Source organism: Ranitomeya imitator, chromosome 7, assembly GCF_032444005.1.
Source record: "Ranitomeya imitator isolate aRanImi1 chromosome 7, aRanImi1.pri, whole genome shotgun sequence".
NCBI lineage: Eukaryota > Metazoa > Chordata > Amphibia > Anura > Dendrobatidae > Ranitomeya > Ranitomeya imitator.
In genome coordinates, this window is record NC_091288.1 from 143969408 (window position 1) to 145122840 (window position 1153433).

The window sequence follows — 1153433 nt, forward strand, 5'->3', positions numbered from 1 at the left end:
CCCCCCGACCCCGTTGTCAGGTAGCAGAGTTCCCCCGACCCCGTGGTCAGGTAGCAGAGTCCCCCGACCCTGTGGTCAGGTAGCAGAGTCCCCCGACCCTGTGGTCAGGTAGCAGAGTCCCCCGACCCTGTGGTCAGGTAGCAGAGTTCCCCCGACCCCGTGGTCAGGTAGCAGAGTCCCCCCGACCCCGTGGTCAGGTAGCAGAGTCCCCCCCAGCAGCTGAGGAGCCTGTGTAATGTACACAGAGGTGGAGCGTGTAATTTACACAGAGGAGGAGCCTGGGTAATGTACACAGAGGAGGAGCCTGAGTAATGTACACAGAAGAGGAGCCTGGATGATGTACACAGAAGAGGAGCCTTGGTAATGTACACAGAGGAGGAGCCTGGGTAATGTACACAGAGGAGGAGCCTGGGTAATGACACAGAGGAGGAGCCAGCTTAGCTGAGGATGATCAGTACTGTTTCCCCCGTATGTTGCCACCGGAGACTCCGCTGTGAGATGGTCCAGCACGTAGTAGTGATGATTCCTGCTGTTGTACTCTGTGCACACTACACTGCGCCTCAGCCAATGACAGCTGCGGAGATGTCGGCCAATGTAGAAGACGATGCCAGCGGCCAATCACATCGCTCCTTACATGGTCCTGCGAGCAGCAGTTGACAGTGCACAGAATCCTGTCACACAGCTCAGGATGCAGCCGCGGGGATCGGGGCAGAGCGGTACCTGAGGGGCCTTGTGTGTGGAGGAGCCGCGGTCCGGGCACATCTGCCGGGGCTGACTATGGCCGTGCAGCGCTAGGTACGTGGCCGCAGCTCTCCCGGTGGTTGCATGCATTATTTATCAGCGCGCTCCTTATTCTCCGGCATCTCCTTCTCATGCGCCGCACACTGCCGTACATCACGGGCTGTGACTGGCCGCGGTCTGGACAGGACAATCTGCACATGTCAGTGGAGACGGCTCAGCCCTGACGGTTTCCATCTTCTCATCCTGCAGAAAGCTAGAAAATGTGCGACAGGGATTCCACCATCTGCTCCCCAGCGCACAGTAATGATGGGGCACCGGGCAGGCAATGGTTAATGGGCATTGTATGGGGAATACCCCAGTGACATGACACACGTGATGGTAAGAGGTGATGCCAGAGCGAGGGTGGGAAGGGCTTCCCCATCACTGTCTCCTGACCAGACATGTGGTCGGCCCAAGCTCATTCACTGCTTATTCTGTCATTGTAGACCGTCCTCAGGTAGCAGAACCCCCCCCCCCCCCCGCCCCATGGTCAGGTAGCAGAACCCCCCCCCCCGCCCCATGGTCAGGTAGCAGAATCCCCCCCCCCTCCCGCCCCATGGTCAGGTAGCAGAATCCCCCCCCCCCCCCGCCCCATGGTCAGGTAGCAGAATCCCCCCCCCTCCCGCCCCATGGTCAGGTAGCAGAATCCCCCCCCCGCCCCATGGTCAGGTAGCAAAATCCCCCCCCCCCGCCCCATGGTCAGGTAGCAGAATCCTCCCCCACCCCATGATTAGGTAGCAGTATCCCCCCCTCCCACCCCATGATCAGGTAGCAGAATCCCCCCCCACCCCATGATCAGGTAGCAGAATCCCCCCCCACCCCATGATCAGGTAGCAGAATCCCCCCCCACCCCATGATCAGGTAGCAGAATCCCCACCCACCCCATGATCAGGTAGCAGAATCCCCCCCCCACCCCATGATCAGGTAGCAGAATCCCCCCCCACCCCATGATCAGGTAGCAGAATCCCCCCCCACCCCATGATCAGGTAGCAGAATCCCCCCCGCCCCATGGTCAGGTAGCAGAATCCCCCCCCCCCGCCCCATGGTCAGGTAGCAGAATCCCCCACCCCGTGGTCAGGTAGCAGAATCCCCCCCCACCCCGTGGTCAGGTAGCAGAATCCCCCCCCCCGCCCCATGGTCAGGTAGCAGAATCCCCCACCCCGTGGTCAGGTAGCAGAATCCCCCCCCACCCCGTGGTTAGGTAGCAGAATCCCCCCCGCCCCATGGTCAGGTAGCAGAATCCCCCCCCCCATGGTCAGGTAGTAGAATCCCCCCCCCCCGCCCCATGGTCAGGTAGCAGAATCAACCCCCCCCCCCCCGCCCCATGGTCAGGTAGCAGAATCAACCCCCCCCCACCACCCCATGGTCAGGTAGCAGAATCCCCCCCCACCCCATGATCAGGTAGCAGAATCCCCCCAGCTCCGTGGTCAGGTAGCAGAATCCCCCCCCATGGTCAGGTAGCAGAATCCCCTCCCCCCCCCCCATGGTCAGGTAGCAGAATCCCCACCCCCACCCCGTGGTTAGGTAGCAGAATCCCCCCGGCCCCATGGTCAGGTAGCAGAATCCCCCCCCATGGTCAGGTAGCAGAATCTCCCCCCCATGGTCAGGTAGTAGAATCCCCCCCCCCCGCCCCATGGTCAGGTAGCAGAATTACCCCCCCACCCCATGGTCAGGTAGCAGAATCCCCCACCCCGTGGTCAGGTAGGCATTTATGATACAGTTGGTCTCATTCTTTCCCCCCCTTTTTTACTTCACATACCTGTCCATGTGTATGGTTATTTTGTGTTTTTATATATATCTAATAAAGGCTTATATTTTATACGTTTTGGGACTTTGACTGTAGTTTCTCTGTGGTGCATTAGGATTCCCGTGGTCAGGTAGCAGAATCCCCCCCACCCCGTGGTCAGTAGAATCCCTCCCCACCCCGTGGTCAGGTAGCAGAATCCCCCCCCCTCCCCATGGTCAGGTAGCAGAATCCCCCCCACCCCATGGTCAGGCAGCAGAATCCCCCCCCCGCCCCATGGTCAGCTAGCAGAATCCCCCCCACCCACCCCGTGGTCAGGTAGCAGAATCCCCCCCCCCCCCCGTGGTCAGGTAGCAAAATCCCCCCCCCCGCCCCATGGTCAGGTAGCAGAATCCCCCCCCACCCCATGATCAGGTAGCAGAATCCCCCCCCCACCCCATGATCAGGTAGCAGAATCCCCCCCCACCCCATGATCAGGTAGCAGAATCCCCCCCCACCCCATGATCAGGTAGCAGAATCCCCCCCCACCCCATGATCAGGTAGCAGAATCCCCACCCACCCCATGATCAGGTAGCAGAATCCCCCCCCCACCCCATGATCAGGTAGCAGAATCCCCCCCCACCCCATGATCAGGTAGCAGAATCCCCCCCCACCCCATGATCAGGTAGCAGAATCCCCCCCGCCCCATGGTCAGGTAGCAGAATCCCCCCCCCCCCGCCCCATGGTCAGGTAGCAGAATCCCCCACCCCGTGGTCAGGTAGCAGAATCCCCCCCCCCCACCCCGTGGTCAGGTAGCAGAATCCCCCCCCCCCGCCCCATGGTCAGGTAGCAGAATCCCCCCCCCCCGCCCCATGGTCAGGTAGCAGAATCCCCCACCCCGTGGTCAGGTAGCAGAATCCCCCCCCACCCCGTGGTTAGGTAGCAGAATCCCCCCCGCCCCATGGTCAGGTAGCAGAATCCCCCCCCATGGTCAGGTAGTAGAATCCCCCCCCCCCCGCCCCATGGTCAGGTAGCAGAATCAACCCCCCCCCCCGCCCCATGGTCAGGTAGCAGAATCAACCCCCCCACCGCCCCATGGTCAGGTAGCAGAATCCCCCCCCACCCCATGATCAGGTAGCAGAATCCCCCCAGCTCCGTGGTCAGGTAGCAGAATCCCCCCCCCATGGTCAGGTAGCAGAATCCCCCCCCCATGGTCAGGTAGCAGAATCCCCCCCCCCCATGGTCAGGTAGCAGAATCCCCCCCCCCACCCCGTGGTTAGGTAGCAGAATCCCCCCCGCCCCATGGTCAGGTAGCAGAATCCCCCCCCCATGGTCAGGTAGCAGAATCCCCCCCCCCCCCCATGGTCAGGTAGTAGAATCCCCCCCCCCCCCGCCCCATGGTCAGGTAGCAGAATCAACACCCCCCCCCCACCCCCCTTGGTCAGGTAGCAGAATCCCCCCCCCCCACCCCATGATCAGGTAGCAGAATTCCCCCAGCTCCGTGGTCAGGTAGCAGAACTCCCCTAGCTCCGTGGTCAGGTAGCAGAACCCCCCCCCACCCCGTGGTCAGGTAGCAGAATCCCCCCCCCCCCATGGTCAAGTAGCAGAATCCCCCCCGCCCGATGGTCAGGTAGAAGAATCCCCCCCCGCACCGTGGTCTGGTAGCAGAGTCTCCCCGCCCCGTGGTCATGTAGCAGAGCCCCCCCCAGCCCCGTGGTCAGGTAGCAGAACCCCCTCTAGCCCCGTAGTCAGGTAGCAGAATCCTCCCCCCTGGTCAGGTAGCAGAGTCCCCCCCAGCCCCGTGGTCAGGTAGCAGAACCCCCTCTAGCCCTGTTGTCAGGTAGCAGAATCCCCCCCTCCCCTCTGGCCCCATGGTAAGGTAGCAGAGTCCCCCCCAGCCCCGTGGTCAGGTAGCAGAGTCCTCCCCCCCACCCCGTGGTCAGATAGCAGAATCCCCCCGGCCCCATGGTCAGGTAGCAGAATCCCCCTCGACCCGTGTTCAGGTAGCAGAGCTCCTCGGCCTTGTTCTCGGGATGGAGACCCCCAGTCTTGTTCTTGGGATGGAGACCCCCAGTCCTATTCTTGGGATGGAGCGCTGCTATACCATCCTACTGATGCAGAGTTACCCATTCCATCATCAGGATTGGATGGAGGCTAAGAAAAGAACTCACAAAAATCCTACATACAGAAGAGACTGGGCAGACTGTTATTGCTTGTCAGCACTGCCCACTGTTGCGCCTGGAGCGCCGCTGCCATGTGCCGACCCCGCGACATCACTTCATGTGCAGAGTGTCATTGCTCACATGTCACCCATCCGGATATAGTCTATAATATTGGCAGAACGATATGTCAGCAGTGTGAATCTAGAGCCGGCGGATTGAGTTTATGTTGCCACCAAGGACAACATTAAAGTTTTTCTGTTCTCCATGTGGCTTCATAGGTGTCGTCTGGGTTCGCTGGTTTCCTTTAACACCCAACTTAATGACTGATTGGTTTTCTAGAAAAGTCCTAACTTAAAAATCAAGAAATTAGAATCTTTGTTCTATGGACTTAGGGGGGCAGAGTCATTAAACGGGTTGTTCAGCCCCGATAAACAATTTACTGGTGGCACTGATGTGTTCAGAATAACACAAGTGGTTTACTGGTCAGCAGAGTGGGCTGCTTGGGAGGCTTCTCTGCTTCAGTAAAATGACTGCAGAGGTCTGTGATTGGCTCACCCGCGGTGATGGGTGTTCTTCTGATGACACACGATCTGACGTCCTTTCTAGACACTTTTTAGAACTGTAAGGCTATGTGCACACGTTCAGGATTTCTTGCAGAAAATTCCTGAGAATTCCGGACATTTTCTGCAAGAAATCCGCAAGAAAACGGCATGCGTTTTTGCCGCGGTTTTGCCGCGATTTTGCCGCGGTTTTGACGTGTTTTTGCCGCGTTTTTTTCCGGACACTTCCCAATGCATTTTGGAGTGGGAAATCCGCAAAAAAAAAAGGGAAAATTAATGAACATGCTGCGTTTTTTGCCGCGATGCGTTTTTTTCGCGGAAAAAAACGCATCGTGCACAAAACATGCGGAATTAATTCTAAATGATGGGATGCTTATTGTATGCGTTTTTTTTTGCGGTTTTATATCGTTTTTATCGGGAAAAACCGCGAAAAAAACCGCAACGTGTGAACACAGCCTTAATGTGTGGAGCTAAAAGAGTATAAACACGTCACTCATCTGATACAAGGCATGCAGGCCATTTTTTTGGCACAAATTGATTTAACATTTTAGGGTATATTCAAGGCGCGTCTTTTCCCACCAGTTTTCCAGCGGGCGTGCTAACAAAAGGGCAGAAAAGTGTCCCCAAAAAGTCAAAAGCATGATCCTATTCATGTGTCTGGGAAAGCAATTTCCTGTTCATATGTTTAAGCTTTCAAAGACGCTGCTAATAGAAATAACGTTTCTGCTAGGAAGATACTTCAAGGGAATCTGTCAGCAGGTTTTTGCCATGTAATCTGAAGACAGCATGCTGCAGGGGTTAAAACGCAATTTCAGTGATTCCTCTTATAAAGCTCAGTGGTTTTCTTTGCTTACAATGATTGTTTTAGCACCAGTAGCTTATTGTTGCTGTATGTACTGTATTGTTGCCTTGTACTGTATGAGCGGTCACGTGGGGCCGCCGATTACAGTCATGAATATGCGGCTCCACCTCCCATAGGGGTGGAGCCGCATATTCATTACTGTAAATGAGCGGCCCCACGTGACCGCTCATACAGTACAAGGTGCAGCCAGGACAGGACTCTGCGAGGGAGCCGGGTGAGTATTTTAATCACAGCGGGGGAGGGAGCCGGGTGAGTATTTTAATCGTGTGTCAGTGGCTCCGGTACTTTAGGAAACTGTCACCTCACGTACCGGAGACACTGACGTGTGAAACCGGCCTTAGACTGAATGACTTGGGTCAAGCGTTTGGGATCTCCTTCCACAAGCTTCTCACAATAGTTGGTCAGAATTTGGGTGCATTCCTCCTGGCAAAACTGGTGTAACTGATCCAGGTTTGTAGGTCGCCTTTTCAGCTTTGCCCATACATTTTCAATAGGATTGAGATCAGGGCTTTGTGATGGCCACTTCAAAACATGGACTTTGTTATCCTTTAGCCACTTTGTTACCATTTTGGCAGTATGCTTCAGATCATTGTCCATTTGTATAACCCATTTCCGCACAAGTTTTAACCTCCTGGCTGATGTCTTGAGATGTTGCTTTAGTGTCAGAGACACAGGCCAGATTGCCCTCATTATTAGCCTCCCTGCAGGAGCCCCCACCACCTCCGGGCCCGGTGCAGCTGCAACAGCAGAATGTTCGCCCCTGCATTAGACATGGCTTGTTCCTTTTGTAGGTGTTGAGGTAGAGCGGCTCACTCTGGTGGACACAGAGGTAGAAACGGAACACTGTCTCTTTAACAGCGTGCTTGGTTTATTAAAGACAGCATAAACCAAGCTGGGAAAAATAAACATGGCCCTCTAGGCAAAACCACAAAACAGTCCTTCTCCTGGGGGGGATCAGCCCTCTCACTGTTAGCAATGTCCACAGTTCAGGTCCTTTAACAAACCACAAGGGCACAAACACTTTCCCGAGTCCTTTCTTTCCAGACACTAAGCACTGCTGCTTTTGGAGGCCAGCTACTTAAGCCCCACAACATGTGACTCCTCCATCATGTGACTGATCAGATGATTGTGACATCACACAGGTCCTGTCAGCACACGGTGGTGCAGGTTCTGCAGGTGGATATATGGTTGACATCCTCCCACCCACTCTATGGATGTCCACATAAAAGCCAACCCGTTATGCAACTTAGCTTAACCCTCACAACACTTAGTGTGCTGGATGAAAATACTCTGGGTTTTATATCACAGATGCCATTAGGCATAGTGAAGCATATCCCCCCTCCAGCACTTTACCAGTGACATTGTCACAGTGTGTATAGATCTCATACACTGGGTAGTTTATACATTAGACATGGCTTGATCCTTTTTGTAGGAGTGTACGAGATCTGACACTGTAGTATCTACATTAGTCATTGCTTGTTACTGGGTAGTAGATACATTAGACACGGTTTGATCGCTTTGTAGGTGTGCAGATGTGATGGACTCATAATTCTGTCAGTTTGGAGATAGGACAATATTTGTGTAGTGCAGACTAATTTAGGACATGGCACAGCTACTAAACTAGGCCATTTAGTCCTCTGTGTGCAGCATGTGATCCTTTATCCTTTTCCATCCCTGCATGTTCAGGGCTTTAATAGACTGTTCAGATGCAATCATGGTAGGGCTGTGTACTAGACATAGGTGGTGCACTGGTGCCAGTCTCACGTGATTAGGGCAGGTTTAACCTTTGTGTGTACAAAATTAAAGCAGCACTCACATAAAAGATGCCATTTTCTTATCAGTAGGTATTGAAGGGATTCCTGCTCATCAGAAGGCAGCAGCGTTCACACAGGCACTAGATTCTTGTGACTTTGTAGAAGTCCTCACACTTAAAACACCAGAACTTGAAATCTTTGATCTATGGACTTAGTGGGGCAGAGTCATTAACCCCTTCCCGACCTTTGACGCATACGCTGCGTCATGAAAGTCGGTGCCATTCCGACCCATGACGCAGCATATGCGTCATGGAAAGATCGCGTCCCTGCAGGCCGGGTGAAAGGGTTAACTCCCATTTCACCCGATCTGCAGGGACAGGGGGAGTGGTAGTTTAGCCCAGGGGGGGTGGCTTCACCCCCTCGTGGCTACGATCGCTCTGATTGGCTGTTGAAAGTGAAACTGCCAATCAGAGCGATTTGTAATATTTCACCTAAAAAACTGGTGAAATATTACAATCCAGCCATGGCCGATGCTGCAATATCATCGGCCATGGCTGGAAACACTTATGTGCACCCACCCCACCCCTCCGATCGCCCCCCCAGCCCCCCGATCTGTGGTCCGCTCCCCTCGGTCCTGTGCTCCGCTCCCCCGTCCTCCTGTCCGCTTCCCCCGTGCACCAATCACACCCCCCGCGCTCCAATCAAACCCCCCCGCACTCCGGTCCCCCCCCCGCACACAGCGACCCCCCCCCCGTGCTCCGATCCACCCCCCCCGCACAGCGATCCCTCACCCCGTGCTCCAATCCTCCCCCGTGCTCCAATCCTCCCTCCCGTGTTCTGATCCACCCCCCCCCCATGCTCCGATCCACCCCCCCCGTGCTCCGACGCCCCCCCCGTGCCCTGATCTCCCCCCCCCTTATACTTACCTGGCCGCCCGAGGTCCGTCCGTCTTCTTTCCTGGGCGCCGCCATCTTCCAAAATGGCGGGCGCATGTGCAGTGCGCCCGCCGAATCTGCCGGCCGGCAGATTCGTTCCAGAGTGAATTTTGATCACTGAGATAGGTTATATCTCAGTGATCAAAATAAAAAAAATAGTAAATGACCCCTTTGTCACCCCCATAGATAGGAACAATAAAAAAATAAATAATTTTTTTTTTTTTCACTAAGGTTGGGGTAAGAACTAGGGTTAGGGTTAGGGGTAGGGTTAGGGTTAGGGGTAGGGTTAGGGCTAGGGTTAGGGTTTCGGTATGTGCACACATATTCTGGTCCTATGCGGATTTTTCCGCAGCGGATTTGAAAAATCCACAGTGCTAAACCGCTGCGGATTTATGGTGGATTTACCGCGGTTTTTCTGCGCATTTCACTGCGGTTTTACAACTGCGATTTTCTATTGGAGCAGTTGTAAAACCGCTGCGGAATCCGCAGAAAGAAGTGACATGCTGCGGAATGTAAACCGCTGCGTTTCCGTGCAGTTTTTCCGCAGCATGTGTACAGCGATTTTTGGTTCCCATAGGTTCACATTGAACTGTAAACTCATGGGAAACTGCTGCGGATCCGCAGCATTTTCTGCAGCGTGTGCACATACCTTTAGAATTAGGCCATGTGCACACGGTGCGGATTTGGCTGCGGATTCGCAGCAGTGTTCCATCAGGTTTACAGTACCATGTAAACATATGGAAAACCAAATCCGCTGTGCCCATGGTGCGGAAAATACCGCGCGGGAACGCTGCGTTGTATTTTCCGCAGCATGCCAATTCTTTGTGCGGATTCCGCGGCGTTTTACACCTGTTCCTCAATAGGAATCCGCAGGTGAAATCCGCACAAAAAACACTGGAAATCCGCGGAAAATCCGCAGGTAAAACGTAGTGCCTTTTACCCGCGGATTTTTAAAAAATGGTGCTGAAAAATCTCATACGAATCCGCAACGTTGGCACATAGCCTTAGGGTTGGGTTGGAATTAGGGTTGTGGTTAGGGTTAGGGGTGTGTTGGGGTTAGGGTTGTGGTTAGGGGTGTGTTGGGGTTAGGGTTGTGATTAGGGTTATGGCTACAGTTGGGATTAGGGTTAGGGGTGTGGGGGGGTTAGTGTTGGAGGTAGAATTGAGGGGTTTCCACTGTTTAGGCACTTCAGGGGGTCTCCAAACGCAACATGGCGCCACCATTGATTCCAGCCAATCTTGTATTCAAAAATTCAAATGGTGCTCCCTCACTTCCGAACCCCGACGTGTGCCCAAACAGTGGTTTACCCCACATATGGGGTACCAGCATACTCAGGACAAACTGCGCAACAATTACTGGGGTCCAATTTCTCCTGTTACCCTTGAGAAAATAAAAAATTGCTTGCTAAAACATCATTTTTGAGGAAAGAAAAATGATTTTTTATTTTCACGGCTCTGCGTTGTAAACGTCTGTGAAGCACTTGGGGGTTCAAAGTGCTCACCACATATCTAGATAAGTTCCTTGGGGGGTCTAGTTTCCAAAATGGGGTCACTTGTGGGGGGTTTCTACTGTTTAGGCACACCAGGGGCTCTGCAAACGCAACGTGACGCCCGCAGACCATTCCATCAAAGTCTGCATTTCAAAAGTCACTACTTCCCTTCTGAGCCCCCACGTGTGCCCAAACAGTGGTTTACCCCCACACATGGGGTATCAGCGTACTCAGGAGAAACTGGACAACAACTTTTGTGGTCCAATTTCTCCTGTAACCCTTGGGAAAATAAAAAATTCTGGGCTAAAAAATTATTTTTGAGGAAAGAAAACGAATTTATTATTTTCACGGCTCTGCGTTATAAACTTCTGTAAAGCACTTGGGGGTTGAAAGTGCTCACCACACATCTAGATAAGTTCCTTTGGGGGTCTAGTTTCCAAAATGGGGTCACTTGTGGGGGGTTTCTACTGTTTAGGCACACCAGGGGCTCTGCAAACGCAACGTGACGCCCGCAGACCATTCCATCAAAGTCTGCATTTCAAAAGTCACTACTTCCCTTCTGAGCCCCCACGTGTGCCCAAACAGTGGTTTACCCCCACACATGGGGTATCAGCGTACTCAGGAGAAACTGGACAACAACTTTTGGGGTCAAATTTCTCCTGTTACCCTTGGGAAAATAAAAAATTGCGGGCTAAAATTCATTTTTGAGAAAATAATTTTTTTATTTTATTTTCATGGCTCTGCGTTATAAACTTCTGTGAAGCACTTGAGGGTTCAAAGTGCTCACTACACATCTAGATTAGTTCCTTTGGGGGTCTAGTTTCCAAAATGGGGTAATTTGTGGGGGATCTCCAATGTTTAGGCACACAGGGGCTCTCCAAACGCGACATGGTGTCCGCTAATGATTGGAGATAATTTTCCATTTAAAAAGCCAAATGGCGTGCCTTCCCTTCTGAGCCCTGCCGTGCGCCCAAACAGTGGTTTACCCCCACATATGGGGTATCTGCATACTCAGGACAAACTGGACAACAACATTTGTGGTCCAATTTCTCCTATTACCATTGGCAAAATAGGAAATTCCAGGCTAAAAAATCATTTTTGAGAAAAGAAAAATTATTTTTTATTTTCATGGCTCTGCATTATAAACTTCTGTGAAGCACCTGGGGGTTTAAAGTGCTCAGTATGCATCTAGGTAAGTTCCTTGGGGGGTCTAGTTTCCAAAATGGGGTCACTTGTGGGGGAGCTCCATTGCATAGGCACACAGGGGCTCTCCAAATGCGACATGGTGTCCGCTAACAATTGGAGCTAATTTTCCATTCAAAAAGTTAAAAGGCGCGCCTTCCCTTCCGAGCCCTGCCGTGTGCCCAAACAGTGGTTTACCCCCACATATGAGGTATCGGCATACTCGGGAGAAATTGCTCAACAAATTTTAGGATCCATTTTATCCTGTTGCCCATGTGAAAATGAAAAAATTGAGGCGAAAATAAATTTTTTGTGAAAAAAAAGTACTTTTTCATTTTTACGGATCAATTTGTGAAGCACCTGAGGGTTTAAAGTGCTCACTAGGCATCTAGATAAGTTCCTTGGGGGGTCCAGTTTCCAAAATGGGGTCACTTGTGGGGGAGCTCCAATGTTTAAGCACTTAGGGTCTCTCCAAGCGCGGCATGGTGTCCGCTAACGATGGAGATAATTTTTCATTCAAAAAGTCAAATAGCGCTCCTTCCCTTCCGAGCCTTACCATGTGCCCAAACAGTGGTTTACCCCCACATGTGAAGTATCGGTGTACTCAGGAGAAATTGCCAAACAAATTTTAGGATCCATTTTATCCTGTTGTCCATGTGAAAATGAAAAAATTGAGGCTAAAAAACTTTTTTTGTGAAAAAAAAGTACTTTTTCATTTTTACGGATCAATTTGTGAAGAATCTGGGGGTTTAAAGGGCTCACTATGCATCTAGATAAGTTCCTTGGGGCGTCTAGTTTCCAAAATGGGGTCACTTGTGGGGGTGCTCCAATTTTTAGGCACACGGGGGCTCTCCAAATGTGACATGGTGTCCGCTAAAGAGTGCAGCCAATTTTTCATTCAAAAAGTCAAATGGCGCTCCTTCCCTTCCGAGCCTTACCATGTGCCCAAACAGTGGTTTACCCCCACATGTGAAGTATCGGTGTACTCAGGAGAAATTGCCAAACAAATTTTAGGATCCATTTTATCCTGTTGTCCATGTGAAAATGAAAAAATTGAGGCTAAAAAACTTTTTTTGTGAAAAAAAAGTACTTTTTCATTTTTACGGATCAATTTGTGAAGAATCTGGGGGTTTAAAGGGCTCACTATGCATCTAGATAAGTTCCTTGGGGCGTCTAGTTTCCAAAATGGGGTCACTTGTGGGGGTGCTCCAATTTTTAGGCACACGGGGGCTCTCCAAATGTGACATGGTGTCCGCTAAAGAGTGCAGCCAATTTTTCATTCAAAAAGTCAAATGGCGCTCCTTCCCTTCCAAGCCCCGCCGTGCGCCCAAACAGTGGTTTACCCCCACATATGAGGTATCAGCGTACTCAGGACAAATTGGACAACAACTTACGTGGTTCAGTTTCTCCTTTTACCATTGGGAAAATAAAAAAATTGTTGCTGAAAAATCATTTTTGTGACTAAAAAGTTAAATGTTCATTTTTTCCTTCCATGTTGCTTCTGCTGCTGTGAAGCACCTGAAGGGTTAATAAACTTCTTGAATGTGGTTTTGTGCACCTTGAGGGGTGCAGTTTTTAGAATGGTGTCACTTTTGGGTATTTTCAGCCATATAGACCCCTCAAACTGACTTCAAATGTGAGGTGGTCCCTAAAAAAAATGGTTTTGTAAATTTCGTTGTAAAAATGAGAAATCGCTGGTCAAATTTTAACCCTTATAACTTCCTAGCAAAAAAAAATTTTGTTTCCAAAATTGTGCTGATGTAAAGTAGACGTGTGGGAAATGTTATTTATTAACTATTTTGTGTCACATAACTCTCTGGTTTAACAGAATAAAAATTCAAAATGTGAAAATTGCGAAATTTTCAAAATTTTCGCCAAATTTCCGTTTTTATTACAAATAAACACAGAATTTATTGACCTAAATTTACTACTAACATGAAGCCCAATATGTCACGAAAAAAACAATCTCAGAACCGCTAGGATCCATTGAAGCGTTCCTGAGTTATTACCTCATGAAGGGACACTGGTCAGAATTGCAAAAAACGGCAAGGTCTTTAAGGTCAAAATAGGCTGGGTCATGAAGGGGTTAAAGGGAAGGTACCGCGTTTGTAGTTCATTAATTAATCAATGTAATGTAGCATAACATGCTGTTATAACCCAGATTTGAATGCATGTAAAACAGATTCCGTGTGTTATATGAGTAGAAAGAATGCACTGGGGGCTGACATCTTGGTTTTGCAGCAGTAGCAGGGCACTATCAGTGTCAGATTACGGCACCCCATGGACATAGGAGATAATAGACCGGCTCGGACCCTATCTGTAACATTGCAGCAGCATTAGCAGTGAGCTGGGCACGCCTCTGTGGGCTGCACAACTCACTGCTGTAGGTGTGACTAGCTACCATTTTATTATAGTCCAGTGCTATTTGTTGAGCTCCACTTAGGCTACATTCAGACTAGCGTTGTGCTAGTGTGCGTCGGGTTAGCGTCGGGCGACGCAGCGGCGACGCACGCGTCATGCGCCCCTATGTTTAACATGGGGGACGCATGCGTTTTTGTTTGTTGCGTTTTGCGACAAATGCGTCTTTTTTGCCGCAAGCGTCGGACCAAGAAAACGCAACAAGTTGCATTTTTCTTGCGTCCGATTTTTGGCAAAAAACGACGCACGCGTCGCAAAACGCAGCGTTTTTGCGTGCGTTTTGCTGCGTTTTTGCGTGCGTTGTGCGTTGCGTCCCCGACGCAGCGGCGCACAACGCTAGTCTGAACGTAGCCTTACTCTCTATCGCAGGACAGAAGCCCTGACTGCTCCTCTGTACTCCAGGCACTGCAGGTTCTGGGCAGACATCCTCTGCTCTCACACGCTGCCCTGTGTGCTTCCCTCTGCTCTGTCTCCGCCTCCCCACTTGCACACAGTCCCAGTGATCTCCGGTAAACTGCACTCTCCCCCTGTGTCGCTCTCTCTCTCTGTGCGGTGTGGGGGGGTCTCTGTGCGGCGTGGGGGGGTCTCTGTGCGGCGTGGAGGGGTCTCTGTGCGGCGTGGGGGGGGTCTCTGTGCGGCGTGGGGGGGGTCTCTGCGGCGTGGGGGGGGTCTCTGTGCGGCGTGGGGGGGTCTCTGTGGCGTGGGGGGGTCTCTGTGCGGCGTGGGGGGGGTCTCTGTGCGGCATGGGGGGGTCTCTGTGCGGCATGGGGGGGTCTCTGCGGCATGGGGGGGGGTCTCTGTGCGGCATGGGGGGGTCTCTGTGCGGCGTGGGGGGGTCTCTGTGCGGCGTGGGGGGGGGGCTCTGTGCGTGTGTGCAAGCATCGTCCGATGGGACTTCAAGTCCCATCGGACGATGCCTGCTACAATGACAGTGATTGACACATTAGCCAATTATGGGACAGTAATAGTCCCATCATCCGGCTAATGTGTTGAATGAAAAAAAAAAAAAAATACTCCATACATACTGCATACATACGTGCTACATACATGCATGCTACATACACACATGCTACATGCATACATGCATAGCTGTCACTCTGATGCAGTAACTGCTGGTGATAGCAGGTCACAGGACAGTCACACACAAAATGGTGCTGCCCTGTGATGCTGCTCTTCATTCTTACTGTTGGGGCAGTAACTTCTGACATCACCATTTCCCTCCCCTTTTGGGTGGTCTAATATCCCTGGGGCAGAGCTGCTAAATCTTACTATAGCTGCTTGAGGTCTAAAACGGAAAATGCTCCCCCTAGTGGTAAATATGTATATTTGTAGAAAAATATATAATATTTTTCATATAGAAATGTTTGCAAACAGTGCAAACATTGCATTAATACATTTTAATTACTATTTTAAGCTTAATTTCACAAAAAAACAAAATACAAGAAAACTGGTGGCACCTTCCCTTTAAAGGGGTTGTCCAGCGCCAATAAACTATTTACTGGTGTTAAAAATAACACTGGAGGTTTACACGTCTGCTGTCTCGCCAGTTTATCCCAGTTTATCCCGAGTGGGACGTTTATTTCTATGAATTGCACAGTGCTGAAAACAAAACCATAAATACAAAATCCCTAGCCTTGTCCAGGCGCTAACTAAACAAAATAGACCCTGGCTACTTGTACACGGCTGAGGTAGGCCCAGTCTGGCCAAACAAAATGCCTACACTCTGTCTGCAGCACAGGTGTCCCTGCTATCTAAGGGTCTCAGGTTTTGTCCAACAAAAAAATTTGACATTTTCAAAACCCTTCTTGTAAAAACAAACTGGCCAGAAACCTGACACTCCAATCCCATTTTGAGAAACCAGAGGACATTCCTGACATAGACATCAGAGGCATCTGCTCCTGAATCCACAATGAATGAACCCAGTCCACATTTTGCCTTTGACCACTTGGTGAATCTAACTGCTGTGAGATCTGGAAGCGGAATAACATTTAACCCCTTAGTGACAGAGCCAATTTGGTGCTTAATGACCGAGACAATTTTTGCAATTCTGACCACTGTCACTTTATGAAGTTATAGCTCTGGAACGCCTCAACGTACCCTACTGATTCTGAGATTGTTTTTCGTGACATATTGTACTTCATGTTTGTGGTAAAGATTCCTATAAATGACTTGTGTTTATTTATAAAAAAAAAAAAAGGAAATTGGCCAAAATTTGGAAAATTTTGCAATTGGCGATTTCTCATTTTTCCAACAAAATTTACAAAACCATTATTTTTTTTTTTTTAGGGACCACCTCACATTTGAAGTGAGTTTGGTGGGGGGGGGGGCAATATAACAGAAAATACCATACTCAAAAGTGACACCATTCTAAAAACTGCACCCCTCAAGGTGTGCAAAACCACATTCAGGAAGTTTATTAACCCTTCAGGTGCTTCACGAGAACTAATGCAATGTGGAAGGAAAAAATGAACATTTTAACTTTTTTCACAAAAAAATTACTTTGGAACCAATTTTTTTTTTATTTTCGCAAGGGTATCAGGAGAAAATGGACCATAGAATTTGTTGTGCAATTTTTCCTGAGTACACCAATACCAAGTATGTGGGGGTAAACCACTGTTTGGGCGCATGGCAGGGCTCAGAAGGGAGGGAGCACCGTTTGACTTTTTGAATGCAAAATTGGCTGGAATCAATGGTGGCGCCATGTCACGTTTGGAGACCCCCTTATGTTCCTAAACAGTGGCACCCCCTAATCCTAACTCCAACCCTAACACAGCCCTATTCTCAACCATAACCCTAACTACAACCCTAACCCCAACACACCCCTAATCCCAACCCTAACCACAAGCCTAACCCTAATCCCAACCCTAAATTTAGGCCAACCATAAACCTAGCCCCAACCCTAACTTTAGCCCAACCCTAACTTTAGCCCAATCCTAACTCTAATGAAAATAAAAAAATGTATTTTATTATTTTTACATAACTAAGGGGGTGATTAAGGAGGGTTTGATTTACTATTCTTTTTATTTTGATCACTGTGATTGACCCTATCACAGTGATCATAATGAACCAATAAGAAAAATTTTCTATTGTTGCCGGGTGCTGGCCAGCAGATCTTGACGGGCGCATTGCACATGCGCCCGCCATTTTCTTCCCGGAAGAAGACGCCGCCTGCTGGGGGGCTTCACAGGGAGATGCAGAGACACCGGAGGAACTGGGGAGGGGATCAGGGGGACTCACGGGGGATGCAGGAAGGTCCAGGGACACCAGAGGTATCAGGGTGGAATCGGGAGACCCCAATTCTCTCTTCTCTGATGTGCAATCACATCGTAGGAGAGAGAAATTTAATGGGAAATCAGCCTTTTTTAAAAAAATAAATAAATAAAATTATCGCAATACTGGGGTCGGAAAAAAACCAAACAACCCGAATCATGTTACCTGGGGTCTCGGCTATCCTTTAGAGTCTCTGCGGCCTTTCATATTTCCTCCACAAATACAGTTCATATAAAATTTAAATTCAAGAATTCATTCTAGATGCGGTTTCCTTCTTATTAACTCATAATTATTTTTCTTTTGATGCAGAATTTTTTCTTCACAAACAGGGAGTCTGTATTGGTGGAAAATGCTCTCGTTCTTTGGCCAGTATTACTGTAGCAGATTGGGAAGAGAAATTTTATTTTCAATGAGTCCAATGCTTTCAAACCTCTTATAACTTGTTATGGCCGCTACATTGACGACAATCATGGTAATCATGGTATGGAGGGGCACGGAAGTAGAAGCTGACAAATCTGCCTCATACATCAACAATAACGATTGTAATCTCACATTCACTTATCTTTTGTCCAATGCTAAAACTAACTACTTGGATGTCACTTTCATTGAACAGGCACAGACACAATCCATTATCATTCTCCCTTACAAAAATACCACCGATACCAGTTCCATTTTAAAGGCACATTCCTGTCATGACGAGCATGTTATCAATAATATACCCACTAGGGAATTAATCTGAACATAAAGAAATTGCTCTTCTTCTATCACATGAGAGGGAGTCCAACATGGTGAATAGACTGAGGTGTAGAGGGTACTCACATTGATCTTTACACAGCGCCAAATCCATTGTCAGACAAACTGATAGAATTACCTTATTAGATCACTCAACAAATAAAATTAATGACACTTTCTCCTCTACCTTTAGTCCCCAATATCATTAAATCATAGATATAATAAAAAACCACATTCATATTTTATATCAAGATGACAAACTTGCAAATATTATAAAGAATCCTGATATATGTTTTGTAGCAAAAAAACGTCCCACACTAGGAGGTATACTGTCACCCAGCTTATTTCTAAATAATATATCAATGGGTAATACATGGCTGACATAAGTCATGTTAGCAAAACCACCACTATTTCCTCTAATGTGACCAGACAAGAATTCCCCATAAAAAGTTTTATTAACGGCAGTACTATCGGTGTGGTATAGCTAGTAGAAAGCACTTTGTGCAAGCTCCAACATGTTGTATGCACGTCAGGACCCCTAAAAACACGCTTCAGAAGACTTGTGCCACAGCAGTCATTCCTTCTGCGGTCTCAAGACACTGTTCACACATGCATAGAGGTGATACCAGCAGTTTAGTTATAGGCATAGAAATGTTTAAGTCGCCTAGAGGAGGGGACATAAGAAGGAAAATGCTACACAGCGAATCCTATTGGATTTTTAAATTACAAACTAGAGCTTGAATGTTGTGATGTTTTTATATATCCACTCTTGCCTTCTTGTACACTTGGTACTAATAGGCAACACAGGTAAACTGCATTCTATCCTTGATTACACAGTGATACAGCTGTTAACCTCTATTGAAAAATATTTAGAATTGAGTCCTCAGTGGTTGATACATTTTTAATGGCCAACTGAAACGATGGTAACACATTGCAAGCTTTCGGGACTACTCAGGTCTCTTCATCAGGCAGAGACTAATACAAAATCTGAAGAGTCACATAACAACAGATTTTGTATTACCTAGTCTATGCCTGATGAAGAGGCCTGAGTAGTCTCGAAAGCTGCCATTTGTTAACATCTTTTCAGTTAGCCATTAAAAGGTATCAGTCACTGAGGACTCTCTATCTAATATATAATTGCCTAGAATACTACTTCCTGATATTTGTGCCAACTTCCTGTCCGGAGCTAATGTCCGGAGCTAATGTCCGGAGATAATGTCCGGAGATAATGTCCGGAGATAAGTGACGTCAACAGTGTCCAGTGTCTGATTGGTTGCCGCCTGCTGCGAGCGACCAATCAGAAACGTGCCGTACTGTGACACACTCCGCCCGCCATTTTGGTGTGATTTTTGAATTTTTACCTCACAGCAAGTTTCTACTGCGTGGAGGCGGGCCCAGTGACGTTGCTCCTCAAGCTCCTGCCAAATTTCATCAAAAAAATGATAATACCATTTACCAAAACTATATATATTTAGTTGTGAAGTGGTTCAGTGACATTTTCACACCAATTTTGAACTTTTGTTTGGTGTTTTCTCCATATACTGCCTATTATTCACTGACTGTTATACTGAGAGACTGCCGTTTATTAACCTCTTCTTTGCCACATTGGGTATATTGCTCTATTATTTGCCACATAAGGACATTGTCCATTATTGCCCAGCAATTTCTTAAATAACAAGAATTGTCAAGAGCTGGTAAGTGCAGCCATTTTTTGTTCTTTCTTACTATTATTTATTAATTGTATTATTCTTACATTTGAATAAATAAAGTATATATGGATTCTAGACTCCCGATTCTTTAGAATCGGGCTGCCATCTAGTCTAATATATAATTGCCTAGAATACTACTTCCTGCAATTTGTGCCAACTTCCGTGGCTTTGTCCGGAGCTAATGTCCGGAGATTAATTGCCTAGAATACTACTTCCTGCAATTTGTGCCAACTTCCGTGGCTTTGTCCGGAGCTAATGTCTGGAGCTAATGTCCGGAGCTAATATCCGGAGCTAATGTCCGGAGCTAATGTCCGGAGCTAATGTCCGGAGCTAATGTCTGGAGCTAATGTCTGGAGCTAATGTCCGGAGCTAATGTCCGGAGCTAATGTCCGGAGCTAATGTCCGGAGCTAATGTCCGGAGATATGTGACGTCAACAGTGTCCAGTGTCTGATTGGTTGCCGCCTGCTGCGAGCGACCAATCAGAAACGTGCCGTACTGTGACACACTCCGCCCGCCATTTTGGTGTGATTTTTGAATTTTTACCTCACAGCAAGTTTCTACTGCGTGGAGGCGGGCCCAGTGACGTTGCTCTTCAAGCTCCTGCCGAATTTCGTCAAAAAAATGATAATACCATTTACCAAAACTATATATATTTAGTTGTGAAGTGGTTCAGTGACATTTTCACACCAATTTTGAACTTTTCTTTGGTGTTTTCTCCATATACTGCCTATTATTTTTGTTCTTTCTTACTATTATTTATTAATTGTATTATTCTTACATTTGAATAAATAAAGTATATATGGATTCTAGACTCCCGATTCTTTAGAATCGGGCTGCCATCTAGTTCTAAATATTTTTCTATCTACTGGCTAACATGATACCAAGATATATATCTTTCTTGTAACCTCTAAAGAAAGCATTTAAGTCTTTATCTCAGAATAATGCGACAGACCATAAGACTACCGGCTAGGGTCACATTGCGTTAGTGCAATCCGTTTAGCGCTAGCGCTAGCGGATTGCGCTAACGCAATGTTTTATATGGGGCTGCGGTCGGGGTCGCGGTAACGTCCCCGCTCTCGCAGATCCCCGAGCAGCGGGGTCCGCGGCGCGCCAGGAATCTCCGGCGCGTCGCTAGCGCGTGCCGATCATGGCATGCGCTACTGTAGCGCATTCCCATTAGCGTGAATGGGCGCGTTAACGGACGCGTTGCACGGCGTTAATTTCGCCGTGCAACGCTGTCCGTTTAACGCGGTCCCATAACGCAATGGGAACCCAGCTAACACTTCGGTCTTGCAGCCCCTGGGACTTCTTTTGTGTTACCAACATGTCTTCTTTTTAAACAAGTACGGAATAGATGTGAAGTTTTACTTATCTACACTGGAGAGCATTCCTTTCTATTTCTGTCTCACCATACGCCCTGCTCCAGGGAGCGAGGTTCTCTTACCAAGTGCCAGACATACAGTGAGCTGTCTATTTACCTCTCTAAAATGACTATTGCACCAGTGTGGTGCCTATGGTCTGTGCAGCCTCCTCTCATATACTGGCTTGTCTCTTCAGCTCCAACACAACCCACTCTGCTCAGCTTCCCCCAGCTGACTGAGGCCAGTTTCACATTTGCGTTGGGCAGAGCTGCGCAGTTCCTCTGTGAAGCCCTGCCCACTGCCGCACCTTTTCCATTCAGCTCTGCCTACGTCGGCATGCATCCTTCGTACCCATCTTTCACATTGGGTACGTGGGCCATTCGAATGTTTTCGGATGCCACCGCATGCATCGTTTTGACGCTGCGACAAACACCCGGTGTTTGGGGAGGGCCGAACCCAAACAGTAACACGAACGTCCTGGTGAAGTGTGTGTTCTGTGTTAGTGCGCGAACAGTAGGTGTTCGGTACGCTGAACTTTACTGTTCGGGTTCTCCCATCTCTGTTTACCAATCAACGTCGTCTTTTTCCCAGCGAAATTCCAATCCTATTCTGATTCAAATGAAACATTGGTACCAGTGTCATTAGTGTTATATGTCAGTGTGTCACCAGCGTGTTACCTATGTGTCCCTGTTTTAGCAGTGTTTTTCCAGTATGGATAAAGAAATAAATTACAAAGCTTTTCCTATACATTGCAGTGTTACACACATACACCACGTGGATGTCATCTGTGTGAGGTACCGTATGTGTTTTTCACAGACCCATAGACTTTTATTGGCCTTTGTCATTCGTGCTGCCGGGGGGAAAAAAAAACAGACATGTCTCCGTCTGCGTTAGGACACACGGTCTGTCAAAAACAGACATGTGACTAGCACCAAAGATTTATAATGGGTACATGAGGTATCCGTGAAAAGAATGGATACTACACATACTGGAAACACGAACATGTGAAGGAGGCCTGAGACAGAATAAAAGTGCACAAGCAGGGCAGTTTTAGACAAAGTGGGGCCCTGGGCAAAAGTTTAAACATATTGCACCATTACACAGAAACATTTCTGTTGTATTTACATGCACTGAGTTCAGGCCGCTAAACGAGCGTGATCAACAATGTTGAAGTCGTTTGATTTTTTACATTGGCTGCGGAACAGTAATGGACACAGAAAGATTACTAATAGATCAGTCGTCTCCCATCCTGCCCCCTGTGTCTCCCATCCTGCCCCCTGTGTCTCCCATCCTGCCCCCTGTGTCTCCCATCCTGCCCCCTGTGTCTCCCATCCTGCCCCCTGTGTCTCCCATCCTGCCCCATGTGTTTTAGTCTTGCTCCCGTGTCTCCCATTCTGCCCCATGTCTCCCATCCTGCCCCATGTCTCCCATCCTGCCCCATGTCTCCCATCCTGCCCCATGTGTCTCCCATCCTGCCCCATGTGTCTCCCATCCTGCCCCATGTGTTTTAATCTTGCCCCCGTGTCTCCCATTCTGCCCCATGTGTTTTAATCCTGCCCCCGTGTCTCCATTCTGCCCCGCTCTTGCCGCTTTATAAAAAAAAAAACAAAAAAAAAACTGTCTCTTAACCTGGCCGTATTCCTTCGGTGATGTTCCCTCCAGGCATTTCAAGCGCAAACTCGCCGGTGATTGACAATGACGTCATACCCCGGCGACGTGCGCGCTGACTTCAGCTGCCAGCCTCCGATTGGCTGGCGGCTTTTACCTGTTAACATGCGGGCCCGCACTGCAGTAGAGTTTAACTGAACCTGCATCATGGACGCAGGTTCATTTTCTGCATCGGCAGAATCCTGCCCCTGGGGCCCAATGAGTAGAAGAGATGGGGCCCGATGCGGGCCCCCTCTGCTCATCGGGCCCCATATGCAAGTCAAGAAATTGGCGTCCCTGTCTGCAGTTTCCATCGGGCGATGTGCCTCTTAGATCAATGACTTCTGTTCCAGCATAAACATTCCAATTAATGAATAGGCAGCATTTTGCTAATTTAGTATAATGTACACCCCATAGTCCTCCACATAGTATAATGTACACCCCATAGTCCTCCATATAGTATAATGCACACTCCATAGTCCTCCATATAGTATAATGTGCCCTATAGTTCTCCACATAGTATAATGTGCCCCATAGACCTCCATATGGTATAATACACTTCTCATAGTCCTCCATATAGTATAGTACACTTCCCATAGGCCTCTGTATAGTATAATGCACCCAATAGTCCTCAATATAATAATAATAATAATCTTTATTTTTATATAGCGCTAACATATTCCGCAGCGCTTTACAGTTTGCACACATTATCATCACTGTCCCCGAGGGGGCTCACAATCTAAATTCCCTATCAGTATGTCTTTGGAATGTGGGAGGAAACCGGAGTGCCCGGAGGAAACCCACGCAAACACGGAGAGAACATACAAACTCTTTGCAGATGTTGTCCTTGGTGGGGTTCGAACCCAGGACTCCAGCGCTGCAAGGCTGCAGTGCTAACCACTGCGCCACCGTGCCGCCTGCAATATAGTATAATGCAGCCTCAAATGGTATAATTCACATGGCACATCACTCCAGTATTATGGCCACCATGTACTCACTGATTTAATAATAAATACTCTCCCGTTCTCTCACTGCTCTGGTCTCTGCACGCGTCTACTCAACAGCTCCACTGCTTGGCACAGTGTGGCACATGATGATGTGACGTCATCGCGCCCGCTGCGTCAGAAGCAGAGGGGGAATGATGGGAGAGTCATCTGATGCTCCTCAATCATTAATATCAACTGTATCGTCATCTACGGCATCTATAATGCTGATACAATTGAATGCGCGATGCAGGAAGGGGGCGTGCGGTGTTGGCACTGGCAGCGGGCGCACCTGACTTATGGGCCCCATAATGGGCACCCTAGGCAAAATCATAGTTTGCCTGCCCCTAACGCCGGCCATGTAGACAAGACGAGCAGAACCAAATGTTTCACAGTGATAAATACTATGTGGTAAATGGGCGCACATCTTGCTAGATGTGTCAGACTCCACCTTTTGGTTGGCTTACCTTGAACCAGAATTTTGAGCCAAAATAATGGTGCACACTATTTAAAAATGGCACATTTACATTTTTTCCTCCATTCCTTCTTTTTTTTACACTTTTCAAAATTGTCTAATGAGGTAAAAAATGTCTGAAGACTCGTTCAGAGCAGCGTATTATATGGACGTGTGCTGTCTGTGCGCACCACAGACCGTCCATAGAGAGCAGATACATCCATTATAGCCAATTAGCCAACGCACATGGCCGATAATAGCATGCACTACTTTGCTCAGATTCATGGACCAAACTGAGCATGGAAGTAGCGGGCAGGTGCTGCACTCGTCCAGTCTGCGGACAAGCGCATGAAGCCGGTCACGTCTCTATTTTGCAGACGTGACTGGCGCGAGTTTTAGTACAGCTGTTTGAACTCAGCATTGCCTATTTTTTTCTGGTACAGAAAAAAAAAATTCACATCGGTGTGCAGCAATCTTCACCTCTTTGTGGTTCAAGTATCTGTTGTGGCTAAATGTTTCATTCATTTTTCTAGTATGAGAAAGGAAAAAAATAGATGAAAGGTTTCCAAGCTTCTCCTATCATTAGTCAGTGAACAGCAGACGTACAGAGGAAAAGTACAATAGAAACATGTCACCACGTCTGCATTTATCACCCACTCCTGGTTTTGGCTTACAAATACGGAGGTAAAATACTGACCAAATACTGAGCGTGTGAATGTGGCCTTATTCTTAGACTCATTCGTTTGAATTTGTGAATTGGACCAAACTCTGGTGAGTCTCATAAATCCGTCCACAAAAAATCCAGACGTGTCAAACAGCCTGTAGTGTAAAATAGTTATGTCCTCTATGTGCAAACCCTGCCCCTAAAACCATGGACCTGACGTCAGACGTGTGAATAGGGCCTTACACACATCTGGTGCATGGCAGTACTTCTGTTTTTTCGCAATATTCTGTGGGATTTCATTTGTGTGTATGTGGAGCAGATATTTTTTCTGCAGCAGTTTGTTTTGTAATTTTGGTAATTTCCCTTACATGTAACATTAAGGCCGGCGTCACACTTGGCGTAAGACATTACGGTACGTTTTCTACGTCCGTAATACGCGCGTGATACGCCAAAATGTCTCCGTAATCTCTCTCCGTAGTTCTTGCGTCGCCTAGGTGTGGTCGCGTATTTTGCGCATGTACTGGTCCGTGTGTAATCCGTATGTGATCCGTATGGCGTTTTTACCACGCACCATTCCAATATGGACATTTAACGGTTTTCTGGCCTGCAAATCATTTAAACCATCATTAACAACACTATTTAAGCCCTCGACAACAGGTGTACCCCTCCCGTATGCCCTATATGTTCTCAAGCATATTTTGGCTGTGGTACTTGGAGCTCCCAAACATGTCTGACCATGTGTATTTAAGCACAACTCAGCGGGTGTTGCTTCACTGGGTGTTGTCTCGTCGCTTTGGCCAGCCATATACGGTCAATGCAGATCCGCGAAGGAGGAGACAAAGATTGTGGGTCCATCCTCTATTGACCCAACGCCCGAGTAAAGGACATTTCCAGAGACTCTATTCATCTTTGAGGGCCCATCCAGACAAATTTTTCCTGTATACTCGCATGTCCATCAGGACTTTTGACATGTTGCTGGAGATCTTACGTCCTGGACTCACCTATCAGGACACCTGGATGAGAAAAGCCATCTCTGCTGAGGAGCGTCTGCTCCTAACCTTACGGTATGTATTTAGACCTTTTAGATTTTGTTGTGTTGGCCAATGTGTTTTGTCCTACTATGTTTCAGTTCCTTAACTTAGACATGAGGCCACAAGCACATTTCTAAAAATGTGTTTAATATTTGATTATAGTAATACTGTGAAATGTCCCTTTTTGCTTACTCAATAATCACAGAGAAAATTTACTAGACACTTGTGTTTCGTCCTGTTTTCATATTCCTCATGTTCCTTTATTTTGTTTTCCTTGTTTTTCAGCTTCCTGGCCACAGGCTTGTCCTATGCGGGTCTACACCTGGAGTTTCTCATTGGGCGTTCTACCATTTCAGTCATTGTTAGGACAACCTGTTCCCAAATATGGCTGAAACTTAACGAAGTTGTGATGCCAGAGCCAAAAATGGATGATTGGCTCAAAATCGCCACTGGATTCCAAAATACTTGTGACTTCCCTAACTGCATTGGAGCTGTGGATGGGAAACATATCAGGGTGCGTAAGCCGCCGAACTCTGGTTCCCAATTCTACAATTATAAGCAGTTTTTCTCTGTAGTTATGTTAGCAGTTGCTGACAGCAACTACAGGTTTATAATTGTAGACATTGGGGCCTATGGCCGAACTGGAGACTCTAGGGTCTTCAATTCGTCCATAATGGGTCGCCGGCTACGTGACAACCAGTTGAACCTCCCACCACCACAACAACTCCCAGGCTCCAATGCGGAAGCAGTGCCTTTTGTTTTGGTTGGAGATGAGGCCTTCCAACTGACGAGGCACGTCATGAGGCCTTACCCCAGGCGCAACCTTGACCACCGGCGGAGGGTTTTTAATTTGAGACTTACCAGGGCACGGAGACTGGTTGAGTGCGCCTTTGGGATTCTTGTAGCCAAATGGCGTGTTCTTCAGTCTGCAATTCAGCTGAGTGAGGCTTCAATCAATGAAGTGATCAAAGCCTGTGTAATTCTACATAATTTCACCAGAATACATGATTGTTTGTCTACTAATTTGCAAAATCACGTCATGACCAATCATAGTAGGCCTCCCCCATATGTCCCTCCTCGGCGACGTCCCCTTTCTGGCCTAAAAGTTCGAGATGTGTTCACCAATTATTTTTTGAGTCCTCAGGGTGCCACTCCCTGGCAAGACTATGCAATTTTGCATGTGTAATTATTTATGTACCTAAATTTTGCCATTATCAAGTTTGAAAATATGTCTGCTGTGTTTAATTTTTTGACATATGGTTCTGATCATATCATGTGTGTGTGAGTTAAGAAGAATGAACAGAGTGCATACATAGTTTTTTGTTAAGTAAAGGCAATTTTACTTCTTAAACTTGTTTTTGGTTTTTTTGTTTGTTTTGGCATAACCAATCTTTGTGCACAAAAAAGAACAGCTTTTTTTTAACAAAAAAAAAACAACAAAGTAAAATAAAAGCATTACAGCTTGCTTTTTAAGCACAAACCAAACCAAATGTCTTAAACAAATTAAAAAAAAGTTGTACCCAACATTACAAGTCCTGGTACGTAGGAAGGGGAGAAGTGGATTGGTCTGGGTCACCATCAGATGGCCTTTGCAGGCCCAATTGTCCAGCAGCCTGTGCGGCTGTTATAGTGGCTTGCGGGAAATTCTGCCTGCTCTGATGCTGGCCACTTTGATGAGTGGGGCCTGGATTTGGGAGATAACCCTGATGTTGCAGCCCATATGTGCGGGAATCATACCCCAACCCAAAATGACCATATTGTCCAAACCCAGGTTGGGACCAGCCTCCAGCACTGGGTGCGGACAAGTGGCCATATTGGGATGGTTGATGATATCCTGCAATATGGTGCTGATGTTGCCATTGTTGGTTAGTTGGTGGTTGGGGTGGAGGTGTTGGCTGACGTGGAGGGGGTGCTTCAGATCCTTGGTGCGCATGCTGGCCTTGTAGTCTCGGAGGCCGCAGAATATTTTCAGGTGACATCTGCCACTGTTCAATCATCTGCATCAGATTGTATGGGTTATTTGGGGGGGTGCATGCGTCAATAAGGATCTGAAAACACCCTCTCAAACGCAGCCTCAACTCCCGCTCTATGGAGCGTAAATACTGGGCAAGGCTCCGTGTGAATCCCTCCTCCCCATCATCCTCTCGAACCCGGGCCAAATAGTTCATGACCCCAGCATCCACGTTTTGCCTGCTTTGGCGAAGCTCTCTCCTGCGTCGTGCACGCTGGGGTCTGACTGCAGCCTGTGGGGATCGGTCCAGGGCAACAGTTGGGCTGCTGCTATTACCAGGGTCATCCTGGCTAGGTGCTGCTGCTGCAGAAGAGAACTGTGGGCCCTCTGGGTTTTCTTCAGAAGCAGCTGGAGCTGGGTGGGCAGATGATGAAGATGCTGTAGGTCTTGCGCAGGAGGGAGCAGCAGATGGACCAGCCACCTCTTCACCTTCTCCAACTGGGTCAATGACCAGTTCTGAGTCCGACCCTGTCTCCCTGTCAGTGAGGTTAGACTGAGTTCTGCAAAGATAAATTTGACCAGTTACTATGTTTTTTGGAATCATCTCTCAACATTCAAAAATTAACCCATTTTGAGATGTTTTTACTTACGGCCTGAGGTCCATGCTGGGGTTAAGGAAGGTTAGGCGGTCAAAGTAGATGTATTTTTTTTTTTTAGGAGGGGCCCCGGCTCCACTTCTCTCCCGCTGCTGCCTCTCCCTCCTATACTGGTCCCGGATACTCCGCCACCTTGTTGTAACATCATCCACTGAAACAACAAAAAATACACACATTGCTTAGACCATTATGCAGAGTGCTCACACAAGGTGTAATGGAGTACACAGATTGCAATGTAGCATAGAAAGAGGCTTTTGTGGCTCACATTAAGCCAGAATTTCCTCAAAAAAATACAAATTAGGAAGAAAGGCCACAAGGACAGAGTCAGCTAACCTCTATCACAGAAAAACAAATTACTGGAAAACCATGTTATTAAGGGAACACCTGTTCTAAACCTTAATCAAATCCATTTATCATATCCAGCACCATGTATATACTGCTTGGATATATATAACTTTAAGGATGAATTAATAAATTAAGGTTTAGCAATTCAAAGTAGTAAGGGCCTGCTGTTTAGCAAGAACATTACATTGCAAACATGGGTGTACTTACTTATTTGTCGCTGGGCCGCACGTGGCTGCTGGTCATACTGGGGGAAGAGGGACCCACACACGCTCCTCCATGCAGCTTGTTTTACTGCCCTGTTGGCATAGTTGGGGTCTCTTTGGTCCCAGATTTCTGGCCTCTCCTGGATCAAAATCATCAGCATGTAAACATTAATTATGCGGGCCATGCTGAATCTCTCACTCCGTGGAGGCGTGCAGCAGACTTCCGGGTTCACTGTCTGGCTTTTTCAGCTAATTAGCATGTCTCACCTGCCTGATTGATGGCTTTCGAAAGTTCAGGACATCTGCCAGTGAGGTGCGTATTTCTCGCAATGCACACGCATGGTCCGTATGCATTCCGTATTATACGCTCTCCCATAGACTTGCATTGGCGTTTTTTTTGCGCAATACGCTGACAAACGCTGCATGCTGCGATTTTGTACGGCCGTAGAGGAACGTATAATACGGATCCGTAATATACGCCTAAAAGGACTAGACCCATTGAGAATCATGGTGCCGTATGTTTAGCGAGTTTTACGTACGTAGATTATGCGCTCTTACGCACGTAAAACTCGCATGTGTGACGGCGGCCTAACTATTGAAATGCAGCTATATCCAAAAAACTATGGGACATGTTTTTTCCCACGCTTTCTTTGTTGTAGGTGTTCTGTCCTTCTTTTAGTAGACAGAACAATCAGTATATACAAATGTGGTTTTTTTTATGGTGGACCAATGGTCCAGAAAAAAGAAAACTGAGACTTGTCCTATTTTGATTTTCTTTTCAGACAAATGTCACCCGATTCAAGTGAAAAGGTCCCTCAAGCCGGCGGGGGGGCACTGCATTGCATATGCTGTCTGTTTTTCATTGAGTCCTTGATATCAGAAGATTCATTTTAATATTTTTTTTTTGTATAAGAAAACTGACAAATAGATCCAGCACAATGAACAAAAAATAACCCAAAACGGTCATATATGAGCAAAAAACTTTGATGTGTGAATTCAGCCCAAGGTGTGTAATCTAGTTCTTTACAGCTTTCACTCTATAGTAAAAATCAAAAGCTCCCGGGCCGCCTGAGACTTATTCAGAGGAGCAAAGCCAGCTTCCCGTATCCAACATCACGGTCCATGTACAAACCATGATGCCCAGACCAGCAGCGGCTCTCCAAACCCAACTACGCAGTTCGGGTAAGGAGGCCCTCGGCCAGTCAGCTCATTAGATTGTCATGTCAGAAACTTTGGCCAGTTTTGGGTGCAGAGGCTCCCACTACTGAGAAGTGGTAATCCCTCCATCTGGGATCTGTGTTATATCTGTCTATTGTAGGGTTTCACTCTCTGGTAGGCATTAGGCCTTGGGTAGCGTTCACACAGGCAATGTAGTTTTGGTCCAAACGTGCAATTTTTATTGCTTTCCACATGTTGCCCACCACCAAAAGCAAAATCATAAACATACATCCCTAGCCCTGTCCAGGCTGTAATTAAACAGAACAGACCCAGCTGCTCATACACGGCTGAGCTAGCCCCAGCTTGGGCAAACAAAGCGGCTATCTTCCACAGCCACTGATGCTTGTGGTTCTCTGCACACAGCCTGTGCATTTAATAATGATCACATATGTCAGTACGGGCTCACCCCAACAGGTTACAGTCTATTCTCCCGACACAGAGGAGGCACAATCCCACCAGTTGTGGTACCCCTTTCAGCTCGAGCTTCCATCGCAAAACAGAAGTGCTCGACTCCCGGCACAGTTCTCACTGAGCAGTCTGCAGCTTCCACAAACAGACTGCTTAGCACAGTCTCCATTTAGAGAGAGACCCGGCATGTGCCACAGCTCACATTTTGGCTCAACACAACTCTTAAAAAGGTCTGCAGGTGTATCTATTCAATACCTGCACAGCCAACATTTAACCCTGTCCTTCCCAGCTTTGCGTATCTATTTTATCTTTCTTATTCCTTATTGGATTCTTAATTTGATATTAATAAAATATGTTCTATTTTTATGAATATTCAATGTATTGCTGTTAGCAAGACTAGCAGCCTATCCCTTTACAGTCTTTTCCCGCATGGTGCCATGGAGGCGACATAGGGCATTGCAGCGCAGTTGAGCTTAGGTGAAGGGGGCTGGCTATAGGTCTCTTAAGAGTTAGGTGCTGTGAAGGAAGAACATAGAAGTTGCCAGGGTCGTAGAGGCCAGACCTCCATCGATCATCAGGTGGTAACATATTGATTTGCTATTATTTTGAGTTCTTTATAGACTTTTAAAGGATTTTATTGTAATGGCTGATTATGTCCTTACATTGCACGCACACAGATTAAAGGGATTCCTGTTTCACGTGAGCACAGCGGGACTTGCATTGTATAGAAGGGAAAAACGCTAGAGGACGCTCATATAACGGGTGCTACACTAAAGACTCATTTTGTTTGTCTTGTGAGGGATAAATCTCCACGATGTTGCTAAAACCAAATGCGTTATTGTGATTGAAGAGTTAGAAGGCGTTCTGCAACTTACATATAGTGTACATCATGGGGGTCTTTTTTCATTAATTATTTCCATCAGGTAAAGGCTCAAAATACCGTGGCCCCTAACAGGTTAATGCTCGGCGGTTTCACAATCCAGTATTTAGTTCCTTGTCCCAGATTATATATCTATACGAAAAGCTGAACAGTATTGATATTACCCTTGGAGCTCTCGCATCGTCTCCTCCGCTGTGCTAATAGGTGCAGTGCAGGCAGAAAATAGCAGGTTGTGTTCTGCTGAGTGTAGTCACGTGTGTTTGACTGTAAATGTGAGGTTATGTCAGGCCGCAGGAATAAAGGGCAAGTCATCATTTTTAGCTATAAATGTGCAGCCTCATTAATAGTGATGGAATTATGAGGATTGTTGTTTTCTCCCTTTTAAAATATTCAAATTGGAAAGCAGAAAATGATGAAATGAGCATAGACTGATGTAAGAGTGCTGGCTGTGATGTGCCTATTGTTGTATGGAGTTTTTCTGGATTTGCTGTTTCTGTTCTAAACATTTTGGAATAAAGTATTGTAGAAATCTTAAAGAGTTTGTGCAGTCTTGAGAATCCTCACATCATGCCCACTGCGCTCTGTGAGGATTCTCTAGTGTCAGCGCCAGGAACGGCAGTCCCGTGACCACAAGTATGCGATATGCGTACGCCGTCAGCCCAGGAGGTCAGTATAGGTGTTTTTATTTTAATGGGTCAAACATTCAGATTGAGATGGGATTTCCCTAATAGTGGATAACCCCTTTAATGTTTGACTTGACCTCTTTACATTTTGCTGGCCATACAGTTTTTACATTTTTTTTTTTTATACATTTTTTTTTAGCTGTACGCCTTCCAACAATCTTGAAGGAGTTCCCAGAGATGCTTTGCACTTGTTGGCCCTTTTGCCTTCACTCTGTGGTCCAGCTCACCCCAAACCATCTTGATTGGGTTCAGGTCTGGTGACTGTGGAGGCCAGATCATCTGGTGTAGCACCCCCATCACTCTCCTTCTTGGTCCAATAGCCCTTACACAGCCTGGAGGTGTGTTTGGGGTCATTGTCCTGTAGAAAAATAAATGATGGTCCAACTAAACGCAAACCAGATGGAATAGCATGCCGCTGCAAGATGCTGTGGTAGCCATGCTGGTACAGTATGCCTTCAATTTTGAATAAATCCCCAACAGTGTCACCAGCAAAGCACCCCCACACCATCACACCTCCTCCTCCATGCTTCACGGTGGGAACCAGGCATGTAGAGTCCATCCGTTCACCTTTTCTGCGTCGCACAAAGACACGGTGGTTGGAACCAAAGATCTCAAATTTGGACTCATCAGAACAAAGCTCAAACAAGTCTCTTCTGCTTGTTGCCTGTCCTTGGCAGCTATTTTACCATGAACGCCTGCTGCACAAAGTCTCCTCTTAACACTTGTTGTAGAGATGTGTCTGCTGCTAGAACTCTGTGTGGCATTGACCTGGTCTCTAATCTGAGCTGCAGTTAACCTGCAATTTCTGAGGCTGGTGACTCGGATAAACTTATCCTCAGAAGCAGAGGTGACTCTTGGTCTCCCTTTCCTGGGGCGGTCCTCATGTGAGCCAGTTTCTTTGTAGCGCTTGATGGTTTTTGCAACTGCACTTGGGGACACTTTCAAAGTTTTCCCAATTTTTCAGCCTGAGTGACCTTCATTTCTTAACCCTCCGTCAGGAACAATGGATCTGACAGGCGCAGCTCTTCTACTTTCATTTCTCCCTTCTCACCAGATTTTCAGGAAACCCCCTCCCTCTAGATAGTCTCCTGGCTCTAGCTGCTGTGTGAAGCCTGATACCACAGTTGGTCTGCAGAGCTTCATATATAGCTGTGCTGTTTTCTCAGGCTCATTGGTCCCGAAAACATCACACTTTATAAGGTTGTTATGTAATTACAAATGAAAGTGTGCTTCTCAGGCACATTGTTCCCTAATGCATATTCTCTCTCTTGCTTCAGATTATCTTCTGAAATGGAGAAGAAAATGTATGATCTTTCAAAACCCCATCATGTTGAGGAAGTGAGAAACATGCTGTTAGATGATGATGATGCAGACCCCACAATGAATGAGGATTTTGAAGAAAGTGAGATTGATTCTCATGATGAGGTGGAAGTCTGTGAACTAAATTCTGAAACAGAGCAAGATGGTGACAGTGATGAGGAGGAAGAAGATATAGAATCTTATTATATGGGAAAAGATAAAAAAACCAAATGGAACAAGAATCCACCCATTAAAAAAACGTATGGAACCTCATAACATTATCACTCACCTTCCTGCAGTTATGGGAACAGCACGTAATGCAAAAACTACAGCTGAATGCTGGAATACTTTTTTCACAGATGACATTCTGGACTCTATTGTCTTATACACTGATCAATATATAGACAATATAAAGCACAAGTTCATCTGTGACAGAATCCTGAAGCCCACGGATGAAATCGAACTGCGTGCATTTTTTGGATTATTATACCTTGCAGGAGCTTATAGGGCAAATTGGCAAAGTTTGGAGGAACTTTGGGGTATAGAAAGTGATGGAATTGAAAAATGTAGCCTTGTTATGTCTCTAAAAAGATTCAAGATTCTAATTCGTTGCCTTCGGTTTGATGACAGAACTACCCGAATCGAACGTAAAACATATGACCGGCTTGCTCCAATTCGCGATGTATTCCAAAAATTTGTGGAAAACTAATCTATCGCCCTGGGGCAAATGTCACAATTGGCGAAATGCTCCCTGGTTTTCGTGGCAGATGCGCATTTTGTCAATACATACCATCAAAACCTAGCAAATACAGAATAATAATGTATGCCCTTGTTGATGCCAGTAAGATCTACACATACAACATTGAAATTTATGCTGGAAAACAGCCAGATGGTCCTTACTGTGTCAGCAACAAACCCACTGATGTTGTGAAAAGAATGTCTGAGCCTTTATTTGGATCAGGTCGCAATATAACTGCTGATAATTGGTTTTCAAATTGTGATCTTATTGATTATCTAAAAACACAGAAGCTTTCATATGTCGGAACTGTAAGAAAAAATAAAAAAGAATTGTCGCCACAGCTTGTTACTGTGACAGGGAGAAAGCAGTACAGCAGTATGTTTGCATTCCATGATGGAAAGGTTTTGGTTTCCTATGTACCACGCGAAAAAAAAAATGTACTTCTTCTCTCAACGCTTCATAATGATGATGCCATCGATCCTAAATCTGAAGCACAACAAAAACCAGAGATTATTACATTTTATAATGAAACCAAAGGGGGTGTTAATACAGCTGATTAGATGTGCTCAACTTTCAGCGTCAGCAGAAACACCAAGCGCTGGCCAATGGTCATATTTTTCGCTATGCTAAATTTTGGTGGTATAAATTCACGAATCATTTACCTTGAAAACCAGCTTGAACCACTCTGTAGACGATTGTACCTGAAAAAATTGGCCCATGAACTAATGCTTGGAGAGCTACGCAGGAGAAGTATGAAAACCATCGGTATCCCCTCTGGCCTTCAAGTTAGGCTCAAAAGGTTCTGCCCAGATATTGATACTGAAAATCCAACACCTGTACCACCTCCCAAAAGGAGATGCACCATGGAAAGCTGGAACAGAAGGCTTTCTAGTTATGAATGTCTCAAATGTCATCATGCAATCTGCCTGACACATGCAAAAATGTATTGCAATTCTTGCTCTTTGCTTTGCAAATGTGTTTTTTTCTGGGGAACCTTCAGGATCTAATTCAGATTAATTCTGTGTGTAATATTATTCTAGGTGCCTAGAAAATGTTTTTGTGCCAAAATTATCTCTTTTTAATAACCGTTACTTGATATCATTGGGGGCTATTTGGTGGGAGTTTTGAAATTTGTGTATATCAAAGTTATTACTTTTATGTTGAGTAAATGGGTTTGTTTTGCACCTGATAATGTGTAGTCTCTTTTATTACATCCCTATGAACGTCTGTGATCACTTTAATTTCACTGAAATTGAGAAAATTAGATATTCTAGGCATTTTTCTAGCCTGCGCTTGACAGGCACATTTGTTATGATCTGGTGGCCTAGGAGCAGCATGAGACGTACTCTGGAGAAGGTGGTACCTGTCCTGACCGCAAACCCTGAACTAGCAGCGTAACTAGAAGTAGCCGTGGGGGGTACCTAACACTCCCTAGACACCTCGACACAGCCGGAGAACTAACTTCCCCTAAAGATAGAAACGGGAAGACTATCTTGCCTCAGAGAAAATCCCCAAAGGATAGACAGCCCCCCACAAATATTGACTGTGAGAGGAGAGGGAAATTACATACGCAGACTGAAATCAGGATTTAGCAAAGGAGGCCTTTCTAGCTAAAAAGAAAGACTAGGACAGAGTACTATGCGGTCAGTGTTAAAACACTAGAAAATATCCACCACAGAAAATACAAATCTCCACATCTGACTAAAGACATGGAGGGTATATCTGCATCTCCAGAGATACAGCTTGGCTGCAAAAAATCCCTACACAGACAAAGCTGGACAAGACAAAACATGTAAAACAAAGCCAGAACTTATCTTTGTTGAAAAGAACAGCAAAACAGGAGAGACCAGGTAGGGATGTGAATCCTCCAAAAACAATGGACAACTGGCACTGACTAAAGGATCAAGCAAGACTAAATAGCCCAGTCCAAATTGCAATAAGTGGACACACCTGATAAATGCTGCGATCCAAAGACAGCAGCACTACCACTCATAACCACCGGAGGGAGCCCAAGAGCAGAATTCACAACACACATTGTTCCATTACGAGTTAGTGCGAATATTGTCCCTGACGGAGGGTGATGGCCACTCGTTTTTCTTTACTTAGCTGCTTTTTTTCTTGCCATAATACAAATTCTTACAGTCTATTCAGTAGGACTATCATTTGTGTATCCACCAGACTTCTGCACAACACAACTGATGGTCCCAACCCCATTTATAAGGCAAGAAATCCCACTTCTTAAACCTGACAGGGCACACCTGTGAAGTGAAAACCATTCCCGGTGACTATCTCTTGAAGCTCATCAAGAGAATGCCAAGAGTGTGCAAAGCAGTCATCAAAGCAAAAGGTAGCTACTTTGAAGAACCTAGAATATAAGACATATTTTCAGTTGTTTCACACTTTTTTTGTTAAGTATATAATTCCACATGTGTTAATTCATAGTTTTGATGCGTTCAGTGTGAATGTACAATTTTCATAGTCAGGAAAATACTGAAATCTTTAAAAGAGAAGGTGTGTCTAAACTTTTGGTCTGTACTGTATATAATCGTCCACAGGGCACCAATGGGATCAGGGATAATATTCCCTTCACAACCTTCGTACAGCAGGTGATGGTTGTGTATTACAGCCTGGACCTGCCTCTAACAATCATGGGTGCAGCAGTGCTCCACCCGCAATTAACTCAAAAAATTCTGCTGTTAATCTCTGACAGCGGCATTTATCATGCTCTGACATGCGTTCGTGTCATTAAGTCCCATCGGCGCGTCCGTGATGTGATTGTGGGTTGCCAATGTGTTGTCATGACAGCCGGTGTTCAGTTGATGACCCCCATGCTTGTCATTATGAAGCTCTTTTGAGACTCTGCCTGTGGCTTCACTGCATATACAGTGGGGCAAAAAAGTATTTAGTCAGTCAGCAATAGTGCAAGTTCCACCACTTAAAAAGATGAGAGGCGTCTGTAATTTACATCATAGGTAGACCTCAACTATGGGAGACAAACTGAGAAAAAAAAATCCAGAAAATCACATTGTCTGTTTTTTTAACATTTTATTTGCATATTATGGTGGAAAATAAGTATTTGGTCAGAAACAAAATTTCATCTCAATACTTTGTAATATATCCTTTGTTGGCAATGACAGAGGTCAAACGTTTTCTGTAAGTCTTCACAAGGTTGCCACACACTGTTGTTGGTATGTTGGCCCATTCCTCCATGCAGATCTCCTCTAGAGCAGTGATGTTTTTGGCTTTTCGCTTGGCAACACGGACTTTCAACTCCCTCCAAAGGTTTTCTATAGGGTTGAGATCTGGAGACTGGCTAGGCCACTCCAGGACCTTGAAATGCTTCTTACGAAGCCACTCCTTCGTTGCCCTGGCGGTGTGCTTTGGATCATTGTCATGTTGAAAGACCCAGCCACGTTTCATCTTCAATGCCCTTGCTGATGGAAGGAGGTTTGCACTCAAAATCTCACGATACATGGCCCCATTCATTCTTTCATGTACCCGGATCAGTCGTCCTGGCCCCTTTGCAGAGAAACAGCCCCAAAGCATGATGTTTCCACCACCATGCTTTACAGTAGGTATGGTGTTTGATGGATGCAACTCAGTATTCTTTTTCCTCCAAACACGACAAGTTGTGTTTCTACCAAACAGTTCCAGTTTGGTTTCATCAGACCATAGGACATTCTCCCAAAACTCCTCTGGATCATCCAAATGCTCTCTAGCAAACTTCAGACGGGCCCGGACATGTACTGGCTTAAGCGGTAGGACACGTCTGGCACTGCAGGATCTGAGTCCATGGTGGCGTAGTGTGTTACTTATGGTAGGCCTTGTTACATTGGTCCCAGCTCTCTGCAGTTCATTCACTAGGTCCCCCCGCGTGGTTCTGTGATCTTTGCTCACCGTTCTTGTGATCATTCTGACCCCACGGGGTGGGATTTTGCGTGGAGCCCCAGATCGAGGGAGATTATCAGTGGTCTTGTATGTCTTCCATTTTCTAATTATTGCTCCCACTGTTGATTTCTTCACTCCAAGCTGGTTGGCTATTGCAGATTCAGTCTTCCCAGCCTGGTGCAGGGCTACAATTTTGTTTCTGGTGTCCTTTGACAGCTCTTTGGTCTTCACCATAGTGGAGTTTGGAGTCAGACTGTTTGAGGGTGTACACAGGTGTCTTTTTATACTGATAACAAGTTTAAACAGGTGCCATTACTACAGGTAATGAGTGGAGGAAAGAGGAGACTCTTAAAGAAGAAGTTACAGGTCTGTGAGAGCCAGAAATCTTGATTGTTTGTTTCTGACCAAATACTTATTTTCCACCATAATATGCAAATAAAATGTTAAAAAAACAGACAATGTGATTTTCTGGATTTTTTTTTTCTTCGTTTGTCTCCCATAGTTGAGGTCTACCTATGATGTAAATTACAGACGCCTCTCATCTTTTTAAGTGGTGGAACTTGCACTATTGCTGACTGACTAAATACTTTTTTGCCCCACTGTAGCACAAGCGATCGAATGATCACATCTTCAAGTCCCGTAAAAGGGTTAAAGGGAACCTGTCACCCCGAAAATCATGGGTGAGGTAAGCCCACCGGCATCAGGGGCTTATCTACACCATTCTGTAATGCTGTAGATAAGCCCCCGATGTTACCTGATAAAGGAGAAAAAGATAAAGATAAAGAGGATAGTACTGCAGTGCGCAGGCGCCGGAAAGGTCAGAGGCCCAGCGCCTGCGCACTGCAGTACTTTGTCTGCCCTCAACAGGGCAGAGCAAAGTACGCCTGCGCCGGAGCTGTGGCTGAAGATCAGAAGAGGACGTCTTGTAATGAAGATGGGAGGCGCCGCAGCGGACCAGAGACACCCATCCGACCTGACCAGCAGCGGGACCGCCCCTGGGTGAGTATAATCTAACGTCTTTTTCGCCTCTTTCAGGTAACATCGGGGGCTTATCTACAGCATTACAGAATGGTGTAGATAAGCCCCTGATGCCGGTGGGCTTACCTCACCCGTGATTTTCGGGGTGACAGGTTCCCTTTAACAAAAATAGTAAAAAGTAAAAAAAAATTATAAAAATAAATTTTAAAAATATGAAAAAACCTAAAAGTTCAAATCACCCCCTTTTCTCCCCATTGAGAATAAAGATATTAAACACATTAAAAAAACATATGATATCCACCTTCAGAAAAGTCAGATATATCAAAATATAAAAACAATTAACCTGATTGATAAACACTGTAAACGGAAAAAATTCAAGCACACCAAAGTTATTTTTTTTTTGGTCACCGAAATGCCACAAAAAATGCTGTAACAAGCAATCAAAAAGTCACATCTTTCCCAAAATAGTACTAATAAAAAGGTCTTCTCTCCTCTCAAAAAATCCATCAGACAGCCGAAAAATAAAATTGTTACGGGTTTTGGAAAATGGTGACACAACCCCAATTTTTTTTTTTTTGTGTAAACTTCTGATTTTTTTTTTTTACCACTTAATAAAAATGGATATATTTGGTATTGCTGTAAACGCATTGATTAGGATAATTAGATTGCATGGTAAATTTTACCACAAAATGTACACTGTAAAAACAATTCCAAAAAACAATGTCAGTGTGCTCAAAACAATTCTATGTGGTAAAATGAATGCACTGGAACAACTCGTCCTGCAGAAAACAAGCCCTTGTGTGTCTGTCGATATAAAAAAAAAGTTATTACTCTGGGAAAAAGGGGATGAAAAAATGGAAACGCAAAAAATGGAAATTGGCGGTGGTGGTGGTGTAAAGGGGTTAAGCAAATTAACAAATGAGACTGTTGTCACCCAGGAGTAACCTGTCTGCTCTGGGCTACTCCTGTGTGAGATGTAAGGACACCCAGCTCTGTCTCACTGCAGACGGATTACAAGTTGAGCACAACAGACATAAATGCCATTACATATCTGAAAATTGTCTATTGATTAAATCATGTTTTTATATTTAACTCTTGAGAGCAGAGATCTCAATCTGCGCATGTCCTACCTCGGTCGGCCTTTTTTTCTGAAGTCCACCGCAGTGAAAACAGTAAGTGTGGGGACTACGCCATCAATTTCTTAAAGGGAACCTGTCACCCCCAAAATCGAAGGTGAGCTAAGCCCACCGGCATCAGGGGCTTATCTTCCGCATTCTGTAATGCTGTAGATAAGCCCCCGATGTATCCTGAAAGATGAGAAAAAGAGGTTAGATTATACTCACCCAGGGGCGGTCCCGCTGCTGTTCTGGTCCGATGGGCGTCGCGGTCCAGGGCCTCCCATCTTCTTACGATGACTTCCTCTTCTTGTATTCACGCTCTGGCGCAGGCGTACTTTGTCTGCCCTGTTGAGAGCAGAGCAAAGTACTGCAGTGCGTAGGTGCCGGGCCTCTCTGACCTTTTTCGGTGCCTGCGCACTGTAGTACTTTACTCTGCCCACAACAGGCAGGCAAAGTACCCCTGTGCCGTAGCCGCAGCGTGAAGACAAGAAGAGGACATCATCGTAAGAAGATGGGAGGCCCCGGACCGTGACACCCGTCGGACTGGACCGCAGCAGGACCGTCCCTGGGTGAGTATAATCTAACCTCTTTTTCTCATCTTTCAGGATACATCGGGGGCTTATCTATAGCATTACAGAATGCTGTAGATAAGCCCCTGATGCCGTTGGGCTTAGCTCATCTTCGATTTTGGGGGTGACAGGTTCCCTTTAACTCCTTAATGACAGCCAATAGGTCTTTTAACTGACCCGAGATATTAGAGACTAGCATCCCCATACAGGTGACAATCCAGCAGCTGTCGGCTGTACACCAGGGGTGTCAAACTGCATTCTTCGAGGGCTGCAAACAGGTCATGTTTTCAGGATTTCCTTGTACTGCACAGGTGATAGTTTAATCACCAACTCATTATTTGTGTAGGTGATTAAATTATCACCTGTGCAGTACAAGGAAATCCTGAAAACATGACCTGTTTGCAGCCCTCGAAGAATGCAGTTTGACACCCCTGCTGTACACTATAGCTGACAACTTGCTGTTTCAGCCACGATCAGTGTTTGCACCGTCCATATCTGTTTAACCTCTTAGATGCTGCTGTCAATAGTGACAACATCATTATAAATGGTTAACAGAGTGTGGGGGCTTCCTCTTTATCTCAATTGGTAACCTCAGATCATGATTTTGTGGTCCTGATGTTGCGATGGCAATTCATGACCAAATAGTGGCCTCAGAGTCTGACGGCTGTTGTAACCTGTTTAGAAGTTACCGACATTTATGTGGTAAAAATACACATTTTCATTTCTGTCATGCCACTTTGCATTAATTCCTGTAAACCACCTGAAGGGTTAATAATCTACCAGAAAGCAGTTTTCAATATGTCAGGGGGTGTTGTTTTTAAAATGGTATGACGTTTGGGGGTTTCCCAATATACGAGACCCCTAAAGTCACTTCAAACATGGATAGTTCCCTAAAAAAATAAATGTTTTAAATTTCCTTGAAAAAATGAAAAATTGCTGCTACATTTTTAAACCTCCTAAAATGCTAACAAAATAAAATAACGTTTTACAAATGGTGCGGATGTAAAGCAGACATGAGGGAAATGTTATTTATTAATGTATTTCTGTGGTATGACCATCTGTATTAAAGGGATAATCATTCAAATTTTGAAAATTGCTAATTTTTTAACATTGTTCTAAAATTTTTGATATTTTTTATAAATAAACACAAAACATATTGACCTAAATTTACCATTATCATAAAGTATGATGTGTCAGAAAAAAACAATCTCAAAATCACTGGGATTTGTTGAAGTGTTGCAGAGTTATTACCACAGAAAATGACACTGGTCAGATTTTAAAAATTTGGCTCCGTCACTAAGGGGTTAAAGCTCAGGGCTTTCAGACTATAAGACGCCACACTATTTTCCTCCCAAAGTTGATGGGGGGAAAAGTATGTATTATAATCTTAAAAATACGGTACATGTAATACTAAAATCAGATTTGAAGTGAAATGTATACCTGTCTGCAATTGTCAGACCCATAGTTCAGGCGCACGAATCACGTGACAGGTTCCTCCTATTCAGTACATTTTGTTGAGTTTTTGGTGTTGCAGACTTTCTGCACCTATTGGGTAAATTTAGATTACGGTACTTAACGTTTTTCATTGCGTTTCTTTTACACGCGTTTTAACACATTATTGACACTGTGGTTTTTGTCTATTTTTCGTGTCATGTTTTAAATAAAGCTGCTTTGTTTCTGATACTTGCTGATATTTGGCTTTGATAAAACTTTATTATACAGTCATGTACAGATTACATGCATTTTAGTGTGTTTACACATGACAAACACATATGCATTTTTTTACTTGTGGATGCAAGTGTATGGGGAAAATCCATTCCTAAAACTCAGCGTAGCTGCAAGAGAAATTGACATGTTGCATATATGTAACCCACACCGCAGGGCAGAGCTGAGTAAACAAAAGCACAGTGGACAGGAGATTTCTATACATCCCATCCCATCCTCTTTTCCTGACCTGCAAGACGTGGTGTTTTTTTGCATAGTGAAAATACACAGCTTCAAAAAATCATGGTGGAAGCTTAACCCAAGAGAAAATGTATAAATCACATTTTCTTTGCAGATTTCTACAGTAGAGATCTTCCTATAGCTGGTAAAATAATTTCATGTATGAAATCAATAAGGTTGTGTCAGGTGAAAATAAATAAATGAATCCGGCCAATAGACTGTTTGCTACCACATCCGCCTATTAGAAATGCAAGTGTTGCCAGTGAACCTCTGGGGGATGTGAAGCAGCAGATCATCCCGTACCTGGCAGAAGAGGATTCATTGACGTGAGCCGAGAGTCATTTCGTAAGTGGTTTCAGCTACATAACATATTTCTGAATGTAAATAAGCTTCTGCTGGACTCAGAAAATGCTCATATTAGTATCAGGTGGAAAAACTTTAAGAAGAGAGAGCCATTCTGACATGGATTTTAAAGTAAGTACCCCAGCCTCATCAAGTCAAAGATTTATTTAATGACATATACAGTTTGTGTTATGAAATCTATTAACAGATCTCCTTTAACTATACAGACATTAGCAGGCATTAGACCTCAGGCACACGGTCTCATTTCAGCTTCAAGAGTTTAGGTTCTTTATCTACCTCCATATGTCTCTGATTCCATTAGCAAGCAATTCTTCATACTAGACCAACAGAATATAATGGTGGCATTCTTCATCTTATCCTCTGTATTCTACATCCACTGAAGGATTGTACACCAGCACATGGAGGCGGTGCACTTGCCTGGGCACGGAGAAATTGGCTCTGTGCACATAGTTCTGCTGTTTGCCTAAGGCAGAGGTGTAGAACCTTTTTTTTGCCATTTGAATATTTTATACCGTCATTCACGGGCCGTATCAACTTGAAAATGATCTTGCTATATTTGGTCAAACAATTAATTCACCCCTAATGTTGATAGATGGTGCTGCTTCTCTTGGGTGAGGTATGTGATGTTAGGTGTTATTGATGCTGCTGCTGCTCTTGACTGCCTTTCCAGGTTTGCGTTGATCGGGAGCGAAGTAGATTCTTCGCAATAGTTTTGTAATTAACTGATTGGAACAATAAGTTGTTCCAAACACCGATGTATATTACACTGCATGTCTGCTCAAATATGTCAATTTGTCACTGCTAACGTTTATAGAACTCAAGCAATGGGAAGTCTGCAGTATACATCACATAGGAGACACTGACCGTTGTATACATCACATAGGAGATGAGACTGTTGTTTACATCACATAGGAAACAACAGTAATAGTGCATATACGTCACATAGGAGACACTGGGACTAGTGCATATACATTGCACAGGAGACATTGGAACTAGTGTATATACATCACATAGGAGACAGAGCGGTTGGTGCATACATAAAATAAGAGACTGAGGCTTATGCATATGCAGCACATATTTAAAAATCTAAAACATAGCAAAACCAAAAAACATCCAGACAGAGAATACCGTATATACTCGAGTATAAGCCGACCCGAGTATAAGCCGTCCCCCTAATTTTGCCACAAAAAACTGGCAAAACTTATTGACTCGAGTATAAGCCTAGGGTGGAAAATGCAGCAGCTACCGGTGAATTTCAAAAATAAAAATAGATGCTCCATACCGTTCATTATTGCCCCATAGATGCTCCATATACAACTGTGCTATGTAGAATGCTCTGCACCGTTCATTATGGCCCCATAGATGCTCCACATAAAGCTGTGCCATATGGAATGCTCTATACTGTTCATTATGGCCCCATAGATGCTCCATATAAAGCTGTGCCATATATATATTGCTCTGCACCGTTGATTATGGCCCCATATATGCTCCTTATAAAGCTGTGCCCCATATATATTGCTCTGCACCATTGATTATGGCCCCAAAGATGCTCCATATAAAGCTGTGCCCCATATATATTGCTCTGCACCGTTGATTATGGCCCCATAGATGCTCCTTATAAAGCTGTGCCCCATATATATTGCTCTGCACCGTTGATTATGGCCCCATAGATGCTCGTTATAAAGCTGTGCCCCAAATATATTGCTCTGCACCGTTGATTATGGCCCCATAGATGCTCCTTATAAAGCTGTGCCCCATATATATATATGCTCTGCACCGTTGATTATGGCCCCATAGATGCTCCTTATAAAGCTGTACCCCATATATATATATATGCTCTGCACCGTGCACCATTGATTATGGCCCCATAGATGCTCTTTATATAGCTGTGCCATATATATATATTGCTCTGCACCGTTGATTATGGCCCCATAGATGCTCCTCATAAAGCTGTGCCATATATAATGCTGCTGGTGCTGCAATTAAAAAAAAAAAAAATCACATACTCACCTCTCTTGCTCAGGATGCCAGCGCTTTCAATATTTACCTGCTCCTCGTGCGGCTCCGTCTCCAGCACTGCCACTGACGCTCAGCAGAGGGCGCGCACTGACTACGTCACAGCACTCTCTAACCTGAGCGTCACTGCTAGAGGACGCTAGAGACGGAGCAGCACCGGAGCGAGGAGCAGGTAAATATAGTGCAGCGCTGCGCTCCCCGTATACTCACCTGCTCCTGGCGCGGTCCCTGCAGTCCCTGGCTTCCCCGGCGCTGCAGCTTCTTCCTGCAATTGAGCAGTCACAGTTACCGATCATTTACAGCAATGAATATGCGGCTCCTCCCCTATGGGAGGTGGAGCCGCCTATTCATTTCTGTAATGAGCGGTGCCATGTGACCACTCAGTACAGGAAGAATCTGCAGCGCCGGGGAAGCCAGGGACGGCAGGGACCGCGCCGCAGCAGGTAAGTATAACTACACAGCCCCCACTCCTCCCCTGCCGACCTCCTGGTATATGACTCGAGTATAAGCCAAGAGGGGGACTTTCAGCCCAAAAAAATGGGCTGAAAATCTCGGCTTATACTCGAGTATATACGGTATATGATAAAAGGATTTATCTTTATTCAATAAAATAAAAAATGACAAGAAAATGGCACAATGTAAACGTGCACGTACCAAGATACATAAGTACAGTACAGACCAAAAGTTTGGACACCTTCCCATTTAAAGATTTTTCTGTATTTTCATGACTAGGAAAATTGTACATTCACACTGACAGCTTTAAAACTATGAATTAACACATGTGGAATTATATACTAAATTTCAGTTGTTTCACACTTTTTTGTTATGTCTTAGCACGTCACAATGCGTCGTTTTGGAGAAAAAACGCATCCTGCAAAGTTGCCCGCAGGATGCGTTTTTTTTCTCCATAGACTTTCATTAGCGACGCATTGCGACGTATCGCGTCGTGTTTTGGCGCACCGTCGGCACAAAAAACGTTACCTGAAACATTTTTTTTGAGCGTCCAGTCCGCCATTTCCGACCGCGCATGCGCGGCCGAAACTCCGCCCCCTCCTCCCCGGACCTAACAATGGGGCAGCGGATGCGTTGAAAAACTGGATCCGCTGCCCCCGTTGTAATTTTATTTCACAGTATGCATCGGTACATCGGCCTGACGCACTGCGACTGGCCTGTACCGACGCTAGTGTGAAAGTAGCCTTATATTCTAGGTTCTTCAAAGTAGCCACCTTTTGCTTTGATGACTGCTTTTCACACTCTTGGCATTCTCTTGATGAGCTTCAAGAGGTAGTCACCGGGAATGGTCTTCCAACAATCTTGAAGGGTTCCTAGAGATGCTTAGCACTTGTTGGCCCTTTTGCCTTCACTCTGCGGTCCAGCTCACCCCAAACCATCTCGATTGGGTTCAGGTCTGGTGGCTGTGGAGGCCAGGTCATCTGGCGTAGCACCCCATCACTCTCCTTCTTGGTCAAATAGCCCTTACACAGCCTGGAGATGTTTGGGGTCATTGTCCTGTTGAAAAATAAATGATGGTTCAACTAATCGCTAATCAGATGGAATAGCATGCCGCTGCAAGATGCTGTGGTAGCCATGCTGGTTCAGTATGCCTTCAATTTTGAATAAATCCCCAACAGTGTCACCAGCAAAGCACCCCCACACCATCACACCACCTCCTCCATGCTTCACGGTGGGAACCAGGCATGTCCATTCCCTGTGTTCTTTAGCCCAAACAAGTCTCTTCTGCTTGTTGCCTGTCCTTAGCAGTGGTTTCCTAGCAGCTGTTTTACCATGAAGGCCTGCTGCACAACGTCTCCTCTTAACAGTTGTTGTAGAGATGTGTCTGCTGCTAGAACTCTGGTCTCTAATCTGAGCTGATGTTAACCTGCGATTTCTGAGGCTGGTGACTCAGATAAACTTATCTTCAGAAGCAGAGATGACTCTTGGTCTTCCTTTCCTGGGGCGGTCCTCATGTAAGCCAGTTTCTTTGTAGCGCTTGATGGTTTTTGCAACTGCACTTGGGGACACTTTCAAAGTTTTCCCAATTTTTCGGACTGACTGACCTTCATTTCTTAAAGTAATGATGGCCACTCGTTTTTCTTTACTTAGCTGCTTTTTTCTTGCCATAATACAAATTCTAGCAGTCTATTCAGTAGTGTATCAACCAGACTTCTGCACACTTCTGATATTTTTTTTTTTTACCTTAAAATCGCCATTTGTAAAATTTTATATAAACGTAAGAATTTTTATATTTTCATTATATGTCAAAACATATATGTATCTTGGTACATGAATGTTAACATTGTGCCATTTCCTTGTTGTTTTTTATTTTATTGAATAAAGATATATCCTTTTATCATATATTCTCTGGATTTTTTTTGGTTTTGCCATGTTTTAGATTTGTAAATAGTTTTCTCCTTTGAGTGGTTTTCACTCTTTTTCCAGTACACCACGGTCATTTAATGGTAATCGATTATATGTATACATGTGAATAATTTATAAATATATAATTTCTTAGGGTGTTACTGTGGTGTTTATCTAATATGCAGCACATAGGAGACACAGTGACTGATGAATGTACATGACATAGGAGACAGTGGGGCTGGTGCATACATTATATAGGAGACACTGGGGCAGGTGTATGTATCTATTTCAAGTGTATATTTCTGTTAATGTTGATGATTGTGGCTTACAGCCAATGAAAACCCAATAGTATCTCAGTAAATAAGAATACTTTATAACACCAGCTTGAAAAATTATTTTAAAATCTAAAATGTTGACCTACTGATATGTATGTTCAGTAAATGCACTCAATACTTGGTCTGGGCTCCTTTTGCATCAATTCCTGCATCAGTGCGGCGTGGCATGGAGGTGATCAGCCTGTGGCACTGCTGAGGTGTTATGGAAGCCCAGGTTGCTTTGATAGCAGCCTTCAGCTCATCTGCATTGTTGGGCCTGGTGTCTCATCTTTCTCTTGACAATACCCCATAGATTCACAATGGGGTTAAGGTCAGGCGAGTTTGCTGGCCAATCAAGCACAGTGGTACTGTTGTTTTTAAACCGGGTATAGATACTTTTGACAGTGTGGACAGGTGCCAAGTCCTGCTGGAGAATGAAATTTCCATCTTCAAAAAGCTTGTCGGCAGAGGGAAGCATGAAGTGCTCTAAAATTTCCTGCTCTGACTTTGGTCTTGAGAAAACACAGTGGACCTACACCAGCAGATGACATGGCTCCCCAAACCATCACTAATTGTGGAATCTTGACACTAGACCACAAGCAGCTTGGATTGCGTGCCTCTCCACTCTTCCTCCAGACTCTGGGACCTTGATTTCCAAATTAAACGCAAAATTTGTTTTCATATGAAAACACCACCTTGGACCTCTGAGCAAGAGTCCAGTTCCTTTTTTCCTTGGCCCAAGTAAGACGCTTCTGGTGTTGTTTATTGGTCATGAGTGGCTTGACACAAGGAATGTGACTTATAGCCCATGTCCTGGATACATCTGTCTGTGGTGGCTCTTGAAGCGATGACTCCAGTAGCAGTCCACTCCTTGTGAATCTCCCCCAAATTTTTGAATGGCCTTTTCTTAACAATCCTTTCAAGGCTGCGGTTATTCCGGTTGCTTATGCAACTTTTTCTACCACACTTGTTCCTTCCACTCCACTTCCCATTAATATTCTTGGTACAGCACTCTGTGAACAGCCAGCTTCTTTAGCAATGACCTTTTGTGGCTTACCCTCCTTGTGGAGTGTGTCAATGATTGCCTTCTGGACATCTGTCAAGTCAGCAGTCTTCCCCATGATTGTGGAGCCTACTGAAACAGACTAAGATACATTTTAAATGCTTAGGAAGCCTTTGCAGGTGTTTTTTAATTATTCTAATTTACTGAGATCATTACTTTTGTGTTTTCATTGGGTGTAAGCCATATTCATCAATATTAACAGGAATAAACACTTGAAATAGATTACTCTGTTTGTAATGACTCTATATGAGTTTCACTTTTTGTATTGAAGAACTGAAATAAATTTACTATTTGATATTCTAATTTTGTGAGAAGCACCTGTAAGGCTAAGTTCACATTAGCTTTGTGCAGGGCTGCGTCGGGCGCAGCCGCGGCGACCCATGCGCCCCTATATTTAACATGGGGGGGGGGGCGCATGGACATGCGTTGTCTTGCGTTTTGTGACGCATGCGTCATTTTGGCACAACAGAAAACGCATGATGCAGTTTTTTCAGCGCCAAAAATAATGCAAAAATGAACGCATGCGTCACAAAAAGCTGTGTTTTGCATGCGTTTTTGCATGCGTTGTGCGTTGCGTCGCCGACGCAGCACCGCACAACGCAAATGTGAACGTAGCCTAAATCATTTTCGGAGTCCTAGTATGTATACAGTTATTGCTGTGTTTGCAGCAATATAGAATTATAAATGTTTTAGGATAAGACATAGCATTCACAACTGAATGATCCCATGTTTTTCACTGTAACTGGCTAATAAAATGCATGAGAGCGTGTTTAATTAAAAGCTTCAATAATATCAACAGATCAGCATAAATTATGTTCAGGTCATATTAAAAAGCACAGAGTTTGTTTAGGCGTTGCAGGAAGTTGTTTTTTTTTTCTGACTTGTTTTGGCAAGAATCCTATCAAAGACATTCAGCAGCCACCCACCTTTTTAATCTACATTTTCATCTAAATATGGAATTCGTTATCCTAAGCAAATAAGGTTCAGTTAGTAAAAACTAATAGAGTTATGACTTAGTTTCTTGTTTCAAAACTTGCTACTAGTTAGCTTGTGTGCTATTATATGAGATACTCTCAGACCATGTTTCCATGCACCGTAAATGTTGCATTTTTTTATTTCCAATGCAGGTTTTTTGTGCAGAACACGTGCTGCATTTAACAGTTCCAGCAATGTGGCTGTGTTGTCAGGAAAACTCCCGCTCACTGTACTTGTAAACGCACCATTGAACTGTTTTTTCCAAATAGGCATATATGGGGTAAAGGGCCTGAAAACATACATGTAAAAAAACTGTTGCATCCATAAGTGCGGAATATCAGTGTTTCTGATCTAAATACCACATAACAAATGCAGCTTCAAATTTACACCAAAAATCGGGATTTTACTTTCCTTTGTCTCTTCCCTTCCCTATGTTTTCCCAAATTAAAACTCGTTTTCTTTCCAGACCCCTTCAACCTCTTTCCCCCTTTCGCCTTCCCCAGTTATTTCTTGTTGTAAGCGTCTGTTCATTTGTTTGAAAAAAAAATGTAAAACCCAATAAAAATTATTCAAAAAAATGCAGAAAAAGGGGAAAATACATGAAAAACTGCAGCAAAAAAAAGATCAAAGCAGATTGATATTGCATTTTTTTTTAGCTGGAACTTGCAGAAAAAAACATTTATTTATGTGGGAATATGGTCCCACAGTATAGAAGTGTATAGGAAAACCTAAAAATACAACTTCTATTTGCATTACACTGTCTCCACACATTTAGTTTTTGCAGCAGATTTTTCTGATGCAAAAAACAGTTGGCAGGAAAAAAACGGGGTATTAAATTTGATGCCTTTTTCCCATTTGTATGGGTGAAAAATGGTGAAAGAACTGACACTCTCCAGATTTAAAAGAAAAAAAAAAAACACTTGGAAAGTTAATATCCGAAATCTCATTCGCTCTCTTGGTACTGTAAAATGCTGTTTTTTTTCTATGACAACAGAAGCCCTAGGCTGGGCACTTGTGTTGTCTGCCTTTACAACTAGTGCAATAATTCATAAATCGGCTCCATAGTACAGCGTGGAATCCGTTCTGGCATCGATTCCTCCACCCTTCTGTTACACCAGAATCCTTACACCGCTGGACATATATGAAGGGGCCTAATAGTGATCGCACTCTGTGAAGTATTTTATTTTGTTCCATAGTACTTGATTATTTTTTTATCATTTTTAATTCCTGGCTGTGCTTTTTTCTGTTCTATGGTCTACTTTCCAGATATCGCAAAATAATAATACCGTAATAATTTTCATATAGCACCAACATATTCCACAGCTCTTTACAATTAAATAAATAGAAATCTGAAAAATAATTGTTATATATAGAACTATTACAAAGCAAATGAGTGATGGCATTTACTAAAGACACCTTGGCACCACACATTGTACGTTTATTGGCTAGAAGATAAAATTACCTAAATTGCATAAATGGTATAAAATAATTACGGTAATACTTTCCTCAATATTCACATGGAAAGAGGTCAAGTCACCTCTGCAGCCAAGTAAACAAAAACCATCGAGAACTGGCACTGGGGCAATAGGGATTTTACTATTTAAAGGCAAGCTATCGTGAGAAAATCACCTATTTTGTTTATATCAGGTTTTTGTTAAATTAATCTTTTAATAAAATTATGTTTTGTTTTTCAGCACTCTATGGGCTCATACCCACCAATGTGGGGAAAAAAAAGCAGTCCGATTTCGGTCCAGAAAAGTCTGACGAGTGTCATGCAAGTGTTACGCGATTTTCATGCGAGTACAATGTGATTTTTAACACCTAGCATCAGATTTACATCAGATTTCCATGGGAATGTGATCCAATTTTAGCATAAGCTATTACATAGAGTAATTCCCTATGTAATTTACACACAGTTTTCCAAGGAAATATTCTTCAAGCTAATATATATAGAGAGAGAGAGAGAGAGAGAGAGATTCTGTATGTGCATGTTTTTTTTTTACATGCAAAATTATTTTCTGAAAAAAATGACATGAGATCCCCTGATATTTTATTAACCAGCAGAGAGAAAACTGACAGCAAATGTTTATAGTGTGGGGAAGGGGTAATACCCATGGAGCTTCCCAGGCTATTAACCCCTTTCTGCCATCAGATGTACTATTCCGTCCATGTGACCTGGGCCTTAATTCCCATAGACGGAATAGTACGTCACATGCGATCAGTCGCTCTCATTTGGGGAGCGCGGCTGATCGCAGCCGGGTGGTGTCAGCTGATTCACACTTACTGTTACTAAGTGCCAGGAGTGGTCACGGACCGCTCCCAGCACTTTAACTCCTGGAACACTGTGATCAAACAAGATCACAGCGTTGCGGTGGCATAGAGAAGCATCGCGTAGCTAGGGGGCTCCCTGCGTGCTTCCCTCAGACCCTTCCGATGGTCTCCTCCTTGCAGGCCCTGGATCCAAGATGGCCGCAGGGTCCTTCCCGGTCCTATAGGGAGGTGGCTTGTCAGTGCCTGCTGAGAGCAGGACCTGAGAAGCCTCCTTCACTGCCTGTCAGATCGCTGATCTGACAGTGCTGTGCAAAGTGTCAGATCAGCCATCTGACTTTATCATTGTCTCAGGGTGGGACATCACTGTATAAAGAGGAAAAAAAAAATTATCCTGTGTAAAAAAAAATATATATTTTTTAAATTCCTAAATAAAGAAAAAAAAAATATTGTTCCAATAAATACATTTCTTTATGTAAATAAAAAAACAATAAGTGCACATATGTCCCACTAGTTAACCCCCTTAGTGAACCCCCTAAAAAACAAACCAAGGCAAAAAAACAACGCTTTATCATCATACCGCCGAACAAAATGTGGAATAACATGCAATCAAAAAGACGGATATAAATAAACATGGTGAAAATGTCATCTTGTCCTGCAAAAAGAGCCGCCATACAGGGTCATCAGCAAAAAAATGAAAAAGTTATAGCTCTCAGAATAAAGCAATGCAAAAATGATTTTTTTAATATAAAAGTTTTTATTGTATAAATGCGCCAAAACCTAAAAAAAATATAAATGAGGTATCGCTGTAATCGTACTAACCCGAAGAATAAAACTGCTTTATCAATTTTGCCACACGCGGAACGGTATTAACGCTCCCATTAAAAGAAATTCGTGAGTTGCTGCTTTTGTTCATTCTGCCTCCCAAAAATCGTAATAAAAAGCGATCAAAAAATGTCATGTCCCTGAAAATGGTACCAATAAAAACGTCAACTTGTCCCGCAAAAAGAAATACCTCACATGACTCTGTGGACCAAAATATGGAAAAATTATATCTCTCAAAATGTGGTGATGCAAAAACTATTTTTTGCAATAAAAAGCATCTTTTAGAGTGTGACAGCTGCCAATCTTAAAAATCCGCTAAAAAACCCGCTACAAATAGTAAAACCCTCCTTCATCACCCCCTTAGTTAGGGAAAAATAAATAAAATAAAATAAATGTATTTATTTTTTTTTTCCCTTTAGGGTTGGGGCTAAAGTTAGGGTTTGGATTACATTTACGGTTGGGATTAGGGTTAGAGGTGTGCTTAGGGTTATGGTTGGGGTTAGGGTTGGGGTTAAGGGCGTGTTAAGCTTAAGGGTGTGGTTAGGGTTATGGTTAGGGTTGTGATTGGGATTAGGGGTGTGTTAGGGTTGGAGTTAGAATTGGGGTGTTTCCACTGTTTAGGCACATCAGAGGATCTCCAAATTCAACATGGCATCAGCCAATTCTAGGTTGAAAAAGTAAAACAGTGCTCCTTCCCTTCTGAGCTCTTCCGTGCACCCAAACAGGGGTTTACCCCCAAATATGGGGTATCAGCGTACCGAGGACAAACTGGACATCAACTTTTGGGGTCCAATTTCTCCTGTTACCGTTGGGAAAATGCAAAACTAGGGGCTAAAAAATCAGTTTTGTGGAAAAAAAAATTATTTTTATTTTCACAGCTCTGCGTATTCAAGCACATGGGCATTCAAAGTTCTCACAACACATCTAGATAAGTTCCATGGGGGGGTCTAGTTTCCAATATGGGGTCGCTTATGGGGGGTTTCTACTGTTTAGGTACATCAGGGGCTCTGCAAACGCAATGTGATGCCCACAGACCATTCCATCTAAGTCTGCATTCCAAAACGGCGCTCCTTCCCTTTCGAGCTCTGCCATGCGCCCAAACAGTAGTTCCCCCCCTACATATGGGGTATTGGCGTACTCAGGACAAATTGGAAAACAACTTTTGGTGTCCTATTTCTCCTGTTACCCTTGGGAAAATAAAAAATTGGGGGTGAAAAGATAATTTTTGTGAAAAAATATGATTTTTTATTTTTACGGCTCTACATTATAAACTTCTGTGACGCACTTGGTGGGTCAAAGTGCTCACCACACATCTTAATAAGTTCCTTAGGGGGTCTACTTTCCAAAATGGTGTCACTTGTAGGGGGTTTCCACTGTTTTGCACATCAGGGGTTCTCCAAATGCGGCATGGCGTCCTATCTCAATTCCAGCCAATTTTGCATTGAAAAGTCAAACGGCGCTCCTTCCCTTCCGAGCTCTGCCATGCGCCAAACAGAGGTTCCCGCCCACATATGGGGTATCAGCGTACTCACGGCAAACTGTACAACAACATTTGTGGTCCAATTTACCCTTGGTAAAATAAAACAAACTGGATCTGAAGTAATTTTTTTGTAAACATTCCAAAAATTCCCGTGAAGCACCTGAAGGGTTAATAAACTTCTTGAATGTGGTTTTGAGCACCTTGAGGGGTGCAGTTTTTAGAATGGTGTCACACTTGGGTATTTTCTATCATAAAGACCCTTTAAAGTGACTTCAAATGTGACGTGGTCCGTAAAAAAAATCATGTTGTAAAAAAAGAGAAATTGCTGGTCAACTTTTAACCTTTTATTACTTCCGAACAAAAAAAATGTTGGTTCCAAAATTGTGCTGATGTAAAGTAGACATGTGGGAAATGTTACTTTATAAGTATTTTGTGTGACATATCTCTGTGATTTAAGGGCATGAAAATTCAAAGTTGGAAAATTGCAAAATTTTCAAAATTTTCGACAAATTTCCATTTTTTTCACAAATAAATGCAAGTATTGTCGAGGAAATTTTACCACTAACATGAAGTACAATATGTCACGAGAAAACAAAGTCAGAATCACCGGGATCCATACAAGCGTTCCAGAGTTATAACCTCATAAAAGGACAGTGGTCAGAATTGTAAAAATTGGCCTGGTCATTAATGTGCAAACCACCCTTGGGGGTTAAGGGGTTAAAATAGGAGGACCCTACGTCATTTTTTTGGGGGGTACCCCATTTTAGTAATCAGTAAATGCTATGTATACAGCTGTGAGCTGTTATTAATATTACCCCCTTCCCAGGCTATAAATTTCTGCCTCCAGCTGTCTGCTTTCCCTCTTCTGGTTAATAAAATGTCAGGGGTCCCACGCTATTTTTTTCAGAAAATAATTTAGTATGTAAAAAAAATTATTATTGTGGGGGAATATGAAATGAAGGTGATCCTGGAGCTGGAGAAGACCTTAATTCAGTGGGTTTAAGGGAGCATCCAGTGTTTTCAAAGCCCTAATAAGTCCTGTGAGGTTATACTGAACCTAAAAAACCCAAAGCTCCCACCCTTAATAGGGCAAGTGCACAGCTGACCCTCAAGGATTTTCCATAGACCTCCCTAGTGGCTCCCGACCTGTTTCCTCCTATTTGGATTCATCAGGGGATAGTGCCTGGGTGATGCTGCCTATTCAGGCTCAAATTCCAGTATAGGGAAAGCAAGTTAGTGAAAACCTTATTAAATGTCTCATGTTCCCGGTTTAAATACGGAGATAGTCACATGTAGATTGTTACTTGCCTTCTGGTGGTCTGTACGTCTCGTCATACGAGCCCACATCAAAGTCAAGGACACGACATATGACCTTAAATGTGTGTCGTGTTGTGAAGGGGTTAATGAAACAGACTCCTCACACTCAACCACTCCCCTTCATCAGAACTGGCGTGAACAACGCTGCTCTCGATGAATCGGGACCTTGGTGTCTGGTCATTAGTGCGACTGATGAAGTGAATGGATGTGCTTGAAGATCTATCTATCTATCTATCTATCTATCTGTCTTCTATTGTAATCTATAAATATTAGCTATTTCTCCTTCCCGTCGGTTTCCTTAGGCTTCCACAGAATAATAGTGCTGTGCATAGTTTAGAAGCTCTTTAATGTTTCTCTTTGGTCTGAATATCTAATCTTGATATTCACTTATAAATGATTCAGTGGCGGCAGTAGAAATACATGCATGATTTAAAAGAGGAAATGGGACAGAGACTCTAACACGGGTCTTAACCTTATTCTTAGAATGAATAATTGCTGTATGTCAGACATATTTTTTCACATTTTTGGATGCGGACTGCGTTGTGGGTGTATAGTAACATGAAGTTTACTTTGATACTCTGCGCTCCCTAGGACAATCCTGTACTTTAAATAGTGTTTTATTAACCTCCTATGTGTCATGTTTAAAAAAAGAAAACAAAATGCAATTCTGCAATTTCCACATTATTGTGTTTATTGAATTTGTGTCTCGTGTAAATATAGTTGGAGAACAATTTGGAGCCTTTTTCCCCTTATGAGTATTGCCGTCTCAGATTTTTAGGTCTTGTCACATTTGTGAGAAGGTAATGCATTTCTGTAATGTTTCACGTACACATAGCTCGCTGTCACCAGATATTTATCCCCTGTACACATGCATGCTCAGCTTGGCAGAAAGTGCAATTACGCTTAGGGTATGTTTCAACATGCAGCGTCCAGATGTTACAGCATAGTGGAGGGGATTTCATGAAATCCCGTCTCCACTATGCGGTAAAACACACAGGCGGCAGACCCGCGTAAACGTACATGCGGCCCGTCTTTTCAGAACGCAGCATGTCTGTTTACAATGCGGTGACGCTCCCTCGCCGCAACGTAAATTACCCATAGATCATCATAAGATGCAGTAAAACCGCATCTAATGATTAGTCACAGTCTTAGTAAGTGCGTAAATGCAGCTTACTATGCATGTCTGCCGGCTCACCTGTCCCGCTGCCGGAAGTCCCTCGTCCACTGCAGTTCTCGCGATAACTTATCTATCGCGAGAACTGCCGTTCACGTGACCGGGACTTATCTCCGATCACTAGTCTGGTTCTCGCAAACAGCTGATCAGCTGATTGTGAGATCGCTGCAGTGTAGGTGATCACTGGAGAGTTATCTCCGGCGATCATCTACAGGCTCTGCTACATCTGGATGTGAGGCACCCAAATGTAGCAGAGCCAGACTTGTCTACACTGTGTGCACATACAACACACAACATACACCATACAACATACACCATGCGACATGTGACACACAACATGCGACACACAACATGCACCGTGCGACATGCACCGTGCGACATGCACCATGCACCATACACCATACAACACATACATACAGTACATACATATATACATACAGTACATTAAACATAGAGTACATACTCACCATCACACCTGTAAAAAATATTAAAATAATAAACAACATACTCCCTGATCCGCAGAAATCCAATTAAAACGAGTGTCCCACGATGATCTCCTGTGGAGTGCAGCAGCATCAGCTGATGTGACCGCTCTCCAGGGGCTCCAGAAAAACAATGACAGAAGGTATCCTTCAGAAATGTATTCCTGCGCCCCTGTGATAAATAGTCCCTAGTCTCACTTGTGGCACTGCTGTGTGGGAAAATTGCCACGCAACTTTTGCCATAAAGTGAGACCCTGAACTAAGGTAACCTCAATGATGCACTGCAGGAGCCATTGTCTCCAGTCAGTGTGTCACTGAAGGACCTATAGAGCAGTGACATCACCCGATGTCACTGTTCTATAGGGGAGATCATCGTGGGACATTCGTTATTAATTGGACTACGGCGGACAGGTAGTGTACGGTTGGTTTATTATTTTAATTTTTTTTGCAGGTGATCGAGTATGGTAAGTATGGTTAAATTAAGAATATTAAATTACTTTTTTCTGGCTTTGTCTTTATTTTTTTTAACCCTTTCACTACTCTAGGATTAATGGATCGGCATCTTATTGACGCCTCTCCATTATTAACCAGGCTCTATGTCACCTTACAATAGCAAGGTGACATTAACCTCTTATTACCCCATATCCCACCGCTACAGGGGAATGGGAAGAGAGGGGCTAAGTGCCGGAATTGGTGCATCTTACAGATGCGCCATTTCTGGGGCAGCTGGGGGCTGGTATTTGTAGCCGGGGGTGGCCAATAACTATGGCCCCTCTCTAGGCTATGAATATCAGCCCGCAGCTGTCTGCGTATCCTTTCTGGCTATAAAATATAGGGGGGCCCCACTTCAATTTTTTGGGGGGTCCCCCTTATCTTTATAGCCAGTAAAGGCTACGCAGACAGCTGCGGGCTGATATTCATAGCCTGGGAGGGGGTCATGGGTATCACCCCCTTCCCAGGATACAAATATTGGCCCCCGGCCGTCGGCATTCCCCCTCTGGCGCAGAAAATTACGCGGGAGCCCACGCCATTTTTTTCCCTTTTTTTTTTTTTTTTTAAATTAAACGTTCATTCATAAACATCGGCCTTGCTATTATAGATCTACCTGATGGTGGCCCGATTCTAACACATCGGGTATTCTAGAATATGTATGTAGTTTATTTTATTTTTTTCAAAATCTGTTTATTGAATTTTCCAAAATAATCATCATACAATTGGTAATGACATGAAAAATTAACAGTCATAAACTCAACCCAAACCCTCCCCCTCCCAAGAACCCCCATCTCTGCATGCGCATAACCAACAAAGCAATTCACGGAACTGGTGTATTGCCGCCTATCCTCTGTAACAAATACCATTGTGTGTTTCCAAACTGTGCTTTCAGCTTCTCCCTAGTCTCCGAAGGTAGAGACGGGATGAGAGAAGACCATGTAGACAAAAATTTGCCTACCATTTTTTCTTTGTTAGACAAAGCGTCCATCCATTCCATTTTAAATATGAACTGGATTTTTGTACGAACAAGAGAAAGCGACGGGGCCACCGGATTTAACCATAAATGAAGTATACTCTTCCTGGTCGCCGATGCCCAAATCATGAGTGTAGCTTTGATATATTTAGATAATTTGTTTTGCGTTTCATCCAGAATATTAAAAATAGCCCATTGAGGGGTGAGCGCGAAATTGACTCCGCACAACTTTTGTAACTCATCATGAACACTACCCCACAACTCCTGGATCTTCGGGCAGCTCCACAGATGGTGATAAATATCTGTGTTGCGGGATTTACATTTGGAACACAAGTAGACTGAGACCGGAGACATCCTAAACTGCAAATAAGGCGTGATGTAGGCTCTATGTAAAATTATTAGAGCCATGTCAGAATAACTACAATATGACAGTACTTTCCTTTGCGCTAATGTTGCGTCAAGAAGATCCTCCACCTTGAGACCTGGGAGGTCCCTCAACCACCTAGCCACTCCTGTAGTTTTACCTTCCCACGTCCATTTTTTCCGTAATACTGAGTAGATGTTGCTTATGGATGCCGGCATCATGTGTTCTTGTATTTCTAATAAATTCATCCAGGTTTGACCTCCCCTCCTCCGCCCCCCCACTCCGCTGACACTTCTGTGCTAGGCTACGCGCCTGAAGAAAAAGAAAAGGGTTATTACTAAATAGTGGGAAGCGTTGTGATGCCGCTTCAAAGGTTAATACCGAAAAGTTAAGATCCAATAGATCGATTGCTTGTCTACAGCCCTGAGAAGCCAGACGTCTATAGAAAGATGGTGCGGAGCCCCTTAAGAACCCCGGATTATCCAAGAATGGCTGATATGGAGACAAACCTGCCCTTAATTTACAAATTTTCCTACTATGTCTCCAGGTCAGCATCGTTTGCCACATAGTTGGATGATCCCGTATCTCCAATGGGAGATCCTCCCCCTTCAGATGTAACAATGCCGACAGTGAGATATGCGGGCAAAGTTGTTGTTCTAGATCAATGTTGGCATAATGAGAGACACCCCTTATCCAGTCAATGGCGTACCTAAAATTGGCTGCCAAGTTATATCTACCCAAATCAGGAAAATTTATACCACCTTCTGCCCTCGTCGCCTGCAATTTAAAAAGACCTATACGCGTTCTGCCTCCCACCCCCCATATAAATTTACGAAAATTTGAATTTAGTATACTAAGGTCTGCCTTAGTTAGGAGCAGTGGCAGCGTCTGAAAGGCGTATAACAATTTAGGGAAAACTATCATCTTAATTAAATGACATCTACCTGAGAATGATAGTGTAAAATGCTTCCACGATTGGAGAAGACCAACTATGGAAGAAATCAAAGGTTTATAGTTTACTCTATATAAGATGGAGGGGTCTGCAGGCAATCTTATCCCCAAATATTTAATAGATTCCTGGCTCCATTGAAATGGAAACGAGGGATCATTCAACTTCCCAGATTTGAATACCGCCAGAGCCTCAGACTTGCTATAATTCACCTTGAAACCAGAACATTTACCAAATTTCTCCAAGTTGATCATGATAGCCGGAATTGCCTGAGTTGGATTGGCAATAAATAAAAGGATGTCGTCTGCGAAAGCCGAAATCTTTAAGGATGTAGTTCCCACTCTCACCCCTTCAAACGCCGCCTCACTCTGTAATGTTCTCAAGAATGGGTCTAGTGCCAAATTAAACAAAAGGGGAGACAAAGGGCAACCCTGGCGTGTTCCACGCTGGATTTCAAAGGGCTTAGATAGTGTGTTATTAACTGACATCCTAGACAGCGGGTTTTTATAAATAGAATTAACTGCCTTGCAGAACCATGAGCCAAACCCTCTAAATAATAACAGATCAAACAAATAACCCCACGCCACCCTATCGAACGCCTTATCGGCGTCCAGGCTAACCACGATAGGCTTCATAAGTCGTTTCGCTCTACAGTAGGATATGGCTCCCAGGGCTGTTCTGATGTTGTATGTAATGGATTTCCCATGTACAAACCCAGTTTGCTGTGGTGAGATCAGACTAGGGATAATTCTTTGTAATCTGTCAGCCAAAATTTTTGTGAATATTTTGAAATCTGAGTTAAGTAACGATATTGGTCTATATCCTTCAACCTGCGCGTGATCTTTGCCTGGTTTTGGAAGAATAATGACAACCGCCTCGTTGAACCGATCAGGAAGGTGGCCAAACTCAACTATGCTATTATATAATTCACACAAGTGTGAGGTCAGGCTGGTTCCCAGGATTTTATAGTGCTCATTGCTGAACCCATCTGGGCCTGGTGCCTTAGATAATTTTAGTTTAGTTATAACTTGTAAAATCTCCGAGGGTGTTATAGGAGAATTGATGGCCTCCCTCTCTTCGTCTGTAAGTGTCGGTGCTAGGTGATCTTTAAGAAATTCTCCACTCGCCTCTTCCCCTCCTGACTCCGAGCTGTATAGCTCACTAAAAAATGTTCTGAATTCGTCTACTATTTCCTCATTGTTTGCCAATATGTGACCATCACGTCGTTTGATTTTGTGTATTTTCTTTGCTTTCCTATATGGACGTGTAAGGGATGCCAGCACCTTCCCTGGTTTATTACCCCATTTAAAATATTTATGTTTCTGGTAGTCTAAGTTGAACAAGGCCCTTTCGTGAGCCAACGCATCCGCCTCCTCCCTAGCCCTTAAGAATTTTTCTTTTGTTGCTGGTGTATTGCTTAGCTTAAAGTCCTTGTATGCCTGAGTTAATGATGTTTGTGTGTCTACTACGCGTTTCATCAATTCTTTTTTTTTGTGACTGACATAAGAGATAATCTGGCCCCTCAATACGGCCTTAGAGGCCATCCAAAACAAATGAGCGTCATTACAATGAGCACGGTTGTCACCCTTATAGACCTCCCAAGACATCTGTAAATATTTTTTAAAATCGTCCGACTGATAAAGGTATGAAGGAAAACGCCACATCCTCTCCTGATGTATTGGGGTTGTTAGGTTAGATTTGAATGTTACTGGGGCATGATCCGATATATGGATATTTTGTATGTTTGAATGTGTAATTAGGGGTATTAATGACGAGTGCACCAACCAACAATCAATCCTAGCGTGGGAATCGTGTACATGCGAGTAGTGGGAGTAGTCTCTATCCAGGGGATGGTGTATTCTCCACACGTCGACCAAATCTAGGTGTTCCAAGAGTGATTGGATGCCATTCCCTCGTCCTTGTCCGTGAGTGACCCCAGAGCCAGATCTATCCATGGTCCCGTCTGCTACGTCATTAAAATCTCCGCCCATAATTATCCGAGACGTCTCCCACCCCGCCAAACTCTCCAACAATCTAGTTTGGAATTGTGATTCAGGTGTATTAGGGGCATAGATGTTAATTAGGCTAAAATGCATTCCCTCAATTACGATTCTAACCAAAAGAAATCTGCCTTGAGGGTCTTCCAGTGTATCAGTTATCTCATATTTAAGGTCATTATGTATTAATATGGCTACACCTCGTTGTTTTTTAGAAAAAGAAGCTTCAGCACAGAGCGTGTACTTTCTGCTGAGTAAAGAAGGATGATTATTTTTAATCCAATGGGTTTCCTGTAGAAAAATGATGTGGAAATTTTGTTTTTGTAAAAAATTTAGAACCTTTTTCCTTTTAATTCGGGTATTCAGCCCGTTCACATTCCATGAGCACCATTGTAAAGCGCGGATTGCAGCAACTTCTTTGCCAGGTTGATCCGCCATTAACCAATACCTTTGCGAGTAGTTCTATGATTTATGTATAAATACTGTGTGTGAGATCCCCACCCATCCCAGCGAGTGAGTGAAAGACCTTCCAGGACCTGATCGTTATGTTTGCGCATGCAGAGATCCCTCCCCCCTCCCATAACCCCACACCATTCGAACTTTTTAACTGTAACCAAGGTGCTCATCCACAGAGTGAGCACTACGTGAAAAAATAACATGCCTATTAAAGACAAAAGGGTATTAACAAAAGCGCGACATCACTTAGAAAATGACAAGTTATAACAGCTCTACTCGTTCAGGTTTTGTCAGGGCTAGCAGGTGCCCGGGACTCCTTTTGCAAAAAATTCAAGGCCTTCTCTGGATCACTGAAAGACCAATTCTTCCCCCCATAGTCAAAGCGTAAAGTTGAAGGGTACTGCAAGCCAAACCGGATATTCTTATCCACCAAGAGTTTACATGCGGGGTTAAAGGCTTTACGTCTGGCAGCCAAGGCGGCCGAGTAGTCTTGGAAAAGGAGTAATTTGTGATTCTCATATAACAGGGAACGTTGTTTTCTGAATGCTGCTAAGATGCGGATTTTGTCCTGAAAATCCAATACTTTGAAGATGACTGGTCTTGGTCTATCACTGTCTCCTCCCCTCGGAGGTCCCAGTCTATGTGCTCTTTCAATGGCTACTGCACCTGATGATGGTAAAACTCCAAGGGATTTTGGCAGCCATATTGATGTTATTTTGACCAATTCCGAGGGGGGGACAGATTCTGGAAGGCCTATGAGCCTCAAGTTATTGCGTCGGGATCTGTTTTCAAGATCATCCACCTTATCCACAAGGTCTGAGATGTCTTTATCTTTACTATCTAGTTTGTCCTTAAGGGCTTTAGCGGAGTCTTCCAGATCTGAAATTCTTTGTTCTGCTTCTGCTATTCGCGCTCCCTGAGAATTAACTTGTGAGACAATTGTGTCCAATGAGTTTTGAAAAGCTGCTAGTCTGTTATCAATCTCAGGCATTAACCGGTCAATAATAACATTTGCAATGGACTGTGGGTTCTGGGCCTCAGCCTCAACGTTTTGTGACGTAGGAGATGTGGCCGCCTGGCTGCGTGCAGAGCCCCTATCAGATTTAACGTTTTTACCTACAAATTTATCCATGGTGAAGTAGGTGCCTGAGAATTAAGTGAAGTTGTCAGTGATATCGCTAAATGTGCTCATTACATTTTATAGTAAATTGAAAAGTCTAGTGAACTGCTGCAGCCCTGCTGCCAAGCTCCTCTCTACGTGGGCCCTTCACCAGCGTTTCACAGTTTCTGTGCCAGTAGAAGTTGCAATGCCCCCCAGCGAACAGAATAGTGGTCCTGCTTAACAAGGAACAAAGTCTGTGGGGTCCAATAGTCCTCCTGTAGAAGACCCACTAAAGCCCAGTGTCTGGCCAATGGCTCCCGCCCTTTCACAGCTCCCACACTTCCTCCTCACAATACCTCTGCTGGCACCGTTGGCTGATGCCAGAGACGCTGCTGATCTCCTTCAGCGATGCCCCTCACAGATCCTCTGTCGCAGCTGCAGGACGGCTTTTCTCCTGCGCTCGTCCGCTGCTGTGGTCCGGTGCGGCCAGCCGCGTGGTGACAGGCCCGCTTTTAGTAAGATGGCGCCGGCGCTCAGCCACCTCCTTCCCCACGCCGGCTCCGTCCGCTTCCCTTCAGCTTCTGCACACCGGGGGCACCGCGACTCTACGTCGCTCCTCTCCTTACCATGGCCGTCTGCTCCAGTTCAGTTGCTCTGTTGAATGGAGAGTTCTGATCGCTCTCCTTCAGCGGCTTCTTCTCCAGCCGCTGGTCTCCAGCCACGAGGGGGGATGTTTCGGTATTATCGGCGCTATCCGCGCCTTGGAAATCCGGGGATCCAGAGAGCCGGGTCTGCTTCCACTGACCCTTGTCTGGTCCTTATCCTGACCTTTGTGGGGGATTTTAATAGAGAATAATCATATATATGTCCCTTTCAGGTCAGGAGCTCAGTAAAGATGCGGCCATCTCTAGGCTCCGCCTCCCGGAAGTCCATGTATGTAGTTTATTTATGGAGTGTTGTTTAAATCCCGCTGCAGTATCGCTAATTGGTCGCGGCCGGCCGGGCGTGAACAATTAGCCAAGCATGGTTTAAATCCCGCGCCAATTTGTGGCCAGACTGCACCTGTCGCTGACTGGTCGCGCCAGCCGCCCGCGACCAATCAGCGACGCGGGATTTCCGTTACAGACAGAGCCTTAGACGATTATATATATACTAGATTGTGGCCCGATTCTAACGCATCGGGTATTTTAGAATATGCATGTCCCTGTAGTATATGGACAATGATGATTCCAGAATTCGCGGCAGACTGTGCCCGTCGCTGATTGGTCGAGGCAACCTTTATGACATCATCGTCGCCATGGCAACCATTATGACATCTACGTCAATACTGTGCCCGTCGCTGAATCAGAAACGTGGGATTTCTACGTCCTTTATGACATCTTCGTCGCTGTGCCCGTCGCTGATTGGTCGAGGCCTGGCGGCCTCGACCAATCAGAGACGTGAGATTTCCAGGACAGACAGACAGACAGACGGAAAAACCCTTAGACAATTATATATATAGACTAGATGGTGGCTCTATTCTAACGCATTGGGTATTCTAGAATATGTATGTATGTACGTCACGCTGTGAGTGAGAGTTAAATTCCGCGCCAATATCGCTGATTGGTTGCGGCCGGCCACATGGTATATAGCACAGCCATGTAGTATATAACAGCCACGTAGTATATAGCACAGCAATGTAGTGTATGACACAGCCATGTAGTATATAGCACAGCCCACGCAGTAGATAGCACAGCCACGTAGTATATAGCAGCCACGTAGTATATAGGTAGTATATAGCACAGCCACGTAGTATATAGCACAGCCACGTAGTATGTAGCGCAGCCCATGCAGTAGATAGCACAGCCATGTAGTATATAGCAGCCACGTAGTATATAACACAGCCCATGTAGTGTATAACACAACCCACGTAGTATATAGCACAGCCCACGTATTACACAGCAGTGTGGGCACCATATCCCTGTGAAAAAAAGAAAATAAAAAATAGTTATATACTCGCCTTCCATCGTCCACCGAAGCTGTCCCGCTCCTCGCGATGCGGCCGGTAGCTTCCGTTCCCAGAGATGCATTGAGAAATTACCCAGATGACTTAGCGGTCTTAGCCAGAGACCGCTAAGTCATCTGGGTAATTTCACAATGCATCTCTGGGAACGGAAGCTGCCGAGAGCATCGGGAGGAGCGGGAAAGCTGCGGAGGTGACGGAAGGTCAGAATTGCATGATTTTTTATTTTTTTTATTTTTAACATATCTTTTTACTATTGATGCTGCATAGTAAATAGTAAAAAAGTTGGTCTGGGATGGCGCGACACACTGGCGCTGACTGGAGGAGAGTAGGGAGGAGCCAATTTGTGGCTGGACTAAGCCTGTCGCTGATTGCTCGCGGCCTGCCGGCTGCAACCAATCAGCGACTCGAGATTTCCATTACAGACAGAAAGACAGACAGAGAAAACAGACGGAAGTACCCCTTAGATGATTATATACAGTAGATAGATGGATAATCTATCCATAGATATATTTATAGATAAATATATCTATAAATACATAGATACTAAACATCGGGCTTGGTATTATCTATCTATCTATTAATCGATATATCTATGTAGATATCTATAGATATATCTATCGATAGATATACAGTCATGGCCAAAAGTATTGACACCCCTGCAATTCTGTCAGATAATACTCATTTTCTTCCTGAAAATGATTGCAAACACAAATTATTATAGTGCTTTGGAACAAAGCACTATATTATTGTTATTTGGTATTATTATTTTCATTTAATTTGTCTTAAATGAAAAAACACAAAAGAGAATGAAGCAAAAAGCAAAACATTGATCATTTCACACAAAACTCCAAAAATGGGCCAGACAAAAGTATTGGCACCCTCAGCCTAGTACTTGGTTGCACAACCTTTAGCCAAAATAACTGCGACCAACCGCTTCCGGTAACCATCAATGAGTTCCTTACAATGCTCTGCTGGAATTTTAGACCATTCTTCTTTGGCAAACTGCTCCAGGTCCCTGATATTTGAAGGGTGCCTTCTCCCAACTGCCATTTTTAGATCTCTCCACAGGTGTTCTATGGGATTCAGGTCTGGACTCATTGCTGGCCACCTTAGAAGTCTCCAGTGCTTTCTCTCAAACCATTTTCTAGTGCTTTTTGAAGTGTGTTTTGGGTCATTGTCCTGCTGGAAGACCCATGACCTCTGAGGGAGGCCCAGCTTTCTCACACTGGGCCCTACATTATGCTGCAAAATTTGTTGGTAGTCTTCAGACTTCATAATGCCATGCACACGGTCAAGCAGTCCAGTGCCAGAGGCAGCAAAGCAACCCCAAAACATCAGGGAACCTCCGCCATGTTTGACTGTAGGGACCGTGTTCTTTTCTTTGAATGCCTCTTTTTTTTCTCCTGTTAACTCTGTTGATGCCTTTGCCCAAAAAGCTCTACTTTTGTCTCATCTGACCAGAGAACATTCTTCCAAAACGTTTTAGGCTTTTTTAGGTAAGTTTTTTGGCAAACTCCAGCCTGGCTTTTTTATGTCTCGGGGTAAGAAGTGGGGTCTTCCTGGGTCTCCTACCATACAGTCCCTTTTCATTCAGATGCCGACGGATAGTACGGGTTGACACTGTTGTACCCTTGGACTGCAGGGCAGCTTGAACTTGTTTGGATGTTAGTCGAGGTTCTTTATCCAACATCCACACAATCTTGCGTTGAAATCTCTTGTCAATTTTTTTTTCCGTCCACATCTAGGGAGGTTAGCCACAGTGCCATGGGCTTTAAACTTCTTGATGACACTGTGCACGGTAGACACAGGAACATTCAGGTCTTTGGAGATGGACTTGTAGCCTTGAGATTGCTCATGCTTCCTCACAACTTGGTTTCTCAAGTCCTCAGACAGTTCTTTGGTCTTCTTTCTTTTCTCCATGCTCAATGTGGTACACACAATGACACAGGACAGCGGATGAGTCAACTTTAATCCATGTCAACTGGCTGCAAGTGTGATTTAGTTATTGCCAAAACCTGTTAGGTGCCACAGGTAAGTTACAGGTGCTGTTAATTGCACAAATGAGAGAAGCATCACATGATTTTTCGAACAGTGCCAATACTTTTGTCCACCCCCTTTTTTATGTTTGGTGTGGAATTATATCCAATTTGGCTTTAGGACAATTCTTTTTGTGTTTTTTCATTTAAGACAAATTAAATGAAGATAATAATACCAAATATTTGTGTTTGCAATCATTTTCAGGAAGAAACTGAGTATTATCTGACAGAATTGCAGGGGTGTCAACACTTTTGGCCATGACTGTATTTATAGATAGATAATAGATACGATAGATAGATAGATAATAGATAGATCTATCGTATCTATCATCTGTCTATCCCATATCTATCATCTATCGATCTATCTGTTATCTATCCTGTATCTGTCTGTGTGTGTAAACATTATTCTTCAGTGGAGCATGTAAATGAAGAGGCTGGACAAGAAATGACGTCACCCTTTTTTTTTTTTTGGTGTATCTTTATTGAGCTTACAAAAACACAGACAAATCCGCATGAAAAACGAGTAAAAAAAGCATGAAAAACGCAGGTGACCTGCCAGTGACCTCTGGTGCAGATTTTACCTGCGTCAAATCCTGATCAAATCCTGATGCATTCCTGACCGTGGACACTTACCCTTAGGCCGCCGTCACACATGCGAGTTTTACGGACGTAAGAGCGCAGAATCTACGTCCGTAAAACTCGCAAAAAATACGGCACAATTATTCTCTATGCCCCTGCTCCTATTTGCCGTATTTTACTGATCAGTATTATACGGCTTTCTACGGCCGTACAAAATCGCAGCATGCTGCGTTTGTCACCGTACTGCGCAAGAAATACGCCAATGAAAGTCTATGGAAGCGTGAAAAATACGGATTACACACGGACAAGCAGTGTGACTTGCGAGAAATACGCAGCGCTGTTAGAGAGAAAAGCCGGTAATTCAGTGCGGTGTACAGTAAAATCACACTGACAGCTTACAGTAGAATAGGTAGAATAAATGTGTACACATAGAATAGGTATATATATATATATATGTCAGTGAGACACATATATGTATATATATTAATATTTATTCCAGCGCTAGACAGCTTGAAAGCCGGTAATTCAATTACCGGCTTTTTCCTTCTCCTTCCTAAAACCCGACATGATTTGAGACATGGTTTACATACAGTAAACCATGTCTTCTCTCCATTTTTTTTGCAGATTCCACACTACTAATGTCAGTAGTGTGTATCTGCAAAATTTGGCCGTTCTAGCTCTTAAAATAAGGGGTTAAATGGCGGAAAAAATTGGCGTGGGCTCCCGCGCAATTTTCTCCGCCAGAGTAGTAAAGCCAGTGACTGAGGGCAGATATTAATAGCCTGGAGAGCCAGGGAGCTTTCTAGGTAATTTCCCACGATCTATGAACAGCCAGCAGAGGGCGCCTCACCGCAAATGAAGCTAAATATAGATCATTGATCTATTTTTAGCCTCATTCCCTGGGGTTTTGCAGCGAGGAGGAGCAGCCTGCATTAGCACAGCTCCTTGCTGCAAAATGTTTTAACCCCTTCAGAAAGATTTACATCGTTGGACGTTACAGATCTGCGGAGGGTAAGTATATTGTTGGTTTATTATGTTTTTTTACTCACAGAACGAGGGTCTTCAGTGACTGGATTGGGCGTTGAATAAAATACTGCAACAACCATTGTTTTTATTTCATTAAAATAATTTTAAAAAATGTTTGTGTTTTATTTAACCCTTTACTAGTATTGGATTAATAATGGATAGGTGTCATAATTGACGCCTCTCCATTATTAATTAGGCTTAATGTCACCTTACAATAGCAAGGTGGCATTAACCCTTCATTACCCCATATCCCACCGCTACACGGGAATGGGAAGAGAGTGGCCAAGTGCCAGAATAGGCGCATCTTCCAGATGTGCCTTTTCTGGGGTGGCTGGGGGCAGATATTTTTAGCCAGGGGGGGGCCAATAACCGTGGACCCTCTCCAGGCTATTAATATCTGCCCTCAGTCACTGACTTTACTACTCTGGCGGAGAAAATTGCACGGGAGCCCACGCCAATTTTTTCCGCCATTTAACCCTTTATTTTAAGAGCTTGAACGGCCAAATTTTGCAGATACACACTACTGACATTAGTAGTGTGGAATCTGCAAAAAAAATGGAGAGAAGACATGGTTTACTGTATGTAAACCATGTCTCAAATCATGTCGGGTTTTAGGAAGGAGAAGGAAAAAGCCGGTAATTGAATTACCGGCTTTCAAGCTGTCTAGCGCTGGAATAAATATTAATATATATACATATATGTGTCTCACTGACATATATATATATATATATATACCTATTCTATGTGTACACATTTATTCTACCTATTCTACTGTAAGCTGTCAGTGTGATTTTACTGTACACCGCACTGAATTACCGGCTTTTCTCTCTAATATATGTGTCTACTGACACATATATATATATATATATATATATATATATATATATATATATATAGACAGTATATATATATTTTCTTTTCTTTTTGGGACACATGGATCACTTCTATAGCGGTATGTTGGTTTTGCTAGCCTGCGAGAAAACCACGCAGTACGGATGCCATACGGATTACATACGGAGGATGCCATGCGCAAAAAACGCTGACACACCCTGCCTACGGAGGAGCTACGGACCACTTTTTTCGGGACTTTTCAGCGTATTACGGCCGTAATATACGGACCGTATTGTTTTACGCTGTGTGTGACGCCGGCCTTAGTGAGGAGAGAGGAGAAAGCCGCTGCCAGACACCACTGGTCAATATCTCCAGACTTTTTTTTTCAAAGTTGAACATTTTGTTAAACTTTTCTTTAGAATTTTCAAGCCCTTCATGCTGGGAGACATTTTTGTGTTGTCATGAAAGGGGGACGGCTCCTTAGTTTTAGCCGCCTACCATGTGATTTAGCAAAAAAGCTTTCTCATTAAAGGGGTATTCTGATTACAAGAAGTTGTCATCTATTCACTGGATAGGTAATGACTTGTGGATAGGTGTAACTTCTAGATTGGTGGGGATCCTACTGCTGAGTCCGATCCTACTGCTGAGTCCCCACCATTTACTAGAACAGGGCACTTCTGTCCCCCTTCTGCATGGAACAGCAATGCCCATTCATTCTCTATGGGACTGCCAGAGAAAATAGTACAAGAGGAGTTATTTTGACCTCTGACTAGCAGGGAACTGCGCCGCTCCAGCCCGTGAGCCGCACCTCACACTTTGATAAGCGCTGAACTAAAGAAAATCAAGGCTGTTCAGTGTGGGGGTTTCTATACCAAGAGAAGAGTTAACACTAAGTAATCGGATTTTAGCTCCCACCTGGCTATGGCCATTTCCTTTTTTCAGGAAGGCTTGCAGTGGCTAACTCCAGGGCTTGTGGAGGGAGGCAGCATAGAGTATTCCAATCTCATACATTTATCACATACACGCAGGATCTAGTGACAATAATCTCGTCAGCGTGTGACTTCAGGTGTGGAGATCACGTGATCGCTCACTCACACTGCAAAGAAGGCCTCCTTCACACGTCCATATAAAACACGTATGCGAAAAACCAGTACTGAGGCCATCAGTGTGTCATCCATATGTTATCTGTGTGTGTATTGGCCTTTGTCATTTGTGCTGCCGGAAAAAAATGGACATGTCTCCATGTGCTTTCCATGGTCAGTGTAAAATTTACATACGATATCCATGGAAAACCGGATACCACACATACTGGAAACACGTCCAGGTGCAGGAGGCCTCAGTCAGAATGGTGGTGGCGTGTGCGTAGCCTACAGCGACTGCAGATCTTAGTAAAGCGTTGCTATAGGTATCGGAAATGTCAGAGAAGAGAAATGATCAGCTCCCCTATCCAGCGGGTGCAAAGGTTCTCAGGCCCCCGACAAAGACAATCTAAAGTTACTAGGAGATCCAGCACTTCCATAATATACAACTATGACTTGTATCCAGATAAAAACTGACAAAAATGGCATAATTAGAGGAAAAAAAGTCCCCCCTCAAAAATAAACATCAAGGTAAGATTTTTTGGGACTTTTTCCTCTTGATTATTATGGCATTTTTTGTCAGCTCTCAGGCACCAGCTCCTTTCCTGTAGCCCTGACGTAACCTGTAACCTTTCAGTTTATTTGTCCATTTTAGTCCTGTGGTTTCATTGTTTCCCTCCTGTGTTTGTCGCTCTGCCTCCTGCAGACTCTTTTCCATCCTGTGGATTATTGTTTCCCATTTTTACGTTGTGCTCATCATTCCTACAGTTCCTGACATTTCCAGTGTTGCTATCAAGGTAAATGTGATGTTAGAGTCATTCTACACTTCTAATATTTGGTTATGACAGGTTATAATTAATATGTTTTGATTTTTGATATTTTCTTTTTACTTAATTGCTTGGAGGGAAAACCACAAAGGTGACTGTTAGGAGTCGAGTTTCCTCTGCTGCACAGGGGGAATCTCGATCCGTCTCCGCTGCGGTCTCCCATTCTCCTCCAGCCGCAGTGGAGTCTGCTCAGCAGGGACGTCGCTCCCAGTGTCTTGCTCGCTCTCACTCTGTACAGAGAGTTACTGCTGCTTCTTCAGCTCCTGCCATTAAAGTCAGTGCTGGTCAGCGGCGAGCGGACTTCCCTGGAACTAAGTCCTTGTTTGCGCACACTGAGCATGCCCAGAGCAAGATCTCCCATGGGAGATCGAGGGTCATGTGCTCTGGCTCTGCAGCGCATTCCATTGGTCCTCTTGGCAGGCCCTGGAAGGGCAAAGTTTCTGTGGCCACTTCCTGTCCTGCAATTATATAAACTGCGCATGACCGCACGGCCATGCGCTAGTGTACAATTGAATACGTGTGTTTGTTGTGAGTGCAAGTCATTCATTAAATACCCCTACCCTTTTGTATGACTGTTTGCATATGGAGTATGGCTGCTATCTAGCGCACGACAAAACACTCAACGTGTCACACACGTATCAGCGTCTATTGCTGTGACCGCCAGTGTAGCGCCACGCGCCAGTAGTGCGCTTCCTGACCCACGTCTGGGTGCTTAGTGGTGCCTGCCAGCACGGCTCAGTTCGCACTTCGGTGCTCTAATTATAAGAGTTGCCTAACACACCCTGTTGCGGTGTTGTGTCAGCAAGTGGTCTAATCGGACTTCAATCCTAGTTGGGGTTAAGTTCGCTGACTGCTTGCTCGCCTTCTATGTGCGGTACCGCGATCCTGTGACGCAACAGGATCGCTTCCTTCACGTTGGGTGAAGTTTAACCCACGCGAGTATACTTATGAGTACCGCCATATAGTCCGTCATTACTCAGCAGCAGGTTCCATCTCTGCACGGTGGACCCCGGGCTACGAACGCACCGTACACTATCAGTCTTATTATTTGGTGCGTTCCGCTAGCCCTAACATTACACTAGCGCCAGGGTCTGGCTAGTGATGACGGACAAACAGCAATCCCTGCGGTATATACAGCAGCTGGAGGGTAGGTTGGCGGCTCTCGAGAGCGCAACCTCAGCTGTGGATGTTACCGCAGTTGCTGTACAGGCTGCCAGCGTGGCTGCAGCAACTTTGTCCATTGCCACCCCTGTTCCGACATTTTCTCGCCTCCCGCTGCCAGAAAAATTTTCTGGTAATAGCAAATTTTGTAGGGGATTCGTGAGTCAGTGCTCTATTCATCTCGAGCTTCTGGCTGCACGTTTCCCCACGGAGCGGGCTAAGGTGGGATTTATTGTGTCTCTATTGTCGGACAGGGCGTTGGAATGGGCTATGCCGCTGTGGGAGCGTGGCGATCATGTGGTGCAGAGTGCTCCTCTGTTTTTGAGCACTTTAAAACAGGTCTTTTTAGGACCTCAAGTCACCCATGACACTGCGCTCCAACTGCTGGCATTAACTCAGGGTGAGTCCTTGGTCAGTCATTTTGCCGTCCAATTCCGCACTTTAGCATCTGAGCTGGAATGGTCGGATAAAGCTCTTATCCCCATATTTTGGAGGGGCTTGGCTGACCATGTAAAGGACGCTCTGGCCACTAGGGAGATTCCTGCCACACTGGAGGAGTTAATAACAGTCTCCACTCGAATTGACCTCCGTTTTAACGAGCGAAGGTTAGAGCGAGCCCAGTGCAGGCAGAGGTTTCGGCTGGCTCCTATTTTCGCCAAACCTCTGGAATCTCCGGTCCTGGTTCCTGAGTCACATGAGGCCAGGGAAGTGTCACAAGCGGGACCTAAGTCCCGGACCGCTTGTGCACTCAGGGTCTGTCATGTTTGCCAGCAGTCTGGACATTTAGCCACCAGATGTCCTCAGCGGTCGAGGAAACGTCAGCGTCTAGTGGTCGTAGGTGGAGGTACACTAGACACGGCGACGTTTGCCTCTAAATTGTCCTTTAAGGGGACAATTACTATAGGCTCATTCTCCCACTCGGTAGAGCTCTGCGTGGATTCTGGGGCGGAGGGCAATTTTATGTCTTCTGCCTTCGCCCAACGCCACGCAATACCTCTGGTTATGCTAGCTCAACCTGTAACGGTACGAGTGGTGAATGGGTCGACTCTGCCCTCACAGATAACTCACCAGACCATCCCTTTTACTCTGTCCATGTCGCCATCTCATCAGGAGATTATTTCTCTGCTCGTCATTCCAGAGGGAATTGATGAAGTCCTGTTGGGAATACCTTGGCTACGGTACCACTCTCCTCATATCGAGTGGTCCTCAGGCAGAATTCTGGGATGGGGTGAATCTTGTGGGGGTAGGTGTCAGAGGGAGTGCGTTCAGGTAGCTACAACTGAGGTACCCGCAGATCTTTCCTCTCTCCCCAAGCAGTATTGGTCGTATGCAGACGTATTCTCCAAAAAGGCGGCGGAGACCCTTCCGCCCCATCGCCCCTATGACTGTCCTATTGACCTCTTGCCTGGTGCTGAGCCTCCCCGGGGTCGAGTCTATCCGCTATCTCTCCCGGAGACGGAGGCAATGTCACAGTACATCCAGGAAAATCTGGCAAGAGGGTTCATCAGGAAGTCAGTGTCACCTGCTGGGGCAGGGTTCTTCTTCGTGCAGAAGAAGAGTGGGGAATTGCGTCCATGTATCGACTACAGGGGTCTTAACGCCATCACCGTTAAGAATAAATACCCTTTGCCTTTGATATCTGAACTGTTCGATAGGCTTCGGAGAGCAAGGGTATTTACTAAATTAGATCTGCGGGGTGCTTACAACCTGATTCGCATCCGTGAGGGGGACGAATGGAAGACGGCTTTTAACACCAGGGATGGGCACTATGAATATCTGGTGATGCCCTTTGGGCTCTGTAATGCCCCAGCTGTTTTCCAAGACTTTGTGAACGATATCTTCCGGGATATGCTTTCCACCTCGGTCGTAGTCTATCTGGATGATATTCTCATCTACTCTCCAGATATTGACTCCCACCGGAGAGATGTTTGCAAAGTCTTCGACCTCCTACGGGCAAACTCCCTCTATGCCAAGTTGGAGAAGTGTATGTTTGAGCAGGAGTCCTTACCTTTCCTAGGCTACATCATCTCAGCCCAGGGATTGGCTATGGATCTTGCCAAACTACAGGCTGTGATGGACTGGCAGGAACCCCATTCTCTTAAAGCGGTGCAGCGCTTTATGGGGTTCATCAATTATTATCGCCAGTTCATCCCACATTTCTCAACTTTGGTAGCTCCCTTGGTTGCCCTCACCAAGAAGGGGGCGAATCCCAAATTGTGGTCTGAGGAGGTCTCCAAGGCTTTTATCTCTATAAAGTCACACTTCGCTAGCGCTCCCATTCTTCATCGCCCCGATGTTGATAAGCCATTTATCATGGAGGTGGATGCCTCTTCTGTTGGTGCTGGAGCAGTCCTCTTCCAAAAGGATGCTCAAGGTCGGAAGCATCCTTGCTTCTTTTTCTCCAAAACCTTCGCACCAGCAGAGAGGAATTATTCCATCGGGGACAGGGAGTTGCTAGCCATGAAGTTGGCTTTCTCGGAGTGGAGACATCTCTTGGAGGGAACACGTTTTCCCTTCCAAGTCTTCACAGATCACAAAAATTTGGTGTATCTGCAGACAGCTCAGCGGTTGAATTCTCGCCAGGCCAGATGGTCCTTGTTCTTCTCCCGGTTTCATTTCACCCTCCATTTCCTTTCTGGGGAGAAGAACATTCGGGCCGACGCTCTCTCTCGCTCCGTTGTGTCATCTGCGGAGGAGGAGGAGGAGCCTCGGCTTATTGTCCCCACCGAGAGTTTGAGAACCGTGGCCCCAGTTTCGCTGGAGTCTGTGCCCCCGGGCAAGACTTTTGTTCCATCTAGTTTGCGACCGGAGGTTCTCTCTTGGGCGCACTCGTCCAGGGTGGGTGGACATTTTGGTACTAAAAGGACATCAGAGTTACTGGCGAGGACATACTGGTGGCCGCATATGGCTCGTGATGTCGCGGAGTACGTTCGGGCGTGTGTGTCTTGCGCCAGGAACAAGACTCCTCGGCAACGGCCAGCTGGGTTGCTTTATCCTCTGCCCGTGGCTGACAGGCCCTGGGAGATGGTTGGGATGGACTTTGTGGTTGGCTTACCCAAGTCTCGTAATTGCACCATTATCTGGGTGATCACCGATCATTTTTCCAAAATGGTGCATTTGGTGCCTCTTCCACGGCTACCATCTGCACGGGCGTTGGCTGTCTTGTTTATCAAGCATATCTTTCGCTTACACGGTATGCCAGACAAAATTGTTAGTGACCGGGGTCCCCAGTTTGCGTCTCGATTCTGGAGGGAGCTATGTCGTCTACTCAGTATTGAGTTAAATCTCTCTTCGGCATATCATCCCGAGACGAATGGGTTGGTAGAAAGGGCCAACCAGACCTTGGTCACATATCTGCGACATTTTGTTTCTGCCAGACAGGATGACTGGGCATCCTTGCTACTGTGGGCAGAGTTTGCACTTAACAATGCCGTAGCCGACTCTACCGGTCAGACTCCATTCCTCTTAAATTACGGCCAGCATCCGCGTGTTCCTGTGCCCATGCCTGTGTCTTCCGCTGATCCCAGGGTGGCAGACTGGGCTGTGAAGGCACGGGACATTTGGGATCGCACGCAGGATGCCATTCGGGCCTCCAAGGAGAGAATGAGGTCCTCCGCCGATGTTCATCGGCGCCCCGCTCCGACTTTTGCCCCTGGCGACTTGGTGTGGCTCTCCGCCCGTAACATCAGGCTGCGAGTTGAGTCCACTAAGTTTGCTCCTCGCTACTTGGGTCCCTTCAAGGTTCTCGAACAGGTTAATCCTGTGGTCTACCGCCTGGCTCTTCCTCCACGCTTGGGTATCACCGAGACCTTTCATGTGTCCCTCTTGAAACCCGTATACATGTCCCGGTTTTCCGAGTCATCTGCCGGGACATCGGGTTCATCTACGGACAATTACGAGGTGAACGCTATTTTGGGGTGCAAGGTGGTACGCGGCAAAAAGTTTTATTTGGTGGATTGGAAGGGTTATGGTCCAGAAGACAGGTCTTGGGAGCCTGCTGAAAACATTCGGGCCCCACAGCTCATTGCTGCCTTCGAGCGTAGCGAGAAGATCGTTGGATACAGCCGGGACCAGCTGCTTCGAAAGCATCACCAAACCAGGGATTCAAGCTTCAGGAGGCTAATTTGCATATTCCAGGTGCCTTCTGGGAGAAGCGAAGTCTCCCTAAGCTAGGAGATCGTTGGATACAGCCGGGACCAGTTGCTTCGAAAGCATCACCAAACCAGGGATTCAAGCTTCAGGAGGCTAATTTGCATATTCCAGGTGCCTTCTGGGAGAAGCGAAGTCTCCCTAAGCTAGAAGATCGTTGGATACAGCCGGGACCAGCTGCTTCGAAAGCATCACCAAACCAGGGATTCAAGCTTCAGGAGGCTAATTTGCATATTCCAGGTGCCTTCTGGGAGAAGCGAAGTCTCCCTAAGCTAGAAGATCGTTGGATACAGCCGGGACCAGCTGCTTCGAAAGCATCACCAAACCGCGCGCCTTACGGCGCGTGAATTTTTGCCTGTAGGACATTATTGCAAGAGAGCTTGGCTGAGTAGATTACACAAGAAGGAAAACACACAGCAAGTCAGCAGGATCTAGGAGCAACATGGCAGATGTGACAACCTACATGGTGAGCTGCAGCATGTGCTACATGTTCACAGATCGACCAGAAGAAGAATCCAATTTCACCTGTCAGAAGTGTAGACTAGTGGCCCTTTTAGAAGAAAAGGTGCGGGGTCTGGAAGAAAGAATAGCAACTTTGAAACTCATCAAAGAGAATGAAGACTTTCTAGACAGAACAGAAGCATCTCTACTGGTCACAGAAGGTGCAAAAAGTGTCAGAGAACCTCCAAAAGCAGATGAGTGGAAGCATGTGACCAAAAGAAGCAAGAAGACCATGGAGAAATCACCAACCACACAACTGAAGAACCGATATCAAATCTTTGTAGAGGATGAAGATGGCACACCTAAGAATGAAGCAATACCAGCAAGCAAAAAAGAAAAGGGCACACAGCAACAAGTGACAGCAAAAAGTACAGCCAAGAAGCAACGAAGAGTGGTGGTGGTGGGAGACTCACTACTGAGAGGCACCGAAGCAGCCATCTGCAGACCGGACATAACTGCAAGAGAAGTATGCTGCCTTCCAGGTGCGATGATCAAGGATGTGACCGATAGGATACCAAAGCTCTTCAGCTCCAAGGACGTCCACCCATTTCTTCTGATACATGTTGGCACCAATGACACGGCAAGGAAGGACCTACCGACAATCTGCAAGGACTTTGAAGAGTTGGGGAAGAAAGTAAAGGAACTGGATGCACAGGTAGTTTTTTCTTCTATCCTTCCAGTAGACGGGCATGGCACCAGGAGATGGAACAGGATCCTTGATGCAAACAACTGGCTAAGACGATGGTGCAGACAACAAGGATTTGGATTCCTGGACCACGGTGTGAATTACTGGTATGATGGACTCCTCGCCAGAGACGGACTACACCTCAACAAACCTGGGAAACACACATTCGCCAGAAGACTCGCTACACTCATCAGGAGGGCGTTAAACTAGAAGAAGAGGGGACGGGAAGAAAAACATTAGACTCGAACAAAGACGACCCAGGAAAACATACTCAGAAGGGAGGTAAGAACATTTCTAAAACAATCCACAGTGAGGAGATTGGAACAAAACAAAATCCTCTAAACTGCATGCTCGCAAACGCCAGAAGCCTGACAAACAAGATGGAAGAACTAGAAGCAGAAATATCTACAGGTAACTTTGACATAGTGGGAATAACCGAGACATGGTTAGATGAAAGCTATGACTGGGCAGTTAACTTACAGGGTTACAGTCTGTTTAGAAAGGATCGTAAAAATCGGAGAGGAGGAGGGGTTTGTCTCTATGTAAAGTCTTGTCTAAAGTCCACTTTAAGGGAGGATATTAGCGAAGGGAATGAGGATGTCGAGTCCATATGGGTTGAAATTCATGGAGGGAAAAATGGTAACAAAATTCTCATTGGGGTCTGTTACAAACCCCCAAATATAACAGAAAGCATGGAAAGTCTACTTCTAAAGCAGATAGATGAAGCTGCAACCCATAATGAGGTCCTGGTTATGGGGGACTTTAACTACCCGGATATTAACTGGGAAACAGAAACCTGTGAAACCCATAAAGGCAACAGGTTTCTGCTAATAACCAAGAAAAATTATATTTCACAATTGGTGCAGAATCCAACCAGAGGAGCAGCACTTTTAGACCTAATACTATCTAATAGACCTGACAGAATAACAAATCTGCAGGTGGTTGGGCATTTAGGAAATAGCGACCACAATATTGTGCAGTTTCACCTGTCTTTCACTAGGGGGACTTGTCAGGGAGTCACAAAAACATTGAACTTTAGGAAGGCAAAGTTTGAACAGCTTAGAGATGCCCTTAATCTGGTAGACTGGGACAATATCCTCAGAAATGAGAATACAGATAATAAATGGGAAATGTTTAAGAACATCCTAAATAGGCAGTGTAAGCGGTTTATACCTTGTGGGAATAAAAGGACTAGAAATAGGAAAAACCCAATGTGGCTAAACAAAGAAGTAAGACAGGCAATTAACAGTAAAAAGAAAGCATTTGCACTACTAAAGCAGGATGGCACCATTGAAGCTCTAAAAAACTATAGGGAGAAAAATACTTTATCTAAAAAACTAATTAAAGCTGCCAAAAAGGAAACAGAGAAGCACATTGCTAAGGAGAGTAAAACTAATCCCAAACTGTTCTTCAACTATATCAATAGTAAAAGAATAAAAACTGAAAATGTAGGCCCCTTAAAAAATAGTGAGGAAAGAATGGTTGTAGATGACGAGGAAAAAGCTAACATATTAAACACCTTCTTCTCCACGGTATTCACGGTGGAAAATGAAATGCTAGGTGAAATCCCAAGAAACAATGAAAACCCTATATTAAGGGTCACCAATCTAACCCAAGAAGAGGTGCGAAACTGGCTAAATAAGATTAAAATAGATAAATCTCCGGGTCCGGATGGCATACACCCACGAGTACTAAGAGAACTAAGTAATGTAATAGATAAACCATTATTTCTTATTTTTAGTGACTCTATAGCGACAGGGTCTGTTCCGCAGGACTGGCGCATAGCAAATGTGGTGCCAATATTCAAAAAGGGCTCTAAAAGTGAACCTGAAAATTATAGGCCAGTAAGTCTAACCTCTATTGTTGGTAAAATATTTGAAGGGTTTCTGAGGGATGTTATTCTGGATTATCTCAATGAGAATAACTGTTTAACTCCATATCAGCATGGGTTTATGAGAAATCGCTCCTGTCAAACCAATCTAATCAGTTTTTATGAAGAGGTAAGCTATAGACTGGACCACGGTGAGTCATTGGACGTGGTATATCTCGATTTTTCCAAATCGTTTGATACCGTGCCGCACAAGAGGTTGGTACACAAAATGAGAATGCTTGGTCTGGGGGAAAATGTGTGTAAATGGGTTAGTAACTGGCTTAGTGATAGAAAGCAGAGGGTGGTTATAAATGGTATAGTCTCTAACTGGGTCGCTGTGACCAGTGGGGTACCGCAGGGGTCAGTATTGGGACCTGTTCTCTTCAACATATTCATTAATGATCTGGTAGAAGGTTTACACAGTAAAATATCGATATTTGCAGATGATACAAAACTATGTAAAGCAGTTAATACAAGAGAAGATAGTATTCTGCTACAGATGGATCTGGATAAGTTGGAAACTTGGGCTGAAAGGTGGCAGATGAGGTTTAACAATGATAAATGTAAGGTTATACACATGGGAAGAGGGAATCAATATCACCATTACACACTGAACGGGAAACCACTGGGTAAATCTGACAGGGAGAAGGACTTGGGGATCCTAGTTAATGATAAACTTACCTGGAGCAGCCAGTGCCAGGCAGCAGCTGCCAAGGCAAACAGGATCATGGGGTGCATTAAAAGAGGTCTGGATACACATGATGAGAGCATTATACTGCCTCTGTACAAATCCCTAGTTAGACCGCACATGGAGTACTGTGTCCAGTTTTGGGCACCGGTGCTCAGGAAGGATATAATGGAACTAGAGAGAGTACAAAGGAGGGCAACAAAATTAATAAAGGGGATGGGAGAACTACAATACCCAGATAGATTAGCGAAATTAGGATTATTTAGTCTAGAAAAAAGACGACTGAGGGGCGATCTAATAACCATGTATAAGTATATAAGGGGACAATACAAATATCTCGCTGAGGATCTGTTTATACCAAGGAAGGTGACGGGCACAAGGGGGCATTCTTTGCGTCTGGAGGAGAGAAGGTTTTTCCACCAACATAGAAGAGGATTCTTTACTGTTAGGGCAGTGAGAATCTGGAATTGCTTGCCTGAGGAGGTGGTGATGGCGAACTCAGTCGAGGGGTTCAAGAGAGGCCTGGATGTCTTCCTGGAGCAGAACAATATTGTATCATACAATTATTAGGTTCTGTAGAAGGACGTAGATCTGGGTACTTATTATGATGGAATATAGGCTGAACTGGATGGACAAATGTCTTTTTTCGACCTTACTAACTATGTTACTATGTTACTATGTATGGGGCCCAAGGAGGGGGGGACCAATGTTAGGAGTCGAGTTTCCTCTGCTGCACAGGGGGAATCTCGATCCGTCTCCGCTGCGGTCTCCCATTCTCCTCCAGCCGCAGTGGAGTCTGCTCAGCAGGGACGTCGCTCCCAGTGTCTTGCTTGCTCTCACTCTGTACAGAGAGTTACTGCTGCTTCTTCAGCTCCTGCCATTAAAGTCAGTGCTGGTCAGCGGCGAGCGGACTTCCCTGGGACTAAGTCCTTGTTTGCGCACACTGAGCATGCCCAGAGCAAGATCTCCCGTTGGAGATCGAGGGTCATGTGCTCTGGCTCTGCAGCGCATTCCATTGGTCCTCTTGGCAGGCCCTGGAAGGGCAAAGTTTCTGTGGCCACTTCCTGTCCTGCAATTATATAAACTGCGCATGACCGCACGGCCATGCGCTAGTGTACAATTGAATACGTGTGTTTGTTGTGAGTGCAAGTCGTTCATTAAATACCCCTACCCTTTTGTATGACTGTTCGCGTATGGAGTATGGCTGCTATCTAGCGCCCGACAAATCACTCAACGTGTCACACACGTATCAGCGTCTATTGCTGTGACCGCCAGTGCGGCGCCACGCGCCAGTAGTGCGCTTCCTGACCCACGTCTGGGTGCTTAGTGGTGCCTGCCAGCACGGCACAGTTCGCACTTCGGTGCTCTAATTATAAGAGTTGCCTAACACACCCTGTTGCGGTGTTGTGTCAGCAAGTGGTCTAATCGGACTTCAATCCTAGTTGGGGTTAAGTTCGCTGACTGCTTGCTCGCCTTCTATGTGCGGTACCGCGATCCTGTGACGCAACAGGATCGCTTCCTTCACGTTGGGTGAAGTTTAACCCACGCGAGTATACTTATGAGTACCGCCATATAGTCCGTCATTACTCAGCAGCAGGTTCCATCTCTGCACGGTGGACCCCGGGCTACGAACGCACCGTACACTATCAGTCTTATTATTTGGTACGTTCCGCTAGCCCTAACAGGTGACCCCCATGAATACAATACTTTTGCAGCAATGGTCTTTCTATTGTAAATCATGTGAATGGCCAGTGCCCCCCACCTCAGCCACACGGAGGATTATGTGAATATTTCCCAGGCTCCATAGGAAATGCGGAAGTCATAATGTTCCCCTCCCATAGGTTTTCCAACACCATTTGTGAGGAGTTAAAGGGCCACTGTCACCCCCCTCCAGCCGTTATCAACTAAAAGAGCCACCTTGTGCAGCAGTAATGCTGCATTCTAACAAGGTGGCTCTTTTAGTTTTGTGTTCATGTATTACTAAAATAAAGCGCTTTGAATCTTTTCAAAAATACCTATCTTTGTCCATGGAGGCGGGTCTGAAGCCTCCTCTGTGAAGCGCCCAACTGCCGTCACTCATCTCTTCTGGGGCGATGGTCGCCGCCCCCTGCGCGCTGTTCTTCTTAAATCCGGCGCCTGCGCTGTGCGTACCTGACTGGGGCAGGCGCATTGTGAATTGGCAGTCATAGCTCAGATGCCGGGTTCCTGACTGCGCCTGTGCGGGCAGTGCGGCCACCCTGTTACTGAATCCCCGCCCTGCACTGTGTTATGCATTATGCACAGTGCGGGGCTGGGATTCCTGGGCATGCGCACTGCGCTTGTCAGACGCTCCCCCAGGTTCCCCGCCTTCCAGCGTCGGTCTGTTCAGGAATCTGCCCAGGAATCCCAGCCCCGCGCTGTGCATAATGCATAACACAGTGCGGGGCGGGTATTCAGTAACAGGGTGGCCGCACTGCCCGCACAGGCGCAGTCAGGAACCCGGTATCTAAGCTATGACTGCCAATTCTCAAAGCGCCTGCCCCAGTCAGGCACGCACAGCGCAGGCGCCGGATTTAAGAAGAACAGCGCGCAGGGGGCGGCGACCATCGCCCCAGAAGAGATGAGTGACGGCAGTTGGGCGCTTCACAGAGGAGGCTTCAGACCCGCCTCCATGGACAAAGATAGGTATTTTTGAAAAGTTTCAAAGCGCTTTATTTTAGTAATACATGAACACAAAACTAAAAGAGCCACCTTGTTAGAATGCAGCATTACTGCTGCACAAGGTGGCTCTTTTAGTTTATAACAGCTGGACGGGGGTGACAGTGGCCCTTTAAAAGAAAATATCCCTTAAAGTCACATTAAAGGGATTGTCCCACAAACAAAGTACATTTTACTCAATAAATCTTGGAATAATAATACTTTCCACAACTGAATGCGTTTAAGTAAAATGTCCGTGTGCTGAGATAATCTTATACATGTGCCCCTGCTGTGTCCTGTGTAATGGCCGTGTCTGACCATACAGAGATACTTTTACTTCCTCCCCTGCCCAGGAGCTGTGGTGTCATCAGTCCATGTTCCTGTACGGTCAGACGCAGCCATTACACAGTACACAGCAGGGACACATAACATTATCTCAGCACAGGAAAACATTTTTAAACATAAACAATTGTGTAAGTTGTTGTTGTTCAAAGATCTATTGATTGAAATAAACTTTGTTTGGAGGAAACCCCCTTTAACCCCTTAGTGACAGAGCCAATTTGGTACTTAATGACCGGGCCAATTTTTGCAATTCTGACCACTGTCACTTTATGAGGTTATAACTCTGGAACGCTTCAACGGATCCCGCTGATTCTGAGATTGTTTTTTCGTGACATATTGTACTTCATGTTAGTGGTAACATTTCTTCGATATTACTTGCGATTATTTATGAAAAAAACGGAAATATGGCGAAAGTTTTTAAAATTTTGCAATTTTCAAACTTTGTATTTTTATGCCCTTAAATCAGAGAGATATGTCACGAAAAATAGTTAATAAATAACATTTCCCACATGTCTACTTTACATCAGCACAATTTTGGAAACAAAATTTTTTTTTGTTAGGGAGTTATAAGGGTTAAAAGTTGATCAGCAATTTCTCATTTTTACAACACCATTTTTTTTTAGGGACCACATCACATTTGAAGTCATTTTGAGGGGTCTATATGAGAGAAAATAACGAAGTGTGACACCATTCTAAAAACTACACCCCTCAAGGTTCTCAAAACCACATTCAAGAAGTTTATTAACCCTTTACGTGCTTCACAGGAACTGAAACAATGTGGAAGGAAAAAATGAACATTTAACTTTTTTTTGCAAGCATCTTAATTCAGAACCATTTTTTTTATTTTCACAAGTGTAAAAACAGAAATGTAACCATAAATTTTGTTATGCAATTTCTCCTGAATACGCCAATACCCCATATGTGGGGGTAAACCACTTTTTGGGCGCACCGCAGAGCTTGGAAGTGAAGGAGTGCCGTTTGACTTTTTCAATGCAGAATTGGCTGGAATTGAGATCGGACGCCATGTCACGTTTAGATAGCCCCTGATGTGCCTAGACAGTGGAAACCCCCCACAAGTGACACCATTTTGGAAACTAGACCCCTTAAGGAACTTATCTAGATGTGTGGTGAGCACTTTGAACCCCCAAGTGCTTCACAGAAGTTTATAACGTAGAGCCGTGAAAATAAAAAATCGCTTTTGTTTACACAAAAATGATCTTTTTGCCCACAAATTTTTATTTTCACAAGGGTAACAGGAGAAATTAGACCACAAAAGTTGTTGTGCAATTTCTCCTGAGTACGCTGATACCCAATATGTGGGGGTAAACCACTGTTAGGGCGCACCGCAGAGCTTGGAAGAGAAGGAGTGCCGTTTTACTTTTTCAATGTAGAATTGGCTGGAATTGAGATTGGACGCCATGTTGCGTTTGGAGAGCCCCTGATGTGCCTAAACAGTGGCAACCCCCCACAAGTGACACCATTTTGGAAACTAGACCCCTTAAGGAACTTATCTAGATGTGTGGCGAGCACTTTGAACCCCCATGTGCTTCACAGAAGTTTATAACGTAGAGCCGTGAAAAAAAAAAATTGCATTTTTTCTACAAAAATGATCTTTTTGCCCACAAATTTTTATTTTCACAAGGGTAACAGGAGAAATTAGACCACAAAAGTTGTTGTGCAATTTCTCCTGAGTACGTCGATACCCAATATGTGGGGGTAAACCACTGTTTGGGCGCACCGCAGAGCTTGGAAGAGAAAGAGTGCCGTTTTACTTTTTCAATGTAGAATTGGCTGGAATTGAGATCGGACGCCATGTCGCGTTTGGAGAGCCCCTGATGTGCCTAAACAGTAGAAATCCCCCACAAGTGACTCCATTTTGGAAACTAGACCCCCCATGGAACTTATCTAGATGTGTGGTGAGAACCTTGAATGCCCAAGTGCTTCACAGAAGTTTATGATGCAGAGCCGTGAAAATAAAAAATATTTTTTTTTTCCACAAAAAAGATTTTTTAGCCCCCAAGTTTTTATTTTCACAAGGGTAACAAGAGAAATTGGACCCCAAAAGTTGTTGTCCAATTTGTCCTGAGTATGCTGGTACCCCATATGTGGGGGTATACCACTGTTTGGGCGCACGGCAGAGCTCGGAAGGAAGGAGCGCCGTTTTGGAATGCAGACTTTGATAGAATGGTCTGCGGGTATTATGTTGCGTTTGCAGAGCCCCTGATGTACCTAACCAGTAGAAACCCTCCACAAGTGACCCCATTTTGGAAACTAGACCCCCCAAGGAACTTATCTAGATGTGTGGTGAGAACTTTGAATGCCCAAGTGCTTCACAGAATTTTAGAATGCAGAGTCGTGAAAATAAAAAATATTTTTTTTTTCCACAAAAAAGATATTGTAGCCCCCAAGTTTTTATTTTCACAAGGGTAACAGGAGAAATTGGACTGCAATAGTTGTTGTCCAATTTATCCCGAGTACGCTGATGCGCCATATGTGGGGGTAAACCACTGTTTGGGCGCACGGCAGAGCTCGGAAGGGAAGGAGCGCCTTTTTGGAATGTGTTGTGAATTCTGTGGCAGAGTTCACTCCTGTGGTCACAAGTGGTACTTCGGCTGATTCTCTCTGGGATCTTCCGTTTGTGAAGGAAAGTGGTCCTGCACTTCTGAGTTTCCTCCCTCAGGTGATCTGGTGAGCTCATTAGCTTCTTCTCTACTTAACTCCACCTGATGCTTTGATCTATGCTTCCTGTCAATGTTTCAGTGTGGGACTTGTTTTTTCCCTGGATCATTCCTGTGGCCTGCTGCTCTGCAAAGCTAAGTTTTGCTTATGTTATTTTGTTGCTATTTTTCTGTCCAGCTTGCTTTATTGTTTTTTCTCGCCTGCTGGAAGCTCTGAGACGCAGAGGGACTACCTCCGTACCGTTAGTCGGTGCGGAGGGTCTTTTTGGTCCCCTCTGCATGGTTTTTTTATAGGTTTTTGTGCTGACCGCAAAGTTATCTTCCCTATCCTCGTTCTGTTCAGCTAGTCGGGCCTCACTTTGCTAAATCTGTTTCATCTCTATGTTTGTGTTTTCATCTTACTCACAGTCATTATATGTGGGGGGCTGCCTTTTCCTTTGGGGAATTTCTCTGAGGCAAGGTAGGCTTATTTTTCTATCTTCAGGATTAGCTAGTTTCTCGGGCTGTGACGAGGTGCCTAGGTTCTGGTCAGGAGCGCTCCACGGCTACCTTTAGTGTGGTTTGATGGGCTTAGGGATTGCGGTCTGCAGAGTTCCCACGTCTCAGAGCTCGTTCTATTATTTTGGGTTATTGTCAGTTCACTGTATGTGCTCTGACCTCCATGTCCATTGTGATTCTGAATTGCCTTTCATAACAGGAATGCAGACTTTGATAGAATGGTCTGTGGGCATTATGTTGCGATTGCAGAGCCCCTGATGTACCTAAACTGTAGTAACCCCCCACAAGTGACCCCATTTTGGAAACTAGACCCCCCAAGGAACTTATCTAGATGTGTGGTGAGAACTTTGAATTCCCAAGTGCTTCACAGAAGTTTAGAATGCAGAGTCGTGAAAATAAAAAATATTTTTTTTTTCGACAAAAAAGATATTGTAGCCCCCACGTTTTTATTTTCACAAGGGTAACAAGAGAAATTGGACCCCAGAAGTTGTTGTCCAATTTATCCCGAGTACGCTGATGCCCCATATGTGGGGGTAACCCACTGTTTGGGCGCACGGCAGAGCTCAGAAGGGAGGGAGCACCATTTGACTTTTTGAGCGCAAAATTGGCTGTCGTGTTTGGAGACCCCCTGATGTACCTAAACAGTGGAAACCCCCCAATTCTAGCTCCAACCCTAACCCCAACACACCCCTAACCCTAATCCCAACCTGATCCATAATCCTAATCACTAACCCTAACCATAATCACAACCCTTACCCCAAAACAACACTAATGTCAACCCTAACCATAACCCTAATCAAAACCCTAAATCCAACACACCCCTAATCCTAATCTCAACCCTAACCTCAAACCTAACCCTAATCCCAATACACCCCTAATCACAACCCTAACCTTAACCCTAATCCCAAACCTAACCCTAATCCCAAGCGTAACCCTAATGCCAACCCTAACCCTAATACCAACCCTAATCCAAACCCTAACCCTAATCCCAGCTCTAACCCTAACTTTAGCCCCAACCCTAGCCCTAACTTTAGCCCCAACCCTAACCCTAGCTCTAAGGCTACTTTCACACTTAAGTTGTTTGGCATTCCGTCGCAATCCGTCGTTTTGGACAAGAAACGGATCCTGCAAATGTGCCCGCAGGATGCGTTTTTTGCCCATAGACTTGTATTGCCGACGGATCGTGACGGATGGCCACACGTCGCGTCCGTCGTGCACTGGATCAGTTGTGTTTTGGCGGAGCGTCGGCACAAAAAAACGTTCAATGAAACGTTTTTTTGTACGTCGCATCCGCCATTTCTGACCGCGCATGCGTGGCCGTAACTCCGCCCCCTCCTCCCCAGGACATAGATTGGGCAGCGGATGCTTTGAAAAACTACAGCTGCTGCCCACGTTGTGCACAATTTTCACAACGTGCGTCGGTATGTCGGGCCGACGCATTGCGACGGCCCCGTACCGACGTAAGTGTGAAAGAAGCCTAACCCTAAATTTAGCCTCAACCCTAACCCTAAATTTAGCCCCAACCCTAGCCCTAACCCTAGCCCTAACCCAACCCCTAACCCAACCCCTAACCCAACCCCTAACCCTACCCCTAACCCTACCCCTAACCCTAACCCTACCCCTAACCCTACCCCTAACCCTAATTTTAGCCCCAACTGCTGTTCTCCTGCCGGCCGGCAGATGGAGACAGATGGCGGGCGCACTGGGCATGCGCCCGCCATTTTCTCCTGCCGGCGGCCAGGAGGAGCAGCAAGAGGATCCAGGGACCTAGGTGAGTATGCTAGGGTCCCCGAATCCCCCTATTTCTCTGTCCTCTGATGTGCGATCACATCAGAGGACAGAGAATTACACTTTACTTTTTTTTTTTTGCGGTCGCTGGTAAACAGTTAATTACCGGCGATCGCAAAACAGGGGTCGGTAATACCGACCCCGATCATGCTCTTTGGGGTCTCGGCTACCCCCGGCAGCCGAGACCCCAAAGATTCTCCCGGTGCCGGCCGGCGGGCGCACTGCGCATGCGCCCGCCATTTTGAAGATGGTGGCGCCCACCGGGAGACACGAGGAGCATCGGGGGAGCTAGGTGAGTATTGGGGGGCCACCTGGGACCCCTTTTCTCTGTCCTCCGATGTGCGATCACATCGGAGGACAGAGAAATTAAAAAGAGATCGCGTTTTTTTTTTTTTTTTTTGCGATCGCCGGTAAACGGTTAATTACCGGCGATCGCAAATGCGGGGAGGGTTAAAACCCCCCCGAATCATGTTCTCTGGGGTCTCGGCTACCCCCGGCAGCCGAGACCCCGGAGAAAATCGGCCTCTGGGGGGGCGCTATGTACTTTTACCACAGCGCCGTTAATTAACGGTGCTGTGGTTTAAGTACCCTTAGCGGCCGCCGTTAAAAGGCGTATCGGCGGTCGCTAAGGGGTTAACCCATTCATGACGTGCTGTACATGTCCGGCGCATGTCCGATCTTCTCCGGCGCTGAGCCCACATCTTTTCCGGCAAATATCAGCTGATTTCAACAGCTGACATGTGCACCTAACAGCCACGGGTGGAATCACGATCCACACACAGCTGTTGGCATTAAACACGATTGCACCTGAAGTTGGTCACTAAACCTGTCCATCAGAGCTGTGACACATGACCGTGGGTCGCCAATGGGTTGGCATGTCAACCCGGGGTCTGCAGCAGACCCGTGTTGTCATTGCCGGATCACTATGAGCGCCTCTCATCAGTCTGCGCTCATAGCAAGTGCAGCCCTGCTCTATGTAGATGTAGCACAAGCGATCGGATGACTGCAGCTTCTAATCTCCCATGGAGACTATTGAAGCAAGTGTAAAGTAGAAAATATATATATATATAAAAAAAAAAAAAAAAAAAAAAAAAAAATATATATATATATATATAGTTTAAATTACCCCCTATTCACCCCATTCCCCCCCAAAAAAAAATTACACGTTGTATCGCTGCATTCAGATGAATTTAATCTGATCAGTAAATGGCGTAGCGAGAAAAAAAAAATAAAAACACCAGAATTACGTTTTTTTGGTCGCCACAACATTACATTAAAATGTAATAATGGGTGATCAAAAGAACGTATCTGCACCAAAATGGTATCATTTTAAAACATCAGCTCAGAGCGCAAAAAATAAGCCCTCACTCAACCCGAGATCACGAAAAATCAAGATGCCACACTGTCTCGGAAATTTACGGATTTTCTTTTAACCCTTTAATGGCCGCCAATACTTCTTTTAACTGACCTGAGATATAAGAGAATAGCCTCCCCATACAGGTGACAATCCAGCAGATGTCGGCTGTACACTATAGGTGATAACTTGCTGCATCAGCCATGATCAGTGATTTCACCGTCCATATCTGTTTAACCCTTTAACAATGCTGTCAACAATGACTACATCCTATACATGGTTAACAGAGTGTGGGGGCTTCCTCTTTATCCCCATCGGCACCCTGAGACTATGATTGTGTGGTCCTGATGTTTGCGATGGCAATTCACGAGCAAATAGCGGTCTTAGAGTCTGCCGTCTACACTGACCTGTTAAAATGTCAGCGGCATTTAGGTGATAAAAATCAACTTTTTCATTCCTATCATGTCACTTTGCATTAATTCCTGAAAAGCACCTGAAGGGTTAATAAACTACCTGACAGCAGTTTTCAATATGACAGTGGGTGCTGTTTTTAAAATGGTATCCGTTTAGGGGTTAATATATAGGACCCCCAAAGTGATTTCAATCCTGGATAGGTCCCTAAAAAGAATAATTTTGTAAATTTCCTTGAAAAAATGAAAAATTTCTGCTACATTTTAAACCTTCTGAAATGCTGCCAAAAATAAAATAACATGTTACACATGGTGCTGATGTAAAGCAGACATGTGGGAAATGTTATTTATTAATGTGTTGCTGTGGTATGACTGGATTAAAGGGATAATCATTCAAAGTTTAAAAATTGCTAATTGTTTTTAATTTTTGTCAAATTTCTTATATTTTTTTATAAATAAACACAAAACATATCAACCTAAATCATAAAGTATAATGTGTCCCGAAAAAAACAATCTCAAAATCACTGGAATTTGTCAGTGTTCCAGAGTTATTACCACATAAAGTGAGACTGGTCAGATTTTTTAAATTTGGCTGTGTCACTAAGGGGTTAAACTAACTTTGTTGATTTGTTTTCACCACTTAAATAAATAAGAACCTAGGCATGTTTGGTATCTATGAACTCGTAATGAGTTCACTCCATTTTTTTTATAGACCGTAGGTGACAAAAGCGGCGTTGCGTTTAGCTATTTCTCTTCGGTCACAGATGTGGAGACCATGAGCCCCAAGTACGTGATGGTTGATTCCCCTATTAAGCTACGTTCACATTTGCGTTGTGCGATGTTGCGTTGGCGACGCAATGCACAACGCAAACAAAAACGCACAAAAACGCACGCTAAAACGCATAGTTTTGCGACGCATGCGTCCTTTTTGGCCGAATTTTGGCCGCAAAAAAAAAAGCATCTTGCTGCGTCCTCTGCGCCCTAACGCTTGCGGCAAAAAAAAACGCATGCATCACAAAACGCATGTCCATGCACCCCCATGTTAAATATAGGGGAGCATGGCGCATGCGTCGCCGCGGCTGCACCCGACGCGGCTGTGCCCGACGCAGCCCGGCAGAACGCAAATGTGAACGTAGCCTTCATGGCTCCTGTGCATTCTTTGCATCTCGCATGCTCTGGGCTTTGGGATGCTATTCCCTGTAGCAATCAGTCAGACAATCTTTCTACAACAAACATGGCTAATATAATGCTTTTTGTATGTATTTTTAGAGTTCATATGAAGACTATTGGGCCAGTGTAATTATCTGTTCTTCAGTCAAAAGAATACAGAAAGGAGAAGGAGAAAAGGCATCCCAATGTCTTTGGAAGGTACTGGAATGCATAATAACATTACAATGAATGTCCGCTTTTGAAAGACATTGTTTTTAAATGGGTAACTACTTATTTGTTTTATTTTATATGTTTTATGTCTAAATTTATAGCAGACAGAGTCTTGCTATAAATATATATAAATTTACTGTAGTTTGTTGATAAAATTCTGTCTGCTTGCAGCCACCACTAGAGGGAGCTTATATCATACTGTTTATACATTGAACACATAGAAAAAAATTATACAGGAAGCTCCTCAGTGCCCTCTAGTGACAGTTGCTGGTAGGTTGAATTTTACTTGTCACATCCTTTTTAGCACCATCAGTCATGTAAAGTAAATAAAATATAGTACTTTCACTTAAATCCTACTGTTTAAGGAGGCTCTATAGCTTAAATAATTGTTTTACATTTTTTGCCGCAATGTATGTATAATGAAGCTCTGTTCTAGGTAGCCTGGCAACGCTTAACACCACTTCCACTGTCAGGCTTGGCACAATTAACTCCATTTAGCAGGTCCCTGGAAAACAACCACCTTCACCCTTTAGCTCCAATACAGACATATATACTTGTACAGGCTCCCTGGCTTGTGTCCACAGAGTGGCCGATGACTGTCAGGGAGAAGGGTTGTAAAGCTGGATTGTTACCAGAAGGTCAAAGTCACAGACAAAATCGAGAAACGGTCGGGTAGTCAAAACACAAGCCAAGGTCAGGAACTAGGTAAATCCTAGGAAACACAGGACAGCAGGTCTAAAAGCATCAGCCCAGGGTAGTTACGAGCTAGAACTGGCAGCTAAGAGTAGCTGATGGGGGTTTAAACGCTGACTCGACCCACCTAAATCTCACAGCAGAGAGCTGATTAGGCTGGTTTCACATCTGCGTTCAGGAGGGCTGGGGATGGCTGCGTACTTCCTCCATTCTTCCTCCCTGAAGCTCCGCCTACTCTCCACCTACTTCTGTATGCGTCCTGCGTTTCCCTGCGTACCTATCCTTAACATTGGGTACACAGGGACATGCGCTGTATGTGGATGCAAAATTCAGCGTTTTCGTGTGGTCGCCGCACATCAAATCGCCACATGCGGACGCATCCGCATACAACGCATGTCCCTGAGCACCCAATTTTAAAGATAGCTATGCAGGGTAACGCAGAACGCATACAGAAGTAGGCGGAGCTTCGGGGAGGAAGAAGGGAGGAAGTACTCATCCATCCGCAGCCCTCCTGAACGCAAATGTGAACCTAGCCTTACAACACATAATCGGGCATACTACAGCAGGATATAGACTCCTTGTCTGGGCAAGACCATAGGTCCCAGCCAGAGAAATTTAAAAAAGAACTACGCCCATTCCCCAACATTATCAACAGTGCAAGCACAACATCTCCTAGATGCAGAGGTTGTAATACAGGGCTCACATGTGCCTGTAACAACAGTATGTGAAGCAACACTAAACAGTCTGTTTGGCATTGTGAGAATGGAAGGAGTCCAATTTAGTCATAATTTCTGCCAGCTTTTCCTGCAACTGGATGACTGACCCCATTTGCAGGATCGGTAGGAGTCCCAGAGGTCAAATTGCCAGTGAATAACTTATCCTCTATTCTATGAATGTGGGATAACTTCAAATCTTGTTACAAACCTTTTAAATGTCATTATCCTGGGAGTAAGTAAAAACCTTCAAAGTTAAGCTGATGACCTTATTGTTGCTTGTTACTTTGATCACCCAGGAGTCACGAGTGTGTCATGTCCTCCTGGAAGATCTGGGGTTTGAAAATCAATACCGTATATACTAGTGTACAAGCCGAGATTTTCAGCACATTTTTTTTTTGTGCTGAAAACGCCCCCGTTGGCTTATACACGAGTCATGGTCCCGAAAGCCAGCTGGGGAGGGGAGTGGGGAGGCGGCGGCTGTAGCACAGTGACAGCTGTAGCTGCCGGCTTCCAGAAGATATAAATACTCACCCTTCGTCCCTGCATCTCTGAGCCGGCGCCAGCAGCTCTTTCCTGTTCCTGTGCTTAGTGGTCAGATGGTACCACTCATTAAGGTCTTGAATACGGAGGTGACGCCACTCCCATAGGGGTGGAGTGCATATTCATGACCTTAATGAGCGGTACCACGTGACCGATCAGCACAGGAAGAACAGCCGAGCTGGGACAATGGAGATGCAGGGACATTCAGCTACGGCGCGAGGAGGGTGAGTATGACTGGGAGGACGGGGTAGCCATGCATACAAGGATGGGAGCGGGGGGAACCGAGCATACAAGGATGGGACTGGGGGAGCCGAGCATACAAGGATGGGACTGGGGGAGCCGAGCATACAAGGATGGGACCAGGGGAGCCGACCCATGCATACAAGGATGGGACTGGGGAAGCCGAGCATACAAGGATGGGACTGGGGGAGCCGAGTCATGCATACGATGGGACCGGGGGAGCCGAGCCATGCATGCAAGGATTTGACGGGGGAGCCATGCATACAACAGGGGGTGCCACACAGAGCAGGACAGGATGGGGGGAACCACGAATACCGGGATAGGGATGAGGTGACAATGCATACCCGGCTTATACTCGAGTCAATAAGCTTACCCAGTTTTCCGTGGCAAAATTAGGTGCCTCGGCTTATACTTTGGTCGGCTTATACTCGAGTATATACGGGACTTGTTGTTAATCACAGGTCTTCCCTTTAACCTGTGTGTTTCATATCCCATATTAATTCAATTTAATTTTAATTTGATGCTGAAGAGGTTAACTACCTTTGCTATGCTGGTTAGAATCATGCATCTCCATCTCACAGCTGTTCTTAACATGGTCATTTCCTCTCTCTATAAAATCTGTCCAGACCTTCTCTTCCTTGCCAGTGAAAGTTTATTTCTTCAGTCACCTTCCACGACAGTCACCTTGGAGGATGTCTCCCCGCCCTAATGGGGGACAGGAAACATAAAGAGGTTAAATAACCCTCCCCTTCCTGCTATCGCCAGTGTTTTTTCCTATCCCCCAGTAGGGCATGAAGAGGTTCGTCCAGGTGCTGCCTCGACCAGAGAGCGGAGCTCTAGAAGCGTTACAGTAGAAGCCGGGCGGTCGGAGGTTTCCCCTCTCCTCCTCCAGATGACTGCTTTCGTCTCCATGCTCTTGTGACTCGGGACCCCCTTCCCGCCCCTCCCGCGTATCTTTGGGAGGTAAAGCGGGGTGGTGATGTGCAGCAGGGGTCCTCCCTGAGCTCCCCGGCCTCCTCCTCCCCTGCTGCCACGCGTGCCGGAAGTGGCGTCGGTGCGCGCCGGAAGTGAGGCCAGCGTTCATTCCGGGTTCGCATCTCGGCGCCATGCTGATTGCGCACACGGTTTGCGACCAGGGCTCTACACCTTCAGCTACTGGGGTTGTTCCTAAGGATCCTCCCTGCGGATCATGGGAGGAGGAGCACACAACTGACGCTGGACCTCGATCCCTTTATATCCTGTCGGGAGCCTCCAGGTGAGACAGTCTCTTCCTTCCAGTGAAAGTTTATTATTCGGATTCCCATGACCGCACCACGAGAGAGGGGATCTGCCCATTAGGAACAGGAAACCTACAGACACAAAAGGACGGCACCTCTCCCACGTATCAGTTGGTTTCCTGTTCCTAAAGGGACTGGATCCTACAGACTTTTTAAGTATCCCGGGCCGGCCAACCGATTCAGGTAGCGGGGGGGGGGGGGGGGGTCTTCTACCTCGGCCGGTGCGGATACCCTGGAGACGTCACGGTGGTCCTGGCAGGGCTGCACGGCGGTGACCTTCGTAGCAGGGAGCAGTCACTGGTGGTGTTCTGTCTCCGGAGACCAGCGCTGGGTAAGTATAAGTCCCCTGTGTCTCCTCCTCCTGGGCAGGTTCTGCGGGCTGTGGTCTGTGCGGCGGCATTATGGTGGCGCCACCCGGTATAGTGCGGGCTAGCCGGCGTCCCACGCCACTCTCAGCCCTGACTGGAAGCGCTGGGGGCTGGGTGACTTCTGGGGGTGGAGCCAGTGTCTACTTCCGGGTTTCGGAGCTCTGCGCATGCGCGGTGTTTCCAAGATGGCGGCGCCCACCGGAATTTTGCACGCCGCTCTCCCACAGATCCTCAGCCAATCTTCTGCACCTGGGGTAGACAGCAAATCAGGGGGAAGCGCTTGGCACATCTGCTGACCAGAGGAGGGATTTATAAATTGACTCCAGACCTGGCTCCCTTGCTTCTGGCCTCAAAACCGTGAGGTATGGAGAGTGATCGTGAACAGCAGCCTCAGCTGCTGGACGAGGTATGTCAGCAGCCCAAAGGGAAGGAGCATGATAGAAGGAGTGATGAATCTGGCCGCAAAAGCTCCTCCAGATAAGGGTCTGGAGCATCAGCCAGGAAGAATCCCCCTCGTACTCCGGTATTTCAATTTCTTTGGGGCAGGCACTGGTAAGTTATCTTCGAGATTGTTCACTCAGTGACGTGATTCACCTCATATTCTTTATTGTAGGGGAAGATATGCATCGGTAAGGCGAAACATAGAGAGTGTGCTATCTGCAGGTCACAGGTCGCCTATTCCAAACGGCAGAGACTAATTTTCAATCTTTGAGTGCTCTTCACATCAAGGGGAAAGAGAACGTAAAAGCAGAGTTTCTCAGCCGCAATATAATAAGACAAGGGGAATGGTCTCTGAATGGAGACGTCTTCAATCAGATTGCCGGTGGGGTCAACCAGTGTTGGACCTATTTGCCACAAGAGTCAACAAAAAAGTAAAAAGATTTGGTTCTTTGAATCTCAGGGAGAATCCTCTGGCGGTGGATGCATTCCTAATAAAATGGGATTTTCCTTTGTCTTGCACCTTCCCACCATTGAACCTGTTACCTGTAGTGGTGAGGAAAATCAGGGAAGATCGTGCGAAGGTCATTCTGATTGCTCCTTTCTGGCCCAGGAGAACCTGGTTCGCATGGCTCAGGACAATATCCGTAGGCGATCCCTGGGTACTACCAGATATCCCGAATTTGCTTTTCCAGGGATCGATATACCATCCACAAGTGAAGGGACTCCATGTAACGGCTTGGAGTTTGAGCGGTCATTATTAAAAGACAAATGCTTCTCCCCAAATTTGGTAGATACCCTTCTAAAAAGTAGAAAACAGATAACAACAAAAATCTACTCTAGAACCTGGAGAAAGTTCTTGGCCTTCTCAGATTTTAACATCAAAGAAGGGGTACCGATATGCCAAATATTAGAATTTCTGCAGAGGGGGTTAGAATTAAATCTTTCTACAAGTACACTGAGAGTGCAGGTATCAGCTCTTGGTGCCCTGTTCTCTTGTAATATTGGCAATAATTATCGGGTGTCGAGGTTCATTAAGGCAGTTGGTAAAGCTAGACCTTTGCATAAAAACAAGACGGTACCGTGGGACCTAAATCTAGTCCTTTCATCTCTAATGAAACACGCATTTGAGCCCTTACATGAAGCCTCTATCAAAATGTTGTCCCTTAAACAGCTTTTCTGGTAGCTATAACATCGGCTCGCAGAATAGGAGACATCCAGGCACTTTCCAGACTTCCCCCTTACACAGAATTCTTACAGGATAGGGTGATCCTCAGGCCAACCCAGCTAACTTGCCAAAAGTAGCATCCCAATTTCACAGGTCACAGGAGATAGTTCTACCATCCTTTATCCCTAATCCTTCTAACCCTAAAGAAAAAGAACTCCATAGATTAGATGTTAGGAGATGCCTTCTACAATATATCTGTCACTAATGACTAGAAGAAAGATAATGCATTATTCTTATCCTTCCAAGGTCCTAGGAAAGGGGTTAGAACATCAAAATACACACTAGCTAAATGCATTAGGGAGGCTATCTCTCTGGCTAACACTGCAGGTGGGGGTCCGGCTCCGCAGAATCTGAGGGCGCATTCCACCCGAGCCATGGCATCATCCTGGGCGGAAAGGTCTGGAGTGTCAATCAACCAGATATGTAAGGCAGCTACGTGGTCATCCCCTTCCACCTTTTTCAAACACTATCGGTTGGACTTGGGGTTCTCCTCAGATCTCACCTTCGGGTTAAGGGTGCTGCAGGCTATAGTCCCTCCCTAAGGTGGCTTACATCTCTGTAAATCTCTTGTGGTGCTGTCATGGGAGTCCGAATAAAGCATTAAGCTACTTACCGGTAGCAGCATTTTTCGAAGGCCCATGACAGCACCCTTAGTTCCCTCCCTATTCATGTGGGGGTTGCACTTCCTTATAAATTTGAAAAAAAAGAAGAGATTTTCTCACGTGTGATATCTGGATCGTTACTTTATTAAAGATATTCTATTTGATTGTATATAATGTTTGTGTATGCTCGTCATTAACCGCGGTAGTCCTCTCGGCTCTGTAATACAACTGATACGTGGGAGAGGTGCCACCCTTTTGTTTCTGTAGGTTTCCTGTTCCTAATGGGCGGATCCCCTCTCTCGTGGTGCTGTCATGGGCCTCCGAAAAATGCTGCTACCGTTAAGTAGCTTAATGCTTTCCTGGTCCCCTGGAGTTGCTGTGCTGAGTTGTAGAATGTTTTTGCTGCTGGAGATTGTTATATGCTATTTTTGGATGTATGCTTTTCTCATTGTGCTACTCCCATTTGGTTTATACCTTCCTACTCTTCCTGATATACCTTTCTACCTTTGGTGATTGTTTTGTATGTTAGTTGCGTTTTGTTATCCTTGTTTGTCTTGCGTGTTTATACACTAGAATTTATGTCCTTGGCCTCCTGGGGAAGTGGAAGGGGAGAACAGTAAGTGAAGCACCTGGCCCATACCTCCTCACCATTAGGCTGGAGTCACACTAGTCTGTAATACGGACGAGTGCTATGCGATTAAAAATCGCATAGCACTCTGACCAGTATTTCTCTATGGGGCAGCTCACATCTTCAGTTTTTTTCTCGTCCGTATTACACTTGCGAGTGAAATCGAAGCATGCTGCGATTGTCTGCGTATCTCAGCTGATGCAAGTCTATGGGTGCGAGAAAAAAATCGCACAGCACACGGACCATCAGTGTGACTTGCGAGAAATACTCAGGAATGGGCAGGTGACCGGAAAGGCTCAGCCATTATTTGCTCATTTTTCAAGTGTGTGAGAAAATCTCACCATACGGATGAGATACTGATGACACGCGGATACTTTTTTGAGAAAAAAAAACGCATCCTGGCATTGCACACGGATGAGATACGGATCACCATACAGAGAACATTTGTGCGATTCTCAGCAGACAAAATCGGACAGATTTTTTTTATACATTGTGTGTGACTCCAGCCTAAGAGGTACCTTTGGGAGCAGGGATCTAGTCCTAGGGACATTGCAGGGCTTTTTTTTACCTAATCACGTACAGTCACAGCGTAACACCAGGTCATTCAGATTTGCTTGTCTGATCTGGAGCCGCACACAGCCACCTTACACTCGAATATTGGAGCCATTTAAACCTAAATAAACAAGTGAAGGGAAGGCTTTAGCTTTTGTGTGAAAAGCTTTAACGTTAGAAAATTTGACAAAATGTTGATCATGTAACATTATGAAAGGTCCTCAGGAAAATAGTTATACCTTGGTATACATCTCTTGGTTTTTATGATGAAGCTTCCCCTTTCCGACATTGGACATAACGATTTGTCCTATTTGGAAAGGTGCAATCCCAAATGGATGGACATGTAGTTAGTGTCAGTGTTTCTAGGTATGCAACTGTAACAAGATGAGCACTGCTGGAACTGAATTCTCCCCGTACTGTATAAAATGTGGATATAGGCCTTGGTGGTAATTTTTGACTATGTAATTGTAAACTTTTATTTTAATGATGTGCGGTGTATTTAATTTTCTGTTTGGGTCACACTATTAGCCACTAATAATAATTTTTATGCTTTTTACTTACAAAACAATTTACTTTCACACCCAATTGCATGAAGCTGCTTGTCTATAGAGTGCTGATTGTCATTTTCAGAAAATACAAGCAGTCCCCTACTTAAGATCATCCGACTTATGTGCAGCCCGTAGTTACGAATGTCAGATATTCAAGAATAAAATAATACTTCACTGCTCACATCGCTGGCTCCCTTCTCGCTGACCACAATCTGTTCCTCTTCTAACCATCGCTGTGGAGTGCAGCTTTTTACTATAAGCCAAGACATCCGGTCCCATCTCCGGCTTCTTGACTGTAGGTCAGAACTACAGTGGAGAAGAGTAGAGGACTAGGCAGTGAGCTGGAGAGGTCAGTGATAAGGTATTATTATTATTTTTTATTTTTGCAATTTTAGATTTTATTTGTACTAGTCAAAAACTGTCCTGGCTATCAGAGACATAAAATGTTGATACCTCCCCCCGGAAGATAAAAAGTTCAGTCATCTCTCCTATGATGGTCAGGATATCACATGTACGATTGATGATCTGGATCTTCTACTCCTTCATTACATAGCAGATTTTTCTAGCGACTTCTCATTAATAAAGCATTGTTTTTATGAGAAATCACTACAGAGAGTGGCACAGTCAAGTGACAATTGTATAAAGATCTACTTTCACCTGTCAGAAGTGTAGACTAGTGGCCCTTTTAGAAGAAAAGGTGCGGGGTCTGGAAGAAAGAATAGCAACTTTGAAACTCATCAAAGAGAATGAAGACTTTCTAGACAGAACAGAAGCATCTCTACTGGTCACAGAAGGTGCAAAAAGTGTCAGAGAACCTCCAAAAGCAGATGAGTGGAAGCATGTGACCAAAAGAAGCAAGAAGAACATGGAGAAATCACCAACCACACAACTGAAGAACCGATATCAAATCTTTGTAGAGGATGAAGATGGCACACCTAAGAATGAAGCAATACCAGCAAGCAAAAAAGAAAAGGGCACACAGCAACAAGTGACAGCAAAAAGTACAGCCAAGAAGCAACGAAGAGTGGTGGTGGTGGGAGACTCACTACTGAGAGGCACCGATGCAGCCATCTGCAGACCGGACATAACTGCAAGAGAAGTATGCTGCCTTCCAGGTGCGATGATCAAGGATGTGACCAATAGGATACCAAAGCTCTTCAGCTCCAAGGACGTCCACCCATTTCTTCTGATACATGTTGGCACCAATGACACGGCAAGGAAGGACCTACCGACAATCTGCAAGGACTTTGAAGAGTTGGGGAAGAAAGTAAAGGAACTGGATGCACAGGTAGTTTTTTCTTCTATCCTTCCAGTAGACGGGCATGGCACCAGGAGATGGAACAGGATCCTTGATGCAAACAACTGGCTAAGACGATGGTGCAGACAACAAGGATTTGGATTCCTGGACCACGGTGTGAATTACTGGTATGATGGACTCCTCGCCAGAGACGGACTACACCTCAACAAACCTGGGAAACACACATTCGCCAGAAGACTCGCTACACTCATCAGGAGGGCGTTAAACTAGAAGAAGAGGGGACGGGAAGAAAAACATTAGACTCGAACAAAGACGACCCAGGAAAACATACTCAGAAGGGAGGTAAGAACATTTCTAAAACAATCCACAGTGAGGAGATTGGAACAAAACAAAATCCTCTAAACTGCATGCTCGCAAACGCCAGAAGCCTGACAAACAAGATGGAAGAACTAGAAGCAGAAATATCTACAGGTAACTTTGACATAGTGGGAATAACCGAGACATGGTTAGATGAAAGCTATGACTGGGCAGTTAACTTACAGGGTTACAGTCTGTTTAGAAAGGATCGTAAAAATCGGAGAGGAGGAGGGGTTTGTCTCTATGTAAAGTCTTGTCTAAAGTCCACTTTAAGGGAGGATATTAGCGAAGGGAATGAGGATGTCGAGTCCATATGGGTTGAAATTCATGGAGGGAAAAATGGTAACAAAATTCTCATTGGGGTCTGTTACAAACCCCCAAATATAACAGAAAGCATGGAAAGTCTACTTCTAAAGCAGATAGATGAAGCTGCAACCCATAATGAGGTCCTGGTTATGGGGGACTTTAACTACCCGGATATTAACTGGGAAACAGAAACCTGTGAAACCCATAAAGGCAACAGGTTTCTGCTAATAACCAAGAAAAATTATCTTTCACAATTGGTGCAGAATCCAACCAGAGGAGCAGCACTTTTAGACCTAATACTATCTAATAGACCTGACAGAATAACAAATCTGCAGGTGGTTGGGCATTTAGGAAATAGCGACCACAATATTGTGCAGTTTCACCTGTCTTTCACTAGGGGGACTTGTCAGGGAGTCACAAAAACATTGAACTTTAGGAAGGCAAAGTTTGACCAGCTTAGAGATGCTCTTAATCTGGTAGACTGGGACAATATCCTCAGAAATAAGAATACAGATAATAAATGGGAAATGTTTAAGAACATCCTAAATAGGCAGTGTAAGCGGTTTATACCTTGTGGGAATAAAAGGACTAGAAATAGGAAAAACCCAATGTGGCTAAACAAAGAAGTAAGACAGGCAATTAACAGTAAAAAGAAAGCATTTGCACTACTAAAGCAGGATGGCACCATTGAAGCTCTAAAAAACTATAGGGAGAAAAATACTTTATCTAAAAAACTAATTAAAGCTGCCAAAAAGGAAACAGAGAAGCACATTGCTAAGGAGAGTAAAACTAATCCCAAACTGTTCTTCAACTATATCAATAGTAAAAGAATAAAAACTGAAAATGTAGGCCCCTTAAAAAATAGTGAGGAAAGAATGGTTGTAGATGACGAGGAAAAAGCTAACATATTAAACACCTTCTTCTCCACGGTATTCACGGTGGAAAATGAAATGCTAGGTGAAATCCCAAGAAACAATGAAAACCCTATATTAAGGGTCACCAATCTAACCCAAGAAGAGGTGCGAAACCGGCTAAATAAGATTAAAATAGATAAATCTCCGGGTCCGGATGGCATACACCCACGAGTACTAAGAGAACTAAGTAATGTAATAGATAAACCATTATTTCTTATTTTTAGTGACTCTATAGCGACAGGGTCTGTTCCGCAGGACTGGCGCATAGCAAATGTGGTGCCAATATTCAAAAAGGGCTCTAAAAGTGAACCTGGAAATTATAGGCCAGTAAGTCTAACCTCTATTGTTGGTAAAATATTTGAAGGGTTTCTGAGGGATGTTATTCTGGATTATCTCAATGAGAATAACTGTTTAACTCCATATCAGCATGGGTTTATGAGAAATCGCTCCTGTCAAACCAATCTAATCAGTTTTTATGAAGAGGTAAGCTATAGACTGGACCACGGTGAGTCATTGGACGTGGTATATCTCGATTTTTCCAAAGCGTTTGATACCGTGCCGCACAAGAGGTTGGTACACAAAATGAGAATGCTTGGTCTGGGGGAAAATGTGTGTAAATGGGTTAGTAACTGGCTTAGTGATAGAAAGCAGAGGGTGGTTATAAATGGTATAGTCTCTAACTGGGTCGCTGTGACCAGTGGGGTACCGCAGGGGTCAGTATTGGGACCTGTTCTCTTCAACATATTCATTAATGATCTAGTAGAAGGTTTACACAGTAAAATATCGATATTTGCAGATGATACAAAACTATGTAAAGCAGTTAATACAAGAGAAGATAGTATTCTGCTACAGATGGATCTGGATAAGTTGGAAACTTGGGCTGAAAGGTGGCAGATGAGGTTTAACAATGATAAATGTAAGGTTATACACATGGGAAGAGGGAATCAATATCACCATTACACACTGAACGGGAAACCACTGGGTAAATCTGACAGGGAGAAGGACTTGGGGATCCTAGTTAATGATAAACTTACCTGGAGCAGCCAGTGCCAGGCAGCAGCTGCCAAGGCAAACAGGATCATGGGGTGCATTAAAAGAGGTCTGGATACACATGATGAGAGCATTATACTGCCTCTGTACAAATCCCTAGTTAGACCGCACATGGAGTACTGTGTCCAGTTTTGGGCACCGGTGCTCAGGAAGGATATAATGGAACTAGAGAGAGTACAAAGGAGGGCAACAAAATTAATAAAGGGGATGGGAGAACTACAATACCCAGATAGATTAGCGAAATTAGGATTATTTAGTCTAGAAAAAAGACGACTGAGGGGCGATCTAATAACCATGTATAAGTATATAAGGGGACAATACAAATATCTCGCTGAGGATCTGTTTATACCAAGGAGGGTGACGGGCACAAGGGGGCATTCTTTGCGTCTGGAGGAGAGAAGGTTTTTCCACCAACATAGAAGAGGATTCTTTACTGTTAGGGCAGTGAGAATCTGGAATTGCTTGCCTGAGGAGGTGGTGATGGCGAACTCAGTCGAGGGGTTCAAGAGAGGCCTGGATGTCTTCCTGGAGCAGAACAATATTGTATCATACAATTATTAGGTTCTGTAGAAGGACGTAGATCTGGGTATTCATTATGATGGAATATAGGCTGAACTGGATGGACAAATGTCTTTTTTCGGCCTTACTAACTATGTTACTATGTTACTATGTTACTTAAGTTATCATCATGGCTTCTGTTACCAATGAGGTTTTAATCGAATGTTTTTCAAGTAGATGACATCAAATTTATATGTTCTCCATTGGTTTACATTGAGTGCATCAGGTGCCCATCGAGGTACCTTTTTTTCATTGCAAAATAAAAAAAAACTGGACAGACAATACAATTTTACAGAAAATAAAGTATAAAAGGAATGGAAATCATACAGATTAAGTCATCCTGAGATTATTGCTTGTTTAAAAAGAAGGTAACCAAGACTGCATGCTGCCATTAAATTTGATTCCACATGCATGCTGAACATATGAGAGAATCGAAGATTTATGGATAGTGGAGAAACAATCATTGATATTCTGATGACATTATATGCATATCTGGTGATAAAGAAAACCAAAGTAATGGAATTGATTTGTAAATATAGAAAGACAAACCAAGGGTTCTGCAGACAGGTGGGGGGTTCTGCAGACAGGTGGGGGTTCCGCAGATAGGTGGAGGTTCTGGTCCTAAGACTCAACAGACCCATCCATGAGTATAGCAGTGTACGGGTTCATAGAAAGTATGAGCAGAGCGCTCCTGATTCCTCAACTGCATAGATGTGACAAGTGTTGTGAGTGACTGGTTGGGGTCTCAAGATCGGGACTGCACTTTTCTGCAAGGCATTTTATGTCCTGTCACATATTAGAAAGGCAAAAGAAAGGGGGATGGTAACTAGTTAAAAGTGCTGGATAAGTACGGTAATAGGATTTATACACCGTTGGCCAAGTTTCTATTTTTTTTTATTTGGACTGACTTTTTTTTTTAATAAATCAAGTTGATTTCAAATTAATCTTTAGTAAAATAACGGTCCCTTTACTATATCTCGTATCACCCCTTGCTAAATATTTCAGCTGCTTTCCGTCAATATGCGCATTTCTTTGTCATATGGGCGATTCATCCAGAAGATATACTGTCCTTTTCCCCTTTGTCACCTTATACTTCCTCTGTCTCACTCATGGGTTTTTGTTTGGTTGTCGTGGCTTCTGGAGGCGTAAATAATACTGCTATATCTACCATACTTGCTCCCATACGAAGCCCTACCAAAGGTAGTACACTGTAATACAGAAGTCTGGAGACTGAAAAATGTACAAACCTAGTGCCAAAAGGAAAAAGAAAATATTAAAAAGTCCCTAAAGCTTTACCCCCGTTAAGGAACAGGAGGTATTTAATTTTTGTTCTTTCTTTATAAGTAGTAATGTTAATTTTACCAAATATTGTACTGAAACACTGGAAAAAATAGCAATTTGGATGAAATGTAGAAAAAAACTAATTCCACCATTGTTTTTTCTATTTCATTTTTATGGCATTCACTGTGTGGTAAAAATGACCTGGCAGTGCGGATTCCCCAGGTCAATAATGTTATGGCAATTTCAAACATGTGTTTTTTAATATTTTAGAGGTTTAAAAACATCAGGGTATGTGCACACGTCCGGATTTTTAGCTTTTTTTTTTTTGCGGAATTTCGCTATAAAAACGCTATAATTCCGCATCAAAAACGCTAAAAATATGCATCCTATCATTTAGAATGCATTCCGGATTTTTTGTTCAGATGGATGCGTTTTTTTCCGCAAAAAAAACGCATTCTGCAAAAAAAATGGACATGCTCATTATTTTTGCGGATTTTTTGCGGATTTCTAAGCCAAAATGACTTTCAGGAAAAAAAAAAAAAAAAAAAACGCAAAAATTCCGCAAAAAATCCGCCAAAAATCCGCGCAAAAACCGCGAAAAATCCGCGTGGGAAAAAAACACGATTTTCTGCCAGAATTCTCCAGATTTTGTCAGGAAAAAAACCTGACGTGTGCACATACCCTTAAAAGGTTTAATAATATAATGTGGTTTATTGCCATGTCTGACATCTGTTATTTCTAAACACAAAGAATAAGCCCTTGCACAGGTCAAAGTTGACGTTTTGCATTTTAGGGTACTGTAGGAAAGCAAGTAGTAAAGTCCTGGAAGTGAGGTATATGTCACCAAGGTGCCTAGCAGCAGTGATGTAGATCCCTGAAATTAAGGGTCCCAGCAATAATAGGTTTCTGAGAAATTTTTAATAAGACCGGATTATGGGATTTCGGAGTGACCAGAAGAGCTTGGTGGGAATGGTCATTCCCATAGCTACAGTCTAGCTTTTCAGGTCCTATTTAAAGGGAATCTGTCACCCCAAGGGATGTATATGACCTGTTAATATGGGCATACAGGTAATAGAAATGTTTCACTAGTGCTACCTGAATGCCTCATATTAGCAGTCTTGTTACTGAGAAATGTTATGTTCTGCCCTTGTTAATGATTTCCTCCAGGCTTCGGGGCGTGCAGTGCCTGGAAGAAAGCCCTGTCTCTTGTTTTCATTGTAATACTATCCCCCTCCCATTAGCATCAGTTTTGGCCCCGGAATCCTACACATGCGCCCTGCACTCCCTCAGAAATACTCCCTTCTGTGGGCGCTGCATTCAGGAATCTTCTGTGCAGGCGCCGGCGTGTCACTGTGACCTCCGGTGTGCGCCACGATAATATGCTCTCCCCACTTTCTCCCTGCACATTCATCGCTAGGAACCATGTGTACTGTACATGGTGATTACTATGCAGGGAGGAAATAAGGAGAGCACCTTATCAGCGCGCACACTGGAGTTCACTGAAGCGGAAGTTGCCTGCGCAGAAGATCCCTGAATGCAGCACCCATAGAAGGGAGGTTGAGGTATGTATTTCTGAGGGAGTGCAGGGCACAGGATTCCAGGGACATTACTGAAGCTGTTGGGAGGAGGTAAGTATTAAAATGAAGACAGGAGGCAACGATTTCTCACAGCACCGCACGCCCTGAAGCCTGGAGGAAATCGTTAACATAAACAATATAAGATTTCTCCACAACAAAACTGCTAATACGAGACATGCAAGGTAGCACTAGTGTAAGATTTCTATCACCTGTATGCCCATATTAATAGGTCATATATGTCCCAGGGGAGGGGGGCGATTCCCTCAGCTGAGCAGGCACAGAGATGCTCTTCTGTGTGAGGGAGGAGGGAAAAGACCTCCTGTGAGTGTTGGGTTATCTCTGTCAGAGATTCAGACGTGAATTGGTGGACAGATTCATATCCCAGTGGAGTAAAATAAGGAGGGGGTTTATTTAGGTTATTTGCACTAATCTGTCCTACAGTTCTTAGAGACTCGGAGTTGGACTCTTGGCTGTTTGTGGAATGAGCCCACACTAACATATTTGTATGTTGCCTGCTACCTGAACTATTTCTTTTCTGTTAGACCTTGGTGCCCAGAAGAAGCTGTTTTTGTTTTGAACCCATGAAGTTTTTATGGAAGCGATAAAACTTCACATGTTTGGACCAGCCCGTATTGCCTGTGTGAACCTAACTGCTGCCAAAGAATGTTGAATCTATACAGTACATATAACCTTTTCATCCTTTTTACTGCATTTTTGGCAGAAGTGCTGCTTCTGAAAAATGTCAGTTCTGATGTTTAGATTTGTTTTTGTTTCATTGTATAGGATAAATACTTTTATTTTATTAGTCTGGGCAATAACACACTCTGCAAAAAATATAATTTACATGCTATTTACATTTGCAAAAAGGGGATGATTTAAAATTTTTTGTACTTAATTTTTTACTAGCTGAAGAGCCCATCGTTGCCCGGGCATAGTAACTAACTGTGGTTAGTTATAACAAATTATAATGATTATCCTCCATCCCATAGTCCCGTGCCCATATCCCCTGATCACACCACAACTCCTGGGCAGGGGAGAAAGCAAAAGAGTGGATACAGACAGGACAGCATGGGATCACAGTGGCTCACAGCAAATCATTTCCAGGTCTGTTTTTAAACAATATTTTACCTCAAAAAAATAATCAGCTGTGATCCCATGCTGTCCTGTCTGTGTAGTCTCTTGTGTCCTCCCCTGCCCAGGAGCTGTGGTATCATCAGACCATGTTCCTGCATGGTCAGACGCAGCCATTACATAGTACACAGCAGGGACACATTTATAAGATTATCTCAGCACAGGAACATTTTATTACACACATCCAAGTGTGAAGCTTATTTTTATTCCAAGATCTATTTTGTTCATGGTACAACCCCTTTAAGCGGTTAAGCTGTTGTGATCTTCTAAACCCCAGAAAATAAATGTAATCAGTTCAGAACGCTTTAAGTAAAAAAATAAATGGGAATAAAAAGCAAAATGAGACTAAATTAGGCTGGTTTCACATTTGCGTTTTTTGCCACTGCATTTGTAACACATATAAACGCATGCGTCGTGTTTTCCTATATTTAAAATTAAAAACGCATGCGTTTTTTTTTGTACGCGTTTTGCCGCATTTGACGACGCATGCGTCGTTTAGAGCTTGCGTCTTGGCGCGGAAATGCAACATGTAGTAATTTCTAGAGGCGTTTTTTTGCCGCAAAAAAACACATGCGTTCGATTGCGTTTTTGAACGCATGCGTTTCCATAGAGAAAAACACTGATAAGCCACCCCCCACCATCAAGGTGATAAAGGGATCTAAACCCTAACCCCAAAGGGATCCAAACCCTAACCCTAACCCCAAAGGGATCCAAACCCTAACCCCAAAGGGATCCAAACCCTAACCCTAGCCTCAAAGGGATCCAAACCCTAACCCCAAAGGGATCCAAACCCTAACCCCAAAGGGATTCTAACCCTAAGCCACCATCAAGATGATAAAGGGATCCAAACCCTAGCCCTAACCCTAGCCCTAACCCTAACCCCAAAGGGATCCAAACCCTAACCCTAGCCAGAACCCTAATGGGAAAATGGAAATAAATACATTTTTTTTAAATTTTTCCCTAACTAAGGAGTTGATGAAGGTGGTTTGATTTCTATTTATAAGGGGTTTTCTATTGGATTTTTATGATTGGCAGCTGTCACACACTGAAAGACGCTTTTTATTCCAAAAAATATTTTTTGCGTTACCACATTTGGAGAGCTACAATTTTTCCATATTTTGGTCCACAGAGTCATGTGAGGTCTTGTTTTTTTGCGGGACGAGTTGACATTTTTATTGGTAACATTTTCGGGCAGGTGACATTTTTGATTGCTTTTTATTCCGATTTTTGTGAAGCAGAATGAACATAAACCAGCTTGTGAAATTTCTCATCATGCGTACCAAAAGCGCAAACGCAGGAAAAAACGCATGTAAATGCGTACAAACGCAGCGTTTTTTTAACCGCATATGACAACACATGCGTCTAAAAAACGCAGCGTTTGTACGCGTTTACATGCGTTTTTTTCACCACTTGCGGATGCGTTTAAAACGCTGCGGATTTAAACGCAAATGTGAAACTAGCCTAAAATACATAAATGCATAAATAAGTAAATTAGAGGGATTTTCCAGTTTAGTCACCCTCCCCAGGTTCAAAGCTGCCTCTACTCCTAGTGTTGGTTATTGGTCATTGTCTGCAGCGCTGACTTCACGTTGACAGTTCTACAAACTTTACAATAAATTGCATCTGAGGGGAGAGGGGGTTTTCCAAAACTAGGAAATAATTGACTATGCTGAAATGTCACACTCCTTTTATTTCCATCTAGCTATAATGTTTTGTAATTCTGGGTGGGACAGTTCCCCAGAGACATGTAGCCATTGTGTCTAGAACTGAATGACTGGTGCCTGCTATTTACAGGACCACTATAATGTCATGCTGGCTCCTGGTTTATTTTTAACTGATGCCTGATATACAGTACAATGTTAACGTGTGTAGAGATTTGTTTAACACAGCGATCACTGGGGCAGAATTTCTTCCAGGCTTTCTGCCAGCATTAAAGAAGACTATGTGCAGCCTCTGCCCATCCCTAAATGGCTGCTTTCTGCTAAAATTAGATGGGCTTTGGGTTTAGTATCCACTTAAACTTGTATTCCATGGTAAGCAGCTGGACCGCTTCATCTTCAAGTGTACAGCAGCAGAACGTAAAACTGCCGGACGAGAACTGAAGAACAGGGCCTGCTCACCCTGGTTCATGTCTTCTATCAAAATCCTCGAAAAATGGGCCGTCTATCTGTTTATAGGGGCATAAGAACATGGAGCACAATTGCACCCCAAAGTTTCATACTTTTGGACTTCATTTGTCTTATTAAATGCAATGGATTTTTCAAATTCAATTGGAATCCCCATACAAAAACATGAATACAGTGCAAAACCAAGTATGAACAAACTATTAGACGTGATAGGCGCATGAATAACTACTCTGTAGCGACTTGCATCAGACCAGCAAAAGCATAGTCACAGGTGCACTTTGGACAAGCCACCACTGCTAGGCAGGCCCTTAAGGGCCGTGATATTCTCCACCCACTCCCAAAGGGAAGAGGAGCTTACAAACCCCTTCCCAGACTGCTGTTTCAGGATATCTGGCGTCTGATGACGCGGACAATGTGGAGTCAGACACAAGAGTAAATCCAAAGCTAGCAGCATAAACCTCAAATGAGAACCAAATGGAAACCCTGGGACAGTAGCTAATAAAAAAAAATAAATAAAAAAAAAACAACCAATAATGATCATTAGCAACTACTGAGAAGCAACCAGAACTCAACCAGGAAGCACTCACCATCCATTACGCAAGGGAACCGAATAAGCGGCACTGAAATAGACCTTAATTAGCCAGCCCAAATCCAACTAGGGGTGATGCATTCCTTCCCGTCATGTCCAGTGAGTCACTCTCTGCTCACCTGTACAGCGGGGTGCACACGTTCTCTCCATTGGCTAATGCCAGGAAAGGCAGTGTCTTGCGTTGCCTGGCAGTCAGGAGACACAGCGTCCCATGTCTCCCAGGCCAGTAAAGTAAATTTAAAAAAAAAAAAAAAAATTAAATGTTAATTTTTTCCTTCCACATTGCTTCAGTTCTCGTGAAGCAATATAAGGGTTAATAAACTTCTTGAATGTGGTTTTGAGCACCTTGAGGGGTGCAGGTTTTATAATGGTGTCACTTCAAAGTGTCTCCCAAGGGCAAAAGCTTAGAACAAGGATGAATTCTCATCGCCACACAATAAAAGAAAAAAGAATAGATCTACTTGTGGCCAAACATTTTTGTATCCTTGATCACAGCATCATGAACATGACATTACTTATATTAAAATGGAACTTCAAGTATCGGACAGACAGAAGGATCTGGGAGTATTAACTTATGACGACCTTTGACACACTCAGTTCAGGAATGAATGTGTTGCATGAATTTATGTCTTTCTACATTAACTATGGAATGTGCTCTTTAGAACATTTGGGGGCATCAGGACCATAGACCACACCTCAATCACAGGACAATAAGACTTTCACACTCCCTATCTATAAACTGTTCCAGTGTTTACAGCCACAACTGTTTATCCCTCTCCCATAATGATAGTTCTGCTTCACGTCACTTGTCTTATCTATTGCATTATTCCTGTGTCCTGTTGTGTATAAATATGTGACTCTTCAGATTTTGTGTTATTCTATGCCTGATGAAGGGACCTGAGAAGCTTGTGTTACCATCTTTTCGGTTAGCCATTAAAAGGTATTGTCACGATAATGTAAAAATGTCATATTGGGAGTTTAGCTTTAGAAGGCTACATGGCTTTCCAGACACGCTCTGGGCCATTCTGACCCCCCCTCTTCTCACTCTGCTTGCTGCCGGTGTGTAATTCAAAAACCCTCAATAGAATCACTGAAGTTTTATGGCTTCTAGCTGCAAATACCAGACTCTGTGAAAACTACACATTCCCTACTCCCAACCGATACCAGCCAAAACTGGTATAGCCACTTCCAAACTGCAGGCATTTCTTTGTTTGATTAACGGGATATATCGGGGCACCTATCCATGCTAGCGATATAAGAATTATATATTCCAGATGTCCATCGATAGATCTATCACTCACTGAAAGCGCTAGCAGCTAAACGCAACGAGTGCAAATTGTGGATTTCTTCGTAAGCGACTCAGGTAATTGCTCCGTGTTTACACTTAAAAGAATCGCCTTGACGTGATGCACCTCATGATCCTGGTGTATTTTGTATACGAGATTAATACAGCGGGCTGGGCATAAAAATAGTTTTCATACTGCTAAGACAGGGGAGTATCCAGCCTCTAAGTGAGGTCACCACAGGGGGAGGGCTTTGGTTTTGGACTAGGAAATAACTTACTGAGACAGCAGATGTGACCTGTATCTTGATGTATCTCCTGAGCACATGAGCAAACAGGAGATGAAATAATCATAATAAGTATGATGTGACAGCCACCACTCCTGCCGCTCCCTTTCCCCCGCGGATCCCCTGGGACAGTGACTCGAGTATCAGCCGAGAGGGGCACTTTTAGCCCCCAAAAAATGGGCTGAAAATCTCGGCTTTTACTCAGTTCTTTTAAGTCTGGGGTCACACTAGCGATGAATACGGACTAGTGCTATGCGATAAAACATCTATGAGGCAGCTCACATCAGCGTTTTTTTCTCAGCCGTTTTCAACATGCGAATGAAGTCGCAACATGCTGCGATTGTCACTGACACTCGGCCGAGTCTCAGCTCACTCGCACCCATATAAGCCTATGGGTGCCAGTGAGACAACGCACATCACTCGAATATCATCTGAGTGATGTGCGATATATGCTGACCCCAGCAATGGAGGAGATGGAGAAATTAATTTCTCCACCTCCTTCGCAGCTGTGCTCCGATCCCCTCTGTGCGAGAGGCTTGGAGCACAGAGGCATGACACTTGGCTGTCGCATCGGATGCTATATGCTAGTCTGACCCCGGCCTCATCATATGAAAATTCTCACGATGGGAGCGGTGAGGTTACCTGGGTTAATCCCATGGAGGCTATTGAATCATGCAAAGAGTAAAAAAATGTTATTAGAAATATATATAAAAAAAAATTATAAAAATTCAAATCACCCCCCCTTTCGCCACATTCAAAATAAAACAATAAAAAAATCAAATATACATATTTGGTATCGCCGCTGTCAGAATCGCACCGATCTATCAATATAAAAAAATTAACCCGATGGATAAACGATGTAACAAGAAAAAAATTCAAAACGTTATAATTGTGTTTTTTTGGTCGCCGCTAGATTGCAATAAAATGCATAACGGTTGATCAAAAGATCCTAGAGTCCTAGGGGATCCGAGTTAATTATAAACTTACCTGGAGCAGCCAGTGCCAGGCAGCAGCTGCCAAGGCAAACAGGATCATGGGGTGCATTAAAAGAGGTCTGGATACACATGATGAGAGCATTATACTGCCTCTGTACAAATCCCTAGTTAGACCACACATGGAGTACTGTGTCCAGTTTTGGGCACCGGTGCTCAGGAAGGATATAATGGAACTAGAGAGAGTACAAAAGAGGGCAACAAAATTAATAAAGGGGATGGGAGAACTACAATACCCAGATAGATTAGCGAAATTAGGTTTATTTAGTCTAGAAAAAAGACAACTGAGGGGCGATCTAATAACCATGTATAAGTATATAAGGGGACAATACAAATATCTCGCTGAGGATCTGTTTATACCAAGGAAGTTGACGGGCACAAGGGGGCATTCTTTGCGTCTGGAGGAGAGAAGGTTTTTCCACCAACATAGAAGAGGATTCTTTACTGTTAGGGCAGTGAGAATCTGGAATTCCTTGCCTGAGGAGGTGGTGATGGCGAACTCAGTCGAGGGGTTCAAGAGAGGCCTGGATGTCTTCCTGGAGCAGAACAATGTTGTATCATACAATTATTAGGTTCTGTAGAAGGACGTAGATCTGGGGATTTATTATGATGGAATATAGGCTGAACTGGATGGACAAATGTCTTTTTTTGGCCTCACTAACTATGTTATGTTACTATGTTATGTTATGTATCTACACCAAAATGGTATCAGAATGCTGCAATTTCTTTTTTTTTCTCAGTCCAATCTGAGTTGAGAAAAAAAAATTGCAGATGAACACAGAATCATTGACTGACATTAGTCAGTGCAATATGATTTTTAATCGGATTGCATTCGTCCGTTTTACACGCAGATGAGTATGAGCCCTTACTAGAAAGTGTGTGGCCTAATTGAGTCTCCACACTTATTTTTACCTGGTTACCATGTATGTGATTTGCATTAGGGATGTGTATTTTTAACCCTTTCATACTATTTGATTAATAATGGATATGCGTCTTATTCACATCTCTCCATTATTAACTAGGCTTAATGTTACCTTACAATAGCAAGGTGACATTAACCCCTCATTACCCCATATGCCAATGCCACAGAGCAGTGGGAAGAGAGAAGCTAAGTGCCGGAATAGGTGCATTTTAGGCCGGGGTCAGACCTAACGTATAAAAATACGGTCCGTTTTTTACGGGCCTAATACTCAGAAATTTTCCCTGAACAGTGATCCGTATGTCAGCAGTTGGCAAGGTGTGGTTGCGTATTTTGCACATTTAATCCTCAGTATTGCATCCGTATAGCGTTTTTTTCTCGCAGCCTTCCAAAATGGACATTAAACGGTTTTGAGGCCTGAAATTAATTTAAATCATCATCAGCAACCCTATTTATTGCCTCTACAACAGGTGGCAGCCTCCAATCTGGCCATTTTGTTGCTGTGCTTGTGTTGGTGGTTTGTTGGCAACATGTCAGACCTACTTCATTTCACCCCAACTGAGCGTGTCCTATACAACCGGGTTTTGTCACGCCGCTGTGGGCAGCCATACCCAGTGATAGTGGATCCGAGGAGGTGTAGAAGAATGTGGGTCCATCCGCTTTTGAGACAACGCCTCACTAAAGGCCATTTCCACCGTCTCTATGCATCTCTGCGGACACATCACTACAAGTTTTATTAATATTGTCGCATGAGCCTTGCCACCTTTGATATTTTGTTGGAGACAGTGCTCCCTGGGATAACCTTTCAAGACACCAGGATGTGTAAATGTATATCTGCAGAGGAGCGTCTTCTCCTTACATTACGGTACGTATTCCTCCTCCTCATATTCTATGTTGATGATGTGTCTCTAATAAATGTCTTATCAAGTAATGCTTACCAGCTGCTGTTAATTTATTATTAATATATATAAAATCTCTACTATTAGTACTAAGAATATGTTATTAATGTTAAATTCACATAGCCAGTGTAAATTTTTAAACTGATAGCCTGTCTTGTTAGTTCCACACAGTACTTGTGCTCTATATGAATGTTTTAAAGCCTTCAAACATTTTTAATGTTTTCATTTTTTTTTTCTTTTAGCTTCCTGAATACCGTTTTTTCCTATTCAGCACTCCATCATGAATGTTTGATTGAGAGGTCTGCAATCTCCGGCATAGTCTACCTCTTCTGTAATCTGGTCCACACTTCGTCAAGTGGTCATGCCTGTGCCCAAGATGGAAGACTTTTTGCGGATTGCCTGTGCATTTGAGGAGCAATGCCAATTTCCAAATTGTATTGGAGCCCTTGATGGAAAACACATCCATGTGCGTAAGCCGCTGAACTCACGGTCCCAATTCTATAATTATAAACAATATTTTTCTGTATTGTTGTTGGCTCTGGTTGACAGTCACTGCAGGTTTATAATTGTAGACATTGGGGCCTATGAGAGAACTGGAGACTCGAGTGTTCAATTCTTCCATTATGGGTCGGCGGCTGCGAAATAATGAGTTGGACCTACCGCCACCGCGTCAGGTTCCAGGCTCCAATCAAGATTCTGTGCCTTTTGTCCTTTTTGCAGATGAGGCCTTTCAGTTAACCAGTCATGTAATGAGGCCATATCCCCGTCGAAACCTGGACCACCCGCGTAGGATCTTTAACTTGTGCCTATCACGCGCACGGCGTCTGGTGGAGTGCGCCTTTGGCATTCTTTGTGCCAAATGGCGGGTCCTCCAGTCAGCCATTCAGCTGAGTGAAGCCAACGTAAATGAGGTCATCAAAGCATGTGTGGTTCTACATAACTTCACCCGTCTTCATGAATGCTCATCATCTGATGGTGCTGAAGGTGTGTTGGGCAATGTGAGTAGGCTTAGACCACATGTGATCCCTCAGCGTCGTCCGGTTTCTGGACTGAAAGTATGTGATATTTTCACAAATTATTTTGTCACACCTCAGGGTGATACTCCCTGGCAAGAGCATGCTGTTTCTGTTATAAGTTTAAAATGTTTGTGTATATAAATATAATTTTTTTATTTAAGTTGTTGTGTGTGTTCATTTGATTTATGTAATAGATGGTTTTGGATTTAATTTTGATTCTTGTAATTATTGTAAGAGACAAAAATTGGCATTTTTAAATTTTTTTATAAAGCCAAAACCCGAATATTTTGTACTCAAAACCATATTGAACTCATGTGGCTTTTGTGGCCATAGAAATTTGGCCATACCCATTTTTTACATGTCCAGAAACATAACAAAGAAACAATATTATTTTTCAATAGCAAAATAAAATATAAAAACAAAATTATAGATTTTGGTAACTTGGTAGAGGTGATGGCGGGAGTCCAGCCTCTTTCTTGCTGTCTTTGTTGGCCAAATTGTCCTTCACCCTGTGTGGGTGCATAATCTTGGCCATGCTGTATGTTTTTGCCAGGGTCAGATTGCTGAGTTGCAAAGTGACCATATGGAAATTGGAGTTGAGACTCTGGGGATTGTGGAACCCACGTGACTCATACCCCCCATTATGGCCTTGTCGTGCAAACCCAGGTTGGGACCAGCCTCCAACACTGGGTCTGTACAAGTGGCCATATTGGGCAGGTTGGTTATAGAATGCAATTTGGGCCTGTTGTTGCCATGGTTGGTTTTGGGGGGATAATGGGTTGAGTTGTAGGCACCCGTGGAGGAGGTGCGTCAGATCCATTTTGACCATGCACTTGTGGGTTTGGTTGAAGTCTCAGCAGGTTACGGGGTGACAGCTGCCACTTCTCCAAGAACTCAAAGACCTCATATGGGGTATTGGGGGTGTGTGCATGCATCAATGAGGATCTGTATGGACCCTCGCACATGTAGCCTCACCTCATTGGATAGGGGACCAAGGTACCGAGACAAACTGCGGGAGTATGCCTCCTCACCCTCATCCTGGGCAGCCCTGGCCAGGTAATTGAGAAACCCCATGTCCACATGCCTTCCTGGTATCAGAGGCAGGGTTCTCTTGCCTTCGTCGCCCACGGCGGGATATGACAGCAGGCTGTGGGGAGGCCTCCAGAGGAACAGTAGGGCTGCTGCTGTTGCCTGGTTCTTCCAAGCTAATGGGTGCTAGTACAGGTGGAGCTACTGGTGCTGGTGCAGGAGTAACTTGGAGGATGCAGCTGGAAGACTGAGAAGATGGGCCAGCCACCTCTTCACCTTCCCCGACCGGATCTATAATGGCCTCAGAATCCGACCCTGTCTCCCTCTCAGTGAGGTTGGACTGAGTTCTGTTAAGAAATTTGATTTAAAAAAAAACATATGACCCTAAAAAACATATGTGTATTGTGTTGTGATGTATGAACTTACGGTCTGAGATCCATACTGGGAGCCAGAAATGCCAGGTGGTCAAAATAAATGTATTTCCTCTTTGTCGATTCGGCATCACCACTCCTGGCCCGCTGCTGACGTTCCCGCATGTATTGATCGCGGATGCTGCGCCAGCGTCTCATAACATCTTCCACTGCAATGACAGACAATAATAATGTATAAGGTCATTGCGCACAGTGGATCAACAAGTTTATTGAGATTTTACATAGTCATGTGGCCCAGTAAGCTGTATTTTTTAAACATAATCTTAATTACTAATAATAGGAAAAAAACCGCATACTAGGATTTAAGGGGATAGTGTGAAAACCTGTTATTTAGTGCAGTTAATAATATTATTTTCAAAACATGAGTGAACTTATTTGTTGCATGAATAATATCCCGTGTGATCGAAACGCGTTGCCTATATTCATGTAACCACCTGCGTCCTTGTTACTTTGTAAGGATGTCCTTTTTAAAGAAGTTGGACTAATAAAGAATTTTGCCATTTTATTGGAGCTGGAGTTTCCACGTTTTCGTATACTGCAATTGCTTGGCGTCTTGGTCTGGACGAATCTCCGTGCGCAATTATCTATGGTCTGGTTGGTGAGCTGGCTGCGGCTTATTGCCGTTTATTTTTTTCTATTGAATAAGCATCTCTACATTGATAAATGTAGACATGCTGCAGGACTCCGTGGAGGCGTTCTTCCGGGATGTCTGGAGCGTTTTTTGAGCTAATTAGCATGTCTAAGCTTCCTGATAATGGCTTGGCCCATTTCCTGTCGCCTGGAAAAGTCTTGGGTATTTCTCGCAAGGCAGACGCGTGGTTCGTGTGTAATCCGTATTTTTCTCGCCCCCATAGATTTTCACTGGCGTAATTTTGTAGGAATACGCTGACAATCGCAGTATGCTGAGATTTTCTCATCCCGTAAAATATGGCTGAGAAATATACAACTGATGGAAGCTGCCCCATAGAGAAACACTGGTCCGTGTGCAATGCCTTGTTTTTGAGCCTCTCGCTCTATTGTGACCCCGGCCTTACAGATTCCCCTTTTCTGGGGTGGCTGGGGGCAGATGTTTTTAGCCGGGGGGCAATAACCATGGTCCCTCTCTAGGCTATTAAGTTCTGCCTAGAAACACACTGGCTACTTGCACATTGAACAAGTCTGTAGGAACCTGTTCACACCATCAAGAAACTTGAAGATACAAACGAGCACAGTGAGGTCAAAAATACTCTGTTGTACAAAAAATCACAGTAATAAGCAAGTGCTAGTCAAAGGATGGGAAAAAACAGGGTATTTAGTTGATACTTTTTTTTTTGCAAAAAAAAATGTATACTAAGCTGCTCCACCAATCGTCAAGGTATACCCTTATAGTGCAGTCCTATCTAATGTATATAATCCCTATCTGATGTATTTAAAAACCTGATCATCTGTATAGTACCTGTATTAGCAGGGTTCAGAGAAGGAACATCCATGTGGACATGCAGGATGGAACAGCTCAAATGCAAATATCCCACAAAGGAGTGATGGACTCCCCAGTTTTCTAGAAACAAGAGAACAATTATAGAACCAGAAACACATGGGCTACTTGCACATTGAACAAGTCTATTTAAAACCTGATCATCTGTATAGTATTTGACTAGCACTTGCTTATTACTGTGATTTTTTTTGAGAAAGGATATTACATCCGAAACGTTGCCACGCCGTTCAGGCATTAAAGTTCAGTTTTTTTCATTTGATTGTGCTTTTTTCATATATATGTATATATATATATATATATATATATATATATATATATATATATATATATATATATATATATATAATATATGTATATATATATATATATATATATATATGTATATGTATATATATGTATATATATATATATATATATTACACACACACACTCATACTATGCTGGGCGGGAGATCCGAATAGTACTTGCTATTTTCCGAGTACCACGAGTACTTAATTACCGGTACTTGCCGAGTACCTAATACCCACGATTATACTCGCTCATCCCTAATTTGCATACTTCCGGTCACATTCTGACTAGACGTGTTCGGCCTCTTAATGCAAGTGAATTGAGACAGGCTGAGAAAGTATAGTTGGCAAATGATAACATGTATGCAAATCACATACTTGCAGTCATGTGGTCACCCACTGTCACCAGCAACACCAGTGAATCCTGACAGCGGGAATAGAGAACACTGTCAGGATTCAGAAGTCTGCAGTCATATAGTGACTGCACACATAAAGCCAAAGACTGGACAACGCCTTTAAGACACTAAAAGTGGATATTTGGTTAGGACCAAAGCACACTTACATGATGTATTTTGCTTTGTGCATGAGAAATCAATTTCAGTAAGTGCTTTGAAAGGCTGCTTTTCTAGAAATGTCTCATCAGATGCTTCCCTCAACTGAAGGTGCTCTAGGCATATAGGTTATACATTCTTTTTCCCCATTCAGGACAATAAAGAAAGGATTATTTTCAGTATAGGTGTGCATCGCTCCCTGGAAAATGCCAGTCAAGCATTTCTGAAAGAAGACTGGCAGCATTGAGTGGTAAAGTATATAGAATAAATGTTTAATAGAAAGTGCCTGGAGAGATGAGGCAGCAAGCATACCATGAGGCTCCACACCAAGCCGTGGTGACATGTGCTGTCTGCTCCGAGGCCTGTTGTCTTTTCCCAGCTTTTCTGATATCACTGTTCAACAACAAAATTGGACAATGAACAAAAGTAGCTAGTTTGTATATATTTGATACTGCTGAAAACTAAAATGACAGATAAAATTGAGAATTGGCTCTAGTTTTTATTTTACAAGTGTCAATCTTGGAGAATTGTAATGCAATAAATGTTTGTAAGCGAAGATATTTTTTCATATTAAGGTGTATTAGGTTTCCAATATCCAGGGAAGAGAGACTCTTCAGCCAGGTACAAAAATGTACAAAGTCCATCATTGGTTGATTCTGAGAAAATTTTACTCCCTCTGTTACACAGCAAACTAGAACTAATGAAAAACGCTGTAAAGAGCAACAAGACAGTGAAGGGTTCAAGTATTTGACATCAACATTTCCTTGATTAAGTCATGGAAAGTTGATAGAGGGTATCTTTGTTGGCCCACAGATTAGGGAGCTTTACAAGGACATTCAGTTCGATGATGTACTTCAGGCTGTCGAGAAGGCAGCGTGGAATAGTTTTAAGTCCTTGTTCACATGTTCGTTTTTTATGTCTGTATGTGGTCTGTTTTTTAAGGGCTGCAAATACAGACATACGTACACCCATTGTATTCAATGGTGGTGGGTACGTCACATTTTTCACACGGACTGTGTGTGCATGTGAAAAACCTGCAGATGTCAAATTTTTTGTGCATAACAGACAAAATGCGTGCCACACATGTGCACACTGACGCACGGATGACATCTGTGTGTCATCTTTACAACACGTACCGTCACCTGGGAACAAGCGGTATAGTTCGTCTATAAGATGCCTATCCATTACTAACTCCATAGTCATATTGTAAAAAAGATACACCCTGAATAAAGTCATTTATCTGAAATAAAAATCCACATGTTTTACAAATTTATTTAAAAATAAAGAAACAAAGTTATACTCGTTTTACACCCATTCTATTGAAGCCCTTGTCCCCTGTAAAAAACAAACAATAAAAACACAGAAAATAAAAAAACATATCCCTCACCTGTTTGAAGTGATGTTTAGCAATACTGTCCCAAGTTGTAATCCATGTCTGAAATATTAGGTTTACAACTTGGACGATGGCATGATGCGACCATCCAGGCTGAAAATCATGGGAGAATGAGATGCTGCAAGTGCAGCTACTGTGCCTAGCGGAAATGTCATAGAGTTCACTGCTGGTCATTGAAGCTGTATTTTCCACACGTCACTGCAGGGAGCGCAAGGAGATCATTGCCAGCACCATGAGAAAATTTAGTCGTTCAGAAAAGGTATGATGGCAAGCAGAGCCTGGCGATTTTGCTGGACAATCAAGAGAGACGCTCAAGAACTACACTACAAACTGCAGGCCAAGAGAAAGCGCCCCACCGGAAATGGCAATAAATGTAGTTACGGTACTTTATTTTGCGGCTTATAAGACGCAACGAACAATAAGAACCCCCACCCTTCCCCCAATTTTGTGGAGGAAAATAGGAAAAAGGAAAAAAAATTCTTAATAAAATGGTGGACTGTCTTATAGTACGCTTTTACGGTAGCTTACCGGCTGTGAGGGGGGGAGGGGGGTTTGCGGTGATGGAGCATTGTCCGAGGAGGCAGGGTCTCTGCTGCAGGAAGCTGGCGGCAGCACGATTGGGACAATGCCGTGGGCTCCAGGCTGGGATGATGGAGTGTCTGGTGGTGCAAGGCTGCCACGGCCTCCGGGCTCTTACAAAATGTCGGTCGAGTTCCCTCACTTTCCATCGTTTTCACTGCTGTGGAAGTTGGGAAAATGAGGCACATGCGCTGATTGAGGTCTCTGACTGAGTGGCATACGGTTATGTTTAAAGTGTGCTAATGATTGAAAGAATGCGGGAAAGTGTACAGGTCCTTCTCAAAAAATTAGCATATAGTGTTAAATTTCATTATTTACCATAATGTAATGATTACAATTAAACTTTCATATATTATAGATTCATTATCCACCAACTGAAATTTGTCAGGTCTTTTATTGTTTTAATACTGATGATTTTGGCATACAACTCCTGATAACCCAAAAAACTTGTCTCAATAAATTAGCATATTTCACCCATCCAATCAAATAAAAGTGTTTTTTAATAACAAACAAAAAAACCAACAAATAATAATGTTCAGTTATGCACTCAATACTTGGTCGGGAATCCTTTGGCAGAAATGACTGCTTCAATGCGGCGTGGCATGGAGGCAATCAGCCTGTGACACTGCTGAGATGTTATGGAGGCCCAGGATGCTTCAATAGCGGCCTTAAGCTCATCCAGAGTGTTGGGTCTTGCGTCTCTCAACTTTCTCTTCACAATATCCCACAGATTCTCTATGGGGTTCAGGTCAGGAGAGTTGGCAGGCCAATTGAGCACAGTAATACCATGGTCAGTAAACCATTTACAAGTGGTTTTGGCACTGTGAGCAGGTGCCAGGTCGTGCTGAAAAATGAAATCTTCATCTCCATAAAGCATTTCAGCCGATGGAAGCATGAAGTGCTCCAAAGTCTCCTGATAGCTAGCTGCATTGACCCTGCCCTTGATGAAACACAGTGGACCAACACCAGCAGCTGACATGGCACCCCACACCATCACTGACTGTGGGTACTTGACACTGGACTTCAGGCATTTTGGCATTTCCTTCTCCCCAGTCTTCCTCCAGACTCTGGCACCTTGATTTCCGAATGACATGCAAAATTTGCTTTCATCAGAAAAAAGTACTTGGGACCACTTAGCAACAGTCCAGTGCTGCTTCTCTGTAGCCCAGGTCAGGCGCCTCTGCCGCTGTTTATGGTTCAAAAGTGGCTTTACCTGGGGAATGCGGCACCTGTAGCCCATTTCCTGCACACGCCTGTGCACGGTGGCTCTGGATGTTTCCACACCAGACTCAGTCCACTGCTTCCTCAGGTTCCCCAAGGTCTGGAATCGGTCCTTCTCCACAATCTTCCTCAGGGTCCGGTCTCCTCTTCTCGTTGTACAGCGTTTTCTGCCACATTGTTTCCTTCCAACAGACTTACCATTGAGGTGCCTTGATACAGCACTCTGGGAACAGCCTATTTGTTGAGAAATTTCTTTCTGGGTCTTACCCTCTTGCTTGAGGGTGTCAATGATGGCCTTCTTGACATCTGTCAGGTCGCTAGTCTTACCCATGATGGGGGTTTTGAGTAATGAACCAGGCAGGGAGTTTATAAAAGCCTCAGGTATCTTTTGCATGTGTTTAGAGTTAATTAGTTGATTCAGAAGATTAGGGTAATAGGTCGTTTAGAGAACCTTTTCTTGATATGCTAATTTATTGAGACAGGTTTTTTGGGTTATCAGGAGTTGTATGCCAAAATCATCAGTATTAAAACAATAAAAGACCTGACAAATTTCAGTTGGTGGATAATGAATCTATAATATATGAAAGTTTAATTGTAATCATTACATTATGGTAAATAATGAAATTTAACACTATATGCTAATTTTTTGAGAAGGACCTGTAGATGATGGCAGACGTGATGAAATAACAATCTCCTACTATGAATATAGCTGGTAATCTGGACCTGACTGTATGAAAAGAGCAGGGCTACAACAAAGTGATGTAAGAGCCACAGAGAACACCCTGGGTTCCGGATCTTGCACAGTTCCTCTCCTGATCACTAAAACTAAACATTACTTATCGCCCATTGTTATCAGATGGACTTGCGAGTAGTAAAGGCTAATGTGTGATGTGCGGCAGGCACTGCTCATGGTGCGGACACCAAATATTCTAATCTGCATTCTCCTTATAGTAAAGATGGAAAATTCTTTTATTTGTGCAGATATTTGGGGCTTTGTCAAGAGACTAGATCAATAGTACTCAGTCATATCTGGAGCCTATGCTCAGTGTATTATGGCTCTGGTCAGGAGTCCTAAGGAGGTAGAGCTCTTCCTCGGAAAAAGATGTAGGCAGGAAGAAAAGAAAACAAGTCGTGCCACTTAGTGGAGATGGCTACTTTGTAAGTCAATGTTTGACCCATTAACAAACTGTGTAATGACTGAGGATTTTCTCCAAAGCAAACTACTCTCTACATTAGCTGTTTCGGAGTCCTCCTTCATGCCTGCAGAGCAGTGTGGCTTGTTGAATGCTGTAGGTATCTTCACTAGGTGGCAGTAGTGAGATGGTTTTCCTTTGTTCCAGGTGTGTGTTTTTACAATGGAGCATAGCCCAAAAGACATCAGGTTCATTTGATCTCCTTAACCCCTGCCGCTAGCGGACACTGCTTTACATCCTGATGAGATGTTAGTTGCCCAGGAGCTGGCTGTAATACGCAACCATATGTGCTGGGACTGGAAAGAACAGATTTTTTTCCCCCCATTAAAAATGGCGAGACATACCATTTTTGTTATACAAATTTCAGATTTTTTTTTTCTACCACTAAAATAATAATAAAAAAAACAAATGGAGGATTTATTTTATTTTTAATTTCACCACATTTAGAATTTTTCTCCCGTTTTTCAGTATAAGGGAAGATGAATGTTGTCATTCACAACTAATAATTAAGCACTTAAAGGGGTCTGAGTACAGAAAAATAAAAAGGTATCAGATAAAACATATAAAAGATAAAATATATAAAAGATAAAATATCAGAATATAGAAACCAAAAATTGTTTTTTTTTTTAATGTTTCGTTAAAAAGTATCAGTACATTTTTAAAAACTATATAAATTTGATATTGGAATCTTGTTAACCCACATAATAAAAACAATAAAGATAAGTAAATTATACAAAATGGTGAATGGTGATTAGAGGAATAAATAATTGAAATCTAGACTTGTTGCTGTTTTTTGTTGTGGGATTTTTTTACATTTACGTTTTTTTAATTTTTCTCCCCAAAGCGTAATGAAAAAAGCCATATGCACCACAAAGTGATACCAAGAGTACAATTCGTCAGCTCCGATGATGGAAAATGACGAAACATATAGGTCTGTAGTCTGGAGATACAAAAACGAATGGTTTATTTCTTCAGAATTTATTTATTGTACAGAAATAACAAAAAATCCTCAATAAAACGATATTGGTTTGGAAAATGCCATATTTCTACCCATAAAATTAAGTTAACGCTTTATTGGTGCAACACAGTGACTAGTGTGAAGTTTAACTTTAACCTCTTTCCAGCATGGCTATTTTCTGTTTTTGCGTTTTTAAGTTTTTTCCTCCCTTTCTTCCCATAACGCTTTTATTTTTCTGCCCATGTAATTGATTTTTTTTATGTGGGACGAGTTGTACTTTTGAATGACACCATTCACTTTAGGGCAGTCCCACACGTCCAGATAATTCCGGTACCGGAAAAATCGGTACCGGAATTATCCGTGCCCGTGCGTTTCTGTGGCACATCAGTGTGGCACACGTGCGGCACACGTGTGCCCACTGGCTACCACACACACCGTGAAAGGAGACAGCGCTAAAGTTTAGCGCTGTCCCCTGCATCTGGTGCTGAAGCCGCGATTCATATCTTCTCTGCAGCAGCGTTTGCTGTAAAGAAGATATGAATAATCCTTTTTTTTGTTTCTCGTGTTTAAAATAAAGGTCCATGTCCTCACCCCCCTTCCACCCCCTGTGCGCCCGCCCGCTGTTCTTAAAATACTCACCCGTCTCCCTCGCAAAATCTGTGCTCAAAAAGCCAAATAGTTCTCCGTCCTTCTCAGTCCTGACGTGTGGCCCGAAAGTAATTTCTGACAACATATGGAGCATCACTGTGTTCAGGAGAAATTGCGCAATAAATTATGGGGTCTATTTTCACCTATTAACCCTTGTGTACCTGACAAATTTGCAACAAATATAAAGATTATATTTTTACAACTAAAATGTCATATTTCTACATCTCAATGTTATAAAATTCTGTGAGGAACCAATGGGTTCAAAATACTCACTACACCCCTAGATGAATTCCTGATGCAGTGAAGTTTCCAATATGGGGTCACCTGGGGGGTTTCTGCTGTTCTGGCACCGCAAGGGCTCAGCTAATGCAGCCCACAGTCTATTCAAATAAAATCTGAGTTCTAAAAGCTAAGTAGTGCTCCTTCCCATCCAATCCCCGCCTTGTGCGCCAACAGTAGTGTTCAACAACATATGAGGTACTACCACTTTTGCATAACAAATTGTGGGGTCTAATTTCTCCCATTACCCCAAGTGGAAATTATAAATTTGGTGCTAAAACAGCATTTTAGTGGAAAATATATATATTTTTTGTTCTCACATATAAATGTTATAAAGTTTTGAGAATCGCCTGCGGGTTAAAATGCTCCATACACCCCAAATTTTTCGACGTGTCTAGTTTTCGAAATTGGGACATTTGTGGGGAGTTTCTGCTGTTTTTGCATGTAAGGGTCTCTCCAAATGCGACATGGCATTCACAATTTATCCCAGACAAATAGCGCTCTTTCCTTTCCTTGCCCTGCCATGTGCCCAAGCAGACATTTTTGACCACATATGGGGTATCATTGTATTTGGGAGAAATTGCATAACAAGTTATGGGGTCCGATTTCACCTGTTATTTATTGTGCGCACTCAGGAGAAATTGCATAATAAATTTTGGGGTCCATTTTTTTTTTCCTGTTACCCTTGTGAAAAAAACCAAATTGGAGTAAAAGTAAAATTTTTGTGAAAAAAAGTAAAATGTAAATTTTTTCCTTCTATATTGCTTTAGTATCCTGTGAAGCACCTGAATGGTTAATAAACTTCTTGAATGTGGTTTTGAGGACTTGAGGGGTGCAGTTTTTAGAATGGTGTCACTTTTGGGTGTTTTATGTCATATAGGCCTCTCAAAGTCACTTCAAATGTGATGTGGTCCCTAAAAAAATAGTTTTGTAAATTTTGTTGGAAAAGTGAGAAATCGCTGGTCTACTTTTAACCCTTCTGACTTCCTAATAAAAAAAAAATATGGTTCAAAAATTATGCTGATGTAAATTAGACATGTAGGAAATATTATTTCTTAACTATTTTTGGTGACAGGACTCTGATTTAAGGGCATATGAATTCAAAGTTTGAAAACTGCAACATTTTTTAAATTTTTGACATTTTCGTTTTTTTCAACGCAAGTCATATCAAAGAAAATTTACTACTATCAGGAAGTACAAAATGTCACGAAAAAACAATCTCTGGATCAAGTGATATGGGTCAGATTTCAAACGTTTGGCCTAGTCTTTAAGGTGTTGAGGCTATGTGCACACGTTGCGGATTCGCAGCAGTTTTCCATGCGGTGTACAGTACCATGTAAACGTATGGAAAACAAAATCCGCAGTGCACATTCTGCGGAGTAAAACCGCAGGTGGAATTTGCACAAAAACCGCAGGTAATCCGCAGTGTGTTTTACCTGCGGATTTTGCAAACACTGTGCGGAAAAATCCGCACACCAATCCGCAACGTGTGCACATAGCCTAAATCCTGTTATTACAAAATTAAAATTAAAAATGTTTTGTTTCTTTCTTTATACAGCCATTGTTAACTATTGCACATTATTTTTTATGTTCGTTAATATTGTGACTGTAATGAATAAAATGCTGATTATTTGGTTGTTTTTTTTTTACATTTCAGACCTTTGAGACTCCGTTTTGTATGATGGCCAGCTCTGCTCGGGATCATCTACTTTTTGTTCGAAGGCGCACCCCTCAGCTACGATATACGCTAAGTCCAGAAAATCTTCAAAGTTTTGCATCACAAAGCACAATGAGTGAAAACTTGAACATTCAGCGGGCCAACAGTGACACTGACCTGGTGACATCTGACAGCCGCTCCAGCCTGACAGCCAGCATGTATGAGTACGTCTTGGGGCACTCGCAGCAACTTATCATCTTCTGGGATATAAAAGAAGAAGTAGATCCCACAGATTGGATTGGCCTTTATCACATTGGTAAGTGTAAAGCTGTATTACATTTTTTTAACAGTGTTGAAAATTACAGTAATTGATTTGATAATCTAGAATAGTAAAGTGCGGCGGAATTTGTTGGCGCTGTATAAATAAAATGATTATTATTAAAATTATTATATAGTTTTTTAATTTAGAATCACCAAGATGATTGAGAACAACATTTGAAAAGTTGCATATTAGATGTGATTTTTTTTAAAATTTTCTAATCATGGCACTGCCCTGTGGATGGAAAGCCACAATATCATGCCACAGTGTTTAATGCGGACAGTACATTAATACCTGAAAGTAGCTTGGAGCTGATGAAACTGTAAAAATGTTTTATATTCCTATATTTTTCCATTCTTATATTCTGATTTGTATGGAATTGAATGAATTGGACTAAAGGGCATCTGTCAGAAGGATCGATCCTCCTAAGCCGTCTATATGGGCATGTAGGTCATAGGAAGCTGAATACAATGACAACTTGATATCTGCGATCTGATGTCTTATTCAGAGAAATCCATTTTTTCTCCAGTCACCTTCCATGACAGCAGTATTGGAGGATGTCTCCCTGCCTTAACCCCTTCCCGACCCATGACGCCACGTAGGCGTCATGAAAGTCGGTGCCAATCCGACCCATGACGCCTATGTGGCGTCATGGAAAGATCGTGTCCCTGCAGATCGGGTGAAAGGGTTAACTCCCATTTCACCCAAACTGCAGGGACAGGGGGAGTGGTAGTTTAGCCCAGGGGGGGTGGCTTCACCCCCCCTTGGCTACGATCGCTCTGATTGGCTGTTGAAAGTGAAACTGCCAATCAGAGCGATTTGTAATATTTCACCTAAAAAACTGGTGAAATATTACAATCCAGCCATGGCCGATGCTGCAATATCATCGACCATGGCTGGAAACACTAATGTGCCCCCACCCCACCCCACCGATCGCCCCCCCAGCCCTCCGATCTGTGGTCCGCTCCCCTCCGTCCTGTGCTCCGCTCCCCCGTCCTCCTGTCCGCTCCCCCCGTGCTCCAATCACACCCCCGTGCTCCAATCAAACCCCCCCGCACTCCGATCCCCCCGCACAGCGATCCCCCCCGTGCTCCGATCCACCCCCAGCACAGCGATCCCCCACCCCGTGCTCCAATCCACCCCCCGTGTTCCGATCCACCCCCCCATGCTCCGATCCACCCCCCCGTGCTCCGACGCCCCCCCGTGCCCTGATCTCCCCCCCCCCCTTATACTTACCTAGCCTCCCGGGGTCCGTCCGTCTTCTTTCCTGGGCACCGCCATCTTCCAAAATGGCGGGCGCATGATCAAAATAAAAAAAATAGTAAATAACCCCCCCCCCCTTTGTCACCCCCATAGGTAGGGACAATAAAAAAAATAAAGAATTTTTTTTTTCCCCCACTAAGGTTGGGGTAAGAACTAGTGGTAGGGTTAGGGGTAGGGGTAGGGTTAGTTAGGGGTGTAGGGTTAGGGGTAGGGTTAGGGTTCGGGATGTGCACACGTATTCTGGTCCTCTGCGGATTTTTCCGCAGAGGATTTGATAAATCCGCAGTGCTAAACCGCTGTGGATTTACCGCGGTTTTTCTGTGCATTTCACTGCGGTTTTACAAATGCGATTTTCTATTGGAGCAGTTGTAAAACCGCTGCGGAATCCGCAGAAAGAAGTGACATGCTGCGGAATGTAAACCCCTGCGTTTCCGTGCAGTTTTTCCAAAGCATGTGTACAGCGATTTTTGTTTCCCATAGGTTTACATTGAACTGTAAACTCATGGGAAACTGCTGCGGATCCGCAGCGTTTTCCGCAGCGTGTGCACATACCTTTAGAATTAGGCTATGTGCACATGGTGTGGATTTGGCTGCGGATCCGCAGCAGAGTTCCATCAGGTTTACAGTACCATGTAAACATATGGAAAACCAAATCCACTGTGCCCATGGTGCGGAAAATACCACGCGGAAACGCTGCGTTGTATTTTCTGCAGCATGTCAATTCTTTGTGCGGATTCCACAGCGTTTTACACCTGTTCCTCAATAGGAATCCACAGGTGAAATCCGCACAAAAAACACTGGCAATCCGCAGTAAATCCGCAGGTAAAACGCAGTGCCTTTTACCCACGGATTTTTCAAAAATGGTGCTGAAAAATCTCATACGAATCCGCAACGTTGGCACATAGCCTTAGGGTTAGGGTTGGGTTGGAATTAGGGTTAGGGGTGTGTTGGGGTTAGGGTTGTGGTTAGGGGTGTGTTGGGGTTAGGGTTGTGATTAGGGTTACGGCTACAGTTGGGATAAGGGTTAGGGGTGTGTTGGAGTTAGTGTTGGAGTTAGAATTGAGGGGTTTCCACTGTTTAGGCACATCAGGGGGTCTCCAAACGCAACATGGCGCCACCATTGATTCCAGCCAATCTTGTATTCAAAAAGTCAAATGGTGCTCCCTCACTTCCGAGCCCCGACGTGTGCCCAAACAGTGGTTTACCCCCACATATGGGGTAACAGCGTACTCAGGACAAACTGCGCAACAATTACTGGGGTCCAATTTCTCCTGTTACCCTTGAGAAAATAAAAAATTGCTTGCTAAAACATCATTTTTGAGGAAAGAAAAATGATTTTTTATTTTCATGGCTCTGCGTTGTAAACGTCTGTGAAGCACTTGGGGGTTCAAAGTGCTCACCACATATCTAGATAAGTTCCTTTGGGGGTCTAGTTTCCAAAATGGGGTCACTTGTGGGGGGTTTCTACTGTTTAGGCACACCAGGGGCTCTGCAAACGCAACGTGACGCCCGCAGACCATTCCATCAAAGTCTGCATTTCAAAAGTCACTACTTCCCTTCTGAGCCTCGACGTGTGCCCAAACAGTGGTTTACCCCCACACATGGGGTATCAGCTTACTCAGGAGAAACTGGACAACAACTTTTGTGGTCCAATTTCTCCTGCAACCCTTGGGAAAATAAAAAATTCTGGGCTAAAAAATTATTTTTGAGGAAAGAAAACGTATTTATTATTTTCACAGCTCTGCGTTACAAACTTCTGTGAAGCACTTGGGGGTTGAAAGTGCTCACCACATATCTAGATAATTTCATTTCGGGGTCTAGTTTCCAAAATGGGGTCACTTGTGGGGGGTTTCTACTGTTTAGTCACATCAGGGGCTCTGCAAACGCAACGTGACGCCCGTAGAGCATTCCATCAAAGTCTGTATTTCAAAACGTCACTACTTCACTTCCGAGCCCCGGCAAGTGCCCAAATAGTAGTTTACCCCCACACATGGGGTATCACCGTACTCAGGAGAAACTGGACAACAAATATTGGGGTCAAATTTCTCCTGTTACCCTTGGGAAAATTAAAAAATTCTGGGCTAAATAATTATTTTTGAGGAAAGAAAACGTATTTATTATTTTCACTGCTCTGTGTTATGAACTTCTGTGAAGCACTTGGGGGTTCAAAGTGCTCACCTCACATCTAGATAAGTTCCTTTCAGGGTCTAGTTTCCAAAATGGGGTCACTTGTGGGGGGTTTCTACTGTTTAGCCACATCAGGGGCTCTGCAAATGCAACGTGACGCCCGCAGAGCATTCCATCAAAGTCTGCATTTCAAAACGTCACTACTTCACTTCCGAGCCCCAGCATGTGCCTAAACAGTGGTTTACCCCCACATATGGGGTATCAGCGTACTCAGGAGAAACTGGACAACAACTTTTGGGGTCAAATTTCTCCTGTTACCCTTGGGAAAATAAAAAATTGCGGGCTAAAAACATTTTTGAGAAAAGAAATTTATATTTTTATTGTCATGGCTCTGCGTTATAAACTTCTGTGAAGCACTTGAGGGTTCAAAGTGCTCACCACACATCTAGATTAGTTCCTTTGGGGGTCTAGTTTCCAAAATGGGGTCATTTGTGGGGGATCTCCAATGTTTAGGCACACAGGGGCTCTCCAAACGCGACATGGTGTCCGCTAATGATTGGAGCTAATTTTCCAGTTAAAAAGCCAAATGGCGTGCCTTCCCTTCTGAGCCCTGCCGTGCGCCCAAACAGTGGTTTACCCCCACATATGGGGTATCTGCGTACTCAGGACAAACTGGACAACAACACTTGTGGTCCAATTCTCCTATTACCATTGGCAAAATAGGAAATTCCAGGCTAAAAAATCATTTTTGAGAAAAGAAAAATTATTTTTTATTTTCATGGCTCTGCATTATAAACTTCTGTGAAGCACCTGGGGGTTTAAAGTGCTCAGTATGCATCTAGAGAAGTTCCTTGGGGGGTCTAGTTTCCAAAATGGGGTCACTTGTGGGGGAGCTCCAATGCATAGGCACACAGGGGCTCTCCAAACGCGACATGGTGTCCGCTAATAATTGGAGCTAATTTTCCATTCAAAAAGTCAAAAGGCGCGCCTTCCCTTCCGAGCCTTACCATGTGCCCAAACAGTGGTTTACCCCCACATGTGAGGTATCGGTGTACTCAGGAGAAAGTGCCCAACAAATTTTAGGATCCATTTTATCCTGTTGTCTATGTGAAAATGAAAAAATTGAAGCTAAAAGAATTTTTTTGTGAAAAAAAAGTACTTTTTCATTTTTACGGATCAATTTGTGAAGCACCTGGGGGTTTAAAGGGCTCACTGTGCATCTAGTTAAGTTTCTTGGGGCGTCTGGTTTCCAAAATGGGGTCACTTGTGGGGGAGCTCCAATTTTTAGGCACACGGGGGCTCTCCAAACGTGACATGGTGTCCGCTAAAGAGTGCAGCCAATTTTTCATTCAAAAAGTCAAATGGCGCTCCTTCCCTTCCAAGCCCTGCCGTGCGCCCAAACAGTGGTTTACCCCCACATATGAGGTATCAGCGTACTCAGGACAAATTGGACAACAACTTTCGTTGTTCAGTTTCTCCTTTTACCATTGGGAAAACAAAAAAATTGTTGCTGAAAAATCATTTTTTTGACTAAAAAGTTAAATGTTCATTTTTTCCTTCCATGTTGCTTCTGCTGCTGTGAAGCACCTGAAGGGTTAATAAACTTCTTGAATATGGTTTTGTGCACCTTGAGGGGTGCAGTTTTTAGAATGGTGTCACTTTTGGGTATTTTCAGCCATATAGACCCCTCAAACTGACTTCAAATGTGAGGTGGTCCCTAAAAAAAAATGGTTTTGTAAATTTCGTTGTAAAAATGAGAAATCGCTGGTCAAATTTTAACCCTTATAACTTCCTAGCAAAAAAACATTTTGTTTCCAAAATTGTGCTGATGTAAAGTAGACGTGTGGGAAATGTTTTTTATTAACTATTTTGTGTCACATAACTCTCTGGTTTAACAGAATAAAAATTCAAAATGTGAAAATTGCGAAATTTTCAAAATTTTCGCCAAATTTCCGTTTTTATCACAAATAAACACAGAATTTATTGACCTAAATTTACCACTAACATGAAGCCCAATATGTCACGAAAAAACTATCTCAGAACCGCTAGGATCCATTGAAGCGTTCCTGAGTTATTACCTCATAAAGGGACACTGGTCAGAATTGCAAAAAACGGCAAGGTCTTTAAGGTCAAAATAGGCTGGGTCATGAAGGGGTTAATAGGGGACAGGAAACAAAGGGGTTAAATACCCCTCCCCTTCCTGCAACCACCAGTGTTTTTCCTGTCCCCTATGGGGCATGAAGAGGTTTTCCAAAGGTTTTCCAATAGTGCTGCCGTGGCCGGCGATCGGGAGCGCTGTTACCTGCATGTGCCGGGCAGTCGAGGTCGCGGGCTCCACTCTCCTCCTCCTGTGACTGCTCCCATCTCTGCGTCTTCCGCGTGACTTGGGACCCCTATCCCGCACTTCCTGCTCCTCCTCGGGGGGTAAAGCAGGGCGGTGAAGTGCATCGGGGTCCTCCTATTGTTTTCGGGTTTCTCCTCCCTCCTCGCTGCTGTCGGAGGCCGCGCGCGCGCACCGGAAGTGGCGCGTCCGAACTTCCGGTTTCATCCCTATGCGCTGGAGCGCACGCATGCGCCGGCCGGCGTCCTGATCCTACGGCAGCCATGACGGGCGTTGCTTGCATCACCCCCTACAGACCCTAGGGGGGAGGAGGAGCACTAAACTCGCTGGTGACCTTGATACGTATATATATTCCTGGTCGGGGGGAAAGCCTCCAGGTAAGGCCCATCTGTCTATGTCCCTCTATGACTGGTGACTGACTGACTGTATGGATGGCGACAAACCCCTGCACTCTGCTTCTGCAGAGCCCAGCGTTCACCCTCCTATTGTAAGTAGTGGATGAGGTCCCTTGCTGTCCAGTTAATTATAAAGTGTCTTAGTCACCTTTCTCTCTCGTTTTAGGGAGACAAGGTCCCTGCCCCTAAAAAGGATAAGATGCCCAGCCGCAAGTGTGGTTCATGTGCGTCCAAGCTACCCTCCACTTATAAGAAAAAGCTCTGCCAACCATGCACTGATGAACTGCTGCGTAATGAACAGCCCTCTCTTCTGGACAGCATCAGAACCCTCATCAGACAGGAGGTCCAGTCCTCTATGGCGGGCCTTTCCCAGGCCCCGATACCACAGCCACCTCCTCCTAAGAAAAGGAGGTTTGCTCCTGTGGATTCTGACTCTGACTTAGGCGAGATCCGTACCTCGGGTTCAGAGGACATTTGGGAGAATGAGGGTTCTACTTCCACCCCCAGATCAGATAATAAAAAATATCTTTTTTCTTCCGAAGATATGGAAGAGCTAATTTCCATGGTGAGGGGCACCATGAGGGTGGAGTAGGAGGTAGCGAGCCACTCCGTTCAGGATGACATGTTTGGGGGGTTAAAGCCCAGAACCCTGAAGGGGTTCCCTATACATGAAAACATTAAAAATCTTCTCCTTCATGAGTGGGGCCTACCTGAGAAAGGTGAGTGTCTCGTCAGAATTAAATAATAATTTCCCTCTTGATGGGGACTGTTCTTTATGGGAAATACCTAAAGTAGATGTACAGGTGTCCAGGGTAACCAAAAAAAAGTCTCTTCCCTTTGAGGATTCATCTCCGCTCAAAGATCCTATGGATCGGAAAATCAAGAGCTTGTTAAGGAAATCCTGGGACACATCTACTAATCTACTGAAAACAAATGTGGTCTCAACATGTGTTGCCAGATCCCTATTTCTCTGGCTACGTACTTTAGAGAATCTCCTTTCTCAGGGGACATCAAGGGAAGAGATACTAAACTCTATACCACTTCTCCAGAAGGCAATAGGGTTCCTTGCGGATGCTTCCACTGAGTCTGTACAGGGAAGCTGCTAGGTCTGCAGTTCTCTCCAATTCAGCTAGGAGAGCTCTATGGCTTAAATCCTGGGGAGGTGACATTACTTCCAAGTCCAAACTGTGTGGTATTCCCTTTCAGGGACATTATATGTTTGGGCCGGTCCTTGATGAGATGTTAGACAAGGCTACAGATAAAAAGAAAGCTCTTCCGGAGCAGAGAAGCTCTAGGAAACGCTTTTTTTCGTCCCCCCCGTGAGCAAGCTCCCCAGAGAGATTACAGGGGTAAAGGTAAAACGGGTCGGTGGAGCTACCCCAAAGGGGCTAAAACCAGGAACATCCCCCAAACCCAGCTGACCCCTGAGAAGCAATCACTTCTCTCTGTTCGGGGGCCGACTCTCGGGCTTTCTCTCCCAGTGGCAGACCATCACCACAAATCATTGGGTCCTGCGTACCATACAGGAAGGACTGAGGTTAGAATTCGAGAGTCCTCCTCCTCACCGTTTAACAATTACCTCCCTACAGTCCCCACACCTTCGAGAATCCCTGATTGCAGATCTTCACGGTCTGCTTCAGGCAGGAGTAATCTCCCGGGTACCATATCAGGAAATGGGAGAGGGTCACTATTCTCACCTATTTTTGGTAAAAAAAAAAAAAAGCCCTCTGGGAAACACCGGATCATCATAAACCTGAAACCTCTAAATCAGGTGATTAAAAATCAAAGATTCAAAATGGAATCAATCAGATCAGCAATCCCGCTTATTGGTCTGGACTGGGTAATGGCTAGGGTAGATCTGAGAAACGCATACTATCATGTGTCGATACATCCTGACCAAAGGAAGTTCCACAGATTTGCATCCCAAGACCATCGAGTCAGCCATTATCAATTCAATGTCCTTCCATTCGGAGTTTCGTCAGCTCCACGGGTCTTTACCAAGATCATGTTAGAAGCAGTGATTTTCATCCGACAACAGGGGATCTGTATCATCCCGTATCTAGACGATTTTCTTTTTGTCGCTCCATCCATTCCTCATCTGAATCTGGATGTGACGAAGGTCCTGGATATCCTGGGATCCCTGGGGTGGATTCCGAACTTGGAGAATCGATTGAATTGAAGATCTCCATCCATCTTCGAGGAAAAAATTCTTAGGAGTTCTTCTGGACTGAGGGGAATGAATGTCCTTCTTTCCCAGGGACCGTCAACTCGATCTCGTCCACAGGATTTCCAGATTCAGGAATCAGAGGACCCCGACCTTAAGAGACTCGATGTCAATCCTGGGTTCATTGACATCATGCATCCAAGCAGTCTCCTGGGCCCAGGCACACACAAAAGTCCTTCAGTCCCACATCTTGATGCATTCAAAAGGATGCCAGAATGCATTAACCAGGATGATTCCTCTCCCCACTCACGTAAAATCCTCCCTTTCATGGTGGCTGAACTCCCAGAACCTTCAACAGTGAGTCAGCTGGGATCGACTTCCTCTGAAGGTGCTCACAACGGATGCAAGCCAGAGAGGCTGGGGCGCCATAGTAGAAGGTTCCCACTTCCAGGGGTTGTGGCCCCCAAACATCAGGTCTAGCTCCTCAAATCTGAGGGAACTAAAAGCGGTGGAAGAGGCGCTAAAAGCCGCATCTATCCTCATCCAAGGTCACCATGTACGTGTAATGCCCGACAACATGACTACAGTGGCCTACCTCTGACACCAGGGAGGCATGAAATACACCAGCCTGAAATTAACCGCTGCAAGGATTTTTTCCTGGGCAGAAAAACACCTCCTGTCCATCACGGCAGTGCACATAAAGGGATCAGACAATACCCAGGCGGACTTCCTCAGCAGGAGATTTCCATCCTGGAGAATGGTCTCTAAACCAAGAGGTATTCCTATCCTTGGTCCGGAGGTGGGGAAGCCCCAACGTGGATCTGTTTGCCAACAGTCAGAACACGAAGTCAAGCACTTTCTTCTCCCTCAACCCCTCAAGCGAACCACAGGGACTGGATGCCTTCTCTGATCCTTGGAAGTTTGCTCTAGCATACTCCTTCCCGCAAATTCCTATGTTACCAAGAACACTACAAAAGATCCGGGCAGACCGAGTCACAACGATTCTGGTAGCACCGATGTGGCTGGTAGGGCGCATTGACAGACATTTCTCTAGAAGGCCCAATACTTTTACCCCAGATAGTCGACCTCCTTCAGCAGGGACCTCTGCTACACCCAGACTTACACAAGTTGAAACTGGCGGCCTGGTTACTGAGGCAGAGATTCTGAGAGCCAGAGGTCTCTCAGATGACGTAATTCAGACCCTACAAAAAAGTAGGAAACCAATAACCAATGCCATCTATGGCAAGATTTTGAAAAAAAAATCATCCTTGGTGTTTCCCAAACGAACCCGATCCATTCCATCCCAATATTGCACAAATCTTAGAATTTCTCCAGAAGGAACTGGATCTAGGGCTCTCACCTAGTACCCTAAAGGTTCAGGTGTCGGCACTTAGTTCTTTCTTTGATCAGGATTTAGCAAGCCACCGTTGGGTTAGACGTTTCATGATATCTGCAACTAGGATTCGCTCAGGCTCCATGTCCAGACCCCTCCTTGGGATTTGAACCTTGTCCTAAATAGTCTGACCGGGGACTCCTTTGAACCCTTATCAGCCTAAAAATCCTGACCCTTAAGGTACCGTCACACATAACGATTTATTTAACCCCTTTACCCCCAAGGGTGGTTTGCACGTTAATGACCGGGCCGATTTTTACAATTCTGACCACTGTACCTTTATGAGGTTATAACTCTGGAATGCTTCAACGGATCCCAGTGATTCTGACATTGTTTTCTCGTGACATATTGTACTTCATGATAGTGGTAAAAATTCTTTGATAGTTCCTGTGTTTATTTGTGAAAAAAATGGAAATATGGCGAAAATTATGAAAATTTTGCAATTTTCCAACTTTGAATTTTTATGCAATTAAATCACAGAGATATGTCACACAAAATACTTAATAAGTAACATTTCCCACATGTCTACTTTACATCAGCACAATTTTGGAACCAAATTTTTTTTTTGTTAGGGAGTTATAAGGGTTAAAAGTTGACCAGCAATTTCTCATTTTTACAACACCATTTTTTTTAGGGACCACATCTCATTTGAAGTAATTTTGAGGGGTCTATATGATAGAAAATACCCAAGTGTGACACCATTCTTAAAACTGCACCCCTCAAGGTGCTCAAAACCATATTCAAGAAGTTTATTAACCCTTCTGGTGCTTCACAGGAATTTTTGGAATGTTTAAAAATGAACATTTAACTTTTTTTCCCAAAAAATTTACTTCAGCTCCAATTTGTTTTATTTTACCAAGGGTAACAGGAGAAAATGGACCCTAAAAGTTGCTGTACAATTTGTCCTGAGTACACCGATACCCCACTGTTTGGGCGCATGACAGAGCTCGGAAACGAAGGAGCGCCATTTGACTTTTCAATGCAAAATTGACTGGAATTGAGATGGGACGCCATGTTGCATTTGGAGAGCCACTGACGTGCCTAAACATTGAAACCCCCCACAAGTGACACCATTTTGGAAACTAGACCCCCTAAGGAACTCATCTAGATGTGTTGTGAGAGCTTTGAACCCCCAAATATTTCACTACAGTTTGTAACGCAGAGCCGTGAAAATAAAAAAAAAACTGTCCCCAAAAAATTATTTTTTAGCCCCCAGATTTGTATTTTCCCGAGGGTAAGAGGTGAAATTCGACCCCAAAAGTTGTTGTCCTATTTGTCCTGAGTACGCTGATACTGCATATGTTGGGGTAAACCCCTGTTTGGGCACACGGGAGATCTCGGAAGGGAAGGAGCACTGTTTTACTTTTTCAACGCAGAATTGGCTGGAATTGAGATCGGACACCATGTCGCGTTTGGAGAGCCCCTGATGTGCCTAAACAGTGGAACCCCCCCAAATTATAACTGAAACCCTAATCCAAACACACCCCTAACCCTAATCCCAACAGTAACCCTAACCACACCTCTAACCCTGACACACCCCTAATCCCAACCCGATTCCCAACCGTAAATGTAATCCCAACCCTAACCTTAACCCCAACCCTAACCCTAACTTTAGCCCCAACCCTAACCCTAACTTTAGCCCCAACCCTAACTGTAGCCTTAACCCTAGCCCCAACCCTAGCCCCAACCCTAGCCCTAACCCTAGCCCTAATGGGAAACTGGAAATAAATACATTTTTTTAATTTTTCCCTAACTAAGGGGGTGATGAAGGGGGGTGTTATTCCACTTTTTGTTCGGTGGTATGATAATAAAGCGTTGTTTTTTGCCTCGTGTTTTTTTTTTTCTTACGGTGTTTACTGAAGGGGTTAACTAGTGGGCCAGTTTTATAGGTCGGACTGTTACGGACGCGGCGATACTAAATATGTGTACTTTTATTGTTTTTTTTTATTTAGATAAAGAAATGTATTTATGGGGATAATATATATATATTTTTTTCATTATTTAGGATTTTTTTTAATTTTTTTCACATTTGGAACATTTTTTAAAATCACCGATCTGACTTACAGCACTGCAGGCTTCACAGTGCCTGCTCTGAGCAGGCTGTGTGAAGCCACCTCACTCCCTGCAGGACCCGGATGCCGCGGCCATCTTGTATCCGGTCCTGGAGCAGGGAGGGAGGTAGAGAGACTCTTGCAGCAACGCGATCACATCGCGTTGCTGCGGGGGGCTCAGGGAAGCCCACAGAGAGCCCCCTCCCTGCGCGATGCTTCCCTGTACCACCGGCACATCACGATCATGTTTGATCGCGGTATGCCGGGGGTTAATGTGCCGGGAGCGGTCCGTGACCGCTCCTGGCACATAGTGCCGGATGTCAGCTGCGATAGGCAGCTGACGATCGGCCGCGCTCCCCCCGTGAGCGCGGCCGATCGCGTATGACATACTATCCCGTCGGTGGTCATAGTGGCCCACCCCACCTCGACGGGATAGTACGTCTAATGTCAGAAAGGGGTTAACAATATCGTTGCTTTTTGTGATGTAGCAACGATATCGTTAACAAAATCGTTTTGTGTGACAGCGACCAACGATCAGGCCCCTGCTGGGAGATTGTTGGTCGCTGGAAATGATCAGGACCTTTTTTTTTGGTCGCTGATCACCCGCTGTCATCGCTGAATCGGCGTGTGTGACGCCGATCCAGCGATGTGTTCACTGGTAACCAGGGTAAATATTGGGTTACTAAGCGCAGGGCCGTGCTTACTAACACGATATTTACCCTGGTTACCATTGTAAAAGTTAAAAAAAGAAAAACAGTACATACTCACATTCCGTTGTCTGTCACGTCCCCCGGCGTCAGCTTCCCGCACTGACTGTGTCAGCGGCGGCCGGCCGTAAAGCAGAGCACAGCGGTGACGTCACCGCTGTTCTGTGCTTTACATCCGGCGCTCAGTCAGTGCGGGAAGCTGACGGCGAGGGACGTGACAGACACCGGAATGTGAGTATGTAGTTTTTTGGGTTTTTTTTACATTTACAATGGTAACCAGGGTACATATCAGGTTACTAAGCGCGGCCCTGCGCTTAGTAACCCGATGTTTACCCTGGTTACCCGGGGACTTCGGCATCGTTGGTCGCTGGAGAGCTGTCTGTGTGACAGCTCTCCAGCGACCACACAACGACTTACCAACGATCACGGCCAGGTCGTATCGCTGGTTGTGATCGTTGGTAAATTGCCAAGTGTAACGGTACCTTTAAGACTGTCTTCCTAGTATCAATCACTAACGCTAGGCGTATACAGTAGGAGAGCTACAGGCTTTGTCAGTACAGGAGTCATACTTAACCATAACCATGGATGGCATAATCCTTAAGCTAGACCCTTCCTTTATGCCTAAGGTGGTCTCAGACTTCCACAGAAGTCAGGATATCGTTCTACCCTCATTCTGCCCAAATCCCTGTAATCCGAAGGAAGAAGCCTTTCACACCCTGGATGTCCGCAGGGTGGTCCTTTTCTGCCTCCAACAGACGGAAGTTTGGAGGATAGACCAAAACCCATTCGTCCAGTTGTCAGGACGGAATAAAGGCAAAAAAGCAGCTAAAAGTATGATCGCTAACTGGATCAAACAGGCCATTTGTCTTGCATATTCATCCCAGAAGCTTGTGCCCCCTGAAAGCCCACTCCACCCGTTCAGTTTCGACTTCCTGGGCAGAGAGGGAACGCATCGTCTGAGCAGATATGCAGAGCCGCCACCTGGTCGTCAGTCCATACATTTACCAGGCATTACAGACTAAATTTCAATAGGGACCTATCATTTGGCCAACGCGTTCTGCAGGCAGTTGTCCCTCTCTAAGAAATTAGCTGCTGGCATTACTCCGATACTGCTGTCGTGGAAGGTGACTGGAGAAAATAAAATTAGACTTACCGGTAATTCAGTTTCTAGGAACCTTCCACGACCGCACTAATTTCTCTCCCTATCTGATATTCTTATTGGATGATTCCTGCACTTAAGTGGCAACTATACATGCTACTGTGTCCAGAAAAAAACACTGGTGGTTGCAGGAAGGGGAGGGGTATTTAACCTCTTTGTTTCCTGTCCCCTATTAGAGCGGGGAGACATCCTCCGATACTGCTGTCGTGGAAGGTTCCTAGAAACCAAATTACCGGTAAGTCTAATTCTATTTTTCTTTTATGTAAATGAGCTGTTCAGGACTATGGGCCGGACACTAATCTGCATGAGAATCTGCCTCCAGAGATCATTTTACCTGAAAGGGGAGGTTACCAGTGTGAGACATGTATTGACTGACAGTCTGCTGTCATAATCACACACCGCTCTGCAGTGAGAACAGGACAGCAGAGCTAACACAGTACAGCAGAAGTGAAGTTTGTGTTATTACAAATATTTGCAGTTGTCCTCACACAGCACTTCAGTTTCCGCCTCACAAGCAGCCAGTGTGGGGGAAGGGCAGTGTAGCAGAGCTGACAGAATTGTTAGGGGACCACTGCAAATGTTTTTATTGTGCTTGTAATGAAGGTACAACTCTGCTGTAGCTGTACTATGTTGTTTATAATTTAGCACAGCTCCGCAGCATGATTTACAGCACTATGAGAGAACAAATGCTGATGCAAATATTTGTAATGAGACGAGGCAGAGCTCTGCTGTACTGTTAGTTTTGATCTCACTGCAGAGCTGTGTGTGATTATGAGAACACAATGTCAGTCATTGCTTGGTTCACACTGGTAATGCCCCTTTTAGGATTCTAGATAGGAACCTGAGAGTGGACCTTCTGGGTCGTAGCTCTAGAGCCCCCCGAGGGCGAGCGCGCCAGATGGAACCACCCCCTATATAGGGAGCATTAGGGGCAGGCCCAAGGGGGATGGAGACACAACAGCTAGAGCCAAAGGGGCGACTACAGGCAGGTCAAGAGAAGATACTGGGGAATGAACAGAGTGGACAGGCGCAGGGAGAACTGGAAATATGTGAGATGAGTGTAATCCGGGGAACCAGACACTAAACGGTACGATGCTACAAAAGATAAAACGAAAAATAGTAGAGACTGGCAGATAAGGGCGGAACTGGCGGACAAGACTATACACCGGGTTCTCACAGCAGAGACGCAGGGAAGTCACGGCTGAGACACAAGGCAGTCACGGCTGAATCACAGGGCAGGCACGGCAGAGACACAGGGCAAGCACGGCAGAGACACAGGGCATGCACGGCAGAGACACAGGGCAGGCAGGCAAATACACAGGGCAGGCACGGCGGAGACACAGGGCAGGCATGGCAAAGACACAGGGAGCCTGAGGATGGAAGAGAGCGCTGGCAAGGATTCTAGCTTACCACCATAGACACACAGGCGTCAGAAGATGCCAGAAAGAAATACTCGGTGGGCTCCTGTTATGACCTGGTGGTTAGGAGCACCCGGAATGACCTGATAGTTAAACCACATACAGGATGAACTCTGGGATGTGGGAACTCTGCTGACCGCAAGCCCTAATCCTATCACACACACTAGAAATAGCCGTGGAGCGCTCCTGACCAGACCTAGGCGCCTCGTCACAGCCTAAGGGCTATCTAGCCCTAGAGAAGGAAAATAAAGCCTACCTTGCCTCAGAGAAATTCCCCAAAGGTAAAGGAAGCCCCCCACATATATTGACTGTGAGTAAAGATGAAAGTCACAAACGCAGAAATGAAACAGGTTTCAGCACAGGGAGGCCAGACTAACTAAATAGACAGAGGATAGGAAAGGTAACTTTGCGATCAGCACAAAAACCTACAAAAGACCACGCAGAGTGTGCAAAAAAGACCTCCGCACCGACTCACGGTGCGGAAGGGGCCACTCTGCATCCCAGATCTTCCAGCTAGCAAGACAAAATCATGATAACCAGCTGGACAAGAAAACAGTGAACAAATAATGACTATCAGGAACTTGGCTTCTGCAGGAGAAGGCAGGTCACCAGAGAGATCCAGGAGCGAACTGAACAAATGCAAAAACATTGACAGCTGGCATGGAGTAACGATCTGAGAGGAGTTAAATAGAACAGCCAACCAAAGGATAAACCACGTCACCTGTGTAAGGAACCTCAGAAGCCGCAGCTTCACTCATAGCCACCAGAGGGAGCCCATAGACGGAACTCGCCGAAGTACCATTCACGACCACAGGAGGGAGCTTGACAACAGAATACACAACAGTACCCCCCCCTTTAGGAGGGGTCACCGAACCCTCACCAGAGCCCCCAGGCCGACCAGGATGAACCAAATGAAAGGCACGAACAAGATCGGCAGCAAGAACATCAGAGGCAAAAACCCAGGAATTATCTTCCTGACCATAACCCTTCCACTTGACCAGGTACTGGAGTTTCCGTCTCGAAACACGAGAATCCAAAATCTTCTCCACCACATACTCCAACTCCCCCTCGACCAACACCGGGGCAGGAGGATCAACGGAGAGAACCATAGGCGCCACGTATCTCCGCAACAACGACCTATGGAACACATTATGGATGGCAAAAGAAGCTGGAAGGTCCAAACGAAATGACACCGGATTAAGAACTTCAGAAATCTTATATGGCCCAATGAAACGAGGCTTAAACTTAGGAGAGGAAACCTTCATAGGAACGTGACGAGATGACAACCAAACCAAATCCCCAACACGAAGTCGGGGACCAACACAACGCCGGCGGTTAGCGAAACGTTGAGCCTTCTCCTGGGACAATGTCAAATTGTCCACCACATGAGTCCAAATCTGCTGCTACCTGTCCACCACCGCATCCACACCAGGACAGTCCGAAGGCTCAACCTGCCCTGAAAAGAAACGAGGATGGAAACCAGAATTACAGAAAAAAGGAGAAACTAAAGTAGCCGAGCTGGCCCGATTATTAAGGGTGAACTCAGCCAAAGGCAAGAAGGACACCCAATCATCCTGATCAGCAGAAACAAAGCATCTCAGATATGTCTCCAAAGTCTGATTAGTTCGTTCGGTTTGGCCATTAGTCTGAGGATGGAAAGCCGAAGAAAAAGACAAATCAATGCCCATCTTAGCGCAAAAGGACCGCCAAAACCTCGAAACAAACTGGGAACCCCTGTCCGAGACGATGTTCTCTGGAATGCCATGCAAACGAACCACATGCTGGAAAAACAATGGCACCAAATCAGAGGAGGAAGGCAATTTAGGTAAGGGTACCAAATGGACCATCTTAGAGAAGCGATCACAAACCACCCAAATGACCGACATCCTTTGAGAAACAGGGAGATCAGAAATACAATCTATGGAAATATGCGTCCAGGGCCTCTTTGGGATCGGCAAGGGCAAAAGCAACCCACTGGCACGAGAACAGCAGGGCTTAGCCTGAGCACAAGTCCCACAGGACTGCACAAAAGAACGCACATCCCATGACAAAGAAGGCCACCAAAAGGATCTAGCCACCAAATCTCTGGTACCAAAGATTCCAGGATGACCAGCCAACACTGAACAATGAATCTCAGAGATAACTCTACTAGTCCATCTATCAGGGACAAACAGTTTCTCCGTAGGACAACGGTCATGTCTATCAGCCTGAAACTTTTGCAGCACACGCCGCAAATCAGGGGAAATGGCAGACAAAATTACCCCTTCTTTAAGAATACCCGCCGGCTCCGGAACACCCGGAGAGTCAGGCACAAAACTCCTTGACAGGGCGTCAGCCTTCACATTCTTAGATCCCGGAAAGTATGAAACCACAAAATCAAAACGGGAGAAAAAGAGCGACCATCGAGCCTGTCCAGGATTCAACCGTTTGGCAGACTCGAGATAAGTCAAATTCTTGTGATCAGTCAAGACCACCACGCGATGTTTAGCTCCTTCAAGCCAATGTCGCCACTCCTCGAATGCCCACCTCATGGCCAACAACTCCTGATTGCCCACATCATAATTGCGCTCAGCAGGCGAGAATTTTCTAGAAAAGAAGGCACAGGGTTTCATCACCGAGCCATCAGAACTTCTTTGCGACAAAACAGCCCCTGCTCCAATTTCAGAAGCATCAACCTCAACCTGAAAAGGGAGCGAAACATCTGGCTGGCACAACACAGGGGCAGAAGCAAAACGTCGCTTCAACTCCTGAAAAGCCTCTACAGCCGCAGAGGACCAATTGACCACATCAGCACCTTTCTTGGTCAAACCAGTCAACGGTTTAGCAATACTGGAAAAATTAGCGATGAAGCGACGATAAAAATTAGCAAAGCCCAGAAATTTCTGCAAGCTCTTCACAGATGTCGGCTGAGTCCAATCGTAAATGGCCTGAACTTTAACAGGGTCCATCTCGATAGTAGAAGGGGAAAAAATGAAACCCAAAAATGAAACCTTCTGAACTCCAAAGAGACACTTAGACCCCTTCACAAACAAGGAATTCGCACGAAGGACCTGGAACACCATTCTGACCTGCTTCACATGAGACTCCCAATCATCCGAAAAGACCAAAATGTCATCCAAATATACAAACATGAATCTATCCAGGTACTCTCGGAAGATGTCATGCATAAAGGACTGAAACACAGATGGAGCATTAGAAAGCCCGAATGGCATAACCAGGTACTCAAAATGGCCCTCGGGCGTATTAAATGCCGTTTTCCATTCATCACCCTGTTTAATTCGCACAAGATTATACGCACCACGCAGATCTATCTTGGTGAACCAAATAGCCCCCTTAATCCGAGCAAACAAATCAGACAGCAGCAGCAAAGGGTACTGAAGTTTGACTGTGATCTTATTAAGAAGGCGGTAATCAATACAAGGTCTCAAAGAACCATCCTTCTTGGCCAAAAAAAGGACCCTGCTCCCAATGGTGACGACGACGGACGAATATGACCCTTCTCCAAGGATCCTTTATATAACTCCGCATAGCGGCGTGCTCTGGCACAGATAAATTAAACAGACGGCCCTTAGGAAACTTACTACCAGGAATCAAATTAATAGCACAGTCGCAATCCCTATGAGGAGGTAGGGCACCGGATTTGGGCTCTTCGAATACATCCCGGTAATCTGATAAAAACTCGGACTTCAGAAGGAGTGGAAGGCGAAATTGACAGCAATGGAACATCACCATGTACCCCCTGACAACCCCAGCTGGACACAGACATAGATTTCCAATCCAACACTGGATTATGGACCTGTAGCCATGGCAACCCCAAAACGACCACATCATGCAGATTATGCAAGACCAAAAAGCGAATATCCTCCTGATGTGCAGGAGCCATGCACATGGTCAATTGAGTCCAGTACTGAGGCTTATTCTTGGCCAAAGGCTTAGCATCAATTACTCTCAATGGAATAGGATACTGCAAGTGCTCCAAGAAAAAACCACAGCGCCTGGCAAACTCCAAGTCCATCAAATTCAGGGCAGCGCCTGAATCCACAAATGCCATTACAGAAAAGGACGACAGAGAGCAAATCAGAGTAACGGACAAAAGAAATTTAGACTGTACCGTACCAATGGTGGCAGACCTAGCGAACCGCTTAGTGCGCTTAGGACAATCGGAGATAGCATGAGTGGATTCACCACAGTAAAAACACAGCCCATTCCGACGTCTGTGTTCCTGCCGTCCAGCTCTGGTCAAAGTCCTATCACACTGCATAGGCTCTGGCCTATGCTCAGAGAACACCGCCAGATGGTGCACAGCTTTGCGCTCACGCATGCGCCGATCGATCTGAATGGCCAAAGACATAGACTCATTCAGACCAGCAGGTGTGGGAAATCCCACCATGACATCCTTAAGGGCTTCAGAAAGACCCTTTCTGAAAATTGCCGCCAGGGCACATTCCTTCCACTGAGTAAGCACAGACCACTTTCTAAACCTCTGACAGTACACCTCCGCTTCATGCTGACCCTGACACAAAGCCAGCAAGATTTTCTCTGCCTGATCCACTGAATTTGGTTCATCATAAAGCAATCCAAGCGCCAGAAAAAACGCATCAACATCACGCAATGCCGGATCTCCTGGCGCAAGGGAAAATGCCCAGTCTTGAGGGTCACCACGTAACAAAGAAATAATGATCTTTACTTGTTGAGCGGGGTCACCAGAGGAGCGGGGTTTCAAAGCTAGAAACAGTTTACAATTATTTTTGAAATTCAAGAACCTAGATCTATTCCCAGAAAATAAGTCAGGAATAGGAATTCTAGGCTCTAACATAGGATTCTGAACCACAAAATTTTGAATGTTTTGTACTCTTTCAGTGAGATGATCCACACAAGAGGACAAACCTTGAATGTCCATAACTACACCTGTGTCCTGAACCACCCAAAGGTCTAGGGGAAAAGAAAGACAAAACACAGTGCAAAGAAAAAAAAATGGTCTCAGAAGTTCTCATATCCCTCTATTGAGATGCATTAATACTTTAGGCCAGCTGTACTGTTATGACCTGGTGGTTAGGAGCACCCGGAATAACCTGATAGGTAAACCACATACAGGACGAACTCTGGGATGTGGGAACTCTGCTGACCGCAAGCCCTAATCCTATCACACACACTAGAAATAGCCGTGGAGCGCTCCTGACTAGACCTAGGCGCCTCGTCACAGCCTAAGGGCTATCTAGCCCTAGAGAAGGAAAATAAAGCCTACCTTGCCTCAGAGAAATTCCCCAAAGGTAAAGGAAGCCCCCCATATATATTGACTGTGAGTAAAGATGAAAGTCACAAACGCAGAAATGAAACAGGTTTCAGCACAGGGAGGCCAGACTAACTAAATAGACAGAGGATAGGAAAGGTAACTTTGCGATCAGCACAAAAACCTACAAAAGACCACGCAGAGTGTGCAAAAAAGACCTCCGCACCGACTCGCGGTGCGGAAGGGGCCACTCTGCATCCCAGAGCTTCCAGCTAGCAAGCCAAAATCATGATAACCAGCTGGACAAGAAAACAGTGAACAAATAATGACTATCAGGAACTTAGCTTCTGCACGAGAAGGCAGGTCACCAGAGAGATCCAGGAGCGAACTGAACAAATGCAAAAACATTGACAGCTGGCATGGAGTAACGATCTGGGAGGAGTTAAATAGAACAGCCAACCAAAGGATAAACCACGTCACCTGTGTAAGGAACCTCAGAAGCCGCAGCTTCACTCATAGCCACCAGAGGGAGCCCATAGACGGAACTCGCCGAAGTACCATTCACGACCACAGTAGGGAGATTGACAACAGAATTCACAACAGGCTCCGCCATGTTTGGGCGGAACTATCGGATCACGACCTCCCAGGGAACCCAGCGGCGGAGGAAGCGCGATCCAGAAGAAGTCGGACGAGGAGCGACGAGGGACCTAGTCGGGAACGTGCCGAGGGATTGAGGAAGGCAGGTAAGTATTCGAGGCCGTGACAGTACCCCCCTTACTCCCCCTCTTTTTAATGCTAGGGAGGAATCTTCTCATGATATGGGAAGCATTGATGTTCTCTCAAGGCTCCCACGATCTCTCCTCAGGACCGAATCCTTCCCAATCAAAAAAAGGTTCTTCCTCTAATACTCTTTTTGGCAAGAATATCTTTTACATTAAAGACACCATCAGAAGTGCTAGGTTGAGGAGAGTGAGAGGGAGAAGACTGAAAACGATTAAACACTGCGGGTTTGAGGAGTTACACATGGAAGGCATTGGGGATTCATAGTGAGGCAGGTAATTTCAATTTGTAGGATATGTCATTGATGCGACTTAAGATCTGAAAGGGACCAATGTAACAAGGACCTAGTTTATAAGAAGGAATCTTAAGTCTGATATAACGTGAAGAAAGCCAAACCTTATCGCCGGGAAGATATGGAGGAGCGTCCAGGCGCTTCTTATCGGCATACCTCTTCATCCTGCAACTAGCCCTTTCAAGAGCCTCTTTAGTCTCCCTCCAGATTTTAGAGAATTCCAAGGACAAGAAGTCTGCTGCCGGTACACCCGAGGTAAGGGAAACGGGAAATGGAACACCAGGATATTGCCCGAAGACCACAAAGAAGGGAGACTTGGAAGAAGATTCACAGGGGTGATTGTTATATGCGAATCCTGCCCATGGGAGAAGAGAGACCCAATCATTCTGGTGAGCGTTGGAGAAATGCCGAAGGTAGGAAGTTAGAGCTTGATTGACTTGTTCCTCTTGACCGTTGGATTGTGGATGATAAGTGGAAGAGAAATACAGGTTGACCTTCATTAATCCGCAAAGAGCTCTCCGAAAACGAGAGGTGAATTGGATCCCTGGTCTGACACAATATGCTGTGGGAAGCCATGAAGTCGGAAGACATAATGCAAAAAAATCTTCACCAACTCAGGAGCGGAAGGCAGTCCTGGCAAAGAAACAAAGTGGGCCTTCTTGGAGAACCGATCTACAATCACTAAGATAACAGTACAATTCGAAGAACGAGACAAATCAGTAACAAAGTCCACAGCAATATGGCTCCAAGGAACTGAAGGTACAGGCAGTGGATGCAGAAGTCCAGAAGGTACTTGTCTAGGGACCTTGTTTCTGGCGCAGGATGAACAAAAAGCAATGAACTCCAAGACGTCTTGGCGAAGCGACTGCCATCGATAATGGCGAGCGATAAGAGAGAGTGTCTTCTTGACTCCAACATGTCCAGCAATCTTGGAGGAATTTCCCCAATGCAAAACTCTCTCTCTGTCATGATCCAGAACCAACGTGTTTCCAGGTGGTGGAGAGATCACCCAGAAGGGCTAGGGAGATGCTAGCTGGATCGATGATATATGCTGGACTCTCCTCTGCGTCCATTGGCTGGAAAGATCTAGAAAGAGCATCTGCTTTGACGTTCTTATTACCGGGTCGAACGTGAAGTTCGAAGTCAAACCGTCCGAAGAACAAGGACCACCTAGCTTGCCGTGGGTTGAGCCTTTGAGCAGACTGAACATAGGCTAAATTCTTGTGGTCCGTGAATATGATGAAAGGATGGACAGCTCCTTCAAGAAGATAACGCCACTCCTCTAAAGCTAGCTTAATAGCCAGTAATTCCTTATCTCCAATGGAATAATTTCGTTCAGGAGAGGAGAAGGCTATGGAGAAAAAGCCACAAGTAACTAAGTGGCCAGAGGTAGATCTTTGCAAAAGGACTGCTCCAGCTCCAACGGATGATGCGTCGTCCTCGAGGATAAATGGCCTATTAGCATCTGGGCGATGAAACACAGGAGCCGTAGCAAACTTTTGCTTCAGAGTCTGGAAAGCGTCTTCAACTTCAGAGGACCAATGATTGGGGTTGAATCTGGGGAACCAGACACTGAACGGTACGATGCTGCAAAAGAGAAAACGATAAATAGTAGAGACTGGCAGATAAGGGTCAGAACTGGCTGACAAAACTATACACAGGACATGTACGGCAGAGACACAGGGCATGCACGGCAGAGACACAGGGCATGCACGGCAGAGACACAGGGCATGCATGGCAGAGACACAGGGCATGCACGGCAGAGACACAGGGAGCCTGAGGATGGAAGAGAGCGCTGGCAAGGATTCCATTGTACCACCATAGAAGCACAGGCGTCTTACCTCAGAAGACGCCGGGAAGAAATACTCGGTGGGCGCCGCCATGTTGAGGCGGAACCATTGGGTCACGACCTCCCAGGGAACCCAGCGGCGGAGGAAGTGCTACACGCCGCGATCCAGAGAAGTCGGACGAGGAGCGGCGAGGGACTAAGTCGAGAATGTACCGAGGAATGGAGGAAGGAAGGTAAGTATCAGAGGCCGTGACAGTCCCCTTTTAGTTAAAATAATCTCTGGAGGCAGATTCCCATGCAAGTCAGTGTCCAGCCCATATATCAGCTCATTTATATATAAGAAAAACGTGAATTTATCTGGAATAATAAATCGGATTACAGATATCAAGGTATCTTTTTAGTCAACTTTCTAGGATCTACATGTCCATATAGAAGGCTTAGGAGGGGTGATTCAACTGATAAATGCCCTTTAATTCACAACTGAAGCTCCTCGCACTCCTGTTGTAAGTCTGAATTTAAATCTGTCAGCAGGTTTTTGCTATTTAATCTGAAAGTAGCAAGGGCAAGAAGTAAGGGCAAAAAGTAAAAAACTCAGCATGTTCATTAATTTTGCTGATTTTTCGCTTTTTTCCCCCGCTATTTAATGCATTGGGAAGCTACAGAAAAAAACGCGTAAAAAATGTGAAACAAACCGCATACGGATTTCTTGCAGAAAATGTCCGGTTTTGCTCAGGAAATTTCTGCAAGAAATCCTGAACGTGTGCACATAGCCTTAAACTCGCTAAAATTTTGTGACTTTTGGCGTTCACATGACATTTTGACCCAGCCCTGGCAGAGAGGACATAGCTGGGGCGTGTTAGAGGTATAGCGACCACTGCTTAACAATTTGTAATGTGTGGCGGCGCTCGCTACCCAGTCTCTTATTCCAGCAGAGACTGGAGTAGCATTAGTCACGAGGTGCACATCACTAGTTACATACGACTCTTCCTGAAACAGGAGTGTCAGACTCCAGCACACGACAACTAGAGGAGCGTGTACAACGCCGGCCTTGATGAATCAGGCCCCATATCTGTATGTATGGTAAGTAATGTAGTAATCTACAAAATGCAAGTCATTTCTCTGACCCTGTTGTTTCACAGCAGAGATGTGAATGCACAGTGGAGAGCCCCTGATGTGCCTAAACAGTGGAAACTCCCCCACAAGTGACCCCATTTTGGAACGTAGACCCCTCAAGGAACGTATGTAGATGTGTGGTGAACACCTTGTACCCCCAGCTGCTTCACAGAAATTTATAATCTTGAGCCATGAAAATTAAAAAAAATCAAATTTTTCTTTTCTCACAAAAATGTTCTTTTAGTCCTAAATTTTGCATTTTTATAAGGGTAACAGGAGAAATTGCACCATACAGTTTGTTGTGCAATTTCTCCTGAGTACGCCGATATCCCATATTTAGGGGAATACTACTTTTGAGGCACAGTGCAAAGCTCAGGAAGAACAAAGTACTGCAGTGCGCAGGCGCTGGAAAGGTCAGAGAGGCCGGCGCCTGCGCACTGCAGTACTTTGCTCTGCCCTCAACAGGGCAGACAAAGTACGCCTGCGCCGGAGCCGTGGCTGAAGATCAGAGGCGGACCAGAGACACCCATCCGACCGGACCAGCAGCGGGACCGCCCCTGGGTGAGTATAATCTAACGCCTTTTTCTCCTCTTGCAGGTTACATCGGGGGCTTATCTACAGCATTACAGAATGCTGTAGATAAGCCCCTGATGCCTGTGGGCTTACCTCACCCGCGATTTTCGGGGTGACAGGTTCCATTTAATGGGCATTTTCTAGAAACAAGCAACAATGGATGTTGCTGAGTGAAAATTGCAAATCTACTATTGTAGTGCCTAGTATGTTGTGGTGCCCAGTATGTTGTGGTGCCCAGCTCGTGTTTCTGTAGACACACACCCATAAATTAGACAGGATCTCATTGCTATTGAAATTCAAATTGCTTGGACGCTAAATGTGGTTTAGTCACATTGTGGGGCTCAGAAGGGAGGGGGGCATTTGGATTTTGGGACGCAGAATTTGCTAGATTTCTATGGGGGGTAGGAGCCATAGCTCTTCACAGATTTCCAGAGCCTTTGTGCTACCAGTAACATGGAAGTATTTTGTAGCATTGTAACCTGTCAGTGCTGCACTGACACAAGTTAGTTAGATCATGCACTGCGCATGATGTAACGAACTTGCTAGAGTCTGATGACCTGGATGTCATGGCACCGATCGGCCCGCGTGATGACATCACAAGAGTCGCTGATCGGAGGACAGAGGGAGTCCCCTCCCTCTGCCTGCCTTCTAAATGCATGCGAGCAATATTGATCACAGTATTTAGAACGATAAACTGCCGAGAGCCGTGCGGGCACCACTCCTGGGAGTGATTGCCTGGACATATTGAAACTTCCAAGGTCATGAATGGGTTAATATACAGGTCCGATTTTTTTCTCTCTCAAGCCCTCCCTCCCCCATACACATTAGGCTACGTTCACATTTGCGCCTTTGGGCGCAGCGTCATTGACGCATACGTCATGCGCCCCTGTCTTTAACATGGGGGGCACATGGACATGTGCCGGTATGCGTTGTACTGCGTTTTACGACGCATGCGTCATATAGACGCACAGACAGGGCGCAGAGGATGCTACTTGTAGCGTTTTTCCTGCGCCGAAATTCCTGCTCTGTGCTTTCTTATGACAACGCATGCGTCGCAAAACGCAGCGTTGTGCACATGCGTTGTTGGTCGCGTCGCCGACACTGCGCCTAACAACGCAAATGTGAACGTAGCCTTAGATTAATGTCGGACACATCTGTTAACATCGATGGGTTCAGGTGACAGTCTGATGGGTATGGGGCCCGTATTGTCGGTGGAAACATCGCTTCTACATGTCCAATTTTGGACTCCTGATCATATTGTTTGTCAGACATGTCTGTCAGCTCTCTCATAGGGAACACAGGAGCACTTTGCTGAGCAAGTGCTGTGTATGGGAGAGGCAGCCAAGATACCTGCTGGTGAACAATCGGCCGACAGCCATCTAATATGTATGGTGTGCATGAACATGTATGTGAAACGCATAACATTTTCTTAAGCTTATTGTCTTCACTATCTGTACCATGACTACCGGAGGGGGAGATATAAAATGTTCTCTGCTATCCTCTCGCCATCTCACCAAGAAGAAACAATATGTGCTTTTTTATTGTTACATTTAGGAGGTAAATCTCCATTTACAGTGGCCAACTTGGGGCCAGGGCCAAGTAGTGACCACCGGTCAGCTGCTTGTTTGCCAATCGGCAGACATGTAAAAACCTATTTCCGGCAGCTGGCCCGCTTCTGATGTGCACTGAGCGATCTATAAGGCCACGTTCACACTATCAGTATTTGATCAGTATTTTACATCAGTATTTGTAAGCCAAAACCAGGAGTCGGTCAAAAATACAGACTTGGTGACATGTTTCTATTATAGCTTTCCCCTCTGTTTGTTCCACTCCTGGTTTTGGCTTACAAATAGTGAGGTAAAATACTGACCACATACTGATAGTGTGACCGTAGCCTTATGGTTCTCTCAGGGCACATAACCTGCAATTGTTCTCATCAGTGTGAGTCCTGATTACACAGGACAATGTGCTGCTGAGAACGATGATCTTTTGTGTTGCATAAAATCTTATGTCACCTTACTTACCAGCATTCTGCTTGTTCACCTTGTGATCGGCAGCCTGTTTAGACGGCAAGATTATCATTCACGGTGATCTTGCAGTGTCAATGGACCAATATATTTTTTCTAATAAATGAGCTAGAAGATCCAGGTACTCTGCGCTAAAGGCATTTTTGACTTTGTTTGCTGATGTCTGGATTGTGGATATTTTAATCCGTGTATTTCTAGTGATTACAGGATGAGTAAACAAGTGCATAATTGGCAACTAGGAAATACGCACACACTTTTGTTTTGCCAGAAAAATATTTCTTGTTACTTATTTTTGCCAGATATATACTGCACCATATATGGCTAGCATCATACAACACCTTTCACCAAATGTTTCATAATAAACTGGCCACAGGATGTAATAGTGGCTGAAGAGTGGAATAAAATGTTTGTGTGTTTTAATAATTCCTCCTATCCGATGTGGAGACAATAGCAAGGAAAGTATTTGGCATTTAATTAGTTAGTTTTCTTGAAGTCAAAGTGAGTGTTAAAAGACAGTTTTTCCAGGAGGGGGGGTGCAGTTTTTCGAGGGGGTGCATTTTTTCCCCCTTATGATGCTGACCAATCATAAGCAGGTTAAAAATCTGAGGGGAATGAAGAACACGCCCCCATTTCTCTGTGTGTGAGATATAGTGATACAGCTCTGGTCTCCTGGTGTAACCTCCTGAATGTGTCATTAGGAGAGGAGCAGTGCCGCTGATGTGATCTGTTTCACATTACAGCTCTCCTCCTTTGATAACATAGACATCTCTGCTATACTGCCCCTCCTCCACAGAATTTTTTCTTTCACATTACCTCATCTATGGGGCAGATTTGGGAGGCCTCCATACACACATAGGCATAGGAGCCTTAATAATGAGTGCCTGCTATGTAGTCCTCCATATTCATGAGCTCTGGCTATCATCGACATGGACTATTGACATGCAGCTTTCTGCCTATGCACACTATACACAGAAAGCTGTCAATCAGTGATGTTGGCAAAGTTATACAGAGCTCTGCGTTTACAGAACTGCCAGATGTGCGGCAGAGAAACCAGTAATTTTATCAAAACTACAGCAAGCAGACAGGAAATGGCACGTTGCTGGAATCGGGGTCTCAGAACTTCCATCATGCTGCTCTCAACCTAGGAAGTATAACTAATTCCAGACTCATATTGTGACCTTGACCAGTTGCTTGGTCACTCTATAAACCTCCATATATATCAATACGTAAAAAGGAGAAAAACATGGAGTTTGTTTAAAAATTATACAAAAAATCTTTAATTACATATACCAAAACACTAATACAAAAAATATATATATACTAACGAACAAACATGAAAGAAGATGATTTGTAGATGCCTAAAAACATGTACAGCGAGCCACATATCCATGAAATAGTATAACACATAATATATAGCAACAGGTGCAGGAGCACCAACCCGCCTAACGACTCCCAGAGTGAATCAAAATAGCAAAATCACCCCCTCTGATAAATTAGTCCATGCTCCATTGCCAAGAACCTAGTCCCCTCAATAAGGGATCTGTCTCCATAGACCGTATTGTGACAGCCAGAGCGGGGGAATGAGTGTAAGTAGGAGAAGGAGGAAGGTATGGATGTCACCTCACCAGTGGCCACGCTGCCCGGGGACGTTCGAAGTGATGAAATGTTTAGCTGCTTCTGCTTCACAAAAGTATTTTGCTGAGTTGTCAATGAATGTCTCAGTTTTAATATTTTATCTTTTCTTACATCTCCAACCAAACAATCATATTTATCTTTATGTTGAGTTTGATAGTGTCGACACAAATTGTATTCTTTAAACACAGCCACTATATTCTGACATATTAAACACACAGCTCTTTTCTTGTACTGCATGAAAAAGTAATCATAAGTCCACTGTTCTTTGAATATCCTACACTCCAAGTCAATTTTTCTCTTTCTTGACGTCATTGTGTCCTAGGGATTCCAAATTGCTATTAGTAAAATACCAATAGATATATATATACAGCCCTACAAAAACAATATACCAACAATCACCCCCATATAGGTCCAGCTCCATGCTCTGTCTTCCCCCATATAGGTCCAGCTCCATGCTCTGTGTTCCCCCATATAGGTCCAGCTCCATGCTCTGTCTTCCCCCATATAGGTCCAGCTCCATGCTCTGTCTTCCCCCACATAGGTCCAGCTCCATGCTCTGTCTTCCCCCATATAGGTCCAGCTCCCATGCTCTCTCCCAACCCCCCCCCCATCCTCGCTTAAAAACAAAGAAAACTATACATTACCTAGCAGTGCACTGTAGCGTAGCCGCTCCCGCGCTCCTCGCTGTTCGTCTGTCAGGCCTAGATGCGCACGTCGCGCGTCACTACGTGCGACGTGCTCATCTAGGTCTGGACTGGAGTCTCAGTCTGGATTCCAGACTCTGAAGATGAGTGCCGAACTCTCGCTTCTGCATAGCACCCACCTTTCTAATACAGCACAGCTTCCCGGAATCGCTGCAGTACTGTGACAGGAGATCGAAAGTGAAAGTTACGGCCGGCTGGGTAATACTTGTGGTGAGAGATTATGCGAGATGTGAACTCGACTTCTCCTTCAGGAAAATGGCCGCCACGATTTCCATCTGCGCACGCGTGACATCCCGCGGCCATTTTCCTGAAGCCCCGGGAAGCTGAGCACTACCATCTGCGCACGCGCAGCCTCCGGAAGATGGCCGCCGCCAGGCTCCAGCGATAATCCGTGGTATATCTTCAGCCAGCGCCGGCCGCGGCCCGGTGACCCACCCCCCGCCTCCGCCGCAATTAGGAACATGTGAATTGCGGTGGGGGCCAGGTAAAATGCCTCCGGGGGCCGGATGCGGCCCACGGGCCGTAGTTTGGGGACCCCTGATATAGAGGTTAGAAGCACTCTTACTATCAAAGTTTTTATCCTCTTAATATATTGCATTTATCAAATTAATGGCACTGTGTACGTACAAATTGCTTACTTTACCCTTCTATTCAGGTAATTCTTCTCTTTTCTTTGCTCTTGGTAGAAACAGGAAATCTGGTGTCCCATGCATGACTTCATTCCCCTCTTCAACCCCTGACCCAGCTGCTCCCTCCTCCCCTGTGCCAGGGACTTTTGCAGTGATGACTCATACAGGGAAAATTGACCTCCTGTTTCTATATAGAGCTTAGAAGGGTTCAGCTAGGAGGTTTTTAACCACATAATGTCATAGACCTAATGGAAAAGAGAAGAACTAGCTGGGTAGAAAAGCAAAATGAGTAATTGTAAGTACACAGTGCTATATAATATGGTGACTGCAAAATATTAAGTGGATATAAATAGTGATGGGAGGAGGAGTGCTTCTTTAAGAATCTCCTTAAAGGGAACCTGTCACCCCCAAAATCGATGGTGAGATAAGCTCACCGTCATCAGGGGCTTATCTACAGCATTCTGTAATGCTGTAGATAAGCAGCCGATGTTACCTGAAAGAGGAGAAAAAGAGGTTAGATTATACTCATTATAATACGGTAGATTATACCGGGGCGGTCCCGCTCCGGTGGATGTCTTAGGTCCGGTACAGCGCCTCCCATCTTCATTCTATGACGTCCTCTTCTTGTATTCAGCCACGGCTCCTGCGCAGGTGTACTTTGTCTGCCCTGTTGAGGGCAGAGCAAAGTACTCCAGTGCGCAGGCGCTGGGCCTCTCTGACCTTTCCCGGCGCCTGTGCACTGCAATACTTTGCTCTGCCCTCAACAGGGCAGAGAAAGTACGCCGGAGCCGCGGCGTGAAGACCAGAAGAGGACGTCATGGAATGAAGATAGGAGGCGCCGGAGCGGACCGGAGACACCCATTTGACTGGACCTCAGCGGGACCGCCCCTGGGTGAGTATAATCTAACCTCTTTTTCTCCTCTTTCAGGTAACATCGGGGGCTTATCCACAGCATTCTAGAATGCTGTAGATGAGCCCCTGATGATGGTGAGGTTACCTCTTCATCGATTTTGGGGGTGACAGGTTCCCTTTAACTGATAAATGGTGTAAACTAGCTTAAAGAACATTAGATATAGGGCTGCTTTCACACTGATCAAATTGATATAGATATACATACAGTATATATAGTTGCTATACCTGGGGCAATGCTATTATTTATTTAGCAGTGATAAAACCCATTAAGAAGGAGGACTACTTATTCTTGAGACACACACATTTTACTGCAACCTTAGAAGAAATGTATTTGACATACAGCATAAAACATCTTTGTAAAAATGTTGCCTAGAGATACACTCAGTTAATGCATAAAACAAAATCTCCTCTGTGCTGCCCGCCATCAGTCTGTTCCTCCAGTAATGCTATAATAAGAGCTGTCCATCCCCACGCTCATGTAAAGTATACAGGTCACTGAGCCCTTATGTATATGTGTCTGTATTTAGTGCTTCTGTCTCCTATCGTACATGCACAGCTGGCATAAGTGTCACTAATATACAGCCAATATAAAGTAATCAGCCTCTATTATATCCGTGAGGCCCTAAGCTTCTAATCCCATTTACACTATTTATGTGCCACTGGCATACAGTATATTACATATAATATGGTTGACAAACGGCTCTGTTATCTTCAAATCAAACCCTCATAAGGCAACCTAAAGGCGTTGTCCTGTGTATGGAAATGATCACCTATACAATGGAGCCACACCAATCAGCACAATGGGAACCTTTATATTTAGTAGGGCATTTTTATCCAATTTTAGTGTACATGCCTGATCGATTCCTCATTTATTCTCTATGTGACTGCCAGAATAACGCAGTTCAGCACTCAGCAGCCCCATGCATAGGGAATGAATGGCACAGCGGTTGAGCAGGCGCACTGGCACTCCATTCTAAGGCTATGTTCACATTTCCTGCAATGATCTGTTAGAACGGATCCAGCAGCAATCCATTGGCAAAAAATTGTGCAGGCACAACTTTTTAGTGCATTTCTTAATAAAATGTCTATCTGCTGGATCCATTTTTTTTTTTTTTTAATTTTATCATTGAAAGCTCTGGTAAACAGATCCGTAATTAAAAAAAAATGAATCCTTTGCAAATGAAAGAAAAACAAATGAATCCATTATCCAGGTGACATCAAGCCAACGGCTTAATAATGGAGAGGCGTCTATAACACACATATCCATTACTAATCCTATTGTTACATGGTAAATAAAGACACAGCCAGCCAATAGTCTTTTATTTGAAATAAAAAATTAAAAACATTGTTTTTTAATAAAATGGAAAACTAACACAGTTATACTGACCTAATGCCCATCCCATTGATTCCCTCACCTCTAGTAATAAAACAAAAAAAACAACAATATCCCTCACTTGTCCGAAGTTCTGTCCCACGCCTTAATCCATGTCTGGGGATTAATTGTTTTCAACCTGGATGGTGCAAAGATGTGACTGTCCAGACTGAGAACCACTGTTGAATGAGCTGCTAAGATCACAGTGTCAGTGACCAGCGATGACATCATCGAGGTTACCTCCGGTCAGTGAGGCTGCGTTCCCAGCCGGGCTGAACTGCAGTGACCTCAGCATTGTGAGAGAAAGTCACTAAGTTCATCGCAGGTCAGCTCAGTGAGTTCACTGCAGTTCAAAGATAGATGCTACTGTGCAGGCGCCACCACCGGTGCCATTACAAAAGAGGAAAGAAAAAGTGTCTCCACCAAGATGGCACCGGCCGCGCCTGCACAGTAACATCTATCGTTTTCCAAAGTATGCTACTGCGCAGTTGCAGCCAGCGCCATTTTGAGCAAGGATTTTTTTTCTGAAGAAATTTATATCACTAAATAAAATGAAGTTCCTTTTGCAGGTTTCCATGGTAGGCAGGAGTCTGATATGTTGGGGTAGAGAGTTCCAGAGTAGGGGGCATGCATGGGAGAAATCTCGTATGCGATTGTGGGAAGAGGAGATAAGAGGGGAGCAGTAATGAGCGAATATACTCGTTACTCGAGATTTCCCGTGCACACTCCGGTGACCTCCAAGTATTTTTTAGTGCTCAGAGATTTTGTTTTCCTCACCTCAGCTGAATGATTTACATTTCTTAGCCAGCTTGATTACATGTGGGGATTCCCTGCAACCAAGCAACAGATGTAAATCATTCAGCTGCAGGGATGAAAACTAAATCTCCGAGCACTAAAAAATACTCGGAGGTCACCCGAGCGTGCTCGGGAAATCTCGAGTAACGAGTACTGTATATTCACTCATCACTAGAGGGGAGTAGAGAAGGAGATCTTGTGAGGATTGGAGGTTGTGTGCACGAAAGTACAGAGAGACTAGGTCACAGATGTATGAAGGAGACAGGTTGTGGATGACTTTGTATGCCATGGTTAGTTTTGAACTGGAGTCTGAGTAATGGGTATCCACTGAAGGGATTGACAGAGGGGAGAGGCCGGGGAATATCGGGGGATAAGTGGATTAGTTGGGAAGCAGAATATAGAGTAGATTAGAGGTGTTCAAGAGTGTTAGGACTAGGGTTTTTTGCATGTTCTTGGTTGAGAAATGTACGGATTCAGGAAATATTTTTGAGTTGGAGTTGGCAGGAAGTGGAAACAGCTTAGCTATGTGGTTTGAAGGAGAGATCAGAGTCCAAGATTTCCCCAAGACAGCTAGCTTGTGAGACTAGGGAGAGTGGGTAGCCATTTACTTTTTTAATGGATAGTTGCATTGGGGGGGGGGGTCCATTGATATTGGGGAAAGAGGATGAATTCTGTTTTGTCCATATTAAGTTTTAGAAGTCTAGCGGAGAAGAAGGATGAAATAGCGGACATACATTGTGGGATTGTGGTGAATAGGGAGGTGATATCGGGTCCAGAGAGGTAGATCTGTGTGTCATCAGCATAGAGGTGATGCTGCAAGCCATGAGAGTCTGTTAGGCTACGTTCACATTTGCGGCTTTGGACGCAGCGTCGTGGACGCAACGAACGACGCACGAAAGACGCAAGTAGAACGCATGCATTTTTGACGCATGCGTTCAACCCCTTTTTACTATATAGGGTCTTTTCATTTTTTTTTTTTTTTAAAGTTAACCCCTTCCCGACCCATGACGCCACGTAGGCGTCATGAAAGTCGGTGCCATTCCGACCCATGACGCCTATGCGGCGTCATGGAAAGATCGCGTCCCTGCAGATCGGGTGAAAGGGTTAACTCCCATTTCACCCGATCTGCAGGGACAGGGGGAGTGGTAGTTTAGCCCGGGGGGGTGGCTTCACCCCCTCGTGGCTACGATCGCTCTGATTGGCTGTTGAAAGTGAAACTGCCAATCAGAGCGATTTGTAATATTTCACCCATTATAACGGGTGAAATATTACAATCCAGCCATGGCCGATGCTGAAATATCATCGGCCATGGCTGGAAATACTAGTGTGCCCCCACCCCACCCCTCCGATCGCCCCCCCACCCCCCCGATCTGGCCGGTACACTGCTCCGGCTCCCCTCCGCCCTGTGCTCCGCTCCCCCCCGTGCTCGTGTCCGCTCCCCCCGTGCTCCAATCACCCCCCCGTGCTCCAATCACCCCCCCTGCACTCCGATCCACCCCCCCGTGCTCCGTTCCACCCCCCCGTGCTCCATTCCAGCCCCCCCGTGCTCCGTTCCACGCTCCCCGCGCTCCGTTCCACCCCTCCCACGCTCCGATTCCCCCCCCGTGCTCCGATCCCCCCCCGTGGTCCTCCCCCACCCTATTATACTTACCGATCCAGCCGTGGTCCCGTCCGTCTTCTCCCGGGCGCCGCCATCTTCCAAAATGGCGGGCGCATGTGCAGTGCGCCCGCCGAATCTGCCGGCCGGCAGATTCGTTCCAAAGTGCATTTTGATCACTGAGATATAATCTCAGTGATCAAAATAAAAAAAAATAATAAATGACCCCCCCCCCCCTTTGTCACCCCCATAGGTAGGGACAATAAAAAAATAAAGAAAATTTTTTTTTTCCACTAATGTTAGAATAGGGTTAGGGTTAGGGGTAGGGTTAGGGGTAGGGCTAGGGGTAGGGCTAGGGTTAGGGGTAGGGTTAGGGTTAGGGTTAGGGCTAGGGTTAGGGTTAGGAATGTGCACACGTATTCTGGTCCTCTGCGGATTTTTCCGCTGCGGATTTGATAAATCCGCAGTGCTAAACCGCTGCGGATTTATGGCGGATTTACCGCGTTTTTTTCTGCGCATTTCACTGCGGTTTTACAATTGCGATTTTCTATTGGAGCAGTTGTAAAACCGCTGCGGAATCCGCACAAAGAAGTGACATGCTGCGGAATGTAAACCGCTGCGTTTCCGTGCAGTTTTTCCGCAGCATGTGTACAGCGATTTTTGTTTCCCATAGGTTTACATTGAACTGTACACTCATGGGAAACTGCTGCGGATCCGCAGCGTTTTCCGCAGCGTGTGCACATACCTTTAGAATTAGGCTATGTGCACACGGTGCGGATTTGGCTGCGGATTCGCAGCAGTGTTCCATCAGGTTTACAGTACCATGTAAACATATGAAAAACCAAATCCGCTGTGCCCATGGTGCGGAAAATACCGCGCGGGAACGCTGCGTTGTATTTTCCGCAGCATGTCAATTCTTTGTGCGGATTCCGCAGCGTTTTACACCTGTTCCTCAATAGGAATCCGCAGGTGAAATCCGCACAAAAAACACTGGAAATCCGCGGAAAATCCGCAGGTAAAACACAGTGCCTTTTACCCGCAGATTTTTCAAAAATGGTGCGGAAATATCTCACACGAATCCGCAACGTGGGCACATAGCCTTAGGGTTAGGGTTGGAATTAGGGTTGTGGTTAGGGTTAGGGGTGTGTTGGGGTTAGGGTTGTGGTTAGGGGTGTGTTGGGGTTAGGGTTGTGATTAGGATTATGGCTACAGTTGGGATTAGGGTTAGGGGTGTGTTGGGGTTAGTGTTGGAGTTAGAATTGAGGGGTTACCACTGTTTAGGCACATCAGGGGTCTCCAAACGCAACATGGCGCCACCATTGATTCCAGCCAATCTCGTATTCAAAAAGTCAAATGGTGCTCCCTCACTTCCGAGCCCTGACGTGTGCCCAAACAGTGGTTTACCCCCACATATGGGGTACCAGCATACTCAGGACAAACTGCGCAACAATTACTGGGGTCCAATTTCTCCTGTTACCCTTGTGAATCTAAAAAAATGCTTGCTAAAACATAATTTTTGAGGAAAGAAAAATGATTTTTTATTTTCACGGCTCTGCGTTGTAAACGTCTGTGAAGCACTTGGGGGTTCAAAGTGCTCACCACATATCTAGATAAGTTCCTTGGGGGGGTCTAGTTTCTAAAATGGGGTCACTTGTGGGGGGTTTCTACTGTTTAGGCACATCAGGGGCTCTGCAAACGCAACGTGACACCCGCAGACCATTCCATCAAAGTCTGCATTTCAAAACGTCACTACTTCAATTCCAAGCCCCGGCATGTGCCCAAACAGTAGTTTACCCCCACATATGGGGTATCACCGTACTCAGGAGAAACTGGACAACAAATATTGGGGTCAAATTTCTCCTGTTACCCTTGGGAAAATTAAAAAATTCTGGGCTAAATAATTATTTTTGAGGAAAGAAAACGTATTTATTATTTTCACGGCTCTGCATTATAAACTTCTATGAAGCACTTGGGGGTTCAAAGTGCTCACCACACATCTAGATAAGTTCCTTTGGGGGTCTAGTTTCCAAAATGGGGTCACTTGTGGGGGGTTTCTACTGTTAAGCCACATCAGGGGCTCTGCAAACGCAACGTGACGCCCACAGAGCATTCCATCAAAGTCTGCATTTCAAAACGTCACTACTTCAATTCCAAGCCCCGGCATGTGCCCAAACAGTAGTTTACCCCCACATATGGGGTATCACCGTACTCAGGAGAAACTGGACAACAAATATTGGGGTCAAATTTCTCCTGTTACCCTTGGGAAAATTAAAAAATTCTGGGCTAAATAATTATTTTTGAGGAAAGAAAACGTATTTATTATTTTCACGGCTCTGCATTATAAACTTCTATGAAGCACTTGGGGGTTCAAAGTGCTCACCACACATCTAGATAAGTTCCTTTGGGGGTCTAGTTTCCAAAATGGGGTCACTTGTGGGGGGTTTCTACTGTTAAGCCACATCAGGGGCTCTGCAAACGCAACGTGACGCCCACAGAGCATTCCATCAAAGTCTGCATTTCAAAACGTCACTACTTCACTTCCGAGCCCCGGCATGTGCCCAAACAGTGATTTACCCCCACATATGGGGTATCAGCGTACTCAGGAGAAACTGGACAACAACTTTTGGGGTCAAATTTCTCCTGTTACCCTTGGGAAAATAAAAAATTGCAGGCTAAAAGATCATTTTTGAGAAAATAATTTTTTTTTTTATTTTCATGGCTCTGCGTTATAAACTTCTGTGAAGCACTTGGGGGTTCAAAGTCCTCACCACACATCTAGATTAGTTCCTTTGGGGGTCTAGTTTCTAAAATGGTGTCATTTCTGGGGGATCTCCAATGTTTAGGCACACAGGGGCTCTCCAAACGTGACATGGTGTCCGCTAATGATTGGAGCTAATTTTCCAGTTAAAAAGCCAAATGGCGTGCCATCCCTTCCGAGCCCTGCCGTGCGCCCAAACAGTGGTTTACCCCCACATATGGGGTATCAGCGTACTCAGGACAAACTGGACAACAATATTTGGGGTCCAATTTCTCCTATTATCCTTGGCAAAATAGGAAATTCCAGGCTAAAAAATCATTTTTGAGGAAAGAAAAATTATTTTTTATTTTCATGGCTCTGCGTTATAAACTTCTGTGAAGCACCTGGGGGTTTAAAGTGCTCAATATGCATCTAGATAAGTTCCTTGGGGGGTCTAGTTTCCAAAATGGGGTCACTTGTGCGGGAGCTCCAATGTTTAGGCACACAGGGGCTCTCCAAACGCGACATGGTGTCCGCTAACAATTGGAGCTAATTTTCCATTCAAAAAGTCAAATGGCGCGCCTTCTCTTCCGAGCCCTGCCGAGTGCCCAAACAGTGGTTTACCCCCACATATGAGGTATCGACGTACTCGGGAGAAATTGCCCAACAAATTTTATGATCCATTTTATCCTACTGCCCATGTGAAAATGAAAAAATTGAGGCGAAAAGAATTTTTTTGTGAAAAAAAATTACTTTTTCATTTTTACAGATCAATTTGTGAAGCACCTGAGGGTTTAAAGTGCTCACTAGGCATCTAAATTAGTTCCTTGGGGGGTCTAGTTTCCAAAATGGGGTCACTTGTGGGGGAGCGCCAATGTTTAGGCACACAGGAGCTATCCAAACGCGACATGGTGTCCGCTAACGATGGAAATAATTTTTCATTCAAAAAGTCAAATGGCGCTCCTTCCCTTCCGAGCCTTACCATGTGCCCAAACAGTGGTTTACCTCCACATGTGAGGTATTGGTGTACTCAGGAGAAATTGCCCAACACATTTTAGGATCCATTTTATCCTGTTGCCCATGTGAAAATGAAAAAATTGAGGCTAAAAGAATTTTTTTGTGAAAAAAAAGTACTTTTTCATTTTTACGGATCAATTTGTGAAGCACCTGGGGGTTCAAAGTGCTCACTATGCATCTAGATAAGTTCCTTGGGGCGTCTAGTTTCCAAAATGGGGTCACTTGTGGGGGAGCTCCAATTTTTAGGCACACGGGGGCTCTCCAAACGTGACATGGTGTCCGCTAAAGAGTGGAGCCAATTTTTGATTCAAAAAGTCAAATGGCGCTCCTTCCCTTCCAAGCCCTGCCGTGCGCCAAAACAGTGGTTTACCCCCACATATGAGGTATCAGCGTACTCAGGACAAATTGGACAACAACTTTCGTGGTTCAGTTTCTCCTTTTACCATTGGGAAAATAAAAAAATTGTTGCTAAAAGATAATTTTTGTGACTAAAAAGTGAAATGTTCATTTTTTCCTTCCATGTTGCTTCTGCTGCTGTGAAGCACCTGAAGGGTTAATAAACTTCTTGAATGTGGTTTTGAGTACCTTGAGGGGTGCAGTTTTTAGAATGGTGTCACTTTTGGGTATTTTCAGCCATATAGACCCCTCAAACTGACTTCAAATGTGAGGTGGTCCCTAAAAAAAATGGTTTTGTAAATTTCGTTGTAAAAATGACAAATCGCTGGTCGAATTTTAACCCTTATAACTTCCTAACAAAAAAAAATTTTGTTTCCAAAATTGTGCTGATGTAAAGTAAACATGTGGGAAATGTTATTTATTAACTATTTTGTGTCACATATCTCTCTAGTTTAACAGAATAAAAATTCAAAATGTGAAAATTGCGAAATTTTCAAAATTTTCGCCAAATTTCCGTGTTTATCACAAATAAATGCAGAATTTATTGACCTAAATTTACCACTAACATGAAGCCCAATATGTCACGAAAAAACAATCTCAGAACCGCTAGGATCCGTTGAAGCGTTCCTGAGTTATTACCTCATAAAGGGACACTGGTCAGAATTGCAAAAAACGGCAAGGTCTTTAAGGTCAAAATAGGCTGGGTCTTGAAGGGGTTAAGAACGCATGCGTCCTACAACGCACAACAACGCAAGTACTTGCGTCTTCTGCGTTGCCAATACACTTCAATTTGCTTCGACGACGCAAATACAACGCTAGTGCGACGCAAGCGTTTTTTAAAAGTTTTGGACGCAGAAAAAATGCAACATGTTGCGTTTGCAACGCACTGCCAGGTGCGTCGAAAGGACGCATGCGTCGCAAAATGCACCGAAACGCATGAAAATGAACGCACATGCGTCCCCAATGTTAAAGATAGGGAAGCATGACGCGTGCGCTGTTTTGCGGCGACGCCGCTGCGTCCAAAGCCGCAAATGTGAACGTAGCCTTAGCTGTCCCAGGCCGAATCTGTAAATGGAGAAGAGCAGGGGCCCTAGGACTGAACCTTACAGGACTCTGACAGATAGGTGGCAAGGTGACGAGGTGGTGTGTGAGTGGGAGATGCTGAATGTTTGGTCTGTTAGGTATGACAAGATCCAATATAGGGCTTGTGATGCCAAGAGATGAGAGGGTCTGTAATAATAGCGAATGGTGCACTGTGTCAAAGGCAGAGGACAGGTTCAGGAGGAGGAGGACAGAGTAGTGTTGCTTTGCTTTGGCGATTAGGTCATTGTTGACTTTAGTCAGGGCAGTTTCAGTGGAATGATGCAGTTGGAAGCCAGATTGTAAGCGGTCGAAGAGGGTGCATGGGGAGAGGTGGGAGGACAGTTCAAATAGATGTGTTGCTCCAGTAGTTTTGAGACATAGGGGAGAAGTGATATGGGGCAATAGCTAGATACAGAGGATGGGTCAAAAATGGCTTTTTGAGGATGGGTGTGATTGAGGCATACTTGAAGCATGAGTGGAGAACATTTGTTAGTGATAGGTTCTAGAGATGGGTTAGGGTTGGGATGAAAACTGTGGTGAGGTTTAGGATGAGATGTGATGGGATCGGGTCAAGTGCACAGGTGGTGAGATGTGATCTTGAGAGTTGAGCAGAAAGTTGATCTTCTGTAATGGTGAAAAACTTGGTTTTGTAGGAGGAGGGCCTGTGGGGGTTGTAGGCCAGAACTTTCTCTGATGTTATCAATCTTCTGTTTGAAGAATTGAGGCAACCATATGAGCTACTAAACAAGAAAATGCTTAGAGAAATTATTACTCACAGAGAGAGGCATGCCCCTAAAACTCAATTGCTGATTATAAAACGAAACAGGGCTGTTGGGTTGGAGTTGTGGAGTTGGTAAAAAATGGACCGACTCCTAACATATGTAATAAATTGAGTACAGCAGTACAATGCAGGATGTGCTGCACATTTTTTTTATAAGAATTTGGAAAAGTTATGAATTGTCCTATACATGTCTGTTCTGTTCTTGATCTAAGGATCTCGGCTTTTAGTTGAGATGAATCCGTGCTGCACTTTGTGTACATGCTCAGTAGTGACCAGTTCTGTGGAGTCAGGGAAATTGAGGTGCCACAGGTTTGACTTGCAATTGCATATATTGTAGCAGGAATAATAAACTATACTGTATTGAAGGGCAAAATGTTCCAAATGTGGATGAAAATGCAGCCAACTATGTGGCAAACTTGTTTTTGTTCCAAAGATGAAAGAACTCCAGCAATTCTAGAATTACAGGTTTATCTTTCAGAGACTGGCCATACAACATCCGTTTAGCTCCATCAATCTCTGTATGAGAGACAAATGTGCCAATAGATGTGGTACACCATAGCAAGCTCCCACACGCCAAGGTAGGAACTGCTATGTGCACAAAACAACTAATCAACTGCAGAATCTTGAAGGTATTGTCTGGTACGGAACAGCGTCATTATTAGAGATCCTACAATAAAATAATCATGCCTTATCACCAATATAAATAACTAGCTGAAGAGCCCGGCGTTGCCTGGGCATAGTAAATATCTGTGGTTAGTTATAGCACCTCACTTCTCTTATTTTCCCATCACACCTCTCACTTTCCCAATCACATCTTTCATTTTCCCCCTCACATCTCTCATTTTCTCCCTCACACCTCTCATTTTCTCCCTCACTCCTCTCATTCCCCCCTAACACTTGTCATTTCGACCTCACAGCTGTCATTTTCTGATCACTCCACTATTTTCCCTTGCTCCTCTCATTTTGCACTCACACCTTTTCATTTTCACCTCACACCCCTCATTTTCACCTCAGTATATACATGTTTGCATCTCCCTTATATATAGTATACACCTGTATGTCATCTCCTGTATATAGTATATACCTGTATGTCATCTCCCCTGTATATAGTATATACCTGCTGTGTGTCATTTCCCCTGTATATAGTATATACCTGTATGTCATCTCCTTCTATATATAGTATATACCTGTATGTCATCTCCTCCTGTATATAGTATATCTGTGTCATCTCCTCCTGTATATAGTATATACCTGTATGTCATCTTCTATATATAGCATATACCTGTATGTCATCTCCTCCTGTATATAGTACATACTTGTAGGTCATCTGCTCCTGTATATAGTATATACCTGTGTGTCATCTCCTCCTGTATATAGTTTATACCTGTATGTCATCTCCTCCTCTATATAGTATATACCTGTGTGTCATCTCCTCCTGTATTAGACCTCGTTCACACGTTATTTGCTCAGTATTTTTACCTCAGTATTTGTAAGCTAAATTGGCAGCCTGATAAATCCCCAGCCAACAGGAAGCCCTCCCCCTGGCAGTATATATTAGCTCACACATACACATAATAGACAGGTCATGTGACTGACAGCTGCCGTATTTCCTATATGATACATTTGTTGCTCTTGTAGTTTGTCTGCTTATTAATCAGATTTTTATTTTTGAAGGATAATACCAGACTTGTGTGTGTTTTAGGGCGAGTTTCATGTGTCAAGTTGTGTGTGTTGAGTTGCGTGTGGCGACATGCATGTAGCCACTTTTGTGAGATGAGTTTTGTGTGGCAACATGCGTGTAGCAACTTTTTGTGTGTTGAGTTGCATGTGACAGGTTAGTGTAGCAAGTTGTGTGCAGCAAGTTTTGTACATGGCGAGTTTTGCGCATGGCGAGTTTTATGTGTGGTGCCTTTTGAGTATGTGCAAGTTTTGTGTGAGGCAACTTTTGCATGTGTTGCAACTTTTGTGCATGTGGCAATTTTTCCGCGTGTGCAAGTTTTGCGTGTGGCGAGTTTTCCATGAGGTGAGTTTTGCACTTGTGGCGAGTTTTGCGTGAGCCTAGTTTTGCATGTGGCGAGTTTTGCGCGTGGCGAGTTTTGAGTGGCGACTTTTGTGTTTCGACTTTTATGTGGCGAGGTTGGTGTATGTGTGGTGAAATGTGTGCTGAGGGTGGTATATGTGTTCAAGCACGTGGTAGTGTGTGGCGCATTTTGTGTGTGTGTTCATATCCCCGTGTGTGGTGAGTATCCCATGTCGGGGCCCCACCTTAGCAACTGTACGGTATATACTCTTTGGCGCCATCGCTCTTGTTCACATCTGGCAGCTGTCAATTTGCCTGCAACACTTTCCCTTTCACGTTTTCCCCATTATGTAGATAGGGGCAAAATTGTTTGGTGAAATGGAACGCGTGGGGTTAAAATTTCACCTCACAACATAGCCTATGACCTCTCAGGGTCCAGTCGTGTGACTGTGCAAAATTTTGTGGCTGTAGCTGCGAAGGTGCAGATGCCAATCCCGGACACACACACACACACACACACACACACACACACACACACACACACACACACACACACACACACACACACACACACATACACACACACATTCAGCTTTATATATTAGATTTGTAAGTAATATAAATGCAAGTAAAAGTTTAGCGTAGCAAGACATACTTGTAAAAACAGCCAAACTAAGATAAATGGTCAAAAATGTTTGTGAGTAATCAAGTCCTGGACTTTTCAAGAACATTCGTGGGGCCCACATTCTGGAGTATACAGACGTGGACGAGAATTTGTCTGAATAATAGTTTGGTATGTGATGATCAAGTCCTGGACTTAATTGTGAAATGGGGTAAAATGTATTGTACTGATAAAAATGTTATTTTTATTACTTATCCAATAAAAATTCCTTTCTACTGGGGAACACTAAACAGAAAATATTACCGTAATTATTTGAAAAACACACACTTTGGTGTTATTCATGTACATTTAGTAATGGGAAGTTGTGTGGGTAGATCTCAGAACAAAGGGTAACCCAAAAGTCTGGTTGAGATGGTCACATGGGGCAATAATATCAGGAATATCTCCTTTTACCGTGCCTCCTATAAACCTGGCATTTTTGGGGGACGCCAATGTGTCGCTCTGATGGTCTCCGTACATCCTCTGACTCAAAGACTGTCTCCTGTGCCATGAAGTGAAATAGGAGACACTCTGCATGTTTCTCCTGCAACTGGAGGAAAGTGAGTGCTCCCCGACATTTCTTGTAGAGGACAGAGCTGTTATAGGTAGCAATCTGGATGAGATAGACTTCTACCTTTTTATACTAAGCCCTGGTCTTCGGCTTCACCAGATACAGTTGAAGCACCTGGTCTGACAGGTCAGTGCCTCCCATAAATGTATTATAGTCTGTTATGTAGACAGGTTTTTTTTCTTGTCCCTGGTGGCACCCCTGTCTCTGACCATCACAGTGGGTGTCCGCATGCAGCTTGGCCAGGATGTAGAGATCTTTCCTGCCATTCCACTTCACTGCAATAATTTGGTCACTTGCCAGTGAGAATGATGCTCCCTTCTCTAAGCGTCTGGACAGCAACTGCGACGGAAAACCTACCGTACTTGTTTTTTTCTGACTGTCCCACAGGCTACTGTATTTGCAGTGTGGAGTGAATTATACGGGAGGATACTATTATAATGAGTATTGTATGCTATTGTAAAACTGTCGTCGTTATCTACCAACCAATTTTGCCTGAAATGCCAATTGTCTTGGGCAGTTTGGTGGGTTTATTTGGCAGTCCCTACCTTCATATATTAGAAAGACGCCCGTGTACCCTGATGTGCTCTCGCACATGTTATATAATTAAATACTGTATTTGGCTCTCGGAAGAGATAAATTGGTGGAATGACAGACGGCCCTTGAAACTCATTAGGGACTTGTCAACTGCAACATTTTCCTGTTAGGAGGGAAATTAGGTGTCTCAATTTTTTAAACACAGTCGTATTTGGGGGTCATTTCTTGGTCGTGGGGGGGCTTGGGAATTATCACTAAAATGAAGGAATCACATTAGGGCTTCTCATAATGAGCTCGGGTAATGACAGCTACAAATACAGGGGTGCTGTGGACAAATTTTGTTGCCCAGTACGAGGGTAGAGAGTTTTTTTTTTGTTGTTTTTTTTTTACTAAACCCATGTTCAGGATAATATCTAAAAATAAACCTTCTTTGTATCATGGAGATTTGGGATGATCCATGATTGGGAATAAAAGGTAGCGGGTTTTTGGGAAATGCATTGCCGGGCATATAAATTTTGAGTGGTAGTCAACTAATTGTAGGACTTCTAGGGTAACAAAACTTTTAAAAAATCAAAGTGTGTAAAATTAGTTAGCAACTTTTGTACCAGGGGTTTCTGAAAAAGAGGGAATTTGTAGGGAAAATAAATTGCCTAAATACCACAGAAGAGGGGAACTTGGCCAGCCTCTGATGTTTCAGCCGAGTCGTCACAGGCTGAAAATAGTGCTACTTCAGAAGCGGATTCCATTTCACTCTCGGAATTGCCGGAACAAAGCAGGGCGCATGCTTGCTCTGCAGTAAACATTCTGCTGACCATTATTCTATTTTATCCCTGCCTACCAAAAAAGCCCTAAATCTAATCTAACACTAATTTATTTATTTTCTTTTTTTTTTATATAATATTCGTAACTTTTGAAAAAAACATCCTAACCGCAAAGACGGAGGCAGAATAAAAGAAATACAATTCATAAAATTAATAAAAAAAAATAATTTGACTAGGACAGACATGTAAAAATTTGGCCCATGGGCCAAAACTGGCCATCAGGGTGAGTATATTTGGCCTGCAAAGCCAGGATGGCCATTATTGAATAACAAATACTCCTAATTATCTATTTTTTCCCTTATAATTACTGTATTTTTCGCATTATAAGATGCACTTTTTCCCCGCCAAATTTGCGAGGAAAATGGGGTAGCTTACCAGGGTTGGGGGGTGGTTGCGGTGGAACGGGGTCACAGGAGGCAGGGTCACTGCTGCAGGAGGCAGGCGGGAAGAGTGATAAGATGCTGAGGGTCCCATGCTGGGAGGAAGGAGTATCTCGGAGGTGCGAGGTTGGGGGGTCCTGGGCTTTCATAAAATGTCAGCGGTGAACGGAGTCCCCTTCTCACTGATTTCCCTGCATTCGGCTTTGGGAAAATGGCCATGAGAGGAAGCACTTAACTATTATCGACTCTTTTTCTAAAATGTTTTTACAAGCTTCCAATAAACTTATTGTCATAAGAATTTCTATTTACCCTCTTAACGACCGCTGATACGCATTATAACGGCTGACACTAAGGGGCCTTATTCCTTCATCACCGTTTGTGACCCGACGCTGATTGGTTGCGGCCAGCGACTTGGGATTTCCGTGACACATATGTATATGTATATATATATATATATATATATATATATATATATATATATACAGGGTGGAGCGCGGTAATTTGCTGATTTGGGAATGAAATAAAAAAATTATGATCATTAGAAAAATTTATTTTATATTTTAATTATACTGAACAGTAATGGAATTTTTAAATTACATGGTTTTAAATAGTGTATCTGGCAAATGTCGACCTTCGCTATCCACACACTGCTGCATACGTTTTCTGAAGTTTTCATGAACTCTAACAAGCATGTCCACTGGTATTCTGCCAATTTCAGCTTCAATATTGTTCCTTAGGTCTTCCAAGGTGTTGGGACGGTTGATATACACCTTAGACTTAGACGCACCACACAGTGACGCGGTCCGAATGCAGAGGTCTCTCGTGAACTTCTCTGGGGTTTGTTTCACTCCAGTAACGCATATTTTGTTTGTTTACACACCCACTGAGGTGAAAATGTGCCTCATCAGAAAAAAACACAATTGCGTCACGGGGTATCGTTGCTAACATGTCTTCACAAGAGGTCCGCCGTGTCAAATAGTCCCATGCTGACAAATGTTGGACCACGCACATTTTATACGGGTGAAAATTCAGTTCATCATGAAGAATCCGGTGGAGAGAACGTCTTGAAATGCCAAGAGCAAATGATTGCTTCCGAGCAGAGCGTTTCGGAGATTGCAGTACTGCTGCTCTAACTCTCTCGATGTTTTGTGGTGTTGTAATCCTTCTCTCAGGTCCCCTTCGTACACATGACACATTCCCTGCTGTTCTGAATGCATTCACCCAATTTACAATTGATTGCCGTCCAGGAACACGTCCGAGTGGAGGAACAGCGAATTGTAAACGAAAAGCACGCTGCACTGCAATGATCGAGTGGGCATTTGAAAAATACGCTTCAACACAAAATGACCTCTCCTCACGTGTCCACTGCATGATGGCAACTGAAAGGCAGAGGAATACAAATCTCCCATCAGCCACTGTAAGCCACACCCACTCTCCCCTCTCTTCGACCGACAGTGCCGCCACAGCATGCAGTGCAAAAAAGCAAATTACCGCGCTCCACCCTGTATATATATATGTCAGAGGAGAGAGAAATGATTTTTAATTCTATTTGCATTTTTTTTTAATGGGAATGTATTTGTTGAATAACGACGATCACATTGTGTTCTACAGGTCTCAGCCACCCCGGTAATGGAAATCCCCAACATTTTCTGACTGTGGGATGCTATACACTTATTCCCGATCAACGTTTTAAAACGGTGATGAGGGAATAAGGCCACTTAGTGTCAGCCGTTATAATGCGTATCAGCAGTCGTTAAGAGGGTAAATAGAAATTCTTATGACAATAAGTTTATTGGAAGCTTGTAAAAACATTTTAGAAAAAGAGTCGATAATAGTTACTGTAACCAGGGGGTAGCTGCGGTGGAGTGGTGTCAGAGGAGGCAGGGTTGCTGCTGCAGGAGGCCGGCAGCGGGCCCCGTGCTGGCAGGAAGGGGTGTCTCAGCCGTGCAAGGCTGTGGTCCCTAGGCTTTCATAAAATGTCGGCTGTGAGCCGAGTCCCTTCCTATTGATTTCCCTGCAGTGGGTTTCGGCAAAATGGCCGCCAGAAGTGACGCATGCTTAGATTGAGATCTTAGGAGCCAAGTGCTTCCTCTCATGGCCATTTTCCCAAAGCCCACTGCAAGGAAATCAATGAGAAGGAGACTCCGTTCACCGCTGACATTTTATGAAAGCCAAGGACCCCCCAACCTCGCACCTCCGAGATACTCCTTCCTCCCAGCATTGGACCCTCAGCATCTTATCACTCTTGCCGCCTGCCTCCTGCAGCAGTGACCCTGCCCCCTGTGACCCTGTTCCACCGCAACCACCACCCAACCCTGGTAAGCTACCCCCATTTTCCTCCCAAATTTGGCAGGGAAAAAGTGCATCTTATAATGCGAAAAATACCGTAATTATAAGGAAAAAAATAGATAATTAGGAGTACTTGTTAGATATAAATTTTAGAAAGGGAAGGAGAATTCAAAAACAAATATGCAAATAATTTACAAATTAATGCATACAATACACATTTGAAAAATTTCAGTATTACATTTAGTAATTATATACAACTGCTGACAATTATTGTAGTGATTTAGGTCATATTGAAAACATGCTATATGCCATCTTTATGAATGTTGAATGTTTCCATTTTCTTTGAATATTAGTATGTATGTATAAAATTGCCTGCTGACAAATAATTAAAAATTAACAAGTAAAAACTGAAAGGGGACAGAATGAATGGAGGAAAGAAAGGAGATAAGTGGTAGATATAATTTTATTTGTATTAGTCAAAAAAGTGTGCATAAAATTGGGATAATTAAAAATAAATATTTTAGAAATTAATTAAAAAATAATTTATCATAAGGGTTTTTACTAGTGATGAGTGAATAGCTTCGGAATAAGTCCATATCCGAATAGCTGCATCAGGAACCCGGATACCTGGAGCGCTCCCGATAAAAAGCTGTTCAGCTTCGCATCTGCATGTGTCGCGGCTGTGTGACAGGCACAACACATGCATGGAGAGCCTGTGTGTTGGGTATCCAGCTATTCGGTAAGCACTATAGCTATTCGGATAAGGAGTTATCCATAGCTATTCGCTCATCCCTAGTTTGTACATAGAATTAAAAGTGCTTGTGTATTAATATAATTAAAAAAAAAATGTTAATGATTTTTCTCTCATATTAAAGGGACTCTGTCACCTGAATTTGGAGGGAACAATCTTTAGCCATAGGAGCAGGGGTTTCGGGTGTTTGATTCACCCTTTCCTTACCCACTGGCTGCATGCTGGCTGCAATATTGGATTGAAGTTCATTCTCTGTCCTCCGTAGTACATGCCTTCCCGACCTTTGACGCCACGTAGGCGTCATGAAAGTCGGTGCCAATCCGACCTGTGACGCCTATGTGGCGTCATGGAAAGATCGCGTCCATGCAGATCGGGTGAAACTCCAATTTCACCCGATCTGCAGTGACAGGGGGAGTGGTACTTCAGCCCAGGGTGGCTACGATCGCTCTGATTGGCTGTTGAAAGTGAAACTGCCAATCAAAGCGATTTGTAATATTTCACCTAAAAAAACTGGTGAAATATTACAATCCAGCCATGGCCGATGCTGCAATATCATCGGCCATGGCTGGAAACACTGATGTACCCACCGCCACCTATCTCCTCCCCGATCCTCCGTCCGGTGCTCCGCTCCCCTCCGTCCTCCTGTCTGCTCCCCCGTCCTCCTGTCTGCTCCCCCCGTGCTCCAATGCCACCCCCCCGTCCTCCAATCCACCCCCATGCTCAGATCTCTCTCCCCCCATACTTACCGGGCCTCCCGGTGTCCGTCCGTCTTCTCCATGGGCGCCGCCATCTTCCAAAATGGCGGGCGCATGCGCAGTGCGCCCGCCGAATCGGCCGGCAGATTCGTTCCAGGTAGGTTATATCACTGTGATCAAAACATATCACAGTGATCAAAATAAAAAAAATAGTAAATGACCCCCCCCCCCCCCTTTATCACCCCCATAGGTAGAGACAATAATAAAATAAAGAAAATATTTTTTTTTTCTTTTTTCCCCACTAGGGTTAGGGTTAGAACTAGGGTTAGGGCTAGGGTTAGGGTATGTGCACACGGTGCGGATTTAGCTGCGGATCTGCAGCGGATTGGCCACGGATCCGCAGCGGATTGGCCGCTGCGAATTCGTAGCAGTTTTCCATCAGGTTTACAGTACCATGTAAACCTATGGAAAACCAAATCCGCTGTGCCCATGGTGTGGAAAATACCGTGCATGAACGCTGCGTTGTATTTTCCGCAGCATGTCAATTTTGTGCGGATTCCGCAGCGTTTTACACCTGTTCCTCAATAGGAATCTGCAGGTGAAATCCGCACAAAAAGACACTGGAAATCCGCTGTAAATCCGCAGGTAACACGCAGTGCCTTTTACCTGGGGATTTTTCAAAAATGGTGCGGAAAAATCTCACACGAATCCGCAACGTGGGCACATAGCCTTAGGGTTAGGGTTGGAATTAGAGTTAGGGTTGGAATTAGGGCTAGGGTTGGAAATAGGGTTAAGATTAGGCTTGTGGTTAGCGTTATGGATAGGGTTAGGGGTGTGTTGGGGTTAAAGTTGTAATGATTTTTTATTTTCACGGCTCTGCATTATAAACTTCTGTGAAGCACTTGGGGGTTGAAAGTGCTCACCACACATCTAGATAAGTTCCTTGGGGGGTCTAGTTTCCAAACTGGGGTCACTTGGGGGTTTCTACTGTTTAGGCACATCAGGGGCTCTGCAAATGCAACGTGACGCCCGCAGACCATTCCATTAAAGTCTGCATTTCAAAAGTCATTACTGACGTGCCCTGACGTGTGCCCAAACAGTGGTTTACCCCCACATATGGGGTATCGGTGTACTCAGGACGCACTGGGCAACAACTATTGGGGTCTAATTTCTTTTGTTACCCTTGTGAAAATAAAAAATTGCAGGCTAAAAAATAATTTTTGAGGAAAGAAAAATGATTTTTTATTTTCACGGCTCTGTATTATAAACTTCTATGAAGCACTTGGGGGTTTAAAGTGGTCACCGCACATCTAGATTAGTTCCATGGGAGGTCTAGTTTTCAAAATGGGGTCATATGTGCAGGGAGCTCCAATGTTTAGGCACATAGGGGCTCTCCAAACGCGACATGGTGTCCGCTAACGATTGGAGCTAATTTTTCATTCAAAAAGTCAAATGGCACTTGTCACGATTCCCCTGACCGCTGTCACCAATGGGTCAGGATTCACACCGTGACCGTCACCCCTACGTCCCGGGTTGGGGTGACTTTAGGCCAACAAACGGCTATCACATGTGCAGGGGGGCTTATCTTAGTTATCCCTCCACTCCACGATGTGATGAAAAACCACACACAAGGCTATTGACCTCTTAGTTTACAGCAGGGGCTTATTCTAGGTATCCCACTGCTTTTCTATATACCACGAACTGCAGGGATTTATGTATATCCCACTTACAGTACCACTTAACACTTGCAGCTCTCTGGCGCCCCCCTTACTCTCAGGTCAGATTAGGTACTGCACCCTGGGTAATTAGTCGACAGAAAGGCTGCCTGCTATGTACTGGCTATTGTGCACGCTGCAGCGACGCGATAACTACTCCCACTCAGGCAGGAACAATAATTATTAATGCTGCAGCCGCTACAACATAACCCAACAGTCTGCACACTTCTCGCTGCCACCAGCTTCGATTAAACGGGTCCGAAGCTAACCCAACACAGTAGCGTAATTCTCTTCAAGAGACAGGGTACGTTTAGAGCATGGATGAACGAACTAATATGAAATATTATATCCCATAAAAATAATTAGGCAGTGCTTTATCAAAAATAGTTTATAAAGATGTTACAAATGAGACAATTGCAAATATGTACAAGGGTAATTATAACATAAAGGGAATAAATGAGAAAAAGCAACACTTACATGTTCAAAGCATGACAGGCAAGCAGGCTAGTGGAGTTTTCCATATGTCGCAGCTCATTAGGACGGGCTGCTGGCTTCAGGAGAAGACAAGAAGTCCAGAAGAAGAAATCAAGCAGAGAGACTGAGCTGGGGAGCCTGCCACAACTTAATACCTTAAGGCTTTGACATCACAGAAGGGCTGGCTTATCCAGACCCTCCTCTCTCTACATTCTGAGTACTTCAATCTTAAATTTATCTACTTGCTATAACTTCGCTACAACACATGACAGAGTCAGACCAAACCTATCATTCATCTCGGATTAACGTGAGCATTCTAATGAGATCAAATATGTCCTATCTGGGATACATATTTACAGAGAAAACCCTACTTTACCAGACGGAGTTAGAAGCCCGAGTTTCAAGGGATGGGTAGATACACCGAGTGAGGATAAGAATATATATTTTCGTATTTCTAGCTTAAATCGTTTGCCTAATATCTAACAAAAACTAAACAAAGAATCTTTCATGAATTTTTGGAGCCACTTTTCCAGTTCTAACCAGAGCAGGTGGGAGGGGTGAGGGACTTTCGTCCGAGCCTGGAATTTACGACCCCAGGGCAATAAAACCCCCTTCTAGCATACAGTCTGTAGCCCAGAGAGAAACAAGGAGAGTCAGCTAGGGAAGGGGGGTTTAGCCCACCTCATGAGCTGAAGAGCAACTAAACTTATATGATATTTCATACCATATCGTGACACCTCCCCCTTTTGGTGTGCGCTAGGGAGGCAGTACCCCACGGTATGCCTCCATGGGCACCTCAGTAGGTTCACCCTGGCGGGAGAGTCCATCTGCATTTCCATGCTCTTTGCCCGTTTTGTGTTCAATGGTGAAGTCAAACTGCTGAAGGGCAAGGCTCCAGTGTAGCAACCTGCCGTTGGTTCCACACATGGCGTTTAGCCAGCGCAGAGGGTTGTGGTCGGTCACCACAGTGAAGGGGCGACCGTACAAGTAGGGCTGCAAGCGCTGCAGGGCCCAGACTATGGCCAGGCACTCCTTCTCGATTGTGGAGTAGGCCACTTCCCTCGGCAAAAGTTTCCGGCTCAGGTATAACACGGGGTGCTCTTGGTCCTCCGAGTCAACCTGGCTGAGCACAGCACCAAGGCCAAACTCGCTGGCGTCGGTCTGCACCAAGAACGGTCGTCTGCTGTCGACTGCTTTCAACACAGGGGCGTTGCACAGTGCGGTTTTCAACGCCTGGAAGGCCCCCTCACAGCCATCTGTCCAGTTGACGATGTGGGGTAGCTTCTTCCTGGTGAGGTCCGTCAAAGGTTTTGCCAGGCTACTATAGTGCTGTACGAAGCGCCTATAGTACCCTGCAGTGCCCAAGAAGGACATCACCTGTTTCTTGGTCACGGGAGTGGGCCAGTTCACGATCACTCCCACTTTGTCAGGCTCTGGCTTCAGGGTGTTCCCGCCTACCCGGTGCCCCAGGTAGTGAACCTCCCTCATGCCCATCTGACACTTTCCCGGCTTGATAGTCAGTCCTGCTTGGTGAATTCGCCTGAGCACCTCCTCGAGATGCTGCAGGTGTTCCTCCCAGGAGAGACTGAAGATGGCAATGTCATCCAAGTACGCCACGGCGTACTTCTCCAGTCCCTGAAGCAGGAGGTTGACCATCCGCTGGAAAGTGGCAGGGGCATTCTTCATGCCGAAGGGCATGACCGTGGACTCGTACAGTCCAAAGGGTGTGATAAAGGCGGACTTCTCCTGCGCCTCGGGGCTCAGGGGAATCTGCCAGTATCCTCGACTCAGATCCATTATTGTTAGGTAATTTGCGCCAGCTAACTTCTCAAGCAGCTCCTCGATGCGCGGCATTGGGTGCGCATCCGAGGCTGTGATGGCGTTGAGCCCCCTGTAGTCCACGCAGAACCGGGTGGTCCGGTCCTTCTTTGGCACGAGAACTACAGGTGAGGCCCACGCACTCTTTGACCGTCGAATCACCCCCAGCTGTAACATCTCATCAATCTCTTGGCGCATAATCTGCTGCACCTGGTCAGAGATTCGATAGGGTGTTCGCCGTAGTGGGGCGTGATTCCCGGTGTCCACCTCGTGGACTGCTAACTCAGTCCTCCCAGGTCGGTTGGAGAACACGACCCGGAAAGGTTCCAGTGTGGTTTGCAACTGCACCCGCTGGGGTTCAGTTAACGAGGCGCTTACCTCCACATCCTCGATGGACCCATTGGCCTTGGCTTGGGCCAGCAAGTCCAGGAGGGTGTCTTCCTCACCGTCTTCGGGCAAGCTGCAGACCGGTAGGACGAAAGGTTCACGTTCGTGATGAGCCTTCATCATGTTGACGTGAAAGGCCTTTCGCCTACCCCGAGCGTGGTCAAGCGTGACCACGTAAGTGACCGGGTTGAGCTGTTGGTGGACGACGTACGGGCCCTCCCAGGCGGCCTGAAGCTTATCCGTTAGTACTGGGACCAGCACCCACACCTTTTGACCCACGTGGTGGGTCCGCTCCCGGGCGTTCTGGTCGTACCAGTGCTTCTGATTAGCCTGAGCCTGCATTTATGTTGTCATGCACCAACTGCGTCAAGGTCTGCATCTTGTCACGGAAGGGCATGACATACTCCACTATGGACACTTCAGAAGGGATCAGCTCCTCTTCCCAGGATTCTCTTACCAACCCAAGGGGTCCCCGGACTCGCCTGTCATACAGGAGCTCGAAGGGGGAGAACCCCGTCGAGGCCTGCGGAACCTCTCGGTAAGCGAACAACAGGTGTGGGAGGTACCGCTCCCAGTCGCGCCCTTGAGTCTCAACCAGCATGCGTAGCATCTGTTTGAGGGTACCATTGAAGCGTTCACACAAGCCATTGGTCTGTGGGTGATACGCACTCGATACCAGGTGCTTCACCTGCATTCTCTTACAGAGAGCCTCCATTAGGCGAGACATAAATTGGGTCCCTTGATCAGTAAGCATTTCCCTGGGAAATCCTACACGTGAAAAGATAGCCAACAGGGCATCCGCCACCTTATCTGCCCTAGTTGACGACAGAGCTACTGCCTCTGGGTACCGGGTAGCATAGTCTACCACAGTAAGGATGTATTGCTTTCCAGAGCTGCTGGGGATGGCCAGCGGGCCCACAATGTCCACCGCGATCCTCTGGAAAGGCTCCTCTATCACTGGTAAAGGGATCAGGGGAGCCTTAATAGCAGGCCCCGCCTTCCCCACTCTTTGACAAGTGATACAGGAGCGGCAGTAGTTTGACACATCTGTCCCCATCTTAGGCCAATAGAAGTGTTGAGACAGCCGGGCCTTAGTTTTGTTGATCCCCAAGTGTCCAGCTAGCGGGATCTCATGGGCAATCCGCAACAACTCACCCCGGAATTGCTGTGGGACGACCAGCTGTCTTTCCCTCAACCACTCCTTTTGTGATTCTCCGGGTACTGTCTCGCGGTACAACCTTCCTCGTTCCCAGAACACCTTCTCCTTATCAGCCTCGGAGAAGTGCGTCCCGGCAAGTTGTCTCAAACTCTCTAGGCTCGCATCTGTGTGCAGAGCGGCCTGAAACTCCTGGCTAGGGGAAGCCAGAAGCGATGTCAGGGTCCCTTCCCCACGGGAACCCTCTTGGACCTGCTCTGGGTCCACCTCTGGTTCAGTCACAGTGATGACTGAGGAGGGTCCGGAAGGCAGACAGTTATCTGCGTTCCGGGCACTCTGACTGCGGGTGACAGCAGCTACGTAGGCTGTCTCCCCGGGGGTTTCTACAGGCCCATCAGCCGGCGCTGCTATGGGCTCTACCTCCCCATCCACCCCCAACACTCCAGGGGCAGTGCTACTTATGGGCCAGTTACCTTCCTCGGTGGCACTGGTCACTTTCATGGCATCACCTTCCTCAGGGTTCCCATGCATCTCCCCATTTCCTGTAGCACCGACACTTGCCCCTGTTAGGGGTTCCTCAGCCGTCTCACTCCGCAGAGCGACGTGGCTGGGCACGCCTGTACCTATGGACACATTAACCTTCACCGAAAAATCATTATCAGGTTCAGCTGGCACAGGTACAACATTTTCACCATCAATCCTAGGAAAAAAATGGTTAATAGATGCATCATTACAAGATAAAGCATGGTCAGGTAACACATGCGATCTCCCATCATCATCATCAGGGTTAACGTTACCCTTATTAGTAGATTGGGGAGGGGTATCAGTGACGTAGTGGGCAACCAACCTCCCCAAATCAGTCCCCAACAAAACATCAGTGGGCAAATTATCAGACAGCCCCACTTCCTTCACCCCGCTCCCGGCACCCCAATCAATAAAAACCCGGGCCATCGGTAAGGGACAGCTGATGCCCCCAATCCCAGTGACAGTTAGGGTTTTCCCCGGAATGATTTCTTCAGGGGCCGCCAGTTCGGGTCGGATGAGGGTTCGTTCAGCCCCGGTGTCCTTGAGGCCTGTAGCAACATGGCCTCCCACAGTGACGTGCTGTACGTTGTCACACACCCTCCCAACCATACCACCCACCAAAAGAACTGCTGCATTAGGCCCTGGGGCCTTGGCTGGGGTGTTCTTCTGCTTGGCTGGGCAGTAGGTACTGATATGACGAGTCTGATTGCAGTGGTAACACTTGCGAGGTTCGGTGGTAGGTCTGGTGCTGTTGGCTACGGGGACAGGACCTATGGTGTGCTGGCTGGCAGGGGTACTGGCGTTGGATGCAGGCTTACCCCCTCTCCAGCTGGTGGCGACTGGTTTCCACGCTTCCGATCTACGGTTGGCCTCATAGGCATCGGCAATCTGCGCTGCTTTCGTCACGTCTTTGGGTTCTCTGTCCATCACGAACTGTCGCACCTCAGCTGGGCAAAGATGAAAGAACTGGTCTTTGATCATCAGGTCTCGCAGCTGTGCAAAGGTGGTCACTGACAGTCCTTGGGTCCACTGGTCAAAGTGGGTCCCCAGTCCATGCACCACATCACTGTAACTGTCGTGTGGGCCACGTTGGAGGGTCCGGAACTTTGTACGGTACACCTCGGGTGTAAGCTGGTACTTGGCTATCAGAGCCTGCTTGATGGCCTCATAGTCACCATCTTGTTCTTGAGGGAGGGCAGCAAATGCCTCCAGAGCTTTGCCTCTCAGCCCTGGTGTCAGGTATCGTGCCCATTCATCTGTAGGCAGCCGGTACTGTCTGCAGGCTTTCTCAAAGGCCCGCAGAAAAGTGTCCAAGTCTCCGTCCTTCTCCATAACAGGAAAGTGATCGGGCCGGGACTTAGGTATCTGAGCGCTGCTGGGCTCATGGCTGGACTGGGACGACCCCTGCATTTGCAGCTGGGCTAACTGCAGCTGGTACTCCCGCTCCGCTTGCCGCTCGGCTCGCTGGGCCTCTCGCTCGGCTCGCTCATGGTATTGCTGAATCAGCTGCCGACGTCCCTCTAGGTCATCTGCGGCGCATTGTTGCAGAGCCAGCTGCAGGAGGAGGTCTGCGCCCCCCTGGTTGCCAGTAGGGCCCGTATTCAGTGGTTGGACCTCTGCTGCAGCACCATGTTCGCTTGTGCTGGCTTCTGCGGCCTCTGGGCTCTGTGGCCTGGCTTGGTCTGCTTCAAATTGCACCAGTTCAGCGACCATTTGAGTCTTGGTCTTACCCTGGGGGTTCAGGCCATGGCACGTGCATATCCCAGCAAGAAAGTCCTTCTTCTGCTGGTTGTACCAGGCTTCCCCTTTCGCAGCCATGGTTGCTAAATAAAAGATAGGATAGAAAAACGAAGAGAAAGGGAGGGGATAATTACCCGTACACAATTGTCTCAAGACTAATAAAACACTGAGTTCGTTCTCCAAACTTATTTGCGCAGAGTCCTCACAAGAACTTTCTGCAAGTTTTTAGTGAGAGGAATGATTACTCAAACCAAATCACTAATGCTCTAAGATATCCCACCGCCTTGCCACCAATTGTCACGATTCCCCTGACCGCTGTCACCAATGGGTCAGGATTCACACCGTGACCGTCACCCCTACGTCACGGGTTGGGGTGACTTTAGGCCAACAGACGGCTATCACATGTGCAGGGGGGCTTATCTTAGTTATCCCTCCACTCCATGATGTGATGAAAAACCACACACAAGGCTATTGACCTCTTAGTTTACAGCAGGGGCTTATTTTAGGTATCCCACTGCTTTTCTATATACCACGAACTGCAGGGATTTATGTATATCCCACTTACAGTACCACTTAACACTTGCAGCTCTCTGGCGCCCCCCTTACTCTCAGGTCAGATTAGGTACTGCACCCTGGGTAATTAGTCGACAGAAAGGCTGCCTGCTATGTACTGGCTATTGGGCACGCTGCAGCGACGCGATAACTACTCCCACTCAGGCAGGAACAATAATTATTAATGCCGCAGCCGCTACAACATAACCCAACAGTCTGCACACTTCTCGCTGCCACCAGCTTCGATTAAACGGGTCCGAAGCTAACCCAACACAGTAGCGTAATTCTCTTCAAGAGACAGGGTACGTTTAGAGCATGGATGAACGAACTAATATGAAATATTATATCCCATAAAAATAATTAGGCAGTGCTTTATCAAAAATAGTTTATAAAGATGTTACAAATGAGACAATTGCAAATATGTACAAGGGTAATTATAACATAAAGGGAATAAATGAGAAAAAGCAACACTTACATGTTCAAAGCATGACAGGCAAGCAGGCTAGTGGAGTTTTCCATATGTCCCAGCTCATTAGGACGGGCTGCTGGCTTCAGGAGAAGACAAGAAGTCCAGAAGAAGAAATCAAGCAGAGAGACTGAGCTGGGGAGCCTGCCACAACTTAATACCTTAAGGCTTTGACATCACAGAAGGGCTGGCTTATCCAGACCCTCCTCTCTCTACATTCTGAGTACTTCAATCTTAAATTTATCTACTTGCTATAACTTCGCTACAACACATGACAGAGTCAGACCAAACCTATCATTCATCTCGGATTAACGTGAGCATTCTAATGAGATCAAATATGTCCTATCTGGGATACATATTTACAGAGAAAACCCTACTTCTTTACCAGACGGAGTTAGAACCCCGAGTTTCAAGGGATGGGTAGATACACCGAGTGAGGATAAGAATATATATTTTCGTATTTCTAGCTTAAATCGTTAAGCTAATGCCTAATATCTAACAAAAACTAAACAAAGAATCTTTCATGAATTTTTGGAGCCACTTTTCCAGTTCTAACCAGAGCAGGTGGGAGGGGTGAGGGACTTTCGTCCGAGCCTGGAATTTACGACCCCAGGGCAATAAAACCCCCTTCTAGCATACAGTCTGTAGCCCAGAGAGAAACAAGGAGAGTCAGCTAGGGAAGGGGGGGTTTAGCCCACCTCATGAGCTGAAGAGCAACTAAACTTATATGATATTTCATACCATATCGTGACAGCACTCCTTCCCTTCCGAGCCCTGCTGCGTGCCCAAACAGTGGTTTACCCCCACATGTGAGGTATCAGTGTACTCAGGAGAAATTGCCCAATAAATTTTATGATCCATTTTATCCTATTGCCCATGTGGAAATGAACAAATTGAGGCTAAATGAAATTTTTTGTGAAAAAAAAAGTACTTTTTCATTTTTTCGGATCAAGTTGTGAAGCACCTAGGGGTTCAAAGTGTTCACTATGCATCTAGATAAGTTCCTTGGGGGGTCTAGTTTCTAAAATGGGGTCACATGTGGGGGAGCTCCAATGTTTAGGCACACAGGGGCTCTCCAAACACGACATGGTGTCCGCTAACGATTGGAGCTAATTTTTCATTCAAAAGTCAAATGGCACTCCTTCCCTTCCGAGCCTTGCCGTGTGCACAAAGAGTGGTTTGTGACCACATATGAGGTATCGGTGTACTCAGGAGAAATTGTCCAACACATTTTAGGATCCATTTTATCCTATTGCCCATGTGAAAATGAAAAAATTGAGGCTAAAATACATTTTTTGTGAAAAAAAAAAAGTACTTTTTCATTTTTACGGATCAATTTGTGAAGCACCTGGGGGTTCAAAGTGCTCACTATGCATCTAGATAAGCTCCTTGGAGGGTCTAGTTTCCAAAATGGGGTCACTTGTGGGGAAGCTCCAATGTTTAGGCACACAGGGGCTCTCCAAACGCGACATGGTGTCCGCTAAAGATTGGAGCCAATTTTTCATTGAAAAAGTCAAATGGCGCTCCTTCCCTTCAGAGCCATGTCGTGCGCCCAGACAGTGGTTCCCCCCCATATGAGGTATTGGCGTACTGAGGACAAATTGTACAATAACGTTTGGGGTCCAGTTTCTTTTTTTACCCTTGGGAAAATAAAAAATTGTTGCTAAAACATCATTTTTGTGACTAAAAAGTTAAATGTTCATTTTTTCCTTCCATGTTGCCTCTGCTCCTGTGAAGTACCTGAAGGGTTAATAAACTTTTTGAATGTGGTTTTGAGTACCTTGAGGGGTGCAGTTTTTAGAATGGTGTCACTTTTGGGTATTTTCAGCCATACAGACCCCTCAAACTGACTTCAAATGTGAGGTGGTCCCTAAAAAAATGGTTTTGTAAATTTCGTTGTAAAAATGAGAAATCGCTGGTCAAATTTTAACCCTTATAACTTCCTAGCAAAAAAAAATGTTGTTTCCAAAATTGTGCTGATGTAAAGTACACATGTGGGTAATGTTATTTATTAACTATTTTGTATCACATAACTCTCTGGTTTAACAGAATAAAAATTCAAAATTTGAAAATTGCGAAATTTTCAAAATTTTAGCCAAATTTTCATTTTTTCACAAATAAACACAAAAATGATTGACCTAAATCTACCACTAACATGAAGCCCAATATGTCATGAAAAAACAATCTCAGAACCGTTACGATCCGTTGAAGCGTTCCCGAGGTATTACCTCATAAAGGGACACTGGTCAGAATTGCAAAAAACGGCCAGGTCATTGAGGTCAAAATAGGCTGGGTCATGAAGGGGTTAATAGTTTCCTTAGGGGACTTGAAGCTGCAATCTTCTGATCGCTTGTGCTATACATAGCAGTGCTTCAGCAGAAATCACGATCTCTTATGAACGTTGGCCATGGGCCGGGATTCAGAAAAAGATAGCAATGACAAGTATTGGCATCATAAGCAGACCCACCAGCTGTCATGGCAACCCATCGGTATCCCGCTCCACCCGCGGTTGTTAGACACACATTATGGCTGATGTAACCTGCCGGGAAAGATGCCGGCTCGATGTGCGAGTCAAAGCAAAGTCAGGGAGCCAACATATGATGTACCAGTATCTTATATGTCGGAAAGGGGTTAATGATTGGTGAATAACCATACAATAAATTTTATAACGGTGTTTGTGACACACAAATTAGTATGTGACAAAGGGGGACAGGGGCATGGTTACTCCAGACTAATCCTCCCTCTCATCATGTTGTCACACCCCTTTGGGTGTGAGTGACATGATTTGCAAGAGGGACATCACCACTGGCTCTTTGTCAATATCACGCATGTGTGCAATATTCTGCTTCCCTGGTAATGTAGTGATGCAGAACTCAGCCAGCCACAGAGGTTTTATAGCCCCCATATACCACTAATGATACACACAATCCATCAGTTGGTTTTTGTCATGGTTTCATCATCGTGGTTTAGGGGATCTGTGAGTGACAATTCAGCCGCCCTATGGGATCTGGAGTGTGCTGGACTGTATTGTGAGAGACATTCCAGTGTGATGCTGGTGTGTGTTGGGCGGTGAGCACCTTGATTGACAACCCTGCTGCCCAGACTAGTCTAGCCTGCAGGCATTTCCCCAGATGCATCCTGTCCTTAGTGATTTGCTGGTTATCTAGCTTTCTGCAGGCCAGTGTCAGCTGTAGCTAAGCTTTGTTTGATGTGTGTGCTTAGCATTGTGTCTGTTTCTCTGATCTTGTTGCCGGAACTAGGATTTTTTATGGCTGTTCCTGTGGATTATCCCGTCTGATCTTGACGCTTTCTGACTTCAGGTACCTTACCCCATACATGGCCTCTGACTACTCCTTTGTCTTGATGTACCCTTCTGGCATTTGACCATGTCTTTGACTTGCCCCTTTGTACTACGTGCCCTACAGATCTCACATTGGACCTCCTGACTACCCAGTCTCACTGCTTGTGTGTTTTATTGGTGGTATATGGGGGCTTAAGACTGACCTTATATTCTTTTGCCAGTGTAGCTCCTCCAAGGCTGGCTAAGTCCTGCTTCACTGCTGCCTTCTTGGGAAGGCAGGGAACGTCTGCCTATCCTCAATATACATTCTTAAGAGGCAGAAAGTTGTGCACATGTGCAATATTTGCAAAAAATGGCGGTAAAGTTGATCATGTAAATCGTCACTCGCGAATTGAAATCTGTGAATAGCTTACAAATACAGATGAGCATTTTGAATTGCTTGGCCCTATACTGGTGTCCATCTCGGTCCTCCGCGACGGCCTTCCTTGTCCAGAATCCTGAGCACCGCTGCTCACTAGGCATGTAACATACTAGTGTCTAGGCCGCAAGCAGTGTATGAGACTTGTGGAACTCCTAAAGTGAACCCGTAGGACCATGACAACGAACCTTCCAAGGGTGAGCTGGCCTAATGGACCATCCCCTATACAGGGAGCGTCAGGGGCAGGCCCAGTAGAGAATATTGCTGCGGAAGCTTATACCTGGGGACAGGAGGTAGGAGACACAAGCGAAAGACAGACTGGGAACAGGAAGCGCAGACTGGGAAGCACAGGGAAGGCTGCTGAATATCCAAAAGAGGACGCCGCAGGAGGGACACTCAGGAGAGACTGGAGACACGGAAAGGCAAGGAGCAGGCTGGAACAGACAACACTAGGAGAGAACACAACGGTTGTTGTATGCAAACTCGGCCCTCGAAAGCAAGCTGGACCAATAATTCTGGTGTACGTTGGAGAAATGATGGAGATAGGTCACCAGAATCTGATTCGTTTGCTCCGCCTGACCATTAGTTTGAGGATTGTAGGCAGAGGAGAAGTCTAGTGTTACATTCATCAGCTTGCATAGGGCTCGCCAGAACCGCGAGGTTTACTGGACTCCTCTGTCAGAAACTATATGTTGAGGAAAGCCGTGAATCCGAAAAACATGGGCGATGAAGATTCTTGCTAATTCGGGAACATAGGGTAATCCAGGCAGAGAGATTCAATTAGCCATCTTGGAAAATCAATTCACGACTACAAAGATTACTGTATGACCAGAAGACCGAGGCAGATCAGTAATAGAGTCCATTGCTATGTGTTGCCAAGGGGCCGAAGGAACAGGAAGCGGGTGCAAGAGACCGGAGGGTAGGTGCCTAGGGACCTTGTTTTGGGCACATGAGGAACAGGAGGCGACAAAACTTCGGACATCTTGAAGAAGAGATGGCCACCAATAGAAGCGAGACATGAGAGTAAGGGTTTTCGTGAAGCCGACATGGCCTGCCAGCTTGGAAGCATTACCTCAATGTAAGACTCGCTTCCTATTGCTTTCTTGAACAAAAGTCTTACCCAGTGGCAAGGAAGTCACGCTAACAGGAGCTACCAGAATGACCTTGCTAGAATCCACGATGTGCGAAAGTTCCTCCTCAACATCGGCTGCTAGAAAGAACCTGTATAAAGCATCTGATTTGAAGTTCTTATCGCCAGGATGGAAATGCAGTTCAAAGTCGAATCGGGCAAAGAATAGCGACCACCTGGCTTGCCGAGGATTAAGTCTTTGTGCAGAACGGATGTATGCCAGATTCTTGTGGTCAATGTAGATCTTGAAAGGATGTACAGCTCCTTCCATTAAATACCACCACTCTTTCAATGCGAACTTGATAGCCAGCAGCTCCTTGTCACCAATGGCGTAGTTTCTCCGAGGCGGAGAACATCTGAGAAAAGAAGCCCCAGGTGGCCAGCCGTCCGGAGGAAGACCTCTGAGAAAATACTGCAGCGGCTCCGGTGGCAGAAGCATCCACCTCAAGAATAAAGGGCTTGTTAGTCTCTGGACGATGGCGTACGGAGGCTGAAGCAAAGGCTTGTTTCAAGGACCGGAAAGCGTTCTCGGCTTCAGGAGACCAGGCGTGAGGGTTGGCCCCCTTGCGAATCAAGGCGGAAATAGAACTGATTAGAGTGGAAAAGTGTGGGATAAACTGCCGGTAAGTTAGCGAAACCAATGATGCGTTGGATCGCCTTAACCCACTGGGGACTTGGCCAGTTGAGCACGGCGGACACTTTTCCCGGATCCATACGCAGACCAGAATCTGAGATTATATAACCTAAGACCGGTAGAGAGGACTGTTCGAAGACACACTTTTTCAGTTTGTCATAAAGATGATTCTCTCTATGACGTAACAGGACTTGGCGGACATCTCTTCTGTGGGTAGAGAGATCCGGGGAAAATACAAGAATATCATCTAAATACACCTCCACACAGGAATAGAGTAGATCTCGGAAGATATCATTCACAAACTCCTGGAACACTGCGGGAGGGTTGCACAAACAAAAGGGCATAACCAAATACTCATATTTGGTGTTAAAGGCGGACTTCCACTCCTCTCCGGGACGGATACGGATAAGATTGTAGGCCCCACGAAGATCCAATTTAGTGAAGATTCATGCTCCCCGGAGACGGTCGAACAACTCAGGAATGAGCGGAAGCAGGTACTTGTTTTTAATCGTGAGATTGTTGAGATCCCGGTAGTCAATGCAGGAACGAAAGGACCCATCCTTCTTCTTGATGAAGAAGAAACCTGTACCTGCGGGAGAGGAGGACTTGCGAATAAAGCCTTTGGCTAAATTCTCCCGGACATATTTGGACATAGCTTGAGTCTCAGTAGGGGACAACGGGTAAATTCGGCCTCTGGGCGGAGTGGAACCTGGAATGAGATCGATCGGGCAATCATATGGACGATGTGGAGGCAGGATCTTCGCCTCTCTCTTATTGAAGATGTCCGCAAAAGCCCAATAGGTCGATGGTAAATCTGGAGACACCAATGTTGGCCGAGAAGAATTCTTCAGCTGGACAGGAAGCAAGCACTTATTCTCGCAGGACTGTCCCCAACGCAGTATGCCACCAGACCGCCAGTCAAGAATAGGTTTGTGAGTTCTCAACCAAGAAAGTCCAAGAAGAATTGTGTGAGACAACGTGGGCAGCACATAGAAGACTATCCTCTCGGTGCAGGACTCCGATCTGTAGTTCCAGCTCTTCGGTGACCTGAGTAACGGACTCCCGCAGGGGTTGGCCGTCGACCGAAGCTATCTGCTGAGGAGTCTCCAGGGATCTGACAGGAATCTGCAGTCTTTTAACCGCCTCGAGTTGAATGAAGTTTCCCGCCGCACCTGAATCTATATTCGCTAATTCAGAAAAGCGCTTAGAGCCCAGATGCGAAAGAGCAGAAAGAGTTAGGGGTTGAGAGGAATCACAGACACCTAGGGAGACCTCTCTTACCTGTCCTAGGTGGAGGCGTATCCCGGCCTCGGGACAGGAACGCAGAAAATGGGATGCAGTCCCACAGTAGAAGCAGAGGCCTTGTATGAGTCTCTCTCACTAGCGGCCTCTCGGGAACGCTCCTGGAAGTGCAAACCAATACGGGTTGCCAGGGAGATCAGATCCTCCAAAGAGGTCGGAGTGTCCCGACCCGCCAGTTCGTCATTGATTCGGGCCGAGAGCCCTGGCCAAAAGGCTCCTACCAAGGCTTCATTGTTCCAACGTAACTCGGATGACAGAGTACGGAACCGGATGGCGTATTGACCCACAGAGAGCGTACCCTGGTGGAGGTTAAAAAGTGACTAGGTAGTAGAAGCCAAGCGACCTGGTTCATCGAATACCTTACGAAAAGTATGAAGAAAGGTAGAGAATTGAGAGACAAGAGGGTCATCATGTTCCCAGAGTGGATTTACCCAGGCTAAAGCCCTCCTCTAAATGGGACACCACAAAGGCCACCTTTGCTCGGTCAGTGGGGTACTGCATTGGCAGCAGCTCAAAGTGTAGTTGGCGTTGGTTTAGAAACCCTCTACACAATTTGAGATCACCACTGTACCGCTGAAGTTTTGCCAAGCGGGGCAGTGGGTGAGGGACTGAGGACTGGGCAGGGACAGAGGTGGCGGACTGAAGAGCACGAAGACGATCATCCACAGATGCCATAAAATTAAGGATGTAAGCCTGAGTATCACGCTGCTGGGCAAGTTTCTGTTGGAGACCAGCCAGCTGGAAAGCACTCCCCGGGTTGGAAGCCTAAAAGGCCGAGAGATGGGACTCCATAGTTTTATGGAAGGACATAATCCTCGTCTGATTTTCCTGTAGGAACAGCAGTTCCTTTTAGGTTGGGGACGGGGTACCAGCGGGGTCCATGGCCTGACTGTAGTATGAGATTTGTGGAACTCCTAAGGTGAACCCGCAGGTCCGTGACAACGAAACTCCCAAGGGTGAGCTGGCCTAGTGGACCACCCCCTATACAGGGAGCGTCAGGGGCAGGTCCAGGGGAGACTATTGCCGCGGAAGCTGATACCCGGGGACAGGAGGTAGGAGACACAAGCGAAAGACAGACTGGGAACAGGAAGCAGAGACTGGGAACCACAGGGAAGGCTGCTGAATGTCCAAAAGAGTACGACTGAGGAGGAACACTAAGGAGGGACTAGAGACACTGGAAAGGCAAGGAGCAGGCTGGGACGGACGGCACTAGGAGAGAATACAGAGAGGTCTCAAGGTAGGGTAGCGCAGGATACAAGGCAGAGCGCAAGGCAGTTCAGACAGGTAGGTAGACAGGAGAGCGCAGGGAAGCGTGGAGCCTGGATCAAGTGTGGAACACAATTCACAGTCAAGCACAGCAGGAGGAGAGGCTACCTGAAATAGGGTGCATGCTGCAGGACTTCCGAGTCAGACTGTTGTGAATTCTGTTGTCGGGCTCCCTCCTGTGGTCATGAATGGTACTTCGGCTGGTTCTGTCCATGGACTTCCTCTGGTGGGTGTTTCTGAGTTTCACAGGTGACGAGGTTAATTCGTTAGCTGCTGCTCTATTTAACTCCACTTAGATCTTTGCTCCATGCCACCTGTCAATGTTCCAGTATTGGTCTGTTCACTCCTGGATCGTTCTTGTGACCTGTCTTCCCATCAGAAGCTAAGTTCCAGCTTGTATTTCTTTGGTTTGCTGTTTTTCTGTCCAGCTTGCTATTTAATTTGTTGTCTTGCTTGCTGGAAGCTCTGGGACGCAGAGGGAGCGCCTCCGCACCGTGAGTCGGTGCGGAGAGTCTTTTTGCGCCCTCTGTGTGGTCTTTTTGTAGGTTTTTGTGCTGACCGCAAAGTAACCTTTCCTATCCTCGGTCTGTTCAGTAAGTCGTTATTCACTTTGCTAAATCTATTTAATCTCTGTGTTTGTATTTTCATCTTCACTCACAGTCATTATATGTGGGGGGCTGCCTTTTCCTTTGGGGAATTTCTCTGAGGCAAGGTAGGCTTTATTTTTCTATCTTCAGGGCTAGCTAGTTTCTTAGGCTGTGCTGAGTTGCATAGGGAGTGTTAGGCGCAATCCACGGCTATTTCTAGTGTGTTTGATAGGTTTAGGGATTGCGGTCAGCCGAGTTCCCACGTCCCAGAGCTCGTCCTTATTATCAGTAACTATCAGGTCATTCCGTGTGCTCTTAACCACCAGGTCCATTATTGTCCTGACCACCAGGTCATAACAGTACAGGTGGCCCAAAGTACTAATGCATCTCAATAGAGGGATAAGAGAAGTTCTGAGAACATTTTTTTTTCTTTGCAGTGTGTTTTGTCTCTATTTTCCCCTTTACCTCTGGGTGGTTCAGGACACTGGTGGAAACATGGACATTCAAGGTCTGTCCTCTTGGATGGATAATCTCACTACAAGGATACAAAACATTCAAGATTTTGTGGTTCAGAATCCGATGTCAGAGCCTAGGATTCCAATTCCTGATTTGTTTTTTGGTGATAGATCTAAGTTCTTGAATTTCAAAAATAATTGTAGATTGTTTCTTGCCTTGAAACCTCGCTCCTCAGGTGACCCTGTTCAACAAGTAAAGATCATTATTTCTTTGTTACGTGGTGACCCTCAAGACTGGGCATTTTCCCTTGCGCCAGGAGATCCGGCATTGCGTGATGTTGATGCGTTTTTCCTGGCGCTTGGATTGCTTTATGACGAACCTAATTCAGTGGATCAGGCAGAGAAAATCTTGCTGGCTCTGTGTCAGGGTCAGGATGAAGCGGAGATATATTGTCAGAAGTTTAGAAAGTGGTCTGTGCTCACTCAGTGGAATGAATGTGCCCTGGCAGCAATCTTCAGAAAGGGTCTCTCTGAAGCCCTTCAGGATGTCATGGTGGGGTTTCCCATGCCTGCTGGTCTGAATGAGTCTATGTCCTTGGCCATTCAGATCGATCGATGCTTGCGTGAGCGTAAAGCTGTGCACCATTTGGCGGTACTATCTTAGCATGGGCCTGAGCCTATGCAATGTGATAGGACTTTGACCAGAGCTGAACGGCAAGAACACAGACGTCGGAATGGGCTGTGTTTTTACTGTGGTGATTCCACTCATGCTATCTCCGATTGTCCTAAGCACACTAAGCGGTTCGCTAGGTTTGCCACCATTGGTACGGTACAGTCTAAATTTCTATTGTCTGTTACTCTGATTTGCTCTTTGTCATCCTATTCTGTTATGGCATTTGTGGATTCAGGCGCTGCCCTGAATTTGATGGACTTGGAGTATGCTAGGCGCTGTGGTTTTTTCTTGGAGCCCTTGCAGTATCCTATTCCATTGAGAGGAATTGATGCTACGCCTTTGGCCAAGAATAAGCCTCAGTATTGGACCCAATAGACCATGTGCATGGCTCCTGCACATCAGGAGGATATCCGCTTTCTGGTGTTGCATAATCTGCATGATGTGGTTGTTTTGGGGTTGCCATGGCTACAGGTTCATAATCCAGTATTGGACTGGAAATCTATGTCTGTGTCCAGCTGGGGTTGCCAGGGGGTACATGGTGATGTTCCATTTTTGTCTATTTCGTCTTCCACTCCTTCTGAAGTTCCAGAGTTTTTGTTGGATTATCGGGATGTATTTGATGAGCCCAAAGCCAGTGCCCTACCTCCTCATAGGGATTGCGATTGTGCAATTAATTTGATTCCTGGTAGTAAGTTTCCTAAGGGCCGATTGTTCAATTTATCTGTGCCAGAACACGCCGCTATGCGGAGTTATATAAAGGAATCCTTGGAGAAAGGCCATATTCGCACGTCGTCATCACCGTTAGGAGCAGGGTTCTTTTTTGTGGCCAAGAAGGATGGTTCTTTGAGACCTTGTATTGATTACCGCCTTCTTAATAAAATTACAGTCAAATTTCAGTATCCTTTGCCGTTGCTGTCTGATTTGTTCGCTCGTATTAAAAGGGCTAGTTGGTTCACCAAGATAGATCTTCGAGGGGCGTATAATCTTGTGCGTATTAAACATGGCGATGAATGGAAAACAGCATTTAATACGCCCGAGGGCCATTTTGAGTACCTGGTTATGCCATTCGGGCTTTCCAATGCTCCATCAGTATTTCAGTCCTTTATGCATGACATCTTCCGAGAGTACCTGGATAAATTCCTGATTGTGTATTTGGATGATATTTTGGTCTTTTCGGATGATTGGGAGTCTCATGTGAAGCAGGTCAGAATGGTGTTCCAGGTCCTTCGTGCAAATTCCTTGTTTGTGAAGGGGTCAAAGTGTCTCTTTGGAGTTCAGAAGGTTTAATTTTTGGGGTTCATTTTTTCCCCTTCTACTATCGAGATGGACCCTGTTAAAGTCCAGGCCATTTACGATTGGACTCAGCCGACATCTGTGATAAGCCTGCAAAAGTTCCTGGGCTTTGCTAATTTTTATCGGCGCTTCATCGCTAATTTTTCTACTGTTGCTAAACCGTTGACTGATTTGACCAAGAAGGGTGCTGATGTGGTCAATTGGTCTTCTGCGGCTGTAGAGGCTTTTCAGGAGTTGAAGCGTCGTTTTTCTTCTGCCCCTGTGTTGTGCCAGCCAGATGTTTCGCTTCCGTTTCAGGTTGAGGTTGATGCTTCTGAGATTGGAGCAGGGGCTGTTTTGTCGCAAAGAAGTTCTGATTGTTCGGTGATGAAGCCATGTGCTTTCTTTTCTAGAAAGTTTTCGCCTGCTGAGCGTAACTATGATGTTGGTAATCGTGAATTGTTGGCCATGAAGTGGGCATTCGAGGATTGGCGTCATTGGCTGGAAGGAGCCAAGCCTCGCGTGGTGGTCTTGACATCACAAGAATTTGACTTATCTTGAGTCTGCCAAACGGTTGAATCCGAGACAGGCTCGATGGTCATTATTTTTCTCCCGTTTTGATTTTGTGGTTTCGTACCTTCCGGGCTCTAAGAATGTGAAGGCTGATGCCCTGTCAAGGAGTTTTGTGCCTGACTCTCCGGGTGTTCCTGAGCCGGCGGGTATTCTCAAAGAGGGGGTAATTTTGTCTGCCATCTCCCCTGATTTGCGCGGGTGCTGCAAAAATTTCAGGCTCATAGACCTGACCGTTGCCCAGCGGAGAAACTGTTTGTCCCTGATAGATGGACTAGTAGAGTTATCTCTGAGATTCATTGTTCAGTGTTGGCTGGGCATCCTGGAATCTTTGGTACCAGAGATTTGGTGGCTAGATCCTTCTGGTGGCCGTCTTTGTCGTGGGATGTGCGTTCTTTTGTGCAGTCCTGTGGGACTTGTGCTCGGGCTAAGCCCTGCTGTTCTCGTGCCAGTGGGTTGCTTTTGCCCTTGCCGGTCCCGAAGAGGCCCTGGACGCATATTTCTATGGATTTTATTTCGGATCTCCCCGTCTCTCAAAAGATGTCGGTCATTTGGGTGGTTTGTGATCGCTTTTCTAAGATGGTCCATTTGGTACCTTTGTCTAAATTGCCTTCCTCCTCTGATTTGGTGCCATTATTTTTCCAGCATGTGGTTCGTTTACATGGTATTCCGGAGAACATCGTTTCTGACAGAGGTTCCCAGTTTGTTTCAAGGTTTTGGCGATCCTTTTGTGCTAGGATGGGCATTGATTTGTCTTTTTCCTCGGCTTTCCATCCTCAGACAAATGGCCAAACCGAACGAACTAATCAAACTTTGGAAACATATCTGAGATGCTTTGTTTCTGCTGATCAGGATGATTGGGTGTCCTTTTTGCCGTTGGCTGAGTTTGCCCTTAATAATCGGGCCAGCTCGGCTACTTTGGTTTCGCCGTTTTTCTGCAATTCTGGTTTCCATCCTCGTTTCTCTTCAGGGCAGGTTAAGTCTTCAGACTGTCCTGGTGTAGATACTGTGGTGGATAGGTTGCAGCAGATTTGGACTCATGTGGTGGACAATTTGACATTGTCCCAGGAGAAGGCTCAACGTTTCGCTAACCGCTGGCGCTGTGTGGGTCCCCGACTTCATGTTGGGGATTTGGTTTGGTTGTCGTCTCGTTATGTTCCTATGAAGGTTTCCTCTCCTAAGTTTAAGCCTCGTTTCATTGGTCCGTATAAGATTTCTGAGGTTATCAATCCTGTCATTTCGTTTGGCCCTTCCTGCTTCTTTTGCCATCCATAATGTGTTCCGTAGGTCGTTATTGCGGAGATACGTGGTGCCTGTGGTTCCATCCGTTGATCCTCCTGCCCCGGTGTTAGTTGAGGGGGAGTTGGAGTATGTGGTGGAGAAGATTTTGGATTCTCGTGTTTCGAGACGGAAACTCCAGTACCTGGTCAAGTGGAAGGGTTATGGTCAGGAAGATAATTCCTGGGTTTTTGCCTCTGATGTTCATGCTGCCGATCTGGTTCGTGCCTTTCATTTGGCTCATCCTGGTCGGCCTGGGGGCTCTGGTGAGGGTTCGGTGACCCCTCCTCAAGGGGGGGGTACTGTTGTGAATTCTGTTGTCGGGCTCCCTCCTGTGGTCATGAATGGTACTTCGGCTGGTTCTGTCCATGGACTTCCTCTGGTGGGTGTTTCTGAGTTTCACAGGTGACGAGGTTAATTCGTTAGCTGCTGCTCTATTTAACTCCACTTAGATCTTTGCTCCATGCCACCTGTCAATGTTCCAGTATTGGTCTGTTCACTCCTGGATCGTTCTTGTGACCTGTCTTCCCATCAGAAGCTAAGTTCCAGCTTGTATTTCTTTGGTTTGCTGTTTTTCTGTCCAGCTTGCTATTTAATTTGTTGTCTTGCTTGCTGGAAGCTCTGGGACGCAGAGGGAGCGCCTCCGCACCGTGAGTCGGTGCGGAGGGTCTTTTTGCACCCTCTGTGTGGTCTTTTTGTAGGTTTTTGTGCTGACCGCAAAGTAACCTTTCCTATCCTCGGTCTGTTCAGTAAGTCGGGCCTCACTTTGCTAAATCTATTTCATCTCTGTGTTTGTATTTTCATCTTTACTCACAGTCATTATATGTGGGGGGCTGCCTTTTCCTTTGGGGAATTTCTCTGAGGCAAGGTAGGCTTTATTTTTCTATCTTCAGGGCTAGCTAGTTTCTTAGGCTGTGTCGAGTGTTTGATAGGTTTAGGGATTGCAGTCAGCAGAGTTCCCACGTCCCAGAGCTCGTCCTTATTATCAGTAACTATCAGGTCATTCCGTGTGCTCTTAACCACCAGGTCCATTATTGTCCTGACCACCAGGTCATAACACAGGGTCCTCCTGGGTCATAGAGTGGAAGAACGGAGCGACCGCAGACAAGCCCGAGGAAGTGCGCGTGTGCGCTGCTGAGGCTGGCATGCGAGGTGCGCACGCGCACCCGATGAGACCCTGGAGCCGGCAGCGAAACGGGAAGTGAGGAGATCGGGTGACGCTCGCTCGCTCACTCCGGGTGCGCGCCAGGACAGGAAAGTATGCCGGGGACCGGGAGAAGGTGCGGCAGACTCAGCGGCAGGAAGTGCAGGCGTGACATTACCCCCCTCCTTACGCCCCCTCTTCTTAAGACTAGAAAGAAACCTAGCCAAAATTTGAGGAGCCTGGATGTTCTCACGAGGCTCCCAAGACCTCTCCTCGGGACCAAATCCTTTCCAATCAACCAAAAAGAAGACCTAGACCTCTTCACAACAAGAATGTCCTTAACTTTAAAGACATCCTGTGCGGAAACAGGCTGAGGCGAGTGACCAGTAGAGGTGTGGAATTGGTTGAGTATGACAGGCTTCAGAAGGGAAACGTGGAAAGAATTGGGAATGCGAAGCGAGGCGGATAACTTTTTAACTTGTAGGTAACATCGTTGATATGAGCTAAGACCTCAAATGGACCGATGTACCGTGGACCCAGTTTATACGAGTGAATCTTAAGACAGATGAATCTTGAAGATAACCACACTTTATCACCAGGATGGTATGACGGAGGATCCAGGCCCCTCTTATCGGCATGTCTTTTTATCCTGTCTCGCGCACGTTCAAGAGCGATTTTAGGTCTCCTGCCAGACCATGGAGAACTCCATGGACAGAAGATCAGCCGCCGACACACCCTAGACAGATAGTAACGGCAGAGGGACATCCCGATGTTGCCCGTAGACGATAAGGAATGGCGATTTGGAAGAGGTGTTGTTGGTATGGTTGTTGTATGCATTTTTGATTGCCCATTCACCTAATCACAGCAATCCCATTACTGATGCATTTTTGTAATGAACATTGGGGGTTGGAACCCCTGAAAGAAAATATAAGATTTATGTTGGATATAGGAGTTTTGTACCAACATAATGTTGTGTGGTATGTCTGTTATGGCTGTACAAGAATGTAACTCATATGCTTATGCATTATTTAGTAGAACCATCTGCGAACGTGCCTTTTTAAATCATTAACACAACACAAAAACAAGTCTGGAAGGCTTTATTTTTTCTACTAGTACTCATGGTTTGTGCTTTTGTTGATGTTTTTTAAACTCTTACGGTAAGTTTATTTGTAACTGAACATAGTGAGCTAATACTTCCCTCCGTCATGATTATTTATATACAGTTTGTGAAATAGCTCTTCTACGATAGGTAAACTCCATCTGGTTAAACCCATGGCTCACTTGAGAATTTTAACATTAGAGAACAACTGGTTATGACTCACTTCCTAATGTCCTAAGTGCTGTGTTCATCTGTAAGATACAGACACTTAAGGAAATGAGCCAAAACATCCTGGAATTTCATATGGGACACTAAAGAAATCTGCAGACACACTTGTACTGTAATTTACCCTTTCAGTTGTGATTTCAGACAAAATGACCCGTCTCAAAGCAACACAATTAACAGTTCCCTTTATGACAAAAGTGCAAAGTGTAAACCTGGTTGCATAAAACATAAATAAGAACTTACGAGTGAAATAAGTATTGAACGCGTCACCAATTTTCTAAGTAAATATATTTCAAAATGTGCTACTGACATGAAATTCTCACCAGATGTTGGTAACAACCCATCCAACCCACACCGGCAAAGAAATCAAACTATAGCTATCCATAAATTAAGTTATGTGTAATAATGAGAAATGACACACGAAAAGGGTATTGTTTGTTTGGAACAGCCTCAAGAACACCTTCCCTAACATGAAGCATGGTGGGGGAAACGTACTTTGGGAATGCTTTTCTTCAAAGGGGACAGGATGACTGCACTGTATTAAAGGGAGGGTGGATGGGATCATGTATCACAAAATTTTGGCCAACAAACTTCTTACCTCAGTAAGAGCATTGAAGGTGGGTCATGGCTGGGTCATCCAGCATGTCAATGACCCGAAACACACAAGTAAGGAGTGGCTCCATAAGAATCATTTCGAGGTGACCTATCCAGTCTCCAAACCTGAGCCCAATGGAAAATCTTTGGAGGGAGCTGAAACTCGGTGTCAGCCATCAACAGCCCCGAAACCTGAAAGATCTGTAGATGATCTGTGTGGAGGAGTGGGCCAAAATCCTTGATGTGTAGTGTGTGCAAACTTGGTTACGAACTACAGGAAACGTCTGACCTCTGTAATTGCAAACAAGTTTCTGCAAAAAAATATTAAGTTATGTTTTTCTATTGTAGCAGACATGTATTTCTTGCAATAAAATGCAATTTAATTGTGTAAAAATCATACAATGTGATTTTCCAGATTTTTATTTTTTTAAAGATTCTGTCTCAGTGTGCCTGCGATAAAAATTACAGCCCCCTCCATTCTTTGTAGGTGGGAAAACTTACAAAATCGGCAGTGTATCAAATACATATTTTCCCTGCTGTATATGTTCTTAATCTGAAAATGTTACTTATATATGTTGAAGATAATAGATAATAATTTTATGTGGCCAGCTTAACCTGCTAAACTGGTGGAAAGTCCTCTGTAAATGCACAGAAATAGCAAACAGTGTCTGTAATTTAACCCCTTAATGACCTACGATATGCCTTTTAACAGGGACTGTTAAGGATACTTATTCCTCCGCTCAGCTTTTTAACATCATTGAGAAATAAGGTTAAGGCGCTCCCCAGCGTTCGAAAATCTCTAGGGTCTCGGCTACTGGAGGTAGCTGAGATCCCAGATAACATGATTTGGGTCAGTTTTTACTCACAGAATAACGGCAACCACAAAAAGAAGTCAGATTGCTTATTTATTTCTCTCTCCTCTGATATGATCTAGCACATCAGAGGAGAGAGAAATGGGGTCCCCTGAGGCCCCCCCAGTACTTCCGACACCTACTGCACCCTCCGCTCCGGCCCTTGGTGTCTTCTTCCTGGAAGAAAACGGCGGGCGCATGCACATTGCGCCCACCGTGATCTGCCAACCGGCACCTGACAACAATAGGAAATTTCTCCTATTGGTTCATTTAGATCACTATGATAGACCCTATCACAGTGATCAAAATAAAAAAAATCACCCCCCCCCCCCACCCTTTATCACCTCCTTAGTTAGGTAAAAATAATAAAATTAAAAAAATGTATTTATTTCCATTTTTCCATTAGGGTTGGCATTAGAGTTGGGGCTAGGGTTAGGGGTGGGCTAGAGTTAGGGTTGGGATTAGAGCTAGGTTTTGGATTGGGCTAGGGTTAGGGTTGGGCTGGGGTTAGGTTGGGGCTAGGCTTGGGGTTATGGTTGTTTTGGGGTTAGGGTTGTAATGTTGGGATTGTGATGTTGGGGTTAAGGTTGTGGTGTTGGGGTTAGGGTAAGGGTTATAGTTAGAGTTGGGATAAGGGCTGTGTTAGAGTTTGAGTTAGAATTGGGGGTTTCCACTGTTTAGGTACATCAGGAGATCTCCAAACGCAACACGGTGCCCACCATTGTTTCCAGCCAATTTTGCAATCAAAAAGTAAAACGGTGCTCCCTTCCTTCTGAGCCCTGCTATGCGCCTAAACAGTGGCTTTATCCCACATACTGGGTATTGGCGTACTCAGGAGAAATTGCACAACAAATGTTGTGGTCCATTTCTTCTGATACCCTTGTGAAAATAAAAAAGTTTGGTTACAAACTGTAAAATGTTAATTTTTTCCTTCCACGTTGCTTTAGTTCTCGTAAAGTACCTGAAGAGTTAATAAACTTCTTAAATGTGGTTTTGTACACCTTGAGGGGTGCAGTTTTTAAAAATGGTGTCACTTTGGGGTATTTTCTTTTATATTGACCCTCCAACCTCACTTCAAATGTGAGTTGGTCACTAAAAAAAATGATTTTGTAGATTTTGTTGGAAAAATTAGAAATTGCTGGTCAACTTTTAACCCTTATAACATCTTAACAAAAAAAAATGTTTCCAAAATTGTGCTGATATAAAGTAGGCATGTGGGAAATGTTATTTATTAACTATTTTGTGTGATATGACTCTCTGATTTAAGGGCACAAAAATTAAAAGTTTGAAAATTGCAAAATTTTCTAAATTTTTGCCAAATTACCATTTTTTTATACATAACACAAGTAATATTGGAGAAATTTTACCACTAAAATGAAGTACAATATGTCATGAAAAAACGTTGAGGCGTTCCAGAGCTATAACCTCATAAGATGAAAGTGGTCAGAATTGTAAAAATTGGCCTGGTCCTTAAATATCAAATTGGCTCCATCACTAAGGGGATAATCATCCTAAATGTAAGTATACAATGTTTACTATGGGGCAGTTTGTCACTGCCACATTGAGTCACATAACAAATAGCCTGCATGTTCCCATGGCAGAGGAAGGAAACATTGAGAGGATGGGCTATTGCATCCTGTACCAGCGAGCTGGGATGAATTGGAGTTCGTGAATGCTTTATCTAAGGAAATGACATAGACTAGGTGATATCAGCATTATGTAGTGTATACAGCTGATAACATACTTATTATAGGGCTTTTTCAAACATGCCCTCTGTGATCCCAAGCCAGCAGGAGAGCCAGGAGCAGAGTCGACTGTGAAGTGGCTAGCCACCTGTTTATATAGTATATACTGCAGGAGAGTGGGTCAGAGGCATAGACTAGCCTGACCATGGGATTCCATGGAGGAAAGCAGAGAAAACTTAAGAAGACCGTTTTGATACTAAAAACTAAACGCTCAGGATGTTAAGGGACCTGTAATGCTTTTAGCAGGTCATATCTATTCATTTGTGGGAATGTTACACACAGAGAGAAACTTTTCTGGAAATATTTGGTAAGTGCAGATAACCTGAAAATCGACTTTCTCTTTCTTTCTCTCCGTAGAGACATAGGTTATTGACACTTAGATCACAGTCAGATCACAGTGAGATGACACTGAGATCACAGTCATATAACAGTGAGATGACACTCAGATCAGTGAGATCACACTCAGATCACAGTGAGATGACACTCAGATCACAGTGAGATGACACTCAGATCACAGTCAGATCACAATGAGATGACACTCAGATCTGTCAGATCACAGTGAGATGACACTCAGATCAGTCAGATGACACTCAGATCACAGTCAGATCACAGTGAGATGACACTCAGATCACAGTCAGATCAGTGAGATGACACTCAGATCAGTGAGATGACACTCAGATCACAGTCGGATCAGTGAGATGACACTCAGATCACAGTGAGATGACACTCATCACAGTGAGATGACACTCAGATCACACTCAGATCACAGTGAGATGACACTCAGATCACAGTCAGATCACAGTGAGATGACACTCAGATCACAGTCAGATCACAGTGAGATGACACTCAGATCACAGTCGGATCAGTGAGATGACACTCAGATCACAGTGAGATGACACTCATCACAGTGAGATGACACTCAGATCACACTCAGATCACAGTGAGATGACACTCAGATCACACTCAGATCACAGTGAGATGACACTCAGATCACAGTGAGATGACACTCAGATCACAGTGAGATGACACTCATCACAGTGAGATGACACTCAGATCACAGTCAGATCAGTGAGATGACACTCGGATCAGTCAGATCACAGTCAGATCACAGTGAGATGACACTCAGATCACAGTCAGATGACACTCAGATCACAGTGAGATGACACTCATCACAGTGAGATGACACTCAGATCACAGTCAGATCAGTGAGATGACACTCAGATCAGTCAGATCACAGTGAGATGACACTCAGATCACAGTCGGATCACAGTGAGATGACACTCAGATCACAGTGAGATGACACTCAGATCACAGTCAGATCACAGTGAGATCACACTCAGCTGATACCCTGACAGTTTGAGCCGAGTGTCGTTAGCATAATCGGCCTTATTCTCCCGTATGAGAGAACATACAACCGCCTGACTGCAGCCGAACAGTGATGAAATTACTGAAAAATGTATACTGACATAATTAATCCACTCCATTCCAGCACCACATCTCTGGTCCTCTCCGCCAGTGTCCCCTGCCTGTCATCTGCAGCAATAACATTCTGTATCCCTCACGTGACCCCTAAATCTAATCACCAGCACAACGGCCTTCTACCATTATGCTACATTCCCACAATGACTATTTGCTGTTTTTCATGTTGCAGATTTTTTGCACCTATTATGTAAATGAGGTGATTTGCATTTTTTTTTCATTGCGTTTTTGACGCTGTGGTTTTTGTCTCTTGTCGGTGTGTGATGTTTTAAATAAATCTGCTTTATTTTTTTTATATTTCCTTGTATTTGACTTCGGCGACTCTTTATTGATACTGTCATATGCGGATTAGTTTTTTACATGCATATTTTCCGCACCTAATACAATTTAATGGGATAAATCTGCACATAAAGCTGAGCGTACCTGACAGAAAAACTGACAAGTTGCGGTTTTCTAACACACAAAGTGGGTCACTTTACGTTGCATAAAAAAGCACATTCCACAGGAGATTTCTTAATCTAACTTGGAAAACCCCTTTGATGCTGGAAATGACAGGCCTTGGGGTACGGGCATAATTATGTAAACTCTTGGCACATGCATGTTTTTAGGGTTCAGTCATAGTTTTCAGCTCATTCTCGATATCAAAATACCGGAACCCAGACAGGACGTTTTATAAAATAGTCCACATGGTCTGCTAGACTACAGATGGGGCATAGTAGTCAGGGCAAGTTGTAAAGCGACAAGAACCGTACCTGGCAATAAGGCCACATTCACACATTCAGTATATGGTAAGTTTTTTACCTCAGTATTTGTAAGCCAGAACCAAGAGTGGGTCATAAATACAGAAGTGGTGAAGTGTTTCTATTATACTTTTCCTCAGATTGCCCCACTTCTGGTTTTGGCTTATAAATACTGAGGTAAAATACTGACCAAATACTGACCGTGTGAACATGGCCTAAGCCTTCGGGATAGACTAGTTACTGCAGTGACCATGTCGACACTTTGTCATACATATTGCCAAATAGGCTATAAAGATGATTTCCGATAGCCAGGTGGCATGGTATCTCGCGTTGTCCTTGTCTGTCAGTCCCTTCTAGAACTGCTCAGAAATAAGAGTTATTATGGCCACTGCTACTATAGAACAAGCTTTTGTAGTGTTATGATATTGGTAGAACAGTTCTAATTATACTAATTATAATATGTCTAAAATAACACTGCAATCTACATTTATTTTGACTTGAAATCTCAGTCATGGCCTTGTGTCATCATTGATATTGGAGTATATCATGATTTCTGGAGTGTCTTTTTTTAGTAGATTGTATGGAGTTCTGTGACCTGACAGGGTTTTATGGATGAGGCTGATCGATCATCTGCTGGTTGTGACTAATGACCGTTGTGTTCAGCCCGACCAGACAAATCTGTGCACAGAACGATCATGAACATGATTAAGAAGCTGCTAGTTGGCACATGCAATATTTTCGCACATTGGTTGTCGGGGGAGCAGGCAATTTCAGGAAAATTAAGCTGGTGAAATGTAAATGTACTTAATGAGATGATGAATACAGAGAGGTATGTGTGTCACTGACACACACACACACATATATATATATATATATATATATATATATATATATATATATATATATGTATGTATATATATATATATATATATATATATATATATATATATATATATATATATATATATATTTGCAAAAAGTGAGAGCAGCATAGAAAAACAAATTCAGAGTGCAAAGCCTCTCAGGCATGTACCAAACCTTATAATAAGAGTCCAAAAAGTCAGAGGCTTGAGAAAGGCTCTCCATGAGCTGAAACGTCGCCATGATGGGCTATTAAAACCTGAACACTTTTTGAGACTTATTTGCAACGGTGTGCTGACTCCGACTTTTTGGACTTATATATATATATATATAAATATGTGTGTTTTATATATGTTTTCGTGAATATTTGAGCCCTTGCATCCATTATATGTCCATTTTGCAAGCCGGCAAGAAAATCTCGCCATACGGATATCACACAGATGCTTACATGCGAGAAAATCGCATCCTCGCACTGCACACGGATGACATACGGATCACTGTTCAGGGAACATTTCTGCGATTCTCGTCAGTGTAAAATGGACTGATTTTTTTTTTTTTTTATACGTTGTGTGTGACTCCAGCCTAAAAGAGATCCCCCAACATTAAACATAATGGTATTTTACTTACTGATCAGAAGGGGTCTAATTGTCAGGACCTTGCAAAAGAACGGGGCAGCAGCATTTTTTCCCCTCCACAGCAGCACTGCCATCTATCGGCAGTGTAGGGAAGAGCAGCACAGCCCTATGTATGTGGATGGAGCAACTCCCTGTACAACAGTGCCACTTTGACAGTAAAAATGATGAAGGAGAATTGACCCCATAACTGAGCGTATTTACACCATTGTATAATAATTGGGAATATCCCTTTAACCCCTTCCCAACCTTTGAAGCCACGTAAGCGTCATGAAAGTCGGTGCCAATCCAACCTGTGACGCCTATGTGGCGTCATGGAGGGATCGCGTTCCTGCAGATCAGGTGAAAGGGTTAACTCCAATTTCACCCGATCTGCAGGGACAGGGGGAGTGCTACTTCAGCCCAGGAAGGGTGGCTTCACCCCCAGTGGCTACGATCGCTCTGATTGGCTGTTTCACTTTCAACAGCCAATCAGAGCGATTTGAAATATTTCACATATGAAAACTGGTGAAATATTATAATCCAGCCATGGCCGATGCTGCAATATCATCGGCAATGGCTGGAAACCCTGATCTGCCCACCGCCACCGATCTCCTCCCCAGTCCTCCGTCCTGTGCTCTTCTCCCCTCCTTCGTCCTGTCTGCTCCCCCGTCCTCCTGTCCGCTCCCCCCGTGCCCCGATCCCACCCCCCGTGCTCCGATCCCCCCATGCTCCGATCTCCCCCCCTCATACTTACCGAGCCTCCCAGTGTCCGTCCGTCTTCTCCATGGGCGCCGCCATCTTCCAAAATGGTGGGCGCATGCGTAGTGCGTCTGCCGAATCTGCCGGCCGGCAGTTTCGTTACAGGTACATTTTGATCACTGTGATGAAACCTATCACAGTGATCAAAATAAAAAAAAATTGTAAATGAACCCCCACCCTTAATCACCCCCATAGGTAGGGACAATAATAAAATAAAGAAAATATATATATTTTTTCCACTAGGGTTAGGGTTAGAACTAGGGTTAGGGTTAGAACTAGGGTTAGGGCTAGGGTTAGGGTTAGAACTAGGGAAAGGGTTAGAATTAGGCTATGTGCACACGGTGCGGATTTAGCTGCAGATCCACTGCGGATTGGCCGCCGATCCGCAGCGGATTGGCCGCTGCGGATTCGTAGCAGTTTTCCATCAGGTTTACAGTACCATGTAAACCTATGGAAAACAAAATCCGCTGTGCCCATGGTGCGGAAAATACCACGCGGAAACGCTGCGTTGTATTTTCCTGCAGCATGTCCATTCTTTGTGCGGATTCCGCAGCGTTTTACACCTGTTCCTCAATAGAAATCCACAGGTGAAATCCGCACAAAAAACACTGGAAATCCGCTGTAAATCCGCAGGTAAAACGCAGTGCCTTTTACCTGCGGATTTTTCAAAAATGGTGCGGAAAAATCTCACACGAATCCGCAATGTGGGCACATAGCCTTAGGGTTAGGGTTGGAAATAGGGTTAAGATTAGGCTTGTGGTTAGGGTTATGGTTAGGGTTAGGGGTGTGTTGGGGTTAGGGTTGTGGTTAGGGTTGGGATTAGGGTTACGGGTGTGTTGGGGTTAGGGTTGTGGTTAGGGGTGTGTTGGGGTTAGGGTTGTGATTAGGGTTATGGCTACAGTTGGGATTAGGGTTAGGGGTATGTTGGGGTTAGTGTTGGAGTTAGAATTGAGGGTCCACTGTTTAGGCACATCAGGGGTCTCCAAACGCAACATGGTGCCACCATTGATTCCAGCCAATCTTGCGTTCAAAAAGTCAAATGGTGCTCCCTCCCTTCCGAGCCCTGACGTGCGCCCAAACAGTGGTTTACCCCCACATATGGGGTTCCAGCATACTCTGGACAAACTGGGCAACAACTATTGCGGTCCAATTTCTCCTGTTACTCTTGCGAGAATAAAAAATTACTTACTAAAACATAATTTTTGAGGAAAGAAAAATGATTTTTTATTTTCACGGCTCTGCGTTGTAAACATCTGTGAAGCACTTGGGGGTTCAAAGTGCTCACCACACATCTAGATAAGTTCCTTGGGGGGGTCTAGTTTCCAAAATTGGGTCACTTGTGGGGGGTTTCTACTGTTTAGTCACATCAGGGGCTCTGCAAACGCAACATAACGCCCGCAGACCATTAAATCAAAGTCTGCATTTCAAAACGTCACTACTTCCCTTCTGAGCGCCGACGTGTGCCCAAACAGTGGTTTACCCCCACATATGGGGTACCAGCATACTCAGGACAAACTGGGCAGCAACTATTGGGGACCAATTTCTCCTGTTACCCTTGTGAAAATAAAAAAATGCTTGCTAAAACATAATTTTTGAGGAAAGAAAAATGATTTTTTATTTTCCCGGCTCTGCGTTATAAACTTCTGTGAAGCACTTGGGAGTTTAAAGTGGTCACCACACATAAATTAGTTTCATGGGAGGTCTAGTTTCCAAAATGGGGTCACGTGTGCTCCAATGTTTAGGCACACAGGAGCTCTCCAAACGCGGCATGGTGTCGGCTAACGATTGGAGCTAATTTTTCATTCAAAAAGTCAAATGGCGCTCCTTCCCTTCCGAGCCCTGCCGTGTGCCCAAACAGTGGTTTGCCCCCACATGTTGAAGTATCAGTGTACTCAGGAGAAATTGCCCAATAAATTTTAGGATCCATTTTATCCTTCTGCCCATGTAGAAATGAACAAATTGTGGCTAAAAGAAATTTTTTGTGAAAAAAAAGTACTTTTTCATTTTTACGGATCAATTTGTGAAGCACCTGGGGGTTCAAAGTGCTCACTATGCATCTAGATAAGCTCCTTGGGGGTCTAGTTTCCAAAATGGGGTCACTTGTGGGGGAGCTCCAATGTTTAGGCTCACAGGGGCTCTCCAAACGCGACATGGTGTCCACTAAAGATTGGAGCCAATTTTTCATTGAAAAATTCAAATGGCGCTCCTTCCCTTCAGAGCCCTGTCGTTCGCCCAAACAGTGGTTCCCCCCCCACATACGGGGTATCGGCGTACTTAGGACAAATTATACAATAACTTTTGGGGTCCAGTTTCTGTTTTCACCCTTGGGAAAATAATAAAAATTGTTGCTAAAAGATCATTTTTTGTGACTAAAAAGTTAAATGTTCATTTTTTCCTTCCATGTTGCTTCTGCTGCTGTGAAGTACCTGAAGGGTTAATAAACTTTTTGAATGTGGTTTTGAGTACCTTGAGGGGTGCAGTTTTTAGAATGGTGTCACTTTTGGGTATTTTCAGCCATATAGAGCCCTCAAACTGACTTCAAATGTGAGGTGGTGTCTAAAAAAAAATGGTTTTGTAAATTTCGTTGTAAAAATGAGAAATCGCTGGTCAAATTTTAACCCTTATATCTTCCTAGCAAAAAAATGTTGTTTCCAAAATTGTGCTGATGTAAAGTAGACATGTGGGTAATGTTATTTATGAACTATTTTGTGTCACATAACTCTCTGGTTTAACAGAATAAAAATTCAAAATTTGAAAATTGCAAAATTTTCAAAATTTTCGCCAAATTTCCACTTTTTTTTCACAAATAAACGCAAAAATTATCGACCTAAATTTACCACTAACATGAAGCCCAGTATGTCACGAAAAAACAGTCTCAGAACCGCGAGGATCCGTTGAAGTGTTCCTGAGTTATTACCTCATAAAGGGACACTGGTCAGAATTGCAAAAAACGGCCAGGTCATTAAGGTCAAAATAGGCTGGGTCATGAAGGGGTTAAAAAAAAGTAATATCTGAAGATTATTTTACTTTTTTTTTTCCCCTACGGTTGGATTTTTTCTTCTTCAATTTTTGCAAGGTTGTTTCCACCAATCTCTCCCATCGGGAAAGTATTTACAGTCTGAGTTATGTCAAACCTGCAGTTTTTTTGCTTGGAACCAGAGGTGACTCCAGGTTAACAGTAAGCTGCAACCTTAGAAGATAGACTTTTGAATGACTGTCCAATAATATGGAAAGTCTGATGGTTCAGAACCTGTTTTAGAGCTGAAGTCTTAAACAGGTAAAGTTTTACTTGTATTCTACTTCCACATATGTATCAAATATTTTATATGTACCTGCCTGAAATCGGCTGAGCAAGGAGTTCAGCAAGCTGGAAAGCCCCCAAGCCAATGTTAGGATTTATTTCAGCTTTGTGGTAGTATGCTTTGGGGTAGTGTGGAGCCACCTGCAGGTCATTTTTCCTTATTGCAGGTTTATGAAAATTAATGTTTAAAGTGTATTTTGTGATCACATTGTAGATATGTGTGGTTTGTTTGGCTGTTTTCTTGCTGAAGGGAGCAAGTTTACCTTTCAAATGGTATATCATTTGTGTGTGTGGGTGCAGTATAAACGGAGATACAAAGTAATCACTGAAAAAGAGTGTTTTGAAATAATATAGAAGGATTGGCAGCATATCTAATGCGTACACAGAACGATGCATTGCCGATAATCAGGGTATATAAAGGGACTGTCTTGTGCCATATTGACACTTGTCTGAGAGGATCTGGTCTGTGTGTGGGTAAACAGGTTATTGGCAGTTATGTGTCTGAAAAAAAGAAGCAATAAAGATATAATATGAAATTACATTTGAGCTGTAGCAGTCACATCGTTCTTTTTTTATTTCGCAATGTAATAATTTGCAGCAGAGATTTAATATCTTAGAAAAGCTGGAAGCAAGTTCTTTTAAGATTTTCCCAAATTATACAGTTGCACTTTCATGTTTTATAGAAGAAGCAAGATGCTAACTGGTATTTCTGCATTACTGATTTGGAGCTTAGAGCTGAAAACAGAGATGCCATTCAAATTAATGAAATGGATTAAGCATCTGATCGGTGTGCCCTAAAATGCTGCCAAATCTAGTAACTACGGACTATTGGTTATCATTACATACAGTGCATGTATAACATAGATGGCAACTAGATAAGTGAACTTTTGCCACAAAACATATTAGGATGTGAGAGCAAACATTGGCGCTAATTGCAGGCATTTCCGTAACTCTGTCAAGATCTTCTCACGACTTGGAATCAGTATATCATCAGTAAAACAGGATGTGGTTCCTAAAGGCTTTGCTTGTAAACACACATTTTATTTTGAATCTGCTTCTAAATGATACAGCCTTACAAAGCGTAGTGAGAGCACTAGATACTTGTGTTAGACATTTAGACTAATTTCCTATGGATTAGTTTTCATTGTTGCTATTTAAAACCTTAAAAGTAATGATCCTTTACACAAAAAACGCGATCACAAATTTCCATTGTGCAGTGAACATCATTAAAATATACTGCTCAAATAAATAAAGGGAACAATAAAATGCCACATCCTAGATATCACTAAATGAAATGTTCGAGTTGCAGATTTTTAGTCATTACATAGTGGAATGCATTGAGAAAATTAAAAAATAAAAATTATCAATATAAATCAAAATTAATATCCCATGGAGGTCTGAATTTGGAATGATGCTCAAAATCAAAGTGGAAAATCAAATTACAGGCTGATCCAACTTCAGTGGAAATGGAAGACAAGAACATGATGCTCAGTAGTGTGCGTGGCCTCCACGTGTCTGTGTCACCTCCCTACAACGCCTGGGCATGCTCCTGATGAGGCAGCGGATGTCATCAGTTAACTCCTGGAATGTCTGTGGTGCAACGTGACGTTGGTGGATGAAACGAGAGAGGATGTCCCAGATGTGCTTGATTGGATTCAGGTCTGGGGAACGGGCAGGCCAGGCAATATCAACAATGCCTTTATGATACAGGAAATGCTGACACACTTTAGTTACTTGAGGTCTAGCATTGGCATGCATCAAAAGGAACCTAGGGCCAACTGCACCTGCATATGGTCTCACAATGGGTCTGGGAATCTCATCCCGGTACCTAGTAGCAGTCAAGGTACATTTGGCTCTCACATGGAGGGTTGTTTTGCCTTCCAAGGAAATGACTCCCCACACCATTACTGACCCACTGCCCAACCGGTCATGCTGGAGGATGTTGCAGACATCAGAACATTCTCCACAGCATTTCCAAACTCTGTTACGTCTGTCACATCTACTCAGTGTGAACCTGCTCTCAACCATGAAGAGCACAGGGTGCCAGGGTCGAATCTGCCAACCTTTGTGCTCTCTGGCAAATGCTAATTGCCCTGTATGGTGTTGGGCTGGGAGCACAACACTCACTTGTAGACGTTGGGCCCTCATACCACCCTCTTGGAGTCTGTTTCTTACAGTTTTGAGCAGACACATGAATGTTAGTGGCCTGCTGAGATTTCATTTTGCAGGGCTCTGGCAGTGCTCCTCCTGTTCCTCGCACAAAGGAGGAGGTAGTGGCACTGCTGTTGGGTTGTTGCCCTCCTATGGCCCCCACCATGTCTCCTTGTGTACTGGCCTGTCTCCTAGTATCTGCTCCATACTCTGGACACTGTGCTTACAGACATATCTACCCTTCTTGCCACAGCTCACATTGATGTGCTATTCAAGATGTGCTGTACTACCTAAGCAACAGTAGACACTGCCTCATTTTACTGTACCTCTAGTGGTGAGAGCAATGACAAAAACCAAAAGTGACCAAAACAGTCAAAAAGGATGAGCACAGAGAAATGGTCTTTGATCACCCCTTGCAGAACCACTCCTTTATAGCAGTTGTCTTGCTAATTGCCTATCATTTCTACCTGTTGTCTGTTCCATTTGCACAACAGCAGGAAAAATTGACTCACAATCAGTGTTGCTTCATAACTGGACAGGTTGATTTCACAGAAGTGTGATTGACTTGGCGTTACATTGTGTTTTTTAAGTGTTGCCTTTATTTTTTTGAGCAGTGTATACAGCTCCTGCAAAAATTAAGAGACCACAACATGAAAACCCTGTCATGGGCAGCCCAATCTCCAGACCTGAACCCCATTGAAAACCTCTGGAATGTAATCAAGAGGATGATGGATAGTCACAAGCCATCAAACAAAGAACTGCTTATATTTTTGTGCCAGAAGCAGTGTGAAAGACTGGTGGAAAGCATGCCAAGACGCATGAAAGCTGTGATTAAAAATCATGGTTATTCCACAAAATATTGATTTCTGAACTCTTCCTGAGTTAAAACATTAGTATTGTTGTTTCTAAATGATTATGGAATTGTTTTCTTTGCATTATTTGAGGTCTGAAAGCACTGATTATTATTTTTTTTTTTTTTACCATTTTTTTTGTCAGAAAAAAATTCAAAATTTATTGCTTGGAAATTCAGAGACATGTTGTCAGAAGTTTAAAGAATAAAAGAACAATTTACATGTTACTAAAAAATATGCCTATAAAGAGAAAAATCAGGCAAACTAAACATTTTGCAGTGGTCTGTTAATTTTTGCCAGAGCTGTATTTATTGTATTTACTTTTTATTATTGTTTGGAAACCCAAAAAGCCTCAAAGTGCTTTTTTCATGACTGTATATTAATTAATGAATGCACTATAAAATATAAAGGATTGTGGAATAATGTCTTATTTTTAATCACCCACCCCACAACTAAAAAGAGTAACATTTTTCAATATATTTTGTACCCCCAAAATAATGTGTTTGAAAAATACAAAGTATCCACACAAAAAAGAGGCCCTTATATTGTTACATTGGCAGGAAACTTAAAGAAGGACTGCTTCTCCCATCAAAATGTTTATCTTAGTATATTGCAGTCATCATATTATATAGCACTGTGTACGTCCAATTGTTCGTTTTGTCCTTCTACCCAACTAACAAGCTGAATCCTTCTAAGCTCTATATAGAAACAGGAGGTCAGTTTTTTCTGCATGAGTCATCACTGCAAAAGTCCCTGGCACAGGGGAGGAGGGAGCAGCTGGGTCAGGGGTTGAAGAGGGGAATGATAAATGCAGGAACAAGAGACTTCCTGTTTCTACATAGAAGAAGATACTGTATGTCAGAGCAATAATCATCACTAATAATTGTAAATGAGGGCCACATGTAGAGGTGTCATGAAACGCCGGAACACTCCTATTTATACACTGAAATACAGAGAGGCATGGAGTCAAAGCAGTCTGTCTATAGTAAATGCAAACATCTTATTATTACATCATACAACAGCATTTAAAAAAAATCAGTCAGAATAAATAGTAATAGATTATGAAAGACTCAGGTAAAGCAAGTCTGGGGTCAACACATAACAACACAGTGTAAGGATCAGGGGAATAGTGTTCCTGAAAAAATCTGTTTAGGTTAATAAAATTGTATGCCTTTAAGATGTCGAAAATAATAATAATCTTTATTTTTATATGGCGCTAACATATTCCGCAGCGCTTTACAGACATAATCATCGCTGTCCCCAATGGGGCTCACAATCTAAATTCCCTATCAGTATGTCTTAGGAATGTGGGAGGAAACCGGAGAACCCAGATTAAACCCACGCAAACATGGAGAGAGAACAAATAAACTCTTTGCAGATGTTGTCCTTGGTGGGATTTGAACCCAGGACTCCAGCGCTGCAAGGCTGCTGTGCTAACCACTAAGCCACTGTGCTGCCATAAAGTGACTGGTTCAGGAAAGTTTTACCCATGTAAATCCCTGTGTAACTCCAGACTACCAGCCCCGACGTACGTTTCGCGTGAGCTTCCTCTGGGGGTGGTAACAATATGGGTGTCTATACTCTCTTATATAGGCACCCATAAGCTGTCGTTGATTAGAATATAAGTTGCAGCGCATACGCACACGAAGCGAGCGCCGGAAGTAGCATAAGCCCCCGGCTTCCCATGCGATGCAAAGAGTCAGGGAGCCAACTCAATAGCAGCTGTGACCCGCACTCGTCACATCTCGGGAGCCAAAGGTGATGCCCCGGACCGCAAACATCACGGCCATGCGCACATGTCCAATAAAGGGGGGCATCACAGGATCAAGTTCAGGCGCAAATAGATGTCAGTCCTATGTATATTGCTTTACAATATGTAGCATATTGGATCAGACAATGAACCAATCAAGGTCAGAAGAAAACGAAGAAAGTGACAAGTTAAAATGAAGTGAACAAGTGTAAGAACCAGTAATAGGGCACATAGCCCCTATACAGATCAAATATAGCCATCAGCGCATCCAGGCTAAATGAATAAAAAAATAACAAAATATTACACAAATATGAGCCAATATGGACTAAGTGTTACAATAATACACTGGATAAGAAAGTGAAATGGCATAAATATAGTGGAAAATCTAAACAGTGAATGAAGTATAAATAACCAATAGTAATAATACCATATTATCTATTAATAGCAACATGTAGAACCAAATGGTGTTACGGACCATCCATCTCATATGTATTCCACATCTAGTCCCCTGCACAATCAGTGTAGCATACATCTCTATCACAGGATTTTCTATGACATAGAGAAGATAATAGATCTTAGACTTCTTCTCGGCAAGAGTGCATGTCCGTATGTTGGTAATAGGATAGTTCGTCTTAAGACCCTGAGATCCAACATCAGTGGCGGGGAGTCAGTCAAAAGTCAATAACAAATATACAACTCTAAATAATGAAAGAAAAATGAAAAATTAAAGCACAAATAAATGACATACAAATAAAAAAAAAACAAATCCAGAGAACTAAAGCTATAAAAATGAGACAAAACGGAGTTGGCATTAAGGCCATCTGGTACCATAGTTCCCAGAATTGTGATCTGTCTACATTCCCTTTAGGCTAGTAGACGCTTACTATCTCCCCCTCTAATCCCAGTACGGATCCTGTCAATGCCACATATCCTTAATTCTTTAGGATTGCAATTGTGCACATCTCTGAAATGCTTCTGGATTGTCTTTAGGTGCCCACATCATTCACTTCACAGGTGGCTAGGATGTCCCTCACGTGTTCTCGCACACAGTTCCTGTGATGCGAGTCCTATGTAAACCAGATTGCAGGTGCATGAAGATGCCTCAGGAGGTCCGTAGTGCCCCTGACTTAGGAGGGTAAAGGTACCGTTACACTAAATGACTTACCAACGATCACGACCAGCGATACGACCTGGCCGTGATCGTTGGTAAGTCGTTGTGTGGTCGCTGGGGAGATGTCACACAGACAGCTCTCTCCAGCGACCAACGATCAGAGGAAAGACTTCGGCATCGTTAAAACTGTCTTCAACGATGCCGAAGTCCCCGGGTAACCAGGGTAAACATCGGGTTACTAAGTGCAGGGCCGCGCTTAGTAACCCGATATTTACCCTGGTTACCATTGTAAAAGTAAAAAAAAAAAACACTACATACTCACATTCCGATGTCTGTCACGTCCCCTGCCGTCAGCTTCCCGCACTGACTGTGTCAGCGCCGGCCGTAAAGCAGAGCACAGCGGTGACGGGTTACTAAGCGCGGCCCTGCGCTTAGTAACCCGATATTTACCCTGGTTACAAGTGAACACATCGCTGGATCAGTGTCACACACGCCGATCTAGCGATGACAGCGGGTGATCAGCGACCAAAAAAAGGTCCTGATCATTCCCCAACGACCAACGATCTCCCAGCAGGGGCCTGATCGTTGGTCGCTGTCAAATAACGAGATCGTTAGTGAGATCGTTGCTACGTCACAAAAAGCGTGACGTTGCAACGATATCGTTAACGAAATCGCTATGTGTGAAGGTACCTTAAGGTCTCATCCTGCGGACGTAGGTTCTAATCAGGCTGCAGAACAACTTCGGATGCTTGAGGGCATTGTGATTAAACCAGCTTACAAGTGACAACGGGGGAGGATGTAGTGATATGGCTGGCGGAGAAGTATGAGAAGGAGGCCTTTAGACAGCAACAAGGCCTGAAGCAATCCTGATGCCAGCAAAGTGAATGAGAAACCTGACGTATCATTCACACTTTGAGTATTTTTGTCTTGCAGATTTGGTGCAGAAAATAATCAGCAGCGGGTCAATGCTCTGTGCGGTTTTGCCCTGTGTTTTTCACCATTGACTTCACTCACATCTGGCAAATTTGCACTTTTTTGCTCAACGTGTGCACATACCCTAAGTGCAACCTCCTGTGATCAAACTATTAGCTATACTTAGTACAGTTAACTAATACTTTATGCCTAAATGTGGAAAAAATGATGACCTGTCAGTCACAAATTACTTTTCACTTGATTGTTGTCAGCATGAACAAATATTGCCTTGTTTCTCAATTAGCAAATTTGCCCATTTTGATTAATCATCTATTTATTGCACTTTCTGAAAAAAACATCTCTGGTATTCTTTGTGTCACTTTTATAGTGTACGTTCTGAACTTTGCACATAAGCATTTTGTAACATGAAGATCAGAATGGATGTCTGCATCTAATCTCCTGTATTGCCTCCTTCCTGACTAGCACTCTCGCACCCCTCCATCTCCGCAGCGCAATGAATCCACCACTTCCCTTGCTACTACTTCACCTCCACTAATCCCCTTTCTGGGTCTAGTTTAAATGACTAAAGTTACTTATTTACTATCCTTAATCTGTTTCCGCCGTACATCTAATTAATCTCCCAATACCGCCCCAAATGTAATCTCTGGTCCTGACAAGATCTGCTTTTCTCCTCCGTCATTCTACGTTCCTCACCCAAGGGGAAGAGACCATGATTCCAGCCATGTGTCACTTAGTTTACTGTGTGCAACCGTTGTGATAAAGTCCCAGTTTTCCGCCACAGATCTAGATCAGAGCTCAGTATAACCCCGCAGCTTGCTGTGTACATTGTATGGTGACAGGGAGGTGTAAACCAGTGTCGGGGCATGGTTGGACTAGGATGCATGAGGCCAGTTGTCCTCTAGTGATAATCTGCTGATAAAACACTGATTGTATTGAAACAATCTCTGCTCCCGCTGCTTTAAGGTTAGGTCTCTTTCACACTTCCGTCTTCTGCTGTGCGTCGTTGTGCAGTAAAATGACGTATCGACGGTTGTCAGGAAAATAGTGAAAAATGTGTGTGACGCATCCAGTGGAATGACGGATGCTTCGTTTGTGTTGTTGCCACAATTTGAATGGAGAATTTTCCAGGATATGAGAGAGATTCCTGTGTTTGACGGTCAGCGACAGATCCTGCGTCCATAGGCTTCCATTATAGCCGACGACGGACAGCGCAGGACCCGTCGCTGACCAATTTTCCAACGTGCAGAAAAAACGTTCCTCTGAACGTTTTCTCTCTACGACAGACAGCTATTTTCCGACAGATCCAGTGCACAACGGATGAAACGGATGGCCATCCATCACAATCCGTCGCTATTACAAGTCTATGGGAAAATGCAGGATCCTGCTTTTTCAAAAATCGACGGATTGCGACGTGACACAAAAGACGGAAGTGTGAAAGTAGCATTACTTAGAAAAAAAACATGGTGATAGATTCTCTTTAGTATATCTGAGTGACAGCTTAATAATTATTACAGTTATTGTTTTGATTTATGTTTTAATATGTTTTAATATTGACAATATTTACATTTATTTTCAGATGAAAGTTGTCCTGCAAATTTTTGGGACTCCAAGAATAGAGGTGTAACTGGAACTCAAAAGGGGCAGATTGTCTGGAGAATTGAATCGGGTCCATATTTTATGGAACGTAAGTTTGAATTAAAGTTGTGAGCAAGGGGAGGGTGCCTACAACCCAGCCCTGAACATGGAGGCAACTGGTTATTTCCAGCTTCTAGACCCTACCAGTGCAAAATGAAACAGCTATTCTGTAAAAAAAAGTTATGCCCCCCATACACATTGGGCCTCATTTAGATGTCCATGATTTTCCTCATGGGTAAAATGAGAACCATTTGCTTTGTATCAGATTTTCATCTATGTTTGATGCCTGTGGCCGTTTCTACCATCAGTTTTTTATCTGTGATTTTCACTTATAAGAAAAAATAAATAAATGAGAAATCTTCCCTCAGGCCAGGTTCACATTGCGTTATGGTGGTCCGTTAAACGGACTATGTTACACCGCGGCATAACGTGGTGTAACGTAGTTCGTTAACGCCGCCATTGAAAGCAATGTCGGACGCATCGCTAGCGCACGTCCACAATGGGCGTGCGCTAGGGATGTGCCGTCATTGAGTGACGGACCCGAAGACGCGGGCTGCAGCGTTTCCGGGTCCGTCACTGCTAGCACAGATAGAGCTAGCAGATGCTCTATCTGCGCTAGCGCGATGTAAACGCCGGCACTTGCGTTACAGCAGCCCGTTAGCGTATGTTCTGAACGGGCTGCTGCTAACGTAATGTGAACCTGGCCTTATCCATTAGAGTGCTAGCCACGGACAGCACACAGATTGTCCACTGCTGCCGTCCATGTGATGTCCATGATATTCTCTGAGCCATAGACTGCTGTGGGTAATTTGGGTCCATGACTTGGTTTAATGACAGATATGTCTCCGTGATTTTTTTTTCCGGATACAAGGTCCACAAAAACACAGATATATGAATAGCTCCCTAGATTATACTATTTTAACGTGTAAACACAAAACACGTGCTTGAAAAATGGATGTCTGAGAGAGGCCTTAGATGAAAGTCAAACCCTCTGCTTTCAGTGGCTCATTGCCTGGGGTGGCCATGATTTCTGTCCTGCAAGATGTGTGAATAGAGAAATCCAGCTGCTGATCAATCCCTATGGCTTGTTCCCTTTTCCTGTAGCTGCTGGGGAGTATCATGGTAGTAACTCCATTGGGGGCATTATTTCATGTTGCTTTGGATGATGCCACCAGAGAAGTATCTCATGTTCCCTGCTGCCTTTTGGGATGTGTTTGACACCATTTTCAACATATTTTGCGCTGCACTGTGGATTTATTTATTATACTCCACTGTAGAATTTGATGCTTTTAGTTAGGTGTTTAGCAGGATGGAGTCTTGTCTTGTCCTAATAATCATACTTTGTTTCTGCAGTATATTGCAGTGTTATATAATGTGAACATTTGTGAGCGTGCATAAAATTGCATGTATACACTGCAGGGATTCACACTTTCAGTTAGGCATTCGGTACAGATCACACAGTCACTGGATTCTTGGGTCAAAACAATATGATGTTTATTTCCACTGTTTGTGTTGTACCAAAACAAAACCATAACCATAAATCCCTAGCCTTGTCCAGGCGTTAACTAAACAAAAAAGACCCCATTACTCATACATGGCTGAGCTAGTCCCAGTTCAGTCAAACAAAACAGCTATCATCCTTAGCAACAAGTGATACTTGCGGTTTGGTGCACACAGCCTGTGCAGTCTCTTCTAGAGAGGGATTCTGGCCTGTCTCTCTCCTGCTCCAATACAATCCACTCTGGTCAGCTTCCCCAGCTGACTCACTAAAGTGAATACCTAGCCTGGATATATGCAGAGCCAGCCAGGTGCACCTGATCAGAGCCCGTAGAGCTAGGATTTATCCCTAACCCTCATGGTTTTGCTGCAACATATTACTCATGATAAAGCTAGTTGTGATCATGGAAGACACCTATCTACCATCTAATGTGTGCGATGATGGTCTTACATAAATCATGGACAATGGTAGGCAGCATAACACAGGGACAAGTCCTCTCTCCTGTTAGAGAAAATTACACAAAAATTATTCTGCTGTTTGACAAATAGGGATGATTAAAAATACATTGGAAACAGAGCTTTTGAGTCCGATGTATAGTACTCCCCATCCCTCACTGCATGATTGACAGATGGTGGCTGTGCTTATGTGTACAAAGCAGTCTGAAAATATTTGTGCTCAGAAATGGACACATGGTGTGGATTTTAGATCTGAAGCAGGCCCATTCTTTGTGAGTTTTCCCAGAGGATTTCACTTGAAGTGCATAAGGAGAAATTTGAAGCAAATCCATGACGAATCTCATCGTGATTTTACCGTGACTCATGGATGACCAAGTGTCCTTGATTGAGGAGTCCTAGTCTTAGTGTTCTGTGTCAGAAAATCCTATAGATGGAGCAAGTGGGTGACTAGAGATCACATGTGTATGCTAGAATTTATATTCCACATTGATGGGGACAATGGATGTGGTGATGGAGTGGTCCCAGGGGGCACTGGTTCATGAACTGTAAGGCTATGTGCACACAGTGTGGTTTTGATTCATCTTCACAGCGTTTTTTCCATGCGGAAATGGGCCAAAATTCTTATGCCAGCTAATTCAATGACAATCCTAAAGCGTTGTGCACATGATCAGTAAATTTCCTTTGAGTATTTGCACTGCATTTTTTTTTCTGCAGCATGTCAATTCTTTGTGCTTATTTTTAGCGTTTTCCACACATTGACTTCAGGTGAGTCAGTCAAATCCGCAGCAAAAACTCAGGTATCAAAATGTTTGTGGATTTCATGAGTTTTTGATTGCGTTGTTACCAGTTTCCTATGGTGTTTCCCACCCTGTCATCTGTGAGGATGGGAAACACCAGCGCGGTGGTTCTTATTGGTGGTAACGCTACCGCCGGTAAGACTGTTGGTCAGAGCGCTGCGGGGTCATGCTGTCTGATATCAGCTGTGACTGTGACATGCAGCGGTCACCCGCGGTAAAACGCTTACCACAGGTCAGCAAGCATGGGCTGATGAGACTACCCCTCCCAACAGCCTACGTCTGCTGTCACTGATAAGTGATGGCAGGAGCTGCTGATAGGAGAAGTAGTCTCTTGTCAGCCGTCACCTATGCTCATACTTAAAATAAAAATAAAATAATGTAAAATTATTACGTACATATTCAACTAAAAATAAAAAGCATATTATACTCACCTAACACAAAATCCCTGATGCCCTAATCTCCTAGAAAAAATGTAGAATAAAAAAACAACATATACTCACCTTAACGCCCAATCCCCGATGCCCATGTCTCCTAGACATGTGATTTTGTACAGTAATGAAAGCTTTTTTGAGCTAAATAAAGACATTTATTTGAAAAAATGACAGACTCCTTTATTGAATCTAAATTACACCATACTCACCGAATTCCTAATTCACTGAAGTCAATGTCTCCTGTAACAAAAATAAAATTAAAAAAATCACAATATTCCTCACCTGTCCGCAGAGAAGATAATCCATATTGTCCCACGACAATCCTAATGACTTTGAGAGCAGTCACTGACGTGACTGCTCTCAAAGGCTACCTTCACATTTGTGTTGTTGGGCGCAGCGTCGGCGACGCATGCGTCATGTGCCCCTATCTTTAACATGGGGGGCGTATGCACATGCGCTGGTATGCGTTGTACTGTGTTTTACGACGCATGCGTCATATAGACGCACAAGACAGGGCGCAGAGGACGCTACTTGTAGCGTTTTCCCTGCGCCGAAATTCCTGATCTGTAGGATCTTATGACAACGCATGCGTTGCAAAACGCATTGTGTACATGCGTTGTTGGTTGCGTCGCCGACGCTGCGCCCAAAAACGCAAATGTGAACGTAGCCAAACACAGCTGGCGATACACTGACATGAGGTACTCGATCCCGCAGTGAATTACTGAGCTGCCGTGAGAGAGTTCACTGGAGTTCATCAGCTGATCAGCTTCGGTGATCTCCCTTACGGAACTACTGCTGCTTGAGAAAGTTCACAGCGTGGGAAACACCATGGGAAGCTGGTAAAAACACAAACAAAAACTCAGCAAACATTTTTATACCTTTGTTTTTGCTATGGATTTGACTGACTCAATTGAAGTCAATGTGTGGAAGAAGCTAAAAATCCACGCAAAGAATTAACATGCTGCAGAAAAAAACGCACTGCAGATACTCAAGGAAAATTACTGTTCATATGCACAACACTTCAGGAATGTCATTGCATTAGCTAGCATAAGGATTCCATAGCGTTTTTGGCTCACTTCCGCTCGGAAAAAACTCTGCAAAAACGCATCAAAGGGTGCAAGACTTTGTACAGGTTGCACTGTGTAATCTTGTAAGCAAAGTATGGATGTATTTATCCGTTATTTCCTAGATGATAGATAGATGGGCGTGAATATGTCAGCTACATTTCTAAGAATCTTGGTTGCATTGCTCATCTACATAGCCAGTGCCAGGATTTTTACATTTTGGCTGCAGTATGTGCGCTGTTGCTTTTTATTTCAAGACTTCATAGTGTAAAGTGAATTACGGTAATTCAAAAACATCTAAGCTAGAAATGCTTAGCAGCGCTGGGGAATACAGGGTACAATATTTACTACATTTCGATCTGGGTCCATGGACTTAGAAATCGCCTGCTAAGCTAACACGTTTTGTACATAAGGTATTCCATGTGTCCTAAAAGGTTGTATGTGTCTCGAGGGAAGGTCTTCTAGAAATTGAGAGGTGGAGGAAGCAGTGTTTTTCAAATCTATATTTTGTAAAGGAATTTTCAAAAAAGAATTTGTCCAAATTTTGGAAAAGTTCTTTAAATTTTTTTTTTTTGTTATGGTTCTGTTGAGCAATCAAAGGAAGCCACACTGATTTTCTGCCAGTGCTTAGCTGCAATGATAAAATTATATGATGTCACCATTTAATAGTAGGAGGAAACTTCGGCACAAGCAATTTTTCAGAGGTGTATCTTGTGATACGTGACGTTTTATTATTCAAGATCCGACAATGAATACTGATGTGCAACCAACGTTTTGAGTACCAAGAGATTTCAGCCCACCTCTTAATGATCACCCTATCAAAAGCTAGATCTCTCTTCTCTCAAAAGACATTAAGAAAACGTTAGAAAACATTGCAAAAGGCAAATTACATATGAACATAATCTTACAAAGGAAGAAAGGAGGGTACGGTACTTACTGACCTTAACGAAAATAAGCAAATAATTATAAAACCAGCAGACAAAGGGGGCTCTGTCATCATAGATAAGACATATTATACTTCAAAATTCAGTCTCAATTTAATGACACTACGACATATACCCCCATCTCTAAAATGTGCTTTGTGGGAGACAAGTCTGGGGACACTGCAGGCTATGGTAGCATGTTACGGCTACACAGGCTCCTCACAATAGCACGAGCAACATGCAGCCTGGCATTGTTTTGAAAACGGCTCCTGGGACATTTTGGAGAAATGGCTGCGCCAATAGTTCCACAACCAAGTCAATATAACGCCGAGATGTTAGTATATCTGGAATGGAGACTGAAGGTGTCTGGCTACCAGACATGATGCCATCCCACACCATAATCCCAGGAGTAGGACCAGTATGATGTTCTCATAAAGCCTTTTCATTGACATTTGGCTCCTGCTCTCAAAGGTTATCATTGTGCAGAGCATTAAGGCAGTGGAGGCTGGAAAGGAAGTCTAAACTCTTCTTCGATTAGTCCCACTTTAGTTTTGGATACAGTGATGGCAAGATAACATTTGTTCTCTTTGTGGGATTATTGTATGGGGGCATAATGTACGGTAGTCAGACGCTTCTAGACTTCATTCCAGCTACAATAGCAGCATGGAAGTAGTGGAGGTGCCATTTCTTCACAGTGTCCCAGGAGCTGTTTTTCAACATGATAATGCCAGGCCGAAAGCTGCTCATGTTACTTTGAGCAGACTTGCTAAGCTGAATGGCAATTAAAGACAGCTGCCAGCAGTGGCTCTTGATGATTTGCTGCCCAAGTACATGGCAGGACATTCCTCAGACAACCACTAATAATGTCACTGGTAGCTTGTCAAGACGTGTAAGTGCATTTGTTTCTGGTGCTCATTTTTTTATAATGAATAAATTGAGAGCTTTTGAACATTTTCTTTCAATTTTTAATTATTTTCATGGTAATAACATGTCTATCAATCCCATGATTTCCACAATTCCACAAGATCTCCTTTGGGTTCTTGCAATTTCAATGTTGAGGATTGCGTCTTACCCACTTTTATAAGTAGACAATCAATGTTATTCACTTGGCCTATGTAACTAATAACACAATGAATCATAGGACCCGCACTGATCCAGTGGATAGGTGATAATGTATGTAGTCTGCAATATCCCATTAAATGTTGCGCTTTCTAGGGTTAGCGGCAAACTATGGAGGCCTGCACGGTTTACACTTAGCCACTTGGCTTCCAACATTTGCTGGGATCAGTGGATTAATATTGTGGCTGGTAGATGTGAATATTATACATTGCCCTGATTATTATTGTTTGTTGTAACTCTACTGACCAAAAACTGTTCTTTCATTTCAGCTGAAATAAAAATTTGTTTTAAGTATTATCATGGTATCAGTGGATCTTTGAGAGCAACGACACCTTGTATCACTGTGAAGAATCCTACGGTAATGGTAAGTGTGACCGGCTTATACTGACCGTGGCACGGCTGACAGCGACTTATACTCAGTAGTCCAGGGACCGATAATGCTTCTGTGCAATAATCTGGATTAGATACTTTTTATATATACTTAGCTCAGAAAAAAAGTTACATCACAATTGCACAAAAATTATCATTTTTTTATGTCGACGTAGTGTGTCCAGTTTTGTGTCCATCTGGATAACAACTTCTTAAAGCCCCAGCAATCAGCTATGGGTCTGGCTGCTTAAATCCCAGGGTAGCAGCTGTTACGGCCCTGTGCAGACACTCATCTTCTGGCTTTGGACACTGCTGGAGAAATGTAGCGTGGCATGCTGTACACGTCAGTGAATATAGTACAGGGTGGCATCGAGCGCCCCATAAAGAGTGTCATAGATTGTGCACTAAGGATTGTTACATTACGTCTATTGCCTACACATATGGCCTCTTTATTAGAAGTGTGACCACTTGCGCCCCAAATTTATATCATATTAATCACTATGAAAATCATGTCACAAAACATTAAAGGGGCTGCTTGGATAAAACAAGTTCTCTTTTATCCTATAGATAGGTGATCTCTTGTTGGTCGGTGGGGACCTGTAGTGATTGGCAGAACTGTGACATCTTATCCCTACTAGTCATGGCACAGTATTGCACGTGCACGACCGCTGCCCTGGCCATTGTCTATGGGGCCTCCAATTGCTGCTCTTTTGCCAGCACCCTACGGAGAATGTACTGTGTGAAGTGGCGGCCATGCTTTCAGCTTGCCACGCCATTATGTAACAGGGATAAAAGTACCCTGATGGGGATAATAAATCCTGATATGCCGATCAATGTGGGTCCTAGTGATGGTCGGGCACCCACCAATCAGAAAATTATTACCTTTCCTGTGGATAAATGATCACTTGTTTTAACCAGACAACCCCTCTAAGTAGTGTGTGCACCAGTGCATCTCGGTGACCATAACCACCCGTCCTGCATCACAGGTCACATAAAGTAACAGACATGCCGATATAACAGCAAAGTAATGTGAAAAGCCTTCTTCTTATATACTGACAGACTAACGTCAAGTTTGCTGACTAGTCAATGAGCTGAATGAATAGATGCATCACTGTAAGACAAGTAACGATGCCCGCCCCAAGCATTGCAGGCATGTCCACAGGAGACCTGCCCGTCAGCTGGATGGAGAATGGTGACCACCGCTGGCGTCTCACCGTGGAGCGATGGCTGCACTTTCACCACATTACTTATGCATGGTATATGTGGATCATTAATGCCTCTCTCTTCACAGATGGGTGCAGATGGTATGGATGGATTTTCCGCTTCTCAGCAATCTCGAAAGCTTGCTAGCTTTACTTTATCAGGTAATGGCTAATTTTACCATAAATAGCTTGTAAGCCTTAAAGGTTGTTTCCTATTAGCACAGTTTTAACCCCATCATTTTGCTCTACATAGACGTAATAAAATCGGTTATGCTAATCCATCCCTGATCCAGGGCCAGCTCTCTGCCACTGCTCCGGTACTTGTTGACAAGCGGAAGAGGTGACGTCCTGACTAAACTGCTTGAGACCGCTGCTGCCAATCACTGAACTCAGTGATGAACCTGATGTACAACTGGGCCCAGTGATTGGCTGTACCAGTCAAATACGCTGTAGTGATGATGTCACCCTGCAGTCTGCCAGCAAAGAGCCTTAGAGTATAGCAAATTTTACGTTGTTTATGAAGGGCAAGTTGATGGAGTTAAAAGCTGTATTCCTAGAAAACCCCTTTAAAATTGTTGCTGTGTTTTAAAACGTTTTCTGTGTAGGCAAAAAAAGTGTAAATTGCAGTAATATAAATTATAAGGTTTACTCCCTGATTAACAAGTTATCCCTTATACTCAGGGTAGGAGATAACTTGTAGACTGTGAGCCCTCGTGGGCAGGGTGCTCTCTCCTCCTGTACCAGTTGGTGACTCGTATTGTTCATGATGATTGTACTTGTTTTTATGTATACCCCTTTCACATGTAAAACGCCATGAAATAATCGGTGCTATAATTAATAATAATAACTTGCTGAGGGTCCACCAATGGGACCTCCATTGATCCTGAGAGAAGGGACCTAGTGCTTAGAGAATGGGAGCTCTGCAGCCCTGTTTGAGTAGAGTTGAGGTGTGCATGATCCTCGTTCTTGGGATTGCTGAAGAGCCACCAGCTAGGAGCCCCATTGAGAGCCAAATGATGCTGTATCATATTCCTTTGGTTTACAATTAACTGGTTTGGATATAACCCTTTAATAAAATTGCTTATACTTAGGTGCAATTTGGCATATAAGAACAAGGACATATCTTCACATGCATATGAAGATTTGGATGATAAAATTGTAAAATTACTAACTTACAAGCACTTGTGTGAGAATGGTTGGTCCCAAAGAGCTCACCGATACCAGCGTGGTCGTGTAATAGGGTGTTACCATTGTAACTAATCAGTTTGTGAAATTTCTTCCATCCTAAATATTCCATGATCACCTGTGAGTGTTTAGCACCCGCAGCAACCTGGCCACAAAGTAGCAGATCATGTGCAGCAGGGCTACCAAGTGACGTGTGTCCCAATGCACACAGCAAGGTCCAGAAGGCATGGTTAGGTGACATTGTTGTGGAAGAACTTGACTGGCTTAGAGCCCTGACCTCAACCCTGTCCTACACCTTTAGGGTGAACTAATATGGAGATTGTGAGTCTGGCCCTCTTGTCCCAAATTGGTGTCTGACCTCACAAAATTCCCACAGTCACACTCCAAAACCTTCTTGTAAGTCTTCCCAGAAGAGTGGATGCTGTTATAGCTGCAAAGGTGGAACCACCTCCGTAGCAAACCCTATGGATTTAGTATTGGGCATCAGCAAAGCTCCTGTAGGTGTAATGTGCAGGTGACCCAGTATGTTTCTTCTGTTTCTTCTCCCTTTTCCTTCTTGTCGTTCATATACTGTACATCCAAGAAAGGTCTACACATCACATTCAGCCAGGGATGAAGAACTATTTTTTTTTTACCCATCTGCATGTATGTTTTGGCAAAAAAGAAACCTGAAAGGAATGCAAACCACCAAAAACATATCGGATACAGGCATGTGTGATGTAATGGAGCTTGATTACTAGTCTGATTAGTGGTCTCTGGGTCTCACTGTCAATGGCAAAATTATTTCTACTAAACATATTGTCACCATTTTCACCTAACGGCTTCTATCAGAATTCTGAGGGATTTTAGATCTACAGTGATGGCTAGTTGGTAATGTCACCTATGACTCCGGCAGACAGATATGGTGCGGGGTGAAGAGTCAGAAACATGAGTGATCCAGAAGCGATGAGCGCACAGAGCCTGATAGAAGGCTCATCTTCATCCGAGGACCGGAGCCTGGCAGAATAATACTTTACTCTGTGCTGCATTTAATCCCTCACATCTGTTTGTCCTCGGAGCAGCTGTCTCCGCTGGCTTCTCTTTGGCCTGACCTTGTTTACAGGATATGTATGGTAGATTCTTGGCAATGCTGGATTACTTAGATTGAAATTATCATATGGATGATGCACCACCTGCAAACCATAGAGAAGATCATCCCCATTGCTTTTCCTGCATTTACAGTAGTATGAATGTAGTCTGAAAATACTGGATTTATTTTGCCTTGTGCCTCAGGGACCAATAAAGTGGATCTCCAATCATTTTCATATCTTCTAATCTATAGAGTTGTTTGTGCGCTTGTTTTTTGCAGGGTGATTCTGTCATTTTGATTTTTTTTCTCTCATCTGGCAATCTGTGTGGGATATATATTTTTGTATTTCTGAACTCAAACAGTTCTGCATGCGGTAGTATATAATATGTTCATTTTATGTGTTTAAATTTCACTATTTGGATTATGAGAAAATCCCATGCTTATAAATGTTTTTTTTTTTTTTATATATTTTCGTTGTTTGTATTCTTTGCATTTTTATGACCCTGAACCTGCGATTGCTTGATTACCTATTGCCTATACAATCAATGTAATGCTGTAGTATGGAAACCAACCACAGGCTAGTCTTTATAGGTATACTAAGATGACAGGCACAGGGGCTTTCAATAGGCCCGTGGCTGTCATAACAACTCACTTGTAACCTACAATCACTTCAGCTGGATGTAATGGGGTCTTTTTCTCTGTTTTCACTGATAATGCCCCCTGCCCACATTTTGGTGATTCCTGTACTGGAAAAAACAGTACTGATGAGATCTGTGGTCTGTGTCCGTGTGTCATCCATATGTATGTACTTGACATCCGTGTATCTGGTTGCTGTCTGTGTGACACGTACTGGCGCCTGTGAAAAGCAGTACAGTTAGCTGTTCCCAGGCGCCGGGCCCTGAAAGCCGCTCTCATCATTGTTGCCTGGTCTCCCTGAGGCGAAAATGATGGCAGTTGTATTCAGCATCCGCTGTGTACATCCAGTGTAAAATGATGAACTAAATTTTAAAAATAGCGGCGTCTCCCACATCATTTTAATAGTCAGCAAAGGAAAATCCCACATTTGGGGCCTGATGTTAAAGGGAACTTGTCACCCCCAAAATTGACGATGAGCTAAGCCCACCAGCATCAGGGGCTTATCTACAGCATTCTGTAAGGCTGTAGATAAGCTCCCGATGTATCCTGAAAGATGAGAAAAAGACGTTATATTATTACTCACCCAGGGGCGGTCCCGCTGCGGTGGGCGTCGCGGTCCGGTCTGGGGCCTCCCATCTTCTTACGATGACGTCCTCTTCTGGTCTTCACGCGGTGGCTCTAGCGCAGGCGCATGCGTACTTTGTCTGCCCTGTTGAGGGCAGAGCAAAGTACTGCAGTGTGCAGGTGTCGGAAAAGTCAGAGAGGCCTGCTGCCTGCGCACTGCAGTACTTTGCTCTACCCTCAACAGGGCAGACAAAGTACGCCTGCACCGGAGCCGCCGCGTGAAGACCAGAAGAGGACGTCATCGTAAGAAGATGGGAGGCCCCGAACCGAATTGCGACACCCACCGCAGCGGGACCGCCCCGGGTGAGTATAAGGTACATAACCTCTTTTTCTTATCTTTCAGGATTCATTGGGGGCTTATCTACAGCATTACAGAATGCTGTAGATAAGCCCCTGCTGCTGGTGGGCTTAGCTCATCGTCGATTTTGGGGGTGACAGGTTCCCTTTAATAATCTAGGAAATGGGGCAATATCCCAAAAGGTTCCCAGGCTATTAATAGCCGCTCACAGCTGTTTTCATAGCATTTACTGGTTAGTTTACAGGGGACTGCAGCAAAAATTGACATAGGTTCCCCTTATAAATTCTAACCAGTAAAGGCTAAGCAGAAAGCTGTGACTTGATATTAATAACCTGGGAGCAGGCCAGGGATTTAGCCCCTCCTCCCAGTCTACCAACATCAGTCCTTAGCCGCCCCAGAAATGGCGCATCCATAAGATGAGCCAAATCTGGCGCTTAGCCTCCGCTCTTCCCACTTTCTCTGGTACGGTGGCAAGTGGGTTATAGTATTGGGGTTGTTGTCAGCTTTGTATTGGCAGCTGATATCAAGCCCAGGGGTTAGTAAAGCAGAGGTGTCTATAAGACGCCCCTATTACTAACCCTGTAGTCACATTGTCCAAAAAAAAAACACAGCCTGAAAAAAGTATTTTATTTTAAATAGTGTGGAGCCTGTATGGGCACCAATCACCATCAAGGGGCGGCCTTTATTAAATCTCCATAAAATCACATAATACGTGCTCATATTCCACACAACATAAGAAATCAATAAATTAGCAACCGATTACGGTTATATCACATAAATACTAACAACAATAAAAAAGAAAAAAACACAGGAGACATGACATCAGATCGCTGTCCCAATCGTAGCTCTAGCTATTCCGTTGCCATGGAGATAATTCCACCAATCACCAGATATTATTCATGTCCGCATGTCACTTATCCAATCGCTGTTTGCTGGAAAATAAAGGCGCACAAACTATCTGTAGCCAATCACCACCTACCCATGTAAAGGTGTCCATCCGCCCTAGAACGCCTGCGCACAGTGTACACCATAGTGGCGATCATGTGACCACCTCCTGGTGTAACACACAGCGCACGCGCCCAGCGTCACAGGCTAAACGTCATCGCCGGAGACACGGCATAGAGCGCAGTCACATGATCGGCACGGAGGTGCTGTAGCGAGTAAACGCCAGCATCTCCAGCACGCCCACATGCCGCACCACGCCTGCGTTCACAGAGAGGACGCGGACCCAGCCAAATCCATGGCAACAACCCTCTATACACATGGGATATATCAATCACAAGCTGATTTGGCAGACAAGGATCAAAGGGAGGAAAATACGTTTAAGCTAGAGAATATGAAGCAAGGCGGTAATCTTTGGACTGATTTGTTTACGAAGGTGACTGACAGAAATAGTCTTTTGTGCTATGATAGTTACCACCCTAGAAGGATGATGGATTTATTACCTTGGAGCCAGTTAGTTCGGGTACATAGGATAGTCACAGCCACTGAGGTCTGTGACAAAAGATTGGATGAAATGTGTCAGAAGTTCATGCTAAAGGCCCCTTCACATTAAGCGACGCTGCAGCGATACCGACAACGATCCGGATCGCTGCAGCGTCGCTGTTTGGTCGCTGGAGAGCTGTCACACAGACCGCTCTCCAGCGACCAACGATGCCGGTAACCAGGGTAAACATCGGGTAACTAAGCGCAGGGCCGCGCTTAGTAACCCGATGTTTACCCTGGTTACCATGCTAAAAGTAAAAAAAAACAAACACTAGATACTTACCTACAGCCGTCTGTCCTCCAGCGCTGCGCTCTGCTTCTCTGCTCTCCTCCTGTACTGGCTGGGAGCCGGAAAGCACAGCGGTGACGTCACCGCTCTGCTTTCCGGCTCACAGCCAGTACAGGAGGAGTGCAGAGCGCAGCGCTGGAGGACAGACAGCGTTAGGAAAGTATCTAGTGTTTGTTTTTTTTTACTTTTAGCATGGTAACCAGGGTAAACATCGGGTTACTAAGCGCGGCCCTGCGCTTAGTTACCCGATGTTTACCCTGGTTACCAGTGAAGACATCGCTGGATCGGTGTCACACACGCCGATCCAGCGATGTCTGCAGGGAGTCCAGCGACGAAATAAAGTTCTGGACTTTATTCAGCGACCAACGATCTCCCAGCAGGGGCCTGATCGTTGGTCGCTGTCACAGATAACGATTTCATTAACGATATCGTTGCTACGTCACAAATAGCAACGATATCGTTAACAATATCGTTATGTGTGAAGGTACCTTAGAGGGTATCCGAAGGTGAAAGTGATGAGCCATAAAGGTACTGTCACACTAGACGATATCGCTAGCGATCCGTGACGTTGCAGCGTCCTCGCTAGCGATATCGTCCAGTGTGACAGGCAGCAGCGATCAGGCCCCTGCTGGGAGATCGCTGGTCGGGGAAGAAAGTCCAGAACTTTATTTCGTCGCTGGACTCCCCGTAGACATCGCTGAATCGGCGTGTGTGACACCGATTCAGCGATGTCTTCACTGGTAACCAGGGTAAACATCGGGTAACTAAGCGCAGGGCCGCGCTTAGTAACCCGCTGTTTACCCTGGTTTCCAGCGTAAAAAAACAAACAGTACATACTTACATTCAGCTGTCTGTCCCTTGCTGTCTGGTTCCTGCCTTGACTGCTGGCCGTAGTGAAAGCAGAGCACAGCCACAGCAGTGAGTCACCGCTGTGTGACTCACCGCTGTGCTGTGCTTTCACTTTCACTTTGCGGCCAGCAGTCAGTGCAGGGACCAGACGGCAAGGGACAGACAGCTGAATGTAAGTATGTACTGTTTGTTTTTTTACGCTGGTAACCAGGGTAAACATCGGGTTACTAAGCGCGGCCCTGCGCTTAGTTACCCGATGTTTACCCTGGTTACTGGGGACCTCGGGATCGTTGGTCGCTGGAGAGCGGTCTGTGTGACAGCTCTCCAGCGACCAAACAGCGACGCTGCAGCGATCCGGATCGTTGTCGGTATCGCTGCAGCGTCGCTAAGTGTGACGGTACCTTAAGGACAAAGTAATTAAATTATCTGATGGTGATCTGCAAACCCATAGAACAAAGGCTAAACAGAAAAGTGTACCATTTGTTTTCACCTATTGTCCAGCCAGTAATGGCATTGCCAATATTTTGAATAGACACTGGGGGTTATTGCATAAGGGTTTGCCTCATATTCAAGACTTTTGTTCACGTCCCATCCTCTCATATAGACGGGGGCGTAATCTTAAAGATCGATTGGTGAAGTCAGATGTTGGGACAGATAGGGTTGCCGTCCAGAGGACATTGTGTCCTCCTCGGATGGGCAACTTTCCCTGTCTCAACTGTGCCTGTTGTGGCAACATGCTTAGGGGTGATAGTTTTCACCATCCTCGAACCGGTAAAAAATTTATGATAAGAGAACGTTACACATGCTCTTCGAAATTTGTCATCTATTTGATAGTATGTCCGTGTGGACTTATGTACGTTGGCGAAACAACGATGGAAGTGAGAGCATGAATAAGTAAACATAAGAGCACAATGAGAACAAATTTACATGATTTACCAATCCCAAAACATTTCAGTAGACACTCTATCAACCAATTGCGTTTTAGGGTTATAGATGGGGTCCCTGCCTTGAGGAGAGGGGGCGATAGGACACTTAAACTTAAACAAAAAGAGTTGAGGTGGATCTCGGTATTAGAGACGCTACAGCCTAAAGAGCTAAATGTAGATTATAATTTACAAATATGTATGTCCTGATTTTGGCATTATAGATGTCACAGCCTGATTGGCTAAATGTGGTTTAATAATCTACGAATATACAATTATATGTCCTGAATCCCCCGATTTACCTCAATGGTGCGTCTACTTCTGTGTATTTTTAACTATGTGCTGTTGTAATTTTTAATGTTTTACATTTTTTTCTATAGTGCACTTGGGATTTGACATCCCTTCTTCATATTCTCTAGCTTAAACGTATTTTCCTCCCTTTGATCCTTGTCTGCCAAATCAGCTTGTGATTGATATATCCCATGTGTATAGAGGGTTGTTGCCATGGATTTGGCTGGGTCCGCGTCCTCTCTGTGAACGCAGGCGTGGTGCGGCATGTGGGCGTGCTGGAGATGCTGGCGTTTACTCGCTACAGCACCTCCGTGCCGATCATGTGACTGCGCTCTATGCCGTGTCTCCGGCGATGACGTTTAGCCTGTGACGCTGGGCGCGTGCGCTGTGTGTTACACCAGGAGGTGGTCACATGATCGCCACTATGGTGTACACTGTGCGCAGGCGTTCTAGGGCGGATGGACACCTTTACATGGGTAGGTGGTGATTGGCTACAGATAGTTTGTGCGCCTTTATTTTCCAGCAAACCGATTGGATAAGTGACATGCGGACATGAATAATATCTGGTGATTGGTGGAATTATCTCCATGGCAATGGAATAGCTAGAGCTACGATTGGGACAGCGATCTGATGTCATGTCTCCTGTGTTTTTTTCTTTTTTATTGTTGTTAGTATTTATGTGATATAACCGTAATCGGTTGCTAATTTATTGATTTCTTATGTTGTGTGGAATATGAGCACGTATTATGTGATTTTATGGAGATTTAATAAAGGCCGCCCCTTGATGGTGATTGGTGCCCATACAGGCTCCACACTATTTAAGATGGCCACTTTTGATACATTGTATACTTGACAAAGGCCAACCCAGCCGAAACGTTGTATTTCTATGATGGCAGAATACAGATCGTTTTGGATACTATTCACCTGGTATGGACGCTGCTCCTTTTTCTTTTTCTGTGATCATTGGTCCGATTGGATCCTTGGACTTCTGAGCGTGCATCCTGTATCCGAGTGCTGGTGGTTGACTTTTTATATATTAGGAAGCCATTATCGTCCAGTGCGGTCATATTCCAGAGCTCTAGCCTCCATGGAGTGCCCTGAAATACAAGGTGTGCTCAGCGACATGGCCGAGGTAGGGAGGCTGAAATGTCACCACTGAACAAGACACAGTGTAACGCCGTTGTTTGTGCCTTGTTTCCCCAGCGTTACTCTGCATGTCTGTGCTCTTACCCTTTACTTCTTTCCCCCTAATCAGCTTGGATACTGTTGTCTGTCACCTCTATGGATTCTGCTCAGTTCCCTGCTCTGCTGCATAGCCGTACATGTGTTTGAGAATCTTTGCTCCGCTTCATGACCATCCGCGTGTGCAGTCCCTGGCTGCAGCCGTGGAAGCTATCCATGGGTTGTGAGGTCCTCTGCAGCTGGTGCATGACTTTCCACATGTGTCCAGGCTTGCAGCCGCTGCCAGGTGCCCTAGGCCTCAGTTCCTGTGCTGGCTATGTTGTACTGGTTTCTGTCTGTGCTTAGGGTGCATGCGGCCACACCTTTCCTGCTTTTATATGGGGCAGTGTGTGCACTTGAATTGCTGTCCCCAGCCTATTGCTGAGGGGCAGCTCCTTTTTAAGGTTCCTCTTTCCTGTTGGGCATTGCCAAAGCTTCTCATTAGGTTTCTTAACATAGCCATGTGTGTTTGGTCCTCCATGTTGCTCCTGGTCTGCCTGTTCTTCAGCTCCTGTTCTGCTGCTATCAGTTCTAGGAAAGCTGATGTCTTTGTCCCTGGACCCATCCTGTCTGTGTTGGCACCAAAGTCCTTGCCTTGAATGTGGATTCTTGCTGTTATATTCCTGAAGTCCTTCTGTGTCTTGAACCATGTGCCCAGTGACTGTGAGTCTCCTGTAACCTGAGTCTTGAAAATAAACCTGTGTTCGTCTTCTGAAGATGGAGTCCGGTGGTCCTGCGGATAGTCTACTAAGCTGTGCTCAGCCTACTATGCGGTTCTAGCTCCGTCCAGCTCCGCTCCGATGCTGCGGTGCCTGCACTATACCGCTTGAGTTCCTTTCTAGGTTGTGTCTGTTCTCCGGAGCCTGACAACCGCTGCCTGGTACCTGCAGCTTGACTACTGGTGCCTGGAGCCTGATGACCGCTGCCTGGTGCCCGTAGCCTGACTACCTCTGCCTGGTGCCTGATGACCGTCTTCTGGTGCCTGGAGTCTTCCCTGATATTCTGTCGGTGTCCCTGATGTCCTGCCGTTCCCTGCCTGGAGCCATGTCTGTTTTCCAGAGTCCAGATGTCCTGCCCTTGTTCCAGATGTCCAGCCTGTGTCCAGATAGCCAGTCAGTAGTCCTGGTGGTCCAGTCGGTGTTTCAGAGTCGGTTCCACTTGTGTTCCTGGATGGGCTCCTCCGCCATTTTTCTAGGGAGTCTCCAGTCTACTCGTGTTCCTCGGCTACGGCTCTGCCTGTGTGTCCTGGATCTGACCAGCCGATGTCTTGAGCTGCCTTGTCGATGTTCCTGGATCCATGCTGTCCGTGTTTTGCTTGTGTCCCAATGTCCTTCCTGATCCCTAGGGTCCATCCTGTGATGATGTCTGTTCGAGGGCGGTGTCTGATGTTCTCCTGCTGTGCCTGTGCCATGCCTGAGGCCTGAGAGAGCAGTTCTCCTGACATGACCCGTGCCAGATAACCCTGGACTGCATCAACCCGTGATGACCTCTTTCCATCGTCTGACGTCTGCTGTCCTGAGATGTTAACCCTTGTTAGATTTGCGGAATCAGGAGCCTAGCATTGTTGTGTCTTGTGTTCTGTACAATGACTTTATGTTTTAAACTTTGTTTCTTCTTACCTGAAGTTGAGTGTCATCTAGTCTTGCATGTCACCACCTTGCCCACATGCTCAGCTGCCACAGACCCCAGTCGCTACCCTTCTATAGTCTGGGTAGGTCCGAGCCCCCCCCTGTGGTCCAGTTGGTCCAGATTCTATTATCACCTGGGATGCACACGCACACCCCACGTCGTCGTTGCCTGGCGACGTGAGAGCGTAAGCTAAGGAAGCTAAGCCGCATCCCTCCGTTCATGACACACAGAAGTTGACACATCAAGACTGTGCCAAGAAATATCTGAAGATAGATTTTTCAAAGGTTTTATAAACTGATGAGATGAAAGAGACTCTTGGCAGACCAGATAGATGGGACCATGGCTTAATCTGTAACAGGCACAGACCTCTACTTCAACTGAGATACCACCAAGATGGAGCAGGCGTACTGCTATGGGCTGGTATTCCTAAACTTGGACTTTTTCAGGTTTAAGATGGACTCAAAACCAACTCCCAAAGCTGCTGACAGTTTTTAGAAAACACTTTGTTCAAGCACTGGTACCAGAGAAAGTCTGCATCTTTTAAAGGAAACCATGATTTTTATGCAGAACATGCATCAAAGTACTTCACTGCTTGGTCGCCAGTGAAGGCCTTAAATATAAAAGAATAACATGACCCCTTCCTCACCTGACCTAAGCCCATTGAGAACTAGTGGACCCTTCCTAAATGGGAGATTTATGGTGAAGGAAAGCCGTAAACCTCTCTGAATAGTGTCTGGGAGGCTGTAGTTGGTGCTGCCTAAAAAGTTGATCTTCACCAGATGAAGAAACTGACAGACTCCATGGATGGAAGGCTTATGACTGTTATTGAAAAGAAGGGAGGCTACATTGGTTACTGTTTTTTTTGTTTTTTTTGTTAACATTTCTGATATTTAAAAAAAAAAATTTTTTGTACATTTTGAGTTGTTCGGTTCTTATTCTTACTTTAACAGATAAAAATAAACAATTACATAGTTACATAGTTGTTAAGGTTGAAGGAAGACTATAAGTCCATCTAGTTCAACCCATAGCCTAACCTAACGTGCCCTAACATGTTGATCCAGAGGAAGGCAAAAAAAATCCATGTGGCAAAGAGTAAGCTCCACATTGGGGAAAAAAATTCCTTCCCGACTCTACATACGGCAATCAGACTAGTTCCCTGGATCAACGCCCTATCAAGGAATCTACTGTATATACCCTGTAACATTATACTTTTCCAGAAAGGTATCCAGTCCCCTCTTAAATTTAAGTAATGAATCACTCATTACAACATCATACGGCAGAGAGTTCCATAGTCTCACTGCTCTTACAGTAAAGAATCCGCGTCTGTTATTATACTTAAACCTTTTTTCCTCCAAACGCAGAGGATGCCCCCTTGTCCCTGTTTCAGGTCTATGATAAAAAGATCATCAGAAAGGTCTTTGTACTGTCCCCTCATATATTTATACATTAAAATAAGATCACCCCTTAGTCTTCGTTTTTCCAAACTAAATAGCCCCAAGTGTAATAACCTATCTTGGTATTGCAGACCCCCCAGTCCTCTAATAACCTTGGTCGCTCTTCTCTGCACCCACTCTAGTTCAGCTATGTCTTTCTTATACACCGGAGACCAGAACTGTGCACAGTATTCTAAGTGTGGTCGAACTAGTGACTTGTACAGAGGTAAAATTATATTCTCCTCATGAGCATCTATGCCTCTTTTAATGCATCCCATTATTTTATTTGCCTTTGTAGCAGCTGCCTGACACTGGCCATTGAATATGAGTTTGTCATCCACCCATACACCCAGGTCTTTTTCATTGACGGTTTTGACCAGAGTTTTAGAATTAAGCACATAATTATACATCTTATTACTTCTACCCAAGTGCATGACCTTACATTTATCCCCATTAAAGCTCATTTGCCATTTATCAGCCCAAGCTTCTAGTTTACATAAATCATCCTGTAATATAAAATTGTCCTCCTCTGTATTGATTACCCTGTAGAGTTTAGTGTCATCTGCAAATATTGAAATTCTACTCTGAATGCCCCCTACAAGGTCATTAATAAATATGTTAAAAAGAGGGCCCAATACTGACCCCTGTGGTACCCCACTGCTAACCGCTACCCAGTCCGAGTGTGCTCCATTAATAACCACCCTTTGTTTCCTATCCCTGAGCCAGCTCTCAACCCACTTGCACATATTTTTTCCTATCCCCATTATTCTCATTTTATGTATCAACCTTTTGTGTGGCACCGTATCAAAAGCTTTTGAAAAGTCCATATACACTACATCCACTGGGTTCCCTTGGTCCAGTCCGGAACTTACCTCTTCATAGAAACTGATCAAATTAGTCTGACATGGACGGTCCCTAGTAAACCCGTGCTGATACTGGGTCATGAGGTTATTCCTCTTCAGATACTCCAGTATAGCATCCCTTAGGATGCCCTCCAGGATTTTACCCACAGTAGAGGTTAAGCTTACTGGCCTATAATTTCCGAGTTCAGTTTTTGTCCCCTTTTTGAATATTGGCACCACATTTGCTATACGCCAGTCCTGTGGTACAGACCCTGTTATTATGGAGTCTTTAAAGATTAAAAATAATGGTCTATCAATGACTGTACTTAATTCCTGCAGTACTCGAGGGTCTATCCCATCTGTGCCCGGAGATTTGTCAATTTTAGTGATTTTTAGACGCCGCCGCATTTCCTGCTGGGTTAAGCAGGTGACATTTAATTGGGAATTTTTATCACTAGTTATTTTGTCTGCTATGGGATTTTCTTGTGTAAATACTGATGAAAAAAAGTCATTTAGCATATTGGCTTTTTCCTCATCCTCATCCACCATTTCACCCAGACTATTTTTAAGGGGGCCAACACTATCATTTTTTAGTTTCTTACTATTTATGTAGTTAAAGAAAATTTTAGGATTATTTTTACTCTCTCTGGCAATGAGTCTCTCTGTCTCAATCTTTGCTTCCTTGATTTGCTTTTTACAGAATTTATTTAATTTTTTGTATTTATTTAATGCCTCCTCACTACCTACTTCCTTTAATTCTCTAAATGCTTTCTTTTTGTCACTTATTGCGCCCCTTACAGCTCTATTTAGCCATATTGGTTTCCTCCTATTTCTAGTATGTTTATTCCCATACGGTATATACTGTGCACAGGTCCTATCCAGGATGCTAATAAACGTCTCCCATTTTCTTTGTGTATTTTTGTGTCTCAGGCTATCGTCCCAGTTAATTGCACCAAGATCATCTCTCATCCGTTGGAAATTTGCCCTCCTGAAGTTTAGTGTCCTTGTAACCCCTCTATTACACATCTTTTTAAAGGATACATGAAAACTTATTATTTTGTGATCGCTATTTCCCAAGTGACCCCCAACCCTTATAATTGATATGCGGTCTGGCCTGTTGGTTAATATTAGGTCTAGCAGTGCCCCCCCTTCTTGTTGGGTCCTGAACCAGTTGTGAAAGGTAATTGTCTCTCATAGTTGTCAAAAACCGATTACCTTTGCTGGAACTGCAGGTTTCTGTTCCCCAATCTATTTTAGGGTAGTTGAAGTCTCCCATAATAATGACTTCTCCTTGAGTCGCAGCTTCATCTATTTGCTTTACGAGGATATTCTCCATTGCTTCCATTATTTTTGGAGATTTATAACAAACCCCTATCAGTAATTTATTATTTTTCCCCCTCCCCTTATCTCCACCCACAGGGATTCTACATTTTCATTAAATTCACCTATATTATCATGCAGGATGGGTTTTAACCCCTTCATGACCTTGGGATTTTTCGTTTTTCCGTGTTCGTTTTTCACTCCCCTCCTTCCCAGAGCCATAACTTTTTTATTTTTCCGTCAATTTGGCCATGTGAGGGCTTATTTTTTGCGGGACGAGTTGTACTTTTGAACAACATCATTGGTTTTAGCATGTCGTGTACTAGAAAACGGGAAAAAAATTCCAAGTGCGGTGAAATTGCAAAAAAAGTGCAATCCCACACTTGTTTTTTGTTTGGCTTTTTTGCTAGGTTCACTAAATGCTAAAACTGACCTGCTATTATGATTCTCCAGGTCAGTACGAGTTCAGAGACACCTAACATGACTAGGTTATTTTTTATCTAAGTGGTGAAAAAAAATTCCAAACTTTGCTAAAAAAGAAAAAAAAAATTGCGCCATTTTCCGATACTCATAGCGTCTCCATTTTTCGTGATCTGGGGACGGTTGAGGGCTTATTTTTTGCGTGCCGAGATGACGTTTTTAATGATAGCATTTTGGTGCAGATACGTTCTTTTGATTGCCCGTTATTGCATTTTAATGCAATGTCGCGGCGACCTAAAAAACGTAATTCTGGCGTTTCGAATTTTTTTCTCGCTACGCCGTTTAGCGATCAGGTTAATGCTTTTTTTAATTGATAGATCGGGCGATTCTGAGCGCGGCGATACCAAATATGTGTAGATTTAATTTTTTTTTTATTGATTTATTTTGATTGGGGCGAAAGGGGGGTGATTTAAACTTTTATATTTTTTTTATTTTTTTAACACTTTTTTTAACTTTTTTTTTTTACTTTTGCCATGCTTCAATAGCCTCCATGGGAGGCTTGAAGCAGGCATAGCACGATCGGCTCTGCTACATAGCAGCGATCATCAGATCGCTGCTATGTAGCAGAATTGCAGGTGTGCTGTGAGCGCCGACCACAGGGTGGCGCTCACAGCTGCCGAGGATGAGTAACCATAGAGGTCTCAAGGACCTCTATGGTTACTATTCTGAAGCATCGCCGACCCCCGATCATGTGACGGGGGTCGGCGATGACGTCATTTCCGGCCGCCCGGCCGGAAATGGTAGTTAAATGCCGCTGTCTGCGATTGACAGCGGCATTTAACTAGTTCATAGGTGCGGGCAGATCGCGATTCTGCCCGCGCCTATTACGGGCACATGTCAGCTGTTCAAAACAGCTGACATGTCCCGGTTTTGATGCGGGCTCACCGCGGAGCCCTGCATCAAAGCAGGGGATCTGACCTCGGACGTACTATCCCGTCTGAGGTCAGATAGGGGTTAAGGACGATTTTACAGATGAGAAAATTTACTTTTTCAATTAGTTGCATAATAATTCTGCACACTAACAGCTGACCAATAATTCTGAACACATAGCTATTCTTAGAAGAACGATAAAATCTCACTTTTGCTTTATTAAATATTTAGTTTTATTAACCCTTTGGGTTAACTGACAGCATTGTACTTGTTCGATAATTAAATTAATCCTGAAAAATACAAATTGCTTAATTGTGCATAGAGTGTACATACCCTATGGGAATAAGCAAGATAGAAATATGAGAAAACCTCTATTGCAAAATAGAGTTAGTTGTGCAACCAATGACAAAAAAGAAAGAATTTAGGGAATTAAAGGAAGAGGGTACTGACAAGGTATTAAATTCTGGGGAGAAAAAAGATTGTGTGAAAAAAACAAATCAAGGCAGCAAAGATTGAGACAGAGGCTGATGGTCAAAAGAAGTAAAAATAATTCAAAAATATTCTTCATCTATATAAATGGTAAGAGACTTTAAAAATAATAGTATCGGCCCCATCCAAAATAATAATAATATTTTATTTTTATATAGCGCTAACATATTCCGCAGCGCTTTACAGTTTGCACACATTATCATCACTGTCTCCGATGGGGCTCACAATCTAAATTCCATATCAGTATGTCTTTTGGAATGTGGGAGGAAACCGGAGTGCCTGGAGGAAACCCATGCAAACACGGAGAGAACATACAAACTCCTTGCAGATGTTGTCCAAGATATCTAGGTGAAATTTTGGAAAAGATGAGTCCAAGCTACTAAACAACTTCTTATTTACAGAATTTACATAGGAAAATCCAATGACACATGACATAAAGTCTCCATTAAATGTTACCTGCCTAACCTAATAATAAATAATAATAACCTAGCAAGAAATACAGTGGTATTTCAAAATTTCAAGATTTTTTCCACGGGATGGCAGTGCTGAATGTTTCCTAAATTCGCTCACGTGTCTTGCTGTGCTCCACCAGCGGATCCTGGCACTCTCCGGATACTAGGATCTCAGCTTTGAATTTCGGCAAGCGTGGTGAGCTTCCATAATTTTCTAGGAGATATAATTGAACGTATCTAAATGTTAGGTCATACATTTCAACCAAGCAAACAAAATGTACAATTATACGCTAAATGGTAAAACACTGGTGAAAAATGGCACTGAAAAAGACTTGGAAACATTGGTGGACAGCAAACTTACCTTTAGTGACCACAGTCAGACAGCTGTTGCCAAAGCAAACACAATCATAGGATGCATAAAAGGAGGTAGAGAAGTTTGTGACAAGAACATAGTTTCACCTCTATCCAATTCAGTAGGAGAAGTGCGGCCACATTTAGAATACTGTGTACAATTTTGGGCTTCCTTCCTTGTATAAGAAAGACATAGCTGAACTAGAGCGGGGCATAGAAGAGCGACCAAGGTTATTAGGGGAATGGATGAACTGCAATCCCAAGACAGGTTATCAAACTAGTGCTTATTCAGTCTGAAAAACAACAGCTTAGGAGCGATCTTCTTACAATGTACAAATATGAGGGCACCGTACAGAGTTCTTTCTAATTATTTTTTTTACTTGTTCGCCTGCGATGATGACAAAACCTAGCATCTATGCCTAAAAGAAAGCTTATGTAACCATTGTCATAGATTCAGATTATTTGTTGTAAGAGCAGTGAGATTATCGAACTCTCGGCCACATGATGTTGTAGTTGTCAATTCACTAAAGTTCAGGGAAGGCATGGATGCCTTTCTTGAAAAATATTACAGGTTTTGTGTACTAAATTTTGCAGATGGGACTTTGATCCAGGGAACTAGTCTGATTGTCGTATGTGGAGTCGGGAATAATTTTGCTCCTAATTTGGGGCAATTAGCACTTGCCTTGTGGGGTTTTTGCCTTCATCTGGATCAAAAATTTAGGTTACAGGTTTAACTCGATGGGCTTTTGTCATCTTTCAAAATCAAAACTTTGAAACTCTGGAACACTGATCTAGCACATCACAAAAATTGTCTGTAGGACATTTTTTTACAAAGCGAGCTCTGGTTTGCACGTTTTTGCGGTATTTTTTTAAATATTGTGAGATATTTCTTTTATCACTTTATTTGATCTTTTAGATATTAGAGCTGTGGGGCTAAAGAAAGGGATGTTTTTTAATCCGGACCCTTATCTAAAGATGTCTATCCGACCTGGGAAAAAGAGTACTTTTCCAACCTTTGCCCACCACGGACAAGAAAGGAGATCATCAATTATTGCAAATACTACAAATCCAATATGGCATGGAGAGGTATTAAAATTATTGTATATTTGGTGTGTGTTGATGATTTACAACATTAGCATTGCAAATGTAAAGTGACTTACAAGATTGATTGACCTCATATCATACCATATCATTTATATTATATTTTCTATAGGACCTAGTATGAAAGCAAAGAAAATGTTAACATAAGATAATAAAACCTTATTCTCATAAAAGCCACAAGAAAAATATTGATTATAATGAATAAGAATAATGACAGCTTATTAGAAATGTTAAAATCAGTTGCACATGTCAATGCAGGGAGCACATTCAACATTTCATCGCCACAATACAAATTCTACAAAATTATAAATATCAACAAAAAAGACGCCAATAGAAAATAGGGATTAGCAAGCTGCATATCTGCTGAAAAGACATACGACTTATTTTTGTGATCTGCATTATAGGGAGCCTGTCACCCCAAAAATTCAAATTAAATCACTTATACATTGATACAGGGGACTTAGCCCCAATAGAAATCATACTTGTGGTACAGATTCCACTATACTGAAAACATTGTATTACATATGTAAAAGAAGGTTCTTCATTGTAAAATTGGGGTGGCCAAGGGCTCAGGGCACTTCTCCACACAATCAATTATCATCCTTCGCACCCTCTTATTTATAGTAATTGATCGTGCTTGATTTGGGGCTCTCACTTTGCCTACATTGAAATCCGAGACCTGCATGCACAGATACTGCAGGAGATGAGAGCACACAGTGTCAGTGTGCAGGTACATTCCCATCTCACCTCTCGATCTGCCGCGGCTGCTCTCTGCAAGCACGATTACTCAGCAGTGGGTGGCAGATGCCGTCAGGGGATGGGTATGAGTGCGCTCTGACATTGTGCGCGTGTGCTCCTGCATTATCCGTGTGAGTGCGCTCTCATCCCCCTCTTCTGTCAGCATCAGCCGCCCACTACTGGGCCATCTTTGTGCAGCTGTACACAGGAGAGTGTGATGACAGCACTCCGGCATTAAGAATGTTTGAGTTTTGGAGGTGACAGACTCCCTTTAAATTAATAGACCTGAAAGATCATTCAGAATTACTGATTATCTGGTCCCATTGAGGCGAGATTACCGTTATTGAATAATATTGTTATAAGCAAATCTACTGATAGTAAACTGTTTGCAACTCTAACTTAGTTTGTTTATATTTAGAAATATTCCTTTGTTGCTCTTCTGACTGATGTTTTGGAAGTTGAACTGAAAGATAAATTTGCGAAAAGTCGTCCTATCATCAAAAGATTTCTTGGAAAATTGACTATACCAGTACAGAGGCTATTGGAAAGACATGCAATTGGGTAAATATTTCTCATTTCTTAAGCTAATATATTGCTAATTTAAATGGGAACTGTACTTTCAACTAACTTTATATAAACTAACAGTGCAGGCAAACATAAGAAACTTTATAATACGTGAACTCTACTTTTTTCTCTACTTATGAGCCACTACTTCCCTCTCCTCCTCTGAAAAAAAAATTGCTCAAATCCATCTTGCTTACTGATGGCACAGTGAGGTGTGTTAGGTTATACCTCCATTTTAAACTCCATTAATAGAGGAGGGTGGAGGAAGAGAGCAAGCAGAGGGATGTAAAAAAGATTGTTCTGATCTGGAGTCACATGTACACTGCTCGATACTCAATAATTTCATCCATGATGCTACTGTTTGTCTTTGTGCTAAGGAATGAAGGGCAAGAATCCTCTCTGTCTCTCTGTGTGCTGTGTATAGGAGACATCATAAAAGCTAGTCTCCTCCATCCCGCTAAAAATCAATTGCAAAGTCATAGCATGGACTGAAGTTGTGTTATTCCTCATGTATATGTGACAGTTTATTCTGAAAAGTTACTTTTTATACCCTTTAAAGCGAACCTATCAGCAGGATTTTGCTAAGTAAACTACAGGTCCCAAAACAGAAACCGTCTGTCTGTCTATCTCAATGATGAGGAACATGTTTGTCTTTTGGGGCGGGCAGGAGGATAAGACTCTGCCTACAGTCCCGCCCGGGATCACGGGCATCTCATTAACTGAAAACTTCTAACACTGATTACACAAGAACCGCAAGAGGGATTTCTCCACCCCAGGTATCATTTTAATCAGTGTAACAGCGCCAACCTGATAATGCCTGTAGTTTACTTAGAAAAATCCCGCTGACAGGTTTGCTTTAACTCTTAACTCTTCCTTTATTTTATATTTATAATATATATAGTGTGTCCGTAAAGTCATGGTGCACTTTTGACCAGTCACAGGATCTATTTATAGTTTACATTTTGGCGCCCTTTCTCTGGACCAATCATATCAGACCTATTCATGAGGAGAGCTAACAAGAACCAATCAAACAACACAAACTCATTTAACCTGTTGCTGAGCTCCCAGTCAGATTAACCCCTGATAAACTGAACTCTGATTACTACACTGCCAGGTCTGTGACATCATGCTACCAAGAGCTTATGCCAGCTGTGTGGTTTTCCATGCCAGTCGAGATGTGGACGGTACAGAGGAAAGTTCAGCGGGTTCTGTGGCTCGCTAGATTTGAATCCGTGACCAAAGTGCTACATGAATATAAAATCTGTGCGTGCGTGTGCTCAACAATTACACCTAAGCAAGACTACAGTTCATAAGGTGTTAAAGAAACGTCTCTGTTTTACGGGGTACAAATTGCGGCTGTTGCACGCTATCAAACCTGCGGATAGACCCAAATGATGCGTGTTTGCTGCAGATATGCTTGATGAGATCGTCAATGATGCAAGATTTTTGCAGAAGATTGTGTTTAGCGATGAGGCGACCTTCAATAAAACAGAGAATCACAGACGTTATTCACTCTGTTACACCAGACGTCCTTACCCGTGTGTGGCAAGAACTTCACTATCATTTGGATGTGTGTAGGGCAACAAATAAAGCCCACATAGAACTGCACTGAAAAGGTATGAAACTGGGAGAGTTTTTCTTTTATTTGGAGCAGATTTCACATTTCTATTGTTTTTTGTTGCTTTCCAGTGACTGGTCAGAAGTGCACCATGACTTTACAGACACACTGTATTTGTATTTAGATTTTTCGTAATATGTTGGAATGTAATTCAAGTAAAGGATTCAAACCATCAAATCAATGGTTACATTTGGTGATGGTGTTATGATGATGAGGTAGGGTTGTTTTGCTGTCTCAGGGCATTGACAATTTGCTATTATTGAAAGGAATGTGACATTTTTATTGTCCCAGAAAATCAGTTTTCTGTAAGGCTATGTTCATATCACATTTTATACTGCAAAAAACATACATATACTGCTAACAAGATACAGCTGGATGCTCTAAATTCCATTTTTGCTTTTTCGCTTTTTCCTCCTCTCCTTCCCAGGGCCATAACCTTTCTATTTTTCCATCAATATGGCCATATGAGGGCTTGTTTTTTGTGGGTCGAATAGTACTTTGAATTACACCATTCGTTATACCATATAGTGTACTGGAAGACAGGAAAAACATTCCATATGTGCCGGAAATGCAAAAAAGAGTGCAATTCAACAATTGTTTTTAGTTTTTTGTGTTTTATATTTACCATGTTCACTATATGGTAAAACTGACCAGGCAATGTGATTCTCCAGGTCAATAAGAGTACGAAGATACCAAACATGTATGTTTTTTTAAGAGGTGAAAAAAAAGTCCTGAAATTTGTAAGAATTTTTTTTTTTGCTTTTGACACCTTTTTCCAAGACCTGTAATGTTTTCACTTTTCGGGATATTGGGCTGTGTGAGTGCTTATTTTTTTGCAGCCTGAGATGATGTTTTTATTGGTACCATTTTAGATTGGATACAATTTTTTGGTTGCCTTATTACAGCGTATTGCAGTGTTGCGGGAGCCAACTAACGTAATTCTCAATTTGATTTTTTCTTTTTCTTTCCGCCGTTTACCAATCAGATTAATTTGTTTTATTTTTATAGATCGTATATTTCTGAATGCAGCAATAGCAAATATGTGTTTTTTTTATTGTTTTATTTTCAGTGGGGCAAAAGGGGGGGTGATTTGAACTTTTGTGGGGGGTCATATTTTTTTAAACTTTTTTTTTTTTCTAACTTTTCACTGTATTTAACCCCTTTACCCCCAAGGGTGGTTTGCACATTAATGACCGAGCCTATTTTTACAATTCTGACCACTGTCCCTTTATGAGGTTATAACTCTGGAACGCTTCAACGGATCCTGATGATTCTAACATTGTTTTCTCGTGACATATTGTACTTCATGATAGTGGTAAAATTTCTTTGATATTACTTGAGTTTATTTGTGAAAAAAATGGAAATTTGGCGAAAATTTTGAAAATTTCGCAATTTTCCAAATTTGAATTTTTATGCCTTTAAATCAGAGATATGTCACACAAAATACTTAATAAGTAACATTTCCCACATATCTACTTTACATCAGCACAATTTTGGAACCCACATTTTTTTTTGTTAGGGAGTTATAAGGGTTAAAAGTTGACCAGCAATTTCTCATTTTTACAATAATAATAATCTTTAATAATAATCTTTATTTATATAATAATCTTTATTTATATAGCGCCAACATATTCCGCAGCGCTTTACAGTTTTTATAAAACCATTTTTATTTAGGGACCACATAGTGTGACACCATTCTAAAAACTGCACATCTCAAGGTGCTCAAAACCACATTCAAGAAGTTTATTAACCCTTCAGGTGTTTCACAGGAATTGTTGGAATGTTTAAAAAAATGAACATTTAACTTTTTTTTCACAAAAAATTTACTTCAGCTCCAATGTGTTTTATTTTACCAAGGGTAACAGGAGAAATTGGACCCCAAAAGTTGTTGAAAATGTGTCCTAAGTATGCTGATACCCCATACGTTGGGAGCGCTATTTGAGTTTTCAATGCAAAATTGACTGGAATTGAGATTGGATGCCATGTTGCGTTTGGAGAGCCCCTGATGTGCCTAAATATTGAAACCCCCCACAAGTGACACTATTTTGGAAAGTAGACCCCCTAAGGAACTTATCTAGATGTGTGGTGAGCACTTTGACCCACCAAGTGCTTCACAGAAGTTTATAATGTAGAGCGGTAAAAATTAAAAATCATATTTTTCACAAAAATTATCTTTTTACCCCCAATTTTTTATTTTCCCGAGGGTAACAGAAGAAATTAGGCCCCAGAAGTTGTTGTAAAATTTGTCCTGAGTACGAGGATACCCCATATGTGGGGGTAAACCACTGTTTGGGCGCATGGCAGAGCTTGGAAGGGAAGGGGCGCCGTTTGACTTTTCAATGCAAAATTGACTGGAATTTAGATAGGATACCATGTCGCGTTTGGAGAGCCCCTGATGTGCCTAAACATTGAAACCCCCCACAAGTGACACCATTTTGGAAATAAGGAACTTATCTAGATGTGTTGTGAAAACTTTGAACCTTCAAGTGTTTCACTACAGTTTATAACGCAGAGCCGTGAAAATAACAATTCTTTTTTTTCCACAAAAATTATTTTTAGCCCCCAGTTTTGTATTTTCCCAAGGGTAACAGGAGAAATTGGACCCAAAAAGTTGTCCAATTTTTTCCTGAGTACGCTGATACCCCATATGTGGGGGGGAACCACCGTTTGGGCGCATGGCAGAGCTTGGAAGGGAAGGAGTTCCGTTTGGAATGCAGACTTAGATGGAATGGTCTGCAGGCGTCATATTGCGTTTGCAGAGCCCCTGATGTACCTAAACAGTAGAAACCCCCCACAAATGACCCCATATTGAAAACTAAACCCCCCAAGGAACTTATCTAGATGTGTTGTGAGAACTTTGAACCTCCAAGTGTTTCACTACAGTTTATAATGCAGAGCTGGTTTTGTATTATCACAAGGGTAACAGGAGAAATTGGACCCCAAAAGTTGTTGTCCAATTTGTCCTGAGTACGCTGATACCCCATATGTTGGGGTAAACCCCTGTTTGGGCGCACGGGAGAGCTCGGAAGGGAAGGAGCACTGTTTTACTTTTTCAACGCAGAATTGGCTGGAATTGAGATCGGACGCCATGTCGTGTTTGGAGAGCCCCTGATGTGCCTAAACAGTGGAAACCCACCAATTCTAACTGAAACCCTAACCCAAACACACCCCTAATCCCAACCCTAACCACACCCTTAATCCCAACTCTAATCCCAACCGTAAATGTAATCCAAACCCTAATTTTACCCCCAACCCTAACCCTAACTTTAGCCCCAACCCTAACTTTAGCCCCAATCCTAACCATAATTTTAACCCCAACCCTAACTGTAGCCCCAACCCTAACTGTAGCCCCAACCCTAACTTTAGTCCCAACCCTTACTTTAGCCCCAAACCTAACTTTAGCCCCAACCCTGGCCCTAATGGGAAAATGGAAATAAATACATTTTTTAAATTTTATTATTTTTCCCTAACTAAGGGGGTGATGATGGGGGTTTGATTTACTTTTATAGGGGTTTTTTTTTTAGCGGATTTTTATGATTGTCAGCTGTCACACACTAAATGACGCTTTTTATTGCAAAAAATAGTGTTTGCGTCTCCACATTTTGAGAGCTATAATTTTTCCATATTTTGGTCCACAGAGTCATATAAGGTCTTATTTTTTACGGGACGAGTTGACTTTCTTGTTGGTACCATTTTTGGACACGTTACATTTTTTGATCGCTTTTTATTCCGATTTTTGTGAGGTAGAATGAACAAAAACCAGCTTTTCAGGAATTTCTTTGGGGGGGGGGGGTGCTTATACCGTTCCACGTTTGGTAAAATTGATAAAGCAGTTTTATTCTTTGGGTCAGTACGATTACAGCGATACCTCATTTATATCATTTTTTATGTTTTGGCTCTTTTATACGATAAAAACTATTTTATATAAAAAATAATTATTTTTGCATTGCTTTATTCTGAGGACTAGAACTTTTTTAATTTTTTCATTGATGACGCTATATTGCAGCTCATTTTTGCGGGACAAGATGACGTTTTCGGCGGTACCATGGTTATTTGTATCCGTCTTTTGATCGCGTGTTATTCCACTTTTTGTTTGGCGATATGATAATAAAGCGTCGTGTTTTGCCTTGTTTTTTTTTTACGGTGTTCACTGAAGGGGTTAACTAGTGGGATATTTTTATAGGTGGGGTCGTTACGGATGCGGCGATAGTAAATATGTGTACTTTTATTGTTTTTTTTATTATTTAGATAAAGAAATGTATTTATTGGAACAATTTTTTTTTTCTTTATTTAGGAATTTTTTTTTTTTTTTACACATGTAAATGTTTTTTTTTTATATTGCCCCAGGGGGGCCATCACTGTATATTATCAGATCAGTGATCTGACAGGCACTGCAGGGAGACTTCCCGGCACCTGCTATGAGCAGGTGCTTGAAAGCCACCTCCCTGCAGGACCTAGAAGGCCCCCCCGCTGCCATTTTGGATCCGGGCCTGCAGGGAGGAGGAGGTAGGAGACCCTTCGAGCAACGCGATCACATCGGAGGTAAGAGACCCTCGGAGCAACGCGATCACATCGGAGGTAGGAGACCCTCGGAGCAATGCTATCACATCGCGTTGCTCCGAGGGTCTCAGGGAAGCACACAAGGAGCCCCCTCCCTGCGCGATGCTTCCCTGTACTGCTGGAACACTGCGATCATCTTTGATCACATCTTTGATTTGTTCCGTGGGTTAATGTGCCAGGAGCGGTCCGTGACCGCTCCTGGCACATAGTGCCGGATGTCAGCTGCTATAGTCAGCTGACACCCGGCCGCGATCGCTGATCGCACTGGACGTACTATTCCATCCATGGGAAGTAGGGCCCACCCCACATGGACGGAATAGTACGTCCAATGGCAGAAAGGGGTTAATAGTCCCATTAGGAGATTTGAAACTGAGATTGTCCGATCGCCTGTGCTATACATAGCAGTACTTTAGCATTGCAATGTATCACAGAAATCACAATGTCTTATTAACACTGGCCACAGAGATTGACAGTGGGATTTAACAGGTTAACAATCAGGAGCTCCTCTCCACTTGCTATTGATTAAATCAGCTGTCATGTGCTGGGAAAGATGCAGGCTCAGCATGCGAGGCAGCATGAAATGCAGGGACACCACATATGACATAAATATACGTCATATGTCTTGAGGGGATTAAAACATTTCTTCAAAGAAAAGTAAATAACAGATTCTCAACAGCTTCTGTGAAATCCCAGCATTTAACTGTAGTTTGCAACTATATACAGTAGAAAGTTGTAACATTAAAGTGACCTCACTACTGAAGCCAATCACAGGCCTCAGTGCTCAGGTGACTGAAGATCAGTATGTCATCACTTTCTGTCCAGCTGAAGACCACCACAATGGCCTGTACTGATGCCGTGGGGGATTGAGCTTGTGAATATCGCTTCATTTTTTATTTGAGAACGGTGCTTGCCTTTGAAAGGAATGGTTGAGGGTCAGTACTGCAGGCATGGTATGCAAGATATGGGCAGCACCTACTTATGCTGCAGTCCATTGGCTCTTTGGTCATGGGGCACCGGGTGTGCATTTCTAACAAATCACGTTACTAGATGGGGTCTTTGGCAGCAACTGCACATCCCTCGGATGTGGCCATAGCTACTTTCTTTTGGGCATCAGCCATGTTTTCGGAACCCCAGTATGGAAATGTTATGATCCATTGCTTGCTGAAGGAACTTCAGGCACACCAGGTCATCGACATTCTGGGGATCTCTCTGGGCAACCCAGAACTGCACTGGACTCGGAAGACCGTGTATGATCCCGTTCAGGATGACCCACTGCACCATCTGCTCAGGGAAGGAAGATTACGGTTGCAATTACTTTTGAACCAGATGTAATAAGTCGAACATTTGGTACCGGGAAGGGTCATCACTGTGATAGGCCCAGTGGTGTACTCTTTGCGCTCTGACAGTCAGAGTCTCTCGTAAGCACAGCAAGATCTCCGTTTTCAATTTGGCATACTCTTTTGCATCCCGCAAGGCCTGGTCATAAAAAGACTTCTACAGTTCCCCCATTAGATATAGTGCCAGCACCTCCGCCTGCTGCTCGCTCCGGAGGCAATTTTTCTCATTCCACCACCCTTTCAAAAACCGCCAATAATGCCTCGACATCATCACCCGGGGTCATCTATTGCAAGACTATCCTGACAGTCTTCTTCACATGTGAATCATCACGTTGACTTGGGGGTGGGGTGGTTGACCTGCCACAGATTGCCCCGGTTAGAAATTTCACCTGCTTTTGTTGCTGCTATAGCTGTTGCTAGAGATTAGCCTGCACCAGTTGCTTTAATACAGCTCCTCCATGTCTGATTTTGCTCCTGCAGTCGCTTTTACCAAAGGCATTCAGTTTCTCCCTGCAGTCACATGTGTCCTCTGGGATTTCTGCCCACATTCGAAGCACCAATTGAAAGGGATCAGCTCTCAGGTAGACGCTGGTTTCATTAGGATAGTTCAGCAAAATGAGATTGGTGGGGGTTCAACACCTGGCACCCCCGCCGATCATCTGTTACTGGTGTCGGCGACAGCCGGATGCCATTAATCACGGTGCAGAACTTCATCGCTCCATCAACTGTATAGTGACGGCAGCATGGTACTGTTGATCCACCCCTGTTTTAATGGATCGGTGTGGATGTGCAGTTCCCCGCCACAGTCACTATACTGTTGACTGAGCTGTGTAATTCTGTTTGGAAACGAAGCACCTTAAAGGGAACCTGTCACCCCCCTCAGGCGTTTGTAACTAAAAGAGCCACCTTTTGCAGCACTAATGCTGCATCCTGACAAGGTGGCTCTTTAGTTACAAATGCCTGCACACGCTGAAATAAACACTTATAAAATTTGCTCCCACATACCCTGAATCCGTCCCGGAGGTGGGACTTTCCTTTCTAATGAGACGCAGCACAGCCGTCACTCCCGCCGCCTCCTCTTCCTGCATTATAGTTCTTGGCGCCTGCGGTGTAAGTACGAAGGGCAGCGCAACTGCGCATGTCCGGAAAAAAAACTTACAGAGCAGGCGCCAGGAACGATAGTGCAGGAAGAGGAGGCGGCACCCGGCGCGCGTAAGCCAGGAGTGACGGCTGTGCTGCGTCTCATTAGAAAGGAAAGTCCCGCCTCCGGGACGGATTCAGGGTATGTGGGGGCAAATTTTATAAGTGTTTTTCAGCGTGTGCAGGCATTTGTAGCTAAAGAGCCATCTTGTCAGGATGCAGCATTAGTGCTGCACAAGGTGGCTCTTTTAGTTAGAAACGCCTGAGGGGGGTGACAGGTTCCCTTTAAGCTGCTGCCTGCTGGCCTTCCAGGTGTCGCACCCCCACTGATCTGATATTGATAACCTATCCGAAGGACTTGTTCACTTGACCGTATTTTTGGTCCAAGTGCTATGCAATAAAAAAAATCGCACTAGGACCAATGTTATTAAATGGGGCAGTGCAGATGAGCCGTAAAGATAGTCAATCTTAAAGTCCCGGACAACCCCTTTAATCTTATATTACAACCCCATGCTATCATCTGTTATTTGTTTATAACTATGGATGGTTTGTATGTTCTTTCACAAAATCATTCTGTCTCTTCTTATGTTTTCTAATATAAAAGTATACGTCTGAAGAAATAATGAGAAAAATAATTATTATATTGGAGAAAAAGCATTGCGAGGTTTGCCCCTGTGTCCAGTTTCTGATATAAGGCATATTCTTTCTAACTACTTTAGTATGTAAATTCCAAATTAAGTGTAGAGTCTTTACTGTAGAACCGCCGGGCTGCAGAGTAGGGAGACAATGCTACGGCCCGGATTCATCATTATTGTTTCTCCTTTAGTATTTGCACCTTATTCTCTGTACTTCTTGCTCCACTTTATAAGTTTTCTTATTAAGTCTTGTTTTATTTTTTTTCCACAGTGTTGCTTATAAAAATGTTGTAAACAGATTCCTGAAATGCAACTTTTACCAAATGTTATAATTTTTTGATGCATCTCACTAAAGTCCTTCCCTAGAGAGAGAATTTTTTACTTTTTGGCAACCTTTTAAAGTCACAAAAACTTGGTCAAGTCAAAAAGGAAGAGCATTTTTTTTTCTCCAAATTCATGAACTGTGTGAGCAAATTTGATGCATTTCGTGGAAAAAACGTCATCGAATATCACAAGACAAAAATGTCATTTATGACAAGTTAGAAGTTTTTCCTCAGAAAGCTGATTTACATCTACACTGTTCATAGTTAAGACTTTAGCACTTTGCAAAGTGTTTCAGATGTAAAATAATCGTTTTTGATGATTTTTCTATAATCAGTGGTAACTAGATAAAGTTTGCTGCGGTTTCTCTTTCTCTAGTGGTAAATGTTTTAGTTTAGTCATTAGTTTGCACATACAGGAGTGTAAATAATGCATAAAAAACATACAGAATTCTACATGAGGAAGAGCAATGTTATCAGAACAAGATGTGACTCAAAGTGGAAAACTGTATTCCTTATCCAGAACGTTCCTAAAAGCAGTTTTCTTGTATGTCATAGTCACGTGAGGACAATTGCTGCCGCCTTGAGGTCTCTCAGTTTCCACTAGTGTGAATAGTGCCACCTTTGTTTATGTGTAGAAGAGATAAGGAAACTTTCCATCCCGGTCAAACATCTTGCAGCAGTCCTTGGAATGCTGCTTTTTTTTTCCTTGCAGATTTGAAATTGTTTAAAATCTGCATTATGTCAGTTCTTTGTGTTTTTGCAGAAAATGCATCAAACATGCATGGAAAATAATAATAAAAAAAAACAAATAACTAAGAACAAATAACATTTTTACCATAATAGAAAGTAAAACTGCAGCAAATGTTATGTTTTTAAATTTGACTTTATAAAAACATCAACAATTCTTATTTGAAACATTGTGCAGAATGTTAAAAAGATGAGCAATTTTTTAAATAGTCTTCATTAACCCTTTTCTACCATTTTGCTGTTGCAGTGTGTCTGACAGCTCTCTCTGCTCTCCCACTCCCTTCCCTCAAAGTTAGAGATGGCAGCAGGAAAAGAAGGGTTGTTATACCAAATATCCACAGTGTGGAGAGAGAAAAAAGCAATTACAGTCTCAGGGAGGGCAGAGAAAAGATTATAGATAAGGAAAGAAGTGAAGTATTAAAGCTGTTCTGACACAGGAAAGCAAGTGTAGACAACAGCACTCTGGACACACACAGATTTCACATCCAGCATTCATTACTGGAACAGATACTTCGACCGCCACAAAAGTAAATCTGAAACTTGGATCAGGTTGCAAACTGCGTATCAGGAAGTCTAAAAATAATAAAAGTAGTATAAATTGCAGGCTGAAACATTACCTTGAACTTGTGTTTTTTAACTGTGTAACGAAATGTAACCACAAACATATAACATTGTTTCCATAACAAAGGTGTCCATAGCCTTTAAGATCCGTAGTGGTTTTTTTCCTTTTCAGAACAAAATGCAGTAGCTTAAGGCTATGTGCAGAAATTTCCTGAACAAAACCGGACTTTTTCTGCAGGAAATCTGCATGCGTGTTTTTTTGCGTATTTCTTGCGTTTTTTGTGCGGATTTTTTGCGTTTTTTTTTTTTTGAGCTTCCCAATGCATTAAATAGCGGGAAATCTCTAAAATTAATGAACATGCTGCATGTTTTACCGCGATGTGTTTTTTTTTTTTTCGTGGAAAAATGCAACATGTGCCCAAAAATTGAGGATTGCATTCTGTTAATAGGATGCTTAAAGGAAGCGGGTTTTTTTCACGGCGTTATTGCGTTTTTATAGCGAAAAAAAAAAAAGTGAAAAATCCGAAACGTGTGCACACAGCCTAATAGTATTGTCTAGTATTAGTTAATTTGTATGGATCTGTTACAGGCCTAGCAAGGCCATCATGTATCTTCAACACAGAACAAAGAATAAAAGAATGTGTAGATTCCATCTGTCCATTTTTATTAGTCTCCAGTCACACCAGCATATGGCATCAGATGTGATATACTAATGACCCTCGGCTCCTGCTCTGCTGCGAACAGGACCAGAGTATCCCAATCCCCACACACAGCGGATCAGAGCACAGCGGAGGAGCAGGAGGCGTAGAAATCAATTCCTCAATCTCCTTTGCTGACGGCGTCTGCGTATATCGCAGCGTACTCGGATGATATCGTTGGGTAACTCACACCCATAGGCTGATATGGGTGCGAGTGAGCTGAGTCTCCATGCCAATCACAGCGTGCTGCCATTGTTCTCGCACACCACCATTGTTCTCGCATGTTGCCATTGTTCTCGCATGCCAATTTGGCATGAGAAAATAATGGCAGATGTGATCTGCCCCGCAGAGTAAAGGTACCATCATACTCAGCGACGCAGCAGCAATATAGACAACGAGCCGATCGCTGCAGCGTCGCTGTTTAGGTCGCTGTAGAGACGTCAAACACAGCAACTCCAGAACGACGCTGCAACGTCACGGATCGTTGTCGTTCTCGTTGTAAAGTTGCTGAGTGTGAAGGTACCTTAACGCTGAGTGCTGTGCAATGTTTTATCGCATAGCACTCGTCCGTATTGTACGGCAGTGTGACTCTGACCTTACTCAGATAGTTGTAAATGGTTGTTAAGATCACAGACAGACAAGACTTGACCTTTTTTCTGCTTTCAGTGACCAGGTCCTAAGTTATAATCTGGGTAGAAGACTCCCAACCGATCATGTAAGCGGATATTTACAGTTTAAAGTAGAAATGACCTCATCAGTTCACGACGGTAAGGAAATGTGACATGGCCTGAATGTTATCTCATCTCATAGTCTTTGATGGATTGCTTATATATTACAAACATGCTTAGTAGTCATTGATTCATACATTTCAATTCCCAGTTGGATTTACAATTTATTAGATTCTGGGGAAATTAATAACTAAAGTATGTTTTCCATAAACTTGTACAAACTACATAAAGATGGTGATGGGATAATTGCTTTTTCATATTTGCTTTGCAAGAAATTATATTCCGTGTAAAGGGGAACTTCGGGGAAATAAAATAATATTGTCATGGAAATACCTTCATAAATGATAAAGCTGGCACCCATTGGTCTGTTTCCAATCATTATAGCATCTGCTAATTAGCTTGAGGCTGGTTTTGCTCCTTACTGCTCCCCCACCCTTTGGGGTCATTACTTGCAGATGAGAGGACTGGACTGCTCTTGGCCTCTATTAGCAGACACCCCCTTGATTACATCTCATTCCATTCAGTCTGAGATCAGAGCCCACCCATGGCAAGCTACAGCTCCTGTGTATTCTGGCTTTGTTTGGTGTGCCTTGGCTTGACCCCCTAAGGGTACCGTCACACAGTGCAATTTTCATCGCTACGACGGCACGATTCGTGACGCTCCAGCATCGTAACAATATCGCTCCAGCGTCGTAGACTGCTGTCACACTTTGCAATGTACGACGCTGGAGCGATAATTTCATGACGTATGTGCGATGTAGAAGCCGTTGGTTACTATGGGCACATCGTATACGATATATGTTACACCATGCGATCATGCCGCCACAGCGGGACACTAGACGACGAAAGAAAGTTTCAAACGATCTGCTACGACGTACGATTCTCAGCGGGGTCCCTGATCGCAGGAGCGTGTCAGACACTGCGATATCGTAACTATATAGCTCGAACGTCACGAATCGTGCCGTCGTAGCGATGAAAATTGCACTGTGTGACGGTACCCTTACACTGGAGATCTATGATTGCTAATTCACACCTTCTCTGTGGCAGTCCTAGTGTTCCTCCATGCTCCTGGACATGTCTCAGAGAAGGTGTGCACTTATGGGCTTGGCTGCTGTACAAGATATGATAGTGTATAAATAGTGTGTGCTGTCATGTTTCAAGCATGGAGCAGAGGCTGCAGAGCATTTCAGTACGCATAGTACCCTGTCATAGTCAATCTCCCCTCCACCAGCACTGTTCCCCCTCCCCCACATTACTTTGGTGGTTTCCTGAGCCTTTTAACTTTCACGCCAGATTTCCATATGTGTCCCCAGCATCCTAGTCACTCCCTGGTCTCTCCTATGTTCCCATCTATTGTCAAAGTCAAGCTGTGAAGTACAGCAGATGGAGACCAGGCAGTGCAGAATAAGCCATGGCAGTGCATTATGTCCTGCCAGTGTACTGTCTCTGCTCCGTACCAGACACACGACAGTGCACATTTTACACAGTCATAGCTCATACATCTGATCTCACCCTGTATTTGCACACCTTTTTTTCTGACGCTATGACTGTCTCAAAGAAGCTGTGAATTGGCAGCCGTAGATCCCATAGTGCAGAGGGGAAGGGTGGGGTGGGCTTAGGAAGGCCACACAAAGCCAGAATACACAGGTCATGTAGGTTTTCAGGGGCTGGCCATGCCCCCTAATCTCAGACTGAGGAGGTGATATCTGGGGGCTACTTTGTACTGGAAGCCAGGAGCGGTCTTGGCCCCCTGATCTGTGACATACCGTCCCAGAAGAGAGGAGCAGCAGCTCCAGCCGTCAGTGTATGGCCGATAGTACGATGATGAGAAACAGCACTATGATGTCACCTTTATCATTTATGGTGTGTCCATGCAAATCCTATTTATCCCCCTTGAGTGCCCCTTTAATAATAATAACAACCACCAAACACTGGTGACAGAATTAAGCTTATTTCATATGTTATATTTGTAGAACATAATTTTCAATATCTATCCATAGATGCTTCTCCTGAGGCAGTCGGCACTCTGTTTGCAGCCAACAATATTAATGGAGATCTTGGTACACCTTCTGATGATGAAGATAGCCCGGCAGGTCATGATTCACCCTCTTATTCCAATGGCCCTCTCCATGCAGATTCTTTACTAGATGGGGTAAGATCAGGCATCACTATTGAGATGAACTGTAATGAGGCAGCTATCTCTTCTTCACGGACATCACCTATTCGAAGTCGTCAGGACTCTCTAAATGATTACCTTGATGCTCTTGAACAGAATAACAATAATGCTAAACCTTGTGCCACTGCCTCTGTCCCGTGTGACCGTCCTCTTGGAGCTTCACCAAAGCTTAGGAGCAGCTTTCCCACTGACACAAGACTCAGTGCAATGCTTCACATTGACTCAGATGAAGAGGATCATGAATTTGTGCAAGACGTCATGTGTGACTCGCCATTACTAGAAGAAGGTGGGCTTGTATTTAACTGTAGTGCTAATGCAAACAATGACGGGTGTGTTAATGTTTCAAGTCAAGAAGAGCATAGCAATTCTGAAAATGCACAAGGGAACTCACAGACATCTACGATCTCAGGAGGTAACGCTCAACCTTCACATGCACAACACGCAATAGTGGGAGCAGTTGGAGAGGAGATGGAGAGCGTCAGTGCTGATGAGAGCACCGACACCGCATTGTGCATTTGTGAGGGAATACAGGAATCATCACATGTAAATGGTGAGGTGCCTGAAACGACTGAAGCCAGGACAAGTGACGCAGATGAGTCTGAACCTATGTTATGTACACCTTCTCAGGTAGAGTCTGAAATGGGAGCACATGGCTCAAATATACAAACTGCCTGTGAGGCTAGTGGTGTGGTTGAAGGAAGGACAAATAATGAGGGGAGAGGTGTTATTTTTGATTTTAATGTTTCTTCTGGAAGTTTTACACAAAGTACATGTTCTTCATCCATAGACAGTTCAGAAAGCCCTGCAGTTTGCACGAATTTTGAGGGATGTGGGGCATCTGTATTCGATTCTGGGCCTTCCAATGATTTTGAGGTGCCGGCTTCCCTATGCAACCCTTGTTCCCTTCCAACTGTGAGCATCAACAGAAACAAAGATGGAGATCAAAATGGAGCAGAAATGTCATGTGAAGGAGATGGAGCAGAGGAAATTTGGCAGAGAAGGAACATACAAACTGCTGCTTCCAGTAGGCCACACACTCAGGATGAGGACTCTGGTGGAGCACAGGCGGCATCAAGGGATATTTTACAGAGTACTTTGCAAAGTGAAGGTGCCACGGCAGGTAAGGCATATGGAAATGACATATTGCTACTAATAATAATGTGAAATAATGTAAACTATCCATCACATTCAATTATAAGTGTGCCCATGCCGTGTGCATCAGGAGCCGGCTGTTATACACAACTAATCTCTCGTTGTATGTTGCATGTACTGTGACCACACCTAACTGTGATCTCAGCACTAGGAACAGCAGCATGTGAGGAGTTTGACAGAGGGAGATCGCTTCCTCTGTCAGACCATCCGCACCCCCACAGAATGATTACAGGGTGCTAATGGGACTCCATGGCAACAACAAGGCCTAAAACTTCCCGCTGTGTCTGACATGAATTTCAATCCATCAGATCCCGAGAGAGGTGGGGTCAGGTAGGCTGTTAGTAAAACCCTGACAGGTTAGATAATGCATAGATTGCACACTATATTATCAATGCGATCAAAGAATCAGAAGTCCCTTTGCAGGACTAGTAAATATTGTAAAAAAAAAGCTATTTTTTAGTGTAAAATATGTAAATATAACAAACGTAAATCCCAATCTAAAAATTAAAAAAAATAACACAAACGTGTTCATAATGACCACAACTATAAAGTATATTATCACTTATTGTACATTGTGAATGCCATAACACAAAATATGAAAACTTGCAGGAATTGCGGTTTCTGTTCATCTCGCTTCATAACCAATAAATTAAAAATTCATCATTTCACAATATTTGGTATCACAATATTCATAGTGACCTACCGAATAAAGTTACAGGGAATCTGTCACCAGCATTTTACTATCACATGTGTATACTGTATTTGGTTATAAAAAAAATGGAACAGCCCTAAAAGGTTACATGGGTGCAAAGTCTCCCAGCAATCAATCCATACTTGCCAGCATATAGTAGTAAAAAACGGAAGGCTGCACTCCAAAAAGTAGTTTCAAAATCAGGTGGACTTTATTAGGTCCACATGGCCATGTGGACCTAATAAAGTCCACCTTATTTTCAAACTACTTTTTGGAGTGCTGCCTTCCATTTTTTACTACTATATACTGTATTTGGAGAGCCTGATTCCAGCGAAGTATCACTTACTGGGCTGCTAGTATTATATTTGTAGCATACTGCTATGTGGTTTTATTGGTATTATTGCTGCAGTCACACCAGCATTAATTGAAGCTTTTCAATACCATGTTATAAAATAAATACAAATTTTCAAAGTCCTTCAAACCCCCAACATGTTTTGCCATGGCATTGTCAAGAGAAAATTAGGGCTTATAGTAGCTGCAGAGAACAGGGCTGTCTATCATTAGATCTCACAGAAGAAAGCATATTCTTCTTTTCCCTGTATGATGCTTCTTGCTTATGATTGGTCAACATCATACAGGGGAAGAAGTACACGCCCCCAGTAACAAACCTCTGGTAACAACCCTTTGGATTTATTAATTATAATCTAAGATTTTAAAAACTATTATCTGCACAAAGAGGAGAAAGCAAGAAATAAAACTGTTTTATTCAGCTGTGCAGCCACTATTTCCATGATGTGGCCTGTTTAACATGCTCAAATTGGTGAAACATCATTTTTAAATTAAATACTAAATATTATGCCTTAGGGTAATTTGTCATAAGTAAAATGAAAATTACAAATGGCGGGAAGGTGTTAAATATTTCACCTCAATTCACCTTTTTCTAGTTTGGGAAAGTTCTAGATTAATTCATTGCAGAAAACATTACTCTCTTCCTGGAAGCACAGACTATTGTTTGCTTGATTGCGGAGTTTCTCTGCATTAACATACAGGATTTAATGCTTGTCTTCAGTTTCTATTTTTCCTCGTTAATTGTTTTGTTCAGTAATTAGGGCGGTATAACTTATAATTTTAACAAGATGATTGTATGGCACATCAAAGCTTTAGGGCACATTCCCAGGTAATATATTTCTGTTCAGACATTAGAAAACCGTGAATTGAGTGTTAGCATTTTTATCCCTATGTAATTAGAGCCTTTTTACTTCCTTTTCAATGTTCTATTATGCCACAGGTTCCCAAGTGAATGGCCATCAACCATTGCGGTCACTCCCTTCAGTCCGACAAGATGTCAGCAGATACCAGAGAATAGACGAAGCTTTACCACCTAGTGAGACATTATTTTCTTACAATTTATTTTTTTAGCTTTGTTACTATTATTAGCACCATAAAGACATTACATTAAGTGACTCCTTCTGTATTTTATTACAAGATTTATTTTTTCCTGTCATTCACTTCTTGTTATTCTAGTTGTTTGAGGAGAATATTTCAAGATCCCTTATCAGCCTGCCAAAAAAACACATTACAGTTTTATCACTGAGTTATCACCAGAAAGCTGTGTGACAACGTGTGCGGGCTCTGATGTTGTCAGTTTTATTAGTATACAATACAGCATCCACGACATGCGAGTCTGACAAAAGTAATCCCTGTGTGAACTGTAATGTCAGCCATGTTGGCAGCCACTCAGCCCTCAGAAACTAAGAACTGACTGACAGAAAAACTGGTACTAGAATGCAGGTTTCAAGGGGTTTCCCACTACTAGGACAACCACCTCTCATTCACTATGCTTGGCCCCGATAAAATAAAAAAAGCTTATCCTCCCCTCCTGTGCCGGCACAGTTTCTGCGGTGTCAGCATTTGCGGTCCCGGGGGTCTCATGAGCTTTATGACGCATGGTGCTCGGCACCCAATCAGCGCTGGCATTACTTCAGACAAACTGAGCATGAAGAGGAAGTCCAGGCTGCAGCTGATCCCTGGCATCCTCTTCACATTCAATTCGACAGAAGACGGAGACAGTGACGCTAGGGCTGATTGGGCGCCGGGCACCATATGTCATACAACTGCACAAGAGCCCCGGGACCATGAATGCTGACACTGCAGGAACAGTGCATGCACAGCAGGTAAGTATAAACTTTTTTTATTTTATCGGGGCCAAGCGTGGAGAATGAGAAGGTGTTGTCCTAATAGTGGACAATACTGAGGTAAGCACCTTGTAAAACACCCCAGTTTCCCTGATCCTGATGCTCTTTTTGCTGTGTTGGTCCATTGCACAGATATTCACATTTGTTGCCTTTGGAGCGCAGTATGTGAAATCTCTTCTGGTAGTGTAACTGAGTGTTTCTTCAGTCTTCTGTGGGGCCGTGCACTTTCACACCTCCCTTCTACATGTTGCCAATCACAGCTTGAGACAGCTAGACTGCCGGATCAGCTGCAGAGCCTTGATTGGCAAATGCCACAGAGAAGAATCTGAAGAAACATCTAGTTGGTCTGCAGGCAGAGACTTCACATACTGCGCTCAAGGAGAAACAAATGTAAATGCAGCGAAGCAGGGCAATGCAGATCATGAAAAAAATGCAAAATCAGGGGGGTTTGAGGAGTTTTTGCTTAGTATTTTTAAAAGGTAATTTTATTTTAAGAGACATGTCTTCTTTAAAAAGCGGACAGATGTCTTACATGTAAAGGTGTTGTCCACGGTTAAAAATATTGCTGCACCTGTCTATAGGACATGTCTGATATTAATGTTCAAATTCATTCACATAAAACGGTATTCTCATGTCCATGAGCTATGACAAATGCAGATCCTACCTAGGATTGAGAGCCATGTGCAACCGGGAATGGAGATGTGGCCGCACATGCACCACTCTCTCTGTCGTTTTGCTGTAGTTGTGAAAACTGCTGAGCACACTGGTGGATATACCAATCATGTCTGACATGAGAAATCCCCTTTAAATGGGAAGGATCTTCAATACCTGAGCAGAGTTCTGGCCAATTAAGAACTTGAGCCCAAGTTCTCCAAGGACAAAGGTCTGATCAGATGTCATTGCTCTATTACTGATTAAAAAAACCAAACCTTTTTCCTGTAACCCTGGACAACCCCTCCATATACTGAGACTGTCCATAATTGGGTTCTTGCTTATTGTTCTATATCTGACATGCAATAAAAATACATTTATGGGTTTTACTGCAAAACCACTTTCACATGTAATAACTGTATGGTTTCCATTTCAGATTGGGAAGCGAGAATCGACAGTCACGGTAGAATCTTTTATGTGGATCATGTAAATCGTACAACCACATGGCAGCGTCCTACAGCTCCTCCAGCCCCACAGATTTTACAGAGATCAAACTCTATCCAACAGATGGAGCAGCTCAATAGACGGTGAGATGGTGCGGTGTATTCAGATAACCATTTGCATATGTTGGGTTTTATGTTTTTACTCTATTTCTACATTTTCCATATGAAGCTAAGGGAACATTACAGAATTTCATACCTCTTCTCCTGGTTTACAAGCGGTCAGACTATGACTAAGTATTGAAGCTAAGACACTCCGAGATTGATGAGACATAGTAACAATCAATATGTGGATATCTCAGAATGCAATTTCCAAACTAATTGCTTACTCAGCTGGCTTTCTTTACCCCAAGTACCTTCCTCTTTGGTCCCTCGAGACTCATATGAAGGGAAGCAAGGTTATGGTTGCCAATGCCTTCATGAAGATGTACAGCAGAAGATAAAGTCAAAAGCTCATATGAGTGACATAAAAGCAGAGCTTAAATATAGTTTTACACTCACAAGGCCAAATTGATCCAATGAAAAACCACCAAGTGATGTCAGCCAAATTGCTATAATGTTAATAACTTCCAGATCCTCTCTGACAATCGGACAGATCTAAGGAACAATATTTTACATGGGGGAATGGCACCGATCAGCTGTTTGCACAATCTGCAGCGCACAAATGTAAACTGTGTATGGAGCTGGAACAGCACAGCTTTGTGGTTCAGTAATCTTAATGAAAGAGCATCATGAAAGACATACTAGAGATATAAACAGTACATAAACCAACATGTCTGGCAGTATGACTAACAATGTACTGGCATTTTATAAAACCAGTATTAATAAAGAAGAAGAAAAAGAAATTGAGTAAGAAGGAAGAACAAAAAAAGGAAAAGAGGTTAGAAAGGAGAGAAGGTGTTGGTCCATACTTGCTGTCTTGAATTGGTTTGGTTATCTAGCCAAGATAGGAAGTCTTCATATTCGTTAAGCAGAAACCAATGACTCCATGTCCTAGTGGATTGTTCCGTTCTGTAGTGGTCCCAGACGATGAATGCCTCCATCCTCGAAATGTCCAGTAAGGTATCTAACCCCTCACTCCACAAGAGAGCGTACCTTTTAGTGTCGTATGATGACCAAACGAGCTGCTTGTATGAAGAAACGCATTAGACCTTTGTTCAAAGAGGAGCGTTGAGCTGGTATAATGGATAACCACCCCATCGATGGGTACAAGTGGACTGTACCTGAACAAGCTCTGACAAAGATCAATAGCTGATCAGAGGGAATGATTTTCTCTCAGCGCCTATAGGGCGGCACTGTGGCTCAGTGGTTAGCACCGCAGCGCTGGGGTCCTGGGTTCGAATCCCACTAAGGACAACATCTGCAAGGAGTTTGTTTGTTCTCCCCATGTTTGCGTGGGTTTCCTCCGGTTTCCTCCCACATTCAAAAAGACATACTGCTAGGGAGTTTAGATTGTGAGTCCCATCGGGGACAGCGATGATAATGTGTGCAAACTGTAAAGCACTGCGGAAAATGTTAGCGCTATATAAATAAAAAGATGATTATTATTATTCTCCTTTCCACCTCATCAACAGAGATCAGAACACTAGGGATTACAGGAGTGGAGCCGTGTTCTGTACCACCTACAGAGAGAATTGTATCATGTTTCTCCTGCAGTTTGCAAGATATCGAGGATCTGTGAGAAAGGGTGAAAGCTTCACAAAAATCTTCTGGGAGAATCACTATCGTAATTCAGTTTCCCAAGCAGTTGTAAAGGGAAAGGACATTTCAGTCCCCTATCTCTTAGGATAGGCCCGTAGAGTAGCAGCACTAAATGAAAAGGAGGAGATAATTGCGTACATATAGTTTGAAATAACGTGAGGTCTCTAGAAGAGATGACCCTCAGATCGTTTAGAGAGAATGTTAGAGACGTGACCGTTTAGGAGCCAAGCCCCAAGGCCTGTCCCCATGGGAAAGTGTCAAGGGGCAACACCTTACCTCCCTGCATGACATTTCTGACTTTGGGAGTCTCTAACTTAAATTTTCATAGAATGTATGACGGTCTCAACCCGTTAGCAAAAGCTAGGTTATTAAAAACTGGAATCAAAGGTCTTGGGTTATAAAATGTACCTAAAGGACCGACTTCCTTTCCCAGCACTTGGGATCCGTGGAGGTAATTTAGGGAGAAGATAGTTTAGGAGGCTGCTGTAAAGGGGTTAACCAACGTAAGGGGTCTGACTACCCAGTAAGGCGTCTTTTTCAAGGCTCACCTTTATCTTAATGAAACCATTATTATTATTATTATTTCTTTTTAGAGCATCATTGATTTCATGGTGCTGTACATAATAATAATAATAATCTCTTTATTTATATAGCGCTAACATATTCCGCAGCACAGTTTTGCACACATTATCATTGCTGTCCCCGATGGGGCTCACAATCTAAATTCCTTATCAGTATGTCTTTGGAATTGTGGGAGGAAACCAACGCAAACACGAGGAGAACATACAGTACAAACTCCTTGCAGATGTTGTCCTTGGTGGGGTTTGAACCCAGGACTCCAGCGCTGCAAGGCTGCTGTGCTAACCACTGAGCCACCGTGCTGCTGTACATGAGGAGGGGTTACATATAATATACAAATATAAAATACTGTTAACAAACTAACAATGAGGACTGGTACAGAGAGAAGAAGGGCTGCCCGTGCGGGCTTACAGTCAGAGCATGTGACAATAGGGACGGCTTGTAGTATATTATCATTTCTGGTAAGCTAATCCCTCATTTGGCTTTAGGATTAATTATTTATAACCAAATCTCGGTTTAGAGCCTGCCCATGTGAAGCTGATAAACATCAATTTTAGCTTTATGAAGAAAAGCCTCGGTATGTGGCGAGGAAGGGCTAGCTTTGTAACCTTGGCACCCATGTATGTAGGAGCTGTGGTCCTCAATGTACAGTGTGCACAATCGTGCAGCTCCAGTAGTCCCCAAACAGCTGGTGAAGGTGGGAGTGGGGGGCATCAGATATCCCCAAATCTGATATTCATGGACTATTGGGAGGATAGGTCATCAACAGCGGAGTAGTGGATGCCCCCTATAGAATCACTTGTATGTGTTGTATTTGATGAGAGATATTTAACCCTTTATGTAAATGTCTTCAGACTATCCGCCTGTAACAGACCTGTGGCACCATGTCCCATAATTATTCAGTTTGGACGGTGAAGTGGCGATTTTTCTTAATAGGAACATTTTCCCCTCCTCTGCTTACTGTAGTGGACGTCCTTTTCTTCTGCAGAGCATTACCTGTCTGGGCAGTGTTATTTTTAATATTTTCATATTTTCCATTATCAGAAAACTTCTGTCCCCAGGCCACTCAACTGTGCTTTACTCACCCTCCCCAGTCCAGTACAGAGTCTCTGCCATTGCTGCTAGTGTCTACTATTGTCTGCAGCGTTGACATCATGTTGACAGCACTGCAGCCAATCGCTGAGAGCAGCAGCTTGTGCCATCAACTTGGGCAATGCCGCTGAGCTCAGTGATTAGCTGCAGCGCTGAGCAGAGACTCAGTGCTGGACCTGGGGAGGGTCAGTAAAGAATTTTTGATTGTTTATTAACTGCGCCTGAAGATAAGGATTTTCTGAAAGTGGAAACCCCTTTAATATATTTTAATCATTATTATTTTATTGTAGCTAACTTATATTTCTGAAATGTAAATGTTGGCAGGCCAAAGGTATGTGCAGCTAAATCATTGGTCCTCTAATTTGTTTTTACAACGCCAGGTATCAAAGCATCCGCCGAACAATGACTAATGATCAACCAGAGGAAGTGCCACATCCAGTTGAGGGGGCAGTAGCAGGGGACGATGTCGATTATCATCATTCAAATGCAGGTCTGTGAAAGAATTGTTAAAAAAATATTATTACATTTTACTCTTCAAGCACAGTGCAATCCCATACAAATGAAGATTAAGTTGTGGAGCTCGTACTGCTGAATGGTGGGCGGACATTCATCTTACTGCCATACCTCCATACACAGCACTCAGAGACATGAGGGGCTCCTGCTCTCTGTAGCGAGCCCCTAAAAGTAGCAGCAGCATGGAGGCCATTATAAAGCAGTATTGAGCAGTGAGCCTGTGAATCCAGCACTGGGCAGAGACAGCGGCCGCATCTGTAAGTATCTCTGGGTTCCTCGCCCTCCCTCTCTTTAGACTTCTATGGGCAGCAGCTGTAACCTGATCTCTCTGTGAGCTAATAATCTGCAATATTTCTGCCTCTGTAAAGGTAGACTTTACCAGTGACTTCAGAAAGCGTAATCCGAGCTGGAGGCACTGAGAAGGATGAGAAGAGAGGAGTCTGAGAAGTGAAAAAACAACCATCGTTCTGTAGAAAATTAGATTAAAGAATTTCTTACCCCTTACTGTATTATTAATTAATGGAAAAACTGAAATGATGATTACACATAAAACATGCTCATAACCTTTAACTGCAAGCGGTCTTATATAAAGCCACAGCGCTTTACATACATTGCTATTACTCACTGTCCCCGATGGGGCTCACAATCTGAATTCCCTATCAGTATGTCTCTGGAATGTGGGAGGAAACTGGAGAACCGAGAGGGAACCCACACAAACACGGGGAGAACATACAAACTCCTTGCAGATGTTGTCCTTGGGCAGATTCAAGCTTGGGATCTCAGTGATGCAAAGCAAGAGTGCTAACCACTGAGCCACCATACACTGCTAACCACTGAGCCACCATACAGTGCTAACCACTGAGCCACCATACACTGCTAACCACTGAGCCACCATACAGTGCTAACCACTGAGCCACCATACACTGCTAACCACTGAGCCACCACACTCATATACGTTGCCAATAGTTTGAAGCTGCAAACTTAAAAATTGTGTTATAAATTGTATTATAAATTTAAAATATGGTTTAAAAAGTGAGTGAACCCATAAACCTTATACATTTCCTGAGAACAGACAACCTGACGAGTGCAGTTATCCGGATGTGCTGTCAGCAGCCAGGGCCACTTTCACATAACGGAGAGACTGTATCTAAAAGATGCATTAAATCAAGTGAGTGTGTAGTGTGGGTGATTTGTGTGACTTATGTGACTCTACAGTCATGACGCTGGGAAATGCCGCAATCCTGTTAAAAACCGCCCAAACGCCTGTTTTACTTTGGTTATTCAGGAGCCTTATTCCTTAAGGTCACTTCTTTTTTTTTTATTCAAATAAATTTTTATTAAGAATAACAAGGCAATTAACATGTTACATTTACATTTTCAATATAGAGTATTCCCCCCCCCCTCCCCCTTCAAACAGCCCCCTTCGATCCCAAAGCCACCCACCCCCACCCCACAAAGCAGCTCATCTTGTTAATTACTACCATCATTAAAACAATAGAGTATCTAATCCCTCAACCATTCCTATAAGCCACACTTCACATTACTATCCCATAGCAATCCATGGAGACCACATTTTATTGAACGTTTCAGTTTTCCCTTTCTTCTTATAAATCCCTTTTTCTAGTGTCAGGCCCTGCTTCACATACTGGAGGAACTCTCCTCTTGACGGCGGCTCTTCCCTAATCCAGTTTCTAGCTATCACCTTCCTAGCCATATACAACAATCTGGCTATAGCTATCTTTAGGTGTTTATCCACCCCAAACTCATCCACGCATCCCAACAAACAGACAACTGGGTCCCTTGGCACCGTGCATCCATACGCACCTTCCATACGACTCAAAACTACCACCCAGAAGGCAGCCAACCTCGGGCATGTCCACATCATATGGAAAATGTCTGCATCCGTAGACTTACACCTCGGACATTCAGAGTCATTATGCAATCCTGCCTTATATAGCACCATCGGAGACCTATAAACTCTGTGTATCACATAGAGCTGTGACAGTCTATACGGTTCACTCAGCGACAGTCTTGGGATCCATTCCAACACCGACTCCCAAGTCTCGTTATCTATTGGGCCCAAATCCCTTTCCCATTTAGCTCTTGCCATTATTGGAAACCCCAATAGAAAAGTGTGCAACAGATCCCTGTACAGAGTGGATATGACTCCTCCAGTCGTCCCATCATTACACACATACTCCAGTACTATATCCCTTTGAATCCTAATACCTCCGTTCCTACTCTGAGCTCCAAAGGCATGCCTCATCCGCAAATATTGATACTCCCCTGCAGACCCAAGACCAAATTCCGCCTGCAATTGGGAAAATGATTTCAGTTCACCTTGTTCAATTATTTGATACACATACTGAATCCCTTTGCCCAACCACTCTATCAGTACTCCCAATGCCTCAAATTCTTTCAGATTGTTATTATGCCATAGCGACGAGTATCTAGTCAAGTCCGTGATCCCACGTATGTGCCTCAATCTACTCCACAGCTTGCGTATCAACAGCAAAGTCAGATATAGCTTCCCCAAACTCTCCAAGGATCCATCCTCCAAACATTGCACCACTGGCCTTCTTTTTGTCACCACCTCCATCAACCGCTGTACTGCCCCAGATGACCCCTCATGCGCCCAGCCCCTTAAATGCTGACTCTGGGCTGCAAGAAAGTACCACCCAGGGTTAGGCAATGCCAGACCCCCATCATCCTTGGGTCGCTGAAGTGTCTCCAGTTTGATACGCGGATGCTGCCTCCCCCAAATCAGATTCCTAAACAGAGAGTTGATCTGTCTAAATTTCCCACGTGGTATCCAGACCGGCGCATTGTGAAGAATATACAGTATTTTCGGCATCAGAATCATTTTGATAAGATTCACCCTGCCTACCACAGACAAATGTAGCTTAAGCCATGCATCCGCTTTTGCCTTGAGGGCACCCAAGATTGGAGTCAGATTCTCATGTATATAGTCAGTGACCGGCATAGATACCCATATTCCCAGGTACTTAAATTTACTCGTCACCTCCAGTCGCCCGTCCTCCAATGGCTCCCCATCCACATCGTCCACCTTAAACAAGATAGACTTACTCCAATTTATCCTAAGTCCCGACACTGATCCGAATCGTTCAACAATCCCAATGGCTCCCTCCAAGGATGCAACCGGGTCAGCCAGAAACAACAAAATATCATCCGCATACAACGCCACCCTTTCTTCAATCACCCCATATTTAAACCCCGTCATCTCATCAGACTGTCGAAGCGTCGCGGCCAGTGGTTCCACCGCCAGAGCAAACAAAAGGGGGGAAAGCGGACACCCCTGTCTCGTCCCTCTAGCCAATTGTATGGTCCGTGACAACTCCCCGTTTACCCTAACCCTGGCCATCGGCATCGAGTACATTAATTGAATCTATGATATGAACTGCGGTCCAAACCCCATTCTTCGCAACACCTGCCAGAGATACCCCCACTCCACACTATCAAACGCCTTGTGAGCGTCTAAAGATGCAATAACTCTCTGGCCACAGTTATCGGCTTTGAGTTGCAAGTTCATATACAGCCTTCGTAGATTAATCGCAGTTGACCTATCAGGCATAAAGCCAGACTGGTCTGAGTGTATCAGGCCAGAAATAACACTTGTCAACCTCATCGCCAACACCTTAGCCAGGAGTTTAACGTCGAAAGTAAGCAAAGAAATTGGCCGATATGAATCCGGCTGTGTCGGGTCTTTCCCCTCCTTTGGAATCACCACTATTGTGGCCTCCCGCATAGATGCCGGTAGCCTTCCACCATTCGTAGCCTCTTCCAAGACCGCCTTCAATTTAGGGATCAACACTTCCCCCAAGCTTTTATAAATTTCGGCAGGAAATCCGTCTACGCCAGGCGCCTTCCCATTAGCCATCGACTGCAATGCCCGTCCCAGTTCCTCCTCCGTAATGGGAGCCTCCAAATCCTCCCTAGCTGTGTCACTCAGCCTCGGGAGCTCCAACTCCTCAAGGAACGCCACCGTGTCCTCTAATGACCCATCTACCCGAGAGGAGTATAAGTCTGCGTAAAAATCTGCAAAAGTCTCCAAAATCTCTGAAGTCTCAGAAACAGCAACACCACTCCCAGTCACCAAAGAGTGAACAAAGGAAGTATTTCTCTGGGCAGATGCCACCAGCGACAGCAAATGACCCACTGATTCACCCTCCTGGTAATAGGCCAAATTCATGAATTCCCTCTTCCTTTCTCAGCAAGACCGCTTCTAGCTGGCTTTGAGCTGCCTTTAACCTCCTCCCAGCCTCCAAAGTACCCATTATTACCATCTCATCTTCAGCCACCCTCAGCCCATCTATCGCCAGCCTCTCTGCCTCTCTCGATTTCCGCTTACACCTGCTAATATCCCTAAACAACAGCCCTCTCAAGTACGCTTTCATGGCTTCCCACACAGTAAGCACATCTACGCTACCCTCATTTATCTCAAAAAATTCCACCAATTCCTTCTTAATCTTCTCCAAGTCTATACTGTGTAGCCAATTAGGGTGAATTTTCCACTCCCTTCTGCTCCCGTTCCATGTCCCCACTGATCGAAATTCCACTTCAACTGGACTATGGTCTGAGAGAGCCCTAGGTAAATATCTCACGTCCCTTACCATCGTATCTAGTAATCGGTTACCCAGTGCCAGATCAATCCTAGACAGCGTACCATGAGCTGGTGAGTAGCATGAATACGCCCTTTCCCCGATATGCCTAACTCTCCATAAATCAACCATGCCCACTTCCCCGACATAAGTCCCAAACGTAGTGGTATGTCCCGCCGTCCTATTCTGGGGGTTTTTGTTCTTATCCCAAAAGTCATCACATATATTATTAAGGTCGCCGATAATTAGTAATGGTAACGGTCCCCAGCGCTCTACCCTCTCCAGCACCTCTCTTATCTTCTTGCTTGAGTATTGGGGCGGAATATACATTGCCACTATACACATCAATACTCCATTCATTTTACATTTCACGACCACATACTGACCATCCACATCTTCCCTTACCACTACCTCCTCATATTGCACCCCAGCAGGAATCAACACAGACACACCCCTAGAATACGTTGAGAAAGTAGAATGATACGCCCTCTGTATCCAGCGCCTATTCAATACGTTCACCCTCTCCCGCACTAAATGTGTCTCCAGCAGACATATCATTGAGACCTTCTGTTCTCGGACATACTGCAGACTTGCCGCCCGCCGTGTTTTATCCGCCAGACCTCTCACATTCCAACTCAATATTTTAATACAATTTCCCATCATGTGGCTCATCATTTCTTAAAGTATCCAATTTCCCAAGTATGAGCTGCCCCAACCCTCGCACCCCCCCTGCCCCCTCCCAACCTGCCCCCCTAACCCCCCCATTGTAACGCATTCTTCCTCTCATCAAGAGTGGGGCTCCACTGCCCACTGCGAACACTCTCCCTTACTTAACCCTCTCCATTCGCGTCCCGCTGCCATAGCAAGCATAATTCCCCCCCCAACTTTCACTTTATTGTATCTTAACATTTCAACTTATATTAACATATAGAAAAAGTACCAAACCAGTTCACAGTACCCAGCATAACCCTCCTCCCCCGTACTTAGTAGTTGGTACTGTCCCCTCCGGCCATTCCTTCAATATGGCCCAGCAAAACCCCCAACAGTTGCTCAACTCTTTAACCCCTTCAAGACCCAGCCTATTTTGACCTTAAAGACCTTGCCGTTTTTTGCAATTCTGACCAGTGTCCCTTTATGAGGTAATAACTCAGGAACGCTTCAACGGATCCTAGCGGTTCTGAGATTGTTTTTTCGTGACATATTGGGCTTCATGTTAGTGGTAAATTTAGGTCAATAAATTCTGCATTTATTTGTGATAAACACGGAAATTTGGCGAAAATTTTGAAAATTTCGCAATTTTCACATTTTGAATTTTTATTCTGTTAAACCAGAGAGATATGTGACACAAAATAGTTAATAAATAACATTTCCCACATGTTTACTTTACATCAGCACAATTTTGGAAACAAAATTTTTTTTTGTTAGGAAGTTATAAGGGTTAAAATTCGACCAGCGATTTGTCATTTTTACAACGAAATTTACAAAACCATTTTTTTTAGGGACCACCTCACATTTGAAGTCAGTTTGAGGGGTCTATATGGCTGAAAATACCCAAAAGTGACACCATTCTAAAAACTGCACCCCTCAAGGTACTCAAAACCACATTCAAGAAGTTTATTAACCCTTCAGGTGCTTCACAGAAGCAGAAGCAACATGGAAGGAAAAAATGAACATTTAACTTTTTAGTCACAAAAATTATCTTTTAGCAACAATTTTTTTATTTTCCCAATGGTAAAAGGAGAAACTGAACCACGAAAGTTGTTGTCCAATTTGTCCTGAGTACGCTGATACCTCATATGTGGGGGTAAACCACTGTTTTGGCGCACGGCAGGGCTTGGAAGGGAAGGAGCGCCATTTGACTTTTTGAATCAAAAATTGGCTCCACTCTTTAGCGGACACCATGTCACGTTTGGAGAGCCCCCGTGTGCCTAAAAATTGGAGCTCCCCCACAAGTGACCCCATTTTGGAAACTAGACGCCCCAAGGAACTTATCTAGATGCATAGTGAGCACTTTGAACGCCCAGGTGCTTCACAAATTGATCCGTAAAAATGAAAAAGTACTTTTTTTTCGCAAAAAAATTCTTTTAGCCTCAATTTTTTCATTTTCACATGGGCAACAGGATAAAATGGATCCTAAAATGTGTTGGGCAATTTCTACTGAGTACACCAATACCTCACATGTGGAGGTAAACCACTGTTTGGGCACATGGTAAGGCTCGGAAGGGAAGGAGCGCCATTTGACTTTTTGAATGAAAAATTATTTCCATCGTTAGCGGACACCATGTCGCGTTTGGATAGCTCCTGTGTGCCTAAACATTGGCGCTCCCCCACAAGTGACCCCATTTTGGAAACTAGACCCCCCAAGGAACTAATTTAGATGCCTAGTGAGCACTTTAAACCCTCAGGTGCTTCACAAATTGATCTGTAAAAATGAAAAAGTAATTTTTTTTCACAAAAAAATTCTTTTCGCCTCAATTTTTTCATTTTCACATGGGCAGTAGGATAAAATGGATCATAAAATTTGTTGGGCAATTTCTCCCGAGTACGCCGATACCTCATATGTGGGGGTAAACCACTGTTTGGGCACTCGGCAGGGCTCGGAAGAGAAGGCGCGCCATTTGACTTTTTGAATGGAAAATTAGCTCCAATTGTTAGCGGACACCATGTCGCGTTTGGAGAGCCCCTGTGTGCCTAAACATTGGAGCTCCCCCACAAGTGACCCCATTTTGAAAACTAGACCCCCCAAGGAACTTATCTAGATGCATATTGAGCACTTTAAACCCCCAGGTGCTTCACAGAAGTTTATAACGCAGAGCCATGAAAATAAAAAATAATTTTTCTTTCCTCAAAAATGATTTTTTAGCCTGGAATTTCCTATTTTGCCAAGGATAATAGGAGAAATTGGACCCCAAATGTTGTTGTCCAGTTTGTCCTGAGTACGCTGATACCCCATATGTGGGGGTAAACCACTGTTTGGGCGCACGGCAGGGCTCGGAAGGGATGGCACGCCATTTGGCTTTTTAAATGGAAAATTAGCTCCAATCATTAGCGGACACCATGTCACGTTTGGAGAGCCCCTGTGTGCCTAAACATTGGAGATCCCCCAGAAATGACACCATTTTAGAAACTAGACCCCCAAAGGAACTAATCTAGATGTGTGGTGAGGACTTTGAACCCCCAAGTGCTTCACAGAAGTTTATAACGCAGAGCCATGAAAAAAAAAAAAAAAATTATTTTCTCAAAAATGATCTTTTAGCCTGCAATTTTTTATTTTCCCAAGAGTAACAGGAGAAATTTGACCCCAAAAGTTGTTGTCCAGTTTCTCCTGAGTACGCTGATACCCCATATGTGGGGGTAAATCACTGTTTGGGCACATGCCGGGGCTCGGAAGTGAAGTAGTGACGTTTTGAAATGCAGACTTTGATGGAATGCTCTGTGGGCGTCACGTTGCATTTGCAGAGCCCCTGATGTGGCTTAACAGTAGAAACCCCCCACAAGTGACCCCATTTTGGAAACTAGACCCCCAAAGGAACTTATCTAGATGTGTGGTGAGCACTTTGAACCCCCAAGTGCTTCATAGAAGTTTATAATGCAGAGCCGTGAAAATAATAAATACGTTTTCTTTCCTCAAAAATAATTATTTAGCCCAGAATTTTTTAATTTTCCCAAGGGTAACAGGAGAAATTTGACCCCAATATTTGTTGTCCAGTTTCTCCTGAGTACGGTGATACCCCATATGTGGGGGTAAACCACTGTTTGGGCACATGCCGGGGCTTGGAATTGAAGTAGTGACGTTTTGAAATGCAGACTTTGATGGAATGCTCTGCGGGCGTCACGTTGCGTTTGCAGAGCCCCTGATGTGCCTAAACAGTAGAAACCCCCCACAAGTGACCCCATTTTGGAAACTAGACCCTGAAAGGAACTTATCTAGATGTGTGGTGAGCACTTTGAACCCCCAAGTGCTTCATAGAAGTTTATAATGCAGAGCCGTGAAAATAATAAATACGTTTTCTTTCCTCAAAAATAATTATTTAGCCCAGAATTTTTTAATTTTCCCAAGGGTAACAGGAGAAATTTGACCCCAATATTTGTTGTCCAGTTTCTCCTGAGTACGGTGATACCCCATATGTGGGGGTAAACTACTGTTTGGGCACATGCCGGGGCTTGGAATTGAAGTAGTGACGTTTTGAAATGCAGACTTTGATGGAATGCTCTGCGGGCGTCACGTTGCGTTTGCAGAGCCCCTGATGTGCCTAAACAGTAGAAACCCCCCACAAGTGACCCCATTTTGGAAACTAGACCCTGAAAGGAACTTATCTAGATGTGTGGTGAGCACTTTGAACCCCCAAGTGCTTCATAGAAGTTTATAATGCAGAGCCGTGAAAATAATAAATACGTTTTCTTTCCTCAAAAATAATTATTTAGCCCAGAATTTTTTATTTTCCCAAGGGGTACAGGAGAAATTGGACCCCAAAAGTTGTTGTCCAGTTTCTCCTGAGTACGCTGATACCCCATATGTGGGGGTAAACCACTGTTTGGGCACACGTCGGGGCTCAGAAGGGAAGTAGTGACTTTTGAAATGCAGACTTTGATGGAATGGTCTGCGGGTGTCACGTTGCGTTTGCAGAGCCCCTGGTGTGCCTAAACAGTAGAAACCCCCCACAAGTGACCCCATTTTAGAAACTAGACCCCCCAAGGAACTTATCTAGATATGTGGTGAGCACTTTGAACCCCCAAGTGCTTCACAGACGTTTACAACGCAGAGCCGTGAAAATAAAAAATCATTTTTCTTTCCTCAAAAATTATGTTTTAGCAAGCATTTTTTTAGATTCACAAGCGTAACAGGAGAAATCGGACCCCAGTAATTGTTGCGCAGTTTGTCCTGAGTATGCTGGTACCCCATATGTGGGGGTAAACCACTGTTTGGGCACACGTCAGGGCTCGGAAGTGAGGGAGCACCATTTGACTTTTTGAATACGAGATTGGCTGGAATCAATGGTGGCGCCATGTTGCGTTTGGAGACCCCTGATGTGCCTAAACAGTGGAAACCCCTCAATTCTAACTCCAACACTAACCCCAACACACCCCTAACCCTAATCCCAACTGTAGCCATAACCCTAATCACAACCCTAACCGCAACACACCCCTAACCCCAACACACCCCTAACCCTAACCACAACCCTAATTCCAACCCTAACCCTAAGGCTATGTGCCCACGTTGCGGATTCGTGTGAGATATTTCCGCACCATTTTTGAAAAATCTGCGGGTAAAAGGCACTGTGTTTTACCTGCGGATTTTCCGCGGATTTCCAGTGTTTTTTGTGCGGATTTCACCTGCGGATTCCTATTGAGGAACAGGTGTAAAACGCTGCGGAATCCGCACAAAGAATTGACATGCTGCGGAAAATACAACGCAGCGTTTCCGCGCGGTATTTTCCGCACCATGGGCACAGCGGATTTGGTTTTTCATATGTTTACATGGTACTGTAAACCTGATGGAACACTGCTGCGAATCCGCAGCCAAATCCGCACCGTGTGCACATGGCCTAATTCTAAAGGTATGTGCACACGCTGCGGAAAACGCTGCGGATCCGCAGCAGTTTCCCATGAGTGTACAGTTCAATGTAAACCTATGGGAAACAAAAATCGCTGTGCACATGCTGCGGAAAAACTGCACGGAAACGCAGCGGTTTACATTCCGCAGCATGTCACTTCTTTGTGCGGATTCCGCAGCGGTTTTACAACTGCTCCAATAGAAAATCGCAATTGTAAAACCGCAGTGAAATGCGCAGAAAAAAACGCGGTAAATCCGCCATAAATCCGCAGCGGTTTAGCACTGCGGATTTATCAAATCCGCAGCGGAAAAATCCGCAGAGGACCAGAATACGTGTGCACATTCCTAACCCTAACCCTAACCCTAGCCCTACCCCTACCCCTAACCCTAACCCTACCCCTAGCCCTACCCCTAACCCTAACCCTAACCCTACCCCTACCCCTAGCCCTAACCTTAACCCTAACCCTACCCCTAACCCTACCCCTAACCCTAACCCTATTCTAACATTAGTGGAAAAAAAAAATTCTTTATTTTTTTATTGTCCCTACCTATGGGGGTGACAAAGGGGGGGGGTCATTTATTATTTTTTTTATTTTGATCACTGAGATATAATCTATCTCAGTGATCAAAATGCACTTTGGAACGAATCTGCCGGCCGGCAGATTCGGCGGGCGCACTGCGCATGCGCCCGCCATTTTGGAAGATGGCGGCGCCCGGGAGAAGACGGACGGGACCACGGCTGGATCGGTAAGTATGATAGGGTGGGGTGGGACCACGGGGGGGGGGGGATCGGAGCACGGGGGGGGGAATCGGAGCGCGGGAGGGGTGGAACGGAGCGCGGGGGGCGTGGAACGGAGCACGGGGGGGCTGGAATGGAGCACGGGGGGGTGGAACGGAGCACGGGGGGGGGGGGTGGATCGGAGCGCAGGGGGGGTGATTGGAGCACGGGGGGGTGATTGGAGCACGGGGGGAGCGGACACGAGCACGGGGGGGAGCGGAGCACAGGGCGGAGGGGAGCCGGAGCAGTGTACCGGCCAGATCGGGGGGGTGGGGGGGGGCGATCGGAGGGGTGGGGTGGGGGCACACTAGTATTTCCAGCCATGGCCGATGATATTGCAGCATCGGCCATGGCTGGATTGTAATATTTCACCCGTTATAATGGGTGAAATATTACAAATCGCTCTGATTGGCAGTTTCACTTTCAACAGCCAATCAGAGCGATCGTAGCCACGAGGGGGTGAAGCCACCCCCCCTGGGCTAAACTACCACTCCCCCTGTCCCTGCAGATCGGGTGAAATGGGAGTTAACCCTTTCACCCGATCTGCAGGGACGCGATCTTTCCATGACGCCGCATAGGCGTCATGGGTCGGAATGGCACCGACTTTCATGACGCCTACGTGGCGTCATGGGTCGGGAAGGGGTTAACCATTGCTAACGAGCGCAGAACTCTCCTCCATCGACAGAGAAAACAAATCCCAACTGGATCTCGCCGAAATGTCAGTCGCCCATTCCCTTAAGTTTTTTCTCATGAGTATCAAGCCACTGGGTAGCGTCCTCCGGTGTCAGGAAAAAGTGGGTCTTATTAAAAGCCACCAGTCTCAGCTTGGCGGGAAACATCACTGAGTACTGCACTCCCAGCTCCCTCAGTCGCCGCTTGACTCCAGTAAACTTCATCCGCTGTTTCTGAACCGCAGCGGAATAATCCGGATAAATGGCGATTTTCTGACCTCCAGCCGTCAGATCCTCCATCTCTCTAGCCTTTCTGAGGATAATGTCTCTGTCCCTGTAGTTCAGTATTTTAGCAAGCATGGTACGGGGATTCGCTCCTGGGGCAGGGGGCTGCGGCGGGACCCTATGAGCCCGTTCAACAGCAAAAACTTTTGTCAACACTGTCTTCCCAATCTTCTCCAACAGCCAGTTCTCCACAAACTCAGTGGGATTTCTCCCCTCAGTCTTTTCAGGCAGCCCCACTATACATATATTATTTCTTCTGGATCTATTTTCCAGATCCTCATTTTTGGCAGCGAGCTCGGCTATTGCTTGGGCGAACTTCTTTTCAGCTTTTTGTAGCTTAACTATGTGATCTTCTGCCGTGCTCACCCTCTCCTCCACCACTCCTATACGTTTGTCCATTTTCTGCAGAGCCGCATTAATCTGTGCCGTGTCCCCTTTAACTTCCTGCATCTGCTGGGCCAAGGAGTTCAGGGATTGCTGACATGAAGAGATCAGTGTGATAACATCTCTAAGAGTCGGCTCCTCTCCCTGTGATATGCCTCCAGGTCCCCCACTAGCCCCAGCCATGCTGCCTCTCTCCTTCCCCCTCTGTACCTCATGCTGCTCGGCTGTGCTTGCTTCCTCCTCCTCCTGGTCAGCTCCAGCTCCAGATCCTGGTTCTGCCTCCTGTTATGGCTGGCAATCAGGCAACACAGCGTGCAGTAATCAGCGCACATACAGAGATCTGGCAATAACCAAAAACAATAGGACGAGCTCTGAGACGTGGAATCTCTGTAGACTGCAGTACCTGATCTATCCTCACACAACTATAAGCACCAGTGGATTGCGCCTATCACTACCTATGCAACTCGGCACTGCCTGAGGAGCTGACTAGCCTGAAGATAGAAATACAAGCCTGACTTACCTCAGAGAAATACCCCAAAGGAATAGGCAGCCCCCCACATATAATGACTGTTAGCAAGATGAAAAGACAAACGTAGGAATGAAATAGATTCAGCAAAGTGAGGCCCGATATTCTAGACAGAGCGAGGATAGCAAAGAGAACTATGCAGTCAACAAAAAACCCTAAAACGAAAACCACGCAAAGGGGCAAAAAGACCCACCGTGCCGAACAACAGCACGGCGGTGACCCCTTTGCTTGCAGCTTGAATGGTAAACAGATCATTCATTCTCTGAGCTGAAATATCCTGCATGTCTATTGCTCCAGTCCCTGACAGCAAGCAGCTTGAATGGTATCTGAGTCATTCCATCTTCGGCATTGAATCCTGCATATATCTATATATGTAAACAGATCATTCATTCTCTGAGCTGAAATATCCTGCATGTCTATTGCTCCAGTCCCTGACAGCAAGCAGCTTGAATGGTATCTGAGTCATTCCATCTTCGGCATTGAATCCTGCATATATCTATATATGTTAGTCATCCTATTATGCATTTTTTGTGTTTATAGATATTTAATCTGACTTTGCATGTCCTTACTCAGCGAGATCACATAACTGTTTCAAAGTGGTCTATGATCCATGTAGACCTGGACATTTGTTTATCTGATCACTACATTTATTGTGTCCTGTTGTCTCAACTGAGTTTGATTGATTGCTAACGAGCTTTAACACAAAAAAAAAAAAAAAAAAATAGGAAGATCTAAGGGCTAGCCTTCTATAAATGTAGACTTAGCTTGGGGAAGCATTCATGCAGGGGTGCATTCGTGCACTTGTATTCGTGTATTTTTATTCAAAGTACTTTTTTTTTCTAAGTACTCGGCAGTTATAACATGGCAGTTAGACAGGGCAGGAGACAGGTAAGACAATCTAAATCTAATCCATATTCACTTGAAACAACACAAATACTCACCATATTTATTTGCATATTCTATATCCTGGCTGCTGCATTCACTCACATTCACCGCCCTTGCATTAACTCTCTACACTCCATCCATATCGGCCCCTCTGTCCTTGCCTCTCCTATGTATAGCACTCATGCTCTGTTCACATTGCTTAGCAGCGCAGATCCATTCAGTCCCACCATCCAACACAAGAGACGCTCTCACAAATCACTTAACCATCTGCTCACTCTTTCGATCCTCCTCCTCCTAGTTGCTGGAGACATCTCTCCAAACCCCGGCCCCCCATGTTATAGCCAGTCAAACCTCCCAATTGCTACACCCAGAAACCCCTCTAACCTTATTAATATTCCCTGCATGCCTTCTGTCTCTTTGAATTGTGCCCTTTGGAATTCTCGCTCTGTGTGTAATAAACTCTCCTTCATCCATGACTTCTTCCTTTCTAATTCTCTTAATCTCCTGGCTCTTACTGAAACCTGGATCCAGCAGTCAGACACCACCGCTGCTGCTGCTCTTTCATATGGTGCACTACACTTTTCTCATACCCCAAGATCGGACAACAGAGCAGGTGGAGGCGTTGGTCTGCTCCTTTCACCAAAATGTACTTTCCAAGTTATCCCCCAAGTACCCTCACTTGTCTTCCCTTCCTTTGAGGTCCATGTGGTCAGACTCTACGTCCCCTTCTCCATGCGAGTGGTGGTGGTGTATCGTCCTCCCGGCCCCTCTCATCAGTTCCTGGATCACTTTGCCACCTGGCTTCCACACTTTCTTTCCTGTGACACCCCCACCCTTATCATGGGTGATTTCAACATCCCTATTGCCTCTCCCCTCTCCCCATCTGCTTCTCACCTTTTGGCTCTAACCTCCTCTTTCGGCCTCTCGCAGCATACTAACTCGCCAACACATGAAGATGGAAACTCCCTTGACTTGGTCTTCTCCCGGCTTTGCTCAGTGGATGATTTCACAAACTCCCCTCTCCCACTCTCTGACCACCACCTTCTTTCATTCTCTATCAAGAACTGCCATCCCGCTCAGGTCACCCCCACTTTCCACACTTATAGAAACATACAGGCCATTAACACCCAGGAACTTATGAAGAACTTGCAGTCCTCATTGGCCCCAATCTCCTCCATCTCATGTCCTAATTCTGCTCTGAAGCATTACAATGAAACCCTGCAAAGTGCCCTGGATGAAGCTGCTCCTCCTATACATAAAACAACTCGGCACAGACGGCAACAACCGTGGCACACGCTGCAAACACGTTTCCTGCAGCGGTGCTCCAGGTGCGCAGAACGTCTGTGGAGAAAATCTAATCTACCCGAAGATTTCATCCATTATAAGTTCATGCTAAAGACATACAATTCTGCCCTTCACCTCTCCAAACAAACCTACTTCAACACCCTCATCACCTCCCTGTCCAATAACCCTAAACGTCTCTTTGACACGTTCCAGTCCCTACTCAACCCAAGAGCGCAGGCCCCAACCACGGATCTCCGTGCTGACAATCTGGCCAATTACTTCAAAGAAAAAATTGACCATATTCGACAGGAAATCATCTCCCAATCTCTTCATACCATGCACTGTCCTCCCTCCCCCACTGCATCTAGTTCACTCTCTGACTTTGAACCAGTTACAGAAGAAGAAGTAAGCAGGCTCCTTGCATCTTCTCGCCCGACCACTTGCACCAGTGACCCCATTCCGTCACATTTCCTCCAGTCCCTTTCCCCGGCTGTCACCTCTCACCTAACAAAAATATTCAACCTTTCCCTCACTTCCGGTATTTTTCCCTCCTCATTTAAGCATGCCATCATACATCCATTACTTAAAAAACCATCCCTCGACCAAAACTGTGCCGCTAATTATAGACCTGTCTCTAATCTTCCCTTCATCTCTAAACTCCTCGAACGCCTGGTCCACTCCCGTCTTACCCGCTATCTCTCAGATAACTCTCTTCTCGACCCTCTTCAATCTGGTTTCCGCTCTTTACACTCTACTGAAACTGCCCTCACTAAAGTCTCTAATGACCTACTAACAGCTAAATCTAATGGTCACTACTCCATGCTAATTCTCTTGGATCTCTCTGCAGCATTTGATACTGTGGATCATCAGCTCCTCCTCACTATGCTCCGCTCCATCGGCCTCAAGGACACCGTTCTCTCCTGGTTCTCCTCCTATCTCTCTGACCGATCCTTCACTGTATGTTTTGCTGGTTCCTCCTCCTCTCACCTTCCCCTTACTGTTGGGGTTCCTCAAGGATCAGTCCTAGGCCCCCTCCTCTTCTCTTTGTATACTGCCCCTATTGGACAAACAATCAGTAGATTTGGCTTCCAGTACCATCTCTATGCTGACGACACCCAACTATACACTTCTTCTCCTGATCTCACGCCTGCCTTATTAGAAAACACCAGTGATTGTCTTACCGCTGTCTCTAGCATCATGTCCTCCCTCTATCTGAAACTAAACCTGTCAAAAACTGAACTCCTCGTGTTTTCTCCCTCTACTAACCTACCTTTGCCTGACATTGCCATCTCCGTTTGCGGTTCCACCATTACTCCAAAGCAACATGCCCGCTGCCTTGGGGTCATCCTTGATTCTGACCTTTCATTCACCCCCCACATCCGATCACTGGCTCGCTCTTCTTACCTGCATCTCAAAAACATTTCTAGAATTCGCCCTTTTCTTACTTTCGACTCTGCAAAAACTCTTACTGTTTCACTTATTCATTCTCGTCTGGACTATTGTAACTCTCTACTAATCGGCCTCCCTCTTACCAAACTCTCCCCGCTCCAATCTGTCCTGAATGCTGCTGCCAGGATCATATTCCTCACCAACCGTTACACCGATGCCTCTACCTTGTGCCAGTCATTACACTGGTTACCCATCCACTCAAGAATCCAGTACAAAACTACTACCCTCATCCACAAAGCACTCCATGGCTCAGCACCACCCTACATCTCCTCTCTGGTCTCAGTCTACCACCCTACCCGTGCCCTCCGCTCCGCTGATGACCTCAGGTTAGCATCCTCAATAATCAGAACCTCCCACTCCCGTCTCCAAGACTTTACACGTGCTGCGCCGATTCTTTGGAATGCACTACCTAGGATAATACGATTAATCCCCAATCCCCACAGTTTTAAGCGTGCCCTAAAAACTCATTTGTTCAGAGTGGCCTACCGCCTCAATGCATTAACCTAACGATCCCTGTGTGGCCTATATTAAAAAAAAAAAAATTAATTAACTGGTTCATGCAGCTTTACATGAACACCCAAGCCTTACACTATGGCTGGTCCGAATAACTATAGCAATTGTTACCATCCACCTCTCGTGTCTCCCCTTTTCCTCATAGTTTGTAAGCTTACGAGCAGGGCCCTCACTCCTCTTGGTATCTGTTTTGAACTGTATTTCTGTTATGCTGTAATGTCTATTGTATGTACAAGTCCCCTCTATAATTTGTAAAGCGCTGCGGAATATGTTGGCGCTATATAAATAAAAATTATTATTATTATTATTATATTATTCTCAGAGCTTCCAGCAAAAGTTAATAGCAAGCTGGACAGAAAAAACAGAAAACAAACTAGAAGCACTTATCTAGCAGAGCAGCAGGCCCAAGGAAAGATGCAGTAGCTCAGATCCAACACTGGAACATTGACAAGGAGCAAGGAAGACAGACTCAGGTGGAGCTAAATAGCAAGGCAGCCAACGAGCTCACCAAAACACCTGAGGGAGGAAGCCCAGAGACTGCAATACCACTTGTGACCACAGAAGTGAACTCAGCCACAGAATTCACAACAGTACCCCCCCCTTGAGGAGGGGTCACCGAACCCTCACCAGAACCCCCAGGCCGACCAGGATGAGCCACATGAAAGGCACGAACAAGATCTGGGGCATGGACATCAGAGGCAAAAACCCAGGAATTATCTTCCTGAGCATAACCCTTCCATTTGACCAGATACTGGAGTTTCCGTCTAGAGACACGAGAATCCAAAATCTTCTCCACAATATACTCCAATTCCCCCTCCACCAAAACAGGGGCAGGAGGCTCCACAGATTGAACCATAGGTGCCACGTATCTCCTCAACAACGACCTATGGAATACATTATGTATGGAAAAGGAGTCTGGGAGGGTCAGACGAAAAGACACAGGATTGAGAATCTCAGAAATCCTATACGGACCAATAAAACGAGGTTTAAATTTAGGAGAGGAAACCTTCATAGGAATATGACGAGAAGATAACCAAACCAGATCCCCAACACGAAGTCGGGGTCCCACACGGCGTCTGCGATTAGCGAAAAGCTGAGCCTTCTCCTGGGACAAGGTCAAATTGTCCACTACCTGAGTCCAGATCTGCTGCAACCTGTCCACCACAGAATCCACACCAGGACAGTCCGAAGACTCAACCTGTCCTGAAGAGAAACGAGGATGGAACCCAGAATTGCAGAAAAATGGAGAGACCAAGGTAGCCGAGCTGGCCCGATTATTAAGGGCGAACTCAGCCAACGGCAAAAATGACACCCAATCATCCTGGTCAGCGGAAACAAAACATCTCAGATATGTTTCCAAGGTCTGATTGGTTCGTTCGGTCTGGCCATTAGTCTGAGGATGGAAGGCCGAGGAGAAAGATAGGTCAATGCCCATCCTACCACAAAAGGCTCGCCAGAACCTCGAGACAAACTGGGAACCTCTGTCAGAAACAATATTCTCAGGAATGCCATGTAAACGAACCACATGCTGGAAGAACAAAGGCACCAAATCAGAGGAGGAAGGCAATTTAACCAAGGGCACCAGATGGACCATTTTAGAAAAGCGATCACAGACCACCCAAATGACCGACATTTTTTGAGAAACGGGAAGGTCAGAAATGAAATCCATCGAAATATGTGTCCAAGGCCTCTTCGGGACCGGCAAGGGCAAAAGCAACCCACTGGCACGTGAACAGCAGGGCTTAGCCCTAGCACAAATTCCACAGGACTGCACAAAAGCACGCACATCCCATGACAGAGACGGCCACCAGAAGGATCTAGCAACCAACTCCCTGGTACCAAAGATTCCTGGATGACCGGCCAGCACCGAACAATGAAGTTCAGAGATAACTTTACTAGTCCACCTATCAGGGACGAACAGTTTCTCGGCCGGACAACGATCAGGTTTATTAGCCTGAAATTTCTGCAACACTCTCCGCAAATCAGGGGAGATGGCAGACACAATGACTCCTTCCTTGAGGATACTCGCCGGCTCAGATAACCCCGGAGAGTCGGGCACAAAACTCCTAGACAGAGCATCCGCCTTCACATTTTTAGAGCCCGGAAGGTATGAAATCACAAAATCAAAACGAGCAAAAAATAACGACCAACGGGCCTGTCTAGGATTCAAGCGCTTGGCAGACTCAAGATAAGTAAGGTTCTTATGATCAGTCAAAACCACCACGCGATGCTTAGCACCCTCAAGCCAATGACGCCACTCCTCGAATGCCCACTTCATGGCCAGCAACTCTCGATTGCCCACATCATAATTACGCTCAGCAGCAGAAAATTTCCTGGAAAAGAAAGCACATGGTTTGAACACTGAGCAACCAGAACCTCTCTGTGACAAAACCGCCCCTGCACCAATCTCAGAAGCATCAACCTCGACCTGGAACGGAAGAGAAACATCAGGTTGACACAACACAGGGGCACAGCAAAAACGACGCTTCAACTCCTGAAAAGCTTCCACGGCAGCAGAAGACCAATTAACCAAATCAGCACCCTTCTTGGTCAAATCGGTCAATGGTCTGGCAATGCTAGAAAAATTACAGATGAAGCGACGATAAAAATTAGCAAAGCCCAGGAATTTCTGCAGACTTTTTAGAGATGTCGGCTGAGTCCAATCCTGGATGGCCTGAACCTTAACCGGATCCATCTCGATAGTAGAAGGGGAAAAGATGAACCCCAAAAATGAAACTTTCTGCACACCGAAGAGACACTTTGATCCCTTCACGAACAAGGAATTAGCACGCAGTACCTGGAAAACCATTCTGACTTGCTTCACATGAGACTCCCAATCATCTGAGAAGATCAAAATGTCATCCAAGTAAACAATCAAGAATTTATCCAGATACTCACGGAAAATGTCATGCATAAAAGACTGAAAAACAGATGGAGCATTGGCAAGTCCGAACGGCATCACCAGATACTCAAAATGACCCTCGGGCGTATTAAATGCCGTTTTCCATTCATCTCCCTGCCTGATTCTCACCAGATTATACGCACCACGAAGATCAATCTTAGTAAACCAACTAGCCCCCTTAATCCGAGCAAACAAGTCAGAAATCAATGGCAAGGGATACTGAAACTTAACAGTGATCTTATTAAGAAGGCGGTAATCAATACACGGTCTTAGCGAACCATCCTTCTTGGCTACAAAAAAGAACCCTGCTCCCAATGGTGACGACGATGGGCGAATATGTCCCTTCTCCAGGGACTCCTTCACATAACTGCGCATAGCGGTGTGTTCAGGTACGGACAAATTAAATAAACGACCCTTAGGGAATTTACTACCAGGAATCAAATCGATAGCACAATCACAATTCCTATGCGGAGGTAGGGCATCAGACTTGGACTCTTCAAATACATCCTGAAAGTCCGACAAGAACTCTGGGATGTCAGAAGGAATGGATGACGAAATAGACAAAAATGGAACATCACCATGTACTCCCTGACAACCCCAGCTGGTTACCGACATAGAGTTCCAATCCAATACTGGATTATGGGTTTGTAGCCATGGCAACCCCAACACGACCACATCATGCAAATTATGCAGTACCAGAAAGCGAATAACTTCCTGATGTGCAGGAGCCATGCACATGGTCAGCTGGGCCCAGTACTGAGGCTTATTCTTGGCCAAAGGTGTAGCATCAATTCCTCTCAACGGAATAGGACACCGCAAAGGCTCCAAGAAAAATCCACAACGTTTAGCATAATCCAAATCCATCAGATTCAGGGCAGCGCCTGAATCCACAAACGCCATGACAGAATACGATGACAAAGAGCACATTAAGGTAATGGACAAAAGGAATTTGGACTGTACAGTACCAATAACGGCAGAGCTATCGAACCGCCTAGTGCGTTTAGGACAATTAGAAATAGCATGAGTAGAATCACCACAATAGAAACACAGTCTGTTCAGACGTCTGTGTTCTTGCCGTTCTACTTTAGTCATAGTCCTGTCGCACTGCATAGGCTCAGGTTTACTCTCAGACAATACCGCCAGATGGTGCACAGATTTACGCTCGCGCAAGCGACGACCGATCTGAATGGCCAAGGACATAGACTCATTCAAACCAGCAGGCATAGGAAATCCCACCATTACATCCTTAAGAGCTTCAGAGAGACCCTTTCTGAACAAAGCCGCTAGTGCAGATTCATTCCACAGAGTGAGTACTGACCACTTCCTAAATTTCTGACAATATACTTCTACATCATCCTGACCCTGGCATAAAGCCAGCAGATTTTTCTCAGCCTGATCCACTGAATTAGGCTCATCGTAAAGCAATCCCAGCGCCTGGAAAAATGCATCAACATTACTCAATGCAGAATCTCCTGGTGCAAGAGAAAACGCCCAGTCCTGTGGGTCGCCGCGCAAAAAAGAAATAATAATCAAAACCTGTTGAATAGGATTACCAGAAGAATGAGGTTTCAAGGCCAAAAATAGCTTACAATTATTTCTGAAGCTCAGGAACTTAGTTCTGTCACCAAAAAACAAATCAGGAATCGGAATTCTTGGTTCTAGCATCGATTTCTGATCAATAGTATCTTGAATCTTTTGTACATTTACAACGAGATTATCCATTGAGGAGCACAGAGCCTGAATATCCATGTCCACAGCTGTGTCCTGAAGCACTCTAATGTCTAGGGGAAAAAAAAGACTGAAGACAGAGCTAAGGAAAAAAAATGATGTCAGGATTTCTTTTTTCCCTCTATTGGGAATCATTGGTGTGGCTCCTTGTACTGTTATGGCTGGCAATCAGGCAACACAGTGTGCAGTAATCAGCGCACATACAGAGATCTGGCAATAACCAAAAACAATAGGACGAGCTCTGAGACGTGGAATCTCTGTAGACTGCAGTACCTGATCTATCCTCACACAACTATAAGCAGCAGTGGATTGCGCCTATCACTACCTATGCAACTCGGCACTGCCTGAGGAGCTGACTAGCCTGAAGATAGAAATACAAGCCTGACTTACCTCAGAGAAATACCCCAAAGGAATAGGCAGCCCCCCACATATAATGACTGTTAGCAAGATGAAAAGACAAACGTAGGAATGAAATAGATTCAGCAAAGTGAGGCCCGATATTCTAGACAGAGCGAGGATAGCAAAGAGAACTATGCAGTCAACAAAAAACCCTAAAACGAAAACCACGCAAAGGGGCAAAAAGACCCACCGTGCCGAACTAACAGCACGGCGGTGACCCCTTTGCTTCTCAGAGCTTCCAGCAAAAGTTAATAGCAAGCTGGACAGAAAAAACAGAAAACAAACTAGAAGCACTTATCTAGCAGAGCAGCAGGCCCAAGGAAAGATGCAGTAGCTCAGATCCAACACTGGAACATTGACAAGGAGCAAGGAAGACAGACTCAGGTGGAGCTAAATAGCAAGGCAGCCAACGAGCTCACCAAAACACCTGAGGGAGGAAGCCCAGAGACTGCAATACCACTTGTGACCACAGAAGTGAACTCAGCCACAGAATTCACAACAGCCTCCTCAGCAGCCTCCACTCTGGCATACTGCTGCAGCTTTGCGGCCACCTCCATGCGCCGCTGACATGCGGCGTTCTCCTTCTGGGCGTCCTCCTTAGCATCGGAGCCATCTTGGCCAGCTCCTGCATCGCTGGTGCCAGCGTCTTTCTGCCGCCTCATGGTCATCGCTGCCGACTCCGGACCTGCTGCTCCGCACCGCTGCACTCTCCGGACCTTCAGCCAGCTGGATTTAGGTGAGTTTACCCGAAAATCGGGGTTAAAGCAGGATTTTTGTCCTTCTGGCAGCGGGAGCACTCTTCCCTGCTTCCACTCACATGGCCAGCTAGGACACGCCCCCTTAAGGTCACTTCTTAGGCCGGCGTCACACACAGCGTAAAACAATACGGTCCGTATATTACGGCCGTAATACGCTGAAAAGTCCCGAAAATAGTGGTCCGTAGCTCCTCCGTAGGCAGGGTGTATCAGCGTTTTTTGCGCATGGCATCCTCCGTATGTAATCCGTATGGCATCCGTACTGCGTGGTTTTCTCGCAGGCTTGCAAAACCAACATACCGCTATAGAAGTGATCCATGTGTCCCAAAAAGAAAAAAATATATATATATACTGTCTATATATATATATATATATGTCAGTAGACACATATATGTATATATATTAATATTTTTTCCAGTGCTATACAGCTTGAAAGCCGGTAATTCAATTACCGGCTTTTTCTTTCTCCTTCCTAAAACCCGACATGATTTGAGACATGGACCATGTCTTCTCTCCTTTTTTTTTGCAGATTCCACACTACTAATGTCAGTAGTGTGTATCTGCAAAATTTGGCCGTTCTAGCTCTTAAAATAAAGGGTTAAATGGCGGAAAAAATTGGCGTGGGCTCCCGCGCAATTTTCTCCGCCAGAGTAGTAAAGCCAGTGACTGAGGGCAGATATTAATAGCCTGGAGAGGGTCCATGGTTATTGCCCCCCCCCCCCCCCGGCTAAAAACACCTGCCCCCAGCCACCCCAGAAAAGGCACATCTGGAAGATGCGCCTATTCTGGCACTTGGCCACTCTCTTCCCATTCCCTTGTAGCGGTGGGATATGGGGTAATGAAGGGTTAATGCCACCTTGCTATTGTAAGGTGACATTAAGCCAAATTAATAATGGAGAGGCGTCAATTATGACACCTATCCATTATTAATCCAATTGTAGTAAAGGGTTAAATAAAACACAAACACATTATTTAAAATTATTTTAATGAAATAAAAACAATGGTTGTTGGAGTATTTTATTCTACGCCCAATCCAGTCACTGAAGACCCTCGTTCTGTAATTAAAAAAACATAATAAACCAACAATATCCTTACCTTCCGCAGATCTGTAACGTCCAACGATGTAAATCCTTCTGAAGGGGTTAAAACATTTTGCAGCAAGGAGTTCTGCTAATGCAACGCTACTCCTCGCTGCAAAACCCCGGGGAATGAGGCTAAATATAGATCAATGATCTATATTTAGCTTCATTTGCGGTGAGGCGCCCTCTGCTGGCTGTACATAGATCGTGGGAACTTACCTAGAAAGCTCCCAGGCTTTCTAGGAAAGTTCCCATGATCTATGAACAGCCAGCAGAGGGCGCCTCACCGCAAATGAAGCTAAATATAGATCATTGATCTATATTTAGCCTCATTCCCCGGGGTTTTGCAGCGAGGAGTAGCCTGCATTAGCAGAACTCCTTGCTGCAAAATGTTTTAACCCCTTCAGAAGGATTTATATCGTTGGACGTTACAGATCTGCGGAGGGTAAGGATATTGTTGGTTTATTATGTTTTTTTACTTACAGAACGAGGGTCTTCAGTGACTGGATTGGGCGTAGAATAAAATACTCCAACAACCATTGTTTTTATTTCATTAAAATAATTTTAAATAATGTGTTTGTGTTTTATTTAACCCTTTACTACAATTGGATTAATAATGGATAGGTGTCATAATTGACGCCTCTCCATTATTAATTTGGCTTAATGTCACCTTACAATAGCAAGGTGGCATTAACCCTTCATTACCCCATATCCCACCGCTACACGGGAATGGGAAGAGAGTGGCCAAGTGCCAGAATAGGCGCATCTTTCAGATGTGCCTTTTCTGGGGTGGCTGGGGGCAGGTGTTTTTAGCCAGGGGGGGGCCAATAACCATGGACCCTCTCCAGGCTATTAATATCTGCCCTCAGTCACTGGCTTTACTACTCTGGCGGAGAAAATTGCGCGGGAGCCCACGCCAATTTTTTCCGCCATTTAACCCTTTATTTTAAGAGCTAGAACGGCCAAATTTTGCAGATACACACTACTGACATTAGTAGTGTGGAATCTGCAAAAAAAAGGAGAAAAGACATGGTTTACTGTATGTAAACCATGTCTCAAATCATGTCGGGTTTTAGGAAGGAGAAAGAAAAAGCCGGTAATTGAATTACCGACTTTTTGCTATATCGCGGCTGTATGAAGTAAGAATATATATACATATATGTGTCTCACTGACATATATATATATATATACCTATTCTATGTGTACATATTTATTCTACCTATTCTAATGTCAGCTGTCAGTGTGATTTTACTGTACACCGCACTGAATTACCGGCTTTTCTCTCTAACACCGCTGCGTATTCCTCGCAAGTCACACTGCTGGTCCGTGTGTAATCCGTATTTTTGGGGCTTCCATAGACTTTCATTGGCGTTTTATTTGCGCAATACGGTGACAAACGCAGCATGCTGCGATTTTCTACGGCCGTAGAAAGCCGTATAATACTGATCAGTTTAATACGGCAGATAGGAGCAGGGGCATAGAGAATAATTGTGCCGTATTTTTTGCGAGTTTTACGGACGTAGTTTCTGCGCTCTTATGTCCGTAAAACTCGCAAGTGTGACGCCGGCCTTACAGCGCCAAGGAATAAGTCTCCAGCGTCGAATGACCGATAAAGTTGCAGTGGGTGATAACTGTATATTATTGCTGACACCCTGCTGCATTGGCCATTTAACCCCCTAGATGCAGCTATCTATATTGACAGCAGAATCTATTGCAGGCAAATTTCTGCTCCAAAAATCAAGCCCCACTGTATGGTCAAACTGTAATTTTCAATCACTAGAGGGTACTGCCACATTTGGGAAAAATTGTTTAACAAATGGTAGTGTCTATTCTCTCTATTAACCCTTGTGAAAATGAAACAAAAATTGGGCTAAACCAATATTTTTCATTTTTTAACTCCACTTTGTGCTTATTTCTGTGTAGAACCTGAAGGGTTAACTAATTTTCTGACCGCAGTTTTGAATAATTTGAGGGATGCAATTTTTTTTAAAATGGTATCATTTTTGTTTGTTTTTTCTAATATATAGGTGTAACAATTCCACCCCTCAGTGCTGAGCTGTCTGTGCAGTGATTGACAGCTCAGTTGCCCAATCTAGTGCAGGGGCCGTGCTGAACTCTCTGTGCAGTGACTGACAGCTCAGTTGCCCAATCTGGTGCAGGGACGTGCTGAGCTGTCTGTGCACTGACTGACAGCTCAGTTGCCCAATCTGGTGCAGGGGCGTGCTGAGCTCTCTGTGCAGTGATTGACAGCTCAGTTGCCCAATCTGGTGTAGGGGCGTGCTGAGCTGTCTGTGCAGTGACTGACAGCTCAGTTGCCCAATCTGGTGCAGGGGCATTCTGAGCTCTCTGTGCAGTGACTGACAGCTCAGTTGCCCAATCTGGTGCAGGGGCGTTCTGAGCTCTCTGTGCAGTGATTGACAGCTCAGTTGCCCAATCTGGTGTAGGGGCGTGCTGAGCTGTCTGTGCAGTGACTGACAGCTCAGTTGCCCAATCTGGTGCAGGGGCGTTCTGAGCTCTCTGTGCAGTGATTGACAGCTCAGTTGCCCAATCTGGTGTAGGGGCGTGCTGAGCTGTCTGTGCAGTGACTGACAGCTCAGTTGCCCAATCTGGTGCAGGGGCGTGCTGAGCTCTCTGTGCAGTGACTGACAGCTCAGTTGTCCAATCTGGTGCAGGGGCGTTCTGAGCTCTCTGTGCAGTGACTGACAACTCAGTTGCCCAATCTGGTGCAGGGGCGTTCTGAGCTCTCTGTGCAGTGACTGACAGCTCAGTTGTCCAATCTGGTGCAGGGGCGTGCTGAGCTATCTGTTTTTTTATTGACAGCTCAGCTGTCCAAACTGAGCCTCGGAAGTGCTGAGCTCTGATCAGGTGCTCTTGGTTCCCTTGATTGTTCATCTATTTAACTGAGCTGGCAGTCCCAGATAGATGTTAGCAGTAGCTTTAGCTGAGTGTGGTTGGTTTACTCCATGTCTTGTATTTTGCTTGTTGATGAATCACTGCTTGACTTGGACCTTGTTCTGACTATCAGATGTTACTTTAACCCCTTTGCTCTGATTTGCTTATCTCCTGGTATTTTGGCATAGACCCTGTGTACCCCAGCACCAAGTTCAGCAATTATCACAGGGGTGTGAACTCTTGTGCAGTTACCAGCTAACTGGTTTCCTTTGTTGGACTTGGGCTGCTTTCAGACATCAGTTTTTTGCCGTCAGGCACAATCCGGCGAATTTTGAAAAAAATGGATCAGAGATCATATTAGGGCACATAGCTGAGAGGCACAGAAATCACCAATAGACAGGCACAGAGCTGCTGGCATGCACAGAGATCGCTCTGGATTCTCTGGCAGCAGCTCCTCTTCCGGGACAGGAGGACGGGAGCGCATTGGGCGCTAACCCCGCCCACTCGGATGCTAACCCCGCCCATCCTGATGATGTCACCATTCATGTGCAGGCAGCATTCTGTAATGATCGCTGCATACCATGCACTTGGGCGTTAAAGGGCTAGCAGCTGACAGGATACGGCTGCCGCCTGAGGATTGCGGACTCCGGAGACATACCGGTGGTCCGCATGAAAAGTCACCGCGGGTAGTTGCCTCTCCGGCAACTCTTTGCCCTCGGAGCAGTTCCCTGACTGACCTGGGGTAAGTGGTGGCGGCAGAGAGCTGTTCCCTGTTGGGTCATTCTCTCCCCTCCAGGGGTGAGTAAAGTCGACACCCCTTCCCCTGTACAATCCGTCACATTAGGCTTAGTCATAAAGAGAACAATTGTCTCCATCATCTCTCAACCTTGTCACTCCTTTTTACTGGAGAGGTGATGCCCTCACATGTGACAGTCGGAAATCAATCATACTCTCTGATGGAAGACTGAGGGGTGATAAAATGAACACAAGTGCATGTTACTGCTCCCCTGGGGTTATAGGAAGCCTGGGGACGGGATGTCATTAGCGGTAGTCTACATTCTGGCTCCTACTTGCTACCAAAGCCATTTTTATAATAAGCATCCTAATTCTGCATTTCTTTTTTAGATCAGTGTCATGCATCATAAAGTGCAATATATACCAGGAATTCATTGATAAATCATGACCGTTTATATTATTTTTTTTAAGACTAGTTATCCTTGGATATTCCAGTACTCAGCAGATCCAGCAGCAGAATATATTATAGGGTCTTAAAGGGGCTGTAAAGAATTACTGTAAATATTTCCCCAAACTGGCAGTAAGTTGCAAAAAATACATTCTTCTAAAGTTCTTATAAAAAATATTTTCTAGTTTCAGGCTTATCGCTGGGAAATCTTAAAGGCATTGTCCCGTGAAAACAAGTTATCACTTATCCATGGGATTGTTGAGGTATCCTCACTGAGTAGCAGAATTGGGAACTTTTATCCCCTTTACAAAATTGAACAACTAGCCAGATGCCCAACTACTGCTCCATTTATTGTGTGGTGGCCGGAAAGAAGTGCAGCGCTCATCAGAAAAGAAGTGCAGCGCTCGTCAGAAAAGAAGTGCAGCGCTCGGCATACCCACAGGTCATTAATGGAGTATTGGCCGAGCATGAACACTGCCGCTCCAATTTATCGGGGATAAAAGTGCTCAGTTCTGATTGGCGCTGGTCCCAGCAGATGCTCCCACCCACTGGACTCTTTTTGGTCTTGTATATGCCTAACTCCGATGGGGCATGGTGAATGTTGGCACAGGACAGGAAGAGAACTTTAAAATGATTTTTCTGCCAGTTTGAGCAAATTTGCAGTTTTTTTTATATTCATGAGAAACGCCTTTGATATAATATGTGACACTGCATTTTCTGATTATGTATCTGAAAGTTAAACAAGACTTCAGATAAATGATTTTTTAGGTAAATGTGTGAGGAGCAGCACTGCTGATGGCACAAATGTACTAATGTAACATCTGTGGAATTATAGCTCCCCCCGGTGGCCCGCACTGACCTATGCACAGGGGTGGATTACACATGTATAATGGATAAATCACTACTGCACTACATTCTGGCTGCTAAATTAGAAAACGACTTTCATGTTGTGTTTTTCAGATTTCCACAGGGAGAATGCTCTGCCTCATTCTACCTCAAGGTCCCGGCTTAGTTTGTTGCTTAATTCCCCTCCTGTGAAATTTCTTACTAGTCCAGAGTTCTTTACAGTTTTGCATTCAAACCCTGTAAGTAGATACAATGATCTTTATACTTGTTTGATGATGCAGTGTTGTACGTATTACTACAGAATCTGTCACCGTCAGTGGGTGTATTTTTATTTTGACTTTTCAGTTATAGAACTTTGTGTAATTTTCTAATTCATAATGTTTGCAGACTTCTTAAATCCTATTTGTTTGCCTCAGTACGTCTATAAAAAAATAGAAACAAGTTGGCTAAAAGTGTTGATTGAAAATATCCCACCGTTTTGTGTCTACAACTCCTATGCAGACACGTGTCTCAATGGTCACAGAGTACAAAGAGATCAGACTGGGGTATGTGCACAAATTTTTTCCAGGGGAATTCTGCCTGAAACCATCTGAAAATGTGTTAAAAATGCATAAAAAGAATGAACATATACACTACAGTGTCACAACGACTTTCTGTGCATGTGTTCAGTCTCTCCTCACTTCTTTTAACTGCTTCATGACACCCGTCCATTCTGCAGTCGCAACAATTTTATATGTAAAACAGAAAAAAAGCAGCCACAACTAAAGAGGAGAAAAAGACAACAGGCTTCTTCAGTAAAAAAGTAAAAAGAGGTTTTCCTAAATCATCTTCTACTTCAAAAACAATGTGAATATGCCAGTGACTAAGACACATGGTGTGCACCTACCCTAAGCTATGTCTAGATCATGTGTGACCAGTGTGAATCACATTACACGCTACCAGTAAGATACTGGGTGAAGGACCTGCCACCACTAGAACATGACAGGTGACGTCTGAATGATTGCCATAGGCAGTGGGGCAGCTGGCGGCCGGTGCCGATAGGAGAGGGAGATGACAGCACATTCTGACAATGCAGAACCAAGTGCACACAGTGTCCATGTGTGTGTGCCCTCATCTTCCTCTCTCATCACTATTGTCTGTCAGATACTGTGTGATTCTGTGTAACAAGTGGCCTCTGCAGACAGTACAGGGGATCAGAGGGTGACCCCACACACTGACGTCGTGGAAGCTCCTGCAGTGTCAGTGTGTGAGTGCCGTCATCTCCCTCTCTCGTCACCATTGTCCGGCAGATACTGTGTGATTCTGTGTAACAAGTGGCCACTGCAGACAGTACAGGGGATCAGATGGTGACCCCACACACTGACGTTGTGGAAGCTCCTGCAGTGTCAGTGTGTGTGTGCCCTCATCTCCCTCTCTCGTCACCATTGTCCGTCAGATACTGTGTGATTGTGTAACAAGTGGCCACTGCAGACAGTACAGGGGATCAGAGGGTGACCCCACACACTGACGTTGTGGAAGCTCCTGCAGTGTCAGTGTGTGTGCCCTCATCTCCCTCTCTCGTCACCATTGTCCGTCAGATACTGTGTGATTGTGTAACAAGTGGCCACTGCAGACAGTACAGGGGATCAGATGGTGACCCCACACACTGACGTTGTGGAAGCTCCTGCAGTGTCAGTGTGTGTGCCCTCATCTCCCTCTCTCATCACCATTGTCCATCAGATACTGTGTGATTCTGTGTACAAGTAGCCACTGCAGACAGTACAGGGGATCAGAGGGTGACCCCACACACTGACGTTGTGGAAGCTCCTGCAGTGTCGGTGTGTGCAGGCCTGAGGATTGCATATAGGCCGTTCTCATTCTCCTTGCTAACAGTCATCACAAGGGGACGGGCAAATTATGGTAATATAGGGGGTGGAACTGTGCCCCCTCATTTACATATGAAATAAAACTGTATGGTTCTTCTAGGTCCCTAACATGAGTATAGATAATTTTGGTTTTGGGGTGACAGCCAGGCCCCCTGTAAGGATACTGTTGCCAGTCTTGTGACTTCTCTCACCTGTGTCTTTTCCAGAGTGCCTACCGCATGTTTACAAATAACTCTTGTTTGAAGCATATGATCACCAAAGTTCGGAGAGACACTCACCATTTTGAGCGTTATCAACATAATCGAGATCTTGTGGGATTTTTAAACTTATTTGCCAATAAACAGCTGGAGTTACCAAGAGGCTGGGAAATGAAACATGATCATCAGAGCAAGGTACGAGGGGTCACTGTTACCAAGCAAGAGATATTTATAGGGGTATCCCATCCGGGACATTTATGGCCCATGCCTGGCAACACATGTTGGGGGATCTGTTTCTGAAATAGACATAGATCCCAGCAGGTTTTGTCAATATGCCTAAAATGTCCTGGATGGGAATACCCTTTTAAAGATATTATCCCATTAAAACACATATTGCGTATCCACAGAATAGATGTATGTTCTCTGGGGGTCCAACCTCTCGGACTCCCAGGGATAATGAAAATGGGAGTTCCAAAGTCCCTTGCGTGAATGGAGCAGTAGTGAGCATGTGCGACCATTACTCCATTCACTGTCTACAGGAGAAGGGGGTCGCACATGCTCAGTGTCGTTCCATTCACGAAGGGCACATCGGGCAGCCATTCTCCAGGTCGGTCTAATGTGTATGTGTCAGTGTCACCGTCTCTTGGTGCCTAGTATAGGTGGTCATCGGGTATTCAGCCTGTTGGTCTTTTATCTATACAGTCTTTTCTTTCTCTGGGAGATAATTACTACCAGAGCTATCTAGCAGTGGCTGTACTTTTCCCTGGCTGAATACCCGCCATCTTATGTCTTAAGTTTAGCGCAAGCATTAGACTGAGTACAGACTGTAGAAGTTTGTGAACACAGCAGTTAGGCTCTGTTCAAATGTCCAGTAATCATCCATTAGAATGGATCCAGCAGCGATCCCTAGGCAAAAAATCTTGTGCAGATACAACTTTATTGTCTATTTTTTAAAAACTGATTTCAGCTTGATCTGTTTTTTTTTTTTTTTTTTTTACATTGAAGTCTATGGAACACAGATCTATTAAATAGACGTCCATTTTCTTTCATTTGAAACTGATCCAGTAAACATAAAACGGATCCCTATTTAACGGATCTGTTTTCCATAGACTTCAATGTTAAAAAAATGCTTCCAGCTGAAATCAGTTTTTTTAAAAACGGACAAAAATGTTTTATCTGCACAACTTTTTGCCAACGTATTGCTGTCCACCAGTAGTGATCAGTTCTAATGGATGACTATTGGACATGTGAACATAGCCTTAATGAGATTCTCGGGATTCCTGCTGAGGTGGGATGTGGCAGGCCTAGCAACATTTTCTATGAAAACATAGAATGATTTCTTAGTGATGGATATACACTGCGTGCAGAATTATTAGGCAAGTTGTATTTTGATCACAAGATACTTTTTATACATGTTGTCCTACTCCAAGGTGTTCAGGCTTGAGAGCCAACTACCAATTAAGTAAATCAGGTGATGTGCATCTCTGTAAGGCCGGCGTCACACTTGCGAGTTTTACGGACGTAAGAGCGCAGAAACTACGTCCGTAAAACTCGCAAAAAATACGGCACAATTATTCTCTATGCCCCTGCTCCTATCTGCCGTATTTTACTGATCAGTATTATACGGCTTTCTACGGCCGTAGAAAATCGCAGCATGCTGCGTTTGTCACCGTATTGCGCAAATAAAACGTCAATGAAAGTCTATGGAAGCCCCAAAAATACGGATTACACATGGACCAGCAGTGTGACTTGCGAGAAATACGCAGCGGTGTTAGCGAGAAAAGCCGGTAATTCATTGCGGTGTACAGTAAAATCATACTGACAGCTTACAGTAGAATAGGTATAATAAATGTGTACACACATATATATATATATATATATATATATATATATATATTCTATGTCAGTGAGTCACATATATGTATATATATTAATATTTCTTCCAGCGCTAGACAGCTTTAAAGTCGGTAATTCAATTACCGGCTTTTGCTTTCTCCTTCCTAAACCCGACATGATATGTGACATGGTTTACATACAGTAAACCATCTCATATCCCCATTTTTTTTGCATATTCCACACTACTAATGTTAGTAGTGTGTCTATGCAAAATTTGGCCATTCTAGCTAGTAAATTAAGGGGTTAAATGGCGGAAAAAATTGGCGTGGGCTCCCGCACAATTTTCTCCGCCAGAGTAGTAAAGCCAGTGACTGAAGGCAGATATTAATAGCCTGGAGAGGGTCCATGGTTATTGGCCCCCCCCCGGCTAAAAACATCTGCCCCCAGCCACCCCAGAAAAGACACATCTGGAAGATGCGCCTATTCTGACACTTGGCCACTCTCTTCCCATTCCCGTGTAGCGATGGGATATGGGGTAATGAAGGGTTAATGCCACCTTGCTATTGTAAGGTGACATTAAGCCAAATTAATAATGGAGAGGCGTCAATTATGACACCTATCCATTATTAATCCAATACTAGTAAAGGGTTAAAAAAAAACACACACACATTATTAAAAATTAATTTATTGAAAAAATCACAAAGGCTGTTGTATTAATTTATTCTACTCTCAATCCACTCACTGAAGACCCTCGATCTGTAAATAAAAAAAAAATAATAAACCAACAATATACTTACCTTCCGAGGATCTGGCACGTCCAACGATGTAGATCCATCTGAAGGGGTTAAAATATTTTGCAGACACGAGCTCCGCTAATGCAGGATGCTCATTTCTGCAAAACCCCGGTGAATGAAGCTAAATATAGGTCAATGATCTATATTTAGCTTCATTTGCGGTGAGGCGCCCTCTGCTGGCTGTTCCTAGATCGTGGGAACTTTCCTAGAAAGCTCCCTTGCTCGAGTTCATATGAGGACAACCAGCAGAGGGCGCCCTCTTATGATCTCGAGCCTGGGAGCTTTCTAGGAAAGTTCCCACGATCTAGGAACAGCCAGCAGAGGGCGCCTCACCGCAAATGAAGCTAAATATAGATCATTGACCTATATTTAGCTTCATTCGCCGGGGTTTTGCAGAAATGAGCATCCTGCATTAGCGGAGCTCATGTCTGCAAAATGTTTTAACCCCTTCAGATGGATCTACATCGTTGGACGTGCCAGATCCTCGGAAGGTAAGTATATTGTTGTTTTTTTGTTTTTTTTTATTTACAGATCGAGGGTCTTCAGTGAGTGGATTGAGAGTAGAATAAATTAATACAACAGCCTTTGTGATTTTTTCAATAAATTAATTTTTAATAATGTGTGTGTGTTTTTTTTTAACCCTTTACTAGTATTGGATTAATAATGGATAAGTGTCATAATTGACGCCTCTCCATTATTAATTTGGCTTAATGTCACCTTACAATAGCAAGGTGGCATTAACCCTTCATTACCCCATATCCCACCGCTACACGGGAATGGGAAGAGAGTGGCCAAGTGCCAGAATAGGCGCATCTTCCAGATGTGCCTTTTCTGGGGTGGCTGGGGGCAGGTGTTTTTAGCCAGGGGGGGGGCCAATAACCATGGACCCTCTCCAGGCTATTAATATCTGCCCCCAGTCACTGGCTTTACTACTCTGGCGGAGAAAATTGTGCGGGAGCCCACGCCAATTTTTTCCGCCATTTAACCCCTTATTTTACTAGCTAGAACGGCCAAATTTTGCATATACACACTACTAACATTAGTAGTGTGGAATATGCAAAAAAAAAGGGGATATGAGATGGTTTACTGTATGTAAACCAGGTCTCATATCATGTCGGGTTTTAGGAAGGAGAAAGCAAAAGCCGGTAATTGAATTACCGGCTTTCTGCTATCTCGCGCTGTATGAAGTAATAATATATATACATATATGTGTCTCCCTGACATATATATATATATATAGAGAGAGAGAGACAGTATATATGTTTTTGTTTTTTTTAACACATGGATCCCTTGTATAGCCGTATGTCGGTTTTGCAAGCCTGCGATAAAAACACGCATTACGGCTGCCATACGGATTACATACGGAGGATGCCATGCGCAAAAAACGGTGACACACCCTGCCTACAGAGGAGCTACGGACCACTATTTTGGGGACTTTTCAGCGTATTACGGCCGTAATATACGGACCGTATTGTTTTACGCTGTGTGTGACGCCGGCCTAATGAGGAGGGTTGTTGTCTAATGACATCAAAACCCTATGTAAGGTGTGCTTAATTATTAGGCAATTTCCTTTCCTTTGGCAAAATGGGTCAGAAGAGAGATTTGACGGGCTCTGAAAAGTCCAAAATTGTGAGATGTCTTGCAGAGGGATGCAGCAGTCTTGAAATTGCCAAACTTTTGAAGCGTGATCACCGAGCAGTCAAGCGTTTCATGGCAAAAAGCCAACACGGTCGCAAGAAGTGTATTGGGCAAAAAAGGCGCAAAATAACTGCCAATGAATTGAGGAAAATCAAGCGTGAAGATGCCACTTGCCACCAGTTTTACCATATTTCAGATCTGCAACGTTACTGAAATAACAAAAAGCCCAAGGTGTGCGATACTCAGGGACATGGCCAAGGTAAGGAAGGCTGAAAAATTACCACCTTTGAACAAGAAACATAAGGTAAAACATCAAGACTGGGCCAAGAAATATCTGAAGACTGACTTTTCAAAGGTTTCATAGACTGATGAAATGAGAGTGGCTCTTGAGGGGCCAGAGGCTGGATCAGTACAGGGCAGAGAGCTCCACTCCGACTCAGACGCCAGCAAGGTGGAGGTGGGGTACTGGTATGGGCTGGTATCATCAAAGATGAACTTGTGGGACCTTTTCGGGTTGAGGATGGAGTGAAACTGAACTCCCAGACCTACTGCCAGTTTCTGGAAGACAACTTCTTCAAGCAGCGGTACAGGAAAAAGTCGGTATCGTTCAAGAAAAACATGATTTTCATGCAGGACAATGCTCCATCACATTCCTCCAACTACTCCACAGCGTGGCTGGCCAGTAAAGGTCTCACAGAAGAAAAAATAATGACATGGCCCCCTTGTTCACCTGATCTGAACCCCATAGGGAACCTGTGGTCCCTCATAAAATGTGAGATCTACAGGGAGAGAAAACAGTACACCTCTCGGAACAGTGTCTGGGAGGCTGTGGTGGCTGCTATGTGCAATGTTGATCATAAACAAGATCAAGCAACTGACAGAATCTATGGACAGAAGGCTGTTAGGTTCATCATAAAGAAAGGTGGCTATATTGGTCACTAATTTTTGGGGGTTTTGTTTTTGCATGTCAGAAATGTTTATTTATAAATTTTGTGCAGTTATATTGATTTACCTGGTGAAAATAAACAAGTGAGATGGGAATATATTTGGTTTTTATTAAGTTGCCTAATAATTCTGCACAGTAATAGTTACCTGCACAAACAGATATCCTCCTAAGATAGCCAAATCTAAAAATAACCCACTCCAACTTCCAAAAATATTACGCTTTGATATTTATGAGTCTTTTGGATTGATTGAGAACGTAGTTGTTGATCAATAATAAAAATAATCCTCTATAATACAACTTGCCTAATAATTCTGCACACAGTGTAAATAGCAGGAGGAATACTGAGCGCCACTGATTGAGGAGACCCCTTTAGCCTACAAAATGGCTTTACCGACCTCTCGTGTAATAAGATTACAGCCAGCTTCCATGCATTGGGAAGTTACTCCAAGTTCTCTAGGTTATCGTTGTTAGGATTTATTCTACAGAAGACATATGTGTTACAGATTAGTTTTCCAGCTTGTTATTCAGATTTCTGAAATCCCATCCAAACTTCCGTATCATATATCCTATGATATTAGGTGGCCATGATGACAAAACTAATGTTTTTGATTATTGAAAACCGTATGATACATTTGTTAAACCATTTTTGTTCTATATTTTGCACTTTCACTTCTGGGTGTTGGCTTCTGTTTATTATGGAGGCTAAGATACAGTGACAGATGCATGTATGATGGATACCACCAGCAGACAGTAGGCCTCGTGGCCCGCCGGCCTTCAGTGCCAGTGTACACATTGCCTATGCCGTTTGTACTTGTATCTTGACAATCTTGAGAATTATCTGCCTGGTTTAAGTGTTTCATTATAGTTTTTCTTTTTTTTCCAGCCTTTTTTTGTTGATCATAATTCTAGAAGCACTACTTTTATTGACCCACGTCTTCCATTACAAAGCAGCAGACCAACTAGTGCATTGCTTCATCGGCAGCATTTAACTCGGCAGCGCAGCCATAGTGCTGGGGAGGTTAGTCCTGTGTGCCTCTTATACAAAGGTCCCTTTATGTTAGAGGGGCCCTAACAAACAAGCTGCTCCACTGCTGGGACCCCAAGTGTACGGCTGTCGTCTGCAGGAGACCCTGGAAGCCGGTATTCAGTTGCCTTCCAGAACCAGCTCTAACCAATTAGGTTTACGAGAAGACGGCAGCATGGGAGACCTTTATACCACTTAGGAATGTATAAGGAGCAGTAGTTGCACAGCCCAGCGATCTATTATAAGGGTAGGCATTCACACTTATATTTCTCTTACACTTGTCAGCCATATCTGTATATGGCATTTATTTATTATTATTTGTCTGTATTCTATACATGCATCATTATGCTGGGCTGTCAGTGTTGTGGATCTCTTTATGGATTTTAATTGTTTTGATGGATTATTGTGTTACTTTCCACTCTCCTTCAGTCATTAAATGTTGTACTTATGTGGCACCATTATATCTATGGGCTACACCGACGAATGTATAGTTGCTAAATGGTCTGGAAGAAAACTGAATACCGGCCACCAGGATGTCCTGCAGATTACAGTGGGACACTTTGGGTCTCCGTAGCGGGGCCAACTTCTTTGTCTGGGTCAAGATTGGTGTTCAATAGACTAGATCTGTTCTTATACACAGGTGTGCACACCGATATTGTATTGCCACCTTCTCCTTTTGGTAGTCGTGCAGGTTGACTACATCAACTTCTTTTCACAATGCTGCATGAATTGTCCTGATCCAGCAGGAGCAGTTAGGACGCCGACTGTCTCTGGACCATTGGGGAATGATAAAACTACTTTTGTCTTCTCTTTTTCACCCATCGGCTATGCCAGCGCTTCTATCGGCATTACAGGGTGCCGTAACTTGGTCAGCTCTGCCGATGGCTCATGTGATGGTTGGTGGCTTAGGATCCATTAAATACTCCAGTAAAAAAAAAAATCTGCAGAATAAAAAAATACAATTAATTATTATTTTAAAATGGTAGGGGTTAGTCATATAAATAGTCCTAAGAAAGTCCTCACAAACCGGAGATGTGTGCATCCTCATCCATCTGCCCTTGGCTGCAGAAAAAGCCCGTAAACACAGACTCTTGTTTATTCTGTTGATTAGTTTGTTTTCAGGTCATAAGTGGCATTTTTGCTCTTACTTTATTCTCACTACCTCCTGATTATTATTATTTTTAAAACCACCATAGGGTCCAAAGATATGGGACTTTGTTATTTGATGCTGTTTTACCAAGGCGGCATGTCTCACAGATTCTCTGGGGATGTCTTTAGACTGCATTACATTATTACCCCTTAAGCGCCACCCCCTTAGAAAAGATCCATATCTCTAGAACCATTGGGCGGATTTAACACGTACCTGACAGCTGACATGCTGCCCAACCCATATTTCAGGCACCGGCTGTGTGATCTCAGCCAGGTATGCTTCACTCTGAAATGCTGCGGTGTTACAGAGAAAAACACACGTCAGTAGCCGCCGGGAATTGGGAAGCAGGTATCAGTTTTTGAACATTTTTCTTTTTATATTTTTTCATTCATTATCTTTTGTTCATTTTTTCACACTAATAGGTTGGAGAAGATACCCGTCATTCAGGTCCTCCAGTTTTACCAAGGCCATCTAGCACTTTTAACACAGTCAGTAGAAGTCACTATCAAGATATGATGCCTGTTGGTAAGTAATGTCTTAGATATATTAACATTGACGTTGGTAGAAATCATTCATGGTCTACGGCAGAGCTGGAGAAAGCTAAGTACAGTGTTCTGCTGTGTCTTACAGCCCCATAGACCATGAGTGGAGCTGAGGTCCATTATCTGCTCCTCTGCTGTATGTAATACAGGGCACCGCAGGGCCTGGTCCCCAGACTCAGATCCCTGTTCTCAGGATCGCGGAGACTAAAAGTACACATCCGTTTAAAAAGAGGTGTGTCGCCGGCACTTAAGGTACCGTCACACTAGACGATATCGCTAGCGATCCGTGACGTTGCAGCGTCCTCGCTAGCGATATCGTCCAGTGTGACAGGCAGCAGCGATCAGGCCCCTGCTGTGCTGTCGCTGGTCGGGGAAGAAAGTCTAGAACTTTGTTTCGTCGCTGGACTCCCCGCAGACATCGCTGAATCGGCGTGTGTGACACCGATTCAGCGATGTCTTCGCTGGTAACCAGGGTAAACATCGGGTAACTAAGCGCAGGGCCGCGCTTAGTAACCCGATGTTTACCCTGGTTACCATAGTTAAAGTAAAAAAAACAACCACTACATACTTACCTACCGCTGTCTGTCCTCGGCGCTCTGCTTCTCTGGTCTGGCTGTGAGCACAGCGGCCGGAAAGCAGAGCGGTGACGTCACCGCTCTGCTTTCCGGCTGACCGGCGCTCACAGCCAGACCAGAGAAGCAGAGCGCCGAGGACAGACAGCGGTAGGTAAGTATGTAGCGTTTGTTTTTTTACTTTTACGCTGGTAACCAGGGTAAACATCGGGTTACTAAGCGCGGCCCTGCGCTTAGTTACCCGATGTTTACCCTGGTTACCGGGGACCTCGGGATCGTTGGTCGCTGGAGAGCTGTCTGTGTGACAGCTCTCCAGCGACCAAACAGCGACGCTGCAGCGATCCGGATCGTTGTCGGTATCGCTGCAGCGTCGCTAAGTGTGACGGTACCTTAACTTCTGTGGTTATCTCAGCTGAGATTGAAATCTACTCGGGTGTAGACTGGACATGAGACAACTGAGGGAATGCGGGTGCACACCATAAAAATAAATCACTTCTAGTCCAAAAACAGAAAAAAGGGTGGCACTCACCATCTGGTAAAACATTCCTTTATTTAGTCCATGACACGGGTACCGCGGGAGAGGAGCGGATACCTTCTGTGGACGACGGCCGTTTTGCACTAACTGCGCTTCAACGGGTCCTATGCAAAGGCCATTGCACTTTGACTCTTTTTTATCTTTTAGACTGTTAATGCGCAGTTTATTACGTTTATATACTGACAGGTTTCACCAATTCTAAAAAAAAATTCTAAAAAAAAATGTAAATGAGAAAAGGAGTGTGATATAAACTTTTTATATTTTTTTAAACTTTTTTTATTACTTTTACTTTATTTCTTAGTCTTTTAAGGGACTTGAACCTGCAGTTACTTGACCACTTACACCATATACTGCAATACTACAGTTTGCAGTATGTAGTTAAATTGAGTTTCTCCTATGAAACCCAGCCATGAACAGGTCTTCACACTAGGATTAACATGGTAGCCATGGGGGACTTTCATGGTTGCCTTGTTAAACCATCAGTCCTCTCCGATGGCATCGTAATGGGCGCTGCTGTCAGTGATTGACAGCGCCATTTATGTTTAGCAGCAGTGATCAGATGCAGGCTCCAGACTCTCCTGTTACAGGCAGAAGCTAGCTGTGTGACACAGCCGGCATCTTCCTGGCAAGTTGCGGGCTCAGCTCCTGAACCCACTTCATACACCCAGTGTGACCATGTGATATAATTTTACTTAACATTGTAATGAAGGGATTAGCACAAATACTTACTATTAAATTTGAGTGAGCCTCTGGCCGTCCATGTGCCATGGAGCCAAATCTCCGCCAGTAATGGCCTGGCATATATTGGCACTATATCACTAGTTTTATCTAGTATGTTCCGGCAAGAATTCTAGTAAACAGGTCTTGCCTTTCTGCTAAGCACTGTCCAAAGGAGCAGAAAGTTGCAAATTATTGTGCAGAGATAGCGTGCCCTAATGTTTTTTCCTTCCTCATTTTTTGGGTGTAGGTAGAAAGAGAACTTATCTCCTTAGTGGTAAAATGATTGGAGGGCTTACACTCTGCAATGTGTATATATATATATATATATATATATATATATATATATATATAAAGGGCAGACATATTGTCTACCACAGTGTCTGTGCTGGCAACGATGAGGATGATCAGAGACGACATGTAATAAATGTGAGCTGAAATCAGTGATTGCTGACAACCAGAAAAGCACTTGACTTCATAAGTTTCTGAAGTTGACTTATATTTGTAAAGTACAGTGGGTACGGAAAGTATTCAGACCCCTTTACATTTTTCACTCTTTGTTTCATTGCAGTCATTTGGTAAATTCAAAAAAGATCATTTTGTCTCATTGATGTAGCACCCCATGTTGACTGAAAAAAACAGAAATGTAGAAATGTTTGGCAAAAACCTGGTGGCAGATTACACTAAATCATTTTAACCACCCTCCTTTTCTCTAATGTTTGTCTCATATATAGGATACAATGAGAAGATTGTTGCATTTTTGCGTCAACCAAACATCTTTGAAATTCTACAGGAGCGTCAGCATGAGCTCTGCAGGAATCACGCACTCAGGTAGTAAACTGCTTTGTCTTTTTAATAGCAAATACCGTAAAGTGGGACTGTTTTTAGACAATTATGGCATATCTATTTCACTTCAGCCGCTGACAACACAACCATTCTACTGTTGAAGGGCATAGCAGGCTGTATAGCCAGACCGTTGTAATAGGCGAAAGCCCAAATTTCTGCATGTGGCCTTAAAATACATGTATTAAAGCTGGGGCAAGACGACACGTGTCAAGCAGCAGCAATTCTCTGTCAAGCGGTGTAAGTTGTCTGCAGTTATTTTAGAGCTCCGATTTCACTAGATTAAACGGCCACATTGCAGACAAGTTACAGTTGCACTGACTTGCATTGAAGTCTATGGCAGGTGAGTCATGTGCAACTAATGACCAGGGGTAGAGCACATATGGAAACAATTGTGAATCTGTGTCACAGTCATGGTGGGTTGCAGATCACAATGAAACACCATAGTAAATCATGTAGAAGCAATGTTGCAATGCGATACCTCGGTCTTTATGACACGTGACACATGTAACCCTAGCCTAAATCTTACTTCTTTGTTTATTCACTTCTGCATATTTTCCAAAACCTGCTTATAGCTTCTTCAGAGAGGAGCCTTGCAACATGACATAGAATAGGAAGCCAAACCAGAAACTCCATTTGCAAACATGTGTTTCAGGGATGCTTGCCCCTCATCAGTGCAAAGCAAGAGAACTGGTTTGGCTGTATGAGAGGTTTCTAACATGGGGCCTAAGAAAAAAAAGAGCCAACTAGGCAAAATGTGATAGCTTTATTTAGCAGTAAACCACACATTTCATTCCCTTGACTGTACATGTCTTCAGAATTGTAAAACTCAACATAATATGTTGGCGCTATATAAATTAATAATTTTTTTATTATTAAAATATGATGTTGTACCATATTGATGTGAAGTCTATTTTTAATATAGGGAAAAGATACAGTTTATTCGAGCAGAAGGGCCCTCAGGATTAGTCCGTCTCTCCGGTGATGCAGATCTTGTGATTCTGCTAAGGTATTTTACATTTTTTTAAAGTTATTTTTGCATTGTGCCATGTAATTTATTTTGATCATTCTATACTTGGTTAACATATTTCAGGTTGTGCCATTAACCCTAGAACGCATACCCATAGAAATCTACACATTCACGCACCTGGGGCCTTTTAGGCCTGTTTACAATTATCATGGAATAACTCAAATAAAAATACTTTTCAAAGTTTATTGCAAAGTAAGGATGCATTCCCACTAGCGCAGGGGTCCTCCAGGACGGGATTCCGTAATGGATCTGACCTCCTGGTGACCCCAGCTAAGGCTGGCGGACGCATACCTGGGGCCTCGCAGGCCTGCCAGGTTACTTGTTTTTTATTTTCTGTAAAATTACTTTAGTTAGAATTTTGAAACTCTAGGTATTCCTCAGGTATATAGTTGTTAGTAATTTCCAGTTGTTAATATATTTTTATGTTATAGGCATTTTGGTATAACAACCTTTTTTTGGGACTACCCCATATTCACACACCTGGGGCCTTTTAGGCCTATGTGCAAATAACACGGAATAACTCAAATAAAAATACTTTTCAAAATTTATTTTACAATTGCAAGTTAAGGATGCATTCCAACTAGCGCTGGGGTCCGCCAGGAGGGGATCCGTAATGGATCTGACCTCCTGGTGACCCCAGCTAAGACTGGCGGAATCCCGCCATTCCGGCAGCCTTAGCTGGAGTTACCAGGAGGTCAGATCCATTATGGATCCTCTTCTGGTGAACCCCAGCGCTACTGGGAACACAGCCTAAGATGTGTATATTTCAAAACATAATTATGTGCATAAAACAACAAAAAAGTAAGTAAACGGGCACGCCAAATATAGGCATTTTATATGCAATTTTGTTATGAAAACATTTTTTGGTTGTAGCGAACTTGGTGCAGGAATATTTATTTTTAACTTTACATATGCCCCCGACAATTCTCGCATATTATTTTTTCGGCTGAATGTTCCTTGCATACATTTTGTCCGCAAGTAGAACAGAAACGCTCCGATTTTCTTTCCTCTTTTACTGGACAAATATAGCAGCGCTTTCTTTTTTTTTCTCTTTGCTCTGGATGTTCCAGAAAGCGTATTCCACATCGGATCATTGCCTCCGTAATTTGCCTTGATAAGCATATCATGCTTCTTCTCTCCATGATAGTATGCATCAAAAGTTCATAACAAAGTTCTGTCAAAAATAGACGTCTCTTGTCTTTCCTGTCGGCATGGAATTCTGGATTAGTTTGACAATAAACAATGTAGCTATTGAGGGCTGACACATCAAGGATATTGGAAAAAAGGGCAACAGGCCAACGTTTAGTCTACCTTTTGCTCTAATACTCTCCAATCATTTCGTCCATCTTGTCGACACCTCCTTTTGTCTTATTATAATGCAGTATGATTTCAGGGTTTTTTTTCCTGTCATTGGTGTCAATACTTCCATCATGATGCATTGTACTCAGTAATATCACAGATTTTTCTTTCCTGGCTTTATAAGACACCATTGTTGCTTGATTGCAGAAACCGAATACACTCTCGTAGATTGTTCGCTGTGCATTGTGCTTCATGATTGGAGGAATTTCGCGGCGGTTTGGCCTCATAGTACCAACAAGTGTATGTTGCTTTTGAAGCAAAAAAGTTGGCCATTTCAAAATTGGTAAAGTACTTATCCATTGTAATATTTTTTCCTGAATTGAAAATTGGTAGCGCAAGTGTTTTTAGAGTGTTTAGAGAGTTTTTAGCAAGTGTTTTAGAGTCATAAAAGTTCTTCCCCAGCAACAATACAGACAAAAAGACTGAGTATCACATGTAAACCTAGTACAGGCCTAAAAGGCCCCAGGTGCGTGAATATGGGGTAGTCCCAAAAAAAGGTTGTTATACCGAAATGTCTGTAACATAAAAATATATGAAAAACTGGAAATTACTAACAACTATATACCTGAGGATTACCTAGAGTTTCAAAATTCTAACTAAAGTACCGTATATACTCGAGTATAAGCCGAGATTTTCAGCCCAAATTTTTGGGCTGAAAGTGCCCCTCTCGGCTTATACTCGAGTCACGGTAGCGGTGGGGTCGGCGGGTGAGGGCGCTGAGGTATACTTACCTAGTCCTGGCGATCCTTGCGCTGTCCCTGCCGTCCCACTGTCTTCTGTGCTGCAGCTTCTTCCCCTCTTCAGCGGTCACGTGGGACCGCTCATTAGAGAAATGAATAGGCGGCTCCACCTCCCATAGGGGTGGAGCCGCCTATTCATTTCTCTAATCAGCGGTAACGGTGACCGCTGATAGAGAAAGAAGCTGCGGCACCGAAGACAGCTGTGACAGGCGGGGAGCGCCTGGATCGCTGGGACCAGGTAAGTATGTCATATTCACCTGTCCGCGTTCCAGCCGCCGGGCGCCGCTCCATCTTCCCGGCGTCTGCGCTCTGACTGTGCAGGTCAGAGGGCGCAAAGACGCATATAGTGTGCGCGGCGCCCTCTGCCTGATCAGTCAGTGCAGAGACGCCGGGACCGGACGCTGGGAGCTGCAAGCAAGAGAGGTGAGTATGGCTTTTTTTTTTTTTTATTGCAGCAGCAGCAATGGCACAGATTTATGTGGAGCATCTATGGGGATATATGAACACTGCAGAGCACTGTATGGGGCACAGCTATGGGGAGATATGAACGCTGCAGAGCACTGTATGGGGCACTGCTATGGGGAGATATGAACGCTGCAGAGCACTGTATGGGGCACAGCTATGGGGAGATATGAACGCTGCAGAGCACTGTATGGGGCACAGCTATGGGGAGATATGAACGCTGCAGAGCACTGTATGGGGCACTGCTATGGGGAGATATGAACGCTGCAGAGCACTGTATGGGGCACAGCTATGGGGAGATATGAATGCTGCAGAGCACTATATGGCACAGCCAAGGGGGAATATGAACAGTGCAGAGCACTATATGGGGCACAGCTATGGGGAGATATGAACGGTGCAGAGCACTATATGGGGCACAGCTATGGGGAGATATGAACGCTGCAGAGCACTATATGGCACAGCTATGGGGAGATATGAACGCTGCAGAGCACTGTATGGGGCACAGCTATGGGAGACATGAACGCTGCAGAGCACTATATGGCACAGCCAAGGGGGAATATGAACAGTGCAGAGCACTATATGGGGCACAGCTATGGGGAAATAATGATCTATTTTTATTTTTGAAATTCACCGGTAGCTGCTGCATTTCCACCCTAGGCTTATACTCGAGTCAATAGGTTTTCCCAGGTTTTTGTGGCAAAATTAGGGGGGTCGGCTTATACTCGCGTCGGCTTATACTCGAGTATATACGGTACTTTTACAGAAAATAGAAAACAAGTAACCTGGCAGGCCTGCGAGGCCCCAGGTATGCGTTCTAGGGTTAAATCTAATGTAAAATCTGAATGCTATTTTAGCCTTATGTAAAATATTGTCAGGAAGCTCAATATCTTACAGAGAGCAACAGTTCTGAATTTCTTAAATGTGCATTAGGAAAAATAAATCTTTGTACCGTGTTAGCCAGTAGATAAGAAAATATTAACAATTGAGAGTCCTCAGGGTTGATAACTTTTAATTGCTAACTGAAAAATGGTAACAAATTGCAAGCTTTCGAGGCTACACAGGTCTCTTCATCAGGCAAAGAATAACACAAAATCTGAAGAATCACATATTTATACACAACAGGACACAGGAATAATGCAATAGATAAGATATTATCCCAGACCTCAATCAGAGGACAATAAAATTTTCACACTCCTTCTCTATGAACTGCCCCATTATTTATGGCCACAACCGTTTATCCCTCTCCCATAATGATAGTTCTGCTTCACATCACTTGTCTTATCTTCCTATCTATTACATTATTCCTGTGTCCTGTTGTGTATAAATATGTGTCTCTTCAGATTTTGGGTTATTCTATGCCCAGAGAAAAGACCTGAGTAGTCTGGAAATCTGTTACCATCTTTTCATTAAAAGGTGTCAACCACTGAGAACTCTCAAATTTTAATATTTTTGAATGTGCATAGCAATGGATAGTGGAATACATAGTATTACCTTTAACTGAAGATTACATTTTTCATTATGTCACATATTTATCTAATAAATTTGAATGTGTTGTTATATTTGTTAATGTGTTAGTAGCTAATAATATTGTAGGTGATTTGGGGGGTAAACAGATTATTAAAGCATAATAATAATTTATTTGCAGTTAAAATTCTGCTCAATTCCTAAGCTATCACGTGGTGATGTGACCTCCAGCATCTTGCAGAGAGCTTTCCTGTCTGTGCTTGTGCAGCCCTGCACTGAGCTCTGAACAGTGATGTCATGGAGGGAGTGAGCTGTAGTCCTGGGCAAGCTTATAGTGACTGGGGGTGTGCACAGGGGCAATGCACAACAAGTAATCTGATCAGTATGACATGCTTCTTCATGTTCCATTAGAGTACATGAATGCATGATATGACTCATTGCTCCCTTAGATTACACTGAGCCAGCGAGCGGCATAAAATGTAACATTACTGACGGCAGGAGAGTGTCCTGAAGTGGGAGGAATGTTAGAAAGCAGAAACTTTGTGTGCAGGCATTTATCCATCTAACAGAAGTCTGGGGAATCATTACAGTTATAGCCATGTTGCTTTTCTTGTGGCCACACCCTAAAGTACTGGCCACTAGCGGTCGCACTTCTTAGTTTGCTGTTCAATGCCTGCTGTTAGCCAAAGTCTGTCTAGTAACAAAGACATGAAGACAGACTGCACGAAGTAGGGTTGTGTCTCTCAGTAGCTGAAGCACACTCCCATCTCCAGCTTCATGTGAACCACATGGTAGAGGGGCAAAGAACCACTAAAACATCTTAAATTGTGTTCTCCTTTCCATAGAAATTATTTGTTTATATGGGACATATATTTATATATATATATATATATACGGTATATATATGTATATATATATATATATATATATATATAATCTTACCTTGTAATGTCTTCACATCCTGTTTAGTAATGTGTGAGTGTACTCATTGCTTGTTTTCCTGAGCGCGCTTGAGTGACCTCCGAGTATTTATGACTGCTGGGAGATTTAGTTTTCCTCACCTCAGCTGAATGATTTACAACTATTAGACAACTTGATTACATGTGGGGATTCCCTAGCAACCATGCAACCCCCACATGTACTCAGCCTGGCTAATAGCTGTAAATCATTCAGCTGCCGTGATGTAAACTAAATCTCTGAGCAGTTATAAATACTCGGAAACCACCCGAGTGTGCTCAGGAAAACCCGAGCAACGAGTACACCCGCTCATCACTAATCCTGTTCTGTCCAGATGTGTTCGGATCCCAGAATTCCAAGCGGCGGAAGTTCACCGACCTCCATATTGGGACACCCAAGTGATGGGTGTCTCAATATGGAAACTGCTGGTGGTACCGGCCTCTTGCACGGTACGACCAGTGGAACACCGTCGCAACACACACTGTATGCGCGGTATGCAGCCTCTTGCGTGGTACCACCAGCGGAACACCGTCCCGAACGCCGCCGCCGGGATCAGCCGAATGATTCACTGACCGCCACCGTCTTTGTACAGGAGGAGCGCATAGCACATGGGGTAGACAGGTCAAAGAAGAAAGCACAGATGGGAGAAGTCAGCACATGGGGAAAGAGAGAGTGGATAGGTGGGTGAGCACATGGGGGAGAGATTCTCAACGCTGCAAAGCCTGCCCCTATCGTGACATTACCACCCTCCCGATGTTATAGCAGTTACTGGGGAAATTGAGTACAGCCAACTACGTTTCCTAGGACTCAACATCTCCTGCTCTCTCCCGACATCCAGAGATAAATGGTCTCTCGGTGGACGAGAAAGCATGGTCATCGCTTCATAATCTGTATACACAGTGCTTGTTCAGTTTATGTATGCCACAATGGAGAAGGTAAACCTGGTAATAAATCATAAAGATTACTTACAATCCGCTAAATGCAGACAAAAAATAACTGAAACCTATAGAGAACTGGAGTATTATGCCCCTAAGTAATAAATAGGAATACCATAGCTAATGCAACAATTATAAACTTTATTACACATTAAAACAACATACATATAAACAATATATCTAGTAGAAATGACCGGAAATGGTGATGACACAAAAAATCAGAGACAGTTACACCATGTATACAAAATAGCAGCACTACATAGCACATAAGGGGTGCTGAGTGTGTATGACACCCCATACGGTACAAACACCAATGTAATATATTTGTACAGCCAAATACCCCTCCAAAGTAGGAGGTATGGCAACGCCTAATTATAGCCCAATGTCATGGTTAAACCAATGTAAAAGAGAGAGAGCATTATAAAGTGCAAAAAAATGCATGGCAAAATCGCTACTCCAAGTGCTTACCCATGTGGTTGCGGTGTCAGCTGAATCCGTTAGCCCCGACGCACGTTTCGCTTTATCTAGCTTCCTCGGGAGGCATAATACTCCAGTTCTCTATAGGTTTCAATTATTATGGGAGTTGTCCTGCTGTCCACTATTATATTTGGCATCCGCACCCTGGGTGGGTGTTAGTGGGTGTTACAAATTATGTCGGTTTTTGCTCAGACAAAAAATAACTTGTAGACTAAGTCAACAACATACAATATAGTCAAAACCTCTAAACTAACTTAAAAACTCCACTAGAAAATATTTGCTCAAAGTAAATTTAACCATGATATATACAAAATGTTATAAAAACTGTACATAGAGTTGACTCATCAATACAGTACATTAAGTAACTTCCTGAAAGAAATCCCTGCTCATATAACGTGATTTAGCCCACAATGGGAATCACAGGTACAGATTATTTTAATAATATACACCTATACGTACCAAACAAGTAAAATATCAATAAATATTATGAACACCTGTGAACACAATTGGACAGGAGATAACATGGGCAAACCCCTCGACTCTCGTTTCACTTCTTCATCAGGAGAACGATCTATCTACTGTATGTAATGTCATTCGGTAATATATTTTGTATCTATTGATGTACCAGTTATAAAGTGTTTTGGATTAAATTTACTTTGATTAAACATTTTCTGGTATAGTTTTTAAGCTAGTTTAGAGGTTATGGCTAGTGATGGGCGGACCCCTGGATGTTTGGTTTCAGCCGAACAGTTTAAAAAAAAAAGTTTGGTTTGAGTACCAGATAGTACCTGAACCTGAACTCGAACCCGGACCCCATTCACTTTGAATGGGGGACACAAGCATCCAGTGTTTGCCACGGTGTCATGTGCAAGACAGCATGACAAATACTGACTCTAATCGTCGGTAAGAAAGTTACTGCCGGTCAGAAATCTGCGGTTCACACACTGTCAGATAACACCGTGAGCCCGTAGCTCTGACCGGAGGTAAAAAGTTTACCATTTGTGGAAATAGAAAAATATCCAGCGTGTTGAATAAAATTCAGAAGTCTTTATTGAAGAATTAAAAAGTTGCACCAGTGTACATGGGCAGAAAAAATTTGCAAATCTAGCGTACGTGTTTCGGAATTTATTCATTGCAAACTTTTTACCGCCGGTTACAGCTGCATGCTCACGCTGTCATCTGACAGCGTGGGAACTGCAGCTCTCTGATCAGTGGTATTAATCTTACCACCAATCAGAGTCGCTGGTGTTTCTCATGCAGATGACAGCGCGAGAAACACTCGGAGTTCGGGGGTCCGAACCTGAACAGTAAAATGGACTTCTTGGTGAAGTCCATATTCGGGATCCATGCCCAAACAGTAGATATTCAGTACGGACCCCGAACGTTACTGATCGGGTTCGCCCATCTCTAGTTATGACCATAAATCGTATATCCGCCTCCTTTATGTATGATAGCTGCGTCCCCTTTCCCATAGGCTCACAACTGCTCTATAATGCAGTTCTGTTTTGGAACGTCACGGCTGAGTAGAACAGGGACCGCCTTGACATTGGTTTCTGAACCCCAGATGTAGATTGCAAACAAAGCGCAGCACAAATTCCAAGGTTTGTTGCAGGTTTTTCATATGTATAGTGCAGAAAGGAGGCTGATTGTACCCAATGTCATTAAATACTTGTGGTCAAATCCACATCAATATCTTTGTAAATGTGGTGCAGATCTTTATGTAGATCTTATTGCACATTTCTCTGTTACAAATCCTGTTCTGAACATAGTTTAATAGCTTCAAATAGTTCTGTGTTCTTCTTTTCCATGAACCAGCCTTTTTGAAGAAGAAATAATGTCCTATGTTCCACCACATGCCTTACTTCATCCCAGCTATTGCCAGTCTCCGCGTGGATCCCCAGTGTCTTCTCCACAGAATTCACCTGGTACAGTATCTCCTATTAATACCATGTAGTGTTATACAATAAGGATATACCGTTCTATATATTAATATAACTAAAATAGGAATGTGGAATTATTGAGGAAGAAGAAGTTATTTAGTTGAGAGATAAGTTGAATACTTGTCTCCTTGTACACAACAGATTGTGGATCTTCTGGAGTTTGTGTGTTTTTTACCCACCAATGTGATTGCTCAGTTGGCTGACATTGATTTTCCGAGTCAGCAGGTGTATACATCATGTGAGGGTGAAGTATTATGTAGGTACGAGAAATGATATGTTACCTAGAGAAGTGACTTTGCCGCCCACAAGAGCTGTGACTAGGTGACCAGGACATTCCCTGCCAGCCGCCATCATGGTGCTCATGGAAATTCCTTACCCAAAATCAGGATTTATGAAACAAAACATGCAATCTTCTGTTAAAAAGAAAAAGGTGAATTAGAAAGAGCAAAAAAAAGATAGGTACATTTTTATACTATTATATGAAAAAGAATTTATAAAATTATTCTGTTGAATTTCCCTTTAAAAGAGGCCGTAAATTCAAGGGTTTTCTGTCTCCTAAAGTAATGGTTGATTTGTATCTCTAGGGTAAGCCACCAATGTATGACTATTGTAAGTCAACTTCTGAGACCTCTACTGGTCCTGAGAATGAAGGTGATAAAGCATTGTTCTAGTGCTGCCTCCCCTTCATTGTTTTACCCCTTTACATTGGCCATTTGCAACATCGCAGCCATCACCTCATTCTTAGGATTGGTCAGCGTCCCTGGGATGGGACATCTTCCAATCATCAAGTTATGGCAGATCCTGAAAACTTCGCTTACTACTACAGGGCAGGTTTCAGAAACGGGAAATCCCACAGAGCAGTCAGCGCTGCTACTTTGTCTTCACCCTCCTGTATGTGTACGATAGGTCAATACACTTCAGCTTAAAGGGCCAAGCTTTTATCACCAAATCACAACTTTGTTTTCCCTAACAATATACGGTATGTCTCTGAAATGATGTACGCTTTGGTCTTCTGTTACGCTTTGAGAATTAATAAGCGATAAGTTCTCTAAGTAACAGGATATGTTGCTTATGGATAAAGTAAAATTCTGTGATTCCAGGTACCCAGCGTGCCAATGCCAGAGCACCAGCACCTTATAAAAGAGACTTTGAAGCAAAATTACGAAATTTCTATCGCAAGCTAGAAACTAAAGGATATGGTCAAGGTCCTGGAAAATTAAAGTGAGATGATTGTATTTTCTTATAAATAACATAATAGGAACACTAAATAATACTCATGTTTTAGCACATGCCAAATGTACAGAGATATACAGTGGGGCAAAAAAAGTATTTAGTCAGTCAGCAATAGTGCAAGTTCCACCACTTAAAAAGATGAGAGGCGTCTGTAATTTACATCATAGGTAGACCTCAGCTATGGGAGACAAACTGAGAAAAAAAATCCAGAAAATCACATTGTCTGTTTTTTTAACATTTTATTTGCATATTAGGGTGGAAAATAAGTATTTGGTCAGAAACAAAATTTCATCTCAATACTTTGTAATATGTCCTTTGTTGGCAATGACAGAGGTCAAACGTTTTCTGTAAGTCTTCACAAGGTTGCCACACACTGTTGTTGGTATGTTGGCCCATTCCTCCATGCAGATCTCCTCTAGAGCAGTGATGTTTTTGGCTTTTCGCTTGGCAACACGGACTTTCAACTCCCTCCAAAGGTTTTCTATAGGGTTGAGATCTGGAGACTGGCTAGGCCTCTCCAGGACCTTGAAATGCTTCTTACGAAGCCACTCCTTCGTTGCCCTGGCGGTGTGCTTTGAATCATTGTCATGTTGAAAGACCCAGCCACGTTTCTTCTTCAATGCCCTTGCTGATGGAAGGAGGTTTGCACTCAAAATCTCACGATACATGGCCCCATTCATTCTTTCATGTACCCGGATCAGTCCTGGCCCCTTTGCAGAGAAACAGCCCCAAAGCATGATGTTTCCACCACCATGCTTTACAGTAGGTATGGTGTTTGATGGATGCAACTCAGTATTCTTTTTCCTCCAAACACGACAAGTTGTGTTTCTACCAAACAGTTCCAGTTTGGTTTCATCAGACCATAGGACATTCTCCCAAAACTCTTCTGGATCATCCAAATGCTCTCTAGCAAACTTCAGACGGGCCCGGACATGTACTGGCTTAAGCAGTGGTACACGTCTGGCACTGCAGGATCTGAGTCCATGGTGGCGTAGTGTGTTACTTATGGTAGGCCTTGTTACATTGGTCCCAGCTCTCTGCAGTTCATTCACTAGGTCCCCCCGTGTGGTTCTGGGATTTTTGCTCACCGTTCTTGTGATCATTCTGACCCCACGGGGTGAGATTTTGCGTGGAGCCCCAGATCGAGGGAGATTATCAGTGGTCTTGTATGTCTTCCATTTTCTAATTATTGCTCCCACTGTTGATTTCTTCACTCCAAGCTGGTTGGCTATTGCAGATTCAGTCTTCCCAGCCTGGTGCAGGGCTACAATTTTGTTTCTGGTGTCCTTTGACAGCTCTTTGGTCTTCACCATAGTGGAGTTTGGAGTCAGACTGTTTGAGGGTGTGCACAGGTGTCTTTTTATACTGATAACAAGTTTAAACAGGTGCCATTACTACACGTAATGAGTGGAGGAAAGAGGAGACTCTTAAAGAAGAAGTTACAGGTCTGTGAGAGCCAGAAATCTTGATTGTTTGTTTCTGACCAAATACTTATTTTCCACCATAATATGCAAATAAAATGTTAAAAAAAACAGACAATGTGATTTTCTGGATTTTTTTTTCTCAGTTTGTCTCCCATAGTTGAGGTCTACCTATGATGTAAATTACAGACGCCTCTCATCTTTTTAAGTGGTGGAACTTGCACTATTGCTGACTGACTAAATACTTTTTTGCCCCACTGTAGGTAGATTGTGACCAGGTATTTTATGCTAATTTTCTTTGTTTAATCTGTCTTGATTTGTTAATAAAATCTGTTTTGAATAGCTAATGATCTGTAAAAATATCGCTCAAGTATTAATTTTCTAGTAACTAGTACTGCAAACGGCGTTGTGTGTGGTGTGAACAGGCTCTGACACTGATTCTTCTCCACAGCCAACAGTTACAGCTAATTGCACAAAGTTCATTACACTGAGATTTAGAACAGGACTCGGTCCACTGTAGAAGGCGGACAAATGAACAACCGTGTTCTGACCACTTTTGAAACATAATTGGTATCTTTTTTTTCATATCACTATATATTGTTAGAAAAAAAGGAATAAAATATTAGAGTTTTTGCTCTGGTCAAAAAGCTTCACAAAAGGCTAAAACCTCCTGTTCTGTAGATAATTTTTCAGCAGTCATCTTATCAGCATGGGAAAGTTTACAATGAAAGGTATCTCCTCCATTGTTCATAGAGACACAGCTGCCACAAGAAGGTTAAAGTATACTGAAGATGAAAATTGGCGGACACTGACAGCTTGGGGCCCCTGTGCAAGAAATATGTCTGGGCCCCTCTCCCTGCCCAGCATGCTGTTTATGATGAGGACAATCTGGCCATGGGACCCCTGAAGTTTTGGCTCTGAGCAACAGGCCAGATTGTCCTGATCACCGCCCTGCAAGGAGGGGCGTAGTTAGCAATCATAGGACACCATAGGAAAAGTTCTATTTGGGCCCTCCACACCGCTAAAAATATATATATATTTATATTTTTTCTACTGAGGTGGAGATATGTCTCTATTAGGATTCGGTTCTGCTGAGGCCAACCTCATATATATTATATTACATTGTAAATCTGGTATGTATCTATACCATCTGGTATCTGATAAAGGGCTATTCCCAAAATAAATCAAGTTATCCCCAATCCCGATGATAAGGCATAATCTACTGACTTTTGGGGGACTGACCACTGGGATCCCCAGCAATTCTGAGAACAGGACTCTGAAGCTTAGCCATGGCATCGGGCCCCCCCCCATGACTCATGGGCCCCATAGCGTGCCGGTGTCCCTGATGGCGAGTGGGCCCCGACATTTGCCACGTGCACCAGGCAGTGATACCATCCCTGCCTGCCTGCAAGGGCCCCCCTCCACCTCCGGGCCCCAGTGCTGCTGCATCGACGGTATGTCCTCCCCGGTCTCACCCAACAGGGTTGATTCGCACCAGACACAGTTTTGTGCCCCGGAGCAGTTACATGTATAATATATTAGAGCACTGTTACTAAATATTACATGAATTTTACTTTTGGGTTTTGCCTCAGTCTACATTAGATTTATTGCTTATAATGTTGCAGATTAATAATACGAAGAGATCACTTATTAGAAGACGCCTTCAACCAAATCATGGGCTATTCAAGAAAAGATCTTCAAAGAAATAAGCTTTATGTTACTTTTGTGGGGGAAGAGGGGTAAGTGCTACAGCTAATTAAATGTATATGCCATGTACATGACCGTATTATATATCTGCAATATGGTGCCTATAGCCTGCTAATGGCCATACTGTCCCACAGTATACCTATGATTTTATATGGAAGCACACATAAAGGTTGGTCAGAGCCATATTATGACTAAAGTTCTGTTGACGTTCAGCATTTTCTGTTTTTTTCAGCAAGTATTTATTAGAATGTATATAATGTCACTTTCAGGTGAACACAATACACACTATAGGCTTCTATGATGATCCATAGCTAGCACTAATAAACTGCAGGAGGTCTGGCTGTAGTGCCTTAAGAAGGGTGCAAAACATTACTTGTGCTATCTTCATCTGAATGTGGCCTCCGTCTATGAACTTTGAGATTTATTAACGTACAAATTACCTTCCCTAATAAACTTATTCCTAATTAGAGGGGTATTCTCAAGTTGTCTCTTGAGCAGCTCACATGTCTGCATTCTCCTTATTTCATTGTTTCTGAGGGGGTGGGAAGTCCATGAGTGACAGTTCTGGTCAGTAGAAGATCTGTAGTGTTAGCAGAATTTGTGCTGAGCTTTATAGTTCTAAGGTAACATAGTCCGCTATCAATGATGTGTTCTGTAGTGTACACACAAAATTTACATATAGAGATAACATGGCATTTGAACAAGCACACAGCTCTGGACAGTAAGAACCCTTTTTAGGAGAACTGTTCTGGAAGTAGCTGATTGTACAAGCTGGTGATTTTGCAAGATTTATAACAGCAGCTTGTCAGGAAATGAGCAGAAGGAGCAAGGAGGTAAAAAGTTAACTGCTGTATAGATATCAATGAGCTGGAGAGATTTGGCTGTGGTCTTAGGAGTTAACTCCCCTCCTGGAATATAACTCCTCACATTCAGCCAGCTGAGCTCCATGGACAAAAGCTGTACACTTTCTAAGACAAAGGGCCTAATAGCAGGAGAATGACATCCATATAGAAAAAGCAAGTCAATTGCAAAATCTTTTATTTTCATGCTTTTTTGCTAAATCAATTTAATAACATGAGACTACCCCTTTAGGTGTAATAGCATAGCTATTTCAGTGACTGAAAATAAGTTATGATGACCCACTGAATGATTATTCGTAAGCTCCTCTCTATGGTTACACTCTGGTCACACTCATAGAAGAAGGAGAAAACAGCGTGTATATTTCAAACAAGTAAGAAAGTCTTTATTACCGTAGTTAACAAACAGTTAAGAACATATTTAAAAAGTGATGCAAGGGACAGGCAAGAGTGACACCCATCCATCATACAGAGTCAATGTTAGACACATCTCTTAACAATTAGCAATAAAAAAAAGAAAGAGGAAGTAATACTATGAGAGTAAAGGTACAGTACCTTCACACTAAACGACGCTGCAGCGATCCAGACAACGATCCGGATCGCTGCAGCATCGCTGTTTGATCGCTGGAGAGCTGTCACACAGACCGCTCTCCAGCGACCAACGATGCCGGTAACCAGGGTAAACATCGGGTTACTAAGCGCAGGGCCGCGCTTAGTAACCCAATGTTTACCCTGGTTACCATCCTAAAAGTAAAAAAAAACAAACACTTCATACTTACCTTCCGCTGTCTGTCCCCGGCGCTCTGCTTCTCTGTACTGGCTGTGAGCACAGCGGCCGGAAAGCAGAGCGGTGATGTCACCGCTCTGCTTTCTGGCCGCTGTGCTCACAGTGAGTGCAGGAAAGCAAAGCGCCAGGGTCAGACAGCGGAAGGTAAGTATGAAGTGTTTGTTTTTTTTTTACTTTTAGGATGGTAACCAGGGTAAACATCGGGTTACTAAGCGCGGCCCTGCGCTTAGTAACCCGATGTTTACCCTGGTTACCAGTGAAAACATCGCTGAATCGGCGTCACACACGCCGATTCTGCGATGTCAGCGGGAGAGCCAGCGACCAAATAAAGTTCTGGCCTTCTAACCCCGACCAACGACATCACAGCAGGATTCTGATCGCTGCTACGTGTCAAACACAACGATATCGCTAGCCAGGACGCTGCAATGTCACGGATTGCTAGCGATATCGTTTAGTGTGAAGGTACCTTAAGTCCCAAGAAGTGCCTATATGTAGTATAAGTCTTCCATTAAGTTAAGGTAAAGGACAAACCTAAATATCTTATCTGTAGAGGGCGCAATTTGGTTTTTGCTCAGATATATATAAAAATACAAAATCAATGGTTCAATACAAAAGTCATCTTACCCAAATATGTAGGAGAGGGATAGGGTAGCACAAGAACAAGTCGTATTAACCCCAACGTGCGTTTTACATATTCAGTCCATACTGCTTTATCAAGGGGAAGTTATCCTTGTAAATAATTGATTACTTCCCCTTGATAAAGCAGTATGGACTGAATATGCGAAACGCGGGTTGGGGTTAATACTACTTGTTCTTGTGACTACTCTATCCCTCTCCTGCATATTTGGGTAAGATGCCTTTTGTATTGATGCATTGATTTTGTATATTTATTAAGATAGGGTCTTTACCCTTTGAGCAAAGACCAAATTGCGCCCTCTACATATAAGATATTTGTTTGTCCTTTACCTTAACTTTATGGAAATCTTATACTACATATAGGCACTTTTTGGGACTTACTCTCGTAGTATTACTTTCCCTTTCTGTTTCTATTGATAACTGTTAAGAAATGTGTCTAACATTGATTCTGTATGATGGATGGGTAAAAAAATATTTAGAATTGAGAGTCCTCTGTGGTTGATACCTTTTAATGGCTAACTGAAAAGATGGTAACAAATTGCAAGCTTTCAAGACTACACAGGTCTCTTCATCAGGCAAAGACTAAAAGAAATTCTGAAGAATCACATATTTATGCACAACATAGCACAGAAATCCATGCGACACATTCATTCCTGCAGTGAGACTGTCAAAGGTCGTCATCAGTTTATATTCCCATACTCTTCTGTCTCTTTTAGATTTGAAGCTACCTTTTAACACAAGTAATTTCATGTCCATATAAACTGATGACGACCTTTGACAGTCTCACTGCAGGAATGAATGTGTCGCATGGATTTATGTATATTTACATCAACTAAGGAATTTGCCCCTCAGACCATGTGGGGTCATCACAACAGAACCAGACCCCAATCAGAGGACAATGAAACATTCCTTATCTAAGAACTGGCCCAATATTTATGGACCTAACTGTTTATCACTCATAGTAATTCTGCTTCATGTCACCTGTCTTATCCATGTTTTTTTTTCTGTGCTATGTTGTGCATAAATATGTGATGCTTCAGAATTTCTTTTAGTCGCAGGATTCTGGGTGCCCCCATAATGCTCCATCAGTGGAAAACTTAAAAAGTTATATCTCTCAGAATAAAGCGATCCAAAAATAATTATTTTTTCTAAAAAAGAGTTTTTATTGTGTAAAAGCGCCAAAACATAAAAAAGTTATAAATGAGGTATCGCTGCAATCATACTGACCCGAATTTTACCACACACGGAACGACATAAACCCCCCACCAAAAAAAAATTAAAATCCTGAATTGCTGTTTTTTGTTCATTCTGCCTCCCAAAAATCGGAATAGAAAGCGATCAAAAACTTTCATGTGCCCAAAAATGGTAGCAATGAAAATGTCAACTCGTCTCGCAAAAAACAAGCCTTTACATGAATCTGTGGGCCCAAATATGGAAAAATTATAGCTCTCAAAATGTGGTGATGCAAAAACTATTTTTTGCAATAAAAAGTGTCTTTTAGTGTGTGACAGCTGCCAAACCTAAGACCCCGATATAAATCTGGCATCGCTGTAATCGCACTGACCCGAAGAATAAAGTCGCCCAATCACTTAATTCACACAAGGAGCGGTGTAAAAAAATAAATATAACCAGTTCTTTGCCTGCTGTTGATTTTTTTATTCTGCCTCCCAAAGATAGCAGTAAGGCTCGGCGCACATTTATCCTCCACTCTGCGCTGAGCACTTGCATCAGGGTTTCCGTTTAAATCTCTGAAATGTGTAATTCAGATGAAACCTCTGGCGGAAGATTTCCTATATTGAGGCAGATGGAGGCACTGTGGAAGCTGTCTGGCCTGTGATCCTGTGGTGTCCGTCTTTTTAAGCGTGCATAAGAGAGACCGTCGGCCACAGTTTTGTGCACTTCTGAAAAGGACACCACTGAACAAAGGCCAGACGGAGTCCAGAGTGACTCTGCTGCCTCTTTTCATTATAGTGAATGAATCCATTGGGGGTTTCATCTGGATCACGTCACTTAGATTTAGATGGAAACCCCAAAGTAAGTGGTCAGTGTAGAGCACCAGGTAAATGTAGCCCAAATGTTATGTAAAGTATAGGGGCTTCCACGTTACCAGTAGCACAAAGGCTCTGGAAAAGCAAAATGGCTCCTCATCCTCCTAAAGAAATTCAGCAAATTCTCCACTCTCAAATCCAAATGCCCCCTCCCTTCTGAGCCGCACAGTATACATAAACCACAAATTGCTTCCACGTTTGGCATTTCTGAAGCTATGAGAGCCCCCCTAACGTACGGGTGCATGCCTCCAGAAGCACGTGCTGGGCATAATGTACTAGTAACTGCAACTTACTGATGGCTGCAACGTACTGGTCACTACAGCGTACTGGTCACTACAACGGCAGTTTGCAATTTTCACTCGGCAAAATTCATTACTGTTTGTGTCTGGAAAATACCCATGGAGTCAAAATAGTCACTACACCTGTAGAAAAATTTCCCAAGTTTCAAAAATGAGGTCTCTTGAGGGGCATTCTGCTCTTCTAGCAATTAGAGGCTCTGTATATGGAGTCCGCAAACTGTTCTGGGAAAATCTGCGCTGCAGGAGGCAAATAGCTCTTCGTTCCTTCCGAGTTTCAACGTATGGCTAAGTAGTTCTGTATTGCCACGTTCAGTAGAAATTGTGGGACAAATTTTGGTGCCATTTTTACCGACTTCTTGTGTGAAAATGTAAAATATAGGGCTAAAACCAAATTTTGGTGGTAAAAATATAGTTATTTTGTCTTCACTGCCTAATGGTATACACACCAGTGGTGTCAATATGATCACCCGTAGATGAATTCATTGAGAGGTGTAGTTTGTAAAATGGGGTCACTTATGGGAGGTTCTGATATTCTGGCACCTCGTGGGCTCTCCCAGTGAGTCATGGCACCTGCAAACCATAACGGTAAAATCTGGTGCTCCTTGCCTTCTGAGGTTTGCACTGTCCTAAAAAATATTTCACAATTATATATAGGGTATTGGCGCACTCAGGAAAAAATGGACCTCAGTTTGTTGTAAAACAAATTCCCATTAGCCCTTAAAAAAATTAAAAACTTGGGGCTAAAACAATATTTTAGTGGTAAAAATGTAATGTATTCTTCCTTCACAGCTCAGTGGTATAAAATTCTGTGAGGCACATGTGGTGTCAATATGACCACTGCACCATTAGATGAATTCATTGGAGAGTGTAGTTTTCAAAATTAGTTCACATATAGGGGTTATCTGTTGTTCTGGCACCTCAGGGGCTCTGCCAATGTGACATGGCACCATCAAACCATTCCAGCAAAATCTGAACTCCAATATGGTGCCTCTTCCTTTCTGAGCTTTGCACTATGCCTCAAAAGTAGTTTTCCCCTACATATGGGCTATCGGCGTACTCAAGAGAAACTGCACAACAAATTGTATGGTGCAATTTCTCCTGTTACCCTTATGAAAATGCAAAATGTGTGGCCAAAATAAAAATGTTTGTGGGGAAAATGTGATTTTATTATTTTGACAGCTTAATGTTATAAACTTCTGTGAAGCACCAGTGGGTTCATGGTGCTCACAACACATCTAAATGGTCTAGTTTCAAAAATGGGGTCACTTGTGGCGGGGTTCCACTGTTTTGGCACACCAGTAGCTCTCCAAAAGGGACATGACGTCCGCTAATGATTCCAGGAAATTTTACTTGCAAAAAGTAAAATTACACTCCTTCCCTTCTGACCCCTGCCATGCACCCAAACAGTAGTTTTCTCCCTCATATTGGGTATTAGCATATTCAGGAGAAATTGTACAACAAACTGTATGTAAGGTCTGTGACTAAGGAGAGAAACTCCTAAGGTGAACCCGCAGGACCATGACAACGAACCTCCCAAGGTTGAGCTGGCCTGGTAGACCACCCTCTATCCAGGGAGCGTCAGGGGCAGGCCCAAGGGAGACTATTGCCACGGAAGCTGATACCTGGGGACAGAGGGTAGGAGTCACAGGAATAGGCGGACAAGGAAACAAGTAGGGGAGACTGGGGACTACAGGAAAAGGCTACTAATGGCCCAACAAGGGAAGAGGGCAGTAGGACATGCAGGGAACATGAAACTGACAAGGAGCTGACGGAGACGAACGAATGGTGCTAAGAGGGCAAGCAGGGAGGTAAGGGGTAGACGGAGCTAGGAGGTAGACAGAGAAACGCAGGAAAGCGAGGGACCTGATTCAAGTGAAAAACACAATTGACAATCATGCAAGGAACAAGGGGGGAGGCTACCTGATATAGGAGGAGTACCACAGGACTTCCGGGTCAGGAACCTCCAGGGTCAAGGAAAGGAGGAATGGAGCGACCGAGAACCAGCCAGTGGAGGTGCGCGTGCGCCACAGAAGTCAGAAGGCGAAATGCGTATCCGACGGGAGTCAGGAGACGGCGAAGAGACCGGAAGAGAGGAGGATGGGTGTCGCGCACACACGCCGGGTGCGCGCAGGGAGGAACGCCAGGAGCTGGAGGAAGACCCGGAAGACGCAGCAGCAGGAGCACGCAAGGCCAGGTAAGTATGTCGGTGGTCAGGAGAAGAAGCGACAGGCGCGATAGTACCCCCCTCCTTACGCCCCCTCCTTCTAAGAAACCTGGTTAAAATTCGAGGAGCATTAATGTTCTCCCGAGGTTCCCAAGACTTCTCCTCGGGGCCAAAACCTTTCCAATCAATTAAACAGAGAGTCCGACCTCGAGACTTCTACATGGCTAGAATGTCCTTAACTTCAAAAACATCCTGAGCGGAAACAGGTAGAGGCGAACGGCCAGTGGTGGCGTGGAACTGGTTGAGTATGACTGGCTTAAGCAGGGAAACGTGGAACGAGTTGGGAATGCGAAGCGAGGTGGGTAACTTTAATTTGTATGCGACTTCGTTACTACGAGCAATAATCTCATATGGACCGATATACCGTGGACCAAGTTTATACGAAGGAATCTTTAGACGGATGAACTTGGAGGACAACCACACTTTATCACCATGTTGGAAAGATGGAACATCCAGACGCCTCTTGTCGGCATGTCTTTTAATTCTGTGTCTAGCTCGTTCGAGTGCGGTTTTGGTCTCCTGCCAGACCCTGGAGATCTCCACAGACAGAAGATCGGCCGCCGGCACACCCGAAGCAGAGGGTACCGGCAGAGGAACACCAGGATGCAGGATGTTGTCCGTAAACGATGAAGAAAGGCGACTGAGAGGGGAGGATTCACCATAGTGGTTATTGTATGCAAACTCGGCCCAAGGGAGTAAACTAGACCAGTAATTCTGGTGGGCGTTAGAGAAGTGACGGAGGTAGGTGACCAGGATTTGATTTGTGCGCTCCGCCTGACCATTAGTTGGAGGATGGTAGGCAGAGGAGAAATCTAGGGTCATGTTCATTAGTTTGCATAATGCACGCCAGAAGTGCGAGACGAACTGGACTCCTCAATCCGAATATGTTGATGAAAGCCATGAATCCGAAAAATATGAGCGATGAAGACTTTCGCCAATTCGGGGGCAGAATGTAATCCGGGAAGTGGGATGAAATGAGCCATCTTGGAAAATCGATCCACGACTTAAAAAATAACCGTATGACCAGACGACCGAGGCAGATCAGTAATAAAGTCCATTGCAATATGGCGCCAAGGAGCCAAGGGTACAGGAAGCGGATGCAATAGACCTGAGGGAGGATGCCTAGGAACCTTGTTTTTGGCACACGAAGGACTGGAAGCGACAAAACTTCGGTCGTCGAGAGGAAGAGATGGCCACCAGTAGTACCGCGATATCAGAGTGAGAGTCTTCTTGAAACCGACATGATCTGCCAGCTTGGAAGCATGACCCCAATGTAGAACTCGCCTCCTGTTGCTCTCTTGAACAAAAGTCTTCCCCGGAGGCAACGGAGTCAAACTAATGGGAGCAACAAAGAGAATCTTGTTTGGATCCACGACATGCGAAGGCCTCTCCTCGACATCGGTAGTAAGAAACGGTCTGGATAAAGCGTCAGCTTTGAAGTTCTTATCACCAGGACGGAAATGTAACTCAAAATCAAATCGGCAAAGAACGACCACCTGGCCTGCTAAGAGTTAAGTCTTTGCGCTGAACGGTTGTATGCCAGATTCTTGTGGTGTGTGTAGATCTTGAAAGGATGTACTGCTCCCTCCAACAGATACCGCCATTCCTCCAATGCTAATTTGATAGCCAGCAACTCTGTCACCAATAGTATAGTTTCTCTCGGAGGTGGAGAAAGTCTTAGAAAAGAAGCTGCAGGGAACCAGCCGACCGGAGGAAGATCTCTGAAAAAGAACCGCTCCAGCTCTGATGGCAGAAGCATCCACCTCCAGAATGAAGGGCTTGTTAATCTCAGGCAGATGGAGAACGGGAGCTATAACAAAGGCTTGTTTCAAGGACTTGAAAGCATTCTCAGCCTCAGGAGGCCAGGAGTGAGGGTTTGCTCCCTTGCGGATCAGAGCAGAGATGGCACCTGACAGGTTGGAAAAGTGTGGCATGAACTGCCGGTAGTAATTAGCGAAACCAAGGAACTGTTGTAGACCAGAGTCAGATATGATATACCCTAAGAACGGTAGGGAAGACTGTTCAAAGGTGCACTTCTCGAGCTTGGCATATAGACGATTCGCTCTAAGACGTAGAAGAACTTGATGAACGTCTCTTCTGTGGGTAGAGAGATCTGGAGAAGATATAAGAATATCATCTAAGTACACTACCACACAGGAATATAGTAGATCCCGGAACACATTGTTCACAAACTCCTGGAACACTGCGGGAGCGTTGCACAAACCAAAAGGCATAACCAAATACTCATAATGGCTGTCTCAAGTGTTGAAAGCAGTCTTCCACTCGTCACCAGTACGGATACGGATGAGATTTTCGCACCCTGGAGGCAGTCGAACAGCTCTGGAATGAGAGGAAGTGGGTACTTATTCTTAATCATGATATTGTTGAGACCTCGGTAGTTGATGCAGGGACGTAGGGAACCATCCTTCTTGATGAAAAAGAAACCTGCACCAGCGGGAGATGAAGATTTATGAATAAAGCCTCTGGCTAAGTTCTCCTGCACATATTCGGACATAACTTGGGTCTTGGAAGTGGACAAGGGGTAAATTCGGCCCCTAGGTGGAGTGGAACCAGGAACGAGATTAATCGGACAATCATATGGACGATGCGGAGGCATTATCTCCGCCTCCTTTTTATTGAAGACGTCAGCAAAGGCCCAATAAGCAGATGGTAATTCAGAAGACACCGAAGTTGGCTGCGAAGAGTTCATCTGGACAGGAAGCAAGCATTTATCTTGGCAGAATTGTCCCCAACGCAGAATGTCCCCAGACCACAAGTCCAGAGTAGGCTCGTGCATTCTCAACCAAGGAAGACCGAGAACAATCGTATGAGACAGCGAGTGTAGCACGTAGAAGACAATCCTCTCACGGTGGCAGACTCCGATCTGTAGTTCCAATTCTTCGGTGACCTGAGTAACGTACTCCCGCAGGGGTTGACCATTGACCGAAGCTATCTGCCGAGAAGTCTCCAGGGATCTGACCGGAATCCGAAGTCTTCTGACCGCCTCTAGCTGGATGAAATTTCCGGCCGCACCTGAATCAACATAAGCTACTTCAGAAGAACGCTTGGAACCCAAGTGCAAAAGAACAGAAAGAGTCAAAGGTAGAGAGGAATCAGAATCACCTAGGGAGACCTCTTACCTTTCCTAGGTGGAGGCAATTCCCGGTCTCGGTAAAGGAACGCAGTAAAAACAGAGAACTTGTGTGAGTCTTTCTTTTCGGCGCTGCTCCACAGGTTTGAGTCGGTTCCCCTGCATGGGTTCCGGAGCAGGGACAGCCGAAGTCGACACAGGACTTGAGCGAGAGGGAATACGGGTAGCCGAAGGAAATCAAGGAAATCTTCTCTCCCTAGCGGCCTCACGAAAACGCTCCTGAAAGCGCAAGTCTATGCGAGTCGCCAAGGAGATCAGATCCTCCAAAGATGTCGGAGTATTCCTACCTGCCAGCTCGTCCTTAATCTGAGCCGAAAGATCACGCCAAAAAGCTCCCACCAAGGCTTCATTGTTCCAACCTAACTAGGAAGACAGGGTGCGAAACCAAATGGCCTATTGACCCACAGAGAGCGTACCCTGGTGGAGGTTAAAGAGCGACTCCGTAGCAGAGACCAAGCGACCAGGCTCATCAAATGCCTTAAGGAAGGTGTCGAGAAAGGTGGAGAGTTGAGAGACTAGAGGATCGTCCCGCTCCCAAAGAGGATTGACCCAGGCTAAAGCCTCTCCCTCCTGATCAGACACCAAAAAGGCCATCTTGGCTCGATCTGTGGGGTATTACTGTGGCAGCAACTCAAAATGTAGTTGGCACTGATTAAGAAACCCCCTACATAAACTTGGTATCTCCGCTGTACCGTGGCGGTTTCGCCAGGCAGGGCGGTGGGTGGAGAATTGTGGCCTGAGTCGAGGCAGAGGCGGCAGACTGAACAGCAAGAAGACGGTCATCCACAGACGCCATATAGCTAAGGATGTGGACCTGGGTATCACGCTGCTGAGCAAGCTCCTGCTGGATACTGGCCAGCTGGACAGCGCTTCCTGGATCGGACGTCTGAAAGGCTGATAGGCGGGACTCCATAGTTTTGAAGAAGGACATTATCCTAGACTGATTTTCCCGTAGAAATACAAGTTCCTTTTGGGTTGGGGATGGGATACCAGCGGGGTTCATGGCATGATTGTACTGTAAGGTCTGAGACTAAGGAGAGAAACTCCTAAGGTGAACCCGCAGGACAGTGACAACGAACCTCCCAAGGGTAAGCTGGCCTTGTAGACCATCCCCTATGCAGGGAGTGTCAGGGGCAGGCCCAAGGGAGACTATTGCCGCGAAAGCTGATACCTGGGGACAGAGGATAGAAGTCACAGGAATAGGCGGACAAGGAAACGAGTAGTGGAGACTGGGGTCTACAGGAAAAGGCTACTAATGGTCCAACAAGAGAAGAGGGCAGTAGGACATGCAAGGAGCACGAAACTGACAAGTAGCTGACGGAGACAAACAAATGGTGCTAAGAGGGCAAGCAGGGAGGTAAGTGGTAGACGGCACAGGAAACAAAGTAGGACAAGGTACAGGACTAGCTAGCAGGTAGGCAGAGAAATGCAGGAAAGCGAGGGACCTGAATCAAGCGAAAAACACAATTGACAATTCGGCAAGGAACAGGGGGAGAGGCTACCTGATCTAGGAGTACCACCACAGGACTTCTGGGTCAGGAATCTCCAGGGTCAAGGAAAGGAGGAACGGAGCGACCGAGAACCAGCCAGTAGAGGTGCGCGTGCGCCACAGAAGTCAGAAGGCGATGTGCCCATGCGCACCTGACGGGAGTCAGGAGACAGCGAAGAGACCGGAAGAGAGGAGGACGGGCGGCGCACACTCAAGCCGGGTGCGCGCAGGGAGGAATGCCAGGGGCTGGAGGAAGATGCGGCAGCAGCAGAAGCACGCAAGGCCGGGTAAGTATGTCGGCGGTCAGGAGGAGAAGCGACAGGCGCGACACTGAATGGTGCAATTTCTCCTGTTACCCTTATGAAAATGCAATATTTTGTGCTAAACACATATTTGTGGGGAAAATATCTTGTTTTTTATTTTTACGGCTCAACATTATAAACTTCTGTGAAGCACCTGGGGGTTCAAAGTCCTCACCACGCATCTAAATACATTCCTTGAGGGGTCTAGTATCCAAAATAGTGTCACTTGTGGCGGATTTTCACTGTTTAGGCACATCAGGGGCTCTCCAAACGCAACATGGCGTCTGCCAATTGTTCCAACAAATTTTGCATTCAAAAAGGCAAATGGCGCTCCTTCCATTCCAAGCTCCGCCTTGTGCCCAAACAGTGGTTTTCTCTCTCATATGGGTTTGTTAGCATGCTCAGGAGAAATTACACAACGCATTTTTGGGTCCATTTTGGAGTCTATTTTTTCCTATTACCCTTGTCAAAATAAAAAATAATTGGATCTGAAGTAAATTTTGGGGGGAAAAAACTTAAATGTTCATTTTGTTTTTTCACATTCCCAAAATTCATGGAAAGCACCTGAGGGATTAATAAACTTCTTGAATGTGGTTTTGAGCTCCTAGAGGGGTTCAGTTTTTAGAATGGTGTCACTTTTGGGTATCTTCTATGACATAGATCCCTCAAAGGGACTTCAAATGTGATGTGCTCCCTAAAAAAATGGTTTTGTAAATTTTGTTGTAAAAATGAGAAATCACTGGTCAACTTTAACCATTCTAACTTCCTAACAAGAAAAAAATGTTGGTTCCAAAATGGTGCTGATGAAAAGTAAACGTGGGAAATGTTATTTATGAACTATTTTGTGTGACCTATCTCTGTAATTTAAGGGCATGAAAATTCAAAGTTGGAAAATTGTGAAATTTTCGCCAAATTTCCGTTTTTTTCGCAAATAAACTCATGTCATATCAAATAAATGTTACCACTATTATAAAGTGCAATATGTCACGAAAAAATAATCTCAGAATCACTGGAATCCCGTTCCAGAAATATTACGTCATAAAGGGACATTGGTCAGAATTGTAAAAATTGGCCTGATCATTAACGTGCAAACCACCTTCGGGGGGTAAGGGGTTAAATATGTTCTTAAACTGTTTGTTAACTAGTAAACACTTTCTTACTTGTTTGAAATACATACAGTGCCTTGCAAAAGTATTCGGCCCACTTGAACGTTTCAACCTTTTCCCACATATGCTTCAAACATAAAGATACCAAATGTAAATTTTTGGTGAAGAATCAACAACAAGTGGAACACAATTGTCAAGTTGGACTAAATTTATTGGTTATTTTAAATTTTTGTGGAAATTCAAAAACTGAAAAGTGGGGCGTGCAATATGTTTCGGCCCCTTTAACTTAATACTTTGTTGCGCCACCTTTTGCTGCGATTACAGCAGCAAGTCACTTGGGGTATATCGCTATCAGTTTTGTACATCGAGAGACCGAAATTCTTGCCCATTCTACCTTGTCAAACAGCTCGAGCTCAGTGAGATTGGATGGAGATCGTTTGTGAACAGCAGTTTTCATCTCTTTCCACAGATTCTCGATTGGATTGAGGTCTGGACTTTGACTTGGCCATTCTAACATCTGGATACGTTTATTTGTGAACCATTCCATTGTAGATGTTGCTTTATGTTTGGGATCATTGTCTTGTTGGAAGACAAATCTCCGTCCCAGTCTCAGGTCTTTTGCAGACTCCAACAGGTTTTCTTCAAGAATGGTCCTGTATTTGGCTCCATCCATCTTCCCATCAATTTTAACCATCTTCCCTTTCCCTGCTGAAGAAAAGCAGGCCCAAACCATGATGCTGCCACCACCATGTTTGACAGTGGGGATGGTGTGTTCAGGGTGATGAGCTGTGTTGCCTTTATGCCAAACATATCGTTTGGCATTGTTGCCAAAAAGTTCGAGTTTGGTTTCATCTAAGCAGAGCACCTTCTTCCACATGTTTGGTGTGTCTCCCAGGTGGCTTGTTGCAAACTTTAAACAACACTTTTTATGGATATCTTTGAGAAATGGATTTCTTCTTGCCACTCTTCCATAAAGGCCAGATTTGTGCAGTGTATGACTGATTGTTGTCCTATGGACAGACTGTCCCACCTCAGCTGTGGATCTCTGCAGTTCATCCAGAGTGATCATGGGCCTCTTGGCTGCATCTCTGATCAGTCTTCTCCTTGTTTGAGATGAACGTTTCGAGGGACGGCCGGGTCTTGGTAGATTTGCAGTGGTATGATACTCCTTCCATTTCAATATGATCGCTTTCACAGTGCTCCTTGGGATGTTTAAAGTTTTGGAAATCCTTTTGTATCCAAATCCAGTTTTAAACTTCCCCACAACAGTATCACAGACCTGCCTGTTGTGTTCCTTGGTGTTCATGATGCTCTCTGTGCTTCAAACAGAACCCTGAGACTATCACCGAGCAGGTGCATTTATACGGAAAATTGATTACACACAGGTGGATTATATTTATCATCATTAGGCATTTAGGACAACATTGGATCATTCAGAGATCCACAATGAACTTCTGGAGTGAGTTTGCTGCACTGAAAGTAAAGGGGCCAAATAATATTGCACGCCCCACTTTTCAGTTTTTGAATTTCCACAAAAATTTAAAATAAGCAATAAATTTTGTTCAACTTCACAATTGTGTTCCACTTGTTGATTCTTCACCAAAAATGTACATTTGGTAGCTTCTTTGTGTTTGAAGCATGATATGTGGGAAAAGGTTGAAAAGTTCAAGGGGGCCGAATACTTTCGCAAGGCACTGTACATTCCCTTTTCTCCTTCTATATTAGTTTTGAGTGGTTTTCTTGTTTGTGGACAAATACATCTGTTTGGTGTTTTTGGGGTTTTTGGGTATTAACTGGTCAAACTCATGTAGCATACACCACAAGGACATCTTGCCTCCAGTTTTCACAAGCAGTAGCCTCCAGTATTGGTAGAGACATTTTACTGGGTTTCTTGAAAGCTAAGTCTGTAAATTATCAGAAAGCAAACAACTATATAAAAGTGCTTTTGTTTTCCAATACAGGTTGGATTATAGTGGACCATCCAGGGAATTTTTCTTCCTTGTGTCTAGAGAGCTATTTAATCCATATTACGGATTATTTGAGTATTCTGCCAATGACACATACACAGTGCAAATAAGTCCAATGTCTGCATTTGTCGACAATCATCACGAATGGTAAGTTTTCTTATTGTTTACTGCAATCTGAAAACAATTCAGGAGATTACTTACAGTAGTTTTGTCGTAGAATGCATGAATTTTCTACATTGTGCAGCATCAACCCTATCAATAGAGTTACTGGTGCCGAATGGATGGAAAGCATGTTAGATACTTTATGCCTTCTGATTGCTGGTGTAAAACTTCACTTGCACACATCTTTAATAAATGTATCTAGCTCATCATCACAGCCATGTACAAGGAGACTACTTGAGGTTAACATAGTTTCTCCTATGCCTATCACTAAAATATGCTTGCATGTACTAAAGGTGGGAATTCAGTTACATTCACGCATGACGCATCCATGACAATGTCTGGGTGCTATCGTATTATTTTATAGGATCGCACACGGAACCATAGGGTTCTATTCACACATGCATGAAACACATGGATCCAGGAGTGCCAAGTGACACTCCAGTTGATTTCATGTCTCGTGGATCTCTTGCTTAGTGATACATTTGGATTAAAACACGTGACCTTTTACGCCACGGTCACACGTTCAGTATTTGGTCAGTATTTTACAGTATATGTAAGCCAAAACCAGGAGTGGGTGATAAATGCAGAAGTGGTGACGTGATTCTATTATACTTTTCCTCTGATTGTTCCACTTCTGGTTTTGGCACATAAATACTGATAATAATAATAATCTTTATGTATATTCCGCAGCGCTTTACAGTTTGCACACCTTATCACTGTCCCTGATGGGGCTCACAATCTAAATTCCCTATCAGTATGTCTTTGGTATGTGGGAGGAAACCGGAGAACCCACGCAAACTCCTTGCAGATGTCGTCCAAGGTGGGATTAGAACTCAGGACCCCAGCGCTGCAAGGCCACCGTGCTGCCCTACTGATGTAAAATACTGACCAAATACTGAACGTGTGAACTTGGCCTTAAGGATCTTTTTTGGCTTGGGAATACAGTAAACACCCCTCTTCAGTGGGAAAAAAAATAATGAAAAAGAATGGCTGCAACTAGAATGAGATTTGCGAAAAAAACAGTCAGTTTCTCACGGATGGTAAAATTAGCACTGATGTAAATGTAGCTTTAATCTAGACACAAGAGATGTGATTTTCTTCACCACTCTCAACCAGTGGCACCATGCATTATGTCCACCAGTCAGCAAATGATACACTACTGATACCCTATTAAATACCACATTAAGGCCCCGTCACACATAGCGACGCTTAAGCGATCCCAACAACGATACGACCTGTCAGGGATCGTTGCTGCGTCGCTATGTGATCGCTGGTGAGATGTCAAACTGTGAGATCTCCCCAACGACGCAGCAGCGATGCGGCGACCTGTAGCGACCTGTAGAACGATGCTATTTCATGACGATTCAATGGGACGTCCTGTCAACGAGGTCGTTGGTAAGGTGTCAAACACAGCGATGTGTGCTACCCAGCGGGACCTCAACGATCAAAAAACGGTCCAGGCCATTCCGAAACGACCAGCGATCTCACAGCAGGGGCCTGGTCGCTGCTACGTGTCAGACATAGCGAGATCGCTACTGAGGTCGCTGTTGCGTCACAAAACTTGTGACTCAGCAGCGATCTCGCTAGCGATCTCGCTATGTGTGACGGGGGCTTTAGTATCCTTCTTATCACCTCCATTGTTCTGCCTGCTAAACAAAGTGCAAGGGTTTGATGACAGAATGAGCCTTCACTACAAGGGTTGCGCTTAGTGGTCGGCTTTAGCAAATAGCAGTGATGGAGCCATCTAGTCCTTGTTCACAGTTTGGGACATTGTTGTCTATATTGTTCATTTACAATAATGTGAAATGTGGATTCAGGGTACTTTGGTTTATCCAGATACTTATTAACAATCGTTGTGTCCTACTGCAAAAAGGCAAACAAGGGGGGGGGGCTCCTGCTGCATCTACTTATCTGACAGCCAGAGGGAGGGGGGGGGGGGGCTCCTGCTGCATCTACTTATCTGACAGGCAGGGGGGGGCTCCTGCTGCATCTACTTATCTGACAGGCAGAGGGGGAGGCTCCTGCTGCATCTACTTATCTGACAGGCAGGGGGGGGCTCCTGCTGCATCTACTTATCTGACAGGCAGGGGGGGGCTCCTGCTGCATCTACTTATCTGACAGGCAGAGGGGGGAGGCTCCTGCTGCATCTACTTATCTGCCAGGCAGGGGGGGGGCTCCTGCTGCATCTACTTATCTGACAGGCAGGGGGGGGCTCCTGCTGCATCTACTTATCTGACAGGCAGAGGGGGGGGCTCCTGCTGCATCTACTTATCTGACAGGCAGGGGGGGGGGGGGCTCCTGCTGCATCTACTTATCTGACAGGCAGAGGGGGAGGCTCCCGCTCCAGCTACTTATCTGACAGGCAGAGGGGGAGGCTCCTGCTGCACCTAGTTATCTGACAGGCAGAGGGGGAGGCCCCTTCTGCAGCTACTTATCTGATAGGCAGAGGGGGAGGCCCCTGCTGCAGCTACTTATCTGACCTGCAGAGGGGGAGGCTCCTGCTCCAGCTACTTATCTGACAGGCAGAGGGGGAGGCTCCTGCTGCACCTAGTTATCTGACAGGCAGAGGCGGAGGCCCCTCCTGCAGCTACTTATCTGACAGGCAGAGGGGGAGGCTCCTGCAGCAGCTACTTATCTGACAGGCAGACATATAATAGTGAGACGGGGAAGAGTTAAAATAGGTGACTCATGGGACACATAGAAAATGTCTTCATGTGTTTCTCAGTTATAATTGCAATATGAGGTAGAATAGTATAACATTAGTCAGGGATAATGGGATTCATTACTGACTTTTTATTTTGTATGTCTTTGCTACATTTAGATTTCCTCTGATATGGTTAAGTACTCTTTTTATGTATTCTGTACATTTTATATCTTTTGCACTTATTATGGACGTGATTATTGCTATTTCTTTGCATCAGATATATTAATGAAAACCAGGTATAACACTAGTTAGTCAATAGTTCAATATGAAATCTGAGTAAATAGTTCTAAAGTACATTATATGGACGCCTATTGGAGCTTTTCTCACCTCACATTCTGAATCCATAGGCATTCATTTAGTCGGTTCCCCCATTACAGCTAAAACAGCTTCCTGTCTTCTGGGAAGGCTTTCTACAAGATGTTGGGAGTATGTATGTGGGACTTTTTGTCCATTCATCCAGAAGAGCATTTGTGAAGTCAGACACAGATGTTAGATGAACAAGCCTAGCTCACAATCTTTATTCTAGTTAAGGCAGAGGCGTAGCTAGAGCTTTTGCCGCCCGGGGCTGATCCCGAGTTTGGCGCCCCCCCCCCCCCCCCAGCTCAATACACACAAAGGTTACCAAAAATGGTTTTCCTGTTTTGTAGAACTTAAACTGGGCCTAATGGTGTCACCCCCACATGCCACACCTGTGACTTAATACCACCACACCATGACCAGGCCACATAGTGACCGAATAATACTACATACAAGGGACAAATACCACCGCACCATTTCCAGACCACATATTACCACCACATAGTGACTGAATACTACAATACTGATCAGTAATAAAAAAAAAACCACAATACTATCACCATAAGTGCCAGTATTCACAGGAGATCTGTACTTAGTATGCAGTGTCTGTGTAGAGGTAATACAGAGATCACTGGTGACATTATACACAGGACCTCTATATAGTATACAGTGTATAGTGTCAGTGTATAGGTAACACTGACTCACCAGTGACGTCTCTAGGTGAATTCCTTCATCTTTCATCCAGCACAGACCGCCATCATTCCTTCCAGCCAGGACTCGTTTCTGCAGGAAATAACACAGTTATCTCGAGCTCCGCTTGCAGAACACATTACTTAATTTTTCACAACTTCTACATTACATCACATGAAGAAAAAAAGGTGATATAGTGTCACTCTGCACAGTAACAGGACCGCCCCCCCCATTTAAAACAGTATACTCAAAAAATAAAATAAATACATCACTGCAGTAACAATATCCCTTAATTATCCCCTATGGTAATAATATTCCCCACCCTGGCCCCGTTTATCTCATTCCTGGCTCCAGCCATATGTTGTCGTATCCTGCCCTCATGAGTATCCATTCTACCCCATATGATCTCCCCATCCTGCCCCACCAGCCTCCATCGTATCCGTCCTGCCCCATGATCCAATCCTGCCCCGTGTCTCCAATCATGCCCCAAGTCCTGCCCCCAGTGTGTCCAGCATATTACCCCCATGTTGTCCAGCAATCTGCCCCAGTGTGTCCAGCATATTACCCCCATGTTGTCCAGCAATCTGCCCCAGTGTGTCCAGCATATTACCCCCAGTGTGTCCAGCAATCTGCCCCAGTATGTCCAGCATATTACCCCCAGTGTGTCCAGCAATCTGCCCTCAGTGTGTCCAGCAATCTGCCCCAGTGTCCAGCCTTTCCCCAGTGTGTCCAGCAGTCTGCCCCAGTGTGTCCAGCATATTACCCCCAGTGTCCAGCATTGCCCCAGTGTGTCCAGTATATTACCCCCAGTGTGTCCAGCAATCTGCCCCAGTGTCCAGCATTGCCCCAGTGTGTCCAGAAGTCTGCCCCAGGGTCTCCAGCATTGCCTCAATGTGTCCAGAAATCTGCCCCAGGGTCTCCAGTATTGCCCCAGTGTGTCCAGCAATCTGCCCCAGGGTCTCCAGTATTGCCCCAGTGTGTCCAGCAATCTGCCCCATGGTCTCCTGTATTGCCCCAGTGTGTCCAGCATTCTGCCCCATGGTCTCCAGTATTGCCCCAGTGTGACCAGCAATCTGCCCCTTAGTCTCCTGTATTGCCCCAGTGTGTCCAGCAATCTGCCCCATGGTCTCCTGTATTGCCCCAGTGTGTCCAGCAATCTGCCCAATGGTCTCCTGTATTGCCCCAGTGTGTCCAGCAATCTGCCCCATAGTCTCCTGTATTGCCCCAGTGTGTCCAGCAATCTGCCCCATGGTCTCCTGTATTGCCCCAGTGTGTCCAGCATTCTGCCCCATAGTCTCCTGTATTGCCCCAGTGTGTCCAGCATTCTGCCCCATGGTCTCCAGTACTGCCCCAGTGTGTCCAGCAATCTGCCTCATGGTCTCCTGTATTGCCCCAGTGTGTCCAGCAATCTGCCCCATAGTCTCCTGTATTGCCCCAGTGTGTCCAGCAATCTGCCCCATGGTCTCCTGTATTGCCCCAGTGTGTCCAGCATTCTGCCCCATAGTCTCCTGTATTGCCCCAGTGTGTCCAGCATTCTGCCCCATGGTCTCCAGTACTGCCCCAGTGCGTCCAGCAATCTGCCCCATAGTCTCCTGTATTGCCCCAGTGTGTCCAGCAATCTGCCCCATAGTCTCCTGTATTGCCCCAGTGTGTCCAGCATTCTGCCCCATGGTCTCCAGTACTGCCCCAGTGTGTCCAGCAATCTGCCCCATGGTCTCCAGTATTGCCCCAGTGTGTCCATCATTCTGCCCCATGGTCTCCAGTACTGCCCCAGTGCGTCCAGCAATCTGCCCCATAGTCTCCTGTATTGCCCCAGTGTGTCCAGCAATCTGCCCCATAGTCTCCTGTATTGCCCCAGTGTGTCCAGCATTCTGCCCCATGGTCTCCAGTACTGCCCCAGTGTGTCCAGCAATCTGCCCCATGGTCTCCAGTATTGCCCCAGTGTGTCCAGCATTGCCCCAGCCCCAGACAGTCAGACATAAAGAAAAAAAAAAAAAAGTAAAATCCTCACCTCTCCCGTTCCCAGCGCAGGTCCGGTGCAGTCAGCGTCTCTCCGGCTCTGCGACGCTCAGGACAGAGAGGCAGAGCGGCGCGCACAGTAGTGACGTCATCGCGCCCTCTGCTCTGAGACGTCGCAGAGTCAGAGGACGCTGCAGCTGCCGGCGCCGCAGGAACCAGGAGAGGTGAGTATAGAGCGGGGGGCGGGGGCGGGACCCGGGGGTGGGGGGAGCTGGCCCTGGTCGTGGCGGCGGACGGCGCCGCCCGAAGATTTAAAGGGGCGTCTTTTTTTTTTTTTTTTATCTTCTTCTCCTGCAGCGCCGGCCGCCCCCAGCATTGTGCCGCCCGGGGCGGACCGCCCCCCCCGCACCCCCCTTCCTACGCCACTGGTTAAGGGATGTCAAACTGAAATACGCAAAGGGACAACATTAAAAAGTTGCGGGCCAACCTTAATATTTATTTTAAAAAAAATCTACAACTGAGGACGCTTTTCCTTATCAAATATAACAATTAACTTTTTCATAACAAACTTAAAGGTGCTGTCTCACAAGAAAGTACATTCTAATTAATAGATTATTTCAATATTTTATTTTACAAAGTATGATGCAAACAAAAGTACCCCCAAACTCTGTTTGATACCCCTACAGTGAATTCCTCCACAGTATCCTCCACATGCACGGTATGATGACCCTTCTATACCGCTCTCCCTCAATCCCCCAAACAAAGAATGGTGGCCCCATCGCAGTATGTTTCTCCAACTGTAATCCCCACATAGCCCTCCATGTAGTATAGCGGTCACAAAAAGTGCTATATAAAGTATAATGGACCCCACATAATCCTCCATAGAGTATAACTGGGCCCTGCATTGCCTTCCATACAATATAATGGCTCTACATAGTGCTCTATACAGTATAATGGTCCCACATAGTGCTCCATGCTGTATAATGGCAACCCCCACATGTACTCAGCCTGGCTAGTAGCTGTAAATCATGCAGCTGAGGCAACGAAAACTAAATCTCTGAGCACTTACAAATACTCGGAGACCACCCGAGCGTGCTCAGGAAAACCCGAGCAACGAGTACACTTGCTCATCACTAATAATTACTATTCTTTGTAATGGCAGACTTCATAGCTAGAGGCTTCATGTTAGGTTCCCTGTGGCAATGGGATTGAATAAAACCAAATGAAATAAATAAGAGGTGTGCCCCAATACTTTTGTTCATACAGTGTAAAACGTGCATTGGTAGCTACATAACCACCTTATCTTGGAACTTCATCTTGCGTTTTAAATGTCATTACTAATTGTTGCTATTATAGTAATAATGTCATAACAAAATGTACATTTCATACAATACGGATGCCTTTACATATTCACATATCTGACCAATTTCTCTCAAGTCTCACCAATATCATTCTAAACTTGGGTGTTGGATTTAAAGTGTGACAGTCTCCACATTTCATAATACAAACTCATGCATTGTTTAAAAGATTGTTCTAGCCTGAAGAGGCTAGTGTACTTACCGTACTTTAAGAATACCTGCCAGAATTGCTATATAATAATAAAATAAAAACAAGCATTTCATGTGTCCACTTACAAAATGTTCATTTTAAGTCAACCCTAGTTCCAAAAAAGATGGCACACTGTGTAAAATTTAAGGAATACAAGGATGCAACGATTTGGAAATCTTATAGTAATATTTTATTCACAACTAAACACAGGACACAGATCAGAAGGTGAACAGTAGATAGGTTTACATTTTATTAAGAAATAATCATTCATTTAGAGATGGATGGAGGCAACCCCTCTCAAAAATGGTTGGGACAGGATCATGTCTGACATTCTGTAGCATACCCCCTTCTTTGTGCAGCAATCTGCAAATTTATACATATTAACCCCTTCCCGACCCATGACGCCACGTAGGCGTCATGAAAGTCGGTGCCTTTCCGACCCATGACGCCTATGCGGCGTCATGGAAAGATCGCGTCCCTGCAGATCGGGTGAAAGGGTTAACTCCCATTTCACCCGATCTGCAGGGACAGGGGGAGTGGTAGTTTAGCCCAGGGGGGGTGGCTTCACCCCCTCGTGGCTACGATCGCTCTGATTGGCTGTTGAAAGTGAAACTGCCAATCAGAGCGATTTGTAATATTTCACCCATTATAACGGGTGAAATATTACAATCCAGCCATGGCCGATGCTGAAATATCATCGGCCATGGCTGGAAATACTAGTGTGCCCCCACCCCACCCCTCCGATCGCCCCCCCACCCCCCCGATCTGGCCGGTACACTGCTCCGGCTCCCCTCCGCCCTGTGCTCCGCTCCCCCCCGTGCTCGTGTCCGCTCCCCCCGTGCTCCAATCACCCCCCCGTGCTCCAATCACCCCCCCTGCACTCCGATCCACCCCCCCCGTGCTCCGTTCCACCCCCCCGTGCTCCATTCCAGCCCCCCCGTGCTCCGTTCCACGCCCCCCGCGCTCCGTTCCACCCCTCCCGCGCTCCGATTCCCCCCCCCGTGGTCCCCCCCCACCCTATCATACTTACCGATCCAGCCGTGGTCCCGTCCGTCTTCTCCCGGGCGCCGCCATCTTCCAAAATGGCGGGCGCATGCGCAGTGCGCCCGCCGAATCTGCCGGCCGGCAGATTCGTTCCAAAGTGCATTTTGATCACTGAGATAGATTATATCTCAGTGATCAAAATAAAAAAAATAATAAATGACCCCCCCCCCTTTGTCACCCCCATAGGTAGGGACAATAAAAAAATAAAGAAATTTTTTTTTCCCACTAATGTTAGAATAGGGTTAAGGTTAGGGGTAGGGTTAGGGTTAGGGGTAGGGTTAGGGGTAGGGGTAGGTTAGGGGTAGGGGTAGGGTTAGGGGTAGGGTTAGGGTTAGGGGTAGGGTTAGGGTTAGGGCTAGGGTTAGGGCTAGGGTTAGGGTTAGGAATGTGCACACGTATTCTGGTCCTCTGCGGATTTTTCCGCTGCGGATTTGATAAATCCGCAGTGCTAAACCGCTGCGGATTTATGGCGGATTTACCGCGTTTTTTTCTGCGCATTTCACTGCGGTTTTACAATTGCGATTTTCTATTGGAGCAGTTGTAAAACCGCTGCGGAATCCGCACAAAGAAGTGACATGCTGCGGAATGTAAACCGCTGCGTTTCCGTGCAGTTTTTCCGCAGCATGTGTACAGCGATTTTTGTTTCCCGTAGGTTTACATTGAACTGTAAACTCATGGGAAACTGCTGCGGATCCGCAGCGTTTTCCGCAGCGTGTGCACATACATTTAGAATTAGGCTATGTGCACACGGTGCGGATTTGGCTGCGGATTCGCTGCAGTGTTCCATCAGGTTTACAGTACCATGTAAACATATGAAAAACCAAATCCGCTGTGCCCATGGTGCGGAAAATACCGCGCGGGAACGCTGCGTTGTATTTTCCGCAGCATGTCAATTCTTTGTGCGGATTCCGCAGCGTTTTACACCTGTTCCTCAATAGGAATCCGCAGGTGAAATCCGCACAAAAAACACTGGAAATCCGCGGAAAATCCGCAGGTAAAACACAGTGCCTTTTACCCGCAGATTTTTCAAAAATGGTGCGGAAATATCTCACACGAATCCGCAACGTGGGCACATAGCCTTAGGGTTAGGGTTGGAATTAGGGTTGTGGTTAGGGTTAGGGGTGTGTTGGGGTTAGTGTTGTGGTTAGGGGTGTGTTGGGGTTAGGGTTGTGATTAGGATTATGGCTACAGTTGGGATTAGGGTTAGGGGTGTGTTGGGGTTAGTGTTGGAGTTAGAATTGAGGGGTTACCACTGTTTAGGCACATCAGGGGTCTCCGAACGCAACATGGCGCCACCATTGATTCCAGCCAATCTCGTATTCAAAAAGTCAAATGGTGCTCCCTCACTTCCGAGCCCTGACGTGTGCCCAAACAGTGGTTTACCCCCACATATGGGGTACCAGCATACTCAGGACAAACTGCGCAACAATTACTGGGGTCCAATTTCTCCTGTTACCCTTGTGAATCTAAAAAAATGCTTGCTAAAACATAATTTTTGAGGAAAGAAAAATGATTTTTTATTTTCACGGCTCTGCGTTGTAAACGTCTGTGAAGCACTTGGGGGTTCAAAGTGCTCACCACATATCTAGATAAGTTCCTTGGGGGGTCTAGTTTCTAAAATGGGGTCACTTGTGGGGGGTTTCTACTGTTTAGGCACACCAGGGGCTCTGCAAACGCAACGTGACACCCGCAGACCATTCCATCAAAGTCTGCATTTCAAAAGTCACTACTTCCCTTCTGAGCCCCGACGTGTGCCCAAACAGTGGTTTACCCCCACATATGGGGTATCAGCGTACTCAGGAGAAACTGGACAACAACTTTTGGGGTCCAATTTCTCCTGTAACCCTTGGGAAAATAAAAAATTCTGGGCTAAATAATTATTTTTGAGGAAAGAAAACGTATTTATTATTTTCACGGCTCTGCATTATAAACTTCTATGAAGCACTTGGGGGTTCAAAGTGCTCACCACACATCTAGATAAGTTCCTTTCAGGGTCTAGTTTCCAAAATGGGGTCACTTGTGGGGGGTTTCTACTGTTTAGGCACATCAGGGGCTCTGCAAACGCAACGTGACGCCCGTAGAGCATTCCATCAAAGTCTGCATTTCAAAACGTCACTACTTCAATTCCAAGCCCCGGCATGTGCCCAAACAGTAGTTTACCCCCACATATGGGGTATCACCGTACTCAGGAGAAACTGGACAACAAATATTGGGGTCAAATTTCTCCTGTTACCCTTGGGAAAATTAAAAAATTCTGGGCTAAATAATTATTTTTGAGGAAAGAAAACGTATTTATTATTTTCACGGCTCTGCATTATAAACTTCTATGAAGCACTTGGGGGTTCAAAGTGCTCACCACACATCTAGATAAGTTCCTTTGGGGGTCTAGTTTCCAAAATAGGGTCACTTGTGCGGGGTTTCTACTGTTAAGCCACATCAGGGGCTCTGCAAACGCAACGTGACGCCCACAGAGCATTCCATCAAAGTCTGCATTTCAAAACGTCACTACTTCACTTCCGAGCCCCGGCATGTGCCCAAACAGTGATTTACCCCCACATATGGGGTATCAGCGTACTCAGGAGAAACTGGACAACAACTTTTGGGGTCAAATTTCTCCTGTTACCCTTGGGAAAATAAAAAATTGCAGGCTAAAAGATCATTTTTGAGAAAATAATTTTTTTTTTTATTTTCATGGCTCTGCGTTATAAACTTCTGTGAAGCACTTGGGGGTTCAAAGTCCTCACCACACATCTAGATTAGTTCCTTTGGGGGTCTAGTTTCTAAAATGGTGTCATTTCTGGGGGATCTCCAATGTTTAGGCACACAGGGGCTCTCCAAACGTGACATGGTGTCCGCTAATGATTGGAGCTAATTTTCCATTTAAAAAGCCAAATGGCGTGCCATCCCTTCCGAGCCCTGCCGTGCGCCCAAACAGTGGTTTACCCCCACATATGGGGTATCAGCGTACTCAGGACAAACTGGACAACAATATTTGGGGTCCAATTTCTCCTATTATCCTTGGCAAAATAGGAAATTCCAGGCTAAAAAATCATTTTTGAGGAAAGAAAAATTATTTTTTATTTTCATGGCTCTGCGTTATAAACTTCTGTGAAGCACCTGGGGGTTTAAAGTGCTCAATATGCATCTAGATAAGTTCCTTGGGGGGTCTAGTTTCCAAAATGGGGTCACTTGTGCGGGAGCTCCAATGTTTAGGCACACAGGGGCTCTCCAAACGCGACATGGTGTCCGCTAACAATTGGAGCTAATTTTCCATTCAAAAAGTCAAATGGCGCGCCTTCTCTTCCGAGCCCTGCCGAGTGCCCAAACAGTGGTTTACCCCCACATATGAGGTATCGGCGTACTCGGGAGAAATTGCCCAACAAATTTTATGATCCATTTTATCCTACTGCCCATGTGAAAATGAAAAAATTGAGGCGAAAAGAATTTTTTTGTGAAAAAAAATTACTTTTTCATTTTTACAGATCAATTTGTGAAGCACCTGAGGGTTTAAAGTGCTCACTAGGCATCTAAATTAGTTCCTTGGGGGGTCTAGTTTCCAAAATGGGGTCACTTGTGGGGGAGCGCCAATGTTTAGGCACACAGGAGCTATCCAAACGCGACATGGTGTCCGCTAACGATGGAAATAATTTTTCATTCAAAAAGTCAAATGGCGCTCCTTCCCTTCCGAGCCTTACCATGTGCCCAAACAGTGGTTTACCTCCACATGTGAGGTATTGGTGTACTCAGGAGAAATTGCCCAACACATTTTAGGATCCATTTTATCCTGTTGCCCATGTGAAAATGAAAAAATTGAGGCTAAAAGAATTTTTTTGTGAAAAAAAAGTACTTTTTCATTTTTACGGATCAATTTGTGAAGCACCTGGGGGTTCAAAGTGCTCACTATGCATCTAGATAAGTTCCTTGGGGCGTCTAGTTTCCAAAATGGGGTCACTTGTGGGGGAGCTCCAATTTTTAGGCACACGGGGGCTCTCCAAACGTGACATGGTGTCCGCTAAAGAGTGGAGCCAATTTTTGATTCAAAAAGTCAAATGGCGCTCCTTCCCTTCCAAGCCTTGCCGTGCGCCAAAACAGTGGTTTACCCCCACATATGAGGTATCAGCGTACTCAGGACAAATTGGACAACAACTTTCGTGGTTCAGTTTCTCCTTTTACCATTGGGAAAATAAAAAAATTGTTGCTAAAAGATAATTTTTGTGACTAAAAAGTTAAATGTTCATTTTTTCCTTCCATGTTGCTTCTGCTGCTGTGAAGCACCTGAAGGGTTAATAAACTTCTTGAATGTGGTTTTGAGTACCTTGAGGGGTGCAGTTTTTAGAATGGTGTCACTTTTGGGTATTTTCAGCCATATAGACCCCTCAAACTGACTTCAAATGTGAGGTGGTCCCTAAAAAAAATGGTTTTGTAAATTTCGTTGTAAAAATGACAAATCGCTGGTCGAATTTTAACCCTTATAACTTCCTAACAAAAAAAAATGTTGTTTCCAAAATTGTGCTGATGTAAAGTAAACATGTGGTAAATGTTATTTATTAACTATTTTGTGTCACATATCTCTCTGGTTTAACAGAATAAAAATTCAAAATGTGAAAATTGCGAAATTTTCAAAATTTTCGCCAAATTTCCGTGTTTATCACAAATAAATGCAGAATTTATTGACCTAAATTTACCACTGACATGAAGCCCAATATGTCACGAAAAAACAATCTCAGAACCGCTAGGATCCGTTGAAGCGTTCCTGAGTTATTACCTCATAAAGGGACACTGGTCAGAATTGCAAAAAACGGCAAGGTCTTTAAGGTCAAAATAGGCTGGGTCTTGAAGGGGTTAAAAGTCCAACAGTGGAATCACCACCTCCAAATAATTATTATTTCTCATATCCATCATGCATATCGCAGGAGAAAAAGAGGCGTAGGCAATTGATATACTATATAAAAACAATTTATTTGCAATAAATAATAAAACAAGACAAGTGAATTCTACAAAAATTGCTAAGGGTAAAACAAAAAACAGAGGCTATAGGGAATGGAACACCATATATTTCATGAAGCACTGCTATACAGAGTATTGCTCACTAGATAATACTTAGTGAAAGTGCCTAGTGCTAAAGTAAATCAATTATTATCATAAAAGCCATTTCATAATGAGTTTCATAGCATGATATTATATAAAGTGCCAAGTGCTAAAAGTGCCTTGTTAAACATTGTTGCCCATAACCCCATAGATCATTTTACTTATTAGTCCTGGCCTGGATACCCTTTATCCACCCCAACAGCACCGTTTCGCCGTATTGGCTTCCCAATAGTTTCTGGTTTTTGTTTTACCCGTAGCAATTTTTGTAAAATTCCTTTGTCTTGTTTTATTAAGTATTTATGTCAGATAAATTGTTGTTTTTAAATAGAATATTGATTGCCTATGCCTCTTTTTCTCCTGCGATATGCATGGTGGATGTGAGAAATAGCAGTCTGTAAATATCTGGGAAGTGAGGAGAACTATTGTTGGCGGCTTTGAGATGAATGTTAGCTGCTCAATAGTCCTGGGTCGTCTTTGCTAGATTTTTTGTCTTCATAAAGCTCCTAATGTTTTCTATTGGTGAAAGGTCTGGACTGCAGGCGGCCGATACATCACCCGAACTCTTCTGCGGAACTACACTGCCCTGATGAAGAATGTGGTTTAGCATGGTCTTCCTGCAGTATGCCAGGCCTTCCCTGAAATAGACGATGTCTGGATGGCAACATATGTTGTTCTGAAGCAATGAACTGTGTTCACAGACAGTGATGTCTAGAAATATTCCCGAGTCTATGCAGTGACTTCCACAACCAAATCATGCGCGTTTTTAATGCATTGCCGTCTGAGAGCCCTTAATTCACAACCTTCCAGGACTTACTATTGGCCTGGTCCCCTGTGCACATGGATTTCTCCAGAATCTCTGAATGTCTTGATAATAATATGCACTGTAGATTGTGGGATATTCAAAGTCTTTACAATTTCACATTGAGTATCATTTTTTTTTTTAAATTGTTCTACAATTTTTAGATGCAGTTATTCTGATTGGTGACTTACGACCATCTATGCTTCTGTGAGACTCTGCCTCTCTAACATGCTCTTTTAATACACATTCATGTGACTTAGTTAAAAATTGACCCTACAGATATTATTCTTTAGTGCCACTTACTTTTTCAGTCTTTTGTTAACCCTGTCCTAACTTTTTTGAGATGTGTTGTTGCCATCAATTTCTGAATAGGTTAAGTTTTTCAATGATAATGGAAAACGGTCTAACTTTGAACTTCTGATATATGGTCTATATTAGGATGTGAATAAAATATGACTATCAGAGATTTCCAAATCATTGCATCTTTGCTATCTGTACATTTTACACAGCGTCCCAACTTTTTGGGAACTTAATTTCTAACTTCAGTAATTCTACCATATATTTTCAAAGTAAGTTCACCAGCCTTATATGGTCTAGGATTAATTCAATAATGTATGTAGTCTGTGTTGTGAAATCTGGTGACTGATCTGCCCTAATTATAGCATATATACGAGTACTTGAAATCTGTAAGAAATTTGTTATAAGCAATAGAAAGGTTTTCTTTTAGGATCATCAGAATGGATGAGAATTAGTTCTGTTCTAACAAAATATCTGTTTGTCTAAATGTCCAGTTTGGTTTTTATAATGTCATTATCTGTAATATCAGTCAGAACTTTGTGTGTAATCCCAGCGTTAGATATGTTTTGCTTTTTTTCGACGCGGTGTCGTTGCACACTATTCTCTCATGTAATGAACACTAAAAATGTGTTGTTGTTCCAGGTTTAGATTCAGTGGTCGTATCTTGGGTCTCGCTCTTATACATCAGTACTTGTTAGATGCCTTCTTTACACGTCCATTTTATAAAGCCCTTCTTCGAATGTAAGTTTACTATAAGTTTACTGTGTAAATGACTAATTACTACTTTTTTTTGCAAATAGGAACATTTGGAAAATAACTTTAGTGCAATGTTAGTAATTTGTATGATAATGTAATGATGAAATGAAAGCAATGTGCGCTGTGCCTTTTCCATCATGAAAAAATTGAGAAAATAATTAGAATAATTGTATTTATATAGGGCCAACATATTCCTCAACCCTTTACAATTAAGCAGGCACATGTACATCTGTAAGGAAATAGGGGGGAGGGTAAGGTATCTTTAGAAGCACTGCTGGTCTTAAAAACATCAGATATCCATTCTGAGGAGGTTACGAGCAGTGATGAGTGGACAACGTATTATCCCAGCGCACTCGTGTGATAATAGTGTCTGTCTTCAGCATGCTTGAATATTTGTAAAAATTGCTACAAAGTAAAAAAGCTTTCAAAAATAGTATCAAGGATTTCTTTTTATCTAATAACAAAATGCAAAGTGAATGAACAAGAAAGAGATCTAAACCAAATCAATATTTGGTGTGACCTCTCTTCCTCCAAACCAGCATCACTTCTTCTAGGTACACTTGTGCACAGTGTTTGAAGGAACTCAGCAGGGAGGTTGTTCCAAACATCTTGGAGAAATAACAACAGACCTTCTATGGATGTAGGCTTGCCACTTCATGTAATTTCAAGCAGACTTCATGATGTTGAGATCAGTGCTCTGTGAAGGCCATATAACCCTTTCCAAGACTCCTTGTTCTTCTTTATGCTGAAGATAGTCCTTAATGACTTTGTATGTTTAGGGTCATTGTGCTGTTGTACAATAAATTTGGAGCCAATCGGACGCCTCCATGATGTTATTCAATGTTATAAAAGTATCTGCCTGTGGGTTTGTTTGTTTTTTGACAAAGGACACTATTTTACTTCAGGGTAAGCTCCCTCAGCAGATCAGAGTAGAGATTGCAGGAGACTACAGCCCAGCTTCTTCATGTAACCATTTTTCAGGAGTCCACCATCCTCGGCAAGCGGGAAGCTGAGAAGCAGGGGAGAGGTGTGCTCCTGAAAATCATCACGAGAAAAAAATGTTTCCTCTTTGCAGAGGTTTAGGTAACGTCCTTCAAAACCTCAAAGTAAGGACAATTCTTTAAACAATGGAAGTGGTGCACTCCTGATCTGTCTTGATGAGACAACCCTTTAAGGCCCCTTTCACACATCAGTTTTTTGCCGTCAGTCACAATCTGTTGGCTCGAAGATTGTGAAAAACTGATGCGACGGATTTGTTTTTTCGACGGATCCGACTAGCGGATCTGGTTAATTGGATTCTAGATAAAGCGGAGCATGCTCAGTTTAAAAAAAAAACGGAATCCGTCGCCGGATTCCATAATTTGACGGATCCGGCACCCATAGGCTTCCATTCGAGCAAACGACAGATGGTGACGGATCTGTCACTGTCCGATTTTTCGACATACACAAAAAAACGTTACTTTGTCCGTTGTCTCCGGCCACCGGACAAACAATTTTCAACGGATCCGGCGAACGACGGATGAAACGTGTGGCAATCTGTCGCTAATACAAGTCTATGGGAAAAAACGGATCCGACGGCATCAGTTGTCGGATTTGTTTTTTTCAAAATTCTACGTATTGTGACTGATAGCAAAAAACTGATGTGTGAAAGGGGCCTAACGGTCAGTGAATGCTCAAAAAAATAAAGGGAACACTTAAACAGACTATAACTCCAAGTAAATCAAACTTCTATTAAATCAAACTGTCCACTTACGAAGCAACACTGATTAACAATCAATTTCACATGCTGTTGTGCAAGTGGAACAGACAACAGATGGAAATTATTGGCAATTATCAAGACACCCTCAATAAAGGAGTGGTTCTGCAGGTGGGGATCACAGACCACATCTCAGTACCAATGCTTTCTGGCTGATGTTTTGGTCACTTTTGAATGTTGGTTGTGCTTTCACACTCGTGGTAGCATGAGACGGACTCTACAACCCACACAAGTGGCTCAGGTAGTGCAGCTCATCCAGGATGGCACATCAATGCAAGCTGTGGCAAGAAGGTTTGCTGTGTCTGTCAGCGTAATGTCTGGAGGCTGGAGGCGCTACCAGTAGACAGGCCAGTACACCAGGAGACGTGGAGGGGGCCATAGGAGGGCAACAACACAGCAACAGGACTGCTACCTCCGCCTTTGTGCAAGGAGGAACAGGAGGAGGACTGCCAAAGCCCTGCAAAATGACCTCCAGCAGGCCACAAATGTGCATGTGTCTGCACAAATGATTATAATCTAACTCCATGAGGATGGTCTGAGTGCCCGATGTCCACAGATGGGGTTGTGCTCACAGCCCAACACCGTGCAGGATGCTTGGCATTTGCTACAGAACACCAGGATTGGCAAATTCACCACTAGCGCCCTGTGCGCTTTACAGATGAAAGCAGGTTCAGACTGAGCACAGGTGACAGAGACAGACGTGACAGAGTCTGGAGATGCCGTGGAGAGCGATCTGCTGCCTGCAACAACCTTCAGCATGATCGGTTTGGAAGTGGGTCAGTAATGGTGTGAGGTGGCATTTCTTTGGAGGGCTGCACAGCCCTCCATATGCTCGCAAGAGGTAGCCTGACTGCCATTAGGTACCGAGTTGAGATCCTCAGACCCCTTGTGAGACCATATGCTGGTGCAGTTGGGCCTGGGTTCCCCCTAATGCAGGACAATGCCAGACTTCCTGTGGCTGGAGTGTGTCAGCAGTTCCTGCAAGATGAAGGCATTGAAGCTGTTGACTGGCCCGCTCGTTCCCCAGACCTGAATCGGATTGAGCACATCTGGGACATGTTTTGTTCCATCCACCAACGTCACGTTGCACTACAGACTGTCCAGGAGTTGGCGGATGCTTTAGTCCAGGTCTGGGAGGAGATCCCTCAGGAGACCATCCGCCACCTCATCAGGAGCATGCCCAGGCGTTGTACAGTAGGGAGGTCACACATTCACATGGAGGCTACACACAATACTGAGCATTTTTTCCTTGTCATGAGGCATTTCCACTGAAGTTGGATCAGCCTGTAATTTGATTTTCCACTTTGATTTTGAGTATCATTCCAAATCCAGACCTCCATGGAATATTGCTATGTTTTATTGTCCTGATCACATTCCACTATGTAGTGAATACAAATTTGCAACTGGAACATTTCATGCAGAGATATCTAGTGGTATTTTAGTGTTCCCTTTATTTTTTTGAGCAGTGTGTATATATATATATATATATATATATATATATATATATATATATATATATATATATATATACAGTGGGACAAAAAAGTATTTAGTCAGTCAGCAATAGTGCAAGTTCCACCACTTAAAAAGATGAGAGGCATCTGTAATTTACATCATAGGTAGCCCTCAACTATGGGAGACAAACTGAGAAAAAAAAATCCAGAAAATAACATTGTCTGTTTTTTTAACAATTTATTTGCATATTATGGTGGAAAATAAGTATTTGGTCAGAAACAAAATTTCATCTCAATACTTTGTAATATATCCTTTGTTGGCAATGACAGAGGTCAAACGTTTTCTGTAAGTCTTCACAAGGTTGCCACACACTGTTGTTGGTATGTTGGCCCATTCCTCCATGCAGATCTCCTCTAGAGCAGTGATGTTTTTGGCTTTTCGCTTGGCAACACGGACTTTCAACTCCCTCCAAAGTTTTTCTATAGGGTTGAGATCTGGAGACTGGCTAGGCCACTCCAGGACCTTGAAATGCTTCTCACAAAGCCACTCCTTCGTTGCCCTGGCGATGTGCTTTGGATCATTGTCATGTTGAAAGACCCAGCCACGTTTCATCTTCAATGCCCTTGCTGATGGAAGAGGTTTGCACTCAAAATCTCACGATACATGGCCCCATTCATTCTTAAATGTACCCGGATCAGTCGTCCTGGCCCCTTTGCAGAGAAACAGCCCCAAAGCATGATGTTTCCACCACCATGCTTTACAGTAGGTATGGTTTTTGATGGATGCAACTCAGTATTCTTTTTCCTCCAAACACGACAAGTTGTGTTTCTACCAAACAGTTCCAGTTTGGTTTCATCAGACCATAGGACATTCTCCCAAAACTCCTCTGGATCATCCAAATGCTCTCTAGCAAACTTCAGACGGGCCCGGACATGTACTGGCTTAAGCAGTGGGACACGTCTGGCACTGCAGGATCTGAGTCCATGGTGGCGTAGTGTGTTACTTATGGTAGGCCTTGTTACATTGGTCCCAGCTCTCTGCAGTTCATTCACTAGGTCCCCCCGCGTGGTTCTGGGATTTTTGCTCACCGTTCTTGTGATCATTCTGACCCCACGGGGTGGGATTTTGCGTGGAGCCCCAGATCGAGGGAGATTATCAGTGGTCTTGTATGTCTTACATTTTCTAATTATTGCTCCCACTGTTGATTTCTTCACTCCAAGCTGGTTGGCTATTGCAGATTCAGTCTTCCCAGCCTGGTGCAGGGCTACAATTTTGTTTCTGGTGTCCTTTGACAGCTCTTTGGTCTTCACCATAGTGGAGTTTGGAGTCAGACTGTTTGAGGGTGTGCACAGGTGTCTTTTTATACTGATAACAAGTTTAAACAGGTGCCATTACTACAGGTAATGAGTGGAGGAAAGAGGAGACTCTTAAAGAAGAAGTTACAGGTCTGTGAGAGCCAGAAATCTTGATTGTTTGTTTCTGACCAAATACTTATTTTCCACCATAATATGCAAATAAATTGTTAAAAAAACAGACAATGTGATTTTCTGGATTTTTTTTTTCTCAGTTTGTCTCCCATAGTTGAGGTCTACCTATGATGTAAATTACAGACGCCTCTCATCTTTTAAGTGGTGGAACTTGCACTATTGCTGACTGACTAAATACTTTTTTGCCCCACTGTATATACATACATATATATACATACTAGCTGAAGAGCCCGGCGTTGCCTGGGCATAGTAAATATCTGTGGTTAGTTATAGCACGTCACTTCTCTTATTTTCCCATCACGCCTCTCATTTTCCCAATCACATCTTTAAATTTCCCCCTCACATCTCTCATTTTCTCCCTCACACCTCTCATTTTCTCCCTCACTCCTCTCATTCCCCCCTAACACTTGTCATTTCGACCTCACATCTGTCATTTTCCGATCACTACACTATTTTCCCTCACTCCTCTCATTTTGCACTCACACCTTTTCATTTTCACCTCACACCTCTCATTTTCACCTCAGTATATACATGTTTGTCATGTCCCTTGTATATAGTATACACCTGTATGTCATCTCCTGTATATAGTATATACCTGTATGTCATCTCCCCTGTATATAGTATATACCTGCTGTGTCATCTCCCCTGTATATAGTATATACCTGTATGTCATCTCCTCCTATATATAGTATATACGTGTATGTCATCTCCTCCTATATATAGTATATACCTGTGTCATCTCCTTCTATATATAGTATATACCTGTATGTCATCTCCTCCTGTATATAGTATATACCTGTGTGTCATCTCCCCTGTATATAGTATATATCTGTGTGTCATCTCCTCCTGTATATAGTATATACCTGTATGTCATCTTCTATATATAGCATATACCTGTATGTCATCTCCTCCTGTATATAGTATATACCTGTAGGTAATCTGCTCCTGTATATAGTATATACCTGTGTGTCATCTCCTCCTGTATATAGTATATACCTGTATGTCATCTCCTCCTGTATATAGTATGTACCTGTATGTTATCTCCTCCTCTATATAGTATATACCTGTGTCATCTCTCCTGTATATAGTATATATCTGTGTGTCATCTCCCCTGTATATAGTATATACCTGTGTGATCTCCTGTATTAGACCTCGTTAACACGTTATTTGCTCAGTATTTTTACCTCAGTATTTGTAAGATAATTTGGCAGCCTGATAAATCCTCAGCCAACAGGAAGCCCTCCCCCTGGCAGTATATATTAGCTCACACATACACATAATAGACAGATCATGTGACTGACAGCTGCTGTATTTCCTATATGGTACATTTGTTGGTCTTACCAGACTTGTGTGTGTTTTAGGGCGAGTTTCGTTTGTCAAGTTGTGTTTGTTGAGTTGCATGTGGCGACATGCATGTAGCGACTTTTGTGAGATGAGTTTTGTGTGGCAACATGCGTGTAGCAACTTTTTGTGTGTCGAGTTGCATGTGACAGGTTAGTGTAGCAAGTTGTGTGCAGCAAGTTTTGCGCATGGCGAGTTTTGCGCGTGGTGAGTTTTATGTCTGGTGCCTTTTGAGTATGTGCAAGTTTCGTGTGAGGCAACTTTTGCATGTGTTGCAAATTTTGTGCATGTGGCAATTTTTCCGCGTGTGCAAGTTTTGCGTGTGGCGAGTTTTCCATGAGGTGAGTTTTGCACTTGTGGCGAGTTTTGCGTGAGCCTAGTTTTTGCATGTGGCGAGTTTTGCGCGTGGCGAGTTTTGAGCGGCGACTTGTGTTTCGACTTTTATGTGGCGAGGTTGGTGTATGTGTGGTGAAAGGTGTGCTGAGGGTGGTATATGTGTTCAAGCACGTGGTAGTGTGTGGCGCATTTTGTGTGTGTGTTCATATCCCCGTGTGTGGTGAGTATCCCATGTCGGGGCCCCACCTTAGCAACTGTACGGTATATACTCTTTTGCGCCATCGCTCTCATTCTTTAAGTCCCCCTTGTTCACATCTGGCAGCTGTCAATTTGCCTCCAACACTTTTCCTTTCACTTTTCCCCATTATGTTGATAGGGGAAAAATAGTTTGGTGAATTGGAAAACGCGGGGTTAAAATTTCACCTCACAACATAGCCTATGACGCTCTCAGGGTCCAGACGTGTGACTGTGCAAAATTTTGTTTCTGTAGCTGCGACGCCTCCAAAACTTTTCCTTTCACTTTTTTCCCCATTATGTAGATAAGGGCAAAATTGTTTGGTGAATTGAAACGCGCGGGGTTAAAATTTTGCCTCACAACATAGCCTATGACGCTCTCGGGGTCCAGACGTGTGACTGTGCAAAATTTTGTGGCTGTAGCTGTGACGGTGCAGATGCCAATCCCGGACATACACACACACATACACACACACACACACACACACACACACACACACACACATTCAGCTTTATATAGTAGATATATATATATATATATATATATATATATATATATATATATATATATATATATATATATATATATATACATATAATTTGTGAAAAAGCAACAGTTTTTTTCTTTTCTGTATTTTATAATGCTTATATAAATTTCCTAAATTGCGCTGTAAGGCTATATGAATAGTAACCACGCTCGTATGCTCTCGACAAGACACTGGACTCTGGCCGTGAGTGGCCACTGAATCCGTATTACCTGTTTTCAGTGGTCCAGCATTCTATGTATTGTCAATATTAGATTTCTGCTGTCACTTCATTTTCATGCCTGTCCTTTATATATTTGCAGACTTTGTGATTTGAGTGACTTAGAATATCTTGATGAAGAATTCCATCAGAGTCTACAGTGGATGAAGGACAATGACATCCATGATATTCTAGACCTTACTTTCACTGTCAATGAAGAAGTATTTGGGCAGGTAAAAAAATCTTCAAAGCCACTCAGTAGAATAGAGTGTAAAAAAAAAATAGATCGATATACACACACGAACGACTGTGTATGGAAATGCACAGTATTTATAGATGCTGGTCTTCGATAAAATGGCTACTATTAACGAACCCCATAACGGAAACCTCATGGTCTCCATTAAAGTCAGTGGGTTTCGGCTGGCATAATTTGTGCCTGTCTTGTGACAGATCTGCATAATTTTCGTGTTTGGTTTTTCTGCATGAAAAATATCTGACAATTTTTTTCCCCCCCCAAGATTACAGAGCGCGAGCTCAAACCCGGGGGTGCTAACATAGTTGTGACTGAAAAGAATAAAAAAGAATACATTGAAAAAATGGTCAAATGGAGAATAGAAAGAGGAGTGGTACAGCAGACAGAAAGCCTTGTGCGTGGCTTTTATGAGGTAAATGAATAAATTGTAATATTTTAGCCAAAGTACTTCCAATAATATAGACAAAAGTAGAGTACAGATCCCTCAACCAACATTCATCATATAAATGTCTAATCATTGTGGACCCCACTAATCACTAAAATAGGAGTCCCAAGACCCTGTTCATCTTCACAGCATATCCATGGCTAACGTATTCTGTATGGAGCAATGATAGAGCATGGCCCCACTTCCATTCAGGACTTACAAAACAGTCAAGTACCAGAATGTCCACCAGCCTTCATAGACATTGAATGGAGTAGCAGGGTATTCTCATGTTTGTAAGTTAGCCCTTATCCTGAGGATAGGGTATAATGTCCCAATCTCTGGGGGTCCAACTGCTGGATACCACAAAGAGTCCTATGTATATGGAGCGATATTTGAGTATACACACATATGGTACATTCATTCTCAATGGTACCGCCAGAAGTAGCAGAGCGCTGTGCTCAACTTCTCATCACAACTTCCATAAAAATGAATGGAGCGGCAGTACATATGATCAACCTCCGCTACATCCACATAGTTCACAGGTTCTTGGTATCGATGTGGGTCCCAGCAGTCAGATCCCAGTAATCGGGAAGTTACCCTCTATTCCATGGGTAAGGGATATCTTCCAAACTTGAGAACAACCCTTTAATTGTCACTTTTTTTATTAACCTGCTCTTATCTGTACATTTTTTTGGAATGGAGTACACAGGATTTAAGATCTAGTGATTGTGGGGGTCGCCCAGCATTCAGATATTTATCACCTATACTGTATAAGTGATAAGTGTCATTTGTGGTAAATTCTGTTATTCATATTGCTTATTATTAACCTGTTAATGACCTACGTCGTACATGTTCATCATAGGTTGATAAGGAATGTATGCAGCAGAGTTCATACGCAGCAGATGCCGTCTGTGTTACAAGATCAGCGTGGTTCATGTCATGAATTTGAGGAACGGCCGTCACAACACCTTGTCCTGCCCCATGTCTGCCCATTTTGTTGGAGCTGGCAGTAACTATCATGGACACACGAAAAGTAGCTACATATTGTGACTGCCAGGTTTCTCATGGAATGGCTTTGGGGAATCTGTGCCAGTTTCTTTAGTCCATTGCACAATATTGTTGGAAATATTCTATAGCGAAATGCTGGGATATGAGTGAATGTTTCCCTTGTAATCCATATTGTAAAGTATCTATCCAGAGGTTGTACAGATATACGCTGTCCGTGGTAAGATGTTCTATAAGGTCTCTGTTTTCCTGCCATTGCCTCCTGCAGGTGGTAGACGCTCGCCTGGTGTCCGTTTTTGATGCAAGGGAACTTGAGCTGGTTATAGCGGGAACAGCAGAGATTGATTTGGGTGATTGGAGAAATAATACAGAGTACAGAGGAGGTAAAGAAATGTTCTGTGATCGAAGTCCAGTTATATTACCGCTACATGTTCACGTTCAGTGTGGAGCTTTGGCTTACAGCCATGCTGAACATTGTAGTAGGACATTTTTACTGTTTGATTCCATGATGTAAATCTGTGAGCAAAATGTTTCCATTAACATGAAGATTACATTTGTTGGCCATCATATACAGTGGGTACGGAAAGTATTCAGACCCCTTTAAATTTTTCACTCTTTGTTTCATTGCAGCCATTTGGTAAATTAAAAAAAGTTCTTTTTTTCACATTAATGTAGACTCTGCACCCCATCTTGACTGAAAAAAACAGAAATGTAGAAATTTTTGCAAATGTATTAAAAAAGAAAAACTGAAATATTACATGGTCATAAGTATTCAGACCCTTTGCTCAGTATTGAGTAGAAGCACCCTTTTGAGCTAGTACAGCCATGAGTCTTGGGAATGATGCAACAAGTTTTTCACACCTGGATTTGGGGATCCTCTGCCATTCTTCCTTGCAGATCCTCTCCAGTTCCATCAGGTTGGATGGTGAACGTTGGTGGACAGCCATTTTCAGGTTTCTCCAGAGATGCTCAATTGGGTTTAGGGCAGGGCTCTGGCTGGGCCAGTCAAGAATGGTCACAGAGTTGTTCTGAATCCACTCCTTTGTTATTTTAGCTGTGTGCTTAGAGTCATTATCTTGTTGGAAGGTGAACTTTCGGCCAAGTCTGAGGTCCAGAGCACTATGAAGAGGTTTTCATCCAGGATATCTTTGTACTTGGTCGCATTCATGTTTCCTTCATTGACAACCAGTCTTCCTGTGCCTGCAGCTGAAAAACACCCCGATAGCATGATGCTGCCACCACCATGTTTCACGGTTGGGATTGTATTGGGCAGGTGATGAGCAGTGCCTGGTTTTCTCCACACATACCCCTTAGAATTATCACCAAAAAGGTCTATCTTCGTTTCATCAGACCAGAGAATCTTATTTCTCGTAGTCTGGGAGTCCTTCATTTGTTTTTTTTAGCAAACTCTATTCGGGCTTTCATATGTCTTGCTCTGAGGAGAGGCTTCTCTCGGGCCACTCTGCCATAAAGGCCTGACTGGTGGAGGGCTGCAGTGATAGTTGACTTTATGTAATTAAACACAGCTGGACTCCAATGAAGAAGTAGAACCATCTAAAGGAGGATCACAAGGAAATGGACAGCAGGTGACTTAAATATGAGGGTCTGAGCAAAGGGTCTGAATACTTGTGACCATGTGATATTTCAGTTTTTCTTTTTTATTAAATTTGAAAAAATTTCTACATTTCTGTTTTTTATCAGTCAAAATGGGGTGCAGAGTGCACATTAATGAGAAAAAAATGAACTTTTTTGAATTTAGAAAATGGCTGCAATGAAACAAAGTGTGAAAAATTTAAAGGGGTCTGAATACTCTCCGTACCCACTGTATTATTCCTAAGCCCCCATACATATGCACACGCGTCAGACATCTCTAGCGGCAGATTATTTCCTGCAGAAACCAAAAGATTGAATAACAAATTACAGTGTGCCCCATGCTACTTTTCTCCGGTATCGTGTTTGAGAGAAGAGTGAGAATCCACCATACACATTACAATGAGGGGCTTTTAGGCTCCGTTCACATTTTGTCAATGCTATGTAAAAATATTATGTTGATATATGGCTGCCCTGATGCCAATGACTTCCACTAAAAAAATATATATCTGGATCCCGTCTCTTGATAAAAACAGAAATTTGTGAACTCCTTTATTTTCTAATCTGTCCATTTTTGTTGCGGTTGTTTAAAAAATATTAACATGAACATTTTTGACAGGTTGAATGTAAATGATTCCAGTACTGGCAGTGTAAATGTCACTCTCATTACCTCGCCTAACCTCCAGTTGGGGTAGTATGTTAGCATTAAAGAGTTTGTTTTTCTTTAAAATATACAGTAACCCCTCATTCCCATGTAAAATAAATCCTTTCCTGTAATTGCAGTTGATAATGTTGACGTGGTAACTATTTATTGCCCCTAGGTTACCATGACAATCATATTGTTATAAGGTGGTTCTGGGCGGCAGTAGAGCGGTTTAATAATGAACAGCGCCTACGTTTGCTACAAGTAAGTGTCACATTTCTAAACTTTATTACTAACTGAAAAGTTGAGTAGATGTAGCAGACAGAGCTCGTTATGAGAAACCGCACATATAGGGAACCTGTCTGCAGGGTTTAGTCATCCAAACTGCCACCAGTCTGTCATTCAGGATTGTTAACAAATTCACAATGATGATCTTCTACCTGATTTGGCAATAATAACTTGGATTGATGAGTTAATTCTGAAGTACAGAGATGGAGCCACCGTTCTGTACAATCAGGCTGTCCAGTCCCACAGGCCAGTTATGTCCTCACAAGCTTTGTGCCGGTCAAATCAGGAGGGGGACTGACCGGCTTGACTGTTCAGAAGAGCAGCTCCACCCCCGTGACTCCCTCTGTGGTCAGAATACAGTGATCAAATGATCAGTTATATTTCCCTTACTCTGCAAAATTTAGTCTCTAAATACAAGTTCCTAAAATATTAAGCTAATTTAAAAAAATACTATATAGTAGCTTTCAGTTTTCAATACAAGCTAAATAATCGGGAAGGAGATGTCACTCATGCGCTGCTGAAGGTGAATCCACAATGCTTTCCAACGGATAAAAAATGCAACATTTATTGTACAGGTTTACAGGGTCATCATGTGTCAAGGTCACGTAGGACCTCTTTATCAGGACAGAGAGCAGGTTTCTGTCCTGATGAAGAGGTCCTACGCAACTTCAAAACGCGTTGACCCGGTAAACCTGTACAATAAATGTTATATTTTTTTTATCCGTTGGAAACCATTGTGGATAAATCTTCTGCAGCGCATGAGTGACATCTCCTTCCCGATCATTTTGCACTGTTTGTTCCTTCTAGTGACTGATGTCCTTGCGTCAGCTCATATCTATTTCATGCCAGTTATATGTTGCTAAGTAGCAACCATACAAGGCGAGTGGATTCCTTTCCTTGCCACCTCTATTTTACCAGTTAAGACCCTATTGCACTTTCTTTTGTTCCCAGTTTCGTTTTCGTATATTCAGTACATGCTGTTGCTGCCGTGTGTCTAATTCTGGTGTTGTCTGGCTGTAGACCTATGAAACGGAGCTGGACTCCTCATCTCTATACAATGCTGCTCCTGGGTACCGCAGAGTAGCTCCTATTTAATGCACCACTCACGCGGGTTTTTATTGCACTGCTGTGGTGGTGCTTCTAATCTAAGGTCCCTGACTTTTGTTTTATACTTACCACCCACCAATGTCTTCACATTTTATCTCTATCGCTCCAGACGGTTTTCAGCAGTTTTTGACCTGTTCCAGCAAACACTGGAGCGAGCCGGAGGTGACTTTTCAGTGTAAGTCTATGAGAGCCTGGTTCTGGCCTTGTTCTGGCTCTCACACTTACATTGAGCTCCATTGACTGTTACCTCTGACTCCCGTTCAGTCAGACGTTACGGTCACAAGATGGCGGTGTGAGACTGGAGCAGCGCTGATAAAACTAGGGTCAGGGACCGTAAGTAGCACCACTCCAGCGCTGCAATTAAAACAAAGAGCACTTTTGTGGTGCTTTAAAAGAAAAAGACGAGGTTACCTGGGCAGTGAAAGCATATTTACCGTAGGTCCAAGTGCTGTGAATACGTACCGGCTTAGCAGTAACGCCAGTCCTGTTACTGACCCGATGAGCCGCTGTGATATCAGTCTGTAATATTGGCACCCAGTAACAGCTATATTTGGTGATAATGACAGAGTCTGATGTCAGGCTGTTGTCTCTAACTTGCTATTACACATACTAAATACTGTATATGTGATGATGATATTCCTTTTATCTTTTTCTAGCAGATGTTTTATTATAGATCTTTAATTCTTTCCATTTTTGCCAGTTTGTTACTGGGACCTCCAGTATCCCATATGAAGGCTTTGCATCTCTCAGAGGCAGCAATGGGCCACGACGATTCTGTGTGGAAAAATGGGGAAAAATAACAGCTCTTCCCAGGTAACTAATGTAGATTGTTTGCTTTATCGCTTCCTGGGCATTTAGTAAAATGTCAGTCACAGACAAGACATTAGAAGTAAATGTAATATTAATATAAAACAGTATGTATGTATATATACACTTCTCAACATTGGAACTGCAACACCAAGAAGGAGAAGTGACGGAATTATGGAAATCACAAGATCTATACACATGTTAACATCATGTAAATAAAAAAATATCAAAATATCTCAATCTATGAGTGTTATGCACAGAAATACAGCTGGTGTGAGTGCGGGGATTTCTCATGTGGCGCTCGTATTCGATACTGAATAAATGTGAGATGTTTTGAAGAGTATTTTCATGATTTGCATATCACTAATATGTCTATCCACCCTATGATTTCCATAACTCCAAGCAATTATCATTGATAAATAGCCAGGATACCACAATCCCAATGAAGGTAGAGATGTCAGACATGTCTCATCACTCCAAGCCACTAACACTTTTGGAGAAGAGGTGCACCAGTGAAAAATATAAACTCTACAATTAAAATTCTATTTTTCAATGTTTATATGTACCACAAGGTTCTGTTATGATAAATTACATTCCCTGTACAAACATATGAGGAGCTAGAATAATTCCTTATGTTGTCCAAGGCTTGTATATTGATGAGCAATCCTTATCAATATCACATTTATGGGAATCGGACATTTCCCATCTCCTCCGCTCAGCTATTTGCAGCTCCCAGTGTTGCTGGATGTATATATAGTATACACAGCCCAAGCAGCACGGCTTTGTATAATATGTAGTGACCATTCTCAGTAAATCAGTTCCTATTTACATCGATAGGAGCTGAGTTGCTGTAGGTGATCAGAAATTGGGGCAGCTGCATCTAAGGGATTGTAAAGCTGTGACGGCTGTTGAGTCCCCTCCATACATGTACACACGATAGTCACTGTGCATGCCCAGCGGATGTCAGAAAGTGGTTATAGCTGTGTGCGCCTTGCAATCTATTAGTTTCTCCACCAGTGAATATTACCATAAAAATTAAGTACTGTATTTTTGCAGATTCTCTGTTACTGTTATCATATACTTTTCCAGCCCCATGTTTGATGCAACTGCTCCTGGACTTGTTTATAGTCATTCCATAATGCAGTGTGTGGTCCGATCTTGCGGTCTCTTCCCATTGATGCTCGTAAATCCTCTCCCGAATACTATACTACGCTACAGAGCCACATACTGTACATTTAAAGAGTAGCTAAACTTTTTTAAAAATTTAATTATCTTCCAGGCATTGCAAAGGTTTGATTCTTTTCTATAGTGCGGTGCAGTTTCAGTGCCCAGTTCAGGCTCCTTTAGAAACTCCTTTCAACTGCTGCTCAGCAAGAAAACAATATACAGTCTGCGTGCAGGACTTTCCCTCTCTGTGTTCTTTCTCATACTCTGTTTATCTGAATGCATTGTATGGAATTGTCCAGCACCTGGTAAAAGAAGCATAAACTGGGAATTGAAATATCACTGCAGCACAGGATATGGGAGAGAATGAAGCAAAATAAAGTAATGAAGTATATTAAAAAAACTAAAAACTTTCCAATGTCTGGAGGATAATTATATCAAAAAGTTTTGTTACTCTTTATAACAATTGTGCAACAATTTAGTGTATTTATGTACACAGTAAAGATAAGTAAAAAATGTTTTTATGCACTGGGCACATGTAGTATATAGCTTATATACTGTAATGATCAAAGGTTTTCCTTGTTCTTTTAGGGATGTATAAGATGTATAAGGCGTATAAGATGACCCCCAACTTTTCCAGTTAAAATATATAATCTTCTCAAAAGTCGGGGGTTGTCTTGTACGTCGGGTATCGTCTTGTAGAGCGAGTGTGGAGTCTCGCTTCCGAGGACTGCAGTGAAGCAGCGTTGGCGCAAATGTGTGATATCTGAAAGGCAGAGAAGGAGGTAATAGGTTACAAGGGAGAGCCAGGCGGGTGAAAGAGGTGTGCTTTTCTGGGCACAGCGCCGCTCTCTCACCTTTTTCCATACGCGGGGCGTCCCGGACGCCTGCAGCTTGCTTCACTTACACCTTCCCGGTGAGGCGCCCTCTCACCTCGTCATCGGGATCGCTCCCCCCACCATACACAGCGACCACAGATTTCTCCGCACCCGCCCTATAAGACGACACCTGGTGTATAAGACAACTCTCGACTCTGGAGAAGATTTTCAGGGGTTAAAAATATATATTGTATAGAGTCATTACAAACAGTGATCTATTTCAAGTGTTTATTTATGTTAATGTTGATGATTATGGCTTACAGCCAATGAAAAACCAAAAGTCATTACCTCGTTAAATTAAAATAATTAACAAAAACAGCTGCAAAGGCTTCTTAAAGGTCACCTGAATCTGGCGGGCTCTGTTAACGGTCCGATGGGCGGTTAGCCGAAAAGGATTAGTGCGCATGCGCCGGCGCACTATGTCCCAGAACACAGCGAAATACTTCCGGGACATAGTGCACCGGCGCATGCACACTAATGCTTTTTGGCTTTGCCTGCAGTTGGGCAAAGCATACTGCGCATGCGTAAGGCGAGATTGCATTGCGCACGCGTGTACTACGGAGGAAACCGAATCACATTCAAGACAATATTGCGGCCAGCGGGAAAGGAAGGGGTGCATGAAAGAACAGAAAACACCGCCCATCGGACCGTTAACAGTGCCTGCCAAATTCAGGTGACAGGTTCCCTTTAAGTGTTTAAAGAGGTTCCACAATCATGGGGAAGACTGCTGACTTGTCAGATGTCTAGAAGGCAGTCATTGACACGTTCCACAAGGAGGGTAAGTCACAAAAGGTCATATCTAAAGAAGCTGGCTGTTCACAGAATGCTGCATCCAAGCATATTAATGGAAAGTTGAGTGGAATGAAAAAGTGTGATTAAAAAAGGTGCACAAGCAACCGGGATAACTGCAGTCGTGAAAGGATTGTTAAGAAAAGGTAATTCAAAAGTTTGGGGGAGATTCACAAGGAGTGAACTGCTGCTGGAGTCATTGCTTCAAGAGCCACCACACACAGACGCATCTAGGACATGAGCTGCAAGTGTCGCATTCCTTGTGTCAAGCCACTCATGACCAATAGACAATGCTAGAAGCGTCTTAGGCCCCTTTCACACATCAGTTTTTTTTCCTTCAATTACAATCCATTGGCTCGACGGATCCATCGCAGATTGTGAAAAACTGATGCAACGAATCCGTTTTTGGACGGATCCGACAAGCGGATCTGGCTAATTGGATCGGAGCATGCTCAATTAAAAAAAATTTGACGGACGGATCCGGCACCATAGGCTTCCATTCTAGCAAATAACGGACCGTGACGGATCCATCTCTGTCCGTTTTTTCAATGTACACAAAAAAAACGTTACTTTGTCCGTTGTCTCCGGCCGCCGGACAAACAATTTTCGACGGATCCGGTGAACGACTGATGAAACGTGAAGCCATCCATCGCAATCCCTTGCTAATACATGTCTATGAGAAAAATACGGATCCGGCGGCATCAGTCGCCAGATCCGTTTTTTTCCAAAATTCGACTGATTGCAACTTATGGCAAAAATATGATGTGTGAAAGTGGCCTTACCTGGGCCAAGGAGGAAAAGAACTGGACTGTTGCTCAGTTGTCCAAGGTGTTGTTTTCATATGAGAGTAAATTTTGCATTTCATTTGCAAATCAAGGTTCCAGAGTCTAGAGGAAGACTGGAGAGGCCACAATCCAAGCTGCTTGAGGTCTTTTGTGAAGTTTCCACAATCAGTGATGGTGTGAGGAGCCATGTCATCTGCTGGTGTAGGTCCACTGTGTTTTATCAAGATCTAAATCAGCGCAGCCGTCTACCAGGAAATTTTAGAGCATTTCATGCTTCCCTCTGCGGACAAGCTTTTTGGAGATGGAAAATTCATTCTCCAGCAGGACTTGGCACCTGTCCACACTGCCAAAAGTGCCAATACCTGGTTTAAAAACAACAGTATCGCTGTGTTTGATTGGTCAGCAAACTCGTTTGACCTTAACCCCATAGAGAATCTATGAGGTATTGTCAAGAGGAAGATGAGACACCAGATCCAACAATGCAGACGAGCTGAAGGATGCTATCAAAGCAACCTGAGCTTCCATAACACCTCAGCAGTGCCACAGGCTCATTACTTCCATGCCACGCCGCATTGATACAGTAATTGATGCAAAAGGAGCCCCAACCAAGTGTTGAGTGCATTTTCTGAATATTCATTTTAGTAGGCCAACATTTCGGATTTTAAAATATTTTTTTCAAGCTGGTATTATAAAGTATTCTAATTTACTGAGATTATGACGCTTGAGTTTTCATTGGCTGTAAGCCATAATCATCAACATTAACAGAAATAAACAATTGAAATAGATTACTCTATAATGACTCTATACAGTGGGGCAAAAAACTATTTAGTCAGTCAGCAATAGTGCAAGTTCCACCACTTAAAAAGATGAGAGGCGTCTGTAATTTACATCATAGGTAGACCTCAACTATGGGAGACAAACTGAGAAAAAAAAATCCAGAAAATCACATTCTCTGTTTTTTTATCATTTTTTTTTTTGCATATTATGGTGGAAAATAAGTATTTGGTCAGAAAGCTGGGACCAATGTAACAAGGCCTACCATAAGTAACACACTACGCCACCATGGACTCAGATCCTGCAGTGCCAGACGTGTCCCCCTGCTTAAGCCAGTACATATCCGGGCCCGTCTGAAGTTTGCTAGAGAGCATTTGGATGATCCAGAGGAGTTTTGGGAGAATGTCCTATGGTCTGATGAAACCAAACTGGAACTGTTTGGTAGAAACACAACTTGTCGTGTTTGGAGGAAAAAGAATACTGAGTTGCATCCGTCAAACACCATACCTACTGTAAAGCATGGTGGTGGAAACATCATGCTTTGGGGCTGTTTCTCTGCAAAGGGGCCAGGACGACCGGGTACATGAAAGAATGAATGGGGCCATGTATCGTGAGATTTTGAGTGCAAACCTCCTTCCATCAGCAAGGGCATTGAAGATGAAACGTGGCTGGGTCTTTCAACATGACAATGATCCAAAGCACACCGCCAGGGCAACGAAGGAGTGGCTTCGTAAGAAGCATTTCAAGGTCCTGGAGTGGCCTAGCCAGTCTCCAGATCTCAACCCTATAGAAAACCTTTGGAGGGAGTTGAAAGTCCGTGTTGCCAAGCGAAAAGCCAAAAACATCACTGCTCTAGAGGAGATCTGCATGGAGGAATGGGCCAACATACCAACAACAGTGTGTGGCAACCTTGTGAAGACTTACAGAAAACGTTTGACCTCTGTCATTGCCAACAAAGGATATATTACAAAGTATTGAGATGAAATTTTGTTTCTGACCAAATACTTATTTTCCACCATAATATGCAAATAAAATGTTAAAAAAACAGACAATGTGATTTTCTGGATTTTTTTTTCTCAGTTTGTCTCCCATAGTTGAGGTCTACCTATGATGTAAATTACAGACGCCTCTCATCTTTTTAAGTGGTGGAACTTGCACTATTGCTGACTGACTAAATACTTTTTTGCCCCACTGTATGAGTTTCACTTTTTGTATTGAAGAACTGAAATAAATTAACTTTTTGATGATATTCTAATTTTGTGAGAAGCACCTGTATGTGAAGCAAAACAGAACATTTGTTAAACCTTAGACTCCTCAAAGTACCCCACTTTTACTGTGACGACAGCTTGACACATCCTTTGGCATTCTCTCTAGCAGCTTCATCAGATAGTCACTAGGAATGATTTTCAGTGAACAGGTATGCATAATCAAGAACTCTTTTGTGTAAACACCGGCCTTCAGAAAGTGTTTGCAGCAATTAGGTGTCTTTTCTAGAGGTAGTGTTGGTACATTGTCCCATGCAATCAATGCTGAGCCATACTCCAGAACTCTTCTAAGCCAGGATGTGGCAAGAATTACTCAACTAAGCAAAGAGAAATAACAGTCCATCATTCGCTTTTAGACATGAAGATGGTATAATCTGGAAAACCGTTAGAATCTTGAAGGTAGCATCAAATACAGTCATGAAAACCATCAACCACTATAATGAATCTGGCTCTCAGGAGGACCACCCCAGGAAAGGAAGGTCAGGAATTACTTTTACTGCAGAGGATAAGTTTATCAGTTAACAGACTCAGAAACCTCAAATTGACAGCACTTTAGCGAACAACCATCATAACTGATTCATAGATGTAGAGTAGCAGACACCACCCAACATCAGTTGTCTAGACAAGACTGCAAGAAGCAGGCTTCTATGGCCAATTTTCCACAAAATGCAACTACACAGGACCACATACAAGAAGAAGAAGAGACTTGTTTTGGCTAAGCAACACAAGGACTTGACGCTAGATAAGTTGAAATCTGTACTGTGGTCTGAGGAGTCAAAATTTAAGATTTTTCGTTTACTTCTAGGCACACTTACTAATCGCTACCGCAGGGTTCTCCAACAACATTACATCCCATCTGGTTTGCTCTTAGTGCAACCATCATTTGTGTTACCACAAGCCAATCACCCAAAACACAGATCCAGTCTATGTAAGGGGAGGGGAATGGAGTGCTGCATCAGATGATATGGTCTTCACAATTGCCCACTCTCTACCTGATTGAGATGGTGTGGGTTGGACTGCAGAGTTAAAACAACCAACAAGTGCTCAGCACCTGTGAAAACTTCAAGATTGTTGGAAAGCCATTCTAGGTGTCCTGATGAAGCTGCTTGAGAAAATGCCAATGGGGTAGAAAAGAGGGTACTTGGATTAATCTAAGGTTTAATACATATTGTTTATTTTATGCAAATTTCTTTCCTCCATGTTTCCATATCTGTGTTCCTTTCTGGTTTTGCGGTTTTCAGCCTGAATCTACAATGTGCACATTTCCAATAAGAACAAGGAAAACCTTTGCATGACAGGTGTGTCCATCATTTTGATCTGGACTGTATATTCACCTGTAGATCACATATATTTGCATATTTTTTTTCTACAGCTTTATATTTTACACTTTTACAGAAATATTTCAATCACTTTTCCATTTTCCTCGTCACTTACATACATTGCTTTACTTTGGCTGATCCTTAGTCACAGCCTTGATACCGGCATTCTTTATTCTGCCTGAGGCTACTGAAATCATTCCAAATGTGGTTGACAAATACAACCAAAACAACTCGTACATCATATCACGGCAATAAAGGTTATATATATGTTTGATTTTTTGTTTTTGCAGAGCTCATACCTGTTTTAATCGCCTTGATCTTCCTCCGTATCCTTCTTTTTCTATGCTGTACGAGAAACTCTTAACAGCTGTTGAAGAAACCAGTACGTTTGGCCTTGAGTAGTCCCATAGACGTTGCCCTAAACATTGAAATCACTGTCATTTTATAACAAGGAACTTATTAAGAAGTTGATTTTAAATGCGCGAACTTATACGGACATTGCCAGAGATTTATCAAGAATGTGTCAAGAATATACTAGAAGAAGCCGTCAATGGCCAAGGCTATGTTACAGCAATGAAAATGGCACCAGGATAAGTCATCAGTGTAAAGTAGTGATCTCATTCTAGTCCTGCACACTGGAATCCATGGACATGAGACAGAACGGACACTTACATAATGCATTCCAGTTTCTACAGGAAATGTTTAGGTGCTTGCATGGTACGCATCCTATTTTCTTATCTAAGCCGAACTCGGTTTGTAAGGGACGGACTTACTACTTATATGTGTCAAAACCTATGCATGTTTATATCTACAAACTTTTAGTGAAATTATCAAATTTATCAGATTTTACACTTGCAAAAAAAAAGGCCTGCACATTCTGTAGATCAATGTATAGTTCTCCGAAACGTTCACATAGATGTTATTGCTTTCTACGCCTCTGTCTGTTAATACTGTTTTTAACTTACACACTCACATGCCAGCACTATAAATAATGAAATGTATTGTAAATTTTTTTATTTATTCTTTGCATCTATACGCGATGCCGTCCTTTATGTCTTTTAATATATTGATTGGTATGAGCATTATTTGTAATTGTTATTAAATTATTATAAGTCTCGAGATTACATCAGGAAGCAGGAATCTGTGACGTGGTATTATCGTAGCCTTAATCCAGATCATCAGGTAGAGAATAGAAAAGAATCGGGGAAGTTTTGATTTTCTGTAATTTTGTAGCATGAAGGTCACAAATGTTGGCACCTGGTATGTCTGCGCTGAAATGTGCCGACGAGGCACCATTCGCACTAAATTTGGTGCATTTTGCTCCATTGACGGTTGCCCAAATCAACCAGTCAAAGCCTAGCTATGGGAACATGTAATCTGCACTGTTGTGGCTCGCAGCAAGCAATAATGTCATTTTTTTCTTTCTTAGCTTGTTCTGGTAAAGGAGGCCACCACTTAAGATTAGGTCTAGGTTTAGATTTCGACCATGATCGTGTTACAAGCTACAGAAACACAAAGCTATCATGACGTTGAATTGCTGATTTAGCCCCACTGTTCATAAAGGAAAGTCTTAGGGCTCGTTCACATGACTGTATAACACGGCAGAGTGCTATCTGATGTTTTATAGGACAGCACTCGGACCAATGTTACACTATGGGGGAGTGCTGATGACCGGTTGTTTACACAGCATTCTGCGTTTCACTTTGAAATCAGATGCCACCAACCTGTTCAAGTCTGTGGGTGTGTAGAAATCATTGGCCTGCACTTGGATGACATCTGAGTGCAGTCCGAGTTCAGCGGACTTACAAAATGGAGATGTAGAAATTTTGCTCTTCATGGTATGCTACGGTACTCTCATCCGAGATGATCACATCACGCTACGCTGACACTCAGATTAAACTCTGATCTTAGTTTCATCAGAGTGTCATTACCATTATCTTCCCGATCTACGGTTGTGTGAGTGTTCCCTTAGTCTGAAACCATTCGCTAAGACTCTGAGGACAGGCAGGGGATTGAGTGGATGTACAGACTGACTTTTATTTTAATTATCAAAAACCTGCCTGCTGCCTAGTAAAACACTGATAGTAAGGCTATGTGCACACGTTCAGGATTTCTTGCAGAAATTTCCTGAGCAAAACCGGGCATTTTCTGCAAGAAATCCGCATGCGTTTTTTTTCTTTTTTTTTTTTTGGCGCGTTTTTGACGTTTTTCTGGAGCTTCCCAGTGCATTAAATAGCGGGAAAAATACGAAAAATCCGCAAAATGAATGAACATGCTGCGTTTTTTACTGCAATGCGATTTTTTTCGCGGAAAAAATAGCATCATGTGCACAAAAATTGCAGAATGCATTCCAAATGATGGGTTGCATAATGTATGCGTTTTTTATGCTTTTTTATAGCGAAAAAACGCTAAGGCTGCATTCCCATGATGAGTATTTGGCGAGTTTTCGATGTTCCAGATTTTACACATTAGTTCTGCACCTATTATGTAAATGAGGTTAGTTGTGTTTTTTTAATGCATTTTTTAGTTTATTTTTTCAGATGCATTTTTATCGTGTTTTTACCTCTTTTTGGTATGTCATGTTTTAAATAAAGCTGCTTTGTTTTAATACATCCTGGAATTGATAAACTGATGTGCGATTCACATGCACTTTAGTGCATTTCCACAATTCTGTGGGGACACAAAACTCAGCGTACCCGCAGGAGAGATTGACATAAGCAAGTTTGTAGCCTGCACCGCAGGTCAGTGGCGTAAAAACAAGCACAGTGGCCATGAGATTTCTATTAATCCCATCCACTGAACTGTTCACCTTGTCAGAAACTCACAAAACACTCGTCATGGGAACTAAACCTAATTCGGGGAAATCTGGTGCATCGTTCATGTATTTTTGTGTTATATATTGTTCTCCATTACAGATGAGACTGGAGATCCGCCTTGAGGCTCTAATGATATACAGACTGTGTCTGCCGTCCGTTCATCCCGCACCGTATGAATTGTGTTATTTATTCACTTCATATATTAGCATAAAACATTATACATTTTTAGCATATTTTCAAAATTGGTATGAAAATGAAACATGGAGGAGAATCTCTCACCAGTCACCACTACTCGTCATTTAGAAGGTTTGTGTGCCATTTTATTCTTGGAGAATTAAAAGGATTTTGGGGTCCACATATCTCATTGTAATAATCACTGATGAATGTTTCCTAAGATTTGTACGTTGTGCGTATGTAAATGATGCCATTTTCTGGTGGGCAGCAGGTCTCCTACTGTGAAAATAAAGTGAGCAGCACTAAGCCGACTTTACTTACCCGATCCCCCCACTTCTACTGTCGAAAATTGTAGGTATTGTTGGTGGGTCATTCTGGGTCTGACAAGATTTACCCGCAGGAGGAGAAATGTCATGGGAAAGACACAAACATCCACTATGGATGAGTTTTCAAACCACTGCGTTTTTCTTTTGCAGAAAAGCAAGAGGAGTGCTGATGATGAGAGCATTATACTGCCTCTGTACAAATCCCTAGTTAGACCGCACATGGAGTACTGTGTCCAGTTTTGGGCACCGGTGCTCAGGAAGGATATAATGGAACTAGAGAGAGTACAAAGGAGGGCAACAAAATTAATAAAGGGGATGGGAGAACTACAATACCCAGATAGATTAGCGAAATTAGGATTATTTAGTCTAGAAAAAAGACGACTGAGGGGCGATCTAATAACCATGTATAAGTATATAAGGGGATAATACAAATATCTCGCTGAGGATCTGTTTATACCAAGGAAGGTGACGGGCACAAGGGGGCATTCTTTGCGTCTGGAGGAGAGAAGGTTTTTCCACCAACATAGAAGAGGATTCTTTACTGTTAGGGCAGTGAGAATCTGGAATTGCTTGCCTGAGGAGGTGGTGATGGCGAACTCAGTCGAGGGGTTCAAGAGAGGCCTGGATGTCTTCCTGGAGCAGAACAATATTGTATCATACAATTAGGTTCTGTAGAAAGACGTAGATCTGGGGATTTATTATGATGGAATATAGGCTGAACTGGATGGACAAATGTCTTTTTTCGGCCTTACTAACTATGTTACTATGCTGATTATCGCTACTTATTTTTCTAAAATCTTATATTTTGTAGCAGTTGTGCCTGTCTTCACTCATTCAAGTGAATGGGACTGAGCTACAGCACCAGGCAGAGATGCTACAAAATGTGCGGAGTTGTTCCTCACAAACAATGCAGCAGGTTTGGCACTCGCTGAATCTTCAAACTGTTGATGGGCAAGAGTGACCTTAAACCTTAGCGGAACCATGGCGAAACACACAGATTTTGGCAGGAACAGCCAACCATTTAATGTGTATGAAGATATCCAAAGAACAGGGGCAGAGGCTTAAAGGGAATCGGATTTATCTGGATTGCATTTTAAAGTACCGTATCTTTTTGTTTCAGAAAAAATATACTTTAAAATTAAAGGACGGGCACCATAACAGGAGACCAGACTTGTCCGGCACCATGCCTGGCTGGATTTTCCCATCAATGCTCCAACTGATTGACAGATCTCTTCTATAGTGAAAAACCGTCAATCCCTCTAGCAGGGCTATAGGAAGCCAGCCATGGGGTGACACCAAACTATTTTGTCTTCGACTGTGGTCCCCTGTTGGATCTTTAAAGCATATTTTCTCTGAAACGCTGAAGTGTTTCAGAGCAAGATATATCTGCCTGCAATTGTGCAGCCAGGCTACAATTCATAGTGCCCACTGTGTTGGCTACATGAATCAGGTGACAGGTTACCTTTAAAGAAGATTTCTGGGACGATTATATTTTTTTCAAAGAAAGAAGAAAATGTGGCACTCACCAGCTTGTGCTGCGATAAAAAAAGACCTTTATTGCGCCATAGCGTGGACTGAGGACATCATAATAACAGCTGCAGGTATATGCAAGGTGACCAAGGACGATGGCCGTTTCGCGCGGACTGCGCTTTAACAGGTCCGCGCGAAACGTCTGTCGTCCTTGGTCACCTTGCACCCTCACATATACCTGCAGCTGTTATTATGATGTCCTCAATCCACGCTATGGCACAATAAAGGACTTTATCGCAGCACAAGCTGGTCACATTTTCTTGTTTCTTTGTATACGGTATGTTGCTCTTGGACTGCTAATCAATGTTGAGCCCCTGATATTGTACAGGGAACTTTTGCTGCTGCAGCCACAGAAAACTGCAGGTGTAACCTAGTGCCGTTCTACTTTTCTCTATAAAATTCATCATTGATTATATTTTTTTACTATGGGTGTAAGAACTAACAGGCAGGTAATTGTGAACTATCTGCCTGTTCTAGCCAGCATCGGCTCAGAGTGTTCATGGATTGCTCCTGCATGCAATTCTACCTCTTCATGTCAATAGAGCAGCTTCTCCTCTTCTGGGCAGCTCTGTCGATGGGGTGTGACTGCCAGCGTCATGCTGATTGGGCAGCACCTCAACGGTCATGCCTTGTCAACATAGCAGGATGGAAGAGAAGCAGCTGCTCCATCGACGTGACGGCAGCGGATTCCGTAAAAATTGCTGGCAGGAGCGGTTTGTGACCACTCTGAGCTAGCAGAAATTGAAGGTGGGCAGAACATTCGGGTGGTTAGCAACTTACATGCCTGTTAGTTCTTATTTCCATAATAAAAAATGTCCCAGATAACCCCTTTAACTCTTTCTCTATTAAAAGTGCATGCATGCATATGGGAGGGGGGCACTTGGGAGGAATAGCTGTTGGCCAAACGAGTCCGACAGTTATCAAAGATGTCTTGTCCCTTTGAAGACCTATATAGCTAGGACCAAAAGACCTAATGAGTTAGGATTCCGATTTATGTCATGTTAGGTGCTTTGATATTTAGCATGGACATTGTTTTTATATCGCTTGAATCATATTGCATATCATCTGGATTTTAGCATTGAATTGTGACTTTCCCACTAAGCAGTAAAACACTATACTTTCCAAACATTTTATAAAAACCTTAGAAAGGCAGAGGATGAGACCTGCTTTCATCTGTACTGGTGTAATTCTCACAACATAGACCTTATACAGTACACTGTTACACTGACAACTATTGCATTGCCATACACAAGAAAATACATTTGGTTATTTTTATACGCTACTGTACAATTTACAAGGAAATATTTTACATGTTGATGAACATTTAGGAACAAGCTTCATTTCTATAACAACATAAATGTGCTCGTGTGTATTCTTTAGCACCTTCAATAAAAAAGTTTTTTATCTGAATTTCTTCCTTGTAACATTGTTTGATTTTCAATTAATGATCATTAGACAGTATATACAGACAGTTTAGATAAGATATATTGCTTTTATTGAAGAAGATTGTTAGCACCATGCCGGATTCCTGCTCTGACATGCAGGATCTCTGTCGTGTCACGGTCGGTGCTTCCCTTCCCTTACTCATGCTCTGCATGCTTCCAGCAGAGTATCCAGCCGAGTCTCCAGCCATGTCCTTAGAGCGCGCGTGCTCCCGCCCTCTTAAAGGGTCAGCACGTGCACTTGCTATTTCCTCCCAAGCCAATGGCTGTGGGGCATTATGTATATATTGCTTCTTCCCCACTGCTTCCTTTTCTGCAGTCTAAATTGTGTAAGGTTATGTACCAGTCCTTGCTGCCCTCTGGTGCAGATCCTACCTGCTGCACTCTGGTGCAAATCCAGCCTGCTGCACTCTGATGCAGATCCTGCCTGCTGCACCAGCTGCCGAGCGTCCATTGGCCTGTCCTGGAGTGGCACCTGGCGTTCATCAGGAGCCAAGCCTAACCTCACCATCAGAGACTCTAGTGAATAGTCTGGTGCTCGCTTAATCCCACCCTTCCAGGCTCTAAACGGTCTGAGACACAGTGGTTCCTCAAACCACGTCCGTGAAAAATATTTATACAAATCCATCGTTCCATCTCCCCAGTGTGCATCACATCTACTAATGTCCAACAGCTGAACTGTCCTGAAGTGACTGTTATGGCCGCATGTAGTTTGCCAGTTTGCCAGACAGGAGAGCAGGAGCAGAAAGACAAAGACTTTCTCTCTCTTTCTGTAACCTGTCTCTAGATCTCTGATGCTAAAGACTGATTATACTTCCCAACCGGTAGGAAGTTAGGCAGAGATAGGTACCCAGTGGCTTGCACTCTGGAACCTTTGTTTTTCAGATTAAAATATGACAATTTTGAAAGAGAAATTTTAATCCCTTCTTGTCATGGCTATTTTCTGTTTTTGCGCTTTTCATGCTCTCTTCTCCTTCCAAGAGCCATACATTTTTTACATACTCATCAATGTAGCCATATGAGCGCTTGTGTCACGCCGAGGCAGGAGGGAAGTTAGTGAACCCACTGGACCACAGAGTACACTGTGGAAGCCGAACCCTAGGAACCAGCCGGGCAAAGATGTAAAGTGAATGCAAGACTTTATTTGGAGCACAACCAGGAAAACCCACAGGGAGGACCCCCCGGACCGATACACAGAATACCTCCAAGGGAGCACCGGAAGGCGAAACCCTATACAGGGATTGACCCAAAACAGCCGTGGAGGCTCGAGTGAGACAGTTCCGAGACCAGAGGATCAGACTCGAATGGGATGGAGACAACCAAGGCAGGGAGCAAGAGGTCCAGGGAACTGGAGGAGATGAACCAGGAGGTACCAGGATACTGCCAGAAATCGTGGACAGATGGTGGATGGACAGAGCAGGGTACTAGGAGAAAAACAGAGATTATAAATGTACGGAACAGTGAAGACCACACTCGCAAGCGCCGGACCGAAATCTGGGGATGACAACTTAAAAAAGAAAACACAAAGTTGCCCAGGCACTTCCCAAAGGAAGTGAAAACCTTAAATACTCACAGATCCTTCAGCGATTGGCTGGGAGAACACTTCAGGAAGAAAGGGTGTGCTGGCCCTTTAAATGCTCAGACAGCGGCGTGCGCACATGCCCTATGCTCGCTCCCCTGCAGCCAGGAAGTGAGGGAGCAGAGGAGGCATGACGGGCAGACACCAGAACCGAAAGGAGCGCCAAGGGAACATGGACAAGGTGAGAAGTATTGCAGGACCCGGAGGATGTTCACAAACCAGCGGGACCCAATCTGCCTGCACTTTGGAGATGGTACCCACTGGCCGAGGTGTTACAGTACCCCCTCCCTTACGCCCGCTATTTTTCAAGCCAGCCAAAAACCTATGCATGAGACGAGGAGCATTAATATTCTCTCGGGTTCCCAGGACCTCTCATCTGGACCAAAATCCTTCCAATCAACCAAAAATAGCATCATGTTCCATCTCAGATTCATGTCAAGTATGGCCTTGACCTCAAAGACATCGCCAGCAGAGACAGGGGAAGGAAGGGTACCAGGATCCCAGAAGTAGTGTCCAAGGATGACTGGCTTAAGGAGATATAGGAAAAATACATATCTATATAAAAGGTATCAACCACTGAGGACTCTCAATTCTAAATATTTTTCTGGCTTAAAGGGCCACTGTCACCCCCCTCCAGCCGTTATAAACTAAAAGAGCCACATTGTGCAGCAGTAATGCTGCATTCTAACAAGGTGGCTCTTTTAGTTTTGTGTTCAGGTATTACTAAAATAAAGCGCTTTGAAACTTTGCAAAAATACCTATTTTTGTCCACGGAGGCGGGTCCTCAATCCCCAGCTTGAACGGTACTCTGCCGTCACTCACATCTTCAGGGGCTTTCGGCGCCGCCCCCTCCGCGCTGTTTTCTCTTCAAATCCGGCGCCTGCGCTGTGTAAATCTTTGTGGGGCAGGCGCAGTAAGCCCTGGCGGTCTGACGTCCCAGCCAGGCTTAGAGACTGCGCCTGTGCTGGCAGTGCGGCCACCCACCTCGGTAATCCCTGCCCCTGGGACCTGGGTGACAGTCTGACATACGCAGTGTGCATGCCCAGGAATCCTAGCCCCGCACTGTGCATAATGCATAACACAGTGCGGGGCAGGGATTACCGAGGTGGGTGGCCGCACTGCCAGCACAGGCGCAGTCTCCAAGCCTGGCTGGGACGTCAGACCGCCAGAGCTTACTGATGAGGGTTAAGCCTCTGAGCCGGCTGAAGGTTGGACAAATTCTTATGTTCGATGTACTGTAGATAATCACCGGATGAACTGCACCCTCCAGAAGGTACCGCCATTTCTCCAAGGCTAATTTGACGGCCAACAACTCCTTGTCCCCGATGGAGTAATTGCATTCACAGGGCGAGAACACCTTGGAGAAAAACCCACAGGTCACGATCCTCCCGGCAGGGAGCTTCTGCATGAGTATAGCTCCGGCTCTAGATGAAGAAGCGTCCACGTCTATGAAGAACTGCATACTGACCATTGGCCTATGGAGAGCGGGAGCAGAAGAGAAGGCTCGTTTAAGGGACAGAATGGAAGACTTCAAGTCAGGACGGTGAGAGGTTTGGTCAGGTCTCAGAAGTGCGGAATAAACTGCCGGTAGTAGTTGACGAAGCCTAGGAATTGCTGAATAGCTTTGACTCCAACCGGACTTGGCCACTTGAATCAGCTGACACCTTCTCTGTATCCATTTCAAGACCCGTGTCAGAGATGATGTAACCCAGGAAGGGCAGAAAGCTCCGCTTGAAGAAACACTTCTCAGATTTGGTATAAAGATGATTATCTCTTAGCCGTAGCAGGACCTGACGGACATTCCTTCTATGAGTAGGGAGATTGGAGATGTCATCCAAATAGACGCCTGCACAGACATAGAGAAGGTCATGGAAGCTATCATTGCCAAGCTCCTGAAATACGGCTGGTGTGTTACTTAACCCGAAAGGCATTACCAGGTATTTGTAGTGACAGTCACGAGTGTGGAAGGAGGTCTTCCACTCATTCCGGGAAGGAATCCTAACGAGATTGTATTCTCCTCGTAGGTCCAACTTGGTGAAGATCCTGGATCCAAAAAGGCGATCAAAGAGCTCTGGAATGAGAGGCAGAGGATATTTATTCTTCTTCGTGATAGCATTGAGTCCCTGATAGTCGATGCATGGATGCAAAGATCCATCTTTCTTCACAAAGAAAAACCCCACACCAGCTGTGGAGGAGGACTTCTGAATGAACCCCCGAGCCAGGTTCTCCTTGATGCAGTCGACATGGCTTGAGTCTCGATGGGCGACAGAGGGTAAATCTGGCCTTTGGGAGGAGTAGAACCTGGAATGAGATTGATGGAGCCGTCATATGACCTGTGTGGTGGTCGTCTCCGCTTCACGTTTATGGAACATGTCCGCAAAAGACCAGTAGGCCAAAGGTAACCCGGGTAGAGCTGGAGGTGGTTGCAGAGTGCATCCTGGTTGCACAGGTGTGAGACAGTGATGAGGACACGACTTGCCCCAACGAAGAACGACTCCTGTCCGCCAGTCCAGCACCAGTTTGTGGGTGCAAAGCCAAGGAAGACCTAGCAGAAACGGCGGAGAGGTTTGGTAATACACAGAAAATGATCCTTTCCTTATGGAGGACACCTATCTGAAGTTCCACCTCCTCAGTGATGCCTAGGCTGCAATCCTGCAAGGTTCTTCCGTCCACGGAGGTGATGAGACGAGGAAAAACAGGAATCCCAAATCGATGAACCACAGCTTCCTGCACAGTTACCTGCTGAACCGGACTCCAGGTACGCTTTCTCGGAAAATCTCTTGCCTTCAACCAACACCTGTATAGATACAGTAAGGGGTTGAGAGAAATCACTCTCACCTAGGAAGGCGTCGCTTACCTGTCCTAGGCAGAGTTTTCCGGCCTCTTGGGACTTCGGCGGTGAAAATGGGTAGCATTACCACAGTACAGGCACAGTTTTTTGGCAAACCTCTTCCCGCGTTCTCGTTCCTCCGACTTGATGCAGACGACCTCCATAGGCTCGGGAACCGAGGTCGGAGCTGGAACAGACGGGACGAGCGAACTTTGAAAAGATGGAGCCAAACGGGGAAAACTCCTTTTCTGGGTTCTCTCCTTGGTCCGTTCCTGAAGGCGGAGATCGATCCAGATGGCAAGTGAGATGAAGTCATCCAGGGTATCGGGTAAATCTCAAACCGCCAATAATCCTTAAGTCTCCCGGATAACCCACGTCGGAAGACTCCAATCTGGAGTCTGTCGGACCACTGTAACTCAGCGGCCAAGGTACGGAACTAGATGGCATACTGACCACCCGAGAGGGCACCTTGTTGTAGGTTGAAGAGAGCCTCCATTGTCGATGCCACTCGTCCCGGCTCATCAAAGATCTTGTGGAAGGTGTTCAAGAAGTTTTGGAGATGAGACAATGAGATCGTTCCTCTCCAGCAAAGGATTAAACCATGCCAAAGCATCTCCCTCCAAGTAGGAAGCTATGAATACCACTTTACCTAGGTCCATCGGATACTGCTGAGGCAACAATCGAAAATGCAGCCGACATTGCTTAAGAAACCCCCCTGCACAACTTAGGATTACCGGAGTACCGAGTGGGTTTGCAGAGACGATGAGTTGGGCCAGGGTGTAGCAGTAACCACCGGATTGGGCACAGAAACTGAACCATCAGAAGGAGCGGCAGTTACTTGCATTTTGGTGAGGCGTTCCACCACAGAAGACATGAAATTCAACATCTGGGTTTGTACCTCACATTGTCGGTCGATGTTCGGATGTAGGTCTGCAAGCTGAGTAGCACTGATTGGATCGGCAGCCTGAAGAAAACAGATGGGCATCCAGGGTCTGCATAAAAGTCACCAGTTGGTCCTTACTTTGTTGAAGACCGGCTAGTTCCCTTTGGGCAGAGAAACCGGTATCAGCGGGGTTCATGGCCTGGGCAAAATCTGTCATGCCAAGGCAGGCAGAGGGAAGTTGGTGAACCCACTGGACCACAGAGTACTCTGTGGAAGCCGAACCCTAGGAAGCAGCCGGACAAAGACGTAAAGTGAATGCAAGACTTTGGAGCACAACCAGGAAAACCCACACAGAGGACCCCCGGGACTGAGACACCGAATAACTCCAAGGGAGCACTGGATAGCGAACCCTATACAGGGATTGTCCAAAGACAGCCGGGGAAGCTCGAGTGAGATGGTTCCAAGACCAGATGGTCAGACCCGAATGGGATGGAGCCACACCGAGGCAGGGAGCTGGAAGTCCAGGGAACCAAGGAGAGGAACCAGGAGGTCCGAGGATACTGCCAGAAACCGTGGATGGATGGAGCAGGGTACTAGGAGAAAAACAGTATCAATGTACAGAACAACGAAGACCACACTCGCAAGTGCAGGACCGAGACCTGGGGACAGCAACTTGAAAAATAAGACACAAAGTTGTCCAGGCACTTCCCAAAGAAAGTGAGGACCTTAAATACTCACAGATCCTTCAGCGATTGGCTGGGAGGACACTTCAGAAAGAAAGGGTGCGCTGGCACTTTAAGTGTTCAGACAGCGGCGCGCGTGAGCCCTATGTTCGCTCCCCTGCAACCAGGAAGTGGGGGAGCAGAGGAGACACACCGGGCAAACGCCACAGCCAGAAGGAGCGCCGAGGGAACATGAACAAGGTGAGAAGTATTGCGGTGACTTGGGGGATGTCCACGAACCAGCGGGACCCGATCTCCCCGCATGTTGGAGACGGGACCTGTCAGCCGAGGTGTTAAAGCTTGTTTTCTGAGATACATGTTATACTTTTGAATTACACCATTTATTTTATCACATAACGGAAAGGCGGGATAAAAATTCCAAGTGCATCGAAATTGTGAAAAAAAGCAAAATTCCACAATTGTTTTTTGGGTCTTTATTTACAGTGTTCACTATGTGGTATAAGTTACCTGGCAATATGATTCTCCAGGTCAGTACCATTAAGGAGCTATCAAACATGCATAGTTTTTTTCTTTCATTTAAAGGGAATCTGTCAGTGGGATCAACCCCCCTATGCCATCAATATGGACATGTAGGTCATAGAAAGTTGAACAAAATTGTACCTTGACATCTGTCATCTGATGTCTTATTTCAGAGAAATCCATGTTTTTATTTATGCAAACGAGATGTTAAATTCTATGGGCCGGACACTGATCTGCATGTGAATCGACTTCAGAGCTTATTTTTAAGAAAAGGGAGCATTACCAGTGTGTGATATGCAAATCAGGAGAAACGAAAAACAAAAATAAATGGAGTGAATAAATCCTACAATAAGTAGAAGGTATTAGAAAGACTTAGTTAATAAAATATGTATTTTTATTTATTTAAAAAAAAAAAAAAAAGTAAAAAAAATAGGTAATACAAAAACGTATAAAAACAATAGTAGAAGGTCAGGATGTGAAGACACAAAATATACGACAACACTACAGGAAACGTTAAATCATGGATGTAGGGGTAGCAAAGTAATTACACATGCGTATAGTGTACATTCAAATGCAGATCATGATCTTAAAAGTGAAATATTAATGAATGATGTAAGTAACAAACAGAGTAATAAAGTAATGTAAAATTTTTGGCGGAAACAAAATTTTGGTGGTGTCAATATAATCACTGCACCCCTAGATGAATTCATTGAGAGGTGTAGTTTGTAAAATGGTGTCACTTATGGGGGATTCTGTTGTTCTGGCACCTCATGGACAGACCCAGTGAGCCATGGCAAACCATAACAGTAAAATCTGGTGCTCCTTGCCTTCTGAGCTTTACACTGTGCCTGAAAAATATTTCCTGATTAAATGTACAGTAGTAGCGCACTCAGGAAAAAATAGACCTCAGTTTTTGTAAAAAAAAAAAATTAAAATTAAAATTCCTATTAGCCCTTAGAAAAATTAAAAACTTGGGACTAAAACAACATTTTAATTGTAAAAATGTAATTTATTCTTTCTTCACCTCTCAGTGGTATAAAATTCTGGGAGGCACATGTGGTGTCAATATGATCACTGCAGCCCTAGATAAATTAATTGGGGAGTGTAGTTTGTAAAATGAGTTCACATATAGGGGGTTTCTGTTGTTCTGTCACCTCAGGTGCTCTGCCAATGTGACATGGCACCCTCAAACTATTCCAGCAAACTCTGAACTCCAATATGGCGCCTCTTTCCTTCTAAGCTTTGCACTGTGCCTCAAAAGTAGTATTTCCCTAAATATGGGGTATCGTCGTACTTAAGAGAAATTGCACAACAAATTGTATGTTGTAATTTCTCTTATTACCCTTATGAAAATGTAAAATTTTGGGATAAAAAACATTTGTGTGAGGAAATTTGATTTTATTATTTTCACGGCTTAATTTTATAAACTTCTGTGAAGCCCCTGGGGGGTTCAAGGTTCTCACCATGCATCTAAATAAATTCCTTGAGGGGTCTAGTTTTCAAAATGGCGTCTTTTATTGGGGTTTCCACTGCTTAGGAACATCAGGAGCTCTCCAAATATGACATGGCGTCCGATCTCAATTCCAGCTAATTGTGTGCTGAAGAAGTCAAACGGCGCTCCTTCCCTTCAAAGCTCTGCCATGTGCCCAAACAGTGGTTTACCCCCACATATGGGGTATCGGCGTACTCAAGACAAATTTCACAACTTTTGCTTTCCAATTTCTTCTCTTACCCTTGGTAAAATAAAAAATTGGGGGCGAAAAGATAATTTTTGTGGAAAAAATATGATTATTTATTTTCACGTTATAAACTTCTGTGAAGCACTTGGGGGCTCAAAGTGCTCACCACACATCTAGATAAGTTCCTTGGGGGTCTAGTTTCCACAATGGGGTCACTTATGGGGAGTTTTCACTGTTTAGGCACATCTGCGGCTGTCCAAACACAACATGGTGTCTGATCTCAATTCCAGACAATTTTGCGTTGAAAAAGTCAAATGGCGCTCCTTTGCTTTTGAGCTCTGCCATGTGCCCAAACAGTGGTTTACCCCCATATATGGGGTATCAGCGAACTTAGGAGAAATTGGACCCCAAAAGTTGTTGTGCAATTTGTCCTGTTACCCTTGGGATCATGAAAAAATTTGTATCTGAAATACATTTTTTGTGAAAAAAAGTTAAATGTTCATTTTTTTTTAAAACATTACAAAAATTCCTGTGAAGCACCTGAAGGGTTAATAAACTTCTTGAATGTGGTTTTGAGCACCTTGAGGGGTGCAGTTTTTAGAATGGTGTCAATGTTTGGTAACTTCCTATCATATAGACCCCTCAAAGTGACTTCAAATGTGATGTAGTCCCTAAAAGAAATGGTGTTGTAAAAATGAGAAATCGCTGGTCAACTTTTAACCCTTTTAACTTCCTAACAAAAAAAAAATGTTCCAAAATTGTGCTGATGTAAAGTAGACATGTGGGAAATGTTACTTATTACATATTTTGTGTGATATATCTCTGTGTTTTAAGGGTATGAAAATTCAGAGTTGGAAAATTGCGAAATTTTTCAATCTTTTTGCCAAATTTATTTTTTCACAAATAAACACAAGTAATTTCAAAGAAATTTTATTACTATCATGAAGTACAATATGTCACGAGAAAACATTCTCAAAATCGCCAGAATCTATTGAAGCGTTCCAGAGTTATTATCTCATAGAGAGACAGGGGTTACCAGACATAGCGATACCACATATTTTTTTTTTATATAGTCTTTTTTTATATATGTATTTATTTTTGATGCAGGAAAGTGCAATGATTTGAACATATATATATATATATATATATATATATATATATATATATACATATATATATATATTGTTTTTATATACATTTATTTATTTTTTAAATGTTCACTTTTCATTATATTTGTTAGCCCCAGTAGGGGACTTGAACCTGTGATCGTCTGATCACTTGTGCTATATTTGGCAATATTGTGTTATTGGTTTAGCACCACAGTATTACTGTATTATAGTAAAGAAGACAGAGGGAACCAAGGGAGAGTCAACTCACCGCAAACAGAAGTACCTTGTTGGCAGGACACACTGCACGTAGCTGCCCTAGTCCTGGCAAACGTAACCATGTAGAAAAAGTAGTTCTCCAGCAATTATGAAAACAAAGGTAAGTATAAAACTTTACATTTATCAGAACACATTAAAAATGTCCAACATGTCTGCATCACACAGTGCATTACTACAGGAAAAACCAACGTGTTTCAGCCAGCTTGCCTTAGTTATGGTCTATGTGAACAAGCATCTAGCTGAGCTTATAACCATTTATTCATTAGTTCATAATTAGCACCTGTGTGCTAACTCTATCCCAGCTAGATGCAATAAAAGACTTAATATACAAAAAATACAATATGAGACATACTAGTAATATTGAAGGATTAAATCTGGTCTTGCCTTGTGTTTTAAGGAGCCTTTAGTCTTTGGGATCTCTGGTTTCATAACCAAAATAAAATCAAAGCTGCTGCAGTGCAGTGTCATAGTCAGCCACACTCTGTTTAGACTCTTGGGCATTTGAGAAAAAGGTGTCTGTCATCAAGTCCTGTTGTTCACAGACCCATGGCTTTATGACTACAAAACTCCTGTCCTGACTGCTTTGTGTCTTTATTGCCAGGAACAATACACAGGAGACTGTGCACAAGACACTGTACACAATACACAGGACACTGTACACAATACACAGGACACTGTACACAATACACAGGACACTGTACACAATACACAGGACACTGTACACAATACACAGGACACTGTACACAGGACACTGTACACAATACACAGGACACTGTACACAATACACAGGACACTGTACACAATACACAGGACACTGTACACAGGACACTGTACACTGTCCACAGGACACAATACACAGGACACTGTACACAATACACAGGACACTGTACACAATACACAGGACACTGTACACAATACACAGGACACTGTACACAATACACAGAACACTGTACACAATACACAGGACACTGTACACAATACACAGGACACTGTACACAGGACACTGTACACAATACACAGGACACTGTACACAATACACAGGACACTGTACACAATACACAGGACACTGTACACAATACACAGGACACTGTACACAATACACAGGACACTGTACACAATACACAGAACACTGTACACAATACACAGGACACTGTACACAGGACACTGTACACAGGACACTGTACACAATACACAGGACACTGTACACAATACACAGGACACTGTACACAGGACACTGTACACTGTCCACAGGACACAATACACAGGACACTGTACACAATACACAGGACACTGTACACAGGACACTGTACACTGTCCACAGGACACAATACACAGGACACTGTACACAATACACAGGACACTGTACACAATACACAGGACACTGTACACAGGACACTGTCCACAGGACACAATACACAGGACACTGTACACAATACACAGGACACTGTACACAGGACACTGTCCACAGGACACAATACACAGGACACTGTACACAGGACACTGCACACAATACACAGGACACTGTACACAATACACAGGACACTACACAATACACAGGACACTGTACACAATACACAGGACACTGTACACAATACACAGGACACTGTACACAATACACAGGACACTGTACACAATACACAGGACACTGTACACAATACACAGAACACTGTACACAATACACAGAACACTGTACACAATACACAGGACACTGTACACAGGACACTGTACACAGGACACTGTACACAATACACAGGACACTGTACACAGGACACTGTACACAGGACACTGTACACAATACACAGGACACTGTACACAGGACACTGTACACAATACACAGGACACTGTACACAATACACAGGACACTGTACACAATACACAGAACACTGTACACAATACACAGGACACTGTACACAATACACAGGACACTGTACACAGGACACTGTACACAATACACAGGACACTGTACACAGGACACTGTACACAATACACAGGACACTGTACACAGGACACTGTACACAATACACAGGACACTGTACACAATACACAGAACACTGTACACAATACACAGGACACTGTACACAATACACAGGACACTGTACACAGGACACTGTACACAATACACAGGACACTACACAATACACAGGACACTGTACACTGTCCACAGGACACAATACACAGGACACTGTACACAATACACAGGACACTGTACACAATACACAGAACACTGTACACAATACACAGGACACTGTACACAATACACAGGACACTGTACACAATACACAGGACACTGTACACAGGACACTGTACACAATACACAGGACACTGTACACAATACACAGGACACTGTACACAATACACAGAACACTGTACACAATACACAGGACACTGTACACAATACACAGGACACTGTACACAGGACACTGTACACAATACACAGGACACTACACAATACACAGGACACTGTACACTGTCCACAGGACACAATACACAGGACACTGTACACAATACACAGGACACTGTACACAATACACAGAACACTGTACACAATACACAGAACACTGTACACAATACACAGGACACTGTACACAGGACACTGTACACAAGACACTGTACACAATACACAGGACACTGCACACAATACACAGGACACTGTACACAATACACAGAACACTGTACACAATACACAGGACACTACACAATACACAGGACACTGTACACAATACACAGGACACTGTACACAGGACACTGTACACAGGACACTGTACACAGGACACTGTACACAGGACACAACACACAGGACACTGTACACAGGACACAACACACAGGACACTGTACACAGGACACTGTGCACAAGACATAATACACAGGACACTGTACACAATACACAGGACACTGATGTGTGTTTACTTTATCAGTTTTTAAACGCTAGCCATGAAAGTCCTGCTTAACGCTTTCCTCATTTTGGGTATATCTCCCCTTTGGGTAATGTGTCCTCCCTGTCCGGTGTGTGGGGTCCTCACAGCCGCAGCAGAGCACTCAGGGGCCTGACAGGGGCAGGGGAGAGTGCAGCGGCCGCAGCGTGTGACCGGGGAGCTGGCCGGCCGGCGTCCCCTCAGGTGCTGGCAGAGCCCCGCCGTGCACGCACCGTGACTGGAACCCCGCTTTCCCGGACTGTGTTTGGCGCCCCGCCCGTTACCCCTAGCAACATGTACACAGCCATAGCCCCTCCCCGCAGCAGTGATTGCAGCTTCCATGGCAACCAGTAGACGCAGCACAGCCTGCAGAGCAGTCGCGTCCTGTACAGGCGCTGCGGTCACACGCGGTTTTCCTAAGCGGCAGCTGTAACGTGTGTTCTGGAGAAGGAGCCCCGGAATAGCGAGTGTTGATGTATTGGGGGCAGCCCCGGGTCTGCGCCTATCTGCACTGAAGCGCCGCGACTGACAGCGCGGTCACCTAGCAACGGGGGAGCACCAGAGCAGCGCCGAGTGCTGCGGGCCGGTCACTATGGAGCAGGTAAGCCGGGGCGGGGGGCTGCGGAGGACCCCCGGCCTGCCAGGCATTGTGCACAGCCAGGACAACCCCGATCAGGCGGAAGTTGGTGTCTTATTCGTCAGCTTCTTATTCAGCAATTTTTTTCTTTTCTGTTTTTTATAGGTTTAACAACAAAAACAATCCTCACAATAATAACACACAATGCAGCGAGGTTCCCTGATGTGAATACACATAACAACAGCTACAAAAACGATAAAACTGGCACAAAAATGGGCATCAAAGTGGGCGCCGAAGGGCATTACTGAAAGGGTTAAATGACTTTGGGCCACTGATATCACACTGCAGACATAGAACAGTGAGCCCCACATCAAACCCAGGTCTCTCCAGCCTGGCCCAAATGGGTTCTGGGCATCAGAACTGGCATGAAAGTGGGCAGACAGTCATTTGAATAAGTAACTGGTGTTTTTAAGGAGTTAAATGACATCTATGTATTCTTACTGTGAGATCAGTGGCCCAAAGTCATTTAACCTCTTAAAAACATCAGTTACTTATTCAAATCTGTGAAAATCGGCTGTTTGCCCACTTTGATGCCAGTTCTGATGCCCAGAACCCATTTGGGCCAGACTGGAGGGACCTGGGTTTGATGTGGGTTGCCCTGTTCTATATGTCTGCACTGTGATATCAGTGGCCCAAAGTCATTTAACCCTTTCATTAAGTCTCTTCGGTGCCCACTTTGATTCCCATTTTTGTGCCAGGTTTATAATTTTTGTAGCTGTTATGTGTATTCACATCAGGGCACCTCGCTGCATTGTAGGTTATTATTGTGATGCCCTTTGTTGGGTTAAACCTATAAAAAACAGAAAAGAAAAAAATTGCGGAATAAGAAACTGACGAATAAGAAACTGACGAATAAGAAACCAACTTCAGCCTGGTGCCACCCTGCACCTGTCCGCAGTCACAGCACTGTGCTAGTCCATGTTTGGCTACAGTGGTGATGTCACATTGACAGCGCTGCACCCCATCACTGAGCTAAGTTTCTCATGGTGTATATGTGAGCAGGAGGCAGTGACGCACAAGGGGCAGAACAAGGGAGAACAATTTAATTTAACAGTGGGATACTCCACACAGGGAGGCAAACAGTTAAATGAGGAAATAAACAGTTACATTGTAACATATGCAGAGTTAATGAACAATGAATGTGGTAATGGAAGTTTTTTCAAACACTTATCAGGTCAGATGTTACTCAGGCTGCAGATGATGCTTCGGAGTCAGTAGCGCCAACAACAGCCGGCGTGGCGCTTGTCCAATATGGTCCTGCAGGCAACAGTAGTCCGTTTTCTGGCAGCAGCTGTCGGTCTAGGGTACCTTCCGCTGAGCCCCTAGTCCATAATTGAATGCGGCCAACGCAAACAAGGTCGCAGTACTGTCAGGGTCCCAGTTGAGCGGCGTGGCGATGTCCGGCAACGAGAGCAGCGGTATACAGTCCTGCACCCTTCTCTGGCCCTCAGGCTTACGTGCAGCAATCAGCTGTACAGGGCTCTCGGCTCTCTCCCTGTTACTGCGGTGGTGTAAGAAAATCCGGACTGGGAGTATCTTTCTTGCGTCGGCACCAGAACTGTTGGAACTGTCACCATTGTTGCACAGGGGAAAGCTTTCTGACCCGGACCATCCCTTACACTTGTCAGCCGGGGCGGGTCAGGCATAAAAAAGGACTGTGCGCGGGAAAGTAGCATTTCCGGCAGGGAGACTAAGTGCATAACAGGGTGTGGTGCAGGCCGGGAGAACGCATCATCTCATGAGTAGAGGCCCATCAAGAGACATCCCTGTAACCTCTTCCTTTGTCCCCGGACGACAGACTATTACCTGCCCGGCGTACTTCATACCGGGAGGTGAATCATACGTGAGACCCATGACTGCTGCGTTTGCGAGATCTAGTCCAGCGTCAACAACCGAGTCAGAGCTTACCGACCTCTTGCCAACTGGTATCGTGAAACATGTTTCTGCTACAGCGAAGCTGCAGTCAGGGCCGACAGCAGGACTGCGTCCATTACCTACCCAGGAACCACGGGTACAAGTACCAGACTTGTGCAGCAAAGACTCTCTACTCTGTTCGAGGAACCGGACCTCTGGCTACCAAGGACCACCCAGAGACTTCACGTATCGTTGTTGTCGGTGCGAATGGTATCCTCAGTAATGGCTGACACATCCCAATGGGTAAAAGAGCTACAACAGGAAATTCAACATATACGTGAAGAGTTGGCAGAGTCGACAAAGGTACCCCTATTCACTCCAAATCCACCTGGGTATAGAAGTGAGCCAGTACCCTGCCAAGAGGCGAGAGTGCCCCGCCGAGAAGGATCCCTCACATGCTACAACTGTGGAGAGACCGGACATTTAGCTCAGGGATGCACCTGGCGGAGTAGACAGCTGTCACGGATCCCAAGGAGGATAACTTTATCATCCCCACCGCTCACACCAATTTGTCATGAACCAGGGTGGTTTGGTTGCCTCTGGTTCCTTTCTGAAGGGGATATATCTATATCCCACTTCCTAGTTCCGGTTGGGAACTTGCAGCTCTCTGGCGCCCCCTTACCCTCAGGTCAGACAGGGCACTGCACCTAGGATAATTAGTCGCCAGAAAGGCTGCCTTACTTTGTACTGGCTAATGGGCACGCTGCAGCGAGGGCGATATAACTACTCCTACTCACGCGGGATCAATAATTATCAACGCCGTCCGTCGCTACAAAGTCTCCCAAATGCCCAGGACAAATCCGCTGCCACCAGCTCCAATTTCTTAATTAATAACGGGTCCAGAGCCCACCCAAATTAGTTGCGTAATTCACTTCAGAGGACGTGACAGTCCGTTATAGAGCAAGGAGAAACGAAACTAGTAATTTTATATATTTTACTCCAAAAAGGTAGGCAGTGTTTACAGAAGTATAAAAAGATATTATAAGAGTAGACAGGTATCGCTTGTACTGTACAATTACAAATAAAATGGGATTAAAGTTGAAAAACACTTACAGTTCGTTATGTCAGTTCATCTCATGGCAGACCATGTGCTGTGGGGGCTGGGCATACATCCAGATGCATTACAGATCTGTCTCGCAACTAGACCCAGGACAAAAGACTAGGGAAGACTGATGTCTCACTCACTTATCTCCCTGCCCAAGACCAAGGTACTCCCCCTGTGGTGACCTCACTCAGAGGCTGAATACTCCCCTTTCTTAGAGTTATGACAAGCCATTTCTATACATAACTCGCTGTATGAACCTCTTAGAAGAACGACACAATGCTCATGCTCACCACGTCAAGGGGGCTCTTTTAAGTATAAACACGGCATAGATATATGACCCGCTTATGGAGAAATCCGTTTGTTGCATTTTGTGGGTTTAGATCCTAGCGATTTCAGTGAGTTATAGATCTCTCGGTGGACATTCGTAATATGTAACCCTTATATCTCTATCCCTAATCGGTGCCATTATACATAACTTTTCAAGAACAAAACAGTCCCATGCGGTTTGAAAGGTGGTGTTCCAGTTATAGCTGGGGGGATGAGGGGTTTAGACAGGAGACTAGCTATCCCAGCACAAAGCCATAAAAATTCCCCAGCGAACTTCAGTGAGTGTTGCTGGCACTCTTGTCTCACATTACGGCTATACAGCAGGGGGGTGGGAGGAAGAGTGGTTTAGAATTCCAGCCTTGTGCTGGCAGGCAGAGGAAACTGCAGCTGAGAGCTCTGTGTGTGTAATTAAAGTAATCAGAACTACTTCCTATTTCCTACAACGCCGCCCGTTAAACTAGGGGGCTCTGGGGACGCCGGTCGGAGCCTGAACCGTCAAGGAGGAGTACAAATAGTCCCACAAATCTTGTTTCCATGTGCCCCCTCGTCTGGGCTGAAATAGATGGTCAAGCTGTACACTGTCTGGTTGATACGGGTTCACAGGTTACCATGATGCCCGATGTCTACTTCCGTCAACATTTCCCAGAGGCAATGGGGCCTGGTGATCAAGTTGACAGCTGCCAATCAATCAATCTTGCCCATCCCAGTCGCAGGGGTGGTCAGGATGAATATTACAGTATGCAGTAAAGACTTAGGACGTAAAGGAGTGGTACTGACAGCTGAAGGGGAGAAAAAAGGACATACTGTGACGCTAGGCATGAATGTGCTGAAAATCTTCAGGATCCTCCTTATTATCGAGTCCCCAGATATGTTCCTGAGGCAGTGGAGCCCTCGGACCACACATAGGAAAGTTTCCAGCAGCTAATCAAAGTGGCGCAAGAAACAGTGGTCTGAAGACCCTGGGGAAGGTCATTGTTCCAGCTTCAGCTAATCGAGTACTGCCACCTGGGTAAACTGTGCTAACCTTGCCCACCCGGGCCTGTACCCCTCTGGAGGGAGTTGCGGTTCAGATCAAGCCCGCCAGTGCGGAGCAACTTCCTTCGGGACTACTAGTGGCACGTTCATAAGCTATTGTACGTGACGGGACAGTTCTTGTACGCTGTGTCAATTTGAGGCAAAGTGATGTCACGCTTTCCCCAGAAGTGAAGTGGCCGAAGTCGTGGGTATACCGGGAGAAATTATAACTTCACAAGCTGTGCACCTGACAGTCAAACCAAGAGATCCTTGGACGGTGGCAGTGGATACGATGCAGGCCCTGAGCCTCAACACCTGCAAGAGGGGCGACGTATTTTAGAACAAATACGGCTGAATTGTCTGAACTCACGCCCCAGCAGGTCCAGCAAGTAGAGGATCTGTTGGGAAGATATCAGGGGGTGTTTGCACGTCATGAAGATGATTTTGGGTGCTCTACGGCGATCACGCACAAGATCCCAACCGAGAACACTGCGCCCATAAGCGAAAGATACCACCAAATTCCCCCGCAAATGTATCAGGAGTAGTGATGAGCGAATATACTCGTTACTCGAGATTTCCCAAGCATGCTCTGGTGTCTTCCGAGTATTTTTTAGTGCTCGGAGTTTTAATTTTTAGCGCTGCAGCTGAATAATTTACATCTGTTAGCCAGCTTGATTACATATGGGGATTCCCTAGCAACAAGGCAACCCCCACATGTACTTATGCTGGCTAACAGATGTAAATCATTCAGTTGCGGCGCTAAAAAGGAAAACTCTGAGCTCTAAAAAATACTCGGAGGACACCCAAGCGTGCTCGGGAAGTCTCGAGTAACAAGTATATTCTCTCATCACTAATCAGGAGGTGAAAGGAATGTTGTCCCAGATGTTGCAGAATGGTGTCATCCGAGAGAGTCAGAGCCCTTGGGCTGGCACTATCGAGCTGGTGCGGGAAAAAGATCGTACGCTGCGTTTTTGTGTGGACTACCGCAAACTCAACGCTTGCACTGTGTGAGATTCTTCCCCTCTGCCACGAATTGAAGAATCCCTGTCCGCCCTCGGGAACTCCAAATATTTCTCCACTCTAGATCTGGCCAGTGGATACTGGCAAGTGCCCATGTCTGAGCGGGATCGATCAAAGACGGCCTTTATACTCCCCATGGGGTTGCATGAGTTCAATCAGATGCCATTCGGCTTAGCTAATGCTCCATGACGTTTCAGCGGCTAATGAAGAGGTGTTTAGGTGACCTGAAATTCGAGACTACCCTTATGTACTTAGACAATATCATTGTCTATGCTACTTCCTTTGAGGAACATCTCCGGAGACTGGAACAGGTTTTGATCTGCTTACAACAGCATGGACTAAAGATAAAGCCTCAGAAGTGCCACCTGTTCAGCGCTCAAATCGAATACCTGGGACATGTGGTCTCGGCAGAAGGAGTAAAACCGTCTTGCGAGAAAATAGCGGCCGTGCAATATTGGCCCATGCCAAAGACTGTAAAGGATGTACGCTTCGTGAAAACTTCACTCGTATTGTAAACTCGTTGCTAGATTTGTTGAATGGAGTACCGTCCAGTGCAAAGAACCAAACTGTCCAGTGGGGGGAGCATCAGGAGGAAGCATTTCAAGCCCTGATATTGGCCATGACCGAGGCACCGGTGCTGGCCTATGCTGACTTCTCCCAGCCGTTTATTCTTCATACTGACGAAAGCTTGCATGGACTCAGAGCCGTTCTGTCTCAGACTCAGGGCGGAAAAGAAAGAATGATCGCCTACGCAAGTCAGTCCCTCCATGACTCTGAAAAAAACCCCCGATAACTACAGTTCCTTTAAGTTGGAGTTGTTGGCGCTGGTGTGAACTATGATGGATAAGTTTGCTGAATATTTGTCTGGCTCCAAAGTTCTTATACGCACAGATAACAACCCGTTGGCCCATCTTGAGAAGGCAAAGCTTGGGGCCTTAGAACAATGCTGGGTGGCTTGGATGGCGAAATTTCAATATAAGATCACCTAAAAGAGAGGGGCCGAAAATACCCACCCTGATGCCTTGTCCCAAGCGGCCCATAGGAAACCCAGGCCTGGCCAGGATGAGAAGCTGGAAGCTGAAGAAGTTCCTGAGTTCCGAGACTCTGCCAGGACGGTGGCAGTGACGATAGAACAGGTATGCACAAACTTTATCCAAGTGTACGGCTGTCCGAAACAGATCCACTCCGATCAAGGGGCCTGCTTCCTCAGAAAAGTAATGGAAGAGTTACATCAGTGGTATCAAACCAGGAAGTCCTGGACAACGCCTTATCACCCCCAAGGAAATGGACCTGTGAGCGGTTCAACCAAACCCTGATCCAGATGTTGATAACCCTGGAAGAGGATAGAAAGGTTCAGTGGCCTGAATTCCTGGCTGAGTTAGTGTGGGTGTACAACAACCGAAGGCACAGCACCACGGGCTACTTGCCTTATACCTTTCTGTTTGGCTGACCCGGAAGAGAGGTTACTGAGCTGGAGTTGGAACCAGAGGAGGACTACTCACAGACGACGGTGTCCACCTGAGTCCGAGAACATTGTCATCGGCTGCAGGCTTTACATCGCCTAGTGCAAACCAGGTTACAAGAACTAGAACACACAGAAACAGCTTCCCTGCATGAGACAGCCCTCAATATAAACTGGAGTCCAGGTGTGGAAAAAACTGTATCGAGTAAAGTGAAGAATTGATTCAGAGGGACCCGTCTACGAGATTCAACCTGCGGGAGATGAGAGCGCTGCCACTCAAATAGTACATTGAAATATGTTATGGCCCAGCCTGTCCAAAGATCCTGACTTCACTGAGGAAGGACTAAATGTCCCAGAGGTAGTCCCGCGAGTCATAGCCGATTGCGAAGAAGAAGAAGAAAGCCGTGAGCAGCCTCTGATAATTTTAACAGAGAGACAAATGCCTGCGGTACCTGAAGCAGTCACCCCCGTAGTAGTGGATGAACCTCTGCATCGGTGCAGCCTGACTGTATCACACAAATGGGCTCGAGTACTCCTTCTGACTTACGGCGCTCCGAACGGACTACAGCAGGCAAACCCCCTAACCGTTACGGGTCCGTCGCTATGCCTCGGGCCAACGTACCAATGCACGTTGTGAAATTTGTGCACGACGTGGGCAGCGGATGCAGTTTTTCAACGCATCTGCTGCTTATGATCGTGATCAGTTTGTATGGTGGCAAAAAGTTCAAGGACTGGAAGAGTGTCAGCGAGAAATAAAGAAACTCTCACCTGTGGAATGGAATAATCCGGACCGGAAGTACCTTTTTGCGCTAGCACCGGAACTGTCGGGACTGTCACCGTTTTTGCACAGGGGAAAGCTTTCTGACTCGGACCGTCCCGTACACTTATCAGCAGGGAGTGGCTCAGGCATAAAAAGGACTGCGCATGGGAAAGAAGCAGCATTTCCGGCAGGCAGACTAAGTGCGCAACAGGGTGAGGTGCAGGCCAAGAGAGCGCAGCATCTAGTGAGTAGAGGCCCACAAAGATTCATCCCTGTAACCTCATCCTTTGTGCCTGGATGACAGACTATTACCTGCCCGGGGTGCGAGACTTAGTCCAGCGTCAGCGACCAAGTCAGAGCTTACTGACCTCTTGCCCACTGGCATCGTGGAACACGTTTCCGCTCCAGCGAAGCCGCAGTCAGGGCCGACAGCAGGACTGTGTCCATTACGCAGGAACCACGGGTATAAGTACCTGACTTGTGCAGCAAAGACTCTACTCTTTTCGAGGAACCAGACCTCCTGCTACCCAGGACCACCCAGAGACTTCATGTATCGCTGTTGTCAGTGCCAACGTTGGAGACCGAGGAGCTGCAATCCAGAAACTGACAGACTGATAAGTTTTAGCCTTCTACTCCCTTTCCTGAACATTTTCCCTTGCACCTGTTTACCCTGTGCCCTTTCCAGCACCCCTCCTGTTTAATCCTGTCCTCTCGGAGTCTTCCCTCCCTGCGTGGAGTTAAAGCTGTTAATAAATCTGTTAACCCTTGATCTGCCTTCGGTCTGTGACAACATCCCGATCCCTGCGTTTCTACAGTGGGCCCGGCAGTGTTCTGGCATTGGATCGGCCGTGTGTCACTATGGCCCAGCTGCGCACACTGCGGAGCATGCTGCACACGTACCTTGCCTCTGTCACTGCTAGCGGGAAACTGACTGGCGATGCGCGCGCTTTCACTTTTAACCACGCCCCCCGGCTTCCGGGTCAGGACATCTGTCCGAGCCTTTTTGCCTTCCCCCAGACAACATGGGATGCAGCCTCAACAGTTCCAGACCCAGTTTAGTACAGGTACCCGTGGTCCGGTCTTCCTCCTTACATATACATTAGCAGAGCTGCTGAACTCCGTGACTGGTTGCAAGATTTTCATGTGCCATCACTTCTGCAGCCAAACAGGCACTTGTGCAGCATCAAACAGACAGCAATTGACTCAGCAAGGTTGACTAAAATGCTGTTTATTTTTAAAAGAAAAATGCTACCAAGTTTTTGCTCTCCCTTCTGAAAGCAGTATGATGCAGGGGCGGTGTATCACTAAATCAATCTTTTATTTGCTGCAGATCTACCATTGCTCTGAATGCTGACTTCTGTATAACCCAACCCCTTTGATATTTTTTCATTAACTTAAAGGGATTGTCCAGAATTTTTGTATTAATGGCTTGTCTTCAGGATCAATGTCAGATCGGTGGGGGTGCGACTCCCGATGCAATGAGCCTTTCCTGGTTGCAGTTGCTTGCGATCAGTTGTAAAGTGGAACAGCACAGCTCCGTCAGTTGTAAAGTGGGGTAGTAGAGCACTGCAGACCCACCACTATTCATGTGCAGTGTCACGAGGTGACTATTACGGTGTGACACGACCCAACGGATAGCCAGTCAACTATCGGATACAACACATATTGGGGATGGAATAAGGGGGGAGGAAAGCCTTACTAATAGGGAATGAAGGAGGGTCACCACCTGAGCTCAAACCTGAGCCTGTCCCTGCACTCCCCTAACGCCCTATGCGGCTCCTTCCCACCGCTGCCATCAGGATACCTCGTCCCTAGTTGTCACCTATAACTGCCGTAGCTAGTGCACTGGTCGGCAAGGAGCATTAGCCTCACCTCTGCAGGTAATAAATACAGGGGGAAGTGACAGACACCAAAGGCACTGGTAACAAAAATTTCACACTTTTCTCTGCTGCAACAAACCACACAGCAGAACAAAGGCACCAGATCAGCAAACTCAGCAGAATCACCACTGCACCCAGAGAGCTCCTTAGGGTATGTCTCCATGTTTAGGATTCCCTGCACTTTGGACGCAGCGGATACCCCGCTCCGCCCAAAGCGCCATCCCTTGTTGTACACATGGTGATTCCGGATGTGTTCATTGAACACATGCGGAATCTCAGCATTGTATTCATAAACTGTGTTATTTATCTTGCGGAGACTTAGCGTCTCCGCAAGGTAAATAGACATACTGCGATCTGGAAAGATGCACCGCATGTCCGGTTACGCAGGGCCACCGAATACGGCCCTGCACGCATATGCAGCGCCCCAGAGATCTGGTCGTTGCAGTAACATCGCTCTGTCACTAAGGGGAGTGATGGTACGTCTGATGGCACTGAAGGGATTCTACTGACCAGGTATCACCAGCACACATTACACTTCACACTCCGGCCACTAGGGGGAGCAAAAGGCTTATTTATTGGGCCACTTCTCACATTGGTAAAACTAGGGGTCAGACAGGAAGTTAGGCAGAACGAAGCCTGGGAGAGCTCCAGGGAGGACCTGTCAGAACTGGGAAATCTGGCAGGTGCCTAGCGAAAGGACAGATTGTTACGGAGCAGCGCCTGCACTACCTTGCGGCGGTATCCTAAGAAAGAGACACAAAGCGAAGGATATTGTGGAACAGTGAGAAACGAGATCAGCACAAAGGAGATCCAGTAGGACTCGTGCCCCGAGAACGGCAACATCTTACTGAGGCGCATAGCCGGTGGCCGGAGCACCGAAGAAGTAACAGTCTCCACGCATTACTTCAAACAGCGGCAGGAGAGTTAATTACAGGTTGGCTGTCTACCATACAACACCTAAGAAGGACATAGGAGGCAATCGTGGGAGAGGGGGGACACTAGGGTTCCAGAATAACTCCAGGCCTACCTGTCATAAAGGTGCGTCCTAGCCATAACATACCTGGGGGACGGAGAAGAGAAAGATCTAGAAAGAACGAGAACAGAAGTTGTGAGGACTATCCTGAATGCTCAGCAGGGAAGCACTACAACACACAGGGGCTAGTGGGTAGACACTGATTTCCACCTGTAAAGGGAACTCTGGATGTACTTTCGGACCGGCCGGTCTCAGACAGCCCTGTTGACAGTGCCCTGGATTGAGGATCCTGAAACGTTCAGTAAAAGGTAAAGAAACTGAACCCTGTGTCCTCGTTATTCCTCGCTCTACGCACCATTACCCTTTATTGGACACCCCTTAGCAGGGTCGCGGACCGGGTCTAGCCACCGTGACAGCCTCAGAACCGAACCAGAGAGGCCCGGTACCGAGAACTCGTGGCCCTGTGTCTGGTGGCGCTCCACATAGTGGACACGGGATTTCATAAAATCCCCTCCACTATGCTGTAACATCTGAACGCTGCAGATTGGATGCTGCGGCTGTATGCAGGGTCCAATCCGCAGCAAATCCTGAAGGTTTCCTGACCGTGGAAACATACCCTTATTCCAGCTTGGTCACTGCAGATTGCTCTAACACCGACAGTCAGCTGATGCATCAGGTGACCTTTTAAAGGATGGTGGGAGTGGTCACCATCCACATCAGCTGACCCAGCAGTAATGCAATTTCACCAGCTTGACAGTGGGAAAAACTGACATTAACCCCCAATAGTCCAGAAAGGAAAAAAGGTTTAACTCCACGGAACCAGATCTGCCACAAATCGAAAAATGGATCGTGACATGCAGTACCTGGCCCCGGGCACTATACAGCTGCTCCGCTGATCGACGGGACTGTCGGCCATCAATATACAAGTACTGGACAACCCCTTTAAAACTTATATCTAACCATGCACAGCATTTCTCAGCAAAATATTTTTTATTGATTTTGTAAAAACATAATAACAAAGTAAGCGTTAAATAACAATGAAGCACGAATTTAATGTAGCCTAAAATGACCCATAATGAGTGGTAAGAAAAAAGATGCTCTGGAAGGAAGGTAAAAATAGGGAAAGAGGGAAGATTAGGAGAGGAGGGCAGTCATATGAGGCCTTATAAAACTTAACACTTTGGTTGCAGGCTGTGGATGGACATACAGCTCTGGCAAAAATTAAGAGACCACTGCAAAATTTTCAGTTTGTCTGATTTTTCTCTTTATATGTATATTTTTGAGTAAAATGATATTCGCTGTATCGGATTTCCGATACTGAATTCTGATATTTTTAAGATATCGGATACCGGAATCGGAAGTTTCTATAGTGCAATGATGCACTATAATGGAGTGTGGGTGGTGCGTGGGCGGAGACCACGTCTGTGTGTGCGGGTGGGGTCTGTGCACGACCGTGGGGGGGTCTGTGCGGGCCTGCCGGGGGTCTGTACGGGCCTCTCAGGGGTCTGTGCGGCCTGCCGGGGGTCTGTATGGGCCTCTCTGGGGTCTGTGCGGTCTGCTGGGGGTCTGTGCGGCCTGCCGGGGGTCTGTACGGGCCTCTCTGGGGACTGTGCGGCCTGCCCGGGATCTGTGCGGCCTGCCGGGGGTCTGTACGGGCCTCTCTGGGTTCTGTGCGGCCTGCCGGGGTCTGTGCGGGTGTGCAGGCATCAACCGATGGGACTACTAGTCCCATCAGCTATGCCTGCTACAATGGCAGTGATTGACACATTAGCCAATGATGGGACAGTAGTAGTCCCATCATCCGGCTAATGTGTTGAATGTAAAAAAAAAACAAACAAGCATACATACTACATACATACTAAATACATACAGCATACATACAACATACTACATACATACGACATACTACATACAGTGGGGCAAAAAATTATTTAGTCAGTCAGCAATAGTGCAAGTTCCACCACTTAAAAAGATGAGAGGCATCTGTAATTTACATCATAAGTAGACCTCAACTATGGGAGACAAACTGAGAAAAAAAAATCCAGAAAATCACATTGTCTGTTTTTTTAACAATTTATTTGCATATTATGGTGGAAAATAAGTATTTGGTCAGAAACAAACAATCAAGATTTCTGGCTCTCACAGACCTGTAACTTCTTCTTTAAGAGTCTCCTCTTTCCTCCACTCATTACCTGTAGTAATGGCACCTGTTTAAACTTGTTATCAGTATAAAAAGACACCTGTGCACACCCTCAAACAGTCTGACTCCAAACTCCACTATGGTGAAGACCAAAGAGCTGTCAAAGGACACCAGAAACAAAATTGTAGCCCTGCACCAGGCTGGGAAGACTGAATCTGCAATAGCCAGCCAGCTTGGAGTGAAGAAATCAACAGTGGGAGCAATAATTAGAAAATGGAAGACATACAAGACCACTGATAATCTCCCTCGATCTGGGGCTCCACGCAAAATCCCACCCCGTGGGGTCAGAATGATCACAAGAACAGTGAGCAAAAATCCCAGAACCACGGGGGACCTAGTGAATGAACTGCAGAGAGCTGGGACCAATGTAACAAGGCCTACCATAAGTAACACACTACGCCACCATGGACTCAGATCCTGCAGTGCCAGACGTATCCCACTGCTTAAGCCAGTACATGTCCGGGCCCGTCTGAAGTTTGCTAGAGAGCATTTGGATGATCCAGAGGAGTTTTGGGAGAATGTCCTATGGTCTGATGAAACCAAACTGGAACTGTTTGGTAGAAACACAACTTGTCGTGTTTGGAGGAAAAAGAATACTGAGTTGCATCCATCAAACACCATACCTACTGTAAAGCATGGTGGTGGAAACATCATGCTTTGGGGCTGTTTCTCTGCAAAGGGGCCAGGACGACTGATCCGGGTACATGAAAGAATGAATGGGGCCATGTATCGTGAGATTTTGAGTGCAAACCTCCTTCCATCAGCAAGGGCATTGAAGATGAAACGTGGCTGGGTCTTTCAACATGACAATGATCCAAAGCACACCGCCAGGGCAACGAAGGAGTGGCTTCGTAAGAAGCATTTCAAGGTCCTGGAGTGGCCTAGCCAGTCTCCAGATCTCAACCCTATAGAAAACCTTTGGAGGGAGTTGAAAGTCCATGTTGCCAAGCGAAAAGCCAAAAACATCACTGCTCTAGAGGAGATCTGCATGGAGGAATGGGCCAACATACCAACAACAGTGTGTGGCAACCTTGTGAAGACTTACAGAAAACGTTTGACCTCTGTCATTGCCAACAAAGGATATATTACAAAGTATTGAGATGAAATTTTGTTTCTGACCAAATACTTATTTTCCACCATAATATGCAAATAAAATGTTAAAAAAACAGACAATGTGATTTTCTGGATTTTTTTTTCTCAGTTTGTCTCCCATAGTTGAGGTCTACCTATGATGTAAATTACAGACGCCTCTCATCTTTTTAAGTGGTGGAACTTGCACTATTGCCGACTGACTAAATACATTTTTGCCCCACTGTACATACATACTACATACTGTACATACAACATACATACTACATACATACAACATTTCATACAACATACATACATAGTTACATAGTTATTAAGGTTGAAGGAAGACTATAAGTATATCTAGTTCAACCCATAGCCTAACCTAACATGCCCTAACATGTTGATCCAGAGGAAGGCAAAAAACCCATGTGGCAAAGAGTAAGCTCCACCTTGGGGAAAAAAATTCCTTCCCGACTCCACATACGGCAATCAGACTAGTTCCCTGGATCAACGCCCTATCAAGGAATCTAGTGTATATATCCTGTAACATTATACTTTTCCAGAAATGTATCCAGTCCCCTCTTAAATTTAAGTAATGAATCACTCATTTGTTGTGAGTTCTGTTTTTGGGCTCCCTCTGGTGGTTACTGATGGTACTGGGTGACTTGTCTTTCCTGGGTTTCTGGGTTCCACCTGTTCCATCAGCATATGGGAGTTTCCTATTTAACCTGGTTTTGCTGGCATTTCCTCGCCGGTTATCAATGTATCCAGTGTGTCTTGTTACCTCTGCTCCCTGCTCCTAGAACCTTCTGGACAAGCTAAGTTTGGATTTTCCTGTTTTGTGTTTTGCTTAATTTGGTTTTTAGTCCAGCCTGCAGATATGTGATTCTCTGCTGCTGGTTGCTCTAGTGGGCTGAAATTGCTTTTCAAGTACCATGAGTTGGCACATGAGTTCAAGTAATTTCAGGATGGTTTTTTGAAGGGTTTTTCGCTGACCGCGCAGTTCACTTTTGTATCCTCTGCTATCTAGCTTTAGCGGGCCTCATTTTGCTGAAACTGTTTTCATACTACGTATGTGCTTTCCTCTCATTTCACCGTCATTATATGTGGGGGGCTGCTATTTGCTGTGGGGTATTTCTCTGGAGGCAAGAGAGGTCTGTGTTTCTTCTGATAGGGGAAGTGAGATCTTCGGCTGGAGCGAGACGTCTAGGATCATCGTAGGCACGTTCCCCGGCTACTTTTATTTGTGTGTTAGGTTCAGGGTCGCGGTCAGCTCAGGTTCCATCGCCCTAGAGCTTGTTTGTATCTGTGCTTGTCCTTTTTGTGATCCCCTGCCATTGGGATCATGACAGTATAACCGGCCCACAAAGTGTTAATTGTATTGGCTGAAGTAGGAGGATAAGTAGTCTGAGGAAGTTTTTTTTTTTTTTTTCCCCTCAGAGTTTGCTGCCTAGCCTTATTGCAGCTTGGCTACTTCCTCCTCCTCTTAATCTTTGAATGGCTCTGATCTCAGCTGTTTATCATGGACGTCCAGAGTTTGGCTTCCAGCCTGAATAATCTTGCCACTAAGGTTCAAAATATACAGGATTTTGTTGTACATGCTCCTATGTCTGAACCTAGAATTCCTGTCCCAGAGTTTTTTTTCTGGAGATAGATCTCGTTTTCTGAATTTTAGGAACAATTGCAAGTTGTTTCTTTCTTTGAAATCTCGCTCCTCTGGAGACCCTGCTCAGCAAGTCAAGATAATTATATCTTTCCTGCGGGGTGACCCTCAGGATTGGGCATTTGCATTGGCACCAGGGGACCCTGCGTTGCTTAATGCAGATGCGTTTTTTCTGGCATTGGGTTTGCTCTATGAGGAACCTAACCAAGAGATTCAGGCTGAAAAAGCTTTGTTGGCCCTCTCTCAGGGGCAAGATGAAGCAGAAATTTATTGTCAAAAATTTCGGAAGTGGTCGGTACTTACTCAGTGGAATGAGTGCGCTCTGGCTGCAAAGTTTAGAGATGGCCTTTCTGAGGCCATTAAAGATGTTATGGTGGGGTTCCCTGCGCCTGCTGGTCTGAATGAGTCTATGACTATGGCTGTTCAGATTGATCGGCGTTTACGGGAGCGCAAACCTGTGCATCATTTGGCGGTGTCGTCTGAACCGTCACCTGAGATAATGCAATGTGATAGAATTCAGTCCAGAAGTGAACGGCAAAAGTATAGGCGGAAAAAAGGGTTGTGCTTTTATTGTGGTGATTCAGCTCATGTTATATCAGCATGCTCTAAACGCACAAAAAAGGTTGATAAGTCTGTTGCCATTAGTACTTTACAGTCTAAGTTCATTCTGTCTGTGACTCTGATTTGTTCATTATCATCCATTTCCGTCGATGCCTATGTGGATTCAGGCGCTGCCCTGAGTCTTATGGATTGGTCATTTGCCAATCGCTGTGGGTTTAGTCTGGAGCCTCTGGAAGTCCCTATTCCTTTGAAGGGAATTGACTCTACACCTTTGGCTATGAATAAACCTCAGTACTGGACACAAGTGACCATGCGTATGACTCCCGTTCATCAGGAGGTGATTCGCTTCCTGGTACTGTATAATTTGCATGATGTTCTAGTACTTGGTCTGCCATGGTTACAAACTCATAATCCAGTCCTTGACTGGAAATCAGTGTCTGTGTTAAGCTGGGGTTGTCAGGGGGTTCATGATAATGCACCTCCGATTTCTATCGCTTCATCTACTCCTTCTGAGATTCCTGTGTTTTTGTCTGACTATCGGGATGTTTTTGAGGAGCCTAAGCTCAGTTCGCTTCCTCCTCACAGGGATTGCGATTGTGCTATAAATTTAATTCCGGGCAGTAAATTTCCTAAAGGTCGTTTGTTCAATCTGTCAGTGCCAGAGCATACTGCTATGCGGGATTATGTTAAGGAGTCCTTGGAAAAGGGACATATCCGTCCATCTTTGTCCCCTTTGGGAGCAGGTTTTTTTTTCGTGGCCAAGAAAGATGGTTCCTTGAGGCCTTGTATAGATTATCGTCTTTTGAATAAGATTACCGTAAAATATCAGTATCCTTTGCCATTGTTGACTGATTTGTTTGCTCGCATTAAGGGGGCTAAATGGTTCACTAAGATTGATCTTCGGGGTGCGTATAATCTTATACGAATAAAGCAAGGTGATGAGTGGAAAACCGCATTTAATACGCCTGAGGGCCATTTTGAGTATTTGGTAATGCCTTTTGGACTTTCTAATGCTCCTTCAGTCTTCCAGTCCTTTATGCACGATATTTTCCGTGAATATCTGGATAAATTTATGATTGTGTATTTGGATGATATTTTGGTTTTTTCTGATGACTGGGAGTCTCATGTTCAGCAGGTCAGGAAGGTGTTTCAGGTCCTGCGGGCCAATTCCTTGTTTGTATAAGGCTCAAAGTGTCTCTTTGGAGTCCAGAAGATTTCTTTCTTGGGGTATATTTTTTCCCCTTCTACTATTGAGATGGATCCCGTCAAGGTTCAGGCTATTTGTGACTGGACGCAGCCTACATCTCTTAAGAGTCTACAGAAGTTCTTGGGCTTTGCTAATTTCTATCGTCGTTTTATAACTAATTTTTCTAGTGTTGTTAAGCCTTTGACGGATTTGACTAAGAAGGGTGCTGATGTTGCTAATTGGTCTCCTGCGGCTGTGGAGGCCTTTCAGGAACTTAAGCGCCGGTTTTCTTCTGCTCCTGTGTTGCGTCAGCCAGATGTTTCGCTCCCTTTTCAGGTTGAGGTTGATGCTTCCGAGATTGGAGCGGGGGCGGTTTTGTCACAGAGAAGCTCCGATGGCTCAGTGATGAAGCCATGCGCGTTTTTTTCTAGAAAGTTTTCGCCGGCTGAGCGGAATTATGATGTTGGTAATCGGGAACTTTTGGCCATGAAGTGGGCATTTGAGGAGTGGCGTCATTGGCTAGAGGGTGCTAGACATCGTGTGGTGGTCTTGACTGATCACAAAAATTTGATTTACCTTGAGTCTGCCAGGCGTCTGAATCCTAGACAGGCTCGTTGGTCACTGTTTTTCTCTCGTTTCAATTTTGTGGTTTCATACCTGCCAGGTTCAAAGAATGTGAAGGCGGATGCTCTTTCTAGGAGTTTTGTGCCTGACTCCCTTGGAAATTCTGAGCCCTCTGGTATCCTTAGGGATGGGGTGATTTTGTCTGCTGTCTCCCCAGACTTGCGACGTGCTTTGCAGGAGTTTCAGGTGGCTAAACCTGATCGTTGTCCGCCTGAGAGACTGTTTGTTCCGGATAATTGGACCAGTAGAGTCATCTCCGAGGTCCATTCTTCTGCGTTGGCAGGTCATCCTGGAATATTTGGTACTAGAGACTTGGTGGCCAGGTCTTTTTGGTGGCCTTCCTTGTCGAGGGATGTGCGTTCTTTTGTGCAGTCTTGTGAGGTTTGTGCTCGGGCTAAGCCTTGCTGTTCTCGGGCCAGTGGATTGTTGTCACCTTTGCCTATCCCGAAGAGGCCTTGGACGCACATTTCCATGGACTTTATTTCGGATCTCCCTGTCTCTCAAAAAATGTCCGTCATCTGGGTTGTGTGTGATCGCTTTTCTAAAATGGTTCATCTGGTACCCTTGCCTAAGTTGCCTTCCTCCTCTGAGTTGGTCCCTCTGTTTTTTCAGAATGTGGTTCGTTTGCATGGGATTCCTGAGAATATCGTTTCTGACAGGGGATCCCAGTTTGTGTCTAGATTTTGGCGGACTTTCTGTGCTAAGATGGGCATTGATTTGTCCTTTTCGTCTGCATTCCATCCTCAGACGAATGGCCAGACTGAACGAACTAATCAGACCTTGGAAACTTATTTAAGGTGTTTTGTTTCTGCTGATCAGGATGACTGGGTTACCTTTTTGCCGCTGGCCGAGTTTGCGCTTAATAATCGGGCTAGTTCTGCTACCTTGGTTTCTCCTTTCTTTTGTAATTCGGGGTTTCATTCTCGTTTTTCCTCTGGTCAGGTGGAACCTTCTGATTGTCCTGGAGTGGACATGGTGGTGGATAGGTTGCATCGGATTTGGAGTCATGTGGTGGACAATTTGAAGTTGTCCCAGGAGAAGGCTCAGCAGTTTGCTAATCGCCGTCGCCGCATGTGTCCTCGACTTCTTGTTGGTGACTTGGTGTGGTTGTCTTCTCGTTTTGTTCCTATGAAGGTCTCTTCTCCTAAGTTCAAGCCTCGGTTCATCGGTCCCTATAGGATCTTGGAAATTCTTAACCCTGTGTCGTTTCGTTTGGATCTCCCGGCATCGTTTGCTATTCATAATGTGTTTCATCGGTCGTTGTTGCGGAAGTATGAGGTACCTGTTGTTCCTTCTCTTGAGCCTCCTGCTCCAGTGCTGGTGGAGGGAGAATTGGAGTATGTTGTGGAGAAGATCTTGGATTCTCGTGTTTCCAGACGGAAACTCCAGTATTTGGTCAAGTGGAAGGGTTATGGTCAGGAGGATAATTCTTGGGTGGTTGCCTCGGATGTTCATGCTGATGATTTGGTTCGCGCTTTTCATAGGGCTCATCCTGGTCGCCCTGGTGGTTCTTGTGAGGGTTCGGTGACCCCTCCTCAAGGGGGGGGTACTGTTGTGAGTTCTGTTTTTGGGCTCCCTCTGGTGGTTACTGATGGTACTGGGTGACTTGTCTTTCCTGGGTTTCTGGGTTCCACCTGTTCCATCAGCATATGGGAGTTTCCTATTTAACCTGGCTTTGCTGGCATTTCCTCGCCGGTTATCAATGTATCCAGTGTGTCTTGTTACCTCTGCTCCCTGCTCCTAGAACCTTCTGGACAAGCTAAGTTTGGATTTTCCTGTTTTGTGTTTTGCTTAATTTGGTTTTTAGTCCAGCCTGCAGATATGTGATTCTCTGCTGCTGGTTGCTCTAGTGGGCTGAAATTGCTTTTCATGTACCATGAGTTGGCACATGAGTTCAAGTAATTTCAGGATGGTTTTTTGAAGGGTTTTTCGCTGACCGCGCAGTTCACTTTTGTATCCTCTGCTATCTAGCTTTAGCGGGCCTCATTTTGCTGAAACTGTTTTCATACTACGTATGTGCTTTCCTCTCATTTCACCGTCATTATATGTGGGGGGCTGCTATTTGCTGTGGGGTATTTCTCTGGAGGCAAGAGAGGTCTGTGTTTCTTCTGATAGGGGAAGTGAGATCTTCGGCTGGAGCGAGACGTCTAGGATCATCGTAGGCACGTTCCCCGGCTACTTTTATTTGTGTGTTAGGTTCAGGGTCGCGGTCAGCTCAGGTTCCATCGCCCTAGAGCTTGTTTGTATCTGTGCTTGTCCTTTTTGTGATCCCCTGCCATTGGGATCATGACACTCATTACAACATCATACGGCAGAGAGTTCCATAGTCTCACTGCTCTTACAGTAAAGAACCCGTGTCTGTTATTATGCTTAAACCTTTTTTCCTCCAAACGGAGAGGATGCCCCCTTGACCCTGTTTCAGGTCTATGATTAAAAAGATCATCAGAAAGGTCTTTGTACTACACACATACTACATACATACTACATACAATACATTCATACATTACATACAATACATACATACAGACATACAGTACATATAATATAGAGTACATACTCACCATTACTTGTCATTTTGATCCCCGAAGCCAGTGTCATCTGTAAAAAAGATTAAAATAACAAACAACCAATATACTCCCTGATCCGCAGAAATCCACGAGTGTCCCACGACGATCTCCCGTGGAGAATGGCAGCATCAGTTGATGCGAACGCTCTCTAGGGGCTTCAGGAACACAATGATGGGAGGAAGGTATCCTTCCGCACTGTATTTCTCCGCCGCTGTAAAAAAAATAGTCCCTAGTCTCACTTTTGGCGTTGCTGTGTGAGAAATTTTCCCAGGCATCAATTGCCAGAAAGTGAGACTTTGAACTCTAGTAACCGCTCAGTGATGCACTGCAGGAGCCATTGTCTCCTGTCAGTGTGTCACTGAAGGTCCTATAGAGCAGTGACATCACCCGATGTCACTGTTCTATAGGGGAGATCGTCGTGGGACACTCGTTATTAATTGGACTACGGCGGACAGGTAGTATACAGTTTATTATTTTACGTTTTTGCAGGTGCTGAAATATGGTAAGTATGGTTAAATGAAGAATACTTTTTTCCTAATGTGTGTGTTTTATTAACCCTTTACTAGTATTGGATTAATAATGGATAAGCGTCTTATTGAGGCCTCACCGTTATACACCCAGCTTAATGTCACCTTAGAATAGCAAGGTGACATTAACCCCTTATTACCCCATATCCCACCGCTACACGGGAGTGGGAAGAGAGGGGCTAAGTGCCAGAATTGGCGCATCTTACAGATGCACTATTTCTGGGGTGGCTTCGGACTGGTATTTGTAGCCGGGGGGGGGGGGGGGGGGGCAATATCCATGGCCACTCTCTAGGCTCTGAATATCAGCCCGCAGCTGTCTGCGTAGCCTTTCTGGCTATAAAATATAGGGGGACCCCACATCATTTTTTTGGGGGTCCCCCTATTTTAATAGCCAGTAAAGGCTACGCAGACAGCTGTGGTCTGATATTCATAGCAAGCTACAAATAATGGCCCCCGGCCGTCGGCTTTCCCCCTCTGGCGCAGAAAATTGCGCGGGAGCCCACACCGTTTTTTTTTTTAATTAAACGCTCATTAAGGCCTCTTTCATACTTGCGTCGGTACGGGTCCGTCGCTATGCCTCGGGCCAACGTACCAATGCACGTTGTGAAATTTGTGCACGACGTGGGCAGCGGATGCAGTTTTTCAACGCATCTGCTGCTTATGATCGTGATCAGTTTGTATGGTGGCAAAAAGTTCAAGTTTCACCATTCTGAAGTCCGAGGAGGAAGGGGTGGAGTTTTGGCCGCGCATGCGCGGTAGAAAATGGCAGACGCGACAGACAAAAAAACGTTCACTTGAACGTTTTTTCGTGCCGACGGTCCACCAATACACGATGGATCCGTTGCACGACGGACGCGACATGTGGCCATCCATCGCGATCCGTCGCTAATACAAGTCTATGGGTAAAAATACGGCCGGCCACACAGACCCCCTGAGAAGCCCGTCCGGCCCCCGGCAGGCCCACACAGACCCCCCCACGTTCCCACACAGTCACGCAGTCTCCGCCCACGCATCGCCCACGCTTTTCCCCCCTCCGGAACAGGATGTAGAAGGACAGAAAGGGCTTATTTTAATTCCGATTTTTGTATCCCTTGACTTGCATTGGTATTGGGTATCGGTTTCGGCGATATCCGATATTTTTTTATATCGGCCGATACAATCCGATACCGATATTTCCGAATATCAGAAGGTATCGCTCAACACTACTGGCAACATGTCTCCAAAGTTCCAAGCAATAAATTTTGTATTTATTTTCTGAAAATGAGAAATGGTCAAAATAACAAAAAAATGCATTGCTTGCAGACCTCAAATAATGCAAAAAAAAAAAAACCATAATCATTTAGAAACAACAATACTGTTTTAACTCATATGAAAACTGTTGAAGGAAAGAGTGCAAACAATGTCTTATCTGAGAAGGTTAAAAGGTTAATCCATAGGATTGCACTCACCAGATGTAGCCGAGTTGAAGCATTGAAAGGATTCGCTGCTGCAGATCCAGGAGTCCAGGAAGGACCAGCCGTTAGATACAGATTGGGATAATTGTGGTAAATTTCTGCGCTGCTGAATCACTAGAATTCCAGAATTATTAGTACATGTGGCTTTATTATTCTATGTGGTTTACAGTTCAAGACTCCTTCATCAGAAGATACCACAGGAACCTAATAATAATCAAGCCACATGTACTAATAATTCTGGAATTCTAGTGATTCAGCAACACAGAAATTTACCACAATTATCCCAATCTGTATGTTTTAACTCAGGAAGAGTTCAGAAATCAATGTTTTCTCGAATAACCATGATTTTTAATCACAGCTTTCATGCATCTTGGCATGCTTTCCACCAGTCTTTCACACTGCATTTGGGTGACCTTATGCCAGAGGTCCCCAACTCCAGTCCTCAAGGCCCACCAACAGGTCATGTTTTCAGGATTTCCTTTGCATTGCACAGGTGATGCAATTATTACCTGGGCAAGACTAAGGAAATCCTGAAAACATGACCTGTTGGTGGGCCTTGAGGACTGGAGTTGGGGACCTCTGCCTTATGCCACTCCTGGTACAAAAATTTAAGCAGTTCTTTGTTTGATGGCTTGTGACTATTCATCTTCCTCTTGATTACATTCCATAGGTTTTCAATGGGGTTCATGTATGGAGATTGGGCTGGCCATGACGTGGCGGTCCTTCCTCCACACCTTAATTGACCTAGCTGTGTGGCCTGGTGCATTACCCTGCTGGAAAAAAACAGTCCTCAGAGTTGGGGAACATTTCCTGAGCAGAAGGAATCAACTGTGTTTCCAGGATAACATTGTACGTGGCTTGATTCATACGTTCTTCGCAAAGATTAACCTGCCCAATTCCAGCCTTGCTGAATCATCCCCATATCATCACCGATCCTCCACCAAATTTCACAGTGGATGCAAGATGCTGTGGTCTGTACGCCTCTCCAGGTCTCCATATATCCATTAGGTGACCAGGTGTTGGGAAAAGCTGAAAATCAGACTCATCAGAGAAGATTACTTTACTCCAGTCCTCTATGGTCCAATTCTTATGGTCTTTGGCAAGCTTCAGCCTGGTTCTCCTTTGCTCCTCATTGATGAAAGGCTTTTTTCTAGCTTTACATGACTTGAGTCCTGCCTCTAGGAGCCTGTTACCAACTGTTCTTGCTGTACACTTCACCCCAGCTGCCATTTGCCATACCTTTTGTAGGTCACTTTATGTCATCCTGCGATTGCTGAGTGACATTCGAATAAGAGAATGGTTATCCTGGTCAGTGGAGAGTCGTTTTTGGCCTCTGCTGGTCTGCAGCTTTGTTGTTCCCAATGTCTGCTGCTTGACCTTGTTGTAATGGACTGCTGTCTTAGAAATTTTAAGGATGGAGGCAACATGACACTCACTGTGTCTCTAGTAAAGCCAGAATTGAGCCCTTCTTTTCCTCCCTCAAGACTTTTCTTTTCAACTCCTTTGGAATGGTTACTAGTTATTTTTTCATCCCTATTGCTTTTGAGATATTACTAGCACTTTTTTGCCATCCAGCTTGTCCTGTTGCAAGAGGATTGTGAACACCACAGCAGTGATTTTGATACTTTCCTTCATTAAATAGGATTTGGTTCAGGTGATCACCTAATCAGAAGCACATTAAGTAGAATGAGGTTTACTCTGGTTGGAATTCAACTGACACTGGAATGGAATGGTTGTCAGACATGTAGAGAAGCAGATTTTTAGAAAACTGTGCAGTGGTCTCTTAATTTTTGCCAGAGCTGTATATGATCCATGGCGGGCAGATTTGGTGAATTTATCATTAACCATTACCGTTACCGTTAAGACACTGGTTAAGTTTTCGTTAATTTAAATTCCACCCAGTCTGGATTTCACTTCATGAAATGGAGCAAGGGTTATTTCCTCGCTTTTGCGATAATTTGCTCGATGGCTGGGAATACAAAGAAGAAAAGTTTGCATTGGAAAAACACAGCATTTTTCTAGAAATCTAATATTGTTCAGTAGTTTATCCAAAGCTACAGCATGTTTACTTTCTCATCTGAGAAAAGAAAAAGACACGCACTCTTGCTACGGTGGTGCTGACTGAACGTGGAGTTATTCCTTTAAGTTGCAATTTGCAAACAATTTAGAATTTTTTTTTCAAAACACCAAAATGAAAAGATTCACCGCAGTTGAGACAATAAGGTATTCCAATGGTATAAGGTAACGTTTCGACCCACTGGGTCTTTAGCAAACCTTACTCATAGTAGAAAGGCAAGGAGCGGAAATATTTCTCTCATCTGAATCGTATCACGTTATGCTGACACTCAGATAAGACACTGATAAGAGATTGATCAGAGTGTCATTTGCATAATCATCCCAATTCTCAGTAATGAGAGAATCTACGTCTGTCTGACAGAAGCCTAACGATAAGTAAAAACTGGCATCATTCATCACCAAGATAAAGAGAACTGGCGTGTACACTTTGAAAGTTGCGAGATGCTGGTGGAAAGGGGTGTGAACCATTGGTATATGGAGGGAGAAATTCACGCACACTCTTATTTCAATGGTGCAAGGATTTTTTTTCACGCTCGGGCATGTAGTGGATATGCAATCAGCCTTTTTAGAGGTGCAGGGGCTTATGCAACGTAAATCATAAATCAATGTTTTGACCTAGCCCAAGTGTTTTCCTGTTTTCACCTTTAGGAGAAAGAGCGCCTCTCCTTATCTGGACTAACAGACTCTATGATAAAAACTCGGACTGTGTCGAAATGTTGATTTATGTCGCAAAAGTCCCTGCATCTTTAAAAGTCTGATTGCATGTCCACTACATGCTTGCACATGGAATAAAATCCTTGCGCCATTGAAATAAGAGGGTGCAGTGAAATTCTTTTCCCATCATTTATCAGAGGATTAATGGTGCTTTATTGTTAGTGGCCTCGATTTTGTCACTGGTTGTAATGATTTTCAGAAAAAGTTCTTTCCCCTTGTGAGTAAATCTACTGTTATTTTAATATCCATACTTTCACAGGAATACTGCGACAGAGAGATGCCAGAAAACCACAGTGTCTGGTTTCACGAACTCATGCATGGTTAGAAGTACTTCACCATCATATTAAACTGCAGGTTTTTTCTTTGCTAGCAGTGCAAGGGTTAATCTGTTCAGTAGAAGTTCCTGGAGTTTTCCTACTTGGCTTGTCTCAGCTGTTCAGTGTTGGTCACTCCCCTCTACTATATATGCTCGCCTTTGACACTTAGGGATTGCCAGTGTTTGTTCTTCCTGCCTGGTTCTGGATTTGGAGGTGTAGTTCGTGGTTGGTGTTGGTGTTTATAGATTGTTCAGGAGATTGTTGCTTGGAGTTTTTTCTGTGTGCGCATGAACATTCTCTCCTATTTGGTCTCTCCCCTGGATCACACTCTGTTGTTTGGTGTGTATATTTTGTATGGATGTTATTATCTTTTAGCCTTTTTTGTCTTCCTTTGTCTGGTTAGTGTGTTCCTATACATTTCAGCTTCCCACTACCCTGGGTGGCAGAAGGGACAGATCAGGGTTGATATAGGAGCATACCAAGGCATGTGAGCCCCTCTTCTCCACCTTCAGGAGTAATCCTGGGGACAGAGATAGACTAGTGCAATTGCAGCAACTGTCTTGAGTTGACAGTTTTACCCACCATTGTTTTGTAGCACCTAGTGATGAGCGAGTATACTAGTTGCTTGGGTTTTCCAGAGCACGCCCGGGTGGTCTCCAGGGGCGGATTATCAGAGGGTCAATATGGGCAGTAGCCCTGGGCCCAGTGGTCTGGGGGGGCCCTGGGCTACCGCACAGATTGACCCTCTGATGATCATCTGTGAATGCCGCTGCCGGCGGCCGCCGCCGCCGGCATTTATGTGCCCCTGCCGTAACCGGTGGGCAGAGAGAGGGGGCCCGCATCGGTCCCCTTCTCATCTGCTCACCGGGCCCCTTCCGGCGCTGCGGCAGTTTCCTATTGATGTGCGGGCACGCGCCCGCACGTCAATAGTTAACAACAGCCGCCAGCCAATTGGAGGCTGGCGGCTGATGTCGGCCGCAGGCGCACACGTCGCCGGCGTCTGACGTCATTGTCAGTCGCCGGCGAGTGTGCTCTGTTGGAGGGAGCTCGTCGCTGGAGCGAGGACAGGTGAGGAGACTTTGTTTTTTTTTTATAACGGTGGACACACACTGAGGGCAATGCTGGAGGACACTGGGGCAGATTGCTGGAGGACACTGGGGCAGATTGCTGGAGGACACTGGGGCAGATTGCTGGAGGACACTGGGGCAATGCTGCAGGACACGGGCAATGCTGGAGGACACTGGGGCAATGCTGGAGGACACTGGGGCAGATTGCTGGAGGACACTGGGGCAATGCTGGAGGACACGGGCAATGCTGGAGGACACTGGGGCAGATTGCTGGAGGACACTGGGGCAATGCTGGAGGACACGGGCAATGCTGGAGGACACGGGCAATGCTGGAGGACACTGGGGCAGATGGCTGGAGGACACTGGGGCAGATGGTTGGAGGACACTGGGGCAGATTGCTGGAGGACACTGGGGCAGATTGCTGGAGGACACTGGGGCAATGCTGGAGGACACTGGGGCAATGCTGGAGTACACTGGGGCAATTCTGGAGGACACTGGGGCAGATTGCTGGAGGACACTGGGGCAGATTGCTGGAGGACACTGGGGCAATGCTGGAGGACACTGGGGCAATGCTGGGGGACACTGGGGCAATGCTGGAGGACACTGGGGCAATGCTGGAGGACACTGGGGCAGATTGCTGGAGGACACTGGGGCAATGCTGGAGGACACTGGGGCAATGCTGGAGGACACTGGGGCAGATGGCTGGAGGACACTGGGGCAGATGCTGGAGGACACTGGGGCAGATGGCTGGAGGACACTGGGGCAGATGGCTGGAGGACACTGGGGCAGATGGCTGGAGGACACTGGGGCAGATTGCTGGAGGACACTGGGGCAATGCTGGAGGACACTGGGGCAATGCTGGAGGACACTGGGGCAATTCTGGAGGACACTGGGGCAGATTGCTGGAGGACACTGGGGCAATGCTGGAGGACACTGGGGCAGATGGCTGGAGGACACTGGGGCAGATGGCTGGAGGACACTGGGGCAGATGGCTGGAGGACACTGGGGCAGATTGCTGGAGGACACTGGGGCAATGCTGGAGGACACTGGGGCAATGCTGGAGGACACTGGGGCAATTCTGGAGGACACTGGGGCAGATTGCTGGAGGACACTGGGGCAGATTGCTGGAGGACACTGGGGCAATGCTGGAGGACACTGGGGCAATGCTGGGGGACACTGGGGCAATGCTGGAGGACACTGGGGCAATGCTGGAGGACACTGGGGCAGATTGCTGGAGGACACTGGGGCAATGCTGGAGGACACTGGGGCAATGCTGGAGGACACTGGGGCAGATGGCTGGAGGACACTGGGGCAGATGCTGGAGGACACTGGGGCAGATGGCTGGAGGACACGGGCAGATGGCTGGAGGACACTGGGGCAGATGGCTGGAGGACACTGGGGCAGATTGCTGGAGGACACTGGGGCAATGCTGGAGGACACTGGGGCAATGCTGGAGGACACTGGGGCAGATGGCTGGAGGACACTGGGGCAGATGGCTGGAGGACACTGGGGCAGATGGCTGGAGGACACTGGGGCAGATGGCTGGAGGACACTGGGGCAATGCTGGAGGACACTGGGGCAATGCTGGAGGACACTGGGGCAATGCTGGAGGACACTGGCAGATGGCTGGAGGACACTGGGGCAGATGGCTGGAGGACACTGGGGCAGATGGCTGGAGGACACTGGGGCAGATGGCTGGAGGACACTGGGGCAGATGGCTGGAGGACACTGGGGCAGATGGCTGGATGACCCTGGGGCAGATTGCTGGAGGACACTGGGGCAATGCTGGAGGACACTGGGGCAATGCTGGAGGACACTGGGGCAGATTGCTGGAGGACACTGGGGCAATGCTGGAGACACTGGGGGAAATGCTGGACATACTTGAGGAAATGCTGGACATACTGGGGCAGATTGCTGGACACACTGGTGGTAATATTCTGGACACACTGTCTGGGGGCAATGTTGGACACACTGGGGCAGATTGCTGGACACACTGTCTGGGGGCAATATGCTGGACACACTGGGGGTAATATGCTGGACACACTGGGGCAGATTGCTGGACACACTGGGGCAGATTGCTGGACACACTGTCTGGGGGCAATGCTAGACACACTGGGGGCAGTATGCTGGAGACACTGGGGCAGATTGCTGGACACTGGGGCAATATGCTGGACATACTGGGGCAGATTGCTGGACACAATGGGGGCAGGACTGGAGGCATGGGCAGAATGTAGACACGGGGCATGATTGGAGACACGGGGCAGAATTAAAGACATGGGGCAGGATTGGATCATGGGGCAGGATGGATACGATGGAGACATATGGGGCAGGATGTGGAGATCATATGGGGTAGAATGGATACTCATGAGGGCAGGATGCGAGAACATATGGCTGGAGCCAGGAATGAGACACACGGGGCCAGGATGTGGAATATTATTACCATAGGGGCTAATTAAGGGATATTATTACTGCAGTGATGTATTTATTTTATTTTTTGAGTATACTGTTTTAAATGGGGGTCGGTCCTGTTACTGTGCAGAGTGACACTATATCGCCTTTTTTTCTTCATGTGGTGTAATGTAGAAGTTGTGAAAAATTAAGTAATGTGTTCTGCAAGTGGAGCTCGAGATAACTGTGTTATTTCCTGCAGAAACGAGTCCTGGCTGGAAGAAATGATGGTGGTCTGTGCTGGCTGAAAGATGAAGGACTTCACCTAGAGACGTCACTGGTGAGTCAGTGTTACCTATACACTGACACTATACACTGTATACTATATAGAGCTCCTGTGTATAATACCACCAGTGATCTCTGTATTACCTCTACACAGACACTTCATACTAAGTACAGATCTCCTGTGAATACTGGCACTTATGGTGATATTATTGTGTTGTTGTTTTTTACTGATCAGTATTGTAGTATTCAGTCACTATGTGGTGGTAATATGTGGTCTGGAAATGGTGTTGTGGTATTTGTCCCTTGTATGTGATATTTGGTCACCAAGTGGTGGTAATATGTGGTCTTGACATGGTGCGGTGGTATTTGTTCCTTGTATGTGATATTATTCGATCACTGTGGTTGTAATTTGTGGTCTGGTCATGGTGCGGTGGTATTTGTTCCTTGTATGTGATATTATTGGTCAAAATATACCTAAATTGTATTGCAGATTCTAACAAATATTTAATAGGTTACAGTAGAGTAGGGCCCGGCCATTTTTCTGGAATAATCTGGTTCGGGTATATCATGACCCCCGTCACATGACCCCCGTCACATGACCCCTGTCACATGACCGGGGGGGGGCCCACAGTGTCTGAACAGCCAAGGGCCCTGGCTACCCTTAATCCACCCCTGGTGGTCTCTGAGTATTTGTTAGTGTTCGGAGATTTCGTTTTCATCGCGGCAGCTGAATGATTTACAGCTACTAGCCAGGCTGAGTACATGTGGGCGTTGCCTGGTTGCTAGGGAATTCCCACATGTAATCAAGCTGTCTAGTAGCTGTAAATCATTCAGCTTTGGCGATGAAAACTAAATCTCCGAGCAGTCATAAATACTTGGAGACCACCCGAGCGTGCTCGGGAAAACCCGTGCAACGAGTATACTCGCTCAGCACTAGTAGCACCCAATCACCTCTGATTTAGTGCCCGCGGTTCTCGGACAACCCCAAGCTCAAGATTACTCTCCCGGATAAGTTTTTTGGGGTTTGGCATAAGTTTGTTGTTTTTAGGAGGCCTGTAAACTCTATTTTAAATTACGATCCCCACCCGTTGCTCATCGGTACCTGAGGAATGAGGATGTCATTTCTCTCCTCCAGGATGACTGGGCATTGTCTCTCCCATCGGACTTTCAGTCACTTTGAACGGTTGAGGATTTTTTTCTGGCTCAGGGTCATATATATATGATGACCTCGACCACGTCTCTCTAGACGAATCTACACTATGTCGGCTTCATCATGGAGACCGGCTAGTGGAGGAATATTGTTCTGAGTTCTGTATGTAGTCCACGGATACTAAGTGGAATGACTCCGTAGTCAGTTCTATCAGGGGATTTCTGTGAGGGTAACAGATGCCTTTGCTCTAAATGAGACACAGGTTTCTCTGGATTTAGCCATGTCTCTGGCTATTCGTGTGGACTGCTGCCTTTGTCAGAGATATAAAGAGACACTCCAAATTTCGGGGGGCCTGGGGTCAAGGAACCTAGGGCTTAGTCAGCCAAGGAACCCAAGCAGAGGGGGGAATGGTTCTCCTGTAGTTTGCTTTTCCCAGTTTTATTTGGCTTCAATAGAAACAATAACTTTACCCCAGTCCTCTGCAATACAATCTCTGTAGTTTCTGCAGAATGTCAGCCAGTCTTTGATGTTTTTTTTTTGGAGAGAAGTTGCTCCTTTGCTGCTCTTCTTGACACTAGAACAACCTCCAAAAGCCGTCACCTCACTGTGTATAAAGATGCACTGCCACTGACACATGCCTGCTGCCATTCCTGAGTAAGCTCTGCTGTGGTGTTGAACAATTCCCACAGCTGAATTTCTTTCGGACGAACTTTGCTGTATTCTTGGGTTCTCTGCAGCCTTTTTAACAGCAATTGTGAAGTTCTTGCTGTTCCAATAAATTGTATATATCCTATGGATGCCCCAGCTACAGTGTAAAAAATTATCAATAAGGGCAGAGGTTCAGCTAAGGGCTCAACTCAGAGAAAGAGAGGAGAATCATCTGAGCAGGCCTCTACGTACCTCAATTGCGTGTACAGGCGAACCTCAGCAGATGACCATGCTGTTACTGAAAATGAATCTCTACGCAAAGACCAATAACGATATTACCGCCATGTGGTGACCACAAAGTGGCAGATGCGGAGTGTGCCTCTTAAGCCGGGAAGCGTTCACCTGGCTTCAGAAATGCAGTGACGCTGCCAAAATAAGCGGCATGCATGCACAAGATTTGCGGGGGCTGGTGATGACGACTGCTCCGGTAAATTATGTTATCATGCCTACAGGGGCATGATAGCATGGAAAAAGGGCTTACTAGTCTGGGGAACTAACACCACATCAACTAGTCAAAGCCCTAATTTTACCTCTATACAAGTCACTAGTACGACCACACTTAGAATACTGTGCACAGTTCTGGTCTCCGGTGTATAAGAAAGACATAGCTGAACTAGAGCGGGTGCAGAGAAGAGCAACCAAGGTTATTAGAGGACTGGGGGATCTGCAATACCAAGATAGGTTATTACTCTTGGGGCTATTTAGTTTGGAAAAACGAAGACTAAGGGGTGATCTTATTTTAATGTATAACTGTATGAGGGGACAGTACAAAGACATTTCTAATGATCTTTTTACTTTTAGACCTGAGACAGGGACAAGGGGGCATCCTCTACGTCTGGAGGAAAGAAGGTTTAAGCATAATAACAGACGCGGGTTCTTTACTGTAAGAGCAGTGAGACTATGGAACTCTCTGCCGTATGATGTTGCAATGAGTGATTCCCTACTAAAATTTTAGAGGGGATTGGATGCCTTTCTTGAAAAGTATAATGTTACAGGGTATATACACTAGATTCCTTGATAGTGTGTTGATCCAGGGAACTAGTCTAATTGCCGTATGTGGAGTCGGGAAGGTATTTTATTCCCCAATGTGGAGCTTAGGGTACTTTCACACTAGCGTTTTTTGTAAATCCGTCACAATGCGTCGTTTTGCAGAAAAAACGCATCCTGCAAAAGTGCTTGCAGGATGCGTTTTTTCCCCAAAAGACTTCTATTAGCGACGCATTTGCGACGGATTTGCACACTTCGCATCCGTCTTGCGACGGATGCGTCGTGCTTTGGCGGACCGTCGGGAAAAAAAACCCCTACATGTAACGTTTTTTTCTCCCGACGGACCGCTTTTTCCGACCGCGCATGCGCGGCCGGAACTCCGCCCCCACCTCCCCGCACCTTACAATGGGGCAGCGAATGCGCCGGAAAAATGCATCCGCTGCACCCATTGTGCAAAGCGTTAAACGCTAGCATCGGAATCTCTCCCCGACGCATTGCGACGGGGAGATTCCGACGCTAGTGTGAAAGAAGCCTTACTGTTTGCCACATGGTTTTTTTTTGCCTTCCTCTGGATCAACATGTTAGGGCATGTTAGGTTAGGCTATGGGTTGAACTAGATGGACTTAAAGTCTTCCTTCAGCCTTAAAAGCTATGTTACTATGTTACTATGTTACTAATTAGCATAGAAAATGGGGACAATATAAATGCTTTTGTCCACCTAACTTTTACAGAAAAACGTTAGACAGGGCTGGTTAGGCAGGGAATTTACTGATACATAAGTGAGTGGTGCTGAGTTGGAGGGCATGGGGGACATGACAGGTTCCCTTTAATGTTCATGTTTCACACCAAATAACCTATTGAGTGAACATATATAAGCACAAAATAAACCAAAGAAGGCTTTAAAAAATTTTTTTAAATTAGATAGCAATTTATATGACCCCCCAAAAGTGTTGCTGAAAAAAATAATGCAATGTGTTGTGCATATAACAAAATGGAACAGAATAAAGCAAGTGTGAACAGGTGCAAGCTGCTATGACTACATAAAGCACAAAGAAAAGAATACAGCAGCCTATGTGAGCTCTAAGACATATGCAAACATTAATATATGGAATTATACTACAGGGACATGCATATTCTAGAATACCCGATGCGTTAGAATCGGGCCACAATCTAGTATACTTATAAAAAGGATGTATTTAATGCACAATTGGCCAATTCATGAGAGCCCATCAACCATGACAAGTAATGGGACTGTAAGGGCTCCTTTCCACTTGCGAGGACAACGGACGAGTGCAATCCGATAAAAAAATCGGATTGCACTCGGACCAATGTTAGTCAAAAGGTGTCTTTCCATTTGCGATTTATTTCTCAGCCGAAATCGGACTGAGAAAAAAATCGCAGCATGCTGCGTATTGCTGCGGTTCTCAGACGAGACTTGCCAATGCAAGTCAATGGGTGCGACAAAAAAAACGCACAGCACTCGCATCATGCGAGTGCTGTCCGATTTTTACGCACCGGTGTCCTTTGAAAAGCTGGCAATTCAGCGCGGTAAAATCACACTGACAGGTTAGATTAGAGTAGATATATACACATAGAATAGGTATATACAGTCATGGCCAAAAGTATTGACACCCCTGCAATTCTGTCAGATAATACTCAGTTTCTTCCTGAAAATGATTGCAATCACAAATTCTTTTGGATTATTATCTTCATTTAATTTGTCTTAAATGAAAAAAATACAAAAAGAATTGTCCTAAAGCCAAATTGGATATAATTCCACACCAAATATAAAAAAGGGGGTGGACAAAAGTATTGGCACCGTTCGAAAAATCATTTGCTGCTTCTCTAATTTGTGTAATTAACAGCACCTGTAACTTACCTGTGGCACCTAACAGGTGTTTGCAATAACTAAATCCCACTTGTAGCCAGTTGACATGGATTAAAGTTGACTCATCCTTTGTCCTGTGTCCTTGTGTGTACCACATTGAGCATGGAGAAAAGAAAGAAGACCAAAGAACTGTCTGAGGACTTGAGAAACCAAATTGTGAGGAAACATGAGCAATCTCAAGGCTACAAGCCCATCTCCAAATAGCTGAATGTTCCTGTGTCTACCGTGCGCAGTGTCATCAAGAAGTTTAAAGCCCATGGCACTGTGGCTAACCTCCCTAGATGTGGACGGAAGAGAAAAATTGACAAGAGATTTCAACGCAAGATTGTGCGGATGTTGCATAAAGAACCTCGACGAACATCCAAACAAGTTCAAGCTGCCCTGCAGTCTGAGGGTACAACAGTGTCAACCCGTACTATCCGTCGGCGACTGAATGAAAAGGGACTGTATGGTAGGAGACCCAGGAAGACCCCACTTCTTACCCAGAGACATAAAAAGCCAGGCTGGAGTTTGCCAAAACTTACCTGAAAAAGCCTAAAACGTTTTGGAAGAATGTTCTCTGCTCAGATGAGACAAAAGTAGAGCTTTTTGGGCAAAGGCATCAACATAGAGTTTACAGGAGAAAAAAAGAGGCATTCAAAGAAAAGAACATGGTCCCTACTGTCAAACATGGCAGAGGTTCCCTGATGTTTTGGGGTTGTTTTGCTGCCTTTGGCACTGGACTGCTTGACCGTGGGCATGGCATTATGAAGTCTGAAGACTACCAACAAATTTTGCAGCATAATGTAGGACCCAGTGTGAGACAGCTGGGTCTCCCTCAGAGGTCATGGGTCTTCCAGCAGGACAATGACCCAAAACACACTTCAAAAAGCACTAGAAAATGGTTTGAGAGAAAGCACTGGAGACTTCTAAGGTGGCCAGCAATGAGTGCAGACCTGAATAGAACACCTGTGGAGAGATCTAAAAATGGCAGTTTGGAGAAGGCACCCTTCAAATATCAGGGACATGGAGCAGTTTGCCAAAAAAGAATGGTCTAAAATTCCAGCAGAGCATTGTAAGAAAGTCATTGATGGTTACCGGAAGCGGTTGGTCGCAGTTATTTTGGCTAAAGGTTGTGCAACCAAGTATTAGGCCGAGGGTGCCAATACTTTTGTCTGGCCCATTTTTGGAGTTTTGTGTGAAATGATCAATGTTTTGCTTTTTGCTTCATTCTCTTTTGTGTTTTTCATTTAAAGGGAACCTGTCACCTGAATTTGGCGGGACTGGTTTTGGGTCATATGGGCGGAGTTTTCGGGTGTTTGATTCACCCTTTCCTTACCCGCTGGCTGCATGCTGGCTGCAATATTGGATTGAAGTTCATTCTCTATCCTCCATAGTACACGTCTGCACAAGGCAAGATTGCCTTGCACGGGTGTGTACTATGGATGACAGAGAATGAACTTCAATCCAATATTGCAGCCAGCATGCAGCCAGCGGGTAAGGAAAGGGTGAATCAAACACCCGAAAACTCCGCCCATATGACCCAAAACCAGTCCCGCCAAATTCAGGTGACAGAGTCCCTTTAAGACAAATTAAATGAAGATAATACCAAAGAATTTGTGATTGCAATCATTTTCAGGAAGAAACTGAGTATTATCTGACATAATTGCAGGGGTGTCAATACTTTTGGCCATGACTGTACATATATATATATATATATATATATATATATATATATATATATATATATATATATATATATATATATGTCAGGAAGACACCTATATATATATATATATATATATTTAATGCAGCGCTAGATAGCAGAAAAGCCGGTAATTCAATTGCCAGCTTTTGCTATCTCCTTCACAAACCCGACATGATATGAGACATGGTTTACATACAGTAAACCATCTCATATCCCTTTTTTTTTGCATATTCCACACAACTAATGTTAGTAGCGTGTATGTGCAAAATTTGGGCGCTCTAGCTATTAAATTTAAGGGTTAAATCGCGGAAAAAATTGGCGTGGGCTCCCGCGCAATTTTCTCCGCCAGAATGGTAAAGCCAGTGACTGAGGGCAGATATTAATAGCCTGGAGAGGGTCCATGGTTTTTGGCCCCCCCTGGCTAAAAACATCTGCCCCCAGCCACCCCAGAAAAGGCACATCTGGAAGATGCGCCTATTCTGGCACTTGGCCACTCTCTTCCCATTCCCGTGTAGTGGTGGGATATGGGGTAATGAAGGGTTAATGTCACCTTGCTATTGTAAGGTGACATTAAGCCAGGTTAATAATGGAGAGGCGTCAATTATGACACCTATCCATCATTAATCCAATAGTATGAAATGGTTAAAAAACACACATTATTACAAAGTATTTTAATGAAATAAAGACACAGGTTTTTGTAATATTTTATTATACTGGTAATCCACCTGAAGACCCTCGTTCTGTAAAAAAGGTAAAATAAAAAAGCAACAGTATCCCATACCTTCCGATGATCAGTCTCGTCCCACGCTGTAAATCCATCTGAAGGGGTAATGCAGCTGTGCTCCTGCCTGTAAAACCCCGGGGAATGAATGCAATGTAGGTGAATGACCTGGAGCTGCGGTGATGCGCCCTCTGCTGGATGTCCTCATATGAACTCGAGCGTGGGAAAATATTCTGAAAAGTTCCCAGACTCGAGTTCATATGGGGACATCTAGCAGAGGGCACATCACCGCGACTGAAGGTGACCTACATTCCATTCATTCCCCGGGGTTTTACATGCAGAAGCACAGCTGCATTAGCAGAGCTTCTGCTTGTAAAATTAGTTAACCTCTTCAGATGGATTTACAGCGTGGGACGAGACTGATCATCGGAAGGTATGGGATACTGTTGTTTTTTATTTTACCTTTTTTACAGAGCGAGGGTCTTCAGGTGGATTACCAGTATAATAAAATAATACAAAAACCTGTGTCTTTATTTCATTAACATACTTTGTAATAATGTGTGTGTGTTTTTTAACCATTTCATACTATTGGATTAATGATGGATAGGTGTCATAATTGACGCCTCTCCATTATTAACCTGGCTTAATGTCACCTTACAATAGCAAGGTGACATCAACCGTTCATTACCCCATATCCCACTGCTACACGGGAATGGGAAGAGAGTGGCCAAGTGCCAGAATAGGCGCATCTTCCAGATGTGCCTTTTCTGGGGTGGCTGGGGGCAGATGTTTTTAGCCGGGGGGGGGGGGGGGGGCAATAACCGTGGACACTCTCCAGGCTAATAATATCTGCCCACGCCAATTTTTTCTGTGATTTAACCCTTAAATTTAATAGCTAGAGCGCCCAAATTTTGCACATACACACTACTAACATTAGTAGTGTGGAATAAGCAAAAAAAAGGGGATATGAGATAGTTTACTGTATGTAAACCATGTCTCATATCATGTCGGGTTTGTTTGTGAAGGAGATAGCAAAAGCCGGCAATTGAATTACCGGCTTTTCTGCTATCTAGCGCTGCATTAAATATAAATATATATATATAGGTGTCTCCCTGACATATATATATGTATATATACCTATTCTATGTGTATATATCTACTCTAATCTAACTTGTCAGTGTGATTTTGCTGTACACTGCGCTGAATTACCGGCTTTTCAAAGGACACCTGTGCGTAAAAATCGGACAGCAATACGGATGTCATACGGATGTTGCGATAAAAAAATTGCATGACACTCGCATGACAATCGCATACGTTACATCCGTTTTTTCGGTCCAGATTACGGACCGTTTTTTTTCTGCCAAGTGGAAAGGAGCCCTGAACCTAATATTTATCAAACATGCTTGTCCTGGGCGGCTAAACGCCAACAATTTTAAAGGGCGGGTAGGATCCAGCACTAATTAAAAAGGGCCTTAGGCTGATGGCAGGAGTCCGCAGCCATTATGGAAACAGTCACCACCTCCGACAGTATACTTCAAAAATAATGAGGGTTTTACGTAAGCTGGAGGCTTGGGCTGAGAAATTGTAATTTAAGTTTAATGTGGATAAATGAAACATCATGTACTTGGGCACAATAAATAAAATGTACAATAATGTGTTAAATGGTAAAATACTGGGTAAAACTGTCTCTGAGAAGTACTTGGGCGTATGGGTGGATGACAAACTCAACTTTAGTGAAAAGTGCCAGACAGCTGCTATTAAGGCCGGTTTCACATGTCAGTGGCTCCGGTACGTGAGGTGACAGTTTCTTCACGTCCCGGAGACACTGACTCACGTAGACACATTGAAATCAATGTGTCTCTGCACATGTCAGCGTGTCTTCACGGACCGTGTGTCCGTGTGCAAAACACGGAGATATGTCAGTGTTCTCGGGAGCGCACGAATTACACGGACCCATTAAAGTCAATGGGTCCGTGTAAAACACGTACCGCACACGGACGCTGTCCATGTGTAGTCCGTGTGCTGTGCAGGAGACAGCACTACTGTAAGTGCTGTCCCCTGTTATGGCTGGCAATCAGGCAACACAGCGTGCAGTAATCAGCGCACATACAGAGATCTGACAATAACCAAAAACAATAGGACGAGCTCTGAGACGTGGAATCTCTGTAGACTGCAGTACCTGATCTATCCTCACACAACTATAAGCAGCAGTGGATTGCGCCTATCACTACCTATGCAACTCGGCACTGCCTGAGGAGCTGACTAGCCTGAAGATAGAAATACAAGCCTGACTTACCTCAGAGAAACACCCCAAAGGAATAGGCAGCCCCCCACATATAATGACTGTTAGCAAGATGAAAAGACAAACGCAGGAATGAAATAGATCCAGCAAAGTGAGGCCCGATATTCTAGACAGAGCGAGGATAGCAAAGAGAACTATGCAGTCTACAAAAAACCCTAAAACGAAAACCACGCAAAGGGGCAAAAAGACCCACCGTGCCGAACTAACAGCACGGCGGTGCACCCCTTTGCTTCTCAGAGCTTCCAGCAAAAGTTAATAGCAAGCTGGACAGAAAAAACAGAAAACAAACTAGAAGCACTTATCTAGCAGAGCAGCAGGCCCAAGGAAAGATGCAGTAGCTCAGATCCAACACTGGAACATTGACAAGGAGCAAGGAAGACAGACTCAGGTGGAGCTAAATAGCAAGGAAGCCAACGAGCTCACCAAAACACCTGAGGGAGGAAGCCCAGAGACTGCAATACCACTTGTGACCACAGAAGTGAACTCAGCCACAGAATTCACAACAGTACCCCCCCCTTGAGGAGGGGTCACCGAACCCTCACCAGAACCCCCAGGCCGACCAGGATGAGCCACATGAAAGGCACGAACAAGATCTGGGGCATGGACATCAGAGGCAAAAACCCAGGAATTATCTTCCTGAGCATAACCCTTCCATTTGACCAGATACTGGAGTTTCCGTCTAGAGACACGAGAATCCAAAATCTTCTCCACAATATACTCCAATTCCCCCTCCACCAAAACAGGGGCAGGAGGCTCCACAGATGGAACCATAGGTGCCACGTATCTCCTCAACAACGACCTATGGAATACATTATGTATGGAAAAGGAGTCTGGGAGGGTCAGACGAAAAGACACCGGATTGAGAATCTCAGAAATCCTATACGGACCAATAAAACGAGGTTTAAATTTAGGAGAGGAAACCTTCATAGGAATATGACGAGAAGATAACCAAACCAGATCCCCAACACGAAGTCGGGGTCCCACACGGCGTCTGCGATTAGCGAAAAGCTGAGCCTTCTCCTGGGACAAGGTCAAATTGTCCACTACCTGAGTCCAGATCTGCTGCAACCTGTCCACCACAGAATCCACACCAGGACAGTCCGAAGACTCAACCTGTCCTGAAGAGAAACGAGGATGGAACCCAGAATTGCAGAAAAATGGAGAGACCAAGGTAGCCGAGCTGGCCCGATTATTAAGGGCGAACTCAGCCAACGGCAAAAATGACACCCAATCATCCTGGTCAGCGGAAACAAAACATCTCAGATATGTTTCCAAGGTCTGATTGGTTCGTTCGGTCTGGCCATTAGTCTGAGGATGGAAGGCCGAGGAGAAAGATAGGTCAATGCCCATCCTACCACAAAAGGCTCGCCAGAACCTCGAGACAAACTGGGAACCTCTGTCAGAAACAATATTCTCAGGAATGCCATGTAAACGAACCACATGCTGGAAGAACAAAGGCACCAAATCAGAGGAGGAAGGCAATTTAACCAAGGGCACCAGATGGACCATTTTAGAAAAGCGATCACAGACCACCCAAATGACCGACATTTTTTGAGAAACGGGAAGGTCAGAAATGAAATCCATCGAAATATGTGTCCAAGGCCTCTTCGGGACCGGCAAGGGCAAAAGCAACCCACTGGCACGTGAACAGCAGGGCTTAGCCCTAGCACAAATTCCACAGGACTGCACAAAAGCACGCACATCCCGTGACAGAGATGGCCACCAGAAGGATCTAGCAACCAACTCCCTGGTACCAAAGATTCCTGGATGACCGGCCAGCACCGAACAATGAAGTTCAGAGATAACTTTACTAGTCCACCTATCAGGGACGAACAGTTTCTCGGCCGGACAACGATCAGGTTTATTAGCCTGAAATTTCTGCAACACTCTCCGCAAATCAGGGGAGATGGCAGACACAATGACTCCTTCCTTGAGGATACTCGCCGGCTCAGATAACCCCGGAGAGTCGGGCACAAAACTCCTAGACAGAGCATCCGCCTTCACATTTTTAGAGCCCGGAAGGTATGAAATCACAAAATCAAAACGAGCAAAAAATAACGACCAACGGGCCTGTCTAGGATTCAAGCGCTTGGCAGACTCAAGATAAGTAAGGTTCTTATGATCAGTCAAAACCACCACGCGATGCTTAGCACCCTCAAGCCAATGACGCCACTCCTCGAATGCCCACTTCATGGCCAGCAACTCTCGGTTGCCCACATCATAATTACGCTCAGCAGCAGAAAATTTCCTGGAAAAGAAAGCACATGGTTTGAACACTGAGCAACCAGAACCTCTCTGTGACAAAACCGCCCCTGCACCAATCTCAGAAGCATCAACCTCGACCTGGAACGGAAGAGAAACATCAGGTTGACACAACACAGGGGCACAGCAAAAACGACGCTTCAACTCCTGAAAAGCTTCCACGGCAGCAGAAGACCAATTAACCAAATCAGCACCCTTCTTGGTCAAATCGGTCAATGGTCTGGCAATGCTAGAAAAATTACAGATGAAGCGACGATAAAAATTAGCAAAGCCCAGGAATTTCTGCAGACTTTTTAGAGATGTCGGCTGAGTCCAATCCTGGATGGCCTGAACCTTAACCGGATCCATCTCGATAGTAGAAGGGGAAAAGATGAACCCCAAAAATGAAACTTTCTGCACACCGAAGAGACACTTTGATCCCTTCACGAACAAGGAATTAGCACGCAGTACCTGGAAAACCATTCTGACTTGCTTCACATGAGACTCCCAATCATCTGAGAAGATCAAAATGTCATCCAAGTAAACAATCAAGAATTTATCCAGATACTCACGGAAAATGTCATGCATAAAAGACTGAAAAACAGATGGAGCATTGGCAAGTCCGAACGGCATCACCAGATACTCAAAATGACCCTCGGGAGTATTAAATGCCGTTTTCCATTCATCTCCCTGCCTGATTCTCACCAGATTATACGCACCACGAAGATCAATCTTAGCAAACTAACTAGCCCCCTTAATCCGAGCAAACAAGTCAGAAATCAATGGCAAGGGATACTGAAACTTAACAGTGATCTTATTAAGAAGGCGGTAATCAATACACGGTCTTAGCGAACCATCCTTCTTGGCTACAAAAAAGAACCCTGCTCCCAATGGTGACGACGATGGGCGAATATGTCCCTTCTCCAGGGACTCCTTCACATAACTGCGCATAGCGGTGTGTTCAGGTACGGACAAATTAAATAAACGACCCTTAGGGAATTTACTACCAGGAATCAAATCGATAGCACAATCACAATTCCTATGCGGAGGTAGGGCATCAGACTTGGACTCTTCAAATACATCCTGAAAGTCCGACAAGAACTCTGGGATGTCAGAAGGAATGGATGACGAAATAGACAAAAATGGAACATCACCATATACTCCCTGACAACCCCAGCTGGTTACCGACATAGAGTTCCAATCCAATACTGGATTATGGGTTTGTAGCCATGGCAACCCCAACACGACCACATCATGCAAATTATGCAGTACCAGAAAGCGAATAACTTCCTGATGTGCAGGAGCCATGCACATGGTCAGCTGGGCCCAGTACTGAGGCTTATTCTTGGCCAAAGGTGTAGCATCAATTCCTCTCAACGGAATAGGACACCGCAAAGGCTCCAAGAAAAATCCACAACGTTTAGCATAATCCAAATCCATCAGATTCAGGGCAGCGCCTGAATCCACAAACGCCATGACAGAATACGATGACAAAGAGCACATTAAGGTAATGGACAAAAGGAATTTGGACTGTACAGTACCAATAACGGCAGAGCTATCGAACCGCCTAGTGCGTTTAGGACAATTAGAAATAGCATGAGTAGAATCACCACAATAGAAACACAGTCTGTTCAGACGTCTGTGTTCTTGCCGTTCTACTTTAGTCATAGTCCTGTCGCACTGCATAGGCTCAGGTTTACTCTCAGACAATACCGCCAGATGGTGCACAGATTTACGCTCGCGCAAGCGACGACCGATCTGAATGGCCAAGGACATAGACTCATTCAAACCAGCAGGCATAGGAAATCCCACCATTACATCCTTAAGAGCTTCAGAGAGACCCTTTCTGAACAAAGCCGCTAGTGCAGATTCATTCCACAGAGTGAGTACTGACCACTTCCTAAATTTCTGACAATATACTTCTACATCATCCTGACCCTGGCATAAAGCCAGCAGATTTTTCTCAGCCTGATCCACTGAACTAGGCTCATCGTAAAGCAATCCCAGCGCCTGGAAAAATGCATCAACATTACTCAATGCAGAATCTCCTGGTGCAAGAGAAAACGCCCAGTCCTGTGGATCGCCGCGCAAAAAAGAAATAATAATCAAAACCTGTTGAATAGGATTACCAGAAGAATGAGGTTTCAAGGCCAAAAATAGCTTACAATTATTTCTGAAGCTCAGGAACTTAGTTCTGTCACCAAAAAACAAATCAGGAATCGGAATTCTTGGTTCTAGCATCGATTTCTGATCAATAGTATCTTGAATCTTTTGTACATTTACAACGAGATTATCCATTGAGGAGCACAGAGCCTGAATATCCATGTCCACAGCTGTGTCCTGAAGCACTCTAATGTCTAGGGGAAAAAAAAGACTGAAGACAGAGCTAAGAAAAAAAAATGATGTCAGGATTTCTTTTTTCCCTCTATTGGGAATCATTGGATGGCTCCTTGTACTGTTATGGCTGGCAATCAGGCAACACAGCGTGCAGTAATCAGCGCACATACAGAGATCTGACAATAACCAAAAACAATAGGACGAGCTCTGAGACGTGGAATCTCTGTAGACTGCAGTACCTGATCTATCCTCACACAACTATAAGCAGCAGTGGATTGCGCCTATCACTACCTATGCAACTCGGCACTGCCTGAGGAGCTGACTAGCCTGAAGATAGAAATACAAGCCTGACTTACCTCAGAGAAACACCCCAAAGGAATAGGCAGCCCCCCACATATAATGACTGTTAGCAAGATGAAAAGACAAACGCAGGAATGAAATAGATCCAGCAAAGTGAGGCCCGATATTCTAGACAGAGCGAGGATAGCAAAGAGAACTATGCAGTCTACAAAAACCCTAAAACGAAAACCACGCAAAGGGGCAAAAAGACCCACCGTGCCGAACTAACAGCACGGCGGTGCACCCCTTTGCTTCTCAGAGCTTCCAGCAAAAGTTAATAGCAAGCTGGACAGAAAAAAACAGAAAACAAACTAGAAGCACTTATCTAGCAGAGCAGCAGGCCCAAGGAAAGATGCAGTAGCTCAGATCCAACACTGGAACATTGACAAGGAGCAAGGAAGACAGACTCAGGTGGAGCTAAATAGCAAGGAAGCCAACGAGCTCACCAAAACACCTGAGGGAGGAAGCCCAGAGACTGCAATACCACTTGTGACCACAGAAGTGAACTCAGCCACAGAATTCACAACAGTCCCCCACACGTGGTGCTGAAGCCGCCATTCATATCTTCTCTCCAACAGCGTTCGCTGGGAAGAAGATATGAAAAATCCTTTTTTTTTTTTCTTGTTTTAAATAAAGATCCATGTCCCCACCCCCCTCCCTCCCCCTGTGCGCCCGCCCGCTGTTAATAAAATACCCGGCTCCCTCGCAACGTCCTCTCAGCGCCAGCTTCTCCTGTATTAGCGGTCACGTGGTGCCACCGATTACAGTCATGAATATGCGGCTCCACCTCCCATAGGGGTGGAGCTGCATATTCATGACTGTAATGGGCGGCACTACGTGACCGCTCATACGGGAGAAGGTGTGGCCAGGAGACGATGCTGCGAGGGAGCCGGGTGAGTATTTTATTACCAGCGGGCGGGCGCACAGGGGGTCGGAGGGGGGTGGGGACATGGATCTTTATTTAAAACAAGAAGAAAAAAAAAAAAGGATTTTTCATATCTTCTTTCCAGCGAACGCTGCTGAAGAAAAGATATGAATGGCGGCTTCAGCACCAGATGCAGGGGACAGCGCTTATCTCTAGCGCTGTCTCCTGCACGCTCCGTGTGGTACCCAGTCGGCACACGGCGGCACACGTGTGCCGCACGTGTGCCACACGGATGGCCTATGTGAGCTCACGGACACGGATAAGTCCGGTACCGATTTTTTCGGTACCAGAATTTTTCTGGACGTGTGAGACTGGCCTAAGGCAAATAAAATAATTGGAAGCATTAAAAAATGCATAGATGCTCATGGCAAGAACATAGTTTTGCCTCTCTACAAGTCAATAGTGCGGTTACGCTTAAAATACTGTGATAATTTTGGTCTCCAGTGTATAAGAAGGACACAGCTGAACTATAGCGGGTGCAGAGAAGTGTGACAAAGGTTATTAACCCCTTCACAACATGCGCCGTACATGTACGGTGCATGTCGTGTCCCTCCCTTATATTTGTCAAATGACTGTGGGTCGCCGATGGGTTAGCATGACAACCCAGGGTCTGCAGGAGACCCCTGTGATTGTCAGTGCTGGATTGCTATGAGCGCCGCTCGGCGGTCGGCGTTCATAGCAAGTGAGCATTTCTGCTACACACAATCAATCTGATCATCACAGCTTCTAGTCTCCCAAGGAGACTATTGAAGCAAGTGAAAAGCTAAAAAAAAGTTTTTAAAAATATTTTAAAAATAAATATATAAAAGTTCAAATCACCCCCATTCTCCACATTCAAAATAAAACAATTAAAAAAAATTAAAAATACACATATTAGGTATCGCCGCATTTAGAATCACCCAATCAAGCTATAAAAATAATTAATCCAATCAGTAAACAGCATAGAGAAAAAAAAAGTCAAAACACCAGAATTACATTTTTTTGGTCGCTGCAACATTGCATTAAAATGCAAAACGGGCGATCAAAAGATCGTATCTGCACCAAAATAGTATAATTGAAAACGTAATCTCGGAATGCAAAAAATAAGCCCTCAACCAACCCAAGATAACGAAAAATGGAGACACTAAGAGTCTTGGAAAATGACACAATTTTTTTGTAACAATTTTTTTTTTCACCATTTAAATAAAAAACAACCTACCGGTATACATGTTTGGTACAGTATCTATGAACACGTAATGACCTGGAGAATCATAATGGCAGGTAAGTTTTAGCATTTGGTGAACATGGTAAAAAAAAGTTCCAAAAAACAGTTGTGGTATTGCACTTTCTATGCAATTTCACCGCAATTTTTTTCTCCTGTTTTCGAGTACACAATATAGTAAATCAAATGCTGTCATTCAAAAGTACAACTTGTCCTACAAAAAAGAAGTGCTCAGGTGGCCATATTGATGGCAAAAAAAAAAAGTTATGGTTCTGGGAAGGAGGGGAGCGAAAACTAAAAAGGGCTGCGGCATGAAGGGGTTAAGGAAATGAGTGAACTGCAATACCAAAACAGGTTATCAAACTTGCGGTCATTCAGTCTGGAAAAATGAAGGCTTAATGAAGGAGCCATCTTATTACCATCAAATATATGAAGGGACAGTATAGAGATCTTTCTAATGATCTTATTAGACCTGGTGCTTGTCATCATTATGACATGGGGGCATCCTCTACATCTAACGGAAAGAAGATTTAATCATAATCACAGATTTTCTTTACGGAAAGAGCAATGAGAATGGAACTTTCTGCCACATGTTGCAATGGTTAATTCACTACGACAGTACAAGGAGGCCCTGGACGCCTTTTTTGAAAAATATCGTATTATAGGTTATGAATGCTGGATTCTGTGATGTAACGTTGATCCAGTAAACTAGTCTGATTGCTGGAGCCCAGAAGGCATTTTTCCCTAATATGGGACTATTAGCATCAGCTTTATGGGGTTTTGCCTTCCTCTGGATTCATATCTTATCTTAGGCTATAGGAAGGGGTATACATAGAAATAATCGCCAAATAGCAGAAGTTTTAATAGAGGCCTCCCAATCCCCTCAAAAAAAAAAAAAGAAAAAAATTGGTGGTGTCACAGAAGAACGTATCTCACAACTTTGCAGCACTTGCAAAGTAGTTTTCCTCGTATTGAAGCTCCTAGATTCTCCTTTTAGGCTATGTGCACACGTTGCGGAATGTGGTGCAGAATTTTCTGCACAAAATCCGCATCTCCTGGCAGAAACCGCAGGTGCAGATTTGCCGCAGATTTTGTGCAGTTTTTATGCGGAATTGATGCGGATTTTCTGCGGTTTTTCCCACTGCGGATTTCTATAATGGAAGGGTGCAGAAACGCTGAAGATCCGCACAAAAGAAGTGACATGCACTTCTTTTAAATCCGCAGCGTTTCCGCGCGGATTTTTCCGCACCATCTGCACAACTATTTTTTTCCCAGTGATTTACATTGTACTGTTCATCACCGTGTGGATCTGCAGCGTTTCTGCGCGGAAAAATCCACTGCGGATCCACACTAAATCCGCATTGTGTGCACATAGCCTTATTGCCCCCATAAAGTTTGATGCCAACAAACGTGCCCCCAAACACAGTATGATGCCTCCATAGTACGCTCTACCCGCAATTCCTCCACTGTACCTACCTGGCAAAGTACAGAGAACTCAGAACAGTATGATGTCCCAACTGTGACCCCAGCACAGCCCTTCAGACAGTATAATGGCCCTACAAACAGTGCAATGACCCCCCACACCTCTTCACAAAGTATATACCTATTTATGCAATTCCCTTAGGGGAAAAGGGAGAGAAAGCAGCACTTTCTGAGGGCAGTAAATTAAAAATTGTTAAAATAAAATTAAGAGGATTCTCACTTTGCAAAGTTATGCTAGAGGCCCAACTCCAAATTGCTCTATTGCAAAATCCAGTGGGTGCAGCCAAACGGATATGATGTGGAAATATCCTCTATGGGGAGTTTCAGCAGGGCTACAACTAGATTAGGTAGAAAAAAAAACACATAAAAGGCGCCGCTCCTTTGCTCTGACGACCATGTAAAAAATAATAAAAAAAAGCTCATTTTCTTTTTTTGGATGGTCCTAAGAGGAGAGAAGCAGTGCCGTGAAATTCTGCAATTTGGGATACAGATTTGGAATGCCTTTTATCTATTTTTCTACCTCAACTATCCTACAGTATTATGGCCCCCACTAGCACTTAAAACAGTGTAATGGCCCTCACGCAGCCCTCCAAACAGCATAATGTCCCCTACAGAAACCTCCACGCTGTATACTTGCCCCTCTAGCCCTCCAAACAGTACAATAGCTCCCACATAGCCTTGCAAACAGTACAACAGCTCCCACATAGCCTTGCAAACAGTACAACAGCTCCCACATAGCCTTGCAAACAGTACAACAGCTCCCACATAGCCTTGCAAACAGTATAACAGTACCCATATAGCCCTCCAAACAGTATTTTTGCTCGCCACATAGCCCTCCAAACATTATAATGGCCCCCACATAGCCCTGGAAACTGTATAATGGCCCCCGCAGAAACCTCAACTCTGTATACTTGCCCCACTAGCCCTCCAAACAGTATAATATCCCCCACATAGCCCTCCAAACAGTACAATAGCCCCTACATAGCCTTGCAAATAGTATAACAGTCACCACATAGCCCTCCAAACAGTATATTTGCTTGCCACATAGCCCTTCAAACAGTATAATGGCCCCTACATAGCCCTCCAAACTGTATAATGGCCCCCACATAGCCCTCCAAACAGTATATTTGCTTGCCACATAGCCCTCCAAACAGTATAATGGCCCCTACATAGCCCTCCAAACTGTATAATGGCCCCCACATAGCCCTGCAAACAGAATAATGGCCCCCATATAGCCCCCATGTAGTATAACAAGTCTCTCATAGCCTTCTATTTAATATAATGGGCTCCACCTAGCCTTCCATATAATATAATGAGCGCTTAAAGTACAATGAGTCTCACAATGTATTTAATATTACAAAAAAATACCTTTCCCCTGCTGATTTGATCTCCTCAGCGTTTCTTATGAAGCTCTGCACTGCCTGGCACAGCGACACAATGTAGTGATCGCGCCCACTACTCTGAGATGTCAGGGCCCAGACACAGAGGGAGAATAATGGAGGAGGGAGTGGACGGCTTTCTAGAGTATCTGCATCCAGGTTACAGGGGGGCTCCATACAGTCGTGTGATCTGCCCCTATTGGCGGCACCCCACTGGCTGTAGTGCCTACTTTCAATGTTAAAAAACAGGAAATTTTTATACTATGCAGCTAAAACAGAGAAAATATCAAAGTTATAACTGCTGAAAAGCAGAGGTGCAAAACTGAAAAAGAAAAATTTTTTTTAGGCCTTTCAGGACTGGTCATTAGGGGGTTAATAATAGGTGCACTAGAGCAATAAAATATTAATATCTTCTGTGTCTCTACAAAATTTTGTGTGTAATATCAGCATTCTAATAATATTATTATTTCCACAGCCTTCAACCTCCAATAAAGGAAAGTTCCCAAAGACTTCTCTGAGATTCTTACCACAGTTACCAGAGGTAATATTGCGGTTTTGTCGTCACGGCCCGTTTTGTCCTATATTGTGCTATATTTTTTTGCATGATTTCCTTGTGACTTGAACACAAATGTTTTTTTTTTTAATAAGGCCGTTGTCCCACTTGCAACTGCAATGCGGAAACTCGCGCGAGTCTCTCACCTCAATACCCGTCACTGCCGCCCGCACTCAAGACCGGAGTGATTTGTAACGCCATGGAGGCTGTCTACAAAGTCATCATGTGCTGGTACATGGTCCATGCGCACTTAGCACTTCTGATCCAAGAGGATCCAAACGTGATATGTTACACGTGTGGAGGACTAGACCCCACGTCTCTTGTTTCTGGTCTTGGCTATATAAATCGGCTGGAGTCATTTTCCATTCCCTCATGATAAGAGAATCTGTGGAAACCCTGTTGCACCACAAACCATCCACCCTCACAGAACCTCAGCACATACTCGTCACTTTCTTCTTCTTAGCAGCAAAACAGACAATAACTCATGCTTGGAAAAAGACATACCTAACCTGCAATTTCTATCCTGAATACATAACTTTATGACCAATTCATAATTCATTAATGTGTTAAAGGGGTTGTCCAGCCTTAGGGTACAAGTCTGCAATCATTCTACCTGACTGCAGACTTGTGAATTCCTCACATTACGCGCACTGCGCTGTGTGAGTATTCTCGAGTGTCGGCACCTGGAGCTGGTGGTCATGTGATCACATGTATGCAGTTTGCATATTTCCAGCCACATTCCGACTAGACGTGTCCATCCTCACTAAATACACTTGCCTTGAACTCGGCTGTGCACGTCTAGTCAGCACTAGTGATGAGCGAGTGTACTTGTTGCTCGGGTTTTCCTGAGCACGCTCGGGTGATCTCTGAGTATTTATGACGGCTCGGAGATTTTCTTCACCTCCACAGCATGATTTACAGCTATTAGCCTGCTTGATTACATGTGGGAATTCCCTAGCAACCAGGCAACCCCCACATGTACTCAGACTGGGTAGTAGCTGTAAATTATTCAGCTGCCGTAATGAAAACTAAATCTCCGAGCACTAACAAATACTCAGAGGTCACCCGAGCATGCTGGGGAAAACCTGGGCAATGAGTATACTCGCTCATCACTAGTCAGCATGTGACCGCATGTATGCAAATTGCTTTCTTGCCATCACTCCCCCGCTGCTTTTGGCGTCGGCGCCAGAGAATCCTCACATTGCGCCAAATACCAGTCTTGCTTTTTCAGGTTTTTTAATTGAAACTAGTATTATTATTGATGCATCAACAGTTGCAATAAAAAGTATTCAACCCATAGCTCATAGCTCATTTTTTATGATGCCTTCCGTTCACTAATATTCGTGGAATGTCAAGAGAGTGGTCCAAAAAGTTAAAGAGAAAAAGAGATCATTGCCTTGCGCAAAAAACAAAACAAGGAAAAGGTTGCAAAATATTAGCTATAGATTCAGCTGGAAGCATAGTTTGCAAGTTTAAAGTAAAATGAACATTGTCTACACTACCTGGGATGGTAGCGTTTATGGGCTAAGATTCCACAGGAACACTGACAGAAGCTGAAGTTGGGCTATGCATCAGGTTTGCAGCAGGTCATAACAGCCAGAGTCTGCTCTATTAAGTATCAAAGACACTTGTCATGAAGGGGTGGAATAATTCTGAGACCACAGTAGTCATTCAAAGTGGTTGACTTAGGTGAAACCACAATTTAAGATATTGGTGATACCAGCTATTTAAATTGTTCTTCTTTTATTGGTTCATTGCAAACAGCAAAAAGGTTGTATATTTTGTTAATACACCTAATTTGCACTGGAGTTTAATAATTTTGCAACTGTATATAGGGAATGAATAATATTGCCATACTATTACCATATATTGCTCACACATACAGCAGTAACTGAATAATATCACTATAAAGATCACTAACAAAAACTACTGTAAAAAGAACATTATTATTATAAATACTGCTATATAGTGAACAACTAATACCGTCCAGACCATAACTGCATATTGCCAGTATATACAGAAGTGACAATACAGTTATAAGCTACATAAGCCGCATTCAACCCGAAACTCAACTGGACACACAAAAATATGTGTTATAATTGAGTGATTGCTGAATCGAGCTGCTGAAAAGACTAGTATCATATCCAGACTGGATCATAAAGACGTCAGGATAATGCCGAGTGGTCTTACTTACATCCAGAAGTCAATATCCCCAAATTGCGGGCCTACTCATTATTACACACTGCGGTCTTCAAATGAATAGAACGAGTTCCTGACAATGGAGAACAAAAAAAGTCCTGTTGGTAGGAGTCTTGCTCCTGCTGGTAGGGCTGCCGTCATGCACGGAGTGTAGTCGTAAGCAGTCCAGAGCGTGTAATGACCGTGCTACCAGCCGGAGCTCATGCCCTATCAGACAAACACTTGGCTCCCAAATATTGAAACACTAAATTATACTGTTCTTGAAATTGTTTCCCTAATCTATATGATGTGTAACATGAGAAATTTTGATGAGTCTTAGGTAATAACAGTTAAAAAGTTTTGGCCTAGAAAAAGGCAGGACATTGGATTGAAATTCTTGATATATTTTAGGTTAGTTCCAAGCCAGAATGGAGAAAGGCTCCGCCGTCTTTTCTTCTGAGAGATGAAAAGGAAGATGAATCAGAGGATGTCCATGATCTTTACAACTTGTCACAAAGTAAGTTGGGAATATTTTGTTCCAGTACCATGTCATTATGTTCTGATTTCTCCTGCTATGTAAAATAATGTTGTGAATCTGTACATTGGGAGAAAAGGTTTTTGGCGATAGCCTCACTCATACACATGTGGGCAAAATTGTTGGTACCCTTCTGTTAGGCTGCCGTCACACTAGCAGTATTTGGTCAGTATTTTACATCAGTATTTGTAAGCCCAAACCAGTAGTGGGTGATAAATGCAGAAGTGGTGCATATGTTTCTATTATACTTTTCCTCTAATTGTTCCACTCCTGGTTTTAGCTTACAAATACTGATGTAAAATACTGAACAAATACTGCTAGTGTGACCGCAGCCTTAGGCCGGCGTCACACTCAGCGTATAAAAATACGGTCTGTAATTTACGGCCGTAATACGCAGAAAAGTCCCCAAAATAGTGATCCGTATCTCCTCCGTAGGCAGGGTGTGTCAGCGTATTTTGCGCATGGCATCCTCCGTATGTAATCCGTATGGCATCCGTACTGCGATATTTTCTCGCAGGCTTGTAAAACCGACATACGGATATACAAGGGATCCATGTGCTCAAAAAATAATAAAAACATATGTACTGTCAATATATATATATATATATATATATATATATATATATATATATACAGTGGGGCAAAAAAGTATTTAGTCAGTCAGCAATAGTGCAAGTTCCACCACTTAAAAAGATGAGAGGCGTCTGTAATTTACATCATAGGTAGACCTCAACTATGGGAGACAAACTGAGAAAAAGAAATCCAGAAAATCACATTGTCTGTTTTTTTATCATTTTATTTGCATATTATGGTGGAAAATAAGTATTTGGTCAGAAACAAAATATCATCTCAATACTTTGTAATATATCCTTTGTTGGCAATGACAGAGGTCAAACGTTTTCTGTAAGTCTTCATAAGGTTGCCACACACTGTTGTTGGTATGTTGGCCCATTCCTCCATGCAGATCTCCTCTAGAGCAGTGATGTTTTTGGCTTTTCGCTTGGCAACATGGACTTTCAACTCCCTCCAAAGGTTTTCTATAGGGTTGAGATCTGGAGACTGGCTAGGCCACTCCAGGACCTTGAAATGCTTCTTACGAAACCACTCCTTCGTTGCCCTGGCAGTGTGCTTTGGATCATTGTCATGTTGAAAGACCCAGCCACGTTTCATCTTCAATGCCCTTGTTGATGGAAGGAGGTTTGCACTCAAAATCTCACGATACATGGCCCCATTCATTCTTTCATGTACCCGGATCAGTCGTCCTGGCCCCTTTGCAGAGAAACAGCCCCAAAGCATGATGTTTCCACCACCATGCTTTACAGTAGGTATGGTGTTTGATGGATGCAACTCAGTATTCTTTTTCCTCCAAACACGACAAGTTGTGTTTCTACCAAACAGTTCCAGTTTGGTTTCATCAGACCATAGGACATTCTCCCAAAACTCCTCTGGATCATCCAAATGCTCTCTAGCAAACTTCAGACGGGCCTGGACATGTACTGGCTTAAGCAGTGGGACACGTCTGGCACTGCAGGATCTAAGTCCATGGTGGCGTAGTGTGTTACTTATGGTAGGCCTTGTTACATTGGTCCCAGCTCTCTGCAGTTCATTCACTAGGTCCCCCCGCGTGGTTCTGGGATTTTTGCTCACCGTTCTTGTGATCATTCTGACCCCACGGGGTGGGATTTTGCGTGGAGCCCCAGATCGAGGGAGATTATCAGTGGTCTTGTATGTGTTCCATTTTCTAATTATTGCTCCCACTGTTGATTTCTTCACTCCAAGCTGGTTGGCTATTGCAGATTCAGTCTTCCCAGCCTGGTGCAGGGCTACAATTTTGCTTCTGGTGTCCTTTGACAGCTCTTTGGTCTTCACCATAGTGGAGTTTGGAGTCAGACTGTTTGAGGGTGTGCACAGGTGTCTTTTTATACTGATAACAAGTTTAAACAGGTGCCATTACTAGAGGTAATGAGTGGAGGAAAGAGGAGACTCTTAAAGAAGAAATTACAGGTCTGTGAGAGCCAGAAATCTTGATTGTTTGTTTCTGACCAAAAACTTATTTTCCACCATAATATACAAATAAAATGATAAAAAAAACAGACAATGTGATTTTCTGGATTTTTTTTTCTCAGTTTGTCTCCCATAGTTGAGGTCTACCTATGATGTAAATTACAGACGCCTCTCATCTTTTTAAGTGGTGGAACTTGCACTATTGCTGACTGACTAAATACTTTTTTGCCCCACTGTATATATATATGTTAGTGAGACACATATATATATTAATATTTCATCCACCGCGAGATAGCTTAAAAGCCGGTAATTCAATTGCCGGCTTTTGCTTTCTCCTTCCTAAACCCGACATGATATGAGACATGGTTTACATACAGTAAACCATCTCATATCACCATTTTTTTTGCATATTCCACACTACTAATGTTAGTAGTGTGTATGTGCACAATTTGGGCGTTCTAGTTATTAAATTAAAGGGTTAAATGGAGGAAAAAATTGGCGTGGGCTCCCGCGCAATTTTCTCCGCCAGAGTAGTAAAGCCAGTGACTGAGGGCAGATATTAATAGCCTGGAGAGGGTCCATGGTTATTGCCCCCCCCCCCGGCTAAAAACATCTGCCCCCAGCCACCCCAGAAAAGGCACATCTGGAAGATGCGCCTATTCTGGCACTTGGCCACTCTCTTCCCATTCCCGTGTAGCGGTGGGATATGGGGTAATGGAGGGTTAATGTCACCTTGCTATTGTAAGGTGACATTAAGCCAGATTAATAATGGAGAGGCGTCAATTATGACACCTATCCATTATTAATCCAATAGTCTGAAATGGTTTAAAAAAACACAAACACATTATTAAAAAGTCTTTTAACCCCTTCCCGACCTTTGACGCATACGCTGCGTCATGAAAGTCGGTGCCATTCCGACCCATGACGCAGCATATGCGTCATGGCGGAATCGCGTTCCTGCAGGCCGGGTGAAAGGGTTAACTGTAATTTCACCCGGCGTGCAGGGACAGGAGGAGTTGTACTTTAGTCCAGGGGGGGTGGCTTCACGATCGCTCTGATTGGCTGTTGAAAGTGAAACTGCCAATCAGAGCGATTTGTAATATTTCACCTAAAAAACTGGTGAAATATTACAATCCAGCCATGGCCGATGCTGCAATATCATCGGCCATGGCCGGAAACACTAATGTGCCCCCACCCCACCGATCGCCCCCCCAGCCCTCCGATCTGTGGTCCGCTCCCCTCCGTCCTGTGCTCCGCTCCCCCGTCCTCCTGTCCGCTCCCCCCGTGCTCCAATCCCACCCCCCGTGCTCCAATCCCACCCCCCCGCACTCCGATCCACCCCCCCGCACTCCGATCCACCCCCCGCACTCCGATCCACCACCCCGTGTTACGATCCCCCCCCCATGCTCCGATCCACCCCCCGTGCTCCGACGCCCCCCCCCGTGCCCTGATCTCCCCCCCCTTATACTTACCTAGCCTCCTGGGGTCCATCCGTCTTCTTTCCTGGGCGCCGCCATCTTCCAAAATGGCGGGCGCCCGCCGAATCTGCCATCCGGCAGATTCGTTCCAGAGTGAATTTTGATCACTGTGATAAAACCTCACAGTGATAAAATTAAAAAAAAAACAGTAAATGACCCCCCCCCTTTGTCACCCCCATAGGTAGGGACAATAATAAAATAAAGAATTTTTTTTTTTCCCCCCACCAAGGTTGGAGTTAGAACTAGGGTTAGGGTTAGGGGTAGGGTTAGGGTTAGGGGTAGGGTTAGGGGTAGGGTTATGAATGTGCACACATATTCTGGTCCTCTGCGGATTTTTCCGCAGCGGATTTCATAAATCCGCAGTACTAAACCGCTGTGGATTTATCGCGGATTTACCACGGTTTTTCTGCGCATTTCACTGCGGTTTTACAACTGCGATTTTCTATTGGAGCAGTTGTAAAACCGCTGCGGAATCCGCAGAAAGAAGTGACATGCTGCGGAATGTAAACCGCTGCGTTTCCGTGCAGTTTTTCTGCAGCATGTGCACAGCGATTTTTGTTTCCCATAGGCTTACATTGAACTGTAAACTCATGGGAAACTGCTGCGGATCCGCAGCGTTTTCCGCAGCGTGTGCACATACCTTTAGAATTAGGCTATGTGCACACGGTGCGGATTTGGCTGCGGATCCGCAGCAGATTGGCCGCTGCGGATCCGCAGCAGAGTTCTATCAGGTTTACAGTACCATGTAAACATATGGAAAACCAAATCCGCTGTGCCCATGGTGCGGAAAATACCACGCGGAAACGCTGCGTTGTATTTTCCGCAGCATGTCAATTCTTTGTGCAGATTCCGCAGCGTTTTACACCTGTTCCTCAATAGGAATCCGCAGGTGAAATCCGCACAAAAAACACTGGCAATCCGCGGTAAATCCGCAGGTAAAATGCAGTGCCTTTTACCCGCGGATTTTTCAAAAATGGTGCTGAAAAATCTCACACGAATCCGCAACGTGGGCACATAGCCTTAAGGTTAGGGTTGGGTTGGAATTAGGGTTGTGGTTAGGGTTAGGGGTGTGTTGGGGTTAGGGTTGTGATTAGGGTTACGGCTACAGTTGGGATAAGAGTTAGGGGTGTGTTGGAGTTAGAATTGAGGGGTTTCCACTGTTTAGGCACATCAGGGGGTCTCCAAACGCAACATGGCGCCACCATTGATTCTAGCCAATCTTGTATTCAAAAAGTCAAATGGTGCTCCCTCACTTTCGAGCCCCGACGTGTGCCCAAACAGTGATTTACCCCCACATATGGGGTACCAGCATACTCAGGACAAACTGCGCAACAATAACTGGGGTCCAATTTCTCCTGTTACCCTTGAGAAAATAAAAAATTGCTTGCTAAAACATCAGTTTTGAGGAAAGAAAAATGATTTTTTATTTTCACGGCTCTGCGTTGTAAACGTCTGTGAAGCATTTGGGGGTTCAAAGTGCTCACCACATATCTAGATAAGTTCCTTGGGGGGTCTAGTTTACAAAATGGGGTCACTTGTGGGGGGTTTCTACTGTTTAGGCACACCAGGGGCTCTGCAAACGCAACGTGATGTCCGCAGACCATTCCATCAAAGTCTGCATTTCAAAAGTCACTACTTCCCTTCTGAGCCCCGACGTGTGCCCAAACAGTGGTTTACCCCCACACATGGGGTATCAGCGTACTCAGGAGAAACTGGACATCAACTTTTGGGGTCCAATTTCTCCTGTAACCCTTGGGAAAATAAAAAATTCTGGGCTAAAAAATTATTTTTGAGGAAAGAAAACGTATTTATTATTTTCACGGCTCTGCGTTATAAACTTCTATGAAGCACTTGGGGGTTGAAAGTGCTCACCACATATCTACATAAGTTCCTTTCGGGGTCTAGTTTCCAAAATAGGGTCACTTATGGGGGGTTTCTACTGTTTAGCCACATCAGGGGCTCTGCAAACGCAACGTGACGCCCGTAGAGCATTCCATCAAAGTCTGCATTTCAAACCGTCACTACTTCACTTCCGAGCCCCGGCATGTGCCCAAACAGTAGTTTACCCCCACATTTGGGGTATCACCGTACTCAGGAGAAACTGGACAACAAATATTGGGGTCAAATTTCTCTGGTTACCCTTGGGAAAATTTAAAAATTCTGGGCTAAAAAGTTATTTTTGAGGAAAGAAAACGTATTTATTATTTTCACGGCTCTGCGTTATAAACTTCTGTGAAGCACTTGGGGGTTGAAAGTGCTCACCACATGTCTAGATAAGTTCCTTTCGGGGTCTAGTTTCCAAAATAGGGTCACTTGTGGGGGGTTTCTACTCTTCAGCCACATCAGGGGCTCTGCAAACGCAACGTGACGTGTTATGGACCTGGTGGTTAAGAACACCCGGAACGACCTGATGGTTAAACTCACACAGGACAAGCTCTGGGAAGTGGGAACTCTGCTGACCGCAACCCCTAATCCTATCACACAACTAGAAATAGCCGTGGAGCGTACCTAACACGACCTAGACGCCTCTTCACAGCCTAAGAGCTAACTAGCCCTAAAGATAGAAAATAAAGCCTACCTTGCCTCAGAGAAATTCCCCAAAGGAAAAGGCAGCCCCCCACATATATTGACTGTGAGTTAAGATGAAGTCACAAACACAGAAATGAAACAGGTTTCAGCACAGGGAGGCCAGACTTACTAAACAGACTGAGGATAGGAAAGGTATCTTTGCAGTCAGCACAAAAAACTACAAAAGACCACGCAGAGTGTGCAAAAAGACCTCCGCACCGACTCACGGTGCGGAGGTGTCACTCTGCATCCCAGAGCTTCCAGCTAGCAAGACAAAATCATGATAGCCAACTGGACAAGGAAACAATGAACAAATAAATAACTAGCAGGGACTTAGCTTCTGCTGGAGTAGATGGGTCACCAGAAAGATCCAGGAGCAAACTGAACCAGTACAAGAACATTGACAGCTGGCATGGAGTAACGATCTGAGTGGAGTTAAATAGAACAGCCAGCCAACGAATAAACTACGTCACCTGTGGAAGGAACCTCAGAAGCAGCAGCTCCACTCACAGCCACCAGAGGGAGTCCATGGACAGAACTCGCCGAAGTACCATTCATGACCACAGGAGGGAGTTCGAAAACAGAATTCACAACAGTGACGCCCGCAGAGCATTCCATCAAAGTCTGCATTTCAAAACGTCACTACTTCACTTCCGAGCCCCAGCATGTGCCCAAACAGTGGTTTACCCCCACATATCGGGTATCAGCGTACTCAGGAGAAACTGGACAACAACTTTTGGGGTCAAATTTCTCCTGTTACCCTTGGGAAAATAAAAAATTGCGGGCTAAAAAATCATTTTTGAGAAAAGAAATTTTTTTTTTATTTTCATGGCTCTGCGTTATAAACTTCTGTGAAGCAGTTGAGGGTTCAAAGTGCTCACCACACCTCTAGATTAGTTCCTTTGGGGGTCTAGTTTCCAAAATGGGGTCATTTGTGGGAGATCTCCAATGTTTAGGCACACATGGGCTCTCCAAACGCGACATGGTATCCGCTAATGATTGGAACTAATTTTCCATTTAAAAAGCCAAATGGCGTGCCTTCCCTTCTGAGCCCTGCCGTGCGCCCAAACAGTGGTTTACCCCCACATATGGGGTATCTGCGTACTCAGAACAAACTGGACAACAAAATTTGTTGTCCAATTTCTCCTATTACCGTTGGCAAAATAGGAAATTCCAGGCTAAAAAATCATTTTTGAGGAACGAAAAATTATTTTTTATTTTCATGGCTCTGCGTTATAAACTTCTGTGAAGCACCTGGGGGTTTAAAGTGCTCAGTATGTATCTAGATAAGTTCCTTGGGGGGTCTAGTTTCCAAAATGGGGTCACTTGTGGGGGAGCTCCAATTCATAGGCACACAGGGGCTCTCCAAACGCGACATGGTGTCCGCTAACAATTGGAGCTAATTTTCCATTCAAAAAGTCAAAAGGCTCGCCTTCCCTTCCGAGCCCTGCCGTGTGCCCAAACAGTGGTTTACCCCCACGTATGAGGTATCGGCGTACTCGGGAGAAATTGCCCAACAAATTTTAGGATCTATTTAATCCTATTGCCCATGTGAAAATGAAAAAATTGAGGCGAAAAGAAATTTTTTGTGAAAAAAAAGTACTTTTTCATTTTTACGGATCAATTTGTGAAGCACCTGAGGGTTTAAAGTGCTCACTAGGCATCTAGATAAGTTCCTTGGGGGGTCCAGTTTCCAAAATGGGGTCACTTGTGGGGGAGCTCCAATGTTTAGGCACACAGGGTCTCTCCAAACGCGACATGGTGTCCGCTAACAATGGAGATAATTTTTCATTCAAAAAGTCAAATGGCGCTCCTTCCCTCCCGAGCCTTACCATGTGCCCAAACAGTGGTTTACCCCCCCATGTGAGGTATCGGTGTACTCAGGAGAAATTGTCCAACAAATTTTAGGATCCATTTTATCCTGTTGCCCATGTGAAAATGAAAAAATTGAGGCTAAAAAATTTTTTTGTGAAAAAAAGTACTTTTTCATTTTTACGGATCAATTTGTGAAGCACCTGGGGGTTTAAAGTGCTCACTATGCATCTAGATAAGTTCCTTGGGGCGTCTAGTTTCCAAAATGGGGTCACTTGTGGGGGAGCTCCAATTTTTAGGCACACGGGGGCTCTCCAAATGTGACATGGTGTCCGCTAAAGAGTGCAGCCAATTTTTCATTCAAAAAGTCAAATGGTGCTCCTTCCCTTCCAAGCCCTGCCGTGCGCCTAAGCAGTGGTTTACCCCCACATATGAGGTATCAGCGTACTCAGGACAAATTGGACAACAACTTTCGTGGTTCAGTTTCTCCTTTTACCATTGGGAAAATAAAAAAATTGTTGCTGAAAGATCATTTTTGTGACTAAAAAGTTAAATGTTCATTTTTTCCTTCCATGTTGCTTCTGCTGCTGTGAAGCACCTGAAGGGTTAATAAACTTCTGGAATGTGGTTTTGTGCACCTTGAGGGGTGCAGTTTTTAGAATGGTGTCACTTTTGGGTATTTTCAGCCATATAGACCCCTCAAACTGACTTCAAATGTGAGGTGGTCCCTAAAAAAAAAATGGTTTTGTAAATTTCGTTGTAAAAATGAGAAATCGCTGGTCAAATTTTAACCCTTATAACTTCCTAGCAAAAAAAAATTTTGTTTCCAAAATTGTGCTGATGTAAAATAGACGTGTGGGCAATGTTATTTATTAACTATTTTGTGTCACATAACTCTCTGGTTTAACAGAATAAAAATTCAAAATGTGAAAATTGCAAAATTTTCAAAATTTTCGCCAAATTTCTGTTTTTATCACAAATAAACACAGAATTTATTGACCTAAATTTACCACATGAAGCCCAATATGTCACGAGAAAACAGTCTCAGAATCGCTAGGATCCATTGAAGCGTTCCCGAGTTATTACCTCATAAAGGGACACTGGTCAGAATTGCAAAAAATGGCAAGGTCTTTAAGGTCAAAATAGGCTGGGTCATGAAGGGATTAATGAAATAAAAACACTGGTTGTTTTAATATTTTATTATTCTGGTAATCCACCTGAACACCCTCGCTCTGTGACAAAGGAAAAATAATAAACCAACAATATCCATACCTTCCGAGGATCTGTCACGTCCCACGATGTAAATCCATCTGACGGGGTTAATTTTTTTTACAGCCAGGAGCTCTGATATAATGCAGCTATGCTGCTGACTGTAAAACCCCAGCAAATGAATGGAAACTAGGTCAATGACCTGTAGTTACCTTCATTCGCGGTGATGCGCCCTCTGCTGGATGTCCTTCGAGCGTGGGAAAAAATCTGAAAAGTTCCCAGGCTCGAGTTCATATGAGGACAACCAGCAGAGGGCGCATCACCGCGACTGAAGGTAACTACAGGTCATTGACCTAGTTTCCATTCATTCGCTGGGGTTTTATAGCCAGGAGCACAGCTGCATTATAGCAGAGCTCCTGGCTGTAAAAAAAAATTAACCCCTTCAGATGGATTTACATTGTGGGACGTGACAGATCCTCTGAAGTTATGGATATTATTGGTTTATTATTTTTTCTTTGTCACAGAGCGAGGGTCTTCAGGTGGATTACCAGAATAATAAAATATTAAAACAACCTGTGTTTTTATTTCATTAAAAGACTTTTTAATAATGTGTTTGTGTTTTTTTTAACCATTTCAGACTATTGGATTAATAATGGATAGGTGTCAGAATTGACGCTTCTCCATTATTAATCTGGCTTAATGCCACCTTACAATAGCAAGGTGACATTAACCCTTCATTACCCCATATCCCACCGCTACACGGGAATGGGAAGAGAGTGGCCAAGTGCCAGAATAGGCGCATCTTCCAGATGTGCCTTTTCTGGGGTGGCTGGGGGCAGATGTTTTTAGCCAAGGGGGGCCAATAACCGTGGACCCTCTCCAGGCTATTAATATCTGCCCTCAGTCACTGGCTTTACTACTCTGGCGGAGAAAATTGCGCGGGAGACCACGCCAATTTTTTCCGCCATTTAACTCTTTAATTTAATAGCTAGAACGCCCAAATTGTGCACATACACACTACTAACATTATTAGTGTGGAATATGCAAAAAAAGGGAATATGACATGGTTTACTGTATGTAAACCATGTCTCATATCATGTCGGGTTTTGGAAGGAGATAGCAAAAGCCGGCAATTGAATTACCGGCTTTTAAGCTATCTAGCGCTGTATGAAATATTAATATATATACATATATGTGTCTCAATGACATATATATATATATATATATATATATATATATACCTATTCTATGTGTACACATTTATTCTACCTATTCTACTGTAAGCTGTCAGTGTGATCTTACTGTAAACCGCACTGAATTACCGGCTTTTCTCTTTAACACGGCTGCGTATTTGTCGCAAGTCACACTGCTGGTCCGTGTGTAATCCGTATTTTTCTGCCTTCCGTAGACTTTCATTGGCGATTTTTTTTGCGCAATACGGTGACAAACGCAGCATGCTGCGATTTTCTACGGCCGTAGAAAGCCGTATAATACGGATCAGTAAAATATGGCAGATAGGAGCTGGGGCATAGAGAATAATTGGACCGTGTGTAATGCGTGTTTTACGGACGTATTTTATGCGCTCATACGTCCGTAAAACTCGCTAGTGTGACGCCGGCCTTAAAGTAAGAAAAACGCACAACTGTCGCTGAATTAATTGTAAACTCACAAAAGTAATTCTAAGTTCAAATTTACTGAATATCAACTAATGAAAATCTGATATTACTTCTCAATTGTGGTTCAACAAAAACATTAAAAAATAAAAACCAAATGAAAATGTCCAGGACAAAAATGATAGTACCCTTAACTTAATATTTTTTGTGCAACCTTTTTGAGGCAATCACTGCAAACAAAGGATTTCTATATGTTTCAATGAGACTTCTGCACCTTTCCACAAGTATTTTGGCCCGCTTACTCCTTAGCAAACTGCTCCAAGTATCTCAGGTGTGAACGATGCCATCCCAGACTGCAAGGTTTCATCTCCTTCCACAGATGTTCAATAGGATTTAGATCTGGGGTCATAAAAAGGCACTCCAGTCCAATGCTTTGTTCTTAGTCATTATTGGATGTTTTAGCTGTGTTTTGGGTCATTATCCTGTTGAAGGTTTCATAACCTGCGACTCAAGCTAAGTTTTCTGACACTGGGTTGCACAATTGGCTTCAGATGGCCTTGATAGTCTTGAGATTTTATTTTACCCTGCACAGTTTCAAAACACCCTGTGCCAGATGCAGCAAAGCAGCTCTAAAACATAATCAAGCCTCCTCCACATTTCACAGTAGGTACAATGTTCTTTTCATGTGCTTCATTTTTGCACCTGTGAACATAGAGCTGATGTGGCTTGTCAAAAAGCCCCAGTTTTGTCTCATCTGTCCAAATGGCATTTTCCCAGAAGATTGTGGCTTGTCAATATGCATTTTGGCAAATTCCAATCTTGCTTTTCTATGATTTGCTTTCAACAGTGGTTTCCTTCTTTGTCGTCTTTCATGAAGTTTAATTTGGCCAAGACAGCGATGGATGGTGTGATTAGACATCGATTTACCTTGACCTTGGGGTTGACCTCTAATCTCTCTTGGAAGTTGTTCAGGGCTTTTTGGTTAGAATTCATATTATCCGCCTCTTCAATTTGTCATCAATTTTCCACTTGCTGTCTTGTCCAAGAAAGTGGTTATAGTCCCATACACATTAAACATCTGAATAATATATGCAGCTATAGTAACAGGCACATCAAGCTGTTTGAAGATGGTCTTATAGCCGTCTCCTTTAACATGTTTGTCTATAATTGTCATTCTATTCTCTTGAGAGAACTCTTGCCTTACCTTACTATATTTAGTGTGGCATACAGCATGATGCCAGACAGCACAGTGACTACTTTTCACTCTTCAAATAGGCAGACTGACTGATTACCATAACCATGGTCCCTTTCTAGGCTGTTAATATCTGCCCTCAGTCACTGGCTTTCCCACTCTGGCAGAGAAAATTGCGCGGGAGCCCATGTCAGTTTTTTTCCGTGATTTAACCCTTTATTTTAATACCTAGAGTTCCCCAATTTTGCACATACACTACTAACATTATTAGTGAGGGATATGTAAAAATGTAACGGATATGAAATGGTTTACTGTATGTAAACCATGTCTCTTATCCTGTCGGGTTTGGTAGGACTTAGCAAAAGCCGGCAATTGAATTACCGGCTTTTATGCTATCTAGCTCTGTATTAAATATAAATATAAATATATCTACTGTATAATTGTCTATGGGTCACTTCCGTCTTTCTGTCTTTCTGTCACAGATATTAATTGGTCGCAGCCTGTGTCTGTCATGGAATCCAAGTCGCTGATTGGTCTCGTCAGCTGCCTGTCATTTCTGCCGCGACCAATCAGCGACGGCCACAGTCCGATTAGTCCCTCCCTACTCCCCTGCAGTCAGTGCACGGCGTCCGCTCCATACTCCCTGCAGTCACCTCTCACACAGGGTTAATGCCAGCGGTAACGGACCACGTTATGCCGGGTAACGCACTCCGTTACCGCCGCTATTAACCCTGTGTGACCAAGTTTTTACTATTGATGCTGCCTATGCAGCGTCAATAGTAAAAGGATCTAATGTTAAAAATAATTAAAAAAATAAAAAATCATTATATACTCACCGTCCGCCGCCTTTCCCGCTCCTCGCGACACTCCGGTAACCGCTCCATGCAAGCGGCAGTTTCCGGTGGCAAGGATGGTATGCGACAAGGACCTGCCATGATGTCACGGTCATGTGACCGCGACATCATCACGGGTCCTGCGCTACCAACCCAGGGACCGGAAGCTGCCGAGTGCACCGCACACAGGCAACATGTCTACAAGGGCTCCTTTGGAAGGTGAGTATATGTTTATTTTTTATTTTTTAACCTGTGACATACATGGCTGGGCAATATACTACGTGACTGGCAAATATACTACATGGCTCTGTGCTGTATACTACGTCACTGGGCAATATACTGTGTGGCTCTGTGCTGTATACTACATCACTGGGCAATATACTACGTCACTGGGCAATATACTATGTGGCTCTGTGCTGTATACTACGTCACTGGGCAATATACTACGTGGCTCTGTGCTATATACTACGTAACTGGGCAATATACTACGTGTCTGGGCAATATACTACGTGGCTGGGCAATATACTACGTGACTGGGCAATATACTACGTGACTGGGCAATATACTACGTGGCTGGGCAATATACTACGTGGCTGGGCAATATACTACGTGACTGGGTAATATACTACGTCACTGGGCAATATACTACGTGGCTGGGCAATATACTACATGGCTGGGCAATATACTACGTGGCTGGGCAATATACTACGTGGCTGGGCAATATACTACGTGGCTGGGCAATATACTACGTGGCTGGGCAATATACTACGTGGACTGTGCAATATACTACGTAGTGCAATATACTACGTGGACATGCATATTCTAGAATACCCGATGCGTTAGAATCGGACCACCATCTAGTATATATACATATATATTCTGGAATGCTGTAGATAAGCCCCCGATGTATCCTGAAAGATGAGAAAAAGGGGTTAGATTATACTCACCCAGGGCCGGTCCCGGTCCGGTTCTGGTCCGAACGGCGTCGTGGTCCGGTCCGGTGCCTCCCATCTTCTTACGATGACGTCCTCTTCTTGTCTTCATGCTGCAGCTCCGGCACAGACATACTTTGCCTGCCTGTTGATGGCAGAGCAAAGTACTGCAGTGCGCAGATGCCGGGAAAGGTCAGAGAGGGCCGGCGCCTGCGCACTGCAATACTTTGCTTTGCTCTCAACAGGGCAGACAAAGTACGCCTGCAGCGGAGCCGCAGCGTGAAGAAAAGAAGAGGACGTCATCTGATGAAGATGGGAGGCCCCGGACCGGACCGCGACGCCCATCAGACCAGAATCGGACCGCCCCTGGGTGAGTGTAATCTAACCTTCTCATCTTTCAGGATACATCGGGGGCTTATCTACAGCATTACAGAATGCTGTAGATAAGCCACTGATTCCGGTGGGCTTAGCTCACCTTCCATTTTGGGGGTGACAGGTTCCCTTTAAACCCCATCTTGAGCATTTTCCTGTAATGGAAAAGTATGGAGACTTGGACATATTTCTGCGAGGGTTTGAAAGAGCCTGTAGGCAGTACCATCTGCCTGAGAACCAGTGGGCCCGATATTTATCCCCTGAGCTTTGGAGATGTTTGCCTCTCTTCCTCTAGACTAAGATGGCAACTACAAGGCCATCAGCAGGTCCTGATAAAATAGTACAAGCTAGCACCAGAGTTGTAGCTAAAAAAGTTACGGGCCCTCCAGCGTGGACCACCTAACATCCTCAGTGATATGGTGTATGGGCTCAGAACCAACTTTGTGAAACCAAATTACACAGAGGGTAAATAAGCCCTTATTAAGTGATGCATTAGAACATGACTTATATTATACTTTGTGTAATTTTGCTATTATCTCTAGGGTCTATCCTATTGATTGATCAAATAAGCCCTATTCAGAGCTGTACTGTATCCGCCATGACTGCAGTTCATGGGTTAGAGTCTCTATCCCTAGGATACATGCATCACTTGACTTTCTAAAACTAACACATAGCCTCCCCAAAACAGTTGTGCTGAAAAGTTTACATACCCCGGCATTTTTTACATCCCCCCATTTTTACCTCCAAAGCAGGTGTAATTGTGCATTATGAAGAGCTATTGGACTGCAAAGGGCCCATACATTGTTCTTGCACAGGGGTCTCTTCTGTTTGTGTGCGCTACTGCTGAGAAGTGTCAAACGTTTAATACTTTTTAGGCTATGTGCACACGTTGCGGATTGGGGTGTAGAATTTAACATACAAAATCTGCATCTCCTGGCAGAAAACGCAGGTGCGGATTTGCCACGGATTTTATGCGGATTTTGTGCGTTTTTGTTGCGGAATTGATGCGGATTTTCTGCGTTTTTTACCCCTGCAGATTTCTATAATGAAAGGGGTCAGAAACGCTGCAGTTCCGCACAAAAGAAGTAGCATGCTACTTCTTTTGATCCGCAGCAGATTTCGTGTGGAATTTTCCGCACCATTACACAGCACTTTTTTTTTCCAATTGATTTACATTGTACTGTAAATCACTTTGCGGAACTGCAGCGTTTCTGCGCAGAAAAATCCGCTGCGTGTCCGCACTAAATCCGCATCGTGTGCACACAGCCTAAGGGTATGTGCACACGATGTGGATTTTGCTGCGGATCCGCAGCGTTTTCGCAGCTGCGGGTCCGCAGCAGTTTCCCATGAGTTTACAGTTCAATGTAAACCTATGGGAAACCAAAAACGCTGTGCACATACTGTGGAAAAAAACACGCGGAAACGCAGCGGTTTACATTCCGCAGCATGTCACTTCTTTCTGCGGATTCCGCAGCGGTTTTACAACTGCTCCTATAGAAAAGCACAGTTGTAAAACCGCAGTGAAATCTGCAGAAAAACCGCGGTAAATCCGCGATAAATCTGCAGCAAAAACTCCGCGTTTTTGCCCTGCAGATTTATCAAATCCGCTGCGGAAAAATCCGCAGTGGACCAGAATACGTGTGTACGTAGCCTAACACCACATTATTACATTTCTACTTTACTTTTTTTAGGTTTTCTGATCAGCCCAAAACACAAAAGAAACAAACTCTTGTACTCCAGCTTTCCAAAGCATAGACCAAAGTATGAGGATTCATCATCTGGACCTTCTTTATCTATGAGAAGCAGTTATTCCCACCCAAAGAGAGATCGTGAGCAATTTAGAAGTGCCCTTGTGGACATAATAATGTAAGTTATTCTTTCCAAGCAATAATAGATTCATTACTAGAAAGATTTATGGTGTAAATGCTTTAGATGCTTTATTACTGCTTTTGCGTTGACTGATGGCTGTTGTGTCTTATACACAAGTATTTTATGCCACAAAGTGGTGCATGTCTTTTAGAAACGTGGCACATTTTATTTTTACTTTCAGATGTAGAGCAATAAAAAAAACTCAATGACTTTTTATTATTAATTTGTGTTGTGATTTTTACCTGTTTCAGGACAAATGATGGTGCTACAGTGCAGCCTTTTCATCAAGCTAGCTTGTCTTCTGATACATCTCCATTAGATAAAGAGCTTTTGGTAAGCAAACAGTTTTGTAATAGAATAAGCGTTTACTATAAAAATGCGACACACTAATTTCCCAAAAATATATGGGCGCTCCTCCTAATTTTTGAGTTCAGGTGTTTCAGACATATCCATTATAAACAGGTGCCATTCAATCAAGCACACAGCCATGCAATCTCCATAGGAAAACATTGCTTGGAATGTGCTATGTAGCCATGAGCTGACTGTGCTCACAGGTTGCGCTTTTGCAACACTTTTTTTTAGAAACGTTTAAGCTACTTACAAATAGCAGGTTTTGCTTAGTTTTTGCTGCATTTTTTGCTTAGTTTTTGTTGCGTTTTTATTGCTGCGTTTTTGTCAAGGTTCATTTGACTCTTGTGCATTCTGATAAAGTTTATAAAAAGCGCATAAAAAATGATCTGATTCAACTTCATCAGGTTTTGGCACTAAAAACACAGCAAAACCTGATACCTGCATTTTTTGCACCATTTTTGCGCTACCTATTGCTTTAATTGGGTGAAAAACACTGCAAAAAAAGCTAAAAGAAATGACATGCAGCTCTTTGACAAAACAGTCAGGAAAAAAACCAAGGTATATGCATGAGATTTCTGAAATCTCGCAAACTTTGCTGGTACTGAGAGACGCAGCTGAAACGTTGCATAAGAAAAGCTGCAAAAACGCAGCGTGTGAACATAGCCTTAGAGTCTGTGTATGCAAAGTCTGGTTGAAAAAGTACTGAGGAAAGGAAAAAATGACGCTGCGTGCAAAAATGCTTTTATTTCCTGAAGTGTAATCCCCTTCAAAAGCTTGGATGGAGCCAGTTTTTGCATTTTCATTTTTTTCCTTCTCTCCTTCCATAGCTTTTTTTTTTATTATCGGACGTAGCAGTACAAGAGCTTGTTTCTTGCAGAGAAAATTGTACTTTTAAGGGCCCCTTTCCTCTTGTGTGAGAAAAAAACGGTCCGATTTACAGACCGAAAAAACTGATGTAACGTCTGCGAGTGCCATGCGAGTGCCATGCGAGTGTCATGCGAGTGTCATGCGATTTTTTTATCGCAACATCCGTATGACATCCGTATTGCTGTCCGATTTTTACACACGGGTCTCCTTTGAAAAGCCGGTAATTCAGCGCAGAGTACAGTAAAATCACAGTGACAGGTTAGATTAGAGTAGATATATACACATAGAATAGGTATATATACATATATATATGTCAGGGAGACACCTATATATATATATTTATATTTAATGCAGCGCTAGATAGCTTTAAAGCTGGTAATTCAATTACCGGCTTTTGCTTTCTCCTTCACAAACCCGACATGATATGAGACCTGGTTTACATACAGTAAACCATCTCATATCACCATTTTTTTTGCATATTCCACACTACTAATGTTAGTAGTGTGTATATGCAAAATTTGGGCGTTCTAGCTATTATATTTAAGGGTTAAATGGCGGAAAAAATTGGCGTGGGCTCCCGCACAATTTTCTCCGCCAGAGTAGTAAAGCCAGTGACTGAGGGCAGATATTAATAGCCTGGAGAGGGTCCATGGTTATTGGCCCCCCCCTGGCTAAAAACATCTGCCCCCAGCCACCCCAGAAAAGGCACATCTGGAAGATGCGCCTATTCTGGCACTTGGCCACTCTCTTCCCATTCCCGTGTAGCGGTGGGATATGGGGTAATGAAGGGTTAATGCCACCTTGCAATTGTAAGGTGACATTAAGCCTAATTAATAATGGAGAGGCGTCAATTATGACACCTATCCATTATTAATCCAATTGAAAGAAAGGGTTAAAAAAATACACACACACATTATTAAAAATTATTTTAATGAAATAAAAACAAAGGTTGTTGTAATTTTTTATTTAACGCCCAATCCACTCAGTGAAGACCCTCGTTCTGTGACAAAAAATAATAATAAACCAACAATATACTTACCTTCCACAGATCTGTAAAGTCCAACTATGTAAATCCTTCTGAAGGGGTTAAAACATTTTGCAGCCAGGAGCTTTGCTAATGCAATGCTACTCCTCGCTGCAAAACCCCTGGGAATGAGTCTAAATATAGATCAATGAGCTATATTTAGCTTCATTTGCGGTGAGGCGCCCTCTGCTGGCTGTTCATAGATCGTGGGAACTTTCCTAGAAAGCCTGGGAGCTTTCAAGGAAAGTTCCCACGATCTATGAACAGCCAGCAGAGGGCGCCTCACCGCAAATGAAGCTAAATATAGCTCATTGATCTATATTTAGACTCATTCCCAGGGGTTTTGCAGCGAGGAGTAGCATTGCATTAGCAAAGCTCCTGGCTGCAAAATGTTTTAACCCCTTCAGAAGGATTTACATCGTTGGACTTTACAGATCTGTGGAAGGTAAGTATATTGTTGGTTTATTATTATTTTTTGTCACAGAACGAGGGTCTTCACTGAGTGGATTGGGCGTTAAAAACAAAGGTTGTTGTAATTTTTTATTTATTTCATTAAAATAATTTTTAATAATGTGTGTGTATTTTTTTAACCCTTTCTTTCAATTGGATTAATAATGGATAGGTGTCATAATTGACGCCTCTCCATTATTAATTAGGCTTAATGTCACCTTACAATTGCAAGGTGGCATTAACCCTTCATTACCCCATATCCCACCGCTACACGGGAATGGGAAGAGAGTGGCCAAGTGCCAGAATAGGCGCATCTTCCAGATGTGCCTTTTCTGGGGTGGCTGGGGGCAGATGTTTTTAGCCAGGGGGGGGCCAATAACCATGGACCCTCTCCAGGCTATTAATATCTGCCCTCAGTCACTGGCTTTACTACTCTGGCGGAGAAAATTGTGCGGGAGCCCACGCCAATTTTTTCCGCCATTTAACCCTTAAATATAATAGCTAGAACGCCCAAATTTTGCATATACACACTACTAGCATTAGTAGTGTAGAATATGCAAAAAAAATGGTGATATGAGATGGTTTACTGTATGTAAACCAGGTCTCATATCATGTCGGGTTTGTGAAGGAGAAAGCAAAAGCCGGTAATTGAATTACCAGCTTTAAAGCTATCTCACGCTGCATTAAATATAAATATATATATATAGGTGTCTCCCTGACATATATATATATGTATATATACCTATTCTATGTGTATATATCTGCTCTCATCTAACCTGTCAGTGTGATTTTACTGTACTCTGCGCTGAATTGCCGGCTTTTCTAAGGACACGGGTGCGTAAAAATCGGACAGCACTCGCATGGTGCGAGTGCTGTGCGTTTTTTTTCTCGCACCCATTGACTTGCATTGGCGAGTCTCGTCCGAGAATCTCAGCAATACGCAGCATGCTGCGATTTTTTTCTCAGCCGACACAGATTTTTCTCAGTCCGATTTCGGCTGGGAAAAAAATCGCAAATGGAGTGTCACATATTGATTAACATTGGTCCGAGTGCAATCCGATTTTTTATCGGATTGCACTCGTCCGTTTTCCTCACAAATGGAAAGGGGCCCTAAATTACAAAATTCACTTTATCATATAATGACCTGAAGGAAAATCCAAGTGATGTGAAGCGATGAAAAACTACGCCATTCTGCCGTGGTTTCTTGGGTTTTGGTTTTTATAGCGTTCATTCTGGTAAATATGGATTAGTTACATGATGCTCCAGGTCAGTACAATTAGGTTGCCGTCACACTATCAGTATTTGGTCAGTATTTTACATCAGTATTTGTAAGCCAAAACCAGGAGTGAGTGATAAATGCAGAAGTGGTCCATATGTTTCTATTATACTTTTCCTCTAATTGTTCCACCATTGGTTTTGGCTTACAAATACTGATGTAAAATTCTGACCAAATACTGAACGTGTGATGGCAGCCTTATAGTGATACAAATGTGTATCGAGACCCATAGCTTTTATATTTTTTATTCGAAGCAGGCTTGTTTTTTTTTGTAATGCTGCCATTGACTTGTATAGCATTTTTTGTGGTCAGGCCTGAATCACAGGCCTCAGTGATTGACAACAGCAATAGTGGCAGCTGCCGTCTTATGTTACACAGCCAGCTCTTGCCCTCTGTCCAACTGACACAGCTCCTCAAAAAGCTCTGTGTCCTCTGTGTTCACACTGTGTCCTTTTCCAATGTTTTTTGAGCAGCTCCGCTGCTCAAGGTTGATACATAAAATGAGAATAATGGGGATAGGGGAAAATATGTGTAAGTGGGTTGAGAGCTGGCTCAGGGATAGGAAACAAAGGGTGGTTATTAATGGAACACACTCGGATTGGGTCGCGGTTAGCAGTGGGGTACCACAGGGGTCAGTATTGGGCCCTCTTCTTTTTAACATATTTATTAATGACCTTGTAGGGGGCATTCAGAGTAGAATTTCAATATTTGCAGATGACACTAAACTCTGCAGGGTAATCAATACAGAGCAGGACAATTTTATATTACAGAAGGATTTATGTAAACTAGAAGCTTGGGCTGATAAATGGCAAATGAGCTTTAAGGCTATGTTCACACTTTGCGGATTCCACTGCGGATTTTTCCGCAGCAGAATTCCAAAATCCGCAGTGAAAACCCGTCGCGGTTTTTACTGCGGATTTATCGCGGTTTTTACTGCGGTTTCTTCTGCGGATTTTCATCTGCAGTTTCCTATTGAAGCAGATGAAAATCCGCAGAAAAGAAGTGACATGCTGCGGAATGTAAACCGCAGCGTTTCCGCGCGTTTTTTTCCGCAGCATGTGCACTGCGTTTTTTGTTTCCCATAGGTTTACATTGTACTGTAAACTCATGGGAAACTGCTGCAGATCCGCAGCGTTCAAATCCGCTGCGGATCCGCAGCAAAATCCGCAAAGTGTGAATATAGCCTAATGGGGATAAATGTAAGGTCATGCACTTGGGTAGAAGTAATAAGATGTATAATTATGTGCTTAATTCTAAAACTCTGGGCAAAACTGTCAATGAAAAAGACCTGGGAGTATGGGTGGATGACAAACTCATATTCAGTGGCCAGTGCCAGGCAGCTGCTACAAAGGCAAATAAAATAATGGGATGCATAAAAAAGAAGCATAGATGCTCATGAGGAGAACATATTTTTACCTCTATATAAGTCACTAGTTCGACCACACTTAGAATTCTGTGCACAGTTCTGGTCTCCGGTGTATAAGAAAGACATAGCTGAACTAGAGCTGGTGCAGAGAAGAGCGACCAAGGTTATTAGAGGACTGGGGGGTCTGCAATACCAAGACAGGTTATTACACGTGGGGCTATTTAGTTTGGAAAAACGAAGGCTAAGGGGTGATCTTATTTTAATGTATAAATATATGAGGGGACAGTACAAAGACCTTTCTGATGATCTTTTTAATCATAGACCTGAGACAGGGACAAGGGGGCATCCTCTGTGTCTGGAGGAAAGAAGATTTAAGCATAATAACAGACACGGATTCTTTACTGTAAGAGCAGTGAGACTATGGAACTCTCTGCCGTATGATGTTGTAATGAGTGATTCGTTACTTAAATTTAAGAGGGGACTAGATACCTTTCTGGAAAAGTATAATGTTACAGGGTATATGTACTAGATTCCTTGATAGGGCGTTGATCCAGGGAACTAGTCTGATTGCCGTATGTGGAGTCGGGAAGGAATTTTTTTTCCCCAATGTGGAGCTTACTCTTTGCCACATGGTTTTTTTTTGCCTTCCTCTGGATCAACATGTTAGGGCATGTTAGGTTAGGCTATGGGTTGAACTAGATGGACTTAAAGTCTTCCTTCAACCTTAATAACTATGTAACTATGTAACTATGAAAAAGCACTAACAAAATGCTCTTCCTATTCATTTGTATGTAAAGATAACTTGTTGTCCACATGGTCAGGCTTTTGTGCATCTTTTAAATGCTTAGACTTTCAAAAATGCCTGATTGGAGGAAAAAAGTACATGTCATTTCTTTGAAACTGCTCCTGACGGAAAATGCTAGATACTGTCCACTCAAAAGGCTGCATCAACCGCCTCCAGGAAAAATACTCTAAAAAACCCCCCCAATATCTCCAAACTGCTGCAGAAAATGCTTAGTTCAAAAAACTCCCAAAGAAGGACAATTTGTTGAAGAAGCTTTCACTGCAAAACTCATAATTTTTGGCAGCTGGAAAAAAACACAGTGTGAACAAACCCTTACTGTATCAAATTTCGTCAATGAAAAAATATTTTAGAGGTCCTAATTAGGAAATTCCCTACCTGACAAATGAGATTGTGGTAACACATGCTAATACCGTACAGTATTTTTCGTTTCCATCATTTGCTTTTTCCTCACATTAGAGATACAATTACTACATAAGTCATGGGATTGACACAGAGCATGTAGCAGCAATGGAAGATTCATGGCTAGAAAATGTCTTTTATTTGGTGCCGGAACACTTAAAGGTTTACAATGAGAGTATCAACATCTTGTCAGATGAAATGAAAGAAGATTATCTTCTCAGTGTAAAGAAGGCAATTGGTGAGTTTCTTTTCACTTCAAGCTCTTTTTGATCTTGTAGCAAATTTGTAATTCATTTGTCATTTTATATAAAGTGTGACAACTCGGGCAAATCATCTCATGGGATCACCATCTTCTCGGAAGGATTTGACACAGGAACACAGGAAGAACCTTTGATCAAACACAGTGGATTAGGCTAAAAAATGACCTAAACCAACTTTATTATGTTCACACACAGCACTAACTAACCACATTATGGTACCCCAGCTGTCCAGTCTCTGAGCTTTTTACCCAGAACCTGAAAAGTAACATAGTCCATACCTTTCCTCTTGTGCCTGCTGCAAAGGCCTTAAGGCAAGAACACACTCTTTACCACCTTCATCGGTGGTTGTTTATCTGTATTACAGATGTACATCTAAGGGCTCAGTCAGATGGCCGTTTAAACAGCCGATGATCACGTAGCAATGCATGGACTACCTGGCGGCTGATAGCTGATAGCCAGTCCAAGCATTGTAATGTGATCCTTGGTCGTACTATATGGCCGTCTGACTGTGTCCTTAGAACAGGTACCAAAACTAGCTGCTGTTTAATCATTTAGATTTGCAGTCAATCATTGACAGAAGCATTTAAATGGGCTGGTTGGGCATTCACGCAGGCATTGGCACCCACATTCCCCCAACTTGCGAACAGATCGTGTGATCCTGATGGATTTCCATTGGAGCTTTGGGTTTGCTGAATCCTTCTGTTGTTGCCACCTTGTTTCTCAGGATGGGTGTCACGGGATTACCGCGACAGAGAGGAGCCAGAAGACCACAGCGTCTGATTGCTCCTACTCTTGCGCTGAAAAGAAGCACTTCACCTTCTTTTTAAATGGTGTAAATTTATTTTATTTTTTTTTTTTTTTTTTTTTTTGAAATTCTTTATTTAAGTTTTCAATTAACAGAAATAAAACAGTAAACATTCGCTCTCATGTCAAGAAATACAGGTATTTGTCATTTTATAATATGTCTAAGGATAATTATTGCATCTGAATTATACGTATGCATTCTTTAGACAGTGAAGACAATTGAGCTTACAGAACTTAGAACAAAATTTCAGGACTGCAAAGAACTAGCCCTAGATACAGTACAAGTTATAATAGAAATTTGTAAGGCTAGAAGGCGTGACGGAAGGACTATTTTACCGCGGATAAAATTGAATTCAGATGAGGTGGAGGAGGGCTGGAACATGCAAGAAATAAAGTCGGGACGGTCATCGCGTCTTGCTAAAGAAAAGATACGTTGGAAGGGTTAAAACAGAACTCTTGGTAGGGAATTAGTAGATGAAGTCCTCAAGGGGGGTCTTCCGCCCCCAACCCAGGAGTAGGGGACAAAAACACTTCCCATGGAAGCCAAGAATCCTTGAATCTCTCGTGAGAGCGTGTTTCCCAACTAGATAATTCCTCCAAACGATATAAATCTTGGACTTTGAGGATCCATTCCTCCAGCGTTGGGGGAGATGTTTTTCTCCAGTGTAATGAGATTAAGTGTTTTGCGGCCGCTAATAAAATGGGTAGTAAGTCGTGTTTCTTTGGGTTAAAAGAGGAAGAAGGAAGAGAGAGCAACACCTCCTGGGGAGTTAGATCCCGATCTATCAGGCCCATATCGTGCAAAGACATATTTACATCTGCCCAAAATTGTTTTAATTCCGGACAGAGCCAGAAGATATGCGCTAAGGACCCCACACATCGAGAACACCTCCAACACAGCGGGGAATCCACCAATCCCAAATGAAACAGTCTTTCTGGGGTATAATACCACCTGGAAAGGATCTTAAATGTATTTTCCTGTAATAGGATGCATCTGGAGAATCCATGGGAATTGGCTAATACCCGCTGAGTCTCATGAGGGGAAAGCGTCCGTCCCAACTCCGTCTCCCAGGAAGAAAGATATAAAGGTTTAAATTGAGTTGAACTTTTGAGGAGGTTCGCATATAGTTTAGAAACCAGTTTAGTGATTGGAGTTTTCAACTTCACTAGCAAGTCAAGCCAGAGCCAATCCGTAGATTGGTTTATCTTAGTTCTAAACGCGGTCATTATACGGTGTATGTGATATTTCTGGAGAAAATTAGTAGGTTGTTTTGTGGCACTAATCGGCCAATTATCAATGCAAGGTATTCGGTTTGAAAGGAACTGAGAAATTGGGGCGTCTGGTAGGGATGTCCAGAGCCCATAAACGTCCTCATAGGTAGGGTCCACCAACCATGGGATGATCTTAATTGGAATACTGTCTAGAAAATGACAATACGGAATCTGGTTTGGTATAAGGGAACGTTTTATATATAGGGTGTTGGACAGGATCTCATTAGATTTTATGCGTGTGCAATTAAAAGACGACTAGAGATCAGCTTCATCCCCTAGTATAGCAAGTTCTAGATTTGTACTGAGATTTTCTGGATTGGGTTTTACCAGGTTAAACCATCTAGCAATATGTATGGCTTTGTAATAGGTTTTGATGTCTGGAAGGCCAAGACCACCGCTACCTCTAGGAAGAGAGAGAATTTTAAAAGGGAGTCTGGCTCTTTTGTATTTCCATATAAACTGGGAGATCAGTTGGTTGGCTGAATGGAAGAATGAGTTGGGAAGGGGTATGGGAACCATGTTCATGGTATAAAATATTTTGGGGAAAATATAAGATTTAAAGACATTTATTCTGCCCATCCAAGATAAATAAGGTATGTCGTAATTTTTTAAGTCCGCTTGAAGCCGTGTCAGAAGGGGAGTATAATTACATTTATATAGGGAGGAAGGGTCGGCCGTTAGATAAATTCCAAGATATTTTAGTTTCTCTGATGGCCAATTAAAAGGGGTGTTTTCTTTTAAAACCAGGATATCTGAGTTGTTTGCTGAGACATTTAATGCTTCAGATTTATTTGTGTTTATTTTAAAGTTAGATATCTCACCAAAATCAGCAAACAAGGACATTAACTTCGGGAAAGATGTTTTGGGATTGGAGGTTAAGATTAAAAGGTCGTCAGCAAAAGCAGCTACTTTGACCTCTAGTTTACCCATCTTAAGGCCTATGATCTCACTATCCTGTCTAATCTTTTCCATCAGGGTTTCCATGACCATGATAAAGAGGGAGGGAGAAAGAGGACAGCCCTGTCTGGTACCGTTAGATATATTAAATGGTTCGGAAAAAATACCGTTCACACCGACCCTAGCAGATGGATCTACGTAGAGGGACATTACAGCATCTATAAAGGCTTGTGGAAAGGCAAACTTTTGAAGCGTACAGACCATGTATCTCCAGCTAATTCTGTCAAATGCTTTTTCAGCATCAGTCGACAGAATAGTCAATGGAGTCTTAGTCTTCTTTGCATATGAAATAGCGTGGAGGATTTTAGTAGAATTATGTTTGCCTTCGCGACCCTTCACGAAACCCACCTGGTCAGGCCGAATAATTCTGCCCAAGACACCATTCAACCTCGAAGCCAACACCTTAGCCCACAGTTTCAGATCAGTGTTGAGCAATGAAATAGGGCGGTAATTGCTACACAGGCTGTCGTCTTTCCCCTCCTTAGGTATAATAGCAATGTAGGCCTCTAGTGCCTGGCGAGGTGGGAGCTTCCCTTCTAGAAAGGAATTAAACAGATCAACTAGGTGGGGAAGAAGAATATCAGAGAACTTTTTGTAATAGCCCACCGGGAAACCGTCGGGGCCAGGTGCCTTCCCATTCGGGATGGTTTTTAAGATGTCTTCTAATTCTTTAAGTGTAATTTTGGCCGTGAGTGCGTTACCTTCCTCAGGGGAGATTTTTGGAAGGGGAAGAGAGGCCAAAAAAGTTTGGATTTTAGTCATGGCTGTCGGACAATTTTTCATATCATCAGAAAGGGGCAGGTTATATAGGGATTCATAGTATTGCCGGAAGGTCTCCGCAATCTCTTTTGAGTCCACCACTCTCCTGCCCGTCGACGCAACAATTTTTTTAATGAATTTTTTCTCTTTTTGCTTCTTTAGCAATTGTGTGGTGAGTTTCCCACTTTTATTGCCATGCAAATAAAAGCGGTGTCTGCAATACATAAACAATTTCGCAGACTTTACATTTAATAAGTTTTTGAGCTTGTTACGAAGAAAAACAAGATCCTGGTGAGACTCGGGTGATTTAGTACTTTTATGTGTACGTTCTGCAATTGTTATTTGGTGGAGGAGAGATTGGATTTCTTTTTCTCTTTGTTTTTTAATGTACGAGCTAAGTGAGATGAGTTCACCCCTGAGAACAGCTTTATGTGTTTCCCATATAATGGGAGTGAGATGACCCGTATTTATGTTTTCACTGAAGAAATGAGAGATGATGGCTCTAAGTTTGTCTGTATGTCTCGGGCTATCAATCAACGATTCATTAAGTCTCCAGGTCATAGCGGGCCTAGGTAACGTGGTGATGAGAATCTCAATAAAAACAGGGGCATGATCTGATAAAGTGATTGTGCCAATTTTAGAAGATTTTACTAGATGTAAGGCTCGAGATTGTACTAGAAAGTAATCAATGCGATGATAAGAGTTGTGTGGTGACGAGAAGAATGTGTAGTCTTTCGTTGTGGGGTAGAAGCTTCGCCAGGGGTCTATTAGTTGTAAAGAGTTTAGCTTATTTAGGAGTTTTTGTCTCGATTTTTGAGGAATGGAAGAGGAACCACTAGAGGTGTCTAGGTTAGGTTGAAGAGTCAGGTTTAGGTCCCCACCCACAATCAATAAACCTTCCTTAAAAAGCTGTAAAGTGTCCAATGATTTGAGAATCCATTGTGTCTGGTTTGTATTTGGGGCGTATAAATTTGCTAAGGTTATTTTTGTGTTTGCTAATAGCCCTTTTATAAAAACAAATCTGCCTTCCGAATCAGTCAGACTATCCTCTAGTATGAATGGGAGACCCTTTTTAAGCGCAATACTTACTCCTCTAGAGGCGGAGGGGGAACAGCTGTTGTACCAAGTTGGGAAAGGGGAGAAAGACATATTAGGGGTCCTTCCCATTTTAAAGTGAGTTTCTTGCAAGAAGGCTATTTGTGTAGATTGTTTTTTTAACAGTGTTAGGATCTGACTGCGTTTTGCAGGGGAATTTAAACCTTTCACATTAAAGGACGCTACCGTGACCGTGCCCGCGTCAGTTCGATTAGTTGCCATCCACTCCTTCCTCAGAATCCTCCGTCACACCATAGAGCCTGAGAAAAAAATAAAACATGGTGGTTAACCAACTATATACAAAATACAGCTCGCTTATCGCAGGGGGGGGGTACAAGAACCCAGACATAAGCGAGAGAAGGTCCAAGTGGCGACCTCTACAACTTGTCTTAAAAGGCAAGAGAAAAAATATTTGAACATAGCAGTGTAGCCATTATCAAAGTACCGAACAAACAATAGTATTAAGGGACAGAAACATAATACAATTAACAATATGGAGTTTTTCTCCAAGTCCAGAGAAGTGACAAAAATTCTATCGGCTCCAGACGATGTGAACAGATGAGAAAAGCCATTGGCAACAGGAGAAAAAGAATCATAAGGAGAACTTGGTTTGGTGAAAGATAAAAAAGAAAAAAGACTCAGGAGTCAGGTCGTAATTTTCGCCCCTGTCAAGGGGAAGAGAAAACCAAACCAGCATAACCGGTCTGCTTCATGTTGGGAGAACTTTAGGGGCGGTTTTCTTCGGTTTAGGAGAAGCGTGTTTCTTTTTAACTGACCATTCTTGTGTTTTTGTCAGTTTAGGGAAATTCCATCCTGTGTCAACTGGCATCCAGGAGGGAATGTCTATCGGCGAAATGTCAAGAGTCGGCCAGGCTTCATCAAGGTCTGACGGGGATCGTATTGTGATCTGGCGGTTGCCCACCGTGATGGCCAGACCGAAGGGGTAGAGCCACCTATACATCAAGCCGCGTGACCTCAGTTTGGATAGGAGTGGTTTGAGAATTCTTCGTTTAGCCAGAGTGGATGGGGCAAGATCCTGGAAGAGTTGTAAATGAGCACCCTCATATAAGAGATTGTCTTTTTCCCTAGCGCCAGTTAGGACCGCTGTGGTATCAACGAAGCTCAGTAGGCCGCAGATTATGTCTCTTGGCGGTTCTCCCTGTTTAGGCCTGGGTTTGAGGGCGCGATGAACTCTCTCAATGACAATGGATTCCGCTCTCTCTTTCCCTAGGAGGTCAGAGAAAATTTCCCTGGTGACCTTATCCAGTGATTCCCGAGCAAAGGATTCAGGAACGCCTCTCAGCCTGATGTTTTTTCTTCTGCTGCGGTTTTCCTGGTCCTCCGCAGCTAGGAGGGCAGTGTTAAGTTGGTGCTGTTGTTGTAGGAGTTGGTCACGTAGGGATAAGATGGCGTCAGTCGCTTCCATGTTGGCGGATTCTAGGGTTTCCACTCTCTGGCCCATATGTTGTAGATCTGCACGCAACCCAGAAATTTCTTCCAAAAGTGGCTGCATGGTTTGTGCAAGTAGTTTTTTCATGAAGGCTCTAGAGATTGGGGCTGAGTCCTCCAAAGTGGATTCGCAGTCAGAGCCCTCCCCACTGGAATCGGAGTCTTCCAAGACATCTGAAGAGATAGCTCTCTTATATGATTTTTTTGAGGGAGTCTGCGGCATATCTGCCCCCTTTTTAAGATATTTATCTAAATTTCCATGTGCTTTACGAGTTTGAGTGTCAGCGAGAGGTTTAGCTGAAATTTTATCACGCTCTTTGTGTGTTTTACCCATAGTAAAGCTTCTGATGGCGTGATATGCAATGGTCACCACTTGGACATTCGAGTGAGAAGTGTTAGTTCATTGTTGAGAAACGGTTCTCTATTGTTTGAGCATAATTTTGCGCTTTATGGCTGACCGGTTTCGACCGGGGATAGAGTACGCAGATGAGAAAAAACTAAATAGAATTGTAAAAGAAAATGAAAAACTTAATAAAATTGAAATAAAAATTTGGTTTGAGCAGCAGTTCCTGTAAGTCACCAGAAGATGGCAGCGGTGGACTGTGACTTTTTCTTACTAGCTCTCTGTTGATATAAGTAAGATGTAGCAGAGTTGTAAAGGAGCTTGTATTATATGAATGCACAACAAGTTATCACTCAGATGATTTAAGGGTATGAGAGCTTGAGATAATCGCTGAGGAGAAAAAAAAAAAAAAAAAGAAGAGTAAAAAACTTAATAAAAATAAAGCAAAAATTTGACTGCAGCAGCAATTCCTATAAATCACCAGAAGGTGTCAGAGGAGTACTGCAGGTTGATCACACTGCTGTTCTGTCGTTTTAAGCAGGTTGCAGGATAGTTATGGTAGATTTTACTCTCAATAAGTAGAAGCAAGTTACCTCCTTGCCGATTTGAAGCTGTGAGAGTACGTAGCATTTATCACTACCTAGGAGAGAAGGGGCAGGAGGGATCCCCGGTGCAATGAGCAGCGACTTCGCAGTTTGCCACAGTGCCGGTCACCAATGGAGGTTGTCACTGTCTCCAGTTGTATACATTGGCATATCAAGGAGCTCTAGGGGTGCCAGTAGTTTTAGAGTTAATTTGATGTGCGTTGCCCTTTTATATGTGTCTGATATTTCTGGGTATGGGGCAGCAGTAGGGAGTAAAAGATAAGCCCCCGTGGTGGAGGAAATGGTGTAAATTTATTTTTGCAGTACAGGGATTAATCGGCCATGTTGAGAGCTCTGAGAGCTAGGGCTCTCAGCTGAGCATGGTTAGCCACTCCTATCCCCTATATAATCTGGTTCCTGACTGACACACATCGTCAAGGCTAGCTTATCCTGCATGGCTGGAAGGATAGTAGTTGGTGGTTATATGAGAAGGAGTTTGGTGGATATCTGTGACTGTTGCTTGGGTTTGTGTGATAATTCTTTTTCCTCCTCTTACTTTGGTTTTTCCCCATTCTCCACTCCCTGGTGCATTCCTCTGTTATATGTGAGTGAATATTTATATTCCTGGTATTATCCTTTTCCCTTGTTCATGTTACCTTGTTCGTCAGGTTGTGCACTATGGTGCACAACTCCTCCCCTCTTCCCTGGGTGGGGAAGGGTACAGACTGAGGGTGGATTCAGGAGATCAGATAAGGGACATGGCCCCGGCATCTTCACCTTCCGTAGTAACCTGGGGAACAGGATGAGCTAGGGCACTCTATTGTTAAGGACAGGGAAAGAGCCCCTGGTCCCGGGTCACCCAACAACCGAGTCGTGACAATGGGCTTTTTAGGAGACTGTCAGTTTCACTATATACTGTAATACTTTAGTATTGGAGTCTATAGAACAAGTGATCAAAAAACTCAGGTACAAGTTCATTTGGGGGGACTAGAAGTATAAAGTCACTATAAAAAAAAGTTTGGTTCTTAAAAGATTGTGGCACAAGCCAATAATTACTATTAGAATCTAAAAAATCTTTCCAAGTTTGGTGCCGCACAATAAACACACAATTACATTGTAAAAATAAACCCACCAAAATAGTTACAAAATTGCTTTTTATTTCACTATTTCACCCCACTTGAATCTTTTTCTGCTTTTCAATACATTATTTTGTAAATTAAATGATGTCTTTCAAAACTACAGATCAGCCACCTAAAAAACTAGCATTTGTAGGACTATGTTGATGGAAATTAAAATGGCAAAAAAGGAATCTCACTCATCCATGAAGGGATCAAGGAGCCCCCCATAGCTGTGTTCTAACGATAAATATTAGGTAGCCCACACCCTGAGCTGTTCTGAATGGATTGGGAGGAGAGCCTTGGCTTCCGCTCTAGCACCTAACCCCTTTTGAGGTTCTTAACCTCTTCCCGACTGGGCATTTTCATTTTTTTTTCAAGAGTCATAACTTTTTAAATGTTCCATTGATATTTCTGTATTAGAGATTATTTTTTGTTGGATGAGCTGTAATTTTGAGTGATACCAAAATTACTGCTCATTAGTGATGAATATGCGGATATTCATCACTGTAATGTGCTGTACCACGTGACCGCTCACGCAGGACAAGCTGCCGGCGCTGAGAGGAGACATCGCGGGAGCTGGGTGAGTATTTCTCTGCAAGCGGGCGGGCGCACGGGGGATGGGAGGCAGGAGGTAACCCCCAAACTTTATTTTTAGCAAAAAAAAACAAAAACTTGATTTTTCATCTCTTCTCTCCTGCGGGGAGAAGAGATGAATGCCGCCTTCAGCACCATACGCAGGGGGGACAGCGTTTACTGTAGCACTGTCTCTCCTGCGGGCGGTACGTGCACACGGAAGAGAGTGCACACTGTTCTCCGTGTGTAAGTGTGCGGGACGCTTTGCAGACCGTGCTGCCGGAGAAAAGCGGACATGTCTCCGTGTTTTGCACACGGACACACGGTCCGTGAAAACATGCAGGCATGTGCATAGACCCATTCATTTGAATGGGTCTACATGTGTCAGTGTCTCCGGTACATGAGAAAACTGTCACTACACGTACTGGAGACACTGACATGTGAAAGAGGCCTAAGGGCAGACACAGATTCCAGCGATGTATCAATTTCTGGGCTGCTCGCTGCAGTTTTCCTAAAATCACTGGTTTCTCTGCTGCAGATCAAGACTTCATGAATATGGAGGACAACATAGCAGTAGACCAAGTAGTGTTGTAATAATCCCCTGCTGATAAAACAGTGATTTTATCAAAACTGCAGCAAGCAGCACAGGGCGTAATAAATCACTGTAATCAGGGTTCCTGTCTGTAATCAGAGTTATGCTACTCACAGATTAATTGCCAAAACCCTGGTCAGAGATTCCATTTAAGTGGTAAGAAAATTAAAATTTGCACAAAAAAATAAATAAATTTAATTTTGGTACTATTCTCCGAGGCCCATATTGTTTTTATTTTTACATAAATGGAGCTGTGGCTTGGTCCCTTTTCTTACTACCAATTTGGGGTATATATGATATTTTGATCATTTTTTATTTCATTTTTTGGCAGGGTTGCCCAAAAGACGCAATTTGGGTGTTTCAATTTCTTTCTTTTTACCCTTCTCTCTCTTTATTCAGTTTATGTCTATTTTACAAAAGTTTAGAAATCCCATTTAATGGAACTATTAACATTATTTTACATGCAAAAACGTACATTTTAAATAGCTGACATTCTCTTGCCCGTCATACCTATATATTCTTTGTTTCTTTTAGTTGATTTTGTTTTAAAAGATCCAAGAGAGAAGAATGAGATTAAAGAACCAGCTTTGGAACCACATCGTGCTGAGTAAGTCATTTTTCAAGACTTTTGCAATTCACCCTGGCAGGCTGAATATCAGGTTGTGGGCGAAATCCTGACTGATGACCTCCCATTCTTGTCTAATCAGTGCTTCGAGTCAATTACAATTTCTGTGTTTTTGTTTGTCCATTGGCTATTTGAGGATTGACCACAGGTTCGCAATAGAATTGAGATCTGAGGTGCTTCCTGGGCATGGACCCAAAATGCCAATGTTTTGTTCACTAAGATGCTTAGTTGTGACTTTTTTTCTGGTCACATGGTGTCCATCATACTGGAAAAAGCATTGTCCATTATCAAAATGCTCGTGCATCATTGGGAGAAGTTTGAACGATGTTTAGATGCCATTATTCATTCATACCAGGGTTATTAGTCTGAATTGGCACATGATTTTGCTGGGAAGCGTCTGTTTCAGCTACAAAATTTTGTACAAAGTACTGGCCATTGTAGTTTTATGAGTAAAAGAGTATTCGATACAAGAGCTGTTATTTTGTTGCATATACAGTATATCTTGCTAATAACGCACTATGTTTTGTATAAATGACAATATTTAAAAATATAAACTAAAAATAAACATCTCAGAGGTCTATCAATAAGAGTTGAGCGACCTTGACCTTTTTAGAGTCGAGCCGGGTTTCGCAAAACCCGACTATCTCAAAAGTCGGGTCGAGTGAAATCGCCCGATTATGACGTAAAGTCGGGATCGACCGAAACACGAAACCCAATGCAAGTCAATGGGGCAGCATAGTCGGCAGTGAGTGGGGGCCAGGAAAACACCTAGAGTGCCCATTTTAATGTCAAAACCATCCATTCTTCTTAATGAAGCTTGTCAAGCGTAATTTACCTTATAATAATTGGAAGGCATTTGAAATTGGGGGTCATTTGGCTAAAGTTGTGGTGGGTAGGGCTGGTTCAAGTAATTAGTGGGCCCAGGAAATCTGGACCACGTCACGGCAGTGGAGCAGGGAGAGGTAAGTATTTCAACTTTGCAAGTGCTGTGAACCTGAGCAAGCAGGGGGGGCCCACTCGTTGGCATTGGCACTGGCACAGGGCCCCTCAAAGTACAGCGGTGTGTTTGCACGGCGGGGGCGCCTCCCACCGGCAGCAACACTTTTGCGTACCATGAGAGGCCCTGTGCCAGTGACGTCGCCAACTAGTATTCCTCCCCCCACCTGATGAAGGAACCTGCACTTTCATCTGCACCTTCCTGTTTGTCCCCGTGTAAGGTGGTATGGTATGCGGGAAGGGGGACCTGACTTTCAGCAGGGTCACAATCTTGCAGTGTAGCGTGCACGGGAAATGTTGCGTTATGGGTCAATGTACCAGCAGACTCATCTATCACTGGCTGGGCAATGGGCAGGATGAGGAGGAAACACAGATAAAGGCCCAAAGAATAAAGTGGGCTAAATGCAGTTCAAAATTGGTAACACAGGACTAATCAGGGGGCATTGCAGTGGAGGACAACTGGAATGAGAGGCTGACACAGAGAGTAGGCCCAAATCAGTAAGTAGTCGAAATGCAGTTCAAAATTGGCAACAGTAGTAAACAGGCGGCACAGCTTTGTTCAGTGGAGGAGAACAGCAAGGAGTGGCAGACACCGATAGTAGGCCCCAACCCAACTAGTAGGCCAAATGCAGTCTAACATTAACAACTACTTAACGAGCGCCTGAAAACGGAATTTCAGGACAGGAAACCAGGAGAACAGCAAGGAGCGGCAGACACTGATAGTAGGCCCCAAACCAACTAGTACGCCAAATGCAGTTGTTCCGTTTAACCACAATTTAATGAGAGCCTGAAGATAGAAGTTCAGGAAAGGCAACCTGGAGAACACCTTGGAGTGGAACACACCATCTCTCTACACCCCATACCCAATTTGTAGGCCCAATGCAGCGTAGTTTCCAACAACTACTAAACGAGAGCCGGAAGATCGAAGCTCAGGAAAGGCAACCTGGAGAACACCTTGGAGTGGAACACACCATCTCTCTACACCCCATACCCAATTTGTAGGCCCAATGCAGCATAGTTTCCAACAACTACTAAACGAGAGCCGGAAGATCGAAGCAATGGATAGGAAACCTGGGGAACACCTTGGAGTGTAACACACCATCTCTCTACACCCCATACCCAATTTGTAGGCCTAATGCAGCGTAGTTTCCAACAACTACTAAACGAGAGCCGGAAGATCGAAGCAATGGAGAGGAAACCTGGGGAACACCTTGGAGTGTAACACACCATCTCTCTACACCCCATACCCAATTTGTAGGCCTAATGCAGCGTAGTTTCCAACAACTACTAAACGAGAGCCGGAAGATCGAAGCAATGGAGAGGAAACCTGGGGAACACCTTGGAGTGGAACACACCATCTCTCTACAGTGGAACACACCATCTCTCTACACCCCATACCCAATTTGTAGGCCTAATGCAGCGTAGTTTCCAACAACTACTAAACGAGAGCCGGAAGATCGAAGCTCAGGAAAGGCAACCTGGGGAACACCTTGGAGTGGAACACACCATCTCTCTACACCCCATACCCAATTTGTAGGCCCAATGCAGCGTAGTTTCCAACAACTACTAAACGAGAGCCGGAAGATCGAAGCTCAGGAAAGGCAACCTGGGGAACACCTTGGAGTGTAACAAACCCTCTCTCTACACCACGGAAGGGCTGATTCTTAGGAAGGAAGGCTGTCGGAAAGAAGCAGGGCGCGTCCGAGGGTGATTATATTCTTATTAGGTATATACTCACCCTCGGACGCGCCCTGCTTCTTTATTTGTAATGAATGTTTATTTGCAATGTGGTTTTGACTTACTCTATTTTTTTGGTAAATAATGATTTTATTATTTTCATTGTTTTGCATCTTCTTGGCAATAATATAAAGAAGACGCGACAGGACAACACTCGGTGGATGCCATATCTGTGTTTAAAATTGAAAAAACCTTTCAGTTAACTACTTGCAGGAGAAAGTTATTGTAGCTGGTGGCCATTTTTAGTACTGTACCAGATTTTTGTTGTATGTGTTTGTTTTTAATGTTAAAATGTCTGCATTTGATATCTCTCCAGTATTTTCTTTTTTATAAGCAAAATACTTATTTTTATATTTTCTGATGTTGGTTCCAGGGGTACACGGGCAGCAGTGGTGTGGTCAGTGGAGGCCTAGTGGAAGGAGTGACCGCAGACAGGCATCGAAGGCCTAAAATAATAACACATGGCTGTAGGCAATTTTAAATTGGTTCCAGGGGTACACGGGCAGCAGTGGTGTGGTCAGTGGAGGCCTAGTGGAAGGAGTCACCGCAGACAGGCATCGAAGGCCTAAAATAATAACACATGGCTGTAGGCAATTTTAAATTGGTTACAGGGGTACACGGGCAGCAGTGGTGTGGTCAGTGGAGGCCTAGTGGAAGGAGTAACCGCAGACAGGCATCGAAGGCCTAAAATAATAACACATGGCTGTAGGCAATTTTAAATTGGTTCCAGGGGTACACGGGCAGCAGTGGTGTGGTCAGTGGAGGCCTAGTGGAAGGAGTCACCGCAGACAGGCATCTAAGGCCTAAAATAATAACACATGGCTGTAGGCAATTTTAAATTGGTTACAGGGGTACACGGGCAGCAGTGGTGTGGTCAGTGGAGGCCTAGTGGAAGGAGTAACCGCAGACAGGCATCGAAGGCCTAAAATAATAACACATGGCTGTAGGCAATTTTAAATTGGTTCCAGGGGTACACGGGCAGCAGTGGTGTGGTCAGTGGAGGCCTAGTGGAAGGAGTGACCGCAGACAGGCATCGAAGGCCTAAAATAATAACACATGGCTGTAGGCAATTTTAAATTGGTTCCAGGGGTACACGGGCAGCAGTGGTGTGGTCAGTGGAGGCCTAGTGGAAGGAGTGACCACAGACAGGCATCGAAGGCCTAAAATAATAACACATGGCTGTAGGCAATTTTAAATTGGTTACAGGGGTACACGGGCAGCAGTGGTGTGGTCAGTGGATGCCTAGTGGAAGGAGTGACCGCAGACAGGCATCGAAGGCCTAAAATAATAACACATGGCTGTAGGCAATTTTAAATTGGTTCCAGGGGTACACGGGCAGCAGTGGTGTGGTCAGTGGAGGCCTAGTGGAAGGAGTGACCGCAGACAGGCATCGAAGGCCTAAAATAATAACACATGGCTGTAGGCAATTTTAAATTGGTTCCAGGGGTACACGGGCAGCAGTGGTGTGGTCAGTGGAGGCCTAGTGGAAGGAGTCACCGCAGACAGGCATCGAAGGCCTAAAATAATAACACATGGCTGTAGGCAATTTTAAATTGGTTACAGGGGTACACGGGCAGCAGTGGTGTGGTCAGTGGAGGCCTAGTGGAAGGAGTAACCGCAGACAGGCATCGAAGGCCTAAAATAATAACACATGGCTGTAGGCAATTTTAAATTGGTTCCAGGGGTACACGGGCAGCAGTGGTGTGGTCAGTGGAAGCCTAGTGGAAGGAGTGACCGCAGACAGGCATCGAAGGCCTAAAATAATAACACATGGCTGTAGGCAATTTTAAATTGGTTCCAGGGGTACACGGGCAGCAGTGGTGTGGTCAGTGGAGGCCTAGTGGAAGGAGTGACCGCAGACAGGCATCGAAGGCCTAAAATAATAACACATGGCTGTAGGCAATTTTAAATTGGTTCCAGGGGTACACGGGCAGCAGTGGTGTGGTCAGTGGAGGCCTAGTGGAAGGAGTGACCACAGACAGGCATCGAAGGCCTAACATAACAAAAATGTCAATACAATGGTATTGTCAGTGGCAGGCATTGAAGGATGTCAGCGCATAGACTAAACATTGGTGGAGCTGTGAGATAATTTTGCAAGTGGTAGAGCACTGTTTGAGCTGGGGTGGGGGGAAACTGTCTTGTGGCCGGCGGTACAGGCCCAGGGCCCCTCATATTACAACGGTGTGTCTGACGTTGGGTGCGCACCACCACCGCCAGAGACACTTTATTGTATTAGGAGGGACCCAGTGGCAGTGCCGTCGACCAAAAGCGGGCTCACCCACCTCTTCAGACAAACTGCACTCTCACGGGTGCTGTCGCCAAGTGTCGATACCACGGCCCCGTGTGGGGAGTTTGGCCATTTAGTGAGGTGTAAACATGTCGTATGCTGGACAATCAGGTGCAGAAAATTACGAGATTGGAAAAGGCATTCAGAATAGTCCACAGGCAAGACCTTTTCATAGGAAAGCTAGGTGTCAGCCGGGCAAGGTGGGGCAAAAGATTTCGAAATCCAGTTGTGGTTCATTTTAATGAAGGTTAGATCATCTACATTTTGGGTAGCCAGACGAGTCCTTTTTTCTGTTAGTATTGAACCTGCAGCACTGAATACTCTTTCTGATAGGACACTAGCTGCCGGGCAAGCAAGCTCCTGCAATGCATATTCTGCCAATTCTGGCCAGGTGTCTAATTTTGATGCCTAGTAATCAAATGGGAATTACGGTTGAGGGAGAACATCGATAAGGGATGAAAAATAGTTTGTAACCATACTGGACAAATGTTGTCTCCTGTCACTTTGAATTGATGCTGCAGTACCTGTCCTGTCTGCGGTCATAGCAAAATCACTCCACAACCTGGTCAGAAAACCCCTCTGGCCAACGCCACTTCTGATTTCTGCCCCTCTAACTCCTCTGGTCTGCTGGCCCCTGCAGCTCGTGTGAGAACGATCACGGGCGCTGTGTGCAGGGAATGCCAGAAGCAAACGGTCAACAAGAGTTGATTGTTTGGTTGCTAATATTAGTTCCAAGTTCTCATGTGGCATTATATTTTGCAATTTGCCTTTATAGCGAGGATCAAGGAGGCAGGCCAACCAGTAATCGTCATCATTCATCATTTTAGTTATGCGTGTGTCCCTTTTGAGGATACGTAAGGCATAATCCGCCATGTGGGCCAAAGTTCCAGTTCTCAAATCTGCGGTTGTGCTTGGTTGAGGGGCAGTTTCAGGCAAATCCACGTCACTTGTGTCCCTCAAAAAAAACAGAACCCGGCCTTGCCGCGCCACCAATTTCCAGTGGCCCCGGAAAAGCTTCCTCATTAAAAATATAATCATCCCCATCATCCTCCTCGTCCTCCTCCTCCTCTTCGCCCGCTACCTCGTCCTGTACACTGCCCTGGCCAGACAATGGCTGACTGTCATCAAGGCTTTCCTCTTCCTCAGCTACAGACGCCTGATCCTTTATGTGCGTCAAACTTTGCATCAGCAGACGCATTAGGGGGATGCTCATGCTTATTATGGCGTTGTCTGCACTAACCAGCCGTGTGCATTCCTCAAAACACTGAAGGACTTGACACATGTCTTGAATCTTCGACCACTGCACACCTGACAACTCCATGTCTGCCATCCTACTGCCTGCCCGTGTATGTGTATCCTGCCACAAAAACATAACAGCCCGCCTCTGTTCACACAGTCTCTGAAGCATGTGCAGTGTTGAGTTCCACCTTGTTGCAACGTCTATGATTAGGCGATGCTGGGGAAGGTTCAAAGAACGCTGATAGGTCTGCATACGGCTGGAGTGTACGGGCGAACGGCGGATATGTGAGCAAAGTCCACGCACTTTGAGGAGCAGGTCAGATAACCCCGGATAACTTTTCAGGAAGCACTGCACCACCAGGTTTAAGGTGTGAGCCAGGCAAGGAATGTGTTTCAGTTGGGAAAGGGAGATGGCAGCCATGAAATTCCTTCCGTTATCACTCACTACCTTGCCTGCCTCAAGATCTACAGTGCCCAGCCACGACTGCGTTTCTTTCTGCAAGAACTCGGACAGAACTTCCGCGGTGTGTCTGTTGTCGCCCAAACACTTCATAGCCAATACAGCCTGCTGACGTTTGCCAGTAGCTGCCCCATAATGGGAGACCTGGTGTGCAACAGTGGCAGCTGCGGATGGAGTGGTTGTGCGACTGCGGTCTGTGGACGAGCTCTCGCTTCTGCAGGAGGACGAAGAGGAGGAGGAGGGGGTGCGAACGGCTACAGCCAATTGTTTCCTAGACCGTGGGCTAGGCAGAACTGTCCCAAACTTGCTGTCCCCTGTGGACCCTGCATCCACCACATTTACCCAGTGTGCCGTGATGGACACGTAACGTCCCTGGCCATGCCTACTGGTCCATGCATCTGTTGTCAGGTGCACCTTTGTGCTCACAGATTGCCTGAGTGCATGGACGATGCGCTCTTTAACATGCTGGTGGAGGGCTGGGATGGCTTTTCTGGAAAAAAAGTGTCGACTGGGTAGCTCGTAGCGTGGTACAGCGTAGTCCATCAGGGCTTTGAAATCTTCGCTTTCAACTAACCGGTAGGGCATCATCTCTAACGAGATTAGTCTAGCTATGTGTGCGTTCAAACCCTGTGTACGCGGATGCGAGGCTAAGTACTTCCTTTTTCTAACCATAGTCTCATGTAGGGTGAGCTGGACTGGAGAGCTGGAGATCGTGGAACTAGCGGGGGTGCCGGTGGACATGGCAGACTGAGAGACGGTGGGAGATGGTATTGTTGCCACCGGTGCCCTAGATGCAGTGTTTCCTACTACGAAACTGGTGATTCCCTGACCCTGACGGCTTTGGCCTGGCAAAGAAACCTGCACAGATACTGCAGGTGGTGCGGAAAATGGTGGCCCTACACTGCCGGAAGGGATGTTGCGTTGCTGACTAGCTTCATTGGCCGAGGGTGCTACAACCTTAAGGGACGTTTGGTAGTTAGTCCAGGCTTGCAAATGCATGGTGGTTAAATGTCTATGCATGCAACTTGTATTGAGACTTTTCAGATTCTGTCCTCTGCTTAAGGTAGTTGAACATTTTTGACAGATGACTTTGCGCTGATCAATTGGATGTTGTTTAAAAAAATGCCAGACTGCACTCTTTCTAGCATCGGATACCTTTTCAGGCATTGCAGACTGAGCTTTAACCGGATGGCCACGCTGTCCTCCAACAGGTTTTAGCTTTGCCACGCGTTTTGGGCAAGATACGGGCCCGGCAGATGGAACCTGTTGCGATGTTGATGCCTGCTGCGGCCCCTCCTCCTCCGCTTCAGAACTGCTGCCGCCTGCACCCTGTTCCCCCAATGGCTGCCAATCGGGGTCAAGAACTGGGTCATCTATTACCTCTTCTTGTAGCTCGTGTGCAACTTCGTCTGTGTCACCGTGTCGGTCGGTGGTATAGCGTTCGTGATGGGGCAACATAGTCTCATCAGGGTCTGATTCTTGATCAGCACCCTGCGAGGGCAATGTTGTGGTCTGAGTCAAAGGACCAGCATAGTAGTCTGGCTGTGGCTGTGCATCAGTGCACTCCATGTCAGATTCAACTTGTAATGGGCATGGACTGTTAACTGCTTCACTTTCTAAGCCAGGGACGGTATGTGTAAAGAGCTCCATGGAGTAACCCGTTGTGTCGCCTGCTGCATTCTTCTCTGTTGTTGTTTTTGCTGAAGAGGACAAGGAAGCGACTTGTCCCTGACCGTGAACATCCACTAACGACGCGCTGCTTTGACATTTACCAGTTTCACGAGAGGAGGCAAAAGAGCTAGAGGCTGAGTCAGCAAGATAAGCCAAAACTTGCTCTTGCTGCTCCGGCTTTAAAAGCGGTTTTCCTACTCCCAGAAAAGGGAGCGTTCGAGGCCTTGTGTAGCCAGACGACGAACCTGGCTCCACAGCTCCAGACTTAGGTGCAATATTTTTTTTCCCACGACCAGCTGATGCTCCACCACTACCACTACCCTCATTACCAGCTGACAATGAACGCCCCCGGCCACGACCACTTCCACCATACTTCCTCATTGTTTTAAAAACGTAAACAAACTAACGGTATTTGTTGCTGTCACACAAATTACACGGTGAGCTATAACTTCAGTATGATTTAGCTACCCCTTTACAGGTGAGTGAGACCACAACGAAAATCAGGCACAATGTTACACACTCTGTTGTTGGTGGCAACAAATGAGAGAGATGCCACACACGCAGGACTGTCACTGAAGCACAAATGTAAATATTAATCTCCCACTGATTTGATTTTTTTTTTTTTTTTCAGGGAGACTTTAGGAAAAAAAAAAATAGAATAAAATGATTTTTTCAGGAAGAATTTAGAAACCAAAGAAAATAAAATGATTTTTTCAGGGAGAATTTAGAAAACAAATAAAACAAAAAAAGGCTTTCTATGGCCCACTGAGTGAGAGATGACGCACACAGGAGTCAGGAGTGGCACACAAGCCCAGAGGCCAATATTTATCTCCCACTGATTGATGTAGTGATTTTTTCAGGTAGATTTTGGAACCCAAATCAAGCTAAAAAAAATAATAGGCTTTCTATGGCCAACAATTGGAGAGAGAGAGAGAGATGGCACACCCAGGAGTCAAGACTGGCACACAAGCAGAAAGGGCAATATTAATCTCCCACTGATTTGTTTTTTTTGTTTTTTTTTCAGGGAGACTTTAGGAAAAAAAAAATAGAATAAAATGATTTTTTCAGGAAGAATTTAGAAACCAAATAAAATAAAATGATTTTTTCAGGGAGAATTTAGAAAACAAATAAAACAAAAAAAGGCTTTCTATGGCCCACTGAGTGAGAGATGACGCACACAGGAGTCAGGAGTGGCACACAAGCCCAGAGGCCAATATTTATCTCCCACTGATTGATGTAGTGATTTTTTCAGGTAGATTGTGGAACCCAAATCAAGCTAAAAAAAATAATAGGCTTTCTATGGCCCACAATTGGAGAGAGAGAGAGAGATGGCACACCCAGGAGTCAAGACTGGCACACAAGCAGAAAGGGCAATATTAATCTCCCACTGATTTTTTTTTTTTTTTTTCAGGGAGACTTTAGGAAAAAAAAAAATAGAATAAAATGATTTTTTCAGGAAGAATTTAGAAACCAAATGAAATAAAATGATTTTTTCAGGGAGAATTTAGAAAACAAATAAAACAAAAAAAGGCTTTCTATGGCCCACTGAGTGAGAGATGACGCACACAGGAGTCAGGAGTGGCACACAAGCCCAGAGGCCAATATTTATCTCCCACTGATTGATGTAGTGATTTTTTCAGGTAGATTTTGGAACCCAAATCAAGCTAAAAAAATAATAGGCTTTCTATGGCCCACAATTGGAGAGAGAGAGAGAGATGGCACACCCAGGAGTCAAGACTGGCACACAAGCAGAAAGGGCAATATTAATCTCCCACTGATTTGTTTTTTTTTTTTTTTTTTCAGGGAGACTTTAGGAAAAAAAAATAGAATAAAATGATTTTTTCAGGAAGAATTTAGAAACCAAATAAAATAAAATGATTTTTTCAGGGAGAATTTAGAAAACAAATAAAACAAAAAAAGGCTTTCTATGGCCCACTGAGTGAGAGATGACGCACACAGGAGTCAGGAGTGGCACACAAGCCCAGAGGCCAATATTTATCTCCCACTGATTGATGTAGTGATTTTTTCAGGTAGATTTTGGAACCCAAATCAAGCTAAAAAAATAATAGGCTTTCTAAGGCCCACAATTGGAGAGAGAGAGAGAGAGAGAGATGGCACACCCAGGAGTCAAGACTGGCACACAAGCAGAAAGGGCAATATTAATCTCCCACTGATTTGTTTTTTTTTTTTTTTTTTCAGGGAGACTTTAGGAAAAAAAAATATAGAATAAAATGATTTTTTCAGGAAGAATTTAGAAACCAAATAAAATAAAATGATTTTTTCAGGGAGAATTTAGAAAACAAATAAAACAAAAAAAGGCTTTCTATGGCCCACTGAGTGAGAGATGACGCACACAGGAGTCAGGAGTGGCACACAAGCCCAGAGGCCAATATTTATCTCCCACTTTTTTTTTTTTGTTCCAGGGAAAATTTATAAACCCAATAAAAAAAATAATAAATAGGCTTTCTATGGCCCACTATCTGAGAGACAGAGAGAGATGGCACGCTTAGGACTGGCACACAAGCCCAAGGGCCAATATTAATCTCCCTTTTTTTTTTAAGGGAGAATTTATAAAACAAAAAAAAAATAAATAGGCTTTCTATGGCCCACAATCTGAGAGAGAGAGATGGCACGCTTAGGACTGGCACACAAGCCCAAAGGCCAATATTAATCTCCCACTGATTGATTTATTGATTTTTTCAGGTAGAATTTAGAACCCAAATAAAGCAAAAAAAAAAAAAAAATGGCCTTTCTATGGCCCACTGAGTGAGTGATGATGCACACAGGAGTCAGGAGTGGCACACAAGCCCTGAGGCCAATATTTTTCTCCCACTGATTGATGTAGTGATTTTTTCAGGTAGATTTTAGAACCAAAATCAAGCAAAAAAATAAATAGGCTTTCTATGGCCCACTGAGTGAGTGATGATGCACACAGGAGTCAAGAGTGGCACACAAGCCCTGAGGCCAATATTTTTCTCCCACTGATTGATGTAGTGATTTTTTCAGGTAGATTTTATAACCCAAATCAAGCAAAAAAATAAATAGGCTTTCTATGGCCCACTGAGTGAGAGATGACACAGGCAGGGATGGCACTCTAGCAGAAATGTCAATCTTAATCTCCCACAAAAAAAAAAAAAAAACAGGGAGTGTCCTTCAATTACTATCTCCCTGCAGTAATCTCAGCCAGGTATGGCAGGCAGCAATAAGGAGTGGACTGATGCACAAATTAAATAAAAAGTGTGTACAAACCAAAAAGATAGCTGTGCAGAAAGGAAGGAACAAGAGGATTTGTGCTTTGAAAAAAGCAGTTGGTTTGCACAGCGGCGTACACACAGCAATGCAGCTATCAGGGAGCCTTCTAGGGCAGCCCAATGAGCTACAGCGCTGAGGGGGAAAAAAAAAAAATGTAGCTTCCACTGTCCCTGCACACCGAAGGTGGTGTTGGGCAGTGGAAATCGCTACAGCACAAGCGGTTTGGTGGTTAATGGACCCTGCCTAACGCTATCCCTGCTTCTGACGAAGCGGCAGCAACCTCTCCCTAAGCTCAGATCAGCAGCAGTAACATGGCGGTCGGCTTGAACTCCCCTTTATAGCCCCTGTGACGCCGCAGACAGCAAGCCAATCACTGCAATGCCCTTCTCTAAGATGGTGGGGACCAGGACCTATGTCATCACGCTGCCCACACTCTGCGTTTACCTTCATTGGCTGAGAAATGGCGCTTTTCGCGTCATTGAAAGGCGACTTTGGCGCGAAAGTCGCGTACCGCATGGCCGACCCCGCACAGGGGTCGGATCGGGTCTCATGAAACCCGACTTTGCCAAAAGTCGGCGACTTTTGAAAATGAACGACCCGTTTCGCTCAACCTTACTATCAATAGATCTTTTCTGAATATAGGTTTGCACAAATACTTCTGTCTCTTCCTGTAATCCAAAACATACTCGATATTGTGATCAGGGCTCTGTGACGGCCATATCTACACATCCAAGACTTTGTGTTCTTCTTTCATGTCTCAGGTCATACACAATGTGACTAAGCATAGTTACGAGAAACAAAGTAGTTATACTTCTTTAGAAAGGTCTCTTCCGGGCAAGGATTTCAAAGCAGACTAGGGATTCAAGATGTTCTGTTCAAGATCTTTTGAAGCAACATTAAGAAATTGTCAACATTGAGGACCAACCACATTGAGGCCAAAGAAAGTGCTGCAGATGAGAGACACATTGTTTACTTACTTTTGAAATCGGAAGATGACCAGCAGTGCCAAAAGCTCAGAACTGGCAGCAACCAGTGGGACTATCTAATGGTTGGAGAAGTCTGGCCAAAAGAGGTCTTCATGGAAAAATTGCTGCTTACAGTCTGTACCTTTAACATGGAAACTAGGCCAAAGTGACTCAACTATTCACCAAAACATAGAACTTGAGTGCAAAAAAATGACATCGGGTGTTCTGGACTGATGAGTCAAAATTTGAACTATTTAGCTGTTTCAGAAGGCAGTTTGTTCACCATAATGCTGGAGAGATGCACACTAATGAGAGTCTGCAGACAACAGTGAAGCATGTTTCAGGTTTCTTGTAAAATTGGGGCTGTAGTTTAGCAAATGAAGTTGGGGATTTGGTCAGGATTAATGGTGTTTGTAAATGCTGATAAATCTGGAAAGATACTTGTCCATTAAGCAATGCCATCAGGGAACCATATGATTGGTCCCAAATTTATTCTGCAGCAGGGCAATGACCCAAACATGCAGCAAATTAACAACTATCTGCAGCGTAAAGAACAAGGAGTCCTGGAATTGATGATATCGTCCCACAGAGCAGTGAACTCCAGATCATAGATTCTGTCTGGGATGACTGTGGAGACCTGTGTGCCGTCAACAGTGCCTTCCCCCCTCCCACCAATCCCGTAATGAATACACTGACAGGCCTAGGTGGGTTGAACAGGTCGGTCACAGTTTATTAATTACATAAGCAGAGAAAAGGCTACCACCACCTGAGCTGCCACCTCATCACCACCCGAGCTCCCGCCTGACCACCACCCGAGCTGCCGCCTCACCACCACCAGAGCTGCCGCAGCCCCGACCTTCTGTCTCTTCCCCATTATCCCATAGAATGTAAGTCCGCAAGGACAGGGTCCTCTCCCCTCTGTATTAGTCTGTCATCGTAAATTTGTTTACTGTAAACAGTATCTATAACTCTGTATGTAACCCCTTTCTCATGTACAGTACCATGGAATTAATGGTGCTATATAAATAAATAATAATAATAAAAAGGCAATTACATTTCGTAACGGGCGGCTCATAGCCGAGATCCTGTCCACGATCGACAGGCTAGTTGGCCAACGAGCATTTATGAACCTTTGCCCTCCTCCGCTTCTTCCTTTGTGACTTAGTATCGATAACAATGGTTAGTTATATATACATAATCATTAAGTCTATTTTTTTTTTTAATACTTGTTTAAGTCTATTCGCCAGTTAGTATTGCAATTCGCACCCCATTGACATCTATAAGGGAGGGAGGGTGGGACAAAAGCTTCCAGGTGTCCGCCGGGGGAAAGAGAAAGTTACTGGCCCGGACACCTGCATTTAATCCCTGTAGGTGTGGCCGTAGGAGCCTTCTCCTTTAAGAACCATTGGATGCTGGGCATCCCAATTAGGGCATCACCAAGGGGAGTGGTGTGAGGGGGAACTGGGCACTGACAGTATTTTATTGGCGTTTGTCATATGGGCTCCACAGTCAGAGGCATGTTCCTTATGCAGTACCATGCCTGCCATTCATGAAGAGATAGAAAAATTTGTGCATACCTACTTCCACAGAAGATCTATACTTACTATTCCTCCCACCTCTTTAGTGGATTATTGGCACCTGTCAGTCATGATTTAAGCTACTGCTATTCCATTGCATCATCTCAATGTGTGACCACAGTAGCCATCACTGGCCGCATAAGTGAACTGTCAATTTCAGTAATGTGAAGATGCATGTCATCAGTGCAGCACACAGCAACGCAAACAAAGGCTGAGAGGAACCACCGGTGTTCATTGTTAAGATGAGAACATTGTTTTTGCCAATTTAGCCTCATACAGACCAAGTGCTGACGCCTGGACATTGGCTTTAACTCTGCGCTGTTGTAAATTTATGCCATGGAATTAAAGCTTCTGCTCCTCCTCTCTGATCCCTGGTTGTCAGACATATCTGGGAGCTCTATGGAGAAAGCAGAAGCGGTTTTTACTGCTTCTGTATTTTCACCAGCAGCATAGCACACAATGAGCACAATTTAATGTACATAAGCATCAGTGATTCAGTAGGCTTTTGTGATCACATTACCAGGTATCTGCCCGTATAGCAGGAAAAAGATACTTGGCACTCATTAATTATGTTCAACAGGAGTATTTTATTAAATGTGGAATCTCCAGAAAAGAATAGGATGTTTCGGTCAACAAGACCTTCAACAGTCCTCTGGATCATGAGAAACTACAAACGGCAGCGCTGAAGGGAAGTTTGCGGCATCCACCGCTTAGACATAAAGCGCTTATGAGCCCTATCAATGACTTCTGTCAATGTAATGGCCGTTTTTATCTGTAATTGGGGTTCTAATGGATGTTTCAGATACAGTGGAATAAAACCTACACATATAATGTATCGACACAACCATAATCGCATGGAGATTCATTTAATGGGCTATTTGGTGTGGAACATGAACATTAAGAAAAATAAAGAATATCTTTTTCTCATGTTTGCCTCTCAAAATATGTTTATAAATTTTGCAATCATTTATTGGTACCCCAAAGCTGTGCTAAAAATAATGCAATTTGTTGCACATAAAACAAAACCTTGTGCGGTTACATCAATGAAAAAGTAAAATTATATCTGCATAATATTCCAGGGGCTAAAAAAAGCAAAGCAAAAATTTACTAAGACTCTTTAAGGCCTAGACATTAACAAGTTAACTCATATTTAATTGTTCGTTGTATTATGCAGTGTAGCATTATACTGATGAATATGAAAGTATATCTAAAGTTAATAGATGGTAAGTGATCGGGTTTCTCAAAAATATCAATTATCATCTGTATCTGGATTTTACTTCTTTTGTATGTAAGATCAAGAAACCGCATCAAACACCTCAATCTCTTATATCATAATTTCAGTGGTATATTATTTTAAACTTTACTTGAAAACTTTTTTAAACGCTTTTTATCTTATAGATTGGAGGTAGTGCCAAAACCTTGGAAGAAGTCTTTTTTGGCAAATTACAACTTCATCAAGGAGAATTTGAACTCAATGAACCCAACAATGGCTGCTGTTTTGGATTTATGGCATTCATCATTCATGTAAGTAATTACAACACAGCTCTTGCTTGGTTATCTTTTTGTTTTTGATGTCTTGTAAAGCGAATATTAATTTATAAAGGCTTCAATTTTGGCTAAAAGGGGTGTACAAAACGACACCAAAACCACACTGTGAATACAGCCATTACTGATAAGGTACATTTGTTTGTGCTTCTCTGTCTTTTTAATGTACAGTGCATTTTTAACTTTGTTCTTTTTTATTTCCAAAGGCAATTACGTCTTGTTGATACTGATGAATTTCACAACCGCCAGGAGTCAATGGAGCTATCCATTTTCCAAAATCTTGTTATGAGACATATTGATTCTGCCAAAGAAAAATTACTTAAGAAGTAAGAAAGAATAAAAATGTTACTGAATAGTTTGTTAGCCTATTAGTCCCCTTAACTTGCTTGGGTCATAGTTTTCCAGCACAGTTATAAGAGGGGTATATAAAGATGTGACTAGACTGAAGCTTTACTGTAAATAGGAAAAATCTGTCCTCTCCTTTTAATTTATTGAGAATTTTAGCTTTTTTTTTATTGTACAGTGTGTACATATATATATTATAGATTGTATGTATAATTCCCACAAATTGATCAATGCTTATAGAACACGTGCTAAAGATGTGTTCCCTTTGTCATAACCATTGTTGTATTGTGCAGGAAAGTTTTTGCTTTTGCTCGGGAAAGTTTTATTTTGTCCTATATTCTGTTCCTATTTTTCATTAACATACAGTGCAGGAGAGTGTGTTTCCCAAATGTGCTAGTTGGCTTTAAACACAGTGTCCTAATGTATTTTTGGTTACGTGGCATTTTTGTTCTTTGGCAAAGACTTCTCAATGGTACTTCAGAAACACCTAAAAAAGTAACAAGATAAAAAATACCATCAAAGACACTTGTAAAAATACCATCAAAAACCCTTAAAACATGGGTCCATGTTTATCAAAACTATAAACTGTCAGCAAATCAGCCAATGAAAGTGTAGATTTCATTTAATTTGTCATATGGCAAGTATTATACGCATCGTAAAATAGTAAAGGCGAAAAAGTGTTTTCGCCAGAAATCCACCAGATGGAAGCTTTCTAAACTAGGATAAAAATCACTTTTAAAATCAGTTGAGCTGCTGAAAAAGAAGTCTCTTCCTGCGATATTCCTTCAAGGATCTTTATTAACCACTACGCTTTTCCATAACATACCGGCATCTTTCTCAAGTGTAAAAAATAATCAGTTTTTTTTAACTCTTGAAAAGATGCTGGTACATCATGGAAATACGTAATGGTTAATAAAGAACCTTCAAGGAATATTGCAGGAAGAGACTTCTTTTTCAGCAGCTCAGCCTGTTTTAAACATGATTTTTATCCTCGTTTAGGAAGTTTCCCATCTGGTGGGTTTCTCCGCCAGCCACCTTGTGCCTGTACACAACCACCCCAGGTGAGTCGAACCTATTGTGCACTTCTCCCTTCACAACTATCATTTCTCCTATACCAGAATTTTGGTGTAAAACAATTTGAAAAAAGCAAAATTACAACTTTTTGTGCTTTCACACCACTTTCAAAGCGTGACAAATTAATTACACCTTGACCTCCAGTAACATTTATGGCAAGGCGCTCAGAGGAGCATGCCACTGATAAGATGCGCTGAATTAATTAAGTGACATGTGCCTTTTAATGAATTTGTTACATTTTAGACATTCACACCCCTCATTAAAATTGGCGTAGAAAGACCAGTCTGAATTAATCAAGTCCAAAGTCTTTATAATGCACCCCCTAGTTTATAGCTTTAATATGTATTATAATTTGTTACATGGGGGGGCTCATTTTGCATTACCACTCAAAAACATTAGAAAAGGAGAAAACATTGTGACTGTTCTTGCAAACATTCTGCACATCTACTGTATATATTTTACAAGGACACACTTCAGGTGGGCAGTGTCATATAAGGACGGGTTATACAGGGGAACCATAGCCCTGACGAAGAAGGAACGCATCCCTTCTCAACGCATTGGGCTGTTTTGGCCCCTTCACGCTCCCGTCTATTAGCCCTGTGACGTCACACTTTTTGCCACGCCCCCTTCGCACTCCGCCACAGCCTCGGCGTTGCTTCCGGCCAGGGCACGCCAGAAGCCGGCGGTTCTCTGTGGGCAGCCATGAAGATCTTTTTGAGAGGAGGATGCTCCCGCACCATCCCCTGGCTTCTATTGCGTCCTGAACTGCCCTTAACTGTGCTGACACCTCATCTTGAGACGGACATTGCACCTGTCATGACGATATGCTACACCACCATCGACCAAACAAGTAAGTCTATTAATATCGATACCCTATTAATCCTTTGTCCCATTATTAGAGCAGTTAGGTATTTCACAGTATAACCTCTGCTCAACTGCAAGATTCTGGGTCCTTCATCTTGTGGTACATGACACTACAAGCACCTATATTGAACCGGGTGGAATAATAAGCACAAGTAGTGTTTATACATCCGGTTCCTAAACGGAGTCCTATTCTCTAGCGCAGGTGATAATCTTTCATACAATACCACACCTTTAGACAGGGTGTTGCACAGACCCTGTCATATCACCAGCAGCTTTCTCTTTTTTTTCCCCCCTCCCCACTTCACACTTTTTTCACTTCTAATTGGTGGAGCGCCAGTGTGTATTTATTTGCATTCCAACAAAATTATAAAATGTGATTTTCTGGATTTTATTTTTGATATTCTATCTCTCAATGTTAAAATTAACCTACTCTTAAAATTATAGACTGTTCATGTCTTTGTCAGTGGGCAAACGTACAAAATCAGCAAGGGATCAAATACTTATTTCCCCCACTGTGTACACTTTTGTCACACACAAGCACACACACTGCAGTGGCACACACGTACACACACTCCACTCACACATACACATTACACATACTTTAGTTACAAACACATACACACACTCCACACATACACACACGTGTCTGTCACAGGTTACTGGCTACTACTGCGTGACAGGGCCACTCTAAAACAAATGAGCGCCTCCCTACAGTGCACAGGAATCACCGATCAGTCTACACTATATATCCAGTGGCTGTGACATGGCATAAAGTGATTTTTTTTCTTGAATAAATTATGCTCCCTTACAGTAAAAGCTTAAAGGTGCCTTAGGCAAGTGCCTATTTTCACTTCTCACCCTGGGTGGTGGGAGTGGAAAATTACAAAAGGCCACCATACTTTTGTGCATGTAAAATTTTTGGTCATGACGTTAATCTCAAAGTATAGAATATGTATGTCTATATAATATACTGTACATAATATGACACGACAAGTCACCTTTTTTTTGCAACATTTCCAAGCTTGCATAGTCATTAATGCCTTTTGAGAGATAATAGAGATGATATTACAATTCATCAATTTTCGTAGATGGTTTCCAGAAATTCAGAACATCTATTACCAAGGAAACAAGAGAAAGCAAATTCCCAGCAACAGCAACTATAAGAGACTTGAATCATTCTTTAATTGTGCTGCTACACTGATGACAGAACAGCTGCAGAGCCTTGCTCTATCATCCATGCAGGACTATACGGATCTCATCGTACAACCACCAGTGAGTATGGGCATTACATGCTGCATATTGTGTTAACACATTCTTTTTATCAATCTCACTTCAGCCATACCAAATGACTATGTGGATTCACATGACCACTTTTAATTGGAATATTAGCACATCTTCATTAAACCCTGTACTCATCATTTGCTGCTCACACCAGTCCATGGCTGATTCTGTGGCACCGGGCTCTAATTGTGCCTACAGAATTAGAAAAAAATGTGAGTGGCTCATAGAAGTGACTTATTAGTGACACCATTTGTAAGGTTTAAAATAAAGATCATTTTGAACTAAACCTCTCATATTTGCACACAATAGACCCACACCATTGTGAAATTTTTGGCCATAGAACCCTGTCCCCGCTTCTTTCACCACTTACCAGACACTTCTTTCCCTCCCACTTACCTCCTGAACTTGTTATCCACTCTAAAAAATCCGCTGAAATCCGTATTGCTCAGACAAGACAAACTGCAGGTGTCACTTACCATTGGGCCGTGTGCCCACAATCATTAATACTAGCGTTCTGGATGGAGGATATTTTCACTGTGCAAAGCACTGCATTGTACAGTACAAGCAACGTGGATGGGAGAAATAGAAATCCCATGCCCACTGTGCTTCTTGTTTACAGTGAATAAAATCACCTGTCGTCCAGGTTTCCGAGGCACAGCATGTCAATTTGTCTTGCGGGAATGCTCAGTCTTCTTTGCGGAATTTCCCCAAATGAGGAAATAGAGGGGACACAATAGGTAAAAAGTGCTTGTCATGAATGGATTAGCCATCATTATAATATATTGGGCATTTCAAATAAGCGGCATGAGCCGGTCACCAACCAGCATCTGTCTAAGTACGGTTGTCAAGTGCTATTGGGTGCATGGAAGATATGGGGAGACATGAATATGAGGGACCATATTCGGAGGATAATTTAGAAAGGGGGAACAGGGAAGAGTTAGATTAGTTAAGTAAGGTGATAGGCCTGTATAAAGTTATGTGGTTTTAAAGCAACATTTTGAGGCTAAGTATTAATATGATTGTGTGGGTAGTGCATTCCAGAAAAATGTTGCAGCACGAGAGATGTCTTGGAGATGGAACTGGAAGGTTTTAATTATGGAGGATGTTAGTCTTAGATCAGTGCAGAACAGGGATCATGGGTAGGGTGATAGACAGAAATGAGGGAAGAGATATTTGGTGGTGCAGAATTCTAAAGAGTTTTGAGAGTGTTAAGTTTATATGTACTCTATAGCGGTTGGGTAACTAGTACAATGACTGGCACAAAGTGGAGGTGTTGCGGCTGGACAGTAATATGATCCTGGTTGCTGCATTCTGGGTGGATTGGAGAGGGGAGAGTTTTGTAAGAAGGAGACCGATTAGTAGAGACTTGCAATAGTCCAGATGGGAGTTTTTGCAGTTTCAAAGGTTAGAAAAAGTTGGATTCTGTAGATATTTTTAAGATGCAGGGAATAAAAGCAAGTTCTGTGTCAAATATGACCCAAAGACATCGAGCTTGCTGCTTGAGAGTTATGGTTGAACCACCCAAGAAAACCACAGTATCAGGCATAGGTAGATTAGTAAAGGGAAAAAGCACAAGAAGTTCAGTTTTGGAGAGATTCAGTTTCAGAGAGAGGACATGATGTTAGAGACAGTAGACAATCCCTGATATTTTGTATTAAGGTGGGAATAATGTCAGGAGAAGATGTGTATGATTGGGTGTTATCAGCATATTGATGGTACTGGAAACCAAATCTGCTGATGATTTGTCAAATAGGTGCAGTATATAGAGAGAAAAGGAGGGGGCCTAGGATTGAACTTTGAGGAACCTCGACCGGTCCGTATCCCTTCCAATGGATGAAATACTGGTGGGAATTTCTGACTTGCCGAGAATCAATTTTTTTGTACCTCGTACACAAAACTGTTATTGACAGAAACCAAAGGAGTTGGGAGTGAGGGAGATAAAACAGAAAGAGCTCCTTCAGCAGTGATCTATGTCACACATTCGGGATGCAAAAAAAAAAGAAAGAGGGAGTTTTAATCTAAAGGCTACCAGATTAACTACATCCAAAATCTCATATGGGCCAACAAACATAGGACCTAACTTCACTGATGGCACATTCAACTTACCTATTTTTGGATGACAACCAAACCTTATCACCTACTTTGAATATGGGACCCCTTGAACATTTGATATTGGCCTTTCGCTTCTGGCTAAGCTGAGCCACCCCATGGAGGTTGCGTGCAGGAAAGTACCAGGAGACGAGGTCACAGATGTATGGAGGAGGCAGGTTGTGAATTGCTTTGTATGTCATGGTTAGGCTTTTGTACTGGATTCTCTGGGTAATGGGGAGCCAGTGAAGGGATTGACAGAGGGGAGAGGCCGGGGAATAGCGGGGGGGACAGGTGGACTAGTCAGGCAGCAGAGTTTAGAATAGATTGGAGGGGTGCAAGAGTGTTAGAGGGGAGGCCACAGAGCAGGAGGTTAGGGTTTTTGCAGATTCTTGGTTTAGGAATGTACGGATCCGTGAAATATTTTTTGAGTTGAAGGCGATAGGAAGTGGAAAGGGCCTGGATATGTGGTTTGAAGGAGAGATCAGTGTCAAGGATTACCCAAGACAGCGAGCTTGTGGGACTGGGGAGAGTGGGCAGCCGTTTACTGTAATGGATAGGTTCGTTGGGGGGTCGCGTGAGATGGGGGAAAGACGATGAATTCTGTTTTGTCCATGTTAAGTTTTACTAATCAGGCAGAGAAGGATGAAATAGCGGACAGACATTGAGGAATTCTGGTTAGTAGGGTGGTGATATCTGGTTCAGAGATGTAAATCTGAGTGTCATCAGCATAGAGATGATACTGAAAGTCGTGAGATTCTACGAGCTGTCCCAGGCCAAAGGTGTAGAAGGAGAAGAGCAAAGGCCCTAGAACTGAACCTTGCGGGACTCCGACAGATAGGGGGCGAGGTGAAGAAGTGGTGTGTGAGTGGGAGACACTGAATGTCTGGTCAGTTAGGTATGACGAGATCCAGGATAGGGCCAAGTCTGTGATGCCAAGGGATGAGAGGGTCTGCAGCAACAGGGAATGGTCCACTGTGTCAAAAACAGAGGACAGGTCCAGGAGGAGGAGGATAGAGTAGTGTTGCTTGCTCTTGGTGGTTAATATGTCATTGGTGACCTTAGTTAAGGCAGTTTCAATGGAGTGGTGTGACCGGAAGCCTGATTGTAAGCAGTCGAAGAGGGAGCAGGAAGATAGATGGAAAGAGAGTTCAAGATGGACGTGTTGTTCCAGTAGTTTTGAGGCATAGGGGAAAAGTGATATTGGGCGATAGCTAGATGCAGAGGATGGGTCAAGAGAGGGCTTTTTGAGGATAGGTGTGATTGAGGCATGTTTAAAGCTTGAGGGGAAAACACCAGTTGTTAGTGATAGGTTGAAGAGATGGGTTAGGGTTGGGATGAAGACTGAGGCGAGGTTTGGGATGAAGTGGGATGGGATCGGGTAAAGTGCACAGGTGGTGAGATGCGATCTTGAGAGTAGAGTGGAGAGTCGATCTTCTGTAATGGTGGAGAAGTTGGTTTTGGAGGTGGAGGGCTGTGTAGTTGGGAGGAAGGCCTCTGGGGGTTGTCCACTAAAACTGTCTCTGATGTTCTCAATCTTCTGCTTGAAAAATGAGGCAAAGTCTTCAGCTGAGATGAGTGGGGAGGGAGGAGGTGCTGGGGGATGGAGGAGAGAATTGAAGGTGTTGAATAACTGTTTAGGGTTGTGAGGCAGGGAGGATATGAGAGATGAGAAGTAGGTTTGTTTTGCTGTGGCGAGTGTGGTCTTGAAAGTAGTGAGGGACTCTTTAAATGTGGTGAAGTGATCATTGGAGTGGGATCTTTTCCATCTGCGCTCAGCAGCCCTGGAAGCTCGCCTCAGTTTTTTGTTCAGGCTGGTGTGCCAGGGCTGTCTGTTGATTTTGCGAGCTTTGGTATGTGTAAGAGGGGCAAGAGATTCCAAAGCTACAGCTATTGTGGTGTTATATAGAGTGAAAGCGTCATCCTCATTGTGTAGGGAACTTATGTCTGTGAGAGGGAGAAGTGATTCAGAGAGTGAGTGTAGATTGAGGTGTTTAAGATTTCTGCGAGGGTCTGCAAGTTTGTGGGGTGGGGATTGTAGACAAGGAGTGGAGAGGGAAGAGAATGTGAGTAGATTGTGGTCAGAAAGAGGAAGAGGTGAGTTAGTGAGGTTAGATAGGGAGCAGAGGTGGGTGAAGATGAGGTCCAGTGTGTGACCATCTTTGTGAGTGGTTGCAGAAGACCATTGAGTGAGGTCGAAGGAGGAAGTGAGAGATAGAAGTTTAGTGGCAGCTGAGAGGAAAGTGTCAATGGGGATGTTGAAGTCGCCCATGATGATAGTGGGGATGTCTGCAAAAAGGAAATGAAGTAGCCAGATGGTGAAGTGGTCAAAGAAGGTGGTGGCTGGCCCTGGGGGGTGGTAAATGACAGCCAGTTGGAGGGGGAGTAGATGCGCACAGAGAGCACCTCAAAGGAAGGGAGGGTATCAGAGGGTGGAAGTGGGATTGGGGTGAAGGAGCAGTTATCTGACAGGAGAAAACCAACTCCTCTGGGATGCTTGCTGCTGGGGCGGGGTGTGTGTGAAAGGTGGAAGCCACCATACGAAAGTGCAGCAGGAGAGGTGAGATTCCATACAATCTCACCAAATTATGGATAAACAATTTGATAAGTGTTTCAGCATTCGGTAACCTCGATAAAGGAACAGAATGTGCTTGTTTACTGAATCGGTCAACTTCCACCCAAATTACAGTCTTCCGTCCAGACAAAGGCAAATCCATAATGAAATCTATGGACAAATGTGTCCACATGCTTTCTGGAACTGGCAATTACCCCGGTCGGTAATGACAAATTTTAGCGCGGGTGCAATCACCATAAGCGAATGCAAAATCTTTAATAACATTAAGCATGGGTGGCACAAAAGAAAAGATCTAGCAATAGCTTTCTGTGTAGCTATGACCCAAGATGACCACTCAAGACGGAATGATGAAACTCCTCCAACAAATGTAATCTTAGACACAGAGACGCAAATAATTTGGACTATGGAGTAGCAGAAGGAGCCAACGACTTGACTTCACTGATCTGTGCTTCCAACTTTGAGGATACCATAGAAACCACCCTAGCCTGAGGAAGAATGGGGGGTGGAGGTTTTGGGGGAGAAACTGAATCCAGGATGCATGATAAAGCTATAAAGGACTGAGTGGTGTAACCACTGTTCCGAGAACAGAGGAGAGCCTCAAGGGGCATGACTAGGAACCTCACCAAATCCGACCTTGGATAGATGGCAGCTGAGGATACCGCGATGCGAGAAGAGGCTAGGAAGTAGAGACCAGGTGCTACACCAGGACTGACCTCAAGTGGATGGCAGCTGACCCCCAAAGAAATAGAAGCAGGAATGGTAGACTTGGCAAGTACTGGCTGGTATTGTGACTGGCACGACAGACACAGTCAGTCAGGTACTGGCGGGCATGGCTGATATCTTGGTAGGTGGCTGCAGGCGGGCACGGCTGATAGACAGACAGGCGAGCATAGCTGATATACAAGTATACGGGCGGGCACGGCTGATAGACTGGCAGGCAAGCGGGCAGGGCTGATAGACATGCAGGTCAGAACGGCTGATAGACAGGCTCTATTTGGGCACTGTTGATGTACAGGACAGCTATACTGGAATCACGCTGGCCCTTTAAGTGTGGGACTGCATGTGCCCCACGCACAGTGCCCGTGGGTCTGAGAGCAGTGCTCAGACCCTGTGAAGTAGCAGCAGGAGACGGAGGAGGGAGTTCGGGGCCATGGTGGTGACTGAGTCGGCGTCTCTGCTGGGGGAGGGTGGTATAATGCAGATGCACCGGAATTACAGTACCCCCCTTCCTTTACGCCCTCTCTTCTTGGCCTGCAAGAAATTTCTCCAGGAGTAGATGAGCATGGATGTTCTCCATGGGCTCCCGTGACCTCTTCTCAGGACTGAATCAGGACTTCCAATACATGAGAAAAAAGTTTTTTGCTCTTAACCTCTTGGTAGCTAGGATGTTCTCAATCACTAAAATGTCCTCAGAGCTTACTATAGTAGGAGTGGTACCTGGATCTTTGAAGAAGCAACTAAGGATGACAGGCTTGAGGAGAGACACATGAAAAGAGTTGAAGATCCATAAAGTTTGTGTTTGTAGGCTACAGGATTCATTTGTTTTAGAACCTCGAATGCACCGAGGAAACGAGGACCCAGTTTATAGGAGGGTACCTTGAGACGGACTTATCTGGATGACAGCCAGACCTTTTCCCAAAAATGAAACAGAGGCAAATCCAGATGTCTCCTGTCTGTGTTTATTTTCATCTGTTCAGAGGACTTCAATAAGGTGGACTCCCAGATTTGAGAAAGACCTTTGACGAGGGATTCAACAGCAGGAATATCGGAGGCAGTGGAAACAGGGAACAGAATATTTGGGTGTTAACAATAGACCACAAAAAATGATGAGATTTTACAGATGATTCACTCACATGGTTATTGTATCAGAATTCGGCTCAAGGCAATAGTTTGGCCCAGTCACTCTGATGGGCATTGACGAAGTGCTGCGGATCTGATTGGCCCATTTTACCTGGCTATTGGAATGAGGATGGTAGGCTGAAGAGAAGCGAGAGGTAAACTGGACACCTCTATCTTAGACAAATCTGCAAAATTGTTACACAGGGTCGGCCACCAGTTGTGTTGGGAAGTGAGGAGTGCCATTTTCTTGTGTCCGGCATGGCCAGCCAACTCAGACATGTGACCCCACAGGAGTACCCACTTTCTGTCTGGTTCAGCAATGTAAGTCTTTCTGTAAGGAAGCCGAGACAGATCCAGTATAGCAACTGTAATAATCTTTCGGAAAACAGGAAAGATCGAGAGAGTGTATCCGCTTTGACGTTCTTATCAGCTGGTCAAAAATAGAAAGTAAAGTTGAAGCAGGCGAAGAACAGAGACGTCTTTGCTTGTTGGTTATTAAGCTGCTGTGCGGATCACTGATGGGCTAGATTATTTTGGTCAGTGTAGATAATCGCTGGATGCATCGCTCCTTCAAGCAAGAATTGCCACTCCTCCAGAGCCAGTTTTGTCACCAACAGTTTCTCGATCGCCTTGTATTCTGGAGCAGAGAAGATTTTGGAAACCATGAAACCATGTTACCATGCAACCGGAAGGCAACTTCTGGGTAAGAACGGCTCTGGCTCCAGAAGAAGAGGCTTCCACTTCCAGAAAGAACTGCTTATTATTGTTCGGATGATGCAGTACAGGGGCAGAAATGAAAGCCTGTTTTAGACACTCAAAGATGTTCTCTGCTTCTGGAGTCCATATCCTGGGACTATCCTCCTTTTGGGTCAGGTCAGAAGTAGGAGTGGTCGGGGAGGAGAAATGTTGAATGAACTGGCGGTAGTAATTTGTGAACCTGAGAAACCACTGGGTAGCCTTCAGGACATCAGGACATGGCCACTTCAAGATGGTGGATACCTTCTCTGGGTCCATTTTCATGCCAGTCTCTGAGATGATGTATCCCAGGAACAGAAGACAGGTCTGCTCGAAGACGCACTTTTCATACTTGGTGTACAAACGGTTCTACCTTAATCTCTGCAGAACCTGACGAACATCCCTCCTGTGTGTAGGCAGATTGGGAGAATACACAAAGTTGTCATGTAGGTACACTACCGCACACATGTAGAGGAGGTCCCGTAAGATGCCATTCACCAGTTCATGGGAGACTGCTGGGGCATTGCAGAGCCCAGACAGCATAACACGATACTTGTTGTAATGGGCTGGGTGGTGGAACCACTGTGCCATGGACCAAGGAAAGCCTGGATGGGCATAACTGGATGCCTCTCCAAATCTGACTTCAGATACACAGCGGTTGACGAAACTGAGATCTGACTAGATATGAAGGAGGTTGAACTCGGTGCTACTCCAAGACTGAGCTTGGAAAACGGCAGTTGCCCCCATAGTGATGGGTAGCCGGGACAGCCCTAAGGAAGGAACAGGTAGATGCAGACAGGCACTGTAGGAACACGGAAACCATGGATTCAGACTGGACCGGCTGATGAACAGATGAACAATGTCTAATGCGGATAGGACCTGCTGATGAACAGATGAATGGGCACGGCTGATAGGCAGGAAGGCTTGCATTGCTAATATACAGGTAAGTATACAAGAATACTAGCACAGGGACCTGAGAACTAACAAGAGAGTTTTAGGAACAAACTTACAACATTGCACAGGCACCTCCATGCTGGAAGAGGTGTCTTAAATAGTAAGTGTCCTCCAGCTATTGGCTAAGCACAGTGCCCAGAGAATTGCACTTGGAGCACGCACCCCGTGCAACTACAAATCCGAAAGGAGGAGACAGAGCAGGATGGGGCCGAGTACGCTGGCATCTCTGCCAGAGGAGAGGGACAGAGGGCATAGACGCCATGAGTTTTAGAGAAGAAAGTACATGCAAATAAAAGTAGGATCACCGCAGAGATTTAGGCAAAAATGCAAAAAGTTTATTTCCACACCAAAGATACTACACACAATTGAAAACATCTAAAAACCGTTCCACAGTGGAAAATACATATTAGATCCAATATTCAAAATATAGTATTCATTTAAGATATACATATATATATAGTTCCTGGCTATAATCAAATTTGCACCAAAACAATGTATTATATATACGCTGCAGATGTCATTTTATCAAATATATTCAATATGTAGGACCCATATGGTAGCGATAATGTGAGCAATATATACAACAAATATGCACACAGTGTACAGTGTGCAGATAGTTTACATGCAATATATGAAACCCATATGGTGGCAGCAATGTGAACAATGTATACAATAGATGTACACTCAGTATGCATGTACTTTCTTCTCTAAAACTCATGGTATGTTATTTTTTACATGCATGTTAGTGATCCCACTGGACCTTTTCAGTATTGTGTGATGGTGCCCACTTAAAAATACAAATTTTCACAGATGGCATAGATGCCGACGCTACACTGGTAATGGCCATCGTGGGTATTAAAGGCCGTCTTCCATTCATCTCCCTGGCCAATACGAATCAGGTTATATACCACCCCAAAGGTCAAGTTTCGTGAAGACTCTGGGACTCTTAAGATGATCAAACAGCTCGGAGACGAGAGGCAGAGGGTATTTATTCTTGATCGTAATTTGGTCGAGTCCCATATATTCGATACAAGGTTGAAGTGAACCATCCTTTTGATTCACAAAGAAAAATCCATCTCCGGCCGGGTAAGTTTGACTTTCAGATAAAGCCTCTGGCTAGTTTCTCGTTAATGTATTTGGACTTGGCTCGGGTCTCATCCTTTGGCGGTGTAGATTCGACCACATGGAGGAGATGCACCTGGAAGAAGATTGATTGGGCAGTCATACAACCTATGAGGTGGTAACGTCTCAGCCTCCTTTTTGTCAAAGCCATCAGCATACATCCAATATGCACCAAGCAAGCCAGGTAAATTAGACGGAGAGGCCGGAGGTCAAGCAGGACAAATGGGATCAAGACAACTCTCGTGGCACTCTTGACTCCAATGTAGTACTTCTCCGGATTTCCAATCCCTGTCAGGCTCGTGTCTCTGCAGCCACAGCAGGCTGAGAAGCAGAGGGTGAGATAGCCCTGACAGCACATAAAGCGGAATCTTCTCCGAGTGTAGAATTCCTACCTGAAGTTCTACAGGCTCAGTAACAAAATGGATGGATTTGGACAGAGGTTTTCTGTCCATTGATGAAACTACCAATGGATCCTGTAGATGTTGGATTGGGATTTTATATCACTCCACAATGGCCTGTTGGACCAGATTACCTGCAGAACCAGAGTCCATGTAGGCTGACTAAACAAAATAAATGTTGCCACAGGAGATGGATACCGACAGATTCAGCGATGGAGAGGGGTGATTCTTGCCGAAGGTGGCCTCTCCAACAGACCCTAGGCTCTGGAGTTTCCATGTCTTTCTTGGAAGGAGCAGATTACAGGTTCACAACTGTCACATTAGAAGCACCTTCCCTTGGCACTACGGGACTCCTGACGATGCTTGGCCATTTTTACACTGTCAACTTGCATGGACTATGGGGAGGATGCCAAGGCAGAGGCTTGCTGTAAGACCGGCAGTTGAAAGGTGGGTGCCAGGCGTGCGGGTCTTCTCTCATGGTCTACCTCCTTTGAATGCTCCTGAAACCTGATGTTTGTCCATGTTACCAGAGACACCAGGTCATCCAGTGAGGTGGGTATATCACGACTGGCCAGCTTCACCCAGAAAGGTCTTCGAGAAGATGGCAACCAGGGCCTCATTGTTCCAGGCAAGTTCAGATGACCGCATGTGGAAATGTACAGCATACTGGCCCACTGTGAGGTTCCCCTGGTGCAGTCAGAGGAGAGAAGATGCTGCTGAGGAAGCATGGCCAGGCCCGTCAAATACCTTACAGAACGCATCTAGTAAGGACGGGAGATTTGACACTAGAGGATCCCCTCTCTCATATGGGTTGAGTCATGCCAGAGCCTCCCCAGTTAGATGGGGGATTTTGAAGGCCACTTTGGCCCAATCTGAAAGATCTGATGAGCAAAGAGTTTGAAGTGTAGCGTGTACTGGTTAGTGAACCAGTGGTCTTAAACTGTGATCGCACATCAGAGGACAGAGAAATAGGGGGATTCTGGGACCCTGCTATACTTACCGGTGTCTCTGGGTCCTCCTGCTTCTTCTCCTGGCCGCCAGCTTCTTCATCCGGAAAGAAAATGGCGGGAGCATGCGCAGTGTGCCCGCCATATTCTGCCGGCCAGCAGGTGGAGTAGTTGGGGCTAAATTTAGGGTTAGGGTTAGGGCTAAATTTAGGGTTAGGGTTGGGGCTAAATTTAGGGTTAGGGTTGGGGCTAAATTTAGGGTTAAGGTTAGGGTTGGAGCTAAATATAGGGTTAGGGTTGGGGCTAAATTTAGGGTTAGGCTTCTTTCACACTTGCGTCGCTACGGGGCCGTCGCAATTCGTCGGCCTGACGTACCGACGCACGTTGTAAAAATTGTGCACAACGGGGGCAGCGGATGCAGTTTTTCAACGCATCCGCTGCCCAGTCTATGTCCTGGGGAGGAGGGGGCGGAGTTATGGCCACGCATGCGCGGTCGGAAATGGCAGACGCGACGTACAAAAAATGTTACATTGAACGTTTTTTCGTGCCGACGGTCCGCCAAAACACAACTGATCCAGTGTACGACGGACGCGACGTGTGGCCATCCGTCGCGATCCGTCGGCAATACAAGTCTATGGGCAAAAAACGCATCCTGCGGGCACATTTGCAGGATCTGTTTTTTGTCCAAAACGACGGATTGTGACGGATGCCACACGATACAAGTGTGAAAGTAGCCTTAGGGCTAGGGTTAGGGTTGTGTTATGATGCAGTGGTCTAGGAGCAACATGGAACAAGCTCTGAAGGAAGTGGTAACTGTACTGACCGCAGTCCCTAAGCTCAACACAAGACTAGAAGTTGGTTGGGGTTGGGGCTAAAGTTAGGGCTAGGGTTGCGGGTAAGGTTAGGGTTAGAGTTGGTATTAGGGTTAGGGTTTGGATTAGGGTTGGTATTAGGGTTAGGGTTGGCATTAGGGTTACACTTGGGATTAGGGTCAGGTTTGGGATTAGGGTTAAGGTTCGGGTTGGGATTAGGGGTGTATTGGGATTAGGGTTAGGTTTGAGGTTAGGGTTGAGATTAGGATTAGGGGTGTGTTGGATTTAGGGTTTTGATTATGGTTATGGTTAGGGTTGACATTAGGGTTGTTTTGGGGTTAGGGTTGTGATTATCGTTAGGGTTGTGATTAGGATTATGGATCAGGTTGGGATTAGGGTTAGGGGTGTGTTGGGGTTAGGGTTGGAGTTAGAATTGGGGGATTTCCACTGTTTAGGTACATCAGGGGGTCTCCAAACACAACAGCCAATTTTGCGCTCAAAAAGTCAAATGGTGCTCCCTCCCTTCTGAGCTCTGCCATGCGCCCAAACAGTGGTTTACCCCCACATATGGTGCATCAGCGTACTCGGGATAAATTGAACAACAACTTTTGGGGTCCAATTTCTCCTGTTACCCTTGTGAAAATAAAAACTTGGGGGCTACAAAATCTTTTTTGTGGAAAAATGTTTTTTTTTATTTTCACTACTCTGCATTATAAACTTCTGTGAAGCACTTGGGCATTCAAAGTTCTCACCACACATCTATATATGTTCCTTGGGGGGTCTAGTTTCCAAAATCGGGTCGCTTGTGGGGGGTTACTACTGTTTAGGTACATCAGGGGCTCTGCAAACGCAACATAATGCCTGCAGACCATTCTATCAAAGTCTGCATTCCAAAACGGCGCTCCTTCCTTGCGAGCTCTGCCGTGCGCCCAAACAGTGGTTTACCCCCACATATGGGGTACCAGCATACTCAGGACAAATTGGACAACAACTTTGGGGGTCCAATTTCTCTTGTTACCCTTGTGAAAATAAAAACTTGGGGGCTAAACAATCTTTTTTTGTGGAAAAAAAAATATTTTTTATTTTCACGACTCTGCATTATAAACTTCTGTGAAGCACTTGGGCATTCAAAGTTCTCACCACACATCTAGATAAGTTCCATGGGGGGGTCAAGGTTCCAAAATTGGGTCACTTGTGGGGGGTTTCCACTGTTTAGGTACATCAGGGGCTCTCCAAACGCGACATGGCGTCCGATCTCAATTCCAGCCAATTCTACATTGAAAAAGTAAAACGGCACTCCTTCTCTTCCAAGCTCTGCGGTGCGCCCAAACAGTAGTTTACCCCCACATATGGGGTATCGACGTACTCAGGAGAAATTGCACAACAACTTTTGTCGTCTAATTTCTCCTGTTACCCTTGTGAAAATAAGAATTTGTGGGCGAAAAGATCATTTTTGTGTAAACAAATGCGATTTTTTATTTTCACGGCTCTACGTTATAAACTTCTGTGAAGCACTTAAGGGTTCAAAGTGCTCACCACACATCTAGATAAGTTCCTTAAGGGATCTAGTTTCCAAAATGGGGTCACTTGTGGGGGGTTTCCACTGTTTAGGCACATCAGGGGCTCTCCAAACACGACATGGCGTCCGATCTCAATTCCAGCCAATTCTACATTGAAAAAGTAAAACGGCACTCCTTCCCTTCCAAGCTCTGCGGTGCGCCCAAACAGTGGTTTACACCCACATATGGGGTATCGACGTACTCAGGAGAAATTGCACAACAACTTTTGTGGTCTAATTTCTCCTGTTACCCCTGTGAAAATAAGAATTTGTGGGCGAAAAGATCATTTTTGTGTAAACAAATGCGATTTTTTATTTTCACGGCTCTACGTTATAAACTTCTGTGAAGCACTTGGGGGTTCAAAGTGCTCACCACACATCTAGATAAGTTCCTTAAGGGGTCTAGTTTCCAAAATGGTGTCACTTGTGGGGGGTTTTCACTGTTTAGGCACATCAGGGGCTCTCTAAACGTGACATGGCATCCGATCTCAATTCCAGCCAATTCTGCATTGAAAAAGTCAAACGGCGCTCCTTCACTTCCAAACTCTGCGGTGCGCCCAAACAGTGGTTTACCCCCACATATGTGGTATCGGCATATTCAGGAGAAATTGCATAACAAAATTTATGGTTTAATTTCTGTTTTTACACTTGTGAAAATAAAAAAAATTGGTTCTGAAGTAAAATGTTTGCTAAAAAAAGTTAAATGTTCATTTTTTCCTTCCACATTGTTTCAGTTCCTGTGAAGCATGTAAAGGGTTAATAGACTTCTTGAATGTGGTTTTGAGAACCTTGAGGGGTGCAGTTTTTAGAATGGTGTCACACTTGGTTATTTTCTATCGTATAGATCCCTCAAAATGACTTCAAATGTGATGTGGTCCCTAAAAAAAAATGGTGTTGTAAAAATGAGAAATTGCTGGTCAACTTTTAACCCTTATAACTCCCTAACAAAAAAAAATGTTGTTTCCAAAATTGTGCTGATGTAAAGTAGACATGTGGGAAATGTTATTTATTAACTATTTTTTGTGACATATCTCTCTGATTTAAGGGCATAAAAATACAAAGTTTGAAAATTGCAAAATTTTAAAAATTTTCGCCATATTTCCGTTTTTTTCATAAATAATCGCAAGTAATATCGATGAAATGTTACCACCATCATGAAGTACAATATGTCACGAAAAAACAGTCTCAGAATCAGCGGGATCCGTTAAAGTGTTCCAGAGTTATAACCTCATAATGTGACAGTGGTCAGAATTGTAAAAAATGGCTCGGTCATTAAGTACCAAATTGGCTCTGTCACTAAGGGGTTAAAGTATAAGTCCCTCTAAGATCAAGATTATAAAACCATTTATTCTCAGTAAGCTGATTATATAGATCATGGATGAGTGGAAGTGAGAAAGTATTCTTAACTGTAATTTTGTTTTGATTCACGGAAATCAAGGCAAGAACGAAGACTCTCATCTTTCTTTTTCACAAAAAAACAACTATAGGCCCTTACATATTTTTTCATGGCAGTATGTTTAGGTCCAGACAAATTGTATAGGTGAGCTTTAGGTAATTTGGCATTAGGGATAAGATTAATAGCGCAATCATAAGGACGATGGGGAGGTAGTATCACTGCCTCTTTTTCCATTAACACGTCTCTGAGGTCTTTCAGGTACTCTGGCAGACGTTCCAGACTAGCAGAGCAAATTTGTACAGAACTAAGACACTTTTTATGACAATTAGGGCTTCACTTAACAATATCTTTCTGACACCAATCAATAACAGTATTGTGAATATGCAGCCATAGAAACACCAATACCAACCGAAGAGGTAAATTATCCAAAACATAGCAGGAGATGGGCTCAGAGTGAAGTGTCCCCACTAGTGATGTGCAAGTGTGCTCGTTACTCGAGTTTTCTGAGTATACTTGGGTGTTCTCCGAGTATCTTGGGCGTGCTCGTAGATTATGTTTGTGTCCCCACAGCTGCATGATTTGCTGCCGTTAGACAACCTCAACACATGCAGGGATTGCCTGTTTGTTAGGAAATCCCCACATGTATTCGGGCTGGCTACCAACCACAAATCATGTGCAGCGCCCCAGAGATCTGGTCGTTGCAGTATGACACTCTGCCACTAAGGGGAGTGATGGTACGTCTGATGGCACTGAAGGAATTCTCCTGACCAGGTATCACCAGCACACATTACACTTCACACTTCAGCCACTAGGGGGAGCAAAAGGCTTTATTTATTGGGCCCCTCCTCACACTGGTAAAACTAGGGGTTGGATAGAAAGTTAGTCAGAAGCTGACTGGGTTGGATTCAGGCAACATCCCGTGGCAGTGGGTGTTGCAGGGAGAAGACACAGGGGGGTCCCTGTCAGGCGTGGGAACCTGGCAGGTGCCTAGCGAACAGAACAGAACGTTACGGAACCACGCCTGCACTACCTTGCGGCCGTATCCTAAGAAAGAGACAAGAAAGGAAGGATATTGTGGAACAGTGTAAACGAGATCAAGCAAAAAGGAGAACCAGTAGGAGTCGTGCCGTGAGACCGAGGCAACATCCTACTGAGGCGTGTAGCCGGTGGCCGGAACACCGCGGGAGTAACTGACTTCAGGCCTTACTTCAAACTCCACAGGACAGTTAATTATAGGTTGGCTGTCTACCTTAAATTTCCTAAGAAGACATAGGGGGCAACAGTGGGAGAGGGTCGTCTCTAGGGTCCCGGAAGACCTCCCGGCCTTCCCGTCATACGGGTGCGTCCTAGCCAAAGCATACTGGGGGACGAGAAACTAGCAACATCTGGAACTAAAGAGAGAGAGAGAGAGCTGTAGAGAACGAACGAACGAGAACAGCAGTTGTGAGGACTATTCCGAATGCTCAGCAGGGTAGGACTACAACACACAGGCGCTAGTGGTGGGCAACGATTTCCATCTGCGAGGGAAACTCTGGAAGTGCCCATCAGGCCGGCCTGTCTCTGATAGCCCTGTTAAACGTGCTCTGGATTGAGGATCCTGAAGTCTTCAGTAAAGAGGTAAAGAGACTGCAACCTTGTGTCCTCGTTATTGCCTGCACCTCACACCATCACCATCCACCTTACTGGGAAGCCATGGGGACATACTTCACCTGTGGGAAGGTATACCATCCAGCTGCCATTCCATCACTCCAGCGGACCCCACAGCAGGGTCGGTCACCCTGACCGAACACCACAGGTGGCGTCACGAACCTCTGACAGACTGCACCACCTTTATTGGACGCCCCTTAGCAGGGTCGCGGACCGGGTTTAGCCACCGTGACAGCCTCAGAACCGAACCAGAAAGGCCCGGTACCGAGAACGCGCGGCCCTGTGTCTGGGGGCGATCCACATGCAGCTGCTTGGAGTCAAATATAATCTACGAGCACGCCCAAGATAATTGGAGAACACCTGAGCAAGCTTGGAAATCTCGAGTATCAAGCACACTCGCTCGTCACTAGTTTCCACTCTAAGTGTGTATTCAGCCGTTACCGGCTGGATAAAGTTCTGGAGTAACTGTGTCCTTTCAATGGCAACAATTTGAATACATCTCTCTAATCTAACTATTCCTAATCCTAATTTAAAAACAGTCCTGAATCTATGAAGTTGACTGGAGACTCACAGTCAATGAAAGCAAATGCAGATTACCACAGGTTCTGGAATCATATATAAAATTTTACAGCACTTTAACATATGTTGCTAGACACTACTCACAAACTTGCCATGAGGCAGTATAGTCCAATGGTCCGGGGTCAGTACCAAGAGGACTAGTAATAGACAAATGGAAAAGACAAAAGGCTAGTCAGGTCCCAGTCCAAGATCAGAGTATCAGGAAGGTAGCGGATAATGACAAAGGGGTAAGTCAAACGAATGGTCAAAGGTAAATCCAAGGTCGGCACCGGAAATCAAAATACAACTCAGAGTACAAGGGAAACACACACCACTTGAGCAAAACTACAATTGGCAATGGTCTAACCATTGTCAGAATGCTAAATAGTCCTGTAATCTCCCAGAGCAGATGACACCTGGAGGCGATCTCACAGACCCAGCCAGATGCGGAGGCTTAGCTGTCATTCACAATACTCACACTTCAGCCTCAGATTTGGCCATTGAGATGTCAAGCACAATCCTGAGAGCTCAGCAAGTCCTTTATCCCATAGGACGGCAAAGCTGTCATTCACAGTGTCCATCAGACTCCTTGAGTGGTGGTATTGTAACACTGATAGATAGGGTTTTTTTCCTTGGAAATAGGTGGCCAGATTATCAGCACTGAGGTTGGTGACAGGGGTCTGTACTTTATGGCTCAAGAGGGAGTGAAAAGTTTTGAAGAATCGTTTTGGATTGTCAGTGATGTAATGTGGGTGGTGAAATAGATTTGCTTGGTCAGATGGCAAGATGGAGAGCAGAATTATAAGTTTTGAGCTCAAACTTACAGTGAATAGAGTTTTCTGATTTCATGGTGGTGTTGAAGCTGTTTTTATTCTGACCCAAAGCCAAATTACGGGATTACCAGTGAGGCCAAATTTAGAGACTAGGCTCTTACAATTACAAGAGCTTGGAGAAAGGAATGCACATACAATCTGTGAGCAAATAAATTCTGTTTATTCACTTGTGAATAGTTCTTCTTATACCATTTACAGACAATATAAATCCCATTTCCACTTGCCATCCCCCTCTGATGAACATGTTATGATAACTATTTTTATCTCACTTTTCACAGTATACTACCCATAACAAGGTTTACTTAGGGCCTCAGAACATTGCATATGAGATAAGAAAATGTTAGACCAAATATGAAAACTTGCATATGGGACTGTAATATTGGTTAATACTAAACAAAATGTAGAACAGAGAGGAAAAACATTAACCCTTCCATATCAGTGGATAGCGGATGAAGTCCACTGGCGCTCAGCACACCCATAGCACTACTGGAGAAAACGTGTTTGCAGCCTGTGCTAGGGTTTGCTGGTGTCTGTGTTGGGGGTTTTCTGCATGTAGCAGGTGCTGCTTTATTCACGGCACATTCCAATGTCTTATTTTAATGTAATAATGCTACATTTAGACAGGATAGGGGGGAGATTGGAACTAAAAGATGACTGTAAATTGTTCAGAAGCCGCTGGGTATTGATGGCATGTAGATTTCTGTAAGTGTGGTAAGAGGGGATGTTCAGAGTAGGGCAACAGTTTTTGACAGAAACAGACAGAAGGTCACTGACCAGATCTGGGAGAAGACCAGGTCCAGTGTATTCCCATCTTTATGCATAGGAGAAGTAGTAAGTGTGAGAGGTTAGAGATAGGAAGTTAGAGAAAGGAGATGGCATGCAGAATTTTGAGAGTGGATTGTCAATGGGGATGTTAAAGTCCCCCATGATGAGAATGGAGATGCCACAGGATAGGAAGTGTGAAAGCCAAGTGGCAAAAGGATCCAGTAATTGTTTGATTTTGCCAGGAGGGCAATATACAACTGCCATTCAGGAGTAAGGATTTGAGGAATCTAACAGAATGAACCTCAAAGGCAGGAAGCATCAGTTAGGGTCCTGGGCGGTAACCTGGAAAGCACATTGTGATGAAAGCAGCCAGCAGACCAACACCTCTACCTTAACGGAATTTCTTGTGCAGCAGGGAGAGAGTTATATTTATTAGTGGAAGGGAGGGCCAGCGGAATGTCACCAGCAATTAAAAGAAGAAAAATAAAGAGAATGTGCAGGTGGATCAGTGATTTATGCTAACATTTTGTGTGCTGCATGGTGATAGTGGATGGTTTAGAGTGTTTGAGAAATATGTGTAGAGCATGAGAGCTGTACATGGGAAAGGAGAGACGAGAGGGACTGATGTAGAGAGAGTGCACAGAATGTGTTAAATTGAGGTAGATATGAAAGAAAGCAGCAGCTAGGACATTGATGAAGCAAAGAGATATGGAAAGTAAATTATGCACAACACTTGTGCAAGAAGCATGTTTGGATATCTTTCATAGGTAAGCTATCTCCTGCCTAGTCCAACTGCCATGTTTAACTGTGCATACACTTCCAGATATCACACACCTTTGGCAGGGAAAGGGTTACATTTTGAAGTAATGAAGTGTAACAATAAGGAAAAACAGAAGAAATCACAGTTATCGCTAACTCACTGCAATTAAAACCTTTTGGCTATGTTCACACATAGCGTCGGGTCCCTGCAGGTTCTCCCGCAGCGGATTTGATAAATCTGCAGGGCAAACCCGCTGCGGTTATCCCTGCAGATTTATCACGTTTTGTCCTGCGGGTTCCGCTGCGGGATTTTACCCCTACTATTGATGCTGCATATGCAGCATCAATAGTAATGTTAAAAATAATGATATACTCACCCTCTGACGTCCCGATCTCCTCGGCGCTGCAGGCGGCGGTCCGGTTCCAAAGATGCTGTGCGAGAAGGACCTTCGTGACGTCACGGTCATGTGACCGCGACGTCACCGCAGGTCCTGGTCGCATAGCAATCCTGAGACCGGACGGCCGCGTACAGCGCTGAGAGGTGAGTATAGCTTATTTTTTATTTTAATTCTTTTTTTTACCCACAAATATGGTTCCCAGGGCCTGGAGGAGAGTCTCCTCTCCTCCACCCTGGGTACCACCCGCACATTATCCGCTTACTTCCCGCATGGTGGGCACAGCCCCATGCGGGAAGTAAGCGGATCAATGCATTCCTAAGGGTGCAGAATCGCTGCGATTCTGCACCAAGAAGTGACATGCTGCGGGTTGTAAACCGATGCGTTCCCGCGCGGTTTTTCCCGCAGCATGTGCACAGCGGTTTGCGGTTTCCATAGGGTTTACAGGTTCCTGTAAACACTATGGAAACTGCTGCGGACCCGCAGCTGCAAAATCGCCGCGGTTCCGCGGAAAAAAAACGCAAAGTGTGAATATGGCCTTTCTCTACACATTTGAAAGAATGCTCTTTATTTCTTCTTCAATAACTAGGAATATTAGACCAGATATAAAAACGGTTTAATCTGTGTAATTTGAACACTGCTTTGTGACTGGCTTGAGCTACAAATTACATTTTCTAAAAGTGAAGTAGTTAAAATTTATTAAATTAAAATTATTTAGAAATTCTATTTCTAAATGATTATTAATTTTCTGTTATTTTTTTCAGGGTTCAGTTCGTATCTATGAACATCCAGGCTTCATAATAAGACCTATTCTTGACAATGATGCAATAAAATTTGAACCTGACTTCAATGATTATGAAATTGTATTCCTAAATGTTTTTGATGTGATGGTTAAAGCGGTCAGTTTGGTTCCAAGAATTGAATCAAAGCTATATTCTGATTGGGTGAGTGTTTAAAATGTTAGCTCTTCGCAACCATGTGCACACATTTGTATTTATATGCCATAAAGTCTATGCGCTGTTTACTCCTTCCTACATTATGATATTCATGTAGGTTGTTACCTAAAATTAATTCCTATGAAAGTTGAGTTTGTAACCAAGTATGACGGGTTCCCAAACAAGTAACACAACTGAAGATATGTACGGAATGGTGCAAAAGTTTTAGGAAGGTGTGGAAAAAATTATTTAAAGTAAGAAATGTTAATAGTTTTCTATCAATTAAAAAAATGTAAATGGAAAGAAAAAAAGAAAAATTTAAACCTTATCAATATTTGATGTAACCACCCTTTGCCTTGAAAACAGCATCAAAGCTTCAATTCCTCTAGGAATTAGGTACACTTGCACACAGTTTTTGAAGGAACTTGGAAGAGGGGTTGTTCCAAACATCTTGAAGTAGTATCCATAGATCTTCTGTGGACGTAGGCTTGTGTAAATCCTTTTGTCTTTTCATGTAGTCTCAGACAGACTAAAAAAATGTTGAGATCAGGGCTCTGCGGGGCCATATCATCACTCCCAGTACTCGTCTTCTTTATGCTTAAGATACAGTTAGGTCCATATATATTTGGACAGAGACAACGTTTTTCTAATTTTGGTTATAGACATTACCACAATGAATTTTAAACAAAACAGTTCAGGTGCAGTTGAAGTTCAGACGTTCAGCTTTCATTTGAGGGTATCCACATTAAATTTGGATGAAGGGTTTAGGAGTTTCAGCTCCTTAACATGTGCCACCCTGTTTTTAAAGGGACCAAAAGTAATTGGACAGATTCAATAATTTTAAATTAAATGTTCATTTTTAGTACTTGGGTTGAAAACCCTTTGTTGGCAATGACTGCCTGAAGTGTTGAACTCATGGACATCACCAGACGCTGTGTTTCCTCCTTTTTGATGCTCTGCCAGGCCTTCACTGCGGTGGTTTCCAGTTGCTGTTTGTTTGTGGGCCTTTCTGTCTGAAGTTTAGTCTTTAACAAGTGAAATGCATGCTCAATTGGGTTGGGATCAGGTGACTGACTTGGCTATTCAAGAATATTCCACTTCTTTGCTTTAATAAACTCCTGGGTTGCTTTGGATTTATGTTTTGGGTCATTGTCCATCTGTAGTATGAAATGACGACCAATCAGTTTGGCTGCATTTAGCTGGATCTGAGCACACAGTATGTCTCTGAATACCTCAGAATTCATTCGGCTGCTTCTGTCCTGTGTCACATCATCAATAAACACTAGTGACCCAGTGCCACTGGCAGCCATGCATGCCCAAGCCATCACACTGCCTCCGCCGTGTTTTACAGATGATGTGGTATGCTTTGGATCATGAGCTGTACCACGCCTTCGCCATACTTTTCTCTTTCCATCATTCTGGTAGAGGTTGATGTTGGTTTCATCTGTCCAAAGAATGTTCTTCCAGAACTGTGCTGGCTTTTTAGATGTTTTTAGCAAAGTCCAGTCTAGCCTTTTTATTCTTGATGCTTATGAGTGGTTTGCACCGTGCAGTGAACCCTCTGTATTTACTTTCATGCAGTCTTCTCTTTATGGTAGATTTGGATATTGATACGCCGACCTCCTGGAGAGTGTTGGTCACTTGGTTGGCTGTTGTGAAGGGGTTTCTCTTCACCATGGAGATTATTCTGCGATTATCCACCACGGTTGTCTTCCGTGGGCGCCCAGGTCTTTTTGCATTGATGAGTTCACCAGTGCTTTCTTTCTTTCTCAGGATGTACCAAACTGTAGATTTCGCCACTCCTAATATTGCAGCAATTTCTCAGAAGGGTTTTTTCTGTTTTTCGCAGCTTAAGGATGGCTTGTGTCACCTGCATGGAGCTCCTTTGACCACATGTTTACTTCACAGCAAAACCTTCCAAATGCAAGCACTACACCTCAAATCAACTCCAGGCCTTTTATCTGCTTAATTGAGAATGACATAATGAAGGGATTGCCCACACCTGTCCATAAAACAGCCTTGGAGTCAATTGTCCAATTACTTTTGGTCCCTTTAAAAACAGGGTGGCACATGTTTAGGAGCTGAAACTCCTAAACCCTTCATCCAATTTTAATGTGGATTCCCTCAAATGAAAGCTGAAAGTCTGAACTTCAACTGCATCTGAATTGTTTTGTTTAAAATTTATTGTGGTAAAGTCTATAACCAAAATTAGAAAAATGTTGTCTCTGTCCAAATATATATGAACCTAACTGTAGTTCTTAATGACATTAGTTGTATGTTTTGGAGTAATTTTTCTGCTGTAGAATACATTTTTTAGCCAGTCACATGCCTCCTTGATGACATTGCATAATGGATAAGTATTTGCCTGTATTTCTCAACTTTGAGGACACCATAAATGTTAATCAAATTCCCATGTGCTGAAATACAGACTGTCATAGAGAAAAATTAAATTCCATAAAACATCTCCAGGGAGGAGGCATGTCCCCCTTACATGAAATATATGGGAAAGAGGGGAAACTACTTAGAACTGGAGAAGAGTTGACACTCAAACTCCTTTTGGGACTAATACCCCATTTAAGAAGGGACCTCCTGCGTTGACCAGATGGTTACAGCAGGAAAATTCTCTGGGAAACAGACAATAAGGCTCAGATCTGTTACGCAGAGGAGAAGTGCAGGGGCTGTCTTTGTTCCAAGGAAGAAGCATCCTGGCTTCAAATTATTTTTCTGAAGAGTATTCCAGACCTTGTGTCTCCATTGTCCATATATGAATATGTGGGGTGGGACAGGGGCATGACCCCACAAATCCTACTCCAGTCACTGACTGGAGTAAGATCTTTGGTGAGGCACAAGGAGGTGCATGCCACTTGTCAGAAGCTCCTGATTCAGAGGCTTGCGTTTCTTAATAAATCAGGCACCTCTGAATTCAAAATGCTCCCTCATCATCTAGCCCAGACCTCTATGATGACTTCTCCCGATGACAGCATAGTCTAGTGCCAAGACTTACTTTGGCTCTGCAGTCCTTCCCTGCCTTCCACAGCAAAAGATATGGGTTTGAAGAGATGGCGTACATAATGTCTATAGCCTTCCTTACTGTTGTGGTCTTTTATATTTTTATATTGTTGTAGGTCTCTGCTTACATTTCTTTTAGCAGTAGAATATATTTTAATTATGTATTTCTATTGACAATGTGCTGGAAATGCATAGAGTGAAACTGTACACTTGTCTATCTTTAAAAGCAGGATAATCAGTCAAATGTGAATTTAAAGCCAATAATTCTTGAAGAGATTTTGGGAGAACACAAAGGAAAAGTCAAGGAGTTTGTAGCTCAGGAGAGCCTGCTGCCCAAGGAACACTTGAAAGTGTATGATAAGTACAGCTTCATAATAACCAAACAGGCAGAGCTAGATGTTCAACAGTTTTTAGCCGAGACACACACATTTGAAGAAATTATGAGAGAGGTCATGAAATATGAAAAACTCACAGAAGAAATACAGTATAACTCAAGAAAGGTAATGATTTTTATTGCGGTATAAAGGTTGTATGAAACCTTTTAGAATTGATCAGTTACTGATTATTATGCTTTTATACTATGCCTTATTGAAATGGGGACACAAAATGATTTAGGCTAAGTTCGTACTGGGCGTTTTTGCACCTTTTTTTTATGCACATTTTCATCTGCATTTTACAGTACCAGCAACGTCTATGAGATTTCAGGATTTTGTGCTTTGCTTGTTTTTTGCACAATGGAGCATGTCACTTCTTTCAGCCTTTTTTTCAGTGTTTTTCACCCATTGAAATGAATGGGCGGCGAAAAAATGTTGAAAAAGCTCACCAAAAACGCAGAAATCAGGTTTTGCTGTGTTTTTTCGTGCCAAAACCTGAATAGGACATTTTTTTCAACATTAAACTTTATCAGCATGCACAGAGACAAATCTAGCATTCCAAAACCACAGCAAAAAATGCAGCAGAAACACAGTAAAAATGCAAGAAAATCCAAGGAAACATGCTTTTTATTCTGCAGCTTCTTTCCTGCCAAGAGATCAAATTTTCCTGTGGAAAAAAACCACTGAAAAACGCCCTGTGTGAACTTTCTCTAAACGTCCTGTAAACCAATATTATTTGTGCGCTCCTAGTGGTCAGACTCTACACTGTATAAAGCATACGCGTGTTTTCTTATGTAAACATTTTGATAAATTATGGTTTTTCATAATCTGGCATGTCAGAGGACACAACAACATTGGATTATCTGAATTATGGTGTAGATGCTATGTTACTAAAAGAGAATGTGCACCTTTAATCACTTTTATATGTTAAAATTCCAAATGTTGTTCTTTCCCTGTTTGCTTTTACACAGCTATAAAGTTAAATGAGATTTTCCTATTAGTACAACCCATGGCCATATGGCTTATTAACACATATAGGTCTCCTAGAAGTGGATGTTTAATAACCTGAGTGGAGATCAATAGCAAAGAGCCGCTCTATGTCTGGAGGAACCAGCCAGGGCTGGACTGGCCATCTGGCAATTCTGGCAAATGCCAGGAGGGCCTGTCTGGTCATGGGCCGCTTTGTATGCTATGTTGTTAACAGAATTGGTGTTCTCAAGACACCCACACTGTTAAGAGTTAGAAATATATTTCATCTAGTGCTCGGGGGTTGGGACAGCATGGGCCTGTATGAATTTCAGTCCCAGTCCATGCCTGGACTCAGCTTGACCATTTATTAGAAGGTCAACCTTTTAATGTACAGTACAGACCAAAAGTTTGGATACACCTTCTCATTTAAAGATTTTTCTGTATTTTCATGACTATGAAAATTGTACATTCACACTGAAGGCATCAAAACTATGAATTAACACATGTGGAATTATATACTAAACAAAAAAGTGTGAAACAACTGAAATTATGTCTTATATTCTAGGTTCTTCAAAGTAGCCACCTTTTGCTTTGATGACTGCTTTGCACACTCTTGGCATTCTCTTGATGAGCTTCAAGCGGTAGTCACCGGGAATGGTTTTCACTTCACAAGTGTGCCCTGTCAGGTTTTAGTAAGTGGGATTTCTTGCCTTATAAATGGGGTTGGGACCATAAGTTGTGTTGTGCAGAAGTCTGGTGGATACACAGCTGATAGTCATACTGAATAGACTGTTAGAATTTGTATTATGGCAAGAAAAAAGCTGCTAAGCAAAGAAAAACGAGTGGCCATCATTACTTTAAGAAATGAAGGTCAGTCAGTCCACAAAGTTGGGAAAACTTTGAAAGTGTCCCTAAGTGCAGTGGCAAAAACCATCAAGCGCTACAAAGAAACTGGCTCACATGAGGACCACCCCAGGAAAGGAAGACCAAGAGTAACCTCTGCTTCTGAGGATAAGTTTATCCGAGTCACCAGCCTCAGAAATTGCAGGTTAACAGCAGCTCAGATTAGACACCAGGTCAATGCCACACAGAGTTCTAGCACCAGACACATCACTACAACAACTGATAAGATGAGACTTTGTGCAGCAGGCCTTCATGGTAAAATAGCTGCTAGGAAACCACTGTTAAGGACAGGCAACAAGCAGAAGCGACTTGTTTGCGCTAAAGAACACAAGGAATGGACATTAGACCAGTGGAAATCTCTGCTTTGGTCTGATGAGTCCAAATTTGAGATCTTTGGTTTCAACCACCGTGTCTTTGTGCGACGCAGAAAAGATGAACAGATAGACTCTACATGTCTGGTTCCCACCGTGAAGCATAGAGGAGGAGGTGTGATGGTGTGGGTTGCTTTGCTGGTGACACTTTTGGGGATTTATTCAAAATTGAAGGCATACTGAACCAGCATGGCTGCCACAGCATCTTGCAGCGGCATGCTATTCCATCCGGTTTGCGTTTAGTTGGACCATCATTTATTTCTCAACAGGACAATGACCCCAAACACACCTCCAGGCTGTGTAAAGGCTATTTGACCAAGAAGGAGATTGATGGGTGCTTCGCCAGATGACCTGGCCTTCACAGTCACCAGACCTGAACCCAATCGAGATGGTTTGGGGTGAGCTGGACCACAGAGTGAAGGCAAAAGGGCCAACAAGTGCTAAGTATCTCTGGGAACTCCTTCAAGATTGTTGGAAGACCATTCCCGGTGACTACCTCTTGAAGCTCATCAAGAGAATGCCAAAGGTGTGCAAAACAGTCATCAAAGCAAAAGGTGGCTACTTTGAAGAACCTAGAATATAAGACATATTTTCAGTTGTTTCACACTTTTTTGTTAAGTATGTAATTCCACATGTGTTAATTCATAGTTTTGATACCTTCATTGTGAATGTACAATTTTTTAAGTCATGAAAATACAGAAAAATCTTTAAATGAGAAGGTGTGTCCAAACTTTAGGTCTGTACTGTACAACAGCATATTGCAGGTTTTTTGAGTGACTGATCATTTGATTCTTAGGGACATCACCTGTATAGGACACCTGTCAGTTCAGTAGATTCATGCAGCCAGAAGTACAGCAGCAGAAAACAGGGATGATCTCCTTATGCCAATCAGCTACAGCATTTAGGTGAAAGCATCCTTCTAAAACAAGCACAGACAAGGGAACAGTACTTCGCTGGTTTCATCCTGACCAACTCATTGACTGTATGCTCATTCTACACAAGGACAGCAGAAACCTGATGAGAGATTCCTTCGAGCCATCGCAGTAGCTGGTGAAAGTGACCAAAATTGAGTCAACTAAATACAAAGGTCCATCATCACTTTCTCATTCATGGCACACAGATCTTCAAAGTTCCATATCGGAAGATGAGCAAAAGTGAACTTTCAGTTTATTTTCATGACCATGTAGAGGGAAGTAACAGGAGTGGTTTAGTACCTGGATCCATTTCACAATGGATCTTCCTTTCTAGTAGGAATGACACTGACCTGTGCTTAACGCGAATCTGTCAGCAGGATTTCACCTCAAATGTAATTATTTGTGCATGCAGCTCTTTCAAAGACAATTCCAGTAGTGATGGGCAAACGTGCTCGGGTAAGGTGTTATCAAACCATGCTTATGTTCTAACCAAGTGACTTCAGCGTGCTTGAAAAACATGTTTGAGTTCTCTCCCCTTCATGTCTCGGCTGTTTGACAAACACAATACAAGCAAGGATTGCCTGTTTGTTAGCCACTCCCCACATGTGTTGCGCTGTTGAACAGCCACGACACGTGCAGGCGCGGGGACTCAAACATATATTTCAAGCATGATTAAGACACTTAGAGCATGCTCGGATGCTAACTAACACCTTGTCCTAGCACGTTAGCTCATCACTAGAGATGAGCGGTGTTCTAGTCGAACTGTTCGCCAATCTCAGCTGTACCTTTTCAGGGTAGGTTACAGCAATTCATAGCACTGTTTGCCAGGCAGGTCTGTCCAGTGCTGTGCAAATGTTTGTCACAGCATTTGGTGTAATCTAGCTCAGCCAATCCTTTTGGGCTAGTAGCATTGTCTGATAGTCATCTGAGTAGCCCGCCTGTGAAACTAATTTACACCACCTTGTCTCTCTATTTTCACTGCATCTAATCCAGTTATTATTTTAGTGCCTAGGAGCAGTGTCTGCATGTCAGCAGAGTAGCCCGCCTGTGAAACAAACTATACCACCTGTGTATCTCAATTTTCACTGCATCTAATCCAGTTATTTGTTTTGGGCCTGGGAGCAGTGTCTGCACGTCAGCAGAGTAGCCCGCCTGTGAAACAAACTATACCACCTGTATATCTCTATTTTCACTGCATCTAATCCAGTTATTAGTTTAGGGCGTAGGAGCAGTGTCTGCATGTCAGCAGAGTAGCCCGCATGTGAAACAAACTATACCGCCTGTGTATCTCTATTTTCACTGCATCTAATCCAGTTAATAGTTTAGGGCCTAGGGGCAGTGTCTGCACGTCAGCAGAGTAGCCTGCCTGTGAAACAAACTATACCGCCTGTGTATCTCTATTTTCACTGCATCTAATCCAGTTAATAGTTTAGGGCCTAGGGGCAGTGTCTGCATGTCAGCAGAGTAGCCTGCCTGTGAAACAAACTATACCACCTGTGTATCTCTATTTTCACTGCATCTAATCCAGTTATTAGTTTAGGACCTAGGAGCAGTGTCTGCACGTCAGCAGAGTAGCCCGCCTGTGAAACAAACTATACCGCCTGTGTATCTCAATTTTCACTGCATCTAATCCAGTTATTAGTTTTGGGACTAGTACCACAGTTTGGCCACTCAGTTCTGCTCGGTTTTCATCCATCGGTTGCTGTGCCAACAACTACAGATACAGAGTTGCCAATTAGTTAAGCGCTAAAATGAGTGGCAAAAGGCCTGCTGCTTGTGGAAAGGGGAATAGGCGTGTTGGAAAGGGAAAAAAAGGTTGTGCCCGTGGGGTAGGTAGTAAAGCAACAGTAACATCTGCAGAAGAAAGACCATCTTCCAGCCAAAGTAAGATGTCTACTTCTTTTCGTGGACAATCTGATATGATCCCTTTCTTACGACCATCGCTACCAGCATCGCCAAAAATTCCAGATGAGACACAAAAACAGCAGGTGCTTGAACGGATATCAAGTGCTCATTCAAGTGGGCTCTCCTCCATGTCAACTTCAACATCACAACTACTCCAGTCCTCAGAGTTGTCACCCCAATCGCACTTGCTTCCTTACAGCTCCCAAGTCTCCAGCTGCCCGTCTGAGCATGGGGCAACACACATTGTTGAGTCTGTAGAGCTGTTTACGCATACTTTAGCCTGGGAATCAGCGGTCTGCTCCAGAGCTTCTGTGAATCCAGACGAGCAAATGATCTGCACTGATGCCCAGAATCTTTGTGAGTCGGATCCAGGCCCAGATGAAGAAGGTTCTGAGCATAATGTAGACCCTCGTTCCCAAACTGTAACTCCTGTTGGTGGAGACAATGAGGAAGATGATGATGAGACTGAGATACCTGATTGGAACGAAAACTTGACTTTTCGGTCGGGGCAGGAAGAGGTTGGCTCTGAGGATGACGGGTGTGGGAACACACAGGGTGATGATAACGAGGTTGTAGACCCCACTTACTGTCAACCCCCAGTCCGCCAGTCCATGAGGTCAGCAGAGGAGGTGGAGGAGGATGCTAGTGACGAGTCTGACGACGAGGTAACGATGCGCCTTCCTGGACAGAGACGGAGTACTGGAGGCATGTCAACAACTGCATCCTCAACCCCAACTGTGCCTCAGACCAGAAGTCGTTTTGGCTCTTCAGGTCGCACGGGCTCTAAGCCTTGCATAGCCTGGGCATTTTTTTACATCGCAAAGGATGACCCAACTCATGTTGTCTGTAAGATTTGTCAACAAAATCTCAGTAGAGGCCAAAAAATCACTAGCTTGAGTACTTCATGCATGAACCCTCACATGGATATGAGGCATAAGTTGCAGTGGGAAGCTCACTGTGCTACAATGCGGCCTAGTGGGCCGGGTCAACCGCCGTCTGCCCCATCAAGTGCATCCGCGTCCTCTTCATCCTCTGTGACTGTGGGGACAGCAGACGCACATGGTTTGGATGCAGACCTTCCACCTCTTTACCCGCAACAGTCAGTGTAATTGGCAGGTCATCAGGACATTTGGCTAGTGGAAACACCTACTGGTGTTGAGCACTCTCCTCTCTGACATCGACACCACATTTTGATCAAGGCAACATAACATCTCCGCCTGCACCTTCCTCACAGACCAGCAGTTTGCTGGGGACACCCTACTCAACTCCGTCTAAGCACGGCAGCCAGCCCTCAGTCCCTCAGATGTGGACAAGTAAAAGACCATTTCCTCCTAGCCATGACAAAGCTAAGAGGTTGAATTTCTCCATCAGCAAGCTGTTGGCTACAGAAATGCTGCCTTTCCACCTGGTGGACACAGATGATTTTCGAGACCTTATGTCCGTCGCAGTGCCCCAGTACCAGATGCCCAGTCGCCACTACTTCTCAAAGAAAGCTGTGCCTGCGCTACACCTGTATGTCGCACACATCACCGCTTCCTTGAGAAACTCTGTGTGTGACAGGGTGCATTTCACCACAGACACTTGGACGAGTAGACATGGACAGGGGCGTTACATGTCGGTGACTGGGCACTGGGTAACTACGGCGACATCAGGAGAAAGGGCTGCTATCCAAGTCTTGCCGTCACCACGAGTTGCTCGTCGATCCTCTGTATCTAGAAGTTCCTCCACTGCTTCTGCCTCCTCAACCTCCTTTCGGTCCTGCACCTGCACCCAAAGCCTGTCTGGTAATGCCACCTGCGTTGTAACTGCGCAGAAGGAATCCTGCACACCTCCTCACTATGCTGTCACCAGGGCTCAACTGCATCAGGCAGTGTTTACATTGAAATGTCTGGGAAATGTGAGTCACACAGCAGAGGAGATGTGGTCAGCTCTGGAGACAGAGTTCCATCAATGGTTGTCTCCACTCAACCTGCAGCCAGGGAAGGCTGTGTGCGACTATGCTGCAAACCTGGGTGTGGCCCTTTGCCGGGGCAATGTCACACACGTGCCTTGTATGGCTCACGTTTTGAACCTGGTTGTCCAGCAATTTTTATCCCACTATCCTAGACTAGATGGGCTCCTGCAGAGGGCACGGTCGCTGTGTGCTCACTTCCACCATTTGCATCCCGCAGCTCGACGACTTGCATCTCTACAGAAGTCGTTGGACCTGCCAGTTCACCGGCTGAAATGCGATATGCCCACACGGTGGAATTCAACTCTGCACATGTTACAGCGACTGTGGCAGCACCGACGAGCCCTGGTGCAATACGTTATGACATATAGCCTGGGTCAACGAGATCAAGAGGTGGGGCAAATCACGCTGCAGGAGTGGTCTCAGATCAGGGACCTATGCACCTTTCTGCACAGTTTTGAAATAGCAACGAAGATGTTTAGTGCTGACGATGCCATTATCAGCATGACCATTCCGGTGATTTACATGCTGGAGCACACCTTACACAGTGTTCGGAGTCAGGTGGTGGAACAAGAGGAGGAGGAGGAACAGGAGGAGTCGTATGCGGAAGGGATCATATCTTCAAGGTCAAGAAGGTTGGCAGCACCAAGGCGGCTGGCATTGGAGGCTGGGGAGAGGGGTTACCGGGGGCGTATGGTTGCAGCCAAACTGTTGAGGAAGGTGCAGGAGGCGAGGAAGAAGTGGAGGATGAACTGGCGCTGGGCATGGAAGACTCATCAGATGAGGGAGACCTTGATCAAATTTCTGTTGTGCGAGGTTGGGGGAGAGGGCAGACGAAGGAAGTATGATTCTCACCTCGCCACCACCAAGACAACAAGGACTTGGTCCTCCTGGATGCGCAAGACACATGAGTGCCTTCTTGCTGCACTACCTGCAACATGACCCTCGGATTGTCAGAATCCGAAGTAATGCCGACTACTGGGTTGCCACACTCTTAGATCCCCGGAACAAAAGCAAATTTGGCTAAATAATTCCTGCCATAGAAAGGGATTCACGCATGCAGGAGTATCAGCAGAGACTGTTACAGAATCTAACATCTGCTTTTCCACAAAATACCAGTGGTGCACGTAGTGTATCTCTGAGTTCTAACTTGCCAACCGTGGGACTATCGAGTCATCATGCAAACCGTAACAGTATCATCGTATCTGGTGGTAACAGCAATTTTTTCCAATCGTTTCAAGATTTTTTTAGACCATCCTTTGCAAGGCCACAGGAGACAAGAAGTCTAACGTATAGCCAATGCCTAGAGAGGATGGTACAAGAGTATCTCCAAGTTAACATCGATGCCATGACTGGAACTGGACCCTTGCTCATTTTGGGCTTCCAATCTTGAAAAATGGTCTCAGCTCACCACTCACGCCTTGGAGATCTTGTCGTGCCCCGCAGCCAGTGTTCTCTCTGAATGTGTATTCAGCGCTGCTGGTGGTGTGCGCACGCGGCTGTCCAATGACAATGTAGACAGACTAACATTCATCAAGATGAACAAATCCTGGATCCGCAAGGACTTTTCTACCCCTGTGTCATCTTGGGGAGACTAAAAGCTTGATAATTTATGAAAATCACCTCACCAACCGTTTTAAAAAACTCTGGCGAAATTGATGCCAATGCCGCTTAAGTGGTGTCTGTGGCCGAATTTTTGGAAAAAATGGAGACTTTTATTTAGTCACCTTGCTGAGTTTTAAATGACGTTGACATCGTCAGTTCCAGGTGGGTGGGGCCATCTGCAGAGTTACCCAATAAAATAATGCACCTAGGTGCAAATAGGTACGCGCTTGATAATAGCCACTAAGATTTTTATGACAAAAAGTGGATTAACCACTATGGGTAATAAAATAGAACGTAGTTTCTCAATATATCCACCAAAAATAATCCTAGTTAACACCAATAGTCGGAAGGCGAAGTAATAAGAAAGAGTGTTCCTACCTCCCGTAACAAGTCCGTGATGGATAGGGAAACAACCGTGCTGCCGCCGTGTTTCCAAGGAGATCCAGGTACAGAGTACTGATATAAAATCCAAACTAGTGGCTGCCCCGGCCGGTAGCAGCCACCTGAAATAAACCTCCGGGTTGGAACGGGGTTCTGAGATGCCGGACGCCGCGTGGTGTGAGAGCGGTAAGTCCGAGTGAAGGGCAGGGTTCTCTGAAGAAGGAGACAGCAGTCTCAGAAACGCGTCGGTTGATTGACCCTCACTGCGTTCCGTACTCACTCACTCCCAGGCTCCGGTAATGGTCACGTGACCAGATACGTCACGCAGGTCCTGCGCTTCACCCGGACTTACCGCTCTCACACCACGCGGCGTCCGGCATCTCAGGACCCCGTTCCAACCCGGAGGTTTATTTCAGGTGGCTGCTACCGGCCGGGGCAGCCACTAGTTTGGATTTTATATCAGTACTCTGTACCTGGAGCTCCTTGGAAACACAGCGGCAGCACGGTTGTTTCCCTATCCATCACGGACTTGTTACGGGAGGTAGGAACACTCTTGCTTATTACTTCGCCTACCGACTATTGGTGCTAACTAGGATTATTTTTGGTGGATATATTGAGAAACTACATTCTATTTTATTACCCATAGTGGTTAATCCACTTTTTGTCGTAAAAATCTTAGTGGCTATTATCAAGCGCGTACCTATTTGCACCTAGGTGCATTATTTTATTGGGTTATTCATTCATTTACCAACCAAGTGTGAAGGTTGGTTTGGTATCGCATCAAGGATTGATAGCCCCCTTCTTTTTACACTTTGCGCCACCATTTATATTCATTTTTATTCATCTGCAGAGTTGTTTCCTCATACTATGGCCTGGGATTCAGAGGTCTGCTCCAAAGCTTCAGTTTCTGCTAGTCAGCAGAGTAGTCCAGCTACCCACCACCTGTTTACCTAAGTACTATTTTTAATGGCATGTAGCCCAGGAAATCCTTTTGGGCCTAATAGAATTTGGTGCTACTCAGCAGTGTACTTCACCCATGAAGCAAGCTACACGGCCTGTTTACCTAAGTACTATTTTTTAACGGCATCTAGCCCAGGAAATCGTTTTGTACCTAATAGCATTTTGTGCTACACAGCAGAGTATGCCACCCATGAAGCAAGCTACACCGCCTGTTTACCTAAGTACTATTTTTTAACAGCATCTTGCCTAGGAAATCGTTTTGTACCTAATAGCATTTTGTGCTACTCAGCAGAGTACCCCACTCGTGAAGCAAGCTACACCACCTGTTTACCTAAGTACTATTTTTTAACGGCATCTAGCCCAGGAAATCTGTTTGGGCCTAGTAGAATTTAGTGATACTCAGCAGCGTACCCCACCCATGAAGCAACCTACTCCGCCTTTTTACCTAACTACTATTTTGTAACGGCATCTAGTCCAGGAAATCATTTTGCAAGATAAGTGAAAGCAGTCAGAGAGGAGCGCAGAGGAATTGACCCAGGGAAGGGGAGATGAAAGGGAGTTGTCGAGCACCACCGCAGCTCCAGCTGAATACCTCCAAAGGAGGATAAGAATGTGTGTCAAACAGAAATCAGTCCCAGGAGCGCTGAAGGAAACTCAGACAACATATGTTGTTTGCCACAACCCGTTTCAACGGTAAACACCGTCTTCTTCAGGAAACCTCCCACCTGAAGAAGACGGTGTTTACCGTTGAAACGGGTTGTGGCAAACGACATATGTTGTCTGAGTTTCCTTCAGCGCTCCTGGGACTGATTTCTGTTTGACAGGAAATCATTTTGGGCCTAGTAGAATTTAGTGGTACTCAGCAGCGTACCCCACCCATGAAGCAAGCTACACCGCCTGTTTACCTAACTACTATTTTGTAACGGCATCTAGCCCAGGAAATCCGTTTCGGCCTAGTAGAATTTAGTGATACTCAGCAGCGTACCCCACCCATGAAGCAAGCTACACCGCCTGTTTACCTAACGACTATTTTGTAACGGCATCTAGCCCAGGAAATCCGTTTCGGCCTAGTAGAATTTAGTGATACTCAGCAGCGTACCCCACCCATGAAGCAAGCTACACTGCCTGTTTACCTAACTACTATTTTGTAACGGCATCTAGCCCAGGAAATCCGTTTCGGCCTAGTAGAATTTAGTGATACTCAGCAGCGTACCCCACCCATGAAGCAAGCTACACCGGCTGTTGATCTAATTACTAATTTTTAACTGCATCTAGCCCAGGAAATTGTTTTGTACCTAATAGCATTTTGTGCTACTCAGCAGAGTACACCACCCATGAAGCAACCAACACCGCCTGTTGATCTAATTACATAGTTTTCACTGCATCTAGCCCAGGAAATCGTTTTGTACCTAATAGCATTTTGTGCTACTCAGCAGAGTACCCCACCCATGAAGCAAACTACACCGCCTATTTACCTAAGTACTATTTTTTAACGGCATCTAGCCTAGGAAATCCTTTTGGGCCTAGTAGAATTTAGTGCTACCCAGCACCGTACCCCACCCATGAAGCAAGCTACACCGCCTTCTTTCTTTCTCAATCGAACCCCTCGGCTATGGTGTGTCCACTCTCCCTCCAGCTCTCTCCTTCTCACAGGTGGACTACCGCGTGTTTTCACACTGTGGCGAATCTTTTGGGCCCAGGCATAAGAAGTCGTCGAGGTAATGGATAATATGTGCCGCCTTACAAACGTCCATGACGACACATTCGAGGAAGCAACTAAATGCCTCAAATAGTGAGCAGAATATGGAGCACCCCATGAGCAAACCGATCTATGTAGTATGCTCCTTCACAGAAGCAGCCCAATGGGAGGACACTATTCGGAGGCACAGGTAGTAACCAGAACGCCCCCTCAATGTCTGTTTTGGCTATTAGGGTGCCCTTTCCCAACTTCTTGACCCGCCTGATTGCCTCGTCAAAGGAGGTACAGTACATAGTGCTGTACTTGGTTCCGCATCGATGTTGTCGTTTACTGACCTGCCCCTTGGATATGACAAATCGTGGATTAGTCTGAATGTATTGGGTTCATTTTTTGGCACAACTCCCAACGGGGGTACCACTACGTCTTCTAAGGAAAGTGTTCTGAATGGGCACGCCGCCATTCTACCTAAAGATATTTCTTTTTTTATTTTTTTTGTCAAGACGTCTGGGTGTTGGTAGAGTGAGTTTAGATTTTTACTCCAGCCTTTCTTGATTTTAGTAGGGCATGACATGCCTATATCTGTGTCTCCTCCTCCTTTTACTCCTCCACCTCTTTTCTTTTCCCATGACTATATGTAGTTGTGACTTTTCCATGTTTGGTGTGTCTTCTGAGCAGTTTGTCAGCTTTTGGACACCTTTTAAGGTGTTTTCTATGTGTTTTCCTTGTGTTTGTATGTGTTTGTGTTTGCCTGCCTTTGGATTCAATGGGGTTCGATGGTGTTCGACGAGCAGTTCAGCGAACACCTCCCTGTTCGACGAACCGAACCAAACCCGAACACTAGGGAGGTGGCTCAACACTACTCATCACTAAAGTCCAGCAATACCTTTATATGACCAGTCTTCTTCTTTGTTACTTTGTTACTTGAATTGATATGTAAATGAGGCTGTAGCTCTGCACCCTCTGTCACTCCAGCTCTATTCAATGCCCAGAGCCACCTCTTCCTGCTTTACTCATTGGCCTTAAGTCTCACAGCATAGGGGCTGTCAGTCAAGCAGAAGCAGTAGTGCTGGGCGAGGAATAGAGCTGGAGTGACAGAGGCTTCTGATCTACAGCCTCATTTACAATTCAATCGAAACACTGATTTCTCAGGAACGGAAGATCGGACCGGCCATGGAAAGGTATTGCTGGACTTGTCTTTGAAAGAGCTACAAGCCTATATACAGTAAGAAGTTTGGGAGGTTAAGTCATACTGACAGATTCCCTTTAAGTTATTAAGTCTGAATTATTATTTATCGATAAACACTTTACAACACAGTGAGCAGGCGCTAGTGCAAATATTTTTTTTATGAATTGTTAATGATATTGGTATATATATATATATATATATATATATATATATTTTTTTTTTTTAAGAGAAGATTAATAAATGAGTATCCATGACTTTTGTTCTCATTTGTATAACTTGTAAGTCATACTATAATGCTTTGTCAGATCATCCGTTTAGGAATGTTTGAACTCCACTGTGATGAATTAAACAGAGCACTGACCAAGAGAACAGAGGCTATTTGTGGAAAACTGGTAGGGAAAATGTTTACAGAGCACCAGGAGAGCAACAGAAGGTAAGATGTTAAGTAAGATGTTACTGCAATTAGCATGATTATTGGCCATGACGAACATAACTGAACATCTATTACACAAATTTCCTACATTATTCTTGCTTTTAGGGCAGTTTTATATATTTTCACAGTGATGTAAAGTTATACAGTAGGGGTGGTCCGAAATACAAATACATTTTCTTCCTAAATCTCCATCTATTTACTGCCATAACCTATACCAAGTGATGTAACTTGTGGCAGCGGTGCTGGTTTGTGCACTCCAGGTATTCAGGTAATGCGCACTAACAGTGCGCTTTGTTACTGGCTCATTACTGCTGAACTGAGACGGCGAGAGAGCGCACTGTCATTGTGCACATCGCACAATGACAGAGCAGGGACAAGCCCAGCCCTTGAAACAAAGGTCACTGATGACGCTTCATTTCATTGAGAGGGCAGAGACTGTGGCAGTAACAGCAGCCTCTGAACCCTTATGATGCCTTGTTTGAGTATCCCAACATACACTGACATTGTGAAATGAAGCGTCATCAAAAAGGAAGTAGGAAAAAAAATAGAAAAGCATTCAGATAGTATAGTTAGGGAAGGATATAGAATTGTTAATTCAAGTATATTAGAAAAATAGTTTAGATTATTGCATTAAATACATAGGTATTTAGGATGACAATTAGTTTGTATTTTGGACCACCCATTTAAGCAGGAGAGTCTTTGTCCTATAGTTATATAGTTAAGCTCCTGGACAAAAAAGTGAATCTGTCACCACATTTCAATGTACAAACTCCATATGTCATTAAAAAATATATAAAAATTAATGTCAGAATGGTTGTATGATCCGGGAAGCAGATCTTTAGTTGTTTTTTTTAAGAATTTTAGGGTAACATGAAAACAATGAGTTTTGTATACATTATACACTGCTCAAAAAAATAAAGGGAACACTAAAATCCCACATCCGAGATATCACTGAATGAAATATTCCAGTTATACTGTAAATCTTTTTTCATTACATAGTGGAATGTGTTGAGAACAATAAAACCTTAAAATTATCAATGTAAATCACAACTAATATCCCACGGAGGTCTGGAGTTGAAATGATCCTCAAAATCAAAGTGGAAAATGAAGTTACAGGCTGATCCAACTTCAGTGGAAATGCCTCAAGAAAAGGAAATGATGCTCAGTAATGTGTGTGGCCTCCACATGCCTGTATGACCTCCCTACAACACCTGGGCATGCTCCTAATGAGGCGGCGAATGGTCTCCTGAGGGGTCTCCTGAGGGATCATGGTGCGAAACATGATGTCCCAGATGTGTTCAATCAGATTCAGGTCTGGGGAACGGGCAGGCCAGTCCATAGCTTCAATGCCTTCATCTTGCAGGAACTGCTGACACACTCCAGCCACATGAGGTCTGGCCTTGTCCTGCATTAGGAGGAACGCAGGGACAACCGCACAAGCATATGGTCTCACAAGGGGTCTGAGGATCTCATCTCGTTACCTAATGGCAGTCAGGCTACCTTTGTCGAGCACATGGAGGGCTGTGTGGCCCTCCAAAGAAATGCCACCCCACACCATTACTGACCCACTGCCCAACTGGTCATGCTGAAGGATGTTGCAGGCAGCAGATCACTCTCCACGGCGTCTCCAGACTCTGTAACCTCTGTTATATGTGCTCAGTGTGAACCTGCTTTCATCTCTGAAGAACACAGAACTTAACATGGACAAAACAGAATTCATCATCTTTCCCCCATCTCACGCGACCCCCCCAACGAACCTATCCACTACAGTAAATGGCTGCCCACTCTCCCAAGTCCCACAAGCTCGCTGCCTCGGGGTAATCCTTGACGCTGATCTCTCCTTCAAACCACATATCCAAGCCCTTTCCACTTCCTGCCGACTTCAACTCAAAAATATTTCACGAATCCGTTCATTCCTCCACCAAGACTCTCCAAAAACCCTAGTCCATGCCCTCATCATCTCTCGCCTTGACTACTGCAACCTCCTGCTCTGTGGCTTCCCCTCTAACACTCTTGCACCCCTCCAATCTATTCTAATTAGATTGTCCCCCCGCTATTCCCCGGCCTCTTCCCTCTGTCAATTGCTTCACTGGCTCCCCATTGCCCAGAGACTCCAGTACAAAACCCTAACCATGAAGTACAAAGCCATCCACAACCTGTCTCCCCCGTACATCTGTGACCTCGTCTCCCGGTACTTACCTACACGCAACCTCCGATCCTCACAAGATCTCCTTCTCTACTCCCCTCTTATCTCCTCTTCCCACAATCGTATACAAGATTTCTCTCGCGTATCACCCCTACTCTGGAACCCTCTACCACAACACATCAGACTCTCGCCTACCATCGAAACCTTCAAAAAGAACCTGAAGACCCACCTCTTCCGACAAGCCTACAACCTGCAGTAACCACTGATCGACCAAACCGCTGCATGACCAGCTCTATCCTCACCTACTGTATTCTCACCCATCCCTTGTAGATTGTAAGCCTTCGCGGGCAGGGTCCTCACTCCTCCTGTACCAGGTATGACTTGTATTGTTTAAGATTATTGTACTTGTTTTTATTATGTATACCCCTCCTCACATGTAAAGCGCCATGGAATAAATGGCGCTATAACAATAAATAATAATAATAACACAGGGCGCAAGTGGCGAATTTGCCAATCCTGGTGTTCTGAGGCAAATGCCAAGCGTCCTGCATGGTGTTGGGCTGTGAGAACAACCCCCATCTGCGAACGTCAGGCACTCAGACCATCCTCATGGAGTCGGTTTCTAACCATTTGTGGAGACGCATGCACATTTGTGGCCTGCTGGAGGTCATTTTGCTGGACTCTGGCAGTGCTCCTCCTGTTCCTCCTTGCACAAAGGCTGAGGTAGTTGTCCTGCTGCTGGGTTGTTGCCCTCCTACGGCCCCCTCCACGTCTCCTGGTGTACTGGCCTGTCTCCTGGTAGCGCCTCCAGCCTCTGGACACTACGCTGAGAGACACAGCAAACCTTCTTGGCACAACTCACATTGATGTGTGCCATCCTGGATGAGCTGCACTACCCGAGCCACTTGTGTGGGTTGTAGAGTCCGTCTCATGCTACCACGAGTGTGAAAGCACAACCAACATTCAAAAGTGACCCAAAAACATCAGCCAGAAAGCATTGGTACTGAGATGTGGTCTGTGGTCCCCACCTGCAGAACCACTCCTTTATTGAGTGAGTCTTGATCATTGCCAATAATTTCCATCTGTTGTCTATTCCATTGATTGTGAAATTGATTGTCAAACAGTGTTGCTTCCAAAGTGGATAGTTTGATTTCACAGAAGTTTGATTTACTTGGAGTTATATTCTGTTGTTTAAGTGTTCCCTTTATTTTTTTGAGCAGTGTATATTCAATAATGCTGCATCGCAGCTGCCACCGCAGGCACATGCCTGCAGAAGAGGATTTTTTTTCAAGATGTATACAGTTGTGGTCAAAAGTTTACATACCCCATCAGAATTTTTGCTTTCTTGGCCTTTTTTTCAGAGAATATGAAACTTTTTCTCCACTCATGGTTAGTGGTTGGGTGATGCCATTTATTGTCAAACTACTATGTTTTCTCTTTTTAAATCATAATGACAACCCAAAAAATCCAAATGACCCTGATCAAAAGTTCACATACCCCATTTCTTAATACCGTGTATTGAGTCTTTTGTGGTAGTTGTGTATGAGTGTCTCAATGATGTTGAGGTCAGGAGACTGAGATGGCCACTCCAGAACCTTCACTTTGTTCTGATGTAGCTAATGACAGGTCGACTTGGCCTTGTGTTTTGGATTGTTGTCATCATATCCTCTGAAAAAAGGCCAAGAAAGCAAAAATTCTGCTGGGGTATGTAAGCTTTTGAGCACAACTGTGTCAGTAACATTTCTATCCATCCTGGGATTTCTCTAATTTCTTGACGTTTTGCAATTTCAATGTTGAGTATAATATGGAATTGTGTATCTTATATATAATATAAATGATGTGTAGCACTTTCATTGCTTTATGCGAGTTTTACAACTTTTAAGTAGTAAACAATATCATATTTTACAGGCTTTGTGATGAATTTGAAAAAATTGCAGAAAAGGCTCTCAGCACCCCTCCAAATACACAAGAGCTCATGGAATTAAAGGTATGTCTGCCTATACTTCTAGTGAAGAAGAATGAAAATCTGGATAATTTTCTTGAAATTTGCAAGATACGTTAAAATTCAGCAATTTGGATTACCCCCAAAATACAGATTTGGTTCTTTACCACAGTTTAGCTCTGTAGAGTGAATACTCCAAAAAGTCTTATTCTGGGTGTGTTGAACATCCTTTATGTATGGGATAGGTGATCAGCGATGGGTATAGTGCCAGAGAGGCAGGTATCCGTGACCCGTCCTATTCATTAGAGTAGGACAGGTGCATGATATTTGCCGCTTGCTTACCGCAACCTCTCAGATCTTTAGAAATGTGATGATACCGGACCTGCTGATGGAAAAGTGAGACTTTAACCCCTTCATGACCTTGCCCTTTTCCGTTTTTGCATTCTCGTTTTTCACTCCCCTCCTTCCCAGAGCCATAACTTTTTTATTTTTCCATCACTTTGGCCATGTGAGGGCTTGTTTTTTGCAGGAAACGTTGCACTTTTGAACGACATAATTGGTTTTAGCATGTCGTGTACTAGAAAAAGGGGAAAAAAATTCCAAGTGCGGTGAAATTGCCAAAAAAGTGCAATCCCGCACTTGTTTTTTGTTTGGCTTTTTTGCTAGGTTCACTAAATGCTAAAACTGGCCTGCCATTTTGATTCTCCAGGTCATTACGAGTTCATGGACACCAAACATGTCTAGGTTACGTTTTATCTAAGTGGTAAAAAAAAAATTCCAAACTTTGCAAAAAAAAATAAAAAATTGTGCAATTTTACAATACCCGTAGCGTCTCCATTTTTCGTGATCTTGGGCTGGGTGAGGGCTTATTTTTTGCTTGCCGAGCTGGCGTTTTTAATGATACCATTTTTGGTACAGATATGTTCTTTTGATCGCCCGTTATTGCATTTTAATGCAATGTCGCGGCGACCAAAAAAGAAACGTAATTCTGGCGTTTCAAATTTTTTTCTCGCTACGCTGTTTAGTGATCAGGTTAATCCTTTTTTTATTGATAGATCGGGCGATTCTGAACACGGCGATACCAAATATGTGTAGGTTTGATTTTTTTTAATTGTTTTATTTTGAATGGGGCGAAAGGGGGGTGATTTAAACTTTTATATTTTTTTAATTTTTTTCATATGTTTTTAAACTTTTTTTTTACTTTTGCCATGCTTCAATAGCCTCCATGGGAAGCTAGAAGCTGGCACAACTCGATCGGCTCAGCTACATGGGAGCGATCATTAGATCGCTGCTATGTAGCTGAATTCCTGCATTGTTATGAGCGCCGACCACAGGGTGGCGCTCATAGCAATCCGGCATCAGCAACCATAGAGTTCTCAAGGACCTCTATGGTTACTATGCAGACGCATCGCTGAGCCCCGATCATGTGACGGGGGTCAGCGATGCGCTCATTTCCGGCCTGATGGCTGGAAGCGCCGGTTAAATTCCGCAGTCAGCATTTGACAGCGGCATTTAACTAGTTAATAGCGGCGAGTGAATATTGCGGGCACATATCAGCTGTTCAAAACAGCTCACATGTCCTCGCTTTGAGGTGGGCTCACCGCCGGAGCCCACATCAAAGCGGGGGTTCTGACCTCCGCAGTAATAGTAACTGTAGTAATAACCTGCAGCTGTAGGTTATCTAGACATCAGACAACGTTTATATGATGAATGATTTTGACTAATTAAATGATATAAATTATTTTCTTTTGTTTCTTCCTCAGGAATACATTAAGAAGGTGGAAGCTCAGGATATGATGTTTATGGAGCAGAAACTTGTAGAATCCAAAAATCACCTTTTGTTCCTTGTGGATTATGTAACTTTGTCTCCTTCCGATATTCGTTTGAACAACAGTACCTTTCAGTGGCACGGCCGAATGGGAGAAGTGTTTGAGGAGCACAGAAAGATAATTAGGGATAAGACTGAACAGTATCAAGAAGGACTAAAGGTCAGCAACATATACATTTAGTTACACATTATCTGACGTCACTTTTATGATATAATGAAATGGATTTGTTTCCTGAGTGTCTTATAATTTATACAGACATTTATTTCAGTGCGATAATAGCAATTTGCACCATACAAAATAAATGGGCTTTGTAGCTTTCATTCTCCTGTCTACAAAATATGTACAATATTGGTTTTAAAGTTGTGAACTTGTTTTTTTCAATGAATCTTTGATTATTGTACAGTTACGTTGTGAGAGGTTTGTTGAAGAACTGGAGAGCTATGGCAAGCAAGTTAAAGAATTTGAAGCGTATGGGGATATCCAGGAGGTGAACAGATACCTGAAAAAAGCACAGTCCCTGAATTCCAAGCTGGAACAAGCCATTGAAAAGGTTGGTATTTATGTTCACTGTGTGTTACTGTATAATATTCAGTTTTTTTTCACACCTAAAATGTTACACCAGAGCATGTGTCCACGTAACATATACACTGTAGATTGTCCGCCAAATATTTGTTGGAGGATAATCCACAGCGTACCGCAGAAGTTGCATTTTGACGAATATCATTCGTATTGTAGATGAATAAATCAATCTGCAGCTTAACATGACCTACGTTCCACTTTTCAATCTGCAGCAGGTGAAGTTAAGCTGCTGATTTACACTGTGGATTACACCCAGCGCATCATTTGCAGCATATTTTCAATTATATTCATCACAACTACTTGGTGCAAATTTTATACTTGGTAATTTTACTGCAGAGATTTAGCATTTTAAATGTTTGTCAAAAAGAGAAAACACTGATACTGCTTAGCAAACCCAATATCAAAGAAAGCCAGTGAATCTGAATACTTGGAGTATACAGCTCTGGCAAAAATTAAGAGACTTCTGCAAAATCTTCAGTTTGTCTGATTTTTCTCTTGATAGATAATTTTTTGAATAAAATGTAAATTGTTCCTTTAGTCTATAAACTTCTGACAACATGTCTCTGAATTTCCAAGCAATAATTTTTTTTTCTGAAAAGGAGAAATGGTCAAAATAAAAAAAAACTACAGTTCTTTTAGACCTCATATAATGCAAAGAAAACAAGTTCATAACCATTTAGAAACAGCAATACTAATGTTTTAACTCAGGAAGAGTTCAGAAATCAATATTTTGTGGAATAACCATGATTTTTAATCACAGCTTTCATGCGTCTTGGCATGCTTTCCACCAGTCTTTCACACTGCTTTTGGCGCAAAAATGTAAGCAGTTCTTCTTTGTTTGATGGCTTGTGACCATCCATCATCCTCTTGATTACATTCCAGAGGTTTTCAATGGGGTTCAGGTCTGGAGAATGGGCTGCCCATGACAGGGTTTTCATGTGGTGGTCTCTTAATTTTTGACAGAGCTGTAGATCCAGAGGTGCTCAGCTAAAAAAATATCCAACTTGAAACTTCAAAAACAGAATAAAAAACATAGAAAGTGCCACTCACCACTGGAAATTAAATCTGAAGGTAAAGTTATTTGGTCACAGGATGGTGAACAGAGACACAAAGGAAAAGAGCAACAGCTGTTTCACGTAAGTACACAATTCTTACAGCTCTGTTGGAAGAAGCCTGTGAAGAAGCATGTACGTACGCGAAACAGCTGTTTGTTCACTTTGTGTGTCTTTGTTCCTTATTATAGAGCCTTGAAAGGGTATGAGGACACGGCTTATTTTTCAGCTTAGTCTGTCTGAAACCCACCTGAAAATCGTGCTCAATAAATGTTAAAAATAATGAACGTATGCACAACAATATCAAAACAACTTGCTGTTCATGTGTTCTGTCTTTTGTACCTTTTTAAAGGGGTTTTTAGTAGATCTTGGAATAAAAATCAGTTCCACAACTGGATGTGTTAAAAAATAATAATCTTAATAATCTTTGTGGCCTTTATTTTGATGTATTTTTTTTTACTGTATTTCCTCACAGTTAGGTCATACTGAATGGAAATGTTTATTCTCTGAAATGACATTTATTTTATGTCTGTGTATGTTGGTTATCGATAATGAATCTGATTTCCCTGTAGATCTATGCATATGCCGTCCTCAGATCTACTATATTATAATTTATAGTTTACCGCCACTGTGTCTTTTATAATTGCTGTGTGCTGCCAGGCTGTTGCTGTTCTTCCTTGTACGTTGTACAAGGAATTCTTCTACAATGAGAACAAACACCGCAACAAACACCGCACCATACAGTAGATAAATATTACACTTTCTTCTAACAACAAAATGGAATAGGCACAAACACAGATAAAATGTGATGTGCACACAGTGATATGGGCACGGTCATCACCCAATACGACAGTATGCAGCGTCGGACTGGAGCACCTTGGTCCCACCAGAGAAAATCATTCGTGGGGCCCACTATGTAGCTACATAGAAATAAATACAAGACCACCAATTGTGGGGTAAATCACGCTAATATCGGGGTATAATATAAGGCAGTACACATCTTAATTATGTAGCAGGGGTAACCCCCTCATAGAATATAATGTAGCCCCCTCATGGAATATAATGCAACCCCCCTCATGGAATATAATGCAGTCCCCCTCATGGAATATAATGCAGCCCCCCTCACGAAATATAATGTATCCCCCTTACAGAATATAATACAGCCCTTCATAGAATATAGTGCAGCCCCCTCATAGTGAATAATGCAGCGCCCCACAAAATGTAATGCAACCCCCACATAAGGTATAATGCAGCCCCCCATAGAATATACTGTAGACTCCTCATAGGGCATAATCCAACCCCCCTCTTATAGTATTATGTAGCCCCCAGAACATAATGTAGCCCCCTGAGAGAATAATGCAGCCCCACACAGAATATAATGTAGCCCCTTCAAAGTATAACACAGCTCCCCTCATAGGATATAATGCAGCCCCCTCCACCTCCATCATTGTCCTCATCACCACCTCCATCATTGCCTGCTCCCTCAACTTCTCACCCCTATCATTGCCCATTAGACCACCTCCATCATTGCCTGCTCCCTCACCTCCATTGTCCTTTCCACCACTACCATCATTTTCCTTTCCACCACCTCCATCATTGCTTTCTCCCCCACCACCCCCATGATTGCCCATTCCAACACCTCCATCATTGCCTCCCCCCACCACCACCACCATCATTGTCCTTTCCATGACCCCCATCATTGCCTTCTCCCCACCACCCCATCATTGCCCATTACACCTCCTTCATCATTACCTCCTCCCCCACCAACCCTTTCCACCACCTCCAACATTGCCTTCTCCCCCACATTCCCATCACTGCTCTCTCCATCACCCACGTCATTGCCAATCTCCAATACACACAGCACGACACACACACACAGCACCGAACCGCATACACTCACGCAGGCAGACAAACAGAGACACAGCAACACTCACCTATCCCCACGTTCCCCGCAACCGCAGCACATCCAGGAAGCAGCATCTTTGTCGCTGGCAGCATCCTCTCTTAAACAGCCGCCTGAATGATGACATCATCCAGCCGCGCTCTGTCAGACAGGAAGCGCCGGATAGCAGACAGGAAGCAGGACGGCATCGGATCCCTGCTGCTCCACTTCACTGCCAAGCTGCAGGGATTAGCTGCCCTGCAGGGGCCCCCCTCCGGGGCCCCAATGCAGCCGCTCCGCATTTACATGTGGGCAGTGTTAGCCTCAGCCTGCGGCTAACACTGCCCGCTACGTGAAATGAATACTCACTCCTCTCCACGCCCATGGGTGCATGGGGAAGCGTGAATATTAATTTCTCTTTAGCAGCTGGGACAGGCTCCTGTCTCCAGCTGCTGCTCCGCTGACACCAAGTGGGTCCCCCTGACTCAGGGGTCCCATATCTGCTGGGAGTGCCACTATTAGCGAGACACCACTGGCTGGGGGCCCCTGGACCACTGGGGTCCCTAGGCAGCTGCTGGCCAGTATGCCATCAGTTGTCAGTGCCTGGGCCCACTGGAAAATCCTCTGGTTCTCCGGTGAGCCAGCCCGACCCTGACAGTATGCCATACTATGTATGTTTAGTGACCTCCAACAGATAAAAAAACATGGGCAGTAATAGAGTATAATAAAAATAATGGAGGAACTAAGATGGTCTTTGGAGGGATAGATATCTACGGTATATATAATTTCCGAATTGGGGAGAAGCCCAAATAAACCCTCACTAGAAGACCATAAAATTCAACTTTTATTTCTATTAATTAAGATAAAGTACATACAAAGGGTATAAAACCTTTTTTTCCTAATCTGTCTCAGAAGTCTGCAGTTATTTTATGCAGTATTCCTACTACTTTATATGTAGAAAAGCACCCGGTATGCTAATACATATTGGCAGAATAGGACAGAAAATTTTAGCACCAGCGTTCCCCAACATGTTTCACCGCGCTAGCACCGTCATCAGGGGATGGAACATAGGCTTAATCATTACATTGGCAGTAATATAGGAATACACACCTAAAAGTATCCCCACCGGAGAGGCAGAATGGTGCTTACCCACCACAAACATTGTAGGTATAACTTTGTATAAACCAACAAGAAAAACAATTAACTCGGAGGAAGTATACATAAAATACTAGTCAATTTCATGCCAATGTATGAATCATTTTTCTTTCAAATTTTGAAAAAAATGCTTTGGTAGAAATATTAAACCCCAATGCCTAAATATTTACAAATGTACACCCTGTGCGCCAGTGTATATTTTTCTGACCAGTTTTACATCTTTAAAAACATGAGGATTTCCACACATCTTAAAATATTTTGAGATAAGAGAAAAGGTAACCTGTATCTGTATTACCAGATGTTGAGAAGTGATTTCCTCCTATTGGCCCACGAGTCACATGTGATTCCTTTTTTTTATATAACTAATTTTTATTACATTTTATAAAATGTTGCAATCAGAAATAGACAAAACAATCACAATTTGGCTTACTTACTAGAGGACCAGAAAGGAGTACAATTAGAATGAACTCTGGAAGACGTTTCCCCCCGTGGCATCAAAACATATTGTGCAATAGAACAGAAAAAGAGAGAAAGTCTACAAGTGAAGATGACTCCATCCCCATATACCTATTATAATTCTTATAAAGCCACAATACTAAATAAGACGAGACATACACATAGGGAAGGGAAGAAGAAGAAGGGACCTGTTCAAAAACCAACATGCTCCGAACTATTGTTTTGGGCCTTAAAATAGTCGCAGGGAGCCAAGACGGGCTCAAATCTGTCCAAACTCGCATTCAGTAAGGCTGTCATGTGATATATCCTGCGAATGTTGGCTGTTCTATCCAAAACCTTATGATAAGAGGGAGGATTAGTTTGTCTCCAATGACGGGCAATCAAACATTCAGCAGTCTGGCCCAATTCCTCTCCATTCCTCTAGGCTAGGGGAAACATTTAGTAACTATATAGCAGGGTCGAGCTCATCCCCCACATATAGAACCATTTGTATTAAGGTTTTCACTTTTTCTGAAAATCCACCCAACCCAGGGCAAGACCAGAAAATATGGAACTGAGAACCCGGTGCTGAGCTACAACACCAGCAAATATGTAATATAAGTATTTGGGTGCTGGTGGTTCGGTCCATGTAGGAGCTCTGGAGTGTGATACCAAAACATCCAAATTTCATATTTTTCCCAAGAGAGACTCCCATCTAATCATATACGGATGTTTCAAGGGAGGGTCAGTCCACGGAGAACCCAAGATCCTGTAAATATCTGATATTAACCCTTTAGTTGACGTGCCTTTCTTACAAAGCCTCTCAAATTCCGTTGGTTGAGAAACCGTCAATGAGCCATAGAGTGACGACGCCAGGTGCCGAATCTGCATGAACTGGAGGAACTCTCTATTAGTTACAGCAAATTTAGATTTCATATCATCAAACGAGAGAACTTCCAATGTGTTTCCATCCACCAAATCCACAAATCTAACTGATCCTGCCGAAATCCACAGGTTGGACCTTAGTCGGTTCTAAACGGTTTGTACCAGAGACTGGTATAAAAAAGATATCATTGCGGAGTTGGGGGAGACCAACCTAAAGCGCCTTGCACTTCACATGTGATTATTATGTCTTATGTGTCTCCAACTGTAATACAACTACCCTTCCCATAAGGCCAGGGGCAGGCGGACGTAGATGTTCTCGCCCAAGAGAATTGAGTCGATTATGCACATGACACCCTGATCAGACTCTGACCAAAGTGTGAGCATAGTGTGCATCAATTTGCTCGGATGAGGAGAAAATGGAGAAAAATGTCTCCATCTCCTCCATTGTGTCAGTCATTGGAAATCGGACTGCACTCAAATGTCATCCGAATGCAGCACTATGTTTCCCATGCACTTATTGACTTGCAGGTCTGAGTGTGATATTAATATCGGAGCATGCAGTGAGTATTTTTTTTTCGGAAAGACTGTCAAAGGAAAAAATCTGACACGTGCACGGCTTCATGGTGTGACATTGGTCCAGGTGCAATCCAATGTTTTGTTGAATCATACTCTAAGAAATCTCGTCTGCAACTGCACTAATAATAATAAGACCTGAGTGCTCCTGGATGTTAAATGCTGTGCCTATTTTCTAAACATCCAAGAGTAAGGGCAAATACAGATGAGCATATTTTTGGTGCTAGCACAAAGCAATAAAACATCAGATTTCACTGGGACCAATGTAGTCTATGGCGCCTTGCACATGTCCAATTTTTTTCTCGGGTTGTCTTTGTCTGCGCAAAAGGAATCGCTGCATTCCCAAGTTTGGTATGATATTCGAATTACACTCGACCAAGCAAGTCAGTGAGTGTAAGGGAAACATCGGACTGCACTCGGATGTCATCTGAGTGCAGTCTGATTTCCTCTGCCTTACACAATGGAGAAGATGGAGACTTTTTTTCTCCATCTTCCACTCATCTGAAGGAATCGGAGCTTAGTACGATCACACCCTGATCAGAGTGTGATTAGCATAACTGATCTGATTTTCTCAACAAAAACTTTCCTCTTCTGCACCTGCCATTACTCTGAACGTTTTTAACTCTGTTATGATGGAAAATTTATTTTCTCAGGTTTTGTCCTTAAAGTTTGATATTTACTGAGATATTTCACATTTCAGATTGATCAGCTTAATTTGGAGGAGGAAGCGTTCGGCTGGGCAGCGTCTCAGTATCCACAAAGGAAAAAGATTCAAGACTCCCTTAATCCATATCTCAAACTCTATGAGACAATAGTGGAGTTTAACAGCAAGTATAAAAGTTGGATGGAAGGGCCTTATACTACGGTAAACCCGGATGTTGTGGAGCAAGATGTGGGGAATTACTGGAGGTTACTGTACAAGCTGGAGAGAACGTTCACCAGCTCCCCTAATGCTCAGTCTCTGACACTGAACATCAAGCAGAAGGTGGAAGAATTCAGACTATTAATCCCCCTGATCCAGGTGGTCTGTAACCCAGGACTCCGCCACAGGCACTGGGAGGCCATGTCTGCTGTGGTTGGCTACCCGATTAAACCCCAAGAGGACACCAGTGTTAATACCTTTCTGGACATGAAACTCCAGCCATATTTGGACAAATTTGAAGGCATTAGTGAGTGTGCAAGCAAGGAATACTCACTGGAGAAAGCAATGGAGAAAATGATTTCTGAGTGGGACCCAATGGAGTTCACGTTACTTTCATATCGCGAAACTGGGACCTATATTTTATCAGCTGTGGATGATATCCAGATGCTGCTAGATGATCACATTGTGAAGACACAAACCATGAGAGGGTCCCCATTTATTAAGGCGTTTGAAAATGAAATAAGGTAATGGATGGTTATGAGTCGGTCACCTTGTATTGTAACGTTCATTGGAAATAACTGTTGCTACTGCTAACTGGTATTTGGTATATGGTATATGTATCTGTGACTCCCATTCACTCCTATCCAGACATGGAAACAGTATAGTACAACCCATTCTTCTGTTTCTGTAATCCTGGGCACTTCTGGCTCCACATATAGAAAAGTGGGCTTGGATTGGCCCCTAGGGGAGCATGTGAATCACCCGGTGGGCCCCTGTGCAGGAGTAAGCCGCTTACCCTCCAACATGATCACAAGTTGGCCCAATACTCTTGATTCACTATAGTACAGACCGCACAGATTCTCATCATTCAATAAACTATCCATTTATTATTATACTAGATGGCAGCCCAATTCTAAAGAATCGGGAGTCTAGAATCCATATATACTTTATTTATTCAAATGTAAGAATAATACAATTAATAAATAATAGTAAGAAAGAACAAAAATAATAGGCAGTATATGGAGAAAACACCAAACAAAAGTTCAAAATTGGTGTGAAAATGTCACTGAACCACTTCACAACTAAATATATATAGTTTTGGTAAATGGTATTATCGTTTTTTTGACAAAATTCGGCAGGAGCTTGAAGAGCAACGTCACTGGGCCCGCCTCCACGCAGTAGAAACTTGCTGTGAGGTAAAAATTCAAAAATCACACCAAAATGGCGGGCGGAGTGTGTCACAGTACGGCACGTTTCTGATTGGTCGCTCGCAGCAGGCGGCAACCAATCAGACACTGGACACTGTTGACGTCACTTATCTCCGGATATTAGCCCCGGACATTAGCTCCGGACATTAGCTCCGGACATTATCTCCGCACATTAGCTCCGGACATTAGCTCCGGACATTAGCTCCGGACAAAGCCACGGAAGTTGGCACAAATTGCAGGAAGTAGTATTCTAGGCAATTAATCTCCGGACATTAGCTCCGGACATTAGCTCCGGACATTAGCTCCGGACAAAGCCACGGAAGTTGGCACAAATTGCAGGAAGTAGTATTCTAGGCAATTATATATTAGATAGAAGAAAAGGCGAATTTGTGAAAGAAGATAATGTAATATTTGCCTGTATCTGAAAGTGGGCTCCCAGAGTCCGCGTCACTGGTGGGCCCTTGCCACCGCAGTCAGACACTCTACCGTTATCACCACTCCTTACATTTTGAATCACTTTTTTCTATTACTATAATTAGTTTTACTTATTAAAGTTGAACGAAAATCCCTGCGCGAACTCAGAGGCAAATGATGGTACATTAATGTTCCATAGAATTCTATGGCTGCCATAAGTCTGCTCAGTATAATATACCTGTGTATAGTGACGTAACTACAGTCCAATGGGCCCCGGTGCAAAATTTGTACCTGCCCCCCCACACACACATGCACTGCCCCATCTGCCCCAGATGTTGGTCAGATGTATGGGCCCTTATAGCGTTCTAAATCCTATAAGGGCATAAGAGTTGTGCTCCCTAACCCATTATGTAGTAATGTCCCCCGTCCTGGGCCATCGTAGTATCTGTGTCCTCAATCCTGGTATATATGTTCCCCATCCTGGTATATATCTTCCCCACCCTGGCCCATCCTGGTATATACCTTCCCCATCATGGTGTATATGTTCCCCACCCTGGGCCCATCCTGGTATATATCTTCCCCATCATGGTATATATCCTCCCACTCTGGGCCCATCCTGGTATACATCTTCCCCATCATAGTATATATCTTTCCACTCTGGGCCCATCCTGGTATATACTTTCCCCATCATGGTATATATCTTCCCACCCTGGGCCCATCCTAATATATATCTTCCCCATCATGGTATATATGTTCTACACCCTGGGCCCATCCTGGTATATACCTTCCCCATCATGGAATATATCTTCCCACCCTGGGCCCATCCTAATATATATCTTCCCCATCATGGTATATATGTTCTACACCCTGGGCCCATCCTGGTATATATCTTCCCCATCATGGTATATATCTTCTCCACCCTTGACCCATCCTGGTATATATCTTCCCCATCCTGAGCTCAATCCTTGGATATATGTTCCTCATTCTGGAATATATCTTGCCCATCATGGTATACTGTATATCTTCCCCACCCTGGGCCCATCCTGGTATATATCTTCTCCATCCTGGGCTCAACCCTTGGATATATGTTCCCCATCCTGGTATATATCTTCCCCATCATAGTATATGGTATATCTTCCCACCCTGGGCCCATCCTGGTATATATCTTCCTCATCATGGTATATATCTTCCCCACCCTGGGCCCATCCTGGTATATATCTTCCCCATCCTGGGCTCAATCCTTGGATATATGTTCCCAATCCAGTTACAGTGGGGCAAAAAAGTATTTAGTCAGTCAGCAATAGTGCAAGTTCCACCACTTAAAAAGATGAGAGGCGTCTGTAATTTACATCATAGGTAGACCTCAACTATGGGAGACAAACTGAGAAAAAAAAATCCAGAAAATCACATTGTCTGTTTTTTTAACATTTTATTTGCATATTATGGTGGAAAATAAGTATTTGGTCAGAAACAAAATTTCATCTCAATACTTTGTAATATATCCTTTGTTGGCAATGACAGAGGTCAAACGTTTTCTGTAAGTCTTCACAAGGTTGCCACACACTGTTGTTGGTATGTTGGCCCATTCCTCCATGCAGATCTCCTCTAGAGCAGTGATGTTTTTGGCTTTTCGCTTGGCAACACGGACTTTCAACTCCCTTCAAAGGTTTTCTATAGGGTTGAGATCTGGAGACTGGCTAGGCCACTCCAGGACCTTGAAATGCTTCTTACGAAGCCACTCCTTTGTTGCCCTGGCGGTGTGCTTTGGATCATTGTCATGTTGAAAGACCCAGCCACGTTTCATCTTCAACGCCCTTGCTGATGGAAGGAGGTTTGCACTCAAAATCTCACGATACATGGCCCCATTCATTCTTTCATGTACCCGGATCAGTCGTCCTGGCCCCTTTGCAGAGAAACAGCCCCAAAGCATGATGTTTCCACCACCATGCTTTTCAGTAGGTATGGTGTTTGATGGATGCAACTCAGTATTCTTTTTCCTCCAAACATGACAAGTTGTGCTTCTACCAAACAGTTCCAGTTTGATTTCATCAGACCATAGGACATTCTCCCAAAACTTCTCTGGATCATCCAAATGCTCTCTAGCAAACTTCAGACGGGCCCGGACATGTACTGGCTTAAGCAGTGGGACACGTCTGGCACTGCCGGATCTGAGTCCATGGTGGCGTAGTGTGTTACTTATGGTAGGCCTTGTTACATTGGTCCCAGCTCTCTGCAGTTCATTCACTAGGTCCCCCCGCATGGTTCTGGGATTTTTGCTCACCGTTCTTGTGATCATTCTGACCCCACGGGGTGGGATTTTGCGTAGAGCCCCAGATCGAGGGAGATTATCAGTGGTCTTGTATGTCTTCCATTTTCTAATTATTGCTCCCACTGTCGATTTTTTCACTCCAAGCTGGTTGGCTATTGCAGATTCAGTCTTCCCAGCCTGGTGCAGGGCTACAATTTTGTTTCTGGTGTCCTTTGACAGCTCTTTGGTCTTCACCATAGTGGAGTTTGGAGTCAGACTGTTTGAGGGTGTGCACAGGTGTCTTTTTATACTGATAACAAGTTTAAACAGGTGCCATTACTACAGGTAATGAGTGGAGGAAAGAGGAGACTCTTAAAGAAGAAGTTACAGGTCTGTGAGAGCCTGAAATCTTGATTGTTTGTTTCTGACCAAATACTTATTTTCCACCATAATATGCAAATAAAATGTTAAAAAAACAGACAATGTGATTTTCTGGATTTTTTTTCTCAGTTTGTCTCCCATAGTTGAGGTCTACCTATGATGTAAATTACAGACGCCTCTCATCTTTTTAAGTGGTGGAACTTGCACTATTGCTGACTGACTAAATACTTTTTTGCCCCACTGTATATATCTTCCCCATCATGGTATATATGTTCTACACCCTTGGACCATCCTGGTATATATCTTCCCCACCCTTGGCCCATCCTGGTATATATCTTCCCCACCCTTGGCCCATCCTGGTATATATCTTCCTCATCCTGAGCTCAATCCTTGGATATATGTTCCTCATTCTGGAATATATCTTGCCCATCATGGTATATATCTTCCCCACCCTGGGCCCATCCTAGTATATACCTTCCCCATCATGGTATATATCTTCCCCACCCTGGGCCCATCCTAGTATATACCTTCCCCATCATGGTATATATCTTCCCACCCTGGGCCCATCCTGGTATATATCTTCCCTATCATGGTATATATCTTCCCCACCCTGGGCCTATCCTAGTATATACCTTCCCCATCATGGTATATATCTTCCCACCCTGGGCCCATCGTGGTATATATCTTCCCCATCCTGGGCTCAATCCTTGGATATAGGTTCCCCATCCTGGTATATATATTTTCCCCATCATGGTATATATCTTCCCCACACTGGTATATATCTTCTCCATCCTGTGCCCATCCTGGTATATAGGTCCCCCTTCCTAGTATATATGACCCTTACCATGGGACCCATCCAGGTAGATATGTTCCCCTTTCTGGCCCCATCCTAGTATATTCAGTGGGTACAGAAAATATTCAGACCCCTTTAAATTTTTCACTCTTTGTTTCATTGCAGCCATTTGGTAAATTCAAAAAAGTTAATTTTTTTCTCATTAATGTACACTCTGCACCCCATCTTGACTAAAAAAAACAGAAATGTGGTAATTTTTGCAAATTTATTAAAAAAAGAAAAACTGAAATATCACATGGTCATAAGTATTCAGACCCTTTGCTCAGTATTGAGTAGAAGCACCCTTTTGAGCTAGTACAGCAATGAGTCTTCTTGGGAATGATGCAACAAGTTTTTCACACCTGAATTTGGGGATCCTCTGCCATTCTTTCTTGCAGATTCTCTCCAATTCCGTCAGGTTGGATGGTGAACTTTGGTGGACAGCCATTTTCAGGTAACTCCAGAGATGCTCAATTGGGTTTAGGTCCGGGCTCTGGCTAGGCCAGTCAAGAAAGGTCACAGAGTTGTCTTGTTGGAAGGTGAACCTTCGGCCAAGTCTGAGGTCCAGAGCGCTCTGAAAGAGGTTTTCATCCAGGATATCTTTGTACTTGGCCGCATTCATGTTTCCTTCAATGTCCAGTCATCCTGTCCCTGCAGCTGAAAAACACCCCCAAAGCATGATGCTGCCACCACCATGTTTCACTGTTGGGATTGTATTGGGCAGGTGATGAGCAGTGCCTGGTTTTCTCCACACATACCACTTAAAATTATCACCAAAAAGGTCTAGCTTCATCTCGTCAGACCAGAGAATCTTATTTCTCGTAGTCTGGGAGTCCTTCATGTGATTTTTAGCAAACTCTATGCGGACTTTCATATGTCTTGCACTGAGGAGAGGCTTCTGTTGGGCCACTCTTCCATAAAGGCCCCTACTGGTGGAGGGCTGCAGTGATAGTTGACTTTGTGGAACTTTCTCCCATCTCCCTACTGCATTGCTTAGCCACAGTGATCTTGGGGTTCTTCTTTACCTCTCTCACCAAGGCTCTTCTCCCACAAATGCTCAGATTGGCTGGATGACCAGGTCTAGGAAGACTTCTTGTAGTCCCAAACTTCTTCCATTTAAGGATTATGGAGGCTACTGTGCTCTTAGGATCCTTGAGTACTGCAGGAATTCCGTTGCAACCTTGGCCAGATCTGTGTCTTGCCACAATTCTGTCTCTGAGCTCCTTGGCCAGTTCCTTTGACCTCATGACTCTCATTTGGTCTGACATGCACTGTGAGCTGTGAGGTCTTATATAGACAGGTGTGTGCCTTTCCAAATCAAGTCCAATCAGTTTAATGAAACACAGCTGGACTCCAATGAAGGAGTAGAACCATCTCAAGGAGGATCACAAGGAAATGGACAGCATGTGACTTAAATATGAGTGTCTGAGCAAAGGGTCTGAATACTTATGACCATGTGATATTTCAGTCTTTCTTTTTTAATAAATTTGCAAAAATTTCTACATTTCTGTTTTTTTTTCAGTCAAGATGGGGTGCAGAGTGTACATTAATGAGAAAAAAATGAACTTTTTTGAAATTACCAAATGGCTGCAATGAAACAAATAGTGACAATTTTAAAGGGCTCTGAATACTTTCCGTACCCACAATGTAAATCTTCCTTCATACAATTAAACTTGCAGCTAAAGACTTGTGTTTCCTTTACAGAGATTGGGAAGGAAAGTTATTGCTGTTACAAGAGATCCTAGATGAGTGGCTAAAAGTGCAGGCTACCTGGTTGTACCTGGAGCCCATATTCAGCTCCCCAGATATAATGGCCCAGATGCCAGAAGAGGGACGGCGGTTCTCATCTGTAGATAAGACATGGAGAGACCTCATGAAACTTGTCTTGATGGTAAGTGGCTGGAGTCATCATTTCCTATTAGAGCCACATACCCCACATGGACAGAAGTATTGGGGCACCTCTAAATCATTGAATTCAGGTGTTTCATTCAGTCCCATTGCCACAAGCGTATACCATGCAGCCCCTCGCCATGCAGTCTGCCACTAACTACCTTGTCTGAGAAGAATGGCTCATTCTAACGAGTTCTCTCAATTTGAGAATGGTCCTGTAATAGTAACATCATTTTAACAAGTCCATGCAATTAAATCCCTCCTAAACATTCCATGATCAGCTGTGAGTGATGTTACTGAATAAGTGAGTTTGAGCTACAGTAACTCAGCCACGAAGTGGAGACCACGTAAGTTACAGATCTGAGGCTAATGCTTTACTGACTCACTAACGACATAGTCCCTAACCTCCTCTGCAATTAACATAATGGCATAGATATCCATGGCCAAGCAGCTGCATGAAAGCCTTACTTCACCAAGCACAATGCCAAGTGTCAGAAGGAGTGGTGTAAAGCAGCCGCCATTGAACTCGGGGTCAGCGTAACCACGTTTCTGTATTGGCCAGTCTTATGGACCAGTCTGGGTTTGGTGAATTGTAGGAGAACATTACCTGTCTGCTTGCACAGTGCCTAGTATAAAGTTTGGTGGAGGGGCGATAATTTTATGGGGTTCTTTTTCAAAGATTGCTCTTAATTACAGTGCAGGCAAATTTGAAAGGGAATCTGTCATATAAAATAGCCCTGTTAACCTGCACATATGGGGTTAATATCATGCTGCCAGGAGAAAATGAATTTTATTCCTCCCGATAGGCTTCCTGATCCAGTCATACTGGTTTCAGGTACCGTTCTGTGCGTAGGGAGTGTAGTCTGGAATGGCGCCCCTGGCACTGACAGACAGCTAGCTCAGCATTAGGGCTCAGCAATAGAGCTGGCTGTCAGTCAGTCATGGCCGGGGGTGCAGTTACTGCCGCCGCTCTCTATATACAGAGTGGGGAATGAATCCATGGCAGCACCACCCCACGGACTGAAAATCGAGGCTGCCTGGGGGAATAAAGTTCATTTCCTCCCGGCAGCGGGGCTCTCAGGGCGGTGGCCGCGCTCTGTCAGTACACTTTTATCCCACAGACTGGTTCCCTTTTCTTCTTCACCAGGCCGACACATTTTGGGCAATGACATGCGTGTAGCTTTGTGGGGACAGTTTGGGGGCAGGCTCTTTTGTGTTGCTTAATGGCTTTGTCCTGGTGCCCACCCAAGGTTTAGGAAGAAATAGTTTGATGGAAAGAACATGACTATCCCACACACAGCCTTGACATTATAGCCATGGAGCAGCTTTGTGAGCCCGGCTCGCTCCACCGACATCAGTGATTGACCTCACACATGCTTTTGGGAATAAATGACACCATTTTACACTACACAACCTTGTAGAAAGTCTTTCCAGAAAGGTGGAAGCTATTTTCCCTGCAGTGGATGGGGCCCACTCCTTATTAATGTCTATGGATATTGAATGGCATAGGATAAAAGCTCCTGTAAGGGGATGAGATGGATCTCAAGAAGCTGACGTTATTTGCCTAAGGAGCCTTCATATGCTGAGAACTATAGCACAAGGAATATATAAGCTGATGGGAACTGTGATAAAGGAACAGGCAAGGAAATGTATATCGACACTGTAGTGAAGAAGACAATCCTTTTCTCAGCTATTGAGAGGTCATAATATTACATTATGTAATTGTGTCTGAATAATTCACCTAATTGTACATGTAATGCTTTTTTTTCATTTGTAATAAAAACTCATCTGTGGATTGATATTTTCACTCATGTTCTGTACCTAGTACTTGCTTATGTAATTTCATGTAATCTCCACACGATGGCGCTCTGATGCAGCTGAAACATGAATTTATTAAAGAAAAAAAGATTCTTTGCATCAAAACAGCCATTCCCTCCCCACTGATCAGCAGAAATAAACTTGCTCCATCTTCTATTTTCATGATAATGTGGGTAGCTCGTAGCATTTTGGGATAAAAGGTAATGCAAATGTGATCTTCAAGCGTCTAACCTGTCAGGGTAATTATGAATAATTGCTACTTAAAAATGTGTATTTCCTGTTTGCTAAAATATAGGAAAAGAAAACCTTTCTTGGGTAATGACATAGGACTTTAAAGGTGACAGCATAAAACAGTTTTTATAGACAACATTTCTTGGAGTAAACCAGCGTAAAGCTTGTAAAGCGATAAAACTGTTTCTACAAAGAAAGAATATTTTAGTATTGAATTTAATGCTGGTAATTTTTAATATGCAGTTTCTCATTCTATGTAGACAAACGCATAGCTGTGTGTTTAGCCAAGGGGGCCAAAACACCATTTAGTGGTCCCCCAGCCATGTGTTCAGAGCTGTAGTAATGTAACTTAATTATAGTGACACTAGATGGTGGCCCGATTCTAACGCATCGGGTATTCTAGAATATGTATGTAGTTTATTTATGAAGTTTTCAGAATAATGCAATTTATACACAGGATTTGGCTTGCCAGGCGTGACCAATTAGCAAAGCATGGTTCAAATTCCGCGCCAATTTGCGGCCGGACTGTGCCTGTCGCTGATTGGTCACACCCGGCCGGCCGCAAACAATCAGTGAAGCCAGAGCTGGCTCTCAGTTTTTGAGGGCCCCGGGCGAAAGAGTCTCAGTGGGCCCCCTCTTTAACACATACCATGATTCATGATGCACAGATACAGCAGAGAAATATACCACAGCCAAGTAGCATATAACACAGCCCACGTAGCATATAACACAACCCACGTAGCATATAACACAACCCATGTAGCATATAGCACAGCCACGTAGCATATAGCACAGGCCATGTAGTATATAGCACAGGCCACATAGTATATAACACAGCCCATGTAGCATATAGCACAGCCCACATAGCATATAGCACAGCCATGTAGCATATAACACAGCCACGTAGTATATTGCCCAGCCACATAATATATTGCACAGCTACGTAGTATATAGCACAGCTCACGTAGTATATAACACAGCCACGTAGTATGTTACCCAGCCACGTAATATATTGCACAGCTACATAGTTTATAGCACAGCTCACATAGTATATAGCACAGCTCATGTAGTATATAGCACAGCTCACACAGTAAATAACACAGCCACGTAGTATATTGCCCCAGCCATGTAAACATATTGCACAGCCCACGTAGTATATAGCACAGAGACGCAGTATATAACACAGATCACGCAGTATATAACACAGCCCACGTAGTATATAGCACAGCCTACGTAGTATATAGCATAGAGACACAGTATATAACACAGCTCACGCAGTATATAACACAGCCCACGTAGTATATAGCACAGTGATGTAGTATATAGCACAGCCCACATAGTATATAGCACAGACACGTAGTATATAACACAGCCCATGCAGTATATAACACAGCCCACGTAGTATATAACACAGCCCACGTAGTATATAGCAATGTGGGCACCATATCCCTGTTAAAAAAAAATAATTAAAATAAAAAATAGTTATATACTCACCTTCCGTCGGCCCCCTGATCCAGGTGAGGCATTTAGCGATGCTCCTCGCGACGCTGCGGTTCCAGGAATGCATTGCGGTCTCACGAGATGATGACATAGCGGTCTCGCGAGACCGCTACGTCATCATCTCGTGAGACTGCAATGCATGGCCCGGAGCGTCGCGAGGAGCGGGAAAGGCGCTGGAAGGTGAGTATATAATGATTTTTTATTTTTTTTATTATTTTTAACATTAGATCTTTTTACTATTGATGCTGGTCACACAGGGTTAATAGCAGCGTTAACGGACTGCGTTACACCGTGGCATAACGCCGTGTAGCGCAGCCATTAACCCTTTGTGAGCGCTGACTGGAGGGGAGTATGGAGGGGGCACTGACGGAGAGTCGGAAAGGGAGAATTTGCGGCCGGACTGTGCCCGTCGCTGATCAGCGATGCGGGATTTCCATGACAGACAGACAAACAGACAGACAAACAGATGGACGTACCCCTTAGACGATTATGTATATAGATGAAACCCCCAGCGGGCACCTTAGTGAATAACTATGCAGACCGATAGCAAGAGTTAATGATGTAAAATCACCATATTACTTAGGCTACTTTCACACATCAGGTTTTTTCATTTCGGCTCATTACGGCTATTTTTTAGAAAAACCGGAACCAGCGAAAATAAAAACCGGAACCGTTTTTTCCCCATTGACTTGTATTAGGGCCGGATTGCGCCGCATGTCCCAGCGTTCCTTCTGTTTTTTTTCCGGATCCGGCGAAAATTTTGATTCCGGCGTCTGGGAAAAACGTCTACAGTAACGTTTTTGTCTGCGGCAAAAAAGCCGGAAGGGCCGGATCCGGCTCTTCTGGCTCCTCGCTACAATACATGTCTATGGATGCCGGAATGCACCGGATCCGGAAAAAGGCAGATCCGGCGGCCAGATCCATTTTTTAAATCTGAGCATGCTCAGAACCTATTGGCCTGCCCCCAGGACACATATATAAAACAATGCCATTGAGGCCCTCACTCATTTCCAGCCATACTGCCAGCCAGAGATCCAAGACCCTGCCAACACCCTGCCAGCAAAGAGCCTGCCAGCCAGCCAGAGAGCACAGAGCCTAGCCAGCAAAGAGCCTGCCTGCCTCCGAGAGAGCAGAGAGCCTAGCCTGCCAGCAGAGAGCCAACGCCCTGTCAGCAAAGAGCCTACCTGCCAGCCAGAGAGCCTAGCCTGCCAGCAGAGAGCCAACACCCTGCCAGCAAAAGAGCCTGCCTGCCTGGCAGAGAGCAGAGAGCCTAGCCTGTCAGCAGAGAGCCAACACCCTGCCAGCAAAGAGCCTGCCTGCCTGCCAGAGAGCCGAGCCTGCCAGCCAGCCATCGGCCATGTCTTCTTCTGGGAGCCCTCCCCTGCGTCGGCAGCTCACTGAGGTAAATATATTTTTTGTTTTTATTTAATTTTTTTTTCCCTCTCTCTTGCTATCGCTATCTCTCTATGTGTGTGTATATATTAATGTATTTATCAATTTTTCATTTTTGTAGGAAGCTGTTGCTGCTGCTGCAGCAGAAGAGGTGCTTCCAGAAGAAGACCGAAGGGGTGGAGAGAGACCTGGAGTGGGATCGCAATTGGTATGTTTCTTGCATGCATCACGGAACCACAACCTCACACTACACCCAACACATAAAAGCAAAAGATTCTTACAGAAAAAACACTGCACACAACACATACAAACAGATCATTACAGACATCACACAACATATGCAAAATGATAATTCTAGATATCACAATGCACACAACACATAAAAAGGCTACCTACAAGTACATAATTTTTCTTTATTTTTTTCCCTTCCCCATGACAGCACCGGTACATGAGAGATGGTCCCGCCCCCAGGAACAGGAAACCTGCAGAGGAGATAAAAGATGGGGGCGGCACCTCTCTCCTCAGTTTGGTTTCCTGTTTCTGTGGGGAACCTGCGGTGCTGCATAGGGGGGGGATCTCCCTCTCCCAGGCCGGTCACTGACCGAGGTCCTAGGTGGGAGCAGCGGCGGCAGCATGCGCGCGTTGCCTACAGACCTGGATAAAGCTGCATGTGCGTCCTTCCTCACTGCAGACTCCCCGGTGTCCGTTCCTGGCCGGAGGCTGGGCCAGGGGAGAAAAGGAAAGGGGGTGTGCCCATCACGATGCTGGCACCAAGTGAATGGGAGAACTTTGTAAACCGGAAGTGATGCTACACGCTGGGGGAGCAGTGTGCTGACACTCCCCGGGGTGGGAGGAAGTTTAGGGACGCACACACCGCTTCCTGCCCACCCATATTTAAGCTGCAAGGCGGCAAGCAGACACTAGCAAAAGCCTCCTACAAGATGGCAGATCCTGTGGAATCAGCGATCCCAGCAGAAAACCCACAGCCTGTCGTGGTATTGAGGGTCCGGTGGGTGAGTGCCTTCAAGGCAGGTCATATCAGTAACACTGTGTTTTCTGTATATGTATGCAGGGAAAGAAAGTTACCTCTAAGCAAAAGAATAAAGTGTGTGCACTCTGTGATAAAAGCCTTCCCAAGACATATGAAAAGTGAATATGCCGCTCATGTATAGAGAAAACTGTGACTGAAGAGTCATCATCATTTCTCCAGGATATAAAGGCTATTGTTAGGGGCGAAGTGCAATGCACAATAAAGGAGCAATTAAGACATCATGGGTTGCAGAGCTCCGTAAATCCGCCTTCTACTCCTGCCCAAACTTCTGATATAGAATCTGAGGGTGAACCGGGAGAGCTTCCACCCGAGGAGGACTCGGACGTAGACTCTTCAGATGAAGAGTGTGGTCGCCCATATGTGTTATCAGAAGATGTAGGGAAGATGCTAAAACTGGTCAGATCCACCTTGGGGGTTGAAACACCAAAAGAAAAACAAACGATTCAGGACTCCATGTTCAGCAATTTGGAAGGGAGGAAACGGAAAGTTTTTCCGTTTCACGATAATATATTAAATCTTATCAAAAACGAATGGAAAAAAACGAATAAGAAGATTTCAGTTCCCCAGGCCCTAAAACGTAAATATCCCTTTGATGAGGAAATTTGTGAAAAGTGGGAAAAGGCACCTAAGTTGGACGCAGCTATTGCAAGTACCTCCAGGGGCATAGCGCTTCCTTTCGAGGATATGGGTGCCCTAAAAGATCCTCTAGATAAAAAGGCAGATGCCTTTCTAAAATCAGCCTGGGAAGCTTCGACTTGGGTGTTCAAACCCAGGGTAGCAGCTTCTTGCACTGCCCGTGCCATGGTTAGATGGCTAGATGAACTAAGTGACCAAATAAAGGACAAGTGTTCAAGAGACAGACTTCTAGAAGTCATCCCTTCATTACAAAATGCAGCGGGGTTCATGGCAGACGCTGCCATTGATTCAGTACGGTTTGCTGCCCGGGCAAGTGCCCTCTCTAATTCGGGCAGAAGAGCGTTATGGTTAAAAAACTGGAATGCTGACTTTCAGTCAAAAGTGAAGCTCTGTGCTGTACCCTGTGAAGGGCAATATTTATTCGGGAAGGCATTAGATGAAATTTTAGAAAAGGCGGCGGATAAGAAAAACATTTCCCTCCACCCCCTTCTTTAAACGCCGTTGCTATGACAATCGTCGGTCCTTTTGGGGATCAGGTAAAGCAGGCCGAGGCCGTCCAACGGATAAGGGCCACGCGAGGAAAAACCTGGGGCGAAAGAAGGGAGAGAGGTTTCCTATTCAGTAAACCTCCATCTCTTATCTCTTACAAGTACACACTTAAAGGGGTCGGACAACCTTGTCGCAGACTTTCTGAGTCATCACGTGCTGCACCAGGGCGAGTGGTCTCTAAATCAAAAATTTTTTGGAGAAATCTGTGCCATCTGGGGGCTTCCTCAAGTGGATCTTTTTTCCACAAAACAGAATCGAAAGGTAAAAAGATTCTACTCTCTGAACCCGAAAGAGAACCCGGAAGGAGTAGATGCATTGCTACACCAATGGAAATTCCAACTAGCCTACGCGTTTCCCCCAATTCCATTAATTCCTACAGTCCTGAAAAAGATCTGAGAAGAGAAAGCACGCATAATCTTAATCGCACCCTTCTGGCCAAAGAGAGCTTGCTTCACTTGGCTCAGACGTATGTCCATCTCGGACCCGTGGATCCTTCCAAATGTTCCAAACCTTCTACACCAGGGTCCAGTAACACATCCTCAAGTACCCAGTCTACACCTCACTGCTTGGAACTTGAGAGGGGACCTCTGCTAGCGAAGGGATTCTCGGACCCGTAAGTTACTACTCTGCTGTCCAGTAGAAAGAAGATCACAACTGATAAATATCAAAAAGTATAGGGAACATTTTTAGAATTTTCAGGTCGATGTATAACAGATACCGTTCAAAGAGTCCCTATATCAGAAATCCTAGAATTTCTCCAAAAGGGTCTGGAGAGAGGATTATCTACCAGCACCCTAAAAGTGCAAGTCTCGGCGCTTAGCGCCCTGTTTGACCAAAAATTGGCTGATCACCCCTGGGTGTGTAGGTTCATTCGGGCCTCCTTTACAGCCAGAGCATTCAAACCTCGTCCAAAGGTTGCTCTCTGGGATCTAAATTTAGTTTTGAATGCTTTAACCACCTCTCCCTTTGAGCCTCTTTCCTCCATATCGGTAAAAGTGCTAACTTTAAAAACTGTTCTCCTGATTGCCCTTACCTCAGCCAAACGCACTGGGAACTCCAGGCTATATCTATAGACCCTCCTTACACTACATTTCTGGAGGACAGGGTAATTATAAAATCTGACCCGGCCATCTCAAAATTCCACAGGGACCAGGAGATAGTTTTGCCCTCATTTTGTGCTAACCCGAAATCCCAGGGAGTAGAAACCTTCCATTGCTTGGACGTCAGACGTTGCCTACTTCAATATATAAAAGTGACAAATCCATGGCGACAGTCTTCAGCCCTTTTTGTCTCCTTCCAGGGGCCAAACAGGGTAAAAAAGGCCACAAAATCAACCATTGCATGGTGGCTCCGTATGGCTATATCACTTTCCTATTCCTCTCCGGGGCAAGTCCCTGCACCTGGTGTTACGGCCCACTCCACTAGGGCTATTTCCACATTTTGGGCAGAGAGAGCAAATGCATCTATAGAGCAAATTTGTAATGCAGCAGTATGGTCTTCACCCTCTACTTTCTTCCGCCATTATAGATTAAATCTGGGGCTATCAAATCTCGCCTTCGGGAGAAAAGTGTTATCTGCTGTTATCCCACCCTAAGAGTTCTTTCTATTTCTACCTCTCATATACCGGTGCTATCATGGGGAAGGGAAAAAATGATAATTACTTACGGGTAATTTGATTTTCCAGATCCATGACAGCACCGCTCTAATTCCCGCCCTATATTGGTGATGGTTGTGTGATTCACAAAAAGAAACCAAAAACAGTTACATACATAAGATGGGGTAATAACCACTTAATATAACAATAAATAAATAGTCTTCAGAGATTAATATAATGTATATATGCCTAAAACTGACAAAGCGGTTACCTTGCATTCTCTGTAAACAAACTGAGGAGAAAGGTGCCGCCCCCATCTTTTATCTCCTCTGCAGGTTTCCTGTTCCTGGGGGCGGGACCATCTCTCATGTACCGGTGCTGTCATGGATCTGGAAAATCAAATTACCCATAAGTAATTATCATTTTTCTTATAGTGTTCGGATTCTGGTTCTTGATCCAGAGGTCCTCCGAGTGGCTTCCAGGGTCGTCGGCGTGAGAGTGTGGGCAGCCGTCATCATGTAAGCACCATTTTTTTAATTTATTTTTTTTCTTTATGTTGTTTTGAATCTAATTTTTTTTTTTCATTTTTTAACAGTCTTCACAGCGTGCTCCTGATTCGGATGGTGAGGAGGTCGGGCTAAATATTGACCTCCTCATCGATGTGATCAGAGACAGGGAGCCGCTGTGGAACATGGGTGACCGCCGCCATGCTGATGTCATAGTGACCCGTCGACTTGGGGAGCAAGTTTGCCAACAGCTCATAGACAACTGGGAGGACCTCGATGTTCGGGCCCAGAATCAAGCACATAAGTATACACAGTTCAGTTATGTTGATGGATTCAAAGTATTGTATCCTAACCAATTTGTTGTCCTTTTTTTACAGGTGAGAGGATTGTCAAGCGGTGGCGGTCGATCAGGGATCCCTTCAAGAAGGAGTTCAACAAAGAGATGCGGGCCCCGAGTGGTTCTGGAGGACGCAGGAGCAGATACAAATATGCCCAAGCCCTGTCGTTCCTCAGGTCAACGATGGTGAGCCGAAGGTAAATATTACCCACCACATTTAATAACCAATGTTTTACATGTCTAACCCTGTTTTGCTATTTCAGCCAGGGCCATTCGATATCAGTATATTCATTTTTTTTTCTCTTTGTTCCACAGCACCGTCGGGAGCACTCGGGAGCCTGCAGCAGAGTTGAACTCGTCTGGGGTGATCCCTCAGGAGTCCGCCACCGAGGGACACTTCAACAGTCCCGGCCCCTCTGCACCTACCCAGCCTTCCCACACATCTGATCCCTTGTTACCATCCACCAGCGGTGGAGCATCCTGGCTGGCTCCATTGCATGAATCTGCTGGTGAGGATATATCTTTTCCTGTACCCCACCCCTCTGCTGCTGCCACCTCTAGTACACCTGTGGCCTTGGGGTGGCAGCGGCAGAGGGGTCAGGTACAGAGCTATATGCCCGAGTTCTTGCACCTGAATGCATCCTTTCAGAGCTGTCTGAAACTTTTGTCAGAGCAAATGGCCGCAGGTTTCAATTTCATAAGTAAAAGCATTCTCGAGTTGCATAACTTCTGCAATGGATGCATTCAGAGGCAAGTCAGTCACCGATCCACACTTTTTTCCGGTCGGTACTCGAGTGCATGGATAAGCTATCTACTGATCAGCAGATGCAAGTAATGAAATCATGCCAGTTTGCTCTTGCGCTCGAACCTCCCAAGCCGCCACACCTGCCCCCCCCTCCTGCACCTGCCCCCTCTCCAGCCACTGTCCCTCACTCCAGCTACTACCATCATCCTGACCTGTACCAGCATCCTGCCCGTGCCCCGTCCCACCATCTGGACCAGTACAAGCATCCCGCCCATGCCCCATCTCACAATCCTGACCAGTACGGACATGCTGCCCCATACCAGTTCCCAACAACATCTTCCGCGCCTCCTCTCCCTGCCCACTACCACCAGTCTCCTTCACCCATCATGTCACTATCCCAACCCTCTTCTCTACCCATCACCTCTTCTGCCTCCCAATCCATCAGCTACACCCCTCCATCATACCAAATTCCTAATCCAACTCCCAGTTTCCTGTCCACCCGTTCAATTTCTTTTTCCACCCCTTCACCGCTACCTACTGATCCTTCACCACCACCACCAACACATTCCTCTCCCCACACTCCCACTGTTGAAGTGTCCCAATCTGACAGCCCCTCCAGCAATATCTCCACCCTGAGTTATTCAAACTTATAAAAGTTTATTTTTGTTTTGCAAATAAATGTTTAATAAAACTGTTTTGTTAAAACCAAATTTGTATTTTATTTATAAGGTATAGTTAAATACGTTGGGTAAAACAAGGTTTATTGGTTAGAGGTAAAAATACTTTGGGTACACCCCAAACAGGTACACAACTTGGGGAAAGTAAAATACTTTGGGTACAACCCAAACAGGTACACAACTTGGGTAAAAGAAGGTAAAATACTTTGGGTACAACCCAAACAGGTACACAACTTGGGTAAAAGAAGGTAAAATACTTTGGGTACAACCCAAACAGATACACAACTTGGGTAAAAGAAGGTAAAATACTTTGGGTACAACCCAAACAGGTACACAACCTGGGTAAAAGAAGGTAAAATACTTTGGGTACAACCAAAACAGGTACACAACTTGGGTAAAAGAAGGTAAAATACTTTGGGTACAACCCAAACAGATACACAACTTGGGTAAAAGAAGGTAAAATACTTTGGGTACAACCCAAACAGGTACACAACCTGGGTAAAAGAAGGTAAAATACTTTGGGTACAACCAAAACAGGTACACAACTTGGGTAAAAGAAGGTAAAATACTTTGGGTACAACCAAAACAGATACACAACTTGGGTAAAAGAAGGTAAAATACTTTGGGTACAACCCAAACAGGTACACAACCTGGGTAAAAGAAGGTAAAATACTTTGGGTACAACCAAAACAGGTACACAACTTGGGTAAAAGAAGGTAAAATACTTTGGGTACAACCAAAACAGGTACACAAATTTGGTAATTAAAGGTTAAATACTTAGGTGGAAACACAAACAGGTACACAACTTGGGTACTATATGGAAAAATATGGTTACAAGGTCCAAGACAAATTGTTCAAACTCTCTCATCCTGCCAGTCTATTCTTCCTTCAGGTGAAATAAATTATTCTGCGAATTGGTCCCTCATTCAGGAAACTGCCATAGAACTTCTACATGTAATGTTGTGATAATCCGGCAAGGTGGTTTCTTCTGAGTGGTCTTCAATGGAAATCTGTTCCTTGCATATCACATAATTGTGCAGGAGAACACACGCTTTCACCACCTCGTCGACAGTGTCAGTCTTCAAGTTTATAGCTGTAAATAGAACTCTCCATTTGGCAGTCAAAATCCCCAAAGCGCACTCCACCATTCTCCTTGCGCGTGTGAGGCGGTAGTTAAAAATTCTTTTAGTTTTCGTTAATCAACTGCTGGAGTAGGGTTTCAGTAGGTGTTCCGATAGTTGGAAGGCTTCATCCCCAACACAAACAAAAGGCATTGGTGGCCAAGAGGTTTGAGGCAGTGGTCTGGGTAGGAGGGGGGGGGGGGGAATTGAAAGGTGTTCCCATACAACTGGCACCCCATTGCAGACAGTTAGGAAACTTGGGAATCATTTGAGTGGCCATATCCACCGCTATAAATTTGTACTCCGCATCGGCGATGGCTGTCAGCACAATGAAGAAGTATTTTTTATAGTTGAAATATTCCAAGCCAGAACCACCCGGTTTCACGATACGGATATGTTTCCCGTCCACCGCGCCCAAGCAATTGGGAAACTGACACCCTTGCTGGAATTTCTCGGCTACATCCAACCAACTCTCCATTGTGGGATGTGGTATAAATTCACCGTGCAAAGAGTCCCACAGTGCATGGCAAGTATGCTTGACAATTCATGGTGGAAATTCCCAGTCTGAACTGGAAATGTAGTGACGAAAGGGATTCTCCAGTTGCAAGGAATCTGTGTATAAAAGCAAAGCAAAAATTACTACAAGATCCCAGCAATAACATTACAGTTATAAAGGCAGTAGGAGATACTATAAAAAAAATCACTAAAAAGTATTCTAAAAAAAAACACCAGCAAAAACATTAAAGTTTGCTTTACAGGAGTACATACAATAAAAATGGCTTACCGAAGAGTGACCATCAGACACTCCGCCGGTGAAATGGAGAATCGTCAATACGTATCACTCCTTCGGATTAGATGTCCAATTCGATCCACCAATAGATTGATGTTCTCCACTTTCATCTGCACATATGAGAAAAATTTCTCTGGGTCTCCTCGTAGCTCCATGTGCAGTGTAGAAAACACCCCACGTGTCATTCTCTTTGCAGTGATGGGGTGGATCCTCAAACTCCATCGGCGCAAACGCATGATGCGTTGTCTCTCTCGCTCCTTCTCCAGAACTATTGTTTTCAAGCCATTTGCCTCCACAGTGAAATCCACATTGATCTTCAGAATATTCGCAATAACGACATGCATCTTGCTCTCCAAACACTTGCTCCTCTACAACCTGTCACTGATGGGTTGTAGGAATACTGTATATATAGTTTTCAGGGGCCAATCACATTTTGGAGCCTTCCAGGGGCATTTTTAAAATCTGGCTCCGTCAAAAACCGGATGAAAAACCGGAAGAAATGGATGCTAACCGTATGAAACGGATCCGGGTATCGGATCCGGCGGAAAACCGGATCCGTTCCATCCAGATTTCACAAATTACGCCGGATCGGCAAGGCGCCAAAAACCTAATGTGTGAAAGTAGCCTTAGAGGGGTTTTCTGGTCACACATATTGTTCACCTATACATTGGGTAGGTCATCAATATCAGATCGTGGAGGGCTGACAAGCAGTGCCCTCACCAATCTACAACCCCTGGCAAAAAATGTGGTAGTCAGTAATAGTTACTTTTTTTTAACCAAGCATATGGTAAAAATTATGGAGTCACTCAATTATGAGGGAAAATAATATGGAATCATGAAAAACAAACAAACCAAAAAACACTCCAAAGCATCACTAGCATTTTGTTGCACCACCTCTGGCTTTTATAACAGCTTGCAGTCTCTGAGGCATGGGCTTAATGAGTGACAAACAGTACTCTTCATAAATCAGGCTCCAACTTTCTCTGATTGCTGTTGCCAGATCAGCTTTGCTGGTTGGAGCCTTGTCATGGACCATTTTCTTCAACTTCCACCAAAGATTTTCAATTGGATTGAGATCTGGACTATTTGCAGGCCATGACATTGACCTTATGTGTCTTTTTCAAGGAATGTTTTTGCTCTATGGCAGGATGCATTATCATTTTGAAAAATGATTTTATCATCCCCAAACATCCTTTCAATTGATGGGATAAGAAAAGTGTCCAAAATATCAACATAAACTTGTGCATTTATTGAAGATGTAATGACAGCCATCTCCCCAGTGCCTTTACCTGATATGCAGCCCCATATCATCAATGACTTTGGAAATTTGCATGTTCTCTTCAGGCAGTCATCTTTATAAATCTCATTGGAACGGCACCAAACAAGAGTTCCAGCATCATCATCTTGCCCAATGCAGATTGGCGATTCATCACTGAATATGATCCAGTCATCCAGAGTCCACGATTGCTTTTCCTTAGCCTATTGTAACCTTGTTTTTTTCTGTTTAGGTGTTAATGATGGCTTTCGTTTAGCTTTTCTATGTGTAAATCTCATTTCCTTTAGGCAGTTTCTTACAGTTCGGTCACAGATGTTGATTCCAGTTTCCACCCATTCGTTCCTCATTTGTTTTGTTGTGTATTTCCTGTTTTGGAGACATATTGCTTTAAGTTTTTCTTGACGTTTTGATGTCTTCCTTGGTCTACCAGAATGTTTGCCTTTAACAACCTTCCCATGTTGTTTGTATTTGGTCCAGATTTTAGACACAGCTGACTGTGAACAACCAACATCTTTTGCAATATTGGGTGATGATTTACCCTCTTTTAAGAGTTTGATAATCCTCTCCTTTGTTTCAATTGACATCTCTCGTGTTGGAGCCATGATTCATGTCAGTCCACTTGGTGCAACAGCTCTCCAAGGCGTGATCACTCCTTTTTAGATGCAGACTAACGAGCAGATCTAATTTGATGCAGGTGTTAGTTTTGGGAATGAAAATTTACAAGATGACTTTGTCTCTGGCTGCTATGATTTGTACACTTAATTTCAATGTGCAGCATGCAGTAACCAGCGACAAAGTCAGCTTGACTGCTGCGTTCTGCATAGGCAACAGTTGAACTGACAAAGCTGAGCTTAATACGTGTTCAGTGTGCAGAGCGCAGCAGCCAGTGATGAATTGTCAGTAGCTTAAAGACTGGATAATACAGATAAATAATGACCGTGGGAGCCTGAGTCAGCCGATCCACCATTCCTCTGTTAGTCGTACCTCTCAACTTTTCTAAAAGGAAAAGAGGGACTGATCATGTGTAACAACCCAAAAGCCGTAGAAAACCTTACTTGTTTTGAGAGCATATGCCTGATTAATAGGCTGAGTAACAAAGGAATCTTCCTTGGTTTATAATTCCTGTAGATTGAGAAGTGCATGCTGTTCAGGAAATTTATACAAGCGATATTCATTGCTATATTGCTGCTCATCAACCTCTGATAGATCAGAGGAGCCTTCCATAAAAAAATGGTTTTTTAGTTAAATTCCTGATAAATTTATTGGTGTCTGATAAAGTTCCAAAAGATCGAAGCTGTGTTCTAGCACAAAATTTAATCCATATGAAAGAACATAAACCTGTTCAGCTGTAAGAGGAATTTTAGAAATATTGAGAACATTAGCCTGGTGGTCCCCGACTAAACTATTTTCTTGCATCGAGTGATCATCCCTTGCATGTTTGCATACTGGTGTCACAAACCACATAAAAACAAAGCAAGCAAAAAAAGAAAAAAAAAAGTAAAATAAAACATCTATATAACTGGTATTGCTGCTATAGTATTAACCTTTCACAACACATTGAACAAACAAAAAAAACAACTTTTTTTTCATCTTTTTACCTCACTTTGATTTTTTACCCCTTTTCTTGCAATACTTTATGTGGTCAATTGACTGTTATCATTCCAAACATCAACTAGTCCCGCAAAACACAGGCCCTTATACCTTTATTGATGTTAACTAAAATACAAAGATATGTTTTTTGGAAAAACGGGAGGAAAAAACCCTAAAATTGGGCATGTCAGGAAGAGGTTAATAATGTAATTGTTTTTTTTAATTTAAAAATGTGAATAATTTCACCCAGAAATTGTGAGCTGTTATAATATTATCATTCTTCATGTGTGACAAACTTTTAATCTGTGAATAAATCCCAACATCTGGAAAATCTACAACAATGTGTGTATGGTTCTCTTTTCCAGGACAAGCACGTCCTTTCTGTGGTCATGATTGAGAAAATGCTTGAAAGATTCAAAAAGTCAAATGAGTTTTTGGAGCTTATATTGAAGGGGCTTAATGATTACCTGGAAAAGAAACGACTATTTTTCCCTCGATTTTTCTTTTTGTCTAATGATGAGCTTCTTGAAATTTTATCAGAAACAAAGGATCCAACCAGGTAAATTTTAATGATCCCATCCTATGAAATGATCAACTTCAATTTCCATGGCATTGTTATGTAGAATTCTGATACTGAACTTCACTATGTATAGATGTAGCAACGCTTAACTTGACAATTAACGCACCACATTGATAAATTGTTACAGAAGGTTAGCTCACATAAGAGAATTAAGAGAACAGAAAGTGTAACTAAACGTATCATTTTTTTGAGAATTGTGAGTCCTTTGGCTTCATTTTCATCTAAGTGGCCTTCACCCTGCTTTCCCCCAGTGTAATTGCCTGCCTCCTCTTGTACTGATTCGGGATCCATACTACATATATACTTGGAGTGTGGATTCTGGCTTGTGGAGTGGGCTGCGCTTCAGGAGTGGGTTTGCTTCTCACCTTAAGCCGGTTTCACACGTCAGTGGCTCCGGTACGTGAGGTGACAGTTTCCTCATGTACCAGAGACACTGACTCACATAGACACATTGAAAGCAATGTGTCACTGCACATGTCAGCGTGTTTTCACGGACCATGTGTCCGTGTGCAAAACACGGAGACATGTCAGTGTTCGTGGGAGCGCACGTATTATACGGACCCATTAAAGTCAATGGGTCCGTGTAAAACATGTACCGCACACGGACGCTGTCCGTGTACAGTCCGTGTGCCATGCAGGAGACAGCGCTACTGAAAGCGCTGTCCCCCCCACGTGGTGCTGAAGCGGCCATTCATATCTTCTCTCCAGCAGCGTTCGCTGGAAAGAAGATATGAAAAATCCTTCTTTTTTTTTTCGTCCTCGTGTTTAAAATAAAGATCCCTGTCGCCACCCCCTCCCACCCCCTGTGCGCCCCCCGCTGTTACTAAAATACTCACCCGCCTCCCTCGCAGCGTCCTGTCCTCGTCGCACCTTCTCCTGTATGAGCGGTCACATGGGGCCGCCGATTACAGTCATGAATATGCGGCTCCACCTCCCATCGGGGTGGAGCCGCATATTCATTACTGTAATAAGCGGCACCACGTGACCGCTCATACAGGAGAAGGTGCGGCGAGGACAGGACGCTGCGAGGGAGGTGGGTGAGTATTTTAGTAACAGTGAGGGGGCGCACAGGGGGTGTGAGGGGGGTCGGCGACAGGGATCTTTATTTTAAACACGAGGACAAAAAAAAAGGATTTTTCATATCTTCTTTCCAGCGAACGCTGCTGGAGAGAAGATATGAATGGCCGCTTCAGCACCAGATGCAGGGTACAGCGCTTATCTCTAGCGCTGTCTCCTGCATGCTCTGTGTGGTACCCAGTCGGCACACGGGCGGCACACGGCTGCCGCACGTGTGCCACACTGATGTGCTACGTGAGCACACGGACACACAGACACGGATAACTCTGGTACCGATTTCTCCGGTACCGAAATGATCTGGACGTGTGAAAGAGGCCTTAGAAATGCTCGTCTGCAACTGCACTGATAATAATAAGACCTGAGTGCTCCTGGATGTTAAATGCTGTGCCTATTTTCTAAACATCCAAGAGTAAGGGCAGATACAGATGAGCATATTTTTGGTCCTAGCACAAAGCAATAAAACATCAGATTTCACTGGGACCAATGTAGTCTATGGCACCTTGCACATGTCCAATTTTTTTCTCGGGTTGTCTTTGTCTGCGCAAAAGGAATCGCTGCATTCCCGCCCGTGTGCCACACTGATGTACCACGGGAGCACACGGACACACGGATAATTCCGGTACCGATTTTTCCGGTACCGGAATTATCTGGACGTGTGTGACTGGCCTTAGAGGTGGTATCAACTTTGGAGTCGCTAAGCCCAAGTTCCCACTCTGTCTCCAGTTCCGAATCCAACTCTCACCATCATGTAACTAATCAGGCTACGTAGACAGAACATAAAACAATCGGAATACAATTTCTAACAAAAATATATATTTTACCAAATTTCTGTACGTAAATATGCAACACACTGCAGACAATAATTGTAAAACTCTGTTACGTATGTAATGATTTAAAAAAATCTATTAATTTATCCCCAGAAAAAAGGTATTGCTTCAGTAGATTCCCACTTAATTTAAAAACAGCAGCTGTATTTAGCACTTGCCTTAAAGGGGTTGGCCACTTTATAGTTTAATGAAGTGATGATAAAGTAGTCAAAGTCAACTCCTTTAAAGTGAACCTGTCACCAGGTTTGGCCGATATGAGATAATGCCTCCACCTCTCAGGCCTCATATCCAGCATTCTAGAATTCTGTATATATGCCCCTAGCCCGACTTGAAAGACAAGAAAAATACCTTTTACTACACTGACCTAGCTATGACACTTTCAACATTACATTTGATCTGGAGCTTGACCTGATGTGAGCAATGATATTAGTGATATACAAAGAGCATTAGTCAGTTAGGCTATAAAACGTTTGTAATGAACGTCTTTATCGAAGTGCTATCAAGCATCCAGTTATTTGGGTGTAGCCAAGAATTAATAAGGACAGTGAATAGCATTATTTTTCAATGTCTAAGTTATTATTTTTGGACTTATTATACTTATTTTTGTGTATTTACATTGTTCCAGAGTACAACCCCATCTAAAGAAATGCTTTGAAGGAATAGCAAAAGTAGAATTTACAGACGTTTTAGATATCACACATATGAACAGTAGTGAAGGGGAGGTTGTGCAACTAGTCAACACAATTTCCACATCAAAAGCCAGAGGCCAAGTTGAAAAGTGGCTTGTGGAGCTGGAGTCTGCAATGATTCAGTCTGTTCATAAGGTATGTGTTACTTATCATAAAAGTTCAGCTCATCCTCAATAAGTCGCCATGAAGTCCAGAGCAGGGATAGCGTCTGTGCCAGGATGCGATGAATATTCAGTGGAGGAAAGTAAAAGCAAGCTTCACGGACTGGAGTATGTTTTAATTTGTGCAAAATAGCAAAACAGTAAAAAATGTTAAAAAAAAGTTAAAAAGCATAACTACTGATACAGTTAAAATCCATAGTATGGAAAATTAGAACAGAGACATCTCATATAGCTACGTGTTTCCCCCATGCTTATTGATGGAATATTTGATGTAGATTAGGGGATTTTGCTGCAATTTTTTATGCTAATTTTCAGCTGCTTTTTACAGTACCAGCAAAGCCTATGAGATTTCAGAAACCTCATGCATATGCATTGGTTTTTTTTTTTGTCATCAGGATTTTGTACTTTGCAGCATTTTTTGCATAGAGCATGTCACTTCTTTCAGCGTTTTTCACCCATTTACTTGAATGGACGGTGAAAAAACGCTGCAAATGCACAGGTTGACTTTATTTGCAGCATATTTGCTGCAGAAAAGTCGAGGACAGCAGGATGTGACCTCACACTCGGCTCTGCTACCTCTAGATGACAGGCAGAATGGTTGAATGATGCGTCCATACGGCCTGTTATCCAGCAGAAACACTGAGCAGCTGACTCAAACCACATTCACTTGAAAGGGGGGGCATGACAATAAAGTGTTTGCCACACTGTCATGTGCATGACAGCGCTGCAAACACTGCTTCTGATTGGCAGTGAAACCATCCCCGCAGGTCAGAGAGCCGTGGTTCCCACGCTGTCAAAAGACAGCGTGAGTGCTCAGCTATGATTGGAGTTATAAAGTTTACCTCCAGTCACTGGTGTCATCTGATGGGACTACGGCTCCCATCATTCAATGCCTGCTGCCGCTAATAAGAGTTAGAGCAGGAACGGCTGATGGGAGTATTCGCAGCTGCTCCTGCGCTGTAAATAAATAATTTTAAAAAAAAACCTGCTTGAGTTCTCCCGTATTTGTGATAACCAGCCAGGTAAAACTTCAACCCTCAGCGTTAGCAAGGCTGGTTATCAAGAATAAAGAGGTCCCCAACCTGTTTTTTTAAATTATTTAAATAAATCATTTAAAAAAACGGCGTGGGGTCCCCCCATTTTTGACAACCAGCCTTGCTAAAGCAGACAGCTGGGAGCTGGTATTCTCAGGCTGGTAAGGGACCATGGATATTGACCCCCCCAGCCTAAAAATAGCAGCCCACAGCCACCCAGAAAAGACAAATCTATTAGATCAATTATGGCGTTTTGCCCAGCCATTCCCACTTGCCCTGTAGCGGTGGCAAGTGGAGTTCTTATTTGTTGTAATGCGGCTGCAGTTTAGTGTAGCACAACCTCCACCAGGGAGTGCTGGCGAGGGAAGAGAGACCGCACACTCACAGCAGCTACACTGACCAGCCGCACAGGTGTCACAGGTAACGAAAGAATGGTCAGACGAACAGAGAAAGAAACTGTCAGGAGCAGAAGTACCAGAAGTAACAGCAAAGTACATAGTCAGAGACAAGCCAGAAGTCAAAGCCAAATGAGAGCGCGGGATCCAAAACATGAGACGTAAGACGAAGTCGGGGTACAAGCCAGAAAATCAAAGCCAGTCGCGGAACGTGGTATCAGAGACGGGAAACAAGAGGCGCTTCAAAAGCGCCTTATGGAACACATTGGGGATCCACAATGACAGAGGCATGCGCAGGCGAAAGGCCACAGGATTAACCACCTCTAAAATTTCTTAAGGGCCAATAAACTTGGGACCAAACTTAGCAGAGGGAATCCTCAATCTTATATACTTGGTGGATAACCATACCTTATCCCCCACCTGGTAAGCCAGCCCCAGAGAACGTTGTTTATCTTCAAAAAATTTATATTTGCCTTGAGCCTTCCCAATGTTTCTCTGAACCTCCCTCCAGACCTCCCCAATTGCAGAAAGGCCGAATCAGCCCCTGGACACCCCGAATCCAGCCAGGAAAACTCACCCATAGTTGCAGAAGAATGGGGAAGTACCAGTGGACTGATTGACATGATTATTGAGAGCAAATGCCGCCATGGGTACCGCAGATCACCAATAATCCTGTCTAGATGTGGCAAGACACCGTAATATCTGCTCCAAAGACTTATTGGTCCTTTCAGTCTGATCGCTGGTCTCCTGATGGTAGGTCAATGAAAAAGTCAGACTGATATCCAGCCTTTTACAAAAAGCCCTCCAAAATTTTGCCACAAATTGCACCCCTCTATCAGACACCACACTGACAGGCACACCATGCAATCGGACCACATGCTCAATTAATAGTGTTGATAGTCTCAGCATTAGGGAGGCCCACCAATGGCACAAAATGCGCCTGTTTACTGAACCTATCATCAACTACCCAGATCACAGTTTTGCCATTAGGGTGGGGAGATTGGTGATAAAATCCATGGATAGATGAGTCAATGGTCTATCTGGAATTGGCAGTGGCACCAATTCCCCGGGCGGCCGGTTACGGGGTTTTTTTGGGCGGGCACAAATTTCACTGGTGGACACAAACCCAATGATGTCAGAAGCCAATGAGGGCCACCAAAACAGCCTAGTGATGGTTTACGCATGGCCAAGATTCTAGGATGCCCACTCATGGAACTCCCGAAGCACCCTTAATCGATACTGAACAGGCACAAAGAGTTTATTATCAGGTATGGACGAAGGAGCAAGAGATTGGGCCTCATGAATCTCTCGTTCCAATGATGAGGAGACCGCAGCCACCACCACTCCGCGCTGAAGAATGGAGGAAGGAGGTTCAGGAGGTGATATTGGATCTAGGCTACGAAACAAAGCATCAGCCTTCACATTATTGGACCCTGGTCTGAAGGTAATAGAAAACTGAAATCGGGGAAAAAAAGTGACCACCTTGCATGTCTCAGAGTTAAACGTTTCGCAGACTCGACGTAAGACAGGTTCTTGTGATCAGTAATGACAATGATATGATGGACAGCCCCCTCCAAAAAATGCCTCCTTTTTTCAAACGCCAATTTAATGGCCAATAGTTCCCGGTTACCCACATTTAAAATTCATCTCAGCTGAGGAAAATTTTCTCGAAAATAAGGCACAGGGTCTTAAGTTAGTCAACCTGGTGGGCCCCTGAGACAACACAGCCCCCACTCCCACCTCTAAGGCATCCACCTCTACGATAAATGGTTAATCCAATAAATAACCACTTGTATGTAAAATATATGTCATGCACCACTAAAATTGAATCATCCGAAAACAGAAAAGTGCAATACACAGACACAGTATAAAAATAATTTTTATTAATAGTAATAATAATATTTAAAAATAGTACAGTACATAATAAAGCTGATCAATATCAAAAAACAAAAAAATGGTATGATGGAACACCTCAACAATTGTCAAATGTAGATTATAGACCCTTAATTCCTATAATTCATTTATATGACTCAAAAAAAGTTCATTGAATACAAAAACTGAAAACAAAAAACAAGTGTAGAATAAAAATTCGTAAAAATTGAAAAATAGTGTATTATGGTACATATAACAAATAATGTGCAATGTATATTTATTGTATTGTAGTAAATATTGCAAATAATGCGCAATATATATATATGATAAAATTTATATGTGACATTAAATAAAAAGGAAATAAATATATAGCGCTAAATATACCCCAAAAATTTATAAAGAAAAATTATATAAAAGAAAAAGAAAAAATTATATAAATATTGCAAGATGTTGACCAAGAAAATATTTAACGTGTATAATAACTAAGGAGGGATAAAAACCGCTACATATATCTTATATATTACACTACCCAAAATACAAAAAAATATAATAAAAAATATAAAAATATATATATATATATATGTGTACTGTGATACTATAAAGTGCTGAATAAATAACAAAGACAAAATATGTATTCAATAAAGCAATCCCTGCATATAAATGAGGTATACCACTAAAAAAGTGCACATATGCAAATGCTAATGACTAGTACTTAGTCTCTATATTGCACCAATACCACACTGGGCCATAGAACAAGTAATGCAGCACAAAATAGAGCAACCGTGAACTGCTAAGGTAAAGTGCAATAGTGGCTGACTGGGTCCGCTGCTATAAAGGCAGCATAGATATAATAAAAACAAGTTATTAACAGAGGCTCCACATACCTATAGGTGATCTGTCCCTATAGATCACCTATAGGTATGTGGAGCCTCTGTTAATAACTTGTTTTTATTATATCTATGCTGCCTTTATAGCAGCGGACCCAGTCAGCCACTATTGCACTTTACCTTAGCAGTTCACGGTTGCTCTATTTTGTGCTGCATTACTTGTTCTATGGCCCAGTGTGGTATTGGTGCAATATAGAGACTCAGTACTAGTCATTAGCATTTGCATATGTGCACTTTTTTAGTGGTATACCTCATTTATATGCAGGGATTGCTTTATTGAATACATATTTTGTCTTTGTTATTTATTCAGCACTTTATAGTATCACAGTACACATATATATATATATATATATATATTTATATTTTTTATTATATTTTTTTGTATTTTGGGTAGTGTAATATATAAGATATATGTAGCGGTTTTTATCCCTCCTTAGTTATTATACACGTTAAATATTTTCTTGGTCAACATCTTGCAATATTTATATAATTTTTTCTTTTTCTTTTATATAATTTTTCTTTATAAATTTTTGGGGTATATTTAGCGCTATATATTTATTTCCTTTTTATTTAATGTCACATATAAATTTTATCATATATATATATTGCGCATTATTTGCAATATTTACTACAATACAATAAATATACATTGCACATTATTTGTTATATGTACCATAATACACTATTTTTCAATTTTTACGAATTTTTATTCTACACTTGTTTTTTGTTTTCAGTTTTTGTATTCAATGAACTTTTTTTGAGTCATATAAATGAATTATAGGAATTAAGGGTCTATAATCTACATTTGACAATTGTTGAGGTGTTCCATCATACCATTTTTTTGTTTTTTGATATTGATCAGCTTTATTATGTACTGTACTATTTTTAAATATTATTATTACTATTAATTAAAATTATTTTTATACTGTGTCTGTGTATTGCACTTTTCTGTTTTCGGATGACTCTACGATAAATGGTTTAGACAAATCAGGTTGAAGCAATACAGGGGCAGTGATGAAACAGTTCTTCAAGGAAGAAAACGCCGCCACAGCTGGAGCTGACCAGCCTAACTGTCCCTAACTTACACTTGGACACCAAGTCATGGTCAATAAAGTTTGTGAATGACCTGCAATCCACGAAGGCAGAAGTAGGCGCGGAGCCACTCCCAAAACAAAGTTCCACTTCCAACAAAATTTTTGAAACTGGAGAAAAGGGTACCTGAGTGTCTGGGTGACTTCCACGACAATCACCCAGAGTCAGCCACTTGGTAGTCGGTGGGCAGAAAGAGCAGTCCTTTTTACAATGTCTGGGAACTCCGCAGTAAAAACACAGCTTTCCTACACGTCGCCGTCTGCTCTCCTTCTCCTCGACGTTGGCGGCCTCCACCTCCATAGGTTCAGACGGAGGCAAAACAACAGGAACAGCAGGGAGCAACAGAACCTCTGTGCAACACCTCTCCCGCAGCCTCCGATCCATGCGGATAGCCTGAGTCATAGCTTCCTCCAGTGAGCTGGGAGGAGGATGGAGAGCCAGAGCGTCCTTCAGGTAATCCAACAGTCCACTCCTGAACTGACATCTCAGCGCAGAGTCATCCCAGGACACCTCAGTGGACCATCAACGGAACTCAGAGCTGTACCACTCGGCTGAGCACTTTACCTGAACCAGACCCATAATAGTGTCCTCTGCCAACCTGACACGGTCCTGTTCATCATAGATAAGTCCTAGGGCCTCAAAGAACCTATCTACCGACATCCATTCAGGGGCAGTAGGGGACAGCGAGAAAGCTCAAGATTGGGTACCCTCCCTAAGAAAAGCGATAATAATCCTTACCCGCTGAATCTCATTCCCAGATGTCACTGAGGTTGTGTTCCCTGCAGGGCTGAACTGTGGTGAACTCAGTGAGATCCCCGTTGGCACCATGGAAAAGTTGCACGGTGCAGAGGTGAGTTCACCGGGAGAATTTCACTGCGGTGCATTTGAACTGCGGTGAACTCGCCTATGCACCCTGCAACTCTCTCACGGCGGTACTAGCGAGGATCTCATCGAGGTCACCACAGTTCAGCCTGGCTGGGAACGCAGCCTCAGTGACGTCACCACTAGTCACTGATGCTGTGCTCACAGCAGCTCATTCACCAGTGGTTCTCAGACTGGACGGTCGCATCTTGGCACCGTCCAGAATGAAAACTGTTAATCCCCTAGACATGGATTACAGCGTGTGACAGAACGATGGAGAGGTGAGGGATGGGATATTGTTGTTTTTTATGTTAATTCTCTTTCAGGAGACAATGGTGTCGGTGTAATGGGTGAGGTCCTAAGTATGGTTTAATTAAGATTTATTAAAGGAATCTGTGTCATTCTTTCAACTAAAGGACTTTATTCTAGGTTTCTTTGTTTTCTTACAATGTGACTATGTGGTTAGTAATGGGGGCATCTGATTGACGCCTCTCCATTACTAACCTCTGGGCTTGGTGTCACATGCCAATACAAAGGGGACATCAACCCCCCAACTATCACCCCACTTGCCACTGCTCCAGGGCAAGTGGGAAGAGCAAGACTAAGTGCCAGAATTGGCTCATCTTACAGATGCACCATTTCTGGGGCGGCTTAGAGCTGATGTTTTTAGCCTGGGGGGACCAGTATCCATATGCCCTTTCTAGGCTACTAATATCAGCCCATAGCTGTCTGCATAGCTTTTGCTGGTTATTAAATATAGGGGGACCCTGGGAAGCTCCAGGGGTATTACCCCCTTCCCAGGGTATAAACAACTGCCCCCCAGCCATCAGTTTTCCCTCTCCTGGTTAAGAAAATTACGCAAGAGCCCACACCATTTTTTTTAGAAAAATAATCTTTTAATTAAATACATGTACAGTAATTTGCACACACACTGTACTAATTGTATATGTCACTGACATCTGTAGATCTACCTATTCTATTTGTATTTACTGTATGTAATCCATCTCTTCTATCCTGTTGGCTCCTGCTGTTATTTTACAGTACACGGCTGCTGAATTGCCGGCTTTTCTTCTACCTATCTATCTATGTAATTTATATACATATATACAGTTAGGGCCAGAAATATTTGGACAGTGACACAATTTTCGCGAGTTGGGCTCTGCATGCCACCACATTGGATTTGAAATGAAACCTCTACAACAGAATTCAAGTGCAGATTGTAACGTTTAATTTGAAGGGTTGAACAAAAATATCTGATAGAAAATGTAGGAATTGTACACATTTCTTTACAAACACTCCACATTTTAGGAGGTCAAAAGTAATTGGACAAATAAACATAACCCAAACAAAATATTTTTATTTTCAATATTTTGTTGCAAATCCTTTGGAGGCAATCACTGCCTTAAGTCTGGAACCCATGGACATCACCAAACGCTGGGTTTCCTCCTTCTTAATGCTTTGCCAGGCCTTTACAGCCGCAGCCTTCAGGTCTTGCTTGTTTGTGGGTCTTTCCATCTTAAGTCTGGATTTGAGCAAGTGAAATGCATGCTCAATTGGGTTTAGATCTGGAGATTGACTTGGCCATTGCAGAATGTTCCACTTTTTGGCACTCATGAACTCCTGGGTAGCTTTGGCTGTATGCTTGGGGTCATTGTCCATCTGTACTATGAAGCGCCATCCAATCAACTTTGCAGCATTTGGCTGAATCTGGGCTGAAAGTATATCCCGGTACACTTCAGAATTCATCCGGCTACTCTTGTCTGCTCTTATGTCATCAATAAACACAAGTGACCCAGTGCCATTGAAAGCCATGCATGCCCATGCCATCACGTTGCCTCCACCATGTTTTACAGAGGATGTGGTGTGCCTTGGATCATGTGCCGTTCCCTTTCTTCTCCAAACTTTTTTCTTCCCATCATTCTGGTACTGGTTGATCTTTGTCTCATCTGTCCATAGAATACTTTTCCAGAACTGAGCTGGCTTCTTGAGGTGTTTTTCTGCAAATTTAACTCTGGCCTGTCTATTTTTGGTATTGATGAATGGTTTGCATCTAGATGTGAACCCTTTGTATTTACTGTCATGGAGTCTTCTCTTTACTGTTGACTTAGAGACAGATACACCTACTTCACTGAGAGTGTTCTGGACTTCAGTTGATGTTGTGAACGGGTTCTTCTTCACCAAATTAAGTATGCGGCGATCATCCACCACTGTTGTCATCCGTGGACGCCCAGGCCTTTTTGAGTTCCCAAGCTCACCAGTCAATTCCTTTTTTCTCAGAATGTACCCAACTGTTGATTTTGCTACTCCCATCTCTCTGATGGATTTTTTCTTTTTTTTCAGCCTCAGGATGTTCTGCTTCACCTCAATTGAGAGTTCCTTTGACCGCATGTTGTCTGCTCACAGCAACAGCTTCCAAATGCAAAACCACACACCTGGAATCCACCCCTGACCTTTTAACTACTTCATTGATTACAGGTTAACGAGGGAGACGCCTTCAGAGTTAATTGCAGCCCTTAGAGTCCATTGTCCAATTACTTTTGGTCCCTTGAAAAAGAGGACGCTATGCATTACAGAGCTATGATTCCTAAACCCTTTCTCCGATTTGGATGTGGAAACTATCATATTGCAGCTGGGAGTGTGCACTTTCAGCCCATATTATATATATAATTGTATTTCTGAACATGTTTTTGTAAACAGCTAAAATAACAAAACTTGTGTCACTGTCCAAATATTTCTGGCCCTAACTGTATGTGTGTATCACTCACATCTATATATCTATATATTCTATGTGTATACATAATCTATTCTATTCTAACCTGTCACTGTGATTTTACTGTATGCGGCAGATGAATTGCTGGCTTTTCAAAGGAACTAGAGGAACGGTTCTACAGGAAGTACCGTATATACTCTAGTATAAGCCGAGATTTTCAGCCCAAATTTTTGGGCTGAAAGTGCCCCTCTCGGCTTATACTCGAGTCAAGGTGGGTGGCAGGGTCGGCGGGTGAGGGGGTGAGGGTGCTGAGGCATACTTACCTGCTTCCAGCGATCCTGACGCTCCCCGCCTGTCCCACGGTCTTCGGTGCTGCAGTTCTTCCTCTATCAACGGTCATGTGTGACCGCTCATTAGAGAAATGAATAGGCGGCTCCACCTCCCATAGGGGTGGAGCCGCTTATTCATTTCTCTAATCAGCGGTAACGGTGACCGCTGATAGAGGAAGAAGCTGCGGCACCGAAGACAGCTGTCCGGGAGAAGGAGCCGGACGCCAGGACCAGGTAAGTATCGCATAGTCACCTGTTATGGCTGGCAATCAGGCAACACAGCGTGCAGTAATCAGCGCACATACAGAGATCTGGCAATAACCAAAAACAATAGGACGAGCTCTGAGATGTGGAATCTCTGTAGACTGCAGTACCTGATCTATCCTCACACAACTATAAGCAGCAGTGGATTGCGCCTATCACTACCTATGCAACTCGGCACTGCCTGAGGAGCTGACTAGCCTGAAGATAGAAACACAAGCCTGACTTACCTCAGAGAAATACCCCAAAGGAATAGGCAGCCCCCCACATATAATGACTGTTAGCAAGATGAAAAGACAAACGTAGGAATGAAATAGATTCAGCAAAGTGAGGCCCGATATTCTAGACAGAGCGAGGATAGCAAAGAGAACTATGCAGTCTACAAAAAACCCTAAAACGAAAACCACGCAAAGGGGCAAAAAGACCCACCGTGCCGAACTAACAGCACGGCGGTGCAGTCCTTTGCTTCTCAGAGCTTCCAGCAAAAGTTAATAGCAAGCTGGACAGAAAAAACAGAAAACAAACTAGAAGCACTTATCTAGCAGAGCAGCAGGCCCAAGGAAAGATGCAGTAGCTCAGATCCAACACTGGAACATTGACAAGGAGCAAGGAAGACAGACTCAGGTGGAGCTAAATAGCAAGGTAGCCAACGAGCTCACCAAAACACCTGAGGGAGGAAGCCCAGAGACTGCAATACCACTTGTGACCACAGAAGTGAATTCAGCCACAGAATTCACAACAGTACCCCCCCCTTGAGGAGGGGTCACCGAACCCTCACCAGAACCCCCAGGCCGACCAGGATGAGCCACATGAAAGGCACGAACAAGATCTGGGGCATGGACATCAGAGGCAAAAACCCAGGAATTATCTTCCTGAGCATAACCCTTCCATTTGACCAGATACTGGAGTTTCCGTCTAGAGACACGAGAATCCAAAATCTTCTCCACAATATACTCCAATTCCCCCTCCACCAAAACAGGGGCAGGAGGCTCCACAGATGGAACCATAGGTGCCACGTATCTCCTCAACAACGACCTATGGAATACATTATGTATGGAAAAGGAGTCTGGGAGGATCAGACGAAAAGACACCGGATTGAGAATCTCAGAAATCCTATACGGACCAATAAAACGAGGTTTAAATTTAGGAGAGGAAACCTTCATAGGAATATGACGAGAAGATAACCAAACCAGATCCCCAACACGAAGTCGGGGTCCCACACGGCGTCTGCGATTAGCGAAAAGCTGAGCCTTCTCCTGGGACAAGGTCAAATTGTCCACTATCTGAGTCCAGATCTGCTGCAACCTGTCCACCACAGAATCCACACCAGGACAGTCCGAAGACTCAACCTGTCCTGAAGAGAAACGAGGATGGAACCCAGAATTGCAGAAAAATGGAGAGACCAAGGTAGCCGAGCTGGCCCGATTATTAAGGGCGAACTCAGCCAACGGCAAAAATGACACCCAATCATCCTGGTCAGCGGAAACAAAACATCTCAGATATGTTTCCAAGGTCTGATTGGTTCGTTCGGTCTGGCCATTAGTCTGAGGATGGAAGGCCGAGGAGAAAGATAGGTCAATGCCCATCCTACCACAAAAGGCTCGCCAGAACCTCGAGACAAACTGGGAACCTCTGTCAGAAACAATATTCTCAGGAATGCCATGTAAACGAACCACATGCTGGAAGAACAAAGGCACCAAATCAGAGGAGGAAGGCAATTTAACCAAGGGCACCAGATGGACCATTTTAGAAAAGCGATCACAGACCACCCAAATGACCGACATTTTTTGAGAAACGGGAAGGTCAGAAATGAAATCCATCGAAATATGTGTCCAAGGCCTCTTCGGGACCGGCAAGGGCAAAAGCAACCCACTGGCACGTGAACAGCAGGGCTTAGCCCTAGCACAAATTCCACAGGACTGCACAAAAGCACGCACATCCCGCGACAGAGATGGCCACCAGAAGGATCTAGCAACCAACTCCCTGGTACCAAAGATTCCTGGATGACCGGCCAGCACCGAACAATGAAGTTCATAGATAACTTTACTAGTCCACCTATCAGGGACGAACAGTTTCTCGGCCGGACAACGATCAGGTTTATTAGCCTGAAATTTCTGCAACACTCTCCGCAAATCAGGGGAGATGGCAGACACAATGACTCCTTCCTTGAGGATAGTCGCCGGCTCAGATAACCCCGGAGAGTCGGGCACAAAACTCCTAGACAGAGCATCCGCCTTCACATTTTTAGAGCCCGGAAGGTATGAAATCACAAAATCAAAATGAGCAAAAAATAACGACCAACGGGCCTGTCTAGGATTCAAGCGCTTGGCAGACTCAAGATAAGTAAGGTTCTTATGATCAGTCAAAACCACCACGCGATGCTTAGCACCCTCAAGCCAATGACGCCACTCCTCGAATGCCCACTTCATGGCCAGCAACTCTCGGTTGCCCACATCATAATTACGCTCAGCAGCAGAAAATTTCCTGGAAAAGAAAACACATGGTTTGAACACTGAGCAACCAGAACCTCTCTGTGACAAAACCGCCCCTGCACCAATCTCAGAAGCATCAACCTCGACCTGGAACGGAAGAGAAACATCAGGTTGACACAACACAGGGGCACAGCAAAAACGACGCTTCAACTCCTGAAAAGCTTCCACGGCAGCAGAAGACCAATTAACCAAATCAGCACCCTTCTTGGTCAAATCGGTCAATGGTCTGGCAATGCTAGAAAAATTACAGATGAAGCGACGATAAAAATTAGCAAAGCCCAGGAATTTCTGCAGACTTTTTAGAGATGTCGGCTGAGTCCAATCCTGGATGGCCTGAACCTTAACCGGATCCATCTCGATAGTAGAAGGGGAAAAGATAAACCCCAAAAATGAAACTTTCTGCACACCGAAGAGACACTTTGATCCCTTCACGAACAAGGAATTAGCACGCAGTACCTGGAAAACCATTCTGACTTGCTTCACATGAGACTCCCAATCATCTGAGAAGATCAAAATGTCATCCAAGTAAACAATCAAGAATTTATCCAGATACTCACGGAAAATGTCATGCATAAAAGACTGAAAAACAGATGGAGCATTGGCAAGTCCGAACGGCATCACCAGATATTCAAAATGACCCTCGGGCGTATTAAATGCCGTTTTCCATTCATCTCCCTGCCTGATTCTCACCAGATTATACGCACCACGAAGATCAATCTTAGTAAACCAACTAGCCCCCTTAATCCGAGCAAACAAGTCAGAAATCAATGGTAAGGGATACTGAAACTTAACAGTGATCTTATTAAGAAGGCGGTAATCAATACACGGTCTTAGCGAACCATCCTTCTTGGCTACAAAAAAGAACCCTGCTCCCAATGGTGACGACGATGGGCGAATATGTCCCTTCTCCAGGGACTCCTTCACATAACTGCGCATAGCGGTGTGTTCAGGTACGGACAAATTAAATAAACGACCCTTAGGGAATTTACTACCAGGAATCAAATCGATAGCACAATCACAATTCCTATGCGGAGGTAGGGCATCAGACTTGGACTCTTCAAATACATCCTGAAAGTCCGACAAGAACTCTGGGATGTCAGAAGGAATGGATGACGAAATAGACAAAAATGGAACATCACCATGTACTCCCTGACAACCCCAGCTGGTTACCGACATAGAGTTCCAATCCAATACTGGATTATGGGTTTGTAGCCATGGCAACCCCAACACGACCACATCATGCAAATTATGCAGTACCAGAAAGCGAATAACTTCCTGATGTGCAGGAGCAATGCACATGGTCAGCTGGGCCCAGTACTGAGGCTTATTCTTGGCCAAAGGTGTAGCATCAATTCCTCTCAACGGAATAGGACACCGCAATGGCTCCAAGAAAAATCCACAACGTTTAGCATAATCCAAATCCATCAGATTCAGGGCAGCGCCTGAATCCACAAACGCCATGACAGAATACGATGACAAAGAGCACATTAAGGTAATGGACAAAAGGAATTTGGACTGTACAGTACCAATAACGGCAGAGCTATCGAACCGCCTAGTGCGTTTAGGACAATTAGAAATAGCATGAGTAGAATCACCACAATAGAAACACAGTCTGTTCAGACGTCTGTGTTCTTCCCGTTCTACTTTAGTCATAGTCCTGTCGCACTGCATAGGCTCAGGTTTACTCTCAGACAATACCGCCAGATGGTGCACAGATTTACGCTCGCGCAAGCGACGACCGATCTGAATGGCCAAGGACATAGACTCATTCAAACCAGCAGGCATAGGAAATCCCACCATTACATCCTTAAGAGCTTCAGAGAGACCCTTTCTGAACAAAGCCGCTAGTGCAGATTCATTCCACAGAGTGAGTACTGACCACTTCCTAAATTTCTGACAATATACTTCTACATCATCCTGACCCTGGCATAAAGCCAGCAGATTTTTCTCAGCCTGATCCACTGAATTAGGCTCATCGTAAAGCAATCCCAGCGCCTGGAAAAATGCATCAACATTACTCAATGCAGAATCTCCTGGTGCAAGAGAAAACGCCCAGTCCTGTGGGTCGCCGCGCAAAAAAGAAATAATAATCAAAACCTGTTGAATAGGATTACCAGAAGAATGAGGTTTCAAGGCCAAAAATAGCTTACAATTATTTCTGAAGCTCAGGAACTTAGTTCTGTCACCAAAAAACAAATCAGGAATCGGAATTCTTGGTTCTAGTATCGATTTCTGATCAATAGTATCTTGAATCTTTTGTACATTTACAACGAGATTATCCATTGAGGAGCACAGAGCCTGAATATCCATGTCCACAGCTGTGTCCTGAAGCACTCTAATGTCTAGGGGAAAAAAAAGACTGAAGACAGAGCTAAGAAAAAAAAATGCTGTCAGGATTTCTTTTTTCCCTCTATTGGGAATCATTGGGTGGCTCCTTGTACTGTTATGGCTGGCAATCAGGCAACACAGCGTGCAGCAATCAGCGCACATACAGAGATCTGGCAATAACCAAAAACAATAGGACGAGCTCTGAGATGTGGAATCTCTGTAGACTGCAGTACCTGATCTATCCTCACACAACTATAAGCAGCAGTGGATTGCGCCTATCACTACCTATGCAACTCGGCACTGCCTGAGGAGCTGACTAGCCTGAAGATAGAAACACAAGCCTGACTTACCTCAGAGAAATACCCCAAAGGAATAGGCAGCCCCCCACATATAATGACTGTTAGCAAGATGAAAAGACAAACGTAGGAATGAAATAGATTCAGCAAAGTGAGGCCCGATATTCTAGACAGAGCGAGGATAGCAAAGAGAACTATGCAGTCTACAAAAAACCCTAAAACGAAAACCACGCAAAGGGGCAAAAAGACCCACCGTGCCGAACTAACAGCACGGCGGTGCACTCCTTTGCTTCTCAGAGCTTCCAGCAAAAGTTAATAGCAAGCTGGACAGAAAAAACAGAAAACAAACTAGAAGCACTTATCTAGCAGAGCAGCAGGCCCAAGGAAAGATGCAGTAGCTCAGATCCAACACTGGAACATTGACAAGGAGCAAGGAAGACAGACTCAGGTGGAGCTAAATAGCAAGGTAGCCAACGAGCTCACCAAAACACCTGAGGGAGGAAGCCCAGAGACTGCAATACCACTTGTGACCACAGAAGTGAATTCAGCCACAGAATTCACAACAGTCACCTGTCCACGTTCCAGCCGCCGGGCGCCGCTCCATCTTCCCGGCGTCTCTGCGCTCTGACTGTTCAGGTCAGAGGGCGCGATGACGCATATAGTGTGCGCGACGCCCTCTGCCTGATCAGTCAGTGCAGAGATGCCGGGACGAGACGCCGGGACCGGACGCCGGGAGCTGCAAGCAAGAGAGGTGAGTATGTGTTTTTTGTTTTTTTTTACTGCAGCAGCAGCAGCAGCGACAATGGCACAGCTTTCTATGGGGAAATATAAACGGTGCAGAGCACTATATGGGGCACAGCTATAGGGCAATAATGAACGGTGCAGAGCATTATATGGGGCAGAGCTATAGGGCAATAATGTACGGCGCGGAGCACTATATGGGGCAATAATGAACGGTGCAGAGCACTATATGGGGCACAGCTATAGGGAAATAATGAACGGTGCAGAGCACTATATGGGGCACAGCTATAGGGCAATAATGAACGGCGCAGAGCACTATATGGGGCACATCTATAGGGCAATAATGAACGGCGCAGAGCACTATATGGGGCACAGCTATAGGGAAATAATGAACGGTGCAGAGCACTATATGGGGCACAGCTATAGGGCAATAATGAACGGCGCAGAGCACTATATGGGGCACAGCTATAGGGCAATAATGAACGGTGCAGAGCACTATATGGGGCACAGCTATAGGGCAATAATGAACGGCACAGAGCACTATATGGGGCAGAGCTATAGGGCAATAATGAACGGTGCAGAGCACTATATGGGGCACAGCTATAGGGCAATAATGAACGGTGCAGAGCACTATATGGGGCACAGCTATAGGGCAATAATGAACGGCGCAGAGCACTATATGGGGCAGAGCTATAGGGCAATAATGAACGGTGCAGAGCACTATATGGCACAGCTATGGGGAAATAATGAACGGTGCAAAGCACTATATGGGGCAATAATGAACAGTGCAGAGCACTATATGGCACAGCTATGGGGAAATAATGAACGGTGCAGAGCACTACATGGCACAGCTATGGGAAAATAATGAACGGTGCAGAGCACTATATGGCAGAGCTATGGGGAAATAATGATCTATTTTTATTATTGAAATTCACCGGTAAATGCTGCATTTCCACCCTAGGCTTATACTCGAGTCAATAAGTTTTCCCAGTTTTTTGTGGCAAAATTAGGGGGGTCGGCTTATACTCGGGTCGGCTTATACTTGAGTATATACGGTAGTTTTTTTTTTCCTCTGGGAGCACTCAACTTTATTAGCTTGCACAAATTGTCACAAGGTAGCCACCAAAAAGCATGAAAAAATACACCAAAACCTGCGTTTTTGCTCAGCTTCTTTCCTGCCAAGAAATCAGGTTTTGCTGCAGAAAAAAATGCAGCAAAAATTCCCTGTGTGAACTTACCCTTACACTTTACACTCTGTAATGTAGCCAAGAGCTGCACTCACAATTGTGCAGACTTCACAGGTTCATTTTCCTAGGATCCCAAGTTTTTTCGCTGTCTGCACAGGACTTGTTCTGGTATTTGCTTTCTAGTATGTGTAGTCGTCACACCTTTTTAGTAATCTGATGTAGACAAAAATAACTGTCTTGCCTCAATCCAGGAGCTGAATTTTTAGGGATTGTTCAGACGCTGTAATTTTGCTGCGTTTTTCTCCATGGGTTTTTTAAGGGTAGAAACACTGCACTTTACAACTCCAGCAAAGTGAATGAGATTTCTGCTGCTCAATTCTTCCTTATTGATTTGAACCTTCAATTTTTTACAGCATTTTTTCAGATTGGGGCAAAAACGCAAGTAAAAATGCATAAAAAAATTAATGTAAAAACACGTCAAAATGCATATACTTTACACATACCATTTTTTACTGCCGTTGCTCTGGTTTTTGATGCAGAAAAATCTGCTGCAGATACTTAACATGTGCTCATAGCCTTATGCGGGATTTACACCAGCCGACAGCAAACATTAAACAACTACCGATTGGCCACATGCAAGCTAGCAACCAGTCATTTAATGGCCTGTTTAAAAAAGCCAACCGTACTGCCATGCGGACAGAAGATCGATAATACAATTGTTCTGTGTTGATAGAGTACCATTGTTCTCTGCAGCACATACTTTGTTTATACAGGATAATGTGCTGTCAAGAATGATGATTCTTAAGCACGCATAAAAATCATTTCATTGAAAGGATCCATTGGCTTAGTCATTCTATGACTAAGGGCTTCGGCCAGAAACGCGTCAGTGGGCACTATTTTTTAAATCGTCTGGAAAATTCATTTTTAATCATGTGACATAAAGACCTGAACCTTTTTACCAGAAATTAGCCAATGGATCCATATTCTCATTTATTTCTGTGAATCGTCCGGTGATCAACAGACTTGGATCCTAGCTGTATCAGTGAGGAGCAACCTTCTATATACTACATGGTGAGGCTTACTTCCATTTTTTTTGTATTTTCCTATTGGTTAAAAATCATTTCACCTGGCGACAAGCTGTTTGTTGTGTGTTTGGAGATAATTGGGAACGAGTTCTCCTATGAACGCTCGTTCCTGATTATCCCTTTAGAGTTCTGTTTATTGGTTATTTTGTTCTGTCTTTCCAAATGTGGCCAGAAAAATGTTGAAAGTAGGATTAATATTCAGAGTGTGACTTAGGATCAATACAAGATAAGCAATGCAATGTGTTACAAAAAGAGCCAAAAGCAGCTGCTCCCTATGTGTTTTAGGGCAGCAAATCTTGTCAGTGATGACACTGAATAAATACATCTGTTTTCCAGGTGATTGGTGAAGCTATCGAAGCCTACCCTAATGCAACACGTATTGACTGGGTAAGGGAATGGCCAGGGCAGACCGTATTGTGTGTATCGCAGTGTTTCTGGACAAATAACGTTCAGCTGTCTATCAGGCAAGGCCAGAAGGTATGTACGGCAGAGATGGTTCACCACTGCCACACGGTTCTCGCCATGTGCCATAGATAAATCTGGATGTTGTCATTTATGTTATTATGGCTTTATCTCAATGATTTTAGGCTCTTGAAGATTACCTGGAACAAAATAATAAGCAAATTGACGATATTGTGGCCCTGGTGCGTGGAACATTATCAAAACAGAACCGGGTGACTCTCGGGGCACTTGTGGTCCTGGATGTCCATGCAAGGGATGTTCTTGCAGCGCTAGTTAGAAAACAAGTTAGTGATGAAAATGACTTTGAATGGTTAAGCCAACTGCGATACTACTGGGAGGTAAGACGGAGATTGTCATCTGCCTTCTTTATTATAATTCCAGTTAAATAATAATTGTGATGCTTGCAGTGTGTAATGATCCTTTTACAATCACAAAATGCTGAATATCAAGTACCGAAAAAAGCTAGGCTTGATCACTGCAATGATTATGTTCCAGAACTGAAAATACAGTTTTACTTTAGATTACAGAGGAAACCAATTAAAAAAATAATTAAGCTAAATTACCTTTAAATGGCACTTTGTTTCTCGTGTCACAATTCTTTATTATGTGCAGATATGGTTTGATATTTATTTGTAAAGTCATTTTGCTTGACTGCAAAGCTCATCTGCAATCACTTCTTAATTTGAGTGCAGTGTTTAAATATAGATGATGAAAGATTCAAAAAATCATGTGCAGAAAACAGATTTTCTGTTTCGTACGCAGCCCGACATTCAGTCATTAATGGAGACACACTTCATTTAAAATAATTGCTTCTTCTTTTTCGCAACTTCTATCGAACATTGTTTTTGTAAGTGAATATGTTTATTTTTGCTACAAAGTAAAATAATATGTGACGGAGAACTTGTGCCCATTTTAGAAAAGCCATTTAATCTGTAATTGTAAAACCTAAAATCCTTGGTATTAAAATGGCTTTCCAGTTTCCGGGAACCCCTGCAGTGTAGCTTAAAAAATTCAAGTTGGACTTTATTCACCATCCACAGGTCCAGCCCAAAGTCTGCAAGTGACTGTTATTGCGTCACATTAACAGCGCTGCAGCCAATAACCGAGCCCAGCGGATCTGAGCTTTCTCTTTGGCTTCAGCGCTGTCGATGTGACATAAGTGCTTCAGACAATACCAGATACGAGGAGCTGCGGAGGAGACCCAGGTCTTTAAATATAGCACATTTTGTTTTTGTAAAGAAAACTGTAGCCGGGTAGTATGGGTTTTCCAAAATCAGAAAACCACTTTTTACGTTGTAAATTAAAGCATAGGCCAAGTTAATACAAATCTGTCTGGTATTATTTTGCTAAATTGGCTGTAATGTAAATATTACCGTAAAATTACTATATTATAACTACATAGCCATTCCATAGGAAACTGACATAGTAGTCAGGATTTCAGAGAAAAATATCAGTTTGTTAATAAGGGTTATATTAAATACTCCATATTTCCACTATAGATGGATTAGACACAATTTCCTTGACTTGATCTACGAGCATCATGTAAGTGTAATAGGAAATCAAGTTTTGTTAGTAGACCTTAGATTGTCTTGTGCAATGCAACTGTGGAGCAGTTGCTCAGCCACCACCAGGGTGCGATGTTATGGGAAAAAAGGGTTGCAGGTACTGTGTAGCACTTCGGTGCATAAGTACAGGCCGCCACTAGGAGGCGGCAGAGTAGTCAGACAGGCTGAAGTCAGCCACAAACAGGGAGATGAAGTACCAGTGGTCACAGCAAAGCACGAGGTCAGAGATGAGCCAAAAGTCAGAGCCAGATGGGAGCGTGGTATCCAAAACGTGAGATGGAAAGAGGAGTCAAGGTACCAGCCAGAGGGTCAAAAGCCAGTTGGGGAATGCAGTACCAGAGACAGAAAAACTGGAGGCGGAGTTCAGAGTTTAAGCCGAGTCATACACTGTAGGGAGCATGACAATGTGGCAAATACTGCTTCTGATCGGCAGTAAAATCATTACTGCCAGTAAGACAGCTGCAGTTCCCATGCTGTCAGATGACAGTGAGAGCCGGCAGTTGTGATCGAAGGTATAAAGTTTACCTCCAGTCGCTGGCGTCGGCTGATGGGACTACTGCTCCCATCAGCCTACACCTGCTGCCTCTAATAACAGCCGGCAGCTGCAATCTAAATAAATAGTTTAAAAAAAATGTTGTGAGTTCCCCTGTATTTTTGATAACCAGTCAGGCAAAAGGGCTGCAACCCTCGGCTGTCAGCGTTAGCAAGGTTGGATATCAAGAATAGAGGGGTCCCCACTCTGTTTTTTTAAATTATTATTATTAAAAATTATTATTGTATTTGCTAAAGCAGACAGCTAGGGGCCATTGAGATTGCCCACCCCAGCCTAAAAATAGCAGCCCACAGCCGCCCACAAAAGGCGCTTCTATTAGATGCGCCAATTCTGGCACTTTGCTCAGCTCTTCCCACTTGCCCTGAATCGATGGCAAGTGGGGTTCATATTTGTGGAGTTGATGTCACCTTTGTATTGTCCGGTGACATCAAGCCCATGGATTCCTAATGGAGAAGCGTCTATAAGACACGTATCCATTACTAATCTTATAGTTGTATGGTAAATAAAGACAGAGCCATAATAAAGTACTTTAATTGAAAGAATGATACAGACTTCTTTAATGATTCTAAATCAAGCTATACTCACATCATCTCCCATTTCATTGAATCCCCCATCTCCTGTAGTAAAACAAAAATAAAAAAACAAACATATTCCTCACCTGTCGGTCGTTCTGTCCCACACTGTAATCCATGTCTGGGGGATAAACAGTTTTCAACCTGGACGGTGCTAAGATGCGACCGTCCAGGCTTAGATCCACCAATGAATGAGCTGCTACGAGCAGTAGTCCCATCAGCCAACGCCAGTGACCGGAGGTAAACTTTTTACCTCTGATCACAGCTGCAGGTTCACACTGTCAGTTGACACCATGGGAACCATGGCTGTCTGACCGGCGGTAATGATTTTACCACCGATCAGAGGAAGTATTTGCCGCGCTGTCATGCACATGACAGCGTGACAAACACCCGGTGTTAAGGAGTTTGAACCCTGAACAGTAACAAAGGCTTCCTGGTGAAGACCGTGCTCAGTGTCCGTGCTCTAACAGAAAGTGTTTGGTACGGACACCAAGCTTTACTGTTCGGGTTTTCCCATCTCTAGTAACAGGTTTACAAGCATACATTTACTTGTGTCCCGACCAAAAAAGTCTTTTGAATAGAAAAGGCCAAAGTTCTACTTTATATACGTTAGCCGGAATCCAAAACCTTACAAAAGCAAAAACTATGGAATGGACACCGCATGGGGAGAAAAAAAGCACTATAGAAAACCTTCTATGCAAAAACATGTAGAATATATAGATTGTAAAAGCATTAAAAACTAATCATCTTGGTATGTATAGGTATGCATAGTGTTTTTTTTCTCCCAATATGGTGCCCAGCCCTGTGTTTTTGCATTTGCAAGATTTGGGATTTTCACTGGACAAGTACTGTATTTAAAGAAGACATGTCATCAGGATGTTAGGCTATGTGCACACGTACAGGTTTTTTCGCGTTTTTTTGTGTTTTTTCGCGCTAAAATGATATAAAACTCATTAGAAACGCATACATTATGCATTCTATCATTTAGAATGCATTCTGCATGTTTTGTGCACATGGATGCGTTTTTTTCCGCGAAAAAAACGCATCGCGTTAAAAAAATGAGCATGTTAATTATTTTTGCGGATTTTCTGCGTTTTTCCCGCAATTTTATGCATTTGGGAAAAAACGCATAAAAAATGCACTAAAAACGCGTCAAAATCGTGGTAAAATCGCGGTAAAAACGCATGCGGATTTCTGGCAGAAATGTCTGGTTTTTGTCAGGAAAATTTCTGCAAGAAATCCTGACGTGTGCACATACCCTTATACCAAAGGCTATTGACATGTATGTAAAGGCACTGTGATGCTAAGTCCTCACCTTGTCTTGCTGTTGTGGAGAAATCCATAGTTGAAAATGTATGCTAATGAGCCGTACGTACAGTGAGTGGGCAATTTACTAAGAGCCCTTTTATACTGCATTTTTCCCACATTCAGTGGCCCCTTTGGCGTTTACATCCGCACCCACTGCAAAATGGGATTCAGGCATATGCGCCGACTGGGCCATTGACTATAATACTCCTGAAGGGACACGTCATGCATCATTTTTGGCCGTATATGCCTATTGGAGGCAGACAACTAGCTGTACTAGACTACGTTTTGGTGTCCGCCTCGAGTAGTAGCATATGGCCGAAAATGATACACGACAGAGCATGTGGTGTCCCTTCTGGAGCATTAAAGACTATGGCCCCGTCAGCGCATATATCCAAAACCCATTTTGTGTGTGATTCTGATGTAAGCCCTGATGGGGCCATGGAATGCGTGAAAGAACTCGGTGTGTAATCACCCTTATATCTCTGCTGCTTCTCTGCCCTCCCTGCCTGGTGCTTGCCTACTGCCTGACTGACGACAAGTTACTGACCCAGGAGTGATTAGTCAGAGGCAGGAGGCAAGCAGCGGGCAGGGAATCGGGAGAGAGGAAGCAGAGCTGTAAGTGGGGTGCCCGCCCTCTGCACTTGCAGCTCATTATCATGCAGTTTGTACTATAGATTTCTCTGAAATGGCAAAACAAATTTCTTCAAGAAAAGTGAGGAATTACTCAGCATCACATCGCCTTTACATATATGTCATTAGGTTGGGATATAAAATCCTGATGACTGCTTCTTTTTAAGGTGCCACGTCCTGTATAATGGAGGCTTGGTAAAGCACAATCTGAAATGCGTTCGGATCCGTGTCCACTCTCTGGATTCACGGCGCTTTGGACGGAGCGGAAATCTCGCTCCGCCCAAAGCGCCGCCCCCTTTTGTACGCGCGGCGATTCCGGATGTGTTCATTGCACACATCCGGAATCTCCACACCTTATACATAGGGCCCTGTGATTTACCTTGCAGCGACGGAGCGTCACCGCAAGGTAAACAGACATGCTGCGTTCTAAAAAGACGCGCCACATGTCCGTAAACGCAGGGCCGCTGGATGCATGTTCGCACGCATAGTGGAGACGGGATTTTATAAAATCCCCTCCACTATGCAGAAACATCTGGACGCTGCGGGTTGAACGCTGCGGTTGAATGCAGCATTCAATCCTCGGCTAATCCGGATGTAATCCGGCCCGTGGACACATACTCTTACTGTTTAGGACTCATGGATTTGTTTTTAAACCTGTTGCACTTATGACATACAGGAAGACCTTTTTTCACATTGTACCTGGTTAAGTTGGACTTTCTTGTATATTGCTGTTGCCAAGCTGTTCACACCGTGCACGCAGGGGAACAGGAGACATGGACCTGCTAAGCTGGATTTTATCTCTATTTATTTGCAATAATTCAGTAGAATTGGTGACCGTCAGGTGCAGTAAGCTCAACATTGGAGGTCTTCATATTTACCAAGGCTAAATATACAAAATGAGTACAAGTTAGTGGTAAGAAAATTATATCTGCACAGTAAAGCATCCATTTCCTACATAAAAATCTAAATGTAGAGATATATTTGGACAGAGCTGGTAATGGATTGTCAGGCCCCTTATAACCACCATCATATTGGCTTTATGGCAGCTGTGATGGCATTGTGATGTGATTCTAATGAAAGTATTGTACAGCTGTCGAGGTATTGCATCGGCTGTAACGAGTTGTGCGGCCACTGATTATGACCGAATACAGCCAGCATAGTGGGGTCGTCAGCTCTCATTTAGGTTTTGTATGCATCTGAAGGAAATGTATTCAATACGGATTTATATATTAGTGTAATAAGCAGAGTATATGACAATACAGCAAGGTTTATAAACATTCCAGCCCTATTTTAATAAGGCTTTTTAAATTAAAGAACAAATTAAATATAGGAATATAAGAAATAACGTTTAGGATCAGTGCCACAATTTATTTTCTGTCAGATGCCATAAAAAGGAAAGCATACAGAAGTACAGTAGTTGTGATGTCATGCACATCTATATCAGCCCTGCTCCCGCTCTACGCAAAATACGGCCATAATACAGTCATATACATGAGCCAAAATGTTATTTTGTTATTAATTATACACTGCTTTGAGAAACTATTTATACGCCTTGAACTTTTTCACATTCCATCACAAACTTAAATGTATTATTGGGATTTTATGTACTACACCATCACAAAGAAGCAAGTATTTGTGAAGTGTAAAGGAAATGATACATGATTTTTTAAATTATTTAAAAAATATAAATCTTAAAATTATGACTTGCATTTGTATTCAACTCCCTGTAGTCTGATCTACTCCTAAATAAAATCCTGAGTGACCAATTCTCAGTATAACTACAGCTGTTCTGTGAAGGCCTCAGAGGTTTGTTTGAGAACATTAGGGATCAAACAGCATCATGAAAACAAAGGAACACACCAGACAGGTCAGGGATAAAGTTTTGGAGAAGAGTAAAGCAGGGTTAGGTAATAAAAAATGTAGCCCAAGCTTTGAACATCCCAAGGAGCCCTATTCAATCCATCATTCAAAAAAGGAAAGACTATGGCACAACTGCAAGCCTACTTAAATATGGCCATCTGCCTAAACTGATATCCCAAACAAGGAGAGCGCTAATTAGAGAATCAGCCAAGAGGCCCATGGTCACACTGGTGACGCTGGACACATCCACATGGTCACACTGGTGACGCTGGACACATCCACATCTCAGGTGGGAGAATCCATCCACAGGACAGCTATTCGTTGTATACTCCGCAAATCAGGCTTTTATGGAAGAATGGCAAGAAGAAAGACATTTGTGAAACTAAGTCATAAGAAGTAAGAAGTCCCGTTTACAAAAAGCCATTTATAGGACACAGCTAGCATGTGAAAAAAGGTACTCATCAGATAAGATCAAACTAGAACTTCTTGGGTTAAATGCAAAACACTATGTGTAGTGGAAAACTAACTCTCCACATCACCCTGGAAACACCATCCTCACCATGACACATGGTGGTGACAGCATCATGGTGTGGGGAGGTTTTTCTTCAGCAGGGACAGAGAAGCTGGTCAGAGTTGATGGGAAGATGGATGGAGCTAAATGCAAGTCAATCCTGAAGCATATTTATGTGTGTGAATGGCCCAGTCACAGTCCAGACCTAAATCCCTTTGAGAATATGTGGAAAGACTTGAACATTGCTGTTCACAGACACCTCCATCCAATCTCATTTAGAGAGAGCTAGTTTGCAAAGAAGAACGGGCAAAAATGTCAGCCTCTTAGATGTGCAAAGCTGGTGGAACATACCCCAAAAGACCTGCAGCAGTAATTGCAGTGAAACATGGTCCTGCAAAGTCGTGACTCAGGGGGTGAATACAAATGCACGTTACAATAGTCAGATTTACTGTATACTTTTAAAATAATTATTAAACCATGTATAATTTCCTTTACACGTCACAAATACTTATTATTGGTATGTCACATTAATTTATTATACAATAAAATACATTTAAGCTTGTGGGTGTATCGTGAAAAAATGTGGAAAAGTTCAGGAGGTATTAATACAATCAAATAAACTTCTAAGTATTACCTAGCTAAAATGCTCTGTAACAACTTTTTAAAATTAATATTCTTTTCTTATGCAGGAAGGACATTTGCAAACAAAAATGATCAATGCTGAATTGCAATATGGATATGAGTATCTTGGCAATACACCTAGATTGGTCATCACTCCACTGACAGATAGATGCTACAGGTATTGTAAACAGCTCAGCTTAGAAAAGAAGTCAGGGTGTCTTAAAGTGAACCTGTCTGCAGGTTGGCTGATACGAGTTACAGCCATCACCTTGCAGGGCTGATATACAGCAGTCTATAATGCTGTGTATCTGTTCCCAACCCGACCTGTAAAAGAAGAAAAATAACTTTTATTATACTCACCTGCGGGGCGGGCGGTCCGGTCCGAAGGGTGTCGCTCTTCTTGATCCGGCGCCTCCCATCTTCTTACGGTTGCTGTCCTCCTGCTTGCTTCATGTGGATGACGCGTCAATTCATCATCCAAACAGTCTCCTTGTCACCACGCTCCTGCGCAGGCGTACTTCTCTGCCATGTTGAGGGCAGAGCAAAGTACTGCAGTGCGCAGATGCCGGGAAAGGTCAAAGAGCAGTACTTGGCTCTGCCCTCAACATGGCACTTAAGTACACCTGCACAGGAGCACGGTGCCGAGTAGACTGTGTGGATGATGCAGCGACGCGTCATCCACATGAAACAAGCAGGAGGGTGGCATCGCAAGCAGATGGCAGACGCCGGACCAAAAAGAGAGACACCATTCGGACCGCCCCCCAGGTGAGTATAATAAAAGTTATTTTTCTTTTCTTGCAGGTCGGGTTGGGGGCAGTTATACAGTATTATAGACTGCTGTACATCAGCCAAAACCGCTGACAGGTTCCCTTTAAAGGGTTGTTAGGTCACAGTATATTTATGATCTATCTATGGGATAGATCATCAATGTGAGATTGGTTGGGGTCACACCCTGTACACCCCACCGATCACCTGTTATTCGCAATGTCTTTCAATGTGTATCAGCCATTGCCAGATAATACAGAACTAATGTAATTACAGCATTGTGTATTTGTGTTGTGTATTTACAGCATTGTGTATTTGTGTGTTGTGTATTTACAGCATTGTGTATTTGTGTTGTGTATTTACAGCATTGTGTGTTTGTGTGTTGTGTATTTACAGCATTGTGTATTTGTGTGTTGTGTAATCACAGCATTGTGTATTTGTGTGTTGTGTAATTACAGCATTGTGTATTTGTGTTGTGTATTTACAGCATTGTGTATTTGTGTGTTGTGTATTTACAGCATTGTGTATTTGTGTGTTGTGTATTTACAGCATTGTGTATTTGTGTGTTGTGTAATCACAGCATTGTGTATTTGTGTGTTGTGTAATTACAGCATTGTGTATTTGTGTTGTGTATTTATAGCATTGTGTATTTGTGTGTTGTGTAATCACAGCATTGTGTATTTATGTGTTGTGTAATTACAGCATTGTGTATTTGTGTTTTGTGTAATCACAGTATTGTGTATTTGTGTGTTGTGTATTTAGAGCATTGTGTATTTGTGTGTTGTGTAATCACAGCATTGTGTATTTGTGTTTTGTGTAATTACAGCATTGTGTATTTGTGTTGTGTATTTACAGCATTGTGTATTTGTGTGTTGTGTATTTACAGCATTGCGTATTTGTGTGTTGTGTAATCACAGCATTGTGTATTTGTGTTGTGTAATTACAGCAGTGTGTATTTGTGTTTTGTGTAATCACAGTATTGTGTATTTGTGTGTTGTGTATTTACAGCATTGTGTATTTGTGTGTTGTGTAAGCACAGCATTGTGTATTTGTGTGTTGTGTAATTACAGCATTGTGGATTTGTGTGTTGTGTAATCACAGCATTGTGTATTTGTGTGTTGTGTAATTACAGCATTGTGTATTTGTGTGTTGTGTAATCACAGCATTGTGTATTTGTGTTGTGTATTTACAGCATTGTGTATTTGTGTGTTGTGTAAGCACAGCATTGCATATTTGTGTGTTGTGTAATTACAGCATTGTGTATTTATGTGTTGTGTAATTACAGCATTGTGTATTTGTGTTTTGTGTAATCACAGCATTGTCTATTTGTGTGTTGTATAATCACAGCATTGTGTATTTGTGTGTTGTGTATTTACAGCATTGTGTATTTGTGTTGTGTATTTACAGCATTGTGTATTTGTGTGTTGTGTATTTACAGCATTGTGTATTTGTGTGTTGTGTAATCACAGCATTGTGTATTTGTGTGTTGTGTAATTACAGCATTGTGTATTTGTGTTGTGTATTTACAGCATTGTGTATTTGTGTGTTGTGTAATCACAGCATTGTGTATTTGTGTGTTGTGTAATTACAGCATTGTGTATTTGTGTGTTGTGTAATCACAGCATTGTGTATTTGTGTTTTGTGTAATCACTGTATTGTGTATTTGTGTGTTGTGTATTTACAGCATTGTGTATTTGTGTGTTGTGTAATTACAGCATTGTGTATTTGTGTTGTGTATTTACAGCATTGTGTATTTGTGTGTTGTGTAATCACAGCATTGTGTATTTGTGTGTTGTGTATTTACAGCATTGTGTATTTGTGTTGTGTATTTACAGCATTGTGTATTTGTGTGTTGTGTATTTACAGCATTGTGTATTTGTGTGTTGTGTAATCACAGCATTGTGTATTTGTGTGTTGTGTAATTACAGCATTGTGTATTTGTGTTGTGTATTTACAGCATTGTGTATTTGTGTGTTGTGTATTTACAGCATTGTGTATTAGTGTGTTGTGTAATCACAGCATTGTGTATTTATGTGTTGTGTAATTACAGCATTGTGTATTTGTGTTTTGTGTAATCACAGTATTGTGTATTTGTGTGTCGTGTAATCACAGCATTGTGTATTTGTGTGTTGTGTAATTACAGCATTGTGTATTTGTGTGTTGTGTAATCACAGCATTGTGTATTTGTGTGTTGTGTAATTACAGCATTGTGTATTTGTGTGTTGTGTAATCACAGCATTGTGTATTTGTGTTTTGTGTAATCACAGTATTGTGTATTTGTGTGTTGTGTATTTACAGCATTGTGTATTTGTGTGTTGTGTAATCACAGCATTGTGTATTTGTGTGTTGTGTATTTACAGCATTGTGTATTTGTGTTGTGTATTTACAGCATTGTGTATTTGTGTGTTGTGTATTTACAGCATTGTGTATTTGTGTGTTGTGTAATCACAGCATTGTGTATTTGTGTGTTGTGTAATTACAGCATTGTGTATTTGTGTTGTGTATTTACAGCATTGTGTATTTGTGTGTTGTGTATTTACAGCATTGCGTATTTGTGTGTTGTGTAATCACAGCATTGTGTATTTGTGTTGTGTAATTACAGCATTGTGTATTTGTGTTTTGTGTAATCACAGTATTGTGTATTTGTGTGTTGTGTATTTACAGCATTGTGTATTTGTGTGTTGTGTAAGCACAGCATTGTGTATTTGTGTGTTGTGTAATTACAGCATTGTGTATTTGTGTGTTGTGTAATCACAGCATTGTGTATTTGTGTGTTGTGTAATTACAGCATTGTGTATTTGTGTGTTGTGTAATCACAGCATTGTGTATTTGTGTTGTGTATTTACAGCATTGTGTATTTGTGTGTTGTGTAAGCACAGCATTGCATATTTGTGTGTTGTGTAATTACAGCATTGTGTATTTATGTGTTGTGTAATTACAGCATTGTGTATTTGTGTTTTGTGTAATCACAGCATTGTCTATTTGTGTGTTGTATAATCACAGCATTGTGTATTTGTGTGTTGTGTATTTACAGCATTGTGTATTTGTGTTGTGTATTTACAGCATTGTGTATTTGTGTGTTGTGTATTTACAGCATTGTGTATTTGTGTGTTGTGTAATCACAGCATTGTGTATTTGTGTGTTGTGTAATTACAGCATTGTGTATTTGTGTTGTGTATTTACAGCATTGTGTATTTGTGTGTTGTGTAATCACAGCATTGTGTATTTGTGTGTTGTGTAATTACAGCATTGTGTATTTGTGTGTTGTGTAATCACAGCATTGTGTATTTGTGTTTTGTGTAATCACAGTATTGTGTATTTGTGTGTTGTGTATTTACAGCATTGTGTATTTGTGTGTTGTGTAATTACAGCATTGTGTATTTGTGTTGTGTATTTACAGCATTGTGTATTTGTGTGTTGTGTAATCACAGCATTGTGTATTTGTGTGTTGTGTATTTACAGCATTGTGTATTTGTGTTGTGTATTTACAGCATTGTGTATTTGTGTGTTGTGTATTTACAGCATTGTGTATTTGTGTGTTGTGTAATCACAGCATTGTGTATTTGTGTGTTGTGTAATTACAGCATTGTGTATTTGTGTTGTGTATTTACAGCATTGTGTATTTGTGTGTTGTGTATTTACAGCATTGTGTATTAGTGTGTTGTGTAATCACAGCATTGTGTATTTATGTGTTGTGTAATTACAGCATTGTGTATTTGTGTTTTGTGTAATCATAGTATTGTGTATTTGTGTGTTGTGTAATCACAGCATTGTGTATTTGTGTGTTGTGTAATTACAGCATTGTGTATTTGTGTTGTGTATTTACAGCATTGTGTATTTGTGTGTTGTGTAATCACAGCATTGTGTATTTGTGTGTTGTGTAATTACAGCATTGTGTATTTGTGTGTTGTGTAATCACAGCATTGTGTATTTGTGTGTTGTGTAATTACAGCATTGTGTATTTGTGTGTTGTGTAATCACAGCATTGTGTATTTGTGTTTTGTGTAATCACAGTATTGTGTATTTGTGTGTTGTGTATTTACAGCATTGTGTATTTGTGTGTTGTGTAATCACAGCATTGTGTATTTGTGTGTTGTGTATTTACAGCATTGTGTATTTGTGTTGTGTATTTACAGCATTGTGTATTTGTGTGTTGTGTATTTACAGCATTGTGTATTTGTGTGTTGTGAAATCACAGCATTGTGTATTTGTGTGTTGTGTAATTACAGCATTGTGTATTTGTGTTGTGTATTTACAGCATTGTGTATTTGTGTGTTGTGTATTTACAGCATTGTGTATTAGTGTGTTGTGTAATCACAGCATTGTGTATTTATGTGTTGTGTAATTACAGCATTGTGTATTTGTTTTTTGTGTAATCACAGTATTGTGTATTTGTGTGTCGTGTAATCACAGCATTGTGTATTTGTGTGTTGTGTAATTACAGCATTGTGTATTTGTGTTGTGTATTTACATCATTGTGTATTTGTGTGTTGTGTAATCACAGCATTGTGTATTTGTGTGTTGTGTAATTACAGCATTGTGTATTTGTGTGTTGTGTAATCACAGCATTGTGTATTTGTGTTTTGTGTAATCACAGTATTGTGTATTTGTGTGTTGTGTATTTACAGCATTGTGTATTTGTGTTGTGTATTTACAGCATTGTGTATTTGTGTGTTGTGTATTTACAGCATTGTGTATTTGTGTGTTGTGTAATCACAGCATTGTGTATTTGTGTGTTGTGTAATTACAGCATTGTGTATTTGTGTTGTGTATTTACAGCACTGTGTATTTGTGTGTTGTGTATTTACAGCATTGTGTATTTGTGTGTTGTGTAATCACAGCATTGTGTATTTATGTGTTGTGTAATTACAGCATTGTGTATTTGTGTTTTGTGTAATCACAGTATTGTGTATTTGTGTGTTGTGTATTTACAGCATTGTGTATTTGTGTGTTGTGTAATCACAGCATTGTGTATTTGTGTGTTGTGTAATTACAGCATTGTGTATTTGTGTGTTGTGTAATCACAGCATTGTGTATGTGTGTGTTGTGTAATTACAGCATTGTGTATTTGTGTGTTGTGTAATCACAGCATTGTGTATTTATGTTTTGTGTAATCACAGCATTGTGTATTTGTGTTGTGTATTTACAGCATTGTGTATTTGTGTGTTGTGTAAGCACAGCATTGCATATTTGTGTGTTGTGTAATTACAGCATTGTGTATTTATGTGTTGTGTAATTACAGCATTGTGTATTTGTGTTTTGTGTAATCACAGTATTGTGTATTTGTGTGTTGTGTAATCACAGCATTGTGTGTTGTGTAATCACAGCATTGTGTATTTGTGTGTTGTGTAATTAAAGCATTGTGTATTTGTGTGTTGTGTAATCACAGTATTGTGTTTTTTTGTGTTGTGTATTTACAGCATTGTGTATTTGTGTGTTGTGTAATCACAGCATTGTGTATTTATGTGTTGTGTAATCACAGCATTGTGTATTTGTGTGTTGTGTAATCACAGCATTGTGTATTTGTGTGTTGTGTAATCACAGCATTGTGTATTTGTGTGTTGTGTAATTACAGCATTGTGTATTTGTGTGTTGTGTAATTACAGCATTGTGTATTTGTGTGTTGTATAATCACAGCATTGTGTATTTGTGTGTTGTGTATTTACAGCATTGTGTATTTGTGTTGTGTATTTACAGCATTGTGTATTTGTGTGTTGTGTATTTACAGCATTGTGTATTTGTGTGTTGTGTAATCACAGCATTGTGTATTTGTGTGTTGTGTAATTACAGCATTGTGTATTTGTGTTGTGTATTTACAGCATTGTGTATTTGTGTGTTGTGTAATCACAGCATTGTGTATTTGTGTGTTGTGTAATTACAGCATTGTGTATTTGTGTGTTGTGTAATCACAGCATTGTGTATTTGTGTTTTGTGTAATCACAGTATTGTGTATTTGTGTGTTGTGTATTTACAGCATTGTGTATTTGTGTGTTGTGTAATTACAGCATTGTGTATTTGTGTTGTGTATTTACAGCATTGTGTATTTGTGTGTTGTGTAATCACAGCATTGTGTATTTGTGTGTTGTGTATTTACAGCATTGTGTATTTGTGTTGTGTATTTACAGCATTGTGTATTTGTGTGTTGTGTATTTACAGCATTGTGTATTTGTGTGTTGTGTAATCACAGCATTGTGTATTTGTGTGTTGTGTAATTACAGCATTGTGTATTTGTGTTGTGTATTTACAGCATTGTGTATTTGTGTTGTGTATTTACAGCACTGTGTATTTGTGTGTTGTGTATTTACAGCATTGTGTATTTGTGTGTTGTGTAATCACAGCATTGTGTATTTATGTGTTGTGTAATTACAGCATTGTGTATTTGTGTTTTGTGTAATCACAGTATTGTGTATTTGTGTGTTGTGTATTTACAGCATTGTGTATTTGTGTGTTGTGTAATCACAGCATTGTGTATTTGTGTGTTGTGTAATTACAGCATTGTGTATTTGTGTGTTGTGTAATCACAGCATTGTGTATGTGTGTGTTGTGTAATTACAGCATTGTGTATTTGTGTGTTGTGTAATCACAGCATTGTGTATTTATGTTTTGTGTAATCACAGCATTGTGTATTTGTGTTGTGTATTTACAGCATTGTGTATTTGTGTGTTGTGTAAGCACAACATTGCATATTTGTGTGTTGTGTAATTACAGCATTGTGTATTTATGTGTTGTGTAATTACAGCATTGTGTATTTGTGTTTTGTGTAATCACAGTATTGTGTATTTGTGTGTTGTGTAATCACAGCATTGTGTGTTGTGTAATCACAGCATTGTGTATTTGTGTGTTGTGTAATTAAAGCATTGTGTATTTGTGTGTTGTGTAATCACAGTATTGTGTTTTTTTGTGTTGTGTATTTACAGCATTGTGTATTTGTGTGTTGTGTAATCACAGCATTGTGTATTTATGTGTTGTGTAATCACAGCATTGTGTATTTGTGTGTTGTGTAATCACAGCATTGTGTATTTGTGTGTTGTGTAATCACAGCATTGTGTATTTGTGTGTTGTGTAATTACAGCATTGTGTATTTGTGTGTTGTATAATCACAGCATTGTGTATTTGTGTGTTGTATAATCACAGCATTGTGTATTTGTGTGTTGTGTATTTACAGCATTGTGTATTTGTGTTGTGTATTTACAGCATTGTGTATTTGTGTGTTGTGTATTTACAGCATTGTGTATTTGTGTGTTGTGTAATCACAGCATTGTGTATTTGTGTGTTGTGTAATTACAGCATTGTGTATTTGTGTTGTGTATTTACAGCATTGTGTATTTGTGTGTTGTGTAATCACAGCATTGTGTATTTGTGTGTTGTGTAATTACAGCATTGTGTATTTGTGTGTTGTGTAATCACAGCATTGTGTATTTGTGTTTTGTGTAATCACAGTATTGTGTATTTGTGTGTTGTGTATTTACAGCATTGTGTATTTGTGTGTTGTGTAATTACAGCATTGTGTATTTGTGTTGTGTATTTACAGCATTGTGTATTTGTGTGTTGTGTAATCACAGCATTGTGTATTTGTGTGTTGTGTATTTACAGCATTGTGTATTTGTGTTGTGTATTTACAGCATTGTGTATTTGTGTGTTGTGTATTTACAGCATTGTGTATTTGTGTGTTGTGTAATCACAGCATTGTGTATTTGTGTGTTGTGTAATTACAGCATTGTGTATTTGTGTTGTGTATTTAAAGCATTGTGTATTTGTGTGTTGTGTATTTACAGCATTGTGTATTAGTGTGTTGTGTAATCACAGCATTGTGTATTTATGTGTTGTGTAATTACAGCATTGTGTATTTGTGTTTTGTGTAATCACAGTATTGTGTATTTGTGTGTTGTGTAATCACAGCATTGTGTATTCGTGTGTTGTGTAATTACAGCATTGTGTATTTGTGTTGTGTATTTACAGCATTGTGTATTTGTGTGTTGTGTAATCACAGCATTGTGTATTTGTGTGTTGTGTAATTACAGCATTGTGTATTTGTGTGTTGTGTAATCACAGCATTGTGTATTTGTGTGTTGTGTAATTACAGCATTGTGTATTTGTGTGTTGTGTAATCACAGCATTGTGTATTTGTGTTTTGTGTAATCACAGTATTGTGTATTTGTGTGTTGTGTAATTACAGCATTGTGTATTTGTGTGTTGTGTAATCACAGCATTGTGTATTTGTGTGTTGTGTATTTACAGCATTGTGTATTTGTGTTGTGTACTTACAGCATTGTGTATTTGTGTGTTGTGTATTTACAGCATTGTGTATTTGTGTGTTGTGTAATCACAGCATTGTGTATTTATGTGTTGTGTAATCACAGCATTGTGTATTTGTGTGTTGTGTAATCACAGCATTGTGTATTTGTGTGTTGTGTAATCACAGCATTGTGTATTTGTGTGTTGTGTAATTACAGCATTGTGTATTTGTGTGTTGTGTAATTACAGCATTGTGTATTTGTGTGTTGTATAATCACAGCATTGTGTATTTGTGTGTTGTGTATTTACAGCATTGTGTATTTGTGTTGTGTATTTACAGCATTGTGTATTTGTGTGTTGTGTATTTACAGCATTGTGTATTTGTGTGTTGTGTAATCACAGCATTGTGTATTTGTGTGTTGTGTAATTACAGCATTGTGTATTTGTGTTGTGTATTTACAGCATTGTGTATTTGTGTGTTGTGTAATCACAGCATTGTGTATTTGTGTGTTGTGTATTTACAGCATTGTGTATTTGTGTTGTGTATTTACAGCATTGTGTATTTGTGTGTTGTGTATTTACAGCATTGTGTATTTGTGTGTTGTGTAATCACAGCATTGTGTATTTGTGTGTTGTGTAATTACAGCATTGTGTATTTGTGTTGTGTATTTAAAGCATTGTGTATTTGTGTGTTGTGTATTTACAGCATTGTGTATTAGTGTGTTGTGTAATCACAGCATTGTGTATTTATGTGTTGTGTAATTACAGCATTGTGTATTTGTGTTTTGTGTAATCACAGTATTGTGTATTTGTGTGTTGTGTAATCACAGCATTGTGTATTCGTGTGTTGTGTAATTACAGCATTGTGTATTTGTGTTGTGTATTTACAGCATTGTGTATTTGTGTGTTGTGTAATCACAGCATTGTGTATTTGTGTGTTGTGTAATTACAGCATTGTGTATTTGTGTGTTGTGTAATCACAGCATTGTGTATTTGTGTGTTGTGTAATTACAGCATTGTGTATTTGTGTGTTGTGTAATCACAGCATTGTGTATTTGTGTTTTGTGTAATCACAGTATTGTGTATTTGTGTGTTGTGTAATTACAGCATTGTGTATTTGTGTGTTGTGTAATCACAGCATTGTGTATTTGTGTGTTGTGTATTTACAGCATTGTGTATTTGTGTTGTGTACTTACAGCATTGTGTATTTGTGTGTTGTGTATTTACAGCATTGTGTATTTGTGTGTTGTGTAATCACAGCATTGTGTATTTATGTGTTGTGTAATCACAGCATTGTGTATTTGTGTGTTGTGTAATCACAGCATTGTGTATTTGTGTGTTGTGTAATCACAGCATTGTGTATTTGTGTGTTGTGTAATTACAGCATTGTGTATTTGTGTGTTGTGTAATTACAGCATTGTGTATTTGTGTGTTGTATAATCACAGCATTGTGTATTTGTGTGTTGTGTATTTACAGCATTGTGTATTTGTGTTGTGTATTTACAGCATTGTGTATTTGTGTGTTGTGTATTTACAGCATTGTGTATTTGTGTGTTGTGTAATCACAGCATTGTGTATTTGTGTGTTGTGTAATTACAGCATTGTGTATTTGTGTTGTGTATTTACAGCATTGTGTATTTGTGTGTTGTGTAATCACAGCATTGTGTATTTGTGTGTTGTGTAATTACAGCATTGTGTATTTGTGTGTTGTGTAATCACAGCATTGTGTATTTGTGTTTTGTGTAATCACAGTATTGTGTATTTGTGTGTTGTGTATTTACAGCATTGTGTATTTGTGTGTTGTGTAATTACAGCATTGTGTATTTGTGTTGTGTATTTACAGCATTGTGTATTTGTGTGTTGTGTAATCACAGCATTGTGTATTTGTGTGTTGTGTATTTACAGCATTGTGTATTTGTGTTGTGTATTTACAGCATTGTGTATTTGTGTGTTGTGTATTTACAGCATTGTGTATTTGTGTGTTGTGTAATCACAGCATTGTGTATTTGTGTGTTGTGTAATTACAGCATTGTGTATTTGTGTTGTGTATTTAAAGCATTGTGTATTTGTGTGTTGTGTATTTACAGCATTGTGTATTAGTGTGTTGTGTAATCACAGCATTGTGTATTTATGTGTTGTGTAATTACAGCATTGTGTATTTGTGTTTTGTGTAATCACAGTATTGTGTATTTGTGTGTTGTGTAATCACAGCATTGTGTATTCGTGTGTTGTGTAATTACAGCATTGTGTATTTGTGTTGTGTATTTACAGCATTGTGTATTTGTGTGTTGTGTAATCACAGCATTGTGTATTTGTGTGTTGTGTAATTACAGCATTGTGTATTTGTGTGTTGTGTAATCACAGCATTGTGTATTTGTGTGTTGTGTAATTACAGCATTGTGTATTTGTGTGTTGTGTAATCACAGCATTGTGTATTTGTGTTTTGTGTAATCACAGTATTGTGTATTTGTGTGTTGTGTAATTACAGCATTGTGTATTTGTGTGTTGTGTAATCACAGCATTGTGTATTTGTGTGTTGTGTATTTACAGCATTGTGTATTTGTGTTGTGTACTTACAGCATTGTGTATTTGTGTGTTGTGTATTTACAGCATTGTGTATTTGTGTGTTGTGTAATCACAGCATTGTGTATTTGTGTGTTGTGTAATTACAGCATTGTGTATTTGTGTTGTGTATTTACAGCATTGTGTATTTGTGTGTTGTGTATTTACAGCATTGTGTATTAGTGTGTTGTGTAATCACAGCATTGTGTATTTGTGTGCTGTGTAATCACAGCATTGTGTATATGTGTGTTGTGTAATTACAGCATTGTGTATTTGTGTTTTGTGTAATCACAGCATTGTGTATTTATGTTTTGTGTAATCACAGCATTGTGTATTTGTGTTGTGTATTTACAGCATTGTGTATTTGTGTGTTGTGTAAGCACAGCATTGCATATTTGTGTGTTGTGTAATTACAGCATTGTGTATTTATGTGTTGTGTAATTACAGCATTGTGTATTTGTGTTTTGTGTAATCACAGTATTGTGTATTTGTGTGTTGTGTAATCACAGCATTGTGTGTTGTGTAATCACAGCATTGTGTATTTGTGTGTTGTGTAATTAAAGCATTGTGTATTTGTGTGTTGTGTAATCACAGTATTGTGTTTTTTTGTGTTGTGTATTTACAGCATTGTGTATTTGTGTGTTGTGTAATCACAGCATTGTGTATTTATGTGTTGTGTAATCACAGCATTGTGTATTTGTGTGTTGTGTAATCACAGCATTGTGTATTTGTGTGTTGTGTAATCACAGCATTGTGTATTTGTGTGTTGTGTAATTACAGCATTGTGTATTTGTGTGTTGTGTAATTACAGCATTGTGTATTTGTGTGTTGTATAATCACAGCATTGTGTATTTGTGTGTTGTGTATTTACAGCATTGTGTATTTGTGTTGTGTATTTACAGCATTGTGTATTTGTGTGTTGTGTATTTACAGCATTGTGTATTTGTGTGTTGTGTAATCACAGCATTGTGTATTTGTGTGTTGTGTAATTACAGCATTGTGTATTTGTGTTGTGTATTTACAGAATTGTGTATTTGTGTGTTGTGTAATCACAGCATTGTGTATTTGTGTGTTGTGTAATTACAGCATTGTGTATTTGTGTGTTGTGTAATCACAGCATTGTGTATTTGTGTTTTGTGTAATCACAGTATTGTGTATTTGTGTGTTGTGTATTTACAGCATTGTGTATTTGTGTGTTGTGTAATTACAGCATTGTGTATTTGTGTTGTGTATTTACAGCATTGTGTATTTGTGTGTTGTGTAATCACAGCATTGTGTATTTGTGTGTTGTGTATTTACAGCATTGTGTATTTGTGTTGTGTATTTACAGCATTGTGTATTTGTGTGTTGTGTATTTACAGCATTGTGTATTTGTGTGTTGTGTAATCACAGCATTGTGTATTTGTGTGTTGTGTAATTACAGCATTGTGTATTTGTGTTGTGTATTTACAGCATTGTGTATTTGTGTTGTGTATTTACAGCACTGTGTATTTGTGTGTTGTGTATTTACAGCATTGTGTATTTGTGTGTTGTGTAATCACAGCATTGTGTATTTATGTGTTGTGTAATTACAGCATTGTGTATTTGTGTGTTGTGTAATCACAGCATTGTGTATGTGTGTGTTGTGTAATTACAGCATTGTGTATTTGTGTGTTGTGTAATCACAGCATTGTGTATTTATGTTTTGTGTAATCACAGCATTGTGTATTTGTGTTGTGTATTTACAGCATTGTGTATTTGTGTGTTGTGTAAGCACAGCATTGCATATTTGTGTGTTGTGTAATTACAGCATTGTGTATTTATGTGTTGTGTAATTACAGCATTGTGTATTTGTGTTTTGTGTAATCACAGTATTGTGTATTTGTGTGTTGTGTAATCACAGCATTGTGTGTTGTGTAATCACAGCATTGTGTATTTGTGTGTTGTGTAATTAAAGCATTGTGTATTTGTGTGTTGTGTAATCACAGTATTGTGTTTTTTTGTGTTGTGTATTTACAGCATTGTGTATTTGTGTGTTGTGTAATCACAGCATTGTGTATTTATGTGTTGTGTAATCACAGCATTGTGTATTTGTGTGTTGTGTAATCACAGCATTGTGTATTTGTGTGTTGTGTAATCACAGCATTGTGTATTTGTGTGTTGTGTAATTACAGCATTGTGTATTTGTGTGTTGTGTAATCACAGCATTGTGTATTTGTGTTGTGTCATCACAGCATTGTGTATTTGTGTTGTGTCATCACAGCATTGTGTATTTGTGTGTTGTGTAATCACAGCATTGTGTATTTGTGTGTTGTGTGATCACAGCATTGTGTATTTGTGTGTTGTGTAATTACAGCATTGTGTATTTGTGTGTTGTGTATTTACAGCATTGTGTATCTGTGTGTTGTGTAATCACAGCATTGTGTATTTGTGTGTTGTGTAATTACAGCATTGTGTATTTGTGTGTTGTGTAATCACAGCATTGTGTATTTGTGTTGTGTAATCACAGCATTGTGTATTTGTGTTGTGTAATCACAGCATTGTGTATTTGTGTGTTGTGTAATTACAGCATTGTGTATTTGTGTTGTGTATTTACAGCATTGTGTATTTGTGTGTTGTGTATTTACAGCATTGCGTATTTGTGTGTTGTGTAATCACAGCATTGTGTATTTATGTGTTGTGTAATTACAGCATTGTGTATTTGTGTTTTATGTAATCACAGTATTGTGTATTTGTGTGTTGTGTAATCACAGTATTGTGTATTTGTGTGTTGTGTATTTAGAGCATTGTGTATTTGTGTGTTGTGTAATCACAGCATTGTGTATTTGTGTTTTGTGTAATTACAGCATTGTGTATTTGTGTTGTGTATTTACAGCATTGTGTATTTGTGTGTTGTGTATTTACAGCATTGCGTATTTGTGTGTTGTGTAATCACAGCATTGTGTATTTATGTGTTGTGTAATTACAGCATTGTGTATTTGTGTTTTGTGTAATCACAGTATTGTGTATTTGTGTGTTGTGTATTTACAGCATTGTGTATTTGTGTGTTGTGTAAGCACAGCATTGTGTATTTGTGTGTTGTGTAATTACAGCATTGTGTATTTGTGTGTTGTGTAATCACAGCATTGTGCATTTTTGTGTTGTGTAATTACAGCATTGTGTATTTGTGTGTTGTGTAATCACAGCATTGTGTATTTGTGTTGTGTATTTACAGCATTGTGTATTTGTGTGTTGTGTAAGCACAGCATTGCATATTTGTGTGTTGTGTAATTACAGCATTGTGTATTTATGTGTTGTGTAATTACAGCATTGTGTATTTGTGTTTTGTGTAATCACAGCATTGTGTATTTGTGTGTTGTATAATCACAGCATTGTGTATTTGTGTGTTGTGTATTTACAGCATTGTGTATTTGTGTTGTGTATTTACAGCATTGTGTATTTGTGTGTTGTATATTTACAGCATTGTGTATTTGTGTGTTGTGTAATCACAGCATTGTGTATTTGTGTGTTGTGTAATTACAGCATTGTGTATTTGTGTTGTGTATTTACAGCATTGTGTATTTGTGTGTTGTGTAATCCCAGCATTGTGTATTTGTGTGTTGTGTAATTACAGCATTGTGTATTTGTGTGTTGTGTAATCACAGCATTGTGTATTTGTGTTTTGTGTAATCACAGTATTGTGTATTTGTGTGTTGTGTATTTACAGCATTGTGTATTTGTGTGTTGTGTAATCACAGCATTGTGTATTTGTGTGTTGTGTGTTTACAGCATTGTGTATTTGTGTTGTGTATTTACAGCATTGTGTATTTGTGTGTTGTGTATTTACAGCATTGTGTATTTGTGTGTTGTGTAATCACAGCATTGTGTATTTGTGTGTTGTGTAATTACAGCATTGTGTATTTGTGTGTTGTGTAATCACAGCATTGTGTATTTGTGTGTTGTGTAATTACAGCATTGTGTATTTGTGTGTTGTGTAATCACAGCATTGTGTATTTATGTTTTGTGTAATCACAGCATTGTGTATTTGTGTTGTGTATTTACAGCATTGTGTATTTGTGTGTTGTGTAAGCACAGCATTGCATATTTGTGTGTTGTGTAATTACAGCATTGTGTATTTATGTGTTGTGTAATTACAGCATTGTGTATTTGTGTTTTGTGTAATCACAGTATTGTGTATTTGTGTGTTGTGTAATCACAGCATTGTGTGTTGTGTAATCACAGCATTGTGTATTTGTGTGTTGTGTATTTACAGCATTGTGTATTTGTGTGTTGTGTAATCACAGTATTGTGTATTTTTGTGTTGTGTATTTACAGCATTGTGTATTTGTGTGTTGTGTAATCACAGCATTGTGTATTTATGTGTTGTGTAATCACAGCATTGTGTATTTGTGTGTTGTGTAATCACAGCATTGTGTATTTGTGTGCTGTGTAATCACAGCATTGTGTATTTGTGTGTTGTGTAATTACAGCATTGTGTATTTGTGTGTTGTGTAATCACAGCATTGTGTATTTGTGTTGTGTAATCACAGCATTGTGTATTTGTGTTGTGTAATCACAGCATTGTGTATTTGTGTGTTGTGTAATCACAGCATTGTGTATTTGTGTGTTGTGTGATCACAGCATTGTGTATTTGTGTGTTGTGTGATCACAGCATTGTGTATTTGTGTGTTGTGTAATTACAGCATTGTGTATTTGTGTGTTGTGTATTTACAGCATTGTGTATTTGTGTGTTGTGTATTTACAGCATTGTGTATTTGTGTGTTGTGTAATCACAGCATTGCGTATTTGTGTGTTGTGTAATTACAGCATTGTGTATTTGTGTTGTGTATTTACAGCATTGTGTATTTGTGTGTTGTGTAATCACAGCATTGTGTATTTGTGTGTTGTGTATTTACAGCATTGTGTATTTGTGTGTTGTGTAATCACAGCATTGTGTATTTATGTGTTGTGTAATTACAGCATTGTGTATTTGTGTGTTGTGTAATCACAGCATTGTGTATTTGTGTGTTGTGTAATTACAGCATTGTGTATTTGTGTGTTGTGTAATCACAGCATTGTGTATTTGTGTTGTGTATTTACAGCATTGTGTATTTGTGTGTTGTGTAAGCACAGCATTGCATATTTGTGTGTTGTGTAATCAAAGCATTGTGTATTTATGTGTTGTGTAATTACAGCATTGTGTATTTGTGTTTTGTGTAATCACAGTATTGTGTATTTGTGTGTTGTGTATTTTCAGCATTGTGTATTTGTGTGTTGTGTAAGCACAGCATTGTGTATTTGTGTGTTGTGTAATTACAGCATTGTGTATTTGTGTGTTGTGTAATCACAGCATTGTGTATTTGTGTGTTGTGTAATTACAGCATTGTGTATTTGTGTGTTGTGTAATCACAGCATTGTGTATTTGTGTTGTGTATTTACAGCATTGTGTATTTGTGTGTTGTGTAAGCACAGCATTGCATATTTGTGTGTTGTGTATTTACAGCATTGTGTATTTGTGTTTTGTGTAATCACAGCATTGTGTATTTGTGTGTTGTATAATCACAGCATTGTGTATTTGTGTGTTGTGTATTTACAGCATTGTGTATTTGTGTTGTGTATTTACAGCATTGTGTATTTGTGTGTTGTGTATTTACAGCATTGTGTATTTGTGTGTTGTGTAATCACAGCATTGTGTATTTGTGTGTTGTGTAATTACAGCATTGTGTATTTGTGTTGTGTATTTACAGCATTGTGTATTTGTGTGTTGTGTAATCCCAGCATTGTGTATTTGTGTGTTGTGTAATTACAGCATTGTGTATTTGTGTGTTGTGTAATCACAGCATTGTGTATTTGTGTGTTGTGTATTTACAGCATTGTGTATTTGTGTGTTGTGTAATCACAGTATTGTGTATTTTTGTGTTGTGTATTTACAGCATTGTGTATTTGTGTGTTGTGTAATCACAGCATTGTGTATTTATGTGTTGTGTAATCACAGCATTGTGTATTTGTGTGTTGTGTAATCACAGCATTGTGTATTTGTGTGTTGTGTAATTACAGCATTGTGTATTTGTGTGTTGTGTAATCACAGCATTGTGTATTTGTGTTGTGTAATCACAGCATTGTGTATTTGTGTTGTGTAATCACAGCATTGTGTATTTGTGTGTTGTGTAATCACAGCATTGTGTATTTGTGTGTTGTGTGATCACAGCATTGTGTATTTGTGTGTTGTGTGATCACAGCATTGTGTATTTGTGTGTTGTGTAATTACAGCATTGTGTATTTGTGTGTTGTGTATTTACAGCATTGTGTATTTGTGTGTTGTGTATTTACAGCATTGTGTATTTGTGTGTTGTGTAATCACAGCATTGTGTATTTGTGTGTTGTGTAATTACAGCATTGTGTATTTGTGTTGTGTAATCACAGCATTGTGTATTTGTGTGTTGTGTAATCACAGCATTGTGTATTTGTGTGCTGTGTAATCACAGCATTGTGTATTTGTGTGTTGTGTAATTACAGCATTGTGTATTTGTGTGTTGTGTAATCACAGCATTGTGTATTTGTGTTGTGTAATCACAGCATTGTGTATTTGTGTTGTGTAATCACAGCATTGTGTATTTGTGTGTTGTGTAATCACAGCATTGTGTATTTGTGTGTTGTGTGATCACAGCATTGTGTATTTGTGTGTTGTGTGATCACAGCATTGTGTATTTGTGTGTTGTGTAATTACAGCATTGTGTATTTGTGTGTTGTGTATTTACAGCATTGTGTATTTGTGTGTTGTGTATTTACAGCATTGTGTATTTGTGTGTTGTGTAATCACAGCATTGTGTATTTGTGTGTTGTGTAATTACAGCATTGTGTATTTGTGTTGTGTATTTACAGCATTGTGTATTTGTGTGTTGTGTAATCACAGCATTGTGTATTTGTGTGTTGTGTATTTACAGCATTGTGTATTTGTGTGTTGTGTAATCACAGCATTGTGTATTTATGTGTTGTGTAATTACAGCATTGTGTATTTGTGTGTTGTGTAATCACAGCATTGTGTATTTGTGTGTTGTGTAATTACAGCATTGTGTATTTGTGTGTTGTGTAATCACAGCATTGTGTATTTGTGTTGTGTATTTACAGCATTGTGTATTTGTGTGTTGTGTAAGCACAGCATTGCATATTTGTGTGTTGTGTAATCAAAGCATTGTGTATTTATGTGTTGTGTAATTACAGCATTGTGTATTTGTGTTTTGTGTAATCACAGTATTGTGTATTTGTGTGTTGTGTATTTTCAGCATTGTGTATTTGTGTGTTGTGTAAGCACAGCATTGTGTATTTGTGTGTTGTGTAATTACAGCATTGTGTATTTGTGTGTTGTGTAATCACAGCATTGTGTATTTGTGTGTTGTGTAATTACAGCATTGTGTATTTGTGTGTTGTGTAATCACAGCATTGTGTATTTATGTTGTGTATTTACAGCATTGTGTATTTGTGTGTTGTGTAAGCACAGCATTGCATATTTGTGTGTTGTGTATTTACAGCATTGTGTATTTGTGTTTTGTGTAATCACAGCATTGTGTATTTGTGTGTTGTATAATCACAGCATTGTGTATTTGTGTGTTGTGTATTTACAGCATTGTGTATTTGTGTTGTGTATTTACAGCATTGTGTATTTGTGTGTTGTGTATTTACAGCATTGTGTATTTGTGTGTTGTGTAATCACAGCATTGTGTATTTGTGTGTTGTGTAATTACAGCATTGTGTATTTGTGTTGTGTATTTACAGCATTGTGTATTTGTGTGTTGTGTAATCCCAGCATTGTGTATTTGTGTGTTGTGTAATTACAGCATTGTGTATTTGTGTGTTGTGTAATCACAGCATTGTGTATTTGTGTGTTGTGTATTTACAGCATTGTGTATTTGTGTGTTGTGTAATCACAGTATTGTGTATTTTTGTGTTGTGTATTTACAGCATTGTGTATTTGTGTGTTGTGTAATCACAGCATTGTGTATTTATGTGTTGTGTAATCACAGCATTGTGTATTTGTGTGTTGTGTAATCACAGCATTGTGTATTTGTGTGTTGTGTAATCACAGCATTGTGTATTTGTGTGTTGTGTAATTACAGCATTGTGTATTTGTGTGTTGTGTAATCACAGCATTGTGTATTTGTGTTGTGTAATCACAGCATTGTGTATTTGTGTTGTGTAATCACAGCATTGTGTATTTGTGTGTTGTGTAATCACAGCATTGTGTATTTGTGTGTTGTGTGATCACAGCATTGTGTATTTGTGTGTTGTGTGATCACAGCATTGTGTATTTGTGTGTTGTGTAATTACAGCATTGTGTATTTGTGTGTTGTGTATTTACAGCATTGTGTATTTGTGTGTTGTGTATTTACAGCATTGTGTATTTGTGTGTTGTGTAATCACAGCATTGTGTATTTGTGTGTTGTGTAATTACAGCATTGTGTATTTGTGTTGTGTATTTACAGCATTGTGTATTTGTGTGTTGTGTAATCACAGCATTGTGTATTTGTGTGTTGTGTATTTACAGCATTGTGTATTTGTGTGTTGTGTAATCACAGCATTGTGTATTTATGTGTTGTGTAATTACAGCATTGTGTATTTGTGTTTTGTGTAATCACAGTTTTGTGTAAATGTGTGTTGTGTATTTAGAGCATTGTGTATTTGTGTGTTGTGTAATCACAGCATTGTGTATTTGTGTTTTGTGTAATTACAGCATTGTGTATTTGTGTTGTGTATTTACAGCATTGTGTATTTGTGTGTTGTGTATTTACAGCATTGCGTATTTGTGTGTTGTGTAATCACAACATTGTGTATTTATGTGTTGTGTAATTACAGCATTGTGTATTTGTGTTTTGTGTAATCACAGTATTGTGTATTTGTGTGTTGTGTGATCACAGCATTGTGTATTTGTGTGTTGTGTAATTACAGCATTGTGTATTTGTGTGTTGTGTATTTACAGCATTGTGTATTTGTGTGTTGTGTATTTACAGCATTGTGTATTTGTGTGTTGTGTAATCACAGCATTGTGTATTTGTGTGTTGTGTAATTACAGCATTGTGTATTTGTGTTGTGTATTTACAGCATTGTGTATTTGTGTGTTGTGTAATCACAGCATTGTGTATTTGTGTGTTGTGTATTTACAGCATTGTGTATTTGTGTGTTGTGTAATCACAGCATTGTGTATTTATGTGTTGTGTAATTACAGCATTGTGTATTTGTGTGTTGTGTAATCACAGCATTGTGTATTTGTGTGTTGTGTAATTACAGCATTGTGTATTTGTGTGTTGTGTAATCACAGCATTGTGTATTTGTGTTGTGTATTTACAGCATTGTGTATTTGTGTGTTGTGTAAGCACAGCATTGCATATTTGTGTGTTGTGTAATCAAAGCATTGTGTATTTATGTGTTGTGTAATTACAGCATTGTGTATTTGTGTTTTGTGTAATCACAGTATTGTGTATTTGTGTGTTGTGTATTTTCAGCATTGTGTATTTGTGTGTTGTGTAAGCACAGCATTGTGTATTTGTGTGTTGTGTAATTACAGCATTGTGTATTTGTGTGTTGTGTAATCACAGCATTGTGTATTTGTGTGTTGTGTAATTACAGCATTGTGTATTTGTGTGTTGTGTAATCACAGCATTGTGTATTTATGTTGTGTATTTACAGCATTGTGTATTTGTGTGTTGTGTAAGCACAGCATTGCATATTTGTGTGTTGTGTATTTACAGCATTGTGTATTTGTGTTTTGTGTAATCACAGCATTGTGTATTTGTGTGTTGTATAATCACAGCATTGTGTATTTGTGTGTTGTGTATTTACAGCATTGTGTATTTGTGTTGTGTATTTACAGCATTGTGTATTTGTGTGTTGTGTATTTACAGCATTGTGTATTTGTGTGTTGTGTAATCACAGCATTGTGTATTTGTGTGTTGTGTAATTACAGCATTGTGTATTTGTGTTGTGTATTTACAGCATTGTGTATTTGTGTGTTGTGTAATCCCAGCATTGTGTATTTGTGTGTTGTGTAATTACAGCATTGTGTATTTGTGTGTTGTGTAATCACAGCATTGTGTATTTGTGTGTTGTGTATTTACAGCATTGTGTATTTGTGTGTTGTGTAATCACAGTATTGTGTATTTTTGTGTTGTGTATTTACAGCATTGTGTATTTGTGTGTTGTGTAATCACAGCATTGTGTATTTATGTGTTGTGTAATCACAGCATTGTGTATTTGTGTGTTGTGTAATCACAGCATTGTGTATTTGTGTGTTGTGTAATCACAGCATTGTGTATTTGTGTGTTGTGTAATTACAGCATTGTGTATTTGTGTGTTGTGTAATCACAGCATTGTGTATTTGTGTTGTGTAATCACAGCATTGTGTATTTGTGTTGTGTAATCACAGCATTGTGTATTTGTGTGTTGTGTAATCACAGCATTGTGTATTTGTGTGTTGTGTGATCACAGCATTGTGTATTTGTGTGTTGTGTGATCACAGCATTGTGTATTTGTGTGTTGTGTAATTACAGCATTGTGTATTTGTGTGTTGTGTATTTACAGCATTGTGTATTTGTGTGTTGTGTATTTACAGCATTGTGTATTTGTGTGTTGTGTAATCACAGCATTGTGTATTTGTGTGTTGTGTAATTACAGCATTGTGTATTTGTGTTGTGTATTTACAGCATTGTGTATTTGTGTGTTGTGTAATCACAGCATTGTGTATTTGTGTGTTGTGTATTTACAGCATTGTGTATTTGTGTGTTGTGTAATCACAGCATTGTGTATTTATGTGTTGTGTAATTACAGCATTGTGTATTTGTGTTTTGTGTAATCACAGTTTTGTGTAAATGTGTGTTGTGTATTTAGAGCATTGTGTATTTGTGTGTTGTGTAATCACAGCATTGTGTATTTGTGTTTTGTGTAATTACAGCATTGTGTATTTGTGTTGTGTATTTACAGCATTGTGTATTTGTGTGTTGTGTATTTACAGCATTGCGTATTTGTGTGTTGTGTAATCACAGCATTGTGTATTTATGTGTTGTGTAATTACAGCATTGTGTATTTGTGTTTTGTGTAATCACAGTATTGTGTATTTGTGTGTTGTGTATTTTCAGCATTGTGTATTTGTGTGTTGTGTAAGCACAGCATTGTGTATTTGTGTGTTGTGTAATTACAGCATTGTGTATTTGTGTGTTGTGTAATCACAGCATTGTGTATTTGTGTGTTGTGTAATTACAGCATTCTGTATTTGTGTGTTGTGTAATCACAGCATTGTGTATTTGTGTTGTGTATTTACAGCATTGTGTATTTGTGTGTTGTGTAAGCACAGCATTGCATATTTGTGTGTTGTGTATTTACAGCATTGTGTATTTGTGTTTTGTGTAATCACAGCATTGTGTATTTGTGTGTTGTATAATCACAGCATTGTGTATTTGTGTGTTGTGTATTTACAGCATTGTGTATTTGTGTTGTGTATTTACAGCATTGTGTATTTGTGTGTTGTGTATTTACAGCATTGTGTATTTGTGTGTTGTGTAATCACAGCATTGTGTATTGGTGTGTTGTGTAATTACAGCATTGTGTATTTGTGTTGTGTATTTACAGCATTGTGTATTTGTGTGTTGTGTAATCCCAGCATTGTGTATTTGTGTGTTGTGTAATTACAGCATTGTGTATTTGTGTGTTGTGTAATCACTGCATTGTGTATTTGTGTTTTGTGTAATCACAGTATTGTGTATTTGTGTGTTGTGTATTTACAGCATTGTGTATTTGTGTGTTGTGTAATCACAGCATTGTGTATTTGTGTGTTGTGTATTTACAGCATTGTGTATTTGTGTTGTGTATTTACAGCATTGTGTATTTGTGTGTTGTGTATTTACAGCATTGTGTATTGTGTAATCACAGCATTGTGTATTTGTGTGTTGTGTAATTACAGCATTGTGTATTTGTGTTGTGTATTTACAGCATTGTGTATTTGTGTGTTGTGTATTTACAGCATTGTGTATTAGTGTGTTGTGTAATCACAGCATTGTGTATTTGTGTGTTGTGTAATTACAGCATTGTGTATTTGTGTGTTGTGTAATCACAGCATTGTGTATTTGTGTGTTGTGTAATTACAGCATTGTGTATTTGTGTGTTGTGTAATCACAGCATTGTGTATTTGTGTGTTGTGTATTTACAGCATTGTGTATTTGTGTTGTGTATTTACAGCATTGTGTATTTGTGTGTTGTGTATTTACAGCATTGTGTATTTGTGTGTTGTGTAAGCACAGCATTGTGTATTTGTGTGTTGTGTAATTACAGCATTGTGTATTTGTGTGTTGTGTAATCACAGCATTGTGTATTTGTGTGTTGTGTAATTACAGCATTGTGTATTTGTGTGTTGTGTAATCACAGCATTGTGTATTTGTGTTGTGTATTTACAGCATTGTGTATTTGTGTGATGTGTATTTACAGCATTGTGTATTTGTGTGTTGTGTAAGCACAGTATTGTGTATTTGTGTGTTGTGTAATCACAGCATTGTGTATTTTTGTGTTGTGTATTTACAGCATTGTGTATTTGTGTGTTGTGTAATCACAGCATTGTGTTTTTGTGTGTTGTGTAATTACAGCATTGTGTATTTGTGTTGTGTATTTACAGCATTGTGTATTTGTGTGTTGTGTATTTACAGCATTGTGTATTAGTGTTTTGTGTAATCACAGCATTGTGTATTTATGTGTTGTGTAATTACAGCATTGTGTATTTGTGTTTTGTGTAATCACAGTATTGTGTATTTGTGTGTTGTGTAATCACAGCATTGTGTATTTGTGTGTTGTGTAATTACAGCATTGTGTATTTGTGTGTTGTGTAATCACAGCATTGTGTATTTGTGTGTTGTGTATTTACAGCATTGTGTATTTGTGTTGTGTATTTACAGCATTGTGTATTTGTATGTTGTGTAATCACAGCATTGTGTATTTGTGTTGTGTATTTACAGCATTGTGTATTTGTGTGTTGTGTATTTACAGCATTGTGTATTTGTGTGTTGTGTAAGCACAGCATTGTGTATTTGTGTGTTGTGTAATTACAGCATTGTGTATTTGTGTGTTGTGTAATCACAGCATTGTGTATTTGTGTGTTGTGTAATTACAGCATTGTTTATTTGTGTGTTGTGTAATCACAGCATTGTGTATTTGTGTTGTGTATTTACAGCATTGTGTATTTGTGTGTTGTGTAAGCACAGCATTGCATATTTGTGTGTTGTGTAATTACAGCATTGTGTATTTATGTGTTGTGTAATTACAGCATTGTGTATTTGTGTTTTGTGTAATCACAGCATTGTGTATTTGTGTGTTGTATAATCACAGCATTGTGTATTTGTGTGTTGTGTATTTATAGCATTGTGTATTTGTGTTGTGTATTTACAGCATTGTGTATTTGTGTGTTGTGTATTTACAGCATTGTATATTTGTGTGTTGTGTAATCACAGCATTGTGTATTTGTGTGTTGTGTAATCACAGCATTGTGTATTTGTGTGTTGTGTAATTACAGCATTGTGTATTTGTGTGTTGTGTAATCACAGCATTGTGTATTTGTGTTTTGTGTAATCACAGTATTGTGTATTTGTGTGTTGTGTATTTACAGCATTGTGTATTTGTGTGTTGTGTAATCACAGCATTGTGTATTTGTGTGTTGTGTATTTACAGCATTGTGTATTTGTGTTGTGTATTTACAGCATTGTGTATTTGTGTGTTGTGTATTTACAGCATTGTGTATTTGTGTGTTGTGTAATCACAGCATTGTGTATTTGTGTGTTGTGTAATTGCAGCATTGTGTATTTGTGTTGTGTATTTACAGCATTGTGTATTTGTGTGTTGTGTATTTACAGCATTGTGTATTAGTGTGTTGTGTAATCACAGCATTGTGTATTTATGTGTTGTGTAATTACAGCATTGTGTATTTGTGTTTTGTGTAATCACAGTATTGTGTATTTGTGTGTTGTGTAATCACAGCATTGTGTATTTGTGTGTTGTGTAATTACAGCATTGTGTATTTGTGTTGTGTATTTACAGCATTGTGTATTTGTGTGTTGTGTAATCACAGCATTGTGTATTTGTGTGTTGTGTAATTACAGCATTGTGTATTTGTGTGTTGTGTAATCACAGCATTGTGTATTTGTGTGTTGTGTAATCACAGCATTGTGTATTTGTGTGTTGTGTAATTACAGCATTGTGTATTTGTGTTGTGTAATTACAGCATTGTGTATTTGTGTGTTGTGTAATCACAGCATTGTGTATTTGTGTGTTGTGTAATTACAGCATTGTGTATTTGTGTGTTGTGTAATCACAGCATTGTGTATTTGTGTGTTGTGTATTTACAGCATTGTGTATTTGTGTTGTGTATTTACAGCATTGTGTATTTGTGTGTTGTGTATTTACAGCATTGTGTATTTGTGTGTTGTGTAATCACAGCATTGTGTATTTGTGTGTTGTGTAATTACAGCATTGTGTATTTGTGTTGTGTATTTACAGCATTGTGTATTTGTGTGTTGTGTATTTACAGCATTGTGTATTTGTGTGTTGTGTAATCACAGCATTGTGTATTTATGTGTTGTGTAATTACAGCATTGTGTATTTGTGTTTTGTGTAATCACAGCATTGTGTATTTGTGTTTTGTGTAATCACAGTATTGTGTATTTGTGTGTTGTGTATTTACAGCATTGTGTATTTGTGTTGTGTATTTACAGCATTGTGTATTTGTGTGTTATGTATTTACAGCATTGTGTATTTGTGTGTTGTGTAATCACAGCATTGTGTATTTGTGTGTTGTGTAATTACAGCATTGTGTATTTGTGTGTTGTGTATTTACAGCATTGTGTATTTGTGTGTTGTGTATTTACAGCATTGTGTATTTGTGTGTTGTGTATTTACAGCATTGTGTATTTGTGTGTTGTGCATTTACAGCATTGTGTATTAGTGTGTTGTGTAATCACAGCATTGTGTATTTATGTGTTGTGTAATTACAGCATTGTGTATTTGTTTTGTGTAATCACAGTATTGTGTATTTGTGTGTTGTGTAATCACAGCATTGTGTATTTGTGTGTTGTGTAATTACAGCATTGTGTATTTGTGTTGTGTATTTACAGCATTGTGTATTTGTGTGTTGTGTAATCACAGCATTGTGTATTTGTGTGTTGTGTAATTACAGCATTGTGTATTTGTGTGTTGTGTAATCACAGCATTGTGTATTTGTGTGTTGTGTAATCACAACATTGTGTATTTGTGTGTTGTGTAATTACAGCATTGTGTATTTGTGTTGTGTAATTACAGCATTGTGTATTTTTGTGTTGTGTAATCACAGCATTGTGTATTTGTGTGTTGTGTAATTACAGCATTGTGTATTTGTGTGTTGTGTAATCACAGCATTGTGTATTTGTGTGTTGTGTATTTACAGCATTGTGTATTTGTGTTGTGTATTTACAGCATTGTGTATTTGTGTGTTGTGTATTTACAGCATTGTGTATTTGTGTGTTGTGTAATCACAGCATTGTGTATTTGTGTGTTGTGTAATTACAGCATTGTGTATTTGTGTTGTGTATTTACAGCATTGTGTATTTGTGTGTTGTGTATTTACAGCATTGTGTATTTGTGTGTTGTGTAATCACAGCATTGTGTATTTATGTGTTGTGTAATTACAGCATTGTGTATTTGTGTTTTGTGTAATCACAGCATTGTGTATTTGTGTTTTGTGTAATCACAGTATTGTGTATTTGTGTGTTGTGTATTTACAGCATTGTGTATTTGTGTTGTGTATTTACAGCATTGTGTATTTGTGTGTTATGTATTTACAGCATTGTGTATTTGTGTGTTGTGTAATCACAGCATTGTGTATTTGTGTGTTGTGTAATTACAGCATTGTGTATTTGTGTTGTGTATTTACAGCATTGTGTATTTGTGTGTTGTGTATTTACAGCATTGTGTATTTGTGTGTTGTGTATTTACAGCATTGTGTATTTGTGTGTTGTGTAATCACAGCATTGTGTATTTATGTGTTGTGTAATTACAGCATTGTGTATTTGTGTTTTGTGTAATCACAGTATTGTGTATTTGTGTGTTGTGTATTTACAGCATTGTGTATTTGTGTGTTGTGTATTCACAGCATTGTGTATTTGTGTGTTGTGTAATTACAGCATTGTGTATTTGTGTGTTGTGTAATCACAGCATTGTGTATTTGTGTGTTGTGTAATTACAGCATTGTGTATTTGTGTGTTGTGTAATCACAGCATTGTGTATTTATGTTTTGTGTAATCACAGCATTGTGTATTTGTGTTGTGTATTTACAGCATTGTGTATTTGTGTGTTGTGTAAGCACAGCATTGCATATTTGTGTGTTGTGTAATTACAGCATTGTGTATTTATGTGTTGTGTAATTACACCATTGTGTATTTGTGTTTTGTGTAATCACAGTATTGTGTGTTGTGTAATCACAGCATTGTGTGTTGTGTAATCACAGCATTGTGTATTTGTGTGTTGTGTAATTACAGTATTGTGTATTTGTGTGTTGTGTAATCACAGTATTGTGTATTTTTGTGTTGTGTATTTACAGCATTGTGTATTTGTGTGTTGTGTAATCACAGCATTGTGTATTTGTGTTGTGTAATCACAGCATTGTGTATTTGTGTTGTGTAATCACAGCATTGTGTACTTGTGTGTTGTGTAATCACAGCATTGTGTATTTGTGTGTTGTGTGATCACAGCATTGTGTATTTGTGTGTTGTGTAATTACAGCATTGTGTATTTGTGTGTCGTGTAATCACAGCATTGTGTATTTGTGTGTTGTGTAATCACAGCATTGTGTATTTGTATGTTGTGTAATCACAGCATTGTGTATTTGTATGTTGTGTAATCACAGTATTGTGTATTTGTATGTTGTGTAATCACAGCATTGTGTATTTGTGTGTTGTGTAATCACAGCATTGTGTATTTGTGTGTTGTGTAATAACAGCATTGTGTATTTGTGTTGTGTAATCACAGGATTGTATATTTGTGTGTTGTGTAATCACAGGATTGTGTATTTGTGTGTTGTGTAATTACAGCATTGTGTATTTATGTGTTGTGTAATCACAGCATTGTGTATTTGTGTGTTGTGTAATCAAAGCATTATGTATTTGTGTGTTGTGTAATTACAGCATTGTGTATTTGTGTTTTGTGTAATCACATCATTGTGTATTTGTGTGTTGTGTAATCACAGCATTGTGTATTTGTGTGTTTTGTAATCACAGCATTGTGTATTTGTGTTGTGTAATCACAGCATTGTGTACTTGTGTGTTGTGTAATCACAGCATTGTGTATTTGTGTGTTGTGTGATCACAGCATTGTGTATTTGTGTGTTGTGTAATTACAGCATTGTGTATTTGTGTGTCGTGTAATCACAGCATTGTGTATTTGTGTGTTGTGTAATCACAGCATTGTGTATTTGTATGTTGTGTAATCACAGCATTGTGTATTTGTATGTTGTGTAATCACAGTATTGTGTATTTGTATGTTGTGTAATCACAGCATTGTGTATTTGTGTGTTGTGTAATCACAGCATTGTGTATTTGTGTGTTGTGAAATAACAGCATTGTGTATTTGTGTTGTGTAATCACAGGATTGTATATTTGTGTGTTGTGTAATCACAGGATTGTGTATTTGTGTGTTGTGTAATTACAGCATTGTGTATTTATGTGTTGTGTAATCACAGCATTGTGTATTTGTGTGTTGTGTAATCAAAGCATTATGTATTTGTGTGTTGTGTAATTACAGCATTGTGTATTTGTGTTTTGTGTAATCACATCATTGTGTATTTGTGTGTTGTGTAATCACAGCATTGTGTATTTGTGTGTTTTGTAATCACAGCATTGTGTATTTGTGTTGTGTAATCACAGGATTGTGTATTTGTGTGTTGTGTAATCACAGGATTGTGTATTTGTGTGTTGTGTAATTACAGCATTGTGTATTTGTGTGTTGTGTAATCACAGTATTGTGTATTTTTGTGTTGTGTAATCACAGTATTGTGTATTTGTGTGTTGTGTAATCACAGGATTGTGTATTTGTGTGTTGTGTAATTACAGCATTGTGTATTTATGTGTTGTGTAATCACAGCATTGTGTATTTGTGTGTTGTGTAATCACAGTATTGTGTATTTGTGTGTTGTGTGATCACAGGATTGTGTATTTATGTGTTGTGTAATCACAGCATTGTGTATTTATGTGTTGTGTAATCACAGCATTGTGTATTTGTGTGTTGTGTAATCACAGGATTGTGTATTTGTGTGTTGTGTAATTACAGCATTGTGTATTTATGTGTTGTGTAATCACAACATTGTGTATTTGTGTGTTGTGTAATCACAGTATTGTGTATTTGTGTGTTGTGTAATCACAGCATTGTGTATTTGTGTTGTGTAATCACAGCATTGTGTATTTGTGTGTTGTATAATCAAAGCATTGTGTATTTGTGTGTTGTGTAATTACAGCATTGTGTATTTGTGTTTTGTGTAATCACAGCATTGTGTATTTGTGTGTTGTGTAATCACAGCATTGTGTATTTGTGTGTTGTGTAATCACAGCATTGTGTATTTGTGTGTTGTGTAATCAAAGCATTGTGTATTTGTGTGTTGTGTAATTACAGCATTGTGTATTTGTGTTTTGTGTAATCACAGCATTGTGTATTTGTGTGTTTTGTAATCACAGTATTGTGTATTTGTGTGTTGTGTAATTACAGCATTGTGTATTTGTGTGTTGTGTAATCACAGCATTGTGTATTTGTGTGTTGTGTAATCACAGCATTGTGTATTTGTGTGTTGTGTAATCACAGCTTTGTGTATTTGTGTGTTGTGTAATCAAAGCATTGTGTATATGTGTGTTGTGTAATTACAGCATTGTGTATTTGTGTTTTGTGTAATCACAGCATTGTGTATTTGTGTGGTGTGTAATCACAGCATTGTGTATATGTGTGTTGTGTAATTACAGCATTGTGTATTTGTGTTTTGTGTAATCACAGCATTGTGTATTTGTGTGTTGTGTAATCACAGTATTGTGTATTTGTGTGTTGTGTAATTACAGCATTGTGTATTTGTGTGTTGTGTAATCACAGCATTGTGTATTTGTGTGTTGTGTAATCACAGCATTGTGTATTTGTGTGTTGTGTAATCACAGCATTGTGTGTTTATGTGTTGTGTAATCACAGCATTGTGTATTTGTTTGTTGAGTAATCACAGCATTGTGTATTTGTGTGTTGTGTAATTACAGCATTGTGTATTTGTTTGTTGTGTAATCACAGCATTGTGTGTTTATGTGTTGTGTAATCACAGCATTGTGTATTTATGTGTTGTGTAATTACAGCATTGTGTATTTGTGTGTTGTGTAATCACAGGTTTGTGTATTTGTGTGTTGTATAATCACAGGATTGTGTATTTGTGTGTTGTGTAATCACAGCATTGTGTATTTGTTTGTTGTGTAATCACAGCATTGTGTATTTGTGTGTTGTGTAATTACAGCATTGTGTATTTGTGTGTTGTGTAATCACAGCATTGTGTATTTGTGTTGTGTAATCACAGCATTGTGTATTTGTGTGTTGTGTAATCACAGCATTGTGTATTTGTTTGTTGTGTAATCACAGCATTGTGTATTTGTGTGTTGTGTAATCACAGCATTGTGTATTTGTGTTGTGTAATCACAGCATTGTGTATTTGTGTTGTGTAATCACAGCATTGTGTACTTGTGTGTTGTGTAATCACAGCATTGTGTATTTGTGTGTTGTGTGATCACAGCATTGTGTATTTGTGTGTTGTGTAATTACAGCATTGTGTATTTGTGTGTCGTGTAATCACAGCATTGTGTATTTGTGTGTTGTGTAATCACAGCATTGTGTATTTGTATGTTGTGTAATCACAGCATTGTGTATTTGTATGTTGTGTAATCACAGTATTGTGTATTTGTATGTTGTGTAATCACAGCATTGTGTATTTGTGTGTTGTGTAATCACAGCATTGTGTATTTGTGTGTTGTGTAATAACAGCATTGTGTATTTGTGTTGTGTAATCACAGGATTGTATATTTGTGTGTTGTGTAATCACAGGATTGTGTATTTGTGTGTTGTGTAATTACAGCATTGTGTATTTATGTGTTGTGTAATCACAGCATTGTGTATTTGTGTGTTGTGTAATCAAAGCATTATGTATTTGTGTGTTGTGTAATTACAGCATTGTGTATTTGTGTTTTGTGTAATCACATCATTGTGTATTTGTGTGTTGTGTAATCACAGCATTGTGTATTTGTGTGTTTTGTAATCACAGCATTGTGTATTTGTGTTGTGTAATCACAGCATTGTGTACTTGTGTGTTGTGTAATCACAGCATTGTGTATTTGTGTGTTGTGTGATCACAGCATTGTGTATTTGTGTGTTGTGTAATTACAGCATTGTGTATTTGTGTGTCGTGTAATCACAGCATTGTGTATTTGTGTGTTGTGTAATCACAGCATTGTGTATTTGTATGTTGTGTAATCACAGCATTGTGTATTTGTATGTTGTGTAATCACAGTATTGTGTATTTGTATGTTGTGTAATCACAGCATTGTGTATTTGTGTGTTGTGTAATCACAGCATTGTGTATTTGTGTGTTGTGTAATAACAGCATTGTGTATTTGTGTTGTGTAATCACAGGATTGTATATTTGTGTGTTTTGTAATCACAGGATTGTGTATTTGTGTGTTGTGTAATTACAGCATTGTGTATTTATGTGTTGTGTAATCACAGCATTGTGTATTTGTGTGTTGTGTAATCAAAGCATTATGTATTTGTGTGTTGTGTAATTACAGCATTGTGTATTTGTGTTTTGTGTAATCACATCATTGTGTATTTGTGTGTTGTGTAATCACAGCATTGTGTATTTGTGTGTTTTGTAATCACAGCATTGTGTATTTGTGTTGTGTAATCACAGGATTGTGTATTTGTGTGTTGTGTAATCACAGGATTGTGTATTTGTGTGTTGTGTAATTACAGCATTGTGTATTTGTGTGTTGTGTAATCACAGTATTGTGTATTTTTGTGTTGTGTAATCACAGTATTGTGTATTTGTGTGTTGTGTAATCACAGGATTGTGTATTTGTGTGTTGTGTAATTACAGCATTGTGTATTTATGTGTTGTGTAATCACAGCATTGTGTATTTGTGTGTTGTGTAATCACAGTATTGTGTATTTGTGTGTTGTGTAATCACAGGATTGTGTATTTATGTGTTGTGTAATCACAGCATTGTGTATTTATGTGTTGTGTAATCACAGCATTGTGTATTTGTGTGTTGTGTAATCACAGGATTGTGTATTTGTGTGTTGTGTAATTACAGCATTGTGTATTTATGTGTTGTGTAATCACAACATTGTGTATTTGTGTGTTGTGTAATCACAGTATTGTGTATTTGTGTGTTGTGTAATCACAGCATTGTGTATTTGTGTTGTGTAATCACAGCATTGTGTATTTGTGTGTTGTATAATCAAAGCATTGTGTATTTGTGTGTTGTGTAATTACAGCATTGTGTATTTGTGTGTTGTGTAATTACAGCATTGTGTATTTGTGTGTTGTGTAATCACAGTATTGTGTATTTTTGTGTTGTGTAATCACAGTATTGTGTATTTGTGTGTTGTGTAATCACAGCATTGTGTATTTGTGTTGTGTAATCACAGCATTGTGTATTTGTGTGTTGTATAATCAAAGCATTGTGTATTTGTGTGTTGTGTAATTACAGCATTGTGTATTTGTGTGTTGTGTAATTACAGCATTGTGTATTTGTGTGTTGTGTAATCACAGTATTGTGTATTTTTGTGTTGTGTAATCACAGTATTGTGTATTTGTGTGTTGTGTAATCACAGGATTGTGTATTTATGTGTTGTGTAATCACAGCATTGTGTATTTATGTGTTGTGTAATCACAGCATTGTGTATTTGTGTGTTGTGTAATCACAGCATTGTGTATTTGTGTGTTGTGTAATCACAGCATTGTGTATTTGTGTGTTGTGTAATCAAAGCATTGTGTATAAGTGTGTTGTGTAATTACAGCATTGTGTATTTGTGTTTTGTGTAATCACAGCATTGTGTATTTGTGTGTTGTGTAATCACAGCATTGTGTATATGTGTGTTGTGTAATTACAGCATTGTGTATTTGTGTTTTGTGTAATCACAGCATTGTGTATTTGTGTGTTGTGTAATCACAGTATTGTGTATTTGTGTGTTGTGTAATTACAGCATTGTGTATTTGTGTGTTGTGTAATCACAGCATTGTGTATTTGTGTGTTGTGTAATCACAGCATTGTGTATTTGTGTGTTGTGTAATCACAGCATTGTGTGTTTATGTGTTGTGTAATCACAGCATTGTGTATTTGTTTGTTGAGTAATCACAGCATTGTGTATTTGTGTGTTGTGTAATTACAGCATTGTGTATTTGTTTGTTGTGTAATCACAGCATTGTGTGTTTATGTGTTGTGTAATCACAGCATTGTGTATTTATGTGTTGTGTAATTACAGCATTGTGTATTTGTGTGTTGTGTAATCACAGGTTTGTGTATTTGTGTGTTGTATAATCACAGGATTGTGTATTTGTGTGTTGTGTAATCACAGCATTGTGTATTTGTTTGTTGTGTAATCACAGCATTGTGTATTTGTGTGTTGTGTAATTACAGCATTGTGTATTTGTGTGTTGTGTAATCACAGCATTGTGTATTTGTGTTGTGTAATCACAGCATTGTGTATTTGTGTGTTGTGTAATCACAGCATTGTGTATTTGTGTGTTGTGTAATCACAGCATTGTGTATTTGTGTGTTGTGTAATTACAGCATTGTGTATTTGTGTGTTGTGTAATCACAGCATTGTGTATTTGTGTGTTGTGTAATTACAGCATTGTGTATTTGTGTGTTGTGTAATTACAGCATTGTGTATTTGTGTGTTGTGTAATCACAACATTGTGTATTTGTGTGTTGTGTAATTACAGCATTGTGTATTCGTGTGTTGTGTAATCACAGCATTGTGTATTTGTGTTGTGTATTTACAGCATTGTGTATTTGTGTGTTGTGTAAGCACAGCATTGCATATTTGTGTGTTGGGTAATTACAGCATTGTGTATTTATGTGTTGTGTAATTACAGCATTGTGTATTTGTGTTTTGTGTAATCACAGTATTGTGTATTTGTGTGTTGTGTAATCACAGCATTGTGTGTTGTGTAATCACAGCATTGTGTATTTGTGTGTTGTGTAATTACAGTATTGTGTATTTGTGTGTTGTGTAATCACAGTATTGTGTATTTTTGTGTTGTGTATTTACAGCATTGTGTATTTGTGTGTTGTGTAATCACAGCATTGTGTATTTGTGTTGTGTAATCACAGCATTGTGTATTTGTGTTGTGTAATCACAGCATTGTGTATTTGTGTGTTGTGTAATCACAGCATTGTGTATTTGTGTGTTGTGTGATCACAGCATTGTGTATTTGTGTGTTGTGTAATTTCAGCATTGTGTATTTGTGTGTTGTGTAATCAAAGCATTGTGTATTTGTGTGTTGTGTAATTACAGCATTGTGTATTTGTGTTTTGTGTAATCACAGCATTGTGTATTTGTGTGTTGTGTAATCACAGCATTGTGTATTTGTGTGTTGTGTAATCACAGCATTGTGTATTTGTGTGTTGTGTAATCAAAGCATTGTGTATTTGTGTGTTGTGTAATTACAGCATTGTGTATTTGTGTGTTGTGTAATTGCAGCATTGTGTATTTGTGTTTTGTGTAATTTCAGCATTGTGTATTTGTGTGTTGTGTAATCACAACATTGTGTATATGTGTGTTGTGTAATCACAGCATTGTGTATTTGTGTGTTGTGTAATTACAGCATTGTGTAATTGTGTGTTGTGTAATCACAGCATTGTGTATTTGTGTGTTGTGTATTTACAGCATTGTGTATTTGTGTTTTGTGTAATCACAGTATTGTGTATTTGTGTGTTGTGTAATCACAGCATTGTGTATTTGTGTGTTGTGTAATCACAGCATTGTGTATTTGTGTGTTGTGTGATCACAGCATTGTGTATTTGTGTGTTGTGTAATTACAGCATTGTGTATTTGTGTGTTGTGTAATCACAGGATTGTGTATTTATGTGTTGTGTAATCACAGCATTGTGTATTTATGTGTTGTGTAATCACAGCATTGTGTATTTGTGTGTTGTGTAATCACAGGATTGTGTATTTGTGTGTTGTGTAATTACAGCATTGTGTATTTATGTGTTGTGTAATCACATTGTGTATTTGTGTGTTGTGTAATCACAGTATTGTGTATTTGTGTGTTGTGTAATCACAGCATTGTGTATTTGTGTTGTGTAATCACAGCATTGTGCATTTGTGTGTTGTATAATCAAAGCATTGTGTATTTGTGTGTTGTGTAATTACAGCATTGTGTATTTGTGTTTTGTGTAATCACAGCATTGTGTATTTGTGTGTTGTGTAATCACAGCATTGTGTATTTGTGTGTTGTGTAATCACAGCATTGTGTATTTGTGTGTTGTGTAATCAAAGCATTGTGTATTTGTGTGTTGTGTAATCACAGCATTGTGTATTTGTGTGTTGTGTAATCACAGCATTGTGTATTTGTGTGTTGTGTAATCACAGCATTGTGTATTTGTGTGTTGTGTAATCAAAGCATTGTGTATATGTGTGTTGTGTAATTACAGCATTGTGTATTTGTGTTTTGTGTAATCACAGCATTGTGTATTTGTGTGTTGTGTAATCACAGCATTGTGTATATGTGTGTTGTGTAATTACAGCATTGTGTATTTGTGTTTTGTGTAATCACAGCATTGTGTATTTGTGTGTTGTGTAATCACAGTATTGTGTATTTGTGTGTTGTGTAATTACAGCATTGTGTATTTGTGTGTTGTGTAATCACAGCATTGTGTATTTGTGTGTTGTGTAATCACAGTATTGTGTATTTGTGTGTTGTGTAATCACAGCATTGTGTATTTGTGTTGTGTAATCACAGCATTGTGTATTTGTGTGTTGTATAATCAAAGCATTGTGTATTTGTGTGTTGTGTAATTACAGCATTGTGTATTTGTGTTTTGTGTAATCACAGCATTGTGTATTTGTGTGTTGTGTAATCACAGCATTGTGTATTTGTGTGTTGTGTAATCACAGCATTGTGTATTTGTGTGTTGTGTAATCAAAGCATTGTGTATTTGTGTGTTGTGTAATTACAGCATTGTGTATTTGTGTTTTGTGTAATCACAGCATTGTGTATTTGTGTGTTGTGTAATCACAGTATTGTGTATTTGTGTGTTGTGTAATTACAGCATTGTGTATTTGTGTGTTGTGTAATTACAGCATTGTGTATTTGTGTGTTGTGTAATCACAGCATTGTGTATTTTTGTGTTGTGTAATCACAGCATTGTGTATTTGTGTGTTGTGTAATCACAGCATTGTGTATTTGTGTTTTGTGTAATCACAGCATTGTGTATTTGTGTGTTGTGTAATCACAGCATTGTGTATTTGTGTGTTGTGTAATCACAGCATTGTGTATTTGTGTGTTGTGTAATCAAAGCATTGTGTATTTGTGTGTTGTGTAATTACAGCATTGTGTATTTGTGTTTTGTGTAATCACAGCATTGTGTATTTGTGTGTTGTGTAATCACAGTATTGTGTATTTGTGTGTTGTGTAATTACAGCATTGTGTATTTGTGTGTTGTGTAATCACAGCATTGTGTATTTGTGTGTTGTGTAATCACAGCATTGTGTATTTGTGTGTTGTGTAATCACAGCATTGTGTATTTGTGTGTTGTGTAATCAAAGCATTGTGTATATGTGTGTTGTGTAATTACAGCATTGTGTATTTGTGTTTTGTGTAATCACAGCATTGTGTATTTGTGTGTTGTATAATCACAGCATTGTGTATATGTGTGTTGTGTAATTACAGCATTGTGTATTTGTGTTTTGTGTAATCACAGCATTGTGTATTTGTGTGTTGTGTAATCACAGTATTGTGTATTTGTGTGTTGTGTAATTACAGCATTGTGTATTTGTGTGTTGTGTAATCACAGTATTGTGTATTTGTGTGTTGTGTAATCACAGCATTGTGTATTTGTGTGTTGTGTAATCACAGCATTGTGTGTTTATGTGTTGTGTAATCACAGCATTGTGTATTTGTTTGTTGAGTAATCACAGCATTGTGTATTTGTGTGTTGTGTAATTACAGCATTGTGTATTTGTGTGTTGTGTAATCACAGCATTGTGTATTTGTGTGTTGTGTAATCACAGCATTGTGTATTTGTGTGTTGTGTAATCACAGCATTGTGTATTTGTTTGTTGTGTAATCACAGCATTGTGTATTTGTGTGTTGTGTAATTACAGCATTGTGTATTTGTTTGTTGTGTAATCACAGCATTGTGTGTTTATGTGTTGTGTAATCACAGCATTGTGTATTTATGTGTTGTGTAATTACAGCATTGTGTATTTGTGTGTTGTGTAATCACAGGATTGTGTATTTGTGTGTTGTATAATCACAGGATTGTGTATTTGTGTGTTGTGTAATCACAGCATTGTGTATTTGTTTGTTGTGTAATCACAGCATTGTGTATTTGTGTGTTGTGTAGTTACAGCATTGTGTATTTGTGTGTTGTGTAATCACAGCATTGTGTATTTGTGTTGTGTAATCACAGCATTGTGTATTTGTGTGTTGTGTAATCACAGCATTGTGTATTTGTTTGTTGTGTAATCACAGCATTGTGTATTTGTGTGTTGTGTAATTACAGCATTGTGTATTTGTGTGTTGTGTAATCACAGCATTGTGTATTTGTGTGTTGTGTAATTACAGCATTGTGTATTTGTGTGTTGTGTAATTACAGCATTGTGTATTTGTGTGTTGTGTAATCACAACATTGTGTATTTGTGTGTTGTGTAATTACAGCATTGTGTATTTGTGTGTTGTGTAATCACAGCATTGTGTATTTGTGTTGTGTATTTACAGCATTGTGTATTTGTGTGTTGTGTAAGCACAGCATTGCATATTTGTGTGTTGGGTAATTACAGCATTGTGTATTTATGTGTTGTGTAATTACAGCATTGTGTATTTGTGTTTTGTGTAATCACAGTATTGTGTATTTGTGTGTTGTGTAATCACAGCATTGTGTGTTGTGTAATCACAGCATTGTGTATTTGTGTGTTGTGTAATTACAGTATTGTGTATTTGTGTGTTGTGTAATCACAGTTTTGTGTATTTTTGTGTTGTGTATTTACAGCATTGTGTATTTGTGTGTTGTGTAGTCACATCATTGTGTATTTGTGTTGTGTAATCACAGCATTGTGTATTTGTGTTGTGTAATCACAGCATTGTGTATTTGTGTGTTGTGTAATCACAGCATTGTGTATTTGTGTGTTGTGTGATCACAGCATTGTGTATTTGTGTGTTGTGTAATTTCAGCATTGTGTATTTGTGTGTTGTGTAATCAAAGCATTGTGTATTTGTGTGTTGTGTAATTACAGCATTGTGTATTTGTGTTTTGTGTAATCACAGCATTGTGTATTTGTGTGTTGTGTAATCACAGCATTGTGTATTTGTGTGTTGTGTAATCACAGCATTGTGTATTTGTGTGTTGTGTAATCACAGCATTGTGTATTTGTGTGTTGTGTAATCACAGCATTGTGTATTTGTGTGTTGTGTAATCACAGCATTGTGTATTTGTATGTTGTGTAATCACAGCATTGTGTATTTGTATGTTGTGTAATCACAGTATTGTGTATTTGTATGTTGTGTAATGACAGCATTGTGTATTTGTGTGTTGTGTAATCACAGTATTGTGTATTTCTATGTTGTGTAATCACAGCATTGTGTATTTGTATGTTGTGTAATCACAGTATTGTGTATTTGTATGTTGTGTAATCACAGCATTGTGTATTTGTGTTGTATAATCACAGGATTGTGTATTTGTGTGTTGTGTAATCACAGGATTGTGTATTTGTGTGTTGTGTAATTACAGCATTGTGTATTTATGTGTTGTGTAATCACAGCATTGTGTATTTGTGTGTTGTGTAATCAAAGCATTGTGTATTTGTGTGTTGTGTAATTACAGCATTGTGTATTTGTGTTTTGTGTAATCACAGCATTGTGTATTTGTGTGTTGTGTAATCACAGCATTGTGTATTTGTGTGTTTTGTAATCACAGCATTGTGTATTTGTGTTGTGTAATCACAGGATTGTGTATTTGTGTGTTGTGTAATCACAGGATTGTGTATTTGTGTGTTGTGTAATTACAGCATTGTGTATTTGTGTGTTGTGTAATCACAGTATTGTGTATTTGTGTGTTGTGTAATCACAGGATTGTGTATTTGTGTGTTGTGTAATTACAGCATTGTGTATTTATGTGTTGTGTAATCACAGCATTGTGTATTTGTGTGTTGTGTAATCACAGTATTGTGTATTTGTGTGTTGTGTAATCACAGGATTGTGTATTTATGTGTTGTGTAATCACAGCATTGTGTATTTATGTGTTGTGTAATCACAGCATTGTGTATTTGTGTGTTGTGTAATCACAGTATTGTGTATTTGTGTGTTGTGTAATTACAGCATTGTGTATTTGTGTGTTGTGTAATCACAGCATTGTGTATTTGTGTGTTGTGTAATCACAGCATTGTGTATTTGTATGTTGTGTAATCACAGCATTGTGTATTTGTATGTTGTGTAATCACAGTATTGTGTATTTGTATGTTGTGTAATGACAGCATTGTGTATTTGTGTGTTGTGTAATCACAGTATTGTGTATTTCTATGTTGTGTAATCACAGCATTGTGTATTTGTATGTTGTGTAATCACAGTATTGTGTATTTGTATGTTGTGTAATCACAGCATTGTGTATTTGTGTTGTATAATCACAGGATTGTGTATTTGTGTGTTGTGTAATCACAGGATTGTGTATTTGTGTGTTGTGTAATTACAGCATTGTGTATTTATGTGTTGTGTAATCACAGCATTGTGTATTTGTGTGTTGTGTAATCAAAGCATTGTGTATTTGTGTGTTGTGTAATTACAGCATTGTGTATTTGTGTTTTGTGTAATCACAGCATTGTGTATTTGTGTGTTGTGTAATCACAGCATTGTGTATTTGTGTGTTTTGTAATCACAGCATTGTGTATTTGTGTTGTGTAATCACAGGATTGTGTATTTGTGTGTTGTGTAATCACAGGATTGTGTATTTGTGTGTTGTGTAATTACAGCATTGTGTATTTGTGTGTTGTGTAATCACAGTATTGTGTATTTGTGTGTTGTGTAATCACAGGATTGTGTATTTGTGTGTTGTGTAATTACAGCATTGTGTATTTATGTGTTGTGTAATCACAGCATTGTGTATTTGTGTGTTGTGTAATCACAGTATTGTGTATTTGTGTGTTGTGTAATCACAGGATTGTGTATTTATGTGTTGTGTAATCACAGCATTGTGTATTTATGTGTTGTGTAATCACAGCATTGTGTATTTGTGTGTTGTGTAATCACAGTATTGTGTATTTGTGTGTTGTGTAATTACAGCATTGTGTATTTGTGTGTTGTGTAATCACAGCATTGTGTATTTGTGTGTTGTGTAATCACAGCATTGTGTATTTGTGTGTTGTGTAATCACAGCATTGTGTGTTTATGTGTTGTGTAATCACAGCATTGTGTATTTGTTTGTTGTGTAATCACAGCATTGTGTATTTGTGTGTTGTGTAATTACAGCATTGTGTATTTGTGTGTTGTGTAATCACAGCATTGTGTATTTGTGTGTTGTGTAATCACAGCATTGTATATTTGTGTGTTGTGTAATCACAGCATTGTGTATTTGTTTGTTGTGTAATCACAGCATTGTGTATTTGTGTGTTGTGTAATTACAGCATTGTGTATTTGTTTGTTGTGTAATCACAGCATTGTGTGTTTATGTGTTGTGTAATCACAGCATTGTGTATTTATGTGTTGTGTAATTACAGCATTGTGTATTTGTGTGTTGTGTAATCACAGGATTGTGTATTTGTGTGTTGTATAATCACAGGATTGTGTATTTGTGTGTTGTGTAATCACAGCATTGTGTATTTGTTTGTTGTGTAATCACAGCATTGTGTATTTGTGTGTTGTGTAATTAAAGCATTGTGTATTTGTGTGTTGTGTAATCACAGCATTGTGTATTTGTGTGTTGTGTAATCACAGCATTGTGTATTTGTTTGTTGTGTAATCACAGCATTCTGTATTTGTTTGTTGTGTAATCACAGCATTGTGTATTTGTGTGTTGTGTAATTACAGCATTGTGTATTTGTGTGTTGTGTAATCACAGCATTGTGTATTTGTGTGTTGTGTAATTACAGCATTGTGTATTTGTGTGTTGTGTAATTACAGCATTGTGTATTTGTGTGTTGTGTAATCACAGCATTGTGTATTTGTGTGTTCTGTAATTACAGCATTGTGTATTTGTGTGTTGTGTAATCACAGTATTGTGTATTTGTGTGTTGTGTAATTACAGCATTGTGTATTTGTGTGTTGTGTAATCACAGCATTGTGTATTTGTGTGTTGTGTAATCACAGCATTGTGTATCTGTGTGTTGTGTAATCACAGCATTGTGTGTTTATGTGTTGTGTAATCACAGCATTGTGTATTTGTTTGTTGTGTAATCACAGCATTGTGTATTTGTGTGTTGTGTAATTACAGCATTGTGTATTTGTGTGTTGTGTAATCACAGCATTGTGTATTTGTGTGTTGTGTAATCACAGCATTGTGTATTTGTGTGTTGTGTAATCACAGCATTGTGTATTTGTTTGTTGTGTAATCACAGCATTGTGTATTTGTGTGTTGTGTAATTACAGCATTGTGTATTTGTTTGTTGTGTAATCACAGCATTGTGTGTTTATGTGTTGTGTAATCACAGCATTGTGTATTTATGTGTTGTGTAATTACAGCATTGTGTATTTGTGTGTTGTGTAATCACAGGATTGTGTATTTGTGTGTTGTATAATCACAGGATTGTGTATTTGTGTGTTGTGTAATCACAGCATTGTGTATTTGTTTGTTGTGTAATCACAGCATTGTGTATTTGTGTGTTGTGTAATTAAAGCATTGTGTATTTGTGTGTTGTGTAATCACAGCATTGTGTATTTGTGTGTTGTGTAATCACAGCATTGTGTATTTGTGTGTTGTGTAATCACAGCATTGTGTATTTGTTTGTTGTGTAATCACAGCATTGTGTATTTGTGTGTTGTGTAATTACAGCATTGTGTATTTGTGTGTTGTGTAATCACAGCATTGTGTATTTGTGTGTTGTGTAATTACAGCATTGTGTATTTGTGTGTTGTGTAATTACAGCATTGTGTATTTGTGTGTTGTGTAATCACAGCATTGTGTATTTGTGTGTTCTGTAATTACAGCATTGTGTATTTGTGTGTTGTGTAATCACAGCATTGTGTATTTGTGTGTTGTGTAATCACAGCATTGTGTGTTTATGTGTTGTGTAATCACAGCATTGTGTATTTGTGTGTTGTGTATTTACAGCATTGTGTATTTGTGAGTTGTGTAATTACAGCATTGTGTATTTGTGTGTTGTGTAATCACAGCATTGTGTATTTGTGTGTTGTGTAATTACAGCATTGTGTATTTGTGTGTTGTGTAATCACAGCATTGTGTGTTTGTGTGTTGTGTAATCACAGCATTGTGTGTTTATGTGTTGTGTAATCACAGCATTGTGTATTTGTGTGTTGTGTAATCACAACATTGTGTATTTGTGTGTTGTGTAATTACAGCATTGTGTATTTGTGTGTTGTGTAATTACAGCATTGTGTATTTGTGTGTTGTGTAATTACAGCATTGTGTATTTGTGTGTTGTGTAATTACATCATTGTGTTTTTGTGTTGTGTAATCACAACATTGTGTATTTGTGTGTTGTGTAATCACAGGATTGTGTATTTATATTTCTGTATCATTACTACAGAACTTTATTTGGTGCCCTCAATCTTCACTTGGGTGGTGCCCCGGAAGGACCCGCTGGCACAGGGAAAACAGAAACCACCAAGGATTTGGCGAAAGCTGTGGCTAAACAGTGTGTGGTTTTCAATTGTTCCGATGGATTAGATTACCTTGCATTAGGAAAGTTTTTTAAGGTACCGCACATCTATTTACAGGTCCCAATGTATTATACAGTGTCCACCAACACGGCCCCAAATATATACTACAGCAGTTGACGTCCTTTCATGTCATGATTATCACTGGCATGTCAAATGTGGATCTCATAATTGACTTATCCTAAATAACCGGTCACGTTTAAGTCTTGTTTTTTTTTCTATTTACCGTATTCTTATTTCATGTGAGGTGCAATGTCTAATGTTTGATGTAAAAGGCAAAAAATAACACAGGTTTATAAGGCCTCGTAAATGTGGAAAATGAATTCATTGTCTTACTGTGCTAAGAATGATAGCTTGAAGTTACAGACCCAAACTGTCAGGTTTTGAAAACATTTCATGTTCGGAATTTTAAAAAAATCTTTTAAAATCTTTTATTAATTTTTTGAATTTAATTTTGTTTTTTACCCGCTATACTTCGCTGTCAGTACCCTAGACAGTGAATGGAGCTATATGCGCATGTGTGGAACCGCACTGACTATTATTAAAAGACAGTTGTTTTCGGGAAAAGGGGTTAATTAATTAATAATTAACTAATTAGTCAAAAATAGATGCACTGAGACAATGAACAAAATAAATAAATGCCGAGATGAATAAAAGCCTTTTCAGATATAATCAGAATTCATTTCTAAAAGTGAACATTAGAATATAAGATAGGCGGTAAATGTATGATCACTGAGAATCCCACCACAATAGCCCCACAAGTCACAAGAATGGGGCCCAGGATTGTTCCATTCATTGGCTGGGGCACTGACTGCACTTGGCATGGTACTGGGCATGTGGGGGCAGATGTAGGACGCAGGACCCCCTTTTCTTTTTCTGTCAACATCTGTAACTTTAAGCAATGGTACATCAGCGTAGCGGTAATACAGCTCTGGCAACAACTAAGAGACCACCGCAAAATGTTCAGTTTGCCTGTTTTAACTCAGGAAGAGTTCAGAAATCAATATTTTGTGGAATAACCATGATTGTTAATCACAGCTTTCATGCGTCTTGGCATGCTTTCCACCAGTCTTTCACACTGCTTCTGGCACAATAATGTAAGCAGTTCTTTGTTTGATGGCTTGTGACTATCCATCATCCTCTTGATTACATTCCAGAGGTTTTCAATGGGGTTCAGGTCCGGAGATTGGCTGCCCATGGCAGGGTTTTGATGTGGTGGTGTCTTAATTTTTGCCAGAGCTGTGTATGTAATGTACGGTGCCGGTCCACACAAGAGGCTGGATAGACTGGCTGCATCCATCACAATCTCAAAAATAAATATTTTTTACAATAAAACGTGTTAAGCCATACAGATTGACAATGATAATTTAGGCAGACATGTTCCTGTGGAAGATTTCGCATATTCATTATTCACTTTTGATTTCAGGGATTACTCTCGTGTGGAGCGTGGGCCTGCTTTGATGAATTTAACAGAATAGATTTAGAAGTGCTGTCAGTCGTTGCTCAGCAGATCCTTACAATTCAGAGAGGTACTTCTTCTTCCATGTCATGGGATATCCGTGCAGAAGAGTTTCACAATGATTATTATCAAACCTTTAATGATTCGTTTATTTTCAGGCATCAATACAGGATCAGATCTATTGATATTTGAGGGCACAGAGCTAAAGCTGAACCCCACGTGTGCAGTCTTTATTACTATGAATCCTGGCTATGCTGGGCGTTCAGAGCTGCCAGACAACCTTAAGGTATCACCCAGATTTGGTGTCAGTTACATATTACATATTTTTATATTATTAGTGTTGCATACGTTATGTTTTTCGTGAAAAATAATGTTACAGAACCCCCAGCACCAAGAATATGTTATGCAGTATATATTATGTATAATAGGTTCCATGTGAAATGCATCAGTCCACAGGCTGCGCCCCTGGTCAGAGGGGACAAGATATTCTCCTTCTGACCTCCCCCATCTTTGTAATTCCCACAGTAAATATCAGCAGGCTCCGGCCCCCTGCGGCTATTGTAATGTATGTCTGGCCTGCTTTTTCTATTGGCCTGCCCTGTGTATCTGTGTTATATATTCTGTGTGCTGTGAATAAAGTGTGTTCTTTTAGACTGGAAATACGTGGAGTAGCAGTCAGCTTTTATATGCTCTCACGTAATAAAGGAATTCCAGCCAGCATCCTTCATTCAGAATCCAGCAAAAGCAGAGTGGACCTCCTGAAACACGGGGGGTGCTGAAAGAGGTACTACAGCACAGTAGACCCCGTTACAAATAATATATGTGCAAATCTTTTGAAATTCCAATTTCCCTTGTTTGACCTAATATTTTTTTAAAAAAATGTAATTAGCTTTGAATTGCAAGTACTTCACTTGCCTTGAAAAAACATCTATAACTCTCTGAGGTCTCTTATGTCTGTGTCCAACTCATCCTAGCTCTTTAATGCAAACACAGCCTATCAAAGTGACCTATATATAACATATATGGGTACGGATTCTCAGAAAGGAACTGATTTTCATTGCTGTGCTGTCAAACAATATCTGTGATGTTTATTCTGTGTTTTATGTCTTTCAATCCCTACCTCTATTATTAAGATGTGAGTTGTGAAATCCTCTCATGACCCAGATTCACCACAAAATGGCTGCTGCATTCCCTGCCTCTGCTTTTATACAGGCCATGATAGTCCCTCTTGCCTGACTATGCCATATCATGTGAAGTGATAGCTAAAGGGCAATATAGAGAAAGCTTTTGTCTGCTTAGTTATGGCAGGATTGGTTCTTATTATTTTCTATATTCAACTAATGTTAAGTACAGAAGCAGAATTGATGTTCTTGTAACAGATGTCAAATGTTTGTGTTTTTATTTATTCATTGTTTATTATTCTACAAACAGGCTCTTTTCAGAACTGTTGCCATGATGGTACCTGATTATGCCATGATTGCCGAAATAGTCCTATACTCTTGCGGCTTTGTCACAGCCCGACCTTTATCAGTGAAAATTGTGGCAACGTATCGTTTATGTTCTGAGCAACTGTCTTCCCAGCATCATTATGACTACGGCATGAGAGCTGTGAAATCAGTCCTGACGGCAGCAGGAAACCTAAAGGTATTGAGAAGTGGGAAATAAAATGTTGCAAATACTTTATAATGTGAAATATAAATGTTATATGATACCTCTTCTTATAAACATTATATATGCATAGACGATTTTTGCACTTGATGAAAATGTAGAAAATACTCAGTTCCTTTTCCAGTTCCAAGAATAGGACTCGGTGCCAAAGACATTCCTTCCACTGTTTAGTAAAAATAGAAGAGGACAATATAAATACACGTCTCAACATCGAGACTGCAATGTGTAAAAGCAGTATAGACTATAATGTACAATATGATGCGGTATGGATTCAGCGCTTTCTTTTATAATACCCGATTTTTCTCTGATTCTTTTTTTTGTTTTTTTTGTTTAGTAAAATAAAACTTCATAACATTCAGGAGATAAAATAGAATAAGGACAAAAAATAAAATAAATAAATAAAATAAAATAAAACGTATTACAGTCTAAGCTTTCCGTGGGGTGAAGTATGATGTAACATCCCATGATGGTTGTACTTGCCTTGTGTACACACAAGTGGAGTATAGATAATTGTCTATTCATTTAGAGCAGGGGTGCACAGACTATGGTCTGGGGGCCAGATTCGGCCCTCAATACCAGTCTGTGTGGTCCCCAAACCAAATAGACTGAAAAATGCTTGACTGGCAGGTTAAAGGGGTTATCTGAGAATTGTTCTAAAATAAGTAAATAAAATAAATAATACACTTTTAAATATTAAACATTTTTCTAAACACCTTCATTTAGCAAAGAGGTAAGCTTTATCTACTGTCAGGATTCAAAGATGGCAGCTGCCGTCCATCACACCCTGTCCTAGATTTCAGTCAGTCCTGTCAGGCTCACTGAACAGAGAAATTCACCGTCAGGAAACCTGGTAGGACGCTGTTCTGACTTGTCCTCTGTCTCCTGCTTCATGCAGCCAGTCCTGAGATCTAAGACAGGTTGTGACTGAGGGCAGCTGCCATCTTTGAATCCTGATAGTAGGTAAAGCTTACGTTTTTGCTAAATTAAGGTATTTAGAAAAATGTTTAATATTTAAATATGTATTATTAATTTTAATTATTTTAGCACATTTCTCGGAGAACCACTTTAGCTATATGTGAGCAGCCACAGATAGATGAGTAGTGGCGGCAGCTGAGGAGCAGGCACTGCCAAGTGCTAATGGTGCCCTGTGTAGGCCTCTGGACGCCTCATACATCAGGAGTATTGGGTCTCATCATCTGTTTGACACTTCAGAAAGAAGTATGTGAATTAGACAGGTGGCCTCTGTGTCTGCGGCTTGCTCCACTGTAGTTTACGGGAGTTCGGAAACATTAGGCAGTGAGCACACAAACAAGATCTTTTGTAGAGAGCCATGTGCTTGACTCTTTAGGGCCTATGCATACAGATTTAAAGGGAACCTGTCACCCCCCAGTGCGTTTTAAGTAAAAGAGCCACCTTCAGCAGCACTTAGGCTGTATTCTGTGAAGGTGGCTCTTATGCTTAGTATCCCTAGGAATGCTGAATTAATCACTTTTATAAATTTGGCGCCATACCTCTGTTGAGTCCGGAAGGTATGTCTTCTCCCCAGGCCTCAGCCGCCTTGCAGCCATCCATCATCCCACCGGGCGCCACCTCCTCTCAGTCTTGACGTCACGGTGCCTTCGTGTAGCCAAGGCCCCAGATCACCGTGCTCCATTGAAGATAGTGCCGAAGTCTTGCAAGACTTAACAAATCTTGCAAGACTTCGGCACTATCTTCAATGGAGCACGGTGATCCGCTCCACTGCGCAGGGGCCAGATTCATAACACACTACGGGGCGGGATCTGGGGCCTCGGCTAGACAAAGGCGCCGTAACATCAAGACAGAGAGGAGGCGGCACCCGGTGGGATGATGGACGGCTATGAGGAGCTTGAGTCAGGGAGAAATCATACCCCCCGGACTCAATAGAGGTATGGCGCTAAATTTATAAAAGTGATTATTTCAGCATTCCTAGGGATGCTAAACATAAGAGCCACCTTCACAGAATACAGCCTTAGTGCTGCTGAAGGTGGCTATTTTACTTAAAGGGAAGGTGCCGCAATTTTGCTTTTGTATTAAAAATTATTGTTTATATAAACAATTATTTTTAATACAAAATTATTATTTTTTTTTTTTAAGTTTAATATCTTTTTTATTATTCATTATTTTTGCAGCCACTGGGCGCCGCCATTTTCCTTTGCAGGAGTGTAAGAGTCCCAGCACGGCAGCCCTGGGCATAGGAGACTGCGGTCGGCGTCCGACCCCATACCTATCATTGAGCTGCTCCCTGCTGTGATCTGGCCACGCCCCCTGGGCTGTCTCCACATCACAGCAGAGGTAGGAGGTCGGCGCCATCTTTCTTCAGCCCACAGTGTATCTGTGAGCTCCACTATGACTGCAGAGCTGCGCTGTTATAAGAGGGACAGCTCCATCTGTCTCTCCTTTCACACTGTCAGCACCGGAGCGGCCGTTCCCTGTCCTCTTCTCTGCTGCCTGGTGCCCTGGCTCTAATCTCTAGAATCGCTAGTGAGGATGAAGTGCTGTGGTCTGATGTCCTCTTATCAGGAGCTGCAGAGAGGTAACAGAGGGGGGATGGGGGAGGCTGTTGTGAATTCTGCTTTTGGGCTCCCTCCGGTGGTTGTAGATGGTAATGCAGTTGTCTCTGGGCTGCAGTCCTGGACAGGTGTATCTGCTGATTGCAGTTCTGACTGGAGTATTTAGGTTTGCAGGACTCATTAGTCCTTTCCAGTTGTCAATGTTTCTTGGGAAGTGTTGGATCCCTGTCTGGCTTCTCCTGCTTAGCTGCCAATTCAGCAAAGATAAGTGTCTGTTTCTTTTTCTATGGCACACAAGCTGTGTGCTTGTTTTTTTATTATATTCCTGCTCTGAGTTTAGTAGTCTCTGGAGTTGCAGATATACGTTCCACGTCTTTAGTTAGATGGAGGAATTTTTGTATTATCTGCTGTAAATATTTTTGGAAGGGTTTTAATACTGACCGCACAGAACTCTGTCCTATCCTTTTCTATTTTAGCTAGAGCGGCCTCTTGTGCTAAATCCTGTTTTCTGACTGTGTGTGTCTTTCCTCTCCTACTCACAGCCAATATTTGTGGGGGGCTGCCTATCCTTTGGGGTTCTGCTCTGAGGCAAGATAGTATTCCTATTTCCATCTATAGGGGTATTTAGTTCTCCGGCTGTGTCGAGGTGTCTAGGGCTTGTTAGGTACACCCCACGGCTACTTCTAGTTGCTGTGTTAAGATCAGGATTTGCGGTCAGTATAGTTACCACCTACTCCAGTGAAAGTTTTCATGCTGCTCCAAGGACACCGGATCATAACAGGAGGTTCTGTGTGCTGTTCCGACCCTGCCTCTCACTGTAGCTCCTCATCAGGACATCAGACCGTGTATCTATCACTATACTGTGCTGAGCTGTGTATCTAATCCTATCCTGTGTGATACTGTCTCCTGCACCGTGTATCTAATCCTATCCTGTGTGATACTATGCTGAGCCGTGTATCTAATCCTATCCTGTGTGATACTGACTGCTGAGCCGTGTATCTAATCCTATCCTGTGTGATACATACTGGTGAGCGGTGTATCTAATCCTATCCTGTGTGATACTGACTACTGAGCCATGTATCTAATCCTATCCTGAGTGATACGTTCTGAGCCATGTATCTAATCCTTTCTTGCGTGATACAGTCTGTTGAGCCGTGTATCTTATCCTCTCCTGTGTGATACTGACTGCTGAGCCGTGTATCTAATCCTATCCTGTGTGATACTGTGCTGAGCCGTGTATCTAATCCTATCCTGTGTGATACTGTCTGGTGAGACGTGTATGTAATTCTCTTCTGTGTGATACTGTCTGCTGAGCCGTGTATCTAATCCTATCCTGTGTGATACTGACTGCTGAGCCATGTATCTAATCCTATCCTGTGTGATACTGACTGCTGAGCCGTGTATCTAATCCTATCCTGTGTGATACGTTCTAAGCCATGTATCTAATCCTCTCTTACGTGATACAGTCTGTTGAGCCATGTATCTAATCCTCTCCTGTGTGATACTGACTGCTGAGCCGTGTACCTAATCCTATCCTGTGTGATACTGACTGCTGAGCCGTGTATCTAATCATATCCTGTGTGATACTGACTGCTGAGCCATGTATCTAATCCTCTCCTGTGTGATACATTCTGAGCCATGTATCTAATCCTCTCTTACGTGATACAGTCTGTTTAGCCGTGTATCTAATCCTATCCTGTGTGATACTGTGCTGAGCCGTGTATCTAATCCTATCCTGTGTGATACTGTGCTGAGCCGTATATCTAATCCTATCCTGTGTGATACTGACTGCTGAGCTGTGTATCTAATCCTATCCTGTGTAATACTGACTGCTGAGCCATGTATCTAATCCTATCCTGTGTGATACGTTCTGAGCCATGTATCTAATTATCTCTTGCGTGATACAGTCTGTTGAGCCGTGTATCTAATCCTCTCCTGTATGATACTGTGCTGAGCCGTGTATCTAATCCTATCCTGTGTGATACTGACTGCTGAGCCGTGTATATAATCCTATCCTGTGTGATACTAGGCTGAGACGTGTATCTAATCCTATCCTGTGTGATACTGTCTGGTGAGACGTGTATCTAATCCTCTCCTGTGTGATACTGACTGCTGAGCCGTGTATCTAATCCTATACTGTGTGATACTGTCTGGTGAGACGTGTATCTAATCCTCTCCTGTGTGATACTGACTGCTGAGCCGTGTATCTAATCCTATACTGTGTGATACTGTGTTGAGCCATATATCTAATCCTCTCCTATGCACTCCTCTCCCCTCTGCATGTCTTTTCCCATTGCACACACAACTCAATGCCTGCGATAACAGGAGCTGCGGGGGTCGTGCTGTATTATGGCATTATGTGTGATCTATATGACGGTATTATGTGATCTGTATGGTGGTATTATGCTTGATCAGTATTGTGAGAATTATATGGTGGTATTATGTGAGATCTATGTGGCGGCATTGTAAGAAGTATGTGGCGGTATTATGTGACAACACTGGCAGTATTATGTGTGATCTATATGGTGGTATTATGTGAGAACACTATGGCGGTATTATGTGTGATCTATATGGCGGTATATTAGAACACTGGTGGTATTATGTGTTACCTATATGGCGGTATTATGTGAGAACACTATGGCGGTATTATGTGTGATCTATATGGCGGAATGTGAGAACACTGGCGGTATTATGTGTGATCTATATGGTGGTATTATGTGAGAACACTATGGCGGTATTATGTGTGATCTATATGGCGGTATGTGAGAACACTGGCGGTATTATGTGTGATCTATATGGTGGTATTATGTGAGAACACTATGGCAGTATTATGTGTGATCTATATGGCGGTATGTGAGAACACTTTCAGTATTATGTGTGATCTATATGGTGGCATTATGTGAGAACATTATGGTGGTATTATGTGTGATCTATATGGTGGTATGTGAGAACACTGGCGGTATTATGTGTGATCTATATGGTGGTATTATGTGAGAACACTATGGCGGTATTATGTGTGATCTATATGGCGGTATGTGAGAACACTGGCGGTATTATGTGTGCTCTATATGGTGGTATTATGTGAGACCACTATGGTGGTATTATGTGTAATCTATATGGCGGTATTTGAGAACACTGGCGGTATTATGTGTGATCTATATGGTGGTATTATGTGAGAACTATATGATAGTATTGTGTGATCTATTTGATAGTATTGTGTGTGATCTATATGGTGGTGTTATGTGTGATCTATATGGCGGTATTATGTGAGAACACTATGGCAGTATTATCTTCAGAAAGGGGACCCATTCTATGGTGGTTCTGGCTGAGCAGCTGCACGCGGGTCTGGGGTAATAGAGGGGGCAGCATGACCTCCAGTTAGGTGCAGTCAGGGGAAGGCTGGTGAGGAAGAGAGGGGTCTCATTTTTATCGTTACTATATGGCTACATTTCCTTCCCAGCGTCACCCCGTACTTCGCCTGTCGCCTCGCTTTCACACATTGCCAGGACAGGATGGGGAAGACAGGATCTGAGGAGGGGAATGGGGTCTGCATGCAAAGCCTGGATCAGAACAGGCCATCAATCCACAGAAATGTTTCCTGGATTTTTGTGGAGCAGACAAGCAGACGGTCCATCCATGTGTATAAAAGACAGCGCTCTATGTACAATCCCTGGCTGCTCCGCACACCGAACAGGGGGCCCCCATAGACCTGCACACTGCTCTCCAATTCTGCCCGCTACAGATAGGGGGAGTCGAGACCATATCTCAAACTTTGCTTTATTCATATCCTCGAGGGGGTATATGTTGTCTTCAAGATCTTTTATTGGATTTTGGTTAATTTCAATGCACAAATACTTTAATTTTTGTACTACTTTTAATACTATTGACATAACTACCGATTTGCTCCCGACAATTCTCCAAAGCAATTACTAAGGTCAATCGCTCTAGGAGGGGACTGTCCAATCTTATCCAGGAAGAGCACCAAGTCATCAGCATATCATCCTACCTTATCCACACTAGAATTTATGTCAATTCCCTCCACCAAATGAATGATCTTGTCTAATTTTCAGTGCAATTGGTTCAATCGCCAGTGCAAAGAGAATAGGGAAAAGTGGGCAGCCCTGTCTGGTCCCTCTATTCAGATAGAAATATTCCGATAATACGCCATTTACCAGTATATTACCTCGGCATGTGATATAACAATTCAATCCATTTGCAAAATTTAAGAGAGAAGCCAAATTTCAGAAGCACCCGTTGCAAGAATGTGCACTCTAATGAATCCAAGGCCTTTGCAGTATCTAAAGAGGCTATTGCCCAAGGTCTTTTATACTTATGGCCTATCTTCGTCAGAACTTGCACCCTTCTAATATTAGAGGAGGTAGATCTTCCTGGCATAAACCAGTCTGGTCCTCATGTATAATGCCCAGTATTACTGCCTTCGGTCTATTAGCAATAAGTTTCGTAACAATTTTATAGCCAGTATTGAGCAAGGATATGGGACGATAAGAACTACACTCCTCAGCCGGCTTGTCAGGCTTTGGAATCATCACAATAGTAATAAAAGGATTGGGGGAGCGAGTGTCCTGCAAGTGCTTCAGAAAGGCTCTACAACAGAACTGGGCCCAACTGGTCTAAATATCTTTTATATAGCTCCGTGGGCATATTCAAAGAGTATTTGACGCGGTTTTTGATGTATATTTAGGAGTAGAATCTATTTGTAAATCCTCTTAAAAAAATCAGTGTGGACGTACCAAGAAGCTACATTTCCACCAGGGCTGATGTTAGGGGTAGGAAAACTAGGCATTTGCCTAGGACCCCCATTCCCCCAGGGGACCCCAGCCAGTGGAATGTTCTCGATGCCAGCAACATCTCTGTTCCCCCCTTATTGCGCATTCAACTGTATCAGCATCATACTGTAGATGCCGATATAGTTGAAATCAGTGATGGGGGAGAGAGCGTTTGGTGACACTCCCTCTCCCATTATTCATTTTCTGCTTCTGACATAGCGGGTGCAATGACATCACTTCATTGCGTGCCACGTTTCGGCGATCAGTGGAGCTGCTAAGTAGATATGCTCCAGAGACCGGAGCAGTGCGGCAATGGGGAGAGGTGAGTATGTATTTATTTATTTTTAAATCAGTGATTACGTCTTGCCCATAATACTGAAGTAATATGTTGTTTCCATTATACTATATGTGTACTGCATTATGCTTTATGGGGCTGCATTATACTCTATGATGCTGCATTACACTCTATGGAGGGCTACGTTATTCTCTATAGGGGCTGCATTATACTCTATAGGGGCTGCATTATACTTTTTAAGGCTGCATTATACTCTATGGAGGGCTACATTATACTCTATGGGGGCTGCATTATAATCTATGGGAGCTGCATTATACTCTATGAGGGCTGTTTTATACTCAAGGACTATAGGGAGTGCATTATACTCTGTACTTTATGGAGGCTGTATTATACTCTGTGTGATATATGGAGGCTGCATTATAATCAACAAGGACTATTGGAAGTGCATTATACTTTATAGGGACTGCAATATACTCTATGGAGGACTGTGAGGAATGCATTATACTGCATGGAGGACTATGGGGAATGCATTATACTATGTGAAGGACTATGGGTGCATTATACTTTGAAGAGTGCATTGTAATATATGGAGGCCTATGGGGGTACATTATACAATATATGGAGGACTATGGGGAGTTAATCATACTGTATGGAGGACTATGAGTTGCATTATACTATATGGAAGACTATTGGGTGCATTATATTAGATGGAGGGATATGAAATGCATTTTACTAAATTGAAGACTATCAGATGTGTATTGTACTATATGAAGGACTATGGGGAGAGCATTATACTATATGGAGGACTATGGGAAATACATTACACTATATAGAGGACTATGGGGTGTGCATTATGCTAAATGTAGGACTATGGGACATACATTATACTATATGGAGGACTATGGGAAGTATATTATGCTATATGGAGGACTGGCGTGTAGCAAATGTGGTGCCAATATTCAAAAATGGGACAAAAACTGAACTCGGAATTATAGGCCAGTAAGCTTAACCTCTACTGTGGGTAAAATCCTGGAGGGCATTCTATGGGATGCTATGCTGGAGTATCTGAAGAGGAATAACATCATGACCCAATATCAGCATAGGTTTACTAGGGACCATTCCTGTCAGACTAATCTGATCAATTTCTATGAAGAGGCAAGTTCCGGACTGGACCAAGGGAACCCAGTGGACGTAGTGTACATGGACTTTTCAAAAGCCTTTGATATGGTGCCACACAAATGGTTGATACATAAAATGAGAATAATGGGGATAGGAGAAAATATGTGTAAGTGGGTTGAGAGCTGGCTCAGGGATAGGAAACAAAGGGTTGTTATTAGTGGAGCACACTCGGACTGGGTCGCGGTTAGCAGGGGGTACTATAGGGGTCAGTATTGGGCCCTCTTCTTTTTAACATATTTATTAATGACCTTGTAGGAGGCATACAGAGCAGAATTTCAATATTTGCAGATGACCCTAAACTCTGCAGGGTAATCAATACAGAGGAGGACAATTTTATATTACAGGATGATTTACGTAAACTAGAAGCTTGGGCTGATAAATGGCAAATGAGCTTTAATGGGGATAAATGTAAGGCCATGCACTTGGGTAGAAGTAATAAGATGTATAACTATGTGCCTAATTCTAAAACTCTGGGCAAAACCGTCAATGAAAAAGACCTGGGTGTATGGGTGGATGACAAACTCACATTTAGTGGCCAGTGTCAGGCAGCTGCTACAAAGGCAAATAAAATAATGGGATGCATTAAAAGAGGCATAGATGCACATGAGGAGAACATAATTTTACCTCTATACAAGTCAATAGTTCGACCACACTTAGAATACTGTGTACAGTTGTGGTCTCCGCTGTATAAGAAAGACATAGCTGAACTAGAGCGGGTGCAGAGAAGAGCGACCAAGGTTATTAGAGGACTGGGGGGTCTGCAATACCAAGATAGGTTATTACACTTGGGGCTATTTAGTTTGCAAAAGCGAAGACTAAGGGGTGATCTTATTTTAATGTATAAATATATGAGGGGACAGTACAAAGACCTTTCTGATGATCTTTTTAATCATAGACCTGAGACAGGGACAAGGGCGCATCCTCTACATCTGGAGGAAAGAAGGTTTAAGCATAATAACAGACGCAGATTCTTTACTGTAAGAGCAGTGAGACTATGGAACTCTCTGCCGTATGATTTTGTAATGAGTGATTCATTACTTAAATTTAAGAGGGGACTGGATGCCTTTATTGAAAAGTATAATGTTACAGGTTATATATACTAGATTCCTTCATAGGGTGTTGATCCAGGGAACTAGTCTGATTGCCGTATGTGTAGTTGGGAAGGAATTTTTTTCCCCAATGCGGAGCTTACTCTTTGCCACATGGGTTTTTTTGCCTTCCTCTGTATCAACATGTTAAGGCATGTTAGGTTAGGCTATTGGTTGAACTAGATGGACTTAAAGTCTTCCTTCAACCTTAATAACTATGTTACTATGTTACTATGGGGAGTGTATTATACTATATGGAGGACTATGAGGTGTGCATTATACTATATGGAAGACTATGGAGTGCATTATACTAAACGAGCAAAATGCTGCCTATTCATTGAGTGATTAGATTGTTTGAGCCGCAACAGAAATCATTGTTCTCAGCAGCACATCGCCCAGGGAAAACTGCAGATATGTTGCTAATAACATGATACTGTATCAGGACAGATTGATCTACTAGTGATCATTCAGTGCTCATCATTCTTCTTCAGATGTAAAGAGGCCAGGAAACAAGCGTGGAAATACTTCAATATTGTCTATCACGTTCGTTTAACGGCCAGAACTCAGTGCATGTAAATACAGCCTAAATATTTCTGAGTGATGGTGCAATATGTGAGCATTTCGGGCCCTATTTTGGCCCAGGGCCCCACTTTGTCTAAAACTGGCCCTGATCCCCACAATGAGTATTTGGTGACAGGCATTGTTCACAGGGTGACAGTGCTCTTCATGAATCTATCTATTTATCTATCTCACATATAAAATTTTACTTGTACAAACTTTAAATCAGAGGTGACATGTACAGACAATATCAGACGTTACTGAGCAATAAATTATTCAACAATTCAAATACATTATTCAAATAACATATATATACACTGCTCAAAAAAATAAAGGGAACACTAAAATCCCACAACCTAGATATCACTGAATGAAATATTCCAGTTGTAAATCTTTAATCATTACACAGTCGAATATGTTGAGAACAATAAAGCCTAAAAATGATCAACATAAATTACAACTAATATCCCACGGAGGTCTGGAGTTGGAATGATGCTCAAAATCAAAGTGGAAAACAAAGTTACAGGCTGATCCAACTTCAGTGGAAATGCCTCAAGACAAGGAAATGATGCTCAGTAGTGTGTGTGGCCTCCACGTGCCTTTATGACCTCCCTACAATGCCTGGGCATGCTCCAGATGAGGCGGCAGATGGTTTTCTGAGGGATCTCCTCCGAGACCTGGACTAAAGCATCCGCCAACTCCTGGACAGTCTGTGGTGCAACGTGACGTTGGTGGATGGTGCGAGACATGTCCCAGATGTCTTCAATCGGATTCAGGTCTGGGTAATGGGCGGGCCAGTCCACAGCTTCATTTCCTTCATCTTGCAGGAACTGCTGACACACTCCAGCCACATGAGGTCTGGCATTGTCCTGCATTAGGAGGAACCCAGGGCCAACTGCATCAGCATATTTTCTCAAAAGGCGTCTGAGGATTTTATCTCGGTACCTAATGGCAGTCAGGCTACCTCTGGTGAGCACTTGGATGGCTGTGTGGCCCTCCAAAGAAATGCCACCCCTCACCAATACTGACCCACTGCCAAATCGGTCATGCTGAAGGATGTTGCAGGCAGCAGATCACTCTCCATGGTGTCTCCAGGCTCTTGACAAGAGCTCCCTGTCCTCTCCAACAGCTGCAGGTATCTTTCTTTGCAATCAGAAAAAATGTAAAACCTGTCCATTTATAATGACCACCCACGGACAAGATAAAGATCCCCAATTCACATCAGAACTACAAGATACCAGGTACTGCGTCACTTCTAATGTGGTGCCCCACAAATGGATAGAAAGAACCACTCCAAAATACTGCACACCACTATATAAATATATATAAAGAGGCAAACTTTTATTGATCAAAAAATATATAAAAACACTTAAAAAATACATGTATACAACAAAATCCCCAGTGATCCTGCCAAAATAGTAGAGGTCATAATATACATCACAGAGATACTCAAATAATATACATGATAATAATGAGAACATGACATTAAATATTAAAGATGCCAAACAAACTCACCCCGGAGCGGCATAAACCGATGGGCAATAACTGTGATAGTAGAACCAACCATATATCCAGAATTCCCTAAAGCATATAAACCAGATATACCTGTATGCTAACACAATGGTAATCTGTCAGTAGTCAAAAGACAGCAGCATAGAGGAAAGCAAAAAGAGAGGTCAGTATTGCACCAAAAGCCAAAAGGCACAAGAAGTCAAGAAGTCCGGATAAAAGACTGTGCCAGAATACGATACCGCAGCCTAATGTCAGCAAGAATAAGCAGAGCCCATGTGTAACGCAGCCAAGATGGAAAACGCTGCAGTCGGGGGAGAGACAAGGCAAGGCAGAGATCAGCGTGGGGAAAAGCCCAACGCGTGTCGCCATTGCAAAGACGGCTTCGTCAAGGGAAGATGTCAAATGTGGTGTCTAATGTGGTGTACCTAATTATTTGTACTAAATGTCCAACTGGGGGTCTGTATGTGGGGGAGACAGGGCAGAAACTGAGAACAAGGATGAACTCTCATCGCTATACAATAAGAGAAAAAAGAATGGATCTACCTGTGGCAATACATTTTTGTCTCCCATATCATAACATTATGGACATGAAATTACTTGTGTTAAAAGGTAGCTTCAAATCTCAGAGAGACAGAAGAGTCTGGGAATATAAACTGATGACGACTAGGGTTGAGCGAAACGGATCGTTCATTTTCTAAAGTCGCCGACTTTTGGCAAAGTCGGGTTTCATGAAACCCGACCCGATCCCTGTGTGGGGTCGGCCATGCGGTACGCCAAAGTCGCGTTTCGTATGACGCGCTTGGCGCCATTTTTTCAGCCAATGAAGGAGCGTGGGCAGAGTGATGACATAGGTCTTAGGGGCGTGGACGCCTATCGTCATCTTGTTGCTTGTGCGCTGTAGCGATTTGAAATGTGTAACACCAGCTTTTCTGAGAGAGAGAGAGAGAAAAAAAAATTCCCATTGACTTTGCATTGGGTTTCATGTTTCGGTCGATCCCCGACTTTTCGCCATAATCGGCCGATTTCACTCGACTCGACTTTAGAGATAGTCGGGTTTTGCGAAACCTGACTCGACCCTAAAAAAGTAAAAGTCGCTCAACCCTAATGACGACCTTTCACAGTCTCACTGCAGGAACGAATGTGTCGCACGGATTTATGTCTTTTTACATCAACTAAGGAACTTGCCCCTCAGACTATGAGGGGTCATCACAACAGAGACCCTAATCAGAGGACAATAAAACATTCCTTATCTAAGAGCTGGCCCAATATTTATGGACATAAATGTTTATCACTCATGATAATTCTGCTTCATGTCACCTGTCTTATCCATGGTTTCCCCCCCTTTTTTCTCTCTCTATACTGTGCATAAATATGTGATTCTTCAGAATTTGATTTAGTCTTTGCCTGATGTAGAGACCTGTGTTGTCTCGAAAGCTTGCAATTTGTTACCACCTTTTCAGTTAGCCATTAAAAGGTATCAACCATTGAGGACTCTCCATTCTAAATATTTTTCTATCTACTGGCTAACACGGTACCAAGATATATATCTTTCCTGTATCAAGGATTGTTTGTCCATTGTCTCTAAAGGTACCGTCACACTTAGCGACGCTGCAGCGATACCGACAACGATCCGGATCGCTGCAGCGTCGCTGTTTGGTCGCTGGAGAGCTGTCACACAGACAGCTCTCCAGCGACCAACGATGCTGGTAACCAGGGTAAACATCGGGTAACTAAGCACAGGGCCGCGCTTAGTAACCCGATGTTTACCCTGGTTACCATCCTAAAAGTAAAAAAAACAAACACTACATACTTACCTACAGCCTTCTGTCCTCCAGCGCTGTGCTCTGCACTCCTCCTGTACTGGCTGTGAGCACAGCGGCCGGAAAGCAGAGCGGTGACGTCACCGCTCTGCTTTCCGGCTGACCGACGCTCACAGCCAGAGCAGGAGGAGTGCAGAGCACAGCGCTGGAGGACAGAAGGCTGTAGGTAAGTATGTAGTGTTTGTTTTTTTTACTTTTAGGATGGTAACCAGGGTAAACATCGGGTTACTAAGCGCGGCCCTGCGCTTAGTTACCCGATGTTTACCCTGGTTACCAGTGAAGACATCGCTGAATCGGTGTCACACACGCCGATTCAGCGATGTCTGCGGGGAGTCCAGCGACCAAATAAAGTTCTGGACTTTCTTCCCCGACCAGCGACAGCACAGCAGGGGCCTGATCGCTGCTGCCTGTCACACTGGACGATATCGCTAGCGAGGACGCTGCAACGTCACGGATCGCTAGCGATATCGTCTAGTGTGACGGTACCTTAACATCATTTCCTCTCTCTATCTGAAACTGTATCTCTCCAAAACTGAACTTCTTGTGTTTCTTCCCTCCACTAACCTAACTCTGCCTGATATTGAAATTACCTTGGAGGATTCAACCATAGCTCCCAAACAGTATGCCTGCTGCTTTGGGGTTATATTTGACAGGGAATTTTCCTTTATTCCCTATATCCAATCGCTCACTCACTCATGTCATCTGAATCTTAAAAACATCTACAAAATCCGACCTTTTTTCACCTTTGAAATTGCTAAAAACTCTTTCTGTCGCTCTTATTCATTCTCATCTGGACTATTGAAACTCTATTCTGATTGGTCTCCCTCTTAATAAACTCTCTCCTCTCCAATCCATCCTGAGTGCGGCAGCCAGGGTTGTATTTCTGTCCAGCTGCTTCTCCGATGCCTCCATCTTGTGCCAGATATTACACTGGTTGCCCATTCACTACAGAAAAAATATAAACTCATATCTCTCACCTACAAAGCCCTCCACAGTTCTGCACTACCCTATAGCTCCTCGCTCATTACTGTCTATCGCTCTACACGTGCCCTCCGTTCTGAAACAGACCCAAGACTAACATCCTCCATAATCCGAACCTCCAGATGATCTGACTGATATACCTAGCCCCCACATTTTTAAGTTTGCTTTAAAAACACATTTCATTAAACAAGCCTATCATTTCGAACAGTGGGGGGAAATAAGTATTTGATCCCTTGCGGATTTTGTAAGTTTGCCCATTTTAACATTGAGAGTCAGAATATCAAAAATAAAATCCAGAAAATCACATTGTATAAATTATATAAATGTATTTACATTTTGCAGTGAGAAATAAGTGTTTGATTCCTCTTGCAAACTAGACTTAATAGTTGGTGGCAAAACCTTTGTTGGCAAGCACAGCAGTCAGACGTTTTTTATAGCTGATGATGAGGTTTGCGCACGTCAGGAGGAAGTTTGGTCCACTTCTCTGCAGATTCTCTCTAAGTCATTAAGATTTTGAGGCTGTTGCTTCGCAACTTGGACCTTCAACTCTCTCCGTAAGTTTTGTATGAGATTAACGGCTGGACACTGGCTAGGCCACTCCATGACCTTAATGCTTCTTTTTGAGCCACTCCTTTGTTGCCTTAGCTGTATGTTTTGGGTCATTGTCTTGCTGGAATACAAAGCCACAACCCATTTTTAATGTCCTGGCAGAGGGAAGGAGGTCGTCACTCAGGATTTTACAGTACATGGCTCCATCCATTCTCCCATTGATGCGGTGAAGTAGTCCTGTGCCCTTAGCAGAGAAACACCCCAAAACATGTTTTCACCTCCATGCTTGACAGTGGGGACTGTGTTCTTTGAGTCATAGGTATCATTTATCTTCCTCCAAACATGGCGAGTTGAGCTAATGCCAAATACCTCAATTTTGGTCTCCTCTGACCACAACAGCACCTTCTCACAATCACTCACAGAATCATCCATGTGTTCATTGGCAAACTTCTGATGGGCCTGCACATGTGCCTTCTTGAGCAGGGGGACCTTGAGGGCACTGCAGGATTCTCAAGCCTTTACAGCGTAATGTGTTACCAGTGTTTTTCTTGGTGACTGTGTTTACAGCAGCCTTGAGATCATTAAAAAGTTCCCCCTGTGTAGTTTTAGGCTGATCTCTCACCTTCCTCATGATCAAGGATACCCCACGAGGTGAGATTTTGCATGGTGTCCCAGATCTATGTCGTTTGGCAGTCATTTTGTATTTCTTCCATTTTCTTACTATTGTACCAACAGTTGTCTCCTTCTCACCAAGTGTCTTACTTATGTTTTTTTGGAGCCCATTCGAGCTTTGTGCAGGTCTATGAACTTGTCCCTCACATCCTTATAAAGCTCTTTGGTTTTGTCCATGTTGTAGAGGTTAGAGTCTGATAAATAAATTGAGTCTGTGGACAGGAATCTTTTATAAAGCTAACTGTGTAAGAGAGCTGTCTTTAATGCAGGTAACAAGTTGATTAGGAGCGTGTGACTGGTCTGTAGGAGCCCGAACTCTTAATGGTAGGTAGGGGATCAAATACTTATTTCTCACAGCAAAATGCAAATAAATGTATATAATTTATATAATGTGAGTTGCTGGATCAGCATCAGCAAAGTATCAAATACTTATTTCCTCCACTGTAACGCTTCCTTATTTCCTCCTTCTAAATATTATTCAGAAGCTGCTCCCTGCTATTCATCTGTGTCCACACCCTCCATGCACATGATAACTGCACTCTATAATTGCATTTAAACGCACGGGCTGGTGACCGGATCATGCAGCGTTATATAAAAATCCTTGTTTATTACAATTGCCAGGCCTGAAATAACAAGCACTTTTCACCTATTGTGTCCCCTCCATTTCTTGTAGATTGTAAGCTTACGAGCAGGAACCTCACTCCTAATTCAGGAAATTGAGTTGAGGATTTGGTAAAGACTTATGGTATATTGTCCTCAATGCTGAAAAATTCAGGAAGATACTTATTCATCATTCAGTACCATCAATGCGGCTTCTCATTGGATCCACATTTATTCTGCAACAGGCCAAACATACACCCAGTGTCATTAAAAACTATCTTCCCAGTAAAGTCCTGGATGTGATAATATGGCCACCATAAAGCCATGATCTCAACATCCTCTAGTCTGGTATTACACATAGAGACAGAAGGATTTGCATAAGGCCACATACATAGAAGATACCGTTTGTGGTCAATTCTGGATTATAGTGGAACAATCTCCCTTTTGAATTCCTTCAAAAACTATGTGCTAGTGTACCAAGAAGAACTGATGCTTCATTGAAGGCAAAGGGTGGTCACTCAAAATATTAAACTGATATATACCTATACTGCTCAAAACTGAAATTGCAACACCAAGAAGAAAATGTTGTGGAACTATGGAAATTACAGGACTGATAGACATGTATGATTTGCCCTTGATAAAAAAACGGTATAATGGTAACAACATTTTCGAAAAACCTCTTGTTTATTCAGTACTGGATATGAGCACCACACACAGAACTACACCCACTTGCATGCTTTGTCTGCTATTAATAAGGTTATTAATGGTTGTCTGAGAAATGTTCTGCCACGCTGAATTCACTTTGGCACACAAATCATCAAGATCCTCTTCATTGAATGGCAGCATCTGACTAAGCACCCCCCGCACCAAGTCCAGTGTGAATAACACTGGTCCTAATGTATCGGAGCCATGGTCTTCTGACTAAGTCTCTGGCTGCTGTGTATAGAACCTTCCTTATAGTACCTGGGATGAAGGGATGTATTGTTTTATGAGCACATCTGATTCTTATACCGTTTCCATTTATTTGCCATGGTCATTGGCAATATAAAGTGTTAGTAGATTTCTCTATGCCCATGTACCTAAATTGTTTTCATAGGTCCTAAGCGTTAATTATTTAATGTTTACATTGATTAATTTATATTTTACAGCTGAAATACCCAAATGAAAATGAAGAGATTTTGCTCCTTAGATCTATAATTGATGTAAATTTGCCAAAATTTCTGTCCCACGATCTGCCTCTTTTTGAGGTAAGTCCTACAATCTATATATATAATTGTCTAAGGGTTTTTCCGTCTGTCTGTCTGTCTGTCTGTCTGTCTGTCCTGGAAATCCCTGCTCTCTGATTGGTCGAGGCCGCCGGGCCTCGACCAATCAGAGACCGGCACAGCATCGACGTAGAAATCCCGCGTCTTTGATTGGTCGACGCCACCAGGCCTCGACCAATCAGCGACGGGCACAGCGACGATGATGTCATAAAAGACGTAGACATCCCGCGTCTCTGATTGGTCGAGGCCGCCAGGCCTCGACCAATCAGCAACGTGCACAGCGACGATTATGTCATAATGGTTGCCATGGCGACGATGATGTCATAAAGGTTGCCTCGACCAATCAGCGACGGGCACAGTCTGCCGCGAATTCTGGAATCATCATTGTCCATATATTACAGGGACATGCATATTCTAGAATACCCGATGCGTTAGAATCGGGCCACAATCTAGTCTATATATATAATTGCCTAAGGGTTTTTCTGTCTGTCTGTCTCTCCTGTCCTGGAAATCCCGCGTCTCTGATTGGTCGAGGCCGCTAGGCCTCGACCAATCAGCGACGGGCACAGCGACGATGTCATAAAGGACATAGACATCCCGCGTCTGATTGGTCGAGGCCGCCAGGCCTTGACCAATCAGCAACGGGCACAGCGACGATGATGTCATAATGGTTGCCATGGCGACGATGATGTCATAAAGGTTGCCTTGATCAATCAGCGACGGACACAGTCTGCCGCGAATTCATCATTATTCATATACTACGGGGACATGCATATTCTAGAATACCCGATGCGTTAGAATCGGGCCACAATCTAGTTCTTAATATAGTTGTCCAAAAACCAATATCATGCTAATGAGGGTAAATAAAGAAAAAAACTACAATTGGGAGTCTTAACAAAGGAATATTTAAGAAAAGGGAAAAGATAATTTACAGTAGGTCTCAATGTGCACTGCACTTCAGCCATGTCTCAGCGATTACTTCTCCTCCAGGGTGAAATTTTGCTTCTTGCCTAGTCTCCTATATAGCTTTAAGTAGTCATAAATTTCATTCACTTACTGTATAGGGCAGTATTCATAGATTATGGATTCTGTCAGGAATTAAGGCAAGGATTTTGTGAAGAATTTTTACGAAATCTACTGACATTCCGTCCTAGTGCATGTGAACAGGGTATTTTATGCTCCATTCACATGCTCTGCTCAGAGTAATGAACATGGCGTGGGTTATAAAATCCACATTATGTTCGTTATTCATGTGGATTCTGTGCTAAAGTCACAGTTTAGCTCCATTGAACTAGAGTGGAGCTAATCCTTGTGTCAAAATATGTTTTTCAAGTCCTGTTGTTTCAAATCCTGACAGTAGCTGCTGTTGAACGTGACGCTGATGCTGCTCGTCACTGCTTCCCCTCCCTTCTGGGATTTGTCTTAGAGATCGTGGGCATGGCCTGCTCCTGGCTTCTGGAACCGCCCCCTGATAACATCTCCTCCATGCAGTCTGAGATCAGGGGGCGTGGCTACCCATTCCAAGCCACGCCCACTGGTCTGTGCTGTAATATCCCAGTAGGGAGGAGGAGCAGTGAGAAGCAGAACTCGTTTATTTGTGATAATGCTATTTCCATGTTAACATGTAAGCAATCATTTTAATTATTTGTCTTAGGATCTTGGAAATGGTGTTTGAAAAATGAATGTCTTTGGCCATATTGGTCCCAATTCATCATTGCCTTTACACCTATTTTTTATCTAGTTTTGCTACTTTTTAGTTTGCACTTGATTCATTAGACTATTTAAGCCTTTTTTGCAATCTATTTTATATGTGCTCACTTGTTTGTTTGTTTTTCACTTTCCCATATGTGGGCGAATTTTAATGATTACAAATGTTTTCAACAATTGAGACTTTTCACAAAATTTGGCTCAGCTCTTCTCCATGCGCCCCCTGGTGTAGTTTTATACATGTTTTTCAAAAAAGTTGTATTTTTTTGTGAAATTGTGAAAAAGTTGCAACTTTTTGTTCAAAAAGTCGCAAAAATGGTTAATGACAAGAAAGTAGTCCTTTATTTTGACTTTGCCCCAAATTCATCACCTGCGTGCACCATTTTCATGAATTAGGCACAATAAGCGTCAGCGGATACCACAAGAGAAAAGAAAAGTGACATAAAACAAACAAATGATGGTGAGCTTGTACGTTCTGTGCTTTCCTTAGGGCATTACGTCTGATCTGTTTCCTGGAGTGAAACTTCCCAAAGCGGATTATAAGATCTTCATGGAGGCAATAAAAGAAAATTGTGATCGAATGAATTTGCAGATGACCAGCTTCTTTGCAGAAAAGATTCTGCAGATATATGAAATGATGATTGTGCGCCATGGTTTTATGATTGTTGGAGAGCCTTTTGGTGGCAAGACTTCAGCCTACCGAGTCTTGGCTGCAGCACTGAATGACATTTGCGAAAAGGTATTGCCAAAACATTAGTATTGTTTCTAGCACTTAAGTGTTGTCATCAAGCTTACCTGGGATATTTCTATGTGATCCATCTTGGCAGTGTCTTATAGGGTGTACTGCGGACTTAGGAAGGTACTATTTGTCTACCTAGTTCCTACTGATTTATGTAGAAGCATTTGAGAATACCCAACAATATGTACACATATCTCCTGCAATCAATCCACAAATACCTTTACTTGTCCGATTGTTGCTGAATAGTCAGCATACAGTCAACCAACTCATTTGGATATTTCAGCATGAAAGATATCGGAAGGAACATTGGGACTAGAATTGGAAACTGTTTCGAAATAAAACAACACGTGCCATGTTAGAAATTCATTCAGAGACCTGCATTTATGCACATATGGAAACTGACACATTTCAAGTCTGGGGGGAAGCAGAGATAATTAGATTTAGTAATGTGGATCCTCATGAATCTCAATGACAGCACTAACCAGATGGGAAACAAAAAGGGCTTACTGTGGTTGGAATCTCATACAACAGTGCTTAAGGCTGTGTGCACACGATGCGGAATTACTGCGGATCCGCAGCGGATATTTCCACTCAGAAACGCTGCAGTTCCGCACAGTGATTTACAGTACAATGCAAATCAATTGAAAAAAAAAAGCTGTGCTAATGGTGCGGAAAAATCCGCATGAAAACCACTGCGGAACAAAAGAAGTAGCATGCTAATTCTTTTGTGCGGAACTGCAGCGTTTCTGACCCCTTCCATAATAGAAATCCGCAGGGGTAAAAAACGCAGAAAATCCGAATAAAATCTGCATCAATTCTGCAACAAAAATGCACAAAATCCTCATAAAATCCGCGGCAAATCCGCACCTGCGTTTACTGCCAGGAGATGCAGATTTTGTGCGGAAAATTCTGCACCCCAATCCGCAACGTGTGCACATAGCCTTAATGTCTACATGTTATAGGCATTCTTATGCTGCAGAGAAGGGTCCTGGTCAACAGTTTATAATAGACCACTTAATATAAAATGTCTTTTTTTTTCAGGGCCTTTTAGATGAAAATAAGGTTCAAATTACAGTACTGAACCCAAAATCAATAACTATGGGGCAACTTTATGGACAGTTTGATCCAGTGTCTCATGAATGGTCAGATGGAATATTGGCTGTTAGTTTCAGGGCATTTGCTTCTTCAATGGTAAGTTGCCTTGTCTATAATGATATTCCAGGGAATTGCCCTCTTAATTGTAAATATTTATATGCAGTTCTCTACATAAATGAGTACACCTGCTTTGAAAAGTAAGATTTTAATCAATATCTCACTAAACACAAGAACAATTTCAAAAATTTTGACAAGACTGAGTTTCATAGGACATTTTTATAACTCATAGCATAACCGTAAGGTTAATAATATAACTTTCATTACAAAATCTTCAGTTTTACTCAAATTAATCAATTAAAAAAATGAATACATGCTACATCAAAAACTACTACATCTTGTATTTTGTTGTATTGCAAAAGTGGCCTTAGATGTGTGTTTTACAACATTGTCATGTTGGAAACGTGCCTGTCTACCATGGTTACTTTCAGTATAGAGAAGTACATCCGTTAATTCATGATACCATCAATGAAATATAGCTCCCTGACATGAGCAATCATGGAGCCACACATTATGACATTGCCACCAACATGATTCACTGTAGGCACCATATATTTTTCTTTGTACTCCTCACCTTTGCAATGCCATTCAGTTTTGACGCTAACAGTTACAAATACATTTATCTTGGTCTCATCACTCCAGAATATATACAGTAGTCTCAATAGTTTTCAGATTTGTCAGCATGAACCCTGTAAAATTGTATTTGGGCTTTTTTATCCATAGGCTGTACCAGAGGCTTCCTTCGTAGATAACACCTATGCATGCCATTCCTTTGTAGTGTACGCTGTATTGTGTCACAGGAAACACCCCGGTTTGGCTTTCTACTTCCTTAGCTAAGTACAGTGGACTAGCATGTTGATTTTCTTCATACTTCTTCATCACCAGATGTCCCTGTTTAGGTGTTACTTTCTGTGGTCAGCCTGGAGAGATGGTTGTAGCTCCATCCTTGTTACATTTATCACTTTTGCTGCAATATTCTTGCTGAGAAGTAAAGCTTTGCTTTGCTGATCCTCTTGTAGACCTTTCTCAGGTCTAGTGACACTATTCTTCCAACTGGTGCCATTGCTGACGGCATGAGATGGGAAGGGGTTTACTTTGTTGAGTTATGCACTTTCATAGATAGTTGTCTGCTGGACAGACAGCAAACCATTTCTTCTCTTGTTTGGTTTACTAATGTAACTTCTATTTATTAATTGAATTAACTATTCATCTGATGAGGGTAAGACTACCTTCATTTTGCTATTAAACTGGACTTTTATAAAAGTAATAATGTGTATATGTTTTTAGACTCCAGATAGAAAATGGCTTATTTTTGATGGACCAGTTGATGCTGTGTGGATTGAAAACATGAATACAGTGTTAGATGACAACAAAAAGTTGTGTTTGATGAGTGGAGAGATTATTCAGATGTCTCCTCAAATGAGCCTGATATTCGAGCCTATGGATTTAGAAGTAGCGTCTCCTGCCACAGTAAGTATCCACAGCTTTTCTGGTGGGGAAATGTTTAAACTATTTAATAATCTGAAGATGTAGAATTATGAGATGAACCTAACATTCGGTCATTTTTTAGGTACACTTGCCTAAATCTTACCTTATAGGTTTTTCTTATGAGGCTGAACATGGCTGTTTAATTCAAAAATAGCACTGCATCAATTCACAGGTTCTATATAGTATTAAAGCAAAACTGTCACCTACGATAATGCTATTTACATGCAGATATAGAGATAATCTCCAGGTAAATAGGGTTACAATGCTGTCCGGCGGCCCTACTGAAAGTGCGGCTATCGGGAGAAAATGAACTTTTTCCTCTCAGTAGCCCCCGCCTTTCAGTCATAAATGTGGTGACCAAAGTGCATTAATCACACCTAAGACCACTGTGAGCATCAATTATAAGCATTCGCTATGACTTGAGTGACCACCAGCTCTGCACTGATGCGCTGCAGGGCCAGCTGCCAATCAAAGTGCTGGGTGTAATACAACCTCCACTCAGTGTAGTGAGTAGTGGCTGTAGCCGCTCTGCAGGTGTTAAGGATTAGGGTTTTGCACACGGTGGCTTTAGTGACCATTCAATATACTGTAGGTTTAGGCTATAATCACACTTTGCACCATGATTGACAGCTGGCTCTACAGCATATTATTCCCACCAAAGGAATAAAGTTCATTTTTTCACTATAGCTATTTACTTGCGGATTAACTCTTTATCTTCAGGTAAATTTAACGGATGGGTTCCCTTTGCTTTCACTTCAGTTTAGCTGAGTTTCCATACCAGACACAACCCATGGCGAGGAGTAGTCCTATTTGACCAACATAGCCTTTTTTTCAATTTGAACTTTTTGAAAGTAATCCAGAGACTAGATATTTTTGTCACATATGTGTTATGATAATACTTGGCCTCTCGGTTTCTTCTTATTTTGTACATCTAATTATTGTATTGAAAGGAACCTGTCAGACACTTTTATCTTCCCAAACCATTATATGATTGTGTAGTGCTTGAAAATAAAAGCCAGTCAACCCCTTGATGAACAAAAAGTGCGGCATCAGCATTGAGAAATTGTGATTTGAATGTCAGTCTGGAAGTGCATTGGGGCTTGACGATGCACTTAAACTGCTCCTCAGCCTCCGCTTCATTCCTAAACTAACAGTGCACCCCCTAGCTGATTGGCAGTTCATTTGCTCTGGTACGCTGGCACTGACCTGTCAGTCAGCCTGTAATGGATGCTGAAAATTCAAGAATATAGAGCAGGCTAAGGAACTGTTGTGCATCGTCACGCCCCAATGCACTTCCACACTTAACTTCAAAATGCGATTTGTTGTTGCTGAAGACGTACTTTGGGGTTGCAAAAGGATCTATTGGCTTGTTTTTAAGGAACTACACCGTCATATTTTTGGATTTTTTTTTCTGACAGGTTTTTTAGTACTTGTAGAAACACATGCCCAATAAATAGTTCAATCAGAGTAAATCCTGCTATTGTGGGAGATGGCACACTAGGACAGATTCTCTGCTATCTCTTGTAGGTTTCTGAATAGTAAAGTATAAGACAGAATCCTTTACTGCTCTGCGCGAGTGCAGACCTACTTTATCTTGTGTATTCTCTTCTTTCTAAATCTGTGGTTATTTTCTCTTTCCAACCATTTCTTCTTAGCATTGCTTTGGGTTAGCACACTGAGAGTGACGTACATGCCGTGCTTTTTCCTGTTTTTACCTTTCCTATGAATTGGGAAACATCTTTTCTAGTTAGGAATACCAGGGCACTATGAACATTTTTTTTTAATTATAAATTTAAAACTGTACATTAAGGTCACATGACAGGTTATTTGCCAATATTATCAGTGATTCTAAAACAAATGATGGTATCATCGCAAGATAGTGTTGTACATTTTAGATGCCTGTTAGATGATTTTTCCCCTCAGAGTGTAGATAAATTGATGGGAGAGAGAATAATCGTATCTAATTTTTAATTTTTACAGGTATCTAGATGTGGAATGATTTACATGGAACCAACTATGCTTGGTTGGAGACCAGTTATGGTTTCCTGGCTCAACATTTTACCTACTGGACTCAGCAAAATGCATAAAAGTTTTATTGAAGGGTTGTTTGATAGGATGGTTCCTCCGTGCCTTCAAATGATTCGAAAATGTGCCAAGGTAATAAAAAACTTACCAATAATACGTTTCTAAGCATATATATACATGACAATACAAGTGTTTATTATGGACACCTAGATGTTAGGAGGAAATTTCCATATCTACATATGTTGTGAAAATAGAATATGTGTGTTTTCCATTGATTATTCTTTCTTTCTTGATATTTAGGAATTGTCACCAACTTCTGATACAAATTTAGTCCGATCTCTTATGAATCTGATGGATTGTATGTTGGATGAGTTTTCAGATGAATCTGTAATTCATAGCATGAATGAGAGGGACATTTGCTCGTGGCTAGAGGTATGTAGATCAATTCCACAGCCTTCAGAATCTTATTGAACTGAGGATTCATGTGTCACCAATCCACTTCAGGATAAAGTGTCCACTGGAGTTTTGAAGCCCACCACAGCTGAATTAGACAATCCAGTTTTAATCCTGAGTATTTTTCCTCTTCAAGGGCATTTTTTTGTTTTCTCTGGTTTGGTCCATTGGAGGAAGCTGTAAGGAAGACGATCATGTGAAGTTTGACAAACTCCTGAGGGAAATTATTGAAGGACCACTTAGTGAAGAAACAAGGACTCGATTTAATATCTTACATCCTGTTGATCCACCTGAAAAACCTTTTACCGTTCCCATTCCCAAAGAAAGCACTGTTTATGACTATCGATTTGTAAAAGAGGTAAATCTTTCATGCATTTCGTAACAATTCATATGAATAAAAATAGTTTTGGAAGCACATTTTGTTGATCACAAACTTTAGTTCCAGATGATACAATCAATGTTACATTCTGGGCCATATAGGTAGTGTTTGTAGCCACAAATACTGTAAGCAGTCCCTGCTGAACCAGTATGTATTATGGCCATTTTGTGTTAATAATACATCTTAGTTAAAGGAGTTTTCCAGTGTTAAGCTACACGTCTGCAGTCATTTTATGTGACTCCTGACTCCTGAATCCCCACATTGCTTGCACTGATCGTTGTCAGGCTTCTCCAGTGTCGGCACTGGGAGTGGAACTAGTGTGACCGCAAATATGTGATTTGCATAAATACGATCACATGCTGACTAGATGAGTGCATCATCACTCAATGCAAGTGTACAGACTACAGCAAGGCTGGAAACAGTCTAGTTCGGGAAATGGCTGGGAATATGCAAATCGCACAATTGCGGTCAGGAGTCGGCACCAGAGAAGCCTCAGCGCACATTGCATGCGTCGTGAGGATTCACAAGTCTGTAGTCACATAGAATAACTGCAGACTTGTAGCTTAAGACCAGATAACCCCTTAATTCTTTGTGGTGCAAACATTACCCGCTAGTAATTCCTGCAAACAACTTACTATACATAATTGAAAAATGCTCAGGACACAAAATTAAAACATTATCGTTAAAGGACTAAGGCTTTAAAGAAGTGCCCTATAATTATAGACTATTCTACCACATAAATACTTTACAAATTTAAATAAAAATGAGGTGATATAAGCACTCCTGAGAATGACACACAGGCAGATAATATCTACATAAGATTTTAATAAATGAATACAGTAATCCACATTTCAACATCTGACAGATATCTTCCTCAGGCCAGGCATTCTTCTCTTTATAGGCTCAGACTAATCTGCTGGGACATTATATGTAATTGTTCATGTACACCCAAAGGAGCCTCTGTCCTCTGAAGGCTGCAAGTACAATGTTTCTGGTTAGCCAATAAAGGTATCACAAATAAAAGTATTAGCCTAGATTTTTCTGGCTCACACAGTACCATAATGTAATTTTTGTTGTATATCACCAAGGCATTGTCAATCTCTGAATCTCTTTCATGTTAAGGGATCTAAGTGAAATTAAATATAAAAGTTTCCTCTTCAGAGAGGATGAGGCCTCGATCTGTGGCCCAACATGTACTGTACCTATTGGATGTAACAATCCTAAAAATAAATATTGACCTTTTAACGAGCCTTGCTACATGACTTAGGATAAGGTGCGAAACCAGACACTCATTAAAGGGTTGATGTTGGCTTTTATGATTGCTACATCCAATAAGTAACGCAAGAGTTCAATCGCTCCTCCTTACACCGCCAGTCAAAGGCCTCTCTACGAGTCAAATCAGATCTCCTGTTTGCAGTGATGAGAGGCAAACACACCAAAACCTGTCTGCAAGTGGAGTGATATTGACTTTAAGGATTGTTGCATCCAATAGGTTGTGCTAGAGGTTCAAGTCTTCTTCTTTGAATTGCCTATCTGTGTCTGTCTTCTTCTGCAGATAGCATTTCTCTGTCACATTTGAGAATGTAAAGGTACCGTCACACATAACAATATCGTTAACGATATTGTTGCTTTTTGTGACGTAGCAACGATATCGTTAACTAAATCGTTATGCGTGACAGCGACCAACGATCAGGCCCCTGCTGGGAGATCGTTGGTCGCTGGGGAAAGTACAGGACTTTATTTCGTCACTGGATCTCCCGCTGACATCGCTGAATCGGCGTGTGTGACACCGATTCAGCGATGTCTTCACTGGTAACCAGGGTAAACATCGGGTTACTAAGTGCAGGGCCACGCTTAGTAACCCAATGTTTACCCTGGTTACCATTGTAAAAGTAAAAAAAAAAAACACTACATACTTACAGTCCTGTCACGTTCCTCAGCGTCAGCTTCCCTGCGTCCCCCAGTGTCAGCGCCGGCCGGCCGTAAAGCAAAGCACAGCGGTGACATCACCTCTCTGCTTTCCGGCCGGCGCTTACACAGTGCAGGGAAGCTGAGGCCGGGGGACGCGACAGGAATGTAAGTATGTAGTGTTTTTTTTTTTTTACTTTTACAATGGTAACCAGGGTAAACATCGGGTTACTAAGCGCGGCCCTGCGCTTAGTAACCCGATGTTTACCCTGGTTACCCGGGGACTTCGGCATCGTTGGTCGCTGGAGAGCTGTCTGCGTGACAGCTCTCCAGCGACCAAACAGCGACGGTGCAGCGATCGGCATCATTGTCTAGATCACTGCAGCGTCGCTTAATGTGACGGTACCTTAAGTTCTTTGAATAATATGAATGTTGAGTCTCCGTAGAATATCTTGATCCAAAAACATATACAGTAAGTAATATCTCAAGTTGCTTAGGAAACTAAAAATGTTCTATATCTGTTCATTAAAAAATATTATTTGAATTGAAAGACAAAATACTCACCAATTCCCATACAGTCTTTCTTTCCATTCAGAATTGTGAGCTACCTCACCAGTCCACTGACATCAACATCTGGTTGGGAAGGTGGAAGGCAGGTGTGGGTACTTATGACCCCAGCAGTCTATAAGTGGCCACTGATTAGCTGCATCCACCTCATTCCATATAAACCATTTTTTAGTGTGTAGACAGAGAGTGAAGGTTGCATGGTATTTTTATTAACACACCCTATTCCTAATTACAACCTTAAAAGTGTGGGGGAAAAAAAAACCCTTTCATGGGTAGATGTTTGTTTTGTCTGGCAAAACCATGGGACTAGCAACACTAGCCAGAGGATATAGGAAAAATACCAGTTCCAAAATAGTACTGTACCTATCTAATTATAGACTCTTAATTATTTTCAAAAGGAGAACCTGAGTCATAATTATACAAAAGTTATAAAGATTTTATTATTACAAGAAAATTACCAATAATAAACATATACAATGTAAATATTTGTGTGGATACAAAAAGTTTTGATCTGTAGGTGAAATGAAAAAACAGTGGCTGGAGGCCTGGTCAGGAGTACATAATAAAAATTATGCAAACCACCAATTAATTTTATCAAGCTACGCAAGAGATAACAGCATCATTTGTCATTCTTATGTCAGATTGTTCCATTTGTTAACCTATACCAAATTATGGCAAGAGAGCAATCTAGCGGAGACGCTGTGATGCGGAGTCTGTTGTGGAGTGTAGAGTACGTATCTGGTGCACACTATACATTTGACAAAATAATAGTTAATAAGAGATTAATTACCCATTTAATGAGAAAACCTACCTTGACTGCGGCCACATACCCCAACGCGCGTTTCGCGTGGATGTCACTTCCTCAGGGTTGTAACCACCTACCCATTAAATTGTGTCATATATGTGACAGTGTCTTTACTACATCTCATGTCTCACTTAGTGTAATGCTTTTAGTCCCAGCACCCACATTAATCCCCTCCTCTTCTGGGCTACTAGGTACTCTGTTTCTACTTCCTCATCCATTTTTTCCATCTTTTTCTTCCTTTCTAGCCGTCAGCCCTGCTTCCTTCACTCCCACACTTGCTTTCTCTCTTCACTTATCTCCTGCTCCACCTTTTCTATGTCTCTCTTCTTTCTGTTTCTCTCATGTGGCTCCTAAAAGGCAGATATTCTAAGGTAAGTGGATTTTCTTTACCCACTGGTACAGTTGGGTGCAGCTAAAAAGTCCTGTCTGACTGGGAATCGAAAGGGGCAGAGCTACATGGAGTTTCTTGCCTCTACTCACCAGCCACCAGCAGTGCTTGAGGGACAAGTCATTCCTCACTTTTAATCCTGGAAGGAGGCAAATAATTCCCTCCAGGATTGCACTGCACTGGAAATAAAATCTGTGCAGATTGTTACATGGGCCTGCCGCTCCTTCAGAGAAACAGAAGACTGCCGCCTTAGGCGATGTGGCCCGAGTGTGGACCTTACCCATGTAGCCTACAATGTAAAAACAGCTCAGAATAACTACTGAATTATAAATGACACTAATATGTTATTTGTAGGGTGTTGGAAGATGGGAACTATGGACAGAAGACTTGAGCATAGTGCCGCCTATACCCCACGATGTGATGTTTAATGAAATAATTGTACCCACTTTGGACACAATTAGGTACACAGCATTGATGAAATTGCTAACAACACACCAAAAGCCTTCTGTGTTTGTGGGTCCAACTGGTACCGGAAAAAGTACCTATATCATAGTAAGTATTCATACTATTAGTTTTATGTTGAGTTTTATTATAGAACATACGATTAGTGTGTTTCATTTTGCTGTTCTAAAGGGGATTTTCTTAAGAAATTAGCCATGAGTGCTTCTGTAATAATTATATAAAACAATGTGTTAATGTGACCTTTTGTAGACCAAATTTACACAGGATGCATTGATACCAGCCGATTATCATCGATGTAATCGTCTCTAGCAATTCTCCTGTGTAAACAGACCGTGTACTGCTGAGACCAATGACAGTCTAAGCACACAGAGCAGTCTGTTACTGGTCATTCTGTACACTCCAGGAGCGCGGTTGAACTGTCTAAACAGGCTATTTAATCCACGGCAGGTCCCTGGCAGCTTTTCCAGCCTGCTTTCCTTGAGTGATGACCCAGGTCTTTCGCTATACATACAGGGAGAACCTTCTAAGTGTTGGGAGCGATTGGGGAGAAGCCGCCAGGGGTCTGCCTCAGACTAGAGACCCAATTGGTCTCTGTCCTTCTCCTAAATGTGTTTTTTTTCTCTGAAATGCTACTGCTGATCACAGTAATGCTATGTCCCCACCATCAGGAAATAGCAGCGTTTTGGACAATGTGCTGTGTCCAAAACGCTGCATTCTAATCATGCAGTTAAATCCGCATGTGTTCAATGAACCTTATGGATTTGCCACATCCTAGGACTGGCTATGGGTGACACTACGCAGCGGAGCTAGTCTCCACTGCAGATAATTGACTTTCTGTGGTTCGTAAACCCTCACCACGGGTGAGTTTACGCAGCGTCAAATAGAGGCACAGTGGGCATGGGAGTCAAATAGAAGCACAGTGGTCATGGGAGTCAAATAGAAGCACAGTGGTCATGGGAGTGAAATAGAAGCACAGTGGTCATGGGAGTCAAATAGAAGCGCAGGGGTCATGGGAGTCAAATAGAAGCACAGTGGGCCTGGGAGTCAAATAGAAGCACAGTGGTCATGGGAGTCATATAGAAGCGCAGGGGTCATGGGAGTCAAATAGAAGCACAGTGGTCCTGGGAGTCAAGTAGAAGCACAGTGGTCCTGGGAGTCAAATAGAAGCGCAGTGGTCATGGGAGTCAAATAGAAGCACAGTGGTCCTGGGAGTCAAGTAGAAGCACAGTGGACCTGGGAGTCAAATAGAAGCGCAGTGATCATGGGAGTCAAATAGAAGCAGAGTGGGCCTGGGAGTAAAGTAGAAGCACAGTGGTCATGGGAGTCAAATAGAAGCACAGTGGTCATGGGAGTCAAATAAAAGCTCAGTGGTCATGGGAGTCAAATAGAAGCACAGTGGTCATGGGAGTCAAAGAAAAGCACAGTGGTCATGGGAGTCATATAGAAGCACAGTCGTCATGGGAGTCATATAGAAGCACAGTGGTCATGGGAGTCATATAGAAGCGCAGTGGTCATGGGAGTCAAATAGAAGCACAGTGGTCATGGGAGTCAAAGAAAAGCACAGTGGTCATGGGAGTCATATAGAAGCACAGTGGTCATGGGAGTCATATAGAAGCACAGTGGTCATGGGAGTCATATAGAAGCGCAGTGGTCATGGGAGTCATATAGAAGCGCAGTGGTCATGGGAGTCAAATAGAAGGACAGTGGGCTTGGGAGTCAAATAGAAGCGCAGTGGTCATGGGAGTCATATAGAAGCACAGTGGTCATGGGAGTCATATAGAAGCACAGTGGTCATGGGAGTCAAATAGAAGCAGAGTGGGCCTGGGAGTCAAATAGAAGCACAGTGGTCATAGGAGTCAAATAGAAGCGCAGTGGTCATGGGATTCAAATAGAAGCACAGTGGTCATGGGAGTCAAATAGAAGCACAGTGGTCATGGGAGTCAAATAGAAGCTCAGTGGTCATGGGAGTCAGAGTCAAAGAGAAGCACAGTGGTCATGGGAGTCATATAGAAACACAGTGGTCATGGGAGTCATATAAAAGGACAGTGGGCTTGGGAGTCAAATAGAAGCGCAGTGGTCATGGAAGTCATATAGAAGCGCAGTGGTCATGGGGGTCTTATAGAAGCACAGTGGTCATGGGAGTCATATAGAAGCGCAGTGGTCATGGGGGTCATATAGAAGCACAGTGGTCATGTAGCCTAAAGCATGTCTGCCTGAAATAATGGCGTCGGACTATGTATAATTCAGGCTGCCCATGATTTGGTCAAAGACAGCTGTGAGGTTCCCTTTAACGTTTTAGTCTTGTTTTATTACATAGACACCATATCTGTAATGTTTTCCCACAATGCAAGAAATATTTAGAGGGAGACATAGCCCTAAATCAGCACAGCATCCTCCTGTTTCTCCGTATCTGTGGGGCTCCTGGAGGTCAGACCCTCACTGATCACTTAGAGATTGCATGCCCTAGATATATGCCATCACTTTCAAAAATGGTAACCCCCTCAATCCTGTTACTATTGCTATTTCCCGGTTATATCAGAACATGGCACATTAGTTTCCTACATAGAAAAATACAGATTATATTCCCACATAGCTGTTCTCAGTTCTCTAACCATTTTCAATATAAACATGTGCCAGTTAAAAGTAGAGACTGGAAATCTATGGTGTTCTTACCCATCAGCACTGTATTCACCTACCAGGGGCAGATTATGGCTTAACCTTTCTCAGCATTTATACTTTGTATATATCATTAAACAATTTTAAAAATCTTAAGAAAACACAAAATATTCATTGGACATGTCTGCAAAGTGAAGTTGATTAGTTATTATCTTGCAATTTCTCTGGATTGTAAATTTATTGCCGCTCTGACATGCAACGAGTATGTGTTCATGTAAGGTCTGAAATCCTAACATACAATAGTCGTAGATATCCTTGAAGGAGACAGGACTTGTCTATTAATGGTTAACATTTCTAAGTGCTGGTAACAACTTTTTGAGTGCTCTGGGTGTTCCTGTCGGGGTTTTCACGATTGGTTAGCTATACTATCACTTGTGATTGGTCCTTTAAATCTATTTATATGTATGCTAATGTATTTCTTATTATGCTATGAAGAAGAGCGGTTGGATCGCTCAAATCGCCTCCCTTTTTATGTTCCCCTGTATGTGTGTTTTTTTCATTTTTTTTTATGGATTTTCAATAAAGCAACTTTTTATGCTATCCATGGATGGATGTGCAGAAATTCCTCTTCTATTGCCTAATTATTGCGAAAGTCTGCCATCTGAATAGTGCCCCTATGGATCATTTCAGGGGGCAGTATCATTTCTGAATTAAACAAGAACCAGGCTATGGATTTTTTCACTACAGATATCCAATAAATCAGTATAACAGGGCTATTATGGCCAAACCTTTACTATAACAGGTTAAACCGTGCTGACAGGTGAGTACATCCCTGCTACTTATAAAGATGAATGGGTCATCTTGTCTCAGTTGTGCGTTAACTTGTATTGTCTTTCCATTTCTTTTTTATTATGGCCTCATTCTTTATGATATCAAACCATTTAAGGAAAAGACTGTTCTTTAGATTCATGAATGGGAATTTAACTCATTCATCTTTCAAGCAGCATCTAGCGATGAAATGTTTGTTTGCGCAATAACGCCCCAATGATCTCCCTCACAATCATCTAAGTAGTCCCCGGTGCCTCGTGTCATTGTAAATGCTTATCTGTTTCTGTTTTAATTAGAGTAGTTCTAAAAATTCAATCAATCATATTGTTCTTGTTAGACATATAACATCCCTTGTGTGGGTTTTTATGTTTCCATCCTAAATAAGTTTACTGCTACCGGGAATTTCCTCTTCCAGGCCAGTAGTTATACTGACATGATTAGACGTGATTTCTTCCAGTAATAATTTGTGTAACAGTACTGTAAGAGATTGACTTATGATTTTGTGTTTAGAACGTGTAAATGAAGATATCTTAGAAACAAACCTGTTCTATACGATTCTATCCTCAGTAAAGTGTTATTCCCTAAGCCTATACATTGTAGAAAAGTTACCGCATCTTACACCCTATGTGACCTATCTTTATTTGCTGCTTTTTGTTATTATTTAAATATTTCCTTGTACATAGCCAAGGCTGAATAATGAGTTGCTCCATCACTAAGAGTGGACTTCTCGCTATTTCCCTTACTACTGTAAATAAATCTTTTATTAAAAAAAAGGTGATCAGAATAAAACATTAATGTAAAAAATGTAAAACTAGTCTTCAGTGTTTTTTATGGATTTTTTATATTTACTTGCCAAACAGTTGGTACTTCTCAGTCACTACTAAATATTTTCTATGTTGCACCATGTACTGGCTGTTATTTCCATGACATGATCACCTTACTTAGTAACATTGCCCTGGAAGCTTTTAGTTGTGCAGCAATTTAGCAATTTTTTTTGTGTTTTTATGCAATTTTGGGCCAGATCTGCCCACTAATTTGAAAGTGGCGTGACCAACGCCCTCCGAAAAATGAATCATTATACTACAAAAGTGGCATAAATTATGACAGAGATATACTTAATTCCCCGATTGCAGTTAATTCCTTGTCGCGGCATACGACTGCTAAAGGATGCGGCAAATTCATTAAGAGGCATACATTTCTTTATGAATTTGGCACATCTTGCTCTTCTATTGCATCTTTATCAAGACTGGGGTGAAAAATGCCATTCTTGATGAATCATGGTCTAACAGTTTTCAAGGCTTCGGTTTTCATTCACTTGTGAGTTTCAATGCAAATGGCACAGTATTTAAAAAGAAATAAATGAAGCAGTGGTAACAATCTATATGATGTGCTCTCATGTCCTAAAGCCAAAAAATTCCTTACAGTGGTAAATGTTAAGGTCTGCCATCAGACTGTGTGTTGTTTCTTAGATCATAAACTTGATGGGGCTGGTACACTTACTGTGAAATCCATGTCAAAAGGGCTTTATATCCTTGTTAAGGTTTTGCTGCCTAGACTATAAAGCATTAAAACCTTCCAGCTTTGCCTATAAAATAGTCTTCAAAATATCAACTCTGAAAACTTAAAAAAAATATTATAAAGCCATTCTGACATGGATTTTCAAAGTAAGTACATGAGCCTCATCTGGTCCTAGAGACCTGTTTAATAATTGACTCAGCGTGGAATTGTGAAATATGGTGATAGATCTGATTTAGTGGACACTTGGGGTTTACTTACTACAACAGAGTATAGCTTTCATTTCAATTAAAGCTCTTGAAAAATGAAAGTTCTCCGGTGCACGATTGCTGTCGACAATAGGGTCAGCTTTTCTGTTAGTTTCCATTGAAGACCCCATTTCTGCTATATTCTATATTTGGCCTAGAGCAGCCAAGTGTAAATATATTGGGCAGTAAGCTGCACATTAACTATGTAGTACCACTTTTAACTTGCTTGTTAATGCATGTTTCATTAATAGGACATTTATTAATGTGCCGTATTTCAATAGTTTTTTGCACTTTGTTCATGATATCTACATTATAGACTGTCGATGCAGAGATTATTTATAGTTGCCATAGCAAACAAGGTGTTCTGACAATGAAACACGGCTCATCACCTTTAACTTGCCCGTAATTACCCAGTTAGTGGAGGAGATGATGAAGGCTGTAGTGTCACAAAACAACATATTATGCAGTTATGATCCTGCTGTCCTCACTGTCAATTTCTGTTACTTCCAACTTCTCTATTAATGTTGATTCTATAGAATGACATTATCAGACTAGATTTTGTTTCGATTGATGTCATGTGGAGACTAACCACAAATCTTATGGAAAAATGTCTCTATGGTACCAATTTTATGCAAATGTAAACTTACATCCATATCCCGATGATTGCATAACTGAAACAATATTAGTCTTCAGTTCTTCAACATTTCTAGAGGATTGAAAATACAGATTTTATTCTAATAAAACAAGAGGACGGCTTTTCCAAATATTGCAATCACTGCTGTGCTGTGTGCTGATCTGTTCTGTGCTGATCTGTGCTGTCTGTGTGCTGATCTGTGCTGTCTGTGTGCTGATCTGTGCTGTCTGTGTGCTGGTCTGTGCTGTCTGTGTGCTGGTCTGTGCGGTCTGTGCTGATCTATGCTGTTTGTGTGCTGATCTGTGCTGTATGTGTGCTGGTCTGTGCTGTATGTGTGCTCATCTGTGATGTGTGTGTGCTGATCTGTGCTGTCTGTGTGCTGATCTTTGCTGTCTGTGTGCTGAACTGTGCTGTCTGTGTGCTGGTCTGTGCTGATCTATGCTGTTTGTGTGCTGGTCTGTGCTGATCTGTGCTGTCTGTGTGCTGGTCTGTGCTGTCTTTGTGCTGATCTGTGCTGTCTGTGCTGATCTCTGCTGTGTGCTGATCTCTGCTGTGTGCTGATCTGTGCTGTGTGTGTGCTGATCTGTGCTGTCTGTGTGCTGAACTGTGCTGTGTGCTGGTCTGTGCTCTCTGTGTGCTGATCTGTGCTGTCTGTGTGCTGATCTGTGCTGTCTGTGTGCTGATCTGTGCTGTGTGCTGATCTGTGCTGTGTGTGTGCTGATCTGTGCTGTCTCTGTGCTGTCTCTGTGCTGACCTGTGCTGTCTGTGTGCTGATCTGTGCTGTCTGTGTGCTGATCTGTGCTGTCTGTGTGCTGATCTGTGCTGTGTGCTGATCTGTGCTGTCTGTGTGCTGGTCTGTGCTGTCTGTGCTGATCTATGCTGTTTGTGTGCTGATCTGTGCTGTGTGCTGATCTGTGCTGTCTGTGTGCTGAACTGTGCTGTCTGTGTGCTGGTCTGTGCTGTCTTTGTGCTGATCTGTGCTGTCTGTTGATCTCTGCTGTGTGCTGATCTGTGCTGTGTGTGCGCTGATCTGTGCTGTGTGTGTGCTGATCTATGCTGTCTGTGTGCTGAACTGTGCTGTCTGTGTGCTGGTCTGTGCTGTCTGTGTGCTGATCTGTGCTGTCTGTGTGCTGATCTGTGCTGTCTGTGTGCTGATCTGTGCTGTGTGCTGATCTGTGCTGTGTGTGTGCTGATCTGTGCTGACCTGTGCTGTCTGTGTGCTGATCTGTGCTGTCTGTGTGCTGATCTGTGCTGTGTGCTAGTCTGTGCTGTCTGTGTGCTGAACTGTGCTGACTGTGTGCTGATCTGTGCTGTCTGTGTGCTGATCTGTGCTGTGTGCTGATCTGTGCTGTGTGTGTGCTGATCTGTGCTGTCTCTGCTGATCTGTGCTGTGTGTGTGCTGATCTGTGCTGTCTGTGTGGTGATCTGTGCTGTGTGCTGGTCTGTGCTGTCTGTGTGCTGAACTGTGCTGTCTGTGTGCTGATCTGTGCTGTCTGTGTGCTGTTCTGTGCTGTCTGTGTGCTGATCTGTGCTGTGTGCTGGTCTGTGCTGTCTGTGTGCTGATCTGTGCTGTGTGTGTGCTGATCTGTGCTGTCTGTGTGCTGATCTGTGCTGTCTGTGTGCTGATCTGTGCTGTGTGCTGGTTTGTGCTGTCTGTGTGCTGATCTGTGCTGTGTGTGTGCTGATCTGTGCTGACATGTGCTGTCTGTGTGCTGATCTGTGCTGTCTGTGTGCTGATCTGTGCTGTGTGCTGTCTGTGTGCTGATCTGTGCTGTGTGTGCTGATCTGTGCTGTCTATGTGCTGATCTGTGCTGTGTGCTGGTCTGTGCTGTCTGTGTGCTGATCTGTGCTGTGTGCTAATCTGTGCTGTCTGTGTGCTGATCTGTGCTGTCTGTGTGCTAATCTGTGCTGTCTGTGTGCTGATCTGTGCTGTCTGTGTGCTGATCTGTGCTGTCTGTGTGCTGATCTGTGCTGTTTGTGTGCTGATCTGTGCTGTCTGTGTGCTGATCTGTGCTGTCTGTGTGCTTATCTGTTCTGTGTGCAGATCTGTGCTGTTTGTGTGCTGATCTGTGCTGTCTGTGTGCTGATCTGTGCTGTCTGTGTGCTGATCTGTGCTGTGTACTGATATGTGCTGTCTGTGTGCAGATCTGTGCTGTCTGTGTGCTGATCTGTGCTGTCTGTGTGCTGATCTGTGCTGTTTGTGTGCTGATCTGTGCTGTCGGTGTGCTGATCTGTGCTGTGTGCTGATCTGTGCTGTCTGTGTGCTGATCGGTGCTGTGTGCTGATCTGTGCTGTGTGTGTGCTGATCTGTGCTGTGTGTGTGCTGATCTGTGCTGATCTGTGCTGTCTGTGTGCTGATCTGTGCTGTGTGCTGATCTGTGCTGTCTGTGTGCTGATCGGTGCTGTGTGCTGATCTGTGCTGTCTGTGTGCTGATCGGTGCTGTGTGCTGATCTGTGCTGTCTGTGTGCTGATCTGTGCTGTTTGTGTGCTGATCTGTGCTGTTTGTGTGCTGATCTGTGCTGTCTGTGTGCTGATCTGTGATGTGTGCAGATCTGTGCTGTCTGTGTGCTGATCTGTGCTGTCTGTGTGCTGATCTGTGCTGTCTGTGTGCTGATCTGTGCTGTTTGTGTGCTGATCTGTGCTGTGTGCAGATCTGTGCTGTCTGTGTGCTAATCTGTGCTGTCTGTGTGCTTATCTGTGCTGTGTGCAGATCTGTGCTGTCTGTGTGCTGATCTGTGCTGTCTGTGTGCTGATCTGTGCTGTTTGTGTGCTGATCTGTGCCGTCTGTGTGCTGATCTGTGCTGTGTGCTGATCTGTGCTGTCTGTGTGCTGATCTGTGCTGTCTGTGTGCTGATCTGTGCTGTGTGCAGATCTGTGCTGTCTGTGTGCTGATCTGTGCTGTGTGTGTGCTGATCTGTGCTGTCTGTGTGCTGATCTGTGCTGTTTGTGTGCTGATCTGTACTGTTTGTGTGCTGATCTGTGCTGTGTGCTGGTCTGTGCTGTCTGTGTGCTGATCTGTGCTGTGTGTGTGCTGATCTGTGCTGTCTGTGTGGTGATCTGTGCTGTGTGCTGGTCTGTGCTGTCTGTGTGCTGAACTGTGCTGTCTGTGTGCTGGTCTGTGCTGTCTGTGTGCTGTTCTGTGCTGTCTGTGTGCTGATCTGTGCTGTGTGCTGGTCTGTGCTGTCTGTGTGCTGTCTGTGTGCTGATCTGTGCTGTCTGTGTGCTGTTCTGTGCTGTCTGTGTGCTGATCTGTGCTGTGTGCTGGTCTGTGCTGTCTGTGTGCTGATCTGTGCTGTGTGTGTGCTGATCTGTGCTGTCTGTGTGCTGATCTGTGCTGTCTGTGTGCTGATCTGTGCTGTCTGTGTGCTGATCTGTGCTGTGTGCTGGTTTGTGCTGTCTGTGTGCTGATCTGTGCTGTGTGTGTGCTGATCTGTGCTGACATGTGCTGTCTGTGTGCTGATCTGTGCTGTCTGTGTGCTGATCTGTGCTGTGTGCTGGTCTGTGCTGTCTGTGTGCTGATCTGTGCTGTGTGTGCTGATCTGTGCTGTCTATGTGCTGATCTGTGCTGTTTGTGTGCTGATCTGTGCTGTTTGTGTGCTGATCTGTGCTGTCTGTGTGCTGATCTGTGCTGTGTGCTGATCTGTGCTGTCTGTGTGCTGATCTGTGCTGTCTATGTGCTGATCTGTGCTGTTTGTGTGCTGATCTGTGCTGTTTGTGTGCTGATTTGTGCTGTCTGTGTGCTGATCTGTGCTGTGTGCTGATCTGTGCTGTCTGTGTGCTGATCCGTGCTGTCTGTGTGCTTATCTGTGCTGTGTGCAGATCTGTGCTGTCTGTGTGCTGATCTGTGCTGTGTGCTGGTCTGTGCTGTCTGTGTGCTGATCTGTGCTGTGTGTGTGCTGATCTGTGCTGTCTGTGTGCTGATCTGTGCTGTCTGTGTGCTGATCTGTGCTGTGTGCTGGTTTGTGCTGTCTGTGTGCTGATCTGTGCTGTGTGTGTGCTGATCTGTGCTGTCTGTGTGGTGATCTGTGCTGTGTGCTGGTCTGTGCTGTCTGTGTGCTGAACTGTGCTGTCTGTGTGCTGGTCTGTGCTGTCTGTGTGCTGATCTGTGCTGTCTGTGTGCTGTTCTGTGCTGTCTGTGTGCTGATCTGTGCTGTCTGTGTGCTGATCTGTGCTGTGTGCTGGTCTGTGCTGTCTGTGTGCTGATCTGTGCTGTGTGTGCTGATCTGTGCTGTCTATGTGCTGATCTGTGCTGTGTGCTGGTCTGTGCTGTCTGTGTGCTGATCTGTGCTGTGTGCTAATCTGTGCTGTCTGCGTGCTGATCTGTGCTGTCTGCGTGCTAATCTGTGCTGTCTGTGTGCTGATCTGTGCTGTCTGTGTGCTGATCTGTGCTGTCTGTGTGCTGATCTGTGCTGTCTGTGTGCTGATCTGTGCTGTCTGTGTGCTGATCTGTGCTGTCTGTGTGCTGATCTGTGCTGTCTGTGTGCAGATCTGTGCTGTCTGTGTGCTGATCTGTGCTGTCTGTGTGCTGATCTGTGCTGTTTGTGTGCTGATCTGTGCTGTCTGTGTGCTGATCTGTGCTGTCTGTGTGCTGATCTGTGCTGTTTGTGTGCTGATCTGTGCTGTCTGTGTGCTGATCTGTGCTGTCTGTGTGCTGATCTGTGCTGTGTACTGATATGTGCTGTCTGTGTGCAGATCTGTGCTGTCTGTGTGCTGATCTGTGCTGTCTGTGTGCTGATCTGTGCTGTTTGTGTGCTGATCTGTGCTGTGTACTGATATGTGCTGTCTGTGTGCAGATCTGTGCTGTCTGTGTGCTGATCTGTGCTGTCTGTGTGCTGATCTGTGCTGTTTGTGTGCTGATCTGTGCTGTCGGTGTGCTGATCTGTGCTGTGTGCTGATCTGTGCTGTCTGTGTGCTGATCGGTGCTGTGTGCTGATCTGTGCTGTGTGTGTGCTGATCTGTGCTGTGTGTGTGCTGATCTGTGCTGATCTGTGCTGTCTGTGTGCTGATCTGTGCTGTGTGCTGATCTGTGCTGTCTGTGTGCTGATCGGTGCTGTGTGCTGATCTGTGCTGTCTGTGTGCTGATCGGTGCTGTGTGCTGATCTGTGCTGTCTGTGTGCTGATCTGTGCTGTTTGTGTGCTGATCTGTGCTGTTTGTGTGCTGATCTGTGCTGTCTGTGTGCTGATCTGTGATGTGTGCAGATCTGTGCTGTCTGTGTGCTGATCTGTGCTGTCTGTGTGCTAATCTGTGCTGTCTGTGTGCTGATCTGTGCTGTTTGTGTGCTAATCTGTGCTGTCTGTGTGCTTATCTGTGCTGTCTGTGTGCTTATCTGTGCTGTGTGCAGATCTGTGCTGTCTGTGTGCTGATCTGTGCTGTGTGTGTGCTGATCGGTGCTGTTTGTGTGCTGATCGGTGCTGTCTGTGTGCTGATCTGTGCTGTCTGTGTGCTGATCTGTGCTGTGTGCTGATCTGTGCTGTCTGTGTGCTGATCTGTGCTGTCTGTGTGCTTATCTGTGCTGTGTGCAGATCTGTGCTGTCTGTGTGCTGATCTGTGCTGTGTGTGTGCTGATCTGTGCTGTCTGTGTGCTGATCTGTGCTGTGTGTGTGCTGATCTGTACTGTTTGTGTGCTGATCTGTGCTGTCTGTGTGCTGATCTGTGCTGTGTGCTGGTCTGTGCTGTCTGTGTGCTGATCTGTGCTGTGTGTGTGCTGATCTGTGCTGTCTGTGTGGTGATCTGTGCTGTGTGCTGGTCTGTGCTGTCTGTGTGCTGAACTGTGCTGTCTGTGTGCTGGTCTGTGCTGTCTGTGTGCTGATCTGTGCTGTCTGTGTGCTGTTCTGTGCTGTCTGTGTGCTGATCTGTGCTGTGTGCTGGTCTGTGCTGTCTGTGTGCTGATCTGTGCTGTGTGTGTTCTGATCTGTGCTGTCTGTGTGCTGATCTGTGCTGTCTGTGTGCTGATCTGTGCTGTGTACTGATATGTGCTGTCTGTGTGCAGATCTGTGCTGTCTGTGTGCTGATCTGTGCTGTCTGTGTGCTGATCTGTGCTGTTTGTGTGCTGATCTGTGCTGTCTGTGTGCTGATCTGTGCTGTCTGTGTGCTGATCTGTGCTGTTTGTGTGCTGATCTGTGCTGTCTGTGTGCTGATCTGTGCTGTGTGCTGATCTGTGCTGTGTACTGATATGTGCTGTCTGTGTGCAGATCTGTGCTGTCTGTGTGCTGATCTGTGCTGTCTGTGTGCTGATCTGTGCTGTTTGTGTGCTGATCTGTGCTGTCTGTGTGCTGATCTGTGCTGTCTGTGTGCTGATCTGTGCTGTTTGTGTGCTGATCTGTGCTGTCTGTGTGCTGATCTGTGCTGTCTGTGTGCTGATCTGTGCTGTGTACTGATATGTGCTGTCTGTGTGCAGATCTGTGCTGTCTGTGTGCTGATCTGTGCTGTCTGTGTGCTGATCTGTGCTGTTTGTGTGCTGATCTGTGCTGTGTACTGATATGTGCTGTCTGTGTGCAGATCTGTGCTGTCTGTGTGCTGATCTGTGCTGTCTGTGTGCTGATCTGTGCTGTTTGTGTGCTGATCTGTGCTGTCGGTGTGCTGATCTGTGCTGTGTGCTGATCTGTGCTGTCTGTGTGCTGATCGGTGCTGTGTGCTGATCTGTGCTGTGTGTGTGCTGATCTGTGCTGATCTGTGCTGTCTGTGTGCTGATCTGTGCTGTGTGCTGATCTGTGCTGTCTGTGTGCTGATCGGTGCTGTGTGCTGATCTGTGCTGTCTGTGTGCTGATCGGTGCTGTGTGCTGATCTGTGCTGTCTGTGTGCTGATCTGTGCTGTTTGTGTGCTGATCTGTGCTGTTTGTGTGCTGATCTGTGCTGTCTGTGTGCTGATCTGTGATGTGTGCAGATCTGTGCTGTCTGTGTGCTGATCTGTGCTGTTTGTGTGCTGATCTGTGCTGTGTGCAGATCTGTGCTGTCTGTGTGCTAATCTGTGCTGTCTGTGTGCTTATCTGTGCTGTCTGTGTGCTTATCTGTGCTGTGTGCAGATCTGTGCTGTCTGTGTGCTGATCTGTGCTGTGTGTGTGCTGATCGGTGCTGTTTGTGTGCTGATCGGTGCTGTCTGTGTGCTGATCTGTGCTGTCTGTGTGCTGATCTGTGCTGTGTGCTGATCTGTGCTGTCTGTGTGCTGATCTGTGCTGTCTGTGTGCTTATCTGTGCTGTGTGCAGATCTGTGCTGTCTGTGTGCTGATCTGTGCTGTGTGTGTGCTGATCTGTGCTGTGTGCTGATCTGTGCTGTGTGTGTGCTGATCTGTACTGTTTGTGTGCTGATCTGTGCTGTCTGTGTGCTGATCTGTGCTGTGTGCTGGTCTGTGCTGTCTGTGTGCTGATCTGTGCTGTGTGTGTGCTGATCTGTGCTGTCTGTGTGGTGATCTGTGCTGTGTGCTGGTCTGTGCTGTCTGTGTGCTGAACTGTGCTGTCTGTGTGCTGGTCTGTGCTGTCTGTGTGCTGATCTGTGCTGTCTGTGTGCTGTTCTGTGCTGTCTGTGTGCTGATCTGTGCTGTGTGCTGGTCTGTGCTGTCTGTGTGCTGATCTGTGCTGTGTGTGTTCTGATCTGTGCTGTCTGTGTGCTGATCTGTGCTGTCTCTGTGCTGATCTGTGCTGTCTGTGTGCTGATCTGTGCTGTGTGCTGGTTTGTGCTGTCTGTGTGCTGATCTGTGCTGTGTGTGTGCTGATCTGTGCTGACATGTGCTGTCTGTGTGCTGATCTGTGCTGTCTGTGTGCTGATCTGTGCTGTGTGCTGGTCTGTGCTGTCTGTGTGCTGATCTGTGCTGTGTGTGCTGATCTGTGCTGTCTATGTGCTGATCTGTGCTGTCTATGTGCTGATCTGTGCTGTTTGTGTGCTGATCTGTGCTGTCTGTGTGCTGATCTGGCTGTGTGCTGATCTGTGCTGTCTGTGTGCTGATCTGTGCTGTCTATGTGCTGATCTGTGCTGTTTGTGTGCTGATCTGTGCTGTTTGTGTGCTGATTTGTGCTGTCTGTGTGCTGATCTGTGCTGATCTGTGCTGTCTGTGTGCTGATCCGTGCTGTCTGTGTGCTTATCTGTGCTGTGTGCAGATCTGTGCTGTCTGTGTGCTGATCTGTGCTGTCTGTGTGCTGATCTGTGCTGTGTGCTGGTCTGTGCTGTCTGTGTGCTGATCTGTGCTGTGTGTGTGCTGATCTGTGCTGTCTGTGTGCTGATCTGTGCTGTCTGTGTGCTGATCTGTGCTGTGTGCTGGTTTGTGCTGTCTGTGTGCTGATCTGTGCTGTGTGTGTGCTGATCTGTGCTGACATGTGCTGTCTGTGTGCTGATCTGTGCTGTCTGTGTGCTGATCTGTGCTGTGTGCTGGTCTGTGCTGTCTGTGTGCTGATCTGTGCTGTGTGTGCTGATCTGTGCTGTCTATGTGCTGATCTGTGCTGTGTGCTGGTCTGTGCTGTCTGTGTGCTGATCTGTGCTGTGTGCTAATCTGTGCTGTCTGTGTACTGATCTGTGCTGTCTGTGTGCTAATCTGTGCTGTCTGTGTGCTGATCTGTGCTGTTTGTGTGCTGACCTGTGCTGTCTGTGTGCTGATCTGTGCTGTGTGCTGGTCTGTGCTGTCTGTGTGCTGATCTGTGCTGTGTGTGCTGATCTGTGCTGTCTATGTGCTGATCTGTGCTGTGTGCTGGTCTGTGCTGTCTGTGTGCTGATCTGTGCTGTGTGCTAATCTGTGCTGTCTGTGTACTGATCTGTGCTGTCTGTGTGCTAATCTGTGCTGTCTGTGTGCTGATCTGTGCTGTTTGTGTGCTGATCTGTGCTGTCTGTGTGCTGATCTGTGCTGTCTGTGTGCTTATCTGTTCTGTGTGCAGATCTGTGCTGTTTGTGTGCTGATCTGTGCTGTCTGTGTGCTGATCTGTGCTGTCTGTGTGCTGATCTGTGCTGTGTACTGATATGTGCTGTCTGTGTGCAGATCTGTGCTGTCTGTGTGCTGATCTGTGCTGTCTGTGTGCTGATCTGTGCTGTTTGTGTGCTGATCTGTGCTGTCGGTGTGCTGATCTGTGCTGTGTGCTGATCTGCGCTGTCTGTGTGCTGATCGGTGCTGTGTGCTGATCTGTGCTGTGTGTGTGCTGATCTGTGCTGTGTGTGTGCTGATCTGTGCTGATCTGTGCTGTCTGTGTGCTGATCTGTGCTGTGTGCTGATCTGTGCTGTCTGTGTGCTGATCGGTGCTGTGTGCTGATCTGTGCTGTCTGTGTGCTGATCTGTGATGTGTGCAGATCTGTGCTGTCTGTGTGCAGATCTGTGCTGTCTGTGTGCAGATCTGTGCTGTCTGTGTGCTGATCTGTGCTGTCTGTGTGCTGATCTGTGCTGTGTGCTGATCTGTGCTGTCTGTGTGCTAATCTGTGCTGTCTGTGTGCTGATCTGTGCTGTTTGTGTGCTGATCTGTGCTGTGTGCAGATCTGTGCTGTCTGTGTGCTAATCTGTGCTGTCTGTGTGCTTATCTGTGCTGTCTGTGTGCTTATCTGTGCTGTGTGCAGATCTGTGCTGTGTGTGTGCTGATCTGTGCTGTCTGTGTGCTGATCGGTGCTGTTTGTGTGCTGATCTGTGCTGTCTGTGTGCTGATCTGTGCTGTGTGCTGATCTGTGCTGTCTGTGTGCTGATCTGTGCTGTGTGCAGATCTGTGCTGTCTGTGTGCTGATCTGTGCTGTGTGTGTGCTGATCTGTGCTGTCTGTGTGCTGATCTGTGCTGTTTGTGTGCTGATCTGTACTGTTTGTGTGCTGATCTGTGCTGTCTGTGTGCTGATCTGTGCTGTGTGCTGGTCTGTGCTGTCTGTGTGCTGATCTGTGCTGTGTGTGTGCTGATCTGTGCTGTCTGTGTGGTGATCTGTGCTGTGTGCTGGTCTGTGCTGTCTGTGTGCTGAACTGTGCTGTCTGTGTGCTGGTCTGTGCTGTCTGTGTGCTGATCTGTGCTGTCTGTGTGCTGTTCTGTGCTGTCTGTGTGCTGATCTGTGCTGTGTGCTGGTCTGTGCTGTCTGTGTGCTGATCTGTGCTGTGTGTGTGCTGATCTGTGCTGTCTGTGTGCTGATCTGTGCTGTCTGTGTGCTGATCTGTGCTGTCTGTGTGCTGATCTGTGCTGTGTGCTGGTTTGTGCTGTCTGTGTGCTGATCTGTGCTGTGTGTGTGCTGATCTGTGCTGACATGTGCTGTCTGTGTGCTGATCTGTGCTGTCTGTGTGCTGATCTGTGCTGTGTGCTGGTCTGTGCTGTCTGTGTGCTGATCTGTGCTGTGTGTGCTGATCTGTGCTGTCTATGTGCTGATCTGTGCTGTTTGTGTGCTGATCTGTGCTGTTTGTGTGCTGATCTGTGCTGTCTGTGTGCTGATCTGTGCTGTGTGCTGATCTGTGCTGTGTGCTGATCTGTGCTGTCTGTGTGCTGATCTGTGCTGTCTATGTGCTGATCTGTGCTGTTTGTGTGCTGATCTGTGCTGTTTGTGTGCTGATCTGTGCTGTCTGTGTGCTGATCTGTGCTGTGTGCTGATCTGTGCTGTCTGTGTGCTGATCCGTGCTGTCTGTGTGCTTATCTGTGCTGTGTGCAGATCTGTGCTGTCTGTGTGCTGATCTGTGCTGTGTGTGTGCTGATCTGTGCTGTCTGTGTGCTGATCTGTGCTGTTTGTGTGCTGATCTGTGCTGTTTGTGTGCTGATCTGTGCTGTTTGTGTGCTGATCTGTGCTGTGTGCTGATCTGTGCTGTCTGTGTGCTGATCTGTGCTGTCTATGTGCTGATCTGTGCTGTTTGTGTGCTGATCTGTGCTGTTTGTGTGCTGATCTGTGCTGTCTGTGTGCTGATCTGTGCTGTGTGCTGATCTGTGCTGTCTGTGTGCTGATCCGTGCTGTCTGTGTGCTTATCTGTGCTGTGTGCAGATCTGTGCTGTCTGTGTGCTGATCTGTGCTGTGTGTGTGCTGATCTGTGCTGTTTGTGTGCTGATCTGTGCTGTTTGTGTGCTGATCTGTGCTGTTTGTGTGCTGATCTGTGCTGTCTGTGTGCTGATCTGTGCTGTGTGCTGATCTGTGCTGTCTGTGTGCTGATCTGTGCTGTCTGTGTGCTGATCTGTGCTGTCTGTGTGCTGATCTGTGCTGTGTGCAGATCTGTGCTGATCTGTGCTGTTTGTGTGCTGATCTGTGCTGTCTGTGTGCTGATCTGTGCTGTGTGCTGATCTGTGCTGTCTGTGTGCTGATCTGTGCTGTCTGTGTGCTGATCTGTGCTGTCTGTGTGCTGATCTGTGTGCTGATCTGTGCTGTCTGTGTGCTGATCTGTGCTGTCTGTGTGCTGATCTGTGCTGTTTGTGTGCTGATCTGTGCTGTCTGTGTGCTGATCTGTGCTGTCTGTGTGCTGATCTGTGCTGTGTGCTGATCTGTGCTGTCTGTGTGCTGATCTGTGCTGTGTGTGTGCTGATCTGTGCTGTGTGTGTGCTGATCTGTGCTGTCTGTGTGCTGATCTGTGCTGTGTGTGTGCTGATCTGTGCTGTGTGTGTGCTGATCTGTGCTGTCTGTGTGCTGATCTGTGCTGTCTGTGTGCTGATCTGTGCTGTGTGTGTGCTGATCTGTGCTGTCTGTGTGCTGATCTGTGCTCTCTGTGTGCTGATCTGTGCTGTCTGTGTGCTGATCTGTGCTGTCTGTGTGCTGATCTGTGCTGTGTGTGTGCTGATCTGTGCTGTCTGTGTGCTGATCTGTGCTGTCTGTGTGCTGATCTGTGCTGTCTGTGTGCTGATCTGTGCTGTCTGTGTGCTGATCTGTGCTGTCTGTGTGCTGATCTGTGCTGTCTGTGTGCTGATGTGTGCTGTCTGTGTGCTGATCTGTGCTGTCTGTGTGCTGATCTGTGCTGTTTGTGTGCTGATCTGTGCTGTCTGTGTGCTGATCTGTGCTGTCTGTGTGCTGATCTGTGCTGTCTGTGTCCTGATCTGTGCTGTCTGTGTGCTGATCTGTGCTGTCTGTGTGCTGATCTGTGCTATTTGTGTGCTGATCTGTGCTGTCTGTGTCCTGATCTGTGCTGTCTGTGTGCTGATCTGTGCTGTCTGTGTGCTGATCTGTGCTGTCTGTGTGCTGATCTGTGCTGTCTGTGTGCTGATCTGTGCTGTCTGTGTCCTGATCTGTGCTGTCTGTGTGCTGATCTGTGCTGTCTGTGTGCTGATCTGTGCTGTTTGTGTGCTGATCTGTGCTGTCTGTGTGCTGATCTGTGCTGTTTGTGTGCTGATCTGTGCTGTTTGTGTGCTGATCTGTGCTGTCTGTGTGCTGATCTGTGCTGTCTGTGTCCTGATCTGTGCTGTCTGTGTGCTGATCTGTGCTGTCTGTGTGCTGATCTGTGCTGTCTGTGTGCTGATCTGTGCTGTCTGTGTGCTGATCTGTGCTGTCTGTGTGCTGATCTGTGCTGTCTGTGTGCTGATCTGTGCTGTCTGTGTGCTGATCTGTGCTGTCTGTGTCCTGATCTGTGCTGTCTGTGTGCTGATCTATGCTGTTTGTGTGCTGATCTGTGCTGTCTGTGTGCTGATCTGTGCTGTCTGTGTGCTGATCTGTGCTGTGTGCTGATCTGTGCTGTGTGCTGATCTGTGCTGTCTGTGTGCTGATCTGTGCTGTGTGCTGATCTGTGCTGTGTCCTGATCTGTGCTGTCTGTGTGCTGATCTGTGCTGTTTGTGTGCTGATCTGTGCTGTTTGTGTGCTGATCTGTGCTGTCTGTGTGCTGATCTGTGCTGTGTGCTGATCTGTGCTGTGTGCTGATCTGTGCTGTCTGTGTGCTGATCTGTGCTGTCTGTGTCCTGATCTGTGCTGTCTGTGTGCTGATCTGTGCTGTTTGTGTACTGATCTGTGCTGTGTGCTGATCTGTGCTGTTTGTGTGCTGATCTGTGCTGTCTGTGTGCTGATCTGTGCTGTCTGTGTCCTGATCTGTGCTGTTTGTGTGCTGATCTGTGCTGTCTGTGTCCTGATCTGTGCTGTTTGTGTGCTGATCTGTGCTGTCTGTGTGCTGATCTGTGCTGTCTGTGTGCTGATCTGTGCTGTCTGTGTGCTGATCTGTGCTGTCTGTGTGCTGATCTGTGCTGTTTGTGTGCTGATCTGTGCTGTCTGTGTGCTGATCTGTGCTGTCTGTGTGCTGATCTGTGCTGTCTGTGTGCTGATCTGTGCTGTTTGTGTGCTGATCTGTGCTGTCTGTGTGCTGATCTGTGCTGTCTGTGTCCTGATCTGTGCTGTCTGTGTGCTGATCTGTGCTGTTTGTGTGCTGATCTGTGCTGTCTGTGTGCTGATCTGTGCTGTCTGTGTGCTGATCTGTGCTGTTTGTGTGCTGATCTGTGCTGTGTGCTGATCTGTGCTGTTTGTGTGCTGTCTGTGTGACCAATCTGTGATCACAGCAACTAGGGTTGAGCGAAACGGGTCGAACATTTTCAAAAGTCGCCGACTTTTGGCTAAGTCGGGGTTTCATGAAACCCGATCCGACCCCTGTGCGGGGTCGGCCATGCGGTACGCGACTTTCGCGCCAAAGTCGCGTTTCAATGACGCGAAAAGCGCCATTTCTCAGCCAATGAAGGTAAACGCAGAGTGTGGGCAGCGTGATGACATAGGTCCTGGTCCCCACCATCTTAGAGAAGGGCATTGCAGTGATTGGCTTGCTGTCTGCGACGTCACAGGGGCTATAAAGAGGCGTTCCCGCCGACCGCCATCTTACTGCTGCTGATCTGAGCTTAGGGAGAGGTTGCTGCCGCTTTGTCAGAAGCAGGGATAGCGTTAGGCAGGGTCCATTAACCACAAAACCGCTTGTGCTGCAGCGATTTGCACTGTCCAACACCACCCTCGGTGTGCAGGGACAGTGGAAGTTTTTTTTTTTTTTTTTTTCCCCTCAGCGCTGTAGCTCATTGGGCTGCCCTAGAAGGCTCCCTGATAGCTGCATTGCTGTGTGTACGCCGCTGTGCAAACCAACTGCTTTTTTCAAAGCACAAATCCTCTTGTTCCTTCCTTTCTGCACAGCTATCTTTTTTGTTTGTCCACACTTTTTATTTCATTTGTGCATCAGTCCACTCCTTATTGCTGCCTGCCATACCTGGCTGAGATTACTGCAGGCAGGGAGATAGTAGCTGCCTGCCATACCTGGCTGAGATTACTGCAGGCAGGAAGATAGTAATTGTAGGACATTCCCTGTTTTTTTTTTTTTTTTTTTTTTGGTGGGAGATTAAGATTGGCAATTTGGCATTTCTGCTAGAGTGCCATCCCTGTGTGTGCCATCTCTCTCACATAGTGGGCCATAGAAAGCCTTTTCATTTTTCTGTATTTTTTTTTGTGGGGTGTATAAATTCTCCCTGATAAAAATACAGTGGGAGATTAATATTGGCCTTTGGGCTTGTGTGCCAGTCCTGAGTGTGCCATCTCTCTCACAAATAGTGGGCCATAGAAAGCCTATTTTATTTTTTTTGGGGTTTTATAAATTCTCCCTGAAAAAAAGGGAGATTAATATTGGCCTCTGGGCTTGTGTGCCAGTCCTGAGCGTGCCATCTGTGCCAGCCCTGAGCGTGCCATCTCTCTCACAAATAGTGGGCCATAGAAAGCCTATTTAATTTTTTTTTTGGTTTTATAAATTCTCCCTGAAAAAAAGGGAGATTAATATTGGCCTCTGGGCTTGTGTGCCAGTTGTGAGCGTGCCATCTGTGCCAGTCCTGAGCGTGCCATCTCTCTCACAAATAGTGGGCCATAGAAAGCCTATTTAATTTTTTTTTTTGTTTTATAAATTTTCCCTGAAAAAAGGGAGATTAATATTGGCCTCTGGGCTTGTGTGCCAGTTGTGAGCGTGCCATCTGTGCCAGTCCTGAGCGTGCCATCTCTCTCACAAATAGTGGGCCATAGAAAGCCTATTTAATTTTTTTTTTGGTTTTATAAATTTTCCCTGAAAAAAGGGAGATTAATATTGGCCTCTGGGCTTGTGTGCCAGTTGTGAGCGTGCCATCTGTGCCAGTCCTGAGCGTGCCATCTCTCTCACAAATAGTGGGCCATAGAAAGCCTATTTAAATATTTTTTTGGTTTTATAAATTCTCCCAGAAAAAAAGGGAGATTAATATTGGCCTCTGGGCTTCTGTGCCAGTCCTGAGCGTGCCATCTGTGCCAGTCCTGAGCGTCCCATCTCTCTCACAAATAGTGGGCCATAGAAAGCCAATTTTTTTTTTTGGGGGGTTTTAGAAATTCTCCCTGGAAAAAAAAAGGGAGATTAATATTGCCCTTTGGGCTTGTGTGCCAGTACTAAGCGTTCCATCTCTCTCTCTCTCTCAGTCAGTGGGCCATAGAACGCCTATTTTTGGTTTTATTTGTTTTCTAAATTCTCCCTGAAAAAATCATTTTATTTTATTTGGTTTCTAAATTCTTCCTGATAAAATCATATTTTTTTTATTATTTTTTTTTCTAAAGTCTCCCTGAAAAAAAAAAAAAAAAAAAAAAAACAGTGGGAGATTAATATTGGCCTTTCTGCTTGTGTGCCAGTCTTGACTCCTGGGTGCGTCATCTCTCAGTCAGTGGGCCATAGAACGCCTATTTTTGGTTTTATTTGTTTTATAAATTCTCCCTGAAAAAATCATTTTATTTTATTTGGTTTCTAAATTCTTCCTGATAAAATCATATTTTTTTTATTATTTTTTTTTCTAAAGTCTCCCTGAAAAAAAAAAAAAAAAAACAACCAAAAAAAACAGTGGGAGATTAATATTGGCCTTTCTGCTTGTGTGCCAGTCTTGACTCCTGGGTGTGCCATCTCTCTCTCTCTCTCTCTCTCTCCAATTGTGGTCCATAGAAAGCCTATATTTTTTTCCCTTGATTTGGGTTCCAAAATCTACCAGAGAAAATAACTCCATCAATCATTGGTAGAAAAATATTGGCCTCTGGGCTTGTGTGCCACTCCTGATTCCTGTGTGCGTCATCTCTCACTCAGTGGCCCATAGAAAGCATATAGTTTGTTACATTTGTTTTCTAAATTCTCCCTGCAAAAATCAATTTTTTTTTTTTGGGGGGGTTTCTAAAGTGTTCCTGAAAAAAATAAAAATAAAAAAAAAATAATAGTGTGACATTAATATTAACATTTGTGCTTCAGTGACAGTCCTGCGTGTGGGGCATCTCTCTAATTTGCAGCCACCAAAAAAAGAGTGTGTAACATTGGGCCTGATTTTCGCTGTGGTCTCACCAACCTGTAAAGGGGTAGCTAAATCATACTGAAGTTATAGCTCACCGTGTAAGTTGTGTGACTGCAACAAATAACGTTAGTTTGGTTACGTTTTTAAAACAATGAGGAAGTCTAGTGGAAGAGGTCGTGGCCGGGGGCGTTCATTGTCAGCTGGTAATGAGGGTAGTGGTAGTGGTGGAGCATCAGGTGGTCGTGGGGAAAAAAATATTGCACCTAAGTCTGGAGCTGTGGAGCCAGGTTCGTCGTCCGGCTACACAAGGCTTCGAACGCTCCCTTTTCTGGGATTAGGAAAACCGCTTTTAAAGCCGGAGCAGCAAGAGCAAGTTTTGGCTTATCTTGCTGACTCAGCCTCTAGCTCTTTTGCCTCCTCTCGTGAAACTGGTAAAAGTAAAAGCAGCGCGTCGTTAGTGGATGTTCACGGTCAGGGACAAGTCACTTCCTTGTCCTCTTCAGCAAAAACAACAACAGAGAAGAATGCAGCAGGCGACACAACGGGTTACTCCATGGAGCTCTTTACACATACCGTCCCTGGCTTAGAAAGTGAAGCAGTTAACAGTCCATGCCCATTACAAATTGAATCTGACATGGAGTGCACTGACGCACAGCCACAGCCAGACTACTATGCTGGTCCTTTGACTCAGACCACAACATTGCCCTCGCAGGGTGCTGATCAAGAATCAGACCCTGATGAGACTATGTTGCCCCATCACGAACGCTATACCACCGAACGACACGGTGACACAGACGAAGTTGCGCAGGAGGTACAAGAAGAGTTATTAGATGACCCAGTTCTTGACCCCGATTGGCAGCCATTGGGGGAACAGGGTGCAGGCGGCAGCAGTTCTGAAGCAGAGGAGGAGGAGGGGCCGCAGCAGGCATCAACATCGCCACAGGTTCCATCTGCCGGGCCCGTATCTTGCCCAAAACGCGTGGCAAAGCCAAAACCTGGTGGAGGACAGCGTGGCCATCCGGTTAAAGCTCAGTCTGCAATGCCTGAAAAGGTATCCGATGCTAGAAAGAGTGCAGTCTGGCATTTTTTTAAACAACATCCAATTGATCAGCGCAAAGTCATCTGTCAAAAATGTTCTACTTCCTTAAGCAGAGGTCAGAATCTGAAAAGTCTCAATACTAGTTGCATGCATAGACATTTAACCACCATGCATTTGAAAGCTTGGACTAACTACCAAACGTCCCTTAAGGTTGTTGCACCCTCGGCCAATGAAGCTAGTCATCAACGCAACATCCCTTCCGGCAGTGTAGGACCACCATTTAGCGCACCACCTGCTGTATCTGTGCAGGTATCTTTGCCAGGCCAAAGCAGTCAGGGTCAGGGAATCACCAGTTTCGTAGTAGGAAACACTGCATCTAGGGCACCGGCGGCAACAATACCATCTCCCACCGTCTCTCAGTCTGCCATGTCCACCGGCACCCCCGCTAGTTCCACGATCTCCATCTCTCCAGTCCAGCTCACCCTACATGAGACTATGGTTAGAAAAAGGAAATACTTAGCCTCGCATCCGCGTACACAGGGTTTGAACGCCCACATAGCTAGACTAATCTCGTTAGAGATGATGCCCTACCGGTTAGTTGAAAGCGAAGCTTTCAAAGACCTGATGGACTACGCTGTACCACGCTACGAGCTACCCAGTCGACACTTTTTTTCCAGAAAAGCCATCCCAGCCCTCCACCAGCATGTTAAAGAGCGCATCGTCCATGCACTCAGGCAATCTGTGAGCACAAAGGTGCACCTGACAACAGATGCATGGACCAGTAGGCATGGCCAGGGACGTTACGTGTCCATCACGGCACACTGGGTAAATGTGGTGGATTCAGGGTCCACAGGGGACAGCAAGTTTGGGACAGTTCTGCCTAGCCCACGGTCTAGTAAACAGTTGTCTGTAGCCGTTCGCACCCCCTCCTCCTCCTCCTCCTCCTCGTCCTCCTGCAGAAGCAAGAGCTCGTCCACAGACCGCAGTCGCACAAACACTCCATCCGCACCTGCCACTGTTGCACACCAGGTCTCCCATTATGGGGCAGCTACTGGCATACGTCAGCAGGCTGTATTGGCTATGAAGTGTTTGGGCGACAATAGACACACCGCGGAAGTTCTGTCCGAGTTCTTGCAGCAAGAAACGCAGTCGTGGCTGGGCACTGTAGATCTTGAGGCAGGCAAGGTAGTGAGTGATAACGGAAGGAATTTCATGGCTGCCATCTCCCTTTCCCAACTGAAACACATTCCTTGCCTGGCTCACACCTTAAACCTGGTGGTGCAGTGCTTCCTGAAAAGTTATCCGGGGTTATCCGACCTGCTCCTCAAAGTGCGTGGACTTTGCGCACATATCCGCCGTTCGCCTGTACACTCCAGCCGTATGCAGACCTATCAGCGTTCTTTGAACCTTCCCCAGCATCGCCTAATCATAGACGTTGCAACAAGGTGGAACTCAACACTGCACATGCTTCAGAGACTGTGCGAACAGAGGCGGGCTGTTATGTTTTTGTGGGAGGATACACATACACGGGCAGGCAGTAGGATGGCAGACATGGAGTTGTCAGGTGTGCAGTGGTCGAAGATTCAAGACATGTGTCAAGTCCTTCAGTGTTTTGAGGAATGCACACGGCTGGTTAGTGCAGACAACGCCATAATAAGCATGAGCATCCCCCTAATGCGTCTGCTGATGCAAAGTTTGACGCACATAAAGGATCAGGCGTCTGCACCAGAGGAAGAGGAAAGCCTTGATGACAGTCAGCGATTGTCTGGTCAGGGCAGTGTACATGACGAGGTACCGGGCGAAGAGGAGGTGGAGGATGAGGAGGATGATGGGGATGAGTATATTTTTAATGAGGAAGCTTTCCCGGGGGCACGGGAAATTGGTGGCGTGGCAAGGCCGGGTTCTGGTTTTTTGAGGGACACAAGTGACGTAGATTTGCCTGCAACTGCCCCTCAACCAAGCACAACCGCAGATTTGACAACGGGAACTTTGGCCCACATGGCGGATTATGCCTTGCGTATCCTCAAAAGGGACACACGCATTACAAAAATGATGAACGATGACGATTACTGGTTGGCCTGCCTCCTTGATCCTCGCTATAAAGGCAAATTGCAAAATATTATGCCACATGAGAACTTGGAACTAATATTAGCAACAAAACAATCAACTCTTGTTGACCGTTTGCTTCTGGCATTCCCTGCACACAGCGCCCGTGATCGTTCTCACACGAGCTCCAGGGGCCAGCAGACCAGAGGTGTTAGAGGGGCAGAAATCAGAAGTGGCGTTGGCCAGAGGGGTTTTCTGACCAGGTTGTGGAGTGATTTTTCTATGACCGCAGACAGGACAGGTACTGCAGCATCAATTCAAAGTGACAGGAGACAACATTTGTCCAGTATGGTTACAAACTATTTTTCATCCCTTATCGACGTTCTCCCTCAACCGTCATTCCCATTTGATTACTGGGCATCCAAATTAGACACCTGGCCAGAATTGGCAGAATATGCATTGCAGGAGCTTGCTTGCCCGGCAGCTAGTGTCCTATCAGAAAGAGTATTCAGTGCTGCAGGTTCAATACTAACAGAAAAAAGGACTCGTCTGGCTACCCAAAATGTAGATGATCTAACCTTCATTAAAATGAACCACAACTGGATTTCAAAATCTTTTGCCCCACCCTGCCCGGCTGACACCTAGCTTTCCTATGAAAAGGTCTTGCCTGTGGACTATTCTGAATGACTTTTCCAATCTCGTAATTTTCTTCACCTGATTGTCCAGCATACGACATGTTTCCACCTCACGAAATGGCCAAACTCCCCACACGGGGCCGTGCTATCGCCACTTTGCGCTTGGACCCTTGAGAGTGCTGTTTGTCTGAAGAGGTGGGTGTGGCCGCTTTTGGTCGACGGCACTGCCACTGGGTCCCTCATAGTACAATAAAGTGTCTCTGGCGGTGGTGGTGCGCACCCAACGTCAGACACACCGTTGTAATATGAGGGGCCCTGTGCCTGTACCGCCGGCCACAAGACAGTTCCCCCCCCCAGCTCAAACAGTGCTCTACCACTAGCAAAATTATCTCTCACAGCTTCACCAATGTGTAGTCTAGGCGCTGACATCCTTCAATGCCTGGCACTGACAATACCATTGTTTTGACATTTTTGTTATGTTAGGCCTTCGAAGCCTGTCTGCGGTCCCTTCTTTCTACAACTACTACACTGACCAGGCCACTGCTGGCCGTGTTACCCTGGAACCAATTTAAAAGTGCCTACAGTCAGCCCAATTTTGTTATGTTAGGCCTTCGAAGACTGTCTGCCGTCACTCCTTCCACTAGACTTCCACTGACCATACACTGCTGCCCATGTACCCCTGGAACCAATTTAAAGTGCCTACAGCCAGCCCAATTTTGTTATGTTAGGCCTTGGAAGCCTGTCTGCGGTCACTCCTTCCACTAGACTTCCACTGACCAGACCACTGCTGCCCGTGTACCCCTGGAACCAATTTAAAAGTGCCTACAGCCAGCCCAAGTTTGTTATGTTAGGCCTTCGAAGCCTGTCTGCGGTCACTCCTTCCACTAGACTTCCACTGACCAGACCACTGCTGCCCGTGTACCCCTGGAACCAATTTAAAAGTGCCTACAGCCAGCCCAAGTTTGTTATGTTAGGCCTTGGAAGCCTGTCTGCGGTCACTCCTTCCACTAGACTTCCACTGACCAGACCACTGCTGCCCGTGTACCCCTGGAACCAATTTAAAATTGCCTACAGCCATGTGTTATTATTTTCGGCCTTCGATGCCTGTCTGCGGTCACTCCTTCCACTAGGCCTCCACTGACCACACCACTGCTGCCCGTGTACCCCTGGAACCAATTTAAAATTGCCTACAGCCAGCCCAATTTTTTTATTTTAGGCCTTCGATGCCTGTCTGCGGTCCATTCTTTCAACTACTACTACACTGACCAGGGCACTGCTGCCCGTGTACCCCTGGAACCAATTTAAAATTGCCTACAGCCATGTGTTATTATTTTAGGCCTTCGATGCCTGTCTGTGGTCACTCCTTCCACTAGGCCTCCACTGACCTGTCTACTGCGGCCCGTGTACCCCTTGAACCAACCTAATAAAATATTTAAAAAATTAATTTGATTATAAAAAATAAGATCGTGTTGAGATCTCAAATGCAGACATTTTAACAATCAAAACAAACACACAACAAATATCTGGAACTGTACTACAAAGGTCCAACAGCTACAATTTCTTTCTCCTGCAAGAAGTTAACTGAAAGTTTTTTGGAGTTGTTAACACAGATATGGCATCCACCGAGTGTTGTCCTGTCGCGTCTCCTTTAAATTATTTCCAATAAGATGTTAAACTATTAATTTAATAAAATCAATAATTAAAAAAATAATTGAGTAAGTCAAAAGCACATTGCAAATAAACATTAATTACAAATCAAGAAGCATGGCGCGTCCGAGGGTGAGTAGATACCGAATAAGAATATAATCACCCTCGGACGCGCAATGCTTATTTACAACAGCCTTCCTTCCTAAGAATCAGCCCTTCCGTGGTGTAGAGAGAGGTTGTGTTACACTCCAAGGTGTTCCCCAGGTTGCCTTTCCTGAGCTTCGATCTTCCGGCTCTCGTTTAGTAGCTGTTGGAAACTACGCTGCATTAGGCCTACTAATTGTGTATGGGTGAAACAGTGGCGCATCTGCGGTCCCTCCTTCCACTAGGCCTCGACTGACCTGTCTACTGCGGCCCGTGTACCCCTTGAACCAACCTAATAAAATATTTAAAAAATTAATTTGATTATAAAAAATAAGATCGTGTTGAGATCTCAAATGCAGACATTTTAACAATCAAAACAAACACACAACAAATATCTGGAACTGTACTACAAAGGTCCAACAGCTACAATTTCTTTCTCCTGCAAGAAGTTAACTGAAAGTTTTTTGGAGTTGTTAACACAGATATGGCATCCACCGAGTGTTGTCCTGTCGCGTCTCCTTTAAATTATTTCCAATAAGATGTTAAACTATTAATTTAATAAAATCAATAATTAAAAAAATAATTGAGTAAGTCAAAAGCACATTGCAAATAAACATTAATTACAAATCAAGAAGCATGGCGCGTCCGAGGGTGAGTAGATACCGAATAAGAATATAATCACCCTCGGACGCGCAATGCTTATTTACAACAGCCTTCCTTCCTAAGAATCAGCCCTTCCGTGGTGTAGAGAGAGGTTGTTGTTACACTCCAAGGTGTTCCCCAGGTTGCCTTTCCTGAGCTTCGATCTTCCGGCTCTCGTTTAGTAGCTGTTGGAAACTACGCTGCATTAGGCCTACTAATTGTGTATGGGTGAAACAGTGGCGCATCTGCGGTCCCTCCTTCCACTAGGCCTCGACTGACCTGTTTACTGCGGCCCGTGTACCCCTTGAACCAACCTAATAAAATATTTAAAAAATTAATTTGATTATAAAAAATAAGATCGTGTTGAGATCTCAAATGCAGACATTTTAACAATCAAAACAAACACACAACAAATATCTGGAACTGTACTACAAAGGTCCAACAGCTACAATTTCTTTCTCCTGCAAGAAGTTAACTGAAAGTTTTTTGGAGTTGTTAACACAGATATGGCATCCACCGAGTGTTGTCCTGTCGCGTCTCCTTTAAATTATTTCCAATAAGATGTTAAACTATTAATTTAATAAAATCAATAATTAAAAAAATAATTGAGTAAGTCAAAAGCACATTGCAAATAAACGTTAATTACAAATCAAGAAGCATGGCGCGTCCGAGGGTGAGTAGATACCGAATAAGAATATAATCACCCTCGGACGCGCAATGCTTATTTACAACAGCCTTCCTTCCTAAGAATCAGCCCTTCCGTGGTGTAGAGAGAGGTTGTGTTACACTCCAAGGTGTTCCCCAGGTTGCCTTTCCTGAGCTTCGATCTTCCGGCTCTCGTTTAGTAGCTGTTGGAAACTACGCTGCATTAGGCCTACTAATTGTGTATGGGGTGTAGAGACAGGTTGTGTTACACTCCAAGGTTTTCACCAGGTTGCCTTTCCTGAGCTTCGATCTTCATGCTCTCGTTTAGTAGGTGTCGGAAAGTAGGCTGCATTAGGCCTACAAATTGGGTATGGGGTGGAGAGAGATGGTGTGTTACACTCCAAGGTGTTCCCCAGGTTTCCTTGCCATTGCTTCGGTCTTCCGACTCTCGTTTAGTAGTTGTAGAAAAGTACACAGCATTAGGCCTACAAAATGGGTATGGGGTGGAGAGAGATGGTGTGTTACACTCCAAGGTGTTCCCCAGGTTGCCTTTCCTGAGCTTCGATCTTCATGCTCTCGTTTAGTAGGTGTCGGAAAGTAGGCTGCATTAGGGCTAAAAAATGGGGAATGGGGTGGAGAGAGATGGTGTGTTACACTCCAAGGTGTTCCCCAGGTTTCCTTGCCATTGCTTCGGTCTTCCGACTCTCGTTTAGTAGTTGTAGAAAAGTACACTGCATTAGGCCTAAAAAATGGGTATGGGGTGGAGAGAGATGGTGTGTTACACTCCAAGGTGTTCCCCAGGTTGCCTTTCCTGAGCTTCGATCTTCATGCTCTCGTTTAGTAGGTGTCGGAAAGTAGGCTGCATTAGGCCTACAAATTGGGTATGGGGTGGAGAGAGATGGTGTGTTACACTCCAAGGTGTTCCCCAGGTTTCCTTGCCATTGCTTCGGTCTTCCGACTCTCGTTTAGTAGTTGTAGAAAAGTACACAGCATTAGGCCTACAAAATGGGTATGGGGTGGAGAGAGATGGTGTGTTACACTCCAAGGTGTTCCCCAGGTTGCCTTTCCTGAGCTTCTATCTTCAGGCTCTCATTAAATTGTGGTTAAATGGAACAACTGCATTTGGCGTACTAGTTGGTTTGGGGCCTACTATCGGTGTCTGCCACTCCTTGCTGTTCTCCTGGTTTCCTGTCCTGAAATACCATTTTCAGCCTCTCGTTAAGTAGTTGTTAATGTTAGACTGCATTTGGCCTACTAGTTGGGTTGGGGCCTACTATCGGTGTCTGCCACTCCTTGCTGTTCTCCTCCACTGAACAAAGCTGTGCCGCCTGTTTACTACGGTTGCCAATTTTGAACTGCATTTCGACTACTTACTGATTTGGCCCTACTCTCTGTGTCAGCCTCTCATTCCAGTTGTCCTCCACTGCAATGCCCCCTGGTTATTCCTGTGTTACCAATTTTGAACTGCATTTAGCCAACTTTATTCTTTGGGTCTATATCTGTGTTTCCTCCTCATCCTACCCATTGCCCAGCCAGTGATAGATGAGTCTGCTGGTACATTGACCCATAACGCAACATTCCCCGTGCACGCTACACAACAACATTGTGACCCTGCTGAAAGTCAGGTTGCTCTTCCCGCATACCATACCACCTTACACGGGGACAAAGAGGAAGGTGCAGATGAAAGTGCAGGTTCCTTCATCAGGTGGGGGGAGGAATACTAGTTGGCGACGTCACTGGCACAGGGCCTCTCATAGTACGCAAAAGTGTTGCTGCCGGTGGGAGGCGCCCCCGCCGTGCAAACACACCGCTGTACTTTGAGGGGCCCTGTGCCAGTGCCAATGCCAACGAGTGGGCCCCCCCTGCTTGCTCAGGTTCACAGCACTTGCAAAGTTGAAATACTTACCTCTCCCTGCTCCACTGCCGTGACGTGGTCCAGATTTCCTGGGCCCACTAATTACTTGAACCAGCCCTACCCCCCACAACTTTAGCCAAATGACCCCCAATTTCAAATGCCTTCCAATTATTATAAGGTAAATTACGCTTGACAAGCTTCATTAAGAAGAATGGATGGTTTTGACATTAAAATGGGCACTCTAGGTGTTTTCCTGGCCCCCACTCACTGCCGACTATGCTGCCCCATTGACTTGCATTGGGTTTCGTGTTTCGGTCGATCCCGACTTTACGTCATAATCGGCCGATTTCACTCGACCCGACTTTGGACATAGTCGGGTTTCGCAAAACCCGGCTCGACTCTAAAAAGGTCAAGGTCGCTCAACTCTAACAGCAACAGTTCCCCAATCCCTATTCCAGCTCAACCCCACCGACTCCACCAACTCCTAATTGTATTTTTTGCACACTTTTTTCATGTGCTCGGCATCCTGCGCTGAGCATTTGTGCTCTTCCCGTGGCCGCAGCGCTGTGATCAGTATCGCAGCTGATCAGAGGCTTCTCCAAGGGACTTTTTATTTTTTTTAGCTAGTTAGCGTAGCGGATGGCAAAGTGTAAGTGTCATCTCATTTTTTTTTTTTTTTTAGAAAAAAAAATAATAGTAATTAGTACAGTATAGTTTCACAGATAAGGAGGTGGCACATTAGAGTAGCGGATGTCGTAGTGTTAGTGACGTCTGCTTTTGTTTTAGGAAGCAAATAATAGTAGTTAGTACAGAGTAGCCTTATAAGTAGCGGTAGACGTAACACTGTTAGTGACGTCCGATTTTATTTTACAGAAAAGATAGTACAAAGTAGCTTTATAGGTAGGGAGGGAGCGTTTTTCTTTTGTAAAAAGAAAATAAGGAATTGTTATTGCCGGGTAATTTCTTAGCGAGTGCTTTAGGGGAGTTTACGTCGATCGGATTGTTAGTGACGTGTTTTCCTTTTGCAAAGAAAATAAGTATCTTTTTGCCTCATTAGGGGATCGTACGTCGCAGTGTTAGTGGCCAGTGTCCGGAACAGTCTGAACGGATACCATGTACTTAATCAATATGCTAGATATAAACATACAGAGTTCTTCTCTGATCTCACAGCTGTGACCAAATCTATTTTTTTACATGTGTAAATCCTACAGTACACATGAAAATAAAAAGCAGAGAAAACTGCTTTAAAATGTGCGCTGTGTGAATCTGGTCTAAATTTGATATTCTAATAAACCATCAGGCTTCTTTTGTGGTCAGAACACAACCAGAAAAACTAGAACAGCAAAAAGAAACCTGTTGTGAATTCTGTGGCTGAGTTCACTTCTGTGGTCACAAGTGGTATTGCAGTCTCTGGGCTTCCTCCCTCAGGTGTTTTGGTGAGCTCGTTGGCTGCCTTGCTATTTAGCTCCACCTGAGTCTGTCTTCCTTGCTCCTTGTCAATGTTCCAGTGTTGGATCTGAGCTACTGCATCTTTCCTTGGGCCTGCTGCTCTGCTAGATAAGTGCTTCTAGTTTGTTTTCTGTTTTTTCTGTCCAGCTTGCTATTAACTTTTGCTGGAAGCTCTGAGAAGCAAAGGGGTGCACCGCCGTGCTGTTAGTTCGGCACGGTGGGTCTTTTTGCCCCTTTGCGTGGTTCTGCTTTAGGGTTTTTTGTAGACTGCATAGTTCTCTTTGCTATCCTCGCTCTGTCTAGAATATCGGGCCTCACTTTGCTGAATCTATTTCATTCCTACGTTTGTCTTTTCATCTTGCTAACAGTCATTATATGTGGGGGGCTGCCTATTCCTTTGGGGTATTTCTCTGAGGTAAGTCAGGCTTGTATTTCTATCTTCAGGCTAGTCAGCTCCTCAGGCAGTGCCGAGTTGCATAGGTAGTGATAGGCGCAATCCACTGCTGCTTATAGTTGTGTGAGGATAGATCAGGTACTGCAGTCTACAGAGATTCCACGTCTCAGAGCTCGTCCTATTGTTTTTGGTTATTGCCAGATCTCTGTATGTGCGCTTATTACTGCACGCTGTGTTGCCTGATTGCCAGCCATAACAGAAACCATTGCGTTGCAGTTTTTATTGATATAGTGGGCTAAATAGAAGGTCATGGGAACAATGGGAGGAAAACATGGAATGAAATTGTGGAAAAAGGCAATGAAAAGGACAACACAATCATGACACTGTGTAAATAATGTCTTACTGAGGTAAGCTATGAACTAAGGCGATGTTTACACAGCATATTTCTGTGTGTTTACAGGGGATTTGTTCAACAGAAGGACAGATTATTAAATTGATTGACAGTCCCTTTTAAGAAAAGTTCTCCTAAAGTTCTCCTCTCCTTCTCCTAAAATCAACTTTCTGAATAAAAAGTGTTTACGTCTCAATCTTTCTATAGACACGAATACAACTGTTTACTGTATGAATATTACTTCCTAGGATTTCTTGTTAAATAACTTGGATAAGGAGACATACAAACCATTGCTGATCAACTTCTCCGCTCAGACGACGGCAGCTCAAACTCAGAACATTATCATGTCCAAGCTTGATAAAAGAAGGAAGGGGCTCTACGGTCCTCCGCTCGGGAAGAAAACCGTAAGAATTACACTAGTCACATCTTATTTTTTCTTGAGATCTGACCTCAAGCGAGTATTGTTTTTTAGTGCATCACTCTGTAACATAATAGGGCAGTGTAGGTTGCTTGCTAAAAGTAGAAGAACGTCCTCCTGTGTATCTCTTTCCTATGGAAATGATAGAACTTAGACATGTAATATGTTTAGATCTAGTTTTGTTGTGTAATGTTTAGATGTTTTGTTGTTTCAATGCAGATGTCAGATGAAAGACTCAGGCAAGATGTTACCAGAGAGTAATGTAAATGTTAGTACTTGCTATTTCATGTGTGCCCACCATAATTACTGTAAGACATCGCCTTACTTTGGTGCTGGATCCCACAAAAAATATCCACATGTAGCAGAATGTTAGAATTAAAATTTTACTTTTAATATATTCTTTAAAAGAAACAAAAAAATGTGCCACCCTTTGTGAAATTCGGCTGAATTGCTGTTGATGAAGGGTAATGTAGCATCAAAACAGATTAGACAGCTTACTAAGGATAAAAATAGATTTCAAATGTAATACCTAGAAAAAGAAATCCATTTAGCATCGGGAAACAGTGTGGAAGGTACAAAATTCAGTACAATATAACAGAGACTAATTACCAAAAATCCAACACTGTTCGCCTAGCTGCATTTAGAGATTACAAATATAGCAAATTCAACACCACCGTTGATGATGCAAATATAGTCCATATACCAACAAGAACATAGAATATACAGACACTGCAGCAATAAAGACTGTTAAGTCAAATGTAAATGAAAAGGAACAGTCTCACTAATTCCGGTAGATTAATGGGGGGGGAGACGAAACAGGTCCTGGATCATCAATATTCTTTAGGCCAAATTGAAGGGACAGACAATACCCTGTCGATCCCTATGGGGCTAGCAGTAGTCTATTCCCCAACCAGTCCACAACTACCCCTGAATTAAACATATAAACACACACGTATTTTGAACAACATTAGAAAAAACTTTATTACCGTATATACTCAAGTATAAGCTGAGATTTTCAGCCCATTTTTTTGGGCTGAAAGTCCCCCTCTCAGCTTATACTCGAGTCATACCCAGGGGTCGGCAGGTGAGGGGGAGCGGGGGCTGTGTAATAATATTCACCTGCTCCTGGCGCAGTCCCTGCAGGTCCCTGGCTCCCCGGCGCCCCAGCTTCCTGTACTGAGCGGTCACATGGTACCACTCATTACAGTAATGAATATGCTGCTCCACCTCCCATAGGGGTGGAGCCGCATATTCATTACTGTAATGAGCGGTAACGGTGACCACTCAGTACAGGAAGAAGCTGCGGCACTGGGGAACCAGGGACTGCACTACGCCAGGAGCAGGTGAGTATAATGGGGAGGGGGAGCGCTGCGCGATATTCACCTGCTCCTCGTTCCGGGCGCCATCTTCAGCATCCTCTGCAGTGACGCTCAGGTCAGTGGGTGTGGTGACGTGGTTAGTGCGCACCCTCTGCCTGAACGTCAGTGCAGACGACGCTGAAGATGGAGCGGCGCCGGAACGAAATCAGGTGAAAATTGAGAGTGCTGGTTGCCTGAGCGACGGAGAGGTGAGTATGTGATTTTTTTTTTTTCTATCGCAGCAACAGCAAATGGGGCAAGTGTCTGTATGGAGCATTTTATGGACCCATAACATTTATGCAGCACTATATGGGGCAAGTGTCTGTATGGGGCCATAATCAACGTTTGTGCAGTACTATATGGGGCAAGTGTCTGTATGGAGCATCTTATGGGGCTATAATCAGCGTTTGTGCAGCACTATATGGGGCCATAACATTTGTGCAGCACTATATGGGGCCATAATTAACGTTTGTGCAGCATTATATTGGGCAAATGTCTGTATGGAGTATCTTATGGGGCCATAACGTTTGTGCATCACTACAGTGGGGCAAAAAAGTATTTAGTCAGTCAGCAATAGTGCAAGTTCCACCACTTAAAAAGATGAGAGGCGTCTGTAATTTACATCATAGGTAGACCTCAACTATGGGAGACAAACTGAGAAAAAAAAATCCAGAAAATCACATTGTCTGTTTTTTTTAACAATTTATTTGCATATTATGGTGGAAAATAAGTATTTGGTCAGAAACAAAATTTCATCTCAATACTTTGTAATATATCCTTTGTTGGCAATGACAGGTCAAACGTTTTCTCTAAGTCTTCACAAGGTTGTCACACACTGTTGTTGGTATGTTGGCCCATTCCTCCATGCAGATCTCCTCTAGAGCAGTGATGTTTTTGGCTTTTCGCTTGGCAACACGGACTTTCAACTCCCTCCAAAGGTTTTCTATAGGGTTGAGATCTGGAGACTGGCTAGGCCACTCCAGGACCTTGAAATGCTTCTTACGAAGCCACTCCTTCGTTGCCCTGGCGGTGTGCTTTGGATCATTGTCATGTTGAAAGACCCAGCCACGTTTCATCTTCAATGCCCTTGCTGATGGAAGGAGGTTTGCACTCAAAATCTCACGATACATGGCCCCATTCATTCTTTCATGTACCCGGATCAGTCGTCCTGGCCCCTTTGCAGAGAAACAGCCCCAAAGCATGATGTTTCCACCACCATGCTTTACAGTAGGTATGGTGTTTGATGGATGCAACTCAGTATTCTTTTTCCTCCAAACACGACAAGTTGTGTTTCTACCAAACAGTTCCAGTTTGGTTTCATCAGACCATAGGACATTCTCCCAAAACTCCTCTGGATCATCCAAATGCTCTCTAGCAAACTTCAGATGGGCCCGGACATGTACTGGCTTAAGCAGTGGGACACGTCTGGCACTGCAGGATCTGAGTCCATGGTGGCGTAGTGTGTTACTTATGGTAGGCCTTGTTACATTGGTCCCAGCTCTCTGCAGTTCATTCACTAGGTCCCCCCGCGTGGTTCTGGGATTTTTGCTCACCGTTCTTGTGATCATTCTGACCCCACGGGGTGGGATTTTGCGTGGAGCCCCAGATCGAGGGAGATTATCAGTGGTCTTGTATGTCTTCCATTTTCTAATTATTGCTCCCACTGTTGATTTCTTCACTCCAAGCTGGTTGGCTATTGCAGATTCAGTCTTCCCAGCCTGGTGCAGGGCTACAATTTTGTTCCTGGTGTCCTTTGACAGCTCTTTGGTCTTCACCATAGTGGAGTTTGGAGTCAGACTGTTTGAGGGTGTGCACAGGTGTCTTTTTATACTGATAACAAGTTTAAACAGGTGCCATTACTACAGGTAATGAGTGGAGGAAAGAGGAGACTCTTAAAGAAGAAGTTACAGGTCTGTGAGAGCGAGAAATCTAGCTTGTTTGTTTCAGACCAAATACTTATTTTCCACCATAATATGCAAAAAAAATGATAAAAAAACAGACGTGATTTTCTGGATTTTTTTTTCTCAGTTTGTCTCCCATAGTTGAGGTCTACCTATGATGTAAATTACAGACGCCTCTCATCTTTTTAAGTGGTGGAACTTGCACTATTGCTGACTGACTAAATACTTTTTTGCCCCACTGTATATGAGCCAAATATCTTTATGGAACATCTTATGGGGCCATAATTACCATTTGTGGAGCATTATATGGGGCAAGTGTCTGTATGGAGCATCTTATGGGGCCATAATCAACATTTGTGCTGCATTATATTGGGCAAATGTGTCTATGGAGCATCTTATGGGGCCATTATTAACCTTTATGCAGAATTATATGGGGCATATTTTAATATGGAGCATCTTATGGGGCCATCATAAAATTTATGGAGCATTATATGGGGCTCCTGATTCAATATGGATATTCAAAAACACTTAATCTACTGATGTCTCAATTAATTTTACTTTTATTGGTATCTATTTTTATTTTTGACAGTTACCGGTAGCTGCTGCATTTCGCACCCTAGGCTTATACTCGAGTCATTAAGTTTTCCCAGTTTTTTCTGGCAAAATTAGGGGGGTCGGCTTATACTCGAGTATATACGGTAGTTATATAAAACTGATGTAGCCATTAAAAAGTAGCCAATAGTGCTTGAAATGAGCCAAGAAAATACAAAAGTGGCATCACCATAGGGTAGGCAGAATTCTCACATCAAAAAACATATCATACTGTAGTGCAGCATATCAATACATACATAACACTGGGGAACACAATTTTTTAAGACTTAGGTCAGACAACTGTTCTTAATTAATATTTGGATGCTGAATCCAGAAATGATCTCAGTTTTTCTCTATCACGTCAAGTTTTTGAACTATAGGATTTTTGTCTTCTCAAAACTATGTATACTACTGTACCTAAAAAGTGTTGTTTTTTTTTTAAATAGTACAAATATGAATAAAAAATGAAATATATAAGAAATAGGCATGACAAAGTTGTGACTACTCTTACAAGTAGCCATGTAGCTCTATATGAGTCGAATTGTAATCAGATAACAAGTCTTATTACAGATATCAGTGCAATTGTGCTTCTCTGGCAGGTAAGTTGTGTAGGAAAAACTTGACGTGCTAGAAAAAACTGACTACATTTTTGGAATCAGCATGCCAATTTTAGTATAAATCAGCTCAAAAACCTAACTCAACAGAAATTTTTTTTCAAATTGTTCCCCTGTGATAGGTCTAGGAACAGGGAGAGGGCATTGTTGAATACAAACTCAATAGGATCAGTTATGCCATAGTGCATGCCCAAATCCCCTAGTCCTGCATAATCAATATATGCTTAGTAGATAGACAGTGTGCACACATAGTGAAGTACAAAATAAGTGTAGATATATCTTACCAAGATAAGGCTCTGAGACAGGGCCACAGAACACACAGGAGCGTGTGAACAGAGGCCCGCCCCAGCACCCCGCCCACCACCAATGATAGACGCCGTCGCCGGCAACACCCTCGGGGCATCGAGGCGCATGCGCACCAACCAAAGCTATGGTGATGTAAAACAGCGAGGGATATGAGGCAGAATTAAGGAATGCAACCTACAATAAACATATAAAGCAACCTAACATATAGTGTAAGTATATGGCTAATAAGAAATAGCCGTGCCTACGCCTGATAGTGACATAAAAAATCTATAATATATTACCTAGGACACAAACTCAGACACAATATACATGTGCGGAAATATACCCAAACTTAAATATTACTTGAATAAATGAGCCCATTATAACAAAAAGTGCAGTAATCAGTATATGTGAAAGGAACAATATATCGCTATACAATAACCATATATAGAAAACACCGGAGAAAAATATGGAGTATGAGTCCCATTTAGAAAAAGTATAAATACATATCTTTATTAACAAAGCTGTCAAATACAAATTCATATAGACAATCAATCGTTATAAACATAATATACACAGAAAGGAACCGAAGGAAAGCACTGAAAAAGTCACTGCAAGGCGGCAGCCCCTGTGAATCCCTGTCAATTGAGCAATCATAAAGTGCCAATAGTGCATGTAAAGGTAAGAAACACTATGTAAACCGGATGACTAGAAGTCCATCCATATACCTCCCATAGTGGGATACTGATCGCCATATTCGGCTGCTATCATACTCGATCCGGTTCAATATCTCTTACCCATAGGACAGGAGCACAGGGGTCACCACCAAGGCCCCAACGTGCGTTTCCCGTCGGCTTTCTTACCTTTACATGCCGCCTTGCAGTGACTTTTTCAGTGCTTTCCTTCAGTTCCTTTCTGTGTATATTATGTTTATAATGATTTATTGTCTATATGAATTTGTATTTGACGGTTTTGTTAATAAAGATATGTATTTATACTTTTTCTAAATGGGACTCATACTCCGTATTTTTCTCCGTATTTTTCTCCGGTGTTTTCTATATACTGTTGGAGTGTCCTTTAATGAGTTTTGATCTTGGTCATTTTTCTAAACACAGTACTATTAGGATGTGTAAAAGACCAAGTACTTTGGTGTCCATTGTGGGATGGTTTTATTATTATACAATAACCGTGTAAGATACCAATAATAAGAGTGATATGATGTATATGTAAGACGAAAAAAATGACTACTATAAAGTGAATACGTGCAAACAAGAGAAATAACCCCAATTATATAGATCTATACATATACACATCTTTAATTAAATATAAAAAACAATAAAGTGATAATACTAAGCATAAACCGGAACCTGCCGCTTGCACTGCCGAGGACAGCACGCACGTCGGAGGGTGAGAATAACCTTTTTTTTTTGTTATTATTATTTTTAACATTAGATCATTTTACTATTGATGCTGCGTATGCAGCATCAATAGTAAAAAGTTGGTCACACAGAGTTTATAGCTGCGTAACCAGAGTGTGTTACACCGCGCTCCGGTAACGCTGGCATTAACCCTGTATGAGGGCTGACTGGATGACTGGAGGGGAGTATGGAGCAGGCACTGACTGCAGGGAGGAAAGAGCGGCCATATTGCTGCCAGACTGTGGCCGTCGCTGATTGGCCGTGGCAATGGTCATGGGCGTTTTGCCACCACCAATCAGCGACTTGGATTCCATGACAGGCTGCGACCAATGAATATCCGTGACAGAAAGACAGAAAAAAAGAAAGACAGAAGGACAGACAGAAAGACGGAAGTGACCCTTAGACCATTATATAGTAGATGGCGATCCCCATATAAAATTATGCAACTCTGAAGATAGATACCCAGTATCACAAGTAACAAATATAAATGACGATATTAAACCTACAGGGACATATTAGCCTATTGCAACCCGCCAAATATATATAGCATGCATGCAGTGCGTAAATAACAAAAGGGAAGGGTATTTGTCCCAGTAAGCTAAATAAGTAGATGTCTATAAACAAACACAAATCAAAATGTGATGTTATGTTGCCTAAGTGCTATCAAAATAAAATATATTGGATATAAGTATATCAATATAAAATAGCTGTATTTAGAGATTACAAATATAGCAAATTCAACACCACTGTTGATGATGCAAATATAGTCCATATACCAACAAGAACATAGAATATACAGACCCTGCAGCAATAAATAGGAACAACACCGTATGCACTACCCGAAGAGGTGCCCAAGTAGGGTCCAACACCATATATCTAGAGAAAATAAACTTAGGCACTCAACTTTGCGGAATTTTATGATTTAATGTAGTCATCAAATTAAACATTTTGGCCACAATAGACGGCCTTCTTCAGTAACAGTGTGCAGGGTTAGAGATATGCGTTAATGACCGCATGTAAAAGTGTACCACATCAGCACTGTAGCAGAGTGAATCTGCAGGGAAGAGAAATGTCCAAAGACCGGGTAACCGGTAATGCATGGGAGCCCAGGTGAATGGCGTGCCGGCGTGGCAGTCAGAGACACGGTATCCACCGCTAGTCGGCGCTCTAGAAAGACTAGGAAGGAGTCTGCAAAGCCAACCGCTGAGACCTTCTGCAGCTAGATGCAGTACGACTGTCTGCAGCCTCTGACATACCCGTGACAATATGTCATGGAGGCTCAGATGCCGAGTAGTCGCTTCTAGAATTCAGAGGCGCACTGCTCATGTCTGGAAGCACCTACCAGCAGCAAAATGGCACCTTTTATATTGTGTCTGGTCTGATGAAGGGTTATTTCCACACCAAATGTGATATAAGTACTACTTGATTTATTTTACTTTATTTAATAAAAAAGCAATAAATCATTAATAAAAATCTTTTAGCTTGATGTCTTTGTTATCATATGGTGACTGTGCTCTTATTGTGTTTCTTGTAGTACATGCCGAATGTAAATGTAGCTCCACATCTTATAAAGGTCTCACATTTTTGACTATTTGATTCAAGTTGCTTTATTCATTGTAGATCTTGTGGTAACAGAGGAGACCCCGAGTAGCATAGCTAAATTTCTAGAAACCTGTCCTACCACATTCTGGTAGGAGATACTTACAGCCAGAAAAAGAGTAACCTTCTACTCTTCTGCCCAATAATACATTCGCTAAGTGTCGTATTCAACAGTCACATATCCTGGTTTGTTTTTAGGTGGTTTTTGTAGATGATGTGAACATGCCTGCAAGAGAGGTCTACGGTGCACAGCCTCCTGTAGAATTACTTCGCCAGTGGTTGGATCATTGGAACTGGTATGATCTGAAAGATTGCTCCATGATCAAGCTAATTGATATACAAATCGTATGTGCTATGGGGCCAGCAGGTAAAGTTCTACTGAAACTATAACTTTACACTTTATGCTACATGAGCAAATAGATTACGTACAGAATGAATAACTTTATAATTCATTATGGAAAGAGCAGGGAATGGCCTGTGGAGTGCCAAGGAACGGCACAGATCACGTGCCCCAGCTCCATACCAGAAAACCAAGAATATGTACTGGAACTGTTACTATTAAATATTCATGACTACACAGATGTTTGGTATTTTTTATGCTCTTATCAAAACAAATTTGAATTTACCGTAATACATTTCTGGCATTGGGGTACAAGTCTGCAGTCACTCCACGTGGGCGGGCATCACCACAGTGTCCTATCCAAGCTCTGTCCCTTTGGTAGAGCTGGTGGGGATTGGTGTAAAAGCACTAAAGGTTACAACATTTGTGCACAACTTCAAGTTACATAAATATTTTGCAATTTTAACATATTTTTCAATGATTAATAACGATAAAAAAACACCTTGATGAATCGGACCTTGTGTTTATTTTCAGTATTTAGTTTTGCTTTACATGTTGCATGCATTTTATTTTATTCTGTGCAAAGTCTATTAATTCAGAGATAATGGTGAAATATTGTAGATCATGTTGGATATTGTGATATTTATCTGTTACTTGTAAATGTATTGCTTCACATGCTATTACAAGCTAGTTTACGACCTGACTAATAAATTAGCAAATTGGTGAATATCGCTGCATTATATAAAATTAGAAAGATATAGAAATTGCCATGACATTTTGAGTCCATTGTCAATTACATTTTTGTCATCTAATATTTAGCAAATTAATTGGTTTAATGCTTTTAGTCCACAGATATTTTCTTATTATAAATTACCTTATTTTCTTGCTGATTAGGTGGTGGAAGAAATGTGATAACCCCGAGATTCCTCAGGCATTTCAACACTATAACAATAAATGAATTTGATGACAACTCTATGTATACTATATTCTCCAGGATACTAGAATGGCATCTTTCCATAAGGTAAATATCATTTCAATGCTCACTGTAGCTGGTTGAGGACATCTCAGTCATTAGTGTCAGTACAATATAAAAATGCATCAGTTGCCATATTCACCATAGTGGGCTAACGCAGAGTATGATATATCAATAAAAGTTCTGTTTACAGTGCAGTTTGTAGAGAAACTATAGATGAAAAAGTGGCGTCCACATCTGCTTCAACATTTCATGGGTCCTCTCTTTTTACCTGGGAGAGAGTGAGCAGGAGTAGATATGGGCAAACCCAAACAGTAAAGTTCGAGGTCCGCACTGAGCACCTACTGTGTACATGGACCCCGAACATTGTCTTCACCAGGAAGTCCATGTTACTGTTCGGGTTCGGCACCCTGAACACAGGTTTTTTCTAATTCTGTCATCTGCATGACAGCGCGAGAAACAGCGGCGGCTCTGACTGGCAGTAAGATTATTACCACCGGTCAGAGCACTGTGTTTCCCAGGCTGTCAGATGACAGCATGAGCCCACAGCTGTGACCGGAGGTGAAAAGTATACCTACGGTCACAGGCGTCAGCTGATGAGACTACTACTTCCATCAGCCTACGTCTGCTGTCGCTAATAACAGTGAAAGCAGGCGGCTCATGGGAGTATTCATCAGCCGCCGCCTGTGCTATAAATGAATAGAAAAAAAATTGGCGTGGGTTCCCCTGGATTTTTGATAATCAGCCAGGCAAAACTGACAGCTGCGGGCCACACCCCTCAGATGTCAGCCTTAACAAAGGCTGGTTACCAAGAATAAAGGGGTCCCATGCCGTTTTTTTAAAATCAGGAAGCAAACACCTGGCATCAGAGGCGTAATCACCTGCGGGAAAGAAAGTCGTGTGCGTGCGAAAGATTTGCAGAGAGCAGGAGATGACGCCAGCTCTTGCAAATCATGTTATCATCCCTACAGGGGTGTGATAACATACAGAGTGGGCTGACTAGTCTAGGGAAACAAGTGCCCCATCGACTACTCAAATAGTACTCTATAAAGTGCTTATTAGGCAGGGTGTTTATAGCGCAGGTGCCGGGTGATAAATACTCCCATCAGCCACCGCCTACTCTTGCTGTTATTAGCGGCAGCAGGTGTAGGCTGATGGGAGTAGTAGTCTCATCAGCCGACGCCTGTGACCGGAGGTAAGCTTTTTACCTCCGATCACAGCTGCGGGCTCACGCTGTCATCTGACAACGTGGGAACCACAGTTGTCTGACTGGCGGTAATGATCTTACCGCCGATCAGAGGCAGTATTTTCCGCGCTGTCATGCACATGTGGCAAACGCTGGATGTTCACGCTCCCCATTTATGTGAATGGGGTCCGGGTTCAGGTACTGTTCTGGTAACCAAACCAAGCTTTTTTTTTAACTGTTTGGCCGAACCCACCCTACCGGAAGATCCAAGGGTTCTCTCATCACTAATCAGGAATGTGTAAAGAAAAGCTGTTCTATCGTTGGCATCACAGCTTTGATGTTTTTTTTGTTTTTTTTTGCTCAACAAAACCTGTATTAAATTGAGAAAAACATTTTTGCTTTATACTTTGTATTTATAGGATGCAACATTTTTTTGCCTCAAATAAAGTCTTAAAACTACATTGTGTGAACATATCAGTACCATATTCTGCACTATGCATTCTTGTATTTTGACCACCTAATGTTGAGGTTTCCTTACTAGCAGATATTATGTGCTAAGCAGTTCTGAGCCAGGGCATTGTTCCTTCTGAAGTAGACAATAAAAAACAATATCAAATTACTATAGAGCGAAATACTTAGACCTAATTGGTTTGGGTGTCTTTGCCACTTTTGGCATATTCACATCATTTTTGCCCAACTCTGGCAAGTGTGCAAAATGGAGACGGACAGGTTGTGGCGATTCATGCTTGTCAAGTTCATGTCCCTGATTAAAGTGAGATTTGTGGCAAGGTGCAAATGGAAGTGCATGCCACGTTGCGCCTTGTCTGATTCATAAGAGGGGTTGTCTAGGCTTGGGGATCAAGTCTTGGGGATCAAGTCTTCAGTCAATTAATGCAGTCACTTAATCTGCAGTCACCACCCCTTTAAGAAGCATGCACCTTTACCTTGTTTCGTCATCGAGACCAGTGTGAAAAATACTGGTCTTGATGAATTGTGACCTGTATTCCTAACAGTGAAATGGCTCCCAGGTATTGAAGGGTAGAGAAAGGACTTATTATCAAACCTAGAGGTTGAAGGACGTTAAGAGGTACACTACCGTTCAAAAGTTTAGGGTCACCCAGACAATTTTGTGTTTTCCATGATTACTTATACTTTTATTACTCAAATGAGTTGCCAAATGAATTGAAAATCTAGTCCAGACATTGACAAGGTTTGAAAAAAAGATTTTTATTTGAAATCATAACTTTCTCCTTCAAACTTTGCTTTCGTCAAAGAATGCTCCCTTTGCAGCAATTACAGCATTGCAGACCTTTGGCATTCTAGCAGTTAATTTGCTGAGGTAATCTGGAGAAATTTCACCCCATTCTTCCAGAATCCCCTCCCACAAGTTGGGTTTACTTGATGGGCACTTTTTGCATACCATACGGTCAAGCAGCTCCCACAACAGCTCAATGGGGTTGAGATCTGGTGACTGCGCTGGCCACTCCATTACAGATAGAATACCAGCTGCCTGCTTCTTCCCTAAATATTTCTTGCATAATTTGGAGGTGTGCTTTGGGTCATTGTCCTGTGGTAGGATGAAGTTGGCTCCAATCAAGTGCTGTCCACAGGGTATGGCATGGCGTTGCAAAATGGAGTGATAGCCTTACTTATTCAAAATCCCTTTGACGTTGTACAAATCTCCCACTTTACCAGCACCAAAGCAACCCCAGACCATCACATGACCTCCACCATGCTTGACAGATGGCGTCAGGCACTTTTTCACCATCTTTTCAGTTGTTCTGCATCTCATAAATGTTCTTCTGTGTGATCCAAACACCTCAAACTTGGATTCGTCTGTCCATAACACTTTTTTCCAATCTTCCTCTGTCCAATGTCTGTGTTCTTTTGCCCATATTAATCTTTTCCTTTTATTAGCCAGTCTCCGATATGGCTTTTTCTTTGCCACTCTGCCCTGAAGGCCAGCATCCCAGAGTCGCCTCTTCACTATAGATGTTGACACTGGCGTTTTGCGTGTACTATTTAATGAAGCTGCCAGTTGAGGACCTGTGAGGAGTCAATTTCTCAAACTACAGACTCTAATGCACTTGTCTTGTTGCTCTGTGCAGCAGGGCCTCCCACTTCTCTTTCTACTCTGGTTATAGCCTGTTTGCGCTCTCCTCTGAAGGGAGTAGTACACACCGTTGTAGAAAATCTTCAGTTTCTTGGCAATTTCTCGCATGGAATAGCCTTCATTTCTAACAACAAGAATAGACTGTCGTGTTTCACATGAAAGTTCTTTTTTTCTGGCCATTTTGAGAGTTTAATGGAACCACCAAATGTAATGCTCCAGATTCTCAACTAGCTCAAAGGAAAGTCAGGTTTATAGGTTCTTTAATCAGCCAAACTGTTTTCAGCTGTGCTAACATACTTGCACAAGGGTTTTCAAGGGTATTCTAACTATCCATTAGCCTTCTTACGCAGTTAGCAAACACAAAGTACCATAAGAACACTGGAGTGATGGTTGTTGGAAATGGACCTCTATACACCTATGAAGATATTGCATTACAAACCAGATGTTTTCAGCTAGAACAGTCATTTACCACATTAACAATGTATAGAGTGTATTTCTGAATTATATGTTAGCTTCATTAGAAAAAATGGTGCTTTTCTAAGTTTCTAAGGACATTTCTGAGTGACCCTAAACTTTTGAACGTTAGTGTATTTAGAGCAGTAAAAGGGTTAATGGTTCATTCTTATTTGTTTAGGACAGGGGTGGGCAATTAATTTTCCTTAGGGACCATGTGAGAGACCATGACTGTTGAGGATTGCAGAATAAATAAACTGACACTATTTCTCTTATTATAATTAATATAACTATTGAGATGTCATATTGTTATCTACAATGGGTACTCCTTCAATATTTTTTCTTTTTTCTGTAATGAAATTTAATTTACTGGGGGTGCACCAGATATCTTCTTTAAATATTGGAAGCAGCAATTAGACAATTTAGAGATTACCTGCAAGATTAGAGCAGGGTGGAGCTTGTTTAGGAAACATTATAAACGAAATGTGGAGAGAGACACAGTATAAAATCATACATGGACCATCTATGCTTTCAATATACCCAAAAAGGATCCTCTATCAATAGACTAACTGCATGTCCTAAATGCCATCTCTCTATCTCTGACCTCATACATGGCCTTTGGTCTTGTTCTGGGGTCTGGTGTCAAATTTGATTAATACCATTTGGGGTTCAGGTTACTCCTTGTCTCCTTACCTAGCCTTGTTTCACTTCCGGAATAACACAGATGCTTCTAACAAGAAGATAGGTGGTCCTCCCAAACTGCTGCATACCTTGCTTATATTGGCAAAAAAACACTTCTTAAATATTGTCTAGATCCAGACTTACCCCCTATCACAGAACTGATAGCACAAATAAAACATTTCATGGAGGTAGAACAGCTGGTTGCCCTATGTGATGAAGAAACACAAGCAGGCAAGTTTCTTTTGAAATGGAAGGAATTTATTGTGAATTGTTGCTCTTCGGGGGGGGAAAAGAGAATATGGTTAATCCTTTTGTATCTACAGCCTGGTATATATTAAAGGATCTCAAAAATATTCTGAGATTACTACGCCTACATTAAAAATGGGGAGAGAGATAACTGGCCATTAGGCATGAGCGAGTATAATCGTGGGTATTCGGTACTCGGCGAGTAATGAAGTACTCGCGGTATATATATATATATATATATATATATATATATATATATATATATGTATGTCATTGACACATATATCTAATATATGAAGCTGAATGTGTGTGTGTGTCTGTGAGTATGTCCAGGATTGGCATCTGCACCGTCGCAGCTACAGCCACAAAATTTTGCACAGTGACACGTCTGGACCCCAAGTACATCATAGGCTATGTTGTGAGGCAAAATTTTAACCCCGCGATTTTCCAATTCACCAAACAATGTGAATTATATACTTAACAAAAAAGTGTGAAACACCTGAATTATCTAATATATAAAGCTGAATGTGTGTGTGTATGTGTGTGTGTGTATGTGTGTATGTGCGGGATTGGCATCTGCACCGTCACAGCTACAGCCACAAAATTTTGCACAGTCACACGTCTGGACCCCGAGAGCGTCATAGGCTATGTTGTGAGGTGAAATTTTAACCCCGCGTGTTCCAATTCACCAAACAATTTTGCCCCTATCTACATAATGGGGGAAAAAAGTGAAAGGAAAAGTGTTGGAGGCGTCGCAGCTACAGCCACAAAATTTTGCACAGTCACACGTCTGGACCCCGAGAGCGTCATAGGCTATGTTGTGAGGTGAAATTTTAACCCCGCGCTTTCCAATTCACCAAATAATTTTGCCCCTATTTACATAATGGGAAAAAGTGAAAGGAAAAGTGTTGGAGGCAAATTGACAGCTGCCAGATGTGAACAAGGGGGACTTAAAGAATGAGAGCGATGGCGCCAAAGAGTATATACCGTACAGTTGCTAAGGTGGGGCCCCGACATGGGATACTCACCACACACGGGGATATGAACACACACACAAAATGCGCCACACACTACCCTCAGCACACATTTCACCACACATACACCAACCTCGCCACATAAAAGTCGAAACACAAAAGTCGCCACTCAAAACTCACCACGCGCAGAACTCACCACATGCAAAAACTAGGCTCACGCAAAGCTCGCCACAAGTGCAAAACTCACCTCATGGAAAACTCGCCACACGCAAAACTTGCACACGCGGAAAAATTGCCACATGCACAAAAGTTGCAACACATGCAAAAGTTGCCTCACACAAAACTTGCACATACTCAAAAGGCACCACACATAAAACTCGCCACACGCAAAACTTGGCATGCGCAAAACTTGCTGCACACAACTTGCTACACTAACCTGTCACATGCAACTCGACACACAAAAAGTTGCTACACGCATGTTGCCACACAAAACTCATCTCACAAAAGTCGCTACATGCATGTCGCCACACGCAACTCAACACACACAACTTGACAAACTAAACTCGCCCTAAAACACACACAAGTCTGGTATTATCCTTCAAAAATAAAAATCTGATTAATAAGCAGACAAACTACAAGAGCAACAAATGTACCATATAGGAAATACGGCAGCTGTCACCTGTCTATTATGTGTATATGTGGGAGCTAATATATACTGCCAGGGGGAGGGCTTCCTGTTGGCTGGGGATTTATGAGGCTGCCAATTTAGCTTACAAATACTGAGGTAAAAATACTGAGCAAATAACGTGTGAACGCGGTCTAATACAGGAGGAGATGACATACAGATATATACTATATACAGGGGAGATGACACACAGATATATACTATATACAGGAGAGATGACACACAGGTATATACTATATACAGGGGAGATGACACAGGTATACACTATATACAGGAGGAGATGACACACTGGTATATACTATATACAGGGGAGATGACACACAGATATATACTATATACAGGAGAGATGACACACAGGTATATACTATATACAGGAGGAGATGACATACAGGTATATGTTATATATAGAAGATGACATACAGGTATATACTATATACAGGAGGAGATTACACACAGATATATACTATATACAGGGGAGATGACACACAGGTATATACTATATACAGGAGGAGATGACATACAGGTATATACTATATATAGAAGGAGATGACATACAGGTATATACTATATATAGGAGATGATGACATACAGGTATATACTATATACAGGGGAGATGACACACAGCAGGTATATACTATATACAGGTGAGATGACATACAGGTATATACTATTTACAGGAGATGACATACAGGTGTATACTATATATACGGGAGATGACAAACATGTATATACTGAGGTGAAAATGAGAGGTGTGAGGTGAAAATGAAAAGGTGTGAGTGCAAAATGAGAGGAGTGAGGGAAAATAGTGGAGTGATCGGAAAATGACAGATGTGAGGTCGAAATGACAAGTGTTAGGGGGGAATGAGAGGAGTGAGGGAGAAAATGAGAGGTGTGAGGGAGAAAATGAGAGATGAGGGGGAAAATGAAAGATGTGATTGGGAAAATGAGAGGCATGATGGGAAAATAAGAGAAGTGAGGTGCTATAACTATGTGCGGCACTTGCGGTTTTGCCGCGATCCGGCAAATGCGGTACTTGCAGTAATGGAAAAAAACGCTGCTAGCAGTGTTTTTTTTGTCTCACCGCAAGTGCAAAATCGCAAGTGCCGCACATGTCTGCAAGTAGCCATCACTACCTGTCCCTGCACCTTGCTAGCTCATCCCTAACCATCCCTCTCTGACCTACAACTACACTATAAAGCTTTACAAAAACAATTAACTGACATATACCTATGATAATGAGGGCTCCAGGGTACGGCGTAGACTGGGACGGGCAGTCTTCTGGTCTCCATTCTCTCGCTGTGCACACCCTCAGTCCCTGCCTCACTGCCTGTGCACAGACATCCCTCCACCGGACCCGGTAATCACCGCTTGCAGTAGCATACCGGCAGAGGTGTATGTCGGTTTTCTGGCACCCGGGGAAATAATTCATTTTGGCGCCCCCCCAGCACACATGCGATTTTCACACTTAGTCATGTACCGACAAGCTTCTCTTCCTAATACTCTCAATGTTCAGTGAAAAACAGAGAAGTGAAGAGAAGCTCGTTGTGAAAGTCGCATGTGAGTGAAGTATCCATGTGACAACTACTGGAACCTGCAGAGCTGAATCCTGGCATCGCCGGCTTCTGAATTCTCACAACGAATGCACTGCACACTTTTAGAATTCTCCCTTGCATGTGGACAGTCATGTCATCACAAGCATGTGATTTGTATACTTCTGACCACATTCCGACTAGACATTCCCGGCCTCACTCAGTTCATTTTCATAAAGTGAGGCCACGCATGTCTAGTCAGCACGTGACCGCATGTATGTAAATCGCCAGCACGAGAGAATCCTGACAGTGTGCAGGGCGCACTGTGAGAAGTCAGAAGTCTGCAGTCACAAAGAATGACTGCAGACTCATTAAAAACCTGGACATCCCCCTTTAATGCTCCTAACATAAATAAAGCATGAGAGTTAGTATCACAAATTACATACAGGTAACTGATAGATGACGTCGCCTCTGGAGCCGTTCTTCTTTTCTTCATCTTGTCCAGACCCCATGATGAGTTTTCTCATCCACAGCCGTCTCTGCAGACCTCCATCTTCTCCGCTCTTTTGCAGAAAATCTCCATACGATACCCTTAATGATTTAAGTGTCATTATAATGCTCCTGAATAAAAAAATTGCCCCTCACTATATTGTCTGCACAAAATATGACCCCCACACTGTCCCTCTTATGGTACATGTTCTTCACACTGACCTCTCCTTTCCATACCGGCCCCCTCTTCACACTGTCCACTCACACTGTGTCACCCCTATCGGGCCCAGTATTTATACTGTACTCATCACACTACCCCTCGTTGGTATACTGTCCCCTCACTTTCTATAATGCCTGTGCACCTGACTCCCCATACTGTGTCTGCACACATCCCATCACCCTCACTCCCCGTACTCTGTCCACATACATTTTTCACATCACTACTCATACTGTGCCCCGTTCGCTCCCCATACTGTCTGCCCCCATCACCCCGTACTGTTTTCTCATACATGCCCCCCATTGCCCATGCATGCCCCCATTCCCCAGTACTGTTTCCTCATGCATGCCCCCATTCCCCGTACTGTTTCCTCATACATGCCCCCATTGCCTAGTACTGTTTCCTCATACATGCCCCCCATTCCCCCGTACTGTTTCCTCATACATGCCCACCATTGCCTAGTACTGTTTCCTCATACATGCCCCCCATCCCCCATACTGTTTCTTCATACATGCCCCCATTGCCTAGTACTGTTTCCTCATACATGCCCCCCATTCTCCCATACTGTTTCCCCATCTCCCCCTTTGCTCTTCATTTTGTGTCCTCAAATATCCCCCCACACATTAAATCCCCCATCCCCACTCCAATTCTTTCCACACATAATAAATCCCCCCTATCCTCACTCAAATTGTCCTCACACATAATAAATCCACTCATCTCTACTCAAACTCACCACGCACATAATAAATCCCCCTATTCCCACTCAAATTGTTTCCCCCTCCCATCTTGTAGGAATGGCTCAGCTCCCCCCTCCCATCTTGTATGGATGGCTCAGCTCTCCCCCCTTGTATGAATGGCTCAGCTTTCCCCCCCTTGTATGAATGGCTCAGCTTCCCCTCCTTGTATGAATGGCCCAGCTTTCTCCCCCTTGTATGAATGGCTCAGCTCTCCCCTCCCTTGTATGAATGGCCCAGCTTTCCCCCCTTGTATGAATGGCTCAGCTCTCCCCCTTGTATGAATGGCTCAGCTTTCCCTCCCCTTGTATGGATGGCTCAGCTCTCCCCCTTGTATGAATAGCCCAGCTTTCCCCCCTTGTATGAATGGCTCAGCTCTCCCCCTTGTATGAATGGCTCAGCTTTCCCTCCCCTTGTATGGATGGCTCAGCTCTCCCCCCTTGTATGAATGGCTCAGCTTCCCCCCCCCCTTGTAGGAATGACTCAGCTTTCCTCCCCCTTGTATGAATGGCTCAGCTTTCCTCCCACTTGTATGAATGGCTCAGCTTTCCCCCCTTGTATGAATGGCTCAGCTTTGCCCCCTTGTATGAATGGCTCAGCTTTCCTCCCCCTTGTATGAATGGCTCAGCTTTCCTCCCCCTTGTATGAATGGCTCAGCTTTCCCCCTTGTATGAATGGCTCAGTTTCCTCCCCCTTGTATGAATGGCTCAGCTCTCCCCCCTTGTATGAATGGCACAGTTTCCTCCCCCTTGTATGAATGGCTCAGCTTCCCCCCCCTTGTATGAATGGCTCAGTTTCCTCCCCCTTGTATGAATGGCCCAGCTTTCCCCCTTGTATGAATGGCTCAGTTTCCTCCCCTTGTATGAATGGCCCAGCTTTCGTTCCCCCCCTTGTGTGAATGGCTCAGCTCTCCCCCCCTTGTATGAATGGCTCTGCTTCCCCACTTGTATCAATGGCCCAGCTTTCCCCCCCTTGTATCAATGGCCCAGCTTTCATCCCCCCTTGTATGAATGGCTCAGTTTCCTCCCCCTTGTATGAATGGCCCAGCTTTTGTCCCTCCCTCTTATGAATGGCTCAGTTTCCTCCCCCTTGTATGAATGGCCCAGCTTTTGTCCCCCCCTTGTATGAATGGCTCAGTTTCCTCCCCCTTGTCTGAATGGCTCAGCTTTCCCCGGCTCCTGCTCCCATCTTGCGTGCATGGCTCGCTCTCCCATCCTCCCTCTTTCATCCTCCTCCGCCTCCTCCCTGGCTGTCATACTCACCTTTCCACAATGCACCGAACCCAGCTCTGTCCCGGCGCGGCAGCTTCTTCCTGCGTGAGCGGTCACGTGGTACTGCTCATTAAGGTGATGAATATGCGTCCATATTCATCACCTTAATGAGCGGTACCATGTGACCACTCACACAGAACGAGCAGCGGGCGATGAGACCAGGCATTGCTGGAGTAGGTGAGTATGACGTCCTCAAGCTGGGGAGGGGGTTCGTGAGGTGGGAGGCGGGCGGAAGCGGGGAGGAGGCCCCGAACTTAAATAAAAAATAAAAAAACAACACAGAACAGAACAAAATACATGCTCAGGTGTCGCCCCCCCCCCCCCCCGCGCGCATCGTCCTGCCCTAGGCATGTGACCCCAAGTGCCTAGTGGCAAATACGACCCTGTAAAACGGGCTGAACAAAAGTATCCTGTGAAACGTTTAGGAATTGCAACCATTTTTCCCCAAAGCGTCCTCATTTCAGGGGCTCAAAAGTAATTGGACAGATTATCTTTACCATGAATATAAATTTCATGTTTAAAGGGAACCTGTCAGCAGGATTGTGCACAGTAACCTACACACAGTGTCAGGTTGGCACTGTTATACTGATTAAAATGATACCTTTGTTGATGAAATCCATCTTGTGATTGTTGTTTCTTCTTCATTATCAGTTTTGAGTTAATGATATGCTTGTGTTTCGGACAATGGAGAAACTTGGCACTCAAAAATACTTTAGCGTGGATAGTTATTTATTCAATGTGCATCCATAGAGACAAAAGTTGAACGTTTTCGGTCCACATCCGGACCTTCATCAGAACAATTATACTGGGAAATATGTATATCCTGTCAAAACTGGTTCCAACAGAGTTTTCAAAGAAGCCTGGATGCGAAGAGGAATCCTGAGTGTGTCCACGCACATGGAGGGCGACAGAAGTCGCGTGGTGAGTTGCCCTCTGTTGGAACCAGTTTTGACAGGATATACGTATTTCCTAGTATACCAGTATAATTGTTCTGATGAAGGTCCGGATGTGGACCGAAAACGTTCAAATTCTGTCTCTGTGGATGCACATTGAATAAATAACTATCCATGCTAAAGTATTTTTGAGTGCCAAGTTTCTCTATTGTCTGGATTGCTTTGGGCTGGATGCCCTACTTGAGCACCTAACTCGCATGATAGTACGAGTGCCGTGTTGTACCACTACAAATTTGATGCTTGTGTTTCGGGGCGGCCTGTGGGAGGGTCTTCATGTGGTGCTCTGATTAGATATTCATTAGTATGGCTTCTGACAGGTCACTGATCACTCACTGACCTGCCCCCATCTTACATACTGATTATTATATGTATTGGAAAAGAAAACTCACCTTCAGCAGGCATCGGCGCCTGCACTGCAGCGTGATGGCATGTATAATGTGCATTAAATTGTTTTATTTAGTCATTTACATTGCAGCTGCGCAGGCTCCGGCAGCGCCATCTTGGTGGAGACAATTTTTTTCCTCTAGAAAAATGACACCTGCAGCATTTGCGCAGTACCATCTACTATATAATTGTCTAAGGGTCACTTCCGTCTGGCTGTCTGTCTGTCTTTCTGTCATGGATATTAATTAGTCGCGGCCTCTGTCTGTCATGGAAATCCAAGTTGCTGATTGGTCGTGGCAAAACGCCCACGACCATTGCCACGACCAATCAGCAACGGGCGCAGTCCGGCGGCAACATGGCCGCTCCTTCCTTCCTGCAGTCAGTGCCCGCTCAGTACTCCCCTCCACTCAGCCCTCACACAGGGTTAATGCCAGCGTTACCGGAGCACGGTGTAACGCACTCCGGTTACGCAGCTATTAACCCTGTGTGACCAACTTTTTACTATTGATGATGCGTATGCAGCATCAATAGTAAAAAGATCTACTGTTACAAATAATAATAATAAAAAAAAGTTATTCTCACCCTCCGATGTGTCGTCCTTTACTCGGCAGTGCAAGCGGCAGGTACTGGTGCTAAGGATGCTATGCAATAAGGACCTGCCATGACGTCACAGTCATGTGACCACGACATCATCACAGGTCCTGCGCTCATACTAACCCTGGGACCGGAAGCTGCCGCGTGCACCGCACACAGGCAACAGGACTACAAGGGGCCCGCGGAAGGTGAGTATGTTTATTTTTTAGCCTGTTACATACGTGGCTGGGCAATATACTACTTAGCTGGGCAATATACTACGTGACTGGGCAATATACTACGTGACTGGCCAATATACTGCGTGACTGGGCAATATACTACGTGCCTGTGCTGTATACTACGTGGCTCTATGCTGTATACTACATCGCTGTGCAATATACTACGTGGCTCTGTGCTGTATACTACGTGGCTCTGTGCTGTATACTACGTGGCTGGGCAATATACTACGCAGCTGGGCAATATACTATGTGACTGGCCAATATACTATGTGACTGGGCAATATACTACGTGACTGGGCAATATACTACGTGTATGTGCTGTATACTACGTGGCTCTGTGCTGTATACTATGTGGCTCTGTGCTGTATACTATGTGGCTGGGCAATATACTACGTGGCTGGGCAATATACTACATCACTGGGCAATATACTACGTGACTGGCCAATATACTACGTGACTGGGCAATATACTATGTGACTGGGCAATATACTACTTGACTGGGCAATATACTACATGGCTGGGCAATATACTATGTCACTGGGCAATATACTACGTGACTGGGCAATATACTACATGGCTCTGTTCTGTATACTACGTAGCTGGGCAATATACTACGTGACTGGGCAATATACTACGTGGCTGGGCAATATACTACGTGGCTGGGCAATATACGTCACTGGCCAATATACTACGTAGCTGGGCAATATACTACATGGCTGGGCAATATACTATGTGGCTGGGCAATATACGACGTCACTGGCCAATATACTATGTGGCTGGGCAATATACTACGTGGCTGGGCAATATACTACGTGGCTGGGCAATATACTATGTGGCTGGGCAATATACTACGTGGCTGGGCAATATACTACGTGGCTGGGTAATATACTGTACTACGTCACTGGCCAATATACTATGTGGCTGGGCAATATACTACGTGACTGGCCAATATACTACGTCACTGGCCAATATACTATGTAGCTGGGCAATATACTACGTGGCTGGGCAATATACTACGTGGCTGGGCAATATACTGTACTACGTCACTGGCCAATATACTATGTGGCTGGGCAATATACTACGTGACTGGCCAATATACTACGTGACTGGGCAATATACTACTTGACTGGGCAATATACTACATGGCTGGGCAATATACCATGTCACTGGGCAATATACTACGTGACTGGGCAATATACTACGTGGCTCTGTGCTGTATACTACGTAGCTGGGCAATATACTACGTGGCTGGGCAATATACTACGTGGCTGGGCAATATACTACGTCACTGGCCAATATACTACGTAGCTGGGCAATATACTACGTGGCTGGGCAATATACTATGTGGCTGGGCAATATACTACGTCACTGGCCAATATACTATGTGGCTGGGCAATATACTACGTGGCTGGGCAATATACTACGTGGCTGGGCAATATACTATGTGGCTGGGCAATATACTACGTGACTGGGCAATATACTACGTCACTGGCCAATATACTATGTAGCTGGGCAATATACTACGTGGCTGGGCAATATACTACGTGGCTGGGCAATATACTGTACTACGTCACTGGCCAATATACTATGTGGCTGGGCAATATACTACGTGACTGGCCAATATACTACATGACTGGGCAATATACTACGTGACTGGGCAATATACTACGTGACTGGGCAATATACTACGTGACTGGGCAATATACTACTTGACTGGGCAATATACTACATGGCTGGGCAATATACTATGTCACTGGGCAATATACTACGTGGCTCTGTGCTGTATACTACGTAGCTGGGCAATATACTACGTGGCTGGGCAATATACTACGTGGCTGGGCAATATACTACGTGGCTGGGCAATATACTACGTGGCTGGGCAATATACTACGTGGCTGGGCAATATACTACGTGGCTGGGCAATATACTACGTGGCTGGGCAATATACTACGTGACTGGGCAATATACTATGTCACTGGCCAATATACTATGTGGCTGGGCAATATACTACGTGGCTGGGCAATATACTACGTGGCTGGGCAATATACTACGTGGCTGGGCAATATACTACGTGGCTGGGCAATATACTACGTGGCTGGGCAATATACTACGTGGCTGGGCAATATACTACGTGGCTGGGCAATATACTACGTGACTGGGCAATATACTACGTGGCTGGGCAATATACTACGTGGCTGGGCAATATACTACGTGGCTGGGCAATATACTACGTGGCTGGGCAATATACTACGTGGCTGGGCAATATACTACGTGACTGGGCAATATACTACGTAGCTGGGCAATATACTACGTGGCTGGGCAATATACTACGTGGCTGGGCAATATACTACGTCACTGGCCAATATACTATGTGGCTGGGCAATATACTACGTGGCTGGGCAATATACTACGTGGCTGGGCAATATACTACGTCACTGGCCAATATACTATGTGGCTGGGCAATATACTACGTGGCTGGGCAATATACTACGTGGCTGGGCAATATACTACGTGGACATGCATATTCTAGAATACCCGATACGTTAGAATCGGGCCACCATCTAGTCTGTTATATCGGCGATGAGATTTTTTTTTTCAGAATCAATGTATATGACTAAATAAGGGAATAATAAGGGAAGTGTCCAGGGCAAGGAGGGTATAAAGTATACTGTGCAGCTGTACCTGGCAGATCAGACAGTGTCATGAATGCTCTACCTAATCTCTAAGGGTAAACCTCTGAGAGTCTGTGTGGGAGCTGACTTTTCCTTTATCCTAAATGGAATAATGCTCATATTACATAGTTAATGAAAATGTTCAATGATTCTAAAAGAACAAGTAAACAATATTTCAGCTAAATTTTAGTTTTAAATTAGGTTTTCCACATTTTTTTTTCCAAATAAGTTTAACCTTCAGGTTATTTAACATCATTAATTGAGTATATTTTCCTGATGCAGGTTTTGATTTTTCTTTTTCACGAGTCTGTATTTTTTAATCAGTGTAATCAGTGTCATCATTACTTTTAACAACTTGGTAGTAATATTTTGAAATTGCTTTAATGAATGTAAATGTCAAGTGGAATGTTTACATGTTTCAGTAGCTGCTATAAATACCTGTTGGATACCTAAATGATGAGCAACCTTGCTTTTCCTAACAAATTAAAAATAGCATCTTTTAGAGAAAGCTTAAATTGCAATAAAAAAAATCTAAGGCTGCGTTTACATCACATTTGTGCATCTGAAGCCCTGATAAAGGGAATCAGGCGTATCTACAGGCAGGGCCATTGAGCCTGATAAAGCAGATGGGGTCACTTTCTGCTCTGGCTGACCTCATTTTTAGCAGTGTCCGCCTTTTTGAGGTGGGCATGAAAGTGTTGTCAACTGTGTTTTTGTGCCCATCTAAAAAAGTTAAATATTGCCTAAGCACAAAGTGTCTTAATTAAAGTTAATGGCCCCGTAGACGTTTACGCTGGAATCATCCCAGATGGAAGCCCCGATAGAGCCTCTGACATGTGGCAACAACATGATTTGAACATAGACTAGCAAACTTTTTATAATTATTAAATGGGTTTTGCCATCTAAGACTCTCGCCATCATTCTTCCCTGTTCAGCTTTACATTGTGGGCTTCAGTCTGAATATCCAAAAACGGTTTTCAGATGTGCTCCTAACATATTCATCAACTTTACTGAGGAAGATGAAATCCAAAATATCAAGCTTTTTTCTCATTTGACTTTATTTTCATGCATTGATTCATAAAAAAGCCTTTAATGGAGGTGAATCCTGTTCAAGGGTATGACTAGGGAAAAGCAGGAGCAGCGGTTAGTAATGGGCACCAAATGGGTAACAATCTTGGTCGCGGTCAATGCAATTTCAACCAGATCTGTGAGGGAAGTGGGCATATTGGTACGAGCACTATTTCACAGTGGGAAACTATTCTGTGGAAGGGAGCCAGCCAGGATGAGGAAGAAGGCATGGAAGTGTGGACACTTGAGAAATGTGATTATTGTTTTTAATAGTAGTGTGAGAAGCTCTATGGGGGCACACTGCGACAGCACAATTGGTGAGTTGCTTCTAGATGGGGGCCACAATGGGCATTGGGGACAATATTACTTCAAGGGGGCCATAGAGGGAGGCAATATTACTATATGGGGACCACTTAGAGGGACATTATTAATATACAGGGGACGCAATTTGGAACATCATTATTATACGCGGATAGGGAACATGTTACTACAAATGGAAATATCACTACTATGCCTGGGCCACAAAGAGGGGGATTACATCTCTTTGAGGTCATAATAGACATTTAATGTTACTGTATCAGTGCCACAGTGGGGGCAACCATACTGTATGTGGGTACAACAGAACATAAACATTACTATTGTATGAAGAACATGAGGAAACACAGCTACTGTATTGTGTTTCGTTTTGGGGGAAACTGTTACTGTGGAACAACAGTAGGGTATGGGCTTCTAATGCAGACTCTATGTATGAATGCCCATTCATCTGTGCAACATGCTGGTGGGTAGGGGGTGATCCAAGGCTAACTTTTGCCCTGGAGCCCATAGGACACTAGAGCAGAGAAGGAGAGAGAGGTGTCACAGGCTGCAGCAGTAATAGTATGACTACTTCTAAAGTGACCAGTGCAGCCAATCGCTGGGCTTAGCGGTAATGCCAATTTATTCAGCCTGAGAACAAAGGACCTAGTGATTGGGTGCAGTGCTCTGTGAGCTGTAGCCATAACGTTACACCTGCAGTGTGTCAGCAAACATCGGAGCAGCAGTGGAGCGGCAGCACTGGACCTGCAGAGGGTGAATATAGTGGAGTTTCTTGTTTATGTAATAAAAAAAGTGTTGGAAAATCTCTTTAAGCCTTTGTTCACATGAAATTTGTGACCTTTGTTTAACATATATACCAGATATAAATAATGGGGCTTTCCATGCCAGTGCAAGCTTTCACAAGCCCTGTGGCATCCAAATCCTGATTGTGTGTAATTAAACACAGTCTCGGGGTTTGGCTCTGCTTATCAGACCAAGTAATCGCCATGCGACTGCCCTTATGTGATTTGCACACTTACAGTTATGTGCCAAATGGCTTCTCTTTCTACTTCTCTCAATGAAACAGTGCGTAGTTTTCACTGAATATTGAAAGAAGCAGTAAAAGAAGCTAGTGGGCATGTGACCTTAAGTATGAAAACTATACATGAGCAGTCACACACGACCACCTGATATTGCATATTTAACACCTTGTTAGCACTTGGCATGCTACAGTGATTGCCGAAAGTTTCCTTTAGCTTCAAAAACCCCTATAAACATGTCCCTTTTCCAAAAATGTATGCCCGCAGACTCAGTTACCTTTAAAAAAACAAACTGACCATTCCTCAATAGCGCTACAGCCAAACTGAGCTCAGTGGCTCGTGCCATCTATGTTGGCAGATTTACTGAGCTGTGGATGTGACATGACCGCTGCAGCCAAACAACAGAGACAAGGACAGCAGCAATTACCCAATGCTGGATCCTGGGGAGGGTGAGTGAATCTCCGTTTGTTATTTTACACCTAGATGAGCATGCGGACAGATGTTCTTTTGAACGCCATTTCAACCTCTCAATTAGCATGTTGTGCACTTACAAATACAACAGCCCTGTTTCATCAAGACCAGTGTTGTTCACTCCAGTCTTGATAAAGAGGTGTGGTGGAATCAGGGGCACATGATTCATTAATGAGGCACATGTGAAAAGTGGAGTGTGCCTCCATGCGGCTTACCACTGATTTCTGGCATTAAGCACTCCACCACTTGTCATGAATTAGATGAACTTTGGTGTCTCACCCCTATCCTGCCATAACTCTACCTATTTTGGCAGAGCTGAGCGAAACAGGCTTGAAAAATTGGGGCCATAATATAAATATTGTTAACTGTCGACCTTTTCTTCAAAAATTTTGCAAGTATCAAAAATACAAAATCCATTTGTATTTTAATGACATAAATTCATTGTAACAAATTGCTTCTCATATTACTCATAAATGTGTGTCTTTCTTTGTTTCTACGTTAGGTATAACTTTCCAAGTGAATATACAGTATTAACACCACAAATAATACACAGCACCATGGCCGTGTACAAAGAAGCAATGAAGAATCTATTGCCAACTCCAACAAAATCTCACTACCTCTTCAATCTACGCGATTTCTCTCGTGTAATTCAAGGCATCTGTTTATCACGTCCTGAGACATCAGACTCACCTTTGCTAATTAAGCGCCTATGGGTTCATGAGGTACAGACGTTTTGTCAAATAGACAACTGATTCTTTTTATTGTCTTGTATTTTTGGATCTACTTTTGGCTTTGGCTGAACAAAATAAGAACAGGGACCTAAAACTTTTCACACAATTCATAGTTATCCACCGCTCCTGGCAACTTCTTATATTTTATAACAGGTGGGAACCTGTGGCCAGACGTCTGTTCTGTATTACATGGTGATCATGTAAATGTAATACATGGATACATTGAGTATTCTAGAGTAGCTATGTGTTCTAGATTTGATTATCAAAAGCAGTTTGTTAGGGATGTGTTTTAGTAGACACACATGGCACATTTGTTATGGCAGTTGTAAAAATACCAAGTCATTCGGTGTTGGGCAGAACAACTCCCACACGATACTTGGACAATATGGATGCATGTTCAAACAGAATGGACTACTTATCCAGATACCAGTATCTGCAAAAGTAGATAGAACAGCACTCCATTTGTATGTAAGCCTCCAAAAGTGTAAGCTTTATACATCTAGATCCAGAGAAAACATCGCTTGTGAAAGAAACGTATTTCTTGTTATCAATGTTTTGGGTCACAGGTCCTTAATCAGGCATGTTCTAAAGTAGTTCCCAAAATTGAATGGGTTTTAGTAAGAAGGCATAAAAAGGTGCTCTCCTCTGAGTCTTGGACCTGTAGGGATTCAAGCTCAGCATTAGTGACCTACTTAGCACAATAGCAAAACAAGGTAAGGTTTATTGCGTTTCTCCACACAGCAAATGAAAAACACTTTCTCCAGCATAAGAAAATCAAAATGTCACAGCATTTCTTCAGCCCAAAACGTCTAATAAAGCACACAATCCTTTTGTCTGGTTAGGCACAGTGCAGTAACACGGTTGGACTCACACCACAGCATGGGCATTAGTTGCCACAATACTGGCTTCTCTTCAGCTCCACTATCACACAGAAGTGTTCACCTCCCATACAGGTCACATTTGATGGTCTCTCTAGCTCCAACACACAGACTGCTTAGCTTCCCCGTATGACTGACTCACAGTGAACACAGGGTCTGGCTGTAGACATAGCTAGCCAGGTGCATGTAATCAGGGCCTCCATTGCCAGGTTTTAATCCTGTCCTAGGACACTTGACTTACGGGACATCCTAATCACATGCTATGAGGTCCAAGACTCATAGAACACTATTCTTTTATGTCGTCTTAGGCCTCTTTCACACTTCCGTCTTTGTAGTCCCATCGAGATACGTCGTTTTTTGAGAAAACAGGATCCTGCAAAAAAATTTGCAGGATCCTGCATTTTCTCATAGACTTGTATTAGCGACGTATAGCGACAGATGGCCACATGTTTCGACTGTCGTGCACTGGATCCTGTGGAATTTGACGGGCCGTCTTTTGGAAAAAAACATTCAAAGGAACTTTTTTTGTCTGCAGTGGAAAAACGTGCCAGGACACCCCCTGCGTCATACGTCGTTCCACAGAATGGAAGCCTATGGCCGCAGGATCCTGAAACGCAGGAATCCAGTGACGGATCCTGTTTTTACATTTGAGCATGCCCTTAAGCATTTTCCAACCCGGGGAAAAATTCTATCTCTCTCTCGTCCCCGGAATACCAAATCCAACTTCTGCACTGGAAAGATTCGGACGACGCATCCGTCAAAATACTGCACACGTTGCGTCAGTTTTAACACTATTTACTAAACGCCCATCGGTACGTCTCTTCGATGCATTATGATGTGACACTGCCGACGGAAGTGTGAAACAAGCCTTAAGAAAACCACCACCGTCTTCTCAAGTTCTTTAGATGATGCCTGAAGAAGATTCCTTGATCCAAAATGTGCGATTATAAGAAGTCAGTATGGTTCATTTATGGTGTTCTCTTTGGTTATGGAAAAATAAAGTAAAATGTTTGGAGTGCTGTTCTATCTACTTTTCTATACACTTGTAGAAATACCATGCGTGTGCTGCACAGACAGACACATTTAAATATATGGAATTAATTTCTTCCATAAACGTTGTCCACAATAAGTCTACAATGTTTAAACATGTCCTAATAAGCCACAGCCTGATGGACCAAAACTATGTTCACACTATGCTTGCAGTGTCTGTGTGTTTTATATATATATATATATATATATATATATAAATATATATATACAGGGTGGGACATTTATATGGATACACCTAAATAATATGGAAATAGCTGGTGATATCAACATATCAACTTCCTGTTTGTGGCACATTAGTATGTGGGAGGAGGAAAACTTCAAGATGGGTGGTGACCATGGTGGCCATTTTGAAGTTGGCCATTTTGGATCCAAATTTATTTTTTCCAATGGGAAGAGGGTCATGTGACACATCAAACTCATTGAGAATTCCACAAGAAAAACAACGGTGTGCTTGGATTTAACGTAACTTTATTCCTTCATGAGTTATTTACAAGTTTATGACCACTTATAAAATATGTTCAAAGTGCTGCCCATACGTTGGATTGTCAATGCAACCCTCTTCTCCCACTCTTGACACACTGATAGCAACACCGCAGAAGAAATGCTAGCACAGGCTTCCAGGATCCATTGTTTCAGATGCTGCACATCTCCTATCTTCACAACATAGACAATTGCCTTCAGATGACCCCAAAGATAAAAGTCTAAGGGGGTCAGATCAGGAGACCTTGGTGGCCATTCAACTGGCCCACGATGATCAATCCACTTTCCAGGAAACTGTTCATGTTGGAATGCTCGGACACCCATAATGTGGTGGTGCACCATCTTGCTGGAAAAACTCAGGGAACATGCCATCTTCAGTGCATCTTCAGCCACTGATGTTTCTTCATTAGTGACAGTTTTCTTGCGTCCACATTTTGGCAAATCCAACACAGAACCTGTTTCACAAAAATTTTGCAAGCAGTTTGCTAACTGTAGCATGGGACATGGGGGGACTCGTAGGGTGCCTTGCATTGAAATCTGCTGTAATGACCCGGGTACTGCGTTCACTACACATCAACACCATTTCTATCCTCTCCTCACGTGTTAGCCTCTGCAACATGTCAATAGCTGTTAAAAGAGAGAAACTGGTAAATAACTCATGAAAGAATAAAGTTACTTTAAAACCAAGCACACCATTGTTTTTCTTGTGAAATTCTCAATAAGTTTGATGTGTCACATGACCCCATTGAAAAAAAATAAAGTTGGATCCAAAATGACCGATTTCAAAATGGCTGCCATGGTCACCACCCATCTTCAAAAGTTTTCCCCCTCCTATATACTAATATGCCACAAACAAACAAACCCTGTATATTATTCTCTTAAACATAAACTTCTTTTGGTAATGTATTAGTTGCAATTAGTAAATAATTTACTTATTGAAACAAGATAAAAATGAGGTAACAGAACAGCAATGTCCAAACATTTACTGTATTATAAGTTGTTTCTATGTTTGTTTTGATTCAGGTTCTTCGAGTTTACTATGATCGCCTTGTGGATAATGCTGATCAATCTTGGCTTGTTGGTTATATTGAAGAGGTTGTGAAGAGTCACATGAGAGAAGACTTCCATCTGCTTTTTCAACACCTTGACTTCAACAGCGATGGCAAAGTGGAGGAGGATGACTTGCGTAGTTTAATGTTTTGTGATTTTCATGATCCTAAGAGGGAAGACACCAACTATAAAGAAATAACTGATGTTGACAAGTTGCGTTTAGTTGTAGAAAGTCATTTAGAAGAATTCAACAACATTAGCAAAAAACCAATGAATTTGGTTTTGTTCAGATTTGCAATTGAACACATCTGCCGAATCTCTCGCATTTTGAAACAACCTCGTAGCCATGCCCTCCTGGTGGGTGTTGGAGGCAGCGGTCGCCAGTCTGTTACTCGATTAGCTGTTCACATGGCTGACCAGAGACTCTTTCAAGTTGAAATTTCAAAAAGTTATGGCACTTCAGAATGGCGCGAAGACTTGAAACAAATTCTACGACGATCTACAGAGGGTGATATGCAAGGTGTCTTTCTCTTTACCGATACCCAGATTAAGAAGGAATCTTTCCTAGAAGACATTAACAATTTACTCAATGCGGGAGAGGTTCCAAATCTTTTTGCACCTGACGAAAAACAGGAAATATGTGAAAGAATGCGACAAATAGATAGACAGCGAGATAAAACTAAACAGACTGATGGCAGCCCCCTGGCTCTTTTCAATTTGTTTATTGACCGTTGTCGAGTTCAGCTTCATATTGTGCTCGCTATGAGTCCTATTGGAGATGCATTCCGGAACCGTCTTCGAAAATTTCCAGCGCTTGTTAATTGCTGTACAATTGACTGGTTCCAGGTAATATTCATTATATCTGAATACAAGTTTTCAATTCTTCTCATTGAGCTTGCAATGCTTACTATAATGTAAAGCAAATAGGTTAGCATCAGAGTAGTCTGTCCCGGTGTCTAGTAACTTACCCAAGCACTCCAACTCATTTTCTTGCAGACATACTGTTTACACTCCATCCAAATTATCACTGTTTAATTTATTTTTTTTCCCACTTGAGCTAGATCTATACAGATCATTTCAACATTTCATTTGGGTCCTGCGATTTCCTGTCGGACAACCAGTCCAAGCGCTAATGCTTAGACAGGAAGTCTCAGACTCAGACTTAGACAGGAAGTCTAAGAGCTACCGGATGACATCATCAAATCCCTTCCTCCCAGTACCACCCTCCATGTAACTCTGTACGTCCTGCCATGCAGCTAAAGTTATAGGTGAAGAAATGTCATACTGCCTAAAAAACTGTGTTTGCTGCCTAGTGCAACCAATCATAGGGCAGCTTTTATTTTTTTTCTTCAGCTGTTAAAAAATAAAGGCTGTGCTGTGATTGGTTGTAAATGGTAGCAAAATCATATAAGAGGAGAAGTAGAAATCAACTTGGTATACCCACGGCATGCACAAGAGCCTCTACTCTTTAGTATATTCAATTCCTCAGTAGTATCCTGTGCTGCAATGTATAGGCAAAAATGGAAATTCTAGAGTGATTCTTTAAAAAAACTTCAGTGGCCCTTAAAGGGGTACTCCACTAATGTGATGACTGATCTTGATGACTGATTCTGTGTTGGCCTATCCTCCGCCCCTCCCAGGGTTGCCAACCATCCAGAAACTCCAGGACAGTCCGTAAAAACAGTGCATGTTTTTCTCGTCCATAAAAAAAATGTAAAGCGTTCGTGATTTTTTTGAAGCTGAAAAACTTAGACATATTATTTTGATTCTAATTATCGTAAGGTTACAGTAAATATTAAAATTATGGGCTGTAGACATGGATCACTTATACTCTTATTAATTTATTATGGTATTCCAATGTGTCCGTAAAAAATATTGTGTCTCCATCATTTTTGATAAGCTGTCCAGAAAAAAACAAAAAATCAAATAATAGAATTTGACTCACCTGCATATAAATATTTATTGTTGAAATGTAATCTATCGTACATGACCTCAATGTGAATTACTGGGCGGAAGTTTTGTGTTCCTTAATTGACTCCGTTTTTAACATTTCAACTAGTCCTGGCCAGAAGATGCACTTCAAGCTGTTGCAACACGATTTTTAGAAGATATTGAAATGTCAGAAGAAATTAGAAATGGATGTATTGATATGTGTAAAAGTTTCCACACCTCAACTATTACCTTGTCTGAGAAGTTTCGTGCAGAGCTGCAAAGATATAATTATGTAACGCCTACATCATATTTGGAGCTCATCTCTACTTTTAAAACTTTGCTGCAGAAGAAACGGTCGTAAGTACTTATTAACAGAATTGTTTATTGCTGAACAACGTTATGTGAATGCCCCAAAAATGTTCTTTTTATAATTATATATAATCATAAGTGTATCTATTTCTATGCTTTACAAAGCAGTTCAATTAAGCTGGTTCTCCTGACACCACATTTCAATCCATGGCATTTTCAGGATTATTTAACCATTTCCTGTCATTGCACTGCCTTTTCACTTTTTATGGAATTCGCCATTTCTATGCGGATGGGAAAAGGTGGTATCTCCTCTTACAGTGCTCATACCGAACACTAGCACACATGCTGCAGTGGGAAGGGAGCTGTCTGCACCAATTAAGTCTTTAGTTGTTACCCTTAATAGTGACGGTGGCATGTAAACAGTTTGACAGAGGTACATCACTTCCGGTTTCACTTCATTGGCCCCCCGCAATGCTATCATGGGGAGCTAATAGCTGCAACTGCAACAAGAGGCCTAACACTGGCATCCAGGTCTGCCGCAGAACAAAAGACAGAGGCACGATCCGTTAGGCTGCCTGATAGTGTAAGGCTAGGGCTAAATAGTGAATTAGGCCACAACACAGGTCACAAGGCCACTATGTGTCACAGCTACATCACAGCATAATAAGAAAGAATTGTTGTCATTTTTTGACACCCATAACTTTTTTATTTTCCTATACTAGTATAGATGGTTAGCACTCGACTAAGTAGAGTAAAGGTGCCAGTGAAAGGGAACCCAAAGTTCCATAATTCAAAATCAAATGTAAAATCACTGCACACAGTAGAAAGGTATGCTTTCAAGTAAATGAATTTTATTAACGGTGATAGGTGAAGCGAATGTTTGATGTTTCGGCCGAGCCCCGGCCTTTATCATATAGTCGCTGGAAAAAATTAAAATATATACAATCAGAATACTTCATATACAAAATATACATAATATATACACATTAAGAGAGAGCTAGCATATCCGGGTATGTATAAGCGCAATTGTACAGATGCATTCAGGCTGGAGACATCAAAGAACAAAAGATAATGGGAATCAGTAGTAAATAAACTGGGATAGAACATAGATTCAAAGAAAATAAAAAATAAAAAACATAGATTCTAAGAAAACGAAGCATACCCTTTGAGGTCACCGAGAAATATTGGCACCGTTTTTGTAGTTTCTCAAAATGATGCAATGTATCCTAAGGGCAAGGATAAGGGGAAGTGTTGTTAGGAAGGTTGCACAGGTATCTCTGGCATAATGTAACACAGGTTACAGGTACATAGATCTAGTCCGTAATGGTGCATCTCAAAGTAATGTAACGTTGGGGACAAGTATATAGATATAATCCATAATGGTGCATTTCTAAGCAGTGTCACGTGACCTAGGGTAAGGAAGAAAAAGAGATCCGTACCCGCTTAGTGGATGATCCAGAAATGGTTTGCAGCAAGCCAGGGGAGCGCTGTCCTGATAGTGACAACTGGGCTATAGGAGGTAGAATAGTCAGGGTGAGGATAGGTCATGTCATGGGACCTTATACTGAGTGGGCAGCAGTTCAAAGAAAAAGTACTTACAAGTATTGGTGGTGCAGTGGTCCTACGGGAGCACAGGCGTGCTGGTGCGGTGTGTGTGTACTGCACGAAAGGGGGAACTCTTTTAACCACGTGCTGTCCGGTCATGTGACCGGAAGTGGATCCGGAGCCATTGCGCGTGCGCTGTTTCCATCATGGTGTCCATAGACACCTGCACATGCGTGTATGGTGGACATCCGCTCTGTGTCATGGTATGAGGTGTCCTGACAGTTTGCGCTCAGAGTAGGAGGAGCACTGGCGGTATAGCGCATACGCCGGTCAGACTATATGGCAGGGGATGTCTGCGCCTGCGTGGGTGTCGGGCAGCATCGTTGCTGCTAAGAATATATATGGAGGGAAGATCCTATGGTAATGATTACTGGGGATGTGAGACCCATAGCCAGAAGGTGGAATCGCTGCGTACATATATATCTGAACCAGTTCAGGCGAAATGTGGATTTCTAACGACAATGTTAATTGTGTACAGAATAATATATGGCACAATCAGCGATTAATACAATAAGCAATGGTACAATGGAAAAATAAGATTAAAATTGGCATTTGTAGGAGTCCAAACGAAAGAAAAAAAGGAAAAAAAGGAACAAAAGAAACAAAAAGAAAGAAAAGGGAATGAAAAAAAGGGGGAAATAATAGCGTGGGGAAAAAAAAGGGGGGGTAAAAAGAAAGAGGTTTTGGGTTGATCTTACTGCCCCAGAAGAAGGATGAAGAGACTGAGACAAACGATTTTTCAATGGGTCTAGGGAAAGAAATATATCAGATTAGCCAATCTATTTCACGGTTTAACCCTCTAGGGTATAGGGTATCCAAGGTGTAGATCCAATACGTTTCTCTTTGTTTCAATAAACGGATATGGTTACCTCCTCTTTTTGGTCTTGGCACTTTTTCAATAATCTGGTACCTTAACTGAGATACATTATGTTTTACCTCTTTAAAATGTGCTGGTAGGGGTAGCCATGTTTTTTCACATCGAATGGTGGATTTATGTCCAGAAATACGGTCACGTATGGCCTAGGTGGTCTCACCCACGTACAGTAGTCCACACGGGCATTTTATGATGTATACGACAAAGTTTGTTTCACATGTGAAGAAATCCCTAATTGGGTATGATTTGCCTGTCCGGGGGTGTATCACCTCATTACCCTTAGTGATGTTGGAACAACTCATACAGCTTAGGCACGGGAAAGTGCCTGTTCTGTGGAGTCCTGTGAGGGTGCGCGTGGATGTCCTGCTGTCATGTCCCATATCAGCTCTGACTACCCTATCTTTGATGTTTTGGGGTCTTCTGAGGCACATTAGAGGCGGATTTTTGAATGCGGTGATATTGGGATATGCTTTAGTTAGTAGAAGCCAGTGTTTTTGGATCAGATTGTGGACTTTATTCATGGATGGGTGATGGTCATGAGCGAAAGGTAATCTGCATGGTTTTGTAGGGGGATATTAGTTTCAGTGTCCGCGAGGGCTCTGGTCATTTCTGTGGCTAGTTGTTGTGAATTCTGCTCCTGGGCTCCCTCCGGTGGTTGTAAGTGGCACTTTTGTGAGTTCTGCTCTTGGGCTCCCTCTTGTGGTTTCAAGTGGTATGGCTGCTCCTTGGAGTTAGCTGTATTCAGCTGCCTCCACTTATCGTCTCCCCTCTCGCCTATTTAAGCCTGGCTGTTCCTTCAGCTAGTGCCACTTGTAAATGGTTCCTGGTTGGATTCACTTCTCTTTGGAGTTCCCTGTTATCCTGACCAGTTCAGCAAAGCTAAGTTTTTGCTTACTTTTTCTGTCCATAGTTTGTGGACTTATCCAATCTGTGCTTTCTTTGTTTGTCCAACATTATCAGTTTGAATTATTTTCTGTCTTGCTGGAAGCTCTGGGAAGCAGAGTGACCCTCCACACCTTTAGTCAGGTGTGGAGAGTTTTTGTTTACTCTGCGTGGATTTTTGTAGTGTTTTATACTGACCGCACAGTGTTCCATCCTGTCCTATCTATCAAGCTAGACTGGCCTCCTGTGCTCATCCTGGTTTCATTCTGTGTATGTCTTTTTCCTCTCCACTCACAGTCATTATTTGTGGGGGGCTAATCTATCCTTTGGGGATTTTCTCTGTGGCAAGATAGTTTTCCTGCTTCTGTCTTCAGGGGTAGTTAGCTCTTAGGCTGTGACGAGATGCCTAGGGAGAGTTAGGAGCATTCCACGGCTGCTTCTAGTGTTGTGTTGAGCTTAGGGTCTGCGGTCAGTACAGTTACCACTTCCCTCAGAGCTCATTCTATATTGCTCCTAGACCACCGCATCATAACAGCTAGTAGTGTGGATGGATAATTCCTTGACTTGAATCTGTCTGACATTTCCTGTAGTCTGGATTTTCTGGTGGCACTGTCGGATACAATTCTAGTGACCCTCTTGAACTGTGACCGTGGAAGACTGTCCCTTGTAGATTTGGGATGGCAACTGTCATAACGAAGGAGATTATTGCAATCAGTGGGCTTGGTGTAGATGTCTGTGCTCAGTTTGCCCTGGGAGTCCTTCCGAACTCGTGTGTCTAAAAAGGTAATGGTCTCTGTGTCATGAGAGAGTGTGAATTTGAGTTCTTCTCTGACGCTATTGAGGGTGTTGAAAAAAGCGGATAGGCTACTGAAGTCTCCAAGCCAGATATAAAAAATGTCATCAATATAGCGGAACCATGTGATGGCATGTTGCTGAAATAATGGGTTAGAGTAAATTGGTCGCGTTCGAATCTATCCATATACAAGTTTGCGTAAGCGGGGGCAACATTTGAGCCCATTGGGCGTCCCACACGTCTGGACAAAAAAATCATCCTCAAAACGAAAAAAGTTCTCCCTCAGTACTATGTTGAGGAGATCAAGACATAGTTCTCGTGACCCTGTGTCAGTGTTAGCCTCTTCCAGGGTCTGAGAAACTGCTTGTATACCCTTATCGTGAGCTATAGATGTGTATAGGCTGTTCACATCGAGAGTACAGAGGATGCTGGTGGGTGAGACTGTGTCAAGGGTACGAATTTTGTTCAAAAAGTCGCCTGTATCCAAGATGAAGGATTTGGTATTGTGAGTGTATGGTGTTAGTATTTTTTTGAGAAATACCGATAAGGGTTTCAGGATTGAGTCCGTTGAGGCGACAACAGGGCGTCCGGGTGGGTTATGTAAATCTTTGTGAATCTTGGGTAGAGTATATAGCACCGGAGTGACTGGGTGTTGGTTGATTAAAAAGGTTTTTGTTTTGTTATCGATTGTCTTGTTATCTAGGTGTTTGTTGAGAATAATGTCAATTTTCCTACGTATAATGAATGTAGGGTCAGATTGAATTTTCTTATATGTGTTGGTGTCCGCTAGTTGTCTTCTGATTTCACATACATATTGGCTTTTATTCATGACGACCAGGGCCCCTCCCTTGTCTGCTGCTTTAATAATAATATTTGGATTGTCCTGTAAGGATTTCAATGTTTGTTTCTCTAGTGATGATAGGTTGTGGCGGATGGGGAGTAGGCCCAAACGTTGAGCATGAATGGTTTGTTTAATGTCCCTGTCTACCAGATCCACAAATGTCTCAACAGCATGGTTAGATCTGGGGGAATAAAGTTACTTGGATTCCTTAGACCCAAGGAGTCAATGGTGATGGAGGGACTTGGTTCACGGTCAGGGATAGAACCTAGAGAGTTGGATATGTGTGTTGAGGTGTTCTCGAAGTGTACCTTTAGTCTGATGTTTCGATAGAATTGTTGGAGATCTTTCTCAAGTTGGAAAGCATTCCATTTAGGTGTTGGACAGAAGGAAAGACCGAGGTTAAGAACTTTGAGCTCTAGGGGAGAAAGTGAATAGTCAGAAATGTTTACAACTATGTTTGGACTCCTACCTGGGAGCGGAGGACCATCTGCCGATTCTCGTCTCCTCCTCCTCGACCGCCTCGTGGGTGTGTGCTTTGGCCTAAAAAAGCTGTTCTGGAGGTAGGAGCTCTGCCAGTGTCGCTTCCGGATCCTGGAGATGAACCCCCGGCAGGAGAGGAGCCCCCTGAGGCTGTGTATCCTCCTTGTTGGTAGCGGGGTCTTTGACGATGACGTCTCTGGGCCGTATCCTCCCATCTATAAACTCTATTGTTGAGGTAATCTTCGATGTCGCGTTGGAATTTGGACCTTTTCCTATCTTCCAAGGTTTTCTGATGTGTTATGAGTGCTGAGTCGATCTTGCCTTTTAGGGTATTGAAGTCTGTAGTGCTCAAAGTGGAGGTGAGTTGGGTTTCGATTGTGGTAATTTTCTCCTCCGTCTCCTTAATTGCTTCCTAAAGATATTCGATTGTGAGGAGAATGATATCAAAAGAGCACTTGTTCAGGATTTTCTGAAAGGTAGCGCAGTATTTGTTGTTATCAGAAAACAGAGTAGGTCGTAGATTACACCTTAATCCACGGGGTATCTTGCCCTGTCTGTGGTTCGTTTTGGGGACGATTTTTCTGTCCAGACGTGCGGGACCGCCATGGGCTCAAATGTTGCCCCCGCTTACGCCAACTTGTATATGGACAGATTCCAACGCGACCATATTTACTCGAACCCATTATTTCAGCAACATGCCATCACATGGTTCCGCTATATTGATGACATTTTTTGTATCTGGCTTGGAGACTTCAGTAGCCTATCTGCTTTTTTCAACACCCTCAATAGCGTCAGAGAAGAACTCAAATTCACACTCTCTCATGACACAGAGACCATTACCTTTTTAGACACACGAGTTCGGAAGGACTCCCAGGGCAAACTGAGCACAGACATCTACACCAAGCCCACTGATTGCAATAATCTCCTTCGTTATGACAGTTGCCATCCCAAATCTACAAGGGACAGTCTTCCACGGTCACAGTTCAAGAGGGTCACTAGAATTGTATCCGATAGTGCCACCAGAAAATCCAGACTACAGGAAATGTCAGACAGATTCAAGTCAAGGAATTATCCATCCACACTACTAGCCACAGAAATGACCAGAGCCCTCGCAGACACTGAAACTAACATCCCCACTACAAAACTATCCAGATTACCTTTCGTTCATGACCATCACCCATCCATGAATAAAGTCCACAATCTGATCCACAAACACTGGCCTCTACTAACTAAAGCATATCCCAATATCACCGCATTCAAAAATCCGCCTCTAATGTGCCTCAGAAGACCCCAAAACATCAAAGATAGGGTAGTCAGAGCTGATATGGGACATGACAGCAGGACATCCACGCGCACCCTCACAGGACTCCGCAGAACAGGCACTTTCCCGTGCCTAAGCTGTATGAGTTGTTCCAACATCACTAAGGGTAATGAGGTGATACACCCCCGGACAGGCAAATCATACCCAATCAGGGATTTCTTCACATGTAATAATAATAATAATAATAATAATTTTTATTTATATAGCGCCAACATATTCCGCAGCGCTTTACAAATTATAGAGGGGACTTGCACAGAAAAAACAAACTTTGTTTTATACATCATAAAATGCCCGTGTGGACTACTGTACGTGGGTGAGACCACCCAGGCCATACGTGACCGTATTTCTGGACATAAATCCACCATTCGATGTGAAAAAACATGGCTACCCCTACCAGCACATTTTAAAGAGGCAAAACATAATGTATCTCAGTTAAGGTACCAGATTATTGAAAAAGTGCCAAGACCAAAAAGAGGAGGTAACCATATCCGTTTATTGAAACAAAGAGAAACGTATTGGATCTACACCTTGGATACCCTATACCCTAGAGGGTTAAACCGTGAAATAGATTGGCTAATCTGATATATTTCTTTCCCTAGACCCATTGAAAAATCGTTTGTCTCAGTCTCTTCATCCTTCTTCTGGGGCAGTAAGAGCAACCCAAAACCTCTTTCTTTTTACCCCCCCTTTTTTTTCCCCACGCTATTATTTCCCCCTTTTTTTCATTCCCTTTTCTTTCTTTTTGTTTCTTTTGTTCCTTTTTTTCTTTCGTTTGGACTCCTACAAATGCCGATTTTAATCTTATTTTTCCATTGTACCATTGCTTATTGTATTAATCGCCGATTGTGCCATATATTATTCTGTACACAATTAACATTGTCGTTAGAAATCCACATTTCGCCTGAACTGGTTCAGATATATATGTACGCAGCGATTCCACCTTCTGGCTATGGGTCTCACATCCCCAGTAATCATTACCATAGGATCTTCCCTCCCTATATATTCTTAGCAGCAACGATGCTGCCTGACACCCACGCAGGCGCAGACATCCCCTGCCATATAGTTTGACCGGCGCATGCGCTATACCGCTAGTGCTCCTCCTACTCTGAGCGCAAACTGTCAGGACACTTCATACCATGACACAGAGCGGATGTCCACCATACACGCATGCGCAGGTGTCTATGGACACCATGATGGAAACAGCGCACGCGCAATGGCTCCGGATCCACTTCCGGTCACATGACCGGACAGCGCGCGGTTAAAAGAGTTCCCCCTCTCGTGCAGTACACACACACCGCACCAGCACGCCTGTGCTCCCGCAGGACCACTGCGCCACCAATACTTGTAAGTACTTTTTCTTTGAACTGCTGCCCACTCAGTATAAGGTCCCATGACATGACCTATCCTCACCCTGACTATTCTAACCCCTATAGCCCAGTTGTCACTATCAGGACAGCGCTCCCCTGGCTTGCTGCAAACCATTTCTGGATCATCCACTAAGCGGGCACGGATCTCTTTTTCTTCCTTACCCTAGGTCACATGACACTGCTTAGAAATGCACCATTATGGATTATATCTATATACTTGTCCCCAACGTTACATTACTTTGAGATGCACCATTACGGACTAGATCTATGTACCTGTTCCCTGTGTTACATTATGCCAGAGATACCTGTGCAACCTTCCTAACAACACTTCCCCTTATCCTTGCCCTTAGGATACATTGCATCATTTTGAGAAACTACAAAAACGGTGCCAATATTTCTCGGTGACCTCAAAGGGTATGCTTCGTTTTCTTAGAATCTATGTTTTTTATTTTTTATTTTCTTTGAATCTATGTTCTATCCCAGTTTATTTACTACTGATACCCATTATCTTTTGTTCTTTGATGTCTCCAGCCTCAATGCATCTGTACAATCGCGCTTATACATACCCGGATATGCTAGCTCTCTCTTAATGTGTATAGGTTATGTATATTTTGTATATGAAGTATTCTGATTGTATATATTTTAATTTTTTCCAGCGACTATATGATAAAGGCCGGGGCTCGGCCGAAACGTCAAACTGTCGCTTCACCTATCACCGTTAATAAAATTCATCTACTTGAAAGCATACCTTTCTACTGTGTGCAGTGATTCTACATTTGATTTTTTTTTATTTTCCTGTTGTTGGACCTTTGCTAGGGTTTGTTTTTGTGTTGCATGCTTATGATTTTACCAATACCATTTGGGGTAAATATGACATTTTAATACCTTTAAATTGCATATTTTAAGGAAGTGTAGCAACCCCCAAAAAGCAATCCTGTTTCTTCATTTAAGTCTCTTAATTTTATAATCTCATAGATTTTATAAATGTGGTGACACCAAATACTGTATATGTCAGGGCACGTACATAGCAACTCCTATGCACCAGGAAATTATTAAAATGATTAAAATGACTAAAAACAAACTAATGAAAATGGCTTGGACAAAAATGATGATGCTCCTAAAAAACATGTAAATGATTTAACCATAGGGACATATTAAACTAAAGTGAGTCCTGTAATTAGCATCCAGGCATCATTAAACTTGTAATCAGCCAGTCTACCTATTTCAACAGTGAAAAGTAGTCACTGTGCTGTTTGGTATCATGGTGTGTACCACAATGAACCTGGACCAAAGCTAAGGAGAGAGTTGTCAAAGGAAATTAGAAAGAAAATTATACAAAAACATTTTAAAAGTACAAGCTATAAGACAATCTCCAAACAGTTTGATGTTCCTGTTTTTATGGTTGCACATACTATTCAGAAGTTTAAAGGGTTGGTCCAAGTGGACCACCCCTTCTCCATCTGAATGTTTGGAGCCGATAAAATAAAAAAGCTTATGCTCACCGTCCATGCTGGCGCAGTTCCAGCAGTGCCAGCACTCGAACTCTCGGACTCGCGTGAGGTTGTTGTGACACATAAGCCATACGCTGGTGTCCCTCTCTCTGCCTTTGGACAAATCAAACTTCAAGAGGAAGTGAGAGAGCAGCTGCAGCCCTCGATTCCTCTTGATGTTTGATATTCCCGAAGGCGGAGACAGTAATGCTAGCGCTGATTGGGTGCCGGGCTCATGTGTCATAACAACTGCACCAGAGCCTCAGGAACATGAGTGAATGATGACCGAGTAGAAAAGCACTGTTGAAAGCAAATCTTAAAAAAGCAAGACTGGAATTGGACAAAATGCATATTGACAAGACACAAAGAATCTGTTAGAACGTCCTTTGGTCAGATAAGACAAAATTTACATTTTTAGCAAGTCACATCCGCTCTTTTGGCACATACACAAAAATGAAGCATAGAAAGAAAAGAACGTTGTACCTACTGTAAAACATGGAGGAGGCTTGGTTATGATTTGGACCTGCTTTGCTGAATACGGCACAGGGTCTCTTAAATTTATACAGGGGACAATGAAATCTCAAGGCTATCAAAACTTTCTGGAGGGAAATGTACTGTCCAATGTCAGAAAGCTTGGTTTGAGTTGTATGTCATAGGTCCTGCAATAGGACAATAACCCAAAACACCGCTAAAAACATTCAAAAATGGCTAAGCGCAAAGCAATGGACTATTCTGAAGTGGCTTCCATGAGCCCTGATCGAAATGCTATTGAACATCTGTGGAAGGAGCTGAAACCTACAGTCTGGAGAAGGCAACCTTCACACCTGAGATAGCTGGAGCATTTTGCTCACAAGGAGTGGGACACAATATACTTGTGAGCAGGTGCAGAAGTCTCATTGAGCTACAGAAATAATGTTTTTAACAGTGATTTCCATAAAAGGTTGTGCAACAAAATATTTAGTTAAAGGTACTATCATTTTTGTCCTGGACATTTTCATTAGCTTGTTTTTAATGTTTCTTTTAAACCACAATTTAAAAACAATGACTGATTTTCATTATTTGATAATTCAGTAAAGTGAAAATGACTTTTGTCAGTTTTAAATTAATTCAGTGACCTTTGTGGGTTTTTCTTGCTTTAACGGAATTGTGTCCATGCGTGTGTACACTAACATTTCCCAGAATATATGGATATACAGATTACATTACATTTTTCTTTGACAGAGAAGTTATGAACATGAAAAGAAGATATGAAGTCGGCCTAGAGAAACTAGAATCGGCATCGTCACAAGTTGCAACCATGCAAACTGAACTAGAAGCTCTTCAGCCCCAGTTGAAGGTTGCTAGCAGAGAGGTGGATGAGATGATGGTCATCATTGAAAGAGAGTCAATTGAGGTGGCCAAGACTGAAAAAATAGTTAAAGCTGATGAAGCTGTGGCAAACGAACAAGCAATGGCTGCTAAAGCAATTAAAGATGAATGTGATAGTGACCTGGCCCAAGCTTTACCCATATTGGAATCGGCTTTGGCGGCTTTAGACACACTTACTGCCCAGGTATATTTGTTCGCCTCCTTGGCTACAGTTCCTCACTATTGGTTAGCATAAAAGGATGGAGAAACATACCTCACACACTGTACACAAATTGTGCTGTGATTTTTTTCACACACAGATTCAGTCAGTGAGAAAAAAAATCACTCATCTGCGCTGCCCCTTTAAATAACATTGGTCCGAGCGCTGTCTGTGTTTTTCACGGACAGAAACTCAGACCAAAAATACTGTTTGCTAGTGTGAACGAGCCCTAATGAAAAACAACATAACCATCGGGGATGGGGCACATAAGGTACATTGTTATTTTTGGCTATATTTTTATTTGTGCCTTTTCTGATGATTTCTGTAATGACACAGATATGTTTATATTACAGGATATTACTGTGGTAAAGTCTATGAAAAGCCCCCCTGCTGGAGTAAAGCTGGTCATGGAGGCCATTTGCATTTTGAAAGGAGTCAAATCTGATAAAATTCCTGACCCATCGGGTTCTGGACGAAAGATTGAAGATTTCTGGGGACCAGCAAAAAGAGTTCTTGGTGATATGAAATTTCTTCAATCTCTACATGAATATGATAAAGATAATATCCCACCTGCTTACATGAGCATCATAAGGAAGCAATATATTACCAACGCAGAGTTTGTTCCAGACAAAGTGCGCAATGCGTCTACAGCTGCGGAGGGGCTGTGCAAATGGGTGATTGCAATGGATTCCTATGATAAGTAAGAAAATCTATCTCTCTATCTATTATCTATCTATTATCTATCTATATCTATCTATCTAAACATAGAAAATTGGAACAGCACCAATAGGTGGGTGCACGCCTCCCAGACAAAGTATCCAAGACTTGCCTCAATCCAGACATAGGAAAAAATGCAGACAGCACTCCATAGCTTAAAGGTGAAAAAATGTGGTTTTAAATAAAACCACATTTTTTCACCTTTAAGCTATGGAGTGCTGCCTGCATTTTTTCATCTATCTTTCTTTCTATCTATCTATCTATCTATCTATCTATCTATCTATCTATCTATCTATCTATCTATCTAATGTAACATGACCTGGACAGCTGATTCTTTCTGCCAAAACTACATGTAGCATAAAGGCATTGTCATTTCAGCCAGGTTTGTTTTACTGTGAAACGCAGCCACATGTCAGATACAGTTAAGATATAGATCTTTGTACTGTGTTCGCCAATAGATAGAACAATATTTAGAATAGTGAGTCCTCATTGGTTGATACCTTTTAATGGCTAACTGAAAAGATGGTGATGAGTAGTGTTGAAAGCTTGCAATTTGTTACCATCTGTTCAGTTAGCCATTAAAAGGTATCAACCACTGAAGACTCTCAATTCTAAATATTTTGCCACATGTCAGAGTAAGGGATCCAAGGGTTAATGTTTCTCGTTGCGGCTAGTGACTTGTCAAGCCTGATATGCCGAGGTGAAGAGACTTTTAAGCCTCAATGCTCCTCTGGGAAATATGCAAATTATATCTTCAGAGAAGAAGAGGACAAGAACTCTAGTGACGCCTATAGGAAATGTATATACACATAAATATATACGCCTCTCACCCCCCCAAACCAGATCTCACACTTTGCACTGATGAGGGGCAGTACCCCGAAACACAGTGTCTGCAGATTGAGATTCTGGTTTTGGCTTTTACCCTAAGTCATGTGACAAGGCTCGTTAAAGGATTGACATTGACTTTTAGGATTGCTACTTCGTATAGGTGGCACTAGAGTTCTAGTTCTTTTCCTCTCTGAGGAAGCAATTTGCATGTCAGAGTAAAGCATACCTTATGTCGCTCAGGTCACTAGTCCAAAAGACCAGTTATTGGCAGATTCTCCCACCATGCTCCTCATGCATGGTGTGACAGGCGAGCTGGGCAAGGAGAAACCACCGGTGACCATCCTTTTGATCTAGTCATGAGAGCATCATGGTCCCTGGTTGGTTCTTGAATGTCTATTTTCTCTGAAACATTGCAGCATTTCATAGTAAGTCATACAAGCTGTCCTGAGGGAGGCAGTGCCAGATACCCAATTTTAGCATTCTACAAAACATTATTATTATTATTAATTCATTTCTATTTATTGTTTAATAAATTAATTATGAAAGTGCTACGAGTAAGTAAAATATTGGCTATTGTTTCTTCCCTATAATCAGACGTGTGCAGTGGGGCGCAATCACAAGCACACTATGCTCCCAAATAACATGAATCAATCATAGTTTGCTCGTCGCTGATGGAAAAGCCTATCTGCCAGCTACAAGTATTGAGATGTATGGAGGAATGAGCTGTTGTGAGATTACAATTCTCCAAATTTTTATTTTAATTTGCTTTCTAAACCAAATAGCCCTCCAGTAACAGTATGCATGATTCACAAGATGTATTTCTCTATAATTCTACGGTTCACAAAAAGCAAAATGTATTATGTAATTACATACGAGTTCCTGCAAAAAGTAATGGTGTCTGAATTCTCTCTTATGGCACAGATTACTTCTCATTGTTGTGAAATTAGTAAAATATACTTTCTCCACAGCAGTTTTGATATATGAAATATTCTAATTTGTGTAGGGTGGCAAAGGTCGTGGCTCCTAAAAAAGTGAAGCTGAACCAAGCAGAAGGTGAACTGAAGATTGCTATGGATAGTTTGAGGAAGAAGCAAGCGGCTTTGAAGGAGGTTCAAGATAAATTGACCAAACTTGAGGAGAAACTTGAAGAGAACAAACAAAGAAAAGCTGATCTGGAGAACCAGGTTTGTATTACTAATGTCATATACTAACCCACCTAACTTTAGAAAAGCAAAATGCCTTTGTACATGTGCTTGATTATCCAATATGGCTGAGGCAACCATACACATGAAATAACTGGTGGCTAAATGAGAGGCTTTTTAGCAAATGCTCTATAAACATGTAGAGAAAAGAAATAAAGAAGCTCACTGTGCCAATATTGTACAGTATACACTGGAAAGGTGATGAATGGGTGCCGATTCCTGCTGGTGAAGCTCAGCTATTGTAGAAAAAAACAGAAGCAAATAATGCGGCACTCACCGGATTGCTGTGCGACCATTGTCCTTTATTGTACCATCAAGGGTTCAGACAAGGTTTATAGATCAATATCCAGAAAAGTTTGGTCCGGCCGCACCCTAAAATAGTATTGTCTCTATGGACATCAGGGCGCACGTCCTCACCAGGGGGTCCATCCCAGACAGAAGATCCAAATGCAAATGAAGAAAAGGACAGCGCCACACCAGGAAGTGAAAAAGCAGCTCACATTTTAGTCTGCCTCCTGCGGCAACGTTTCGGTCCGAGGAAGTGCTTGAAAAAGGTCCTCGGACCGAAACATTGACGCAGGAGGCAGAATAAAAGGTTTATAGATCAGGCAGGTGTGTACAGGCATGTGGGGAACACAAACGGACGCGTGCTTGACGCTTCAATGGGTCCAGGTAGTCCATTCAGTAAAGACCATAAAAGCTAGAAAATATAAGAAAGCCAAAATGATGTTTTTTTGGTGGCTCTAATACCAAAGTAATACTGTAACAAGCGATCAATATGTCATATCTATCAATTAAAACATTGTGCTGCACAAAAATTAAGCCATTACACAGCTCTATCGACTGAAAGACAAATAACATTATTGGTCTTGGAAAATGGCGACACAGCCCTAGAAATTTTTTTCAAACTTCTTTTTTTTTCACCACTCAAATAATGAAAAAACTTAATATGTTTGGTAACGCTATAACCATACTGATGAGCAGAATAATACTGCAGGGATGGTTTTACCAAAAAAAGTACGCTGTAAAAAGAATTCCCAAAAAACAATATCAAAATTGCAGGTTTTTCTCACAATTTCATCACACTTGGAATTTTTTTCGATTTTCTAGTATACTGTATGGTAGAATGAATGATGTTACTCAAAAGCATAATTCATCCTGCAAAAAAAAGCCCTTGTATGTTTATGTGGACAGAAATAAAAAAATATCTATCTATCAAGAATGAATAGTAGACAGCACCGCCAATATATTTGAGTGTGGTGCAAAGTACACCTGGTTTCAATGGAAGCTTACTCTCTGATCTCGGGTGCTTTGCCGAAAGTCACAGAAATGCAGTCCATGTTTGAAGAAAAAAGTAGAAGCACTCACCAATCCTTACAGCTGGGTTGATTCTTTATTCATATACTGTAAAAACCTTCATGGCTCAGGGGTGTGCAGGGAAAGAGTGTACAGGTTTCAACGACGGCTGTTTCGTGCCCGATATGGTGCTTCTACGGGTCAGTCACCTGATCTGTAGAAGCGCCATATCGGGTGCGAAACGGCCGTCGTCGAAACCTGTACACTCTTTCCCTGCACACCCCCGAGCCATAAAGGTTTTTACAGTATTTGAATAAACAATCAACCCAGCTCTAGGGATCAGTGAGTGCTTCCACTTTTTTCTTCAAACATGGAGAAATATAAAAAAGTAATGGCTCTAGGAAGAAGGGGAGGAAAAATAAAAATGCAAACATGGAAATTGGCCCTGTTGGGAAGGGATAAAGCTCTTGACACTCGACTGGTCTTGATGGACCAATCACAGTGGAGGTAATTAGCATCCATGCGGAAATAAAAGTAAAGTAGTTTTACTAGACATAGAAATTACTGTCTGGACTACCAAGAACTTGACAGGGACACTGTATTGTGGCTTTAACACCTTCCTGTTGTAGGATGTAAAAGAAATAGAAAAAAATTATAATTTCAAACCAAATCCCCCCAAGACCTTCCATTTCCAAGTTTGAAAAAAAGGCAAAGAGAAAAATCATATTTGGTGTCACTGCATTCAGCCTAAGAGACGTATTCATATTAGATATGTATGGACCCATCAACTTTGAGACCACTTTGTCCTTGGTTGATGGACATGCATAAATTGGCCAAAGTATGTGCTGAGCATCTCATTTTTTTCCTAGTTTTTAGAAAACTATTAGCTATTCACATTTCATATATTTCACATTGCTGAATAGGAGGATTTGTGGGTTATGATCTGCGCTGCCAGCTCATCCAAATCAGACACAATGTACAATTGAACAGTGGTTTATTCTATGCGTTTCGTAGTGCATATGACTCCTTCCTCAGGAAAATACCACAAGGGGGAAGGAGTCATATGCACTCCGAAACGCGTAGAATAAACCACTGTTCAATTGCACATTGTGTCTGATTTGGATGAGCTGGCAGCGCAGATCATAACCCACAAATCCTCCTATTCAGCAATGTGAAATATATGAAATGTGAATAGATAATAGTTTTCTGAAAACTAGGAAAAAAATGAGACGCTCAGGTGGCAGCTACAACTACTGGCGAATCTTCTCCTAAATTGTGAGATAAGACACTATCTGTACTTCTTCTTTCCTATAAGGTATATTACTATATACATCATATTGACATGCTTTAGCACGATAAAGTGCAACTTTTTTGTATATTGTATATGGAGGTAGCTGCTCTTAGTATGCATCTATTCACACTAGCTTGGATGTGCCAGTCAGTCTTTTGTTATTACTGCATCTGTAAAAGCCTAATATAACCGGTACAATAAGAATAAACATTGTAAAGAGAAGAAAAATCGCAGCCCCAGAAATGCGGTTTTCCATCGCGACACCTCCCTAAAAATTGCAATAAAAGGCTATCAAAACCATGCAAAAATCCCGCCATCACATAGCTCCATTGACAGAAAAATGAAAAAGTTCTAAGTATCAAAAAATGGAACAAAAAGTTGCCTAGTGATATTTTGCCGCACAAAGAACACTGGAAAAACAAACCCTCAAAAACAATGGTGGAATTGCAATTTTTTCACTATGTTGACGTACCTGGAATATTTTTTACATTTTCTAGTATGCTGTATGATATGTATAACATGAATGGTGTCATTCAAAACGACAACTCATTCCACAAAATATTAACGTTCACACGCCTTTGCCGATGAAAAAAGAATTAAGTTATAGCTCTTGGAATAGGGGAGGAAATATGAAAAAAAACATAAAAATGAAAAATGGCTGTGGTAAGAAGGAGTTAAAGGGAATCTGTCAGCTGTTTTTCGTATGTAATCTGAAGACAGCAGGACATAGGGGCTGAGACACAGATGTTCATTTATAATAAAGGTTTTATTAGCAGGAGACTATCACTGTCTGGACTACAGCTCATTCAATCAACCACCCGCTAGACTGACTGAGCCCTATTCAGCTCACTCTCAATAAACAATGTACATACAGAGCCTCGTTTTTGGCTGAGGCAGGTTTCTGAGCTCTGCTACATGCTGCACCCAGTAATTTAAGTGATACATCTCTGGAATCGGGGTCTCTGTCTCTACATCAGGCAGTTGTCAGATGAGGTAGCAAAAACCTGTTGACAGATTTCCTTTAAATGGTAGTGGAGGTGGTTTGGGTGGCGTGGAGAACCTTACAGGACCCCTTTACTCACGTGTTTAAAAATCCTTTGCACTGTTTTATGTAACAACCAATATAACTGTTAATTCTGGATTAAAAGGGTTATATCAGGATCTTGTCAGCACCGGCGAACTGCCACGGCTGAGCAGGGTGACTCACCCACACTGCGGGAGAGCCCGGGATCAGATGCCACGGGGAAAGCTCAGGCAGACAGGACCTGAGCAGCGTGGCGAGAGGGGATGCTGAGGATAGCAGGAAGCAGAAGGACCTGCGATCATGTGACCACAGCAGGCAGGGCTTAGCGTCCTGCTGCTGGAATTGAGTGCAGGATGCAACAGGGACCCTGGAGTAGAGGAGAGGGGAACTCAGGTCATACAAACAGGGGTCATACACGGAGAGGGCGGCGCGGTACAGGAGGGGCGATCAGAGAATAGTTAAAACGTTGGCAAGGAGTCATACACTGAGATAGCAGCGTAGTACAGGAGGGACAGGCAGAACTCAACGGGGACAGAACCAGATCAGAACCACACAAGCATAAAGTAGCCCAGGCACAACAGGGTCACATACACTCGGCCAAGGGTCAAAGTATAAGCGAAGAGGAAAGACCCCACAATGAGGCTATAAGAAGCCTCCCAGAATCCCAGAGTGAGGCCGTCCAGATTAACCTCCGGACTACCTAATCCCACAAACTAAGCAGATCATGTCAGGTTGTTCCGTTTTAGTAGATGAATGTTCCAGGCTGCAGGTTATTATAAAAAACAAACCGTGCTGCACTCACTGTCTGTGGGTCTGCCGGTGAGCTTAGGGTGTTCTGTCTACACTTGCTGAGTCTCTGAGCTCACTGATTGGCTGCCTCCCTGTCCACGTGATGTCAGCGCTGCAGCCAATGCCACATACTGGGAGCGCGGCGGACACTTACCGGTGGACCTTGGGAAGGTGTATACAGCGAGGTTTGTCTCTTTATAATAACTTGCACCCAGGGACATTCATTTACTGACAGGGAACAATCTGTTTAATTCAGGGTCATAGGTGTCACAATATGTGTACAGACTGAACACTGCCTGTAAAGAGAAGAAAAGCAGATGCCATGTCATTTTAATTTTTATTCACATGTAAAGTACACAGTGTGGCCTATACTTATTTGAGGAGATTATTATTATCAGATATAATGTTGTCTACGCACTTTGTTCTGTGCACAAAAGCTTTTGCGGCACAAAGCTGACACAAGTTGCTTCCCAGTGTTACCATGTAATGTAACAAGAATTTCCGCTCACCTGACATCATTTCAGATTTGTTAGTAAATCTCTAAAAATGGCAGTAGGAACCAAGCAATGGCCGCTGAGATAATGTAAGGTGACTGCTTTCCTTAATATAGTTACGCTTTCAGATGCGAACTGTTCTGGGATGATGATATAATAACTCTGTCTCTTCTAAATCATCATTTTTGGCCTTCGTGTAAAACGTGATTAGCATTTTCCAGCTCACACTAAGCACAGTATAATGTGTTGACAGCACCACATAAATTATTTTCTGGGGGCTGAAGCTCACAAATTTGTTGGCATCAATTATATGCCTTTGTACAGAAGGATTGATGAGCTGCAATAAAATGGAATATTTATCTGTGTCACGGGTTTGTGTTTTCCTAACAGCTAGTTTTTATACTTTTGGCATTAATGGTCTTTTTCTGCGTTTGTATTATTTCATACTGGAATATACATTTATTATATTTTAAACATTATAATTTTGCTGTAATTTAGATTTTAATATCGTCTTAAAAACACTTTTTGGAGCCTCTATCATATAGTCCTAAAACTTTGTTAATTAAGAAAAAAATGTGTTGCATCTACTAATCTGAATTAGATGTTGTTTTCTTCCTTACCTTTTCTTACCTAAACCTGGATTTGTCCTAAAAAGCAGTAACTCTTACAGTCAGTAATTATGGCCAATCCAAGAAACATGGATTCCTTCTTCAGCCTCACAGTTGCTGTATTTCTGTGACTCCTCAAAACTGCTAGGCGGTGTTATCTATATACACGACTATTAGAATTAATTGCCACCAATATATAATAACGTGCCACACTGACCATAACAATATTTATAATTAACTTTATTCACAACATGATTCATTAAACTAAATTAAAATCCAGATAGTGGTGAGAACCACAAAGGACGGATTCCACAAAGCCACAGACTTACAAAAGAAAATTACAATACAAAAAGATTAAATCTATTAAGGGGATAAAATACCCAATATATAAAAAAAATGTACCGGTAAGTGCCAAATAGAAAAAGAGATGGGAATACTAAATAGAGCGACAGTCCTGGGGCATAGAAGTAATAGAAGAGGCAATCACCCTAGAATTTAGACATGATTCACCCACCAAACCTGACAAGTGTTGACTGGTCATTACAGTCAAAAGATAATGATATAGGTTTAGATCAATAGGAGAGGTACATGTCACAAAACAGAACAAAAACAAAAAATCAAAACAAACATTGCTTAGATAGTCCTCAAAAAAATACATGGGCACAAAAGAAAAAAATTAACTGTGAAGGACTCAAACCAATATGGTCCCAAAATCAAAAGTGACCTTTTGTGGGCCAAATTAGAACATATAAAGGATGTCCCATAAGCCGAAAAAGTGACATTTGCAATTAAGCACACATAGCTAAAATAAAAAAAAATAATCAAAGTAGAAAAAAATATATACGTATATACTCGAGTATAAGCTGACCCGAGTATAAGCCGATCCCCCTAATTTTGCCACAAAAAACTGGGAAAACTTATTGACTCGAGTATAAGCCTAGGGTGGAAATGCAGCATTTACCGGTGAATTTCAAAAATAAAAATAGATCATTATTTCCCCATAGCTGTGCCATATAGCCATATAGTGCTCTGCACCGTTCATATTGCCCCATATCTGTGCCCTATATAGTGCTCTGCACCGTTCATATTGCCCCATATCTGTGCCCTATATGCTCTGCACCGTTCATATTACCCCATATCTGTGCCCCATATAGTGCTCTGCACCGTTCATATTGCCCCATATCTGTGCCCTATATGCTCTGCACCATTCATATTGCCCCATATCTGTGCCCTATATGCTCTGCACCGTTCATATTGCCCCATATCTGTGCCCTATATGCTCTGCACCGTTCATATTGCCCCATATCTGTGCCCTCCCTATATGCTCTGCACCGTTCATATTGCCCCATATCTGTGCCCCATATAGTGCTCTGAACCGTTCATTTTTTGTCCCATAGCTGTGCCCCATATAGTGCTCTGCACCATTCATACTGCCCCATATAGTGCTCTGCACCGTTCATACTGCCCCATATAGTGCTCTGCACCGTTCATACTGCCCCATACAGTGCTCTGCACCGTTCATACTGCCCCATATAGTGCTCTGCACCGTTCATACTGCCCCATATAGTGCTCTGCACCGTTCATACTGCCCCATATAGTGCTCTGCACCGTTCATACTGCCCCATACAGTGCTCTGCACCGTTCATACTGCCCCATTAAGTGCTCTGCACCATTCATACTGCCCCATATAGTGCTCTGCACCGTTCATACTGCCCCATACAGTGCTCTGCACCGTTCATACTGCCCCATACAGTGCTCTGCACCGTTCATACTGCCCCATATAGTGCTCTGCACCGTTCATACTGCCCCATATAGTGCTCTGCACCGTTCATACTGCCCCATATAGTGCTCTGCACCGTTCATACTGCCCCATACAGTGCTCTGCACCGTTCATACTGCCCCATACAGTGCTCTGCACCGTTCATACTGCCCCATATAGTGCTCTGCACCGTTCATACTGCCCCATATAGTGCTCTGCACCGTTCATACTGCCCCATACAGTGCTCTGCACCGTTCATACTGCCCCATACAGTGCTCTGCACCATTCATACTGCCCTATACAGTGCTCTGCACCGTTCATATTTCCCTATAGATGCTCCACATAAATCTGTGCCGCTGCTGCAATAAAAAAAAAAAAAAAGCCATACTCACCTCTCTTGATTGCAGATCCCGGCGTCCGGTCCCGGCGTCTCTCTCTGCTCTGACTGATCAGGCAGAGGGCGCCGCGCACACTATATGCGTCATCGCGCCCTCTGACCTGCACAGTCAGAGCGCAGATAGACGCCGGGAAGATGGAGCGGCGCCCGGCGGCTGGAACGGGGACAGGTAAGTATGACATACTTACCTAGTCCCAGCGATCCTGGCGCTCCCCGCCTGTCACACGGTCTTCTGTGCTGCAGCTCTTCCTGTCAGCGGTCACCGGCATCGCTGATTAGAGAAATGAATAGGCGGCTCCACCCCTATGGGAGGTGGAGCCGCCTATTCATTTCTCTAATGAGCGGTCCCACGTGACCACTGAAGAGGGGAAGAAGCTGCAGCTCAGAAGAAGGGGGAGCGTCAGGATCGCTGGGACTAGGTAAGTATGCCTCAGCGCCCTCTCCCCCTCACCCGCTGACCCCACCGCTACCGTGACTCGAGTATAAGCCGAGAGGGGCACTTTCAGCCCAAAAATTTGGGCTGAAAATCTCGGCTTATACTCGAGTATATACGGTAATAATAATAGTATGACACTCTGATATATATAGCCAGTTAGGACTCCAAAAGGTACTGAATAGCAGTATACATTGCCTCAAATTATTTAAACTCCGAATTGAGATGAAGGAGCCATGATTTCAACATGACAATGCCAGACCACATGTTGCTTGTGCTGATATGAACATCCTATGTGACCTAAATGCGGTACCATGACCTGCAGTGTCTCCAGACTTGTCTCCTATCTGGGACATCATTGGTCGGCAATTGCAAAGGGAGCTGCCAGGAGTGGATCTTGATGATTTGCCCAAGTGTAATTGATAGCAGCCAGGGTGTGTAAGTGCAGGGATTTCTGCACATGGCGCTCATACTCATTACTGAATGAATCGAGATGTTTTACAAATGTTATTTCCTCTTTTTATTCATTTGCATATCATTTACATGTCTATTGATCCTGTGATTTCCATACTTCCATGCCTTTTCCTTATTGGTTGTTGCAATTTCCATGTTGAGGGGTTTGTAGAGTATAATCATGCTCTGTGTAAAAGCTTAGCTTCAATATAGTCCAAAAACAGAAGGAAGGCGATGCAGGTACTCGCCAGAGTCAGCAAGTAGTTTACGTAATACCTTCCATACATCCCAAACAGTTGGTGGCACACCGTTTCTTCTATAACACTACAGCATGTTTGAGTAACGCTTACCTACAATGGGGAGAGGGGGAAGGTTAGGGCTGCAGGATCCCCCTGACCGGAACACTATAGAAATAAATTGGAACAAAGTCAACTTTTTTCTGAAAACAATTGTAGGGATAGTTTTTACAGCTCCAACAGCTTAGTAGCATATAATAGAAAGGCATTATTACATGGTACCACTATGTACATTAGTTATATCCTGTCATTACCAGGTCGATCTGTGCAGCAAAAAACTGGATCGCGCAGAACAATTAATCGGAGGATTAGGTGGAGAAAAAACAAGATGGAGTCAAACTGCGATAGAACTTGGAGCGCTTTACATTAACCTCACGGGAGATATCCTCATATCTTCGGGAATCGTGGCTTATCAAGGAGCCTTCACATCAAGTTACCGACAGGTACCGCCCTCATGTTTCTTTTTACCTTTACAACTGAAATTGGTTTTCATCTCTGCTTTTCATTCTGAGGCCTCACACCTTTCCCAATACGGAATCAAAAGAAGCCATTTTTTTCTTTTTCATCATTTGTGTGTGTCCATTCTTCATGGCCGGCATTATATGTTATCCCTGCTGATGAGTTGTTGTCATGATGAAAAAGTGCAGATTTACTGCAGAGTGTCGCCAAACGTCATCCTCGCAGAGACGGACTCGCTGTGGATTCCAATTAAAACTCCACAAAGTCTTTGTATCATTTTCGACAAACAGTGTTTAGCACATTGAAGCATTGATCAGATGAGCCATCAAAGTGCAGAAGATCCTGACCAGATCTGATGTTCTGTTGTCTTGGAGAACACATTCCCATAGCAATTATGTCTGTTGTGTAACAGTGGTGACTTTGATATTTACCACTCTATATTTTCCTATCACGTACACAGTATTAGTTACTATATATAATATCATTTATTATGGTGCAAAACTACAGCTTTCAATCAAAAAAGGGAAAAAAAGGAAAAATAAAAAGATATGATAAAAGCCAACAGAATTCTTTACTGTTAATGTTTCCTTTTTAATGATGAGCATGTAGGAGAAAGAGGGTGGTTTGAATTAGGTCTCATGTTACAGTTCTATGAAAAAGTTTGGGCACCCCTAGTAATCATAAGCTTAATGTTTTATAAAAATTGTTTTTTTTGCAACAGCTATTTCAGTTTCATATATCTAATAACTGTTGGACACAGTAATGTTTCTACCTTGAAATTAGGTTTATTGTACTAACAGAAAATGTGCAATCTGCATTCAAACAAAATTTGACAGGTGCATAAGTATGGGCACCCTTATCATTTTCTTGTTTTAAATACTCCTAGCTACTTTTTACTGACTTACTAAAGCACTTTTTTTGGTTTTCTAACCTCATTGAGCTTTGAACTTCATAGCCAGGTGTATGCAATCATGAGAAAAGCTACTTAAATTGGCCACTTGCAAGTTGTTCTCCTGTTTGAATCTCCTCTGAAGAGTGGCATCATTGGCTCCTCAAAACAACTGTCTAATGATCAGAAAACAAAGATTATTGAACATAGTTGTTCAGGGGAAGGATACAAAAAGCTGTCTCAGAGATTTAACCTGTCAATTTCCACTGTGAGGAACATAGTAAGGAAATGGAAGAACACAGGTACTGTTCTTGTTAAGATCAGAAGTGGCAGGCCAAGTAAAACATCAGAAAGGCAGAGAAGAAGAATGGTGAGATCAGTCAAGGACAGTCCTCAGACCACCTCCAGAAAGCTGCAGCATCAACTTGCTGCAGATGGTGTCACTGTGCATCGGTCAACTATACAACGCACTTTGCACAAGGAGAAGCTGTATGGGAGAGTGCTGCGAAAGAAGACGCACAAACAGTCGGCTGAGGTATGCAAAAGCACATTTGAAGAAGCCAACTTCTTTTAGGAAGAAGGTCCTGTGGACTGATGAAACCAAGATTGAGTTGTTTGGTCATACAAAAAGGCGTTATGCATGGTGGCCAAAAAACACAGCATTCCAAGAAAAACACTTGCTACCTACAGTAAAATTTGGTGGAGGTTCCATCATGCTTTGGGGCTGTGTGGCCAATGCCGGCACCGGGAATCTTGTTAAAGTTGAGGGACGCATGGATTCCTCTCAGTATCAGCAGATTCTTGACAATAATGTTCATGAATCAGTGACAAAGTTGAAGTTACGCAGGGGATGGATCTTTCAGCAAGACAATGATCCAAAACACCGCTCCAAATCTACTCAGGCATTCATGCAGAGGAACAATTACACTGTTCTGGAATGGCCATCCCAGACCTGTATATCATTGAACATCTGTGGGATCATTTGAAGAGGGCTGTCCATGCTCGGCGACCATCAAACTTAACTGAACTGGAATTGTTTTGTAAAGAGGAATGGTCAAAAATACCTTCATCTAGGATCCAGGAACTCATTAAAAGCTACAGAAAGCGACTAGAGGCTGTTTTTTTTTTTTGCAAAAACAGAATCTGCTAAATATTAATGTCAAGTTTCTGGTGGAGTGCCCATACTTATGCACCTGTCAAATTTTGTTTGAATGCAGATTGCACATTTTCTGTTAGTACAATAAACCTAATTTCAAGGCAGAAACATTACTGTGTCCAACAGTTATTAGATATATGAAACTGAAATAGCTGTTGCAAAAAAACAATTTTTATAAAACATTAAGCTTAAGATTAATAGGGGTGCCCAAATTTTTCATATAACTGTACATAACCAAATGACATCTATGTTTATGGTCCAAATTAGAAAAGTCTTTGGGGCAGAACTGTACTTATGTACACCTTCAAGTTCACACGGAGGTTCCCAACAAATAGAAAAATTGTGGCATTGGATGGTGTAGAGGCTCTGTCCGTCCCAGTATGGCTCCGGGCCTCGGGGGACCAGTGGATGGAGTCTGTACACATCGCATTGCCTTATGTGTGATGTCTATTGCTCCACCAGGAAGAAAGAAGAACCGGTATTTCTATTGAGCTGGTCCGCTTTCTACTTTTAGCCTGACATTTACATCAGATGTGTTTCTTCGGCAGTTTGCGGCGATTTCCTTTAGATGTCACTGTCGGTCCAGACTGCAGAGAACATGTTACTCATGGATGAATATAGCTCCGGAGTTTTTATTCCGGCTCATTTTTTGATCTGTGTCTATTCCACTGATCTTCTGTGTACCTCAGCAGAATAAGCCAAAGTGAAGAGATTTATTAGATAAGATCTGGTGTTCAGGAATAGCAGCACTGTTATCTTGTCATAGATATGCAGGCATTGATGTATATTTGTGTAACTATAGAAAAAACTCGGGGGGGGGGGGGGAGGTAGTTATTTCATTATTTCGTAAACTTCTGTAGTTAAACTCAATTAAATTGCTCATCAGTCACAGAGTTTACACTTTGTGTATAATCAAATGTGTTTGTACAAATGCAATTTCTTTTCATTGATGAAGACAATGTTTGCAGACCTTGTACCATTCTCTGGGAATAGATATGTGGCTGCATGAAGGATGTATGGATTCTGTGCTCCTGAAAATGAGGGAATCTAATCTGACAGTTTGAAGACTAGATATTTTATATTTCATTGCATTGCAATCACTTTTAAAATGCCATTGGAATTGTCAGGCTAGTATTGCAGTAAGTGATGCGGGACTCTTTAGATGAATTGTCTCCGGAGTAGATCCTTTTATTCACATCCTCTACATGGTATAACACGTGTTGGACGCCATATTGTACCATGTTAGAACTGTAAGTTCTGGATTTGCACTGCTGATGCACCACTGCTTTAGGGATCAGAAATAATGCTCACTCTATACAGTACAGATATTTCCTGAGAATCAATATACACAGGTTATGGCCTCGATTCACCACACAGGTGATTTTCTCACCAGTCTTGATGAGTGGGCTTGGCGGGCTCGGATGCTCCTGGTTCATTAAAAGATGCACGCCTTTTCATGAATCAGGAGTGTCTGACCAGTGGTGTACACCTCCGCGCACCCCACCAGGAATTTTACTCCAGTCACTAACTAAGATTTCTGGTGTAGGAAATGCAGTCGCTCATCATGAATTAGACAAGCTGTGGCGTCACATCCCGCCACGGACTTGTCCTGTCTTATTTTGACCAAGCTGGGAGAAACCTGCCTTAAAAGCCTCAATATTTTTGCGCAAATATTTTACAGCTTTTCAACTCAATTTATGCCAGAATTCTGCTGAAAATGCTTTGATAAATCGGGGTCTAAATGTTTCAGTTTTCATTGACTTCTAGTAACAAGAAAAACAGTTTCAATGATATCAAAAGAAATACAAATCATCCACATTTTAAAACGATGGCTGAGCTGCCATAAAAATGGCATAAATTGGCAACGTTCATATTTCAGTGAGTGGCAGTCTTGTTATGTTATCCTATTGTTCAAAAACACCTTTTAAACTTGGGTTTAAAAGTATTTACTTTAATCAGACGTTGATGGCCAATAATTAGGATAGGACCTGTTGAAGCGCTCGTTACGCGAAACAGCCGTCGTCCGACTCCTCTTCCCCGCATTCCTGTGCACACCTGCCGTTCCTTTGGACTTTGTCTTAACCTCATAATGGTATAATAAAGGACTTCAGAGCCTGCCGTGCTGTCACAAGCCCCACAGCCTGATAAACAGCTGATCACCAAGGGTGCTGGGATTCAAACCCACATCAATCTAATATTATTTGCCCCCCCCCCCCACTCAGAAAACTAAGAATTTACAAAGACTATTACTAAAACGTATTAAGTGTACACAAATTAAAAGAAGTAGATATGAATCATTTCGTTCTGAGAGGTCAATTTATATGATTTTTCTTTGACCATTCCAAATTAAAACCTGTACATTTTAACATTAGGCTTGATTTATATCTTAAAAAACCATAACAAATAATATTTGCACCAGCCGACTCAGGTTAGACAGGTTACGATTGCATTACGATGGATTCTTTTAGAAGCCACCCAATGTTTATTGGGTTAAACATTTTCACTCATTCATGCACTCTGTCAGTGAAAAATCATACAGTCATATAAAAGTTATATAAGAATCCTGAAACTTGGTCAGCTGGAAATGTGATAACCAAATATTTTTTGAAAGAAGGTAGATAAAGGCAAATATTAAGAGTGTGATTCATCAAGTGTTTACACCAGAAAACTGGCGTAAAACTATTTGAATACTCCCTAAATTTTTACAAATTTTGGCGTTTTCACACCAGTTTCAAGAGCTCCACCAAAATGGATGCAACTGGGGAAGGAAAGTGACGGCTGTAGCTACAACTGTCTGTTAAATTGATGGAAAGTGGCGGCGTTTATTACACCAAAAATGTCTCTGACTGGTGTAACACGTGTGGTGAGGCACACAGAGGTGCATGTCTCTTGTAATGTACTCCAAATTCATTAACTAGCATGCTCCTCTTAATGAAGCACTACTCCCATCAAAGTTTTTATCCTCTTAATATCTTGCAATCATAATATTATATAGCACTGTGCACTTACAATTGCTCATTTTGTCTTTCTACCCAGTTCATTCTTCTCTCTTCTATGCTCTGTGTAGAAACAGGAAGTCTCTTTTCCCTGTAAAAATCATTCCCCTCTTCAATTCTTCACCAAGCTGTTCCATGCCTTTCCCCCTGCCAGGGACTTTTGCAGTGACTCATGACTCATGCAGGGAAAATTGACCTCCTGTTTCTATATAGCGCTTAGAAGGATTCAGCTAGTCAATTTTTAATCACATAATGTCATAGACCTAATGGAAAAGAGAAGAATTAGCTGGGTAGAAGGACAAAATGGGCAATTGTAAGTACACAGGGCTATATAATATGATTGTAATATATTAAGAGGATAACATTTTGATGGGAGGAGGAGTGCTTTTTTAATGAATTTGCCACATTTTATTCCGACACACCCCTCATTAAGACTGGTGGTGAAATAGCAGTCTCAATTGAATCAATTCAATTGTTGAATGAACAAAGGGTTCCATACAGCATCAGCATATAACATGGTAGCATATGTAAAAAAGTGACAAACTGCACCATGCTGCACAGAGTGAGGAGTATTACCATTTTTCTGAATGGCTGCTATCTGTTACATTTTTATTTATTAAAATTTATCTGCCCTAACTTTGAATTTCGAGTGACTTAATCTTTTGGTAGATTGGAACATGATCTGAATTCTCCTATTCAGCTGAACAAAAATAACTAAATAAATAAAATAATACATAAATAAGAAAAGGTCCAATGGTAAAGAGAGTGCTTCTTCTAAGATCATTATAAGAGGGAATTGCTGCTTATGCCAGCGGCTCAAAATGATTAGCTTCGCCATAGGAATCACCAAATAAGCTCCCCTTACTCCTGCAGGAGCACAATGACTGTAGATTGGGTTCAGGTTTTGTACTTTTAACTTCAACCAAATAGGCATCATTAGCTGTGTAATACAAGATTTCTTTTGGATAAGATATGGGTAATTAAAAACCAAGGAGAACATAAAGAATAATCAGTTACCTTATAATTAAAATTAAATTAATTTATCCCAGTTGATGCCATAATCACATTATGTCCATGTCTGTAGTGATTACAGTGTTATCTTTGTTGGATTATGAATATATAAATTACAATTCCCTTGAATTCCCCTTTAGAGTCACCTCAAGAGATTGTACCAGTCTTATTATATTATCCTTTAACTGTAAGATCTGTGTTTTACAAGGCGTAATTACCGTTTCTACCCAAAGATAGAATTACCTGTGTTTTCTAAAATCGTACTTATGAAAACGTGTGATTGCAGCAAACCAGTTTTTAAAACGTCTCCTTATATACAGTAGATTGTATGAATTGACTGTATTTTTCTGGTCTGATTCTATTCCTATACTCAATGAAGAAGCATTGATTGTAATGAGTCCACTGACAATTTTAATGGCTTCCATCTGGTTACATTTGTTATGCTATGTAGACAGCCCACTTTTAAAATAGATCCATGGAGCTGGTCACTGTACCTGTGACAGCTAATCTCCCTCCTCTCCGTAGTCATCATGATATGTCCATTAAAGAAGCCCTTCCATGAAGAAATCTGTGCATAGGTGTATATAATGTAGTGAGAGGGTATTATTATACTCGCCTACCGCCGCCGTCTCCGGGATCCAGCGCCGCTCTGCTCCTCTTCTCAGTGGGTGACGGGTGACGTCACTGAGAAGAGAAGAACGGTGCTGGACTCCGAAGAGCGGCGGGTGGTGAGTATAAAAATACTCTCACATTACACTACATGCACATATACACAGATTTAGTTAAAAAAAAAAACTTCATGGGGGGCTTCTTTAAATTACACATGATGCATCTGCCAGATTGGGAAACAATCGTTGCAGAACTTCTCTACTCGGGTTCACAGGTGTTTTCTCACTCTTTTCCAAATTGTATAAAACACGTTAAACTGCCTTGTTAAAAAAATCATGTTTAAAGCAAACTATGCACACAGATACAGATCAGTTTTAGGATATTTTTCCATCTAGTTGCTCAGGCGACATTAATAATTTCATTTCTGTACTGCCAATACCAGGCAGGTACCAGTGAGGGCACGACACTTTCTGGTAACATAAGGCCGCCGTTGCGCACTGTGTGAGCCGCACCAGGCTCTGGTGTCACCAAGGTTCCCAGATTGGTGCGCTTAGCTTGTGCGTATTGCCTTACCTTCAGCTATTTGTGTGATCAGCAAATATCATTGCGGCATGACAAGTGTTTTCTACATTTTATTTTTTACTTACAATGGTAAACTTGCCTTTGAGATTAACATTTCTTTTTGTTTCACGCGGTTGACACTTGATCTTGCAGATGCAAACTAAAGACTGGAGCTTGTTGTGCAAGCAACGGAATATACCCAGTTCTGAAGATTACTCTCTCACCAGCAGCTTAGGCGAGCCTGTGAAAATCCGAGCTTGGAACATCGCAGGTTTACCTTCAGACAGCTTCTCTGTTGACAATGGAATTATCATTTCGTAAGTAATTCTTTATGCTGTTACAATGGGTTCAAATAATTGTTAATACATAGCTACACAATTTACTGACTTGGAAGCACAAGTATATTTATTTAACGTTTTTTCCCTCTAAATGCATTTGTAATTTAGGTGATAAATGTATGTGTGAACGCTCTGTGAGATTGCCGATCTTCTGCGCATGTTGAAGAGTTCTTTATTTCCCTCAGCAGGTACAAGTTATAGCTCCATTCAAAAGGAATACCTTGTATTGGACACAATCTTGTGGACTGTTGCTGTTACTCTAGAAGTTAAATCATTTGGTAACTCTACAAAAAGTCATTGTTCCTGAGTTGTCAAAGCTTTTACACCTGGCATAAGAAGCTTTGGAGAGTTGTACAATTTTGGAACAGCGTGAGGCTGTGCTAACATTTTGCAACTTTTGCCATTCTCACTCCATTTTTGCCCAGTTCCAACAAAGTGGGTGAAGATGGGTTGGGTCAGGGGCATGGTTATTCCGCTCGTCAATTTCATGATGAGCGTCGGCGTTCCTTACTCCACAATTCTTATTCCTGTTCCCGACTGGAGTGAGATTTTCAGTGAAGCACACACACACAGAGGTGCATGGCACTCATCAGATTATGCACCCTCTTAATAAATAAGGAGTGTCTGACTCCAGCACACCCCCTGATCAAAACCGGTGTCCTTGTCAAGACTGGCTTGATCAAAACCCGTTTAAATGAATCGATTCCTTTGTGTAGCCTAGGATACTTTAACTTAACAAAAAACATTTGTCGGTTTGACTAATGGCCCATCAGAATTAGATGCATTTGGGCTTTTGAATAATACTTTAAAAATATACTATACACTATTGGATTACCACGTTTTAGTCAAATCACTCTTGGATATGGGAATACATGACTATTAGTTGGGTTTTCTGTTCTGAACAATGCCATTTCTGTCTGTGGATTTTGCGTAGAATAAAACTGATTGCTCGTCGATTGTGTTATTGGAAACTATGATCCACTGTTATCGGTGAGAGCCTGCTACATCAATAACCGGCACTGCACAGCTCCCAGTGATATCAAAGCATTAATTCATTTCTTTCAGAGCTAATAGTTTTGCTATAAGGATTTAGCTGATTGCATGTGATGGAAATTTTTTCCCCATTAGAACAACAGGCCTTAGGAAGCAACATAAAGGGATCTCTGAACCAGAAAACCCCTTTCACACACACCATTTTTTTTAACATATCTAAAAACATCCTGAATATCTCTTATTTTCCATAACCATTTTTGTGACATTTTTGATTTGCAAAGATTTTAAACAAGTTTTACTTTCCGGTGTGTTTTTTTTTTAAACCTATTGAGAAGCATGTAGGGAAAAACACTAAGAAAACCAGCTCAGGAGACTGTTGTGTTTGGGAAAATACTCAACTTTATTAAACCAAATGTATTGTAAATAATCTTCTTTTGTAATATTCAAAATGTGAACCTCAGCTAATAACCCATTCTTGGCAGGAAATAAAAAGGACTGCTAATTTTCATATTAATGCAAATGAGCTTCTTTCTAGTGCTAACGAGAGAGACTCGGAAATTAATCAAGCAATAAACCCAGATGCAGACACAGACAGGTATCAGATCCGCTACATATTGAGCACGAAGGATTTGGCCAGTAATAATATCCCTGTCACTATTAACCTTCTGAAACAAGTTAATGCACTTTCTTTTAGTGTCCACAGTCACACAAATAGATATTCAAATCATGAAACAAACAGCAATTATCATTTTTCATTTCTTTTGCGATTGCATAATTATACAAGTACTGAGTGCAGTTTGTCTACTGCACGTCCTTTATATGTTGACTTTTATTGCATCCTTTTGTGATATGGACTCAAAAAATATGAATGGAAGGGAATGCTATAAACTGGTTAGTTGTCGTCATTCATGTTGAGGGATTTGTTTATGTCAGTGGTGATAACGTCAAACATATGCATACTTCTATCTTCAGCCATGAGCCAAATATGACACACCAGAAAGATTCTGCACATAAAAGTCACAACATAAAGTGGAGAACATTGGAGGGCGTCATATAAAATTTAATTTGCATGCTGTAGATAAAAACTGCAGGTTTGAGGGAACTTAAAGGGAATCTGAAAGCAGAATTTAATCTCCAAACTATTTATATCCACATGTAGCTCTTTCAAAGACTTGTCCAGCAATACCTTGACCTAGACCAGTGATCTTCACATTCAACTCTGAGAATGGGTTGTGAGTCACATCCAGTGCCCTCCCCCCAAATAGTGACATCCAGCTCCTGCCTCACTCAAAGCCCCCATTATCATTATCATAGCCAAAGCTTCCCCACATAAATCACACCACGACAATATAATTGCATCTACGGGTTCCCACCTTACCCTCATTTGGTTTTGTTGCAGAGTCAACCTCCTGCTCTTTCTGGTGGTACCATGCTATGTCCACCTAAGCACTTACTTAGTTTATCTCTCCAACTGCTTGGCCAGTGTACAGCTCTGGCAAAAATTAAGAGACCACCACATCAAAACCCTGTCATGGGCAGCCCAATCTCCGGATCTGAAACCCATTGAAAACCTCTGGAATGTAATCAAGAGGATGATGGATAGTGACAAGCCATCAAACAAAGAAGAACTGCTTACATTATTGTGCCAGAAACAGTGTGAAAGACTGGTGGAAAGCATGCCAAGATGCATGAAAGCTGTGTTTAAAAATCATGGTTATTCCACAAAATACTGATTTCTAAACTCTTCCTGAGTTAAAACATTAGTATTGTTGTTTCTAAATGATTATGAACTTTGCATTATTTGAGGTCTGAAAGCACTGTTGTTGTTTTTTCATTTTGACCATTTTTCTTTGTCAGAAAAAAATGCAAAATTTATTGCTTGGAAATTTGGAGACATGTTGTCAGAAGTTTATAGAAAAAAAGAACAATTTACATTTTACTCAAAAATATACCTATAAAGAGAAAAATCAGGCAAACTGAACATTTTGCAGTGGTCTCTTAATTTTTGCCAGAGCTGTATGTGCAACCAGATCTGCTCTTCTGTGTAAGGCTACTCACAAGAGTCACAATATGGAGACCTGCTCTTCATAGCTGTCTACTAGACCTGGTGCTAATGCACTAAGTTGGCAGACAGTTGCGAGCCGCACATCATGGTCCTGCATACAATCTTTTCCTATATATATGGCACTTTGTCCTGTTTTTTGACAATGGCTGGACTAGTATTTGGAAGAACTACATTTAGATATAAGTATTGTAAAATATCCAGTTTACCAGTTTACCTCGTGCCATGTAAGTGACATTCATAGATAACCTTGCAGGAAATCATCCACATATAACACATGCTGATGTCTATGTGACAGATGTGAAGAATATTCAGCCTGCATCGACCTCCGTGTTCTATCAATACCAGATCTTTACAGGATCTGTTATGTACAATGTGATTAAAAAAAAGGAAGATAATGGATGCAAACCCGTCTGCATCTCGTTTCTTTTGAAATAAGTTTAGTTGAGTTGCAGATCAAAAGACATATTGCTAAGAAGCGTGAGCTCAGGCTTTCAGCTCAATACATGGTGGCCTGCTGGTCCCATCCTTCTCAGGCTTCCAAGCCATTGCATGCAATATAATCCATGTAAAAATATCACAATGTTTCATCATCGAATTGAAAAGAAAGAAAATTTCATGGTAAATATTGTAACTCGCCACTGTTAAAAGCTCCGCGCTCACACATACCTCATGGCTTTGTGTATGTGGCGCTTGGTTGGTGACATCGGTCAGTATGGATTATATCCTGTTTCCCAAAGTGTGCAAGAGTCTTTATAGTCTCAAATTATTAGGTAAATGTGTTAGTTTGCTTTGTCATATCTATATATAGAAGATGGTAAAGAAAAAATATACCAAAGAATAAATGTTTTCCAGTTTTGTCATAATTCCTAAGAAATCCAGTTATAAAAGACCTTGATTTTTGCAATTGGACAATTGTCAGGTGCATTATACTAACTGTTCTAGTTTTATCAAGATTTTTACATTTAAGTTTGTTTTTTTCTGGAAATTAGTTTTTTTATGATCATTGTCTTTTGCTTGTTGAAAATGGCAAACTTAGTAGGTTCTCACCTTCCTTGCTCCAGCAACACATCTCTGTCAGCACTTATTGTTGAAAAGCTCATGACGAGGTCATGATGATAGAGCATGTAACCGCTGCAGCCAATCATGGGCTCAATGGTGACACTGATGTAGACAACAGGTTGTGTCTGTCACCAAAGACTGGAGAAGTGGCAAAGACATTGATTGACAGGAAGAGTAAGTCACATAAAAATTGCATTCCCAGAAATCCCTTTTAGGCTGTGTGCACACGTTGCATTTTTTTTCGCGGTTTTTCCCAATAAAAATGCTGTAAAACCGCAAAAAAAAATGCATACAATAAGCATCCCATCATTTAGAATGAATTCCGCATGTTTTGTGCACATGATGCGTTTTTTTTTCCGTGAAAAAACCGCATCGTGGTAAAAACCGCAGCATGTTCATTAATTTTGCGGTTTTTTTTGCGGATTTCCCACTACAAAATGCATTGGGAAGTGTCCGGAAAAAAACGCGGCAAAACCGCATGCAGATTTCTTGCGGATTTCTTGCAGAAAATGTCCGGTTTTTCTCAGGAATTTTCTGCGAGAAATCCTGAACGTGTGCACATAGCCTCAGGGGCAGGATCCGCTGTCCATAAATTGCATTTTCTACACTCCCAGGGCAGACTCCTGCGACAAAAGAATATAACTCCAAGTAAATCAAACTTCTGTGAAATCAAACTGTCCACTTAGGAAGCCACACTGTTTGACAGTCAATTTCACATGCTGTTGTGCAAATGGAATAGACAACAGATGGAAATTATTGGCAATTATCAAGACACACTCAATAAAGGAGTGGTTCTGCAGGTAGGGACCACAGACCACATCTCAGTACCAATGCTTTCTGGCTGATGTTTTGATCAGTTTTGAATGTTGGTTGTGCTTTTACACTCGTGGTAGCATGAAACGGACTCTACGACACACACACAAGTGGCTCAGGTAGTGCAGCTCATCCAGGATGGCACATCAATGCGAGCTGAGGCAAGAAGGTTTGCTGTGTCTGTCAGCGTAGTGTCCAGAGGCTGGAGGTGCTACCAGGAGACAGGCCAGTACACCAGGAGATGTGGAGGGGGCCGTAGGAGGGCAACAACCCAGCAGCAGCTACCTCAGCCTTTGTGCAAGGAGGAACAGGAGGAACACTCCCAGAGCCCTGCAAAATGACCTCCAGCAGGCTACAAATGTGCATGTGTCTGCACAAATGGTTAGAAACCGACTCCATGAGGATGGTCTGAGTGCCTGACAGCCACAGATGGGGGTTGTGCTCACAGCTCAACACCGTGCAGGATGCTTGGCATTTACCACAGAACACCCGGACTGGCAAATTCGCCACTGGCGCCCTGTGCTCTTCACAGATGAAAGCAGGTTCACACTGAGCACATGTGACAGATGTGACAGAGTCTGGAGACGCCATGGAGAGCGATCTGCCTGCAACATCCTTCAGCATGACCGGTTTGGCAGTGGGTCAGTAGTGGTGTGGGGTGGCATTTCTGTGGAGGGCCGCACAGCCCTCCATGTGCTTGCCAGAGGTAGCCTGACCTCCATTAGGTACCGAGATGAGATCCTCAGACCCATTGTGAGACCATATGCTGGTGCGGTTGGCCCTGGGTTCCTCCTAATGCAGGACAATGCCAGACCTCATGTGGCTGGAGTGTGTCAGCAGTTCCTGCAAGATGAAGGAATTAAAGCTGTGGACTGGCCCACCCATTACCCAGACCTGAATCCGATTGAAGACATCTGGGACATCATGTCTCGCACCATCCACCAACGTCACATTGCACCACAGACGGTCTAGGAGTTGCCGGATGCTTTAGTCCAGGTCTGGGAGGAGATCCCTCAGAAAACCATCTGCCGCCTCATCAGGAGCATGCCCAGGCATTATAGGGAGGTCATAAAGGCACATGGAAGCCACACACTATTGAGCATCATTTCCTTGTCTTGAGGCATTTCCACTGAAGTTGGATCAGCCTGTAACTTCGTTTTCCACTTTGATTTTGAGCATCATTCCAACTCCAGACCTCTGTGGGATATTAGTTGTGATTTGCGTTGATCATTTTTAGGTTTTATTGTTCTCAACATATTCGACTGTGTAATGAATAAGGATTTACAACTGGAATATTTCATTCAGTGATATCTAGGATGTGCGATTTTAGTGTTCTCTTTATTTTTTTGAGCAGTGTATATACACCAGCCTCACTGTCTCCTTTATAATGTATATACACCAGCCCCAGTGTCTCCTATGTAATGTATGCACCAGCCTCACTGTCTCCTATGTAATGTATATACACCAGCCTCACTGCCTCCTATGTAATGTATATACACCAGCCCCATTGTCTCCTATGTAATGTATGCACCAGCCCCACTGTCTCCTATGTAATATATATACACCTGACTTACTGTCTCCTATGTAATATATATACACCAGCCTCACTATCTCCTATGTAATGTATATACACCAGCCCCACTGTCTCCTATGTAGTGTATATACACCAGCCTCACTCTCTCCTATGTAATGTATATACACCAGCCCCACTGTCTCCTATGTAATGTACAGTTAGGTTCATATATATTTGGACAGAGACAACATTTTTCTTATTTTGGTAATAGACATTACCATAATGAATTTTAAACAAAACAATTCAGATGCAGTTGAAGTTCAGACTTTCATCTTTCATTTGAGGGTATCCACATTAAAATTGGATGAAGGGTTTAGGAGTTTCAGCTCCTTAACATGTGCCACCCTGTTTTTAAAGGGACCAAAAGTAATTGGACAGATTCAATAATTTTAAAAAAATATGCTCATTTTTAATACTTGGTTGAAAACCCTTTGTTGGCAATGACTGCCTGAAGTCTTGAACTCATGGACATCACCAGACGCTGTGTTTCCTCCTTTTGATGCTCTGCCAGGCCTTCACTGCGGCGGTTTTCAGTTGCTGTTTGTTTGTGGGCCTTTCTGTCTGAAGTTTAGTCTTTAACAAGTGAAATGCATGCTCAATTGGGTTGAGATCAGGTGACTGACTTGGCCATTCAAGAATATTCCACTTCTTTGCTTTAATAAACTCCTGGGTTGCTTTGGCTTTATGTTTTGGGCCATTGTCCATCTGTAGTATGAAACAACGACCAATCAGTTTGGCTGCATTTGGCTGGATCTGAGCACACAGTATGTCTTTGAATAGCTCAGAATTCATTCGGCTGCTTCTGTCCTGTGTCACATCAGCAATAAACACTAGTGACACAGTGCCACTGGCAGCCATGCATGCCCAAGCCATCACACTGCCTCCGCCGTGTTTTATACATGATGTGGTATGCTTTGGATCATGAGCTGTACCACGCCTTCGCCGTACTTTTCTCTTTCCATCATTCTGGTAGAGGTTGATCTTGGTTTCATCTGTCCAAAGAATGTTCTTCCAGAACTGTACTGGCTTTTTTGGATGTTTTTTAGCAAAGTCCAGTCTAGCCTTTTTATTCTTGATGCTTATGAGTGGCTCGCACCGTGCAGTGAACCCTCTGTGTTTACTTTCATGCAGTCTTCTCTTTATGGTAGATTTGGATATTGATACGCCTACCTCCTGGAGTGTATTGTTCACTTGGTTGGCTGTTGTGAAGGGGTTTCTCTTCACCATGGAGATTATTCTGCGATCATCCACCACTGTTGTCTTCCGTGGGCGCCCAGGTCTTTTTGCATTGATGAGTTCACCAGTGCTTTCTTTCTTTCTCAGGATGTACCAAACTGTAGGTTTTGCCACTCCTAATATTGTAGCAATTTCTCGGATGGGTTTTTTCTGTTTTCGCAGCTCAAGGATGGCTTGTTTCACCTGCATGGAGAGCTCCTTTGACCGCATGTTTACTTCACAGCAAAACCTTCCAAATGCAAGCACCACACCTCAAATCAACTCCAGACCTTTAAACTGCTTAATTGAGAATGACATAACGAAGGGATTGCCCACACCTGTCCATGAAATAGCCTTGGAGTCAATTGTCCAATTACTTTTGGTCCCTTTAAAAACAGGGTGGCACATGTTAAGGAGCTGAAACTCCTAAACCCTTCATCCAATTTTAATGTGGATACCCTCAAATGAAAGCTGGAAGTCTGAACTTCAACTGCATCTGAATTGTTTTGTTTAAAATTCATTGTGGTAATGTCTATAACCAAAATAAGAAAAATGTTGTCTCTGTCCAAATATATATGGACCTAACTGTATATACACCAGCCTCACCATTTCCAATGTAATGTATGTACACCAGCCCCACTGTTTCCTATGTAATGTATATACACCAGCCCCACTGTCTCCAATCTAATGTACAGTACAGACCAAAAGTTTGAACACACCTCATTTAAAGATTTTTCTGTATTTTCATGACTATGAAAATTGTAAATTCACACTGAAGGCATCAAAACTATGAATTAACACATGTGGAATTATATACTTAACAAAAAAGTGTGAAACAACTGAAAATATGTCTTATATTCTAGGTTCTTCAAAGTAGCCACCTTTTGCTTTGATAACTGTTTTGCACACTCTTAGCATTCTCTTGATGAGCTTCAAGAGGTAGTCACCGGAAATGGTCTTCCAACAATCTTGAAGGAGTTCCCAGAGATGCATAGCATTTGTTGGCCCTTTTGCCTTCACTCTGCGGTCCAGCTCACCCCAAACCATCTCGATTGGGTTCAGGTCTGGTGAATGTGGAGGCCAGGTCATCTGGCGTTGCACCCCATCACTCTCCTTCTTGGTCAAATAGCCCTTACACAGCCTGGAGGTGTGTTTGGGGTCATTGTCCTGTTGAAAAATAAATGATGGTCCAACTAAACGCAAACCGGATGGAATAGCATGCCGCTGCAAGATGCTGTGGTAGCCATGCTGGTTCAGTATGCCTTCAATTTTGAATAAATATCCAACAGTGTCACCAGCAAAGTACCCCCACACCATCACACCTCCTCCTCCATGCTTCACGGTGGGAACCAGGCATGTAGAGTCCATCCATTAATTTTTTCTACGTCGCACAAAGACACGGTGGTTGGAACCAAAGATCTCAAATTTGGACTCATCAGACCAAAGCACAGATTTCCACTGGTCTAATGTCCATTCCTTGTGTTCTTTAGCCCAAACAAGTCTCTTCTGCTTGTTGCCTGTCCTTAGCAGTGGTTTCCTAGCAGCTATTTTACCATGAAGGCCTGCTGCACAAAGTCTCCTCTTAACAGTTGTTGTAGAGATGTGTCTGCTGCTAGAACTCTGTGTGGCATTGACCTGGTCTCCAATCTGAGCTGCTGCTAACCTGTGATTTCTGAGGCTGGTGACTTGGAAAACGTATCCTCAGAAGCAGAGGTGACTCTTGGTCTTCCTTTCCTGCGGCGGTCCTCATGTGAGCCAGTTTCTTTGTAGCGCTTGATGGTTTTTGCCACTGCACTTGGGGACACTTTCAAAGTTTTCCCAATTTTCCGCCTGACTGACCTTAATTTCTTAAAGTAATGATGGCAACTCATTTTTCTTTAGTTAGCTGCTTTTTTTCTTGCCATAATGCAAATTCTAACAGTCTATTCAGTAGGACTATCAGCTGTGTATCCACCAGACTTCTGCACAACACAACCGATGGTCCCAACCCCATTTATAAGGCAAGAAATCCCACTTATTAAACCTGACAGGGCACACCTGTGACGTGAAAACCATTTCCTGTGACTACCTCTTGAAGCTCATCAAGAGAATGCCAAGAGTGTGCAAAGCAGTCATCAAAGCAAAAGGTGGCTACTTTGAAGAACCTAGAATATAAGACATATTTTCAGTTGCTTCACACTTTTTTCTTAAGTATATAATTCCACATGTGTTAATTCATCGTTTTGATGCCTTCAGTGTGAATTTACAATTTTCATAGTCATGATTATACTGAAAAATCTTTAAATGAGAAGGTGTGTCCAAACCTTTGGTCTGTACTGTATATACACCAGCTTTACTGTCTCCGATGTAATGTACTTGTTCCTGGGTTTGAACCCTTGAGCCTGTGTTTTGTGGTCAGTTTTACTGTCAGCCGAGCCACAGCAGACACACCTTTTCTCTGGTTTCTTAGGCTATGTGCACACGTAGAATGGTCCACTGCGGATTTGATAAATCTGCAGAGCAAAAATGCTGCGTTTTTGCTGCAGAATTATCGCGGATTTACTGAGGATTTACCGCGTTATTCCTGCGGATTTCACTGCGGTTTTACACCTGCGGTTTTCTATTGGAGCAGCTGTAAAACCTCTGCGGAATCCGCAGAAAGAAGTGACATGCTGCGGAATGTAAACCGCTGCGTTTCCGCGCGTTTTTTTCCGCAGCATGTGCACAGCGGTTTTTTGTTTCCCATAGGTTTACATTGTAATGTAAACTCATGGGAAACTGTTGCGGACCCGCAGCTGCGGAAACGCTGCGGATCTGCAGCGTTTTCCGCATCGTGTGCACATACCTTTAGGCTTCGTTATTGCAGTAAGGATGTGAAGCAAAAAGCGCAAATAGGGTTTTATCCATGGTGAAAGGGGTATAAAATAAGGGGTGTTTTGCTCACCGTGTTTTGTTGCAATTATAACAATCAAAACACATGTACCAGCTGCTGCAACTGTGGCTCAAAGGCCAAGAGATTGTGGAAAGGAGATAAACTGGTGGCAAAATCCTACAGAAAGATGTGGAGAATCAAAGAGGATAAAATGTTTTTTCCTCTTTTGTGCTACGCTTCCTTCTGTGGGATCTTGCCAGCAGCACAAGAAAAGCCGCTTATCTCCTTTCCACAAAGTTCTCTTATTCTGGCTGCAGTCTATGTTACATAGCACAAATGTTTTCATTTATTGATTTGTCTGCCCTATCACCTTTTGGGTGTGGATTTATTTTCTTTCCTCCTGCTGGCATTTCCTGTTGGTGATAGTTTCCTGTGGTTGTTCAGCCATTCTGATGTAGCTTAAAGCTAATCCGGGAAATTCGAGCTAGGGTTTATCTACTTGCTATTTCTGTTCTTTAGGGTAAGTTCATACAGGGTGTTTTTGCTTTTTTTCTGCAGCAAAACCTGATCTTCTTGGCAGGAAAGAAGCTGCGTCAAAAGCGCAGGTTTAGGTGCGTTTTTGGTGCGTTTTTTGGTGCGTATTTGGTGTGTTTTCTTTCTTTGTCCATGCTAATGTCCTTGGATTTTCAGCAGCAAAAATGCAGCAAATAATGATACCTGCGTTTTTGCTACGTTTTTTCAAGACCCATTCAAGTCAATGGGTGAAAAAAGCTGAAAAACGCAGCAAAAACGCTGAAAGTGACATGCTCTATGTCCAAAAAACGCAGCAAAGCATAAAATACTGATCATACAAAAAACCAATGTGTGTGCATGAGATTTCTGAAATCTCATAGACTTTGTTGGTACTGTAAAAAGCAGCTGAAAATGGCATAAAAACGCAGCAAAAACGCTCTGTGTGAACTTACCCTTACTCTGCACCTACCTTGTGTTTATTTTTAGGAAGTAGGTGGCAAATAATTTAATAGTTCATACTTCTTACAGCAGCCAAACATAAAAAACCTGATATAAATTTGATATCGCTGTAATCGCACCAACCCAAAAAATAATTACTTATACTGCACTAAGAATGTAGTAAAAAAAAAAAAAAAAACAACAAAACAATTCTTCACATGCTGTCGATTTTTTCATTCTTCCTTCTAAAGATCGCAATAAGACTCGGCACACATTTATCCTGCGCTGAGCGCCTGCTTCGGGGTTTCCGTGTAAATCTCTGAAATACATAATTCAGACAGAACCTTTGGCGGAAGATTTCCTATAATGAGGCAGATGGAGGCACTGTGGGTGCCATAAAACCTGTGATCTGGCGGTGTCCGTCTTTTTAGGATTGCATAAAAGTGCCGTCGGACACAGTTTTGTGCACTTCTAAAAAGAAGGACACCGCTGAACAGAGGCCAGATGGAGTCCAGAGTAACTTTACTGCCTCATTGTAGTGAATGGATCCATCGGGGGTTTCTGTTATGTTTGCTAATGACAGGTGTTATGAAGGCAATCCAGAAACACAGTGTGCTTAGCGATCAGAGCGCACACAGTGATCTGACAAATACCCAAAAATACAAGAACGAGCTCTGAGACGTGGAAACTCTGTAGACTGCACACCTGATCCTATCCTAAACACAACTAAAAGCGGCTGTGGATTGCGTCTAACAACTACCTAGGCAACTCGGCACAGCCTAAGAAACTAGCTAGCCTGAAGATAGAAAAATAGGCCTGACTTGCCCCAGAGAAATTCCCCAAAGGAAAAGGCAGCCCCCCACATATAATGACTGTGAGTAAGATGAAAAGACAAAACGTAGGGATGAAATAGATTCAGCAAAGTGGGGCCCGATATTCTAGGACAAAGCGAGGACAGTAAAGCGAACTTTGCAGTCTACAAAAAACCCTAAAGCAAAACCACGCAAAGGGGGCAAAAAAAACCCACCGTGCCGAACTAACGGCACGGCGGTACACCCTTTGCGTCTCAGAGCTTCCAGCAAAACAAAAGACAAGCTGGACAGAAAAAAAGCAACAAAAAAACAAAAAGCACTTAGCTATACAGAGCAGCAGGTCACAGGAACAATCAGGAGAAGCTCAGATCCAACACTGAAACATTGACAAGGAGCAAGGATAGCAGCATCAGGCGGAGTTAAGTAATGAAGCAGTTAACGAGCTCACCAGAACACCTGAGGGAGGAAGCTCAGAAGCTGCAGTACCACTTGTGACCACAGGAGTGAATTCAGCCACAGAATTCACAACAGTACCCCCCCCTTGAGGAGGGGTCACCGAACCCTCACCAGAGCCCCCAGGCCGACCAGGATGAGCCGCATGAAAGGCACGAACAAGATCGGAAGCATGAACATCAGAGGAAAACCCAGGAATTATCTTCCTGAGCATAACCCTTCCATTTAACCAGATACTGGAGTTTCCGTCTAGAAACACGAGAATCCAAAATCTTCTCCACAATATACTCCAATTCCCCCTCCACCAAAACCGGGGCAGGAGGCTCAACAGATGGAACCATAGGTGCCACGTATCTCCGCAACAACGACCTATGGAATACATTATGTATGGAAAAGGAGTCTGGGAGGGTCAAACGAAAAGACACAGGATTGAGAACCTCAGAAATCCTATACGGACCAATAAAACGAGGTTTAAATTTAGGAGAGGAAACCTTCATAGGAATATGACGAGAAGATAACCAAACCAGATCCCCAACACGAAGTCGGGGACCCACACGGCGTCTGCGATTAGCGAAAAGTTGAGCTTTCTCCTGGGACAAGATCAAATTGTCCACTACCTGAGTCCAGATCTGCTGCAACCTATCCACCACAGAATCCACACCAGGACAGTCCGAAGACTCAACCTGTCCTGAAGAGAAACGAGGATGGAACCCAGAATTGCAAAAAAATGGAGAAACCAAGGTAGCCGAGCTGGCCCGATTATTAAGGGCGAACTCAGCCAACGGCAAAAAGGACACCCAATCATCCTGGTCTGCAGAAACAAAACATCTCAGATATGTTTCCAAGGTCTGATTGGTTCGTTCGGTCTGGCCATTAGTCTGAGGATGGAAAGCCGAGGAAAAGGATAGGTCAATGCTCATCCTACCACAAAAGGCTCGCCAGAACCTTGAAACAAACTGGGAACCTCTGTCAGAAACAATATTCTCAGGAATGCCATGCAACCGAACCACATGCTGAAAGAACAAAGGTACCAAATCAGAGGAGGAAGGCGATTTAGCCAAGGGCACCAGATGGACCATTTTAGAAAAGCGATCACAGACCACCCAAATGACTGACATCTTTTGAGAAACGGGAAGGTCAGAAATGAAATCCATCGAAATATGTGTCCAAGGCCTCTTTGGGACCGGCAAGGGCAAAAGCAACCCACTGGCACGAGAACAGCAGGGCTTAGCCCTAGCACAAATCCCACAGGACTGCACAAAAGTACGTACATCCCGTGACAGAGATGGCCACCAGAAGGATCTAGCCACTAACTCTCTGGTACCAAAGATTCCAGGATGACCAGCCAACACCGAACAATGAAGTTCAGAGATAAGTTTATTAGTCCACCTATCAGGGACGAACAGTTTCTCTGCTGGACAACGATCAGGTTTATTCGCCTGAAATTTTTGCAGCACCCGCCGCAAATCAGGGGAGATGGCAGACACAATGACTCCTTCCTTGAGGATACCCGCTGGCTCAGATAAACCCGGAGAGTCGGGCACAAAACTCCTAGACAGAGCATCCGCCTTCACATTTTTAGAGCCCGGAAGGTACGAAATCACAAAGTCGAAGCGGGCAAAAAATAACGACCAACGGGCCTGTCTAGGATTCAAGCGCTTGGCAGACTCGAGATAAGTCAAGTTCTTATGATCAGTCAATACCACCACGCGATGATTAGCTCCTTCAAGCCAATGACGCCACTCCTCGAATGCCCACTTCATGGCCAGCAACTCTCGATTGCCCACATCATAATTACGCTCAGCGGGCGAAAACTTCCTGGAAAAGAAAGCACATGGTTTCATCACTGAGCAATCAGAACCTCTCTGTGACAAAACCGCCCCTGCTCCAATCTCAGAAGCATCAACCTCGACCTGGAACGGAAGAGAAACATCTGGTTGACACAACACAGGGGCAGAACAAAAACGACGCTTCAACTCCTGAAAAGCTTCCACAGCAGCAGAAGACCAATTAACCAAATCAGCACCCTTCTTGGTCAAATCGGTCAATGGTTTGGCAATGCTAGAAAAATTACAGATGAAGCGACGATAAAAATTAGCAAAGCCCAGGAACTTTTGCAGACTTTTCAGAGATGTCGGCTGAATCCAATCCTGGATGGCTTGGACCTTAACTGGATCCATCTCGATAGTAGAAGGGGTAAAGATGAACCCCAAAAATGAAACTTTCTGCACACCGAAGAGACACTTTGATCCCTTCACAAATAAAGAGTTAGCACGCAGGACCTGAAAAACCATTCTGACCTGCTTCACATGAGACTCCCAATCATCTGAGAAGATCAAAATGTCATCCAAGTAAACAATCAGGAATTTATCCAGATACTCACGGAAGATGTCATGCATAAAAGACTGAAACACAGATTGAGCATTGGCAAGTCCGAACGGCATCACTAGATACTCAAAATGACCCTCGGGCGTATTGAATGCAGTTTTCCATTCATCTCCTTGCCTGATTCTCACCAGATTATACGCACCACGAAGATCTATCTTAGTGAACCAACTAGCCCCCTTAATCCGAGCAAACAAGTCAGATAACAATGGCAAGGGATACTGAAATTTAACAGTGATCTTATTAAGAAGGCGGTAATCAATACACGGTCTCAGCGAACCATCCTTCTTGGCTACAAAGAAGAACCCTGCTCCCAGTGGTGATGACGATGGGCGAATATGTCCCTTCTCCAGGGATTCCTTCACATAACTGCGCATAGCGGCGTGTTCGGGCACGGATAAATTAAATAATCGACCTTTAGGGAATTTACTACCAGGAATCAAATTGATAGCACAATCACAATCCCTATGCGGAGGTAGAGCATCGGACATGGGCTCTTCAAATACATCCTGATAATCAGACAAGAACTCTGGGACCTCAGAAGGGGTGGATGACGAAATCGACAAAAATGGAACATCACCATGTACCCCCTGACAACCCCAGCTGGATACCGACATGGAATTCCAATCCAATACTGGATTATGGGTTTGTAGCCATGGCAACCCCAACACGACCACATCATGCAGATTATGCAACACCAGAAAGCGAATAACTTCCTGATGAGCAGGAGCCATGCACATGGTCAGCTGGGCCCAGTATTGAGGTTTATTCTTGGCCAAAGGTGTAGCATCAATTCCTCTCAATGGAATAGGACACCGCAAAGGCTCCAAGAAAAACCCACAACGTTTAGCATAATCCAAATCCATCAGATTCAGGGCAGCGCCCGAATCCACAAACGCCATGACAGAAAACGACGACAAAGAGCATATCAAGGTAATGGACAGAAGGAATTTGGACTGTACAGTACCAATGACGGCAGACCTAGCGGACCGCTTAGTGCGCTTAGGACAATCAGAAATAGCATGAGTGGAATCACCACAGTAGAAACACAGACCATTCAGACGTCTGTATTCCTGCCGTTCAACTCTAGTCATAGTCCTATCGCACTGCATAGGCTCAGGTTTAACCTCAGGCAGTACCGCCAAATGGTGCACAGATTTACGCTCGCGCAAGCGTCGACCGATCTGAATGGCCAAAGACAAAGACTCATTCAAACCAGCAGGCATAGGAAATCCCACCATGACATCCTTAAGAGCCTCAGAGACACCCTTTCTGAACAAAGCTGCCAGCGCAGATTCATTCCACTGAGTGAGTACTGACCATTTCCTAAATTTCTGACAATATACTTCTATATCATCCTGACCCTGGCACAAAGCCAGCAAATTTTTCTCAGCCTGATCCACTGAATTAGGCTCATCGTACAGCAATCCGAGCGCCAGGAAAAACGCATCGACACTACTCAATGCAGGGTCTCCTGGCGCAAGAGAAAATGCCCAGTCTTGAGGGTCGCCGCGCAAAAAAGAAATTATAATCAAAACCTGTTGAATAGGATTACCAGAAGAATGAGGTTTCAAGGCCAGAAATAGCTTACAATTATTTTTGAAACTTAGAAACTTAGTTCTATCTCCAAAAAACAAATCAGGAATAGGAATTCTTGGTTCTAACATAGATTTCTGATCAATAGTATCTTGAATTTTTTGTACATTTATAACGAGATTATCCATTGAAGAGCACAGACCCTGAATATCCATGTCCACACCTGTGTCCAGAATCACCCAAATGTCTAGGGGAAAAAAAAAAAATGAACACAGAGCAGAAAAAAAAAAAAAAATGATGTCAGAACTTTTTCTTTCCCTCTATTGAGAATCATTAGTGTGGCTCCTTGTACTGTTATGTTTGCTAATGACAGGTGTTATGAAGGCAATCCAGAAACACAGTGTGCTTAGCGATCAGAGCGCACACAGTGATCTGACAAATACCCAAAAATACAAGAACGAGCTCTGAGACGTGGAAACTCTGTAGACTGCACACCTGATCCTATCCTAAACACAACTAAAAGCGGCTGTGGATTGCGCCTAACAACTACCTAGGCAACTCGGCACAGCCTAAGAAACTAGCTAGCCTGAAGATAGAAAAATATGCCTGACTTGCCCCAGAGAAATTCCCCAAAGGAAAAGGCAGCCCCCCACATATAATGACTGTGAGTAAGATGAAAAGACAAAACGTAGGGATGAAATAGATTCAGCAAAGTGGGGCCCGATATTCTAGGACAGAGCGAGGACAGTAAAGCGAACTTTGCAGTCTACAAAAAACCCTAAAGCAAAACCACGCAAAGGGGGCAAAAAAAAACCACCGTGCCGAACTAACGGCACGGCGGTACACCCTTTGCGTCTCAGAGCTTCCAGCAAAACAAAAGACAAGCTGGACAGAAAAAAAAGCAACAAAAAAACAAAAAGCACTTAGCTATACAGAGCAGCAGGTCACAGGAACAATCAGGAGAAGCTCAGATCCAACACTGAAACATTGACAAGGAGCAAGGATAGCAGCATCAGGCGGAGTTAAGTAATGAAGCAGTTAACGAGCTCACCAGAACACCTGAGGGAGGAAGCTCAGAAGCTGCAGTACCACTTGTGACCACAGGAGTGAATTCAGCCACAGAATTCACAACAGGTTTCATCTGAATCATGTCACTCAGAGATTTAGATGAAAACCCCAAAGTAAGTGCTCAACGTAGAGCGACAGATTATTATTATTTATTATTAAAGCGCCATTTATTCCATGGCGCTTTACATGTGAGGAGGGGGTATACATAAATGTGATCCCAAGCATTATGTAAAATGCTCCCAATAAAAGCTTCAACTCAATCCACAAAAAAGCAATCCCTCACTCAGATCTGTCATGTGTTAACGGAAATATAGGGGGCTTCCACGTTACTGGTAGCACAAAGGCTCTGGAAAAGCTAAATGGCTCCTCACCCTCACAAAGAAATTTAGCAAATTCTCTGCTCCCAAATCCAAATGCCCCCCTCTCCCTTCTGAGCCCCACAGTATACCTAAACCACATATTGTGTCCACGTTTGGCATTTCTGAAGCGATGAGAGCCCACCTAACGTACGGGTGCATGCCTCCAGAAGCACGGGCTGGGCATAACGTACTGGTGACTGCAATGTACTGGTGATAGCAACATACTGGTGACTGCAATGTACTGTTCACTACAAAGACAGTTTGCAATTTTCACTTGGCAACATTCATTGCTAGTCAAAAACATCACCACACCTGTAGATAAATTCCTAAAGGGGTATCATTTCCAAAATGGGGTCACTTGAGGGGGATACTGTTCTTCTAACAATTAGGGGCTCTGTATATGAAGTCCGCAAACTGTTTTAGGAAAATCTGTGCTCCAGGAGGCAAATAGCGCTCAGTTCCTCCCGAGTCACTCCGTATGGCTAAGTAGTACTGTACAGCCACATATGGAGTATTTCCACGTTCAGTAGAAATTGTAGGACAAATTTTTGAGCCATTTTTACCCACTTCATGTGTGAAAATGTAAAATCTGGGGCTAAAATACCATTTTGGTGTAAAAATGTAGTTATTTTTTCTAGACTTCACAAATACTTTGACACACCCGTGGTGTCAATATGATCACTGCACTCCTAGATGAATTCATTGAGAGGTGTAGTTCGTAAATGGGGTCACTTATGGGGGTTCTGCTGTTCTGGCACCTCATGGGCTCTCCCAGTGGGTCACGGCACCTTCAAACCATAATGGTAAAGTGCTTCTTGCCTTCTGAGCTTTGCACTGTCCTGAAAAATATTTCCCGATTACATGTAGGGTATTGGCGCACTCAGGAAAAAATGGACCTCAGTTTATTGTAAAAAAAAATGCCCTATTGGCCCTCAGAAAAATTAAAAACTTCGGGCTAAAACAACATTTTAGTGGTAAAAGTGTAATTTATTCATTCTTCATCGCTCAATGGTATAAAATTCTGTGATGCACATGTGGTGTTAATATGATCACTGCACCCCTAGATGAATTCATTGGGGAGTGTAGTTTGTAATATGAGTTCACATATAAGGGGTTTCTGTTGTACTGGCACCTCAAAGGCTCTGCCAATGTGACATGGTGACTTTAAATGTGAGGTGGTCCCTAAAAAAATGGTTTTGTAAATCTTGTTGGAAAAATGAAAAATTGCTGGTCAACTTTTAACCATTATGACTTCCTAACAAAACAAATGTTGTTTCCAAAATTGTGCTAATGTAAAGTAGACATGTGGGAAATGTTATTTATTAAATCAATTAAGATGCCTCGCTGAATAGCAGATAGGGACTGGTGCTGAAAGATAAATGTATAAATACCTCCATGCAATGTGGCTGATGTACAGGAAATGGCATTGGCAAGTGTGTGGCTGAAGTAGTTGTTCCTGTTGCAATTGTTGAGTCCGTGTTGTTGAGGAAAAACTATGCAGGCCAAAGTAAGGGAGTGTTTTCCCGTTGGTAAAAATCCTGCGCACGCTCGTAGCTGGGGTGTTCAGCGGTCAGCCTCGGGCGATGGCGCCGCTGTGAGGAGGTAGTGTGACGAGCGGGGTGTGTGGTTTAACGGTGATGTCACCATCCAGTGTTGACGGACATACACAGGGGCCCAGCTCAACGTGTTTCGAGGGACCCGTCCCTCTTTCTCAAGGTAAACAAATTACAGGGCATTTTTTTTAATGATTGAGGAGGTCGGAAGCTCCAATCACCGTCCCCACACTATATAATGAATTTAATGCATCTTCTCAGTGGTGTGCACCCCCAAGCTCCTTACCGGAATTGTAGTAGCAATTCTGGAGTGTAAAACAAGGTCAATTTTGTGAAGTTGAGGGGATGTCCCGCTGTGTCACACCCCGTCTCCTCCACAGCGCTGCCCATTTTGGCAGAGCTGATTCAAATTGGCATGAAAATGCCAAGTCACTAAATATTTGCCCAACTATGCATTGCACAAACATTTTGAGACTTCAAAGTTTAACGTCAGTGTTCTGCCCAAAACGCTTTGATGAATTGCCCCCCATAGTATTTAGAAAGTTTATCTTCAGCATGCCATTATTTTATGATCAGTATAGTTCGATCTTTATTACCCCCACCAGTAGTGAGAATGAACAGGCCACAGAGCTGATTCAATACTCTGTTCAAGAAAATAGTGCCAGCTGCAATTCCAGCACAACCAGGCAGCTGGTAGATCTGTGGGTCTATCCTTAGGAACATTCGAGGTCTAAGCGGTGGGGCACCCCTTGATTATTCCGGCATAGCGGATTGTAATTTTATGAGATGGTAATTCTTTTTTAGAAATATACCCAAATTTAATTTCAGGAATGCAAGACGTTGGCCATTGATGATTGATCCTCAGGGTCAAGCAAATAAATGGGTGAAGAATATGGAAAAGGCCAACAGCTTACATATCATTAAGCTAAGCGATCCAGATTTTGTGCGAACTCTAGAAAACTGCATCCAATTTGGGACCCCGGGTAAGTTAGAACTTAAACTTTTAATCATATGCCAGCTTGTAATAATAAAATAGAGTTAAAAGTGCCGGTTCCCTAGGTTGACTGATGCATTTTTTGATTTTCAGTTTCTACTGATCATAAATCACATTCAAACTGTAAATGCTGTATTAACAGCAGGTGGTAAAATCTGTAATTTGAAAGATTCATTTGTGCAAAATTCTGTTAAATTAGCTCCTTTAATTGTGTTGTGAAGATCAGCATATTTATGTATTCCTTAAAACCAAGATTTTTCTGAATGCAGTTGTTGGGTGAAAAGACTATATTTTATACAACGGCAGATAGATAAATCTCACCTGCTTGCTTTTCAGGATACTGGCAATATCCATAATTTTTATATGAGACAACTTTATTTCGCTTCCTTGACCTAATAAATTCAGAACAGAAAACATGTGATGTCGAAAATATTCTTTCATGATTGTAAATGAAACTGAACTTAAAGTTATTACAGTAGCATTATTACAAATAGTTGTAGCTTCAGGCAGTTGTTGAATGTTGGCTTGATTTATTAATGGATCTTCAAGAGGCTTTCAATAGTAAAATTGTTTTTTATCTATAGTGCAAACGTTGCACTATACCTTGAGTAAGAACTGTGTTGGCCACATTAGATTAATGACCTCTGAACCTGCCAGTTTTGACGGGACAGGCCGACTGCACAACACATGTGAAGGCATCCCAACTCCCAAATGTTCCATTTCAACTTCCTAATTATCTAGTTCCCTCGGGAATTAATCTTCTGCCGTGTCTGTCTGGCAAGGTCTTACTACCCATTTCCGACATATGCAAGCTCGAGCTGAGAGTGCACTTTTATAGAATGGCCCCGAATAGTTAAACACGCAATCCCAGTAAAGTTTGTATCCTCTTAATATATTGTAATCATTACACCTACATCACTAAAAAGTCCCTGGCCACCTAGCTCCACCTCTTTTTATACACCTGAGTGACCAGTGGTTCATGCCCCCCTTGCTTTTTCTCTCTTCCTTGTTTCTTTTTGTCAGTGATGTAGGATTGTAATTCTAATAATGTAAAGAGAATGTCCAGCACAGCCTCAAGGGGAGGTGCGTAAGTAGGTTCCCAAACCTTAATAAGTAAAATAGTGTATAACTTAGCACACTCCAATGGATGTGATGCAAAAGGGGTATTTAATGCAATACATACAGTAGTCACAAACGTTTCGGTCTGCAAGGACCTTCATCAGTGTGCTAATGATAGCAAGGCTAGGAACGGGTGTATATGGAAAAGACCTATTTAAAACCGTTTGCATCAGTATAGGAGTAAAGGGATAAGAATGCTGGTGATGATAAGGAAGGCCGTGTAATGGCCAATCAAGGACGCAGAATAGCTGCGGGAGCAAAGAGGCAGAGACGCGGTATCCAGCACAAGTCAATGTGATTTGGATACCGCGTCTCTGCTCCCTCAGCTATTCTGCGTCCTTGATTGACCATTACACGGTCCTTATCATCACCAGCATTCTTATCCCTTTACTCCTATACTGATGCAAACGGTTTTAAATAGGTCTTTTCCATATACACCCATTCCTAGCCTTGCTATCATTAGCACACTGATGAAGGTCCTTGCAGACCGAAACGTTTGTGACTACTGTATGTATTGCATTAAATACCCCTTTTACGTCACATCCATTGGAGTGTGCAAAGTTATACACTATTGTATTTCTAATGATGACTCATGCAGAGAAAAGAAACTTCCGTTTTCTACATAGAGCTTAGAAGGATTCAGCTAGTCAGTTTTTTAATCATGTGATGTCATAGACCTAATGGAAAAGAGAATAGTTAACTGGGCAGAAAGGCAAAATGAGTAATTGTAAGTACACAGTGCTATATGATAATTGCAACATATTAAGAGGATAACAACTTTGAAGGGAGTAGTGCTTCTTAAATTGTCAGCAGAATGAATATTTGGCAGTGTAATTACATGCATATACAAATCGTGTGAAATCAAGGATGAGGTGTATGGAGTGGGTTCAGAATTTGAGCTCGCCTTAGAGCTTGCTTGGGTGCCAACTGCGGCTGCGTCATCTAAAGAAGTAGATAGAGGGGAATCTGCATCTGTCCAACCATTCCTCTCCTGCAGAGTAATTTCAGTGTTCCTTGTGGGTTGGCTTGGCGATTAGTGGCCGAATAAAAGCTCTCAGGACTGTCATCTTAGAACTCCAGTCAAGCCCCATCACAGGCAGCGTTAAATAGATGTCTGACGGGACAGAACCTTGCAATGCAGAATCATGGCCTGTTTGAGTTCTTGTAGTTTGAAAGCTAAAACACAACAAAACATATTTAAAAAAGTAAACATTTCTTACATAAAAAAACCCTAAACATCACAAAATAAATATTTTTTTGTGTTGACAGGTCTTTTTAAGTCTTTTTTTAAGTATTTATTACATTATATTGTAAATCAAATGGTACAGCTTCTTAAAAAATAAAAACAGGGAGTGTATATTGAAACAGGTTTTGTTGCAGCCTCCATCACAAATTCCATCAGATTTATCGGGAAGAATAGCTCAGCGACTGGAAATCAATTAATAACACAAGCTAGCTTCTCTCCTATAGTTTTATAGATAAATCTTATTACACAACATCACCATTGAAAACATTTTAAATATCAACACAATAACATCAGTACATAAAAAATGGTTAATTGATTATAGTGGATTGGGGGGTAGGCTTTATAGGTATAACATGTAGAACTTTGTACTCCCATGCCACTTTTTATATTAAATCCAGCGTTGTTATGTTATTGTATAAAATACTCATTTGGATTTTGGAGCATGGTGGCACATACATAAAAAGGCCAGCAGAATGATTTTGGCTAAGGTTTTTATCTAATAATACACTACTACCATGAATTAATAGAAGTGAGCTGATTCATTCCATGTGATCTGTTAAATAAGTGCTTAAAAGGGTTTCCCACTTTTGGGACAGAAGTCTGCAGTCACTCGATGTGACTACATACTGCCAAATCGTGACCCATGATTCCCTGGTACTGCCGATGTGAGCGGGAGGTCATGTAAACACATGTTTGCGATTTTCATTCTTGCGGTAACATGTCAACTAGACTTATCCAGCTTCTCTCAATTCTCTTCTATCGATAGAAGCCGAACGTGTCTAGTTGGCACGTGACTGCAAGTATGCAAATGACATACATGTGTTCATATGGCTTCTCACTCACATCGGGAATACCAGGGAATCGCTCACTGTCATAGTTCAGCTCATCTGCAGTCACATGCCTGCATACTTTTGTCCCAAGCCTAGGCTGCCCCTCTAATCTGTCCAGTTTATGTTATTGCTTAATTTATTTTAGTATTACTGGAAAATGTTGGAGAAGAATTAGATCCGATTCTGGAGCCACTTCTTCTGAAGCAAACCTTTAAGCAGGGAGGTAGTGTGTGTATTCGTCTTGGGGATTCCACTATCGAATATGCTCCTGATTTCCGGTTCTACATTACAACGAAACTAAGAAATCCTCACTATTTGCCAGAGACGTCTGTCAAGGTCAGTTAAGGATATCCACTCTTTGCCCTAAAACTATACTTTGTTCTGTGTACAGGTCCCCTTAGTATCTCAATTATGCCAACAGCTTTTGATGAACAAACCAGTGTTACTGTTTACATAGTTTAATATGATATTCCTGGCAGATTAGCTGTCTGCTAGAATTCAGTTTGAGTTATTTTTGTAGAGGTTACCGCTGTAGAAAAATGAGATTTAGGTTGATGTTTTATTAGATATTATCTTATTTACAGTGTATGTTTGCCTGATGCTTATCTTGCTTTGAAGTTCACATTCAAAGGCTATGCTCTTTTTGAACAAATTAGAAATAATGCTATGGAAAGGTCAAACATTTTGCCTTCTCTCCAAGTAAAGGTTTTATTTTGTTGCCTCATAAAATTGGAAAATAACTGTGAAATTTACATTCCAGTGTAATTTATATCACATAGGTCACCTTGTTGAATTTTATGATCACTCCAGAAGGGATGCAGGATCAGTTGTTGGGGATTGTTGTTGCCCGAGAAAGACCAGATCTTGAGGAAGAAAAACAAGCTCTAATTCTCCAGGGAGCCGAAAACAAAAGGTGGAGCGCTTAATGAATTCTTATATCATATCATGTACATAATCTAATAATATTTTTCAATTGAAAAGCGAAGCTCCAGCTTTCCAGCTACAGAGTTATAATGTAACCTATTAAGGACTAAGCAATTTTTTTTTTAATTCTCACTTATCAGGAACTGTAAATGTTCATTGATTATGGCTTGTTTTTGGTACCACTTTTGGGCGCATATGCATTATTTAAATTACAGTATATACTCGTGTATAAGTTGACCCGAGTATAACCCTAAGTACCTAATTTTACCTCGAAAAACTGGAAAAACATATTGACTCATGTATAAGCCAGTTATGCATTGCCCCCTCATCCCTATCCTGTATGCATGGCTCCCCATCCCTGGCATATGCATGTCTCCCCATCCCTGTCATTGTATGCATGGCTCCCAATCCCCGTCCTTGTAAGCAGGTCTCCCCATCTCCATCCTTGTATGCATGGCTCCCCGTCCCTGTATGCATAGCCCCCCATCCCCGTCCTTGTATGCATGGCTCCCTGTCCCTGTATGCATGGCTCCTTATCCCCTATCCTTGTATATATGGTTCTTATTTAAAGAAAAGCAAAAACATCCTACTTACCTTCCCTGCTCGCTGTCACTGTATTTAGTTTCGATGCCAGCAACTCTTTCGGACTAGAGATCATGTGTTGCTCATTAAGGTAATGTATATTCACTCCACGCCTATGGGAATGGAGAGTGGCGAATATTCATGAATATTCACCTTAACCCCTTTCTGACATGAGACATACTATCCCGTCGAGGTGGTCTGGGACCCTATGACCACCAATGGGATAGTACGTCACCACCGAGCAGCCGCGCTCACAATCGCCAACGTGTGTCAGCTGATTATTACAGCTGACATCTGGCACTATGTTCCAGGAGTGGTCATGGACCGCTCCTGGCACATTAACCCCTGGAACACTGCAATGAAACATGATCGCAGCGTTCCTGCAGCATAGCGAAGCATTGCGCAGGGAGGGGGATCCCTGGGTGCTTCCCTGAGACCCTCGGAATAACGCATTCCAAGCGTCTCCTCCCTGCAGGCCTCGGATCCAATATGGCCACGGTGCTCCTTCCGGGTCCTGCAGGGAGGTGGCTTGCAAGCGCCTGCTGAAAGCAGGCGCCGGCAAGCCTGCAGCACTGCCTGTCAGATCGCTGATCTGACAAAGTGCTGTGCAAAGTGTCAGATCAGCGATCTGACACTATAGCATGATGTCCCACCCTGGGACAAGGTAAAAAAGTAAAAAAAAAATATTTACATGTGTAAAAAAAAAATCCTAAATAAATTAAAAAAAATGTATATTCTTCCAATAAATACATTTCTTTATGTAAATAATAATAAAAAACAATAAAAGTATGCATATTTATTATCGCCGCGTCTGTAACGACCCGACCTATAAAAGTGTCTCACTAGTTAACCCCTTCAGTGAACACCGTAAAAAAAAAGAAAAAAAAACCGAGGCAAAAAGCAATGCTTTATCATCATACCGCCGAACAAAAAGTGGAATAACACGCGATCAAAAAGATGGATATAAATAAAAATGGCACCGCCGAAAATGTCATCTTGTCCAGCAACAAAACCACCATACAGCATCATCAGCAAAAAAATAAAAAAGTTATAGCCCTCAGAATAAAGCGATGCAAAAATACTTATTTTTTCTAGAAAATAGTTTTTATTGTATGAAAGCGCCAAAACATAAAATAATGATATAAGTGAGGTATCGCTGTAATCGTACTGACCCGAAGAATAAAACTACTTTATCAATTTTATCAAACGCGGAACGGTATTAACGCCCCCCCAAAAGAAATTCACGAATTGCTGGCTTTTGTTTTTTGGCTTTGCTGAATAAAAAGTGATCAAAAAATGTCATGTGTCCGAAAATGGTACCAATAAAAATGTCAACTCGTCCCGCAAAAAACGAGAACCACATGACTCTGTGCACCAAAATATGAAAACATTATGGCTCTCAGAATGTGGTAACGCAAAAAATATTTTTTGCAATAAAAAGTGTCTTTTAGTGTGTGACAGCTGCCAAACATAAAAACCCACTGTTAAGGACTGGCGGAACGCACCAAGTATAGATGATATGAAACTAGGTGCGTTCGCAGTCCGAGGTCCACCGTGCAGGTAAAAACCCTGCTGCTAGTAAGACGGACTATATGGCGGCACTATAAGTATACACGCACGGGTTAACTTCACCCTGCGTGAAGGAAGCGATCCTGTTGAGTCACAGGACCGCGGTACCGCACATAGAGCGCGAGCAAGAAGTCAGCGAACACAACCCCAACACAGGATTGAAGTCCGATTAGACCACTTGCTGGCACAACACCGCAACTGGGTGTGTAAGGAAACTATTAAAATAGTATATAAAGGCACGAGAGTGCATGCAGTGCCGCACTGACGGACGCCACTAACCACCCAGGCTTGGGTAAGGAAAGCGCAGAGGAAGCGCACGGCACCGTACAGGCGGTCACAGCAACTAGACGCTGTTATGTGTGTAACGTGCTGTTGGATAAGTCGGGCGCTAGATAGCAAACATACAGTTAGGGCCAGAAATATTTGGACAGTGACACAATTTTCGCGAGTTGGGCTCTGCATGCCACCACATTGGATTTGAAATGAAACCTCTACAACAGAATTCAAGTGCAGATTGTAACGTTTAATTTGAAGGGTTGAACAAAAATATCTGATAGAAAATGTAGGAATTGTACACATTTCTTTACAAACACTCCACATTTTAGGAGGTCAAAAGTAATTGGACAAATAAACATAACCCAAACAAAATATTTTTATTTTCAATATTTTGTTGCAAATCCTTTGGAGGCAATCACTGCCTTAAGTCTGGAACCCATGGACATCACCAAACGCTGGGTTTCCTCCTTCTTAATGCTTTGCCAGGCCTTTACAGCCGCAGCCTTCAGGTCTTGCTTGTTTGTGGGTCTTTCCGTCTTAAGTCTGGATTTGAGCAAGTGAAATGCATGCTCAATTAGGTTTAGATCTGGAGATTGACTTGGCCATTGCAGAATGTTCCACTTTTTGGCACTCATGAACTCCTGGGTAGCTTTGGCTGTATGCTTGGGGTCATTGTCCATCTGTACTATGAAGCGCCGTCCAATCAACTTTGCAGCATTTGGCTGAATCTGGGCTGAAAGTATATCCCGGTACACTTCAGAATTCATCCAGCTACTCTTGTCTGCTCTTATGTCATCAATAAACACAAGCGACCCAGTGCCATTGAAAGCCATGTATGCCCATGCCATCACGTTGCCTCCACCATGTTTTACAGAGGATGTGGTGTGCCTTGGATCATGTGCCGTTCCCTTTCTTCTCCAAACTTTTTTCTTCCCAGGCCTTTTTGGGTTCCCAAGCTCACCAGTCAATTCCTTTTTTCTCAGAATGTACCCAACTGTTGATTTTGCTACTCCAAGCATGTCTGCTATCTCTCTGATGGATTTTTTCTTTTTTTTCAGCCTCAGGATGTTCTGCTTCACCTCAACTGAGAGTTCCTTTGACCGCATGTTGTCTGCTCACAGCAACAGCTTCCAAATGCAAAACCACACACCTGGAATCCACCCCTGACCTTTTAACTACTTCATTGATTACAGGTTAACGAGGGAGACGCCTTCAGAGTTAATTGCAGCCCTTAGAGTCCATTGTCCAATTACTTTTGGTCCCTTGAAAAAGAGGAAGCTATGTATTACAGAGCTATGATTCCTAAACCCTTTCTCCGATTTGGATGTGGAAACTATCATATTGCAGCTGGGAGTGTGCACTTTCAGCACATATTATATATATAATTGTATTTCTGAACATGTTTTTGTAAACAGCTAAAATAACAAAACTTGTGTCACTGTCCAAATATTTCTGGCCCTAACTGTACACCTTCCGCGAACAGTCATCCAATAGGGAGGGTATTTTAAAGAGCGACTTTCACTCACAACACACACACATATTATCAAGACAATACTAGCGCATGGCCGTGCGGTCATGCGCAGTTTATATAGTTGCAGCACAGGAAGCTGCTACTGAAGTTTTGCCCTTTCAGGACCTTCCTGGAGGACCAATGGAATGTGCTGCAGTACCTGAGCATGTGACCCTCGATCTCCAACGGGAGATCTTGCCCTGGGCATGCTCAGTGTGTGCAAATAAGGACTTAGTCCCAGAGAAGCCCGCTTGCCGCAGATCAGTGCAGGGTACAACAGGAGAGCCAGAAAAGGCAACAGTAACCCTTTGCACAGAATCAGTCCCAGCAAGACGCTGGGAGCGATGCCTCCGCTGAGCAGGCCCCACTGCGGCCGGTACAGAATGAGAGACCGCAGCAGACAGGGATCGAGATTCCCCCTGTGCAGCAGAGGAAATTCGACTCCTAACATTACCCCCCCTCCTAGGGCCCCCCCCTCCTTGGGCCTCGCTACGCTCGAAGGCAGCAATGAGCTGCGGAGCCCGAATGTGCTCAGCAGGCTCCCAGGACCTGTCCTCAGGACCATAACCCTTCCAGTCCACCAAAAAAATTTTTTTGCCACGTACCACCTTGCACCCCAAAATAGCATTCACCTCATATTCGTCCGAAGACGAACCCGATGTCCCAGCAGATGACTCGGAAAACCGGGACATGTACACGGGTTTCAGGAGGGACACATGAAAGGTGTCGGTGATACCCAGGCGTGGCGGAAGAGCCAAGCGATAAACCACAGGATTAACCTGTTCGAGCACTTTGAAGGGACCCAAGTAGCGAGGAGCAAACTTAGTGGACTCAACTCGCAGCCTGATGTTACGGGCGGAGAGCCACACCAAGTCGCCAGGAACAAAGGTCGGAGCGGGACGCCGATGAGCATCGGCGGAAGACCTCATTCTCTCCTTAGAGGCCCGAATGGCATCCTGAGTGCGGTCCCAAATATCCCGTGTAGGGTTGAGCGAAACGGGTCGAACATTTTCAAAAGTCGCCGACTTTTGGCTAAGTCGGGGTTTCATGAAACCCGATCCGACCCCTGTGCGGGGTCGGCCATGCGGTACGCGACTTTCGCGCCAAAGTCGCGTTTCAATGACGCGAAAAGCGCCATTTCTCAGCCAATGAAGGTAAACGCAGAGTGTGGGCAGCGTGATGACATAGGTCCTGGTCCCCACCATCTTAGAGAAGGGCATTGCAGTGATTGGCTTGCTGTCTGCGACGTCACAGGGGCTATAAAGAGGCGTTCCCGCCGACCGCCATCTTACTGCTGCTGATCTGAGCTTAGGGAGAGGTTGCTGCCGCTTTGTCAGAAGCAGGGATAGCGTTAGGCAGGGTCCATTAACCACAAAACCGCTTGTGCTGCAGCGATTTGCACTGTCCAACACCACCCTCGGTGTGCAGGGACAGTGGAAGTTTTTTTTTTTTTTTTTTCCCCTCAGCGCTGTAGCTCATTGGGCAGCCCTAGAAGGCTCCCTGATAGCTGCATTGCTGTGTGTACGCCGCTGTGCAAACCAACTGCTTTTTTCAAAGCACAAATCCTCTTGTTCCTTCCTTTCTGCACAGCTATCTTTTTTGTTTGTCCACACTTTTTATTTCATTTGTGCATCAGTCCACTCCTTATTGCTGCCTGCCATACCTGGCTGAGATTACTGCAGGCAGGGAGATAGTAGCTGCCTGCCATACCTGGCTGAGATTACTGCAGGCAGGGAGATAGTAATTGTAGGACATTCCCTGTTTTTTTTTTTTTTTTTTGGTGGGAGATTAAGATTGGCAATTTGGCATTTCTGCTAGAGTGCCATCCCTGTGTGTGCCATCTCTCTCACATAGTGGGCCATAGAAAGCCTTTTCATTTTTCTGTATTTTTTTTTGTGGGGTGTATAAATTCTCCCTGATAAAAATACAGTGGGAGATTAATATTGGCCTTTGGGCTTGTGTGCCAGTCCTGAGTGTGCCATCTCTCTCACAAATAGTGGGCCATAGAAAGCCTATTTTATTTTTTTTTGGGTTTTATAAATTCTCCCTGAAAAAAAGGGAGATTAATATTGGCCTCTGGGCTTGTGTGCCAGTCCTGAGCGTGCCATCTGTGCCAGCCCTGAGCGTGCCATCTCTCTCACAAATAGTGGGCCATAGAAAGCCTATTTAATTTTTTTTTTGGTTTTATAAATTCTCCCTGAAAAAAAGGGAGATTAATATTGGCCTCTGGGCTTGTGTGCCAGTTGTGAGCGTGCCATCTGTGCCAGTCCTGAGCGTGCCATCTCTCTCACAAATAGTGGGCCATAGAAAGCCTATTTAATTTTTTTTTTGGTTTTATAAATTTTCCCTGAAAAAAGGGAGATTAATATTGGCCTCTGGGCTTGTGTGCCAGTTGTGAGCGTGCCATCTGTGCCAGCCCTGAGCGTGCCATCTCTCTCACAAATAGTGGGCCATAGAAAGCCTATTTAATTTTTTTTTTTGGTTTTATAAATTCTCCCTGAAAAAAAGGGAGATTAATATTGGCCTCTGGGGTTGTGTGCCAGTTGTGAGCGTGCCATCTGTGCCAGTCCTGAGCGTGCCATCTCTCTCACAAATAGTGGGCCATAGAAAGCCTATTTAATTTTTTTTTTTGTTTTATAAATTTTCCCTGAAAAAAGGGAGATTAATATTGGCCTCTGGGCTTGTGTGCCAGTTGTGAGCGTGCCATCTGTGCCAGCCCTGAGCGTGCCATCTCTCTCACAAATAGTGGGCCATAGAAAGCCTATTTAATTTTTTTTTTTGGTTTTATAAATTCTCCCTGAAAAAAAGGGAGATTAATATTGGCCTCTGGGGTTGTGTGCCAGTTGTGAGCGTGCCATCTGTGCCAGTCCTGAGCGTGCCATCTCTCTCACAAATAGTGGGCCATAGAAAGCCTATTTAATTTTTTTTTTTGTTTTATAAATTTTCCCTGAAAAAAGGGAGATTAATATTGGCCTCTGGGCTTGTGTGCCAGTTGTGAGCGTGCCATCTGTGCCAGTCCTGAGCGTGCCATCTCTCTCACAAATAGTGGGCCATAGAAAGCCTATTTAATTTTTTTTTTGGTTTTATAAATTTTCCCTGAAAAAAGGGAGATTAATATTGGCCTCTGGGCTTGTGTGCCAGTTGTGAGCGTGCCATCTGTGCCAGTCCTGAGCGTGCCATCTCTCTCACAAATAGTGGGCCATAGAAAGCCTATTCAAATATTTTTTTGGTTTTATAAATTCTCCCAGAAAAAAAGGGAGATTAATATTGGCCTCTGGGCTTCTGTGCCAGTCCTGAGCGTGCCATCTGTGCCAGTCCTGAGCGTGCCATCTCTCTCACAAATAGTGGGCCATAGAAAGCCTATTTTTTTTTTTTTTTGGGTTTTAGAAATTCTCCCTGAAAAAAAAAGGGAGATTAATATTGCCCTTTGGGCTTGTGTGCCAGTACTAAGCGTTCCATCTCTCTCTCTCTCTCAGTCAGTGGGCCATAGAACGCCTATTTTTGGTTTTATTTGTTTTCTAAATTCTCCCTGAAAAAATCATTTTATTTTATTTGGTTTCTAAATTCTTCCTGATAAAATCATATTTTTTTGATTATTTTTTTTTCTAAAGTCTCCCTGAAAAAAAAAAAAAAAAAAAAAAAACAGTGGGAGATTAATATTGGCCTTTCTGCTTGTGTGCCAGTCTTGACTCCTGGGTGTGCCATCTCTCTCTCTCTCTCTCTCTCTCTCTCTCTCTCTCCAATTGTGGTCCATAGAAAGCCTATATTTTTTTTCCTTGATTTGGGTTCCAAAATCTACCAGAGAAAATAACTACATCAATCATTGGTAGAAAAATATTGGCCTCTGGGCTTGTGTGCCACTCCTGACTCCTGTGTGCGTCATCTCTCAGTCAGTGGGCCATAGAACGCCTATTTTTGTTTTTATTTGTTTTATAAATTCTCCCTGAAAAAATCATTTTATTTTATTTGGTTTCTAAATTCTTCCTAATAAAATCATATTTTTTTTATTATTTTTTTTTCTAAAGTCTCCCTGAAAAAAAAAAAAAAAAAACAACCAAAAAAAAAAAGTGGGAGATTAATATTGGCCTTTCTGCTTGTGTGCCAGTCTTGACTCCTGGGTGTGCCATCTCTCTCTCTCTCTCTCTCTCTCTCTCTCTCTCCAATTGTGGTCCATAGAAAGCCTATATTTTTTTTCCTTGATTTGGGTTCCAAAATCTACCAGAGAAAATAACTACATCAATCATTGGTAGAAAAATATTGGCCTCTGGGCTTGTGTGCCACTCCTGACTCCTGTGTGCGTCATCTCTCAGTCAGTGGGCCATAGAACGCCTATTTTTGTTTTTATTTGTTTTATAAATTCTCCCTGAAAAAATCATTTTATTTTATTTGGTTTCTAAATTCTTCCTGATAAAATCATATTTTTTTTATTATTTTTTTTTCTAAAGTCTCCCTGAAAAAAAAAAAAAAAAAAACAAAAAAAAAAAACAGTGGGAGATTAATATTGGCCTTTCTGCTTGTGTGCCAGTCTTGACTCCTGGGTGTGCCATCTCTCTCTCTCTCTCTCTCTCTCTCCAATTGTGGTCCATAGAAAGCCTATATTTTTTTTCCTTGATTTGGGTTCCAAAATCTACCAGAGAAAATAACTACATCAATCATTGGTAGAAAAATATTGGCCTCTGGGCTTGTGTGCCACTCCTGACTCCTGTGTGCGTCATCTCTCAGTCAGTGGGCTATAGAACGCCTATTTTTGTTTTTATTTGTTTTATAAATTCTCCCTGAAAAAATCATTTTATTTTATTTGGTTTCTAAATTCTTCCTGATAAAATCATATTTTTTTTATAATTTTTTTTTCTAAAGTCTCCCTAAAAAAAAAAAAAAAAAAACAAACCCAAAAAAAAAATGGGAGATTAATATTGGCCTTTCTGCTTGTGTGCCAGTCTTGACTCCTGGGTGTGCCATCTCTCTCTCTCTCTCTCTCTCTCTCTCTCTCTCTCTCTCCAATTGTGGTCCATAGAAAGCCTATATTTTTTTTCCTTGATTTGGGTTCCAAAATCTACCAGAGAAAATAACTCCATCAATCATTGGTAGAAAAATATTGGCCTCTGGGCTTGTGTGCCACTCCTGATTCCTGTGTGCGTCATCTCTCACTCAGTGGCCCATAGAAAGCATATAGTTTGTTACATTTGTTTTCTAAATTCTCCCTGCAAAAATCTATTTTTTTTTTTTGGGGGGTTTCTAAAGTGTTCCTGAAAAAAATAAAAATAAAAAAAAAATAATAGTGTGACATTAATATTAACATTTGTGCTTCAGTGACAGTCCTGCGTGTGGGGCATCTCTCTAATTTGCAGCCACCAAAAAAAGAGTGTGTAACATTGGGCCTGATTTTCGCTGTGGTCTCACCAACCTGTAAAGGGGTAGCTAAATCATACTGAAGTTATAGCTCACCGTGTAAGTTGTGTGACTGCAACAAATAACGTTAGTTTGGTTACGTTTTTAAAACAATGAGGAAGTCTAGTGGAAGAGGTCGTGGCCGGGGGCGTTCATTGTCAGCTGGTAATGAGGGTAGTGGTAGTGGTGGAGCATCAGGTGGTCGTGGGGAAAAAAATATTGCACCTAAGTCTGGAGCTGTGGAGCCAGGTTCGTCGTCCGGCTACACAAGGCCTCGAACGCTCCCTTTTCTGGGATTAGGAAAACCGCTTTTAAAGCCGGAGCAGCAAGAGCAAGTTTTGGCTTATCTTGCTGACTCAGCCTCTAGCTCTTTTGCCTCCTCTCGTGAAACTGGTAAAAGTAAAAGCAGCGCGTCGTTAGTGGATGTTCACGGTCAGGGACAAGTCACTTCCTTGTCCTCTTCAGCAAAAACAACAACAGAGAAGAATGCAGCAGGCGACACAACGGGTTACTCCATGGAGCTCTTTACACATACCGTCCCTGGCTTAGAAAGTGAAGCAGTTAACAGTCCATGCCCATTACAAATTGAATCTGACATGGAGTGCACTGACGCACAGCCACAGCCAGACTACTATGCTGGTCCTTTGACTCAGACCACAACATTGCCCTCGCAGGGTGCTGATCAAGAATCAGACCCTGATGAGACTATGTTGCCCCATCACGAACGCTATACCACCGAACGACACGGTGACACAGACGAAGTTGCGCAGGAGGTACAAGAAGAGTTATTAGATGACCCAGTTCTTGACCCCGATTGGCAGCCATTGGGGGAACAGGGTGCAGGCGGCAGCAGTTCTGAAGCAGAGGAGGAGGAGGGGCCGCAGCAGGCATCAACATCGCCACAGGTTCCATCTGCCGGGCCCGTATCTTGCCCAAAACGCGTGGCAAAGCCAAAACCTGGTGGAGGACAGCGTGGCCATCCGGTTAAAGCTCAGTCTGCAATGCCTGAAAAGGTATCCGATGCTAGAAAGAGTGCAGTCTGGCATTTTTTTAAACAACATCCAATTGATCAGCGCAAAGTCATCTGTCAAAAATGTTCTACTTCCTTAAGCAGAGGTCAGAATCTGAAAAGTCTCAATACTAGTTGCATGCATAGACATTTAACCACCATGCATTTGAAAGCTTGGACTAACTACCAAACGTCCCTTAAGGTTGTTGCACCCTCGGCCAATGAAGCTAGTCATCAACGCAACATCCCTTCCGGCAGTGTAGGACCACCATTTAGCGCACCACCTGCTGTATCTGTGCAGGTATCTTTGCCAGGCCAAAGCAGTCAGGGTCAGGGAATCACCAGTTTCGTAGTAGGAAACACTGCATCTAGGGCACCGGCGGCAACAATACCATCTCCCACCGTCTCTCAGTCTGCCATGTCCACCGGCACCCCCGCTAGTTCCACGATCTCCAGCTCTCCAGTCCAGCTCACCCTACATGAGACTATGGTTAGAAAAAGGAAATACTTAGCCTCGCATCCGCGTACACAGGGTTTGAACACCCACATAGCTAGACTAATCTCGTTAGAGATGATGCCCTACCGGTTAGTTGAAAGCAAAGCTTTCAAAGACCTGATGGACTACGCTGTACCACGCTACGAGCTACCCAGTCGACACTTTTTTCCAGAAAAGCCATCCCAGCCCTCCACCAGCATGTTAAAGAGCGCATCGTCCATGCACTCAGGCAATCTGTGAGCACAAAGGTGCACCTGACAACAGATGCATGGACCAGTAGGCATGGCCAGGGACGTTACGTGTCCATCACGGCACACTGGGTAAATGTGGTGGATTCAGGGTCCACAGGGGACAGCAAGTTTGGGACAGTTCTGCCTAGCCCACGGTCTAGTAAACAGTTGTCTGTAGCCGTTCGCACCCCCTCCTCCTCCTCCTCCTCCTCGTCCTCCTGCAGAAGCAAGAGCTCGTCCACAGACCGCAGTCGCACAAACACTCCATCCGCACCTGCCACTGTTGCACACCAGGTCTCCCATTATGGGGCAGCTACTGGCATACGTCAGCAGGCTGTATTGGCTATGAAGTGTTTGGGCGACAATAGACACACCGCGGAAGTTCTGTCCGAGTTCTTGCAGCAAGAAACGCAGTCATGGCTGGGCACTGTAGATCTTGAGGCAGGCAAGGTAGTGAGTGATAACGGAAGGAATTTCATGGCTGCCATCTCCCTTTCCCAACTGAAACACATTCCTTACCTGGCTCACACCTTAAACCTGGTGGTGCAGTGCTTCCTGAAAAGTTATCCGGGGTTATCCGACCTGCTCCTCAAAGTGCGTGGACTTTGCGCACATATCCGCCGTTCGCCTGTACACTCCAGCCGTATGCAGACCTATCAGTGTTCTTTGAACCTTCCCCAGCATCGCCTAATCATAGACGTTGCAACAAGGTGGAACTCAACACTGCACATGCTTCAGAGACTGTGCGAACAGAGGCGGGCTGTTATGTTTTTGTGGGAGGATACACATACACGGGCAGGCAGTAGGATGGCAGACATGGAGTTGTCAGGTGTGCAGTGGTCGAAGATTCAAGACATGTGTCAAGTCCTTCAGTGTTTTGAGGAATGCACACGGCTGGTTAGTGCAGACAACGCCATAATAAGCATGAGCATCCCCCTAATGCGTCTGCTGATGCAAAGTTTGACGCACATAAAGGATCAGGCGTCTGCACCAGAGGAAGAGGAAAGCCTTGATGACAGTCAGCGATTGTCTGGTCAGGGCAGTGTACATGACGAGGTACCGGGCGAAGAGGAGGTGGAGGATGAGGAGGATGATGGGGATGAGTATATTTTTAATGAGGAAGCTTTCCCGGGGCACGGGAAATTGGTGGCGTGGCAAGGCCGGGTTCTGGTTTTTTGAGGGACACAAGTGACGTAGATTTGCCTGCAACTGCCCCTCAACCAAGCACAACCGCAGATTTGACAACGGGAACTTTGGCCCACATGGCGGATTATGCCTTGCGTATCCTCAAAAGGGACACACGCATTACAAAAATGATGAACGATGACGATTACTGGTTGGCCTGCCTCCTTGATCCTCGCTATACAGGGCAAATTGCAAAATATTATGCCACATGAGAACTTGGAACTAATATTAGCAACAAAACAATCAACTCTTGTTGACCGTTTGCTTCTGGCATTCCCTGCACACAGCGCCCGTGATCGTTCTCACACGAGCTCCAGGGGCCAGCAGACCAGAGGTGTTAGAGGGGCAGAAATCAGAAGTGGCGTTGGCCAGAGGGGTTTTCTGACCAGGTTGTGGAGTGATTTTTCTATGACCGCAGACAGGACAGGTACTGCAGCATCAATTCAAAGTGACAGGAGACAACATTTGTCCAGTATGGTTACAAACTATTTTTCATCCCTTATCGACGTTCTCCCTCAACCGTCATTCCCATTTGATTACTGGGCATCCAAATTAGACACCTGGCCAGAATTGGCAGAATATGCATTGCAGGAGCTTGCTTGCCCGGCAGCTAGTGTCCTATCAGAAAGAGTATTCAGTGCTGCAGGTTCAATACTAACAGAAAAAAGGACTCGTCTGGCTACCCAAAATGTAGATGATCTAACCTTCATTAAAATGAACCACAACTGGATTTCAAAATCTTTTGCCCCACCCTGCCCGGCTGACACCTAGCTTTCCTATGAAAAGGTCTTGCCTGTGGACTATTCTGAATGACTTTTCCAATCTCGTAATTTTCTTCACCTGATTGTCCAGCATACGACATGTTTCCACCTCACGAAATGGCCAAACTCCCCACACGGGGCCGTGCTATCGCCACTTTGCGCTTGGACCCTTGAGAGTGCTGTTTGTCTGAAGAGGTGGGTGTGGCCGCTTTTGGTCGACGGCACTGCCACTGGGTCCCTCATAGTACAATAAAGTGTCTCTGGCGGTGGTGGTGCGCACCCAACGTCAGACACACCGTTGTAATATGAGGGGCCCTGTGCCTGTACCGCCGGCCACAAGACAGTTCCCCCCCCCAGCTCAAACAGTGCTCTACCACTAGCAAAATTATCTCTCACAGCTTCACCAATGTGTAGTCTAGGCGCTGACATCCTTCAATGCCTGGCACTGACAATACCATTGTTTTGACATTTTTGTTATGTTAGGCCTTCGAAGCCTGTCTGCGGTCACTCCTTCCACTAGACTTCCACAGACCAGACCACTGCTGCCCGTGTACCCCTGGAACCAATTTAAAAGTGCCTACAGCCAGCCCAAGTTTGTTATGTTAGGCCTTGGAAGCCTGTCTGCGGTCACTCCTTCCACTAGACTTCCACTGACCAGACCACTGCTGCCCGTGTACCCCTGGAACCAATTTAAAAGTGCCTACAGCCAGCCCAAGTTTGTTATGTTAGGCCTTGGAAGCCTGTCTGCGGTCACTCCTTCCACTAGACTTCCACTGACCAGACCACTGCTGCCCGTGTACCCCTGGAACCAATTTAAAAGTGCCTACAGCCAGCCCAAGTTTGTTATGTTAGGCCTTGGAAGCCTGTCTGCGGTCACTCCTTCCACTAGACTTCCACAGACCAGACCACTGCTGCCCGTGTACCCCTGGAACCAATTTAAAAGTGCCTACAGCCAGCCCAAGTTTGTTATGTTAGGCCTTCGAAGCCTGTCTGCGGTCACTCCTTCCACTAGACTTCCACAGACCAGACCACTGCTGCCCGTGTACCCCTGGAACCAATTTAAAAGTGCCTACAGCCAGCCCAAGTTTGTTATGTTAGGCCTTGGAAGCCTGTCTGCGGTCACTCCTTCCACTAGACTTCCACTGACCAGACCACTGCTGCCCGTGTACCCCTGGAACCAATTTAAAAGTGCCTACAGCCAGCCCAAGTTTGTTATGTTAGGCCTTGGAAGCCTGTCTGCGGTCACTCCTTCCACTAGACTTCCACAGACCAGACCACTGCTGCCCGTGTACCCCTGGAACCAATTTAAAAGTGCCTACAGCCAGCCCAAGTTTGTTATGTTAGGCCTTGGAAGCCTGTCTGCGGTCACTCCTTCCACTAGACTTCCACTGACCAGACCACTGCTGCCCGTGTACCCCTGGAACCAATTTAAAAGTGCCTACAGCCAGCCCGTTTGTTATGTTAGGCCTTGGAAGCCTGTCTGCGGTCACTCCTTCCACTAGACTTCCACAGACCAGACCACTGCTGCCCGTGTACCCCTGGAACCAATTTAAAAGTGCCTACAGCCAGCCCAAGTTTGTTATGTTAGGCCTTGGAAGCCTGTCTGCGGTCACTCCTTCCACTAGACTTCCACTGACCAGACCACTGCTGCCCGTGTACCCCTGGAACCAATTTAAAAGTGCCTACAGCCAGCCCAAGTTTGTTATGTTAGGCCTTGGAAGCCTGTCTGCGGTCACTCCTTCCACTAGACTTCCACAGACCAGACCACTGCTGCCCGTGTACCCCTGGAACCAATTTAAAAGTGCCTACAGCCAGCCCAAGTTTGTTATGTTAGGCCTTCGAAGCCTGTCTGCGGTCACTCCTTCCACTAGACTTCCACAGACCAGACCACTGCTGCCCGTGTACCCCTGGAACCAATTTAAAAGTGCCTACAGCCAGCCCAAGTTTGTTATGTTAGGCCTTGGAAGCCTGTCTGCGGTCACTCCTTCCACTAGACTTCCACAGACCAGACCACTGCTGCCCGTGTACCCCTGGAACCAATTTAAAAGTGCCTACAGCCAGCCCAAGTTTGTTATGTTAGGCCTTGGAAGCCTGTCTGCGGTCACTCCTTCCACTAGACTTCCACAGACCAGACCACTGCTGCCCGTGTACCCCTGGAACCAATTTAAAAGTGCCTACAGCCAGCCCAAGTTTGTTATGTTAGGCCTTGGAAGCCTGTCTGCGGTCACTCCTTCCACTAGACTTCCACAGACCAGACCACTGCTGCCCGTGTACCCCTGGAACCAATTTAAAAGTGCCTACAGCCAGCCCAAGTTTGTTATGTTAGGCCTTGGAAGCCTGTCTGCGGTCACTCCTTCCACTAGACTTCCACAGACCAGACCACTGCTGCCCGTGTACCCCTGGAACCAATTTAAAAGTGCCTACAGCCAGCCCAAGTTTGTTATGTTAGGCCTTCGAAGCCTGTCTGCGTCCCGTTCTTTCAACTACAACTACACTGACCAGGCCACTGATGGCCGTGTTCCCCTGGAACCAATTTTAACTTGCCTACAGCCAGCCCTATGTTATTATGTTAGGCCTTCGAAGCCTGTCTGCGTCCCGTTCTTTCAACTACAACTACACTGACCAGGCCACTGATGGCCGTGTTCCCCTGGAACCAATTTTAACTTGCCTACAGCCAGCCCAATGTTAGGCCTTTGATGCCTGTCTGCCGTCACTCCTTCCACTAGGCCTCCACTGACCTGTCTATTGCTGCCCGTGTACCCCTTGAACCAACATCATTAAATATAAAAAAAATTAATTTGATTATAAAAAATAAGATCGTGTTGAGATCTCAAATGCAGACATTTTAACAATCAAAACAAACACACAACAAATATCTGGAACTGTACTACAAAGGTCCAACAGCTACAATTTCTTTCTCCTGCAAGAAGTTAACTGAAAGTTTTTTGGAGTTGTTAACACAGATATGGCATCCACCGAGTGTTGTCCTGTCGCGTCTCCTTTAAATTATTTCCAATAAGATGTTAAACTATTAATTTAATAAAATCAATAATTAAAAAAATAATTGAGTAAGTCAAAAGCACATTGCAAATAAACATTAATTACAAATCAAGAAGCATGGCGCGTCCGAGGGTGAGTAGATACCGAATAAGAATATAATCACCCTCGGACGCGCAATGCTTATTTACAACAGCCTTCCTTCCTAAGAATCAGCCCTTCCGTGGTGTAGAGAGAGGTTGTGTTACACTCCAAGGTGTTCCCCAGGTTGCCTTTCCTGAGCTTCGATCTTCCGGCTCTCGTTTAGTAGCTGTTGGAAACTACGCTGCATTAGGCCTACTAATTGTGTATGGGTGAAACAGTGGCGCATCTGCGGTCCCTCCTTCCACTAGGCCTCCACTGACCTGTCTACTGCGGCCCGTGTACCCCTTGAACCAACCTAATAAAATATTTAAAAAATTAATTTGATTATAAAAAATAAGATCGTGTTGAGATCTCAAATGCAGACATTTTAACAATCAAAACAAACACACAACAAATATCTGGAACTGTACTACAAAGGTCCAACAGCTACAATTTCTTTCTCCTGCAAGAAGTTAACTGAAAGTTTTTTGGAGTTGTTAACACAGATATGGCATCCACCGAGTGTTGTCCTGTCGCGTCTCCTTTAAATTATTTCCAATAAGATGTTAAACTATTAATTTAATAAAATCAATAATTAAAAAAATAATTGAGTAAGTCAAAAGCACATTGCAAATAAACATTAATTACAAATCAAGAAGCATGGCGCGTCCGAGGGTGAGTAGATGCCGAATAAGAATATAATCACCCTCGGACGCGCAATGCTTATTTACAACAGCCTTCCTTCCTAAGAATCAGCCCTTCCGTGGTGTAGAGAGAGGTTGTGTTACACTCCAAGGTGTTCCCCAGGTTGCCTTTCCTGAGCTTCGATCTTCCGGCTCTCGTTTAGTAGCTGTTGGAAACTACGCTGCATTAGGCCTACTAATTGTGTATGGGTGAAACAGTGGCGCATCTGCGGTCCCTCCTTCCACTAGGCCTCCACTGACCTGTCTACTGCGGCCCGTGTACCCCTTGAACCAACCTAATAAAATATTTAAAAAATTAATTTGATTATAAAAAATAAGATCGTGTTGAGATCTCAAATGCAGACATTTTAACAATCAAAACAAACACACAACAAATATCTGGAACTGTACTACAAAGGTCCAACAGCTACAATTTCTTTCTCCTGCAAGAAGTTAACTGAAAGTTTTTGGGAGTTGTTAACACAGATATGGCATCCACCGAGTGTTGTCCTGTCGCGTCTCCTTTAAATTATTTCCAATAAGATGTTAAACTATTAATTTAATAAAATCAATAATTAAAAAAATAATTGAGTAAGTCAAAAGCACATTGCAAATAAACATTAATTACAAATCAAGAAGCATGGCGCGTCCGAGGGTGAGTAGATACCGAATAAGAATATAATCACCCTCGGACGCGCAATGCTTATTTACAACAGCCTTCCTTCCTAAGAATCAGCCCTTCCGTGGTGTAGAGAGAGGTTGTGTTACACTCCAAGGTGTTCCCCAGGTTGCCTTTCCTGAGCTTCGATCTTCCGGCTCTCGTTTAGTAGCTGTTGGAAACTACGCTGCATTAGGCCTACTAATTGTGTATGGGTGAAACAGTGGCGCATCTGCGGTCCCTCCTTCCACTAGGCCTCCACTGACCTGTCTACTGCGGCCCGTGTACCCCTTGAACCAACCTAATAAAATATTTAAAAAATTAATTTGATTATAAAAAATAAGATCGTGTTGAGATCTCAAATGCAGACATTTTAACAATCAAAACAAACACACAACAAATATCTGGAACTGTACTACAAAGGTCCAACAGCTACAATTTCTTTCTCCTGCGAGAAGTTAACTGAAAGTTTTTTGGAGTTGTTAACACAGATATGGCATCCACCGAGTGTTGTCCTGTCGCGTCTCCTTTAAATTATTTCCAATAAGATGTTAAACTATTAATTTAATAAAATCAATAACTAAAAAAATAATTGAGTAAGTCAAAAGCACATTGCAAATAAACATTAATTACAAATCAAGAAGCATGGCGCGTCCGAGGGTGAGTAGATACCGAATAAGAATATAATCACCCTCGGACGCGCAATGCTTATTTACAACAGCCTTCCTTCCTAAGAATCAGCCCTTCCGTGGTGTAGAGAGAGGTTGTGTTACACTCCAAGGTGTTCCCCAGGTTGCCTTTCCTGAGCTTCGATCTTCCGGCTCTCGTTTAGTAGCTGTTGGAAACTACGCTGCATTAGGCCTACTAATTGTGTATGGGTGAAACAGTGGCGCATCTGCGGTCCCTCCTTCCACTAGGCCTCCACTGACCTGTCTACTGCGGCCCGTGTACCCCTTGAGCCAACCTAATAAAATATTTAAAAAATTAATTTGATTATAAAAAATAAGATCGTGTTGAGATCTCAAATGCAGACATTTTAACAATCAAAACAAACACACAACAAATATCTGGAACTGTACTACAAAGGTCCAACAGCTACAATTTCTTTCTCCTGCAAGAAGTTAACTGAAAGTTTTTTGGAGTTGTTAACACAGATATGGCATCCACCGAGTGTTGTCCTGTCGCGTCTCCTTTAAATTATTTCCAATAAGATGTTAAACTATTAATTTAATAAAATCAATAACTAAAAAAATAATTGAGTAAGTCAAAAGCACATTGCAAATAAACATTAATTACAAATCAAGAAGCATGGCGCGTCCGAGGGTGAGTAGATACCGAATAAGAATATAATCACCCTCGGACGCGCAATGCTTATTTACAACAGCCTTCCTTCCTAAGAATCAGCCCTTTCGTGGTGTAGAGAGAGGTTGTGTTACACTCCAAGGTGTTCCCCAGGTTCCCTTTCCTGAGCTTCGATCTTCCGGCTCTCGTTTAGTAGCTGTTGGAAACTACGCTGCATTAGGCCTACTAATTGTGTATGGGTGAAACAGTGGCGCATCTGCGGTCCCTCCTTCCACTAGGCCTCCACTGACCTGTCTACTGCGGCCCGTGTACCCCTTGAACCAACCTAATAAAATATTTAAAAAATTAATTTGATTATAAAAAATAAGATCGTGTTGAGATCTCAAATGCAGACATTTTAACAATCAAAACAAACACACAACAAATATCTGGAACTGTACTACAAAGGTCCAACAGCTACAATTTCTTTCTCCTGCAAGAAGTTAACTGAAAGTTTTTTGGAGTTGTTAACACAGATATGGCATCCACCGAGTGTTGTCCTGTCGCGTCTCCTTTAAATTATTTCCAATAAGATGTTAAACTATTAATTTAATAAAATCAATAACTAAAAAAATAATTGAGTAAGTCAAAAGCACATTGCAAATAAACATTAATTACAAATCAAGAAGCATGGCGCGTCCGAGGGTGAGTAGATACCGAATAAGAATATAATCACCCTCGGACGCGCAATGCTTATTTACAACAGCCTTCCTTCCTAAGAATCAGCCCTTTCGTGGTGTAGAGAGAGGTTGTGTTACACTCCAAGGTGTTCCCCAGGTTGCCTTTCATGAGCTTCGATCTTCCGGCTCTCGTTTAGTAGTTGGTGGAAACTACGCTGCATTAGGCCTACAAATTTGGTATGGGGTGTAGAGACAGGTTGTGTTACACTCCAAGGTTTTCACCAGGTTGCCTTTCCTGAGCTTCGATCTTCATGCTCTCGTTTAGTAGTTGTAGAAAAGTACGCTGCATTAGGCCTACAAAATGGGTATGGGGTGGAGAGAGATGGTGTGTTACACTCCAAGGTGTTCCCCAGGTTGCCTTTCCTGAGCTTCGATCTTCATGCTCTCGTTTAGTAGGTGTCGGAAAGTAGGCTGCATTAGGCCTAAAAAATGGGGAATGGGGTGGAGAGAGATGGTGTGTTACACTCCAAGGTGTTCCCCAGGTTTCCTTGCCATTGCTTTGGTCTTCCGACTCTCGTTTAGTAGTTGTAGAAAAGTACACTGCATTAGGCCTAAAAAATGGGTATGGGGTGGAGAGAGATGGTGTGTTACACTCCAAGGTGTTCCCCAGGTTGCCTTTCCTGAGCTTCGATCTTCATGCTCTCGTTTAGTAGGTGTCGGAAAGTAGGCTGCATTAGGCCTACAAATTGGGTATGGGGTGGAGAGAGATGGTGTGTTACACTCCAAGGTGTTCCCCAGGTTGCCTTTCCTGAGCTTCGATCTTCATGCTCTCGTTTAGTAGGTGTCGGAAAGTAGGCTGCATTAGGCCTACAAATTGGGTATGGGGTGGAGAGAGATGGTGTGTTACACTCCAAGGTGTTCCCCAGGTTGCCTTTCCTGAGCTTCGATCTTCATGCTCTCGTTTAGTAGGTGTCGGAAAGTAGGCTGCATTAGGCCTACAAATTGGGTATGGGGTGGAGAGAGATGGTGTGTTACACTCCAAGGTGTTCCCCAGGTTTCCTTGCCATTGCTTCGGTCTTCCGACTCTCGTTTAGTAGTTGTAGAAAAGTACACAGCATTAGGCCTACAAAATGGGTATGGGGTGGAGAGAGATGGTGTGTTACACTCCAAGGTGTTCCCCAGGTTGCCTTTCCTGAGCTTCGATCTTCATGCTCTCGTTTAGTAGGTGTCGGAAAGTAGGCTGCATTAGGCCTAAAAAATGGGGAATGGGGTGGAGAGAGATGGTGTGTTACACTCCAAGGTGTTCCCCAGGTTTCCTTGCCATTGCTTCGGTCTTCCGACTCTCGTTTAGTAGTTGTAGAAAAGTACACTGCATTAGGCCTAAAAAATGGGTATGGGGTGGAGAGAGATGGTGTGTTACACTCCAAGGTGTTCCCCAGGTTGCCTTTCCTGAGCTTCGATCTTCATGCTCTCGTTTAGTAGGTGTCGGAAAGTAGGCTGCATTAGGCCTACAAATTGGGTATGGGGTGGAGAGAGATGGTGTGTTACACTCCAAGGTGTTCCCCAGGTTGCCTTTCCTGAGCTTCTATCTTCAGGCTCTCATTAAATTGTGGTTAAATGGAACAACTGCATTTGGCGTACTAGTTGGTTTGGGGCCTACTATCGGTGTCTGCCACTCCTTGCTGTTCTCCTGGTTTCCTGTCCTGACATTCCATTTTCAGGCTCTCGTTAAGTAGTTGTTAATGTTAGACTGCATTTGGCCTACTAGTTGGGTTGGGGCCTACTATCGGTGTCTGCCACTCCTTGCTGTTCTCCTCCACTGAACAAAGCTGTGCCGCCTGTTTACTACGGTTGCCAATTTTGAACTGCATTTCGACTACTTACTGATTTGGGCCTACTCTCTGTGTCAGCCTCTCATTCCAGTTGTCCTCCACTGCAATGCCCCCTGGTTAGTCCTGTGTTACCAATTTTGAACTGCATTTAGCCCACTTTATTCTTTGGGCCTATATCTGTGTTTCCTCCTCATCCTGCCCATTGCCCAGCCAGTGATAGATGAGTCTGCTGGTACATTGACCCATAACGCAAAATTCCCCGTGCACGCTACACAGCAAGATTGTGACCCTGCTGAAAGTCAGGTTCCTCTTCCCGCATACCATACCACCTTACACGGGGACAAAGAGGAAGGTGCAGATGAAAGTGCAGGTTCCTTCATCAGGTGGGGGGAGGAATACTAGTTGGCGACGTCACTGGCACAGGGCCTCTCATAGTACGCAAAAGTGTTGCTGCCGGTGGGAGGCGCCCCCGCCATGCAAACACACCGCTGTACTTTGAGGGGCCCTGTGCCAGTGCCAATGCCAACGAGTGGGCCCCCCCTGCTTGCTCAGGATCACAGCACTTGCAAAGTTTAAATACTTACCTCTCCCTGCTCCACTGCCGTGACGTGGTCGAGATTTACTGGGCCCACTAATTACTTGAACCAGCCCTACCCCCCACAACTTTAGCCAAATGACCCCCAATTTCAAATGCCTTCCAATTATTATAAGGTAAATTACGCTTGACAAGCTTCATTAAGAAGAATGGATGGTTTTGACATTAAAATGGGTACTCTAGGTGTTTTCCTGGCCCCCACTCACTGCCGACTATGCTGCCCCATTGACTTGCATTGGGTTTCGTGTTTCGGTCGATCCCGACTTTACGTCATAATCGGCCGATTTCACTCGACCCGACTTTGGACATAGTCGGGTTTCGCAAAACCCGGCTCGACTCTAAAAAGGTCAAGGTCGCTCAACTCTAATCCCGTGTGTTATGAAAGGCAATTCAGTACTACAATGGACATAGCGGTCAGAGCACATACAGTGATCTGACAATAACCCAAAATCATCGAACGAGCTCTGAGACGTGGGAACTCTGCAGACCGCAATCCCTAATCCTCTCCAAACAACACTAGAGGCAGCCGTGGATTGCGCCTAACTCTGCCTATGCAACTCGGCACAGCCTGAGAAACTAACTAGCCTGAAGATAGAAAATAAGCCTACCTTGCCTCAGAGAAATACCCCAAAGGAAAAGGCAGCCCCCACATATAATGACTGTGAGTTAAGATGAAAAGACAAACGTAGAGATGAAATAGATTCAGCAAAGTGAGGCCCGACTTTCTTAACAGATCGAGGATAGAAAAGGTAACTTTGCGGTCTACACAAAACCCTAAAGAAAACCACGCAAAGGGGGCAAAAAGACCCTCCGTACCGAACTAACGGCACGGAGGTACACCCTTTGCGTCCCAGAGCTTCTAGCAACAAATTAGACAAGCTGGACAGAAAAAATAGCAAACAAATAGCAAAGAAGAACTTAGCTATGCAGAGCAGCAGGCCACAGGAATGATCCAGGGAAAAGCAAGACCAACACTGGAACATTGACAGGAAGCCAGGATCAAAGCATTAGGTGGAGTTAAGTAGAGAAGCACCTAACGACCTCACCAGATCACCTGAGGGAGGAAACTCAGAAGCCGCAGTACCACTTCCCTCCACCAACAGAAGCTCACAGAGAGAATCAGCCGAAGTACCACTTGTGACCACAGGAGGGAGCTCTGCCACAGAATTCACAACACCCGTGCCTCCACAGATCAGTCTGCCACCCTGGAGTCTGCGGAAGACACGGGCATAGGCACAGGTACCCGTGGATGCTGACCATAGTTGAGGAGGAATGGAGTTTGTCCAGTGGAGTCGGCTACGGCGTTGTTCAGCGCAAACTCTGCCCATGATAGCAAGGATGCCCAGTCATCCTGCCTGGCTGAAACAAAATGTCGCAGGTATGTGACCAAGGTCTGGTTGGCCCTCTCTACCAACCCATTCGTCTCGGGATGATAAGCGGAAGAGAGATTCAACTCAATACTGAGAAGACGACAAAGCTCTCTCCAGAACCGAGACGCAAACTGGGGACCCCGGTCACTGACCATTTTGTCAGGCATACCATGTAGGCTGAAGATGTGTTTAATGAACAACGCTGCCAAGGCCCGTGCAGAAGGTAACCGTGGTAGCGGCACCAAATGCACCATTTTTGAGAAATGATCGGTGATGACCCAAATGGTGGTACAGCCGCGAGATTTGGGTAAACCCACGACAAAGTCCATCCCGACTATCTCCCAGGGCCTATCTGCCACCGGCAAGGGATAGAGCAACCCAGCTGGCCTTTGACGCGGAGATTTATTTTTGGCGCAGGAGACACACGCCAGAATATAATCCATGACATCCCGGGCCATATGCGGCCACCAGTACGTCCTCGCCAGTAGCTCAGATGTCCTCTTTGTCCCAAAGTGTCCACCCACCCTGGACGAATGAGCCCAAGAGAGAACCTCCAGTCGCAAATTAATGGGCACAAAAGTCTTGCCCGGATGCACAGACTCCAGCGAAACCGGCGCTACGGTTCTCAGGCCCTCGGAAGGGATAATAAGCCGAGGCTCCTCTTCCTCCTCTTCAGTTGACATAAGGGAGCGAGAGAGAGCGTCAGCACGAATATTCTTCTCCCCGGCGAGAAAATGAAGGGAAAAGTGGAACCGGGAAAAGAAGAAGGACCATCTGGCCTGACGAGAATTTAGCCGCTGGGCTGTTTGCAAATAGACCAAATTTTTGTGGTCCGTGTAAACTTGGAAGGGAAAGCGTGCACCTTCCAGAAGATGTCTCCGCTCAGAAAAGGCCAATTTCATTGCTAGCAGCTCCCTATCTCCGATGGAGTAGTTTCTCTCCGCTGGCGTGAAGGTCTTAGAGAAGAAGAAGCATGGATGCTTCCGACCTTGAGCATCCTTTTGATAGAGGACTGCTCCAGCACCAACAGATGAGGCATCCACCTCCATTAGGAATGGCTTATCCACATCGGGACGATGTAAGATGAGAGCGCTAGCAAAGTGGGACATAATAGAAGTGAAGGCCTTGGAGACCTCTTCCGACCACAATTTGGGATTCGCTCCCTTCTTGGTGAGGGCTACCAAGGGAGCTACCAGAGTTGAGAAGTGGGGAATGAACTGGCGGTAATAGTTAATGAACCCCATAAAGCGCTGCACCGCTTTAAGAGAATGGGGCTCTTGCCAGACCATCACAGCCTGTAGTTTGGCAGGATCCATAGCCAATCCCTGGGCGGAGATGATATAGCCCAGGAAAGGTAAGGACTCCTGCTCAAACATACACTTCTCCAACTTAGCATAAAGAGAGTTTGCCCGTAAGAGGTCGAAGACTCTGCCAACATCTCTCCGGTGGGAGTCAATATCTGGAGAAAAGATGAGAATATCATCCAGATAGACTACAACTGAGGTGGAAAGCATATCCCGGAAGATGTCGTTGACAAAGTCTTGGAAAACGGCTGGGGCATTACAGAGCCCGAAGGGCATCACCAGATACTCATAGTGCCCATCTCTGGTGTTAAACGCCGTTTTCCATTCGTCCCCCTCACGGATGCGAATCAGGTTATAAGCCCCCCGCAGATCTAATTTAGTAAACACTCTAGCTCCCCGAGGCCTATCGAAGAGCTCGGATATCAAGGGCAAAGGATACTTGTTCTTAACGGTGATAGCGTTAAGACCCCTGTAGTCTATGCAAGGACGTAATTCCCCATTCTTCTTCTGCCTGAAGAAGAACCCTGCCCCAGCAGGTGACACTGACTTCCTGATGAACCCTCTTGCCAGATTCTCTTGAATGTACTGAGGCATGGCCTCCGTCTCCGGGAGAGATAATGGATAAACTCGACCCCGGGGAGGCTCCGCACCTGGCAAGAGATCGATAGGACAGTCATAGGGGCGATGGGGCGGAAGGGTCTCCGCCGCCTTTTTGGAGAACACGTCTGCATAAGACCAATATTGCTTGGGAAGAGAGGAAAGATCTGCGGGCACCTCTGTAGTAGCAAACTGAACGCACTCTCGGTGACACCTACCCCCACATGATTCACCCCATCCCAGAATTCTGCCTGAGGACCACTCGATGTGAGGAGAGTGGTACTGTAACCAAGGTATCCCCAACAGGACCTCATCAATCCCCTCAGGAATGATGAGCAGAGATATAATCTCCTGATGGGATGGTGACATGGACAGAGTAAAAGGGATGGTCTGATGTGTTATCTGTGCGGGGAGTGTCGACCCATTCACCACTCTTACCGTTACTGGTTGAGATAGCATAACCAGGGGTATTGCGTGACGTTGGGCGAAGGCAGAAGACATAAAATTGCCCTCCGCTCCAGAATCCACACAGAGCTCCACCGAGTGGGAGGATGAGCCAAAAGTTATTGTCCCCTTAAAGGACAATTTGGAGGCAAACGTCGCCGTGTCTAGTGCACCTCCACCTACTACCACTAGACACTGACGTTTCCTCGACCGCTGGTGACATCCTTAACGTGGTCAGCCAGCCCCCTCCAAAATATGGGAATAAGGGCTTTATCCGACCACTCCAGCTCAGATGCTAGAGTGCGGAAGTGGACGGCAAAATGGCTGACCAAGGACGAGCCCTGAGTCAATGCCAACAGTTGGAGCGCCGTATCATGGGTGACACGAGGTCCTAAAAAGACCTGTTTCAGAGTGCTCAGGAATAACGGAGCACTCTGCACCACGTGATCGCCACGCTCCCACAGCGGCGTAGCCCACTGCAACGCCCTGTCCGACAATAAAGATATGATAAAGCCCACCTTAGCCCGCTCTGTAGGGAAACGAGAGGCCAGAAGCTCGAGATGTACTGAGCACTGACTCACGAAACCCCTACAGGACTTACTGTCACCAGAAAATTTCTCTGGTAGCGGGAGGCGAGATAGCGTCGGTACAGGGGCGGCAGTGGACAAGGTAGCTGCAGCCACACTTGCAGCCTGAACAGCGACAGCAGTAACATCCACAGCTGAGGTAGAACGCTCAAGAGCCGCCAACCTTCCCTCCAACTGCTGGATGTACCGCTGTAAACGCTGATCGTCCGTCATTACTAGCCAGACCTTGGCGCTAGTATTATGTTAAGGACTGGCGGAACGCACCAAGTATAGATGATATGAAACTAGGTGCGTTTGCAGTCCGAGGTCCACCGTGCAGGTAAAAACCCTGCTGCTAGTAAGACGGACTATATGGCGGTACTATAAGTATACACGCATGGGTTAACTTCACCCTGCGTGAAGGAAGCGATCCTGTTGAGTCACAGGACCGCGGTACCGCACATAGAGCACGAGCAAGAAGTCAGCGAACACAACCCCAACACAGGATTGAAGTCCGATTAGACCACTTGCTGGCACAACACCGCAACTGGGTGTGTAAGGAAACTATTAAAATAGTATATAAAGGCACGAGAGTGCATGCAGTGCCGCACTGACAGACGCCACTAACCACCCAGGCTTGGGTAAGGAAAGCGCAGAGGAAGCGCACGGCGCCGTACAGGCGGTCACAGCAACTAGACGCTGTTATGTGTGTAACGTGCTATTGGATAAGTCGGGCGCTAGATAGCAAACATACACCTTCCGCGAACAGTCATCCAATAGGGAGGGTATTTTAAAGAGCGACTTTCACTCACAACACACACACATATTATCAAGACAATACTAGCGCATGGCCGTGCGGTCATGCGCAGTTTATATAGTTGCAGCACAGGAAGCTGCTACTGAAGTTTTGCCCTTTCAGGACCTTCCTGGAGGACCAATGGAATGTGCTGCTGTACCTGAGCATGTGACCCTCGATCTCCAACGGGAGATCTTGCCCTGGGCATGCTCAGTGTGTGCAAATAAGGACTTAGTCCCAGAGCAGCCCGCTCGCCGCAGATCAGTGCAGGGTACAACAGGAGAGCCAGAAAAGGCAACAGTAACCCTTTGCACAGAATCAGTCCCAGCAAGACGCTGGGAGCGACGCCTCCGCTGAGCAGGCCCCACTGCGGCCGGTACAGAATGGGAGACCGCAGCAGACAGGGATCGAGATTCCCCCTGTGCAGCAGAGGAAACTCGACTCCTAACACCCGGTATAGTAAATCTAAACCCCCTTTATCACCGCTTTAGTTAGAGAAAAATAATAAAATAATTTTTTTTTATTTATTTCCATTTTCCCATTAGGGTTAAGGTTAGGGTTTGAGCTAAAGTTAGGGTTGGGGCTAGAGTTGGGGTTAGGGTTAGGATTACGTTTATGGTTGGGTTAGGGGTATGTCAGGGTAAGTGGTATTGTTGGGGTTAGGGTTAGGGGTGTGATGGGGTTAGGGGTGTGGTTAGGGTTGGAATTAGGTTAGGGGTGTGTTGGCGTTAGAGGTGTGGTTAGGGTTGGGATTAAAGGTGTGTTGGGGTTAGGGGTGTGGTTAGGGTTGGGATTAGGGTTGTGTTGGGGTTAAGGTTGGAGTTAGAATTGGGAGGTTTCTACTGTTTAGGCACACCAGGGGCTCTGCAAACGCAACATGACATCCGATCTCAATCCATTCAATTCTGCGTTGAAAAAGTAAAATGGTGCTCTTTCCCTTCTGAACTCTGTCATACGCCGAAACAGTAGTTTACCCCCACATATGGGGTATCAGCGTACTCAGGAGAACTAGGACAACAACTTTTGTGGTCCAATTTCTCCTGTTACCCTTGGGAAAATACTAAACTGGGGGCTAAAAAATCATTGTTGTTAAAAAAAAGATTTTTTATTTTCACGGCTCTGCGTTATAAACTTTGGTGAAACACTTGGGGGTTCAAAGTTCTCACAGCACATCTAGATCAGTTCCTTGGGGGGTGTAGTTTCCAATATGTGGTCAGTTGTGGGGGGTTTCTACTGTTTAGGTACATCATGGACTCTGCAAGCGCAACGTGACGCCAGCATACCATTCCATCTAAGTCTGCATTCCAAAACGCCACTTCTTCCCTTCAGAGCTCTGCCATGCTCCCAAACATTAGTTTTCTCCCACATATGGGGTATCAGCGTACTCAGGACAAATTGCACAACAACTTTTGGGGTCCATTTTCTCAAGATACCCTTGGGAAAATGCAAAATTGGGGGCTAAAAGATCATTTTTGTGGGAAAAAAATGATTTTTTAATTTTCACGGCTCTACATTATAAACGTCTGTGAAGCATTTGGGGGTTCAAAGTGCTCACCATACATCTAGATAAGTTCCTTAGGGGATCTACTTTCCAAAATGGTGTCACTTTTGGGGGGTTTCCACTGTTTAGGCACATCAGGGGCTCTCCAAACGCAACATGGCGTCCTATCTCAATTCCAACCAATTTTGCATTGAAAAGTCAAATGTCGCTCCTTCCCTTCTGAGCTCTGCCCTGCGCCCAAACAGTGGTTTACACCCACGTGTGGGGTATCAGCGTACTCAGGACAAATCGCACAACAACATTTGGGGTCCAATTTCTCCTGTTACCCTTGGTAACATAAAACAAATTGGAGCTGAAGTAAATTTTTTGCGAAAAAAATTAAATGTTCATTTTTTTGTAAACATTCCAAAAATTCCTGTGAAACACCTGAAGGGTTAGTAAACTTCTTTAATGTGGTTTTGAGCACCTTGAGGGGTGCAGTTTTTAGAATGGTGTCACACTTGGGTATTTTCTATCATATAGACCCCTCAAAGTGACTTCAAATGAGATGTGGTCCCTAAAAAAATAGTGTTGTAAAAATGAGAAATTGCTGGTCAACTTTTAACCCTTATAACTCCCTAACAAAAAAAAATTTGGTTCCAAAATTGTGCTGATGTAAAGTAGACATGTGGGAAATGTTACTTATTAATATTTTGTGTGACATATCTGTGTTATTTAAGGGCATGAAAATTTAAATTTGGAAAATTGCAAAATTTTCAAAATTTTCGCCGAATTTCCGCTTTTTTCACAAATAAACTCAAGTAATGTCAAGGAAATTTTACCACTAACATGAAGTACAATATATATCGAGAAAACAGTCGAGAAAACACTCTCAGAATCATCCATGCAAGCATTCCAGAGTTATAACCTCATAAAGGTACAGTGGTAAGAATTGTAAAAATTGGCCCGGTCATTAATGTGCAACCACCCTTGGGGGTAAAGGGGTTAATGAGCGGGCACCCGTGCCAGCCCGGCCGCTGGTGGAAGCCGGCAACTTTGGCTGTAACTGTGCACACTATAAGAGAAGTGAATACTCATTGCCTATGCAGTGAATATTCATTTCTCTTTAGCAGCGGGTACAGGCTTTAGCCGCAGCCACCAGCTCCTGCCTCTGTGACCCACTGCTCCACCTCCCCCGCCGTCTTTCTGGGACAATGACTTGTGTATAAGCCGTGGTGGGGGGGGGGGGGGGAGGGCGTTTTAAAAAAATGTGCTGAAAAACTCGGCTTATACACGAGTATATACAGTATTTTGGGGTTAAAACCTCAAAACGCAGCATTTCTACCATTGTTTCTTGTGCTTCAACAAATTAAGTTTATTTTGTGGGTCATTACTGAATATGTATTTTTTATAGTAAACTATTGAAAAAAATTTTTTTTGTTGCCCTTGAGGGGATTACAGTCAGCATTCATTTAATCACTTCTATGTCGCTGGGGGATAATTTTGAACATAATTTTTGTTGAGTTCGATTTTTCTGCTGATTTAGACTAAAGTATGCATTAAGATTACAAAACTGCAGTTCATTTTCTTCTATCACGTTTTTCTCTGTAGTTTATATTAGTGCGATTACTTTAGGCTGGATCATGGCTAGCATTAGTGCACCCCTATTGGCCAACACTGAACCGCCCTATAGTGTGGAGGGCTGGAGGACGAACTTGACAACCAGCAAAAGGTTGTTATTTGTCTAGGCTCTTCAGTTACACGTGAGACGGTGTGGCGAGAGGTTGTGTGGCACTATACAATATATAGTGAAACATGTTCCAAAATTCTATATACAAGAGGTTAGCAGAATATATTTTTTTATTTGCACACTTATTTAGTTTCTTTCAGGTCATGCCTGTCTCTGCTATTTCTAGTTGCATGTGCCTTAACAGCTCTGATTCCTTTCATTATATCTGTGGCATTTTCATCATTTTCAGTCAAAGGATGATTAGCACATTCGTCATGCAAGCCTATTTTGTATATTTCAAAGTAAAACTTGATGATTTAGATAAATCTTGGGCCTCTTAGATGGTGCGCAAACAGTGTGTCAAGAGTTTACTCGGGACAGTATCAGAACTCCAAAAGAAAGCTTAGTTATCATTCAAAGAGATTGTTAAGGACTTTTTGGGTAAAACACAAGCAAACAAATAAACCAAAATTGTCTACAAACTCTTGGAGAGCTACAAAATGCTTGGTTGCAAGATGAGCATGAAGGTGCATCTTACCAACTTCCCTGAAAACCTTGGTGCAGTCAGTGAACAATTCCACCAAGATTTGAAGGTCATGGAGGGACGGCATCAGGGTAGATGGGATGTACATATGATGGCTGAATGTTGTTGGAGCATCGGGCAAGATTGTCCACAGATTGAACACTCCAGGAACAGTTATAAGCATACATTTTTACCTTAACTGCTACATAACTTTACTACTTGCTTACAGTTTCCATTACAGTAACAATATATATTATGTTTTGTATGAACAGAATAGTTTTAAATAAACATTACATTCAGGTTATTTTTTGCATTATTTTCTATTGTATGTGCATTTTGTGTGGGTTTGGAGGGTATCCTGTAACTCAAAAAGTTATGTGTGACAAAGTCACAGGTATTGTGCTGGAGGCGGGAGATATGTGTCACTACGCGTCATGTAACATGTAATGTAATTTCCTCCAGCACACCACATGCTGGGAGGTGTAAGCTAAGTTCCATAATGGGCTAATTTTTATGTGGCCATCCAGAGAGTGAGTGGGAGGGTGTCCACCTTATCTCCACCTGCAGATCCGGCACATGGGGGTAGAGTCACGTGGTCTGGGGCTTAAATGGCTTTGCTCCAGAGGCAGTCTTGGTTCAGCAAGACTGGAGAGAGGATTCTCCAGTGGTTTGTGTCTTGTGGAGGAAAGACTGAACCTGTGTTACTGCAGAGCGGGATGTTATCCGGAGAGTATGGACTCTGTTACAGCATTTTGTTTGTTTTGTTGTTTACCTGTTTTTGCCTGAAGGGCTGTCTTTACTTTCCCCTTCTTGTTGGTTTATGCTGCCACATAATGAAGACTTAAAGAGACAGTGTTCCTGTTTTCTACCTCCGTTTACCGCCAAGTGAGTTGAACTGCCACACGTGATAGAGAAAATATGTGATCACTTTTGGATTCTGAAGCCCAAATTTTGTCAAAAACAAGTGTCAGATCTAGCTCAATAAAAATTGTGTTCTCCAGTTGACTGTTTTGAAATATGTGTTTTTTTCCAATATTATTGGAAAGAAATATCATGTAATATTTTCCAGTATTATTGCCTGCCAGTGTTACTCTGGTATACAATATAGGTGTTTGGCAGACCAGGACTTATTTGTAAGGTCTCTACATGTCATAGCAAAACATCAGACCCCAAGAGTCACATCTTGAGGGGGATAGGCTAACAGAAGGAGCCCTCTCCTTGTGTCAAACATCTTGGCACTTAGTACTGACTAATGGGTTAAATTACTTGAGACCAACTTTATTGGTCTCCAATCAAGGACTGTTCTCATAACTTGCACAGAAGTGAATGGAGGCATGTGCTCTTCACCAGGTCGAATGGGGTTGACAGGTGGGACTGGGAAAAGTGTAGGCATGTCAAATATCTAAGATGAGAAATCCATTTTACTACAATAGGGCAGTGTAAAGTATTTCTAGCAATAAAATAGAAAAGAAGAGCTACAAAAATATATTCTGAATAAAATATTACGAATATTATGAAAAATCTTAATCATTTTTGTGAAGTTTGTCCTTTATAGGCAGCCCCTAAATAAGAACCCAAGGAGAAGCATAGCTTTATTGCCAGAACATTTATTTCTAGCATAATTTTTTTAAAAATATTACATTATTTAATTTTGATTTTATTTATTTTCCATCATATCTTTCCATGTAACACTTGGCACATTTTTTTCCAGGCAGCTAAAGGAAATTGAAGACAAGATCTTAGAAGTACTTTCAACTTCAGAAGGCAACATATTAGAAGATGAAACTGCCATTAAAATATTGTCTTCCTCCAAGGCTCTAGCAAATGAAATTTCTGAGAAGCAAACAGTTGCTGAGGCAACAGAGAAAAAGATTGATTCAACCAGAATGGGATACCGGCCCATCTCTATCCATTCATCAATTCTGTTTTTTTCCATTGCTGACTTAGCCAACATTGAGCCCATGTACCAATATTCACTTACATGGTTCATTAATCTTTTTGTTATGTCAATAGACAACTCGGAGAAGTCAGAACATTTGTTGACTAGGTAGGTTAATTTATGTCAATTATTTATGTATTAATAACAGTTGGTTATTAGATTGATTATGCTCAAACTTTCATATTTAGAGATGCTTATTTAGAGAATCCAGTAGGAAACTAAGTAATCGGTGAATTTTCCTGGGACCTAAATTCTTACTTATAGGCCATGTTCACACGTTCATTATTTGGTCAGTATTTTACATCAGTATTTGTAAGCCAAAACCAGGAGTGGGTGATAAATCCAGAAGTGGTGACGTGTTTTTATTATACTTTTCCTGTGATTGTTCCACTCCTGGTTTTGGCTTATAAATACTGATGTACAAAACTGACCAAATACTGAAACTGTGAACATGGCCAAAAGGTTATTCTCAAAATCACAATGTGAGCTCTAATAATAATATAATTATTAATTCGTGGCAACACATTTTTAAATCGGCCCCGTTTTGCACATATCACCCTCCCCCGAATCCCACCAAGGGATCCCACTCTAGGCTTTCCTGTAGTTCTGGAGGCCCAAGTTGATCATGCATGGTGCTGTCTCTCTCAGATGGATTCCTGCCTACATATTTCTGCTCTGTGATGTATCTATACAGAGTTCTTTTGTGAAGGAGGATGTCACATTACAGTGCAGAGCTCAGACCCAAAAAGTGTCGGTGTGCTTGTTTTCTGGTAACTAAGAGGGGCGATGGACTGCAGGATGGAGCTGTATTTAGGGGACTGAGAGGAGAGATGTACTTATAAATTTCAGGAGGGGGTTAAAAGGAGCAACTTACTGCAGGATGGGGTTCATTATATAGGGGCTTAGATCATATACTGCAGGGTGGTGGTACATACAGGAGCTGAAATTAGTTGAGCTGTGTTTTTGCCTGATGCTGAGAGACCAGTGATGTGAAACTTCAAATGGCTCTCCATTGATGCATATGATAGAAGATTATCTTCTGTCATATGCATCAATAGAGCAGCATTTACAGATTCATATCACTGATCTGTCAGCAGCAGGAAACAAACACAGCTCCGCACTGCTGGTGCCAAGCAGGACAGGAGATTTTATACTGCTGTAGATGGCACTGGCAAATATCGTGCAGACATGGTACTGTACAGGAGCAACATTGTACAGTGGCACAAGGTTAACTCTGTAGTAGAACACTTGCTTTCTAGCTATAAATTCAGCAATTATGTAATAGATGCATTTATAAAACAATTTTTATAGCAACAACATTTTTTTTTTAAGGTTGCAAATACTGAAAGATCACTTCACATACTCGTTGTACAAAAATGTATGCCGTTCTCTGTTTGAAAAGGACAAGCTTCTCTTTTCTTTCTGCCTAACAGTAAACCTATTGAAGCATGAAAACATGGTAAGCAATATTCAGTGTTGTAATAAAAAATGTGTAATAAGTGACCATGTAATTTAATATGAAATGTTGTTGGTGTTGGTGTTGTTTAACCTGATTAAATAAACTACTCAATTTTTATCCTTTCTGGATGTGGGTAATGCTGCTGATTTTATTTATCTGGACTTTGTAAAGGCATTTGATACTGTCACACATATAGTGGCTTGTGAAAGTATTCACCATCCTTGGAATTTTCTGAGTTTTGCTACCTCACAACCTGAAATTTGACTGTTTTTTTTAGTGTTTGCATCAGTTCATGTAAAGAATATGCCTACTATTGTCAACATTTTCTTTTTATTGTGAAACAAACAGCAAATAGGACAAAATAATTAAAAATATCAGTGTGCATAACTAGTCACCCCCTTAAAGTCAGTAGTTTGTAGAGCCTCCTTTTGTGGAAATTACAGCTGCAAGTCCCTTTGGATAAGTCTCTGTCAGCTTTCTACATCTTGCCACTGGGATTTTTGCACATTCCTCAAGGTATAACTGCTCTATTTCCTTCAGGTTAGATGGTTTCCTCTAGTGAACAGAAATCTTCAAGTCTGACCACAGTTTCTCAATTGGATTAAAGTCTGGGCTTTGCTTGGCCACTTCACATGTCTTCCCTTACGTCACTTGAGTGTTGCTTTAGCAACTTGTTTGGGTCATTGTCTTCTTGGAAGGTCAACCTCCATCCCAGTTACAAATCACTGAATCACTGACAGACTGAAACAGATTTTGCTCAATAATATCCCTGCATTTTGAACCCTCTCTTCCCCTCCTGACTCAGACCAGTTTCCCTGTACCTGCTGCTGAAAAGCATCTCCACAACATGATGCTGCCACCACCATGTTTCACTATGGGGATGGTGTTCTTGGGGTGTTGAGCTGTGTTGGTTTGGTGCCAGACATAGCATTTACCTTGGTAGCTAAAAAGTTCAATGTTGGTCTCATCTGACCACAGCACCTTCTTCTATACATTTGGTGAGTCTCCCACATGTCTTTTGGTAAATTCAAAATGAGTCTTACAATGTTTATGTGTAAGTTAAGGCTTTTTTTCTGGCCACTCTTCTATAAAGGCCACCTTTATGTAGTGTATGGCTTATTGTGGTCATATGGACAAATACTCCAGTCTCTGTGTGGGAGCTCTGCAGCTCCGACAGGGTTACCTTTAGTCTTTGTGTTGTCTTTCTGATTAATGCTCTCCTTGCCAAGGTTGAGTGTTTTGGTGGGCAGCCGTTTCTTGACAGGTTTTGTTGTGGTACCATGTTCTTTACATTTGATGATAATGGATTTGATGGTGCTTCGGGGGATCATCAGAGATTGGGTTATTGAGAATATGGAGATAAGGAGTAGGTACAGTTAAGTCCGTATATATTTGGACAGATACAACATGTTTCTAATTTTGGTTATAGACATTACCACAATGAATTTTAAACAAAACAATTCAGATGCAGTTGAAGTTCAGACTTTCAGCTTTCATTTGAGGGTATCCACATTAAAATTGGATGAAGGGTTTAGGAGTTTCAGCTCCTTAACATGTGCCACCCTGTTTTTAAAGGGACCAAAAGTAATTGGTCAATTGACTCCAAGGCTATTTCATGGACAGGTGTGGGTAATCCCTTCATTATGTCATTCTCAATTAAGCAGATAAAAGGCCTGGAGTTGATTTCTGGTGTGGTGCTTGCATATGGAAGCTTTTGCTGTGAAGTAAACATGCGGTCAAACGAGCTCTACATACAGGTGAAACAAGCCATCCATAAGCTGCGAAAAACAGAAAAAAAACCATCCGAGAAATTGCTACAATATTAGGAGGGGCAAAATCTACAGTTTGGTACATCCTGAGAAAGAAAGAAAGCACTGGTGAACTCATCAATGCAAAAAGACCTGGGTGCCCACGGAAGACATCAGTGGTGGATGATCGCAGAATAATCTCAATGGTGGAGAAATCCCTTCACAACAGCCAACCAAGTGAACAACACTCTCCAGGAGGTCGGCGTATCAATATCCAAATCTACCATAAAGAGAAGACTGCATGAAAGTAAATACAGAGGGTTCACTGCATGGTGCAAGCCACTCATAAGCATCAAGAATAAAAAGGCTAGACTGGACTTTGCTAAAAAACATCTAAACAAGCCAGCACAGTTCTGGAAGAACATTCTTTGGACAGGTGAAACCAAGATGAACCTCTACCAGAATGATGGAAAGAGAAAAGTATGGCGAAGGCGTGGTACAGCTCATGATCCAAAGCATACCACATCATCTGTAAAACATGGCGGAGGCAGTGTGATGGCTTGGGCATGCATGGCTGCCAGTGGCACTGGGTCACTAGTGTTTATTGATGAAGTGACACAGGGCCGAAGCAGCCGAATGAACTCTGAGGTATTCAGAGCCATACTGTGTGCTCAGATCCAGCCAAATGCAGCAAAACTGATTGGTCGTCGTTTCATACTACAGATGGACAATGACCCAAAACATAAAGCCAAAGCAGCCCAGGAGTTTATTAAAGCAAAGAAGTGGAATATTCTTGAATGGCCAAGTCAGTCAGCTGATCTCAACCCAATTGAGCATGCATTTCACTTGTTAAAGACTAAACTTCAGACAGAAAGGCCCACAAACAAACAGCAACTGAAAACCACCGCAGTGAAGGCCTGGAGGAGCATCAAAAAGGAGGAAACACAGAGTCTGGTGATGTCCATGAGTTCAAGACTTCAGGCAGTCATTGCCAACAAAGGGTTTTCAACCAAGTACTAGAAATTAACATTTTATTTAAAATTATTTAATCTGGGGGCGTGGTTTGCACGGGAACAGGAGCAGACCTATTCTATAGGAGCTCCTGTAATTTCCCAGATCCAAGCTACTAAAAACCTACAAAAGTGGGTAATTTTGGTACCAAAACATTTATAAGCATGCCTGGTACCTATCGCAAGAAGAAGGGACCCGAAATCGAGGAGAGAATTCCCTCTCCAGGACAAAGAAACAAGCGTGGCTCTGGAGGAGCGCTGTCCCTGCATGGAATCAAACATGGCGGACCGGCATCCTGGAAGCCGTCTCCCAGTCGAGCTCCAGCTAAGCCTGAGACCTCTGGATTACAGCGGACCTTTGGGACATAGACTGGGCTAAAAGCCCCCCTCCCAGCGACGCTGCCGCTTGCAAGCGGCAGCAGAAAGAGGTATGGAGCTGGGGTCGACTCAGGCGCCTTGAGGAAGCAGGCGGCAGCTGAGCACAAAGCGCCGACTCCCCCGCATCAGCCGCCTGGCAAGAATCAGCTGACCGGCCAGAGTGAGAGGAACAGCCTTAACCACAGGGCACAGGAGTATGTGCCGAAGAACCTAGTGGACGTGGGAGCCCGAACTGTGACTGGGCTAAAAGATCCTCTCCCAGCAATGCTGCCAATGGCGGCCTGCGTAGGCGTAGGTGGCAGCAGAAAGAGGTACGGAGCTGGGGTCGACTCGGACGCAGGGAGGAAGCAGGCGGCAGCTGAGTACAGAGCGCCGACTCCTCCGCATCAGCCGCCCGGCAGGAATCAGCTGTCCAGCCAAAGTAAGAGGAGCAGCCTGAACCACAGGGCACAGGAGTTTGTGCCGAAGAACCGAGTGGACGTAGGAATCAGAACTGTGACTGCGACATGGACCGCTGCACAGAGGGCACACAGTGGAGTGATCCAGCCGGCGGAGGAGGCGGCAGTAGGAGCACGCCGGGGGAGCACCACACTGGAGGTACATGAAGTAGCGTCGCTGCACATGGAAGGGGGAGAAGCAGCGCCGTGTCGGGGGAGCTTTGACATGGAGGAAGGAAGCACACCTCTACGTACAGATGGCATTAGACTGAGATCTGAGCAGGAGCAGGAGACAGGAGAGGACAAAAGGACATCTGCGCCGGTAAGCAGAACACCGTATATCCACACACCACATGCGCAGCCTTTCCTTTATAAACTTAATGCAGGGGACTTAGCTGGGGATTCTAGTGCTAGTGTGAGGATTGACCTTACTAGAATTCCAGCAAGCCATAACCTTGTTGAAATAAACCCCCTCTGCCATAACATCAAGGACTTGCAGGATGAGAAACTTAAAGAGACAGTACTAGGGGAAATCTCTGAGAGACATAGGTCTCTAACGGACGGCACCAAGTCCAATACGGAATTTTATGAGGCTCTACTCGCTTCTTTTGATAGATTTGATGCTTCACTAAGAGCGCATGGAGGTAGAGGTGACAAGGACACATTGACAGATCAATCTAATAGTTCTACTGGTTCTTTGGAGAGTTTGGAAGCTTTACACTCAAAGGAGTTTTCTGGGAATACTGACACATCCGATACTTCAGACTATGATACAGGTGACCTCTATGGGTGCTCTTCATCAAATGAGGCTTCATATGAGAAATTTAATTCTGCTGATATCTGTAACTCTAAAAACTCTTCCCATGGCCCATTATTATTGGAGGAAATTCCGGCATCTGATGAGTATCCGACAGTGGGCTTCATGGTGTCTCTTCTCAAAGCATTTCTCATCAAAACGAATCTTGGTGGTAAAAGCGTCAATTTTGAATCAAAACAAACAACTCAAAAGCATTCGAAGCGTTCATAAAAGAGCTTTTTAAAGAGACAATAGCCTCAGTAAATACTGACATTGAGTTAAATCCTTCAGCCATACCTATTGAATCTTCGCTTGTTCCAGAATCATCTCCATTTAACAACAAAAACGAAAGGATCGAGTATAGCATTTCTCAAACCATACCCAAGTCTTCAAAATCTCTAGATGAGATACAAAAAAATATGGATCTTTTCAAAACTAACTTAGACAATTTTGAGGATTTTAGAAGAAAGAATAATATTAAGATCAGGGTATACCAGAGATGATCCAGTCTTCTCAGCTGGAGGGTTACGTCTCCTCAATGATCTTTTACCTATTTCCTAATGCTAACGAAAGTCTTCTGATCGAAAAAGCTGTTAGAAAACGCAGACCGTCCTCGCTTCCAAAGGATTTGTCATGTGACGTTATTGTTTCGTTTTATCCAAATTGGGTGAGAAACGCTCTCCTTGGTATGTCAAGAGATCCGAGATTTCTCTCATCCCCATACAAACACTTGACCTTTTATAAGGACTTGTCAAAGGCCACTCTCCAAAATAGAAAAGCCTTTTCGTATATCACACGTGAACTATTACGAGCCGGGATTTCTTATTCTTGGACTAGATCGTCAACCCTCCAAGGGCTTGGAATTTTTCAAACATGCTGGAATTAAGCCCTATGGGGCCTACTTTGGCCCACCGTTCACAGCGAAATTGGGTTTTTGCCCTGGTTAACCAGTCTACAACGTGGCTAATCAATAATAAGCTATTTGAGTAACTGAAATAATTCTTCTCCACTTTACAAGCTTTTTTCTACTTTTTTTTTTGGATCGAACCGGACTTTTCCTCCACACAGTCCTAGGGTTGCCATGGGGCTTTCCCGGACGTGGCAGGCTTTGTACTACACATTATCATTATTTACTTTACGTTTGCCTTACAGATTTTTAAGTTCATTATCTGAGCATACTAATATTACTTTTACGCCTAGTTCTTTAAAGCAACGTTGAACTCTGTTTATATTTCATACTGATTTATTGCTTTGAAAGATTGTTTTACTTTTAGGTGCTTTTAAGAAGCGATGGCTATTTCATTATCTGAGCATACTAATTTTACTTTTACGCTTAGTTTTCTAAAGCAACGTTGAACTCTGTTTACATTTCATACTGATTTATTACTTTGTAAGATTGCTTTATTTTGGTGCTATTACGAAGCGGCTTTGTCGGGTAAATTTATGCTACTGTTTGTTGGTTGGTACATATGCCTGTCTTTCTTCCCTCAATCCCCACATAATATTTGGGGACTTCTTCCTCTTCCCTATCACTATCTCTCCTTTACCCCTTTATCCATATCCCCATATAACAGAAAAATCAATAAAAATTACTTGAAAAAAAAAAAAATTATTTAATCTGTCCAATTAGTTTTGGTCCCTTTAACCCCTTTGTGACCTTGGGATTTTCCATTTTTCCGTGTTTGTTTTTCGCTCCCCTCCTTCCCAGAGCCATAACTTATTTATTTTTCCATCAATATGCCCATGTGAGGGCTTATTTTTTGCGGGACAAGTTGTACTTTTGAATGACATCATTGGTTTTACCATGTCATGTACTAAAAAACGGGAAAAAATTTCCAAGTGCGGTGAAATTGCAAAAAAAGTGCAATCCCACACTTGTTTTTTGTTTGGCTTTTTTACTAGGTTCACTAAATGCTAAAACTGACTTGCCATTATGATTCTCCAGGTTAGACACCTAACATGTCTAGGTTCTCTTTTATCTAAGTTCTAAGTGGTGAAAAAAAATTCCAAACTATGCTAGAAAAAAAAAAATTGCGCCATTTTCCGATACTCGTAGCGTCTCCATGTTTTTATTGATACCATTATGGTGCAGATACATTCTTTTGATCGCCCCTTATTGCATTTTAATGCAATGTCGCGGCGACCAAAATAACGTAATTCTGGCATTTCGAATTTTTTTCTTGCTACGCTCTTTAACGATCAGGTTAATGCTTTTTTTATTGATAGATCAGGCGATTCTGAATGCAGCGATACTAAATATGTGTAGGTTTGATTTTTTTATTGTTTTATTTTGAATGGGGTGAAAGGGGGGTGATTTAAACTTTTATATTTTTTATTTTTTCACTTTTTTTCACTTTTTTTTTACTTTTGTCATCAGATCGCTCCTATGTAGCTGAATTGCAGGCTTGCTATGAGCACCGACAACAGGGTGGTGCTCATAGCAAACCGGCTTCAGTAACGATAGAAGTCTCAAGGACCTCTATCGTTACTATGCAGGCGCATCGCTGACCCCAGATCATGTGACGGGGTCGGCGATGCGCTCATTTCCGGCCAGATGGCCGGAAGCTCCGGTTAAATGCCGATGTCAGCGTTTGACAGCGGCATTTAACTATTTAATAGCGGTGGGTGAATCGCGAATTCACACGCCACTATTGCGGGCACATGTCAGCTGTTCAAAACAGCTGACATGTCCCAGCTTTGATGTGGGGGTTCTGACCTCAGACATGCTATCCCGTCCGAGGTCAGAAAGGGGTTAAAAACAGGGTGGCACATGTTAAGGAGCTGAAACTCCTAAACCCTTCATCCAATTTTATTGTGGATACCCTCAAATGAAAGCTGAAAGTCTGAAGTTCAACTGCATCTGAGTTGTTTAAAATTCATTGTGGTAATGCCTATAACCAAAATTAGAAAAATGTTGTCTCTGTCCAAATATATATGGACTTAACTGTAGGTACCAGTGTTTTATCTTCTGTTATTAGACAGAAACAGCTGCTGAAGAAACATATTTTCTTGTGGTGCAGAGGCCAATAATTATAGAAAGTACTAGACGGTGGCCCGATTCTAACGCATCGGGTATTCTAGAATATGTATGTATGTATATAGCAGCCATATAGTATTTAGCAGAGGCCACGTAGTATATAGCAAATGCTACGTGGCCTGTGCTATATACTATGTGGCTGCTATATACATACATACATATTGTAGAATACCCGATGCGTTAATACAGGCCACGCAGTATATAACAGTGGCCATGCAGTATATAACACAGCCCAAACAGTATATAACACAGCCCACATACTATATAACACAACCCACGCAGTATATAGCAGCCACACAGTATATAACACAGGCGACATAGTATATAACACAGGCCACACAGTATATAACACAGGGCACGTAATATATAGCACAGCCCACGCAGTACATAACACAGCCCACATAGTATCTAACACAGGCCACACAGTATATAGCAGCCACGCGGTATATAACACTGCCCACGCTGTATTTAGCAGTGTGGGCACCATATCCCTGTTAAAAAAATAATTACAATAAAAAATTGTGTTATACTCACCCCCTAGGATCCAGCAAAACTGACGATGCGCGCGTGGCTGCCTCCATCTTCTGTTCCCAGGTTGCATTGCGAAATTATCCAGATGACTTAGTGGTCTTGTGAGACCGCTAAGTCTTCTGGGTAATTTTGCAAAGCATCTTTGGGAACGGAAGATGGCGGCCGGTGCGAGCGCATCGTCGTACGACGGAAGGTGAGAATAGCAGGTTTTTTTTTTTTTTTATTATTATTTTTAACATTACATCTTTTTACTAGTTTTTACTGCACAGGCAGCATCAATAGTAAAAAAGTTGGGGACACACAGGGTTAATAGCAGCGGTAACGGAGCGCGGTACCCACGGCCCGTTACCGCTGGCATTAACCCTGTGTGAGCGGTGACTGGAGTGGATTACGGAGCAGGCGCCGGGCACTGACTGCAGGGGAGTAGGGGAGGGACTAATCGGACTGTGCCCGTCGCTGATTGGTCGCGGCAGCCATGACAGGCAGCTGCCGAGACCAATCAGCGACGTGGGATTTACATTACGGAAGTTGCCAACAGAAAGATGGAAGTACCCCTTAGACAATTATATATATATAGATAAATACTACTAGTATACTGATACACATTACCAGCAATTGCTAGGCCCCGTTATGTGTAGAGTTTTACCATCATGAAATATGTACAAAAATGGAGATTTATTTTACAGACATTGGGAAAAAAGTCCATAAATTTGCGTTTGGCCGGTAATCCTGCTGTAACACCACTGTTAGGATAGCGTATGACCCACCAGCACTGATCAGAGGGTCTGTATAGTTACAGCATTCGGACAGTCCACTGTGTTCAGAAAGGCAAAAAGTGTGCAAGAAAAGCATTGGTCTTTTTGAGGCCATTTGACACTTGCAGTTTTGGATGCAGTTTGCTAAAAGCTAAAGCCAGGAGTGGATCATGCAGGATGGACAGTTATATGTTCTGTGTGCACTGCTTACTGCAGAGTGGCATTTTTTCTAAAGATTAATAGGTGAACGAGTTTTTTTGCAATGTGCTTTTTTTAAAACTTTGTTTCTCAGGCAATATAGTGTATAAATGAAAAATATGAATAGAAGAAAATGTGTATGTTGCCATTACATAATGATGGTCATATCTATTTTAGATTGATGAAGAAGAATGGATGTTCTTACTGACTGGTGGCCTCGGACTGGACAATCCACACTCCAATCCATGCACATGGCTGCCCCAGAAATCTTGGGATGAAGTATGTCGCCTTGATTCTGTTCATAGATTCAAGGGTATTCGGAAGGATTTTATGAGACTAAAGGACGGATGGAAGTCTGTATATGATAGTTTGGTGAGTTGCCATTATGGAAGGTGTACAGACATTTAGCATATAGTCAGAGCAGTTATAATTGAACACATCTGTTTTATGTAAAAAAAAAAAAAAGTCCTGCTATCAAAAAAGTTTTTAAATAGTGTCTATCACTGCAGACACTGTGATATGTAACCGTTTCTTCTCTCTATCCAAGCAGCGGTTTCAGCAACATACCTGTGTTAATAATCATGTCATAAAAACAAACACGACACGTAATTATTCTGTATTATTATATGTATGGCTCAGCAGTCCCTCCAAGTGTGCTGCCTCTCTAATTTGGTGACACTAGAAAAGACTCTGCAAGTCTTAACCTACCGTACAGGTATGGCACATGTAAAGGAGCCCGCCCCATACCAGGTAGGTGATGGCTGTGTGTTACAGCCAGGACCTGCCTCTAACAATCGTGAGTGGAGCTCTTCTTCAACTGTGCTTCAAACTGACCGCGGCATTTAACACGTGCCAGCATGGGTGTGTGTCATTCCATGCGCTCATCGGCGTGCCCGTGACGTGATCCCAGTTCGCCATTCAAAAGTATAGCTCATCCTACAAAAAAAAAGCCCTCGTGTCTATGGACAGAAAAATACAAATGTTACTGCTTTGGGAAGAAAGGGAGCAAAGAGGAAATTGGCCACATTGTGAAGGGGTTAAATGGACCCTGATACATGCTGCCCAAGCCACGGGCGGGATGAATCAGACACTGGCTGTGTTATTGCAGCCATATGTGTTTTACTGTGAAATGCTGCTTCACTTTAGAGCAAACATACATTGAAAAGCCATTCATGGACCATGCATCTGAGGACTTCTTCGAGGCCAGACCTAATGACTTCTTCCCAACCCCGTCCCCCATGTCTGACACATACCCCTATGTGTGGGTATTTAGAGAAATTGACAGTCAAGTGCAGCAAGGCGGGGAGACGCTGACAGAGACATGCCCCATACCAGCCATACAAGGCACATAGTCCTTGGTCAAGTTTCCAAAGCATGCTTTCCCCGAAATGTCCCATAACGCCATTATAGGGCCCGCATCTATCAACTGACAGGTCCCAGGACTTTTCTGGGCACTATATGAAGTTGACGAATGGTGCCAGGTATTTTGCCCAGTACAGTCTGACTTGCATGTGTTGGTTTAAAGTTAAGATATCTGAATCGTTTCACTAAATCAAGTAACAAACAAGTATATTTTAGGTGAGTGGATTCTTGACAAACTATGAAAGAAATATAATTGCAGTACTGTGACTGGTACTCAGCGTCGGACTGGAGCACCTTGGGCCCACCAGAGAAAATCATTCTTGGGGCCCACTATGTAGCTACATAGAAATAGATACAAGACCACCAATTGTGCGGTAAAAAGCGCTAATATCAGGGTATAATATAAGGTAGTTCACGTCTTAATTATGTAGCAATGGTTGGGGTAGCCCCCTCACAGAATTTAATGTAGCCCCCTCATAAAATATAATGCAGTCCCCTCTCATAGAATATAATGCAGCACCCCACAAAATATAATGCAACCCCCTCAGGTATAATGCAGTCCTCACCATAGAATATAATGTAGCACCCTCATACGTTATAATGCAGCCCCCTCATATAGTATAATGCAGCCCACCACAGAATATAATGTAGTCCACTGAGAGAATGCAGCCCCACCACAAAATATAATGCAGCCCCCATAGAGTATACTGTAGCCTCTTCATAAAGTATAATGCAGCCCCTCTCCACCCCCATCATTGTCCTCATCACCACCTGCATCATTGCCTCCTCCCCCACCATCATTGTCCATTTCATCACCTCCATCATCACCTCCATCATCACCTCCATCATTGCCTCCCCCACCACAATCATTGCCCATCGCCTCCATCATTGCCTCCCCACCATCATTGCCTATCGCCTCCATTGCCTATCACCTCCATCATTGCCCATCACCTCCATCATCGCCTCTCCCACCACCATCATTGCCCATCACTTCCATCATTGCCTTCCCACCATCATTGCCCATCACCTCCATTGCCTATCAGCTCCATCATTGCCTCCCCGACCACCATCATTGCCCAATGCTTCCATCATTGCCTCCCCACCATCATTGCCCATCACCTCCATCATTGCCCATCACCTCCATCATCTCCTCCCCACCATCATTGCCTATCACCTCCATCATTGCCCATCACCTCCATCATTGTCTCCCCCCACCACCATCATTGTCCTACACCTCCATCGTCTCCCCCCACCAATACCATTGTCCTTCACCACCACACACACACACCTCACCGCAGCTCATCACACACAGGCAGGCACACACAGACACTCTCACACACACGCAGACACACACACGCAGGCACAGACACACACGCAGGTACACAGAAACTCTCTCACACACACACATGTAGGCACACACACTCTCACACACGCAGACACACACACACTTTCACATACACACACACATGCATGCACGCACACACACACTCAGGCACACAACACAGCTCACCTCCCCGCAGCAGTAGCTCATCCCAGCAGCCTCTTCCTTGCTGGAAGCTTTCTGTCTGAGACAGCACGCTGGATGATGACGTCATCCAGCTGGGCTGTCTCAGACAGGAAGCAGGACGCCGGGAGGTGAGCTGCTCTGTGTGAGTCTGTGTGCCTGCATGTGTGTGTATGTGTGCGGTGCTGTGTGTGTGTGTGGGCAGTGCTTAGTGCGTGTGTGTGGTGCGGCTTTACATGCGGGCAGTGATAGCTAAAGCCTGCGGCTAACGCTGCCTGCTATTAAAGAGAAATGGTATTCACGCCTCTTGACGCCCATAGGGGCGTGGGGAAGCGTGAACATTCATTTTGCTTTAGCAGCGGGGACAGGATCCTGTCTCCAGCTGCTGTTACGCTGGCACAGGGCGGGCCCTCTTGACTCTGGGGCCCCATAGCCACTGGCTGGGGGCCCCTGGAGCAGTGGGGCCCTAGGCAGCTGCTGGCCAGTATGCCAGCAGGTGACAGTGTTTGGGCCCACCGGAGAATCCTCTGGTTCTCCGGTGGGCCAGTCCGAGCCTGCTGGTACTCATGACATAGCAATGCCGCGGATGGAATAGCACTATTTTACAGCTGTACGGTTTTAGTGTCACATGTATGCAGTTTTTTGTCATTTTCACCCCGTTTGCTGTATTTAAATAAAAACATTAGATACAATCTTGAATGTTGATAACAGCCCTGTGCAAGTCAAAATGTTACTATGTGTTAGTGATCTGTATGGCCTGTCTAAGGCTCTGTTCACATCACCATTTTGGCCTTTGTATAATATACAGCTCTGGCAAACATTAAAGAGACCACTGCAAAATGTTCAGTTTGTCTGACTTTTCTCTTTATAGGTATATTTTTGAGTAAAATGTAAATTGTTCTTTTTTTCTATAAACTACTGACAACATGTCTCTGAAGTTCCAAGCAATAAATTTTGTGTTTATTTTAGGGAAATGAGAAATAGTCAAAATAACAAAAAAAATGCATTGCTTGCAGACCTCAAATAATGCAAAAAAAACAAGTTCATAGTTATTTAGAAATAACAATACTAAAGTTTTAACTTAGGAAGAGTTTGTGGAATAACTATGATTTTTAATCACAACCTGCCCAATTCCAGCCTTGCTGAAGCATCCCCAGATCATCACCGATCCTCCACCAAATTTCACAGTGGGTGCAAGACACCTTGGCTTGTACGCCTGTCCAGGTCCAGGTCCAGGTCTAATGTAACCATTAGACGACCAGGTGTTGATCTGGGGATGTTTCAGGAAGGCTGGAATTGGGCAGGTTAATCTTTGCAAAGAACGTATGAATCAAGCCATATATAAGGTTATCCTGGAAAAACTCTTGACTCCTTCTGCTCAGGCAATGTTCCCCAACTCTGAGGACTGTTTTTTTCCAGCAGAACAATGTGCCATGCCACACAGCTAGGTCAATCAAGATGTGGATGAAGGACCACCACATCAAATTCCTGTCTTGACCAGCCCAATCTCCAGACTTGAACTCCATTGAAAATCTCTGGAATATAATCAAGAGGATGATGGATGGTCACAAGCCATCAAACAAAGAAGAACTGCTTACATTATTGTGCCAGAAGCAGTGTGAAAGACTGGTGGAAAGCATGCCAAGATACATGAAAGCTGTGATTAACAATCATGGTTATTCCACAATATATTGATTTCTGAACTCTTCCTGAATTAAAACATTAGTATTGTTGTTTCTAAATGATTATGAACTTATTTTTTTCCATTATTTGAGGTCTGCAAGTAATGCATTTTTTTTGTTATTTTGACCATTTCTCATTTTCAGAAAATAAATACAAAATGTACTGCTTGGAACTTTGAAGACATGTTGTTAGTAGTTTATAGAATAAAAGAACAATTGACATTTTACTCAAAAACATACCATAAAGAGAAAAATCAGACAAACTGAAAATGTTGCTGTGGTCTCTTAATTTTTGCCAGAGCTGTATATACCGAGCACATATACATTGAATATATGCCTGTGGTGCATGCTATACAGTGGCATCCAGCACCCATTAGTTTAAGGATTTATGTTTTTATTGGATACTAATGTGTGACACCGCGAACACTTGTCTCCATCTGGCTAATGATACCCTACACACAGCGAAGTGTAAGTACATCTCTAACATGTTTTGATGCAATATACTCTTACAGCGAGAATGATTGTTAGCTTTTGTCTTCTTTCTGCCTCTGGATGCTGTCATATGTCTCATGGTCCAGCAGCGGTAATGAAGGTAAGTGAGCGCAGAATGTGACATTCCCCGGGTCTCTGCATTACGTGTGTACAAATACTGAGTATATAATGACAATGCATCGCAGGGTCCAGTCTGCCCCATTGTGAACAATAGCATACTATCACTATTGTCTCTTTGTTTAGAACAGTTGTTCATTTCCCAGCCAGTTTTAGAGATAATAGCATTTTTTTGTGTCTAATGTACCAGAATTTATAATTTATGAAGTTCATGAAAGATTTTTTTTCTGTGCTATGTTGTGCATAAATATGTGGTTCTCCAGAATTTCTTTTAGTCTATGCATGATGAAGAGACCTGAGTAGTCTCAAAAGCTGCCATTTGTTACCATCTTTTCAGTTAGCCATTAAAAGGTATCAACCACTGAGGACTCTCAATTCTAAAGATTTTATAATAGAAATTCATTTGCTTCCTGTAGTTTACATGGTACTTTTTATGCAGTATATGGAGTATGCTGAAATGGATTTTTCTTTATTTAGACTAAAAACTTATTATCACGCAAGTTATCAGTGTTATAATCATGCTCTCTCTTCCTTCTGTGACTTTGTTAGTAGGGTACCCTGACCACAAAACCCTTTGAATTCCGTTCCTGTGAAGAAAATTGTTTTCTAATGATTTAAACCAAGCAGAAAAAATAGATTCGTGCATGAAACAACTCTTTAGAAGACCTGAATTTTTCTTGCATGTTAAACAATATATATCTAGTGTTTTGTGTTGGGTAAATCAACCACAATACTGGTGACAAGTTTGGACACATCTGTTCATACAATGGTTTTCTTATTGGAATGTGCACATTGTAGATTCAGATTGAAGGTAGCAAAACAAAAAAAGACAGACATATTACATGAACACATGTATGGAATAAGGAAACATGAAACAAACCAGGATGTGTGTTTAACCTTAGATTTCTCAAAGTCAAATTCTGAGGCACGGCATTCCAGAAAAAGATGTTCTAGAATTGGGAATGCAAGTACTTACATTTCAGGAGAGCTAACGAGTCTGTAACATACTGATGTAAAGCGTTTTTTACATTCTATCTTCCTTTGTCATTAGTCTTAGGCTACTTTCACACTTCCGTCTTTTGTCCTCCGTCGCAATCCGTCGTTATGGGCAAATAAACGGATCCTGCAAATGTGCTTGCAGGATGCGTTTTTTGTCCGTACACTTGTATTAGCGACGGATCGCGACGGATGGGCACACGTCGCATCCGTTGTGCGACGGATCTGTCGTGTTTTGGCGGACGCAACGCATAACAAAAAGTTCAATGTAACGCTTTTTTGTGCGACGTGTTCGCCATTTTCGTCCGCGCATGCGCGGCCAAAGCTCCGCCCCCTCCTCCCCGGACTGCATCCACTGCCCACGTCTTGCAGTTATTTCACAACGTCCGTCGGTACGTCGGCCCGACGCATTGCGACGGGCAGGTACCAACAGAAGTGTGAAAGTAGCCTACGCTACTTAGTCTGCGCGAATATCCAATTTCAGGTTGTATCATATCGTTATCACAAAGAATGTTTTCATCTACACAAGCCAGAATTTACAGTATATTGCCCTGCTATAATGCAAGGCTGCATATTACCTAGCAAGGAGTGTCATAAATGGATGGAATGAATGACTTTATTACAAAAGCAATCTATTATCAAGGCTCCACTATAACCTGAATAACCTATTTCACGGGATCAGAAAGCGCCATTAATGTATAGTAATGACAGCTGCAATATCTCAGTGTTGTAGGTCTGTTATCACTGTAAGCTCCCTACTGATAAGAGTTATATACCCAACATCTGATTTCAGGCTACTTCATGTAGTCACAATGGAGTGTGACAATGTTGGAGACAATAACAGTGAGGAAAAGTAAGCTAAAACCTTCTTCTTCGGCAACAACAGCAATACTGCTCCATCTCAGTGCACGTGTAGTGCAGCTTTCTGCTTTCTCACAGTTAAAATGGTAAACTCTGATTATGTGGAAGAGTCTCCTCCACAATCATTACCTCTGTAATGTATGGCAAGTGATTTATAATGCTCCATGGTTTTCTTTCAGTCCATTATGGATTCTGAAGCATATACAGGTGCGATGAGGCCCGATATACTCCTCTGAGTGACCTAGAAGTCTCTGACCATGTGGTGTTGAGCCAAGTATCCCGAACTGGAAAACTCTTCTCTACTCTCTAGCATTTATGTTACTATTAACAAATATCATAACCGTTACTAGAACATGGCAGGGCGTGTGGGGAAATTCATATACATGGAATATTTACACGCTCCAATGTCCTTTAATTTATCTTCCAGACCTCATTGACCGGCATAAAGGGGTTCTCCACTACTAGGCAAACCCAGTTTTATCAATTCAGGACCATCTGCAGCCAAAGAGTGGCTCGTCATCTGCAGCCATTACTATTTGAGCACAGCAGATGTCCACCCTGACAGGATGTTGATGAGCTGCAGCCAGGGCCGGTTTTAGACAAAGTGGGGCCCTAGGCCAAAATGTAAACTGGGGCCCCAAATGACATTGCAAAATCACACAAACATTTAAGTTACGTTACATGAGCAGGATGTGGATACAGTTGGTCTGCCACTATTAGCAGTATGCAGGGGCGTTGCTATGGTCAGAAAAGATTGGGGCCCAAGATAAAAAGTTGCCCACCCAACCCCCTCCAAATTTTTTTTCAACACTGCAGATAACAAAGTGATAACTCTCTGAGTACAGATAATGTAGTAGATGTCACCTGCAGTCCTATGTAACACCACAGACAGCCATAGTGTTTCAGAGTAAGACTATGTTCACATGCAGCTGTTTTTTCAGTAGCTATAGCCTGTTCTACTGGCAGTAATAATGTTGCGTTCAAAACACCTGTTTTTCAGCTTGTTTTGTGGTGTTATATACACTTTTTTTCAGTTTTTTTCAAAGTGCGGATGTTTGTTTGTTCTACGGTATGTTTAAGGCCACATTCACACGCTCAGTATTTGGTCAGTTTTTTACCTCACTATCTGTAAGCCAAAACCAGGAGTGGGTGATATATACAGAAGTGGTGCACATGTTTCTATTATACTTTTCCTCTATTTGTTCCACTCCTGGTTTTGGCTTACAGATACTGATGTAAAATACTGACCAAATACTGAACATGAGAACATGACCTAATAGTTTAATTCACCAGAACCACTTAAAAAATTGCAGTGAAAAATGCTGTTGCAATATCTGCAGTTTTTTTATTCTTTCATTGCTTTCTACGGGTGAAAACACACTGAAGGAAGTGACACGCTACAGATTTAAAAAGCGCTACAGTTCTGAAGCTCAGTCCGAAAAAAAACAAGCGCGTGCAGGAGATTTCGGAAATCAGCTTTTCGTCATGTTCATATGCAGACTTTTTGCAGCTTTTTCTTCTGCAAATAAGAAGTTTACAGCATTTTACAGCACAAACAAAAACTCAGGTTTCAGAAATCTCCTGCACACCCTTCTATTTTCTACTGACTGAATTTCACAACTGCAGCGTTTTTTTAAATCTGAGCCTGTCAATTCTTTCAGCATTTTTTTCACCCATGAAAACCAATGAAAAAGTAAAAAAAAAAAAAAAAAGCTGCAAAGGTCGCAGTGTAGTTTTTCGTTCCTTTGTTTGTGAATAAAACTAACTTTTTAAACATGTACTGTAGACAAAATTCAAACTGTAAAAAAACAAACAGCAAAAGCTCTAAAGGTGTGTGCACACAGTCAGTAAATTCTGGGTGCTGTGTACTTGTGTAGTGTCCAGCCCGCAGCGTCCAGAATTTTCCCCTGACTTGAAAATTTGTTCCGGGCATGCTCAGAATGAAAAAACGTGATACGTCGCTGGATTACTGTGTTTGAGGGTCAGCGACGGATCCTGCATCCATAGACTTCCATTATAGCCTGCGACGGACAGCGCAGGACCTGTCACTGAGCGATTTTCCTACGTGCAGAAAAAAACATTCCTCTGAACGTTTTCGACGCACGACGGACAGCTATTTTCCAATGGATCCAGTGCACGACGGATGAAACGGGTGGGCTTCCGTCACAAACCGTCTCTAATACAAGTCTATGGGGAAAAAACAGGATCCTGCAGAAAAATATGCAGGATCCAGTCTTTTCAAAACTCGACGGATTTTGACGGGAGGAAAAAGATGGAAGTGGTATGTGCACACGTTCAGGATTTGGTCAGGATTTTTCATCAGTATTTGTAGCCAAAACCAGGAGTGGAACAATTAGAGGAAAAGTATAATAGAAACATATGCACCACTTCAGTATTTATCACCCACTCCTGGTTTTGGCTACAAATACTGATGAAAAATCCTGACCAAATCCTGATGCAATCCTGAACGTGTGCACATAAGAGAGCAGGCTTTGGCTGCAAAAGAAAATGCACTGAAAACACTGATTCCTATGCACACCTGTACTATGTGTATGGCTCACCCTTATTATTTCACATGGGAATTTATTTCTATATAATACCCTGATTCAGCAGGCAATATTCCTGTCTTGTGTCATCCAGACAGTAGTGACAGGAGGTCGCCCTGTCAGATTACAAGCAATGATTTAGTGACTGTGCTCAGAGCCTATGCTGATCCCTGCTGTATGTGCCTGTGAAACCTGATCCTGCAGGGATCAGCACGGAGCTCCAGGACCACAGTGAGTAAATCTATGGGGCCATAACGTTTGTGCAGCACTATATGTGGCCATAACATTTGTGCAGCACTATATGGGGCCATAACATTTGTGCAGCACTATATGGGGCCATAACGTTTGTGCAGCACTATATGGGGCCATAAAATTTGTGCAGCACTATATGTGGCCATAACATTTGTGCAGCACTATATGTGGCCATAACATTTGTGCAGCACTATATGGGGCCATAACGTTTGTGCAGCACTATATGTGGCCATAACATTTGTGCAGCACTATATGGGGCCATAACGTTTGTGCAGCACTATATGGGGCCATAAAATTTGTGCAGCACTATATGTGGCCATAACATTTGTGCAGCACTATATGGGGCCATAACGTTTGTGCAGCACTATATGGGGCCATAATGTTTGTGCAGCACTGTATGGGGCCATAACATTTGTGCAGCACTATATGGGGCAAGTGCCTGTATGGGGCCATAATTAACGTTTGTGGAGCATTCTATGGGGCAAGTGTTTGTATGGAGCATCTTATGGGGCCATAATCAGCATTTGTGCAGCATTATATTGGGAAAATGTGTCTATGGAGCATCTTATGGGGCCATTATTAACCTTTATGCAGGATTATATGGGGCATGTTTTAATATGGAGCATCTTATGGGGCCCATCATAAACTGTATGGAGCATTATATGGGGCTCCTGATTCAATATGGATATTCAAAAACACTTAACCTACTGATGTCTCAATTAATTTTACTTTTATTGGTATCTATTTTTACTTTTACATTTACCGGTAGCTGCTGCATTTCCCACCCTAGGCTTATACTCGGGTCATTAAGTTTTCCCAGTTTTTTGTGGCAAAATTAGGGGGGTCGGCTTATACATGGGTCGGCTTATACTCGAGTATATACGGGGTATATATATATATATATATATATATATATATATATATATATATATTATATTATATATATATATTATACCTATTCTATGACTACACATTTATTTTATCTATTCTATTGTAACCTGTTAGTGTGATTTTACTGTACACCGCACTGAATTGCCGTCTTTTCTATAGAACACTGGTGTGTATTTCTCGCAAGTCACGCGCATGGTCTGTGTGTAATCCGTATTATTCTCGCCCCATTGACTTTCATTGGGAGATTTTTTGCGCAATACGCTGACAAGCGCAGCATGCTGCGACTTTCTCATCCCGTAAAATACGGCCAAGAAATATACGGCAGATAGGAGCTGCCTCATAGAGAAACATTGGTCCGTGTGCAATGTGCTTTTTTTGCGCCTCTCATACGTCCGTATTCCTCTCTTGTGTGACTCCGGCCTAACACAAAAAGTCACGGTCACTGTCCCGCAAAAGCAGTGCCAGCATTACTGGAATGACACTATTGTGGGAGGTGATTATACACTGTTTTTATTTTATATCGTGCCCTGAATTGAGTGGAGTTGCACAGTAGTGGAGAACCCCTTTTAGCTGGGGCATTATATGGGGCCCATTCTGTATGGAGCAATATATGGGACTCATTATATATGGAGCAATAGATGGGACCCATCATATACTGTATGGAGAATTATATGTGGCTCACTATACTGTATGGAGCATTATATGGGGTCAATTCCATATGGAGCAATATATGCAGCTCATTCTGTATGGAGCACTCTGTGGTGCCCATTATACTGTATAGAGCATTATATGAGGCTCATTATTCTGTATGGAGCATAATATTGGACTCATTATTCTGTTTGGAGCAATATATGGGGCTCATTATTCTGTATAGAGGACTAGACTGTCCGGTTCCTGAGCTAATGTAGAATGTACAATAGATATCACTCATGTAATGTAAGAAGTAAGTGAAATCTTTGGCATTGTGCTCTACCTTTATTTCCCTGCCATATCGGTGCATTATGAATTGTGGTATGTGTTAAAGGGGCCCACCGGGACTGTTTCGCCCAGGGCCCATGAAAACCTGGATCCGGCCCTGGGTGAAACTATGGACTAGACCATCTAGGCTGCACTAGTTAGATCAGAGAACATCGGCCATTGTGATACATTTGTTGTATTTGGTGACTGTGTAATCTGTTTCTACTCCAACGTTTTTAATTTCAGCGCTGGACTGGTGCTACTAAATAAGTTCCCTGTCCCTAGTAATACACTTATCAGCCGCTGTCTTCAGCTCATCCCAGCCCCGCTCTGTTCCCACAGCTCATCTTGTGACCCCCAACTTCTGACTGACCGTAAGTCAGAAGCAATGGTCACAAGCTCTCAGTGTAAGTCTATGAGGGCTTCGTTCTGGCCTTGTTCTTTCTCTCATAGACTTGCATTGAGTAATGACCTCCAAATCTCAGAAGAAGACAGCGGGTGGTAAGTATAATGCTAAGGGCAGGAAACCTAAATTAGTTGCACCACTCCAGTGCTGAAATAAAAAGAATTGCTAGAGTGGTGTTTTAACAATTTGAGATAAATCAAGATGTTTTGAAAAAGTTTGTGTCAGTTTTTTCATCATTTTCATATCATTGATACAATGTGATTTTCATTTCTTCTCTTAAAGATATGCATTTTGAAAAGTTACTCAACAATTTATGTATATCGTGACTGTAGTTGTAGACTGATGTTCCGATATAGATTGCACTGGTTCAGTGAGTACATCTGCTCTTTACAGACATTGCATCTTATTGTTAACCACTTCCTGCAGTGTGCAATTAAACACCATACCCACAGCATCAGCAGCAGATGTCATCTGTGCGTTACAGCTGACAGCCCGCTGCAATGGTTGGGTTAGGAGTTAAAATCGATTCCAGCTGTTCAAGCCCTTGGATGACACCATCAATATTGAATTTGGCACATATGGTAGTACCTATCTGCTCAGTTGAGGCCAGCCTCTCTTTGTATAAGCCTGTCTTCTGACACTGACCAAACATTGATTAAATTGGGATCTAAAACGCTGATAAAACTTGGTTCGATATTTTAAATATGAGAAAATCTCTGACATCTGTTTGAGGTCTTAGACAAAGGTTTACTTAATTTGCGCAGCCTCTTTAAAATTCAAGTTCCTTCATTGCCTCTGGGGTGCTCGTCTTTAATGTAAGAGATGGTATAAATGATTTTCCCTTATAATGGGTTTCTATCAGAACCCTTTGATTATGTTGTTGTTTGGCGTTAGCAGATATTTACACTCCTCAACATTGAAGTTGCAACCAGGGCCGGACTGGCCATTTGGTATTTCTGGCAAATGCCAGAAGGGCCGGTCTGGTTGTGGGCTGCCTTGTGTGCTATGTTGTTAACAGAATCATTGATCTCAAGACACCCATACTGTTAAAAGTTGTGACAAAGCACAAAGCCAGTTACTCCGTCACTTACCCCAGCATGCCGTGGGTATAATTAGAAATATTGGTCTTGTAGTAATTCTTCCTTTCCTCCATCCAGGGTAATATTAGTAATATATCCCATCTAGTTATTGGGGACAGGGACACCGTGGGCCTGTGTGATTTCAAATGCCAGGGCTGAATTTCATTCCCAGTCCGTACCTGGTTGCAACCCCAAGAAGGAAAAGTCGTAGATGTATGAAAATCACATCATGTTAATGATATTCAAATGACAAAATAAATGGACTCAAAATTTTCAAACATCTTGATTTATTCAGTTCGTGTGAGTGCCACATGTAGTAATACACACCTTGGCTCCTATCACTGAGGCTGTTAGTGACTGAGAAGTGTTCTGCCATGCTAAATCATCAAGATCCGCTGTTGGCAGCTCACAGACACTTTGGAGAATTGGCCATAACATTGGTTCCACAACTAAATCTATGTAATCCCAAACTACTAGTGTACTTGAATTGAAGGCTAAAGCGGTCTGGTTTTTGTTCATTATGCCAGTGCACACCATTATCCTGAGAGTAGGACTGGTGTGACGTTCCCTTTGTTAAGTCCTCTTCATGGTGTTGACCATGTGGTTTCCTGATGGAGACCAGAAGATGGAATGGAACAATGGTGGCTAGAAAGGATGTTTGTATTCTTTTCTATTTTCTATTCACTGATGAGTCTTTTGTCTTGGATTCAATGACAGTTGGAGATTGGTTTGGAGACCACAGGGTACATCTTTACAAGGGAACATCACACTGATCCTTCTCCTGGCTTTATGCTGGGAAGTGGCGTAATGTTTGGTAACCTGGCCTTTCCCTTCTTCATTCCAGGTACACTAACAGTTCGCGTTACATTGATTTGGTCGTGGAACCATTTCTCCAAGGTGTCCCAAGAGCCGGTTTTTCAAAATGACAACACCAGTCAACATGTTGCTCGTGCTACTGTGAGCAGCACTGCATGTGCCACCATGGTCTGGAATTTTCCTCAAACAACCATTAGTGACCTCATTGATATCATGCATAGTCTTGATTTCTTCTTGTGGTGCTCATGCTCAATGCTGAATACATTGAGATAGTTTGAAAATTAACATGTCAATCCAGCCTGAGATTTCCATAATTCCACCATTCCCCCTTCCTGGTGGTGCACACCCAGTGTTGAGATGTGTCTATTGATATGACTTAAAAAAAAACAGCAATTCTTGAACCCAGGCAGCCATCTTTAAGAGACCACTAACAGCAGCAGCAATTGGACTGAATCTGGTGACTGCAATTTGCAAGACAAAGAAGGCTTAGAAAAATATCCTTATTGTTGTTACACGTGGACAACTTTGTGTTAAAGTTCCTTCATTTGCTTCATTCTGCTGTCATTTATTTAATAATCTGCATAATTCTGTTTATATTAGCACTCGTTACAAACAGCTAATTTACTCGTTGTCACCGCAAATGTCTTGTGTTTTCTGTGCAAAGTTTTAAACTTCTCTGAGATCGTTTTATTGTATTTACTCTTCCTTCTTTCTCGCTGTCGAATGCTGTACATGTTCAATTATTTACAAAAGACAAAGTGGAGTTTTACTATTATCTTGGCTTTAATGTTTTGTAGCTGTTATGAAAAGTGACAAATTAAATAAAGTCAGCCTACTGTGCCTGCTCTTACAGGAACCGCACCATGAGGCTTTTCCTTCTGAATGGCAAGAAAAAGTGGGTCATTTCCAAAGGATGCTCATCATCCGATGCCTAAGGCCTGACAAAGTAAGTATGGTAGCAATTTAAAAGTCTTATCATACACGGCTTTGATGACTTAGTGCCTTGAAATCAGATAAACAACCAACATTGCATATTGAATGTAATGGAGCATGACGGAAATCTATAACAGCACACATGCGACACTTGTTTTCCTTATTATTAGAATATATTATTTGAAGCTCGGCAAAGCTCACAAGTCAGAGCATGAATTTAATACATGGGTATTTATTTCCTCACAGAAGCCATAATAATTTAAAGGGGACATTCCAGAAGTAAAATTATTACTGTATGTTCTTCACAGCTCAGTGTATCTAGGTTGTAGAAGTCAAATTGTTTGGGGTTTCTATAGGAGCCTACATTTTTTAAGCTTCGTTTTAGTTCATAAATATTTTTTTCTGATCACAGAAAATGATATCATATTCTTAGGATATCACTTTATCCATGTGGGGGTCTCCACTGATCAGAATGCAAGGCCATATACCATTACCATTCAATCTGCTTATTCATTTCAAATGATACATATCTTTAGCCTTCCATATATCTCAGGTCTTGCTTTACATCCACTTCCACTGAAGGTTTTGTTTGACATTTGAAAAACAGTCTACTTTATCTAAATTAAAAGAACACTTTCAATTTCCTACATCGGTTCTGCATTTCACTTCAGCCCCATTCATCTGAATACATATAAGCTACAGTATCAGCCAGGATCCATTTCTGCTGCCTAAAGTGAAAATTAGAAATCATGCCCCCATACCATGCTTGACTGTTTCTATCACCCCTTTAAACTTTTATTGGAGTTCGGGGTGGCGCATCCTCTATCAATACTCCATTTAAGCTGAGGTCTTGCAGGGTAGAGGAACGGGGGCTCAGAACCTCATTTCTAGAGACTGTTGGGTGCCCCTGCAATAAGACATTTCTCACGTACCTTGTGCATTGGTGATAAATGTATTTTCTGGGATTACCCCTCGTTTGATCTCTAATGTGAACCTGACAGCTGACACATGTTGGGCAGCATGTACCAGGCACTGGCTGTATCATTTCAGCCAGTTATATTTGACTCTGAAACTCTGTGACATGTCAGAGAAAAACATACTTTAATAGCCGCCTGTCCGCCTAATCTATAGTGTGGATCGGTCTCTGGCGGCTTCTCCCCACCCTACTGCCTAGGGAGACTCCTATCAATCCTGGGCAGTGAGTGGGGAGAAGCCACTGGGGACCCACTTGTCTAGCTAGTCTACAGTGTGGATCGGTCCCTGGTGGCTTCTCTCCACCCTACTGCCTAGGGAGAGACCTATCATTCCAGGTCAGTAAGCGGGGAGAAGCCGCTAGGGACGCACCGGTCTAGGTAATCTACAGCGTGGCTCGGTCCCTGGTGAAGTCTATGAATAGGATTAAACTCTCTTTCCTAGAGGATGCCCCCTTGTCATTGTTGCATGCATAGGTGTAAAAAGGTTATTAGAAAGATCTCTGTACTGTGCCTTCATACATTTGTACATTAATAACCTGTCACTTAATCACCGTTGTCACGCATTATGTGGCCACACTAGTAACTTGTATAGATGTAAAACTACGTTCTTATCATGAGCATCTGTGATTCTTTTAATGCATCCTTTGATTTTGTTTCCCTTGGCAGCAGCTGCCGGCTCACCAAGTATCATCTGCAAATATTGAAATTCTACTCAGTATGCCCTCTACAATAATATATATATATATATATATATGTATATATATCTACTATATAATTGTCTAAGAGTCACTTCTGTCTTTCTGTCTGTCCCGGATATTCATTGGTCGCTGCCTCTGTTATTCATGGAATCCAAGTCGCTGATTGGTCGTGGCAAAACGCCCACGACCATTGCCACGACCAATCAGCGAGGGGCGCAGTCCGGCGGCTCCTTCCTCCCCGCAGTCAGTGCCCGCTCCATACTCCCCTCCAGTCAGCGCTCACACAGGGTTAATGGCAGCGCTAATGGACCACGTTATGCCGCGGTGTAACGCACTCCGTTAACGCTGCTATTAACCCTGTGTGACCAACTTTTTTACTATTGATGCTGCCTATGCAATATAGTACGTGACTGGGCAATATAGTACGTGACTGTGCAATATACTATGTGGCTGGGCAATATACTATGTGGCTGGGCAATATACTGTGTGGCTGGGCAATATACTATGTGGCTGGGCAATATAGTACATGACTGGGCAATATACTATGTGGCTGGGCAATATACTACGTGACTGGGCAATATACCATGTGGCTGGGCAATATAGTACGTGACTGAGAATATAGTACGTGACTGGGCAATATAATACGTGGCTGGGCAATATACTGTGTGGCTGGGCAATATACTACGTGGCTGGGCAATATACTGTGTGGCTGGGCAATATACTACGTGGCTGGGCAATATACTACGTGACTGGGCAATATACTATGTGGCTGGGTAATATACTACGTGGGCTGTGCAATATACTACGTGGACATGCATATTCTAGAATACCCGATGCGTTAGAATCGGGCTACCATCTAGTACATATATATATTTATGAAGAGGGTTCAATACTGACCCCCATAACACCCCACTGTTAACTAATCTGAGTGTGTTCCATTAATATCCAGCCTCTGTTTCTTCTCACTGAGACAGTTGTTAGCCAATTACACATATTTTCCCCTAATCCCGTTCCTTTCATTATATCTACCATCCTTTTTATGTGGCACTGTATCAAATGACTTTTAAAAGTCGAGATAGACAACATTCACGGCATTACCTTGGTTCAGTCTGGAACTTACTTCCTCATGTAATCTAATCAGATATGTTTGACAGGACCTTCCTCCCCGCAGTCAGTGCCCGCTCCATACTCCCCTTCAGTCAGCGCTCACACAGGGTTAATGGCAGCGCTAATGGACCGCGTTATGCCGCGGTGTAACGCACTCCATTAACGCTGCAATTAACCCTGTGTGACCAACTTTTTTACTATTGATGCTGCCTATGCAGCATCAATAGTAAAAAGATCTAATGTTAAAAATAATAAAAAAAATAAAAAATCATCATATACTCACCTTCTGGTGCCTTTCCCGCTCCTCGCGACACTCCGGTGACCAGTCCATGCATTCCGATCTCGCGAGATGATGACGTAGCAGTCTCGCGAGACCTCTACGTCATCATCTCGCAAGACCACAAAGCACTCTTGAGACCGGAGCGCGCGAGGAGCATCGGTAAACGCTTCCTGGATCCAGGGGCCAACGGAAGGTGAGTGTATAACTACTTTTTATTTTAATTCTTTTTTTTAACAGGGATATGATGCCCACATTGCTATATACTACGTGGGCTGTGCAATATACTACGCGGGCTGGGCAATGTACTACGCGGGCTGTGCAATATACTATGCGCGCTGGGCAATATACTACGCGCGCTGGGCAATATACTACGCGGGCTGGGCAATATACTACGCGGGCTGTGCAATATACTACGCGGGCTGTGCAATATACTACGCGGGCTGTGCAATATACCACGCGGGCTGTGCAATAAACTATGTGACTGAGCAATAAACTACATGACTGGGCAATATACTATGTGACTGGGCAATATACTACGTGACTGGGCAATATACTATGTGGCTGGGCAATATACTATGTGGCTGGGCAATATACTATGTGGCTGGGCAATATACTATGTGACTGGGCAATATACTACGTGGTTGGGCAATATACTATGTGGCTGGGCAATATACTACGTGACTGGGCAATATAGTACATGACTGGGCAATATACAGGGTGGAGCGCGGTAATTTGCTTTTTTGCACTGCATGCTGTGGCGGCACTGTCGGTCGAAGAGAGGGGAGAGTGGGTGTGGCTTACAGTGGCTGATGGGAGATTTGTATTCCTCTGCCTTTCAGTTGCCATCATGCAGTGGACACGTGAGGAGAGGTCATTTTGTGTTGAAGCGTATTTTTCAAATGCCCACTCGATCATTGCAGTGCAGCGTGCTTTTCGTTTACAATTCGCTGTTCCTCCACGCGGACGTGTTCCTGGACGGCAATCAATTGTAAATTGGGTGAATGCATTCAGAACAGCAGGGAATGTGTCATGTGTACGAAGGGGACCTGAGAGAAGGATTACAACACCACAAAACATCGAGAGAGTTAGAGCAGCAGTACTGCAATCTCCGAAACGCTCTGCTCGGAAGCAATCATTTGCTCGTGGCATTTCAAGACGTTCTCTCCACCGGATTCTTCATGATGAACTGAATTTTGATAATGGTCGTGCCATAACTGTGAACTCTGAACGGTACTTGTCTATGATACAGGATTATTTTCAGCCGGCTCTTGAGGCAATGGAACTAGAGGATACATGGTTCCAACAGGATGGTGCCACTGCACACACAGCGAGGGTTACCATGAATTGTTTGAGGCAAATGTTTCCTGGACGGCTTATCTCTTTGAGGGGAGATGTGAACTGGCCAGCACGCTCACCAGATTTAGCCCCATGAGATTTTTTCCTTTGGGGTTACCTGAAGTCTAAGGTGTATATCAACCGTCCCAACACCTTGGAAGACCTAAGGAACAATATTGAAGCTGAAATTGGCAGAATACCAGTGGACATGCTTGTTAGAGTTCATGAAAACTTCAGAAAACGTATGCAGCAGTGTGTGGATAGCGAAGGTCGACATTTGCCAGATACACTATTTAAAACCATGTAATTTAAAAATTCCATTACTGTTCAGTATAATTAAAATATAAAATAAATTTTTCTAATGATCATAATTTTTTTATTTCATTCCCAAATCAGCAAATTACCGCGCTCCACCCTGTACTATGTGGCTGGGCAATATAGTACGTGACTGGGCAATATACTACGTGACTGGGCAATATACTATGTGGCTGGGCAATATACTATGTGGCTGGGCAATATACTATGTGGCTGGGCAATATACTATGTGACTGGGCAATATACTACGTGGTTGGGCAATATACTATGTGGCTGGGCAATATACTATGTGGCTGGGCAATATACTATGTGGCTGGGCAATATACTATGTGACTGGGCAATATACTACGTGGTTGGGCAATATACTATGTGGCTGGGCAATATACTACGTGACTGGGCAATATAGTACATGACTGGGCAACATACTATGTGGCTGGGCAATATAGTACGTGACTGGGCAATATACTATGTGACTGGGCAATATGCTATGTGGCTGGGCAATATAGTACGTGACTGGGCAATATAGTACGTGGCTGGGCAATATAATACGTGGCTGGGCAATATACTACGTGGCTGGGCAATATACTACGTGACTGGGCAATATACAGTCTCCTTCCCCATAATCCTGTAGAATGTAAGCCCGCAAGGGCAGGGTCCTCGCCCCTCTGTATCAGTCTGTCATTGTTAGTTTGTTTACTGTAAGTGATATCTGTAACTTGTATGTAACCCCTTCTCATGTAAAGCACCATGGAATCAATGGTGCTATATAAATAAATAATAATAGTAACATAGTAACATAGTTAGTTTGTACTCATAAGTAAGAAAGTGTGCGGCACTCACCCCAAATTCTGCAGTGGAAAGCGTGAATTTTAATGGAAAACTTCAACAGATAAACATCCGTTACAACATAAGGTAAGCAGGAGGGTGCGGTGTTGGAGCTTGGACGACGGCCGTTTCGCACAGCAGGTGCTTCAACGACTTCTTACTTATGAGTACAAATGAACTATTAGTTTTCAGCTGCTGAGCACCTAGTACCCCGTAGTAAGCGTGACGCCTAATACTCTGGATCCCATCTCAAGTCCTGACTGCTGTATATGGTATCGCTCTAGTGCCGTCCTATTCTATAGCTCTATGTGGATTAGTAACATAGTTAGTAAGGCCGAAAAAAGACATTTGTCCATCCAGTTCAGCCTATATTCCATCATAATAAATCCCCAGATCTACGTCCTTCTAGAGAACCTAATAATTTTATGATACAATATTGATAATATTGATAATATAATATAATATAATAATAATAATAATAATGATAATATACTACGTGGCTGGGCAATATACTACGTGGGCTGTGCAACATACTACGTGGACATGCATATTCTAGAATACCCGATGCGTTAGAATCGGGCCACCATCTAGTATATATAGATTTATGAAGAGGGTCCAATACTGACCCCCATGACACCCCACTGTTAACTAATCTGAGTGTGTTCCATTAATAACCAGCCTCTGTTTCTTCTCACTGAGACAGTTGTTAGCCAATTACACATATTTTCCCCTAATCCCGTTCCTTTCACTATATCTACCATCCTTTTTATGTGGCACTGTATCAAATGACTTTTAAAAGTCCAGATAGACAACATTCACGTCATTACCTTGGTCCAGTCTGGAACTTACTTCCTCATGTAATCTAATCAGATATGTTTGACAGGACCGATCCCTTATACACCCATGTTAAGGTTGGGTCATGAGGTTATTTTTATTGAAATACTCCAGGATAACATCTCTTAGAAAACCCTCAATGAATTTGCAGACCCTGTTATTATGGAATCATTGAATATTAGAAAGGTAATTGTCTTTTATTTTTATCAAAACCATCCTTAATTTCCTTTTATTATTCTTTCTTTTTCCCTTTATCTCCCCCCATAAAGATTATACATTTTCTTTGGCCTCACATAAACAGTCATGGCTGAAAGTGTTGGCACCCTTGAAATTGTTCCAGAAAATGAAGTATTTCTCCCAGAAAATTATTGCAAGTAAATATGTTCTGTTATACACATGTTTCTTTCCTTTATATGTATTTGAAGAACACAAAAAAACTGAGAAAAAAAGGCAATTTGAACAAAATGTAACACAAAACCCCCAGAAAGGACCAGACAAAATTTTTGGCACCTTTCAAAAATTGTGGGTAACCAACTTTGTTTCAAGCATGTGATGGTCATTCAAACTCATGTTTGGCAAGTAACAGGTGTGGGCAATATGAAAATCACACCTTAAGCCAGATAAAAATGGGAGACGTTAGCTCAGTCTTTGCATCGTTTGTTTGTGTTTGCCACACTAACCATGGAGAACAGAAAGAGGATAAGTGAACTGTCTGAGGACTTGAGAACTAAAATTGTTGAAAAATATCAACAAGTCTATCTCCAGAGATCTTGATGTTCCTTTGTCCATGGTGCGCAACATAATCAAAGAAGTTTACAACCCATGGCGTTGTAGGTAATCTCCTTACACGTGGACGGTAGGGAAAAAATTGATGAAAGGTCGCAGCACAAAATAGTTTGGATGGTGGGTTAGCAGCCCCGATCAAGTTACAAATTCAAGCTGTCCTGCAGGCTCATGGTGCATCAGTGTCAGCAGGAACTTTATACATTTGAATGAAATGAAATGCTATGCCAGGAGACCCAGTAGAACCCCACTGCTGACATAGAAACATAAAGAAAGCTAGACTGCAGTTTGCCAAAATGTATGTGAGTAAGCCAAAATCCTTCTGGGAAAGAATCTTGTGGACTGATGAGACCAAGATAGAGCTGTTTGGTATAGCACATCATTCTACTGTTTACCGAAAACAGGATGAGGCCTATAAAGAACACAGTGCCTATATTCAAATATGGTGGAGGTTCAAAGATGTTTTGGGGTTGTTTTGGTGCCTCTGGCACCGTGTGCCTTGACTGTGTGCAAGGCATCATGAAATCTGAAGTTTACAGAAGGATTTTAGATCGCAATGTACCCCAAACATACTTCAAGAAGCTCCCAGAAATTGCTGGAAAGCTCTGGAGAGTTCTGAACTGGCCAGCCATGATTCTGTTTCTAAATCCCATTGAACACCTGCAGAGAGATCTGAAAATTCCTGTTGGGAGAAGGCATCCTTCAAATATGTTATATCTGGAGCCGTTTGTAAAAGGAGAGTGGTCCAAAATTCCAGTTGAGAGGTGTAAGAAGCTTGTTGATAGTTATAGGAAGCGTTTGATTGCAGTTATTTATTCCAAAGGATGTGCAACCAAATATTAAGTTGATGGTGCCAACAATTTTGTTCAGCCCATTTATGGGGTTTTATGTGAAATGATGTCCATTTTGCAATTTTCTCTGTTTACTTGTGTTGTTCCAATACATGCAAAGGAAATAAACATGTGTATAACAAAACGTGTAATTGCAATAATTTTTGGACCAATTTCAATGGTACCAACACTTTCAGCCATTACTGTATTATAATGCTGGATGGTCATTAGGAATGATTTCACATATAAATATACCCCTCCCCCTCACTTATTTGTACGGTCAGTCCTGAACACACTATTTCCCTGTAGATTACTAGCCCCGTCATAGCTCTCATCCAGCCATGTCCCCGCTATCTCCATGATATCATAATGTTCTTTGAAAAACACTGTAATTCCTCTATGTTGATCGTGAGGTTTCTTGCATTAGTATATATTCACTTTATGCCTGATCCTTCCCATATCTATTCCTCCTCTCTGTATTAATTGTTATCTCACCTCCCCATTCCACCCCCCTACACGCCCCCCCCCAAGCACTGTAATTGCCCTCCTCTCAGTCCCTAGTTTACACACTCCTTCAATCTTCTAGCCATTCATTTCCCCAACACAGCTTCACCCTCCCCATTGAATTGCAGCCCATCCCTAGCACAAAGTCTGTGGCCACCAAAAAAGTTTAGCCAGTTCTCCAGGAATCCAAAACCCTCTTTCCTACACCAATTCCTGAGCCACTTATTCACCTCCTTAATCTACCGCTGCCTCTCTGGCGTAGCACGTGGTACAGGTAGTATTTCAGAGAATACTACCTTTTAGGTCCCTGTATTAAGCTAATTCCCTGAAATCATTTTTAAGTACATTCCATCTCCCTCTAACTTTGTCATGGTTTCCAATTTGTACCACGACCCCTGGGTCCTCACCAGCCCCTCCTAGGAATCTGTCAACCCGAACTGCAATGTGTCAAATTCGAGTGCCAGAAAGACAACACACACTGGTCAACAATTCCAGTCTTTTTGACAGATTGTCCTGCCTGTTTCCCTAATAATTGATATTTACATAAATTATATATTATTTATGCTGTCTAAATAAAATATATATCTATATATACACTATATTCATGTACGTATCACACACATACAGTACAGACCAAAAGTTTGGACACACCTTCTCATTTTAAGATTTTTCTGCATTTTCATGATTATAAAAATTGTACATTCACACTGAAGGCATCAAAACTATGAATTAACACATGTGGAATTATATACTTAACAAAAAAGTGTGAAACAACTGAAATTATGTCTTATATTCTAGGTTCTTCAAAGTAGCCACCTTTTGCTTTGATGACTGCTTTGCACACTCTTAGCATTCTCTTGATGAGCTTCAAGAGGTAGTCACCGGGAATGGATTTCATTTCAAAGGTGGTGTCAGGTTTAATAAGTAGGATTTCTTGCCTTATAAATGGGGTTGGGACCATCAGTTATGTTGTGCAGAAGTCTCGTGGATACACAGCTGATAGTCCTATTGAATAGACTGTTAGAATTTGTATTATGGCAAAAAAAAAAGCAGCTAAGTAAAGAAAAACGAGTGGCCATCATTACTTTAAGAAATGAAGGTCAGTCAGTTCAAAAAATTGGGAAAACTTTGAAAGTGTCCGCAAATGCAGGACCATCAAGCGCTACAAAGAAACTGGCTCACATGAGGACCGCCCCAGGAAAGGAAGACCAATCGTCACCTCTGCTTCTGAGGATAAGTATATCCGAGTCACCAGCCTCAGAAATTGCAGGTTAACAGTAGCTCAGATTAGAGACCAGATCAATGCCGCACAGAGTTCTAGCAGCAGACACATCTCTACAACAACTGTTAAGAGGAGACTTTGTGTAGCAAGCCTTCATGGTAAAATAGCTGCTAGGAAACCACTGCTAAGGACAGGCAACAAGCAGAAGAGACTTGTTTGGGCTAAAGAACACAAGGAATGGACATTAGACCAGTGGAAATCTGTGCTTTGGTCTGATGAGTCCAAATTTGAGATCTTTGGTTCCAACCACCGTGTCTTTGTGCGATGCAGAAAAGGTGAACTGATGGACTCTACATGCCTGGTTCCCACCGTGAAGCATGGAGGAGAAGGTGTGATGGTGTGGGGGTGCTTTGCTGGTGACACTGTTGGGGATTTATTCAAAATTGAAGGCATACTGAACCAGCATGGCTACCACAGCATCTTGCAGCGGCATGCTATTTCATCCGGTTTGCGTTTAGTTGGACCATGATTTATTTTTCAACACGACAATGACCCCAAATACACCTCCAGGCTGTGTAAGGGCTATTTGACCAAGAAGGAGAGTGATGGGGTGCTATGCCAGATGACCTGGCCTCCACAGTCACCAGACCTGAACCCAATCGAGATGTTTTGGGGTGAGCTGGACCACAGAGTGAAGGCAAAAGGGCCAACAAGTGCTAAGCATCTCTGGGAACTCCTTCAAGATTGTTGGAAGACCATTCCCGGTGACTACCGCTTGAAGCTCATCAAGAGAATGCCAAGAGTGTGCAAAGCAGTCATCAAAGCAAAAGGTCGCTACTTTGAAGAACCTAGAATATAAGACATAATTTCAGTTGTTTCGCACTTTTTTTGTAAAGTATATAATTCCACGTGTTAATTCATAGTTTTGATGCCTTCAGTGTGAATGTACAATTTTCATAGTCATGAAAATACAGAAAAATCTTTAAATGAGAAGGTGTGTCCAAACTTTTGATCTGTACTGTATACTGTACAACAAATGCATATTATACATCACTACACTGACAACACAGATAGTGTATGTATGTAAAACATGCACACACACTCACACCCTCACACGCATATCCAAACTCGCAAACACAAGCACACACCTACTTTTTACAAAGGATAACTGAAGGGGTTAGTAAAAAAAAATGTGTACAGCCAGGAGCTTCCTCAGCTTCTCCTGACCCAAGACTGGCACAGTGTTTGCAAGTACCCTCCACTGCACCCTCTCTTTTTCTGCTCTGATTGTCAAGCTGTAGACCGCTCTCGCTGTCGTTTTTTGTACAGTGAGGTACCTTTTATGAGGGTATCTCAATTCAGAGCATTTAGTTGCAGTGTCGCCCCCACTGAGATGCAGCAGACCGCTGCCTGAGGATTGATGCTCAACTTGCTTTACGACAGGTACGACCCTAGTACCAGACTTAGCCTATGGACAAGAAGAAAAGAACCTTTTCTCCAATTTGAATACCTTTGTTTTTTTATCATACTGTATATGTGTACATAATCTTTGAAATAGTTTATGCAGTTTTTAATATTCTTAAAGGTGTTCTTCAGGAATGAATGAAATAAAATAAGTAATGAAAATGTCATTATAGATTCCTTAATACTTCTAATTAGAAAATTAAGATTCTGTAGTTTTGTCTAAGGCCTCTTTCACACTTCAGTTATTTGGCGTCAGTCTAAAACCGCCATTTTCCTCAAATAACGGATCCGTCATTTTTTTTGACGGATCCGTTATTTTCCCATAGACTTGCATTAGTGACGGATTGTGACGGATGGTCGTCCGTTCCATCCGCCATGCGACGGATCCGTCGACATTTGGCGGACGTTTTCTGAAAATAGACGGACATTGGAACGTTTTTTGTCAACGCCGAAATGGCGGATCGCGACGGATCCGTTGCATCCGCCATTCCATAGAATGGGCGCCTATGGGCGACGGATCCGCCGCAACCGTTTTTTCGGCGGATCCGTCGCCCCAATCCGTTTTTTCAATTGCGCATGCTCCAAAAAGTAGATACTTCTCCCAGACAACCCCCAAGTAACGGATCCGTCAAAAAAACGGATCCGTTAGAACCGTTTTCGCAACAATTGTGATGGATCCGTCAATCCGTCACTATGTCGGTAGTGACTGACGCCAAAAGACTGAAGTGTGAAAGAGGCCTAAGCAGCGTATCATTATAGAATTGAAATGGCCACCTTGTTAAACTAAATGAAACCTGTCACAGAATTGTGGTAAGGACGCCTATAAGCATGTGCAGTAGAAAGTCCTCAGCCATCCACTCATTTTCTGGAAGATGTGCTTCCAATGGATATCCTTCAATTATAGATCTAGCGAAAAAGCATTGGTATTTACCAGCCAAGGTCACAAAGGAAAATGCGCAATCAGAATGCAGCAGACCCCCTTACTAAAGGAGGTAACACAGGTGTATAATACTGATGAAACGACCACTCTCAGCCTACCAATCCATGGAGGGATGATTGCTTAGAATTAGAATTGCACACAGATGAATCTTGGATATACTAATAGTGCTGAGATAAGAATGTGACGCTCACACTGATGTCCACCAAGTGTTTCTGATCTAATTCTTGAGATACCCGAGGTGCTGAGGTAAGAACATGATGCTAACATTGCTGTCCACACTGTCTTTTTATCTAATACTGGACATACTAGGGGAGCTGGGGTAAGAAGAAGCCACTCACTCTGCTGTCCACCCTATCTTTCTGATCTAACCCTGGAATACCCAGGGGTGCTAAGGTGAGAAGAGACTGCTCACCGTGCTGCCCAACCTGTCTCCGATGTAATACTGGAAATACCAGGAGTGCTGAGGAAAGAGAGTGCTGCTCTACAGCATGTCTTTATTATCTAAAACTGGAAATACCGAGAGTACAGAGGTAAGATGAGGCCACTGACATGGCTGTCCACCTTGTCTATCTGATCTAAGACTTGAGATACCAGGGATGCTGGGGTAAGAAGAGACTGCTCACACTACTGTTTGCCATCTCTGTCTTGATGTTATACCCGAGATTCCAGGGGTGCTGAGGTAGAAAGATGCACCTCACACTGTTGTCCACCCTGTCTTTCTGATCTAATAATGGGAATAACAGGGGTTCTGAGGTAAGTAGAGGCTGCTCACACTGCTGTCTACCTTGTCTATCTGATCTAATACTGGGAATACCATGAGTGCTGAGGTAAGAAGAGGCTGTTCACACTGCTGTCTACCTTGTTTATCTGATCTAATACTTGGTATACCAGGAGTGCTGAGGTAAGAAGTGGTTGCTCACACTGCTGTCCACCATCTCTTTATGATCTTATACTGGAGATACCAGGGGTACTCAGGTAAGGATATGCCACTGACACTGCTGTCTACCCTATCTATGTGATATAATAATGGGGATACAAGGAATACTGAGGTAAGAAGTGGCTGCTCACACTGCTGTCCACCATCTATATTTGATCTTATACCGGAGATTCCAAGGGTGCTGAGGTAAAAAGATGCCCCTCACACTGCTGTCCACCCTGTCTTTCTGATCTATTACTGGGAATAATGGGTGCTGAGGTAAGAAGTGGCTGCTCACACTGCTGTCCACCATCTTTATCTGATCTTATACTGGAGATACCAGGGGTACTGAGGCAAGAAGATGCCACTCACACTGCTGTCTATGTGATATAATACTGGGGATACAAGGAATACTGAGGTAAGAAGTGGCTGCTCACACTGCTGTCCACCATCTATATCTGATCTTATACCGGACATTCCAGGGGTGTTGAGGTAAAAAGATGCCCCTCTGTTGTGAATTCTGTTTTCGAACTCCCTCCTGTAGTCATGAATGGTACTTCGGCGAGTTCTGTCCATGGACTCCCTCTGGTGGCTGTGAGTGGAGCTGCTGCTTCTGAGGTTCCTTCCACAGGTGACGTAGTTTATTCTTTGGCTGGCTGTTCTTTTTAACTCCACTCAGATCATTACTCCATGCCAGCTGTCAATGTTCTTGTACTGGTTCAGTTCGCTCTTGGATCTTTCTGGTGACCTGTCTACTCCAGCAGAAGCTAAGTTCCTGCTAGTTATTTATTTGTTCATTGTTTCCTTGTCCAGCTGGCTATCATGATCTTGCCCTGCTAGCTGGAAGCTCTGGGATGCAGAGTGGCACCTCCGCACCGTGAGTCGGTGCGGAGGTCTTTTTGCACACTCTGCGTGGTCTTTTTGTAGGGTTTTGTGCTGACCGCAAAGTTACCTATCCTATCCTCTGTCTGTTTAGTAAGTCTGGCCTCCCTTTGCTAAAACCTGTTTCATTTCTGTGTTTGTGACTTTCATCTTATCTCACAGTCAATATATGTGGAAGGCTGCCTTTTCCTTTGGGGAATTTCTCTGAGGCAAGGTAGGCTTTATTTTCTATCTTTAGGGCTAGTTAGCTCTTAGGCTGTGAAGAGGCATCTAGGTCGTGTTAGGTACGCTCCACGGCTATTTCTAATTGTGTGATAGGATTAGGGGTTGCGGTCGGCAGAGCTCCCACTTCCCAGAGCTTGTCCTGTGTGAGTTTAACCATCAGGTCGTTCCGGGTGCTCCTAACCACCAGGTCCATAACAGTACAGCTGGTCCAAAGTATTAATGCATCTCAATAGAGGGATAAGAGAAGTTCTGAGACCATTTTTTTTTCTCTGCAGTGTTTTTTGTCTTTCTTTTCCCCTAAGCCTCTGGGTGGTTCAGGACACAGGTGTAGATATGGACATTCAAGGTCTGTCCTCTTGTGTGGATCATCTCACTGCAAGGGTACAAAACATTCAAGATTTTGTGGTTCAGAATCCGATGTTAGAGCCTAGAATTCCAATTCCTGATTTGTTTTCTGGGGATAGATCTAAGTTCCTGAATTTTAAAAATAATTGTAAACTGTTTCTAGCTTTGAAACCCCGCTCCTCTGGTGACCCCGTTCAACAAGTAAAAATCATTATTTCTTTGTTGCGTGGTGACCCTCAAGACTGGGCATTTTCCCTTGCGCCAGGAGATCCTGCATTGCGTGATGTACCAAATTCAGTGGATCAGGCAGAGAAAATCTTGCTGGCTTTGTGTCAGGGTCAGGATGAAGCGGAGGTGTACTGTCAGAAGTTTAGAAAGTGGTCTGTGCTTACTCAGTGGAATGAGTGTGCCCTGGCGGCAATTTTCAGAATGGGTCTTTCTGAAGCCCTTAAGGATGTCATGGTGGGATTTCCCACGCCTGCTGGTCTGAATGAGTCTATGTCCTTGGCCATTCAGATCGATCGGCGCTTGCGTGAGCGCAAAGCTGTGCACCATTTGGCGGTATTCTCTGAGCATAGGCCTGAGCCTATGTAGTGTGATAGGACTTTGACTAGAGCTGAACGGCAAGAACACAGACGTCGGAGTGGGCTGTGTTTTTACTGTGGTGATTCCACTCATGCTATCTCCAATTGTCCTAAGCGCACTAAGCGGTTCGCTAGGTCTGCCACCATTAGTACGGTGCAGTCTAAATTTCTTTTGTCCGTTACTCTGATTTGCTCTCTGTCGTCCTATTCTGTTATGGCATTTGTGGATTCAGGCGCTGCCCTCAATTTGATGGACTTGGAGTTTGCCAGGCGCTGTGGTTTTTTCTTGGAGCCCTTGCAGTATCCTATTCCATTGAGAGGAATTGATGCTACGCTTTTGGCCAAGAATAAGCCTCAGTACTGGACTCAATTGACCATGTGCATGGCTCCTGCACATCAGGAGGATATTCGCTTTTTGGTGTTGCATAATCTGCATGATGTGGTCGTTTTGGGGTTGCCATGGCTACAGGTCCATAATCCAGTATTGGATTGGAAATCTATGTCTGTGTCCGGCTGGGGTTGTCAGGGGGTACATGGTGATGTTCCATTGCTGTCAATTTCGCCTTCCACTCCTTCTGAAGTCCCTGAGTTTTTGTCAGATTACCGGGATGTATTTGAAGAGCCCAAATCCAGTGCCTTACCTCCTCATAGGGATTGCGATTGTGCTATTAATTTGATTCCTGGTAGTAAGTTTCCTAAGGGCCGACTGTTTAATTTATCTGTGCCAGAGCATGCCGCTATGCGGAGTTATATAAAGGAATCCTTGGAGAAAGGTCATATTCGCCCGTCGTCATCACCGTTGGGAGCAGGGTTCTTTTTTGTGGCCAAGAAGGATGGCTCTTTGAGACCTTGTATTGATTACCGCCTTCTTAATAAGATCACAGTCAAATTTCAGTACCCTTTGCCGCTGCTGTCTGATTTGTTTGCTCGGATTAAGGGGGCTAGTTGGTTCACCAAGATAGATCTTCGAGGGGCGTATAATCTTGTGCGAATTAAACAGGGCGATGAATGGAAAACAGAATTTAATACGCCCGAGGGCCATTTTGAGTACCTGGTTATGCCATTCGGGCTTTCTAATGCTCCATCTGTGTTTCAGTCCTTTATGCATGACATCTTCCGAAAGTACCTGGATGGATTCATGATTGTATATTTGGATGATATTTTGGTCTTTTCGGATGATTGGGAGTCTCATGTGATGAAGGTCAGAATGGTGTTCCAGGTCCTTCGTGCGAATTCCTTGTTCGTGAAGGGGTCGAAATGTCTCTTTGGGGTTCAGAAGGTTTCATTTTTGGGTTTCATTTTTTCCCCTTCTACTATCGAGATGGACCCTGTTAAAGTTCAGGCCATTTATGATTGGACTCAGCCGACATCTGTGAAGAGCCTGCAGAAGTTCCTGGGCTTTGCTAATTTTTACTGTCGCTTCATCGCTAATTTTTCTAGTGTTGCTAAACCGTTGACTGATTTGACCAAGAAAGGTGCTGATGTGGTCAATTGGTCCTCTGCAGCTGTAGAGGCTTTTCAGGAGTTGAAGCGTCGTTTTTCTTCTGCCCCTGTGTTGTGCCAGCCAGATGTTTTGCTCCCGTTTCAGGTCGAGGTTGATGCTTCTGAGATTGGAGCAGGGGCTGTTTTGTCGCAAAGAAGTTCTGATGGCTCGGTGATGAAACCATGTGCCTTCTTTTCTAGAAAATTCTCGCCTGCTGAGCGCAATTATAATGTTGGCAATCGAGAGTTGTTGGCCATGAAGTGGGCATTCGAGGAGTGGCGACATTGGCTTGAAGGAGCCCCGCATCGCGTGGTGGTCTTGACGGATCACAAGAATTTGACTTATCTCGAGTCTGCCAAACGGTTGAATCCTAGACAGGCTCGATGGTCGCTGTTTTTCTCCCGTTTTGATTTTGTGGTTTCGTACCTTCCAGGCTCTAAGAAAGTGAAGGCTGATGCCCTGTCAAGGAGTTTTGTGCCTGACTCTCCGGGTGTTCCTGAGGGGGTAATTTTGTCTGCCATCTCCCCTGATTTGCGGCGCATGCTGCAGAAGTTTCAGGCTGATAGACCTGACCGTTGTCCAGCGGAGAAACTGTTTGTCCCTGATAGATGGACTAGTAGAGTTATCTCTGAGGTTCATTGTTCGGTGTTGGCGGGTCATCCTGGAATCTTTGATACCAGAGATTTAGTGGCTAGATCCTTTTGGTGGCCTTCTTTGTCACGGGATGTGCGTTCTTTTGTGCAGTCCTGTGGGACTTGTGCTCGGGCTAAGCCATGCTGTTCTCTGTCATGATCCCAATGGCAGGGGATCACAAAAGGACAAGCACAGATACAAACAAGCTCTAGGGCGATGGAACCTGAGCTGACCGCGACCCTGAACCTAACACACAAATAAAAGTAGCCGGGGAACGTGCCTACGATGATCCTAGACGTCTCGCTCCAGCCGAAGATCTAACTTCCCCTATTAGAAGAAACACAGACCTCTCTTGCCTCCAGAGAAATACCCCACAGAAATAGCAGCCCCCCACATATAATGACGGTGAAATGAGAGGAAAGCACATACGTAGTATGAAAACAGTTTCAGCAAAATGAGGCCCGCTAAAGCTAGATAGCAGAGGATACAAAAGTGAACTGCGCGGTCAGCGAAAAACCCTTCAAAAAACCATCCTGAAATTACTTGAACTCATGTGCCAACTCATGGTACATGAAGAGCAATTTCAGCCCACTAGAGCAACCAGCAGCAGAGAATCACATATCTGCAGGCTGGACTAAAAACCAAATTAAGCAAAACACAAAACAGGAAAATCCAAACTTAGCTTGTCCAGAAGGTTCTAGGAGCAGGGAGCAGAGGTAACAAGACACACTGGATACATTGATAACCGGCGAGGAAATGCCAGCAAAGCCAGGTTAAATAGGAAACTCCCATATCCTGATGGAACAGGTGGAACCCAGAGACCCAGGAAAGACAAGTCACCCAGTACCATCAGTAACCACCAGAGGGAGCCCAAAAACAGAACTCACAACAGTTCTCGTGCTAGTGGGTTGCTTTTGCCCTTGCCGGTCCCGAAGAGGCCCTGGACGCATATTTCCATGGATTTTATTTCATATCTCACTGTCTCTCAAAGGATGTCGGTCATTTGGGTGGTTTGTGATCACTTCTCTAAGATGGTCCATTTGGTACCCTTGTCTAAATTGCCTTCCTCCTCTGATTTGGTGCCATTGTTTTTCCAGCATGTGGTTCGTTTGCATGGCATTCCGGAGAGCATCGTCTCGGACAGAGGTTCCCAGTTTGTTTCGAGGTTTTGGCGGTCCTTTTGTGCTAAGATGGGCACTGATTTGTCTTTTTCTTCGGCTTTCCATCCTCAGACAAATGACCAAACTGAACGAACTAATCAGACTTTGGAAACATATCTGAGATGCTTTGTTTCTGCTGATCAGGATGATTGGGTGTCCTTCTTGCCTTTGGCTGAGATCGCCCTTAATAATCGGGCCAGCTCGGCTACTTTGGTTTCGCCTTTTTTCTGTAATTCTGGTTTCCATCCTCATTTCTCTTCAGGGCAGGTTGAGCCTTCGGACTGTCCTGGTGTGGATATGGTGGTGGACAGGTTGCAGCAGATTTGGACTCATGTGGTGGACAATTTGACATTGTCCCAGGAGTAGGCTCAACGTTTCGCTAACCGCCGGCGCTGTGTTGGTCCCCGACTTCGTGTTGGGGATTTGGTTTGGTTGTCATCTCGTCATGTTCCTATGAAGGTTTCCTCTCCTAAGTTTAAGCCTCGTTTCATTGGTCCGTATAAGATTTCTGAAGTTCTCAATCCTGTGTCATTTCGTTTGGCCCTTCCAGCTTCTTTTGCCATCCATAATGTGTTCCATAGGTCGTTATTGCGGAGATATGTGGCGCCTATGGTTCCCTCCGTTGATCCTCCTGCCCCGGTGTTGGTCGAGGGGGAGTTGGAGTATGTGGTGGAGAAGATTTTGGATTCTCGTATTTCGAGATGGAAACTCCAGTACCTGGTCAAGTGGAAGGGTTATGGTCAGGAAGATAATTCCTGGGTTTTTGCCTCTGATGTTCATGCTGCCGATCTAGTTCGTGCCTTTCATTTGGCTCGTCCTGATCGGCCTGGGGGCTCTGGTGAGGGTTTGGTGACCCCTCCTCAAGGAGGGGGGTACTGTTGTGAATTCTGTTTTCGAACTCCCTCCTGTGGTCATGAATGGTACTTCGGCGAGTTCTGTCCATGGACTCCCTCTGGTGGCTGTGAGTGGAGCTGCTGCTTCTGAGGTTCCTTCCACAGGTGACGTAGTTTATTCTTTGGCTGGCTGTTCTATTTAACTCCACTCAGATCGTTACTCCATGCCAGCTGTCAATGTTCTTGTACTGGTTCAGTTCGCTCTTGGATCTTTCTGGTGACCTGTCTACTCCAGCAGAAGCTAAGTTCCTGCTAGTTATTTATTTGTTCATTGTTTCCTTGTCCAGCTGGCTATCATGATCTTGCCCTGCTAGCTGGAAGCTCTGGGATGCAGAGTGGCACCTCGGCACCGTGAGTCGGTGTGGAGGTCTTTTTGCACACTCTGCGTGGTCTTTTTGTAGGGTTTTGTGCTAACTGCAAAGTTACCTATCCTATCCTCTGTCTGTTTAGTAAGTCTGGCCTCCCTTTGCTAAAACCTGTTTCATTTCTGTGTTTGTGACTTTCATCTTATCTCACAGTCAATATATGTGGAAGGCTGCCTTTTCCTTTGGGGAATTTCTCTGAGGCAAGGTAGGCTTTATTTTCTATCTTTAGGGCTAGTTAGCTCTTAGGCTGTGAAGAGGCGTCTAGGTCGTGTTAGGTACGCTCCACGGCTATTTCTAGTTGTGTGATAGGATTAGGGGTTGCGGTCGGCAGAGCTCCCACTTCCCAGAGCTTGTCCTGTGTGAGTTTAACCATCAGGTCGTTCCGGGTGCTCCTAACCACCAGGTCCATAACACCCCTCACACTGCTGTCCACCCTGTCTTTCTGATATATTACTGGGAATAACAGGTGCTGAGGTAAGAAGAGGCTGCTCACAATGCTGTCTGCCTTGTCTATCTGATCTAATACTAGGATTACCAGGGGTGCCGATATAAGAAGGGACTGTTCACACTGCTGTCCCCATCTATATCTGATCTTATAGCGGAGATACCAGGGGTGCTGAGGTAAGGAGATGCCCCTCACACTGCTGTCTACCCTGTATATGTGATATAATACTGGAGATACAAGTAATGCTGAGGTAAGAAGATGCCCCTCACACTGCTGTCTATCCTGGCTATCTGACCTAACACTGGGGATACAAGGAGTGCTGTGTTAAGAATAGACCATTCACACTGCTGTCCGCCATGTCATTCTGTGTGATATGATAGAATAATCTTCAGGTCACAGCTGAGGAGCTTTCTTCTACACATGCTTACTGGCACCTGTCGTAACATTCTAGTACAGGTTTCTGTGAGTGTAACATGATGGCAGACATTTTAATTATACAGTTAAAGGTATTTAGGAATTTATTTATAATGATATTTCTTTTAGTTATTTTTTTTTTTTACTATTTCCGGAGAAATCCTTTAAGTAAAGAGAAATTAAATTAATGGGCTACCAAAATAATCCAATTAATTAATATGCATTTTGAAAATATGGATATTAAGCATTTCTAAATGTTTTCTGTAATATAGAAATTATTGTCTAAAGGCCTCAGACTGCTTAAAAATAAAAGAAATAGTACTCGCCCCTTCTGATCCCACTCTCTTACCTGGACCATGATGGTCTTTGTTTAATTGTCCTGACAACCATATGCCAAGAATGCACAGAAGAGCCTGCTCAGACAATGGCTGGCTGCAGCAGCGATCTTTCTCCCACCAAGATATTGGTTTTGTGGGTATTTTCAGTGTGTCGAGAAAAGGACCAACAAGCACATCTATCAGGGACTGGTCTGGAACTGCAGGGAATCTGTAGTCACAATGCTTAATGCATCCGTCCTGTAATGATAAGTAGCACCAGTAACATTTGGGTTATGGATTCATGATGCCATCTGTTGTGTGAAGCATTATTGCTGTATTACATTCTGTTTCCACACGAATACACAGTCTGCTTTACCTAGTGTTGGCTAATGTTAGCCAGATTGGAAGCATATTCCGCTTTATTATACATAATGTTGCTTTGGCACAGTTGTTATAGTTCTATCCTTGCTCAGGAATGATAAAGTACTAATATATAGTCAATAGTAGCATTGTTCATAGGTAATTTTACTGACTGCATCTCAACAAATATTTCTTTATCTAGGTAATTCCAATGATTCAGGAATTTGTAACAGTGAATCTGGGGCGACAGTTTATTGAACCTCCTCCATTTGATCTGTCAAAAGCGTTTGGTGACAGCCACTGCTGCGCTCCACTGATCTTTGTTCTGTCTCCTGGCGCTGATCCGATGGCCGCATTGTTGAAATTTGCTGATGATCAGGTAGTTACGCAAATATTTTTCAGCATTAGCACCTGCACCACACTGTATGTACAAACACTGATGAGGAGGTAAGACTTAGTGTTTTAGCGCTTAATAGGCAAAAAAACTAAACTGGCTTTTTCCATTCATATTTAAGATGCTGGCTTTTTCAATTCATACTTAAGGTGCTGCTTTTTTCCATTCATATTTAAGGTGCTGTTTTTTCCATTCATATTTAAGGTGCTGGCTTTTTTCCATTCATATTTAAGGTGCTGGCTTTTTCCATTCATACTTAAAGGGAACCTGTCACCCCCAAAATCGAAGGTGAGCTAAGCCCACCGGCATCAGGGGCTTATCTACAGCACAGAAAGATGAGAAAAAGAAGTTAGATTATACTCACCCAGGGGCGGTCCCGTTGCGGTCCGGTCCGATGGGCGTCGCGGTCTGGTCCGGGGCCTCCCATCTTCTTACGATGACATCCTCTTCTTGTCTTCACGCTGTGGCTCTGGCTCCGGAGTACTTTGCCTGCCCTGTTGAGAGCAGAGCAAAGTACTGCAGTGCGCAGGCGCCGGGAAAGGTCAGAGAGGCCCAGCGCCGGCGCACTGCAGTACTTTGCTCTGCCCTCAACAGGACAGGCAAAGTACACCTGCGCCAGAGCCACAGCATGAAGACAAGAAGAGGACATCATCCCATGAAGATGGGAGGCCCCGGACTGGACCACGACGCCCAACGGATCGGACTACCCGCCCAGGTCAGTATAATCTAACCTCTTTTTCTCATCTTTCAGGATACATTGGGGGCTTATCTACAGCATTACAGAATGCTGTTGATAAGCCCCTGATGTTGGTGGGTTTAGCTCACCTTCGATTTTGGGGGTGACAGGTTCCCTTTAAAGTGCTGGCTTTTATCCATTCATATTTAAAGTGCTGGCTTTTATCCATTCATATTTAAGGTGCTGGCTTTTATCCATTCAAATTTAAGGTGCTGGCTTTTTTCCATTCTTATTTAAGGTGCTGGCTTTTTTACAGTATATAGAAAATCTCTACATTGAAAGTGGTGCAGGGATGTCACCATATTTAGGAAGCAATTGCTTATCAGTGTTTGCATGTGTTCTTAATTTCTGAAGGTTTTTGATTATGGGATACACTAAATGGGATTGTCCGCATTCAGAAAAGTGGGCCCCAAGCTGTAAAATACCTAAAATAAGCAATAATCTTTTTAACCTTTTGATGGACACATAAGGTTTGCAAAAATGGCGACCAGCGACTTTCATTTTATTGAATTTGCGTAAAAGTAAACTAAAAATATCTGCATTTTGCCAAATGTGTAGTTTTATAAAATTCACATAGTATTTAATTTAATTATTTTCAAACTTATTTGCTCATCTTTACTTTATACCCATCTACTAAGTGTCAGAATCTCTCGAACCCAAATACCTGAGAAAGAGAAATGGTAGCGTTGCACTAACAGACAAGCTCTGGTGGGAAGCACTGAATCCCCTATAGTAGTTTCTCTGGCAGCAAAAACAATGAATCATCTATACATTAGACATCAGACCTAGTTAACTCCGTCCTGCCTGCTGTCATCGGTGTCATACTCCCCTTGCTGTTTGCTGGTGTCTTATATGGGATGGTTCTGAGATTCAAAGACTTTGGTTGCAAGTTGTAAACATTTTACGGGAAGTGGTGGAGGCCCCTGTAGATTACTCAGCAGAGACAGGTTTATTTGGAATCTTAGACCTGTAGCCTCATCATTACAGGGAAGTGCTCTATATGGGCCAGAATACTATTGCAATAGTTCAATGGAAAAAATATTAAGTAATGCAATTTAATATGATAATATAGTGTATAAAAATAGAGGCCTCCCTAAAAAATGTAAAAAAGTGTGGGGAAAGTGGTATAACTTGCCTGTCGCCCAATCCTCGGGTATGGCTCTTACTGAAGCTCTGTCCACCTCTCCTAATCTGTACATATAACAATGAGATCTTATTCTATACTGTACTCTTCCCACAAAACTATGTATAAGGGTATGTGTCCACGTTCAGGATTGCATCAGGATTTGGTCAGGATTTTATGTCAGTATTTGTAAGCCAAAACCAGGAGTGGAACAATTAGAGGAAAAGTATAATAGAAACATATGCACCACTTCTGCATTTATCACCCGCTCCTGGTTTTGGCTTACAAATACTGACATAAAATCCTGACCAAATCCTGATGCAATCCTGAACGTGGACACATACCCTTAATGTACTCAGCTCCTGCTCTATAACATGGTGCCTGAAGATTGGACTGCTTCTATTTAAGACTGGCATTATACACACCAGTCTTAATGAAGGTGGTTTTGGTAAAGGATGGGCCGAACTCCTTAAGAGAGGCACGCAATGCATCTTCTCAGTGTCGCGCACCTCCTTGCACCTTGCCAGAAATGTTACTGCAGTCATTGACTAGAATAACATTTCTGGCGTAAACAGTACCACCATTATTGATGAATTTGATGGCAATGTCATACCCACTCCTGCTCCAGTTTTGCCTATTTTAGTGGAGCTGCCTAAAATTGACGTGAAAACTCTGCATCGCGCAAATATTTTTCAACTTTTCACTTTGAGTCGGTGCCTTTATGTTTTCGTGTTACTCTTCTCTTTATTTGTTTTAGTAACTGATATGCTCCATACCGTGAACAAAGTAAAATGAGCAGTAACAGTTCTGTATGTATAATTTAATAAAATTACGGTACTTTTAAAAAAAATTCTATCCATACGTGATTACTTCTTCCATCAATATTTGCATTCGTTGATATTATTTCAATTGGGGAAAAAAAAATCAAATTTTACCCAACAGAGAATAATACCAATGAATGCAAATATGGATGGTAAAAGCGATCTAATACTGCCGGATTACTGATGCATCCATGTTCTAAACACTCTCCATCGACCTCAATGTAAAGTCAGATGAAATAGGGATTACAGAAACACCCATCTGATAGAGGAATACACACACACATATTTTATTGTAGGTATTTTCTTTAGTAATGATAAAATTACTGAACATATCTGCTTTACTTTTAGGGTTTTGGAGGTTCAAAGCTAAGCTCCCTATCTCTTGGGCAAGGGCAAGGACCGATCGCTCTTCAGATGACAGAAAAGGCTATAAAAGAAGGGAGTTGGGTTGTCCTTCAAAACTGCCACCTGGCTACGTCGTGGATGTCAATGTTGGAAAAAGTTTGTGAGGTATTTCTTTAGAAACCATTTATTGTGTTCTGAGCTACTAGATGGTAAGTTGACGATGAACACTTGTAGTCTTTAGAGGGAATCTGTTACTAGTCATGAGCAAAAGTGCTCGTTACTCAAGTTTGCCTAGGGTGCTGGGGTATGCAGCAAGTATTGCAGGTGATCGAGTGGCACGTCCCCGCGCCTGCATATTTCATGCCTGACATACACGGGCAATCCTTGCGTGTTTTGTGGCTGTCTAACAGCCGGGAAACATGTGACCCCGGGGACTAGAAGATGTCCCGTGATGCTTGGTGCATACCTGAGCACCTTAGGCAAACTCGAGTAACGAGCACCTGTGCTCATCACCATGCATTTCCATTTTTTTCCACCTAATCTGAGAGCAGCATAATGTAGAAACTTACTGGGCTGCTTGCTTATTTTGATAAAATCAGTTTTATCAGCAGATATTACCATTAGAAGGCTAGTAAACCTCTAGTAGTCCTCCATGAGCTCTGTGTAACCCTGACCCCACCACTGATTTTCAGCTTTCTGCCTATGCACAGTGTACACTGAAAGCTGTAGTGGGTGGGGTTTTACAGAGCTCAGCATTCAGAGCACCGGTAGACTTACAGCACATAAAACAGTGATATTATAACCAATACATATATGCTAGCCACCTTAGGGAGAGACCCAAGTTGGGCTAAATGTAGCGGGACGAAAGAGACCGAAAAGCCCTCTACTTAATGGAAATACATAGTGGATGCTTTCCTGAAACGGAAAGTACTTGCAAGCAGCATAATACAAAGAATAGCAGGTTTACCCAGAATCCTTTGCAGTAGGCGGAGCTATGCAAATCATCTCTTTCCACCCCAGTCTAATCCACAGCGCTTGGAACTGCCAAGCGTGCAATGCTGCAGATTAGTTTCTAAATTTACACAGCCAACCAATTCCTACCTGTGGACACGTGTGCACCTGATATTATAACCTTCAGTAAGCAGCCCAGTAAGTGATACATCCTTGTAATCAGGGTCTCCGAACCTGCATCATGCTGCTCTCAGATGGGAACAAAAACCTGGTGACAGATTCCTCTTAACTATATAAAAGACATAAGTTTGCATAGGAGCTGTAGACACTAGTGTCAAAAACCTATGTACCTATGTGTTGGAAATGTCACACCAAATTTCTTTACGACTGTATTGTATGTAGAGAGTGTGACAACCAGTGGTTTCTCCACTTCTGTGCTGGGGTGTCCTATAATACCCACATACCATAAGTACATAATTACATTGTGCAAGGTCTAAGTATCACACTATACTGAAGCCAAATCGCAGAGCAATATAGGAACAGTGAGGAAATACTCAGATCAGATCATTTTCTGATGATAAATTCCTACAAAATAAATAAATACATAAGAAATGGCCGTGTTCCTGTGATCAGCACTTTTTTCTTTTATGCATGCATCACCCTGTCAACTAAGGAGGGCTGACAGGGCAATATCAGTAGTTAGTATTCAATGCAGTTAGTAATAATGGAAATATGAATGAATGAATGTAGTCAGCAGTGATTCTGATGGGAGCCAGTGACGGACATGAAAAGGATAGAATCCTAGTGCCGCTTATGTGTGTGCAGCTAATACTAACACATGGCTGGAAATACCCACATACTTCTTACAAAGTTCGTTAAGACTGCAAAAAAAATTATTAGATTAAATAATCATTTTTAAACAAAAAAAAAAGCAAAAATGTATTAAGAAATGCGGATTGTTTTTCTAATCACCCTATCTTATGCCTCAATTTTAAAACACATACCCAAAAGCCGACTCCAGCTTCTATGTGAATATGTTTATTATGTTACGTGTCTGCAGTGAAGGAGTTAACGAAGTCTCACCTTATTTCTCACATCTATGTCCTTGAAGACATTCTCATTGATTGGTTCTGAAATAGCTAGTTTTGTGCGAGTCAGGTCTGATAAAATCTAAGCCACATCCGAGGTGAATGGGATTTTCATATTTAATGCGTATTGGAGCAAGCCAAGAAATGGAAAATATATTTAGAAAGTCAATTGCATTCATTCTAAAGTACAAGTATCATTATCTATAGATTAAAAGTTTTGAACCTTGGAAGATTCTTCGTTAAATAATTTTTATAGCAAAACATTTCCAGAGTGTGAACGGTTTGTATATATTAATGTGTTAAAATACGTATGACATATGCAGTTATAGAACTGTATGGCCTTAAAGCTGAAGCATATATTTCCTCTGTATGATAGGTCAGAAAGAAAATAAACGTGTATTTTGTAACATAAAAAATATATATAAGTAAAACGTTTCAATATCAATGTCAGATAATTTACAATAATTTATCACACCCCAAGCTATCTACATGTGCATGTAGCTCTTTCAAAGGCAAATAGAGCAATACGTTTACATGGCCGGTCTGTTCTTTACTTACTGAGATATTAACGTTTGAATTGGATTCATGCAACACCAGAAAGGAAAAGTTATGGAATAATGGAGATCACAGGTGCTACTGTGAGCCACCTACGTATCCTAAATGGGCTACCACGACCTGCAGTGTCTCCGGATTTGTCTCCCATCGATCACATCGGGGACTTATTGGTTGGCAATTGCAATGGGAGCTGCCATCAGTGGATCTTGATGATTTGTCCGAGTGCATTCAGCGTGGCAGAACATTCCTCAGACAACCACTAATAACCCACTGGTAGCAGCTGAGGCTGTAAGTGCAGGGATTTGAGTGCATAGCGCCTATACTCAATATTGAATAGACAGATGTTTTTGAAAATTCTGTTTCCATTTTTTCATCATTTGCATATCATGAACATGTCTGTAGATCCTGTGATTTTCAGAATTGTATGCCATTTTTTTCTTGGTATTGCAGTTTTTATTTTGGGCGGCTTCGCGCTGCAGTCATCGTGCGCCCTACAACATGTTGGAACATCTTTGCTGCAAGACTTCATGGAGAACCAGGCTGCAACAGAATTGAAAATAGGAAAAGACGTGAATCAAATTCATACAAAAATGTGATTTAAACTTATCGAAACTTATTTTTCACAAGGAGATTTTTTTTTTATTCATTTTTTGATTCACCACTTCGGCAAACTGAAGCTAAGAAGAGAATCATCGCGTAGAGTTTATAACTAGCATTAAATATTCATGACATGTTGAGTTTAGATTGCAGTGTATGTTTATAGTTTAATGTTTTGTCATTTTGTAGGAGCTGAATCCTGAGACTACGCATCCAGATTTTCGCCTCTGGCTTACAAGTTATCCATCACCAAATTTCCCTGTGTCAGTACTGCAGAATGGAGTGAAGATGACAAATGAGGCCCCCAAAGGCTTGCGTTCCAACATTATCCGCTCATACCTGATGGATCCTATCTCTGATCCTGAGTTTTTCAGCAGCTGCAAAAAGCTTGTTAGTAATATTTATTAGATTTCTAGTAATTGGCCAGTAGCAGAATTATTGTATTTACAACGTATAATATTGTTAACACATAGAATGTAGCGAAAATAAATGACATTCCACTAATTGTAACTACATGCAAGTAAGGCTATGTTAACATTAGCGTTCTGCCGGGCTGCGTCAGGCGGAGCCGCCGCGACGCATGCGCCATGCGCCCCTATATTTAACATGGGGGCGCATGGACATGCGTTTGCATGCGTTTTGCGATGCATGCGTCTTTTTTGCCGCAAGCGTTAGGGCGCAGAGGACGCAGCAAGATGCATTTTTTTTGCGTCCAAAATCCGGCAAAAAAAGGACGCATGCGTCGCAAAACTATGCGTTTTGCATGCGTTCTTGTTTGCGTTGTGCGTTGCGTCGCCGATGCAGCAGCGCCCAACGCAAATTTGAATGTAGCCTTTAGACCAGCTAGTCACTTTTATTAAAGAGAAACTCAGATGAAAATTACCATTTTCATAATCTTAGACCAATAAAGACTCATTTTATTACTTTACTGTTTGCTAAATAAGAATATATTCCCACCACAGACAGCAGATCATATGTCTGATTTTCGCACATTAGTATGTATTATCTAGCTTATTATCTAGCTATTGGAAACTCTATTCTTATCTATATACATTTTTTAAATGGAAAATAAACAAAAATGGCCATGAAGCTACAGCGATTGCAGTTTCCCATGTAGTCATTAACTATCACACATTCATACTATTTGCACAATACGTTTTGATACACCTAATATTCCTTTAGTTTGTAATATCAAACAAGCTTCCTTCCAATTTTGTGTTTTGTTTTTTCTTTTTTTGTAGCCGGAGTTTAAGAAACTGCTTTATGGACTGTGTTTCTTTCACGCTCTCGTTCAAGAAAGAAGAAAATTTGGCCCACTGGGATGGAATATTCCTTATGAATTTAACGAGACCGACATGAGAATTAGTGTTCAACAGCTGAATATGTTTCTAAATCAGTATGATGTAAGGAGCTGAAAATGATCGTCTTCGTTGTGGTCCATGTGAAAGATAATGGCAGCCATTTATGTTGGGATATGTTTGTGTTTATTTAAAAGAACATACATGTGATCATAACTTTGTTGCAACATAGCGAATAAATGTAAATTAGACTTTTGCCTAAAATGATGATTTCTAATTACGGTAATATGTGCAACATACATACAGAACATGAGGGATTTTACATATACAGTTCAAATAACATTAAAAGGTTAAACTGGTAACCCCTTCTTGCAAATGGACGTGCCATTACATTCTGTGGTTCTAAAGCATCGTGTAAGCAAAGAATCCCAGTGTTTAGTGTCCTAGGGGGGACAAGTAAAGTTCATCTAAGTTCAAAAAATGGAATGAAGCAAAAAAAAAAGTACCTCTAAAAAAAAAAAAGATATATATATATATATATAAACATATATTTGTAAAAAATATATATAGACTGCATATATATACATATATATATACAGTACAGCCCAAAAGTTTGGGCACACCCTCTCATTTGAAGATTTTTCTGTATTTTCATGACTATGAGAATTGTATATTCACACTGAAGGCATCAAAACTATGAATTAACACATGTGGAATTATTACTTAACCAAAAAGTGTGAAACAACTGAAATTATATCTTATATTCTAGGTTCTTCAAAGTAGCCACCTTTTGCTTTGATGACTGCTTTGCGCACTCTTGGCATTCTCTTGATGAGCTTCAAGAGGTAGTCACCAGAAATGGTTTTCACTTCACAGGTGTGCCCTGTCAGGTTTAAGAAGTGGGATTTCTTGCTTTATAAATGGGGTTGGGACCATCAGTTGTGTTGTACAGAAGTCTGGTGGATACACAGCTGATAGTCCTACTGAATAGACTGTTAAAATTTGTATTATGGTAAGAAAAAGCAGCTAAGTAATGAGAAACGAGTGGCCATCATTACTTTAAGAAATGAAGGTCAGTCAGTCCGAAAAATTGGGAAAACGTTGAAAGTGTCCCCAAGTTCAGTGGCAAAAACCATCAAGTGCTTCGAAGAAACTGGCTCACATGAGGACCGCCCCAGGAAAGGAAGACCAAGAGTCACCTCTGCTCCTGAGGATAAGTTTATCTGAGTCACCAGCCTCAGAAATTGCAGGTTAACAGCAGCTCAGATTAGAGACCAGGTCAATGCCGCACAGAGTTCTAGCAACAGACACATCTCTACAACAACTGTTAAAAAGGGACTTTGTGCAGCAGGCCTTCATGGTAAAATAGCTGCTAGGAAACCACTGCTAAGGACAGGCAACAAGCAGAAGAGACTTGTTTGGGCTAAAGAACACAAGGAATGGACATTATACTAGTGGAAATCTGTGCTTTGGTCTGATGAGTCCAAATTTGAGATCTTTGGTTCCAACCACCGTGTCTTTGTGCGACGCAGAAAAGGTGAACGGATGGACTCTACATGCCTGGTTCCCACCGTGAAGCATGGAGGAGGAGGTGTGATGGTGTGGGGGTGCTTTGCTGGTGACATTGTTAGGGATTTATTCAAAATTGAAGGCATACTGAACCAGCATGGCTACCACAGCATCTTGCAGCAGCATGCTATTCCATCCGGTTTGTGTTTAGTTGGACCATCATTTATTTTTCAACAACAGGACAATGACCCCAAACACACCTCCAGGCTGTGTAAGGGCTATTTGACCAAGATGGAGAGTGATGGGGGTGCTGCGCCAGATGACCTGGCCTCCACAGTCACCAGACCTGAACCCAATCGAGATGGTTTGGGGTGAGCTGGACCGCAGAGTGAAGGCAAAAGGGCCAACAAGTGCTAAGCATCTCTGGGAACTCCTTCAAGATTTTTGGAAGACCATTCCCGGTGACTACCTCTTGAAACTCATCAAGAGAATGCCAAAAGTGTGCCAAGAAGTCATCAAAGCAAAAGGTGGCTACTTTGAAGAATCTAGAATATAAGACATAATTTCAGTTGTTTCACACTTTTTTGTTAAGTATATACAGTGGGGCAAAAAAGTATTTAGTCAGTCAGCAATAGTGCAAGTTCCACCACTTAAAAAGATGAGAGGCGTCTGTAATTTACATCATAGGTAGACCTCAACTATGGGAGACAAACTGAGAAAAAAAATCCAGAAAATCACATTGTCTGTTTTTTTAACAATTTATTTGCATATTATGGTGGAAAATAAGTATTTGGTCAGAAGCAAACAATCAAGATTTCTGGCTCTCACAGACCTGTAACTTCTTCTTTAAGAGTCTCCTCTTTCCTCCACTCATTACCTGTAGTAATGGCACCTGTTTAAACTTGTTATCAGTATAAAAAGACACCTGTGCACACCCTCAAACAGTCTGACTCCAAACTCCACTATGGTGAAGACCAAAGAGCTGTCAAAGGACACCAGAAACAAAATTGTAGCCCTGCACCAGGCTGGGAAGACTGAATCTGCAATAGCCAACCAGCTTGGAGTGAAGAAATCAACAGTGGGAGCAATAATTAGAAAATGGAAGACATACAAGACCAATGATAATCTCCCTCGATCTGGGGCTCCACGCAAAATCCCACCCTGTGGGGTCAGAATGATCACAAGAACGGTGAGCAAAAATCCCAGAACCATGCGGGGGGACCTAGTGAATGAACTGCAGAGAGCTGGGACCAATGTAACAAGGCCTACCATAAGTAACACACTACGCCACCATGGACTCAGATCCTGCAGTGCCAGACGTGTCCCACTGCTTAAGCCAATACATGTCCGGGCCCGTCTGAAGTTTGCTAGAGAGCATTTGGATGATCCAGAGGAGTTTTGGGAGAATGTCCTATGGTCTGATGAAACCAAACTGGAACTGTTTGGAAGAAACACAACTTGTCGTGTTTGGAGGAAAAAGAATACTGAGTTGCATCCATCAAACACCATACCTACTGTAAAGCATGGTGGTGGAAACATCATGCTTTGGGGCTGTTTCTCTGCAAAGGGGCCAGGACGACTGATCGGGTACATGAAAGAATGAATGGGGCCATGTATCGTGAGATTTTGAGTGCAAACCTCCTTCCATCAGCAAGGGCATTGAAGATGAAACGTGGCTGGGTCTTTCAACATGACAATGATCCAAAGCACACCGCCAGGGCAATGAAGGAGTGGCTTCGTAAGAAGCATTTCAAGGTCCTGGAGTGGCCTAGCCAGTCTCCAGATCTTAACCCTATAGAAAACCTTTGGAGGGAGTCAAAAGTCCGTGTTGCCAAGGGAAAAGCCAAAAACATTACTGCTCTAGAGGAGATCTGCATGGAGGAATGGGCCAACATACCAACAACAGTGTGTGGCAACCTTGTGAAGACTTACAGAAAACGTTTGACCTCTGTCATTGCCAACAAAGGATATATTACAAAGTATTGAGATGAAATTTTGTTTCTGACCAAATACTTATTTTCCACCATAATATGCAAATAAAATGTTAAAAAAACAGACAATGTGATTTTCTGGATTTTTTTTTCTCAGTTTGTCTCCCATAGTTGAGGTCTACCTACGATGTAAATTACAGACGCCTCTCATCTTTTTAAGTGGTGGAACTTGCACTATTGCTGACTGACTAAATACTTTTTTGCCCCACTGTAATTCCACATGTGTTAATTCATAGTTTTGATGCCTTCAGTGTGAATGTATAATTTTCATAGTCATGAAAATACAGAAAAATCTTTAAATGAGGTGTGTCCAAACTTTTGGTCTGTACTGTATATATATAATTTTTTTCTTAGCAAATATTTATTTATTATGAATAATATTTCATATTACTGATGTCTAAACTTAATTTCTTATGGCATTAATAAATTGATGCAAAGGCTATGATGGAATTTATGTTTTTAGCATGAATTCAATGTAAAAAAAAATAATATTCAAACATTTATATTACTTATAACCCCAAAATAAAAATCAAGCCTTAATTTGGCTAAATGATTGGGAGTATATGGGCCTTGGACAATGGTGACATAAAATTATAATTATTTTTATTTTATAAAACTTTTATTCAGTAAAAGTACTAAAATAAAAAATAAAAATTGTATGAAGTTTTAGTATTCTGAAATCATCATAAAAGAAAGTAAACTCGTACATTATTATATAACTAAGGTAACAAAAAATGATGGGACTTTTTTTTTATCTCATAAATAAAAATAATACAATTTAATTAGCTTATTATTTATTCCCCAAAATAAAGGCAGTATAAAGTACAACTTGCCCTGCAAAAAAACCCTCATGCAGCTTTATCAATGGGAAAATAAAAACAAGTTGTAGCTCTTGTCTAAGTTTATTGAAGAAAAAAATGTTGCTAGCTTTATGTCATGTAAAAAAAATCATGCCAAGAACAATATGTTCAGAACTTTTTCCACCTTTAACGTCACCTGTAATCTGTATAAGTCAGTGGAAAAAGAAAAATAAAGAACTAAAATAATGTGGTTGCATAAATATGTACAGCTTTATACTAATTCTTTGTTAAAGCATCATTTTTATCAGTATCTTTTTGGGTAGCAGTCTAACCTCATGGCACATCTCGAATTGGCAATATTTGCCCTCTCTTCCTTTCAGTAGCGTTCCAATCTGTCAGATTGCAAGGGCATCTTCTTTGTACAGCCCTCTTCAGGTCACTCACAGATTTTCAATTCGATTCAGGTCTGGGCTCTGGCTAGGCCTCTAAAAGTTAAATCTTCAGGCAAGCCATTCTTTGGTTTATTTGTGCTGAAATAGTGAAATTCCTCCTAATCTCCAGCTTTGTAACAGTTGTCTGAAGGTTTTGTTGCAAAATTGACTGATGTTTGAAACTGTTTTAATTCCCTCAAATCAGCTGATGAAAAACGGTACCAAACCAAAATGCTGCCTCCACCATGCTTTGCTGTTGGAATTGTGTTCTTTTTGGTGCTGTGCAGTGTTGGTTTTGCACCAAGCATACCTTTTGGAATTATGACCAAAAACTAAAATCCTGGTTTCATCAGACTATGACACATTTTCCCATATGCTTGTGGCAGACTTGATTTAGGTTATGGCAAAACATAGCGGGGCTTCAATGTTTTTCTTTGTAAAAAAGAAAAGGATTCAGTCTTGCCACCCCACCCCACCCCACAGGCCAGACATATGAAGATTATGGGTGATTGTTGTCACATGCAGTACAGAACGAGTACTTGCCAGAAATTCCTGTAGCTCATTTAATATTGCTGTAGGCCTCATGGCAGCATCCCAGACCATTTTTATCATCTTTTTTTATGAGGTACTAGGTAATGTCACTGGTGTTTCAAATGTTAGCCACTTCTTGCTGACTGTCTTCAATGTGCATTTTTGTACCCTTCTCTTTATTGATAACAATTACATACCTTTGCTGTGTTGTAAGCTGTTTACAGACAATGTTTTTTTTTATGTAAAATGCAACTAAGAAACAGTTAAGCTTTATATTGGGTTAATTAGAATCACTTTAAATGATGGCGGCTGTGTACCGATTAGAGATGAGTGAATTTTTCAATGTTCGATTCAGATTACGATCACTGTATTTACAATATTTGCCGATCATAGCCGAAAGCCATTGGAGTCAATGGGAATACCGATGAACGAATATGTTCGGAAACGATCATCAAACATAAATTCAGAACGAATATGGTACAAATATGACACAAATGTGGCACATTTGGATTCGGCAATCGTTTTCCGAACATATTTGCTCATTTCTGGTACTAACTACTATTTACCATAAGTTGAAATATAATTTGTTAATTCTGAGTATAACCACATCATCAATTATGAAAGAGTGTTCGCACTTATACTGTTAAGGGTCGAGTTCTCGCCTCTGCACAGGGGGAATCTCGAGCCATCTCCTCTCCGGTCTCCCATTCCTCTCCAGCCACAGTGGAGCCTCGTCAGCGGAGACGTCGGTCCCAGCGTCTGGCTCAGCCTGATACTGTGCAGATGGTTTCTGCTGCTTTCCCAGGCTCATCCATTGTAGCCAGTATTGGTCAGCGGCGAGCAGGCGTCTCTGGGACTGAGTCCTGCTTTTTCCCTTCTGAGTATGTCCAAGGTAAGACCTCTCATTGGAGGTCTGGGGTCACATGCTCAGGTACTGCTGCAGCTCCCATTGGTCCTCTAGGAAGGTCCTGAAGTTGCTCTGGTATTGTAGCAGCTTTCTTTGGTCCTCTAGGAAGGTCCTGAAGTTGCTGCAGCTATAAAAGGTTTGCATGGCCGCACGGCCATGCGCTAGTATCACTTCATGTTATGAGCTTGTTAATTGTGGTCGCGCCTGTATGATTGTATTCAGGGACCCAGCTGAAATAAGCCCCTAGAATACCGCCACCTCCGGTGAGGAGTTTTTGTGTGCTTCTCTGTGTGCGTGGCCATCAGCTCAGCAGTTAGCTGTGTTCCCCTGTAACGCTAACAGGGCACAGCGTGTTCTTTTCTGTGTGACTCAGTGAAGTAACTGAGTTCACTTATACCGCCATATAGCAGCAGGTTGTCTCCTGCACGGTGGACCCCAGGCTGCGAACGCACCAATTATAACATCCATATTAACTCGTGCGTTCCGCCAGTCCTCACATATACAACCATATTATTTTATTTTTGGTATTTTAATTGCACCCCTCAAAATTATTGCAGTTTATTTCTCAAAAGATTTGTACAGATTATAGATGACATTAAGGTGTAAAAAGTTCTGAAATGATTCTACTTGGTATGATTTTTTTTTTTTACATGAGAAACACCTGCCATTCAATAGGGGGTGTAGACTTTATATCTCCACTATAAGTAGTTTTGTTCCTAGTTGCATTTTATGGCAGTTTAGTTTGTTGTCAACATTCTGATAAATACATACTTTGCTATGAGGCCCATGAGCTCTACATACACCGCTGGGTTGTCTGGGGGTTATCAGAAGGTTCCCATTTGTAATACTGTTATAACTGATGTCCATGTTGTTACAGGAGGTGCCATATGATGCCCTAAGATACATGACTGGAGAGTGTAATTATGGAGGAAGAGTGACTGATGACTGGGACCGCCGGACGCTTCGTAGCATTTTGAATAAATTCTACACCCCAGAAATAACTAAAAATGAAAATTACAAATTTGACTCGAGCAGCATTTACTATGCACCTTCAGATGGGGATGTGAGCATAACTTTTACGATGCATCTGTTTATACACAATATAGTTAACATTTTACTTTTCACTTAATTGTATGATTAACTGAAATTCTGAGCTACGCATTTATAAACACAAAAACATTTGACTATTTTGTTTATATTTTAGCATGTTCGCTACGTTTTAGCCTTGATAATCTCTCTTAGTTCATGTTAAAACACTGTTTATTATTAAACCTGTTTGCCTTTGTTTTTTTTTCAAGTTATACAAATGTGCATATTATCCATTCTCTAATATGTTGTATATTGCTGATATATGTGGTGGTTAAAATTAGCTTTTAAAGGGAACCTGTCACCTCGGAAATTGCTATTTACCTGCAGATATAAGTGTAATTACAAAGTAAATAGCGTTACAAAGCCGCCCGGATGCCGTACTGAAAATACGGCTACTGCAAGAAAATGAAGTTATTTCCTCCTGGGAGCCGCCAGCTTTCAGTCGTAAAGGTCTGATTGGAGTGATTGCGATCGCAGTGTCAGGGCGTCCTTAGCAGTACTGTGAGGGGTGACTGTAAGTGCTCCAGTTACACCTCTATGGGGAAAATGGCGGCTCCCAGTAGGAATGAAGTTAATTTAGCCTTGGTAATCACGTGATCAGTAAGGTGACCGGGCAACATTGTAACGCTATGTCCGAGTGCTAGCTTCCCGTTAACAAACAGAATATACACATCACTAATACAGAGCTGAGGGCTTGTTGCGGTATCTTACTATTCCTTTCTTTTCTGCCCACGAGTCCATTAAACCCAGAAACTTTTCTCCCTTCTGCAGTGATGCTATGGCACATCGATGTTAACCATTTTATGCACTGAACCGAAAAGCTTTTAGCTGTACAGAGATAATGAAATTGCAGGCAGATGAAATGCCCTTAGACTGTCAGTGAGTGGAACAGCTCTGTTATTTTATGATTTAAAGTCTGCAGAAATGATTTACAGCCGGTGACTAGATGACATTACCAAATATAGGGACGTGAATTCAATTATTTAGATCAATTACCCACATGCACCAAAGAGGAGGAAGGAGGCTCCTTCATAGTTTAATGCCCATTCTTCATCGCTGTGAGGCTGATTATGTGTCGTTGCCATATCTCTCACTTTCCTTATAGGACACTGTCGATAATGGGAAGATGTTAATGCTTTTAAGGTAGTTTAAGACTAATAAATATAAATTAAAGTTCTGACCCTTTTTAACACTTCCTTTTTTTCTCTCAGTACGACCATTATGTAGAATATACAAAGACCCTCCCTCTGAATCCTTCCCCTGAGATTTTCGGAATGAATTCTAATGCTGACATTACCAAAGACCAGTCGGAAACACAGCAGTTATTTGATAACATCCTTCTAACACAGGTATGACACTGCGAATTACAGCGCTAATCACAACATATCACCCAGTTTTACAGGTTTTATTCTTCTCACAAATTCTATAGTTGAGTGTTATTGCATTAGAAGTTAGATGTATAATGACAGTATTTGCCAAATAATAAGATTCAAGTGTGGTTCTGCCTGGCCCCCCAGCAACGGACTAAAATGCGCCCCTGGCCCCCGAAGAGATGCTTACATGGTGAATACATACTGTGCAATGCACAGACACAATGATACCGCCAGAGGGAGAGACACTTCTTGTATACTCTTTCTATATTGGCTAAAAATAGTTTCTGTCTAATAAAAAATGTCAAAATTTGGGACTGCCTTCAAGTAACTCAGAATGTCCTGTAAGGGTGTGTCAAAAATTTTTTTTTATCAAATCCTTTAAAAGGTATTTTTATGAAACAGATTTCCATTCCTTTATTTAGAAAGTGCAAACTTGAGACTATACTGTCTTAACCCCTTAATGACCGATATACCTTTTAACGGCGGTCGTTAAGGGTACTTAAACCACAGCGCTGTTAATTAAAAGTGTATAGCACCCCACAGAGTCGGAATTTCTCCGTGGTCTCGGCTGCCGGGGGAAGCCGAGAATCCAGAGAACATGATTCAGGTCAGTTTTTACTGTCCCCGGGGTTGCAATCACCATTATTAACTGTATCGCACATCAGAGGAGAAATAGGGTCCCCGATCCCCCCTGTACCTACGGGTGTCACCCAGTATGCCTGGGTCCGCTTTCAACGTCCTGCGTCCTCCCGTGTCTTCTTCTGGGAAGAAAATGGAGGGCGCATGTGCAATGCGCCCGCCGAGATCTGCCTGCCGGTACCCGGCAACAATAGGGAGATTTTTCATATTGGTTCATTTTGGTCGCTGTGATAGACACTATCACAGTGATCAAAATAAAAAAAAATAGTAAATGAACCCCCCTTTATCACCCCCATAGTTCGGGAAAAATAATGAAAATGTATTTATTTCCATTTTTCCATTAGGGTTACAGTTCGGCTAAAATTAGTTGGGCTAAAGATAGGGTTGGGGCTAAAATTAGGGTTAGGGTTGGGATTAGGGTTTGCATTAGGGTTAGGGTTTGGATTAGGGTTGGGATTAGGGTTAGGGGTGTGTTGGGGTTAGAGTTGATTTAGGGTTAGGCTAGTGGTTAGGGTTGGGATTAAGGTTAGGGGTGTGTGCGGGGTTAGGGTTGTGGTTAGGGTTATGGTTGGGATTAGGGTTAGGGGTGTGTTGGGGTTAGGGTTGTGATTAGGGTTGGGATTAGGGGTGTGTTGGAGTTAGAGTTGTGATTAGGGTTATGGTTAGGGTTGGGATTAGGGGTGTGTTGGGGTAAGGGTTGTGATTAGGGCTATGGTTAGGGTTGGGATTAGGGTTAGGGGTTTGTTGGGGTTAGGGTTGGAGTTAGATTTTTTTTTTTTTTTACAGTTTAGGTACATCAGGGGGTCTCCAAATGCGACATGGTGCCATCATTGATTCCAGCCAATTTTGCATTCAAAAAGTCAAATGGTTTACCCTCCCTTCTGAGCTCTGCGCCCAAACAGTAGTTCACCCCCACATATGGGGCATCAGCGTACTCAGGACAAATTGCACAAAAAGTTTGGACATCTCATTTCTCCTGTTACCCTTGTAAAAATAAAAATTTGGGGGCAAAAAGGTAATTTTTCTGGAACAAATAGGATTTTTTATTTTCACGGCTCTACGTTATAAACTTCTGTGAAGCACTTGGGGGTTCAAAGGGCTCACCACACATGTAGATAAGTTCCTTAAGGGGTCTAGTTTCCAAAATGGTGTCACTTGTGTTTAGGCGCATCAGGGGATCTCCAAACGTGACATGGCGCCTGATCTCAATTTCAGCCAATTCTGCATTGAAAAAGTCAAACGTTGCTCCTTCCCTTCCAAGCTCTGCGGTGCGCCCAAACAGTGGTTTACCCCACATATGGAGTATTGGCGTATTGATGAGAAATTTCACAACAAATTTTGTGGTTCATTTTCTCTTTTTACACTTGTGAAAATAAAAAAAATTGGTTCTGAAGTAAAATGTTTGTAAAAAAAGTTACCGTATATACTCGAGTATAAGCCGAGATTTTCAGCCCCTAAATTTTGGGCTGAAAGTGCCCCTCTCGGCTTATACTCGAGTCACAGTGGGCGGCAGGGTCGGCGGGTGAGGGAGAGGGCGCTGAGGCATACTCACCTAGTCCCGGTGATCCTGGCGCTCCCCCTGCCGTCACACTGTCTTCGGTGCTGCAGCTCTTCCCCTCTTCAGCGGTCACGTGGGACCGCTGATTAGAGAAATGAATATGCGGCTCCACCTCCCATTTCTCTAATCAGCGGTGCCGGTGACCGCTGATAGAGGAAGAGGCTGCGGCACCGAAGACCGTGTGACAGGCAGAGGGAGCGGGACGCCGGGAGCAGGTAAGTATGTAATATTCACCTGTCTGCGTTCCACACGCCGGGCGCCGCTCTGTCTTCGCGTCCTCTTGCACTGACTGTTCAGGTCAGAGGGCACGATGACGCATATAGTGTGCGCGCCGCCCTCTGCCTGATCAGTCAGTGCGGAGAGACGCCGAGACGAGACGCTGAGGAGCTGCAAGCAGCGAGGTGAGTATGGCATTTTTTTTTTTATTGCAGCAGCAATGGCACAGCTTTATATGGCACAGCTATGGGGCAATAATGAACGGCGCAGAGCACTATATGGCAGCTATGGGGCAATAATGAACGGTGCAGAGCAATATATGGCACAGCTATGGGGCAATAATGAACGGTACAGAGCAATATATGGCACAGCTATGGGGCAATAATGAACGGCGCAGAGCACTATATGGCACAGCTATGGGGCAATAATGAACGGTACAGAGCACTATATGGCACAGCTATGGGGCAATAATGAACGGTGCAGAGCACTATATGGCAGCTATGGGGCAATAATGAATGGTACAGAGCACTATATGGCACAGCTATGGGGCAATAATGAACGGCGTAGAGCACTATATGGCACAGCTATGGGGCAATAATGAACGGTACAGAGCACTATATGGCACAGCTATGGGGCAATAATGAACGGTGCAGAGCACTATATGGCACAGCTATGGGGCAATAGTGAACGGTGCAGAGCATTATATGGCAGCTATGGGGCAATAATGAACGGTGCAGAGCACTATATGGCACAGCTATGGGGCAATAATGAACGGCGCAGAGTACTATATGGCACAGCTATAGGGCAATAATGAACGGTGCAGAGCACTATATGGCACAGCTATGGGGCAATAATGAACGGTGCAGAGCACTATATGACACAGCTATGGGGCAATAATGAACGGCGCAGAGCACTATATGGCAGCTATGGGGCAATAATGAACGGTACAGAGCACTATATGGCACAGCTATGGGGCAATAATGAACGGTGCAGAGCACTATATGGCACAGCTAAGGGGCAATAATGAACGGCGCAGAGCACTATATGGCACAGCTATGGGGCAATAATGAACGGTGCAGAGCACTATATGGCAGCTATGGGGCAATAATGAACGGTGCAGAGCACTATATGGCACAGCTATGGAGCAATAATGAATGGCGCAGAGCACTATATGGCACAGCTATGGGGCAATAATGAACAGCGCAGAGCACTATATGGCACAGCTATGGGGCAACAATGAATGGTGCAGAGCACTATATGGCACAGCTATGGGGCAATAATGAATGGCGCAGAGCACTATATGGCACAGCTATGGGGCAATAATGAACAGCGCAGAGCACTATATGGCACAGCTATGGGGCAACAATGAACGGTGCAGAGCACTATATGGCACAGCTTTGGGGCAATAATGAATGGCGCAGAGCACTATATGGCACAGCTATGGGGCAATAATGAACGGTGCAGAGCACTATATGGCACAGCTATGGGGCAATAATGAACGGTGCAGAGCACTATATGGCACAGCTATGGGGCAACAATGAACGGTGCAGAGCACTATATGGCACAGCTATGGAGCAATAATGAATGGCGCAGAGCACTATATGGCACAGCTATGGGGCAATAATGAACAGCGCAGAGCACTATATGGCACAGCTATGGGGCAACAATTAACGGTGCAGAGCACTATATGGCACAGCTATGGGGCAATAATGAACGGCGCAGAGCACTATATGGCACAGCTATGGGGCAATAATGAACGGTGCAGAGCACTATATGGCACAGCTATGGGGCAATAATGAACGGTGCAGAGCACTATATGGCACAGCTATGGGGCAATAATGAACGGTGCAGAGCACTATATGGCACAGCTATGGGGCAATAATGAAGGGTGCAGAGCACTATATGGCACAGCTATGGGGCAAAAATGAACGGTGCAGAGCACTATATGGCACAGCTACGGGGCAATAATGAACGGTGCAGAGCACTATATGGCACAGCTATGGGGCAATAATGAACGGTATGGAGCATCTATTTTTATTTTTGAAATTCACCGGTAGCTGCTGCATTTTCCACCCTAGGTTTATACTCGAGTCAATAAGTTTTCCCATTTTTTTTGTGGCAAAATTAGGGGGGTCGGCTTATACTCGGGTCGGCTTATACTCGAGTATATACGGTAAATGTTAATTTTTTCCTTCCACATTGCTTCTGCTGCTGTGAAGCACATAAAGGGCTAATAAACTTCTTGAATGTGGTTTTGAGCACCTTGAGGGGTGCAGTTTTTAGAATGGTGTCACTTTTGGGTATTTTCTGTCATGTACACCCCTCAAAGTGACCTTTAATTGTAATGTGGTCCCTAAAAAAATGGTTTTGAAAATGTTGTTGTAAAAACGAGAAATTGCTCGTCAACTTTAAACCCTTATAACTTCCTAACAAAAAAAATGTTGTTTCTACAATTGTGCTGATGTAACGTATACATCTGGGTAATGTTATTTATTGTATTTTCTGTGACATAACTCTTGATTTAAGGACATAAAAATGAAAAGTTTGAAAATTGCGAAATTTTAATTTTTTTTGCCATATTTGTTTTTTTCATAAATAAACGCAAGTGATATCAAAGAAATTTTACCACTAACATGAAGTACAGTATTTCACGAAAAAACATTATCCGAATCAGTGGGATCCGTTAAAACATTCCAGAGTTATAACCACATAAAGTGACAGTGGTCAGAATTGTAAAAATTGGCCCGGTCATTAAGCTGCAAATTGGCTCTGTCACTAAGGGGTTAAACTGCACCAAGTCTGTGGCTCATGCTTCTTCATCTTTAGCCAATTTTTTCCAACTTTTCATCATTGTGTTGCTTTCTTTTTCCCACTTTGTTGCTAGCATTTGTTGCAGCTTAGTGCACATTGTGGCATTGGAGCCACTCTCTTTTCTTACAGCCCCCTAAGGTCCACAACCTCTATTGCATAAAGTTGTAGTGTTTTTAACACATAATAAATAGGTGTAAAACTTTGTACCAAAGTGAAAGCACTTGTCTCGAAGCATTGTGTGAAGATCCTGTTTCAGGTTCCCTTTTCTCCATTCCATTTTTATCCATCATCCAAGTATTTGCCCATCCTGGAAAACTTCTTTAACTGTTCATGTTGGTTTGTTGTTGCATCGGTGTAATGACCAAACATTAAGTATTTCCCATGTTTTATTATTTTTAATTTAACTTTTTTTTTCTTTCAGAGTGTTAGTGGTGTAAGTAAAATGTCTTAATTGTAGTTTGTGTGACTTACTTTCATTTTCTTCATTACTATATGATATCAAGAAGTACTTCTCACTAAATTAGAATATCATCAAAAAGTTAATTTATTTCTGTTCTTCAATACAAAAAGTGAAACTCATACATTATATAGGGTCATGACAGACAGAGTGATCTATTTCAAGTATTTATTTCTTCAAAACCTACAGAAGCAAAATAAACATAAACCCTGCTTGTAACTAAATATGTAAAAAGCAAAAGTTCATTTAATTAACACATGGCTCTTATTAAGGCTATGTGCACACATCCGGAATTGCCGCGGAAATTTCCACGGCAATTCTGCAACTGTGCCGCTGGTAAAACGCATTCGTAATTCACATGCATTTTCCCGCTAAACACTAGCGTTTTACAAGCGTAGTTAGCTTGCAGAATGCTAGCGTTTTCCAAGCGTCCTGTAGCATCGCTTGGAAAACTGATTGACAGGTTGGTCACACTTGTCATATACAAGAGAGTCAACCATCAGCACTCAGTTAGGGGATGCACCCCCCTATGCAGCATCAACAGTAAAAAAGATAGAATGTTAAAAATAATAAAAAAAAAAAAGAAATCGTGATATTCTCACCTTCCGGCGTCCCTCGCAGTCTTCCCGCTCCTCACGATGCTCCCGTTCCCAGTAATGCCTCGCAGCAATTACCCCATATGACTTAGTCTACGTTCACACTAGCGTTATGCTAGTTTGCGTCGGGCGACGCAGCGGCGACGCATGCGTCATGCGCCCCTATATTTAACATGGGGGACGCATGTGTTTTTGTTTGTTGCGTTGTGCGACGCATGCGTCTTTTTTGCCGCAAGCGTCGGACCAAGAAAACGCAACAAGTTGCATTTTTATTGCGTCCGAATTTCGGCAAAAAACGACGCATTCGCCGCAAAACGCAGCGTTTTTGCGTGCGTTTTGGTGCGTTTTTGCGTGCGTTGCGTCGCAGACGCAGCGGCGCACAACGCTAATGTGAACGTAGCCTTAGCGGTCTCGCGAGACCCACGTCATCATAGGTCATTGCCGCAAAGCATCACTGGGAACGGAAGCATCGCGAGGAGTGGGAAGACTGCGAGGGACGCCGGAAGGTGAGAATATCACGATTTATTATTTAAATTCTTTTTTTTTTTTATCAATTATATGGTACCCAGGACCTGGAGGAGAGTCTCCTCTCCTCCACCCTGGGTACCAACCACACATGATCCTCTTACTTCCCGCATGGTGGGCATAGCCACATGCGGAAAGTAAGCGGATCAATGCATTCCTATGTGTGCGGAATCCATATGATTCCACACAAGGAATGAACATGCTGTGTTTTTTTTTTCCGGAATGCGATTTCGCTGCGGAATAAAACGCAACATGTGCACAAAAAGTGCGGATTGCATTCTAATAATAGGATGCTTAATGTATGCATTTTTTTCGTGTTTTTTAGCGAAAAACCGCAAAACAAATGCACAAACTTCTGAACGTGTGCACATAGCCTAATTCTGTTTTCAAAAATAGCATAAAAGCCATCCCACTGTTGACAATTTGACCCTGATCGGGATGGTCCTACGCTGTCTAATATTGAAAACCTAACCATGTGTCAGAGTTGAATTCATTGTGTGAATATATCTCAATAATTCTGCCTTGGGTAAGGGATATGCAGAAGTTAAACATCTGTTCATGTGGGTTATAAAAAAAATTTTGTGATAGAAAATGTAGAACTTTTGGAGAAATTTTGAACTTGACGGACCCATGTCTTTTACAATCTATGTAGCTCATTGTACGCTGCTCCTTAAAGTAGGGAAGAGTCTGAAACTGATAATTTAGGAGACCCTTAACATGGTTTTGGTCTGCTACATTTTTAAGCTAAAAAGAATCTACACTGGCGCTTCTCACCCGAGGAGGAAGGGGAGAAGAACCTCAGAAGCAGCTGGCGATAAAAACAGGTTCTGTGTGGGTTCCTGTAAATAGTGATGAATGGAAATAAATATACAGAAATCACCACGCTAAGCTGAGTTGAAATGAAAACGCAATATACATGAAGAAATATTGCACGCAATTATAGCAAACCAGGGTTATTAGGTACTCATTTGTACTGATGATGGTGGTACTCTGTCCGTGTAGAACCAGAGAATTAATAAGAGTGGATCAGTAGACAAGTAGAAAGGCTAAAAAATGGTATGTAAAAATACAAAAAACAAAAAAGAAAAATAGCAGTTACTATGCTGTATAATATTCAATTGACACCTAGCTGAATTTAGGTTGTACTTACTTGCACTGAGGATAACGGTGCTTAGTCTCTGCAGGACTATCGGGGGATTTAGTAGTTTAAATGGCTAGCAGGAAGTGCTGCTGAAAGTAATAGGATATGTATCCAATAATCTCTGTATAGTTTTTTAATTATACAGAATTATCAAGTCAGGTGGTACTTACTAGTCTTAATGCTGGTGGTAAAAAATCCCTGTGGGACCAGTCAGATGTTGGAATTTACCTGGTTTCTGGCCAGTGATGCTGTGTAAGACAATATATATGTATGGTCACTTTGCTGCGTTGTCAATTGGATATAATTAACATCCACCTAATTCAGAGTGTACTAACTTGACCTATATTGATGGTGCAAAAAACAGGATCAAAGAGATGGCGATAGGTGCTATGAAACAATGTAGATATATATAGCAACCATAGCGCTGTAAGTGATGATAGAAACTGATATTGTACAAGTGCTAATGGACACTTACTTGCATTATCATTAGTGGTGCAATGTGCTTGCAAACAGCAAGAAGATATGAGCTGGTCAGCTAGCAGGATTCAGTGCTTATGATACGCAAGGAAAGGTGCTGAGGGGATATTACCTCAGGGAGCAATGCTGCTGAGTCGTCCGCTACTGTGTGCCGGACAGCCGTCAATAACCTCGCGTGCTCCGGCCGGTAGTGACGCTGAGGATGAGGTAGGGTTTGATGGGGGCGAAGCTGTTGTGACGTCACAGAGCTGCCGGGACAGGTGCGCAAAGGTGACACTACCAACGCGTTTCAAGGGGAATCTCCCCTCTTCTTTGTATTTATTTAAAAGATGTGATGTTAAGACGGATAAAAAACATGAATTAATATCAGCTGTGATTAAAACCGTTAGATGAGAGATTAAAGGATTTTTCTTGAAAATAATTAAAAAAACATTTTTGAAAAATAAAAATAAAATTGAAAAGAGGGAAAAAATTAGTTAAACATAAATTTGACCCTGTACTTCCGGTGTCCCTTAACCCCTTTCTGACATCGGATGTACTATCCCGTCGAGGTGGGGTGGGCCCCTATGACCACGGACGGGATAGTACGTCCAGCGCGATCGGCGGCGCTCACAGGGGGAGCGCGGCCGATCGCGGCTGGGTGTCAGCTGCCTATCGCAGCTGACATCCGGCACTATGTGCCAGGAGCGGTCACGGACCGCCCCGGCACATTAACCCCTGGCACACCGCGATCAAAGATGATCGCGATGTGCCGGTGGTGCAGGGAAGCATCGCGCAGGGAGGGGGCTCCCTGCGGGCTTCCCTGAGACCCCCGCAGCAACGTGATGTGATCGCGTTGCTGCGAGGGTCTTACCTCCCTCCCTGCCTGCTCCAGACCCGGATCCAAGATGGCCACGGATCCGGGTCCTGCAGGGAGGGAGGTGGCTTCACAGAGCCTGCTCAGAGCAGGCACTGTGAAGCAGCCTGCACTGCTATCAGATCGGTGATCTGACAGAGTGCTGTGCAAACTGTCAGATCATCGATCTGTGATGTCCCCACCTGGGACAAAGTAAAAAAGTAAAAAAAATTTTTTCCAAATGTGTAAAATAAAAAATAAAAAAAATAATCCTAAATAATGAAAAAAAAAAAAAATTATTCCCATAAATACATTTCTTTATCTAAATAAATAAAAAAAACAATAAAAGTACATATATTTAGTATCGCCGCGTCCGTAACGGCCCGACCTATAAAACTGGCCCACTAGTTAACCCCTTCAGTAAACACCGTAAGAAAAAAAAAAACGAGGCAAAAAACAACGCTTTATTATCATACCGCCGAACAAAAAGTGGAATAACACGCGATCAAAAGGACAGATATAAATAACCATGGTACCGCTGAAAGCGTCATCTTGTCCCGCAAAAAACGAGCCGCCATGCAGCATTATCAGCAAAAAAATAAAAAAGTTATAGTCCTGAGAATAAAGCGATGCAAAAATAATTATTTTTTCTATAAAATAGTTTTTATCGTATAAAAGCGCCAAAACATAAAAAAATGATATAAATGAGGTGTCGCTGTAATCGTACTGACCCTAAGAATAAAACTGCTTTATCAATTTTACCAAACGCGGAACGGTATAAACGCCTCCCCCAAAAGAAATTCATGAATAGCTGGTTTTTGGTCATTCTGCCTCACAAAAATCGGAATAAAAAGCGATCAAAAAATGTCACGTGCCCAAAAATGTTACCAATAAAAACGTCAACTCGTCCCGCAAAAAACAAGACCTCACATAACTCTGTGGACCAAAATATGGAAAAATTATAGCTCTCAAAATGTGGTAACGCAAAAAATATTTTTTGCAATAAAAAGCATCTTTCAGTGTGTGATGGCTGCCAATCATAAAAATCCGCTAAAAAACCCACTATAAAAGTAAATCAAACCCCCCTTCATCACCTCCTTAGTTAGGGAAAAATTAAAAAAATGTATTTATTTCCATTTTCCCATTAGGGCTAGGGTTAGGGCTAGGGTTAGGGCTAGGGTTAGGGTTAGGGCTAGGGTTAGGGCTAGGGTTAGGGCTAGGTTAGGGATAGGGTTAGGGCTAGGGTTAAAGCTAGGGTTAGGGCTAGGGTTAGGGCTAGGGTTAGGGTTAGGGCTACAGTTTGGGTTGGGGCTAAAGTTACAGTTAGGGTTTAGATTACATTTACAGTTGGGAATAGGGTTGGGATTAGGGTTAGGGGTGTGTCAGGGTTAGAGGTGTGGTTAGGGTTACCGTTGGAATTAGGGTTAGGGGAGTGTTTGGATTAGGGTTTCAGTTATAATTGGGGGGTTTCCACTGTTTAGGCACATCAGGGGCTCTCCAAAAGCGACATGGCGTCCGATCTCAATTCCAGCCAATTCTGTGTTGAAAAAGTAAAACAGTGCTTCTTCCCTTCCGAACTCTCCCGTGTGCCCAAACAGGGGTTTACCCCAACATATGCGGTATCAGCGTACTCAGGACAAATAGGACAACAACTGTTGGGGTCCAATTTCTCCTGTTACCCTTGGGAAAATACAAAACTGGGGGCTAAAAAATAATTTTTGTGGGAAAAAAAAGATTTTTTATTTTTACGGCTCTGCGTTATAAACTGTAGTGAAACACTTGGGGGTTCAAAGTTCTCACAACACATCTAGATAAGTTCCTTAGGTGGTCTACTTTCCAAAATGGTGTCACTTGTGGGGGGTTTCTACTGTTTAGGTACGTTAGGGGCTCTGCAAACGCAATGTGACACCTGCAGACCATTCCATCTAAGTCTGCATTCAAATGGCACTCCTTCCCTTCGAGCCCTCCCATGCGCCCAAACAGTGGTTTCCCCCCACATATGGGGTATCAGCGCACTCAGGACAAATTGGACAACAAATTTTGGGGTCCAATTTCTTCTCTTACCCTCGGGAAAATACAAAACTGGGGGCTAAAAAATAATTTTTGTGGGAAAAAATGTTTGTTTTATTTTTACGGCTCTCCATTATAAACTTCTGTGAAGCCCTTGGTGGGTCAAAGCGCTCACCACACATCTAGATAAGTTCCTTAGGGGGTCTACTTTCCAAAATGGTGTCACTTGTGGGGAGTTTCAATGTTTAGGCACATCAGGGGCTCTCCAAACGAAACATGGCATCCCATCTCAATTCCAGTCAATTTTGCATTGAAAAGTCAAATGGCGCTCCTTCGCTTTTGAGCTATGCCATGCGCCCAAACAGTGGTTTACCCCCACATGTGGGGTATTGGCGTACTCAGGACAAATTGTACAACAATGTTTGGGGTCCATTTTCTCCTGTTACCCTTGGTAAAATAAAACAAATTGGAGCTGAATTAAATTTTTTGTGAAAAAAAGTTAAATGTTCATTTTTATTTAAACATTCAAAAAATTCCTGTGAAGCACCAGAAGGGTTAATAAACTTCTTGAATGTGGTTTTGAGCGCCTTGAGGGGTGTAGTTTATAGAATGGTGTCACACTTGGGTATTTTCTATCATATAGACCCCTCAAAATGACTTCAAATGAGATGTGGTCCCTAAAAAAAATGGTGTTGTAGAAATGAGAAATTGCTGGTCAACTTTTCACCCTTATAACTCCCTAACGAAAAAAAAATTTTGGCTCCAAAATTGTGCTGATGTAAAGTAGACATGTGGGAAATGTTACTTATTAAAGGGACACTGTCACCTGAATTTGGAGGGAACAATCTTCAGCCATGGAGGCGGGGTTTTTGTGTGTTTGATTCACCCTTTCCTTACCCACTGGCTGCATGCTGGCTGCCATATTGGATTGAAGTTCATTCTCTGTCCTCCATAGTACACGCCTGCGCAAGGCAAGATTGCACCTTGTGCAAGCATGTACTACGGAGGACAGAGAATGAACTTCAATCCAATATTGGAGCCAGCATGCAGCCAGCGGGTAAGGAAAGGGTGAATCAAAAACACAAAAACCCCGCCTCCATGGCTGAAGATTGTTCCCTCCAAATTCAGGTGACAATGTCCCTTTAAGTATTTTGTGTGACATATCTCTGTGATTTAATTGCATAAAAATTCAAAGTTGGAAAATTGGGAAATTTTCATAATTTTCGCCAAATTTCCGTTTTTTTCACAAATAAACGCAGGTACTATCAAAGAATTTTTACCATTGTCATGAAGTACAATATGTCACGAGAAAACAATGTCAGATTCACTAGGATCCGTTGAAGCGTTCCAGAGTTATAACCTCATAAAGGGACAGTGGTCAGAATTGTAAAAATTGGCCCGGTCATTAACGTGCAAACCACCCTTGGGGGTAAAGGGGTTAAATTTGTGTATTTTGGGAATATCCAACCAATCGCTGAGGTTTGCGGTAAACGGTAATCTAGATATGGTCCTTAATGCATCCACAATGTATTATACATATATTTCTCCACGTATATTGCATTTTCATTTCAACTCCGCGTCGTGATTTCTGTCTATTTACATTTATAAGACAATAGTTCAAAACCTCTTGGACTAACGTATTGCTTCAGATCATATGGTGCAATCCAGTTAGCACTACATGATTTCTTATATGGAAAAACATTTAGAAGGTCTGAGTGAGTAGTAAATACATGTATGGATACATATAGTACACGCATAGTGTATAGTGACAGATCTACAACACTATTGGCATGGTCAACAATTACATGATCTAGAATTTACAAGAGGGATTGCCACGACAGTTACTTTATTAGGTGAATATAACTAGAGCTTGCACTCTAATACCAATCTGCCAATTTAAACTGTGGCTACATTTGCATCATATTCAACAGTTCATCTATCGTTATTCTTGATGTAATGATAGTGAAATTAGAAAGCTGTGATTGCAACCTTCTCTTGACATACCGTACCTGTGGGAGGAAGCTCTAGTGCTAACTTGAGACTTATATGAGGTGGTGGTTATTTCACACTACTACAAAATACGCCAGTTTATGACTCCTGTATGTAAGGTGGTGGTTATTTCACACTACTACACAATATGCCAATATATGACTCTTGTATATAAGGAGGTGGTTATTTCACACTACTACAAAATACGCCAGTTTATGACTCCTGTATGTAAGGTGGTGGTTATTTCACACTACTACAAAATATGCCAGTGTATGGCTCCTGTATATAAGGAGGTGGTTATTTCACACTACTACAAAATATGCCAGTGTATGGCTCCTGTATATAAGGAGGTGGTTATTTCACACTACTGCACAATATGCCAGTATATGGCTCCTGTATATAAGGAGGTGGTTATTTCACACTACTGCACAATATGTCAGTATATGACTCCTGTATATAAGGTGGTGGTTATTTCACACTACTACAAAATATGCCAGTGTATGGCTCCTGTATATAAGGAGGTGGTTATTTCACACTACTGCACAATATGCCAGTGTATGGCTCCTGTATATAAGGAGGTGGTTATTTCACACTACTGCACAATATGCCAGTATATGGCTCCTGTATATAAGGAGGTGGTTATTTCACACTACTGCACAATATGTCAGTATATGACTCCTGTATATAAGGTGGTGGTTATTTCACACTACTACAAAATATGCCAGTGTATGGCTCCTGTATATAAGGTGGTGGTTATTTCACACTACTACACAATATGCCAGTATATGGCTCCTGTACATACGGTGGTGATAATTTCACACTACTACACAATATGCCAGTGTATGGCTTCTGTACATGACGTGGTGGATATTTCACACTACTACACAATATGCCATTATATGGCTCCTGTACATGAGGTGGTGGTTATTTCACACTACTACACAATATGCCAGTATATGGTTCTTGTACATGAGGTGGTGGTTATTTCACACTACTACACAATATGCCAGTATATGGTTCTTGTACATGAGGTGGTGGTTATTTCAGACACTATGGCTCCTATACATGAGGTGGTGGCAGCGTCGGACTGGAGTACCTTGGGCCCAACTGAGAAAATCATTCTTGGGGCCCACTATGTAACTACATAGAAATAATTTGCAATACCACCAATCATACAGTAAAACATGCTAATATCAGGGTATAATATAAGGTAGTACACGTCTTAATGATATAGCAGGGGTTGGGGTAGCCCCCATCATAGAATATAATGTAGTCCCCCTTACAGAATAGAATTCAGCCCCCTCATATAGTATAATGCAGCCCCCTTAAACGGTATAATGCAGCCCCCTCATAGTATAATGCAGCCACCTATAGATTATAAATCAGCCCCCTCATAGGGTATAATGCAGCAACCCATAGAGTATAATACAGCCCTCCCCATAGAGTATAATGCAGCCCCCGTAGAGTATAATGCAGCCTCCCATAGAATATACTGCAGCCCCTCATAGAGTATAATGCAGCCCCCATAGAATATAATGCAGCCCCCTCATAGAATATAATGCAGTCTCCCACAGAATATAATGCAGACCCCCATAGAATATAATGTAGCCCCCTCATATTGTATAATGCCGAACACCATAGAATATAATGTAGTCCCCTCATGGGGTATAATGCAACCCCCTCATATAGTATAATGCAGCCCCCAATAGAATATAATGTAACCCACTCATAAGGTATACTGCAGCCCCCTCATATGGTATAATGCTCCACTCCATAGAATATAATGTAGTCCCCTCATAGGGTATAATGCAGCCCCCTCATATAGTATAATGCAGGCCCCCTATAGAATATAATGTAGCCCCCTCTATAGAATATAATCCAGCCCCACAGTATTATGGCCATCAGTACTCGCTTATATGCAACACTAGCAAAAATTAAGAGACCACCACATCAAAACCCTGTCATGGGCAGCCCATTCTCCAGACCTGAACCCCATTGAAAACCTCTGGAATGTAATCTAAAGGATGATGGATGGTCACAAGCCATCAAACTAAGAACTGCTTAATTTTTTTGCACCAGAAGCAGTGTGAAAGACTGGTGGAAAGCATGCCAAGACGCATGAAAGCTGTTGTTAAAAATCATGGTTATTCCACAAAATATTGATTTCTGAACTCTTCCTGAGTTAAAACATTAGTATTGTTGTTTCTAAATGATTATGGACTTGTTTTCTTTGCATTATTTAAAGTCTGAAAGCACTGTTTTATTATGTTTGTTTTTTACCATTTCTACTTTTCAGTAAAAGAATACAAAATGTATTGTTTGGAAATTCAGAGACATGTTGTCAGAAGTTTATAGAATAAAAGAACAATTTACATTTTACTCAAAAATATACCTATAAAGAGAAAAATCAGACAAACTGAACATTTTGCAGTGGTCTCTTAATTTTTGCCAGAGCTGTATACGTAGAAAAAAAAAAAAGGGTCTCTTCTCCGGTCTCAGCAGCTGCACTACCGTCTGCCCGGCACACAGCGCGGCGCATGATGAAGTTACATCATTGTGCACCCACTGTGTCAGAGGCAGAGGGGAGTGATAGGGGTGTGAGTGTCATCTGACACCCTCTCCTCCATTAACCTCCATTATTCCTTTAAACTGTATTGGCATCTATGATGCCTATACAGTTGAATGCGGCGCACGCTGGGGGGGCGGTGCTAGTGCCAGGCGGGCCACCCTGACTCATGCGCCCCATAGTGGCTGCGTGGTGTGCCGCTAGCATGCCACTGTCTGGGGGCCTCTCAAGGAACACCGGCCCTGATAGTGGGCATGGGGAGCAGTGAATATTCATTTCTCAATAGCAGTGGACACAGGCTTTAGTCGCAGCAGCTGGCTCCTGCCTCCTGTCACCCGCTGTTGCTGTACTGGTTCCGGGCGAGCCCCCTGACTCACGGGCAACATAGCAGCTGCATGGGGTGCCATTATTAGCGACACACCACTGGCTGGGGGCTGTGGGTCAGCAGGGGCCCTAGGCAGCTTCCGGCCCTGTATGCCAGCAGATGTCAGTGCCAGGGCTCACCGGAGAATCCTCCGGTTCTCCAGTGGGCCAGTCCGACCCTGGGTGGTGGTTTATTTCACACTACTACAAAATGTGTCAGTATATGGCTGCTATACATGGGGAGGCAGTTTATTTCACACTACAAATTACTAAAAATATGTGCAAGTCTTCAATTCATATACATGAAGTGCAGGAGGTAATTCTCTTCACAAAGTGTTAAGGCTGTTTTTTATTAAATATAGATTAAGTAAATCTACTCAGTCTTTTAATAATATAGAATTCTAATAAAAAAGACTTTGTAAAAAATGATAATTTATGATATGTATTAAAGCTGAATCTGGGAGAGCTTATGCTGAACACCAAGGAATGCTGCAAGTATTATGACAGAGATCAGCTGCTACTCATTTGGGAAAATAAATCAGCACCATATTTCTGCCTGTTCTTCCATAGTGACATTGGAATCTGTTTGTATAGGTTTCTTATTATCAGCCTTCTATCTCTGTGTATAATAGCCTCTTTGTGAACAGAATGGCTGTAGCTGGGAGGTTGGCTGTTTGTATGTCATACTGTAGTCATGGGACAGGTTGGACATACTAGCCTGCTTTTTAGAGAAGTATATACAAGACATTGAAGTTTTTGTTCTATTTGACTATCAATAATACATGTATAATAACTTTTCTATGTAGCTTCAACTGTTTTATTAAAAAACAGACATTTAGAATACGTGGTGTTACATTCATGGTATGATAATCCCCTTGATTTATCCTAAATATGATTTAAAAGGGTCTTCTTGAGTTGTATCTTCAGGAGCCCACCGCTCCTCTGCCTCCTGGCTATGTGGTTGCTGGGGTTCAGAGTGCTCATGAAGACTGACCGTTCAGACCTGCGGTATGGGGCCTCCACGAATCCAAACTCCACGCTCTTCCAGGCTTCCTCCGAATTATGGAAGAAGCACAGGGAGGTGAGGATGGCCGAATCCGGGAATCTGGCCAGCATCTAAGGGGCATGAGCATAGAGTTTGCTTGTTGTGCACGCTAGTTGCCTAGCGAACCAGCCGCTATAAAATAAAAAATCTGAAGGGGTAAATTGTATAATTTCTTGTTTTTACAAGCAGTTTGGAAATCTAACTTCAGAACTTGAGACAACGCCATTAACTGAAAATAGCAGTACCTAGATCTTAGTAGTAGCAAATATTTGGAATATTGTATGACATAAAGACTGGAATTTTTGAAGTTTCTAAAAATGTTTTATTTGAATTGGTCCCATGTGCATAGTCGCGGACATCAGGAGGCAGCGGCAAATCAACCGATGAAACTGTGTATGAAGTCTCTGGTGACATCTTAAGTAAACTGCCCTCGAATTTTGATACTGAAGCTGCACTAAGAAGATACCCAACCACCTACACTCAGAGCATGAATACGGTATTAGTCCAAGAAATGGGTCGATTTAACAAATTGCTTTCCACCATAAGAGACTCTTGTGTCAACATACAAAAAGCAATAAAAGTAAGTCTTTCATTGAAAGGGTATCAAAGATTTATTTTTGTTCAATTTAATTGGGGAATCATGTACGGTAATATTCTAATTCTACTTGTATTTACAATTCTGCTCACAAATCATTATTATATCAGTGCAATAGATGTCTGTCTTTTATTGTGATTTAGTTTTCCTTCCTTCTCCCAGGAGCCATCATTTTTATTTAGTTTTCTATCTATATAGCTTATGATGTATTGCTTTTTTTTTTTGCTGGACTAGTTGTAGTTTTGACACCGGGAACAAAATCTAAGTGAGGGGAAATAGTTTTAATTTCATTATTTTACTGGCTTTAAAATATTCTGAACTTTGTAACACAATATGTTCTTAGAGCCATACATTTTTATTGTTCCATGGATGCAACTGTGTTAGCGTTAGTTTCTTATGTGATGAATCTTGGATAAATACTATGTTTTGATTGCTGTGTTGTATTTTTGGGAGAGATGTGGCATTTACATTTTTTTCTTTACTGCATATAAAACTTTTAGATATACATTATATATTTTTTCTCCACATTAAGTACGTGTACTTCCCTGATACGTGCATAAAGTTAACCCTTTGAATCGCATTAACAACAAGTCATTAACATAAAATCACTACATTATACAAAACACTTTAAAAAAATACCAACATGTCAAATTTTTCATTGAAAAATGTGCGCATTATCCATCTGGCTTCTCTCTTTAATAGGGGTTGGTGATGATTACCCCCTTGTATGGGAAAATTAACTTTTTCTAACCCTGCAAACCGCAACACCTCAAGGTTTGAATGTTGCACTTCATGGATGTTCTGCATAAGTCTGCGGGAGTCCTTACCTGACTATCTTCTAAACTTCCAGACATGCGCATTGCTCACCTCTGAGGCCAGGAAGCACACACCCGGCTTCAGAATATCACACTGTATGATTTTTACATAATTAAGTTGCATTTTATTGCAGGACGCCGCTCGTGCAAATTATGTTATCACGCCCGCAGGGGTGTGTTCACTGTTCTCTCTCTCATGTTCCCTCTCGTTTTTCTAGGCAATTTTGTTTTTTAGTATGCAAAGTTAATTTTTGGGGAAAATTTGGCAAACTCAGCAAACTTACAAAGATCTGCTTATCTTTAATTATAATGCATCCGTGGACAAGATGGATGGGACTAAAGAAATTTTTATCTATATTCACATGTTGCTTTTCTGCTGCTTTTTTCTGCAGCCAAAACCTGATCTCTTGGAATTAAATATGCCGCAACCAAATGTTTACTAAGCTGGGCATTGTTTAAAGGGAGCCTGTCAGCTGATACATGCTGCCCAAACTGTGGGCATCATGTTTAAGCCATTGGCTGAAAACGCTGTGGTGTTTAAGAGAAAAATATACTTTTAATAGCTGTGGACTGAGCATCACTGTACACTAGTCGTACAGGTGGCCTGCCATCAGCTTCTCCACGCTCGGTGACAGTGGCTGGCAAGCCTCAACCTACATGCGCGTATAGGCAGAGGCTTGCCAGTCAGTGTCAGTGGCGAGGAGAAGTCGCCGGGGACTTGCTTGTACGACAAGTCACTCGCGTTCCTCAGTCCCTGACAGCTATTAAAATCATGTTTTTCTCTGAAATGCTGCAGCGTTTCAGAGACAAACATACATTACTGTGATCGTACAGCCAGTAGCTCATAACATGCTGCCCACAGTTTGGTCAACATGTATCACCTGTCAGGTTCCCGTTAATTTTAACACATATGATTAATTTAATTATTACTAATTCAATTACACTATTCTATGAGTGGGGAGAAACTAAGGAATTGCTGTAAAAAAGTTTTTTCATGTCTGAAAAAATATTGACTATACTGAACAAAAAAGCTGGATACATGTATGAAACACAGCCGTAAAGTAAAGTTATATGAGAGACACATGAAAAACACACAATTGAAATTTCATAAAAACAGCAAGGTAAGTTGAATTGGCTAGGCATTGTTTATTTAGCGCATTGGTAAGGTATTGAATTGGTTGGGCATTATTTAACACATTGGTAGGGCATTGAATTGGTTGGGCATTGTTTACGTTACACATTGATAGGGCATTGAGTTGGTTGGGCATTGTTTACTTAGCACATTGGTAAGGTATTGAATTGGTTGGGCATTGTTTACTTAGCACATTGGTAAGGTATTGAATTGGTTGGGCATTGTTTACTTAACACATTGGTAGGGCATTGAATTGGTTGGGCATTGTTTACTTTACACATTGATAGGGCATTGAGTTGGTTGGGCATTGTTTACTTAGCACATTGGTAAGGTATTGAATTGGTTGGGCATTGTTTACTTAGCACATTGGTAAGGTATTGAATTGATTGGGCATTGTTTACTTAGGGCATTTGTAAGGTATTTAATTGGTTGGGCATTGCTTACTCAACACATTGGTAGGGCATTGAATTGGTTGGGCATTGTTTACTTTACACATTGATAGGGAATTGAGTTGGTTGGACATTGTTTACTTAGCACATTGGTAAGGTATTGAATTGGTTGGGCATTGCTTACTTAACACATTGGTAGGGCATTGAATTGGTTGGGTACTCTTTACTTTACACATTGATAGGGCATTGAGTTGGATGGGCATTGTTTACTTAGCACATTGGTAAGGTATTGAATTGGCTAGGCATTGTTTACTTAGCACATTGGTAAGGTATTGAATTGGTTGGGCATTGCTTACTTAACACATTGGTAGGGCATTGAATTGGTTGGGTACTCTTTACTTTACACATTGATAGGGCATTGAGTTGGTTGGGCATTGAGTGCTTTATATAAATGTGTCCATAGGCATTCACTAAATGTCTTTGTGACGACGGACTACCGGCCAGCAAATGTCAGGAAAAGAAGGATTGGGTAATAGGTGTCTGGAGTGACTTATTCTCTTCTTTCAGTTGTGAACAAAAATTTGGTTGGCCAGGCTGAGTTTGCATATGTATTGGTGCGGGTGTGGGGTGGAAGGAATTTTTGGCTGACTGATAACTATTGGGAATGTACTGTATAATCACCTTTATATATGTTGGTTGCAAGAGCTTGTGCAAGAGATGGAGAAATAAGATGTGGTAAAGAATTGAATTCAGGTTATCTAATGCTTCATGAATTCCTGTCTGAGTAATCACCATTTCAGCACACTGGTATCTTTACTAAAGCGGTTACAGCGAGTTTTATCTGTTGGTCAAGTGTCTTCACCTTCATATTACTGAAACTTGTTTCAGCTTCCTGCTATTTAAATGCAACATATCACCTTAGAAAACCTTATTTACCTGCAGATATAGGGTTAATCTGCAGGTAAATAGTGTTAAAAAGCCTGGTTACCTTATTGAAAGTTTGCTACCGGAAGGAAATAACCTTATTTTGTCTACAGAGCCGCCGGCTTTCAGTCATTAGGGCAGTGCATGGAGTAACCACTCACAAAACTGCACACTAAACACTTTGATTGACATCTTGCTCTGCACAGATGCACTGGAGAGCCAGCTGTTAATCAAAGTGCCAGGGCATGCTGATGGCCACCGCTCATTGTGTACTGTGTGCTTCTATGACAGTTGAATGAAGCTGCTCCGTGAACACCCCCCATGACTGACAGCTGGCGACTCCTGGGAGGAAGTAAGTTAATTTTCAGCCGGTTGCTGCCCTTTCAGTAAGGCTACCACAAAGCATTGTTACACTATTTGCCTGCATATTAGCCCCATAACTGCAAATAAATAGTATTTTCCAAAGATGCAGGATAACTTTGACCCTTTCACAACTACCACTGTACATGTACAGCGCACGTTGGCAGCGGGTGTATGCAGTGGGCTGTGTATTACAGCCAGGTAGCTCTGCCCATGATGTAACCTGTTAAAAACCGCTGTCAAACTCTGACAACGACGTTTAACACGTGCTGGCATGGGGGTGCGTTGATGCCGGGTCGTTGATGGGTGGCTATGACAGCCAGGGGTTTGTTGAAGATACCCCTGCTTGTCACTACAGAGCTCCTTTGAAACCCTGTCTGCGGTTGGACTTCAAAAGAGCCCATGATTTTCACTATATGCAGCAACACTGTGGCCTTGTGCATAGCACAAGCGAGCAGACGATCAGAGCTTCAAGTCCCCTAAGGGGACTAACAAGTACAGGGAAAAGTAAAAAAAAAAGTTTTAAAGAATATGGGAAAAAAAGTGCAAATTATCTCCCTTTTGCCTTATTAAAAATATTTGAAAATTATAAATATGTGGTATAGCCGCATTCAGAAAAGTGCAATCCATCAAATTATAAAAATAATTAACTCTATTGGTAAATACCATTAAAAAAATAAAGAATGCCAAAATTACATCTTTTTAGTTGCTGCAGTTCCACAAAAAAATTTCGTATCAAGCAATCAAAACTTCACATCTATCCCAAAATGCTATAAATAAAAACGCATCATGTCCCACAAAAAATAAGCCGTCACACAGCTCCATCGAAATAAAAATGTTACGGGTTTCGGAAAATGGCAACACAACCCCCAATTTTTTTTTCACAACTAAAATAAAAAACTGGACATGTTTGGTATTTCTCTAACCGTACTGATGAGCAAAATCATAATCCAAGATCATTTTTACCATAAAATTTACACTGTAAAACAATTCCCAAAAAACAATGTTAGAATTGCGTTTTTTCCACAATTTCTCCCCATTTGGATATCTGTTCCCCGTTTTCCAGCACAATATATGGTAAAATGAATGGTGTCATTCAAAAGCAAAATTAAAAGCAAAATTAATGCCGTAAAAAATAAGCCCTCAAACGTCTCTGTGGACAGAAAATGAAAAGAAGGGGAGGAAAAAACAAAACCGATCTGTTGCATATTCCGTGTGAATGTCCATTGATAAAAATTAATGGAGTTTATCAATCTAAAAAAAACGGTATGTGATCAGGAAATTCTTTTCACCAAAACTAGCTCTATTCCCACGGGGTCAGCAGTGTGCGCATTTCCGGTCAGATGGCCAGAAGCACTTGTTAAATGCCGCTGTCAGAGTTTGACAGCAGCATTTAACTAGTTAATAGGTGCGTGCAGATCGCGAATCTGCCCATGCCTCTTGCGGGCACATGTCAGCTGTTCAAAACAGTTGACATGCCCAGGCTTTGATGTGGGCTCACCGCCGGAGCCCACATCAAAGCTGGGATTCTGCCATCAAACGTACTATCCCGTCTGATGTCAGAAAGGGGATAAAAATGGGTGTTTCATGCTCAGTCAACCTTTTGTTTTCTCTTTCTTGTTTTCTTCCCCCAGTGCTCCACTTTTCTCTCTTGTCTCTTTCCCTCTATCAACCACCCCCTTCCTTCCCATCTTGTGTGGTGTGTTTGAAGGTTTTGTTATAATAAATCTTCCTTCATGTGTATTGTATCCCCTCCCTAAAAATTTCAACAAAAACTATTTGATGAAAAAAACGAACCCGCAAAATTGAAAATTGGCCGCGTTGTGAAGGAGTTAAGCAGCATATCCACTTCTTGCCAAACACCTAGACAGCGCGGAATAAACTGTTTGCCATGTACGTTTGCATGCGAAAAATTGAAACTTTTTCTTTTTGTTATATTTACTGAAAACAGGGCTTGGTGGTAATGTCTGCCGACCTAGAAGAGGTGGCAATGAGCATCCTGAAGGGAAAGATTCCTGGTACGTGGATGAAGAAGTCTTATCCAAGCCTTAAACCCCTTGGAAGCTATGTTAATGATTTTCTTGCAAGACTGAAATTTTTACAAGTAAGTCATTTTACCATAAAATTATACTACGACATTAACCTTGAGTCCTAAAATATTAGGATGTGCTTGTCATGTAGCCATATACAGTACATAGAATAAAAGAGGGAAGCCATTTGGGAAAATTCATTATCAACTTATTATCCATACTTCAAAGTTTTATTTGAAACCATTTTCAGATGCTCCTTGAGATTTCTAGATGTGAAACATGCAATCTGGAATGCTGAATACCTTTATGTAATGAATTTGTGGGGCAGAAAGTTCCCCGATACATCTGGTGTGTTCTGTTGTTCGTTTGCTGGTGCATGAAAGTATCAGATAGATTTCACTGCTTGCCACATAGCCGAAGATGACAGCTGTACCCGATACACAAGACAGATGGTGATTTGTGTTATTCACACTGATTTCACAAAACACTGCGGAAATGATAAATATTAGCAGTGTTAATAGCTTGTGTCACATCTCTTCCACTGTGCCAAACCGAAAACTTAGCAACATTTTTTTTTTCCCCTCAAATTAACACCCAAACTGATGAGGATAAATGAGGCATTTATGTTAAAAGCTTGATGCACAGGTTTCGTGGACATTTGTTCATTCTTCCTGTAGAATTAACACATTTAGATTTTGAAGCAGAAAGGAAAATGAAACATTTTAATGTCTTTACTGTTTTAACCCCATTCTGACCTAGGACGGGATAGTATGTCCGAGGTCAGAACCCCCGCTTTGATGCGGGCTCCGGCGGTGAGCCCACATCAAAGCCGGGACATGTCAGCTGTTTTGAACAGCTGACATGTGCGTGCAATAGTGGTGAGTGGAATTGCGATCAACCCGCCGCTATTAACTAGTTAAATGCCACTGTCAAACGCTGACAGCGGCATTTAACTACCGCTTTCGGTACTGCTACAGCTATAAAAGGTTCGCATGGCTGCACGGCCATGCGCTAGTATCACTTGTGTTTGGCAGTTGCCAGTGGATACTCTGCCACACTGTTTATAAGTGGTGAGAGTCTGTTTAGCCTTGGGGCTGTACACTCAGGCAGGCAGCTAGTGTCAGTGGGGGCAATTAGCCTTGGCTTAGCATCTGGTTCCTTCATGTGTGCGGTTAGCACAGAAGAGTTCCAGAGCAAGCACAACTTTAGTTAGGGTTTTAGTCCCTGTGTACAGCGCGACTCTGTGAGGCAACAGAGCTCACTTTCATTTCACACGGGGTGAAGTTTAACCCACGTGTGAGCTCAGTGTTCATCCGCCATTACTTACAGCAGGTATCTCTGCATGGTGGACCCAAGGCTGTGAACACACCTCATATCTATCACCCTATTAGGCCGGGATCACACACAGCGAGATACGGCCGAGTCTCGCAGGTTAAAACCAAGCTCTGGCACTGGCACTCCGGAGCGTGCAGCCGCATGGCAATACATGGGGCCGCACGCTCTGCTCCGGAGTGCCGGTGCCAGAGCTTGGTTTTAACCTGCGAGACTCGGCCGTATCTCGCTGTAGTGTGACTCCGGCCTTACTTGGTGCGTTCCGCTAGCCCTAACAAACATGAAGTACAATATGTCACGAAAAGTATTCTCAGAATCAGTAGGATATGTTAAAGTGTTCCAGAGCTGTAACTTCATAAAGTGACAGTGGTCAGAATTGTAAAAATTGGCTTGGTCATTAAGTACCAAATTGGCTGTCACTAAGGGGTTAAATTGGACAAATCCATTTCAAATGGTATCCACACCCTTGTCCGAAAGGAACACAGTACAAAGAGAGACTATTATTTCTAAAATTTGAAGATGCTATAATGACAGGCCTGTACTTCAGCACTGGGTTATATCAAAAGTGGCATCAAGCAAGAAAGTTCTTGTCTGGACTCAGATGAATCACTAGATATCATAAATCTTTATTTTTTTTCAAACCATGTGATACTAAGCCAAATAAAAGGTTGGTTTATAAAAAGAGGATGCTTGGAAAAAGTGCTTAAATGGGGAGGTAATTGACTCAGTGATAAAAAAAAAACAGAAGTGGAGATGGAATCCCGATGCTATCACATTGGGAGGGTGGCAATGTCACGATGGGGGCAGGCATGCGGCGCTGTTGTTGCCTAATGGCATCCTGTAATAATCTAATGACTTTTGCATCAGGCGACTCATGTGCTTGACGCCTACGATTATATGCATTGTTTTTGTCCCAGCGATGCTGTTGCTCTTCAATAGTCTCATTTGCCCTTTGTTGTCTTCGAGGTTGTGCCTTTGCTGCTTTCCTTTCATTGTCATTGACGTACTTTTTATGAGGAGCCATGTTGGCGTTGATATTTGCTTTTTAAAGGGGTTTTCCCACTAACAAAAGTTAATTTTAAAAATTGTCTGTGTCTGACCGTGTACCGAACATACCACAGCTCCTGGGCAGGGGAGGAAGCAAAAGTCAATACTGACATTACAGCAGGAGATCGCAGAGGATACATTTTGTGATGTAAAATATTTTTTAAAAACAGTCAGTGAAATATTTTACCTCACAAAATGAATCCACTGTGATTCCCTGCTGTAATGTCAGTGTTGTGAATTCTGTGGCAGAGCTCCCTCCTGTGGTCACAAGTGGTACTTCGGCTGATTCTCTCTGGGAGCTTCCGTTTGTGGAGGAAACTGGTACTGCTGCTTCTGAGTTTCCTCCCTCAGGTGATCTGGTGAGGTCGTTAGGTGCTTCTCTACTTAACCCCACCTAATGCTTTGGTTCATGCTTCCTGTCAATGTTCCAGTGTTGGACTTGTGTTTCTCTGGATCATTCCTGTGGCCTGCTGCTCTGCATAGCTAAGTGCTTCTTTGCTATTTGTTGCTATTTTTTCTGTCCAGCTTGTCTATTTGTTTTGCTGGAAGCTCTGGGACGCAAAGGGTGTACCTCCGTGCCGTTAGTTCGGTACGGAGGGTCTTTTTGCCCCTTTGCGTGGTTTTCTTTAGGGTTTTGTGTAGACCGCAAAGTTATCTTTCCTATCCTCGTTCTGTCTAGAATATCGGGCCTCACTTTGCTGAATCTATTTCATCCCTACGTTTGTCTTTTCATCTTACTCACAGTCATTATATGTGGGGGGCTGCCTTTTCCTTTGGGGTATTTCTCTGAGGCAAGGTAGGCTTATTTTTTCTATCTTCAGGCTAGTTAGTTTCTCAGGCTGTGCCGAGTTGCATAGGTAGCGTTAGGCGCAATCCACGGCTGCCTCTAGTTGTGTTTGGAGAGGATCAGGGATTGCGGTCTGCAGAGTTCCCACGTCTCAGAGCTCGTTCTATTATTTTGGGTTATTGTCAGATCACTGTATGTGCTCTGACCTCCATGTCCATTGTGATACTGAATTGCCTCTCACAACATGTCAGTATTGTCTTTTGCTTCCTCCCCTGCCCAGGAGATGTGATATGCTCCATACATGGTCACAGTCAATTTTGAAAATGAACTTTAGTTTGTGGATAACCTCTTTAATGTGACCGGCATCCTCTGCCTGCAGACACGTCGTGCATCTGTCGCCGGGATCAGCCAAATGATTCACTTCACCGGCACGTAATTTGCGCAGGCCCAGTAAGGCCAGTTTCACATTTGCAGTTGTGTCTGCAGCGTTTCTGATGCATACATCTGCATGTGTCTTGATTTCATATCTTTTACATTGTGGACGCAGGTTCATGCGTTTGCATGCGTTCGTCTCCGTTTGCTTATACAAGCGTCTTTTCGCGGTATGCGGCGGGGCGCGGCTAATGCACCATATTGCAATTTTTGAGGTGGCAAATTCTAGTAAAATATGTGCAGGCATGCGCATGTGGATGAGTGCGTTAAAAAAAACGCATTACTGCCTCTGGAAATGCATGCGTTCGCATGTATTTGCATACACATGCGTTCGCTGCGCTTGCGCACTTCAGACTGGGCATGTCCAGGAACTGATTTAGACATGCCCATTGAGACACGCCCTCCTGGAAATATCGAACGCATATGCGTAAAAAGCGCAAACGCAGGCAAAAAACGCATGCAAACGCAGCGTATTTTTTGCCGGCATCCGTAAGCGGATGCGGATAAAAATCGCTGCGTTAGCATGCGTTTTTGCATGCGGTAGCGGTTGCAGACAAGACGCTGCAGACTCAATCGCAAATGTGAAACTAGCCTTAATCAGACAGACAGACAGATAGCAGCAACATTAAAACTGCGCATGCACTCCTCCTGTTCAAAGATAGTGGCAATCAGTGAATCATTTGGCTGATCCTGACAGCGGCTTGTTCGTGACAGTGTTCCGCTGGTGGTACCGCACAAGAGGCTGCATGAGTGTGTGTGTCTGAGTGTGTGTGTGTGGTGCGATGTTGTTCTGCTGGTGGTACCGAGCAACAAGTTGGTACCAGCAGCAGTGTCCATATTGAGACACCCATCACTTGGGTGTCCCAATATGGCGGTCGGTGAAGTTCCTCCGCTTGGAATTCTGGGATACAGTGACATGTGGACAGAACAAGAAATGAAAACATTTACAAAGCAATTATATAAATAGATATGGGTCACTGTTGCTAATTCGGTAACAGAAGAATAAACAATAGGCCCTAATCTTTTTAATGTATTAATGTCAATCTGTCTACTAAATTGTGCAAAATTATTAGAAGCCAAATCTCGCTCCTGGAGTGGTAAAATGCAGCGGCCAGGAATACAGCTCAGATTGCCCCATTGCTGGCTGCGTCCAGGGCAAATGCGTTACCTTCTCCCTCCAGATGTACCACTGTGAATAATTTCCTGTTGATGTTGCTGCTACATAGAGAAAGAAAACAGGAAGGTAAAATAGATTCACTAGCTCAGAGACAATAGGAAAGGAGAGACAGAGGACGCAAAGGTGAAAGCTGGTGATAAATATGAGAAGTATAGCATCCAGACGTAGTGTTATTCCTTGTGTACTTGACAGGTTGTTCTGAAAGGTGGCTTGCAAAAGTATTCACCCCCTTGTCTTTTTACCTATTTTATTACACCACAACCTGTGTTTAAATATTTTTGTCAACCGATTAGTGTGTGATGCATTAGCACTATATAGTTTAAGTTGGTGATGTGAAGTGAGAAAAATGTTGTTAGAGCTAGCGGAACGCACCAAATAATAAGATAGTTTAAGGTGCGTTCACAGCCCGGGGTCCACCGTGCAGAGATGGAACCTGCTGCCAAGTAATGATGGACTATATGGCGGTACAATGTGAATACACACACGGGTTAACTTCACCCTGTGTGAAGGAAGCGAACCCTGTTAAGTCACAGGGCCGTGGTACCGCACACAAGAGCGCAAGCAAGGAGTCACCAAGCTCAATTCCAAGACTTGGGATCCGAGTCCGACTAGACTACTTGTGCTCGACACCGCTAATGGGGTGTCAGCGTAACCAAAATAATAATAAAGGATGCACGAGAGTGCATGCGGTGCCGCACTGGCGGACGCCACTAACCACCCAGGCTTGGGTCAGGAAAGCGATGTGAAAGCGCACGGCGCCGCACTGGTGGACACAGCAACTAGACGCTGTATGGTGTGTAACGTGCTGGTAGCTAAGTCGGGCGCTAGATAGCAATCACCCACCTTCTGCGAACAGTCATCCAATAAGGAGGGGATTTTAATGAATGACTTTCACTCACAACACACACACGATTACAAATGTACACTAGCACATGGCCGTGCGGTCAATATAAGCTGCTTATATAGCTGCAGCACGTTCAGGACCATCCAATAAAGGACCAATGGGAACCACTGCAGCATCTGAGCATGTGACCCTCGATCTCCAATGGGAGATCTCACCCTGGGCATGCTCAGAAGGGAAAAAGCAGGACTTAGATCCCAAAAGCGTCTGCTCGCCGCTGCCCAGCACTGGCTTCAATGGCAGAAGCAGGCAAAGCAGCAGTAATCCTATGCACAGAGTGAGACTGAGCAAGATGCTGGGAACAACGTCTCCGCTGAGCAGACTCCACTGCGGCTGGAGCAGAGATGGTTTGAGATTCCCCCTGTGCAGAGGCGGGAACTCGACACCTAACAAATGTAGGCATAAATTAACTTATTGGGCTTAAATAACTAAAAAATGTCATGTGCATATGCATTCACCCTTTTTGCAATGAAGCCGCTAAAAATTTCTAATCAAGTAATTACATTCATAAGTCACATGGTTAGTGAAAGGAAGTCCACCTGTGTGAAATCTAAGTGTCACATGGTTGGCCAGTACATAAACACTTTTTGTGAAAGGTCGCAACACCATTAAGCAAGAGGCACCACTAACTAAACAACATCATGAAGACCAAGGAGATCTCAAAACAAGTCAGGGACAAAGTTGTTGAGAAATAGAAGTCAGGGTTGGGTTATAAAAAGTAACCCAATCTCTGATGATCCCCCAGAGCACCATCAAATCCATTATCATCAAATGGAAATAACGTGGTACCACAACAAATCTGCCAAGAAAAGACCGCCCACCAAAACTCTCAGCCCTCTCCAGGGCAAGGAGGGCATTAATCAGAGAGGCAGTGTAGAGGCCAAAGGTAACCCTGAAGGAGCTGCAGACTTCCCAAGCAGAGACTGGAATATCTGTTCATATGACCATACACTACATAGAGGTGGCTTTTATGAATGAGTGGGCAAAGAAAAATCTTTACTTACACACAAAAATTGTAAGGCTCGTTTTGAGTTTGCCAAAAGACATATGGGAGACTCCCAAATTAATGGAGGAAGGTGCTGTGGTCAGACGAAACAAAAATTGAACTGTTAGCCACCAAAGTAAACGCTATGTCTGGGGACAAACCAACATAGCCCATAACCCCAAGAACACCATCCCCACAGTGAAACATGGTGGTGGCAGCATCATACTGTGGGGATTTTTCACAGCAGCAGTGACAGGGAAAATGTTCTGAGTCTAAGTCTTGAGCAAAACCGGTTTGTCAGAGATTTGAAACTGGGATGGAGGTTCACCTTCCAAAAAGACAATGACCTAAAGCATACTGCTAAAGCAACACTCGAGTGGTTTAAGGGGAAACATGTAAATGTTTTGGAGTGGCCTAGTCAATGCCCAGACATTAATAAAATTGAGAATCTGTGGTCAGATTTGAAGATTGCTGTTCACCAGAGGAAACCATCTAACTTGAAGGAGCTGGAGCAGTTTTGCCTTGAGGAATGGACAAAAATCCCAGTGGCAAAATGTGGAAACCTCATAGAGACTTATCCAAAGCAACTTGCACGTGTAATTTCTGTAAAAGGATGCTCTGCAAAGTACTGACTTTAGGAGAGTGAATAGTTATGCACACTGAAGTTTTCAATTAGTTTGTTCTATTGTTTACTTCACAGTAAAAAGAAAACCAAATGTTCATTACATGAAGTGACAAAACCCTAAAAAAAAAAACAGTGAAATTCCAGGTTGTGAGGCAGCAAAACATGAAAATTGCCAAGGAGGGTAAATACTTTCGCAAGCCACTGTGCCTGAGCTGACAAATATGCTTAGAGTTGCATATCCCCTATGGTGCTTTTCTTGAGGGGCCGGTAAACTAGTACTTCACCACTGGCACAGACCATAGGTTAACCCCTTCGCGCCAGCCGCCGTACTAGTACTGCGCTGCCGTCACTGCATAAGTGCCAGCAGCAGTACTAGTACGGCGCACCGATCACCGCGGTCTCGCGCTGAGCGCCGCGGTGATCGGGTGCGGGTGTCAGCTGTATATGACAGCTGACACCCCGCAGCAATGCCCACGATCGGCGCTATCGCCGATCGCGGGCATTTAACCCCTCTGATGCCGCTGTCAGTAGTGACAGCGGCATAGAGGGGGATCGCGCAGGGACGGGGGCTCCCTGCGCTCTCCCACCGGAGCAACGCAATGAGATCGCGTTGCTCCGGTGACCCGGAAGGAGTCCCCGGATCCAAGATGGCCGCCGGACTCCTTCCGGGTCATGAAGTGACCTGGCTAGCCGGCGCCTGCTAAGAGCAGGCGCTGGAAAGCCAGCTAAGCTGCCTGTCAGATCGTTGATCTGACAGTGTGCTATGCACAGTGTCAGATCAACGATCTGATCTAATACAGAGATGTCCCACCCTGGGACAATGTTAGAAAGTAAAAAAAAAAGAATAGAATGTGTAAAAAAAAAATGTAAAAAAATCCCCAAATTAAAAAAAAAAAAACATTTCCCAATAAATACATTTATTTATGTAAAAAAAACCAAAAAACAATGTACACATATTTGGTATCGCCGCGTCCGTAACGACCCGCTCTATAAAACTATCACACTAGTTAACCCCTTCAGTGAACACCGCAAAAAAAAAAAAAAAAAAAAAACAAGGCAAAAAACAACGCTTTATTATCATACAGGCGAACAAAAAGTAGAATAACACGCGATCAAAACGACGGATATAAATAACCATGGTACCGCTGAAAACGTCATCTTGTCCCGCAAAAAAAAAGCCGCCATACAGCATCATCAGCAGAAAAATAAAAAAGTTATAGCTCTCAGAATAATGCGATGCAAAAACAATTATTTTTTTATATAAAATAGTTTTTATTGTGTAAAAGCGCCAAAACATAAAAAAATTACATAAATGAGGTATCGCTGTAATCGTACTGACCCGAAGAATAAAACTGCTTTATCCATTTTACCACACGTGGAACGGTATAAACGCCCCCCCTAAAAGAAATTCAGGAATTGCTGGTTTTTGTTCATTCCGCCTCCCAAAAATCGGAATAAAAAGCGATCAAAAAATGTCATCTGCCCGAAAATATTACCAATAAAAACATCAACTCGTCCCACAAAAAACAAGACCTCATATGACTCTGTGGGCCAAAATATGGATAAATTATAGCTCTCAAAATGTGGTGATGCAAAAACTATTTTTTGCAATAAAAAGCGTCTTTTAGTGTGTGACAGCTGCCAATCATAAAAATCCGCCAAAAAAAACGCTATAAAAGTAAATCAAACCCCCCTTCATCACCCCCTTAGTTAGGGAAAAATAATAAAATGTAAAAAAATGTATTTATTTCCATTTTCCCATTAGGGCTAGGGTTAGGGCTAGGGTTAGGGTTAGGGTTAGGGCTAGGGTTAGGTTTAGGGTTGGGGTTAGGGTTTCAGTTATAATTGGGGGTTTCCACTGTTTAGGCACATCAGGGGCTCTCCAAACGCGACATGGCGTCCGATCTCAATTCCAGCCAATTCTGCTTTGAAAAAGTAAAACAGGGATCCTTCCCTTCCGAGTTTTCCTGTGTGCCCAAACAGTGGTTCCCCCCAACATATGGGGTATCAGCGTTCTCAGGACAAGTTGGACAACAACTTTTGGGGTCCAATTTGTCCTGTTACCCTTGGGAAAATAAAAGCATAGGGGATAAAATATCATTTTCGTGGAAAAAAAAATAAATTTATTTTCACCGCTCTGCGTTATAAACTGTAGTGAAACACTTGTTGGTTCAAAGCTCTAACAACACATCTAGATAAGTTCCTTGGGGGGTCTAGTTTCCAATATGGGGTCACTTGTGGGGGGTTTCTACTGTTTAGGTACATCAGGGGCTCTGCAAATGCAACATGACGCCTGCAGACCAATCCATCTAAGTCTGCATTTCAAATGGCGCTCCTTCCCTTCCGAGCTCTGCCGTGCACCCAAACAGTGGTTCCCCCCAACATATGGGGTATCAGCGTTCTCAGGACAAGTTGGACAACAACTTTTGGGGTCCAATTTGTCCTGTTACCCTTGGGAAAATGAAAGCATAGGGGATAAAATATCATTTTCGTGGAAAAAAATATATTTTTTATTTTCACGGCTCTGCGTTATAAACTGTAGTGAAACACTTGTTGGTTCAAAGCTCTCACAACACATCTAGATAAGTTCCTTGGGGGGTCTAGTTTCCAATATGGGGTCACTTGTGGGCAGTTTCTACTGTTTAGGTACATCAGGGGCTCTGCAAATGCAACATGACACCTGCAGTCCATTCCATCTAAGTCTGCATTTCAAACGGTGCTCCTTCCCTTCCGAGCTCTGCCATGCACTCAAACGGTGGTTCCCCCCCACATGTGGGGTATCAGCGTACTCAGGACAAATTGGACAATAACATTTGTGGTCCACTATCTCCTGTTACCCTTGGGAGAAAAAAAAATTGCGGGCTAAAACATCATTTTGTGGAAAGAAAAAATGATTTTTTTAATTTTCACAATGCTACATTCTAAACTTTAGTGAAACAATTGGGGGTTAAAAGTGTTCACCACACATCTAGATAAGTTCCTTAGGGGGTCTTCTTTCCAAAATGGGGTCACTTGTGGGGGGTTTCCACTGTTAAGGCACGTCAGGGGCTCTCCAAATGCGACATGGCGTCCGATCTCAATTCCAGCCAATTTTGCATTGAAAAGTCAAATGGCGCTCCTTCCCTTCCGAGCTCTGCCATGCGCTCAAACAGTGGTTTATCCCTATATATGAAGTATCGACGTACTCAGGACAAATTGCAAAACAACTTTTGGGGTCCAATTTATCCTTTTACCCTTGGGAAAATAAAAAATTTGGGGCAAAAAGATCATTTTTTGTGAAAATTAAATATAATTTTTTTTTTACGGCTCTACATTATAAACTTCTGTGAAGCACTTGGAGGTTCAAAGTGCTCACCACACATCTAGATTAGTTCCTTAGGGGGTCTACTTTCCAAAATGGTGTCACTTGTGGGGGTTTCCAGTGTTTAGGCACATCAGGGGCTCTCCAATCGTGACATGGGCTCCGATCTCAATTCCAGCAAATCTCGCATTGAAAAGTCAAATGGCGCTCCTTCCCTTCCGAGCTCTGCCATGTGCCCAAACAGTGGTTTACCCCCACATATGGGGTATCAGCGTACTCAGGACAAATTGTACAACGTCTTTTGTGGTCCAATTTCTCCTGTTACCCTTGGTAAAATGAAACAAATTGGACCTGAAGTAAAAATTTTGTGAAAAAAAAGTTAAATGTTCAATTTTTTTAAACATTCAAAAAATTCCTGTGAAGCACCTGAAGGGTTAATAAACTTTTTGAATGTGGTTTTGAGTACCTTGAGGGGTGCAGTTTTTAGAATGGTGTCACTTTTGGGCATTTTCTGTCATATAGACCCCTCAAAGTCACTTCAAGTGTGAGGTGGTCCGTAAAAAAATGGTTTTGTAAATTTTGTTGCAAAAATGAGAAATCGCTGGTCAACTTTTAACCCTTATAACGTCCTAACAAAAAAAAATTATGTTTCCAAAATTGTGCTGATGTAAAGCAGACATGTGGGAAATGTTGTTTATTAACTATATTATGTGATATAACTCTCTAATTTAAGGGCATAAAAACTAAGAGTTTGAAAATTGCTAAATTTTCATAATTTCCGACAAATTTTTGTTTTTTTCACAAATAAATGCAAGTCGTATCGAAGAAGTTTTACCACTATCATGAAGTACAATATGTCACGAGAAAACAATGTCAGAATCACCAGGATCCGTTGAAGCGTTTCAGAGTTATGACCTCATAAAGTGACAGTGGTCAGAATTGTAAAAATTGGCCCTGTCACTTAGGTGAAAACAGGCTTTGGGGTGAAGGGGTTAAAAAAGAGGAGAATAGGGCCAATGCAAGTGAAAGACTTTGTACACAAAGGATTGTGCACACATTTCCTTTTAGACATGTGGGAACATGGCAAGTTTTTCACTAGGAAGAAGTTTCAGGATACACCGGCATCTTTTGTCATGAAGCATCTTTTTTATGTCTTTTTGGTTGCTTTTTGCGACATGTTTGGCCACTGGACTTTTTTTTACCCTTGTCTACTATATAATTGTCTAAGGGTCACTTCCATCTTTCTGTCTGTCCTTCTGTCTGTCATGGATATTCATTGGTCGCGGCCTCTGTCTGTCATGGAATCCAAGTCGCTGATTGGTCGTGGCAAAACGCCCACGACCATTGCCACAACCAATCAGCGACGGCCACAGTCCGGCGGCAATATGGCCGCTCTTTCCTCCCCTCCAGTCATCCAGTCAGCCCTCACACAGGGTTAATGCCAGCGTTACCAGAGCGCGGTGTAACGCACTCCGGTTACACAGCTATTAACCCTGTGTGACCAACTTTTTACTAGTGATGCTGCGTATGCAGCATCAATAGTAAAAAGATCTAATGTTACAAATAATAATAATAAAAAACGTTATTCTCACCCTCCGACGTCGCGTCCTGTCCTCGGCAGTGCAAGTGGCAGTTTCCGATGCTAAGGATGCTATGCGAGAAGGACCTGCCATGATGTCACGGTCATGTGACCGCGACGTCATCACAGGTCCTGCGCTCATACCAACCCTGGGACCGGAAGCTGCCGCGTGCACCGCACACAGGCAAAGGGGCCTTCGGAGGGTGAGTATATGTTTCTCTTTTACTTTTTGACCTGTTACATACGTGGCTGGGCAATATACTACGTAGCTGGGCAATATACTACGTGACTGGCCAATATACTACGTGACTGGGCAATATACTATGTTGCTCTGTGCTGTATACTACGTCGCTGTGCAATATACTACGTGCCTGGGCAATATACTACGTGACTGGGCAATATACTACGTGGCTGGGCAATATACTACGTGACTGGGCAATATACTACGTGGCTGGGCAATATACTACGTGGCTGGGCAATATACTACGTGGCTGGGCAATATACTACGTGGCTAGGCAATATACTACGTGGCTGGGCAATATACTGTACTACGTGGGCTGTGCAATATACTACGTGGACATGCATATTCTAGAATACCCGATGCGTCAGAATCGGGCCGCCATCTAGTATTAAATAAACTAGTAAGCGGCTTTGAAACCAAAGCCTCCAGAAGAATGGGCAGGTCAGTAATTTTATCTTTTTGTTTTTGACACCTGAATCAATTAAAAGAAACTGAAAAGACTGAACATATTATCATTTTTATATAGCAGCGCACATGTTCATTCTTTCCAGTGTTTATTTAGTGCTTTTTCAGGCAGATTGTGGAGTGTACCTGTCTGAAAAGACGTCTTGGACACCTGCCCTTAGAGAACTGTGATTTTGCCGTATGAATCTAATTATGAGAATTTTAAAATGAACTGTGAAAAGGTGTCATACTGACCGAGATAAGCCGCAGTTATTTTGTCTTATGTAAATCCAGTGTGAATTGTTACTGATTATTTCTTGTCTAATCTATCACCTTTTGATCATTATCTGGAGCACCATCATATGTGTTAGGCTGCCGTCACACTATCAGTATTTGGCCAGTATTTTACATCAGTATTTGTAAGCCAAAACCAGGTGCAGAACAATTAGGTTGGGTGCACACGTAGCAGATTTTTGCGTTTTTTTTTCTGTGTTTTTTCTCTATAAAAACGTGAAAAAAAAGCATACATTATGCATCCCATCATTTAGAATGCATTCCGCAATTTTTGTGCACATTGTGTTTTTTTCCACGAAAAAAAATTGCATCGCGGTAAAAAACGCAGCATGTTCATTAATTTTGCGGATTTTTTGCAGATTTCCCACTATATTATTGCATTGGGAACCTCCGGAAAAATCCGCAAAAAAAAACGCACCAAAAACGCAAGAAATCCTGAACGTGTTCACATAAGCCTTAGAGGAAAAGTATAATATTAACATATTTAGCACTTCTGCATTTATCACCCACTCCTGGTTTTGGTTTGCAAATACTGATGTACAATACTGACCAAATACTGCTAGTGGATGGCAGCCTTACTTTCGCAGATAGATGTCAGTATATATTGATGATGGTATTTGGATCTTGGCTTTATTATGAATATATTTTTTCTATGTAACACAGGACTGGTATGAAAATGGAACTCCTCCAGTTTTTTGGCTCTCTGGCTTTTTTTTCACACAAGCATTCCTGACTGGAGCACAGCAAAATTTTGCTCGCAAGTACACAATACCCATTGACCTGCTGGGGTTTGACTTTGAGGTTTTAGAAGATAAAGAATACAAGCATGCACCTGAGGATGGTAAGGAACAGCCGCTGCTGCCACAGATCATGAGTACTGAATGTTCATGGCTGGTCCTCAAAAGCCAGGGTGTCCGAACCGGCTAAGAAGACTTTGCAAATATAGACATTTCTGAAATCTTTAAATTAAAATATTTAGTTTTTTTTTAATTAATACGTTTTCCTTTTAATTTATAAAACAGTTGTTACAGAAGTAGCACAGAATGTTATTAGATTATTTATTTTACTCACTTATATAGTGCCATTAATTCCACAGTGCTTTACAGACACTATCGATTATAGGGGTATGTCCCGACGTTTGGAAAATCGGCTGCGTTTTACAGCACCAATATTGTGCACCAGATTTTAAATAAGCTCAAGCATATAATGCGGAGATAAAAGGCTGCGTAAATTGACGTAAACTAAACCACAGAAAAAACAAAACCCTAAAAGCATTTTTTATTCATAAATATTTAAAAAGACCAAATGATCAACACTAGACAAATACATAAATTACCATAACCAAACTGAAATTGGGTATTGGCACAAGGGTACTAATCTGGAAGGTGCCAGATTAAAGATAATGGTATACAAACCTAATGTGGCCCTAATAAAGTCCTACACACGCTGCACCTTCCTGACAGTGGAGGTTGGCACCCTAAGTTCGACACGGCGCCCCCACTCCGCGACGGCTGTCCCTTCTATCCCTGAAGGCCCTGTCAGCTACCCAACCCAAGACCCACCACCATGCACACAAATAGTTCCTTTGGCTATAAAAATATATAGAATAGCCTCTCCTAAGATAGAAAATAAACCCTCTAGTATTCACTAGGGTTTATTGGGAGTTGCCAAACAGTGTCCATTCAAAGGACTACAAATTGCCCTCATATTAAAGGCTCATGATGTAACTGTCATTGGCATGACTAGGAAAAAGAGCAAATCCAAGATGACTATGTATATATTGTCCTCTAATTTCAAATTAACATCCAAATCTACTCTTTAGTATATTGTGAGCCAAAGGAATAAAAATAGTTTCATAGCAAGCTCTGGTACAGTCCAATAGATATATGCATTCACCAAGTTCTGCTGGTACCGCTGTGCCACGTGTAGTATCAAATCTATTGCCATAAATGTTTGTGGCCAGCAAGCTATAGAAACTAAAACAAGCTACTTATCTGAGTCGCGTAAATTGTTTCATAGTCCACGTTCCTATGACATGCACTTTAGGCCACTATGGCTTTGCCTCTATTGATGATCCCCTGATGAGCCCCTATATCAGGAAGGGGTGAAACGCCTAGGGACGTGGACTATGAAACAATTTACGTGACTCGGATAAGTAACTTGTTTTAGTTTCTATAGCTTGCTGGCCACAAACATTTATGGCAATAGATTTGATACTACATGTGGCACAGCGGTACCAGGAGAACTTGGTGAATGCATATATCTTTTGGACTGTACCAGAGCTTGCTATGAAACTTTTTATTCCTTTGGCTCACAATTTACTAAAGAGTAGATTTGGATGTTAATTTGAAATTAGAGGACAATATATACATAGTCATCTTGGATTTGCTCTTTTTCCTAGTCATACCAATGACAGTTACAGCATGAGCCTTTAATATGAGGGCAATTTGTAGTCCTTTGAATGGACACTGTTTTGCAACGCCCAATAAACCCTAGTGGATACTGCGTCCATGGTCCGCATACATCAGCCCACCTTCACTTCGCGGTCTGCTTCCTTTTAACCCTTAGGAGCCATTCACAGCAACAGGGACTCCCTGTCCATTCACTGACCCCGGGTACCTTATTGATTAATAGAGTGAGGTACATTGATGAAGGTCTAGTGATTAGACCGAAACGTCTACTACTGTATGTACTCTACCTCATTAATAAACCCCTCTTCTTCACTGCATTTACGCATTGGTGTGTGCCAAGTTTATTGTCATAGGAACAATACAGAGGCACGACAGGGAATAAGAAAGAAAAAACCCCTCTGTATACCCACTCATTGCTCCTATTTCATGCGAACCTGCTGCGAACAACATTCTTTATATGGGTGAGAACAAACCATTTTTTAATGAGCACTGGTTGAGTACTAGCACTTTATGTATGTGTTTATTGTAATTTGTATCACTTTTATTTCCATGTTGTGTCTGGAGTAATCATTTTAAGACAGCTCAATTAAAGGTTATGTTTTATTTATAAGGGAGACTCTCCTAGCTATACTCCAATCAGTCCTGAGGGTACTTTAATAGAGAAGTTTAGAATTAACACACTACTTCTGTCCTTAAGCCATGTTCCCAATAGTGTACAAAAATACTGCGCTGTTTTTACACTTAATTTTCTTTTGCTGAAAATCTGATGCATTTAACAGTTGAAACTATTTGTATGGCTGCTAACCATTTACAGTGGGTACGGAAAGTATTCAGACCCCTTTACATTTTTCACTCTTTGTTTCATTGCAGTCATTTGGTAAATTCAAAAAAAATCATTTTGTCTCATTAATGTACACTCTGCACCCCATCTTGACTGAAAAAACAGAAATGTAGTAATTTTTTCACATTTATTAAAAAAGAAAAACTGAAATATCACTTGGTCATAAGTATTCAGACCCTTTGCTCAGTATTGAGTAGAAGCACGCTTTTGAGCTAGTACAGCCATGAGTCTTCTTGGGAATGATGCAACAAGTTTTTCACCCCTGGATTTGGGGATCCTTTGCCATTCTTCCTTGCAGATCCTCTCCAGTTCCGTCAGGTTGGATGGTGAACGTTGGTGGACAGCCATTTTCAGGTCTCTCCAGAGATGCTCAATTGGGTTTAGGTCAGGCTCTGGCTGGGCCAGTCAAGAATAGTCACAGAGTTGTTCTGAAGCCACTCCTTTGTTATTTTAGCTGTGTGCTTTGGGTCATTGTCTTGATGGAAGGAGAAACTTTGGCCAAGTCTAAGGTTCACTGCACTCTGGAAGAGGTTTTCATCCTTCAATGGCAACCATTCTTCCTGTCCCTGCAGCTGAAACCCCCCCCCCATAGCATGATGCTGCCACCACCATGTTTCACTGTTGGGATTGTATTGGGCAGGTGATGAGTGTTCTGTCTTCATACACTTTGATACAGTGTGTTATCCGACATACAGCATAAACCACTTCTGTCTTCCAAATAAGCAGACTGTTCTCTGTAGTCTAACCGGTTTATTGGTAAACATGAGCGCGGTAAAATGGATAAACTTAACCAGGATGGCAAGTAAGTGAGATAGTTCAGCACAGCACATGAACACGTGTGTCCTAGGAAGTACACGGAAAGTAATGGAGTCTCTCTTTCCCAGCATACCTTGGTACAATCCCTTAATGCAACACTCTAATTATCACTAAACCACAGGTTGTAAATTTAACCACCACTGGGTGGTGCTATAACACAGCAAACCAAAAACACTAATGTTAGTAAAACTTTAATGCATAAAACGAGCTACACTGTCCTTATTAGAATGGAGAGAACACTCCCCGCTTGGCATCAACTGATGCCACGTACAGCTCTTTTGGATTTGAGGTGATTGTCTTTAGTCACCGTACGTACTGTAGAACGGATACCTGAGGACGGATTTCCTCATCTGCCTCTGGATCTACCAGTTCAAAGGTGTTTGACCTGTCAATGAATGGCATGGAACAATATAAGATTGTAGGGCCAGGAAACCAGGTTGTGTCTTTAGGGTGTCTCGCCTCAATGGATCTGGATGCGTGGTCAGCAGGATTGTGGTGTGTGGACACATAATGCCACTGTTTAGGGTCGGTGGATCTCCTGATCCTTAGCACCCGATTGCTGACATAGACATAAAAGCGACGAGTTTCATTGCAAATTGTGAGGAAAATGTATGTCACGATAATGTAAAAACCATAGATTAGCGAAATTAGGATTATTTAGTCTAGAAAAAAGACGACTGAGGGGCGATCTAATAACCATGTATAAGTATATAAGGGGACAATACAAATATCTCGCTGAGGATCTGTTTATACCAAGGAAGGTGACGGGCACAAGGGGGCATTCTTTGCGTCTGGAGGAGAGAAGGTTTTTCCACCAACATAGAAGAGGATTCTTTACTGTTAGGGCAGTGAGAATCTGGAATTGCTTGCCTGAGGAGGTGGTGATGGCGAACTCAGTCGAGGGGTTCAAGAGAGGCCTGGATGTCTTCCTGGAGCAGAACAATATTGTATCATACAATTATTAGATTCTGTAGAAGGACGTAGATCTGGGTATTTATTATGATGGAATATAGGCTGAACTGGATGGACAAATGTCTTTTTTCGGCCTTACTAACTATGTTACTATGTTACTATGTTACATAGCTAAGGGAGTTTTGCACCTCTAACCATGGTCCTGAAAAACACATGGCAACTGTAAAACCCCCCTCTTTCCCCCTCCCCCCTGAATACAATAAACCAGCCCTATGGCAGACACTGGGTAATTTGAAGCTAGTGTTTGAGCAGGGTGTGGCTTTAAACTGCAGGTGACCAATCCTGCAAAGCCACCTGTGGTCATTCCCTTCTCAGACAGGAATGTCTTTGTCTACAGGGTCTGAAAATGTAAAGAGCTCAGTGAATATAATTATCCAGCCCTTTTGTGAGGCCATGAGGCTGGGGTTTAACAGCTCTACATTTTTAACTCAGGCTTCAGTCTGAGTCAGCAGAGTTTTACTGGAGGAGCTGCTTCTAGCCAGACCTCCTGATGCACTGGGACTTCTGGGAGTTCTGTCCTGCCACATGGGTTTGCCTGATATGAACTGAGAACATGTGAGTTGTACCTTTTCTTATTTAATCCCTGTTTTATTTTATAATTACTTTGTACATATTTTTAATTGTCTCATATTGTAACATCGTTATATGCCTTTTTACAAACACTGCCTTAATTTTGGAGTAAAATATATAAACTACTACTTTTCGCTCTTCCTGCTCTAAAACGTGCCCTAAGTCTTTTGAAGGGAATTACGCTACTGTTTTGGGTTAGCTTCGGACCCGTTTAATCGAAGCTGGTGGCAGCATACATTTGTTGAGGCCTTTGGGTGTTGTAGCGGCTGCGGCGTTGATAATTATTTTACCTTGGATAGTCACAGGGGTTACAAATCCCAGAGGATCGTACAAGCTGTTTACAACGGACAGGACACCTCTACGCGTGAAGGGTTTCTCTTCACTGATCTGGAAGGTGAATACGTCCTTTTTCAAATCCCAGAGTAAACCCAGGCTCCGCTGCATGGGAAGGGAGTCCATGCTTAAATCCAAGTCTTTTAAATCAGTTGAGTCATCTTGAGAGGGAAAGGCTGCCATTAGTTTTTGGCTGTTGGAAGCAATTTTGTGCAACCTCAAATTGGACGAAGCGAGCATTTCTTGTGCCCTTTTTTGGAGACTGACTGCTGACTCATCTGTGGGTGTGGATTTCAGGCCGTCATCTACGTAGAAATCCTTTTCTACAAACGATCTTACATCCGATCCATACTTTGCTTCACTCTCTCTGACTGAATGTCTAAAGCCATAGATAGCGACAGCAGGGGAGGGGCTGTTCCCGAAGATATGTACCTTCATACAATATTCAACAATGTCCTTGTAGGGGTCATTATCGCGGTACCAGAAGAACCTCAAGTAGTTTCTGTGTTCTTCCTTAACAAGGAAGAAGTGGAACATATGTTGTATGTTGGCCATAAATGCTACTGCATCTTTGCGGAAACGAAGAAGTACTCCTAGAAGTCTGTTGTTGAGGTCCGGACAAGACAGGAAGACGTCGTTTAAAGAAACACCTTCGTATCTGGCACTTGAGTCAAATACCACTCTTATCTGACCTGGTTTCTTTGGATGATACACGCCGAAAATAGGTAAGTACCAACATTCCTCGGAGTCTTGAAGTACAGGTGCAATTTCCACGTAGCCACTCTGGAATATTCTCTCCATGAAGGTAAAGAAGTGTTCTCTTGTTTCTGGTGTCTTCTGCAGTTTGCATGTAAGGGAGACAAATCGACTGTAGACCAGTTCTCTGTTGTTGGGTAAGCGTTGCCTCTGTGGTTTGAATGGTAAAGGTACGACCCAACTCTTTGATTCATCTCTTACTATCTCTCGCTCCATGATGTCCAAGAACAGTCTGCCCTCTATGGACGTTGCTACCTGGTTGTCTTCTTTTGTCCTGTGGAAAACTGTGCACCCTATATGATCTTGCTCACCGTTGCATGCATGGTCTTCACAGGAAGGATCAGCTAACAGACAAGGTGGAGGGGCCTTGTGTGGCAATTCTTTAATCAGGAAACTGCTCTTGCATGGCTGTAAGAGAAACGGACGTCCATTTTCAAGAGTATTGGTGAGCATGTTGTTGACTGATGTTGGCCTGTGTGCTCCACCCAAACAGATGTCTCCCACGATGACCCATCGTAGGTCAAGTCTCTGAGCATATGGGGTGTTTTGTGGTCCGTTAATCTGTCCTCTAGCCTTGTGGACCCATAGTATGTCTCTTCCGAGGAGTAAGACAATTGGAGCTACTTGCTCCAGTTCCAGTATCAGGTGAGCTATATGTTTCAAGTGGGTATGATGAGCTGCTACCTCAGGTGTAGGTATCTCCGAGCTGTTGTCGGGAATCTGGTTGCACTCCAGTATTGATGGCAAGGATAAGCAGGTTTGACCATCCATAGGCTCTACTTTGAATCCGGTCGCTTTTCTCCCCGCCGTCTCGACAGTACCTGCACATGTCTTCAAGGAGTACGGAGAGCCGGGACCAGCAATGTTGAAAGTGTCGAAGAAAAAGGACTTAGCTAGAGACCTGTTGCTCTGATCATCCAAGATTGCATATACCTTGATTGCTTTATCCCGTTAGCTTGCTGGGAATACTCTGACAAGACAGATCTTCGAGCAGGATCTTCCTGCTACGAGTTCCTTGCAGATCTCTGTACACTGAGAAGTGACCACTGGGGTGTCTATGTCAGTGTCTATCTATTTTTCGGCACTCTTCTACTCGCGACGATACCCATGAGGGTAGTCCAGGGTGCAAGGCCGTGTTATGCTCCACACTACTACATTCTGCCCAATTCACACTGGTTTCACAGTTCTTGGCGAAGTGTGAGGTCATCGCGCAGCATCTGAAGCATATCTTGTTTTCCATTAGGAAACTCTTACGGTCTTCTAGAGACTTCTCCTTGAAGGCTCTACATTTTAGTAGAGGATGAGGTTTCTTGTGTAGGGGGCAGTGTTTGCTGAGATCCTGCGGTTTGTCCTCTTCTGGAGAGGACTTACTTGCCCTGTAAGGAAAACCTGTGGAGGTAACATTAGTTTTGTGGACTGCCACTGGTGTTTTACTGGGTTTTACACCAGAGGCAGTGGTACATGACATAGTGAAATCGAAACTGGGGTCATTTCTAACTTTAGCCTGCTGAGCAACAAAGTCTACAAACACCCTGAAAGGAGGAAATGGTACCTTATGAGCCTGTTTGTAACGGGACCCGTGACTGACCCACTTTTCTTGTAAGTTGTAAGGGAGTTTTTGGACGATTGGGTTGACACCTCTGGCAGTATCCAGGAATGCCAACCCTGGTAGGTCACCTGCTGCCTGAGCAGCATGTACCTCCATTAACAAGTCGCTCAGTTCCCTGAGCTTTTGATAACCCTTATTTGCTATCTTGGGAAAATCATCAATTCTTTTATGCAAAGCGTTTTCTATAGCTTCTATTGACCCATAGCATTCTTCGAGTCTCTCCCACACCATACGAAGTCCTGTTTGTGGGTACTTTATGTTAATGTTCCTGATTCTTTTGGCGTGTTCAGCTGACTCATTCCCAAGCCACTTTACCAGTAAATATAACTCTTCACTACTGGAAAGTTCCAAGTCTCTGATGACGTTCTGGAAGGAGGTTCGCCATGCTCTATAGCTCTCAGCTCGATCAGTGAACTTTACAAGTCCCTTGGTCACCAGCTCCCGACGGGTAAAGAACCTTGCAAAGTTCATAGTGGCTGAGTCAGTGCCGACATGAGCTGGTGTGCTGTTTTCATGCGGTGTGTGTGGTGCGTCCTCATACTTGTTGGGAGCTTCTGGCTTAGGAAAGTCTGTATAAAACCGTTCCAAAGCGAAGGGTGTCCCTGTCAGTCTGGGAGGAGGCCATACCTTCTGTACTGCAAAACGGTAGTGGTGGTCAACGTCATTTCGCGGTGTACCTTCCTGCTTCCAGTACGGCATTTGGAGGAAGGATCTCTGGTAATCTGTATAGGCTGGTTGGTGTAACGGATCGACGTTATCGTCTATTCTAGAATGTTGGTGGACATATTCTGAGACGCGTTGAGCTGGATCCTGTCTATCAAGGTCTGGACCACGTACGTCGCTGTCTCGCTCAGATTCAGGAAACTCCACGGCTTCTAAGAACTCAGCTTTGGTTATTGCGGCTGCTGCTTCTTTTTCAGCAGAAAGCCTTTCCAAAGCCGCTTGCAGGCGTGCTGTATCTGCGTCTCTATCGGCTTGCAAGCGGGCTCTTTCTGCCTCATGTTCTGCTTGAAGGCGGGCTCTTTCTGCTTGCAGGCGGGCTCTTTCTGCTTCTTGCTCTGCTTGTCTTAACTTTAACTGCATCTCTTGTGCAGCGAAGGAGGATCTTACTTTCGCCGCCTCCGCTTCTGCACGGGCGAGAGTGATAGACTTTTTCGATGACGACTTGCTAGAGCGGCTTGTTTGGGACCTCGTCCCGAGTGAAGATGTTCGACTTGCAGACATTTCGTGTGTTTGCAGACTGTATGACGTCTTAAAGCGGGTAGAAATGAACTTCAGCGTGGACTGAGACGTGTGGCGCTTGGTGGGGGCTGCACTCTCGGTACTTGTGACTGTATGGCGGCCACTGTGGTATCTGCAGGCAGTACGGTGTGGTACAAGTGACTCCGTAAGTGGTATTTGCTATCGCTGGCGTCTAGCATCCATTTTGCTGCTATCGCTGGCGTCTAGTATCCGTTTTACTGTTCTGTCTTCATACACGTTGATACAGTGTGTGATTCGACATCCGGCATAAACCACTTCTGTCTTCCAAATAAGCACACTGTTCTCTGTAGTCTAACTTGTTTATTTGTAAACATGAGCGCGGTAAAACGGATAAACTTAACCAGGATGGCAAGTAAGTGAGATAGTTCAGCACAGCACATGAACACGTGTGTCCCAGGAAGTACACGGAAAGTAATGGAGTCTCTCTTTCCCAGCATACCTTGGTACAATCCCATAATGCAACACTAATTATTACTAAAACACAGGTTGTAAATTTAAGCACCACTGGGTGGTGCTATAACACAGCAAACCAAAAACACTGTTAGTAAAACTTTAATGCATGAAACGAGCTACACAGTCCTTATTAGAATGGACAGAACAATGAGCATTTCCTGGTTTTCTCCACACATACCGCTTAGAATTATCATCAAAAAGGTCTATCTTCATCTCATCAGACCAGAGAATCTTATTTCTCATAGTCTGGAAGTCTTTCATGTTTTTTTTCTTTTTTAGCAAACTCTATGTGAGCTTTCATATGTCTTGCACTGAGGAGAGGCCTCCGTCTGGCCACTCTGGCATAAAGGCCCAACTTGTGGACGGCTGCAGTGATAGTTGACTTTGTGGAACTTTCTCCCATCTCCCTATTGCATCTCTGGAGCTCAGCCACAGTGATCTTGGGGTTCTTCTTTACCTCTCTCACCAAGGCTCTTCTCCCACGATTGCTCAGTTTGACTGGACGGCCAGGTCTAGGAAGACCTCTGGTGGGTCCAAACTTCTTCCATTTAAGGATTATGGAGGCCACTGTGCTTTTAGGAACCTTGAGTAATGCAGAAATTCTGTTGTAACCTTGGCCAGATCTGTGCCTTGCCATAATTCTGTCTCTGAGCTCATTGGCCAGTTCCTTAGACCTCATGCACTGTGAGCTGTGAGGTCTTATATACACAGGTGTGTGCCTTTCCAAATCAAAGCCTATCAGTTTAATTAAACACAGCTGGACTCAAATGAAGGAGTAGAACCATCTCAAAGAGGATCACAAGGAAATGGGCAGCATGTGACTTAAATAGGAGTGTCTGAGCAAAGGGTCTGAATACTTATGACCATGTAATATTTCAGTTTTTCTTTTTTAATAAATTTGCAAAATTTCTAGATTTCAGTTTTTTTCTGTCAAGATGGGGTGCAGAGTGTACAGTAATGTGAAAAAAAATGAACTTTTTTGAATTTAGCAAATGGCTGCAATGAAACAAAGAGTGAAAAATTTAAAGGGGTCTGAATAAATTATGTACCCACTGTAAATACCACTGTCAATCTGTGACAGCGCCATTTAACTGGAACGTGGTCTGGTGCTCATGTGCACGAGCTTCCAATGGTCCCACGCGATCACGTTACTAGGACAACCGAGGGTTTGCTGAAGACCCCATCGCTATCAGCTCGGTCTTTTTGTGAAGCTCAGCCAAAGGTCAGTGTCACACTTAGGGTATGGAAATACGGTCCGTTTTTTACAGGAGTAACACGCAGAAAAGTTTCTGAACAGTGATCTGTATTCAACACGAGGATGCGATTTAAAAACAAACAAACTAGGGAATGAAAGGAATGCAGGGGATCGTAGCTACCTAGACTTGCAGTGCTGCACCCCTGCTGGCATAACCTCATATGAACTTGAGCGTGGGAATTTTTGAGAATACCACAAGCACCACAAGTCTAGGTAGCTACGTTCACATGCATTCCTTTCATTCCTGAGTTTTTACAGCCAGGGGCAACAGCTGCATTAGCAGGCTCCTGGTTGTAAAATTATTTAACCCCTTCTGATGGATTTACATCGTGGGACATGACTGACCCCAGACAGGTATGGAATATTGTTGTTTGTTTTTTTTACCTTTTTTACAGAAGACAAGGGTCGCCATTTGGATTGAGCGTACAATAAAGCTATTACAACACCATGTGTATTTATGTAATTAAAATACTTTTTCCATAATGTGTGTTTTTTTAACCCTTTATTAATATTGCTTTAACCCCTTAATGACCTTGGGATTTTTCGTTTTTCCGTGTTCGTTTTTCACTCCCCTCCTTCCCAGAGCCATAACTTTTTTATTTTTCCGTCAATTTGGCCATGTGAGGGCTTATTTTTTGCGGGACGAGTTGTACTTTTGAACGACATCATTGGTTTTAGCATGTCGTGTACTAGAAAATGGGAAAAAAATTCCAAGTGCGGTGAAATTGCAAAAAAAGTGCAGTCCCACACTTGTTTTTTGTTTGGCTTTTTTGCTAGGTTCACTAAATGCTAAAACTGACCTGACATTATGACTCTCCAGGTCAGTACGAGTTCATAGACACCTAACATGACTAGGTTATTTTTTACCTAAGTGGTGAAAAAAAATTCCAAACTTTGCTAAAAAAAAAAAAAATGGCGCCATTTTCCGATACTCGTAGCGTCTCCATTTTTCATGATCTGGGGTCGGTTGAGGGCTTATTTTTTGTGTGCCAAGATGACATTTTTAATGATAGCATTTTGGTGCAGATACGCTCTTTTGATCGCCCGTTATTGCATTTTACTGCAATGTCGCGGCGACCAAAAAAACGTAATTCTGGTGTTTCTAATTTTTTTCTCGCTACGCCGTTTAGCGATCAGGTTAATGATTTTAATTGATAGATCGGGCAATTCTGAACGCGGCGATACCAAATATGTGTAGATTTGATTTTTTTTTTATTGATTTATTTTGATTGGGGCAAAAGAGGGGTGATTTAAACTTTTATATTTTTTTCACATTTTTTGTAACTTTTTTTTTCACTTTTGCCATGGTTCAATAGCCTCCATGGGAGGCTAGAAGCTGGCACAGCACGATTGCCTCTGCTACATAGCAGCGATCTGCTGTTTGCTGCTCTGTAGCAGAAAATCAGGTGTGCTGTGAGCGCCGACCACAGGGTGGCGCTCACAGCTACCGGCGATCAGTAACCATAGAGGTCTCAAGGACCTCTATGGTTACAAGGTACAAGCATCGCCGACCTCCGATCATGTGACGGGGGTCGGCGATGCCGTCATTTCCGGCCGCCCGGCCGGATGCGGTAGTTAAATGCCGCTGTCTGCGTTTGACAGCGGCATTTAACTAGTTAATAGGTGCGGGCAGATCGCGATTCTGCCCGCGCCTATTATGAGCACATGTCAGCTGTTCAAAACAGCTGACATGTCCCGGCTTTGATGCGGGCTCACCGCCGGAGCCCGCATCAAAGAGGGGCTTCTGACCTCGGACGTACTATCCCATCCGAGGTCAGAAAGGGGTTAATAATGGATAGGTGTCTTATTGACACCTCTCCATTATTAACCTGGCTTAATATCACCTTACATTAGCAAGGTGACATTAACCCTTTATTACCCCACATCCCTCCGCTACAGGGGAGTGGGAAGAGAGAGGCTAAGTGCCAGAATAGGCGTATCTTACAGATGTGCCTTTTCTGGGGTGGCTGGGGGCAGATGTTTTTAGCCAGGGGGGCCAATAACCATGGTCCCTCTCTAGGCTATTAATATCTGCCCTCAGTCACTGGCTTTCCCACTCTGGCAGAGAAAATTGCACGGGAGCCCACGCCAGTTTTTTCTGTGATTTAACCCTTTATTTTAACACCTAGAGCTCCCAAATTTTGCACACATACACTTGTAACATTATTAGTGAAGAATATGTAAAAATATAAGGGATATGAAATGGTTTACTGTATGTAAACCATGTCTCATATCCTGTCGGGTTTGATAAGGAGATGGCAAAAGCCGGCAATTGAATTACCGGCTTTTATGCTATCTAGCTCTGTATTAAATATAAATATATACCGTATTTTCTGGCGTATAAGACGACTTTTTAACCGCTGAAAATCTTCTCAAAAGTCGGGGGTCGTCTTATACGCCAGGTACGGCATGTGCGGAGCTCTGAGGTCGCCGCATATGGTCCAGGGAGCAGTCCCAGATGGTTCCCATGGTCTGGAGGAGAGGAGACCCTCCTTCAGGCCCTGGGATCCATATTTGTGTAAAAAAAAGAATAAAAATAAAAGAAATGGATATACTTACCTTCCGACGGCCCCCGGAGTTCTCCCGGCTCTCCGCGATGCATGCGGAGGCTTCCGTTCCCAGGGATGCATTGCACGCCTCGAAGGACCTTTGTGACGTTTTCTGGTTATTTCTACCAAACAACAAATGCTGTAAAAACAAAACCTGAAAAGCAATGGAGCAATTGCATTTTTTCACCATTTCTCACATTTGTGCAAGAAAAAAACAAGCCCTCATAGTCTAGTTATGGTTCTTGAAAGAAGGTGAGGAGTTATACATACCCCCAGCCAGTAGGCATGGCCTTGCTCAATACACTTATATTGAGCCAAGACCACGCCTCGTCTAGTGATGCGGCCGGCCAATGGGCATGTCCAATTAGAGAGTGTGTATGTGTATGGAGAGCGAGGACATGCCCACTGGCTGGTGTATGTATAACTCATATATACCCACCAGTGTCTGGTCTGAAACCAGCGAATCCCGGAAGCATACAGTGAGTGCACTGGGAGATTCGCAAGTCTGCAGTCACACAGTGACTGCAGACTTATTTATTTTGACCAGACGACCCCTTTAAGCATTGTTCCTGTTTTTAAAAACGGATATATTCCATAATGTATGCGCTGTAAGAGAGTATCTAATGATTACTATCTTTCATAGGTGTATATATTCATGGATTGTTTCTTGATGGAGCTCGCTGGGACAGAAAGAAAAAGAAGTTAGGAGAATCTTACCCTAAGATTCTTTATGATTCGGTTCCTGTGGTTAGTATTGTTCTACACATTTATGTATGCAAAAAGTTTTTTTTTATGTCTACAGCTCCTATGCAGGCTTGTGTTTCTCTATGGTAACAGACAACAAACTGTATTTAGTTTGATCATGCAGTCATGCCTTGTTACTCTGTTCACCTTTAGTTTTTTTTCACAACGGACTGAGTTTCAACAATAATTTTCATCAGGATGTCATCCGAGTTTCGTCAGTTTGGAGCGGTTTCCCAGTTTTTCTTGTATTTTAAAAAAACAGGTTTTTAACAATAGGAATTTTACCAATATGTAGCCTGGTGATGTCGTGTTGAAAATTGGCTCCTGTGACACTTTGGAGGAATGGCCATACCAAATCAATTTAACGCCAAACTGTTAGTGTACACGGAATGAAGAGTAGACTTGTCCGACTGCCATACACTATGCCATACCATACCATAATACAGGCAGTAGGACGTACCCTTGTGACGTCCCTTCATGGTGATGTCCATGTGGTCTTTATACCAATCTACTTCTCCTTGGTCAGGCCTCATATGGAATACTGTGTCCAGTTCTAGGCACCACAATTTAAAAAAAGACATTGAGTAACTGGAGCAATTTCAGAAAAGAGCTACCAGGATGGTAAGCGGACTGAAAAGTAAGTCCTACGAGGAATGGTTAAAGAATCTAGGAATGTTTAGATTGCAAAAAAGAAGGCTAAGATGACTAAAGGGATGTCACAGTGTAGAGGGTCCATCATTATTCTCATTTGCACATGGAAACCTGAGAAGCAATGGAATGAAACTGAAAGGGAGAAGATACAGATTAGATATTAGGAAAAAACTTTTTGACAGTGAGGATGCCAACAGGCTGCCACGAGAGGTGGTGAGTTCTTTTTCAATGGAAGTTTTCAGAGGCTGGACAGACATCTGAGATGGTTTAGTGAATCCTGCACTGCATTGAGCAGGGAGTTGGACACGATGACCCTTGAGGTCTCTTCCAACTCTAAACATTCTATGATCATTGCATCCAAGATAAAAGTGGTACTTATCGCTAAAGGATAAACCTACATTCCAGCCTCCTTTGCCTTATAGCTGTGTAACATGATAGTCTTTAGAGAGTGGTGGCATAAGATCACTGGAACACTTGTAGATGGCCAACTGGCATGTAGCCCAGTGTTATGCAAATACCAGGAGGTTTGTGTATAGACACTCTTTGATGCCTTAGGCTTGGTATATGCCTTAAAATTTGACTTGCAGTACAGAAGGGGTCAGTCGTGGGAACCAATAGTATAGCCACTTGAGGGTCAGCGGGTGCTCTCGTCTGCTGGCCTGGCTGTCTTTATAAAGACTGCACTGGCCAAGGTTCATCCCACTGAATGCCCATACTCCTTCCCCGAGGGCAAAATACTACTAAGACAATACAGGGTGAGTGTACCAGACTCCTGTAAGACTTTATTGGGTCACCAACAGTCAACTGCATATAGTGGATTCCCAGCATCATACAAGATGGTGCAAGTGACAGAGACTCACCCTTCTACTGGCTCAACAGGGGTTAGAAACTCCACAACTTTAGGGCATCCAGGCCAACTACCCCAACCAGCAGAACCCTGCTTTTGGCAGACACCCAATGAGAAGATAGTGGCAAGCTTAGGAAGCTGGCCAAGCACAGTGAGGTATGGGGCCAGGTGACCTGGGTCTACCAAAGTCCTGTAGAATCACAACGGTGAGTGTAACAGGTCATTTTTATATCCCACAGCTCCCATTTCAAGGCGTTGTCCCACAGGATTGGGGGGAGGTAATTATAGTTGTTCCCTTATTGTTCGCTAGTTCAATTAGACTGCAGAACTGTCATCCACATGATGCAGACTAGTACACTGCAGAGGGCTAATGCAATCTGTAATTAGAAGGCAGTCCACAAATTAACATACAAGGGGCACTGGACGGACTCACATGAAACAACAGGTCATGTCCCTTGACTTACTGAACAGAGGAACAGTATGTCCGGCATAATTAAGAATAGTTAACCTCCACACAAGTGGCCAGATTGACCCCGAGTTGTTACATTCCTCCCCCTTAATTAGTCCCGAAAACTGCTGGATCCTGGCATGGGTTGCTGTTGACGGAGCTCCCAGACATGAAAGACTTCCGATCATCCTTGTCCACTTGTCGGAACAGTCCATCAGCATTTTCATAATCTACATTTCTACGAGTACACGTCCATTGTCCCGCGGCAGTCCGATTTAGCCAATTGAAGGGATTGTGGTTGGTTAGGACAATGGACACCTTGCTGTAGAGGTACAGCTTTTTTTAGGGCCTAGACTATGGCCAGTCATTCTTTTTCTATTGTGGCATATGCCCTCTTCCGATCCAACAGCTTCCAGGAGAGATAGGTGTTCCTGACCGTCAGCCCCCACTTAGCTGAGTACAGCTCCCAGTCTGTTGTCCGATGCGTCTGGACAATGAACCATCAGCAGAAGTCGGGAGCAGTCAGGACAGGGCTCTGGGCTAGTTAGGTTTTCAACTAGATGTATGGGGACTCGCATTCTGGAGTCCAGATGAGGTTGCAGGCATACCTTTTGTTGGGAAGGTCAGTGAGAGTCTTGGCTACTATACTGTAATTTGGAATAAACTTTTGATAATAAATACGGTCCCTAAGAATGCAGACTTGTTTTTGGTTAATTGGGGGGAGGGCAATCGATAATGGCTTCTACTTTTGCGGGTTCTGGACAAATGCATCCACTTCTCACTTAATGTCCCACATATAGCACCTTGACCATCACATTCTGGCACTTGTCAGGTCAGATGGTGAGCTGGGCTTTAGCTACCCTCTGCAGCACCTGGGACACGTGCTGAAAATGCTGTTCCCAGGTGTTGCTGAAGATAGCAATATAATCCAGGTAGGCCTGGGCTTACCCCTGACAACCCACTAGTAACTGGGCCACCATCCTTTTGGAAGGTAGCCAGGACTTTCTTCATCTTAAATGGCATGCTGGTGAACTCAGGCCAAAAGGGATGATGAACGCAGACTTCTTTTGAGCTTTTTTTCCTGCTTGGGATCTGCCATTATCCCTTGCTCAGATCGAGGGTTGATATGAACCAAGACCCCCCAAACCTGTAGAGTATTTCATCCACCTGAAGCATAGGGTAGGCATCTGTAACGGTGACCTCATTGAGTGGCCTATAGTCCTCATTGAAGCAAGTACTCGTGTCCTTCTTGGGCACCAACACTTAACTGGCAACTTTACTGGGCTATGAGCAGTTACCATAACCTCCATATTCAACATGTCATCCACCTTGGCCTTCATCATTGAAAAAAATTGGAGGTGTCACCCAGTAGGCGAGTTGCAAGTGTGGAGTGGCTGCCCATGTTGACATGATGCTGGACCAGAGGTGCTCGACCAGACCAACTTGTGAACAAGGGTTCATATGTCTGAACAGGTTCGTTAGCTGCTGCTTGTGTGATGGACCAAACTGCTCCACCAATGGGACTTCCGTTACCCCATTCCCCTTTTCGAGTCCACCAACAAGTCCGGGATCTGGTCTATATCTGGGTCATCTAAGGGGGACAACAAACTAAGTAGGACACCTCACTCCCTTTCATAAGCTTTTAGCCTATAGACATGGTAGATCTGTTCACAAACACCTGCTCGATCCTGGTCCATGGTGTACTCAGTATTCCCGCATTTCCTGATAAAGGCAAATTGACCTGCCCAAGTGGCTTGCAGCTTGGCTTTCCGTAACGGTAATAGTACTATAATCTTCTGTCCACACCATAAATTCTTCGGAGTCTGGCAGCACATTTGTAACTCCGCCGTTGCCTTTCCTGAGCTACTTCTAAATTAAGGCCATGCGTTACCTCATCTCTTCACTAAACTTTTGGACATAATCAAGAATAGGAATTTATTCTGTAGAGAAAGTGCCCTCCCAACTCTCTTGTACCAGCTGCAAAGGCCCTCGTACTATTCAGCCTTACAGCAATTCGATTTTGGATAACCCAGTAGAATTCTGTGGCACCTACCAGTTGGCAAAGAGGAGCTGCTGCAAGTTTTTCTCCCAGTCTCCCCCCCTCGGATGCCACATACCAGCTAATGAGCTGTTTCAGCGTTCCGTTTGAGGCATTCACTCAATCCATTAGTTTCAGGGTTGTTGGGGGTGCACATGGGGCGGACCCCATGTTTCTCCCAGAGTCTGAATCAGTTTGCTTTGGAACTGGGCCCCCTAGTTGGTTAATACCTCTTGTGGAACCCTACAATTAAAGAATTGCAGTAGAGCTTGAGCCACGTGCTCAGCATGCATGGATTACAGGGCAATGGCCTTCAGGTAGCAAAGTTGACTAGGGTGAGGATTTCTCTTTCCAATGCTAAGGAGGCCTACTAAATCTATAGCAACCCTCAGGAACCAGAGCTGTGGGGTCAGTAAGCCAAACCTCTTACTCAGACTTCTCAATTTCCCTGACTCCCGATTGACTCCATAGCACTGCTTCACTACTGAGCATGTACATAAAGTGCAGCACAGATTCATCTCAACTAAATGCCTAGATCCTTATATCAGGAATAGAAAAGACATTTATAGGACATTTCATAATTTTCCCAAATTCTTATAATTTTTTTTTTCACATTCTACATTAAACTACTGTACCTAATTTATTATATATTTTAGGAATCTGGAACGGTTCACCTATCAAGGGAATGGATTGGAGTGGGGAACGACAGGGTGTTGTCCCCATTTGTTGACACATCGGAGAAAAGGCTTGCTATTTCTTCATCTCTTGACTGAAAAAAAATAAGCAGCAGGCGGGCCCATGTATTTTTGACCCTCATGTGCCCATCATCATGGGCCAAGCACAGGAGTTGGGGTGGATACTGCTGGGTATCACAAGCTGATGAACCTGAGTCCAAGGATTTTCTGGGCAGGATGCACTTTTCCAGATATAAGAGCCCCTTCTCCCATCTACACCCCTCCCCCTGGTTTCTTTTCCCAGGTTGGGCAGCCATACTGCGAACAAGCTCTATGGTGGAGTCAGTGAATTGGGCTTCCCTTATCTCCTTACGATCCATCTCTCCCCCCCAGTCAGTGGTCAGTCTGGTCAGGTGTACTTACTGTGACCGCCTCAGAGGTGGATGATGGAGGCTTGGAATGTGGGTTATCCTTGGAAGGGGTGGCAGAAGTCTCCACATAAGGGTACTGCTTGACTGCGGATGATTGTGACAACCTGGCTGGACAGCCCTTGTCCTTCCTAGGTCACTAACCAAAATAACAGGTGTGGGGAGCCCATTCATGAGCCCTACTGCAACCTTTTCTTGTCAGTCCCCCAGTCCAACTGCACACGTGCTAGAAGGATGTCCAAGCACTGACCCCCCAGCTATCAAGATGGTCACTTGACAGCCTGGTAACTAGTGTTCTGGGTGGACAATATCTGGGCTGATCATAGTGATGGGAAACCCAGTGTCCCTAAGTCCCAGATGTGCCAATGGACATTGGTGGGCAAAGGGTGACCAACCCGCCATAGGGTGTGGACAGGGTATATCACTTCCTCCGCTGCTGGTGTATCACAGGGGTTGCGTCACTCAGGGCCCAATTGTCTCAGCAGACATTGACCAGCAGATGGGCTCTAGGCATGTGGCCTCGGCTGTGGAGACAATCTTTGGCCATGTGTCCAAGGAAGTGCCATGGGTTGGGAAAATAATGGGCCCTATTTGTAAACCTTTGTTCTGCTGGGGCTTTTGCGGAGTAGCAGGATAGTCCTGCTTGAGTGGCTGATGGCCACTCTAGTCCCTGGTTGAGTGGATACAAGAGGCACCGGTCAGTCTCACATGAAACAATGGATCATGTCCCTTACCTTTCTGAACAAAGGAATAGTATGTTTTCCATAATTAAGAATAGGTCACACCCGCACAAGTGTCCAGATTGACACTGAGTCATTACATCCGTAAAGCCATTTTTCAACACCACTCCATTCCAAATGTTGCTTGCGATACTGCATGCTGCTTGCGTGGCCAAAATATGGTAACGTGACCTCCAGCATCTCTGAACTTGTCTTCCTTCAAGCTCATCTTGGACATCATTGATTACAAATTGCAAAAGGAGCTGCCAGCAGTGGATCTTGATAATTTGCATGTTAGAATTTTCCTCAACTATTAATAACCTGATATCCTGCCAAGGCTCGTAGTCCATATTGAATAGATGGAAATGTTTTGAAATTTTTGTTTCTATTTTCTCTTAATCATTTACATATCATGATCATGTCTATCGATCCTGTGATTTCTATAACCCCACCACGTTTCCTTCTTTGTGTTGCACGCTTAGTGTTGAGGTGTCTATATTGGCATGGCTGCACACAACTGCTTAACAAGAAACACCAATTCTTGAACCCAGGGCTGGCTCCAGGTTTTTGAGGGCCCCGGGCGAAAGAGTCTCAGTGGGCCCCCCCTTTAACACATACCACGATTCATGATCGCATATAAACACAGCCATGTAGTATATAACACAGCCCACGTAGTATATAGCAGCCCAGCTGCCCATGTAGTATATAGCAGTGCCACTCACTCAGGCACTGGTAGGAGCTCCTCCGGAATCTGCCTGATAAGTTCAGCAGCTGAGCACTGCAGCCAGCCAGGGGCAGAGATCAGAGCAGAGAACGTGCTCTCTCCGCCCACAAACAATGTCACACTGGCTGCCTTCTCTTAACAGAAGCATCTTCTCTTAGCCTGCCTGGCTGCACTGACTGAGTGAGAAGATGCTTGTGTCAGAGCTGGCACATTAAGAGAACACAGCCAGCAGTGACTTTGTGGGCAGAGAGAGCATGTTCTCCTGCTCTGCTCTCCCAGCTGTATCTATGACAGCTGAGTGGGCCCCCCTCTCTCTTTAGGGCCCCGGCATTTGCCCAGGTGCGCCGGGTGCTGACGCCGGCCCTGCTTGAACCCAGGCAGCCATCCATTAGAGGAAACTAACAGCAGCACAAATTATTGTCTGGATCTGATGATTGCAATTTGCATGACAAAGAAGACTTAGAAAAATATGTCCCATTTCTTTTTAAATAACAACTGCATTTAAAGTTCCTTCTTTTGCTTTATGGTGCTGTCATTTATCTATTAATCTGCATTATTCTTGCTTATATTAGTCCTTTTTAGTGAGTTCACGTACTAATTTACCAGTGGTCACCAATATGCAATTTTAATGTTGAGGAGCGTAGTAGGAGGCTGAAACATTTCATAACAGGCTGGTGTCAATCTTTTATTGTATATTTATACATTACTTAAAGAGACTCGGTCAGAATGACTGTTCAAATCAAATACCACCACTTGGTGCTTCGTGGCGGGGCCATTCATTTATATACGCCTTCCCTCCTGCTTGTTGTCCCTCCGTCCGTCTCTCTGATGCTGAGATACACACACCCAGCTTCAGAGGATAAATTCAGTATGGAAAAGAAGCCATGTGCACACGCAAGGCAAATATAGTGCTGAGATTGACGCCGATGCTTTTAATACAAGATATCAGTTTGTGTGTAATATAATACAGGGTCTTAGCTATATAGACAACTGTTGGTGGTTCTGGGGACGGCGGACTTGACAGGTTCACTTTGACTGATTCTTGAAATAAAAACCTGTTTTCCCACCATAATATACCACCCCTATTTTGCTATATTTCATCTTTATTATGGAAAAAATGCAAACATGAATTGATCATGTTTATAAAAGAAAGTACAAAAAAATTAACTTTTCTTGTTTTTTAGATGTGGCTAAAACCCTGTAAGAGATCAGAAATCCCGCAAAGACCAAGTTATCTTGCACCAGTTTACAAGACCAGTGAAAGGCGAGGGACATTATCCACTACTGGTCATTCAACCAATTTTGTGGTTGCAATGACCCTTCTCTCGGACAAGCCTCAGGAGCACTGGATCGGACGTGGGGTTGCATTGCTGTGCCAGCTTAACTCTTAAAATATAGAGTTTCAGTAACAATGTTACATGTTGTAAATGTTGAAACATTAAAATGTGACCAAAACAAAATGATTTTGAAGACATTTTATTAGACATTTTTGTGCGCATGAACACTGGAGCAGGAATTGTAACTATATAATTTGAAACATTGTGACATTTTCCACAACACAACCAGATTTGCAGAAGTCTTCATAGTCTGTGATTAAAGCGATTACAACACTTATTGACAATGAAATGTATTGACCGCGAGACTTAATTACACAGCGGGTGCAATGTAAGGTGCGTTTTCCATCTTATGTCACACAGTGACAACATTGTACTACAGACAGCAGTAATGGCCTCCACATAATTGATCCGAGTTTTTAACCTGAAGGAGATATTGTAGCATAAATTGCATAATCCTCATCTACTTATGATCAAAAGTAGTGTCCGAGATCCCAGGGAACTAAAGCAACAGCTGAAAATAGAGAAATGTAACCATGGCAACATAAATGACAAATCTATTCAAATTTGTAGGAAAAATATTGCATTTCCTTTCAAATCACTGGAAAGTGCAGCGACAAAGATCGGTGAAAAGAGAGGACAAGAAATGGGCACAGTGGTGCACAATACCCAGGAGCGCAAGCCGGAAAACATCAAGGACTCACTCGCCTCCCGATATGGCAGTAGCAGAGCCACAATACTCCTTTAGAATATTTGTTAAAGAAATTGTGGAAGATTCTGAACTGTATAAAGTAACTAACAGACGAGCCGTCAGTATTATGTTACAAAATAACACTCAGGCTATGTTCACACATTGCGTTTTTTGCTGTGTTTTTTATGCTGCGTTTTCCAGTACCAGCAAAAGCTATCAGCTTTCAGAAATCTCATGCACACATTGCAAAAACTCAGCAATTTTTCCAATTCAGTCAGAAAAAAAAAGAAAACTGCGGCATGTCACTTCTTTCAGTGTTTCCGTGTTTTTTCACCCACAGAAATCAAAGGGTAAGAGCAAAAACGCAGCAAAAAACCGCAGGTACCAGGTTTTGCTGCGTTTTTGGTGTAAAAACCCAAGGAAGTTGCATTGTGTTTTTTTGAGGCACTAAATTGTATCGGCATGCAGAAGGGACAAAAAAAAAAAACGCATCAGAACTTGCTTTTTGTAAGCAGCTTCTTTACTGCCAAGAAAGCAGGTTTTGCCTGTGGGAAAAAAAATGCAACGTGTGAACAAAGCCTGAAGTGTCAGTTGAGATTTAACAATAATAAACATGAGACTATGCAGCTAGGAAGGAGACTATGCAGCTAGGAAGAAAAAGTACAAAGCGTGTATTGAAGAATATAACACTGGTAGTTTTTCAGTCAGCTCCCAGCGTCAGGCAGCTGCTGCAAATGCATCAAAAAGCAGCATGGATGTACATTACAGGAACAAAGCGCTACCACTTTACATATCTCGGCAGACTAAACATTTGAAATAAATTACACCATTTTGATTAACTGGCCAATACTCCAAATTACATACATTAACGCTTCCTACTCCATATATATCTAATGTGATATCGTCAGGATAAATTAGGCATAACTTTTTGAGCATGGTAGTATACTTCTCAATGTCTGATAAGAGTCGGAAATCAATATGCCAAATGACACAAGAAATTTTTTTTTTTTTTTCTTGAACAAAATGACAATTTTTATGCATGTTAATTGGTATAATCCCTAATGTTAGATAAGGATGCACGGTGACCTAGGTGTCAAAAGTCACGTTAATTCAGGTTTTGCAAAATTAGGACCTTTTAGGCCTGTTAATAATTGCAACATAAATGTATTTGTTCTTTGCCTGTTTTTAAGGCATCTAAAATATGCTTTTTTTTTTTGCGTTTTTTATGTCGAAATACATTCAGAAATATGTTGCACTTCACACCAACAGGTTAACCACACCTCCATTTTCTTGTAATTTTTAAATTTTGTCGTGGGTAGTAAAAATGGTTTAATAAACGGTGTAATACTTTCAAGGTATAACTTGGGTAACAATGTTCAAAATTCTGCAAATACAGTGCCTTGAAAAAGTATTCATGCCCCATGAACATTTCCACGTTACACCCAGAAACCTACTGTAAATGTATTTCACTTTGATTTTATATGATATGAGGGGTGTTCATTAAAAATTTCCCCTGACCCATTTCTATTTATTTTTTTTTAACTCAATTAGATTTGTATTAAGTATAAAATTTCGATAAAACATTTGACATCAATACATGTATTTTCGATTTTTCCCAACAACCCCCCTTTCCAACCCCTCCTTCCCAATTAGACAGCTCACGCTCTTCTCTTAACATATCTTGTAACAGTATAAACGTTAGCATTATATATTGTCTTCTGTTATGAACATATAGACCATTATTTCATAGGAAAAAATCCCCAGGCCTATCTTCCCTTAACCTCCTCCTAACCAAATTCCAGCCAAGGCGTCCACAATTTCATACAAGACCATTTTCCCTCTTTTCTGGTACACTCCCTTTTCCAGTGCGATAACATGCCCCAGATATTTACTTTAATCTCACAAATAGTGTGACCAAAAATGAATGATCCCCACTATGGTACTATGTAAAACCAATATTTTATTAAACACAACTATTCAAAAACAGTAATACAATAAAATAACTGCATGTTACAATAAAGTGCAAATCCTGCAGACAAGGGACTATAGTGCCATAGGTAGTCTCTCACAAAATACAGGCCAATATATACATAGGTATACAATAATCTGACAATATATAACCAAGCCCCAATAGGAATAACAATGATCTCTCAGTAGTATAGACCAGGGGAAAAAGTGCCAGTACTACAGCAGTGAAATTAACCCATCTGTATATCTAGTCCCCTAGCACAGCCTAGACTGGGGACCATATCTCAAAATAAACAGAAAACATATGACAGAGATATGGCTGACTTTGAATCTAATAAGGTGTTTAAGTGGCAAACAGTCAAGACCCCCACACATAGGAATATGTCAAGAAGTTCATCAATTGTCTCAAATTCCTCTATGAGTGAGGGAGGAGAATCAAGTCACAGTGGATATAAGGGACCTAGAACCCGTCAATATACTAAAAAGGGACCCTCTCAAGGCAATTACAATCGGAAAGGAGATCCAGTTAAGGTAATTAACTTGTCATCGCGGGTATTGACAGAGGCCCAAGAGAGCGTGTTACAAAAGGGCCTTAATTTTTCTCCTTCCTCCAATCTAGACACATTTACCACAATAAAAGATCTCCACCTGTTCGCAAGAAAACTTGTTTTAAAAAAACTACATTACAAAGAAAAAGCAAAGGGAGAGGTTATGGATGATGGAGAGCAGGAGGCCCTGGAAGCACTTGTGTCACTCTTGGAAGAAAATACCACCAATACCAGTAAGTTTCCTATGAACTTAATTAATAAATCTAACAAATTTCCACCACTTAACTTGGTTCCAGCAGTAGACACATTCACCAAAATGGTTACTCAGGATATTGAGACCATGAAGGCACTACCGAATAAATATATCAGAGGTAACCTCACTCGGGAGGAGAAAGTAGCTCTGAGAGAATTGAGCAGTTGGGATGACGTTGTTTTCAAGATGGCAGATAAGGGCGGCAATGTAGTCATATGGCCCAATCAAATGTATGAAGCGCAGGCTGAAAAACTGCTGCATAACACACAGGAATACAAATTGCTTACATATAATCCAGTAATGAAATACAAGGAGGAATTGATTGATATCCTCAAAGATGCACATGAAAACAACGTCATCCCAAAAAAGCTCTTGGAAGTATATATCAAATTACAACCTAGGTTAGCCACGCTCTACCTGGTACCTAAGGTCCACAAAAATCCGGAGGACCCACCGGGCCGACCCATAGTGGCTGCCAATGAAGGTTTATGTGAGATAGCTTGTGATATAGTTGAACACTATTTAAAACCTTTTGTGACTCAACTACCTTCATATATTCAGGACACGACTGCTGCTTTGGGCCACCTGGAAAACATCCAATTAAACGAAGACATGGTATTGGTCACGGCAGATGTGGAGGCCTTATATTCATGCATCAGGCATACAGATGGCCTACAGGCAGTTGAGAAATACTTAATACAGAGCAATATGGAGAGGGAAATGGCAAAATTCATTCTCAGGCTGCTCAAATTTATTCTCACCCATAATGCCTTTACCTTTGCAGGGAGGGTGTATCTACAATTACAAGGTACAGCAATGGGGGCCTCTTGTGCCCCCTCATATGCGAATTTGTTCATGGGAGCCTGGGAATGGTCTATTTTTCAGGAAAATGAAGTCCCAGGTATGGAGCAGATCCATAATTGGATCCGCTTCATTGATGATATTTTGTTTATCTGGGAAGGTCCAATTGAAGAGCTGAATACTCTAATGACTAGGCTGAATCAAAATGATAAAAATATTAAACTCACTTACAAATTTGGACGTGAGATTGAATTTCTGGACCTATTCATTTCAGCCCTACCAGACGGACGCTTATCAACAACAGTGTTCCGCAAACCCACGGCAACGAACTCCTTGCTACACGCATCGTCATTACATCCAAAATCTACTACTAACAGTATACCGACTGGTCAATATTTACGTATTAAAAGGATCTGCTCTGAGGAAGAACAATTTGAGGCACAAGCAAAATCATTGAGAGAGAGATTCCAAGACAGAGGGTACAACAGACAAGCTATTCAGAGGGGTTACTGGAGAGCGAAAAAAACACCTCGACAACAACTATTGCATAAAAACCAAGTCACCTCGACATCAGAAGGACAAGACAACCAGGTAAGGTTTATTACCAATTTCAACAATGAATGGTATGATCTACGCAGCATTATCCAAAAACATTGGAAGATCTTGTTTACGGACCCTATACTGCGGAAAGTCCTATCTGAACAACCCTCTCTAGTAGCTAGAAGAGCTCCCAGTCTACGGGACATTTTAGTACATAGTACCTATGATCCTAAAAGAGTTACCAGAGATAAGAGATCCATCGCCAAGAAGGGATTTTTCCCATGTGGCATCTGCAAGGGGTGTGCCAATATGAAGAGAACAACTACCTTTCAAAATCATGATGGTACTAGGATGTATGACATTAGGGCACACATTACATGTTCATCTAGGGGTATCATATATCATGCAGTGTGCCCATGTGGGAAAGTATATATTGGGATGACGAGTCGCGAATTGAAAATCAGGGTTAGGGAACACTGTTTAGATATTGACAAGGCCAGAAACATCATGGATGAGACCACGCTCAAAACCCTCCCCAAACATTTTAGGCGCTACCATCAATGCAATTCCAGGCTATTATCAGTCACAGGCATTGATATATTGGATTTAGGGCTTAGGGGGGGTGATATGGGCAAAAGATTGGCGAAAAAGGAAAGCCAATAGATTTAGACTAGGAACCTTAGTACCACAGGGACTAAACGAGAGTTTTGGATTCAGTGCATTTTTTATAAGAGATATCATAGGGGGCAGTAGAACGGTAGGGGGTTTGTCATTGACCTATGTGGTGGGCCGTGATAATTCTCTCCCTTTTTATTGGTTTTTACTTACTTATTAATTTTTCTTTCTTTTTTACTGCAGAGTGCATATTGTCTATTATTGAAAACATCATTTTTGTGATTGGACGGAAGGATTCGGCCATCGAATGGAGGAAGATTATAGTGTGAGATCAGTACCCATTGGGAATATTAAAATGAACTATGGACTCCATTATTCCATCGATGGGGGGAATGTATGGATTGACTATATTGTTGTATTATTATTACCCATATTATGTGTGTATGTGTTTGTTTTAACACTAATATAAGACCCTGTATAATTGTTTTTAGTAAGTTTATTATTGTTGTCTTATATGCACATACTCACCATTGGTAGTATATAATATGGATATGCATCATTGCATCTCCATGATAGAAGAGGGCACCAATATTAGATCTAGTATAGTAGTGGTTGCTAGTCACCACTTTTAGAATTATTTTCACATGCATGTGAGATTAACATATCATGGGGATTGGTATTCACTGGAATAGGTTATAGTTCACATCATAAAGGAATGTTTTATATATTTTTATACATAGAGTATTGACATGTCACTAGTTGGAGACTATTTTAGAATATTGCTGATTGTAGATCAATCGATTTATTTTAGATATAGACACATTAGCACAAATACGCATTATTCACATATATATATACTATGGGGTTATGTTCATTCTTACAGTATGGTGTGTCTTCTCTCATGGGCGGAACGCATGCATGGATCGCAGATCTGGGGAGAGGGCGGCGAGCGGTCGATAGGGGCGGGGAGTCCGCGCCACACTTTCGTGGGCCCGGACTCTCGAACCTCGTGACCGCGATCCGACTCTCCACTTGTCACGGGTCTTGGTCGGTCTGAGCATGCGTCATTGAGCCTGTGCTGAGATGGATTCCGTACAGAGGCGCACAGCTTGACTTCACTTCCGGCTACTTCCGGTTTACGTACAGCCCCCGCAAGTCGCATTTTCAGATGTCATACATCATATGCGGGTACCACCAATGCGTGCGAAATAGGCGTCATGTTTACCAGCTGAGTATACATTTCAAAAACCTGACCTGCACATCCAAACATAGACTGAGTGTGAACAGGTGCTGAACCCAGAGTCGCCAACTCGTATATAGTTAAATAAATAGGGCAGCACACTGCAGCGCCAAAACATGTAAACTTGAAAAAACGAAATTTGAACTGCATTACTGCACTAGAAATATGAAAAATGAGAGCTTTTAGCGCACAAAAATGGCCAATTTTATGTGTACCTCGTAGCCACGTTAAGGCATCTCTCTTATACGAGGTCCTAAGTTTGACCTACCTCACTGAGAATAAACGTCTCCATCTGAATGGGTACATGCAAAAACCTCTTCTTGGACTCAAATTCTCTCTCTATGTGGAGGGGTATTGGACCTACTATAATTAAAACACCTGAAGCTAGGAGGCGGGGAGTGCACGATCAGAAGGCTAGAGAATACATTTCAAAAACCTGACCTGCACATCCAAACATAGACTGAGTGTGAACAGGTGCTGAACCCAGAGTCGCCAACTCGTATATAGTTAAATAAATAGGGCAGCACACTGCAGCGCCAAAACATGTAAACTTGAAAAAACGAAATTTGAACTGCATTACTGCACTAGAAATATGAAAAATGAGAGCTTTTAGCGCACAAAAATGGCCAATTTTATGTGTACCTCGTAGCCACGTTAAGGCATCTCTCTTATACGAGGTCCTAAGTTTGACCTACCTCACTGAGAATAAACGTCTCCATCTGAATGGGTACATGCAAAAACCTCTTCTTGGACTCAAATTCTCTCTCTATGTGGAGGGGTATTGGACCTACTATAATTAAAACACCTGAAGCTAGGAGGCGGGGAGTGCACGATCAGAAGGCTAGAGAATACATTTCAAAAACCTGACCTGCACATCCAAACATAGACTGAGTGTGAACAGGTGCTGAACCCAGAGTCGCCAACTCGTATATAGTTAAATAAATAGGGCAGCACACTGCAGCGCCAAAACATGTAAACTTGAAAAAACGAAATTTGAACTGCATTACTGCACTAGAAATATGAAAAATGAGAGCTTTTAGCGCACAAAAATGGCCAATTTTATGTGTACCTCGTAGCCACGTTAAGGCATCTCTCTTATACGAGGTCCTAAGTTTGACCTACCTCACTGAGAATAAACGTCTCCATCTGAATGGGTACATGCAAAAACCTCTTCTTGGACTCAAATTCTCTCTCTATGTGGAGGGGTATAGAGAGAGAATTTGAGTCCAAGAAGAGGTTTTTGCATGTACCCATGTGAGGTAGGTCAAACTTAGGACCTCGTATAAGAGAGATGCCTTAACGTGGCTACGAGGTACACATAAAATTGGCCATTTTTGTGCGCTAAAAGCTCTCATTTTTCATATTTCTAGTGCAGTAATGCAGTTCAAATTTCGTTTTTTCAAGTTTACATGTTTTGGCGCTGCAGTGTGCTGCCCTATTTATTTAACTATATACGAGTTGGCGACTCTGGGTTCAGCACCTGTTCACACTCAGTCTATGTTTGGATGTGCAGGTCAGGTTTTTGAAATGTATTCTCTAGCCTTCTGATCGTGCACTCCCCGCCTCCTAGCTTCAGGTGTTTTAATTATAGTAGGTCCAATACCCCTCCACATAGAGAGAGAATTTGAGTCCAAGAAGAGGTTTTTGCATGTACCCATTCAGATGGAGACGTTTATTCTCAGTGAGGTAGGTCAAACTTAGGACCTCGTATAAGAGAGATGCCTTAACGTGGCTACGAGGTACACATAAAATTGGCCATTTTTGTGCGCTAAAAGCTCTCATTTTTCATATTTCTAGTGCAGTAATGCAGTTCAAATTTCGTTTTTTCAAGTTTACATGTTTTGGCGCTGCAGTGTGCTGCCCTATTTATTTAACTACATACGAGTTGGCGACTCTGGGTTCAGCACCTGTTCACACTCAGTCTATGTTTGGATGTGCAGGTCAGGTTTTTGAAATGTATTCTCTAGCCTTCTGATCGTGCACTCCCCGCCTCCTAGCTTCAGGTGTTTTAATTATAGTAGGTCCAATACCCCTCCACATAGAGAGAGAATTTGAGTCCAAGAAGAGGTTTTTGCATGTACCCATTCAGATGGAGACGTTTATTCTCAGTGAGGTAGGTCAAACTTAGGACCTCGTATAAGAGAGATGCCTTAACGTGGCTACGAGGTACACATAAAATTGGCCATTTTTGTGCGCTAAAAGCTCTCATTTTTCATATTTCTAGTGCAGTAATGCAGTTCAAATTTCGTTTTTTCAAGTTTACATGTTTTGGCGCTGCAGTGTGCTGCCCTATTTATTTAACTAATTTACCAGCTGAGTATAGTCTTCCATTACATAGAGCCAATCACTGTAGAGGCTTGCCCTATATAACCCGGCTTACCCCCTGCCTGACACGCCTCCCGAAGAAGCATTGCGAAACACGCGTCGGGGCAGAGGGACGCCGAGGTGTCTTCACAGGCCAATTACCAGGTAACTCACTATTGCCATCTTAACCGAACACCTCTCATACTTTACAAATATCATCAGTCTAGGCTGTGCTAGGGGACTAGATATACAGATGGGTTAATTTCACTGCTGTAGTACTGGCACTTTTTCCCCTGGTCTATACTACTGAGAGATCATTGTTATTCCTATTGGGGCTTGGTTATATATTGTCAGATTATTGTATACCTATGTATATATTGGCCTGTATTTTGTGAGAGACTACCTATGGCACTATAGTCCCTTGTCTGCAGGATTTGCACTTTATTGTAACATGCAGTTATTTTATTGTATTACTGTTTTTGAATAGTTGTGTTTAATAAAATATTGGTTTTACATAGTACCATAGTGGGGATCATTCATTTTTGGTCACACTATTTGTGAGATTATCGTATGGAATGGTACTAGTACCCACCATATGGTAGGGGTTAGTGATTATTGAGCAATTGATTGTGAATACATACCCAGATATTTACTGTATTCTCCCCTCGAAGGAGGCTCCTTTTTTATCCAATTTCTTGCTATGACCTTCTGAGCCATGTATAGTAATCTAGCGATTGCTATTTTCAACTTGTTATCCACAATTATCTCCTCTACATATCCCAACAAGCACACCACTGGTTCCCTTGGGATTACGCATCTGTAAGCCCCCTCTATCTGGCTGAGAACCACCAACCAAAAAGCAGTCAATCTCAGACACGTTCAGAGCATGTGAAACAATCCGGCATTATCATTCCTACATCTAGGTCATTCTGAGTCAGATCTCAATCTGGCTCTATACAAGACATCCGGAGACCTATAAACTCTATGTATGATATAAAGCTGGGAAAGTCTATACTGCTCATTCAATGAGAATTTTGGTATCCATTCTAGTACAGATTCCCACGTTTCATCCTCTAAAGTGGCCTAACTCTTTCCCATTTAGCCCTCGCACCAATCGGATATCCCAGTGAGTATGGAGTAGATCTTTGAACAAGGAAGAGAACTCCCCTCGTTGTCCCCACTCCACATACGTATTCCAATACTAGGTCACTTTGGATTTTAAGACAATCCCCCTTAAGGCCGGCGTCACACTGGCGTTTTAAACGGCCGAGTGCAATGCGATAAAAAAAAAAATCGCATTGCACTCTGACCAATTTTAAGCTATGGGGCAGCTCCCACCAGCCGACTTTTTGTCGGCCGTTTTCCTCGGTCCGAGACAATCGCAGCATGCCACTGTTCACTTCCTGCAATAATAGCAGCGTTTTGGGGTCTGTCTCTAGCGACTTTACACATCTAGAGGCTGAAATTTTTACCCATTCTGTGCAGACTAGCTTCAGCTCAATCATATTGGATGGAGGCGTCTGTGAACAGCAATTTAAGTCTTGCCACAGATTCTCAATGGAACTTAGGCCTGGACTGTGACATTCACACACATGTACGGTATATGCTTTGATCTAAACCATCCATTTGTAGCTCTGACAGTATGTCTAGGGTCGGTGTCCTGCTGAAAGTGAACTTACGTCCCAGTCAAGTTTCTTACACCCTCTAACTGGTTTTCCTCCAGGATGGCCCTGTATTTAGCTCCATACCTTTTCCCATAAACTCTGACCAGCTTCACTGCTTCTGCTGAGAAAATAGCATGATGCTGCCATCACCAAGTCTGAAGGTGGGGTGTATTTTATTTTTTTTTTCAGGGTGATATGTAGTGTTTGCTTTCCATGCAGCATAGTGTTTTGCATTTAGCCCAGAACATTCTACTTTCGTCTCATCTGACCAGAGCACCTTCTTCCATATGCTAGCTGTCTCCTACATGTCTGTTTGCAAACTACAAATAGAACCGATTGCTTACTTTTAAAGTTGGATTTCTTCTTTCCAAAGGCCTGATTTGTGGAATATACGAATAGTTGTCCTGTGGACAGATTTTGCCCCCTGATCCTTGCAGCTACTCCAGAGGGTCCATAACCCTCTTGGCTGCTTATCTAATTAGAGCTCTTCTTGCTTGGGATGTCCGTTTAGGTGGACAGCCCTGTCTTTGCAGGGTTGCAGTTGTGCCATACTCCTTCCATTTTTGTTTGATGGATTCAACAGTGCTGTGTGATATGTTCAGAGATTCTGCTATTTTTATTTATAACATGACCCTGCTTTACACTTCTCCACAACTTTATCCCTGACCTGTCTGTTATGTTCCTTGGTTTTCATGAAAGAAAATCTGAGGCCCGAGATGTAGTTATGCTGAAAATAAATTGCACACTGGTGGACCTAATTTGCTATTTATGTGACATCTGGTTGCAATTGGTCAATCAGGATTTTATATAGGAGTATCCAACAAGAGGGGCTGAATACAATTGCAGGTCATTATTTTCAGATTTATAAAATAATTCTTGTCATGAACATGCACGCCTACACAGCTCTGCTACATCAACTTGGCCTTGTACTAGCAGGCTCCAGCCCTGATCCCACTTTCACAGCTGCATGTGTGTGAGTCCACTTCTCCCTCTCCCCTGCTGTAGAGCTGTAATGTGAAACCAGAGTGCTAGCAGCCCTCACTGGTTAGTTTTATGGCTCTGAACTGGTTGAAAGCAGCCTACAGCCTCATGGCCATCTCTTTGTCTAGTACAGTGTTCATTTTAAGACCAAATATAATGGCATCGATTAAGTGATATGGGGGAATCTTACACTTTTGGAATGTACAGCAGTAGAGCCACCAGTGATTTTTCTAGGCACCAGAATCTGAGAAATGGATTTCTACTTAACTGGGTCACGCAGCTACCTCATGACTTAAATGTAAGCTAATCTCATGAGAAGACGTGTAATCCTTTTGCTGTCCCTCTACGAGTTCCCCCGCAGCTATTTTTTAATAGGTTTTTCATAACTTTCCAAGGAGGGCATATCCAGCCCCTCAGTGATGTCACGAGCACAGGGTATAAGAGATTCAGACTCATTTTAGGAGGGGTCCTTGCCCAGGAAGTCAGCTACGAGAGGTTGTACAACCTGCACTGAGATCTCTCCCTTACCCCCATCTCATGGCTTACCATTGTCTGAGTGAACTGTAAATGCTTTTCATCTTGAATCCCTTTTATTTTGTAATCACTGTGTACATATTATAATTGTCTCATTTTGCAATATCTTGTTATATACTTTTGTAAACACTGCCTAATCTTTTGGAGTAAAAGCTATATTTACAAGTTTCATTTTCCTTGCTCTAAAACATACCCCTAAGTCCTCTGACCTAAGCCATTGCTACTAATTGGGTTAGCTACTGACCAGTTATTAATCTTAATAGGAGCTGTTGGCAGCAAAGCATTCTGAGCTGGGTGGGCAAAGGTGTCAGTGACAAAAAGGGTTTTATAAGTGGATTGCCCACCTATGATCGGGAATAGCTATATCGCCCAAACTGCAGCATGCCCAATAGTCCATACAGAGCAAGGCAGCCTTTCTGGCGTGTAATTATCCTAGGTGCATTTCCCTGACTGACCTGTGGTAAGGGGGGAGCCAGAGAGCTGTAAGTTTCAAACCGGGATATAATTAAATCCCTGATTAAGAACTGGGGGCAACCAAACACCCCCAGTTCATGACAATTAGAAAATCATGTATTATTTCCTTTACACATACTTGCTTGTTTGTGTTGGTATAGCACATAAATGTATTTTTTGGGGGGGATTTTAAGTTTGTGGGTGGAACAATTCACAAGATATGGATACTTTTTCCAAGTCGCTGTATTTTGCCAGAAACACAATAAATGTCCTCCTGTACAGTTTGGCAGGCAACTAAATTAACAAGTGGGATGGCTAGAAAACAGTACCAAGAAAAGTGACCAAAATCAGGTTTATAATTTAGTTAAGTGAAAGGTGACCCAGTTTGTATTTATAACTAAATACAGAGGTCGCCCTCATGATCAATTTATACCCAATACAACAATAACAAGGCATCCTATACCTCTATAAGATGGTTTCTAAACAGGGTTGTGGAGTTGGTAAGCCACAGTTGCGACTCCGACTCCTGGATTTTATCAGGTTCCGACTCCTTCATAAATGGCCAATTTGTAACAATAAATTTACTATTGTCAAATATTAACATCGTGCTTATTCAGTTTCTCACCTTCATATAAGTAATCAGACCACTTAGAGCAAAAACTATATTTATTAGAATACAATTAGAAGGGCATTATGGTAAGCCCGCTATATGGCGTCATTAATAGGCTTTGAGCCATATACTTTGCATTCCTGTGTGAACACGCCACATACGGACTATTTGTTTGCACAGGTGCACCAAGCGGCCAATTCCTCATTGTAGAGTGGCTGCATTATCGGTATTATTGCACCTGTGTATTTGCCATCTTAACTTGGGTCCGCTGCACCCTGGTTAGTGCAATTGTTGGAGGCCTTGAACAGGTAAGCATCTTTGCCTGTATACTGGTGTTTTTTTGTTTAGAATAGTGGAGGTCTTTCCTCTTATGGTGTTTTTTTAGATTAGGACTGCCAATATGTAAGGACCCTTGACGTGGGTTGGCAGCTTAAATATGGTGGCCATAATATCGACCAATACCTTGCATACATTGTTATGTTTTTGGTGCACTGTATATTTTTTCCAGGGTGCGGCTGGGCCCTAGATGGCTCTGTACACTGTGGCCTCTGTTCGCACAGGTTGCATTATGGTAAGCCCGCTATATGGCGTCATTAATAGGCTTTGAGCCATATACTTTGCATTCCTGTGTGAACACGCCACATACGGACTATTTGTTTGCACAGGTGCACCAAGCGGCCAATTCCTCATTGTAGGGTGGCTGCATTATCGGTATTATTGCACCTGTGTATTTGCCATCTTAACTTGGGCCCGCTGCACCCTGGTTAGTGCAATTGTTGGAGGCCTTGAACAGGTAAGCATCTTTGCCTGTATACTGGTGTTTTTTTTTTACAATTAGAATATAGCAAATAACTTTTATAAACTTTTCTAAACTCTTGTAAGTAAATATGCAATAAACACTTATGCAGTTAATAAGAAGAAATCTATAAATTTGTTCTCAGAAAAAGTATTGCCTCTGTCAGATCCTCCTTCATGGATGCCCTCAAATCTGATCTAATTATTTTGAGAGCAGAGAACAACCTCTCTACACTAACTTGGTTTGGTGGCAAAGCAGTAACCACTCGGGCAACATCTCTGACAATGTCAGGATACAGAGAAATCGCTTGTTGCACTGTTATTTTTGATGAACGGTCAAATTTCTCAATTTCTTTTAGTGCACATGAAAAATTCTGCTGAAATGTACTGGCTGTGTTCTTTGATGGGGATGACTCTTCTATGCGGGAACGCTTTGCACGGTCCTTGTGATCCAAATATTTGTTTACATTAAATTCTGTTATTCCTCATGTACTCACAGTTAACTGATGCAAAGTTTGTTGAAAGGATAATACTTCTTACAGTCTTCCTCATCTGAGTAGCAGCTGTGAGATGCTTGGAAGACGCACACAAAACATCTAGTCTAGAGGAGGAGCTTTAACCCCTTAATGACCGCCAATACGTCTTTTAACGGACCTGAGATATAAGAGAATAATATCCCCATACAGGTGACAATCCAGCATCTGTCGGTTGTACACTATAGCTGACAACTTGCTGTACCAGCCACGATCAGTATTTGCACCTTCTAAATCTGTTTAACCCCTTAGATGCTGCTGTCAATAGTGACTACATCATTATAAATGGTTAACAGAGTGTGGGGGCTTCCTCTTTATCCCAATTGGTGCCCTCAGATCATGATTTTGTGGTCCTGATATTTGCCATGGCAATTCATGACCAAATAGCAGCCTTAGAGTCTGTCGGCTGTAGTAATCTGTTCAGAAGTTAGAGACATTTAGTTGGTAAAAATGCACATTTTCATTTCTGTCATACCACTTTGCATTAATTCCTGTAAAGCACCTGAAGGGTTAATAAACTACCTGACAGCAGTTTTCAATATGTCAGGGGGTGCTGTTTTTAAAATGGTATCACGTTTGGGGGTTTCCCAATATATGGGACCCCTAAAGTCACTTCAAACATGGATAAGTCCCTAAAAAAAGAAATTTTGTAAATTTCTTTGAAAAAATGAAAAATTGCTGCTACATTTTTAAACCTCCTAAAATGCTAACAAAATAAAATAACATTTTACAAATGGTCCTGATGTAAAGCAGACATGTGGGAAATGTTAAGGGATAATCATTCAAATTTAGAAAATTGCTAATTTTTTAACATTTTTCTCAAATTTTTGATATTTTTTATAAATAAACACAAAAAATGTTGAACTAAATTTACCATTATCATAAAGTATAATGTGTCACGAAAAAACAATCTCAAAATCACTGGGATTTGTTGAAGTGTTGCAGAGTTATTACCACATAAAGTGACACTGGTCAGATTTCAAAAATTTGGCTCGGTCACTAAGGGGTTAAGGTACCTTTACTACTAAGAATTTGCAACACATTTTCACTTTCAGTTTCATACATTGTAAGTAGGGGGGTTGGGGCAGCATGAGGTTAACCAAGTATAAGATTAGATAAGGGCAGTAGAGAACAGTGACACACAAGAAGTAAGAAATGTATCTATCTCCAGCAGAACTGCTTATCACTGTTGTTCATAGTTTGATAGAACATATATATATTTGAGTAACATTTATAAAATTCATATGAGAGTTAAATTATGAAATATTAATACATTTTTTTTAAAAAGCTGGAGTCGGTTCATTTCTACCGACTCCAACCAAAACTACCTCCAACTCCACGACTCCGACTCCCCAGCCCTGTTTCTAAACGAAGTTTTTTTTTTTTTAGTAAGGCCAGGAAGCCTTAGGAACTCTGTATAAGGCTGCCATCACACGAGCAGTATTTGGTCAATATTTTACATCAGTATTTGTAAGCCAAAACCAGGAGTGGAACAATTAGAGGAAAAGTATAATAGGAACATATGCACCACTTCTGCATTTATCACCCACTCCTGGTTTTGGCTTACAAATACTGACCAAATACTGAATGTGTGACGGCAGCCTTAGAGGAAGATGGCATGATAAATTCTCTTACAGGCGCAGTCCACTATCCCATCGGGTAGCATGTCAGAACCCCACCAAATATAAAGGCTTTACGCACCTGCCGATTCTCCCCATTACAAGCAAATTAAAAAATAAATTAAATTAAAATAAATTTGATATTACCACACCAGTGCAGTCTGAACAAAATATAAAAAATAACCTGATTGGTAAATGCAGCAATAAAGAGAAAAAAAATCAAGTGACAAAATCATGATTTTTCAGTCAGCACCGCTTCAAACATACTAAATAAAAAGCCATCAAAACGTCTGATTGATTCTAAAATGGTATCAAAGAAAATGTCAGCTCACCATGCAAAACAAGCCTTCACAGTCTCACTGATGAAAGAGTTAAAATGTTATGGGTATCGAAAAATGCAAACTGCACACTTGCTTTACAGTAGGCACATGAAAAACCATAAGGAAGACATGTATTATGGGCAAGTCTTGTGAGCATGTAGTGCACATGGAAGGGAAAAGCTGAGCTGTGCCCATCACATCATTGTCTATGGTAGATTGTTACTTGCCGACAGCTTTATAATGGAGGTGTTACCCATATATCCTGCCTGTGATGGCAGAGCTGTGCTCTCTAGCACGTTTGAGGAGGTGTTTAGAAGAAATACGTTGTAAGTATTCACCCCATTACACCACTGTACAGGCACAAGTTACTAATATGGTCTGTAAAATTGATGGACACCAGCGACCGCCGCTGCATTTTTAAACAGCTGATCAGCAAAATGTACCAAAGCGTTTAGAACCCAATACAAGCCAATGACAAGAGATGCGCAAACATGGCACCTCTCCATTCCTGCAGAAACTCTGCTCAATTCTCCAGATCGCAGTATGCGAAGGCCTCACATCCTGCAGGAAGAGTGCACAGGGACATGGGAAGAGGATGAAACTATTGTCTACCTTCCCTGGACAACTCATTCATTTAGCTCATTTCCGTCAGGTAGTTTAAAGCCCATTATACTCCCAATTTTATTTTTTTTTGCTAATCAAAGGATTGAGGATAAGTTTGACACCACAAGCCACTAGACCAAATGTAACAAAAATTCTTTGATTATAATTGCTTTTTTTTTTTTTTTAGAAGCCAATATCAGCAATGCCTCCAGTAATGTGACAACACCAATAAAGCATGAAGGGTTTGTTCATGTTTAATATACAACTTAGAAAATGTTAAACAAATTATTCTGGAGTGTAGAAAGGAAACATCATGAGTTTTCAGCCTTACAGTAGAGAATTAATAGACGAGCGCAGTGAAACAAACAAAGTACATGTTCTGATACAGACTACAAAAAAAAAATTAATAGAATCAAACCGGTGTGTGTTCTAACCTAAATGCATTAGTGAAGAGCATTCTCGTTCATCTATGAAAGCACAAAATAAACTAGAAACCTAAAGAATAAGAATGCTGGGGGCCTGTTCACAGTGAGGGTCTGAAATCCAAGAGAATATGCACAAGAGCTAGAAATAGAAATCTATAATGCTTGCGGCATTAAAATAACCTTTCATGTGCTCACACAAAGCTGTAGACCCCACTCATCAAATCAAAGCAGCTGAACGCCTCTCCACATATCCAAAAAGAAATACTAGGAGAATTTCCCACAGCATTCATTTAAACCAATTTTCCACATTAGTAAACTTAAATAGCTGTACAAGTATCCAAAATATGAGAGGCAAATCTTCCGGCTCTAGAAGCAGTTTCTTTGATGCCTGTTCTATATTGTAGGCAGTGGGGGATGCGACATGAACATAGAAGTACTCTTTGCTCTTCAGAAGTCTCCATGACAAAGGTAGAATTCAATAATGAAAGGCATTGCTTTTATAGGAACATATCAGAGGTCACCCACACCTCAGTAAAGACTATCCAAGCCGCTCGAACAGCATAAAGAACGTGCTGCAGAATCTAGGATTAGAATTGGCCTTTTTTTCGTGGCCTGTGAATCCTGTGAATATTGACTAATGATGGGACTTGGCACCAATCACTGAACAGAATAGGTTATGTTAATGGAAAACAATAGAAGGCAACACAAAGTATCCAGTGAAGGTCAATAAGACCGGTTTATTGAAAACTTGGCACTAAAAAAAATAGATAAAAAAAAATAAACTACAAAATGAGTTCGGTCATGTCATATCAAATCATTTATCAGGAGCATTTCACCAATACCAGCACTTGATATGTTATACCCGTTCGTCTACATTCACATGCAACAGGTTTACTGCAAAAATTTCAGCAAGTGAAAAAGGAGTTACGCACATTGGCCAGTTTCTGCACATGGATTTCTGCAAACAACATTCCAGAGGAATTGGACAGTTGCTGAAATTTCAGCAAGAAATCCACTACATAAATCTTTGAAGAGTTTTTGGGTGCAGCTCTACATATACTCCAAATGATCGAGCACCAGAAGAGACATGGCAAGTCCTATGTAAACTACAAGTGATAGGCGGTCCATCAGTTTTTTAAATGAAAGCTTGATCATGTCCCACCACTCCAGCTTTATGCACAGCTTAACAGATGTAGAAAAATAAGTAGTTTATTAGCTGATGGAAAGCAAAAAGGAACAAAAAGTTAGTCATATAAAAGTATAAAGGTTTAGCAACCAGCGAGATTCAAGTCATATCATGATCATTTTCCAGATTCTTTAAGCACATTTTTAACCGAGGTTCTGTTCACATCTGTTACATGCGTAGTTCAGCGTTTCCTTTTCATCATAGATTCCGACATAATTTGACTTCTGATCTGGTCTGTTGGGTTTTTCTGAGGGGTCGCTGGGATCTGTCTGGATAGTGTCCGCTATACAACTGATCTGGTAGCATCCTGTGGCTTCTCTTCAAAAAAGTTGCCATAACCTTCGGCTCCGTTGCTCTATCAATAATTCCAGTTGTGGATGCTACATCGTGGCTTGCTTAATCAACAGCTTTATCAAGAAAGCCAGTAAGCAAGCATGCTTCTGCAGTGCTCTCCATGAGGTTTTTGCAGCAGTTTTGCCAGGTGGACATTTACTCATTCTATTCTGCATTGTTGACTCCTCACAAGTTGGTCCAGATGTCCACGTTATTCAATAAGATTCACATCTGTAGGTTTCTGGACACAACATTTATTGCCATACACAAATTATAAAGTGTCAGTCCCAAGTCCCTCATAAAACATGTTCAGCTTCACTAAATGCATTGGTTGTTTAGTGCCAGATCTCTGGCTCCACTAATCTCTGCACAAACCAGGACAATACATTGCCTCACACAGCAGAAAGTGTTTCTGGCCCTTTGAGTGGATTTACCAACATCCCCATCAGTGTTTGAAAAGGTAGCACATCTGATAAAAATCGGCTTTACGTTACCTGGCTGCTGCAGACAGGTGACTGAACATATGCCATTGGATGAGACATGGCTAATACCAATGTCGCATGTGCCAGGACAGGAAATGATAGTGTCCCGTTTTCCAGTCACCTGACCACTGAGGCATCTGATTGGCAGCAGTAGTCATGGGACCTCACTGCTAGTTTCTTTGATAACCACTACACCCCATTCCAGGTCTAGGGGTCAGATGACTGAAGAACAGAATGTCATCGCTGTCCCAGAGAGACCATGACAGCGACAATCGCTCCTTTTATTGTGTTATCACATGCCGTTATAATTTGTTTGCTTCGAAAAACAACTTGTAAGACTTTAGTTTAACATTTGGCAGTACTACCCTGTACTAGTTTACCACCAGATTACACAGGTTTATCAAAGCTTGGGGGAGTCTTGCAGCATGAGCATGGCAGGAGACCATGCATGATGTGAACAACATACCGACAAAAACAGTAGCAGGAAAAATACACTCTAGAATTTTCTTTTTAAGTAATCTAATTCGTACGTCTTTTAAAATGAAATGATAAAATTCAATATTAGGAAGTCTCTTCTATACTATAGCGCATGGAAACATTAGTGGCTAAATGCACCGGGCTGATCCTGCAGTCCTGTGTGCTGGCATACAGGCACAACTGACATGGAAGCTGGGGTCTCCGCGTGGTGCCATTACGTAGCACATTACAAACATTACTTACAAACATTTATTTTATTTCACTTGAAACTATTTCCAGCATGAAGAAAATGACTCGGCTCCTGCAAAATCACAAGGAGATGAAGCTGAAGAACTGGTAGGATGTAAACATGGAACACTATGTACTCAAGTAAATGGTTTCCAGAGATCGCCCGATGTGAACAGAATACTTTGCAGGGTTTTAGTACCACTAGGACTTGGAATGCAACAAACTGGAAAAGTAAGTCACTGGACGACAATCCACCGCAGCTCCAAATGAAAGTGATGAAACACGGCATCTTTTTTTTTTGAAGACGCAGAACCTGTGAAAATGTCATTATTTGTGTGTGATCAGACCGTACATTTACCAACAGTGTAAGAAGCAGCTAGTTCAAGTTTCACAGAACACGAATCACAGTGATGATTTCTTCATGAGTAGTGATGATAAAGCACTTTACAATGCATTTTTGGAATTTCTTTTACAGCATTTGCTTGCATCATTTATTACATAGAAAGCGGGTGAACAAAAACAGACTTTACACCTGGACCACAGAGTACCATCAGAAGTGCAAGTCAATCACTATTTTATCTTCAAATAGGGCAATGACCAGCATTATGGCAAAACCAAGAAGAAGTCCTAAATTCTGCAGGATGAATTGTCCTACCGGACAGTAGCCATGTTCTTCATTCTCACCATCCCCATGAAGCATTTCTGGGAGCTACGAATTGAACAGATAATGTCAATTTCAATAAAGAATGGAAAAAGATATAGATAAAGCCAATGAAAATGCAGAAATTCCTCATTTCTTCAAAACGAACAGCTATTTTATGCGTTTTATGAGATCCTCAAGTCTTAAAATTTCAAAATAGCTAATAGTATAGATAAAAGGGTCGCCCTGTAAATGCTTATTCGTGATGAGCAAGATTTAGTTTTTGTTGACACAGTTGCATGATTTACGGCTGCTAGCCAGCCTGAGTACATGTGGGGGTTTTGCCTGGTTGCTAGGGAATCCCCACATGTAATCAAGCTGGCTAACACATGTAAATCATTCAGCTGCGGCAATGAAAACAATCTCAGAGCACTAAAAAATACTCGGAGGACACCCGAGCGTGCTGGGAAATCTCAAGTAACGAGTATATTCGCTCATCACTAATGCTCATCATTAATCCACAAGATAGGTAGATAAAGGTAGGTGTGCTGGTACCCTCTCCAATCCAGAGATCCACTGCTCCAATCACAGAGGTGACCACAGCAATTGTACATTTATCACCAACCCACACTCGGCAGAGTAAAAAACACAAATCTGTGCAGCTTTAAAAGGAACAGTCTCATGTTATTAAATTGCTTTAACCCCTTCCCAACATGCGCCGTACTAGTACTGCTCTGCGGGAAACAGAGTTCCCGCAAACCGCAGTACTAGTACGGTGGCACGATCGCATGGTCTCACAGTGAACACAGCGGCGATCGCGTGCGGGTGTCAGCTGTGAGAGATGACACCCCGCAGCAATGTCCACGATAGACACTAGCGCCGATCGTGGGCATTTAACCACTCTGATGCCACCGTCAGTAGCGACAGGGGGACATCGCGCAGGGACGGGGGCTCCCTGCGCTCTCCCACCGGAACAACGCGATCGCATCACGTTGTACCAGTGTTCTGGAAGGAGTCCCCAGATCAAAAATGGCCATAGAGCTCCTTCCGGGTCCTCCACTGAGGTGAATGCCGGCGCCTACTGAGAGCAGGCGCCGGCAAGCCTCCTGCACTGCCTGTCAGATCACTGATCTGACAGTGCTATACAAAGTGTCAGATCAGCAATCTGATGTAATATAGTGATGTCCCACCCTGGGACAATGTTATAAAGTTAAAAAAAAAATTCCCAAATAAAGAAAAAAAAATATTTTCCAATAAATCCATATATTTATGTAAATAAAAAAAATTACACATTTGGTTTTGCCGCGTCCGTAACAACCCGCTCTATAAAACTATCCCACTCGTTAACCACTTCAGTGAAGACCGCAAAAAAATAAATAAAAAACGAGGCAAAAACCGGTTTTTACGTACCGGTAATAGGATTTTACAGAGTCCACGACAGCACCCATACGAGAGAGGGGATCCGCCCACCATCTGGACAGGAACCTACAGGATTTAAAGGGGCGGTCCCCCTCACCACTCCAGTTTGTGTTTTAGAGTATAAGGGACACCGCCATTGAGTTAGTACACAATCATAAATACTTAAACATTACTAAATACCATCACCTTCTAAAGAGTGATTTTTTTAACAAGCACACTTTCCCCAAAGGGTGCAGAAACCAGTGATTAAATACGGGGGGGAATGTGCGGGTGCTGTCGTGGACTCTGTAAAATCCTATTATTGGTACGTAAAAACCGGTTTTCCTATCGCCACGACAGCACCCATACGAGAGACTTTCAAAGACTAATCACCTGGGAGGGACTACAGCACTAAGTACTGAACGGCCAAAGTCTAAATTGGCCTTACATGATAGATCAAGACGGTAATGATTATAAAAGGTGGAAGGAGATGACCACGTTGCCGCCTTACATATCACGTCTATGGAGACGTCCGTTCTCTCCGCCCAGGATGAGGCCATGGCTCGGGTGGAGTGGGCCTTGATGCCTTCTGGTGGAATTTGACCTTTGGCACTATAGGCAAGACATATCGCATCTCTGATCCATCTGGCAATAGAGCCTTTTGTAACACTCGCCCCCTTCCTTGGGTTCTGAAAGGAGACAAACAGAGCCCTACTCTGCCTCCAAGGTTCTGTTTTGTGCAGATATTCTAATACTGCTCTTCTAACGTCTAGCATATGATATTTCTGCTCCTCTGCCGAAACTGGATTATCACAAAATGATGGTAAATATATTTCCTGACTTCTATGGAATTTAGAAGCTACCTTTGGCAGATATGCTGGATCCGGTTTTAAAACTAACCTATCCTGAAAGACCATTAGATAAGGAGGGTCTACCGACAACGCTTGCATATCACTCACTCTTCTAGCAGAAGTCAAGGCCACTAGCAGAGCCGTCTTTAAAGTTAAATTTTTAATAGAGACAGAATCTAATGGCTCAAAGGGGGGTTCTGTTAAAGCATCCAAAACCAAATTTAGATCCCATGGCGGTAATCTAACAATATGAACGGGGTTACTACGTTCCATAGCTCTCATGAATCTAGATACCCATCTATTTCCTGCCACATTGCTATTATATAATGCCCCCAGGGCAGATACCTGAGCTCTAAGGGTATTTACCGCCAAACCCAATTCTCGGCCTTTCTGCAAGAATTCCAGAATAGCCGGAATTGGAATTTTATCCGTAAAGGGCTGTTGATAAAAGGCAAGGAATTTTTTCCAGGTCTTACAGTAAATTTTAGTAGTGACTTCTTTCCGGCTACTTAAAAGGGTAGATATTAAAGCGTCAGAAAAACCCCTCCTTTTTAATAATTCCCTCTCAAATTCCATGCCGTCAAATGCAGAGATTCCACATTGGGGTAACGGAATGGACCCTGAGAGAGAAGTTCCGGACTCACAGGCAACACCCAGGGGTCGGTTACGGACATTGCCCTGAGTAAGGAGAACCATGCCCTTCTTGGCCAGAAGGGGGCAATTAGGATTACTCTCGCCCCCTCCTTCCTGATCTTCCTGAGAACTAGAGGGATCAGACACAGTGGGGGAAATGCGTAGGCTAGAGGGAAATCCCAATGAATCTGAAGGGAGTCCACTACAGAAGGTTTGTCCGCTACCCGAAGGGATGCAAACTTCCTGGTTTGTCTGTTTTCCCTCGTAGCAAACAGATCTATGACGGGTAATCCCCAGAGACCCACTATCTGTTTGAAAACTAGCCGATTTAGGACCCATTCTCCCTGACGCAGAGAATGACGGCTGAGGTAATCTGCCTCTATGTTGTGTTCCCCTCGTATGTGAACCGCTGAAAGAGAATGAAAATGAGCTTCGGCTATGTTGAATATGTCTGCGGTGGTGATCATCAGAGACTTTGACCTCGTTCCTCCCTGATGGTTGAGATATGCCACCACTGTCGTGTTGTCCGACTGAACTCTTACATGCGAGCCCCGCAGGAACGGCAGCCATCTGAGCAGGGTATTTTTTACTGCCATAAGCTCTTTCCCAATTTGAGGATTTTTGGGCTTCTAAGAGAGACCATTGCCCTTGAGCCCAAACATCTCCTATGTGAGCTCCCCATCCTATTGGACTGGCATCGGTTGTGACCGTGTTGTCTGGAACTATTTCCCAATGTACCCCTTTTGCCAGATGTTTCATATTTAGCCACCATTCTAGACTCTTTAGAGTGGAGGTAGATAGCTTGAGTCTTCCGCTTAAGTGACCTTGAAGACTCCTCTCTGTATCCAGGACCTGGGCTTGCAATATCCGAGTGTGGAATTGAGCCCACTGAACGGCCGGTATGCATGATGTTAACGATCCCAATAGGGACATTGCGTCTCTTAAGGTCAGATCTGGCTTTTTTATCACAGCCCTGACTTTGTGTATAATCTTCTGCTTCTTTTCCTCCGGAAGAAAACACAGCTGATCCTCTGAATTTAGCAAAATACCCAGGAAAGTCTGATTTGTTGATGGCTTTAGTTTTGACTTCTCTAGGTTGACCAGCCAGCCTAGGTCCTGTAGAGAAGATATTATACAGTTTAGGCGATCTTTACACTGGACAAACAAATTACCCACTACTAGGAAGTCATCCAAGTAGGGTATAACTAATGTATCCTGTTCTCTGATATGAGCCATTACTTCCGCAATGACTTTAGTAAACACCCTTGGCGCCATAGATAATCCAAATGGCATTGCCGTAAACTGAAAGTGCCTGACCTGATTGTTTAAGCGCACCGCCATTCTGAGGAACCGTTGGTGATCTTCGTGAATGGGCAGATGGTAGTACGCATCTTTTAGATCCAGGACTGTCATAACACCTGGGAAAAAGAAGTTTAGTCGCCGATTTAATTGATTCCATTTTAAAGGCGTGGTATTGTAGAAATTTGTTCAGTTTCCGTAAATTTATGATGGTTCGAAAGGAACCATCAGGTTTGGAGATTAAAAATAAAGGGGAATAGAACCCTTCCCCCTCCTGCTCTTTTGGAACCTCTACAATAACTTCCTTCTGTCTCAGTGTCTGAATCTCTTTTTCCAGGGCCTTCTGTTGGTCTAAGGAACCAGGGGCAGTCAATATATAATAATCTGAAGGTTTCTCCCGGAACTCTAATCTTAATCCTGACCTAATTATACCCAGGATCCAATTACTGGAAGTTATTCTGGCCCACTGAGTATAGAAATGTCTTAGTCTGCCCCCTACAGGAAGATCTGAATTAACGATAGTTTCGCCTACGTCTTGAGGAAGATGATGTATTGAAGTCTGAACTTCTCTTCTTCGGCTCTGACGCCTCCCAACTTCGGGCTGAGTAAGGTCTCCGGTACGGGAAGCGTCTCTTGAAGGTATTCCTAAAGGTGGGATTGAACACTTTAGGAAAACCTCTATTCCTATCCTCAGCCTTAGCTAGGATGTCATCTAGCACCGGGCCAAATAGGTACTCACCCCTGCATGGAATGGTACATAGTTTAGCTCTAGCCTGTGCGTCTCCTTTCCAGGTCTTAAGCCATAAAGCCCGCCGGGCAGCATTTGAGAGTCCTGCTGATCTGTCTGCAAGTTTCAAGGAATCCACCGAGGCATCCGCCAAAAACGCCACACCATCCCGAATCTGGGACAGTGAATCCAGCAACTTATCACGAGGTACTTTAGTTTTAAGCTGCTCCTCCAGCTGGGCTACCCAGACCATAACTGATCTGGCTGTGCAGGTACCTGCGATTGCTGGTTTAAAAGCACCTGACGATGCTTCCCAAACTTTTTTAAGGAACATGTCTGCTTTTCTATCCGAAGGGTCTTTTAGAAGGCCTACATCCTCCAGTGGTAAGGTGCCTGATTTAGATGTGGACGCCACAGCCGCATCCACTTTAGGTATTTTCACCCACTCCGCTAGGGCCTTATCATCAAAAGGGTACCTCCTCTTTGCTGATGATGGTAGGAAACCCTTATCCGGTTTGTCCCACTCACGTTTAATAAGGTCCTTCACCGTATCTACCACAGGAAACGATTTACGGCTTCTCTGGCACAACCCTGCAAACATTAAGTCCTGGGTTGACCTTGGCTCTTTGTTCTCTACAACCCCCATGGTTGTGCGAACTGCCTTAACCAATACATCCATTCCATCTACTGAAAAACAAGGTCTCCCTTCTTCGTCCGAAGAGGACGGTGACAATGAACGAGAGCATTCACCTTCCTGCAACGACGGACTGGATCCTGGTGATACTTCCCTGGATCTCTCATGCCGACTGCTTCTAAGGGAACAATCAATTTCCTCCCTTATAACTGCTCTGAGATCTGATGCACGAAGGGGAGCCTCCTCTTCTAAGGTCTGGCAAATACAAGTTTGGCAGAGCCTTTTTTGATAACTATCAGGCAAGGGCACTGCACATAGGGCACATTGCCTGTGCTTAGATTTAGCTGATTTCTTAGCCTAAAACAAAGCACAATGACAAACAGACTACAGGTCCTTCTCAAAAAATTAGCATATAGTGTTAAATTTCATTATTTACCATAATGTAATGATTACAATTAAACTTTCATATATTATAGATTCATTATCCACCAACTGAAATTTGTCAGGTCTTTTATTGTTTTAATACTGATGATTTTGGCATACAACTCCTGATAACCCAAAAAACCTGTCTCAATAAATTAGCATATTTCACCCATCCAATCAAATAAAAGTGTTTTTTAATAACAAACAAAAAAACCATCAAATAATAATGTTCAGTTATGCACTCAATACTTGGTCGGGAATCCTTTGGCAGAAATGACTGCTTGAATGCGGCGTGGCATGGAGGCAATCAGCCTGTGACACTGCTGAGATGTTATGGAGGCCCAGGATGCTTCAATAGCGGCCTTAAGCTCATCCAGAGTGTTGGGTCTTGCGTCTCTCAACTTTCTCTTCACAATATCCCACAGATTCTCTATGGGGTTCAGGTCAGGAGAGTTGGCAGGCCAATTGAGCACAGTAATACCATGGTCAGTAAACCATTTACCAGTGGTTTTGGCACTGAGCAGGTGCCAGGTCGTGCTGAAAAATGAAATCTTCATCTCCATAAAGCATTTCAGCTGATGGAAGCATGAAGTGCTCCAAAATCTCCTGATAGCTAGCTGCATTGACCCTGCCCTTGATGAAACACAGTGGACCAACACCAGCAGCTGACATGGCACCCCACACCATCACTGACTGTGGGTACTTGACACTGGACTTCAGGCATTTTGGCATTTCCTTCTCCCCAGTCTTCCTCCAGACTCTGGCACCTTGATTTCCGAATGACATGCAAAATTTGCTTCATCAGAAAAAAGTACTTGGGACCACTTAGCAACAGTCCAGTGCTGCTTCTCTGTAGCCCAGGTCAGGCGCCTCTGCCGCTGTTTATGGTTCAAAAGTGGCTTTACCTGGGGAATGCGGCACCTGTAGCCCATTTCCTGCACACGCCTGTGCACGGTGGCTCTGGATGTTTCCACACCAGACTCAGTCCACTGCTTCCTCAGGTTCCCCAAGGTCTGGAATCGGTCCTTCTCCACAATCTTCCTCAGGGTCCGGTCTCCTCTTCTCGTTGTACAGCGTTTTCTGCCACATTGTTTCCTTCCAACAGACTTACCATTGAGGTGCCTTGATACAGCACTCTGGGAACAGCCTATTTTTTGAGAAATTTCTTTCTGGGTCTTACCCTCTTGCTTGAGGGTGTCAATGATGGCCTTCTTGACATCTGTCAGGTCGCTAGTCTTACCCATGATGGGGGTTTTGAGTAATGAACCAGGCAGGGAGTTTAAAAAAGCCTCAGGTATCTTTTGCATGTGTTTAGAGTTAATTAGTTGATTCAGAAGATTAGGGTAATAGGTCGTTTAGAGAACCTTTTCTTGATATGCTAATTTATTGAGACAGGTTTTTTGGGTTATCAGGAGTTGTATGCCAAAATCATCAGTATTAAAACAATAAAAGACCTGACAAATTTCAGTTGGTGGATAATGAATCTATAATATATGAAAGTTTAATTGTAATCATTACATTATGGTAAATAATGAAATTTAACACTATATGCTAATTTTTTGAGAAGGACCTGTATATCAGCCACCAGGTGCTTTTCTTCATGACACTCACCAAGGCTGAACTGAGCAGTACCGGTCTCTGAGGGGAATCCGCATGTGACGTTGGGGCACCCGCATGCTGCTGCCCCCGTACCACGCTGCTGCTGCTTCTGGAGCGGCTGCTGTCGCTCTTCTTGCGCTGGTCAGGCACCTCCACCTGAAGGTGCTCTGTGTCCGCAACCGAGGACATCTTTGCCGCACGTTGCTCTGCAGCCTCTGCTGCTTAATGCCAGCAGCCGCGCTTCCTTCCCCAGCCTCCCCCGGAAGTCCTACCTTCCACTTCCGGGTCATCAGTATGAAGGGACGCTGAGCCGGCCTCGCGCTCACGCGACCCAGGGCGGCACTGCCCGACCCCTGGGATCGCATCCATACGGCCAGACGAGGAGGGGTCTGAAAAAGAACACCCCCGACGCTGCTTCCAGAGTCCCCGATTCTGCCGTTCTCATGGATACCGCGCAGAGGCCTGGTGGACCTGGGTAAGAGACATCCTGCAGGTTCCTACCATCCGGACAGGAACCCAAACTGGAGTGGTGAGGGGGACCGCCCCTTTAAATCCTGTAGGTTCCTGTCCAGATGGTGGGCGGATCCCCTCTCTTGTATGGGTGCTGTCGTGGCGATAGGAAAAACAATGCTATATCATACTGCCGAACAAAAAGTGCAATAAAATGTGATCAAAAAGACCGATATAAACAAACATGGTACAGCTGAAAACGTCATCTTGTCCCGCAAAAAAAAAGCCGCCATACAGCGTTATCAGCAGAAAAATCAAAACGTTCTAGCTCTCAGAATAAAGCAATGTAAAAACAATTGTTTATATAAAATAGTTTTTATTGTATAAAAGCGCCAAAACATAAAAAAAAAAAATTATATAAATTGGGTATCGCTGTTATCGCACTAACCCAAAGAATAAAGCTGCTTTATCAATTTTACCACCTGGAACAGTATAAATGCCCCACCCCCCCCTAAAAAATTCAGGAATTGCTGGTTTTTATTCATTCTGCCTCCGAAAAATCGGAATAAAAAGCGATCAAAAAATGGCATGTGCCCGAAAATAGTACCAATAGAAACGTCAACTCGTCCCACAAAAAAACACGTCACATGACTGTGGGACAAAATATGGATAAATTATAGCTCAAAATGTGGTGATGCAAAAAAATATTTTTTGCAATAAAAAGCATCTTAGCGTGTGTGACAGCTGCCAAACAAAAACCCGCTATAAAAACCCACTATAAATAGTAAATCAAACCCCCCTTTATCACCCGCTTAAAGAAAAATAATAAAATAAAAAAATGTATTTATTTCCATTTTCCATTAGGGTTAGGGTTGGGGTTTCGGCTAAAGTTCGGGTTTGGATTAGGTTTACGGTTGGGGTCAGGGTTGGGATTAGGGTTATAGTTGAGATTAGGGCTGGTATTAGGGTTAGGGGTTTGGTCAGGGTTATGGTTGGGATTAGGGTTGTGTTCGGGTTAGGGGTGTAGTTAGGGTTATGGTTGGGTTAGGCTTAGGGGTGCGTTGGGGTTAGGGTTGGAGTTAGAATTGGGGGGGGGGGTTCCACTGTTTAGGCACATCAGGGGCTCTCCAAATGCGGCATGGCGTCTGATCTCAATTCCAGCCAATTGTGCGTTGAAAAAGTAAAATGGTGCTCCTTCTCTGCCGTGCGCCCAAACAGTGGTCCCCCCCCCCCCCCCACATATGGGGTATCAGCGTACTCAGGACAAATTGGGCAACAACGTTTGGGGTCCAATTTCTCCTGTTACACTTGTGAAAAAAATTTGGGGGCTAAAATATTTTCGTGGAAAAATTTTTATTTTTATTTTCATGGCTCTGCATTATAAACTTTTGCGAAACACTTGGGGGTTCAAAGTTCTCACAACACATCTAGATAAGTTCCATGGGGGGGGGGTCTAGTTTCCAATATGGGGTCACTTGTGGGAGTTTCTACTGTTTAGGTACATCAGGGGCTCTGCAAACGCAACGTGATGCCCGCAGACCATTCCATCAAAGTCTGCATTCCAAAACAGCGCTTCTTCCCTTCCGAGCTCTGCCATGCGCCCAAACGGTGGAACCCCGCTTCACCGCAGCCAACACCCCAGGTAAGCAATAAAGACGCATGGATTATAAGAATCACCACCATTTTATATCTCAATTTTTTCCTATTTTTCTCCTCAAAATTTGGGGTGCGTTTTATAATCTGGAGCGTCTTATAATCCGAAAAATATGGTACTTCAAATGCTTTCCTCTGACCAACTTAACAGCACACTGACCAGTGTAGGCTACCATTAAGAATGGTTGCACATGAGAATTCCTCTCCCGAGAATTAAGAGTGCATCACATACCTTAAGGAACTGGGATAAAGTTTATACAATTTCACTGCCACATATATACGCTTAAATGTAATTATTGTCCCTTACCATATCAACAAGTGCCACGTATAGAAACATGCCAGCTGTAATAGCAAAAATCCACGAAGTAATATTATCTGCATACTGTCCAACTGCTGTGCCTATCAACATGCCTACGTAGGCCATCATTGCAGACAGGAGATTGTACACAATTGCTTGATTTACAGTCATCCCGGCTTTCAGAAGCACAGCAAAGTCCCCTGTAAAAGATCAGAATACATTACAGGTCACTTATCGTCAATAATAATTGATATGAGGACAAAGGGCAAAGATTTTAACATTTCATTTCCAGTAAAAGACACAAGATGTCTCATGTAACAAAAGTCAATTTACCCAATTCATGGGGAAGCTCGTGGCAGAAAACTGCTACCGATGTGCTAAGGCCACCTGTCACGCCAGTACTGAAGGCAGCACCTAAAAACAAAAATATTGCACATGATGAAGGCAAAAAGAACTAAATGAAGATGCAAAGCTCTGCTGCATAAATCTGAAAGGAAATTCCCAAGTACAAGTCCTTATTACTATTTGGAAACCTATTTTAGGTTCACACCGTAAACAAGTCAGCAGCTAATTTGAAGCCACACAGTCCTGTATCCAGAGGGTCGGAGCTGCTGCCATGTTCATTGTACTGGTGATGGGACTCGTTTTACACAGCTAGGAGCTTCATTTTTTGTGGTATTAAACACACAGGTTACCTCTTTACCAACATTACATATTGCACTAGTGAATAGTCCTTCCAACGCTCTTGAAATATATTTTAAATACCAAAAAAAAAAAAAAAAAAAAAAAAAAAAAGGCTCTCACCTATGGCTAGGCCATCACTAAAATTATGCATGCCATCTCCCATTATTACCATCCAAGCTATACTGGCAATCCCAGTGTCCTTCAGTTCTTTTCCTGAGTGGCAATGGCCATGAGAATGGTGGGAGTGTTTATTGTGACTGTGTTTCTTTGGCTTCTCCGCTGTTCTGTGATTATCAAACTGTCCATCATCCACACTGTGATCATCACCACAGGAGCCATCCTTCACATGTGGCATGGGGTCTTCAACCGGAACAAAGACCTTCACAGGCGACTGCTGGGGACTGTCCACATAGGTCATTTCGGTCTCATTGAGTTGCTGGGCTTCAGCTGCCACCGGGTCTTCAGTGACTGAAAGAAATTACATCAGGTTTAACCAGTCCATGACTGGGTCATTTCCTTAACACCCCCCATATTGAGGACCATGAACATTTTCAGGTTTAACCCCTTAGTGACAGGCAAATTATGAAATCTGACCATAGTCCCTTTATGTGGCAATAACTCTTCCCAGTGATTTTGAGACTGTTTTTCGTTGCACATTATACTTTATGATAATGATAAATTTAGGTTGATATATATATTTTTTTATAAATAAAGGTAAACACAAAACATATCAGAAATTTGACAAAACTGCAAAAAAAATAGCAATTTTCAAACTTTAAATGACTATCCCTTTAATCCAGATAGTCATACCATAGAAAAGCCTTAATAAATAATATTTCCCACATGTCGGCTTTACATCAGCACCATTTGTAAAATGTTATTTTAGTTTGTTAGCATTTTAGGAGGTTTAAAAATGGAACTGTAATTTTTCATTTTTCCAAGGAAATTTAGAAAAACATTTTTTAGTGACCTAGCCAGGATTGAAGTGCCTTTGGGTGTCCTATATATTTGACACCCCCACAAGTGATATTTTAAAAACAGCACCCCCTGACATTGAAAACTGCATTAATTCCTGAAAAGCATGAGGGGTTAATAAACTACCTGATAGCAAAGTGACATCACAGGAATGAAAAATTATATTTTTACCACCTAAATGTCGCTAACTTCTGAGCAGGCCGTTATAGCCGGGAGACTAAGGCCGCTATTTGCTCGTGAATTGCCATGACAAACATCAGGGCCACACAATCATGGCCTCAGGGTGCCGATGGGGATAAATAAGAAGCCTCCACACTCTGTTAACCATTTATATGATGTAGTCACTATTGACAGCAGCATCTAAGGGGTTAAACAGATATGGACGGTGCAAACACTGATCGTGGCTGATGCAGCAAGTTGTCAGCTATAGTGTACAGCCAACATCTGCTGTATTGTCACCTGTATGGGGAGGCTATTCTCTTATATCTCAGGTCAATAAAAAAGTATTGGTGGTCATTAAGAGGTTAACCATGCATGCTCTAAAAAAAAAAATATCGATCAGATATTAAAATAATTGTTGCCTCTTTCGCAATAAGTGGAGTTTTTGTATGTATTTTTTATTGCCAATAGATGAAAATCTAAAGGAAAAAAAAAGTGAAGACATGTTTAGTTTTTTTTCTATTCTTATAACCACAAAGAACTGCTAAAAACCTTCTCCATAGTATTCTCCTTGAGGTATGGAATTTTAATATATTGGACATTTGTACTGTGTTTTTTCTTTTCATTTATTTTACACACTGTCCCCTCCTTAATGTCTCACAGAGTGACGCTCTAGATTGTCATTGCAGAATACAATGGGGAATGCCCGAACATTTAGTTGCTTGCGAAAGTATTCACCGCCCTTGGCTTTTTACCTATTTTGTTACATTATAACTTGCATTTAAACATTTTTTGTAATCCAATGCGTGTGATGCATAAGCAGTAAATATACTAAGTTAGTGAAGTGGAAAAAAAACAAAACAAAACCAAAGCAGACAAGTTAAATTTGTGGAATCATATAACTAAAAATTGGCATGCGCTTATGTATTCACCCTTTTGCTATGAAGACCCTAGAACTTTCTTCTGCAAGCAATTACTAATTATTAAAATTTCACATGTTTAGCGAAAGGAAGTCCCCCTGTGCACAATCTAAGCGTCACATGTCTGTCTGTATATAAACACAGATTTTCGGAAAGGCCACAGAGGCTGCAACCAATAAGCAAGAGGCACCACTAACCAAACACCACCATGAAAACCAAGGAGATCTCCAAACAAGTCACGGACAAAGTTGTTGAGATATAGAAGTCAGTCAGGGTTGGGTTATAAAAAAAAATTGCAGTCTCTGATAATCCTCATTAAGTTCATTATCAAATGGAAAGACCATGGTACCACAACAAGCCTGGCAAGAGAGGGTCGCCCACCAAAACGCTCCAGGCAAGGAGGGCATTAATCAGAGGCAGCACAGAGGGGTAACCCTGAAGGAGCTGCAGAGGTCCCAAGCAGAGACTGGAGTATCTGTCCATATGACCACAATAAGCCGTACGCTCCATAGAGGTGGCTTTTATGGAAGAAAGGTAACAAAAAAGCCTTTACTTACACAAATTGTTAGGCTCATTTTCAGTTTGCCAAAAGACATGTGAGAGACTCCCCAAATTTGTGACTAAGGTGCTGTGGTCAGATGTGACCAAAATGTAACTTTTTGGCCATCAAGGTAAACTATATGGCGCCACATCAACACAGCTCGTCACCCCAAGAACACCATCCACGCAGTGAAATATGGAGGGGAAGATGGATGGGTGTGAAATGCAGGGACATTTCTGAAACATGCTTAGATGGTTTCCTCTGGTGTTGATCATAAGTTGTGTTTTTGCTGCATTTTATGCAAATTTTAAACTGCATTTTACAGTACCAGCAAAAGCTATGAAACTTCAAAAATCTCATGCATACAATTTTTTCCCCGGACTGATTGGGAAAAGTGCAGCATGTCACTTTCAGCGTTTTTGCTAGGCTTACTAAAAATCACTACAGTTACGTTAGGCTTACTAGTGTTAGAGTAGGTTAGTTTTTATTGGGCATTCATGTAAAACGGCCCACAGAACATTCACAGCGGATCAGGTGTATACCCAGCTTTGCTACAGCAGTGAAAGCGAATCTGCCTCTGAAGCAGAACAGTTTTCAGCCTGTGATGAAGACAGGATCAGACAGCCCAATGGCAGCGGAGTCCGTAGTCACTCAGAGGCAGGACTCTCTCCCCCTCCATTGTGGTATCCCCGACAGTACATTTTCCCCTCAAATTCCCCAGCCACCGGAATAAATTTAGACGTCACCAATTTTACCCATTTTGAAATTTTCCACATTTTTGTTACCCAAGAAGTCTACAGTTAATTACCCACCAAACCAATTTATATGCCAGTCAACACATTTCCTAAAACCCACTGCCTTTCATTCCTATTCATTCCCCCACAATGGTCTCTAAAATAAAAAGAAAAATTAGGGCCTTACCAGCAACATGGGGTTAGTAAAAAAAAAAAAATCCACTCTGTTCTTACTGGGCAACAAAATCTGTGCACAGCACCCGTTTGCAGCCGTCATGTCCCGAGACAGTTCTGAAACCCTAATGAGATTCCCTCATTTTAATTACAATTCCCGAGCACACCTAGTACAATCTCCTTAACAAAATCAAGACCACTTATTTCCCTCCACAAAATTCATTTTGAAATTCATATAACCCCGAGCAAAATGTTGCAGTTGACGAGTCCCAAGAGTCACGAGTTTCAAGAGCTGTCTGGCTTCCTTGGATGGGATGAGTTGGCGGAATGACAAATACGCGATAACTTACAAGCGCCTGCATCATCGCCAGCTCTATACTTACCTGGCACATGCGTGCTGCTTCTCCCCCTCGCATTATTGATCATCTGAAGCTGGGTGTACGCGTCCCGGCTTCAGAGATGCACACTGCACATGATCGGAAGTGCAGAGCTCTTCTCTGAAGCCGGCACGCGTACACCCGACTTCAGATCAATGATGCAAGGGGTTTTTTTTGTTTTATTTACCATGCTCACTTAATGCCAAAACTGACCTGCCATAATGATTCTCAGCAGATGTTTTTTTTATACCAATTTGGGGTAGATACGATGTTTGATCGCCTGTTATTACAATGCTGCGGCAACCAAAAAAATATAGTTCTGGCTTATTTTGTTCTTGTTTTGCTGTTAACCAATCGGATTAATTATTTAATTCAATATATTAGGCATTTCTGAATACAGCGATATCAAATGTGTATTTTTTATTGCTGTATTTTGAATGGAGCAAATAAAGTCGGGCTATTTGAACCTATAACTTTAAAACTTTTTTTTTTTTTTTTTTTTTACATGCTTCAAAAGTCTTCTGATCACTTATGTCACACTTAGCAGTGCTTCATCCCTGATATGTGTGGCAGAAATGATCGTCAGCTATGAACGCCGGCCACGGTACGACGCTCAGAGCAGATCAGCAGTGACAAGCATGCAAACCCCTGCGTTATCATGCCAACCCATCGGCACCCAGTGATCATGTGACAGGCGTACCAATGGGTGTGGCTTATGACACTTGAGTGTGCATGTTAACTTGTCAATCCATGACAGCAACATTTAACAGCCGTAGCTGGCTTGCAATTCCATCTGCAGCTGTTAGGCTGTGTTTCAACGGTCAGTAAACGCTGCGGGTTTCACGCTGTGTACATCGGCAGCATCAAGATGTTACAGCATAGTGGAGGGGATTTCATGAAATCCCATCTCCACTATGCGTTCAGACGCAGGGGGCAGACTTGCGTATCCGGACATGCGGCGCGTCTTTATAGACTGTCTCCGCATTGTAAGTACACATGCTGCACTCAGTCCCCGCAGCATAAATTTCTATCGCATCTAATGATTAGTCACATGCGTAAAAACTGCGTAAACACAGCCTAATATGCATGTCTACTAGTTTAAATAAGGTCTTACCTGTCACTCTGCCAGAAGTCAGCGTCCACTGCAGTTCTCACAATAACTTAGCTTACCGATAGAACTGCCATGCACGTGACCGGGGGTTCTCTCAGGGCACCCTAGGCTAGTTCTCACGGTCAGCTGATTGCGAGAACTAGAGTGTAGGTGATCGCCGGAGATCTCCAGTGGTCATCTACAAGCTCTGCTACAGTTGTGGCCAAAAGTATTGACACCCCTGCAATTCTGTAAGATAATACTCAGTTCCTTCCAAGAAAATGATTGCAAACAAAATCTTTGTTACTATTATCTTCATTTAATTTGTCTTAAATGAAAAAACACAAAGAGAATTGTCCTAAAGCCAAATTGGAAATAATTCCACACCAAACATAAAAAAGGGGGTGGACAAAAGTATTGACACTGTTCGAAAAATCATGTGATGCTTCTCTAATTTGTGTAATTAACAGCACCTGTAACCTACCTGTGGCACCTAACAGGTGTTCGCAATAACTAAATCACACTTGCAGCCAGTTGACATGGATTAAAGTTGACTCAACCTCTGTCCTGTGTCCTTGTGTGTACCACATTGAGCATGGAGAAAAGAAAGAAGACCAAAGAACTGTCTGAGGACTTGAGAAACCAAATTGTGAGGAAGCATGAGCAATCTCAAGGCTACAAGTCCATCTCCAAAGACCTGAATGTTCCTGTGTCTACCGTGCGCAGTGTCATCAAGAAGTTTAAAGCCCATGGCACTGTGGCCAACCTCCCTAGATGTGGATGGAAAAGAAAAATTGACAAGAGATTTCAATGCAAGATAGTCGAGGTTCTTTGTCCAACATCCGCACAAACATCCAAACAAGTTCAAGCTGCCCTGCAGTCCGAGGGTACAACAATGTCAACCCGTACTATCAGTCAGCGTCTGAATGAAAAGGGACTGTATGGTAGGAGACCCAGGAAGACCCCACTTCTTACCCCGAGACATAAAGCCAGGCTGGAGTCTGCCAAAACTTACCTGAAAAAGCCTAAAACGTTTTGGAAGAATGTTCTCTGGTCAGATGAGACAAAAGTAGAGTTTTTTGGGCAAAGGCATCAACAGAGTTTACAGGAGAAAAAAAGACATTCAAAGAAAAGAACACGGTCCCTACAGTCAAACATGGCGGAGGTTCCCTGTTTTGGGGTTGCTTTGCTGCCTCCGGCACTGGACTGCTTGACCGTGTGCATGACATTATGAAGTCTGAAGACTACCAACAAATTTTGCAGCATAATGTAGGGCCCAGTGTGAGAAAGCTGGGTCTCCCTCAGAGGTAATGGGTCTTCCAGCAGGACAATGACCCAAAACACACTACAAAAAGCACTAGAAAATGGTTTGAGAGAAAGCACTGGAGACTTCTAAGGTGGCCATCAATGAGTCCAGACCTGAATCCCATAGAACACCTGTGGAGAGATCTAAAAATGGCAGTTTGGAGAAGGCACCCTTCAAATATCAGGGACCTGAAGCAGTTTGCCAAAGAAGAATGATCTAAAATTCCAGCAGAGCATTGTAAGAAACTCATTGATGGTTACCAGAAGCGGTTGGTCGCAGTTATTTTGGCTAAAGGTTGTGCAACCAAGTATTAGGCTGAGGGTGCCAATACTTTTGTCTGGCCCATTTTTGGAGTTTTGTGTGAAATGATCAATGTTTTGCTTTTTGCTTCATTCTCTTTTGTGTTTTTTCATTTAAGACAAAATAAATGAAGATAATACCAAAGAATTAGAGATTGCAATAATTTTCAGGAAGAAACTGCGTATCATCTGACAGAATTGCAGGGGTGTCAATACATTTGGCCACAACTGTATGTGTGGACGTTATGCATCCAGATGTAGCAGAGCTGGACTCTTCTTGGGACACTTGCTATTAAGGACTACGTCGGAACAGGAAGTATTTGTTTATTATTTTTCTTTGTTTTCAGGCGATCGAGGGCATTCTAGAGTTACTGTCACAAAGTGACATTGCTCAGATTTCTAAAATTTGGCCTGGTTATTAAGGGGTTAACCATGCAGCTTAAAAACAGAACCTCTCCACACAGCCTTCGGAAAAAATCAACAAGAATGTCAAAGTCATCTTGATTGACAGTGGCATTTACATGGATGTCCAGAGGCTGGGTTTCATAAGACAACATTGTAAAAGCGTACTGAAGACCCATGTTACTGTCAAATGGCAACCTACTGAGCCAGCAATTGTGATGGAAGCTGGAATATGTGCATGTAACAATCATTTAAATGCGGTCATCAGTGATTAGTAACAGCCAGCAGCTGCCCTGCATGGAGCGGACGCAGCTCCCAAGTATATAGAACTAGATGGTGGCCCGATTCAAACGGATCGGGTATTCTAGAATATGCATGTCCACGTAGTATGTTACCCGGCCAGCCACGTAGTATACCGGCCAGCCACGTAGTATACCGGCCAGCCACGTAGTATACCGGCCAGCCACGTAGTATACCGGCCAGCCACGTAGTATGCACCATATCCCTGTTAAAAAAAAAAAAGAGAATTAAAATAAAAAATAGTTACTTACTCACCTTCCGGAGCCTCCTGATCGAAGCGGCCGGTTACCGATGGTCTTCGCGTGCTCCGGTCCCAAAAGTGCATTGCGGTCTCGCGAGACCGCTACGTCATCATCTCGCGAGATTGCAGCATGGACTGGTTACCGGAGCGGGAAAGGCCTCGTTGTGGATCCGAGGGGCCGACGGACGGTGAGTATAACGATTTTTTATTTATTATTATTTTTAACATTAGATCTTTTTACTATTCATGCTGCATAGGCCGCATGAATAGTAAAAAGTTGGTCACACAGGGTTAATAGCGGCGTTAACCGAGTGAGTTACACTGCGGTCAATGCTGCCATTAACCCTGTGTGAGCGCTGACCGGAGGGGAGTATGCGGACGATGGGCACTGACTGCGGGGAGGAAGGAATGGCCATTTTCTTCCGGACTGTGCCCGTCACTGAATATCTGTGTCAGACAGACAGACGGAAGTGACCCTTAGACAATTATATAGTAGATACTTTATACTTGACTTTATTTTTTAAAGCAGCCCCTTTCTGCAGTGGCCTTTATCCATTTTCAGTTATTCCTTCCACGAGCCAGATCATTTTTATTTTTCAATAGACAGCTTGTTTTTTCCCCTGGGAAGAATTACATTTTGAATGGCCAAATTTAATTTACTTTATGTACTGACAACAAAAGGAAAAAAATCCTTGGCGCGTAAAAACACAAAAAAAAATTGCATTTCTGCCTTTATTGCTCTGGTTGCCTTTACAGTGTCTTTAATCTTGAATGCACCGTATACAAGTGGCAATTGCTTGGTGGCATGTGTCAGCATGTATTTTTCCCAAATCTTAAAAGCAGTCAAAAAACTATATCTAATATTAAAGGGAACCTGTCACCCCGAAAATCGCAGGTGAGGTAAGCCCACCGGCATCAGGGGCTTATCTACACCATTCTGTAATGCTGTAGATAAGCCCCCGATGTTACCTGAAAGAGGCGAAAAAGACGTTAGATTATACTCACCCAGGGGCGGTCCCTCTGCTGGTCCGGTCGGATGGGAGTCTCTGGTCCGCTGCGGCGCCTCCCATCTTCATTACAAGACGTCCTCTTCTGATCTTCAGCCACGGCTCCGGCGCAGGCGTACTTTGCTCTGCCCTGTTGAGGGCAGACAAAGTACTGCAGTGCGCAGGCGCCGGGCCTCTGACCTTTCCGGCGCCTGCGCACTGCAGTACTATCCTCTGCCCTCAACAGGGTAGAGCAAAGTACGCCTGCGCCGGAGCCGTGGCTGAAGATCAGAAGAGGACGTCTTGTAATGAAGATGGGAGGCGCCGCAGCGGACCGGAGACGCCCATCCGACCTGACCAGCAGCGGGACCGCCCCTGGGTAAGTATAACGTCTTTTTCTCCTCTTTCAGGTAACATCGGGGGCTTATCTACAGCATTACAGAATGCTGTAGATAAGCCTCTGATGCCGGTGGGCTTACCTCACCCACGATTTATGGGGTGACAGGTTCTCTTTAAGACAATTGAAACTAAAAACAAAATATTTTCCTCCATCAATATGTTCTTTTCTCTTCTATTTTTAGTCTACAAAACGTTGTATGGCATACAGTTGCATACACTGGAGCAAAATGCCAGTTACTGGAAATCATTTTCTAGTCGTTCAAACAAAATCTAGTTTTCTTTCAGGACATCATGCTATACTAAAAATACCATTCATACAACTTAAAGGGAACCGGTCACCCCCAAAATAGAAAGTGAGCTAAGCCCTCCGACATCAGGGGCTTATCTACAGCGTGAAGACAAGAGGACAACATCGTAAGAAAATGGGAGGCCCCGGACCGGACCGCGATGCCCATCGGACCTCTTTCTCATCTTTCAGGACACATAAGGGGCTTATCTACAGCATTACAGAATGCTGTAGCTAAACCCCTGATGCCGGTGGGCTTAACTCACCTTCAATTTTGGGGGTGACAGGTTCCCTTTACATAGGTTTTCCAAAAATGTAATAAAAATGATCCCAGTCACATAATACAAACAGCAGCCCACCCTAGCCATGTGTGAGGACAGTTTGCATTCGAAAGAAAAAGCCTGAAACTGTTGTCTCAATGAAAAAGTAATATTGCAAACATACATATTTCAGGGAGAAGCCGGAGCATGTATGTATTTCTCCTCATGTCACAGCCCTGCTCTTCAGCTGAGGTACATGGATTTAACATACAGCTCCTCTGACAGTTGAGACAAGTCTCGGGAGCTGTGTTTCTTCAGACTGCAGCCTGTCATGGCACATGGCTGGGAAAGGCTGCAGTATTAATTAATACACGCAGGTTTTTTCTCATATTCTTGGAGAACACCATTGACTCAAAAATCCAAAATTAATGATTACCTGACAAAGGTTTTAGTTGTAACCACTCTGCATCTGATCTGCGATTTAGCTTGTGATCCGATAACTTCCTTCCCACAACAGACTCATCCACTTTCTGCTTCTGTTTCGACCTACTTGGTCTTCCCTTAAAATAAAAAGAGCACAATGAATAGTGAATATGGTTCAGGATTTAAAGTTGTCAATCAAGTGACTCAATGGCTGTACTCATGCAGAGGCACAAGCCAATAAGCCTAGTGATTGGCTGCAGCACTTAATGTGACATCACCACTACAGATTATCAACGAAGACCGGAGGCATCAATGAAAACTGGCACTGAAGCAGGGAAGAGGAAGTAAAAGCTTTATTTTCAACAAGAGGGAGAGGAAGTAGAAAAAACAAACAAAAAGAAAAAACTAACTTAAAAGGGAATCTGTCAGCAGGTTTTTGCCATATAGTCAGAGCAGCACGGTGCAGGGGCTTAGACCTTGACTCCAGGGATGTTACTTGCTGGTGTCAGCATTGTGAGCTGTTAGAACGGCAGCAGAGAAAACAGTGATTGTATCAAAACAGCAGCAAGCAGACCAGCAAAGTGATTATCCTTGGAATCAAGCTCTCTTACATCATGCTGCTCTCAGACTACATGGCAAAACCTGCTGACAGATTCCCTTTCACCCCTTCACAACCTTGGACATATGGATACATTCATGCGATGCGCACACGATCGCGGCCAGGTGTCCGGTGATTCTGACAGCAGACACCCAGCACAGTGTCAGAAGCAGTGCTCACGCCACTCCCGGCACAAGATGGCCGCAGGGTCCTGCAGGTAAGGTGGCTTCCCAGTGCCTGCAGAGAACAGGACCTGAGAAGCCTCCGTCCCTGCTTGTCAGATTGCGGATCTGATACTCTGCATTGCAGAACATCAGATCAGCAGTCTGAAAAATGTAAATAAAAAAACACAATAAAAGTACACATATTTGGTATTGACGCGTCCGTAGCAACCCACCCACTCTATAAAACTGTCCTAATTAACCCCTTTAGTGAACACCGTAAAAAAAGGCAAAAAAAAAAAACAAACCAAAAACAATGCTTTATCATCAAAATAGTTTTTATTGTGTAAAAGCGCTAAAATATAAAAAGCAATATAAATGAGGAATAATTGTAATCGAACTGAGCCAAAGAATAAAGCAGTCTTACCAATTTCACCACAAGTGCAACAGTATAATAATAATGAAAAACAAAAAACACGCAATTCCTGAATCATCCCGCAAAAAAAAAAAAAAAAAAAAAAAGCCCTCATGATTGTCAGCCAAAATATGAAAATTATAGCTCTCAAAATATGGTGATGCAAAAACTAGTTTTTTGCAATAAAAAGCGTCTTCTAGTGTGTGACAGCAGCCAAACAAACCCAATAAAAATCTGGTATTGCTGTAATCACAGCGACCCGAAAAATAAAGTCGCCTAATCTCTTAGACCACAGAGGAACAGTGTAAAAAATTAAAACCAATTCACATGTGATTTTTTCAATTCTGCCTCGCAAAGATCGCAGTAAGGCTTGGCGCACATTTATCCTGCACTCTCTGCTGAGCGTTTACACTATGGTTTCCGTGTAAATCTCTGAAATAGGTGATTCAGACAGAACCCCTGGTGGAAAATTCCCTATGAGGCAGATGGAGGCACTGTGGACGGCATACGACCTGTGATCTGGCGGTGTCTGGTCTTTTTAGGATTGCATAAAAGTGCACAAAACTGTGGCCGACGTCACGGAGTCCAGAGCAACTCTGCTGCCTCATTATAGTGAATGGATCCCTCAGGGGTTTCATATGAAATCACATCACTCAGATATTTAGATGGAAATACAAAGTAAGTGCTCAACGTAGAGCGCCGGATAAATGCGATCCCAAACGTTATGTAAAATGTTCCCAATAAAAGCTTCAACTCAATCCACAAAAAAATCAAGTACCCACTCAGATCTGTCATCTGTTAATGGAAATATAGGGGGCATCCACATTACTGGTAATACAAAGGCTCTGGAAAAGCAAAATGGCTCCTCGCTCCCCAAAATAAATTCAGCAAATTCTCCGCTCCCAAATCCAAAATGACCCCCTAAACATATAGCACCCACATGTTAGGCGGGCTTTCACCACTACAGAAATGCCAAATTTACAGGTGTGTCTCCAGAAGTATGAGCTGGGCATAATGTACTGGTGACTGCAACGTATTGGTCACTACAGCGGCAGTTTGCAATGTTCACTCAGCAACATCCACTGCTGCCTGTTTCTGGAAAACACTCGGAGTCAAAATTACACCTGTAGATAAATTCCCAAAGGGGTATAATTTCCAAAAGTGGGATCCCTTATGGGGGGTACATCTGCTTTGTAATATGGTGCTACTTCCCTTCTGAGCTTTGCACTGTGCCTCAAAAGTAGTTTTCAACCACATATGAGGTTTTAGTGAACTCAGAAGAAATTGCAAAACAAACTTTGGGGCCCATTTTCTCCTTTTGCCCTTGTAAAAATACAAAATTTGTAGCCAAGAAAGATTTTTGAGGGAAAAAGGATTTTTTATTTTTACGGCTTAACCATATAACCTTCTGTGAAGCACCTTTGAGTTCAAGGTGCTCAATACACATCTAGACAAGTTCCTTAAGGGGTCTAGTTTCCAAAATGGTGTTACTTGTGGGGGGGTTCCAACTATTTAGGCACATCAGGGGCTCTCCAAACACGACATGGCAACTGCTAATTATTCCAGCATACTTTACATTCAAAAAGTCAAATGGTGCTTCTTTCCTTCCAAGCCCTGCGCCCAAACAGTTTTTCTCCACATATTGGGTATCTGAGCACTCAGGAGAAATTGCTCAACAAATTTTATGTTCCATTTTCTCCTGTTAAACTTGCAAAAGTTAAAAAAAAAAAAAAAAAAAAGTCTAAAAAGGAACATACAAATTTTGTTGGAAAAATGAGAAGTCACTGGCCAGCTTCTAACTCAACTTCCTAACAACAAAAAATTCAAAAATTGTAAAATTGTGCGGATGTGAAGTAGACATGTGGGAAAGGTTATTTACCAACTATATTGTGTGAGACATTAAGGGCATAAGAATTCAAAGTTTGAAAATTGTGGAGAGAAAAAACAAAGGAAATTTTGCAAATAAACTCAAGTCATGTTGAAGAAATTTACACCAACAACATGAATTATAATATGTCACGAGAAAATCTCAATCAGTGGGATCCGATGAAGAGTTCCACAGTTATTACTACATAAATTGACACTGGTCAGAAGTGTAAAATCTGACCCTGTCATGAAGGTGAAGACGGGCTTGGGGGTTAAAACAACCTTGGCTATATTATATATATCGTATATACTCAAGCATAAGCCGACCCGAATATAACCAGAGGCACCAAATTTTACCACATAAAAATGGGAAAACATATTGACTCTAGTGTAAGCCTGGTATGCATTGTCCTCTCATCCCTACACTGGTATGCATTGTCCTTCATTCCCATCCTGGTATGCATGGTCACATCAGAAAAAAAATAAATAAAATAAACCATTCTACTTACCTTCCTGCGCTCCCTTGCAGCATCTTGTTCCGATGCCAGCAGATTTATGCTTGTAAGCAGTGAATTGCACGGACGTCATGCGCTGCTTACAAGCAGAGGACATCTGCCGGAATACTTACTGCTCCCACGCAGGGACTGTTTGGAAAGCAGCTAGTATTAATTAGTGTTCAGTAGTGCGCACAGTAGCAGCAGCCGCAGGCTTCCTGCTGCAGTCGGGCTTTCACACGTGCCCGCTACTAATGGGAATGAATATTCACTGCCCTCCACGCATAGAGAGGAGGGCTGTGAATACTCATTCCCTTAAGTATCGGGCACACGTAATCGCCCTCCAGATGCAGGAAGCCGGCGACTGCGACTACTGTGCACGCTGTTAAAGAACAATGAATAATCACTAGCAGAGCAGTGAATATTTCTCTTTAGGAGACGGCACAGGCTTTTAGCCGCAGCAGCCAGCTCCTGCCTTCTGTGTGCCGCTGCCCATCCATCTTGTGGGACCCTCACTTGAGTTTAAGCTGAGGGAGTTTTTCCAGCATAAAAAAAAAAAAAAAATGTGCTGAAAAACTCAGCTTATACTCTAGTATATATAAATTTCAGGAAAATCATCATACAAATACCAATACGGAAGAATGAATACCTACCCCTCTCTCCTTATAATGTTTAAACATCCGCAAGCAATGTTCCACTATAAAGAGCAGATAGATTCCTCCAAGGGCAACAAGACCTTTCATAACACCATCATATTTCTCCAAAAACTCACTGCCCGAGGAAAGGCCGAAATCTTTGCCATGGTCATGACTATGCCCGGATCCTTCTGATGCATGATCATGTCCCTCCTGTGACTGAAAATCAGAGAAAAAGGTCAATTATGTAGATAATCTTTATTTTTATATAGCGCTAACATATTCCGCAGCGCTTTACAGTTTGCACACATTATCATCACTGTCCACGATGGGGCTGTAGATGGAGTAGAAGGTAAGACAGCCCACTTATGTAAAGAGTACCATCTCATACAGGAGGGGGATTGAGAGGTGGCAACGGGAGGAAAAGCCAAGGAACTATTCACCATCCAGTCATGGTTGAGTGATATACACTCACCAAAGAAAGCAATTGGGAAGCAAGAAGTTACTGGCTTTTGAATGATAAAACGTTTCTTCAAGTAGTCAAACTTGACATAATTCTGTCTTTAGGGAATCAAAAAGGCACGACCACTTTCTGAATGAACAACTGTTCTGATACCACATCTGAGGACAAAGACATTCTTTTAATTCTAATTTTTGCTGGAGAACAGATTTATCTAGTATTCTTACCCTCAATTTGCTAGAAAAGGTACTAACTATAGCTAACTTTATGGGATATATTACAGTCTGATTGTAATATCAAAAAAATAAATATTGGGGGTGATATGGAGGCATTTACTTTTTTTTCATAGAAGATAGTGAAAAATACCACAATTCCAAATCAGGTTTAATGAAGTTGGCCACTACTTGGACAACTTCTCATACCCCACACTTGGCCCCGATAAAATAAAAAAGCTTAGTGACCTCCCGTGCCGTTCCTGGAACTCGCCATCCCCCCCCCCCAGCCCATGCGCGGTTGTTGTAACATGTGACTCCAGCGCCCAATCAGCGCTGACATCACTCTCCCCGCCTTCACATGAACTGAACATGAAGAGGAAGTCAGATCAGCTGCAGCCCGGACTTCCTGCTCATGTTCAGTTTGTTTGAAGGCGGGGAGAGTGATGTCAGCGCTGATTGGGCACTCGGGGGTCACATGTCACAACAACCGCAAGAGAGCGAGTGCAGACATTGGGGGAACAGCATCAGCACAGGAGGGGGGTAAGGGTTTATTTTATTGGGGCCAAGCGTGTGGTATGAGAAGGGTGTTCCACTAGTAGTGGACAAACCCTTTAAACAACCAAAGTAGTGGACAAACCCTTTAAAACACTAGAAAAAAAATGTGAGAAATATAAAAATGTTAAACTATTTAAAAAAAAAAAAAAAAAAAGTTCAAATCGCCTCTCTTCCCAATCTGAAAACATACAAGTTTGACTTTGCTAATCCATTTTTTTTTTTTTAACCCCTTCCCGACCCATGACGCCACGTAGGCGTCATGAAAGTCGGTGCCAATCCGACCCATGACGCCTATGCGGCGTCATGGAAAGATCGCGTCCCTGCAGATCGGGTGAAAGGGTTAACTCCCATTTCACCCGATCTGCAGGGACAGGGGGAGTGGTAGTTTAGCCCAGGGGGGGTGGCTTCACCCCCCCGTGGCTACGATCGCTCTGATTGGCTGTTGAAAGTGAAACTGCCAATCAGAGCGATTTGTAATATTTCACCTATTATAACGGGTGAAATATTACAATCCAGCCATGGCCGATGCTGAAATATCATCGGCCATGGCTGGAAATACTAGTGTGCCCCCACCCCACCGATCGCCCCCCCAGCCCTCCGATCTGGCCGGTACACTGCTCCGGCTCCCCTCCGTCCTGTGCTCCGCTCCCCCCCCCCCGTGCTCTTGTCCGCTCCCCCCGTGCTCCAATCACCCCCCCCCCCCGTGCTCCAATCACCCCCCCTCCACTCCGATCCACCCCCCCCCCCCCGATGCTCCGTTCCACCCCCCCGTGCTCCATTCCAGCCCCCCCGTGCTCCGTTCCACCCCTCCCGCGCTCCGATTCCCCCCCCATCATACTTACCGATCCAGCCGGGGTCCCGTCCGTCTTCTCCCTGGGTGCCGCCATCTTCCAAAATGGCGGGCGCATGCGCAGTGCGCCCGCCGAATCTGCCGGCCGGCAGATTCGTTCCAAAGTGCATTTTGATCACAGATATAATCTATCTCAGTGATCAAAATAAAAAAAATAATAAATGACCCCCCCTTTGTCACCCCCATAGGTAGGGACAATAAAAAAAAATAAAGACATTTTTTTTTTTCCACTAATGTTAGAATAGGGTTAGGGCTAGGGTTAGGGCTAGGGTTAGGGCTAGGGTTAGGGCTAGGGTTAGGGCTAGGGTTAGGGCTAGGGTTAGGGCTAGGGTTAGGGCTTCGGTATGTGCACACATATTCTGGTCCTCTGCGGATTTTTCCGCTGCGGATTTGATAAATCCGCAGTGCTAAACCGGTGCGGATTTATGGCGGATTTACCGCGGTTTTTCTGCGCATTTCACTGCGGTTTTACAACTGCGATTTTCTATTTGAGCAGTTGTAAAGCCGCTGCGGAATCCGCACAAAGAAGTGACATGCTGCGGAATGTAAACCGCTGCGTTTCCGTGCAGTTTTTCCGCAGCATGGGCACAGCGATTTTTGTTTCCCGTAGGTCTACATTGAACTGTAAACTCATGGGAAACTGCTGCTTTTCCGCAGCGTTTTCCGCAGCGTGTGCACATACCTTTAGAATTAGGCTATGTGCACACTGTGCGGATTTGGCTGCGGATTGGCCGCTGCGGATTCGCAGCAGTGTTCCATCAGGTTTACAGTACCATGTAAACATATGAAAAACCAAATCCGCTGTGCCCATGGTGCGGAAAATACCGCGCGGAAACGCTGCGTTGTATTTTCCGCAGCATGTCAATTCTTTGTGCGGATTCCGCAGCGTTTTACACCTGTTCCTCAATAGGAATCCGCAGGTGAAATCCGCACAAAAAACACTGGAAATCCGCGGAAAATCCGCAGGTAAAACGCAGTGCCTTTTACCCGCCGATTTTTCAAAAATGGTGCGGAAATATCTCACACGAATCTGCAACGTGGGCACATAGCCTTAGGGTTGGAATTAGGGTTGTGGTTAGGGGTGTGTTGCGGTTAGGGTTGTGTTTAGGGTTATGGCTACAGTTGGGATTAGGGTTAGGGGTGTGTTGGGGTTAGTGTTGGAGGTAGAATTGAGGGGTTACCACTGTTTAGGCACATCAGGGGTCTCCAAACGCAACATGGCGCCACCATTGATTCCAGCCAATCTCGTATTCAAAAAGTCAAATGGTGCTCCCTCACTTCCGAGCCCTGACGTGTGCCCAAACAGTGGTTTACCCCCACATATGGGGTACCAGCATACTCGGGACAAACTGCGCAACAATTACTGGGGTCCAATTTCTCCTGTTACCCTTGTGAATCAAAAAAAATGCTTGCTAAAACAATTTTTGAGGAAAGAAAAATGATTTTTTATTTTCACGGCTCTGCGTTGTAAACGTCTGTGAAGCACTTGGGGGTTCAAAGTGCTCACCACATATCTAGATAAGTTCCTTGGGGGGTCTAGTTTCTAAAATGGGGTCACTTGTGGGGGTTTCTACTGTTTAGGCACACCAGGGGCTCTGCAAACGCAACGTGACACCCGCAGACCATTCCATCAAAGTCTGCATTTCAAAAGTCACTACTTCCCTTCTGAGCCCCGACGTGTGCCCAAACAGTGGTTTACCCCCACTCATGGGGTATCAGCGTACTCAGGAGAAACTGGACAACAACTTTTGGGGTCCAATTTCTCCTGTAACCCTTGGGAAAATAAAAAATTCTGGGCTAAATAATTAATTATTTTTGAGGAAAGAAAACGTATTTATTATTTTCACGGCTCTGCATTATAAACTTCTATGAAGCACTTGGGGGTTCAAAGTGCTCACCACACATCTAGATAAGTTCCTTTCGGGGTCTAGTTTCCAAAATGGGGTCACTTGTGGGGGGTTTCTACTGTTAAGCCACATCAGGGGCTCTGCAAACGCAACGTGACGCCCACAGAGCATTCCATCAAAGTCTGTATTTCAAAACGTCACTACTTCACTTCCGAGCCCCGGCATGTGCCCAAACAGTGATTTACCCCCACATATGGGGTATCAGCGTACTCAGGAGAAACTGGACAACAACTTTTGGGGTCAAATTTCTCCTGTTACCCTTGGGAAAATAAAAAATTGCAGGCTAAAAGATCATTTTTGAGAAAATAATTTTTATTTTTTATTTTCATGGCTCTGCGTTATAAACTTCTGTGAAGCACTTGGGGGTTCAAAGTCCTCACCACACAACTAGATTAGTTCCTTTGGGGGTCTAGTTTCCAAAATGGGGTCATTTCTGGGGGATCTCCAATGTTTAGGCACACAGGGGCTCCCCAAACGTGACATGTTGTCCGCTAATGATTGGAGCTAATTTTCCATTTAAAAAGCCAAATGGCGTGCCATCCCTTCCGAGCCCTGCCGTGCGCCCAAACAGTGGTTTACCCCCACATATGGGGTATCAGCGTACTCAGGACAAACTGGACAACAATATTTGGGGTCCAATTTCTCCTATTATCCTTGGCAAAATAGGAAATTCCAGGCTAAAAAATCATTTTTGAGGAAAGAAAAATTATTTTTTATTTTCATGGCTCTGCGTTATAAACTTCTGTGAAGCACCTGGGGGTTTAAAGTGCTCAATATGCATCTAGATAAGTTCCTTGGGGGGTCTAGTTTCCAAAATGGGGTCACTTGTGGGGGAGCTCCAATGATTAGTCACACAGGGGCTCTCCAAACGCGACATGGTGTCCGCTAACAATTGGAGCTAATTTTCCATTCAAAAAGTCAAATGGCGCGCCTTCCCTTCCGAGCCCTGCCGAGTGCCCAAACAGTGGTTTACCCCCACATATGAGGTATCGACGTACTCGGGAGAAATTGCCCAACAAATTTTATGATCCATTTTATCCTACTGCCCATGTGAAAATGAAAAAATTGAGGCGAAAAGAATTTTTTTGTGAAAAAAAAGTACTTTTTCATTTTTACGGATCAATTTGTGAAGCACCTGGGGGTTCAAAGTGCTCACTATGCATCTAGATAAGTTCCTTGGGGCGTCTAGTTTCCAAAATGTGGTCACTTGTGGGGGAGCTCCAATTTTTAGGCACACGGGGGCTCTCCAAACGTGACATGGTGTCCGCTAAAGAGTGGAGCCAATTTTTGATTCAAAAAGTCAAATGGCGCTCCTTCCCTTCCAAGCCCTGCCGTGCGCCCAAACAGTGGTTTACCCCCACATATGAGGTATCAGCGTACTCAGGACAAATTGGACAACAACTTTCGTGGTTCAGTTTCTCCTTTTACCATTGGGAAAATAAAAAAATTGTTGCTAAAAGATAATTTTTGTGACTAAAAAGTTAAATGTTCATTTTTTCCTTCCATGTTGCTTCTGCTGCTGTGAAGCACCTGAAGGGTTAATAATCTTCTTGAATGTGGTTTTGAGTACCTTGAGGGGTGCAGTTTTTAGAATGGTGTCACTTTTGGGTATTTTCAGCCATATAGACCCCTCAAACTGACTTCAAATGTGAGGTGGTCCCTAAAAAAAATGGTTTTGTAAATTTCGTTGTAAAAATGACAAATCGCTGGTCAAATTTGAACCCTTATAACTTCCTAACAAAAAAAAATTTTGTTTCCAAAATTGTGCTGATGTAAAGTAAACATGTGGGAAATGTTATTTATTAACTATTTTGTGTCACATATCTCTCTGGTTTAACAGAATAAAAATTCAAAATGTGAAAATTGCGAAATTTTCAAAATTTTCGCCAAATTTCCGTTTTTATCACAAATAAACGCAGAATTTATTGACCTAAATTTACCACTAACATGAAGCCCAATATGTCACGAAAAAACAATCTCAGAACCGCTAGGATCCGTTGAAGCGTTCCTGAGATATTACCTCAAAGGGACACTGGTCAGAATTGCAAAAAACGGCAAGGTCTTTAAGGTCAAAATAGGCTGGGTCATGAAGGGGTTAACATGACATGTTACTACAACTGGTTTTTCGTTAACCTTGCCTCTCCACTACCACCCACAAAATAAAGACAAATCAAAGCTGTTAAGTAATATATACTTCAAAATAGAACTAATAAATACATCAGCTGAAAAGATTTTAAAAAAATGTAATATATACAGGTCCTTCTCAAAAAATTAGCATATAGTGTTAAATTTCATTATTTACCATAATGTAATGATTACAATTAAACTTTCATATATTATAGATTCATTATCCACCAACTGAAATTTGTCAGGTCTTTTATTGTTTTAATACTGATGATTTTGGCATACAACTCCTGATAACCCAAAAAACCTGTCTCAATAAATTAGCATATCAAGAAAAGGTTCTCTAAACGACCTATCACCCTAATCTTCTGAATCAACTAATTAACTCTAAACACATGCAAAAGATACCTGAGGCTTTTATAAACTCCCTGCCTGGTTCATTACTCAAAACCCCCATCATGGGTAAGACTAGCGACCTGACAGATGTCAAGAAGGCCATCATTGACACCCTCAAGCAAGAGGGTAAGACCCAGAAAGAAATTTCTCAACAAATAGGCTGTTCCCAGAGTGCTGTATCAAGGCACCTCAATGGTAAGTCTGTTGGAAGGAAACAATGTGGCAGAAAACGCTGTACAACGAGAAGAGGAGACCGGACCCTGAGGAAGATTGTGGAGAAGGACCGATTCCAGACCTTGGGGAACCTGAGGAAGCAGTGGACTGAGTCTGGTGTGGAAACATCCAGAGCCACCGTGCACAGGCGTGTGCAGGAAATGGGCTACAGGTGCCGCATTCCCCAGGTAAAGCCACTTTTGAACCATAAACAGCGGCAGAGGCGCCTGACCTGGGCTACAGAGAAGCAGCACTGGACTGTTGCTAAGTGGTCCCAAGTACTTTTTTCTGATGAAAGCAAATTTTGCATGTCATTCGGAAATCAAGGTGCCAGAGTCTGGAGGAAGACTGGGGAGAAGGAAATGCCAAAATGCCTGAAGTCCAGTGTCAAGTACCCACAGTCAGTGATGGTGTGGGGTGCCATGTCAGCTGCTGGTGTTGGTCCACTGTGTTTCATCAAGGGCAGGGTCAATGCAGCTAGCTATCAGGAGATTTTGGAGCACTTCATGCTTCCATCGGCTGAAATGCTTTATGGAGATGAAGATTTCATTTTTCAGCACGACCTGGCACCTGCTCACAGTGCCAAAACCACTGGTAAATGGTTTACTGACCATGGTATTACTGTGCTCAATTGGCCTGCCAACTCTCCTGACCTGAACCCCATAGAGAATCTGTGGGATATTGTGAAGAGAAAGTTGAGAGACGCAAGACCCAACACTCTGGATGAGCTTAAGGCCGCTATTGAAGCATCCTGGGCCTCCATAACATCTCAGCAGTGTCACAGGCTGATTGCCTCCATGCCACGCCGCATTGAAGCAGTCATTTCTGCCAAAGGATTCCCGACCAAGTATTGAGTGCATAACTGAACATTATTATTTGATGGTTTTTTTGTTTGTTATTAAAAAACACTTTTATTTGATTGGATGGGTGAAATATGCTAATTTATTGAGACAGGTTTTTTGGGTTATCAGGAGTTGTATGCCAAAATCATCAGTATTAAAACAATAAAAGACCTGACAAATTTCAGTTCGTGGATAATGAATCTATAATATATGAAAGTTTAATTGTAATCATTACATTATGGTAAATAATGAAATTTAACACTATATGCTAATTTTTTGAGAAGGACCTGTATATTAACAATAGTGCTGTAATGAAACCAATGGTGGTAGTTTTTTTCTCCATTTCACCCAATTTAGATTTTTTTGCCCCTTTTTTCAGTACATCATGTTAAAATAACTGGAGTCATTCAAAAATCCAGTTTGTCTTGCAACAAACAGGCTCTCGCACAGCTATATTGCTGGAAAAAAAAGAAAGTAAAACTATGGGATCCAGTTGGATACACACGCAGATGGGCTGCGCTGCTGAAGTGATTCAAATCTTCAGAAAAGATGAGGAAAAGGCTTTTTATTAACAACGCGTTTAAACGCCGTACCAGCGTCTTTCAACAGAAAAAAAAACCCTACATTTCTTCTGTTCACTTGAAAGACTCTGGTACGACGTTTAAACGCGTTGTGAATAAAAAGCCTTTTCCTCATCATCCTTTCTGGGGAACTGATTCACTCCAGCAGCGCAGCCCATCTGCGTGTTTATCCAACTGGATCCAATATCTCCAGGAGGACCGATTCCACAGCCACAGGGCAGCAGCTATTTATCTTCACACCTTTCACAACCCCACCAGGTGAGCATAACCAGCACTGTCCTCCTCTCCCTCCATGGGGTGTCACCCTATTGGGCACTCTGTTCCCCACCCCTAGGTTTACACAAGTATAAAGCAATGACTCATGGAAGTCAGAGGAAAAAAAACAATAATAATTGCAAATTAACACAATTACATAACATTTGCATTTCACACATAATGAATGAGAATTTTAACAACTGGCCGTAATTAAATGAAGTGTTTACATGGGGTAAGAGATGAAGAAGTGCATCTCCACTCAGGGTTCCCACAGCCAACGCAACAAGGAAGTTGAGCAGAAACTTGAAGCAGCCTTGGTTAATGATTGGAATCAAGATAACTCCCAGCAAGGACAGCAGACTGATGACAGTGATGGAGACGAGGCCGTAGATCCAGGCTAGAAATGGAAAAGTATTGACAGTTAGGAAAACATTACAACTGCAGAAGATAATAGCATGAAAAAAGTTATAGGCGTGTAATCATAGCAGCCTACTTCTGGAAAGCCTGCTGGTTAAGGAAAAAAAAAAAAAGGCAGCTACATCAACAGTTGGCAACAGCCTGAGCCAATGATTGGGAAAGAGCGGGACACTGGGCACAGATCACAGCCGTGCTTGTCTCAGCACGGAGCCCAGATGCCCGCAGTCCAGCACAAGTCCACTGATGACCTGCAGGAATCTGCGAGTGGTGCGCCTTGTGATCTACTGCCTTAATTATTGCTTATATGTAGAAACTGAAAGCTGTGACAAAAGGTGGAAAGTAAATTGCCATCTACAGAGATTACAGACAAGCCACATTTGTTCTGCAGATTAGTTTTACCACCAACTCCCTTTTAAAAAGGGTGTAGTCATCTGTGCGAAATTCATAATTACATATATTAACAGTAAAGTAGGGCAATGGATTTCACACCACTTCTACAATTGGCAGACACTATTTTCCTTAGATAAGTCTTCTTTCACACATCAGTTTTTTTGCTATCAGTCGAAATCCGTCGAATTTTGGAAAAAAAACAAAAAAATGATCCAGCGACTGATGCCACCGGATCTGTTTTTTCTCAAACACTTGTATTAGAGATGGATGGCCTCACGTTTCATCCGTTGTTCACCAGTTCCGTCAAAAATTGTTTGTCCGGTGGCCATGAGACAATGGACAAAGTAACATTTTTTGTGTCTGTTGAAAAAACAGACAGCAACGGATCCGTCGCTGTCCGTCGTTTTCTCGAATGGAAGCCTATGGGTGCCAGAGCCGTCAAATGATGGAGTCCGGCAACGGATACCGTTTTTTTTTTTTAACCAAGCATGCTCCGATTTTTTTAGGATCCAATTAGCCAGAACAGGTAGTCGGATCCGGCAAAAAAAAAACGGATCCGTCACATCAGTTTCACAATTTGCGGCGGATCCGTTTATTTAAAAATTTGACGGATTGTGACGGATGGAAAAAAACTGATGTGTGAAAGGGGTCTAAGAAGCAAGTTTGTAGCTGGCTTTGAACATAGTAAATGTTGAGTATAATGTGTCTGAAAAAAAATAAAAATTAGAAGAGAAGTACCACTAGAAATCACAAATTAGCAAGTTAGGAGAGACTGATCTTTGCCAACATAGGCCATATATACCCATATTTTCCGGCGTATAAGACGACCCCCAACTTTTCCAGTTAAAATATAAAATCTCCTCAAAAGTCGGGGGTTGTCATATATGCCGGGTGTCGTCTTATAGGGTGGGTGCGGAGCAATCTGCTGTTGAAGTATATAGTGGGGGGGGAGTGGTCCCAATGACGAGGTGAGAAGGCGCCTCACCAGGAAGGTCTAAGTGAAAAACTGTCAGCGTCTGGGATGCCAGGGGTATGCAAAAAAAGAGAGCGCGGTGCTGTGCCTAGAAAAACACTTCTCTTTCACTCATCTGGCTCTCCCTTGTATCTTATCTCTTTCTCTGACTCTGCTTCACTTACACCTTCCCGGTGAGGTGCCCCCTCACGTCGTCATTGGGACCGCTCACCCCACAATATGCGGCGACCGCAGATTACTCCGCATCTGCCCTATAAGACGACACCTGGCGTACAAGACGACACCTGACTTTTGAGAAGATTTTCAGGGGTTAAAAAGTAGTCTTATACACCAGAAAATACAGTATATATATTCTAGATCGCTACACAGTGTCGGATGGGGGTGCCAAAGGCCCACCAGTAACACCAACTGAGAACCCACTTTCAGATAGCAAATAGTACATTACTCTCATTCACAAACTCACCTATGTATAATAAAGGGACAAAACCTAAGAGAAACAAAATCAATGTATACCCGGCTATAAGTAAAAATCAATAGTGCATATAAGTAACATAGGGGACTTCATACACAGTTTTTGATATAGAAAAGAGTTGAGTGATCGTGAGAGTGAGTGAGTGTGTTCCCACCAGCATCCAGGTGCACCCAATTGGGACGGTCCTAACCTTTGACAAAGTTTTAATACTAGAGGTTAGGCCTGTCCTAATTGGCTACACCTTGATGCTGGTGGGATTACTTTTTTCGCTTTTGTTGATCAATAACAGTGTTTACTAAACACACCATGTTATTAATGGGCACTATTGCTTTTTACTTCCTTACAGCAGAGTACATGTGATTTTGTTTTTAACTTTGGCTTGGTCAGTTAATGGCCAGTGTGAACAAGCTCTTACACGGTGCACGCATACCAGCTCATACACCAAGATTTCACTTACACGGTGCATGCATACCAGCTCATACACCAGGATCTCTGGATCCAGAGATTGGAATACATTGTATATTTTAGAACGAGTCTGCTACAAAAACCATCGGAAAAAAAAAAAAACTTAAAATGCTCAAGACTCTTCCAAAACCAGGAGTGGGTGATAAATACAGAAGTGGTGCACATGTTTCTATTATACTTTTCCTCTGATTGTTCCACTCCTGGTTTTGGCTTACAAATACTGATCGTGTGACGGCAGCCTAATTGTAAAACACTTTGCTTTTTCTATGTGCTTTGAGACTTTCTGCTTCAGGTTTTCAAAAACAATGTCAGAAAAAAGAGGGTTCATAATACTCTGAAGTGAAATCTACTCAAAAGTAAGCACTGTCCAATCCAAAGGCTGCACAGGAAAAAAAAAATACTTAAAAAATGCTTCAGGAAACGCTCATCCTTTAAGGTGTGTGTGAACTTGTTTCTTTAGCAATCCATGTGCACATATCCTTAGTAGTGATCAGTGAGTGTACTCGTTGCTCGTACAGTCAGGTGACCTCCGAGTATTTGTTAGTGTTTGGAGATTTAGTTTTCATTACGGCAGCTGAATGATTTACAGCTACTAGCCAGACTGAGTACATGTGGGGGTTGCCTGGCTGGTAGGGAATCCTCACATGTAATCAAGCAGGTAAGTAGCTGTAAATCATGCTGCTGAGGGGATGAAAACTAAATCCCCGAGCAGTCACAAATACTCAGAGATCACCCGAGCGTGCTCTGGAAAACCCAAGCAACAAGTACACTCGCTCATCACTAATCCTTAGGCTTCTAGTCCAAACTTCATGCACCTTTGCAGATAGAAGAGTCACCAAAACCAAGAATTTACTTACCAGATATTGGTCCTTTACTTCCTTCGGAAGCCTTTACTTCTACTTCAGTGAAATGCTTGATACAAAACCTACTATCAATCTGATACAACAGTGCAGGACATAGGTACGCAAACTGGTCAGGGGAAATCGGAGAGTGAAGATTCAATCCATAATAACTGAGGAGCTGAGTAACATTTAAACACTAAAGGAAAAAAATAAAGGGAAAAAATAAACACTACGTTTTAACATGCGCGATAAAGATAATATAACATAACGGCCAATTCACACCTTTTCCCATCTGTTTGGTTTGTCAAAAATAGAAAAGCAGGGCAGCAACAAACCATCCAGATAAAGTAATGAATGGAGGCAGCACACCAAGCAATATAGAGAGAAATAAAAAGCCGTTTGTTAGCCCATAATGGCTGGGGCAACGTTTCGGTTCTGAGGTATGAATCTTTCTCCAGAAGTGTTAGGATATAAATGTCATATATTTTAGGGTATGTGTCCAGGTTCAGGTTTGCATCAGGATTTGGTCAGGATTTTATGCAGGTAAAATCCTGACCAAACCTGTACCTGAGGTCACTGGCAGGTCACCTGCGCTGTCCTTGCGTTTTTTTCTGCAATGTAAGGACATGCTGCATTCTTAAAAGACGCGCCGCATGTGTGTTTTCGCGGGTCTGCCGCATGCGTCTTTTAATACATAGTGGAGACGGGATTTCATGAAATCCCCTCCACTATGCTGTAACATCTGGACACTGCGTGTTTGACGCTGCGGCTCAATGCAGATTCAAAAACGCAGCGTTTCCTGAACATGTAAACATACCCTAAAAGGCAAAGTAATTAGGAAGGGGATTATACAATGGTATAAAAAATACAATAAAGATATACGACCATGTGCTACACATTAAAGACACCTGGATGTGAAGGTATTCTAGCATCAGTGTACAGAAAAAGTGCAATTCATGCTTAGTTATTCAGGTAAATACCAGGCGCAGAAAGATCACTAATTAAATATAGCTCTGTATTATTCATCCGCTATATTCTTTTAGAGTAAGAATTAAAATAAAAGGAACAACAGACTATATACATAATCATATTTCCAACTACGATATTTGCATTTGCCATCACAAGTGTAACTGCATCAAAGATAAAAGAAACAATTAGTGGCCATAACTAGGCTCCAGGACATCAGCGTCTCATCAGAGAGCGGTGAGCGCTGCAGCACACGTACCACAAGCGCCAGGAGACCCAGCATCAACATCACTTGAGGGAGAGGATTTTATTTATTTTTTAAGATGCAGAAAGACCGCATTTAAAACCCCGTAACGACCAGGGGTATTTCAGTTTTTAAACTTCTGTTTTTTGGTCTCCTTCCCAGAGCCATAACTTTTTATTTTTCTGAGGGCTTGTTTTTGTGCAGGACAAGTTGTACTTTTGAATGACACCATTGGTTTTAACATATCGTGTACTGGAACATGGGGAGAAAATTCCAAGTGTGGTGAAATTGCAACAGAAGTGCAATTCCACAGTTTTAGGGGTTTTTTTACCATGTTTACTAAATTCTAAAACTGACCTGCCATTATGATTGCCCAGGTCATTGTGAGTTTATAGACACCAAACATATCTAGGCTCTTTATTTAAGTGGTGGGAAAAAAAATCCAAAATTTGTTAAAAAAAAGAAAGTGCAATTTTCCGAGACCGGTAGCGTCTCCATTTTTCGTGATCTGGGGCTGGGTGAGGGTCACTGCAGAGAGCTGTGACGCTGAGGAGCAGCGGTCAGCGACGAGAGGAGAGTATGTCATTTTTCTTTTATTGCAGCAGCTGCTATAGGGTGTATGATTAGCATAAACTGCATCATATGAGCATCTTATGGGGCCCATCATCAACTTTATGGAGCATTATATGGGGCGTATTTTGTAAGGAGCATTTTATGGGGCCAATGTCTCAATGTAACTTTATTGGTATCTATTTTTATTTTTTAAATTTACCAGTAGCTGCTGCATTTCCCACCCTAGGCTTATACTTGAGTCAATAAGTTTCCCAGTTTTTGGTGGTAAAATTAGGGGGGTCGGCTTATACTCTAGTATATACAGTATTTGATTTGTTTTTTTAATTGTTTTATTTTGAATGGGGCTCCAATGCAATGTCTGCTTCAATAGTGTCCATGGGAGACTAAAAGCTGCTATACTTGGATCACCTCTGCTACATACAGGCGATGATCAGATAGCCTATGTGTAGCAGAAATGCTCACTAGCTATAAGCGCCGACCACCAAATTGTGTGCGGTCACTGAACCATAGAACAAACAATCCCTTCCATATAAATATATAGGAATAAAATAAAACACAAACACATACTCCACTGACCTCATCATGATCATGCACTTCATTATCATGTTCACTGTGACTCTTCATGAAGCCTGCATGGCTTTTTACACCAGGCTGGTCATTGGGCGCTTCTCTCTTACGGGTGTTTCGGTGAAGGTATTCAGGCCCCTGCTTGTGTTCCTCGGATTCCAGATTATCATCGTCCACATTCCCAGGAATAAGCGAAGCAGCAAAGTTACGGTCCAGTTTGTAACCTCGCTTGTTTTCATCTTGAGCTTGTTCAAAATGAAGCTGCGCTGAGCCTACAGCACCTTCGCTGGGTTTTGATCCTTTTTGTCTCTTTTTATGTTTATGAGGTTTCTTTTCTACATGTTCCTGGGTTGTATTTGTACCAGTCAATGGTTCATTTGTTTGCCCTTCAAGTGACACATTGCTGACAGCAGCACTGTGATTGTGGTGGCTATTGTTATGGGAATGGTATGTGCTATTATGAACATGATGATGCAAGTGATTTTTGTGGGTCGTTTTATGCTCCATGTGCACAGATGCCTTTTTCTCGTTACACTTGTTAAACTCTTTTGTGGAAACACTTTTGGATTCATTTTTCTCCTTTGTGTGGGGATGGGAATCTATGTGATCAGGTACATGTAAATGCTTTCCTTCTTGAACATCTAAAAGATCCAGATGTGAAACAGGATCATGGCCAACGTCCTCATGATCTATTTCAACTACTTTCACCTCACCAAGTCCCAAGCTGGTTAAAAGTTTTTCCAGCCCATAATATGACAATCTTCCATTTTCCCCATAGCGATGGAACAGTTTCTCAATAAAATATCGCTGCTCATGCTCGGCTTCAGGCACTGAAGACTTGCTCGTGGACAGCTCTGCCGCGGCATTCTGGAGATATGGCTGTTCGGAGATCTGGTAATCGTTGTGACTCCGAGCATGGCTTTCTTCTGAGGTGTGCTCATGTACATAGCCATGGCAATGGTTGCAGTGATTAAAAATAAATGTAAATAAACAAATAAAGCAAAATTTTGTGTGAACGTGTACCTTCATTTCTATTCCACCTGGCCAAGAAAAAAAAAAAAAAAAAGGGGGAGATAAGAATGTTAGTACATACTGCCATCTAGCTCAAGATACACCTAAAATCTCTACTAAAATGTCAAATAAAGTTATAGCGGTAGATGCAGTTTATGCTCTGCTCACACTAGATATTGTTACCATATTAACAATTCAACGACAGTCATAACACAGTGTAACCAAGGGTCCGGCTCATATACACAGACTAATGTCAGCTGAACCCACCAACATCAACAGATTGGGCCGACAATCCAATGTGTATGGGCACGGGCCAACTGATTGTCAGAGAGGACATGGATCAGGCATGTCCCATTTTGGACCACCGATCACTGTTCTCCCAGAGATAAGCAGCCAACACAAAAGTTTATCAGCAGCTCTGAAAGTATGACTGCTTGGCCAAACGTATGGGAGAGCCAGCCAAAATGGCTTTTAGCAAACAATCTAATGAGTAGGGCTAGCTTAACTTCCACAAATATTTTTTATTTTTATAAATGCATCAGAGAAAGTACAAATATTAATTACAAATGGCGACAATGAGGCTCAGTGTTCATGCTCTTGAGTCTCCATGAGTTCAAAAAACTGGGGCAGCGCACGCCTGGAGCTTCATATGCTTGTCTGCCTTCCACTACATTACATTATGTTGGGCTAACAATAATATTATAGAGCCACCATCATGGGCATGAAATTCAACTACAGTTGCTATATGTCATTTTTAATTTCAAGTGCAAGTTGCACTCTGAAATTACTTCAAAATCTTGTACGAAAACAATTGTTGCTCAAAGTAAAATAATAAATAAAACCGGCATTTTCTTTGAAAGCTGTATATTAAGAACTCTTTTTATAACCCAAAGCCTCCAAAATCGCAAATAATCCTATTTCTCTTTACTATATTCACCAAAAAAATACAACAAAGCACACTTTACATAAAAGAAAAAAAAAAAAGCAAAGAAAACCAATATTAACCAGACAGAAAAGGTAGCATGATGAGATACCAAGTGCTGCTTACCAAACTTGTAGACATACCTTCAGCAATAATGGCTATTTATACTCCCTCTTCAAGGTTTCACCGCAATTGAAAAAATCCTGCTACCTAATCTAGGAGACATTTTATAACACTTCCACACTTGGGGGAAGGGCTTGTAGACACAATGTTAAGAAACGCTACACAATGAAACTATTAATTTTTTTTTCTTACCAAGTTTCCCCACAAATAGTATATTCTCTGAAAAGTTCCATGTGACAGAGATACTTTGTGGAGGGCATCCTCAAGGCCAGGAGAACTTTTAGAAATAATAGTAACATTGTATGTACAAAAAGAACAAGATGTCTCCAGTGAGGTTTATTATTTGTCAGTAACCTATACATGCAAGTATCGAAGCTGGGACAGATCTCAAACACTACAACGCAATGAATGTTGGACACTGCAACAATTCAAATTTTGGGATGTTCACACTAGCCTAGTCATACACTCCCTGTGGAAGCGGGATGAAACACGCGTCGGGGTGGAGGGACACTGGACTTTACCTGCACCTAGGTAAAGTCTCACTATAGAGCAGAAAAAGGCCAGAATCTCTGCACTTGTGCAAACTACAAAAAAAAAAAAAAGGTATGTGTAGGCGATCAGGAATTGGCAGCGCTTTGGACACAGCACAGGTCTGCTGCGTCAAAAGTGCTGCCGGCTGTTGGAAGGTGAAGGCAGGTGAATCTACATGTGTTCACTGAACCATGCGGTTTCACCGCGTCCAATAATAATTTTATTTATATAGCGCCAACATATTCCGCAGCGCTTTACAAATTATAGAGGGGACTTATGCTGTAATGTCTATTGTCTGTACAACAGAAATCACAGTTAAAAATAGATACCAAGAGGAATGAGGGCCCTGCTCGCAAGCTTACAAACTATAAGGAAAAGGGGAGACACGAGAGGTGGATGGTAACAATTGCTTTCGTTATTCGGACCGGCCATAGTGTAAGGCTCAGGCATTCATGTAAAGCTGCATGAACCAGTTAACTGCCTAAGTATGTAGCAGTACAGACACAGAGGGCTAATAACTGCATAAAGTGTATGAGAACATGATACGAGGAATACAATACATTGTATAGATGAAATTTCTCTTGTGGAGACTTGGGTCTCAGCAACAGAAATAGACATGCTGCGGTCTGGAGAGAAGTGCCACATGTCCGTGAATGAGCTTCTGGCATCTGCAGACTCATAGTGGACGCGCGATTTGTTGAAATCCCATCCATTATGCTGGACACTGTGGGTTGGATGCAGCGTTAACCGAGTGCGTTACACCGCGGTCGGTTAATGCTGCCATTCTAGAATATGCATGTCCACGTAGTAAATTGCACAGCCCACGTAGTATATTGCACAGCCCACGTAGTATATTGCCCAGGCACGTAGTATACAGCACACAGCCACGTAGTATATTGCACAGCCACGTATGTTACAGGTTAAAAAAAATTTAAAAAATAAAACATATACTCACCTTCCGAGGGCCCCTTGTAGTTCGGTCACATGACCGTGACGTCATGGCAGGTCCTTCTCACGCAGGATCTGTGATGACATCGCGGTCACATGACGTCATGGCAGGTCCTTCTCACGCAGGACCTGTGATGACGTCGCGGTCACGTGACGTCACGGCAGGTCTTTCTCCCATACCATCCTTGCCACCGGAACCTGTCGCTTGCATGGAGCGGTCACCGGAGCGTCGCGAAAGGTGAGTATATAATGATTTTTTATTTTTTTTTAACATTAGATGTTTTTACTATTGACGCTGCATAGGCAGCACCAATAGTAGAAACTTGTTCACACAGGGTTAATAGCGGCGGTAACGGAGTGAGTTACCCACGGCATAACGCAGTCTGTTACCGCTGGCATTAATCCTGTGTGAGCGGTGACTGCGGGGAGTATGGAGCGGGCGCTGACTGCAGGGGAGTAGGGAGGGACTAATCGGACTGTGGACGTCTCTGATTGGTCGCGGCAGCCATGACAGACAGCTGGCAAGACCAATCAGTGACTTGGATTCCATGACAGACAGAGGCCACGACCAATGAATATCCGTGACAGACAGAAGGACAGACAGAAAGACGGAAGTGACCCTTAGACAATTATATAGTAGATGGGATCTGTTAAATTTCTTTTAAATCTGTTCTATTAGGGATCATTCCTAGCTGCCGTGGCCCATTATGAACAGCAGCCATGCATACATTTACTACTGCAGGACTGGACTAATCTCAGGAGCCAGGTAGCTAATGCGCCTAGAAATCTGGTGCTGGCAACTGTGCCCTTTTCTATTGAGGTCTATGGAGTTTTTGCATCGCAGTAAAAAAAAAAAAAAAAAAAAAGTTTCACCAAGTTTTTCCATTTTGAGCCAGACATGATGGGTGGCTGCAGAGAGGAACTTTTTTTTTTCCACCTCCCCATTGCAGATATTTTAGCAAAGTATTTGACACCTAATCAGTTAACTTTAAGACAAAGTGGATGTTATTGAACAGTTTTCACTGGGGGCGGGGGTTATACTTCCCCTGTATGATGCTGACCAATCACATGCAGTCAGCAACACAAAAAAAAAAAAACCACCACTACCATAGCTCAGAGCAGATTTCTCAATATGCAAAAGGTCATGATGCAGCTTTGTTTAACCCCTGAATGAGGTGAAATTGGCTGTGTAACATTACAAACCCTTACATCAGCTCCCCTCCTCTCCAAGCATGGATACCACTGCTGTACTGACACTATCACACTCCCTGCCTGTAAGACGAGGTGTCAGTAATGTCACTCATGTTGGTTGTGCAGTAGTTATACTGTTGCTCTGCAGGGAGATTAGAGAGTTGAGTCATTACTTCTCACACAGAGATAGCCCTGGACACACTGCTCCTGTGTGAGGTCTAATGACAGCCCTTATCTCATTGCAGAGTGATTACAAGTTGCTTGAGCACAACAAATAAATGTGATTACATCTCACAATGAGAAACCTGCTGTAAACTGTGGTGGGGGCGTGTTCTTTTTCCACTGTGTTCCTGCCTGCTTATGATTGGCCAGCATCAAATAGGGAGAAGAGATAAACATCCCCAGTGAAAACAATCAGATAACACCCACTAGGACTTAAAGCAAAAGTGCTAAATTCTTTGATTGCTGAAATCTCCTTAAAGGAGTGGACATTGTCTATAAAAGAAAATGTTTTTTTTCTGCTCTGCAATCATTACATTGTGAGTTTCTCCAATTCTACAAGAAAGATTTGGTGACAGTAATCGAAGAAAAAGACAAAAGATGAATGTAACTATTGACAATCTGTGGAGTATTTGACTCCAAACAGACAGTAAATCGGTATATGCCTTTTCTCCATTAAGGACGTTATTAAGGACTAGATGGTGGCCCGATTCTAACGCATCAGGTATTCTAGAATATGCATGTCCACGTAGCATACTGCCCAGTCCCGCAGCATACTGCCCAGTCCCGCAGCATACTGCCCAGTCATGTAGTATATTGCACAGCCCGCGTAGTATGAAATAAAAAATAGTTATATACTCGCCCTCCGTTGGCCCCCGGATCGAAGCAGTTACCGACGTTCCTCGCGCGCTCCGGTCTGAAGAGTGCATTGCGGTCTCACGAGATGACGTAGCGGTCTCGCGAGACCGCAATGCATGGAGCGGTCACCGGGGCGTCGCAAGGAGCGGGAAAGGCCTGTTCCTGATCCGACGCACGGTGAGTATATATATTTTTTTTATTATTATTTTTAACATTAGATCTTTTTACTATTGATGCGGCATAGGCAGCATGAATAGTAAAACGTTGGTCACACAGGGTTAATAGCATTGTTAACCGAGTGCGTTACACCGCAGTCAACGCTGCCATTAACCCTGTGTGAGCGCTGACTGGAGGGGAGTACGGAGTGGGCACTGACTGCAGAGAGGAAGGAGCGGCCATTTTTCCGCCGAACTGTGCCTGTCGCTGATTGATTGGTCGTGGCTGTTTCACCACAACCAGTGACTTGGATTTCCATGACAGACAGAGGCTGCGACCAATGAATATTCGTGACAGACAGACAGTCGGAAGTGACCCTTCGACAATTATATTAGTAGATTACATCTACCTACAATTACCAAATACTAGTAATTTAGTTATATCAGAAGCTAAAGCTAGCAATTTGTGCTACTTGTAGAGATGCTGGAATTTTTGTTGTGGTAACTAAATTATCTAAATTGACAAAAGTGAGTGCAGTCAGGTTCCTTGTTGCTGTTTTTTCATTGTCACTTTTGTATTGACTCTTTAGAAGTGCCAACCAAGGTGACTGCCCCACCTGTTATCACATCACACTTTATGGCATCTCTTTTATTACATTCACTAGGAAAACTTCCTGGGCATACAGAGATTTATCCATGTGCCCAACCCTGATTTACGGCTTTTTCCTTGCCCTCCAGCAAAACACTTGAGCATAATCTGTTTCAGTCTACCTAGTAAACTTGGAAAGTCAGCTCCAGGAAACAACATGCTATTGTGTCTGAAATATTTGACGAATGTGAGTATTTACATTGGCCAACCGGTTAGCAGATTGGTGGTTGTTTCATGAATTAGCCAGGCCATTGCACTTCTATGCCTACAGAATGATTGCTATGATTGCTAAGGCTACTTTCACACTAGCGTCGTTTGGCCTTCGTCGCAATGCGTCGTTTTGGAGAAGAAAAAAAAACACATCCTGCAAAGTTGCCCGCAGGATGCGTTTTCTCTCCATAGACTTTCATTAGCGACGGATTGCCAGACATTGCATCCATCGTGCGACGGATGTGTCGTCTTTTTGCAGTCCGTCGGGACAAAAAAGCGTTCCATGCAACTTTTTTTGTCCGTCGGTTCCGCTTTCTCCAACCGCGCATGCGCGGCCAGAACTCCGCCCCCTCCTCCCCGGACCTTACAATGGGGCAGCGGATGCATTGTAAAACTGCATCCGCTGCCCCCGTTGTGATTTTACTTCACAGCATGCGTCGGTACGTCGGCCCAACGCACTGCGACAGGCCCATACCGACGCTAGTGTGAAAGTAGCCTAAGGCTGGGTTCCCATTGCATTATGGGAACGCGCTTAACGGACAGCGTTGCACGGCGAAATTAACACTGTGCAACGCGTCCGTTAGCGCGCCCATTCAAGGCAATGGGAACGCGCAGCACTAGCGCGTGCCATGTTCGGCACGCGCTAGCGACGCGCCGGTGTTTCCTGGCGCGCCGCGGACGCTGCTCGCAGCGTCCGAGGCGCGCCCGCGGTCCGTTCCCCGCTCTCGCAGATCGGGGATCTGTGAGAGCGGGGACGTTACCGCGACCCCAGGACGTGGCCCCATTAAAAACATTGCGTTAGCGCTAAACGGGTTGCACTAACGCAATGTGACCCTAGCCTAATACTATAGTTTTGTGCTCAATGAAAATCATTGTTATCGGCAGCACATGTCCAATATGCACAGGAATATGTGCTACAGTGATTTTTTCTTTTCTTTTTTCTTTAAAGCAAGCAAAAATAATTTCACCTGATGAACGAGTGTTTTGCTCATTCATCTGGTGATTGGCAGCCTGTTTAGACAGGCCAGAATGTGGAAACAAGAATGTTCCATATTAAACCCCGACTGTCAGCACAGGATGACTGTTCACACAAAGTGCAGCAGCACGGTGCTCCATGACGGGGCCAATCTTTAAGATACATCTTTCCACCTGCTTGCTTTCCAAATATTTTGGGATCCATCTCTGGCTCAATTAAGGCTATTTTCACACTAGCGTCGGAATTCGGCCCGTCGCATTGCGTCGGGCCGAGATTCTGATGCTAGCGTTGTTAGCGCCGCACAACGGGTGCAGCGGATGCATTCTCCGGTGCATCCGCTGCCCCATTGTGAGGTGCAGGAAGGTGGGGGCGGAGTTCCGGCCGCGCATGCGCGGTCGGAAAAAGCGGTCCGTCTGGAGCAAAAAAAACGTTACATTTAACGTTTTTTGCTCCCGGCGGTCCGCAACAACACAGCGCAACTGTCGCACGACTGTTGCAACGTGTGTCAATACGTCGGTAATGTTACTCTATGGGGCAAAAACGCATCCTGCAAACAACTTTGCAGGATGCGTTTTTTCCCCTAGACGCATTGCGACAAAAAAAAAACGCCAGTGTGAAAGTAGCCTAAGGCAAAGCTGTCAAAGAAGAGGGAGGGGGGAGACAGAAGGAAGACAAGCAGAGGAAGGTGTATATAAAATGATTGGCCCTACCATAGAGCACCTGTACTTGGTAGGAACAGTCATTCTGTGCCGACAGTCCTTTTAATATGCACACTATATAGAAAAAAAACTTAAAGAAAAAAACAAAACATGATTTAGATTTATTTTTGACAATGCCTTCATCTACTTGATATAGCTGTTTCCTTATTGTACCCAATACCATATTATTGCACACTGCTGAGGTGTACAAAGCCAAGGCAATCATTGTGTGCAGCAATACAGCAATAGCTGCAAGATCACCACCAAAACTGAACATATTTTGCTATGGATACAGCAGATTCACAGTAAAAGCTTAATGCATACAATTATATACTGTGGATATCAAATCCACAGCAGCAGTGTCCACTGCAGATTTTCTCAGCAGCATGTGGATGAGGAGCCAGCGTAAATCTGTAATTCAGATATTAAAGGGAACCTGTCACCCCCCCCCCAGGCGTTTGAAACTAAAAGAGCCACCTTGTGCAGCAGTATTGCTGCATTCTGACAAGGTGGCTCTTTTAGTTATTGGTGCTGTAAATGCTGAAATAATGCGTTTTGTAATTTCTCCAAAATACCTGTCTTCAGTAATGGAGGCAGGTCTTTCCCCCCCCTGCTGCACACGCCACACTGCCGTCACTCAACTGTCTTCTCGGTGCCGGGCGCCACCTCCTCAGCGCTGTTTTCAAGTCATCCGGCGCCTGCGCAGTGAGCGCTGCCCGTCTGTCCTCATATGCAGTCTCGCAGACTGCGCCTGTGCGGCCGCCCTTCTTGTCAATCCCAGCCCCGCAGTGTCTTATGATATATTCACATTGCACATTATCTCAGACTTGTATTAGCAACGGATGGCCTCGCGTTTCATTAGTCATTCGCCGAATCCATTGAAAATTGTCCGGCGACCGGAGACAACGGGCAAAGTAAGATATGATGGAATACGGTGACGGATTCTGTTTTTTTTTTTTTTTTTTTTTTTTTTTTTTTTTAATTGAGCATGCTTTGATTTATTTAGCTAGATCCGCTAGTCGGATCTGTCGAAAAAACGAATCCGTTGCATCAGCTTTTCACAATCTGCGACGGATGCGTTGAGCCAACAGATTGTGACTGACGGCAAAAAACTGATGTGTGAAAGGGGTCTGAGCCTTGATGTCACCTGACAATACAAAGGTGACATCAACCCCACTTGCCACTGCCACAGGGCAAATGGGAAGAGCCGGGCAAAGCACCAGAATTGGCGCATCTAGTAGACATGACTTTTCTAACCAGCTGCGGACTGCTATTTTTAGGCTGGGGGGGCCTATAACAATTGCCCCTTAGCAGCTTGAGAATATAAACCCCCAGCTGTTGGTTTTTGCAAGGCTGGTTGTCAAAAATGTGGGGGACCCCACAACTTTAAAATTATTTAAATAATTCAAACAATAGAGTGGGGACCCCTCTATTCTTGATAGCCAGCCTTGCTGACAGCTGAGGGTTGCAGCCCCCAGCTGTGAGTTTTGACTAGCTGCTTATCAAAAATACAGGGAAACCCACCCAGTTTTCATTTATTTATTTATAGCGCAGGCACTGGGTGAGGAATACTCTCTTCAGCCGCTTCTGCTCTCACTCTTACTAGCGGCAGCAGGTGTAGGCTGATGGGAGTAATAGTTTTAATAGCCGCCGCCTGCTGTCATTGTTATCACTTAAATATAACTCATCATTCTGCGCTGATCGCCAGCAGGGTAGGATGATGAGAGCAGTCTTCACCACCCGGCGCCAGGAAACAGCCCTGGTGCCCGTCTGTGTGGTACTGATGTGTAGCGCGCACACACACACACACCCCCCTCCGGTACCAAAAATATTGTGTTCCACAATAAATTTTCATCTGGGTGTCAATAAAACTGATTACATAAAACACTTTCAGAGACATTTATAGAAGCAAATACAAAAAAATAAACCTATTATGTGATATTACTACATCTCCGTTCAGTCACTATGGGAACTGCTATTTGTTCAGAGCCCCGTAATATACATTTTCATTTCACAACACTTTTCTGAGAAGTCTAAAGCTGATTTTCAGTTGCCCCCGTGATGATTTGTTAAACTTCAGGTCATTGCTAACCTTCTGAAGACCTGATTCCCATGACTAGAACCATGTGATTATCACAGACTTGCATCACATTCACACAAGCGTGAATTCTTTGTTACTTCCCTAAATCCTATATGTACAATTAGTTCCCTTTAGATACATTCTTCTAACTCACAATGGACCTACATTGTATGAGTAACATAACCTAGTGACTGAATGATTGCCTAATTATCACAGCAAAACCTTTAGGCAACTGGGAAAAAAAAGTAAAAAAAAAAAATATATATATACGGTATATATATGTATATATATGTATATATATATATATATATATATATATATATATATATATATATATATATATATATATATACCGTATATACTCGAGTATAAGCCGAGATTTTCAGCCCAAATTTTTGGGCTGAAAGTGCCCCCCTCAGCTTATACTCGAGTCACGGTAGCGGTGGGGTCGGCGGGTGAGGGGGAGCGGGCGCTGAGGCATACTTACCTAGTCCCAGCGATCCTCGCGCTGTCCCTGCCGTCCCACGGGCTTCGGCGCTGCAGTTTCTTCCTCTCTTCAGCGGTCACGTGGGACCGCTCATTACAGAAATGAATAAGCGGCTCCACCTCCCATAGGGGCGGAGCCGCTTATTCATTTCTCTAATCAGCGGTGCCGGTGACCGCTGATAGAGAAAGAAGCTGCGGCACCGAAGACAGGAGGGGACAGCGCGAGGATCGCCAGGACTAGGTGAGTATGTTATATTCACCTGTCCACGTTCCAGCCGCCGATCCATCTTCCCGGCCGGCACCTCCATCTTCCCGGCGTCTCTGCTCTCTGACTGTTCAGGCAGAGGGCGCGATGACGCATATAGTGTGCGCGGCGCCCTCTGCCTGATCAGTCAGAGCAGAGACGCCGGGAAGATGGAGGCGCCGGAACGAGACGCCGGGAGCTGCAATCAAGGGAGGTGAGTATGTGTTTTTTTTTCTTTATTGCGGCAGCGGCGGCACAAATTTATGTGGAACATCTATGGGGCACAGTGAACGGTGCAGAGCACCGTATATGGCACAGCACATCTATGGGGCACAGTGAACGGTGCAGAGCACCGTATATGGCACAGCACAGCTATGGGGCACAGTGAACGGTGCAGAGCACCGTATATGGCACAGCACAGCTATGGGGCACAGTGAACGGTGCAGAGCACCGTATATGGCACAGCACAGCTATGGGGCACAGTGAACGGTGCAGAGCACCGTATATGGCACAGCACAGCTATGGGGCACAGTGAACGGTGCAGAGCACCGTATATGGCACAGCACAGCTATGGGGCACAGTGAACGGTGCAGAGCACCGTATATGGCACAGCACAGCTATGGGGCACAGTGAACGGTGCAGAGCACCGTATATGGCACAGCACAGCTATGGGGCACAGTGAACGGTGCAGAGCACCGTATATGGCACAGCACAGCTATGGGGCACAGTGAACGGTGCAGAGCACCGTATATGGCACAGCACAGCTATGGGGCACAGTGAACGGTGCAGAGCACCGTATATGGCACAGCACAGCTATGTATGGGGCACAGTGAACGGTGCAGAGCACCGTATATGGCACAGCACAGCTATGTATGGGGCACAGTGAACGGTGCAGAGCACCGTATATGGCACAGCACAGCTATGGGGCACAGTGAACGGTGCAGAGCACCGTATATGGCACAGCACAGCTATGTATGGGGCACAGTGAACGGTGCAGAGCACCGTATATGGCACAGCACAGCTATGGGGCACAGTGAACGGTGCAGAGCACCGTATATGGCACAGCACAGCTATGGGGCACAGTGAACGGTGCAGAGCACCGTATATGGCACAGCTATGGGGCACAGTGAACGGTGCAGAGCACCGTATATGGCACATCTAGGGGGCACAATGAACGGTGCAGAGCACCGTATATGGCACAGCTAGGGGGCACAATGAACGGTGCAGAGCACTATATGGTTCACACCTATGGGGAAATATGAACGGTGCAGAGCACTATATGGCACAGCTATGGGGAAATAATGATCTATTTTTATTTTTGAAATTCACCGGTAAATGCTGCATTTCCACCCTAGGCTTATACTCGAGTCAATAAGTTTTCCCAGTTTTTTGTGGCAAAATTAGGGGGGTCGGCTTATACTCGGGTCGGCTTATACTCGAGTATATACGGTATATATATATATATATATATATATATATATATATATATATATATATATATATATATATATATATACATACATACATACATACACACATATATACATACACACACATATATACATACACACACATATATACATACACACACACACAGAGGAAGCGTTAGTCTTTATTAGGAAAATAAGTGCAGTAGTTATTAACCATACAAACACTAGTGGCCAAAATTGTGGATACAGTTCTTAATTTTCGGCAATCTTACTTGCTTGAATACCTAATTATATTTATAGCCCAGGCATGCAATCTGTTACCAAAGATAATTGGTAGACTTGTTTTTCTTATTTTGCTGGTAGTTTTTATGATTTTGACAAGAAATACTGGACGTCGTTCTCTGAGTAAAATTCATACATTTTTAGTTACGGTATATGTTAACTTTTCCACATTCAATTAAAAATAGTATTTTAAAGCTACAGTCATCACTTGATCCTTTCAGTATAGGTGCTACAGGCTTTAATTTCTTTACAAACTATTGAGAATTTTTATTTCTTGTATTTTATTAATATTTAAATTTAATTTTCTAACTGAGCAATTATAAATGTCTATTTTGAGCTCAAACTCCTGAATTATTTTTTTTAGATTTTAATCATGCCACCCACATAGAGGTCTGACTGGTCTCTAAAAAAAGAGCTACAGCCATGTTAAGGACGGATAGATACAGTTTTAGAGAAATTTCTAGGAAGATGGGTGGTGGAGTCACTGCCTCTGGAGTGCAAAAGCGGTGATCACGTTTTGCTGATAGTTGCAGCATCGAAACTAAGAGTGAATAAGGAAGGAAAAGGGCAACAACTCCAAAAACAGAAGAATTGTTAGCTTAGCATTGCAAAACAGAAGAGCATCAGCCAAGGAACTCAACCAGTTCTTGCACGATGGAGGAGTTTCGGTGTCTGATTGAACAGTACATCGCCGATTACTTGATACCGGTCAGAAAGCACGAACACCAAGGTAAAAGCCATTCCTAAATATTAAACAGATGTAAGAGAATGTCCTGGGCCAAAGAACATCTTAGCTGAACAACTGAAGATTGGAAGAAAGTAATCTGGAGCGATGAAACGAGTATCATTTTTTGGTAGTGACGAAGTGTGTTATGTTCAGAGAAGGCCAAAGGAAGACTCTCTTCCAGAGGGTATGACAGCTACAATGAAACATCCTGAGAGTGTTATGATATGGGGCTGTATGGCCTGGCATGGAATTGGGAGAATACAGGTCCTTGAGGGAACTGTAAATGCTTCGAAATATATTCATGATGTCCTTGAACCAAAGCTCATCCCATCAATTCGTGACCTTGGCAAGGAACAGACCGAAATTATTTTTCAACAGGATGGAGCACCATGTCACACTTCAAGGCAAAGTCTAAAATGGTTTGAAAGCAAACAATTTTCTGTGCTTTCCTGGCCAGGAAACAGTCCTGATCTGAGCCCTATCGAAAATCTGTGGTCAAGATTAAAGCGATTGGTTTATAGTAAGCAACCGAGCAACAAACAGGAATTGATTGCAGCTGTTATCCGTTCCTGGTACCATGTTATGACCACAGAGAACCTAAGAAGTCTTGTTGAATCAATGCCATGGAGATACAAAGCTGTTATCGATGCTAAAGGATACTCTGCATGCTACTAAAGAAAAAACACAGAGATAGCATGAAATGAACATATTAGGACGTGATATTTTGATTCAGCCATTCTTATCCCCTTAATGACAGGCAATATGTCTTAACTGACCTGAGATATAAGAGAATAGCCTCCCCATACAGGTGACAATCCAGCAGATGTCGGCTGTACACTATAGCTGACAACTTGCTGCATCAGCCACGATCAGTGTTTTCTCCGTCCAAATCTGTTTAACCCCTTAGATGCTGCTGTCAATAGTGACTACATCATTATAAATGGTTAACAGACTGTGAGGGGCTTCCCTCTAATCCCAATTGGTGCCCTCAGATAATGATTTTGTGGTCCTGATGTTTGCGATTGGCAATTCATGACCAAATTCTGGCCTAAGAGTCTGCCGGCTGTTGTAACCTGTTCAGAAGTTAGAGGCATTTAGGTGGTAAAAATGCACATTGTCATTTCTGTCATGTCACTTTGCATTAATTCCGGAAAAGCAACTGAAGGGTTAATAAACTACTTGACAGCAGTTTTCTATATGTCAGGGGATGCGGTTTTTAAAATGGTATCACTTTTGGGGGTTTCCAAATATATGGGACCCCTAAAGGCACTTCAAACATGGCTAAGTCCCTAAAAAAAAAATAATTTTGTAAATTTCCTTGAAAAATTACTACTACATTTTTAAACCTCTTAAAATGCTAACAAAATATAAGAACATTTTGCAAATGGTGCTGATGTAAAGCAGACATGACGAAATGTTATTTATTAATGTTTTGCTGTGGCATGACTATCTGGATTATAAAGGAATAATCAGTTTGAAAATTGCAATTTTTTTAACATTTTTCTCAAATTTCTGATATTTTTTATAAATAAACAAAACATATCGACCTAAATTTACCATTACCATAAAGTATAATGTGTCACGAAAAAAACAGTATCAAAATCACTGGGATTTGTTGAAGCGTTCCAGAGTTATTACCACAAAGTGACACTGGTCAGATTTAAAAAAATTTGGCTCCGTCACTAAGGGGTTATAGAAGTAATGAGATATTTTTTATTAAATTAACCTTTTTTCTATGTAGAGGTGTTCTAATCTACAGTAGAGACCAAAAGTTTGGACACCTTCTCATTTAAAGATTTTTCTGTATTTTCATGACTATGAAAATTGTAAATTCACACTGAAGGCATCAAAACTATGAATTACCACATGTGGAATTATATACTTACCAAAAAAGTGTGAAACAACTGAAAATATGTTTTATATTCTAGGTTCTTCAAAGTAGCCACCTGTTGCTATGATGACTGCTTTGCACACTTTTGGCATTCTCTTGATGAGCTTCAAGAGGTAGTCACCAGGAATGGTCTTCAAACAATCTTGGAGTTCCCAGAGATGCTTAGCACTTGTTGGCCCTTTTGCCTTCACTCTGCGGTCCAGCTCACCCCAAACCATCTCGATTGGGTTCAGGTCTGGTGACTGGAGGCCAGGTCATCTGGCGTAGCACCCCATCACTCTCCTTCTTGGTTAAATAGCCCTTACACAGGCTGGAGGTGTGTTTGGGGCCATTGTTCTGTTGAAAAAATAAACGATGGTCCATCTAAACGCAAACCAGATGGAATAGCATGCCGCTGCAAGATGCTGTGGTAGCCATGCTGGTTCAGTATGCCTTCAATTTTGAATAAATCCCCAACAGTGTCACCAGCAAAGCACCCCCACACCATCACACCTCCTCCTCCATGCTTCACGGTGGGAACCAGGCATGTAGAGTCCATCCATTCACCTTTTCTGCGTCGCACAAAGACACAGTGATTGGAACCAAAGATCTCAAATTTGGACTCATCAGACCAAAGCACAGATTTCCACTCGTCTACTGTCCATTCCTTGTGTTCTTTAGCCCAAACAAGTCTCTTCTGCTTGTTGCCTGTCCTTAGCAGTGGTTTCATAGCAGCTATTTTACCATGGAGGCCTGCTGCACAAAGTCTCCTCTTAATAGTTGTTGTAGAGATGTGTCTGCTGCTAGAACTCTGTGTGGCGTTGACCTGGTCTCTAATCTGAGCTGCTGTTAACCTGCGATTTCTGAGGCTGGTGACTCGGATAAACTTATCCTCAGAAGCAGAGGTGACTCTTGGTCTTCCTTTCCTGGGTGGGGGGGGGGTCCTCATGTCAGCCAGTTTCTTTGTAGCGCTTGATGGTTTTTGCCACTGCACTTGGGGACACTTTCAAAGCTTTCCCAATTTTTCGGACTGACTGACCTTCATTTGTTAAAGTAATGATGGCCACTAGTTTTTCTTTACTTAGCTGCTTTCTTCTTGCCATAAAACAAAGTCCTACTGAATAGACTGTTAGACTATCAGCTGTGTATCCAACAGACTTCTGCACAACACAACTGATGGTCCCAACCCCATTTATAAGGCAAGAAATCCCACTTATTAAACCTGACAGGGCACACTTGTGAGGTGAAAACTATTCCCAGTGACTACCTCTTGAAGCTCATCAAGAGAATGCCAAGAGTGTGCAAGCAGTCATCAAAGCAAAAGGTGGCTACTTTGAATATCCTAGAATATAAGACACAATTTCAGTTGTTTCACACCTTTTTGTTAAGTATACAATTCCACATGTGTTAATTCATAGTTTTGATGCCTTCAGTGTGAATGAACAATTTTCATAGTCATGAAAATACAGAAAAATCTTTAAATGGGAAGATGTGTCCAAACTTTTGGTCTGTACTGTACCTTAGACTACTTGTAGCATTATTGTTATAAACACTGATTGCATGCTAAAAACTGTACAAATGACAATTTAAAGTGTATCCACAATTTTGGCCAATAGAGTAGAAGGACAAAAAGTGGCATCAGAAAATATTTAATTCAGATATTAAAAGGGATGTGTTATGCAGTGACATCCAGAGTGGCTAACTTCTGCTGCCCATGTCATGTATTGCACACATCCTATTCTATTGAATGTGATCGGCTCCGGGTAAGGCTACGTTCACATTAGCGTTTTGCGTGTTTGCATCGGGCGACACAGCGGCGACGCATGTGTCCCTATATTTAACATGGGGGACGCATGGACATGCGTTGTGCGACGCATGTGTTTTTTTTGCCGCAAGCGTCGGGCTCAGAAAACGCAACAAGTTGCATTTTTCTTGCGTCCAAATTTTGGCAAAAAATGACGCATGCGTCGCAAAATGCAGCGTTTTTGCGTGCATTTTTATTTGCATTGTGCGTTGCGTCGCCGACGCAGCGGCGCACAACGCAAATGTGAACGTAGCCTAACACCTTTTTCGAATGGATGATTTGGCTATATTTCTCGCTTTCACTTATTCCTCTCCTTTTACTAAGAGCCATGATGGTATTTTCCGTCTACATAGTTGAATCAGCCTTGTTTTTGAGGGAAGAGTTGTAGTTTTGAAATGCACAATTCATGTTACCATACAATGAACTGGAGAAAGGAAAACAATTCAAGTATGGTAAAATTGTGTTTAAAAAGGGAATTCTACATTTCTTTTTTGTCTTTACAGTTTTCATTCTGCTGTAAAAATGATGTGGTAATGTTTTTTTAATTAAAAAAAAAAAATTGGGATTTGTAAAATAAAAATTGCTGGTGTTGCGCATTGAGCTGCGCAAAAGGTTGTGCTTAGTGTGGCAATTTTTTATTGATACCATTGTGGGATGGATACAAAGCTTTAAATCGTTTAATTTTATTTTTTGGAGATTTTTTAGTGACTAAACAAAAAAAAAAAAAAAACTCAATTCTTGGGTTTCAATGTTTATCTTCCTGCATTTACCTGTCGTGTTAGATTTTGCATAGATGGGTCCTTAACCCCTTTCTGACCTCAGACGGGATAGTACGTCAGAGGTCAGAACCTCCGCTTTGATGCGGGCTCCGGCGGTGAGCCCAAATCAAAGCCGGGACATGAACAGCTGACATGTGCCCACAATAGCGGCGGGTGAAATCGCGATTCACCCACCGCTATTAACTAGTTAAATGCCGCTGTCAAACACTGACAGCGGCATTTAACCGGCGCTTACGGACGGAAATGAGCGCATCGCTGACCCCCGGTCACATGATCGGGGGTCAGCGATGCATCAGAATGGTAACCATAGAGGTCCTTGAGACCTCTATGGTCACTGATCCAAGCTAGCTGTGAGCGCCACCCTGTTGTCGGCGCTAATAGCAAGCCTGTTATTAAGATACATAGCAGCGATCTCGTGATCGCTGCTACGTAGCAGAGCCGATCAAGCTGTGCCAGCTTCTAGCCTCCCATGGAGGCTATTGAAGCATGGCAAAGGTTTAAAAAAAAAAAAAAGAATTATTCTTACCGTTAATTCGGTTTCTAGGAACCTTCCATGACGGCATACGGAGGTTGCCTCTTTGCCCTAATGGGGAACAGGAAATACGGAGAGGTTAAAAGGCCCTCCCACCTCCTCCTCACCAGTGACTTATAACTGAAAACCATAGCACCGGTTTACCTTGAATCCCAGATTTAAATCCAGGAGTATAGGGAGGGAACTAGCGCCGTCGTGAAAGGTTCCTAGAAACCGAATTAACGGTAAGAATAATTCTATTTTCTCTAGTCACCTTCCACGACGGCATACGGAGGAATACCAACTAATTTGGCGCTAGGGAGGGACAACGCCTGGAGTACTTTCCGTCCGAAGGCTAAATCCTTGTTGGGCATTACGTCCAATCTGTAATGTCTGGAGAAAGTATGCAACGAAGACCATGTAGCTGCCCTGCAGATTTGCTCCGTTGATGCACCTGCTCTTTCTGCCCAGGAGACTGAGGTTGATCTAGTCGAATGAGCCTTGATTCCCACTGGAGGGGTTTTATCTTGAGCAAGATATGCTTCTGCTATCGCTTTCTTGATCCAGTTAGCAATAGTACTTTTTGCTACTTTCTTTCCTTTATTTTGTCCTGATGGATGGACAAATAGATTTTGATCAAGTCTGTAAGAGCTGGTTTGATCTAGGTAAAATACAATGCGTCTGACATCCAGCGTATGAAATCTCTTTTGGATTTGTTGGATTTTGGCAAAAAGAAGGTAGAACAATTTCCTGGGAGCGGTGATCTGATACGACGGGTCGAGGCGCAGTATTATAGAGTCATCTCGAATGGACAAATATGGTTCTCTCATTAAGAGGGCCTGTAACTCTCCCACCCTCCTTGCTGAGGTAATGGCCACTAGAAAAACGGTTTTATAGATCAGATTTTTCTGAGAGCAGGAGGATAATGGTTCAAAGGGTGGACCTGTAAGCCCTTGTAATACCAGATTGAGGTCCCATAATGGTACTGTTATTCGTTTTTTAGGGTTCATCCTAGAAGCTGATATCATGAACCTCTTAATCCAACGATGATTTGCCAGATCCTGATCAAATATTGAACTGAGGGCGGAAACTTGGACTTTCAGGGTGCTAGGCCTGCGGCCTATTTCCAAGCCTTTTTGCATAAAGTCTAGAATTTGTGATAAATTCGGATTGAAGGGATCTGGTACTTCATGAAGACAAAATGATGAGAATTTCTTCCAGACCTTATTGTATATAGCATTGATTACTGGTTTCCTTGATTTTTGAAGTGTGGAAACCACTGGTTCTGATAGTCCTTTGGCTCTCAACATCTGGGCTTCAGTAGCCATGCCGCCAGATTCCATTTGTGGGCATCTAGGAGATGGATTGGTCCTTGAGAAAGAAGGTCTTCTTCCATCGGAAACTGGAACGGCCCATCCTCCTGTAAATCCACTATCAGGTTGTACCAGCTCCTCTTTGGCCACAACGGGGCTACCAATATAGTTGGTGTCTGTTCTTCCCGAACTTTCTGCAAGACTTTTGCCAATATCGGAATTGGTGGAAACGCATAGGCCAGCTGAAAATTCCATTTCTGAGCCAGTGCATCCACTCCTCTGGAGATGTCCCTGGGGTTTAGGGAGAAGTCTTCGACTTTCGCGTTTTGGCGGGATACAAAGAGGTCGATTTCTGGAAGACCCCATTTGTTCACCAGCATCTCGAAACTTCGGTTGCTCAAACACCATTCCCCCGGATGTATGTCCTGGCGACTTAGATAGTCTGCTTGAGTGTTGGACGAGCCTTTCAGGTGAACTGCCGTCAGGGATAATAGATGTCTTTCTGCCCAGGAACATAGTCGAGTAGATATGTTCTTCAGGTTGTTCTTTGAACTGCCCTGATGTCTGACGTGAGCCACCGCAGTCATATTGTCCGAATATACTCAAACGTGATGTCACTTGACAAGATGACCCCCTACTAGCAGAGCTTCCTCTACAGCTTTTAGTTCTCTGTAGTTGGATGACTTCCTGCTTGTTGACTGGTCCTAGAGACCTTGGTAAGGGGTGTGATTTATCATGGCCCCCAGCCCCTTTTGCTGGCATCTGTTGTAACTGTAGTTAGTGGGACTTGTGTCCAACTGACTCCCTTTTGTAAGTTTTTTGGGGTTATCCACCACGCCAGGGAGGCCTTGACACGACCCGGTGTGTAGAACCTCTTGTTCAAAGAACTGGGATGACCGTTCCAATTCTGCAGGATATGTGCCTGAAGAATTCTGGAATGGGCTTGAGCCCATGGTACCGATTGGATGCAGGCTGTCATGGATCCTAGAAGAGACATGCCTTCTCTGATTGTAGGGGATCTCGTGTCTCTGAACGTCTTGACCTTCGATAGTAGGGTTAGACGATGGTCCAATGGAAGGAAGGACATTTGTCTTGCAGAGTCCAGAAGAACTCCCAGGAATTTCCTGCATTTGGAGGGTCGTAGGTGTGACTTTTGCCGATTCGGAACCCATCCAAGAGACGTCAGGATATTGAGTCTTTGACACATGAGACTCCAAGGTTTGTTTGGTGGGAGCCACTAATAAAAGGTCGTCTAGATACGGCACTATACAGACACCTTGCCTCCGGATAAAGGAGACTACTTCCCCCATTATTTTGGAAAATACTCTTGGTGCAGAGGAGATCCCAAACGGGATCTTGAATCTTCGGTATTTTACATGTCGGTTGAGGCCCTTTAGATTTATAATAATACGGGACTCGCCCGACGGTTTGGGTACCAGAAACAGACAGGAGTAATGCCCCCGATCTCTCTCTGATTCCGGAACCTGAGATATCGCATTTGACATCTCTAGAGCCCTGAGACCCGACTCCAATATGGACCTGGTGTCTTTTAAGGAGGGAAGGGAGGTAATCTTTAGACCCCGTGGGGGGGAAGGAAATGAATTCTATTAGAAGACCCTCTTTGATGACGTTGAGGACCCAGGGGCAATTGGTGATGTTTTGCCACTGGAGTACAAAATTTGAGAGTCTCCCCCCCCCCCCACCACCACCGGGTTGAAGTCACCGCTTCTCCTGCCGAGACTGCTGCTGCTGTTGTTGCGGGATAAGGATATTTCTCCCCCCTCCCTTCGGGTAACTCCATCTCCCGGACTTGCCTTTTCCTCTCTGAGAGGTTTGGGCCTGAAAGGGACGAAAAAATTTCTTTTTGGGAGTTTTTTGTTCTGGGAGGGCTTTCTTATCGGTTGCCTTTTCCAACATGTCATCTAGGGAAGGCCCGAAGATATAGTTACCCTTAAACTGTATGGGGAACAATTTGGCCTTGGAGGTGATATCAACAGACCACATTTTTAGAAAAGCGCCCTTCTAGCCGAATTAGTCTGCACTAATGATCTAGCAGCAATTCTGATAGTTTCCATAGAGGCATCCGCTAGGAAACCCGTGGCTCTAAGAAGACAGGGTAGAGAGTCTAACAATTCAGCTCTAGAAGTGCCCTGGGATATGTGGGATTCCAGTTCCCTCAACCAGCGGAAAAGTGCTCTAGCCACACATGTTGACGCAATATTGGCTTTGAGGGCTACCGTGGAGGTCTCCCACGATTTTTTCAATAGACTTTCTATTTTCCTGTCCATTGGATCTTTTAATTGTGACGAGTCTTCGAACGGAAGAGCCGTTCTCTTAGCCACTCTTGCCACTTGTGAATAGACCTTGGGGACATCCCATTTGGCCGAATTCCCTTCTAAGGGAAATCTATGCTTCATCTCGGATGGGGTACTGAGACGTTTTTCAGGTAGTTCCCACTCTTGATCAATCATATCAGATATATTAGAATGAATTGGAAAGCCCACCTGTTTACCCTTAGTTATGCCACCAAACATCTGGTCCTGTATGGACTGTGGTTCTGACTCTTCCTCCAGCCCCATAGTACTGCGCACGGCAGTCACTAAATCCTCAACCCATTCTGAAGAAAAAAAAAGATATTTCCTAGCTTCAGAGGTTATAGGGCAGGGGTCCCCAACTCCAGTCCTCAAGGCCCACCAACATGTCATGTTTTCAGGATTTCCTTAGTCTTGCCCAGGTAATAATTGCATCACCCACCTGTGCAATGCAAAGGAAATCCTGAAAACATGACCTGTTGGTGGGCCTTGAGGACTGGAGTTGGGGACCCCTGTTATAGGGGACGTAGGTTCCTCCCGTCGACCCGAGGATGAAGCATAGGGGTCTGAATCAGAATCCTCATCCTGGATTTTTCTTTTTTTAGCTGGAGAAAGTGGCGGTGGGGATGGAGGGGTAAAGGCCGCTAGGGAAGATTGCACCTCTTGCTTGACTAGGGAGCGGATTTCTTCCAATAGAGAAGGTTGCTCTGCCCTGACAATCTTGTCAGTACAGGTCCTGCAGAGTTTTTTCTCCCATAATGGTGGCAGCTTAATGTTACAGATGGCACACTTCTTTTTAGTAGTAGTTTTAGGGGCAGACTTTTCTCCCTGTAACGAGAGGGGAGAGAGAGTCATGACTAATAATACCCCTAAATCACTAAGGACCCCTGTCCCTGCAGCACTTACTGTGGCAGGGGCAGCGCTGGGCTCTGCAGGCACTGCTCTCCATGACAGGACAGTTACCTGCGACGTTTTCTGGCAGGTTTTATGCTCTGCAGCATGTCCCTGTCCTAAGCGGTTGCGAAATCCTCCTCCCCTCCATGGTCCCGGGTGGAGGAACGGCGTCCTGCACGAGGCGCCGCCGGCGGAAGTGCCTCCAGAGAGCACAGAAAAGACCGGAAGTGACGCGCGCGATCACTTCCGGGTCGCCAGCGGCATGCAGAAGAGAGGAGACCGGAGAGCTCAAGGAGGACTCGCTGGCCTGCTTTGCCCTCACGGGGGCACGGGAAGGCCAGGGAATGGTCCCGAGGACACCGCAGCGTGGCGCGACGGGAGCAGCACAAGGGGGGAGGTAAGATACGACCCCATGCTGCCCGGTTTTATATAGGCAGAGCCTTAGTAGGTGCAGTAGTTACCGGCCACCACAGCACACGGAAAAACCTCTCCCTGTCCCATGGGGAACAGGAAAGACACTGGTGAGGGGGAGGTGGGAGGGCCTTGTAACCTCTCCGTATTTCCTGTTCCCCATTAGGGCAAAAGAGGCAACCTCCGTATGCCGTCGTGGAAGGTAACTAGAGAAAATAAAAATATAAAAGCTTAAATCACCCCCCTTTCGCCACATTCAAAATAAATCAAAAATAATAAAAATCAAACACATTTTGTATCGCCGCATTCAGAATCGCCTGATCAATAAAAAAAAAAAAAAAAAAAAAAAAAAGGATTAACCTGATCGCTAAATGGTGTAGCGAGAAAAAAATTTGAGACGCCAGAATTACGTTTTCTCGTCGCCGCGACATTGCATTAAAATGCAATAACGGGCGATCAAAAAAACGTATCTGCACCAAAATGGTATCATTAAAAACGCCAGCTCGGAACGCAAAAAATAAGCCCTCACCTGACCCCATAATCATGAAAAATGGAGACGCTATGGGTATCGGAAAATGGCGTTATTTTTTGTTATTTTTATTAAAGTTTGGAATTTTTTTTCACCACTTTGATAAATAAGAACCTAGACATGTTTGGTGTCTATGAACTCGTAATGACCTGGAGAATCATAATGGCAGGTCAGTTTTAGCATTTAGGGAACCTAGTAAAATAGCCAAACAAAAAACAAGTGTGGGATTGCACTTTTCACCGCACTTGAAATTTTTTCCCCGTTTTCTAGTACCCGACATGGTAAAACCAATGATGTTGTTCAAAAGTACAACTTGTTTCACAAAAAATAATAATCAAATGGCCATATTGATGGAAAAAAAAAAAAAAAAAAGTTAAGGCTCTGGGAAGGAGGGGAGCGAAAAACGAACACGGAAAAATGGAAAATCCCATGGTCATGAAGGAATTAACCCCAATATTAGGCCTAACAATTTTTAAGTGGAAATGTGGCCTCCCGATTTCTCACTGCAAGAGTTTTATCACAAACTTCTTTGGATTAGAAAATAGGGCCTCCTGTCTGAACCCCTATTTAAGGCCTAACGATTTTTTAAGTCCTCTACGCTGTTACGTTGAGAAAATGACGACAGGAAAACAATATGTCCACTTTTCATATGGACCGGGAAATGTGATTTCAGCAGCCAATCACAGAAGACCTTGTGTCATAACGTTGCAGATGTTTTCTGCGCCCTGATTGGCTGCTGTAATGCACACACATTAAGCCATTACAGTAAAAAAAATAAGTTACACTCCGCCACTCCTTTGACACACGCTCTCCTCTCAAAACAGTATCCCCCCCGCTAATCATACAGCACCACTATCCTAGACAAAGTTAAAACAAGAGCATCAGCAGAAACGCAATTACTTACTGATCTGTGACCAAATTTAGCAGACATTAAAGAAAAATACTCGGGAAACCAAACACTAATCCGAATATGCTACGGGGGGCAGCAGGTTGTTTTTAGATCAGATAGTCCACACCATTGCAAACCGCCATAAAAGTGGTCCGCAGCCACCAAGGCTAAAATATAATTGTTGTCCTGAAAGCTAATGAAAGGTTTCACATGGGGAAGTACTAAAAATATGTACCCCACAAAGACTAATAGCCAGCAAAATGAATGACTATAAGGCTGGAGTCACACTAGAGAGGAATACAGACGAGTGCTATGCGAGAAAAAAACTTGCATAGCTCTCGGCCCAATGTTAATCTATGGGGCAGCTCCCATCACCTTTTTACCCCTCGGCCGTTTTATATGTGCGAGTGAAGTCGCGGCATGCTGCCATTTGCACCGTATATCGGCCGAGACACGCCAATACAAGTCTATGGGTGCAAGAAAAACTCGCACACTACACAGACCTTCGGTGACTTGCGAGAAATACACACCGTGTCCTTTAGAAAAGCCAGCAATTCAGTGCGGTGTACAGTAAAATCACCCCGACAGCTTACAATAGGATACATACACACAGAATAGTGGTGTGGGAGGATGAGTGTGATATAGATAGATAGCAGAAGAGCCGATAATTCATTTGTCGGCCTCTGTACAATCATTGCAGAAGCCGACAGGATAGGAGACATGGTTTACATATAAACCATTGCAGAACAGTTAGGGTAAGGCTAGGTTCACATGGGAGAGGGAGAGAGAGAGATCTATCCATCTGCTAGTATGGAAAAAATCCTATATTAGTCTGTCCATACCCCAATTGTGGGGTTTGAGTTCTGGCTTTCTCTTTCTTGGCTTCGGTGGAAATAGGTTCTGTATATCAGCACATCCTTGGCCTTACTGTTCTTTGAACGGAGACCTCATGGTCTTGGAAGCATGCAAATCCATTCAGCCTGGTTTTACTAGGCGAGACTAATAGAATTTTTTCCATACTTGCAGGTTGAGGCTATGTGTACACGATGTGGATTTTGCTGCAGATCCGCAGCATTTCCGCAGCAGTTACCCATGCGTTTACAGTTCAATGTAAACCTAGGGAAACAAAAAACGCTGTGCACATGCTGCGGAAAAAAACGCGCGGAAACGCAGCGGTTTACATTCAGCAGCATGTCACTTCTTTCTGCTGATTCTGCAGCGGTTTTACAACTGCTCCAATAAAAATCTGCAGTTGTAAAACGGCAGTGAAAACCGCAGAAAAACCGCGGTAAATCCACAATAAATCCGCAGCGTTTTTCCACTGCGGATTTATCAAATCTGCTGCAGAAAAATCCGCAGTGGACCCAGAATATGTGTGCACATACCCTAATATATGTGTACATACTGTCCCAGTTTCATTCTGGATGTTTAGGACTTGCTACTGTATGTATTTCCTTTCCACCTCATTTCTCATATGGTACTGTGAATAGATAGGCCACCTCATCCATATGCATGTGTTAACAATATACACAATAATATTATATACTTGGTTTGTTATTATATATGTAGTTTTGTCATCACTGAGTGGTTTCAATACACATGCTTCGCAGACTATACTGACAGTTCTGAGTGTGAGTTGGTAGCTGCGGTGGGCCATGGTCTATATTATGAGGCATGACCATTGAGTATTTCACAATCTGTTTCTTAAATGTTTTTAATTGTCATTGTGTCCTATGTGTTCTGATTTTTTGTAATTGAAATAAAAATGTTAAAGTTTAATGAGCTTTGGTGTTTCGGCTTATACTCGAGTCACGGTAGCGGTGGGGTCGGCGGGTGAGGGCGCTGAGGCATACTTACCTAGTCCCAGTGTTTTTTTGCACTTTTTTTCGGGGTGCAGTTGAGCCCATTTTTGTCTTGTAAACTGTGGTGTCTGTTCACATGGGGTGCATGTGGATAGCGCTGGGCAGGCCCGCCTGATCTAATAGAAGGGTGTCACTACTAGGTCTGCCTGGATGCTGTGCATCTCCATTGTGTGAACAGCGCCACATGCAAGTCTTTTATGTGCAGCATTGTGCCAAGCAGCCACCCCCTCCATTAGTTTGGTAAGTTGAGAGTGGCTGCCTCATCGGTTATGCTGCACCTGTGTAGTCTCCATCTTAACCACATGGGTCCACTGCATCCTGATAGTGCATTTGTTTAGAGGCATAGGCAGGTAAGCATGTCTGCCTCGTTTTGCTGTTTTTCCTATTTTTTGGAGGATCTCTGAATCCTCTTCTTGTGCTCTTGCTGTTTAGAATACTTACCTAGTCCCAGCGATCCTGGCGCTGTCCCTGCCGTCCCACGGTCTTCTGTGCTGCAGCTTCTTCCCCTCTTCAGCGGTCACGTGGGACCGCTCATTAGAGAAATGAATAAGCGGCTCCACCTCCCATAGGGGCGGAGCCACATTCATTTCTCTAATCAGCGGTGCCGGTGACCGCTGATAGAGTAAGAGGCTGCAGCACAGAAGACCATGGGACAGGCGGGCGGCGCCAGGATCGCTGGGACTAGGTAAGTATGTCATATTCACCTGTCCCCGTTCCAGCCTCCGCTCCATCTTCCCGGCGTCTATCTGCGCTCTGACACTGCAGGTCAGAGGGCGCGATGACGCATATAGTGTGCGCGGCGCCCCCTGCTGATCGGTATAAATGCCGGCACTTGCCGATCAGTCTCATCTGTGAGGTGACCGTGTGCACTGGGAGCACAGCCAGGATTCTCCGGACTGCCGATCGGTATAAATGCCAGCACTTGCCCATCAGTCTCATCTGTGAGGTGACAGTGTGCAGTGGGAGCACAGCCAGGATTCTCCGGACTGCCGATCGGTATAAATGCCGGCACTTGCTGATCAGTCTCATCTGTGAGGTGACAAGCGTGCACTGGGAGCACAGCCAGGATTCTCCGTACTGCCGACCAGTATAAATGCCGGTACTTGCCGATCAGTCTCATCTGTGAGGTGACAGTGTGCACTGGGAGCACAGCCAGGATTCTCCGGACTGCCGATCGGTATAAATGCCGGCACTTGCTGATCAGTCTCATCTGTGAGGTGACAGTGTGCACTGGGAGCACAGCCAGGATTCTCCGTACTCCCGATCGGTATAAATGGCGGCACTTGCCCATCAGTCTCATCTGTGAGGTGACAGTGTGCACTGGGAGCACAGCCAGGATTCTCCGTACTCCCGATCGGTATAAATGGCGGCACTTGCCCATCAGTCTCATCTGTGAGGTGACAGCGTGCACAGCCAGGATTCTCCGTACTCCCGATCGGTATAAATGGCGGCACTTGCCCATCAGTCTCATCTGTGAGGTGACAGCGTGCACTGGGAGCACAGCCAGGATTCGCCGTACTCCCGATCGGTATAAATGCCGGCACTTGCCCATCAGTCTCATCTGTGAGGTCACAGCGTGCATTGGGAGCACAGCCAGGATTCTCCGTACTCCCGATCGGTATAAATGCCGGTACTTGCCCATCAGTCTCATCTGTGAGGTGACAGCGTGCACTGGGAGCACAGCCAGGATTCTCTGTACTCCCGATCGGTATAAATGGCGGCACTTGCCCATCAGTCTCATCTGTGAGGTGACAGCGTGCACAGCCAGGATTCTCCGTACTCCCGATCGGTATAAATGGCGGCACTTGCCCATCAGTCTCATCTGTGAGGTGACAGCGTGCACTGGGAGCACAGCCAGGATTCTCCGTACTCCCGATCGGTATAAATGCCGGCACTTGCCCATCAGTCTCATCTGTGAGGCGACAGCGTGCACTGGGAGCACAGCCAGGATTCTCCGGACTGCCGATCGGTATAAATGCCGGTACTTGCCCATCAGTCTCATCTGTGAGGTGACAGTGTGCACTGGGAGCACAGCCAGGATTCTCCGTACTCCCGATCGGTATAAATGCCGGTACTTGCCCATCAGTCTCATCTGTGAGGTGACAGCGTGCACTGGGAGCACAGCCAGGATTCTCCGGACTCCCGATCGGTATAAATGCCGATCAGTCTCATCTGTGAGGTGACAGCGTGCACTGGGAGCACAGCCAGGATTCTCCGGACTGCCGATCGGTATAAATGCCGGCACTTGCCCATCAGTCTCATCTGTGAGGTGACAGCGTGTACTGGGAGCACAGCCAGGATTCTCCGGACTGCCGATCGGTATAAATGCCGGTACTTGCCCATCAGTCTCATCTGTGAGGTGACAGCGTGCACTGGGAGCACAGCCAGGATTCTCCGGACTGCCGATCGGTATAAATGCCGGCACTTGCCCATCAGTCTCATCTGTGAGGTGACAGTGTGCACTGGGAGCACAGCCAGGATTCTCCGGACTGCCGATCGGTATAAATGCCGGCACTTGCCCATCAGTCTCATCTGTGAGGTGACAGCGTGCACTGGGAGCACAGCCAGGATTCTCCGGACTGCCGATCGGTATAAATGCCGGTACTTGCCCATCAGTCTCATCTGTGAGGTGACAGCGTGCACTGGGAGCACAGCCAGGATTCTCCGGACTGCCGATCGGTATAAATGCCGGCACTTGCCCATCAGTCTCATCTGTGAGGTGACAGTGTGCACTGGGAGCACAGCCAGGATTCTCCGGACTGCCGATCGGTATAAATGCCGGCACTTGCCCATCAGTCTCATCTGTGAGGTGACAGCGTGCACTGGGAGCACAGCCAGGATTCTCCGGACTGCCGATCGGTATAAATGCCGGCACTTGCCCATCAGTCTCATCTGTGAGGTGACAGTGTGCACTGGGAGCACAGCCAGGATTCTCCGGACTGCCGATCGGTATAAATGCCGGTACTTGCCCATCAGTCTCATCTGTGAGGTGACAGCGTGCACTGGGAGCACAGCCAGGATTCTCCGGACTGCCGATCGGTATAAATGCCGGCACTTGCCCATCAGTCTCATCTGTGAGGTGACAGCGTGCACTGGGAGCACAGCCAGGATTCTCTGTACTCCCGATCGGTATAAATGCCGGCACTTGCCCATCAGTCTCATCTGTGAGGTGACAGGAGTGGAGTTCGTCTGGGTGACACCAAACTGCTCACTGTGAAGGGCCCCAGACTGAGCTGCCTGTGCTGGGGGACGTCCTGACGCCATGACACCCACCTGCTGCTTGTTCCTCCATCTCCTCTGCCAGCTCTGGCCATGTCCCGTCCTGCTACCATCACGTCTCTGCCAGGCAGGTGACGGCACATGGAGTCACCTCGTCCCCCCTCCGGTACCGCAGTCACTAGCTGGGGTAGAGGCCGGACAGAGCCCCCTGTGCCAGCAGCAGGGACCGGGCAGGGTCTCCGGGGCCATATACGGACCATGAAGCAGCGGTGTGAGCCCGGCCTTACAGCCTGCACGTAGCCACTTCGGGACACACAAACCCAGGCGCCGCCATGTGTGCCCACAGCACCAGTGTCTGCAGGGAGAGCGGCCACAGCACACAAGGAGGCCGCACAGGACAGCGGAGGTGGCAGAGGACAAAGGCTGCGGCGTCCCGGCACGTCCAGTGCACCCTCCACCACGTGTCCCGCCCGCAGGAGACCCCTCACCTTATTCGTAGATCCCCGTCGTTCCAAAGTACCGGCCATTAGAGAACGCGCACCGCTCCACAGCCCGCCAAGGCCTACACTTCCCGACTGCCTGTGCGCCTCGGTGAAGAGGTAGAGTCCACTCCAGGTCGCGACTAGCGAGGAGCAGCACCCGGGGTCTATGACGTCACCGGAAGGGGCGGGGCGTCCAGTGCAGCAGGAAGCAGCGTTGTGCTGGTGTGTGGCTGCTGCTGCCTGGGTTGTGGCGAAATCCCAGTCCGCTAAAGGCTCTGGTCCCTCTGTGCACTGGGATTCCGCTTTCTCACACAGAGTCGCTATTTCCTGGTTGGCAGAGGGACCGGGGCCTTTAGCCCAGTGTTCCCCAACTCCAGTCCTCAAGGCCCACCAACAGGTCATGTTTTCAGGATTTCCTTAGTATTGCACAGGTGATAATTGCATCATCAGCACAGGCAATAATTCCATTACCTGGGCAATACTAAGGAAATCCTGAAAACATGACCTGTTGGTGGGCCTTGAGGACTGGAGTTGGACTTGGATTTCTCCTGCTCTATATAAGAATGCTAAATCCCAGTAGCTAGAATGACTCTTATTGTATATCTATAATATAACGCTGGGAGCGTCACTCTGTCCGAAGCCTCTATAGACTGCGCAAGCGCCGGCGCAGTCTGGGCCTCACAGAGCGACGCTCCCGGGAGATCGCGGTGTGCGTTCACACTGAACACACACCGCGATCTCCACCGCAGAAGCAGGGACCGCCAGGACGGTGAGTATCGGACATATTCACCTCTCCCCATTCCATCGCTGAGCGGCGCCATCTTCCCGGTCTCCTCGGCCTGTGGCCTTCAGTTCAGAGGGCGCGATGACGCGCATGCGCGCCGGCGCCGCCCTCTGACTGAAAAGTCACAGGCCGAGGAGACCGGGAAGATGGCGCCGCTCAGCGATGGAACGGGGACAGGTGAATATAGTAAGTGCTGGGGGGCCTGAGCTGGCGGCGATACCGGCACCTGACCCCCACAGCGCGCCGGTGTCCCCGCCTGCTAAGGCCCCCCAGCACTCGGCGCCGAGCGGGTCAGAGGCAGGATGGAGCAGCAGGATGGGGACGCAGGATGGAGCAGCAGGATGGGGACGCAGGATGGGGACGCAGGATGGAGCAGCACATAAGGATGGGGACAAGGGATGGAGCAGCAGGATGGAGCAGCACATAAGGATGGGGACACGGGATGGAGCAGCACATAAGGATGGGGACAAGGGATGGAGCAGCAGGATGGAGCAGCACATAAGGATGGGGACACGGGATAGAGCAGCACATAAGGATGGGGACGCAGGATGGAGCAGCACATAAGGATGGGGACACGGGATGGAGCAGCAGGATGGGGACGCAGGATGGAGCAGCACATAAGGATGGGGACACGGGATGGAGCAGCACATAAGGATGGGGACGCAGGATGGAGCAGCACATAAGGATGGGGACGCAGGATGGGAGCAGCACATAAGGATGGGGACGCGGGATGGAGCAGCACATAAGGATGGGGACGCAGGATGGAGCAGCACATAAGGATGGGGACGCAGGATGGAGCAGCACATAAGGATGGGGACGCAGGATGAAGCAGCACATAAGGATGGGGACGCAGGATGGAGCAGCACATAAGGATGGGGACGCAGGATGGAGCAGCACATAAGGATGGGGATGCAGGATGGAGCAGCACATAAGGATGGGGACGCAGGATGGAGCAGCACATAAGGATGGGGACGCAGGATGGAGCAGCACATAAGGATGGGGACGCGGGATGGAGCAGCACATAAGGATGGGGACACAGGATGGAGCAGCACATAAGGATGGGGACGCGGGATGGAGCAGCACATAAGGATGGGGACGCGGGATGGAGCAGCACATAAGGATGGGGACGCAGGATGCAGCAGCACATGAAAGGATGGGGACGCGGGATGGAGCAGCACATAAGGATGGGGACGCGGGATGGAGCAGCACATAAGGATGGGGACGCGGGATGGAGCAGCACATAAGGATGGGAACGCGGGATGGAGCAGCACATAAGGATGGGGACGCAGGATGGAGCAGCACATAAGGATGGGGACGCAGGATGGAGCAGCACATAAGGATGGGGACGCAGGATGGAGCAGCACATAAGGATGGGGACGCAGGATGGAGCAGCACATAAGGATGGGGACGCGGGATGGAGCAGCACATGACAGGATGGGGACGCGGGATGGAGCAGCACATGACAGGATGGGGACGCGGGATGGAGCAGCACATAAGGATGGGGACGCGGGATGGAGCAGCACATAAGGATGGGGACGCGGGATGGAGCAGCACATAAGGATGGGGACAAGGGATGGAGCAGCAGGATGGAGCAGCACATAAGGATGGGGACACGGGATGGAGCAGCACATAAGGATGGGGACAAGGGATGGAGCAGCAGGATGGAGCAGCACATAAGGATGGGGACACGGGATAGAGCAGCACATAAGGATGGGGACGCAGGATGGAGCAGCACATAAGGATGGGGACACGGGATGGAGCAGCAGGATGGGGACGCAGGATGGAGCAGCACATAAGGATGGGGACACGGGATGGAGCAGCACATAAGGATGGGGACGCAGGATGGAGCAGCACATAAGGATGGGGACGCAGGATGGGAGCAGCACATAAGGATGGGGACGCGGGATGGAGCAGCACATAAGGATGGGGACGCAGGATGGAGCAGCACATAAGGATGGGGACGCAGGATGGAGCAGCACATAAGGATGGGGACGCAGGATGAAGCAGCACATAAGGATGGGGACGCAGGATGGAGCAGCACATAAGGATGGGGACGCAGGATGGAGCAGCACATAAGGATGGGGATGCAGGATGGAGCAGCACATAAGGATGGGGACGCAGGATGGAGCAGCACATAAGGATGGGGACGCAGGATGGAGCAGCACATAAGGATGGGGACGCGGGATGGAGCAGCACATAAGGATGGGGACACAGGATGGAGCAGCACATAAGGATGGGGACGCGGGATGGAGCAGCACATAAGGATGGGGACGCGGGATGGAGCAGCACATAAGGATGGGGACGCAGGATGCAGCAGCACATGAAAGGATGGGGACGCGGGATGGAGCAGCACATAAGGATGGGGACGCGGGATGGAGCAGCACATAAGGATGGGGACGCGGGATGGAGCAGCACATAAGGATGGGAACGCGGGATGGAGCAGCACATAAGGATGGGGACGCAGGATGGAGCAGCACATAAGGATGGGGACGCAGGATGGAGCAGCACATAAGGATGGGGACGCAGGATGGAGCAGCACATAAGGATGGGGACGCAGGATGGAGCAGCACATAAGGATGGGGACGCGGGATGGAGCAGCACATGACAGGATGGGGACGCGGGATGGAGCAGCACATGACAGGATGGGGACGCGGGATGGAGCAGCACATAAGGATGGGGACGCGGGATGGAGCAGCACATAAGGATGGGGACGCGGGATGGAGCAGCACATAAGGATGGGGACACGGGATGGAGCAGCACATAAGGATGGGGACGCGGGATGGAGCAGCACATAAGGATGGGGACGCGGGATGGAGCAGCACATAAGGATGGGGACGCAGGATGGAGCAGCACATGACGATGGGGACGCAGGATGGAGCAGCACATGACAGGATGGGGACGCAGGATGGAGCAGCACATAAGGATGGGGACGCGGGATGGAGCAGCACATAAGGATGGGGACGCGGGATGGAGCAGCACATAAGGATGGGGACACGGGATGGAGCAGCACATAAGGATGGGGACGCGGGATGGAGCAGCACATAAGGATGGGGACGCGGGATGGAGCAGCACATAAGGATGGGGACGCAGGATGCAGCAGCACATGAAAGGATGGGGACGCGGGATGGAGCAGCACATAAGGATGGGGACGCGGGATGGAGCAGCACATAAGGATGGGGACGCGGGATGGAGCAGCACATAAGGATGGGGACGCAGGATGGAGCAGTACATAAGGATGGGGACGCAGGATGGAGCAGCACATAAGGATGGGGACGCAGGATGGAGCAGCACATAAGGATGGGGACGCAGGATGGAGCAGCACATGACAGGATGGGGACGCGGGATGGAGCAGCACATGACAGGATGGGGACGCGGGATGGAGCAGCACATAAGGATGGGGACGCGGGATGGAGCAGCACATAAGGATGGGGACGCGGGATGGAGCAGCACATAAGGATGGGGACATGGGATGGAGCAGCACATAAGGATGGGGACGCGGGATGGAGCAGCACATAAGGATGGGGACGCGGGATGGAGCAGCACATAAGGATGGGGACGCAGGATGGAGCAGCACATGACAGGATGGGGACGCAGGATGGAGCAGCACATGACAGGATGGGGACGCAGGATGGAGCAGCACATAAGGATGGGGACGCGGGATGGAGCAGCACATAAGGATGGGGACGCGGGATGGAGCAGCACATAAGGATGGGGACACGGGATGGAGCAGCACATAAGGATGGGGACGCGGGATGGAGCAGCACATAAGGATGGGGACGCGGGATGGAGCAGCACATAAGGATGGGGACGCGGGATGCAGCAGCACATGAAAGGATGGGGACGCGGGATGGAGCAGCACATAAGGATGGGGACGCGGGATGGAGCAGCACATAAGGATGGGGACGCGGGATGGAGCAGCACATAAGGATGGGAACGCGGGATGGAGCAGCACATAAGGATGGGGACGCAGGATGGAGCAGCACATAAGGATGGGGACGCAGGATGGAGCAGCACATAAGGATGGGGACGCAGGATGGAGCAGCACATAAGGATGGGGACGCAGGATGGAGCAGCACATAAGGATGGGGACGCAGGATGGAGCAGCACATGACAGGATGGGGACGCAGGATGGAGCAGCACATGACAGGATGGGGACGCAGGATGGAGCAGCACATAAGGATGGGGACGCATGATGGAGCAGCACATGACAGGATGGGGACGCAGGATGGAGCAGCGCATGACAGGATGGGGACGCAGGATGGAGCAGCGCATGACAGGATGGGGACGCAGGATGGGAGCAGCGCATGACATGATGGGGACGCAGGATGGGAGCAGCGCATGACAGGATGGGGACGCAGGATGGAGCAGCGCATGACAGGAAGGGGAACGCAGGATGGAGCAGCGCATGACAGGATGGGGACGCAGGATGGAGCAGCGCATGACAGGATGGGGACGCAGGATGGAGCAGCACATGACAGGATGGGGACGCAGGATGGGAGCAGCGCATGACAGGATGGGGACGCAGGATGGAGCAGCACATGACAGGATGGGGACGCAGGATGGAGCAGCGCATGACAGGAAGGGGAACGCAGGATGGAGCAGCGCATGACAGGATGGGGACGCAGGATGGAGCAGCACATACCAGGATGGAGACAATATACCAATATAAATGCTCGCCACCCGGGCGTAGAACGGGTTCAATAGCTAGTAGATGTATATGAATGCTGTCATGTGATTTTTTTGCAGTAATACTGAGCCGCAGACTAGATCTGACATCTGATTACACATTTATTTATATGTGACAATTATACGCAATAATTTTCCCCTTAATCCCAGTGTGTACAATATTCTGCGCCAATCTCATCCGCGTCCCGTTTTATTTACTGGTGATCATTTTTGTGGATCAGACAACCACAGAATTTTTCCATGCCTGCACCTAGGAGTGTTTTAACCCTCGGGCGATTTTCCTTTTTTTCTAAAAAAAAAATATTTCCTTCCCATAACTTATTTATTTTTCCATCCATATCGCCGTTGGGAATTTTTTTTATTTTGGCGGGACGTTCTTATTGATGCCATTTTGGCACGGATACCATGTTTGGATCACCTCTTATTTCATTTTATTGCAATGTTGCGGCGACCAAAAAAAAGTCATTATGGCGTTTCGAGTTTTTTTCTCTTTATGCCGTTTACTGATCAGATTATTTTACAATTTGATCGGTCAGACCTTTCTGAACACGTCAATTCCAAATTTGTGTATTTTTTTAATTGAGCAAAAGCAATTTTTTTTCTTATATTTCTATGATATATGACGTAACTGCATCATGCGTTGTGAAGGGGTTAATACTATAATTATTGGCCAAATGGACCAGGTCCTTCTGCCAACTTGAATTTAGCCTGCTCTCTGTGAGAAATCTAAATCCCGGTCGGCTAAAGGACCAGGTCCCTGTGAGTTTTTTAATACTATATCTAGCAGGCTAAAGGACCAGGTCCCTGTGAGTGTTTTAATACTAGAGCTAACAGGCTAAAGGACCAGGTCCCTCTGAGTGTTTTAATACTAGATCTAGCAGGCTAAAGGACCAGGTCCCTGTGAGTGTTTTAATACTATATCTAGCAGGCTAAAGGACCAGGTCCCTCTGAGTGTTTTAATACTAGAGCTAACAGGCTAAAGGACCAGGTCCCTCTGAGTGTTTTAATACTAGATCTAGCAGGCTAAAGGACCAGGTCCCTGTGAGTGTTTTAATACTAGACCTAGCAGGCTAAAGGACCAGGTCCCTGTAAGTGTTTTAATACTAGACCTAGCAGGCTAAAGGACCAAGTCCCTGTGAGTGTTTTAATACTAGAGCTAGCAGGCTAAAGGACCAGGTCCCTCTGAGTGTTTTAATACTGGATCTAGCATGCTAAAGGACCAGGTCCTTCTGCCAACTTGAATTTAGCCTGCTCTCTGTGAAAAAGCTAAATCACGGTCAGCAAAAGGACCAGGTCCCTGTGAGTATTTTAATACTAGATCTAGTGTCGGGGTCGTCACGACAATACCCTTCATCCACCAGTCATTCCAAATCAAGATAAGAGCAGTGGTACCAAATTGAAGAATGAGTCAGACAAAATCTGGTTCAAACTCAGTGCCTGCCCGTTTGTCTACCAGGTGTAGTAACGTCTCAGCAACTGATTTTATTTTCTAATACACAGCATTATATGATCTATTGGGGGAAGGTGTGCAGAGGGCGGGGATAGGCGGGGGTTAAGCAATGTATCTAGTATTCAGTCCTTCTGGTTGGCTCTGACGTCATCTGATAAATCTTCCTTTGTCCACATCTTGTTAAGTTTCCATTTCTCCAGAAACGATACTTTAGCTTCAGAAACGAAAGTAGATTCTTGGCAAGTACAAAAACTAAGGCAAAGGTGAATACTGGCAGCCATCTTAAATACAGTTAAATTTGCATTAGCAAGCGAAGGGGAAAAACTTATTGTTTCACAGCATAAGAATATATATATGTACAAAAGTGTATAAAGACATATATTTTTACCTTGACAATCCCCCCTAAACACTAAGTTTTTCCCTAAAAAGAAAGATCCTTCGAGACTGTCCATGTGATGGGGAAAGTGGAGGTGGATTTCTTCATCCAGACGCCTCAGAAGCTCTCCCCTTGTGAGAGGCCTCCAGGCAGCTGAACCCTTCACTAGCTTCACATGGAGTTCTCCTACTGTCCCTAAGCTAAATCTTTTAGCATCATCTGAGAGTAAAGGGTATTGTCTATCTTCTTGAGGGGGATGTACTTAGGGATCTCCCCTGGATCAGTGCCATCACACTCTGGTGAGTCTACTTCTTGGTTGAGGAAGGTGCCAGTCGGAGTTGCCTCAGTGATAACCTTTTTATACAAGGGAATAACACAACAGAGGATTATCGATCCAACTACAAGGAGAGCAATCAGTACTAGACAAGCTTGTTAAAGAAATCCTTTGAGCCCACGCAACCAACCGGAAAAGAAAGATGTGTCTACTCCAACATTAGGTTTTTTTAATTCTGCTGCTAACCCATTTATCTTTTTAAGGGCTATCATGGTCTTTCCATTTGCCCCAGAGTTCTGAGGGATATAGGTACAACATTCCTCTCCCACCATCCCACAGACTCCTCCTTTCTCAGCTAAGATCATATCAAGGGCTAGTCAGTTTTGAAGGGTCATTCTAGTGTTAGGGCTCAATTCCTCAACTATACCCTGGAAGGCATCACAGATAAAATTGACAAACCTTTCTTCACTGTAATATATATATATATTTGATCCAAACAACATTTTTATTAATCTGCACCTGTGGGATTATAGAAGCAAAACCAGCATAGATCTGGTTCTGGGCTTTAAATTGGTCAGGCACCCCCCTTGGCACTCCAATGCCATCGACATACACCAATGGATTTTCTTCATAACTCATGTGAAGCTGATCGAGACTTCTCCTCTTTCTGGTATATTCATCAGGTGTCTCCGGATCCCAAGATAAAATCTTGAACTGCATAGCCAGTTTAACAAGGGTGCATTGACCTATCCAGGCATTAGGCAACCTAGGATGGAGCTTACCATCTCCACATAACCAATAAATGTCGTACATGTACTGTGTATGATTAGCTAGCAAGTCAGTATCTAGAGAACTGTTCTCTTTGCAGAAACCTGTCTCGAAGACCCCTACTGGTGTACCTGTAGTGTCGTGGGAATTATAGCAGGTATAATTATCAGCTAATACGGTTATTCCCCCTGGGACCTTTAGTTTAGGTTCTTCATGAATTAGTGGGACATAATCTGAGCAATCAGTGGGCTTTAGACCCTTCAACAGATTCATAACACAGGTAGTGGTATTGTCATCAGGAAAAAACAATGCATGTGTGTATAGATGTGTATTCGCTGCAGCACAAACAATACATCCTACAGAGATATTCTGAACTATCACATTGTATCTTACCCATTCTAACCATAGATTTGTCCTTGGGGCTGTTTGTGTTTCTATGGAGAAAACTTCTTGCCAACTAAGACCTGGAATGGGGATTACTTCGTTAAGTATATTTTGCAAACGTTCACCTGGGCCTGTTTTAGCTGTACTGGTAACGGGGGCCTTGGTTGGTCTGAAGCTAATATCCTGGAGCTGTATATGGCCTAAATTCCCATAGTATCCACTATTAAACACATTATGAAAATATCTTCCCAGTACAATTGTTATCTCTGGTAACACATATATAATACTGGATAATTCCCTCTACCACCCGCTGAGTCTCGGGGCACTTGACTACATCGCAGAAATCAAATCTCCAGATATTTACCAGGGCCGTTAGGTTCACCCAGAGAATAGTGGCACCGGAATTCTTATTTACAATAGGGGCCGAGGAGGTAGGGGTGAAGATGACCCCTGGCCCTAGGACCAAAAACAACAGCAACATTTTCCTTCGATCATCACTGTGAGTAAGCGCTGGTCCGGTCTCTTTTGCAGTGTGAAGTGTAGATCCAGGTGCTCTTTCCTTCAAGTTTTACTGACATAGCTTTTCACGACCATAAGACCACCAGGCTTCAAATTGTGACCAATATCGGTTTCTGCTGAATCTGGAAGGGAAAAAGAAACTAAAACATGGGTGTTAGCAACATTTTTTTACTAAGCTGAATAACATATTGAACAGCACGGTCAGTTTCCTCTGACAACTACTGAGACTTGAAAATTTGCAACTGAGAACCTAGCACCAAACAATATCTCGTATCGGGACAGGCCATGTTTTGCCTTAGGGGTAGTACGAACGTGTAAGAGCCCTGACCATGGAGCCGTAGTCTCCTGCATCATTTTGGTCAATTGTCCCTTCAGTGTGCCGTTCAGCCTCTTAACTTTCCCACTGGATTGTGGAGAGTATGGAGGGCTACAGTGGATCCAAGCATTGTCAGAACCTCCTGATACACGAGAAGAAAAGGCCGGGCCTTGGTCACTTTCAACAACTTCTGGAACACCATATCTGCATATAACTTCCATCACCAGTTTCTTTGCTGTGGTCTTTGCAGTCACGTTGGTAACGGGGAATGCTTCTGGCCAACTGGAGAACATGTCGACAACCACCAGACAATATTCATACCTTCCAGACTTCGGCAACGTGATGTGGTCCTGTCGTCCACCTGGAGCTTTTGGAAAGGATAGTCGGGCTTAGCAAGATACTTCGGGGGTACACGTTGAAGTTGACCGGGATCGCAGATCTGACAGATACCTCGATATGTGGGCCCATGCACCCACGTGGCAATAGCAGGGTACATCCGCTTAAGGAGACACAAGTTGGTCCTTTTTCCAGCGACCATTGTCCATACGTGCTCCATCAGCTTCCACTGCTTCACTTCTTCCTTTGGAAACATTCTCTGCATCATCATTAAGCGGTCTCGCGCGGTCCGGCAGAAAGCCTCAGTCTGTCATAGATCATCAGGTTCCTGTAGAGTCAGTGTTTCTTGTAACTGTTTACGCTGAGAGCGTGTGGTCACCATAGCTGGTATGGTCAGTTCAACGGGTAGGAGAGCAGCGGCTTTTGCTTGCATATCCGCAAAGCTGTTACCAACAGTCTGTGGCCTGTTCCATAGTACCGTGCTCCTTAACTTTGATAATGGCCACCTGAGTAGGTAATTCGATTGAGTCCATGAGGGCTTTAACAGCTTCAACATTCTTCACTGAGTCCCGGCAGTAGTAACAAATCCTCGATTGGTCCATAGAGCTCCGAAATCATGAGCAATACCAAATGCATACTGTGAGTCCGTGTATATATTAGCCCGCCTGTCTTTGGCCAGAACACATGCAGTAGACAGATCCTGACGTTCTGCTTCTTGTGCTGACAGTGAGGGAGTGAGTGCAGCTCCGTGCACTACAGTGTCTTCCATAGTAACAGCGTATCCTGTGTGGAGTCTGCCAAAATCATCAGCATATCTTGAACAGTCTTTCAGGGCCTTGTAGAGAAATTGCATTATGCGGGATGCGTCCGGTATCCACTGACAACAATAAGTACATAGTCCAAGAAAACGCTGGAGCTCAGTCACATCTTTTGTAGCTGACGGCTATTTTTCTTTCTTCTGTGAGGTGTCTGGCACCCTGAAGGAGACAGTGACCCAAAAATATCACTTGACCAAGGCAGAACCGAAGTTTCGAGGCCGAAACCTGACAGTTCAGATCTGCCAGATACTTGCGAAAACTAACAGTGGCAACAATGGCTTCCTGCTCTGTCTGTGCACACAACAACAACAAAAAAAAAAATTACCCACATACTGAAGCAACATGACATAAGGATATTCTAACTGACAGGGTTAAACACACTATCCCCCGTATTTTTTTTTTTTTTCTACAGGCATCATTGGGGGTGGATCTGGGCCTATCAGGGCCAGCATAACCGTGGAAAGGGCATGTAAGATATACATCTCATTATACTCATCTACATAGGGGTTATATAACATAAATACCATCTGACCATCATCTTGGAATTATACTCTGGAGTGGAACTGTGATAATAAATCTGTCCCCAGTAAATTTACCGGACATAAGGGAGAGATTACAAACTGAGCAGCAACTTCAGGGGAAGGTCCCACAGGGATGGGTTTTGTGAGAGTATATTCATTGGGTCTGCCATCTACTCTAATTAAAACAAGCTCTTGATCTGAGAATTAACATAGCGAGGCTTGGGAGGGAGATTTCCAGACATAGGGTTAAAATGGATATTGGAATATGACACTGGATTTGTGTAAGGGAGGGGGGCTGGAGTTGAAATCTGTTTCTTGGGCCACTGATAAGGAACCGAGCTGCGTGCCGTGTCCTTGAAGCTGCGGCGGGGGGAGGGGGACTAGAGAGCGAGTAAGGATCGCTGCAGCTGCTGATACAGAATAGGTTAAGTTCTTCTGGACTCAGCGCGTACTGAACCAAAGACAGAATATACACAACTCCATATTCTTCAGCGCAGCCGGTCCCCCTTTCTCTGGCCCGCAGCACAAAGAGGAGAAGTCAAAAAACAATTTGCGCAGGGGTTCACCCCTCCCATCGGCTGTAAACACAGAGATAAGAATTCACAGCATTCCTCAACACAAAAGAAGAAAAACAACAACGCAGCTATTTGACTCCCCCCTCCCATCGGGTGTTTTGGAAAACCACAGTAACGGAATACAGCAATTCTCAGACTCAATTAATTTCTACAAAACCTTCACACAATTCATATACCAAAACACCTTAGAAAAACCAACGATTGAGGTATTTTATAGCCAAACACGGGCTCAGCATCCTATGATCCTCCCTCTCCATCAACCTCTTTCCATTCCTCGTTCTTTAAGCCTCGCGCAACTCGCAGATGAGCTTGCACTTGTTCTAACAATCCTTTCTCTTTCAACATGCCCTTTTTGTTCTCTATGAAATTGTGCCATATAGACGGCTGCAATCTCCCTTTCGAGGGCAATCCTACATGCTTGTACAACCTCTCAACATTCTTGACTGCCTTCTTGCCCTCCCGTGACTCTACTATTGTCTTGACTTCCACAGCATCCTCATCTAACCTGTGGGGCACGGACTTCTTCTTTAAGAGACGTAACATGACTCACAGAATACTACGCCCTTCTGCAGTAGGCCGCTGACAGCGACAGCAACACTTGTGTCCTAACACGGAGCCTCGCGCTCGACGTGCTATGAATAAAGAGCCTCGCGCTCAATATTTTTCCCTAACCTGAACACCAGTGATTACAGTCTGTCCTGTCACGATATTCTAAACGTTGGGAGGCTGTCTCCTAGTGAGACCCCTCCACTGTGTTTCTGGTGGTCCCCCTCTTGGGACGTCTTAATTACCGATATGTGCAAGTGTGTGCAAGTGTTTCTGGTGGTCCCCCTCTTGGGACGTCTTAATTACCGATATGTGCAAGTGTGTGCAAGTGTTTCTGGTGGTCCCCCTCTTGGGACGTCTTAATTACCGATATGTGCAAGTGTGTGCAAGTGTTTCTGGTGGTCCCCCTCTTGGGACGTCTTAATTACCGATATGTGCAAGTGTGTGCAAGTGTTTCTGGTGGTCCCCCTCTTGGGATGTCTTAATTACCGATGTATGTGCGTGCAATATCACAGAGGCCACGTCTCCTATCCCTTCCTCTATGCCGCCCCCAATCCACAAACTTCTCAATCTTTCACTCTATCACTACTAGGCAACAGTCACGGGTAGGGTGGTTGAATGGAGTACAATGACCGGTGGAGGAGGTGTGGTGTACACGAGGACGCGCAGGGTGCGACGTCTCTCAGTTGCTGGTTCGAAGCGTGGCACGGGATCGCGCTCTGTCTCACCACTCGACCAGTCACTCCCCAGACCCAAGGAGACCACAGACTAACCAATAACGGCTGAAACACTGGCAAGTGTGACACATACATAGTATGTGATCTCCACTTACCGTGTTTAGAGGGTGATCAGTCCTCGAGGTCAGCCACTACGGGTGTCGTCCACGGACGTCCAGGCATGGGTCCAGGGGGTCTCGGATCTCGCGGGCCACGCCACACGTTGGTTGCGCCAAATTGTCAGGGTCGTCACGACAATACCCTTCATCCACCAGTCATTCCAAATCAAGATAAGAGCAGTGGTACCAAATTGAAGAATGAGTCAGACAAAATCTGGTTCAGTGCCTGCCCGTTTGTCTACCAGGTGTAGTAACGTCTCAGCAACTGATTTTATTTTCTAATACACAGCATTATATGATATATTGGGGGAAGGTGTGCAGAGGGCGGGGATAGGAGGGGGTTAAGCAATGTATCTAGTATTCAGTCCTTCTGGTTGGCTCTGACGTCATCTGATGAATCTTCCTTTGTCCACATCTTGTTAAGTTTCCATTTCTCCAGAAACGATACTTTAGCTTCAGAAACGAAAGTAGATTCTTGGCAAGTACAAAAACTAAGGCAAAGGTGAATACTGGCAGCCATCTTAAATACAGTTAAATTTGCATTAGCAAGCGAAGGGGAAAAACTTATTGTTTCACAGCATAAGAATATATATATGTACAAAAGTGTATAAAGACATTTATTTTTACCTTGACACTAGCAGGCTAAAGGAACAGGTCCTTTTGCCAACTTGAATTTAGCCTGCTCTCTGTGAGGAAGCTAAATCCCAGTTGGCTAAAGGACCAGGTCCCTGTGAGTGTTTTAATACTAGATCTAGCAGGCTAAAGGACCAGGTCCTTCTGCCAACTTGGATTTAGCTTGCTCTCTGCGAGAAAGCTAAATCCCAGTTGGCTAAAGGACCAGGTCCCTGTGAGTGTTTTAATACTAGATCTAGCAGGCTAAAGGACCAGGTCCTTCTTTCAACTTGGATTTAGCCTGCTCTCTGTGACAAAAGCTAAATCCAAGTGGGATAAAGGACCAGGTCCCTTGGAGTGGTTTAATACCAGACTTAGTAAGCTAAAACACCAGGTCCTTCTGCCCACTTAGATTTAGCTTGCTTTATGTAACAAATTCTAGTGGGCAACGCAGTCCAACAGTGATTCACCAATCTGATGCACTGTAATGATTCCACTGGTTCACTGTCGGACTTCCGTACTGTAGTGCCCGTGTGTCACGCAGGAGGCAGTCCGGCAATCCAACCTACTACAATGTTTCCGCCAGGTTATGCGTATTGCCGATCACTGTGCTCCTTGAGTTCACCTCAAGTGGCAGTTGACAGCTCAGAGGGTACTGTGATAACCGCAAACTGTAATCTCCAGTGACCTCACAGGTGGCGGCTTCCATGCCACCCTTTGTGTGTACGGCGGACATGGGGAGAGGTCATGTTTTATGATGTCACTGTGGCTTCTGTATGTATTGGAGCCTGGGATCGTCTTGGGACCTTGATGTGGATTATGCTGGACCTTGTGGATCTCATTGAACCTGCAGGTGTTTTTTGGGGGGTAAATGGGTGAAAGAGGGTATCTGTTTTTATATTTTAATTACATGTTTTTAATCTGTGTTTCTTTATTTTTACTTACAGTGTTAGTAAACAAGGTGTTTCATAGACACTTATCTATTACTAACCCTGGGTTTGATGTCAGCTCTGATTTTTGACAAATCATAGTTGTAATTATACTTACAGCCCTGGCAAAAATTAAGAGACCACTGCAAAATGTCCAGTTTGTCTGATTTTTCTCTTTATTGGTATATTTTTGAGTAAAATGTAAATTGTTCTTTTATTCTATAAACTTCTGTCATGTCTCAGAATTTTCAAGCAATAAATTTAGTATTTTTTTCTAACAAAGAAAAATGGTCAAAATAAAAAACCCCCAGTGCTTTCAAATCTCAAATAATGCAAAGAAAAGAAGTTCATAATCATTTAGGAACAACAGTACTAATTTTTAACTCAGGAAGAGTTCAGAAATAGTGATGAGTGAACGTGCTTGCCCCTACTCGTTACTCACCCGAGTATCGGGGTACTCAGGATACTCTGCGAGCAGCGAGCATTTCCGGTATTATTCGGCGGTAACTGGTGTCTCCACCCAGCAGTTTTGGCGGACTTTACAGACCCAATCACGGTGCAGGGATTGTCTGCCAGGTCATGAAACGCGGCAGCCATCTTTGTTGTGTCGTGCAGTGATTGGCTGGGCCGTACAGCATCATCCCGAGTATAAGAGACCTGGCGCCGTCCTGCTCGCCGCATTCTGTTCCTGTTTCAGCAAGAGTAGGGCGAGCTGCTGCCGAGGTAGGGTCACAATTGTGGTTTTAGAGTTAGTGTAGGTCTACAACTCCTACATCTGCAGCGCCCCAGAGATCTGGTCATTGCAGTATGACACTCTGCCACTAAGGGGAGTGATGGTACGTCTGATGGCACTGAAGGAATTCCACTGACCAGGTATCACCAGCACACATTACACTTCACACTCCGGCCACTAGGGGGAGCAAAAGGCTTTATTTATTGGGCCCCTTCTCACACTGGTAAAACTAGGGGTTGGATAGAAAGTTAGTCAGAAGCTGACTGGGTTGGATTCAGGCAACATCCCGTGGCAGGGGGTGTTGCAGGGAGAAGACACAGGGGGGTCCCTGTCAGGCGTGGGAACCTGGCAGGTACCTAGCGACCAGAACAGAACGTTATGGAACCGCGCCTGCACACCCTGCGGCGGTATCCTAAGAAAGAGACATGAAGCGAAGGATATTGTGAGACAGTGAGAAACGAGATCAAGCACAAAGGAGAACCAGTAGGAGTCGTGCCGTGAGACCGAGGCAACATCCTACTGAGGCGCGTAGCCGGTGGCCGGAACACCGAGGGAGTAACTGACTCTACGCCTTACTTCAAACTCCGCAGGACAGTTAATTATAGGTTGGCTGTCTAACCTAAACACCTACGAAGACATAGGGGGCAACAGTGGGAGAGGGGCGACTCTAGGGTCCCGGAAGACCTCCAGGCCTTCCCGTCATACGGGTGCGTCCTAGCCATAACATACAGTGGGGGACGTTGAACTAGAAACATCTGGAACTAAAGAAAGAGAGAGCTGTAAAGAACGAACGAATGAGAACAGCAGTTGTGAGGACTATTCCGAATGCTCAGCAGGGTAGCACTACAACACACAGGCGCTATTGGTAGGCAACGATTTCCACCTGCAAAGGGAATTCTGGAAGTTCCCATCGGACCGGCCGGTCTCAGATAGCCCTGTTAAGCGTACTCTGGATTGCAGATCCTGAAGTCTTTAGTAAAGAGGTAAAGAGACTGCAACCCTGTGTCCTCGTTATTACTTGCACCTCACACCATCACCATCTACCTTACTGGGAAGCCCTGGGGACATATTTCACCTGTGGGAAGGTATACCATCCAGCTGCCATTCCATCACCCCAGCGGACCCTACAGCAGCGTCGATCACCCTGACCGAACACCACAGGTGGCGTCACGAACCACTGACAGACTGTACCACCTTTATTAGACGCCCCTTAGCAGGGTCGCGGACCGGGTCTAGCCACCGTGACAGCTTCAGAACCGAACCAGAGAGGCCCGGTACCGAGAACGCGTGGCCCTGTGTCTGGGGGCGCTCCAACTTGCCGTCAAAAACAGGATCGTACTTAAGCCTGAGAAGCAGGTCATGTGTGCCTTGGAACTGTGATTGAAACGTGTTTGAACTGTGATTTATTGCAAGGACTGTGTATTGCTATCTGCTGCAAGATTCCCGCCAAAACTGCCGCCATTGCAGCGCCACGAGGAGCGCAGGAGAAGAAGAAGGGCGTGGAAGTGGACGAGAACAAGCTGAAGGGCGCGAACGACAATGACCGCCCAGTCTAAATATTTCTGTACCTTGAGAACGTGTCCGTCAGCGGCCGAGATCCGCCTCCTGATTCTCAATGGAGGGCGGAGACAAAGGAAGCGAAACCGTCCACGAAGGAGAGAGCGAGAAAAGGACAAGGAGGGAGGAGAAGTGAGCCATGTGGGAGACGCCATGACAAGCCGCCCGGGATCAGAGCGTGGGGTCGGAACCGAGGACTCCCCCAGCTACCCAGAGAGATACCGCGGCCAGGCGTCACCTGTTGGCCCCGACTTCCTGCAGGCCGGAGTGGACGAGCTCAGCGACCAACTCCGGCGGACGCAGCTGTCTGGGAGGGGTCTAGGGAGTGTTAGGTACCCCCCCCGGCTACTTCTAGTTGCGCTGCTAAGTTCAGGGTTTGCGGTCAGTACAGGTACCACCTTCTCCAGAGTACGTCTCATGCTGCTCCTAGGCCACCAGATCATAACAGTACAACTGGCCCACAATTAGTTAATTGCATCTCAGAAGAAGGGAGGAAAGGTTTTGAGCCATTTTTTTTCCTTAGCCTGTTTTGTCTTTTCCTCCCTCTTAATCTCTGGGTGGCTACAGAACCTAGTAATAACATGAATGTTCAGGAGTTAGTTTCTTGGGTGGATCAGCTTGCTGCTAGGGTACAAGGTATTTCAGATTATATTATTCAGACTCCTGCCTTAGAACCTAAGATTCCCACTCCTGATTTATTTTTTGGTGACAGATCCAAATTTTTGAGTTTCAAAAATAACTGTAAACTGTTTTTTGCATTGAGACCCCGGTCCTCTGGTGATCCCATTCAGCAGGTTAAAATCATCATATCCCTGCTGCGTGGTGACCCACAGGATTGAGCATTTTTCCTGGAATCTGGCAATCCTGCTTTGCTTAATGTTGATTCTTTCTTTCAAGCATTAGGGTTATTGTATGATGAGCCTAATTCTGTGGATCAAGCTGAGAAGATCTTGTTGGCCCTGTGTCAGGGTCAAGAAGCGGCAGAATCGTATTGCCAGAAATTTAGAAAATGGTCTGTACTGACTAAATGGAATGAGGATGCCTTGGCGGCAATTTTCAGAAAGGGTCTTTCTGAATCCGTTAAAGATGTTATGGTGGGGTTCCCCACGCCTGCTGGTCTGAGTGATTCTATGTCTCTGGCTATTCAGATTGATCGGCGCTTGCGCGAGCGCAGAGTTGTGCACACTGTGGCGTTGTCCTCCGAGCGGAGCCCTGAGCCTATGCAGTGTAATAGGATTTTGTCTACAGCTGAACGACAAGGATTCAGGCGTCAGAATAGGTTGTGTTTTTACTGCGGCGATTCTGCTCATGTTATTTCTGATTGCCCTAAGCGTACTAAGAGAATCGCTAGTTCTGTTACCATCAGTACTGTACAACCTAAATTTCTGTTATCTGTGACCTTGATCTGCTCATTATCGTCATTTTCTGTCATGGCATTTGTGGATTCAGGCGCCGCTCTGAACTTAATGGACTTAGAATTTGCCAGACGTTGTGCTTTCCCCTTGCAGCCTTTGCAGAACCCTATTCCTTTTAGGGGGATTGATGCTACACCGTTGGCTAAAAATAAACCTCAGTTATGGACACAGCTGACTATGCGCATGGCACCAGCCCATCAGGAAGATTGTCGTTTTCTGGTCTTGCATAATTTGCATGATGATATTGTGCTGGGTTTTCCATGGTTACAGCTACATAATCCGGTGTTAGATTGGAAATCTATGTCTGTGACTAGTTGGGGTTGTCAGGGGGTTCATGGTCACGTTCCTTTGATGTCAATTTCCTCTTCCCCCTCTTCTGAAATTCCTGAGTTTTTGTCAGATTTCCAGGATGTATTCGATGAGCCCAAATCCAGTTCCCTTCCACCACATAGGGACTGTAATTGTGCTATTGACTTGATTCCAGGTTGTAAGTTCCCTAAGGGCCGACTTTTCAACCTGTCTGTGCCAGAACATGCCGCCATGCGGAGCTATATTAAGGATTCTTTGGAGAAGGGGCATATTCGGCCATCTTCTTCACCATTGGGAGCAGGTTTTTTTTTGTTGCCAAGAAGGATGGCTCCTTGAGACCGTGTATTGATTATCGCCTCTTGAATAAGATCACGGTCAAATTTCCATACCCTTTGCCTTTGCTTACTGATTTGTTTGCTAGCATTAAGGGGGCTAACTGGTTTACTAAGATTGACCTTCGAGGGGCATATAATCTTATTTGTATTAAGCAGGGTGACGAATGGAAAACTGCATGTAATACACCCGAAGGCCATTTTGAATACCTTGTGATGCCATTCGTACTCTCTAATGCCCCATCTGTGTTCCAATCCTTCATGCATGATATCTTTCGGAGTTATCTTGATAAATTCATGGTTGTATATTTGGATGATATTTTGATTTTTTCCGATGATTGGGAGTCTCATGTGAAACAGGTCAGGATGGTATTTCAGATCCTCCGTAATAATGCTTTATTTGTGAAGGGGTCGAAGTGCCTCTTTGGAGTGCAGAAGGTTTCTTTTTTGGGCTTCATTTTTTCTCCCTCATCTATAGAAATGGATACGGTTAAGGTTCAGGCCATTCATGATTGGATTCAGCCAATATCTGGGAAGAGCCTTCAGAAATTCTTGGGCTTTGCTAATTTTTATCGTCGTTTCATTGCCAACTTCTCCAGTGTGGTTAAACCTCTGACCGATTTGACGAACAAAGGCGCTGATGTGACGAATTGGTCCTCTGCGGCTGTTTCTGCCTTTCAGGAGCTTAAACGCCGATTTACTTCTGCCCCTGTGTTGCGTCAGCCAGATGTTTCTCTTCCATTTCAGGTTGAGGTTGACGCGTCTGAGATTGGGGCAGGGGCCGTTTTGTCTCAGAGGAATTCTGATGGTTCCTTAATGAAACCATGTGCCTTCTTTTCTCGGAAGTTTTCGCCTGCGGAACGCAATTATGATGTCGGCAATCGGGAGTTGTTGGCTATGAAGTGGGCATTTGAGGAGTGGCGACATTGGCTTGAGGGGGCCAAGCACCGTATTGTGCTCCTGACCGATCATAAGAATCTGATTTACCTCGAGTCTGCCAAACAACTGAATCCTAGACAGGCTCGATGGTCCCTGTTTTTCTCCCGTTTTGATTTTGTGGTCTCGTACCTTCCTGGTACTAAGAATGTTAAGGCGGATGCTCTCTCTAGGAGTTTTTTTCCTGATTCCCCTGGGGTTCTTGAGCCGGTCGGCATTCTGAAGGAAGGGGTGATTCTTTCTGCCATCTCCCCTGATTTACGACGGGTTCTTCAGGAATTTCAGGCTAATAAACCTGACCGCTGACCAGTGGGGAAACTGTTTGTTCCTGATAGATGGACTAGTAAAGTGATTTCTGAGGTTCATTGTTCTGTGTTGGCTGGTGATCCTGGGATTTTTGGTACCAGAGATTTGGTTGGTAGGTCCTTTTGGTGGCCTTCTTTGTCACGGGATGTGCGTTCTTATGTGCAGTCCTGTGGGATTTGTGCGCGGGCTAAGCCTTGCTGTTCCCGCGCTAGTGGGTTGCTTCTGCCTTTGCAGGTCCCTGAGAGACCTTGGACGCATATTTCTATGGATTTTATTTCCGATCTTCCTGTTTCCCAGAGGATGTCGGTTATCTGGGTGGTTTGTGACCGGTTTTCTAAGATGGTTCATTTAGTACCTTTGCCTAAATTGCCTTCCTCTTCTGATTTGGTTCCGTTGTTTTTTCAGCATGTGGTTCGTTTGCATGGCATTCCAGAGAATATTGTGTCCGATAGAGGTTCCCAGTTTGTTTCTAGGTTTTGGCGGGCCTTTTGTGCTAGGCTGGGCATTGATTTGTCTTTGTCTTCCGCATTTCATCCTCAGACAAATGACTTAACCGAGCGAACTAATCAGACTTTGGAAACTTATTTGAGATGCTTTGTGTCTGCTGATCAGGATGATTGAGTGGCTTTCTTGCCATTGGCCGAGTTTGCCCTTAATAATCGGGCTAGTTCTGCTACCTTGGTTTCGCCTTTTTTTTTGTAATTTTGGTTTTCATCCACGTTTTTCTTCAGGGCAGGTTGAGCCTTCTGATTGTCCTGGTGTGGATTCTGTGGTTGACAGGCTGCAGCAGATTTGGGCTCATGTGGTGGACAATTTGGTGTTGTCTCAGGAGGAGGCTCAGCGTTTTGCTAACCGTCGTCGGTGTGTTGGTTCCCGGCTTCGGGTTGGGGATTTGGTCTGGTTGTCTTCCCGTCATGTTCCTATGAAGGTTTCTTTCCCTAAGTTCAAGCCTCGGTTTATTGGTCCTTATAGGATTTCAGAGATTATCAATCCAGTGTCTTTTCGTTTGGCCCTTCCAGCCTCTTTTTCCATCCATAATGTGTTCCATAGATCTTTGTTGCGGAAGTATGTGGTGCCCGTTGTTCCCTCTGTTGATCCTCCGGCCCCGGTGTTGATTGATGGGGAGTTGGAGTATGTGGTTGAGAAGATTTTGGATTCTCATTTTTCGAGGCGGAAGCTTCAGTATCTGGTCAAATGGAAGGGTTATGGCCAGGAGGATAATTCTTGGGTTGTTGCCTCCGATGTTCATGCTGACGATTTGGTTCGTGCCTTTCATTTGGCTCGTCCTGATCGGCCTGGGGGCTCTGGTGAGGGTTCGGTGACCCCTCCTCAAGGGGGGGGGGGTACTGTTGTGAATTCTGCTCTTGGGCTCCCTCCGGTGGTTATGAGTGGTAGTGCTGCTGTCTTTGGATCGCAGCATTTATCAGGTGTATCCATTTTTTGCAATTTGGGCTGGGCTATTTAGTCCTGATTTATCCTTTAGTCAGTGCCAGTTGTCCATTGTTTTTGGAGGATTCTCATCCATACCTGGTCTCTCCTGTTTTGCTGTTCATTTCAACAAAGATAAGTTCTGGCTTTGTTTTTGCTGTTCACCTTCTGTGGACCTTATAGTTCTGTGCATTTTCATGTTTTGTCTTGTCCAGCTTTGTCTGTGAAGGATTTTTTGCAGCCAAGCTGTGTCTCTGGAGATGCAGATATACCCTCCATGTCTTTAGTCAGATGTGGTGATTTGTATTTTCTGTGGTGGATATTTTCTAGTGTTTTAATACTGACCGCATAGTACTCTGTCCTATTCTTTCTTTTTAGCTAGAATGGCCTCCTATGCTAAATCCTGATTTTATGTCTGCGTATGTTATTTCCCTCTCCTCACACAGTCAATATTTGTGGGGGTTGTCTATCCTTTGGGGATTTTCTCTGAGGCAAGATATTTTTCCCATTTCTGTCTTTAGGGGAAGTTAGTTCTTAGGCTGTGTCGAGGGGTCTAGGGAGTGTTAGGTACCCCCCACGGCTACTTCTAGTTGCGCTGCTAAGTTCAGGGTTTGTGGTCAGTACAGGTACCACCTTCTCCAGAGTACGTCTCATGCTGCTCCTAGGCCACCAGATCATAACAGGCGGTATCCTAAGAAAGAGACACGAAGCGAAGGATATTGTGAGACAGTGAGAAACGAGATCAAGCACAAAGGAGAACCAGTAGGAGTCGTGCCGTGAGACCGAGGCAACATCCTACTGAGGCGCGTGGCCGGTGGCCAAAACACCGAGGGAGTAACTGACTCTACGCCTTACTTCAAACTCCGCAGGACAGGTAATTATAGGTTGGCTGTCTAACCTAAACACCTACGGAGACATAGGGGGCAACAGTGGGAGAGGGGCGACTCTAGGGTCCCGGAATACCTCCAGGCCTTCCCGTCATACGGGTGCGTCCTAGCCATAACATACAGTGGGGGACGTTGAACTAGAAACATCTGGAACTAAAGAAAGAGAGCTGTAAAGAACGAACGAATGAGAACAGCAGTTGTGAGGACTATTCGGAATGCTCAGCAGGGTAGCACTACAACACACAGGCGCTATTGGTAGGCAACAATTTCCACCTGCAATGGGAATTCTGGAAGTGCCCATCGGACCGGCCGGTCTCAGATAGCTCTGTTAAGCGTGCTCTGGATTGCGGATCCTGAAGTCTTCAGTAAAGAGGTAAAGAGACTGCAACCCTGTGTCCTTGTTATTACCTGCACCTCACACCATCACCATCCACCTTACTGGGAAGCCCTGGGGACATATTTCACCTGTGGGAAGGTATACCATCCAGCTGCCATTCCATCACCCCAGCGGACCCCACAGCAGCGTCGGTCACCCTGACCGAACACCACAGGTGGCGTCACGAACCCCTGACAGACTGTACCACCTTTATTGGACGCCCCTTAGCAGGGTCGCGGACCGGGTCTAGCCAACGTGACAGCTTCAGAACTGAACCAGAGAGGCCCGGTACCGAGAACGTGTGGCCCTGTGTCTGGGGGCGCTCCATGTCCACATCTCCTGAGTAACCAAAAGTCCTTTTTAGGGCTAATTCGTGGGTCCCGATATTGCAGCGCTAGGCAGGCAGAGCACAGCATATCCACATGAGTGCAAGGCCTGCAGTCACTGTATGTGCATCCATTGCTCCCACTCATCCCTCCCAAAGCTCCATAACTGCCTGCTGCTGCATCTTATTTACTGTCTATATACCTATTTTTCCTTCTTTTTTTTTCCAAAAATTCCCCTCCCCCCCCCCCCCAAAAAAAATACAGTCTGTTCTGTCAAACTGAGGCCTGTTGAAAAGTTATAGTTTGTCAGGCATACATAGCATAGTTGTGTGTGCGACCCTTGTGCCCCTTTTTTTGGGGGGGTGTTTTAAATTCACCGAAAAAAGACTCATATATCTGCGTGCTCCATATTTGGTCATTGGAGGCCGGTGTACTGATTTTTTGGCTGTGTGATAGTCAAATTCTATACAGCACTATTTCGCATCAAAAAAATTCAAAGGCCACAGATTTGCCAGTGTGGTATTTCCTTTACAGCGGTCATATATCTCTGTGCTCCAAGTTTGGGCATTGGAGGCCAGTGTACTTATTTTTTGGCTGTGTGATACTCAAATTCTATACAGCACTATTTTGCTTAAATTAACTTAAAAAAAATACAGTCTGTTAGGTCAGGCTGAGGCCTGCCTGGTGTTTGGGTTTGAAAAATCGTAGATTTGCAGGCATACTGATCACATATTATTTCGCTACTAATAAAGACATTTGTGTTGAGCATTTGAAATAGTCCATTTAAAATGGTTAAGGCAAGGGACGGGGAAGTGAACGTGATGCTAATGGTGCATCCAGAGGATGAGGCCGTGGGCAAGGTGAAAGTGGGCAACAACAAAGACCCACATCTTCTCGCTCGACATTCCTGTCCCAGTTTCTAGGGGACTGCAGCACACCACTATTGAAGCCAGAGCAATGTGTAATGGTTGTTGATTGGATAGCGGATAATGCTTCCAGTCACTTAGCCACCACCATCACCTTGTCTTCCACACGGTCAAGTCTGAGTAGCCGTGAGTATGGCCAGGATATTCCTCACCCTGATCCTTATTCCTCCCACCATGCCGAGTGCCCTGAGACAACTGATCCCAGAGGCGTAGCTAGAGCTTTTGCCGCCCGGGGCTGATCCCGAGTTTGGCGCCCCCCCCCCCCCAGCTCAATACACACAAATGTTACCAAAAATGGTTTTCCTGTTTTGTAGAACTTAAACTGGGCCTAATGGTGTCACCCCCACATGCCACACCTGTGACTTAATACCACCACACCATGACCAGGCCACATAGTGACCGAATAATACTACATACAAGGGACAAATACCACCGCACCATTTCCAGACCACATATTACCACCACATAGTGACTGAATACTACAATACTGATCAGTAATAAAAAAAAACCCACAATACTATCACCATAAGTGCCAGTATTCACAGGAGATCTGTACTTAGTATGCAGTGTCTGTGTAGAGGTAATACAGAGATCACTGGTGACATTATACACAGGACCTCTATATAGTATACAGTGTATAGTGCCAGTGTATAGGTAACACTGACTCACCAGTGACGTCTCTAGGTGAAGTCCTTCATCTTTCATCCAGCACAGACCGCCATCATTCCTTCCAGCCAGGACTCGTTTCTGCAGGAAATAACACAGTTATCTCGAGCTCCGCTTGCAGAACACATTACTTAATTTTTCACAACTTCTACATTACACCACATGAAGAAAAAAAGGTGATATAGTGTCACTCTGCACAGTAACAGGACCGCCCCCCCATTTAAAACAGTATACTCAAAAAATAAAATAAATACATCACTGCAGTAATAATATCCCTTAATTATCCCCTATGGTAATAATATTCCCCACCCTGGCCCCGTTTATCTCATTCCTGGCTCCAGCCATATGTTGTCGTATCCTGCCCTCATGAGTATCCATTCTACCCCATATGATCTCCCCATCCTGCCCCACCAGCCTCCATCGTATCCGTCCTGCCCCATGATCCAATCCTGCCCCGTGTCTCCAATCATGCCCCGTATCTACATTCTGCCCATGCCTCAAGTCCTGCCCCCAGTGTGTCCAGCATATTACCCCCATGTTGTCCAGCAATCTGCCCCAGTGTGTCCAGCATATTACCCCCATGTTGTCCAGCAATCTGCCCCAGTGTGTCCAGCATATTACCCCCAGTGTGTCCAGCAATCTGCCCCAGTATGTCCAGCATATTACCCCCAGTGTGTCCAGCAATCTGCCCTCAGTGTGTCCAGCAATCTGCCCCAGTGTCCAGCCTTTCCCCAGTGTGTCCAGCAGTCTGCCCCAGTGTGTCCAGCATATTACCCCCAGTGTCCAGCATTGCCCCAGTGTGTCCAGTATATTACCCCCAGTGTGTCCAGCAATCTGCCCCAGTGTCCAGCATTGCCCCAGTGTGTCCAGAAGTCTGCCCCAGGGTCTCCAGCATTGCCTCAATGTGTCCAGAAATCTGCCCCAGAGTCTCCAGTATTGCCCCAGTGTGTCCAGCAATCTGCCCCAGGGTCTCCAGTATTGCCCCAGTGTGTCCAGCAATCTGCCCCATGGTCTCCTGTATTGCCCCAGTGTGTCCAGCATTCTGCCCCATGGTCTCCAGTATTGCCCCAGTGTGTCCAGCATTCTGCCCCATGGTCTCCAGTATTGCCCCAGTGTGTCCAGCATTCTGCCCCATGGTCTCCAGTATTGCCCCAGTGTGTCCAGCATTCTGCCCCATGGTCTCCAGTATTGCCCCAGTGTGTCCAGCATTCTGCCCCATGGTCTCCAGTATTGCCCCAGTGTGTCCAGCATTCTGCCCCATGGTCTCCAGTATTGCCCCAGTGTGTCCAGCATTCTGCCCCATGGTCTCCAGTATTGCCCCAGTGTGACCAGCAATCTGCCCCATAGTCTCCTGTATTGCCCCAGTGTGTCCAGCAATCTGCCCCATAGTCTCCTGTATTGCCCCAGTGTGTCCAGCAATCTGCCCCATGGTCTCCTGTATTGCCCCAGTGTGTCCAGCATTCTGCCCCATGGTCTCCAGTACTGCCCCAGTGTGTCCAGCAATCTGCCCCATGGTCTCCAGTATTGCCCCAGTGTGTCCAGCATTGCCCCAGCCCCAGACAGTCAGACATAAAGAAAAAAAAAAAAAAAGTAAAATCCTCACCTCTCCCGTTCCCAGCGCAGGTCCGGTGCAGTCAGCGTCTCTCCGGCTCTGCGACGCTCAGGACAGAGAGGCAGAGCGGCGCGCACAGTAGTGACGTCATCGCGCCCTCTGCTCTGAGACGTCGCAGAGTCAGAGGACGCTGCAGCTGCCAGCGCCGCAGGAACCAGGAGAGGTGAGTATAGAGCTGGGGGCGGGGGCGGGGGCGGGACCCGGGGGTGGGGGGAGCTGGCCCTGGTCGTGGCGGCGGACGGAAGATTTAAAGGGGCGTCTTTTTTTTTTTTTTTTTTTTTCAATCTTCTTCTCCTGCAGCGCCGGCCGCCCCCAGCATTGTGCCGCCCGGGGCGGACCGCCCCCCCCGCACCCCCCTTCCTACGCCACTGACTGATCCCACACTTGGACACTCTGAAGAGCTGTTCAGTTTTCCATTTCAAGATTCAGAAATCTCTCCCAGTCAACTTGAAGTGGGGAAAAATGAGATCGCATATAGAGCTGCCCAAAGCTTTGACCAGCCCCAATCACACGAAGGCAATGGTGGGAAAGTGTCACAAGAGGTGGACGATGATGAGACACAATTGCTAGAAAGTCAGGAGGAGGAGCAGGGTGCGGATGTGGAAGACGAGGTGGTGGATGACATAGTAACTGACCCAACCTGGCAGGAAAACATGCGTAGCGAAGACAGCAGCACAAATGGGGATGGAGGCATATCCCCCCAACAGGCAGGAAGAAGCAGTGTGGTGGCCACAGACAGAAGACGTGCATCCGTTCCCCGTAACACCAACATGAGTGAAGTTGCCATTACACCCGTGAGATCTTCCCGAGTCTGGTCATTTTTCAAAGACAATGCCGATAACCCTAAACAGGCCATTTGCAGCACCTGCTATGCCCGCTTCAGCAGGGGTAGCAAAACAACCAGCCTGACCACCAGCATGATCAGGCACATGCAAGCAAAGCACCCAACTTTGTGGGCCGAACCCCAGGCTTGAGGACCACTGCCTGCTGGTCACACCACTGCTTCTTCCACTGTTTTGCATAGAAGCCAATCCCCAGTACACCGTGCATGTGAAGATGCCTTTAGCCCTGCACCTGTTGTGGCCCACAGTCAAGCAGCACCATCAGCAAGCCCGTCCACGTCCTTGTCCCAGCACAGCGTTCAGTTGTCTATAACCCAGTCTTTGGAATGCAAACAGAAATACCCAGCCAACGCCCCACAGGTCACAGTCCTCAATTCTAATATTTGTCTTCTGCTTGCGCTAGAAATGTTGCCTTTTAGGTTTGTGGAGAAGGAAGCTTTCCGCAACCTGATGGGGGCAGTCGTCCCAAGGTACTCGGTCCCCAGTTGCCACTATTTCTCCCGGTGTGCCGTATCGGCATTACACCAGCATGTGTCCCACAACATTACCCATACCCTCAACAATGTTGTTACCAGGAAAGTCCACCTAACCACGGACACGTGGACAAGTGCTTGTGGGCAGGGATGGTACATCTCAATGACTGCACACTGGGTTAACATAGTGGAAGCCAGGACCCAGTTGGACCTTGGGATGGAACACATCCTCCCCACGCCGAGGATTGCTGGCCCTATGTCAATCAGGGTTGCTCCCATAGTCTACAGCTTCTGCCCCTCCTCCTCCTCCTCTTCATCCTCCATCTCTGAAATCAACACATCAGTCAGAAGCTGGAAGCACTGCAGCACTGCCTCAGCCAAGCGGCAACAGGCTGTGCTGAAGCTAATCTGCATAGGTGACAAACCGCACAATGCAGAAGAGTTGTGGACATCGCTGAAAGTGCAGTCAGATGTTTGGATGACACCGCTGAACCTACAGCCAGGCATGGTCGTGTGTGACAATGGCCGTAACCTGGTGGCGGCTCTGAGGCAAGGTGAGCTCACACACGTACCTTGCTTGGCCCATGTGCTTAACCTCTAGGTTCAACGTTTTCTGGAAAGCTACCCGGAGCTGCCGATCTGCTATTGAAAGTACGCCGTCTGTCTGCCCATTTTAGAAAGTCAGCTACAGCTTCAGCCATCCTTGCCGTGCTTCAGCAGCGTTTTCAGATTCCACCTCACCGACTGTTGCATGATGTCCACATCCCCACGCGCTGGAGCTCTACGCTGCATATGTTGGAAAGGATTTGTGAGCAGAAGAGGGCTGTTGTTGACTACCAACATCAACAAGGCCGTCGAATTTCAGGTCAGACTCCACACATAAGACCTCAGGAGTGGACATGGATGTCAGACATATGTAACATCCTCCAAAACTTTGAGGACTGCACTAAGATGGTGATGATACCATAATTAGCATCACTATCCCGCTTCTCAGCATTCTAAAAAACTCTGCTCACAATCAAAGAGGATGCATTGCAGGCGGAGCACGAGGGCATGGAGCAAGGAAACATACAGGGGAATTACACTCAGCCCAGCCTCATGTCTTCTCAACGTGGATTGGTAGGCAATGAGGAGGAAGAACAGGAGCTACTTTCATGTGCTATAGATGGTACTACAAACACATATGTATTAGCTTCTGTTCAGCTGGGATGACCTGAGGACAGGGAGGAAGAGGATGAGGACAGCATCGTCAGTCGTCCTGTTGGTGAGGACATGGAAGTCTTGCCTGTTAGCAGTCTGGCACGCATGGCTGACTTTATATGGCGCTGCATTTCACGTGACCCTCGGATTATCAAAATTTTGGGTGACACTCATTACTGGTTGGTGGCACTTCTAGACCCACGCTACAAAGAGAACTTTCAATATCTTTTGCCTGACGCAGAGGTGTACTAAAATTTTGCAGTACCACAGGGCCCTTGTAGCGGAATTACTTAGAAAATTCCCATGTGAGAACGCTGACAGCAGACATCAGAGTTTGTTGTACAACCAAGGACTCCAAGCAAGAGAGAGACAGAAGTACAATCCAGCTCAGGCAAGTGAACAATGGCCAAGTTCTGGGACAGTTTTCTCAGACACTCCCATCGTGGCGGCACAGAGGCAAGGGGTGCTGTCACAAGAAGTGCAATGTTTGGGAAGATGGTAAGGGAGTACCTTGCATATCGTACAAATGTCCTCCGTGATTCCTCTGTGCCTTTGAATTATTGGGTATCCAAACTGGACATGTGGCATGAACTGGCTCTCTACGCCTTGGAGGTCCTGGCCTGCCCTGCTGCTAGCATTCTGTCAGAAAGGGTTTTTAGTGCCGCTGGTGGAATTATAACAGATAAGCGCATCCACTTGTCAACTGAAAATGCTGACTCTTATAAAAATGAACAAGGCCTGGAATGGGAAAGTCTTCTGTACACCACCAAGTGAAAACAGCGAGCCCCCATGACTCCAGACCGCGCCGCCCCACCAGGACAAAGCCACAGCAACAACGGCCGCCACACAGCACCAACACCAAAATGAAAGGAGCAATTAAACTCACCTTCTTCCAGCTCTTCAGTGAGAACCAAAATGGGCTAGACCCCTAACTTTGCAGTCTCCTGCTAATTAAAATCACCTGTGCCAAATGGGAGGAGTGCTGGTCCAAGAAGAAGACTAGAACATGCTTTGCAAAAAAAGAAAAAAAAAAGCATGAACCGCACATCCCAAAATCATATGTTGATCTAAAGCCACTAGGCAAAAATTTATATACTGAACATGAGGTTTTCAGTTTAACATTCTGATCAGACTGTATGAAGCCCACTGCCACTTCACGGCAAACCTCGTAGTGGGTCCTATCGCCCTAACGGAGCGGAGCCGTTCGGCGACCACCGCCACAGCGGCCACGCACCAGCAGGGCGGACGGCCTGTTGCCCCACAGCACCCATGCTGTGAGACTGAGCCCCCATGACTCCAGACCGCACCGCCCCACCAGCACAAAGCCACAGCAACAATGGCCGCCACACAGCACCAGCACCAAAATGAAAGGAGCATTGAAACTCACCTTCCTCCAGCTCTTCAGTGAGAGCCAAAATGGGCTAGACCCCTAACTTTGCAGTCTCCTGCTAATTAAAATCACCTGTGCCAAATGGGAGGAGTGCTGGTCCAAGAAGAAGACCAGAACATGCTTTGCAAAAAGGAAAAAAAAGAGCATGAACCGCACATCCCAAAATCATACGTTGATCTAAAGCCGCTAGGCAAAAATTTATATACTAAACATGAGGTTTTCAGTTTAACATTCTGATCAGACTGTATGAAGCCCACTACCACTTCACGGCAAACCTCGTAGTGGGTCCTATCGCCCTAACGGAGCGGAGCCGTGCGGCGGCCACCGCCACAGCGGCCACGCACCAGCAGGGCGGACCAGCACTCCTCCCATTTGGCACAGGTGATTTTAATTAGCAGGAGACTGCAAAGTTAGGGGTCTAGCCCATTTAGGCTCTCACTGAAGAGCTGGAGGAAGGTGAGTTTCAATGCTTCTTTCATTTTGGTGCTGGTGCTGTGTGGCGGCCATTGTTGCTGTGGCTTTGTGCTGGTGGGGCGGCGCGGTCTGGAGTCATGGGGGCTCAGTCTCGCAGCATGGGTGCTGTGGGGCAACAGGCCGTCTGCCCTGCTGGTGTGTGGCCCCTGTGGCGGTGGTCGCCGCACGGCTCCGCTCCGTTAGGGCGATAGGACCCACTACGAGGTTTGCCGTGAAGTGGCAGTGGGCTTCATACAGTCTGATCAGAATGTTAAACTGAAAACCTCATGTTCAGTATATAAATTTTTGCCTAGCGGCTTTAAATCAACGTATGATTTTGGGATGTGCGGTTCATGCTCTTTTTTTTCCTTCTTGCAAAGCATGTTCTAGTCTTCTTCTTGGACCAGCACTCCTCCCATTTGGCACAGGTGATTTTAATTAGCAGGAGACTGCAAAGTTAGGGGTCTAGCCTATTTTGGCTCTCACTGAAGAGCTGGAGGAAGGTGAGTTTCAATGCTCCTTTCTTTTTGGTGCTGGTGCTGTGTGGCGGCCATTGTTGCTGTGGCTGGGCAGCACGGTGGCTCAGTGGTTAGCACAGCAGCCTTGCAGCGCTGGAGTCATGGGTTCTAATCCCACCCAGGACAACATCTGCAAAGAGTTTGTATGTTCTCTCCGTGTTTGTGTGGGTTTCCTCCGGGTACTCCGGTTTCCTCCCACATTCCAAAAACATACTGATAGGATATTTAGATTGTGAGCCCCATTGGGGACAGTGATGATAATGTGTGCAAACTGTAAAGCGCTGCGGAATATGTTAGCGCTATATAAAAATAAAGATTATTATATTATTATTTGTGCTGGTGGGGCGGCGCGGTCTGGAGTCATGGGGGCTCAGTCTCGCAGCATGGGTGCTGTGGGGCAACAGGCCGTCCGCCCTGCTGGTGCGTGGCCGCTGTGGCGGTGGTCGCCGCACGGCTCCTGTTGTGAATTCTGTGGTCAAGCTCCCTCCTGTGGTCATGAGTGGTACTGCGGCTGGTTCTGTCCATGAGCTTCCTTTGGTGGATGTGAGTGGGGCTGCGGCTTCTGAGTTTCCTTCCTCAGGTGACGAGGTTAAGTCGTTAGGTGCTGCTCTATTTAACTCCACCTAGTTCTTTGTTCCTGGCCTCCAGTCAATGTTCCAGTATTGGTCTTGCTCTCTCCTGGATCGTTCTTGTGGCCTGTTTGCCCTGCATAAGCCAAGTTCTGCTTGTGTTACTTTTGTTTGCTATTTTTTCTGTCCAGCTTGCTATATTGGTTTGTCTTGCTTGCTGGAAGCTCTGGGACGCAGAGGAAGCACCTCCGTACCGTTAGTCGGTGCGGAGGGTCTTTTTGCGCCCTCTGCGTGGTTGTTTGTAGGTTTTTGTGCTGACCGCAAAGCTATCTTTCCTATCCTCGGTCTATTCAGTAAGTCGGGCCTCACTTTGCTAAAATCTATTTCATCTCTGTGTTTGTATTTTCATCTTTACTCACAGTCATTATATGTGGGGGGCTGACTTTTCCTTTGGGAATTTCTCTGAGGCAAGGTAGGCTTATTTTTCTATTTTCAGGGCTAGCTAGTTTCTCAGGCTGTGCCCGAGGCGCCTAGGTCTGGTCAGGAGCGCTCCACGGCTACCTCTAGTGTGGTGTGATAGGATTAGGGATTGCGGTCAGCAGAGTTCCCACGTCTCAGAGCTCATCCTATGTGATTAGCAACTATCAGGTCATTTTTCTGTGCTCGTATTCACCAGGTCCATTGTGGTTCTGAATCACCAGTTCATAACAGTACTGGAGGCCCAAAGTACTAATGCTTCTCAATAGAGGGAAAAGAGAAGTTCTGAGACCATTTTTTTTTCTTAGCACTGTGTTTTGTCTTTCTTTTCCCTTTTACATCAGGGTGGTTCAGAACACAGGTGTAGACATGGACATTCAGGGTCTGTCCTCTTTGATGGATAATCTCGCTATAAGTGTACAGAACATTCAAGATTTGGTGGGTCAGAATCCTATGTTAGAACCTAAAATTCCTATTCCTGAGTTATTTTCTGGAGATAGAGCTAAGTTTCTGAATTTCAAAAATAATTGTAAACTATTTCCGGCTTTGAAACCCCGCTCCTCTGGTGACCCAGTTCAACAAGTAAAGATCATTATTTCTTTATTACGTGGAAACCCTCAAGACTGGGCATTTTCCCTTGCGCCAGGAGATCCTGCATTATGTGATATTGATGCGTTTTTTCTGGCGCTCGGGTTGCTTTATGATGAACCTAATTCAGTGGATCAGGCAGAGAAAATCTTGCTGGCTCTGTGTCAGGGTCAGGATGAGGTAGAGATATATTGTCAGAAGTTTAGGAAGTGGTCTGTGCTCACTCAATGGAATGAATGTGCTCTGGCAGCAATTTTCAGAAGGGGTCTCTCTGAAGCCCTTAAGGATGTCATGGTGGGATTTCCCACGCCTGCTGGTCTGAATGAGTCTATGTCTTTGGCCATTCAGATCGATCGACGCTTACGTGAGCGTAAAACTGTGCACCATTTGGCGGTATTATCTGAGCATAAATCTGAGCCTATGCAATGTAATAGGACTTTGACCAGAGCTGAACGGCTAGAACACAGACGTCGGAATGGGCTATGATTTTCCTGTGGTGATTCCACTCATGCCATCTCCGATTGTCCTAAGCGCACTAAGCGGTTCGCTAGGTCTGCCTCCATTGGTACGGTACAGTCGAAATTTCTTTTGTCCGTTACTTTGATCTGCTCTTTGTCATCCTATTCTGTCATGGCATTTGTGGATTCAGGCGCTGCCCTGAATTTGATGGACTTGGAGTTTGCTAGGCGCTGTGGGTTTTTCTTGGAGCCCTTGCAGCATCCTATTCCATTGAGAGGAATTGATGCTACGCCTTTGGCCAAGAATAAGCCTCAGTATTGGACTCAACTGACCATGTGCATGGCTCCTGCGCATCAGGAGGATATTCGCTTTTTGGTGTTGCTGAATCTGCATGATGTGGTCGTGTTGGGTTTGCCATGGCTACAAGTCCATAACCTAGTATTGAATTGGAAATCTATGTCTGTGTCCAGCTGGGGTTGTCAGGGGGTACATGGTGATGTTCCATTTCTGTCTATTTCATCATCCACCCCTTCTGAGGTCCCAGAGTTCTTGTCAGATTATCGGGATGTATTTGATGAGCCCAAGTCCAATGCCCTACCTCCGCATAGGGATTGTGATTGTGCTATCGATTTGATTCCTGGTAGTAAGTTTCCTAAAGGTCGACTGTTTAATTTGTCTGTACCTGAGCACGCCGCTATGCGGAGTTACGTAAAGGAATCCTTGGAGAAGGGTCATATTCGCCCGTCATCGTCGCCATTGGGGGCAGGGTTCTTTTTTGTGGCCAAGAAGGATGGTTCGTTGAGACCTTGTATTGATTACCGCCTTCTAAATAAAATCACAGTCAAATTTCAGTACCCCTTGCCGCTGCTGTCTGATTTGTTTGCTCGGATTAAGGGGGCTAGTTGGTTCACCAAGATAGATCTTCGTGGTGCGTATAATCTTGTGCGTATTAAACAGGGCGATGAATGGAAAACAGCATTTAATACGCCCGAGGGCCATTTTGAGTACCTGGTTATGCCATTCGGGCTTTCCAATGCTCCATCAGTATTTCATAGTTACATAGTTACATAGTTACATAGTTATTAAGGTTGAAGGAAGACTATATGTCCATCTAGTTCAACCCATAGCCTAACCTAACATGCCCTAACATGTTGATCCAGAGGAAGGCAAAAAAAAACCCATGTGGCAAAGAGTAAGCTCCACATTGGGGAAAAAAATTCCTTCCCGACTCCACATACGGCAATCAGACTAGTTCCCTGGATCACCGCCCTATCAAGGAATCTAGTGTATATACCCTGTAACATTATACTTTTCCAGAAAGGTATCCAGTCCCCTCTTAAATTTAAGTAATGAATCACTCATTACAACATCATACGGCAGAGAGTTCCATAGTCTCACTGCTCTTACAGTAAAGAATCCGCGTCTGTTATTATGCTTAAGTTGCAAAATACTCCGGACACATGGAAGCGCACAGGACACAGATGAAAGGATTAAAAGTTTCTTTGTTTATTGAAATCCACAACGCGTTTCGACGGAACAGCTCCGTCTTCATCAGGTGGCAGTATACAGAGAGTGGGCCAGAGTGAGTATATAAAGAAGCACCAACCAATGAGATTTAAGGAGCAATTGTTCAGAACACATGATTAGGTGGGATCACATGATTAATTAAGATACAAGTCGCAACGCAGTTTAAAAACATATACCGTATATAAAAAAAGATTAAAAAACCGGATACAGCATAATAATATAAAATCAACTAAAATAAAACCAATAAAATGCATAAAAATAATAAAAAAAATAAAATAAAAAAAAACAGGGCAAAAATGCAGCCATTATGTGACCTTTTCAATGATGAGATTTAACCCCTCAGGTGCCAGTGTGCCGAGTTTAAAAATCCAATAACTTTCTCTTCTTACTAAATTGGTAAAGCGATCAGGCATATCCTTTGGTATCTGATCTATGATGGTAAGCTTTAGTGAACTTAGGTTCCTATTATGTACTGTGAGGAAGTGTTTTGACAGACTATGCATTAAATACCCATTCCGGAGGTTCTGACGGTGTTTATTCATCCTTGCATGCATAGCCTGTATCGTCCGCCCGACATATTGCAGCCCACAACCACATTCGATCAGATAAACTACATAACTAGAGCGGCAGTTTACATAACCGTTAATATTAAAACTGGTGCCCGTAGTATATGACCGAAATTCTTTCGCTCCATTACTGATGGAACCACAACAGAAACACTTAGCTGCCCTGCAAGCAAAAGCAACCAGGATTATGTTGTGTCCGGCAAGTAGATGTGGATGCACACTCACGAGTTACGTTGCTGGGAGCAACGATGTTACAAAGGGTGCGATTTTTTCTGAAGATGGTTCTAGGTTGCGCAGGAATATGTGTTGATAAAACTGGATCCCCTTTCAAGATGAACCAATATTTTTTCAAAAGGTTTCGTACGACCCCATGTGATCGATTAAAGGTAGTTATAAAACTCCATTTAGTGAAATCAGAGGGTTTACCAGACCTATTATTCTTATTTTTAATCTGCTCAATGCATTCTTTTTGTGTGAAGGCTCTGGCTCTTGTGAATGCATCAGAAACCAATTTTTTAGGGTACCCTTTACTCTTAAAACGATGTTTCAGGATATCGGCTTCTTTGAAGAAATCACTGTCTTTAGTGCAGTTCTTCCTGATCCTCCAGTACTGCCCATAAGGGATATTTAAAATCCAATTAGGGAGGTGACCACTGCTAAAATTTAGATAGCTATTTACGTCTACCCTTTTGAAATGCGTGGATGTTGAAAAGTGACCATGTGGGTCAACATGTACCAATAAATCTAGAAATTGGATTGCTGTACTAGATAAGTTGGCTGTGAATTTTAGTCCCCAAGAATTCATATTCAGGGACTGAACAAAATCCAGTGCTTCTAGTTCGGAACCCGTCCAGATAATAAAAAGATCATCAATAAAACGGCGGTAGAGGGCAATTTTTGTGCTCTTTTTTTTTTTTTTCTCTCTGAGGATACCAATACTGTTTATCCATTGTGTGGAAGGATTCGTCCATTGCTGCCTTTTAGAACCGTGCCTCAAGCCTGCCGACTACACTGGGAGCCCTACTAACATCTTGGATAAGAGGACTTTTATTAACCCTTTTACTAATGATCATTGTGGACATTCATTTTTTTGTTAATATTTAATGTTGGTTATCTCCTGTGACACGTCTGCAGTGTGTAAAGTTTCATTAACAGTGCTCTTCTGTGATTCTAGTGTTGATATTAACCCTTCCAGCCCACATTTGAGTGTATTTTAACTCCTTCTAGTGGCCTAATTTAATATTACTTGTGCTATTTACTAGGGCCCCCTTGTGCAGTCCTATTGGAAAGCACTCTTGCGGTTGTATTTATTTCTGGGGTCTGATCATAGTTATTTCTGTAGTCTGATCATAGTATACTCTCTTCTTTTTTTTTTTTTTTCTCTCTCCCCCGCCCACCATGGATTACCTTGAGTCTAAACCTGAGTCTCTTAGGATAGGAAAAGTTGCAAAAGCCCTAGGGACATGCTCCAATCCAGACCTTTTTCCGTCACAATCCTCTGTCCTTAAATTGAATGATGATGATAAGAAAAATATGATTAGGCTTTTTTTAGATTATGAGAATTATAGCAAAACCGAAATTACTAATCACATTGATGTACTTTTCCTTCAGCATTACATTCTGGAAGGTCTAGTCCCTAAAGGATTGGTAATTGCTCAGCAGTCATCCTTTCAGAATGACCCTGAGTTCACTAAACTATGGGATGCCATCCGCTTGAAATGTTCCTCAGCCCTGATGGAACTATTAATCGCCAAAAGGAAATCTCTAGCTAATAATGCATTATCCCAATTAATTGATCTTAAACAGAAGTTATCACAGTATTCCACCTCCATTGACTTTCATGATCTTGACCAGAAACTCTTCAATAGGCTGAGCAAGTTTGAGGAGGATCTGATCAAGAAAAAAGCGAACAAGTTCCATAGGGACAGAGGAACTGATCAGTTAACAGCTACTGCCCCAGATAGAGACACCAATAGTCTCACTCCAGCATCATTTATGCTTGAATCTTCCACTAAGATACCATCCACTATAAAGAAACGAAAGGACTCCACCTGTGTCTTTGGAAATAAACAGCAGGAACTATATTACCAGCAACATAAGAGCACTCTTAAGGGATGTGCTAATAAACTGGAGCCTGCCCTGGGGGCATCATGTGAGGACGAATTCACTTGTCCTGATCCCTCCAGTGTATTGGCCCCACCTACCACTAGGATCTTGATTAATGAGTCATCTTGTGACCCTCCTATGGAAGGATCACTCGAGATTTTACCCACTGTTCCAATGCTTCCAGCCTTCAGTGAGGCTGATGGCGCAGGTGGCCTTTCACAGTTTACTATCCATGACGACCACCTGTCGTCACAATCTTCTACACAGTTTACTATGCATGACGACCACCTGTCGTCACAATCTTCTACACATTCTATTTCATTTCTCGCTCTTCCCTCCACTGTCACCCCCTCATTTCCTATAATTGAAACTATCGAGTCCACCGATATGCTGAGGAGCAATTTGGTGGTCTCATCCTGTGTAAAAATGTTTTCCCCACTTTTAGATCGCCCCCCACTAAGTCCAGTACCCCCTGAGTCTCCAATCCCAGGCCATACACGGACAGTCACTAATGATACCTTTGGTAATACCAAAATCACACAGTTTTTTTGGCTGGCCCCGGGCCACTCTTCCAAAATAAAAAGAAAAAGAGAAAGCGAGGAAGCAGAGGAAGAGGAAAAGTCAGATTCAAACTCCAAACTAAAAAAACTCGTGCTGGCACAAGTGACCTAATTGAAAAATCCAGTGTTTTTAATCTCTCAAATTACATACTTTCTGACACAGAGAAATCGCTCCTTGAACGAGGATTATCTTTCTGTCCGGATGCGCCACTCAACACCTTTAATCTGTTTTTAGATCTAAATGAGTTCATCAGAAAACTGACTACACAGCGCCACTTCATAATTGAAGAAAAGAATAAGTTCCTCTCCAATACTCCGGTATCTTCTTCTACTAATGATGCTGACACCTTCTTACATGTTAATCCGAAAATTAAGTCTAGTAAATTTTACCCCGTCCATCACAAGGGCTCCCATATTGAAACCTTCCAGCAGTTAATTTTCAAAGAGCTCCGCTCCCTCCCCCCATTTTTAAAAAATCTTCCAATCTTATTTTCGCTGAAAAAATGGCCCTCAAATCTCTACGAGCTAACAATAATATAATCATAAAAAATGCAGATAAGGGGGGTGGGGTTGTTATCATGGATAGGGCTTGGTATGTCAATGAGGGCATTAGAATCTTGAGTGACTCCGAATATTATGCTAAACTGGAGAATGACACTTCGGCTACAATCTTTTCCCAATACACTGGGTTCATCAAAGAAGCTTGGTCCCTTGGGATTCTGAATAGAAAGGAATTCAAATTCCTCAACATCTCCAGATTCAAGACCCCTTTTTTTATTTTTTACCCAAAATTCATAAGGACCCCAAAAATCCCCCCGGCCGGCCCATCATTTCGGGTATCGACTCCATCACCAGTAATCTCTCACATTATGTAGATCTGTTCTTGCAAAAATACGTTATGGACCTAGATTCTTATCTTAGAGACTCCTCTCATTTAATTGACCATCTTTTATCTCTACCCAATGTCCCCTGTTGCATTTTACTAACCATGGATGTACAGGCCCTTTATTCAAATATCCCTCATGATTTAGGCCTTGAAGCGGTAACTCAATTTTTGCTGACTGATGGCCAATTACCTCCTATGCAAATTGAGTTTTTACAAAAAGCGGTAATGTTTGTCCTTAGCAATAACGTTTTTTCTTTTGAAAGGGCTTTCTACCGCCAGGTGAGGGGCTGCGCGATGGGGACGAGATTTGCCCCCAGTTACGCTAATTTGTTCATGGGGGCATTTGAGTCCGTCTTCATCGCGCAGTCCCCACTGGCGGTTGGCAAAATTGCCCTCTACCGCCGTTTTATTGATGATCTTTTTATTATCTGGACGGGTTCCGAACTAGAAGCACTGGATTTTATTCAGTCCCTGAATATGAATTCTTGGGGACTAAAATTCACAGCCAACTTATCTAGTACAGCAATCCAATTTCTAGATTTATTGGTACATGTTGACCCACATGGTCACTTTTCAACATCCACGCATTTCAAAAGGGTAGACGTAAATAGCTATCTAAATTTTAGCAGTGGTCACCTCCCTAATTGGATTTTAAATATCCCTCATGGGCAGTACTGGAGGATCAGGAAGAACTGCACTAAAGACAGTGATTTCTTCAAAGAAGCCGATATCCTGAAACATTGTTTTAAGAGTAAAGGGTACCCTAAAAAATTGGTTTCTGATGCATTCACAAGAGCCAGAGCCTTCACACAAAAAGAATGCATTGAGCAGATTAAAAATAAGAATAATAGGTCTGTTAAACCCTCTGATTTCACTAAATGGAGTTTTATAACTACCTATAATCGATCACATGGGGTGGTACGAAACCTTTTGAAAAAATATTGGTTCATCTTGAAAGGGGATCCAGTTTTATCAACACATATTCCTGCGCAACCTAGAACCATCTTCAGAAAAAATCGCACCCTTTGTAACATCGTTGCTCCCAGCAACGTAACTCGTGAGTGTGCATCCACATCTACTTGCCGGACACAACATAATCCTGGTTGCTTTGCTTGCAGGGCAGCTAAGTGTTTATGTTGTGGTTCCATCAGTAATGGAGCGAAAGAATTTCGGTCATATACTACGGGCACCAGTTTTAATATTAACGGTCATGTAAACTGCCGCTCTAGTTATGTAGTTTATCTGATCGAATGTGGTTGTGGGCTGCAATATGTCGGGCGGACGATACAGGCTATGCATGCAAGGATGAATAAACACCGTCAGAACATCCGGAATGGGTATTTAATGCATAGTCTGTCAAAACACTTCCTCACAGTACATAATAGGAACCTAAGTTCACTAAAGCTTACCATCATAGATCAGATACCAAAGGATATGCCTGATCGCTTTACCAATTTAGTAAGAAGGGAAAGTTATTGGATTTTTAAACTCGGCACACTGGCACCTGAGGGGTTAAATCTCATCATTGAAAAGGTCACATAATGGCTGCATTTTTGCCCTGTTTTTTTTTATTTTTTTATTATTTTTATGCATTTTATTGGTTTTATTTTAGTTGATTTTATATTATTATGCTGTATCCGGTTTTTTAATCTTTTTTTATATATTGTATATGTTTTTAAACTGCGTTGCGACTTGTATCTTAATTAATCATGTGATCCCACCTAATCATGTGTTCTGAACAATTGCTCCTTAAATCTCATTGGTTGGTGCTTCTTTATATACTCACTCTGGCCCACTCTCTGTATACTGCCACCTGATGAAGACGGAGCTGTTCCGTCGAAACGCGTTGTGGATTTCAATAAACAAAGAAACTTTTAATCCTTTCATCTGTGTCCTGTGCGCTTCCATGTGACCGGAGTATTTTGCAACTTACTGTTTATTCCTCTCCTGAGGCACCCGGCAGGAGCTTTCTCAATCAACATCTCCCCTGACCGCCAGCCTGGCGCTCCGTTAGCCTGTCCTTTCTGTATCTATTTGTTATTATGCTTAAACCTTTTTTCCTCCAACCGCAGAGGATGCCCCCTTGTCCCTGTTTCAGGTCTATGATTAAAAAGATCATCAGAAAGGTCTTTGTACTGTCCCCCATATATTTATACATTAAAATAAGATCACCCCTTAGTCTTCGTTTTTCCAAACTAAATAGCCCCAAGTGTAATAACCTATCTTGGTATTGCAGACCCCCAAGTCCTCTAATAACCTTGGTCGCTCTTCTCTGCACCCGCTCCAGTTCAGATATGTCTTTCTTAAACACCGGAGACCAGAACTGTGCACAGTATTCTAAGTGTGGTCGAACTAGTGACTTGTATAGAGGTAAAATTATATTCTCCTCATGAGCATCTATGCCTCTTTTAATGCATCTCATTATTTTATTTGCCTTTGTAGCAGCTGCCTGACACTGGCCACTGAATATAAGTATGTCATCCACCCATACACGCAGGTCTTTTTCATTGACGGTTTTGCCCAGAGTTTTAGAATTAAGCACATAATTATACATCTTATTACTTCTACCCAAGTGCATGACCTTACATTTATCCCCATTAAAGCTCATTTGCCATTTATCAGCCCAAGCTTCTAGTTTACATAAATCATCCTGTAATATAAAATTGTCCTCCTCTGTATTGATTACCCTGCAGAGTTTAGTGTCATCTGCAAATATTGAAATTCTACTCTGAATGCCTCCTACAAGGTCATTAATAAATATGTTAAAAAGAAGAGGGCCCAATACTGACCCCTGTGGTACCCCACTGCTAACCGCTACCCAGTCCGAGTGTGCTCCATTAATAACCACCCTTTGTTTCCTATCCCTGAGCCAGCTCTCAACCCACTTGCACATATTTTCCCCTATCCCCATTATTCTCATTTTATGTATCAACCTTTTTTTTCAGTCCTTTATGCATGACATCTTCCGAGAGTACCTGGATAAATTCCTGATTGTATACTTGGATGATATTTTGGTCTTCTCGGATGATTGGGAGTCGCACGTGAAGCAGGTTAGAATGGTGTTCCAGGTCCTGCGTGCGAATTCTTTGTTTGTGAAGGGGTCAAAGTGTCTCTTTGGTGTTCAGAAGGTTTCATTTTTGGGTTTCATTTTTTCCCCTTATACTATCGAGATGGACCCTGTTAAGGTTCGGGCCATTTATGATTGGACTCAGCCGACATCTCTGAAGAGTCTGCAAAAGTTCCTGGACTTTGCTAATTTTTATCGTCGCTTCATCTGCAATTTTTCTAGTATTGCTAAACCGTTGACTGATTTAACCAAGAAGGGTGCTGATGTAGTCAATTGGTCTTCTGCTGCTGTGGAAGCTTTTCAGGAGTTGAAGCGTCGTTTTTCTTCTGCCCCTGTGTTGTGCCAGCCAGATGTTTCGCTCCCGTTCCAGGTCGAAGTGGATGCTTCTGAAATTGGAGCAGGGGCTGTTTTGTCGCAAAGAAGTTCTGATGGCTCGGTGATGAAACCATGTGCCTTCTTTTCCAGGAAGTTTTTGCCTGCTGAGCATAATTATGATGTTGGCAATCGAGAGTTGCTGGCCATGAAGTGGGCATTCGAGGAGTGGCGTTATTGGCTTGAAGGAGCTAAGCATAGCGTGGTGGTCTTGACTGATCACAAGAACTTGACTTATCTCGAGTCTGCCAAACGGTTGAATCCTAGACAGGCTCGTTGGTCGCTGTTTTTCTCCCATTTTAACTTTGTGGTTTCGTACCTTCCGGGCTCTAAAAATGTGAAGGCGGATGCCCTGTCTAGGAGTTTTGTGCCCGACTCTCCGGGTTTGCCTGAGCCGGTGGGTATTCTCAAAGAGGGGGTAATTTTGTCTGCCATCTCCCCTGATTTGCGGCGGGTGCTGCAAAAATTTCAGGCTAATAGACCTGACCGTTGCCGAACGGAGAAACTGTTTGTCCCTGATAAATGGACGAGTAGAGTTATTTCTGAGGTTCATTGTTTGGTGTTGGCTGGTCATCCTGGAATCTTTGGTACCAGAGATTTGGTGGCTAGATCCTTTTGGTGGCCGTCTCTGTCGCGGGATGTGCGTTCGTTTGTGCAGTCCTGTGGGATTTGTGCTCGGGCTAAGCCCTGCTGTTTTCGTGCCAGTGGGTTGCTTTTGCCCTTGCCGGTCCCGAAGAGGCCCTGGACATATATCTCTATGGATTTTATTTCGGATCTCCCCATCTCTCAAAAGATGTCGGTCATTTGGGTGGTTTGTGATCGCTTCTCTAAGATGGTCCATTTGGTACCCTTGTCTAAGTTGCCCTCCTCCTCTGATTTGGTGCCATTGTTTTTCCAGCATGTGGTTCGTTTACATGGCATTCCGGAGAACATCGTTTCTGACAGAGGTTCCCAGTTTGTTTCGAGGTTTTGGCGAGCCTTTTGTGCTAGGATGGGCATTGATTTGTCTTTTTCCTCGGCTTTCCATCCTCAGACAAATGGCCAAACTGAACGAACCAATCAGACCTTGGAAACATATCTGAGATGTTTTGTTTCTGCTGATCAGGATGATTGGGTGTCCTTTTTGCCTTTGGCTGAGTTCGCCCTTAATAATCGGGCCAGCTCGGCTACTTTGGTTTCGCCGTTTTTCTGCAATTCTGGTTTCCATCCTCGTTTCTCTTCAGGGCAGGTTGAGTCTTCGGACTGTCCTGGTGTGGATACTGTGGTGGATAGGTTGCAGCAGATTTGGACTCATGTAGTGGACAATTTGACATTGTCCCAGGAGAAGGCTCAACGTTTCGCTAACCGCAGGCGCTGTGTGGGTCCCCGACTTCGTGTTGGGGATTTGGTTTGGTTGTCGTCTCGTTATATTCCTATGAAAGTTTCCTCTCCTAAGTTTAAGCCTCGTTTCATTGGTCCGTATAGGATTTCTGAGGTTCTTAATCCTGTGTCTTTTCGTTTGACCCTTCCAGCTTCTTTTTCCATCCATAATGTATTCCATAGGTCATTGTTGCGGAGATACGTGGCACCTGTGGTTACATCCGTTGATCCTCCTGCCCCGGTCTTGGTTGAGGGGGAGTTGGAGTATATAGTGGAGAAGATTTTGGATTCTCGTATTTCGAGACGGAAACTCCAGTACCTGGTTAAGTGGAAGGGTTATGGTCAGGAAGATAATTCCTGGGTCTTTGCCTCTGATGTTCATGCTGCCGATCTGGTTCGTGCCTTTCATTTGGCTCGTCCTGGTCGGCCTGGGGGCTCTGTGAGGGTTCGGTGACCCCTCCTCAAGGGGGGGGTACTGTTGTGAAGTCTGTGGTCAAGCTCCCTCCTGTGGTCATGAGTGGTACTGCGGCTGGTTCTGTTCATGAGCTTCCTTTGGTGGATGTGAGTGGGGCTGCGGCTTCTGAGTTTCCTTCCTCAGGTGACGAGGTTAAGTCGTTAGGTGCTGCTCTATTTAACTCCACCTAGTTCTTTGTTCCTGGCCTCCAGTCAATGTTCCAGTATTGGTCTTGCTCTCTCCTGGATCGTTCTTGTGGCCTGTCTGCCCTGCATAAGCTAAGTTCTGCTTGTGTTACTTTTGTTTGCTATTTTTTCTTTCCAGCTTGCTATATTGGTTTGTCTTGCTTGCTGGAAGCTCTGGGACGCAGAGGAAGCACCTCCGTACCGTTAGTCGGTGCGGAGGGTCTTTTTGCGCCCTCTGCGTGGTTGTTTGTAGGTTTTTGTGCTGACCACAAAGCTATCTTTCCTATCCTCGGTCTATTCAGTAAGTCGGGCCTCACTTTGCTAAAATCTATTTAATCTCTGTGTTTGTATTTTCATCTTTACTCACAGTCATTATATGTGGGGGGCTGCCTTTTCCTTTGGGGATTTCTCTGAGGCAAGGTAGGCTTATTTTTCTATCTTCAGGGCTAGCTAGTTTCTCAGGCTGTGCCCGAGGCGCCTAGGTCTGGTCAGGAGCGCTCCACGGCTACCTCTAGTGTGGTGTGATAGAATTAGGGATTGCGGTCAGCAGAGTTCCCACGTCTCAGAGCTCGTCCTATGTGATTAGCAACTATCAGGTCATTTTCTGTGCTCGTATTCACCAGGTCCATTGTGGTTCTGAATCACCAGTTCATAACAGGCTCCGCTCCGTTAGGGCGATAGGACCCACTACGAGGTTTGCCGTGAAGTGGTAGTGGGCCTCATATAGTCTGATCAGAATGTTAAACTGAAAACCTCATGTTCAGTATATAAATTTTTGCCTAGCGGCTTTAGATCAACATATGATTTTGGGATGTGCGGTTCATGCTCTTTTTTTTCCTTTTTGCAAAGCATGTTCTAGTCTTCTTCTTGGACCAGCACTCCTCCCATTTGGCACAGGTGATTTTAATTAGCAGGAGACTGCAAAGTTAGGGGTCTAGCCCATTTTGGCTCTTACTGAAGAGCTGGAGGAAGGTGAGTTTCAATGCTCCTTTAATTTTGGTGCTGGTGCTGTGTGGCGGCCATTGTTGCTGTGGCTTTGTGCTGGTGGGGCGGCGCGGTCTGGAGTCATGGGGGCTCAGTCTCGCAGCATGGGTGCTGTGGGGCAACAGGCCGTCCGCCCTGCTGGTGCGTGGCCGCTGTGGCGGTGGTCGCCGCACGGCTCCGCTCCGTTAGGGCGATAGGACCCACTACGAGGTTTGCCGTGAAGTGGCAGTGGGCTTCATACAGTCTGATCAGAATGTTAAACTGAAAACCTCATGTTCAGTATATAAATTTTTGCCTAGCGGCTTTAGATCAACGTATGATTTTGGGATGTGCGGTTCATGCTCTTTTTTTTCCTTTTTGATGGCACCCTTTTATTTTCTTAAAAAAGAATCCCACATTGGGGAATTGGGCATGACATTCCATTGGGCCGACTTCTTAACTCGGTCTCCTGCAATCTAAAATGTTCCTGCCACTAGATCACCAGGGTAAACATGCTCATTACTGTTATAGGCCGTTGATATTTGGGCTAGGGGCATGCGATGGCACTAGTGTATTTTTTTAAAAAAGGTACCCCCATTGGGGAATTGTTTGGCAGATCATGCATTGCATTACAAGTCTCAAAGACCCACACCACTACATTGGCCCTAATTCTTAACTCTGTCTCCTGCAATGTCTCTTCCTTATCTCCGATGACATGACCTGGGTGAACATGCTTTGTACTGTTATAGGCCCGTGAAGTTTGGGCAAGGGTGGCTGTGATGTCAATAGTATATTTTTAAAAAAGGTACCCCCCCATTGGAGAAACCACATCCTTGATGGCAAACACTTCACCTTTGTGTACCTTAAAGAGCTCACTGTAAAAGCTCCTTTTTGTGTTGCCTGGTTGCTCAAATTGGACACAATACACTTCATATAAATTTGATAATGCAATGATGTTATTTTGGCTCAGTAGTTTATTACAAATATTTCTTTGTCCACTATATTAGTTTCTCTCCTTGAGAGCCATAACTTTGGCTGCCTCAAATGTACAAATGGCGAATATGCAAATGGCGATTTTTACACACGATTGAAATACTGTACACCGAATGCTTTCAGACAATCACATAGCTGCATGTCTTGTAAAACATTTACAGATGTGACAGACAATGCTCATAGTGACACAATCTTGATAAATGTTTGTTTTCTCACTTCAGAAACAGTTTGAAGCCTCTATATGTTTGCTGTTTGTCATTGTAAAACATTAAGGTTTACTGAACCTCTGCCTGTGGTAGTTTGATCTAAATCCTTGTGGCTTTTATTTTCTAGTGGTTTGTGGCCCCTCATCTGATGACTCCATTATATCTCAGTTTCATACAACCTTGAAAGCTGGCCACTTGAAGGTCTGGGTGAAACTAGAGTTACCACATAGTGTAAATCACTATATAAGACCAGAGAAACATGACTATGACAGATGCCAAAACTGGGGTACCTGTACATGTACAGTGTGTTGATACCTGCATAATTGGGGACGCCCATGCAGTGTAGGTAATCTCCCAGGGGTTCTTGTCTTGGTGTTGCTTCTCGGATATTCCAGACGGATGATATTTAAGGCTACGTTCACATTTGCGTTGTGCGCCGCTGCGTCGGCGACGCAACGCACAACGCAAACAAAAACGCAACAAAACGCACGCAAAAACGCTGCGTTTTGCGACGCATGCGTCGTTTTTTGCCGAAATTTGGACGCAAGAAAAATGCAACTTGTTGCGTTTTCTTGGCCCGATGCTTGCGGCAAAAAAAACGCATGTGTCGCACAACGCAGCACAAAAAGACGCATGCGTCCCCCATGTTAAATATAGGGGAGCATGACGCATGCGTCGCCGCTGCGTCGCCCGACGCAAACCCGACGCAAACATGCATAACGCTAATGTGAACGTAGCCTAAAAGCCTCTTGGTGATGATCTAAGTAGACTGTATGAAGTTAATCTTCATATATACGTAATCAGGATTTTTATGTAATCCTTATATGTAATTATTAACCTTTGTATGTTATTGTTAACATATAGAAAAATGTACGCACTCACACTATTCAATCTTAACCCCTTTACCCCCAAGGGTGGTTTGCACGTCAATGACCAGGCCAATTTTTACAATTCTGACCACTGTCCCTTTATGAGGTTATAACTCCGAAACGCTTCAACGGATCCTGGTGATTCTGACATTGTTTTCTCGTGACATATTGTACTTCATGATAATGGTAAAATTTCTTTGATAGTACCTGCGTTTATTTGTGAAAAAAACGGAAATTTGGCGAAAATTTTGAAAATTTCGCAATTTTCAAACTTTGAATTTTTATGCAATTAAATCACAGAGATATGTCACACAAAATACTTAATAAGTAACATTTCCCACATGTCTCCTTTACATCAGCATAATTTTGGAACCAATTTTTTTTTTTGTTAGGGAGTTATAAGGGTTAAAAGTTGACCAGCAATTTCTCATTTTTACAACACCATTTTTTTTTAGGGACCACGTCTCATTTGAAGTCATTTTGAGGGGTCTATATGATAGAAAATGCCCAAGTGTGACACCATTCTAAAAACTGCACCCCTCAAGGTGCTCAAAACCACATTCAAGAAGTTTATTAACCCTTCAGGTGTTTAATAGGAATTTTTGGAATGTTTAAATAAAAATGAACATTTAACTTTTTTACACAAAAAATTTACTTCAGCTCCAATTTGTTTTATTTTACCAAGGGTAACAGGAGAAATTGGACCCAAAAAGTTGTTGTCCAATTTGTCCTGAGTACGCTGATACCCCATATGTGGCAGTAAACCACTGTTTGGGCGCATGGGAGAGCTCGGAAGGGAAGGAGCGCTATTTGACTTTTCAATGCAAAATTGACAGGAATTGAGATGGGACGCCATGTTGCGTTTGGAGAGCCACTGATGTGCCTAAACATTGAAACCCCCCACAAGTGACACCATTTTGGAAAGTAGACCCCCTAAGGAACTTATCTGGATGTGTGGTGAGCACTTTGACCCACCAAGTGCTTCACAGAAGTTTATAATGCAGAACCGTAAAAATAAAAAATCATATTTTTTCACAAAAATTATATTTTTGCCCCCAATTTTTTATTTTTCCAAGGGTAAGAGAAGAAATTGGACCTCAAAAGTTGTTGTCCAATTTGTCCTGAGTACGCTGATACCCCATATGTGGCAGTAAACCACTGTTTGGGCGCATGGGAGAGCTCGGAAGGGAAGGAGCGCAGTTTGACTTTTCAATGCAAAATTGACAGAAATTGAGATGGGACGCCATGTTGCGTTTGGAGAGCCACTGATGTGCCTAAACATTGAAACCCCCCACAAGTGACACCATTTTGGAAAGTAGACCCCCTAAGGAACTTATCTAGAGGTGTGGTGAGCACTTTGACCCACCAAGTGCTTCACAGAAGTTTATAATGCAGAACCGTAAAAATAAAAAATCATATTTTTTCACAAAAATTATATTTTTGCCCCCAATTTTTTATTTTTCCAAGGGTAAGAGAAGAAATTGGACCTCAAAAGTTGTTGTCCAATTTGTCCCGAGTACGCTGATACCCCATATGTGGCAGTAAACCACTGTTTGGGCGCATGGGAGAGCTCGGAAGGGAAGGAGCGCCGTTTGACTTTTCAATGCAAAATTGACAGGAATTGAGATGGGACGCCATGTTGCGTTTGGAGAGCCACTGATGTGCCTAAACATTGAAACCCCCCACAAGTGACACCATTTTGGAAAGTAGACCCCCTAAGGAACTTATCTGGATGTGTGGTGAGCACTTTGACCCACCAAGGGCTTCACAGAAGTTTATAATGCAGAGCCATAAAAATAAAACAAAATTTTTTTCCCACAAAAATTATTTTTTAGCCCCCAGTTTTGTATTTTCCCTAGGGTAACAGGAGAAATTGGACCCCAAAAGTTGTTGTCCAATTTGTCCTGAGTACGCTGATACCCCATATGTGGGGGGGAACCACCGTTTGGGCGCATGGGAGGGTTCGGAAGGGAAGGAGCGCCATTTGGAATGCAGACTTAGATGGAATGGTCTGCAGGCGTCACATTGCGTTTGCAGAGCCCCTAATGTACCTAAACAGTAGAAACCCCCCACAAGTGACACCATTTTGGAAAGTAGACCCCCTAAGGAACTCATCTTGATGTGTTGTGAGAGCTTTGAACCCCCAAGTATTTCACTACAGTTTATAACGCAGAGCCATGCAAATAAAAAATATTTTTTTTTCCACAAAAATTATATTTTGGTCCACAGAGTCATGTGAGGTCTTGTTTTTTGCGGGACGAGTTGACGTTTTTATTGAAAACATTTTTGGGCACGTGACATTTTTTTATCGCTTTTTATTCCGATTTTTGTGAGGAAGAATGACCAAAAGCCAGCTATTCATGAATTTCTATTGGGGGAGGCGTTTATACCGTTCCGCGTTTGGTAAAATTGATAAATCAGTTTTATTCTTCGGGTCAGTACGATTACAGCGATACCTCATTTATATCATTTTTTTATGGTTTGGTGCTTTTATACGATAAAAACTATTTTACAGAAAAAATAATTATTTTTGCATCGCTTTATTCTCAGGACTATAACTTTTTTATTTTTTTGCTGATGATTCTGTATGGCGGCTCTTTTTTTGCGGGACAATATGACGCTTTCAGCGGTACCATGGTTATTTATATCTGTCCTTTTGATCGCGTGTTATTCCAGTTTTTGTTTGGCGGTATGATAATAAAGCGTTGTTTTTTGCCTCGTTTTTTTTTTTTTTTCTTACGGTGTTTACTGAAGGGGTTAACTAGTGGGACAGTTTTATAGGTCGGGTCGTTACGGACGCGGCGATACTAAATATGTGTACTTTTATTGTTTTTTTTTTTTTATTTAGATGAAGAAATGTATTTATGGGAATAATATTTTTTTTTTTTTCATTATTTTGGAATATTTTTTTTTATTTTTTTTACACATTTGGAAAATTTTTTTTTTACTTTTTTACTTTGTCCCAGGGGGGGACATCACAGATCAGTGATCTGACAGTTTGCACAGCACTCTGTCAGATCACTGATCTGACATGCAGCGCTGCAGGCTTCACAGTGCCTGCTCTGAGCAGGCTCTGTGAAGCCACCTCCCTCCCTGCAGGACCCGGATCCGCGGCCATCTTGGATCCGGGGCTGGAGGGAGCAGGGAGGGAGGTGAGACCCTCGCAGCAACGCGATCACATCGCGTTGCTCCGGGGGTCTCAGGGAAGCCCGCAGGGAGCCCCCTCCCTGCGCGGTGCTTCCCTGCACCGCCGGCACATCGCGATCATCTTTGATCGCGGTGTGCCAGGGGTTAATGTGCCGGGGGCGGTCCGTGACCGCTCCTGGCACATAGTGCCGGATGTCAGCTGCGATAAGCAGCTGACACCCGGCCGCGATCGGCCGCGCTCCCCCCGTGAGCGCGGCCGATCGGCTATGACGTACTATCCCGTCCAGGGTCAGATAAGCCCAGGGCACCTCGACGGGATAGTACGTCTAAGGTCACAGAGGGGTTAATATTCCTTGAATTTGTAGTTTGCATTGAAATTGCTTTGTATTGCAAGGATTAGACTTTTTTAAAGCCGTATGTGAACTTTAGTGTTAAAAACATGGCAAACACAATTGCTAAATTCTCCTGTAAATAATTCTGCAAAGAGGGAACCATCATACCATAAAAAATACGAGTGGATTTTCACGGGCACATCCAGTATGTGGGTTCCAAGGCTTATTGGGGTTCCTATGAATTGGTAGCACGGCAGGCCTTGAATTCAATACACTTTTTCAGGAGTCCCCCCTGGACATCTTATGACAGGGGTATTGTGGTGTGTCGTAATTCTTGGCAGCCCATCCACTCACAGCATAGGCTACAACAGCTTAGGAGACCCACTGTTTCATAATGGTCGTTTAAGAAGATTAATGCCGCCTGATGCACCAGTAAAAATAGGCTCTGTGACTTTAAGAGTCCCTCCTTTGTAAATGAAACAAGATGGGTCTGCATATGTGTCACACACCACATGGCCAGCTAGGGGTGTTGAATGTTACAATGACATTTCCCAGTGAATGCATTTGTAGTGGTTGAAAGCAATATTAAAGTTGAAAAACGCTTCAAAAACGCTGCGTCTGAACTAAGCCTAAGGCTGCCTTCACACTAGCAGTATTTGGTCAGTATTTTACATCAGTATTTGTAAGCCAAAACCAGGAGTGGAACAATTAGAGGTAAAGTATAATAGAAACATATGCACCACTTCTGCATTTATCTCCTCCTGGTTTTGGCTTACAAATACTGATGTAAAATACTGACCAAATACTGCTAGTGTGACGGCTAGGGTTGAGCGACTTTTAGTTTTTTAGGGTCGAGTCGGTTTTCGCGAAACCCGACTATCTCAAAAGTCGAGTCGAGTGAAATCGGCCGATTATCGCGAAAAGTCGGGGATCGACCGAAACACGAAACCCAATGCAAGTCAATGGGGAAGCATAGTCGGCAGTGAGTGGAGGCCAGGAAAACACGTACAGTGCCCATTTTAATGGCAAAAACATCCATTCTTGTTACTGAAGCTTGTCAATCTTAATTTACCTTATAATAATAGTAAGGCATTGGAAATTGGGGGTCATTTGGCTAAAGTTGTGGGGGGTAGGGCTGGTTCAAGTACTTAGTGGGCCCAGGAAATCTGGACCATGTCACGGCAGTGGAGCAGGGAGAGGTAAGTATTTAAACTTTGCAAGTGCTGTGATCCTGAGCAAGCAGGGGGGGCCACTCGTTGGCATTGGCACTGGCACAGGGCCCCTCAAAGTACGGCGGTGTGTTTGCACGGCGGGGTCGCCTCCCACCGGCAGTGACACTTTTGCGTACTATGAGGGGCCCTGTGCCAGTGACGTCGCCAACGAGTTTTCCCCCCCACCTGATGAAGGAACCTGCACTTTCATCTGCACCTTCCTCTTTGTCCCCGTGTAAGGTGGTGTGGTATACGGGAAGGGGAACCTGACTTTCAGCAGGGTCACATTCTTGCTGTGTAGCGTGCACGGGGAATGTAGCGTTATGGGTCAATGTACCAGCAGACTCATCTATCACTGGCTGGGCAATGGGCAGGATGAGGAGGAAACACAGATATAGACCCAAAGAATAAAGTGGGCTAAATGCAGTTCAAAATTGGTAACAGGAATAACCAGGGGGCATTGCTTTGTTCAGTGGAGTACAACTGTAATGAGAGGCTGACACAGTGAGTAGGCCCAAATCAGTAAGTAGGCTAAATGTAGTTCAAAATTGGTAACAGAAGTAAACAGGCGGCACTGGTTTGTTCAGTGTAGGAGAACATCAAGGAGCGGCAGACACCATTAGTAGGGCCAACAAAACAAGTAGGCCAAATGCAGTGTTATATTAAAAACAATTTAACGAGAGCCTGAAGATAGAAGCTAGGGAAAGGCAACCTGGAGAACACCTTGGAGCAGAAGACCCCGTTTGTAGAACCCAGACCCAACTTGTAGGCCTAATGCAGTGTTGTTTCAACAACTACTTAACGAGAGCTTGAAGATAGAAAAGATAGAAGCTAGGGAGAGGCAACCTGGAGAACACCTTGGAGCGGCAGACACCGTCTCTACAACCCAGACCCAACTTGTAGGCCTAATGCAGTGTTGTTTCAACAACTACTTAAAGGGAACCTGTCACCCCGTTTTTTCAGATTGAGATCAAAATACTGCTAAATAGGGCCTGCGCTGTGCGCTACAATAGTGTATGTAGTGTACCCTGATTCCCCACCTATGCTGCGAAATACATTACCAAAGTCGCCGTTTTCGCCTGTCAATCAGGCTGGTCGGGTGGGCGTGGTGACATCGCTGTTTCTTCCCCAGCTTTCCGTTGGTGGCTTAGTGGTGTGCGCATGTCCAAGTGCCGAATCCACTGCGCGCAGGTGAAGAAAAAGCGCGCGATCTGCGCTATTACCCTTGTCATCGGTGGGGGCGGCCATCTTCCTGAGGCCACGCGTGCGCAGATGGAGTGCTCTGCTGCACGGGGCTTCAGGAAAATGGCCACGGGATGCCGCGCGTGCGCAGATGGAGATCGCGGCGGCCATTTTCCCAAAGCCGAGTTTGCATCTCGGCTTCAGGAAAATGGCCGCCGCGATCTCCATCTGCGCACGCGCGGCATCCCGCGGCCATTTTCCTGAAGCCCCGTGCAGCAGAGCACTCCATCTGCGCATGCGCGGCCTCAGGAAGATGGCCGCCCCCACCGATGACAAGGGTAATAGCGCAGATCGCGCGCTTTTTCTTCACCTGCATGCAGTGGATTCGGCACTTGGACATGCGCACACCACTACGCCACCAACGGAAAGCTGGGGAAGAAACAGCGATGTCACCACGCCCACCCGACCTGACCAGCCTGATTGACAGGCGAAAACGGCGACTTTGGTTATGTATTTCGCAGCATAGGTGGGGAATCAGGGTACACTACATACACTATTGTAACGCACAGCGCAGGCCCTATTTAACGGTATTTTTATCTCAATCTGAAAAAACGGGGTGACAGGTTCCCTTTAACGAGAGCTTGAAGATAGAAGCTAGGGAGAGGCAACCTGGAGAACACCTTGGAGTGGCAGACACGGTCTCTACAACCAAGACCCAACTTGTAGGCCTAATGCAGTGTTGTTTCAACAACTACTTAACGAGAGCCTGAAAATGGAATTTCAGGACAGGAAACCAGGAGAACAGCACGGAGCGGCATACACCGTTAGTAGGCCCCAACCACACTAGTAGGCCAAATTCAGTGTAATATTAAGAGCCACTTAACGAGAGCCTGAAAATGGAAGTTCAGGACAGGAAAGCAGGAGAACAGCACGGAGCGGCAGACACCGTTAGTAGGCCCCAACCCAACTAGTAGGCCAAATGCAGTGTAATATTAACAACTACTTAACAAGAGCCTGAAAATGGAAGTTCAGGACAGGAAACCAGGAGAACAGCAAGGAGCGGCAGACACCGTTAGTAGGCCCCAACCCAACTAGTAGGCCAAATGCAGTTGTTCCATTTAACAACTATTTAACAAGAGCCTGAAGATAGAAGCTCAGGAAAGGCAACCAGGAGAACACCTTGGAGCGGCAGACACTGTTAGTAGGCCCCAACCAAACTAGTAGCCCCACTGCAGTTGTAAAATTCCGATAGGCTGAAAACCTGATAATTGCAGGTATTTTTTTTAAAGAGGACAGCTGTATTGAGTGGCGCTGCCAGACACTGTTAGTAGGCCTTACACCACAAATTTGGCTCGACGCAGGTTTAAAAAAGGTTACATGGGTACACGGTCTGCATTGGTGTGCTCAGTGGAGGACAATTGGAAGGAGGGACCGCAGAAACACTTAGTAGGCCTAAAATAAAAAAAGTAGGCTCTATGCACTTTTAAATAGGTTCCAGGGGTACACACGCAGCATTGGTGTGGACAATTGGAAGGAGGGACCGCAGACACACTTAGTAGGCCTAAAATTTTAAAAAATAGGCTCAAAGCAGTTTGAATTATCTTGCAAGGGTACACAGGCAGCATTGGTGTGGTCAGCGGAGGACAATTTGAAGGAGGGACCACAAACACACTTAGTAGGCCTAAAATTTAAAAAAATAGGCTCAAAGCAGTTTGAATTATCTTGCAGGGGTACACATGCAGCATTGGTGTGGTCAGCGGAGGACAATTTGAAGGAGGGACCGCAGGCACACTTAGTAGGCCTAAAATTTTAAAAAATAGGCTCAAAGCAGTTTGAATTATCTTGCAGGGGTACACAAGCAGCATTGGTGTGGTCAGCGGAGGACAATTTGAAGGAGGGACCGCAGACACACTTAGTAGGCCTAAAATTAAAAAAAATAGGCTCAATGCACCTTCGATTATGTGGCAGGGGTACACAGGCAGCATTGGTGTGGTCAGCGGAGGACGATTGGAAGGAGTGTCTGACACAGTTAGTACTCCCCCCAAAAAAATAGATGTTAACGTCTCGCAAAACAACAAAACCCCCAAAAAAAGGGTGGCATACTTAGGTACAGGGGTGGGCTCCACTGCTAAGTTTCAGACATAGTAATTTGGCGCTAAGTATTTACTGGTGTCAATATAGGAAACTGACCCTGACTATTTTAACTAGCATTATACATGTCAACAAATTGGTATTGTCAGTGCCAGGCATTGAAGGATGTCAGCGCATAGACTAAACATTGGTGGAGCTGTGAGAGATAATTTTGCAAGTGGTAGAGCACTGTTTGAGCTGGGGGGGAAAACTCTCTTGCGGCCGGCGGTAAAGGCCCAGGGCCCCTCATCTTACAACGGTGTGTCTGACGTTGGGTGCGCACCACCACCGCCAGAGACACTTTATTGTACTATGAGGGACCCAGTGGCAGTGCCGTCGACCAAAAGCGGGCACACCCACCTCTTCAGACAAACGGCACTCTCACGGGTGCTTGCGCCAAGTGGCGAGACCACGGCCCGTGGGGGGAGTTATCCCATTTAGGGAGGTGTAAACATGTCGTATGCTGGACAAACAGCTGCTGCAAATTAAGAGATTGGAACAGTCAGTAAGACCAGCCCACAAGCAAGACCTTTTTATAGGAAAGCTAGGTGTCAGCCGGGAAAGGTGGGGCAAAATAATTAGAAATCCATGAGTGGTTCATTTTAATGAAGGTTAGATCATCAACATTTTGGGTAGCCAAACGAGTCCTTTTTTCGGTCAATATTGAACCAGCACCACTGAATACTCTTTCTGATAGCACACTAGCTGCTGGGCAAGCAAACTCCTGCAATGCATATTCTGCCAATTCAGGCCAGGTGTCTATTTTGGATGCCCAGTAATCAAATGGGAATTACGGTTGAGGGAGAACATCGATAAGGGATGAAAAATAGTTAGTAACCATACTGGACAAATGTTGTCTCCTGTCACTTTGAATTGATGCTGCAGTACCTGTCCTGTCTGCGGTCATTGCGAAATCACTCCACAACCTGGTCAGAAAACCCCTCTGTCCAATGCCACTTCTGATTTGTGCACCTCTAACACCTCTGCCCTGTTGCCCCCTGCAGCTCGTGTGAGAACCATCACCGGCGCTGTGTGCTGGGAATGCCTGAATCAAACGGTCTACAAACGTTGCTTGTTTGGTTGCTAATATTTGTTCGAGGTTCTCATGTGGCATGATATTTTGGAATTTGCCTTTGTAGTGAGGATCAAGGAGGCAGGCCAACCAGTAATCGTCATCGGTCATCATTTTAATAATGCATGGGTCCCTTTTGAGGATACGTAAGGCATAATCCGCCATGTGGGCCAAAGTTCCAGTTGTCAAATCTGCAGTTGTGCTGGGTTGAGGGGCAGTTTCAGGCAAATCTACATCACTTGTCTCCCTCAAAAAACCTGAACCCAGCCTTGCAACGCCTCCAGTTTCTATTGGCCCCGGAGAAGCTTCCTCATTCAAAAAATACTCATCCCCATCATCCTCCTCGTCCTCCTCCTCTTCGCCCACTACCTCGTCCTGTAGACTGCCCTGACCAGACAAAGGCTGACTGTCATCAAGGCTTCCCTCTTCCTCGGCTGCAGACGCCTGCTCCTTTATGTGCGTCAAACTTTGCATCAGCAGACGCATTAGGGGGATGCTCATGCTTATTATGGCGTTGTCTGCACTAACCAGCCGTGTGCATTCCTCAAAACACTGAAGGACTTGACACAGGTCTTGTACCTTCGACCACTGCACACCTGAACACTCCATGTCTGCCATCCAACTGCCTGCCCGTGTATGTGTATCCTACCACAAATACATAACAGCACGCCTCTGTTCGCACAGTCTCTGAAGCATGTGCAGTGTGGAGTTCCACCTTGTTGCAACGTCGATGATTAGGCGATGCTGGGGAAGGTTCAAAGACCGCTGATGGTTCTGCATACAGCTGGAGTGTACGGGCGAACGGCGGATATGCGAGCAAAGTCTGCGCCCGTTGAAGAGCAGGTCGGGTAACCCCGGATAACTTTTCAGGAAGCACTGTACCACCAGGTTTAAGGTGTGAGCCAGGCAAGGAATGTGTTTCTGTTGTGAAAGGGCTATGGCAGCCACAAAATTCCTTCCGTTATCACTCACTACCTTGCCTGCCTCAAGATGTACACTGCCCAGCCATGACCGAGTTTCTTGCTGCAAGAACTCGGACAGAACTTCCGCGGTGTGTCTGTTGTCGCCCAAACACTTCATTGCCAATACAGCCTACTGATGCTGGCCACTAGCTGTCCCATAATGGGACACCTCGTGTGCAACAGTGGCAGCTGCGGATGGAGTGCTCGTGCGACTGCGGTCTGTGGACGAGCTCTCGCTTCTGCAGGAGGACGAGGAGGAGGAGGACGGGGGGCGAACACCTACAGCCAACTGTTTCCTAGACCGTGGGCTAGGCAGAACTGTCCCAATATTGCTGTCCCCTGTGGACCCTGCATCCACCACATTAACCCAGTGTGCCGTGATGGACACGTAACGTCCCTGGCCATGCCTACTGGTCCATGCATCTGTTGTCAGGTGCACCTTTGTACTCACAGATTGCCTGAGTGCATGGACGATGCGGTCTTTTATATGCTGGTGGAGGGCTGGGATGGCTTTTCTCGAAAAGAAGTGTCGACTGGGTAGCTCGTAGCGTGGTACAGCATAGTCCATCAGGGCTTTGAAAGCTTCGCTTTCAACTAACCGGTAGGGCATCATCTCTAATGAGATTAGTCTAGCAATGTGGGCGTTCAAACCCTGTGTACGCGGATGCGAGGATGAGTACTTCCTTTTCCTAACGAGAGTCTCATGTAGGGTGAGCTGGACTGGAGAGCTGCAGATCGTGGAACTAGCGGGGGTGCCGGTGGACATGGCAGACTGAGAGAGGGTTGGAGATGGTATTCTTGCTGGTGCCCTACATGCAGTGTTTCCTACCACGAACCTAGTGAATTCCTGACTGCTTTGGCCTGGCGACGAAACCTGCACATTTACTGCAGGTGGTGCGGGAAATGGTGGGCTTACAGTGAGGGAAGGGATGTAGCGTTGCTGACTAGCTTCATTGGCCGAGGGTGCTACAACCTTAAGGGACGTTTGGTAGTTAGTCCAGGCTTGCAAATGCATGGTGGTTAAATGTCTATGCATGCAACTTGTATTTAGACTTTTCAGATTCTGACCTCTGCTTAAGGTAGTTGAACATTTTTGACAGATGACTTTGCGCTGATCAATTGGATGTTGTTTAAAAAAATGCCAGACTGCACTCTTTCTAGCATCGGATACCTTTTCAGGCATTGCAGACTGAGCTTTAACCGGATGGCCACGCTGTCCTCCAACTGGTTTTGGCTTTGCCACGCAATTTGGGCCAGATACGGGCCCGGCAGATGGAATGTGTTGCGATGTTGATGCCTGCTGCGGCCCCTCCTCCTCCACTTCAGAACTACTGCCGCCTGCACCCTGTTCCCCCAATGGCTGCCAATCAGGGTGAACAACTGGGTCATCTATGACTTCCTCTTCTATCTCGTGTGCAACTTCGTCTGTGTCACCGTGTAAGCTGGTGGTATAGCGTTCGTGACGGGGCACCATAGTCTCATCAGGGTCTGATTCTGGATCAGTACACTGCGAGGGCAATGTTCTGGTCTGAGTCAAAGGAACAGCATAGTAATCTGGCTGTGGCTGTGCATCTGTGCACTCCATGTCCGATTCAACTTGTAATGGGCATGGCCTGTTAACTGTTTCACTTTCTAACACAGGAACGGTATGTGTAAAGAGCTCCATGGAGTAACCCGTTGTGTCGCCTGACGCATCCTTCTGTGTTGTTCTTGGTGAAGAAGACAAGGAAGCGACTTGTCCCTGACCGTGAACATCCACTAACGACGCGCTGCTTTTACATTTTGCAGTTTCAGAAGAGGAGGCGAAAGAGCTAGAGGCTGAGTCAGCAAGGAAAGGCAAAACTTGTTCTTGCTGATCCGGCTTTAAAAGCGGTTTTCCTACTCCCAGAAAAGGGAGCGTTAGAGGTCTAGTGTAGCCAGACGACGAACCTGGCTCAACGACTCGAGACTTAGGTGCTATATTGCTTTTCCCACGACCACCTGATGCTCCACCACCACTACCATCATTACCAGCTGGCAATGACCGCCCACGGCCATGACCTCTTCCACCAGACTTCCTCATTGTTTGAAAAACGTAACCAAACTAACGGTATTTGTTACTGTAAAACCAGTTACAAGGTGAACTCAAACTTCTGTTGGATTTATATATCCTTTTATAGGTGGGTGAGACTGCAGGGAAAATCAGGCCCAATGTATAACAGTACACAGCTTCAGTGGCAGACAGATATGCCACTAACAGGACTGACGCAGATGCAGACACTACCAATAAAAATCTCCCCCTTTTTATTTTTTCTGGGAGAATATTGAAGAAATGTGGCCCACTCTTATACAGTATATGTTCTGTGGCATAAAATCAAAGACAGATGCCACACACGACTGGCACTGAGGCAGAATTGCCAATCTTAATCTCCCACTATTTTTTTTTTATTTATGGGAGAATTGGCAAGAAATCAGGCCCACTGTTAGACTGTATGTTTTCTGTGCCAGAAAATGAGACACAGATGCCACACACAGGACTGCCACTGATGCAGATTTGCCAATTTTAATCTGTACCCTTGTGAATAAATGTGGGCCACTGTATTAGAGTATATTTTCTGTGGCAGAAAGTGGCTTGAAGAGATATAATGAAAAAAAAAAAGGGACTGTCCTACAATTACTATCTCCCTGCAGTAATCTCAGCCAGGTATGGCAGGCAGCAATAACAAGGAGTGGACTGCTGCACAAAAAAGTCAAAAGTATGGACAAACAAACAAGATAGCTGTGCAGAAAGGAAGGAGCAACAGGATTTGTGCTTTGAAAAAAGCAGTTGGTTTGCACAGCGGCGTACAAACAGCAATGCAGCTATCAGGGAGCCTTCTAGGGCAGCCCAATGAGCTACAGCGCTGAGGAAAAAAAAATGTAGCCTCCACTGTCCCTGCAAACAAAAGGTGGTGTTGGACAGTGGAAATCGCTACAGCACAAGCGGTTTGGGGGTTAATGGACCCTGCCTAACGCTATCCCTGCTTCTGACGAAGCGGCAGCAACCTCTCCCTATGCTCAGATCAGCAGCAGTAAGATGGCGGTCGGCGGGAACGCCCCTTTATAGCCCCTGTGACGCCACAGAAAGCAAGCCAATCACTGTAATGCCCTTCTCTAAGATGGTGGGGACTGAGACCTATGTCATCACGCTGCCCACACTCTGCGTCCACCTTCATTGGCTGAGAAATGGCGCTTTTCGCATCATTGAAACGCGACTTTGGCGCGAAAGTCACATACCGCGTGGCCGACCCCACACACGGATCGGGTCGGGTTTCATGAAACCCGACTTTGCCAAAAGTCGGCGACTTATGAAAATGACCGATCCCACCCTAGTGACGGCAGCCTAAAAGGGAGAGGAAATGTTCGGTCTGGGGTTAAATATTTGGCCTTACAGGCAAGTCATTAGCCTTTGGTTTTGTTTTAATGTGTCTTTTGTGGCACCGGGAAAAATGGCATGTATCTCGGAAAAAATGATTAAGGCTGTGAACTAGGAGTCAGGAATGCTTCCAGGGGTGATCCCCATGATGTTCATGTGTCATTTGAGCAGTGTTTCCATCATTTTCAGATGTTTTTAGACTTTAAAAGGACCCCCGGGGGGGATCGCGGCAAAAATAGGCTCCCATAGACTTACATTGGGTTCGTTGTTCTGGCCGAGTACCCGAGTATTTCAATTTGCTCGCCCTTAGCAATGAGCACCCGAGCATTTTAGTGTTCGCCCATCACTATTCAGAAATTAATATTTTGTGGAATAACCATGATTTTTAATCACAGCTTTCATGCATCTTGGCATGCTTTCCAGCAGTGTTTCACACTGCTTCTGGCGCAAAAATGTAAGCAGTTCTTTGTTTGATGGCTTGTGACTATCCATCCATTACATTCCAATAGTTTTCCAATTGGGTTCAGGTCTGGAGAATGGGCTGCCCATGACAGGGTTTTGATGTGGTGGTTTCTTAATTTTTGCCAGAGCTGTATATATTACCCCAATTGCCACTGCACAAAAGCAATCAGGAAGAGCTGAGGCGATGCTCAATAATTAGCGCTTCTAATAGATGCTCCATTTCTCGTGCAGCTGAGGACTAGTCTTATTAGTGTTGGTAGGGCCAATATCCATGGACCTTCACAGCTTTTTAATATCATCCCTTAGCTGTCTGTTTTGCCTTAGCTGGTTATTAAAAACTAGATGGTGACCCGATTCTAACGCATCGGGTAGTCTAGAATATGCATGTCTACGTAGTATATTGCCCAGCGACGTAGTATATTGCCCAGTAATGTAGTATATTGCCCAGCGACGTAGTATATTGCCCAGCGACATAGTATATTGCCCAGCCACGTAGTATATTGCCCAGCAACGTAGTATATTGCCGAGCCACGTAGTATATTGGCCAGCCACGTAGTATATTGCCCAGTCACGTAGTATATTGCACAGCCACGTAGTATATTGCCCAGCCACGTAGTATATTGCCCAGCCACATAGTATATAGCAGTGCCACGTAGTATATTGCCCAGTCACGTAGTATATAGCAGAGCCACGTAGTATATTGCCCAGCCACATAGTATATAGCAGAGCCACATAGTATATTGTCCAGCCACATAGTATATTGCCCAACCACATAGTATATTGCCCAGTCACGTAGTATATAGCAGAGCCACGTAGTATATTGCCCAGCACAGAGCCACGTAGTATAGAGACTTAAAAAAACAAACAAACATATACTCACCTTCCAAAGGCCCGTTGAAGTCCTGCTATACTCGCCATCCGCTGCCTTTCCCGCTCCTCACGTTTCCGGGATCGCTCCATTGCAAGTGGCAGCTTGCGGTCCCAGGGCTGGTGTGAGCAGGACCTATGATGACGTCGCGTTCACATGACCGTGACGTCACGGCAGGTCCTTGTCGCACACCAGCGCTGGGACGGGAGCGGAAGCTGCCGCTTGCAATGGAGCGGTCCGGGGAGCGTGGCGAGGAGCGTGAAAGGCGGCGAAGGGTGATTATAGCAGGTTTTTTTAAAAATTATTTTTAACATGACATATTTTTACTATTGATGCCGCATAGGCAGCATCAATAGTAAATAGTTGGGGACACAATAGCAGCGGTAACGGTGTGCGTTACACTGCGGGCCGTTACCGCTGCCATTAACCCTGTGTGAGCGGTGAGTGGAGGGGATTACAGAGCGGGCGCCAGGCAGTGAGTGCAGGGGAGTAGGGGAGGGACTAATCGGACTGTGCCCGTCGCTGATTGGTCGCGGCAGCCATGACAGGCAGCTGCCGAGACCAATCAGCGAACGAATAACCGTGACAGAAGGACAGACAGACGGAAGTGACCCTTAGACAATTATATATATAGATGGAGGGGGCCCCAATTAATTTTTTGGGTGAGTCCATCCATTTTTTAATAACCAGCAAAGAAAAAGCAGACAGCTGTTGACTGATTAATAGGCTGAAAAGGTAAATGTATATTGGGCCCTTCCCAGCATAATGAGACCAGCTCACAGCCAATGTGGTCTCGAACTTTCGTGCTGTAAAATGGGGGTAGTAAGCGGTAAAGGTGAAAAATGGAACAAAAAGGGGGTAAGCAGGACAACAGCCCTGAAAACAAATGTGGATAGTAAGATCACTTAAAATAACAGAGAATAAAAAGTAATAATAATAATCTTGAAAAAAGAGGCATAGGTCCAAACGTAGGTGGAGGTGTAGTATGTGGATGAGCTTGAGGCGAATGTGGCGATGAAGGTGGAAGAGGCAGGGGATGAGGTATCCAACAGGTTTTTTTTTGTAGGGGGGGGTTCTTACTAATTTTTTTTAAGGGACAGCACTTAAAAGAACATAGTATAAAATAAATAAGAACAATGTAGATACAGTAGTCGGATGTCCTAGTGGAGGAGGAGGTGGTGTAGGTGGACTAGCAGTAGGTGGAGATTGCAGTGTAGTTGGAAGAGGCACGCCTGATGGTATCCAACATTATTTTTGTGGATTTTATTTCTCTTCCTTTTTGGTAAGGCCCCAAAATAAAACAAATGGCAAATAAAATATAACAATGTCTGGGTGCAGATGGTACATTTGTCTGGTTTGCCAAAGGTACAGACAAGTCCTGTGGACTCCACTCCTGGTTTCTTTTAATGAATGCAAGCGTGCCCATGTTGGCTTTGGACAGGGGGATGCGCCTATGTGTGATTATATCCCCTGCTGTGATAAACACACGTTCCAACATTACACTTGCCACGGGGCATGCCAGCAATTCCAAGTCAAAAAGTACAAGCCTAGGCCATGTGTCCAGTTTGGAAACCAAGAAGTTAAATGGGCAGACCCATCACTTAGTACATGCAGACGTGTGGACATTGACATGTACTCTTCCACCATGTTGTTATAACGCTGGCACCTGGTTGTATAGACCGTATCAGATGGTGGTGCTGGATGCTGAGTCATGCTGATGTATTTTTTTTCACATTTTAGCCATGCTAACCCTCCCTTCCGAGGTGGTGCCCCAGCTGCGTTGGCGACTTCCTCCTCCTCTGCCTTGTGTTTCTTCTGTCAGGTGGGAATGTTGTCAGTAGTGCCCCTACCAGCATGTGCTTGCATTTACACATTTTGCCATCCCGCTCCAGTGACGGAGGTAATAATGGTACTTTGTCTTTGCAGCAGGGATCCAGCAGGGTGGCCACCCAGTAATCAGTAGGGGTATGATCTGGGCAACTCTGCGGTCGTTGCGCAGGCACAGCAGACTGTATTGGCTCATTCTGCCCTCTCTGTGTTGGAGTCCCTCAAGGCTCTGTCCTGGGGTCCCTTCTTTTTTCCATCAATACCCTTGGCCTAGGATAACTCATAAAGTCCCATGGCTTCCAGTATCACCTGTATGCTGATGACACTCAATTCTACCTCTCTCGCCCAGATGTCACCTCTCTGCTGTTGTCCAGAATCCCGAAGTGTCTAGCAGCCATATCCTCCTTCTTCACCTCTCGCTTCCTAAAACTCAATGTAGACAATACTGAACTCATCATCTTTCCTCCATCTCGCGTATCCCCCCTACCTGATCTATCTATTATGGTAAGCGGCATCATGCTCTCTCCCACACCTGAAATCCGCTGTCTCGCGGTAACTCTCGACTCTGCCCTGTCCATCAAACCGCATGTCCAAACTCTTGCCAACTCCTGTCGCCTCCAACTCATATTGCCATAATCCGTCCCTTCCTCTGCCCTCAATCTACTAAAATGCTTGTGCATGCCCTCATCATCTCTCGCCTCGACTACTGCAACATCCTCCTCTGTGGCCTCCCCGCTAACTCTCTTGCACCACGCCAGTCTGTCCTCAACTTTGTTGCCTGGCTAATCCACCTCTCTCCTCGCTACTCCCCTGTTTCTCCCCTCTGCAAATCCTTCCACTGGCTCCCAATTCCCCAACGAATCCAGTTCAAACTACTAACACTGATCTACAAAGCCATCCACAACCTGTCCCCTCCCTAAATCTCTGAACTAATCTCCCAATATCTTCCCTCACATAATCTTCGATCCTCCCAAGACCTCCAACTCTCCTCCACACTTATTCATTCCTCACACAACCGCCTCCAAGATTTCTCCCCAATATCCCCCATCCTCTGGAATTCTACGCCTCAACACGTCCGATTATCCACCACCCTCGGCTCCTTCAGACGGAACCTGAAAACCTATCTCTTCAGGAAAGCCTACAACCTGCAATAACCATTCTGCCGCCTCATCACCACCAGAGCTGCTGCACCCCCGACCTTCTGTCTCTTCCCCATTATCCCATAGAATGTAAATCCGCAAGGACAGGGTCCTCTCCCCTCTGTACCGGTCTGTCATTGTAAATTTGTTCACTGTAAATGATATCTATAACCCGGCATGTAACCCCTTTCTCATGAACAGCACCATGGAATTAATGGTGCTATATAAATAAATAATAATTCATGCCAGGCTGCCCAGAGGCAAAGACAAACTGCCCTTTCTGGGAGGTGTATGGTCTAAGTCCTATATCCTCCCTGCCATGCACCAGTGATGCCCGTGAGCTACTTTGAATGCCACCCTGTTGTGTTCACGACATGGTGAAGTGTTGTTCCACAGAGCGACTCGCCTGTACGTGCTGCAGCTGAAACTCCAGTATTGCTTCTGCTCGCACGGCCTCTACAGCGTATTCAACTTTTCAGTTCCACCTTCTTGATATGTCACATATGAGGCGCTAAGCAAGAAGGCAGAAGTGACGCTGCAGCGCAGAAATTTTTAACCCCTTCATGACCCAGCCTATTTTGACCTTAATGACCTGGCCGTTTTTTGCAATTCTGACCAGTGTCCCTTTATAAGGTAATAACTCAGGAACGCTTCAACGGATCCTAGCGGTTCTGAGAATGTTTTTTTGTGACATATTGGGCTTCATGTTAGTGGTAAATTTAGGTCGATCATTTTTGCGTTTATTTGTGAAAAAAATTGAAATTTGGCAAAAATATTTAAAATTTCGCAATTTTCAAATTTTGAATTTTTATTCTGTTAAACCAGAGAGTTATGTGACACAATATAGTTAATAAATAACATTTGCCACATGTCTACTTTACATCAGCACAATTTTGGAAATAACATTTTTTTGCTAGGAAGTTATAAGGGTTAAAATTTGACCAGCGATTTCTCATTTTTACAACGAAATTTACAAAACCAGGTATTGTAGGCACCACCTCACATTTGAAGTCAGTTTGAGGGGTCTATATGGCTGAAAATACCCAAAAGTGACACCATTCTAAAAACTGCACCCCTCAAGGTGCTCAAAACCACATTCAAAAAGTTTATTAACCCTTCAGGTGCTTCACAGCAGCAGAAGCAACATGGAAGGAAAAAATGAACATTTAACTTTTTAGTCACAAAAATGATCTTTTAGCAACAATTTTTTTATTTTCCCAAGGGGTAAAACAGAAACTGGACCCTAAATGTTATTGTACAATTTGTCATGAGTACGCCGATACCCCATATGTGGGGGGGAACCACTGTTTGGGTGCATGACAGGGCTCGGAAGGGAAGGAGCGCCATTTGACTATTTCAATGAAAAATTGGCTCCAATCTTTAGCGGACACCATGTCGTGTTTTTAGAGCCCCTGTGTGCCTAAACATTGGAGCTCCCCCACAAGTGACCCCACTTTGGAAACTAGACCCCCCCAAAGAGCTTATCTAGATGCATAGTGAGCACTTTGAATCCCCAGGTGCTTCACAAATTGATCCGTAAAAATGAAAAGGTACTTTTTTTTCACAAAAAATTTCTTTTAGCCACAATTTGTTCATTTCCACATAGGCAGCAGGATAAAATGGATCCTAAAATATATTGGGCAATTTCTCCTGAGTACAGTGATACCTCACATTTGGGGGTAAACCACTGTTTGAGCACACGGCAGGGCTCGGAAGGGAAGGAGCGCCATTTGACTTTTTGAATGAAAAATTAGCTCCAATCGTTAGCGGACACCATGTCGGGTTTGGAGAGCCCCTGTGTGCCTAAACATTGGAGCTCCCCCACATGTGACCCCATTTTGGAAACTAGACCTCCCATGGAACTAATCTAGATGTGCAGTGACCACTTTAAACCCCCAAGTGCTTCACAGAAGTTTATAACGCAGAGCCGGGAAAATAAAAAATGATTTTTTTTTCCTAAAAAATATTTTTTAGCCTGCAATTTTTTATTTTCACAAGAGTAACAGGAGAAATTGGACACCAAAATTTGTTGTCCAGTTTGTCCTGAGTACACTGATACCCCATATGTGGGGGTAAACCACTGTTTGGGCGCACATCAGGGCTCGGAAGGGAGGGAGCACCATTTGACTTTTTGAATGCAAGATTGGCTGGAATCAATGGTGGCGCCATGTTGCATTTGAAGACCCCTGATGTGCCTAAACAGTGGAAACCCCTCAATTCTAACTTCAACACTAACCCTAACACACCCCTAACCCTAATCCCAACTGTAGCCATAACCCTAATCACAACCCTACCCCAACACACCCCTAACCACAACGCTAACCCCAACACACCCGTAACCCCAATTCCAACCTAACCCTAATCCCAACCCTAATAACTTTAACCCCAACACACCCCTAACCACAAGCCTAATCTTAACCCTATTTCCAACCCTAGCCCTAATTCCAACCCTAACTCTAATTCCAACCTTAACCCTAAGGCTATGTGCCCACATTGCGGATTCGTGTGAGATTTTTCCGCACCATATTTGAAAAATCCGCAGGTAAAAGGCACTGCGTTTTACCTGCAGATTTACAGCGGATTTCCAGTGTTTTTTGTGCGGATTTCACCTGTGGATTCCTATTGAGGAACAGGTGTAAAACGCTGAATTGAGATGCTGCAGAAAATACAACGCAGTGTTTCCGCGCGGTATTTTTCGCACCATGGGGACAGCGGATTTGGTTTTCCATAGATTTACATGGTACTGTAAACCTGATGGAAAACTGCTACGAATCCGCAGCGGCTAATCCGCTGCAGATCCGCATGTTCTAACCCTAGCCCTAGTTCTAACCCTAATGGAAAAAAAAAAAAATATATATATATATATATCTATAATATAACACTGGGAGCGTCACTCTGTCCGAAGCTTTTATAGACTGCGCAAGCACCGGCGCAGTCTGAACCCCACAGAGTGATGCTCCCAGGAGATTGCGGTATGCGTAAACAATGAACGCACACCGCGATTTCCAACGGAGAGGCAGGGACCGTGGACGCGCCAGGAGGGTAAGTATTATATTCACCTGTCCCCCGTTCCAGCGCTGCGTGCGGCTCCGTGTTCCGGGTCCTCTGCCTGTTACGTTCACAGTCCAGAGGGCGCGATGACGCGCTTAATGCGCGCCGCCCTCTGACTGAACAGTCACAGCCAGAGGACCCGGAAGAAGCGGCGGGCAGCGCTGGAACGGGACAGACAGGTGAATATAGCAAGTGTCGGGGGCCTGAGCTAGCGGCGATACCGGCACCTGACCCCCACAGCACGCCGGTGTCTCCGCCTGCTCAGGCCCCCCAGCACTCGGCGCCCAGCGACGATAGGTGAGTATGGTATTTTTTTTTATATATCGCAGCAGCATACGGGGCATACACTATGGAGCATCTTATGGGGCCATCAACCATAATGGAGCAGTGTATGGGGGCATATATTATGGAGCATCTTATGGGGCCATCAACCATAATGGAGCAGTGTACGGGGCATATACTATGGAGCATCTTATGGGGGCCATCAACCTTTATGGAGCAGCATACGGGGCATATACTATGGAGCATCTTATGGGGGCCATAAACCTTTATGGAGCAGCGTATGGGGCATATGGATGGGAGCAGCAAATTACAGAACGGTGGCGCAGGATGGGAGCAGCACATGACAGAACGGGGGTGCAGGATGGCAGCAGCACATGACAGAACGGGGGTGCATGATGGCAGCAGCACATGACAGAACGGGGGTGCAGGATGGGAGCAGCACATGACAGAACGGGGGTGCAGAATGGGAGCAGCACATGACAGAACGGGGGCGCAGGATGGCAGCAGCACATGACAGAACGGGGGTGCAGGATGGAAGCAGCACATGACAGAACGGGGGTGCAGGATGGAAGCAGCACATGACAGAATGGAGGCGCAGGATGGGTGCAGCACATGTCAGAATAGAGGCGCAGGATGGGTGTAGCACATGTCAGAATGGAGGCGCAGGATGGGTGCAGCACATGTCAGAATGGGGGCGCAGGATGGGAGCAGCACATGTCAGAATGGGAGTGCAGGATGGGAGCAGCACATGACAGAATGGGGGCGCAGGATGGGTGCAGCACATGACAGGATGGGGACGCAGGATGGAGCAGCACATGACAGGATGGGGGCGCAGGATGGAGCAGCTCATGACAGGATGGGGACGCAGGATGGAGCAGCACATGACAGGATGGGGACGCAGGATGGAGCAGCACATACCAGGATGGAGACCATATACCAATATAAATGCTCGCCACCCGGGCGTAGAACGGGTTCAATAGCTAGTATATATATATATATATATATATATATATATTTTTTTTTTTTTCTTTATTTTATTGTTGTCCCTACCTATGGGGGTGTTAAAGGGGGGGTCATTTACTATTTTTTTTTATTTTGAACAGTGATAAGTTTTATCACAGTGATTAAAATATCCCTGGAACCAATCTGCCGGCCGGCAGATTCGGCGGGTGCACTGTGCATGCGCCCGCCATTTTGGAAGATGGCGGCGCCCATGGAGAAGACGGACGGACACCGGGAGGCTCGATAAGTATGAGGGGGTTGGGAGATCGGAGCACGGGGGGAGCGGACAGGATGACGGAGGGGAGCGGACAGGACGACGGAGGGAAGCAGACAGGACGATGGAGGGGAGCAAACAGGATGACGGAGGGGAGCAGACAGGACGACGGAGGGGAGCAGACAGGACGACGGAGGGGAGCGGAGCACAGGATGGAGGACTGGGGAGATCGGTGGCAGTGCGGCAGATCAGGGTTTCCAGCCATGGCCGATGATATTGCAGGATCGGCCATGGCTGGATTGTAATATTTCACCAGTTTTCATATGTGAAATATTACAAATCGCTGACTGGCAGTTTCACTTTCAACAGCCAATCAGAGCGATCAGAGCCACGGGGGTGGGGGGGTGGGGTTAAGCCACCCCCCCTGGGCTGAGGTACCACTCCCCCTGTCCCTGCAGATCGGGTGAAATTGGAGTTAACCCTTTCACCCGACCTGCAGGGACGCGATCCCTCCATGACGCCACATAGACGTCACAGGTCGGATTGGCACCGACTTTCATGATGCCTACGTGGCGTCACAGGTCGGGAAGGGGTTAAGAAAGATTTGCACCACTAAACTTAACACATGTGCCAGGCAAGGGATGTGGTCAAACCAGCTAGGCCTAGAGCTGCTACCAGATTTTGCCCGTTATCGCACACCACCAGGCCTGGATTTAAGTCCAGCGGCACCAACCACTCATCAGTCTCTTGTTTAATCCCTGTCCACAGCTCTTGCGCAGTATGGAACTTGTCCCCCAAAATGATGAGTTTGAGAACAGCCTACTGTCTTTTCCCCCTGGCTGTGTTGGAGTTGCTGGTGCAAGTCTTACTGCTAGGTGATGGAGTAAGCAGAGTAGGAGGCCACATGGGCAGAGCAATGACCAACAATAGATGTAGGACATGTGCTAGAACGCCTCCCTCCTCTGTCCCAGCTGCCACATTTACCCAGTGTGCAGATAGGGAGATGTAACGTCCCTGCCCATGCTTACTGGTCCACGTATCGGTAGTTATCTGGACCTTGCCACTGATGGCGTTGCACAGTGCAGACCTGATTTTGGTTGCAACATGTGTGTGCTGGGCAGGGATGGCCAATTTGAAACATTAGTGGTGGATGGGAATCACATACTTCACAACTGCCACCACCATCAGTTTTGTTTTAATGGTTTTTCTCCATCAGCTGGAATGGCAGCGTTTCAAATGGCAGAAATTGGTAAATGCTGTTATTGGAGGCGCTCTCAGCCATCCAATCTAACACCACCTGCACATGTTCTTGCCTCACTATCCATCCAGCGGTGCTTGTGCCTAGGATATGGTGCACAACATCCCGTGGACTGCATGGACCAGAGGAACGTGTTTCATGTAGACACGTAACGGGCACAGATCAACCATGTCATCTCCTTGAAACAGGTACCCCTCCACCACAACCTTCATTTGATGCTCTCCTCTTGTCACCCCCCAACAATAATTACCAGTAGAGGCTGAATTAGGGCACACTGAACCATGCTTCATTACTGGCACTGTGCGCCAGGTTGTTACGGCATGCTGCACAAGGGTGGTAAATAAACAGTATACGGTAATTGTCTACATTTTTCTATAAAAAAAAAAAATAGTAAAATATTAAAATTTGAGAATCATCAGTGGTTGATACCCTTTTAAAGGAGAAGTGTAACAATGATTGTAACCGGCATCTTGGAAATCTCCTCCAGTCTCCATCAGGCTCAGTATAGGAGGACGCTTACAGCAGTGGTTACAGAAAGCTCATCCAGGAGAACGGGACGATTCCTTTTCACTTCTCATTGCTGTGCTAGCCTAGGTTTATTAATCTTACAGGACCATTTACAGTTTTCTATATTACAGAATTGTATCTTTATAAATGTCGCACTGATGGGTCATATGGCATCCAATGTTTTCTGCTCACACCCATCTGATCTCAGTCACATTGCAGCTGAATACAGATCTGCCCGGCCTGATAGAAGAACATTGCTCCGAGTGCAGCCGACATTTACAGGATTACACTCATCTGATTGTTATGCTAACAAAAGCCAGACACAATGTGAAGAGTCACATATTATAGAGAACGGGCCGTCAATAAGACAAGTGACGCAGGACTATCAACATGGAAGGGGGAAACAGATGTGGCCATAAATATTGGGGTAGCTCATAGATAAGGAGGGTGAGCTTTTATAGTCCTGAGATTTAGGTCTGAATCCAGGAGGTCTGAGGGGAACAATCCTTAATTGATGGAGCAAGACAAATACATGTGACATATTCATTCCAGCTCTGTCACAGGTTTTCTGAATTTTGTAAACCATTCGTACAAAAAATAAAAATGTGAATATTGCCTAACATTACAGAGATACATTTTTCCTCTGGAAAATATGTCATAGCCTGTCCCAACAGTGGTGGCAGCAGAAGTCAGACCCTCCGCAAAAAGCAGCTTATGCCTTTTTAAGAAAAAACAATTATGGATTTAAAAAAACAAACAAACAAACAAAAAACAAACAAAACACATACAGCTAGTCCGGCTGTATGGGCTACATGGAAGTGCGGGTCCAGTCTACTGGTGAGGACGTCCCTACAGATAGTTTCCCCAATAACCTGCAATGTGTAAACTCAGCCTGATACTGATCCATCTGCAGTTACTCTCCACTAATGTCACCCCGTGCTTAAGAAATATAGAAATGAAAATTCAACTCATAGCTGTCAAACAAGTTTATTACAAGTCAAAGAGTTAGAAGTAAAAAAGAGAAATATATAAATATATGCATACATACAAATTAATAATAAAGAGTTTTAGAAATCAAAACAATGAAGAGGAGCAGGGAGACAGAGGAGCGGGGAGACAGAGGAGCAGGGAGACAGAGGAGAGGGGAGACAGAGGAGCGAGAAGACAGAGGAGCGGGGAGACAGAGGAGCGGGGAGACAGAGGAGAGGGGAGACAGAGGAGCGAGAAGACAGAGGAGCGGGGAGACAGAGGAGCGGGGAGACAGAGGAGAGGGGAGACAGAGGAGCGAGAAGACAGAGGAGCGGGGAGACAGAGGAGCGGGGAGACAGAGGAGAGGGGAGACAGAGGAGAGGGGAGACAGAGGAGCGGGGAGACAGAGGAGCGGGGAGACCGAGGAGAGAGGAGACAGAGGAGAGGGGAGACAGGAGCGGGGAGACAGAGGAGCGGGGAGACAGACAAGAGGGGAGACAGAGGAGCGGGGAGACAGAGGAGCGGGGAGACAGAGGAGAGGGGAGACAGAGGAGCGGGGAGACAGAGGAGCGAGGAGACAGAGGAGCGGGGAGACAGAGGAGAGGGGAGACAGAGGAGAGGGGAGACAGAGGAGAGGGGAGACAGAGGAGCGGGGAGACAGAGGAGAGGGAAGACAGAGGAGCGGGGAGACAGAGGAGCGGGGAGACAGAGGAGAGGGGAGACAGAGGAGCGAGGAGACAGAGGAGCGGGGAGACAGAGGAGCGGGGAGACAGAGGAGCGGGGAGACAGAGGAGAGGGGAGACAGAGGAGAGGGGAGACAGAGGAGCGGGGAGACAGAGGAGAGGGGAGGCAGAGGAGCGGGGAGACAGAGGAGCGGGGAGACAGAGGAGAGTGTTGTGAATTCTGTGGCAGAGCTCCCTCCTGTGGTCACAAGTGGTACTTCGGCTGATTCTCTCTGTGAGCTTCTGTTGGTGGAGGGAAGTGGTACTGCGGCTTCTGAGTTTCCTCCCTCAGGTGATCTGGTGAGGTCGTTAGGTGCTTCTCTACTTAACTCCACCTAATGCTTTGATCCTGGCTTCCTGTCAATGTTCCAGTGTTGGACTTGCTTTTCCCTGGATCATTCCTGTGGCCTGCTGCTCTGCATAGCTAAGTTCTTCTTTGCTATTTGTTTGCTATTTTTTCTGTCCAGCTTGTCTATTTTGTTGCTGGGAGCTCTGGGACGCAAAGGGTGTACCTCCATGCCGTTAGTTCGGTACGGAGGGTCTTTTTGCCCCCTTTGCGTGGTTTTCTTTAGGGTTTTGTGTAGACAGCAAAGTTACCTTTTCTATCCTCGCTCTGTTAAGAAAGTCGGGCCTCACTTTGCTGAATCTATTTCATCTCTACGTTTGTCTTTTCATCTTAACTCACAGTCATTATATGTGGGGGGCTGCCTTTTCCTTTGGGGTATTTCTCTGAGGCGAGGTAGGCTTATTTTCTATCTTCAGGCTAGTTAGTTTCTCAGGCTGTGCCGAGTTGCATAGGCAGAGTTAGGCGCAATCCACGGCTGCCTCTAGTGTTGTTTGGAGAGGATTAGGGATTGCGGTCTGCAGAGTTCCCACGTCTCAGAGCTCGTTCTATGATTTTGGGTTATTGTCAGATCACTGTATGTGCTCTGACCGCTATGTCCATTGTGGTACTGAATTGCCTTTCATAACAGTACAGGAAGCCAAAAGTACTAATGATTCTCAATAGAGGGAAAAAAGAAGTTCTGAGACCATTTTTTTTTCTTTGCACTGTGTTTTGCCTTTTTTTTCCCCTAGACATTTGGGTGGTTCAGTACACAGGTGTAGCGATGGACATTAGAAGTCTGTCTTCATTTGTGGATCAGCTCTCGGCAAGAGTACAAAAGATTCAAGACACTATTGATCAGAAATCTATGTTAGAACCAAGAATTCCTATTCCTGATTTGTTTTTTGGAGATAGAACTACGTTTCTGAGTTTCAAAAATAATTGTAAATTATTTCTGGCCTTGAAACCTCGCTCCTCTGGTGATCCAGTTCAACAGGTTTTGATTGTTATTTCTTTTTTGCGCGGCGACCCTCAGGACTGGGCATTTTCTCTTGCGCCAGGAGATCCTGCATTGAGTAATATCGATGCGTTTTTCCTGGCGCTCGGATTGCTGTACGATGAACCTAATTCAGTGGATCAGGCAGAGAAAAATTTGCTGGCTCTTTGTCAGGGTCAGGATGAGATAGAGGTATATTGTCAGAAATTTAGAAAGTGGTCCGTGCTCACTCAATGGAATGAATCTGCGCTGGCAGCTATGTTCAGAAAGGGTCTCTCTGAAGCCCTTAAGGATGTCATGGTGGGATTTCCTATGCCTGCTGGTTTGAATGAGTCTATGTCTTTGGCCATTCAGATCGGTCGACGCTTGCGTGAGCGTAAATCTGTGCACCATTTGGCGGTATTACCTGAGCTTAAACCTGAGCCTATGCAGTGCGATAGGACTTTGACCAGAGTTGAACGGCAAGAACACAGACGTCTGAATGGGCTGTGTTTCTACTGTGGTGATTCCACTCATGCTATCTCTGATTGTCCTAAGCGCACTAAGCGGTTCGCTAGGTCTGCCACCATTGGTACGGTACAGTCAAAATTTCTTCTGTCCGTTACCTTGATCTGTTCTTTGTCATCGTATTCTGTCATGGCATTTGTGGATTCAGGCGCTGCCCTGAATTTGATGGACTTGGAGTTTGCTAAGCGTTGTGGGTTTCCCTTAGAGCCCTTGCAGTGTCCTATTCCATTGAGAGGAATTGATTGGCCAAGAATAAGCCTCAATACTGGACCCAGCTGACCATGTGCATGGCTCCTGCACATCAGGAGGTTATTCGCTTTCTGGTGTTGCATAATCTGCATGATGTGGTCGTGTTGGGGTTGCCATGGCTACAAGCCCATAATCCAGTATTAGATTGGAAATCCATGTCGGTGTCCAGCTGGAGTTGTCAGGGGGTACATGGTGATGTTCCATTTCTGTCAATTTCGTCATCCACCCCTTCTGAGGTTCCAGAGTTCTTGTCTGATTACCGGGATGTATTTGATGAGCCGAAGTCCGATGCCCTACCTCCGCATAGGGATTGTGATTGTGCTATCAATTTGATTCCTGGTAGTAAATTCCCAAAAGGTCGACTGTTTAATTTATCCGTGCCTGAGCACGCCGCTATGCGCAGTTATGTGAAGGAATCCCTGGAGAAGGGGCATATTCGCCCGTCATCGTCACCATTAGGAGCAGGGTTCTTTTTTGTAGCCAAGAAGGATGGTTCGCTGAGACCTTGTATAGATTACCGCCTTCTAAATAAGATCACAGTTAAATTTCAGTACCCCTTGCCATTGTTATCTGATTTGTTTGCTCGGATTAAGGGGGCTAGTTGGTTCACCAAGATAGATCTTCGTGGTGCGTATAATCTGGTGCGAATCAGGCAAGGAGATGAATGGAAAACTGCATTTAATACGCCCGAGGGTCATTTTGAGTATCAAGTGATGCCATTCGGACTTGCCAATGCTCCATCAGTGTTTCAGTCCTTTATGCATGACATCTTCCGAGAGTACCTGGATAAATTCCTGATTGTGTACTTGGATGACATTTTGATCTTCTCGGATGATTGGGAGTCTCATGTGAAGCAGGTCAGAACAGTTTTTCAGGTCCTGCGTGCTAAATCTTTGTTTGTGAAGGGATCAAAGTGTCTCTTTGGTGTGCAGAAGGTTTCATTTTTGGGGTTCATCTTTTCCCCTTCTACTATCGAGATGGATCCTGTTAAGGTCCAAGCCATCCATGATTGGACTCAGCCGACATCTCTGAAAAGTCTGCAAAAGTTCCTGGGCTTTGCTAATTTTTATCTTCGCTTCATCTGCAATTTTTCTAGTATTGCCAAACCATTGACCGATTTGACCAAGAAGGGTGCTGATTTGGTCAATTGGTCTTCTGCCGCTGTGGAAGCTTTTCAGGGGTTGAAGCGTCGTTTTTCTTCTGCCCCTGTGTTGTGTCAACCAGATGTTTCTCTTCCGTTCCAGGTCGAGGTTGATGCTTCTGAGATTGGAGCAGGGGCTGTTTTGTCGCAGAGAGGTTCTGATTGCTCAGTGATGAAACCATGCACTTTTTTTTCCAGGAAGTTTTCGCCTGCTGAGCGAAATTATGATGTGGGCAACCGAGAGTTGCTGGCCATGAAGTGGGCATTCGAGGAGTGGCGTCATTGGCTTGAAGGAGCTAAGCATCGCGTGGTGGTATTGACTGATCATAAGAACTTGACTTATCTTGAGTCTGCTAAGCGGTTGAATCCTAGACAGGCTCGTTGGTCACTGTTTTTTGCCCGTTTTGACTTTGTGATTTCGTACCTTCCGGGCTCTAAAGATGTGAAGGCGGATGCTCTGTCTAGGAGTTTTGTGCCCGACTCTCCGGGTTTGTCTGAGCCGGCGGGTATCCTCAAGGAAGGAGTAATTGTGTCTGCCATCTCCCCTGATTTGCGGCGGGTGCTGCAAAAATTTCAGGCTAATAAACCTGATTGTTGTCCAGTGGAGAGACTGTTTGTCCCTGATAGGTGGACCAATAAAGTTATCTCTGAGGTTCATTGTTCGGTGTTGGCTGGTCATCCTGGAATCTTTGGTACCAGAGAGTTAGTGGCTAGATCCTTTGGTGGCCGTCTCTGTCGCGGGATGTGCGTGCTTTTGTGCAGTCCTGTGGGATTTGTGCTCGGGCTAAGCCCTGCTGTTCTCGTGCCAGTGGGTTGCTTTTGCCCTTGCCGGTCCCGAAGAGGCCTTGGACACATATCTCTATGGATTTTATTTCTGATCTTCCCGTTTCTCAAAAGATGTCAGTCATTTGGGTGGTCTGTGATCGCTTTTCGAAGATGGTCCATCTGGTACCCTTGTCTAAATTGCCTTCCTCCTCTGATTTGGTGCCATTGTTCTTCCAGCATGTGGTTCGTTTACATGGCATTCCAGAGAATATCGTTTCTGACAGAGGTTCCCAGTTTGTTTCAAGGTTTTGGCGAGCCTTTTGTGGTAGGATGGGCATTGACTTGTCTTTTTCCTCGGCTTTCCATCCTCAGACTAATGGCCAGACCGAACGAACCAATCAGACCTTGGAAACATATCTGAGATGCTTTGTTTCTGCCGATCAGGATGACTGGGAGTCCTTTTTGCCTTTGGCTGAGTTCGCCCTTAATAATTGGGCCAGCTCGGCTACCTTGGTTTCGCCATTTTTCTGCAATTCTGGGTTCCATCCTCGTTTCTCTTCAGGACAGGTTGAGTCTTCGGACTGTCCTGGTGTGGATACTGTGGTGGACAGGTTGCAGCAGATTTGGACTCATGTAGTGGACAATTTGACCTTGTCCCAGGAGAAGGCTCAACGTTTCGCTAATCGCAGACGCTGTGTGGGTCCCCGACTTCGTGTTGGGGATCTGGTTTGGTTATCTTCTCGTCATATTCCTATGAAGGTTTCCTCTCCTAAGTTTAAACCTCGTTTCATTGGTCCGTATAGGATTTCTGAGGTTCTTAATCCTGTGTCTTTTCGTCTGACCCTTCCAGATTCTTTTTCCATACATAATGTATTCCATAGGTCATTGTTGCGGAGATACGTGGCACCTATGGTTCCATCTGTTGATCCTCCTGCCCCGGTTTTGGTGGAGGGGGAATTGGAGTATATTGTGGAGAAGATTTTGGATTCTCGTGTTTCTAGACGGAAACTCCAGTATCTGGTTAAATGGAAGGGTTATGCTCAGGAAGATAATTCCTGGGTTTTTGCCTCTGATGTCCATGCTCCCGATCTTGTTCGTGCCTTTCATGTGGCTCATCCTTGTCGGCCTGGGGGCTCTGGTGAGGGTTCGGTGACCCCTCCTCAAGAGGGGGGTACTGTTGTGAATTCTGTGGCAGAGCTCCCTCCTGTGGTCACAAGTGGTACTTCGGCTGATTCTCTCTGTGAGCTTCTGTTGGTGGAGGGAAGTGGTTCTGCGGCTTCTGAGTTTCCTCCCTCAGGTGATCTGGTGAGGTCGTTAGGTGCTTCTCTACTTAACTCCACCTAATGCTTTGATCCTGGCTTCCTGTCAATGTTCCAGTGTTGGACTTGCTTTTCCCTGGATCATTCCTGTGGCCTGCTGCTCTGCATAGCTAAGTTCTTCTTTGCTATTTGTTTGCTATTTTTTCTGTCCAGCTTGTCTATTTTGTGGCTGGAAGCTCTGGGACGCAAAGGGTGTACCTCCGTGCCGTTAGTTCGGTACGGAGGGTCTTTTTGCCCCCTTTGCGTGGTTTTCTTTAGGGTTTTGTGTAGACCGCAAAGTTACCTTTTCTATCCTCGCTCTGTTAAGAAAGTCGGGCCTCACTTTGCTGAATCTATTTCATCTCTACGTTTGTCTTTTCATCTTAACTCACAGTCATTATATGTGGGGGGCTGCCTTTTCCTTTGGGGTATTTCTCTGAGGCGAGGTAGGCTTATTTTCTATCTTCAGGCTAGTTAGTTTCTCAGGCTGTGCCGAGTTGCATAGGCAGAGTTAGGCGCAATCCACGGCTGCCTCTAGTGTTGTTTGGAGAGGATTAGGGATTGCGGTCTGCAGAGTTCCCACGTCTCAGAGCTCGTTCTATGATTTGGGGTTATTGTCAGATCACTGTATGTGCTCTGACCGCTATGTCCATTGTGGTACTGAATTGCCTTTCATAACAGGAGAGGGAGACAGAGGAGAGGGGAGACAGAGGAGCGAGGAGACAGAGGAGCGGGGAGACAGAGGAGCGGGGAGACAGAGGAGAGGGGAGACAGAGGAGAGGGGAGACAGAGGAGAGGGGAGACAGAGGAGCGGGAAGACAGAGGAGCGAGGAGACAGAGGAGCGGGGAGACAGAGGAGCGGGGAGACAGAGGAGCGGGGAGACAGAGGAGAGGGGAGACAGAGGAGAGGGGAGACAGAGGAGAGGGGAGACAGAGGAGCAGGGAGACAGAGGAGCGGGGAGACAGAGGAGCGGGGAGACAGAGGAGCGGGGAGACAGAGGAGAGGGGAGACAGAGGAGAGGGGAGACAGAGGAGAGGGGAGACAGGAGCGAGAAGACAGAGGAGAGGGGAGACAGAGGAGAGGGGAGACAGAGGAGCGGGGAGACAGAGGAGAGGGGAGACAGGAGCGGGGAGACAGAGGAGAGGGGAGACAGAGGAGAGGGGAGACAGAGGAGCAGGGAGACAGAATAAATCGAGAAAAAGGGGAGGTTTTGTTTTTTTTGTTTTAAGTAAATATACTCATCTATCTGACATTATCAGACGCCCACAGTGTCATCCTTTTGGGTCCTAACATGGATTGTGGGGGCACCAGCATTCCACTTGGTGAAGAGAAGTAAAGTGATGAAATGACATCTGCAGGGAGGTCACTGCTCTGGGGGGCACAGGATGGGGAAAAGCCACAATACCTAGAATAAAACAGAAAAAATCATGCAGAAAACTGGATACCAGTAGTGGCTGACACCAGTGGCCACCGGGCTAATACTGACCAGCACAGAGTGCGAGGAGAGAATAAAGCCCGGGATCTGGAGACATTATTGTAACGCAGTTTCGCTCCCAGAGGTCATAGGTCAGTCATCAACCTGACAGCATGTGTCCCCAATAATATTAATGAGAAAACGTTTTATGTATATATAAAAAAAAAACACGACCGACTCCTCACCATCAGGCAGAGATTCTCATGCTGAGTAATATCAATCCCTCAGATCGCCATCATTCATCCCCTCCCCTGTTCGCCCCCACACACGCAGCACTATACTTCCCTGCACCCCCCACCGCAAGTGACATCACACACTGACCTGCACAGCACGTGACGTCAGCCCCCCACACCACGCAGACCCATGCGAGTAACATCAGCCCCATTTTGCAGGTAGACCCCCCTGCACACAGATCCCCCATGCATGCAACATGACCCCCTTCCCAACAGAGACTCCAGCACACAGCCTCTCTTCCCCAGAGACCCACAGCCCCCATTCCCAACAGACACCCAGCCCCGCTAGCAAGGAACATGACCCCCTTCCCACAGAGACCCCCAGCATGCAGTCACCCTTCCCCAGACAGGCCCCTCCAGCATGCAGTCCCATGCAAGCAACATCTCCCCCCTTCTCCCCAGGCAGACCCCTGTTGTGAGTTCTGTTTTTGGGCTCCCTCTGGTGGTTACTGATGGTACTGGGTGACTTGTGTTCTCTGCGGTCTCTGGTGTCCACCTGTTCCATCAGGTTATGGGAGTTTCCTATTTAACCTGGCTTTTTTGTCATTTCCTCGCCGGCTATCAATGTAATCAGCGTGTCTTTTTACCTCTGCTCCCTGCGTCTGTTATCTTCAGGACAAGCTAAGTTTTGATTTTCCTGTTCCACGTTTTGCTTAATTTTTGTCTTAGTCCAGCTTGCAGATATGTGATTCCTTGCTGCTGGTTGCTCTAGTGGGCTGAAATTACTCCTCATGTTCCATGAGTTGGCACATGAGTTCAAGTAATTTCAGGATGGTTTTTTGAAGGGTTTTTCGCTGACCGCGCAGTTCACTTTTGTATCCTCTGCTATCTAGCTTTAGCGGGCCTCATTTTTGCTGATTCTATTTTCATAACTACGTATGTGCTTTCCTCTCATTTCACCGTTATTACATGTGGGGGGCTGCTATTTCTGTGGGGTGTTTCTCTGGAGGCAAGTGAGGTCTGTGTTTCTTCTAATAGGGGAAGTTAATCCTTCGGCTGGCGCGAGACGTCTAGGAATCATCGTAGGCACGTTCCCTGGCTACTGCTAGTTGTGTGTTTAGGTTCAGGATCGCGGTCAGCTCAGGTCCCATCACCCTAGAGCTTGTTTTGTTCTTGTGCTTGTCCTTTTGTGATCCCCTGCCATTGGGATCATGACAGTATAGCCGGCCAGAAAAAATTGGTCATCGTTTTGGCTGAAGTAGGAGGAAAAGTAGTCTGAGGAAGTTTTTTTTTTTTTTTTTTTCCTCTCCTCAGTGTTTGCTGCCTAGCCTTAATTGCAGCTTGGCTGCTTCTTTCCTCCTCTTAATCCTTGAATGGCTCTGACCTCAGCTGTTTATCATGGACGTCCAGAGTTTGGCTTCCAGCCTGAATAATCTTGCTGCTAAGGTTCAAAATATACAAGATTTTGTTGTACATATGCCTATGTCTGAACCTAGAATTCCTATCCCAGAGTTTTTTTCTGGAGATAGATCTAGTTTTCTGAATTTTAGGAACAATTGCAAGTTGTTTGTTTCCTTGAAATCTCGCTCCTCTGGAGACCCTGCTCAGCAGGTTAAGATTGTTATATCTTTCCTGCGGGGTGACCCTCAGAATTGGGCATTTGCATTGGCACCAGGGGATCCTGCGTTGCTCAATGTGGATGTGTTTTTTCTGGCATTGGGTTTGCTCTATGAGGAACCTAACCTAGAGATTCAGGCTGAAAAAGCTTTATTGGCCCTCTCTCAGGGGCAAGATGAAGCAGAAATATATTGTCAGAAATTTCGGAAATGGTCGGTGCTTACTCAGTGGAATGAGTGCGCTCTGGCTGCAAAATTCAGAGATGGCCTTTCTGAGGCCATTAAAGATGTTATGGTGGGGTTCCCGGCACCTACAGGTCTGAATGAGTCCATGACTATGGCTATTCAGATTGATCGGCGTTTACGGGAGCGCAAACCTGTGCACCATTTGGCGGTGTCTTCTGAACAGGCACCTGAGATAATGCAATGTGATAGAATTCAGTCCAGAAGTGAACGGCAAAATTATAGGCGGAAAAATGGATTGTGTTTTTATTGTGGTGATTCAGCTCATGTTATATCAGCATGCTCTAAACGCACAAAAAAGGCTGATAAGTCTGTTGCCATTGGTACTTTACAGTCTAAGTTCATTCTGTCTGTGACGCTGATTTGTTCATTATCATCCATTTCCGTCGATGCCTATGTGGATTCAGGCGCTGCCCTGAGTCTTATGGATTGGTCATTTGCCAATCGCTGTGGGTTTAGTCTGGAACCTCTGGAAGTTCCTATTCCTTTGAAAGGAATTGACTCTACACCTTTGGCTATGAATAAACCTCAGTACTGGACACAAGTGACCATGCGTATGACTCCCGTTCATCAGGAGGTGATTCGCTTCCTGGTACTGTATAATTTACATGATGTCTTAGTGCTTGGTCTACCATGGTTACAAACTCATAACCCAGTCCTGGACTGGAAAACAATGTCTGTGTTAAGCTGGGGATGTCAGGGGGTTCATGATGATGCATCTCCGATTTCTATCGCTTCATCTACTCCTTCTGAGGTTCCGGTATTTTTGTCTGATTATCGGGAGGTTTTTGAGGAGCCTAAGCTCAGTTCGCTTCCTCCTCACAGGGATTGCGATTGTGCTATAGATTTGATTCCTGGCAGTAAATTCCCTAAAGGTCATTTGTTCAATCTGTCAGTGCCAGAGCATACTGCTATGCGGAATTATGTTAAGGAGTCCTTGGAAAAGGGACATATCCGTCCATCTTCGTCCCCTTTGGGAGCAGGTTTTTTTTTTGTGGCCAAAAAAGATGGTTCCTTGAGGCCTTGCATAGATTAACGTCTTTTGAATAAGATTACAGTCAAATATCAGTATCCTTTGCCATTGTTGACTGATTTGTTCGCTCGCATTAAGGGGGCTAAATGGTTCACTAAGATTGATCTTCGGGGTGCGTATAATCTTGTGCGGATAAGGCAGGGTGATGAGTGGAAAACCGCATTTAATACGCCTGAGGGCCATTTCGAGTATTTGGTGATGCCTTTTGGACTTTCTAATGCTCCTTCTGTCTTCCAGTCTTTTATGCACGATATTTTCCGTGAATATCTGGATAAATTTATTATCGTGTATTTGGATGATGTTTTGGTTTTTTCTGATGACTGGGAGTCTCATGTTCAGCAGGTCAGGAAGGTGTTTCAGGTCCTGCGGGCCAATTCTTTGTTTGTAAAGGGTTCTAAATGTCTCTTTGGAGTCCAGAAGATTTCTTTTTTGGGGTATATTTTTTCCCCTTCTACTATTGAGATGGATCCCGTCAAGGTTCAGGCTATTTGTGACTGGACGCAGCCTACATCTCTTAAGAGTCTACAGAAGTTCTTGGGCTTTGCAAATTTTTATCGTCGCTTCATAACTAATTTTTCTAGTGTTGTTAAGCCTTTGACGGATTTGACTAAAAAGGGTGCTGATGTTACTGATTGGTCTCCTGCGGCTGTGGAGGCCTTTCAGGAACTTAAGCGCCGGTTTTCTTCTGCTCCTGTGTTGCGTCAGCCAGATACGTCGCTTCCTTTTCAGGTTGAGGTTGATGCTTCCGAGATCGGAGCGGGGGCGGTTTTGTCACAGAGAAGCTCCGATGGCTCAGTGATGAAGCCATGTGCGTTCTTTTCTAGAAAATTTTCGCCCGCTGAACGGAATTATGATGTTGGTAATCGGGAGCTTTTGGCCATGAAGTGGGCATTTGAGGAATGGCGTCATTGGCTTGAGGGTGCTAGACATCGTGTGGTGGTCTTGACTGATCACAAAAATCTGATGTACCTTGAGTCTGCCAAGCGTCTGAATCCTAGACAGGCTCGTTGGTCACTGTTTTTCTCCCGTTTCAATTTTGTGGTTTCATACCTGCCAGGTTCAAAGAATGTGAAGGCGGATGCTCTTTCTAGGAGTTTTGTGCCTGACTCCCCTGGAAATTCTGAGCCCACTGGTATCCTTAGGGATGGGGTGATTTTGTCGGCTGTCTCCCCAGACTTGCGACGTGCTTTGCAGGAGTTTCAGGCGGATAAACCTGATCGTTGTCCGCCGGAAAGACTGTTTGTTCCGGATAATTGGACCAGTAGAGTCATCTCCGAGGTCCATTCTTCTGTGTTGGCAGGTCATCCTGGAATATTTGGTACTAGAGACTTGGTGGCCAGGTCTTTTTGGTGGCCTTCCTTGTCGAGGGATGTGCGTTCTTTCGTGCAGTCTTGTGGAGTTTGCGCTCGGGCTAAGCCTTGCTGTTCTCGGGCCAGTGGATTGTTGTCACCTTTGCCTATCCCAAAGAGGCCTTGGACGCACATTTCCATGGACTTTATTTCGGATCTCCCTGTCTCTCAAAAAATGTCCGTCATATGGGTTGTGTGTGACCGCTTTTCTAAGATGGTTCATCTGGTACCCTTGCCTAAGTTACCTTCCTCCTCTGAGTTGGTCCCTTTGTTTTTTCAAAACGTGGTCCGTTTGCATGGCATTCCGGAGAACATCGTTTCTGACAGGGGATCCCAGTTTGTGTCTAGATTTTGGCGGACGTTCTGTGCTAAGATGGGCATTGATTTGTCCTTTTCGTCTGCATTCCATCCCCAGACGAATGGCCAGACGGAACGAACTAATCAGACTTTAGAAACTTATTTAAGGTGTTTTGTTTCTGCTGATCAAGATGACTGGGTTTCCTTTTTGCCGCTTGCCGAGTTTGCCCTTAATAATCGGGCTAGTTCTGCTACCTTGGTTTCTCCTTTCTTTTGTAATTCGGGGTTTCATCCTCGTTTTTCCTCTGGTCAGGTGGAGCCTTCTGATTGTCCTGGAGTGGACATGGTGGTGGATAGGTTGCATCGGATTTGGAGTCATGTGGTGGACAATTTGAAGTTGTCCCAGGAGAGGGCTCAGCAGTTTGCTAATTGCCGTCGCCGCGTGGGTCCTCGACTTCTTGTTGGGGACTTGGTGTGGTTGTCTTCTCGTTTTGTTCCTATGAAGGTCTCTTCTCCTAAGTTCAAGCCTCGGTTCATCGGTCCCTATAGGATCTTGGAAATTCTTAACCCTGTGTTGTTTCGTTTGGATCTCCCGGCATCGTTTGCTATTCATAATGTGTTCCATCGGTCGTTGTTGCGGAAGTATGAGGTACCTGTTGTTCCTTTGCTTGAGTCTCCTGCTCCGGTGCTGGTGGAGGGTGAATTGGAGTATGTTGTGGAGAAGATCTTGGATTCTCGTCTTTCCAGACGGAAACTCCAGTATTTGGTCAAGTGGAAGGGTTATGGTCAGGAGGATAATTCTTGGGTGATTGCCTCTGATGTTCATGCTGCCGATTTGGCCCGTGCTTTTCATAGGGCTCATCCTGGTCGCCCTGGTGGTTCTCGTGAGGGTTCGGTGACCCCTCCTCAAGGGGGGGGGGTACTGTTGTGAGTTCTGTTTTTGGGCTCCCTCTGGTGGTTACTGATGGTACTGGGTGACTTGTGTTCTCTGCGGTCTCTGGTGTCCACCTGTTCCATCAGGTTATGGGAGTTTCCTATTTAACCTGGCTTTTTTGTCATTTCCTCGCCGGCTATCAATGTAATCAGCGTGTCTTTTTACCTCTGCTCCCTGCGTCTGTTATCTTCAGGACAAGCTAAGTTTTGATTTTCCTGTTCCACGTTTTGCTTAATTTTTGTCTTCGTCCAGCTTGCAGATATGTGATTCCTTGCTGCTGGTTGCTCTAGTGGGCTGAAATTACTCCTCATGTTCCATGAGTTGGCACATGAGTTCAAGTAATTTCAGGATGGTTTTTTGAAGGGTTTTTCGCTGACCGCGCAGTTCACTTTTGTATCCTCTGCGATCTAGCTTTAGCGGGCCTCATTTTTGCTGATTCTATTTTCATAACTACGTATGTGCTTTCCTCTCATTTCACCGTTATTACATGTGGGGGGCTGCTATTTCTGTGGGGTGTTTCTCTGGAGGCAAGTGAGGTCTGTTTTTCTTCTAATAGGGGAAGTTAATCCTTCGGCTGGCGCGAGACGTCTAGGAATCATCGTAGGCACGTTCCCCGGCTACTGCTAGTTGTGTGTTTAGGTTCAGGATCGCGGTCAGCTCAGGTTCCATCACCCTAGAGCTTGTTTTGTTCTTGTGCTTGTCCTTTTGTGATCCCCTGCCATTGGGATCATGACAGACCCCCCCTCCAGCATGCAGCCCCATGCAAGCATCACCACCCCCTTCTCCCCAGGCACACCCCCCTCCAGCATGCAGCCCCATGCAAGCAACGTCACCCATTCTCCCCAGGCACACCCCCCTCCAACATGCAGCCCCATGCAAGCAACATCACCCCTTTCTCACCAGGCACACCCCCCTCCAGCATGCAGCCCCATGCAAGCAACATCACCCCATTCTCCCCAGGCAGACCCCCCTCCAGCATGCAGCCCCATGCAAGCAACATCACCCCATTCGCAGCCCCATGCAAGCAACATCACCCTATTCTCCCCAGGCAGACCCCCCTCCAGCATGGACATGCAGCCCCATGCAAGCAACATCACCCCTTTCTCCCCAGGCAGACCCCCCCTCCAGCATGCACATGCAGCCCCATGCAAGCAACATCACCCCTTTCTCCCCAGGCAGACCCCCCCTCCAGCATGCACATGCAGCCCCATGCAAGCAACATCACCCCTTTCTCCCCAGGCAGACCCCCCCTCCAGCATGCACATGCAGCCCCATGCAAGCAACATCACCCCTTTCTCCCCAGGTAGACCCCCGTCCAGCATGCACATGCAGCCCCATGCAAGCAACATCACCCTATCCTCCCCAGGCAGACCCCCCTCCAGCATGCACATGCAGCCCCATGCAAGCAATATCACCCCTTTCTCCCCAGGCAGAAACCTCCTCCAGCATGCAGCCCCATGCAAGCAACATCACCCTATTCTCCCCAAGCGGACCCCCCTCCAGCATGGACATGCAGCCCCATGCAAGCAACATCACCCCTTTCTCCCCAGGCAGACCCCCCCTCCAGCATGCGCATGCAGCCCCATGCAAGCAACATCACCCCTTTCTCCCCAGGCAGACCCCCTCCAGCATGCAGCCCCATGCAAGCAACATCACCCTATTCTCCCCAGGCAGACCCCCCTCCAGCATGGACATGCAGCCCCATGCAAGCAACATCACCCCTTTCTCCCCAGGCAGACCCCCTCCAGCATGCAGCCCCATGCAAGCAACATCACCCTATTCTCCCCAGGCAGACCCCCCTCCAGCATGGACATGCAGCCCCATGCAAGCAACATCACCCCTTTCTCCCCAGGCAGACCCCCTCCAGCATGCAGCCCCATGCAAGCAACATCACCCTATTCTCCCCAAGTGGACCCCCCTCCAGCATGCACATGCAGCCCCATGCAAGCAACATCACCCTATCCTCCCCAGGCAGACCCCCCCCCCCTCCAGCATGATTTGTGTCTGCTGATCAGGATGATTGGGTGGCTTTCTTGCCATTGGCCGAGTTTGCCCTTAATAATCGGGCTAGTTCGGCTACTTTGGTTTCGCCTTTCTTTTGTAATTTTGGTTTTCATCCTCGTTTTTCTTCTGGGCAGGTTGAGTCTTCGGACTGTCCTGGTGTGGATTCTGTGGTTGACAGGTTGCAGCAGATTTGGGCTCATGTGGTGGACAATTTGGTGTTGTCTCAGGAGGAGGCTCAACGTTTTGCTAACCGTCGTCAGTGTGTTGGTTCCCGGCTTCGGGTTGGGGATCTGGTCTGGTTGTCTTCCCGTCATGTTCCTATGAAGGTTTCTTCTCCTAAGTTTAAGCCTCGGTTTATTGGTCCTTATAGGATTTCTGAGATTATTAATCCAGTGTCTTTTCGACTGGCGCTTCCGGCCTCTTTTGCTATCCATGATGTCTTCCATAGATCTTTATTGCGGAAATATGTGGAGCCCGTTGTTCCCTCTGTTGATCCTCCGGCCCCTGTGTTGGTTGATGGGGAGTTGGAATATGTTGTTGAGAAGATTTTGGATTCCCGTTTTTCGAGGCGGAAGCTTCAGTACCTTGTCAAATGGAAGGGCTATGGCCAGGGGGATAATTCTTGGGTTTTTGCCTCTGATGTCCATGCCGCTGATTTGGTTCGTACCTTTCATCTGGCTCATCCTGATCGGCCTGGGGGCTCTGGTGAGGGTTCGTGACCCCTCCTCAAGGGGGGGTACTGTTGTGAATTCTGCTTTTGGGCTCCCTCTGGTGGTGGTAGGTGGTAATCCAGTTGTCTCTGGGCTGCAGTCCTGGACAGGTGTATCTGCTGATTGCAGTTCTGACTGGAGTATTTAGGTTTGCAGGACTCATTAGTCCTTGCCAGTTGTCAATGTTTATTGGGAAGTATTGGATGTCTGTCTGGCTTCTCCTGCTTAGCTGCCAGTTCAGCAAAGATAAGTGTCTGTTTCTTTTTCTATGGCACACAAGCTGTGTGCTTATTTTTGATTGTATTTCTGCTCTGAGTTTAGTAGTCTCTGGAGTTGCAGATATACATTCCACGTCTTTAGTTAGATGGAGGAATTTTTGTATAATCTGCTGTGGATATTTTTGGAAGGGTTTTAATACTGACCGCACAGAACTCTGTCCTATCCTTTCCTATTTTAGGTAGAGTGGCCTCTTGTGCTAAATCCTGTTTTCTGACTGTGTGTGTCTTTCCTCTCCTACTCACAGCCAATATTTGTGGGGGGCTGCCTATCCTTTGGGGTTCTGCTCTGAGGCAAGATAGTATTCCTATTTCCATCTTTAGGGGTATTTAGTCCTCCAGCTGTGTCGAGGTGTCTAGGATTTGTTAGGCACACCCCACGGCTACTTCTAGTTGCGGTGTTAAGATCAGGATTTGCGGTCAGTATAGTTACCACCTACTCCAGTGAAAGTTTTCATGCTGCTCCAAGGTCACCGGATCATAACAGCAGCCCCATGCAAGCAACATCACCCTATTCTCCCCAAGTGGACCCCCCTCCAGCATGCACATGCAGCCCCATGCAAGCAACATCACCCTTTCTCCCCAGGCAGACAACCCCTCCAGCATGCAGCCCCATGCAAGCAACATCACCCTATTCTCCCCAAGTGGACCCCCCTCCAGCATGCACATGCAGCCCCATGCAAGCAACATCACCCCTTTCTCCCCAGGCAGACAACCCCTCCAGCATGCAGCCCCATGCAAGCAACATCACCCTATTCTCCCCAAGTGGACCCCCCTCCAGCATGCACATGCAGCCCCATGCAAGCAACATCACCCCTTTCTCCCCAGGCAGACAACCCCTCCAGCATGCAGCCCCATGCAAGCAACATCACCCCATTCTCCCCAGGCAGACCCCCTGTCCAGCACGCACATGCAGCCCCATGCAAGCAACATCACCCCTTTCTCCCCAGGCAGACCTCCCATCCAGCATGCACATGCAGCCCAATGCGAGCAACATCACCCTATTCTCCCCAGGCAGACTCCCACTTACCTGATCTGTGACTATGGAGAATGACCCCAAAACACTCCAAATCCTGCACAAAATCCTCAAAATCCCGCCATGACATCCACAGCTTCCTCCTGTCTGCTCTGCTCTATGGAGGAAGAGGCGCCACCTCTTCCGGTCAAATGGGTATGACATCAGCAGAGGTCCTTTAGCCAACTTGGATTTAGCCTCTACCTTCTGCTCATTTCCAAGCAAGCATGCGCCAGTTCCAAGCACGCATGCGCGGGCGTTCGCCCGCTGTCATGACAAGTTGTCCACTACTATAAAGTTTTTTGTTTTTTTTCATAAATCTTGCTATTATGTGCCACTGAAAACATCTACTGTGTTTTTTTTTAGCAATATTACCTGTTATCTTGCTGTATTATTTATTGTTATTATATATTTTTATAGCGCCATTTATTCCATGGAGCTTTACATGTGAATACGGTGCAAATATAGACAAATACATTAAACATGAGCAGATAACAAGGCACACGAGTACATAAGGAGGGAGGACCCTGCCCGCGAGGGCTCACAGTCTGCAGGGGGTGGGTGAGGATACACTAGGAGAGGGAAGAGCTGGCTGTGCGGCTGTTCAGTAGGTTGAGGATCTCTGCAGGCTGTAGGCTTGTCGGAAGAGATGAGTCTTCAGGTTCTTTTTGAAGGTTTCTATGGTAGGCGCGAGTCTGATGTGTTGGGGTAGAGAGTTCCAGAGTATGGGGAAAGCACGGGAGAAGTCTTGGATGCGGTTATGGGAAGAAGAGATGAGAGGGGAGTAGAGAAGGAGGTCATGAGAGGATCGGAGGTTGCGTGTAGGTAGGTACCGGGAGACCATGTCACAGATGTAAGGAGGAGACAGATTGTGTATGGCTTTGTATGTCAGTGTGAGGGTTTTGAACTGGAGTCTCTGGGCGATAGGAAGCCAGTGAAGGGCTTGACACAGGGGAGAGGCTGGGGAATAGCGGGGGGACAGGTGGATTAGTCGGGCAGCAGAGTGTAGGATGGATTGGAGTGGTGCCAGAGTGCTAGAGGGGAGACCGGAGAGTAGGAGGTTGCAGTAGTCGAGGCGGGAGATGATAAGGGCATGCACTAGCGTTTTTGCAGTGTTGCGGTCGAGGAAAGCACGGATCCGGGAAATATTTTTGAGTTTGAGACGACAGGAGGAGGCAAAGGCTTGGATATGTGGCTTGAAAGAGAGGGCAGAGTCGAGGATCACCCCGAGGCACCGGGCGTGTGGGACTGGGGATAGTGAGCAGCCATTGACATTGATGGATAGGTCTGGTGGAGGGGTAGAGTGAGATGGGGGAAAGATGATGAATTCTGTTTTGTCCATGTTCAGTTGTAGAAAGCGAGCAGAAAAGAAGGCTGAAATGGCAGACAGACAGTGCGGGATTTTGGTAAGCAAGGAGGAGAGGTCAGGTCCGGAGAGGTAGATCTGCGTGTCATCAGCGTAGAGATGGTACTGCAAACTGTGGGATTCTATGAGCTGTCCCAGGCCGAAAGTGTAGATGGAGAAGAGTAGGGGTCCTAGAACAGAGCCTTGAGGAACACCGACTGACAAGGGGCGAAGTGAGGAGGTGGTGTGGGGGAGGGAGACACTAAATGTTCTGTCTGTCAGATATGACGAGATCCAGGAAAGGGCCAAGTCTGTGATGCCAAGAAATGAGAAGATTTGTAGCAAAAGGGAGTGGTCTACAGTGTCAAAGGCAGAAGACAGGTCCAGGAGAAGGAGGACAGAGTAGTGTCGCTTGCTCCTGGCAGTTAGTAGGTCATTGGTGACTTTAGTTAGGGCAGTTTCAGTTGAGTGATGGGAACGGAAGCCTGATTGTAACCGATCAAAGAGGGAGCAGGAGGAGAAGTGGGAGGACAGTTCAAGATGGACGTGTTGCTCCAGCAATTTGGAGGCATAAGGGAGAAGAGATATTGGGCGATAGCTAGACACAGAGGATGGGTCGAGGGAGGGCTTTTTGAGGATGGGTGTGATCTTGGCATGCTTGAAGGATGAGGGAAAGACACCTGTTGTGAGTGAGAGGTTGAAGAGGTGCGTAAGGGTTGGGATGAAGACCGTGGAAAGGTTAGGGATGAGGTGGGATGGGAGCGGGTCAAGCGTGCAGGTGGTGAGCAGCACATCTTCAGTGCTGGATTCAACTCTCATGGGGGGGCAACTTCCTTTCTCCTGAGTTATTGTGCTCTAATACTACAAGTTCCATGATGCTTTGCACTGCCACTAAGCCCGAACCTAGCACACCCACTCCAAAAACACACCCAAACCCCTCCCTCCTCTCCCTTCAAAAAGATTTGTGATGTCATTTCTGTCCAACCTCCTCTTTTACATTTGTCCAACCCACACTCCATTACACACAGATATAGATAGATAGATAGATAGATAGATATTAGATAGATAAATAGATAGATATTAGATAAATAGATATTAGATAGATAGATAGATAGATATTAGATAGATATTAGCGTTTCTGCACCCTTACGCCGGGATCACACTACAGCGAGATATGGTCGAGTCTCGCAGGTTAAAACCAAGCTCTGGCACCGGCATTCCGGAGTGGAGCGTGTGGCCGCATAGCAATACATGGAGCTGCACGCTCTGCTCCGGAGTGCCTGTGCCAGAGCTTGTATTTAACCTGCGAGACTCGGCCGTCTCTCGCTGTAGTGTGACTCCGGCCTTACACTTTCATTGAGATGTAAAAAATATCTGCAGTTTTGCTGCAGATGTGGGCCCGAGAAACGCTGCAGTTCAGGAGGAGGGAAGTGTGTGGGCAGTGACCAGGGCCGGACTGGCCATCGGGCACTTCTGGCAAATGCCAGAAGGGCCGGTGCCAGTAGTGGGCCGCTGCACTCTTTCCCCCCTCCTCCCGCCAGTGCCGCCGCCGCCGCATTCAACTATACCGGCGTCGTTTTTTTCCGCCAGATCCGTTTTTTTCTCATAGAGTTGTATTAGCGCCAGAGTGCGCCTGATGGCCACACGTTTCATCCATTTTTTGCTTGATCCGTCGCTGTGCATTTTTTCGACGTACCGAAAAAACGTTCCTCTGTATGTGTTTTCCGTCCGGCAGAAACAGCTTTTTTTGACGGATCCTGCAAAAAACGGATTAAACGTGTGGCCATCAGGCGCAATCCGGGGCTAATACAACTCTATGAGAAAAAAACAGATCTGGTGGAAAAAAAAACATCCGGTGTAAAAAAACGGTTCCGGCGGAAAAAAATTGGATCCGGTTGAAAAAAACGGATCTGACAGAAAAAAACGATCCGGTGAAAAAAAACGGATCCTGCAAATGTGCTCGCAGGATGCGTTTTACCCATAGACTTGTATTAGCGACGAATGGCCAGACGTCACCTCCGTCGTGCAACGAATCCGTCGTGTTTTGGCGGACCGTCGGCACGAAAAAACGTTCAAGTGAAAGTTTTTTTGGCCGTCATGCCCGTCATTTTCTACTGCGCATGCGCGGCAGAAACTCCGCCCCCTCCTCCCCGCACTTCAGAATGGGCAGCGGATGCGTTGAAAAACTGCATCCGCTGCCCACGTCGTGCACAAATTTCACAACGTGCATCGGTACAACGGCCCGACGCATAGCGATGGACCCGTACCGACGCAAGAGTGAAAGAGGCCTTAATGAGCGTTGAATAAAAAAAAAAGCGGAAAAAAATGGCGTGGGCTCCCGCGCAATTTTCTGCGCCAGAGGGGGAAAGCCGACAACCCGGGGCAAATATTTGTAGCCTGCTATGAATACCAGCCCGCAAAAAAATGACGTGGGGTCCCCCTATATTTTATAGCCAGAAAGGCTATGCAGACAGCTGCGGGCTGATATTCATAGCCTAGAGAGGGGCCATGGATATTGCCCCCCCCCGGCTACAAATACCAGTCCGCAGCCGCCCCAGAAATGGCACATCTGTAAGATGCGCCAATTCCGGCACTTATCCCCTCTCTTACCACTCTTGAGTAGCGGTGGGATATGGGGTAATAAGGGGTTAATGTCACCTTGCTATTGTAAGGTGACATTAAGCCGGGTTAATAACGGAGAGGCATCAATAAGACGCCTATCCATTATTAATCCAATAGTAAGAAAGGGTTAATAAAACACACACATTCGGAAAAAAGTATTTTAATAATCTTCATTTAACCATACTTACCATACTTCAGCGCCTGCAAAAAAAAGTAAAATAATAAACCGTATACTACCTTTCCGCCGTAGTCCAATTAATAACGAGTGTCCCACGACGATCTCCCCTATAGAACAGTGACATCGGGTGATGTCACTGCTCTATAGGACCCTCAGTGACACACTGACAGGAGACAATGGCTCCTGCAGTGCGTCACTGAGGTTACTCTAGTTCACTGGTCTCACTTTATGGCATTTGCTGCGTGGGAAAATGTCTCACCCAGCAATGCCAATAGTGAGACTAGGGACTATTTTCTCACAGGGGCGTAGGAATACCTTGTGAGGAATACATGATGGAAGGATGCCTTCCATCAATGTGTTCCTGGAGCCCCTGGAGAGCGGTCGCATCAGCTGATGCTCCTGCTCTCCACGGGAGATCGTCGTGGGACACTCGTTTTAATTAGATTTCTGCGGATCAGGGAGTATAGTGTTTGTTTATTATTTTAATATTTTTTACAGGTGTCAATGGATTCAGGGAACAAAGTGACAAGTGATGGTGAGTATGTACTCTATGTTATATGTACTGTATGTCTGTAGTATGTATGTATGTACTGTATGGTGCATGTCGTCGCATGGTGCATGTCGTCGCATGGTGCATGTCGCATGTCGTCGCATGGTGCATGTCACATGTTGTCGCATGGTGCATGGCGCATGTCGTCGCATGGTGCATGTCACATGTTTGTCGCATGGTGCATATCATCGCATGGTGCATGCCGTCGCATGGTGCATGTCGTCGCATGGTGCAGTCGCATGTCGTCGTATGGTGCATGTCGCATGTCGTTGCATGGTGCATGTTGCATTTCGTCGCATGGTGCATGTCGCATGTCGCATGGTGCATGTCGTCGCATGGTACATGTTGCATGGTGCATGGCGCATGGTGCATGTCATCGCATGGCGCATGGTGCATGTTGTAGCATGGTGCATGTCGCATGGTGCATGTCACATGTCGTCGCATGGTGCATGTCGCATGTCATCGCATGGTGCATGTCGCATGGTGTCACATGGTGCATGTCGCATGGTGCATGTCGTTGCATGGTGTCGCATGGTGCATGTCGTCGCATGGTGCATGTCTCATGTCGTCGCACGGTGCATGTCACATGGTGCATGTCGTCGCATGGTGCATATCATCGCATGGTGCCGCATGGTGCATGTCGTTGCATGGTGCATGTTGACACATGGTGCATGTCGCCGCATTGTGCATGTCGGCGCATGGTGCATGTCGCATGTCGTCGCATGGTGCATGTCGTCGCATGGTGCATGTCATCGCATGGTGCATGTGGCATGTCGTCGCATGGTGCATGTCATCACATGATGCATGTTGCATGTCATCACATGGTGCATGTTGCATGTCGTCGCATGGTGCATGTGTTTCATGATGTCACATGTCACATGGTGTGTATTGTATGTATGTATGTATGTATGTACTGTGTATGTGTTTTTTTTTTTTTTTACATTCAACACATTAGCCGGATGATGGGACTACTACTGTCCCATCATTGGCTAATGTGTCACTCACTGTCAGTGTAGCAGGCAGAGCACGATGGGACTTGTAGTCCCATCGGACGATGCCTGCACACACACACACACACACATATGACCACCCCCCGCAGCGGACCCCAGCGCCGGCACGCTGACACCGGCGCCGGTCTGCACAAACCGGCGCCGGCACGCAGACCCCCGGCGTCCGCAGTACAGCCACGCCTGCCCGCAGATCCCGGCACTGAGCACACACAGCCCCGCCCGCCCCCAGCACAGCCCCGCAGGCAGCCCCGCCCACAGCCCAGTCACTCTTGAAGAAAATTGGTCCAGGAGGCTGCCAAGAGGCCTACAGCAACATTAAAAATGCTACTAGAAAGTCTATCTAGTACCGGTGTACTGCATGTGAAAACAATCTCCTGTGTTTTTCATATATCTGGTATGAGGCAGTGAGAAGAATCAAGGACAAGGGTTGTGTCCCCCAGAATGTGTATAGAGGCATACTGAACCCGCTGGAGAGTATTGTAATTACAGACACAGCTGTGGTTACAATGCATAACAAAAGTGAGTGTGGACTGGATCAAACTATTTGACCAAGTCAGATTTAGGAAATCCTGACATGGGCTTTTATTTTTTTGGAGGTCTGTAGGAGGTGGTAGTGGGACGGATTTCTCCCTCCTGTCCGGGTCTTGGAAGTGGCCCATGTCCATGATTTCCATTTCAATTTTCAGGTAAGGGTTGGTATGTCAGTATTTCTTAGCAAGCCTCAAAGCAGGAGTCTCTATGTATGCCTGTCATTGTGAGACTGAACACAGACCAGAGCCAGAGACTAAAGGAAAGCCATTGCAGCACTCACGAGTGATACGGTGGTGCAGTCGCCCAGAGCAATGGGGTGATATGGACTGATACAGACGTCCCGGCTGCAAACCGAATGATAAAGCTAGAAATTATTTTGGCAAACAAAGACATTTAAGTTAAACTTTCTTAGTTTACTGCCTCATTGCCACACGGTTGTGAAAGCCTCTGCCTTACACTGGCCTGTGGGGTAGGACAGCAAAATGGAAGCCTTTTCTTACAAAGAAAAACATCCAAGCCCAGCTATATTTTGCCAAAACCTACATCAAGTCTGCCAAAAGCATGTGGAAAACCGTGTCATAGTCTAATGGAACTAAGACTGAACTTATTGGCCATATTTCCAAAAGGTATGTTTGGTGCAAAGCCAACACTGCACATCATCAAAAGAGCATCATATCAATAGTGAAGCATGGTGGAGGCATTATGCTTTGGTGTTGTTTTTCTGTATCTGGAACTATGACTTTAGTCAAGGTGGACGGTATTATGACCAGTTTGCATCGGCCTGAAGAAGACAGGACAACAATGCTGAAATGCTTTGCACCATACACAAACTTCATGTCCTGATAAGTGTTTGAAGATATCTTTATCTTGCATATGCAAATTGCCTTTTCAGAGAAAAAGAGGACTTGAACTCTATAGCGCCACCTGTTGGAAGTAGATATCTTGGATGCTTGCCTTTCTTCAGCAGTTCTCTTATTTTCCCACTGGCTTTTGTTATTCTTTTGGCAGTGCCAGACTTATCATGTATCAGATAGTAACAGTTCCTTAGCCTTAGTGACTGCTGTTAATAATGAACATACAGCTGAGCACAGTTCTATATTTTCTACTAAATATAATGGAATCTAACTAATACAAACTCCACAGTTACAGCACTGTATTTCTTAATCAGCTAATGCAAAAAGATCAGTGTAGGGATTAGTGCAGGAAAGAAATGTGTGTAGCATAAAAAGGAAGTTTTAGCAGAAAGAAACACTGTATCTTTAACATCAAAGACATTATTAAAATGTATATAAAAGATGACAATACAACACGATTTGTCATTTACTTCAAACAAATTCCATTGCTGCTGATGTGAACGTTATAATTACAATTATTTCTCTTCACTGTTCTATGCATAAATTATTCAAATCTTAACCACATAGATTATTCAAATATTCACTCTTTAAACTACTTCAAACACCTTACTAACAGTGAATTTAAAATTATCAGCTGGTACAAACCATCTCATTAAGCATTTAATAGCTAATAAATACATGAAATAAAAACATACATTGTATGTCTCTATAGATGTACATTTATATATACCGAGAAAGAATAAAAAATAATCATAATAAAGTAAATACAATTGATATAAAACATATTTACATTTCGGTTAAAATGGCAGGTTTTTATCATGTAAAAAAATGATTCCAAGAAGAATCATTTCAAACCTTTCCACCTTTAATGTCGTCTATAATCTGTACAAATCAACACAGAGAAACAAACTAAAACGATTTTGAAGGGAAAATGAAAAATAACAAAACTAAAATATTTGGTTGAATTAACCCCTTCATGACCTTAGACATATCCATATGTCAAGGTTGCCTGGTACTTACCAACATTGGAGTATGGAGAGAGAGAGAGAAAGAGAGAGAGAGAGAGAGAGAGAGAGAGAGAGAAAAAAAAAGTTAGATTTCCCATTGGGTTTCGTGTTTCGGTCGATCCCCTAATCGCCACATCCGGAACAGCCCAACTTATTAAACTGTCCCACCAGAACACCATAAAAAAGAGGCAAAAATTATGCTTTTTCATCATACCGCTGAACAAACAGTGGAATAAAATGTGATCAAAAAGATGAATGTAAATAAAAATGTTATTTGAAAATGTCATCTTGTCCAGCAAAAAACAAACTGCCTTGCAGATCAATCAGGAGAGAAATAAAAAAGTTATAGCCCTCAGAATACACTGATGCAAAAATAATCATTTCTTCTATAAATTGTTTTTGTTGTGTAAAAGCGCAAAAACATTAAAAAAATGAATGTGGTATTGCTTTAGTTGTGCTGACCCAAAGAATAAATCTACCTGATCAATTTTACCACATGCAGAACAGCATTAAAAAAAAAAAAACAATTCCTGAATTGCTGATGTTTGTTCATTCTGCCTCCCAAAAATTGGAATAGAAAGTGATCAAAAAATGTCATGTGCCCGAAATTGGTAGCAATAAAAACATCAACTTATCCCATAAAAAACAAGTCGTCACATGACTGTCACATGACATGGCAGAAATATGACAAAATTATAGCTCTCAAAATATGGCGATGCAAAAAACTTGTTTTTGCAAAAAAAAAGCATCTTAGGCCAGTCTCACACGTCCAGATATTTCCGGTACCGGAAGAAACGGTCCCGGAGCTATCCATGTCCGTGTGTGCACGTAGGCTATCCGTGTGTCATCTGTGTGCTATCCGTGTGTCTGTGTTTATCGTCTGTGTGCTGTCCGTGTGCTGTCCGTGTGCTGTCCATGTCAGTGTATTGAAACAATTTGTTTCAATTTTAACCCTATGACTTTAAAAAAGCACACAGACAGCACACGGACGGCATCCGTGTGCGGTACGTGTTTACACGCATCCATTGACTTTAATGGGTCCGTGTGATCCGTGCGCTCCCACGAACACTGACATGTCTCCGTGTTTTGCACACGGGCACACGGTCCGTGAAAACACGCTGACATCTGCAGAGACACATTTATTTTAATGTGTCTACGTGTGTCAGTGTCTCCGGTACGTGAGGAAACTGTCACCACAAGTACCGGAGCCACTGACGTGTGAAACCAGCCTTAGTGTGTGACAGCAGCCAAATATAAAAACCCAATATAAATCTGATATCACTGTTATCGCACCAACTAGAAGAATATAGTCATCTAATCATTCCAACCACACGAGGAATGGCTTAAAAAAGAAATAAAACCAAATTTTCACCTGCAGTTCATTTGTTCATTCTGTTTCCCAAAGATCGCAGTAAGGCTCGGCGTACATTTATCATGCGGTCTATGCTGAGCACTTACACTGGGGTTTCCATGTAAATCTATGAAATACGTCATCCAGATGGAACCCTCAGTGGAAGATTCCCTATATTGCAGCAGATGGAGGCACTATGGATGCTATCTGGCCTGTGGTTCACCAGTATCAATCTTTTTAAGCATGCACAAAAGTGCTGTCAGCCACAGTTTTGTGCACTTCTGAAAAGCAGGACAATGCTGAACAGAGGCCAGACGGAGTCCAGAGTGACTCTGCTGCCTCATTATAGTGAATGGCTCCCTTGGGGGTTTCATCTGAATCACGTCACTCAAAGATTTAGATGGAAACTACAAAATAAGTGATCAGCATAGCGCACCAGATAAATGTGATCCCAAACAGTATGTAAAATGGTCCCAATAAAAGATTCAAATCAATGCACAAAATAAAGCAAGTCCCACTCAAGTCCATCACTTGTAAATACAAATATAGGGGGCTTCCACATTACTGGTAGTGCAAAGGCTTTGGAAAAGCAAATTGGCTCCTCGCACCCCAAAAGAGATCCAGCAAATTCTGTGCTCCCAAATCCAAATGCCCCCTCTCCCTTCTCAGACTGTGCCTAACCAGTACTGTACATATGGGGTATTTCCACATTCAGCAGAAATTGTGTGACACATTTTGGTACTATTTTTACCCTATTCCCTATGGCAGTGTTTCTCAACTCTGGTCCTCAAGACCCACCAACAGGTCAAGTTTTCAGGATCTCTTAATATTGCACAGGTGATAATTTCATCATCTGCTCCAGCATTAACTCCATCACCCATGGAAATCCTGAAAACATGGCCCATTGTTACTGAAGTTGAGAAACACTGCCCTATTGTAAAATGTAAAATCTGGGCTAAAACAAAACAAAATTTCGGTGGTAAAAATGTAATTATTTTTTCTTTACAGCCCAATGGTATAAAATTCTGTGACCCACCCATGGTGTTAATATGATCACTGCACCCTATAGGAATTCATTGAGAGGTATAGTTTGTAAAAGGTCGGTAACTTAAAGGAGATCCTGCTGACAAGCAGCACGGTGGCTTAGTGGTTAGCACTGCAGCCTTAAAGCGCTGGAGTCCTGGGTTCAAATCCCACCTTGGACAACATCTGCAAAGAGTTTGTATGATCTCTCCATGTTTGCATGGGTTTCCTCCAGGCACTCCGGTTTCCTCCCACATTCCAAAGACATACTGATAGGGAATTTAGATTGTGAGCCCCACTGGGGACAGTGATGATAATGTCTGTAAAGCGCTGTGTAATATGTTAGTGCTATATAAAAATAAAGATTATTGTTATCCTGCTGTTTTAACACATTAGGGGCTCTACCAATGTGACATGGCACCCTCGAACCAGTCCAGAAAAATCTGAACTCCAACTGGCACTTCTTCCCATCTGAGCTGTGCACTGTGCCTCGAAAGTAGTTTTTGACTGCATATGGGGTATCGGCGTACTCAGGAGAAATAGCACAACAGATATTGGGGCCATTTTTTCCCGTTACCCTTGTGAAAGTAAAAGAAAATGGTTCTAAACTAAATTTTTGGTGAAAAAAAGGTAAATGTTCATTTTTTCTTTCCACATTCATGTGAAGCACCTGAATAGTTAATAAACATATTGAATGTTGTTTTGAGCACCTTGAGGGGTTCAGTTTTTATAATGTATCACTTTTGCATATTTTTTGTCGTATAGACATCTCAAAGTCACTTCAAATATAATGTGGTAAAATGGTTTTGTACATTTTGGTGAAAAAATTAGAAATTGCTGGTCAAGTTTTAACTCTAATAACTTCCTAATAAAAAAAAAATGTTTCAAAAATTGTGCTAATGTAATGTAGACATGTGGGAAATGTTGTTTATTAACTACCGTATTTTGTATGACATAACTCTCTAATTTAAGGGCATTAAAATTAAAAGATTAACTCATAACTAGATTAAGTTAACTAGATTAACTCATAGACAAAATTAAAAGGTTAAAATTAAAAATTAAAAAAAATTTCACCAAATTTCCATTTTTCTTCATAAATAAATCTAAATCATATTTCAGAAATTTTACCATTATCACGAAGTACAATATGTCACAAAAAAAACAATCTCAGGATCAGTCGAATCTGTTGAAACGTTCCTGAATTATTACCACAGAAAGTGACACTGGTCAGAATAGTAAAATTTGGCCTGGTCATGAAGGTGAAAACAGCCTTCGGGGTGTGAAGGGTTTACTATAATAATATAGCCAATCACATTTAAAATCATGTTAAATATAGTAATAAGTACACAGTTGCCATTATTTAATGTGTTTTAGATTAATGCATTTTTCAGACTATATGATGCATTTTTCCCCTTAATTTTGAGGGGGGAAATGTGTGGTGCATGTGGTCCGAATGTAGCTTACCAGGAGGTTGCGGTAGTGATGGAGTGGGATCACAGAAGCCAGGGCCCTTCCTCCGGAAGCTGGCAGCTGCAGAAGCGGTGTGATGCTGCAGGCCTGGTGTCGGAGTTCATTGCTTTCTCGCCATCCATTTTCCTGAAGCCAGAAAGCCCATGGCTTCAGGAAGATGGCCGCCAGAGAGTTGGCACTTTAGCAGATTGAGATCTTGGCTGGGCTGAGATCCCAGTTTTCGCATGCTCCACCTCCAGCTTTCCTAGGCTTCAGAGAAATTGCAGCAAGAAAAGAAATGCATTCTGCCTCACCACTGACACCGGGCGCGCAGCATTGCACCTCTGGGGAAACCACTTCTCCCACCCAGGGCCCACAGCATTGCCTCACTTCTGCCACTGCTTGCTTCCTGATGCCTTCTGTGACCCAGCTCAACCACCGCCTGCCCCAATTAAGATACCTTAATTTGGACTTTAAAACGAATCGCCATCTTAGAAAAATTATTTTGTTTTCTATTTCTATTTTATGGTCTGATGCGTCTTATGGTCCGCAAAATACGTTTTCACAAAATATAAAGTTTATCTGTTCGACTATTATTTTCCAAACATTTTCTTAGTAGCATTTTACAGCAAAAGCACTGGCCCATAAATAGCTTAAAAACACTAAAAGGGATCTCACTGTTTAAAGATATCAGTCAGGTGAAGGGTACCAAAAAATTCTATGGCCTTAAATATGTTTTGGAACACAGGGAAGATAATCATCAAGAAGTGGTTGAAATTTGGCACAACAGTAACATTACTTAGAACTTGATGTCCCTCCAAAAATGATGGAAAGACAGTAAAATTGGTCCAGGAGGCTGAGAAGAGGACTACAGCAACTGCAGGAATTTCTAGCAAGTACTGGATGTGTACTGCATGTGACAAAAATTTCCGGTATACTTCATATGTCTGTCCTGTGGGGTAGGGTGGCAAGACTGAAACCTTTTGCTTAAAAACAACCCAGCCTGACTATGTTTAGCCAAAATCTACATAGAGTCTGCCAAAGGGATGAGAGAATCAAGGTTGAACGTTTTAGTCATAATGCCAAAAGGTATGTTTGGCACAAAGGCAATACTTTGAATTATTAAAAGAACACCACACCCACAGTGAAACATGGAGGTAGCATTATGTTTTGGGGCTGTTTTTTGTCAGCTATAACAAATATTAATCAATTTTGCAACAAAACCTTCAGGCCTCTGCTAAAAAGCAGCACAAAAGTGACACCACACATGACTCAAAATAAACAACATAATGGTTTTCTATAAGAAGATCAAAGTTCTGGAATAGCCCGACCACAGCCCAGACCTGAATCCAATTGGAAATGTGTTGGCTGACCTGAAGAAAGCTCTACACAGGTGATGCCCTCCCAATCTGACAGATTTAGAGCGCTGTTATGACCTGGTGGTTAAGAGGCCACACTGAAATGACCTGGTGGCTAAAACGCAACATGGAACGAGCTCTGAGAAGGTGGTATCTCTACTGACCGCAGTCCCTAATCCTAACAACACAACTAGAAATAGCCGTGGGATGTTCCTGACACTCCCTAGACACCTCGTCACAGCCTAAGATATAACTACCCCTAAAGAAGGAAATAGAAAGCTATCTTGCCTCAGAGAAACCCCCAAAAGGAAAGATAGGCCCCCACAAATATTGACTGTGAAAGGAGAGGGAAATGACGAACACAGAAATGAAATTAGAATTCAGCAAAGGGGAGGCCAATACTAAACTAGATAGACAGCAAAGGATACTGTGCGGTCAGTATTAAAAACTACAAAATCCACGCAGCGTTTACAAAAATGAACTCCACACCGACTCATGGTGTGGAGGGGCAAATCTGCTTTCCCAGAGCTTCCAGCTAGCCTAAATAAGACATAGTGACAAGCTGGACAAAAGAGACAAAATGCAAAGCAATAGAGTCCAAACAAATGGACAAACAAACTAGCAAAACTTATCTTTTGCAGACAAGGACTGGCCATATGAGAAATCCAAGGGAAGAATCAAATCCAACCAAGAACATTAACAGCAGGCATGGACAAAAGCCCAGAGCAGGTTTAAATAACAAACCCAGGCAAGGCGATTAGTGAAGGCAGCTGCTACAGCTACCTAACGGAGCAGCAGTTCCACTCGAAACCACCAGAGGGAGCCCAAGGGCAGAACTCGCAAACATACCATTAGCAACCACAGGAGGGAGCTCCAGAACGGAACTCACAACAGCACCCCCCCTTGAGGAGGGGTCACCGAACCCTCACCAGAGCTCCCAGGCCGATCAGGACGAGCCAAATGGAAAGCATGAACCAAATCGGGAGCATGAACATCGGAGGCAACAACCCAAGAATTATCCTCCTGGCCATAACCCTTCCACTTGACCAGATACTGAAGCTTCCGCCTCAAAAAAACGAGAATCCAAAATCTTCTCTACCACATATTCCAATTCCCCCTCAACCAACACCGGAGCAGGAGGATCAACGGAGGGAACCATAGGTACCACATATCTCCGCAATAAGGATCTATGGAACACATTATGAATGGAAAAGGAAGCTGGAATGGCCAAACGAAAAGACACTGGATTGATAATTTCAGAAATCTTATAAGGCCCAATAAAGCGAGGCTTGAACTTAGGGGAAGAAACCTTCATAGGAACATGACGAGAAGACAACCAGACCAAATCCCCAACACGAAGCCGGGGACCAACACACCGACGACGGTTAGCAAAACGCTGAGCCTTCTCCTGAGACAATGTCAAATTGTCCACCACATGAGTCCAAATTTGCTGCAACCTGTCCACGACGGAATCCACACCAGGACAGTCAGAAGGCTCAAGCTGCCCTGAAGAAAAACGAGGATGAAAACCAAAGTTACAAAAAAAGGCGAAACCAAGGTAGCCAAACTAGCCCGATTATTAAGGGCAAACTCGGCCAACGGCAAAAAGGTCACCCAATCATCCTGATCAGCAAACACGAAGCATCTCAAATAGGTTTCCAAGGTCTGATTGGTTCGCTCCGTTTGGCCATTTGTCTGAGGATGGATGTTATGACCTGGTGGTCAGGACAATAATGGACCTGGTGGTTAAGAGCACACGGAATGACCTGATAGTTACTGATAATAAAGGACGAGCTCTGGGACGTGGGAACTCTGCTGACCACAATCCCTAAACCTATCAACCACACTAGAAACAGCCGTGGATTGCGCCTAACGCTCCCTATGCAACTCGGCACAGCCTAAGAAACTAGCTAGCCCTGAAGATAGAAAAATAAAGCCTACCTTGCCTCAGAGAAATTCCCCAAAGGAAAAGGCAGCCCCCCACATATAATGACTGTGAGTAAAGATGAAAATGCAAACACAGAGATGAAATAGATTAAGCAAAGTGAGGCCCGACTTACTGAACAGACCGAGGAAAGGAAAGGTTACTTTGCGGTCAGCACAAAAACCTACAAAAAGACCACGCAGAGGGCGCAAAAAGACCCTCCGCACCGACTCACGGTGCGGAGGCGCTCCCTCTGCATCCCAGAGCTTCCAGCAAGCAAGACAACAAATTAAATAGCAAGCTGGACAGAAAAAATAGCAAACCAATGAAATACAAGCTGGAACTTAGCTTCTGATGGGAAGACAGGTCACAAGAACGATCCAGGAGTGAACTAGACCAATACTGGAACATTGACAGGTGGCATGGAGCAAAGATCTAAGTGGAGTTAAATAGAGCAGCAGCTAATGAATTAACCTCGTCACCTGTGGAAGGAAACTCAGAAACACCCACCAGAGGAAGTCCATGGACAGAACCAGCCGAAGTACCATTCATGACCACAGGAGGGAGCCCGACAACAGAATTCACAACAGTACCCCCCCTTGAGGAGGGGTCACCGAACCCTCACCAGTGCCCCCAGGCCGACCAGGATGAGCCAAATGAAAGGCACGAACCAGATCGGCAGCATGAACATCAGAGGCAAAAACCCAGGAATTATCTTCCTGACCATAACCCTTCCACTTGACCAGGTACTGGAGTTTCCGTCTCGAAACACGAGAATCCAAAATCTTCTCCACCACATACTCCAACTCCCCCTCAACTAACACCGGGGCAGGAGGATCAACGGATGGAACCACAGGCGCCACGTATCTCCGCAATAACGACCTATGGAACACATTATGGATGGCAAAAGAAGCAGGAAGGGCAAAACGAAATGACACAGGATTGATAACCTCAGAAATCTTATACGGACCAATGAAACGAGGCTTAAACTTAGGAGAGGAAACCTTCATAGGAACATAACGAGACGACAACCAAACCAAATCCCCAACACGAAGTCGGGGACCCACAGAGCGCCGGCGGTTAGCGAAACATTGAGCCTTCTCCTGGGACAATGTCAAATTGTCCACCACATGAGTCCAAATCTGCTGCAACCTATCCACCACAGTATCTACACCAGGACAGTCTGAAGACTCAACCTGCCCTGAAGAGAAACGAGGATGGAAACTAGAATTGCAGAAAAACGGCGAAACCAAAGTAGCCGAGCTGGCCCGATTATTAAGGGCGAACTCAGCCAACGGCAAAAAGGACACCCAATCATCC

At 43.7% G+C, this 1153433-nt stretch overlaps 5 protein-coding genes across 8 annotated transcripts; 3 read left to right on the forward strand and 2 right to left on the reverse strand.

The window, feature by feature from the left end:
- The first annotated feature begins 657 nt into the window (after positions 1-657).
- Positions 658-378775, forward strand: HECW2 (HECT, C2 and WW domain containing E3 ubiquitin protein ligase 2). Of its 2 annotated transcripts, none has more exons than XM_069733887.1 (30): positions 658-795; positions 92018-92116; positions 128201-128516; positions 221224-221331; positions 227839-227933; positions 229230-229302; positions 246793-246962; positions 248134-248276; positions 260565-260665; positions 262627-263922; positions 265934-266029; positions 267928-268078; positions 271744-271853; positions 300724-300848; positions 302681-302866; positions 308769-308903; positions 310482-310584; positions 313160-313256; positions 314194-314277; positions 322508-322617; positions 323733-323853; positions 326912-327025; positions 341854-342006; positions 357090-357188; positions 364660-364789; positions 365075-365221; positions 366507-366621; positions 368650-368735; positions 370567-370679; positions 377938-378775. In XM_069733887.1, exons 3-30 carry the CDS (start codon positions 128222-128224, stop codon positions 378047-378049), a joined length of 4668 nt encoding a protein of 1555 aa, XP_069589988.1. In that variant the 5' UTR covers positions 658-795; positions 92018-92116; positions 128201-128221; the 3' UTR covers positions 378050-378775. The 2 variants fall into 2 exon arrangements, with proteins under 2 accessions (XP_069589988.1, XP_069589989.1); XM_069733888.1 differs by lacking the exon at positions 658-795 and having other exon boundaries at positions 92021-92116; positions 262627-263088; positions 263590-263922.
- Positions 25388-27181, forward strand: LOC138644948 (uncharacterized). Its single transcript, XM_069733885.1, has 2 exons — positions 25388-25751; positions 26004-27181. The coding sequence occupies exons 1-2, from the start codon at positions 25414-25416 to the stop codon at positions 26902-26904; spliced, it is 1239 nt and encodes a 412-aa protein (XP_069589986.1). The 5' UTR covers positions 25388-25413; the 3' UTR covers positions 26905-27181.
- On the reverse strand, positions 27245-29227 carry LOC138646115 (uncharacterized). Its single transcript, XM_069735579.1, has 4 exons — positions 29141-29227; positions 28878-29013; positions 28320-28476; positions 27245-28229 (listed from the first exon to the last, which is right to left on the reverse strand). The coding sequence occupies exons 1-4, from the start codon at positions 29225-29227 to the stop codon at positions 27245-27247; spliced, it is 1365 nt and encodes a 454-aa protein (XP_069591680.1).
- A 17963-nt stretch (positions 378776-396738) lies between the features above and the next one.
- Positions 396739-957044, forward strand: DNAH7 (dynein axonemal heavy chain 7). Of its 2 annotated transcripts, XM_069733889.1 has the most exons (64): positions 396739-397006; positions 445960-446025; positions 448627-448732; positions 464455-464629; positions 464884-464965; positions 471228-471408; positions 481511-481583; positions 497184-497309; positions 497537-497656; positions 500702-500885; positions 521040-521219; positions 524447-524719; positions 537743-537870; positions 541925-542003; positions 543722-543946; positions 544191-544337; positions 551049-551734; positions 557998-558184; positions 574362-574555; positions 577106-577304; positions 595237-595377; positions 595488-595700; positions 603051-603160; positions 646492-646660; positions 648048-648150; positions 648239-648366; positions 649512-649724; positions 667469-667567; positions 669783-670031; positions 671073-671222; positions 672471-672653; positions 674652-674828; positions 674997-675128; positions 675286-675507; positions 679551-679748; positions 712772-712927; positions 720906-721074; positions 721942-722068; positions 740795-741014; positions 744455-745327; positions 746541-746770; positions 757597-757927; positions 758296-758642; positions 760491-760671; positions 769787-769972; positions 777364-777527; positions 798063-798217; positions 801569-801759; positions 802203-802336; positions 834723-835058; positions 836283-836409; positions 845477-845671; positions 860114-860206; positions 881529-881705; positions 884749-884910; positions 888126-888326; positions 889178-889339; positions 896281-896466; positions 897704-897841; positions 915443-915673; positions 921260-921412; positions 935147-935324; positions 948955-949058; positions 956769-957044. In XM_069733889.1, the coding sequence occupies exons 1-64, from the start codon at positions 396998-397000 to the stop codon at positions 956973-956975; spliced, it is 12021 nt and encodes a 4006-aa protein (XP_069589990.1). In that variant the 5' UTR covers positions 396739-396997; the 3' UTR covers positions 956976-957044. The 2 variants fall into 2 exon arrangements, with proteins under 2 accessions (XP_069589990.1, XP_069589991.1); XM_069733890.1 differs by lacking the exons at positions 396739-397006; positions 445960-446025; positions 448627-448732; positions 464455-464629; positions 464884-464965 and having other exon boundaries at positions 471237-471408; positions 524450-524719.
- Positions 957045-974226: 17182 nt separating this feature from the next.
- SLC39A10 (solute carrier family 39 member 10) lies at positions 974227-1047447 on the reverse strand. 2 transcript variants are annotated; one of them, XM_069733892.1, is made up of 10 exons: positions 1047161-1047447; positions 1016768-1017798; positions 1014424-1014604; positions 1011077-1011246; positions 1002470-1002670; positions 998296-998419; positions 988531-988878; positions 988060-988140; positions 987736-987926; positions 974227-977830 (listed from the first exon to the last, which is right to left on the reverse strand). In XM_069733892.1, exons 2-10 carry the CDS (start codon positions 1017785-1017787, stop codon positions 977672-977674), a joined length of 2475 nt encoding a protein of 824 aa, XP_069589993.1. In that variant the 5' UTR covers positions 1017788-1017798; positions 1047161-1047447; the 3' UTR covers positions 974227-977671. The 2 variants fall into 2 exon arrangements, with proteins under 2 accessions (XP_069589993.1, XP_069589994.1); XM_069733893.1 differs by lacking the exon at positions 1047161-1047447 and adding an exon at positions 1018835-1018894.
- Between the last annotated feature and the right edge of the window lie 105986 nt (positions 1047448-1153433).

What these genes read in the sequence shown, in the direction of transcription:
- LOC138644948 (XM_069733885.1), top strand. Translation starts at nt 25,414, where the DNA reads ATGTCTGACCATGTGTATTTAAGCACAACTCAGCGGGTGTTGCTTCAC. An exon ending in CGTCTGCTCCTAACCTTACG is followed by an intron (nt 25,752 to 26,003) that starts GTATGTATTTAG and finishes CTTGTTTTTCAG; the next exon opens with CTTCCTGGCCACAGGCTTGT.
- LOC138646115 (XM_069735579.1), bottom strand. Translation starts at nt 29,227, where the DNA reads ATGCATACGGACCATGCGTGTGCATTGCGAGAAATACGCACCTCACTG. An exon ending in GAAAGCCATCAATCAGGCAG is followed by an intron (nt 29,014 to 29,140) that starts GTGAGACATGCT and finishes ATTTTGATCCAG; the next exon opens with GAGAGGCCAGAAATCTGGGA. An exon ending in CCCAGCATGGACCTCAGGCC is followed by an intron (nt 28,230 to 28,319) that starts GTAAGTAAAAAC and finishes TTATCTTTGCAG; the next exon opens with AACTCAGTCTAACCTCACTG.
- HECW2 (XM_069733887.1), top strand. Translation starts at nt 128,222, where the DNA reads ATGATGGCCAGCTCTGCTCGGGATCATCTACTTTTTGTTCGAAGGCGC. An exon ending in AACATGATCATCAGAGCAAG is followed by an intron (nt 302,867 to 308,768) that starts GTACGAGGGGTC and finishes TTTTTTTTCCAG; the next exon opens with CCTTTTTTTGTTGATCATAA. An exon ending in AGCGCCTACGTTTGCTACAA is followed by an intron (nt 368,736 to 370,566) that starts GTAAGTGTCACA and finishes CATTTTTGCCAG; the next exon opens with TTTGTTACTGGGACCTCCAG.
- DNAH7 (XM_069733889.1), top strand. An exon ending in ATGTGCTATGGGGCCAGCAG is followed by an intron (nt 721,075 to 721,941) that starts GTAAAGTTCTAC and finishes CTTGCTGATTAG; the next exon opens with GTGGTGGAAGAAATGTGATA. An exon ending in CAAGACTGAAATTTTTACAA is followed by an intron (nt 921,413 to 935,146) that starts GTAAGTCATTTT and finishes TATGTAACACAG; the next exon opens with GACTGGTATGAAAATGGAAC.
- SLC39A10 (XM_069733892.1), bottom strand. Translation starts at nt 1,017,787, where the DNA reads ATGAAGGTACACGTTCACACAAAATTTTGCTTTATTTGTTTATTTACA. An exon ending in AAGTGCATGATCATGATGAG is followed by an intron (nt 1,014,605 to 1,016,767) that starts GTCAGTGGAGTA and finishes TTTTTCCTTTAG; the next exon opens with TGTTTAAATGTTACTCAGCT. An exon ending in TTCTTCATCTCTTACCCCAT is followed by an intron (nt 1,002,671 to 1,011,076) that starts GTAAACACTTCA and finishes TCTGATTTTCAG; the next exon opens with TCACAGGAGGGACATGATCA.